This window comes from Ambystoma mexicanum, chromosome 5q, assembly GCF_040938575.1.
Source record: "Ambystoma mexicanum isolate Mex_15411 chromosome 5q, UKY_AmexF1_1, whole genome shotgun sequence".
NCBI lineage: Eukaryota > Metazoa > Chordata > Amphibia > Caudata > Ambystomatidae > Ambystoma > Ambystoma mexicanum.
Window position 1 is genome coordinate 612,979,492 of NC_090933.1, and position 1,021,863 is coordinate 614,001,354.

The window sequence follows — 1,021,863 nt, forward strand, 5'->3', positions numbered from 1 at the left end:
GGTCCCACCCCACGGGCGTACCTACAACATACAGACATTGGGAAGGCTACAGCCGGTCTGGTCTGGACTTCCCCACACTACCATATATGGAACTTCCACCCAACAGCCAGTCATAGGGAAGGGACAGAGTCAGGGCTTCATGGGACTTCAGGAAGACACAGTAATAGGCGATAGAAAGCAAGAGGCCACAGGGGCCATCTTGTTTCCTATCAGGAATCATCTGATTCCAATGACAGGGCCTGGGTATCCCAAAAAGGAGGACACTCAGAGCACCTGTCAAATTCAGCATGGAGCTGCCACCAGCCTGTACCCTGCTCTGTGGGCCACACACAGGTTCCCAAAAACGCATGGGTGCCATAAGGGTATCCCAACGGTCTGTTCACCAAACCAAAAATGAGAGAGCTGCACCACCAGGAGTACCACAGGAACTCCTGCGTGGAAAATACGACAGAACACACGATAAAAAGCAATAAAGGACAAGGATGTGGAGGCCCTGTCCCTCCGATGTATTTCCAGCATCAAACCTCCCTTTCCCCTTTTTCACGGGACAAATCACCATATTACAGGGTGACTCTGACGTCACTAAGATACCCTGATCCATCATGGCGGAAATTGTCTTAAAAATACCTTCATCTGCCTCTCGAGACATAGGATACTGTCGTGCTCGACATAAAATTGCTCCTGGTTTCAATTTAATTTTCACTTCTTCAAACCCTTTCAGCAGGCCTACGTCATAGGGGCCTGTGGTCCATAATGAGACTGGCGCTTTTGCCATGTCTTCATCAAAATACTCAGGACACTTTTGTGCTATCATCATCTTCTGAGGAACTTCTCGTTTGATTGCTCTCACCTCATAAGTAATGTTCATCTAAAAAAAAATCAAGTTTTCAACCGCGATGACAAACATGAGAGGCATGAGAACCGGTACAAACGAAAGTACATCAACCAATTTCCCAAAAACAAGAGAGGAAAAAGAGAAGGAACCTAAAAACAAAGAAGGAGGACAAAAAGGTATGCAAACCAGATTGCAAGGAAAAGGGACCAAGTAAATCTTGTAATGAATTTAACTGGACAAGAAGTAGACAAAACACTTAACACAGTTCTCAATAAAGGGCTAAACTACAGTCCTTCAAACAAAGCAGACTATTTTCACACGCAAGTGGATCTGTTTAAATTTTGCAGGAAACTAAAATTAAAAAAATATTTTGCTGAATCAATGAAAAAAAAAAAAAGACAGAACAAGAAATATCACCACTCACAGTGGAATTAGTAAAAGGGACACTCAATGTCATGAATTTCACAGAAGAAAATTACACAACGGAAATGTTTATGGAAGAACAGAATATCAATCCTTTTCAAACAGAAGAATCTAATTTGAAACTGAAATCAAAATGTATAGCTAGAATGGCAGAAAACAATGTGATAGATATTTTTTAAAAAATAGTCAGTGAGGATCTAAGACAAAATTACCTGAAAAACAAACCCTCCAAAATCAAGCATAACCTCTCGCTAATGGAATCTAAAGCTATTGACTCTCTTGCAAAAAAAAACAACAATGGGTAACCAAATCAGCAGATAAAGGGGGAAACATTGTTCTCATGCAAAGAAAAGATTACATAGCAGAAGGTAATAAACATCTGAGTGATACCAATTGCTACTCAGTACTTCAAAAGAATCCCATTAAAGAACTTCAGACACAATGGCACCAAATGATTAAGAATTGAGAAGAAATGGGTATACTCTCAGAAGAAGAATACAACTATCTAGACAAGTCCCATCCAATTATGTCCATAGTTTACTTCTTATCAAAAATTCACTAACGATTTGACACATTTCCATCATGCAGACCCATAATCAATTGGATAGGCTCACTAACGGAGACAGCGTCTCAATATATAGACCTTCACTTACAGCCACTCACAATTAACCTTGCATCATACCTGAGAGACAGCAAACATGTTATACAACAAATGGAAGAAATACTATGGGGGAAAAACTTTATTTTCGTGACTCTCGATGTGGTGTCTCTTTGCACCAGTATAGAGCACCTCAAAGGGATGGAAACAACGGAATTCTTTTTGAAATCAAGGTCAATCTCATTTCTGCAACACAATAAAATGATTTTGGAAATGTTACACTTTGCATTAAGCAACAATATTTTCATGTTCAACAAAACCAGGCAAGAGCAGTGCACAGCGATGGGGGAAAAATGTGTTCCCTCTTACGCCAACCTGTTCATGGGATACTTCGAGATCAACCATGCCTGGAAATATTCAGCATTTAAAGAAAGAAATATTGAATATTGGGGTCAATACATTGACGATGTATTAATGATTTGGAAAGCAGACAAGAAGATACTGCAAGACTACATCAGATATATGAATACAAACAACTATAATATCAAATTCACAGATAAAATAAGTCCAGTGAGGATTGAGTTTTTGGATCTACAAATATACACGGATGCAGAAAAAAAATTGACTGACTTGTACATCAAGCCTACTGCAGTTAATAAGGTTTTACATGCGGAAAGTAATCATGTGAAGTATATAATTAAGAACATACCGTATGGTGAAATACTGAGAACAAAGCGGAATTGCAGTTCAAAAGAAAAATTTGAAAAACATGTATCAGATCTTAAAGAAAAGTTCATGATGAGATGCTACAAAACAGAAGAAGTGGAAAGAGCAATAAGAAAAGCTAAAAAAAATACCAAGAACTGACTTGCTAAAAGACCGACCAAAATCTCAAAAAACCACAGACAAAGGTAGATTTCATCACAATTTATAACAGTGAAGCATTTGTTTTAAACAAGCTTTTGAAAAAACATTGGAACATTTTACAAAGTGACGAAACAATAAAACATAACATAAAAGCAAAACCAAGGATAATCTACCGCAGAGCTCCTACATTGAAACAAAGAATTAGTCCTAGTCATCTAAAAGAAGACAGACCTGAAACTCTCAGTCAATCTCTAAAAGTGCTGGCACTAACAGGAACCCACAGATGTGGTAATTGTACAATATGTATACAAATAGAGAATGGAATAAAGGAAATTATGCTGCCAAATGGAAGATCCCAAAAGATCAAACAGTACATAAATTGTAACACAAAATATGTAATTTAGGTCATCACATGTATCTGTGGAAAAAGATATGTAGGAAGCAACATCAGACCCATGAAAATGAGACTTCAAGAACATCTAAGAGCAATCAAAAATAATGACACAAGATATCCATTAGCAACATACTTTAATTAAGAACACCAACCAACAGAAATCAAAAAAATCAAATTTCTAGGCCTAGAAAGAGATGACACACCGGAAAGAGGAGGAAATAGAGAACTCCTGCTAAGAAGGAGAGAAGCAAAATGGATTTGTACTCTGGACACGTGCCACTCTGGCCTTAATACAGAACATGAGATGGCCTATTGGCTTTAGAAACAAAGAATGCCTGTGCAATTGTCACTAAATGTCCATACTGTATATATTTGACAAAATGCAACTAACAAAAAATAATTTTCTACATTGTACCCAATAGAATCTGTGACACATGGACTCATTTCATGAATATGGCAAAAGAACTTTTTTAGCAAAATACTACTAACATCTATTGGCTAAAATTAGCCTCAGTACTGCTATGGTTGTTTACTTTATTTTTAGTGTACCAAATCGAATCTATAATTTCTGTACTTTCTTTTGCTTTTTCATATTCATATATCTTAGTATTTCGACATAATTACATTTCTGAAGCAACTTTGCACATTGTTCTTACCCCAATACAAATCATTATTCAAAATAATTTTTTTCATTAACTCAAAGTCCGTAGTTTATATCATTATATTTCAAGATCCAATAAAGTAAAATAGCCGCCATATATAAACATGTAATCCAAAATGGCCGCCTGACGTTTTTGCGTGGCGTGTGACGTCATCGCGCTACGTGGCGCAATGACATCATACGGCACGTATTCGCAGGTTATAAAAAGAAAAGCAGGATCACTAACAAAGCAGCGCGGATCCTGCGTGCAGAAGGCAATCGAACCTAAGGACAAACACAGAACAAAAAAGGTAACTGACTTTAGAAGAGCTAGGAAATGCTCTCTAGGTACTTGCTCTAATCTAATTTAAAAAGAAAGAAAAATAAGGAGATGCAAGCAGTGCAGGTTCCTCTTTTTCGGGGAAAGGAAGTGGCAGTCTCTTTAGATAAATAATATTTTCGAATTAATCCTTCAGATTGTTTTAATGTATGGACCTAATTTTTGGTTCTTTATTGCTTTCAGACAAAAATAGTTTTGAATATTTTTGAAAATAAGAAAAAAATGTTAATGATAAAAGATATCTGAGAACAACATTTACAACAAAGAGAATTCAAACCTAGGTTAAATGTTATGTCTACTTCTTGTCCAGTCTATTTTCCCACCACCTATCATTACTTTCTATATCACTTAATTCTGATTTAACCTCTGAATATCATCTCAGTTCCTTCTTTTATGCTCTAGTATCTCTCCTGAAGAACCACGGGTACTTACCGTGGGGAAACACGTGTTGAGAGAAACAAATGTGGATATATGAAAGTCAATGTTAATGAGAAAATAATGACAATTCTATGAATGAAAATCAAAATTGCATGAAAATTAATGCAAACAATAAATGCAATTCATGGAATAAGAATCAAAGTGTTATATTGTCTCTACTAGAAGCGGACCCCACAAAAGTGTTCTTTTAAAAAGAAAAATCATCTCAAATATTACTTTGTCATCAGATGGATGATCTCTAAACAGATCTTCATCAGTGATGTCAGTCAATCTGTAACCCTCCCCTATGGTGATAACTACACACTATCTTATACCTTCATTGTCCTTTCCATCAAGCAAAGCCATTTCTCCTCGCACTATCGCTGCTTGTAGCCCCAAGGGAAAGACTCGTCCCTCTTCTTCGAGCATAGGTATTCTTGGTCTAAATAAAAATTTATCAGGTATTGTCATAGTTCTGCCTACTAGGCCTGGTAGCCATGTGAACAGAATGCGTACTCCATAATGAAAAACGTCTGGTTCTAAAGGTGTCGCTCGCATGGCCAATTGTCCTGCAAACGACATAATAAATTCACTCACGTTTAAATAATGCATTCCTTGTGTCGAACACACTATGCCTTCATCAGTAAACGAAATTGTCATATTCAACTTAGTCATTAAATCTCGACCCAATATATTGACAGTTGTCTGTCTTGAATATAGCAATGGCACCAACATGTCACACTGTTCTATAGAGACTGGTAATTCTTCAGTGAAAGGAACTCTGCTTGTAGCTCCTGTAAAACCTTGAGTATTCACGCCATTGCCAGACATTGAAACTTTCCTGTCTTGTATACATGAGTGTGTTGCACCCGTGTCTACTAGAAACGAAAAGGATTTGCCTCCTATACTGACGTCTACCCTTGGTTCCTCATGAGGATTTGGTGTCACGGATAGTATTGAACACATCAGGTCTCCCAGTGAGCTGTCCTATTGTGGGTACAGTCTCATTTCATTACCTGTAAAAGGATTCCCTCCATCGACAGTGACACCCCTTATTCTAGGAGTCATTAGTTGTCCTGTATTCGTGCTTTGCTGAGTTGCATAGGTGACTGCTGTGACTGCCCTTGAGGCGGATTAACTGCTACCTGCTGTGCTTGCAAGCCTTGCTGCACTCTTAGCGCTTGTGTCTTTTGCATCGTTTGATTCTGAGCAAGCCCTTCTCCATTCTGCTGAGAATAAGCAGGCAGGTTTGAAGCCCCCCTCTTGAAAATGTACCATTTTGCACGAACCCTTGACTTCTACACATGCAAGCAAAGTGCCCTGTCATTCCACATGCCCAACATATAGGCGGAGGTCTCCTAACCTGCCCATCCTGCATATTTTGATTATCATTCTGCATATTTTGAAACCCACCCTGGTTGTTCTGGAAGCTTCCCTGACTATTCTACCAGTTCCCATTGTTATTTAGACAACCTCTTCCTCGAAATCCTCCCCTTCCTTGTGGAGTAAATCCATTATTACCTTGATCAAACTGCTTTTGATTATTCATCTGCGGCATGTTCGCTGTCTGCTGTTAATTTGACCCGCCTACACTAGTCAACATTGCCCCTTCAATGGCATACTTGGACATTTTTTTCTGTACTAGCTTTGCCTCTTCGTCTTTCTTGCGATGCTTTTCCTGCAAGAATCTGCAATAATGCGCAATGGTCAGCTGAATTTCTGACCACGGTTTAGCTTCCATACCCACTAACCTTTTGAGCTGATTCTGTACTGGGTCTGGCAGCCCTTGGCATAATATGTGATAAAACACACGTATAGATTTCCCCCAAGCTTCACGTGTCTCCAAGGCCCACTGCTCTTGCAAATTTTTAATGTAAACAAGCGGATCATCTCCCTCTTGCATCTTTTTCGTCATTATAGCTCCCATATCAGACGTGTCCGGATACAGTACTCTAAGCGCTTTCCAGACTGCCGCTCTGCAGTTATTGAACGGTGCTCCATCATCAGCAGTGTTTACTGTAGTAACACCAGCATATCCTGCCCTCGACTAAACGTCATCAGCTCTCTCTCCAAGAATGGCGATTAGGAGAACCTTAATATCCCCTACGGCAAATGTGTTTCCTCCCGTCATCTTTATTAATTCATGCATCCATTTTTCAATGCCAGGAGTTAAATTCGGGAGTTTGCACCTTAAATTATCTTTGTCCATCTGGGGCCATGGTATAAATTGCGGTCTAGTAGGGACGATATTCCTGCACCGCCTTCTTCCTGGCAGCGACCTTAACCTGCTCACGTGTGGTGGTGATTCCCCCCTCTCACCATGGAGTTGCCCTCTGACTCAGGTCGGTCTGACAGTGTAAATGGTTCTGATGCCCTAAGTATAGGTGCGTTTAAATATGACCATCTTACTTTCTTATCCATTGAAAGCATCCCTCAGGGCTGCATGCATCACCTCTCTCTTCCACACGGAAAGTATCTCTGTCTTCGTCTGACATTTCCTGTGCCCAACACGTGCAACTTCTCTCCTCTTCATCTCTGTTCAGAGTCAGTCTATCTAAAGACAACTCCTTAGGCCTCGTACTACATGAGGCTCCCTCAGTTTCGTACAGCTGTGTACTCTCGAGTCGATCATTTTTTCCCTTCCTCTTTGATTCTTTCTGGACACTCATTTCATGATAAACTTTATCTATCGCTTCCGCAATGCTCCTAGAGTCAAACTCGTCTTCTAGATTTGCTCTAGACGGGCCTGGGAAGAACTCCTCTATGTCCTTCCATGCTACTTCTGGATCAGGATTCCTTACTTCCTTCTCCAGGCGATCAAGATCGCATGCTCTCTGTCTTCTTTTCGTTCTAAGTCATCGTCAAATTCTCTTTGCTTCCTTGCTTCCTCTCTCACCCTGGCTTCCTCTCTTTCCTTCGTATCCCTTCTCTCGTTTGCCCTTCGTATCTCCTCATCCTTTCGTATTTGTATTCTCTTATCCCTTAGCTTTTGCTCCTCTTCTCCTATTCTTTTTCTTTCTTGCCTTTCCTGCCCATCAATTGCTCTTTGTCTGTTGTCACATTTTCTTTGCTTCTCTGCTCTCTCTTGTTTCTTTAATTGCTCATCTTGGTACCTGCTCCCGCCTCTGTCTATCCTTCCTTTTCTCCCCTTCGTCTTTCAATCATTCCTCCCTTTCTTTATCCTTTTTGTCTTGCCAATTTTGATCTTTCTTTTGCCCTACATCCTCAATGCTTTTACCATTGAGTTTAAGCAAAATCTGACCACCCAAAGTTAACTCATCCGTTTTATCTCTTTCTCCCTCCCATATCTTTAGTTCTCTTCCTATATCTAGATATGTGCTTGCTCGATCGCTTCTTTCCTTATCGTGTCTCTCCTTATCACTCGGGACCTTAGAGATTACATCTCTCTCAGTATTTTTCTCTGGACCCTCGTCACTGCTTTGTGCAGGTGACTCATATGCCGGCTTGCTATATCCTGCTGCTGCTTTCAGCTGCCTCAATGGGTATAACCGATTGTCTTTCTTATTTTCGCCTTCTATGTCATGATGCCCACCCCCAGGCATCCGGACCAAGCCCATCAGCCCCGGGAGCAGGCATCTAGACAGTTAGTAAAACCTCAGCAGCCCCGGCTAGGGGCTATCTGGTTCAGTCCTGGCGCCTTAGGCGCCAGGCTCATAGTGGGAATCAGTCCTGGCGCCTAAGGCGCCAGGCTCATAGTCATTACTTACCTCAGGCAGACCATGCTGCAAATGACTCCAATCCAACATGAAGCCTGAAAGGGACTATTTTTCTACAGGGACTATTTTTTAACTCTGGTGTGGTTCTAGGGACTTCTTACCTGGGACTACTTTTGAGGCTATTTAAACCACGCCCGACCAGCAACACATGCTTCGCGTTATTCTGCATCCAGCAGCGTAACACTCACCGTGCCTGCAGCCTGCATCAAGTCTTCTGCCACGCCCGCCTCGAATCCGGAGCTCCTAAAACAAAGAGGAAAGAAAGGGACAAGGTTAGAAAACAAACTTATTTCTATTCCACACCTGATTCTGGATCCATCTTGTCTCCGGACCTATAAAGAACATCATTTCTGCACGCGCCGCACCTCCAGCTGCAGCGCCGCGCCATACTCACCAGTCTTCACAGCATCCTTCGGGTCAGCGCTGCCTCCATCATTTCTTCGCCGAACTTCGGCACCTAGGAGACAAAAGAAAATCACAAGGTGAGCCGAGGGAACCATCAAATATAATTCTTACCACCATAGACTTACCTGATTTACCACCGGAGACATCCTTTTGTGACTCTCCATATTTTCACGTGCCGCATCTGTAAAGAGAGACAAAACAACAGGTTTTCCTCGTGCAACATTTACCGGACAGCGCCGGGTAATACAGACTCTTACCTGAGCGCCACCAGCTGCCACAAGAGCATCTTTTCACGAGCCAGCTGCAAGACAAGAAAGGAAGGTGGGAACAAGAGTGAACATCGGACATATTGAACTCTATGAACTTAACACTTACTGGTCCTTACCAGGAACCTCAGAGTCAATACTCTCCGGAACTCTCCCGAGCCTTCAAACCAGTGAAGTAACTGGAATCGACGCGCCCCTGCAAATCCACGCAGGATGGAGAGCTCATCTTTCAAGAATATAAGGTGAGATTGCTGTGAGGTCATTTCGGAGGTGATTAGTTGGGGAGGACTGTGGGGGTGCCACCACTTAAATCCACAAGTGGTTAAATCCATCTCTCCACTTGCAGGAGAATATTTATAGGGGTTAAGCAGACAAGATTAGGAGGGCAGATCCAGTCAATCATCGCTGCACTACGCATCACGTGGGTGGAGACCGCAGCTGTCGGGATCCGACCGACGCCCCTGTGGGAGCCAGGTGAGCATAACAGAACGTGAAGCCTATCTACAAATCCCCACCCGGGCGTTATGGAAACCTCAGAAACCGACCAACTAGCCCTATTGTTAGGGGAACTTAGGGGAGAAGTGCACTCCACGTGCCAAGAGACTAATGCCCTCAGGAGAGAACTGATTGTGTAAAAGGAGCGCTGTAAGAGGATTCAATTCAACACTACAGCTAAGTCAATGCCTAGTCTGGGATACTGAATGGAAACCCTTATTAATATATCTTTATGTCCAGTTCATGAGTTCTGGATGACTACCCCTATATAACACCCCTCTCTTAGAATCCCCCTGGCCCCACTGAGCCAAGAAGTAGTTCTGTTTTGCAAGTTTAAAAGGTTTATTTGAAACAAAATTAAACAGTGTATATATGCATCACACTTTTATAATGAATTAATAATTGAATATCACACTTAATCTGAGCAGTAATCAATAATGGATAGTCTGGCACTAGCACACTTCTTTATAATCAATGATGAGTGGGCATAGGATGGATAAGATAGCAAGAATACTTTTATGGTTTCAAATAGATGCAATGTGGAATGAAAATGCAGTACAGAAAATAACTTGATAGGATTTCAGCAAAAGACAATGTAATCACTTTCTTGGACAATTCACCCCCCCCTTTATGCAATGTAAGGAGATGAAGATGACAGCACACAGTTCTTAGGAATGCAATCAAATAGAATTCAGTTCAATTCCAGCAAGTTTAGACCACAGATAGAAGTTTGAAACACAGGCCCAAAATGCTTTTAAAAGGTGATGGCAAAGAAGTGAGAAATATGCTGAAAATGGTTTTAATTCCCTTCAGGAGGTTCAGGGGGAGTGGCAGCTACTTGGGATGAGTTCAGGCTCACTTTAGCAATGATTCAGGGATGGTTCTTAAGATGCAAACGAATTTTAGCAGTTCAGGCAAAAGCAGCTATCTTTTTACAAGTAAAGAAATCGGGCCAAATCGCAAATCGCGGCAAAATTCGCGAATGCGTGAATCGTGATTGCGGAGAATGTATAAGGAGTAGGAAGTCGGCAAGTGACAGTGGTGCAGCCAGGGGCGTTGCTAGGGGGGGGCTAACAGGGCTATAGCCCCTGATCTTTTGGTTGTAGCCCCGGATAGAATCTCAGGAGCTACAGCCAAAGACTAGCTAGCCCCCAGTCCCAACAGTTCTGACATCAGCTTAGCCCCGGGTCTTTTCCAGACCTAGCAACTCCCCTGGGTGCAGCTTTACAAAATAACAAGTGACAACTTCTAGGAGGCAGTTCTGGTTAGATTAAAATAGTTTGGATTAGATTATTTTAACTAAGAGATTGGTTCTGCACAGTTCTGCTAGGTACTCACAATATATTTTTGAAATAGGCCTCGCCACGGATCTGGTCAGGTTTTGGACTGGACTCCGGTTCTGGTCTCAGCACTTCACAGTGATCTGGGTCAGCTCTCTGGTTCTGCTCACAGCGGCCTTGGTCACTCTGGATCTCTGGCCTCTGGTTCTGGATACTGCTCTGCTTTCTCGGGGTACAGCACTGCTTCTGGATCTTTCTGGTGCAGGGTTTCAGGCCAGAATCAACAGCTCAGCCCGGCTGTGAATAGTCTGCAAATGATTTTGGGCCTGCTGACAAATACTTTTGCTTGCAGTGGGCCTTCTTGGTTCAAAGTTCTGTAGTCTCTGTTTAGCTTGGAAGTCTAAGTGTAGGATCTCTGGATGTGAAGTCGTCGGTCAGCATGCTCCGCAACAAATGGAATTGAATGTCTCTACCTGTCCCAGCAGTCCCTTTTTATGTGTTTTGAAAATGGGTGTGTGCCTGGGGCCTAGCTAAGCCTGCCCCTCTCTACTTGTCATTGGCCCAATTCTCCCCTCTCCCATGATTGGGGGAAGGAAATGTGAGTCAGAGTGATGCTGTAGGTTTTATGGGTCAGAGGATCCTCCCCTGGTCAGTTTGCCCACAAATCTATATTTGATTCAAATACATATTGCACAGATACACAGATGTTTAAAATTACATGCACCCATCACATATCACATGAGGTATACTCTGTTCACACTCTGCTCTTCCTGGGGGCTTGCATTCAGAAATGGCAACATTTTGCACTTTTTAACTGGTTTTGCAATATCGGACATTTACCCAAATTTACACACATGTGCGCAAGGAGTATGGACATTAATTGATGAAGTGTCAGATTTTTAACATGCAGACATTTGGAGTGAAACCCTATTTTCTGCTAGCAACCCCCCAAATCATACCACCTGGTCCTAAAAATGTGGGCAGAAAAATCACAAGAATTATGGTATCATTTAGATAATTTTGACAAGTCCGCACCATGAGTTATACATCTTTCTTAAAATCATATTCTGGCCAACAGGGGTGTGTCTTCCCAGGTCACATGGTGGAGAAACCAGTCTATCCACTTTCCTTAAGCTCAGCCTGTCCTCAGAGGGGGCTGCCCCTCCCCGTTTCTGCCAAGAGGAAGCCACTTTTACGACGCCCCAATATAACTTCTGCCTGAGTCAAGGAAGGGCTTTGTTCAAAAGGAAGCCATTTACAATCCCCCAATAAACCATCTGCCTGGGCCCAGGACAGGCCTTTGTTCAACTCCCTGTAGCTGCTCCACCCCTAATCTAATCAGAGAGGTGACAACTCCTTTTGGCAAGGGGAAGAGTGGCTGAGCAGGTTTTAACTCCTGTGGGGGTAGATGTCAGGCAGAATTCAGTTTCATTAAGCCAGGTTTCAGCTAAATGTCACTTTTTGTCCCCCAGTTTAAGTCTATTATGATTTTTACATACACATTAAATAATTACTTCCTTCAAGTCATTTCAGAGTATAGTTTTACATTGTATCCACCTCTTAGCAAGTCTTTCCTTGGTCTGGTTTTGTTTCATTTGTTCAGTTTTACACAAATGTCTGGTGGTTTTAAAACGCCGGCCTTCTGATAGTGGTGAGTACTGGTAATGCAACCATTTTTGGGATTTAAGAAAATGAATTCCCCACAGTTCTAGGTTGCTTTTGGCAATCAGCATTGCCATTCCCAATGGTTTCAGGCTACTGTGTGGGTAGCCCAATGGTGGTTTTGCCCTCCTGTGCTCACAACCCAGGCAAAAATGGGTGGCAGCCTATTCTTCATGCATTTCCCTGTGCATTTTCTGGGAAGTTCTGGCCATCATGATGTTTTCCATGCCAGTACTGCACAGTTTTCCTATTCTGGCGTACATGTGGGCTTTTTGGCCATCTTGGATTTTCTAAGCCCACAGCACCAAATGTTGCAGCATGATAGCTCAAACGTGGGTCAGGACACCCAACAAAGCCCCCCCACGCGACTGCACTTTGAATTTGAGTCGATGGGGAGTCGGGTGCACAGAAGGTTATGACCCACGCACTGGTATGTCCGCATAATCTTCTTCCATTTCTGCAAATGGCACAGTTCAGCATCTTTTCCTCCATCCGGTACTGATCGATCGGTTCTCCTCGCCGGTCCTGATGGGAATATTGGGCGGTACCCCGGGCCCCTTGGGTCTCTGCTCCCGGTCTCCAGATCGTCCTCCCTGGCCAGTCTCCAGGTTTTCTTTCTCCTAGGACGACAAAGGAAAAGCGGCAATACCTATTCATGGACATTTCTCCCCAACCATTGATATAGTGGGGTGGCATATATATTTTAGAACTCAACAGATATGAACATGCACATTTTTTTTAATTTAAGCGACAGGAACACATAAACTTGAGAAACACAGAATTTGATAGGCTATATGTAGGATATTTTAGGGTTGGAACTGAATTACTCTGGAGCGGCTCCCTCTGGTATTGCAGAGAACTCCTCCAGTTGCTGCAGAGTGTGCCTGGGATGGCAACACTTTAGCTGCTTTATATGTACCCACTTGTCTTCCCCCTCTGCCAAACCGCCTTTGGGGATGCGGATCTTGTAGGCCACAGGGGAGATCTTGTCTATAATCTCAAAGGGTCCCTTCCATGTAGGCAAAGATTTTCGCTGTTTGGCCTGGTTCCTTTGGAAATTGTATAGATAGGCCCGATCACCCACCTTATATTCCTTTCGGGTAGTTTTTAAATCATAGTGGGTCTTCATGCTCTCGGCTGATCTTTCTAGATTCCGCTGAGCATAGGCAAAAGCATGCTGAAGGTGTTTCCTTAAATTCTCCACATACTCATGAGTTGTGGAGGCATTTATCAACGTTTTCTCGTGGGTTCTGTAGAGCAAATGCTGGGGAAGCACCATCTTGCGTCCAGTCATCAACTCAAATGGTGACATTTTGGTTGCAGATGAAGGGGTAGATCTGATGGCCATTAGGACCAGAGGTAATCGGATATCCCAACTTGGCCCAGAATCTGCCACAAACTTCTTTAATATGCTCCCAATGGTTCGGTTATATCTCTCTACTGCCCCAGAAGAAGCTGGCCGGTAAGCAATATGTAGCTTCCTTTTAACCCCTAGTATCTCCCACATCTTTGTCATCACTTCACTGGTGAAGTGGCTACCTCTGTCTGACTCAATCCTTTGAGGTAGACCAAAACGGGAAAAGATGTGGTTAATCATCAGGGCAGCTGCAGTTTCTGCCTTGCAATTTGGGGCTGGGAGACATTCCACCCACTTGGTAAACAAGCATGTCACAGTCAACATGTACTTATTCCCCCTAGCAGAGCGAATCACGGGGCCTACAAAGTCAATTTGCAAATCTGACCATGGGAGTGTCATTCCCCTCTTTTGGAGAGGTGCCCGGTGTGTGAGGGATGTTGGCTGAAATTGTGCACACACAAGACAACCCTTCAAATATTGGTTGAGGTCCTGGCCCATGTGTGGCCAGTATGCAACCTCTCTTAAGATCTCAAGTGTTGTATGAAACTCCCTATGACCGGCGGTAGCAGCATCATGGGCGTGACTTAACATCAGGCTTCGGAAGGAGGTAGGAACCACCCACTGATCATGGCCAGCTTGGGATTTCCTTACCAACAAACCGTCTTGGATCCGGAACATTTTTGGACATTTCATCAACACTCTAAGGTCCTCTTTCCCGTTGTAATCGGCATCCGTCAGGGGAAAGTTCTCAGGGTCCTCAATGTGTTGGTAAAATTTACCAATTATTGGATCCCCCTTCTGAGCGGTAATCAAATCAGCATCAGAGGTCTCCTTACTCCATTGTGCAATTGAAAGATCATTGTAAGCATTTGTCTGGGACCTAGTGATAGCAGTGACCTGGATTTCCCCCAACAGGGACTCAATCTCAATTAGATCCCCTTGGATGGCCCCGGTTTTGGCCAGCTGATCAGCTAAGTCATTTCCAGTTTTGTCTGGTCCCTCTACTTTGGAATGACCCTTGATCTTTTTCCAATAAATGGTCATCTCATTCGAGGTGACCAGATCATCAATGTTTTGGATCAACTTCCCATGTTTCAAGGGTTTGTTGTTAGCACATAACATGCCTCTGGTTTTCCAATTAACCAGGTGCTCCACGAACCCGTTCCGTACATAATCAGAATCTGTGATTATGACCAGTTCGTGGAGTTGATGTTGGACAGCAGTGAGGATGGCTTGATGCACAGCCATCAATTCTGCCACCTGACTACTTCGGGGACCAATTTTGTATCCAGCGGAGGGTTCTGGGGACTCATTCACCCATGCATTCCCTACGCCGGCCACCAGTTTTTTCTCCCCGTTGTTGTCAACATGGTAAGAGCATCCATCCACATAGACAGTGGGCATTCCCTCACACTTGTCCTCTTCAAAGACTGTGTGTGGGGAATTAAGGTATGCCTCCATGTTGTCCTTGATTTTTAGACTTTCGTCCTCGAGACAGTTTTCTCTGGCACAATCATGCAAGTCAGCCAGAACTTGCGCGAGGGGACTCTTCTTGTTTTGGCCATATCTGACCTCCACAGGAAAGCCTTGCATTGACAGAATCCAGGATGTAATTCGGGAATTACTCACATTTCCGGCCCGGATTCTGTCACTTTGGAGATATTGCAGAGGCTGGTGTGGAGTCTCCACTATGATGTGTTCCCCATGGATGAACGGGCGGTAATTATTCAATGCCCACACCATTGCCAGGAGTGCCTTCTCACAATCGTTGAATTTCTCCTCCACAGAGGATAAAGTTTTGCTCGCATAGGAGATTACTTTATTGACCTTGTCATGCTTTTGGTATAATACTGCCGTCAAGCACGTATTAGAGAAACCTGTCTCCAGGAAGAACTCCTTGTTTCTGACAGGGTAAGCTAGGCAAGGCGCTTGTGAGAGACTTGAGTTGTCTTACTGCCTCGGATTGTTCTGGACCCCATTCCCACTTGACCCCCCCTTCACGAGATGAATCAGGGGTCTAGTGATCTCTGCGTAGCCCTCAATGAACTTTCTGCTGTAATTAGTCAGTCCAAGGAGGCTCCTTAGTTCCCGCAGAGTTGTGGGATCTTTCCGTTTTTGAAGTGCTTCCACTTTCTTTTCCTGGGGACAGAGACCCTGAGGAGTAATCTCATGCCCCAAGAAATTAACACGGGTTCTACACCACTGTGCTTCTTGAAAGGAAAGTTTTGCTCCGGTGGCCCTCAACTGGGTCAGAACATAACGGATCTCCGCTATGTGTTCCTCCACAGATGAACTTTTGATGAGGACATCATCTACATAAGCCAGGTTACCTCTTGCACCCAGGTCGGGCATGGCCTTGTGTAGGAAAATGTTGAATTCATTGCCGGAGTTGTGGTATCCGAAGGGAGTCCGGGTCCATGTGTACTGCTGGCCCCCAAAGGTAAAAGCCAGCTTGTATTGGTCCTCCCTACTGACAGGCACGGTCCAGTATCCATTGGTCAGGTCTATTGCAGTGAATACACCTGTGACCCCTGGATCTGGGCCAGCCCTTGGTCAATGTAGGGCATCGGGAAGTATGGACCCGTTTGTTGAGCTCCCTGAGGTCGGCGCAGAGTCTCCACTGGCCGTTTGGCTTCAATATTCCCAACACCGGGTTATTGAAGGTGCTGTGTATTGGAGGAATTATTCCCCGGGACTCTAGGTTCTTAATTATTTCAGTAAGGGACTCCATGGATGCGAGAGGCAAGCGATATTGCTTCACAAACACTGGAGTCATTCCAGGGTCCGTGGGGATTGTTGTTGTGTGGATGTCAGTGCGGCCACAGTCATATGAGTCTACCGCAAAGAGATCTTGGAAATCCAAGAAAACTTGTTTCAACTTTTGCTTTTGTTCCAGAGTCACACAGGCATCAGCTAGGTTGACTCTCTCTTCCACCATCTGCCTGAAGCCTGGAAAGACTTCTGGTTTGGCTATCTCAGCGGCCTCCTCCAGCTGGGTGGAGAAGTCCCTGATCAGAGTGCTGATTTGGACTGGAGGCCTCAGGTGGGAAAGGCAACCCTCATGGACCTGGAAAATCACCTCATCCCTCCTGAAGTCACAAGTCACATCTTCCTTACCATAGGGGCAGGAAGTGTACACCAGGAAGTTCCCCCCATGCCGGGTAAAAATCCTGTCTGGTGTTGTATTGTCCTCACTGTCACTGTCAAAACAGTCCTTGGGGATTGGTCCTAACAGTTCATTTCCTAAATCAATGGAGAAATGTCGGCCATCAATCGCCATTCCAATAATGGTGCCTGTGGCTAGAGTAATACTCTTTAAGTCGCTGTTATCCACCTCTATTGGAATGGTGTCATGTTCTATGTTGACTAATGGTGTTGGGTTTACCCCTAACCCTTGCTGTTGGAGAGAAGCATTTAGATGTATGTAAGCATCAGGGTTTTTCAAATGTTGTCCTCTTTTAACTTTCACTTCCAGGGAGAATTGTCGGGTCCTTTCTGGGATGGTTACTTCCTCTTTGATATGAATTTCAACTGCATAAGGCAGCAATTGAGCTGACCTAAATGCTTTTTCTGGATCATCAAAGCCCATGGGATTATCCGCTAATCGGGACCAAGTTTTGAAGTTTATTAGGTCCAAACTAATGGCAAAGCGATTGAGAATGTCACTGCCTAAGTAAAAGGCGGCAGTGACGTCTCGCATGACCCAACAATTATGGACTATGCTCTTGTTGCCAATGGAGATTTTGAGCATACACCTGCTTGGCAGGAGATGCTTGGAATTAGGTGCTTCCAGGTCCATTTCCCATTTGTCTATCAGTTTGAATGTGGGAATGGATGGATCTTTTGGGAGTTGGCGGAACATGGCTTCGCTGATGAAGCTCTTACCGTTGTTCACACACAATTGAGCGAGAACAGAGTCCTTCCCATCATTTAACTGAACAGGGATGAACAACTGCTCTCCAATTTACAGAATATCAGCCAGGCTCTGAGCTGATTTCACATCTTTCTGGACGATAGGAGTGGGAGTTTCTGATTGTGGATTAGTAAAGAATTTCAGGGTGTTTCCTTCCAGTGTGGAATATCACCTTAAACTGGAAGGAAGGTTGATTTTCAGAAATAGAGAGGACCCCCCATCACCAGTCTGTTGTCCTACTGTTATTACTGTCACGTCTGGAGTTTGGTTGTTCCGGAAGTGAAATTCTACTTGGTCAGATTTTTGTTCAACCATGTGGCAGGTGCCGTTTAAACTAACATGGTTGACACTCTGTTTTAATTTTATTGGTCGGCTAGTCTGGGTCCAGAGGACCTTGTTTACACAATCTATTAGGGGTGACAACCTTCTCAGGAGGTCATTCCCTAGTAAACAAGGGGTGCCCCCTGGAGTCACTACTATGACCAGGTGTTTCACCTTGTGTCGCCCAATTTTGATGTCCAAATCCGCAGTCCCCTCGACAGGAATTTCCTTCCCGTCAAAGTTCTGCAGTTGTCCAGGAAGAGAGGTGAGAGGAATACGGTAATTCTCCCCCCTTCCGGCATTTAGTTCCTCAAAGGCCCTTTTGGCCAGAAGGGTAGCTTGGGATCCAGTGTCCACCAGTGCCAAAATTGTACCCTGCCCCTGTACTTGTACTGGGGCATAGTATCTTCCCTCCTTCTCCTCAAGGGGGCACAGATAATGCACATTTTTGGACAACTGGTGGGCTAACTTTCTGGTTTTGGACATTGCTAGAGAAGAGATTTGGGCAGAATTCTGTGGAGAGTCTTGGGAATCTGAAAGAAAAAGTTGGCAACTGGAGATCAGAGCCATTGTGGGTTCCCCTGGTTCCGGTTCTGGACCGCCCCCCCCTTTTTGGAGGCAGTCACCAGGATGGGTTTGAACCAGGGGATTTCGGTATTGTGGGTTCTGGGATGAGATGATGGGCGGTGGTAGCTCAGTCTCCACATCTCCCCAGTCTGGATTGGAATCCCTTGAGACCCATTTTTCCTTGGGAGGAGTTCCCCCATCTCTGAAGGAGAAGGTCCTTTCCCCAGGATCCTCTGAGGATCCCTCTGCCTCAAATTGGAAGATCTGTACCTCCTCCACAAAGTGGGTCTGTTTGGGTCCTTTGTTTCTCCTATCCCCCCTCTGCTCCTTGGGAGGCAGGCTTTCAGGGGTAGGAGATTTTGTTTCCGGTTCCTGGTTTTCCAGGGGCTGTTTACAAGTTGGGAAGGAAGCTTCCTCCAAGGCTTTACACCCCCCTTCCCCTTGTGCCTCCTCCGTGGGAACCGGTTTGTTATCGGGGTGCTGCCCCCGTCATTGTTCTGGAGCACCAGGTCCAGAGTTTGGGGCATTCGGCGGTGGCATGCTCATCTGAGGGTTCTGTTGAGCCCTCAGTATGTGACCCAGATCTCGTGCCATATTTTGGACCTGGCGCTCAAGTTGTGAAACCCGCGCAGGCTGATACGGGGCTCTATTTTCTCCCCTGGGCTGATCCCGGGAAGGGTAGCTATCCCTTCTCTGGTAGTACCCCTGGTTGGGAAGATTTTGGTACCCCTCCACCCTTGGCCTCCCCTCTCCCGGATTAGGTTGTCTGGGCTCAGGGAATTGGGGAAAGAAGGATGGATGATTTTGGGGCTGGAAATTGGGTGGATACCTGGGGAAAAAGTTCTGCCCAGGATTTGGAGAATTTCTGCCCTCCTGTGGGAAGTTGGGAGGGAAGTTCCCTGGGTTAGGTGCTTGGCCGGATCCCCCCCCTTGGGCTGGAGGAGTCCACACATAACCCAGGATTGGTCGGTTTCCCTTGTAGCGGGGACTTACATAGTCAGGGGAGCGGGGGACCCCATTTGTGGGACTACCTCCTCGACTCCCTGTCGGTGACTGGCCCGAGGGTCTTCTGGGCTGTGAATTATTTGGTGCAGGCAGGTTTTGAGGCCCCCATCTCCAAATCTAAAACGGGGGCAACCTTTACCTCTGCCACCTTGGCAGCAGCAGGCGTGCTGTTGGTTTTGGGGTTTTTTCGGCGCGTTATTTTTATTTTCGATAGGCTTCTGCACCTCATAGATCCGGGTAGCCTGTTCAATGACCCAGTCTAAAGATCTTTTCTCATGAAAATCTCTCACGAGCTGGGTCATTTTATATTTAGGGAGAGCATGGAAAAATGTATTGACAAACTCTTTGCTGTCTGTGTGCACCCTTCTGGTGGTCTGTTCAAAAGCACGCTTTAATTCTTGCACAAACTCTTGTGGGGCCTGATCCTCCCCACATTGCAAATTGTAGGCTGCCTTGTGAGCCTCTTGAGGATTTCTGTGAACAGAAAAATGTTTCAAGATGGCCGCCTTATAGGTGGACCATCTTAAATGATTTTGGTCCTCCAGCCCCGCAAAGAAACTGGAGTATTCTGGGGAGAATGTCCATTTGACGTACTGGATGCAATATGATAAGGCCTGATGACACTCCTTATTGCCTTTATTTGCTTCAATGGGTCCTTAAGCAAGGCCCTTTTTGCCTTATTGGCCTTTTTGGTTCGGGTAACCCTGGTCCATTCATCCTCTGACTCAGAGGCACTGCTCCCAGAGGTGCCTGTCTGCTCTTCCAGGTTTTCCCGGATTCTGCGAGCCTGGGAATGGCTGGCAGAATGTGGGGACCTGGTCTCCTGTGTCCTGCACCGTTCAGAGGAGTCTTCAGATTCCTCCTTGCTGCCAGGATTTGCTGGGTACCCCCCCCCCACCGACCTAACTGGGCAGAAGTTTTCAGGATGCCCTTAATGGGCCTACTCTCCTGGGGTTCCCCACTAAATTGCACCGTGCTTGGGTGCCCATACCCGGATGCCCGCCCCTCCATTCCTGGGAGGTACTGGCCTATGAGCCCCATACTTCTGGTTGGATAGTAATCTGCCAAACCCCATGGCCCTGGGCTCATGTGCGCGAGGGGACATGGGGGTGGCAGAGTCCAGGGACTGAGAGATATGAAGGCCTCTGGTACTAGGGCTCCTGAGGTTATGCTCAGGAGTCTCCCTCTCCCAGCGAACCTGGTCTCTATCCGCCCCTGCTCCCTGTTGCAATGCAAGAGCCTGCGCTTTCAGTTCATCAGTTAAGGCCTTACTCGACTCTATCAGTCTCTCCTGCATCGCTACCTGTTGCTGGAGCCTATCATTGTGCTGACAGAGAGCCTCATTTTCTCTCTGTGCCTCCTGATTGGTCCTGGAGTACTGGGCCAGTCTCTGATGCAGGAGGGTTACCTCCTAAGCTGTGTCCCTATTGGCCTGCTCCTTTCTTGCCAGAGCATCCTCCACCCTCCTGGTGTGCTCTAACAAGTTCTGGTGTTCTTTTTGGAGGTCACCAAGTCCCTGGCGGGCCAGGTGATTTTCTTCCATTTTCCTTTTTAAGTGGCAGACTTCCTGGCCTAAGGTGTCACTTTCCTGACTAAGAGCCTGCATCTGTACCGCCAGGTCGTCCCTTTGACTTTGGAAGGCACCAGCTTTCTGGTGCTCCTGATCAAACTCTGCCTGGGTATCCAGGTCTTTCAGAATCAATGTATTGCTTTCCTCTTTCTCTCTGTCTAATCGAATTTGCAGGGTGGCTACCTGTTCTGTTCATGCCCTGTTGAAGTCCAGTTGTTGCTCCAGCTTTTTCTGGCACTGCAGAAGGGAGTCCAACCCTTCTTGGTACTCCTTCTGCAAGGCCAGAAATCTGATATCCTGATCAGCCTTCTCCTGTTGCAGTCTATCCATGTCCTCTTTTATTTTAATGATATACTGCCTACTATCATTTTCTGACTCCTGGCTCCCCTGCAGCCTCTGCTCAGAAGAGACCAGGTCAGATTGGACCTTCTCTAATGCCATCTGTCGCTTATTCGCCAGATCTTGGCTTTCAGTACATTTATCCTGCATGTCTCCCATATATAGGTACAGGTATGCCGCTATCCTGGCAATCTTATTGTGTTGATCTTTGGCTTTAGGAGCCATATATAGTTCACTCAGGGCCACATGCAATGGACCCTGATCTCTCCATATGTCTGACCCTGTTTCAGTGACCTGTTGCGCGATGGCCTACAACCAGACCGTTTGGTCCTGGTGAGTCCACTCACCTCTCACAAATAGCTTATGTAAGAGGTGCTCCCTCGCTATTTTCATGTCTACCAAGGTCGTCATTCTAGAGATTGATCTCTGTCCTGACTTACAGAAATTAGTATTTTATTTTTGCAAAACAGACCTTTTCCTTAGAGTGTCCCTTTGAAGAGTGCTTTACAGCGTAAAACAGCGTGGTGATCCGACCGGATGTATGTATCCCGTCAGTTAGCACACTGTATTAAGCTGCACAAGTGATAGATCTAACCCAGACGTCCGGCTCGAGCCCCCACTTTGTAAGAGGATTCAATTGAACACTACAGCTAAGTCAATGCCTAGTCTGGGATACTGAATGGAAACCCTTATTAATATATCTTTATGTCCAGTTCATGAGTTCTGGATGACTACCCCTATATAACACCCCTCTCTTAGAATCCCCCTGACCCCACTGACCCAAGAAGTAGTTATGTTTTGCAAGTTTAAAAGGTTTATTTGAAAAAAAATTAAACAGTATATATATATATCACACTTTTATAATGAATTAATAATTGAATATCACATTTAATCTGAGCAGTAATCAATAATGGATAGTCTGGCACTAGCACACTTCTTTATAATCAATGATGAGTGGGTATAGGATGGATAAGATAGCAAGCATACTTTTATGGTTTCAAATAGATGCAATGTGGAATGAAAATGCAGTACAGAAAATAACTTGATAGGATTTCAGCAAAAGACAATGTAATCACTTTCTTGGACAATTCACCCCCCCCTTTATGCAATGTAAGGAGATGAGAGCACACAGTTCTTAGGAATGCAATCAAATAGAATTCAGTTCAATTCCAGCAAGCTTAGACCACAGATAGAAGTTTGAAACACAGGCCCAAAATGCTTTTAAAAGGTGATGGCAATGAAGTGAGAAATATGCTGAAAATGGTTTTAATTCCCTTTAGGAGGTTCAGGGGGAGTGGTAGCTACTTGGGATGAGTTCAGGCTCACTTTAGCAATGATTCAGGGATGGTTCTTAAGATGCAAACGAATTTTAGCAGTTCAGGCAAAAGCAGCTATCTTTTTACAAGTAAAGAAATCGTGCCAAATCGCAAATCGCGGCAAAATTCGCAAATGCGTGAATCATGATTGCAGAGAAAGTATAAGGAGTAGGAAGTCGGTTCTAGGCTTGTTGGAGAGCTTAGATTCTAAACCAAGTTCCTAGCCCAGACGGTTCCAGAGATACGGACGATTAAATAAAGGTAGTTTTTCGGATTTAAAGTAAACTCAAAATGACAGGTGACAGCTTGCAGCTTCAGAATTGACAAGTGACAGTGGTGTAGCTTTACAAAATAACAAGTGACAACTTCTAGGAGGCAGTTCTGGTTAGAATAAAATAAATAAAATAGTTTGAATTAGATTATTTTAACTAAGAGATTGGTTCTGCACAGTTCTGCTAGGTACTCACAATATATTTTTGAAATAGGCCTCGCCACGGATCTGGTCAGGTTTTGGACTGGACTCCGGTTCTGGTCTCGGCACTTCACAGTGATCTGGGTCAGCTCTCTGGTTCTGCTCACAGCGGTCTGGGTCACTCTGGATCTCTGGCCTCTGGTTCTGGAAACTGCTCTGCTTTCTCGGGGTACAGCACTGCTTCTGGATCTTTCTGGCGCAGGGTTTCAGGCCAGAATCAACAGCTCAGCCCGGCTGTGAATAGTCTGCAAATGATTTTGGGCCTGCTGACAAATACTTTTGCTTGCAGTGGGCCTTCTTGGTTCAAAGTTCTGTAGTCTCTGTTTAGCTTGGAAGTCTAAGTGTAGGATCTCTGGATGTGAAGTCGTCGGTCAGCATGCTCCGCAACAAATGGAATTGAATGTCTCTACCTGTCCCAGCAGTCTCTTTTTATGTGTTTTGAAAATGGGTGTGTGCCTGGGCCTAGCTAAGCCTGCCCCTCTCTACTTGTCATTGGCCCAATTCTCCCCTCTCCCATGATTGGGGGAAGGAAATGTGAGTCAGAGTGATGCTGTAGGTTTTATGGGTCAGAGGATCCTCCCCTGGTCAGTTTGCCCACAAATCTATATTTGATTCAAATACATATTGCACAGAAACACAGATGTTTAAAATTACATGCACCCATCACATATCACATGAGGTATACTCTGTTCACACTCTGCTCTTCCTGGGGGCTAGCATTCAGAAATGGCAACATTTTGCACTTTTTAACTGGTTTTGCAATATCGGACATTTACCCAAATTTACACACATGTGCGCAAGGATTATGGACATTAATTGATGAAGTGTCAGATTTTTAACATGCAGACATTTGGAGTGAAACCCTATTTTCTGCTAGCAGTCCCCCAGATCATACCACCTGGTCCTAAAACCTCTTAAAATGTGGGCAGAAAAATCACAAGAATTATGGTATCATTTAGATAATTTTGACAAGTCCGCACCATGAGTTATACATCTTTCTTAAAATCATATTCTGGCCAACAGGGGTGTGTCTTCCCAGGTCACATGGTGGAGAAACCAGTCTATCCACTTTCCTTAAGCTCAGCCTGTCCTCAGAGGGGGCTGCCCCTCCCCGTTTCTGCCAAGAGGAAGCCACTTTTACGATGCCCCCAATATAACTTCTGCCTGAGTCAAGGAAGGGCTTTGTTCAAAAGGAAGCCATTTACAATCCCCCCAATAAACCATCTGCCTGGGCCCAGGACAGGCCTTTGTTCAACTCCCTGTAGCTGCTCCACCCCTAATCTAATCAGAGAGGTGACAACTCCTTTTGGCAAGGGGAAGAGTGGCTGAGCAGGTTTTAACTCCTGTGGGGGTAGATGTCAGGCAGAATTCAGTTTCATTAAGTCAGGTTTCAGCTAAATGTCACTTTTTGTCCCCCAGTTTAAATCTATTACCATTTTTACATACACATTAAATAATTACTTCCTTCAAGTCATTTCAGAGTATAGTTTTACATTGTATCCACCTCTTAGCAAGTCTTTCCTTGGTCTGGTTTTGTTTCATTTGTTCAGTTTTACACAAAAGTCTGGTGGTTTTAAAACGCCGGCTTTCTGATAGTGGTGAGTACTGGTAATGCAACCATTTTTGGGATTTAAGAAAATGAATTCCCCACAGTTCTAGGTTGCTTTTGGCAATCAGCATTGCCATTCCCAATGGTTTCAGGCTACTGTGTGGGTAGCCCAATGGTGGTTTTAGGCAGTGCCCTCCTGTGCTCACAACCTAGGCAAAAATGGGTGGCAGCCTATTCTTCATGCATTTCCCTGTGCATTTTCTGGGAAGTTCTGGCCATCATGATGTTTTCCATGCCAGTACTGCACAGTTTTCCTATTCTGGCGTACATGTGGGCTTTTTGGCCATCTTGGATTTTCTAAGCCCACAGCACCAAATGTTGAGGATGATAGCTCAAACGTGGGTCAGGACACCCAACAGCGCACTGATGATCTTGCTAGACAATTACTGCAAAACCAAGCTGGGCAAACACCATTACCTGGGCTCGGGGGGAATCCAACTCCTGTTTCATCGAGCAATCCTGTGCAAGTGGTTCTACCAGGGAGCATTCCTTTAGCTCCACCCGAATGTTTTGTTGGGGACCCAAAAATGTTTGCCGTGTTTATGAACCAATGCCGCTTGCAATTTTTATGCAGACCTGGAGCTTTTCCGAACGACCAAACCAAAGTAGCCTTTGTACTATCATATCTTAGTGGCAGCTCAGCGGATTGGTCAATTCCATTAGTTAACCAGGATGACCCTTTTCTTCGGGATTTTAAAGGTTTTCAATTGAGCATGGAAAGACTATTTGCCAGACATTCACAGGGACAGGCCCTGGATAATGAACTTTTATCATTACGACAAGGTAACCAGGATCTACTAACCTATATCGCCACTTTCAATAGGTTAGTGGTGGAAACCGGATGGCCAGAGGTAAAACGAATTACATTATTTCATCGTGGACTTCGGGGTGAACTCAAAGATGTTTTTGCCCAAGTTGTGAACCCACCTCAGGATTGTGCAGAATATATAGACTTAGTGGTCCAGTTAGACCACCGACTTCAGAATAGAAAGGCTGATCGAGCTAAGTTCGAGAATCGGTATTGGTTAAACCCAATGTTACCCTCAAAAGAACAGATGTATCAGAACCGATGCAGATCAGGGGGTCAAGGGACCCTTAACTCAAAAGGAAAGAGAAAGAAGACGGCAGATGCAATTGTGTCTGAACTGTGGGGCCTCAGGACATTTTCTACTGGATTGCCCTATAAAAACATCTAAAAAAGTAGTCGGAGTTGCTGATAAAAATCAAACAGAGCCTGATTCGGGAAACGACCACGCCCGACAAGCGTAGAGGTCCGCTTGCCGAGCTTGAAGAAGATTACTCAGACCTCGCACTTCATCATACCAATGGTCCTTATAGATCCAAGGCAGCCATCACGTATGCACGCAGTGAGGGCATACATTGATAGCGGGGCCATAGGAAACTATGTGGACCACGAGTTGGCTTCTAGGATGAATCTATCTCTCTGCAAAAAGACCACTTCGGATGTCATCACCACAGTCGATGGAACTGAAATTGCCTCTGGGCCTGTAACTCATTCCACCGCAGAGATGACACTATTGGGTCAGGATGGACATCGAGAGACTATTGTTTTTGATTTAATCAAAGCCCCTCAGTTCCAAATAATACTGGGGATACCTTGGTTGGAAACACATAATCCTTGTATTGATTGGCGAGAGAAGAGAATAACCTTCCCGGATTGTGCACATACTTGTTACCCAAAAAAACCTTGAACCAAGGCCTGGCCACAGTCGCTACTCCAGTCGTGCAGTTACCTCAGGAATATCAAGAATTCCAGGATGTTTTCCAAAAGGAACAGGCAAACACCCTACCACCTCACAGATCATACGATTGTCAAATCGATCTCATACCCGGTGCACAACCTCCATGTAGTAGGGTCTACCCCCTTACGGAACCCGAAAACCTTCACCTACGACAATACCTGGACCAATACCTTGCTAATGGCTTCATTTGTCCATCTAAGTCCCCTGCATCTTCAGATTTGTTCTTCGTCCCTAAAAAGGAAGGTGACCTCAGAACGTGCATAGACTACCGCGCATTAAATCAGATCACGGTTAAGAACCGATACCCATTGCCTCTGATCCTCAAATTACTAGACCAAGTAAAAGAGGCTTGCATCTACACTAAATTAGATCTCCGAGAGGCATATCATCTGGTACGTGTAAAGAAAGGCGATGAATGGAAGACTGCTTTTCGCACTAAGTACGGGTTATTCGAATACCAGATGATGCCCTTCGGGTTGTGCAATGCACCAGCAGCCTTCCAGTATTTTATGAACAATGTCCTTCGTGAACTCATTGATGTCTGTGTTGTTGTATACATAGACAATATTCTAGTGTACTCCTCTTCAGAATCAGACCATGTGAAGCACGTTCGGGCAGTCCTTGAGAAACTACGCCAGCACAAGTTATATGCAAAATTGGAAAAATGCGTTTTTCATGCTACAGAAGTTGAATTCCTTGGATTTATCCTGACTCCAAAAGCAGTCCGAATGGACTCTCGAAAGGTGGACGTAATCCTCAAGTGGCCATCACCCAGTTCAGTTAAAGGGGTACAAAGCATGCTCGGATTTGCTAATTTCTACCGCAGATTCATTCCGGATTTCTCACATGTTGTACACCCTATCACAGCACTTTTGCAAAAAAACAAACGCTTCTTGTGGACCGAAGAAGCTGAAAAGGCCTTCCAAGAGCTGAAAGCGAAATTCACGTCTGCACCTGTCTTAAAGCATCCACGCTCCAAACTTCCATACATAGTCGAAACTGATGCATCCAGTTTAGCCATGGGAGCTGTCCTGTCCCAGAAGGATCCTGAAACCGGTCAACTTCACCCAGTAGCATTTTGGTCCAGAAAGTTCTCGGCACCCGAGTTAAACTATGCAGTTACCGATAAAGAATTATTAGCCATCAAATCCGCCTTCAAGGCTTGGCGGCATTATCTTCTCGGTGCCAGGCATACCATTACGGTAATCACCGATCACCGGAACTTGCAGTATTTAAAAACAGCCAACGCCCAATCGTCGCGCCGAGTTCGGTTTCGTGATCACTTATCGACCAGGTTGTAAAAATGGCAAGGCAGATGCCTTATCCTGAATAGGGATCGGAGAAGCATATGCAAACCCGGAACCGGTGCCTATAATTTCAGAACAAAGAATTCTTGGCATAACCACTCTACAGACACTAGAGGATATTCAAGTAAAGATCCAACAACTCTTCGATCCAACAGCCCTGCAGGACTGGATGAAGAAAGGCCCAGACTACTCAGTCATCAATGACCTACCTTATTATCAAGGGCGACTATTTCTACCACACAAAGAACTACAAGAACTAGTCATCTCTAATTATCATGACACCCTGATGGAAGGACACCCAGGTATCACAAAAACTGAAGCTAAAATTAAGAGACAATTCTGGTGGCCCACCTGGCGAAAAGACGTAAAGTCATTTGTAATGTCTTGTGGCATTTGCGCCCAAAACAAAAGTCAGAAGAAAAAACCAGCTGGCCTCTTACAACCTTTGGATATTCCACCTACACCATGGCACACCTTATCGTTAGACTTTATTACAGATCTACCTCCATGTAATGGATTTAAAGGGATAGTCCAGTAAAAAAATGTATTTAAAAAATAGATAGGCAACATTAAAAAAAAATACTAGCACTTTTTTTTTAAACTTCCTATGTAAAATGTTGAGCTATTCAAGTTCAAAATTCGCAAAAGCAAGCACATGGGCGCATCCATTTTGTGAAATGGATGCCCGCCTGTGCTGGCTTTTGCTTTTGCGGCACTAATGAAGGAAAAGCCAGCCAGCTGTAGTAAACAAAAGCTACCGCTGGGTGGCTTTTCCTTCATTGGTGCTGTACGCGGAGGACGGGGACCGGAGACCAGAGCAGGAAAGCTGCAGCTGAATCTCGGTAAGTGCTATTTATTTATTTTTTAAAATAAGCACTAGCTGCGTTTTTTTTTCTAAGTTTTCTGGGCTGGAGGAGCCCGGAAAACTTAGAAATAAAACCGCAGCTTTAAAAACGTTGTATTTATGTTTGCGGTTGCTTTTGAAGCTCCTCCAGCCCGGAAAACTTAGAAAAAAAAACCGCAGCTAGTGCTTATTTTTTTTTTAAATAAATACCACTTACCAAGATTCAGCTGCAGCTTTCCTGCTCTGGTCTCCGGTCCCCGTCCTCCGCGTACAGCACCAATGAAGGAAAAGCCACCCAGCGGTAGCTTTTGTTTACTACAGCTGGCTGGCTTTTCCTTCATTAGTGCCGCAAAAGCAAAAGCCTGCACAGGTGGGCATCCATTTCACAAAATGGATGCGCCCATGTGCTTGCTTTTGCGAATTTTGTGCTTGAATAGCTCAAAATTTTACATAGGAAGTTTTTTTTTAAAAAGTGCTAGTATTTTTTTTAATATTTCCTATCTATTTTTTAAATAAAAATGTTTACTGGACTATCCCTTTAACATCATTCTAGTTATTGTGGATCTTTTTTCCAAGATGGCCCACTTTATTCCTCTAAAGGGATTACCTTCTGCTTCAATTCTGGCCAAGGAGTTCCTCGAAAACATTGTTCGAATACACGGATTTCCTTCCGTATTGGTCTCTGACCGAGGTAGTCAATTCATTTCACATTTTTGGAAGAAATGTTATCAACTGGCGCAAATCGACGTGAGGTTATCAACCAGTCACCATCCCCAGACCGATGGTCAGATAGAGAGGACCAACCAGACCCTTGAACAGTACCTACGTTGCATGCTACACCAGACCGAAAGTAATTGGAAAGATATTTTATGGATTTCCGAGTATGCATACAATAACTCTGTACATTCAGGAACCGGACAAAGCCCCTTTTATACCATATATGGACATCACCCTCGAACCTCAGAACTAGATTCGCCTCAGCATTTAGAAATGCCTGCAGTTAGTCATTTGCATTCTACTATTACACAAGCCTTTAAAGAGGCAACAGAACATTTGAAACAAGCAAAAGAGAAATATAAGAAAAATGCTGATCAACATAGAAGTGAAACTCCACAATACCAGATTGGGGATCAGGTTTGGCTGGCTACAAAACACATACCTCTGAAGGGAACTCGGACTTTTAACCCTAGATATTTGGGATCTTACACTATTAAGGCCATTATCAACCCGGTAGCCGTCAAATTGGAATTACCCTCTAATATGTGCATTCATCCTGTCTTTCATGTTTCACTTTTAAAACCGGTTCAACCAGGAACAAGATTAACCAAACCGCCCGACCCCATCTTGATAGATGGAGAACCTGAATTCGAGGTAAAAAATATCCTGGACTCCAAGATGGTTAAATCAAAACTTTTTTATTTAATCGATTGGAAGGGCTACGGACCACAAGAAAGGTCATGGGAACCTAGTGACCACGTCCAGACAAACCAGGGCCCAGGGGAAGAACAACTTTAGGAGGGGCCTTGGGGGGAGTGCTGTCATGATGCCTACCCCCAGGCATCTGGACCAAGCCCATCAGCCCTGGGAGCAGGCATCTAGACAGTTAGTAAAACCTCAGCAGCCCCGGCTAGGGGCTATCTGGGTTCAGTCCTGGCGCCTTAGGCGCCAGGCTCATAGTAGGAATCAGTCCTGGCGCTTAAGGTGCCAGGCTCATAGTCATTACTTACCTCAGGCAGACCATGCTGCAAATGACTACAATCCAACATGAAGCCTGAAAGGGACTATTTTTCTACAGTGACTATTTTTTATTCGGGTGTGGTTCTAGGGACTTCTTACCTGGGACTACTTTTGAGGCTATTTAAACCACGCCCGAACAGCAACACAGGCTTCGCGTTATTCTGCATCCAGCAGCATAACACTCACCGTGCCTGCAGCCTGCATCCAGTCTCCTGCCACGCCCGCCTCGAATCCGGAGCTCCTAAAACAAAGAGGAAAGAAAGGGACAAGATTAGAAAACGAACTTATTTCTATTCCACACCTGATTCTAGATCCATCTTGTCTCCGGACCTGCAGAGAACATCATTTCTGCACGCGCCGCACCTCCAGCTGCAGCGCCGCGCCATACTCACCAGTCTTCACAGCATCCTTCGGGTCAGCACTGCCTCCATCATTTCTTCGCAGAACTTCGGCACCTAGGAGACAAAAGAAAACCACAAGGTGAGCCGAGGGAACCAACAAATATAATTCTTACCACCATAGACTTACCTGATTTACCACCGGAGGCATCCTTTTGTGACTCTCCATATTTTCACGTGCTGCATCTGTAAAGAGAGACAAAACAACAGGTTTTCCTCGTGCAACATTTACCGGACAGCGCCGGGTAATACAGACTCTTACCTGAGCGCCACCAGCTGCCACAAGAGCATCTTTTCATGAGCCAGCTGCAAGACAAGAAAGGAAGGGGGGAACAAGAGTGAACATCAGACATATTGAACTCTATGAACTTAATACTTACTGGTCCTCACCAGGAACCTCAGAGTCAATACTCTCCGGAACTTTCCCGAGCCTTCAAACCAGTGAAGTAACTGGAATCGACGCGCCCCTGCAAATCCACGCAGGTTGGAGAGCTCATCTTTCAAGAATATAAGGTGAGATTGCTGTGAGGGCATTTTGGAGGTGATTAGTTGGGGAGGACTGTGGGGGTGCCATCACTTGAATCCACAAGTGGCTAAATCCATCTCTCCACTTGCAGAAGAATATTTCTACGGGTTAAGCAGACAAGATTAGGAGGGCAAATCCAGTCAGTCATCGCTGCACTACGCATCACATGGGTGGAGACCGCAGCTGTCCGGGTCCGAACGACGCTCCTGTGGGAGCCAGGTGAGCGTAACATTCTATTTCAGAAGGGGGGGGAGCAGAGGGCTCTGCAGCCCCCTCTTTGCATACATTAAGTATCCAATCTAAAGGAGGCGGCTCATCTCGTTCCTCCTGGTACATTTTCCAAAGCTCTAAGCTCACTAGTCACTTGTCTAGCATCGTTCCCGTATATGCTGCATGCAAATATGTCATCATATGCTGCAGGACTGCCTTCGATAGTGACCCTCCTTGCGGCCACGGCCTAAACATTTTATCTGTGGTTCCTTTAACCCATTCTGCACTATACTGTCTAAGCTTAGGTACATGTTTCGGCAACTGCTTGCAGAGATGCACAAGTGGAGTAACATCCTCCATTCTTATTTCGTCACTTTTTGACTTCTAAACTTTTTTGCTTTTATCACAGATTTTGAAAAGGGTACGTTTCAGAAAAACAACACAATATGAGTGTGCACCACTCGCCGTAGGCTCCAATCCCTTTGATCACACTTTTTACTTTAATCTTGCTAAAAAAACACCTCAACTTCAATTTTAAAACAATCAATAAATGTTTTCAACTTTGCGCTTCTTTATTTGTCACCAATCTTATTCAGTTATAACGTCATCATCAGTGCATGAGTACATAAAGCAAACAGACAAACAGACATACTCGACCGGTCACATATATTCTTCTCTAAAGCCCTTCTCTGGGACCTGTCTTACCCCCTAAAACAATGCTCCATACGGAACTTAAATAAATCTCTTTAGATTCGTCTTTAATCAAATCCATTTCCTACGTCATCCGCTACGGGACTCTAGATTAAGATTTCTTCTGATACGTTCTTTAAAACGCAGGCACGGGGAGTACTCTATTATCGTGGCCTCTCACACGATACTTCTTGCTTGGCCACATTAAGTCAATATCTATTCAATATCACTCTTATTCTCAAGTTATGTTTGCCCTGCCTCCCTCCGTTACTCTCTTTTCCCTTATCTTACTTCTTTTTTTCACTCGTCACCCATAACATCATTTTGCCATTTACCTCAGTTTTTACTCAGCATTTGCATGTTTGTCTTCCGACTCCCGGGACCGTATGCCCCTTTTACCACCTCTTCAACTTTCTGTCCGATCAGCTTCTCGTAGACGTGGTAGGGGATTCTGTGGAAACCAGGGGACCCGTCACACCGCGCTTGCAAGCTTTTTGGTACTTAAACTAACCACTATTTATGGGTATCTTCACGTCCTTTCAGCCGAAAGGCAGAGGTCATGCGATATTGCTGGTACTCCAATGTTTACTTATGTCAATGGCTCTGAACCATCCTCTCCGCTACCTCGTGAACTTAATAGCTCAACCGTTTAAGATGAGTAGCAATTACCCTGGAGATGGTTGGGGATGCAGATTTTTATTCATACATCAATAATCGAAACGACTCAAGTAATTTGGCAAAAGGATAACTGTTTTAATATCAATTGTCTAAAGCAGGGAGTACAACGAACATCAACGAACTCGCTCAATCCTCTTACTCAACATATCTTATGAAAAACAGAGGTTATATACTCAAAACTCGTCATCAATGACATTAAACTACGTGTTACCGACGTCATTCTACATGGCAAACTACAAAAACCTACGAGTGTGAGTGATAGGCTCTCCGTGAACATCTAAGTATAAGATCCATGCTAGTATTGGATGAGGAGTCAATATGCTTTTCTACTTAACATCAGGTGGGTCAACTAAGCCCTTCCCCAAAAATGACCACTATGAACGACACTAAATGTACGACGTCCCATTGGTTACACAAACTATAGGACCCTTAATTACGCGGTCCTCTACAATTGGTTGGGTTCTAACCTCCGTCAGTACTTTTCCACCTACATCTCGTAGCATGCAGGCTGACCATCCAGGTGCTAGTGAGCTCGTCTTAACCATAGCCTCCCACCAATTAGCATATCAATCTATCATGACTTCAGTGGTCCACTGTCAATTAGGCTTTGAAGCTCGACCTTGAGAGTGTTCTTACCTCTGAAAAATGTGGGGAGTGAAGGCACGCTCTGCCCTCGTGCGTAGGTGTGACCATCTCGTTCGTCCAACTTCAGCCTTCCACGTGACTGGAGACATTGACATCGATCTTTTTGTGTCTTTAAAATACTATTTTTTAATGACCCTCTGACGTCTTTTGTTTTGTTCATGCCTTCTGAACAGGAGCTCTGATCTTTCACACGGTTTTGTATCCAATGTCAGTTTGCTCCAGTTTGATAAGACCTTGGCTTCTTTGGCTCATCCAACTTTACTTTCTGAGATTCATTTTATAATGTAATCTGCTTTTTAACTGCGACACATTAAACATGAGGCCTTCATGTTAAATTCCAGAACTGCTATAACGCGTAGTGGAAACATCCATTCTTCACTTGATTATATACATATGTATATGTATATGTTGGCGCTTGCCGCAATCTATTCACTTTAAAGCTAGCCTTATGATTACTTTGTCTGCTTGCGTTACTTTGCATCTGTACACGTGTAAAATGACTTGATGTCTTCATCAGTTCTGTGGCATAAATGTATTCACCTTGATCCCAAGATGTCACTTATCCTTAATAATCTCTTGATGCCTTATAGAATATCTTCATTATCTTGTCTCTGCATCTTCTATGTATGTCAAATCGATTGTGTGTGACGTCACCATTCGTCTTTGCCATTCATTTGCTCTGCTTCTTCAGGAATCTTATTTAAACGACTACCATACTTCCTTGTATGCAGGTATGGTTTTCTCAATGGGAATCTTGCTTCTAGGATTCTCTTAAGTATTGGCATTCTTAAAGGTACTGCACGGTTTCCATACTCTGGCCCCCAACATATAGGCAATATGGGCGAAACAGTTGAGGTGGGGGTACTTGGCTCCTCCTCTACGGGGACATTTTTATTTTGAAAGCACACATATCAGTAAGCACCCTAAAATCTGTGCACTCCTCCATGATAATTGAACATATCACACAAAGCCATTTTCAATCTGCCTTGTTTGCACTAGTTCATATTTAACACACCAAAAATACTTTATTTTAGGTAGAATGTAACATTTTCAGCACATTATATATGAAGCATGAGTTTGTCAAACATTGAAGCAGTGGAACCTTTTCACGCATGACCTTTTGTTAGGAGTCTTTAAATCTTGAAAATACATTTTATTTTCAAATTTCTCAGGCCATATTTTGCCTTCTGGCCAACTGCATTCTGGTTTTTGTAGTCTTCCATTCAAGGTGGGGGGGAATAATGCCACAATTGTAAACTTTTTGACTAGGATAGTTCTATAAGGATTTATATATGTGTGTGAGTACTTTACTATGGTTTGTGTACTTTTCAAGTTATCTTTATAAAACAGTATTGATGAAAGCCAAACGTGGGGATGAGGGGTGAAGGATGAGGGAACAAGTAAGTCATGAATATTTGCCCAGGATGTGGCGGCAGAGGTTTCAGGACTGGATGGGTTATTTTCTCCGGTTCTGGCCCTGTGCTGATCTTCAGGGCAAAAGTCAAGGATACATGCGGGAGGACAGCATCTGCCCCCATTTTTCAGAGACCAGCATTAAAAGAGCATGTTTGCTTGTTCAAGTGTTCTGCTACTAGGACTTCACCCCAGGTTGCCATGTTTCCAGTGCAGAAGCTTACCCATAAGACCACATAAAACTGTCGCCTGTTTGGATTTTGTTTTCCTTTAAATATTACATTATAAATTGTTGGCTTTAAACGGTTGGCACCTTTTATACTTTGCCGGCACAGTTATTGGAAATTCTCCTCCCTCAGGTTATTTTTCCAGGTGAAGAAATGTTTTGAAAGGCCAGTGCTCATTTGTCTTGTGTACTTTCTTCTAAGGGTAAAGGTCAATTCAACTAAATTTGTACATTTCACTTTAAGAAATGTTCACTTACTGTGCATATATTAGTGGTTGGCAGCTTCTGATTTTTGCTTTGGGGGCAGAGACTCCCATAATGAGTGACACGAGGGAGCTGTACCCATCTCCAGGTCAAAACAACAACATTTGACAGCACATTTTGGAGCAGGAATAGGAAACAAGCATTGGCAATGCCAACACGTTGGCCTTTTGTGTAGGCATGGGAAAGGCGCTTGCCAGGCACAGCCATAGTGATATAAACTACCCATTGTTGCTAAGAGGTGCAAAATCCTGATCCCTCATCGCTAGTCAACAAATTCAACACAATTGTGGCCAATGCCCTTGACAATATTGCCCCACTAAAAATGAGAAACAGCAAACCTAGAGCACACCTAAATGCCTGGTTTACTCCCTATTTAAAATCACTAAGGCTAGAAAAACGCAAGTGTGAATCCTCCTGGAGATAGCCCCTTCAGAAGCAAATAAAGCTACCCTTACCGACATATCTACAAAATACAAATCTGAAATCAAGCGAGCTAAAAGAGAAAGCTTTGACACTAGAATAATGCAAGCCAAATCAGGAACTAAGGAGCTCTTTACAATCCTAAAGGAACTGGAGAACCCTATCCCGGTACCTGATAACTGTGTAAAAAATCAGGTATGGTGTTCTAACATACAGAAAGCCCTGGGTGACAAAATCACCACACTCCAAACTAAAATTGACAAGACAAAACAAAACCTACATCCCACAACCATCCAAACTAACACACCTCGCACTACAGCCAAACCTGAACTAAGATTCAACTTCACCAAAGTGTCCATACTGGAGGTTGAAAAAATAATTCTATCACTTAAACCATCAAACTGTCGAGGCGATAACTGCCCGGCACAAATAATAAAAGATGCTGCTAGAGACCTATCACCATTGATCTCAAAACTCATCAACTCCTCATTCTCATCAGGTATTATACCAAGTAATCTTAAGCAATCTTGGGTCCTCCCCCTCCTCAAGAAGCAATCTCTAGACCCGGCCACACCCACAAACTATAGGCCCATCACCACAGTGCCATTTTTACTAAAGATTTTAGATAGAGTGGCCTACTTACAGATCGAAAAATTCTTGGAACTGCACCAACTCCTAGGCTCGCGGCAATCAGGCTTCCGACCACAGCACAGAACCGAAACAGCACACATTGAGTTTAAGGCACAGGTCGACAAGCTAAGAGACCAAGGAAAAACGGCCCTGCTTCTCCTTTTGGATCTCTCTGCAGCTTTCGACCTGGTGGGTCATAAAGTGCTCTGCAACCACCTAGAGTCTAAAGCACATTTCTCACCCTAGGCTAAAGCATGGATCAAATCCTTCTTAAGTGAAAGAACCATGAGGGTCTTCTCCACCTCAGCGGCTGCAGACCCCTCTCCTATTACGTGTGGTGTACCCCAAGGATCATCTGTCTCCCTTATTATGTATAACATTTTTACTAAGCCCCTGTTTGATGATTTGGACCTTCTAGGTGTCACCTACACTAACTATGCAGATGACACCCAGATTCTCATCCCACTTTCTGGGGATTACAAACAGGATTTGGCCTGGGTGAATAAGATATACCTCATCATCCAGGCATGGAAGGCACGTCATGGTCTATGCCTGAATGATGACAAAACGAAACTCATCATTCTGGGGACTACACTGAACATCAGGAAACTTAGCCAAGATTACACAACTTTTATCATAGATGGCCATACAATTAAAGTTGCCAAGGAGGTAAAAACACTAGGTTTTTACCTCGACTCCTGTCTCACCTTGGCTAAGCAGGTAAACGCTATGGCATCCTCCAAAGCCTATACTTGTAAATTGATCAGATCAGCTAGACCTTATCTCTCTACAAATAGTTGCACCACGTTGGCAAGAGCACTCGTGTTGTCCAAACGGAATTATTGCAACGCCCTCTATTTGGGGTCGAATAAATACATCACGCAAAAAAACCAAATACTGCAAAATAATGCCCTTAGAGCGGCAGTAGGAATCTCCAAGAGAGCTCAGATATCATCGACTAGAAGACAATCTAACTGGCTTTCCACAGTCGACAAAATTAAACTAAAAACTGTCTAGCTTTCAAGTGTCTCAACAACCTAGCACCAAGCTACCTAACAGAGAGATTTAAAAGAAGAGTTACATCTAGACCCACAAGAGCTGCCTATACAAACTGCCCATCAGTTCCCCTGTTCAAAATGACCGCAACTGGAGGAAACAGCTTCCCCGTCAAAGCTGCCCAGTTGTGGAACTCCCTCCCACCCTCATTAAGGATGGACCAATCAGACCCACATTTTAGAACAAATGTGATTAAGTGGCTTAAAGAAAATGTCCGATAGCTCAGCCAAACGACCCAGTTGACCTAGCAAACAAATTGGACTTTTTGACCTTCATGCGTGACCCGCACCTGCACTGCATTTGGACGACCTATTGTATTGAATGTTCATTTGTAATGCATATGTATGACCTGCTGTATTCGTACTAATCTGCATTTCCGCCTTTGTAACCTATGTAACTATAAGCAGCTTGTAAGCCTAAAGTTTTTTTGTTCCCGCACCCTGAAACCTTCGGGTCTGGTGCGCGCTACAAATAAATAAACAAACAAACAAAATGGCGCAAGTACCTGGGAATAATGGCAGTGCGTGGCAAAATCTTAAAACGTATGCATACGGCAAAAACGTTGGCTAGGCCAATGCTTGTTTTAAACAGGACTTCAGTGGCTTTGTGAATGCTTGTTTTTAACAGGTCTTCAGTTAAGGGCAAGCAGAGGGCTTATAAATTGAGTGGCTGAAGGCAGGCCTGGTTGGTGTTTTTATTGTGCCAGTGTGTTTACCACTCCAATTAAGTAATTAACTCTCAGAAGACTGCTTTGGACAAACACTGGCCCTTTGAATGCAAAGCCTGGTGGTCATTCTTGATTAAGGGGAGCTTCCAATAGTTCCCAAGAGGCAGTGTTTTGTGCAGGCAGAGGCCTGAATGGGTGGGAATGGCCATACGGATTAGCACAGCAATCAGTGTGCTCCTAACCATACAACACCTATGTTCCTCCTCATATGCCATTCCTCCCTATCTGTACTCCAATGCAACTGTTTCGGCTTTGAGTTCTAACTAAAAGGGGGGCCCTGGGGGGGGAACGCGAAGCGTTTCCCCCCGGGGAGTATTTTGGCGCTGCACACGGCCAGCGAGTGGCCGTGGGGGTGTAGAGCGCCCCGCCCGGGGTATTTAAGGGCTCAGGGAAGGTTCGGGAGGCAGGCGACGGTTAGGACTTGGCGATTGTACAGGTCCCGTTGCCTGCTCCCGAGCCTTCCCTGTGTTCCTTGGGCCTAGTTGGAGGTTTAGTGCAGGTGAGATAGGGGATTTAGTTTAGCGGGAGGGCGGGTAGGTAATTTAAAAAAAAAAAAAAAAAAAAAAAAAAGGAAAAAGTTCGGTTTGGTTAGCAGGGTAGGAGGGGTGCCGTAAATAAGACACCCCTCGCGTCTTACCGGTTTCTCCAGGTTCCGTGCCATTAAGTTGGTGGCCCGCGAGCGGGGGGGCTTGGGGCTTCGTGTTTTCTCGTCGGTTTGGGATAGGATTAGTCATCCTCTCAGACCCGCGTTTCGTGTGGGCGTTGGGGCAAAGGGGGGAGCGAAGCTTCAGTGGCTCGGCAGCGTTTTGTCCGCGGGGCTCCTGTGAATTATTCCCGCTCTGCTTTCGAGCGTCGGTTCCGTGTGCGAGGGCGTTTTCTTCAGCGCTCGCACATAAAGGGGGCTGGGCGGCGGGCTTAAAGGAGCCGCGTCCCGATTGTTGGTTGGTGGAGTGCGGTGCGCTCGGGACACGGCCAGGTGGCAGTGTTCTGCCTGTTAGCAAGTGCTAACTAGTGCTTGCTTCTGGGGGTTCAGGGCTCCCGCTTCTGGAATAGGTGGTGGGGAGGGTGAGGGTAAGGTACTAAGTGGTAGTTGGGCAGGTGGAAAAAAAAAAAAAAAAAAAGAAATAATAATAATTTCTAATTTATAATTTTCAATTTAGCAGTAAGGAAGTAAAAGTAAAAAAAAAAAAAAAATCCAGTTAAGGAAGGTTAGTTTAAAATTTGTTGCCTTTATTAATTGGCACTATTAGGGAGACTATTTTCAGGGAGTCACACTAGGTGTGTGTGGTGATTGGGGTTTTTGGGGGCGCTTAGCTCCTTTTAAGTTTTTGAGGTTTCAGGGCCAAAAGGACTAGTCCACGGGTAGGTCCCGGCTCGGGGGCATAGAGTATTTAGGGCAATTTTGAAGGGGTATATTTGCTGGGCACACACATTTTAGTGTGCACAATGACAGACCGGGGGGCGAGCAAGAAGGGGCTGGTGGATGCCGGGGCCTTGAAGAAGGCCCTGGAAATCATTAGCAGGGCAACTAAAGCCCAATTGGAAAGTGCGGTAGGGGAAGTTACGGGAGAGGAAGGGAGCGGTGGGGGCCGGCCGCAGCGCAGAGCGGCGGCAGACGGTGCATTGGCGGCGGTGGTGGCTTGCACCCCTACGGCAGGGAGAGGGGAGATTTGGGAATCTAGGGGCAGGAAGATGAGGAGGGAGATAGACAAGAGGGCAGATGGGGGTTTAATGAGTTCAGGGGGGCAGCCAGAGAGGGAGGAAGGGTATGATAGCTCTAGGGTAGAGGGGAGCACTCGAGATGGTAGGGACCGAGGGAACACCAGTGGGGGTAGAGGTGGAGGGCAGGTGGGAGTGGCAGGGCAGAGAGGAAGAGGGGGAAAATACCTGCAGAAGAGCGCAGGTGGGAGAAGGAGGGGGAGGTCCCCGTCAATTGAAGAAGGTAGGGTGGGGCGGGGAACGGCCCCCTCGGATAGGAGGAGTGGGGGCGGAGGGCGCTGCGCAGCCCCCGCTGTGCAGATGGAGGGTGAGGGTTTTGGTACGGCCCCTCCTCGGTTAGCGCAAGGAGAGCCTAGAGGGCACAGCACAGCCCCTAGCAACGAGGATGTCAGGGTGGAGGTCGGAACGCCTCGCCCAAGAGAAGAGGACCAGGCAGAGGTTCCCACAGCCCCGCCGAGAAGACGTCAGAGGAGTGGCGGGGCGGACGCCCCGGGCTCGGAGGAAGATCAGCAAATCATCTCGGGCAGGAGCCCGCATCCTCAATGGTATTTAAGGGGTGATGAAGTTGGTTGGGAGGAATACGGGGGGCAATGGGAATTTGAGGATTACAGGGCGGAAAGGGAAAGGGCGGAGGAGAGAAGAAGTTCAAGGTGGGACAAGGAAAGGGAAGTACAAGGGGGTCGGGGTGAAATGGGTCGAGGAAATTATTGGCTGGGCGATTGTGCTGACATGTTCTGTCCCCGCAGCAGGAGCCCTCTGAGAATGGAGAGGAGGAGCAGCGGTGTGGTTGACAGGCTGCAGATGGCAGGCGTGGAAAGAGGTGAGCGGGAAAGGGAATGGTCATCTGCATGGCAGAGAGGGGTCACAAATAGGGGGTTGGGGGATGATCGGGGTGGTCTTCAAGGTGTGATGAAGGAAGTCGGGGTGCAGGCTTTTGGAGCCGAAGGGGTTGTAAAGAACATTTGCTCAGTGGAGGTCCAAACGGACAAAGTGGTGGAGCCATTGGGGCTCGAGGTGCAGGTGGGAAAAGATAAAGAGGTGGAGGTAAAGGGAAAGGAGAAGAAATTGCCATACATGGGGATAACAAAACCATTGGGGGCACATTTGATGGCAGCGACCAGGGAAAAGATATAGGGAGGTGATTTTGTGGATGTCTTCAAGTTGCTGCATAGGGAGGTGAGAGCGAAAGAGGGGTCTAAGGAGGAAGAGAGAGAGCTGGCTTCACGCCCGAGGGTCCCGGTGACCATTGAGAATTGGATGTCGGCGTTTATCATTTATGCCAGCGTGTATTGTGAAAAATTCCCAGAGCGTTGCGTGGCCCTGCTTAAATACATGGATGTAATAAGGAAGGCTTTCACGAGCTTTGGGGGCTTTGCCTGGGTAAGGTATGACGAGGAATTTAGAGCGAGAATGGCGGAGGACAGTCAGGCGGTCTGGGGGGAGATAGATATGGATCTTTGGCTGCAATGGATGGCCCCAACGAGGCCAGCCCCGACATTACACACGGCGAGCGGGCTGCCAGTGCCTTTCCGGCCCTTTCTTGGTCGCCCCGCCCATGAAGGGGCGGGGGGAGGAGGCAGGGGCCAGGCCTCAGCAGCATGCTGGGGGTACAATAAGGAGAGCTGCGCAAGAACCATGTGTAGGTTCAAGCATGAGTGCAGCAAGTGCGGGGGAAAACACCCTCTCACGCAGTGTTTCCAACAAGGAGAGAGGGGAAGGGGGAGAGGTGCAGGAAAAGGGGTTGGGGGGAAAAGCTTCTACTCCAATTAAAGTGGGGGTGTTGGAAGAATGGTTGCAATTTTACCCGGATAGGGAGGGGGCTAAGATTTTGAGTGAGGGTTTTGGGCAGGGGTTCAGATTAGGTTACCAGGGTCCAAGGGTGCGGCGATGGGCGGAAAATCTGAAGTCAGCAAGAGAGAATACGGAGGTGGTAAGGCAAAAATTGAGCAAGGAATTGGCGGCGGGCAGGATGGTGGGTCCGTTTGATGAAGTACCGGGTGACTTAGTAATATCTCCATTGGGGGTGGTGCCCAAGAAAGCCCCGGGGGAGTTCAGACTGATTCATCACTTGTCGTGGCCGGAGGGTATGTCAGTTAATGACTTCATTGCCCCGGAAGAGTGTGGGGTTGTGTACGCGAGTGTAGACCAGGCGGTGGAGCTAATAAGGAAAGAAGGGCGAGGGGCCTTCATGGCCAAGTGCGATATCAAGGCGGCGTTTAGATTATTGCCAGTGCACCCAGAGGATTTTTGGTTGTTGGGGTTGCAGTTTGAGGACCGTATTTACATAGACAAAGCATTGCCTATGGGGTGCGCAATTTCCTGTGCGCTGTTTGAACGATTTAGCTCTTTTTTACAGTGGGTTTTCTCATTCAGTTCAGGGTGGGAGAGTGTGTTGCACTATTTGGATGACTTTCTGTTCATTAGCGGGGCAAAAAGGGAGGAGGATTGCAGAAGAATGCTAAAGTTGTTTCAAGACTTGATGGAGGAGCTGGGGGTACCATTAGCCGAGGACAAGACGGAAGGGCCGGCAGTGGTGTTAACATTCCTGGGAATTGAGTTGGATTCAGTGGCCATGACCTCACGCTTGCCGCACGACAAGGTGAGCAAACTGGTGGTACTGTTGGAAAAAACAGTAGGGGCCAAGAAAATGATGCTGGTGGAGATGCAGAGATTGGTGGGGCATCTGAATTTTGCATGTAAAGTGGTGGCCCCGGGGAGGACGTTTTGCAGAAATATGGCAAGGGCCATGGCGGGAGCGAAGTGCCCACATCACCGGATAAGAGTATCGGGGGCAGTGAGGGAGGATTGCAGGATTTGGTTGCGCTTTTTGGAGAGTTTCAATGGAACGTCTATGTGGTTGCAGGGAGATCCAGTGACTTGGGAAGTTCAGATTCTCTCGGATGCAGCGGGGGCAGGTGGTTTTGGAGTGTTTTGGGGGGGAAATGGTGTGCCGAGAAATGGCCGGAGAGATGGTTGAAGGAAGGGAGGAGCATAGCGTTCCTTGAGTTTTTTCCATTACTAGTTGCATTGGAGTTGTGGGGGAAGGAGCTGCGAAATAAGAAGGTGAATTTCAATGTAGACAACGAGTGCGTGGTCCATGTGGTGAACAGGCAGTCAGCGAGGGATCAGAGGGTGGCAAGGCTGATGAGAGAATTTGTCCTGCGTTGCATGGAATGGAATGTGGTGTTTAAAGCAACACATGTGCCAGGGAAGGATAATGGCATCGCTGATGCATTATCTCGTTTTCAATGGCAGAGATTCCGTGGATTGGCTCCAGAGGCAGATCGGGAGGGGCGGCAGATTCCGAAGGAGCTGTGGAAGATAGGAGGCTGAGAGCGCTGGCACTGGTGGAGGGTTCATTGGCCGCGGCATCCAAGAAGTCATACAGGAGGGCCTGGGAGGATTTTATTAGAGGAGGAGCTAGTAGTTGGAGGGGTAGATGGGACGCGGAAGAACGGAGGAGGGACGACGTTATTAATTTCATGCTGAGGTGCATTGACAGGGGCTGGTCAAGGGCAACGATAACAGGAAAGCTAGCAGGGATCTCCTTTTACGGAAAATGGTTTTGGGGTTTTCAACCAAGTGGGGGGGAGATGGCAAGTAGGATGTTGGAAGGATGGGCAAGGGAGAGTAAGAGGGACAAAGATAAGAGGAGGCCGATATCGGCTGAATTGCTGCAGAGGTTGATTGAGGTTTTGGGGGGAGTTTGCTGGTCGGTATGGGAAGTGGAACTGTTTGCGGCTTGTTTTACATGGTTATTTTTTGGGGCCTTTAGGGTTTCTGAGTTGGTCGGGGGAAAAGGGGGGATAGGGGGGCTGCAGTGGGAAGATGTGCAGATTACGGAGGAAGGTTTAGACATCAAGATTAAAAAGTCCAAGACGGATCAGAAGGGAAGGGGCTCTTGGGTCCGGCTGGGTCGAGGGAGCGAGGCTCTATGCCCAATTAAGGTGGGTAAGGTATGGAAGGAGCGCTGTGGGTTTAAATCAGGTTTGGTTTTCCAGCATTCGGATGGATCCCCGGTTACAGCAGCGCAGGTGTTGGGGGTATTGCGTAAGGCGCTGGGCAGGGTAGGAGAAAAGGGGGAGGAGTTTGGGACTCATTCTTTTAGGATGGGCGCAGCATCTGAGGGTAGCAGACTGGGTTTTACGGAAGAAAGGGTGAAAAGCTTGGGGCGTTGGAGGTCGGGAAAATACAAGGGTTACGTTAGGGATTTTGGGAAAGGGGATTGCTGAAGACAGTTGGTGGAGGACTTGGGGGGCAAGTTGTTTTCTTTTGTAATAAGATGACTTGTCAGTAATTTGTGTAATTTTTGTTTCAGATGCTGCGCAAAGAAAGGGGGAGTTGGCGCAAGTTTGGATTGTTGGACATTCAATTGTGAAGTGGGCTGGAAAAGAGGCGGAGAAAAGGGTGTTTGGAAGACAGCTGGGGTGCAGTTATAAGGAAGTGGTGGTGAGGTGGCATGGTTTGGGGGGCCTGCGATGGGATCAGCTGCTGCCCATATTGGCAGGAATGAGGGAGCGCTATGGAGTTCCTCAGGTGGTGATGCTGCATGCTGGGGAGAATGACCTGGTTAGGAATACGGGGGTGGCTCTGCTGAGAAAGATGAAGAGGGACTTAGGTTGGATTAGGGATATGTGGCCTCAAGCGGTGGTGGTGTGGACGAAGTTGTTGCCGAGAAGAGTTTGGAGGGGAGCAAGGAATGAGGGAGCAATAGAGTGGGCTAGGAAGGGGATAAACAGGGAAATGGAGAAATTTTGTGCGTCGGTGAAAGTGAGGGTCATGGACCATAAGGAGATAACATATGAGGGGTTTCTTATTTTTAGAGAGGATGGGGTACACTTGTCCATGTACGGGAACAGTTACTACCTTGCGGACTTGGGTTCGTGGCTGGGAGACTGGGTGAAAAGTTTGAGGTAGGATAAAGGGGGGGGTTTGGGGCAGAAAGAACTCCTCGGGGGAGGGTTTTTTCTGGTGCCGGGGGCATGGCCCCTTTTGATGTGGGGGGAGGGAAGCACAATGGGGGAATGACACGGGAAAGGAGGGGGTGGCGCTGTTTGCACAAGCAGGCCACCCCGGGGGATCAGGTATTGAGCCTGGAGGGGCATGGCCCCTGGGGAGAAAGCGGGACGCCTGGAAAAGGGGCAAGGATACGGTAGGATCCAAGTGATCATTAGGGAGGAAATGGGTTATTTAATTATTTAATTGTTGGGGGGAAATGGGAAATGTTTAAGTTATTTAATTGATTGTTCAAATAGCTATTTAGTTTGTTAGGCCATGGAGCCAGTTAAGCGTTTTGATTGTAAGCTTTGGCCTGTCACATTAAAGCGACCTTTTCCACTTTTAAATGAGTCTGGGTTTTTGTGCAGTAAGCCAAAAAGGACAACATGAGAGCCAGGGTGCCTGCTGTTACAGCACAGGGAAGTATCATAATAAACACTGCGGTAATACACCACCGAAACTTGTACGCCCAGTGCACAGCGAAATCAAGTTACAGCAGATCTATTGTGGCTTTCAATATATGTGAATGCGGTCTATTAATAGGAGTACGGGACAATAATTCGTCCATGACTGGTGCCTTTGTAAGGGAGACGTGCGTGGAAGGAAAAGCCTCCTATGCTTAACCTCAGCAATTGCCGGCTGCAACCACAAGACCCATTATGGTAACAGTGTCGGTCAGACTCGCCCTGAAGGAAACGGAAGGGGGGGGGTGCGGGGAGAGAGAGATAATGGACTGTACGAAGGCGTTGCATTTTTCATTTAGTTTCATTAGATGGTCCCAACGCAGGGAACACAGAGGTTTGTTTTCCTTTGAGGTTTGGGTGTGTTTATATAGACCAAGCTCGCCCGTGCCTGGGGCTGGCCTTTTACCACTGAGTGTCGACGCCCATGGGGAAATTGGGGTACCACTCGAAGGGCTGATGGTGAATCGAAAGGACCAAAGGTCTGGGAAGAGTCATTAAGGTGCTGGTACATCAGTCCGCGATACCACCTTCCTTTCCACTACAGAAAGCCGCAGCTTCCCACGTGTCTTTCAAATTCCAACCTCACTTTGTTTATAGTGCACGTGTCTTTAAAACACACACATATTTTTCTCATTGCAAATTCCCATAGTATGTTCAAGTTATCCAAAGGGACAGACGATGATCTTCGGCATGTTCCTTTCAGGGATTTGCACATGCCCCGATAGTGCCTGCTGTGGGCGATGTTTCCAATACAGTCCACACACCTAATGCGTCTATGCGAGTTGCTTATAATGCCGAGGTACATGCTTACTCTCCTGAAGCATGGAGCATGTGCGCTGCGTTAAGTACTGCGAGTCAAACGCGCATTCTGATAGAGCGCGAACTATGCCTGCAGTGCAGGAACTTCCTGCATTGGGTGCAGTAAACACCAAAGTCTCACCCATTGGCTTGGGGTGTCACACCATGGTGCAGTCTCGCTGTCTCTGACCAATCACAAGAGGCACATGTATTTGTGAACATGTCACATTTAAATCCAAAATCACTATCTACAAGTCACACCAAACGTGGTGGGTACAGCAGCGTGCACTATGGCTAAGAACACCAGAATGTAATACACGGACTATTGCTCGTGACACTTATGTCGTTCATCGCGAGCAGGCAAGATAATCATCCACTACAACTCAAACCCCCTTAAAAAAGTATTGCGGGCTAAGATGGCGCCGTTGCTTTCGTTAGTATAGGGACCTCCCATCCCTCCCGGATCTTTCCTTAGCCGCCGGTTCCTCCGTCCCTCCCACCGTGCGCGCTGCTAGCAACCGGGGCGTGCGCTCCGACTGAAGCCAGCGGGGGAACATGGCCGAAGTCCGAGGGGAGGAGGACGGCGAGCAAGGGAGTGAGGACACAGAGAGCCTGGCAGCCAGCGACTCCCTGGCACCAGCGGTGCTAGATTTGCAGGTGAGGAGGGGATACAGCGACCTGAGACGCTGAGCATGAAGGCTGCGGCTGCGCCACCGAGACTCCCACCGCAACAGTGGTCAGACCAGACATCGCGCTATATGCTACGCACGCAGAGCGACCTGCTGAGCCGTCCCCGCACCAAAATAATATACACGCCAGGAAGCTAGCACCTTCTGGCAAAAGCGCAGGTGTAAAAAAGCACGCCAAGTAGCTGTTACATGTGAGAGCCTTGCGTTTTAAAGGTACTCCTATTGAAAATAAGGACGCCCTTAATTATGGCAACGCAGGTAAAGTTTTGTTATGAGGGGCAGGCTCACGGTGAACTGTTTCAGCTCCTTAGGTCTTCCACCACGTCCTGAAAGAGCAACACGTGGGCTGTTATGAAGAACAGCCCCCCCCCCATTGAAGAGGATACTTAATGGGGGCAATAACAGGTTTCTAATGAGAATGATGGTTTCCCCAATTATGAGACAGGATTAATAAGCATTGCCAAAGCCAAACGTTTGCGTATGCCCCGTTTCTTTCATAGGAGTTGTGCGTGTCAAAAAGCAAAGGTTCATGGGAGTGTGCGACTACAAGAGGGACGAGGTGATGAGGGTGCTTAAGAGAGGCAGCATGATAGACTCCTGGAAGTGTGAAAATAAGCCCAGAGCAGGTTGTGATGTCATGTGTACTGGTGGCGGGACCGGGAAAATAAAGGAAACACAGGAACTGCGTGACACAAAGCAGTCCAGGTTTATGCATCACACATACTAGTCGTGTATTGATTTGCTGGGTCTATGCTGAAGGCCCGTGTGGGCCTGTGTACATTTATTGAGTCTCTTCCACCACCGGAGACTTGGAACGCAACACTGGCGATGAGGACGGCCCAATCACAGAGCGCCTACTCCCACCTCAAGCTCTCCTGCGTTCACAACGCCAGCCGGCTCCGACCAGGCGCACGGCCACACCACGCGGCAGACTTTCAATTCTATGACAAGACAGGAGGCTCATATTATGCATTCTAATCTTTACTCTGAAACCACAGCAGCAAAGAAAAAAATTTACAAACAAAAAAGTTTAAAACAGAACTAAACAGAGTTCAATCTCAATGCAAGGGGGAACTCCCCAATCCATCATGGAGGACAGGTCATGCCCTGCAGGAGGCCAATGAGCAGGGACCCTTCCTTATATAAGTCCATTACTCTAAACCCAACCCCTCTTTCTTTGCTGCTGAAATCCACAGCTAAGTCTACTCCTCCTAGTTGTTGCCTTAGTGTGAAGTTATGGAGTTTAGAGTGTTTTTCTTTTAATCATATTGAAAGAGCCTTGGTGATTTATAACACTGTTATGGTGAAATGGGCATTTCCTGTGTGTTTGCATTACTTACTGAAAGTCGCGTTCGCGCTCGAACGCTTTCCTCCAGTCCAGAGTGTTACATTGTAGCGGTGCTCCGTATGGAGCATTCTGCTCGTTAATGGTTTCTTGTTGCCTTTCTATAACGGCGTTCGCGCCTTGTTTACTTTAATTTGGTCGCGTCGCCCGCCTCATTTAACAACTGGGCGGCGACGCGCGAAATGTTTTTCCCTCAAGAGAGGGTTTGTTTATTGGTTAAGCGGCGGTCTCCCCGGAGCCAGCACGCTCGTTCCCTCAGTTTGTTTTGTGACGCGCGCGGTCTGTTCAAGAAGCTCAGCTTCTTCCGGCGCGCGTCACGGCGGTTAAGACTGGCCTTGCAGGTCAATTAGTTCACACGCGTCGGGTGTGTGTTGTTTCCATTTTATACGCTGCTCGCGTATGAAGTCAGGAGGTTACAGGCTTTGCCTGCTTTGGGACCCGGCTGGGAGGCGGCTCGCTAGGGCCTTATTGTAGTTGGTGAAGCTCTTTAGTGAGCAGCTGTCCTCTTTATTTATTTTTAAGTTGAACGCCATATTTTCTTTGTTTGGGGTTTATATCTGTTTAATATGTTTATTAGGTTTACTTTTTATATTATGTGCATATGAGTTCAGGAAGGCTTCTGTTGCAGCACAAGCGACATAGCTCAATAAGAGGGTTGCAGGTTTACCATGCAGAAGGCCCTGGGTTCGATACCCCCATTGGCGGTATACACATATGTATGTGTGTATATGTTTATATTTATGTATATGTATTTACTTGTGGATATATATATATATATATTTAAGAATTGATTTTTATTTTGTGTTTGAATTGATATTTCAGCTTACACTAACACTAGTTAGCCTACTGAAGAGCCTCATGCGATGCCAATCTGCTGTTATTTATTTATTTACTTATTTATTTATTAAACACTGCACAGGGCATAGGGGATTTGCCTTCACTGTAGCTGCCATAGCCTGTTCAGTTTCAGGTTCTGCTTGAGTTCTAATTCAAGGTTAGCCCTCGTGTACTGATGGTTGCCTCATCCTGCTGGGATGCGCAGTTTGAGGTTCACATGCTCAGTGCACCCCTCCCTTAAACCTGGCAGAGTTTTTTGTTTAAGGGCTGCTGTTGGCAGATGTCAGTATCTTCCCTGGATAGGTGCAGCCACCTGCTCGGCGGCGAGGTGGCCTATGTGGTTTCTGCGAGGTGACCCTTCGTATACGCTGGGTCCACACCCTGCTTGGGTGTACAGTTTCAGATACACTTACTCAGTGTTTTCCTCCCTTAAAGTAGGCAACTTGGTAATTACCTTAACCGGTGTGTGCCATATCCTGCTCGGTTTCAGGTTCTGCCTGAGTTCTAATGCGAGGTTACCCCTCGTGTACTGCTGGTTCCACACCCTGTTTGGGTGAGCAGTTTGAGCTGCACTTACTCAGTGTTTTCCTCCCTTAAAGTCGGCGACTTTGGTAATTACCTTTACCGGTGTGTGCAATAACCTGCTCGGTTCAGGTTCTGCCTGAGTTTTTTTATGCGAGGTACCCCCTCGTGTACTGCTGAGTGTCACGCCCTACTCGGGCGAAGCAATTGGAGGTGCACTTGCTCAGTGTATCCCTCCCTTAAGGTCGCCAGTTTTGTTTAAGTGCTGCATATGGCAGTTGTCATTGTATTTTTTCTGTAAACATGCCGTATCCTGCTCGGTTTCAGGCTTTGCCTGGTTTCTATTGCGAGGTACTCCCTCGTGTACTGCTGGTTGCCACGCCCTGCTGGGGCGAGCAGTTGAGGTGCACTTACTCAGAGTACTCTTTGCTAAACTATATGTTTAAGTGTTGACTGGAGCACTTTTGCGTTTCCAGAATGGTCAGTAACCCGGATAGTTCAGTAAGTGTCACCTTCTATAAGGGCCGGGGGTTCGGACCCTTGTGAGGGCGTAACCCCTCTTCTTTGGATATTTTAAATATTTTCAATATTTTAAATATTTTATATTTATTTATTAAGTTCTTTAAAGAAAAGACTGCGAGGAGGTGGTTATAACAGACTCATGTGGGGGTTGTACCTTCCCTCTAGCCATCACTATGGTGTTAACCTTCGTCTTAGTAAAAATTCTGATGCCCTTTACCTTAGTTAGATTTGGGACAACTCAGTCCTTTCCTTAGGTTTTTGCTTTCCCCAATAACAATTGCTCCACCCAATGCTCGTGCTGATTAAGCTGCAGAGAGTTTTTCTCTCGACATGAGGGGAGAATATTATACTTTATGCCCCTTTTGAGGTCTGCAGGGCTTGACGCTCTCTTTAGTGGGGAAGTGTTCCCTTACTATTTGTCCCATTTGGACATTCTTTTACTATTGAACTATTGGTGGAGACAAGCCAGCTCGAGGGTAACTGTTCAGTTTGTTGCATGACACGTTGGACAACCATGTCCTGCTTGGATGAAATGTTTGGACACACTTGCTGATTTCAGGTGGGTGAGTTGCCAAATAATAACGTTCTGGCGCCTGCCCCATGGGCTTCCTACCAAAGCTTGGCCTATTGTTCAGCTGTCTGTCTGGCAGTGTGTTACAATTTCTCCTCTGCTAGAGGAGTATAGCAAGGCTTCGATATACTCAGGAGAGTTGTTTATCCTCTTTTGTTATGTACATATATTTTCTACAGTGCAGCGAATGGAGTGCTGGCTTCACACCCGTGATCAGCCTACTGATGCAGGTTCCTATCTTGGAAGGGTATAAATCAGTCGTTTATCCCGCTGCAATCGTTGAATAAACACCTCACACCACGCTGGTGGTAGTAGTGATGAGTAATACTAGTATACCTGAGGGTTCGTAGCACTATACAAGTGCTATTTTGCTATGGGTAATGTGCTTAATATTCCTTCCCTGATTACCTTAGTGGCCAGCTCAGCCTCACAAAACACGCAGAGACTCTGACCTCAGGGTCTGATGGGCAGTGGTCCCAATATGCTTTCACAACCTTTTCATTTACGGGGCATGATAATTACCCCAGAGTGCTTCCCCCCTCATTCCCCTTCCCGCCATCCTTGGGGAGGGTTGCATCAGGATATTACACCTCTTGGAGTATACCCGATGGTTTCTGTTTTCCTTTACAGGAATTCTGACTCGTGACCAGTGCAGACTCGCACTGAGCATTTCCCTCCCGTCAGTTACTTCCTTTGCGCTAATGCCTGATATTTCCATAAGTTCATTTGAGCCCATTTCATGGTCAGGGGGTTGTTTGGAAGTGCAAGAGTGTATTTATTTATTTTAAGGGTGTAAAGCGAGGCTTTAGCGTGGTCCTGGGGGTAGCCTTCTTTTGGGTTGCAAGGTTTTCCTTAGATAAGTGGGGAAGGGTTCTCCTCCTTTGGGGAGGTTCAATTTCCCTTGGTGGGATAGAGGGGTTTGGAAGCGCTACTAATCTCCCATCCATGTCTGTCAGTGCGTTTCCCAGAGGGCTGGGATATATATATATATATATATATATATATATATATATATATATATATATATATATATATATATATATTTAGTTAATGACTTGTGTCGCCTAGTCTCCTGCATGGCAGGTAGACCTATTAGGTTTTCACAGGAGATTGTTGGTTGCAATAAGGTGCCAGCTCTGGGTGCTGGGAGCTTCAAGGTTCTTCAAATTGCATAAGGTAGAGGATAGTTCTCTTTCGGGGAGCGACTTCATTTTAACTGCTTAAGGATCAGTTCTTTACAGTTTAGAGTACTTGTTGAGTTTTTGGAATTTAGAGGGTCCACCTTCGGTTAGTTTATGGTCCTCTAGGGGAGTCATACCATGGAGGAGGGTACAAGATCAAGCATCGGGCACATCTGCAAAGGGGTTCAGATTTCACTATAATGGTAGTGGTTGGATATAAGATACATTTTTCTCTTTGCCAAGTTTGGTCTCTTATAGGTCAGGTTGTAAATATCTGCCTTTGTCATGGTAGCAAAGTCCTTCTGCAATAGCTTGGGTGGTCTGTTGGTCTCCGTTTTGGGTAATTTGGCATGTTAGCGGTCAGGTGGGGCCTGCTCTTCCATTCTGCTTCCGCCTCCAGAAGACATACCTTCTTTATTATTCATATGTCTGTAGACAATTGTGGGTTAAGTCTATTGCTTTCATCTCCGCTCAGGATGGGTCGTCCTATTACAGATTAATAAATGACCTTTTTACTCCCATTTTACCTTTTTATGAAGGTTTGTCTTCCCACTTGTTCCCCAGTGTAGTTATGTAACATGCCCTGTCTTTTATGCGATATCTTCCTTTAACGCATGAGATGGCCCATCCTACTAGTGTACAAAACTTGGTTCAGTGTTTCCCCTCTTTTAACCAGTTGGGTTTGGTGACCTGTAAGGAAAGCTGGAATTGGCACATCTTTCAGTTGTTGGTCTGCAGGGGATTTGGCTATGCCTTATATGACAGTTATTAAAGCAGCCTAGTCTTGGGAAATTCTCTGGTGGCCAGTTGGTTGATCTAATGAAAGTATTTAAATAATTTTCTTCTCCTATTATTTTATTATATTGTCTATGGTATTGATGATGTTGTGCTAGTAAGATGCAAGGGCTTTGAACTTGCATAATATGAGCCTCCTGTCTTGTCATAGAATGGCTAATCCCCCACACTAACGTGAGATGGGGGTTTAGATTCTATTAAAGACAAGGAGGCAATTATTATCCCACCCACCCACCCTGGGTATGATATGATAGGACAGTTATGACACGCATGTACACAGATGTTTTAAGAAAGAACAGTCTTTGGTTTGTTGGTCTTCCCATCCACCCACCCTTCTTGCTTGTTTTACAGCTACGAGTTGAGATTTTGAGCAGGAGGGTGGCTCACAGCTTCAAGTTATGGAGTGCGTGGTACGAGAGCTTCGCTGGATTTGCCTTCATCGTTTATCATCTGATCTGTGCAGTGGACGTCTGGTTCAAGACAGCTACAGAAAGAGGGGTTGGGTTTAGAGTAATGGACTTATATAAGGAAGGGTCCCTGCTCATTGGCCTCCTGCAGGGCATGACCTGTCCTCCATGATGGATTGGGGAGTTCCCCCTTGCATTGACATTGAACTCTGTTTAGTTCTGTTTTAAACTTTTTTGTTTGTAAAGTTTTTTCTTTGCTGCTGTGGTTTCAGAGTAAAGATTAGAATGCATAATAATCGCCTCCTTGTCTTTAATAGAATCTAAACCCCCATCTCACGTTAGTGTGGGGGATTAGCCATTGTGAACAATTCTTTTCACTCCGGTAAGCACTGAGTACATTCCAAACTCACGGACGTTCCGCTCTCAAGCGTTGCGAGTGCGGACGACTCCATCTCACACGCACGGCAGCGCGGGAAAGTCCAGAACTCGGATTTGCTTATAACCAGCACCCTGAAACATTTACCATGCGTGACAGGCCACAGCCAAGAAAATAAAATCACTGTGTATCAACGCGTGTACACGCATGCTGGCAAGACCCAGAGCACCAGGTTTTTCCCACAAGTGGCATATGAACATGTGCGCACGCATGCTGGCAAGGCCCAGAGCACCAGATCTTCCCCACGAGTGCGCACGTGCCCATGCCCTGTAAGAACTCTCAAATTAACGCATTCTCAACCATTCTCCAGGCATTTTAACATGAAAAAGCGTGCTTACACCAGACCAACACCATGTCCACCACAAATGCGAGCCCAACAAAGGCAGGCCCGAGCCCCTCTGACAGGAGAAGCATCAACCTCAAACCAGACGGCCAAGATCTGGCACAAACCACCCTCATGGGGCCATTCGAGCCATTTACCACGGGAGCTGCAATCCGCTGGGGCATTTGGTTGCAACAATTTGAATTGCAGCTTGAAGCCAGAGAGATCAACGAAGACCGGAGAAGGCACACGCTCCTCCTGCTTAACATTGGGTCTGCCACTTAGCGCCTTGTCAACACGCTCCCCAACAATGGCACAGCTGACGACTACGCCAAAGCAACGAGTTTAAATTAGACCTCAACCCGGACTATGAGAGGTTCCACTTCTGTATGGCCAGACAACGTGAAGGTGAGACCATAGACAATTTCCATGCAAGATTACGGGAAATGGCAGTCGGATGCAAATTCCCTGATGAAGAATTCGCAATCCGCCTCCAAATCATAAATGGAATATCCTCCGAAAAGCTGAGAAGAGCCATACTATCCGAAAAGAACATAGCATTTTCCCGCATCCTTGAAATGGGTTAACTTTGAGAATGCACAGATGACCAGGTGGCCGTGATAGAAGCTGCGATCCAACGCCTACCTCTAGACAGTCCCCAGAAAAATGAAGAAGTCGCAGCCATCAAGAGGCGGCAAACCACCAGAGTGCAAGGAGGAAAAGGCTCAATCCCTTCCAAGCCCAGCCATCCTCAAGGGCGGGATGACACCTGCAAATGGTGCAGTGGCCCATGGCATCGAGGAGAACCATGTCCCGCATGGGGTTCGACATGCTGAAAATGCAACCACCTCAACCATTATGCAGCGGTTTGCCTGCACCCACCTGGCTGAAGGGAACGGGAACAACCACAACAACAAAACCGCAAAAGAAAATTCACCCTAAGTGAGCCTCCCAGCCAAGAGAGAGAGGAAGAGCAAGAGCTTGCTGGCAAAGGTCACCAAGCAGCAGCAAAAGCGAAAAAAGTGCCTCACCAGATAGGCACGAGAAAGAAAGGCAAAAGAGGTTAAGCAAGAAAGTACACAGAGTGCACCTAATATCTGCAGTGGAACCACGAAGATCCAAGCATGGGAAGGGCAAGAAGCCACGGAAGCGACCCTCCTGCACCGTCATCTTGGATGGAAATCCAATGAAGGTAGTCATTGACACAGGAGCAACCGTTAATGTGATGCCTTCACATGCCTCAACAAGCTCAGCCCGAAACCAGTGCTTCAGGACAGAAAGGTACACCGCTTCGCATATGGCTGTAAGAAACCGCTGCCAATACACGGATCATTCCGATCAGATCCCTCCCACAGCAACACAGCCTGCCGGTCAAGATTCCTACCATTGAACTGAAAGCAGTGCAGCATTGCAGAGTCCCCTTCCATATGAGGGAGGCCGTCGAGAAGGAGCTTGAGAAACTTGAGAAAGTTGGCATCATGGAGAAAATATCAGGGCTGACCCCCTGGGTTTCACCCATGGTAGTGGCACAAAAACCAAAACAACCAAACGAAGTGAGGATCTGCATAGATATGAGGCTCCCAAATGCTGCAATTAAGAGGGAGCGGCACATCACACCAACCATATGCAAGCTCATCGTCGACATTACCGGAGCCAAACTGTTCAGTAAGCTAGACCTCAGGTCGGGATACCACCAGCTGTGCCTAGCGAGAGAGTCAAGATACATCACCACATTCTCCTCTCCTCTCGGCCTGGGAAGATATAAGCGTCTTAACTTCAGAACATCATCTGCCTCCGAAGTGTTCCAGAATTCGATCCACAAGGTCCTGAATGGGACTACGAACATAAGTGACGACATCATAGTCTACGGAACCAACGCAAATGAACACCACAAACGCCTGGCAGCCGTTCTACAACAACTCAGATCCTGGACTGACGCTGAATGTTGAGAAATGCGAATTCTGCAAGGAAGAGCTCAGTTTCTTTGGTTACATCTTCAACTCAAACGGGGTGTCGCCTGACCCGGCAAAGGTGTGCGACATCAAGAACACCTAGGCCCCCAACCTCCGCCACAGAAGTTAGAACCTTTATGGGCATGGTGACATATTGCACGAGGTTCATTCCCGACCTCGCCACTCTCACAAACAGCCTACGAGAGCTAACAAAGAAAGACCAGAAGTGGGAATGGACAACTCGACATCAGCAAGCGTTCCAGCAGATCAAGGACTCGCTGTCCAGTTCCACAACCATGGCGTTCTTGACATCAAATGAGCGACAGAGCTCCTTGTGGATGCAAGCCGGTGGGCATAGGAGCGGTCCTAACACAAGTTGAGAAAGACGGCAGCATACACCCGATCGCATTCACCAGCCGCTCACTAACCAAGGCTGAGCAGAACTATGCGCACAGAGCGATCCTCTGGGGGTGCCGCCACTGCAAAGTATACCTGCTAGGAAAGACAGCAAAGATCTTCCCCGACCACAAGCCTCTCCTCCCCATTTTCAAGGGCTCAGCACCACAACCCCGGCGAGAATCGAGAAGTGGATGCTGCAGCTGTAACCCTACAACATTGAGGTTGAGTATCGGGCTGGGGCAGATAACCCAGTGGAATATCTCTCCCACCATCCGCGGCCCACCACGGAACTAGAAGAGCGACACCGGCAGAAACAGAGGAACATGCCACGTCGTTGCATGCTCACGACCCCGATACCTTATCCTAAAAGAAATTGCAGAAGAAACAAAGGCCGACACCATTTTGGCGCAAACCCTAAAGGCAGTTGGGAGAACTACCTAGCGACAGTAGCGCAGCAAGCACATCTGGCTCAAGAGAAACTACAAGCCCTATTCGGGATCCGCCACAAACTCACAATAGCGGCCGAAGGGGTGTTGCTAAAAGGACACAGGATCGTACTACCAGCAACATTAGAGGAGAGAGCACTCAAGCTAGCCCACAGTGGACACCAAGGCATTGTCAAGATGCTGTCATATCTGAAGTCCAGAATGTGGATGCCCCACATGCAACAGCGCGTAATAAGCCTAATCAAATCATGTGTAGCCTGCAGGTCCGCCAGAAGAACCGCAACACCGGAACCAATCATCAGTGCCCCACGGAGCAACACATGGTGGGAGTCTGTTATCATAGACCTCTGCACCATTGCAGGGGAAGGATATCTACTAGACTTGGTAGACGAATTCAATCGCTATCCAGAAGTTGAATATGTCAAGTCCATCAACGCTGAAACGATCATGGCTCTAGAAAAAAAATTCCTAATACACGGAATCCCGGCCAAGCTGAAGAGCCATAACAGCCCGCCATTCACAGCCAGGAACTAAGGCAATTTCTCCAGGACCTAAGCATAAAACACAAGATCACCCCGTACTGGCCACAAGCTAATGGCGATGCAGAGCGGTTCATGGGGTCACTGAATAAGGTGATACGCATTGCCAAAGAATGCAACCATCCCTGGCTGACCGCTGTATACCGATTCCTGCGACCTCATCAGCAAATTCCTCACACGTCAACAGGCATCAGTCCCGCAACCCTCATGTTTGGGGTGCCGATCCACGCAGAACTCCCGATGCACCCGACCTGGGTAGCCCCAGGCCCGGACATTTCCCTCATAGAGGCAAAAAGAGTCAGGAGAAATGAGCAGGAAAGCCAGACTTGCCATGCCAGACACCAGTAGCTACAACCTGGGGACACAGTGCTATTAAAGAACCGGGCGCCACCCAAAAAGATGTCTGTGGAGTTTGAGTCCGGGCCGTGGACTGTGCGTGATGCAAATCACAGCATGATGACAGCCACCAGAGACAACAAGGAACATAATCTCTTTTCCGGAAGGTTCCTGCAACAATGTCGGAAGAACAAACGGAGAGCCCAAGAAGGGAACATGACCGCCCCCCCCTTCACAGTTCGAGACGGTGGAGCAGGCACTGGAGGACAATGCACCTCAAGCTGCCGGAGAGCAGGCCCCCCGCACAGAGGAGACTCCGCGAGACCCTCCTCGAGGGGGGAGAGACTGAAAGGGCACACCCTCGCTACCAACTGAGAGAAAGGCCGAAGCCATCATCCTGTCTCCACGGATATGTCTTGCAGGGCATATATTGCAGGGTGAGCAAAGCAGGGCTTCGCCCGTTAGACTAGATTTCACTGTGGAACTGTTTAAAAAAGTTAAATACATGTTGTTGGAAAAAGCACTCTGAAATTTGGGAGGAATGTGATGTCACGTGTATCGCGGGCGACCAAGGTCCAGTGCTGGGGGCGGGACCGGGAAAATAAAGGAACCACCGGAACTGAGTGACACAAAGCAGTCCTGGTTTATGCATCACACATACTGGTCGTGCATTGATTTGTTGGGTCTATACTGAAGGCCTGTGCAGGCCTGCGTACATTTATTGAGTCTCCTCCACCACCTCAGACTTTGAACGCAACACAGGTGACACCTTGCAAGTACGGGTGTGCCGTTGCTGAGGAAATCCTCAATGTAATAATACAGTAATATAACACCTTCTGCGCTGATATGAATCCACTTATGAGAGACATGTTCCCGATTCTGGAGCCTGTTGGTGTGAATGCCAAAAGGCTGATTAGTTTGGGCTATGAGCGACAGCTATAAGCCAACGTTATTGCATTGGAGTACATATAGGGAGGTACAGGGTTGGACTCGTAGACAAAAGAGGCTCTGACCGGAATGACATATGAAGAGGGACAGAGTCTGTAGGTGTTATTTGGTTATGTGCCCACTCATTGCCTGCCCATGGACATACTAATCCCTATGGACATTCCCACCAATTCTGGCCTCTGCCCGCCCAGAACACTTCCTCGTGGGAACTCTTTGAGCTAATTTTAATTCAAGCCCTTCCTTCCATCAGACTTTACATTGAAAGTGCTTGGCAGTGTTGTTCAAAGCAGTCTTTCTGAGAGTTAATGACTTAATTGGAGTTGTAAACACATTGTATTACCAGGCCTGCCTTAAGCCACTCAATTTATAAGCACTCTACATGTCCTTCACTGAAATCCTGTTAAAAACCAGTGGCTTTGCCAAGGCTTAAATCCTGTTTAAAACGAGCATTGGCAGTGCTATAAACCATGCAAAACAAAGAGGTGATGGCTGGAAGGTTTAGAATTAATCTTAAACCTCTAACAATTGCTCTTGGAAACCCTACAGACCATCGTTTTTCGCACGCAGGCTTCTTTGGAGTGCTTTCAAATCATTTAGGTAGTAGCTAGTTTGCAGAGATCTCAAGCTGCTTCTTTTCCGGGGTAAGGTGCTCAGCTAGCTTTGTTTATGAAGTTTACAGTACTTTGCATTCTAGTACTTGTTAAGAAGTATTATCAGATAAATAAGTCATAATACAATAATTATGATATGACTAATAAGTTTATTGGGAGGAGCCCCCGGGAGGCCAACCTTCATCAAACAGGCATCTTCGTGTATGATTCCATCTGACATTCTGGAATCATACACGAAGCTGTTGTCAAGGTTACAGGACATATGTACATCAAAGACAGAATAACTATATACATGGGTATTGGTGTAAGAATGACTATATACATGGGTACTGGTGTATTTAACATCACAACATCTTCCCCTCTATAATTAATTAAAGAAACGAGAGTTTATGTATCAGCTTTGGTTGCTATCAACACATTTTTTAACATATGAAGCAACAATATAATTTTTCTTTAACATGAAAATCATTAAAAGGATACATGGATGCGTTGATGGATGTGGACATTGGTTATATATGCTCCCAAGTGTCCATGGTATTTTGTTTCTCGATGGTGTTCAATAATACACATAGTCTTGTTTATAGTTCCATACCCTTTTCCTAGCTCTTGAAGATGGATGAATATCCTCCATTATTTTCTCATGTGGTTCTCTATTTGTTAACTTCTCCTGCATATGTTCCTTGTTCATAAATCTTGAGTCATTAGATTTGTCTTTAAACTGTTCTCTTTCATTTTTCAATAACTCCTCCTCCTTTGCTAATATTACATCATTACAAGACCACTTCTTTCCATCTTCTAGAATTACAGACTTTTTAGAACACTCTATTACTCTCTGAGGAGGACGAAATCTTGACTCTCCTTTCATCACACGTTTGGGTTCTTTCACTCTAACCCAGTCACCCTTCTTAATTTTACTCTCTTGAACATGTTTTTGCTTGTCATAATAATTTTTGTATTCCTCTTGTTTTCTTTTTACTTTGTTAACAATTTCTTCCAAGTTTATTTCCCTGTTCCTCCTCTTCGTTATCCAAGCAGGTCTAAGTCTGTTTGTAGCTATTCTCCCTCTCATTAAAGTGAATGGTTCCTCCTCAGTAACTGAATGTGGGGTAACTTTATATGTGTTGAATGCTTCCTTGAGTGTCTCCACAGTAAGTTGTTGATAATAGGTAACTGAATGACGCCTTTTATGAAACGATTCATTCTCTCTACTAATCCATTACCCATGGGATTGTATAAGGCTGTAGTACTATGCTTAATGACCCTCTTTCAAAAATGTTTGAATTTCTTGTGACATAAATTGAGCTCCATTGTCAGATATTAATTCCTGTGGCTAACCTTCCCTGTTAAAAATGTGTTCCAAAAACTTCATCACTTTCATAGCTGATATGGATTCCTCAATAATTCCACATTCTACCCATTTGGATGTGTAATCAACCAACACAATAAAATAAACCTTTTGTGGTCCCAAAGTTTCGTACGGTCCAGCTATGTCAATTGCCAGTTTCGTCCGAACTGTACTAGGAATTTCTATTGGCTGCAGTGGTGTGATATGTGTTGATTTACTTTTATCGCTTACTGCACATGCAGTACAATCTCTGACTAGAGCCTCCAATTCGCTCCACATGTTAGGCCACCAGTAAGCTTCTCGCTCTCCTTTTCGGTAGATTTCTCCCCACATGGCCTTCATGTGCAATGTACATAATTATCTCCCTCATACTTGCTGGAGGTATTATCCGATCTCCACGATAAATACAGGCATTGTCACTTGTCAATTCATCTTTTATTTTTTCCCAGGATTTAATATTCTCCTCAATATCTTTCCAGCAATTTTCAATAACTTTTCTCAACAGTCTTTGTTCAGGGTCTTGTTCTCTAGCTTCAATCCATTCTTCCTTTGAAAAACTTGGATGCACATGTGCTATTATACATTCCATGTTTTGATCCTCTGTTAGTTCTTCCTTGTCATCATAATCATTTGTGTTATTGTCACATGGTAGACGAGAAAAACAATCTGCCACTACATTTGTTCTCCCATGGGTATATTTTATATTGACATTGTATTGCATGATAATCAATGTCCACCTCCTTATGCGTGGGGACGTCATGTGAGGATTCTTTGAGTTCAAAACATGTATAAGCGGCTTATGATCTGTCTTCATATCAACAGGCATGCCCCAAATGAGTCCTTTGAAGTGTTCTAAGATCCATTTGACTCCCAGGGCCTCCTTCTCAATGGTCGAATCATTTTTTTCAGCCCCTCTCAATGTTCTGGAGGCAAAAGCAGTGGGAACTACTTCACTTGATTCTTTAGGCTTTATATCATCTGCATTAATGCGATGACCCAAATAAGTCACTTCATTTCTCTTTATCCTACACTTCTCAATCTTAAGTGTCATGCCTTTTTGCTGTATGACTTGTAACACACCTAACAACTTTGCATCATGCTCTGCTTCGGACATTGCTGATATCAAGATGTCCTCCTGGAAATAATGCACTCCTTGGAGACCATCAAACAAATGATGCATTAATCTTTGAAACACGGTGGCTGCCGAAACCAATCCAAAAGGCATTCTTTTATATCTGAATGCTCCCAATGGCGTTATAAACGATGTTAAATGCCTAGATTCTTCATCCAATACTACTTGGTGATATGCTGACGATAGATCTAGTGTTGTGAAGTATTTCGCCGGCTTCATCGTGGTCAGCATTTCTCCTATGTTTGGCAGTGGATGGCGATCTACCCAGATGTTGGCATTTAGATCTCTTAGGTCGACACACATTCTGATTGATCTATCTGGCTTTTTAACAATTCCAATCGGGGATAACCATTCCGAGCTTTCGATAGGTTCAATTATGTCTTGTATGCACAATTTCTCTAATTCACTTTTTAATGCTTCTCTGGTGCCAATTGGTATGTTTCTCACTTTGTGTACTACTGGATTTGCTCCCCTTTTGAGTATGATGCAATGTTTGAAACCCTTGAGAACTCCAATTTTATCATTGAAGACTTTGGGAAAACTCTTAGCTAGATTTTCTGATGTACTGCAACTTTTTTCATTAATACAAAGAATGGATATTTTCACCTCTATGTATTCTGATCTTCAGTGACGCCTGTTCCCACCATCCGACTATAGAAAATCAATTTTCAGCAACATACAATCTGCAATATGTCTTCCTGCCCTCAAAATTCAGGTGTACCCACGCATATCCAATAATATTGATAGGTGTCTTTCCGTAACTAGTTGCCTTTATTTTGGTTAATTGCAAATCCTCCATTTTTTATTTTAGTACATTCACATATGTTTCTACATCCACCGTAGTGTATGGAGAACCTGTGTCCACCATAACTTGTAATGTTGTTCCATTTATCTCCATTGGCACCCAAGGACCCATACTGCCTTCATTAGGTGTGAAGGCCAGTATTTGTACTTCATCTTCAAATCTATCTAAAATTGCCAATAAACTACTTGGACCACCAATTTCTTCCAAAGCATTTATACTTGTCATGGCAGCACTCCTTCCTCTACCATATCTACCAGCATTCCTCACATATCGAGAATTGAATCTGCCTCTTCCCCTGCTGTTGCGACACACTTTGCCAAAATGACCTATCAATCCGCATTTATAGCATTCAGCTGATAGAGCCGGACAATCCTTCTCTGCATTTGAATGTCTGTACCATCCACACTTAAAACATTTGTTGTTGGTCTGTATGTATTTTCTTTCTCTTGTCTAGATCCTCTTCCTATATCAGACTTAACTAATCTTTTTGACTATGGCAATTAAATCCTCTTCTTCCTTGCCACATTGTCAATCATTTATTTCTTGGACTGACTTTATTTCTGCATTCTCCACTTTGTTCTGGACTTCTTTCATACACTTCTCGCCTAGTTCAATGGACCTTGCTATTTCAATCGTTTGTTCTAACGTAGGGTTCTTTTCCTGCAAAAAACGTTGAATGCGTGGATCTGCTATATGCAAAACCAGCTGATTTCTCAAGTATTCATCTGCCACCCCTGTGAAAGCACACGTAGCTAGCAAACCTCTTAATGCAGACACATAATCATCTATGCTTTCACCTTTATTTTGTCTCCTTGAAAAGAACATGTAACGCTCTAACACAATGTTGGTCTTAGTTCCGAAATGTTTATTTAGTTTAGCAATTGCAGTGTCATACTTTCTGGCCCCACTTGAGGAATCACCTGAGCCTTCATCTGAATGATCTAAATCAGGCAAGGTTCTGAAAATTCTGAGTGCTTCTGCACCTATACAGTTGAGAAGCGTAGCTTCTTTTAAGTCATCATTGAACTTGGATCCTCCTATAGCCCTCAAGTATACTTGGAAGTTGTCCTGCCATTGCTCCCAAGGACATATTGGGTTTCCAGGTAGTGCAAAAAATGTAACTGGAGCTGCTATGTTCTGCATAATGTACACTTACTCACCCAACAGTTTGATGTTTCAGTGTTCAACATTTTTTTTTGTTTTGTTATCAATGTCTCTGTATTTCCAGATAGTGGACACTCACTGCATAATAAAACACTTGTGCATGTTTGTTGCAATAGCGTCTCTTGTGACTATGCTTTAATTTACACCATCACTTCGCCAAATCCTTTCTATGTATACTGTATCTGTCACTCCGTTCACTTTCAAGTTGCATTGACAATTGATTGATATGCCAATTTAATTCCAATCTTGCATCATTGAATACATCGTGCACTCAATCCTTTAATTTGAGCATCAACTAACGCCAGGGCACTGTCTGCAATTTGTAGCATCAAATATTGCAATGTTCGCTGTGTTTCAATTTAAACATACGTTCATTTCGCCAGAACGGCTTCACTTTATTTCACTTCCCTTAATGAAAACACATGCAGGCTGGTTGTGATTCATTCCACACATCCTTTCGTAACGCAACAGCTCGTCCCGTATTTTTTATTGTTGCTAATGCAACGTTCAATGTCCTCAAGATGGCGGCACGCAGAGCACGTAAGAGGTTGCTCTCCTCTAATGTTTCCTTGCGGTTGGCCCAACATCTCGTGCAGAGTTTATAAAATGCCGATCGACAGTAAGCTTATTCTAACAGCTTTTCTTTGTTATTTCTGCATGCGTTTTGCACCGCTCATTTCCCTTCCTGCCTTTAGATGTTGCTCTTGTGTTTGTGGATTCGGCCGCTTCACCACACTTCTTTGAGATTATGTATATCCAGGGAACTTGTGCATTATGCATCTGGAGGCTCCCTCCCTAACCAGTCCTCGTCGCCAATTGTTAAGAAGTATTATCAGATAAATAAGTCATAATACAGTAATTATGATATGACTAATAAGTTTATTGGGAGGAGGCCCCAGGAGGCCAACCTTCATCAAACAGGCATCTTCGTGTATGATTCCATCTGACATTCTGGAATCATACACAAAGCTGTAGTCAAGGTTACAGAATATATGTACATCAAGGACAGAATAACTATATACTTAGGTACTGGTGTAAGAATAACTATATACATGGGTACTGGTGTATTTAACATCACAACAGTACTTTCCTGCGCTCCAGAACTCCCTCAGAATATCACATGAATAACTTATTGTCAAAGAACTTCAATTGTCCAGTTAATTGTTAGCCTTGCTAATCATGTTTAATGTCCATAAACAGCCAATACGTGTTTCGACCCTTTCAGGGTCTTCCGCAGGGGAACTTCTATTTCATGTATCCAATAAATAATTTGACTTTAAGCTGGTGTTTCAAAATAACTCACTCACTTCCTGCGTCCTGGACATTTTAACTGTTTAACGTCGATGCTCACACGCCACGCGGAAACAGCACTAGCCCACAAGGGAACTGGGATTAATTATTCCAGTTGAAAACGTATTTATGAACAATTTGGGAACTATGGGTACGTGACCCTATGGACTTTAGTAACAGTGAAGTCTGAACAAGTTAAACAGTTAAAATGTCTATTAGTTATTTTGAAATGCCAGTTTAACAGCACATTATTTATTGGATACATGAATAGAACTTGCCCTGCGGAAAACCCTGAAAGGGTCGAAACACGTGTTGGCTGTTCACGCACCACAGGTAAGCCAAAACTATGGCATTCGAATATGAGAGGAGCGAGATGGGATGTGAGGAGGGACACACAGTTTGTTTACGTTGTTTGTTTATTTACTAACCCATTGATTAGCCATGGCCATTCTAATCCCTACAGCCATTCCTACCCCCCCCCATCTGCCGTTCCCTACCACAAACTCATCTTTGAGCTAGTTCTATCACACAGTAACATCAAACTGTGTGCTGTAAATAGCATGACAGTGTTATTTAAAAGCAGTCTTAGAACAAATGGCTTAATTGAGATGTAAATATACTACTGCTGTAACCAGTCCGGCTTCAGGGCATCCAGAGGCACAGAAACTGTTCTGCTGAACACTCGTGAAGGCCTACTACCTGGACTCTAACACTCCCTCTGTTCTGATCTTCATTGATCTTTCTTCTGCCTTTAACACAATCAACCACTCCATCCTCAAACTGTCTCCATGATACCCTAGGCATCATGGACATGGCACTGGGGTGGCTTACCGCCTTTATTTCAAACAGACCTTCCCAAGTGCAAATGGGTCCTTTTCTCTCCTCCACCACACTCTCTAGCCATGGCTCTTCAACTGCTACCTGGTCCCTCTGGCCCTCCTGATTCTCCCCCTTTCTCCCCTCATTTCCAGTGTTATGCAGACGACAGGCGGCTCTCTTTCAAGCTGCCATCCTCTGCCTCCTCCCTCATACCTGACTGCTATTCAGGCATGGTGCTCTGCCAATGATCTCTGCCTTAATGCCAGTAAAACAGAGAACCTTCTCATTGGGATGCGTGCTCCTGTTTCCTCCCTCCCTCACTCTCTGGCCAGACTCCTTGGGTCCCCTCCCCTCACCCACTTTTGAGGCAAACAACCTTGGGATCATCTTTGACTCCTCTCTGTTTCTCTCCACACATCACAGACCTTGCCAAGAAGTCCAACTTTCAGCTCCACCTTCTAAGGGACATTCAACCTTTCCTCACCTTCCCCCAGAAGCTCAGCATTTCCAGAGCCCTGGTTCTCTCTAGACTAGAATACTGCAACAGCCTCTTTCTGAATCTGCCTACCTCTACTTTTTGCCCCTGCAAATAATCCTGAACAGGACTGCAAGACTGATCATTGGCCTGAAATCTCTGCACTGGCTCCTGGTGGCTGCAAGGATCGAGTTCAAGACCCCCTGCTTCATCCACAAGGCCTTCTGGGTCTGGGACCCTCACTACATCCAACTCTCTTTTCTGAAATACCTTCCTTCTAGAGCCCTTCGCTTAGCTACCTCTAACTCTGAGGGTCAGGCAGACAGTGGGGGGGCGGTAGATCTCTTTCCTCTGCAGGTGCCAACTGGTTGCTTGGTTGCCTCAGAGTCTCACTGAGTACTAGGCTCCTTCCATGAACAGTTTCTTTGCACTGCCTCCTGGCCTATGATATGATATGGCATTTATAGCGCACTTGTACACAAGTGTTTCTAGGCGTGACAAGAAGGGGGAAAACGGAGGGAGGACAAAACAACGATCTTACTAGGCCTTGTGTCATTCAGATCGCGCAAGTGCATGGAAGTGGAAGGGGAGAAGTGCCAAGGGGAGGCGGAGGTGAGAAGTGCAGGTAATCAAAGGTGCTGTCAGCGGGTGGCTCAGTGCAGGTAATCGATTTCGATACCTGAAGGAGAGCTGAGTGTCACCTGCATGATACTGAAAGTTAGAAGGGAAGGTGGACATCAGGTGAGCCAATAGGGCCAGATAGACATTGATGAGCCACGGGGAGAGGAAAGAGCCCTGGGGGACACTGCATGTGGAGAGTGAGGTGGTGGAGAGAAAGGACCCAAGTTGGACCTGGAAGGGACGGCACAGGAGGAAGGAAGTCAGCCACGCCTGGCTAGGTCACCCTTTTCCTCTCAGAATGGGCTGACCACTCTTCTTCCCTCCTTTTCTCGACCTCTAAACTTGTCCTCCTCAGAGATCTTAATATCCACCTATATGCTTCTAACCCCTCCTCTAGGCTCTTCCACAACCTATGCGACTCTCTCTCTCCCTTTCCATCCTACCCTTTGGTCCGACACACTCGGTTGAACACACCTTGGATGTTCTCATCTTCTCAGACATCCCCCTCTATAACCCTCTCACCATTTCTCTCTCTTGGACTGACTACTTTCTCCTCTCACCAGAAACTTCTTGCCCCTCAAGCAAAGCCTACCCCAGCACTGCCACTTTCCTTCTCGATCATTCGGCCCATGAAGCAAGTGTCAAGGACGCCTTTGCCTCTACTTTCTCAGCTCCTCCTACTCCTGGGCTAACTCACACACTGATACAGCCCTCTCTAACCAATATCTTAATCTCTCCAACACTCTGGACATCCTTACCCCCGTCATGAGAATCCGTCTGAAGCCTACCTCCAAGTTCACCTCTTGGTATGACTTCGACCTTGCCGCCCTGATGCCCGGGTTCACACGGAGTCTGTTGATCAGGGTGGTGTGATTGACTGTGTCGAAAGCAGAGGAAAGGTCAAGGATGATGACAGAGGGAGAGCTGGAGTCCAGATCTTCATGGGTGTTCAGGAGAGCAGTCTCCGTGCCTCTGGCTGCTTCTAAGCCAGGCTGATGGTCATGGAGGCAGCCAACAGATTCACTGTGGAGGGTAAGCTGTGAGATGGCCAGCTTTTCCACGAGTTTGCCCAGGAAGAAGTGATAGAGATCAGGCGATCGTTCGCCAGACATATAGGATCAGCAGAATGCTTTTTAGGAGGGGGTGCACAAGGGAGTGCTTGAGGAGAGAGGGGAAAGATCCAGTGGTGCATGAGTTATTGCAGAAATCAGCCAAGGCTGGAGAGAGGGTGGCAATGTGGTCCTTGCTGATTCTGGAGGAGCAGGAGAGCACCTGTTGGGCGACACTTTCATAGATCAGACTTGTCTAGAGACAACATCAGGTGTTGTCAGAGCGAAGGAGGAAAAAGGAAGAGGAGAGGGAGAGGCGGCCAAAGGGGGCCTGAGAGAGGTAGATGGAGAGGAAGAGGAAAGCGAGGACAGGACAGGATATACTGAGTTTTAGTGGTGAAATGAGAGTCCAGAGCCGTACAGAGGGCCTGGGAGGGAACGGGAGAGGTGGAGACTGCAGTAGGATTGGCTAGCTTTTGCAGATTTTAAGGAGTTTGGCCGTGTTGTTAGAGATGCAGGCTTGGTTATGGACCCTCTTCTTGGAGAGGACAGAACGTTTGTGATGCCTTTGGAGCTGGCTGAAGGTCAGTTTGTCAGAGCATGCCGAGTCCTGCACTTCCTCTCAGCCAAACTGCACTTGTGTTTCAGGTCGGCAAGGTCAGAGTCATACCAAGAGGTGAACTTGGAGGTAGGCTTCAGACGGATTCTCATGACGGGGATAAGGATGTCCAGAGTGTTGGAGACAGAAAGATATTGGTTAGAGAGGGCTGTATCAGAGTGTGAGTTAGCCTCAGGAGTAGGAGGAGTTGAGAAAGTAGAGGCAAAGGCGTCCTAGACACTTGCTTCATGGGCCGAATGATCGAGAAGGAAAGTGGCAGTGCTGGGGTAGGCTTTGCTTGAGGGGCAAGAAGTTTCAGGGGAGAGGAGAAAGTAGTCAGTCCAAGAGAGAGAAGTGGAAAGAGGGTTATAGAGGGGGATGTCTGAGAAGATGAGAACATCCAAGGTGTGTTCAACCGAGTGGGTCGGACCAAAGGGTAGGATGGAAAGGGAGAGAGAGTCGCATAGGTTGTGGAAGAGCCTAGAGGGGGGATTAGAAGCATATAGGTGGATATTAAGATCTCTGAGGAGGACACGTTTAGAGGTCGAGGAAAGGAGGGAAGAAGAGTGGTCAGCTTATTTTGAGAGGAAATGGGTGACCTAGCCAGGTGGCCTGTAGATGGTGGCCACTGTCAGAGAGAGGCCAGGACAGATAGCGATCCTACAGGCTAGGCATTCAAAGGAGTAGGCCTGCGCAGGAATGACAGAAGTAGGGACCCATTCCGGAAAGATCAAGGCCACTCCACCTCCGTGCCGGTTGGTTCTGGGCTTCGAGAACATCTTGTAGCCCTAAGGGAGGAGAGTGTCAAGACCCGTGACAGAGCTGGCCCTGAACCATGTCTCAGTCAGAGCGAGGACATCCATGTAAAGGTTTTCGAGGAGGTGGAAGATGTCGGAGGAATGTTTGACCGCAGAACGAGAGTTGAGAGTAGCTACGTGGATCAGGTTGCCACATTTGAAAGACTTCCAGGGTGGAGTGCAGAAGGCAGAAGTGACATACACACAGCAGAGGCGGTAAAAGGGCCAGAGAGTGGGCAGAGGCAGAAACACCCAGATTTGTCTTTCATAAAAAAAGAGGGGAAACAGGCCTAGTTTTAACACAACCCCAATGCACAAAAACCCAGATTTGACATTCCTAAAAAGAGGCACAAAGGCCTAGTTTTAACACAACAGCAATGCAAAAAGAAAAATTTACTTTCCTAGGCAGATGAGGTGGGCGAGCAATACAGTTCACTGAGATGCATTTGAGTGGTGCAATAAGAAAAATAGAGTAATTAGAGGGGTGGGTCAGTTTAGTGGGATGCAGTGATTGCTGCCCCCCCTGACCCACCAAACTTACTTTAGCAGTCGCAGCAGGTTGACGGCTGCAGGCGTCTTGCTTCCCCGGCTGAAACTGGCAGACACCATCTGGAGCTGCTTCTGCTAGATTCGTCCTTGGCCTTGGGGTCCTTTGCCGCAAGAGGGCGCCCCGGGAGTGTTGTTAATGAGTGTTCCAGGTGCTGCGAAACACCATCAGCCGCTGGAGGGTGCTGGGGGAGGCACCAAAGAGGGGGGGAGCTCAAGGGAAGCAGGCGCCGAGTGCGCTGGAGAGTGAAGGAAGATTAAATCAAAATCAAATGGGAAACTAATTTAGTTTCTTTCCAAACGTAAATGGGAGCGATCAAGTTTGCAAATGCAATTTACCCCATTCAGTGCTCTGGCAGAGTCCCCCATCATCTCCCGCCAGATCATCTCCTTTCCCAGTGTGCTGATTGGATAACACTCTTTTTTTTTTTTAAACTTGTATCGGTCAAATTCAGCATTTAATTAGTTGGTCCAGAAGGAGTATGCATGGAGTGAGTGACTGAGTACGTTTCAACCAATCCCTAAGTGAGGTGCGACAGTGTGACATTTAAATGATTTTTACACTGTTTCCCATTGACCTAATTGGTTGGCACTTTCTTACTGCTCTCACATTTTGAACTGTTAATCGCCAGTTCAACTTTGCAACTCGTAGTTGGAAACATTACTTGCTTCTCCTACCTTTCTCATGATTTCATCTGTCCTGCCTCTGGCCTTGCGTGCTGGGGCTTAGTTGCTTGCAAAACTTAATTCTCTTACAATGACATGGATATACATATATGTATACGTGCCTATGTAACTTGCGATTTTATACATTTGCTGTTGCTGCTATTATGCATATGCTGTCAGGGTTGTACATGAGTTTCCATAAAAATCAGTACTTACCAATTCATTCACTCTGTGTAATGGCGGTTTGCGTGACTTCTTTCTTAACAATTGGAGCTCTGTTAATGCAACATATCATACAGAGGGCAGTGTGGCTCCTAGATCATTCTGTCTCGATGAACATATCCTTTACTGTTCATTTATTCAGTTCTTAGCAACTTGTGACCTTCATTATGATTTATTTTGATGTTCTGCATAGGAACTTAAATTCTCTTTTGAACACAGGCTTGGGAACTCAGCTACGCTGATGTGTTTTGGCCAGTCAATGTGCAGTGTTTTGTCCTTTAGCTCTGGGGTTTGATATCTTTCTTTGTTGCTCTTTCATGGCCTCACTACCGCAACTTGGGCCTGGGAAGATGCTCGCCCCCTTGCCTTAACCACTGTGCAGCATTTTAGTCTTGCTTTGGTAAGTTGCAACTTGATATGTGTGCATTTCTCTGCAAGAGCCTGGCTAATATTTTCTGCTGAGGTGGTGAAGATTTTCATGCTTGTGAGATGGCTAACTAGGTCTCAAGGCCTATTTATACACTGTTTATTCAATTAATGTAAGAGGTTACTATCATTCATTATCATTACGTGCACTCTTCTATGTTTCCCTAACTAATGTTAAATTCTGCTGTATCTATTAAGGACAAATGGTCATGTTCAGATATAGGGTGTATGCAGTGCAGCTCGCTGAAGGATGGCTACTAGTGTTTTATTTGGCCTACATAGGGAAATTGCTTTGGGTGGGGCTGCTTGATTCTACGCTGTGTGCTTTTAGTCTCTGTGACTTTCGCAGTTTGTATTACACTTGTTTAGGCCTTTTTGATATATCCTCCAACATTACTGTACTTCCCAATATTCCCCCCTTTCGTCCCATAAGGGGCACATTTTTCTGCATATTCTGTCATAATTATCTTGTTTCCAGTCGTATACACTCTTGGGTATCCATATTGTATGCACATTCCTTAAATCCCCTCCACATATGCCATAATCCCATGCAGTGCATTTAATAAAACTATTTGGCCAATCTGCATTTACATCAATATAGCACTGAGATAATTTTCTGGGTCGGGGTGGTGACAAGAGGGCACCTTCTGAGCAACTGCGCCTATCTGTTGGTTATCTCTTTATTTCCCCTAGGTTGCAGGTCTGTTTGACAACTTTGATCTATCCAACGAGAAGTGGCACTACCCGTCATAACTGCAAGGAGGTTCCGTTTATTTTCATGAGACCTACAACAAGTTATTTGGTAAATGCATCAGAATATTATGAAGACGATAAGGATCCGAAGCAAAAATCAGCAGAAATTAAGAAGCCACTGGTGCATCCTTGAAGTATGGATTGCTAGTGTGGTGAATCCAGTGGATCCCTCACCAAAACCCTGCCTAAAATCTCCTCGCAGGTGGCCAGGAGAGAGCAGACGCTTCCTGATCCCAATCCTGGGGGTGGTGTAATGCGTGAGGATCACCTGGGTGGAGGCAAGGCCCAGGGTAGAGCAGAGCATCCGTCTGGTGAGACACAGTATTTTCCTTTGAGAGGCATACTTTTGACAGTAGGTCAGAGGTGGTTTAGGCTCATTGGCACTTTAAAATATCCCAACCGCCTAGTCAGACTAAGATGGTGAGCTCCAAGTTTGGAACTCCTCAACCTATTACAGAACAGGACTTCTGAATCCCTGACAATAAACATCATCCACAATGCCAAGGGTACACCAAAAGGAATGAATGAATGAAGGAAATCTAAAACTCACAGTCCCTCTTATAAAAATATTAAGGGAATAAAACCACCCTTAAAAATGTAAAAGAAGTGGAGAAACCTAATTTTCTTAAAATAAACTACGTCTCCCAGAATCCCTCTGGGACTGTGACGAAGAAGAGGGCTAAAGAGGTGTGCAGAAGAAAAGGACGGGCAAGTAGACTTAACATCCTTTGCCAAGGTCAGGCAATTCACACTTCGGGCATGCACCTAAAGTCAATTGCCCCACCTGAGAGGCAAAAAGGCTGCAGGAGGAAGGAGCACGAAGCTTGCAGTTCACAAGGAAGTGTGACCACTTAAGGGACGCTGGGTCGAGAGAAGAGCAAATTACACCTGCAGGTTCTGAGTTGGTCCTGTGTTCACAAACCCTGTCTGGCTGTGGCTGCACTGGAAGAGACTGGGAGAAGTTAACTGTTTACCCAGGTGAGCCCAATAGCTGTGACTGCCGAGTTGAGTTCGCGCAGATACCAGAGGCCCATGTGCAGAAGCACGCAGAGGTAAGTAGCAGAGAAGGATACTCTGTGGCCGAGACCGGATCAGAGCCACCCGCGCTGCAGAGAGGTGTGGGTACCAAGAGTGCCTGAAGTAGTAGTAGAAGGAAGAATAGTCGGGAAGTGGAAGCCGCCCCCAACTGCAGTGTTTTGGAGCTGTTAAGGGAAGGTCCGTACTCTTAATTTGCTGAAAACCCCTCGCTGGTAACTGTAACCAACTCATTTTAAACTTGCGTAGGAATGACAGCGAGTAAAAGTTGTTGGTTGCCATGGGAAGTCTTGACGACAAAGAAAATGTATCACGGGCACGTTTAACAAAAGTCAAAATGCTTGCGCATAAAAATACCTTTCATTTTCCATTGTTGTAATAAGTCGTTTTACCGGAGTGGTCGCGTATCTCCAATTAAGAGGGAGAATGCTGCTTGTAATCACTCGAAAGGTAGCTGCTGACTTTCCCAAATTGTTACAAGAGTTTGCGCATCAAAGAAAGGTCGCGTATGAATGATGGGTATTCCTGATTCATGCTAAAGCAGCATTCTGAATGAACAAAAGGGAACGCAAGACTCTACAGTTGAAATTCTCTATCAAAGAGAGGTCATGTGTACCTAGTTCTGTTTCCTTTGTGAATCTCAAACTTGTCACATCCAGAACAAAGTACCTTTTAATTGTAGAAGTTGCTGATGTAACAAGAACACGCATTACCCAAGCCAGTAGAAAAATAATTTCTAAAGTGACACCAGCCCTAATAAGAACGAACCACCTATATTTTGAAGTTGTCGAAGTTGTTATCAATCCAGAGTTCCCTGATACAAGGGTGACAAAATTATCCAAGTCTAGAAGAGTGGCAAAACAGCTTTGGGGTAACTGCTGGGATCCAGAAGGGTATATAACGCTGGGGAAGGGAGCTGGGTGTTAAAATAACTAATCGAGCTAAGACACTGCAAGTTAAGAGAAAGAAGCAGTCTAGAAGCCAAGGCAGATTCTAGTGGTAGCTATAAAACAGACCGACGAGGCACAAACAGGCTGACCCTTTCTCGTAGCAAAGGAAGGAAGAGTACTTTGCCTACCTGTGGACGTTTAAAAGTCTTGTCTGTAAGTTGCCTAACAAATCCTCAAAGTACCAAGTTGCAGAAGAATTAACAGAAGTGTGTTTGTCTATAATATTGTCAGAGAACATTATATTGAAGGTGGTTGAAGCAGTAGTACACTTTGAAGCAAGTGAGCCTGCTTTGAAAGTGCTATTAGCAGAAGAGTGTTGCCAAGAGGAAAGCAGCCCCCTTTGAAGAAGCTGTCATGATCTCTGCTTCCAAAAGGTCAGGGTTTTCCCAACTCCCTTGGAAGCAGATCCATAACCCAGGTTCCGAGTGCCAACAAGTCCCAATTGGGACCTTTTGGACCCAGTCCTGGCGCCAGTGGCACCAGGCTCATAAATATGCCCAGTCCCAGCGCTGGAAGCGCCGGGCTCATAATGCTTGGGTGGACTTACCTGCAGCAGACCATGCTGCTTACTTGCCTGCCAGTTGAGCCTCTGATCCTCTTCTGTTTGGAACTACTTTTCCTGTTGGGTGGGGCAGGAGCCACTCCCTAGGTTCAGAACACTGGAACTCTTCTGGAAAGCAGGAACTCTTTTCTTACTTAGGCGTGGCTGTGGAAGGAGACACCTAAGCACTACAGGAGGCTATTTAAACCACACCCGATGGATGAATCTTGCTTTGCGTTATTCTGCATCCTCTGCAGCAGAACGCTCATCGTGTCTTCTGCATCTGATCCTGGGCCTAAGGAAAAAGGCTTACCATCCAGAATCCAGTCTTCAGCAACACCTATAAAGACAAGAAAGAACAGGTTAGCATTACGGTCTTCAGTGACAGCGCTTCACTTACCTGGTCCATCGGCTGTCACCAACGCCTCGCGCTGCATTCCGGCATCTGAAAGACAAAAGCTTACCAACTCTTCGCACGCTCCGGAGGCCTTCGGCGCTGCATCCCGCATCTGAAAGACAAAACAAGGTGCGTTTAAAGACATTGGGGAACTTTAATACTCACGTGCCATTTACTCCTTTCCACATCTAACCCAGTGGGTATTCCGGCACCCTGCAGCCGCTCCGAACTTGTACCTGCAAAATAAAAAGACAGTTAGAGCGCATCGTGAAGCAGGCAACAAGCGCTTACTTACGTGCTTCCAGGCGCTTCTATTCATCACACGGGCTCCATCTTCAATTCACTTCAGCCCGTCATCCACCATTGCCGGAACCCTGCAAAACAAGAGACATCATTACTAAAGACTTTTAAAGACATTAGAATTACTCGAAACTTACCGTTCGTGCAGTAAACGACGGACAGCAGTCCTCTGAAGTCAAGAGGCCTGCTCCCCTTATCCAGTGAAGAAACTGGTTACAGCACCCTGCCGTGAGGCAGATGGAGAGCACGACGTTCACTTACCTAAGGTGAGAGCGTTAACCTTTGGGGTTCTACAGGAGAAGAGAAAGGGAAGAAGAGAGAGACATTCAATAACCCAGTTCATTAATCCCATATTTTCTATCTGCAGACATCTTACCCTTCGAGTCAGACATACAGTGCACAGAGGTCCAGCCCAAAGAGCCAGCCGTGTGTTACACATCACCTTTGAAGATACGGTATACGCCCAGTCGAGACCGGCGCCTCTACGGGAATCAGGTGAGCGTTACAGAAGCGTCCTGACCAGTTATACTAAAGACGCTGCAGAAGTTACAAAAGAAGAGTCATTGAAGCAGAAGTAGTACTTTAGTTTTGAACTTCATCAAGTCTATCCTGGAAGGAGGTTATCCAGGATTACCATGGGTGCTGTTTTCTTTGTGGACATTCGAAAGGGAACTTTTCAACAAACAGAGAAAGAACTGTTACCAGTGGATTTTTGTTTGGGTGAACTTTTGTTTCTTTTGGAATTTTCAAGAACTGGTTCCAGACTTTCCTTTTATTCGTGAAAGACTGACTTTGGACATTCCTGGGAAAAGGATCTACTGAAGATAAGAGAAAGTTATCCAAATCACTGGTTATTTGGTAATTGTTTATTTATGTTGTTTGTGATTTACTTTGAATGTTTTGTTGTTTAGTGTGAGAGTCAGTTTTGTGTATGCTAGGAGATTTTCCCTTAGCACATAGACTAGCTAGGGAATTCCCTGCCAGGGTAGGCTTAGTTGGGTTTTCTTTGCATTTCTACTGAGAAGCAGTTTTCCGCCTCACATCACTGACACCTCACACTAGCCAGTCGTCCTCTTTAATGATTCCTCCTGCTCTTTCCATATCTGTTGTCAACTTGGCCATTTGTTTTATTGCGAGGGTCAATGTTGCATTTGTCTCCATCGTTAGGAGGCACGTAGGTGCAGCAAGTGCCTGTTAGGCAGAAACCTGTGCAGTTCCCTCTGGGACCACTGCAAAAGATTTAAGACTACAGGTGTTTGGCAGTAAACCCACTTGGTAGCAGTCTGTACCACACAGATTCACTTGGTAGCTGTGGCTGAGCAGTCAGACTTCCCTCAAGAAGAATTAGGCAGTATACAGAGTATTCACAATAGGTCAAGAGAACACAGTAGAACAAGTAAACACTGACCAGAGCTTGGTGTAAAAGAGATACAATTATTTATTTAAAACCACATCGAGAAAAACACAGAGGCACTAATAGTAAGCAATTCAAAAACACGGTCATTAAAAGATATACACTCCCTTAGAAGAATTTAGTTTTAAGTAAAGCCCTACTTATTTTCAGACAGCGGTGAGCGCTTAACGCAGATGGCACTCTAATAATTTGTTTTAAAATGGAGAGAAAAGCAGAGTATAATATGAAACAGATCCCAACACTTTCATAAGAACAAAACAAGAGAGGAAGGCAAGTAAAACCGTGAAGTTAGAGTTCAGAAGGCCGGATCCACTTTAAGAGGATCAGAACGAAATGTGTCCAAGGTCACACGGTTGAAGTGCACAAGAGTCTTGCAAAGGTTCAAAAAGAGTTGGACCAAAAGAAAGGGACCAGTTAGAAGGTCAAGGCGGCCAGCCCAGTCCAGAAGGTTAAGGGATTATTATTACCTTGTAGCAATCGTTAGAAAGGGAGGCCTGGCGGACACGGTACCTTAAAGTGGTGAGAATACTCCAGCGGGGGCAGTTGTTCCTGGCAGCGGATGCAAGTCGGTGCTTTGTCCGGATTAAGAGAGGATCTCGTCGGGGAGGAAGACAGGAGTCCTTTGCACTGCCAGGGAAGAAACCAGCCATGGAGTTCTCAGGTAAAAGGAGCGGTCCTTGTATTCGTGGTCCAGTGGTAAGTGGCTATCCGGTTGCCGGGGGGCTTGGCACGGGCAATTCGACCACAAGACGGCCTGGGATGCGAAGAGAAGAAGGTAAACTGGTTGTGCCCACCAGTCAGGGGAAGAAGCGTCTCCAGCCGGGAGATCTTCTTCTCTGTCGTCGGGAAGTGGTGAGTCGGCTCCGCAGGGCTCCACCGGTGGTATCGTCGTGGTAGGTCGGCTCAGCTTCTCCCTCGTCGGATTCTCAGGTCCTGTGGTGACTTCTGAAGTTCCAGTCCCCAAAACCCTGCTTTTATGCAGCACACCCCCATTCACTCAGCCTAGCTGTCAATCAAATATGCTAAATCCACTTGGGCCAATCACACAATAGTGCGACTGGAGTTACCAAGGTAACTCAGTCCAGGGTGCCTAAACCCCCTCCCACATCCCCTGTGGTACCCAGACAGAGTGGCACCACCATTGGAGGCTTCCTTGGAGAAGCCTGCTAAAAAGTGGAACAAAGGGCTCGACTTGGGTTGGAGTCACAGAAGAGAACACAAACGCCATTTTAGAATCGAGTCCTGGCAAAAAATACCAACCGGCGTATTAATATTAAATAAATAAACCAGCGGTATGTTCGAGGCTATGAGAATTTAATAATTAAAGTTGGTAGCCTCGAACAATGGGAAAATCCCATAGGGATATATTCGCGCTTGAATATAAAAAGTAGTATCCACTGCCACCAGCCAAAACTCGATCAGGGGGGACGGAGACGTGCCCCCTCGACTAACAGACCCCGGGGCAATCGAATTGCCCCGACCAGTACGTCCACAATATGATGGTTTGTACTGGTTTCTGTTCATAATTTGGGACTAGTAAAGCCAATGGTGACTTTACATGCCCTGGGAGACAGTAGTCAATCCCAGGGTATGGAGTCTATGGTGGGGTGTCACTATGACACCCCTGTGTTACTGCACGGAGGGTGCTGTGTAACACACATAGTAAAAACACATGACACCCCATGGAGTAAAGGACCCCATAGCCCATAAAACACATTAACAGTCAAAGGAACACCATAAATCGTGTCCAAGAGTGGGAGAAAAAGAGTCTCACTCTTGGCAGGAGAAAAAAAAAACAAACACCAGAAATCCAGCAAAGCTGCTGGGGGGCTCACTAAGTTAGGAAATTCAGCCTAAAGAGAGAATACTCCCTAACAGTGCCGCTGATCTACCTGCAGACGCCCTGCATCGCTGTAAGTAAGTCTAGCACCATTCGATTCTGCAGTGTCACGAGCTTGAGGGCACGGAGTACCTCACGGATTGCATTGAGACCATTCTCTGTGGCATTCAAAAGCTCAATCGGGTTCCAGTGGATAATCTGTATCTGCAAAGCACCGGAAGGGGGTGTCTGTACTCCTGCTCTCTATATGGCAGAGTAGAGGCACAGAGCACCCCAGCCAAGATTCTCTATGCGGTAGCTATGGTCGAACAATCAAGGCTTAAGCTCCCAGGAGGTGATGCAGGCTGGTTCTTAAGTACAGTGTAGTCCCTAAACACCTACAAAGGAATGTCCACATAGTATGTTAGTGACAACACAGTTCTTTATATAAATAAGGTTCACTTTATGTACACAATCACAATAACACACTTTGTACTCTGGCAATACTGTAATGGCAAATATAGTACATGGTACAACTCTTAACTATTGATTCCTTTAAAATGTGCCACGGCTAACAGACCCAATAACATAGGAATCAGATTGTAAGATGAATCAATGATAGACCACAGAAAGAATGCAAGTTAAGTCGAACAATGGCAGAACGGTCTCCCGTCTACCTAGAGACAGTTTGGTGTGAGGATCCCCCCCCAGCTGGGCAACCTGTAAATAAAGCGTATTTGACAAGCCCAGTCCAAGTATGCTCAATATAGTCTTGAGTCCTTCTAAAACATTCCAAGACCCCCAAAAATACCTGGTTTCGTAGAGTTCTTTGATGAGTGGTCGACTGGCCCTTCTTGAGTGCACTCCCTTTAAGGCAGGAGCCACGGGTCGTCGAGAGTCGGTGAAGAAAAAGGGTGAACACGGTCGTTGCGGTAACAGCTTTGGTTCTTGCGGTGCTCATTGACGATTGTGCGTTGCCGCAGAGAGTCAATGAAGAACTTTGGCCCAGCAAGGGCGTCGAGTCTTCAGCGTGTCTGCAGTCTTCTGGTGGGGGGAACCCAACAGCCGATTCTCCTCGGTCGTCGGCGGCCTTGACTTCCTCTGGCAGGACCAAAGCAGTCGACAATGATGAGCAAGGGAGTCCTTGTTTCAATGTCCTTAGGCAAAGGAGCACTGTGGCTCCGGTCAGCAACGGCGTTCATCGACGGTGATGGACTTCAATGTCCGGGCATTTCACTTTGTGATTCCGCGGCAGTCCCCTTCTTCGGTTGGCAGCATTTCGAGGGTCCGATGTCCTTTGAGCTTTAGCAAAGATCAGCTGGTGCACGATGGTCCCTCGTAGCTCGGGAAGAGGTCTCCTAGCCACGTCCTCCCTTGGATCAGTTCCTTGACAGTCACGCAGCTTTCAGATTAGCGAAGGACAGCAGCAGCAATTCTTCTTCTTCAAGCGGGCTTCAAGGTTAAGCATCAAGTATCAACTTCAGCTTCTGAATGATTTCCATCAGTGAGAGGCCCCCAGATATACTGTTGATCCCCCATTCACTCTGCTGGGTCACACTCAGGCAACCGATCTTTCAGAAGGGCATTCAGGCAGTCAAGCAGCCAATCAGGCTCACAGCGCATTCAAGCCATTCTTCTCCATACAGACACTCGCAACATGGAATGTGGATTAGGACAAGCACTCTGCCATTCAGCACTCCACACTGCATTCAGAACTGTTTTCAGCAGGGCTGTCCAGTCATTGTGTCAACCACCAGATACTAGACACCCATAACATGAAATGCGTATTCGTCACACACTCCATTCACCCAGTTCCCACCCCACTGGCGTATCCGGAACATACAGTCTTTGGGAAGGCTCCAGCCAGTCTGGCCTGGACTTCCCCACAACACTATATACGGAACTTGCACACAACAGCCAGTCAGGGGGAAGGGACAGAGTCCGGGCTTCCCGGGACTTCGGGAAAACAGGGTAACAGGTGATAGAAAGCAAGACGCCACAGAGGCCATCTTGTTTCCTATCCGGAATCAACTGACTCCAATGGCAGGGCCTGGGTATCCCAAAATGGAAGATACTCGGAGCACCTGTCAAAGTCAGCATGGAGCTGCCACCAGCCCGTACCCTGCTCTGTGGGCCACACACAGGTATCCAAAAACATTCACTAGGAGTACAGGGTTGTACACCTTACCCATGGGTGCCATAAGGGTATCCCGAGGGTCTGTTCACCCACAACCAAATAGAGGAAGAGCCGCACTGCCAGGAGTCCCACATGAACTTCTGCGAAGAAAACAAGACAGAACATACATGATAAAGCAGTAAAGAACAAGGATATGGAGGCCCTGTCCCTCAATGCATTTCCATCATCACATCACAGTATCCATTTTGAGTTTGTTGCAGTTTGTTTTCATGAACTAGCAGCGAAGTGAAAAATACTTCAGTTTTTGAAAACAGCCTACATGTTGCATGTATCTTACCCAAGGTGTTGTCTGCTTCATTTGAAAAATACATTTCCTAAAATGGCGCTGGTGCGCAGTGTATTCTGGGAGCGCTCTGAGCCATGATGGAAATTTACTTCATACCGCAGTGAAAAGCTGCACACATTTTGCTGAGTGTTAGATTCACGGTACTGAGGAAAACATGCTTTCCAAACCTGGTATGCGGTCATGGACATTTCTGCTGGGAAAGCTAACTTTGTTATGGTTTGTTACTGTTCTCCGCGGAGCGTGTTTTTAGAGGAGGGAGGCACTCTGCTCCTTGAGGGTAGCTCTCGATTGACCCAGCTGGCAACCGACAGCTGCTCATCAACTGCGCAAGTGCCATTTCCAGAAGGTTCGCGAACTGCCACCCCTTTGCGGAGTGTGTATATATGCGGAAACCCGGAGGTGGTCAGGTGAGACTTCAGCCGGAGGAGGACGCTTATGTCCGGCACTCCTGTGGGCTGTGGTGCTCTCGGCCTGGCTGTTCCCGGGGTCTTCCAGCCGTTTCTGGGCGAGATGAGGAATCCAGTTACGCTCACAGTGATCGTATTTCCTTTTGAATTCTTTGCTTCTTCTGTGATTTATGTCTATGCTACTTCGGTGAGTTATTTCTATGTTATCACTGGTTGCTTCTAAGCTTTGAATACATGGCCGTATAAGTGCTGATTATCTTCTGAGTGTGTGGTTGCGAGTTATTGAGTCTTTCTGCTTTCAAAGTATTTGCTCTATAATTGCATTGGTGATTTATGTTTTTCTATGCACTCTGGGAAGAGCAATACAGTGAATTAATTTGTCCTACAACCGTTGGGGGCAGTACAGGGGACTGGGATTGTCCTTTTGACAATTTTACATGGCTTTCTGGTACCATCATCACAGGGGCATACAAAGGTACCAACGTGCAGAGTCTGGTCCATGAGGGTGGCAGTTAGAAATAGGCTTTTGTTTCCGCATTGCCACAGGATGTACATTGGCTGTCCCCTCATCTAGTGTTGGCATCACATATGCTTGATTGCAGTTGTTACTACTTCCAACTGGCACGCTTCCTTTGCCCCTGAAACAGAACGACAATTAAGTGAGTTTCTATACTTTTACAAGTTGACTGGTAAACTTATTTACATGTGCTGCCCATATGTTTTTTTAAACTTTTGTCGGTTTGCATAATTTCTTCTTCTTTAAATCCCATTAGTCTCTCGCCATTACACACTGCCTGCCCCTTCACCCACTTCTTGTTCCAGAATGTTTCACCTTCAATAAACATTGTGGTTTTGCTGGACACTATTCTACTTCATATTTACCCATCCCTTAACCCTCACCTTTTTGATCTTTATTCGAACTGTGTCCCTGAAATTGCCCTTGCATCTTATAAATGATCAAATGTGCCAAGCACTGTGCCTCTAAAGTCGGCACTTCCTGAGATGAGAACAGTCTGGGGGTGCCAACTGCATGTGGGATAAGCTCACATATGTAACATGACTCATTCACCTGGGCCCTACGAATGGCCTTAATAAGGTCATACCACTCATTGGTACCATCTTCATGATGTTCATCTAATACGTTATTGACTTCTTCACTCAATCGTTGTTTGTATCTGGTCACAAGGTTATTTCTAAGTGTAAGTACGTTCTCTACCTTTGTATCATTGTGCTTATTACCTCTAATACCTAATTTAAATAGTTCTATTAGTGAAAAAGAAAGCAGAGCAAAAAATAGGCAACATATCCCTACAAACATTAGTTTATTTATTTAATTACATTTGGTTATACAAAACCTTTACAAAGTGATTATGAGATCAGATCCTCCTCCCGATTCACAAATCTCCTAAGAAGAGTTGACCTCACACCCAAAGTTCCCCCACAGTCCATTAGAAGGTATCTTAATGATTGTCTACTTGGAATGGCACATATTTTACAGAGACTGAGGGCTTCGTCTCCTTGGTTCTGCTTATTAAAGACTTCTCCAGTGTGTATAATATTCCGTCTTATCCTTAAGAAGTGGTTTCTGACCTGTCTGTCCAGGAATTTTAGTAGGTATCTCTAAAGACAGCCTAGTTTTTTTTCAACCATCAAAAATTAAGAGGAGACAATGCCCTCAGCGTCTCAATTGTGTCAATCCAATCCCTCACTTCAAGCTTCTTTTTCACCTTCAGTGGATTTTCAATTAATGTTTCAAGGTTTGAGTCAATTTTTGTCAAAATATCTTTTACTCTCAGATCCAACGCATGCAGCATTTTTGATCTTGAGTTTTCAAGATGTATTTTGATATCCACATAGAGTGTGGAGTTGTCGGCTGTAATGATCTCTCGGTGAAGCGAGATCAATTTCCAGTTCACCAGGCAACCCAATGATTTTAGGCCTAATTCGAACCTCAAACTCCAGCATGGAGTAGACGGAAGTCCGAGGACCTTCTTCCATAAGCATCCTTCCAGTTTTTTCCAATTTGAGTTCCAAATTAAGGGTCGAGCTTCTAGGCCGTATAAGATCACTGTGACTGCTTTTGATATGTAAAATTTAATTAACGGGAGTATGGAAAATTTACTATATTTTGCGTTGATTTTCTTCATTTGAGGGATGATCTTTGAGATTTTTTCGGTGCTTTCAGATTTAACTTTATAAATTGCTGGGAAAGCATACATTTTGTATCCCAGAATAGGTGAGTTCTTCCACCTGAGGGATTGATTGGTCCTGCAGAACCCATCTTGCAAAGTGAATCTTCTTATGCGGGTGCCTAAAAACTACGATCTTAGATTTCTTAGGGTTGATAGACAACCCATTTATTCTTGCATATTCTCGCAGTTTAGGTAAGAGGTGTTGCAGTCTGATTGCTGTCTTGTCTAACATGACAATGTCGTCTGCTTAGGCCAATCAATGAATCCTTCTCCCATTTAACATTGGACTGGCCAAGGCAGACAACTCCAGGAAAATGCCCATGGCCGCTAAGAACAAGTTGAAGAAAGGGGGGGGGGCCCAAACACCGTTGCCTCACTACTCTCTCCAACTTAATTAGTTCGATCAGTATGGCAAGTAGCGACTCTGGGATCCCCCAATCCCCCATTTACACAGGTTCCTCCAAAGCAGTTCTCTCTCGACTTGGTTGAAAGCTTTGGATAAATCGACCCATGCCCCATGTAATGGTGCCTCACCTTTGTCCAATGTAGCCTCAGTTACCAGGTTCAAAACCAACCTGTTTAAACCAGTAGAGAGTCCTCGCCTAAATCCTGTTTGATGACAAGAAGGAATCTGCTCCGTGTTTTTCAAAGTTGTTATTTCATTCAGCAAGATTTTTATGAAAACTTTCCTCTCTATATCTAGGAGAGCGATTGGACGATAATTTGTTGGATTAATCGATCGCCGCCCCTGAAGAATGGAATAACAAGCACTGTTTTCCAAGAGGATGGAAATGTTTGTTTTTTGAGGATTTCTGCGAGTAGATTGTTTAATAGCTTAGACCAGAGCCCCAGGTCGTTTTTGAGCACCTTCTAAGTGAGGCCATTTGGACCTGCAGCTTTTGAAGTTGAGGACTTTAATATTATTTCTGTGATGACTGATTCGTCAAAAGGCAAGTGCCAAGGGACATCAAGGTATACTCTATGATGATCCGCCCCATTACTTTTGAAAGTTTCTGATAGGTGTTCCACCCATTTTGACTCTGCGACCAGGTTGCATAGCGTATTATTAGAGCTTGATTCTAACTGGCTGATTACCGACCAGACATTTCTGGAGTTGTCTTCTTTTAATAAGTGAAGCGTCAGTTCTCCATCCTGTTGCAGATGTAACATCTTTTGATTTCTTGACCAGTACCTGTAGTTTGCTTTTACTTTTTTTGCCTCCCTTCTATAGCTCTCTTGTTCAAAATATGCTTTCTTTAATTTGCACAAGTTTGGCCTAAGTTCAGTTTTTCTCCCCCAAGTCTCCTTATCAAAGCTTTGGGTATGATATTGCTTGTTTCCTACATTTGTTTCATTCGGGGGTAAAATGGACCAAATACATTTTTATAAATCTGTCCGGGTTACATTCTTTGGCCCAAACACAGTTTGGAATTTCTTCCAACTTCTTGTTTAATTGTTTTCCATCCTGTTTATATTTAATTGCTCGTACTTTCAATTTTTTCCCCCCAAGATCTTGTTCATATGACGTCACTGATACGGTTTATAGATCAGGAAATGACAGCTCCAGTTGCGAGTGGTCACTCCCTCCGTCATGCTTGATTTCCAGGATGGATTGACGTGAGAGGAGACCTTGTGAGACAAATATATAATCGAGGACGGAGAATTGAGTTACCCCGGTGCCAGGTTGGAATGGGGGTACCATTCCCTCCAATTCTCCCTGACAGCATTTTCAAACCCCATGACTCAAAGAACTCCGGCCAGATTCGCCCTTTTTTGGGGGGGGCTTTCTTACCATTGGGGAGTCCCCCTCTCTTAGTGGCTGAACACATTCTGCATTTATATGTCCTGCAAGAATTAGATTTAGGGCTCCATGGTCAGCTTTACCTTTGTCAGTAGAGAGTCCAATATTGCCAAAAAAAAACATAGTTCCGAACAGGCGGGGTTCCAATAAATATTGATAATAAATCAATCGGGATCTGGAATGTCAAATTTTAGCCAAACTTTGTGAGCCTGGACTCCTAAGATGTTGCTAAAGATAGGAGTTATGTCTTTTACAGTTTGGTTTTTGAAGGCCATCGAAAGTCCTCCCGAAGGCCGACCTGTTGCTTTCTGTAAAGCAGATAAACAGTGAAATGTATAGCCCTCAATCTCAATTGGATTGACCAGCCAAGTTTCCTGAAATAGTATGATGTCATGCCAATCGAATATCTTTTCTCTAATTCCTTTATGTTTGAAAGTACTGGAGCCCTGCGTATTCCAACTAATCAGGTTAAAGCTGTTGTGCCTAAAGTTGTTGAAGACCTATTCCCAGCTTTTGAAGTACTTGGGATAGGATCTCGGGGAGAATGGATAAATCTTTTTTGTTGGTATTATTCCTAGAATCAGGTATGTTTACACCATTGTGTGTCTTTTCTGGTTCCCCTCCAGTTCTTTGACTGTTCTCCTTTGGCTTTCCTTGGTATGCACAATTCTCTTGATGTTTTCTGTTGGCAAAACAGAGTACACTATTAGTCCAGATTTTGCTAAGTCTCTTGCAGTGCTCAGGATAGCCACCTGTGCCTTCTTTGACTCAGGTCCTGTTTCTGCAAGATAGGGGTCTTCTATATTGGGAAACCTTACATATTCTATGTCTTCTGACGATATTAAATAGAGATTTGAGGTTTTCTTAAATTGGGCTAGGATCACAGTTCTACTCGGGATTTGTGCTATTTAATGTTTGCCGTTAATCTCGCCCACAATTTTGCAATTGCGTAATCGGTGGTTTCTACCTCATTTCTTGTTGATTGAGATGGAGTGCTTTCCTGATTCTGTTCCTCAGAATTAACCTCTTTTAGGGATTCTTCAATCTCTATCGATTTCCCCGAGCCATTCCACATACCGTGAGTTGCAACAGCCTTTCCTTGGTCCCCTCCTAATTCCGCTCCAGAGGTGGGTCTTATTGGTTCAGTGGTTGGTAACAGTGGTACTTTTTTCCCGGATTGCAGAAATATCAGTTCTAATTTGTGTGCTCCGTCAGTAAATTGTCTTGCAGTGTATTATCATTTAAACTCTGCTTTGGGACAGGCTACTTTTTCTGCATGAATATTGGTGCCCACTAGGGATGTAACGGTATAACGGTATACCGTTAAAGATACCGTGAAGCACTTAATTGAACAATAATAACCGTCACATTGTTTGAACGGTTATACCGTTCATACCGTTAAGTGTGCTTTTCAATCTGATTTGGAAAGGCTGCAGTAAGCAAGTGCTGCGCAGTCTTGGTCTTGCACTGTTGGATGTGCCGTCTGCCAAGTAGATTCAGTTGGAGCAGTTTTTAATGCCATTCCATAAGTCACACGAGTCTGACACAAAATCAATATGTTAGCAATAGGAAGAATAGATACAGTGCTATGAAGGAAAAGGGTTTACTTTGGGGTGGCGGCTTTGGGGTTTATATATTTATAATGGATAATGTTCTCTAAACATATGGCAATGGGGGATTTCCCTGGTTCTATCATTGAATGTACATATAATAAATCACACTGCGAAATTCACTCATCTGTCGGTATTCCCAGCTGCCATACCAAAGGGTAACATGTCCGTGATTACTGAACACCTTTTGGCCCGCAAGTAAACTAAAGGCTGTAACGTAAAGAGAGATGCACTTTTTTTGAATGCGATGAAAGTGTTCTTCATCTCTTTTTTTTCCCTTCCTTCTTTTTCATTTTTCTTCTTCCTCTGTAGTTTTGACAATTTGCTGCAGTCCAGACTGGTTTCATTATAGCCTTATCCATTACTGTCCCCGCTACAAGTGATAGTGGGACTTCTCCGGTTGTCTCCGCTTCCTCCTCCATGATGTTAGCAAGTCTCCTAAACTCCTCCAGCATTGATTCAGAGAGAGGGGTATCGTCGAAGGCTTGATTTGTCTAATTTTCCTCTCCCTTATGTTGTGGGGGGGGACAGATGTATTTTTAGGAGCTGGGAAAGTTCTTTCAAAGTCTGATGAAAATCATCTTCATTTTTGTTGGATTTAAGCCTTGCTTGTATCGAGGAAATGTACAGTCCCTGTTTGGCTACTTCCAGTTTAGCTTCTTTAATGGTCGGGACAATAATGGTATTGAATGACGTGCTTAGGCCTACCAATGCTGATTCACATTTTGATATTTCATTTGGGAGTTCCAATAATATCCCAGCTTGTGATTGAACCTCCGTTTTAAGGAGTTCAAAGACTGAGACTAATGAATTTAGCACAAAGTTCAGGGCCGACAATGTGCCTTCATTGACCTGTGTTTTCTCAATATCGCCGTCCTCTAATGCGGATACCTGTTTCGGGGTTATATTTGCCATTCTCCTTTCTGTTTCTTGCAGGGGGTCTTGTAAGTTGGCCGTACAGTCATCAATACATAATGGTTCCCCCCTGTCCCTCCTTTCCCTAAGGGCAGTCGGCAAAACTTCTCCCCCTTCTAAACAGGTTTGTGTAGATGGTTCTCAAGGCCAGGTATGATCCAATTCCTCCTCTGCGTTATTCAGACTTTTGTTTCTTTTTTTTGCCAAAATGATCTTTAATTTTCCTTTGGATTTTTGTAGTTGTTACTGTATATCTAATCCCGGTTTCGGACAATGCATCAATGAAGCCTGTATCTCTATCAGATTCCCTCATTCCTCCTTGTGGGGAATGATTTTGGGTGTAAACTTGAGCTTGAGTTGTTATGATAGAATTTTGCATGTCGAACGATATAGGGGCAATTACTTGTAGATTCATTCTTTGCGGGCTAACAGACACTGTTGGATGTTCTAAATATGACCCATCCCATTCAGGTGTATTTGTTGAATCGAGGAGCATAGTGCTGCGCAGTTTCATTGTTTTTAGGAACCAAGTATGTCCCCACAAAGTTATTGAACGGGTTGTTTTCCAAATCAGTCTCTGCTTTTCACTTTTGCAAAGGGTATGCAGATTCAGCACTACCTTGTGATGTTACCTTTCTCGGGTAACCTAGCGATTATTGGCCCTTACTTGATCTTTCACAATCGTGGCAGCTGCTGCATTCGTTGGCTTCCCCCATGTGTATAAACACTTCTGCACCTTCCTGGCGGTACTTACAAGCCGTTCGTCCTAAGAGATCCCCGCCCTGTCCAAATAAGATCTTAAACACGGCTGTGTTTGGCGGGAAATAGGTGGTGTGTGAAATGCTTATGGTAAATTCAGATTTCAGTCTTCGTCCTGCGTGCTTTCTGTTCTTTTTTCCTAGCAGATAAAGCAGTTAGGACAGGGCTGAGTACCGATTATAAGCCTCCTGCTCAAGTTTGTAGTCCGGGGTAGTCTTGGAGCAGCCCCAGAAGGCAGCCACTTTCCATTTGATACCCCCCCTCTACCTTTTTTAATCTCGAGTATTTTCTATGTGCAATAGGCGTGCCAACTGCAGAAATCCCTGGAGCCACCCTCTGACTGTTGGTATTTTGTTCTCAATGAAGCGACAACTCTCGTGGGTTTGCTGTTTTCCAACGGCCTCTAGATGTTCAGATGGGGAACTGGGATCTTCAGCACAGCGAACACGAGGAGATGAAGAAAGGAAGACTCTGCGACTGACTCCATGGCGGGTGTCAGTATATGTTAAAAAGTGTCAATAAAGATAGAAAGTGGACTGGTTCACTGTAGATTCCAATGATAGCAGGATCGGGGTAAACGAGCAGTTATTTGCAGTCAGGAAGACTCTGCGTGCGAGCGACATTTTTGTGATTTAATCCCTTTTGGCTTTTTGCATATTGACTGCTGCACATTCTCTGCTTTGCTCAAAAGGCTTCATTTTACTCCTGTGCTTTTCAGGAACTTTTTAGTAATTCTCAACTTTCATTGCTGATTCGTTGTTTGTTTGAGTCCCAATGTCTGTTGCTCATAGATGCTGTGCTCGTGTCCTTACGTAGATCTGTTAAGTGAACCCATGCGCCGCCGTTTTTTTAACTTGGCAGCAGTTGGTGTAGCTCTCTTCACCGCAAAAGGTCCAGTGAACTTTGGTTGATTCCAACGTCACATGTACTATCTGGCATAGACTGTTGCTGGGTTGTAGCTGAAGAGGTCCTTCTGTTGTTGTCGTGCTTGTCAGCTGGGGCCCGGTTGTGCACTTTGATGTCCATCTGTGAATAAATGAACGTTGCATAGGTTGACTTATTCTCCCAATAAATCTGCACTTTTGTGTGCATCAGATGCTGTTTGTGTGGGCACAGCCGGGGCATGCATCCTCTGTCCTTTCACCACTTCATGGGGTGCCAGGTGGTGGTCTTTGCTTGGCTGATTGCACAGACTGAATAGGGCTAAGAGCAGGCAGTAAAGCCAGCTCTCTTTGAGAGTCACACAGCTCAGCCAACTTTATTTTTAGCAAACAGTTTGACCTTTCCCCCCTTATGTCTGATTCCTAACAACCGTGTGACATCCTCAAGTAATTCATTGACAAAGTGGGGTCCATTATCGGACCTCAGAACATTACAGATGTCCCACTGGGAGAACACCACTCTCATGAGAAATCGTGCTGCAGATTTGACATCTGCGTTGACACAACGGCCTGCCTCTATCCATCGGGAATATGGGCACACTACTACTAGTACATACATGTAGGTGCTGCATCTATTACCATATCGATATAATCCATATGGAGTTCCTTGAATGGTCCTGTGAGGCGGGGCAGTGTTGCCTTTAGGGTCCTGAGTGTATGTCCAGGATGAAACTTGTGGCACGTCATACAGTTTGCTACAAATTTATCGACTTGTTCAGCCAAGTTAGTCACAAACCAGTCCTCACAAATGTCAGCAGCAATGTGCTGATTAGGTGCATGCGTAGGGAAGTGGAGCTGTTCTAGGGCAATGTTTAGTAGCTCTGTGTTCATCACTACTTTACATGTGCTGTTCTGTCTCCATATGATAGCCGTGTGCCAGGGTACATCCTGTTTTTACCCACAATGCTTTTTCTTCCGCTGGGGCTCTCTTGAAACTCAATTATGTGTTCCTTTTGATAATGCGCTTTAAGCTTCTTGTAGGTTTCCTTGTTGAACTGCTGTAACAGACGTTTTGCTTTCCTCTGGAAAGGGCATATAAGCTGCCTGTTTTGCAGCAGCATTCGCAGCTGCATTTCCGCATGAAACAAAATCTTTCCCTTTTTAGAGTGCACTGCACACTTTACTATGGCGGCATATAAGTGGCCTTTCAATGCTTCGATTGGCCTAGCTAACAATATTGCATGTTGGACTGGTGATACATCTGCTCCTTTGTACCCTCTTCCCTTCCACCTTGATCATCCTGAATGTACTGTAGATGTCATATAGGCAGAATCAGTGTACATGGTGACATCATCAAATGCTGACTGCTGCTTGAGGTTAATCTCTGTTGCATCCCTATTTGGAATTCCTCTTCTTGGTCCTTCACGTATTTTATTACTGGTGCTCCTGTGTGTCTATGGCCACTCTCTTGATCTATATTCGATGACCCATCTACATAGAGCACTACTTCTGTGTCAAGGTGGGTCTTCACTCACCCCACTGTATTCGTCTGATTCTCATTTATATACTGCACAGTCATGGACTTTATCTTGAGGCTCAACTGCTGTGGCAATATATGTTGCTGGGTTAACTGTGTGGCACCTCACTATGGTGATAGCTGGATTTGTCAAAAATACCTCATACCCACCTGTGAGTGTTGATTTGTTTCTTTCTAGGATGGAGAAATCTGCATGCTCAACATACAAAGTAAGTGGACATCTCATGACTATAGTGGTGGATTTATGTACTGCTGCAACTAGGAAGTGGCCTTGCATTACCGGGTGACATGCATTTCTGTGATGATCACTGTGTGAGTACTGCTGCCATAACCTGTCCATTTGAGTGTGAGAATAAGACAAATGGTTTGTTGTAGTCTGGGGTTGTGTGAGAAACCTGAAGGTGTCTTGCTTACTTGTCCCCGGGGATCTGTCATCCAGGTGGCCAGGCCATCGCTATCGGATCCAGTTCCTGGGGCTGGACGAGTGGGGCTAGGGGGAGGAACACATGGATGAGGGGTCCTCGGGCAGTGGAAATGGGACAACGATGCGTGAAACTCAGTATTCCCCCTTCTTCCAACACCTTTTCCCCATCCTACCACATAGGATACTCTGAAACTCTACCCCCCTTTTCTGACACGAACACTTTCGCACAACATGAAAGACAACGGACTAACACCAGAGCCATTTACCTGACATGTCCCAACACAAGGTTCCAGCAAAGTCGGGCAATTGACCAGAATCACACACACCTGATTACCCTTTCCCTTCCCCACAGGGATATAAGCTATCTCACTATGGCAATTCAAGAGGCGGAGAAAGGCGTCAAGAACCGAAGGGGCGACGCGGAGAGAAGCAACCTTGCCCTTTCTGACCCAGACCCGTATAGTCTCTGTGAAAGGAATCGTAAGACCGCAAACAATAGCCAGCGTGTGTTGCAGCAGATGTCAACAGTACACAAAGCCCTCCTACACTGATAATCCGGACAGGGAGAAACGCCTGCTATCGTGGTACCGTCCTTGACTTCAGAGACAAGAAAATCTAAGCGGTTCATCATAGCTGGTGAGTCGAGGGGAGAACTGATAAGAAACCAAACTGTGTTGAACAAAAGTTGCAAATGGCAAATTGAGGGAAAATCGAAGAACTGTTAACTCCTAAGGGGAAAACCAGCTTCAGAGGGGTCCAGCACCATGTGGGTGCTCATTCCAGAGCCTATGGTTAATTGCCCCATTGTTGAAACTACGAATACCAGAAGGCCTTGGGAAAGCCGCAAGAAAAGGTCAAAGTGGTCATACAGGGGTCTAGCAAAATCCCCTGTAGTGTCCAAAGTCTTTGACCGAAAAAGCAGTGAAAAACCAAGGGAAGTGAATCCCACATAGTAAGAAAGTAGAAGAAACTGACAGGCTGGCAAACATGAACCAGATGGAGGGATGCCTGCAGAACGGGGCGAATCATGATGCCCGGATGATCATTGTGTTGACAACAGTGAACCCGGCAGAGGGATGTCCACAGTGGATTGTTTAAAAAGACATTAAGACTTGTGAATGTGAAAGGTGAGCATTTTCTGGAATCAAAACCGTAGTGAACCTGATGGAAGGAGGCAAACAGTGGTGAAGGGTCTGAGCCAGGAAGAAGGATAACCAGGCAAGAAAAGCCATCACCCAATGACAGGTGAATATAACAGATGAAATCTCTTGAAATACAGGCCATAGTGAACCCGACGGAGGGAGGCTGGCATTCTAGAAGGGTCTGAGCCTGAAAGAGGGTGACTCGGCAGGTGGGGGTCAGGGGAGGGCGTGGGTTAATGATAACCCTAAGTACAATTTAGAAAGGATCTTTTCTTTTGTTATTTGGAACATATCAGGCCCTAGGAAGCAAGAGACACCACACTGAAGGTCCTGATAGCGTTGGGAACTTTTGTGGATCTGAGCCCGCAAGAGAGGGAACTAGGGGTGAAAAGTCATCGCCCAACGAACATAGGGAAAGGAACATTATGTTTGTTATTTTGAACACATCAGGTCCTCGGAGGCAAGAGACTTTTTGTAGAAAAGAGACTTAACCGCCAAAGGTCCTGATAGTTGAGAACTGAACTGTCTCGTGGTGGGAAAGCTTGAGAGTGTGCTGTGCTCAGGAGCCCCGCCTTGTCCCGTGCTCAAAATGTGGAGGCGGGAGACCCCAGGCTACCACATCCTGACTTAACATTTGTGAATACTTCTTTCTGTGCTATGAATCCCATTCCACACTTGCTCCCATCTTAGATTTAGGTTTAGATAGATGAGGCTTTTTTCCAACTTGCATACAGCGTTTAATAAACAACATTGAACTGTGATCGCTTGTCTTTCTTTACTGTTGCCACCATGAGTTCCTTACAGTTGCTAGTACTGGTGCACTGCTGATAGCCGTTTTGAGATCTTCAAAAAATGCAGCCATCTCTTCTGTCTCTTCAAGTGTGCTTTTAATTTTCGGTCCTTCCTTGAGTGCCTGCAATAGGTGTCTGACATATGTTGAATAATCAAATACCCATGTTCGGCAATAATTGCACAGGCCTAGGAATTTCTGAATTTCTCTGATTGTTTTAGGCTGTGATGGGTTCCTCACGGCTGTGGCTCTGTCTGGACGTGTCCTACTTCCTGCTGAAGATATGATCTGTCCCAAATATATCACTTCTTTCTGGCACTATTGTAGTTTGTCTTTCTCTACCTTGTACCCTTTGACTGCAAATATTTTCAGGAGTTGAACTGTCTTTTCTGCACTGTTCTTCTGTGGTGCTGCACACTGTTATCTACATACTGTAGAACTGTACTGGTCATGTTGAGGTTCCCTAAATCCACCTGGTGAACCCTTTTAAAAACACAGGGGGATTTGCAGTACGCTTGGGGCAAACTAGTGTGCTGAAAACTTTTTCCACGATGTGAAAACATGGTCAAGTATTGGGAGCCTGGATGCAGTGGTATTGTGAAGAATGCGTTCTTAATATCTATCATAGAAAAGTAAACTGCATCAGCGGGCATGTTGCATCACCTAGGTGAGGGGTCTTCGGGGAGTGGGGTGAGGCGACCGATGGTGAGATGCAATATTACCCCCTTTCCAGTACACATGACCCATCTTATTTGATAGGATTCTCCAATGTCCCAACTCCCACCCCCCCTTTCTACACAAACACTGGGCCAAAGAAGAGGGCGACGGAGAGTAAAGAGGCTAACCCTTAATATATTATTGGACATGTCCTGCTAATTGGGTCAGGCAAAGTCAGGCACTTGACTTTAAGTGCGTACATCTGATACCAATTAGCTCTCACACGGATCAAAGGCGGAACATAGAGACACACTCTGAGTAAGGTGGAACACTAGCAAGAGCAGAAATTCCGGGGCAAAGGCAAAACTACTGGAGCAGAACGACAGATGGAGGATCGAGAGCCAAGGGTAGAGAACCCCAGAAGTTCCCTGCAGGAGGTCATTGTCGCCAAAGGGCCACGAAAGACATGTGGAGAAGGCCAAATCCCAGACAAGAAGACTGCATCATGTTTCAAGAAGAGTTTTTGAATACATCGGAAGGACGTATTCCTGCCTTTTATGCATTACCAAAAATGCATAAAGATGCACACAACCCGCCAGGGAGACCTATTGTCTCAGGTTGCGGCTCCATCCTCGAGCCTTTGTGTAAATTCATAGATTTTTTCTTGAAACCCCTCAGTCAGAAGACATAGACCTACTTGAGGGACACTATGGCAACAATTGAATGTTTTGAAGGCCTACCACATAATCCTGCCAACAGCCGGATTGCCACAATGGATATCAAATCGCTATACACTAGCATCCCCCAGACCGAGGCGATAGAATGTATACAAGCTCACCTTACCCATCATATGACACAAAGGAGGGTCCCGACGAACTTCATCATTGAATTATTGGAATTGGCATTGACCAAAAACTTCTTCTCCTTGAACGAATGCTTCTACTTGCAGATCAGCGGAACAGCAATGGGGGCAGCATTTGCCCAGAGCCTAGCCATTATCTTTATGGCAGAGTTTGAAAGGAGTTTTGTGCTGGATTCAGACAACCCATTCCTCAGTAACATCAGCCACTGGAAGAGATTCATCGACGACGTGATCTTCATCTGCAAAGGCGACTTGGACTCCCTACTTAATTTCCAAAATTGGCTGAATTCATGCAATCCGTCCATATCTTTCTCACTTGAATCAGATCCCTCTAACATCAATTTTCTTGATTTACAAATTACAGAGAAAGACAACTTGTTGGTATGTTCACTTTTCAAGACAAATACAGACAGAAACCTGTTACTCCATTATATGAGCTCACAACCACGCAATCTGAGGGACAATCTACCATACGGGCAATTCCTCCGTATAAGGAGGAACTGCACGGAAAAGAATGATTTTCGCCATCATGGATTTGAATTAAAGGGATGACTTTTGGACCGAGGGTACCCCAAAAAACTGATCAGGAACAACTACAAGAGGGCTCTAAATACTCCTCGCGAGGTTCTATTACACCCTAAACCCAGGACAGAAGAAGAAGAAAAATGACCTGTGTTACTACATTTTGCCAGGCCACTACACAGCTAAAACAGATCATTAAAATGTTTTGGCCTTTAGTGCAACTTAACATGGAAAATGAACCATACCCACGTATGGCACTCAAACGTTCCAAGAACCTTAAAGAGCACCTTACCACTGCCAGATTTACAAATACCACTTCATGAAATACTCTATGGAATCTATGGAATTTGACTGGACACCACCCTTGTGGTAATTGTTCCGTATGCAGATTCACCATTAAATTAAAAAACTTTGACATTCTGGGAAAACAATGGACAATCCACCACTTCTCTAACTGTAAAAGTCAGAATGTGATATACATCACTGAATGCTCATGTGGGCTTAAATATGTGGGTCAGATCAGCAGACCAGTACACACAAGAATAGTGGAACATCACTCACGGATTAGATGCAGAAATTACACAGCTCCACTAGTTGGGACATTTTGTGGAATACCAACACAACCATGATGATATGAAATGGTGGGTGGTGGACATGGTACAGGGCAACACCAATACTGCTAACACACTCAACCATAAGGAAGCCTGGTGGGTTTTTAAACTGGACACCGTCAAGCACGGGCTTAATGAGGCTAATGTCAACTTCAGGCTCTAAATTCTGATAGGCTTTATCCTTAATACTTTGTGAACTATGCGCATGTCTAAGCACACACACAGAGTTAGTCCTATGTCAATAGCATTTTATCCTTGGATTAACACTCTGGGCTGCTTTTATTAGATACAGACATGCACACTAGCTGCGTCTTATAGTGCTGCTTGTTGTTCTTTCATGCATTGGTTAACAACTCTGCTTATTCACACATTTACCCAGACTTTGCTCTGAACCACAGGGGACGGATCACTGCCATCACACAGCACAACTATATCCAGGGCCCCCTCTTCACACCCTCCCAGCCCCACTCCATACGATCTAGAGTCTGAAACACAGGAAGGGAGCTGGACGCTGTGAACATTTACTTCTCAGCAGTGCTCATGTACACAGGACCCCATACTGGGCTGCTTACAATAGACACAGACATGCACCTCGGTATGTTTATCAGTGTTTATTTTTGCAGTTAATTATCTCTCTGCGTATCCATATCTTTAACCATACATTGGTAATTTACCATATGGGAGGGTTCCCCTGCCGACTGCAACATCTACAACCCTCTGGGTTTTCTCTTCACATCCTACATGCCTCCTTCTACATAGTCCAGGACCAGATTAACTGGGGGCTGCTGGGAGCACCGATTTTGCAGCAGTGCTTCCTTTACCCTTTTTCCCTGCGTTATCCTTGGCAGCCTTCCTCGGCCCGGACACTGCAACCCTATACACTGAGGGGCTGCAGTTCATGGGCTTCGGGACCACGATAAGCTGGAACGCATACACGAAATACACTATTTTGGTGTTTTTTCATTCAATCATGCGCCCACAGCACTCCACACAGTGTCTCACGCTGGCGGCCGCATGTGCACGACTCTTGGAGTCAGAGGCTGGGCATTGCACATGCGCATTGACCCACACCTGGAGTTCGTTTCCGAACTGCGCATGCTCCCTTATATAGTGATTCGGTCCCCCTAGCAACCCGACACAGCTTGGGACGCGGACCGGATCACTGAAACACGGCCTGTCTCACACCATTGCACCACTCATTGGGCATTTTGCAGATTGGTAAGTGCTGCTCTTCACTGCCCAGAGGCCCTGGCCACCCTTGATGATGATGATAATTTATTATCAGGCGCCGTAATGCCTGGCCCAAATGCAGCTGTTTACTGCCCTCTTGCTTTACGCATGCACTTTTGGCACTGCCATGTGTACGTTTCCCTATTGGGACATCCCACGCTCCCATTGTTGTCCCAGATCGATATGAGCACTTTAGATTTACATGTTCTTTTCCATTTTTTCTTATACATAATGGGTCTCAGTAACCTAGACACGTATTCTACGTGCCCCTTCCTCCTTGGTTGGCTTTGCTCTCCTAAATGTACACTGCACTCCGTGCACTGGGCCAGCCCATGCACTAGGGCTCCTCCCCAGTTATTGGGCATTTTTAGCTACCTTCCTAAATTACAGTATTCCTACATAATTGACTTCCCCCTCAGTTCTATATCTGACACAACTGCCCTTTTTTTCACAGACGCTCCTGCATCATACTGGCGCCATACCTGGAAAGATTCGATTTTCCTGGGGACTCCTTTTCCCCACTAAGAATGGTAGCCGCATGAGCGACCATCAGCTAGAAGTAAGTGATGGGCTTCACCTTGTTCACATTCCACTCTCACTGCCTCACTGTTCTACTACCCGGGGACTTTGAAGTTTCCTTATCCCCCAAGGTATTCAGACATGGTGTTGTCTTCTTCATGCCTCCTCTGTAGGTCCTTTTCAACTTGATGTACTGTGTCCATTATTTTGGACTCCTTTGTTGGGACCCTGTGAATCTCTTGCACGCCACGTTTGGGGCCCAACCCCTTTCATTGACAACAGGAGCACCCCTTCTCAAGGTGGGTGTGGCCAGCTATTTTGCCATTCAATTGCATTTTTAATAAGTTTTAAACCCTTGTTTATAGGAACCCCTCACTCCTTTCCCCCTGTCCTGTTCTGTTGAGCTATGTATCCATTATTTGGAGGCCAGGTGTAGACTTGTTTCTTCTCACCCCACGCCTTCCCTGTTCCCACCATACTCTCTCTCTCCTTTTCTTGTAGAGCGACATCCGTAGGTCCAGAAGAAGGTAGCCTTCACTGCCCGCCGAAACGTCTTTTGGGCACGTAATTTAATTGCGGCCCATCTCTAAATCAACAGGAATACACCTACCCGCTTTGACCTAGGACTGGTCTCTACACACCCACAGCACTCATTAATTGACCTTTTGAGTCCACCAAGAAAATTCTCTTCTTCTTTGGAACTGGTCTAAGATTAGAAATAGCCTGGTTTTCGGACCACAAGACTTAAAACTTGTCCTATAAACCAGCTCGCAAGTGACTAGACTCCTGTGGATGTGGAATTTAATTGCATTTCTATACCACACACAACCATGGCAGAATAAGTCTGTCCCATTTTACAGGTTTACAGAACTAGTGTTTAATTTCTAGTTGTATGGTCATTTTGTATGTTTTGTATACGTTGCACATTTAGAAATATATGTTTGGAATGAATTCCGTTCACAACTGTTTTTTTCTTAAATCTGTATGTACGTACACCATTGATTGGTAAAGATTTGTAATGTACACCATCTGTTGGTGACTTTTTGAAAGTATAACCTGTGCAGTACTTTCCTTGAAAACATGTTTTCTTTGTCAAAAAACTTCCTAAATTAAAATGGCTACCAAGTTACAACAGTAGTCCATCAGAATCATTGTTTTCCTGCTCCAGATCGGTGACATTGTCTTTTAATGGGTTAGCCGGAGATATAGACTCAGTGTTATATCCAGAGCCTTTGCTTGGGTTCTACATTTATTGCCTTTGGAGGCTAATTGTTTACGAGGCTCACCTGTAGTAAAGCAATCACACGTAAATTAGCAGTGTGCAAAACAACCTGTGTGAGTAGGTCAGCTCTCCTTCTGTATACTCATGTTTCAAGAACGTCAGCGACCCTCCCGGGCGAACGGCAATGCTGGGGAGGCAAGGCCAAGCCTGTGGTATTAACCATGATTCGTGAATTAAAAACTGCAAAGACAAGAAAGAAATGCACACAGCCGGTGAGTTGGCAAGCAACATGAAAGATGGGGTGTGTTAAGGAAAGATTGAAGTTGCAACAGTATATTGCACAATTGAAGGCTGCACGCGTGTGGATGAGACACGAAGGAAGGCAGACCTGTGATGAACTTTGAATTAACTTTGAATTACCAATAGCTGTGAAACCAGCGATACTGAGTAGCTGACTGGTCCGGAGAAAGGAAGTACCTCACTCGAAAGTCTCTGTGAAAGGTGAAATGTTTTTGTTATGAAGCGATAAAGAGAATGAACTATAAAAAGCAAAGTGATCAAAATTAACCCCAGGGAAAAAGGGGGGGGGGGGGTAAAAAGGTGAATGTTGAACTTTTGTACTTATGACATTGAACTACCCAGACCAAGAGACACTGGGGAAAATAGCACAAGAGTGTGAGCTGAAGAGAAAGTCGAAGTGGTCCTGCGGAGGTCTATAGTAAAAGCCACGCACATTTGAATGTCTTCGACATCAGGAAAAGGTCTGAGTCCGACTGAGGGAGACTGGAAGTGTGAGAAGTTAGGGGAAGGGAACCTCTAAAGGATGTGAATTAAGCATGGGGAAGGTAATCCCTGCAAGTGTTGTGTTTGAAGGGTATGAGCCCGACTGAGGTAGACCTAGTGAATGTTTTGCTTTGAAAGGTCCGAGCATGATTGAGGGAGACCAGCGTGAACTTTTTGTTGAACTGTGTTTTCAAAGCTGCAAAGGGAGACTTTAACGTGGAAGGCCAAGGCCAGGCGGCCCACGATCCACGTTTTGAACTGCCTTTGTTTTGAGAACCTGAGACAGAGTGCCATCCTGTCTACGGGGACCACCTTACTCCGTGCTGTCTTTATATTGCAACACTGATTTTCCTTTGCATACATATTCTTCTTTACACACTTTTTGTACAAGAGATAGGACAGGCATTAGGTTTTGTTTTTTTAGGCCATTTTGATTTGACACTGTCACGACCCGTGATGGTCACGTGCCAGGTAGAGTTAGGACTCAGGGTTCACTTGGGGCACCTAGGGCCTTGCATTTTCATCATAGACTCTCCTGGAGTCAGTCCTGGTGCCTTTGGCTCCAGGCTCATGTTCAGATTGGGACATTGTCTTGAAGGGACTACTTTTTCTGTGAAGGCCTGCAGCCAACATGGAGTCACCCACACAGTCTACTTCCTAAGAACCAGACTGTACGGTGCAGTGTTTTAGAGTGTGGTAGCCCGGACTACTTTACCTGGACTACTTTACAGAGGGCTATATAAACCACACCCAAGCTACAGAATGTGCTTCGTGTTATTCTGCAGCCAGCAGCGTGACGCTCATCGTGTTCAGAGACCAGCACCCGGCGATCCCTGAATAGCGGACCTGCAGAGGAGACAAAAGAACATCATTAGCAGTCTCTGCTTACCTGCAACTTTCTATCCATCGATTCCTGCTGCTCGCGGTCTTCCATCCAGTCGGCTGCATCATCAGGACACCACACACGCACTGGAACGAAGCACCTGGAGGGAGAGAGAAAGAAGGACACGTTAAAACAGGTTACTCACGGCATTCACGGCAGTAATCGCAAAATCCTCACCTGGCTGGACATTTCTTGACCTGTTCCTCTCCGGAAATCTTCACACGACCAGAAAGACCTTTGCGATCTGAAAAGGAATAAAGAATACAGGTTAGCAAGAAAAGACATTACCGCGCCGCACTTCGCGCTTAACCTACCATCCATCATACGCTCCTGCGTCCATCATCCTGGCAGGAGCCTGATCCAAGTAGCGCACCCACCGAACCTCCGTGCACCTAAGGGGAAACAAACAAAGAAAAGACATTAATAGCAAGAAAGGAAAGCAAGGACATTTTAAGACTGCAATAACCAGACTTACCTCCTTAAAGACACTTGAATGGGTTAGCACCAGTGAAGTTAACTCGGTCGCTTCAACCCGCAGAAAACTATGTGCCCCTGTACAGAAGGCAGGACGGAGAGCACGCCAGACATCCTAACAAGGTTAGGAGTGGGTCATCAGGTCGAGTCCAGGGGCTGGTGGGAGGTAACGAAATCTGTTCCTAAGTCCAGTCCTCCTGTGTTTTCAGGCCCGACCGCCATAGAAGGCATCGTCCAGAATCGGGAAGGTCCAGGGTGAATCCGGCAACCAGGGCATAAGGGCGTCCCCGTGGATACCAGGTGAGCGTAACACAGACTCAACTAGGACTGTTTTGTTTATTATTTGATGGTAGAGACTACTCCCATCCTAGCAATAGGGCAAAGTATGAGTTTTTTCACACCCTGAAAATTGAATAAAGGTTTTACAAATTGTACATTTTTGTGTCAGTGTCAAACTTGTGATACCATGCCTCCCTTACAGCGGAGATCCTGAATGAATATCCATGATGATCCCTTTGCTTTTTTCAGGGGATATATGGCCGTGTTGCATGGTGTGCCAGAAGGCACTATGATGCCTTGGTCAAGCAGGGCTTTGATTGTGTCATAAATTCCCTCATCTGATTCTTTGGACAATGCTAATTGTTTCACTATGGGGAGTATGGCGCCTGGTTTGAGTTTCAGTCGCCCTGCGTCATGTGGGTTTCTTGTCCATAGTCAACTAGACACTTGTGCTAAGTCTTTGCATAGATGTTGCTGCAGCTGTCAGTATTGTCTGTGGCACCTCCCTGTGCTTTACTACCAAGTGGCAGGTTATGCTGACAAACTATCTCTCCATCTGTTTCCACGTTTGCAAATAGTTGCTCATCTGTGATATCTCCTAGTGGAGTGATCTCCACTCCATCCCTTCCTCATCTGCGCCCGTTATGATGACAATGTCTTTCCTCATGATCACTGCCCCATTGTGTAATGTGAACATTGTTCTGGGGCTTCCTCGTGTAGCACTGTTGGTCTAAATAAGAATTCTGCTGGCAGGCGGAACATTGCATTTTGTACGCCTGGTAACCAACCAATCAAAATTGTTACTGCATATATAAATGGAGCCTCATGCAATGGTAAGGCTCGAATTATGTGGGTGCTGCAAAGTGCCTGTTTTACTGTGGCTATTCTCTTGTAATACATGCCTGGTGTTGAACACACAATATTTTTCTCAGTGTATAAAATGGTCATGTTCAGCTTCTAAAGGAGATCACTCCCTAGTAAATTCACTGTGGTCTCTGTGCTGTGAAGTAATGATGCAACTATCTCTTGAGTGAGTATAGTGTGGGGGTAATTTGTCTGTGAAATGAACCCTTACAATTGCCACAGAAAATCCCTGAGTGTCCGTACTATTTGTCAGTGGCAACCATTCTTCCCTTATGCAAGATCAGGTGGCACCAGTGTTTACCATAAAGGTAAACATTCTGTTCCCTATCTTCACCCCCACTTTGGGTTCCTTGTCTGCATTTGGGGTGATGGAGAGAATTGGGCATGTCGGAGCTTGCTGTGGGCTGTCCTATTGTGTATATGTATTGGATCCTGGAAGGGGGAAAGCATTGCTTCTTAAAACACTAGCTCCAGTGTAATGTGTCACTGTTCGTGGAAGGGCATTCAGCTCCCATGATACTGTAGTTGTGTGTGTCGGAGCCTGTTTGCGCGACATTCTGCATAATGTTTGGGGTTGGGTACTGTATGGGCTGTCCCTGTGTGTGTGGGTGTGATCATTTGTACTGGGTATACATTCTGGGGTTGTGCAGATCCTGGTACTTACTGGAGCTGTGGCTTCGGTTGAGACATAGAATCCCTGTGCTGGTCCTTGTGCGTAATATAGAATTGGGGGTGCTCATGGGTGATATTGCATCGGGGTCTGCTTCAACAATCCTTAGACATGTGTCCCATCTTCCAAATCTAGTTTATAATCCCCAAAACCTTCCCCCATGTCGTTTATGTGACTTACCCCTTGCTCCATGAACCCCTTCCTGGACTCTGCGATTGCTGCCTGGGTTATCTGTCCATTCTTGTGATGGTCCTGACTGCTACTGCACATCTATAGGGTTGGTTACAACTGCTTCCTCCATGCTGACCTTTGCTACTTTCTTTTGCACTAGTTTGCCCTTTGCGTGCTGTGCCTTTTCTTCTGCCGCGCTAACATTCTCACGCTTGCTCTTACAAAAATGCACTAGGTGCGCTTGTTTCTCGCCCCGTCCTTTTGCTTCCATACCTATTACACATGGTAGAGAAATGGTAGGCTCCCACGTTTCCCCTGTGTCTTATCGCCACATTTCTTGGATGGACTGAATATACAATGCAGTATCCTCATTGTGTTTAATTGTGAGTGCCATTATTGCACCTACATCAGAACTATCGGAGTATGCTCTTCTCAATGCATCCCATACACAAGTTCAGCAGTTATTAAATAGGGCCCCATCATGTGTATCACGCTCTAACTGACCCATGGGTACCCTGCTCCTTCCAAAATTGTGTTGGTCAGATCCCCGATTATGTTGGTTAATAGACTTTTCATATCTCCAATTGCTAGGGTAGCTCCTGCTGTATGTTTTTCTAATGCACTAATCTACTTACCCGCCCCCGCTGTGAGAGGTGGTTAGTCAAATTGTTCTTGTCCATGTATGGCCATGGTATATAGTGCAATCTGACCCTCGCTTTTGTATTAAAGGGAACTGCCTTCCTCAGTTTGGGCTACCATGTTTTCTAGCCTTCTTCCTCCCTCTTACCACTACTATTGGTCAGGGGCGAGGCCTTAACCGTCTCTCCCAAGGAATCCTCTCTTCCTGATCCTCTTCGATTTCCCAATTCTCCTCACACTCTTCATGCTCATCTTCACTTTCATTCACTTCCGATTCATAGTCTACATCCTGTTGCTATGGTTCTTCAGTTTCTACCTTCACATCTTTTATCGCTGCCTTGTGCAATTTCAATACTATTTCTCCTGCTGCCCATGTTTCTGCATCTACCATAGGGCAAGGCCCCTCCCTCTTCCTTGACGCTCTTCGCAATTCCTCTTATGTCTTGCGTATCGCTGTTTCTAAATCCTCGCATGCTTTATTATTGATGGGTCTCATCTGTCACTAGGTGCGCTTGCTCCCTTTACTGGGTTTGTTTCTGAATACGGCGGGGGGTTATATCAGGGGGTTTGCATATCATGCAGCTGGTGCTAAGGGATAATGTCCCATTGCCTGTGTCATATTTGCGCTGATGGGGGCGGGGTGGATGAACCCTCAGTATTCCCCTTTTCTTTAGTGTTGCTCTCATCTTCCTCGTATAATTGCCACAATTGTAATATACTCCCTTCTTCAGCTTTTTACTCTTGTATGTGGACAGTAAATGGGTGTGCATATGTTTGATAATACTCTTATCATTTATTTTCCTTCTGTTTCCACCCCCCATTCATGATTGTATTTCAAAATGTTTTCCCTATAAGTTGGTAACTCTTTACACATAAGTTCTAATGGAGTAATAATTTTTCTTCTAAACAAAAAAGCAGAAACACAACTGATCAGTATTTCTCTTTGCACAAAAACTAAAACAATGTCTTCAATATCACCATGAAGGACTAAAAGAAACTGAAAACAAAAACCCAGTGTCCTCATGAGCATAAATAACAATTCCAAAACCACGCCCCCTCCTGATTTCAATCTCCATCCCAATCCATTCCCCTGCTCTCACAAATTTGCATCAACCAATTAACTCTAATCACTCAATACCATATGTATATAATGCAAGAAGAAATCATAGTTCCATATGCACTTTTTTTTAATTTTCTCTGCCTCGCCCCTTACCGCAGGTGGAGGGTACAGCCCTGGCTAGAGCAGGACCTCACTCTTATTTCTAAATCAGCGGTGCCCTCCCTTCTTTACTGCGGGATGTGTACACTTAACTACCACGTTTTTAAGACTGTGACATCACTGCTCCTTGCTACGGGAGCCCTCTTCAGTTTCCACAAAAACAAAATAAAAATGAGGCAAACCACGTGGCTCACACCGTCATTCACTCGACTTCCGCATTAATACTCGCTTCCCAGTTGTAGTTCTTGAGTTCTTGGATCAGGTGTACTGGTTCGCAATGGTCATACAAAGTCGTCCAGGGCTGCCTCTCCCCACAATGGCTTGCATTTGAGGGGGCAGGCCGGGGCCTAGAGCGACCAGGCAGGCCTTCTGAGTAACCCCAGTGCCTGCTATCTCCCCGTGGTCTGCACAGTCTTCTGCTCTCTCCAGGTGGACCATGCTTACCCCAAAGTGCGCCGGAGGAACTCGCAGCATTCTGGAAAAACCTGGATTCCCTGTACGGGCCTCAAAAATATGTAAGGCAAGTCCCACTCCAAGTAATAAAAATCAATTCAAAAGAGGCAAAAAAGAATCCAGGAGATATGAGAAACAAAAATGTATTCTAACACAGTTTGCGCCGGGAATTATCTAAAAGACATTACATAACATGGCTGGTTTTATAGCAAATTATTAGAATAGAAAAGACCACAAATGTTACAGGTTGCTCACATTTTCCAGGCTTCTGAATGGACAATGTCATTTGCACTGTAGGTTCTTCTGTACGTTTTCTAACTCCATTGGTTTATTCTAAACTCGCAAACAGATTGAGCTTTTAGGGTGTTGGTTAATTAGCATTGTGATCATCTCGTTGCCCATGGTGCGGATTGGATAACACACTTTTAAACTTGTATCAGTCGAATTTGACATATAATTGGTTGTTCCAGAAGGAGTATACGTGAAGTGAGTGACTTAAGTTTCAACCAATCCCTATGTGAGATGTGACAGTGTGACATAAAAATTATAACTTTACATCTTTTCCCATTGACTTAATCGTTTGGCACCGTTTTACTGCTCTCACCGTTGTGAACTGTTCATCACCAGTTCAAGTTTGCAACTCGTCATTGCAAACATTACTTGCTTTTCCTTCTTTCTCATGATTTCATCTGTCCTGCCTCTTGACATTTATGTGCTGGGGCTTAGCTGCTTGGAAAACCTCATTCTCTTATAATGACCTAGGCACACATATATATAAAATATTTGTTTAAGGGATGTTATGGTTTAGTTGCCCTACTAAAAAGCTATCAAAATCAGTGCAAAATCTTTTTCCACGGGACATTACACTTACTTTGCACTAATAACCTATTCATATTGTGGTTAGTAGTAAAACTGAAAAAACCCAGTAATTCGCCAGTCATGGTAAGCTAAGCAACCATAACACGCGCCACCACCGTGCACTGCAAGGACTAACATTCATGACATCAAAGATGACATCACAAAGCTTTCCGGTTTCCTACATGTGGAAGCATACATGCACTCACAGCAAGTCATTCCGGAAGAAGTCGCTAACAAAACGCTTTCTCTCTGTATCTATACCTAACTTTGATTCCATTCCATTTCAACAGGTGGTACAAAATGCAAACCATAGCATATTGTATCGGCCTTCCAATGCCGATAATCATTCCACCTTAGATATACAATACCATAGGCAACACATAACATGAATGCTTTCCACGTACAATGCGGAGGGGAAAAAAAGTAAGTGCAACCTTACTACCTTCACATACCTACACATGTCGAGTGGCAACAAAACGTTCACACCAATAGCCGTAATGTACCACACAGGCAACGCAACCAGGTCAGGTCACTACACTTTGTACATTAGAAAGCACGTACAATATTTCAAACGGTGCTAAATGAATTTGTTTGCTTTCATGAAGCACAGGCCCAAAAATCACCTTCCCCAAAAGCACTGCCTTAATTTTGTCTTCATAACTGCATGGTAGCCGCAAATGGAAACCTGTTATACCTCTCTATCAACAGGGGAAACGCTCAGTGTGAAATAGGCTTAAGTGCTAAGCATGAATTGTGCCAAATGTACAGGCTCTATACAATTCTAAAACAAAATCTATATACCAGTATCACATTTTTGGCATGCATAGCTCCATAACATTGTGGTGGGTGTGGCTAAGGCCTACCGTTTTCGGTGCATGGTCTACGGCCTTTGCCCATGCACCCAAGAGCCTAGGCCTTGGGCACACCCACTGCAATGTTATGCAGCCATGCATGCAAACATGTGGCCAGGTACCAGAACCCACAAACTTAATGCAGCCACCGGCACTCCTACCCAACCCCCACACCGTAATACAGCCATGCATACAAACATGTAGGTAGGTAGGAAAATCCACAAACATAACACAGCCTCCGGCACCTCTACCCACTTCGACTGACATATTTTTGTACTGCCAACCAAACCACAAAATCTTCAGATCATTGGCCCGCAGCAGTCATTAAGTACACACACCCAATACAGCATAGTTGTTATCTGCGCAGTAGCCATAACTCACCCACATAAAACATGCACTGGAACCCTATGCACTTTTATAAACCCAATATTCCAACACATCACCCAGTGGACACACTGCAGCACTGTGGACTCCATCATTTGCAGCCATGGACGCAAAACTGTAGGATGGAACAAAAATCACCACACCCATTCAACCAACAACATGTACAATGGTGACACACCACACATACGAGTCAACAATGTGAAACCTACTTGCAACTAGTGCACAAGGAAGGTGTACATAACTGGCGTACTTTGCAGCAGAAATGCACAATGACATGGTAACACGTTGCCACCTGACTTTGTTTTTGTAGCCGCATGGTGGCAGGAAATGCAACCCTGCCATACCTCTCTATCAACAGGGGTACAGCTCATTATAAAATAGGCTTCAGTGGAATGCATAATTTGCACCAAATGTAGACCTTCTAGGCAATTCGAAAAGAAAATCCATATAGCAGTATCGGAGGGGTGTCGTGCATAGCTGCATAACGTTGCGGTGGATGTGGCCAAGGCCTAGGTTCTTGGGTGCATGGTCTACGGCCTTTGGCCATGCACCCAAGAGCATAGGCCTTGGCCACACCCACCGCAGCGTAATGCAGCTATGCATGTCAGCATGTGACCAGGTAGCACAACCCAAAAACATAACACAGACACTAGCAGTCATACCCAACATGCACAACATAATGCAGCTATGCATGCAAACACGTAACCAGGTACCAGAACCCACAAACATAACACTGCCCCTGGCACCCCTACCGACTTCCGTGCACATAGCATTTTACTACTTCCAACCAAACTACAAAATCTTCACAACATTGCGCCTGGCCCTAACACTCTATTGACTACAAAGAACCACTACAACATAATACAGTTCAGTACTGAGTAATTTGCACAATGGCGACAGCCCAACCACATACACCATCTACTGGAACCTTATACACTTGTGTACACAAAGTATTTCAACACTTCACCCAGTGGACAGACTGCAGGAATGTTTACTCCACCATCTCCAGCCATGTACCAAAAACTAGAGATCGTGCTAACAATCACCACACCCATGCAACCAACAATGTGTACAATGCTGACAAACCACACACCCATGGCAAAAATGTGAAACGTACGTGCAACCAATGGACATACTTTTCGGTGCAAGGCCTGCCGCCATGCATCCAAGGCACTAGGAGATTACCACGCACAACAAAGCATACTACACCCTATGTAAAAATGCTCATGTCATGTGCTATGCACTTGCCATCTGCAATGGAGCCTGCCAGTAGTAACAACAGAAAGAAGTCACCTCAGGACCTATGCAGCCACAACAAAGGCTACCCGCATTCATCGCACAAGTTACTCGCCTAAGGACGTGCCCGCGAATTGCTGCAATATGCACTGATACCGCTGCCACACCACTGTCTTCTTCCAGCTAATGAAATATATCAGATGATTCACTTCTCACACCCCCACCCTTTCCATGCCCTCTTCCCACCACCAGATGCTGCAAAGCATGTATTGCTGCCCCTTTCGGCGCTGCGCTGTCCTCGGAACATGGCGGCGTTACAGAAACTTATGACGCACACCATGCTTCGTGCCAGCCAACCACCGGGCGCGTCCAATGTCCGCCGACATCACGCCACACTCCAGCCCAATCAGACTTGTGACCGTGGAGCAGAGGCAGATATCACACATTTTTTTAGAGGTACATTTCACCTACTTCTTTTTAAAAAGTACATGACTGATTATCACAAAATTTACAAATGCACGCTTTCAGGATCAAGCCACCGCTCCGGCCGCAAATTTCATGAAAATCCATCCAACGGTTTGACCTGTACACGTGCGCAAAGTTTTTGTCTATTCAGTCTATGGAAAAAAAAAATGTGGAACCCCCATAACTTTTGCCCCCTCGGACGAAACCTCAACAAACCTCCCCTAAAATTTCACAGCGGCCCATATACTAAATGATCACTGAAAAAGCTTTGTTAAAAGGACGTTATTGTTACAAGTAAAACCGAAAACTCCCTGAAATTCCCCAGTTATGGTAAGCTAAGCAACCATAACTCGCGCCACCTCGGTGCACTGTTAACACTAAGACCCAGGGCAGCAAAGATAACATCACAAATGCTTATCTTACCATAATGGCGAATTTCAAAAAAATAAAACACAGGGCATATTGCAAAACCATGCTTTCAAGTTCTTGCTGACCCTCCTCGTGCATATTTGCTGCAATCCCATCCAGCATTTCTGGCTGGAGCCACAAGCAGATTATTTTCTTTTTCCCATTTAAACCGATACTGATTTTGAAACACATTACCACCCTTGTGGCCATGCCCACTTTAACCCCTTTGCCGGTCCCTTGTGGTCACCAGTAGCCGGATTGTCCGGGTCATGGACTTTGGCCATGACCCGGACAACCTGGCCACTGCCCATGGGCACAGGCTATACCTCAGTCACCAAAGGTATATCACTATTTTTTGTACCTACATTATGACACATTTCAAAAATAAAATGCTGACACATTTGCAAAACCATGTTTTCAGGTCCTTGGCAATGCTCCTTGCACAAGTTTGCTGCAAATTCGTCCATTTTTCTTTTTTGAAAAGTGTCAAAATGTACATACATTAAATAGTCATAGAACTTAGCCCCCACTTGACAAAATCCATTCAGACTTTGCACATACATTTCTAGATTGCAACAAAGTTAAAAGCCATCTAAAATGTTGAGATCCCCTCTCTAATTTTGACCCCTCTTAATAAAATCCCACCAAACTTTGCAAATCCATTCAATCCTGAGTCTGAAATAGTTTTGCAAACGTTTGTGTAGATTCATCAAATGGCACCAAATGTATAAGCCTTTGTAATATTTTGGCACTCCCACCCTCTACTTTTGCTCCCTCTTGGGAAAACAGCACCAAACTTTGCAGAACCATTCGGGGCCAGGTCTAGAATGATATTGCAAAAGTTCATGCAGTTTCATTGTGTGGCGCCAGTTATAAGCCATCCAAAAACTACTGGTAAATGATCCTAACTGCACTATTATGTCAGGTCTGCAGATTACATAGGTTTCCCTGAAGTCTCATGTAGGAGGCTACCACAATAATCAATTTTCTCCCCAACAATAGCTCGCGCCAGGTGGGCACAGTTCTCTCTAGAAAGAAAAGGGTGAATACAACATAGCAGTTTCAAATAGTATGACATTGTAGACACAATGTAGCTGGTTTGAGTTTTCATATTCAAGGTGGCATCAAGATAGACGCCCAAGGTCTTAACCTTGGCTGCCACCAGGATAACACGTCCGGTAATTGTAAACTCCTTAAACTCTGGGGAAAGCCTACCTAATCTTCATTGTACGCCCGACAATAAGCAGGTCTGTTTTGGCATAATTGAGCGCCATTCCATTGAAGGCCATTCAACTTTGGAAGATGATATAAATCTCATTGATGTTGGCAGCATCCTGTTTAAAATCCCCCTGAGAGTTCACAATACCTGTGTCATCGGCGTAGCGTAGTTGGTATAAGGAACACCAAGATCATCGAGAATGTCAAAGTGGGGTTTAGTGAATAAGTTGTAGAGAGACACACATAACGGGTAGACTTCTAGGCAAAAGAGATTGCTCATAATGGAACAACGTTTTAGGGTTTAATAAGACAGATACAAATGGGAATATTTTGGTAATGCACACAATACACTGACACGTTAGGTTTTCAGTTACAAGGAGATTCATTATTTTCAGGCAACACTTTAATGACTTTAAAAAATTAAATACAACACCATGGACAAGATAGTTAATTTTGAATTTCAACTATCTTGGACCGTGAATTTCAATGGGGTAATTAATTGATTTATTTAGAAAAAGGAGATATACTAACATGCACAGGCTAATAGATTCTTCTACGGGAAGGTGACTGAATTACACTGGAAACTTTTGGGGTTTTCAATGGGAGAAACATGGGATGCAATGCTACAAACAGGAAGGGATAAGGCAATTTAGGACTGGGGTTTTGCTGCTTACAATGCAAGCCTTGGTTTAGGATTCAGGAAAGCCAGCTGGATCTCAGGACACTCTGGACAGCTAGGGCAAGGGGTCTGGTCACTGCACTCTCAAGGATGGTAAGTTTCAGCTGTCTTCTCTCTGTCCACCTTCTCCTATCCCCCCGGATTTACCAGTTTAAGCGTAGCGACCACATTAGTAAGGCTTTTCGTGCTCTCCACTGGCTTCCAGTGAGGGAGCGCTTTGCATTCCTTGTTATTATTATTGCTCATAAGTGTCTGTATGGGAGTGCTTCGTCCTACCTGAAAGCCAGACTGACTTTTAAATCCAGCTCTCGCACACTGCCTTACAGTAAAACCAATCTGTTAGTCACACCTCATGTTCAACTCGAAAGAGCTGGGAGATTGTTCCAGAGACAAGGAGCTATGGAGTCGGAAGCCAATCTTCCACCACACTCTTCAAGAATGCTCTCAAGACCCACCTGGTCTCTTAATTGGCCTTTGGATTTGACGGACATTTAACGTAATCTTCATCGTGGGTACTTCCTTAATCAGTCCTATTGTTTTATGTTGCGTGTCTTTGTACTTGTATTGTTTTTTGTTCATTGTTTGTCTCTTTGTGCGCCTCTTTGGCTGTGGGCTGTAGGCGCGTTTATAAATATTAAATACAAATGAATGGCAAGCATGAAGAATCCATTGCAATGTCTTGTTCTGTTTTTTAGCCTTCCTACTGTATATGTGTATATAGTACAATTAATCGTGTAAATAACAGCAAATAGGTCTGACGACGAATCTGTTGTTTTTCCAAGTGCATTGAGATGCCACCATGCAAGGAGGGGAGATAGGGAGATAGACGATCTGCAAGGCATGGTACGTTCAGATCGTGTAAGTGCACAGACGGTACAGGAGGGGGGGGACAAGTGGAGGGGGGATCCAAGTGAGCCCAATCAGTCAGAAACTGGGGTAAGTGCTAATGGGGACAGCGTCCATCTCACAATTTGTGATGCATGTTAAAACAGTGCTGATGTTACAACATCTACCTCTGAAAGAGCTGGGAGAGAGTCCATATCACATTACAGTAAGTATTTGTGATGCAGTGCTTCTGTGTGTCGCAGTGAGCTTTATAATGGCTGGCAGGTAATAACCTCAGCAAACTAAGTTGGGCTGGGGCAGACTGTTATGCCAAGCATGCATGATGGAGCCATGTATTCCCCTAAAGCTCCTTATGAGATGGGCAATATTGCTGTGTTCTGCACTAATTACAGCCCTATATACTGCACGACAGTTTTGCAGCAACCATTTTTGTTATTAAAGGTTTTTCTTCCGTCGGCTCAATTAAGAAAGAATGCCATCTGTGTGAGTGTTTGTTTTTTGCTATGCAAGGTGAAGATTGTTTCTCTGCAGGAACATGTCTCTGCTAAAGTCCACCCCAGCCCGTCCCCCCAGTTCCCCATGTGCACGATAATCAATTTGGCAGCGCTGCAGTTCCTAGGTCCCAGTTCACATATTGCTGAGGCTGGAGCCACGTTTGGATACCGAGCACACTAAGGATCTGTAGTTTGAACTCCAAGAAACTCGTTACCATGACATAAACCTACAAAAACAATTACTGGAACATGGGTCTGATCGTATGGAATCTTTAACACACGACGATGGGCCCAGTGTTGGTTCGCTGTTCCTACAACACACACACCCCTATGCATTCAAATCCCAGCCCTGATGAAGACGTGGTGAGGGTGTGACACTTTCAGCATCACTGTGTAATAACAATGTGCCTTCATACCAATCTATATAACTATTAAGGGTCCACTCACTCCTGATAACATTGAAACACATGTCGGCAGTAATGTAGTTATCAAATAACAGAAGAAGGCTTCCACAGAACAAAGAAATGAAGGGATCCAGAGTATCTGGCCACGCACCCCTCATCAGGATCCCAACACATAGCTTGATGTGTTGCCTCACAGCAATCAAAATAGGCAGGGGTACTCCCTGACAGTCCCCTTACCCTCCTCATTCTTGCTGGAATGAAAATGATAAAACAAGTAGCATTTCAAGGACAACATTAGCAGTCCAGGACAAGGGTACTCGTGTTCTAGCATAGGTACAGGAAACAGTTTATCAATAGCAGCCACAAGGAAGGCATATCAGACACAGTATAACTGCAGGACACAGCTCGTATGAAAAAGATGCACATATTCGAGAATAGGCAAACGACTCAGATTAGCTGCCTCACAGAATGCAAAAGTGCCCAGGCATGGAAACAGGAGACCAATTGTAAGGAAGGAGAAAGCTACACATACCATAGCATAGATAGTGGATAAAGATGAGAAGCTACCAGGGAGGTGCCTGTACCCCCACAGATTAAGATTCAAAGAGGTATATGGTGTTTAAGTAATGTTGCCATTAAAGAGAAAAGAAACAAGTGACTATGATGTGCATTATATTAACTCCCACTATTATTATAGCAGAAGTAACACTATAGCCAGTGAAACGATGAGTAAGGCTTTTTTGAAGATCATACCCCGAGAGAAAAATCACTTTGAAGGGAGACAATTTTGTAAGGTTTAGGGACTGGAAATGTTGGCAGGTTAGGCAATACAATAATAAATGAGCTGCCCAGGATCACACATTGGTGAAGAGCTGAAGCTGAGATTTGTGCTCACTTTGCAATTTCTGCATTCCCACTTTCTTTTCTAGCAGTTAAAATGAACGAAAATAATCCCATGTTATAGAACTGACTTGGAAATTGGAAAGATCACATAACCTAACATGACACTTTTTTTAAAACAAAATGTTACATGAACGTATTATGCTAAATGGGAATGATTCTAGCTTCATTGCCTCCACCATCAAGGGAAGCATATAAGTATCAGCATACTAACTGATGTACTCTTAAAAGCTTGCATACGGCTTTCTCTTTTGTATTTTAAAGCTTCAAATACGCCCAAAACACAGGTATGTGAAATTTATAAACGTGCAGAAAAACCTCGGAGACAAATGAGAAAACCTTAAAATATGCTTGCCAGAGGCCTGTAATATCTGATCCGTTCTCTTCTGTGTAGAGCCCCTTCTACTCAAATGTCCTACATAAAAAGAAAAATCCAGTAATGGGCTAAACAAAGCCACCAACATGTGGGAAGTCAAACCTTTTCACAGAAGACAGCACAGTAATGTCATTTATATTAGCTGATTTGTCCAGGATCACTGTATTGTCTGCTGGCATGAACTCTTTGGTTCCACAGTCTTGAATTTGCATATCTAATCACTTCTCAGACTAACACTTGATGCTCCGCATTGAAGGTCTCTGCCTACATTTTGCGAGTCCCCATCTGAGCAAACCAATGTCTAGACCATCACCATACTGAAGCTGTGTTCGTTGTTATAGCAACCACTGTCTGGTGCAGTTGCGTTGCTGATAATAGCACATGCTGTGCTACAAAACAAAGTACATATACATGCAAGTTGATCGAATTGAGACCTAAGAAAGGCTGAACCCACCATGCATGCATTTCGTATTGCCATCTTGCACATGAACACAGATCTCTGCAAAGAGTGCTTAACACACTGGCCAGCTTCTTAACCATCAAAGCACTCAAATGTATCAATATGCATTTCAACTACGGCTATTGTAAATGATCAATATAATCAATCCCCCCTGAAAGCTGGGACTGCTACAGGAGTTCTCTGTCGTAGTGGACACACAAACCAGGCGAACACAGAAATCATTAAAGGCTGAATTGATCAAAGCAGAATGTACTTGTCAACAACAGACATTCAAAAGATTTAGAGCCTCAGCAGCACGTCATAAAATATCCTCACATGTGCTTTTTAAATTGGCAAACAATGACAACTGGCTTCTTTAAGTCAGGCAGCCTTGTGGGGCCCACCTCCAGGGTGGGGGCCCGGGGCAAGTGCCCCTTTTGCAGTGAGGTCCAACACGTGGACACAAGTGTGGTTGTTTAGGGTACATATCATATACATGAATAACTGTTGTACTTCAATTACCAGGTGTCCAGTGCCATTATTAGGCATTGATGGTTCCACAACTCTAGGATGATAGTCGTGATGTTTTTTGTCGGGCGTCTTAATTCTATCTCGTGCAAGGACATGTGCTACACGATTTGGTTTCTGCATAATTAAAATTTTGCACAGCCAACGCCAGGTCTTCTTTCAAGTAATTCCGCGCTAAAGGGCCAACTGTGAGTGTTGCTGTCTTTTGAATCTCTGCTAAAATGACACACTTTTAACATGTGTTTTGTTACTAAAAAGTAATATCTGGGTTGTAACTGAACCGATTTCAGGCTCGGTCAGTATGTAGCATAACCACTGCCATTCATATAGTGAATGGATATGTGTATACTGTTGTTGCGCACAGTCCTAAAACAAACCAGCATCTGAAAGGTGAATTGGCCAACTTTCAGATAAAGTTACATGCACCATGAATAGATCAAATGAAGCCCAACGTCACTAGGGAAAACATTAATGTCTTACAGAGGTCTACTGACTTATTTATACTATTAAAGTAAACCTATAGATTGGAGGAAAGTATGGCATTTAATGTTGTCCGCTAATCGCTATTTTCACCTAAACAGACATGCAGTGTTTTTTTTAAAAATCTTGCAGCTTCATGTTACACATATTGGCTTTTAAATTGGCTCTCGAGAATAGTGGCAGAATCCAAGCATCCTACGAATTTGGATGTTGAATTGAAGTAAAAAGATTAGTGGCCATTCTCCTTTGGCCAAAGGAATTTGTAATGGGTGGGGACTTGGCGGAGTTTCTCAGAAAACCGCGGGAGGTATGGAGGATATTTTATTTACTGCTCCTCTGTGTCCACCCAAGACCACTGTCTGTGCCTTGGAGGCAGCTTCTTTTGTCAAGCCGGTGACTCAATAGGGGCCTGTGACGCAGGAGCTATTGCATGTGGATAATGACAAGTCAATGGGGAATGATGTAAAGATACTAGAAGATATTTTAGATCGGAAAGTACGCCCCATTACAGACTCTAATTTCTTCTAGGCAAACTGTCCTGAGCCCATTAGCAATAATGGTTGATTCAATCGGAGAGTTTGAGAAGGGGTTATCAGAATTTACTGCACATCCCTTGCACTATGCAGCCCTGATAACTAATATTCTGCTAGCAGGTCCGTTACCATCACCGTTTGTCATACAGAAGGGAAATTCCTTGATGGTTAAACCTCACATTGGTGTTGATGCTGACGTCTGTCCACCCACCTGCCCGATTTTCCTGTTGAAGAAAGATCAGACAAAAAAAGATGAGCAGAATGAAAGGGTTGGTGTGGATGGGAGTGAGGTTTTTGGCCACCCACCAGGGGCAGCTCCATTGGTCTGCATAATTTTAGACATCCCTGTTCCCCCTTGAGGACAATTTGAGTCTACAGTTTCCCTGATTAATAAGACCATTCATTGGTTAAATACCAGACTGATTGATCCTAAAATTGACCCAACCATGATTTTGCTGGCTAGGACGGTGGGGTGGGTGTGGCATGCTCCAAAGGGCATTGTATTATAATTACCTTTGCAAATCTCTCTGTTAAACTATCTGCTTAACTTTAACCTCTGTAGAAACTAGTCAGCCTCTTGATTATAATAGTAGATTGGTTTCTCTTGCATATTTTATCCCCCTACTCATTCCATCTCTCGCAGTTAAGGTAGGAGCAAGCCATTCCATCTATTGTGCCAACAGCATTTCAAAAGATCAGAGGAGAGCAATTTTCGGTTGATTCAATCCGGTCAAAACCCATTAGTAAAATCCAGTACTAGAACTGTCATAGAGGGTTGTGTATGGAAGGCATGGTATGAAACAGTAAAACGGACACAAGTGATCACAGTTCAAGGGTGTTTATTGATCTTTAATTGGGTTTGAAAAACGCCTGTCTAATCCTAAAACTAAAGATGGGAGCAAGCTACGACCATCACATAATAATGCAGTCCTAGTGGTGTCTTATCAAAATAAAAGGGCCTGAACTGATAAACATATTGCCAATGCTTACCTCAAAATATAAATACTAGCTCTCTTCTTGATAGAACTTCTTCCTCACTTTCACTTTTGTCACTGAAATTCTATCTCTGCTTGTTGTTGACTTCCAGTGTAGAAGAGGGCTCCAATTCATGCAGTAAAACGGATACTGGAATTCCTAGTGTTCTAAAGTCCCAGGGCATTTCCCCAGACATTGTTCAGTACTTAAACATTTGCATTTGAGATGCTTTTCAGCTGCACCTACCATCGCCAAACGGCCTTTGAAATATTGATGCTTCACGGACCTGGCCACCTTCCATTCACAGAACCACTGCTTTACCTGTTTCAGCCTGCCCAGACCACCAGCCCAGACCACCAGCCCAGACCACCAGCTGAGATGCCTGGTTGCAAGTCTTCCTCCACCGATCAAGGGCCTGATTCACGGAAGTTTTTTATAATGGCGCAATCCCATAGGAAAACGTTCCATGAATCGGGCCCCAATCCTCTTTGTGTTGACTTTCTACAAGATGATGCTTGAGTCACATTTACTTCTGCTGCATTGGAAAATGCCAAGAAGCCTGGTTGATGCTGTTGGGTTTACTTAAGAGTTATTGATGGTATGGGTAAGGTGACCCCTTCCAATGTATTCCTGTGTACCCCGACTCCTTGTTGCTTTACCTTGGACCCTAGTGACTGGTTAGGACCCCATTCACTGCCTTGTCGTTGACATTAAAAAAGTTACCATTTCTCTTTAATTAAATTAATCTTTTATGATGCACTTAATATCGAAGATCAGTCTCTAAGCGCAGGACTCGGATTCACACCTGTGTTGCTCTGCATTGCTTGAAACATGTATATAGAATTTTTTGAAATCTTTCTCATATAAGATACTCCCACCACTTTGGATCCCACCAATATGCCACTTTTTAAAAATTGATATGGCGTCTAGCAGGGAGGAAAGTCGGCTTTGGGGTTGATGAGTCCCGAAAGAGCAGAGTCGAATCTGGTGGCTTATAGAAGCACCCATGGGCCTTGTATAAATGGGCATGCACTAATAGCACTTCCAAATGAGACCCTTGGCTCCATGTAATAATGAGAGAGAGAGAGAGAGAGAGAGAGAGAGAGACTAACTATGCAGACACTGAGTCCGACTTTGCAGGGGAGGCTACAGTGAGGAGTGGCAGCTGTGCCTCCAGGGAGCCTTAAACACCCACAACAAAGCTGTTCCCCTGGGCTAAATAGGAGAACCCAGGCCGGGGGGGGGGGGGGTCAGGTGGCGAGACCCTGATCCAGGTAAAATTACCCAAGCGCTCCGGCGGCTCCTAAAACCGCGAGAATGCCAATTTGTGGAGCTGCGAAAGTGTAAGCAAAATGCCAAGAACTGCATTATGGGACTGGAAGTCCAAAGACGCTTTTTTTTTGTTTGGGATAAATTGAGGAAGGGTTTGAGCCTGGCAGAGGGAGGCCCTTTGTGAATCCTGAGAGGGATCCGAGCCCGGCAGAGGGATACCCTTGTAAACTTTAGAAGAAGGGACTCAGCACAGCAGAAGGAGGCCCTTTGTGAACTTTGAGAGGGGTCCGGATCTGGCAGAGTGAGACCCCTTGTGAACATTTGAGAATGATACTTGCCCAGCAGAGAGGGGTCTGAGCCTGGCAGAGGGAGACCCTTGTGAACTTTGGGAGAGGGTCCAAACCCAGTGGAGGGAGACCAGGAAAGTCTGAGCAGAGCCAAGCAGCAAAGAGAAAGAAGAAGAGTACAAAACAACAAAGTGGTTAGGCGAAGGGAAAACGCCCAATCGAAAGTCTCTGTAAGATGTGTTCGAACTCTGACGCGATTGAAGAGAGAGAGAGAAGTAATGTTAAAAGGCTTGCGTCCGACTGAGGGAAGCCAGAGAAATTGTGAAAGTTGACTACTGTAACCCCTTTTGAAAGGAACCAAAATGAAAGTGAATTTTGTATGAGAACTACAGATACCAGAGACCATTACAAAGTCAGGAATAAAGTCAAAGTGGTCTTGTGAGGGTCCGAGTCAAACCTCCCTTGCACAATCGAAAGTCTTTGACGGAAGTGAATAATTGAAGGTCTGAGCCCATCAAAGGGAGACGCGTTGTAAGCAGCATTGTGAGACGAAGAGACTTGTGCTAACATTGAGAAATAGCACCATTGATTTGAACTGTATCCGGAAGCTCAAAAGTGTGTTCCGAGCTCCAATGAGACGCCTTGTCCCGTGTCTGAAAACACACAGAAGGGGAACACATTTACTCAGTCTTCTGACTTATTATTTTTTGAACATTTATACATGGCAATATCCCACACACATTTTGTTATATAGAGTAAGGTTTAGCAATAAAAAAATTTTTTAGTGTAGGCCATCTTTATTTTGATACGACTAGGACAGCGTTTTCTATTATTTGATGGTCGTAGCTTGCTACAGATTTAGGGTTAGGTAGGCGTTTATCACACCCTTGTTGAAGTTCACCAAACACCATTGAACTGTGGTCACTTGTGTCGGTTTTACTATTGATGCCATGCCTTCCTTGCACCTCCCTGCAACAGCCGCTATGCGTTGGGTATTGACAGGTCAAGCCATCCAAACACGCACATTTAAAAATCCAACTGTCCAAAACTTAAACACTCAGCCTGGGGCCTGTGAGCAAAGGATTGGTTGGTTCAAAGCAAAATGAAAATAACACTGCACACTGGCTTGTAGCAGGGAGTGCAATGCACAGCAGACTGTTGAGTACACATGCCTCTATCCTCTAAAAACAGCTGAGAAGCGTACTGCCAAAACAAAAAAGAAGAGGCTGGATGGACCATCCAGCCAAGACTGGTGCTCACGTTTGTGTTCCAAGAACTGCGTGGTGTGATTATTTTCTAAATAAAGTTAATTCGAGTTCCATTTGTACCGTATTTCTTCATAATTTAATGAATATTCAAAATATGTTTGATCATTGTGTTGATCAATATACATAGTAAGCTCAACATCATCCAAGTTGATTGCCAAAAACATATGGTTAACAGTGCCTATGCATTTCGGAGTCTAGCTCCTTCCTCAGGGCAAAAACCATAACGTAATATGCTTTATCTAATGAACCACAAAAAATTAATAATTTAAACAAAATAAGTCCATCTTATCATATACATGGAATGTTCACAATATATCAGAAAGGGTGTAATCAAAGAAAGTATACATTACAGATACATACCGCATCCCGCGTGCACACAGGACGTAGTAAAACAGGAGTGCAAATCATGAAAATAAAAAAAGAGAAAAATGCAAATGAGGGAAAAGAATTTATGTATAAAACCTCTTAAATAATCTTACAATGATGCCCTAACGGGATTGAAAAGAGCAAGTGTACCTGAAGTTCAACTTGGATATACCATGTATTTCTCATCCCAATCGAGTGTGTGGAGTAAAAACTGTCTCCCTCGAATGCTGCGTAGAAAAGTAAATAAAAATGGGATATGAGTGTAACTAAATATAAGTAATCCATAATTAAAGTGAATCTTTTCGAATAACGTTACATATAACCACACGTACTGTAGTAGTTACCTTATTGCTCGAATGTGTGTCGGAGCACAAGAAGTACGTGTGTCCAAGGAGGTGAATGGCGTTCACTTCCTTGTTTTATTAGTTGCCATGGTTTCCTCGGCAGGGCGCTGCATAACGTCAATCAGCGTGTTGACGTGGCAGTGCCTCGCGTCCCGTATCTCCAAGGGAATCGGAGTACGGGAATGAGGAATAACTATTCAAATGAGCATTTAGTAATAGCAGTGTTGAAAACACCCGCTCGTATAGATCAAATGCGCATAGTTATGCGAGCTGGAACCACCATTATGATGATTAAGTATGTTAGATCGTATCTCTACATACAAGGCAGGGATATCAATAACTGGTATGGCAATTTTCTTGATATAAAGTATTCGTGCCTGTTCACTAAATAATGGGCAGTAGACCTTTCTCTGGTATTTGCAAATGTAGCTCTAATCTGTTTCCAAAGTTGAACAAAACATTCGGTTTGATCGTGGTTAAATCAATACATCATGCTTAAATAAATGGAACGTCATTTTTCAAAACTAATATACACTAAAAGATAAACTGGGACCAAAAGGACAAAATTAAACAACAAAAACTCCAATACATTAAAGTAAATAACATAACATGTCCACAATGTGCATCTGTATGTAGGTGATCATGAATTATCTGTACCCTACAGATAACAGGACCAATTGATCTCTTCATTAAGCCCTCTGGGGGCAAGTGTCCCAAGTTTTTCTATCCAGAAGCATTCTCTCCTATCAAGTCTTTGTTGAAGATTCTCATGAGGTTCGTATCGATGTATGACCTCCAGTATTTGGAACCGTATCTGTGCCAAGTTGTGCCCTTTCTCTGTCCAATGTTTGGCCACTGAAGAAGTCATATTCCGGTTGCGGATACATGACCGGTGTTCATTCCACCGCAATTTCGCCTTTCTCTTCGATTGTCCTACATAGTACAACCCGCATGGACATTTAATGGCGTAAATGATATTAGCTGTTTCGCATGTCGCAAAGTCTTTAATTGGCAATTTCTCACCGGTGTGTGGGTGGTTTATAATTTGTCCTTTCAATATGTATCCACAGTTGCTGCACTGCAGACATGCGAACGTCCCTTTACGTTTTGTCTCAAATCTTTTCTGAGGCGGACGTGTCTTTACCAAATGGTCTTTAAAATTCCTACTGCGTTGATATGCAAAAGTAGGTAAATCCTTGAACAAATGTTCTACTTTCTGGTCACATGATAAAATTTGCCAATGCTTCTTAATGATAGATTTGATGCGATTACTTTGTGTAGAATATTTTGTCACAAAAACCAAAGGTGGTTCAGATTTAGTTCTTCTAGACGGTGTTAATAAATCCTCCCTATTAATTGTCTCAAGTCTGGTTTTTGCATTCGTAATTTCACATTCTTTGTAGCCTCTCTTGATAAATTTCTCACCCATTTTGTGTAGTTCGATGGTATAATCAGTAGGATCACTGATAATACGTTTAACACGTAGCATCTGGCTGTATGGGAGATTACGTATAAGACTTGGCTGATGAAAGCTCAATCTATGAAGCAAATTGTTGCGATCGGTGGGTTTGGTATATATGTTCGTCCTGTATCCTTCTCCTGTAGTCTTGATTTCCACATCAAGAAAATGGATGTTTTCTTTTGAATACTCATGTGTAAACTGTATTCTGGCATCGATGGTGTTGAGATCTCTAAAGAATGTTGGCAAGCTTTCTTCACTCTGGGTCCAAATTCCAAAAATGTCATCAATGTACCTGATCCAGATAGCTAAGTGTGATTTCCATATGGGATGGTTCAAAATATGGTCTGTCTCAAATTTGTACATGAAGGTATTCGCATATGTTGGTGCCAGGGTGGCACCCATCGATGTTCCAGCAATCTGTTGATAATGTTGTTTCTGGTATTTAAAATATGAGTTTTTGGAAATAAACTCCAACAGGATGATCAAGAATTCTTTGCTTGCTTCTAATTCGCCAGTATTTAACAGTAGCCAATCAACTGCTTGTATTCCTAAATCATGTGGAATTGATGTGTATAGATTCTTAACATCCAAGGTGAACAAAAAGTTCGTTGGGACATGGGGTATGGTTTTAAGTTGTTTCAAAAAGTGAGTGGTGTCCTTGATGTAGGTGGGGGTATTCTGAATGAGTGGCTGGAGGAAAAAGTCGATGTACTTCCCAATCTGTTGCAATACACTGTTGACACCTGCTACGATAGGTCTGCCGGGAGGTTTAAGGGGATCTTTGTGGATCTTAGGCAGAGTGTAAAAGTTAGGTACATGTGTGTTGGTATTCTGTAGAAATATATGTGTATTGTGGCTGATCCAAGAGTTTTCTTCAGCATTCTCCAAGGTCTTCTCCAGATCCTGCATGATCCTTGCGGTAGGGTCATTCTCCAATTTTTTGTAAGTATCAGTGTCTGCTAATTGTCTCAAGCATTCTTCGTTGTAGTCTGTTGTATTTTGTATAACTAGTGCTCCTCCCTTATCCGCCGCTCTGATAGTTATTGATTCATCGCCATACAGATCTTTTAGTAGTTTAAGTTTATGAGGTTTAAGGTTCTTATGCTTGGTGTTTGAAAATGTAATCTTGTCTAAGTCTTTAAGTACCCGTTTCTCAAAGATCTCCACCCCGGGGCTGCTGCATGGTGGTACGAATGTACTCCTGGATTTGAATTCTTTGTATGATGAACCATCCCTTCTGTCCCCTTGATCTTCCACTTCATCAAAGAAAATTTTAAGTTTCATCTTTCTCACCAATTTAAGTACCTCCACTTTTGTATCAAATAAAGAACTATCATATGTGGGCACAAAACTTAAACCTCTTTGTAAAGTGTGTATCTCTGATTCTGTTAGAACTCTGCTAGAGAGATTGATCACTAGGTTTTCCTCTGTTGATATCTTGTCTGCGGGCCTTCTCGCCCTTTTTCTTTTCCCCCGCCTTGTTCTCTTTGGCCTCTTCCTAAAAAAGAGATTCCTGAAACACCTGCTCTTGCTTCTGTTGGTCTTGAAGTTTCTGGTTGCTGTGTATCCCTTTCGGGTGGTGTTGCTGAGATTGTTTCTGATTCAGAGCTAGATGTATTGCTCGAGGTATTAGGTTGAGGTTTCCTCACAGGTGGTCCATATTTTTCCATCCAGGTGTACACCTCTTCGTTAAGGTAATCGTAAGTGTCTCTTTTGAATTTTTTGATCTTCTTCGTTTCAAGTTCTGATTTATAATCCGCAAGTTTGTTATTAATGTCTGTTAGTATTTCTTCCAAATCCTCCTTTTTCAGTTTTAGTGTGGTAGTAAGTTCTTGTTGTATTTCTTTGATCTCGGCATCAATTATGTTGAGATTAGCCGTTAATTCCTGGATGGTAAGTAAAATCAAGTCCAAAGAACATCTATTCAATATAGCTTCCCATTTTTTAACAAATTCTTTGCTTTCCTTGCATAAGGTGGGCCGCAATTGTATTCTTAGTCCTCTAGGGATCCTTTGATTCTTGTAATATCTTCCTAAAGTGATAGCGTGAAGCTTCCGATTAATTTCTTTCCTAATGAGGTACTCAAGTTGTTTGATCTTTTTTGTGGGATCTTGTGTCGTTGTGCTCTCTTTGGTAAAACCACTGTCATTAATCAATCCTAAGATGACGTTGGCTTCTTTGGGAGAGAAACCAAGTGTTTCTGCTCTTTTCGTAGTTAAAGCTTCTATATCTTCATATGACATGTTGCGAGAATTTCTTCGTTGTGATTGCTTTTATGTTTTCTGTAGCGTGCCTCCACCTTAATGGTGTCTAAGAAAAAACAGAAACTGTCAGAAGGCCAGATGAAAGGTGGGCACCACTTTATCAACGTGTCTTTTCTTTTGGTGCAAGTAACTAAATTACGTGCGGGGCATCCAGTCTGGTAGGTCCTAACGACACCAGGACCGTATGAGACTAAACAAAAAAGAAGAGGCTGGATGGACCATCCAGCCAAGACTGGTGCTCACGTTTGTGTTCCAATAACTGCGTGGTGTGATTATTTTCTAAATAAAGTTAATTCGAGTTCCATTTGTACCGTATTTCTTCATAATTTAATGAATATTCAAAATATGTTTGATCATTGTGTTGATCAATATACATAGTAAGCTCAACATCATCCAAGTTGATTGCCAAAAACATATGGTTAACAGTGCCTATGCATTTCGGAGTCTAGCTCCTTCCTCAGGGCAAAAACCATAACGTAATATGCTTTATCTAATGAACCACAAAAAATTAATAATTTAAACAAAATAAGTCCATCATATCATATACATGGAATGTTCACAATATATCACAAAGGGTGTAATCAAAGAAAGTATACATTACAGATACATACCGCATCCCGCGTGCACACAGGACGTAGTAAAACAGGAGTGCAAATCATGAAAATAAAAAAAGAGAAAAATGCAAATGAGGGAAAAGAATTTATGTATAAAACCTCTTAAATAATCTTACAATGATGCCCTAACGGGATTGAAAAGAGCAAGTGTACCTGAAGTTCAACTTGGATATACCATGTATTTCTCATCCCAATCGAGTGTGTGGAGTAAAAACTGTCTCCCTCGAATTCTGCGTAGAAAAGTAAATAAAAATGGGATATGAGTGTAACTAAATATAAGTAATCCAAAGACGTCTTTGCATGATATATACATACATGCAGTTGGCAAAATACATCTCCGTCGAAAAATCCATAATTAAAGTGAATCTTTTCGAATAACGTTACAAATGAAAGGGCACGTTTAGTTCTGTGCTCCCTCCAGGGTGGTGCAATTAAACTAATCTCCCACAAAACCCCCATCCACCAAGAGGCCAAAACCTGTTTCATTCGCTAGATAGAAAATCTGAACACCTGCATAGATACACTGATAGTATGCAGACGCCCACCCTAAAAGACCACTGCTCCTGCAACCACATACTTGCACGCAAACACATTAAAATATCTCAAAATCAGTGGGCAGGAGCGGTGCTTCTATACTATTTTTAAGTTTAAAAAAGAAACCGTTCTGGATTGGTTTCGTTTTAAAATAAAAAAAATAGAAGTTGAAGCTTGCCCTTCAGTGCACTGCACTGAACATTACCTTAAATAGCAGGTGTGTTTGTTTGGGGGTTTGGATTGTGCATGGGAGGGGGCATGGTGATGGGATTTGTGGGGAGCCGGGGCAGGCCGGCAGGGAACATAGGTCCACTACTTCTTTTCGTACACTTCGGCCACTGCTCAAAATTCACATCGACATAGTACACCACCTAAAACCTACAATAATCCCATTCTGGGGGCCCCCCAAGATTCCACTTTTCCTGAGTACCACCCTCCATACGGTCATGAGAAAGACGTAATGCTTGTATGGGAAAAGTAGCTATGCCAGCTGTGGGACTACTAAGAGGCCAATGGGCAACTGGGACTATTACGAGGGAGACTGTGCTCCAGTGAGTGAGACGTGTGCCTACTTGCCACAATCGCATTCGGGAGATCATCATCATCCAGTTAGATTTTACTTTGCGTTCTGGGACTTTTTCTTTTTCAGGTTGAAGAATGCAAAAAACAAAAACAGAACTGGATGACCAGTGAGGCAAGATGGTATGTATAGCTGTATGAGCCACCGCCCCTCAAAATAAACATTTTACCTGTGCAACGGCCCGAAATATGAACTCGGCACCCAGCCAGTAGCCTCAAAATGCTGCTTTGATGAATCCATAAAGTAATGTGCAACCATTTGCCCCACACAGCAGCAATGCAGCTAGACCCATTCCCCGTAGAAAATGCATACAAGCCACCTCAATTCCCCAAAAATGCTCACCACTGCACTGCCTTATCGGCATCCCATAAACCAATTGTAATTTAGGCGCCAACACGCTGCAAAAAGTAATTCTCTCAATGTTTTCATGTACCTCTCCCCACACCAACACAGAAAAATCAGTGCAATTCAGTCATCCCTCGTATTGGACCACTTAAAGCTCCTGCACCAAAAAGATGGTTATTGCTCCGTGAAACCCGAATAGAAATCTTTTCTGGGCGCCCGCACAAAGAATCTCCACTTTTAAATATTGCTCCAGTACATCAGTACACACTTAGACGTCTTTGCATGATATATACATACATGCAGTTGGCAAAATACATCTCCGTCGAAAAATGTAGAGACGAAAGATCCGCAAATTAAAAACAGCAGGGTGCAACATATTCTTAAAGATTGGCAAACTTTGCAAAAAATAAGAGGGGAAAAAAGCTTGGAGCAGCTCAGCACGTTAGATGTCGAACGTTTGGTATCGCAGCTCAAATTGCCCGGGAAAGGAAAGCGGGAAAAAAAACCTGCTGCTTCTGAAGCTGGCAGAAGTTGTCACTGGGAACTGCTAAACCTCTTTCCCAAACCTCCTAGGAACTGTGCACAACGTTACAGCACTTGCTCCTACATTGCCCCCACATCCCTGAAAATCTAGCACGAAAAAACAGGACCCACTAAAATGGAGGTGTGGGAGGGTTGTGCCCTCTTCCCAAAAAATGATAATTCGTTTTCACAAGCAAACCAATACCTCTATCCCCAAACCACATAACCCGGTCTGCAGAAAGTAAGGACATGTCGCTCCTCTGTCCCTCCCGGAAAATTCTTGTCCACAGCGCTCTCCAGCCCATCCCCCCCGACACCCCCCCACCCCCCTCAACTACGGCTCTCTCTCTCCTTTTCCAGAGATTTGAAGACTCAGATTAGAACGGATTTCCAACAAGGAGGAACACATGTTTGAAACACGACCATTTCAAGTGTTCGAGTGATATACAATGTTGTATTACATGCCTTTACTCGCTGAACCCCTTCCGTTGCAAGGGGCATTGAGACATCCCACCCCCATTCCTAATGGGATGGGATCAATTAATGATCCATTGGTGGGCGCTAAGCTGGTTTCCAGACTCTTACATGGATCTCAAGTTTTCTATTTGCCGACAGCTTCCATTTAAAAAAAAAAAAAAGATTTTTATTTGCATTAGGGGTAGCACGTGAGACGCAGGGGTTGCAACTGTGACCGCAGGGGTCTCAAGTGTGACCCCCCTAATGACGTCCCTGATTCAATGATAGCAGCAATAATGGCTATTTAATGAAACTTCATTTCAATAAGCTTCTCACACAGTCAATATTAATTAGTACAAAAACAATTGCACAATCAATTATTGAGCAATTCATCTCAATCAAAATGTATTTCAAATAAAAAGACAATATGTGGATTCCATTATTGATGAGCAGAAAAAGAAAAGGTCCAACACACATTTCACATTGTATATTACATCCTAATACAATGTGTATTCTTCTTCAGGGTCTGACTCTTCACAATTCCAACTGCATGAATTAGTCTTAATTCATGTAGTCCATTTAATTTATATCACTGATGTCCAGTGATGGAAATTTACTTTTTTTAACTGGGTGCTCCCACCTAGCGCAGGGGAGAGGGGGTGGGGGAGTTCAGCGCTGGGCGAGCTGGATGGGGGCTTTAGTCACAGCATAAACGTTTGCCTCTCAGCCCCATGGAAGATAAATCATGAGCACCTGGGATAATAGCCGAATTTCTTATAATGTTATTAGCAAAGTACAAAATGTGAATACCTTTTTTAAACCGCCCAAAAAATGCACATGAATATTTCCTGTACAGTGCAACATTGACATTGGATTTCGGAGCACTCCTGCTCAGACTCTCAAGTGGTCTTGTGGGGGAAGTGTCTCGGAGTGCACAAGGATTCCCCAGGATTGGGGAGCTGGATCCTACATCCAAGGAGACCTTTTTGGCTGGATCCATATCCGGCCCAACAAGAGCACTGCTGATCTTTTATAATACTTGATGTTAACATCTCTTTTTAGCTCTTTTTTTAAATAAGATTTCTGGTGTTCAAAGATATTGATTGTGGGATTAGTGTATTGGAATGTAGTTTCATTAAATATCCATTATTATTGCCATCATTCAATTTCTTTAGATTGTATTCTGCTTTTCTACTTTGCTTAATGTAATAAGGTCAAATGAGCAATGGGAACATGTTTTATGGAATTTAGTTTTCCATCCTTTTCAGGTAGGGATTGTTCTTGTTTTTTAAAAATCTGGATAGAATATAACACACTTGGTATTTATTATTAGAGCAAGACAATCTTTAAAGTTTACCCTGATATTAATAGGAATTAAAAACCTTTCCATCTGGTGCCACACTGGAGAGAGTGGAGCGGTGCGAGTTACTTTCTCATTGACATTTGATGAGAAATATGAAGTCTACCAGTGGCAGCTCGACCAAGGAGCGGGTCTAGTAGCAAATGGTTCAACATGTGTCGAGCATTATTGCAAATCTGAATGACCAGTAATGTAGAGAGAAAATAGTATGTGAAAAAGATATAAGCTTTAGCTGTGACCTGAACGCCACCGCCGAGATTGGAATCTTGCGTGCTACCGGTAACGTACCAATCAAACTTCAGCCATAATTACGGGTCACACCTCTAAAACATGTGTTGACCGACATGCATTCACAAGTCACAAAGTGAGATTCAGAAGAACTGCAATTTGTGAATTTTGAGTATGTGTTTCTTCCCCCTCTGGACCCCCACTGACATCTGAAACCCCAAAAGCACTCTTCCCGTCTTCAGATGTTTTGGCAAGGAGAATCGTAGCGTTTCTCCTGGCTCACGCCAAGAGAACACTTGGGGCCTGATTCACAGAAGCTTTTTTAGAATGGTGCAATCCATTTGGAAAACACTCTGTGAGTCAGGCCCTAAATCACTACTGTAATAATTTTGTTTTCTTGTGGTCGTCATGCAGGGGTAAAAAGGTCATGTTGCAAGCTACTAGCGAACTATAAAAAAGTAACTCGCCACCTCAATTCTACACCTACAAGACATAATTTCTTACTTGCCAAGAGTTCATTATTACTAGCCAGTGGCTACTGGTGAGTTCAAATTTTGCACCCTTGTCAGAATGGGTGCACTGCAGGCATTCTTGTTCTGATTCCTAGCGCAAGGCCTTACCATACTAGAAATACAGATGCCACCTATTTCTAGCATGCTAGGAATGCCTGGAATATCTCGTACTGGTTCTAAAATGAATGCAACTGAAATATTAATATTTTTGAAGCTAAAGAGCATTAGTTCACAATTTTGTTTTATTGTGACAGCCAACAAGTGTTTCAACCCCTCCTGGGTCTTTTTCAAGGCTGTACGACAATTTTGAAGTTGTAAGTACTCTGAATAAAAATGTAATTCATTATACTAGATCATAAGTCAACGCAATCTATGCAACTGAGTGAAATGTAGAATCCATATGATCAGTCATGAGGGAATAATTCAAAACATCATTGATAGGGATGCATATGGACAATTGCATCAGAAACCACATGTAGAAACAAAAAAGGAGAGATCCAGGGAAAAGGGGTAGGGAAAGAAAAGAGGAGCGAAATATATTAATATGTATGCTTAGTCAATCCAGAATGTCAGTGTCTCCAAAATGATGCAAAGAGGATCATGTATATTGGTAAGTGCAGAGACAAGAATCTATGTAAGAGAAATACAAATGGTAGTTAAAGGAAGGCATGATAGTCCATGCAAGTATCCTAAAATCGAAGGAGGATATTGCCTACTAAAGTGATGAATACCACGGACCAGTTGGCAATATAGGTATTCTTGCTTCAGGTTCCTTTTGAGAGTAATACGATTTGTTGTCATCTACCCTTATCAGACCATTGCCGCGTGAAGTTAGTTCTTCATCTAGTGCCACTTTCTCATGTTCTCTTTTTCTAGCATGGGCCTGCTAAAGAGCAGGCGGAAAAACAGCTGTCAGCAGTATTCTGCTATCGCAACATAGAAACTTGAAATCAAGCTGGTCCCGATGACCAAGAAGCAGAGATAACATGCAGTCAGCTACTTTACTGCTGATAATGGAGGACTTCTAGGAAAGGCTTTGCGATTGAAGCACAGTAAATTGAACGGAGAGTAAGTGAAGAGAATCGCGCACATCCAAGATTTGTCCCTACAAGGAAAGCTTCTGCAGTAACTTAAGATAATACAGCATGGGCTGAGGGAGGGTCCGGTGCAGGGGAGTGCAGTAGTCAAACAGGCAGGTAGTGCAGAAACCACTCGGTCTCTTGGTGGGATGGTAAAAATTGTAATCTTTTAATGTACTCTGATTTGAAATAAGAGTTTGTCACGGCTGTGCCTTGAGTGTCAAAGGCAAGCTACAGCTTGTAGACCCTGTTGAAGGAGCACAGGTAGGGAGAAAAGGAGGAAGGCACATCTTGGGTTGCCCACAGAAAGCGAGTGCACTGCATCATTATTTCTGTTTTAGCTGAATTAAGTTTCAGCCGATGATTGCCCATCAAGTTTCCACAGCAGCAATGCCATGCACTTGGTAAGACATCATATGAAACTGCTTGCAGGCTTGTCCATATGGAGCTGGATCATCTGTGTAGGGCAATGGCACCTATGTATGCCCATAAACCCCCGAGTATCAATGCAGAAGGGTGATGCTCTCTCACCTCAGAAAACTCTCATGGATGACCCTCTGGGGGAGGGGCTTGGATATATGTATTTGATATATGAAGGACTATTGCCAAAGTGCTGTACAGTAAGAAAGTGGTAAGAGGTTATCCAAATACTGACTATAATGAAATAATTTAAAATACAATATAGAAGGAGCAGTCATAAGCTCAAGGGCAGAGAAGCTTTTATCCAACCACCACCCTACAAAGGTTTCTGATCAGCCTCTACTCCCATCACCCACCAATACTTTACTTTAGGGACCAATCACTCCAGATCTAACCCTACACACATTTACCTTTCATGGGAGGCTCCTCCAAATGCACTTTCGCGGCCCCACCTTCTCATTGAGGGGTCTAGGCATGAGGCTCCCCTGACATGGGACGTACTCATGCCAACATTGCGATTCGGAGGGAGGTGATAACTAGGTACATCCCCCTTCTTGCACTCCCCACCAAACATTCAAGAAAGAGAGCATTAAGCAACTCTATTCTGCTGACTCCCCATTTCAATATAAAGAATTAGGGGCTGAGGAACCCCCTACCCATTATGCCACGGGCCAACAACTATGAAGACCTGAGGTTTGCATGCGAGGATAGCTTGCGGTACGGATGCTTTTATGCAGGGCTTTTGTTTGAATGGAGCGCTGTACCAGTTTGCATGGGTGAAGCTTAGACTGCAGCTGCCTGTGCTGTTAAGGTTTTCTGTGGGAGCAGTTTTCTTTATTGCTGCCTGTTCTGAACCTGTTCTGTTGGAGTGAAGTTTGCAACCTTCTTCAAATCTGTGAGTTTGGGTTGAAGGGGACGATGTGAATAAGCATAGTTGTACCATCTCACTTCCCCTCCCAACACCCATCATCTCTGGCTCTCTCTTCCCTCACCAGCAAACCCAATTGGAAATGTAGACATTCTTATGTCTTAGTTGACAAAGCGACCAGGCGCTGAGGCAGGCAAACTATTTACCTCTCTACAAAGGAATGAGATGAATCCTGCGAAGTCCTCACAGAATCCCTGCCTAAAGACTCCTGCCAGGTGGCCAGGGGAAGGCAGCCGCTACCTGATCCTAACCCTGGGGGTGATATTAGACGGGTGGATCACATAGAAGGAGACGGCCACCAAGGGAATAGGATGACTCTGTTAGGAGAGACGCAGTACTCCTCTTCTTCTCTTCAGAGGATGAAACTTGCATAATGCCAGAATACCTAATGGCGTGCTGTGGGAGTAAGCCTCACAGGATACAAGTATGGTCTAACGCTTGCTTAACGGAAATGCAATCCAAATGAGAGCTATTGTTCCCAGATGCTCAGCTCCTCTCTTATGTCACTCTCTCCATCAGATCACTGTCTCTGAAACAAAGCAAGGATGCTATTAACACATCAGAAGACGTCTCCGAGCACTGACCTTCCACTTTTCAGGTGTACCGCCAGCACTGCTGATTGCTCGCTGCTAAAATCTTTCAACCGTTTGCCACGTTCACCTCCCGTCATGCCACCAGATCTATAACACTAAACATATACTGCTACCCTATCAACACGCCACCCCACTGCAGTGCATCCATTACTGCTTCCTTAAACACTGGGACCACCTAACCACTAATGTGCCCAGTGTATCGACCATTGTCTGGAACATAGAACCCACATCAGCACAAAGCTAATTGTGACTTCTGACCTGCACGTTACACCACCGTTTCTCAGCACCTGCTTTCCCACTATCCCACTAACACTGCCCCTACCACTTTTCTTGTAGAGCCACGTGCAGGTAGGTCAAGATTATTGGTAGAAGGGTGCTACACAAGACCACTTTACTTTACCTTTAAATATATTTGTTATATATAAATATATGTTCCTTATAAGTTGTAGTATACTTAACACGTTGCAGTTCTGACTGATCTACTTAAGAGAAAAAGCTGTGTGTCTGCCCTTTAGTACCCTGCATGCCCTGATAGAAAGTGGAGGACCTTTTTAAAGATACTCTTTCATTCACTTTTGTTTCCCTGGAAAGTTTACATATTTTTACTATTAATACAGACAAGGGCATAATATGCACTGTATGGATTGTAAGAAAATAAATAAAAAATGCTTGCTAGTGTATATGCTGTAAAATGACAAGTGTCCTATTCCATTTAGCTAGCCTTGGCCCGGTTATGTGACGATGAGAAGAAACGACAGCCAGCCCATCCTGACCTACCAACTGTGTTAGATGCAGAGGCTGATCATCCTGTTCATAGGTAACATTTAAAATAATAATTTGTTTTTCTTCACTTCTCTGATTGCTTACGCACGTCTACCATTGCAAATGTTGATCCAAGCATGTTACTCACCTTCAGTGAGATGGACATTCAGCAAATGAAATGAGGACAAAACATAAGTAGATGTGTATTCATAGCCTTGGCACACGTTTTACCAAGGGATATTGGTTATCACATTTCATTATAATGCAATCTAGACGGTTCCATGTGTTACTATCCCCGCAAAAATATCGCCATACAAGAATGGCGCCACATTTATGCGGCAATATTAACCCATTAAACCTGCGGGGGACACCCCGCAACCGCCATATTATTTTCAAGGGAGCGGGGGGACACCCCTAGCACCCTGCTCCCAATTACCCCAATAATTATCCCCACTAATAATATCGCCTATGGCCGTTCCCGACGACCATATATATGGCGATCTTATTGGTGGGTATAATATTATCCGATACCGTCTAGACTAGGCCTCTAGCTATTCAAAGGACTACCATAGCATATGCATGTTATGTCTTTGCATGTTTGTTTTCCTAGATGTGGCTATGTGCTGGGTGACTGTCGGGTGGGGGGTTGTGGGGTTGCTGTTATATACACTGTTAAAATTGTATTGTATGCACTTACTCTGCATGTGCAGACTTGTATCGTTCAGAAATTCAAGGGCTCTGAATGACTGTTGTTTTTTCCTCCTTGTTCTCTCCCTCCTTGAGGGCTTTGAAACACTTGCCTTGCATATAGGCGCTTTACAAATAAACATTACCATACCATTGCTGTGTGTTGCCTAGCTCCCATTGCTGCTGTTTTTGTTTTCCTCTCCTGTCTGCCTTCTGTTGTCGGGGTCCTTGAAATAGTTATCAGCTCTCTTCTTGGTCATCCTTGGGTGTTATTTCGTTTTTCTATCCTGTGAGTATTTCTGTTCCCTGCTACACTGCCCTACTCAATTTATGTCAAGAACCCTGTAGCCTTCTCAGCCCACCAAATCCCTCCCTGTATTCAGGCTGGCTTGAAGATATGTCCAGATCCCTTGAGGACTTATCAGCATACTGCCCTTAAGGATTACAAGTTGTTTCCCCTGTTGGGTTTTATGCTTTCCATCCCTCAGGCAGCTGTTCCTCAAGCACTGACCGAGTGTTGACAAGGAGAGAGAATTTACCTCTTCACATCATGAAAAGTAAAGTGATCAGAGGCATGGTCCTTTGCTGACAAGTTGTATGATCACCTCTCCAAAGAACGCATGATCAGATGCAAGACCTTTTAGGCGTTGTCCCAGCTTTAACCACAGAAGTCCAAATGCTACTCACTGAAAATATTGCTGTCCAGCAGGCGGTTGCAACCTGAGATGCCTGGACTATGGACCAACCCCAAGGTGGTCTAGATTCAGGGAGTTTGATGGATCCCCTAAAAGATTTGAGGAATTTTTGAATTCCTGTACCATTCAGTTTACATTTAAAGCCCAGCAATTGGGTCCCTCATACTGCTCTCTCTTCTATTCATATATGGGATACTTTACTCACCGTAATCATATTTCTGATGCTTGTATCTGCTTCGATTCACATGCGATGCATAGGCCGACATTCAGTGGTAGCTGTGGAGTATTACATTTCTTTGTTTTCGAAACTCAAAAAGGGACGGTGATAGGGATGTGCCAGTAATACTATCCCTAGTGTGACGTCTCCTGTACCCATGGTCCTTCACGTGCCTAATTCCCTCAGATTGTTTTGTTTCTGACATGAGGTAGCATGAAGTGTAGCGTGAGTACAGATGTAATAAAGCAGATAAGAGTAGGTATAGCCAGAAAGCATCTATGCACCTTCTACTCCACAAGGGAGGAAGAGTGGGTGCATGTGAATTTAAGCAGATACAAGCATCAGAAATACAATTACGGTGAGTAATGTATCCTTTCTGAGGCTTGTGGATCTGCTTAGAGCAAATGCTGTGCATAGACTAGCGAGCGGTGTCTGGAGAAGGTGGGTTATGAGAAGGTACAGTGGCAAATAGATGTTTTGGCACCGCTTGTCCCACCTGTGAATCTGCTTTAGAATGTGTGCCAATGCAGTAATGCTGAGTAAAAGTATGCATGAAACTCCATGGGGCTGCTTTGCAAATGGCGTCTAGCGGGACGTTTGCAATAATGGCCAAAGTAGCACCTGTACCTTTGGAGTGTGCTCTTAGTGTGAAAAGCAGAGTTTTGTTTGATAGGGAGTAGCAGAGATGTATGCGTTTCACTACCCATCTGGAGATGGTGTATTTAGAAACGTGATCACCTTCCCTGCCAGGTGGTATGCAGACAAACAGTTGGTCTGTTTTTCTTAGCGGTTTTGTCTTGTTTACATAGTAAAGAACCTCTGTCCTTGCATCCAGTTTATGGAGGTTTTTCTCAGCTGAGTCTGAAGGATTTTGAAAGTAACATGGAACTTGGATATGAACTTGGGTGAAAACATAGGGTGTGTTCTTAGTACCAACTTGTCTTTGTGGATAACAAAGAAAGGGTCTTGCACTGACAAAGCTTGTAGCTCACTAGCCCTTCTTATGGAGGTGATGGCTACCAGAAAATCTGTCTTGTAAGTAAGGTGTTTAAGGCTGAATTTGTGCATAGGCTCAAAGGGAGGGCCTATGAGCTTTGTGAGTACCACGTTGAGATCCCACCCTGGAGGTGGGTTGGAAATGGGGGAAGGGGGGTAAAGTCTCATGAAAGCTTTAACAACAGGGACTTTCCACCCGGACACCTTGTTTTGTGAAGTGGTGTACGCGGACAGGGCCGCTAGGTGGACCTTGATGGAGTTTATTACTAGGCCAGAGTCTTGTAAGTTGAGTAGGTTGTGAAGAATGTGTGTGATGTAGTACATTCAATAGGGTTTACATTTTTGACTACCACCATATTACAAATATTTTCCATTGGTTGAAGCAACAGTGTCTGGTGTTGGGTTTACATGCCTCCCTGAGGATTTGTATACACCTTTGAGGTAGTTTTAAATGACCAAACTCTATGACTTCAGGAGCCAAGCTGCCAAGTTCATAGATTGAGGCTGTTAGTGTAACGTTGTCCCCCTGTGTTTTTTGAGCAAGTTGAAGGGGCATGGGAGCTTGATTGGGTCACATATCACCAGTTTGAGCAGATGCAGAAACCAAGGTTGTGTCAGCCACACTGGAGCAACCAGGATTATAGTTAGTTGTTCCTGGTGCATTTTGTGCACTATCCTGCTCCGGAGCAGTGTCGGTGGAAAAGCGTAAGCAAATTTCCCTGACCAGCTCATCCATAGGGCGTTCCCCTTGGATTTCGGTTGGGGAAACCTTGATGAGACGTCTGGGCATTGTGCATTTGTGGCAAAGAAGTCTAAAGGATGATAGCTCCAGAGAGAAAAGATAAGGTCTACAACTTCTCTGTTGAGTTGCCACTCGTGTTCTTCGGGTAGGGGATCTCTGCTTAGAGAGTCTTCTAGAGAATTGAGTTCTCCTGGAACGTGGTGAGACACTAGGAACATGTTCCCCTTGGGTGCCCACTTCGAAATGTTTTGTTTGGGCTAGCCTGGCCAGACTTGGAAGTGTGTGTCTCCTTGCTTGTTCATGTAAAACATGGCAGTGGTGCAGTCAGTGAGGACTTGGACTGTTTGACCTGTTCGATGCACCTGAAAGGCTTGTAGCTCCAAAGGTTTGATGTGATTTTGGCCTGTGATCTGTGTCCACAGGCCATGTGGTGTGTGGTGAAGGTAATGGGCACCCCATCCAGAGAGTGAGACGTCTGTTGTAACTATAGCTTGCACTGGAGGATTGTGAAAGGGATTTCCTTTTAACAGATTTTCCTTTGACCACCAGCATAGCGCTTGTTCTACGGTTAGAGAAACAACACTGACTGCTTGCCTGAGACCATTGTTTAGCTAACCACTCTTGCAATACGTGCATGCGCAACTGTGCGTGCGGAACCAGGTAAATGCATGAAGCCATCATCCTGAGCAAGCGCATTGCTTTGCATAAGGTTATTTGGCAACTGGACAGATACTGAGGTATTTGCAGCAGTATGTTTTTGACACTTTCGTTTGAGTGGAAGACTAGCCCCTCTTCTGTTTTTATGATAACTCCTAGGAACTGTTTGGTTTTGCTTGAAACAAGACTTGATTTTTTCTCGTTGATTGAGAATGGCAATTGCAGCAGAAGGTTGATTGTTATTTGGGTATTTTGTTTGCAAATTTGAGGGGAACCCCTAGTTATCAGCCGCCGTCCAGATAAGGGTACACTGGGATTCATTGTCTGCGTAAGTGCACCGCCACTACCGCCAATACTTTGGTGAATACCCTTGGAGCAGAGGCTATGCCGAAGGGTAGCACCTTGAATTGATAGGGCTAATTTGCTATATTGAAGCACAGGAATTTTCTATGCGCTGTGAACATTGAAATATAAAAGTATGCATCTTTCTTGTGCAATGTTGCCATGTAGTCCCCTTGTTTTAGCAATGGGATAACTTCTTGTAGCGTTGTCATGCAAAATTTCTGTGGCTTGATGCATGTTTGCAGGTCTAGGACAGGGCGTATTGTAAGGTCTTTCTTTGGCACAAGGAAGTACATTGAATAGATACCCTTGTTTACCTGGTTTGCTGGGACAATTTCTATGGCGTCATTTAGTAGCAGTGCTTTGACCTCTTCGAGCAAAATACGCTGTTCCTCCTGCAATGTTTCTCTTTGTTTTGGCGGGTGGTTGGGTGGTGTTTGTACAAATTCTATACAGTAGCCTCCTGACACGGTGAAAAGTACCCACTTATCTGACGTGATCCCCTCCCATGCGTGGGTAAAATGAGAAATGCAATGACCTACTGGAGAAGCATGGGAGGGGACCTGGAGCGGGTGGTCATTGCTTTGGTGGGGTGGAACCTCTGGTGGTGGAGGATCTGCCTCTACTTTTCAACCTTTTGTGCCCCCTTTGAATATTTTGTTGGGAGGATTGCCCCTGCTGGGAACCCCAAGATGAAGTCTGTCTGCCCTGGTTGTAGTTGGAGGACCTCTGGGAGTTTTGTCCTCTAAAACGGTTGTGTTGAATGTGCCTCTCTTCACAAAGAGTTTGTGAGCTGTGCTAGGAATTCGAGGGGGGACATACTCCTCTTTGGCACTCTTGAGTGCGTCCTCTACAACTTTCCCAAATAAGGCATTAGTGTCATGATACCTACCCCCGGAGCACCAGGCCAGGCCCAGCACCCCCGGGAGCAGGCATCACGCCCCCGGGTAAAAGCCCAGCGGCCCTTTATAGGGGCTCTTTGGACTCTGTCCTGGCGCCGTTGGTGCCAGGCTCATGTTGGACATCAGTCCTGGCGCCGTAGGCGCCAAGCTCATAAGGGGAAGTGTTTGGTGCACTTACCTGAAGAAGACCATGCTGCACACTCACCTGATGCAGACCATGCTGCATGAAGAACCAAGCCAAATGAGGCTTAGGAGTGGCTATTTTTCTGAAGGAACTATTTTGTTACTTGTGTGGGGCTGTGGATGAATACTCACCTGGAACTTCTTCCAAGGCTATTTAAGCCACGTCCGGACAGCCACACGTGCTTCGTGTTGTTCTGCATCCCAGCAGCTGAACGCTCACCGTGTCTGCTCCTGCACCTGGACTCCAGCCACGCCCGCCTCGAACCTGGAACACCTGTAAGGAAAGAAGAGAAGAGAAAGGTGAAAACCAAGAACTTATTCAACCTTCTTACCTGCTTCCGGAATCTTCACGCCAGCATTCCTGAAGGAAGACTTCCATTTAAAAGTACCGCGTTGCTCGCTGCAGCGCTGCGCTTCACTCACCTGATCCCGAGACGCCGCCCGGCTCCATCGCGGCTCTCAGCTCCGGTCGCCACATCTCTGCACCTAGTGGAGAGAAGAAGAGACAAAAGATGAGCAAGGGAACACAAGAGGAAAGCCGAATTTTCAGCCATATTACTTACCGGCTTTTCTTGGTGAACCATTCCACATCTCGGGTCGGCGCCGCATCTTTGGCTGGTACCGCACCCCGGCCCCTATGGGGAAAGGACAAAAGACATTACTGGGGAATTATAAAGACATTTAGAGGGGTCGCCCTCATCACTAACTCACCTGATTTTACCACCAGCAATTTAACCCCTCAACGCATCGCCTTTGCTCTGCACCTGAAATAAAGGACAGATCACAGGTTAGGAAAAAACAACATAAAGAAGGCTCACACTTGAACTTTGCATCTTCATACTTACGGCGTATCGCTCAGAAAAGTCAAGTGGGTTTGCCAGCGCCATTCTGAAAACCAGTGAAGTAACTGGACGAACGCGCGCCCCTGCACCAGAAGCAGGATGGAGAGTTCATCCTTCCAAACCATAAGGTGAGCTTAAACCGGGGGTTTTGGAGGAAGTCAGAGAAGAACGAAGGGGGAAAGGGGGGAGCAAGCACACTATTCAGCAGACAGTTAATCCCCTTTCTCATCTGCAGAAGGATATTCCTATGGGCCAGACAAGCAAGATTTGGGGGTCCTGTTCAATCGGTGGTCCGAATTCTGCGCATCACGCTTGAAGAGTGAACAGCAACCCAGACCAGACCAGCGCCTCCGTGGGAGCCAGGTGAGCGTAACAATTAGGCTCAATTGGCATATTTAAAAGGGTGGCTTGAGTTTGCAGCTTGAAACCTGATTAGCTTAGCCATGCATGGTGCTTAATGAGGGTACTCTCAGCTACTATCCTGCATTATTTCCTGCGTTCATATTATTTTTCAGGATGCAGCTTGCCACCTGTTTACCTTCAACTACTGTTTTTAAGAGCTGTGTCTTTAGGGGCTCTGTGGCAGAGTAGATTTATTCTGAGATCTTGTCCCACTTGTGGCAATTATAACTTGCCAGGAGCATAGTGTTGTTTGGCTATCCTTACTTGGTAAGCAGCTGAGGAAGCTACTTTACTGCCCAGTGCGTACATTGTTTTGCGCTCCTTGTCAGGAGGGGCTTCGGCAGAGGCTAAAGCTGTGCCCGCTCTCCTTTGAGTGGTAGTCACAAAGAGAATCAGGCTTTAGTTGCCCCCTTATGTACAATGGGTCTGACGGGGCTGGTCTGAACATTTTCTCAATGCGAGGGTTGACTGCCCTCATCAGGTTGGGGGTAAGTAAAGAAGCTGAATGCGCCTTGGATAGATTGAAGCAGTGGAATGAACTGTGCGGCAGATCTCCTATCCCCAAGGATGTCCTCTACAAAGTCCTTGTTGACTTGTGCCTCCTGGGTATCGATTTTTAAATGTTCTGCAGCTTTTAAAAGAAGATAATTATACTGCAGCTGGTTATGCACAGGGGAATCAGCCACGGGTTGGTCAAGATGGCCTGGAGATTGAATGATGTATACATCTTCATCATAGCATTGAGCAAGGGTTCTGTGAACCTGAAGTGCTAAAATAATAGGTCGTCAGGTATGTTTTGAGAGGAAGAGGTACTAGGCTTTGCAGTGCCTAGATGGGGTCTTTGCCATTGGACTGCTTGTTAGCTGCTTTGCCTTGAGAGGACGCTTGGAGGCTGGACAGTTGATCAGGGTGTTGATAAACATTCTCCTCATAACTCTATCAAATTGTTCAGCGGTCCATTGAGTAGAGTTTAGTAAAATTGTGGGAACACTGGTAGGGAAAGCCTCCGATGTAGATGGTGGTTTGTAGTGCATTTCCCCTGAGAGGTTGTCACTAGAAGCAGAGTTCTCTGTTTCCTTTGGAACAGGAGATTTTGAGGATAAGGACATCGAAATATTTCAGTTTTTTGACATCTTAGACTTGAGGAGAGTTTTGGAGACGTGATTTTTTAAAGAGTTCTCTTATTTTTGAATTATTAGAAATGCCTGTCTATGCTTCTTTTGACGCACCGTCGCCGGTACCCGAGGACTTGTCTGATTTGCATGTGGTGTCGGGAACATACTTCAGCGTCTGTTTTGGGGGCCTGTCATGTGGCGATCGCAATGGTCAGAGGACAGGGACTTTTTGGTCCTTCCCTTCGACACTGCATGTGGCTTATCGATCGACGACGCAGTCGACTTTCGGCGATGGGGTTGTGTGTTTAGTGTGGGTGCTTGATCGCCAGGTGTTGTCTCTGTAGCAGAACCGCTGGCCTGCCTGTTGTTGTCATGGGCTCACACATGGGATTCCATTGGGTCCTGATCGCTCTCGGCGTTACTTAGGACATTGATGCTGCCATTGCTGGAGGCTCCCTTCATGTCCATGGCGGCCTCAGCCTGCATGGTGTGGTGGGCCCAGCGTTTAGTTTTCCAGTCCTTTGGTGTCTTGGGCAGAAACAGTTTGCAGGACTTGCACTGTTTTTCAGAATGGTCCCTAGGAAAGCAGAGATTACACAACCTGTGTGAGTCCTTCCAGGGAAACTTCCTGTTACAGGAAGGGCAACATTTAAACGGTGTGCTTACCATAGTATGGAAAAATGGCAGCTCAGTGATGTAAGAGGGAAATAGGCATTCTCCAAATGAGATGTATGATTACCTCCCCCCACTCTCCGCACTGTGCAGGGCCGAGGCAGTTCTATGTTCGTTCATCACCCATTTTTCATCACATATTTTATTTGGGGGCTCTCCCCCTGCCCACCCCTATTATTTAGTCCCTATACACGACACTACCCTACACTTTATAGGCCCTCCCCCACCCCATTTGTTTCTTTTTTTTCTTTTTTCAGCAAAACATTTTCGTCAAAGTGCAGCAGATGAATGAACATCATGCCACTGGGGACTAGGTAGGATGCTGTCGGAGTTCGTCGAGATGGATGAGTAGTTGTCGTCGACGAATGATCTTGTCCTCGAAAGCCGTCACCAGAGATCCTGCTGTGCACGGCCGTCATATGGATAAAAAGAAAGTCTCAATTTAAACTTTGTATAAGTAAGCGTTAGCCAGAAGAAGGAACTCCACAACTAGCGTTCGACTATGATGGCGGAAAAAAAACAATCCGAGGGACCCTGATGCGTGAAGGACCATGGGTACAGGAGACGTCACACTAGGAATATTATTACTGGCACGCCCTGTCGACGTCCCTTTTTGAGTTTCGAAAACAAAAAATGTAATACTCTGCGGCTACCACTATATGTCAGCCTATGCATAGCATGTGATCTAAGCAGATCCGCAAGCCTCAGAAATATATTTATAAAGCACATAGTTCCTTTCCCGTTCTATAGACCGATCATACCGACCCCCTCCCCCGTCTACAAACCAGACCTCATTCCCATTCCCCTCCAATATCTTCTCGTGATCATTTGGGCAGCCTCCTCCTGCATACCAACTGGTGCCATCTGTTTATGGCATCGATATTCGTCCTCTATGACACTATAGTTGGGGCATCTGTTCCCATCCATAGTTCCGCTATTGTCCTTTTGGCCAGTATACATGCTATGTTTAAGAATATCTTGCTATATCTGTCTGCATCCATTTCCAACCATATTCCCAGCAGTGCACGTTTGGCAGTCGGTGACATTTGCCTTTCTAGCACCCCTTCCACCTCCCTTTGCACCTTCCCCCAGTATTTCCTTAACACTGGGCAGTCCCAGATCATGTGGTACTAAGTGTGTCCCATTGTATAGCATTTAGGGCATGTGTCATCCTCTCCCCCTCTGTCCCAATCTCTCCCTAGAGTGGTATCCTCTCTGTAAGTACTTGAATTGTATCAATCACAGCCTAGCTGCTATTTCCACCTCTCTAGGGTATTGCAATGCGTCTCTCCACTCCTCTTCATCCATGAATCCCTGCTCTCTCTCCCATCTCAGTTTCATGTCCTCCGATTTTCTTGTTGAGTGACATACCAGTGCTCTAGAGAGGGTTGAAATCTACTTCTCTTTAATCTCCCAGTCAAACACATTTTGTTCCAGTGGCGAGTCCTGCGAGATATCCTCCAACCTCCTACCGTGTGGCACCAGAGCATGTCTTAGTTGTAGGTATTTGTAGAGGTTGCAAATGCTCAGCCCCCATTCCTCCCTCTACTCCTTGAATGATCTAATGTGGGAGGTCCCACCCACAACCCCCACCGTTGCAATACCCTTTTGTTTCCATTCCACACCATCTCAGATGTTGTATTCCCTTGATTAGTTAATTTTCCCATATCGTGGCACACACTCGTGAGTCGCTTGTTCCATCCCAAGTATCTGTGGATTGATTCCACGCAATCCCCACTGCCTTTGTAACCAATGGTACTTTACTTCCCTGGACTTTCCCACATGGGAGCCTCTCCCATCCATACCTACCCAACAGTGCCAATTCTGTGTTCACCAGAGCATCCTTTCCCTCTTGGTAAACTGAATCATTTACTGTAATCATTTGGGACGCCCAGTACTACGTCCTGAGGTTCGGGAGTTGCAATCCCCCTTCACCTTGTAGTTGTACAGGGTCTCTAGTCTGACTCTCAGGGTCTTTTGTTCCCATAAAAATGCCCTGAGCGTTCTGTCAACCCTTTCAGAAGTAACCGTCTTTTATTGCCCTCGGGGCATGCTGGATTATGTACAAGAGTCAGGGGAGGGAAACCATTTTGTACATTGCCACTCTTCCCATCAGTGAAATTGGGAGGTTTGTCCACTGTTTCATATCCTGTTCAAGCCTCTTTAGTGCAGGCTTACGATTGGTCTCCCTGAAAAGGTCTTCATCATTTTGGATAAACCCCCCCAAATATTATAAGCCCTTTTCCTCTGTCCTTCGAGTCGGACTAACCCTCTGGTTCTCCACCCCACTTGCCCCTACAGCCCTCTACTCCTCTGGATAGTGAATCAATTTGTCCGAGTTAATCTGCAGCCCAGAGAATTGCCCAAACTCCCTTAAAATCTCCATGACCCTTGGTATAGATCTCCCAGAGTTCATCAGATAAATTAGGATATTGTCATCGTACAGCAATATGTGGCCCTCTCCCCCGCCCCCAGCCAGATATACCGTGGGTCTTCCCTGACCCATACTGCCAGTGGCTCCAACGCTAGAGAAAATAGCCTAGGGGACTTCAGGCATCCCTGTCTCTCCAGAGGGATTTTTTCTCAGTGTGTTTCTTTACTCAGGCCGCTATGTACAGTATCCTCACCCAGCCTATATATCCTTATCCAATTCCTATTCCCCTCATTACAGCAAACATGTACCCCCATTCGATTGAGTCAAACGCCTTCTGGGCATCGAGTGCGAGTATGTCCAATGACGGCTTTCACTGTACCCAGCACTAAGTTCAGGCATCTAATGTTCATTCTTGTGGACCTATGTGATATAAACCCACATTGATCCCCCTTCACTAATTCCGTTACTACCTTTTTGTAGCCTATTCACTGATACCATGGCCAAGATTTTGGTCTCGATATTTATCAGTGAGATGGGTCTGTATGACCCACAATTCTGCCTTGGTTTTCCCTCCTTTGGTATAACTACTATAGTAGCTTCCCTCAGATACGACAGTGAAAAGCCCTTCCACCTACTTTCTATTAGCATGTCTCTCATTGGTCCCACCGTCTTCTCTTTCAGTTTGATCCATAGTTCCAGGGGCAGACCCTTCGTTCTCGCTGACTACCCTTTTCCCCCAACTAGTACATTGCGGCCTTCATTTCTTCTATCTGTAATTCTCCCTCAAGTGCCCTACTTGGTTCTTCTGAGAGTGATCTTCTCAGTTGTTTCAGAAAGCTCTGAATTTGTATTTCTGTTTTGCTGAGCTGAGTCATGTACAACTGCTGGTAGTATGGCACAAAGGTCTGTCATATTTCCTGTGGATCCTTCCTGATGGCCTCGTCTTCCCAATTTCATATGTCAGTCGACGCTTCTCTTGCGCTAACCATGCCAGTATATTTGCAGTTTTATCTCCACACCCATATATACACACCCCCTTATGCCACCATCCCACCGTAGTCCTCTAGTTCTCCGATTCTATACTCCTCATTTGCCCTCTTGAGCTCTTGCGCACAACTCCCTTGTGTGTGTCTCTTCCTCCCCTCCAGGTGCACCTTGCTCCACAGGGGCCACAAGTAGAGCTAAAAGACCAGGCACTTCAGGGACCATAAAAAGTTGGGACACAGAAAGAAGGAAAAAGGAGCCTACTCGTGGCCCAAAGGAGGTAACTCCAACGACTACACATTCAAGGTGGGAGTGGATGGCATGATTAGCAGAATTGTAGCAGATTCGGCTGAGGAGAACGATGTGCAGGTTGTCTCCCAGGCATTGGGGACAGGAAGCGGTAAAGAGGACTGAGGGACAGAGTGGGAGTAGAATGGACACACTGGAGTCTGGAGTGGCAGGTGGGTGCATCAGTGACCTGAGACAAAGGGAGACGTACCCGAAAAGATCTACGTAAATAGCAGGGGGGGCCTCAAGTAGAGAAGGAATCGAGACTTGAGTATGGAAAGAGTCGCAGTAAGAGTTTGGGAAGGGATTAAGGGATAGGCCGATACAGGAGACGGGTTAGGTAAGGTCGGAATGCTGGTAGCATAGTTGGTGGGGGGGGGTTTGTTGACACGTGGCAGTTGGGGTGCAAGTATAGGGTGGGCGAGTGAAGGGAGGAGGGGGATATTTGGAGGGTATAGGTTAGAGGGGGGGACAGGGAGTTTATTTGGTCAGAGACCGAACACAGGCACAATGGGAAGGAGGGATCATAGAAAGCATAGGTACAGACTAAGGAGCTATCAGCTTGGATAATATAGGCACACTACACTGTGTCTAGTGAAACGTAAATTGGCTGATCAAGATCAAGAGGGATACGGTTTTCCATCACATGAAAAGACACAAACCGGGCATGGTGTTTCTTCAGGAAACCCACCTGCCAGGGGATATATGCCAGGGGATATATGTGGCATACTGGGAAGAGGAACATATAACAATGTGGTCCATGCAGGGTTCACAAGAGGCTCCAGAGGTGTCGGGATCTTAGTTAAGAAGTCCCTGGCCGTGCAAATTACGAGTATGTTCCAACATAGGAGAGGGCGGGGGGTGAGGATTTCTGGGAACATTGGTAGATAACATCACCCTCATAAATGTGTACGCGCCCCCTAGCTAGTTGACAGATGCACTGGAAGATTTGTACCGCGCACCACTCAACGGAGGCTTAAGTGCGCCAACAAAACCAAAAACATAACTAAACAAACACAGAAAGGAACAGAGCAGACAGAGACCCAAAGAGTCAATAATAGCAGAAAGAGGACATATTGCAGGGTTAGAGTAAATAACCTATTTAAATAAGAACGTCTTGGCACCACTTCCTCACTGCTCGGTCTCTCTCAAATCCAGACATTCCCCAGCAATCTCTCCATGTGGCCCCTCTCAACCGCTCTTCTCGGTTCCTTCGCCAATGTTCTCCCCTTACACTGGACTCGCTCGCCGTGCTTGGGGGCACGGGGTCTGGCAGATGGCCTCATCTTGTTGTGCTCCACTACACTACACTCACTGCCACCTCCCTGGCGCACTGTCTCTCCACTCTGCATGTTGGTGTTCCCTTCTGGTGGCATGTGATGGAGGGAGAGTTGCCTGTCGTCCTCCCTCTCTCAGCAAGTGGTGTTCAACAGATACCGCTCCAGGTCTGCTGTGCCAGGACATGCATGTCTGGTTATCAGCATCGCAGCGCTGCCCGTTACTTCGGTTCCTCTGCCTCCCTCCTGCCACAGAAGGTCTCTTTCTGTGCTCCTCGAATTACGGGGGCGGTTTCTCAGGCTTCCTTTCCGTGCGGCCTCCAAACTGAATAATTCCCGATACATGGAGGGTTGGGTTGGGAGTCGTTTAGCTAGGCGTCCATTTTCCCTGCACCACCTGGTGGTTCTTCAAATATTGCTCCCTTTGATTAAGTGTTTGTAACACAGCCCTGCTGTAAATTGTTCTTTCTTACCTGTATCCATATAATAGCCCATTGTTTTACTGCACTTCATTGCTTCTTGAAGCTAGGTCTGGGCTTTCTATATACCCTGATCATAGCTTTTGGTACACGAGGTACCCCCTTCAAAGATAGCCGTCGCACTCTAGGCGAATTCCAAGTGGTGCCTTACCAGGCACACAGCAGCACTCCTGGCCCTGCCTGATTGGCCAGCTGTACTACATCTCCTGCCATTGGACGCCGGCAGGCGAAGCCGGCCCTCTCTGTCCAACCTGCCACCTGCCAGTCCCTCTGGCCTCCCAACACCAGCCTCCTAAGGTAACATCCATCCGTGACACCCTATGCCCTTCAGGGTGACTTGAGCGCTCCATGCCTAAATGCAGGACAAAATCCTTTCAAAAGCCACACGCGTGTGCCTGTTTAAACCCTCCTTCATCGTGTCTGACCACATTCTATTTTGACTGGTTCACAGCCCAATTACAACATTTCGAATCTAGATGCTATGACAATGTTCTGTGCCTAACTACTTTATGACTCTCTGATTTATATATAAAAAAACTCTCTGCCTTTGCTCTGCTGATCTGCCCAATCGCTTCTCTGAATTTAGTGGTTAATAAAACTGCACTGTGCCTCATTGATGCTTTGTTACCCTAATGCAATTCTAGTTGCCACTTCTAACTGCATTGTGACCATCTGCCTTTGTTCTGCTGATCTGCTTACCAATTGCCTCTAGATCTGTTGACCTGTAGCCCAATGTGTCCTCGTGCAACATATTTCCATAGCCTCTAAACCCAATGTTGTACTTAATCTCCAAACTCATGTCACGTTTAATCTAAGTGCTATTCTGAATGTAGGTGCTAGGCTGAATCTAGGTGTTATTTTGAACTAAGTGTTACTCTGAACCTAGGTGTTATTCCCAATCCAGGCGCTATTCTGAATCTATGTGCCACTCTGAACTCATGCGCTACTCCGATCTACTGCTGTGCTAATTTCAAACGCTTGCTATTTTTGATTCTAATTGCTAATCCACATCTGCGCTATTCTAAATCTAAGGGCCACTTTGCATGCCTGTATCTGACGATTTTCTGCCGATTTTCATATAACCTATACCTGTCAATACTAGGTGCCCTCTGGCACATATGCATTTTAGTGTGTTTTGGGACAGTCAATCCTAGGTGCATTTAAGGACAGTCTACTTGCTAGCCATTGTGCCTTAATCTATTGTGTCACTGTGCCTGCCCATTACTCCACTACTCTGAATCCGACTACTTGCCTCCCCGCCCATCCCGACCCAGTCGGCTCCCGATCCACTGCAACCCACTCTACTGCCATCTAGTCGACCTCACCATACCATATCCAGATCGCACACTGACCACCCATGGCAAACTGTCACGATGCTCGCTCCCGGGGAGCCGGCTCAGGCCCTGCGTCCCCGAAAGCGGACATCAAGTCCCCAGGGAAGGTCCCAGCAACCCCTTATAGGGGCCCTTTGGACAGCGTCCTGGCGCCTATGGCGCCAGGCTCATAGAAAACGTCAGTCCTGGCGCCATAGGCGCCAGGCTCATTATGAAAGTGTTTGGGTGCACTTACCTGATGCAGACCATGCTGCAGAACCCCGGCCTCCTTGAGGCCTGAAAGGAACTACTTTACCTGTGGGACTCATTTACCACCCGGGCGTGGTCGGGGAGGGATACATACCTGATTGGAGGAAGGACACATTCTAGGAACTTCTTCCAAGGCTATTTAAACCACACCCGATCAGCCACACGTGCTTCGTGTTGTTCTGCATCTAGCAGCTGGACGCTCACTGTGTCTGCTCCTGCATCTTGACTTCTGCCACACCTGCCAGCATCCTGAATCACCTGCAAAGGAAGGGAACAAGAGAACAGAAGAAGGAAAAGGCCTCACCTGCTAAATCTGCATCCCAGAGACATTTTGCCGACAATCCTGAAAAGGAAGACATTTATTTTTAAAAGCACATCGCATCGATCGCTGCAGCGCCGCATTCTACTCACCTTTACAGGGCGCCTCCATGTTCAGCAGCGACCATCCGGATTCGCAGTCGCGCCCCCGCGCCCAGGGAGAAAAAGACAAGAACAAAGGTGAGAGAAAGAAGGGAAAAGGGAAGCTAAAACTCCATGTCAAGACTTACCTTTTGGGTAATTCCCTTTTCATTTCGGGTCCGTGCCGCATCCAGGCATTTTCGGACCCCAGCCCCTAAGGGGAAAAAGACATCAGCGTTAATGAGTGAATGAAAAGACATTACCAAAACACTCATTAAAGACTTACCTGATTTCCACAAGGATTTCACCGCTCACCTCGGGTCGGTGCCTGTTCCCCGGCATTCCGTACCCCGGCCCCTATGGGGAAAAAGACACTAGCATTAGAACATTAATGCATGGACACAAGGGGAACCACTTATAGAAAAACTTACCTGGAAGCCAAGCAAGTTTGGTTCTCACCCATCCGAAAATCCAGTGACGTAACTGGATACCAACGTGCCCCTGCATCAGAAGCAGGATGGAGAGCTCGTCCTTCCAGACCCTAAGGTGAGACGCTACGGGGAAGCACAGAAGGGTTTTGAGGAGGGTGAGAGGGGTAAGTGGGAGGCCGATTGCATTACCCCGCAGACAGTTAACCCCCTATTCTCACCTACAGAAGGATACTTCTGCGAGTCAGACAAGCCAGATCTGGGGCCCGGTCCAGTCCGTCTTCCGAACCCTGCGCATCACCTTAGACGAGGTCACAGCAGCGCGAACCAGGCCAGCGCCCCCGTGGGAGTCAGGACCACCCATGGCAAACCTCCTCTTAGCCACTCTCACCTTAACGGCTACACTCGCCTTGCTCCACCACAACAACACCACTCGCCACAAACCTCGACCACAATCACACCCAACCCAACATCCTCCATACACCCCGACTATGGGTTTTTTCGAGACCCAACACACTGACCAGCCTAACGGCACCCTCAGCCCCATAGAATGGATCTGCCGATTTGCTGCTCCAACCCATGCACATTGAAAGACAGAAACCTGAGACTCAGCTCTCGGTTCATAACCCCTACGACTCTCACCAAAAAACACTCCCCTCTTCCCACGCACAACCAAGCTAACACCGCTCAAATTTTGAACATCACCCAAACAGCCCCCCTGAGCACATCCGAACAGCCGCTGATAAAGGGGGCCCTCATCAATGCCCGCTCCCTGGTCGCCCATGCGCTAGATATCGCAGACTTCATCTCTGCCAACAACCTGCACTTCCTGGCTATCACTGAAACCTGGCTGCACCAAGCAGCAGGCCCAGCGCTATCCCTCGCCATCCCAGAAGGCTACTCAATACTGAGGAAAGACCGGGACATAGGCAAAGGAGGAGGAGTAGCCTTCATCGCCAAAACATCCATTGGCCTCAGATTAACCCCACCGCCTAGCTTTCGGTCTGCAGGACTTCTGTCAGCCAAGCTTCAACTCTCAGCTACACAAACCGTACTATTACACCTCCTCTACAGACCCCCAGGCCCCATCACCACATTCGAGGAATTATCCTCCTTGGCGACCTCAACCTCGGTCTCGGTGACCCAAAGGATGCCAATGCACTCTCCCTGGAAAGCACCATCTCCCAACTAGGGTTCAAGCTCAGAATCACAGACCCCACCCACAACAAAGGCAGGACCCTGGACTGGCTAGCGGATCTCAACTGCTCTACGGCCATCACAAAAAACGAGCAAACTGCATGGTCTGACCACCATGCCATCTCCTTCTCCATCCAAGGGAAACCACAACCAAACACTCCTACCCCCATCATCCCCCAAGCCATCACCAGAAATAACCGCAACATTACCTTACAAAACCTCAGCCCACTCTTAGACAACATCCTTACCCCCACAAACCATGTTAACCTAGATGTGGAGACACTTGCTGACCTATACAATAAAACGCTAGAATCAGCAGTTGACACCATCGCCCCACTCAAACTCACCAAAGCCAAACCGGCAGCCCACATGAACAAATGGTTCACACCAGAGCTAAAAATCCTCCGAAACTCCAAACGAGCCGCAGAAGCCACCTGGAGAAAAACGCCCAACCCCTCCAACAAAACACAACTCTCAATAGCAGCCGCCACCTACAAAACTGCCATCCCCAAGGCCAAAAAAGAGACATATGAGCGCCAAATACAAAACAAAAGAGCTTTTCAATATCCTCAGGGAACTCAAATCCCCCCCCCACTCTGGCAGAAACCTGCGTGAAAGATGCAGACTGGTGTGAGAGGATTCAAAAAGCACTAGCAGACAAAATCACCATGTTGCAATCCAAAATCGAACAGAAAAAGCTTAACCTATCCAAAAAAACAAACCATCCACCGCCCACTACTCCCAAAACACCTACCTGCCCCCCCCTTCTCCTTCTCACCAGTATTCACTAAAGAAGTAGAAACCATCATTAAGGGCCTCAAACCCTCTAGATGCCAAGGGGACTCATGCCCAGCTCCCATCATCCAGGAAGGCACCAACATGCTGGCCCCCTTCATAACAGCCCTTATCAACGCATCCTTCAAATCAAGCTCAGTGCCTAGCACCCTCAAGGAGGCCTCGGTCATGCCACTGCCAAAAAAAAGGCCAATCACCACCGTTCCCTACATCCTAAAGATCTTAGACAGAGTGGCCTACCTGCAAATACAGAAGCACCTGGAAGACAACAACCTCCTGGGTCTCAGACAATCCGGTTTCAGGCCAAGGCACGGAACAGTCAGCCCTACTGGACCTAAAAATCCAGATGGACGAGGCAAAGGACAAGGGTAATCTAGCCATTCTCTTGCTGCAAGATCTATCAGCAGCCTTCGGCCTCGTCGACTATCAGATCCTCATGGAACATCTGATGATGTCAGCGGCCTTCTCTAACCAGACGACTGCCTGGATCAAGTCCTTCCTAACCAACCGAACCACCCGGGTCTTCTCCCCGGGGGCCTCAGCACTCCCTGTCCCCATCACATGCGGCATCCCTCAAGGCTCGTGCGTCTCGCCGACCCTATACAATATCTTCACTAAGCTATTGTTTGACCGCCTAGACAACCTGGGTGTCACATACACAAACTATGCTGACGACACCCAGGTTCTCATCACCCTCTCAGGGTGCTATGACGAGGACTCCACCAGAATCAACAATCTATACTTGGAGATCCAAGCCTGGATGGCAGAGCACGGGCTATGCCTCAACGATGAGAAAACTGAGCCCCTTCTTGTCAACTCCCAACCACGGCTAAACAAACTAGACCCCCGTTACGCGTCCATCAACATAGACGGTAACCTAATCACAGTTGCCAAAGAAATTAAAACTCTTGGGGTTTATCTAGACTCCACTCTCTCGCTCAAAAGACAGGTAAATGCCACAGCCTCATCCACAGCTTGCACAAATAAGCTTATCAACGCTTGCAAACCTTTCCTTTCTGCCTCCAGCTGCATTACTCTAGCCAGAGCACTAGTGCTCTCAAAAATGGACTACTGCAATACACTCTTTCTCGGCACGTCAGAACGCAACCTGAACAAACTACAGGTGCTTCAAAATAATGCCCGTAGAGCCGCCCTCAGTATCCCACGACATGCCCACATCTCCAGCATCAGGCAAAATGCTCACTGGCACGAGACAATCACCCTCAGATCCCTCGTCATTGTCCATAAATGCCGCTCCAATGTTGCACCCAAATACCTGGCAGACAAGTTCCACAACCACACTTCAACTAGACCAACCAGAACGCCATACTCACATTGCCTTTCTGTTCCCAAATTCGCCCTAAAAAAAGCCGGTGGCGCCAGCTTCCCGGTCCTAGCTGCCAAACTATGGAACGCTATGCCGCTAAACCTCAGAACAACCCTCCTTTTGGACTTTTAGAGCCAAAACTAAAACATGGCTTTCCAACAGAGACTCTGCCTAATGTACTTCCTCTCCGCATGTCCCTGTCAACCAGCTTGTAACCTGGTCTTCCACACTTATTGTTGTTATTTCACAGTCTTGTATTATTGTATATTGTATATTCTTGACATGTTGTAACTGCATCTAAGTCTTGGCATGTTGTAACTGCATCTTAGTCTCCGGCGCCCGGTTACCCCAGGGTTCGGCGCGCGGTATAAATAAAGAAACTAAACCCAAAATAAATATCTGCAGTCATGTTTAGACATTTGAGCCTGACATTTCAGTTGCGTAGAGATAAGAGCACATGGCGAAGCGTTGAGGAGGCCGCAAGACGTGAAAAAGTACAATAGATTGGAGAGAATAAGGGGAGCAAAAGAGGCCCTTGGGCACAAGACCATTGCAATTAATTGAAGAGGTAGACTAGAAAGAGCTGTTTGGAAATAGAGGCAGGACCCCCGAGGCAGGGAGCTGGGCGACTGTTTCTGTTAAGTATGTATACCTTTGGGCTTTCTTCCATCCCTGTTTGAGTGACCTGTGGCTAATTTGTCCAGCCTAGCGTTGCACGGTCCCGAGGACCTCAAGTGGGGATTTCCCCAAAACGAGGAGTTAGAGCGGACTTGAATTTAATGTCCGGGGGTGGGTCGAGGGGCTGGAGGAGTGCAGGGACACTTATTTTTTTTTTTTTATTTGTTTATTTATGAATCAGCGCACAGGAGAACATATACAGTGACATTGCTTATAACCTCACAGAGCATATAAAACCAAAATGTATCCCCCCCCCCCCTTCCCATGTTGCCAAGCAGGCCTTGTTTCCGGGCCTCATTCGGCCTGGCCAGGCGGCGAATTGTCGCCCGTAAAGTGGAGGGCTCTCGCGATCAGGTGTGGCTAGTAGGTCAGGGCCGGGTAGTTCTGGTCATAGTCTATGACTGGTCCCCAGATATCAGTGAATCAGTGGAGCAGTCACGCTCTGGATGCTGTGACCTTCTCAGCCATCAGGATGTCCCAAAGTTTAACCCACCAGAGGGCCATCAGGGGTCCTTCGCAGACTTCCAGGTGCGGGCCACTGTGATTTTGGCTGCCAGCAAGAATTGGCATATCAGCGTTGCCCTCCTCCCTGTTCTCAGGTAAGAGTCCGGGTGCGGGATCCCCAGTAGGACTTGCTCGGGCGTTAGCAGGATTTCCATTTGGGTAATGTCCTTTATGATAGCTAGGCAGTGGGTCCAGAATTCCCTTATTTTAGGGCAGGTCCACCACATATGGAAGTAGGAGCCTAGGCGGCCACAGAGACGCTATAAGTGGGGGTCCAGAGCCTGCTGGAAGTGATGGAGACGCATGGGGGGCATGGCGTCCCCTTCAAATAGCTGCCCCAAGGTTTCGAGGCCTCTTGCCACCTAGTTCCTAAAGTTTGTTGGGTGAGTTCCTGGGGAAAAGGCTGGGTTGAGGAAGACTGGAGAGGATGCGCTCAGGCCTCGTGGGATACCTCTAAGTCTGCGGGCCCAGTCCCATGCCTTTATCGACTGCTTCGTGGCAGTCAGCACTCCTGGCCAGCTCCGGCGTAGTGCGGTGTGGATAAACGGCAGAAAGCGAAGGGGGAGAGGGAGGTGGGATTGTTCGATCTCTACCCATTTTGGGTGCCCAGTGGCGAGTCCCCATGCTTGAAGGTGGGCCAGTTGCGCTGCTGTTTGATATTTCCGGAGGTCCGGCACCCCCAGTTCTCCTAGTCTCATGCTGGCCAACATCGTTCTCCGAGGGATCCTCGCTTTCTTGCCTTTCCAGATAAATTTGATGATTTTCCTTTGGAGCCGCTGTAAAGGGGGGAGAGGGATTGAGGTTGGGAGGGAAGCACATGCGTAGAAGAAGCGGGAGAGAAGGTTAATTTTGCATGTCGTTATTCGTCCAAGCAGCGAGATCTCCTGCATCTGCCAACGGGCAAGGTCCCTTTCCAGCTCCTCGAAGAGAGGGGGGAAGTTGACCTGGTAAACTTTCGCTGGGTAAGCGGGGATCTGAACCCCCAGGTATGGGATCGCTTGGGTACTCCATTGGACTGGGCATTGCTTCTCTAAGGCCTCCCTCTCCCCTGGGCTCAGACCCACTCAGAGCACTGTTGATTTTTTGAAGTTGATCGCAAATCCCGATACCCTTCTGAAGCCCTGGATTTCGGTTATGGAAGTTTTGATGTTTGTGATGGTTAGCAGCACATCGTCTGCGTAGAGGGCAATTTTGTGTTGGGCCGAGCCGATCCTCGGGCCACTGATCAGGGGGCTCAGGCGAACTCGCTGGGCTAACGGTTCCGTGGCTAAGGCGAAGAGCAGGGGAGATAATGGGCATCCCTGTCGCGTTCTGCATGTGGGAGGAACTGGATCTGACAGGCGGCCATTAACTCTGAGCCGGTTCTTAGGGGCTTGGTAGTTCGCTAGGATCATCTTCCTGAAGGTTAAGCCAAAGCCGAAGGCCTTCAGGGTGAGGCGCAGATGGGGCCAGTCCACCTTGTCGAATGCTTTGGTTGCATCCAGTGCCAGCAGGGCCAGCTGTTGGGAGTCCTGATTGGCGACCTCTACCAGATCCAGAGCCCTGCGAATGTTAGCCTTTGTCGACCTATGGAAAATAAACCCTGTCTGATCCGGGTCGATGATGCTCGGAAGTATAGGTGCGAGGCGATTGGCCAGGATATTGGAATATATATTGGCGTCCAAGTTTAACAAAGAGATGGGTCTGTATGAACTATTCTCCTGGCGGTCCTTTCCAGGCCTGAGTATGAAGACCGTGATGGACTCCTGCATTGATGGGGTAACCGTTCCAGTGGCTGCAAATGAGTTGAAGAGGCGGGTCAGGGGGGCCACTAATTGGGGCCTGAAGAGTTTTTAAAATCGTGTGGAGAATCCGTCTAGGCCTGGGGGTGGGGCCCTAGGATCCAGGCTTTTAATGGCTTCCTCCACTTCTTCCTTTGTAATGGGCGTTTCAAGATCTTCTCTTGCCTCTGGGGTCAGGAGCAGGAGCGTTGCCTCTTGGATATAGGAGTGCTGCTCGGCTAGGTCCCACGGGACTGCCGTCATTATTTCTGACTGGTGGGCGACTGCTAGACAAAGTTTCTCGCGATCCGCATGGTGGAGCTTCACCTGTGGATCACGGAGACCCAGGATGGTATTTCTGTTCTTTTCTTTAGCCAATTTACTGACCAGCAGCTTGTTAGCCTTGTTGTTATGGACGTAGTACCATTGTTTGGTTCTGGCTAGCAGGTTTGCTGTGGAACGGCGTAGTGTGCCTCGAGCCTCTTCCTTGCCATTTTTAAGACACTATAGGATTTTGGGGACCAGCCTTTTTGTTTGAGTGGCCTTAGCCTCCAGGATAGCGTGGGCCGCTTGCTTCTGTTTGTGGAACGCGGTGCCTTGGGCGATTCATTCTTCTCTAAGCACGGCTTCCATAGCGTCCCAGGTGTTAGCCGGGGAAGTGTCCTTGTCGCGGTTTTCAGCAAAGAAGTTTTTAAGTGTTTTGGCAATTGCGTCTCTCACTGCCATGTCCACCAGGATGGGGTCATACAGGCTCCACTTGCGGCGGGGAGGAGGATCCGGGTCATGGGACCGTAGGGTGAGCGAGACCGGGGCATGATCCGTGAGGATCCGGGGGCCAATCGTAACATCATCTGTGAAGGTCAGGATTTGGGGGGAAGCTGGCAGTAGGTCAATTCTAGAGAAGGTACGATGCACGTACGAATAGAAGGAGAAGTCTTTCTCTTCTGGGGATAGCACCCTCCAGGTGTCAACAATGTTCAGCGTGCGAAGTAAGTGGAGCAGGCTGTAGCCAACTTCAGATCCCTGGATGTTGGGGGGTGAGACCTATCCTTAAGGGGGTCCGGGACCCCGTTGAAGTCTCCGCCAATGTCTACTTGCCCCTCAATGAATGGAAGGAGGGAATCCTCCAGATCCTGATAGAATCCTTCCTGGTGGTCGTTCGGCGCGTAGGCTGAGACGAGGGTGCAGAGTTGGCCGAGGATGATGCATTTGACCGCCATAAAGCAACCCTCCTGGCAACTTAGCGAGTCTAGGATCTGGTGCCTCAAGTCCTTTGCGAAGAGCAGTACCACCCTTCTTGGTTCCATTGGATGCCAGAAATTGTAGGGGGGGGAGAGTCTGCTTCGCAGGCGAGAAAAGTCTGCTGGGATTAGATGCGTTTCTTGTAGGAAAGTAATTGAGGTCCCATCGTTTTGTAGTCTTTGCAGGACGGATTTCCTCTTCGGGGGAGAATTCAAACCTCTGACGTTCAAAGTAGTGAATTTTAATTTTAGATGTGGGGGCTGGCACTCCAAATCTGGGGGAGGGGTTTGGGGGCGAGGTGAGTCAGCCAGCACTGCGAGGGATCAGCAGCTTTCGGGAGTCCTGTGGCTGAAGGCTTTTAATAGATGGTCTCCAACGGGAGATCTGAACTTCCAACATCGGCCTCCAACAGGAGGGCCTCCAATGGGGGGTCCAAACTGTGACCAGGGGGACCAGTTTTGAACTATCGGCCCATTCCCTGGCCACCCAGGCTGTCGTCCGACAGAATGACCAACATGGTTGAAACATGGTTGAAAGTCTCTCCAAGGGTAAAGTGGTGACACCCACCTTGGAGGAGGGTATGAACTGCACGGGGTCCGCAGCGGGCTCAGAAGAGTTAGGTGGTTCCAGTGCTATGTATCTTGCGCGGGCATCCTCGCTCGTCATTTGGGTTTGCGGCTTCTCTGCACTTGTGACCAGGGGGCTCGTCTCGGCTTGGGGGAAGTTGTGTTGGGAGTAGGGCTTGTACGGCCCGGGAAGGATGGGTCTGAGGCCCCGGGAGAATCTGGACAGAGGATCGAGGCTGCGTTGTCGAGGTGGCTGATGGTGCGGGGGGTGCCTTTATATGAAAAATGAAGCACCGTGGGAAAGAGCCACCGATAGCGGATCTGCTGGTCCCAGAGGAAGAGCGAGAGTGGACGAAGCATCCTGTGCTTCTGGAGAGTTAGAGGGGAGAGGTCCTGGAAGATCTGTAGTGGGACACCCTGGAAAGAGAGCTCATGCTTTGATCGGCCCATTGCTGCGATAGCCTCCTTGGTGTAAAAGTGGACTCTTGTAATTACGTCCGGAGGGGGGGTCTGTGTCCACCCCCTGACGAGGGCGCAATCTACGGGTTCGATCAAGTAGGAGTTGGGCCTCGTCCAGATCCGGTGGTAGAGACTGGAAGAAGGTGCTTACATATTCAGGGAGCTCCTTGTCAGGGACTGAAGAAGGCACCCCTCGGATGCACAGGTTGTTGCGGCGGGAGCGGTTTTCCATGTCTTCCTGTTTGAATTCAAGAATTTCGGTTCTCTCCATTGACGTCTGGACGGTGCGTTGTATCTCCGTTAGCGAGTTGGAGTGATCTGTGGCCAGGTCCTCGGCCTCTCCCATCCTCTGCTCGATGCTACTGACCCTTCGTCAGTTTGTTCTAATTTAGCAGTGAGTTCCGTCATACAGGTTCTGAATTCTGATTTGATATCCGACATGAAGGCTTGGAGGTCCTCTTTGGTTGGTTTGGAACCTTTGCCGTCGGTCGGCCTCTGGGGTGTAAGTTTAGGGGGGTCTGCTTCCTTTCCTTTTTCCGAAGCCTGTAGCATGGTGGAAATGTCAGCCAATTTGGAGGACTTCAGTGCTTTGGTCATGGCTTCGGAGGGAGGGGGCACACTACGGGGGCCTAGCCCAGAGTCCGCGTGCCGCAGAGTCCAGAAATGGCGGAAGCCGGGGCAATTGGGGATGGAATGGGCCGGAGCGCCCCACGAGGTTGAGTAGGTGGGAAGTACTTCCAGGCCTTCAGGAGGCGGTGTAGGTCGCCGTGATGAAACGGCCTTACAGTGCAAGGTGGCCAAGGGTCTCCGGGTGGCCCTCTGCGGCAAGGGCCCAGGGTGCAGCTGGCGGAAGCAGGCTCTCCCTGGCTGGCGAAGAGGGGGGAGGTGGGCAGGGGCGCCCCAGGAAGGCAAGAAAGGCATCGCGCTCCGGGCTGGGGGGCAGCCATCAGGAGTTTCAGGGGCCCCAAAAGGAGGGGGCAGCGTGGATTTGCGTGGGTTGGCAGGCTGCTGGGGGGGGGCAGATGTTGCAGGCCTCAGAAGGCTAGGCCACCCCCAGCAGGGGAGACCTCCAGAGGACAGCAAGTGGGACCAGAGCGAGGGGTAGGGGGCCCCAGAGCCAGCGGGGGAGAAAAAGGAAGAATCCCAAGGCACTCCAGGCAGGAGAAAGCAGGGCCTGCCACATGTTTTGGGGGGCAGCAGGGCTCACCTGGGTGGCGTGTGGACTCCTCATGAGGTCTGCGCAGTGGAAGATAGGCATAGGGCCCCCTTCCAGGAGGCCGCACAGCAAACTCGGCTCCTCGTCTCAGGCTCCCGGGGTCCAGTGCAAGGATTTCACAGGTGGCGGGCTCACTGAGGCATCAGACGCGGTACAGTGACGGGCTGTAGGCTGGGCTCCAATGAGCTGCAGGTTGTGAGCCGGAGCGGAGCCTCCGTGCAGGGAAGAGAGGCACCGGAGAGCGCCTGCTCACTGTGGCTGGCGAGAGGAGTGTTGGTGGTGCAGCGCGGAACTCGCTCGGCGCCTCCTGGGTTTATGGGGCCTGGGCCTGCCAGTGGCACAGGCAGCCCTTGTCTGGGGTGAAGTAGAGCTGGCGGGCGGGTGGGAGCAGGGGCCGCCAGCACTCCCCTAAAGCGTGCCAGAGAGGCCCCGGTCTCCGATGTCTGCCGCGCGCCGGGGAGGAGGAGTTGGCAAGGTGCGTAAGTGCGGGCTCAGGGGAGCAGCCGCCATCTTGGTTGAGGTGCCGGCCGCTGGAGGAACGTTTCTTTCGCCGCATTTACAGCAATCCTGGGGGCGTTAAGCTCCCAGATTGCAGGCGATGGTGCTGGGGATGTTCCGCTGCATCAATCTAGCAGCGTTCGTAGCGGCCATAGCAGGAACCAGGAGAAAATTTGCTTTTAGCTGCAGACCCATGCGGAGGCCATTAGTGGAGCTTCCTCATCGCTGGCGCTCCAGGCCACGCCCCGCAGGGACACTTTAGGACACCAAGATTGTGAGTGCCAAAGAAATACCAACGAAACCCCAGGAAGGGAATCTTTGGCGCTAACCTTGAAACCGAAAGGACTGGGAATTGTGGGGAAGCCATTCATCTTGGTCACTTTTTGTGTTGGGTTTTTCCCAGTTTAGCCCCATCCTTTAACCTTCCAGGATAAACATGTTTATTTACACTTACCTACCTCATCGATACTACTCGGCATTGTGATTGGCAATACAGATGGTAATGAGAAATTGCATGAGGAATTTGTGCTCTAAGAAGTGCACTGTGGTAGCTTCTGCAACTAAGACCAATATGAGCTGATGCAATATTCAGAGGTTTTTGCTGCAGTTCTAGTACGACAGGGAAAATCGGGCAGCAGTGAAAGATGGAATGGGGCAGTTCTAGGGGCATTGAGTGACATTGGACTATTCTGGGTCAGTAAGATCGGGCGGTTATAATGGCAGTATATGTACCATCTTGATAAAGTGCTCAACCAGGGCAATACATGGGTGATGAGCAGTAAGGGTGACATGAGACAACTTGACACGTGGTAGTAATTGAGAGACCATGGAGTGACATGGGGTAATGGGACAGGTGTGGATGAGGGCAATATTTGTGCCAAGGGGCAATTCAGGGGCAGTGGACTGTGGCATAACAGGTGCAATCTGTGACAGTGGATATGACTTGTGTAGTTCTGTGTGGGCAATGTAGATAACCAGTAGACAATGTACTTATCTGGAAAAAAAACAGGGTTGGCGTTTGTTTAATGTGGTGCCACTATGTCTACATACCCACTGTACCAATTAAGAAAATGTTGTCCCAGTGCTACTTCAGTAAGCCCATTATTGTGCATACTAGCCCGACAGATAAGCTGCACACCAGCCTTTTGTAAACCTTTTTAAAACCAAGGAAGTACGCCCAACAGAAAATAAGTGTTATGCAAGATTGTATGCAGTACCCTTTGGGGTGCACTACAATAACCTTGACCTCCGGGCAATAGGGCCCCAACCTTTGATATAAGTCTGAACTACACCGGATGGTAGTGTGGTCTTGCAGCCAGGCTTATCTCAAGAGGGGTCAATGTGAGCAGTAATGTTGTGACAGAGTTTCACAATGCAGTTATTCAAATAAACACTCACACTCAAGGTTTCTTGATAAAACAATTATTAATTTATTTCACAGTCAGTTGTATAAGCCTTCTTCAGAAGGGATCAATATATATGTAGCCATTAACATATACTTCAAAACACACTCTTAGTTTCTCTAAATCAGGTGATACCCATTGGGGATGGCACACAGACACTTCCTACACCCTCAGGTGACTTAAGTAGCTAGGAAACTGTGGACATTGATTTATCACTGGTACTTTAGAGTAATACTGAGTTTGGTGTAAAAGATAGAATAGAGGAATAAAACAAAGGTTAACAAATCATCAATAAAGAGGTAAGTACTTTTGAAACCTTCCAATGTTCAGTAAATTAACCCTTTCCTCGGGAAAAGATAAAGTACAGAGTCCGAAGTAAGAAGTCACTCAGGGGCCCAGGACAGCCAATGTTAGGGGCACAATCTCAAGGGGCGCTGAAGATCTTCTTTGCAGGTAGGTAAAAAAGTCTTGCACAATGTTTTTAGAAATGTTTGTAGGTCACAAGCTGGGAGGCTTGTGAGGGGCAAAGCGTTAGTAACGCTGCAAGGTAACCAAGACAGGTGTCAACAGAGAGCGACCAAGGTTACACAACAAGAAGTAAGTTCTCTTAGACTTTACAGTACCTCTGGTTAGAAGAAATGGTTCCAGCTGGGTTCTGTTCCTGTGCAACTCTGCAGATCCTGTTTGTTCCTGGGCTTCAGTCATGGGGACAAGAGGGAGGATGTCTGGGGACTCCTGCTCTGCAATGGGGCGGTCAGCGGCAGCAATGGGTAAACTTCAATTCAGCGGTCCTTCAGTGTTTCAGCTCCTTGTGTCTGACAGCAAATAGAAACACTGCGGTTCTCAGATACCACTTCAGACTTTACTTGCTTCTGGGGTCCAGCACTCTGTTGAGGTGGCTCAGGCTTGGTCAGTCCTGCATCAGGGAAGTCTGGAGGATCTTCCTAGCGCTCGGGTCCGACTTAAAAGCAATGCACACAATCTGGTGTTCCTCTCCCTGGCTCTTCGGTTCCAGCAGCAGTGGAAATGCAACCAGCTTCGAGAGGATATCCAGACGGGCTTACTTTGAAGTTGATTGGTCCCACCAACTCAATGGGAGAAGTTGTCCTTGCAGGGCTTCTCTTGTCGAGGCGAATTCAGAGCTTCATCACAGCAGCAGGGCTTCACCGGGCAAACCAGCGGTCCAGGAGTTGCAGCAGGTGTCTCTTCCAAGTTCTTCTTCGGATTCCTTCATCCAGTGGTCGACTCTGCCTTCCAAGCCAAAAAGTCTCGCCTTTTATGCAGGTTTCTCCCATTCATTCCAGCCTAGCTGTCAATCACACAGCAGGGAGGCTGTCCTTGCCGAACAGCCAGCCGGCCAATCACCTTCGGATGCATTCCTGTAACCAAGAATATTAAGCACAGGGAGTTTCGGGCACCTCCCGTACTTCCTGCCCCTGCCAGACTTTCTGGAGCCAGAGGCGGGCTTCACTCGTGAATCCCGCCAAAGACAAAACGAACAAAGAGACCAAACCTGGTTTAGCATGCAAAGTAAATCTCAAGAAGGACCTTTCCAACATGAAATGGCGAAAAAAGACCAGGGCCATTTTGACAAAATGGGCACCCATGGGTGCCTTACTGCAGCTGCGAACGCAGCCTGCAGTAAAACCACACAATGGTAGTAAAAAGCAAACTGCTGCCACCAGCCATTAATTGTACAAAGGTTAACATATAAATGTTACATGAGAAACTAGACAAAAGGGGATACTAAGTAACCCCTCCAGCACCCTATGGTAAGCTAGTGTGTGCTAGGTCTAGAAAGTTAAACAATGTAAGTAAAGTCAATTTCACTTTACTGCTCTTGGAAACAGTAGTTGGGCACCCATGGGTGCCTTACTGCAGCTGCGAACGCAGCCTGCAGTAAAACCACACAATGGTAGTAAAAAGCAAACTGCTGCCACCAGCCATTAATTGTACAAAGGTTAACATATAAATGTTACATGAGAAACTAGACAAAAGGGGATACTAAGTAACCCCTCCAGCACCCTATGGTAAGCTAGTGTGTGCTAGGTCTAGAAAGTTAAACAATGTAAGTAAAGTCAATTTCACTTTACTGCTCTTGGAAACAGTAGTTTATCCAAGAGAAGGTATTTAAACCTTTGGGAAATCTAAGACTTCCATGTGTCACTGTACAGAAGGTGCTGTGTGACACAATGTAAAGATGATGCCTATGGAGTTTGACTCCAAAGTCGTAAGAAACACAGAGAATGAATCACATTAAAATTACATGAGAGAGAAAAGTCTTAAAGTCCAGCAAAAGAGCTGGGGGTCTCTAAGGTAGAAGGAAATTAGCACATTTCTGAGAATTCTCCCTAACAATAAGAAACAGAGACATCCAACCCTCTTCCCCTCCCTATTTCCAGCCACAATCTTCATTGGTATGTTTGTATAATTGGTATAAGGTGTGACTGGGCCAGGGTCATGACGCTGTATGGTGAGAACAAGCACACCTCCCAGAAATGGGGAGAAGGATTTGCAGGCTGGGGTGGGGAGGTGTGTCCGTACCCTCTCACATGCCATGCATGCTACCAATGGCACCACCCTCTGTTGCAGGAGCCCTCTTAGTACTGTTTCTGGCCTGTGTTCTCAAACGGCCAGAACAAAACTAGTGAGAAACCTGAAAAACGTACATGAAACCGCTGTTATGCACAGGCAGCACCCAGAGCTTCAGAAAGGCAAACCACTCACTTTGTCAAAAGAAAACAACAAACTTTCAGACCCACAGCATGCCAGAGAAACCATCAGACTGTTACAAAAACTGTGCAAGAATAGGGGGAGGAGCTTAAAGTTTTTTTTTAAACGGTCAACTGTGTGACATATACCCTGGGGGAAAAGGTAGCAAGAGATTTGCCTTAGTCAGGTGAGTGCTGAGGCCATTTGGGAGGTGGGGTGTGTGATTTAAGGCAGGAGACGTACACTAGCTAAGGTGAGTGAGTGAAGGACAGAGTGTGGGTTGCAGGGGCAGTGTCTAGAAGTGTACCGAGAGACCAGGCAGAGGAAGGTTGGTGGAACAGGGTGCTGAAGAGTTGGAGGCAGAATTGGAACTGGCTCCAGGTGCAGTATTTGCGAGAGTGGTACTGTGTGTAGTGTAGTGTAGTGTAGTGTGAGAAGGAGGGGTGTTAAATGTGAGTGAAGATGGAGTGATTGAAAGTGTACAGTTAATTGGAGAGAGAGAGAGAGAGAGAGATAGTGTATACAGAAGGAGGGGGTGGAGAGAGTGCAAGGTAGTGGAGTGAAGCCAAACGGGGAATGAAGGTAGTTGCAAGAAATTGGCAGAGAGAGTGTTGTAAGGTTAAGGCACTGGGGTGTAGATGGGGGACGATTGTGTGTAGGAGAGGGAAAATTAGGTTGAGTTGATAGAGAAAAGTGAGCAGGGCAGCATATCCCTGCAGGGTCACAGGGTACCATATCCCTGGGAGGCTGGTCGGGGCACCATATCCCTGAGAAGAGATGGGGAGGTGAGTAGCACAGTAAGGAGTGGTGAAAGTAGCCGTTGGGAGAAATGGGGGCAAGTGGTAAGATCAGGGAAAGCAGAGAGAAAGGAGCAGGTGAGTGAAATAACTATGGTGTCTGTTACTGGCACAAATAAATCAACAATTGACACTGGGGACAGGGACCCATAAGACTAACCCCGGAGGGAGTAAGATGGATATGCTTTCAGCCATTAGGCCTTCACCTATAGCCAGCCAGCTACAGGATAATGAGCGTTATCGAGTAAAAATCATAATGGGGATTAGGGAAGCCTGAGCTAGGGTGGAGAGATCCCACAGAAGATGAGAGCGAGTGCCCTTACTGTGCCCCCACCTCAACCTACCTAGAGTACCAAACCAGTCATTACCATCTCTGTTTATTCAAATCCCTTGAACTTTCCTTGAGTATTTATTTTGCATAAATTGCCAGATGCAAATTATGTGTTTCAATGCATAACACTGGCCTAGCATTCATTTTCTGGTTCACTGTAGAAACAAGCATTAGACGTTTTACGGGGTTAACACTGGCATGGGAGTGGTGAGAATGGCTAATGTTGAGATGTCCCCCATCCTCTCTCCTCATTTCCTTTCTTTGTGTAACATGTTTGTGCCAGCCACCTTCACCCTCTGCCTCCCTCTTTTTTTCCTCTATGTTCTCCTTAATTGTATTTTGTTCTTTATTTCCAGATCAAATATCCTTATCCTTGTCAATGTCATATCCTTGGTTTTTCATGTTGTCCTTTTTGTCCAGTTAAAACAATTTATTTTCTGTTATTACTTTGAGATTCTTTTTTTTTTTTGGTCTGTTACGGTTTATTTATTGATTTAATATTCCATTGATCAATTGATCACATTTTTAATTTTGACAAGTTTCCAAATGGTGAGTCTTGTCTATTTTGCCATGTGATTACGCCAACGGATGCAGTGACGTCCTGACACATTTTGCATGGACATCACCTCATACATGTTTAACTATTGCGCCTCCCACTGCACAATTGAAGCTTTGCTTTCCTGAATCTCGCATTGAAAAATAATGATCTTTGAAATGTTCTCTTCCTTACTCCTCTATTGTCCGTATTCACTTTGCAGCATGGTGAATTATTCTTGGTACTGTATTTTATCTTGATTTTTACATTTCGATTTTGTTATCTATTCTTTTGTGGTATCTTGATTGCTCTTGTACTAAAACCTGTTGAGCATTGATTTATTTATCAAAACTTTTCCAGAATAAAAAAACCTGTGCTGTTTCTAAAATAATTTGTTTTCATTAAATTTGGATTTTCTTAATCAAAAATCACATTATTTGTTTCCTTCTATCATACAAGAAATACTGGTTTCTATGTTTATAGAAAGATATTTTTTTACTTTGGATTCATTATTAAAATTGTTAAATATTGTGTTCATTGTTTTATTTGTTAGATAATTAGCTTGTTTTTCTGTTTTTGAAATTGTATAGTATTATGTGCTTTGGCTTAGTTTATTTTTTGCTTGCAATATTGATATTTGAGCTTTGAGTCTTAAGTGAGTGCACAATGAATCTTCATGTATACATATATTGAATGGCTTGTGTTTTGTTAGGTGTTCTGCTGGTGTACCCAGTGCACTGCATTTGTAACAGTTTATTAAGAAGTCACCCTCAACACAGGGAGTTCCTTCCCTCCACACTCAAGGTGTCACACAACAAACTGTTTAATGGATTTTCTTAAGCCCTATTTCCAATGCATATCATGCCCTTTGGATCCCTCCCCCTGAGCTACCAATGAGCCAAGAACCAGGCCGGGGTACAGGAAATATTTTTATATTTATTTGAATAAAATGTTACAAAACTTGCCCTAAAATGTCAAACATCACTTTGTCCGTGGCACAACACAGTAACTTCTCTCAACATAAATAAATCACAAAAGTGAGCAGAAAAAACACATCACCATTATTCACTTTCTACAAATTTCACTTCAAGAAATAATTAAACTGATCAATAACCAAACAAACAATTATAAAAATGGTGTTGTGCAACTTCGGTTTTCCTGCGCGCTTAAAAGGGTTGCAGTTTATTTTTAAAAATGTGTGCAAATGCAGATGGCAATTATTATTTCACCCACACTTTTTGCTTTAAAATAAACACAGGCTGATTTAGCAGTTTGTTTTTCAGACCCCCACCTACCCGTTACTATGGTCTGGGTTGGGGAAGTATGACAGAAAAATTGGCATGATTGAAGAATTATGGATTTCCGACACCCCTCCACTTTAAAGGCCTGTGTTGGGGAAGCTGGATAGCAAAAATTGGGATGATTGGAGAATTTTGGATAAAGGCCTATGTTAGGAGAAAGTTGGACAAAAAGATTGTTCTTCCTTAAAGAAGTCAGGGTCAACTGGCCAAAAAGGATTACCCAATTAAATTATAGGCTATAGTTTTTCAGCACACACTGGGAAGTGAGCTTTGTTAATTTCGGATTTGAACAAAAATCGCCGCGTAGTGTTCTGCCAAAGGGAATTAATTAAATTTTTTGTTAAATATGCTACGGCTCTACAGTTTTGCCCCTCCGCCCACTATAAAGGGAAAGGATTTAATGTCATCAGACTCCCCCACCTTTTGGTTTCTCAGGGCTCATTTCTACTTGCATAGAAAGCCTCTGTTTAAAGTACAGGACAGCCAGTTGCATGTCAGGACCCTCTGTAAAGATAAGGCAGAGGTCTGGTCTCTGCACTCTCAAGGATGGCCTCCTGCTCTCCACCATAGGATCCAGTCAGCTTTTAGGCCTTCTGACAAATAGACGGCACCACGCAGACGCAATCTCTGCAAAATCTCCCGGCGCTTCCTTGTTGCTGTCAGATGGTGAGTTTTAGGAGCTCTCTTGATGGTAATTTTAGCAGCTCTCCTTTGATGGTAAATTTCAGCAGCTCTGTCCCTTTCTCATAGTGCATTCCCCCTTATATAGCAGCGATGATGACACCAAGTTATCAATATTGGGGGAGTACCCTACAAGACTTCTCGCAACTAGGATTGGACAGTTACCCTTCTCTCTCTCCTCCCAAATCCAGCCTCCTGCTAAGGATTTGTTTAGGGGTCTGGAGCAGACCTACGGCAATTCCCATTTGCAATCCCCTTTGTTTTCATGTCAAATTTGGGCAAGAATCTACTTATGTGGCAAAACTTCATAATTTTACTAGCAACTGCCATAATATATATATATTGCTTTTCAGCTAGTCATGGGGAAATTAAACAAAATGCCAGCCAGGTCTGCACCATTTTGGACGACTGTTGAGCAATTATCCGCTGTTTCCAGAGAAAGCATAATTGTTAGGAACATGTAATTTATTACCCATATTCCTAATTGTACCCTCCATCCAGTCACCAACTCTCACATTTGGAACATTTTCAGATCAGCCAGAAACCCATCGGAGATGGCCATAGCAGCTCCCTGAGTCGCAGGTGGATTAATTTAATTTCACCAAAATCGCCTGGAAATTACCTAAAAATGACAAATACGTGAAGAAAATCTGACATATGGTTGCTGGGGAGAAAGGCCTAAATGAAGATATTCCTTTTTAACAAAGGGAATCTTCATCTGTGCACATATGAACTTTTCTGCCTCCAGGCCATTTGTCTCTCTGGGCCACTGTTCTTATTAGTCTCTTTCAAGTTTGTTGTTTGAAGTTGGTTGCAGCTCGTAAATAGGGGATGCATTTGCTAGACAGAGATCCCCCCCACTGTAGATAATGAGCCAGGATGGCACAATGATGTCACAAGGCCTGTACCCTTATCTGGAGGGGACCACTATTTCAATCTGAAAGGCATCCATTTCTTGTATTTCTTTCAAACTTCAGCTTCTCTTAATGGTAGCCCTTTGTCATGGCCACTGGTCAAGGGCCAATTACTTCACCACCTGCAGCGTCCCAATGGACCCAGTCTTGGTGCCTATGGCACCAAGCTCATTACAAAGTGTGCTCTGCACACAGAATACAGAAAGCATGTGCATCTAAGCCGGGTGGGGCCCTACCAATACAGGGAAGGCACGTGCAAAAGACAGGAGGCTATATAAGCTGGCCCCACTCGCATGCTGGCGCTTTGCGTTAGTCTGCTAGAGCAGCGTACCGCTTACCACCATCCAGAAGACTCTTACTTGGCTCAGCACGTGCATCTTCAGTCTCCGGAACCCTCCAGCATCTTACCTGGAATCGGCCACGCCATCGCTAGAAGCACTGCCATCTGCTTCTCATCTGCATCCGCCACGCACATCTTACCTTGAAGCCACACCATCGCTGGAATTCCTTCTACCTGCTTCCAACTCTTGAGTCCCCGCGCGCATCTTACCTGAGTCAGCCTCGCCATCGCTTGAAGGAGCACTGCTACCGCTTCTGACTCTGCAACAACCGCACTCAATTTACCAGTCTTCTCGAGTCCTCCACTGGTGCCGCCTAGCATCCTTACCTGTCCTGAACTCCCATCAACACAGGGCCATCTTCCGGCACAGCATTACGCGGATCTTTATCTCCGACAGCCTGCAGGAGTCCGGAAACTGCTCACCAGCTAACACAGACCAGCTGCACCTGAAAAGGGAATAAGAAAACAATAGGTGAGCAAATGCATTGACTATAACACATTAAGCAGCGCAACTCACGAAATTGGTACAGTTTCCGGAACAGTCTGCTTACCACCAGTAGGTCCTCCGGGATAGACTTTTTCATCCTAACGCGCTCGTGGGCCATATTCATACCTAGGGAGAGAAAGGGCAATATATGGTTACGGACAATAATGATTGGGGGAAAATTATCACAAAGGATACGGACAATAATCATAGTACTAAACCTACCTTCAAGACGGAATGGTCGCAGCCGGTCTGGACCTCCACACTCTGGACCAGTGAAGCAACTAGGTCCATCCACAGCGCCCCTGGTGAAGGAAAGCAGGACGGAGAGCCCATCCTTACATCAAAACAGGTGAGCTTGCACGGGCAAACTCTTGCACACTACATTTTGGCACAAAAGGGTCGAGGGGAATCACGGCACCACCACGCTATTCTCACCGCCTCTCATCTTCTCTCAGGAACAGTACCAGCACCCCGGTCCTCGCGACCGCTGCAGTTGGGGGAGAGAAGCGATCCAAGGGAGTCAACTCCTGGGAGGGCTCCAACCGTGCCCCAACGTCCCCACAGAGACCAGGTGAGTGTAACACCCTGGTCTTCAAACCTCCTCTCTACATTCTGGTCATGCTCCAACCAATGGCAAATTGTCCTGAAGAGACAGCAAGTCTAAAGGACACTTGGTTTTCCACACTGTTCAAGCAAGTCACATTTTATTGTAGTTGTAAAATAGCTGGGGGGGGGATGTAAACCAGGCTTTCCATTGAGGGAGTTGTTTGTGACATTTGTCCCACGGCAAGCAAAGGGGTTTGCCTCGGGCCTACAGAAACATTTTCATGGAAACAAAGTGGGCTTTTCTTTTCAAATGTCTGCTGGTATTTTACATTCGAAACATAATATACATTACTTTTTGTCAACGCACACCATGTCTTTTTCCCTGACATTTTTATGTTAGCAGGGGTACATTTTTCACATTTAAACTGCAAATGCAAATGCAAATCTGTGTTTGCATCAATGTTATGTGAAAGGGACCCTTGAATTTCTTCATTTTTGAATTAAATAAATAATGATTTCCCTTTCGTAATGACATGCAGGGCCTTTCCACATGGCCCTTTAGTTCTTTTAGTCTGAGGCCTTTGTTTACACCCCACCCATCAGTGCACTATTTTAAGCTTTTTTAATTTATTGACCTTGTACTATATAATCTGTCAAATGTTTTGAGCGCTTTTGTCACCTTTCTTTAGTATTCATTTCTTCAACTTCGTGGTGACTAGCACCATGATTCTTACAATTTTGATTGACGTTATGATTGCCTTTTACTGAAATCGGACACCTAATAATAAAGCAGCTACACTAAGCTTTTCTGATGAGGATGCTAGGGGAATGCTCAACCAAATTACTACTATTGAAAGGGGCCTTTCCCCTTAACCAGATCCTACATATTCTTTAAAACAAGATTTTACTCAATTTAGTTTTTCCTAAATAGCTTATACATTACATGCCAACACACTCCGGTGGTATTATCGCGCTAAGCATATTCTTAGAATTTCCTTCCATCCCAAACTGTGGACAGAATAAAGAGTTTGTTACAAAATGGAGAAGTAGCCTTAAATGGTCAGCCAAACATATGTTTCTTACTATTTCAGAACTTTCCACACTATTAAAACTAAATGGAGACAGATGCTTACAGAGGGTTTTAAATTACAATCGAATGAGTGTAATTTGAAGGACCTTCTTTACGAAGCAAACATGAAGACTGTGTATTTCCGACACACATGATTGCTTCAGTTGCATTGACTTCTGGATGGACACTACTCTAGCAAGGTATATACAACCTCCTAATCGGACTGGTGCAACTTCCCGATCTTCTCCTTTTTTTCTGTAGTGAAGGAAGTTGTGCTTCCAGGTCCTACCATGTCACTCTGAGCAGATCCTCTCAATGTATCTGCATTGGTACACTCCGTCTTTTTAGTTTTGGCTATTTGATGATGGGGAAAGTGCCACCTATAAACTAAAACTATTGTGTTGGCATGCAGCTAGGAAGGAGTTGGGATGTGGGTAGGAGCACACAATCTCTAGGTATTTGGCAATTAACCCACCCTTTGACTGCCCAGGTCCATGCAAATCCCTATGGCCATTGCACCCAATACCTCCACCATCCCACGTAACACCCCTCCCTGGGATCCCTTTGAGCTGCTGCATCATGCAGTAAATCCAAAACACTCTGCTCTATCCAGCCAGTTTTATTTCAAAACATTCACCTGACAGTTACTGGCTTATTTGCGGCTGTAAATTAGTTACTCCGGGAATACAAAATGTTTTTGCAAAGTTTGCATTCAGTCACCTAATTTAAGCCAACAGTTTTGGAATGTGTATAGTTGCTAGATAATCATTTGACAGGTATTGATGGCATGTGCCCAGATAATCCCAATGTTTCCAGCATTTGACATTTTATGGCAAAGTACCATTAGGTCAGTGACTGGTAAAAGCAAATTACATGCCTACACATAAACCATAACTGATGGCTCTTTGCCAGTGCTTATGTTTACTTTGGTAGTGGCTGCCTGCCTTCTTATGCCAATAAAGGTCCTTGTATTGCATTCTAAGGCACACATGCTGACATTTGTGACCGTGTCCTGAATACTTTTCAAAGTTGTTTAAGAATGTTTTAATCTTCCTGGTGGTGTGTGAAAATGTGCGCCCTGCTTGAACTAACAGAGGTCATGAAGGAAGGTTATTTCCAACTTTAAAACAGTCATTCTTAATGGAGTAGAGGAAAGCATAGATAGCTTCTGATTTGTGTTATTCCTCTGTTTAGCACCCCCCCTTATCGCACAGACACACTGTAACATTATTTCTTTGACAACACTCCCGGTTTTAAATTAATATGTATCCTGCACTGCCACAGCTGTGAAGCTTTCATTTGCTTTCCACAATGAAGTGTTACTACTAATATATGCATTATGCCAGGGGGGAGTGAGAGGGGGAAGTGTAAAAGCTAGAGTGGTGGAGCTCCACAAGATTCAAACCTGCCAGTTACGCTGGTTGTTACAACAGGTGCTTAACCCACTGAGTTGTCCTCCCAGCTCCCAAGCACTGTTAGCTGTGCTGGCCATAACATCTGAACAGGTCGCCTCTATGGTGGGAATGCTGCATTGGCAGAAAGTCTTTATTCGTGGAATCTGACATGGCAGGCTCTCTGGATGGAGTATTCTGGGGGCAGTGCTTTAAATGGAAAAAAAGAAGTGCAAGTACTCACCAAGCTATACATTCCGTCGCTGGCCGTTTCAGCGCCGCATCTTGGGCAGAGGTCCCTTTTAGGCACACTCTATTTGCAGGGAATGCCCAGTGAGATTACATTATGTGCCAAGGAGCACACACTTTGGTAAAGCAGTGTATCCTTTCACACAAACTTCCAATTTGTTGTTATGCATGGTGTTAAGAAAGTTTGAATATATTGAATGAGACTTTCTTTTTGCATATCAAAGTAGTAGATATGGTAACTGTAAACTGAGCTTTAGGTGGACCGTTTTATTAGTTCTCGCTTTTATTGCCTAATAAGAAATTTGGTAGCTAACTGTGTGTGAGTTTTCAGTCGAAAACGTTACATCACAATTCCAATTACTCTAACATTTACATATTACAATAGGCACTGCTAATAACAAAAACATCTTAAAAAAAACGAATTTCCCAGGTTTTCCAAATTGGTCCCTGCTCCATCAAAGGACACTGATGTTAATGGGTGAAGCCCACTTAGGGGAATGATGTTACCAATGTTAATGGGAGAAGCCCACTTAGGGAAATGGTGTTCGTGCCTCGTGTGCTGAGTGCACAGTAGATGCATGTTCGTCTCTCCTTTTTTTCTGCAGGGTGGACTGTGAAGGAGAAATAATGGACACTGCGAGTGGTGGATAGAGGGAGAGGAGGAGGGAGACAGTGCTGCTTTCCCCAGCGAAGGTTCCAGAAGCTTAGTCCTTTTAAGTTGAGAATAGTAGTATGAAAATGGTACTAGCTCTCGGTGTAAATGGAAAGGGGAAGTTGAAAGCAGCTGTTGCCTTCTAGGGCAGTGCGGCTTGACGTCCTAGATCCGAGTCTGTTCAGACGTTGGGTCCTTTTATTGAATCATCCCGACTCTGCCCGCAAGTCTTACCAAGAGTGAGCCAGGCTGTAGCAAGAGCATTTTTCATCCACACTGCTGGCATTTCAGCTGTGACCCGGAGTCTTCACTTGTTCCTGGCTTTTTTTTGGGCCCAGGAAGGTCCGAAGCTTGAAAATATCTCGACACAACGTGTTGCGCTGAGGCATGGATGGGGCTACGTCTTGGAAGGCGGACAAGCTCTGGCTGTTTGAATAAGCTAAAAGAGAGCTAAAGGAAGTACTTGGGCTATGCATGTTTTCTTGCATATGCCTTTTGTTGGCATTGTCTCCTGTAGTGAAGTGCATAGTACACAATTTTGGAATTGGGCTAAGTGTGCTGATACTTTCTGATTACATTATGCCTGTGGTGCGAAAAAGAAAAAATGGGACTGGATAATACTAATCATTGATACTTCCAAGGAAATAGCTATAAAAATCAGACGATTTGCTAGCAATGAAAGTGGAAATAAAAAAATTGGTTCTGCTCGACACTTAAGTGCAGACTAGAAGAGATTTTGAAAGAAATGGGGGAATTTAAGGATTTCACGAGAGAAAGAATTAAACACATGAAAAAGGATACAACAGACTACTCTCATGAGAAGGCCTTTAAATATACCCAGGAAGGATACGATCCCATCAAGAATCAAGTTGAACAATTCCAGAAACAATGGAAGGTCCGTTTTGGGTATACCTCCTATTCGTCAGGGTCTTCTGGTGATGAAGGTCCAACTAATGTAAGAGACCAGGCAAATCGCAATAGACCCACAAGACAACAAGGAAGGGGAAGACAAATTGGGGGCTGTAGGTCGAACTATAATAGATCAAATAGAGGGAGACGGCCCACCGCCACAAAGACAACGTTTTTTAGAACAGGACCTACAGAACGAGGACTGGGATTATGCGCAATGCCACACCAGGAGCAACCGGATTAGTCAATCTGTCTAGATATACACCTACACAGACAGAAAAATACCTTTTGAATAAAGGTCTCAGTTTTGTATAAACTACAAGTTACGATGGGTTTATTATCAACTATTCCGAAAAATCCATCTGAAACTATTTTTCAATGGTAAGTCTTATGAAGAACAAAAGAACAGTAGTGGGCTATGCAACCCTTCACCTTTCTGTCCACCAACTGCGAGTCACACACCAGAAGCAGTGTGTGAAAAAAGATTCTTATCAGAATTAAGACTGTTGGAAAAGAACAACATGACCCACCCATATCAAAATCTAAATAGACTAGAACGTCTAGCCATGCAGGAATTAAAGGATAATGATCAAATAGTGGTGAGGAAGGCAGACAAGGGTGGTGCAATAGTAATATTAGATTGCGACTTTTACATTGCAGAATGTGAACGCCAATTAAATTATACCACCTTCTATGAGAAAATTCATGAAGATCCCACACCACGTCTAAAATCAATCATTGAGGTGAAAATACAGAAGGTGTTCGAGCGCGGCTGGGTTTGTAGACAAGAATATGAGTTTTTACTGTCGACCAAGCCGAGCATTCCAAGGTTCTATAACCTTCCAAAGATTCACGAATCACTAACTAATCCACCAGGTAGCCCGATAGTGTCAGGGTTAGGATCTTTGTTAGAACCCTTGTCAAAATTCGCTGACTGCTACCTTAAACCCTTTGTGCTGGAGATGTACTCATACATCCAAGATACTACAGAGGTAATCGATCTTATTGAAAAATATCCTTTTGATTAGAAGAAACAACTTTTAGTCAGTTTACATATAGTTTCATTGTATACATGCATTCCTCAAGACATGAGCCGGTCAAGTGGCACAGCGAGTAGAGCGCTCGCTTTGACATCCGTGCAGAGCCTGTTAACGCAGGTTCGAATCCCGGCAGGGCCAAACTCAGCCTTTCATCCTTCCGAGGTCGATAAATGAGCACCACACACCGTGGGTAATAATAAGCAGCGCTCAGATACCTGAGGGTTCGTAGCGCTATATAAAAGCCTAATTATTATTATTATTATTATGACACTTGCAGTGATAGGAGTACTGCTGACTAAGAGAACCGAAGGAACTACTCCAAATAGTTTTATTTTATGGTGCACTTAAATGGCACTAATGGAAAACTATTTTTGTTTCAAAAATCAATTATTCCATCAAATACATGATACAGCAATGGGGTCCTCAGTGGCCCCTTCGGCAGCAAGCCTATTTGTAGAATCCTTTGAGAAAGCGGTATACTACAATGAATCCAATCCATTCTTACCATGTCTCCATCCGTGGAGAAGGTTCATAGAAGACATTCTAGTGATATGGGATGGCGACATATTGAAATATGTTGATTTTACAAAGTGGATAAACAAACAGAATCAATTTTTGAAATTCACTGCTGTGAACAGCGCGGTAGAAATACATATTTTAGATATCACCATCTGGGCCGATGCATCAGAAAAGGTACTTAAGGTAAAACCATACCATAAATCAACTGACCGGAACTCCTTGTTAGAATTTGACAGTTGTCATCCAAGGCACACAAAGGAAAATCCTCCCCTAGGGCAGTTTCTGAGGCTTAAAGGTAATAGTTCAGGAAAACAGACCTTTGAACAAGAAGCATTTGCCCTCAGTTCTAAGCTTAGTGCAAGGGGGTACCCAAAACACATTGTAAGAAAAGCTTGAAAAAGTGCAAGGAATAACGGAGAAGCTTTGTTGGAATATAGAGGAAGATCACGGACTAAGGATCAGATTTTTTTTAGCACTTTAACTCTCTCTCCAACAAAGTAAATGCCATTGTGAAAAGAAATTGGCATATTCTAAATGGAGGGGATTGCCCACTTGACAAACCATGTGCCTTTAAAAGAGGAGCAAATATTAAAGATCTGATCACTAAAAATGATGTGTCGCAAAAAAGAGCACAAAAGACACCGACTGAATCATGGGGACTTTGTAGACCTGAGGGCCACACTCCATGTGGCAAGTGCAGTTGCTGTTTCACTACTAAGAGAACAAAAGAAGTCGATCTAGGTCTTAAGAAGCCTTGGAAACAATTACAGTTCATAAATTGTCATTCAAAAATGGTAATCTATGCCATTTTTGGTGTCCATGCCAAAAAATGTTTATAGGAATGACCGAGAGGAAGGTCAAGCAAAGAATTATAGAACATAGGAGTTGCATTAGGAATGCAGTAGCAACTGCACCTATGGTCGGTCATTTCCCAGCAATGGAACATACTCCAGAACCTTTTAGATGGACTGTTTTAGCACAGGTTAATTCATCAGAAGACACAGCAACAAATAAGAGGAGATTATACAATAAAGAGCAAAGGTTAATTTATCTATGCAACACTGTGAAAATGGGCTAAACGAGTTGATCGATTGGTCCTCAATACAGGCTTAGGGTGCCCCAGAGCAATTGGTCTAATGAGTTCCTTTTGAAATAGATGAAAACTGGGAGATGCAATTTTGTTAATAGTAAGGTAGATGATGATCGCCCAATGCCTAATCTTGGTCTGTATAGTAGATTCCACAAAAAAACTATTTGTAATATATAGGACATGTCAGTTTAGGTTACCTACTCCTACTATGTAAAGAGTGCCCATTATAAGCAACATGAAAATAAAAACTTCGCTGAGTGTGCGCCTTGAAATAATAAGTACATTTAGGTTCTTAGACGTCCACATCGAGTTACAATTATAGATGGTTGGAAAAACTAGAAGTGCACGAATAAGTAACTATACGTGAGAGGCCACATCGAGTATAGTCACCTACTCAATACGGCATGTCTTTGAATATGGATGCTAATTTGCAGACATAGTGCATTAGCACGAGCGGTCTAGTCGTTTTTTCGAACTCGCCGTTCTTCCGGAGTTTCGGTTATAACGCGCATTCATTCAACACGCATGTGCGTATTACTCTGTTTAGACCAGCAACTTAATGGTCCTTTGGAAAAAGTTAGCGATAGCCGCGGCCAGGTAAATTAACTCCCTTTCTCTGTGGATTCTTATTTTAATTTTATATGGTTTATTATAAAACTTTAAAATACATTTTTACATTCATGCACAATTTCTTTTAGCCTGTGATACAGTCCAGACGGTCACACTCTATTCTGCTGTGTCTAACCATTCTTTAGAAGAACCCGCACTCACTAGAGCTTGTACGTAATTACATGACGATTTTCAAAGGAAAGATGAAGACTGTTTACAGGTCCTCTTCCAATGTTTGAAAGCGAGACAAGAGGTTGCCTATAAAATTATTTTTTCCACTTTCCCCCTCCTCTCTACTACATGCAAAGTTTGAACTTGGAGCAGTATGGCATATTCGGTCCCTATTACACATAACAATATAAAAATGTATTGAGATTCGAGTAAAACTTCCTCATTACTTGTGTCATTGCCTATGACCTAGCTATCCAAATAATGAAGTGTAAAATAAATAAAACATTCTCCCCTTTTTTGGCCTTTCAGTATGTCAATGCCACAGTAAGTTATCGCCAGTAGACACGCAAACTAACAACGCATATAACACAGACCACAAAGGTTTGGGAAAAACTGGATATTCGAGAACTGTTCAGAATGGTTAGTGGGATTTATATCACATAACATTCACGGTTTGAATCAGTTTGGTCCTCTTTTGAGTAATCAGTTAAATAACTAGGAGTAAGTTGCCATGTGAGAACTGTAGACGGTCTTAGACCGATCATGCATCAAATGGACCGATACTTGAGTCTGCTAGAAAGATGTAAGATTCCTAACTCGTGACAGTTAATTGAATCTTGTAAGGTTTAATTATCAGTAAGAAAATCGGGGCGAGATGGCAATCATTTACCATCTTTGGATTGTTTAGAAATTAATTTGAAGAGAATAAATATGTTTGAATACGGTCTGAGCTGACCATTGCGGGCGCCTTGTTCTTCTTTACTTCTTTAGATACGGCTTCTATATTTAAGACTACCCACGTCTTTTAGTGATTAACAACTGGGGTGTGGTAAGCCTCACTATTGTTATTCAAGTAGTTATGGTGAGAAGACTGATAATTGCTTAATACAGCAGCACAACTCATTTTAGTGTTGTACTATTTCCCTAGGTAACTGTTAAATCTATAACAGTAAGAAAGCCCATGAGGACCGTTCACGAGTTCCAACCCAATGCAGGAGAAACAGATGTTAAGAAGTTTATGCTTATGACACACTGAATGTTAAAGAATTCGGTCCCCTGACAAATTTCCCTACAGTTTATGACAATCATATGGGAATGAAACATGTCAGGATAAATTACTGTGAGATTGGTCGCACAGTGACATTGAAGCATTTGGAGCAAAGTGACTAAACTATATTCAAGAACCCTAGAGTGAGATAAAGGGTTCAATACTAGACATGGATATGTTAGACTGTGTTAAATGCCAGTAACATTTATTGCGTCTTTTTATTCTATGTGTCTTTTTATGTTTAATTTTGGCTTTTTGATTGATTTGTTCTATTTCACATTATTATTTTTGATAAGAGGTTGACTTTGGGAATTGATTATTTGTTTTCATTGTTAATTTGGTTTTCAATTGTGTATTTACTCTTTCTTCTTTCTTTGGGTAGTTTTTAGTTTCATTGAGTATATCAACTTTTGTTACATGTGGATAACGTTTTTAGAAGAACTTTTGTAATAAAAGATTATTTATGCTATTAAGTTGTGAGGTTTTAATGTTAATACTCACTTAACAAGACAGAGCTTGTTTTTCAGTTGGATTCAGAACCTTGTTCAAGAACAGTCATGGGGTCCCCGAGTGGGCTCAACCTATAAGGGAATAGTTAAGAGGCGACAGGACATCTTTGTAGATATTATTTTGGTTAAAGGGGATCAGTCTTGTCCTCTTATTTTGACAAAAAAACAGTCTTCTTTTAGTATTTAGGTGAAAAAATGGGAGAAATGATGTACAGAAAAAGTCTGTGATTCTTCAAAAAAAATGATAAATCTGCTTCAAATTCTAAACTTTTCCTAACTCTCCCTAAGCAAGGTCCGGAAGCCATATCCCCGGCCACTATCCCCTCTACCACCTCTATAATTCATGGGGGTGCCGGTCCCCAGAAGTGGCAATGATTACCCCTGGGGCCACTATATTGACCCCAAAGGGGGATCGCTTATCAGTGGTATTGGTTTGTCTCTGCTGAAGAAACCCCTGAGCCGTATGGTGGAAACTGCGAGCCACGGTATAGCTAGGTCGACATCTGTGGAGTTTGTTAACCCTGAAAGCGCCCACAGTTTAATAAACAAAATGGATATAAAGGTGCTTTCCGCTTTTTCAACATCCCCACTGTCATGATGCCTACCTCCAAGGAGCCAGGTCCGACCCAGCAACCCCAGAGGCAGGCATCATTTCCCCCAGGGGAGTGCCAGCGGGCCCAAGCTGGGGCCCTTTGGACGCAGTCCTGGCGCCTTAGGCGCCAGGCTCATGTTGGACCCCTGTCCTGGCGCCTTAGGCGCCAGGCTCATAAAGCTAGACATGTGTTCAAGTGTTTTAATGTGCACTTACCTGATGCAGACCATGCTGCCACATCCAGGCCCTCTTGAGGCCTGAATGGAACTACTTTACCTGTGGGATTACTTTCCACCCGGGTGTGGTCGGGGAAGGATACATACCTGATCGGAGGAAGGATACACACTTGGAACTTCTTCCAAAGCTATTTAAACCACACCCGATCAGCAACTCGCGCTTCGCGTTGTTCTGTTCCTCGCAGCTGGACGCTCACCCTGTCAGCTCCTGCATCTGGACCTCAGCCACGCCTGTCAGTATCCTGGGTCCCCTGCAAAGGGAGACAAAATACCTTACCTGCTAAATCAGCACCACAGAGACATCACACCGACGATCCTGAAAAGGAAGACATAATTTTAAAAGCATTTCGCTACGATCGCTGCAGCGCTGCATTTCACTCACCTTTCCTGGACGCCACCATCTTCAGCAGCGATCATCCGGATCCACAGCCACTTCCCAGAACCTAGAGAGAAAGACAAGAACAAGGTGAGAGAAGGAAGGGAATAGGAAAAGCTCAGTTTCCTTCTAAGTCTTACCTGTTGGGTCATTCCCATTTCATTTCGGGTCTTGCCGCTTCCAGGCATCCGGACCCCGGCCCCTAGGGGGAAAAAAGACAAAGACATTGAATGAGCGAATGCAAAGACATCACTCGAGCGCTCATCCAGAACTTACCTGTCATTTACTGGAACTGCACGTATCACTTTGGGTCGGCGCCATATCTCCGGCATTCCGAACCCCGGCCCCTAAGGGGAAAAAGACAATGAACATTATTATTAAGCTTGGACTTTTGAACTTGCAACAGAACTTTTACAGAGCCTTACCTGAATAGTCAAGCTTACCTGAACTCCCATAATCCTCAATCCAGTGAAGTAACTGGGTTTCAACGCGCCCCTGCATCAGAAGCAGGATGGAGAGCTCATCCTTCCTGACCCTAAGGTGAGACTTCACAGGGAATCGTGGAAGGGTATCGTGGAGGGTTGGAAGAGAGTGGGAGGCTTGAGCATAACTCAGTCAGTAGGTAATACTCCCTTTTTACGCACAGGGGAATATTCCTGCGAGCCGGAGAAGCCAGAGTAGAGGGGCCCTTCCTGTCCATCTTCAGAGTCCTGCGCTTCACCATTGAAGAAGCATCAGCACTCGAAGCCAGACCTGCGCCTCCGTGGGAATCAGGTGAGCGTTACACCCATCAGACTTAAAGGGTTTAAGAGATGTTTCAAACCACAGGCTACCCCCGTAATGTCATTGGGGCATGGCTTTGAGGACAGTTCCCAAATTCCCATTTCCTGGACCGTTGGTCATTAGTAAAAGACAACATAACCAAGGATTTGAATGAATGTAACAATGTTACCGACTTCTGTGAATGGATGCACTCTTTGGAAAACCTTGTGGGAAACTCTCATATAATTAAGATTGATAACAATAGTCCAACCAATCTTTCACTCCCTCTAACGATGTTATCGACCAACCACTCTGCGGTCGAAAGGATAATTGGTGCCAAACCAATCCTCAATTTGAGAAAGCATCTTTGCTCCTACAATCTACACAGGCAACCCCTGTTTGCCTGGGCCCTAAATCTAACTTGCATTCAATGGTAATGCCCCCTGGCCCTCGGGTCCCAGCAACTCCTCATCTGTAAATGTAACTAACCCTAAACTAGGGGCCATGGGTCTATGTCAACCGATGAAAGCTTGCACTACTCGAAGCTTGTTCAGGAACTTGCGAGTAAGGATGTCATTGATGCCGATAATTAGGCACGAGAATATAATTAAGCAATATGACCCGAGCGGCGGGGGCATTACTGACTCAGGTAATGCCCCGGGGCCCATAGTTATAGGCCCGGGCGAAGCCAGAGTAAAGCCCTGGGGCATTACCTGCCCCCGCAGCAAGGGTCATATTGCTTTTAGTACCCCGGCCGACAAGATCTGTGTGATCGAGACACGAAAAGCAAAAAACAACCAAGAAAATGGCCACTGGGAAAGGGAAAATGGAGTCAGTTTTCCCTTTCCATGGTGGCCATCGATAGCGGACGCGCTGAGAACAGTGTTTCCAGCGCGTCCGCTCCCGGAAAAAAAAAGAAGGTAAGTGGGGTTGGGAGGGTGGAAGGGAGGGAGGCAAAACAAAAACAAAAAAACCTTACCTGAGTCCCTGTGGCGGGGTGAAGGCAGCCTTTCAGCCGTAGGGAGGCTCGGAGCGGGGATGGCTCCGCTTCGAGCCTCCTCATTGGCTGAGGGGCTCCCACGCCCCCCGCCGTGGACAAGGAGGCTGGAATCCCGGCCAAGAATCGAGGGATTCTCGGCTGGGTAACGACCCGGCGAGAGCCAATCAGAATGCGCGTTGCATTCTGCTTGACTCTCGCCAGGTACTAAGAGATTTTATCATGGACAAGAGGAATGTCATCATCACTAATACTGAGAAACCACTTGGGGGGGGGGGAGGGGGGGGGGAGCTAGAGAAGCCCTAAGGAACAAAGTTTTGGTTTGGTTTTGCCGAAGAACTGAGCCTGGTGTGGTCAGAGGTCCTGACTTGAAGATTGTACCAAGGCTAGAGATTAATGGCTGGTGCTCCCAAGAACAGTGCATTCTGGTTGGATGTGGGGCCAGTGATTTGCAATCTTTTCTCAACATCTATAAATCTATGCCCACAGCCTCTTGAAATCTGAATCTTATAGTGGGTTAACCCGGGGTTTTGTTCTTTTTGTCCCTACCCTGGAGTGCACCTTGAGGTATTGAGTCTGGGTTATGTTGTGTTGTCTTTTTGTATGTTTTATTATATGCTTTCATTGCTGTTTTGTTAGAGCTCTGATGCCCGAAGGCTTTCAGTGCTGTATAAATAAATAAAATAAATAGATAAAGTGAAATTAAAAGCTTTCATTGTCACGTCACAACATAGTTGAGTGCTCGTACCCTTTCAGGTGTTGAGAAGTGCAGGTCCCCAAATGCTCAAAAATAAGAAGTGCAGCTACTGAAGGCCGGGTAGGACCGGCTCATTTAAAGCAATGCTGGGGGTGAGATGCCATCTCAAAACCTCCGCCACTCAGTCCATCCCCTCTGCTACCGCACGGCAAAGCGATTAAGCCTGAGGTCGCCCTGAAAAGAAACCCGAACTATTCTTGCATACTCCTTTTCAGATGTGGGTGCATTTTTGATATTTGGAATCTGTATGGTCTCTGGCTTTAACACGGCTCACTTGGCACTGCTGCGTATTGGCCTATTCCAGGATATCTGACTCCTAGCATCAAGCTATGCTCTTCAGTTGGACCATTCAGCATAAAGTAAGAAGGACATTAAATACCCTGATGGCCCTCTCAGCTGGAGTGATCTTATGTTGTGAAGTAACTGCAATATGTGTTCCTTGGCAAATGGCTTTATCTCCCAGTTTCCATTTCTAGCAGCATTAATAAAACCATTATGCAGCACTATATAAGCACTGTGGCTGTACATGGCTCATCACTCACCACCTCCTCCAACAGTTTATATACATGTTAACACTTGAGCCCCTCAGAAGGCATGTGGTTTAAATTGTGCAACGTGTTACTCACCTGCCTCCACCCCCGCCCCCCCTATACGAAGGATGTAACCTGCCTCCCTTTTAAGGGTTGGGCTCAACCAGTTTCACTCCGTCCAACTTTCCCATCCCCCAGTGTGCTCCTCCCTCGAGAGTTGCGCACCCTGCAATCTCCCCAACACAGGGGGCGCTCACAAATTCACTGCTTCAATGAGGCGGGAGAGGGAGGTGGGAAGAGGGAGGTGGGAAAGGACAAGTATTACCATATACTGCGCCCTCAGGACATAGTGGCAGACGAGGCACGAGTCGAGGGAAAATGGGGGTGCACACCATAGGCCCACTTTTATCAGAGAGGTCCCCTGAGAGGGACCGCCTCACGCTGCATTCATGCTCGGCCTCTCTACATTCACGCACAGAGGAGGCCGACACAGAGCTGGGGTGCAACACTTCTTTATTCTTCCAGTGGCCGCCAGGAACTGGTACTACTCACGTGACATGAGTGTAGTGACGACACCACACCTCCCCCTGCTAAATACAAAGTTCTTCTTTTGTTTATTTCTTCAATGAGGCGGTGAGGTTTCTTGCGGGCTCACTGGGGTAGAGTGTCCATTCTTGCAGAATGACTTGGGGTGGCCTCCGGTGACCGGTCGTTCTCTAAATCTTCTATGTCTACTTCATAAGGAGCGTCCCGGGTGGGGTGGGGTGGGTATCTTCTGGACTCCTGTGGGCAGGGGTTATCATTCCCGTCATCCATCTGAAGTGGGACGAGTTTCTCGTGGTGGTTCTGCGTTCTCCTTCTGCTGTGATGAGTGATCCTCTTGTCTCAATGATGGTGAGACATTCATGTCTCCTCATTGAGTGGGGACATGTTCTTGCAGTTTTGTGGTTGTCTGACTACCACAATGTCTCCTGGTGAAAGGTCATTTTCCTTGGCCCTTTGAGATGCATCGGCGGACCTTTTTATGCCTTCTTTCATAATGGTGTCCTTTCTTCTCATTTCCTGGTCGTCTTCGTACTGGTCTTCCCCAGCGTGTTCTGACGTTGCGCCCAAACATTACTTCAGACAGCGTTTTCCCAGTGGTACTATGTGGCGTATTGCGGTAGTCCCGGAGGAGCTGGTTTAGGAGCTTTTCTACCAGCTCTCCTGTGAGTCGCGCAATTTGCATTGTGCGCTTTACATTGCTCATAAATCTTTCAACTGTGCCGTTGGCCTGTGGCCACAACGGTGTTATTTTCCTGTGACGGAAACCCATATATTCTGCAAATGTTTTGAAGTCTTGCCCGGTGAAACGAGGTCCGTTATCTGATTTCACCACCTTTGGAATGCCGTATGTGGCAAACATCCTGTCTAGTGCTGGAATGGTGTGATGTGCCGACGAGGACGGTACTATCTGTAGGTCCGGGTATCTTGAGTATTCGTCCATTAACACTAGGATGTGTTCTCCTCCTTCTATTGGTCCAAAGTGGTCAATGGCTATTTCCTCCCACGTACCTTCAGGCAGAGCTGTCATGCACAGCGGTTCTGGTGCATTGTGTGGTCTTATGACTGCGCATGTCGGGCAGTTCTTGAGTAGGTCTTGCACTAGAGTGTCGAGCTGTGGGAACCACAGTTTTTTTCGTAACATTCTTTTCGTGGACACTATGCCCCTGTGCCCTTCATGAGCCCGTTCCAGGACTTTTTGTCGCAGTGTGCGTGGTATCACGAGCTTGGTACCTTTTAGCAGTAAACCCCTGTCTGACTTTGCAAGTTCCTCTTTTACTGCTAAGAAGCATGCAATGTCTTGTTTCGTGTCCTCGTTTGCAGTTTCTTTTAGTTGTTTTGCTTGTTTCCATCGCCCTGTTTCTAGGCACCTCAGTATTATTTGTATTCCCGGATCAGTGTTGGATTCCCGAGTTATCTGCTCTAGGTCCAAGCCTTGGGGTGTGCTGTTCTGGTTGACATATCTTATGTACTGATCCGCAATGGATTTCTCTTGTTCGCATTTTTTCTCGCGGATGGTGTGAAAGATAGTCGGCTGGGTTCTGTTCTTTGCCCAGTCTGTGTGTAATCGTGAATTGGTAGTCCTGGAGGCAAAGTGCCCATCTTGCTATTCTAGGGGGCATCTTGGCTTGTGAGTTGCCATATATAAAGATTAGTGCCTGGGGATCCGTGACTACAACGAAAGGTTTCCCGTATAGGAATAAATGGAAATGTTTGCAGGGCCAGACCACTGCTAGCCCTTCCTTCTCGGCCTGAGAGTGTGCCTGTTCGGTCTTAGAGAGGCTTCGGCTGGCGTATGACACAATGTGCTTTTCTTGTCCTTCTTTTCTGTCCAGTTGTGTGAGGATGGCTCCAAGTCCTACCGGGCTCGCATCTACTATGAGTTCTGTGGTTTTCCGAGGATCGGAGTAGGCCATGCTTTTGGCGTCCGAGATGCGGTCCTTGATGGATTGGAAGGCTTCCTGACACCGTTGTGACCAGACGAATTCAGTGTTGAGTTTTGTGAGGGCCCTGAGGGGCTCACTGACGGATGCGAAGTCTTTGATATACCTCATGCAGTAGCTTGCAAGCCCTAGAAAGGATCTGAGGTCGGTTGTCGTGGTGGGCGGCTCAGCGTCTCTGAGTGCGCTAACCTTCTCTGGGTCTGGTGTCATGCCCTTCTCTGAGAATGTGTTCAAAGAAGCGAAGTGTTTTCTTCCGAAACTCACATTTCTCCTTGTTCAGTGTCAGTTGGGCTTCTTCTAGTGCCATGCATACTCTCATCAATGTGTCGTGTTGTTCCTGTGTTTGCCCGAAGACTAAAATGTAGTCGCTGTAGTTTAGGCAGTTGGGCACGTGCTTAATGACGTTATGAATTTTTGCCTGAAAAATGTCTGCTGCCGAAGATACGCCGAAGCTTAATCTCTTGTATCGAAATAGCCTGAGGTGTGTGACAAAAGTTATGTAGCGAGAGTGCTTGCTAAGCTCGAGCTGGTGGTACCCCTTGTTCAGGTCTAGTTTGGAGAAAACAGTCGGTCCGTTCAGCAGATGTACCATATCTGTTATCCGAGGGGCTTGATGGCGTTCCCTCATGATGGCTTTGTTTGGTCTCCTTATATCTATGCATATTTGTAGGTCAGGCGAGTCTTTTAGGTACTGGTACTATGGGGGAGACCCATGGCGTGGGTCCTTCCGTGGGCTCTATGATGTCTGCTTCCAGTAGTTTGGTCAGTTCGTTTTCAACTTGTTTTTGAATGTTGATGGGGATTCCCCTGTAGTGTTGAGCTACTGGTGCGACATTGGTATTGATGTGAAGTTCGATTTGTTTGTTTTTGAGTTTTCCCAGCCCTTTGAATAGTGAGGGTAAAACCTGCTCGATGCTGGCAGTAGGGTCAAGATATTTATGTACCATGAGCCGATATAGCATGTTTATTAGTCCCATTTCTATGGCTGCTTGGTAACCTAAGATGCATCCGCTGTCCGTGGCTGCTTCTAGGACGTGCATGGGAATGTTCTTTGCATGGCGCCATGTACCAGCATGACGCCATGAAGAATCCTTTGCAAGCTAGGGGTACTTTTGAGCCGTAGGGTAAAATGAGGGCTCTTGCGGGTTGTAGTCGGGGAGCGTTTGGTATGTGTTTGTATACTTCTTCGCTGATGACATTTACAGTCGCCCCAGTGTCTGAGGAATTCTGCTGCTGTTTGGTTGACTTGTATCATGAGCGTGGGACTGTGTTCTTTCACAGTGTTGTTTCCTAGTGCGTATAAGAGCCCTTTTTCCTTGGTTCTTCTTGGTGTCTCTCCTGCCTTCGGGCATTCTCTTCTGAGGATGCACTTGACGCACTGTCAGATAGCAATTGTTCTACGAGGCACCTGACGTACCTCCTGGGTCTCCTTCTACGTTTGGATGACGTGGTTTTGTTATCTTTCCACTCCCTTCTTTCTTGTCGTCTTTCAGGTTGTTCTTCAGGGTGTCTGGCATGCCGTATCATGGTGTTTGTGTGTTGTTCGGTCTGGGGTCGGCTGACTTTGCTCCTGATCCACTGTGAATTTGTCGTGTCTCCCCCTGCCTTTTATCTTGCTGCGGAAGATGAGACATACCGATTTGTAATGGTTTTCTCCTCCACAAGCGGAACATGTTTGGCCCATGGCAGGGCATTGATCTTCATGCGGGTATTCATGTCTACACCTGTAGCAGAAAGGGTCGCTGTTTCTGGTGGCGCTGTCTAGCTTGTTGAGATTCTCGTGCTTGCCATGTGTGATTTTTTATGTCCTCTAAACCCTCCACTTGTGTAGCAAGAGCAGCATCAGAGCGAGCTAGGTGCAGTATTTCTTCCAGGGTTCGCGGTTGTTGCAGAAGCCTTTTTCGGAAATCGGCACTTTCACATCCAACTATGATTTGCGATCTGAGAGCTTCTTCATTCGAGTAGTTGTTAAAGTCGCAATGTTTCATTCTCATCCTCAGCCTCATGACAAATGCGTCGATGGTTTTGCCTCTGATTTGTTTTGTGGTGTGGAAAATGTGCCTTTCGTAGTCCACATTCGTGTGGGGGGTGAAATAGTCTGTGAGGACTGACTTTAGGTTGTTATAGCTGTCTATGGTGCTTTCCGGTATCTCGTCCAGGATGTCCCGCACGTTTGACCCCATTGCATGGTGCAGCAGGCTATGTTTCTGTTCATCTTCCAATGGCCCTGCCGTTTTAAGGCACACCTCAAAGTCCCTTAGCCACCTTTTCCATCTTGACCCAAGGGTACTAGTGTCTGTGAGGTCAAAGCTGGATGGCAGCTGTGATAGCAGACTGTCCGTCATTCTTTTCTGTGTAGGTCTGTTGGGGGTCACTGGGACTGTCAGTGACTCCTCTTCAGAGATGCTCATGAAGCTTTAGCTTTATATTTTGTTCTTTGGCAGTTTTATTGCGTTAGCTGGTTCCTTGTGAGACCTCAGAGGCCTGGTGGGGCGCTGTGCTGTGTGTTGGGGCCTTCTGTGGCCTTCTCTTGTGGCACTGTCTGGGGCCTAAGCACATGTGTGCTTTTATGATTGTTGGCCCGGCGTGGTCTGACCCAGGTGCCTGGTGGGGGCGCTGTGCTGCGTGTTGGTGGTGGGCCTGTGCTCTGGGCTGTGGGCAAGATGTTTATGGGCACACAGTGCGGGTGAGTATCCGATGCGCTGCACTCTTACCCGTGGTTGAGTTTGGGGCGGGAGGGCCACGCCTCCACCGCTCACTGAGATTCTCCAGCTGACTTCGTTGGCGGGAAGCTCGAGTGCCGCGACCGCCCGCAGTGGCGTAGGCGGGGAGTCGTCGCTCCACCTGCTGATGTTGGAGTGCACACGGTCCTGCCCAGGCCTGTGCCGTTGCCGTCGGCGGGAGAGTTTTCCCTCTCTGCCGCCCAGAGTAGTCTGTGCAGGGAGCGGCAGTTCCACCTGCAGGGGTTGGTGCGCGCAAGGTCCTCACTGCCGTTGGCGGGAGACTGCCTTGTCTCCGCCGCCCGGTGTTGTACGCGGGGAGTCGCGGCTCCACCAGCGATTCATTGCTTGTGCGCGTGGACAGTTGGGCACACATGTGGTGCCGGCGGGGAGCTTTCTCGCTCACGCCCGCTAATGTGCCTGCGCTGCGCACGGCCTCTCCAGGAGGTGCTGATCGAGATGGCGGGCCAAGTGGGGCTCGAAGATCGGCCTCGTCGCCAGTGTAATGTCTATGAAGGGGACCGCCGCACATTACATTCATGCTGGGACTCTATACATTCACACACAGAGGAGGCCGACACGGAGCTGGGGTGCAACACTTCTTTATTCTTCCAGTGGCCGCCAGGAACTGGCGCCTTTCCCTTCCCTGGCTCCTCCCCTTCCCTCTGTCCCCTGGTACTCCTCACGTGACATGAATGTAGTGACGGCACCACACCATGCTACCTTCCTTTCCCTCCCCCGTGTGTTTTCGAGGAATTAAAAAATAAATGTACTGCACCCACCTGAAGTTCGCGGTGCTGGAGCTGGGATTTGAAAACGGTTAGCATGTTGTGGGGACAGACACTTAGCGACAAGACAGCACGAATCTCCACCCTGAAGATGTGACATGGCTCTGACATTCTTCCATACAAGACCAGTTTTCTTACAGATTCCTAGGTATACAAGGAGGTGCCAACCTTTTATGCTTGGGCAGCCATGTGTAGGAAAATCTGTTCTCTTGGTTTATCAAAGGCAAATGTGTTTTTGCCAGGTGTGCTTTCTTCAGTTGGGAAAGACAATTTGAATGAAATATGAATATTTTTCTTAAGGCTATATTCACTTCCTTTGACGTCACTTCCCATTGCTGTTGTGCAAAGAAGCTTTCATGGGTGGGTGGGAATTTGGTGAACCCTGTGCTGCCTTTGCCCCCCCTTTGGTGTTCCGACATGTTACTGCTGTATATGCATTTATAATCGCTCATTCATGTCACGTTGATGTGTACAGTTCCAAACCAGTCACTGCAGTGCTGTCCATAAATGTTAAACATGTTCTTTAAATTTAGGTTGTTATTGTTTTTATAGCAATAACATCTCGAAGTGAGCGTGAACGGTCAGGAGCGGCGTTCCACTACTTTTATTTCTTACTGTAAACAGTTCCACTACTTTTTGTAACCATTTTAATTATTCCGGAACTGTTCTTTGTGAAGTTAAATTACACTTCTCTACTTTACCATTTAATAGCAGTTAAGGCTAAACTGAAATCTGTTTCAACATGATTGGCTGTCAACCAACATGGTTGCAACCAATGAAAAATGTGTTGCATGTTGCTCCCTTCCTGCCTACTGTGTCCCCCGCCGGAGTCACAGTTCCACTACTTTTTTTGGTACACTTCTACCACTGCTTACAGAATAGTTTCATTCGCACACTTTGCTGGCTGTTGCACACACTGGGTACGGATGGATGGGTGTGATAGTTATGCTGTGGTTGTCATTTTAGATACCTGTGCAGGTTGATGCAGTGTAATTTAAACCATGAATGTCACGGTGGGGTGATTCTTTTTCTTTTGTTAACCTGGCCAGTGTGATGCAACATTGTGTATGTATTCTGTCTGGGGCAGCCTACCTGGCAGTGTTGTGGTCTTTGCACTGTGACACAACACAAACTAGCATTGGCAAAGCAAACAGTTTTGGCTTCGTAGTAGTCAGAGAGTAGGCATTTGCCAGGCACTGCAATTATGGTACTCCCTAAACAGCTTCCATATACTGTGAGTAATATATCGGTGCCTGGCAAATGTCCAATACAAATACCTTGTTCTTGTTTTCGTACATTTCCATGATCCATAAGACAAAGGAGGAACCATAAACACTGTATACACTGACCCTACAACTTTCTCTCTTGCCCATCTCCCCTCAACACTTCTGAGAGGCTCTTCTTTCATCTATTTCTTTCTCACACATCTTTCTTCCTAAATCAATTGTCTAATTCCCTTCTCTTCGCTGTCCACCTTTGCTGAGCTCTATATTTCACTCAGACTGCAATGGCCTTAAACATGATAGGCTTTCATGTGCTGTCATGCATCTGAAAGGCTGAGTGTGCATTTTTGGTGTGCATGCATGTGAAAAGCTACAGTTGTTTGTGCCTGAAAAGCTATGCTGCATATGAAAGGCTAGGTGTTCACATGTAAGGCTGAGGTCTGTGTGCATGTGAAAGTCTGCATTGCTCATGCAAAGCTGTGGTGCCATGGTATGTGTTGCTGTGGGTATTGTACATGTTACCATTTGGAAACCATCTTAATTCAATGACTGCACCAAAAACTATGATTATGGTTAACCAATCTATTAGCAGTTTCTATAGTCCGAACCAAGCATGCGAAGCAGAGGCTAGTGTTTTTTAATTAATGCACATGCCATGTGATGTAAACTTGATATACATTGTAGCATTAAACTCAGGACAAATGTGAACTTTGCTTTACACTGAAAGTTTCCAGGTTTATAATTTAAGTGGCTGTGCAATACATGAAGCCTCCCCAAATTTGCTTATGTATGGACATCGCTGGAAGCGATACCACAGAAAATGAGCTCATATGTAGCCTTGGATACTAAATGTGATGATGGTAAGTTACATTACAACACGTTTTTATTAGTACGCCAAGAGACAAATAACTTTGCTGTGCAGATTAAGTTGCATTATTATATATGAATCGGTACCTTCAGTGAGCATTTTTGTGTAGCATACACATGTCAGCTGAATGGCTTGTGGGCACTTCTGTGAGATCAAATGATTTGCCAAGGATCACACACACGCTAGTTCATTGTGAAGCTGGGATTTGAGACCAGTCTACAACATAAGGCCCTTAACCAAATATCTTCCCAGCTTTAGTTGGTAGAAATAGTACTTTGGTTTTAAATAACACTGTTTTGTAGAGATGTTTTGAAACTTACAACAAAATCAACATCCAAGCTGAAAAATATATAAATCCATGTTGAGAACAAACACCATGGTCGTAGCTTTATTTACTAATTCTTGAATGGAAAATTACAAGAATGCAAAGTAATGTTAAGCTAAAAAACATCCTATGAGTTTGGTTAATGTGAGTTTAGGACTTAGACACACAAAAAGTTATTGTATGGTAAGGTCACCTTCTTGTAGTCATTGCTGGACCGAATCATGCTTGCTACTGCATATCATGTGATGGGAATGTGAACACTTGTTTGAAACAATGGTTCATCAATGAACCACACTAATAGAGTGCCATGTAAAGGCTCTGCCGATAGATAAGTGTGTGTTTATTTTATTTATTTTTTACATTTGTATAGCTCACTAAGCCCAAGAGCATCAAGGCACTGTTGCATGACCAGTTACTCAGAAATTTACAGACATTAGGATAAGCCCAGTGTAATAGTTGTTCAGTAAAAGTTACTGTAGTTTCGAAGATCGGATCAGGTAAAGGGCCTGTGTCCAACATTCAGGCAAACAGTAGTGTTTTTAGATTCTTCTGAAAGTCCAGTAGGAGAGTTCAGCACGTAAGGTCAGAGAGAGGAGGTTCCAGTGTTTACCAGCAATGGCTGGGAAACAAGAGGCTCCAGCGTTGGTCTTCTTGAATTTAGGCGGAGTGATGCGGTTGACGTAGGCAGCTCTGGGAATTGTTGACTATTTGCGAGGCGCTAGTGGCAAGCCCTGTTGAATTTGCAATGGTAGCAGTGTCTAGTCACATGTCCAACAAACAGCATCCTAATTATAGCACCAGTGGTGAAACAAGCCTGTGAGATCCCTAGGCCCTCTGCTGCCGTACAGGGGAAACATGTCTTGCATTGGCCCTGATTGAAAGTAAGGCTATTCACATGTGCTAATCATATATGTTGAATTTCTAATCAAAATATTTTTATTTAGCAGACTCGCCTTTCAATATTGCAAGACTAATTTATACCTTGGAGAGAGATCACTTATATCAGCCTCTTTGATTTGGTCTTTGAAGTCTACCTCGCCCATCTGTTTTCTGCTTCTCAGCATCTTATTTACTCACTCCATGGTGTTGTAGTAACCAGCTAGTCAATACTTCTCTATTTTTAAGTTATCCGCCTGCAGCATTTTGTCTTCTTGCTTATTTTCCTGCTTGGTTTGTCTAAACTTTGTGTGTGGCTAATTACCGCAGGCTCTTGGTCAGTAGTACATACAGTATTTCCCCAAAGTTGATGATGTACCCCTAATCGTTTTAACTTACGTCGCTGTTGGCCACAGATTTTTCACACAGTTGTGAAGAATCATTATTAGGCTCCAACAAAGGCTCCTGTATAACTTCCTGTACCGCTGCCCTCGCAGAGGACACCCAATGCGGCCACGCTGAATCCTCAAAAGCCTGACCCAGCGCTTCTAGCTTCGCTGAAGTCACACTATGTTGGGAATCTATTTTTGTCTCGCACTTTTATTAACGTAGAGCCAATGTCCTATTGACACTCATGGATAAGTCCACACAGTTGCAATAAAACATTTGTGGCATCTTGTAACGTGGAGATCAAGTTTTGCATTTCTTCAATTCGCATGGATTCACCAGTGGACTGCATAGTGTCATTCGGCTCCGGAACAAGGTTTTGCGATTTTAGAAAGCCTTGGAGAAGACTGACCCAGCTGGAGGCTGGCAAGGATACTGCTGCCGGCCTTGTTAACCAGGGCTTGCTCAAACACACCCGGAGGCATGAGGGAGGGGATCCTTGGCTGCATTTTGAAGGGAGTAACATAGTTTAAGCAGGGAGTTATCGATAATCAGGCAGTCAGATTTATCCTCATCACCTTAGTTAGCCCTCTCAATTCCTATGTTCTCTGTAGCAACTTTTTCTCCTGGAGGAAAGTAGGATGTAATTGTATTTTCTTTTTTTTTACTTTCCCTCTATTACTCATGTGTTCCTCTGCCCTGTTGCCCATCAGTGCAGTGTTGCTCAGGGCTTTTTTCGACTGTATAGACTTGTTCCCCCTTTATTCCTCAGGATGTATTTGGGCCCATTGTTGAGTGCCTAGTATTGACCTAATTTCCCAGTGAATCTGAGAGGTGTGTGTGTGTGTGTTTCCACAAATCGACAAATGTACAGAAATAAACTGTTTGTTTTCAGTGTCAGAAAACTGTTTGTAACATAGTCCATTGCAGTTGCTCCTACTTTTTATTTTCATAGTGGAAATGGAATACCTTGTTATCAAAATAAACAGTGCAAATTAAAAAAAGAAAGAGAAAAAACATAGGACTTTTAGAGTTAATATATTTGATACATAATTGTATATAAAGATATTTAAATTTGAAGAACCTGTATTTTTTTTATAGCAAAAAACTCTTCTCTGTTCGTCTTTATAACAAGGTATTCCAACCTCTTTAAATAATACACTAGCTGGCCTCCAAGACCAGCTAACTATCGACCCTCTCACACACGTTCAATCATGCGGGCCAAACACAAATGAGGCACGGACACGAGGAGCGGTTGCATACGTCCTTCTTTATTCGCGTACAACCTAGAACTGCCGTTTATCCTAACGCCCGCCTCCCTAAACCCAACGTCACTTACCCTGTAAGATGACCGCAACTGCATCCATCCCACACAATGATGTGGTGGTGCTGTCTGGGTGTTTCATGCACACCATGACATTTCCCCCCTTTTTAAAGTAATGGATCACTCACTGTCCTTACCCCATCTCCTCAATCAGTATGTGGGGTTTCATGCAGCACCTCTGTGGCCTCGCAGAGATGCGAGGTGTCAGCGGGGATGGCGGTTCACCTCCACGCCCACCATCTTCGTCTGACAATTCCCTGTCACCAAGGTAAGGTTCATCTGACCATCCTTCATCAGGGCTGTCCTCGATGTGTTCCCACTCAGGCTCTGGCGGGATCGCCACCTTCTTGAAGTGCGACACGTTACGCGTCACTGACGAGTGGCTCTCCCCATGGGCCGTGATCCTGGTGCCCTTCCTTTGTGTCACTGTCAGATGTTCTGGTGCAAATGGGGCATCTTCCTTCCTGCTCCTTAGTTGATGTATCAACACTTGATCCCCTGATTCCAAGCATTGGCCCTGTCTTTCATCTTGCTCTTTTCCTCCAGTTCCATGTCCCTCGCTTGTTGTTCTAGCGGGATTAGTGGTGTAAGGTTCGGACTTTCCGGTAGCCTTGTCTTGAAGGGTCTCCTGAACATCAGATCCACCGGGCATACCCCTCTAGTGCTGTGTGGGGTGTGTCGGTATTCGCACAGCAGTTGGTAGAGGGCCTGCTCAAAAGGCTTGTTTAAGAATAGTGGCTATCTGTAGGGTCCTCTTTATACTTGCCATGAACCATCTCAACGATGCCGTTTGCTTGAGGCCATCGTGGGGTTATTTTCCTGTGCTGAAAGCCCATGTACTTTGCGAAGTTCTGAAAGTCCTGGCTGGTGAAAGGTGGGCCGTTGTCGGACTTTGACTCTTGGGACTCATATGTGGAAAGCATGCGGTCCAGCACTGGGATCACTCACGTGGCAGCCGTGCTCTCGACCAGCTGAGCTTCTGGAAAACGAGAATGTTCAACTATCAGCACTAGGACATAAGCACCACTGCGGAGAGGGCCGAAGAAGTCCACCGCCAGTTCATCCCACACGTGTTCAGGGAGTGGGGACATCTGCAGCTGATTCAGGTGTGGTGGTGGGGCCACTTGCATGCACGTCTGGCAACCTCCTATAATTTTCTCCACCATGGCGTCCAGTCTCGGGAACCACACTTTTTGACATAGCAGGTGCTTCCTTGATGCCACCCCCCGGTGACTTTCATGCGCCAGCCGGACCGTCATCTCTCGTAGCACCTACGGGATCACCACCTAACAACCCTTCAAGACGACGTGGTCATCTACTATGGACAGTTTTTATCCTTGACCAGGTCTAAACATTGGATGTCGTCCTGTACGGATTCACTCTCGAGTTTGGCTTGTTGTTTGAGATGGGCCCGTCTTTCCGACTGGATACAGTGTCTGACTATGCAAAGGGCTGGATCCTGCTCCGACTGGATGATATCAGACCATCCTACTGGGAGTGGTTGTAGGTGATGGACCACATAGTTGATATAGGTGTCAGCCGTATTGTCTTCCTTGCCTGGCCGATGTTTTATATCGAACTCAGACCCCTCGAAGGTCTGGTCTTTGCTGGTGAGTCACCGCAGAGTGTTGCTGACGGTGGCGTAATCCTTGAGGTACCTCAAGCAATAGCTTGCCAAGCCCAGGAAAGATCATAGCTCTGTCGTGTTTTTGGGAGGTTGCGCTTTTTTGAGGGCTGCCACTTTATCTGGATCTGGCCTCGTCCACTTTTCTGAGAATATTGTCAGGATTCGATCGCGGGTTTAACACACCAAACGTTCCAGCAGCAGGTTTTGACTACAGTAGAAACCCACAGGTCACCCTTCTCTGCATCTGGAAATACGTACGTACATTCAAGTATTCCATCTTCTCAACTGTCCCCAAAGAATCCTGTGCTCATGCGTTCCTGATTCCGTGGGCGTACTGTTTGGGGGTTTCCATGGTGACAGTGGCGTCCGTTGCAACGTACACACCATATTGAATGCTACATCATGTTCCTCCTTTGTCTTCCCAAATACCAAGACGTCATCCGAGTAGTTGAGTCAGTTGGGCATGTGTCGTATGACCTTGTGGATTTCCTCTTGGAAAATTTCAGCCGCCGACGAAATGCCGAAACAGAGTCTTTTGTATTGAAAAAGCCCCAGGTAAGTCACGAAAGTTGTGATGTGTCGTGACTCTGGCGTGATTTCGATCTTCGTGAGGTCGATCTTGGAGAATACCTTTGTACCATGGAGTAGGTGAATCATGTCCGTGATCTTCGGTGCCTGGTGCCCCTCCCTATCAGTTGCTTCATTTGCCCGCTGCATGTCCACGCACAGGCGTATGGACCCGTTTGGGGACTTTTTGGGCACTGGGACTATGGGCGATACCCAGGGCGTTGGACCTCTGACTGGTTCGATCACCTGTAATTTGAGTTTGTCTAACTCTTCCTCGACTTACCTCTGTATGTTGACTGGTATGGCACGATAGTGTTGGGCTACTAGGCGAACGTCTGGGTTAATGTGCAATTGGATTTTCCTGTTCTTCAACTTCCCCAGTCCTTTGAATAGCTTCAGGAAGGCTGCTTCCACTGCTTCGGGCCTGGCAAAGAACTTGTGGGCCATCAGCTGATATGAGATGTGGACTAGGCTCATGTCGACAGCTGTCCTGAAGCTTAGTATGCAGCAACTGTTAGCCTCGGTCTTTAGTACATGTAACGGGATCTTTGCCAGGTGCGACTTGTGTGTGCACCAGGCCATGATGGTGCCCTTGCAGGGCAGTGGCGTGGTTTCCCCGTATGTGTATATGTCTACTGTTGCCTCATTCAGCCTTGGGGGCCGGGTAAGAGAGTTGTATGCCTCCTCGCTGATGATATTGATGGTAGCCCCTGTGTCGATGAGGAATTCCAGTGACGTGTAATTTACTTGTAGCATGAGAACAGGGCTTTGTTGGTCGGCGGTGTCATTGTTAAGCACCCATACATATCCCATACATATCCCTTCTTCCGTTGATCCTCCCCTGACGATGGGGACTCACTGCTCAAGGGCGATCTCATCTCTATAAATGGGACGAATCGTCTCCTCCCACTGTGTCTGGATCCCTCTAATGGCCGTCTCTCCTCTCTGGTGTATGCACTTCTGCGTTTCCGGTCCTCCCACCGTTGACTCTTCGGGTCACCTTCCGACCTGTTGCCTGGCGGGCTTGGCCGAGAGCTCCTCCGTCGTTCTTGGAATCTTTGTCTGCTGGGCATAGAGGCTGGTGCATTCTTGCAAACGGCTCTGAAATGATCCATTCCTCCGCAGGCAGCGCACTGCTGCCCCAAGGCGGGGGATTCAACGGTGTGTGAAAATTCATAGCCGCACCTGAAGCATGTGGCCTCCAAGCGCTTCCCGCTCTGGTTGGGTGTGGCAGAAAGTTTATGACGTCGGGGGTCTGTCGATGGGTGCTGGATCGTGATTTTACCCAAACTGTCAAGCTGGGACCCCACAGCTGCCTCCATCCGGGCTAGTGCGAGAATCTCCTCCAGTGACCTTTGTTTCTGTAGTAGCTGTTTCCTGTTGGGCTGCAACGTGCAGCCGCGATCACCTGAGACCGTAGGGCCTCTTCATTGGAGTAACAGTGAAATTCACAGTATTTAAGTTTAATGTGGAGTCGCATGACCAAGTTGTTGAGGGATTCGCCATTTTCCTGTCTCGTGGTATGAAAGATATGTCTTTCATAATCGATGTTGGTGTGAGGGGCAACATATTCTGATAGCTTGCCGTGCAGGTCTCCGTATGATGCAGTGTCTAGATTGAGTAGCTCCCCCGGAATGTCCCAGACTGCACGCCCCAAGGCCATGGACAGTGGGTTATTAAAACGGGCGTCATCGGTGAGCCCTATGGCCCCTACATAAAATTTGAAGTGCTCAACCATATGCCCCATCGGGGCCCTAGGTTAGTGGTGTCTCTTAGGTCAAAAGGGTGGGGCAGGTGGAGTACTTGTGATGCGCTCCCTGCTGCTTGTGCTGTGCTGGTGGCGCCTCGTGGCGTGCCATCCGCCCCTGAGGAGGATGCCTCCGGATTCGACATGGCGTGGCTTACAGATGGGCCCCTCAATGGGCCTCTGTCATGAGGCGTGGTGTGTTTCCTTGGTGTGGGTTGTGGACTTCCCTTGACCCCAGGCCCTGGCTTGGGCCTTGTGCGCTGTATGTGTCCTGCCTCTGGGGGCTCCTGCCCCTCTCACTACCACTTTTGGGCAGATGTGCCTCCCCTCCTCTGGCCCCCCTGTTACCAGGGTGTGCCCTTGAGCCTCTGGTATGATGCCGAGCCTCTGCAGTGGTTTTTGCACCTCCCCATGTGCCTCCAGGCACCCAGGGCGGGTGTAGCTGTAATGAGTCCCTCCCCTGGGTTCTGAGTCGTGGCCTTCACGTGTGCGGCCGCCTGCTTGGGGAGAGAAGAGGGCAGAACGGGCGGGCCTAAACTGTGGAGGTGCGCCGACGCGCGTTTCAAATGCCCGACTGAATCCTCCAGGCCTCGCAGCAGTTCTTGACTCTGGCAAGTCACCTCGTCGCTATTGTGGAACCGTCAGTTGGCCTCCAAGACCAGCTAACTATCTGGCCTCTCACACACGTTCAATCATGCGGGCCAAACACAAATGTGGCACGGACATGAGGAGGGGTTACATACATCCTTCTTTATTCTCATACAACCTGGAACTGCCCTTTTCCCCTAACACCCGCCACCTTAACCCAAACGTTACTTCCCCTGTAAGATGACCGCAGCGGCAGCCATCCCAACACAACAATGTGGTGGGGCTGTCTGGGTGTTTCCTGCACACCATGACAGTTGCCAAGTAAAACAATTTCTTAAACTGAAAACCACATTAATTGCAGCCTGCAGCAGGCAGAGCGGGCTCCTCATTTGTGTGATGGCCTATTGATGTAACCGGTTACTGTGTGAAGTTACACGCTGGAGTCCAAGGTACGTATATACGTGTCTTTATTTCAGTTCCATTACACGCAAGAGACAAGATGTTGCACACAACCAATGACCCATCCACACTCCAGCCAGCTCTCCTTCCAAATGACACTCTCAGAACACTCACTCGGTGCTGCAACCAAATATCCATACTGACATTCCATCCATACCTTCATTATCCTGGCAAGAACATTACTACACCTCTCCCTCCATACACACACAATCTTACAATTACTACACCGCTCCATACATACACAAAACAACAATAAGCCAAACATAACTGTCAAGAACATGACCATGAAATCACGCACAACATGGAACTTGAAATTGTGCGGTCCAATAGTAAACCAGCACATGGTACCCTGAAGTACATTAAACATAAATCGGCCATTCCAACATGACTGTAAATGCATACTACCTCATCTAAACCAAAACACCTAACCATACACCTTTTAATAACCAAATCATATTTTTATTTATTTGCATTTAATTGTTTACAATTTTTTTGCAAACAAACACTTTTTTCCGTTCAAGTTCCTCCATAACATTGTTTTTAACAACTCCAATTTTCTTTAAAACAGATTGTTTAAACATTTCACCACTGTGATCACATATTTTGTCTTGCTTCCATTCATCAGGAGACTCCACCACACATCTGGGTCCATTATCAGATAATTAGACATCAGGCCTCCCAGCTGTTTTGTTCTCTCCTTCCAGAGCTGGTCAATGTAGAAATAGATGCTTCACGGTTTCCACAACAGTTTCCTCCTTAAAAGTACGACATTTGTTTTATCGGGATAAACCTCCGACAGCTAAAATCTCATTAGATGGAAGAAGATTCAGTCGCGCTCTCAATTAATAGTCCCAGAACGTTCTGCTGAGAAAACGATTTAGATAGTTTGGTAGGATATTAACTTCCCGCTGCTCCATTGCCAGATGTGCTGATAGATGGTAACGAGCCGCTGACTCCAAACTCAATATCCAGTCGTATTCTTTTTAGTTTTTTCTTTATTTGTGTCAGGTTGGTAATCAACACTTCCAGGGAGCCCCCGATTACCTCCAGTTTTTCAAGGATTTTCTTCACCAGTCATTCAGCATTAAGCTGGAAGGTGCCTTTAGTTCTTGCAGAGTAAGTCCAAATACAAGGGCTGTGTCAGAGGATTAGACTGTTCCATTCTACGATTTACTTTACTGATGAAAGGCCGAGCTCCCGGCGGAGAATCTGGATTGGTGTAGATGATGATGGACCCAAAACCTGTTTCCAAAATAAGCCCTCTAATTGGGGCAGACCATCTACAGAATATGAAACATCGACTCGGCACCATATGTCAATGATGCAATCACCTTGGATTTATAGAACATTACTACTGCAGAAATTGAGAAGCGACCAAATCTTTTATGTAGGGCACTTGGCTTGCTAGAGCTTTGTTTTTTTTCTCTTAGATAGGTGACCATTGGGACGTCTACTCACGAGTCACTAAGTCACACTCCCAAGTATTTCAATGCGCATAGTTGTTCAATCCGTTCACCGCCCAAAAATCATGAATATCGTTTCCTTCCTTTGAATTCCCAAAGCTCAGGATCTTTGTTTTTCTTTGTTTATTTCTGGGCTGTTGGACTTGATGTAAAGAAGGTGCGCGTCCAGTTGGCGTTGTAGGCTGATTGGAGTTTGGTCTATTAAGACCAAGTCATCCGTGTAGAGTAAACGCGACAACCAAACCCCCCACCTTCGGAGGGTGAGGTAGTTTCATGTTGGCCAAAAAGAAGTTGATCAGTGCCGGAGCCATTGGGCAACCCTGCTTCACTCCCTTGGATGTTGGTATTTCATTAGACAGAATACGGGACCGTTCCAAGCGAACTCTCATTGATGTGCCAGAGTGCATTACAACTATTGGGCACATCAGTGTTTCTGGACAATTCTGATCTTTTCCCACAGTTTGATGGTTTACTTGATCGAAAGCCTGAACCAAGTCAACAAAGGCCATGAAGATCTTAGTTTTCCCTTCCCGCGCCCGGCCTTTCAACATGTTAAGTAATGCGATGTTAACCGCGTTCCAAATGCCTTTAACGAAACCCGTTTGAAAGGGGTCGTTACAGCCTGTTGTTGAACACCAGTTTAGGAAATTATCCAGAATTGTAGAGCAAAAGATGATCCTGATTACATCCAAAGGGGTGATAGTTCTTGGGGTTTTCCCGTTCGCCCTTTTTGAAAATCGGGACCACTGTCGCTGTCCTCCAGATGTTGGTATTTGGTGGAGTCTGGTAACCTGCTCAAGTAGGTCATATATAAAACTAGCCCATTCCTCTGCGTATTCCTTTAAAATTGCATTAGTGAAGCCATCCGGACCTAGGGCTTGCTAGCTGTTGATTAGACGTCAAGGTTTTACAGTGTTCTTTGTCCGTGTATAGGTTGGTGAAATGTTGAATCCAACGAAGCTCGCTAATAGGATTTGTCTGTTCCGTTCCAGGCGCATTACCCACTGATTTTTACCAAGAACCAGAAGTCCCTACTTTTCTTACTGCCAAGGGCATCTTGCTGATACATTGGAAGTCTGTGAGAGAACAACCAGTGAGTGTATTTTATTTTTTCGGTGCAAGCATTTTCTTAGTACCCTGGGAGATTTGATTTTTTTGGTCACTCTTATGAGCTTCCTCAGAAGTTTCCTTTGTTTAACTAGAGCCATGTTGAATGTGTGGGAATGGATTACAGCCTGCCGAGCTGTCTTTTTTTGGCTTGACCCGAAATTGCTCTAAGAGGGGCATGTAATCCACTTTGGGTCCAACCTGAGCAAAATCCGAAGAACGTCTTTTAATGTTGTTGTTTGAAAGTTTCAATATCATCCCTTGATTGCAGACTGATACGGCCACATGCATCTTTTGACGCTCATTAGATGTGCAAACTGACCATTCCAGGTATAGCATGTGGTGATCACTGTGTTGCGTCCTAACCACTTTAAATGACGTGACAAATTGGAGAAAGTCCCTTGAAACAAGGATGTAATCGATTATCAAGGAGCAATCTCCACATTCCCAAGTTGCCTGAGGCATGGATATCTCCCATGATATTGCTGTTCAACATATACATGTCTTTAGATGTCATAAGAGATCTTCATTTAGCACCTCTAGCTGCTCGATCGGCCTCTTGTATGTTACCTTGTAGCTGGGTGTGTTTAGGTCGCCACAGATGACCACGTATTGCACTTGCTGGTTTATATAGGTGTTGTCAATCAGTTCAGGCATCTGATCAATAAGACTCAGTAGAGGTTGTTGCCAGGTTCCAGTAAAGGTTGATTAATACCAGTTTGACCAGATTCCCTCTATCCTGTGATTCGACCGAGGACTCCATCCTATGAGAAGTTCTTGAAACAAGGTGCTTTGTGAAACTGTCTCAAAGTTTAAAGGGCTTCTGGATTTTACCGCCGTTGGTAGACCTGAGGTTGGGCGTCCCTTTTTCCCTTTGGATGCTGGACTCCATGAAATTTCGAAACCATCAAGGGTGGGTAACTCGCGTAGCCAGGTTTCTTGAAGGCACAGTAAGTCGAACTGGCCCAAGTTGATGTTGCTAATTCTGGTGAGGTGAGAAAACCCTCTTGTGTTCCAAAAATCATTTTTATTTGTGTGTTCCATGGACAATACCTAAGTTCTGGTAAGCTCTTTTGAGAACTGATGGCTGCTTGAATTGCTAAAGTTGTTTGTGAAGCATTAGGTTCCATGTCTTTTCATCGAAAGTGTTTAATCTAAAACATTTTCCATCGAATATTTTGTAACAAAAAAAAGTCATCAAATGTTTTTTTGGGGGGTCACCCCAACTCCCCGTTTAGGAATCTTAAAAACCCACCACAAACATTTTGCAAACAAAATGAACCCTTTGCCCAACACAAAAATGCATTAGATGAAAATGTTTTTGTTAGAAAATATTCGATGGAAAATGTTTAGATGAAAGAAACTTTTATGAAAAGACTGGATACCAAGCATTAAAGCTCTCGGCAGCCAAGACCAGTCTGATGTTTTCTCTCTGTTCGCCGCCTCCGTGTTTTCGGAATTGTTTGATCAACTTTACGTTTATTTAGGTCTGGGTCGAAGGTAACTTTCAATGCTAGCCAAGGGCCTTCTGGGACTCTCATGGTTTGTAATGGGTCCAGTAATTTTACAGCAGATTTAGCCTTCCCAGCACCATTGCTACTTCCCAGACCTGCGGAACTGGCCTAGTTTGGTCCCCATCCAAGCTTTGCCTTGCTTCTCTGCCAACATATGGAGGGGCCGTCCCATATTCAGGTCTCTCCACTGTGGCTAGATGGTCCAAAGCCATGCCGTACTTACTGCTTTACTTTTTTCTATACTTGACTTTACTTTATTACATTTATAATGCTCACAATAGACCTATAGGCATGATGGTGCAAGTACGAAACAAACATAAAAACAAATAAGCATGTAATAATGAGTACATTCGGCATGGGACACAGAATAATCCAATGTGTGAATGACAGTTATATCTCCCCCGATGTGCTCCTGCGCCAACCCGATGGTCGCCTGTTCTAGGGCTAACCCTGAAGTCTAGGAACTTACTAGGTGTTCACTAGACCTGGATCCCTGAGGAAACTGAGTCTCACTCCTGTTGTTCATAGGGTTCCCTGGGTCATCTTCGCAGCATTGAGTTCCCGAGAGGGCTATTTCCTGGTGGTTGACCATCAACTCAACAGTGGCCTTGATCTTGCTTCTTGTGATGTCTGTTTAGATTCGTTTGAGTGATTGAAGGTGGGGCGCCCCTCAGACCACTCACGTTTTTACTTGAGTTTCCAAGAGTCTCCTTTTTACCCCTGCCGAGAACATCCAGTCCCTCAAGCAATTCTGAGTCCGATGGGTCCCCCAGGGCTAAACCACCGATGGTGTTGGGTAGTTTCGGCAGAAAAAAATGAGGGCAATGCGGCACTTGTTCAAGTGCCTCTTGGGATCATATTACGGTAAACCCCTTGTGATTTTACCTGTTTTACTGTCTTCCTGTTTGTAGGTTTGACCGATCTCAAAGGTTTAAGAAACGTTTGACAAGGGGTTTGACTTGTGGATTTTGCTGGCTTTCCAGCTACTTGAGTGATTTACGCTTGCCCCCCAGCGAACTCGCTGCTTTGATTCTGGCGGTCCTCTCCACCATTGCTGGTGTTTGTGGGTCACAGTGTGTTTTTATTGATAAACGAAGCCGGGCTGTATCCTGGGTTTGCCAACGTGGCCTGTGTGTCCATTTTGTGTAGTACCTGGAGGCCCGTAGCTGTAACCATGGCCTTCCGAACCAGCTCACGACCTACTTTGGAAACATGTTGAGGTTTATCTGGGTTGTTGGGCCTTGACGATGAATTTTCTGTTACAGATGTAAGATCTGGCCGGGGGGCCCTGTGCATCTGCAACTTTGTTGATATTAATTTCCCTGCTGGAGTTGGCAGCGTTAACTTTTCCTGATAGCTCGCCAGACCAGCTCGTAAGGAACTGGGGCAGTTAATGATTCCAGGACTACCAGACATGGCGTACTGGCACTGGCATCCGAATCACCCCCGTAAGGTCGGTGATTGGAGGTCATAGATTAACGGTCCTATCCTTAACCCTTTGTCTGGGCTCTGCAGAGCCTGCTCGCCTGTTGCATCCAACTTGCATTCTTCCAACAAAGGCCAAGCAGACTGCGGGCGCTTTGTCAGTGTCCCAAAGCAAAAAACAAAAGGCGACAGCGTCCCTGGGGGAGGGCATGCCTGATTCCCCTCCATGATCGTCTTTCCTCAGTAACCCACACTGACTGAGATGGAGTTGAGATTTCTGGGGGCACAGGTTGTTGCAAGGGGGATATGAGCAATTGAGCAGGCAGGGTGGGTACCGCCGGCCCCAAGGACAGGGGCTTAGGAGATGGTAACAACATTTTCAGCATAGCGGTTTTACAAATGTTCTTACCCACCTCTGCTATGCTTGACAAGGACCTCCGTTGGTAGAATTCTGGTCGGGTTTGTCAGCTTTGGACTTCTTTGTTTTTTCGGCGTCAGTCCTGGTCTTTGAGCTCCAAGGACCGGCCTTCCTCCATGGGGCCTCCGGCCTTACAGTCACCAGACACTTGACCACACTCCACTATGGTCCGCTCTTCTGGGTGGCTATAAAGGCGAGCGTTAGCAGGAGGGGCGAGAATCAATGAAAGGGGAGAAAGTCTCTTCTTTCTTGCAGCACGAACTCTACACGTTGTGTAGCAGACACACCAGACATTCGACCACACTCATATTGCACCAATGGCAGACTGTGACCAACAGCCATATTAACCTGGGCGTATCGCTCCACTTAGCAACATGAACCGCAGCCATGTGCCTCAGTAACTCGATCACATTACTCCCATGGCAACTGTAACCCACAGTTCTACATCATACTAACCTAAGCCTAATGTTCCACATGGCACCCGACCCACAACAATGCGCCTAAATAACCCAAAACCATAATGCACCAATGGCAGACTGTAACCAACAGCCATACACCATACTAACTGGACATATATTGCTCCACATGACAAGCTGAACCCAGCCATGCGCAATACCCTTACACCAATGTCAACATTAACACTCATTCCCCTGCAAGTCCACCTGGCACTCAGAAGATGACGGCCTCCATACTGAAATGTGCAGCAATCACACCACAGAAACAACAAAACTAACCAACAGACACCACAAAACTAAACACAACAATATGGAAAGAAAATGTTACATTACATAGTACTATCAACCCTTTGTACCACAGTAAGGAATGCATGGCATCAAAGTAAGATAGACACAAATTATCACAGTTCAAGGGTGTTTATTAAACTGTAAAAATGGGTGAAATAAATGCCTAATTTAAACCTAAATCTAACATGGGAGCAAGCTACGACCATAAAATAATAATACAGTCCAGGTGGAGTCTAGTCAAATAAAAAGGGCATGTACTAAAAAACTATTGCCAATCCTTACCGCTATGCTACAAAATAGTATGAGATAATGTTCACCAGAAAAGAAAAGTGTTCACAAAATGATAAGTCAGGATGTTCTGGCCGGGGTCTCCCTTCCCCACGGTTTTAGCACAGGACAAGTGAGGACTCTTGAGCACAGCACACACCTGGGCCTCTCCAGTATGAGTTCACAGTTCCTTTTCCTTGATATCCAGGCCTTCTGTGCCCAAGTCTCATTTATGCAGAGTCTCTTGCCTCAGAGGGCCTGATATTCCAAAAATAAAATAACAAAACTAAAGTTCCTTTGGTTAATCTTCATGTTGGGTGATTACTGTTCACCCTAGGATCCCCTCAGCCGAGCTCCGGTCCTTCTCCCAAGGATAGCCTCCCTCAGTCGGGCTCAGACCACCCACACACTGTAGACATCCCTCGGTCGGGTTCATTCTTGTCACTCCAATTCACTTTTCTTAGCTTGTTAATCAACATACCAGCTTGTATTTTTCCAAAGTCTTAATGTCTTTTTAAACAACTATTCGGTTTACTTTCTTCCACTTTACCTAGGTCCCCCTCATCCGGGCTCTGACCTCCTTTACCAGCCTCCCAAATCACTTGCCAATCCAAACAGAGACTTCCGTAGGGCGGTCACGTCTCTCTGGGTCACTGTTTTTCGTAAGGCAGGTGAGAGCTTTTCAATCAGACAGTCAGTATAGACCCCTTAGGTTTTCCCGATACCTAAGTCTGGGTCTCAGCCCTCAGTCAGGCTTACCCTCAAGCCCCCAGTCAGGCTAGACATAGTTCTTTTACCACAATGAACTTGCAGGCATCCCTCCGTCGGGTTCACATTTGCCCCAGTGATGCAGTTCACTTTGTTTCCTCATTGTGTCAAAGACTTTCGACTGCTCAAGGGGTTTGTCTTGACTGTTGTATGACCGCTTTGACACCTCACACCGGCCTCCCCTAGGGCCTCTTGCTATTTATAGTTCACCAACATTTGTTCAATACATTATCTCTGTTCAAGAGATGGACACCATCGGGAGGTCTTTGAATGAGCATCCACGTGGTGTCGGATCACTCTAATTCTCGTACCAAGTTCGTTCACAAAAGACCTCTGTTTAATTATCATCTTTTTTTCATATATAATGTTTCCACTGCAACCTGAGCCTAACGCAGTTCGCTCTGCTATCCTTATCCTCCGACTCACCGACGGTGCTGAACTCTTTGGCTTCTCTTTTGTTGCTGGAGTCAAGGACAGTACCACGGCAGCAACCACTTCTCTGTGCCCTGGCTATCAGTGCGGGTAGGCACACCATTCGCCAGCAGCAATTCCTGGTCTTATGTTTCCTTTCTCAGAGGTTTCGCGGGCCTGGGTTGAAAATGGCAAGGGCAATTCCCTTTGTGTTGTCCTTTCAGGTTTTACTGCCTTTCTCCTTTGTTTGAACTGCCCTCTGGGAATAGCTGCTTCCTCGTATGTTTGGCCTTGCTCAGAGTGTGCTCTGCCTTTTATCCCTCTGGTAAGGGAAAGGGCAGTCAGATGTTTGTAGTTATCAGCAATTGTCTGACTCTGCCTGACCCTTGTTTTGGGACATGTCGGGTAAGCGGCTCTGGTGTTAGTCTGGTGTCTTTCACGGTGTGAGAAAGTATTCGTGTCGGAAAAGGGGGGTAGAGTTTCTAAGTATCCTATGGGGTAGGATGGTGAAAGGGTGTTATAAGGAAGGAGGTACTGCGTCTCACCCTTCGGTGTCCTACTTCCACTCCCCTAAGACACCCTCCCCCATCCAGGTGATCCTCCCGCACTGGTCCACCCGAAGGAACTGGATACAATAGCGATGGACGTGTCCTGGCAAACATTATGACGGATCCCCATGGACTAGTAAGTGAGAACCATACAGGTTTCTCACATACCCTTCCCCTATGCAAGGTAGATATGCGTGTTCTTTGTCCAGGTTCATGTTGTCAAGACCTTGGAGAGAACAGGGACGAGAGATGTCCATGAACTCTTGCATATTCCGTGGATATGCTGTGGCCAGTGTCGACGTAGGGGTATTATTGGTCTCTCTCTACAGTAGCCTATGAATTGGGGTTTAACGGCTGTTTTAGGTTTCATAGGCTCAGAGTTCTTCCAGTCCCATATTGGAGAGTTTTGGGATTAGTAGTCTGTTTGCCAGCAACTCTGGGGTAGAACATTTCCAAATGGACGAGGAGTTCCCTGTAAGAGAGTATAGAAGGTAGAGAAATTCCACCACAGAATAACTTCTTCAGGGAGCCCAGGAATTATGGCTGACGATATTTCACAGGATTCGTCCCAGATATTAATGTGTGCAAGTATTTTGTGGTACACTTCATTGTCCCCAGGCACACATGTAACCAGGGCTGCATTTTCCAGGTCCTTTGTTGTAACTAAATCGGCCTGTATAGCAGTTTGCTTACTACCTGAGTCAATTAAGGCCCTTACTTGCCTCCCGTTTACCGAAGCCTTTTTGTATGTAAACTCAGTAGAGGATTGACATAAACAGATACTAAACATCTCAAGCTCTTCTTCGGGTTCTTCCCACTCTTCACGCTTTAAACAGCCTACTTCCACAGGTTCATCCCTTAGATTCTTTTGACAGTGTCTAGCTACATGTCCTGTTTCTCTACAGGAGAAAAAGACAGAAGGAGGTGGTCTGCTTCCTTATTTCCTCCCTTTTGCCTTCATCTTTGGTTTTCGGATCAGTTCTTCTGATTTCTACTTTTTCTCGTGGCATCCTTTTTGATTCTATACGCCCGCCCTTGTATATCTATGCCTTGAGGTTGAGGTTGGTGGATAGACTTATGATCCTTCTGTTCCTCCCAATGATGGGCCCAGTGAAATTGTTTGGCTGCATTTAGTGATATTGGGCAGTCTCAATGGCCGTGGCTAGGGTCGGTTGATTTAACTGTAGAACAGCTTTCTGCAAAAAAGGGGGTAAGGAATTAGTGAATGGTTCTAGGGTGATCATCTCCGTCAGCTCTTCTAAGGATTTGTTACTGATCCAGAGAGCCACAGTGTTCTAAGGGGTGTTCTCCCAGGTTTAACCTAATGGTTCTCAATGTCTGCTGATAAAGATTTCAGATTTGACACACTCTTTTAACAGTCCCTCTTTGATGGATAGAAAGGTGGCCCCCTGTTCAAGATGAAGTAGTTGATAGGAGGTTTGTAGTTCGCCTTTCAACAAAGGGGCCAAATAACATATTTAAGTTATCTTCCCATCCTAGTTGTTCAGCTAGACGTTCGAAGTTCAAGAAAAAATGTCCTAGATCTTCGCCTTCAAGATATGGTTGATTTACCCCCTGTGCTAGTAAGGGTCTTGCTTGCAATTCAATTAGTTTAGCTACGAAGTCTAGCTTTGGCCTGCATTTGATGGGCCGCTAACTGGGCGATGACATTGGCTCGATCGACCTTTTCTTCCGGGGGTGTAAGGGTCCCTTCTGTGGAGGGTACCGGATCAGAAAAGAAACCACTCTAGACTCCCTTGGATAAGGTTTCAAAGTCTTCTGATTCTGCTGACTCTGAATCTCCCAGAGTAATGGGCTTTGGAGAGGTAATCATAATCTCTGACCCTGATGGCCCCGCGAACGATGGCAATTGAGTACCAAAATAAAAAGGTTCGAAGGGGGTGCAGAGGGGTGGTTAAGAGCACTAGGTCTAATAAAAGAAAAGCTGGGTCAAACTTTCAATTTTATTCAATCCCATTGTTGTATATTATAATGTGAGAGAAAGTGTGTCTAGCACTTGATTTTTAAAGAACAGATCCTGTTGACCTGTCGGGATATAAAGTTGTGAGAACAACGCCTCTTTTAGTGTGGACACCCTGTCTGAGTCAAGGAGTTCAACGATTTTATTTTCCCCTTCTCTTGGTATGACAATTATCAGCTTGGATTTCGATTTTTATCAGTTGAATTACATCCCAAGGAAGGCATGGCATCAAAGTAAGACAGACACAAGTGATCACAGTTAAAGGGTGTTTATTAAACTGTAAAAATGGGTGAGATAAACGCCTAATCTAAACCTACATCTAAGATGGAAGCAAGCTACAACCATCAAATAATAATACAGTCCAGGTGGAATCCAATCAAATATAGAGGGCCTATACTAAGAAAAAAAAAGATTGCCAATTCCTACCGCTATGCTATATAATAGTGTGGGATAATGTTCACCAGAAAAGAAAGAAGTGTTCACAAAATGATAAGTCAGGATGTGATGGCCGGGGTCTCCCCTGCCCACGTTTTAGCACAGGACAAGGCAGGACTCTTGAGCACAGCACATGCCTGGGCCTCTCCAGTGAGAGTTCAGAGTTACTTTTTGTCGATATCAGGGCCAAGTCTCTTTTATGCAAACTCCTTGGCCTTATATGCCAAACAAAAATAACAAAACAAATGTTCCTTTGGTTAATCTTCACATCGGGTGATTACTGTCCACCCTAGGATCCCCTTCAGCTGGGCTTCGATCATCCTTCTCTCAAGGATATCCTCCATCAGTCTGGCTCGGACCACCCACACACTGTACACATCCCTCGCTCGGGTTTACTTTTGTCATCTACAATGCACTTTTCTTAGCTTCTTAATCAACAGAACATCATCTTGTATTTTTCCAAAGTCTTAGTGTCTTTTTAAACAACCATTCGGTTTGCTTTCTTCCAGTTTACCTAGGTACCTCTCATCCGGGCTCAGAGCTCTTTTACCAGCCTCTCAAATCACTTGCATATCCAAACAGACACTTCTGAAGAGTGGTCATGTCTCGCTGGGTCACTCTGTTTTTCCTTAGGCAGGTGAGCGCTTTTCAATCAGACAGTCAGTATAGACCCCTTAGGCTTTCCCCGTACCTAAGTCTGGGTCTCAGCCCTCAGTCAGGCTTACCCTCAAGCCCCTAGCCGAGCTACACATAGTTCTTTTAACACAAAGAACTCATGGGCATCCCTCGGCCGGGTTTACATTTGCCCTAGTAATATAGTTCACTTTGTCTCCTCAACGTATCAAAGACTTTCGACTGTACAAGGGGGTTTGTCTTGACCGTTGGATGACCACTTTGACATCTCTCACCGGCCTCCCCTAGGGCCTCTTGGTATTTATAGTTTCACCAACCTTTGTTCAATGCATTCTTTATGTTCAAGAGATGGACACCATCCAGAGGTCTTTGAATGAGTGGCGTCGGATCACTCTAATTCTCATACCAAGTTTGTTCACATAAGACCTTCGTTTAATTTTCTTCATATATAATGTTGCCACTGTAACCTTGAGCCTAACAGTTCGGTCCGCTATCGGCGTCCTCCGACTCACCGACTGTGCTGAACTCTTTGGCTTCTCTTTTGCTGCTGGAGTCAAGGATGGTACCACAGCGGCAAACGCTTCTCCCTGCCCTGGCTATCAGTGCGGGAGCACCCTGTGTACCGTTGACATCTGTCACACCATTCGCCAACAGCAATTGCCGGTCTTGTGTTCCCATTCTCTCGCAGTTCTAGGTTGAAAAGGACAATGGCAATTCCCTTTGTGTCGTTCTTTCAGGTCTCACCTTTCTCCTCCGTTGACACTGCCATCCTGGAATAGCTGCTTCCTCGTACGTTCGGGCTTACTCATTGTGTGCTCCTGTGCTCCGCCTTTTATCCTTCTGGGGAAGGGAAAGGCGGTAAGGTGTGTAGTTATCGGCAATTGCCTGACTCTGCCTGACCTTTGTGTTGGGACATTTCAGGTAAACGGCTATGGTGTTAGTCCATTGCCTTTCACAGTGTGAGAGAGTGTCAATGTTGGAAAAAGGGGGTGGGAGGTAGAGTTTCTAAGTATCCTACGGGTTAGGATGGGGAAAAGGTGTCATAAGTAAGGGGGTACTTCATCTCACCCTTCGGTGTCCCACTTCCACTCCCCAAAGACTCCCCACCCATGTGATCCTCCTGCACCGGTCCTCGCCCAGGAACTGGATCCATTAGCGATAACCATGTCCTGGCAACCTGGATGACAAATCCCCAAGGACTAGTAAGTGAGACACCTTCAAGCTCAAGCAAAAAAATGTTTGAGATCTACTAATACGTCAACTCCATCGGCGAGTTCGCGCCCGGAAAACTCCCTGAAAACACTCTTTCAAAGACAAGCAAAAAAGAAACTTCAACAAACGGGGAACGGTGAAATTTCAGACGCAGACTTGCTAGAAGCACTCCTTGAACCTCTACTCACAGCCTCATCAGGCAACCAGAAGAACTCGCAAGGCAGTGGGGTCCAAGCACCCTTACAACAACAAAAAGAGCAAGTTAAAGAAATCTCTAATCTGGTACCAGTAGTTCTACCAACCATTGTGGAAACACAAGAAAATCGGCTTGGGGAACTTCTGTCTTTTCACCCTCGCCAGCTCAAAATGAGATTCCGAGTGAAGATTTAATCTTATTAGAACCTGATCAGATAAGCCATTCGCCACTGGGAAGTTCGAAACCAACGCCCCATTTGGATTCTACAGACTCTCTAATGGCCTTACCAGTGCTATTTGGAACAACTGACCTGGATCTACAGAATAATGGAAGTCTACCGCCTCAAACTTGCGGGAAAAACAACTCGGCAAACAAGCCCATGGAAACGGCAGATCGCCTTAGCATTAGGGGCCAAAGGGGAGACGGAAGCAAGGAAGCTCTGTCAGAACCTAGAGAGGGCTCTCTTCCAAGGATGGCTACCCCAAAACAAAAATCCCATCAAATTCCGCGCTTATGGCCGCCTACATCACCAATAAGTTCTTCAGCAAATAGAAGACTAAGTGAGCCATCTTTCACCATTCCAAAGGAGACTCCATCGAAAAAAGCAGACTTCATGTATATTATGTCTGCGGTAACGATCGCATTGGCCCCATTCTGCAAGCTATATGAGGCGATAAATGACTCCTTGAAAGATTATACATCTATCTTTGCAGTGATGAACTCAAAGCTCATATACCTAGAAGGGTATATCAACGCCTTAGAGAGAAGGAAAAATGACCTAGCCGGAACTCCCCTACTTCATCAACCGGAGTTAATGGAACTTCTAACAGAATTAAGAAATAACAACAAGGGCCGGCCTAAGATAGATGGAAGTTCTCAAACAACAGCACATGATACTCCTCGGCATGATGTCTCCCACAAGGACTGCGGGACAAGGCCAAAACTCGGTTCACGTACTTTGGAGGGCCCTTACAACTCAGCATTCACCAGACCGGACTCTGTGCACATCAAGCCTGGAGACTACGATGTGATGTGTATAGATGACTTTTCTCCTCACAAAGCCCAGTCAAGCACGAGTATAATTCAGGGAAAACCTCCAAATCCCCTGATTGCAGGGACAATTCTTGGTGTGAACCAAGACATGGGAAGTAATCAGCAGCCTCCGACCTCCCAAGTCTGCCTCAAAATGGCCCCCCTGTTCAAGCTTATCCCTGAGACTCATCAACTTGCACAGCGCCATGAGGAGACTCTACCAAAGACTATTCAGAGTCTGGGAGGGAAGACTTCAGCTCCTGAAATCGCTTCAAACACCCATGAACCAGCGGTAGTCCTCCCTCAGTCACCAAAATCAGTAGACGATTTCCTCACTCAGAAAGATTTGATGGATCTAAGCCAGCATCTAGATGTCAGCGTGGACAACCAACAGAAAGGAGAGAACTTGCATCTACCCAAGATGACCCCTAACCTACAGATAGTTACTAGGGATCTCTCAGGCTTTACTTCACTAGACGAGCGCTTTAAAGCTCTACGAGGCGAGAAATGGGCACATTCCAACAAGCCCACAGGCAAAGGCATTGAACAAATCTCCCATCTAGACTCACCACCCTGTAGACAAAAGGCGAAATATACTTCGAGAGTCCATACCCAAACAGAATCTGAAGTACTGGATAAGAGCAAGGACTCCAAATATGCGCAGCAGAGAAATGGTCACCATGATAATAATCAACAAGGGAGAGCGACTCATATTCTCCACCAACAGAAGAAACAGCACGAAGGGGCTAACAGACAGAGGTTGAGTCCCTCTGTCAAAATTCGACAACGGTCCGGCAACCAAAAATACTTAGTATTAAACAGACGCACTGTGTTGAGTCTGTTACACAGCATTTCTACGCTAAGGAATCTAAAATCAGAAGATTTCAAAACGGTGGAACCTTCCCACGAGGGGCAAAAGGTCTCGTGCTTGCTCTACATACCACCAGACAGAGTAATTACCTTGTTGTCAGCAGCAGCAGAGGTTTTACACAGACAAGGTTTTGACTTAACTTTACTCAGGTCAAACAAAATAAGGGATGGCATTTCTTCAAGAGAGGAACATCAGCATTTTAGCACAAGAGACGATTCACAACTAAATTCTTCAGTACCCGCCCGGCTTGACAATGCTCAATTAGTCCCCCATGGGCAAGATATTTCGCCACGCCTATCACTTAGTACAAAAGCGAGCACATTAATAAAAGAAGATCAAAAGACCTCCCAGCCAAGACCAACCCAAAAGTCTCCCACATGGTCCTGGCTACCAAAAGTCTTATCTACTCGGCTCCACAAATAGCCACCAGTACACATTAAGACTGTTAAAGAGCTTCAATCACTCTCTTTGGCGAGTTGGAACACAAGAGGGTTCCTACATTTAACAACACCTGGAGATATCAACTTGGGGGATTACAACATCCTATGTCTGCAAGAGGTTTGGCTAAAAACCAAACCAACACTGGATGGGTTTGAGATCGCCTTTTCAGAAGCTCTTGCAGGTAATAAAGGAAGGCCCTCTTCAGGACTAATTATTGCGGTCCGGATGGGTATGGGTCTTGAAATAAGCAAAATCATCCTAAAGTCCTCCTATGTCCTGGCAGTCCTAATCTCTTGGCTGCGAAAGGAGTCCGCGCATGATCAAGCCACGCACACCTCCCTGCTGGTGATGTCCATCTACTGGAACCATAAAGCAATACAAAAGACAGCTCTGTTTGACATAGTTTCAGCTACTTTGGACTCGGTATACCTGGAGCATGGGCCATGTGAGGTCATCGTTTGTGGAGACTTAAACATCAAATGTCCCATGGCCGGTTCGAACGCCACGGGCTTCCTACACCACAAACCCTGTACCCAAGGTACAGCTTGGCTTAAACTGATGACTGACAGGCAACTTTTTAATACTGCGACCATACTTCCTGACTCCATCACCTTACCATCATGGAAGCGTGGCACTGGTTATTCAACTATAGATTACATCTTTGCCTCTGAATTCCTTCTAGCTCGATTGACAGATTTCAGCATGCACCACTCAAATCAAAGTGACCACAATCTTCTGGCTATAAAATGGACAACTGCAAAACCATTACCAGCTCATTACCCAGGAAGGATTGAATTAGAAGGCAAAGGCAACCGGGTAAGAGTCAGTCGGGCAAACATCCGGGCGATCACAAATTCATATGGAAGTTACCAGTCTGTATTAGAGGTCGATTACAGACCACTTTTGGAACCTTACAGAGCCATGATGAAAGGTTTGAAGGGGAAAAACAAAGAACATCTTTATCATGCACACAATTTTGATGCCCTCTTGTTGGCACAGCGAAACATACTACGCAGAGCAAAAAGGAGGGCTGCAAGAAACAACACGCACTCCAACAGATTACACGTCACCGAGACAACAAGAGTCTACAAAAGTTGGCTACGGCAACATCGTCTAACATTACATCAACAGGACTCTGAAGCTATGTTAGACCAAATCCGAAAATCTAATTCCAGAGATTTTTGGAGACTTATCAATCCACGAGCCAAAGAAGTAGACTCAATGCTGCTAAATAGCATCTCAGAAGCAACATGGATTGGGTTTTACTCAATATTGTTCAGATCTCCTGACTCTTGCGATGTGCCTTTTCCATCACTGTCAACAGAACCTTGGGTCGACCTTTCGGACAAGACTGAAATCCTGGGTAAAATCTCTAAGTTAAAGAAATCGAGGGCCCCGGGGCCCGATGGTCTATTCAATGAAAATCTGAAATCCGCGCCAGAAGATTGGACAAATTTATTGAGTATGATTTTCCAAAAATGCACGAACTTGAGTACAATCCCGCCTTCATGGATCTCAGAGGTCATCATCCCCATATTTAAAAAAGGTAGGAAGGATGATCCTAGGAACTATCGTCCAGTGGCTCTTCTGGACATCATAGGGAAGGTCTATGGATCCCTATTGTTGGACCACTTCAACCATTGGGCAAAAAGCGCACCATGTAACGACCCTCTTCAATCCGGGTTCAAAAAAGGAGTAGGAACCAGCATCAACATCTTTATTCTCAGCCTATTAAAAGCAAAAGCCTATTAAAATCAAATCAGAACTTGTACTTGGCATTCATAGACCTCTCCCAGGCCTTTGACTTAATCAATCGAAGGAAACTTTGGGAAAAACTCAACAACTGGAACTGTCCACAGGAGATCTTGAATCCCATCAAAGCTCTACATACTACATGCTACTACAACGGTGCAGGTGCGTTTGAATACTAGTGGTATGCTTTCATCAGCCATAACAACTAGCAGAGGGGTCAAACAAGGTTGCCCTCTAGCTCCGGCTCTTTTTCTTTCATACTTTGGGGATTACAAAGAAACATCAACTACAACACAAGCATTTTCCCCACAATTAGGCAAGGAGAAGATCCCAAGACTTTTGTACACGGACGACCTTATTCAACTCGACCAGACCCCAATTGGCCTACAACGCCAGCTAACTGCACAAACAAAAAACAAAGATCATGGTGTTCGAAAAAAACAAGAGGAAGAAGATCAATTCATGGTTCTTGGCGGGAAACAAACTTGAACAAGTAGCAAAATTCAAATATTTGGGGGTTCTCATTGACTCGACAGCTAAAGACTTAGCGATGCAACACCACCAAAACCCTCATCTCACAAGCGAAAATACTGGACAAAAAATATGGGCGCTTCTCATCGATGCCCTTACTTAAATTCTATCGGGGCAAAGTTATCCCAACGATTACCTATGGAGCGGACGCTATGCCATCTTTACCTGTCTCACTGTGGTCCAAACTGGAGAGCCTTTTTTGGCGTTCTATGTTGAATCTACCGCCTTCCACTGCACTATCTTTGATAAGACGTGAACTGTCTCTTTCATCTCTGGAGTCAATAGTAACTAAGGCTTCTGTTATGTTATACAGGAAGATCAAAGATCCTTCTTCCCCGACAATTTTTTCATTGGTGCAGGCGGAGATGAATCTAGGTACAAGTATACTTCTGTCCAAATGGGAGGCAATGTGCATAGCACAGCTTGAAATCTGCGGCAGCTCTATGGAAGAACTTTTGGGTAATCCAACAAAAACCAAAACTCGCATGGAAGAAATGGATTGGATAAATACACTCGGCAAAGCCTCTGAGTATAAGCTGACTAGCAACCTACCTCCAACATGCAGAAAATTAAATACAATCCAACCATTTTTGATAAAACATCCAAGCAGAAAAACCCGGAATACTCTACTCCGTGCTAGGCTCAATTTGCTCCCTACGAATGAAATCCTGCATATAAGAGGCCTTTCTTCAACTAATATCTGCCGCTATTGTACTGACACCCAACAAATCGAAACAGTACGGCATCTTCTTCTATTGTGTCCAGGAACAGACAAATATAGATTGCCGTACCTGCTTCACCATTTAAAGCAAGCTTACTTGGTCGACGAAGCACTCTGGTGGGATCGCCTAATAGGAGGCTTGAGACCCTCTTGGACAATAGCAGCCACCAAAACTTTAGATCAAATCTTTCCTCACACAAATTCGCAGTCTGGGCAGAATGGACCCATCTAAGCACAAGCACAAGGGGTGAAATGCGAGGTTGGGCGTTGGATAGACCACTCACCAGGAGGGCTGAGTGTGTCTTTGAACTTGCTTTGAACTTGCTCATGCTTCCCTTAGCTACAGATTCTCCTGACTTTGGATCTCTTCTCTGCTTCAACCATTCTGTAACGATTTTTTTCTAGAAATTGTAAATTGTTGTTTTTTTTTTTCCTCCTCTTGTAAAAATCGCTTCGGTGATTATATACTTGTAATAAACATTTTTTTAAAAAAAACAACCCCTCCCCTTTTGGGGGGTGGACAGGGCTGGTAACAGCCCGAGCCAGGTATGTCAGAGTGCAGCGAGGGTCTTGTGAGGATTCAGCGCTGTTACTGCCCCGGTCCACCACCTTAACACGGTTTCTCTATTAGCACCACAGGGTCTCTCCAGGGTGCTAATAGTTTCGACTTAACAGAATGAGTTCAACATTCCAGAATTCAGTTGTTGGTAGGAAGAATGAGGACACTATTTCCTTTTCTGTTGACGTTCAGTATCATTCCCAGTGATTCACTGCTCAATTGCAGTGTTCTCAGTGGTGTGTTGGATAACGGGCCTCTACCATTGCAGCGGCAAGGGATTCATAGGTTTTAAGTGGATCCTTTTTTTAAAAATGGGAGCCAGTGAAGTGTGCAGAGTCCTGGGGCAATAGGTTCACGTCTCTAAAGTGTTCGAAGTAAAATGGCTGCTGCATTTAGGACTCTTTGTAGAATGTTCAGTAGACATTTCAGGAGTCCACATTAAAGGCTATTGCTGTAGTCACGCTTTGATAGTGTCGGTGAGATAGCTGTCATGGTTCTGTGGGTGAGGGTCAAGTAGGGAAGAGGTACTGAGTAGGAAGAAACAGCTCATTATGATTGCTCAAACCTGTGGTTCTGGTGTAAGGTTGCTGCTCATTGTAATATCAAGGTTCTTAACAGTAGAAGTAAGCAGTGGGTGAGGGCCCACTATGCCCATCCACAGGATTGCTTAGGGGTCAGATGGTATCAAACATCAAATCAGGAGATCTGTTTTGGATGGGTTCACTTAAGTGGAGAAGAGGTGAATGAGGAAGAGCAGAGCTATCCTAGGGAGAAGGAGTAGAGACCAACAGTCAGTGAGCTTCACATGGACGTTTCGTACCCATTTGTTGGTTAGTCATGCAGAGAAGTCCACAGTGACACTTAATGTGCTTGATGCCAGAGGAGAAAAGGCAGCAAAGGGAATCCAGCTCACGCTGACCAATGGAAATGCTGAGTCAGTAGGTGGAGGCCTCCCTATATCACAACATCAGGTTTACCCACTATTAGATGTGGTATAGGCATAGTGCAATGCACTGGTAGCAGGTGCAAGCTGGAATGGAGATTATCCAATTGGAATGATGTGAAGATTGTGATAGCTTGTCGAAGATTGTGATAGCTTCTCTGTTCCAGGAAGGCAGGTGTGAGAAACCTGAGGACGTCCTCACATTTTCTCCCCTCGGATCCTTTGCTCAGGTGGCCAGGGAAGGGCCATCGCTGTTGGATCCCGACCCTGGGGGCGGACAAGCGAGGGAGGATCACCTGAGTAGGGGGTCCTTTGGGAGTGGGAAGAGGATGTCTGAAGGGGAAACATGATATCCCCCTTTTCTTTTTTTTTTTACTGACGATTGATCTACCCTTATTCTTTCCACGACCTCTTTGGCCTACTGTAAAACCTGTCCCCTAATTATCCCACATTTAACATCTACTAGTACTGAGATATGGTATTCCCCTTTTCCTGTTTATCAATCACCTTACTCTCCCTCAGTGTTTATGGGATAGTGTAAGTTCTATCCTAGTTCCCCCCTCCCCAATTCAAACATATACTGAGACGAGGAAGATGCATCTGAGAGTAGGGAAGATTACCTATGGGAAAAGTCCCTATAGTACTGTGAGGAGGAAGATGACTAGAGGGGCCTACTGCACCACACTACCAACATGTCGCTCTGAGGTTAGGCACTTAACAACAATTAATCACACCTGCACTCTATTGGACATCACTCCAGGACTGGCCAGGGGAGAAGGGGACCTAAGGGTCAGGCATGTCCGGCATGTCCTATCAATTGGCCTAACAAGAGTCAGGCAAGGGAGGCCAAGGACTTGCACCCAAAACCCCTTAACATGGCCCAGGTGTATAAAAGGTGGGGCATTCAGCAGTGCAGAGAGAAGCAGTTGGGAGAGCAGAACGTAGACTGTGTGGCTGAGTACAGCAGGGAATCCCTTCTCAGTCCCAAGCCATGGTTTGCCAGAAAAGCGGAGCAAGCTGAGGAGCTGTGGCTGCCCAGGACCAGCTGGAAAAAACGAAGACACTGAGGGTCTGTGTGAAGAAGCACCCAGGAGAAGCGTGGCTAAAGGCCCATATCTCCAGAAAAGCAAAGACCCTACCATAAAGAGTGAAAGAAAACAGTCAAAGTAGAAGTGTGCAACGAGAACAGGAGGAAAGCAAAGCACAGTGTGTAGGAGGCACAGCCAAAGCAATATCAAGAATTTATAAAAGGAATTGCAAAGATACATAGTGGCAGAGTGGTCACGTGTATGATTACACGTTCTTTCATGACTCTGTGTAAAGAAAGGAAGTGCCTGCAAACATGAAAAGTGAGCGAACTAGAGATCCTATAAAGGAGAGCTGTGCGACAAATGAAGTGGGAGCAAAATCCCCAAAACTGAAGGAAAAGTACTGAGATTAAACAAAGTGTGTTGGAAAAGCATTAGTGTGGCCACCAGGCGGGAGATTGTTCCAGGTTGGCCACAGAGACCCCAGTATAAGGACAAGAAAGAGTACTCTATCAAGGACAAGGCATCTGGTTGCGCGACCTGTAATGGGTGGACTGTGCGGTCTGACAACTGCACCACGATCGGGGGGGTCCAATTAAAAGGAAGGACCCGGTTTATCTAATAAAAGGGAAAATCTTCAAGGACTTGGTTCAGAATGGGGAAGGGAGTCCCGAAAGAAGCCAAGTGAACTGTTATGTTAACAAATGGAACTTTTGTGAGTTCAACTTTTTGTGTTAAAGGAAATACAATTAAACCAGTTGAACAGAGGTAACCACGAGGGTCTAAGCTTGGGCGAGGGGAGCCTAAAAGACCTGTTGAAGAGTGAAATAGAGGGCCTCTGAGTTCATGGAAAGAAGACCCAGAGAAGCCCAAAAAAAGTACCAGGAAAAGGTATAGTGAACTTCTTTTGTCAAGTGAACTTTTTGTCAAGTGAACTTTGTGCCAAATGAACTCTTCTTTGCCAATTGAAAGCTGAGAGACTTGTGGAACCTTATAATCCTGAGTGCCTTAAACTTGGGTAAGGGAGCTGTATAAAGGATCCATTGTCACATTAACTTTACTTTGAACACTATTGAGTTGGCCATATCCCATTCACCCTATTATTCCGTAGAGGTGAGGACAAGCATAGGTTTTGACACAGACAGTATTTTGTTTTGGACTGACAGACTTGGCCTTCCCTAGTTTTCTTTCCATTAGAGAACATTCCCATCTTAGAGTTATGGCAAGTTAGGCGTTGCACCACCCTGACCATTGAGAATAAAGGTTTTCAAACTGTACTTCACTTGTCAATGTCGTCCCTTGATACCATGCCTGTCTCACATAGGCCAGGAGCTGGCAAGGTAACTGACCAAGTTGCAAACAACGTAGGAGCAGAAAACCACGCATAGGGAGACACTAGGCAAAACTAAGAGTAGCAGCCATGGCCTGTCGAGAGAACAAGAGGAACAAGTAAAAGTGGAGCAGTGTAAGTAGTGAGGTAAGGAGCAGAGGGAAAGGCAGAGAAACATGGCAATAAAGTGCCAAGACTTCTGCAGTGCAGAAGAACTTGCAGTCAATCCGATGACTGCATTTGTCGGTTTGAAATGTGAATGTGGCATGAAAGTAAGGAAGAGCCTTGTAGTGGGGTTCCTGTAGTTAAACGTTGCTTGAGAACAAGGACTGAGGTCCTGTGCAGCTGCACAGTAACAAGATGACACCCCCATATGTGAGTTTCATTCACCGCGAAGCACAAGCCTTCCTACTGGTCAGTGCCAGGGTACAGTGCCTAGCCGCCATTGTGGATACAGCAGCCATTGATGCAGAAAGAGATGCAGATGGCAGTGCAGCATTGCACCAACCAAGGAAAAGGAAGTGGTAGGGAATAAGTGGGTGTGAAGCAGGATATGAGGTTATCGGGAGGAGGAGGCTGAGGCAAGATTCAGAACGACGAGAAGGGTAAAGATAGCAGCAAGGAGGTGGTGGCAAGAAATCTGAATAGGAGAGTGTGACGGGACGTGTTTCTGGGAGGGCAAAAGTGCACTGCCCAGCGTCCCCTTCTTGGAGGGATGGCCCCACAAGTCTATCTGAGCTAAAGAAGTCTGATTCCTTTGTTCACCAAACTGCGCCAGGATATTTTATGGTGTGCTGATGAGGCTCTAAACCTGTTGCCTGTCTGTTGTTTTCAAGTACATTGTGCTCTGATCAATTCATCCTGTAATGCTTTCTGTGTTATGGCATACATAGTTTGTACGTTCACTACGTCACAACTCCTGTAGCATTCTCATCTTTCTGTGGGGATTATATGGATCATGTGCAATAGCCAGAGGAGAAATGCATATTGATAAATGTGACTGCAGTGATGGTTCAGAAGATGGCTCAGTGTGTTAAGCACTCATTACAGAGATCAATGTTCATATTCAAGATTACAATATGAAATTCCAGCAAGGCCGACTCAGCCTTTCCTTTGTCTGAAGTTGATTAACCTGCATGCATTTGTACTTGTTTTTCTTTTTTTGTTGTTGTGCAAAACCACTGTTATTATCAGCAATGTACTTGCAACAGATAGCGGTTGCTATGAATAAAATACATACCATCAGTGTGATGAAGGTCTAGAAAGTGGTTTGTTCGGATCCAGAGTGGTACAACCTAGGCAGCCGCCCCCAATGATGAGCATAAAGTTTTAGTTCAAAGAGGTGATTAGGTATCCAAATTCAAGACTGTGGAACCAAAGCGTTCATGCTTGTATCCCAGCTTTGGCAGCAGACAATAGTGATCTTATCTTGGCCAAATTATTATATCACTTACATTACTGTCCTTCCTTCTGAGAAAAGTGTTCTCCTTCGCACAAGCAGTTGGCATTGTTTAGCCCGTCAGCTGATCTTTCTTTTTATGTAGGCCATCTGAGTGGAAGGGGTTCCAGACAGAAGAGAGAGGTCCAAATATCATAGGCCTCTGGCGAGCATATTATAAGGTCTGCTCATTTGACGGGACAAAACGGTTAGCTCATTGCACAAGTCTTATTTATTTATTTTCCGCACTTTATTAAATAACATTTTTACAAGACTGTGTTTTGGGTGTATTTTAAAGCTTTAAAATACAAAAGAGAAACCCAGATACAATCTTTCAAGATCACATCAATTAGTATGCGGGTACTTACATATTTCCATTGATGATGGAGACAATGAAGCTAGAATCATTCCAGTTTAGCATAATACGCTTCTAGAACATTTTGTTTAAAAAAGGGTCATGTTATGTTAATTGTGTACTTTCCAAGTCAGTTCTTTAAAATTGGTTTATTTTAGCTCATGGTAAGAACTGGTGAAAAAAGCAGTAAATGCAGAATTTGCAGAGTGGGTGCAAATCCCAGTGCCACCTCTTAACCAACATGTGGTAATGGGAATCTCATTTAATCTCGTATTGCCTAAGCTGTCAAAATCACAAGTCCCTAAACCTTTCCAAATTGTTAACAAGTGATTTTGTTCTCGGAATGATCTGTAGATGAGCTCCCCTCATGGTTCACTGGCTATAGTTTTGCTTCCTCTATAATAATAGTGAGCATTGATAGATTGCACACCACAACCACGTGTTCCTTTGCTCCCTAAGGGCAACAATACTTGAAAACCATGTCCCTCTTCTAATCTCAGTCCATCTGGATACAGACATCATCTGGACTTGGATAGTAGCTTCTAATCTTCATCCACTATCCGTGCTATGGCATGTGTAGTATTCTCCTTGCTTCCAATTGGCCCCCTGTATCCATGCTTGAGCACTTTTGAATTCTGTGATGCAGCTAATCAGAGTCTGACTAGTCTGGTTTATGTGCATCCTTTTCATACGATCAGCGTCCTGCATTTATATTATGTCTGGTCAATTTTCCTCGTGACGGCTATTAATTAAGTGTCATGTACCTACGCAAGAACACGAGTATCCATTTCGTGGACTGATAATGTTACCAATTGCTACTTGTTTACTATTCTGATTAAAGCACGAATGAAGAGGGTAAGGGGACTGAAAGGGAGTACCGCTGCTTATTATGATCGCTGCGAAGCAACAGATCAAGCTGGCCCTGGCGGTGGGAACCAACATGGACAACCTGGAGACGTTGGCAGACGCTGGGAGGAGAGAACACAATGGAGAAGGACAGGAGCAGTGTCCCGAAGGTCATTAAGGAGGCAAGGAAAGATCTCCATAAGAAGAGAAAGGCAAAGACCAGACCCAAAGTCGGGGAGATGGTCATTGAGGACAGGTACGTCCCCCAAGTCCAAGGGCAATAATCTAACCTCGTAGTTGATACTTAAGTGATGAGAGAGATTGTGCTAGAGTCTGTGACCAACAACATTTGGATTGAACTTGATAACCTCAGGGTCCACCATGATCTTTGGCAAGACCCAAACTCCCAACACCTTTCCTTTGTGCTGATGAGCCAAACCACCAAGGGTGGGGGTTCCGGCTCCGGATCAATAGGGCGACACCCAAGACAACATCTACAAAAGCAAAGCATCCAACCACAAGAACCAAGAAAGAAGTGCTGGGAAACTTAAACCCCAAAAGACTGAGTGATCTTTTGACCACCAGTCATTGGAAAATAAGGGAGAGGGGGAAGAACCGACCCCAGTCCTCTAGAGGGATAGAGTTGTCTTTTGATTTTCGAAAACAATTTTTCCACTTTCAGTGCTACGTAGTCCATTTTCCTTTGTTTAATAAAGATCCTTGAACCTTGAGACCTTGGCTTAGTTATCAGTTGACCCATGGCCATGACTGATATCTTATACAAATGTGCAATTTCCTGACTTTCACTATAGCAAAGACCTATACAGTTATTGCCAAGAAAGATGTTTTGGACACTTAAAATCCCAGCTACTGTGGAAGTCTTTTTCCGCCAGGTGGGCAGGACCTAAGGGAGTGAGTTAAGGACTGAGGACTACGGTTTTAAAGAGGAGTTTAATTTATTCTGTTGCATTAATTCCACATTTGTCTCCAGTTTAGCCTAATTCCTTATTTTTCTGTTATAAAGACCCTTGATCCTTACATTCTGGTCTTGAGTAGTCTGAGTCAACAGCCATGATTCAGAGGAATGTAGCTCTAACTGCATCAAATGCTGTTGCTCTCAATTTTATCCTCTGCTACAGTTGCAGTGAAATGTTTAGGGCTCACAGTCAATTCATTCTAAATTACAAACTTGCATTCCCATCTCTCAACATGAGAATGATGGTGGACCTGGAGACCAATTGCAATCTTTCTGTGGTGGGAATTCCCTTGGATGCATTTCCATCTTCTCTTGTGAATTAATACGCATGGTGCTGTTTTCCATCTTCTCCTACTCTCCCAGTTCAGTGCCTGCCAGCCTGTCTAGCTGGAGCGGACCTGTGCATGTTGGTAATTTTCCTTCTCTGTGTTGCCAAGGACCTTTACTCCTGGCCTTTTTGCCAGGATACTATATCCCGCGAATGTGCCACCATTTGCTTTGCTCGCATTGTAATTGGCCCGATTTATGGGTAATAACCCCAATGTGGCTTTGATTGTTGTTTTTGCTTGCCTTATGTTGGACCCCTTCCCGGACATTGGACTGGCAATGTCTTCTTTAGATACCAACTCCCCGTCTGTCATCAACTCTTGCCCATGCCTTTGTGTATGATCCAGTGTTTGAAAATTCCTGCCAGTAACGAGGAGGTGGGTGTGCCAGGGTAAGTAATGAGAGACTGTGCCTTCTTAAACATGTGATGATGTTCTTTTTGAGACATGGAGTGCTGGCTTGTGATTGATTCTAGACTGATTCTGATTACTCCTTAAGGGTGTTTCAGACTTCTTTGGGCCTTTTTGCCCGCTCCTATTTATAGTTACTCCCTTGGCCGTTGCTAATGGACCCTTGAAAGGTGAATGACATGGGTTGCGGGGGACTGTCCTGGATTACTTTAGTCAGTTGATCTGGCAAGGACTTGCCCTCTGCTCCCCACCACCCATGACCAAGAGCTTATGTGAAACATTGACATAGTTCTTCAATCTACATTACTCTTTCACCCTTCTGTGGGGGAAACTGTTTTTTTAACTGCTAATGCATTCACCTACTACTTTAAGATCAACAGACAATTAAGGCAATCAGTGTTCACAGGGATTACTATTAAACGTGCTGGATTTGCTTCCGTAGGCAACACTCCCAGTCGAATGCAGCCCAACCTTTTTCTTAAGATTTCTGAGAGTTTCCCCGGTAGGTTGTATCTTCCCCCACAGCTCTATACCCAACTTGGGGGAGTTTAGGTAGTCCTTCCTTATTTCAACACCCAATGACTTGAGTGAGTGGTGTATTTGCATTTTGTTAGCTAGTTACACCAATGATGGCCACATCCCAGTTGCATTCCAAAAGGGGACGCAAGGTGACCTCTTAAGCTCCCATGGAGGTGAATGAATAAAGGAATCATAAGCAGTATCCAGTAAAGATAAAAGTAGATAGCCCTATGCACGGCAAAAACCATATTGTCCTCTAAAAGCAAGGGGCTGCAAGGATCAAAGGTAATCTTCACATGGCTACAAGTTACCTAAAGTGACTCAGGGTGGCTGCAAAGGGCTAATCTAGAGCTTTGAAATTCCAATTATTACATTTTTTCCCATAACCGTGCAATTCACTTTTTCTCATCCCAGAAACTGTTCACTGTTGTGGCCGAGGGATCAACAGACCACACCAAGCTAAGCCAAGTGGTAGGATTCAATGGTCTTGATTGTACACAACAAGAAATGAGAGTTAACTGAGTCCAAAGGGTGTGTCGGGGAGTAAAGCACAATAAATTGTGGCCCGTCGCCCGGGCAGGGGAGAAAATAATCCAGTAGGCTTTTGAAAAAAGACAGTTGAGAAAAACAGTTGAAGAAAGGAAAGCAGGGAAGCAGAGAAATCTCCCTGGGGGACACTGCCTCAAGCACCCCCTCCCCATGGCCTACATACGACTATCGCGCTGGGTGGCACGTGGGGGAGTTCCCCCCGAGACTAAACCAGGGGGCTGAGCTGCTGGTGCTAGGAACAATTCGGCATCCCCAAGGCCATGGCAGGTATCAGACCTCTTGGGGGCCAGACCAGATAGGCCCAGGAATCATGAAGGTGCCAGGCGGCGTGCGTGGAGCCGGCTGGGCCAAAAACGAACAGCCCAGCCCGTGTGAGGGGGCAGCCTGGACTAGGCGGCCCGGCCGTGCCCCTTCAGCCCACCTCCTGACCAGTGAGGTGGGTCCATCAAAAAGTCCTTCCGGGCCATGCGAGCAAGGTGCCAGCCCGAGTGAAAAGTCATGGGCTGCTTTGCTGGGCACCCTGTGTGAAGACAGCGGCACACCCCCTGTGTCAAACCATGCATTGCTGAGGCTGTGGGCCGAGAAGAAGAGAAGACCACGGGCTGCAGCAGTGACCATGGCAGCGTCCCCATACTGGTATGGGAACACGGCTTGATCCTAAAATAGTCTCAGGAGCGGTGGCATCCCTACAGCACAGGGACGCTGGCTGAAGCAAAGATAAGCAGTGACGGGTCGGTCCCCACGCTAACTGGGTTGCTTCAAAGAGTTTAAGAAGTGGGGTGGGTCGCCATTGAGCACGGGTGGGCAACCCAGCCAACTGGGCCCACCCTGAAGATTTGTAAAGGGCTGCAGGAGCAACAGTGACAGCGGGTGACCCTCACTCGCACAGGGGACCGCCCAGAAACTATGAAGAGTGCAGGCTGCGCAGTGAGTGCAGGTGGACCCATGTGGTGGTCGGAGCCACCCTTAATGGTCCCCCCATCAGTCGTCTTGGGTACAAACTCCCAGCCAGCCACCCACCAGGACAGACCCACGAATGTACTGTGAAGATGATGATTGACTGCAGCAGTATAGACATAGTGTTTTATAGTGTGTGTATGTATATATGTATTAAAAGCTAAGTAGGGCTAGAATGTTGATTGTATGTAAAGAGATTAAATAGGTAACCGGTGGTAGAGGGTAGGTACCCTGGCGTGAGGCAGTGGAATAGTGTGGCGGCCTGCCTGAGGCTGCCTAGTATATGAGACCACCCACAGAGGTCATCCTCTGGCCTCATACTCCATGTGGGTGGTACCTGTGTAGGTAAGGGGCCTGTTGCATCAGACTCACCTTAAGGGTCCCGAGACCCCGCAAGGAAGGATGAACTCACGTAGCAGGTCCCCATCTAGTTGGTGCTCACAACCGGGTAATCCTCAGGAAAAAAGGTTGAAAAGTATAAGGGTTCAATAAAGAGGGGTCCCCATTAGGATCCCTATACATTGCACCCTGGTGTCTGTGTCAATTAGTGAGCTAAGTACTCTGGGTATAGTCCATCTCCTGTTAACAGGGATTTTATTTTGCAGGTGTAGCGTCCCTCCCTAACTACTTGGACTGGTGGGTGGGGGTGGTGGTATCCATGGGAAATGTACAATGCAGTGGGAATGGAGGTGCACCCACAATTCAATAATTGGTAACTATTTAACTAGGTTCAAGGATTCCGTTTAAGAATCAAGGAAAATCTCAGGTGCTCCTGAGTGGATCTTGGCTACAAGATCACTGACAAATGGCATAAAAAAGGAGATCTTGCAAATTTGGGAGACAACTGCAGGGCACTCTTAAAGCTAACAATGTCCAAAGTAACTCATTTCTTGAACATGATTTTTTAATTAACAAGATACGTAGTACAAAAAGCATAATGCATGTTACTTAACATTCAATCTCAAGGTTTGTCCATCTGATCTTATGAACATGACATTTTCATCATTATTATATCCTTTGCACGGAACATGGCCTGGAAACGGGCTACAAACTAATCAAACTTCCTTTTAAGACAATGGTTTTGAATCTTTCCCCCCTCTTGCCTTTGCATTCGGCCCTTAGGCAGGAACAAGTCACTCAGTGTTTGGGGAATTAAGTGCCTTGCACTTCGTTCTTGGGTTAATAAGATGTCTTTAGTGTTGGGACTGATTTTCTATACTCTGGTCTGGTGGACAGATGTATAGAAGGCCAACCTATATTGTGACAGGGACACAGGTAGCAGTGACAGGCAATCTAGGCTAAGATCTTCTAAGGTGGTAAGCTTGTAAAGGGTCCACAATGAGGTTGCACAATGGAAATCACAAATTACACTTAAACAGGATGCATAGAAAAAGTTATTATTTATTGGCCGAAACACACTACAAAAAAATGACTACTAGCAAGTAGAGTTATCACACAAGACCTATATACATATAAACAGTCACTTATTATAGGGCATAATACGTATCAAACTCCTGCAAAAGAAAGCTTAGAATAGTATTATCCACCCAAGTTCCACAAAGATGATCCCTAACTAAAATTTTCCAGCCCCAAGTTGTCTGGGGCCTTTTGCCCAATAGTTCAGGTTAAAGTTATACAGAAACTTTGATGGAGGAAAAAATGCAGGTAGGGTCTCTAGGGTCCATTGAAGGGTTCTTATGGTTAGGGTGCGTGTTAAACTAACTACCAAGGGTAGCCCCAAATTTCAGAGGTATTGCACAAGCAAGTAATGGCAAAGCCAAAAGTGTTTGAATAAATGTTTATTATAAGCCCATTGACTTATAATGGACGTATAGGGGTAGATAAGAAGCTCTGTAACATACACCCGTACTCCGATTCTTCCCCAGGCTTGGCAGGACAAAGGAAGAGGTTCAGAGGTTGCTTTTGCCAGTCCTTGATTCACAGTGGTTGCGGGATCTAGCTGACCTACAGTTGGTCTCTATCACTCTTACAAGGACTCTCAATGGAAGATTGCAGCAAAACACGATGCAAGACTGGACTCTGGTCAGGTAAGTGATTGCAGACGGTGGTCACTGCAGCACGACGACGGAAATGGACTCGGCAGCTGTGGTCTGACTTTCCCCCCTATCTCAGGCCCCCTCGATGCAAGGACACCGACATTTCATGGAGGTCAGTCTCGTAGGGCCAGCTGAGGATCCCTCAAGTTCCAGGTCAAAACTCGGAACGATGACGCCGGCAGCACGGTAACCCAAAATCGAAGCTGGTCAGCCACAAGACAGTTCCAGGGCACATCCGATGGCTCTTTTTGGCAAGGCACCGATCAGACCGTCGGGAATGGATGGTCCCTCCACTCCAAGGGTCGCAGCAGGACTACTAAAGATCACGAGCAAGACAGGGCTCCTCCAGGACAGCAGCAGAGGTTGGTCGCCAGGCCTCCTTCAGTCAGGTCTCGGGTTTCTTTGCGGGTCTCGCAGCTGTATAGGATTCTTGGCTCCTTCGGGTTTTTCCAGGATCTCTGAAGAATATGTGCAGGTAAGAGCTGAAACTCCCATTAGCCAATAGCAGGACTAGCCCACACACCCCAATAGTGGTCCACTGGTGGAACATTCATGCATACCACTCAGACACACTGAAACCAGTTTGTGGATTGGGAACACAGTCCCAGCCCACATCCTGCCAGCAAACACATACAGCCCTCCAGTAGCCCACCAAAAGCTTCTGTTTTCCTGGGCACTGGAAGTCCTTATAAGGATTTTCCTGGCCTCTCAGGCCAGGAAGAAGGCTAGAGCACAAGATGGCAAAAGGACAAGCGACCAGTTTGACCAGTAACCACAGTTAGTAGCCAAATGTGGTAAATGCAGTAAAGCTAAAACGAAATGTCCTCAAAAGTGGGAAAAAAACACTGCTTCCACCAGCTTATCCTTTTAGCACACCTAGAGTAACCAAAATCCTCTTAGTGTTAGCCTAGGGCAAAACAAAAATGTACCCATTGTACTGCAGTGTAAGCTGCTTTGTACAATGATAAAAAGTTACCACAAGTGATACAAAAGTAACCAAAAGTAGTAACAAAGTAACGCGACTAAGGGAAACGATGTTTCCCAGTACTGACAGCCTGAAGGATATGTCAGTTTCCCCATAACCTATGAGCAAATGCTATTGTATTGAATCTTAATAAGACTTCACTGCACTGCAAAAAGTACAGGTCAGATTAAAAAATAAAAGCAAAAGGTTTGGGGGTTGCATAAAGATGAATGGAAAGGTGCAGTAAAGGGAAATCTTTCCGAATATTTATGGTTTCAATGTCGCTTGTCTACCTCTGTCCCTGCAAACCTTGGCACCACCATGACTAGTGCACTGGGTCATCTCGACGTGGGTCAGGCTCTTATGGTTCTGATGGACCTCTGGGGTTTGCAAACTTCACCCCTTCTGCAGGTTATCAAGCCATCACCTGGGTGCTGCTCCTCCATTAAGCTAGGAGCCTTCCAAGAAAGCAAGCCCTCAACCAACTGCTGCTTCACCTGCTCTTCTCTAGCACCTTTTACTTCAGTCCTTGTTAATTTTCTTCCTGTCTTCCTCAATGATGCGCCACACTGTAATCCTCCCCGCCTTTCTTTTTCACCTTTACTTCCTCACCCCGATTTCCTCCACTCAGCTCCACTTCCTTGCTCTCCACACCTCCTCCTCCTGACTCCTCTACATACTGTAAGGAAGGCATGGTATCAAACAGTAGGACAGACACAGGTGATCACAGTTCAAGGGTGTTTATTGAACTTCAATTGGGTTTGTAAAACGCCTATCTAATCCTAAATCTAAAGATGGGAGCAAGCTACGACCGTCAAATTATAACGCAGTCCTAGTGGTGTCTGTCAAAATAAAAGGGCCTATACTAATAAACCTATTGCCAATCCTTACTTCTAAATACAAATAGTGTGGGAAACAATGTTATGCAATTGAAAAGCGTTCAGTCAGGATATTCAAGCTGTTGTCTTCCCTTCCCCACGTTTTCAGCAGGGGACAAGGCGGCACACTCGAGTTTAGCACACTGTCTTCTCTAGCACAAGGATGCAGTTCAAATCTCAGTATAAGGGCCTTCTGTACCAAAGTATCTTTGCCATTCAAAGTCTCTTATTCAGAGGGCATGATGCAATACGACAAAACATTAACGTTCCTTTCTTCTCAGCATTTTCAGTTATACAACTTATCAGGTGATTTGCCGTTCACCCGGGTCTGCCTCCGCCGGGTGCAGACCCACTTTAACACACAACCTTCAATTGATCTCCCTCTGCCAGGTTCGGAATAATTTCATGTATTTTTCCAAACTTTCTCAACTTCATCAAATCAAAGTCTTTCCATTGTGCACAGGATTTTGTTTGACCCGTTGCAGGACCACTTCGATTCAAATTGATTTGTTCTCTTTCAATTGATCTCCCTCTGCCGGGCTCGTACCAGGTTTATCTACTTTTGTCACTTCTCAGCTGGATACCCGGCAGAGACCTTCAATTGAGCACCCACACTGTGCTGGACCACTCTGTCAAAGGTATTGTACCTTGCTTTAAAGTTCAATCACTCATCAGCAGTTCAACTTCACTTGCGCCTCTTATCACACACATTTTAATAAGGTTTGTTCCAGCGCTCGCCATACAATTTTGCTGCTTGCAACCTTGGCTTCAACACAGACCGCCTTGTATCTGTCTCCCCAACTCACAGGCTGTGTTGATTTGCTGCTTTGTTCCTGCGGCCAAGGACGGTGCAACAGAGGCTGGTGATTCTCCCCACCTTGATTATTGTCGCTGGAGGGCCCTGGGTATCTCCGACACACAATGCAGGATTCTTCAGCCTGGTTTCATGGTTTTACGGTTTCTGTCTTCGAGGCCTCTGGAAAGTAACAGTTCCTTGTCGAAAAGATCAAGGGCATTTACCTCCTTGTGATCCCCTTTGGTTTTGCCGTCTTTCCTCTCGTGTTCAGATGATCTCTAGAAACTGCTGTGTCCTCGTGTGCTTTGCCTCGCCAAGAGTGTGCTCTCGTGCTCCACCTTTTATCTGTCGGGGGAAGTGTAATAGAAGTCGGGTGTGTGTGTGATGATCAGTAATTGCCTGACCATTTTATTGGGACATGTCAGCTATACTGCTCGGGTGTTGGTCTGTTTTCTCTCATAGCGGGCTGTCCGTGAGAAAGTGTTTGTGTTGTAACAAGGTGGAGGGGCTAAAGTTCTTAAATATCCTACCTTGTAGGATGGGGTAAAGGTGTTCGAAGGAAGTGTATACCGCGACTCACCATCCGGTGTCCCACTCGCCGAAATACCCCTCACCCAGGTGATCATCACGCACTGGTCTGGTCCACCCCTAGGGACTAGATCCAAAAGCGATGGCTGTGTCCTGGCCACCTTGGATGACAGATCCCCGCGGACTAGTGGGTGAGAGACCTTCTGGTTTCTCACACTACTCTTCCGCCTGATAACACCTCTTTAGCACCACCTTCAACTCTCTTCCTCTTCCTGGTGTCCCTTCAGCACTCTACTCCTCTTCCTCAAACCTCTGCTCCTTCCCACTTCACTGCTATGAAATGCACTTACTCTTGCCTCCTGATCCTACGCTACTTTGCATTGTGCCCCTTTTTATCTTCCCATGGGACAATCCGTGGACTGCTTAATTGATCAAAGATTTTCAGATAGGTGACTGGATTGAGCATTGTGTCTGGCTCTCAAGTGAGAGGAGTAGACATTTCTCAGGTGTCCACGATTTGTGAGCAGGTCCCAGCACTGCTCCACTTGCCGATGTTATTTGAAGTGCCGGCAATATTTTGAAATTGGATGGCCCACTGCATAGTTCTTTTGCACTTGACATGGTCAAGCACTCTATTATGCAATTTGTTTAAGTGTTTGCTCTCGTGATGCACATAGCTTTTTTGGGAAGTGGCTGGCAGGGCCCACAAGTGGGCACGTGAGCAGCGATTGCTGGTCTGACACTTCTCAAACCATTTCACTACACAGTGGTCATGGTCTGCTGGGTGGGATGTCCATGAGTTTTCTGATTCGAAAATAACTTACGGTTTTTCATCCCATGGTCATTTAAGATAAACCACTCCCACCTGCCCGATTACCCCCTCGGCTGCACACTTTGGTGTGCACCACCGTTTTGCTGTATCCCTGTAACGCCGGTTCCCTTCACTTCCGTGATCGGGAACTGGCGCTGCAGGGTCCTCCTTTTCTTTTGACAACTTTATTCTTTGGGAAGCGAGGGACTCCCCCGCAACCCCCGAGGCCATTAGTGAACAAGGGTGTGAGGGACACCCCCGGAACCCCTGCTCCCCTTGTTCACTGTAATGGCACAGAATGGGAGATTTGATCAACATTTTCGGCCCTTCGTCATTTTGGAACGGCCAAAATTCGATCAAACCTCCCATTCATTTCTTTTTTTTCCGAACCATTATACAGATTCCTGCTGGGTATACTGATCAGAATTCTATTTGCTGTTGAGGTTGTCCCTTTATTCTAGTGGGCGCAAAGATCTCTGAATCTGATATAGGACTATGAGAATGGAGATTGGCACCCTCCCTCTTTGCACCAAATTGATTGAACAATGTTATAAGGACTAGAAAAACTCCTTGTAGAGCACTGCCCCCTGACCATTCTGCCTTCCTGGGATCAGGTGTTATGTCAATTCAGGGGATCATTGTACAGCAATTTACAAAAATGTGGGCTCCCATCTACTGAGCTCGAACACAAAATGTACCTAGCTATGCTTCCTCCTTTGGTACCCTTCTACTCTAGTTACCTCTAGACTCTCTTGGGTAGGTGGATGGTTTTAGAAGGGTTAGACATACAAGGATGGCGCTGGCCTGTGGACTCTGGGGAATCCTCCTTACTCCCCTCTGGGGCTATCTGAGGAAGCGGGTAGTGTCACCTGGACCCAGGTTCACCCAAGTGACCTCTCCCAGCCTCCCGCTTGGGACTTCGTCACACCACACACAGAATACTAGGCTTTAGACAGTGGGGGAACAGTGCTGGCAATGGAGTAGCATTAAAGCAGTGTATAAACAGGGATGTTACCCACTTTTGTAGAAAAGAGGCTGGAGTAGAAGTGAAAAAGAGAAGACTGACTGCTCCACATATTTTATTCTCCCTGATCACCTTTGGTTACCTTTTTTAAAATCTTTTCTGCTGCCCTGGTCCATTCAAAAAATTATTCTGAGATTGTTGGGTGCTAGTCAGCAGCACTAGTACAGGAAGTCATCCAGCTTCAGCCCCCAGGGATCTCTGCAGCCTCCTTGCAGTGGCAAGTGAACAATAGTCCATCACACACTGTCACCTTGACCATTCCGGGAGAGAAAAAGGAATCTCTGTGGGTCTTGCTGTAGATATTCTCAGCTGCACCAGAGACTGCGCACATGCCAGGGCTGCTCCGAGTCCAGCTGTCCACCTCCGTCACACCACTGTGTCACTGACACTGGTGTCGAAAGCAGCACTGTGGGCATGTGCACACTGGCTCTGCAGCATGGGCAACTGCTTTTGCAGACCCACCATCAAGTTGGTCTTATCAAGATGGGGCTTATTTTAAAAGGACTTTAATTCATAATAACCTTAGTGTACCAGCAGGTTGTTATGCCACTGACAAAGTCAATACCATGACATCCCTAAAGAATTGCCAAATTCCTTTAGTCGAATCTGCCCCCTTGGCATAGTATTTCTAATCTCACTCCTGATCTGGTGTTACGCTCACCTGGTATCCGCGGGGACGCCACCCAGCCCTGGTTGGATGATTTGCACTCCCGAACCCTCTCCCGGTTCCTTGGTAAGGCCTCTGGTTAAAGATGGGTCTTAATATTGTAAGAGGTGGATTCTCCGTCCTGCTCCTCATGGCAGGGGCACGTAGATGTGGGGGAAGAGCAGCGACCAAGTTACTTCACTGGTGCAAGCCCCCTGTGGGAATCCAGGCCTGCTGCGACTCCGTAGGTTTGCTGCTTTACAGTCTTTATATGCAGTTCTTATGTTCCTCTTAGTTCGAATAATAATGTCTTGCTTCTTTCCTTTTAGGTATGGAAAGGTATTTTGGTGTTGTCATGCAGTTTGAAGATGAGCATGGGCCGGTAGGCGAAAGTGCAGTGTGCGAGATGCTGTCCGGTGAGTAATGCGCGGCGCTGTTTCGCCTTTTATATTGCTAACCTGTGTCTTTTCCCTCCCTGCAGGTTGCGATGTTCCTCGCCGAGAGCCGTAATGTTCCAGCAATGATACTGACCAGGAGATGACTACCCAGGTAAGAATTGTGTGGCTTTCTTCATTCAGGAGGAAACGTGAGTAAAAGCTTACTAATGCTGTCTTTCTTTCTCCTCTTTCCAGGTTATGGTATTCCAGGATGCATGCAGTGCCGGATGATGGAGTTCGTACCTTCAGGTGAGTGGAACTGAAGTCAGCGGTGGATTGAAGACAAGATACTGTTCCAGGTACGTTTCGTAGTGTTCTTTCTCTCTCTGCAGGTCCTTGGTTTCAGGTAAACTGGCATCAAAGAACTGGACACAGTGAGCGTTACGCTGCCCACAGCAGAATAACGCAAAGCATGTTCTGCTGTTTGGGTGAGGTTTAAATAGTCTCAGGTAAAGTAGTCCAGGTAAAGTAGTGCCAGGCCTGCCACACCCAAAAGACTAGACCGCATAGCTCAGTTCCTTGTAACTGAGCTATGTGTGTGCCTATATTGTTGGCTGAACCCACCCCAAGTTAAATAGTCCCAAGTAAATAGTCCCATTCTGATTTTGAGCCTGGATGAGGTTGTAAGGCCTTTGACCTGGCCCTAACTGGCTGACTTGCCAGTGAGGGCCAGGGGCAAGGGTCATGACATCAGGTGATGTTTTTGCAAAGGAACTTCAAGGCGGCATTTAATGATTGTGAATCCTAGGAAGTCCATCTGATGTGCTGGGAAGAATTTTGCTTTCCCCCAGTGTATCAGACACCCCAGACCTTGTACAATCTCTGCCGCCGTCACTGTTTGGCTCATCGTATTTATTTTGTCCTGAGAGATTTTTAACTCGTCATCCAGATAAATGACTATTCTTGCTCTCGGTGTGGAAGGAGCTGGTACTTTTATTTTGTATATTTTTGTATTGCTTATGTGCGAATTTAGCTCAAGAACAGTGGAGCGCTTTACAACAGGATTGTGCCAGAACTGGGCTTGGCATTTTATATAGTAATGCAGTGCTGTTGGTGGAAGGAGAGGGGGATTTGTATGCGCCCAGCAGGTATTGTTAAAAGAGCCAGGTTTTTAGTGTTTTGCAGAACTGTAGGATGGTAGAAGCATTTCGAGTCTCTATCAAGATTGAGTTCCAGATGGTTGGGGCGTGGCGAGAAAAGGACTGCTTGCTAGTCTTCTTTGCGGGCTGGCTTTAACTCCAAACCTTTGATAGTTTTGAAACGCGAGGTGCGAGAACCTCCAGAGATGTGGAGTTTAATCGCCAAGTAGGTTGGTGTACCGTTTCAGACTGCTTTTGTAGGTGATACATGCAGTTTTGAATATGATCTCGGCGGGGAAGGGGGCCATTGGAGCATGTGCAGTGTTGAAGAGATAAGAGTTGAATTTGTAGGCCCCTGTAATGAGTGACCTGCAGTTGTGGTGTGCTACTTTTATGGGGCCATGTGTGCATCTGAAAGCCTAATAAGGAAGACATTTCCCACATCGATGTGTGAGATAAGGGTTTTGACCACTTTCCTGTTTGGGAGATTTGCAAAGCACCCTGGAGTCGTTGATAGTCACAAATACAGATATCTGAGCTGGCAACTGGGAGTTGAAAACTGTATTCATCAAGTAAGTGCTACTCCGATCCAATCTCTCCAACTAGTTGCCTGAAAGGAGCATGCACCTGAATCAAGACACCTTCCATCCTGATGTGCTTTAGACCAACTACTTATTGATCTGCATAAGGTGTTTACTGGAGAAACCTTTGAGCTTTCCTCCCCACTTGGAAGAAGATGATCATAAACCCTCTGGTATGTTAAGATAGTCCGTTTCTGTACTGACTGCTATAAATTACCATGTGGAATCTTAACCCATCTGAGTAACCCATAGTTCCCATGTTACTGTCATCCAGTTGTCTACAAGAAAACACTATTAACAAAAGCGCTCCTGGCATAAGCTAACTCCTACCTGTCCTGTTCGTTAACAAGTTAAGACACAGCCACATTCTCTTTGTGATGCAACATTACCACATGAAATTGTTCATTTACGCAGCATTTATTGGGAAAACATATTGTATTTAATTTCACAAAAGAAGAAACAAGTTTACAAACATGGCCCAGCCTACTCTGATCCACAAAGCCTGTAGTAGCATGTGTCGTCGTGAGCTCACCTGAAACAGTATTCAGTTGTCTGGGGGTTTCCTTTCAGCCTCTACCAAGAATGGCACAGCCTCTTGTGTGGAGAAACGTGAGTTAATCTTTTCTGGTTTGCCAGTAATTGAAGACACATCTAACCTGTCTGGACCCCTAAAAGCATTTCTGGAAGCTAGCAGAAGTTGTGATGTCAGGGTTCTAGCACATGAAGGGGACTCTGCAGACCAATAATGACAGCAGTGTGCTACCAGGAGGTCAGTGTTGAATTCAGAGTACCAAGTTGCAAGCTAATAGCCAGGCATAAAAGGTCACTGCCTCCTCAATTCTCCACATAAACGCAGCACACAATTTCTTACTTGCAGAGAGTAAATTGTGATTAGCTTGTGGCGAGGGGAATGTTTTGAAGCCTTGCCCTCAGTCCAATCCCCCTCTAGGTCAAACATCGCCTTTATAGACAAGCTATAATAGGGGTTCCTATGCCTTCTTTGTTCAGTACCACAACTGGAGATCAGATCTATGGCAGGGTCCTCATGTCAAGAAAAGGAGAATCTGTGTTCAAGCCATCAGGACATTTATGGCCACACAGACTTCAACTGATATTGAAGAGGCCAGTCACAATTACAATATCCAGTATCTCACTTCTCTGTGGGCCCCATATCCCATCAGCCACCCTCATGGAGATTCACATAGGTGAATTGGGACTGAGGAATTATAATTAAAGAGAGTACCTCCTACCAGCCTTTACCGTGGAGCCCAATATGCCAGGTAAGACTTTTGCTGTGAATTACCCAGAATATCGGATCAGACAGAGTGCTGCCAGAGGCTGGTGCAACATAATGGTCTTCATTATTATCGTGAGCCATGTGAGATCTACATGCAGGCATGCCAGCATGCTGGGAAGTGCACAGGGTGCAGTTCGAGCCCCAAAGCTAGGGGCAACCAACATGTAGCCCATGGTGAAAGGCAGGACTTCTGCCTTATGTCAAGATGGCGGCTGTGGTTTCTGGAGCCTAAGAGGGCTTCCGAGAAACCACAGCTGAGATCGGTGAGTAGAGGACATGTTTCACCCTATCAAAGGCCATAAAACAACACTGAGAGCCAACAAATCCCATGTCATTAGATGTAGACAGACTGAAGAAGAGGCCTGTAAAAGGCCTGTGAAATGTATTTTGAGGATAGCAGTTACCCAAAGCAAATGGGAAGATCAGGACAAGGTGCACAAACAAGGAGACTCATTCAGAGTGGGTAGCAAATCTTGGTCTCTATGCCAAAAGGCGGGGGCGTGGCTAAATGGCTGCGTGCGAGGACGTGTCCTTGAGGAGCTCCCGCAGATCCGTCATTGATCCTTGGGAAAAGCAATATTTCTCTTTATTTGTCTGGGGATATGCATGCCTGCAGCGTATGTGGACGTATGAACTGCAGGGGCATGGATCGAGTGTAAGGACGGCCCGATCGGCAGCGGGACGGAAGAGCGGTAGCTGTCGGTAGCTGTCAGAAGAAGCTGGGCGCCTGTGACTCAGAAGATTGCAAGATGGCCGAAGACAGACAAAGGGCCATAAACTGACCGCAATGCCTCAGTAGAAATGGCAGGCCAGACACAAGGCATCCAGCACGTCTGGAGGACCTGAGTGGAGGGGGGTCCCGCCGGACCAGGGGGCAAGGACCGTGGTCCGTAACACATAGAGGAGCGTCTGAGGATTTCGGACCGTGTAGCCTGTGTGACTCAGCGCAGGGCTGAGGAGGATCACCCCCCCATACCGCGGAGCGTTGCACATTTGAATGGCAAGCGCTCAGTGTTCGGCGCTTTGACACTGAGTCTTAAGGCTCCAGGAGGAACTGAGGCCCCTCAGCGCACAAGCCGGGGGGGAGGAGGCTGGACGAGGCGGGTGGCATCGGCCTCCCTAGCGATCTGAAGTGCCAAGCGGGGGGTGAAGGCGCCTGCCCCGCATTGTCACGTCAGCAGCTGATGTGCCGGAGCCCAGCAGGAGCCAAAACGGGCCGTGCTGGGACCCACAGTGCCAGTGCGCACAAAGGCCCGGAGTGAAGATCCTACCGGGCATTGAAGGACCCGGCGGACAGCGATCTCGCCCTGAGTGTGGCATGCAGCTGGTCTCCTTTGGGGCATCCGGCGTACCTGCAGGTATGCGCGCCTGCAGTGGGGGACCACATGTGAGGGCATAGGCCCAAATATTACAGCACCTGTTGCGACCGAGCGGTGGCTGAAATAAACATTGACTGAGGGGGAGACCTGAGCGCTGGGACCCGAGGACGGGATTGAGAGGCAATGGGGCCAGCAACGTTGCGCATTGAACGCCAGGAGGCATCCGTGGGCTCAGCCCTTAACAGGAGACACGAAAGACAATAACACGGTGCCAGAGCCCCCACACAATAAGCTATGAAAAACGGATGAGTCAACGGGCCGCTGGGATGGGGCCCCAGTCCTGAGAGACCAACACTGCCCATAGAACGGAGCAGAGCAATACAGCCCACCTCTGGGCCTACATTGAATACGTGGGGGCACGCCCGAAATAGCTTGCACTTGAACGAGGCGCAGAGAAAGCGCTGCAGACACCCGAAGCAGTTGCGCGTGGTGCCAGCAGATGCGCCTGAGCACTAGTAACTGGGGGAGCCACGGACCAAAGCCCAGGTGGGTTAACTAAGCCCGCATCAACAGGTAGTTGGCATACATCTCTGATACGGCCCGACTGGGCCCAAACACCAGGAACTGTTTAACTTTACCAAGGCCTGCGGGCGATAGGTGGTCGGGCTAGCCCACACCCTGGTGGTACAGCACGATGACTAACAAACCCGTAAGATTGAAGTGCAAGCAGCCCACGCTCTGACTACGCAAGGACATCTCCGGAGGCAGAAGGGGCCAGGAGCAAAGTGAAAACTCCTGCCGGAAGCACAGACGCCATGGGCACGAACCAGGAGGTCCTCGCCGCAATTGCGGACCTGAAAGGGGCCTGGGAGACTAAACTGGGACTGGCTATGAACAAACTGAAGGCGGCACTGGAGCTCAAAGTCGGGGCGGTACAAGAAGAGGTGAACCTGCTTAGACAGGATGTCAGGACACTGGCGGAGTACACCGGGGACCTAGAAGAAGAGGTGGCCCCAAATACAGCGGATTGCGCCGCCCACAAGTCGGAACTTCATGCTCTAGTGCAGCGTGTGGGCAACCTGGAAAGCAGGGCGGAGGAGGCAGAGGGATGCGCCCGAAGGAACAATATCCGCATGTTAGGATTGCCAGAGGGAATTGAGGGGCCGAACCCCACAGAATATGTTGAAACTATGCTGTTGCAGGAAATAACCGGAGGGGTGTTGACCCAGGGGTTTGCAGTGGAAAGAGCGCACAGGGCTCTGATGAGAAGGCCGCCGCCGGGAACCCCCCCAGGCCAATGATAGCTAAGATTCTGAACTATCGGGATCGGGAAAAAATTCTTTTTTTCGGAAGGGCGGAACAATAGAAAAGGGGACAGCGAAGATAACCGCATACCCAGACTACACCTTGCAAGTGCAGCGCAGACGAATGAACTTTGGGGCTGTGAAAAGAAGACTGCGTGAGACGGGCCACAAGTTTATGCTGATCTACACTGCCAAGCTGAAGGTGTTCCATAAGAACAGGACTTTGTTTTTTTAAACTCCGGAGGACGCCATGGGATGGCTGGACACGCAGAGCTGCCCCCAAGAGTCGGGAATCCAGACGGGAGATGGAGAAGATAAGTAATACGTGGCTATGGCATCCAGGGTGACGCAGCATGAGACACTGAGACTGGAATATAGTATTAGATACGTCTCATGGGAAGGAGCTGTTGGGTGTATACATGCAAGCATAATCCGATAGTACCAAGAAACCTTATTCACATTGCGGGAGCCCTTCGGAGCTAACCCTCGTACCCCCCACAGCGTTAAATTTAGTTAGGTCACCGGTAGTCCAGTGACCCCGTGCCGGGTTCCTGCCCTCGGCACTCTGAGGCAGGACCATACGTGGGTGGGCCTGAGATCCATGGATGGAGCTGGCCATTTGTTGGGGCGGAGGGGGGAGGGAAGGGGTTGTGTGCAGTGGGTTGGAGTTGGGGAAGGGGGGAGGGTGAGGTTGTTGGGAGTGGGAGGGGTTCGAGCCAAACTCTGTGTCACCAGGAGCGGAAAGGGAAACTGTGAGGAAAGGCAGGATATCAAGTAAATGACGTTGGGTAGTCTCAGAGTGGTGACTTGGAATGTGCGGGGCCTCAATAGTTACTTAAAGCGCAATAAAGTAATGATGTACCTGAGAAGGATGAGGATTGATATAGCATTACTACAAGAAACCCACCTCACTAGAGCGAAACTGGAAGTGGTCAAGAGGAAATCGAAGGGGAGTGTCGTGGGAGCTACATACTCAGCGTATGCAAGGGGAGTCATCATATTGGTGGCACCGCAGGTGCCGTTTCAGCTGCTCCGGTCGACAGTAGACCCGGAATTTAGAATGGCGGTAGCGGAGGGGCTGCTGGAGAACCGGGAAGTGAGCATTATAAACGTACATGCCCCTAATCAAGATACCGTGGCTTACTTCAGGTCTCTATACAGTAAAATCAGCTCCCTGCTGGGTGGCGCGATACTATGGGGAGGTGATTTCAACTGCACCCTGAATCCCATGATGGACAGATCAGAAAGTAGGCTAGACAAACCCACACCGGCTGCTAAGGCGTTACAGGCCCTGTTGACCGATTTCAAACTTGAGGATGTCTAGAGGCGACTGCACCCAGCAGATAGGCAATACTCACACTACGGAGTGCCACGTGACCTGCAAACTAGGCTGGATTATGTGTTCGCAGCCGCTGAGATAGCAGGAGAAATGGTGGGTGCGGAATATAAGGCCAGGGTGCTGTCGGACCATTCCCTGTTGGTCCTGGAGTGGCGACACCAGCCCCTCAGGGCGCATATACCGACGTGGAGGCTCCAGAGCTGAGGCACTGCAGGACTCAGGATTCCGAGAAGACCTAAGGGAGGCCATCACGGAGTACTTTGACATTAATTTTATTTTCAAATTTGTTTATTGGCATTTGTTATTTGTTACAAGCACAGGATAATTACCATGACTGCCATCAAATAATAAATCACATTGCATCTCGGATTATTAACATTTACAACTTAACATTGAAACTTTAACTATCTCCAAGTATTTTGTTTCTTGAGAAGCCGGTGCCGAGTGGGGGCACAGGGGGGGATTAGGACTTTCAGGGGAGGGGAACTTCCCTTAGCAGGGATCGCATGAAGTTATGATTGGGCTGCCTCGAGGACTCCAATTCTGTCCGTAGGTTTTTCTACTGTGGGTTTGTGCTGGCTCAAGGTGGCTTATCGTCGGAGGGGTAGAACAAGGGGTCTGTGAGTCCTTTCCAGGCGTCTAAGGTCATACTCGAGGCATCTGTGGATCTGGCCACACTTTCTTCCCAGGCTTTCGTTTCCGCCAGCACCCATCGTTTCAGTTCTCTGTGCCAAATTTTCTGTTGTGGTCCCGATGGTTTCTTCCAGGACATTGCAATTGTCCTCTTAGCCAGGATACACATAATGTCCATTAATCTAACGAGGTGCTTTAGCTTTGCTGGTCTGGGGTATGTGCCGAGTAGGCACTCCGCAGGAGTCCATTCATATCTGGTCAGCCCCAGATTTTCACTTGTCTGCTGTATTAAAGACCACAGGGATTGTGTCCTGGCACACCGCCAGAATGCGTGGAGCAGGTCCGCATTGTCCATTTCGCACCAAGTGCATTTGGAGCTCTGAGTTTTATGGAGTTTGGCCAGCCTGGATGGGGTTAGGTATGTCCGATGCAGAAGATTCAATTGTATTTGTCTAAATCTATGATTCCTGGATACTGTTTTAGGAAATGTCAGAGCCCTTTCCCATTCCCCAACTGTTAATTCTCGGCCTATGTCTGCTTCCCATTTGGATTTCAGTCCAGCACTGCGTGGGTTGGGGGTGTCATTTAGGTGGCTATAGATCTGAGACACTGGTCTCCCTCCTTCTCCCAGTTCATACAGTAGCGTAATCAGGGGGTTTGTGTCTGGTTCCTCTGGCCATGTCGACCATCTGGCACGTGCCGTGGATCTTAAGTTTTGATACCACAGAAACTGGCCTGTGTGAACATCATTTTCTTCTTGAAGCGTTTCAAATTCTTTGAACTCCCCCCCCGTGTACAAGTCCCCCCATGAGTATATCCCTTTCTGTTCCCAGTGCCTGAGGTGTTGCAGGTCCCCGGGGGATCTGCATAGGTCCGAGACCAGCGGTATGTTCGGGGAGTATTGGTGTTTGACATGGGCGAGGGATTCGGTCCTATGCCAGATTTTGCGTCCAAGGGTGACCGTTAGGGGGGCATTTCTTATCAGGTGGGTGGGGGCCCAGGAAAGTTCTTTCATATACAACGGGGAGACCAGTGGCTGCAGGAGTGGCGTCTCCGATGTGGCATCGTCTGCTAGCCACTTGGTGACAAAGCTAAGCTGTGCTGCCAGATAGTATTTTTCAAAGTTTGGGAGTTGGATTCCCCCCTGAGTATACGGTAATGACAACGTGGTAAGCGCTATCTTACGTCTTCCCTTCCCCCACAGGAAGTCTCTCAGCATACTTTCCAGTAGGTGAAAGAAGGGCGCTTTGATGTAGAAGTGTACATTCTGAAATCCATACAAGAATCTGGGAAGGACAATCATTTTAATTATGGAGGCCCTGCCCATCATGGATAGGGGAAGTTTCGCCCAGAAGGCCATAGATTTCCTCAAGGTCGGGAGAGCAGACTCAGTGTTGCGCTTGTGCATTTGTTCCGGGGAATGCGTTATGTGTATGCCTAAGTATTTGAACGAGGTGTGTTCCCACTGTATTCCCACCGAAGGAAGCTCCGATGTTTCCTTTCCCTTAAGATTTGCCAGGGGGAAGAGGCAGGATTTTGCCCTGCTGAATTTTATTCCAGAAACCTTCGCGAAATTGTCTAGGACTTCCAGCATCGTGGGCACATTGTAGTATGGGTCCCTAACAAATAATAGGACATCGTCCGCATAGAGAGAGATAATGTGGTCAGTGTCTCCCAGCCGGATCCCAGCATCAAAAAATTGCTTTAGAAAATAGATAGCAATGGGTTCTAGGCCTAGTACGTAGAGCATGGGAGAGAGGGGACAACCCTGTCTGGTTCCTCTGCATATGTTCCAGACCTCCGATATATGCTTCCCAGTTTTTACTCTGGCTCTAGGTTTCGTGTATAGTATCTTGATCCACCTAATGAACCTCGGGCCGAAGCCAAACCCCTCCAGAACCGCCAATAGCCATTCCCAAAAGATCGAATCGAACGCCTTGATGGCGTCAAGGGACAGCAGTGCGTATGCTTCTGTGCAAGCTTCAGTTTGGGCGATAACATGCTGCACTCTGCGCAAATTCATGGTTGTGTTTCGGGCTGGTATAAAGCCGCATTTGTCTTCATGTACTATTCCCCCTATAATTCTGGCCAGTCTATTTGCTAACACTGTTGTCAGGATTTTCGCATCGTAGTTAAGCATTGCTATCGGACGGTAAGAGTCGCATCTATCAGGGGGTTTATTAGGCTTAATAATCGGGATCAGGAGGGTCTCTCTCATGCTATCGGGTAGTATCCCTGTCTCGTGTGCTTCCTGAAAGACCTCGTGTAGCAGGGGCGTTAGGGTGGACTCATACGCCTTATAAAACTCAGTGGGCAGACCATCGCTCCCAGGCGTCTTGCAAGTGGCTAGTGATCTAATAGCTTCTGTGATGTCCTCAGTTGTGATATCTGCATCTAGGGCCTCAGATTGTTCTGGGGGCATCCTGGGGAGTCCTATCTCTTCAAGGGTGTCCATGATTTTCTCTAGGGGGATCTGGTCATTATGAGTAAAGGCGTTCATAGAAGCCCTTAAAGGTATCGTTTATGGCTTGCTGTGTCTGTGCTACCCCCCCCCCTCTTCAGTTTGTACCCCAGTGATTGTGTGCCTGGGGTGTTCTTTCTTGCAGAGCCAGGCTAGCATTCTGCCTGGTTTGTCTGCCTCCGTATGTATTCTATTAGTTTTGGTGGCATAATCAAATTTGGCGAGCCTATTCCATGCTAAGGTAGAGTTAGTTCTAAGTACTTTGAGGTTATCCTCCCTTTGTTCCGTGGCAACCGGGGCTGCTTCCAATTTTCTATCTGCTGCTCCAAGTGGATCAGCTCGCCCCTAAGTTGTTTCTTAACGCCCCCTGCCTTTGCTATGATTTCCCCTCTCGTTACTACTTTTAGGGCGTCCCACATTGTGCTTAAGCGGTCCACGCTTCCGGTGTTTCTTTCAATGAAGCTTTCTATGAATTCGTGTTGGTCTTCCCTAAATATCGGATCTCCCAGGGCATCTATCGGCATTCTCCACATTGGAATAGGAGGTCTGGGGCCAGTGTGATTCCAACCCACCAGAAGTGGCGAGTGGTCGGAAATGGTTCTGCCCAGATATTGGGCTTCTTCTATTTGTGGCAGATGTTCGTTGCTTATGAAAACATAGTCCAGTCTGGTGTGGAGACCGTGCGGAGAGGAGAAATATGAGTACCCACGAGCGTCAGGCTGACACTCTCTCCAGGTATCTGCCAAGTGCAACCTATCGGTTAATAAGGAGAGGGCTGTTGTAGCCGCTGAGGGCTCTTTTGGATGCGGGAAGGACCTGTCAAGTATCGAATCATGGACACAGTTGAAGTCTCCCCCCCCCAAAAAAGAATTTCATGCCTATATGGCGCAATCTTGGCGTACATGGAGTTTAGGTGCGATGGGATGTTAGTGTTGGGGAGGTAAGAGTTCACTATGCAAATATCTATTTGTTCTAGCCTGCCCCATAGTATTACAAATCTTCCCTCTGGGTCTGACTCAGACTTAATTACTTGGAAAGGGAGTTGTGGGTGAATCCAAGTATATACCCCTCTTGCATACTTAGAGTACGAAGTTCCGACCCCCTGGCCTCCCCAGTGTTCACTTAGCCTCGCTAGGGATTCAGCCGTGCAGTGTGTCTCTTGCAGTAACGCTATCTGCACTCTCTTTCTGTTCAAATAGGACTTGATTCTATTCCGGCGTAGGTATGAACCCAGACCCCTCACATTCCAGGTCAATATCTTTATATTTATTTTAGCCGCCATTACAGGGTAATTGAGTAACACTCACAGTTGTCCGACCCCTGTTGACCTCGTTTGTCCTTCTATCCTGTCCTGGTCTTCTCCCCACCTGTCCTCTCGTTCCGGCCCCAAGTCCTTCGCTGGTTGGAGATTTTTGAACTTGTGTAAATCCCATTGTGTTGAATGGGGGAAAAACTAAACAAAACTTTCCAAACTGACCCTAGCAGTTGCTTTTAACTTGCAGCGCTCAGGGGTTCCTGAGCCTTCCAGGCCACTCCTGGCCTTCCGGATCAGGTTGTGTGTGAGCAAACTGCTTACACCTTTTCTGGTGGGGTGGGTTGTTTGTCCGCCGCTTGCATGCTCCTCCGATCTCGCGTCCGATGTTGCGAGATTTGTAGTAGGACTTTCATAGTGATTCGTTCGTCTACGGTTTGTGTTCATTACCTTTTGTTTTCTGCAGGGACTGCCCATTGCTTGCGTTCACCGGGGGGTGGGTGGTCATCCTCGGTCTGAGTTCAGTGATTCTTCCTTGTCGTCCGCCAGGTTGTTATGCTCAAGCCACATGTTAGCTGCGGCTGGGGTCTCTAGAAACGTTGCTTTCCCTTTATATAGAATCTTGAGACGTGACGGGTATAAGAGCATGTATTTCAAGTTGAGCTTTCTCAGCCGGGCTTTTATTGGAATGTAAGAGTTTCTGGCTCGTTGTACTGCAGGGGTGTAGTCCGGGTATATAACTATTATTGAGTCATTCCTTTTTATCTCCCCACCTTCTCTAGAGAACCGTAGTATGGTTTCGCGGTCTCTGAAATTTAAAATCTTTGCTATGATTGGTCGTGGATGAGATCCAGGTGGGGGACGTTTCTGAAGAGACCTGTGGGCCCTTTCGACAGAGAACCCCTGGGAGAGGTTTGCCGCCCCTATTTCTTGCTGTAGGAGCGTTTCAATGAAGGTCGTCGGGTCTGGGCCTTCTAGATCTTCAGGGACCCCCAGTATACGAATGTTATTACGGCGCGCCCGACCTTCTGCGTCCTCAGAGCGGGCCTCTAGCCTTGCCACCTTTTGTTCCAGATCTCTGACCGTCATCTTTAGATCTCGGGTGTTCTCAACATTTTCCTGCAGGGCGGTCTCTGTCACCGTGACTCTTTCCGTTAGGTTGCGGGCGTCCTGCCGCATGAGTTGCATGTCTGACTTCACCTCTTCAAGCCGTCCCTCGAGTGATGTGCGGAGGGCAGCTATTGCTTGGAGGACTTGCGTGTGTTTAAGGTCTTCCTCTTGTTGAGGCAAGTCTTCGGGGGATTCTCGGTCTTGTTGTGATGACTGCCGTTGGGGTCTGACTGTCGTGAATGAGTCCATCGTGACTAGTTTCGGCTTGGTCCTGGGGGGAGACATCTCCTGGTTTGAGGTCTATAAGTGCTACCCCCTGCAGAGTGCAGGTCTGTCGACGACCCCTGTATCTAAATTTTCGTGTGGGCTTCAAGGGAACTTTGGTTCCAGGGATCCAACCCTAGCTTTTCAGTTGTTTCTAGCAGCTAGTGTTTCCAAGATTAGATTTCAAAATCTTGACCAGTGGCTGTGGGCTCAGGTTGTATGGAGAGCCTTGTTCTAGGAGTCGTTGTGGTGCAAATAAGTCCCGGGCTTCAGGCTGCGTTCAGTTTATTTCTGGTTCCTGCCTGCGTCTCCAATGGGCTACCGGCAGGCAGGTGTCGTCCCACCGCCTGTGGGTCGGACTCCCTGGGGCTCTCAGTCACTATATTGTTCGCCCTTCTCCCCCCCGGGCCTTAGTGCTGTGAGTGGGTTCTTTCTGCTGGGGTCTTCCACCCATGGATCTTCCTGCGTATCAGGCAGCCTCTAGGGCGACAGGGGCCCCACAGATCTAGGCCAGTCCTCCTCGCAGGAGTCGGTGTTGGGCCCCAGGGCCGGCCGTGCTTCGCTCCCTCAGGCTGCTGGGAGGTGATCCCGTTAGGGAGTGTTGTGAAGGGGACCCGGTCCCGCTTTCAGCGTTAATGAGGGGCCCGCCGCCTTCCGTTCTGTTCCCCGTGTCTCCGCTCAGCTGTGAGCTGTGAGCGCGGTCGGTCTCACCTTCGTGCCGCTGGAACTGCTCAGTGTTCCCTGTTCCAGCGTCCGCGGCGGATACGACCTCCTCCTGGCCGCGCCCACGCAGCGGTTCCTCCGACCTCCGAAGCCGCAGCAGTCATCGGCGCCGGCCTCCCGCTCTCAAGTGTCCGCCGGCGGAGCAGGTGACAGGCTCCTCCGCAGCGGCCGCCCCAGCTGCAGCGGTCCGTAGGATGACCCGGGGGGCCGAGGATGGCTCAGTCCTACTCCACGGCGGGCGCCGCCATCTTGGAGTCCCAGGGGGCTCGGCTTCGGGCTTCCCGTTTTCCGTCGTCCGCACTCCGATTCCGCCCAGTATTGCTGCCGAGTGCTGGCAATCGGTTCCCCCACAATATTCTGGCCTCAACTCGTGTTGTGGACCTGGATTCAGCGAAAGTTGAGCATTTGTCTCAGGATCGCGGACGGAGCTCCGTGGAGGTCTGACTTTACGGCATGCGTGCTGGCCACGCCCCCCGTACTTTGACATTAATACTGGCAGCGTACAATCTGTAGGAACAGTATGGGAGGCATTCAAGGTGGTAGTGCGGGGGGTAGCTATATCAAAATCCAGGGGGCTCCAAGGAGGTATAGAATGAGAATTGCAGGAAGCAGAGAAGGAACTAGAGGATATGATGAGTAGAGGGGGACCACCCGAGAAGACGGAGTAAGGATGAGGTTGCTGCAACAAGCCAGCAGCGAGCTCTGGGATAGACTGTGTAATCTGAACTATAAGAAATATGTAGAAAGGCAGCATGCGGGTGGTGACAAGCCAGGCAGATTGCTGGCCTGGTTATATAAAAATGAGACACCAAGACCAGTGATCAGAGAAGTCAGGGGGGAGGAGGGCCAGATCCGGGATACTCAAGAGGGAGTGAACGAAGAGTTCCTTAGGTATTACAAATGCCTGTATGAGGACGTGGGTGGAAATATGGGTCAAGAAATTCAAGAAACACTAGAAGATATAGATCTGCCCTCATTAGAAGACCTGGAACGGGCAGACCTGGATACCCCTATCACATCAGATGAACTGGAGATAGTGATCCAGCATCTGCCCACGTGCAAAGCGCCTGGGTCGGATGGATTACCCAGCGAATTTTATAAAACCTACAGACAAGATCTGCTACAGCCACTGCTGCCCATGTTTAATGAGGCCTTTGACTGGGGAGGGTTGCCAGAGTCCCTACGGGTGATCATCCCGCTCTTCAAACCGGGCAAGCCTAGCACGGACTGCGGGTCTTATAGGCCCTTATCGATGATCAACCAGGACAGCAAGATCCTCACAGCTGTGCTGGCCAATAGGCTTAAGCGAGTCATCGGAAGACTGATACACCCGGATCAAACGGGTTACGTCCCTGGCAGAAACATTACTGACAATCATAGGAGATTACATCACATTATTGACCAATCAGAGAAAGACCCAGGAGAGCTAGCTATTGTGTCAGTAGATGCGGTCAAGGCCTTCGATTCAGTGAGATGGCCTTGGTTGATTGCGACCTTGAAAGCATATGGGATGGGGCTGGGGTACCTGAGATGGGTCAAGATGATATACAGTTCCCCAATGGCAAGGGTTAAAACGGGTGCTATAATCTCACATAAATGGAGACTTAGTAGGGGATCCAGACAGGGATGCCCCTGGTCGCCCATGTTATATATCCTTGCTTTGGAGCCGTTGGCAGCTTGCCTTAGGCAACAATACAGGGAGATAGGGATCCGTACTGCGGGAGGCACACATTTAATATCACTGTATGCCGATGACATGCTTTTGTATCTGTGCTTCCCGGAAGAGAACCTACAATATGTCCTGGAGGTGATGGAACGGTATGCCACCCTCTCGGGCATAGCGGTAAACCCGAGAAAGTCCAGTGTGTTCCCCCTCGGGAGATACAAAGGTACCCCGCTAGGAAAACTGCCTATTTTGCCAATACCTTGGCAAACTGAGACGTTCCGATACCTAGGCATAGACGTATATCACACGATAGGAGCAGAACACAAACACAACACAGAGAAAGCATTATAAGGTATTAAAAACAGCATGGGGTTCTGGTCTAGATTGCCCCTGGTCATGATGGGAAGAGCAGCTTTGCTTAAAATGGTAGTCCTGCCCAGACTGCTACACTTTTTCGTGAATATCCTGTACTTGATCCCCAAACGCTTTTTTGTCAAACTTCATAGCCTGTGCAGGAGCTTCATATGGCACAATTCCAGGGACAGGGTGGCCCTCTGGAAATTACAAAACCTGTGTGATAAGGAGGGTATAAACCTGCAGAATTTTGAGTTGTATTACTTGGCGGGACAGCTACTGTATGTAGCTAGGTGGTTGTCAGAGGAGGAATCAGCTGCAGCCAGGCTTTTGCAGAGTGATTCTGTTCCCTACTTCCTCAGAGAGATAGTGTGGTTGCCTAAAATAAAGGTACTGGAGATGGCGAGACTGCTGAGGCTGGGCTGGGAGGTCTGGCGTAGAGCATGGCAAAGTGTAGGTGACCCAGTACCGTTCTCTCAGCAGGTCCCGTTGGTGGCGTTATGTAGGGGAGACTCCCAACTGATAAAAGGGGTCCGCAGATACTGGGAACCGGTGAGCCTGGCCACCCTTGGAGATATATGGCAGGAGGGAGAGGCATTAGGATTTCACAGATTAATGGAGGATACCGGGGTGCATAAAGGTCAACATATCACCTATTCCAGAATCATTAAACGGGTGAGAGAAAGGTGGCCTGAAGCAGTATTAGCGGAACAACCTGATGCCACCATAGAGATGATGTATGATGTCTCGGAGGGTGGGCATGAAATAGCTCGTATATACGAGTTACTAAGTACTAGGGCGGGGAAGGAGCTGCTTCAGCTGAGGCATGACTGGGAGGAGGAGGTGGGTGAACCCATGACAGATGGACAATGGGATAGAGTCCTAAGGTGTCATAAGAAGGTGTCCCGAAATGCAAGACTTCAGCAGATCCAATTATACGTCACCCATAGAGCATATTTGACCCCCGGTAGAATAGCCAGGTTTGGAGGCCCGACTATACAAAAATGCCCCAGGTGCGGGGAGGAGGAAGCCGGGTTGCTGCACATGTTCTGGGCTTGCCCGGAAGTGAGTAGGTTCTGGATAGAACTGAAAACAATAGTGGCAGACAGAGGGGTGGTGCTAGATGTGGGGTGTGCTTAGGCATGCATGCTTGGGAGCTTTTCCAGGCCACGTAATCTAAGGCACATTAGTAAGATGAAGGACTTGGCGTACATCTTAGCCAAGAGGAGAATTGCAATGTGCTGGAAAGCGGCCCATCGGCCTAGAATCGAGATGTGGTGGGCAGACATCTTGAAATGGGCAGAGGCAGAAACGGCTGTCTGGTATGAGGCAGTCACCAGAGGAGGGGAAGAAGAAGTGGGTCCCCTGATGGCTTGGAGGCAATTTGTGGCCTCAATATGGGCCCTCCCCAGGCCAACCACAAAGCTGATGACACACAAGGAACGACAGCAATAGATACGCCTGTAGATGTTCAGGTGGATGACACGGAGATAGAGGCTCAAGTTAATGGGGTAGGAGGGGGGAGCACAGAAAAGCGCATTTCACAATGTAATGTTTGAAGAATGATCATGATTGTCCTAATTGGTTGTAATGTTTTGAGTGTTGTTTGTAAAATAATACAAATTATCAAAGAAATAAATAAATAACTATACCAAAAGGCTTACCTGAGGGCTTATAGTCTTGCAAGTACGAGCAAAGTGACCTGGGGCAATGAGAATGTTACCAAGTGAGTTGGGCACCATATATTAAGTTACTGGGATTTTTACTGCTCTCTCCTGCCCATGTTCTCTGGCAGAATGGAAAGAGGTGGGGCTGGGCTGGGGTGGGTTGGGTTAACTTAAAAAGGGGAAACACCAAATAGATGTACTGTTTTGTGGATGTGTGCAGACCAGAAGTACTGTAATCTCTTTGTGTTGGTCTGTTTTCTTGGGGTTCTATGTCCAGAGCATAGAGGCATTTGTACACGGAGGGCAACTTGTGTACCCGTGGGGCTATGATTCATTGGCTGTGGCAGTGGTATGGAAGTTGGTAGTATAAGGTGTGCCTGGTTCTGTAAGTTGGGGAGGATATTAAATTGTCTTAAGTGGCTTATTTGGTCCGTGTATAGAAGGTTTGAGCAAAGAGCTTAGATGTTGGGAATGTTAGTGGTGTGGGCATTAGTTGAGCTACATATGTGACGCCACTGATCATCCAAGGTTTGTTGCATAGATTTACAATTTGGCATTGGATATATTAGATGTATGTTTGGAGGCATATCTCTGAAAGAGTTGGGCACTAAATCCCTTAAGAAGTGATCTGGGTGTCATGTCCCTGAGACTGTCAAGTGTGCTCTGTGATATATTCCGGAGACTGTACTTGGATCAGCGACACACAGTAGCAGACAAGTATCCCTGAAAGCATTGTAGTTTGTCCCTCACCTACACATTTTGATTAAATTGTTCGGAGACTGGAACCTCCTTTTCATTTCTAGATAAACCCCTAGCACATTTAGGCATTGCTGTTTTACCTTCATTAGCACCACTGAATGCCTTGGAAAATAAATATATATTCCAGTGCTGTGATAATACTGCAGAAGTATAGTTGGATTAATACTAAATGCAAAAAATGTTCTCTAACTTTTGTTCTTGTCTTTGAAAGTTCACCAAATTTGCCATGCAACGAGCCAAATCAGGACAATTATCACGTTTGGCAGATTCATGCATGTTTTTATGTTGAAAATGATTGCTGAAATACCACCGTTTTTTTATTGGGCTTTCCATATATGCGGAAAACAATTACACCATTTAGCCGTTGAAATCTCAAAATTGCCATTTCAATTTTCAAGAATTGTGGCACGCAACTCAGCCTTGATCAGTGCCTCCCTCACAAAAGAGATATTCAAAGAAATGTACCAATATTACTGAAAATGCAGAGTAGGCACAGGCTTAAACCAAACAAAATGTATAGTGGCAACACGTAGAAACATCTACAACTAGCTTGCCCAAAGTGTAATTCATGTGCAGAATGGTGGGATGGACCAAAGATATTCAGGGCTGATCTGAGATTCACATGCAACCATCTGCACCTCGTAATAAACATGGAAGAATCTAGACTCCGTAGAGGTCAGGAATGTTTGCTGGAACAAAGTCCATTACGCATGACAACAAGAGAGCAACGAATGTAATGACTCATCACAAAATCCATGCTCCTCTGTAAACTCACCTCTATGTAAGCACACTACTTAAATGGCAAGGGTCAAATGAAATATACAGTGTGTACCGCCCAGCACATACAAACCTCACCTACACACCACCATCCTCCTTGTGCAGGTTAATGAAAGCTTTCAAGAGCAAAATCTAATATGACAACATGCAAGCAAGGAATGAAAATACCAGTTCTGCATCCATGAACTGGCATAAACTCTTGTAAACATGCTACTTAAATCAGCAAAGATTGAGCCACTATGGTGTGATTGAACATGGAATCCCCAAAGCATCCGCAGTGACACACACGCCACAGGTTACTGGCCCAAAGGAGGAGTCCGAGAGAAGAGCGCAAGTTAAGTTTTGTTTATGCCAACAAAACATGCATCCATGCATAAACGTACACCTCCTAGAAACTACTAGGGGGCGTGGACCAAGATGGATGTGTGAAGCTGAGCTCTGCATGATCCCCACTGTAGCAAGCTTATATTGAGGTGCAGACACCCGAATACAGCCATGGGTGAAACGTGCAGACCCCTGACCGGCCTAACATGTGCAGAATTAGCCCTTGAGAACGGCGGAACAGGGGAGGCAGACTAATTGACATATTGGTGTGGAGGGCGCAGCAGTGATTCTGAGGAAGAGCGGGCTACGAGCCATTTTGGAGCTGGGGGAGTTGCACAGAGGGCGATTAAGGGACATAGAGCCCCAGAGAGGAGCAGAGTTACTGTCTGGAGGTGAAAAGTGAGGTGCCCGGCGTGATGCGTCCCGTGGTGACGTTACGTGAGAAGCTGTGTACGGGTGATTGGCCTGCATTGGAGCATACATGAGTGCCTTTGATATCCACTGTGCAGTGCTCCTAGAGTTCTGGGCTGGTCAAGAGGCATGGTCTAAGGGCAACAGAGAAGCCCGGGGACAGCTACCAGGAGCTGACCCCCAGGTGGTGGAACGAGAGGCCTAGCAGAGTTGGAGCGGAGGCCACGGAGGTGTCCCCTGGAAGAGTGGGTTACGGGCTTGCTGGTGTGCTGAGGGAGTCATGCTGAGGGAAATCGGAGGACTTTGAGCCCGGATAAGCAGCGAAGATACATCCAGGAGGCAAAGGTGAGGTGCCCAGGGCAGTGTGTCCTTTGGTGGTGACATGCGTAGATGTGTATGGGCACCAGGCCCACGTTGCGGTACAAGTGGAAGCGGTGAGTGCCACCAAGGCCCTCCAGGCTGCGCGCCCTGTGAATCGAGTAGGAGAGGTTTGAAGCCCAGTGACAGCGAGCAGGAGTAGACACCCTGGGTGGCGGGACTGGAGGATTGGCCACCGGAGGAGTCACTATGCAGGGGGATCAGAGGTGGTGCTGTACAACTGGTAGCACATTGTAGCAGGCCTCTGCCACAGGTCGAGGTGGCAAGGAGAAGGGGTGCTCCTAAGTGGCAAGAGTTTTGAGATAGAAGCCCATGGAAAAGCGCCTCGAGCGCTTTTCCGCAGTGTGAATCTGTCATAAGAATCAAATTGACCTTTGCATTTGAAGCTGGAGGGTAAAGGGGTGTCCAGGCCTTTCAGAAGTTTCATAGAGACTGTGCAATGGTAATTGGAGGCTAGGACACGCTGTTAAATGAATGCATGGGAAGTGGACAAATGACTCCGGTCACCAAGGAAGATATCCAGGGCTTTTTATAGGAAATCAAAGCATTAAGAGGGGACATCCAATCCTCCATAACTGACTTAAGTGGCAGAGGAGAGTTTTGAAACTAATCAAATTAATGCTGACCTGTTCGAGATGAGATATGGTGCCAGATTGCCAAGGTGGAGGATGTCTGGCTGAAGCTCGGCGACCTAGAAAACAGGGAGAGGAGGAATAACGTGTGGGTCCTCTGCCTTAAAGAGCAGAAAGGCAAAACACCTGGGGATGTGGAGAAAAAGATCAAGACGATAGTGAATGCCTTCTTTATGGAAGAAAGTGGTAAAGAGGTCAAAATCAAGAGTGCACAGGGGAGGAGCAGGGGCGGGAAAAGGGCCCAGGTCTGTGTTGGTGGTCCGTTTTCATCATTATGGGGAAAAGACTGCAGTGCCTGAAAGAGTGAAAGGCATCCCCGGCATCCTGCATGATGGTGATAAGATGAGAATTTACCAGGATTTGTCCAGCTTCACACTTGGCAGACGGAGAGACTGCCAACAATTTACAATGTGGCTTAATGAAAAGGGGACTAGATATGGGTGTGCTTAGTTAAGGACGTAGACTACAGTATCACAATAGGGACGGAAGCTATGCAGGTTCTACAACACTTCATGGAGGAAGTGTGAGGGGGGGAATCCGTCCTCCGGAGGAGAGTTAACGATGATGCGCAGACCCTCCAAAGTATTACCGCCATTCAAGAGGGTGCCGGGAGGTAGAAAGTTCTGAAGACATGGAATGCCTTCACCGGTGAAGTGATGTCCGGACATGGACTGAACAGTAGAGATGTAATGTCTGGAGTTGGGGGTAGTGCACTTATGGAATGTTGAGGTGGGTCGGGAAGCACAGTGATTGAAAGAGCGGGGAGGAGTGAACTATACATAGTGGCCTGTTTGCGGATGGTCATCTCGGGAAGAGGGTTTTGGTTGATATTTCGTATGGGGGCAATGTTTGATGTTTGGGAGGGAGAATGATTGAGGGGCGACGGGTGCAGATGGGGGTGGCAGGTTGGTGACAGTCACATGGATGTGGGTGAGTCTTGTTACATGGGGTTTGCTGTGGGGAACATGTCTGGATTAAATTTGCAGGGATAGCTGTTAAGTGGGGAGGAGGGTCTAGTCACTTGACTGTAGGTACATTGAATGAAAATGGTCTGAATTCACCCATTACACAGGCTCTTGTCGCCAGGGAGTTTCAGAGATTGGGTTTCGATATTTTGATTTTGCAGGAACAAGGCTCACAGCAGGGGAAGAACGGCACATCCTGAGCATGCGCATTGTGCAGACTTATTACGTGTCTGGGAAGTCGCAAAAGGGTGGAGTGAGTATCCTATTCCATATAAGGTTGAGGTTGGGGGATCCCCAGGTGACGAGGGACAAGGATGGATGTGTCTGAATAGTGCAGGGTCCGGTGGGAATGGAGGTGGTGACATTGTATTGCCCAAATCCAGGGTCAGACGGCCTTTTGTAGAAGTGCTCTGAACCTGATCTTGAATGATGTGTAGGGTCTGCTGATGATGGGCAGGGATTTTAACATGTGGACTGACCCAGAATGGGACAGGCTGGCTCTGAGACGGGGACCATCGAGTCACGTTGCAAGGACGGAAACGTTTTACAGAGATTCTAGACACGCAGGGGATTCTAGATGTATGGAGATTTAAACACCCAAGAAGCAGAGGGTATGCATTATTCTCTCCTCCAAAGTGTATGTACACAGGGATAGACTATTTGTGTTTGAATAGGAATATGGTGGGTAGGGTGGACTCCTGTGAGGTGGTCTCAAATAGGTGGTCAGAGCATGAATTGGTGCTTATGGAGGTGATGGTGAGTGGACCGAATACACATGACTCCCTATGGAGGTGTAACAACTCCCTTTGGAGAGATGTGGTATTTGCTGAGGAGTTACAACTGGAAATTTGGGAACATTTTAAGACCAATGACACTGGGGAAGTGGCTGTCTACACAGTGTCATAGGCTACAAAGGCGACCTGGAAGTGGATTTTGAGAAGAGAAAGGGCTACTAAGAAGAGGGAGAGATCATTGAGGGGGATACATTATGCAGAGAAAGCAGGGATTTGAAAGTGAGGGTTCAAGATTCAAGGAATGTGGAGTGAGACCTTATCTCGGAAATTAAGCAAAAGATGCAAGTGCTTAAATTGATGGGGACAGGAGACACTGTTTGGAAAATACAGTTATTAAAACAAAAATGTTATGAAAAAGGCGACAGGGTTTATGTGATCCTAGCAGCTAGGCCATAGGGCGTAGAGGGCTGAGCGATTCGTGGAGGAAATAAGTTGATCTGAAGGTGGGGGTGGTTCAGTTCCGCATTGGTGGAGACGGGAGAGTTTTGCTACTTTTTATGAGATTCTTTATGGAAGGGAGGAGGAAGTGAATGTGGATGTTGAGAATCTGGAGCGGTATCTAAATTATATTTTTGTGTAAATGTTTCCCCAGCACTGGGCGAGGACGTGGCTCTCTTGGCAGATGCCCCAATTACTTTTTTAGAAATTCAATTAGCCATAGTGAGAATGCCGGCTGGTAAGGCTCTTGGGATGCCGGGTTCACGATTGGTTTCTATAAGAAGTTTGCTGATCTACTGGTGCCATATCTTGTGAAATTATTTAATTTCATTTTGGACACTGGAAGGGCTCTCAGGACGTTTTGTCAGGCACTTATTCACAAGAGGGAAAAGATTCCAGGCAATGTAGGTTCTACAGACCGATCTCACTGCTCAATTTGGACGCAAAGATTTTTACTAGGACAATAGCCTCTAGGTTAAAAAAAATGATGCATACATTGGTTCACTCAGATTGGGTTGGCAGGGAGTGGACACGTTGAGGAAAAGGTTGAATTTCATTGACTTGGTGAGAGGGAAAGTGGGGAATCTGACACTCCTTGCCTTGGATGCAGAGAAGGTGTTCGATAGAGTGGGGATTCCTATATGCAGTTCTAGGAACATTTGGTTTTGGTAATAGGGCTCTTAATGGGATTAGGGCACTATATACAGAGATGAGGGCGCAAGTGGCGGTAAATGGAAAGATCTCAAAGCAGTTCGGGTTGCAGAGCGGGACAATGCAGGGTTGCCAGTTATCGCCACAATTGTTTGCCCTGTCCTTAGAACCGCTCACAGAGGGGATAAGGAACTCCCCCCAAAAAAGAGGGTACATGGGTAAGGGTTAAGGAATTTAAATTGGGGATTGATGCAGATGATATCCTAATTGACTTCAAGAATCCTCACACTTCGGTCCCAGCAGTGTTTACAGCCACTGGAGAATATGGTGGCCTTTTGGGGGTTTAAGATAAATAGGAAAAAGTCGATCCTCTTTCCCTTTGATAGAGACCTGGAGAGGACTATCTCGGTCCTAGAACACCTAGGACTAGAGTTCCACAGGGATAGTTATAAATATGTAGGTATAGTGGTGACCAGGTCTTTGGAGTAACTCTATGGCACAAACTTTCCTGCATTGTCTGCGAACATGTACAAGGATATGGACTCCTGGGGCAAGCACGCTCTTTGCTGTATGGGATGGCTTAATGTTCTGAAAATGAACCTCCTACCTAGGGTCCTTTATTTATTCCAGTTGCTACCAATTAGAGTACCAGAACTGCTTCTAAAGGAGGCTAGGGGTGGATGATGCATTTCCTTTGGCAGGGCAAGAAACAGGGAATTGCCTATGGTACATTGGTTCTTCCCAAGCAAATGAGTGGGGGGGGGTTACGATTACCGCACTAATTCCCCACTTGTAGATGGATCATGTGAAGTAATGGTGTACTTGGGGAACTTCTTGTTGCAGCCTGTTGCGGTTGGGGCATGGCTATGGGTTTCGGAAGGGAAACATCCCAAAGAGAATCAGGGAGCATGGCATTTTGGGGCTGATATGAGATATTTGGAGGAAGCAATCAGAGATGAGAGGGTTCACCACATTGCCATCCCTATTGAGTCACTTATGGGCCCCACCTGTGCAGTATGAATTCCCAGTCACTTGGAGATCTCAAGAATAGTTTGAGGCAGGGCTGGAAAGAATTGGTTAGTTGTGGTAAAGGGGGACTATATCTCTATACAGGGCTTGGAAGCGTATCTCAATATCGGTAAGCTTTCAGTGTTTTCTTATTTGCAGCTGAAGGGAGTTCTGACTACAGAGACATGGAAGTCCGAAATCCAAAGGGACCTCAACTCGATGGAGAAAATACTGGACACATACTTGGAAACTAAGGGGTTGATATTGAGGCAGGGTACCGCCTTAGTAATGGCAAGGGGGGATACTGAGGATTTCAAAGGTAAATGGGAAAGAGACTTTGGTAGGGAAGTAGATGGGACATTATGGGGCAGGATGTGTAGGAGGGCCCATAAGACATCAATAGTATGTCAATACAAATTGCATGGGGTCAAATTATCACATAGTTGGCAATATGACCTGGTAAAGCAATCAATGTTCCCGGGAGTGAACTTGTGGTGTTGATGGAAATGTGGTAAAGCGCTACGTACTGGCATATGTGGTGGTCCTGTGATAGGGTGCAGACTTATTGGAAAGAAGTCCTGGATGCATCTCAGTAATAGAGGGGACTGACAGGAATCGGGACACTATTATGTTCTGAAAGGGAATGGGCAGCCAAAGAGATATATGTAATGGAAAACATGTTGTAGTTGATACATGGAGGGGGGTTCCCCTGCCCCCAAGAGGGGGAATGGTCCTCTTCTTCTTTTTTAAAATTTTCTTTATGGAAATATGTTGGAAAAGTGGTCTAATATTCGTAACTGTCTTTATAAATGCTTGAAGATGGGCCTATGGTCTGAGTGATGCCTACAGTATTCCCCTCCTGTTTGTAAAATGGCTGCAAATTACTAGGAATGATGGAAATAATGAGATGACCCCTGTCTAGGTTTTAATATTATGTTGTCGATTGTTGGACTGTCATAATTTCTTGTTACTTTTATGCACTCAGGGTGGTGGGGGTTTGTGCTGTGGAAGGGGTGGGTTTGAAAAGTGAATATGGATTATTACGCTACCGTTGTGTTCTTTTCTTACTGTGAACTGAAAATTGAGTAAAATAGAAAAAAATGAAAAACATACACATCCACACTTGTAAATGTAACACTCCGAAATAGAACATTAAACCCTCATTTATCTGTTTTTTTCACAAGATGTCCACACTGAGCTTCTCAGACAGTATTGACACTAAATAAGTTCAATGCACTAAGTAAGTGCAAAGAAGAAAAACACCCATGCCCATTATCTTACTTATAATTGAACATACGCCTGCATGCACACTAATATTTTTTAGACCAATATCATCATGCAGGCACCACCCGAAACATCCCAACAATATTTACCATGTGACCGGGAATTCTAGTAGCCATATCTCAGCGTGCTTTGACATTGCACCCAACCCTTTTCCCGACTGAATGGAAAATATTGCACAACACAGATTACTGAAACAGTGATTCCTCGAGCACATCACTTAGAATGCACAACACTAACCTTGACACCAATTCTTTTTACATAGACATTTCAGATGGGAGGTGGCAGTAGTAAGCTGTGCAGCACAGGGTTTGGCGGTATTTGATGAAGTAATATGGAACGTGAACAAGAACTGTGTTGCCATATGGGGTACTGTAAGGAACTCATGGTGGCAACAGTAAAGACCGACACAAGTGATCACAGTTCAAAAAGTCTTTTGCCTTCGAGGGCATGATGTTTTCAACAAACAAACACAAAGTTTGGTTCCAAATATACTTTGAGTGACGGCTTCACCTCTGGGTCCCCCTCTTCTGGGTGCAGACCGCTTACCAGTCGTATTCAACTAATCAATTGAACAGTTTCTTTCTCAATTAACTTTGGGTGATGACTTTCTACCTCTTACGGGTTCGGCCTCCTTTTCAAACGCCAGCCTCCCTCCTTCAGGGTTCACAAATGGCTTTTCTTGCATTCATGAGTTTTAATGTCTTTTTAAACAGTTCATCAGGATTTTGCCCCTGGTTGTCGGTTTCCTTCTGCCCGGGTTCACTCTTGCCAACTTCTACAGACAGTTCACTGTGCGCACCCCTTGGTCGTGTTCACTTCAATCAACACACTATTCTGGTTGTCGGCTTCCCACTGCCAGGTTCACTCTTGCCAACCTTTAGCAAACTGTTCATTATCGGACTTTATACTTCGCCCCTTCTTGTTAGCATCCCTCTCCCGGGTTCATTCTTGCCAACTTTACGAAACACAGTTCCTATACTGATTTCACCATGCAGGATTAATTTCCCTTCTTCACAATCATCTGTCGGTCAAAGATTTTCATCGGTACAGAGGATTTTACAAGACTCCTGTATGACCACTTTGACCTCTCTTCGCCTCTTCCCAAGGCCTTCTGGTTATGATAGTCTCTACCTTTGGGTAATCGCCCAGAGTTTCCTGCGTGAGCACCCACGTGGTGCCGGACGCCTATATTGCAGGCTTTCCCCCACTTTCTCAATAGCTCCCTTGAGCCTTACAAAGTTCAAATTAGCTGCTTGCTACTTTTCGTTCAATACAGCCCGGTTTCTTATCGGCTTTCCCTGCGACTCACCGGCTGTGATGTACCGCTTGGCTTTCTTCTCCTTCGAGTCGAGGTTGGTACCCAGAGACCAGCATCTCTTCCCCGGCTTGGTAATGAGCGAAGGAGTGTCTCATGTACCATTGACATCTGCTGCAATACACACTGCTCTTTCTTCGCAGTCTTATGTTTCCATCTGTGGAGGTTTTATGGGTCTTGATCAGAAACGGCAAGGTCACTTCTCTCCCTGTCACCCTCTTGGTATTCGCCGTCTTTTGCCTCCTCTTGAACTGCCGTGCTGTTTAAGCTCTCAAATCGTGCGGTCTGCCTTGCTTGTCCTGTGCACCCGTGCTCCACCTTTTATCGCTGTGGGGAAGCAAAAGGGCCATCAGGTGTGTGGTTCTGGTCAATTGCCGACTTTGCCTGACCCTTGTATTGGGACATGTCAGGTGAACGGCTCGGGTGTTACTCTGTTGTCTTCCATAGTGCAGAAAAGTGTCGGAAGAGGGGGATTAGAGTGTCAGAGTATTTTACGTGATATAGAGAGGAAGAGGTATTGTATGGGATTATAACCCTCATACTAGAGGGATTTGTTGTGATCTCGGAAGAGTGGTTTTTGTAGGATGAGTAAGAGGGTTTGTGGGAACTGATGATGTTGGTCAGATTTGACTGGAAGTCCGAGAAGTGATAATCAGAGAGACAGGATTTGGTAGGGATTATGAAGCAAACGGGGATAGCCGGGATTGTGAACTGAACAGAGGGGATTGTGAAAACGATAGTGTTTTGTCAAGGTAGATTGAGTGTTCAGAAATGAATTATCAGAGGGACGTGAAGTAGAATGATTGGGAATATCCGGGTAGAGGGCAGGATAGCAGGGATTCTGGGAGTTGTGGTCTTTGATGGGTTTACCAGACGCGCAGGGGTCGTTGGTTTCGGATAAGGAAGATTCGTTAGGTGGAAGGGAGGTTGAGTTGGTGCAACCTATAAAAGCTTCAAGAAGCTTGTCTGCTTCTTGAAAGGGGCGACCCTTTCCCTGGTATAATACTGCGTCTCACCTGGGACATTTCCCTGAGCATAACCCCGGTTCGCCTACCCAGGTGATCCTCCCTCGCTCGTCCACCCCCAAGGTTGGGATCTGAGAGCGCCAGCCCTTCTGTGGCCACCTGAATAAAGGATTCTCCAGGTCTACTCTGGAGAATACCCTCAGCTTTTCTCACAGGTACATATGTTTCAAAGGTAACATGGATCGAAGCAAAAGAGACGCCAGTGAAAATACAGACAGAAGCCAAATATGCATTTTGCTTCCGAGGAAATTGCACAATTCCTGTGGGAACTAACAGGAAATGCAACAAGACGTTATTCATCCTTGATCTTCGCAAAGGTGCAACTGCTCTTATGGACATATTCTGGGTTTGCAGTCAGCAAGCCTACATGCATCTCCCGCCATCATGGAGAGGCACTTGCTCACTAACTACCCTCCATTCGTCTCTTTTTTTATGATTACGATTTCTTTTTTTATTGTGCTACAGTTCAACATGTGAACTTTTCACAAACATATACAAGAAAAACACATTACACCATATACAAAAATTACAGAATAAAATTCATCAATATGAAAGATTAAAAATAATTAATTTCAAACCATCATCAAAATTCAATTGAACAGTATTCAAAAATTTAAAAGGTGCAACTAATGCTTGGTAAGAGTGACTACATAGTGAATAAGACCACAGTGTAGAAACCGTAACGCATATTCTGATTATGAAGCACTATCGGCAACCTTACAATAGCGACATGTTAAAAGAATAGGATTCAACAAAAACCATCTCCTCCCTGCCAAGAACTGAGCCATCCCTACCCCCGCAAATAAGGTGAAAGACATGCTCAATCAGAAGAAGCCGCCAGAAACTAATTACCTGTCTGAAGAATCCTCCAAACTCTTGAAAGCAATTCCAGACAAATATCGCCTCTATACGAAGACAGTCATGTTCTCTGCCTCCCTTTTGGTGCCAGGTATCCAGGCTGCAGCCAACGCCAAATGGTTGCAGATAGTGCAGTGGGGAATGATCCAGTTGGCAAATGATATAGAGCAGGGTCTGAATTTGATAAAAAGTGAGTAAAGAAAAAGGCTGATGACCCCGCAGAATCGGTACGTCTTAGAAAGCCATAGAAGGGGATATCTGTAAACAATAAATAGAGTGGTCATATTGAATGTATAACCCCACCCCCCAAATGGCGCAGACAATCTCCTCAAATGATGCAGACAATCGATCCTTGTCCCACATAATAGGGGCCCTACATAAGCCGAACATTTTACACAGGTGGGCTGCCAACATCTGTAGTAATATTCAAACAATGTCACAATGTATAACCGTGAGTAAATAAAAAAACTGTTCCTTAGAAAGGTGAGTAAATCAAACCGCTGTTAAGAATGCATAACTGCTGAACAAAGAAGAAAGGTGCTTTGTAATACCAAAAAGCCTTAGAAACTTTAACTTTGTATATTTCTCCTTAAGATGTAGGAAAACACATTCATCTTTATAAATGTGGACACATGATAAGGGATATTATGTGGGTCAATTTTATTCATTGACTGCATACATAAATTGATATCAAAGAACATGAGTTATACATACACTAAAAAAACACAATTCAGGAAGAACAGAAAGTACTCATTGGTGTTCACAATACAAAAATAAGTGTACCTTCAAAATGTGTGCAACAGAACATCGCATAGACACATGGAACAAACTTGTGCACATTTCGAACCAAATAAAACAACACGGTTTACACTTTATGATTACTATTCAGGCAGTGGTTCCGGGCAGGACCACTACCTATCTAAGCTGACTGTTGAACTCAATTGCAATGCGGTTCTACGTCAAACAAAATACATTTGCATAATTTAGATGGGGGAATTGTGAATTGTATCTCCCCTAGTGACCAAGAGACGATTGCTGCTGGCTTTTCTGTCTATTTGGGAAGACTTTTCGGCATTCGGTTGTTACTGGAACCTTGCCTTTGTCAGGACCGTATACAATGTCTTAGTGGGACCCTGCAGGAGAAACATAATCTAAACTTAAAATGTTTCCCAAGTGGTACACAAAATATACACTGTAGGGCAAGAGAGTTAGAGCTTCTGGATTGTAAAGTCTTACTAACCTCTGGGGTGATGTGTGGGGCGAGTCAGAATAGTCTTGACATATGTTTTGGACGCAAACTGGTATGCAAAGCTGCAACTGGGAATACCTACACGTGGAACATGGGAAAGAGAAATGGGTCTATAGCCTTATGTAGGTGGGCGCAGCCAGATAGAGCATGACTGGGGTATATTAAGGTAGGGGGGAGTAAGCTGAAGACAGGAATGGAGAGGGAAGCGGAAACTGATGATTGGTTCAACCTCATGTTCTCCTGGACTCCAACTCGGCTAGGAATAGCGGTGAAGATATTGGTTCCTATCGTAGTGTTCCTGTTCCTGCTGCTAATTTTCTGCATGTGCCAGATGGTCCTTCGATGTTGCACCAATACTCTCCCAAACAGTGCCATGATGATGGTATCAATAAAGGCAGTTGGAGCTCATCCTACCATAAAAAATCATTGTACACAAACAAACAGTCCAGATAGACCACGTATGGTGAGAATTGAACATTCTATATATTGTAGGGAAGAAGGGACGATCATCCCAAGCTCATAAGAGGTTCCGGGTGAGGAAGAGGCCTCGTAGTGTGATAGAGGGCAAGAGAGGCTGTAGCGGGCAGGGAGAATATACATAGAAGCTGTGTGAGTTGTATATTAGTGCATGCACGCGTATGTACTGTAGGGGGACAGAACAGCATTTTAGAATTAAGCAGCCATATTGAAATCGAGGACTAGCGTAGCACTGCAGCCTGGACAGTAGGCCTAGGCTGTGTTTGTGGAAACAGGCTTGCACACAGTAGAAGAGGTTGCAAAATTAGCAGCAGCAAGAAAAGCCAGAACCGCACAGATCCATAAACCTTCCGTTATCTCATGCTGCTAGGTCTCGTCCCCCCAGAAGGAATGTGCCCTGCAAGGCCATGAGGGTGCTGTGAGCTCCCCACACTGTGCAATCCCACCAGACGGAGGGCACATGCCTCTGACCTTCCCCAGTCCATGTCTTAAGTTATAGTGTTCAGATGCCCCTATCCCAAGACCCCGACATTCCAACATACCAGCCAGTCCCAGACCACTGACTATAAAGCTGTAATCCCCTCGATCCATCAGAAAAGATCAGAAAGCCTAGACAGGCGACCTGCACCAGTCGGTCATGTGATTTGTGCTGCGAGGTGTAGGGAAGGGCAAAACATATCCAAAACCAGGGTGGGGAGAGTTGGAAGGGCGCTGACATGTCTGGGATTGAGCAGTGACCTTGAATGTATCCTGCTAGCCCATGTATGCAGTACCAGGTGTACGCTAGAGTAGAAATACTGAATGCTTGTTTTTTATTCTTAATTGTCAATCAACTATTGCCTCACGGACGGTGACGTACAAGGAGGATCCCACGTGGAAGAAGATGAACAGGAAGAGCTGGGACCAATGGCCTGGCATCCCGTATGGAGCAGGTTGCCTATGTATAGGGTCTCACCAACCAGCCGCCACAAAATGTAACCTATGTAGCTTACATCACTGATGACGCTGTGTGCCCTTTTAAGCTGTTGCCCATGCAGATTCTTTTTTTTTGCGGGCAAATCTTACTTTGTGTGGAAATAAACTTTGTTCTCCTTGCAAGAGGTGTGCTGTACCTTTTTCCCTGGTGCATCGTATTCTTTCTGGTGTGAACGATAAGGGGTTTCTCTACAAGATCCCTGGGTACATTAACTTCACCCCCACCAGACTAGGAAAATGATGTGGAGCAATGGGTCGACTTAGCTGGAGATAGCGATTCTCTTTACCTCCCCTGTACCCCAGAAACATGCCCTAGATGGGGGAAGCTTGCATCAGGTGTGCGTGGTATGGGTGCTCAAAAATGATAAATATATAAGGGCAGCTGCTGGGTTAGTTAATGGAGGATTAACTAAAGGGGGAATGTTGGGATGTACGTACAGCTCCCATACACTGTACAGAGGTGTGGGGAGCGCATTTGGGAGCTACACATGTATTCCTAAAGTAATAATAGAGGCTTAGGTAGGCGCAGGTATAGGGCATGGGTTATATTGTGCAGCAGTAGTGAAATAGAATGTGTAACACAGACATAGGGCCGGGGTGTGGAAATACTGAAGTATTGCTATATTGGAAATGAGGCCTAGCATTTTGTATTCTGTTGGAGGTGTAGTAGCATGACATAATGAAGAGTTTGAATTATTTTCCCTTTCCAAAGCCACAGGAGTAAAGCTGAGAATAGTGGCATTCAAGCCAAACAGATAATGGTTCAATTGTATCAAGGTGTAGGCCTGGGGAACAAGAGTAGAATGTGAAGGCAGAGCGAGGGTAGGGCTGCCCCCTTCCTGAAGGACAAATCCATGGGTGCCAGGTTAGAGGTTTTGAGTTGCCAACATACTTGGTTTAGATTTAGGGCACTAGCGCCCCGGGACAATGGCCATCCTATTTGAAATGCCAGGTGGCTGTCAAATGGAGAACATAAATTCATTAGAATTGGGCCAATTGATATCGAGAGAGAGCAAGGAGGTGTACCACGGGTGGGCAAATGATAAGGGGGGAAGCGAGGACTAGAACATCCTGTGATTTGTGATACAAAGAGCAAGAGGTAATGCCAACAAATCTAGTCCAGAGCAGGGGAGGCATGGCTGGGGCACCTGCGTGTCTAATATCATGAGGAGCGCACTATTATCTCAAAGAGCCAATTTGACCTCAGAGTTGTCCACTGAGCTCATGCTAACGACCAGGTGACTGGGCCAATGGGGCGGGTAACATCCCAGGCAACTCAACAATCCAATAGCTGGGAACCAAGGTGACGGAGTAGGGGAAACGTGTGTTAGAGGGCAGGGGTAGATTAGGATGTGGTCATTCGGTCAAGGGACTATAAGGAACTGGTAGTATGTATATAGGTAGCTAATGAGAGTGGCAATCGATATATATAAAACGCTTAGGTATGTTTCCGTACTCAGCTGATGCAATGTATCATCTCAGGCGAGTTTGGGTAGTGCTTCTTTGTATTTGCCCTTTGTAATGATGATCTCAATAGCGCACTCTTACTGCTCATTTACATTTGGATTAATATGAATTATTTAGTATTTTTGCCCAATTACATCCCTCTGCCCTAGCAGCGCATGTAATGGAAATAGCACACAATAATAGACGTAGTACTATGTTCAAGCATGACATAATCGTGGTTTAAGTGCATTCTAGAAATATATCCAGGATATAGGCAAACTATAATTAAGCAATAAAACCCCTCCTGCTAACTTCATTGGGCAGTAAAAAGAAAAGCAATCGAGCGCTGTACATTTAAGATCAAATTAAGGTGAGTAGAACATAGTGGTGGTGGCAAGAAGAAATTGTCTTGGTGGTCTGGAATACTCTTTTTTTCAGTGAAATGTTCTTTGAAGTGCAGGGTCTTCAGACTATCCAGTGATAATCATTGTCTGAGGTCGGTCGTCGGATCACAGCGTCCAGATAGATATCCAGCAATCTATCTGAGACCAGAGAAATGGTCGTAGAAGTAAGCTACATTCTAGTCAGAAAAAGTTTCTCTAGGCAACCCTCAGCTCACCTATAATAGTGGTTGAGCAACAGGACAACTGAAATGATCCCTGCTTAACCATGTCAAAAGTCTGACAGGAAACCGTGTTCAAGAAGAGCAGATTTCCAAGTGGGATATGGTCCTGATGCAATGTTGTCACAGGGTTGAGTTGGACTTGCAGATTGAAACTGTTCAGCCCTCGCGCCCACCCTCACAAGATGTAAACCACACAGGAGTTGGATGTTTCCGAGTATTGGCTCTATAATGGGAGTGCAGGGAGGCAGTTCCAGCGTCAGCAGGGAGCTTCAGAACTAAGCAGATGCTGGTGTCGAGGTACATTTGACAGTAGTAAAAAATCAAGAACCTCAAAATGGACAATCATTTCACATCTTCACAGGACCAGCTCTGGTTGCCGAATAACAAAAAAGGGGGTGGGGAGTTGGGAGGGATGCACAACCAAATCTGCCTTCTTTGATTGCACTGCTAATCAACTTGATAGCAGCAGTAATTCTTGATAAATGATTAACATAAATCTCCATGTGAATGCTGGTGTGTGAGATGCACTAGAACTGGGAACCAAAGGCATGCCCTGCTCTGGGGTGTCTGCTACCTCTGTTTTAAGCTATTGAACAGAGCCATGGCCATCTATACAATAGAATGGGGTATTTTCTGCTGGGTTCAGCTAGTAACACTCTATATTGTGTACATCATGAGTGATGATTTCTTTCCTTCAAAACCGTGTACTTGCTTTGAACTAACAGAACACCGTGTCAGTTTGGTTCTATGCGACCTTCTGATGCATTTTTCCTTTTTATATACAAACGAAATCTTGGTTTCCTTGCAAAGCGACGCACCAAGCCTTTTTCCCTAAAGTGTTTTTTATTGTCTGATTGTCTGGAGGTCTTGCCTTACAATGAAAGCTGACAGTTTCCAGTTTTGCTCTATGGGTCATTCAATAATAAACGATTGGGAAACATGAACAGTGGCTATTCCAGCAAAGGTAGGGTAAAAAGCATTAAACCAGTCTGGTTCAGATAGCCTGAGTAAAATAGTAGCATTCCATTTCTTTGGGGAGTGAGTAGTTTAACAAGGATAAAGCTGGTGATCTCTGCCACTCTGCGTGGAGTGCATGGACAGTATGAGCCAAGGTACTTTATAGTTCTTGTAAAACAGAAAAGGCAGACTGAGTTGAAGATCAAGCATTGCAATACATGTAGAGCCAGTAATTCAAGCTTCCTAGAACTATTCCACTGGTTTTATAAATGGATTTGGAAATGAGTTATCCCTGTAGTGGCTGCCAAAAGGACTCCATAAATTACCTCAGCTTTCATGGAAGGAGTTTTGAAATCCGTGCATTGAAAGCTGCACAATATTCAATTGCTATACAGCAAAAAAACAACTTAACCTCCACTTCAATCAAATCACACACGTGTATAGATCAGATCAAGCTGATGAATGAAATTCTGGTTACTCAGAGGTAATTCGTTCTTACTGGGTCTTTAGTCCTGGGAAGTTGCTTTCCCCCTCTTTCGGAGTGAGCTCTAGTCCATAGAAATGTTTCCAGTTAGTCTGTCTTCTCCCTCTTGTGCGTCTGCTGCACTTTGTCATGTGAAGAGAACCTTCTTGAAATGTCCAGACTCGCCAGTAAACTTGGGGCTTCCTGCTGCCTATCCTGGGTCACTTGTACTTTTTCACCAGTCTGTACTGCAAACACAATCCTCCATTGTTCTAGTACCATGCTGCTTCCTAGTGCCAAGGACCTAGAGCGGAGTGCATTAGTGGCTGAGGCTACATAACATACTACCAGCAGACCTAAAGGCTGCGTTCCCACAATACTGATGGTAGTGTTCAATCTATTAAGTTAACAAAATGTCCTAGATAAAACTGTAAACCGAAGTAAAATACAATGAGTGCTCCAATACCTTATGCTTTCCCCCACAGACCCCCTTACTTTCCCCTGACAACCCACTACATGTTTTTTTAAAGCAGTTTGTTAATGTTAGGGAATTGCATTTATTGATAGCATGTGCCTTTTTATAATGCAATTTCTTAATCTATTTTCAGGAAAAACACAGAATTCCCTGGACTCTTCCGCCAGATGCAGTATGTTAGCTAATGGTCAGAAGAAGCCCATGACCTTATTTTGATGTGTTTGCCACAAGTAGTCCCTCCCCATCTCAAGATGCATGCATATTTTTGACTGAAAAGTAAACCTTTTCCTCTACAGTTCTTGTGTGATGGAAACGTTGCCATCTCAATCTGGTTTGGGACATTCAGCATTAATACTGCTTTAATGCAGTGTTGCATTACTCCTGTATCCAAAGTCTTCCACCAAAGACTGTGAAATTGCTCTTCCATCAAGGGGGTGGTGTCCAAACTTAGCACCACGAGTGAAAGATCTTGTCCTGGTTTAGCACCTTGGCCACTGGGGTATCACACTTATCTTGCCCCATCAAGCCACACATACTACTAACCGCCCGGTTTACATCTTTTGCATACCTATCTATGAACTGTTTCCCCCTCTGGACTCAATGTTTGATGGCCATCCCCAGATGAGTCCTGAGAGGGGGGTTCCTCCTCTAAATATGTATGACCTTTAGGTTGGGAGCTTTACTCCGGAAGGTCAGGAGTCTTTTGACCTCAGAGGTGGCTCCCGTAGCTAGTATCATCAAAAGGTTGACCAGTCTCTCCCTTTCCCTTATCCGTTTCCGGTCTCCAAATGGTGCTACACCTCCCTATTATCACCATTCCTGGTCGTACATCTCCACCAGTATTATTTCTTATATATTTGTGAAAACGTAGCCGGCACGAATCGCCATTTGTACACCCCCAGTTAGAGCACTGAATCCCGCTGCCAATTCAGCAAGGTGCTGAAGTCCAGGTCCGAGCAGTAGCAGATCCCTGATAATATTTAAAATGTGATTGCCTCTAATCGTATGTACTCCGGAGGCTAACTTCTGTCAACTTACACTGCAAACCATGGATCTCATTGGCCACATTCAAAGAAAAGGGTGAATGGACACCATGAAGAGCTGCAATTTGCATGTGCTCACTCCTTGCTATGTTTAGACACTGCTCTCTCCCACTCCACACACTCACAGAAATTGTGGGGTTGCCAGCAACTGGCCTGATTTATACGCCCTTACAGGTATTCCCTGCTGGTCTGCGCAATCAAAGGCATTTTACAGCGGTAGCCAGAGCAATGGTACTCGACTCCGCCGTGGCTTTTGCTGCAGAAACTTGCAGAGCATTGTGGCCTATTTGTAGTAAGCAAATCACAGTGCACAGCAGCCTGTGCAACACAGAGCTGCTCGGCCTGGCAACTGAGCATGCTGCACTGTGGTGGAAGAAAAATCACCAAAACAATGAACCAGAAGTAAATAAGGGATTACTTAAATTTCATCACCCCTAATGCACAGTAATTGGACAAAACCGATGACTTACTGCCCAAGAGGAAAAGAAGGGAGGGTGCTAGGATAGGAAGCAATGTCGGAGACGAGTATGGGAGGAGTAGTCTATGGAATCACACATTGATTATTTGAAACTTCACTGTCCTTCTAAGATTGATGGTAAAATTTGAGTTTAGTCTAACATTTGTTTAGCTGCTTCGAGTTGAAGAGTAGAGAAGCATTGTACTTGTGTCCTGAATTGCTGCAGAATTTAACCCGGAAGAGCTATAGAAATCTTAAGGTCCTGAGTATTGATGAACCACGGAAAATTGTAGCTCATGAAGTGCACTTGTAATGCAATTTAGGGATGAGCTCTGAATTCTGTAAAACTAAGTGTTCATGTTGTTTTCCTACAGTTCTGTAATTGCCTTCTTCAGAGACCTGAAGGACCAAGAAATCTGCAGCATTGGTGAGCAACATGAAAGGTATTTTGCTACATACCTAAGCTGAGTACAAACCCATGTCCAGTATATTTACATCTTCTGCCACATATGTGGTTGAATAAGTTTCTTAATAGTCACTCTGTTCTGCTAGATCTTTAGAAGTGTTCTCATTCTTTTTGCAATTTCACCTTGATCTCCTCTTCTTTCTTTAATGGGTTTTAGCTGGTGTTCATCTGTAAATAGAAATGCTGTGCAGAGTTGATGTTAATGCCGAGTGGGTATGGGATGCAGTTTTGATTTAGCATGACTTTGACAGGGACTCCCTTTTCCATCCATTTAACTGTTGTCAGGTAATGCTGGTTGTTCACTTGGTTTTTTGTAAATAGCTTACACCCTCAGGATTTAAAATTGAACCCAATTTAATAAGATTCAAAAAGACTTTGGAAACACATCATTTCAAAGAAGCATTCAGGGCTAAAGGATCTTGCTGACAGCAGCCATAAGCCACACACTAATCCATCTTTTTATTTAAGTATTTTCATTTTAGAGGAACACAAATATCTACAGTACAAATATTAACAGTGGCATCCAAGCAGAGTATTATACCTTCTCCCCCTCTGGTATAATCTGGTAATATCATCCCTCCTTTCCTAGGGAAAGTCTCCCCCCATGTGGCCAGGGAAAGGCAGAAGCTGCCTGATACTGACCATGTGGGTGGCTATGTGAGGGAGGACCAAATGGGAGGAGCAGCCCTCATAGTGGGGAGACCTCCAATGAGACATGGTATCCCCTGTTCCCTTAGGAGTTGATGACACCCCTGTGACACCCCAGGCCTACATGGTATACTGTGATGTTAGGTTGGAGCAGCCAAGAATGACTAATGATAAAGCCCTCAAATTCTCCCAGTCAAAACCAGTAAAGAATATTAAGAAAAAACAGACTTGAGTACACCTAGGGTGACTACAAGTACTAAGACAAAGAGGACTCTAGTAGTAGAGAGCCCCCATAAGAACCAATGTGCTCGGTCTAGTGGTTTTCCTCACCCAATTGGTCTAAGCCTATTTAAAAGGCAGGTGGGAAAACGGGAAGAGTCTTCCTCCTAGCACCAACTGGCAGTTAGGCGACTGGTGTGCGTTCGAGGTGGCGGCAGCAGACCGAGACAAAATGGTATCGGGGCCGGAGTTGTATCCCATGGGCTCTGGAATTGCCTGGAAGGAACGCAAAACAAGAGGGAGAGATTTGCACCGGCTTGTGGAGCCGGAGCGTCAGGCAGACTGCCTACCACTGCCGGACAGAACCGCCAGCATGACACAGAACCGGGGGAAAGACTGAGTGAGGTTGGGAGAAGCAGTAAGGACGATACAACACCGCTGAGCCCACGATGGAGGGTTGGAACACCTGGCTATTTTCTGGGAAACCTAGGAAGGTGTTCCCTTGAGAGAGTGGGGAACGGGAATCCCGCTGCATACATCCACGGTAATCTTCATAGTCGTAGTACTTGGGAACCTGGGAAATAAGGGCAGGAGAAAGTTAATAAGACAGGGACAAAGTGAAAGGGAACCAGGGGAAGAAACTTACCCCTTTGGTTTTGGTGAACATTGTAAGAAAGCCTGGGCAGAAGAGTATACCAGGCATAGTGCTAGCCTGGGACATGCACCCAACTATATTGAACTTGTGAAAGATTCAATAAAGGAACCAAGGGAAGACACATACCCCAATGGCTGCCTGAATGTTATAAGAAAGTCCAGGCAGGCAGGTATACCAGGTGCAGTGAGAGTTTGTTACCAGGGAATAAATCAAGAAGGCTGGCAGGGGAATATTTACAGCCTAGTGCGAGTCAGCGACCCGCACCCAATTGTGTTTAAATCAGTGAAACCTTTAAGAAGAGTGTGTCTGTCTGATCGAAGAAGGACTGAGAGGCACTCGGTTCTACGCTGTATCTTGTGTTTGGAAACTATGTAAAACACAGGGGGAGGGAGCCATGGCCCCCTGAGACTGTGAACAGTTGTAAAAGCTCAGGGGAAGATACATGCCCCTTGAGAGTTGGAACTGCTTACTCATGAAGGATCTGGAAACTCAACAGAAGGCACATGCCCTTTGAGACCTTATATTGTGAGAACCTCCTTGAAAGTGTGAAATCCATGGAAATGGAACCATACCCCTTCGACTCAAAGGTGAAAGTGTGGCTATCAAGGAGAATAAAAAGGAACCCCTCGAGTATGTGAAATCCAGGGGAAGGGAGTCCTACCCCCTGGATTTGATAAATTGCATTTCCAGAGAAAAATAATTGTGATTGTGATCTTTGAAGAAACTAGGAAACTCGAGAGAAGGGGACACCCCTCCCCGAAGCCCTGCCCCCCCCCCTCCCCTGAGAGTTGTGTAACTTTCATCATTTGTCTATTTTTGCACCTTTGGAACTTTGTGTTGGAAAAAGGTGCAGATGGCCATTATTTTGTGTTTAGCATGTAAGGGTCAGGTTTGGATTTTTAGACACAAATGGAGTACTCTTTAATTGTGTACACTCTGACACGGACATCTTTTTAGTTTCATTTAGGCAGCGAAAACCCCTTGTAGGTTGAGAGGTCTTTTTCCAACAATCTTTTTACTTTTATAAAAGTCTATAGCAACCATCACAATTTCACTGTGTCCGAGCCCTACTCCGATTCATTGCACAACCCACCAGCACAAATATACATTACAATTCCAAAATGAGAGAACGTGCCCATGCGTCTTCAATCATTTCCAATTTCTTATACCTTTTCCAGAGAACTCTTTCCACCAGGAAAATTCTGCGCAATTCACCCACCTATTCCTCCTTGGACAGATGTTCCATTGTTTTCCATCCCCATAAAAGTATCTTTTTGGCAGACATTGCTGCTCTGAAAAGCCAACACTTCTGGGGAAAAGATAAATCTTATAATTGAGTCATCCCCCAAGATCATTGTTTCAAAACCGTAATCTATATACATTCTCGAAATTCTGTTAATTGACCTGAATTTTGGGGGTATGCGGGAAGATTCACACGCGATTGGGCCTGTGCGAGCGGGGTACGTGTATTTCGGGGGTGCGCGGGAAGTTTCACACACGATTGGCCCTGTGTGAGCGGGGTATGTGTATTACTGGTGTGCGCAGGAAGATTCACACGCGATTGGGCCTGTGCGAGCGGGGTACGTGTATCCAGTGGGGTGCACGAGGAGTTCCACATGCGATTGGCCCTGTGCGAGCGGGGTACGTGTATCACTGGGGTGCATGGGAAGATTCACACGCGATTGGCCCTGTGCGAGCGGGGTACGTGTATCACTGGGGTGCGCGGGAAGATTCTCACGTGAATTGGCAGTGTGGGTCCTCCCAGGTGTGCCCTCTACCCCCTCCACAGCCTCTGCAGGCAACCCACACCACAGGGGACTACCCTGCACCCCTGGTCATGTCCCGCAGGTAGCCCATCCACCATGGGCATGCCCCCCAGCCAGCCCACATGTCACCTTGCACAAGTGATCACCAACTCATGTCCCCCTGCACCCCCACCCACCAGGCATTGACAGGCACCTGCCAGCAGGCCCCGACTCATGTCCCCCAGCACCCCCACCCACCAAGCATTGACGGGCACCTGCCAGCAGGGCCCAACTCATGTCCCCCAGCACCCCCACCCCCCAGCAGTGAGGGGCACCTGCCAACAGGCCCGACTCATGTCCCCCAGCACCCCCACCCACCCAGCATTGACGGGCACCTGCCCGCAGGCCCCGACTCATGTCCCCCAACACCTCCACCCATCAAGCATTGACGGGCACCTGCCAGCAGGCCCCGACTCATGTCCCCCAGCACCCTCACCCACCAAGCATTGACGGGCACCTGCCAGCAGGCCACAACTCGTGTCCCCCCCGCCCCCACGTCATGACAATCCTCAATCATGGGTCCTATGGCCACCCACATCACACCCCATGCCACCCCAGTCCAAACACACAACCAGGTATCACATCCACCCCATAATGTAATCCCCATCACATGACACATCACAAATGGCAAGTATGCACATCAACACAGTTCTGTTACACCCACACAATGCGTGCATGAGATTGAGAAAACACATCCTGACATGCATGTAACCAAAGAGAAAATACCAAACATTGAAGTAGGAAATGAAAATGTATTAAAAACAAAATCAAGGGAATGAAATGATGAAGAAAAAGCTGCATGTCCAAAATATAAAAAGAATCGAAATCAATCCAAATGTACATGGGTCCAAAGTGACTGTCCGGCAAAACAAATCCAAAGTGATCAACCAAGACAAAACTATTGATCCATGGGAAAAAAAATTCAAAATAAAAAGTGAAATCCAGTGTTGAACTATTTACAAAGTACAAATCCAGGGTCCATGAGCCCAACCTTTCAGTTGAAAACTAGAAAAAAACCCTACCTAATGAAGAACTATATACAAAAACATGGGGCATTGTCCAAGCGCCCCAAAATAAATAATAACAGAAAGGACACCTAACACTATCTAACTATATACAATGGCGGCGGGCAAGTCCTGCGGCTCACTCTGTGATGTCCCGGGCCAGGGCATCATCGAACTCCATGTTGATGTCCCGGAGGCGGGACGCTGCCCTGGCCCCGAGTCTCGCAGGGATGCACTCATGGCCTGTTCAACTCCCTGCGAGTTGCCTCGAGGCACTCTGCCCGCCTCAACGCCCGACGCATTGAGAACTCCGCCCTGACCATGGTGAGCTGCGCCTCTTCCGCCCGCCGCCGCTCCGCATCTATACGCTGGCCCAACCGCAGCCACATGGAAAACACACCCATTCCAGGATCTTCCTGCCCTCTGGCCGATGTCTGCCCCTCTGATGTCGATGGCCCCGAGCCATCATTGCTCCCACCTAGAGCCTGCTGCTGTTGCTGCTGTCCATGTGCCCTGTCCGATGATGCCTGCACATCCTCCATCTGCTGGTCTCCAGTTGTTGGGGTGTCCACCCCTGCTGGACCGCCGACTCCCGACTGTGGCAGGGATGGGATCTCCACCAAGCTAGCTGTGTTAGTCAGGCCAGGTCCACAGGGGGCCCTGGTGGAATCTGGGCCGGAAGACAGCAGGGAGAACGACTGGCGCATAGTCTCCATAGAGGAGGAGAGGTCCGCCAGAGTGCGCTACACATGTAGGAACCCACCGACCAGGGCCCCTCCCAACAGTGACACGCAGCTGTTCATGATGGCGTGCGTGCTCCGCCCAGGAAGCACGCACGTCATCACGAATGTCATGAGTGCGCAACACGACACCAACCAGGACGGAGCCCATACGGTCGTGGGACCCCTCGTCCGCAGGTAATGGAGAGGCAGATGACGTGGCACTCCCCACTACCTGCGGACGGGCCTGGGACGGGGCATCCCTGCTGATGCATGGTGGTGCAGTCACAGGGTCAAGAACAGCGACATGCCAGGCCCCTCCGCGGTGACCAGTGCTGCCTCCTGACCCTGGCCCTGGACTGCACCACTTGCACCAGTGGTACTAGCCCCCCCAGACCCCATGTGCGGCTCAGTAGCGGGCTCCTCCTCCTCTGTGGAGACCATCAACCTGGATGTCTCCACACTGTCTTCCGCCATTGCAAGCCCCTCTGGGGGCTCACCCGGCCCTTCCGCTACAGCCGTAGTGGCAGACGCAGCACGAGTCCCCTCGCTCCCGGATGATGGCAATTCCTGGGAGGGTGGCTGGGCCTTGCGTCGCCGCCCGGTGGAGGCATCCCCGCTGCTTGGCTCCACAGCGCCGTCTCCGTCCTCTTCTTCACTTGACGCTGCGTAGAGGGAGACATAGAACACAAGCATCAAGGTACAGTACAATATTCCCCTAGACAGGAAGCAATAACACATGAGTGGCTCTGTCAAATGTCACTTCCATCCTGTCCCTCCACAATACATGGGTGAATGCACTCAACAAACATGCAGAAACAGGCACGGCGCCTGCAATCAACATCAGCATCCATGTAAAAGGGCCTCTTTTAACCAAAATGTTGCCTTCAAACTCACATGCATCATGGCTCACACTGATCCCATGCACACATATCACCGGAGGGTCATGCATCATGGCTTGTACATCACAGACAGTGGATAGACACAGTGGATACAACAGTGACCGCACTGCATGAGTGAATCTACACATCATCACGGACATGTGTCATCCATCCATGGCATTTCAAAGTCACACACACACTTCTCAGACACACACACACACACATGTGCACCATACATGTACATGAGAGCAGCACTCATCCCTCACCCCAGCACACTGCCACATGCCCTGTCTCACACAGCAATGCTTGGCCACTTACCGCTCAACTCCAGACGGGTCTGCCTCCGAAGGATCTGGGCGTGGAGCGCTGGGCCTATGCGTTCCATGACCTTCATCTGGATGCTGCTCATGCTGACCCAGCCCCCTCCGCGAGGCGCCGGGCCTTGTAGAGGGTCCTGGACCTGAAGTCCTCCCAGCGCTTCCGGACGTGCTTGATGTCGCAGGTTGCCACCCCCTCCGCGTTGATGGCAACCACTGCGTCCTCCCAGATCCTCTCCCGTCCTTCCTTGTTGGCGCGTGATGTTCCAAAGAGGGCATCATAATGCCCCAGGACATGCTCCACCAGGACACCAACTTCCTTCTCATTGAAGCTGGTGGCCCTCTGCCTCTCTAGCTGGGGGTCGCCAGTGGTCTCAGATGGTGTTTGCCCCGACATGGCGACCCCCGAGGTAGGCGTGGGTGGGCAACTGGGTCCTGGGGCTGGGCTGTGGAGCGATGGTATCCCAGTCGGGAGTCTTCTGTTCCAGCAGGGGTGGACACAGCAACTGGACCCCTGCAGATGGCTGACGTGCAGGCACCAAATAGCAGGGCATGTGGGCAGCAGGCAGGCAGCAGCAGATGGCTTGTGGGAGCGTGCTCGGGGCTCTTGGGGGCAGGAAAATGGCCTTTTGGGCAGGAGCATGATCTTCCGTGTGTTTTCACGTGGCCAGCTTGATACAGAGTGATTTGGCACGTGAAACAGTGCACGTCAGCGAGAAATCCGAGGAAAGGCCCTTAGCGCGTAAGTGACGTTACGCGCGCGGGCGTTCCCTACAACACAGGTGTCACGCTCACCTGATTCCCACGGAGGCGCAGGTCTGGCTTCGAGTGCTGATGCTTCTTCTATGGTGAAGCGCAGGACTCTGAAGATGGACTCACTGGCTCGCAGGAATATTCCCCTGTGCGTGAAAAGGGAGTATTACCTACTGACGGAATAATGCTCAAGCCTCCCACTCCCTTTCAACCCTCCACGATACCCTTCCTTGATTCCCTGTGAAGTCTCACCTTAGGGTCTGGAAGGATGAGTTCTCCATCCTGCTTCTGATGCAGGGGCGCGTTGAAACCCAGTTACTTCACTGGATTGAGGTTTGATGGGAGTTCAAATAAGCTTGACTATTCAGGTAAGGCGCTGTAAGAGTTCTGTAGCAAGTTCAAAAGTTCAAGCTTAAATAATAATGTTCATTGTCTTATTGCAGCAAGCGCTAACGCTTATGTCTTTTTTCCCCTTAGGGGCCGGGGTTCGGAATGCCGGAGATATGGCGCCGACCCGAAGTGAAACGTGCAATTCCAGTAAATGACAGGTAAGTTCTGGATGAGCGTTCGGGTAATGTCTTTGCATTCGCTCATTCAATGTCTTTGTCTTTTTTCCCCATAGGGGCCGGGGTCCGGAATGCCAGGAAGCGGCAGGACCCGAAATGAAATGGAAATGACCCAACAGGTAAGTCTTAGAAGGAAACTGAGCTTTTCCTATTCCGCTGGCACTTCCCTGGGGAAAATGATGCCTGCCTCTGGGGTTGCTGGGTCGGACCTGGCTCCTTGGAGGGAGGCATCATGACAGTACCCCCCCCTCAAGGCCCCTCCCAAGGTTGTTCCCTCTGCGGGTTTTGGCTTGTTCGGAAATCTCCGGTGGAACCTTTGTATTAATCGAGGTGCGTGAACATGGTTACTAGGCTCCCACGATCTCTCCTGAGGTCCATATCCCTTCCAGTCAACTAGATAGAAGAGTTTGGACTTTAACACCTTGGAGTCTAAAATGTCTTTAACTTCGATTTCTAATTCCCCTTCAATTTGAACTGGGTCTGGAGGCTTAGACAGTCGGGTCCCTGGTTGTACTGGCTTCAAAAGTGATGCATGAAAAACTGGATGAATACGCATGTTAGACGGTAAATCCAGTTTAAAGGCCACGGGATTGATTATAGCCTTGATGGGATAAGGTCCTATGAATCTGGGATTGGAGGTTCGCGGGCCCTTGAGGGGTAAATGTTTCGTTGCTAGCCATACCTGATCTCCTACTTGGTAAGGAGGAGTTTTACTTCGGTGCAAATCAGCGTTTTCTTTATACTTTTTCTTGGCTTGCTGTAAATGAGTTGCAGCTTCTTTGAAGGCTCGGGTTATTGTGGAATGCAGATGATTTACTGCGGGCATTTCCAGGGTCAGAGGTGGATCTAGATCAGAGGTCTGAGGATGGTGACCATACAAAGTATAAAAAGGAGTTTGTCCGGTTCCAGAATGCACTGAATTGTTGTATGCATATTCAGGGATCCAAAGGATGTCTTTCCAATTTAACTCGGATTGGTGTAACATGCACCGAAGATATTGCTCGAGAGTCTGATTGGTTCTCTCGGTTTGTCCGTCGGTCTGGGGGTGGTGGCTGGTGGATAGCCGCACATCTATTTGAGCTAGTTGGCAACACTTCTTCCAAAAATGGGAGATAAATTGACTTCCACGATCCGAGACTAATATGGAAGGGAAACCATGTATGCAAACTATATTCTCCAGAAATTCCTTGGCCAAGGTGGAAGCTGAAGGCAAACCTTTTAAATGGATAAAGTGGGCCATTTTGGAGAATAGATCCACAATTACAAGGATTGTGTTGTAACCAGCACAAGGAGGCAGGTCAGTTATAAAGTCCATTGACCAGGTGTGCCATGGTGCCGGTGGAATATCCAAGGGTTGAAGTAGGCCGGCTGGCCCCTTTTCTTTTGACCCTTGTTTTGGGCGCAAATTCCGCAAGACAATACAAAAGACTTTGTCTTTTCTCCAAGAAGGCCACCAGAAGTGGCGTTTGATTTTTTCCTCCGTTTTAGCGATACCAGGGTGTCCTTCCATTAATGATTCATGATGATGGGCAATAACAAGTTCTTGCAATTCTTTACTAGGCAGAAACAACCGCTCCTGGAAGTAGGGTAAATCATCCTTAACGGTGTAATGAGGACCCTTTTGACTCCATTCCAGTAAGGCTGAAGAGTCTAGAAGTTGTTTTACTTGCGTTTGGATGTCCTCAATAGTTTGCAATGAAGTTAGGCCTAAGATTCTTTGTTCAGGTATGATTGGCACAGGTTCTAAACTCGAATTGGGTTCTTCCATGCCAATCCGGGATAAGGCGTCCGCTTTACCATTCTTGCAGCCAGGGCGATAGGTAATTACAAAATCAAATTCCGCAAAGAATAGAGCCTATCGGAGTTGTCGTGAAGATTGAGCCTTGGCCGTCTTTAAATACTGTAAATTTCTGTGGTCCGTAATTACGGTGATGGTGTGTCTTGCCCCGAGAAGGTAGTGACGCCAAGCCTTGAAAGCAGATTTAATAGCCAGTAACTCTTTGTCGGTAATTGCGTAGTTGATTTCAGGAGGAGAAAATTTCCTGGACCAAAAGGCCACAGGGTGTAGTTGGTTAGTTTCTGGGTCTCTTTGCGACAGGACAGCTCCCATGGCCGAACTGGATGCGTCGGTTTCCACAATGTAAGGGAGATCTGGGTGCGGGTGCTTCAATATAGGTGCAGAGGTGAATTTGGTTTTCAGGTCCTGAAAGGCTTGTTCGGCCTCAAGAGTCCATTCAAAGCGTTTGTTTTTCTTTAGGAGAGCTGTGATGGGTTGGACTGTTCGGGAAAATTCCGGGATGAATCTTCGATAGAAATTGGCGAAGCCGAGCATGCCCTGAACTCCCTTCACCGAGCTAGGAGATGGCCATTTGAGGATGGCGTCCACCTTTCGCGAGTCCATTCGGACTCCTTGAGGTGTCAGGATGAATCCGAGAAACTCCACTTCTGTGGTATGAAAAACGCATTTTTCGAGCTTTGCAAATAGTCTGTGCTGGCGCAATTTCTCAAGAACTGCCCTAACATGTTTTCTGTGATCGGATTCTGAAGAGGAGTACACCAGGATGTCGTCAATATAAACAATGACGCAGACGTCGATAAGTTCCCGAAGAACATCATTCATAAAGTACTGAAAGGCGGCAGGTGCATTGCACAAACCGAAGGGCATCACCTGATATTCGAAGAGCCCAAATTTGGTGCGGAATGCAGTCTTCCATTCGTCGCCTTCTTTTATACGCACCAGGTGATAAGCTCCTCGGAGATCTAACTTGGTGTACACACAAGCGTCTTTCACCTGGTCGATAAGCTCAGGTATCAGGGGCAGAGGATAACGATTCTTAATCGTTATTTGATTTAGGGCGCGATAGTCTATACATGTTCTAAGGTCGCCCTCTTTTTTCGGCACGAAGAACAGAGCTGAGGAGACAGAGACTTGGACGGGCGAATAAAACCATTGGCTAGGTACTGATCTAAATACTGACGCAAATGTAGGTTCTCAGGTTCCGTAAGAGCATAAATCCTACTACAAGGTAGTTGAGCATTGGGTACCAGATCGATTTGGCAATCATAAGACCGATGGGGAGGTAACGTGTTAGCCTGTTCCTTCTGAAAAACGTCTTGGAATTCTTGGTATTCTGACGGTAGCTGTACAGGGGTGGAAGTTGCTGAGGCTAGACCCATAACTGGATTTCTTGGGTATCAAGTTGGTTCACAATCAGGAAAACTTATCTTCTTTGCTCGCCAGTCAATTCTGGGATTATGTGTTTCTAATCAAGGAATTCCAAGAATTACTTGAAATTGTGGGGCCTTGATCACATCAAACACGATTGCTTCCCGATGTCCATCCTGACCCACCAGTATCATTTCCACAGTGGAATGCGTTACAGGCCCTGAGGCTATTTCGGTTCCATCTACTGTAGTAATGACATCTTGGGTTACTTTCGGGCGGAGAGGGAGCTTAATCCTGGAAGCCAATTCACGGTCTATGTAATTTCCAATAGCTCCACTGTCGATGTATGCTTTTATAGCATGCAACAGCCGAGGGTGTTTTGGGTCCACGAGCACCATTGGCATGACAAAATGCGAGGTCAAAGAGTTTGTTTTCAAGCTCGGCAAGCGGACCCCTACGCTTGTCGGGCTAGGTCGTTTCCCGAATCAGGTGTCAATAAATCGTTATCAGTGGCTCCAACCACCTTCTTAGGTGGTTTAACCGGACAATTTCAAAGAAAGTGACCGGAAGTCCCGCAATACAGGCAAAGTTGCATTTGCCGCCTTCTCTCTCGTTCCTTCTGTGTTAATGGTCCTTTAACACCGCCGATTTGCATAGGTTCGGATACGTCGGTACTCTTGGAGTTAGCGTGGGTTTTGATCAGTACTCGGGTTTCGTACTTGAACCGATCTGCTTTTCTATTTTGAAGTCTGTGATCAAGTTGAACCACCAAGTCTATGTAGTCTGCGCAGACCTGGGGTGGATCTACTATCTGAGCTAGAACATCCTTAAGCTCTCCGCGCAGGCCTCGATGAAACAATGTGATCCTTTTGTTTTCTGGCCATCCAGTTTCCACAACCAGTCTATTAAAGGTGGCAACGTAGGACAGAAGATCCTGATTACCTTGTCGTAAGGATAGTAGTTAGTTATCAAGGGCCTGTCCTTGAGAGTGTCGAGCAAACAATCTTTCCATGCTGGCCTGGAAACCCTGAAAATTCTGGAGAATGGGATCATCCTGATTTACCAATGGAATAGACCAATCGGCAGCACTGCCACTAAGGTAAGATAGTATAAAGGCTACCTTGGTCTGGTCGTTAGGGAAGGCCCCGGGTCTGCATAGAAAGTGTAAACGACATTGGTTCATAAAGACGGCATATTTCTTGGGATCCCCGCAAAACGTTCAGGCGGGGCCAAAGGCATGTGTCCAGGTAGATTGATTTGTACCGGGTTATTCAAACCCATTGATGTGGAAGTATCTCCGGAATTAGGTAAAGGAGTGTGCCCTGCCTGGGCCTGCAATAACCTTTTGGCCAGGTCATCTGTTCTTTCCTTGGATAGGATCAGTTCTCTTTTGAGAGCGTTAGTCTCCTGGCGGGCTGAGTGCACTTCTGCCCGTAATTCCCCCAAAAGCTGGGCCAGCTGATCTGTCTCGGAAGTCTCCATAGCGCCCGGGTGGGAAATTGTGGGTAGGCTTCGCGTTCTGTCACGCTCACCTGATTCCCACGGAGGCGCAGGTCTGGCTTCGAGTGCTGATGCTTCTTCTATGGTGAAGCGCAGGACTCTGAAGATGGACTCACTGGCTCGCAGGAATATTCCCCTGTGCGTGAAAAGGGAGTATTACCTACTGACGGAATAATGCTCAAGCCTCCAACTCCCTTTCAACCCTCCACGATACCCTTCCTTGATTCCCCGTGAAGTCTCACCTTGGGGTCTGGAAGGATGAGTTCTCCATCCTGCTTCTGATGCTGGGGCGCGTTGAAACCCAGTTACTTCACTGGATTGAGGTTTGATGGGAGTTCAAATAAGCTTGACTATTCAGGTAAGGCGCTGTAAGAGTTCTGTAGCAAGTTCAAAAGTTCAAGCTTAAATAATAATGTTCATTGTCGTATTGCAGCAAGCGCTAACGCTTATGTCTTTTTTCCCCTTAGGGGCCGGGGTTCGGAATGCCGGAGATATGGCGCCGACCCCAAGTGAAACGTGCAGTTCCAGTAAATGACAGGTAAGTTCTGGATGAGCGTTCGGGTAATGTCTTTGCATTCGCTCATTCAATGTCTTTGTCTTTTTTCCCCATAGGGGCCGGGGTCCGGAATGCCAGGAAGCGGCAGGACCCGAAATGAAATGGAAATAACCCAACAGGTAAGTCTTAGAAGGAAACTGAGCTTTTCCTATTCCCTTCCTTCTCTCACCTTGTGTTCTTGTCTTTTTCTCTCTAGGCTCTGGGAAGTGGCTGCGGATCCGGATGATCGCTGCTGAAGATGGAGGTGCCCAGGAAAGGTGAGTGAAATGCAGCGCTGCAGCGATCGTAGCGAAATGCTTTTAAAATGATGTCTTCCCTTTCAGGATCGTCAGTGTGAAGTCTCCGTGATGCAGCTTTAGCAGGTAAGGTCTTCTTTCTCCCCAATTCTCTCTTAGCAGGTGACCCATGATGCTGACAGGCGTGGCTGAAGTCCAGATGCAGGAGCTGACACAGTGAGCGTCCAGCAGCGAGGAGCAGAACAACGCGAAGCGTGAGTTGCTGATCGGGCGTGGCTTAAATAGCTTTGGAAGAAGTTCCAGGTATGTATCCTTCCACCGATCAGGTATGTATCCTTCCCCGACCACACCCAGGGGAAAGTAGTTCCACAGGTAAAGTAGTTCCATTCAGGCCTCAAGAGGGCCTGGATGTAGCACATGGTCTGCATCAGGTAAGTGCACCTTAAAACACTTGAACACATGTCTAGCTTTATGAGCCTGGCGCCTAAGGCGCCAGGACAGGGGTCCAACATGAGCCTGGCGCCTAAGGCGCCAGGACTGTGTCCAAAGGGCCCCAGCTTGGGCCCGCTGGCACTTCCCTGGGGAAAACAATGCCTGCCTCTGGGGTTGCTGGGTCGGACCTGGCTCTTTAGAGGGAGGCATCATGACAACGGGTGCATTGTGATGTAGCATGTGAGAAAACTGCACGTCACCCGTGCTATTGGAGGAAAGGGCTATAGCGCGTAAGTGACGTTGCACGTGTGGGCTGGCTTAAAAGATATGAGTATCACGCTATTTTCTTGTACGTGCTTTTTGTGGAGAGCGAGCGGGTGTTTCTTGTACTTCTTGTCGGTTCACACGCGATTACTTCACAACGTTTCCAGTTCGTACTCCCTGTTTCCTCAGACTGCGTTCTTTTCTTCTTTTGGCGGGGGTGTTGCCAACGTGCACATGCGCGTCTTTTTCACGTTCTTTTTCAAGGCAGATGGTGAGTCGCGCACGTATTTTCCAACTGTGTTGTACCCCAGGCTGCGTGTAACACGCGTACACTTTTTTTTGTGTTTCTGGGTGCCACAGCGTAGTGCGGGTTCATTTTTCCACGCACGTGGTCTACCAGGGGTTGCGTGCACGTGTACTTTTGTTTTTGGGGTGCCTGTGCGGTGCATGACCCGTCATCTTCCCCCAGGGGTCACATCCAGCCTTGCTAGAGCACTAGGGTACGAATTCCATCTAGTACCCTACCCCTTTCACCCCAATTGCCCAGGACAATTGTTTACTGCAACTCCCATACGCACAACAACATCAGTGCCATGGTTGGGAGGCGACCAAGCAGTAAGGGAGGCAAAGGTGGCCGACCTCCAAAAGGTGGGTGTGGTGGGCGCGGTAGGGGACGTGGCCAGGATTTGCAGAGTGCCCCTAGAGCCCTGTGTGTGGAGGACCAATCAGGGACACCTATGCCCCCCCCAATGGTTGTGGGAAACGTAGCTGACACCATCCCTTCTCAGCCCTTGTTGGACCGGCCCATTTTGTCACCTGAACCGGCACAGGATGATTCCCAGGCTGACATCCAGGTCAGCAAGTCTAATCCACGTGTGCCAGTGAAAGTTGCTGTCACCAGGCCACGTGGATCTGGGGCAGCAATGTCATCTGCTGCACCAAGTAGCCAGAGTGGGGAGGCTGCAGGGGCAGCTGCAGCTCAATCCACCCCAGCTCTGAGTCTCCCAGCCAGGACAGTGTCGGTCCAGGTCCATCACACGGACGTTGGCCCTGCTGACATCACCCTGCAGTCAATGCCTGCACCAAGACCTATGGTCATTGTGCCTTTACAGGCTTCTCGTACCCAGTCCACCTGTGCTTCTGCCCCTACTGATCAGAGCGGTGTAAGCCACTCAGGATCCGCACCACCTTACAAGAAGATGAAGGGTGCTCTTGCACTACACGCTGAGATCCCAGACACGGCTACACACTCCGGCACGTCAAGGAAGCCTAGCTTCAATGACGCCGAACTTGATGCACTTGTGGCCTATGTGTCGGCACATAGCCACGAAATGTCGGTGACTGCAGGCTGTAAGACTGCGCCTGCTCAATTTAGGGCCCACTGGCAGACCATCGCGGACCACATTATTGCCCTTGGATTTGTGAGGGCACAGCTGATGATTGCTACAAGCGGTAGAATGACCTGAAACGCAGAGCAAAGAACAAGCTGGCTTCCAATCATGCCTCTACTCTGGTGACTGGCAGAGGACGACCAACTCACTGAACATGAGTCTGTTGCTGGAACCTTCGTCACAGACGAACATATCCAAGGCGTGGGAGACCTACCAGATTATGAGGCATTGTCCGGTGAGTGCCCATGCAAGTGTGGGTAATCCATGTTTGTTTCTTGGGTGATGTGTAATGATTGAGTGCCAGGTGAGGGTGTGTACTCCTGAGTGGTATGGGTCACCCATGTGCTTCCTCCAAACCATTCACCAGCCTTGGGTTTGGGTATGACAGTATCCCTTCTGACCACAGTAGCCAATTAGCGCCACATTACTGCAGTTGCCCTTGAACTGTCATCTTGTAATAACATTGTTCCGATTTTTCACTGTTTATTCAGCCTTATTGTTTCAATCCTCCCATTTCTGCTACACATTTTTCTGCCACAATGCCCCATTTGTGACATGCTTCTGTCATAGATTACAACCCACATTTCCCCACATTTATTACCTTGTTATGGGAATGATTTGACCATTCAGGCTGATTGACTAAGGGCCTGCTCACATTAATTTTTGACCCTGTTTGAATGTTGAACATGACTGTTGTGTTCTGTCATGTTGAAGTGACCAACCATTGATGTATCCATCTGCCTGCCATCAATGTATTATTGCACACTCGATGTGTTGCAGTGTGTGGCACATGCATATTTTGTCACACTATTTTGCATTTTTCATCTCATCATGTCCATCTCACATGGATGGGTGACAGTACTCATTCACTGACATATGGCTGTACTTGTCAAATGTACCATGGCTATGCTACGTGCCATCTGTGTGTTGGCATGTGCCATGTATGTGGATTGACCATGCCACTCCCAGGCTAATATGTGATGACAGTGCTATCCAGCATGCAGTACGTGTTCATTTTCCATCTTGGAGTCCTCAGTGTCTGCTTTTTGCCTCCCCTTCCAAATCATTTACAGCGCATGCATGCCAAGGTTATGGTCATGTGGGACATGTGGTGTTCATGTACTGGATCTCTGGTTTGTGAGGCCTATGTGTGTGCTATGGTGCTCATGCCTGTTTCCATTTGTTGTCTTTCATGTTTTTGCAGGTGATGACGCACTTGATGCTGTGGAGGAGATGGTGCAGACCCAGGAGGAATCTCGGGCACGACCGGGCACCAGTGGAGGACGTGGTGTGGTGGTGGGTGAAAACCCGATCCTCCTGCAGACCATACTGTCCAGGGGTGTCTCTGGGTGCACCTCCCCAGACCTCTATGATTCAGGTGCTGAATCGGATGATGAGACTTATGTGCTGTCGCAGGTGAGTGTTGCTGGCAGGGATGCTGTTCTGTCCAACCCACTTGCACCTGGGGTAGACCCCTCTACGGGGATGTCAGTGTTTGTAACTCCGCCTTTGGCGGTTACAGATGGAGGGTCACACTCCACAACATCTGATCCTGTTCCTGGGCCAGCAGATCACAGAGGGAATGCAGTCCTGCAGCCTCAGGCAGTGCCAGCACAGCAAGGTGCAGATCGCCTTGCCCCAAACAGGTGTTGTGCCCGCCGACGCGGTGGCCGTGCGCCACCAGGCAATACTATATGGGAAAACTCCATGTACGGTATAGCAGCACAACAGGGAGCATCGGTTGAAATGATGGCTCAGGCAATGGAGAGGGTGGCCACTTCCATTCTCCCCCCTGAAAGGCAGATGGAGCTCCAACAGCAGGCAACAGAGTCCATTTGCCAATCACACAGGGAGGACATGTTGGGGTCCAACAGGGATCGACGGGCGGCACTTGAGACTCTGCGCGAAGCCATATCTGTAGAGTCCCAGGGCCACAGGGAAGCCCTGAGGTTAGAACTCCATTTCCTCAGGGAGAAACTGGTTGAACTTGAGGCTTTCCGAAATTTTAGGGCAGAACAGCAGCTGGAGCAGCTCACACGTTCGCTCTCAGCTGAGCTGCAGGCAACTTGTGAGGAGATCCGGGCATCACGCGAGGCCATGCGTGCAGAAATGCAGGCAACCCGTGAGGTGCTGCATGGGGATCTCCGTACTATCATCCTCCAGAACGAGACCTTCCACACCCGCATGCTTGCTGCCATGGAGGACCATACCAGGGCTTTGCGTGGGCTGCCTCCCATAGCACCGCCACCTCCTGATGTAGCAGCAGAGGGTGAAGAGAGCGACAGCAGTTCTCCCACATTGGCGTAGCCGTGCAGGCCATGAGCCCGTGGAGTTTTTTTTTTTTGCAACATTCACGCAGGTGGCTGTTGGTGTGCACCCTGTCCTTGAACCTCCTTGGTGCCCCCCCCGGCCCACACATGGCCATTTTAGATTTCTTTTTTTTTCTCGTTTTTCTTTTTTTTTTACAGCGTGTTGCCTTGTGTGGCTCCCGTGGGCATCCACTATGTATTGCAGCTGGGCACATGCAGGTTTGTCCTGTGTTTGGGTTAGATGCTTGGGTTCCTGACACACACACACCCCTCCTGCTTCCCCTTTCCATGGGCTTGCAAAGGGTGTGACCTAGTGACAGTGACTTACACAGTGACATTGGGCTCCCATGAGCTGTGTGGACAGTCTGTAGTCAAAACTGTGTGGACATCCCTAGTGGGGATTATTGTATTGAACACTGCATGGTGTATTGATATGTGCTTGTGCATCCATGTCTTCCTCCTTATTCACAGGTACCTTCTTCATGTCTTCACAAGGCCGTCTCCTTTGCAGATGCATTTCATGTTGTATGTAGTACGCTGACACATTTGCCTGACAGCAACCCTCTGCAGTTGGAAGGGGTCGATGTGCTGGCTTATTCAGGTTGTAAGACTTGCACTACTTTGATTTTGTACTGTCATATTTTGGCCCTGTTTCATCCTGTGTTGCCGTATTGTGTTGCTGGTAAGTATTTGTTCATGTGTGCTGTTTGTTATTGATTACTGGGAGCATGTTGTCTGTGGCCTGTTTCCATTTGGGCCAGTGCACTTTGTGACACTTGTCATGTGTTGTGCATTAATTTGTTTGGTTTCACATTGCATGACATGCCATGGTGTGTTGGGTAGCTGAGATGGGGAGGGGTTGGGTGACATGGCACTATTTTCATGTTGTATTTTGCAAGGGGGTAGTCATTCATGCAGCATAAATGTGTGCCTTTTTGTGACATAGCATTGGTTGTCTTTCAGTAGGTAGGGATGCACACAATGTAACACTTCCAGGTGACCAATCTCAGGCTAGTATGGTTGTGACAGTTGACTGTCCCTTATGTCATCATCATTGATTGTCAGCTGGTATGTGCCAGGGCTGTGTGCACTGCACAGGGGTGTGATTTTAGGTGAAGTAATTAGCCACCAGCTGCGTACGGGCTGCCTCACCACGTGCCCTTTCCCCTCCCATGCGTAGCGGCCATGCATGTGGTTGGATGTGGGGGCACACCACCATGACCACCCGCAGGCCCTGGCGTGTTGCAACATTGTGCAGGACACATGCTGCCACTATGATCCTGCACACTACTGGGGGCGCATATAGCAGCTGCCCACCAGAGCGGTCAAGGGAGCGAAAGCGTGACTTGACCACTCCGAATGTGCGCTCCACTATGCCCCGGGTTGCAATATGGGCTGTGTTGTATCTTACCTCGGGTGGTGTGGTGGGGTTCCGAATTGGCGTCGTCATGTGGGTGCTCAGAGGGTAGGCACTGTCCCCTGGAGAGGTGATGATGGGTATCATTAGTGGGGTTGTGACATTACTCAGTATCTGACATGCATGCATGTGCAGAGGCATTTATACTCACCAAGCAGCCATGTATCGCCATGCCGCCCAGCTTCTAGGTCCCGGTTTAGGGGTGACATTCTGAAAATGAAACTGTCCTGGGTGGACCCTGGATAGTTGGCATATACTGAGGTGATGATTCCCTTGGCATCACATTCTACCTGCACGTTGATGGAATGCCAGTGCTTGCGGTTTCTATAGATATGCTCAGTTGCCCTGGGAGGACGTAGAGCCACATGGGTGCAATTATTGGCACCTAGCATTTTGGGGAAGTGTGCCACCCCATAAAAGTCCTGGACGGCAGCCTGCCTTTGTGCAGGTGTTCTGGGCATGTATATGTGCCTGCGGACTGAAGAGGATGCAGTCATGATGGCCAACACCTGGTGTAGGCAGCGTGACTGCGTGGCCTGTGACACCCCCCCCACTATGTCACTTGTCCGCTGAAATGAACCAGTGGCCAAGAAGTGCAGTACATTGAGCACCTTTTCCAAGGGGCTCAGTGCTTGGGAGCACAGGGTGGGTGATGTGAGGTCATCCTCCCACTCACTCACCAGGTCGAGTATTATGTGTGGTGGGAACCTGTAACCCCATACACCTAGTTATCAGGCATCCCAAAAAGACTGGTCCTGGGTATCCTCCTACTACGATGTCCCACGACCACTGCTGCGAGGAATGGTATATTCATCGTAGCGTCTGAGCTTGTTTGTTGTTTGTGCACACTTTTACGCTGCGCGGGGCAGGTACGCCTGCTTCCTGCTGGCGTACGTGTTTCCGGATTAGCGCGTCTTTTTTGGCGCACGCGTTTCCCCTGTTCGATTCCATGAATACGTGTTGTAGGCGCGCGTGTGGGCGTTCCGCGCATTTGCCTCCTGTACTTCACCCCGTAACGCCCACATTTTCACGTGTTGTTCCCCATTCCGCGTGTTACGCCCCGTGTTCCGCCTACTTTTGTTGTGAGCGCCGCGCTATGTGCGCTTTCGCTGTGCACGTAGCGCATGCCGTTTGATGACGTGTGCGCCCGCGTGCGCCACACAGGATTTTAGCGCCCATCCCAGGATTTACACACGCACGGACTTCCATGAATCGATGTGCGCAGCTTTCGCACGCTTGTGCTGCGATTTTCGCGCTTGCGCTACGATTCGCACACTTGCACGGCGCACATTAATTCCATGAATCGGCCTCATAGTGTCGGTGACAAACATGAACCTTGGGGTACACCGTACTGGACTTTCACCGGCTGCGCAGCCGCATTCCCTTCTCAACATCCAGGGAAAGAGCAGCTACAGACGTGTTCAATTTATTATACTCCATTATTGTCAATATCCATCTGTCTTTTCATGTTAACTGCAGAATGTCGGCCCTTCAAGAAACCTGTCTGATTTGCATTCACAATTCTGGGTAAAATCTTTTCCAATCACCTTCCCATTGCTTTGGCTAATATCTTGCAATCTGTATTAATTAGACGTATTGGACTGTATCCACTTTCTCTTTTTTTTATGTTTGCATGTCTCAATGTTGTAGGTAGTCTACTTTCAATGAATGAATTTCCAAAAACATACTTGAGCGCTTCATGTACAACTTTAGGCATAATTCTGAAGAACTACTTGGACCATGCGTTTTCCCCACATTTAAGATGTTTGTCGCCTTCTTCCGCTCGTCCATTGACAATTCCCTGTTGTGACGAATACCTCAATATTGTCACTTCTCTCTGTCCGAAGAGGGACTATTTCATGGGGCCAGGGAGGTGAGGCCGCTACCAGATAGTCCCCCTTGGGGTGGTACCCAACGGAAGGATCCTATGTGAGGGCACCCCCTCTGCGGGAGAAGGGAAGACTGTCGAGGGAGAACGCTGTATGTTGACCACCATACTGCCATGCATTGCTCACCCAACAACATATATATGGCCCAACCACACCCACCCTCTTTGTATCCTCCTTTCTTCTACGAGTTACCTCATGCATTGCAATCCTGTTTATCAGATAACCAGTACTGTGATGAGGAAGAGTGGGGGAAGAAAGAGTATGAATAACTTTGAAAATATTGTGACCAAGAAGAGCAGGGCAATAAAGAGCACTATATGGAACCAAGACCAACATACTAGCTATTACAAACTTGAAACTCAAACTACAATAAAAACTGACGAAGGACTCTGCTTAGTGTCAGTCCTGTCACAGAGCAGCATCGAGCCGGGAATCAAAACCGCGCTGAGAGGACACGCTGCAGACCCGGATGCCTGGAGAAACGGGAATTAGCCAATTTGATCTAAATAAACCGATTGAATGGTACATTTGACAGATTTCGGCCAGTACCATTTGATACATTTTTGAAAATAACAAACCTGAACAGCAGAGGGTGCAGGGGTGTCCCCTGCTCCCCATGTTCGTTATTTTTGGGCTTCAGGGGTGCAGTGGGGTCCCCCACTTCCTCAATATTGGAGGCGGGGGACCAGAAAAATAAAAAAAGAAAGAACAAAGAAAAAGGTACCCTGCAGCATCGTATCCGACCTGAGTTAGAGGGACGGAACTGAGCCGTTGGGTACAGGAGAGGCAGCAAATGGAGAAAAGGTAAGTAGGGGGGTGGTTTGTGAGTGTACTGGCAGATTGGGGGGACATGGGTTTTGTTTGTTTAACCCCGTTTAAAATGTATTTTTGGTGAAAATGACTACAGTCAATTCCGCCACAAATATTTCTAGCAGGGTCAAACACCGCAAACCCGAGAAACATGCCAGCCTCTGAAAAGGTGGTGGAGAGCCAAGACTTTCCCAAAGGCTGGGGAACCCGAAGTCCGGTGGCAACGAAACAGCCATCCGAGTGGTCCAGGCAGGACTCGACATGCGGGAAGAAACCAGCGTGGCAAAGCCTCTGAAAGTCGCAAGCAGATCGCGAGCCCAGGAGAAGCTGGAGAAGCTTACCAGTGTTGCCGAGGACCGGAACCCTCACGGACCAAATTGGAAGATATGCAGAGGGGGACCGGGAACGCACAGGGAGAACCTGGAGGCTGTGGTTGGGAAGAAGTGTGGGACCAAACAGAGAGTTCATATAAAGAGACAGTGGGTGAGAGAATACCCCAGAGAGACATGAAGAGAGGCCTGGCAGGTTAGTGAACCGGGCCTTGTTGAGAGACACTATAAATCTGATAAGGGGTCACAAACCTGAATATTGAGAATGCCTGGCAGGATAGTGAACCAGGCTTAAGTCAGACATTGCAAACTTGAGAAGGGGGTCTGGGACCCACATTATGGGAAGAGACGACCGGGGGCTCGGGGGAGAGCCAGACACCCTTCTGCAAGAGATTGAAGAAGATCTAACTAATAAAGAGAAGACCAGGAGAAGAGAAAGAGATCATTTGGCAAAAGTTAAGAAAAGACTAGAAGAAGACGGATAATATCCTCTGGCTAAAATCCAAACATTATTGAAAGCGGGCCTAAGGAAGGCTTGGGCAAGGGAGACGTTTTCCCCATCATGTTTTTGCAACTATAAGAAAATAACCTGAGACGGTCTGGGAAATGGCGACCACCTCCCCATCTGTTTGAAACAATACAGTGTAAAGGACAGAAATAGGTTTGGGACACAGGACAGTGGACTATTTAAATTTCACTGACATTCTACACCAGCCTTAGTTTTGGTTGAAGCTGGGAAACCCCTCTTAGGGACAGGTAGGGCTCTTCCTTATTTTCTATTAAATAACATTTTGTACCAACAAATATGCCACCTTTGTGTCCCGTGTCTACTTCTGCAACCTTTGCTTTGTGAGTTTTGGTCGGCAGATTTCTTGAAAGAACCACTCTAAGTCTTGTGCATTCACGGCTGCACCCGCTGTGTACAACTTTTCATATTGCACAATTCTTCATTAATAGACTCTGGGTTATATGTTAGATTCCCATATTCAGTCTTATTTGCATTTATAGTCCTCTCACTTTTTTGAAACCTTAATCTATGTGGCAATAATTGACTGCATTTTTCCTGTCTTCAGTACAGTTTCTTCCAGCTTTTTATTAAGGTCATATTTCATTCTAATTAATGCACTCTGAAATTCCTCGGTTTTTGTACTTGTATAATCCTTCTCCGTTCCTTTAATGTCACCCTCTCATTTATTCAACTATTTTCTTTTTGTTTTTGCATCAGCTCGTTAATCCAATAAGAAGCCCACGCATACTGTATCTAAACATCTCCCATACTACTCCATCGTCAGTCTCTCCATTTATATTTATTTCCATTAATATTTCAGCCTCTTTTTATAATCTTTTCTCATATAACTTCATTTTCCAACAAAACTGTGTTCACTTACAAAGAGGAAGACTTTCTCAAAGAGAAATCGAGGGCTATCGTAGTAATGGCCTGAGATCTAAACATTGCCTATCTTATTATTCAAGCAGGTCTGTGTAGGCCCTCCTGAAGTCAGAATAATATCCGCCGTTGGATAACCACCATGTACCCACAAATAGATGCTGTAATCCCATGCCAAAGGGTGTTCCAGTATTCAGACATATAGCAAATTGAATTCCCTAAGGGTTCCTTTGAGAGTAGTTTGCCGTCCTTACTGGCCCCTCAAGTCTCTTTCCTTATTTCCAATTTTATCCAGTATTGGGTCAAGAACCTCATTAAAGTGTCTCCCCCCCCTACAATATGATGTTACCTTCCCAGTCAGATTACATTTGAACCAAAACATTACAAAAAGGGGCCCTGTTAATTGAGAGAGCATAAATATTACACACCATCAATAGTAGATTTTGTACGGGGCGCTGTTGCGCACAACAAAGATGGCCGACTAGCCCGTGAGCTCCGGCTTCAATGAATCCTGGCGATCGCCTATCCTTGCTCAGGGCCGCCCTCACAGCATAAAAACCGCACCGGTGTGCGGCGGACGGTTGTGGCCCCAATCTGGCTTAATCTGGGGCTTGGGCACTGCACCGCACGGCAGATACGTCGTCTTGAAGATCCGGCGGCCGGGGCCGCGTCGTTGGCCGCCTGCGGGCTCCACGCAACATCCCCTTGGAGCCGCGGGGGGAGGGGCCATACGCGGCTACCCAACCTGATACAGGTGGAGCGCCGGCGCCAACATCAGCGCGAAGAGAGGTCCCGACGTGGCCTGGCAGCCACGGAGGCTCCCTGCTGACACTGAATCACGGCCCCCCGGGTGGAGGACTGAGGCGGCGGCGTGCTCTGCCGGCGGCTAGTTGCGGGGAGAGCGACGCTGTGCGGCGTGGCCCGCTGCTGGGCCGGCCGCTGGCCCTGCTGGGTGGCCGCCCCCCGGCCTCCCTGGGACTGCCTGGGGCCCGGACCTCGCGGATGACATCCGCGACGACACCTGGTGTCTCCTGCTGGGCGGGAAGCCCCCTCCCCGAAGGACTTCTCCCACAAGTAAGGTCGAGTGGAGCGGTTGGTGGGGGGGGGGTTCACGCGCCATAGGAAGCGGGCACTGGAGGAGGTGAATATTTTGGAGGAGGCCTCCCCCGGACAGTAACTCTGTCGGAGGTTGTGGGGCGAGGGTTGAATCTACTTGCACACCGTGACACGTTGGGGCCTGGGCCTGCTCGCCGCGGATTGCACCTTGGGCTACTCCCCTGATGCAGACTTGAGGCCTTAAGCGGCCAGAGCACTGGATTGAGCACCATACTACCATCTCTGTGCCTGAACTTGGTGGCTGCACACAGCGGCCCTCAACGGTGGGTGACACTACATACTGTACTGCTGATCCTGAGAGACTGGCCGCCTACCTACACTGTGCTCGCAACACCTCCCTGCTGGTGCCACTAACACTTGGTTCTACTGGGGTCCATTGCGGCCCGATCGCTCCCCTGGCCCCGCTAGATCAATCCTGCGGTATTGACATTCTTTGAACCCATGCCGCGCGGCGACTGTGCTCGAACACGCTACCAACCCCATATAACGCCTCTACAGCACGTGGATACAGAGGACACTGGAGGTGCTAGAGTTTCCGGCCCACCCTCCTTTGCACATGGGCTGCCACGAGCAGAAGGGAGTACGCTCCAGAAAAACTGGCCCAATGGACTCCTTTGCTAGTGCCCAGCCTAGCGGGTCCGCAGAACCTTTGTAGCAGCAGGCAGTTAGCTCACCCGAATTGCCAATGGAGGAGAGGGTGGACAGACTGATGGCTATGGTCCAGAATGGCTTTTTGGCGGTAAACACGAAACTGGACGACATTGGGGCAACAATCAGTTCCTTGAAGGCGAGGGTGGACAAGGAGAGTGCACGCACTACTGAGGCTGAGGGCAGAATTGCTACCAACGAAGACGCGATAGCACAACATGGCCGTGATATTGCCCAACTGAAGGGGGACCTCCGAAAAACCCTTGATAAATGCGAAGATTTGGAATCTCGTTCCAGGAGGAATAACATACGGTTGGTCGGGGTGGCCAAATCCTTTGGTAAAGGATCCATGGAGCGCCAAGTAGAAGCCCTTCTGAAAGAACTCCTGGGCCCGGATGCATTCTCGGACCACTTTATGGTGGAACGAGCACAGCGCACATCGGCACCTCTGCCCAAACCGGGCGCTCCGCCTCGCACAATAATTGCCCGTCTTCTAAACTACAGGGACAGAGACGCTATCCTGCGAATATCCAGGGAAAAGGGCACTTTACTATATGAGAACAACAGGATACACATATATCCGGACTTTTCCACGAATGTCCAAACACTTGGAAGATCATATGAACCCGTAAAGAGGCAACTAAGACTTCACCGGGTCCCATATTCACTTGTCTATCCGGCGAAAATAAGGATACAGCATGGTGGCCGGGCTCATTTCTTTGAAAATCCAACTGAAGCCATGTTGTATGTTGAGGCCTCCATCCCGTTGCCGGCCCGGGATCGGTCTGGGAACCACAATTTGCCGCCCCGGGGTGTAGCGGAACCCGATGACCCCGCGGGTTGATGTGCCTTCCCTGATGCTGCACCATTATAATGCTTTCACTTGTTGGCCACAGGGCGGCCCTGAATGTTAATGTTTGTTTAAATGAAGCTGTGCAGATCTCTTGGGTTGAAGGCCATGTGAGTGCAGCTCATACCGCCCAGGAGCGTTCCTAGGTTATGGTTCTAGGGGTACATCGTCCAGTTGGGGTCGATGATGCGGGTGGGGGTTTGGGGTGGAAAAGAAGTATAGTTGGGCCGGTTGTTATGCCGGATCTGTTTGAGGAGTTTATGTTTAGAGTTGTTATGATTAAACCATAGAGCGGTTCTGCAGCAGGACTTCCACTTCCCTCGCGGAAGGGGCGGGAGTGTGGACATACGCCCAATTTGTGGTACGAACATGACACAGGTCAATAAGGGATTAGACATTAAGCTCCTTTCCTGGAATATCCGGGGCCTAAATAACCCGATCAAGGCAAGAAAGATCTCAGCGTATGTGGTGCGGCACAACCCCCAAATTCTGTTTATTCAGGAAACACATGCGCTTGGGCAGGTCAATGTTAAAATCTTTGCCGGGATGGGGACCCCACAGGTACTTCACAGATTATTCATCACAGTCCAGGGGAGTGCTGACCCTTATACACCCCAGACTGTGCTTTAAATATCAGTCCAGTAAAATAGACCCACAGGGTAGATACGTGTTAGTGCTGGGGGAGTTGGCGGGGCACCAGACGATCCTGATTAACACATATGGTCCCAACCTAGACGATCCACAGTTCTATTGTACACTAATGGATATGTTAACCTCATCTGGGGAGGCGCGAATACTCTGGGGTGGAGATTTCAATATGATACTAGACCAATCCTTAGACCGCTCGTCGACGGTCCCCAGGAATCCCACCAGGGCTGCACTTGTGGTTAAACAACTGATGGAACAGATGGGCATGTTTGACGCATGGCGGGCATTACATCCAAACGAGAAGAAATACACTTTCTATTCGTCGGTGCACGATTCTCATTCACGCATTGACTACTGGATCATTAGTCAATCCCTGGCTGGGGCTGTCTCTCGGTGCGATATACATCCCCGTACCCTTTCTGATCACTCGCAATAACACTTGATATCAACTTGAGGGACGTTTCCCCCCGGCGAGGAGATGGAGGATGCCATCCGCAATACTAAGAGACCCTAACATATGTGAGTCGTTGCATACTGAGATTGTGGAATTTCTAGAATTAAATGAGGGTTCGGTTTCCACTTATGCGATTCTGTGGGATGCATTTAAGGTCTGGGTCCAGGGAGCCATTCTGGGTAAGTCAACAGGTATGTTGAGGTCGGTACGGGAGGAATTAGGCTCGACCGAGGTTAAGCTTGATCTATTACAGACTGAATATAGTACTACACAGAACAAGGAAACCCTTTCACAACTTCACACTACACTGGGAGAATTCCATAAATTGGCCCATAGAGAAGTCCTGTACATGGCCGCACCGGCCAGAGCGCGACGATATGGGGAAAGTAATAAGGCTGGGAGATTCCTCGCCAACATGCTTAGAACTGACAGGCACCATAACCCGATCCCGAGTATACACGCCCCTAATGGTACACTGGTGAATGGAGAACAGGACATCAACTCCGCATTCATGGAGTTCTACTCCTCTCTCTATTCTAACCACGATCAAAAAAATAAAGAGGATACGTTCCGATATCTGGACAACCTCGACCTTCCCACATTAACTGCTGAGACCCGGGGTGCACTGGATAGACCAATCACTGTGGAAGAGATTGTTGAGTCCATAAAAACTTTATCGAATGGTCGCTCCCCTGGTTCAGATGGCCTGCCTGCGGAATTATATAAAGAGTTCAGTGATGAACTGGCCCCAATATTGTTGAAGGTTTGGGAGCAGGCGATGGACCAGCGGGTGCTTCTGGAGTCAATATGAGAGGCGATTATCACCGTCCTCTTGAAACCCCGCAGACCGGCACAAGACATGGCGTCTTACAGGCCCTTGTCCTTAATTAATACTGATGCAAAAATGTTTGCAAAAGTACTGGCCACCAGACTTCTCCCGTACATGTCGATCCTTGTCCACCCTGGCCAGGCGGACTTTGTTCCAGCTCGGTCTACGGCTCTGAATCTGAGGCGCCTATTTAATGTAATGGCACAAATAGACCCAGATGCCAAGGCGGCTGTGGTCGCATTGGATGCTGAGAAGGCTTTTGATTCGGTGTCCTGGACCTATCTCTTTCTGGTGTTGGAGCGGTTTTTTCTGGGTCAGTATTGCATCAACTGTGTGCGTCTACTGTATACACAGCCGACAGCTAAGGTTTTGACCAACACCACTCTTTCCCCGGCGTTCCATCTATACAGGGGGACTAGACAGGGATGCCCCTTTTCACCCATACTTTTTGCTCTGACTATCGAACCAATGGCAGAATACATACGTCAACACCACGCGCATAGAGGACTTAGGATGACCGGGCCCCCTCAGATAATTTCGTTGTATCCAGACGATACCCTGTTATACGTCCGAGATCCCATCGAGAATGTAAAACACATCATGGCAGACATACAGGAATTCTCAGAACATTCTGGATACAGAATTAATGTGCCTAAGTCTGAAATATTCCCTCTTACGGACGGCACGGGAGACCTAGCTGAAGTAGAGGGATTTCGATCTGCCCCCACTAAAGTGAGGTACCTCGGGATACTAGTGGCTACAAATAAAGACCTGCTATACATGCACAATCATGGGGAATTACTGTCAACCCTGGTGACTAAGTTTCAACTATCGGCCAACCTTCCGCTATCATCATATGGGAGGGTGGCATTACTAAAGATGGTGGTTCTCCCCAAGCTCCTCTATTATTTCAATAATATCCCTGTCTGGCCCGGTAAGCCTTTCTTTGCTAAACTTAAATCTCTTGCCTCCTCGTTCATTTGGAATGGTAAGACAGCTAGGATGGGTTGGGATAAAATGGTTGAGCCTTTTGCACAGGGTGGCATCGCTGCACCAGACTTTGAGTTATATTATTTATGTGCGCAAGCTCAATTCGTAAAACACTGGTTTGACCCTGAGGACACGGCCCCACATATACTGATCGAGAAATATTCTGTTCGCCCAAATGACATACGTTCAGTCCTCCTTAACCCACGCTACGGAGACATATGCCCGTTTGACCCAGTATATACAACCACTCATGCATGGGCCAGGGTATATAGAAGGATCGGCGTGGAATCCCCCTATGACCCGAATGTTCCCTTGTGGGACTTTTCTGGCATCTCCCCCCACGGTTGATCGGGCCCTTCAGCAATCCTGGGATCCCAACAAGTTTTTTACATTACGTGATATGTTCCCTGATGGGGAGATCTGTGACCTCACGGATTTCATTGAGGTGGTGGGCAGGGGACAACTTAAGCACCTCCAATATTGTAGAATGAGGGCAACCTTTTTGGCAAAATGGCCAACATTCCCACAAGAACCCCAGTCCCATGAATGTATCAGGTCAATGGTGTCCACAGATGGTTGTGGCAAGGGGGTCTCCATGCTATACACCCTGGTTCAGGCCCACTCCCCTTCACGCAACACGATGAGGGAGGTCTGGGAACGAGACACAGGCACTCAGATTGATGAGGTCCGCTGGGCCCGGTACTGTCAATTAATCCGATCGGTGTCCATGAATTCTGGGCTCAGGCTAATCCAGTTTAAAGTATTGAACCAACTCCACTACTCCCCCTCCAAGGTGGCTACATTTGTGGATACTTGCACGGGGGCCTGCCCTAAATGTGACGCCCCCGATGCGGGACCTTATCATATGTACTGGTCATGTCCATTGCTTGCTGAATTCTGGAGGGAGGTGGCGGTACTCCTTGAAGACATCACAGCCATTCAGGCAACTCTCTCGCCCTTGAAATACCTCCTGGGTGATATAGGAAAGGTAAAGGAAACCACAAGGAGGTTATTCAATATATCCTGTATCATTGCAAAACGTTGTATTCTTAAATGCTGGAAATCCCCTAACGCCCCAACCAAGGCCTCCTTCCTGAAAGAGCTTTGTATGGTGAACGACGATGAGGAACTATTTGTATTGTCGGTTCCATCGCCCTCTCGTCCCAAGGACATCTGAACATTGTTGCGCTTTTACCTGTGTAGCCTGGACTCAGACGCGGCGTCTGAACATACACCTTGACCTGTGGTGTCTGCTTATCTTGTATGTGATGTCTTCATACCTGCAATATAGATGCCTTAAATCTGTTACTTTCTCCCTACCCGGTACATTGAAGGACATTTGAATGCTGTACCGAGATGTGTAAGTTATTGTCGTGCTGACCTGCTCTCTTAATAAAAATGTTTTTTAAAAAAAATAGTTGATTTTGTACCTTCAGGTATATTGTTGCCACTCTCCTATCCTTGTCTTTCTTGTTAGAGATCACTTTAACCAGAATGTCTTTACATACCAATATAGACACACCACGTGGACGAGAATTGTGTATTGAGCCAAATACTTGTCCAACCCAAGATCTGCAAAGTTTCTGAGTTTTCTGTTGGGTCAGGTGAGTTTCGTGTGTCATGGCTATATACTCATCCAGTACCTTTTAAGTATGATAACACTTTTCTCGATCTTAATAGGGTTGATCAAGCCATATACGTTCCCAGATACAATTTTTTAATATTCTTTACTCTCCTCTGTCTTTGGGGGACAAACGGGTAAAGCAGCATTTGAACAGGTAACCACACTCTCCTGTGCCATTCTTCTATACAGTAAACCGGGTGTCTGTCCAGACAGTTTACTAAATGAATATACTACAGTACAATATAAAATAAAATAAAACCATAAAATCTAAAAAGCCCCCTCTCCCCTTCTTCTCTTGAGCACCATGGAGCACATGAAGATCGCGGTAACACATATTGTGCCTATTCTCTTCAATCGTCGTTAAATTCTTAATGGATCTCACTATACGATAATTAATGTGACGAAAACAAGCATTATGCTAGTCTAATCAATAAGATTATATCCTCTTCAAATATATGTCCCAAGACGATGTGTTCAGCCACATCTCTCCCTCAGTATGCCTATATAACTTTGTGTAACTAGGTGTCTCAAATGGCATACAAATTCAATTAGAAATCTGCTTGTAAAGATCTCCTATCTATCCTAGAAATAACACAATAGTAATTGTAAAACTAGCATACGTCAGCCTTCAATAACAAAGTAAGAATAACAAAAGGTTCCCCTCCCAACAACAATTTCTGCTTACGAACTGAAGAAATATCGATTTCTGCAGAATTCATGTCAGAATACGCACCACAGTGTGAAATATGGCTATGATAACCTTCACCATTACAGTCACTTGTTCTGGCTGAACCTTATTGTACGAACATCAGTCATTCACAAATCAGGACGTCCTATCCTGAAATATAGTCTTCACCTAAAAGCCTTCTTTTATTTCTTACATTCTCTGAATGTCCAGGTGATGGATATAAACCGAATATTGTCTTATTATTATTATTATTATTGTTCGGGTGTTTGAGCGAGGACCTAGCTTCATGAAGCAGCAGACCGCTTTACAATCATAGGGGAAAGAACACAGTGAGGGAAAAGGAGTGGGGAACTAATAGGAAGGGCGAGGGTGGGCAATTGGCAGCATGGGATCTACAATCAACCAGGTGAAGAGACAGTGGGGAGCAGATTACTGAGTCTCTGGTAGGGTGGGGAGTACAGGGTGTGTGGACCTAGGTGTTGGGGAGGTTCAATGGAACACTGCCCTTAAGATAGAAATAAACTGTCAAAGTACATTGCATACATTGTGTATATTGAATACTAAATGTGTTAATAAAGCATGTGTTAATGATAATGATGTGTTATTTATATAGCGCCTTAATCCAAAGCGCTTTACAGAGCACATTGGAACCTTAAAAGGTCGTATTGCCCCATAGTCACGGACTTATGCGCATTCCTAGATAGTGCCACTTCGGGGAGTGACATGGAAACTGAGTTGGGCACATAATATAATGGCTAAATCGATTCTATAAAGTTACAACAAATTAATACATACTATCAGTCTTTACTATGGTCATGGTGGAGACAAACTCATATTAATTCCCATCAAATACTGTGTCCTTAATATACGTGGTAAAAATTCAGATATGCTGAGCATCAATCTGTATCTAAGACCTGACCCTAAACGGGTTAAATGCGAACCAGATTACATCAGCAGGTCACCCGGTAAACAGTTCTTCTGAGTGTGCTACCGACCATCGCACACATCACCAGTTCCTGGAAGAGCAACCTGTACCTGCGTGCGTTCAGAGAGGAAAGGACCTTGGTACTTTATATCAGCGCGATTTCTACGCTCTGTGCTCCTGAACTCTGGCCCTGCTTGTGTTTTCTTGTGCCACAGAAAGTAAGTAACCATTAAACCATCCAATCCAGATACATCAATAACGATCAAATGCATATAAACATAAAAGTAAAAATAAAACAGTGAAAATGTGTAAGTATATTAAAGTCCAATAGGGTTAGTTGGAGATATAAATCTCATTCCATCCATGCTTTGTTCTTGCCCTTGATGCCTCTCAGCCAGTCGGTTTCCTCTGGTGGATCAGTAGTGCTTTTGACGCCTTCCCACCAAAAAAACGCTGATATTGCAGGCTTGTTAATTTGCACCTGTTATCTTAGTCTCTTGCCAGGGTTCTCGTTTCACCAAACATTTTCCTTTTACCCATGACCTCTTTAGGAAAGTTAGGAAAAAGTGCCACCTAGGATTCTTTCTGCGTTACCTTCCATTTTTCTCTATCAATTTTCAGAAATGTCTCCTTTATGCTGATCTTGGACAGGGAAAAATGATCTGTCGAAGTTTGTGACCCCCCACCCCCAGTCTTTCTGCTCTGTATGCTACGTCCAGTTCCTGCACACTCAGTAGTATTTTTTTTACCATATAATTGCTAAAACTGTCAGCACAAACTGATTAATTAAATTTTCACTTTCTTCTGACTCCTACACCTAGTCTACCATCCACCTGGCCCACTACTGGAGTTCCAGGAGAACCTCCTACATCGCCTAACAGAAAACCTAAAACCTACCTCCAAAAGCATCCTTATAGGCGACCTCAACCTAGGCTACAACGACAAAAAGGATAAGTCAGCCAAATCTCTCTCATTAGCTCTAAAAGAACTAGGCTTTGACCAAAAGATAACATCACCCACCCATAACAAAGGCCGCATCCTTGATTGGGTAGCCGACCACAACTGCCAAATAGACATAAGCTCCATTACCTCAACTCCTTGGTCAGACCACCACCTCATTCACTTCCTCATCCCAACCACATCCAAATCTAAAAAGCCCAACCCTATCCCCCCAGCCCTGGCAAGATGCACAAAAAACCTTACCAAAGACAAGATCACACCACACCTCAGCACCCTCACAACAGACCTTAAGTCCTCTGACCCATCAGTGTTAACAGATATTTATAAGAGCACCATAAGCACTGCTATAGACACCATTGCCCCACTACAGAACAAAAAAGCCAAAACAGTGACACTCAAACACCTGGTTCTCCCCTGAACTCAGACAACTCCGCTCTCAGAAAAGAAAAGCACTGAACACCTGGCAGAAATCACCATCCCCATCCTCCTACAAATGAATCACCTCTCAATACAAAAATGCCATAATCCTAGCCAAATCAGCCTCCTACAATGAAAGAATTGCTAATGCTAGTTCCGAATCCAAAGAACTCTTCGTCATTTTCAAAGAACTTACCACACCAGCTACCAAATCACAAGACATTGTCAAAGACCAAACATGGTGTAACTCCATACAATCCGCCCTATTGAACAAAATCGAACTCCTACAAACTAAAATCAAGCAGCATCACAAAAACCTATCACAGCACCTCCAAACAATCACCACTCCTGACGACTTGCACACCCCCAGCCCAGTGCCCCCTTCCGACAAAGCCCCCACAACCCTTTTCAAATTCAGGGAAGTAACAGAACAGGAAGTCATTGAGATAATGAACAAGATCAAACCCTCCAACTGCAAAGGAGACCCCTGTCCAGCCAGTCTCATTAAAGACTGCACCGTAACACTCGCCCCCTTTTTCAAATCCTTCATTGACACGTCGTTCACTGCCAACACAGTCCCAGACAGCCTAAAAGAAGCATGGGTACGCCCCCTCCTCAAAAAATCTACTCTCGACCCAGAAGTTGATAGGAACTACTGTGCCTTTCCTGCTCAAGATCCTGGATAAAGTTGCTTACACACAAATCCAGGAATACCTTGAAACCAACCATATCCTAGGCAAAAGACAGTCAGGGTTCCTACCAGGTCACGGGACAGAGTCAGCTTTACTTGACTTAACAATACAACTTGGAGACATCATGGACAAAGGCAAACCGGCACTCCTTCTCCTATTGGACCTGTCCGCTGCCTTTAACCTTGTCAACCATGATATCTTAGGCAGGCACCTAAAAAAGGAAGCACATTTCTCCCCAGAAGCTATCGCTTGGGTGGCCTTGTTCCTAAATGGGAGACTCATGAAGGTCTTCTCAGACACTGCCTCCGCAACTCCCACCATCATCCACTGCGGCGTCCCTCAGGGCTCCTGCACCGCCCGACACTCTACAACATATTTACACTTCCACTCTTCAATGACCTCGACTGTCGCAACATAGCGTACACCAACTACGCGGACAACACGCATGTACTACTTCCACTAACCTGGACTTATGAGGAAGATGTGACAGCCCTTATTAAAATCTATACAGCCATTCAAACCCGGATGGCTGCCAACGGCCTCTGCCTAAATGGGGATAAAACAGAGATCCTCATAGTAGGGACCAGCGAAACTCTCAACAAACTCCCTCCACAATATAAATCCTTTAACATTGATAACTCCATCATCACAGTCTCCAAGACTGTCAAAACACTAGGTGTTCATCTAGATGCCTCACTAGCCATGTCCCGCCAGGTTAACGCCATTGCCTCCTCCTCGGCGCTCACCACCAAGGTGATCAACGCAGTCAAACCCTTCCTCTCCACCAAAAACTGCTTATCAATCACCAGAGCCACAATAGGTACCAAATTGGACTACTGTAATGCCCTTTTCCTAGGCACCTCTGTCAACAATTTAAAAAAACTCCAAATCGCACAAAACAATGCCCTCAGGGCTGCGCTGTCCATTCCTAAAAGGGAACACATCTCTCAAGCCAGGAAAGATGCCCATTGGCTTCCGGTAAAGGAGCGCATACTTTTTAAAGCCATGGCCATCACACAAAGGTGCCTTACATCAGATGCCCCACCCTATCTTTCCGAAAGAATCACACTCAACACCTCCAACAGACCTACCAGAGCCCACCGCGCCAACCAGATCTATGTCCCCACCTTCAAAAGAACCAGAGCAGGAGGGTCCAGCTTCCAACACCTCGCACCTAAAAACTGGACTGCCCTGCCAACTTCACTCAGGAATGAAGAATCTTACACCACCTTTTGCAAAAACCTAAAAACCTTTCTATTCCACTAATGCTCTCAAAACAACATGCACACTTATGCTTGCACTGTAACCAAAGCAAAGCACAACCTGTCTGACCCTTGTCTTGTCTCCCACACCTGTCAATGTATGACTGCAGAATGTTACATTCTACCTATGTTTAAGTTTAAGCCTTCTGTAACAGCGCCACGATGCCTCAGTGCAGCTCTGTGCGCTTTATAAATGCAAATAAATAAATAAATAAATGCACGCCAACCAGATGCAGGTTCAAATTCCTGCCTCTCATGTTCCGTTCTGTGTTAACTAATCTCACCTTTCAGTTAATTATCTGCTCTTAAACTTCCAGTAATATCACTAGTAAACTCCTCCGATTTCAACTCCTCTGATTTCAATTCAACTCTAGACATCCTGTTCTTGAGATGTGAGACTTTAGATGATAACTCACTCAATGTTGATTTCACCTCTCCTATGTCCTCTGAGACTCCTCGGTAAAGAGTATATGTCTTTGGTGCTTGGTGTGTCCTCCTCCATCTTCAACGTAGAACTGATCTGTTTCTTTTTTTTTTAGATAGATCTGATCTGTTTGTTTTTTAGATATTGGGTTTTCAGCAGATTTTATCTTTTTTCTTTCTGTTTAATGAGCTAATATAATCTTTGGCATATCATATGTCGGGCGAGAGCAGGACCTCTCAGTTCAAGCTGCTGCTCTGTCCACCTCCATTCGGAAAACTACTCATTCTTGTTATGGCTGGACTATAATGTGTTCCTACCTAGTATAATAATGGATTAGAATCCTGTAATATGTGCAATGAAACATCTTTGCCTTATTGTTAACCATGATTGTCCTTTGGTGCCTACGTGCCAATGATATCACACATCAAATGAATCTGAAAAGGTGACTTGATTTTCTTCAAGCAACAAAATAAACAGCCTTTCCTGTCATTAAATCTCAAGGTCTTTTCTTTTTGTCATCAGGCCTTCGATGTGGCTAGCAACTTATTGGGTCGCTGTTCATTTGCTCTTTGTTCTGTAAGGGATCAAGAGTAAGACTCGAACACAGAGGCATGTTAAGTGATGGTTATAGACTTTCTTTTCCAGAAAAGAATAGGAAGGGTTGTGGAAAATCCTACTTATCGATAATCCTGAGAGGGGTTTCCCTGCCTCAGGAAAACTAAGGAACGTCAGCGTCCGGATGTTAAACAAAAGGGCATCTTTCGTCCTGTGACCAAAAATTCTAATCTGACCCTCACACTCTAAACTCAATATAATGTGTATTGTGATGTTCTTGTAGGGTATATACTTGTAGCTTGTTTCAAAAGGTTTAACATAAAGGTTTAAGGTGCAGAAAAGTAATAAAAGGGTTCTGCCAGGAAAGGGACTTCCCTTCCCCTAGAGTCCTTCTGTCTATTCAAAAATGTCTTTCTCACAATTTAACTGTGTTCTAAAGGGCAAGCATCTTCCTTTGAGTTTCCTTCAAGCATGCAGTTGCTTTACAATGCTCAATTTCTCACACTTGCAAGGATATTTGTGACTTTCTTTCCAATCCTTGAAAGGGCTATGAGTCTCCCCTGTTGTGTTCACAACTTCAGGTTTTCTTGCCTCCTCACTCCTGGTTTGCTCCCTTGCCAGGATATCGCTCAATTTATCTTCTCACTTCTGGTTTATTCCTTTGCCAAGATATAATTTATTTTCTTACTCTTGGTTTACTTCCTTATTAGGGTATCACTTTATTTCTCATCTTCCCTTCTTGTGTAGGTATTACACTTCTTCCTCCTGGTTTACTCCCTTGCCATGATATTACTTCGCTTCTCACTCCTGGTTTACTTTCCTGCCAGGGTATTCCTTTGCTTCCCATTCCTCGTCTACTCTCCTGCCAAGATGTCACTTTGCTTTTCACCCCTGGTTTACTCTCCTGCCAGGGTATCACTTCACTTCTTAACTCCTCCTACTGAGTATGAGTCTCAGACTCCTTGTTTGCCTGGTGCACTAAAATGCGAGGACTTTCTCCTTCTTTATTCACTCTTTCCTTCATCCACATCACAACAGCTTTCCACAGTTGGGTCACTGACCCCTTTGTGATAAAGTTTGCATTTACTTTGCCTCCCCTTTTCAAGGGTTGGCTCTCCAACCCTGTTTCAACATTGTCCGTATGTATAACGGTTCCTCTTAAATTTTGAGCTTTCGTCTCACTTTTAACAGTGTTCACATACACATTATTCCTTGCTTTAGAATACTGGGTTGCCAACCCTTCTTTCACAAAATTCTCATTTTCATCATTTCCTATATTTTTTTCAGTAGCTTTCACTCACGTTCTTAGTGCAATGTGGCATTTGCTCTCAGCTGTCCAGATAACCATTCTGTCTCACTGGGCTTACCAGGCATCTCTGGTAGTCCTCGCGTCTACTCTTTGGCTTCTCGCTGACTAGGCATACGTCCTGACAGCCGGTGCATCTTCGCTTTGGTTTCTCTTGCTCCGGGCAGCTACTGCTGCTGCCTGTTAGCAGGCAGTAGGCTGCTTTTGGCACAGTTCTTCCTCACACCGCTCATTGTAGTCTCTGTGCTGCAGCTCAAATTCTGGTTTCTGGGGTCTTGGTCTGCGTTCACATAGGTTGCCGACAGCCTTGGACTCTGCCACTCTCCTCCATTGCTATCAGTTGTAGCAGTTTTAAACTTCCCGGCATAAGTCAAATGTTTCCAAAGACTAGAATGCAGCATTGGCTTACCGTCTTTAGTAATCTTCATTACTCCATCTCTCGTCCTCATCTCAGTATTTAAATGGGTGAGTGGGTACAAACAGGGTATTTGGTTCGAAAAACCTGTGATGGCTTCCTGTGTTACAATAAGCCATACAGGTATGTTGTATGAGTGTCATGTGAAATTAAGATCACCAGGATATTTTGTGCCATGGTTCTCCTACCTCTCTGGAGTTGGTCTTCCCCTATGTGGTCCTACCGCAGATAGCCACCCCCATGGTCGGGATTAGATAGCTTCTGCCTTTCCCAGGACACGTAGGAGAAGCTTCCCTCCAGAGAGTCAGTGTCGGTATTGCTAGATTCACCCCAGTTCCTTGTATTCCTATGTGAGGTTGACTGATCTGGCCTGTATTTGTCTATTGGGCAATGTCTCTCCCTCAGCGCCTCTTGCACCACCTTAGAGAGTGCTTCATCTTCTCCCCCTACACCCAACTAATTGCTGCCCCACATCTCTTTCACTCCTCACTATTCTTTTCCAGCTCGCCTCTCTCCCCTTACAGAAAATGTCCCCAGGAAAATGTAGTCATGTGAAAATGTAGCTAGCAAAAAGTCGTTTTCAAAAATGTAGTAATTCAATCCAAGCAAAGTGTGAAAATGTTGGCATTAATAAGGTCGCCAAAATATTATTTTTAAATACACCAAAGTACAAAACTGCAACCCTAAATATGACCCAAACCTCTTAGAAAACCTCCACAATCACCCTAAATCGACGCTTAAAGCTTTCCCTAACTCTAATTACAACCCTTATCCTATCCTAAAATCTCACAGAACACTAACCATTCAGCGTGCTAAAGCATTTATTTGCATTTTACTGAATGCAAAATAAATAGAAAATGAACAGTGAACCTATCTCCAACCCCATCACCAGCTTGCCACTAATTACATAGCCCTTTCCCTAACCCAAGCCCTTGCTGTAATACTAACCTTACCCTAACTGCAATGCTTACTTTAACCTAACCACTAGGTTTAGCCCAAAAGGGATCCTACGCCAACATCACCACCTCTTTTCAACGGCCACATTCCTTTCTTTAACACTTATCCAAACCCATATCCTAACACTTACCCTGACACCTAATCTACCCTAACCCCTAACAAAACCCAAAATATTTACTCTAACTCTATCCTCACCCTAACCCCTATCCTAACCCAAAACCAGGTAATCAAAAGCTCACTACACTATCCCTAACGCTAACAATAACCCTAGCAGCACTACATTTTTGGCTACTTTTCAGTTGCATTTTTGACAATTTTTTGCTTTGAAATGTTTTCACTGCAGAGGTATTTTCACCAGGACTTTTGCATTGACTACATTTTTGTTGGCTACATTTATACAGGATACCCAAAATGCTACTTTCCACCTGCTCACTGTTCTGCTCTTCTCCTCCTGCTTTAGCTCCACTTCCTGCTCGCTCCACCTTTGTTCCCCACTGCTCTGCCATGTACTTGCCTTCATCTATCACCTCCAACTCTTGGCTCCCACGCTCCTTTCTTCCTGCCTCCTTCTATCCAGTTGTGTAAGAGACCTGGAATTCATAATTTATTTAAAAAGGTATGCTGGTTGCATCATGTGATCAGGAGCTGTGATTGGCACTTAACGCTGAAATTACAACTCCTTCACAAAACATGCAAGTAGTGCTGGCTGCAGGTCCACTCTGAGGTTACATTGAGCATATCTATCAGATGGCATGTGGCTGTATTTACCAGCATCCCCCATTGTTCAGTTTGTTGTATCTTTCCTGGAGAACAAGTGTGACTATAGTGTTGGTGGGGAGGGGTGTGTGTGTGTGTGTGTGTGTGTGGCTTTGCAAGCTCTGTTTGACAGGGCTCAGTCGCAAGCACATGGATGACCATTGTTGATTCTAACATTGCTCAAACTAGGCCTCCATATCAAGGTCCTAAGCTCTGCTAAGGCTCTCCTAAAGGGGGTCTGCAGCCAGCTGAGGCCAAATCAAGTCTTCTTTGAGAGGTACACGATTGACATGATGCATTTATTGTGCTGTAGTCTTCGACCTTACTAGTGCCCTTCATTGTTGTTTCCTAGCTTTAATGTCAATGTGCACTCAAAACGTTATGTTTGTAGCAACTGAGTGATTAAGTTGTATTCGTTGTAATCATATCCTTAGTGTATCCCTTGTGCCTGACTTGTATCAGCCAGTTGTACTCATGTTCTTATTCCCCTTTTGTTGAATGCATGAGTTTCTGCAGCTTTAATTAGATGAATTCTATTAAATCGGCGTTGCAGTAGCTTATTGACACTTTTTCGTTTTGTAAACTCAGCGTCGGAACGCAATATTCGTATCATTAACAGCTGAATTCAATATGGCTGCATGTTTTCTTACGTTTTTGGGTCCTTTCCTCCAATATAAATCAGAGCTACGAGCTATGTGCGACTTTTAAATATTTCAATGATGCCTGCCAATTAAATGTTTGTGCAGCAGTTTCATAGACATGTACACTACAGTGCAAGTTACAAGTCAAATAAACGTGGCGTTGCACGACTTTTATTTCTTTGTTTTCAAATCTGTCCACTTTATAGGACACCGCTGTTTCACCTCTCCATACATGCCAACATTCTGTGACCAAAAATCTGTAGGAATCTTAAAGTTTCAAAAATAGTCAGGCGATGAGGTAATGATAGGAATAGGGCGCGTCAGCAGGCCATTGTCATTGAATGAGCCTGCTGCCGCGGATGCATTCAATGACAATGAGGCGCCTGCCACGCCATCTGCCACCACGCCAGCTCTGGGGAGCCCTTAAAAGACTCGCCCGAGTTGCCGAGGGCTAATGGCGCCTTTTGTGAAAGCACCCGTGGCGGAGGGGCATCCTTAGCCCACCGCCGTAGGCGCCTTTTACATCAAAAGCCTGCGCCGCGCCTTCTACCGCTACGCCAGCTCGGGGGAGCCCTTGAAAGACTCCCCCGAGCTGGCGTGGGCAAAAAAAAATGTAAAAATAAATGCAAAAAACAAATTATCGGTCTTTGGTGCCAATAAATCGGTAGGCAGTAGGGCTGCTTCAAAAGCGGTATCCTACCGCCTAAATCGGTAGCGTTGGCAAGTATGCCTCTGTTTGGGGGCAGCTTTCTCTGCGTTACCTCGCCTTGTTTGCTCCACTGCAATAACTCATCCACGAGTCATCCTCTTGGAGGCCCTGGTTGCCAGTCTGAGCCGCTGCTGGCAGTTTTCTTTTCCCTTTTCTCTTTTACGTATTTAGTTGCGACCCCCTCCTTAGGCCGTTCAACTATCTTTTCTTTCACTTTCCAATCAATCAGCCACACCTCCGCAGGCTATAAACCTTCTTGGCCTCCTCTGCAGGCTGTCACTATATTTTATATCTCCATATCTTATATCTCCAGTCTTTTATTATTATTCTTTTGCATAGCTCTCAACCATTTGTCTTGAACTATTCTCCTTATTCAGCTAGCATTGTGGGTCGTCTGTCCCCTCATGGCCATTATAATTAGCATGTGGCCATTAAATGATGACAAGAGACGTCTGCATGTCTATCCTCCTTTTATTCCTATATCTTATCTGCCCTTCCTTCCAGTTACATTACATTCCTCCCTCAAGTTCTGTTCAGGCACAACACCCTCCAACCACAGCCGTGCGACGCTCACTGCCCATGCCTCCGACATTCAAATCTTGCCGCCAAAAGTGTTGTTGCTAAAGCACCAGTGAAAATCTGCCCTGAGTGACGAGAAAACACCCGGGCCTGCTGAGACTGCCTTGTTTCTCCAGCAGCTGGAGCGGCTTCGGAGCATGGTAGCCAGAAGCTCTCTGAGCTCGGCTGGCACTGCCAACATACAACGTGGAACTCCTCGAACCGGGAGTCCTCGCTCCAGGTATTTTACTGAGACAGCAGCTACCTCGTGATATCAAAGCCCTCTCCTGGCTGTGCGCAAACAGTGTGGTTATGCCCTGGCCCTGGCGGCGGCATTGATCAGCAGTATTGCAAGCTGGCACCAAGCTGCAGAGCTCGAGCTCCCTGGCGAGCAGGTTGCTGAGGAAGCCCCGTGCTGCAGTGTTCCGATAGTCGGGGAGATGCGCTCCGGCGCCATCGTATCGGCCACTCTGATATTGTGTCGGGGAAGAAAAATTGTATGTGCCACAGGATCCTGCTGGCATTACGAGCAGCCTTCTGCATGACTTGGAGGTCCCCCACCACATGGGCTCCAGGAAACAAGGAACCCCTATACTACAATGGAGATTGTCTATATGCAGAGGCCACAGTTCATGGTTGCCTAGTGTCATCAAGCACTCAGAACAGCTTTGGGCCCAGTGAGTCGAGGGGCATATAGAAAACAAGCGGGAACAATGACATTGTGCTACAATTTGTGCAGTATTTTTAATTTTTTATTTTTGTATTTCTAAAGCGCCTACAGCCCGGAGGCATCGAGGCGCTGTTTCAAAAAGATGTCTTAGTTGCATGAACAGGCGGCAATGTTTATCAAATAGATTTGGCTTCTGGGAATTGGGTTTATGTTTATCCCATGCTGGAACATTACTGTGAGCTGTGGTTCCTGGCTGGCAATTGGTGGTTACATAGGGAGTGAAAAGTACAGAGCCTGCTCTGTAAAGCCTGTTTGGCCCGGTGCTCCTTCCAGCTGTTGAGCCTGCTCCCTGAGACAGCATGCTCCCGGCCTCTGCTGGTGCACCCCCTAATCCAGTTTGCATCCCAGAGCAGCCATGGCCAATTACACCATGAAGACTAGCAAAACCAAGTATAGACCGACGACCTCCATCAAATACATGGTACAACAGATGAAGCCAACCTCTGTTGGCCCAGCCAGCTCAGATCTTGCCCCAAATTCAGACTTGGATGCGCACGCTGCGACAAAGGGCGACATAAGGCATCTACTCCAGTCCATTCAAAAAGAGATGGCCACTACTTTGCAGGTATTGAAAGGCTTCTTTCAGGAGCTGGCACACAATGTGCAGCAGACTAAATCTAGGTTGGAAGACTTGGAGACTGCTTTCTGCAACCAGACGAACTCCTACGAACAACTGTAACAGATGGTAGCAGCGCTTGAGGCCCATAGAATTTCCTCTGATGAGAAGCAAGAAAATTCTGAAAATCGTTCACAATGGAACAGTATCCGCGTTAGAGGGATTCCCAGGGAGGTGAATGACCAGGAATTGGAGGCATATGTTCGAGACCTGTTCCAGGACATATTAGGAGAAACGGAGGTGGATCACACGCTTGACTGGACTCATAGGGACTCATTACGAGGTTGCCGGTCCGGTAACAGCAGTACTGGTAAGCTTGCTGGTACCGTTGTTACCGGACCGCCAAACTACGAGTTCTGCTTGCGGGAGCATTTCAGCCCACCAGGTCTAACCTAGCGGGTGGAACGGCACTTGTGTATAGGCGCGTTACAAATGCCTTATCATATCATATCACCCGCTAGCAGAACTCGACGGATGCACCGGCACCATTCATGAATGATGCTGATGCATCCGACCTCCCCATTCCAATGGGACTGAAATGGGAATGGCGAGTAAAAATTACTGCCACCCGGCAATGGGCAATTACCGGGTCCGCCGGGGCTGGAATGCCCCGGTAATTGCCCATTGCCGGTGCCGGTAATTTCTTTACTCTGACATGGGTCATAATGAGGCCCATAGTCTATTCTAATTTTCAACCACGCCAAAACCTGCTCCAGATGTGTTAACGAGTGTACATTTCTTTAAAAGTAAAGAGCTCATCTTCCAGAAGACCAGAGTGCAATGAGGGATCCTATTCAGGGGGCCTCTTTGCAATTGTTCCAAGACCTAGCACAAGGGACTATCCAAACACATAAGGTGATGAGGCCACCGGCCCAGTGGTTGGGGAGCAAAATTATATGATATGAGTCATTTGTAACGCGCCTGTACACAAGTGTTTCTAGGTGCGACAAGACAAGGGGGGGGACACCGGGGGAGAACAAGACAAATGATCTCACTAGGCCTTGTGTCATTCAGATCGTGCAAGTGCAACAGCGCAAGCAAGTGCAAGTGGAAGGGAGAGGGCAAGTGTCAGGAAGAGGAAAAGGGGAAGTGCATCAGGGAAGCATTGCTCCGAGTGAGTGCAGCAAGGGCAGTGTGGCTCTGGGTAAGTGCCAGGAGGCAGGGGTCTGTAGGTTTAGTTACATCCCCTAAGTGCATGGTGGGCCCGGAGGCAGTGCAGGGGAAACTGATCAAGGAAGAGACTGGTACCTAGTGAGAATCAGGGGGTAGCCAAGCAACCAGTCAGTGCAGCAGAGAGGTAGGTCAACAGGGGAGAGAGCGCGATAGAGAAAGCAGGGGCCAAAACAAAGGTCTTGATCAGCTGCCAGAACTTCAGGTGGTCCAGCTCAATTTCCACCGGGGCAGGGAGGCCATACCAGAGGGAGGCACCTGCAGAGGAGATAGATCTACCCCCCACTCTAAGCCTGGAAAAGCGACTGACCCTCAGTGAGTTGGAGGTAGCTGAGCGAAGGGCTCGTAAAGGAAGGTAGTTTGGAAGAGAGAATTGGATGTAGAGCGGGCCACGGCTACAGAAAGCCTTGTGGACGATGCAGCCACCAGAAGCTGGAGAGATACAGTGCCAAGGCTTGAGGCCAACGATAAGTCTTGCAGTCCTGTTCTGGACTAGTTGCAGAGGGCAGAGCAAGGCAGATTGAGAGAGAGGCTGTTGCAGTAGTCCATCCTAGCGAGAACCAGTGCTCTGGAGACAGTGAGCTTCTGGGGGACAGTAAGAAAAGGAAGAATACCTCTGAGGAGGTGCAGCTGGTAGTGGGCCGCCTTGGCAAGGTCTGTGATGTGAGGAGAGAGGGAGAGGGAGAGGGAAAGAGTGGAATCGAAGATGACGCAAGGTTTTTTGCCCCACAGGAAGGCGAAGGAAGAGGGCCCAAGGAGGGCGGCTAGAGTCAGAGAGGGAAAGCGGGAGCAGTGGTCCCGATGAGCAAGATCTCAGTCTTACTGGCATTAAGGCAGAGATTGTTGGAGGTGCACCAATCCTGAATCACAGATATACTGTCCGGAATTAGCGAGACAGAAGAGGAGGCTGATGGGAGCCTGAAAGAGAACTGAGTGTCATCCGCATAACACTGAAAGTTGGAGGAGAAGGTAGAGATCAGGTGGGCCAAAGGGGCCAAGTAGACATTGAAAAACCAGAGTGAGAGGATAGAGCCCTGGGGAACATCACATGTGGTGACGGAGGTGGTGAAGAGAAAGGACTCAAGTTGGACCTGGGAGGGTCAGTCCAGGAGGAAAGAGGTCAACCACTCCAGGGCATGATCCGTGATGCCCAGTTTCTCGCAGTCAATTAATCAGGATGGTGTGATTGACCGTGTCAAAAGCAGAGGAAAGGTCCAGGAGGATGAGAACAGAAGGAAGGCTAGAGTCGAGATTTGAGAGCAGATCTTCACGGGTGTTTAGGAGAGCAGTTTCCATGCCTCTGGCTGCTCTGAAGCCAGACTGATGGTCATGGACACAACCAACAGATTCAGCGTGGAGAGTAAGCTGGGAGAGGGCCAGCTTTTCCAGGAGTTTGCCTAGGAGAGGAGTGATAGAGATCAGGCGATGGTTTGCCCGATAGTTGGGGTCAGCAGAAGGCTTTTTAAGGAGGAGTGCACAAAGGAGTGTTTGAGGAGAGAGGGGAAGGAACCAGTGGCAAATGAGTGACTGCAGAAATCAGCCAAGGCTAGAGCGAGGGTGTCCATGTGGTTCTTGATGGTTCTGGAGGAACAGGGGAGAACCTGTTTTGACGACACTTTCATAGATCGGACTTGTCTAGAAACATCATCAGGTGTTGTCATGGAGAAAGATGAGCAAGGAGGCTGAGAGGGAGAATTGGCCAGAGGCGGGCCAAGAGAGATAGGGGGAGAGAAATAGGTAGAGGGAGAGGAAGAGGAGAGAGAGAGAGAGGACAGAATGCCCTGGGTTTTAGTGGTGAAGTGAGAAGCCAGGGCTGTAGAGAGGGCATGGGAAGGAACAGGAGAGGTACAGAGCGCAGAAGGATTGGCCAGCTCCTTGCAGATTTTAAAGAGTTTGGCCGTGTTAATAGAGGCCACAGAGACACAGCTTGGATTTGGAACCTCTTCTTGGACAGGACAGAGAGTCTGTATTGCCTTTGGAGCTGGTGGCAGACCAGTTTGTCAAAGGATGCGCCTGAAGCCCTCCACTTCCTCTCATCCACCCTGCACAGGGTAGCGAGGTCGGAGTCATACCAAGAGTTGCACTTGGAGGTAGGCTTTAGACGTCTTCTCATGGCAGTGGCAAGGATGTCCAGACGTCAGGTGAGAGGACAGCAGAAAGTGGTCAGTCCAAGAGAGCGGGGTCGTGAGGGGGTTAGAGAGGGGGATGTCTGAGGAGATGAGAACATCCAGGGTGTGTCAAGCAGAGTGTGTAGAATGGAAAGAGAAAGCATGTTGCAGAGGTTGAGGAAGAGCCCAGCGAAGGGATTACTAGCATCCAGTAGATGTTGAGTTCTCAGAAGAGGAGAAGGAGAGTTCAGTCCACTCAGAGAGGAAAAGGGCAATCTTATCAGGAGGCCTGTACATGGTGGCCACAGTCAGAGAGCGGCCAGGAGAGATGAGATAGAGAGCTTGCAGACCAGGCATTCAAAGGAGGAGTAAGCCTTCGTAGGAATGACAGAGGCAGGGACCCACTCCGGAAAGATCAGTGCTACTCCACCTCTGGGTCGGTTGGTTCTGAGCTCGGAGAGTATTTTGTAGCCATCAGGGAGGAGAGTGTCAAAGCTTGTGAGAGAGCTGACGATGAACATGTCTTGATGAGAGCAAACACATCCAGGTCAAGTTCTTCGAGGAGGTGGCAGATGTCATAGGAGTGTTTGACAGCAGAGCGAGTGTTGAGAGTAGCAACGTGGAACAGGTTGCCACATTTGAAGCCTTCTGGGGTGGGGTACAGGCTCGAGGTGCACTCGGTGGAAGTGGGAGAGGGGCTCGAGAGTGGGCATAGGAAGAAGCGGGAGCAGGCATAGTAGCCAGAGAGGTGCTAGTAGGAGAAGCAGGAGAATAAAGGAGGTTGATGAGACGCGGGAGACGCCTATCGAAAGGAGGAGATTAGGCTGAGAGCCCTGGACAAAGACACTACCATTCAGATAGACAATAATGATGGTCTTGGAGGAGTGGAAGGAGGTTAAGAGGACCTCCCACTGAATGCCACCATTAATGGGAGAGGAAGAGATAGGAGAGAGAACCGATACTGTATGAGTGATCCATTGGTCTGGTCAGGGAACGATAAAGAGGATGTCGGTAAGACTCTGTCTGGAGGAAGCACTGATGCAGGTATCGGCGATAGGGAGGCCTGGGTTGGAGACCAGGGTGGCCCTCTTGAACGTCTTCCTTCCAGACTTGGTGAGAGAGATAGGATAGGTGATAGAGTGGTAATTGGAGAAGATGGGAGAAACGGAAAGCACCATAGAGGGTGCGAAGAGGAAAGTAGGAAGGCGAGACACAGGCCAGCGGTGCACCACGCAGGAAACGCAGGGTCGGGGGACACAGAGTAGGGACACACAGAAGGAGCAGACAGGAGACGCACAACAGTACAAGGTACACCCAGCAGGGTTGGGGACCCAACTAGTGGGAGAGAACCTAATGGAGTAGCCTTGACATTACAGGCCTAGTTATAAACACAACAGCAATGCAAAAGACTTACCTAGGGAAATGAGAATGGTGGCTGAAAAACGGAGGTGCTAAAGGGTGGTGCGGTAAGTGAAATAGAAATAGGGTTACCCCTTTGGCATCCTTATCAAACTGGATGGCGTTCAGCACAAGCTCACCATCCTTCGAGCAGCTATTGAGTGTCTAAAGACCCCGGAAAGTGAAATACACTTCACTGAGGGCATGGGTCAGGAAGCCCCTTTGGCAGACTGGTCCAAAGCACAATCAAGGAGGAGCAGATGTAATAATTGCAGGCACCCCTCAATGGACAGATGGGAAAGAAGCGTGGACTCGGAAGGTCCTACTTGATGGCTGTGTTTGTTGCCTCTGTGATGGGGCGCTCAGTATGCTGTGCCAGACTGTAAAGCTTTTTTAATGGTTTTTATGGTTTCGCTCTGTGGTTTTGATGTGGTTTCAATATGCGGTATTGCTAGAGTTCAGGAACAGTTGAGAGGTCATTGGGAGCATGTGCGCCCACTCTGGTATTTTTGACCTCCTGGTTATCCCGGACAAGGTTGGTTTTTTTTTTAATTCCTTTTCCTTTTTGTATATGTTTTGTATTATTTGATTCATACAGTGTGGTGAGGTTGAAGACGTTCACCAGTGATCTTGAAGTGGGAGGCGAAGTTCTGGGATTCCCTAGTCATCCAGGGTTTGATTGGCCAGCGAGGTAGGATTATGCTGGGTTGACTCTCAGATGGCTGCCATGAAAATGGTCTCTGTGAATGTCCAAGGGCTGAATACTTGGAGGAAAAGGAAGTGTGTGCTTTCTAAATTGGTGGAGTTAAAGGCTGTTATTGCTCTACTCCAGGAGACACATTTATTAAGGAAGTACTGACGAGGCTATGTTCCAGTTGGTTTCCCCACCAATGTTTTGCCTCTTCCCCACAGAAGAAGGCGGGTGTTGCAAATCTTGTGGCCAATTCTCTCCGCTTTGAGAAAATGTATGTTATCCGGGATGCCCAGGGAAGATGTGTGGGGCTTAACTTGTGGGTTGTGGGCAGAGATCTGACCCTGGTTTCCATTTCTGGTCCGAATCAGCAGCATGATGTTTTTCTTTTGCACAAGTGTTCCCTCATATTACCCAGTTTAAGCGGGGGGCGGGGGGACGTGGTCTTGTGGTTGGGGGCGACTTTAATGTGGTGCTAGATTCCCGGATGGACAGATCAAGCCCAGTCGCTGTGTAAGAAGCAGCAAAAACAGTCTCCCTCATACAAGCTATGGTAGACTTGCAGTTAGTTGATGCGTGGCGACATTTACATCCTCAGGATTTTACTCACTTCTCGCATGTGGACCGCAGTTATTCTAGGTTTGACCATTTGTTTGTTTCTCAGCCCCTATCCCCGGGGATCAGCTGGGCTACTATAGAACTATCATTGGCGTCAGATTACTCCCTTGTTACATTACAGTTCAACGCCTTCGGGTTGGGCATAAGGAAGACCAATGTATGAAAACTGAATGATTCCCTTTTAGCCGACGCAGCATCTTGCGCCACCATTTCCGAGAAGATCACCCAGTATTTCCAGGACAATTTAAATGGGACTGTCCCTATAGCAACAGTATGGGATGCCTTTAACCCCACATTGCCTGGCGAGCTTATTAGTTTGGTTTCTGCGCGTAAAAGAGTCTAACAGCCCAACGAGGACAAGCCGAAGAGAAGGTACAGGAGTGGGAAACCCGATACAAAAGGGATGGTACAGCGGAAGTGCAGTCTACAGCAGTCCACCTACTCGATTTGACAGAGGTTTCTTTGTTGCTGCTCTATTCAAGGACTTATTTGCTAAAAGCATCTGATCCAGTTTGCAGAAGGCACGTTCTAGCTGTGAGGAAAAACAGTGCCTTCTGCTTTAAGGGAACACTGTGGTGTGCATGCCGGGCCCCACCCCCCTGCTGGTTCTGACTCTTAAAATCCTGCGAGATCTGTGAAGCGGCCACGAAGTGCAGTGGAAGTGCAGTCTACGGCGGTCCATGGCAGGCAACTGAAGTCCAGGTAACGCTTTTCCAGCAGAAAGTAAACCTAAAGAAACGCTCAAGGCTGATACTTGCTACTGATTCCTGTGGGATTCAAGGAGAAAGGTCTCCTTAAACACTGAGGGCTACTGTGCCACGGAGACTGTTGTGCGTAGTCCCTTTGATCCATGGTTAAACGGTAGTTTGATACAAATGGCATCTAGAGCTAACCGGGAGACAATTCTCTTGACTGTGGTGGTTAATTTGCCTTTCTTAGATGCCATACTCCTAAGTCCGTCGAAAAATACAGGCTTAGTACAACCACCATCAACCAGTTTTGGCGGATATCCTCTTACTCCTAATATCCACATCAGTGCTCAAACGACCTCCCACAACAACATTCTTCAGGATAATTTGACTATTGCAACTAATAATGATCAGGGCAAAACACTTGTTGACAATTAAGAGAGTTCATCTGTTTACCTGAACGTTGACAGGGTTGGTCAGGACGAGACAGTGGGTGGGGGAGGATCGAACGTGGAAAGTACATCGCCCTCGAAAGTGACGAAGATGATCATCGATAAGATTCCGGCAACCAATGGTGTTGTGGGTCTAAGACCCTTTGAAATGCCCCAAACAATTAACATAGACCCCTCTCTTGGGGGAATGGGCAGAACCAAAGGACAAAAGTTTGGAAAACGTTGACGTTTATACATTTGGAGTTCCTGCTAGTAAAGTGCATCTAAATGCTTCCCTGCAACACAAGGCAGCTTCTAAATGGAAACCAACTGGACTAACACCATCCTCCTTGCAGGGAACTCGGCGCTTTTTCTATACCAGGAAGAGTGACATAGAACCCTCTATGATCGCCCAGTTGACGAGTCAAAATATTCAAGGATCGTTTACCTTGGAATTTAAAGGAAAATCGCTTACAAGTCAGACAGTGTCTGACCCCCTCATCGCTATCTATAGATGGGTTAAATCGTTCTTGCCTTTCGAAACCTCAGGATCATAGAAATGATGAAACTCAAGATGAGAATCTAGGGGTTACAGAGAGTCTGTATGAGTCGATTCCCGAAAATGATCGTCTAGAGCCAAGATTGATAAGGACCTGCTTTCTTGGCCCAGTAAGGCCAACAAACAAAGTATGGTAGAATCTAAAACATCCCACGATATGAATCCGACTCTCAGGCAAAACACAAACAAGACACTCCCCCCGAAAGCAGACCCTGAATAAGCACCAATGCCAGGATTCCTATCCAACCGACGAAGATCTACTGATGGTCATGGCAGCCACTCAGGTCAAGGAACAGAGGGAAGCAAAAAACAATTGACGCTCGAATGATCGCGGCATATGCCATAACCATAACTCCATTTATGAAACTGATAGAAATGCAAAACAACCAGCTAAAAGATCAGACCACCGTCATAGCAATGCTACACTCCAAAATGGTATTTGTGGAGAGATTCATTACAGCACTTCAATCGAATTTAGATAAAAATTCGGACCAAATAACAGAAATTTAGAAAAGTATTCTTGATCCGATCATATACACCCTAACAGTAGGTCTGTCTTCAGAAGGACCAGTGCTTGAAGACCGCTCAATCCTGAAAGAGTGTACCGGATCGGCAGAGGCCAATATCCAGCCTTCTTTGGGAAACCGAAGAGTGGCTGATCGCGACAAGAAGGCTCATGAATGTAACATCAAATGTGAATCGGAGGTAGGCATCCATGTGGTTCGGGTAGATCCAATGAATAGGAGCTCCAGTGAAACAACAATGAAGAAAACAGATAGTGTCTACCCACGTCTGGAAATTCACAGCAACTAGGCATGGTCCCGTCAACTGCAAGTAAAAACCCTCCATCAACCCTGTTGGAGTATCAATTCTTTAATAAGGCTTATCGGGGAGAAACCGGCTCACCTGACACAAAAAAAAACTCAAAAACAAAGAAAACCTTTAAAAAGCAAAAGGATGACCCAAAAAAGGCAGGTTCAACAAACATCGACCGTGCCATTATCAACCAAATTAAAAGCCACTACAAATGTGGTTGCGGGGCCCAAAGCAACTGTCAAAAACAACAATAAAAATCTATCTCTACCACGCAATATAACTAAGCCAGGTAAGGCAGTAATATTTGAAAGGAGCAACAAAACAAGTTTAACTATAAGTAGAGAAGACAAATCGGAGTGTGACTCGAGAGGAGTAGAAGAGACGGTTTAGGTGGATGGTGAGATGGACATAGACCAAGAAGTAGCAGAAAACATCTTGCTAAACCTCTCTACTTACTCAGATGAAGGTGACTGTGACGAGTCTGACGGTACGGATATGACGTCTGGGAAGCATCGGGAACATGGTGACCCGAGGGTTTCAAGGCCTCCAAATCGGCCATCCGTCGAAAATGAAACCGTGGAAGTACCTTTAATGCAAGGCCCGACCAGGACTACATCTCATGGAAATAAAAACATGCAACCGAGTCAGCTCCCCGTAATTACTGGATAGAAAACTAGAGTCCACTAAAACTCATCTGTTAGAGAATGTTTTTGTGACAGAGCCCACTGAGGGTAATTGTCAACCAAACTATGAATATAAGACGCTGGAATAACGGAGAAATGAACTGTTAGCCCACAAAGATGGTGATACCACACTGGGGAGTAGACCGGTTTTTCCAGACCTGGAAAAACGAAGAATCACACAAGGTGAAGAAAAAAAGGGTGAAGCTAGAATGAGTAGAAGACAAGAGACTCCAGAGTTTAAACAGACAGTAGCCACAACACAAAACAAACAATTCTGCCAATGAAACCTATAGATTGTCCTTGGAGAGGATACTTAGAATTTATGGCCAGCTTATAATGAACAGGGTCAACGTAATGAGACTCTTGTATAGTATTCCGGCACTTCGATCAATTAAATCCAAGCTCTTACACCTTATGGAATTTCCCAATGAACAGCGGCACGATAGACTAATTCTCTACTTTTCATCCCGTGACGTGAAAGATCTGCTTGATAGGGAAGGTCATAAACTCAGTAAGTCAGGGATTTTTGTGAAAGAATTGGAAGAGGACTCATCTCAAACAATTCGGCAAATTAAAGTTCATGAGCGGAAATCATTTGAGGACTAAAGGAAACAAAACAAAAAAAACTGTGGTCGGGACGAGCATCTCTTGAAAGCTCCCCTATATATGGAGTCTGGAGAATCGTTTTGGAACAGAAAAACCAACCAAGTGGTGGGCATAAAAGAAGGAAAGAGAGTAGTCCCACTGAAAAGTGCGGAGGGTGCACGTGGAAAGCCAGAGGAAGACTGGGGCTGGTTAGCTGGCGTCTTGGGGGCTAGATCATAACACCCACAGCATGGGGAGAGCGGCCCTACATTAGGAACCACCTCTGGTAGTTGGAACACTAGGGGGTTCACCCATCTTTTTGGACAGGGCGACATCAACTTTGAGGACTACGATGTCCTATGTCTACAGGAAACTTGGTTAAGGGAAGCACCACTTCTTGAAGGATTCGAAATCCACATAACTAAGCAAACAAAGGTATATCAGGCGACCTTTTGCCAGTTTTATCACGGCTATCAAGAGATCAAGCGGTTTTGTGGTATTATCGTCTACAAATCTGAATCCTTTGACACAATTTACAACCATGAAAAGCTCTGCTCAGATGGATCGGGACTGGTGGACCCTGCTGATTTGTAATCTTTATTGGAACCCTGCATCCCAGTTGACCAAGAACTTCATGGATTTGGTCCTGGAGCAAATAAATGAAGGGAGAGTAGTTTGGAAAAAATCTCGATATCCTGGTATGTAGAGATCTAAACATGGTTTGCTTTAACAAAGACTTGGAGCCTATAAAAGAACTTCAAACCCTTGCGAACTTGAACATACAAAGAGGCTTAAGCTGGAAAAAGGAATTAAAAGATAGAAACATCTATATGGTCAACAGCAATTTAAAAGGTAATATCCCGCCTGTGGCTACTTGGAAGAGAGGTAAATACTCGGGCATGTTTGACTACATATTTGTCACACTGAACCTTCTCGGTAAACTAAGCACTATGAATGTAATGACATCTAAATGTAGTGATCATAACATACTACATTTAAAAGGGAGGCACTGGGCTGAAAACTACACGACTACTGATTTCCATCAAAAAAGACTTAACTACGAGGTTACACCGGGGGGAAATTGCCTAAGAGGTAATCAGCGAGGTGTCAAATTTGATTAAAAGCCTAATCACCACAACTAGCGAGAATGACAACTCCTCTAAGGGGATTCTGCATTATCCAGTTGTGCTAAGGGCCTTTTGTCAAAAACCAGATAAAAACTATAAAGGTGTCTTCTCAGCAACCCATATGTACAATGAACACATCGCAAAAAGAAAAAGAATTAAAGAAACTGGGTCGTCTCTCCAAAAAATATAAACATAGCTGCCCTTAAACGAGGAAACCAGCCTTTAAAAACTGGATGAAAAACCTCAAGTCCCAAATCCTTCAACAAGATGGCGAGAGGATGTTAAAACTAACCAGTTACTAACCGTATACTTACTTGCAACCGCAAGTAAGTATACGGCTGAAATTTGGAAAATACAGAATGCCTTATCAGCACCGGAACATGCCAAAATATCAAACTCGCTGCCTTCTAAAGTTTGGGGGGACTACTATGGAATAATCTTCAGCGACAGCATTCAGATGAGGCCCAAGTCGATTGAACCTGTGAGTGTCACCTGGAACTTTCACTTCGACAGGAATGATGTTGTCAATTTAATCAAAAAATCAAGCAACTCAAGAGCCGAGGGGCATGATGGCCTAAATCATGCTATTTTGAAAAGATCCCGAACATTGGGCGACCTTTGTGCTGGAGCTTTTTAAAGGAATGAAGGACAAAGTCCATATCGCAATCTTGGACAAAGTCCATTGTGGTTCCCATTTTCAAGAGGGGAGATAGGTCTCTTCCATCTAACTATAGACCTATCGACCTTCTCGATGTGGCGGGTGAAATTGTTTGCAGCTATTCTTCTAAAGGAACTTAACTCTTGGAGCCTGGTGACTAAACATCAAGACGCTTGGCAGTCCAGCTTTAGAAAGGGAATTGGGACAGGACTTAACCTCTTCCTCGTCAACCTGTTAAAGTGCAAGGTGAAAACCAAGAAAATAAAAAGGATTCATGTAGCATCGATTGACCTAGAGCAAGCTTTCGATTCCATAGACAGAAACATCCTTTGGTACAAACTGCAGAAATGGGGCTGCCCACTCGATCTTAGAGAGGCCCTGGAAGCACTACATAAGGAAACTACATTCAGAGTAAGATTGGACCAGAAGGGATCGCTATCGAAAGAAATGAAATCATCTAAGGGCTTGAAGCAGGGTTGTCGATTAGCGCCAGCAATCTTTAGTCTGTTTATATTGGATATCGAAGAGGCTTTTGTCAACATAAGATGCTTTCCTCCTAGAATAGCAGGCACAGCGTTGGGTAGGCTTCTGTTTGCCGACAATCTGTTGTTGCTTTACCAAACTGAAATTGGGCTGCAGAGGCAACTAAGGGCTTTGGAGACATATGTGGAAAGAAATGCCCTGAAGATTTATGCGAAAAAGTCCAAGGTCTTAACACTGGGCGACACAAGGAAACAAAAACCAACAAAAGATCATGGAAATTAAATGGCGAATAAATTCCAGAGGTTGCCTCTATGGTTTACTTGGGCGCAATCTTGAATGACAGTCTAAATGACGTCCCAGGCCTAGCGGCAGGAAAGAGTAAAGCCACCCACCTTGCTTCTCAAGCCAAAGTTATTGAGCAAAGGCTGTGCAAATTCTCTCTAGTTCCTGTGATAGACTTTTATAAATGAGTGTCTCCCATCTTAACCCATGGAGCCGAAGCACAGCTTTTTCTACCTAGTACAACTTGGCTAAGGCTAGAGGGTCTGTTCTGGAGGCAAGTTTTACTCATGCCCCTCTCACTACCAGTGGTCATTATTCGCAGGGAGCTGGGCCTGATTTTGCTATACATGACCATGGTGTGGAAATCTCTATCATTCTATAGGAAATGCCTGAACCCGCCTGGGAAAGGCAGGTTTAAAATTCTTAATGCAGCTTTGAGTAAACCAGAAGAGATGGCCCTAGCCGAGTGGAAAAACATATGTAGATCAATACTGACAAGTATAGGAGTATGTGAAGATATCTTAGCTGAAAAAACCCTGATCGTGTCAAAGGAAAGCTATTCGACATGGATTGGATAAATACCCAAGGAAGGATACACGCTAAAATCAGGGGAGTTGCTAACTAATGACTACCGAAAAAGAGGTAAAGTGATCTTATACATAAATAAGTTCCCATCTTCAACATCTAGACAAAACATCATGAGATTTCGCTTTAATTTATATCCAACCAGAGAAGTCACTGAGAGAAGAAAAAGAGATGGTGATAAAAGAATTGTGTCCTGTAGACTGTGCAACCATGAACTGGAAAGTTTACGACCCCTTACGCTGCAATGTGTGTCCTTAAACCTCTTCAGATCGAAGCATCTGGGAAAATTCCTTGCGGAACAAACCTTGTCCACAGCGGGAGAATGGTGGAAAATCCTGAGACAAGGAAATAGGATATCTATGACTCTGGCCTTATTAGCTTTTTTTGAAAGATATATTTGAGCAGTTGTCCAAAGTGGGGTAAACTGATTGACATTGACTAGAAGACCTAGAACAAATAGGACTAATGAGCTTTATGTCAGTGTCTGTTGAATTGTAAAAGATGAAATGCTTTCTTACGTTTAATGTAATCGTGGGCTCTTCGTTTTTCTTTTTTTTTTCTTTCTTTTCTCGTTTTTCTTTTGCCTTTTTTGTGTTTTTTTTTTGTTTGCGTTCCTTTAACCTTCTGTAGAGCATAAAAGGTTTAAATTGAAAACCAAAATGCCAAATAAAATTAAAAAAACAAAAGGGATGGATCTAGAAAGACATGTAGACAATTGCAGGTGGCAAGCGCAGAACAGAATGCGGTCTGGGCGGATGCCATTTCTCATAAATTGCTTAGGACTAAGCATTTCTACTTTAGTGCTTCCAATAAGGCTTTGCGCATCCTGGCATCTAAACTCAAAGCCCAGAAGAATAGAAACACGGTTGGGTGCTTAAGGGATGCAGCAGCTGAATTAAACGAGGACAAACCTACAAAAATGCATATTCTATAGCATTATTACACATCTCCAACCCTTTACTTTCTGCTAGACATGACAATCTTCCATTCTTATTCTACTTGATCTTTCTGCTGCTTTTGATACTGTTGATCACACTATTCTGCTTTCTTCTCTCTTGGTTTATTGGGCTCTGTGCTTAGCTGGTTTAAATCCTATCTTTCCGACCACACTTATTCCGTTTCTTGGGCGGGCCAGTCTTCTACCAACCTGCTCCTCTTAGGTGTTTCACAAGGTTCCGTTGTTGGACCGCTTCTCTTTTCTTTACATACAATTCCTCTTTCTGACCTTAATTCCTCATTTAACATGTCTTGTCATTTTTATGCAGACGATTCACAAATAGTCGTCTTCTCGTCTTTTTCTTCTTCTCTTCATAACACTGTGGGCCTTATTACGAGTATGGCGGTAAGGCAACAACGGCGCCGGTATTGCTACGGCACCGTTGTTACCATACCACCATACTAAGAGTTCTGCTCGAGGGTGCCCTTGCAACCACCTGGTCTGACCAGGTGGCCGTACCAGCACCCGCAAGCCGAACTTGATGGTAATACTGGTACCGTTATTAACAGTACTGGTGCTACCACCCTCCCCATTCCCATTGAGCCCCATGGGGCCGAATGAGGATGGGGAGTCCCTTATTACCGGCACCGCGAATGGGAAATTACCGGGTCCGCCAAACTCTGCATGACCCAGTAATTGCCCATTCGCGGGTGCTGGAAAAAAAAATGGGTACCGGCAGCAGCCGAGCCTGTACTACAGACACGGCTTCCGCCAGCCTCGTAATGAGGCCCTGTTTCTTTCTGTCTGCTCACAGTCCAATCCTGGGTGGCTTCTACATTTCTTCCTCTTAACCCTTATAAAATGGAGGTTCTTTTATTTCCTACATCTTCCCCTACTCCTGTCTCGCCTTCCCCCCTGGCATTCCCCCCGGAATTCTTTTCCCTTTTCCTTTATTTCTTTCTCATCCTTCGCCCGAAATCTTGGTGTCACCTTTGACCCTTCGACTTTCCTTTTCCCTACACATTTCCCTTAAACATTTCCAATACTGCTCGCTCTGCTCGCTTCCATCTGTATGATCTTCGCAGTGCCCGGCCTTTTTTTATCATTTATGACTACTAAACCTTTAATTTACTCCCTTGTTTGTTCTCGTTTAAACTATTGCTCTGTTCTTTTATTGGGTTTTCCTGAAATTCTTCTTACTCCTCAAAACTGTTTTCAATTCTGCTACTCGCTTGTTTATTCAACTTCCTTTTATTTCTTCTATTATCCCTCGTATCTTTGCTCTCTTGCTTCCTTTAATTCTCCTCCGCATTCACTTCGCCCTGAATCTTTTTCTTCTATCAGTTCCTAAGCCGCCTTGTGCTTCTTCCCGGTTTCGTTCTTTCTCGCTTCTTGCATCTAAACACTAGAACACTCTTCCCCTTTCTATTCATGCTTCATCTACCTATCATATAATTTGCTCCCAACTAAAAACCCATCATCTTCTTTCTCTCTCTTCAGCTAGCAGAATTGATGGCAAATCAAACAATATAATTACTGTTGTACTGTGTAAATTAATTAACTTTTGTAATGCTCTTTGGCGAAAGCGTTCTATAAATGTAATACAAATACAAAAGACATAGTAGTGTTGTCTGGTACCAAGCCCCGAACGTGTTCCTTGATGTCATTTGGAAGTGTCTTTAGAACCTTGTTGAGTTCTCTTTTTATATCATTTGGTTGGATCTTCCTGCAGCTTTGTATAATATCTTGTCAGAAAGTTGTCTGTGCTCTTCCTGTGCATAGTCCCTGGTGAAGAACAGCTCCTCCTTCGCCTGCTGTTTTGATTGTAATACTCTATTTGTTGTTCAGGGATTGTATAGCCTCCTGGTCTGTGGGTGTCCGGTTATAAGGCTTTTTAATGTGCTTGTCCAGTATGGCAGTTGTTGCTCTGTCTGAAAATTTCAATGTATCAATCCAGATTCAGGTTGCGTCCATTTTCATGGGTCCAGTTGGAGTTCTGCTTCTTTTCTCGGTTTGTGCCCCAGTTGTTCATCATTTCATTGCTGGCCTGGCTGTCATCTGTTTGTCATGAAATAATTCCTTTAGCCTGAGTCATCTGAAGAAGGCTTCAAGATCACTGCACAATTCAATTTTGTCGATGGGTACTGCTGAATGTTGCCCACCTTGAGTGTACTGGCTTTTCTGCCTGTGTTGGGGCATTGTTTGAGAAGGTGACAATGCAGTCCTCTTTTTGGATAGTGTCTTTTCCCTGCTCTCATGTTGTTGTGTATTGCCTCTGTATGTCTTAATCTGTGTAAGTGTTTCAAGCATTTTTGTCTTGTTGTTTAGAAGAGATTCCTGAGTCTTTTTTTGTTGGTCAGTCCTGTCTTCTATGTGAGTTTTCAAGAGATTGAATGTACAAACAATAACACATATACCTCTTTGTAGAGTTTTTTACACAATAATTGCATCTCTTACCGCATGTTCGAGTGCCAGGTTCCCCCCAATGGCCCTCGCAGCACTCTCCTCTGCCTTGGAACACCTGCCTTCTCCTCACAACTGGAGGACTCTGGAATGGACAGCTTTCCCAGCAGCATCCAAACGAAATCCTCTTCGAGGGTTGGAGTCCAAAACATGATTCCAGAAGTGGTGCAAGACCTCTTCTTTTAAAGGCAAAATCCTACAGGTGATTGGCCTAAAGAAAGCCTGCCTTAGTGGTTCAATCGCTGTTCTTACAAGTACAGGACTTTGCCTTTCTGACATCACACCCAAGTCAGACAGAAACAAGATGAAAGTCTTCCCCAATTGTACAGAGCTCTCCTGTCTACACTGACCCCGCCCCTACCCAACTCTTTAGGATCAAAGGTGGTGTGAGCCTACTCCCTTTGAATGGGTGTGAGCCTTTGATTGGGTGTGATCCTTTGATGCCTGGACCCAGGACAGCAGCCTGTTGTGCACTTGTCTGTGGAGGAGTGTGTTACCTACCCTCACAAAGAGATCAAATGAGAGGCATGGGCAATCCGGTTCCTGTCCTGTCTGTGTGCTAGGATCAGCATGTCTAGCCAGAATACACGTCCCCTTCCACAGCTGAGCTTTCTCACAGGAACTGACACATGTATGACATCAAAAAGGATGCGACTAGAATGAATATATTTGGGGCCATGCTCCATACCTTAACCCAGGCATAGCTTATCTTTACAGTTTACCCTGCCACGAGCATGGTCTACTTATGATGATCATAGTTTTTGTACAGGGGCGCATATCTTAAATGCAGCTCCTGTGCTGCAGAGACGTGGCTGTAACTGTAGCTGTCAAATTGGCAACTCTGACCTCTGAACCTGGTCTTTGTCACTGGTAGAGGAGGCGCTGCATGTCGGTATGCTGATGCAGCAAGGTACAGCTACACTCTATGCTTTTGATATGGAGCATATGAAAGCGGAATCTGATCAGCAGACTACCCTTTCAGAGATGCAATTACCTGCATGATTTGCGTTAATACATAAAAGCCAGGGCTTCACACTCTTGTCAGATGGCCATTCATCACACTTACATTGTTGGAAACATTTTCAGTTGAAACAATTATTGCATTGAATATTCATGATAATCTGTGTCAATACTCAGTATCCATATTTGGGAGTTTTCCCTTCGAGTGTCCTACACTGTTACGACAGAGTTATCTGTAGGACTGCTTGTGTGTCCCGAGATAGTCCCATTAAATGGCTGTGCAGGGTCCTGGCCCAGAAACATTTAAGATGTGAGATTTTATCATTTTCGTAAACGCTAACTGGTGTTTGTTAAGCTGACAGGCTGGAAGTTCAAAAGGTAACTCTGCATTGGCTCCAAATTTCTGATTCATAGTTTACCTGTATCAAGCAATCATTAGGTACTACAGTTGTGCCTTTTTTGTGGGTGAATGTTTGATCCTATTGTTCTATCCGCATACATTGCTTTGTGGAAACTGCATAGCTTTTTAAAATTGAATGCAACCTTCATCAGAATCTCAAGCAGTTGATTAAGAGGTAAGCATTTCCTCTAGTAACAAAGTAGGTCTACTTTTCTATGTCCGAATATATGTAAGTTTTCTTCAAACTGCTCATTTCAAAGTTTGAGTTGGACATTATTTCAACTGGGATGATCCACTAAAAGAACATTTATGTTCCAAGGTTTCAAGAATGCAGCCCAGGAGACATTGGATTGCAGCATGTGTTGGCTTTCCGGAAAAAGGGCCCAGGGGATATTGTAAATGAACTTTTTAAAGAGGCAAAGGAACATGGAGCTGTGCCACTGGATGAAGCTACAGATGACTGCAGTAAAACAAAAGTAAGCATGAGACTGAAGCTGTTCCATAAGAAATACATTTCAGCTTAGCAATAAAAACTGGAATTTTCCTTCGATTGTTAACATTATATGGATATTTGTTAGAGGTTAAAATTGAAAATTAAATATTTAAGTTGTGTGTCTTCACTTCCACAGTATTTGCAACAAAAGACTCATGTATTCAATTAGTTGCCCAAATGCACTCTATGTAGGGGAAAAAACTCCCTCTTGCTATTTTATAATCCGTAAAGAAACCTTTTCCATTTAGTTATGAAATGCAAGTGCTAGGTTATGTAGATTTCTTGAAACGGTTTACTTAAATGATTTGAAGAACTTCTTGTTAAAAAAAAAAAGAAAGTCTTATTCAAACAACGACAAATTTGAAATATCCCATCCTCTCAAGGACATAGTATAATTCTCTCTAAGAAGTACAATAGATGTCATGACAGTAGAAATGTTCACTGACTTCATTTGTCCCGACGCATTTCAGATATCCACTTATATCCTTTTCAAGGGAAAATTATGCCATATTCCTACAATGTAATAGAATCACACTTTAGCTCATCTACCTAGTTAAAGAAGCCATTAGCACGTCAATTAACATATATAACCAACCTTCAAAACACAGTATTTCACTCAAACATATAAACATCTGCAAATCAAAAAAAGAATACCATCAGAGTTCAATTCATGAAAAATCCCTGAGAATTACACATTGTGTTTGCGAAAAGGAGCAAGAGAAATAATGCTCACCTATCCGTGTTCAGTAGTTCAAACATATACACATTTATGCAGACCACTTCAAGATAGGGCCACTTATGTATCACCTGCAACATAATACATTCCATTTTGAATCGGGACGTCTAGAATGTCCCTGTATATTGTGTAACCCACACTTAGCGCTATTCATCTCGCCTGTAGAAAGTAACCGTATGCACGGAAAGCGAGGCACAGATCTGGCGAACCAGTCTTTTTACTCGCATCCGTGATATTTAAAGCCAGCGGCGGCATATCAATGTGACCAGGAAACCGAAGTCCTTTGAAGTTTTGAATCACCGGAGCGGCCACCATCTTGGAGTGGTACTCGTGTAACCACAAATTTAGTATAGCCATAGATTTCCTAAATTCTTCATTTCCATTCCAATATTTCACTTCTAAAGAAGCCACTAATAATCATGTAATCATGTACAGGTACCAAGCTAGATTCAATTTAAGACCCTCGAGAAGTAAATCCAACTCTGAGCTCAGACCCAAGGGATATCTATGTACACGCTATTGGTGTACCTCAAGACAATTCCTCCCATCTGCTAAAATGACAATTTCTTTGAGGATCCAGTCATAGATCCGGACAACAAGTACGATGCCTTTTACCCCATGTCTGTTATGATACATCCATGTTAACTGACCGACCAAAGCCAAGTCAGGATCTACAGCGCTACAGTGCGGCTGCCATTTTAAAATGGTCTTATCACCAATATAACTTTTTTTTATGCCTATGTTATGTAGTTCTGATAACTTCAACACCATTAAGGTAATCCCGAATCACCTAACTTAAATATGACACAAATGTCAACAATACCCCACTGAGGGATTTACGTTTTTAATAAGAAAATACAAGAGGCAAATAAAATAATCTCTCCAATGTAGGATCAAGTTTAAGTAGCTGCCAGTTCCTAGTGACAATTTTACGAATTCTTGAACTTTGTTCATAAAATGTGGCGGTGTAAACCAATGACAGTCCTGTCTTATTAGTTTTGGGCATCAGTAGTGTATCCCGTCATATCTGACCAGCTTGTTGTGCTGTAGACTCAACCAATTAATTGGTGTACTGTAGTTCCATATATAGTTCAATATTTTAGATTGTTTTTGAAACTCCTCGTCATAGTAAATGATACATTTACATGGAAGATTTATGACATGGACTGGTATAAGGACTCTGAGTAACCCTCGGAATTTAAAGTTAAATATTATGACGGAACTATTTGATAAGGATTTATGCTATAAGATTGTGAGCAGTGTATCTATTCTGACAGAAAATAATGAAAGGTATACATCCTAACATTTTATTGTGTTATGATTAATGAGTAGGTTCATTTGGACCCCAGGGATGGGTTCAGTGGTCTTTGGTGATATTTCGTGACATGCACTGCTATAACCTGTGGGTAGTCTTGACCTTTGTGTCATATTTGTTAGGTGATTCTGAAATACCTTAATGCGGTTGTGGGTATCCTAACTACACACCCAAGACATAAAAAGATGTGATATTGGCGATAAGACCATTTTAAAATGGCGGCTGCACTCTAGCGATGTAGATCCTGTCTTGACTTTGGCCGGTCAGTTACGTGGATGTATCATAATAGTCACGGGATACAAGGCATTGTACTGGTTGATCCGGATCTATGCCTTGATCCTTGAAGAAATTGTCATTTTATTAGGGGGGAGGAATTGTCTTGAGGTACACCAATAGTGTGGAGATGGATATACCCTGGGTTTGAGCTCTGAGTTGGATTTACTTCTCGAGGGGCTTCAATTGAATCAAGATTGGTGCATGTACATGATTATTAGTGGTTCCTTTAGAAGTGCAATGTTGCAATAGAAATGAAGAATTTAGGAACCATTTGTGGTTACACAAGTACCTCTCCAAAATGGCGGCTGCTCCGGCGAATCCCAATTTGACAGGGCTTCGGTTTCTTGGTCCCGTGGGTACGCCGCCGCTGGCTTGAAATATCACAGAAGTGAGGCAACACACTGGTTCGCCAGATCTGTGCCTCACTTTCTGTGCATAAGGTTAATTTCTACAGGCGAGATGAATAGCGCTAAGTGGAGGTTACACAATGTATGGGGACATTATAGACATCCAGATTCTAAACGGAATGTGTTATGTTGTAGGGGATGCATACGTGGCCCTATCTTGAAGTGGTCTACATAACTGTGTATATTGTTGAACTACTGAACACGGATAGGTCAGCATTATTTCTCTTGCTCAAATACGATGTGTGTAATTTTCAGGAGTTTTTGTGAATTCAATTCTGATAGTATTTGATTTCTGATTTGCAGGTGTTTATATGTTTGAGTGAAATAATGCTGTGTTTTGAAGGTTGGTTATATATATTCATTGAATGTAAGGAACTCATGGTGGCAACAGTAAAGACCGACACAAGTGATCACAGTTCAAGGGTGTTTATTAAGCTGTATGCGCAGGTTGGAAGAACGCCTAATCTAAACCTAAATCTAAGATGGGGGCAAGCTATGGCCATCAAATAATAAGACAGTCCTACTGGCGTCTTGTCAAATAAAAGAGCCTCAACAAAAAAGAAAACACTTTTGCTAATCCCTACAACTTAATACAAAAAGAGTGTGGGATGGAGAACCGATAGGGGGCGTGGCGTAAGATGGCCGTGGGCTAGTGGAGCTCCTGACAACTGAGATGAAGCCGCACAAAAATGAAGGAAACCACAGTCAAATCCCGACACAAATGAAGGAGATCTAAGAGCTCACCTCCAGGATCCAGAGAAATCAAAGGCCAACCAAATCAGACCCGAAATCGGAACCAATCGGACCACAGCACCAAGGCTCCTGCAAAAGCCTGCCAAAAACGGCTCACCCAGCTGCCGGGAGACGGAGCACTGCGACAAGAGCTGTTGAGATAGGACGAACACAGGCCGCGGAAAGCGGAGGGGTGGACACCTGTCCCCATCCCAAATCGGCACAGGGGCCCGGCAAACCCCGCTGCTCACACCGAGGAGCAGCCATATCAACTGGGAAAGACCCCCAGGCGGTGAGGGGGGGCACCGCAGCACCCCCACAGTGGACGGCCTTGGAAGGCGAAGGCGCCGACAACTCGGGGTGCAGCGCTGAAAAATCACCCCAGGCCGCTGAACCACCTCGCACCTTATCCAGAGAGCGGGACATCCGCTGGCGAGAACGCCTGGAGCTGCAGGAACCGACTTACAAGTAAGCAGGAAGGGGGAGGAGGAGGGCCCGGAACAGCCTCGACAAGCGGGGAGGCACTCCGGCCCCCAACAGGTGTAGTGTGCCTCACAAGCACACTTAACGGATGGCACCCCCGTGGCCTAACCCTCTGCCACAACCAAAGGGCATCCGCCTCCGCACCAGTAGATCACATGGAGAGCAGAGGAACCACACCAACAACGCGCCCCCAAACGGAGACCGGACCCGGCACACACCTCGGCGTAGCTGAGATCCCCCCCCACCCACCAGGGAAGTACAGTCGCACTAAAATGCTACTAACAAACAGCGGGAGGCCCACCCAACACACAAAGACAAGGGGCCACAACCCACCACCAGGCAGGCCTCTCCAAGAGAACCAGGCGCAACTCGGGCACAACCGGAGACAGGGCAGACACCGCACCCAGCAAAGGGGAGAGTCACCCATTGAGAAACACGAGGGCAGGCGCTCAGCGAGGGAGGGCAAGGACCCAGAATGAAGTTGGAGCACAAGGGCCACCCAGCCTGGAACCTAATATCCCTAAAGTCCAACCGCACCACTCCAGGAGGGGGATACCAAACGCCCCTGACACGAGTAATCGCAAAGATACCCGCACACCAAACCTGATGTGCCATAGGACGCCACTGCAACAAAAACGAGGGAGGGCGCAGCAAATTGAGACCCATCCACTACCGCTCGACATCACGCAGTTCCAGGGGTGAGCAACTAGCAGAGAGCGAGCCCTCCCCATGGCGAATTCCCACCACCCACATGACCTGGAGGACGGAGACTGCCCAGATAACTGAGCACTAAGCAAGAACACAAGCTTGCGGACAGCCGATCAGCTCCTCTGCCGACCATCAGAAACACACCGGCCCCACCCCACCCTCGGCTCTACAGCACCAGAGGCAACCGGCTGGTAGAAGAGCTAGGGGGCACACCCGAAGGTGATCACACATCATATGCCAGGCACTCACACCCTTGTGGGGAAAGAGGTGACCTGCCAACAGCCAAACGCATCGGGACCTGCCGAACCGCTGCAGACAAGACGACACTACAGGAAGCAGCGTAGGAACCAGAAGAGGCACCGCGAGCCACCAACTTGGATGATGGCCCGAAGAAGATTTGGCGCAACAGATCGAACGGGTATGCAAAAAGAAAGCCGCAACCAAGCAGCACAAGAACCAACAGCCCTCACTCCCACACTGCCCAACCAACCAAGAAGGTCCAATAGGAATAAAACCGAGATGGACGTCCAGACACCGCTGCAGACCATCCTGGCAGAGATGCGGATCATCGGGCAATGAACCCAAGAAACAAAAAACACCGTACTGGACATCAAGCGTGACCTGCAGGACGTGCAAACCCGTTTGGCTGCCCAGTCAGAGCTCATCACCGATAATGAACAATGGATCCGCACGGTCGAAAATAACCAGGCAACAGTGGAGACAGACTTAGACGGGGTGATCAGAGAAGTGCAAAGACTTGGGGAGAAAATAGACGATCAAGAAAATCGCTCCCGCCGGAACAACCTACGGGTGGTGGATATTCCCGAGAACGTCGAGGGAGTGAACCTTGAGACGTTCATCCATGACTTCCTACGATACACCTTTAAGATCGAGAACTCATAATCGAGAGGGCACACAAGGTACCAATACTGAAACCGGCAGCGGATCAACGCCCACAGATCATAACAATGCGCCTTCTCAACTTCCAGCACAAGATGACAATCCTGAAGGCCTACAGGGCGGCATGTCTGATCAAAATAGGAACTGCAGACATACGCATTTACAATGGCTACTCGTTGAAAGTATCCAGGAGACGCAAAGAATACAATCCAGTCTTTGAAGCAGTGAAAAACTCTGACATCGGCCAATATCTGAGATTCCCAGCAACGTGGTGTGTCCAACACGACAAACGATGGCACATCTTCGAGGACCCAGAGACAGCATGGCGCTTCCTCCAACAGCACGACATAGTTACTACAGAATTTGAACGAATACCACCAGAGACGCAGCGACCAGAATGACCCCCCCCCCCTCTGCCAGGACGGGCCACAATCAAGTGGAAAATGGCATCAAAACAGTCGATGCCCTAAAGGATGGGAACCAAAGCGCTGACAGCGCCGGGCCTTGCTACTAACAGATCACTCCCCATCTGACAACTCTACATGCCCTTAAAAAAACCTGGCCCACCTGCACACTCTGGATCCATGCACCAGGCGCCTCAAACGCTTCTCCTTTAGAAAACCAAGCGCACACGAACTACGAACAGCGCGCAGATACAGTCGTCCCCGGCGACACAAAGCCAGCCGCTCCCCCGGAAGGAACACTCGGCGGCAAGAAAAAGCACCCGGAGTCAGGTGTGGCAGGAGGTCATGGGACACACCTGCCCCTCATACCCTCTTGACATGGCACACTTGCCATGTGTTGGGCATAGGCGATTGATTAGACCTACCCAGCGTTTGAATTTTGTCATTTGGTTAAGAGTTGGGGAAAGCTCCTGTTGGAGCCAAAATGAGTTGCTCCACTGCAATATTGACACACAACCCGCACCTCCGAAGACACATACATTAAGGCAATGACCACAGCCATCAACTTAGTGACACTTAACATACAGGGCCTAGGGCACACTATCAAACGCAGAAGAATGCTCAACAGTATGTGGGACCTCCAAGGAGACATAATATTCCTCCAGGAAACACATCTAGGACTAGCGGGATCAGGGAAGCTACAACGCGGATGGGTGGCCACGGCAATCCACTCCCTTCACCATGGGAAGAGAGGGGTATCCATACTCATTAACAAGCGGATCCCATTCCCGGTCAGACATACCCTTGCAGACACGGAAGGTACATACATACTGGTTCAAGGCCTACTCCATCTCTACCCTGTTACACTCCTCAATGTATGTGCACTCACCACGGACACCCCATCCTTTTTCACGCAGATGTTCACGGCCTGTGCACAATTTATGGGCAACCTTACGTTCATAGGGGGAGACCTGAACGTAACCATAAACCCCCAGCTGGATTGCCAAGGTACGACTGTAGGGGGCACCGGCACATCGAAGAAACGAGCAGCCCTCATGGCAATTATCCATGACATACACCTAATAGACATCTGGAGGGATATCCACAGGCAGAAACCAGACTACACATTCTACTCACATCCACACGACTGTTACTCTCGGCTAGACTAATGGTTAATACCCGCTAACGCATGCTACCTGGCGACAGAATGCACTATCCTCCCGACCACACTATCTGATCACGCCCCGGTCCTCCTATGCATCTCCCTACCAGACACTATACACAAACCACCCCCGTGGCGGGTGAACCTACGCATGTTCCACTATCCCGACATAACAGAGCAGTTGGTTGCAGACAGAACAATTCTGGGAGGAGGACCTACGACAGGACTACACAGCACACAAATGCTGGGACACCTACAAGGCTTACATGAGGGGCAACTGCATAGCACGGTGGGCACATAAACGGAAAATGTGGGGGGAGTAACTAGCCCGCCCCACTGTTGAACTCGACAAAGCAGAGAAAGACCACAACAAATCCAGAAACAAACAACTGAAACCACTTCTAATTAAGCTCTGTGCCAAAATCGGACAACGGACGACCGTCGGGGCCCAAAACGCATAAACTAGCTGTCCCAGACGTACTATATTGATAGTGGTAAGCCATTAAGGACAATGGCTCTGACTCTAAAACAAACTGCGCAGACAATAGCTTCTATCCAGGACAAGTGGGGAGAACGACTAGTGGGGGGAACCCGAATAAACAGACGCTTCGCAGAATTCTGTAAAGAGCTGTATACGGCAGCAGATGCCTCCACAACCCAAGATATTGATCTCTTCCTAGACTCCATACAGATACCCAAAATCCCATCCGACCATAAAGCTGCCCTAGAGGCCTAAATCACGGCAGCAGAGATATCAACAGTCATAGCTGCACTCTCCGCGGGGAAAGCAGCAGGGCCAGACGGGCTACCGATACACCTCTATAAAGAGCTAATAGAAGAAATAGCACCCCGGCTAGAGGAAGTATTCAAAGAGGCAGCCGAGCAAGGCCGACTCCCCAATACATGCTCGCTGCAAACATAATAGTCTTCCACAAGGGGGGGCGGGATCCAGAAAAGTGCGGCTCCTATAGGCCGATCTCTCTTATAAACACGGTCGCCAAAATCTTGGCGAAGTGCCTAGCCAAACGCATGGAAAACAGCCTCCCACATCATTCATAAAGACCAAACGGGCTTCATCCTGAATAGACATTCTAGCGACAACATCAGAAGACTACTGCACATGGTAGCAGGTGATAGAGCTCCCGAAGCCCTCATCCTGGCCTTAGACGCAGAAAAGGCCTTTGACAAAGTACAATGGGAATTCATCTTCAAGGTCATGCCACGATATGGCTCCCCTCCCCCCACCCCCCAACTCCACACCTAGTTCAAATGATCAGATTACTATACACGGGCCCCACCGCAGTGGTGGAAACAAACGGGATCACCTCCCCAGCGTTTGAACTTCAATCTGGCATGCGCCAGGGATGCCCATTATCACCCCTGCTATATGCCCTTTCCATAGAACCTATCGCGATCAAGCTCTGGGCAGACAGCGGATGGGCAGGCATACTACAAGGGGGAGAGGAACATCACGTGTCCCTCTACGTGGACGACATGCTGCTTTACATCAGCAAGGGCCCCACATCCCTCCCGCACATCCGAGCGCTACTACTCGAAATAGGCCCAATGGCGGGATATATTATTAACTGGAACAAATGAGAGGTTGTGCCACTATGCCCAGACATTCCGTGGGACCCCAGGGGGGTGGCTCCATTTTCCCTACAAATATATCACATTAAATACCTGGGCATAAACGTTAAGTACAACACTGGGCGACATCAGGGACCTGAACTACCCTCAGAAAATCATGGGCATTTGTCAGGATCTTAAAAGATGGGACACCCTAAATCTCTCTCCGATGGGCTGGATGAACGCCCTCAAAATTAACTCATTCCCCAAAATATTATACATCGCAATGATGATCCCAGTCAGCCTGCCACTCAAGGCCATGAAAGAACTAGACAAAGCAATTAAGGCGAGAATACGGCTATCGGTCCTACAAGCAGCCAAGGCTGACGGAGGACTGGCAGCCCCATCCCTTAGGGCATACTACCAAGCGGCACAAATATGTTGGGTAAAACGCTGGCTAGACGCATCCGACGACTCTAGCTGGAGGGCAATTGAGATTGAGCTAATGAAACCACTCAACCCTATCGAAATCATGGCCACCCTGCCAAATAAACATCAACCATCCATAAAAAAACATCCCGTAATAGGGCCCACCATCGCCCAATGGCATAAACTCAGAACTATGCAAGGGATCCAAACCAAACGCACTCCTCTGTGGTCCAGCATCCGGGCGGTGCTAACTTATGGGCTCCTGCACAAAACTCACCGTAAGCAGGACCAAGATTGGGCTAACATAAGAGTAATGGACATTTGCGAAGATGGGGTACAGCAAACGTTCCAAGACACACGGCTGAAACTTGGCCAAGGCAGAGGCGACTGGCTCATATATCACACAATATGCACCACCATACAACCTCCACGCCGCGCCACACCCCCCAACCACCTTCCCTGGCCCCATGCAAGATGGAAATGGAACGACACCTCGATTCCCACCCTCACCTCCGCACATTCTACCAAATGGGAGCACTGAATAACCAGGGTCAGAACCACACACTAGCGAACGTCTGGTCCAAGGACCTGGAGGTCCATATAGAAGTAGCAGACATCCTAAAATACTACACTGCAATCCCACTGGTCTCTGTCAATCTCAGGAACAGAAAGATCCAGTATGAAATATTGCACCGACTATACTACACCCCTTTGCTGCTACACCAGATGGGGATATCCCAAACAAACGCCTGCTGGAGAGAGTGCGGAGCCACAGGTACCATAGGACACATACTATGGAACTGGCCGAAGATCTCCCTATACTGGCGGGAGGTGCACAGGCAGATCATCGACATCAGGGGGGCCACTGTAGAATTTACCCCAGAGGTAATGCTACTAGGGGCGAAGGCCGATGACTGGCACGACAACAGGATCACCCGCAAACTCATAGGCCTGCTTCTATTCATGGCAAGGAAACTTCTCATCTGCCATTGGAATGCCAAAACTGAAGCTGAACCAGCCACACTACTCTCTAAAATCTGTAGACTGGAAAGAGAGGCTTTCACCAGACGGCAGGCACACAACCCCTCAAGCGCATTAAAATTCCAAGAACTGTCAGAACTGTACACGTAGGAAGGGGGTCGGGGGGAAGATGGAAAGACTGTGAAAACCATTAAATATTAATGCATGGCGCGTCCCCAATGGGAAACAGTGTGGATGGCAATAGGGATACACAGCACACTAACACCGAATCATGACAGTCACAAACAGGACATTGCAACACATGGGGGGTGGGGTCGGGGTAATGTTGAAGTTATAGTTCTTAGGGATTGAACAATTTAAATACACCCTAGGCAATATTGTACAAAAAAATGCTTATAAGTGCGCCAAGTTTCAATACATTGATCTCAATTGTATGGTACCTTGTTTATTAAAAAAAATGCCAATAAAAAGATGTTTAAAAAAAGAAAAGTGTGGGATAAGATTCACAAGAAACAAAGAAGTGTTGACAAATGGTAAGTCAGGATGTGGTAGCCGGGGGTCTCCCTTTCCCATGTTTTGAGCACGGGACAAGGTCAGAGTCCCACATGAGTATAGCACATTCTCGAGCTTTCCCAGCACGTGACGACTGTTCCGTTTTGATATATCACGACCTTTGGTGGTTAAGTCTCTTTTCTACAAAAAAAGTCTCTTGCCTCCGAAGACCTGGTGTGTTCAAAATAACAAACAGAAAGTTCCTTTTCCAAATGTACATTGGGCGATTACTTTTCACCCCTGGGTCCCCCTCTTCTGGGCTCAGATCGCTCTCGAATGTTAACCTCCGTCTGTCGGATTCACTGTGGCTTTTCCTCAAAATAATTTCACCTGTGGCATTAACAAGCCTTAATGTCTTTTAAACAGTTCACTGAAGACATCCCTCTGTCGGGTACATTCCTGTCAGCACACTGTTCATTGGGACGTCAGACTTCGCCTCTTTCCATCAGCATCCCTCCGTCGTGTTCACTCTTGCCAGTCATACAGTTCTCTCTCTTTTCTCACTATGCACGATTCATCTCCCTTAGCTTCCCAATTACGTGCAGGTCAAAGACTTTCGACTGTACAGGGCGTTTTGCTAGATTCTTGTATGACCACTTTGACCTTTTCCTTTCAGCTCTTCTAGTGCCTTCTGATATCAGCAGTTTCAACAAATTTGGTATCAACCAGTCTCTCTCGAATGAGCACCCACGTGGTGCCGGACCCCTCTGCAGGTTGTTTTCCTATAATGTTAACTGTTTGAACTTTCCTTAATTTTCTATTTGCGACTTTCGTTCAACACAGTTTGGTTTCTTATCGGCTCTCCCCTCGGCTCACCGGCTGTGATGAACAGCTTGGCTTTTCTTGTCGCTGGAGTCAAGGCCGGTACCACGGTATCAAGTGTCTCTCCCTGTTCTGATTATAAGTGTAGGCATGCTCCATGTACCATTGACAGCTGCTGCAACACACGCTGGCTATTGTTCGCGATTGTACTATTCCTTCCACGGAGGCTTCGCTAGTCTGGGTCAGAAAGGGCAAGGTCACTTCTCTCCTTGCCACCCTTTCGGTTCTCGACGCCTTTCTCCTCCTTTTGAACTGCCGTGCTTGGATAGCTGTCTTGTCATGCGATCTGCTTTGCTAGTCGCGTGCTCTTGTGCTCCACCTGTTATCCCTGTGGGGAAGGGAAATGGCCATCAGGTGTGTGTGGTTCTGGACAATTGCCTGACCCTTATGTTGCGACATGTCGGGTAAACGGCTCTATTGTTAGTCCGTTGTCTTTTGTGGTGTAAGAAAGTGTTTGTCAGAAAAGGGGGGTAGAGCATCTCAATATCCTATGTGGTAGGCTGGGGAAAAGGTGTTATAAGAAGGGGGATACCACGTCTCACCCATCGGTGTCCCGCTTCCACTCCCGAGGACCCCCCATCCAGGTGATCCTCCCTCACTGGTCCACCCCCAGCAACTGGATCCAATATCGATGGCTGTGTCCTGGACACCTGGATGACAGATCCCCAGGAACCAATCAGGGAGACACTGTCAGGTTTTTCACATAAGTGGTAATGCCTTCTTTAACTAGGTAGATGAGCTAAAGTCTGATTTGATTACATTGTAGGAATATGGCATGATTTTCCTTGAAAAAGGATATAAGTGGATATCTGAAACGCATCGGAACAAATGGGGTCAGCAAACATTTCTTCTACTGTGCCATACCGTCTATTGTACATCTTAGGAGAATGATGCAATGTCCTTGAGAGGATGTGATATTTCAAATGAGTTGTGTTTTGAATAAGAAGTTCTTTTTTTTTTTTTAATAAGAAGTTCTTTTTTAACAATAGTTTCTTCAAATCGTTTAAGTAAAACTTTTCAAGAAATCTACATAACCTAGCACTGCTTGTGTTTATTACCTAAATGGAAACGGTTTCTTTACGGATTATAAAATATCAAGAGGGAGTTTTTTCCCACCTACAAAGAGTGCATTTGGGCAAATCATTGAATTAATGAGTCTTTTGGTGTATGTTTCTAATTTTTCCTTGTGGGCTGAGGAAATTACCCAGTTGCACCTGAATCAACTATACATTCTTTTATGATTTTGTAAATCAATAATTACGTACACAGTGCACCCCCATTTTGTATGTTACTTCACTTCCACAGTACACATGTGTTCCTTGAAAGGGATCTTTTTTTATTCTGAATTCTAGGCCCCGAACAAATAATTATGAAGCTTTGTAAAGACAAATTAACCTATTTTGGACCAACTCCATAAATTAGCCTTGTTGTGCATGAACTACTTTTCTTCACAACCACAGCAATCTATCAAGTGGTACAGTGTGCTCCCTACACAATGTTTTAACAATAACAATCTGGTTCTCGTGTACACCTGTTGTCACTCCTAGTTAACCGTACCTTGTGAACCATTTAGCATTAGCCAATATCCGGGGACTGACATCTTCTTCTACTTGCTGCATATCTGTGTTTCAAGTCAGTACTGGAAATAGTGGACAACTATTGCCACCATTGATCTGAAGGAGTGCCAAAAAGGACTACAGTCCTGAACAGACACTGTATGTAAAATGGCACTACACAATACTTTGTAGACATTTCTTTATCTGCTCAGTGGTCTGTGCAGTCAAATGTCAATGATCACCTAAATGCCAACTGAGTCTTGACATAAAATGTACATTATATTTGTATTATTACAAAATTAAAATTTGTGTATTTATCAACCCAACAGTGATCAGCTTTAGTCTGAACTTTTAAAGGGGTTAGAACACTACACTCTGAGGTTTGCACAGATTCTTTGTGTCGCCTCTTTAGTTTCAGCAGCACAGCAGTTTGCATAATAATTATATTTTACCCTGTTTACTTCTCAAAGCTAATTATAAGTTTGTGCATTTGCACAAATTGAATGCAGCCTTAAACCAATGAAAGAAGTGTGTTGTAATGATGGGGGAACCCCCCCCTAAAGGTCTTATTACTTGTATGGTGTGTGAGAAACCTGAAGGTGTCTCACCTGCTAGTCCCTAGGGATCTGTCATCCAGGTGGCCAGAACACGACCATCGCCTTTGGATCTAGTTCCTGGGGGTGGACCAGTGCGGGAGTATCACCTGGATGAGGGGTCTTCGGGGAGTGGAAGTGGGACACTGAAGGGTGAGATGTGGTATCCCCTTCCTTGTAACACCTTTTCCCCACCCTACCAGGTAGGATACCTAGGAACTCAACTCCCCTTTCCCGACACAAACACTTCCTCATAGACAGTTCACTTTGAGTGACAATAGACTAACACCAGAGCCGTATACCTGACCTGTCCCAACACTATGGTCAGGCAAGGTCAGGCAATTACGGATCATTACACACACCTGGCTTCCATCACACTTCCCCACACAGATAAAAGGCGGAGCATGAAAGCATGCTCTGAGCAAGGCAAAACATGCACGGAAACAGAAGTTCCAAGATGGCAGTTTAATATAAGGAGAAAAACCGCGAGTTCAGAGAGAGTTGCACGCAGGGAGGTACCCTTGATCGGTAAAGGCTGTTACTTTTGTGAGCCTTGGAAAGTAAGAAACCGAAGACCAGGAACTAAGCCTGATCAAACCTGCACATTGTATTAGAGGTACCCGGGCCTCCCCTGCGTCGATAACCAAGGCGTGGAGGAGCGATTGCCGCTGTGGTACTGTCCTTGGCTCCTACAACAAAGTGGCATCAGAAAAGACTGCATAGCTGGTGAGTCGGATAGACTGATACAAACCAGCTTGTGTTTTGAACCAAGGTTGCAGGCGGAAACATTGTATAAAGGGAACAGTGTGTGAGGCGTTTGGGATGAGCAATGCAAACCCAGTTGGAAGCCGAAGGAAGTAGTTGAACTTTATAATTGAACTTTGGGAGGCCAAGAAAAGATACCATACACAGAGTGGTCCGGCGCCACATAGGTGCTCGTTTGAAAGTCTCTGTTAGGTATCCAACGGATGCTGAGTGTGAGAGAAAGAAATATTGAGATCTAAGTGGTCATGCAACGGGTCAAGCTAAACCCTGTACACATTTGAAAGTCTTTGATACTTTAATGCATGTCATAATTGGTCCGAGCCCGGCTGAGGGAAACTAATTGAAAGAAAGAAAGGGATCTGAGCCCGGCAGAGGGGTATCCGGGATGAACCGAGTCACCCAAAAGAAATTCTCTGAACCTTGTTTTGAAAAGGATCTCAGCCCGGCTGAGGGGGATCCATGGTGAACACCCACACTGAATACTGTAAAAAGGAAAAGAACATTTCCTACGTGCGGGTAAATAGGGTGTAAATTCCCTGAATAGTTGTTGGGTAGAAGGACCATATATGCCTCTGAGGCTGTCTCCTGCCAGACTGGCTGTAGCCTTCCCAGGGACTGCTTCTTGTGGGTACACCCTTGGGGTGGGGCCTACCTCAATAGAGTGAGTAGTCAAATTGCCTTCTGTGTTGTGGCCGTCTGGTTTTGGTTGTGTGACACAATGCCTGAGCAAGCCCGGACTGAAACTGGAATGAATGCAGTGCGGTGCACTGAAAGGCTGGGAGGTAGCCCCCCAATCCACACTTTGTGTTGTGGGTGTCTGGTTTCTGCCTAAATGCCTGTGAGCCTGATTGGGTGCTGCCTGCATGAATGCACTTGTATGTGATTGGCTGGCTGAGCCTGGCTGTGTACGAGTGAATGGGGAGTATTCAGTGTAACAGGGGGCCTCACACTCGCCTCCTTGTCAGAAGCTGTAACAAGAAACCTAAAGCTGAATTCATCTTAAGCTTGCATACTGGAGTCCAGTTGGAGGAAGAAGTCTGTGGCTGCATCTCTTCACCAAATACGAAAACTGCTGTGCTGACTCAAGGACTGAACTAGAGATGACATGGATAGGCAACCTCTTCCCGAGTTACAAGGGAACATTGTGCAACTGCTGCTCTTCACACAAAGTGTCCTGGAAGCCAGTCCTGTATTCCTGCCATCCGGAGAAGGGATCTTCGTGGGTCCAGATGAGGAGTACCTGAACCTCCTTGAAGCCAAGAAGTTCATCAGTGTCACCCAGGGTCCGGAGGAGTGTTTGTGACCCCTGGAAGCCAGATTACTGAGTGTCGCATGTAAGAGGGGGAGCCCTGGCATAGTGCTGCTTGACACCCAGAGCTGCGAAAGTGTTCCACATCTTTGAAGAATCCTTCAGGGGGCATCCCTGGCACGACATCTGTCCACTTGTACATGCCGGAGAACGTCCGGGATCACTGCCTGCAGTGGAGTGTCTGCCGGTGGGTTTCCCTCCACCAAAATCGAAGAAGACCTACTGAGTGTCCAGACCTGGTTAGGGTCCGTTGTCCAGTCCAGTATTCGTGGCCTGGTTGCCAGAAGCCATCCTGACGTCCGTGCTGTGGCTGCAGCACCAAAGAACCTTAAGGCAGTAAACCTCGAAATCCCAATACCTAATTCTGCCACTGCACCCATCGCCACGGAAAGTCATCCAAGGCCACCCATGGTCTTATACCCTTCAGCCAGGCTATGTATGGGTCCACAGCAAGTTTGACCTTCATGGGACATCCACAGCCACGACCCGCCAACATAGAGCATCACGAAGACCAAAAGTGCTGCCTTTCCGACACTGCTTGGTTCCTTTCTTTTTCTCGCCATAGGTATCCCAGCAACTCCTTCTTTCAAAGAAACTCTACCATTTCGCCTGCCAAGGCAGTGAAGGTACTGTGATGCGGAAGAGTTTCCTCCAGGGGTCCCAGATTCGTCTTGGATCCTGTTCTCCTGTGATTTCCCAGGTACTTTGGAGTAGTGGGTCCTGTAGAAAAAGAAGCATATTACTATTGAACATATTTGGACTGGGCTGTGTAAAGGCATTATGAAGCAAGACCCAGACAGATTCAAAACTTAAACAAAATGTCTTTATTAACTCAGATGTCAGGATAGATGAAGGCCTAACGCCCTATAGTAAGGGGTAATTTACCTATCTGAACAAAACTAAGGAAAGTTTGCGTCTGAAAGTTCAACTTAAAAGTCTTTCTGTGTCCAAAAACTATACTTGCCCTCACAGCTAGAACTAAACCCATGTGAAGGGATGCCAGCAATAAAAGAAACTGGTGATCCAAAATAAAGCTCTGAGCTTCTTCCCGCTCTTAGCTTACTTTTTTTTCTTCATTTTGGGAACATTTTATTAGAATTTTATAATATGACAGTAGTGTATCTTACAAAACAGTGCAGTCATCCGTTATGCATACAGTAGAAACATAGAAGAGGGAGCGTTGAGAAGCTCCTAAAACTATTTTAAATATGCAGAACATGACCGATAGGCAATATGATTGAGAATAGGAGATATGGAACTAAATACTAAGAATAAACAATTGCAACAAAGGATACTGCAGTGTTGGCAGGTAAATATGGGGAAGACAAACAAGGAGACCAAAACAGTACAGACAAGAAACAAAGGGAAGGGGAGAGCGGTGCAAGGAGATAAATGATATATCATATCATATCATATATCAAGGAGATAAATGAGGGTGATGAGGCATATAAAGTATCAAGAACGCAGTACAAATGGTATCAGGCATGTCTTTAAAGGTAAAAATATCCATTGAACATATGAACATCAGAATAATTTAGAATACATGTAGAGGTTCACATTCCATGTGTAGTAACATTAAAACAATCCAAATAGTGAATAAAAAAAGACCATTTAGCATTATACTTAGGGATAGAGTTTAGATTGTTAGCCATGCATAGTTCCAGTCTTTGTGTGTGACATATATTATTCCACCAGCCTCTGACAGATAGGGAGCGAAAGTCTTTCCAATTTGCAGTTATAATTTTGTTATGACCCTTGCCCCTGGCCCTCACTGGCAAGTCAGCCTTCCAGTTAGGGCCAGGTCAAAGGCTTTAAAACCTCATCCAAGACTCTCTTGGAGAAAGAAAGATAGCATTAGTAAGCGTTTACTCGCGCTTCCTCCCGAATGAAGAAAGCCACACAATTCTTACCTGGGTAGTCATCTCCTGGTCAGTATCATTGCTGGAACATTACGGCGCTCGGCGAGGAACATCGCAACCTGCAAGGAGAGAAAAGACACAGGTTAGGAATATAAAAGGCGAAACAGCGCTGCACATTGCGCATTACTCACCAGACAGCATCGCGCACACCACGATTTCGCCTACCGGCCCATGCTCATCTTCAAACTGCATGACAACACCAAAATACCTTTCCATACCTAAAAGGAAAGAAGTAAGACATTATTATTTGAACTAAGAGGAACATAAGAACTGCATATAAAGACTGTAAAGCAGCACACCTACAGAGTCGCAGCAGGCCTGGATTCCCGCAGGGGGGCTTGCACCAGTGAAGTAACTTGGTAGCTGCTCGCCACCCACATCTACACGCCCCTGCCACGAGGAGCAAGATGGAGAATCCACCTTTTACAATATTAAGACCCATCTTTAACCAGAGACCTTACCAAGGGACCAGGAGAGGGTTCGAGAGTGTAAATCATCCAACCATGGCTGGGTGGCGTCCCCGTGGATACCAGGTGAGTGTAAAACATTATTTGTGCGATTATGATGAGTAGATCATAGAGTTTGGCAGTGTCAGGTGACAGGTTGGTTGTGATAGCAAGGCTTCCCAGGAAAATATTTAAGAAAGATAATGGAACATCAACTGAAAAAATAAGTTTAAGGTATTTCCGTATACCCTGCCAAAACCTGAAAGTAAAAGAGCAGTTACAAAACATATGTTCATATGAGGCTGGAGCAGAGCCACAAGACCAACATTTATCGTTGTTGCTTATTTTGGATTTTTCTAGTTTTTCAGGAGTGGTAAACGCTCCATGCATAAAGAAGAAGAAATGTTGCGTAATGTTAGCAGATACGGATATGTATTTGATTTTAGAGAAAAGGAGGGACCATGTATTGTCGTCAAAAGTGCAACCAAAATAATTTTACCATCTTGTACGAACAGAGCATATCTTAAAGGATGAGGTGAGCATGCTGTAAAATTGGAAGCCCTAATATCAGAGAGCATGGTTAATTGCAGTAGTCTAAAAGCATCAGGTGTAAGAATATCATTTGAAAAAGGACAAAGGGCTTCAAAACAAGAGTTGACAAGATTATTATAAAAGTTGAAGTCAGTGTTGGGAATGAAGAATCCGTTTTTGAGTTATTGAAAGGAAGAATGGAAGGACCGTCTAAGATTTGTTGTATAAATCTAATGCCTTTCTTCAACCAGGATTTCCGATTCAATGTTCTTTTATTAAGCACTATGTTCTTATTGTCCCATAGTAGAGGGGAGAGACATTTTTTAGGGGTTTTTATATGAGGAAAGATATAGAATTGTAGAGCCGAGATGGAGGCTTTGATGGGGTCACAGATAGCCAGGGAGAAATTATTAAATGTATAGATAAGGTCAGAAATTTGAAGGGGGTGAACCAGGTGTTTCTCTAAAGTACACCATGTTGGAGTATCTGTTACTTCAGGGCACGCAAACCAATATCGAGATTGTTTTAAAAGAAAAGCAGAATGATATAATTTAAAATCAGGAAACCTAACCCCACCCATATCATATGGTGCTTTCAATTTTGCTAGGGCTATTCTTTTACTTTTTCTTGTTCCCCAGAAGAAGGTAAGCAGGATAGAGTAGATAGATTTAAAGAAGGAAGGAGATCTAGGGACAGAAAGTTGCAGATAATATACAATTGGAGAAAGCATCATTTTTATTGTGTCAAGCCGTCCCCACCATGAGAGATACAGGGGGGACCATCTGGAGGTAAGATCTCTAAGTTTATCCAACAAAGATTGAGTTTTATAGTGTCATGGATTGTGGGGGAAAAACATATTCCTAAATACTTAATAGAGGTACTACACCATTTGAAACCAAAAGGGGTCAACATCATGTTTGAGATAGTAGGGGTTTAGGGGCATAATTTCAGATTTGTCTTTGTTTCATTTATAACCTGGAACTTGTCCAAATTGATATAGTACATTGAGTAAGTTAACGAGGTGTAGTTTAGGATTTTTAATGAGGATAAGGATGTCGACGGCGGAAGCTGCAATTTTAATATGTGATACTCCTCCTGAAATCCAGCGCCTCGATGCCTGCGGGCTGTGTGAGCGCTTTATAAATGTAAAAATAAAAAAATAAATAAAAAAAATTCCAGGAATATTTTTGTTCTAATTAATTCTAATAGTGGTTCTAATGAGAGAATGTATAGCATTGGTGAGAGGGTACAGACAGTCCTGTCGCGTACCTCTAAGGAGAGGGAAGAAGGGGGAAGATAAACCATTGATACATATTGAGGATTTAGGGGCAGAGTAGAGTAATTTAACAAGGGAGATTAACTTTTCTCCACAGCCATGCCATTGTAGGGAATGAAACATAAAGTCCCAATTGACACCGTCAAAAGCTTTTTCTGCATCTAATGCGATGGCCGCGTAGCCATGCGTGTCCTTTTTATCCTTGGCCGATATATGAATTGCATCTAATAGTAGCCTGGAGTTGGAAGAAATGTTGTGTCCTTTTACATAACCTACTTGATCTGGTTTAATTAGGGCAGGAAGTGAAGATTCAATTCTATTGGAGAGTATTTTCACAAAAATTTACTCTCAACATTGATAAGGGAAATGGGACGGTAATTGCCGGGGAGTGTGGGATCCTTGTCAGGTTTGGGGAAAAGTACAAGTAGGGCTTCTGAAAATGAACCCGATGAGGATTTTTGGGATATAAAATAAGAAAATAAATGTTTGAGTTTAGGAATGAGGGACTGAGATAGACATTCAAAAAATTCTTTGGAGAGACCATCTGGGCCTGGGGCCTTATCTTTGCCCACGCCTTTAATAGCTCTGGTGATCTCTAAAAGGGTATGTCATTCTCTATGTGGGAGAGATCTAATTGAGAGTAGGAGGATCTGTTAATGTTTTCAAAAAATGAAATAACATGTGGGATAGAATTTTCAGGGGTGTATGAATCAGCATAATACCTTTTTAAAGCAGTTTATCGGGCTGATGATGCACACTGCCAGAGGCATCCTTGATATGGAAAATAAGACATTTTTCTTTTTTTGTTTTCAAGTATGAGGCTAGCGCTTTGCCGCCTCTGTTTGATAGATTTTTGTTCTATATTTGAGAATGGTTCCTGAAGCTAGGTCTGTTATCTCATTATTGATTTGGAAGCCTAATGCCATGACCTTACAGAGCTTAGTTGGGTTAGAATCGTGATAGTACTGTTGCTCAGCTAGAGTAAGCTGGGCATAAAGGTCATCTAGATGTTTTCTACATAAGGTCTTTTTTTTTCCTGAGCAATCCATAATATGTCCTATAAGGACAGCTTTGAATGCATCCCAATTGTTCACAACTGAGGTTTCATGGTCTTTATTATCTACAAAGAATTGTTGAGTAAGTGTTTTAACAGATTGAATAAATTGTGGATCTTGCAATAGAAAGTTGTTAAGTTTCAAACGAGATGAGGACTTATGAAGATCTGAAAGACTAAAGGAGGTACATACAGCGGCATGATCTGATTTAATGATGTTGGCTATCTTAGAATCAACAATGGAACCTGTAAGGGTTTTGGTAGAGAAAATATAATCTAGGCGTGAGAGAGTATTGTGTGGGGGTGAGTAAACAGTGTAGTCAAGTTGATTGGGGTGGGACAACCTCCAGGTATCTATGGTCAGTTTCAGCTAAGCATCCCAGAAAGGACTTGTGAGATTTGGTAGTTTTGAACATACAGCTGGATTTCCTGTCCAGAAAGGGATCAAGGACCTGATTGACATCACCACACATAATTAAATTAGTGAAGTTATTTTTAAGTATGATTTGTTTAATGGAGACCCACAAGTTGGGATCAGGTGTAGTGGGACCATAGATGTTTAAAATGGAAACATGTGTAGATTCAATCGAGAGCTTAACCCATACCCATCTCCCATTGACATCCGCACCATGATCCAGAATTTTGAAGGGTAGCTTTTTACTGATTAATATGGCAACACCATTTTTCTTAGCAACTGCCGGAGTAGAGATCATTTCTTTAACCCAGAGGGATTTAAGTTTCAATGCTTCTTTGTTAGATAAGTGTGTTTCTTGTATACAGGATACAGATGGGTTACATTTATTAAAGTGAAGAATGATCTTGCATCTTTTGATGGGGTTATTGCATCCTTTGATGTTCCATGTAACACATTTAAAAACCATTTAAGCATTAGAATAATGACGAAAGTATAGCCAAATACGGTTGCCAGACATTTGGTCGAAAAAAATAGGTCGACCAGACAAATGGTCGAACCAATTTGATCGAAAACCAAATGGTCGAATTTTTTATTTTTTTTTATTTTAACCCTTTCCTTTTTTATTTTGGGGGGGGGTCCCCCCCAACCCCCTTTTTTTCTCTAAAAACCCCTTTTTATATTAAACGAAAACCCGAAAAATAAATATATAAATAAAAAAAAAATTCGACCATTTGGTTTTCGACCAAATTGCGTCGACCAAATTGCAGTCGACCAGTTTTTTTTCGACCAGTTGACTGGACACCGCCAAATACCATAGTATGTACAGAGATTTAGTGCCATAAAGATGTAATTAGAATCACATTTATTCAGGGGCAGACACATAAGGAAGACACATCGGGAATCAGGGACTGTAGTAGGGAGTCTTATCATATACAGATAATTTACTAGAATAAAAAACTGATGTATAGATCAGGCTTGGGTTAGGGGGAAAAAGCGAAGAAAAAGAATTTGCAGGCAAGGGTGATGCCTGCTGAGTCGTCAAAAGGAAAAAGAGCAACCCTGGAGGAAGACGCAACTACGACACCCGTCCCACCAGGTTATAATAAAAGGATAATCAGGGAATTACATGGAGTAAAGCAGAACATGAGAGAGGATAACATAGTCAAGTGATGGAAGAAGTAGGGGTACTAGCTGGAGAGGACGTGTCCATGCCTTCGGATTTGATGGATTGTATAAATGCTCGTAAGTCAGCAGGATCATCGAACACGGCGGTACGACATTCATGTGTGATTTTAAAGGAGCATGGATGGTATAGACCGTATCGAATATTGAGCTGCTTCAAAGCTGGATGAAAGGACAGGAATACTTTTCTACTTTGGGCTGTACTTTTGGCCACATCTTGTGTAATAATATCTTATTGCCATTCCAAATGAGGGATTGTCGTGTCGATCTCTGGTCCAGTGCAGAAGCAGCACGGACTCCTACCTCCCCTTAATGGTTTTGGTGTCTGGAACCAAATGTGCACAGACCTCCGCAACCACCACGGGGAAAGAGGGTTAGGGTCCACGGATTGGATGGGTAGAGGGTTGCAGGAACACCGGAAATAGATTTAGGAAGAGGTTATGGGCAGGTAAGGGGGAATTGGGAAAAAACATGCTCCTTGGCTCTTGCTGTGTTGTTTCTGGAGCTTCTTAAAAAGCCTTTGCATTCATACCGATACCCATGACCTTCTGGGTTTGAAGGCTTTCTACTTCAGTAGTAATATCTTTGAATTACACTTGTTACACTAATGCACCATGGATACACCACCTGGGAGATCTCTCCACTCAGTTGACATGCACTGAGTTACTTCCCAGAAAAGGATGAAGTTGAACAGGCCCACGGACACTGATTCAGGAGCCAGAGCACATATCAGAGCAGGCACCTTACCATTGTGCCAGGTGGGTGCAATAAACAGGGGCTGGTTCTCCAGCGAAATCACATCAAGTAATGGTATACAAATAAAGGACAGGGAGTAGTTCCCAGCTAAATCGCATGCAAATAATTGCACTCAAGAAAGGAAAACCGGGCTGGTACTCCAGCTATTTTGCACACACTTTTGCCCCCGCAAGAGATTTCCACACTATAAAATGTACATGCGTGCTAATAAAACAAGCAACACTTAGCTCTGGTTGCTGGTTTGAAGTCTCGTGCTCAATTCCGGTTTCAGCTGTGTCCTGTTAACGGCAAGCCGTGTCTGTCAGGAGAAGAAATAATTAGTACGCATTCAAAGCGTAACGCGTTTTGTGGGTTAACAGGCTAGGATTAGTCCATCTTGCATGCAGTGAATCTCTGCTGTCATGCCTTATTAGTCTCCACACATGGTTAATGCTCCGGTGCGCTTCTGCGCTGATCCTTCCCACGTGAGTTAGCGTTCCAGAGCGCTTTCATAAACAATGCCCCCTCCCGTATCTCATTGCCAAGCTGAGAACATGTTAGTATTAACACGCTTCCCTTGCGCCGGATTCTGCTTTCACACAAACATACACTTATCTTTTAGACTGTATTGGTTTCAGGCGAGGAGCGGCCCCGCGTAGGTTTCAGCCCAAACCGGAGCCTCTGGAAATGCGTCCGCCCGGAGGAAAATCTGAGCGCGAACAACCGTCTCATGTTCGCGCATGTACACACGCTGGGGTGTTGGCCTGGGTGTTCCCGAGCAAGTTTACAGTCCCCGTGTGCCTGTTCTTCTTGTTTTGGGAGCGTTGAGGCTGCTGGAGGCACCCAGGATGCTGGGTAATGTAATTTCTGGTCTCCTGTTGCCTGTTTACAGGTTTTTTTCCCAGCAGATGCCAGCTTCCCCCACCTGATGATCCTACAGGAGGGACAGAGGTGGCATCTACTGGATAAATATGCCCCCATGACAGTGCTGGCCACAATTTGTCCCCTTTTTTGCTTGGTATGCTGGGGCTTTATGACAGGGATTTGCGTTCCTTAGCAGTAGATAAGATGAGCTGCAATTGGGAGTATTCCAGAAGGTAGAAAATCAGTGTTTTGGGCGATGAATGTGGAGAAGTGGAGACAGTTGACCAATTCTATGAGCTCGTTGGATATTTTGGATATTGAGTACTGTTTGCAAAGGTAGGCGAAGTAGAGCTGGTAGGAATTTTTGCAGGAAAACAATGATATTGACTCCTTGGGATCCCTCCGGTAGGCCTGATATTCTGAGATTGTTACGTCGGCTTTGATTTTCTAAATCTTCATTGTGCCTCTGAACATCTTTGATAGATTTCTCGAGTTATGCCACTCTGGGGGATACATCTTCCACGAGACCAACTCTTCTTTCCACCTACCTCGTCCATTCTATTTTCGAAGCCCTTCCATCTGTCATCTAATTTTTGTAACTTTAGATTGGTGGTCTCAATAAAGGGTTTGAGTGATCTGATTTCTGATAATATGGCTTCAATAGCTGGATCTGAGATGCTTAGCGGGGGTGGTGAGTCAATTTTAGGTTTCTTAAGATTAGAAGATGCGATATTGGATTCTTTTGTAGTAGGCACGCTTTTTTGAGAGTTTTTTTTGTGGCCATGTTGGTAACTGAGATAGGTAGAAATATTTTCAATCTAAAGATATATGTAGACCTATCCAGAAGCTTGAGAACAAAGAAGATTGTACATAAACAGGCGCAAAAGGCAATATTTAGCAATAATGTGGTACCACTTCAATGAAAGTAAGGAGTAGTCTTCAGAAAGGCCCGGGGTAATGTATTCAGTTTAAAGATTACTCTGTGACTGGTCTATGTGAAATTATTTCCTATAGTTTACAATTTTTATTTCCATATTATGCAGACTGCGTTTTTCCTGATAGAGGAGGTAAAATGAAAACACCAGAGGATAATCGGGAGTAAACCAAGGAAGTGAGTTGTGAAGTACCACCAGTCACGTCTTAGTAATAAAGCACCTAGGTTCCGCACTCTGATAAATAGATGAGAATTGCGTGAGTTTACATTGACATCAGTATAGTAGCACACAAATAGTCCAGGTGTATTCCGTAAAGGCCGAGCAAATAGTTAGTGTATATTCAGAAGTGGCCAAAAGGTAGTCAAATATTTTCAGTAGAGGCCAGAAGATAGCAGAATAAAAGGTGATAAGGGAAAGCATTGGGCAATGTTACCAAACAACAACCATCTTGTGTTAAAATACATAGAGGAATGTCACTATATGACCAACAACTTAATAAACTGTGGAGAGGCACGTGGATAAGTAGAAATAATATTAGAATATATATTAGATTGAGGGATAATGTTATGAGCAATATTATTTTCCACTTGAGATGGTGAGGAGAAATTGTACCCTAAGGGAGTTAATAATAAATGCTTCCCATACCTTCTAACGCTTTACAAGCTGAAATAGAATTAAAAAGCATTACGTTGCGAAGAACACTTTTCTTTGTAATAGCTTGTGCAGGTGGATGCAGGAACCAGTGGCGGCAGTGTTGTGGAGGAGGGGCCATCGAGGCCGCAGCCGGCGCATCACAGTGGGTGTGACGCCAGATGTTTCCTCGTGAAGGTGGATACTTGAGGCTGCAGCTGTCGGTGAAGGAGCGACGGAGCCCAGTTCCAGGCGAAAAAAAGGCGGAACGGCTCCAGAGTACAAGCGGCAGCTTGCGCACTTAATTAAGGTAATCCAGCTGAACAAAGGTAGGAAGAAGAAGCAGCAGAAAGTAGAATAAATGCCCTTAGGTATTGTGCGTGGGACGGAGCGGCGAGCTTAAGCAGCCATCTTCTTTGGTGTTCGACCACGCCCCCCTCCTAGCTTACTTTTGAGTATTCTCTTTCCCCAAGTTCAAGATAGTTCCACAAATCCTTGGGGTTCCCTTCCCCAAGTTCAAGACAGCACATTTCCAAAAAATGTCTTGAGATTCCCGTCCTCAAGAAAGCACCAAAGTTCATGAAGTCTCAGATTTCCCTTTCCCAAGACTTCAACTTTCCAACTTAGTCTCAGTATTTCAAAGTTCGAAACAACTTCAAATCCACTTGACACTCCTTCTGGATTTAATTAACAGTTCAATCAGATTACTTCTTTTTAGTTTGCTTCAACAATGTCTTTGCGTTTAACAATGGAGGGTGCTCTGGTCTAGGCGCAGTTGTCAGACCACACGGTCCACCCATTACAGGTTGTGCAACCAGGAATCTTAGGATTTCTAGCCCACATAGATTCTTCTGTATCTGCCCATGTGTGAATGTATACTTTCTCCTTGTCAGCCTCTTGGCTTTATTTAAAGGTTCACATTTACATGGCTTCTCCCCGTCAGCCTCTTGGCTTTGCCACAATTTGTCACCTCTCCTTTGCCAGTCTTTGGCCCTGCCACGTTGTGTTCATGCATAAAGTTTGTTTTGTGGTGGTTTTATCCCTTCCCCACCTTGTTGTCATGCTCTCTCTCAATTTTCCACACTTGCTCTCTTGTCTCGTACTTTGCTTTAAAATATGCATTGTCTGAATTTCACGTTCATTTCTCATCAGCTTGCAGCTTTGCCCATAAAGGTTCAGGGAACATAGAACATAAGAAAAGAGAGTTTGTGTCTTGGGTTTACTGGATAAGTGCTGTCCATATGAACATGATGCAGTGGATTGATGGATACAAGGTGAAAACGTTAGTTGAATTGTCTCACCTCTTGTTTTGTTAGCATTTTTCTGCGGCTTGTTCCCCAGAGCTGCGTCAGTACATTGCTGACCAGAAGATTTTACATCCCTTTACGTTGGCCATGCTGTCTGACAAGTGGGTCTCCCACAGGTTGTCCCCTAAGGATCACAGTGGGAATGACGAGAACAAAGAAAAGGGGACCTCTCCGAAACCTGCAGAGTCCAAAAAGCATCCACAGTTGAATACACCAAAACCTCCCTCTCCTAACTTCCAAACATCTAGTGGGGATTAGTTTAATGGGTTCCATGGGTTAAAATCGTGGCAAAAATGGCTGTTTACACAAAAAATTGTGGCAAAAAGACTGGTTTTGCCGCCACAATCCATGTAAAGGATGCAGGAGACACACCCGCAACCCCTAGACCCATTATACCATTTAAAGGGAGCGGGGGACACCCCCGCAATCACCGCTCACCTTAAATGGTATAATGGGGTACACCTTTACCGGGTGAAACCACAGCATTTTTGCAGCGATTTTGTAAAGGCGACATCTTTGAGCCACGGTTTTATTACTGCATACCATTTAGAGGGGGTAAGAGTAGTGGTCTTCCTGCTGTAAAGCAGACTCCCAGTGATCCCAATTCAGTTCCTCACACATCTGGCACTTGTTGGGGATGTCGTGCCAAGGATTACAGGAAGGGTGACCCCAGGTATAAAGGTAAGGCACTTGAGTCCAGGCTGTCAGCCTGACCTACCCTCACTCTATGCCTGAAGTGGAGGACATTGTCCTCAACTCCTCTACAGAAATCACCCTTGGTGTTCCTGCAGAGATTTCCTTAGTTTCCCCTGTGGCCTGGGAACCGTACTCAGAAGTGTTGAATACTTTCCCACTGAATACCCAGATATTTGTGAGAAGTGTCCTCATTAATGGCCAGCCTTCCACTGGTTTGAGTGACACTGGAGCTAGCATGACACTGGTGGACAGGACTCTGCACAGGTCATAGGACTGTGTAGGTGCTCCTTTGAGAACCACCAGGTTTGCTGGTGGGCCTCGCAAACTTGCCCTTGTAGCCTTAGTCACCATCCAGATTGCTGACAAGACAGCCAAACTGCCTATAATTGTACAAGACAATGTGCCTGCCAATGTGTTGTTGGGAAATTAGGTAGCTGATTTGGGGTTGGTTTCTGATGGGCCACCCCTGGCTGCTACTGCAGTCACTAGGTCACAGGTCAAACAGGGTCTGATTGATAGTCGATTACCCATGCCAAAGGGGAAACCCAAGGAAAGAAGGAACAGCAAGAAGGCCACCTCTGTGAAGTGGGCCCCTTCTCTACCTGCTGCTTCAGCAGTGCCCACTGTGGACCAGGCTCCTGAGGGACTGGACCCAGTGGTGACCCTAGTCTGAACTCCTGAGAGAGAAGAGCCTGAGGACCCTCATGGAGAGTTACTCCACCCAGAGGATCACCCTGACCTTCAATGCTTGCTTGCTGAAAATAGGCCCTCTAGGGGGTATTTTTGTAAGGGTCATAGACAGTGTCATTCCCTTGAGGGTCTAAGAAGATAGGCCCATGCACAAGGGCAAGTGCCTAGGTCTTTCAAGATTTTTGGGGGGGTGAGCTCCTTTATAGTGAGCCCACTTAGCCAGTACCTGGTGCGGTCAAGAGGCTGGTTGTATCCCATGTCTACAGGCTCTTTCTTCTGTGAGGTGCCCTTAGCTGGTCATCTTGCCACTAAGAAGACAAAGCAAAGGCTCTTGGCCCACATTTACTTGCCCGGAATGGGAGTAGAAGCGGAAAGCCACTGCAGGGCCTGCCCCCACTTGTCAGTTGCCTGGCAAGACTGGATGCAGTGTCATTGCTCCACTGCAACCTTTGCCAGTGATTGGCACACCATTTCAGAGGGTAGGCCTCGATATTCTTGGTTCCTTAGACACTCCTGCATCAGGTGGACACAGGTCCATCCTGGTACTGGTTGATCATGCCACCAGGGCCCTCTGGGGAATTTTTATCAGAGTGGGCTTCCCTGAAGAGGTAGTCTTTGACAGGGGATCCAACTTTGTCTAGTTACATGCAAGCAATGTGGAAGGATTGTGGTGTAACTTACAAGTACTCTACATCCTACAACCCCAGACCAATAGTTGGGTTGAGAGGTTTTACAAAACTCTCAAATGCATGTTGGGTGCTTTGGATGAGCCCCTAAGGAGGAAATGGGAACTCCTCCTGCCATGCCTGCTGTTTACTGATAGAGAGGTGCAACAAGAGGGTGTAAGTTTCAGCCCCTTTTAGCTCCTCTTTGGATATCCAGTGAGGGGGCCCTTGCCTTAGTAAGAGAAGGGTTGGAAGCCACACCTATAGGTCCTGCCTAGCAATTAGGGGACTATGTGTTTGGCCTCGGAATGAGGATGGCACATATGATGGGCCAAACATCAGCAAATCATAAGGCTAGCCAGGAACTGAAGAGGTATTGGCATGACTTGACAGCCTTACAAGTGGACTGGACTCCTGGGCAGGAGATCCTTGTGATGCAACCCACCAAGCCTCAAGCGTTGACATATAAGTGGACTGGACCCTTCAGGATAATCTCGAAGATTGGCAAAGTCAACTATCTGGTTGACATGCGTACACCGGGCGTAGCCCCTCAGATCTTCCATGTTAACAGACTCAAGCCCTTACACAGAAGAGAGGAAGTCTCATGCCTTCTGCTAGCTTCAGCTCAAGAGGAGGATGGGAGTGAGCCCCTTCCTTACTTCCTGCATACCAACCCTCAGGATGTCTCAGTGGAGGGAGTGCATCTCTTGCCAGATCTGACACCAGAGCAGCAAAGGGCATGCAGGGCTTTGTTTCAGCAGTATGCCCCTCTGTTTTCACTGACACCAGGCATCATCCCATGGTGCAGGCACAACATCGACACTGGTGACTTTGTGCCTGTCAAAATCAGATGCTACAGAAACTGTAAAGAACCACATCCAGGCAGAGGTCACCCAGATGTTGGATCTGGGTGTAATTAAACCCTCAACCAGTCCATGGTCCAGCCCAGTGATCCTTGCCCCCAAGGCAAGTTCCCAGGCAGGTGCTAAAGGTTGGAGGTTCTGTGTGGACTAAAGAGAGGAATAAATTCAGTCACTAAGACTGATGCTCACCCATTGCCCAGGGCTGGTGATCTTGTGGACACAGCATAGGTGCTGCCAAGTTTGTGAGCACTTTGACCTCACAGCAGGCTATTGGCAAATAGCTCTGACTGACTAGGCCAAGGAGAAGAACAAGTTACCCTGGTAACGTTCTTTCAACTGGATGTTCCTCCCACGTATTCCTCATCTTTGATATTCGCATCTCGTCAGCTTTGCTGATTCGGAAAAAACATTCTCGGCAGAGGGCGCTGTGCACAATGTTGTTGCGTCGATGTCCCTCGAGGGCCGCCGTCATCAGCAGTATAAATAGCTCATGCTGTGTCCGTTGGCTTCAGTTCTGTTTTTTGTTCCATCAGTCGAGGAACTAACCAGGCGTACTACAGACCACAAGCTCTCAGGAAATGCAGAGTGTAATTCACGTAAATTGTACGGCGGGGTAGGCTGGGAGGGGCGATGAGGAATACGTGGGAGGAACATCCAGTCGAAAGAACGTTACGAGGGGTAAGTAACTTGATATTCGAATGGATTGTGTCTTCCCACATATTCCTCATCTTTGATAGACTCCCAAAGCAGTGACAAATTGGATGAGGGACTACTATTTAAATTAATTGTGAATGGAATGAAGGACTGCCTTAGCAAAAATACCTCCTTGAGTAGAAGAGGAGTCCAAACAATAGTGCTTAACGAATGTATGAATGGACGACGAAGTCGCTGCAGAGCAGATGTCAATTATAGGGACACCCCTTTGAAGAGCTGCAGTAGTTGCCATGCCTCTCCTGGAATGAGCTTGAAGCCCTTCCGGCAGATATTTACCAGCTAATCTGTAGCATTCACCAATAGCCTGTGTAAAGCCCCGGGAGATGGTTGTATAGTTACTGCAAGGCCCAATTTAGGGCCGGTATATCCCACAAATAGTTGATCATCATGGCAAAATTCTGCCATTCTTGCAATATAGAAGCTTAGATCCCTTTTTGGGTCCAGTTTATGCAGCCTCTCCTCCTCTTTGCCCAAATGAGGGGGAGGATAGAAAGATGGTAGTGTTATCTTCCGGCGACAAATGGAAGTCAGAGAATACTTTTGGCAGGAATGAAGGTTTTACTGTAAGGACTACCTTATCCCTATGAAACGTAGTGTGAGGAGGCTTGCATGAAAGAGCCTGCAACTCACCCTGCGGGCTGATGTTAATGCCACGAGAAGTGCAGTTTTCAGAGTTAAGAGCCTTAATGGGCAGGGATGTAAAGGCTCAAAAGGGGTACAAATTAGAAATTTTAACACCAGGTTTAAATCCCAGGCCGGGACATGAAATGGGACTGGAGGGTACACATTTGCGAGTCCTTTCAGAAATTGAACAATTAATGGTATTTTAAAATAGGAGACCTCTTAAGGGGAGCGCTTAAAAATGGAATAGCGCTGCCAGGTATCCTTGTATGGTTCCAATCTGGTACCCCAGATTAGCCAAATGCAACAGGAAAGAGAGCACCATAGGAGTGCCACATTGAAAAGGGTCCACATTCTTGTCCTTGCACCAGTTACTGAATTTATTCCAACACTGGCACAAGGATTTGGTTGCTGGCCTGCTGGCCGAAAGCAAAATCTCCATTACGTCACCTGGGAGGTCACAATCCGTCCGGGAGGTCACAATCCTTGTATCTCAGCCTCTCAGAAACCATGCGTGAAGGCTGAGTGTCTTGACCTCTGGATGGAGAACCCGACCTTCCTCTTGCGAGCAGGACCATCTTAAGCACTTTTGGGGCCCTGGGCACAGACATCTTTGGGGGCCCCCTCCAGGAATTAAGTGATCAAGAATATCTGCCCCGCCCCCCACGTCGCAATCACACCCCATAGGTTGATATGCTGCCTCACAGCATTAAACATAAGGATGTTTACTCCCTTTAAGTCCCCTTACCCTCTTTATTCTTGCTCTAATCAGAATGATAAACAAGTACCATTTGAAGGCCAACATTATCAGTCTACGAAGAGGTTACTTCTGTTCTAGCATAGATTCAGGAGACTTATCAATAGAATCCAGGAAGGTATGTAGCATGTAGTATTAATGCAGGACTTTATGTAAAAGGTACATGTAACCTAGAATAGACAGAGAACTCACATTTGCTGCCTCACCGAACGCAAACGTGCTCAAGCATGGATAGAGGAGACCAATTGGTAGGAAGGAGAAAGCTACATATACCATAGCATGGATAGTGAATGCAGATTAGACTCTACCAGGAAGATATCTTTATCCAGACAGACAGAATATAAGTGTGACATGGTTTTCAAATAGTGTTGCCATTAGAGATCAAAAGAATAAAGGGCCCATGGTGTGCAATATGTCCGTGCTCACTATTATAGTGAAAGCAACCCTATAGCCAGTGAAACTATGAGTGAGGCTGTTTTGAAGATCATACCCTGAGAAGGAAATATCTCTGACAATTCTGAAAGGTGTAGGGACTGGCAATATCGAGAGGCTAGGCAGTACAAAATTAAATTAGATGCACAGCATTACACACTCACTGGTTACGGGGTGAATCTGGGATTTGTGCCAACTCTGCAATTTCTGCATTTGAACACTTTCATTACCAGCTCTTGCATGAACTGAGATAATCGCATTTTATAAAACTGACTTGGAAATACATCAATCACATTATCAAACATGACAATTTTTAAAAACAAAATATTATAGAAGGTTGTTAGCTTCATTCTCTCCATCATCAAGAGTAGTACATAAGTACCAGCATACCAATCAGTGTGATTTAACAGGTTTAATCTGGGTGGTCTTTTGGTCTTTTGTATTTTAAAGCTTTACATAGTTCCAAAACACTGGCTTGTGAAATTGTCATTTATAAACGAGCAGAAAAACCTTTCACTCTTAAAAAAAATGCAAAGCGTTTTTAGAGGGGGTTGTGTCCTCCGATGTATTCCACATCTATCACAGTAATCACTACACCTGTGCTGCTTCGGAACATTTTTCGGCGTCTGCGTCCTGCGTCAATGACGTCGATACGCTGTCCCTCGAGGGCCTCCGTTGAGCGCTGACGTCACCGGATGTTATATGTAGGACGCACAACGCCCGTAGCCTCAGTTCAATTTTTTCTGCGAAAGTGTTCACTTCGGAATCTCGGTGCGCCTCGGTTCTTCTCCTGTTGAATCGGTTTTTCGAACTTGTTTGTGAAATATGTCTTCGTCTTCTATCCTGCGGTCGGGCTTCAAGAAGTGCTGGGACTGCTGTTCCAAGATGTCTCTTACGGACCCGCACGATGTCTGCCTGTGGTGCCTCGGCGAGAGCCACACCACAGATGACTGCGATGCCAGTCTTTGACATTGAAGGCCTTGCGGGAGCGGAAGAAGAAGTTATCTGTAGGTAGGGCTTCCAAACCCCATAAATCTTTATCTGCTGGGCTTTCGACTGACAATTCGAGGGGCGACTCTCTGTGTTTGCGTAAGTCCAGGGGGTCTTGGTCCCGGAGTGGTTCCTGCCATTCCTCTGCCTCTTCTAGGCACTCGTGGAAGCGCCGTCACCGGTCGCCTTCCCCGTTCTCGTCCGAGGACTCCGCCAGATGGCGGGTAGCTTGTCCCAACAAGCATTCATCTCCGGCGGAATGGGACACATTTCGTAAGGAGATGATGGCGATTTTCGAATCGCAGGACTCCGTTCAGTCTGCGCCTTTGAGAGAAGCCGGCAAGGAACACGCTAGGGCCACCGCTCGTACGCCTTTGGGCTCGGGCAGTCAGCGCGATCACCGGGAGCCGTCGAGGTCCCGATCTGACAAGGTAGAGCGCCAGTGGTGCTGAGGCTGTCGAAGGACATGCTCGGGGCTCTGGCCTTGAAGCCGTTGTAGAAGTCGTCGGCGCCCTCAATGCCTTTTTGGAGGATTTCTCAGAGGTGCCCCGGAGGCCGGTGGAAACTCAGAGGAAGGCCCTGAGTTAATCAGTGAGGCCTGTGTTTGAGCCTTTTTCCGTGCCCTCATCCAGGGATTTATTCCAGCCTTTGGATTATATCTCAGAGGTGGATAAAGGGTCAGATGTTGAGGGGTTTGGTCCTCATGAGGTTCCTGACAAACTGTTGTCTGGTCATAGCTAGATGGAAGACCTGCGTCAATCTTTGCATGACGCCAATGGTCTGGACACCTCTCCGGAGGTTGAGTTTGGCAGGCCTGAGCCTGGTACACACGCCAAGTCTTTGTACAGGTGTCTCATGTCGAGGGTGACGGAGTACTTGGGGTGGTCAGCTTCACCTGTGGATTTTCTGCAAGTTGACCCAACAGATATTTTGAACCAAGGTCCACCCACTGACCCGGTGGTGCCATGTCATGTGGCCTTACAAAGAAGGGTGGCAGCGGCTTGGACTGCTCTGTAGAGTCTCCCGGCAGTGAATAATTTGCTACAGAAAAAATACCGTCCAGCCAGTGGTGACCCCGGCTACTTGTCTGCGCACCCCACTCCGGAGAGTTTGGTGGTGCAGGCGGATACGGCCCCAGCAAAGCAGGCTGCGACCCTATCATCCCTCCGGATAGGGACGACAAGCGCTTTGACGGTTGGGCGAAGAAAGTGTTTTCATCTGGCGGAATGGCTTTAAAGACAGCCAACTCTGTTTGTGCCTTGGCAAGATTCACTCACACTCTGTGGAATTGTGTATCTTTGGCAGCTGAACATATTCCCGAAGGGGAGGAACGGGATGGTTTTCTTGCCATCGTTCAGGATGGCAAGGATGCCATGTGTGAATCCGTTCAGTCGGGTCAGACTGTGTCAGCCGGTCCATGGCGGCGAGTACCGTGATGCGAAGGTTTGCGTGGTTGCGTAAGTCAGTTTGCTCCTGATGTACAGTCCCGACTTCTCAACATGCCCTTTGATGGTGACCATCTTTTTGTCAGCAAGGCTGATGAGAGCCTTGAGAGGTTGCAGACCTCCAAAGCTGCAGCGAAGTCGCTGAGCGCTGCAGTACGTCAACCTCCGCCTTTTCATCCTAGGGGACAGCAATGGAGGGGAGGTTCCTTTCGATACTACTCTTCCTTTGGTAGATCGAGGGGAGCTGCCAGTCAAAGGAGCCAACGTAGGAGTACCAGAGGTGGAAAACAAGGTACTCAAGGTGCCAAAGTAGCTCTGGCAGTTGCCTCTTTGCCCTCCAGCACTGCCGCAGCCGCTTCAGCTCAGTCATGAGGCCTTGTACCATGGTTCGCCAGTTGGGGGAAGGCTGGCGCAGCATCTTGTAGAATGGCGTGCCATTACTTCAGATGTGTGGGTTCTGGAGATCATAGCCCACGGCTACGGTCTTCCTTTCCGGCAGAGGCCTCACGACAATCCACCGGGAAGCTTTCTTTGAAGAGTCCAGATCCGCTCCTTGCGCAGGAAATCAAATCCCTGCTGGAGAAAGGCACCATAGAACTGGTGCCTGTAGCAGAGAGTTACAAGGGATGGTATTCCCCATATTTTTTTATGCCGAAAAAAGACGGGGGATTGAGGCCCATCATGGACTTGCGTGGTTTGAGCAAGCCCCTCAGGAAGGACAAGTTCAAGATGGTTACTCTCTCTCAAGTTCTCCAGGCCGTTCAACTTCAGGACTGGTTGGTTTCTCTTGACCTCAAAGATGCTTACTTTCATGTGCTGATTCATCCCAAGTACAGGAAGTACTTGAGGTTCACGGTTGGTGACTCGCATTTTCAGTTTTGGGTCCTGCCGTTCGGATTGACCTCCGCCCAGAGGGTCTTCACCAAGCTAATGGTGGTGGTGGCAGTGTATCTCAGGAAAGGGGGGGTTCACGTCTACCCCACCTGGACGATTGGTTGACCAGGGCACTCTCTTCTGAGCAAGTCCTGGATCATCTGTCAGTCACCTGCCACTCCCTTCACAAGCTGGGCTTCTCCCTCAACTTAAAGAAGTCCCACTTGACACCTACCCAGCGGCTCCAGTACATCAGAGCAGTGTTCGACACATCCCTGGGGCTTTGTTCGCCTCCCCAGGTGTGAGGGCTCATCACATTCTGCAGATGGTGAACAAGTTTCAACGTGCCCAGAGTCTCCCGGCGTTGGGAGTTCTTGAGGTTGCTTGGCCTCATGGCATCCTGAATTCTACTGGTGCCAGAGGCCAGGCTGCGGATGATATCTCTGCAGTGGGCTCTCAAGATGCAGTGGTCGCAGTCCTCTGGCAGGATGTCGGATCACGTTCAGTTGCCGCCCTCGGTCGCCCAGGATCTTCTGTGGTTGGCCGTCAAAGGCAATCTGATGAAGGGGGCTCCATTTTGGCTACCCTGGCCAGAGGTGACGATTGTGACGGACGCATCCCTCACTAGATGGGGAGCTAATGCCAACGAGTTGACAGTCAGCGGCCGTTGGTCTCCGTCAGAGTCCAGACTCCATATCAATCTGTTAGAGCTGAGGGCTGTCAGGTTAGCCCTGAAAGCTTTTCTGCCGTCTGTGCAGGGGGAAGAATGTCCTGATTCTGACGGACAATACAGTGGCCATGCATTACCTCAACAAAAAGGGGTGGGGCAGGGTATCTCCCACTGTGCAGAGAGGCGATGCAGCTCTGATTCTAGGCCATCCAGCAGGAAATTTCAATCTCAGCAGTTCATCTGGCTGGAGACGAAAATGAGGCAGCGGATGCTCTGAGCAGGCAGGGCACGGTCTCTCACGAGTGGGAGCTGGCTCAGGAAGTTCTTTTGGAGATCTTCGCCCTTTGGGGGACCCCACAAGTGGATCTCTTCACCACCAGTGTCAACCGGAAGTGCGAATGATTCTGCTTGCGGGAATTTCCTCCAAGAGGAGCCTTAGGGGACACGTTCGTAGTGGAGTGGTCCTTCCCACTGCTGTACGCGTTTCTTCCAGTCCCCGTCATTCCACAAGTGCTGTGGAGGTTCGGTTCCCGAATGATCCTCATTGCTCCGGCATGGGCCAGGAGAGAATGGTACCCGGACCTTCTAGACATGTCCATCTGCCCTCCACGCCGTCTTCCCTAGCGAGATGATCTGCTCTCATGGGAGGGGGGGGTCGGGTTCTCCATCCAGAGGTCAAGTCTCTCAGCCTTCATGCTCGGTATCTGAAAGGTTGAGGTATAAGGATTGGGCCCTCCCTGAAGACGTGATGGAGGTGTTGCTTTCGGCCAGAAGGCTCGCAAAAAAGTCCCTGTACCGTTGCCGTTGGAGAAAGTTCTGCGACTGGTGCAGGGTACAGAATGTGGATACATTTTCATGTGCCATTCCTGTGGTTCTGTCTTTTTTGCTTTCGTTAGCCCACAAGGACCTGCAAGTGGGGGTACCATTAAGAGTTAGCTTGCGGCGCTGTCCATATTTAAGCGCTCGTCTGAGGAGTGTTCCTATTTTAAGATTCCTTTTGATTTCTCAGTTTCTGAAAGGGCTAATTTTAACGCTCACCTGGTATCCACAGGGACGCCACCCGACTTGGTTGGACTGCTTCCGACCTGGATTCGCCTCCCCGGGTTCTCGTTCTACCGAGGATCTAGTCTGAAGACAGGTGTTCTGGTTTAGCCCACAATCTTTCTCTTGGGGCCCGCCTCCCGTGTGAACCCCAGCGACCCCCTTAGAGTTTTCCTCACATTGTGTTTCGATGTGCGCTCTCTGTCCTGCAGTTCTGAGCAGGGGTGCGTCATGAATGGGCGCCTTGATGCCAAGTTACTTCACTGGCGTGGGCCCGAGAGTCCAGACCTGCTGCGACTCCGCTCTTGAGGTAAGTTTATTGCTCTTAAATAATGTGTCCGTAATTGCAATTGCCCTGATTAATGTCCTCCTTCTCTCGTAGGTGCAGAAGGGAAGATGAAGACATCGAGCTGATGGAGAGGGCTGTGCTCGAGATGGTAAGTGAATGCGCGAAGCGTGGCGCTATGTGCGCTTTTGCTATTTGGCTAACCTGTATTATTCTCCTTTTCAGGCCGCCGTGATGTTCCTGGATAAAGAACGGCCGGGAGGATGCGGAACGTGGAGTTGAGGATGTCCGGAAAGCCGTCGAGTACCAACAAAGTTTCGCTAGGTAAGCGCGCTTCTGAATGATGTTTGAAAGAGGAAGGCAAACGCTTACTAATGTTGTCCTTTTCTTTCCTCCTCCAGGGTGCTGCTTTGAAGCGAGGACAAGCTTCTGAGGCGACACTGGAGCGATCGAGGAGCTGGATAGCCAAGCAGGTAAGTATGGTTGATGGTGGTCTTCTTCTCTTCTCCTTGCAGGTCTAGGCCTGGAATACTGAGGACAGATCACTGTTAACGTCACGCTGCGAGTGCAGAGCAACGCAAAGTGTGTGCTGCAGCTCGGGCATGGCTTAAATAGTCTACAGGTATCCCAGGTGCCTTCAGGGCTGGCCACACCCTAGAAGCTAGACCGCATGGTTCAGTTCTGAACTGAACCATGTTGGGGCAGCTATGTTGTTCCATTCCCATTGGAAGCTCCATTTGCCATATGAGCCTGGCACCAAAGGCCAAAGGCGCCAGGACTGACTCCAGGAGAGTCTTGAGGGGCATGATTGGGCCCTTGGGACCCTGCAGGAACACTGTGATGGGGCCCAGAGACCCGGGGTACCAGGGCCACGGGCTATGGCCATGACACTAATGTGTTTCCACTGTCACCTTTCCAGGTGCTCAGTTGGGATTTGAACTTAGTTTTAAAGTTCCTAGTGGGAGCTCCGTTTGAGCCCTTACATTCTTGTCCATTGAGTCTGTTGTCTTTTAAGACTGTATTTTTAGTTGTGGTTATTTCCGCTTGCAGATTGAGTGAGTTACAGGCACTATCCGCCAAGCCACCTTTCACGGTGTTCCATAAGGACAGGGTTGTCCTTGGGGTTCGTCCTTCTTTTCTTCGGAAGGTTGTGTCGGAATTTCATTTGAGCCAGAAGGTAATTCTTCCGGCGTTCTATCCTCCTCCGCATCCTGGTAAGGAAGAGGAGAGGCTCCATAGGTTGGATCCTAGGAGAGCTTTAAGTTTCTACATCTCACGCATGTCCCGGGTCAGAGTGGACGGTCAGCTATTTGTAGGATACGCTGGAAGGCGTTTAGGTCAAGCTGTTCCTAAGCAGACCTTGTCCCATTGGATCATCTTGACAATCTCTGAATGCTACCGACTGGCGGGTAAGGACCCTGCGGTAGGCTTACGGGCCCATTCTACTAGGGGTGTGGCTGTCTCTACTGCTCTGCAGAGGGGTGTTCCCATTCGTAATATCTGTGAAGCAGCCACTTTAGTAAAACACTACTCCCTGGATTCTATCCATGGGCAAGATTTTGCCTTTGGTAAGGCGGTCCTCTATTCTGCAATTTGATTGGGCATTCTAAAATTCTAAATTCTTTTCCCACCTCCATACGTTGGTACTGCTTTGGGAGTCTGTCATAGATGTGGAATACATCGGCGCACACAATCCCCTCGAAGAACAAGTTACTTTCTTACTGTCAAACGTTCTTTCGATGGGATGTTCCTCTGACGTATTCCACATCGCACCTTCCCTGTCTGCCCCTCTACAGAATTTTTTATGCGATTGCAGCTTATGTTTCCGCAAGGCTTTCTGTAGTCATACTGGCAGAAAATTGGTGCCACACGTTCTGGGGAGAAAACGACAACTGCTATGCACGTCGTGCGTCCTACATATAACATCCAGTGACGTCAGCGCTCGACGGAGGCCCTCGAGGGACAGCGTATCAACGTCATCGTCGCAGGGCGCAGACGGGGAAACATTTTCCGAAGCAGCACAGCTGTGGTGATTACTGTCATAGATGTGGAATATGTAGGAGGAACATCCCATCGAAAGAACGTTACCAGGTAAGAAAGTAACTTCTTTTGTGTCAAACAAGCAGACTTTAAAATATGCTTGCCCGATTCCTGCACTATCTGGTCCGCTCCCTTCTGTCTACCACCCCTTCCACTCAAATAGCCTACATAAGAAGACAGATCAAGTAATGGGCTAAACGATGTCACCAGCATGCAAGGAGGCAAACTTCAAAGAAGACAGTAGAGATATTAGATGATTTGACCAGGATCACTTTGTCTGCTGGCAAAGCCAGGATACAAGCATGAATGCTTTGGTTCCAAATTTGGATACTTATTCATCTCTTGGACTAACAGTTCATGCTCATCATTGGAGGCGATTGCCTAGGTTTTACAAAACCCCATCTGAAAAAAACAATTTCTAGACCTTCACCATAAGGATGACATGATCGTTTTTATAGCAACCTCTATCTGGTGCAGGTACATTGCTGATAATAGCACTTGCTGTGCTGCAAGACCAAGTACATACGCAGGCAGGTTTATAAACTTCTGACATAGGAAAGGTTCAGCCAGCCTTACAGGAATGTGCTATTCTAATCTTGCATATGAACACACATCTCTGAAATAAGTGCACACTGAGCTAACTTCTGAACCATGGTGGCCCTTAATTTACCAATATGCATTTAAAATTTGGCTATTGCATATGATCAACATAATTCCCACAGGAAGGAAAGAATGCTACAGGAGTTAAGCCGCAAGGAACGAACACACAAACTATATATACCACAGTGAACACAGAAAGCATTACATGATGAATTGATCGAGGCAGAATGTACTTGCCAAAACAGATAGGCAGTAGGTTTAGAGCCTCAGCACCATGCCATAAAATATCCTGATGTGTGCTATTTAAGTCTGGTGAACAAAGGAATCTTACTACTTTAGATCAGGCAGCCTTGTGGGGCCCCCTCCAAGGTGGGGGCCCTGGGTAAGTGCCCCTTTTGCCCTCCCATAAAAACATCTCTGCTTGCAAGAGAAGATCCTCTCTTTGTGGAAGACGTATTGGAGGGCAGATGAACGTGTCCAGAAGGTCCGGGTGCCACGTTCTCCTGGCCCAATCTGGAGCAATTAGGATAATGGATTTCCTGTACTTTCTCAACCTCCTGATCACGTGCAGAATCACGGGGACTGAAGCAAACCCGTACAGGAGTGGACATTCCCAGTCCACTACGAACGCGTCCCCTAGAGCTCCTCTTGAAGGAAATTTGCTTGAGCAGTACTGTTCGCACTTCCGATTGACAACGGTCAAATCCACTTAAGGGGTTCCTCAAAGGTTGAAGATCTCTTGAAGGACTTCCTGAGCTAGTTCCCACTCGTGGGAGACAGTGCTCTGCCTGCTCAGAGCTTCCGCCACCGTGTTCCAGCTATATGAATTGCCGACAGAGAGATTCCTTCTTGTATCGGCCAGAACCAGAGCTGCATTGCCTCTCTGCACAGTATTAGTGACCCTACACCTCCTCTCTTGTTGAGGTAGTACATGGCCACTGTTTTGTCTGTCATTATCAGGACATTCTTTCCCCGTACAGAGGGCAAGAAGGCCTTCAGCACTAGTCTAATTGCCCTCAGCTCTAAAAGGTTGATGTGTAGTTTGGACTCCGATGGAGACCAACGACCGCTGATTGTCAGTTCGTTGTTGTGGGCTCCCCACCCCGTGAGTGAGGCATCCGTCACTACCGTTCTCTCCGGCCATGGTTGCCAAAAAGATTCTCCCTTGAGAATGTTGTTCTTGCAAGCCCACCAAAGAAGGTCTTGAGCAACTCTGAGTTCTGAGAGCCCATTGAAGGGATCTCAGTCTCAATCGGGCCTCTGGCACCAGGAAAATGCAGGATGCCATGAGACCGAGCAACCTCAGAAAATCAACGGCCAGAAGATGCTGGGTATTCTGGAATTTTGCTACCATCTGCTGAATGTGTTGAGCTCTCACCTTGGGAGGCGAGGCTTTCCCAGAGGAAGTATCCAAGACCGCTCTGATGAACTGGAGTCTTTGGCATGGTATCATATGGGACTTCTTGTAATTGAAGTAGAAGCCCAGTCTGTGTAGGGAGTGGCAGGTGATACTGAAATGTTCCTGGGCATGCGCAGGTGAACAAGCCCAGATCAGCCAATCGTCCATCTCACCTCTCCTGAGACTCGCTGCCACTACAGCCATCAGTTTGGTGAAAACCCTTGGGGCCGAGGTCAGCCCAAATGGCAGAACTCGAAAATGATAACTGCAAACCGCGAACCGCAGGTACTTCCTGTGCTTCAGATGGATTGGCACATGAATGTAAGCATTCTGAAGGTCCAATAATACCAACCAGTCTTGGAGTTGGAGAGCCTGAAGGATCTGAGAAAGTGTAACCATCTTGAACTTGTCCTTCCTGAGGAACTTATTCAAGTTTGTTAAGTCCAGGATGGGTCTCAATCCTCCGTCCTTCTTGGGAATGTGAAAGTAAGGGGAATGCCAACCTTTGTTCCTCTCTGCTACAGGTACATGTTCTATTACACCTTTCTCTAGCAGGGTTAAAATCTCCTGCACAAGGAGCGGATCAGAATTTTGACAGAGTTGGCTCCCGGTGGATGATCTTGAGGCCTTTTTTTTTAAAAGGAAGGCAGTAACCTTGGCTACTGTTTCCAGTGCCCAAGCATCTGAAGTAATGCACCGCCATTCCTTCAGATGCTGAGAGATTCCACCTCCCACCAGGGTCTTGTGGATCAAGGCCTCCGAGTGGCTTAGAGGCGACTGCTGCAGCGGCTGAGAGTAAAGATGCCGCTGCTGGGGCTGATTTAGCACCCCTTCCTCGTCCACCACGAGGGAATCTTCTTTGCCCCCTTTGTCCGGTCTGTCCTCTTCTGCTACCAACTGAGCAATAGAAGCGAAAAGAACAATCCCTGCAGGAAGATGAGCCTGAATAGGGTTGTTGAGGTTGTTGAATGGAGGTGCTAAGGGACTTAGCCGCCGCCTTGGAGGTCTGCAGCTTCACCAGACTTGCATCTGCCTTGCTGCCGAACAACCTCGAGTCGTCGAAGGGCATGTTGAGTAGGCTGACCTGCAGGTCCGTTGAAAACCCTGACTTTCTCAACCATGCAAACCTGCACAGTACAGTGTTTGCAGCCATGGATCTGCTGATGCTGTCCGCAGTATCCAGTCTTGATTGGAGACACTCTCCCATCGTCTCATCGCCTCCTTCCCATCCTTAACTATATTCAGGAAGCCGTCTCTTTCCTCGCGTTCCGGTATGTGATCAGCCGCCATGGGAACACAGTCCCACAGGGTAAATCTACCCAAGGTACAGGTAACGTTAGTAGACTTCAAGGCCATGCTGCCTGATGTGAAGACCTTGCAAGCCCATGTATCAACCTTATTGTCTTCTCTATCTGGGGGGATAGAGGGGTAGGCAGATTGTTTGGTTGAAGTAGCAGCCTGGACTACTAAACTCACAGGCGTAGGATGTTTGGTGAGATAGTCTGGATCACTGCTAGAGGGTCTATACTTCTTAGAGTTCCAGTTCACAGCAGGTGGTTCTTGCGCGATTCTTTTGAGGGGATTGAGGCCGCATTCTCAAAGATCTGCATCATTTTCACTCTAAAGGCATCCCATTTACGTGGGGAATCGGACCTAGTCGTGCACCTGATTACCTCCGTAGAGGAATCTGATGAATAAGAGGGTGTACTCTGGCATCTCTTCTTCGCCTTCTTCGAAGAAGACGACGAAGACTGCCTCGATCGACTCCTCGACCGGGACCTCCTCCAATGTTTACACCGAGTGGAGTCTCTAGACTCTCCCGAATTCTTCTTCGAAGTAGACTTCGAAGCCTCCCTCACCACTGCCATTTTACCTCTGCGTTCCCGGAGAGCTTTTTCTGTCATGGACTGACAGGATCCTCAGTCATCGGTATGGTGCCCGGAACCGAGGCACCACAGGCAGACACAGTGAGGATCAGTTATTGACATCTCCGACCCATAGTCGTACCATTTCTTAAATCCCCACTTTGGGGTCGAAGGGGTTGAAGATGAAGACGTTTTCGACAGAAAAACAAAGCATGTCGTTGGCACTCGAAGCAAAAGCTTTCGGAAAAACGGAACTAAAGCCAACAGGCGCTACACAAGCTATTTATACTGCTGATGACGTTGACGCTTCACGGCGGCCCTCGAGGGACATAAACGCCATGATATCGTGACATTTTTTCCGAAGCAGCAAAGCTGGCGAGATACGAATATCAAAGATGAGGAATACTTGGGAGGACACAATCTCTTCGAAATCTGCTTTCTCAACCCCTGAGGGGCTCTACCAGTTTAGAGTTGTGCCTTTTGGGTGTAAGAATACCCATGCCACCTTCCAAAGGTTAGTAAATCATGCTCTCAGTGGACTAGAGTACTTCTGTGTGGCCTATTTAGACGAAATTGCTGTCTACATTCCACCATGAGAGTATTTGACTCCTTTGGATAAGGTGTTGCAGGCCATGAAAAGGGCCAACCTCACTTTCAAGGCCACCAAGTGCCAGATAGCCCAGGTGAAGGTCACTTACCTTGGACATGAGGTAGGTGGGGGTCCAATCCAACCCCTCCTTAGTAAGGTACAATATGTACAGGACTGGGAGACTTCCACTACTCAAACCCAGATGAGAGCTTTTTTGGGCCTCACTAGGTGCTACAGGAAATGCAGACTATGACACCATAGCTGCTCCTCTTGATAGCTTGAAGGAAAGTCTATCTAGGGCACCTGTGTTGTGTGTGTTTCTGACTACAGAAAACTCTTTATTGTACAAACAGATGCCAGTGACACATGAATTTGAGCTGCCTTGTCCCAGTTGGACTACTAAGGGAGAGAACATTGCATTATCTTAATCAGTAGGCAACTGAAAGGTAGGGAACTTAGGTGGTTCAACGTTGAAAAGGAATGTTTTGGTATAGTTTGGTGCCTTAGGCGTTTAAGACCTTAACTAACTTTGTCTACCTTCAAGGTCCAGACTGACCATACATCCTTAAAGTGGCTTATGCAGATGAAGGGTGAACAGCAGGAACTGCACAGGTGATCCATTAGCCTGCAAGAGCTAGACTTCACTATTCATCATAGACCAGGGAAGAGTCATGAGAATACAGATCACCTTTCCAGAAGATATGTTGACCGTCTGGTTGAGGGTGACAACCTTGTGGGAGCCTAGTTCACCCTAACCTCTGACTGGGGTGGTGGGCGACTGTGATGCTGGAAATGCATTGGAGGGACAGGGCCTCCTTGTCCTTGTCCTATACCTCCTTATATTATATATTCTGCTTATCTTCTGCACAGGAGTCCACTCTGGGCCCCTAGCAGTGCAGCTCTTCATTTTGTTCTTGGTGAACAGTACCCATGGGATACTCCTACGGCACCCATGGGTAGCCGTACAACCGTAGTGTATGTTTTTGGGCACATGTGTGTGGCCCACATAGCTGGGTATGAGTTTGTGCAGCTAAATGCTGATGTGACAGTGGCTGTATGTATCCTCAATTTTTGGGATACCCATCCCCTGCCATAGGAATCAATGGATTCCTACACAAAGGCAAGATTGCCACTGGTGGCCTCTTGATTTCCTATACCTTTCCCCCGTGTTTCTCAAAGCCCTGGCTCTGTTCCCTTTCCCTGAATGGTTGTTGGGTGGAAGGACCATATATGGTTCTACGGCAATCTCATGCCAGACTGGCTGGAGCCTTCCCAAGGACTGCTTGTTGTGGGTACACCCTTGGGGTGGAGCCTAAACTGAATAGAGTGAGTAGTCAATATGCATTCTGTGTTGTGGGTGTCTGGTTTTGGTTGTGTGACAAATTGCATGTGCAGCCCTGACTGAAATTGGAATGAATGCAGTGTGGTGCACTGAAAGGCTTGGAAGTAGCCCCCAATCCACATTCTGTGTTGTGGGTGTCTGGTTTCCGATGAATAGCCTGAATGCCGGTGCACCTGATTGGGTGCTGCCTGCATGAATGCACTTGTGTGTGATTGGCTGGCTGAGTTTAGCTCCGCCTGAGTGAATGGGGAGTGTTTAGTATAACAGGGAGCCTCTCACTCGCCTCTTTGTCAGAAGCTGTAACAAGAAATCTGAAGCTGAAGTCATCTTAAGGTTGCCTTCTGGAGTCCAGTTATGTTCTGTTGATTTAAACCGTGCACCAATACAACCCAAGGGCAGTCTCCAGTGGAGTTAGAAGTCTGCTGTTGCATCACTTCACCAAATCCGAAAACTGCTGTGCTGAGTCAAGGACTGAACCAGAGATGATATGTATAGGCAACCTCTTCCAGAGCATCGTGCAACTGCCGCTCTTAACCCAAAGTGTCCTGGACGCCCGTCCTGTGTGCCTGCCGTCCAGAGAAGGGATCTTCGTGGATCCCGAAGAGGAGTGCCTGAACCTCTTGAAGCCAAGAAGTTCATCTGTGTCGCCCAGGATCCAGAGGAGTGTTTGTGACCACTGGAAGCCAGGTTGCTGTGTATCGCCCGGAAGAGGGGGTACCCTGGCATAGTGCTGCTTGACACCCAGAGCTGCGAAAGTTCTGAATATTTGAAGAATATTTCAAGGGCCATCCCTGCCAAAGTTTCACATTTAGATAGATCTGTGAATGATAGCAAGTTCCACATTTAGTTAGTATCATGAACACTAGCCTGCACCGAACAAGATAGAACGGTGAACAGTAGCAATGTCCACATAGAGATAGAATTGTGAACATTTGCCAGCACCGCAACCAGACAGGATTATGAATGTTAGCATGTGCTGCACTTAGAACAGTGAATGTTAACAATACCAGATTTAGATAGAACTATGAACATCATCCTGCGCCGGAACAAGATAGAACCATGAGTGTAAGCGACAGCCTCACCTGATAAAACTGTAAACACTAGCCTGCATCACATCCAGACAACATTGTAAATGTCTGCAAGTGCAACATTTTGATTGAAGATGGAATATAGCCAGTAGGCATGGTTTTTGTGTTTCCCTTGCTCCCTCCCCTGTCGTAGGCCGCTTTGAAGTGCATTGTGTATGGCTGCTGTATAAATGAACTATCATTTCATATAACTATGCTTACTCTCAACTCTACACCATCACACAACTAGGGTGCAGCTATACCCCTCGAATAATTTGGCCTGGCTGCTCACATACGAACACTATCCCATGAACACCTCATTCTAATAAAACGCTGCTATACCCCACGACAAACCGGCCTAGCTGCACACATAAGCGTCTCACAGGCATAACGTAACCAGAACCCAGTTTTGGTGTCCACCCACCAGACTGCACACTTAACTTGCGCACCCAGCACCCTACTCTCTCAACTGACCTGCACTGCGGTCCCCGAGGGCGTTCAGCCTACCAGCGCTTTGAGGTCATACCAATGATGTGATGTATAGAACACTATATAAATGCCAAATAACATAACGTAACAATTGTCCATTGCTTTATGATTCCTATGCTTTTTAATAACTATCAGCAGTTGGTGCATTCTAAATTGAGTCTAAAGTATATTGTGGTACTACATAGACGTTGATATATTTACTGTTAGGATAGCATTACCTAAATACTACATGTTATTGATTGATGTATATATTTACTTGAACCTTATTTTATATAAAAGAACTGTGTTACATATAACATAGTGTGTAGACATTCCTTTGTGGGGGCTGAGAGAAGCCAGAAGGTGTCTCGCCCACTAGTCCCCTCAGATCGCTCTCAGGTGGCCAAGGCACGGCTTTCGTCTTTGGATCCAGACTCTATAGGGTGGACCAGTGCGGGAAGATCACCTGGGTGAGGGGTCCTCGGGGAGTGGGACACCGGATGGTGAGATGCAGTATCCCTCTGTTCCCTGTAATTCCTTTACACCATCCTACCCGATGGGATATTTTGACACTCAAGACCCCCCTTTCCTGCACGAATACTCTTAAACTGACAGCCCGCTCTGGGAAAAAACAAATTCATACCCGAGCCGTAAACCTGACATGCCCCAATACTATGGTTAGGCGAGATCAGGCAATTATCGACAATTACTCACACATGAATAATTATCGACAATCACTCACACCTGACTTCCATTACTCTTCCCCACATGGATAAAAGGCAGAGCACGAGAGCACACTCGGAGCAAGGCAAAAAACACAAAGGTACAGCATTTTTGAGTTGGCAGCTGAACGAAGGGAGAATGACGGCAAGGCACGAGAGGTTTGTGAGAAGGGCAACACCTTTGACCTTGTTGAAAGGAAGCAGTTACTTTCAAGAAACCTTCAAGGCAGAAAACGTAACACCAGGAAACCTGAGGCTGAATAATCCTGCATTGTGTGTCGGAGATACCGAGGGTCCTCCCGTGTAACTTAGAGGTGGGGAGAAGCAGCAGATGCTGTGGTATCGTCCTTGGCTCCAAGAACAAAGAAGTGACAGAGAACACAGCCGGTGAGTTGGGGTGACCAATGCCAGACCGGTCTGTGTTGAAGTCAAGGTTGCAAACAGCAACATGGTAAAAAGAGCACTGGAATGAACATTGTTAAATGCGTGTGATGAAAGACGCGAGTGAAGCTAAATTGCTGGTGAATATTTGAACATTAAAAGGAAAGATATGATACTGTTGACAAAGTGGTCCGGCACTATGAATTTGCTCATTTGAAGGTCTCTGTATAGTATCCTGACAAGAGAAATGAAAGTAGAAGATTTATGTGGAGTGTACATTGTGTGAAGTGAATCAAAGTAGTCCTGCGACGGTTTAAGCAAAACCCATTGCACATTCGAATGTCTTTGATTCTGGTATCAAAAGGTATCTGAGCACAGACGAGGGGGATCCAATGTCCGAGCTCGAACGAGGGAGACCAAGTTGCGAACATTGTGGAAAAGAGGATCTGAGCCCGGCCGAGGGGGGATCCATGGTCCAAGCCTGAAGGAGACAGACCAGTCTTGAATTTGTGAAAGTGAAAACCCTGACAAAGAAAAGGAACTTTTGTGTTTTGTTTGCTACATCAGGCCCTCTGCAAATAAGAAACTGTCATTGTGAGTGAGATTTTGGTGGAAGGCCCTTATGCCTACGTGTTGAACTGTTACCTCGTGGCCAAGAAGCCAGAGTGTGTTCAAAGCCTGCATGTGCCGCCTTTCCCTGTATTGAAAACGGGGAGAAGGGAAGCCAGCTGCTCACCTATCCGGACATATAATTTCTTGTACACTTTCATTTTGCATACATGGTTATCCCACACTGTTTTGTACTTGGAGGTAAGGATTGGCAATAGGTTTATTAGTATAGGCCCTTTTATTTTGACAGACTCCGCTAGGACTGCATTATTATTATTTGATGGTAGTAGCTTGCTCCCATCTTTAGATTTAGGTTCAGATAGGCTTTCTACCAACCCATTGAAGTAAATTAAACATCCTTGAACTGTGATCACTTGTCTGTCTTTATTGATTGATACCATGCCTTCCTTACATGGCTTGATGATTCACTGTACTTGAGAACCAGCCTGCATCACCTCTGGTGAGTCGTAGCCTTGGGTGCTTGTCCATTGCTACCAAATGGAGAACATTGGCTGGGGTCCTCTGTGCTTCTACCCCAACTGTATAGGGGACAGAAATATAGATACCCCCCTCCAGTCTTTAGAGGTGGTCCTTTCTTCTTTTTTTTTTTTAAAAGGTCTGCTCTACCGATGTGATATAATAGCAGAAAGTACCCCAAGAACACAGCTAGTGATTCCTCTGAGTCAGAGTACGGTAGTGTTATAGGTTGCACACCCTCACTTAACAGTTGGACACCCAGGGTTAACTAAAACCCCAAACAAGGTTACACCAAAATTGTATTGCCCTGGAGAATACCCCAATGTTAAGAATTTTGGGGTAACCTGTTACAATTGTCAGAAAACCTCAAGCCAGCCCCTACCCTCAGCACCCTTGCATCCCCAACCCCATTATTAAGATTCCCTTTTCTCCTATTCGTATGGATATCATTGGGCTCCAGGAACCGTCAAATCTTGGAGATAGGTTCATTCTGGTTATGTTAGACTATGCTACCAGATACCCAGAAGCCTTTATACTGCAAAACAATACAAGCCAACAGATTTTGAAATACCAGATTCCTTTCCTGTCTCCAGTGGGGTTTCCTAAAGCGATCTTAACAGATCAAGAACAAGAAATCACATTCATGTCCACATAATGTCTGGGGTGAAAGAGATATTGCAAATATAGACATTAACAACTGCAGTTGATCATCCCCAGACTGATGAACTTGTTGAACGGTTCAATCAGACCCTGAAAATAGTCATAAAGAAACTGGTCGAAACGGATGGAAAGAATTGGTATATAATGATCGCTTGGGCTCTTTTTGTAGTGAGGAATTCACCTCAGGCCTCTTTAGGCTAGTCCCCCTTTGAGCTTGTTTATTGCAGAGAATTTAGGAATGTGCTTGACATGCTTGGGGAAACCTGGGAAGAAAAGGAAGAGGCCGTTCTGCCAATCGCCCAAACAGCCCAACATCTTAAGCAGTACATGGCCATAGTACATGAAATAGTGAACAAACACCTAAAGCAGGTTAGCGGAAATCGGAATTATGACCAAAACAAATGTACGTGCTCATTCTCAGTGGGTCAGAAAGTATTGGTCCTATTACCCACCTCTGACCAAAAAATGTTATCAAAATATTTTGGGCCATGTGAAATAAGAGAGAAAAAAAGCCCCTGTAATCCGATTCTTTTCAGAGTAAACTCTGAACCAACAAGAAGACATCAAAGTTCTTCTACACCAATTCCCAGATGTCTTCAGTGATCAACCTGGGAGGGTTAAGGAGTGTGTGCATTCCATCAGAACTCCCAAAGAAGGTGGTCAACTTAAAACACTATAGGATTCCAGAGTCACGAAAAGAAATAATCCTTCAGCAAGTGGAAAAAATGTTAGAGCCAGACATCAAGCCTTAGGGGAGCCCTTAGACTTTGGCAATAGTCTTGGTGGCAAAACCTGATCAATCGTGGAGATTTCGCATTTATTTTAAAAAGTTGAATTCCATCTCTGTTTGATGATTACTCGATGCCTAAAATCGATGATTTAATCAACAAGATGGGGCAAGCCCGATAAAAGGCTATTGGCAAGTCCACTTACATCTTCCCCATAGGCAAAAAACAGCATTTTTCACTCTCAAAGATAATTTCAATTTAAGGTGTTACCATTTGAGTTGCACGTAGCACCAGCAACCTTTCAGCACTTAATGGATTGAGTATTGCAACCTTTTTCCCATTTCTGTGGTGCTTATCTCGATGACAACGTGATTCATAGCGCAACCTGGGAAGAACACCTCTGTCACCTTTATGAGATAGGGTGCTGAGAAAAGCTGGCCTTACTGCAAATCCTAAGACATGCCATCTGGCGCAGTCCGCCGTCAAGTAGTTGGGCTTCTTCGTGGGCAATGGATTAGTAGAACCCCACCTGGAGAAGGTCAAAGCTGTGAAACGTACTCCGTCCCCAAAAAACAACAGAGAGCTCAGCTCCTTCCTAGGATTTATGGGGTATTCGCATAGGTTCATCCCCAGTTAATCCACCATCTCAGCAAGTCTGACAGACGAGCTTAAAAATGCAAAACCTCAAAAATTGAGATGGGATGAACGATCAAGATGGCTTTAACAACTTAAAACCATTCTATAGAGTGAACCGGTTTTTAAAGTTCCCATCTTCAATAAGGAATTAATCCTCCAAACAGACGCCTCTAAAGTAGGGATTGTGGCTGTCGTCTCTCAGGAATATGAAGAAATAGAACATCTGGTTCTTTACATCAGCTTTGATGGCATCATGAAGTAGACCCAGACAACAGAAACAAAGTATTGGGATACAAACCTTTATCAAACGTAAAAAGGGTTGAAAAAGGCCTATCTTGCCCTATGTTAAAGTGGGATTTCCCAACCTAACTGAAACTAAGGATAGTTTGTGTCAGAAAGTCCAAAGTAAATGTATGTCTGTGTCGAAAACCTATAATTGCCCTCAGATCTACTTGTGATAAAGTGTAGGGATGTCAGCGTCAAACTGAAATGTGTTCACCTCCAAGTTCAGACCTTCCATCTCCTTTATTGCAACGGCGTTCCCTTTCCCAGGTTTCAAGACAGTTCACAATGCAAAAAGGGGTTCCCTTCCCCAAGCTTTCAAGTCTTTCACCGTCTTCAATATCCAGTTACCTGCGATATGTCCCAGCTCCTCTGGTTACTATTCATAAGGTTCACAAGATAAAAGTTCTTTTCACTAGAAACACAAAACTTGCAACATCTTTGATTGCCGGTTTCTTGTAATACAAAACTTCCTTTATATTCAATAGGCATGTGCCCTCGGTCTAGGCGCAGTGTTTGGACTGCACGGTCCACCCATTACAGGTCACGCAACCGATGCACTGTATTTGGTGCTCCTCATCAGTTCCTTTAAGCACATGCCACTGCTTCCATTCTACAGTGGAACCTGGTTTACTGGCCTACCATGTTAAAGGATTCATTTTGTATCTAGTTTCTCCATAGGTGATTGGCCACCTTTCATCTGATAAGGTTTTCCTTCACCCACAAGATCTGTATCAATATCCGTTTTCAACTTTCTCTGAAGCTGGCCAATGTTTGCGTTACGATTCATTTTGTTGCGTTGGGCCATGTTTATTCTTCAATTTCTTTCAAACACATTCTTTGCATCAACTTCCTTCCTGGTTGAGTTTTCAATCTTTCAGGTCGGTAAAGTTCAACAATTCATACGGGCTCAACCGCCCCCTCACTGTGCCCCCTTCTCTAGGCAGACTCACCGGATTATGCATTTGGTGGTCTGCAATTCCCTCCGCCTGCCACGGTTCACCTTCTCCAAGCAGCGTCTCGCATCTGTGTTGGTGTGTTGGTGGTTGGTCACTTTGCTTTTTCCACTGGAAGGGTTCCCAGCAGGACGGGCACTTCCCTGCCGGGCCTCCGGCTTCAACCTGGATCTCCGCCTCGCACTGTATCTTCCTTCCGCTGCCTCAGCTCTGCACTCCCCGGTACTCCTTCAAACCTCTCGCCTCCTCCGGCTCTCCCAGCTGGCTTCAGCCACTCTGACCCCTTCTTTACAGGTCCGTGGGATTTTAAAGTACCCGACAGACTGACTGGTCTTCTCACAACTAGACCGCTCACTCTCTTCGGAAGTCCCTTTTCCATGTTGTTCGTGTTGTCCTCTTCCTCGACCCAGTACCAAAGAGGTGTTTGGTAATCTTCTTTGTCCCAGTACCAAAATGGTGTGTGTATGAGTAAATTTCAATGAGAAAATAGGGACCAGATTGGTAACACCCTATAAAGGCTGAGGGAAGTCCCTATAAAAGGGAAATGAGGGATGCTGCGTCTCATCCAAGGGTACCTCATCCCCACTCGCCAAGTCTCCTCCTCCCAAGTGATCCCCCCTCGCATATCCACAGCTGGTGGATCTAGTTTCCCAGTCCTCGCAGCCAAACTTTGGAACACCATACCCACCGCACTCAGAACAGAACCTTCCTTCCACTCCTTTAAGAATGAAACTGGGGGCGCTGTTGTGCTGAAGCATGATGGCCGCTTAAGTGCGTCGCTCTGGACTGGGAGAGCACATAGACTAAAAAAAAGACCCTTCAGCTACGGCTAATCCGCTCTACATTGCCGGTGCCTCTGAGGTAACCTCTCCGGCGCAACCCTGCGGGCTTCTCGACCTCGGCGTCCCCTGAGGGCTGAGCTGAGACTGGGGCTACGTGTGTCTTGCTCGCCCCGCTCCGCGGCTCTGGGGCTGTGGCGCTCTCTATCACCTGAGGGTGCGGTGGGCCGCAGTGGGGGAGGGGCATCCGAGCCCTCCTGCGCTCACCGAGTCGCGGCTGGCGGGCCTACCCTGCGCTCCTCCCGCTGAATTTTCGCGGTTGCCTGGGGCTCTGCGCACCCTGCTCGGACCTGCAGCCATCTCCTCTTGCTGGCCTTGGAGACGCCTGAGGACATCGGATTCCCCTGCTGCCTATTCTCGCACGGCAGAGCTCGGAGGCATCGCTGCGGACCCCCCGCCTTCACACCGCTTGCTGTCCTCCCCCCAACTGCTCCCTCCTCAAGGAAAACGAGGCACATTCTACGACAAGGTACGGGGCACAGGGGGGCTTGGAGGGGCCGGCTCCTGAGTTCCTGGGCTGCCGGCCCCGCCCGCCGCGGGCGCACCTTGCAGCCCGCCGAACATTTACTTAGCAACGGTTGGGTTGCCTTGGCCCGTTCTGGTCCGCGCTGGCCGGCGCTAGGGGGCCCCTTGCTGCGGGGGCTCTTTCAATAATTGTTCCTCCCCTGTGGCCTGTGGGGATACATACTGCGACTTGGCCCACGCCACGTTACACCATTGCCTTTGGTGCCTGCAGCCCGCTCCCCCCTGACTCCTTGGACTTACTGTGAAATTGCTGGGCTGGTGTGGGTCAGTGCGCCGGTGGCCGCCCTCACTGCACACCTCCATCACTGGGGCGGCTGACTTCTGGCCTCCCTGTGTCCCGCCGCTTGGAAGCGTTACGGGGCCTACATGTTGGACCCCACCGGCCGCCAAGACTAACAGCAGCTGCTACAGACACGTGATCCTGGAGGCCCTGCGACCACACGGGGCTGGGATTAAATCCGCCGGATCAACCCTACAGGCTTCTGCCCGCACTGCACCAAATGAACAATTCACCAGTCCTCTGGCTGCTCTGCACTAAATGAACAATACACGCGTCCCTGGCTGGAGGCAGCGTCTTACCCTATCCTTCGGAACCCATCCAGCTCATCACTAGGCACAGTAACCGCTTGGTCTGCACTTGGTTCCCATTGTGCCGGGCCTCAGGGGCCCCCGCAGGCGTCGCTTCCAAGGTGAATTGTCCCCCTTGTTCCATTTTTGCTGACCTCGATCCTGCAAGGCTTCGGACCCGAGACACCAGGACGAAGTAAGTGCCCCGCGGACGCGGGGGACACACCAGAGCCTTTGGTGTGCCGTGGGGGGTGGGGCGGGCGCTGGGCCCAGCTGACCTTCACCACCATCCTCCTTGCGATCCTCAAGTAGGCAAATGTCACCATAGAAACCTGATACTTTGATTGCTGATGCTCTGAGGCTCCTGGAACCCTCCTTTTGCTATCTTCATGACGAAGGGGCTGGGGCCGGAAAAAAGCAAAGCTCGATAAACATGTTTGCCAAGACGCCGTCCGAGCCCCCGGAGGAAGCATCTTCCGTCTCGACATCCTCAACCTCCGATGACTCCCAGAAAATGCTGGAGTACATGCACGAAGGGTTCACCACGTTGCATACTAAATTATACGACATGAATGGCACCATCTCTTCTATAAAAGCCCATATTGAGAAGACAGACAGCCGATTGCTGAGATTGAAACTAGAGTCGGCACTGCCGAAGATGATCTGGGCTCACTCCGTGCCGCAGTGTCCACACTCACCAGTCATGTCTCGGCAGTAGAGAAGGACGACCTCGAATCCCGCTCCAGACGGAATAATCTATGCATTGTTGTCGTACCCGAAGATAACATCAAGGAGCCCATGGAGGAATACGTGGAGCACATCCTCTTAACACTCTTGGATACTCCGAAGCTCTCTGCACAATTTGCTGTTGAAAGGGCGCATCGCTCCCTGACCGCAAGGCCCAGACTGGGGCCACCTCCTCGTCCCATTATAGCCAGCATCTTAAATTTCCAAGACCGCAATGCCCTTCTGCGGGCGGCCAGGGCCAAGGGCGAGCTACTCCTCGGAGCATCAAGGATCCATCTCTACCCTGATTTCTCGGATGCAGTGCAGCAGGAGCGCAAAACCTTCCTGGCTGTGAAAAAGAGACTTTGTGACTTAGGAGTCAAATACTCCATGCTCTTCCCTGCAAAGTTAAGGGTGGAACATTCCAACCAAACTTTCTTTTTTACTATCCCAGAAGAGGCATCGAAATTTATTGACAAACACTTTCCTGGTTGACCCGTTCATCGTTGCTGCGTAAACTACACTCACAGTTGTCATCGGACGAGCCTATGCCATATGCGCGTTTGTCATTGGCGGGGCATCCTACGATGGCCACGCTCCACAGGAAACACATTGTTAGTTTTGTTCTTGTAGCTCCATTGACCCTCTGCAATGTGGCCCTTATCTGTTACAAAAACTCACTGAGTTTATAGACATTTGGTTCCTGATGTGGCCCCCAGTTTTGAAACTATCCTATATCTACCTCCGGGCGTCCGGTGGTTTGGACGCCGTGGTCCTGAGCTTGCCCGCAGCCACTCGGGGCCTATGTCATGCTCGTGTGTTGGTGCTCCAGGGACCATGGTTTCTTTCCTTGTTTCCAGATGTCCTCTTCCTCATTGGCCGTGGTCACTCCGCGCCCTCGCTCCGCCACTGTACACCCTGCTAAATGCTGCTGTATTGTATAATCTCCTCACACTCTCCCCAGTCCGGTGCGTCATCGCCAGGCTAACTTGCAGGTCCCCAGGCACAGATGCCTAGAAGTTTGTTGTTATTATGGGGTTGTTTGGGTATAGTCCCTCTGATTGGGGGAGGGATGTGGGTTGGGGGAGGGGTGTTATGGTTAAAAAAGTCTTCACAACCACCAGAGGTGCCGCAAGCACTACAGTAGTACATCACAAACACATTGACAGAGATCCGTCTCCCTCCAGATCGGCTAACTCCGTTTCGCTGGTAACCTCTGTACAGAAACCTAATCAATACCCCTACATGAATGGCGAATAATGATCTGAAATTTATGAGCTGGAACGTCCGTGGGCTGGGCAACCATAAAAATATGAGGCAGATACAGCTACATGCTGAACGCCACGGAGTTAAGATTCTATGCCTACAAGAAACCCATGCTCGATCTGAACAATGTGAACGATTTGCTATGGGGTCCCCAGAGGTATTACACTAATTATTCCACCCAAAGCCGTGGTACGCTCACTCTAATACACAAGAGCCTGATGTTCTCGTGTACCCACTCGCGTATAGACCCCCTTGGCAGATATGTATTAACTGTTGGCTCACTGCAACACCAGGAGATAGCTATCCCGAATATTTATGGTCCGAATTTTGACGATCCCGACTTCTACCTACACCTAGCCTCTGTCCTGGAAAGCGTTCCCCTGATTCCAATTATATGGGAGGCGATTTTAATACGATACTAGATGTCACCCTAGACAGATCGGGCTCGAGGCCTCGCCAGCTCTCCAAAGCAGCCTATGCCATTCTTACAACACTCCCTCGGCTGGCACTAGTAGACGCCTGGCAGCAAATGAACCCCGATTCTCGCATATACCCATTTTATTCCACGGTTCCCATTCTAGAATAGACAGATGGCTCATAACTGACATGTTGGTCAGGTCCCTGTCCCACCAGTCTATCCTCCCCAGAACATTATCAGACCATTCACCGGTACTCATCTCGCTGAACTGGGGTCCGGACGAACGTAAAACGAGACAATGGAGGATGAGTCCCCATGCACTTCTTGATCAGGTCTTTGTTGCCGATCTCGAATCCTCCATTGAGGAATTCTTTGAGGTCAGTACAGACTCTGTGACAATGCAAGCCGTCCTCTGGGAATCCTTTAAAGCATACACAAGGGGGATAGCCATCTCCAAAGGATGTGGCATCCTAAAGGGAATCCAAGCAGATATCTCAGTTAGTGAATCGACCCTGGCACTAGCAGCATTGGGCTCGGAGCTGGATAGGTTCCGTAGCCTTGCAGAGCGAGAGGTCAAGTTCCTGGACTCCCCCCAGTCTGCAAGGAAATATGGAGAGGGAGAACGATCGGGCCCGCTGCTGGCCAGGCTACTATGCCGTGAATTTGGAGCCCCCAATATCCCGGCCATAGTGAGATCTGATGGCTCACTGGCCACTTCCCCGCAGGATATCAACACTGAATTTCTGCTATTTTACACCTCCCTGTACTCGGAAGTTGATGGGCCCCATACATCCGAAAATTGACTCCTATTTGGAAGGTCTTCCTCTTTCAGTCCTGTCCCTAGATGCCAGCTTCTCCTTGGAGAGGCCCATCACCCCCGAGGAACTAACTGAAGCCCTTGAGTCGTTGGCATCTGGTAAGGCCCCTGGCCCAGATGGACTCTTCATGGAATTTTATAAGCAATACAAGACACACCTGGTTCCCACCTGCTGGCCTTATGGGAAGAATCATGCGAAAAGGGTGTACTCCCCCCATCCCTCCGGGAGGCATTGATAACAGTCCTTTTCAAACCTGGCAAGCCCCCTACCCAGTGAGGCTCATATCGACCCCTCTCATTGATTAACAGTGATGTTAAAATATACGCTAAACTTCTGGCCAACCGCTTAGCCCCATACATGCCCCACATTATTCACCATGATCAGGCAGGGTTTGTCCCCGGTAGGTCCACATCCCTGAATCTAAGAAGGCTCTTTAATGTGATTAGCAGGGTCAACCCCTCCACACAGGCGGTAGCAGCCACTCTGGACATGCAGAAGGCATTTGACTCTGTTTCGTGGGAGTACCTCTGGCAAGTCCTAGAGAAATGTAAGTTTGGCCCTAACTTTCGCACCTGGGTTAAGCTACTTTACACCTCCCCCTCGGCCAGAGTACGCACAGAGGACAGATGCTCCATCCCCTTTCAGATATCCAGAGGGACACAACAATGATGCCCTTTTTCCCCGCTAATCTTCGCCATAGCCATTGAACCCTTTGCTGATATGATTCGCCAGTCACACTCTTATAGGGGATTGCGCACAGCGGGACAATCCGATATAGTTTCCCTTTACGCTGATGACGCTCTCCTGTACATCCACTCCCCGGAAACCAACCTCGCGCCTATCCTGGCAGATGTTGCCCGATTTGGAGACATATCTGGGCTATAAGTCAACTGCTCCAGATCTTCATTATTCCCACACAGACTCCACACTGCCTCCCCTGGATTTACGGGGATTCACCTGGTCTCAATCTAGCATCACTTACCTGGGTGTGGTGGTCTCCCGGCACACGGAGAAGCTGTGCAAGGATAATTACCAGAATTATCTAACAAACCTGGCCACAAAAACTTCCAGCTGGACTAGACTCCCCATTTCGCTAGCAGGTAGGATTGGTATACTTAAAATGGTGGTATTACCTCAAATCCTTTACCATTTCACCAACCTGCCAATATGGCCAGGGGACGTATTCTTCAAATCACTACGTCATATAATTAACACCTTCCTCTGGCATTCAGGTGCAGTCCGCCTCAAACTGTCTACGCTGACCACCCCCAAAGAATTAGGTGGGTTCAATGCCCCAGATTTCACTGGATACTAGGTGGTAGCCGAATCTCAATTTGCCTCTCATTGGTTTAACATCACTGACCCTCCCCCGCATCTCCGACTGGAGAAACTAACCGTTTCTGATCGGGTGATTGGCTCCCTTATCCTCAAACCCTTGCCTCCTGACCCCGACTCTGCAGACCCCGTGGCTTGTACATCGTTGGCACTGGCCAAACTCTGGGCTATGGTCAACACACCTCACCCATTCCACGGGGACCTGCCACTATGGAACTTTTTCCCTGATGTCCCCCCTATCCCACAATCTATTGTATCCCGCTGAGCTGCTGCTGGCTTTCAGACGCTCTGCGATGCCTATGAACAGGGCAACTTCATGGAGTGGTCTGATCTCTCCCCTTCTATCAAGCGTCGGCCCTCGGCGTGGCTACAATACTCCTCGCTCTGCAGGAATCTCAAATCTAGATACCCAGACGTCCCCACGCTACCGCCTGACGAACCCATAGTTGCGGAACTCTGTTCCTTTGACTCCTTCAAAGGAAAGGTGTCAAGGCTCTACTCCTTACTGCAAGCTAGATCGGTCCCTGCCTTTACCAAGTTGAAGCGCAGCTGGGAGGAGGATCTTGGGGTCGAGCTCACCAATGCGAGATGCCCCGAATGTGTGGTCGCACCCAAGAAGTGTCCTATAACTCTAAATTTAAGTTAATACAATTTAAGGTGCTGCACAGATACCATCATACACCAAAGAGACTACATGGTATCTTCATTGACTATTCTCCCAATTGCCCCAGGTGTGGCACTGACCAAGCATCTTATATACATATGCTCTGGCACTGCCCTCATCTGACCCAATTTTGGACTGACATTTGCTCCATGTTATCGGACATACTGGAGCACACGATTGTCCCCACCCCACTACATTGCCTCTTCCATGACCTTCCCCAATTGGAGCGCGATTCTAAGAAATTGGCGGGTCTTTGTATGCTGCTAGCAGTCCGCTGCATACTGATATGTTGGCTCTGCCCTGAGGCACCTACCTACGCAAAGTGGCTCAAGTCGATTACCTGGGCACATGACACAGAGGAGGCCTGGAACACAATGCAACACCCGCACTCGAGGCCAAGAGACATTTGGCGTAAATTCCGGGATTACATGTCCACTATGGATTCGCCTTCAAACTCTGTTCCATCCTCTCCTGGTTGTTCTCCTTACTATGGTAGCTCAGTGAACTGTCTCATCTGATTTAACTGCCAATAACTTGTCTACTGCCTGATCGCCCGTCCTCCCACGGATGATTCATGTATACTGTTGGATGTATGTATTAATTGATTGTCACTGCTGGTGCCATGTGGCTCCCTTTGTTTCTCTCGTGTGTTGTCAAGTCAAATAAATAAAGTTTTTAAAAAAAAAGAATAAAACTAAATCATGGCTACATGAGCTTGATGCATTTGCTTCGTCCACTTAACCACTCTTTGCAGCAATCCTGTTTAACCTTGTTTTCCCAGCCCCCTATTTGCATCGTACTGTATTTTATACTGTAACCACTGGTACTTGTACTTGCCTGTGATGTTTGCATCGGCACTGTTATTGTATGCTGTGACCTTCCCCTTGGGAATACTGCCTCTTGTAACCACTTTTTGCCTCCTGATTATATGTAACCACCTCCTTTATTATGCGCCCAGATGCCCCAGGGCAAGGTGTGCAATACAAATAAAATAAATACAAATACACCCCCAGGGTCAGGATCCAAAAGCAATGGATTTTCCCTGGCCCCTCGGAGGAGGATCTATTGGGGAAAGAGGTGAGGACGCCCTCAGATTCCTCACATACCCTTCCTCTATGCGGGGTGGATCTGGATGTTTTTCTGGTGAATCGCGACAGCAAGTCAATGTTTCCCTGCTCTCTGCCCTTCCTGTGCTCCACTGTGAAACAATAAGGTTGCAGATCCAGAAACTACTGCATAACTCGTGGATTGGATTCTTTCCTTTGGCTAATCCATACCAGGGGTGAATGGTCTGTGACATGTCTACAGTTCCGCCCCAACAAATAGTTTAAATGGATGATGGCCCATTTGATAGCTAGAACTTTGAGCTGAATGACAGAATAGTTTTTCTCTCTGGGGAAAGCTTCCTACCTAATGTAGAGTATTGGGTGTTCCAGTCCATCATGATCTTGAGAAAGGACAGCTCCTAATACTGCTAGAGAGGCATCTGTCTGAAGAATGTACTCCTTTGAATAATCTGCTACTTTTAGTATGGGACTCTGGCAGAGGGTCTCTTTTAAGCTGGTGTAACATTTCTGATTTTCTTCATTTTACCTGATCTTGTGGGCTCTGCATTCTTTAATTTGTCAGTAAGGCTTCCGGTTTTACTGGAAAAATTGGGGGTAAACCTACAGTAATATCCAATTAGTCTTAAGAAAGCCCTAAGATATTTTTTCGTTGTAAGGGTATCTAGGACTGCCTTGTCTTGTTCTAGTTGTAATGTGCCATTCCCCACAAAAAAACAAGTATTTGACTGTGGATTGGGCCAATCTGATTTTTTTTAGGGTTAGTGGTTAATCCAGCTGATTTTAAGACCCTCATGACGGTATAAAGGTGATGCTCAAGATTCTCCCAGGTTTTACTGTGAATCACAATGTCGTCGATATTTGCCCCAAAAAAGTCAGAGTAAGGTCGTGAGATTTTGTCCATCAACCGTTTGAATGTTGCGGGGGCTCCATGTAACCCCAACGGTAGGACTTTGATTTGAAACAGGCCTAAGGGTGTGGAAAAGGCAGTCTTTTCTTTATCTGGACCATATAATGGGACCTTCCAATAGACTTTTGTGAGGTACATGGTGGAGAAATAGGCAGAGTTACTAAGTCAATCAATAAGATCATCATTCCAGGCATCGGGTAAGCGTCAAAGACCGAAAAGGCATTGACTTTTCGGAAGTCAATACAAAACCTCCAACTCCTATCAGGTTTAGTTACTAATACGATGGGGGAGGACCAGGGACTGGTAGATGGTTCAATAATATTAGCGTCCAGCATCTGCTGTACTTCCTGGATGATGGACCCTTTCCTACTTCAGGCACATCCCGACTTCCACGCTCCCTGTCCACAGCCAGGCCTCACCACATCATACAGCCCCAACCAACCTCTGCCCCCCTACACCACAGCTGCCTCTGAACTTGTATCCCAATCTAGACACACTCTGGAACCCTTGACATCCCCTCCCAGGCTCACCTTACACACACCATCCCTCTGCCCCTTGTACTCAGAAATGTACACGTGGCAAACAGAACTCACCTCTCCAGAGAATCCGATCTAGAAATGCAGTCCTCACTTACCGCACAATGCGCATCAACTCGCCTTCCCTCCAAACACCACCGTAAACACACCCAACCTTACCATCATGGGAGCCCGCCTCAACGCCAGATCTATCCCAGCCCACGCACTGGATATTGCTGACACAATCTCGTCTCAATCTAGATGTCCTAGCCATATCAGAAACTTGGCTCAGCGACCCTGTCCCTTGATGTCCCTGACAATTATTCCATCTGCAGAAAGGATAGACCCACTACTAAAGGAGGTGGAGTGGCCATCATTGCCAAATCCCACCTTACCCTGAGATGGGTGCCATCTACTCCCTACAACTCATGCAAACCCCTCACTGTAAAATGTGTCCCTCTCAGCGACAGCAACACTTAACATCCAACTCATCTACCATCCCCCAGGGCATTCTCACTCCTTTGAATCTAAGATCAGGCAGATTGTTGCTTCCAACTCCACACGCAAATCACAAACTATCCTAATTGGGGACTTCAACCTAGGACTGAATGACCCTCTGGACTCCAATGCTCAATCCCTGGCCAATACTTTATCTTTGCTCGGTTTTACTCCCAGGATCCAGAATCCTGCTCATACAAACTGGTTGGCAGACATCAACTGCACCACCACAATCACATCTAATTCCCCCTGCTCCTGGACAGACCATCACCTTATCACTTTGAACACCAATACCTTGATCAGCCCCAAACTCCTCACTTACATAGCCCCAGAAGCTCCCTCTTGAAATAAAAAGATCATCATAGCTAATAACCTGCTCCCTCTATTGCAACCTGTACTAGCTTCTCCCGCGGCCGATTCCACTGACCCCACCACTATGACCAGAATATACAATGGCACAATAATATCTGCTATAAACAAAATAACTCAGCTCACAACATGTAAAGCTAAACAACCTGCCCACCTCAATACCTGCTCAATCTAAGAATAACTAAAATAAAAGCAGAAGCACTGTGGAAAAAAACACCCTCACCCAATAACAAAACTCCGACTATAAGCTAAAGGTACTTCTCACCAAAGGTGAACTATACAATGATAGAATTGCTAAAGCCAGCTCCAACACCAAGGAACTATTCCTTATCCTCAGGGAACTAGAAACACCTAATCTTCCCCCCGCCCCTCCCCTGAAAGCTGCAACAAAGACACAAACTGGTGTGAGAACATTCGAAATGCTCTCCAAAACAAAATCAGTCGCCTCCAATCTACTATTGAAAAAAAAACAGCCTAGACAATTTTCACAAACCCCGACCACCCTTTGCTACCTCCACTCTCCCCAAGGAGCTTCCCCTATTTGAATTTACTGAGGTCTCCATCCCAGAAGTCCTGAATATCATCCGTTGCCTAAAACCTTCCAGATGCCAAGGTGACCCATGGCCACCCTCAGTCATCAAAGAATGTGCACCCCAACTCGCCCCCTTCATCACTAACCTGATCAATGCCTCCTTCAAATGCAACTGTGTTCCATCTGACCTAAAAAAAAGTTTGGGTACGACCTTGACTAAAAAAAACAACTCTGCACCCCAACACTCCCACAAACTACCGTCCCATAACAATGGTACTCTTTCTCTTAAAAAATCTTGATGGTGTAGCATATCTGCAGATACAGAAATACCTGGAAACGAATAATATATTAATACTTAGTCAATATGGTTTCCGCCCAAGACAATGGGGAAACTAGCTGTGCTTCTTCTCCTAGACCTCTCCGCTGCCTTTGATCTGGTGGATCACAATATTCTATGTGAACACCTTTCATCAGCAGCCAATTTCTCTGCCAACACCACACTCTGGATAAAATCTTTCCTCAGTAACAGAACTATGAAAGTTTTCTCCCCTAAAGCCGAGGCAACCCCCGCCCCAGTCACTTGTGGAGTGCCACAAGGCTCCTGTGTGGCACCCACTTTGCACAACATATTCACAAAGCCATTCCTGGACCGCCTGGGTGTCATTTACACCAACTACGCAGATGACTCTCAGGTCATCATACCCATCTCAGGAGACCACGACACAGATACAGCCACCCTCAACGCCATCTTCCGAGCCATCCAAGACTGGATGGTGCAACAGTCTTTGTTTGAGCGATGATGAGACTGAGCTGCTCATCATCAGCTCCCAACACAGAATCGCCAAACTTAATAACCTCTTCAAGTCATTCATCATAGATGGACATTCAATCAAAGTCTCTAACAAGGTAAAAACACTTGGCTTCCACCTAGACTCCTCATTAAACCTCAACAAACAAATTAATGCCACCACCTTAGCCACCGCATACACATGCAAACTCATTAGTTACTGCAGAAAGCTCCTCTCTCCTGACAGTTGCCTCACCCTGGCTAGAGCATTAGTCCTTGCGCGCCTTGACTACTGTAAACGCGCTATATGAAGGGACCACAAAACAGAATATCAGAAAGCTGCAGGTCCTACAAAACAACGCCCTCAGGGCCACGCTCAATGTCCCCAGATCTGCACACATCTCAGCCACTAGACACCAGAAACACTGGCTATCAGTACAGGAGCGCATCATGTTCAAGTCACTCGCTCGCCCACAAATGGCTCCACCAGATGGCATCCGCCTACCTGGCCAACAGTTTCACGCTGACACAATGCTCAAGACACATCTGAGCAACCTATCAGCATCACCTCGCTACTCCCAGGTTCATGCTTCAAAAGGCCAGTGGTGGTAGCTTCCCCACCTTTGCCAGCAAACTATGGAACTCTTCCACTCAGAACCCAAGACTCCTTCTGGATCTTCAGAAAACAACTTAAAACGCACCTCTTCACCAAAAGTTTAAGCCACCACGACATCCATCTTGTCTAGATTGTACACCACCACATCCTGCGCCTACCTGTTATCAAAGTCTTTGTTAATCGTCACTCTGTCCATTTGTAAAGTCTCTTACCTGCTGTCAATGTTTTATATTTCATGTGCAACAACTGTAACTCTTTCCTCACTTAAGTAAGCGCCTAGATGCCTCCGGGATCGGCGTGCTATATAAGCTTCAAAATAAATAAATAAATGGTTGCTTTCTTTGCCTCGGCTATTCTATAAGGTTTTAGGTGTACCACTTTGCCTTCAGGGGTGCGGATATGATAAAATCTTTTCACTCTCCCGGGCTCCTCCTAAAACACGTACGTAAACTGAAAGAGTAGGTCATAGAGATCTTGTTTCTTGTTATTACTAATTTCAGGAGGAATAAGTACTTTGTTATCCGAGTCATTGGTTAATAAACATGACAAATTGGCGATAGTTGCCTCTGTAGCGCTCTCCTTCCACTCTTTCAGGAGATTTATATGATATACCTGAGTTTTTAATCGGCAGTCAGGTTGGGAAACTTTGTAGTTGCATGGTCCTGTCTGTTCTAGCACCTCATACGGTCCGTGCCATTTAGATATTTTATTTTCAGAAATTGGCAACAATATTAATACTTTTTGTCCTGCTGTCATGGCCATGGGCCCCAGAACACAAAAGCCACGCCATCTATGGGGGCAATGGGTCACTTGACTCACTTATGTCCCTTTGGGACTCATAAACACAGGGGCCATGGCTGGACTCAGTCCTGGCATCTTTGGCGCCAGGCTCATATAGAGATGTGAGCAGGAACACTTTATTTCAGTGCAGGAGTGATTTTATTTTTACTTCAGTGCACACTTTATTTCAGTGCTGGAGGGCTTTTATTTTACAAGAACTTTCCAGGTGCTGAAAGCCTTTATTCCAGAGAACATCCCCATGTGCTGACTCATCGGGCGTGGCTCCCTAGGCCTGGTCTTCAGGTGCTGACTCATCAGGTGTGGCAGGGCATGGCTGCAGGCAGTCCAGAGCTACTGGGCGTGGCCGGGAACAAGACTATATAAACCCACCGATCCCTCAAGCAAACGCTTCGCGTTACTTTGCACCTCTGTGCAACGTGACGCTCACCGACGCCTGGACCAGCTACTTACCTCGTGATCCTGCAACAACAGCATCCTTACCCGGACCCTGGCTCGAATCTCACGGCAACGCTCCATCTTCTCGGCAGATCCCAAATCGACGCCGCAGCACCTGCGCTCTCTGTCCCACTAAGCCAAAGTCCCGAAACGAGAAAAGAAGACAAGACAAGGTTAGAATTCCCGAAAACACCGAACCCAGGGTCGCGCCACATTTAAAACCCAACGCGCACCCTAAGGCACCATTAAAGGCTACTTACCAGCTGTCGGACCATCTCAGCCCCGCCCCTGCGTACCGCCGGCTCCGCTTCTTCTACTGCAGCTACTGCCGACACCGCTACACCACCTGCAAGGGGAGAGAGCAGAGAAAAGAGACATTACATACAAAGGACAGAAAACAAACTTTACAAATACAACAGTCGGAAGACAAGCGGGCAAGTGGAAACAAGCGACACACTTACACCTACAAGGGAAGTGGACTAGTCGCAGCTGGCCTGGACTTCCATGACAAGGGACGAGTGAAGGAACTCGGGTCCCTTCAGCAAGCACCCCTGCCAGAAGCCGCAGGATGGAGAGCTCATCATCATTCAGCAGGTGAGCCTCAAGAGTAGTGCAACCCCAGGGAAGCTACATCCAGGGAGAAGAGGTCTGGAGAAGGGGTCAGGGACCACAGGCTGCATACTCATACAACCCCCCCTTATATTCACGCAGGAACCGCACTGCTTATCCCCGCAGTTCCCCACACAGACGCAGAGGGAGGAACAGACGAGAGGAGTTTCATCCATGGGAGGGCTGCGACCGTGCCCCAACACCTCCGCAGAGACCAGGTGAGCGTAACACCTACTGAGAGATTGTTAAGTGACCTTTTCATTGCATGAGGTTTTCTGCTGTTTTTGTGCCTTGGCCATATGGGTTTGGACTAAAGATCTTACCACAGTCATATGTTCTTTAAGACAGTTTGAAAAAGTGGGATTGGGGCTTCTTCTTTCCTTCCAGGTTTCTTTCAATATGTGCAGGATGTTTTGAGGTTCCTGTCCATAAAGCAATTAAAAGGGGGAAAATCCAAAAGCCTTGGGGGGGGTCTTTCTAACAGCAAATAAAGCCCAAGGTATCATTTGATCCCAATTACTTCCATCTCGTAATATTGTCTTCAGTGTTTTATTTAACCTTCCTACAAGGCCATCTGTTTGTGGATGGTATATTGAAGTTCTAAGGGTGGTAATATGTAATAGTTGTTTCACTTCCCCCATGAGCTTGCTCATAAATGTAGAGCCCTGATCTGTTAAGATTTCTTTGGGAAACCCTACTCTTAAAAAGAAGGGGAGTAGGTGTTTCAAGATCTGTTGGGTAATATTGGCTCTAAGGGAAAGGCTTCTGGATAGCTAATGGCATAGTCTATGCCCAGATTGTACTTATTCCCTAACGTTGATGTTTCTAGGGGACATATGATATCAATGCCAATTCTTGAAAACAGAACTTAAATTATTGGGAGTGATTGTAAGAGTACTGTAGGTGACATATGTGCACTGGTCTTTTTGCAGATTGCACTAAGGTCTTTATATCTGTGTGAATCCCTGGCCAATAGACTTTAAGGATTTGGGCCTGGGTTTTAGTCTGCCATAAGTGAACACCTGTGAGATGGGAGTGGGCTAATTCCAGGACAACCTGCCTATGGCTTTTGGGTATAACTAACTGCGTTTTGGCCAGGCCCTCTGGACTTGTCTCCCCTATACACCCACACATGATTCAAAAAGAAAAAGGGTCCTTCTTTATCACAGCCCTCTTGTTCTGGGGCAATTTGCAGGAAGACCTCTGCTAAAAGTGTCATTCCTTTGAGCAAAGGCTAGGTCGGGAAGAGTTTCCGGTTCTTCTATGACCCTTCAGGGCTCAGGTTTTTGTGGATTTCAGGTTTTTTATCAGCTTCCCCAAAGCCTCCGATACCTCATTCTGTTACTTCTTTCCCGGCCTCTTCCTTTACCCTAGGAAACATTGCCCTTTTGAGTACCCCCTGTACAATTTTGTCTCCTATACGGATCTGATAGGGACCTTTCCTATGGTTTTGTAGTAAGACCTTTACATCTCTCCTGATGTCTGGCTCTATAACCGCCGTTAGCACCTCAGTCCAACATTTCCATGATAACCCTGATTTGTGAGCTAATCTGATGTTGACATGCGCGTGTAGAATTAAGACCAGGTCAGTGGCTCTTGATCTTCTTTCACCTGGAGGAATGACTTCTTCACTACTACTGCAGCTATCAAAACCAATATAGCCTTCTGTGGCTATTGAGGGGCTTTATGCTCTGGGACTTCTCAAACTTTAGGGTTCCCCAACTTGTATCGGTTGAGCCGCATCCCACCCCTGACAACATTTGTGAAGGCATCATGAAGTAAGCCCAGACAACCGAAATTAAGTTTGGGATACAAACTTTTATTTAACGCAAGAAGGGTTGTAAAAAGGCCTATCTTGCCCTATGCTAAGGTGGGATTTGCCTACCTAAATGAAACTAAGCATAGTCTGTCAGGATGTACAAAGTAAATGTATCTATTGTCCAAAACCTATACTTGCCCTCACATCGGCATCTACAGAAAGTGTAGGGATGTCAGTGTCAAACTGAAAGGTGTTCACCTCCAAGTTCAGAGATTCTTCCAGCTCCTGCATTGCAACAAAGTTCCCTTCCCCAAGTTTCAAGACAGTTCACAATTCAAAAGGGGTTCCCTTCACCAAGTTTTTAAGTCTTTCAGCGTCTTCAATATTGAATTACCTGAGATATGTCCCAGATCCTCCGGTTTCTATTCATGAGGTTAACAAAATAAGTTATTTTCACTTGAAACACAAAACATCCAATATCTTTGATTGCCGGTTTCTTGTAATACAAAACTTCCTTTATGTTCAATTGACATGTGTCCTCGGTCTAGGCACAGTTGTTGGACCGCACGGTCCACCCATTACAGGTCACGGAACCGATACACAGTATTTGGTGCTTCTCATCAGCTCCTTTAAGCACATGATGCCACTGCTTCCATTCTACAGGAGAGCTTGGTTTACTGGCCTGTCAGGTTAAAGGATTTCTGTTATCCCAATTTACCATTTAAATTCTCCATAGGTGGTTGGCCACCTTTCATCTGTTAAGGTTTTCCTTCACCCACAAGATTTGTATCAATATTTGTTTTCACCTTTCTCAAGCTGGCCAATGTTTGCGTTACGATTCAGTCGCTGCTTTGGGCCATGTGTATTCTTAAAGTTAAATGTCTTTCAAACACATTCTTTACTTCTTCGTTGTTGATTCCTCAATGTTTCAGCTCGGTATTCAAATTTACTTAAAGTTCTACAATTCATATGGGCTCAACTGCCCCCTCATCGTGCCTGGACCCCTTTCCCTCAGCGGGCTCACCTGATTATACATACAGTGGTTCTGCGAGTCTCCCACTGCCATGGTTCAGCTTCTCCATGTGGCGACTCGCATCTGTGGTGTGCTGGAGTTCGGCGGCTTCACTTCACCCACCGGCAGGCTGGCAGCGGGACGGCACTTCCTCATGGGTCCTCCGGCTCTCGTCTGCTTCACTCCAGCAGTTCAGCCTGGATCTCTGCCTTGCAATGTTTCCTTCTTCCACTGCCTCAGCTCAGCACTCCCCGGTACTCCTGCATACCTTTCTCGCCCCCGCAAACGCCACCGATTGTGGTTCCAGCTCTCCCAGCTGGCTTCAGCCACTCTGACCCCTTCTTCATGGGTTCTGGTTATTTTACAGTGCCCGCTAGACTGATTGGTCTTCTCACAACTAGACTGCTCACACTCTTTGCGGAAGTCCCTTTTCCATTTTGTTGTTCGTGTTGTCCTCTTCTTCGTCCCAGTACCAAAATGGTGTGCATATGAGTAAATGTCAAGGGGAAAATAGGGACAGGATTGGTAACACCCTATAAAGGCCTGGGGGATATTTAACTCCCTATGAAAGGGGAATGGGGGATGCCGCGTCTCATCCAAGGGTACCTCATCCCCACTCCCCAAGTCTCTTCCACCCGGTGATCCTTCCTCGAATATCCACCCGTGGGGGCAGGACCCAAAAGCAATGGCCTTTCCCTGTCCCCATGGGAGGAGGATATATTAGGGAAAGAGCTTTGGATGCCCTTGGATTCCTCACACAGCCGAAAGCTGTTTCGGAGAGAATGGAACTACGCAATAATCGAATTGGAGGCACTAGCCATTAAGTGGGCAGTACTGTACCTGAAATACTATCTAACAGGTCGAAAGTTTCTGTTGGTAACGGACCATTCCCCACTTATGTGGTTAGCCTCAGGGAGGAGTCCAATCCTTGAATAATGCCGTGGTTTCTCGACATTCAACCCTACTGTTTTACCATCGAACACAGAAAAGGGAAAGAGCAAGGCAACATTGATTTTTCTCAGCAGATTCCCAACCTGTGAAGAAGGGGAAGCCAAACCCATAAGGGAAAGGTTATTTGATGAATCGAGGGGTTCAGTCACTTCTCCCCAGGAGAGAGCCTTTCCTTGTGCGGCCAGGGGGGGTAGGCTGCTACGCAACAGTCCCCTTAGGAGGGTGGCAGTAACCGGGACCTCAGAGTGAGAGACTTCCCTCCTGGGGGTTAGGACCTCCGTTCCGATGAACTCCCTTTCCATCACACTCAAACACCCTAAGGCTATATCAGTTACCAGAAAACAGAATCCTCCTACATCTGTTATTGCAACATCTCTATAAGTATTTGCCTGATACTGCGACAAGTAAAAACCTATGAGTAAGAAATGAGAGGGTGCAGAAGTAAGGATCGGACACAATGCTGGCATGTGGGTAGAAACTTTTATTAAGGGTTGCAAAAATGCCTCTGTCCCTAAAGACTATGAATGTCAGAATGTCCAAATTATAGAGTCTGTCACTGTTGTGTCTCAAAAAGCATACTTCTGTCCCTAAAACGAATAACCTAAACCAAGTGTGTAAGGGTGACCTCAGGGCCAGTCTTTGCGTCAGGCAGCTCGGGCGGCTACCTGACGTCAGTCAGCCTCTAGGGGGCGCTGCACCAGCTGTCCGCAGTGCTAGTGCTATAATACACGTGTAACACGTTCGTTTCCGAACATTATAAAAGTGAATGTGCCTGTTCATTGTTATAATGTTGGGAAACAAACGTGTTACACATGTATTCTACCACTGGCACTGCTGCAGGCTGCAGCCTCTGCCCTCAGGCATGGTAGTGCTAGAATACAAATGTAACACGTTAATTTCCTAACATTATAAAAGTGAATGTGCCTGTTCATTTTTATAATGTTTGGAAACAAACGTGTTACACATGTATTCTACCACTGGCACTGCTGCAAGCTGCAGCCTGGGCCCTCATGCAGGGCAGGGCAATTGGCAAATAAATGAGCAACATTTGTTGCTTTATTCACTTCCCCAACCCCCGGGTGGCTCCGGCACCGCTGGTGCCAACCAGGCCCATGGGCGCACGTGCGGCGTGCCCTCTTCCAGGCTATGTACGCTCACTGACACTGACAGTGAAGTGAGGATTGATTGGGGCCAGCCGTGACTACAGCCTGCCGAGGCAAGCACACTTCTTTCCTCCTGCTCCCGTCCTCGCAGGTGAGGTCTATTGCTGCATAGGCATTCTATTTATTTTAAAATGGTATTGCGGAGATGATTGGGCCAACCAAGAACGGCCTCTGGAGGCCACAAAGCTAGACACCTTTGTCAAGGCTCAAGTAGTCATGAAAAAGGAAGCAAGCACTGGTGGTGGACTCTGCTCAGGAGATCAAAGGGCCGGTTCACGGAAGACCTGGGCAGAGTGTCACCGTCAGCAGATCTTAGACAGTTGCAAGTTCCAGCAGGGTTGGATTGGTCCGTCATTAGGCCATTCGGCCCTGGCCGGGCTGAAATCACTTTGAGGGCGAGGCCCTTGGGGCCGGTACCACGCTTGGGCCGGATTGGGGGTTAATACGGCCCCCTAGTTCCCGCTCCCGAGCATTTTATTAGTCGTTCCCTCTTTCCTGGGCATGCACTGCTGACTGTATTTGAGTTTCATACATTTCACTGTTCGCTCAGACTTGTCTTATACTCTTCTTTGTCATTGTGCTTCTTTTGTTTGGAATAACAATCACGGTAGTCTAACGAGATAAACAAACACCTACATGAACGCGCCTTGCGTATGATGGTGTGAAGGATGGATGCGAAGTCAGCACAGCAGCTGTCTTAGGAAAGCGACTCAGCAACTACAGTAGAAACAGTCTCCATGGACGGTTGGCCGTCTTCCGTATAATACAAATACCCAGACTTGCAGAATGCTTGCTTCACTTTCTTTGTTCCAGTGGGGCAACCTGCTGTAGCATCAATTCATGCCCTTTAAAATACCCTGCACAGCGCAGCTTCTGATCTCCTTTAACACAAACGCTGGGAAATGGCCATGACTAGCTAACACCACATTAATCAAAGGTAGCTCTCTAAAGAATGGTTCAAGTGTTGGGCAATCACCTGCTCACACTTTCTGCCATGTGACCAACCAGTGCGCAAAAGATGTTTCAGAGCGTGGGGCTCTTGATGCCACCCGTTTCTGCATTTGATACACCAGCAGCTAAACACACCCCGGGCAGGCAGCTCCTTCTGCATAGTCCATTTCTCTCCCAAGCTCGGGACAATGCTCTTTACCATAATGGCGAATATGAAAAAGTGCAGCGCCGCAAGGCTGGGGGTTTGGGGGTGGAGGGCAAAGTGCACAAGGCTTGGGGTACACTGGAGATGCTGCCCCTGATACCCGCAGTACTCCAAGTCCCTTGAAATGAAATTCGACTATAAACTGCACAATGTGCAGGGGCCGCTGTTATTCAAGCAGCACGTGACTACTAATTTGCAAAAAGTAAACTTAACATGCCCCAAGAAAAGGTTGCCTTGCACCCTATAAGAATTTGATTGTTTTTGTTTTTATGTTGGGATGGTAGACATCATTTTTCTTTGTGATCTTGCAGTTTCATGGTGCTGTCAGGAGCTAAAATGAGTGATCACGAAGGAAACATTTAAGAATTTTGAGAGTTCACGGGCATGAGTGAAACAAACCCCAATACTCGAACTGCCATTTCTCTGCCGCGGTAATGCACTGCAGTGTGTTTCAATGTTAAGTCCACATTGTAATGTCATAATTTTAGAACGCCACCTCTCCAACATTTACATTGGGAGCTATGTTGAATTCTACATGCATGTCAACTCTCTGCATATGTTTAAAGTAGACTTTACCACTCACATGGAGTAGTGATATTGTTCACGTGTGTTCCTCCTAAATATATTTAACTTCCCGTGAAATATTTGATGCAATACATATTGCATAAATGCATGTATTTTAATGCTGAGATAGACGGGCTTGTACAGCTATTGGTGGGTATGTTGCTGGTGCTTGTTCTTGGAAGGTTCGAGTAACACTGTTCAAAACCAGTTCATCTCCTTTCAAGAGTGGCTAAATGTTTGAGGTCATACGAATGACATTAGTGTAGATATGAAATTGTCGATTCTCTGACCTGAGTCACAGCAGCAAACTGGTCATTGTTACAAAAAATGAACATAACCAGGCCTGTTCGGGTTTGACCCTCTTACTGCTGTTTTCTGAGGTTCATGAAATTCAGCAGATGCCAGCATTGACAATTATGTTAACTCCTAGTTCCCACTCCCGCTGCTCAGCCCATGACACATGCATGAGATCACAGGTCAGGGGTGGGGGGTGCCAACAATGCTTCCGCCTGGGGTGCAATCTGGTGTAAAACCGGCCCTGGATGACCTCTTCCTAAAGTAAAGTGTTCTTTGTAGATCCAAGCAACAAAAGTTCCCTGTCTCTTGGGTAATCACAAGTGGCAAAAATAAAGACATTTTCAAAGCTGTTCGACACCACGGTTAGGGTTGTAGTACTTTCCTTCTTATAGGGTTTCTCTCCCTTTGGGGCCTCTCAGGCCTGTACTTAATTATATAAATGTATATAGGCAGTTCACAAGAATATACTCTTTATGCTTATGCGGCTTTATCCCACCAACTTGGAACACTCCTTTTGCCCAAGCTTTGGATTTGTTTGCACAATGCATTCTTCACTTATATTGGATGCGGGTTTCAGACTCGCAGTATTCCGAGTGGCTTGGTTTATTCCTTGCCAAACAAGTGTCCTCTGATGAACTGTCCCCCTTTTGGGTGTGAGTCTCAGACTCACAATATGACTGCTTTGTTCACTCTTCTGCCAAGCAGTTATCTTTCCATTAACTTCTTAATTGGGTGCCGGTCCCATACTCGCAATGTTCAAGTTGGCTTTATATACTCTCCTTCCAAGCCTTTGCCCTCTCAAGGACATCCCTCTTTGGGTGCGAGTCCCAGACTAGTAATATTCACTGTTGCTTGGTTTACTCTCCTAAAGTACTGATCGTACAATGACATTAGTGTAGATATGAAATTGTCGATTCTCTGACCTGAGTCACAGCAGCAAACTGGTCATTGTTACAAAAAATGAACATAACCAGGCCTGTTCGGGTTTGACCCTCTTACTGCTGTTTTCTGAGGTTCATGAAATTCAGCAGATGCCAGCTGTACAAAGGTACACCTTATTAATCTAACACTGTAAGTGTATGTGTAAGACTCAGCCTTTAGAAGAACTTGGGTGCAGGGGAGGTAACTCAACCCTGACACAGCGTTGGATAATCAATACAAAGCAATGGTGTCTGAAGCGTATCGGACACTCCTGTCCCCTGCACAACTTATTGCTGAATATGACAGCCAAAATGACATCAATATTTTAGTGACATAACATATTGAATCTCATTCAGTGCAGTGGATTCTCAAATGTTCATTTGCAACAAAATATAGTAGTAATCCAGGTAGGAGATAAGTTTTGTATTCCAATCCTCTTATATTCAAAATAAATCAGCACAACGCGTTTTGGGAAAATGTTCCCTTCATCAGGTGCAATTCAACAATCTGCAATATGCTGTCAGTACAGGTAATTTATAAAGACACATTGTATAAGGGAATTGTTCTCTTGTAGCCATTAATGTCAGATGTAAAGTTCATCCATAGCGCATGCTAAATCGAATGACTTAGCAAAAAATAGTAGTCAAGATGTTCTGGATTATTCATCTCATGTACTAATGTATTTGAGTGACATATAGTGACAAAATAGTGACAAAATAGTGGAACTCAGTGGGCTGAACTTAAAATAAAGAGCATATAGAGTGTATAGTAAAAATGATGGTGCAGAAACACTGTGCTGAATTATACATGGTCAGCACCTCAAGAATCTCCAATCACGTGTGATTCTATGTGACCGAACCTATGTATGGAATCGATGGAAGCATGAAGGAGGATTACCTTTGAAGGATCAATGTGAAATCAAGGAGTCCCTTGAGTTAGGCGTGCAAAACTAATTCCTGTATGTGAGAGAGAGGAATGGCAAGATATATAAAGTGTGAGCCAGAGTGGCCAGTTGTCAAAAGAAAGGGAGCCAAAGGCTAACTGACAGTCCCTACCTTAGAGATTGTATCAGTAGGACTGCCAAAATGCCGTCCAAGTAAGTTCTTAAACGATCCAGGGAAAAGAACTATAGCGCAATAGGGCTCAATAGGAATGGGGAGGGAGGTAATAACGGGCAGATTACATCTGTCCCGTTATAGCCTCCCCTCTTCCCCTCGCGGGACCCGGAAAGCACGCCTGGTTTTACCAGGCGTGCTATCCGGGTCCCGCAATGGGAAGCTTGTAATCGGCGCTCCTGGAATGAAGGGGGCCAGTGCTGTACCAGCCCCCTTCATTCTGGGAGCACCACAGTTATAATGAGGCCCTATGTAATCAACCTATATATGTAATGTAAGGGAGGAACACTGAAGATGGCCACTTGCCTAACGGCATGGAAATGGAAAGAAAAGACTTGGTCGTGAAGTGAGGGGAAATGTGGGAAACTAGGGAGCAAAGAGTAAGGAATGTATCGTGTATCCCGAATCATGCTGAAATGAGGGAAAAGATCCAAACGCACCAGGTATGTGCGTTAGTATAACTTAGTGCTTAAGCAAACATATGGAGGTTTCATATGGTTCATCTGCCTGGGGTGGAAACTTGCATAGTGTAAAACATTGTTAACATCAGTGGGTTCATGGTAAACAGTATCAATTCCCTTTTCAGTAATTTTAAGTTCAACTTCCAGGAAATGTAAGTAGGGGTTCCCCTATCTCCAATTATGAGAATTTGATACAGGGATGGCAGAGTGAAATTAATTGGGATCTGGTACCAGACCATATCCCCACAATGCCATCTGTGTCTTCAGAGTAAAAGATGTTTGGACCAATGCTCATTCCCCAAAATATGTTTCTTCTCAAGGTATTGCATGAAAATGTTTGCATAGGCAGAAGCCATTGCAGAGCCCATGGCAGTGCCTGAGATTTGTGTATAGTATTTGTTGTCATATCTGAAATAGCTATGATGTAAAATTTTGTAGAGTAATTTGATTATTAATTTTTTGTTGCCTCTCACTGTCATCTCTAGGTATAAGCCATTCAACTGCTTCCAAACCCTGCCGATGGGGGTATTGATGTGTATAAACTGCCAACATCTAGTGCAAAGGGTGTATGGGTAATTGAGATTCTATCTAAACTCTCCAAGTGGTTAAGGAAATCAGAAGTGTCACGTAAATGTATGTCTGTAGATTGGACAGGTGGTTGTTGTAGTGCGTCCACATAGATGGCAAGAGGATCAAAGATGCTCTCTGTACCTGCTACTATTGGTCTGAAAGGTGGTATGGTGGCATTTTTATGAATTTTAGGTAAGGCATAGAAGACCAGGGTTATGGGAAAGGGATTAGTGAGGAATTCTTTGGTTTTAGAGGAGATCCATCCATTACTTTCAGCACTATCCAGTGTTGTTTTAATCAATTCTATGATCCCTATCTAATTTCATATAGACATTCTCATCTCTTAGAAGGTTGAGGTAGATAATGATCGAATTTGTGATCCATAACCACAATGGCTTCTCCCTTGTCTGCTGGTTTGATAATCAAACTCTCATCTTTAGATAGATTCTCAATCAGGCAACAATCCCAACGTGGACTTTCTCTGTTTGAGTGCAGGTCCCAGACTCGCAACATTCTATTTGCTTATTCTTCAAAAACCTTGGCTTGGAAGGTTTGGTCTAACTTGGCGACATCTTATAGTGCTGAACAATGAAAGTAGTTGGTACAATCAGTATATTAAGTCCATGGAGTCGCGTCTCACCAGGTCTGGGGTTTGGCCAAGTACAAGACCCCTTGCAAAATAGTGTAAGGTATAAGTAACCTGGAAAGAGACTGCGCCTGATTTTTGCAAAATATTTTTATTTCTCAGAAAATTGCCCTTAAAGTTGATGACATGTGTTTCGGTCCTCCAAGGACCTTTTTCAAATCAGGGCTATTGATTAGTCTTGTAGTCATGTAAGATGCCCCTGTCACATAATGTGAAAAATGAGCTTCCATATGTCAAAGGGGGTAAATCCCTGCTGTTCAGAATATGCGCGTACGATTGCAAAGTTTCTACAAGTCTCGAGGGGACCGAAACACGTGTCATCAACTTTAAGGGCAATTCCATTTGCTTATGTTTCAGTTTCTCATATGAGTGCGGGTCCAAGACTCTCACTTCATTTCCAGGGTGCCAGACCCCCTTGATCCGGCTTCCACCTTCACCCCCTTGCTCCCTCCAGCACCACTCGGGTAACTCGCATACCTGTTTGCTTCTTTCTGGTAGGTACCAGTGTTTCCCGAGCAGCTGCTGCATCTCTGGAGACTCTGGTCGCATTAGAGGGCTTTTTCACGGTCGGCAGCGGCTTTCCTGATGTCTGCTTCTTCCCGGCGGTGCGCCCTCTCTCCTGGATGGTTCGCCGGTGTTCTGCATGCGCGGAGGTTCCACACTGCAGCAACACAAGCAGTCCTTGCCTCTGGGACCTCGCTTGCGCCCTCCTCAGCTCTGGGCTTCCCTCCTGCTGGCTCTCGTCCCTTTCGCTGCTCCTCCTCGGAGCATTGCTCTTTTGATGCATCTCAGCTGTAGGATATTTGAACTTGTGCGTTAGAAAAGGGAGTTGCTCTGGACCAATCGCACTCACTCTGCTTCTCCTGAATGATCCTTGGAGTCCTGGTCATCATCTTCTTCTCAGTCATTGAGAAGCTAGAGTGCTCATTCTGTTTCTCCATACTGATCCTTGGAGTCCTGGTCAACATGATGTTCTCAGTACATGTGCTAGAGTCAGATGTAATGTACTTGGCATTTCCTGTGGTTTGAATATTGTCAACTCTATTATGTTGACTAATTTGACAATAACAGATATTTGCTTTATCAAAGGAAGGTAGAGGAGGAATGAACATTGGAGAAGGGTTTGAATGTAGTAACCCAGGGGCATACCGCTCTGAATATGGTCGTCACTAATCTTATAAGGGGATTCCTCCCCCATGTGATACTCCTTCGGTGCACCACCTCCAGGGCGACTATTGTACTGTGGATGGACCACCCTGGCCGAGGACGACATCCTCAGATTCGTCACAGAAAGAATACAGAATTGCCTGACACTGGGATGAAGAAACCCAATGAGTTATGCTGAACCTAATTCAAACACACAGAAGGGACTGCTACTAGAAACTGGGGAAACCCCAGGGCAGCAACATAAAAAGGGGAGCAGCCAGAGAGGGAGACCCAAGAGTTTCAAACCAGCAGGAAGGAATCTGATAACTGGGAGAGAACGCTTTTCTCTATGCAGGCGAGCAGCTGGAACCCAGTAGTGCCCGATCTGCACTGTGCGAAGGGTAGACCCGGCGAAGCTTGCCAAAGAAGTAACAGTCCCTGGAAGGAGATTTGAGAAACAAGCACGGAGGAGCAAAGCCGTGCCTGGGAAGAGCCAAAACTGGACACAGAGAGCGGTCTTACCAGGTGGTGGATGGAAAGGAAAAAAGACACCTTTCCACGCCAAGACCACACAGGGAGAAAGACACCTAACGGTTTCAGCGCGAGGTGACCAAACAAACGCAGCAGCCATCCTGACGAATCAAGGAGGAATGCTAAAGGCGAGTGCTGACCCGGTGACGAAGCCCAATTACACTACAGGCAACTGGGAGCGCGGGAGACCTGGTGGACAAGGCACATATAAGGAGAGGCAGAATAATATCCCTCTTAATGATAACAAAATCAAATGTAAGGAGTCTAGTAAGAATGTGACTACATAAAGAAGAGTGAGAATCATAATGGGACTCAGCCTACTCATCCCAGTAAAAGAGAGTACATTAAGAAGAGTGAAAATCATAGAGGCACTCACCCTACTTGTGCAAGTGAGTATGTGATTGCATAAATAATAATAAGACTTAATAATAATAAGACTTGGAACTGTTCAGGAACTCAACCTATTTGTCTTTGTGAATTGAAAGCTTATAAATGGAGTGAAACGGGTCACTGAATACATTACAAAGATCCCAGTGTGTAGACGAGGATAACAAGAGGGATAATCCATAAAAATCAAGCAACTACGAAATTGGAGGAACTGATGTCACGAAAAGAACACTTTCCAACAGTAGTTAAGAGGAGCAGAGTAAATAAATATTCAGAGGCCAGAGCACCTAGAGAGCGGAGTTTGACAGCTCAAACAGACCTAAAGAAAGGGACATGGAGAAATCCCTTGAAAGAACTGGTACAGGAAATAGCAAGAAGTTATTTGAAGGTTCTATACTGAGAAATACTTGCTGGGAAAGCACCCCTAGGAGAAGGGAGTCATTAGGATAAGTGTTAGAGTCAGTAAGGATTAGCTTTAAACAGAAGACAGACTTATTTTGGACTTTAGACAAGACGACAAGCACTCTAGTTTAGTTGCGATCTAGGTGATCCCTGCACCACCCATAATGGTGACCAAGAAAATGCCAACTTCCATTATTGGGCGGCGCAGTAATCACATAGAATACTTGTACCCTGCATCTCCTACCCGCTTCCCTCCCTACCCATGTAACATTTTGGCGGCACACTTCTATGTGTGCCGCCGACTCTCCTCTATCCCAGTGGCGTTGATTCCCTCCCACTAAGGTGGGTCGGAAGGGGGACTGCAGTGTCCTTTCTGTTTTAAATGTGAAACTTATTTTCTTTATTGTCCCCGGCTATCCATCTAATGGAAGCAGGGCAACCCCCTACTCCAATTACACTGAACAAGGGACGCGGGTATGACACTCGCGCAACCCCGGATTCCATTTAGTTGTGTTCGGTGCGGAAGCCCTTAGAATAAGAAAAGTTAATCATCTTTCTATTGTTTTCAATAAACATTGAAGGCAAGTCCCTGAACGCTGACACCAGAAAGAATACAACCCGCTAGGGAAGAAAGGCCCAAGTTGATCTTGTAAGGATAACAAGTTTTAATTTCACACACAGATGAGAACAAAAGCAATGAACTCTGCTGCTAAGAACGTTCAGCAATAAGTAGTACAAGCAGAATCTTGTAAAGGCAAACATCGTCATACATGACACAATACATATAGTAAAATCCCGCACAGATGGTTGGTGTGCGCCTATACATGATCTGCCTGCTCCATAAGAGATTATTGGGAGAAAAAACTTGGACATCAATATTCTGCCAGCACAAGTGGGAAAATATGACTCGCTACAGCTTCAAGATAATCTACCAGCAACGCTCTATTACTTTCAATGAAATTGAATAGCCTCTTCAGGTACTGTAAATACATACCGTTTAGCTGGAAATGCAGTTTTTCCACAATATTGCGTATTCAATAGGTAGGTTTTTGGATTTAAAAAAAATGTGCGTTCATTCTGCACTGCCATAGAGAGAGATGAAAATAAAAAATGCTTTATTTGCGCCATAGGTAATGTCCCCCTTCTCTGTGGCATATTTCAAGAGCAGCTTGCAGTCTCTGTAATTTAAAATATGGCTGTAATCGGGCTGGGGCAGCCCCAGACTTTGGTTTCGGAGCAACCACGAAGCTCTCTTGACCGTGAAGTGCAGGGACAGCACAGGATCGTCCAGAATCTTCCTTAGTGCATTTTCAATTCAGTGCTACATCATGTTGATCCGTGGCTCACTTTCACGCACCCCGACTACCTATTACGGCGGGACTGTGATTCTAAATACTCACATTTTGCCTGTTCTACTTTTAGATATTTTTATATGATGGCAAGTTTGGACGCGTTTTTGTGAGGCCATCTTCGGTTTGACCAGTCTGTGACTTTGCTTTGTAGCATTTTTTCAGGTCTAATTTTGCCTTTAATAACTTCATGCTACCAGTAATATCGCCCAATTTAGAAGTGATGGTAGCAAATCCATCATGCATCCCTCGAAATAGTTGCAGTGGCCCCATGTTGCGTATCGTGACTTTTTGTTTCTTGTTTCGCCGGCATGTGATTAGTGAATTTGGACCTGTTTTTAGCGAACCTATCCAAATTGGACCACTGACCTTTTCATGGTCTGTAGGAGCTCTGGCAGATCTGAAAAGAGGAGGAGCAAAGGGTGGGTTTGTTAATGGGAGGAGAGGGAGAGTGCAAGAATGCTTTTGCTGTTCTGTTAGTTTCAATTGGAAACAATCGATCACTGTGTGTTGTTTGCTTCTATTTGGCCTAGGTTGGTGGATGCTAGGGTGTGTGTGTCTGTATGGGTGGTTATAGTCTGCTTGTGGTGTGGGGTTGAAATTGAGAGTGTATAGATTGTGTGCATTCTTGGAGGAGGTGCGGATTTAGCTTTATTATTTTAACGTGGGTGTTGTGGTCGTGAGTAGGTGTTGCATTTGGTAGGTGTGTGGTGTATTTGGAGGAGTATGCAGAATTTTTGATGGGTTAATGGTAGGAAGGGAGAATTTTTATGTTGCGTAAATAGTTTGGTGTTTAGATTGAAATCTCTTGTGTGGTGGTTAGCAATATTACGTTTTCTTTCATTGGGGTCTGCCCAGCTTGGTTGACTTGACCTTGGGTTCCCAACGGGACTTTTCTGCTCATGTCTCTGAATCAGCCACATTGTGGATCAGTTCCTTCCTGGCCAATAGAACCATGAGGGTCTTCTCTTCTACTGGCTCTGCTGAACCTTCTCCGGTACCTTGTGGGGTTCCACAAGGCTCTTGTGTGTCTCCCACTTTATACAATGTCTTTACCAAGCCCCTATTCGACATACTTGACTATCTGGGTGTTACATATACTAACTATGCGGACGACACCCAGATTCTCATTCCCATCTCTGGAGACTATGTAACTGACAGCAATACCCTCAACGAAATCTATTCAGTGATACAAGCTTGGATGGCGCAACGTGGTCTTTGTCTAAATGACGAAAAAACGGAGCTGCTAATCCTTGGTACACATGCTAAACTCAAGAAACTTAAAACTGCCTTCAAATCATTCACTATAGATGGTAACTCCATCACCGTCTCTAACAATACCAAAACACTTGGCATTTACCTTGACGCTACCTTATCCTTCTCCAAACAAACCAACGCAGTTGCATCAGCTTCCGCATATACATGCACACTCATCACTGCTTGCAGAACTTTCATTACCACACCTAATTGCATCACACTTGCCAGAACTCTAGTTCTGTCCAAAATCGATTATTGTAACGCCCTCTACTTGGGTACGAGCAATAAAAACATTAACAAGTTGCAAGTAATTCAGAATAACGCCATTAGGGCTGCCCTTAACAACCCGAAGAAAGTGCATATCTCGGAGATCAGACGAAACTTGCACTGGCTCCCGGTTGAGCACAGAATATCGCTTCAAACTGTTGCTCCAACTCACAAAGCTAGAGCCAACCTCGCTTCAGTCTACCTTACCAACCAACTCACCTCACACACATTCTCAAGACCACTCAGAGCGGCCCAAATGAATACAATGTCTATACCGAGATTCAAACGCCATAACTCAGGAGGTTCTAGCTTCCCTGTACTGTCATCAAAGCTATGAAACACGCTCCCTGCTTCACTAAGATCTGAACGCTCTTTCCACTTATTCAAGCGCAACATAAAACGCTGGCTTCAGGACATGGACACAACGATAGCCTAATTGCTTTAGATTCCTGTTTTTAGTTTTCTTTACTATACTTATACTTATTTATTTACTTACCATTACTAACTCCTTGTAAATGAGCTTGAGCCTCCTGTCTGGTCTCAATTTATGTTCCTTATCTACTGTATATAACTGGAACTGTAACATTCTGTATACTATATATAAGTTGATGTGCCCGGTTGCCCATGGGCCTGGGTGCGCTTTACAAATAAACAAAATACAAATAAATACATCATTCATGATGTACTTCTTTCTGATGATGCTGCACTCTTCTCCTAGACTGTGGTTCTGCTTTTTAGGCTGGCAAATCAAAGAGCCAGATTTGTAGTGATTTCCAGAAGGTTCCGCTGCAACTCACTCCCTAAGGAAATAGGCACAGCAGAGTATTGTTGAGATGTATGAAAAAGCGCATTACACCATATTCCATTTTCTATTATTGTATGGGTTCAAGGCGTATGTAATTGTTGCATTTTAGGGTTCTTTTTGTTCTATGGAACGTGATTTTTTTTCTTGCAGGATTTCTGCTTCTTGGCCATGAATTGCTCTGTGGACGAAGTCGAATGTTTCAAAAGTAAGTCCTTTTTCTGACTGGTAGACAGTGTAGGGATCTTAGTGATAGTGCGACATGCTCTTGCTGAGTCTGAGGAGTAGTCTTTCTGCTGCATTCTGTATCCTTTGAAGTTTATTTGTGAGGTAGTCTGGTATTCCAAGGTAAATGCCATTGGCATAGTCTATTCTGGACATGACGAGGGAGATGATGGCAAGTATTCGACTGTGCATAGATGGAAGAAGCATTTCTTCACTACTGAATTGACTTGGGGTTCTTGCGTTGGGTCGCTATCCAAAAGAATTCTGAGATTTGTAATGACTTTGGCTGCTTCTGTTTACCATTTCGGGAGGACATTGTATGATGTGCTGTTGAATGGAGGGGTTATTGGGCGTGACCATATTTACATGTCACAAGATGTTGAAGAAATGGCCAATACTCACATTGGCAGAATAATCCAAACCGGGGCATAATTCACAAGTGTGTTTTAGCCTTTCCAACTGGCAGAAACAGAACTGCACACTAGGCACTCAAATATAGGTTAGAGGAGAAATACACACATAACAATCTGCCCTAATAGGGTGCCGAGCGCATAAGCAATCATATGCTGCAAGGCACTCACTCACTGCATATTGCAATCACTGTGCCAATCAAAACTGAGTCTTGCCGAGAAACAACCACTGGAGTCCACAGGGCATGTAGGAGCTCAAGGCTCCTGTAAATATTGATGTTCCCATTTACTAATTACTGGGATAGAGCAGTGCATTGCAGAGCTCCAGCATTGAGCAGCTGTCATGTTGCGCTGCTCAGCAGTGTCTACTGATGCAGCGATGTCTGATTGGATGAGGCCAGACACTCCCATTTATCCTCCTTTTATTGTGATTGGTACAATGTTTTGCCACATGACAATCGGAGGTATTTCCCTCCTCCCCTCCAGAATTATGATAACATTGGAATAAAATGTCTTTCCCTTATAATTTCTTGTATGGGCCTGCACCATTATTGTGGCCTATATCTTTGCAATCAAACGAACATTCGGAATTCTTGGATTTCCTTCATGTTCCAGTAGCTGGTAATATGATATTATTCACATATGTACTTTTATTAATAATTCAACTATATTCATATATATTCTGTTTATAAATTAATGCATGATGAATTCAAATCTTTTCTCAGTTTTTAAATCAAAGCTCTCAAGTTATAGCTGATAATGATTTCATTATTTGGTACTTTTTAAATTGAACCCATTAACCTTGTTTTTCCAAGCTGGGCATTACAAGTTTATGGGAGTTCCTCATTAACAGAAAAATGTTCAGAAACTAATGTTCTGAGACCCCAGGCCATGAAGCAGACACATAATCGATGACCTATTGCCCTGCCTCAGGTCAATGGTTCCTGGTATATGTAGAGGTCTGGACTTCTGAAACGTCTTTACTGAAGGAACAGACCTGTGGCTTTTGACCCTGCATCCCTCAAACTGTGAAGCTCCACAAAAACTCTGCTTTTGGAATGCAATAACTTGAACTCCAAGTGTTTTTAAGAGCAGAGGATATGCTCTGAATACCAATAGATGCGTCTGTTTAGCTCAGCTAATGGATTAATTACTGATTAATGGTGTGTACATGTTACTCAAAAGCTGACTTCTGGACCTTCTGCTATGTAATCAGGGCTCTGAACAAGTACAGGCCAGATGTACGAGATTGTGGCTGCATTGAGTATTTGAAAGTGACGCGTGTGGAAAACAACGGTTATGTTGTACTTTTCACTAATTAAGAACTTAATGTATGTATTATCCACAAATGTAGCTCAGTCTGCAAAATACATACTGTGCATTGGCTTGTCATCATCTGGCAAAATATTAGAACACACTTTGTGGATCGTTTGTGTAACATGGCTGCACAAATAAACACTTTTTGCTTTAAATGTTAGCTGTGAAAGACTTCTTTTTGTGACATTTTAACACTATCAGGGTGAAATGCCCTGCACAGTGCACCTTATTTATTGAAATACATTATATTTGGATCAAATGAACTTGGCAAAGGGAAGGTGAAGAAAGGGGAGAAGAGATGTACAGAAGCAGGGATAGATTAAAAACTGTAGGAGAAGGTGACAACTATACTATGCTGAATAGAGGCGAAGGAGGTTTAGGGGAGCCATTAAAGCTTGAAGAGGAGGAGAACCAGTAGTGACATTAAGGAGAGTGGAGGCAAGGTGGAAAACATTGAATTTAGGAGGGTGGAAGAGAATGTGAGCAAGGAAACAAGGAATGTTGCCTAGGAGGAAGGAAAGGAAAGGAGACTAGAGATGAGAAGGGCAAATTATCTTAGGATGAGAGAAGGTGGCCAAGTCGAGGGGGAGGAAGCTAAGCGAGTGGTGGACTACTATGTTCTTGGGAGGACTGTGGTACAGTCTATGACCAGTACTAGTGGGGTTGAGCCTGATCACTCCAGGGGCCAACCTGATGGGGGCGAAGACCCCAAAGGGTACTGACACTCACCTATGACTTCGATATCCAGGGCCCTATGGCAGGTGGCATCAGTTGCCGACAAAGAGAATAGAAACATCCTTACACATTTGGCCAAAGCCAAGGGTCCAACTCCAGGAGCTACGAAAGGAGTGCTGGGACACTTGAACCCCCAAAGACCGAGTTTCTTTTCAGATCTTCAGATTGCGAGAGCCATGAGTAGAGGGGGGAGGGAGGACGATGGACTGACTATGTTCCTCTAGAAAGCCTGATTTGTTTTATTTTTGAGTCTCCTACAGCATTGCTTCAGTTCTGCCTAATCCCAGAGCATATTCTGTTTTAGTAAAGAGCCTTAAACCTTTGGTTGCACATTGTCTGTTATCCCTTGGTTATGACAGGTGGTATCATTTGTAATAGTGCAAGCTTAATCATTTACAGATTTCTACAAAGACAGCAAGACATTATTTTTCTCTTTATTGCCAGAGTGCTTGCTTTAGCATTATATGCAATAAATACATGTACACAGCATCACACACGAATACATTAGGTGAGGTAAATCTAGGAATTTAACATGAGCTATTTTACAGAATGAGATATTAGACTTAACCTATAATAACATGTTCATACAGTTTTTATTGTACAAAAGGTACTGTATACTGAAACTTTAATGAAGTGTTGAATATTTGATGTATTAAATTCATCATATAGATGTGTTCATGGAAACAGGGTTTATCTGATCCTTAATGCGTTGGTTAGTAACTACTTCTCTTTGAGACTATCATCCTTAAAGCCGAGCTTGGCAATAGTTTTTCAATCTGATCTTTAATAGAAAAAAATGCTAAATTGTGCCGGCTGTTCACTAAATAATTGAAGTAGAACACATCTTTAGAAATCCGGGTGAGGAGTTTTGACGATAATAAGATGCAGGTGTTAGAATTGTGTGCTGGGTATTCCATTGTCAAAGATGGCCTCAAGAAACTCACAAGTCTGATAGAAGGTGGAAAGGATTTTATTTGCAAGCTTCACTTAACCTTGTTCTGTGGGGTTTGGACCGGTAGGTTGATTCGACTAAATGGCCATTGTAGCTGGTCCCTCAGTCTCCCTTGACCTCTCTTCCTCTTAAGCCAGGCTTCCATATCATCTCAGATCAGGGTGAACATCGGAGCTCAGTAATCCCTACTACCTAAAATAGCCTCTCTACCTTGGTAGGGCCAAAATGCCAAGGCTTTATCCGTCTCACTCCCTCCGGAACGTTCTAGGACTACTCCGCTCTGGTGTTCCCACAATATTTGTCTTAAAAATGGTTGCGGTGGTGCCTGTGTTATTTCAAACACTCCCCGTTCTCTGTCTCCCTTTTGCTCCCTCATACACCTTTCCTTGAACTTATGCCTTCTTATTCTCTACCCCTCTGTTATAACCATTCTCCCTCCGTCTCTTTCTCTGCCTCCCATCCTACTCTTCTTCCTTCCACTTTCATCTCCTCTCTCTGACCCCCCCTACTTTATCACTGTCTACTCCTACTCCCTCTGGTCTTCTCTTTCTACTCTCTTCCCTGATCCTGGCCTCCTGCCTACTTCTTAATTACTTCCTCCGGTCTTCTCACTCTCTTCTCCCACCTACCTTTCTAATGTCCCTTCTTCACCTATAACTTTCTCTTACCTACCGCTACGAAATTCCTTCCGCTCCCCTCTATCACTCACTGCCACACTTCTTCTCCCCTACTTCTGCTCTCACTCTATTCACCTTTCACAATCTCACTCTACCCTTCTACTAACTCTTACACTCCACTCTACTACCATTCATTCTCACAATCAAACCTACACTCTCTCCACTAGATACCACTCTCTCTCACATGCAATACCTCATCTGTACTCCTATCCAACTTCCCTACAGATTCTTCAGTGCTCTGCTCCACCTAACATTGTCCTTCTGGTCTCTCAGTCCGTGTCCACATATTCTGACCTCACTAAAATCCCATGCACTCTGGGGGTCCCACAGGTCTTATATATCAGTGTATTCCTTCTTTTTGCCTTCCGTCCCCTCCCCACTGGTTGCGTGCTCCCCCTGACTCTGCGGCCCAGTCTGAGGCTTTATTTTTCCCCTGGTGGTCAGTCACTGTAGTGAAATTCTACAACAACAAAAAAACTCATAGCTCTGCCCCTTCAGTTGCGTGTGTGTCAGGTGGCACCCACAAGTCACTCCTGAGAGCCAGGAAGGTCAAAGGGTATTAAAATGTGTGGGCCCTAGGTCTGTCCCCCTTTGTCCCTCTCGGCTCCCGTAGGATGTCCTCCCTAACCCGGGCGACTGTAATACCAGGCACTTAATCAGTTGGGTTCAGACTTGTTCATTAAAGCCCACACTTAACTTTCCTCTACTGCTTTTACTGTCTTTCTCCTGGTCTTATTCCTCCTGCAACTCTGTCCCTCTGATGTTTCACTCCTCCTAGTTCTCCACCCTTTGATGTTACCTCTCTTCTCCCTCCACTCCTCCCACCTCCACACAACTCCCTCCTCCACATTGCCTCTCTGCCCTCCCCCTGCCACGCTGCCCTCCCCCTGTCACGCTGCCCTCCCCTTGCCACTCCGCCGTCCATCTGCTACTCTTTCTCAAACACACTCCATTCACCCTGCAACCAGAACCTTCACAAACACTTGTTAATCTACCTTTCCCAACTACTCTCACCGCACACTCACGCCACAGTACCTCTTTCACTCATTGACCCAACACCTCCCCTTCTCCAATAAATGACTCCACACTCTGCTCCTCTGACCACCCCATGCTTCCATGCCCTCCCCCTGCTTCTCCGCCCTCCTCCTATTTCTAGGCCCTCCCCTCCAATCCCCCTGCAATGGTTTCTTCTGGATCCAGTTGACGTACTGTTTTATTGTACATCTCCTGAATTGCCAGGAAATAAGTTCCAAGGGTGATTTTATTGCATCTGTTGAATTTTCATTGTTTATGTTCTGAATATATATGTAATCCAGTGTTGCAAAATCCAAATGCCAAATCGAAATGCCACACGTGTTTTTAGTGGAAGCTAAGATGTAGGCACTTGAAATAGCCAGCGTCCGCTGCCTCATGCATTTCAACTGAAGGTCGGCTGCTCTGGTAAATGTATATTTCAAACAAACAAGAAGCAAAGCCCACCATAATATCCAGAAAGAGAAAAAAAGACCTAAAGATGTACTGAGTCAGGGACTCCAATTGCAAAAGCCTTATCGCAACTAGTTTAAAAGCTGGACCCAGTAGGAACTATTTCATAAATGTCTACTGCAGGGTCCCTTAACGGTGGTTAGTCACAGTTGACATGGACACACTTTTGATATCCCATTCCTGCTGTCACCTAAAGACTGGGTGTCCTGGTGGAAACTCTACTTGACCATTTCTCTAGTTGCTGGATTCGGGTTTTGTACATCTTGTGAACCACCATAAAGAACATTTCAGTGGTGATTTTTGTGCCACCCTGTGAACTGCAGTGCCTGTCTGCAGACACCCGCTTGCGTCCACCACTCTTGCGCACCTTCTTTTTCCTCGCTACTTGTGGCCGCTTGTATAGCTCTCCTCATCACCACTTGTCTTTGCCATCACTCCTTCTCTTGCTCTGGCCCCCTTTCTTTACTCCTCAACAGCCTGTTTTCACAATGCACCAGTCTTTCCTTCGCTAGTCGCATTCCATCTTTCCAGTGCTTATAATAAAGTCAATCACGCTGCTTGTTAAATGTATACACCTGTGAGCATAGCATCATTTCTTTCAGGATTGGCCAGAGATCCAGATCCAGCCTCTAATTGACCTGTACTCAGTCTCGCGTCTAGAAAAACTGTTGCACTGAAATGTGGAAAATAAATTATTACAGATATTTTTACATCAATATCAATTTTGTTTGATAATGTTATCTTTCATTTTTATTTTAGTCCTTTTCTGGTGGGGGATACAAATTGGGACACTCTGATCAGGCACGTTCAGAATATATATTTGGAGAATATGAACACGAATTTGCTGACGGTGTGAGTATCGAATATTACATTTAAAAAGCCTGGGTAATCTAATCCTGTCATGCTCTGTTGTTTTGTATCGTTTTTGGTTGATCCTTTTTGTCGTGTGTGCAATCATTATTGGTAAACATGTGCTTAAAATTAGGCCTATGAAGCATAATAGATAAGTGCGAATGCTCAAACAATTCAAATATGCGTTGTTTTCTTTAATCATCATTATTACTTTATTTCGCCACATATTTTTATATCTTTGTTATTGCGCATTTGCAAGGCGCCTATACATCAAGTAAATAGTTTCAAAGCGGCCATAAAGTGCCATAAAAAAGTACATGCACAAAAGTACACATGCAGTAATGCATACCATAAAAGCTAAGGCAAGATAAAATGCACTATAAAATAAGGTCAGAAATCAGCGATACATTATAACATCTCCCCAAACCATATAATTGAAAATAAAATTGCCTAAGAGCATGATCTGATATTCACGGATACATTATAAGAAAACATCCCTCCTGCGAATGCCCACAATTTCAATCCAGAGGGATTAAGCCATAGCATACGACTGACACGTGGCGGCCGTTATCCTTCTCCTCCATGCTTGTAAAGCAAAATTACAAAAACAATGGGCTGCCAGGCACACAAATCGCAGCTCTAGCAGTCGCAATTCTACTTTGCTTACACAACAGCCGCAAACTTTGTTCTTATGTCTTCACACCTTGGACGGACACACTAGCACCAAGTGGGCTACACTTTGAATCGCATTTGAACATTAAGGACCATTTGGCGAGTTACTCTTTCCACTTGTTTCTCAAGCTCGCCAGAAGAAGAATCCCCATTCGCAAATGTGTGTTCAGTGCCCTCATCTGCTCGGGTCCATGACATCCAGCTATGGTTCAACCCATGTCTCTCTTTTAAGAGCCAATATGTTGAGTTATGTATATATTTGTACTATGTAAAACACAAGGGACTGTTGTGGGTATTCCTACTGTGGGTTGCCCAATACTATGATCACACTCTGGAACTCAGTTTCTTTGTTTCTTTGTTAGGGTGGGTTAGGATGGGTACATATCTTTTGCTGGACTTACAATTGTAAGTTGGTGCACTCTGTCGTGCTAAAACACACATATTAAGCCATTCTGGGCTATCTATGTGTCTGCCACTGTCCGGATGAAATTCTGTAAACTTTAATGAGCTTTCTCCATCAGGCGGATACAAGTCTGTTTCTTAAAAGACTGGAGAGTGTGCATTATATTCTCCAGTAAGGTCCTCTTTTGCATCTGAGCATTGAAGAATCTTATAGGGCCCTTAATGTTTGTTTTTCAGGGTCCTAGTAAGGAAGACTCTGCCTGTGCTTGTTTCTTGAGCACTAGGTCAGGTCTCCCAGTAGCCGACCGGTTTCTGTGGTATTCAGTGGGTAGACCACATTCCTCAGGGCTTAAGTGGGCATCAAAATGGGTGCCTCCTAGTTTACAGTGGCAGCGTCGTCTGCATTATTCAAAGTCCTCTCCCCTTTCCATGTAGTTAGTAGTTCTATGCACGGAAGGTTGAGGCTCTTACTTAAATCCTTTCCTCATCGTTCTTCTACTCGTGCAGGATAGCAGCAGCCGAGAACAGGAAGTGTTCTCCAAGCTGAAAGGTCGCTTCCTAGCAAAGCCCGGTTGCCCTACAAACAGCTCAGCTGAGAATTGGCGTCTCCCTGGTGGCAAAAATTCTCATTGCAGCTTTCCAGCACAAGTGGAAGAACGATCAGGAAAGGATTTAAGTAAGAGAAACATGTCAGGTTGCATGTTCTCTATTGGATATATTTAGGGCTGTTCTTAGGGCATTGCTCTGTATGATTTGGATTTTGTCTAGGATATATTTGTTGGCACCTAGGTACAGGGCGTTACAATAATACAGTTTTGATAGTATTAGTGCGTTGGCGAGGATATTGCAGCTCACTTTGGATAAGAATGGCCTGCAGGCCCTGATTAGCTTGCAGGTGTAGGCGGATGATGACGCCATGGAATATACCTGTTTACTTAGGGTTAGGGTAGAATCGAGGTATAAGCCTAAAATATTTACTTCTTTAACTACATTAATTGTATTTCCGTCTATGTTGAAGGCGGAGTAGCTTGAATTCAGTTTGTTTAGGTTTGCATCTGATCCAAGGATCAGGAGCTCTGTTTTGTCGTCATTCAGGCAGAGGCCATGGAATGCCATCCATGCCTGAATGAGGAGGTAGATTTTATTTACCAGAGCTGTATCCTTGTCGAAATTGCCTGAAAGGGGAATGAGGATCTGGGAGTCATCTGCGTAGTTTGTGTAGGTGACACCCAGTCTGTCCAATTTGTCAAATAGAGGTTTGGTAAATATATTGTACATGGTTGGCGATACACAAGAACCTTGTGGAATGTCACATGTAGTCTGGGTGGGGTCTGCCGATGCTGATGGGGAGAAGACTCATCGTTCTGTTGTCTTAAAAGGATTGGATCCAAGCCATTGCGTCCCTCAAAGTGGGCAGCCGAGGCCAGATATTTGCGCAAAACTTCATGGCCCACCAGGTCGAAGGCAGCCGACAGGTCAAGGAGGAGTAGGATGGCAGTTTTCTCTTTGTCCTTGAGCTCATCAATTTGAGTTTTCAAATAAATTAATGCCGTTTCCGTGCCATGTTGTGGCCTAAAGCCGGATTGGCGGGTACCTAGGAGGTGGTTGGCCTCAAGGTAGTTCTGTATTTGCAGGTACGCTACTTTATCAATTATTTTGAGAATGAAGAGCACCATGGTAATAGGCCTGTAATCTGTTGTGATAGAAGGGTCCAGCGTTTGTTTTTTTTAGCAGTGGTAAGACCCAGGACTCTTTTAGGTTACTCGGGACAGTTTTAGTCATGAAGGAGGTGTTAGTTAATTTCGGGATTAACGGCGCTAAGTCTCTCGCTGCGCCTTTTATTATTTGGGCAGGACAGTTGTCACCCTGGCATTTGGATGGTTTCAAGGACGAGATCATTTTTTCAGTTTCCTGTATGGATACTTTGGTGAATCTAAATGGTTGTAGGGTGCTGGCGGATTCAATGGGACTGGTGTATTGCGGCTCCTGAGTATGCAAGGAGGCGTTTTTAGTAGCAATCTTATTTTGGAGTAATGTTGTTTTATTAGCTAAGGCATTTTGAATGCTAGTGCACCATAGTTTGTCCTTGGGTACACTGTCTGTAGGAGGAATAGGGGATTCCAGTTCTCGAAGGATCGTGAATAGTTCCTTAGCATTAAAGCTGGCCTTGGAGATTCTTTCATTATGAAGGTCTTTTTTAGTGCGTATTATTTCCTTTTTATAGTTATTTGCAAAGTCTGTCAGTTGCAGCTTATTTTCATCTGAGGGTGTGTGACGCCATAAATATTCTAGTTTTATTTTTTGTAGTCTGAGGTTTTTGAGTTGTGGTGTAAACCAGGCATTGAGATGTGCATGCGGTTTACTTTACGCAGTTTGACTGGTGCAATGGTGTCTAAGGCCTTAGACATAGTATTGTTAAATACCGCGACCAGGAGGTTGGGGTCGGAATCACTTGGGAGTGAGTTTAGTGATGGAAGGATATGTGGCAGTAGCTTATCCTACGTGATATTTATTTTTGCTCCTAGTCGGAAGGGGTGGTGCCATGACTTTTTCTCTGGCTATGTGTTTATTACTAGAGAAAAGTCAATCAGGTGTTGGTCGGTCCACATTTGTGGGGTTACCATGGTAATAGAAGTTTCACAGTTCAGGTCAGCCACCCAGTCTAAGGTCCTTCCTTTGACATCGGTCGGTGCAGAAACTTTTTGGGTTAATCCATGTTCTGAGAGGATGGTAGCTAGTTTTTGAGCATTTTTGCCCCCTGGATCGTTGAATCCAAGGTTAAAATCACCCAGTAATAATAATTGTGAGGAATCTTTGGTATTATTGGCAAGAAGTCTTGATATATCCTCCTCAAAGGTACCGATAGGGCCTGGAGGTCTGTATAGCAGGTATATAGGGTGCGGAAGTTGGAGATGGGAAGTTTGGCAATGAGCATTTCACAAGATTTAATTGGAGGTGGTGGCAAGAGTCTTATGGCGAGGTTAGTTTTTGCTATGGGGGCTAGGCCGCCTCCTCTAGCGTTGGATCTATCCGCTCTGAGTATTTGGTAGTTGTCAGGTATTGCTAACATGAGGGCGGGGCCAGCTGCGTCGTGCAGCCAAGACTCTGTGACAGCTAGAATGTCAAGGTCATCTGTGGATATCGGGTCTGCTATTTCGGTGGCATGTGCCACTAGCGATCTAGCATTGATTAGTGCTCCGGAGATCGTGGTCATGTTGTTAGGTTCTTGTGAGCTAGTGGGAGCAGGTTTAGGTAGATTATTTGTAGATTTAGTCTTATGGTGAGGGTGGGCTGCAAGGTTCAAGGTTCTAAGCGAGGTCTCATTGTCTAGTCTGGGTCCGGGTGCAGATTCGTGCCCCAGTATATTTTTGTTATAGCTGAGGCGGGGGTTCATATTGTTACTAATCCTAGGCTCATAGAGGCAAGGTAGTCTAGCTCGAAGTCTATTGTTTCTGGCAGATAGAGGACAGGGTGAGGGCCTAGTCTGGGCCATTGTTAGGGCTCTGATCAGCTGGATGATTAAAGGTACAATAAACAGTAAAAGGGTCATCAGGATATTCCTAGGGAGCATAGTTCTCAATTACTCGGTTATTCTGGTTACTTAATTGCAGTGGATTGTTAATCAGCCGGGGATGAGGCAGTCGTTTGTCGTATGCTGATACTTGAACAGAGATGAAGGCAATTAATATCATGGGCTGGTTAACGGGTATAGGATATTGTAGCTGAGAGCAGTGGGCTAATTGCAGCAAAGCAGTCGGCTAGTCTGGCAATGGCTATTGCAAGTCAACACAATAGGCAAGTGTAAATCAGCATAGTAGGCTAGTCAGGCATAGGCTGTTATAATTCAACGCAGAAGGCAAGTCAGGGGTAGGCTGATACAATTCAACACATTTAGGCAATTCAGTGTAGTAGGCTAGTTGTCAGGCATGAGCTAGTGCAAATCAACAAGGTGGGCTAGTCAGGCATAGGCTGTTGCAAGTCAGCATGGTAGACTAGTCAAGCATAGGCTGGTATAATTCAACGCAGTAGGCTAGTCGGTTTAGGCTAATACAATTCGGATCAGTTAGGTAATACATTGTCGTAGGCTAGTTATCCGGGATAAGCTAGTGCAAATCACCACAATAGGATAGTCAAGCATAGGCTGGTACAATGCAACACAGTAGGCAATTCAGTGTTGTAGGCTAGTTATTAAGACTAGGCTAGTATGACTCAACATAAACGGCTAGACAGGCATAGGCTAGTACAATGCAACGCAGCAGGCAATTCAGTATAGAAAGGCTAGTTATTAGGCATAGGGAAGTGTGACTCAACGTAGTAGGCTAGTGCCAGACAGAAAAGGTAGGCTAGTCATCAGAGTGGGCAAGAGTGATCTGCTATCTCAGGTGCTGAGGGTACAAGATAAGCTGTGGGCGCAGAGGCATGTGTTATGCAGATAGGTTATGGAGCAGGGTCTGCCTAAGAGGGTGATAATGCCAGGTGCTGAATTCGGTAGGCATGCAGAAGATACATGAGCACATAGATACTGCAAGTCAATGAGCAGAACAGTAACAATAAGCAGTTGTGTATAAAGTAAGAGTAACGTAGTGAAAGGACACATGGTATAACAGTATTGCAAGGGCGAGTGCAGAGTTGGGCACACCCAGCGAGCATACAGTGACGAGTCAAGTGCTTACCATCATTACCAGCATTCACCAGCTGTGTGTCCCATTGCATTCCCTTAGGAATATGACCGTGTTTCATAATATAGGGATTGAAAGTGTGATATCCATAACTCTTCTGGGATACCATCCTGGATAAGATTGGCATCATAATGGGTCCCATCCCCCAGGGTTTCCCAAAAGCGCCTAGAAGCATGCATCCTTGATGCTATAAGCAATAACTCCCAAAGACTTGCCAAAAATATTCAATTTTCTTAGCCTTAATTAAGGCTTTGTAACATGTTCTGGTCTAATGGAGAGCAACAGACCCCTCTACTCATATAGCCTTTGCTTATGTAATTGGGGCATTTTTCACCTGACAGCATTCCCTGTCATAACACGTGGTTTTGCGAGTTGCCTGCTTTTTAACCAGGGAGCTGGGTTTACTAAAGCAATCTCCCAAACCATGGTCAGCTCTTCATAGTGGGACAATATCTCAGCACCATTTGATTGGCCAACCAGAAAGAAGGCTTCTAGTTTTGGAATAATTTGAAAGTACATTTCTGGCAATTTTGGCCCCAAATCAAAAGCCTTCCACTTGATTGTGTGCCTCGCTCCACCCGTGATAACAATAGGGACCGAATCCCTGGCAATAGGCTTAGTGGTCACCCCTATCAAAATTCCCAGTAGAGAGAAAACAATTGGATAGGGATCACTTTCTGGTCGTTCCATTACTGCAAAGTCAGAGACCCACTTCCATACTTCAACACTCACTAAGATGTAATCAATCAAGCTAGCTTTACCATTAGCGCTAAAGGTTTTTCGCGCTGGTCTGTCACCCCTGAATCTATTGTTCCCTGCTCTCAGGCCTAAGGGCATTATTGAGCTAGCAGCAAACTCACTATTTTTATATTTCCCCTTTGGGGGCTCGGCAGCCAACTCCTCAATACCCCAAAGCTTATCTTTAGCTTCAGCAAGTCCTATCATGATTTCTAATGGTTCAAATTGTAAGATGAAGTCACCCTTATTATTATTTTGACATTCCTGGTTATCCTCTGTCCAAGGGCTGGTGCTTTCTTCTAGAAGGGAAAACAAGCTAGACCCACCATGGGACTCCTGACGGTTATACATGTTAACTAGCAATAACTTGGAGCCATCCATACAGCTTAGGTGCAGCTCCAAAAAACCTTTAGAAACAACTTTTGGCGCATAGGCTGAGGAGAAAACATCAGTACTGACCCAGATGAGCAAACCCCTGCTCGGCCTGCCCCACCCCCTGGAATTGCGGTTATAGAAAACGTAACAACCCTGCAGGTTCGAGCAGCCAGTGTTCATGCTCCTGTAAGCCAATAATGGTGTGATTTTGCATATAATGGGTCCACCCCTCGTCCTCCATGCTTCAGCACACCCGCTATATTCCATGAAAACACTTGCAGGTCAATCTGAGGATTCACCATACTTTCCTCAACCGGCGTACCAAGTTCCCAGGATCTAACCAAACTGTCATTCAATATCCTCCAACAGTGAGTTGTTAACACTTCCCCTTGCGTATCACTCTCTGCCTGCTTATCACTTATTTACTGGTTACAATTTGTCAATTCACATAACCCACCCTTTACTACTCCTTCTGCCATCCGGGTCATTTTAGAGCCATCAATCATACTAACGTTGGAGATGAGCACTGTATTAGGATCGGTCCTGGGGCTCAAGCCAGTATATTCTATGACATCTTATTTGGGCCTGTCCTATTCCATCTGCCTCCCAATCTATCCCCACTACTGCCAACCGGCCCTCATGGTATTAACATGTTGGATTCTTCCGTTATGTTAGCATAGTGATTAAATAACATTTAAACAATTATTTTCCTATTTATTTCAGAGACTGATGATTTATTCAGAAACACTGATAAATGGCCTATTTCTGAGAAAGTATTTTTTACATAAACGAGCCATGGTCGTGACCTCTATGATTCTAACTTAAATAGATCATTGGTAAGGAAATGCAACAATATCAGCTCTTGCTTTTTTCAGATTGGCATACATAGGAGCATCTGTGCCATTCTTAGTCTGAAAATCATTGGTTTCACATTGTTCGAGATATAGCAGCTGATTTTAAAGTTATGGACTTCGAGTACCAGGATTCCCAGAGTACTGGAACGAACAAGAGGGCTGCAGAGGCACAAGGTTGCAAAGTGCAGTCCATTAAGGTTAATGACCCACAACTGAGGCTGGCTGAGAGGCATAAAAGGCCAACTCAGATGCAGACCATTAGGTTAAGGTGGAAGGAGGTGAAGCAGCCGAAGCAGCAGCAGGAGGTTAGTAGTGGGTGGAAGAGTTGTAAACCCTCCACAAAGCAGCAGAGAAAGAAATAGCAGAAGAGCCAGAAGCCACGCCGGGACCACTGAGGCGAGAGAAGTTGATGATGGTCCTGAGAGGGTCATATGGGCTCGTGATTTCACCTGCACAGGTTTGCACAGTGGAAAGCGCTCCATTTCATAACCTTCCCCACTGTGAAGCGTTCTGTGGTGTCAGGAGACCAACGTACCGCTGGGGAAGTCAAGGGAGCTTTGTTGATGACAGACGCAGGAAGCTGTTAAGTAGAAGCTACTGGGCCATGTAAGTAAACAAACGCAGAAAAGACCTATCTGAATTAGGTTTTACTCAGAGTTCAAACCCCCACACACTCATTAGGTCATATCCTCGAATGGATTTCAACTAACAACATTGAGAGTAGTGTTAGTGAGATACTAACATGCCCTTGGTCTGATTATTCATTTATCCACTTTAACATCAAAGCAGAGTTTCCCTCGAAGAACAAACTCAGGCGTGTTAGGTTCTCAGGTTAGAAATAACAAACTTATGACTAAGGAGAAGATTTTGCCATTGTTAGCCCCAGGGCTACAGTTTTCTAAGACAGACTCTGCTGCATCCGTGTCACAGGCCATCACTGCTAACTTAAGTTACATTACTAGCACATTGGTTCCTTTAAAACAACGAAAAACCATAGTTGAAAGAACCAGCAAAGCCTGGTTCACACCCGATTTACAAAAAAGTAAATCCCTGATGACAAAGTCATATTTTATCTGGAAAAAAAACCTCTTGCAGAGCATTTAGCCACATATAAAGCACAGACCAAAGCCTATAAACTAGCAATTGTCATGGCTAAAAAATCATTTCATAATACGAGAATAACAAATGGCAAGTCTAATATTAAAGAACTCTTTAAAATTTTAAAAGAAAACGAAACCGGCATTAAACCCATAGTCCATTCCCTAAAAACTGGTGCCAAGAAATACAAGACTCCATGCAAAATAAACTTTCTACTATCAGGGAAAATATAGCCCAAACAAAAAAAAAGGCCACATCTCAGACATTCATAGACAAGCCTTCTCCCTTCAGATGGCCTTCGATAACCTCAATTTCATTTTAACTGTGTATCAGTACAGGACCTGACCCTCATTATTGAACAACTTAAATCTACATGCTTTAGGGAAGTCCCATGCGCTGCCGTAATTATAAAAACCTGCCCCAGGCCCCTCTTGGAGGCTATATGTAACATTATTAATGCATCATTCTCAGAAGGTCAAGTACCTTCCAATATCAAACCAGCTTGGGTTTCGCCAATTCTGAAAAAACCAGGCATGACCATTGATAATCCCTTGAATTATAGGCCTATAACAAATATCCCTTTATAACTTAAAATCATAGATCGTGCAGTTTATAATCAAATTCCTCAACATCTTGACTCTCATCCTATCCTAAATCCTCGTCAATCTGGATTTCGAAAGTGTTTTGGCACAGATACTGCATTACTAGAACTAAAAGCAAGACTCCTGGAAAGAATGGACAAGGGTGCAGCATCTATGCTCGTGCTCCTAGACCTGTCAGCTGCTTTCGATCTTGTCGATCATGCGATCTTGGCTGACAGGCTAGGGGAAGTAGCTAATTTCTCACCTGAAGCAACCCAATGGACCATCTCGTTCCTTGATAATCGAATTAGCCGCGTCTTTAGTGATGAGGCAACTGCAGACCATGTTACTGTATCTTTTGGAGTGCCCCAGGTGGCTTGTTTGTCCCCTTGAATTTATAATATTTTTACCACCCCGTTCTTTAATACCTTAGCACAAGAGGGCGTGCTGTTTACCAACTATGCCGACGATACCCAGTGTGTCATCCCTTTGGCAGGCTCCTACGCCCATGAGGAGGAGGAACTCAATAGAGTCTATTCTGTAGCGGAAGAATGGATGATAGAAAACAATTTAGCCCTTAACAGGGACAAAACCGAATTAATGTTGATTGGCACACAATCTATGATTAAAAAGCTGGCATCATGTTAATCTGAATTTCATCTGAGAGATGTTATCATTTAACCACAGAAGAAGGTGAAAACCTTGCGAGTAATATTTGACCAACAGCTAGACATGCAAGCATACGTTAAAAGTTTGGTCTCATCTGCTACCTACTTTATCAAATTGCTTGCCCATCTGCGCCCTTTTATTACTCAAGCCAATGCTGAGACATTGGCACGAGCTATCATCGTATCTAAGATGGATTACTGTGTGAGCCTTCTGATTGGATGTGGTAAAAACATCAGTAATAGACTTCAAGTAGTGCAGAATGGGGTTTTCCGAATAGTAGTGGGACTAACCCGCCGCGATCAGGTCTCTCAAGCAAGGTGGTCTCTCCATTGGTTACCCGTAGCATCCCAAATTCATTTTCGGCTGTTAACAGTAACATGAAATGCAGGCTTGGCTTAATGCCGAACTAACTTCAAGATTTCATTTTGAACAAATTGAATAGCCGTCCCCTTCGATCTAGTTTCCTGAACCTTATGAATATTCCTAGGAGCAAATCTAAAAAGATGGAAAAAGGAGCCTTTTCTACTGCAGCACCAGCAGCCTGGAATGCTCTACCATTAGATCTACGGGGGTCATACTTCGCTTACCAGCTCTAAGAAGAAACTGAAGACCTGGGTTTTCGCATAGACCTCGCTCTTACGCCCATTTTATGGCCTATTATGATGCTTGCTTCTTTTATCCTACGGTATGATCCCTTTATTTGTGTTTCTTGTTTTTCTCTTCTGTCTTAGTTTGCGCCCTAATGCCCACAGGTTCAAGCTTGCGCGGTACAAATGAAGTAAAGTAAAGTAAAGAAGAGCCAGGGTCAATGAGGCAGACAGACGCGCACACCTGACTCGGTGAGTTCACTATTGCATTGTGGCCCGGCACGCTCCGTGACCGCCCGCTGGCTGCGTCCAGGTCTTATTTTGAATACCGAACTGATTTAAACCAAATTAGTGATTTTGACGCATACAAGCTGATTTAAACCAAAGCGATTGGCATAACAAGAACTTAAAGATCCAATCTGAAGGCTGTGATGGTTATATATTGGGTTACAATGTAAGCCAATCCTATGAAGGGGCAATAGCTCAAGAAGAAAATACAAACCATTATTGCCAAAGCCAAAAGAGTAATACTAAAGCAATTGATAAACAACCAGTGTTACCCAAGCCGAAAGAAGAACATTGAGCATTTAAGTGTTTGTGAAGAATATTGTCCATTTGTAGAAGATGTTATATTAAGAGATGGTTTAAATCTACATTGTCAAAGCGAAAGACGTGTGAAGGAGAGAAAGAGCTATTATCAGCACTTGGTTAATAATACAGAGGAGGAGCAAGATTGTCAGGAGGGCTGCCCATCTTTTACTTTACTTCAATTAATTTATATAGCGCAACAATGGACCCCTAGGCATGAGGGCGCTAACAACAAGAAAACCGAAGGGACATCGAAGCTAAGGCACAGAGTGCCGGGGGAGAATCAGCGAGATAAACCAGGAGGAAATTTAGGCAAACAGCTAGGTTTTACATTTTTTCTTAAATGGCTCAAGATTGGTCTGAAGCCTAAGATCAAGCAGGATATCATTCCAGGCCATTGGGGCGGCCACTGAAAAAGGCCCCCTTTCAGTCTTCTTAGATCTACATCTTGGGATCACTAGTAACTTGAGGTTAGTAGATCTAAGGGCTCTACTAGCGGCATTATTCACAATAAATTCCTCAAGATAGCATTGCATGCTGCCCAATGTGCAGGAAGGGAAGAAAAAAATGGCAGATGGAGGCCACCGTGATCAGTAGCTGCCCAGGAGAGAGCGGGGTGAGCAGCGCAAGCGAGCCGGCAGCCGTAAAGAAAGAAGGTGTCGGAGGGCCGGTCGTCGTCGGAGCCTAGTGAGGTGTGCTGTGCGAATGCAGCGACAGTGGATGGGCGCTGTACTCGTGCTGTGACCCGCCATGTAAGAAGGCTAGTGGGGGAGGCAGAGAGGCAGGAGAGCCCTCCGTGGCATAGAAGCAGTGCGTGAGCCAGCCAGAGGAGACTCGAGCTCCACAGAGGGGAGCAGGCAAGATGCAGAGATGGCCACAGCAAGAGGGGCTTTGGATGTTGTCTTTTCTCCACGAGGATCTTTTATCAAATACAAAAAATTCATGAACGAGAAAAATCTCATAATTAGACGGTACATGTAACAGCGAAAGCCAGCAGTGGAGGAAGACCGAAGGAAGCAACTATAGCCCAGTGGGAGGGAGATGGAGCTAGGGCAGTTGCTTGGCATGAGCATCAGAGGTGCCAGTAGAGTGGGAGTGCAGAAAGCAGCCACAGGGCTGCAAGAAGTAGTAATCTGGAGGCACTAAGAGGCTGAGACATTGAAGCAGAGAAGTTAAGGAGGAGACATGTTATGGTAAGCAGGAATACAAAAGAGATACTGCAGGAATGAGATAAATATTTTTTATCTTTATTTGTTTATAGTTTACAAAAACTTTTACAAACATTTTTTTACATCATAAAAAAACAACCATATCAACATGTGTTTTACAGTCCTACTTGTTACGTTATAACTAAAATACCTTTACTAAAATACCAAACATTGTCCCTATAAAGACATTACATACTCATTAACCTTTTATTCTATTTTACATACATTATTTTATAAATGCTAAAACTCTTAGCCTCAATGACATTGATTCCCCATGTAGCATCCTCAGCCATAAGAGATCTCTCAATAGACCTTCAATGTTTACAAATTATTCCAAAGTACTGTTTCCTACAGGATAGAAGTTCTGGACATTCAATCATTAGATGAAATAACGATTCTATCTCTCAGGGATTTTTTACAGAATCTACAGGTACCCTTTTCAGGCTCCTTTTGAAGCCTTATACATTTTATCTCATTCGAAGGCAGCACATTTTAACTTTCTTAAATGGAAATGTACTTAAATAGGATTCCATTTCCCCTGGAAATTTTTTAGAAGATAATGTGTTCATAAATTCTTGACTTAGAAATTAGTATTCGATTTTTTTTTTAAAAAAAAATGTCCCAGTCCCTACCCCTGATTATTTTTTTCACCTTATTCGGGTTGGTTTTCAGCACTTCCATTGAAACACCTATTTCATCCAGTACACTAGCACATTCCTCCCTTAAGTATTTCCTGCTGTGTCGTTCACTCCATGTTGTTAATAGTGTTCCATCTCGTGAGGTCTCATATTTACACAGAAGGAATAATTTCCTCCATTGTATCAAACTAGAGATGGATTGTAACCCAACATCAAACCTTATTACCTCTAATAGCACACATTTTGGGAGGAAATATAGAATGGATCTGCATATCCTACTTTCCGCTAATCTGTACTCCACCTCCAGGTCTTTGGGCCAAAATTCTAGCCTGTAGAATATGGTGGGAAGAACTTTACTTTTATAAAACTCTCTACAAGGTGTAAGTGAGAAATTCCCAAATTTACAATCTACACGCTTCATTTGATTTGGCATACCACTAATTTACATAGAACATTTTTCTGTACTTTGCGACAATTGGGTAACCCAAAAATGGAAAAGTCTCTTTCACTAGAGTAGAGTTTTCCCATTTCCAATTAAACTTGTGCTGTACCTTCTCCTTCCCTTCCGCTATCTTCATTATAACCGTTTTGGACGGATTGATTTTTAATTCCATTGCTGACATATAGTTACCAAAAGCTTCTATTAATCTCTGTGGACCTACCTGGGTTGCATCTATAAGAAGGAAATTGTCGGCATATGCTGCCCAATTTACTTTAAGACTGCCAATTTCGGGTGAAACAAGGGTGTTAATATCAAGAACCTGCCCTACGTCAGCGATGTACAGATTGTAAAGGGTGGGCCCCAACATAGACCCTTGTCTTATTCTCCGGTCTGTTTTAGATTCTCTACTTAACCCTTCAGAATGCAATCTTATTTGAATTTTGGATTCATTATGTAAATAGATAGTCATACTCAATAAACCGTTGGGGATTCCATAATGATCCAGTTTCTTCCATAAAATATTTCTATTCACTGAATCAAAAGCTTTACTCAAATCTATTGACGCTACATATATTGGGGAATTACTAGATATCCAGGCATGCTTCGGTAGACAGCTCACCAGAAGTCCCCCACAATCCGTACCAATACCTTTTCAGAATCCTATTTGCCTGTAGTCCATAATATTGTTTTTTTCACTCCACTCATTTATCCTGTCCAACACCAGTGAGGCAAACAAGTCTGCATCCATTATGCAAATTGTTCTATGATTAGAGGGTAACAATCTTGACCCTTTCTTAAAAATTGGTACCATGTACGATCTCTTCCATGAGTCTGGGATCTTATGCGTATCTATAATGTCTTTAAATTCAACACATAGTATTTTAGCCCACAGTACCGACTTATGTTTTAGCAATTCATTTGTTAATTTATTAGGGCCTGCTGCCCTTGATGGATTGGCCTGTTTAATTTTTGCCTCAATTTGGTCCACGGACACTTCTAGATCCCATTCTTGTACTAGCTCCTCATTGTAAGACCTTGGTTCTTGTCTCTTAAAATTCTCTCTAATATATTGTGTCCAGATGTCCTCGGATATAGGATAAAAGGCCCTAGAGTTTTTCCCTTGGATGCTTTCTAACATTCTTTCCCTATCCACCTGTAGCACTCCTGCGTGCTCATACTTTAACCACTTTTTGAACTTGTTTTAGGAGCCTCATCATTTCTACTTTATCCAGTCAGTTATCATTTGATCTCCAAATGTTCCTTATTTCCCTGTGCAATACATTTTTCCTTTCTCTTATTTCTGTATTAAATATGTGCTTATTCCTTTTCTTTGGTCTTTGTTTATTGTTGTCCTGCAGATTCATTTCCTCAAACTTTGATTCTAAGTATTCAGGGCATCCCCTAACTGAATATCTAGCCACCTTATCTTCAAATGTACTAGATTCAAATTCCTTTAGCATTACTGTGTTAAAACTACTCCCTTTCTTACTAGACAATCTGACATGATTTCCTTTGTTATTCAGAACTACATTATTTACATTCCTATCCCCTTCTTCCTCATTCATTTTGCGATTACTCGCCATGTTTTCTAGGACCCTGTGCCATTCTAATTCCATAATTTAATAACATGGCATGGTCACTTACTACTGATTCTTTAATATTGTACCTCCTTATTTTTGAGAGCACATTACCAGTCGTAAATATAAAATCTATCTCTGAGGAAGATCCTCTTGCGGCCCAAGTAGCTTTATCATTCTGGAGACGCTTCAGCCCCCAATTATTGGCCCAGTTCAACCACATCCCTCCTTCCATTTTCTTTCTCTTCCCCTTAATTACTTGGGCGTACTATGTCATAAAACACTCCATTGTATCTGCCTTATCTAAGTTGCAACTAGTGTTACGGTCCCCTGCGAGAATTACATCACCCCCCTCAAGTAACGTGAACCAGTCCTCCAGTTTCTGATTTAATTTTCCTAACACCTTATCCAGGTTCACCTCTGATGTCCTATATACATTTAGCAATAAGATGGACTCAAAACCCTCCCACCCTTCACTTGCAATCCCATGCCCAGAATGTTCTTATTTATTCTACATTCCTCACATCTTATTAATCCCTTCCCCATCTTTACGGCTGTGGTAATGCCTCCCTTAGGTCTTCCCATTGCCCCATGAGCCGCACATATACTGACAGTCGTACCCATCCCATGTCAAATTAGAGGTTGACCATGTTTCTTGCAACAATAATACATCATTTAATTTTATTTCTTCACATAATTTTTTTTTGGCAAGTAAATGTTTGTTCCCCCTAGAATTACAGCTTAGAATCTTCAGTACACCAGTTGATCTAAAGGGGTTAACTCAAAGATCTTAATTGAGCAATTGAATCTTTTAATGCCTGGGCTAGCCATCTTAGCTTTGGATCTTCCGCACCATTATTGTTTTCTGTACTCTCTTCTTGATTAACTATCTGCTTCTCTTTCTACTCCCTTTCCTTTTTCTCCTTTCCCTCTGTTGTAAGAACTGCCTTATTGCAAGTTGAAACATCATATCCGTATTTATGGAGACTTTCTGCTGCCTTCATTATAATGTTTCTCACCAATGGAGAGTATATTATTAATCTTACATAATCATACCTCCAAGGATGAATGAAATCTACTAATTGAATGTCCGCCGAAGAAATCAACCTAAGAGCTGGGATTTTGTCAAACGGCTCCAATATTCTCATCCTATTTAATGAATTTGGGCCTCCTTCATCGCATAGATAATGCAAAATCAGGCGAGTTGCATCTGGCTGCTTAGGTGTTTTTAGTTTCATTTCAGGAAAGGAATCCCTCCCCCTTGCCCCTCCTAATCTGTTCACATTCCCCTTTTGTTCTTTTTCATGTTTATCTATACCCTCAATCCCATCCCTTCCTCCATCATTTGAGTCAATTTGTCTCTCTACTAGCTGCCATTTCCCCTCCTCTTCATTTCCTATTCTTCCTTATATCCCCAGGCAAATTCTCAGGTTTTTTCCTTGAGTATATCCCTAACTATATTCCTCACATCCTCTTCAGAAAACTGTGGGGCTCCCTTGTTCCCCTCCTCTTCACTAACTACTTCCTTCCTCCCTCCATTTACCAACTGTGCTGGAATTTGTCTCCCAACACAGGAATCGTGTTCTCTGAAGTTACAATGCCTGTTGTTTTACAATGCCCGTTGTCTACCTCCCAGACACTCTCCTCACTCAATCTTTGAGAAATATAATATGGCCTTGGAAGCTTTCCAAATAAGTGTCCAGGATGATTAAATATATCAAACAGTTGAACCCTTTGTCCTCCTTGTTTACTCCCTCCTCCCCCTGCGTCTCTGTTCTTTTCTGTTTCAATACATCATCAATCTTCTCTCTGAGTTGGTATAATCTATCTGTTTTTCCCTTCCAGTCCACTTCATTTGCTCTTTTATTTAAGTGCCCCATCCTCATTATTCTCCCCCATCTCACCCTCACCTTCCTCCCTTATAGTCTGCTCTGCATTTAACCCCCTTCCAACATTCCGGAGAAACTTAAGCGAGGAAGCCTTAGTAGTTTTCAATTCAGCTGCCTTTAGCACTCTCAATTTTTTGTTTTCCCTTTTCCTTTCACTTTAGGAGACTACTGTGCATAACGCTTCTTCCTCTTTCCCTTCTTTCTCGTTTTCTTCTAATGTCATTCGGAATCTCGATCACTTCCACTTTCCCATTTTTTTCCCCGTCAGTTATCCCCTCCCCCCTTTCTCATTCTCTTCCCCTTTCCCCAACTTTTCCCCTTCAATTTCACCATCCAATCCAATCTTGGATCCTTTTTTCTCCATCTCCTTCAAGCCCTCACAGACTAGAATATCTTTTTTTGCCGTTTTTATTTCCTTGTTATATTTTTGTCTACCTTTCCAAAATACTTCTCAAACAGACTGATTGGTCCTTCAATTCATTTTTTACCCAGGCTCTTGTTTCCAGCAATGTGAGCAAAATTAGATTTCTATCAGATTTCCCACTGCTGTGGAACGGCACAGGTAGTCTGGATAGGGTCTGCTGATGGGGAGAAGACTCTCATAGTCCTGTTTAAAAAGGATTGGACCCATGCTATTGCATCCTTCGAGAAGTGGGCAGCCGAGGCCAAATGTTTGCACAGAACTTCGTGGTCCACCAGGTCAAAGGCGGCCGACAAGTCGAGGAGGAATAGCATGGCAGTTTTCCCTATGTCCTTGAGCTCATCAATTTGGGTTTTTAAAACAATTAGTGCCGTTTCCGTGCCGTGTTGTGGCCTGAAGCCGGATTGGCGGACACCTAAGAGATGGTTAGTTTCGGGATATTTCTGTATTTGAAGATATGCTACTTTGTCAAGTATTTTAAGAAGGAAGGGCACCGTTGTAATCGGCCTATAGTTAGTTGGAATGGAAGGGTCTAGAGTTTGTTTTTTTAGCAAAGGTAAGACCTTTTAGGTTACTTGGGACAATATTAAACTCGAAGGAGGTGTTAGTTTAGATATGAACGGCGCTAGATCTCTAGCTGGGTCTTTTATTATTTGGGTGGGACAGTTGTCGCCCTGACACTTAGACGGTTTTAAGAAAGAGATAATTTTTTCAGTTTCAAGGATGGATAATTTTCAAAATCTGAATTGATCTAGTGTGATTGGAGATTCACTTGTAGATTGTATCTCGTGATTAGGCGGGTGGCTTTCTTGTCAGCAATCTTATTTTGGAGTAATATTATTTTGTTTGCTAAAGCAGTCTGTATGCTTGTGTCCCAAGGCTTGTCCTTGATCACGTTGTCTTCAGGAGGAATAGGGGATTCCATTTCTCGTAGAATCACGAATAGTTCCTTAGTGTTGGAACTGGCATTAGTGATTCTTTCATTATAGAGATTTTTTTTTAGCACAAATTATTTCTTTTTTGTAGTTGTTTGTGAAGTTGGTCAAGTTCACCTTACTTTGATCAGAAGGGGTATGTCGCCATAAGGTTTCCGGTTTTCATTTTTGTAGTCTAAGGGCTTTAAATTGTGGTGTAAACCAGGCATTCAGATGTGCACTCTGTTTACTTCTACGCATTTTGATGGGTGCAGTAATGTCTAAAGCTTTAGACATAGTATTTATTGTAGGCCTCGACTAGTAAATTGGGGTCGGAGGCACTTGGGATTAAGTTTAGGGATGGTAGGATATGTGGTAGTATCCTATCAGCCGTAATATTTCTTTTGCTCCTGGTAGTAAGGGGTGGAGCCATAACTTTGTCTTTGGGCATTTTTCTATTTATTGCTAGTGTGAAGACAATCAGGAGATGGCCTCTCCACGATTGAGGTGTTATAGAGGTGATGGAAGTTTCGCAGTTCAGGTCAGCCACCCAGTCTAATGTCTTTCCTTTGACATGGGTTTGTAGAAATACTCTTTGGGTAAATCCCTGTTCTAAGAGGATATTAGCTACTGCCTGAGCATGTTTGTTAGAAGGGTCATTAAATCCAAGGTTAAAGTCACCAAGAATGAATAGTTGTGAGGAATCTTTGGTGTTATTAGCAAGAATGCTGGAGATGTCCTCCTCAAAAGTACCACTAGGGCCCAGAGGTCTATATATAAGGTAGATAGTTAGAGTGTGGCAGTTAGAGATGGGTAATTTGGCCGTGAGGATTTCACAAGATTTAAATTACGGTGATGGAGCTAGGTTCAGATCCGCCTCCTCTGGCATCGGTTCGATCTGATCTGAAGATTTGGTAGTTGTCAGGGACTGCTAAGGTGAGGGCTAGGCCAGCTGCAGCATGCAGCCATGGCTCTGTGACGGCTAAGATGTCAAGGTCATCCTTAGAAATCAGGTCTGCTATTTCAGTGGCATGTGCCACTAGAGAGCTAGCATTAATTAATGCTAACGTGATAATAGTGGTGTTTTTAGGATCCTGGGATTTGGTGGATTCATGTTTTGGTAGAATATTTTTAGTCTTTGAGAGAATATTAGTTGCAGAAGTCGGGATGCTAGGTGTGATCTCATTATTTAGATTGTAGATGGATTTGAGCTTAGAGGCATTTTTGTTGGAGTGAAGGCAAGGATTTATGATGTTACTACTTCGAGGCTCATAAAGGAAAGGTAGTCTGGCACGGACTCTATTGTTTCTGGCCGATAGATGACAAGGTGAACACATTATGTTAATCATTGTTAGGGCTATAGTCTGCTGGAAGGCTATCAGTAATGTAAGTGATAGTAAGGTCAATTCGGTAGTTTTAGGAAACATATTTCCACCCAAGGAGGGAGAGTCATGGATTAGGGAACCTTCTAAGGCAATCCTATAAGTATAGCGGAAGGCAGTTGTTGAGGGTCGTTAATAGTGAGTGGCAGTAGTCAGCAGTTGGCAATTGAATTATACAGTTGGCAACGGTTAGGAAATGGTCAATGCAACATTACGAACATTGAATATGAGAGTAGTGTAGGCAGAAATCACTATTATGCAACGCTAAGCAGCAATGTATACATCTGATATTATTCTGAGGCAATTGGATAACAGAGTGTGCAACGGTCTATTCAGGCATCGGTTATTCAACAAGATTTGAGACAGTAAATACAGTGAGGCCGTAAATGTGGTGATTACTATTCAGGCAATAGTGTGATCAGCAGCACATGCAACAATCGCTGGGTGTAAAGGAGTCACTACAATAGTATAGTTTGGCAATAGATCAGAGAGCAGTCAGATACAATCAGCTGCAGGTGCTTGGATTTCTAAATATAGTCCATGGTCCGACATATATATTAAGCACTGATATTTGGGGCGTGAGCAGCAGTTAGTAAATGTGGGGGCAGCGATAAGGCTCAGTGGCAGCAAAGGATTTCTAATGTCAATAAGTTATCGGCACCCTCACTTTATGTCCGTGGGTAAGCGCAGGTTGATTTCGGATGTACGTAAAGGAAGTTTAGTGGGTAAATGGCAGTATATCCGTGAGGTGGGTCGGGTGCCATTCATGCGATAAATGTTGATGGGCTCCTCATTGAGTGTTGCAATGAGATAATATACGAGGCCTACCTTTGGAATCCTGGTCTGCAAAAGCTATAGCTGCGCCGCGCATCAGTGAGTAAACAGGCGCAAAACAGGGCCTTGACTTCGCTGGCCTTTACTGGAGAGGGCCGGCTTTCGCCTCGCCGGCGGATACATGTAGATTAAGTTCAAATTCTGTATCCTAGCAACATGACGCTTGGATAGCTTTGGGAGGAGCGGCCATTTTATAATCAGGCTGCTATTTCTATATAGATGATGAAGCGCATTAAAGGGTACAGATGATCAGATGAGCGGTGTTACATGAGGTAACAGCGTGCTCACCTAAAGCCACAATCATGTACTGGCATCCAGAGCGCTCAGCTGCTCCTGCAGTGTTGTGGTAGGTGTCAGTCAGGCGGCAGCATTGGGGATCAATGAAGGGAGGGGAGGGGCTCCTGCCCGCTCTGTGTGCCAGAGTTCAATGTGCAATGCCCCTGCTGTCTTTTAGCGTTTCATGGATTCTGTGGATTCTTTGTTTGCGGACTTGATCAGAGTTACAGTTTGGGTCTATCTGGATGACATTATGTTCTTTTCACGCTCCCTGCAGGAACATGTCAGCCACGTCTCTGAGGTTCTTTCCTGTCTTGCTGTTAACCACTTATATGCCAAGGTGGAGAAGTGTGTGTTCCACCAGGAACGAATGGATATCCTGGGCTACGTTATAAGCCCTTCTGGACTACAAATGGATCCTCGCAAAATCAGAGCTGTCTTCGACTGGCCTGTCCCGAAGGATGTTAAAGCTACTCAGAGGTTCCTGGGATTTGCTAATTTCTATCAGCGTTTCATACCTGGTTTTTCTCGACTGACTGCTGATATAACCCGCCTTTTGAGCACCAAGACAGAGTTTCATTGGGATGCGGTCGCTGATGCCTCTTTTTCAGCCCTCAAGACTGCCTTTACGGTAGCTCCAGTGTTACAACATCCAGATGCCTGTAGGCCTTTTATAGTGGAGGTGGATGCCTCTGACTATGCTGTTGGGGCCGTTCTTGTACACACAAATCCAGAAACTCATCAAGAACATCTGATCACCTATTTCTTCTCTCCGTGTAAACGGAACTATTCAGTGATAGAAAAGGAGATTCTTGCAATCAAGGAAGCATTCCAGGAATGGAGGCATCATCTCCTTTGGGGATTGTTGAAGTACGTATGGATCACTGCAACCTGCAGTACTTTTTCTTCATTGCACCAACAGTCAAGCTCTTTGGGCTTTCTTCATTTCCCAGTTTGATTTCATCACGTATATCACAGGAGCCTGAAACGTGAAGGCCGATGCCCTGTCTCGTCTCTATGATGAGGCGTCCTCTGGTCCCACCTTGAGGGAGCCGATACTGCCGGACAAATACTTCCTGCAGCAGATTAAAGATGCTACCGCACAATCCTTCGAAGTCACTGGCCTTTTGCTAGACCCTTTAGTGCGGATGAATGACGGGCTATGTTTTCGTAGCGGCTACTACATCCCTACTACAGCCCAACGCAACAGTCTCTTGGCCGGTTTACATAATTCCAAAGTCGCTGACCATAGAGGTATCAAGGCTACTGTAGCACTGCTGTTGCGTCAGTTTTGGTGGCCAGGACGTCACCACCATACCAAGACTATGTACACCAGTGCCCAGTGTGTGCTCAAACCGAGTCCAGTAGACGAAATCCAGTCGGACTCTTACAGCCTATGGAAAAACCACCATATCCTTGGCACACAATAGACGAAGATTTCATCGTGGAACTCGCGGAATCCTCAGGCTATACCCACATCATGGGATGAAATTAGCCAGTTTAGTGAAGCAGTCTACCATAACCGTTACACAGTCCCAACTGCTGCATGCATGCACAAGTGTTTCTTCATGAAATATAGAGACTGCATGGGCTGTCGGAGAAAATCATTTCAGACTGGGGTTCTCGCTTCCTTTCACGTTTTTGGAAAGCACTGTCAACTGATGGAATTCAATGTGCCTTGAGTTCTGGATACCACCCACAGAGCAATGGCCAGACCGAACGCACAAACCAAAACCTGGAGCAGTACCTCCACTGTTACGCCAACGCCTTGCAGTCTTATTGGGCGGAACATCTGGACACTGCTGAGGTGGCTTATAACAATGCAGTGACTTCTTCTATCAGAGTTAGCCCATTCTACTGCACCTGTGGTCGTCATCCCAAGATTCTGCCCATGACCCTGCCTGTGTAGTGTAAGGAACTCATGGTGGCAATAGTAAAGACAGACACAAGTGATCACAATTCAAGGGTGTATATTAAACTGTATAAGTGGTTTGGAAAAACACCTAATCTAAACCTAAATCTAAGATGGTAGCAAGCTACAACCATCAAATAATAATAAGGCAATCCTAGTGGTGTCTTGTCAAAATAAAAGGGCCTATGCTAAGAAAGATCTATTGCCAATCCTTACGCTGAATACAAACAAGTTGTGTGGGATAAGGTTCATAAGAAAGAAGTGTTCACAAAGAACAAGTCAGGATGCGGTAGTCGGGTCACCCTTCCCCATGTTTTGAGCATGGGACAAGGCAGGACTACGGAGCACAGCACATGCTCAAGCTTTCCCAGCACGAGCTAACAGTTCCGCTCTCAGCTATCAGAGCCTTCGATGGTTAAGTCTCTTTTCTACAAAAAATCTCTGGTCTCCGAGGACCTGATGTCTTCCAAAATTAATAAACAAAAGTTCCTTTCTGCTTGCACATTTGGTGATGCCTTTTCACCCTTGGATCCCCCTCTTCCGGACTCAGACCCCTCTTGAATATTAGTCTCCCTCCGTGGGGTTGACTACGGCTTTCAACACAATCTCTTTTGTGACCTTCACAAATCTTAATGTCTTTTTAAACAGTTCATTGTGAACATCCCTCTGCCGGGTTCGCACTTGTCAACACACTATTCGTTGGGACTTTTGGCTTCGCCCCTTCATTATCGGCATCCCTCCATCGGGTTCACTTTTGCCAACTTTGTCAATCACACAGTTTCTTGAACAGTTCTTACGATGCCGGATTCACTTCTCCTAGCTTCACAATCATCTGTCGGTCAAAGACTTTCGACTGTACAGAGGATTTTACAAGACCCCTGTATAACCACTTTGATGCCTTTCTCGCCTTTCCCAAGACCTTCTGATAATGGTAGTTTCAACATAAGGGTAGCCGCCTAGAGTTTCCTGAGGGAGCACCCACATGGTTCTTGCCTCCTCTGTAGCTGGTTATCCCCTCTCGTATTAACAGTTCTTTGCACTTTCTTCAATTAGCCGTTTGCTACCTTTGTTCAACACAGTTCGGTTTCTTATCGGCTCTTCCCTCGACTCACCGGCTGTGATGCATGGCTTGGCCTTTCTTGTCTCTGGAGTCAAGGCCGGGACCACGGTGGCAAGCATCTCTTCCTGCTTGGTTATCAGCGGAGGAGGGCCCTGTGTAACGTTGACATCCACTGCAACATACGCTGGCTACTGTTTGCGGTCTTACGATTCGTTCCATGGAGGTTTCACAGGCCTGGCTCTGAAAGGGTAAGGTTGCTTTCCTCCTTGTCACCATCTCGATTCGCTCCGTCTTTCTCCTTCTCTTGAACTGCTGGGCTGAGTTAGCTCTCTCATTGTGCTGTGTGCCTTTCTCATCTTGTGCTCTCATGCTCCACCTTTTATCCCAGTGGGGAAGGGAAAGGGCCGTCAGGTATGTGTGATTCTGGTCAATTGTCTGACTTTGCCTGACCCTTGTGGTGGGACATGTCAGGTAAACGGCTCTGATGTTTGTCCGTCGTCTTTCATCGTGGGCGAAAGTGTTCGTGTCTGAAAAAGGGGGCAGGGGTAGAGTGTTTGAAATTCCTATGGTGTAGGATGGAGTAAAGGTGTTATAAGAAGGGGATACCGTGTCTCAACCGTCGGTGTCCCACTTCCACTCTCCAAGCACCCCCTTTGCAGGTGATTTTCCCTCACTGGTCCACCCCCAGGTACTGGATCCAATAGCGGTGGCCGAGTCCTGGCCACCTGGATGAAAGATCCTTGGGGACTAGTCAGGGAGACACCTACAGGTTTCTCACAGCAGTCCATCATACCTTCAGCTGAATTCCTGGTACAACAGCTCAGCTGGTTTGTGTACAAGAGGATGTTTCCATTGCTCTTCGTGACACTGACGCCTCTCAAAAGGCCATGGCTGACCTCGGAGGTTCGGATGCTCCTACCTGCCAGATTGGGGACATGGTATGGCTGTCGAGCAAGAACCTGCTGGTTTGTGACTTACTTGTCAAGTTGGCCCCTCGGTTCCTAGGTCCTTTTTGAGTCCCTGCCCGAATCTCTCCACCAGCTTTTTGTTTGCAGTTGCTGGATTCTTGGTGTGTGCACCCCGTGTTCCACATTTCTTTGCTGAAGCCGTACCTAGCTGACGCTTTTGGCCGCTCTTCTCCTTGTCCTCCTCCTGTGCTTGTCGATGGCTTGCCTGCATATCAGGTCTAGGACATTTGTGACTGCAAATATCAACAAGGTTGTTTGTACTTCCTGATCAATTGGAAGGGGTATGCTGCTTGTGATCATTCCTGGGAACCTGCTTCCAACGTGCAATTGCCTTGTTTGGTTCAACGTTTCTTTCTCTGTTTTCCTTGGAAGCCTGGTGCTCCGGAAGGAGGGTGCAGTGTTACACATCGGGCTCTTTACCGCCGCGGCCTGGGACTACTCACCTGGAAATTGTATCCTCGCTGGCAGCTGCGGCATGCAGGGTTTGGACCTGTGTGTTGGAGACGATGGTTCTTGCCACGATTCTTCATGTTAGGCGCATAAATCCTCAGGAGAATCTGTGCATGGGCTCGGCCATTGCAGGATGCACTGCGTATGCACAGAAGCCCAGACACAACCTCCTTGCGCTCGTGCCATACTCACGGCACCCTGCATTGCCAGGCAACAACTCCCGCTGTGAGGAACACATCGCCGGCGCAGCAGGTTTTTTAAACCCAGCTCTCCATGACACGGGTGCGTCTCAATACGCTCCGTATGTTTGCTCCTCTAGGAGTTTGCCTAGTTCCTGTCTTGTGCGTTCCCTGCCTGCCTCTTACTGATTGCCTTACCTTTTCCCAGCCTCGGCTGTTTCTACCCTGTTCTCTCTTTCTCCTTGGGGACTACCTGCCCTGGTCTCCTCCCTTTGCCTTGGTTCTTGCCTACCTTGGACTCCCTTCTACTGCTTCCTGCCATTGCCTCCACAAAAACCGGCACAAAAGAACTTAAAGAATGAAAGTGCCAACCCTGTCTTTGCACATGTTGTTTGGAGATGCCCAATTAGCAGGAGGATTATCAAGGGGGCTATCAAGTACACTGCCCCCTCCTTAGCCCGTGTGAAGGAAGCAAGGTAGATGGTAGCATCTGCGCTTCAATGGGCAGAATAGAGAATAACACTTACAATGGACCGAAATGCAGATGAACACAGCTTAAGGACCGAGGTCCATGACAACACTGGAGAGGGTGCAGGATCAGACAATCCAACAGTACCTGGTAGCAGAATAGACTTGACCATGCTCACCACACTGGTCAGCGTTGAAGAGCTGACCGAGCTTGACCCAGGTATATAACGTATATATTCACAGATGATAACAGACGGTTCTACTCCCCTGCAGGCACCAAACACCCTGCGGGAGTGCAATACCCACGCCCTTAGATCCCCGCAGGCTTTGACCCTGGTGGGTTGGGCAGCAGGATTTGTATCTGCAGGTGGCGTGACCACAACACAGTTACGGAGGCACTCCTGTGGCAAAGGCAGATCAACAAGTTTCATTGCAGCACCTGCACCCTTAGATATCTGTGAGCTTCTAATGCAATGACCACGAACATACAGTGATGTAAACAAATGGGAAGAGTACAAAAGTTATAGTAAATCACGCTCTAAAAGATTTGAAATGTTCAGAACATACATTTTTTTACAAATGTAAAAAATGTCAGGTGCCATCGGGTGGTGCCCCTGACCTATTGGGACTCCAACATAAACTAAGCAAAACACAACTCAGTCGTTGCCAACTGATGAATCCGCATGCACTCCTCTTGGTGAAACAACCCCAAAGAAACATAATTAAGGATACTCAACAAATAGTCATAGGCATAGGCACCCCTCTGCTTGTTCTCATAGAGGTGCGCCTATGAATATTTTCTATTGTTTAAGGGACTTAGGTTTAGTCACCCTAAATTTCCCAGGGTCATCCCTCACTGTGCTCACCCAACAAGGCTGAAACACGTGTCTGGTGTTGCTGTTGGTACTCTTGTTTAGAAGAGAATTGCCATAGCATTTTGGTGCTGGACTGCCCATGTGGGTGGAACAAAGACTGATATGCAAATGGATAATTCCCTTCTATGAAAGGTACAGTAAAGTGTGGCTCCGGACTCCGGACTCTCGAGTGGGTACCTTCCCAAAGAACAGGTCAATTAGCAGTGTTTGTTCTCATAGAGGGGCGCTATGACTATGTTTTAATTATGATACTGCTTTGTCGTGTTGTAAATGTGGTGTACAAAGAAGTATTTTATACATTCAATAACGAGAATGTAGTCACAAGTAACCGTAAATGCAGTCCTGATTTTACTCTTAGACAAAGTCAAATTAAATTCATGGAGTGTAAATCACAATTCATTTATGAGATTACACACAAAGTCAAATGAAAACATCAAAAACTTGATCATAAATCTTCATCGAACAGTATTAACATGCAATGTCCATTATGATGAATCTCAGTGGTAAACAATTCCAACATACCGAAGCGTTTGGGAACCAAATATTCCTTTCTCAAGGCTGTTAATCTGTTACTTCCTTGAAATCATTAACATCTGCAAGTTAAAGATATAACTGTATAAGTAAGCAAAGTGATGGAATAAACTGTAGTCACATATTCAGAGTGCTTCTTATTTGTAAAAATGACACCAACCTTTCAACTGGTAGATCCTATCACAATGGTGAAAATACCTATAAAATCTACAAAACACACTAATCAAACTCTATAAACAAAATTGCCCCTTTAATTGCCATCCATTATGTGGTTCAACTCACTCACAAATGAGTGGCCAAGTGGGTACAGCCTGGTGTAAAAACCTCCTCTTCCTCAAACTCCTAAGACTCCCAGTGATCTACAAATGAAGCGGTCAGTGAGAACTCCCCACTGCCTTGTACCCACATATTTTCTTCATATAACCTGTATATTCCTACCTGACATAAGCGGTTCACTCAAACTGCAGAGCATCAGACCAGCGAACCGGTCTGGTGCCCTGCGTCTGTTTTTAATGGCCGAGACAGATGTTAGGAAGCATTTCTGGGTATGGGGAGGCAGGTCGCTGAAAGCGGCCATCTTGGACTGACTACACTCTGTTCTCTTAGGACCCTTACAGCGCGTATTGTAAATGCAACAGTGAACATTAGAAACAGATATGCCCAGTTAATAGCATCCAAAAAGAAGACTGGGAACTGCGATGAAAAGTTACAAGATACATTCTATGTCATGATGATCAGCTAATTAAGCCGTCCAGGACTACCGGACTGAAAGTTTAATACAGCATGTCAATAGATATCCTAAATCCGCATAGTACACATTGGTTAGTACAAGAACTTGACATCCTGCAGGCAAACCTGCTCACAATCTAAAATATTGTTGGTAAGTGTACCACAGACCCCTGGTACAGTCATTAGATAATAGAGTCGGAGGACTCTCTCTCCCCTCTCTCCCTCCACCGGGGGATTTTTTGTGCCTATGTTGGATTTATGTTCGGTCCAACGTATTTTGGCTTTTCTCCTAGTTATGCCCACGTAGAACAGCCTGGAAGGACACTTAAGTGTATGTATGACATTAGATGAATCACATGTACAGGAATGTTTTTAATTGATCTTTTTTCTGGACTATGGGTGAGTTATGGTATTACTCCTAATGAGGTTATCACAATCCTGGCAGTTATGACACAATTATGTTCCCGTAAATGTAGTGTTCAGTTTTTTTTGAGGTAACCAATTCCGCTCTCACCAGTGAGTTTCTCAGTGCCATACTGTTCCTATAAGTAAATGGAGGATTAGGGAATAACCTCTCAAATATGCGGTCCATATGCAACAAAGGCCAATGTTTTTTAATAATTTTCTTGATGTGTGAATTCTGTGTAGAGTAGGTGGTCATGTATATCATTCTTGGATCTGTTCTTGGTGGTTCATAGTAATTTTTTCGAGGAAAAAAAAATGTCGAAAAAAAAATGTCGAATTTCCTTTACAATATGGTTTTTTTTTCGAAAGGGGGGGTTCCTCCCCAACCCCCCTTTTTTCTATTTTTTTTTTATTTTGCCCATTTTTTTTTATTCGCGGACCCCAAAGTAAATATATAATTAAAAAAAAATCAACTTTTTTTTTCGATATTTTTTTTTCTTCATTATTGTCTTTCGACATTGTTTTCGAAAAAATTACTGCACACCTTGGTGGCTTCGATATCAACATTGATTCCCTTGATATATGTGCTACTTTACCTCTGCACTTGCGCGATCTGAATGGCACCTGGCCTAGTAGGATCGTTTTCTGTCTCCCCTTGTACCCCCCTCCCTGCCTCGTCGCGCCTTGAAACACTTGTGTATAGGCGCGTTACAAATACCATATCATATCATATCATACTTTCTCTACTACTCCCTTGAGTGCTGGGTCGTATTTGCGTTTCACGAACTTGGATTGTAGATTCAGTGATTGTCTCCCATACTCTTCCGGGCTCGATATTTCTGCAATATCTCAAGAATTGGCTTAATGGAACGCTATCCAGTGTTGGTTTCGGATGGAAAATTGTGGTTAAAAGCAAGCTATTCCTATCAGTCTCCTTGGTGAATATCTTAATGTTCAGTGCACCACCTTTCTGATAGATTTCCACATCCAGGAAGTGGATGTTAGATCTGCTAAATGTTATAGTGAGTTTGATCTTGGTGTTCATATTGTCCATCATGTCAAAGAAATTTAACAAATCATCCTCCGTTCCTATCCATATATAAAAGATGTCCTCAATACATCGTACATGCATCATACGGTGTTGCATCCATCTAGGTGAATTCAGTACATGCTCCATCTCAAGATGTAGCATAAAAGTATGTGTATAACTGGGTGCCATCGCCACACCCATTGAGGTGCCTGACAGTTGCAAGTAAACAGTGTCACCAAATTTTAAGAAGTTATTTTGAAGTACCAATGTCAACAAGGTGAGTAGGAATACCCTGTCTGTTTTACACGACTCAGTCGATAACAATCATTCCATGGCTTCCAATCCCACTTCGTGCACTATGTTAATATAAACATACAGTGGCCATGAGCCAGTGAGTAAACTTGCCATTGCGTGACGATTGTGGAGAGGGCCATATGGAAAGGAAGATCTTTGCTGGAGGCTGCTTGCCAAGGAAAAGGCTTTTATTGCTGCAGTGTGTGGCTGTAGATCGCTTGTCTGCCGATTATCATAAATATTGATAAAAGGTACTGTACAATGCTTACAAATGCCATTTCATGTTAGAGATAACCTGCAGATATATTCTTGCTATTTTATGTTTAACTCCAGAATTGCACAATGAATACATAATGCCATACGCAGTTCCTTTGCAATGAATGTCAGAAAAGGTCTGTGGAAACAGAGATGGATGACTGTGTATGGTAGTATGCATTAATTGTGCAGTGCTGGAGTTAAACACAAGCAAGCAAGAATATATCTGCAGGTTATCTTTTATTTCGCTTCTTGTAGTATAAGCGCCTTATAAATAATATAAAATAAATAAACTCAGGGGAGAGACACATGGGGACCACAGTTGTAAAAGTAAAACAGAATGGCAACTTTGAGACAGTGACGAGTGCAACATTGCCTTTACATTTTTCAGCTCAAGTAGCAGAATTAGTAGCGCTTATTGTGGCACTTGGAACACATGAAGCTGAGGAAATAACCGTGTATCCTGACTTGGCCTATGTGACATCTTCGGTACATGCAGGATTGTCACGTTGGAAGAGGCAGGGCTTCCTACGTGCAGATGGCACACCCGTGCAGCATGCGCTACTATTGGAAAGGCTCAGAGACGCACTACAGCTCCCATCAGCCATTGCTGTGGTGACGTGCATAGCCGACACTAAGGGTGCAGATTAAATCTCCCACGGCAGCGAAGCCTCCAAAGAAATAAGTCTAATTTTGCTGAAATATCGGAATTTGACACAACACCTAATAAACACACGCAAGCGCGCAGCATGGTAATGAAAGCAGGAAATAATCCCTTGCCCGTAACACAGATCACCGAATTACAGGGACACGCTCCACCAGAAGAGCAGGATTTGTGGAGGTGGAGGCGGAGGCGTAGGCAGTGCTCATTGTCCCCTAAAGATGCAATGTGGCGGCAGGACAGCACCGGCAAGCCAGTTATGCCCCTTGCATTACTCAAAGTAGCATTAGAGCAACTGCAGTACCCAGCACGCACAACACAAGATAGTTTTGCAGCCCTAAAATTGGAAGAATGGTTTGTGACCAACCTCATGGAGCATGTTGCTGCTTTCATCACAATCTGTATAATTTGCCAGAAGTTTACAGCAAAGCACACGCTGGAAACAGTGAGAAGCGCAATACCCTGTCCTACTGGACCCTTTCAGCATTTGCACATCGATTATGTAGATATGCTCTAAGTTTGCAACGGCTAAAGATATATTTTTGCAGTCGTGGGTCCTAGAACACAGGTCAAAGGTGGCCGGTCCACACGTTACACTCTCCACCCTTTTGGTGGATTCAAAGACTCGGTTCATTTTTTAAAGAGTTCTTCAAACTATAATTGTGCCGTTTTTCTTGCAGAGATTAACATTTCGAAAACATGGAAATATCCAGTGAAAGGAAGAAAATTGACCTTTTTAATTTTGTTAGATATAAGCTCTTGACACAGAGACCATCTAATGCACGTGGCCCCTTGCAACATGTGGACACATTAGCAGTTATTCTTGTAGCTACATTTTTCACATTCTGCTGCCTCTATTTCTTTATCCTTTTGGAGTTGCGAGAATTGGTCCTCTTCAACGTACCCAAGCAAAAATGACAATGTGACGCCCATTCCCATGTTGGATGACGTAATAACCCAACCCTTTTCAGTTGCCATTAAGCAGATGAAAAGAAATGCTAGAACTGATTTCGAACACAAACGCATACATCACTGATTCTGTGCAGGTGTCCAATATGTGGTACCAGCACATGAGCCAGGTGGGGGGAGAGACATCTGATGAGAGCTGCTATGTGTGCTCCCTGCTTCCCTACGCCATGGGCGCTTCCAGTACATTTGTGGCCAAAGAAATACCTGCACATGCTGCTCATTGCCTAACCCACTGATTAGGGGGCAATTTAAAGAAAGATGTGCTACATTACGATGGATGTAAGAAAACACGTTTCCCTATGAGGATAGATATATAAAAACAAAGACTATGATGAATGACCCAAGATGATACAATATATATTAGAAGGCCAAATAAATGAGACGCTACAACAGTAGATCAATAATTGTTACAATGGCCAAATATTGTAGGGAAAGAAACACCTGGGGTTCCAGGGTGCTGGGAGATGCCCCAGTTATTAATATACAGACAGGTAATACTTCTGCAGGGTGGGTCGAAGGAACGATGTAGTGCAAAGCACAAACACTCCTGTCGGTACCATTAGAGGTAGTACAGATTGAAAATGATGGATGTCTCAAGGAATTAACTACATTTTTGAAACAGCTCACATGGGTAGAGGATGAAGCAGGCTCCCTACCCATAATACCCATGAAAAATACCACATTATGTTTCAGGAATACTGGCCAAGTGAAAGTCGGGGAGAACAAATGTTGCAAACGAATTTTTGATGTGCACTGTATGATAGGCACTGCCACATTGATGGACCACTATTTGGCCAGTGGATCCAGAGCATATATGAAGTTGCCCCCAAACTGGGGAGGGCTATGTTCGATCATGCTGAAAAGCATACCCACTCTGATGGTGCCCCAAGTGATGTACACATTAGAGATTTTTCTAAAATGGACACACATTTGAGAAAGGAAAGGTCCCTTGCCCTCGAACGAATGAATAGAAGTAACTATATCTTAGACAAAATGGAAACTGCATATGATGACATACCAGACAACCATATATTGTTCAGCAGTGTTCTTTGCATCTTTCTTGACTGCCAGTTTGCAAGTCAATACAAATGCCAAGTGGCTGCACATAACCTGCATGCATCTGTATTGAGTGCCTGATTGCCTTGCTGGCATCTACATAGATCGCTTTATTTCTTGCATTACGCTCAGCACCGGGTCATTTGTACTGTAATTATACTGTGTACCCGATCGCCCTATCTGTACCTTCATTGACTGCCGGACCTCATGTATCGTATCTGCACCGACCACCGGTCACTTGCACTGCATTTACATTGCCCGCCTGATCGCCCTCTCTGTATCCATACTGTTTGCCTGGCTTCACGCACTGCACCTTCACTGACTACTACAGCCCGCCTATTTAGCGTTGTAGCTTCACTGCCTGCCCAGTCAATTGCACTGCATTGGCATGACATATTTGGTTACTGTTCACCTGCCTAACCTACCGTGCCTGCTTTGACTGCCCTGATTGCCCCACCTGAGCTCTTACTAGCGACCTATCTCCATGTCCACCTTCACTAACAATTAGAGTGCCTAAGATCACCCAAAATATGCGCTTTCCAAGGAGCCTTTTGCCCCTTCTCACTACTGTGATACCCGTAGCATATCTCTTGATTACATTGTTCGAATACCACCACTGTAAACCGGACCTTACCATGGGCTTCATACCTCATCCTGCAAAAGAACATAGGCCTATCAAACGTAGTTTACCAGACTCCCCATTTAAGTCATACCCATGTATCTCACCTGACAGAAATGAAAGATTACGATCTAGACTTTCCAAACTCCTCGACCCTCCGGCGAGAACCCTTGCCCCCAGCAACAACAGATCGCCCACCTACCTGTTACTCCCATCCCTAAAACCAAAGATCGACCCAAACTCTCTGCCCCAGACCATACTTCCCCTAATTCCCAAACCTCTTTAGGTTCATCAAGTCTAACTCACGCCAGAAGAAGCCTCAAGGGTGCTCTCATAAATGCTAGATCTATGGTTGCCCACGCTACTGAATTAGCAAATATTATACAGGCAGAAAACCTTGATTTCTTAGCGATCACTGAATCCTGGCTCCATGCCGCGGTAGGTCCAGCTCTTTCACTAGCTATCCCCTCGGGATATATGATCTTAAGAGCAGACAGAGCGGACAGTCGAGGAGGAGGTATTACACTCATTGCTAGAGACAATCTACTGATTAGACTAGTGCCATCCCCAGACACTAACTCATGCGGGAATCTGACCGCCAAACTTAACATAAATAATTCTCAGACACTTATGATCCACCTATTGGAACCTTCGAAGATGACCTATCCAACATTGCCTCTAATAATCTTAAACATTCCTCCCAAGTCCTACTATTAGGGGACCTCAACCTAGGTTACAATGACCCTAAGGATGCACATGCATCCAGTGTGGCAAACATACTAATAGAACAAGGCTTCTCTCAAAAAGTACTACACTCCTCTCATACCAAAGGAAGAACCCTGGACTGGGTAGCAGACCACAATTGCAATGTCATCTCCTCCATATCCCCTCAGATTGTCATGATGCCTACCCCCGGGGAACCAGACCAGGTCCAGTAACCCTGGAAGCAGGCATCAAGTTATTTTGAGCATGCCCAAAAACCCCTGCTAGGGGCTGTTTGGGTGCGGTGCGGTCCTGGCGCCTATGGCGCCAGGCTCATATGGAAAGTCAGTCCTGGCACCATAGGCGCCAGGCTCATAGAGTAGAACTTACCTGATGCAGACCATGCTGCAGAGCTCCAAGCCAAATGAGGCTTGGAAGAGACTATTTTACCTAGGGACTATTTTTTTACTCGGGTGGGCTGGGGAGGAATACTTACCTTGGACTACTTTGGAGGCTATTTAAACCACGCCCGAAGAGCAGCACACGCTTCGCGTTATTCTGCATCCAGCAGCGTAACGGTCACTGTGTCTGCAAGCCTGCATCCAGTCTTCTGCCAGGCCCGCCTCAAGTCTGCAGCTCCTAGAAAAACGGAGGAACAGAAGGAGAAGGGGTTAGAATAAGAGCAAAACCTTCGATCCTTACCTGAATCCCGAATCCACTGCGTCTTTGAGCTGGAAGAAAGAAACATTTTACGTGCGCCGCCTCGCCTGCTGCAGCGCCGCGCTGAACTCACTGGCCTTCGCAGCATCCTCACGATCCACCGCATCCTTCTGCATGTTCCCGCCGCACTCTGGCACCTAAGGGGAACACAAGAACAGCAAAGGTAAGCAAAGGAAATAAACAGAGGTAATAGTAACTACCCCCATAGACTTACCTGATTACCGCCGGGGGTACTATTCCTCTTCACGGGTCGGCGCAGTCTCCATTGCATCCTCGCCGTACCCCGGCCCCTAAGGGGAACAAAAGGACAACAAGGTGAGACGAAGGGACAAACGAGGGGAACTCTTCTCACCACAATAGACTTACCTAATTTTACTGCCGGAGGCATTATTCCCCGAACTTCATATTTTCTCTCCACACCTGAATAAGGGAGCAAGCCACAGGTTACATTCTGGCCTTATTTTATTGAACTGTGTAGGATAAGCCAAATCCTTACCTGAACTTCGTCAGCTACCACGAGGAACTCTTTGCTGGGGTCAAGCTGCAAACTACAAGGAATCGGACAAGAGTGAAAGTCAGACATGGGAACTCTTACGAACTACTTACTTTTCGGAGTCAATATTGTCCTGGAACTCACCAATTCCTTCGAGCCAGTGAAGCAACTGGTTATCAACGCGCCCCTGCGCTCAATGCAGGATGGAGAGCTCATCTTTTCAAACCATCAGGTGAGACTATAAGAGGGGACATCAAAGGTGATCTGTGGGTAGAACAGCGGGGGTGGGGGAGATTTACGCTCAACCCCACGGGTGGTTAATTCCCTTTCTCCATTTACAGAAGAATATTCCTACGGGCCAAGCAAACGAAGCTAGGTGGGCCAGTCAAGTCCGTCATCTCGGCCCTACGCGTCACACTGGTGGAGACCGCAGCTGTCCAGTTCAGATTGACGCCTCTGTGGGAGCCAGGTGAGCGTAACACAGATATGGTCGGACCATCACCTGATAACTTTCACTCTAGTCACGGACAAACCCATATCTACACCAGCACCCTCTGTACTACCTATTCCCACTCGAAATAAAAAGAATATCACCTGTGACAACCTACACCCGCTTATCCTACCTACACTTAATGCCATCCCAGATAACCTGGGACCTAATGCCTTGGTCAGGGAATATAATCATATTATGACTACCTCCTTAGACGCCATTGCACCACTCAAACTCAGACAAGGCAAACCCAAATCACACCGCAACTTCTGGTACACACCACACCTGAAAGCACTATGTGCCAAAAAAAGGTTATGTGCAACATCCTGGAAAATGCTCCTATCTGAGGAAAACCAGATTAATCTCAGAGCTATTGAAACACTATACAAAAATGAAATTTTACTAGCCAAACGTGAATCCTATAATGCCAGAATCTCCCAAGCCAAATCCAGCACTAAAGAACTCTTCATTATCCTTATAAAGCTGGAAGCCCCTATCCCTGTCCCAGACAACTGCACCAAGAACAAACACTGGTGCTCGAATATCCAGCAAGCACTGGCCAACAAAGTCACAACCCTACAAGCAAAAATTGCTAACAAAAAGCCTCATTAACTAATACCACGCCTATCAGAACTATACCAGACCCCCCCTAACAACACAGTCAAACCACCTAGATTCAAGTTTTCCAAAGTTAGCCCAATTGAAACTGAAAAAATCATACTATCTCTCAAACCCTCCAATTGCAGGGAGACCCATGCACTGCACAACTGATAAAGGATGCAGCTAGAGAACTGTCACCTTTTATTACAAAACTTATCAATGCATCATTTGCATCCAATATCATCCCATCTGACCTTAAAGAATCTTGGGTACTCCCACTTTTAAAAAAAACAGTCTTTAGACCCCCTAATCGCTACCAACTACCGACCTATCACGTCAGTTCCATTTCTCCTGAAAATCCTAGCTAAAATGGCCTATTTACAAATCCAAAAACACCTTGAAGTTAACTCCCTATTAGGATCAAGGCAATCTGGCTTCTGACCACAGCACGGAACAGAAACTGCATTAATAGATCTGAAGGCCCAGATAGATGAACTGAGGGGCAGAGGAGACTCAGCCCTTCTTCTATTCTTGGACTTATCTGCCGCTTTTGACTTGGTTGGTCGCCAGGTCCTATGCAGTCATCTGGATTCGGCAGCACATTTTTCTACTGAAGCCATAGCCTGGATACAATCTTTTCTTAGTGAACGCACCATGAGAGTCTTCTCACCCACGGCCACAGCCGACCCTATCCCCATCAAATGTGGTGTACCTCAGGGATCCTGTGTCTCACCAACCCTCTACAACATCTTCACTAAGCCCCTTTTCGATGATCTGGATCATCTGGGTATCACCTACACTAACTATGCAGATGATACACAGATCCTCCTACCTGTTACTGGTGATTATGAAAAGGATTTGGCCCTGGTGAACAAGGTTTATCTCATCATCCAGGCATGGATGGCCACCCATGGACTATGCCTGAATGATGATAAGACTGAGATCATCATTCAGGGCACCTCATCTTCCCTCAAAAAACTGAGTCCTCAATACTCAGCCTTTAAGATTGACCAAAACATCATCTCAGTTGCCAAGGAAGTTACAACCCTGGGGTTTTACTTGGATTCCACCCTCTCCCTTAACAAACAGGTTAATGCCATGGCATCTGCTACAGCCTTTACCTGCAAATTGATACGAGCAGGTAAAGCCTTCCTCTCCAACGACAGTTCTATTACCCTTGCTAGAGCACTCATTCTATCAAAGTTAGACTATTGTAACGCCATGTACATAGGTACAAACAAATAACTAAGAAGATCCAATTTCTGCAAAATAACACTCTCAGAGCTGCACTAGGTATTACTAGGAGAGAACACATTTCCAAGACGAGAAGAGCCAACAACTTGCTATCCACTGTTGACAAAATCAAACTAAAAGTGGTCTCGCTCACTCATAAATGTATCAACAATGTAGCTCCCATTTACCTCTCGCACAGAATCGGCATGAAAACCACGACAAGAACAACCCGACTCTCCAATACAAACAGCCTACTAACTCCCAGATTTAAACTGTCCAGAGTGGGAGACAGCAGCTTCCAGGTCAAGGCATCCCAGCTTTGGAACTCACTTCCCTGCTCTATTAGACTGGAGCAGTCCTAACAAAAATTCTGACTCAGCACAATAAAGTGGCTTAAAAACTCTGACCGATAGTGGTCCTGCTTTTTGCCTTATGTCACACCAGCCTGCCTTTACGTCAGCCCATTCTTGTAAATATACTGTATTATGTAACTGTGCTATTTTCTTCATGTAACCATACCGAATGTATTCTTTCCTTCCTAAATGTAACTAAGCTTTGTGTGTCTCGCATAATGTTTATATTCTCTGTGCAATGTATATATTTTCTTCTTATTTGTGTAACTAAGTTTCGAGTAATCTTTGCAATGCGCCCGTATACCCTCGGGTCTGGGGCGCTATACAAATAATAAAACAAACAACAGTGAAAGGCTTTAATGCCACAGAAGAAGAGTTGAGAGAAATACGGCTCATGACCCTACAAAATAGTAATGTCCTTGATTTAATAACAGCCATTGGGGGAGACATATGTGCAAAAATTGGCTTCTCTTGCTGCCACAATAAGGAAAATGGGGGCCGCACAGAGCCCATAACACTGATAACAGATCTCCACACTAAATGTGTACAAGAGGTGGAAGTACAACAGGATGACGACTGGCTCTCTTATCTATTCCGCTGGATCTCCTCCTGGCTTGCTAACACATTCAAAATACTTATAGCGATACTAGTGTTTGTGCTATTGGGATTCTGCATCCTAAGAATAGCCATAAGCCAATGTAAGAAGACTTCTAAAAAGGCGGTAGGGATGAAAATAGTGATAAACCTGGACACTAAGATCCCCAAGTACAAACAAACCAATGATCTACCTCATATACACGAGACAAAGTCCTATCGTCCCAACAGGCTCAATATTCTGTTATCCCTGAGACCCTTGTAATTACGTGGGATGGTGGGTATTCTCCAAACCAGATGGGGAGTGCTGCTATATGACCTGCAGTGTGGATGAGCATATAAAGAATGCAGGTGACCTGAGGGGGGTAACTAAGGTATGGACCCCCAAGGTACCTTTCTGGGAGGAGGGCCCTACGGGGGATGTGGTCGTGGACTCGGCCAGAGGGGGGAATGTGGACAGATGAATGCATCATTCATAGGGTCTGCCCCGCCTCTGCCTCCATACCACAGGTACGAGAAATGCTATTCACTAAGACAACCCTATCCAGGAACAATCGAAGAAGAGATGAATCTGCAAACTCTAGAAGAAATGGAAATGCTGTAACCTAAGATGACGAAAGCAAGCAACATCACTGCCAAACTGACATACAAAAATACAATAGACACAAAGCAAATATGCGCTCACCATGAAGAAACACAAACATTGGGTCAAACGTGCATTTAGACATGAAGAATATTACCTGCACCATATAGACACAAGGAACATAATCTATACGCTGAAATGCAAGAAGAACGATATAAACATATAGCTTGCTAAACGTAGAAATGCAACAGTAACGAGTGGCCATTTGAAAAAAAGGACAGTGAAGCCACGCTCGAGTGAATGGGAAGCATTGAAGAAGCCTCCAAGCTGCAGGGAGGCTGAATTAGCTGGAAATACAGACCTGTGTGGGCCCCTCCAAGGTTACTAAGGAGAAGGGAGGTTTACAGAGCTCCGAAGAGAACCGAAGATAATTCCCAAGCGTAAAACAGATTTCTTTTAGATTAAACAAAAGAACAAATAGCCTTTGAAAGTCAGGTGCCCATTATAGCACAAATAATTCTCCAGTGACCAGATAGGGTAGAGACACCTGCATTAAAATGTGCTAAAATCCTAATAGAAGCCAAGCAGAATATTTCAAAATGTGGTCTCCTCACACATGACTTATAATTGGAGAACAGTGTCTATTCATCAACTCCAGACACAGATAGTTCCATGCCTTCACTCCCCTTAAAGCTAAAGGGCCCTGGCTTGTGGCCCCAGAAATCGGGGATGGCGTTGTATTTAATTGGACGAAGCAGCTCCTTGATGTCTCCCATTTACCACTGTTTGTGCTCATGTGCTGATGACCTGCCAAATATTCAAGGTTGGTAAAACCAATGCCAACCAATCACAACTCTCAAAATGATGTATTTTCTTTACCTTTATGACTTTAAGGGTAGTCCAAGGTGGGGCCATTAGACAGTTATGTCCAATGAAGATACTAACACCTATGTAAACTATATGTAGACAATTTCCCTAACCAATCCCATATCCCCATAAACCTTTGTAACCAAGATAGTGATGTGACCTCAATCATGAGGTGTATTGAGGTTAGAACCTAATGTTTTTTAAAAAAATGTTTTTATTATTAATAAACACATTGGCATAAAAGGCGATATTAAAACAAACATAGATCAATTCTATATAAATATCTTAATAAAAGAACAGGTAATCCAATACCAGTTTATAGAGTAATAGAGGCCTAACATGCTAAACCAAGCAGAATAAATCTAACGCATTATAGAACATTTATGCAGTATTTCAATATAAACTAATAAGTGTATATTATAAAGATTGGTAACTGACAAGACATGACAGACATGACAATTAACTTGCTGTTTACAAATTAAGGGCTAGGTGTTATATGATCTAAATACTCAGTGAGCAACCTCCATTTCAGTTCTTGTTTGCTTAGTAAGAGTGGGGATGAAGCATTACATTTCTCCATTCTATGAACATTACAAATAGAGTTCCACCATATTTTACAGTGCAGTTGTTTAAGGTTTTTCCAATTCGATGTAATAGTTTGGATAGCTATCATGATGAAGAGATCAAAGAGAAATCCTTTGTTATTACAAATGGCAGGCACAATGGCTGTACATCCTAGATACAGAAATGAAATACAAAGTTCTTGTAAGTGAAACGTTGATTTTAGCACATTCCACAATGCTTTTCAAAATATTTTAACATGAATACAATCAAATACTAAATGGTTAAACGATCCTTTCATACATAAGCAGCTCCGACAATTGTCATCTTGTGACAAACCTCCTTTAAATAGGATAGATGGAGTAATAAAGCTCTGTGGTGGAAGAAGTATAAAGTTTGGAGCAAGTATAAAGTTTGCCGAAACAATCACTTTAGACATTTCTTTCCAAACTAAGGGCCATCTCATTTGAGAGAGTATCAGAGAGCCAGGGTCAGATTGGTCCCTCGGTCTTTCGGCCCGTGGCTGGGCCGAAATCGTCCCTGGGGAGTGGGGGCTGGTTTCTGGCCATGCCTGGGCTAGTTTTGAAAGAAAACAAATGGGGAACAAAAAAATATTTAGTTTTTCAATTATTCATTTTTTTCTCAAAAAGCCTTTCATCCTTCTTAGGTCAATAAATGAGTACAAACACAGGTTGGGTGATATTGTATGCATATTTGTTCCATAAAAAAGAGCTTAAGCGTAAGTGCTATACAATAACATATTATAATTTGGCCTTAGAAGTCTGCTTGGATTCACAGTAATTTAGTGTACTTAGGAACAATGCTATTTGATGACACTTCATGTTTTGTCAAGTGGTGAAAGGTTGTGTTTTATCACTTCCCGGGATGTCACTTTGGAGTGGTGTCAAATGACATCACTTCCAGTGATGTCATCAGAGGTCAAGGGTCGTGATGCGAGGGGTGGGCCCCTTTTTTGAAGCGAGCGGTGGGCCACTTTTTTTGGGTGACCGGGCCTATTTCTTGTCCCAGTCCGACCCTGCAGAGAGCAGGCCGTTCTCTATTCCATTTGGCTTTTCCATGGAGCCGTATTGTCTGACATAGATATAAGAATTTTGTAGAATAATGCAGCGTTAAAGTTAAGTTTAAGCATATGCTGCATTTTGTTATCTTGATACATATTGTCACAATGTATTAACAGATCATAATGAACCATTATCGCATCAACCAGATCCAAATATTGATGCATGTAGGTCCTTGGAATATGATTTTTGATTACCAGCTCTTTGAAGGTTAAAGGTATCCCATTAATAAACATTTGTCCTACAAATGTAATGCTTGAGAGAGCCACGGTTATCAGCATATGGTTCATTCAAATGTATGGGGATACAAATTGAGATGTTTTAGAAATATATGGTAGTAAATATGTTCTAAGATAAATGATGGTAATAATACTTCTACTGGTTATCAATCTGTTGGATTTTTTGATGTATGGGCAATCCGCTATGATGTGGGGGGAAACCGCCACTCTCTCAAACAAGCCAATTTGGTGGATTTACCAAGGTCGGTAAAAACCAAAGCTGAGCCTGACTTAAAACCCTATGTGGTACTTTTTAAAATTGGGAAGACCAACTCCACCATCTGGGATATTTGAATTTATATGCTGAAATTCAACGCTTTTTCTTCCCCCCAAAGCAACTTAAGAATGTATGAGTCCAAAGATTTAAAGAATGTAACAGGAAGGGAAATAGGAAGCATGCATAACAAATTAAATACAATTGGAGCAATTGACATTTTAATAAATTTCAACCTACCTCACCATGACAAAAATAAGAGGGGCCATGAGCTAGTAAGATATTTGACTCTAGTGAGGATGTTTGTGGTGTTTTGTTTTATATTATCTTTAATAGATGGGGTTATTATAATAACAAGATATTTAATCCCAGTGGGACACCATTTAATACCCATATTTGAGCAGTGGTGTCTAGTACAGTATATATTCAGTGGTAATATTTCTGATTTTTCAATATTGAGTTTATAACCAGAAGCTAAATTGCATGATGGTGATAAGGAGGTGATGTATACAAGAGTCTGTAACATGGAATAGGTGTAAGACGACATCTACATAGGCAGCCGTTTGTACATGAATGTGACTGTGTGGAATTCCAACAATGTTTTTGTTTCGTCTGATTGCTTCTAAAAAAGGTTCTATAGCCAAGATAAAAAAGAAGAGGGGATAGTGGGCATCCCTGGTGGGTTCCTCTACTAAGACAAAAATAGGGGGATATATGTCCGTTTATAAAAAGCTGCTGTTTTAGGGCTGGAGTATAGTACTTTTATAATTGAGATAAAGGAATCTGGAAGACCATGCCATTGAAGAGCTTTGAACATAAAATCCCACTTCACCCTATCAAAAGCTTTCTCTGCATCAAGTGCTATAGCAGCATAAGGATATGTTGAGGTTTTAATTGTGTTGATATTCGTAAAGAGTCTAATACTGCTGAAGATAATCTGCTTTTGACATAACCTAGCTGGTCATTTTTAATTAGGTTCGGGAGAAAGGGGTTTAATCTATTTGCTAATATTTTTGCCAAGATTATGCAGTCTGTATTGATTAGAGAGATAGGTCTGTAATTTTGGACTAATTTGGGATCTTTATTTGGTTTAGGAAAGACTATTAACATTGCTTCCAAGAAAGAACCCATGGCTTTTTCATTAGAGATAAAATAGGAATAGAGTTCATGGAGTTTTGATATTAAGATCTCCTTTAAAGTAGGCAAAAACATCTATCGGGAATCCATCTGGTCCTGGGGCTTTTCCTTTTTTGAGATCTTTTATAGCATGGTAGATTTCATAAATTTCTAGGAGTGCATTTAAAGTTTGGAAATCCATGGTGGTATACAAATCACAACGTATATTTCTGAGAAAGTTAGAGGCATGGGTACTGTTGGGTAATGATTCTGAGGAGTATCATTTTTGATAAAAAAGTGGAAAAGGACTGAAGAATATCTTCATCTTTAAGAACTCTATTTCCATTTTGATCTTTTATAACCGTGATTTTGGTTTTTATCTTTTTTAAGTTTGAGGTAAGAAGCTAATGATTTACTTGATCTGTTGGACAATTGATAAGTTTTAGATTTATACTTTAAAAGATTAGCACAGGAGTATTTTGTAATCAAATTGTTATATTGGATTTTTATTTTAGTAATTCATGTAAGAATTGAGCTGGTATTGGTACGAATATATTCAATTTCTATGAGTTTCATTGTTTTAAGAATGTCATCGGATTCTTTAAGTTTTTTCTTTTATTGAGCTACAAAGCAAATAATTTGGCCCTTTAATACAGCTTTATAGCAATCCCAATTGTTATGGATGGAGGTATCGTCATTGAGGTTTTCAGCAAAATAGTTGGTGTGTTGTTTTTGAATAAATTTAGTGAAAGAATTATCTTTTAGAAGAGTAGACTTAAATCTCCATCTGTTCTGTTGATACCCACTATGTGAATTAAATAATTGAACATGGACAAGAGCATGGTCGGACAGAATAATGAGTTCAATTGTAGCATTTAATAGTATTAGTCATAGATTTGGATATAAAAACATAGTCAATTCTTGAAAAAGAGTTGTGTGGTGAGGAATAGTTAGTATATTCCAGGTCTGTTGGATGAACTAGACGTCCGGCATCAATAAGGCCTACTTCAGATATAAAATTGGTGAATTGCACGTGAGAGTTAGTATTCCTTAAGCAAACATTCGACTTTTTGTCAAGTAGGTCAACAAATTCATTACATTCGTCACATACTATGAGGTTAGTTGGACAGGTTTTAAGGAAGTGGTTTCTTAATTGAGTACAGAAAGTGGGGTCAGCATTGGTAGGACCATATACATTTAGGATTAAATATTTGACGGAGTCAATAAGGAGCTTCATCAGAACCCACCAGCCCACATCATCAGACTCTGTCGATATAACTTTACATTGAAGATGTTTACTGATGAGGGTAATAACTCAATTTTTCTTTCCACATGCTGCACTTGCATAGACTTGCCTTACCCATAGACGTTTCACTTTGGCAGCTTCTAGTTGGGAGAGGTGGGATTCTTGTATACAAGCTATGGCCGGTTTAGTCCTATTAATATGGGAAAGAATTGTTTGCCTCTTGATTGGGTTGTGAAGGCCTTTGATGTTCCACAAGGGTATGTGTTAAGTGACATTGGCGGCATTTAAAGATTATACTTAAACACTAAGCCCAAATTAAAAAAGTATAGTACACATAAGGGAGGGAGACACATAGGAAGGGGGAGGACGAACATAAAGAACATGGAATATTGTAGTTTAAATAACACCAAGCTTTCAAGTGAGGACGTAGTGGCTAACTGGATACAGCCACTTCAAACCATGTTCATGTACAATCAATGGTAAGTAAGGGGGTGGAGATCTGAAACAAGATGGGCTATTCCGTGTCCCGTCCCGACTTAACCTTCCTTTATACGCAGAAATATTCCATATATGATTTCTGATTCAAATGTGCGGTTTGGTGGTGTCCATCTCTTCTCTTCTGTGGCTTTGAATAAAGATGCGCAAGTCCTTTGGATCCTGAAAGGTATACATACTATCATTGAGAGTGACTTTCAGTTAAGCAGGATGTATGATACCATATCTGGCATTAAGTTGTCATAGTGCCGGTCTGAATGCCAATAGTTCTTTCCTTCTAGCTGCCGTGATGTTGGAGTCATCTTGGGTGATGAAGATGTTGGTACCTTCCCATATAAGGGTCTTCTTTTGTTTAGCTTTATCCAGTATGAGCATAACATGAGTATAATCTAATATAGCAAAATAGTTCTCGGTGTATTTTGCGAGTAGGATATCTGGGGCCAATTCGATGGGCCCTTCGTATGTTAAATTGTGGGGGTGTAGTAAGATCCAAGAGTGTAGTGAGCATATGATACAGAAATTGGGTGGAGTTATCTTTTTCAATATTCTCAGGAAGGCCAACAATGCGTATATTGTTCCTCCTATTCCTATTTTCTATGTTTTCTGTTTGTTTCTGCAAAGACACAAACGTATTTTCCAGAGATTGCACCCTTCCTGTGACATCCTCTGAGTTACTCACCTTTCTTTCCACTTCATTTATTCTAGATTCGAATGTGGACCACTTATCAAGCATTTGTAGTTTAGCTGCAGTGGCCTCCATAAAGGGCTCGAGAGAGTTAATTTCCAACAGGATTGCTTGCATGAGTGGATCCTGTGGATCTTCTTTGGGCATGGGCTTTTCTGTCCCTTGGGTGCTTTATTGGTAGGTAACAATGCCATTTCTTTAGGTTGCCCCTTCTTTGAGGTCATGGGCTTAGCGGACGCTCTTCCAACGTGAGTCTGGTGAAACGCAGGCCGCGCTTCCAGAACTGTGCGTCTTTTTCACAATGTTCCTTTTCTCGGACATATGCGTTTCCAGCCTCTGAGGTGCCGCTGATATATTTTGGGGAGAAATATAGTGTTAATTCAGCTTTCCGCAGAAAATAAGTAACGCAGAAAAGTTCATTATATTTGTCGGACGGGAGCGCTGGAATTATGCTGCCATCTGCTGCGGCGCTTAGCCACGCCCCCCCTAAAAAAAATTGTTTTCCATTGAAGTGAGATTGAAAGCTCTGGACACCTGTGTGCTTATTGCTTTCATATGAGTTGTTATAAAAGCAGAACTTTGCCATTTACCTTGGCTATTTCCATCATGGGGTGCAGGATTTCCCAGCCCGTCTGTTCCGCTAGCAATGGGGTTTTCCAGTTCTCTTTTACATAGGCATTGTGCATACATCGTGGTCCAGGCCGCCCAGAGTATAGCAAGTCACATGCTTTGTTGAGGAGCTGACGGGGAGGTGTGGGGGAGGCTCAGTATGGCTCGCAAAGAGGTACCCACATTTTGTGTTACGCCGCTTGGTGTTCCCATTTCAATTGCACGTTTGTTTCAAGAACTGGGAATTCAGCCTTTTTAAGATAGGCGCACTCAAAACAGGTCACTTTAATATGCTACACTAAAAATGCTATGATCATTGCAACTGCATACAATGAACTACTGACCAAAAATCAAAGTTTCGTGTAAGGGACTATTTCCAGGGTTACTTGGTGGAATTGCTGTGAAATCATGCATTATAGTTTTTCTAATACATGTCAGCCTGCAATAGCCATATAAAAGCCTGTTAAGTATTTCCTTCTCACAGCTTGGTAGTGCATCGCTACTCAATTGTAATAAGAAAATGATACACTGCTGGAACTACACTTTTGTGACTGTAATAACATCACAATGCCTACTGCTTGAGCTGCTACAGTGTGAATTTACAGCTGCCACTGAGCATTTAAAGCAGTGACAAGTTTTTCAGATTCTGTCTTTCTGAAATACCTTTCGGTGACACTGTAGTGATGCGCGCAAAATGAAGGAGGGGGAGTGAGTGACTGAAAAAACGCAGGGAAGCCTGTGTGAAGTGGACAAACACTGGAGCTCTGAGAAGCGTTCCTGTGTGCCTGCGCAGTAACTAAATATGACAATGCAATAAGAGAAGGTAGTGCAAACCGTCTATATAGTTTAGCTCATTATTTTGATGTCGGGAACTAATGTCCCTGCAGACCTTTTCTGACATAAATTGCTAAGGAACTGCGTATGGCTGTATGCATTAATTCTGCAATGCTTGAGTTAAACACAAGAAAGCAAGAATATATCTGCAGGTTATCGCTTTTACGAATGCACAATAAATAAAATAAATAAACTCAGGAACTACAGAGTTGATGGTTGACTGCGCCAGCCCGGCCCGAAGCCGACCACTCCGCTGCAGAACCTGAGAAGCTGCAGGATCCCTCGCATCTTTCGGGAAGACTGGGAACACATGCCCTGAAGAAAGGCCGTCTAGAGACAGCCTGGGAAATATCCTGCCCGAAATCTGTGAGGTGTACAGTAGACCAGGAAGGGAAGTGGCAGCTTCGGGGGACGCAACAGATGAGCACTGTCAGCAGACCACAGAGTGCAAGTATTGACCCAGCTACACGGCAACTGTGGGTGTGAGGGAGGCTACTGAGTATTGTGAAGTATCTATAAGTACTGTCGAGTATTTTCAAAGTATTGGTTTGCATCATCAAATGTAGTAGGGGCAGGAGCAAAGGTAGACATCATTATATGTGGTTAGGTCACATTCGAGTTTAGAGGTAAATGGTTCTGGTGAACAACCTAGACTATTGCCTCGAAGGCACGGATGACTGAAGTATGTAAATAGTGGTTTCCTGTGGGTTGGGTGTTTTAGCTTCGGTCATAGATGACGGTATCCCCGTAATGTTTAACAAGGGAGCTGACCTAGATTGCGGGAGGTGATTCAATTGGTTAAGTCTCGAGGAGGCATTTTATTTGACAGGCGACGCAGCAGGTACAGATCGAATACAAGAGAATATTAGTATACTCTGCTAGGAGGCAGGAAGACCGCTTTGGGATTTGTGTTGGGGTTGTGTGTATTTTGGGGTAACGGGCTATAACATTGTGGTTGCAGTATTTGACTTCTCATCGCTATGTGGTTAGGCAATTGGTGACTTGACCCGTTTGTACATAGGACACGGAGAGCACGAGACGGTGAGGAGCTAGCATTGGAAAAACAAATTGGCAGATGAGGTGAACCAGTGGCAGTGTGTGGACGGTGCATGCGCAAGATTGTGGATGTGCCTGACGAGGCAGTGATTTTGAAAAACGGGGCAATGTGCGGAGCATGCCTGACAGGTTGTGGAGCCAGAGAGGCTCTTAGTAAATTAACAACATTGTGCTTACATTGTGTTCCTTCCTTAACAGCAGGCTATAGAAACCCTCAATTTGAGGTCCGGTTTGAGCAATGTATCAAAGGAAGTGCGGTAGTGACATGCCCCCCCAGCACCTGTCTTAAGATGCTCCCACCCTATAAGGATAAGATAAGCAAATAGAGCATAGAATGGTCTAAAGGCACAGAGGGGAAGTTAACTATACCATGGCCACCGTGCAGAGGTTTCTCCAAGGACGTGTAGCAATCGCTACTGACACACATACAGGGTACCTGTAAGGGGAAGAAGCTAGCAAGCCGCATGGCTATATTCGAGCTCTGGAGAATGTTCCAAGAGGGTGAGAGGGGGATACAGAGAGCCGTCAGTGGATGCTGAGCCAGCAGGAGGTAGAGGGGCTCGCAGCCTCACCCTCCTCTCCTCCACAGGTCCCTCATAGCGTGGTCTCTGATGACACAGTCGATGAGCAGGGGATGTACCCATTGCGTGAATTAAGAGCAGCAGAGGGGTATTTAAATCTGATGTATAAACCACCACCATATACTAAGGAAGAGGGGCCGATAGGCACATGGCGGCCCGACAACTGATAGAAGAGCGAGCTGTGAGGCGCAGAAGGGCATAAAGGAGGGGCTAGGGGGGGAATAGCCACAAATGAATGGATGGAGGACAGATCCTCCTGAAGCTGGAAGGGAAGACTGATGGGAAGAAAGAGGGGGCAACTAAGGCAATGGAAGGCTTGAAGGGGAGCAGCGAAGCTACAGATTGGGCTGAGATAATGGAGGCAATGGACAGGAGAGAGAAGGAAAGAGAAGAAAGGTTGGAGAGAGAGGACAGGGAGAGGAGAAAAGAGGAAGAGAAGGAGCAGGTGCACATGTAAAGAGAAGAGAGGCTAGAAAGGGAGCGCAGAGAGGAAGAGAGAGGAGCAGGAGCACCGGGACAGGAGCATAAGAAAGCTAGAGGAGATGGAGAGGCGGAGGACGGCAGCGAAACAGGAAAAACGCAAGTTGATAGAGAGGCAACATAGAAAGTTGCAGGTGGAGAGATTGGCAAGGGAACGCACACACAAGGAGGAGGATGAGCGAGCAATAAGGGACATACTGGCAGCCAGGGGGCACACGGATGAGCTCCACTGCCGTGTGAGCTCCCAGATTGATGGTCCCAACAGTGGTCTGAGCCCCCACTGGACGACTCCCCCACCGCATAACGCTGAGTGAACTTAAAGGGCCCCCCCCTCTCCTGGAAAAAATTCAGAGATAATCGGACCCAGGAACCCAGAGAAATCAGCGACCCTGTGCTACACGTGCGAGGCCTGGTGGACCAAGCCGTGTGGTCAGGAAACAAAAGTGAATCCAAGCTGTTGGCAGGGCAGGAACTCGTTCAAGAGGACCCGCCGAGAAAAGAACAGAAAGGGCAGACCTGGTCCCTGGGTACCCCCCTGCATGTTAACAGCAGAAAGTGCCGGGCCCCCCGCCCATCTGAGGGACGCAGATGGGACGGGACGGCAGTGGCAACGACGCGCTCGCCCGAAGGAGCACCAGAGGCAGCATCGCGCCCGCACAGCCTCCTAGGAAGGAGCGGAGAAGAGACAAAAAACACCCCCTCCCCCTCAGTGGTACCGCACTCCGGCGGGCTCCTCCAGCCCCTCTGGAGATCCCCCGACTCCCTGCAGAAGGAGGCGCAGAGCGGGAGGGCGCCTGTCGTAAACACTACAATATTAGGCAGGATCAACTGCACGCTATGGTGCGCAGCAGCGCCCACAGCAGACCACGGAGCGGGACAGGACCCCAGGAACGAAACGGCCACACACAAATCCTTCATCACACACTGCCGATGGAAGGCTGCTCCACGAAGCGCCATCCATGATTGTAAATAACCTCGCCCTCCCCCCTCACATATACTACGTTATTGGAGGAAGGACCCTCCTGGGAGACTCGTGAAACCTGCTGCACTCCCCAGGAACATGCTCCATATGCTACGCCATACCTGACCTCAAGGCAGTGCGATAATGCATGTGATGTGAACAGTGAGCAGAGGGGTCGCCGAACCACTAAATGAATAGATATTGTCCGAGATTGATCTCTTGGAATCACTCTGAAGACACCTGGACACAGGGTCAATGGAGCTAGGCCCAATTTTGCATCTTTTGCAGTACTGTGCCCAGAGAGAGAATGTTATAGAGGCACCCATAGAAACCCTCAGTCAGGTGGGGTCAACGCTTACAGCCAGTGAGACAACACGCCCCGCTGGCGCTTTGGGGAGACCACTGCACCCACCCAAACAAAGTTAGAGTGAGTAAAGGCTTTGGGCTACAGGAGAGTAATTAAGCCCATATGGACCACACAGGAACTCGGCACACTCAAGAAATATCACCTATAGCTTAGACTTGTCACTAAAAGAGCTACCAGAGGGTTGGGCCACCGACACTGGGGCGTGTGCCTTCCTCTTGGTACTGGTGACACACGCATCGGGAGGTGACGACCCTCTGCACTCTCCCAACAGGTCTACAAATCTCTGCCCGAGAACTACTTATAGTGAACTGCAATTGAATCCCGGTGAAAACTATTTGGGGTACCCCCTCTGCTCTACAAGTCTCCTCTAATGCAGGTGCCAATATTAGGTGGAGCAGGCCGTCATAAGCAACTGAGAGGGCGTGTGCCCTCCTCGACAGTTAACACAGCCCAGAACTGTAGCCACATCACCGGACGGACCAACCACAAAGTAGCTGTACAAAGCCAGGGCGTACCGAAGGAGGGAGTGATCCTGACCCAGCAGAACGCAAGAGGTGACATACTTTGTACTAAACATTGCCCCCTACCGACGAGGGTCCTGCTGAGGGATCTATGGACATTAAGCAGAAACTCAGAACTTATCGATTTGTCCCGCAGTGCACCGGCTCCAGCCACCCTCCGGACTCCGAGATGACATCGACTGGAACAGAGGCGGCTACCACAAAGAGCAATGTAGCAGCCTTGCTGACCGAAATGAAGAGTATGAGGGCAGATATTGGGAGTAAAGTGGACAAGATAACCCAAAGAATCGACAAGATGGAAAAAAGACTGGACAAGGTTGAACATAATCAAACCTCCCTAAGCACACTCGAGTCCCAGATAGACATAAAGATCGCAGAGATAGAAACTAGGCATGAAGAATTCCGATTAAAAATGGACCATTTAGAAAATCGAGAGAGAAGGAACAATCTACGCATCTTCGGGGTCCCAGACAAAGAGGGAGAGACGGAACGTGACTTAAAGATGACCCTACACAAAATAATGAACACATTGTTTGAGGATGAGTCCATTGATGAGCCCAAAATCGACTGCATACATAAGGCAGGAGGAACAGCAGGAGGTCCAAAGACAATTTTAGAACGATTCCACAATTATGCGGATAAAGCTAGGGTACTTGAGAAAGCCGTCCACACACCACAAATCCTACTGGACACAGCGAGAGTGTTGGTCTTCCAGGACCTCTCGTCCTTGACCCTCGCAATGAGAAGGATGTGTATGCCACTCACCAAATGGCTAAAATAGAAAGGAGTCCGCTACCGTTGGGGCTACCCATTCTCGCTCACGTTTGAGTGGGAGGGAACCAGGACCTCTCGTCCTTGACCCTCGCAATGAGAAGGATGTGTATGCCACTCACCAAATGGCTAAAATAGAAAGGAGTCCGCTACCGTTGGGGCTACCCATTCTCGCTCACGTTTGAGTGGGAGGGAACCACGATAAGGTTGCGCACAAAGAAAGACATCCAAACCTGTATAACTGATCTTCTGTGAGCCCGAGAGGACGACGCAAATGGAGGCGAGAGACGAAATGAGGACAGGCAGTGGCGTATCCAGGGCCCGAGGCACGGGCGAATACGCGGATCCAGAAAAGTCAGGAGGATGAATGATTCACCAAGAACAGATCGCTGAAAGCACTGGGGAAGCTGATCGAACATCGGGGGAATACCTACCTCACTCTTGCACTCGCTCAAACCCTCTGCTGTACTGTAATCGGCTGAGACCTATGTGATGATACAATGGTGGTTACACGAGCTGAGCGAAGAGGACTGGGAATGCCCAATCTACGTCTCGATCACTAAAGGTACTTGTGTAGGGTCCCAAGCGATGAAACTCATTTGTAGAAAATTGACAACTTGGAGGACACGGAAGGAAAGGAGGATGGGCGTAGCAGATGGGGCTCAATGTTAAGTTGAAAGTTCTACGATGGGACTGGGACACCTCCGGTTCTCACTGGTGGTCTGACTCTAGCTGGGAGAGGTTAACTAAGCTGGTTCGGATGCTGCAAAGTAATAAGGGGCGGGTGAGGGGAAAAGGGAGGGGGGAAGACAGTTATTGTCATGACCCTTGCCCCTGGCCCTCACTGGCAAGTCAGCCATCCAGTTGGGGCCCGGTCAAAGGCCTTAAAACCTCATCCAAGACTTTCTTGGAGTCAGTCCTGGCTTTGGCGCCCGACTCATAACCATCATGAAGACCAACATTAGAATGGGACTATTTACTTGGGACTATTTAACCTGGGGGTGGGGAGGGTTCCGCCATCATGGAGGCACACACATAGCTCAGTTACGAGAAACTGAGCTATGCGGTCTAGTCTTTTGGGTGTGGCAGGCCTGGGACTATTTTACCTGGACTACTTTACCTGAGACTATTTAAACCACACCCAAACAGCAGAACATGCTTTGCGTTATTCCGCTGTGGGCAGCGTAACGCTCACCGTGTCCAGTTCTTTGATGCCAGTTTACCTGAAACCAAGGACCTGCAGAGAAAGAAAGAACACTACGAAACTTACCTGGAACAGTATCCTGTCTTCAATCCATTGCTGACTTCAGTTCCACTCACCTGAAGGTACAAACTCCATCATCCGGCACCGCATGCATCCTGGAATACCATAACCTGGAAAGAGGAGAAAGAAAGACAGCATTAGTAAGCGTTTACTCACGTTTCCTCCCAAATGAAGAAATCCACACAATTCTTACCTGGGTAGTCCTCGCCTGGTCAGCATCATTGCTGGAACATTACGGCTCTCGGCGAGGAATATCGCAACCTGCAAAGAGAGAAAAGACACAGGTTAGCAATATAAAAGGCGAAACAGCGCTGCGCATCACGCATTACTCACCGGACAGCATCGCGCACACCGCGCTTTTGCCTACTGGCCCATGCTCCCCTTCAAACTGCATGACAACACCAAAATACCTTTCCATACCTAAAAGGAAAGAAGCAAGACATTATTATTCGAACTAAGAGGAACATAAGAACTGCATATAAAGACTATAAAGCAGCAAACCCACGGAGTCGCCGCAGGCCTGGATTCCCACAGGGGAGCTTGCACCAGTGAAGTAACTTGGTCGCTGCTCGCGCCCCACATCTTTGCGCCCCTGCCACGAGGAGCAGGACAGAGAATCCACCTTTTACAATATTAAGGTGAGGAGAAGGCCCAAGGGGGAGGAAGGAGTTAAGGCCAAGGGAGGTGGGAAAACATAAAGACAATCTGATATTGAATCCAGCTCTCCTATACTGCAGACACATCTTTAACCAGAGGCCTTACCAAGGGACCGGGAGAGGGTTCGAGAGTGCAAATCATCCAACCAGGGCTTGGTGGCGTCGCCGTGGATACCAGGTGAGCGTAACAGTTATAAAGTGTTACACAAACATGTAAAATGTGAAACATCGGGTCACAGGATGAAATCAGATTTGTTAAGGTCCATAACGCACACAAAACAGAACCCAGAGAGGTAATGGAAGTAATACACAATACATCAAAAAGTGTGCTCTCTAGATTATGTACGCTTAATGTCAAGGGACTTAACTCCCCCACTAAGATCTTTGTTTGGCAGGGAATTCCGCAGGTCCGGGATTGATGTGTTATTCCTGCAGGAAACTGAGTATGCCCGGGGAGAGGAGCGAAGGATCCTTCAGCCAAGGTGGAAGACGGAATACTGGGGATCGGGCCCTCTTAAAAAGGCGGGTGTGGGGATACTGTTTAGAAAGGGGCTGAATTTAAAGGTCTCAAAAGTACGGATGGATGTGGAGGGGAGGGCTCTGATGGTGGTAGGCTTGATGAACGGTTTAACAGTCACACTGGCAACAGTGTACGCACCTAACGCAGGGCAAGCTAGATTCTTACACCGCACAATATCGAAAATGATGCTGGAAGCCACAGGTCATGTGATATTGGGAGGGTATTTCAACCTATGGGCGGATGCTAAATGGGACAGATGTACGACTGCCCTGGACCTGCCTGAACCGCCGGATGCTGGCCGGACGGCTGTGGCAGATATGATGCAAACATATGGATTGCGAGATATATGGCGAGAACTACACCAAGACACCGCAGGTTACACCTTTTTATTCCGCACCTCATGGCACATACACGAGAATAGACTATATGTACATCGCGAAGGAACTAACGGAAGTGACGTCATGCTCAGAGATTGAGACTATCGCTTGGTCAGACCACTATATGGTTTCTGTGGAATTAGATCTGGGTGCACTTCCACATAAAGGGAACAAGTGGCACCGTAATGAGACCCTGTGGAAAGACCCCATCTTTCGTACAGAGATGGTAACAGAGATAGAAGAACATCTTAAGGCCAATAATACCGGTGAAGTACTGAAGAAAATTGTGTGGGATGCAGGGAAAGCGACCTGGCATGGGATACTGGTTAGAGAAGGTGCCAACAAGAAGAGAGAGAGGGCTCTGATAGAGAATAAACTGAAGAATGAAATAACACACTTACACTGGGCAGCACGAACCGCCACTGAGGACAGGGCAGAGAAAATAGCTCAGGCTAGGCAGAAACGGGACAAACTTCGCCTCCTCGAGGAGGCACAGACAATTCCTTAAATAGAAACATTATGAGAAGGGTGACAAGGTGGATGCCCTATTGGCTGTGAGGTTGAGGGTCCAAAGAGAAGATAGGTGGGTCGTAACCATAGACGAAGGGGACGGGAACACCCTAGACTCACAAGGCAGGAGCATTCCTGAGGCATTCGCGCGATTCTACAAACACTTATATGAATCTGAAGTGAACCAAGACGGGGAGGAGATAAGCAGATATCTGAAAGATATAGACATGCCGGGCCTCACTAAAAAGGAGACGGAAGCAATCGACACCCCGATCACGGCTGAGGAAGTAGAAAATGCAGTTAAGAGGTTACCACTGGGAAAGGCCCCCAGGAATGATGGCTATATGGCAGGGTTCTATAAAACCTTTCTACCCCCCTTCTTCCCTTCCTGGTTGAACTCTTCAACTACATGTTTGAGACAGGAGTAGCCCCGCTGTCCTTCTCGGAGGCATTGATCTCTGTGATACCGAAAGACGGGAGAGACCACAAACATTGTGCATCATTGCGCCCAATCTCTCTGCTAAACATCGATGCGAAGATGTACACGAGAATCCTAGCAGCGCGGTTAGAAATACATATGCCTGACTTACACACTCAGACAAGGTGGGATTTATCTTGGGGAGGCAAGGATCGGACATGATGCGCAAAACGTTACACCTGATACACGAATCAAAGACTATGGAGGACGAACCTGCTCTCATGTCTGTCAATGCAGAGAAAGCGTTCGACAGAGTGGAATGGGGATTTCTTGAGGCGGTGTTCAAAAAGGCGCAGTTAGGGGAGGGGTTTAGGAGAGGGGTGAAAGCGGTTTACACATCCCCCAAGGCCTCTGTGACAGTTAATTCTGAATATTCACATTGGTTCACCCTCGGGAGAGGTACTAGACAGGGATGTCCTCTGTCTGCAATAATATTGGCTCTGTCGCGCGAACCTCTCGCTCAAGAAATCAGAGCTGAGGGAAGTACAATTGATTGAACATTACGGTCGCCACTCAGGTTTCAAAATTAATAAGAGCAAATCCATCCTCTTCCCCCTCAACGAACCCACTCAACAAGACATAGAAAGGTACGCGACCTTAGGCCTGGCCATTGGGGCGACCACATTACGGTACCTAGGGATAAACCTGGTGTGACACCTAGCCACCGTGTACGAGGCTAACTCCCCCGCCCCCCTACTAGACAAATTCAAAGCTGACCTAACTAAGTGGCAGAAACTCACCATTTCATGGGTGGGGAGGTTAAACGCAATCAAAATGGTGTGCCTCGCAAGGTTCCTATATCCATTCCAGATGCTCCCGATTTATAATGCCAAAATCATTTTTTACAGAGGCGAAGAAGGCCATTCTGGAATTCATATGGCAGGGTAAGAAGCCAAGGATTGCATATGAAGTATTAACACTGCCCAAAGACAAAGGTGGGGTGGGATTACCAGATCTCGAAGTATTACGTAGCGACACAATTGAGGATCCTAATACCACACTTAAGAAACCAATTATATCTGCAATGGGTGAACCTCGACAATTATAGTTTTGCCCCGATCACCCTATCTGAATGTCTCTGGGTACCGAGGAACAAATTGACACGCAGAATTTGTGAGCATCCCATCCTCTGTACTATATGGGAAATTTGGAGGTAGGGCAAAGACATGCCGGTTATCACAACGTGGCCATCCCCTCTGAGCCACATCTGGGCACCAGGAATTCGGGAAGAAATTCCGGACCATGGTAGGTTTCAACTGTGTTTCGAGGTGGGACTGGAGAGGGTTGGCCAGCTCTGGAGGGAGGGTAACTTCATTACGATCACAGCTCTTGAGAGTGCATTGGGCATAGGAACATTATCGGTCTTCCACTTCCTTCAACTTAAGGGCACACTACTGAGAGAACCATGGAAGGAGAAAATACAAAGAGACCTCACCCCCTTTGAGACACTCCTAGATACCCTCGCAGAAAACAAGGGGCTGATCTCAATTATGTACAAAACCATATTAGAAGCTGGTAATGGCTCCACGTCTAAACTCAGGAGCACATAGGAGGCGAATATGAGCCTAGAGATTGACTCAGAATTGTGGTCAAAGATGTGTAGGGGAGCCTCTGTGGTGTCAATTGCCGCCCAGTATGAGCTACATGCGAATAAACTTCTCCACAGATGGCAGTATGACCCACAGAGGCTCTAAGATGTTTCCATCCGTGAGCCCCCTATGCTGGCGCCAATGTGATAACAGAGCAGATTATTGGCATATGTGGTGGGGATGCCTTCGGATAAGAATGTACTGGGATGAAGTTCTAGGTTGGATTAGGGACCTAGATGGGATCCAACGTGAGTATATCCCCCTTCTGGTATTATTTGGGTTGGAGAAAAATGAAGAAGAGTATATAAGAGCGAAAGGCTTGGCCGGCCCCCTACTGCTGGCGGCACAGGCATGTATAGTGATTAAATGGAAAGCAGCTACAGCCCCAAGTATAAATGAGTGGGTAAACGTCTCCACCAGCATTTGCCTAATGGAGAGGATAACCGCGGCTCTACATGGGAGAGCCGTCCAATATGAAACGCTATGGATTGACTTCATCAACAAATATGTAACTCGTCCCCAACATAAATGTTGAAACAGAACCCTACCTCGAGCACAATACAATACATACAAACCAGGAACGTGAGACACAGCATGATACAACAAAGGGCATTCTTGGCATTGAAAAAAGCACCCGCGAAAGCAATCATGACTGTCAAACATTCTCTTGTGTGAATAAGTGACCCAAGTCTGGTTAAGATAGATCATCTAATGATAAAGACCTACCGGTGGACTCGGCTTCTACGTAACACTGTTCCGGGGAGGGTGGCGGGAGGGAGAAGGGAGAATTGGCTGTATGTAAAGGTATTAAAGTATGTGGAAGGGAGGAGTATGATGGTCCTCCCCCCTAAGTAATGAGAACATGTAATTGAAGTTGCCTATACGTTGTTTAATTTGTTATGTTTAAAACTTAATAAAATCAACAACAACAAAAAGACACAATGGGCATTGGATCAGGGGCATGACCGAGTTGGCGGAGGTGGACGAGCGGAGCCAGACAGCACAACCACACAAAGCAGGACTTCTACGGTGTCAGACAGAGCGTGCCTAGGGGATTTGTGGGGAGGAAGTAGGTATGACTTGCAGGATATCGACATTACCATGAAACCCAACACGAACACAACCACTAGATGGCTGAGCTTCGTAGATGACTTTTGCAGAAACATGGGCTTGGGGTCCGACAATGAGGCACGAGACAGTGAGGCCGAGAGGGGGAAGCTTCAATCCACTAGGACAGGATGGACAAGAGGGTGACATGGGAGAGAGGGACCGGTATAGGGGGAACAGGAGGCGGCAAGGACGAATTATTTTTTCATTATCCAAATGAAGTAACGCAGAACCTGAGCAAGCTTGCAGACGATTAACATGGATAAACCTATGGGACTACAGGGGTATATATGGAACATGATAGGACCAAGTGTGACTAACATATAGAGAACCTAGCATAACATGGACAATGTTGAAACCGCATTATAAACGTTAGGAAAATTACAGCAGGCCTCAAGCCACTGAGCAAAGCGGATTAAGGCTGCATGGAGCAGACTCACAGCCAAGGTCAGAGACACGCAGGCACATTCCAATCTCAGACGACAAGGGGACAAGCTGCAGAGAAACTGAATACATCCTCATAATTGCAAGCTGAAGAGCTCATTTTATGTGGTCCCTAAACACGTGGTACAGCCAAACGTGACGATGGACAGTCATTTGTGGTGGGAAAGGAGAGCCGATCCAAACAAGCCAGACACAGACTGCAACAAGTGTTGAGGCAGTGTTAAATAATCATTCACATCACCTTGAAGAGGTGCACAGCGAGCTGAGAACTCGATCAAGTCCCGGGCCTGGGGATATCAGCTCTAACCAATCACAGTTTAGAAACTGGCAAGGCAAGGGGCATGATCCAATGGTAAGCCCACTACTCTGCAACAATGTAATAGATAGTTTCTTGGGGATGGGACAGGCCAGCCACCTGACATGCAAGAACCATTAGAATAATACCTATAGGGTTGCCTATAGGTAGTAATGTTCTCAATACCCAATCCCTCGTGCTGATGGGTTTTTTAGGGAAGGGCCCAAGTGATGACACCAGAGTCACAAAACTTTGCTGCATGCCATGTAAAGCTGAGATGTACCAGAACATTTTTGTTTTCTTGTAGTGATCCCTGTTGGCTTTATTTGTAATCAACCACAATTTATACTTGCCATTGGCTGAGTCCTCCGTTTGTTCCGGGGAGGGTGTTAGGCCCTCGAAGTTGGCGGACCCCCAGCCATACTCTAGCATACCTGGGATTCCCTCCCAATAGTTCTCTGGCAGAACCACACTGACCCGCGCTAGCCTGCACGTGCTCCCCTTAGCCACAACTCCCAGTGCCCATCTACCAGGCTCCCCCTGCCCACACTTAGCTTGCTGTTTCGTTCCTCGCTGTCCTATCCTGCCTTCAACATAGAAAAGGGACTCTTGGTTCCATGTCCATCTTTCTAGGCTCTTTTTTTATAGAGAATGTGGCCCTTGCGATCCATGCGAGGTCCAGGTCCCTTAGCACTCCAGCTTATATACCCCGGGTGCTAATAGATATATGTGCTAAAAAGGTGGCCTTTACTAGCCAGAAAAGTCCCCTGGGCCTCCAACTAGGTCCCAAAGGCTTGAACCAGCCGGTAATGCCCCCCTCCTTAGTATCCATTGCTAAGTAATGCTGTAATTGTCTTATTACAGGCAGGGAGGGTTTCCACAACTAGACTTTAATAGGGAAATGTTCTTAAGTTTTATAATGTTTGCAAGCTTCCAGATATAATTTACATATGGGATAATGTGTAAGAGAACGAGTTCAGTGACCATAGGGAGGAATGTAGCTGAACCTGAATTAATTTGTACGGGTACAGAAATCTGAGGCATGGTTGCAGAGATGCTATTTCATAATATATATGGTGCATTACAGTGTGAATACCCACTGATGTTTGCTTGCTCTGATGCAAGAGAACGTTCAGTTGATGATATTTAGTATAAAATGGGCCCCTCAAGGGGCACGGGAAGGATGGAGCGGCTGCACACCGGGATATGTGAGGGCCCATAGCGGTGTAGAAATTAATTATCCAGGACATAGGGTTGAGGGGGAGGGGGGCGGCATCGCCTCTAAATAGCCTGGCAGACAACCTACACCCATACACAGAATATAAGAGGGAGATCCACTATCCCCCTAGAGTACCACAATACGGGACACGTATCACAGGTGGCCGAACATAGGAGGTACGATGGAGCAGCACCACTAGCCAAACACTCAAAATCTCATCCCTCTGCTCACACCTCTCAAATTCTAAGTATAACACAGTCCTACCTATCCTGCACAACAAACCGCACACACTTCACTACAACGCAAAACAACAAAACAAACCACACACAGCCTCGCACACCAGCACACGACAGCTACCGACCGAAACGCTCAGCGAACATTGTAAACCAAAGTGAAGCTGACAACAGCACATCGCAGCTCTATTGTGCCTTTTCCTGCTAAGTCCTAGTTATTTACCCTACTCTCTTGCTTTTCAGATCCGCCAGGGGACCACTCCAGTGTTCGTGCGTGGTATAAATATCCTTTAACATAACATAAACAAAGCATGTTTGCGGTTGGAAAATAAACAACCACACTAGAGTGCAGCTTTTTTTTTAGTATTTACTCAAATGTATTTAATACCAAGGTTTGTGATTTAGAATACATGGCAACAGTGCGATACATTCCTGCCCTCCTTCCTAATCTCAAGAAGTTCACTAAATCGACATTATACCAGAATGTTCCCTTATCAACCGAGTGTGGCTTGTCAGAGAAAGTTCAAATGAAAAGACTCTGAAGTGGTAAGCCTAGCTTAATGAGGTGTGCGGGTGGCAGCATGAATCCTGCCTTTTCACACTTTGTTCTGCTTCTGGCAGACTGTAATGAGAGCATTCTGTACCTGTTGTTTCATAGCTATGTGCTCCAGATGTGCAGGCAACCGAGGGCAAATAGCATATGCAGAATAACTGGATACCCTCATTTAAAATAAGCATTCTGGCCCCCACACCCAAATACCAACAGCCCATTTCATTTTTCGAGCATTCCTTTCGACCTCAGACGCTCTTGCATCATGCGAGTCTGCATTTTCTCTGCGCACCTTATCTTTCCGAGCCACGTGGCTGATTGCACAGTGAAGGCCAATTGGCCATTCCAAGGCCACAAAGCGGCCCGCTGCCAAGCTGGTCACTGGCGTTCAGATCCAACGCCAAGGTTAGCAGAGATCTACAGCCCTAGACACGCTTCTGTGGCATCTGACCAAAGTCCTAAACATGTCAGCACAAACAGCAATGCGCCAGATTCCCGCCCTTGTAAAGTTTGGCGCCGAACTCCTCTGCCCTGTACAGACTAACCATGCTTTACATAGAATTGCAGAAACCATCACAGCACTGTGTATTTAATGATGGCTATTCTATAAAAGAACACGAATGCATTGGGTTACAGATGAAAGGGCGATGGAATATGAGCAGTCTGTGGGCGCTGATTGGTTATTTACCCACTCATTCACAACCCAGGGCCGTATTTTCCCTGTGGCCATTCCCACAACCTGCCTGCTGAAAGCACACCCTCCTGGTATCTCTTTGAAGTTAGTTCTATCATGGAGTAGCATCAAACTTTGTGCTGAATAGGTCCTGCCTGTGTTATTTCTAAGCAGTCTTCTGAGAGTTACGGGCTGATTCATGGAATAAATGCGGGAAAATCGCAGCCAAACGCGAAAATCGAAGCGCACACGTGCCAAAGCCACGCACATAGATCCATGGAATTTAGTGCGCGTGTAAATCCTGGGATGTGCGCTAAAATCGTGGTTGACGCAGGCGGGCACACACGTCATTAAACGGCGTGGGCTACGTGCACAGGGGAAGCGCACATAGTGCAGCGCACACAACAAAAGTGGGCGGAACACAGGGCGTAACAAGCGGAATGAGGAACAACACGCAAAAATGTGGGCGTTACAGGGAAGTACAGGAGGTAAATGCCTGCAACGCCCACATGCGTGCCAACAACGCGTATTCATGGAATCGAACAGGGGAAAGGCGTGCGCCAAAAAGACGCGCTAATCCGGAAACACCTACGCCAGCAGGAAGCAGGCATAAGCAGGCCCGCGCAGCATAAAAGTGCGCAAGTAACAAACAAGCTCAGACCCTACGATGAATATACCGTTCCACGCAGCAGTGATCGTGGGACACCGCAGGAGGAGGAGGCTAGCCAGGCCCCGCATTTTTTTACCCAGGACCAGCCTTTTTGGGATGCCTGATGACCAGGTGTATGGGAGGTACAGGTTTCCACCACACATAATCCTAGAACTGGTCAGGGAGTGGGAGGATGACCTCACATCACCCACCCTGTGCTCCAAAGCACTGAGCCCCTTGGAAAAGGTGCTCAATGTACTGCACTTATTGGCTAATGGGTCATTTCAGCGGACAAGTGCCATAGTGGGGGGTGTGTCACAGGCCACGCAGTCACGCTGCCTACACCAGGTGTTGGCCATCATGACTACACGCCCCTCAGTCCGCAGGCACATATACATGCCCAGAACACCTGCAGAAAGGCAGGCCGTGGTCCAGGACTTTTACGGGGTGGCACACTTCCCCAAAGTGCTAGGTGCCATTGATTGCACCCATGTAGCTCTACGTCCTCCCAGGGCCACTGAGCACATATATCGAAACCGCAAACACTGGCATTCAATCAACGTGCAGGTTGTATGTGATGCCAAGGGAATAATCTCTTCAATATATGCCAACTATCCAGGGTCAAGCCATGATAGTTTCATTTTCAGAATGTCACCCCTATACCGGGACCTGGAAGCTGGCTGGCATGGCGACACATGGCTAATTGGTGAGTATAAATGCCTCTGCACATGCATGCATATCAGAAACTGAGAAAAGGGAAAACCCCACTAATGAGAACCATTATCACCTCCCCAGGGGACAGTGCCTACCCTCTGAGCACCTACATAGTGACGCCAATTCGGAACCCCACCACACCACCCGAGGTAAGATACAACACAGCCCATATTGCAACCTGGGACATAGTGGAGCGCACATTCGGACTGCTCAAGTCACGCTTTCGCTCCCTTGACCGCTATGGTGGACAGCTGCTATACGCGCCCCCAGTAGTGTGCAGGATCATAGTGGCAGCATGTGTCCTGCACAACTTTGCAACACGCCGGGGCGTGCCGGTGGATATGGTGGTGCCCCCACATCTCCAACCACATGCACGCCCGCCGCGCATGGGAGGTGAAGGGGCACGTGGTGAGGCAGCCCGTACCCAGCTTGTGGCAAATTACTTCACCTAAAATCACACCCCTGCGGAGTTCACACAGCCCTGGCACATACCAGCTGACAATCAATGATGATGGCAAAAGGGACAGTCAACTGTCACAACCATACCAGCCTGAGATTGTTCACCTGGAAGTGTTACATTGTGTGCATCCCTTCCTACTCACAAAAATACACACATTCATGCAGCAGGAAAGATTACCCCCTTGCAAAATACCACATCAAAATACTGCCATGTCACCCAACCCCTCCCCATCTCAGCTACCCAACACACCATGGCATAGCATGCAATGTGAAAGCAACTAAATGAATGCACAACACATGACACAAGTGTTACAAAGTGCAATGTTCCAAATGTAAACAGTCCACAGACAATATGCTCTCAGTAATCAATAAGAAACACCACACATGAACAAATACATACCAGCAACACAATACATCAGTACAGGAAGAAAGCGTGGCAATATAAGACAGGAAAGAATCAAAGTAGTGCAAGTATCACAACCTGACCAAGGCAGCACATCGACCCCTTCCAACTACAGTGTTGCTGTCAGGCAAATGTGTCAGTGTACTGCATACAACATGAACTGCATCTGCAAAGGAGACGGCCTTGTGAAGACATGAAGAACCTACATGTAAATAAGGAGAAAGACATGGATGCACAAGCACATATCAATACACCATGCATTGTAGAATCCAACAACAATCCCCACTAGGGATGTACACACAGTTTTGACTACAGACTACCCACACAACACATGGGAGCCCAGTGTCACTGTGTATGTTACTGTCACTTGGTCACACCCTTTGCAAGCCCATGGAAAGGGGAAGCAGGAGGGGTGTGTGTGTGTGTGTCAGGAAACCAAGCATCTAACCCAAAGACAGGACAAGCCTGCATGTGCCCAGCTGGAATGCACAGTGGATGCCCACGGGAGCTACACAAAGCAACACACTGTAAAAAAAAATTGTAAAAAAAAGAAATTGCCATGTGTGGGGGTCACGCAGTAGGCACAAGGTACAGGGTGCATCCCAACACCCACATGCATGGACGTTGGAAAAAAATAATACTTCCATGGGCTCATGGCCTGCACGGCTACGCTACAGTGGGAGAACTGCCGTCGCTCTCTTCACCCTCTGCTGCTACATCAGGAGTTGGCCGTGAAATGGGAGGCAGCCCACGCAAAGCCCTGGTATGGTCCTCCATGGCAGCAAGCATGCGGGTCCGGAAGGTTTGGTTCTGCAGGATAATGGTACAGAGATCCCCATGCAGCACCTCACGGTTTGCCTCCACTTCTGCATGCATGGCCTCTCGTGATGCCCGGATCTCCGCATGGGTTGCCTGGAGCTCAGCTGAGAGTGAACGTGTGAGCTGCTCCAGCTGCTGTTCTGACCTAAAATTCCGGGAAGCCTCAAGTTCACTCAGAGTATCTCTGAGGAACCTGTGTTCTAACCTCTGGGCTTCCCTGTGGGCCTGTGACTCTACAGATATGGCTTCGCGCAGAGCCTCCAGTCCAGCCCGCCTGTCCCTGTTGGACGCCAACATGTCCTCCCTGTGTGAGTGGCAAATGGAGTCTGTTGCCTGCTGCTGGAGCTCCATCTGCCTTTCAGGGGGGAGAATGGAAGTGGCCACCCTATCCATTGCCTGAGCCATCATTTGACACGATGCTCCCTGTTGTGCTGCAATACTGTACATGAAGTTCTCCCACACTTTATTGCCTGGTGGCGCACGGCCACTGCGTTGACGGGCACACACCTGTTTGGGCCAAGGCGATCTGCACCTTGCTATGATGGCACTGCCTGAGGGTGCATGACTGCATTCCTCCTTTAATCTGCTGGCCCAGGAACAGGAGCAAACATTGTGGAGTGTGACCCTGCATCCGTAACTGCCACGGGCAGACTTTCCAACACTGACATCCCCATAGAGGGGTCTACCCCTGGTGCAGGTGGGTTGGACAGAACAGCATCCCTGCCAGAAACACTCACCTGCGATGGCACATATGTCTCACTGTCTGATTCAGCACCTGAATCATAGAGGTCTGCGGAGGTGTACTGAGAGACACCCGTGGACAGTATGGTCTGCAGGAGGAATGGGTTTTCACCCACCATCACCCCACGTCCTCCACTGGTGCCCGGTTGTGCTGAGATCCCACCTCGGTCTGCACCATCCCCTCCTCCTCAACAGCATCAAATGCCTCATCACCTGCAAAAACATGACAGACAACAAATGGAAACAGGCATGAGCACCATAGCACACACATAGGCCTGACGAGACGGAGATCCAGTACATAAATTGCACATGTCCCACATGAATATAACTCTGGCATGCATGCACTGTCAATGAGTTGGAAGGGGAGGCAAAAAGCACACACTGAGGACTCCAAGATGGAAAAGCAACACATGTGCAGCATGCTGGATTGCACTGGCAGCACACATTAGCCTGTGAGTGGCAATGCCAATACACATACATGACACATGCCATCACACAGATGTCACGTAGCATAGCCATGGTACATTTGACAACTACAGCCATATGTTAGTGAATGAGTACTGTCACCCATCCATGTGAGATGGACATGATGAGATGAAACATGCAAAATAGTGTGACAAAATATGCATGTGCCACACACTGCAACACATCCAGTGTTCAATTATACAGTGATGGCAGGCAGATGGATATATCAATGGCTGGTTACTTCAACATGACAGAAGACAAGTCATGTTCTACATTCAAACAGGGCCCAAAAATGAATGTGAGCAGGCCATTACTCAATCAGCCTGAATGTTTAAATCATTCCCATAACAAGTTAATAAATGTGGGCCATTGTGGGGTGTAATCTATGACAGAAGAATGTCACATATGTGGCAGTAGGGAAGAAAAATGCATCGTAAAAAAGGCAAGGATTGAAACAATCAGGCTGAATGAACAGGAAACCATTATGAACAATGTTGTTGCAAGATGACAGTTGAAGGGCAACTGCAGTAATCTGGTGCAAATTGGCTACTGTGGTCAGAAGGGATACTGTCATACCCAAACCCAAGTCTGGGGAATGGTTTGGAGGAAGCACATGGGTGACCCATACCAGTCATGACTACACACCCTCACCTGGCACTCAATCAGAACACATCACTCAAGCAACATACACATGGATTACACACATGCATAGGCACCCACCGGACAATGCTTCAAGATCTGGTAGGTCTCCCACGCCTCGGATCTGTACCTCTGTGACGAAGGTTCCAGCGACAGACTCATGTTCAGTGAGTTGGTCATCCTCTGGTGGAGACCCACCGCCAGTCAACAGAGTAGAGGCATGATCGGAAGCCAGCTTGTTCTTTGCCCTGCATTTGAGATCATTCCACCGCTTGGAGCAATTATCAGCTGTGCGCCTCACAAATCCAAGGGCACTAATGTGGCCAGCGATGGTCTGTCAGTAGGCCCCACGTTGAGCAGGCGTAGTCTTGCACCCTGCAGTCACCACCATTTCGCGGCTATGTGCCAACACATAGGCCACAAGTGCATATAGTTCGGCGTCATTGAAGCTAGGCCTCCTTGACGTGCCGGAGTGTGTAACCGTGTCTGGGGTCCGAGCCTGTAGTGCAAGAGCACCCTTCTTCTTCTTGGAAGGTGGTGCGGATCCTGAGTGGCTTACGTCGCTCTGGTTGGTAGGGGCAGAAGCGCAGGTGGACTGGGTACTTGAAGTTTGCAAAGGCACAATGATCAAAGGTCTCGGTGCAGGCATTGGCTGCAGGGTGATGTTGGCCTGACCAACGTCGGTGTGATGGACTTGGACCGACACTGTCCCGGCTGGGAGACTCGGAGCTGGGATGGATTGAGCTGCAGCTGCCCCTGCAGCCTCCTCACCCTGGCTACTTGTGGCAGCAGATGACATTGCCCCAGATCCACGTGGCCTGGTGACAGCAACTTTCACTGCCACACGTGGCTTAGACTTGGTGACCTGGAAGTCAGCCTGGGAGTCATCCCGTGCCAGTTCAGTTGACAAAATGGGCCAGTTTAACAAGGGCTGAGCTGGGATGGTGTCAGCTACATTTCCCACAACCATTGGGAGGGCATAGGTGGCCCTGATTGGTCCTCCACACACTGGCCTCTTGGGGCACCCTGCACATCCTGGCCACATCCCCTACCGCGGCCACCTTTTGGAGGTCGGCCACCTTTGCCTCCCTTACTGGTTGGTGGCCTCCCAACCATGGCACTGATGTTGTTGTGCTTATGGGAGTTGCAGTAAACAATTGTCCTGGGCAACTGGGGTGAAAGGGGTTAGGGTACTAGATGTGCGCGACACACGGGGCAACCACAGTTGGTAAATACGTGCGCAACTCACCGTCTGCCTGGAATAAGAACGTGAAAAAGACGCGTGTGTGCGCGTTGGCAACACCCCCGCCAAAAGAAGAAATGAACGCAGTCTGAGGAAACGGAGTACGAACTGGAACCGTTGTGAAGTAATCAGGTGTGAACCGACAAGAAGTACAAGTATCACCCGCTCACTCTCCACAAAAAGCACGTACAAGGCGTCCTACACGTACCTTTTAAGTCAGCCCACACGTGCAACTACACTTAGGTGCCTACCTAAGTGATTGGAGGCCTTTCCTCCAATCACACGCAGTGACACCCGGACGTGCACTTTTTTCACGTGTACAATAAACATGCACCCGTGTTATGGGAAACGCGCGCGTAACGTCACAGACGCTCTTACGCCCTTTCCTCGATTTACACGCTGACGTGCACTTTTTTCACGCGCCAAATCACTCCGTATCAAGCTGGCCATGCGACAACACACGGAAGACCACGCTCCTGCCCAAAAGGCCATTTTCCTGCCCCGCATAGCCCTGAGCACGCTCCCACCTGCCATCTGCTGCTGCCTGCCTGCTGCCCACGTGCCCTGCTATTTGGTGCCTGCACGTCAGCCATCTGCAGGGGTGCAGTTGCTGTGACCACCCCTGCTGGAACAGAACACTCCCGACTGGGATACCATCGCTCCACAGCCCAGCCCCAGGACCCAGTTGCCCACCCACACCTGCCTCTGGGGTTGCCATGTCAGACACAACACCATCTGGCACCACTGGCAACCCCCAGCCATAGAGGCAGAGGGCTACCTTCTTCAGTGCCAGTGAAGGTGGTATCCTGGTGGAGCAAGTCCTGGGGCAGTATGATGCCCTCTTTGGAAGTTTGCGCGCTGACAATGAAGGATGGAAGAGGATCTGGATGGACATTGTGACTGCCATCAACGAGGAGGGGATGGCAGTCTGCGACATTCTACACGTCCGGAAGCACTGGGAGGACTTCAGGTCCCAGGACCCTCAACAAGGCCTGGCGCCTCTTGAAGGCAGCGGATGCCGAGGGGTGCCGGGTCCACCTAGCCGACAACCAAATGAGGGTCCTGGAATGTATACGCCCAGCGCTCCACGTCCAGGTCCTTGAGAGGCAGAACCGTCTGGAGTCGAGCGGTAAGTGTACATGGGTACTGATTTGATGCTGTGTGTGTTGTGGTGTGCCAGGAGTGTGCAGGTTGCACATATGTCTTTGTAGGGCCATGTATGGATGCGCATGTACAGGGACGTGTACCTGCCACATGTGATTCCTCCAGTGCTGGACTGGCCCACCGGGACACCGGGACTTTCCCCGCTAGGCCTCGGGGTATAGGGCCTCTTTTATTGCTTTGGGTGAACATCCAATTAAAATCATAATTATTTTTCACAACACTTTTTTTTTGTTGGGAGGATTGGCTCGAACCCCGAAACTTTTAGGTACAAGTCACAACACTTACTGACTGTGCCACAGAGACTGGCTTGGAAACGATTGCACAGTAAGCCTTGTAATATCAATTAGAGCAAATGCTTGTTTTGAATGAACAGGCCAAGATTCACAGACAAAAGTGCACAAATGAGATCATATGCAGTTTATAGAAAGGAGAAGTGCTGGAAATATATGATTGGGTGGTGGTTGTGAGGGCGTGTTGGGGGAGGGGTGGTAATTGGTGGGCTAAGATGCCTTCTTTTATGTTGCTGGTCATCTCGGTTTTTCGTTTTGCAAATCTGGTCACTCTATCACTGCTAGACGAGACGATGAAGGAGGACACCGCCAAGTAAGTGTCTAATATTCTGACAGTGGCAAAAGGGCTTGTGTTGAATTGACTTTTTCAGAAGGATTATTTGCACTACACAAATTAATTGACATGATCTCAAATGACGGTACCGACACTCTGGAGAAACGTGCTGTGTGTGTGCACGCATGTTTGGGGTTTATAGAGCACGCAATTAGCAGAGCACAGTCGTGCAAATGATGAGAACCCAGGGAGAGCAGTGCACATGGAGGGAAGCACAGTTAATGCACGTGCGGAAACATGAACACAGGTTCATTTTATACACAGTATTAATTGCATGCAGGGGGTCACCAGCGCTAGAACATAGATGCTACTGGGTCCCCTGCACGCAATTTTAAACCTTTACAAAACTTAGTCTAAAAGTGAAGAGCAAAAACAGGTGAGATCGCCTCTACTCCTGGTTTTATTGCTCCTTTTTGTGAATGATGATAGCATGCGCAAGGCAGTTACAATGGCGCTAGATGGAGACGGAGTGCGAGGTATCCAATCATTTTACGCCCACGTAATGCAACCTGCACTTTGTAGTCAGAAGAGCAAAGCGCGGCAGAAACGGAACTCCCGTTCCGGGTCACTTCTTCACTTCCGAGTGAATGAGCATGCGCAGAGCGATGAGCGAAGCCCTGCTTTTGCACTCCACTGCACTGAATAATGACCCCTAAAGTTTCCTATAATCATTTCAATTGCCAATGCCAGTAGTAGATGCTCTTCCAAATACCTGTTGGTTTTCTCTAAAGCAATTCCTAGATTCGGGGGGGTATATGTAGAGCACACACATCCTAACTTTGCACACTTGGGGAGGGGGTTATTGAAAAAAGGCAATTGCACCAAAGGCCGCGACTGCGGCATAACCACCACATACTATTCAATGTGGGTGGCGAATTGGGGGTATTTACAGCACAGCGCTGCGTGGAGAGAGCGGGCAGGCTCTACACCCCATCCCGGCCCTGCGCTGTGAATGCGTCAACATGGCACAGGCATTTACTGATGTGCGTTTGCGCCCGCCAGTAAATCAGGACCTGCTAGTTGTCCTGGTTATAAATGACCTGCTGTGTCCGAGTGAGAGTGGGGGACCTAATAAAGAAAGGTGCAACGTTACTACGGAGACGTGTAAGGAGTTTCCACAGTTCACTTTCACACCCCTAGAAAAGTGATGCGGGATATTGCACCGACAACATGGATACTGTGCATTTTCCAGTGGGCAAGTATTCCACTTCCATGCGAATACTCGCTCACATAATTCACATCTCTTGCATCGGTGTTTAATCCTTCATGGCAAGTAGTCTCTAGCACTCAGTTCTTAATAAAAGATTTTTGTCTTAGAAGAGTTCATGTCTCAGCCGCTGGCATCTCTGCGTGTGACCTGCAAGCTCTGAGGTCCATTACTATTAAGATATCTCATTGTATGGAGGTGTCTGACTTAGATGTGTACATAACATTCAATCACTGTGAAATAGCTTTATGTAGAACCACTATTGCTGCAGAGGTGTGTGTATATCCAGGTTCGAAGTGCTAATCCCTGTCGGATACCTCAGTGGGTTAATGTAAATGCTGAACAGTTATGTGCATGTAAGAAGCTAACCCTGCAGGTTCCTTCCAATTCCAGTAAGGGAGCTTCAATGGTTGGCACACCTGATGTCTGCTTGTGGAATAATCCAAATGATATATACCAACCACTATTGCCCTCTGCCCCCTCAATGCCTCCGGGTTTAATGTGCACTTTATAAATTAAATGAAATAAATAAATACATTGTCTGCAATGACCTGCCTGCATTCCAATGTCCTGTAAGATTATGTACAAGACATTGTATCAGTGCATTCTGTGCATTTAACAAATTAGTTTGTGGCCCAGTACCGCTAATGCCACCCCTATCTATGCATCTCATCAGCTAATTAGGGGTCAGAGCAGGAGGCCGATCTGACCCGGCAGCAGCAGCCGATCTGATACTGCTTCTTTGGAAAGTCAGGGCTACAATAGAAGTTTGGTGGTATTTCAATGGTAAATGTTCCAAAAACAGAATTCATGTTACCGTCACTTTGTGTAAATACCCATTGTTTTCAGTCTATAAAAATGGGGATTATCCGTGTAATGACCACTGATGGTAATTCCACCAGCAGTAATTCTGGTGGTTTTTAGCAGTATGAAGAAAGGCGTATCTGACTGATCACACAGACCCCTGAGTGCAGCAAGTTGCTGGAGGGTGTCACACAGACCCCGGAATGCAGACAGGCCCGCAGTGCAGCAAAGTGCTGATCGCAGCTCCTGCTGTGCATTGATCATGGAGGGTGGGGCGTATCTGACTGATCACACAGGTACCTGAGTGCAGCAAGGTGCTGATCACAGCTCCTGCTGTGCATTGATCATGGAGGGTGGGGCGTATCAGACTGATCACACAGACCCCTGAATGCAGCAAGGTGCTGATCACAGCTCCTGCTGTGCATTGATCCTGCAGGGTGGGGCGTATCTGACCTGAGTGCAGCAAGGTGCTGATCACAGCTCCTGCTGTGCATTGATCATGGAGGGTGGGGCGTATCAGACTGATCACACAGACCCCTGAATGCAGCAAGGTGCTGATCACAGCTCCTGCTGTGCATTGATCATGCAGGGTGGGGCGTATCTGACTGATCTCTGCTGTGCATTGATCATGGAGGGACCGTATGGCAGAGGCAAAAAGGCAACCATGGGGTTGATTAGTGCAAGTAAGAAAGGGGAGGAGATAAAGAGAAGGATGTGGAAGAAAAAGGAGAGCAGAGGCAACACACCCACAGGTAGAGGCGGACCAGGGGCAGGGGACTGCTGGGAGATAGAGTAGTGCATGCTGAGACAAAGGAGCCGGTAGGAAAAGAGAACAATCTACTGTAGTGACATACGCAGGCCTGTCCTGTCCAGAAATGCTCACAAACAAGACTACCAGGTCAATATGGCGCAGGGCCCTCCAAAATTTAAACATCAGCTGATCCGGCCAGCCTTGCCAAAACTCACACCAATCCACCCAAGCCAGCCAGGCATTCCTGAGGCAGAGTGTGTCAGGGGGCAGCCACATGGGCCAACAGAGCTCTAGGAAGTCAGCCACCTAGCATGCATGGATTTTTGGAGGCGCAGAGTCTGGGAACTCATTGGGTGCGTGATGACAGCAGTAGAACCTGAGTACCAGGCTCAGTCCCCAGTCCCTCAATTGAAGAGCCACCTGTGTCCCCACAAAACAACAACATGGGAGCAGCCAACACTAAATCAATTGCAATCAACCTAATATCCCACAACCGCATACCGAAGCCTCTCCGGGTAAATGCTAATATGCTCATTTATTTGCTATTAGTGGGCTTTTAGTGTGTATGAGCGTTTCACCAGTGTAGCATAGTTATTGACATCTAACCAGCGCTATCTATTTTAAAACCTGCAACACATTTTCCTAGCAGCATGAGTGCCAGCATGTCTCCATTCGATTTGGGAGATGCTAGTCCAGACCTGTTTTTTTCATTGCATTCTATGAGTAATTGTCTTAGAATTCCAATCATGAATCCAGAACTATAAATCTGAGAATGCCAAAATAAAACCAGGACTGGATTAACATCTTCAGAATGGATTAGGGCATGTTAGCATCTATGTAGTTTTCATATTACATCACTACCCATCTGCAATAAGAACATGTCATAAGTACCCTACTGCAATACTATTTTACAGTTCAGCTGTGTTGGCCAAATGCATGTTGGCCTGCCAAAGCCAGTCAAAAGTGTTGAAAGCAGGTCACTGAGCAGAATACCAGCTGCCACTGTTCAGATTCCTTCATTCTGAACTGCCTACCCCTCACAATTCAATATCGTTAGCTAAGAATAATATATATTTATACATGGAAGGATGTTTATTTAATATGTAGCGTGCTGTGAGCACAGAAGACAATATTCAGTTGCAATGTTACTAGACATCTTAAAATAAAGCTACTTGCAAAACTAACATAGTTAAACACTTTAAGAATTGGTTTCCAATACAGAACAAGCTAAATATTGGTGTGCTTATTTCTACAGGACGCTCTCGGCATGTATTCTGCATATTTGCCATTCGTGTGGCAAAGAGCATATGTTTTTACAGGAGTTGGGAGATGTTGTGCCATGCTTAAGGAATACGTACTCTATCATCTGCTGCAGATTCTGCTGTGCCTGTTCATTGTGAGGGAAAGATGTGCGATTGCAGCCTATGATGGCTTGTTCTTTGCTTGAGCGAAACGTGCAGTGTCTGCTATGGCCCATACTGTGCCTCCTTTATGTGAGGCAAGCTTGCCCTGAGGAGGGCCATGTTGATTTGCCCAATATGAGGAAATTGTGAAATGTTGTAGCCCATGCTGTATCTATAAAAGAGAACCTTCTGCTGCTGTGTATGCTGATATGTTCTGTGTTTGATGGAAGCATGCTTGGCTGTTGACCATGCTGTACAAGTTCAATGTGAGTGAATCTTGCACTGCTGCTGCTTATGCTGACCTGTTCTGTCTTTGTGTTTTCGTGGGGGGATACGTCCAATCCCCTCATAGAAGGGTTGGGCTCACGCGCTGTGCTCGCTCCTTCGGCGAAAAATATGGGGCCACTTTGAAAACTTTTTCCAGGGCCACTTTTGGTTCCCAGTCCAGCCCTGGATTCTTCTCATGTGTGAGACACATCGATGGTGTATGTGTTGGCAAGCATGATGGGCAAATGCATGTATGGGTGCACACATGTAAAAGTTATATGTATGTACTGTGGCATGGTTGTGGTGTCACACATGGATGCTGGTTACTGCTGCATGTATCTGCACTATGTACATGTGTATTTGTGTGTATTTGACAAGTGTGCAACTGTGATGCAACATGGATGCATGTGACACTGACATGTAGAAAGCTGAATGCCAGATGTGACATGGATGGCGATGTCATCACTGCGACAGGTGGTGGAGATGTACAGATGCATGTAAATCTGGCGGCGTGTGTGCATGTGTTCTGCACTCCCCATGTTGCATGTGACGTCAGGCTCACCTTCGGCTGCTCGTGCTGCTTGTGTATGGATGGTGCTGCCTGGTGCAATATTCCTGTTGATTTGCTTATGTGTGTGAGCTGAAATGACATGTGTGTTGGGGAGTGTGATGCCATGTCTGAAGTTTGACACTGCCACTCATGTACAACTGTCATGTGTGTATCAGTCCATTGTACAGTGCCCTGATGCCTGTGTTCTATCTCTCCCTGTCTGCGGCGTCAACTGATGAAGAGGGCGGGAGGGTGCTGTGGAGCAAAGCGGCAGGGATCGCACCGCCAGCCGGAGACGCAAGGCCCGGCTCCCCTCCCAGGTTGTCATCTCGTCGGGGAGTGAGGAGTCTGGTGCCGCGTCCCAGGCCACAGCTGCTGAGGGTAGGTCCAAGAGGCGGAGGTCGGAGGTGGACTCCTCGGCAGCAGAAGGGGCAGCTGAGACCCCACAGTGTCCGACGGAGGAAGATGGCACGGAGTAATCCAGGTTGGTGAGGGGTTTGGTGGAGGAGGAGGCTGTGGAAGGGACACACACTGGGTCTGTAGGAGGGGATTCCACTGGTGCTAGTTGTGTCGTGCAGGGACAGGAGGCAGCGCAGGCCGCCGCGGAGGTGTAATCCTGTGACTGCATCATCCCGCACCAGCAGGGATGCCTACGTCCAGACCCGTTTTTAGGGAGGGGATGAGCGCACAACAACTGGCCTTCCTCTCCCTGCAGACGTGGCAATCCGGGACCGGGTTGAGCCTGTCCTGGTTGGGATAGCGTTGCGTCAACGGGGCATGTAAGGTGACCTGCTGTGTTTTCGTGAACACTGCACTTCATCTCGGATGCCTCTTTGACCGCGTTGCCCTACTGGCACGGGTCACCAGTGCTGGATTCCTCTGTGTGCTGGACCTTCTTCCGACCCCCTCCTCACCTGAACCCCCTATGCGCCAGTCGTCCTCCATGCCATCTTCCCACCCATGTATCACCTGGGTACCCTGTGGAGCTGCCTCTGACCCAGCAGCCAGGCTGGTGGAGGACACATTCCTGCCACAGTCGGGAGTCAGACGTCCAGCAGGGGTGGCCACCACAACAACTGCACCCCGCCGGAGGAGGATGTGCAGGCAGCAAGAGTCAGGGCACAGCAGCAGCAGCAACAAGGTGGGAGCGATGATGGCTCGGGCTATCAACATCCGAGGGGCAGACATCGGCAGAGGGTAGGAAGACCCAGGATTGGGAGTGTCTTCCGTGTGGCAGCGGTTGGGCCATGCCATGGGTGCGGAGCGGCGGCGGGCGGAAGAGGCACGGCTCACAATGGTCAGGGTGGAGAACTCCATGCGGAAGGCGCTGAGGTGGCCTGAGTTCCTCGAGGCAATACGCAGGGAGTAGGAGTTGAACATGGCATCGTCCCTGCAAACCCTCAGGGCCATGGAAGAGGACCGCCTCCAGGACATAGAGCAGGAGTTCGATGATGCCCTAGCCCGGGAAATCGGAAAGTGAGCCGTTGGACTAGCCCGCCGCCGTTGTATATAGTTTTTAGTGATAGGTTTCATTTTCGTTTTGCTTTATTTTGGGGTGATTGGACTATGCCCCACACTTTTGTAAATAGTTATTTGTTAGGTAGTTTCTTTGATAGGTTTCATTTCTTTCGTTGGGCTCATGGACCCTTTGAAAATTTGTTGTAGATAGTTGAACATTGGATTTTTGAGAACTTTTTTCTGGGAAATCACCATGGATCAATGGATTTTACATTTTACGTTTCCTTTGGATTTTCTTTGGTGGATGGAGAGTTTGGACGATTTTTCTTTTGGATTTCTTTGGATTGGTTCTACATTTCATTTTATTATGTTTTGGACATGCATTTCATTTCATGTTTGACATTTTTTTATGCTTTCATTTCATTACATTCATTTTGTTCATAATACATTTAGATATTTTACTTCCATGTGTGGGATTCGCTCATTGGGTTCATGCATGTCAAAATGTGGGTTTACACAATCAATGGCACCCAGTGTGTGTGTGTGTGTGACAGACATGTGTTGATGTGCATAGGTGACTTTTGGTTTGTGTCATGAGATAGGCATGTCAGTGTGGGGTGGATTGGGAAATTCATTACGTCTCAAGACTGGGGTGGCGTGCTGTGGGATTTTGGTGGACATGAGGCCCATGATTGGGCATCTTTAGGACGTGTTGGGGGGGGGGGGATGACATGATTCGGGGCCTGCTGGCAGGTGCCTGTCAATGCTGGGAGGTTGGGGGTGCAGGGGGACATGAGTCAGGGCCTGCTGGCAGGTGCCCGTCAATGCTGAGGGGTTGGGGGTGCAGAGGGCCATGAGTTGGTGATCACTAGTGCAAGGTGACATGTGGCCTGGCTGGGGGGGGCATGCCCGTGGTGGATGGGCTGCCTGCGGGACATGGCCAGGGGTGCAGGGTAGTCCCCTGTGGTGTGGGCTGCCTGCAGGGGCTGTGGAGGGGGTAGAGGGCCCACCTGGGAGGACCCACACTGCCAATTCACGTGTGAAACACCCCGCGAACCCCTCAGAATACACGTACCCCGCTCTGCAAGCGGAATCGCGTGTGAAACTCCCCACGCATCCCAGAAAAACACATACCCCGCTCGTCCAAGGCCTATTGCGTGTGAGACTCCCCACTGGATACACGTACCCCGCTCTGCAAACAAAATCGCGTGTGAAAGTACCCGCACACCCCAGGAATACTCGTTCCCCGCTCGCACGATTGTAGTGTAGTGGCCCTGTTAGCTGGTCCAGGGTTAGCGCGGCCCTTTGCGCTGCATTGGGGATTTCAATGGTTTTTCCTTGCGCAAGGGGAGTTCTTGGGGGCGTAACTGGCGCTGCAGGATGTTCTCTCCGCCAGCGCTCATAATGGCTTGCCAATTCCATGAATACGCGGTGCGACAGAATGCTGTTTAGCGCAAACGGCTGGCTCCCTCTCTACGCTGCCTCTGCGCTGAAATCTATGAATTACCCCGTTCATTTCTTGATTGGCTCACCCCTGAAAATGAGCTCCTGTTGTAATAAAATGGCTTAACCAAGTGTGCCTTCAGTATCTTCAGTTATAAGCAGTATGTGTATCCTTGCATCTGTTCTTTCTCTGAAGTCCTGTTATAAAATGAGCACTAGCAAAGTTAAGTTTTGGCCTGTGTGTAGGTGTTAGACAGGTATTTCCCTAGAACTGACGTCATATGTTCAAGTACAGGAGACATTTTCAAGCAGTTGTAATCTTATGGCCAGGAGTACCCTACTAGCAGCGCCTGGCCAATGCCTAACCCTTACCCACAAAAAAACCAACACTGTTGGCTTTGCCAATGCTTGTTTTCCTTTAACAATGAATGAATGTTTCTGATTTGTTTCTTCTCTTAATCTTTTTTTTTTTTCATTCATAGGCACAAGTTTTGCTTAAATTATGGAAAAATGGTTTCAGTTTAGATGATGGAGATTTGAGATCGTATACCGACCCAACCAATGCAGAGTTTCTGGAATCCATAAAGCGAGGGTACGTTGCATGAATCACTTTTCTGAACTTTAAGTGGACTGGGTCTGTCTGGATTGGAGACCCGCTACAGATCAAATTTAACTAGTGAAACTGGTTTGGATAATGTATGTGCTTACTTCTGTGGGAAGCAGGGAAATTGTGTAGGTTTATTAGTGATTTGTAAATTGCTCTCTGTGAAACGTGACTGCTACAGATGGTCATTTGCGTAACACGGCCTTAAATATTGAAAGCTTGTTTAAACAGTTCAGTTTGAGCATTTCCCTGAATTTCTTGTAATTTTCTATCATTCTGAATGAAGGGCAAATTGATCGAATGTTTACGATTATGAACTGTATGAGTTGGAGACAGCCATTTTAAGATGACTTTATGGTATCCTGTCTGGTAAGGATCATGCATTCCTAGTGAGTGATGTTTGTGCATGCTTTGGTAAAGACCCCCAGTATGCACGTTGGGCGATTGAGGCATCCCCGTCAGAAAATTCATGTTGGGAAAAGTCTTTCAAGTCACTCTGAGGCCATAGGCCCTTTATGAACACAGTGGAGTATGCACAAAGGGCATAAAGGAAATGAGCAAAAGGAACAAGGGTTCTTGCAGGTGAAAGCTGAAGGAATATTGCCTGGATGGAAACCCTTCAGATGAGGAGCTCATGGTGAACTGCAAAGACGTTGGTACTGCCACATAATGCTGAACAAGGGAACTGAGCAGCAGACACTGGAGAGGAGAGAGGAACTTGCTGACCAGCCTGAGTAGTCGGTACTGTGAGGACCCAGAAATGAGATGCGGACACAGAGGACTCATGGTTTTTGGTTTTAAACTTTTATTCAAATCAAGAAGGGGTTGGAAAATGCCTCACTATCCCTAACCTTGGAAGTATTTTACTACCTCAACCAAAAACGAAGGGGGTCTGTCCTTTATCATGATGTCTAAAGCAAAATATGTTCTGTGTGCATAATCCTATTCTGGCCCTCACACTCTAAACGAACTCTAAAGTGCAAATGATACTGTCTCTGATTCTCAAGTGTTCAAATCCAACCTAAAGGTATGATTTAAACTGAAAGGGTCTAAATGGACAAGGTTTATAGCTCCAGGGAATGGCTCACTTCCCCACCTTCCTTTTAACCAATAGCAAAAAGTTCAAACAATGAATAAGTTCCTTGGAACCCAAGAGGGTAACTCCCGCCTCTCGGTGTGCTCACTTTCAGGTAATGGCTCCCTTCTCCAGGTTCCTGTTTATATTCACTACAACTCAAAATCCCACATACATGAATCCTCCTTGGGTTTCTCCTTCCATTATTTGCAATTTGGGCGCAACCAGATTCGCAGATCACCTGGTGTACTCCCCTGACAGGTTTTCTCTCCACCTTGAAAACGACTCACAATCTCAAGGGGATGGGTCTTCTTTGAGATTCTCTTCCACTGTAGTTTATTACACACCTTTTGATTTTTCCTGGTGTACTCTCCTGCCAGGTCTTGGATGCAGTCTTTCAAACATTTAACTTTCCCTGGTATAGAGTTTCAGCAATTGACCTTGCCTGGTATACTTTCCTGCCAGGACTTCTATGTAATCTTTCGACCACTTGACGTGCAGTCCCTCTCAAATGATTAACTTAGCCTGGTATATTCTCCAGCCAGGACTTTTATGAAGTTATCTTTCCTTTTTGCCCACACTGTGATGTTTGACCTCTGTTGGCTTATCACCTCCGGTTTCCCAAAGTTCGTTTCAATATTCGTACTTATATGTTTTGTATTTCCTCTTTTCAGGTATGGACCCAGCGACCCATTTTTGCATGATTTAAGACCAGGCTAAACCCTTGACAGGTTTCATTCAATGTTTCTCTCGTTAATTTCACGGAGCGGCATGCATTCTTAGGCACCCTCGTAACCCATTTGTCTTCCCTGGCCTTCCCCGGTGCTTTGAATGCTTCTCACGCCTCTTTGTTTTATTGTGGAGCTTGTTGGCTCAGCGTGCGTGCCGTCAGTCACTGTAGCTTCGCCGCATTTAGTTCCACTCTGCGCGGCTCCCACTGCCTTTCCGACACAGACGGCAAGCCCTCTGTCACCCGGTTTCTCTCACTTGGTCTGGGTTCGCTTTGGTTTCACTTTTCACAGCGTTCTCTCCCGTATCGTGTTGTCCATTCTATGCATGGGTTGAAGCATTACCCAGCTTCTGCACTTCTCCCTCACGCTGTCTGTCAGCTGCCATGAATGTAAAGTTCACGGCAGAATGGAGCAACTTCCAAAGACTAGACTGCTGAGTTTGCTAATCCATCCCAGTCATCTTCATTGTTCTGTTCCTCTTTCTCGTCTCAGTATCTTTGGTATAATGTTGAGGAAGTTGACAATGGATCTCACTGGGAGTAATCTCTAATTCTCTCTCTCTTCCTCGACTCAATTATTAACAATAATAATTCTTTAATGTGATACAGATTGAAAGTAAATTCAAACTTCACACATAATACAAATTACATACATTAATATTAACTCATTAAAAGAAACAAATCAGCAGTTGTCATATACAGAAGAGAATATGTGGTAAAGCAACATTTTTTCTTTAAGATATTTTCAACCTAAAAGAAAACAATATTCAAACAGAAACAATTGTGTAGCTTGTAATCTTTGCCTAGACATCAGCACAATCTTAGCCATATACGTAGACAATAGATATCTCGATAAAAAACACCCGGCCTTGGAGTGATAATAAACGTACAGAAGGTATAAAACCCCTGCCTGATCAGGGTAACACAAGCAATGTTTGACCCATCATGATAAGATGTTTCAGATCAAGGAGCCCAGGGCTTTTCAATCAGCTGCCACACATTATACAATGCAATAAACAAATGCATGTTGCAGGTGTTGGTGCAGTAAAGCCAGAATGAAGTTTCACAAATGGTTAGTGGATCGTGTACAAATTCCCCAAGATATTTAATGATTGAACACCCCAGAGCTGAACACTCAGTCAACAAGTGCTTGGCTGTCTCCAAACATTCAGGAGATTTGCACAAGCGACAAACTCGCTCACTGGCAGGGATCTTTTCCCTGGCTCCTATATTATACAGGGTGGGTAATTGCTCCAGACGGAACAAAATAATGAAACGTCTGAGCCTTTTGGTGGGGCAAAGATACAGATATGCTTGTGGTTGCATAAAATTATAGAGTCTATATTTTACAAAATGGAAGGTCTTTAGGCTGCTCAGGTGTGAGAAATTCTCTAACCAGTCCCATAGGTCCACCTTTTTGCCGAGTGCTGTCAGAACATCCTTGGAGACGGTCACCCCTCTGTGCGTCCAGCCTATATTCATAAGAAATTTTATCATGTCTTTCAGGAAGGGAGAAGTGGTGTGTTTTTTACTCACTTCTTGATGGATCACAGCCAATAACGGATTGGAAGGGTTGCCCTTCATTTTAAGATAGAATCCTGCCCTCCTTTTAAGTACCAATGCTTTAAGTGAGGGGAGACCCAATTCAAGCCTAATCAGGGCCACTGGGACACTTGGAGGTAATCCCAGCATCCGGCGCCAGAATTTACCTTCCATCACTCGCAGCCAGGCAAGATCGAAAGAGAGAAGAGACTCAAGGCCATAGGTAATCATAGGCGCAAAAACCTGAATGTATAGGTGTTTAGTCCTGCACAAGGTAAAGCCGCCCTGCTTGTTTGTGAACGAAATATTAATGCTATCACTTGCGTCGTCCTGGTTATACGTCCTTGCCGGCACATGAGGTAGTCGCCCAAAGGCTCAATTTCTACTCCAAGATACCGATAAGATGGAGCGTAAAGTATAAGATTATTATGTACCCGCAGGTTGACTCGGGATGCTCTTTTCCTAGTAAATCGAAGTACCTTTGCTTATCTATTATAGTCAAGCCATTGTTCTTAGCGTAATCCCATAAGGTGACCGCAGAGCGCCTAAGTCCAACTATGGTATTGCCAAATACAACCAGGTCGTCAGCATATGCTAGAACAGTGCAAAGTGCCTCGCCAATTTTTGGAGGGCAATTCTTAGCCTCGGCAAGTGCTGCAGGGATGTCATATACATAAAGATTGTAAATGAGGGGTGCAGTTACACATCCCTGCTTTACCCCCCTATTCTGGATCATCTGTCTAGTCAAAGTGCCTTCCTGATTTAATCTGAGGCATGCAGAGGTATTATGATACAGGTGTCTTATATAGTATAGAAGACCAGGCGAGCAGCCCATTGTTTCCAGCTTAATCCATAGCCTTGCTCTAGGGATAGAATCAAAGGCAGCCTTGAAGTCAATATATAGGGCATAAAGCGGGGGCTGCCCCTTGCTAAGTGCCCGTGTGCGAAGCATATCCATCACCCAAAGATTGTGAGAAGTGGAAAAATCTCGCCGAAAACCACATTGGAATCTGCTAAGTACGTTAGTTTGTTCCACCCACTTCTGCAGCTCACTAAGCAGTAATGCGGCAAAAAAATGCCAGTGATGTCAACCATAGAGAGGAGGCTGTAGTTGTTAGGATCTATGCAGCTACCTTTTTTAAACACAGGGACGAGAATAGCTGTTTGCCAGGAGCAGGGAATAGTCCCCTGAGCTAAGATCTTTTTGAAAAGAATAGAGAAGAGGTGTGCCCAAAATGCAGTATAGTTCTTAATGACTGCATTAGCCAGCCCGTTAGGGCCGGGGGCTCTAGAGGTCTTAAGAGTGACTATTTTGTTATGAATGGCCTCCACTGAGACGTCAAACGGCGGAGGGAAGGGAACCTTCACTTGAGATATACTAGGAGCCTCCGCCTCTCCAGAGTTACGACCCATTAGAAATTTTATCCATACTTCTTCACCGATAGGGTTGGCTAATGGTCCATTTACCTTCCCTCTATTCTCATTTAGGAGTGTCCATATGCTACGAGAGTTTCTAGAGCAGATGGTTTGTACGAGCTTTTGATATCTGTTGTTCCTCTCTGACATTTTTATGCTCTTAATACAGGCTCTATATCTATTTTTAGCTTTTCTAACTTTCTCATAGTAGGCAGCTCCCACTAAGTTCATGTTCTTAAAGCCCCGAATCTCAGCTCTATGCCCTCCCTTGTTATAGGGTAGGTTTCTGCCCCCAAGCTTTAACATATGCCTCGTATTTGTAGTGGCATGTAGGCCAGAAAATCCCAGAATCCAGTCTTCTATGTCATTTACAGTCATGAGATCGAAGAGAGGAAGACCCCATAAAGCGGCGGGTTTAAGGGCTTCAGTGGCCGCTCTTATATTCTTCTCCAACAAGACTATTCTAGTGCCAGAGCAATTGGTTTGAATATTGCCAATATTAGAATGAGAGGTGGAAGGGGAAGGAAGGCGGAGTGAGCAAAGAAGCAACGCATGGTCGCTCCATTTATTGGGCGTTACACACATGTCCGCGATTCTGGACTGCATCTCGGAGCACATAAATATGTAGTCCAGGGTACTGAACGAAGAGCCGTTAGTCCAAGTGTGTTTCCCAGGCCGATCTCCCAATGTGCGACCATTAATCATGGTAAGATCCCATGAATCAAACAGTTGCAGCCATCCTAACCCTTCTCCCTCCCTTCTTCCATGGGTCATCAGGCATCTTGCACTGAGGTAGGGATTTGGAGATACAAGGAGGTCACCTGTCATATGGCAATTAAAATCCCCCTGATTAACATATCACTCCCTGCCTGATGTTGGGGGCTGTATAAGGTAGACCTGGCAAGGGTTTGAGGGAGAGGGTTACAATATGCCATTAAGGCATGAGGAAGAGGAGGAGTGTCCCTAAAAGGGAAGGGGGGGAGGGGGTTATGTGTCTTTATCGAACAATGTCTTGTGATCCCCCTGAGGATTCCCTTCCTTCCTACGTGGTCCTCCCTCATATAGCTGCCCCTAGAGTCACGATCAGGTAGCGACTGCCATCCCCTGGCCAAATGAGCAGAGGCTACCTCAGGAAAAGGAGTTATATCATTATAGGATTCACCACAGTACACAGAAGTAGAGCTTACAAATGTTAAAGCACACAGACCGTTAAAAGAGAAAACAGCATTGCGTCTAATCTGGAATCAGAGGCACATATCGGGTCCGATAGCAAGAGCGTATCCATTAGTGTGTGTGAAAGGAAGGTGGAAAGCAAGCATTATTTGGCGTGAAGTGTTGAGGAATGTAGGCAAGAGTTGCATAGGGGAATGCTGATGAGTCTCAGAGAAGCAGAACTTGCAAAAGAAAACTGGATAAGGGCCAGAAAAAGGGCATGAAGCAGGAACAGAGAGCAATAGTAGCAATCGGAGATGGAAATAAGTCCAGGACCCCAGTCAAACCAGATTTCTGGGTCATAAAGGCTAAACCCAATGAGAAACTTAAAAAGATCATATTAAAAAACGTGAACATGTATTTATGCTGGGCACTGAAGTCTAATTCCCCAGAACAAGTCAGTGTGCCGATGCATGCTGGGACACATATTCCAAGATTGTCAAAGGCTGATTAAGAAAGAACATTCCAAATTACTGGAATGATTATGTGAGCTTGGCGAGCAGGTCAACATTCTGTTAATGAAAAAAGGAAAAAAAACGTGCATGTTGATAAAGGATGTTCTATTAAAGAGCAAATGCCATTATTAGAATTGTGAAATCAAACCTTACCTGAATCCAATAATTGTAGTTAAAAGGACGTATGAACAAGAGTCAAATATGAGCATCCATGGTGCATGTTGGAAAATCAGACTTTTTCAGGAAGAACCATTTAGTCCTTGTTGTTAAAACCAAGTATTGCCGAAAACCTACAGGTATATGTGATAATCAACACTGATAGATTGTGGGCAGCAGTCTTACATCACACAAGAATCATTGTTTAAACAAAGTCTTACTAAAGACCAAGTGTCAAAGGTGATGAACTCATGCATGTTGTAAATGAATTCTTATAAATTGCTGCATCACTGTTGTGGAACAGTCTTATTACAGAACTGGAGACAGCGTTGGTGAAAATACAATCTATCGAAAGATGAAACCATGTTGATGATCAAATGTGCGGTGATCTAATGCATCCTGGGAATTGGAGTTAATTTAAACCAGTAGCCATTGTTGTTGAAACCAAACTCTTACTTAAAAACAAGAGTCCTAATAGTTATCTAACTTTCTCTGGGCCATAACTTCCTGCCGTTGGACGAGTGAAAAAAGAATCGAGCTACATTGGACACAGAGACAAAGGGGCTCAATATAAGTTCCTTGGCCTGGAAACAAATTCCGGTAATTCCAGAAACGGCATTTATTTCTGACCGGGGAAACACAACTTTAACGGTGGGGCAGTGATCTACCAGCAGGCCTGACCTGCAGGGAGTTCAGGCCCCTCCCGGGACAATAAAAGGCGGAATCACCAGAAACGGTATTACCAGTGCCGGTTATTCCGGCACTCCCATCCATGTAGCTCTATACGAATCCATGGAATGGCAGTTTACTGGAGTCTCTGCTGCCCTTAATAGCTTGGTAATATCGGGATATCAGGCGGCAGCTACTGTAAGGCAGTTTTGCCAGTATCGCGCCAGAAATACTGGTGGGATACCAGCAAATCTGTAATGACGGCCAACGAATCTCTGCAAAAGGCGAGAGAAATTCTGTGGTTTTCTAACAGAACATGAGGTCAATATCCAAAGAGAGTGGGATTGAAAAAGCTTCAACAAGTGTGGAGTACTCCTACAGGTCAACAAAGGAAGACCGATGGAGGCTGAAGGAGCCTGTTGTTGCCCTGATAGAACCACAAAGGACGCGATACACAAGAGACTCCACATTGTAATGATTTTTTTCATCATGCGCACTTTGAAAATAGTTCCCTACTCCTCGAGCAACCAGTGTAAGTCATTAAGGCCAGAGGGTGATTTGGTATCTTAACCTAGGCCAATCACCATTATGAATACCCTATTTTGAAGAAGGCGAAGTTGTTGGAATTATTTTTTGGGTCCTTCCATGTAGATACTTTTACAGGAATTAAGCTGGGAAAATTTGAGAGTTCTAAGCACCTCCTCCTTGTATTGGGAGCTTACGCTTTAGCAGGTGTAACTGGTAGTCTTTTTGGATGCTGTATTAAAGTAGCCACAAGAGCCAGACCAGAATGTAAGACCACTCCTAGGTTACTTGCCCTGCTCATAGGACGTGAGAATGGGGGAGGGTAGCCACAGCCAATGGCCAGGAGAATGTGAAGTGATGGTGTGCATGATATTTTACAAAATATTGAAAATTGGAGCTGTTCAGTAACTTGAATCACTTCATTCCACATGTTACTAATGTGAAATGACTTTGCGTGTCTAAAAACACACTACTAGTAGGTTCGTGATTTCATTCAACATGCTCCCGAACGTAAACTAACATAACGGTGTGCTGCCCTGAACATTAATCTGTGATGTTGCATTGTGTTTGTTTTTTACCCATATACCCATAAGCTTGCAAAAAACGTGCCACCTGAAATGTGGATGCAGAATTAGCCGTCAGTCAAGGAACACACAGCACCACCCAGTGGCCATCATTGGGAGTTCATCTTCAGTTCAGAGCCGGATGGGAAAAGCATTTTGTGTATCCTAATTAGCTTAAATGTCACTGCTATGCTCCAGAAAAATGCCTGTTATTCTTAAAAATCATTTCAGTCCATATAATGTAAGAAAGGTAATTAATGGAAAAATACTGTGATGAAAGCAAATATTGATCAGAAATAACCAAGGTGAATAAAAAAGTAGTCAAACGTTTTTGTCAAAATGGCATTTTTACGAATATCAGAAACATTACCATCCAGTGTTTGTTACTCATCTTTAATGTTTAGACTGCCCTGCTTTGCAGGGCTATAGTTTCTCGACCTCTTGATATTACAAACAAGCCTTAACTCCGACCCTCGCCACAAGTCCATCCTGCCCAGCTAGGTCCAGGGTAAAAGCCTCACTCTGGTGTGCCTCCCTCCCCTTAATTCCTTCCCCCTCCCATCCCACCCTCTACCAGGCTCTCACCCAAACTCCTTAACCCCTTCTCCCTCCCATCCCAAACCATCCCACCTTCCACCACGTTCTCACTCCACCCAACCCCCAAGCCAGAGGAGCCGGATGGCGCGCCAACTGTCACAAACAACTTAAGGAGGAGGATATGAATCCCCTCTCCCGAACCACAGAAGCCAAATGGATCGACCCTCCCACCGTGGTTGGCACGGGCGCCTGGATATTTGAAGTACAGGAAGCCACGTGGCAGCCAATGGGGGGAAGGAGGAGTTAGGGAAAGGGGATGGACCAATAAAGGGAAGGAAAGGGAAAACAACAATGCATAGAGAGCAAAACTCAAACTACACACCTGTATTTCTACCCTGGTAATTCCTGACCTGATACTTGAATATTTTGGAACCTACCACTAATCACATAAACTAGAGAAACCTAACATAATTCTCGGGAAACATACTGAGCACAATACATGAACCATGAATGTTAGTTAGCATGACTTACAAAGCATGACTTCATGGCAACACAAACATCATAAGGCAAATCTTTGGACATGTAACACCCTGTGATGCAGTATATAGAACATACGTTGAGCGGGCAATGACACTAAGACAAAAAAGGCCCCAATTTGGGTAAGCACAATCACATTACATGGAACAATTCCCTCCACATATTGAGTGTGTCATTGTGACTTGTGATTGCAGGCCTAGATGATTTCAGGTCTCCCCTGATTAGCACGCCTTATCCATGCCCCTCCTTTCAGCAAGAACGTATCTTAACATACCAATGTCCATAATAGCACAAGAATGCGTTTAAGAATACACTTAACTGATTGTCCGGACGTCTCCTCAGAACGTCCAGACACCAAAGGATGAAGCACCTAACAATATCAATCACTGCCGCGACCCAGCAAGTACACAGTCATCAGCACTATAGCAGAACACACACACAGAGCACTTAACTGAGTGTCCGGGTGCCTCCTGCGGCTGCCCCGGACCCGAAGAAAAAATACAAGCCGAGATCAGCCAGTGCTCGCCGCCGCGGCCCGAGGTATGAGCCTGCCGCCGCTCATGGACCAGCGTTTCCCTCCTATGCTGCATAGCGTTTGCCAGCCTCCTCCTGCATTGCTACTCCGCTGCTGCTGCCTCCGCCCGTGCTCTCCAACATCAATCATCAACACCGGAGCACGGGCGGACGGCCGTTAAGAGCACGCCTTCCTAATTCACAATTGCCTGCAGCTGTGGACAGGCGCGTTTACAGGGAACTACACACTTTTCCTGTGCCTGCTGGGAAATGTAGTTTTTCCCCAGTATCTATACATTACACGTCTTTTCCTGCACCACAACCCCTGATTTCTGACACCAACCATCCTAAGACTCCTGTTCCTCCCATCCCTTCCACCCACGCCCCAGCACGACCGCCCCCTGCCCCACCAATGAATCGCCCAACCCACCCAGACCCATCCCGGCCAGACCCACCCCACCCCCTGCCCTTTCCTCGCGTCAACTCCCACGAACATCCCACACCGACCACATCCCTTCCCCTCCCTAAAAACTGGACCGGATGGAGCGGATCGACCGGATGGAGGGAATCGACCGGATGGAGGGGATGGAATGGATGAGGGGATGAAACAGATACATGGAACGGGTAGAGTGCATGGAACGGATGGAGTGCATGGAACAGATGGAGTGGACAAAACGGACGTAGTAGACGGAACAGATAAGTGAATTGAACGGACCAAGCAAATGTCTTGGATGGTGCAGAAGCCACGGACGGTGCGGATGCTATGGACGACGCGGATGCTACCGATGACGCGGATGGTGCGGACGCTGCAGATGGTGCAGATGATCCGGATAGTAAGGATGCTGCGGATGATACGAATGCTGCGGCAGATGGTACATATCTGTATCTCCTGTATATGCTATGTACCTGTATCCCCATGTTTATCTGTATCCCATGTTTACCCCTATCCATCCTGTCGCTTTATATACATATGCTGCTATGCACGCCCCCACTGTCCTGCTCTCGTGCCTGGTCTCGGACGCTTTACTGATAAAGTAAAGTGGGGACAGGGGGTACAGCGGGTTACCCCCGCAAGATCCAAAAAGTAGGTGATACTCTAGTGTGGTTTCACCCAATAGTTTTGCCTCACAGTTCACAGCTCGAGCATTAACGAAGATTTATTTCTTTAATATTAATCGAGAATCAAGGGACTTTTCAGTCCTTAACTAGTGCAGACAGTTATTCTTGTATCTGGGAAAGTCGAGTACAATCATGGCAGCTGAACGCACAAAGAGTTATGACGATAAGTATGTCCTTGAACTGCTAGCACAGACCACCCTCTTTTCAGAGGGTTATCGATAACTAACTTAAGTAATTGGGACGAGTTGTTGCAACTGAAGAAAAGGTTAATATGCACTGAACTGCACGGCTCCATAATGATCGGACTCTACCACAGGGCTTAGTGGTCCGGAACGAGCCACGCTAGTTTTTGGGTAATAAATAATTTATCATCCAATGGAGTTATATCGCATATAGGTGCGGCCACGATTGGAGGATCCTTATCATAGATACAGCTCGTGAAATGACAATTAAGATCTCAGGAGATCTAGATAAGATGGACGAAGAGATAAAAAAACTGATTCCATTGGAAACTTATAAGAAACAACTGGAGAAGATCACCAAAGAAATTACGGAATTTAAGAGTTTTTGTACCCAAGACCGTATACGCAGAATGAAGAAAGATTTACTTCAGTTCTGACACGAAAACGCTTTCCGGTATACAAAAGAAGGGTACGACAGCAACACGGTGGCCAAAATCAAACCAGAAAAGTAAACTTTGGGAATACTTTCTTTAGTTCTGGTAGATCTAATGGCGGCTCTTCCTCTAATCAAAAAGGTTATAGAGTCTCACAGCAGCGTGGTAGGAATCAAGGCCGGCAGGGGAGACCCACACGCAACAAAAGGAATTTTATTACCGGAAACCAGGGCAATATGGGAGGCGGTCCGCAACAACAACAGCAACCTCAGTCTTTTTTGGACCCGACAAGTGGGACGAACCGCGAGCGCTACGCAGCGGCAGACCCTATTAGTGAACCTCTCTTCTTACCAGCCCAGCATAGAGGAGGAGGCACTGATTAATAGAGGTTTCGGTTTCATACCCACTGTCAGTTATGATAAATTCTGTACTCGGGTTGAAATCGAACAGTTGTTGTGTAAAATCCATCTACAACAATTTTTCTCCCACCAGGCTTTTGATATTGAGAAAAATGAAAGTGGATTTAGAAATAAATCTTCCTTCAATCCGCCGGTGGCTAGCTATACGCCAGAAGCAGTGGTTTTTACCAAGAGAGTCTCGAAAGAAATACAATTGTAAAACCAGGGAATGAAACAGCCGTTTCTTAATATTTCTCGACTTGAGAAAACAGCCCTGAAGAGTTTGGCCAACAATCTGGATATTATCCTGAGAAAAGCAGATAAGGTTGGCGCTATTTTTATGCTTTATCGTGATGATTACATAACCGAGTGCCTTCGACAACTGGAAGACAGAACATTTTACCAACCTGTTAAGGAAGACCCTACTAATTGACTTAGAGTTGATTAATCACAAAGTTGAAACAGCCTGTGCTAGAGGTTGGATCTGTCCACAGGAGAGCAAATTCCTTAGGGTTAAGGACCCCACAATACCTAAATTCTACTTACTTCCAAAAATTCATAAGACTCTGGTGAACACTCCTGGTCGCCCTATAGTTTCGGGTACTGGTGCCCTACTGGAACCCCTGTCAAAGTTTGCGGACAATTATCTCAAACCCTTCGTACATACTATGTATTCGTTTGTACAGGACACCACAGAATTCATTAACATAGTGGAAGAGTTGCAATTTGATCCTACTACACAACTGCTTGTCAGTTTAGATATCGTGTCACTGTACACTTGCATACCGCAACAAGAAACTTTACAGGTATTAGAGGAGACACTCCTTACTAAAAGAACAGAGCGGAGTACACCTAATAGCTTCATCCTCTGGTGCACCGAAATGCTCTCACCGAGAATTATTTTAGCTTCAATGGACAGCTCTTTCACCAGTCCCATGGCACAGCAATGGGTTCCTCAGTGGCCCTGTCAGCAGCCAATCTGTTTGTTCAGAGTTCGAGCGGCAAGTCATCTACAGCTCCACAAACCCATACTTTTCTAAGTTGGGTTTGTGGCGCTGTTACATAGATGACATCCTTATTGAGTGGGATGGCTCTGCTGATCAATTTAATGAATTTATACTATGGATTAATTGTCAAAATCCTTATCTTGAATTCACATCCACATTTAGTAATCGAGAGATCAATTACTTGGACATTACACTTTGGGTAGACACCAATCGCAATATTCTACAGGTCAGACCATATCACAAACAAACCGATCGAAACTCGTTGTTAGAGTTTGAAGTTGTCATCCACGCCATGCTAGAGAGAATCTCCCGTTTGGCCAGTTTTTGCGTTCAAAGCGTAATAGCTCTACAAAGGAGATTTTTTTTGTCGGAAGCAGATACCCTGAGCTCAAAACTGGTCGCAAGGAAATATCTGACTAAGATAGTGCGTCAGACACTAAAAAGATCTAAAAACAACAATCGAGAAGGGTTGCTTGAATACAACGACAAGACTAAAGATAAGGAAGGCCTAGTATTTGTTAGAACCTTTACTCCACAAACGAATCAGATCATTAAGATCATTAAGAAAAACTGGCACGTCCTAAAGGTTGGCGATTGTCCCCTAGACGTTAACGGTGTGTGCTTTCAAAAGAGGCCCTAACCTTAAAGATCTCCTTACTAGAAATGACATCACTAGAGGAACTGGCAGGCAGAAAAGTGTCACAGAATGCTGGGGGGTGCCTAGAAATGTAGGACATGCCCTGTGTGGCCAGTGTGTCAACTGTCCATTGACAAGTCGTACTACACAGATAGACCCTAGGCCTGGAGAAACCTTGGTCTCAAACAACTTTCACCAATTGCAATACCAAGAACGTGGTCTATGCCGTATGGTGTCCGTGCGGGAAACTGTCCGTCTGTGCCTCCAACCTCCCCATTCCCATTGAGCCCTATGGCATACAGCATACCCCGGTAATTGCCCATTTCCGGATGCCAGTAATTCCACGAGTTTGGCGACAGCTGTGTCAGTTTTACCAGCATGGCTACCGCCAAACTTGTAAGGAGGCCCATTGTATCGGTAGAAAGGTGATGACTGGATGCACAGCTGTCACAACCCCTCCCACCTTTATGTACGAGGTACAGGGCAAATCCCAGACATCTAATCTGCAGAGCATCTTTTGAAAGGTTGGAGGTAGTCTTGTCGGTAAGAGCGGCAAGGCAACCTCCATACCAGCATGAAAGTCCAGCACCCGCGAATGGGCAATTACCAGGGTAGTCCGACCCCGCCGGACCCGGTAATTGCCCTTTCGCGGGTGCCGGTAGATCCCCATTCCCATTTCAGCCCCATAGGGATCAATGGGAATGGGGATGCCTGTAGCTCGCAGGTGCCTTTCATTCCACCAGGGCAGACTTGGCGGAATGAAAGGCACCCGCGGCACAACTCGGAGTTTGCCGGTCCAGATACAATGGTACCGGTAAGCTTACCAGTACCGTTGTATCCAGACTGGCAACCTTGTAATGAGGGACTGTAGAAAAAAGGACCTAGGCTAATTAGCCATCGGTGCGGGCCGCACACCTGTAATTCACACGAATGGTTAAATATTTGCGTAAATTACTTGATCAAAAAATATATAATCATAAATAAAAACAGTTCACATGATGCATACATGATACTTTTTAATCCACAAAAAATGTGAATCAATGAATGTTTGTCATTGGTTAAACAACACCAATTTGTAGCCTGCTTTTTAATAGGCAAATGAGCAACCCTATGGCTAATGCATTTCGGAAATCATGGTTTCCTTCTTCAGAGCCGGGTGAAACTACGCAAGAATGTATAAATTATTCTTCAATAATCAAGAAAATAAACATTGTGCAATTAGTGTTGCAATAAACATGTTGGGAAGGCATTTAGCAAGACAGGGTACCCACAATAAACAGAGACAATTCACAAATAACACGTAAAGAAGAGAGAAAAACACATTTGTCATAATTAGTTGCTTGGAATAAAGTCCTTGATAGTTATCGCAAGATCCACATTTCAATTGATCAATGTACTCATCATTAAATGGCATAACATAATGTTCGTATTACGTCAACATAAAATGCAATGAACATCTTATTCTACATGTTCTCAAAAATGGTTGCTCATATTTCCATAGAAGCAACTGTACCAAAATGTAATAATAGTTACTCTGTGTGTTATAAGCTTTCACCAATCGTTGTTGCAATCTATTCTTGCTTTACACCTACGAGCACTAACCTTCAAAGTGCATCTGTTTTCCAGGCGCTGCCTGCGCTGGTCAACGTTGTAAAGTGCGTTTGAGTAACGCTGTAACTACTGAAATAAAATGAACACAAACATTAGCGTGCTCGTCAGGAATGTAGGAGACAATTGGATGATCATACAGTTTACGCAAAGATTGAACAAGATCCTATCAATGGCATTCGAGACAACTTAGAGATTCTATTAACCAAAGCAGAAGAAGAGGGTATGATTACTAACAAGACTAAAGCATTTCTACTGACACAGAAACTAATCACTCCACATTTTTATCTTTTGCCAAAAATCCATAAAGGGCTAATAAACCCACCGGGAAGACCAATTGTTGCTGCCACAGGAGGTATATTACAACCACTTGGAACCTACATTGATTATGAACCCTATCATACAAAAAACTGAAACTTATGTGAAAGACAGTACACATTTTCTCAACATACTCGAGAACATTAAACTGACAGAGAACGACACACTTTTCACAATCGAAGTGACAAGCCTTTATACCAGCATCCCACATGATTTTGGGCAAGAAGCGGTCAAATGGCTCCTTTTGCGTGAAGACAATCTAGGAGAAGTCAACGAATTTATAATGTCCTTGTTAATGTTCATCTCAACCAACTCGTACTTCAAATACAAGAATGAGTACTATATACAAACATCTGGCACAGCTATGGGGGCAGTGATGGCACCGGTTTACGCAAATTCATTCATGTATCAGTTTGAAATGTCACATATCTTACAAAATTCGCAGTGGAAAGACAAAATCAAATTGTGGATTAGATACATGGATGACATTTTCTGTATATGGCAAGATACTAGAGAATCTTTGGATGAATTTTTTCAATACATCAATAGTATACACCATCGAATACAATTTACTTCTGAGATAGGGAACCCTGGGATTCATTACTTGGACATTCAAGTCAACATACATAATCGACAGATAACTACATCATTATTCACTAAACCAACAGACAAACAATTTACTACATCGTAAATGCTCCGTCTGAAAACGATAATCGGTGATCAAGGTGAATTTGAATAAGAATTAATCAGATTGAGCAAGAAACTTGAGGATCGAGGATACCATGACGAAGATGTACTAACAGCAACAGAGAAAGTAATGACAAAAAAAGGGCTAGCACCCTTACGCCAAAAGATAAACCAACATCACCACCATTGATAAATGTGTCCACATTTTCTACACAAAGCATGCAAATCAAGAGATGCATAAATAAACATTGGCAAATATTAACGAAGGATGAAAGAACCAAAGATCTTTTTGCTGTTACCCCAACATTCGCGTACCAAAGATCACACAACTTGAGAGATTTACTTGTTAACACACGAGAAGACAAACCCAGAATAAACACCTTGTCTAAGAGAACTGGCACTTACCCGTGCCTAAATTGCAGGAATTGCAACAGTATAATTAAAGGAGAAACAGTAGTACACCCTTACACAGGTGAAAAGATCAAATTAAAATGCCATGCAACTTGCAACACAGAGAACTGCATTTACTGTATACAGTGCCCTTGCGGTACATACTACGTTGGCGAAACAGGACGCAAAATACGTAAACGCATTAATGAACATAAATCATGAATACGCAACAAAAACACCAACTCTGCAGTAGCAAAACATTTCAATGAAAAAAAGCACAATATCTCACAACTTAGATTTCAAGTACTGGAATTAATTGACAATACTTGCAGAGATGCCAAAAGGAAAAGACAGCAGAGAGATGCATATTGGATCGATCGGCTCGAAGCACTATCACCACGAGGAATTAATGATGAATTTGACCTTAATTGCTTTCTCTGATAATGCTATACGTTACTATGTACATTTCACTGTAATCTGAATCATGATTGTAATTAACCAAGTTTCTAGAAGTATTTCACTATATGTTCATAGTTGTAGAGCATTTTTTTCTCACCAAGTTAATCACGAGCTAAATTAGTGCTCCATAAGTAAGTATCAAACAGAGTAGTAAGCATCAAACAGAGCAGGACGCATTCGCGTTTCTATAGGTGACATGAATAGAGTTGCTCTACCACTCATGATTTTCTTGGTCTGCACTATGCATTTAGTTGACAGGAAGAGTATCCGTGAACATCCACTACATACCTACCAGAATGCAGATGGACATTGCCCACTCATTTTTTTAACATCACAACTTTATTGTGCACTTAACAACACACGATCCACACCGGTATCTCTTCATCTTTGACATCGAGTGTAATCGCATATACACTCTATAATTACATTGTGCTTTGGGACAACAAACGGGCATCAGTTAAGTAACATCAGCAGTTTGAGTTAGCATTTTTCAGTTATTTACATCAGGCAGATTTTATTAGCCCACACCAAGATGGCCGGTACACTTCGTTGCGTTCAGCCATTTTAGATATACACGTTGCCTTGACAACGATTTACTTTTCCGCCACATTCGAGATAGTCAGCAGCTCAGGAGAACACACACGGCAGGACTATACAAACAGATTGTAAAGGAAAGCTTTATAGGTAAGCACGAGTAATGATGAAGTGGTAACCCCATAAGTGCAGCATCGCGCTTTATCATGACGAGCATGCTAATGTTTGTGTTCGTTTTATTTCAGTAGTTACAGTGTTACTCAAACACACTTTACAACGTTGACCAGCGCAGGCAGCGCCTGGAAAATAGATGCACTTTGAAGGTTAGTGCTCGTAGGTGTAAAGCAAGAATAGATTGCAACAAAGATTGGTGAAAGCTTATAACACACAGTAACTATTATTACATTTTGGTACAGTTGCTTCTATGGAAGTATGAGCAACCATTTCTGAGAACATGTAGAATAAGATGTTCATTGCATTTTATGTTGACGTAATACGAGCATTATGTTATGCCATTTAATGATGAGAGTACATTGATCAATTGAAATGTGGATCTTGCAATAACCATCAAGGACTTTATTCCAAGCAACTAATTATGACATATGTGTTTTTCTCTCTTCTTTACGTGTTATTTGTGAATTGTCTGTTTATTGTGGGTACCCTGTCTTGCTAAATGCCTTCCCAACATGTTTATTGCAACACTAATTGCACAATGTTGATTTTCTTGATTATTGAAGAATAATTTATACATTCTTGCGTAGTTTCACCCGGCTCTGAAGAAGGAAACCATGATTTCTGAAATGCATTGGCCATAGGGTTGTTCATTTGCCTATTAAAAAGCAGGCTACAAATTGGTGTTGTTTAACCAATGACAAACATTCATTGATTCAAATTTTTTGTGGATTAAAAAATATCATTTATACATCATGTGAACTGTTTTTATTTATGATTATATATTTTTTGATCAAGTAATTTACGCAAATATTTAACCATTCATGGGAATTACAGGTGTGCGGCCCGCACCGATGGCTAATTAGCCTAGGTCCTTTTTTCTACAGTCTATCATTAGAGCCCAGTACGGAGGCACTATTCAGTGGGCTGCACCCTACTAAGCAACTCAAAACCAATTAAGAACATTATATTAAGAAATTCTTCAAAATCAAAGAGAACAGAGCTGTGCACCCTCTCCCTCGCTCCATTTTTTCAGGAACCTTGTAATGAGGCCCAGTGACACGATTTGAGCGTTGAGTCCACAAACTAACATTTACCTTGTAAAGTTCATAGTAAAACAAGTATTAATATACAAATAAAATGGGCCTCCTCATGAGTTGGGCGGTAGATACCACCCGCCCTAATAGCGTTACCGCCACCCGCGTTGGGTGGTAATGGGTATTCCCCATTCCCCATTAGGTCCATTGGACTCAATGGGGCATTTTTGGCGCAATTAGCATGTGCTAATAGTGCCAGAAAATTGCCATTTTTACGGCGCATTTAACCCCAAGCTTGGAGCTGGGGGTAAATGCTGCCAGACTCATGTTTGGGCAGACCTTTAATGCAGTGGTAACGCTATTACCGTCGCATTTAAGGGTCTTAAATGCGGCTGTAATAGCGTTACCGCTGCATTTAAGGGCTGCCGCCCAACTCGTGATGGGACCGAATGTATGTAACTGTAATTTATTAAAGCATTTGTAATAAAATATTAGTATGCAACATGTCACGTCCTAATAAACAGGGTTTAGCAGATAATTCAACCATTGAGGTGTCCTTCTCCATCTAGGAGAAATATTGAATCATTATTTGCTCATGTGATAGTATAGTCAGACCTGTTATATTCAGATCTGTAAGGTAAAGTGGGGTGGGTGAATGCATGTAGATCCAGGAGTAACTGGAGCCTGTGCATGTGTGCTTTCTGGGTGTGCTTTGTTTTGTACACTGCATGCTTATTGTTTCCGGATGGGCAGGGTTCAGTGTTTGTGGTGTTGGGTGTTGGAGGCTATTGGGGTTTGTGAGTTGGTTTGAGTGATGTGTGGTTTTGGATGTTTAGCAGGGTGGTGCGCTACCCATCTGGGTGTGGGTGGTAGGTGTGCGGTGACGGGGGGTGGTAGAGAAGAGAAAATGGTTGGTAGGATGTTGGGTGCTCTCTGGATATTGTGCAGCTATGCTATTGTTTTCTTTTTGTAGGGCATACACCTTTGCATTGGCATGAGGCTAGAATTGGATTGGTGGAATGAGACTACTGGGAAGGAAATAGATTAGTATGGCAGAAACTATAGTATAATGGACTATTAGCTGTCACTAGGGTGGGTCATTATGTAGAGGGGCTTGGTATTGTTCAATTGGTATTGAGATTCCTGGGTCCTCTTGAACCGTTATGCAAACTTGTGCATGTGTCTTGAAACATCGGTCAGAGAATTGAGCAGTGTTTGGTTGTAGAGATCCTTGCGGTTCTGTACCTCAGGGCTAGAGTTTCAATGCCTTTGTGGATGTGGGTTGGGCATTGTATGGGGTTGAGGGAGCCTGCCCATGGTTTTGACATTGGTTTGGGGTGATTGTTGTATAGTTGTTGTTGATCAGTTTTTATCTCAGCAAGTAAAATAACCAGATTTTAAGCCATTTCCGGAAGATTAGGTGGTTTTCCATCGTCCCTTCGGGATCAAGTTCCATAGTTTGGCTATGAGAATAGAGAAAGCAGTTTCTCTGAATGTACTTTTCTCATAATGTCTTATTTCTGTTTGGAAGTCAGTGCTAGAATGTAAGGTTCTTCTGGTTTGGTATTGGGTGATTTTTGCTTGGGAGAATTTGGCTCCTTGTCTGTGTAGCGATGTATTGGCAATGCAGAGGGATTTGAAATTGATTATTTTCTTGACTCGTAGCCATAGTAGAATGTAGAGTAGTTTTGGATGTGTTGTAGTTTTTTGGTGAAGTGTTCAGGCATTCCTAGGTAGAAGCCATTTGCAGCATTGTCTATTCTTGATAATACCAATGAGTTGATAGCGAGATACAGTGTGGAAAGACGGTGCAAGGGAGGACCCCTCTTATTAGTCAAAAGATGGTAGAAATATTTTTTTGCTAATGCATTGACCTGTGGTTCCAGGGTGAGACCACTGCCTATGAGTATTCCCAGGTTTTTTGTCACTGTTGATTCAGGTTGAGTTCCCATACTCGAGGGACAGGTGAGACATGTCTGTTAGGTTGTTGTCTCGTGGGGTTATCATTATTTCTGTTTTGGTTGGGTTTAGTTTAAGGTTGTTGTTTGCTGTCCATGTGTTCATATCGGGAGGCATTTATTGACGGCATTGTCAGGGTTGTTGTTGGTAGTCCTATTGAAAATGAGTTGGGTGTCATCTGCAAAGTTGTAGGATGTCAGTCCACGGGTTTGTATGAGCTTCATTAGGGGGGCCATGTAGATATTGACGGGAAGTTGAGAACGGCTTGATCCTTGTCATATGCCAGAGGTGACGTTTTAAGTGTTTGATATGAACGGAAGGTGGTAGGTTCTTTCGGTTCTGTTCATGAGGAAATATTTCAGCCATTGATGTGCCGTGTTTTGAATGCCTGCTTCTTCCAAACTTTTGATTAATGTATTTTTGATTGTATCAAAGGCAGCTGATGTGTCCAGTATGATGAGGCAAGATTGGGTGGTGTTGTCTGCATTCATCTTTAGGTTGTCCCATATGGCGAGGAGTGATGATTCAGTTTCTCATCAGTCTGAAACCAACCTGGGATTGTTCAATTAGTCTGGTGGATTCCACATGGTTGAGCAGTTTTTTGTACAAGTAGTTCTCCAAGATTTTCACGGGATCAAGTAGGTTTGATATAGGTCTGTAGTCCTTGGGGTCATTGGTTTTTCCTGCCTCATTTTTCAAGAGTGGTTTAATATAGGCCAATTTTGTATAATTTTGTTACTATTCAGAGATAGGTTCATTAGAAGTCGGGTGTAAAGGACTGGTGTTTGAAGGGCGAGTAGCTGTTTGTAGCTATCCGGTGGGCATGGGTTGCTGGGGGATATGGCCTGTTTGGTTTATTTCAGTAGGTTGCTGAAGGTTTCCTCCCTAATTGGTTTGAATTGGGTGAATGTTGCGCTGTGTATTGGGGATATGATTTCTGGGAGGATGTTGTTATTGGTCCTACTGGATTCCTCTATACCCTGCTGGATTGAGCAAACATTTGCTGTAAGGTTGTCCGCGATACTGTCAAAATAACATTTGCGAGGGTACAGTATTAGAACGGCATGAGGTTGGGTTTTATATATCCTTGATAATTCTGTACATTTCCATTTGGGGGTTAGATACATTGTATTTGGTAGCTATTTTTGTCCAGTTGCTTGCAGTTTTTCTTCATGCCTTTTTACAGGTTATTTTCTTGAGTTCACAGAGTTCCTCTGTTAACCATTTGGCCACTACCTTTTTCGGTGTGGGGTTGAACATTTTTAACGGTACCGATTAGTCTAATCCATCTGTGATCCAGGTGTGAAGGTTCTTTTCAACAGTTTCTGGTGTCGTTTTGTGTAGTTGGGAGGAATCAGGTTTGGTGGTTTCTAGTAGTTGGGTTAGAGTTTCTAGATCAAGCCTTTCCAGTTATTTTTGTTTGTCATTGGTTGCTTTATGTTTTTTGGGCATTGTATGGGTTATGGTTCTAACAGTGAATGGGATCATATGATGGTCCCTCCAGATGATTGGTATCAGTGGGGAGGTAGTGGAGAGTCCATCCCGGCAGAATATTGCATCAAGGATGGGTCCAGCTCTGTGGGTGGGCCTGTTCACCATTTCTTTGAGATGGAGAATTTTAGGAGTGCGCCAATGGAGTTAGATTTTCTTTAGTTTTCTCTTTCAAAGCAAACATAGAATGATGATGTTGTCATGATTTACAGCTAGGCTGGCTATGGCATTGGTGAATTTTGGGGCAAAGTTAGGATTGTAAGTGAGCATTCTCTAGATAAGAATGAAGAGTAGGTTGGAATGTTCGCTGAGTTTGAGGTTGACTAAGAGTGATTCACAGTTTTCCTATGTCTGTTAAAGGTAAATATGTGGAGCTGATTAGTTTTTTTTTGTGCCACAGCAATTTCTCATCTGTCTTCTCTTTTAGATTGTATTAGTTTATAGTTGCCGGGTATGGCTCCATGAGCAATCATTTTATAGTTATCTTATATCCATGTTTCTGTGAGGAAGAGGGCGTCAATGCTGCCTTCACTAAGAAGGTTGTACATTTCCATTTGGTGTTTTGCCATAGATAGTACATTTAGCAGGCTGTAGTGTGCCATGTGTGCTTTGGATGACACATTGCTGAATGCTTTTCCTGGTGGTCCAGTGGGGGTGCAGTGTGTGTGTTTGTCTACCAGTTTGGTGGGGTTGGTTGTTTCTTGATGTTTGTCTAGATCCTCTGTGTCTTTGTTGAGGTGTTCCAGGGGAAGTGATATCTGAAAAAACCCGTAGATTTTCGGAAAACAAACATCCCATAATACCAGTTCTATATATACTTCAGAAAATCCATAAAAGACTCCTGAAACCCCCTGGAAGCCCGATTATTGCTGCGACTGAGAGCCTTCTCGAACCCTTGGCACAATATTTTACAACCTCTGATACAAAAGACATCTACATACCTGAGAGACATGATGGCTTTTCTGAAAAAACTACAAGATGTACAGTTTGTGGATGGACGTGACACATTGTTCACGATGGACGTCAAGCCACTCTATACTAATATAGCCCACGAATCAGGACTTGAGGCAGTCGAGTGGCTGCTGTTAAGGACAGAAGACTGTCAAGGTGACCGTGTTTTCATACTGACCTACTTAAATTGGTCTTAATGAACAACTTTTTAAAGTTTGGTGAGAGATTCTTCTTGCAGATTTCAGGAATGAACATGGGAGCAGCAATGGCTCCGTGCTATGCAAACATATACATGCACTTTCTCGAATATGAACATGTATCACCTCACCAAGATGGTCCAGACATCTGGCCTTGTATACTCGTTATATTGACGATATATTTGGAATTTGGAGTGGACCAGAAGAGTTGCGAGAATTCTTCAGTATGATGAATCGTATACACCCATGAATTCAGTTTACCACTGTGACCGTCGGTCGAGTATCCACTTTTTGGACATTGAAATCTATGTGAAGGAACAGAAACTGGAAACCCGCATCTTTACGAAAACCACAGACAGGAAGAGTCTGCTCTTTGCTACCAGCTTCCATCCGCAGAGAACTCTGGACAGTGTCCGACTTAGTCAATTTCTACGTTATCAACGAAACACCTCGGAATCTTCTGAATATACACGACAATCCGCTATGCTCCAAACTAAATTCAGAGAAAGGGGTTATGACAATGCTCTCTTTAAAGGCATAACAAAGCACTACGCAACAGCCTTATTAAAGCTGAGATACTGACTCCGAGTAAGGAAATCAAAACATTCAGGGGTACTACTCCTTGTTTGAATTGTCAGCACTGTGCAAATATAATAAAGGGCAATTGCATTAGACACCCCCACTCTGGTAAAACAATATGGCTAAAACACTCATGTACTTGTGATGCGATGAATGTTATTTATAGCCTGAAATGTCCTTGTGGCTTTTACTATGTGGGTATGTCCACAAGGAAAGTAAAAACACGTTGGACTGAACATAAATCGAATATCCATACCAACAGCCAGAAATCGCCAGTAGCAGTGCATTTTTCAGAAGCCCGACATACAGTTGCACAACTAAAATGTGATGCTGGAACAAGTCAAATTGGGTCCCTGGGGTGGTGACAAGGTAAGGAAGCTTCAGCAAAGAGAAATTTTATGGATTGATCTATTGGATTGTCTTAGCCCCAGGGGTATGAACTATGCGTTCGACTTGATGTGCTTTGTGTAATAAGAGTATGATCTGATGTGTCCTGTGGAGATAGTCAATTACCGCCTCAGGGCAAAGATTGTAAGCAGAGTAGACCTCTGTGAGAACATTGGATGTTTAAATGTTGATATACCCCCTTAACCTCTATAGAGTGTGAAAGGCTTGGAACCCCCACATTGGGAGCTCCAATTGCGGCAGATTGAACAGGTGCCATATCAGCTAATGGACATGTGATCAGGATTTACATTGCAATCCATTGTATATACATGAGGTGCCCTAAGCTGTCCTGCTGCTTTACCTTAGCATCAGATATTTTTATTATCAGGTTAATTTGATGAGTGTGTCTTTAAAATGCTGTACCTTGCTATTGGTTGCAAAAAGTCAGAGGACTGCTTGCCCGCGAGGCCACTTAGAGCAGTATCTGAAGATGACCACTTTTGCCCTATAGGTGAGGGGGGGTTTCTAACATCCAATCGCACGTTTGTGGTCATCTCCGTTTGTTTTCTGTAACTTCTTGTTACTTGTGGATCGTACAAAGTGGGTGGTCATGGACGCCCCAGCAGATTCTCATCTGCACTTTCCCCCCATACCCACCACCATATAATCCCTCATAACTCCCTTTGATGGATTGACAACGCTCTCTGGATATTGTTTATTTTGTATAGATCTCTAGTGAGCTTGGTTGTAATTGCCCAGTGGACATGTGGTTTTGAGCAGATTTATATCGGCACTCGCCCGATGCCACTTGGCCATTTAAGAGACCTGTAGTTAATTTATCAATGTGTCATACCTGATAGGGGCTAGCAATTGAATGCAATTCAATTGGGCCTTTGACCCATCATACTCTTTGCACGGGAACAGACGCTGTTCCGTCTGTGCAACATAGGGGATGCGCTACCTGCATGACGTCACCCCACAGTCCCACACCAAGATGGCGGCCCTTGATACCCGCGTGCATGCGCAGTGTTACCAGGGCAACTATCATAAACAACAGAGAATCAGCCCTGCGCTTAGGCGTCGGACGGCTGTTCTCTGTTCCTCGGTGCTAGGTGAGTGGAATTTTACTCTCCGATTGACCTTCTAAGTGGAGTCTATACTCTTATAATACATTATGCATCCAAATCAATTTAAATTGTGTGGCATACTGCGACACGCTTATCGTGCATGCAACGCCACTTTCACTTACCCGCTTTAATGCGTAGTTCCTGGAAGGTCCGTACTCACTTGGTGTGAGTTTAAATGCACTTCCAAACAACGTTCTCTTCTCGAGGCTACACTCGAGTTTCTATCAAGGGTCCCGTTGACCTAAGTATGTATTTTGACTAGGCAAGTCTCCCATATAGCTAGGTAGCTAGGGATCTCCGGGGGCCACATACCACGTAGGATATTTTCCCTCACGACAGACTGAGTGACCTGATATGCCACATATTACTCAACAGCTTGCTGGTTCCTAAGCAGCTGTTAACACCAAGCTTTCTCCCCACTCTAGGGACCTTGATTTCCTATCGTTTGACCTGTATCTGCACCCGGACGCAGTGTGCGGCTGCAGTCCATTGAGATTGAAGTAACAGATTATTAATGTTTGTGGACCATAAGGTTGGTGGCATTTTTGCTTTTAAGAAATTTAGTTGAGTATGCACTCTGAGCCCTTGGTAATTATCTCTTTTATAATTCTTTAGGCATCTACATTGCAGCAAATTTCTATATTTTTGGAACCAATAGCAATCATAGCCCAGAAGATGGATTATTTGTAAATCCGAAACGTGTTGGCAACAGAATAGACCCAATGGTGCTAATTGGGATTGCTTAAATGGACTTGTATGTCTCCTGTGATGTGGTCTACTGTGAATGTTGTAAACACTAGTCATTCATTATTACTTATGCTTTGGAACCTCATATTCAATGGTTCCTGAATGCACTTATTTTGAAAATTATGTAGAGTGATCTCCTCTGCCTGACAAGAGGTTTGTTAAGTGACTTCAATTCAGCAATCCCACTAAGTCATTGCCTTGTCTGGGACGCCCAAGGGAAGCCCTTATTTATATATTTTTATGACAAGTTATATTCTGGATGATAAACCCTTATATAACGCCCCTCTCTTTGAATCCCCCTGACCTCACTGAGCCAAGAAGTAGGTTTGTTTTGCAATTTAAAAGATTTATTGGAAAAATTAAATATATATATATATATATATATCACACTTTTATAATAAATTAATATTTGATATCACACTTAAGAATATGACAGTGATCAACAATGGATAATATTATAGGAGTTGGTGTAGGAAGGAAAAGGTAACTGAGAATGCTTTTATGGTTTCAAGGAAAAACAATGATGGAAAGAAAATGCAGTACAGAAATAAACTGATAGGGTTTCACAAGAGATAATATGTTCACTTTTCCCCTTGTGGCAATTCACTACCCCCCTATGCAATATAAGGAGATGGAAGTAAAGCACACAGTTTTCAGGAATACAATCACAATACAATACGAATTTCAGTTCCCCCCTAGCAAGCTTAGAGAAACAGGAATGGTTTTAAACATAGGCAAAAGTACTTTTAAATGTGGTATGCAAAGAAGGGAAAAATATGCTAAAAATGATTTTAATTCCCTGTACGAGGTTCAGGGTAGGTGATAGCTATTTAAGATTAGTTCAAGTCACACTCGCGATGCTCAATGAGGGATTAGCAGGTTGAAAACGAATTTTAGCAGTTCAAGCAAAAGCGGCTATTTTGACAGGAGCTAATTTTTAAATTTGCGGCAATTTAGTCGCGTGCGTCGAGCGCGATTACGGAATAAGTATAAGGATTTAGAAAGTTAAATCTCGTTCCTAGCACACGCGGTTCCAGAGATACGGACGATTTTGTGGAGATAGTTTCTCGAAATGAAAGTAAACTTCAGAATGACAAAATGACAATTTTACAGCTTTGAAATGACAGAATGAACACTTATTCCTATGATGCAATTCTGGACAGGTTCAAATGTTTTGAATCAGATTATTTTAGACTAAGAGATTGGTTCTGGCACAGTTCTAGCTGGATCGTCACTCCTAATTCTGGACAGGAATGTGATTTTGCCACGGATCGTGTCAGGATTGGACTGGACTTCTGTTCTCTCGCCACGGATGGTCTTTAGTACCGGTTCTGCTCACAGCGATCTGGTCTGGGTCTGCTAGTGGCACTGCGGTCTGGTCTGGGTCTCTGGTTCTGCTGGTCTGGATCAAGTGGATTCTGGGTACAGCACTGCCTTCTGAGTACTGGCACAGTTATAGCCAGAATAAAACGGCTCAGCCCGGCTGCTTGAATAATTTGCAAAAGATTTTGAGGCCTGCTGAAAAAGGATTCAGCTGGTAGTTCACGCCTCAATGCTACAAGTTCTGAAGTCTGGATTCTAAGTTCTGGAGATGGTCCTTCTGGATATTGTCTGGTCCGGCAAAATGCTTCGCAAGAAAATGGAAAGTGAGTATCTTGCCTGTCCAAAGCAGTCTCTTTTTATGTGTTTTGAAAATGGGTGTGTGCGTGGGCATAACTAAGCCTGCCCCTCACAACTTGTCATTGGCCAAGTCCTCCTCTCTCCCTTGATTGGGGGAAGGAATGGAGTTTCATCGTGATGAGGTATGTTTTATGAGTCAGAGGATCCTCCCCTTTGCATTTACTTAGGAAAATCAATTTTACCCAAAACACATATTTCCCAGATACAGTTTGTTGAAATGACATGTACACTTTGCAGATGAATTAAGGTACATTCTTGCCCAACTCTGATCTTTCTAAGAGCTTGGGTTAAGAAATTACAACATTTTACACTTTTTGGTTGGTTTTCCAATATTGGACTTTTACCCAAATTTACACAGAGGTACACCCCCCTTCTGGGCAGATTACAGTAATTTACTATGTCTCTAGCATAAACCCTGTGTCTGCAATATTAATAAATAGCGGGGTTCGGTCCCAGAACACCGCACAAAGTGGAGTTTGGTCTCAAATCGTGAGGGCATTTTCCATATTAAGAACCCCCAAATTGTACACTTCTGTGAGCTTAATACAAGATTTTATAAGCAATTTAATCAAACATACATTTGCCCTTAATGGAATTCACATACCAGTCTGGCCCGCCCCCCAGAACTTGGTGAGTCAGAGATCACAGGCCTCTCCTTCCTGGCAGGGCAGCTGTTGACAGTTACACCCTAATCTGCATTTCTATTCAATTGAAAGGGTCTATTGTGTTGTGTCCTGCAGGCTGCAGGGGAAACTCCTCCCTCTCAATCAACAGGGCCATGTGATATCCTGGGCTGTTGTGTGGGTCTCTGAGGTGTTAAGAGTTCTCAGGAAAAGCAAGTCTTTTGAACTTTTAATTACATAAAACCACCTTCTGTTCACTGCACAGTTCTGCAAGACAGCTCTCCTGTCAGGATTTATAGAGCGCTAGCGCCGGTCAGTGGCTTGCAATGGTACTGCACCCATTTTTGGGAGCTGTCTTGAATTAATGTCTTTCAAAAAGGGGATTTATCTTGACAACATATGATTTTAGCTGACATCGTTTTAAGGTACATTCTCCAGTAGAGTTTTGAAATATGCATTTTGGGCTTGTATTCAGAGAAACAAAGGTGATTTCAAAGCGCTTTTGGAGCTAACAGGCACTGCTGTTTTTCCTTGGCACCACGTTTCACTCATGGCGCTTCTGTTCCATCACGCTCGCACTGGTGGGTGGCAGGTCAACCATTTTGGTGTGTGCAAAAACTGCGCGGTTTTCCTGGATTCTGGCGCAATGTGGGGTTTTTCGGCCATCTTGGATTTTCTGAGCCCACAGCCCCAAATGTTGCAGCATAATAACTCGAACATGGGTCAAAATCCCTGACAGGTTATACTTTTCAAAGGGTGATTTTTCATTGTCATTGATTCTCAGTATTTAACATATTTTGATGTTGATCCAAAATATCTGACAAGGATTTTACATGTTTATTTTGACCACAGATTGTGGGAAGAGTAATTCTGATCTGTTTCATTTTATCTTGTTCTGCATTAAAAACACTTTATATACATATTGATATTTTCCTTTGAAGTGTGCACAGCTAAGCTAATTGGTATAATACCCACTCTCTTACTGAGAGTCACTAATGGTTTACTTTGTAACTTACTACAGTTATTTATATTTGAGGTGTAATCTAGACTCCTGCATATATCCCACTTTCTGGGACATCAGGACGATAGATTTCTTAAGCGTGTTTAGTGACTCCGTCCCGTTTAGAGTGCATATGGGGCTATCGTGTGGCAATGCACGGTTTCGTTCTTGTGTTCCAGGGGCTGTCGCACATGAAATTAAAAATCATGACAGAGTGAGAAATGACCATGTCATGACTTGCACCTCCCCCCCGAGACTTTTTCCAATGGTTGCAGGGGGATGACCCTCATTTTAGGGCATTTAAATGCCTTGAAACGTCCTCTTATTTGTGCAAATTCGCAAAGGGCATCTAGGTTGCGCTCGTTCAGATGACCCTTGTGAATATGGCTTCTCCTTTTTTTGGCTGAAGTGAGGTGATGCGCTAGCACATCTCACTTGCGTCAAAAATGTTTTGAGAATCTGACCCATTGAATTTTTCTAATGACACACCCTTGGCATCACACCACATATACGCCAAACTATTGTTTTAGAGTTCAGCACATGAGGAGGCACACAAAGGTTGTAGATGTTTGTTTATTTGACCACCCATTGATGGCCCATGGCAATGCTAATCTCTAAGGCCAATTCCACCGAGTTCCTGCCCCTCCCTAGCCAAAACGCCTCCTCATTGGAGCTCTTTAAGCTTGCTTTAATCAAGTCTTACCATCAAAATGTGCACTCTAAGTGCCTGCCAATGTTTTTTCAAAGCAGCCTTCTGAGAGTTAATTACTTAATTGGAGTTCATTACAAATCAATTAAATTGCCAGAATATTTGATTTATTGCCTGGACACAGACTCTCTTTAGACACACTTGCACGGTTTCTCATATGGCAACGTATTGAACCTTGCTTTAAGAATAATTAATCGAGAGGAAAGTATTACATCATGGAAAAGAGGAAGTATGGTCTATAAACTGAATCAAATGTTTTAAATGATGTGATAAGTTAATTTTGTAAACGTTTTAAATTATGTGCATTATATATATGATGCTGTATGTACTATGTAAACACATTTCTTTCTCTTGTGTAAAGTTTTTAATGAACTATAACACAATAAAGTAAATATGTATATATATTAATTGTTGTAGTTGTAAAGGTGTTACTGGTGTAATAAAAATGTCCTAACCAAGTCTGCCTTCAGCCACTCGATTTATAAGCACAATGTGTTTCCTTCATTGAAGTCCTATGAAAAACAATGTTGGCTCCTGTATAAGTATTTGGCATTTGTCAAGCACTACTCTTAGAAGCCCAGGTATTCGCACAGTTTTTCACCTGCTGCTATCAATTGCCAGTTCATACCACGACGCAGTGCCTGGCAAGTGCCTTTCCCATGCATACACAAATGCCAATGCTTGTTTTTCATTTTGGCCGAAAGTTGGCAAAGCGGAACCTCTTTAAAAAGTCTGAGAATGCATTTATTTTTTATTTTAATTAGGTGAATTAAAAGGACATGCATTCTGAGATGTGGTCAACTTTAACAAACTCCTTTAATTGTAATGTACGAAGCAGGCACAGCATATGCCCAAGTATGCTTTGGCAATAAACATGCCAGAACCTCATATGCAGCACTGCCCATCACTCCGTATGCAGCCCATGCAGCACGGGGCATACACACCACTTACAAGTACATCTAAGAAAAGACTGAATCATATTGCTCTGGTAGAAATACAAGCAATAGCAAAATAATTTGCTATGGATTCTAAATGATGCAAAGATGCAAACAATTTTATAATATCAAAGCCCCCTTACAACAATTACACTGAGAGCTTCACAAGATGAATAGTACTTTGTTTAGTTAAAATCCCTGCTGTAAGATCTCAAATGCTTGAAACTTAGTTTTAGTAGTTCACAAATACTTTATTTCTAACACTGTTTTGATGAACATTTATTTATAACAAGCTTTAAATATTGTGTTTTTGATGAGAAATCTGCAACATATTTGAAGTGTGACTGTGTTTTGAAATCTATCATTATTTGGTTTTCTTTTGTAAAATAAATCTAAGAACAAAGAACACATCTATTTAAAGGATTGGCACTCAGTCCTCTGGCGGTTTGGATTGGGATATGTTGTGTCTGTAGCAAAGTCCCAAAGGTGTCCCCTGTCCCCCCAGATTTGATGTGCCTCCTACATCCCTGCTAACATGACTCCACAAACACCTCATCACTCTAATTAAACACAGCTAGCTGAGCACATTCCGACTAGCTTAGGTGCTCCTCAGGCCTAACGCAGCCGGACCCAGTCTGGGTGTCCACCCTCCAGACTGAACACATCCAACTGATTTCCTCAACACCACACCGACCGCTAAGAAGCAGCTATCATGCAACAACCACACCAGCTGTACACATATCCGGTGTGCCCACGCACCATACGACACTCTCTCGCTCTACAGACTTGAACTGCGGTTCCCGACGGCGTTCAACCTACCAGCGCTTTGAGGTCATAGCAATGATACATAAGGCACTATATAAGTGCCAAGTAACATAAAATAACATCTTGCACATATTGCTGCAAAAGTTGCAAACATACATTTGAAATTCGTGCAATTTGAGTTTACCCGGAACTGCTTCCGAGACTACTCGGGAAGCCATATACAGAGCAGCTGCCGGGCACTTCTATGATCCTAGTACTGACTCCTCGGCAGAGCACTCAAAATAAGTCTCCAGCCTGACCATGCCATAGACGAGGCTTCCCTGCGGGAGGAACCGCCAGAACAGTTATTATTCCTGCCCTGGCCTACCCGTGCACCTCCACCCTCGTACCGAGACATCCTCGGTGATTAATGAAGGCCTCTTTGTCTTGATCTGCATTATGCATTGCCTCGAGGTACAGCAATATCGGTCACTCTATCTTCCCGCCCCTTTGATTTCCTAGCCTACTTGCAGAATGCGCTGGCGTCTCAGTTCACCTATAGTATAGCCTCGGCTCTGCACCACTAATCCGCTACTCGGCATCATCAGAGCACAAGCAATGCATGTCACAAAGAACAGACATGCATTCCCTTTTCTCCTCACGCCATTTTGTTTGACCTTTTCCAGGCTGTTTATTTTCCATCTTATTCCATGGAGGCATGATGGAGACGTGTTCTTCTTTTTCCTCTGAAGCGTTAACGGCTATCCTTGAAGCTCCCCGACCAATCTCTCCCTGCAACTCCATCAGTGATTCATCCATACTATCCCTGATGGCCGATTCCACCAGTCGCGATTCGCCACACTTAAGGCCCATTTGACTAATGCCCATCTTGGCAACATTCATGCCCCTTTTGCATAAAATGGGCCTTGGTTTTCGCGGGCCAACTGGCGGCTCTTTCTCTTGGGATTTCAGGATGAAAAGTTTGAGCCACTTTAGTAGTCTGCTTCTTGGGCCCTGGGCATTTTGACTCATTGCTGTTGTAGTCATTTCTTTCCTAATGATTAGACGATGTTTCTCCATTAACATTGACCAGCTTTACTGAGTTTGGGGCTGTATTGTTACTCAGAAAGTCCTTTAATTTAGTATGCACTCCAATATGGTTAAACTGGAACCACAGGGACTCGACTAACAGTGTATGATTCCTTGATTCGTTTTAAGCCCCTCATAGAAGTTCACAAGGGCACGTGGGATTGGACCGTCCAGGGTTATGCCAGTGCCTTGAGAGAGTTGACTGTCTGCCTGTCTAAGCACTACATGCAGTCTTCTGTGAGATGCAGGGGCTAGGGTGGACGTGAAGGAGGATACGAGCCGTTTCTAGTTTGTGCATTGAAACTCCGGCGTGCTCTCACAGGGACCTTTCTTAAGACACAATTGCTGTTCTGTGTAGTCTAGGACACTCAAATTGGCGTCATCAAATGTCACTGTTGAGACGGCGGCTGGACCTGATCCCCAGGGTCACTTGTAAGTTCACTGCCCTAAAACAGGGTTCGCGAAGAAGCTACTTCTGTTGTAAGTGGTTCAAAGAAGGAAGTTATTTTTGTCGTTTCTATTTTCCATGTTGTCCTTATGGGACCTTCTACGTGGGTGCTTGTATTCATTGCATAGCCCTCTTTCCGTATTGGACCCCATGAGTTGAGGGGCCTTCCCCTGAGGATAAGGGTGAGGACGGTGTTACACTGATTGTGTCGCTTTAAGAGACTGGGATCGTTTGTGTATAAATCATGCCTTAGCTCTGTGTCATAAGAGGCCCGGCATGGAAGTTGTGGAGTCAGTGGAGGAGCCACCATTGATTATGCCGCCACGCTTATACAGCGTGGTCTAGTCTTTCCGGCCGGCTCCCATATCTTCCTACTGGCCACGCCCCCCTGTGCATTGCAACTTTAGTGCCTTCTAAAGTATGCTCTTGCCTGGTTCACCTCACGTTCCTAGCTACTTTTCCTCCGTGTCCATTCCGGTATTCTGCATGTGGCTGCCTTCTATTGTTTGTATCCCTCCTTTTTTCTTACTCCGGTTTTCCCCTTCGGCGTTCGCCATAGCCTCAGTCTTTTCTTTTCCTACATGTACGTTTTCACGCCTCCTGGACGACTATAGCCTCTCTTTAGCTGCTTTCTCTTTTTTTGCCGTCTACAGCATTCTTGACCCAGGCTTGGGGATATTGCCTGCCCATTACTTCCCGCCCAGTGCTTTTTTGACAGTCTTTCTGGCCGTCTCGCCATCTTACTTATCTCTGGGGATTTTTCAGCTATTGTCTTTTCCCCAAAGCCTGGGCTGCGCAGGGGAGACGTCACTTTTGTCTTGGTGGTACAACATCAGACGACAGTGGCAAATTCCCAGAACAGACCCTACCTCTTCAAGAAGAAGACGACAACACCAGAATAAACCTTAGCTGAATTCTATGCATCTGACGCACTAGGCCTGGGAAAGCGATTCAGAGACTTAGGTGAGATCTGCCCACGTTGACACTCCGGCATCTTCTGTGCTTTTTTTCCAGACTTCTCATATCATACATATAAGAACTGCACACCTTCAGAGATGACAATAGTGCTCTCTCGCCTTAAATCCTCTGTGCCCTAACAATGCGGTACCTCACAAGACGAGGACAGTCCTCTTTCCGCCTCTACACCCAAACTGGCCAACTGCCTCTGACACTCTTCACACTCCACACAATCCGCACTGTGAGAGCGTTTTGAGTCCTTGATGGGTAACGCCTCCTTTTCGCAACCAGTGAGAACATACCTTCTTCAAACGAGAAAGGAAAAACAGCAGATACGGCATCCATTGCCCAACTGCCTCTGACACTCTTCACACTCTGTGCTCTCTGCGTTGAGAGCATTTTGAGTCCTTGATGAGCACCACCTCCTTTTCGTAAACAGTGAGAACAGACCTTCCTCCACCAAGAAAGGTGTAACGCATCAGATATGGTGTCTCCTGACCAACTGCTTCTGACACACTTTACAAATTACAGAAATGACACTTTTCAAAAGGATGTGCTTGGAAAGCAAAGTGGAAAAGGGTTCTTCCAATTTACTAACGTCCTAGAAAGTGGACTATGGGGACATGGCCTCTTATAACAGTACGTTGGCCTCGTATAACAGTACCTTGTTCTTGTCTTTAGGAAGCTTTACAGCATTGAGTTGTACTTATTGATGCTTAAGCTGCAGTCAAGCTGATGTCCAAATGGTTCGAGTCGATGCAATCCCACTGGTGGTCGGTATCAAGTTGGCTCAATGACACAGGCTCATGGAGGGCCCAGTCGGGGAGTCAGTGTTTTTCAACGGTTCAAGTCAGCGACGAGAAGATGGCTTTGGCTCTTTTAGAGCAATCTTTTGCTACAGCAAGTTAGATAATGTCCAGCTGATAGTCGGTGCTCAAGTCAGTTGCTCCCTTGAATGTCTGTACTGTCGTTCAAGCCAGCATTTGGATGTCTCGAAGTGCAGCAAGTGGTTCATAGTCGAAGACACTGCCAAAAGCAGCACTGCAGGTCCTGCCATTCAAAGGCATCAAGCACACTCAAAGTGGCTCAAGACTGTCGAAAGCAGCTAAACCAGACTCTAGCTTCGCCTGCACTTCCTTGGTGCTGTGAGTTCCAATCCAGGGACTATAGGACCAAGTTAGTCCAGGGAGCTTGGCTGGCACCTGCAGGGGTTCCTTCAACCTCATTTAAAAGGTGCTGTTTCCAATGCAGGTGCTGTTTCCAATGCAGCCCGCAGTTGAGGCCTTGGTCCACATCAATTCACCCCTACTGTTCCCAGGGGATAGTTGGGGGCAGAGCTCTCATCTGCCTTGGATGCCTTCTGTCTTCACCGCCCTGGTAGAGGACGTTTCCTGAGTGCTATGGGTAGCAGGGAAAAAAAAATGCATGCCCTGATAAAACCAAGATGGTGTAGGCCTTTCTCAGGCTTACAGTCTCTCTGGCCATGTAAACACACACACCTGTCCCATACCTGCAGACCTCAAAGGCCCTCTGTTGTGCAACACCCTGGTGTGAGGCTAGCTTTGTCAATGCTGAAGCAAGCCAGATGGCAAATTGCCCGACTCCAAAGAAGGACTCAAAAGGCCTAGGACCCCTGTCTGGGCCTCTCCGGGCTGGCCTGGCCCCGAAATACACCTATACCTCAGATGCCTGCTTGCTGCGGATTCCTTACTCCACTTGCCCTATGCGCAAGCCGAGTTTCATGGCCTGCGCTCCAAAGAACAGCAGAGGTTCTCCCAACTCACCACAGCGCACTCAAACGGTAAGAAGAGTACTGCCTCAGCAAGCCACTCTTCTATCCCTGTGCCCTCAAGTAACGTTATTGCCTGCCCTCCTACCCCACCTCCATATCAATTCCTGCCTCTTCTAGCCCCAAATACCCCCCATTAGGAGCACGCTGCTTTACAATACCGTACTGTACCACACTGTCCCATTAAGACAACCGCCAGCACTGCATGACTTGCTGGCACACCTGACCTCCAGCTATGTGCCTTAAACACCCATTCTCTCCTCCTACCCCCTTTCCTTACAGCCAGAGTGTGCCCACTGGATAGGGTCGCCACTGTCTAACCCTGACCATGATCCTGATCTGATCCAAGCTGGTCTAGCCCGCTTGGTGCGGTTTTGCCGGTATGTGCCTTGCTACCTATATTAATGTTCCCCATTTTGCTTTACAGGGATCCAGCATGTCCATCTTGCTTTATTACGGACCCAGTGAACGAACGGGGAATGTCTCCAAGATACCCCATCAGACTCTATTCTCATTGTCATATGCCTATTTGTAAATATCTTGTAACTATGTAACCTGTAACTATTGTGAGAAACCTAAAGGTGTCTCACTTATTAGTCCCCGGAAATCTGTCATCCAGGACATGGTCATCGATTTTGGATCCAGTTCCTGGGGGTGGAGCAGTGAGGGAGGATCATCTGGATGGGGGGTCCTTGGGGAGTGAAAGTGGGACATTGAAAGGTGAGACGCGGTATCCCCCTTCTTGTTATACCTTTTCCCTATCCTCCCCCGTAGGATACTCTAACACTGTACCCCCCGTTTCGGACACAAACACTTTCGCACAGTGCAAGTTGATGATGGACAACCACCAAAGCCATTTACCTGACATGTCCCAATGCCAGGGTCAGGCAAAGTCAGGCAATTGACCATAATCACACACCTGACGGCCCTTCCCTTCCCCACAGGGATAAAAGGTGGAGCATGGGAGCACAATACGAGCAAGGCAACCACTTGGCGAGAGAGTTAACTCAGCACAAAGGTTCAAGAGGAGGATAAAGACGGCGCAAATCAAGAGGATACTGTAATAAAGTGACCTACATAGACTTCTTGTAAGTTCCTTTAGGTTTATTACATTTTCTTAGGTTAGGTCTACAGGAACAGTCACAGGAACAGTCACGTAGAACAAACACTGGCGCCCATCACCCAGGCATGGGCTCTCCAACTGCCTGGGCTTGAAACCCTCACCACAAACATTCTCTCATCCACACCATAACATTCCGCATTACATCACATGCTTCCACATACAGTTACAAGCACATCACAACACACCTCCCTTTCTTCCAGAGACACCACATACACACAAAGCACATCACAACACATCTGCCATCCACCCACACTCACACACACAACACGCCTTGATAAAAGAGAAGCGCAACTCTGCAAAATAACAATGGGAGGTGTCCCTCCTCATCTTTAACTCTGAATATTCAGACTATACGAATGAAGGCTTCAAACATTTGAACACACCAGGGTGTTATGAAAAATGAATCAACAATCCTATACAAGATCTTGAAATAATTTGGAACTCAATGTTAAAGTCATGGCATGAACAAGACCTACTCAGTGATGAGGAATATCAAGGTTTGATTTGTAAAAACTCTATTATGGCAACAATCTATTTTTTAGCCAAGGTCCACCACTTTGACCAATCATAAATGGTATTGGCTCTTTAACTGAAAAAACTTCTCAATATATTGATTCACATCTACAAACACTGGCAGCAAGTTTAGCCTCATTTGTTAAGGATTCCAAGCATATTATCCAACAGATCAACCTTATTCCATGGGAACACAACTATCTATGTGTTACTTTCGACGTTGTTCAGCTTTATACGAGTATACAACATGATAAAGGTCTGGAAAGCACTATGTTCTTTCTCAAAACCAGATCTGTCTCTTTTCTTGAACAAAATAAAATGATCATGGAAATGCTCTACTTTTGTCTTCACCACAACATTTTTGATTTTGATAACAAGATCTTTAAACAACTCCAAGGTACCGCTATGGGGTCAAAATTTGCACCGTCTTATGCTAATTTGTTCATGTTTTTTTTTTAAATTAAACATGCTTGGCAACACCCTCTTTTTCATAATAACATAAAATGTTGGGGTCGATTCATAGACGACATCTTTATCATTTGGGAAGGCAACACCCTTTACTTAGACATTTACTTTACTTATCTCAACAATAACTCTTATAATTTATCCTTCACCAAAAAAGTAAGCACAACCAATATTGAATTTCTGGACTTAGAATTATTTGTGGAAAATGCTCAAATTCAGACAAAATTGTTTACCAAACCTTCGGCGGTTAATAGTCTCCTTTTTGCCACATCTCAGCATCCCAAACACACTATCAATAATATTCCATATGGGGAGATCCTCAGAATTAAAAGGAATTGTAGCACACCCTTCACTTTTCAGGAGAATTTGAAGCATACTTACCGTAAATTCACACAGAGAGGATATGGATCCAAGATAATAAAAACCACCATCAACAAAGCAGAGAAAGTTACAAGACACTCTTTACTCATTGATAAACCAAAAATGGGAATTTCAAAACCAAAAACCCAATTCATTACAACGTACAGTACAGAAACCAAAGAAATTAAACGTATACTAACAAACCATTGGAATATACTTCTTACAGACCAAAGTCTGCAACGGCATTTGGACAAATCTCCAAGTATCTGTTTCAGGAGAGCACCAACCATCAGAAATCTTGTCAGCCTAAGTTTTTTGAGCCCGATACTGAATGAAAGAAAAATGTTTTTTCAGACCAGCATCAAAGGTACCTTTTTTTTTTTTTTATTGTTTAATCAAACTTAGACTTTTACAATATTTTTTTTTCGTTATGTCTCTAATTTGCCTCTCGAACACGATTTCATATCAACTAGGGTTTGTTGGCTGTGTGAAACTTGGACTCTTTGTATCATTCTTTGGTTTTTAGTAGATCGTTCGCGATGAATTCCAGTATTTTGGCTGTTATTTGCCAGCTGGTTTTGTCACCACCAATGAGTCTGCACCACCATGTTGGTTCTTCCATCAATTGGTCATTTTTTGTTACGTGCGAGAAGTACCTTTGTCTCAATGAGCACGTTGCAGGACGGGTCATTAAAAGGTGTTGAATTGTTTCTTGTGGCGGAGCGCCGGTGCAGTGGCAAAAGCGACAATTTGCAGTTGGTGATAGCCCTCTTATGTACAAGATTTCATTTGTTGGTAAAAGATTCAGACGCGCTCTTAGAATCAGGTTCTGAACCCATTTGTTCGGAAATCTCTTTATGTAATTTTGAAGTTCGTTCAATTTTCTTGTCCCTTTAAATGTGGACATTGTAAATTATGTCCATTCATTTATCAAGGAAAAAAGGAAATTCCTCTCCCTAATGGCAAAACAAAACTCATAAATCAAATGATCAATTGCAATTCAACATTCGTGATTTATGGAATTGAATCCACATGTGGAAAACTCTATATAGGGAGTACAATCAGAAAGTTGAAGGTGAGAATCTTTGAACATTTACGAGCCATTCGAAACAAAGATCTTCGATCCCCCATTTTCACACACATCAGCATGGAACATCAGATATTTGACTTGACAAAAGTCAAAATATTTGGATTGGAGAAAATAATGCCACCACCGAGAGGAGGAAATAAAGAAGAATTATTACGGAAACAAGAAAGTAAATGGATTTGTATCATGGACACATGTGTGACAGGACTAAACAGTGATACAGAGATGTTCAATTGGTTGTAATATGGAATTTGTGTTAAATTTACATAAGGGGAAATTTTGAATAATCTATGTTTTCACTTTTATGGGATCCAATCTGAACCAAAAAGATAATAATTAAGATGTTGAAGGTGATCAAATTTGTATCTCGAAATATTAAAAAGGAATTGAAATAGTATAAAAAACAGCAAATTATAACAAAGGTTATCTTTAGCAAGAAGTGAAAAAGAAAGGAATGCACCCGTTCTCTAATTATGAAAATGTTTGTCTTTAATTTTATCCAAAATAAGTAGATAATTAAAACATAATACACCATATTTTTGATTTTTCATCACGCAGCAATTTTGCATTGCTTTTTCGTAATCCAAAATGGCCGAAAATCACATGAAGCTGCGTGATGACGTCATTGCGCAGCGCGCGATCACATGGGATGCGGCGCGATGACGTCATTACTTTTCGTTTCCGGTTTAAATAGCGAGCGCTTTTTCAACAAAGCGGATCATTCGCTTTGGAAACCCTGTGCACGCTTATCATGGCCTAAAAAGGTAAGGAATCTTCTTATATTTTTTATCTTATTCTGTATTTGGAAGCTGGAAAAGTGCTAAATCTTCCTCCAAGCCATTTGAATCCAAGTAACTTCTAAAAAGTTATATATTTCTTTAAAAACACACCCTTTTTATTTTTTTTATTTTCTTTTCTTCTCTCCCCTTGCCACTATAGCAATTTGTAACATAAGGTACGCTCTATATGAAACACCAATTTCTCACAAAGAGGAACAGGATACTTTAATCATCAAAAAATAACAAATGGATAATCAGTGAAATCACCATTCTGGTTTGATAGTTAGAAAGAAATAAAGTTCCATCTCCTGAAGAACCACTGTCAATAACAGTGGGGAAACACGTGTCGAGTTAGGAACTACTAAAGAAAAATTAAAAATTGAATTACAAGTCAATGTGTCAGTAACCAAAACAAAGAAAGTAATGGATTGTTATTAAAGCTAAGAACTAATAACCAAAATCAAAACTAAACTACAAGTTAATGTGCCAGAAAACACAGCAAAGGAATGGATTGTTATTTGGTGTGAAAATAACACTGAACTATCTTTGGAATTTTATGACAAGCAAGATGTGCAAAGAACACTGAACCAGTATTGTAATTCAAAGTGAAGCAAGGATTGAATTGATAAGGTGTGAAAATAACACTAAACTTGATTTGTTCATCTGAATAAAAATAATTAACGATTTAGACTCGCCTGTGAATACTTGACCAAATTGGTTGGCGCATTCGAGTAAGCCATTCACATTTCTTTATTTTTCTCAGTGAATCTGTGTAGCAGCCACACAGTAATTGGGAAATTACTCATGCTGACAACAAAAAGATATTAGATAATTGCTATTTCAGTACAAATCTCTAACAAAAAAGTAGTCGCCAAGGGAGTGTTTTTTTCTTAGGCTGTAATTTCTTTTATTTATACATTGGCGGAAGGCATGATCCCCCTAATCACCTTTTGTGGAAAACTCAAAATACACAGCCTTGCCTTTACCACAGCCAGATGGCATGACCTCCCTGTCTACCTTGGTGGGAACTCTAAATCCCAACCTCTTAACTCTACCGGAAGGCATGACCTCCCTGTCAACCTTGGTGGATAATCACCTAAGTGGAAAACTCACAATTCCCAACCTTTACCGCTGCTGGAAGGCATGACGTCCCTTCTACCCTGGTGGGAAACTATCAATTCCGAACCCTTAATTCTGGCAGTAGGCATGACCCCACCCCCCCCATAATCATCTTTGTGGGAAACTCACAATTCCCAACCTTTACTGCTGCTGGAAGGCATGACCTCACAGTCTAACTTGGTGGGAAACTACCAATTTCCAATTCACTACCCTAGTATGACTCACTCACACCACTCACTAACATCAGTAAAATGTGCAATACATTACAGTATATGAAAACTTTAAGAGGCACTTTTCAAATTTAAAACTCTCCTTGTTGCATTCACAGAACCTAATGCTACAAATCCTCAGAATGTTGTTATTCCTACGACATTGCATGAAATCACTTTTCCCATGAAATTGCAGACATCATCTAGTGTGAAACTTTATACATGGGCAAACTTAAACAGATTTCCATGTGTTCTCACCATACATAGGACACAATTGCCAAACATCTAACAAGAAAGATGTACCCATCTATACTGACTCACAATTACCCATAACCCTACTGAAACGGCTGCACACCTTTGAAATTAACCAGCATGGTCAAAGAGAAAAAATGCATTGCCATTTCATTTTACGTTACTTTCATTAAAAAAAAAAAAAAAAAACATAACCGACTAAAGTTACACATAACGGGCGTTTCCTCTTCACAGCGGACAACACTTCTTTGCAGTACCTTATGGACCCGGTGGTCCTACTCTTGTCCTACTTGCCCGATCATGCTTTGTCGGCACAGCGCCGGCCGCAGCTCTCCAGCTAAAAATTTTAAAAAACACAAAGAGCACCAGCAATGTCACTTTCTGCCGCTCAACCTTGCATCCTGCAACGGGCCTTACATCATAAATTCTTTGCTACGTACGTGTCCCTTTGCAAGCAGCTGGCTCGGAACACCTTCCGACAGCCAAGCCAAAGGGGCTCATACCATTGGACAACCTGTCCTCTTCCTCTTCACGATGCACACACGCAGGGTCAGAAACAAGCAGGTCCCTTTCTCTGATGTCCCACAGTGAACAAAGTCCCAACAACGTTCAACTCACTGCAAGCTCACCTCCTTCCAATGGATCACCGTCACCTCCTACCCTTGAGGCTATGTCATCATTGGGGCATGGACTGGCAGTCCCTGCAGAGCTCCCTCTTCACAACGACTTTCTCGCCCCTAGCTTCAAATGGGCCACCCCTTCAGATCGAGCCTTTTCAGAACAGCACAGCACAAGTCACTGATCACCAGCTAACCGTCAAATGGTCATAAAGAAGGCACTTTCCCATTTCTTTGCACAAGAAATAACAGTATGTCCATTTCACTAGGCAGTCCAATTCAATCCCTTTTAATGGGGCTCTGCTTCCGAGACTCTCTTGCCTGGTCTCTGTTGGTTACTTTGGGCACAGCTCCTGCTTCCATTGTACCCCACCATGTACAGCAGGTCCTCCCACTCATCTTCTGAGGCTGAGACAATGCACCTTTACCATTGGACCTGTTTTATTTTCCCTTCTTTCTTCTTTGCCCTGGGTCTGAATTGGGGTATGGCTCCCCTTGTTCATCACTCCGATAGACTGCAGGGCCTAAAGTCTGCCCTCTTATTGGCCCTGGGTGATGGGACTTACTTGTGTGGGGGAAGTGTGTTCTTTTCCTTCTTCCTTCTCTGCACCTCCCGCAGCCGATTGATAAACTTTGACCTCTTTTCTCACACGTAGGTTCTTTTCCTGACCAGCTTGTCACCAATGTAATAAAGTGACCTCTTTAGACTTCTTGTAAGTACTTTAGGTTTATTATATCTTCTGAGGTTAGCTTTACAGTAACAGTTAAATATAACAAACACTGGCACCCATCACCCAGGCAGGGGCTCTCCAACTGCTTGACAGTGGCCTGTGAAACCACCAGAGAAGGAATCGTAAGACCGCGAACAAAAGCCAGCGTGTGTTGCCGCAGATGTCAAAGGTACACAAGTCCCTCCTCCGCTGACAACCAAGCCGGGGATAGACGCTTGTTCCCATGGTACCGGCCTTCACTCCACAGACAAGAAAAGCCAAGCAGTTCATCACAGCTGTTGAGTCGAGAGCCAATAAGAAACCAAACTGTGTTGAACGAAAGTGGCAAACGGCTGATTAAAGAAAGTACAAAGAACTATTGATACGCAAGCAGTAAGACAGCATAGCAGAGTCAAACACCACGTGGGTGTTCACTCAAGAAACTCTGGCGGATTACCCTGTTGTTGAACTACCATAACTAGAAGGCTTTGGGAGAAAGGCGAGAAGGGGGTCAAAGTGGTCATACATGAGTCTAGTAAAATCCTCTGTACTGTCAAAAGCCTTTGGCCGACAGATAATTGTGAAACTAAGGGAAGCGAATCCTGCATCGTAAAGTTGGCAAGAGTGAACCCCGACTGAGCAATGCCAATAAAAAGGGGTGAAGTCTGATGTCCCGATTAACAGTGTGTTGACAGCCGGCAGAGGGAGATCCACAGTGAACTGCTTAAAAGGACATTTGTGAGATTTACAGATGAAGATTGTGTTGAAAGCCATAGTGAACCCGGCGGAGGGAGGCTAACAATCGAGAAGGTTCAGAGCCCAAAAGAGGGGGAGCTGGGGGTGAAGAGCTATCGCCCGAACGCAAATAGAGGCAATCGGAGAAGAAGTTTGGCACCTGTGTTGACCTTTTTTTTCACATATTGGGAGCTCATCAGATCCTCAGAAGCGAGAAGCTGGATTACCGAAGGGCCTGAAACTGATTGAAAACTTCTTGTAGATCTGAGCCCGAACACGGGGGATCCAAGAGTGAAAAGGTACCACCCAACGTGCAAGCTGAAAGGAACTTTTGTTTGTTATTTTGTTGAAGACTAGGGTCCTCGGAGGCAAGAGACTTCTTTTTGGTAGAAAAGAGACTTAACCACCGAAGGCCCTGATAAACTGAGAGTGGAACTGTTAGCTCGTGCTGGGAAAGCTCGAGCGTGTGCTGTGCTCCAGAGTTCTACCTTATCCCATGCCCAAAACGTGGAGAAGCGAGACCAGACTACCACATCCTGACTTATTATTTGTGAACACTTCTTTCTTTCCTGTAAACCCTATGCCGCACTCTTTGTTTGTATTTAGCAATAGGTTTTTCTTAGTAATAGGCACCTTTATTTGACAAGACGCCACTAGGACTGCCTTATTATTTGATGGTTGTAGCTTGCTCCCATCTTAGATTTAGGCTTAGATTAGGTGTTTTTCCAACCCGCATATACAGTTTAATAAACACCCCTGAACTGTGATCACTTGTCTGTTTAATGTTGCCACCATGAGTTCCTTAAACTATCCAAGACTTGCAACTTCCAAGATATCCCAGCAGACTCAATTCTCATCATCATGTACCTAACTGTAAGCATCTCGTATCTGTTAAAACTTGCAAATATCCAGGACTGCAACTAGCGCCTAGATGCCCCAGTGCCTGGTACGCTGAAATAAATGCAAAAATAAATACAAATAAATAAATGCTGACTTTAAAGCACTGACTCCCAGGAGATCTTCTACTGAGAGGTCCTGTGCCTAGAGGAGAGGTGTTACTCTTCCTCCCCAGGAAACAGTATAGGCATGTTCGTGCTATGGTCTCAATGCATTGAGTGGAGACACTTAGACGATATATTGCTGTGGCTCTCCTTGTATGCTCTTTATCTGTCACCAGGCGTAGTTTATTTTGAGAGATTACACTGCTACAAGACAGATTAAGGCAGACAGTTCTGATAATCAAGAACAGGGTTGCATAAATTAAAATTCTACCTCTGGCTGGAAGGATTTTGTGCCCTGCATTTCTCAGAAATGCACATGTAACCTTTGAATCTGCCATCTGCCACTGAATAGGAGGGAGCTGTAGATGTCAGGAGACAGCGTGGAGCTTTAATGAAAGCGGGGTCGGTTTAGCAGGCCTCCTTTGAGAAATAGAATGACTCTGATCATTTTATATTAATAAAAATCAAAACAGCCGAGTTTTATACCGTGCCAGCGTGTATTCTGTTAAAGAGGGTGTGGGGGAGGTGTGTGTGTGTGTGTGTGTGTGTGTGTGTGTGTGTGTGTGTGTGTGTGTGTGTGTGTGTGTGTGTGTGTGTGTGTGTGTGTGTGTGTGTGTGTGTGTGTGTGTGTGTGTGTGTGTGTGTGTGTGTGTGTGTGTGTGTGTGTGTGTGTGTGTGTGTGTGTGTGTGTGTGTGTGTGTGTGTGTGTGTGTGTGTGTGTGTGTGTGTGTGTGTGTGTGTGTGTGTGTGTGTGTGTGTGTGTGTGTGTGTGTGTGTGTGTGTGTGTGTGTGTGTGTGTGTGTGTGTGTGTGTGTGTGTGTGTGTGTGTGTGTGTGTACACACTACATGGCAGGACGAGCAGCGGTCAAGGTTATAAGTAGCAGTAAAAGGTTTGAGATGGCCTCGAAATGTCATGAACAGTGCGATTCCAGATGAGGATTTTGTTGTGGTAGCGGGTTTCATTTAACTAATGCCATAAACTGAGGTAGGTGCAGAGTGCTTAGTATATTTGATACAAAGGTATCATGTTTAAGAAGCTGTGTGGTACCTTTCAGTTGAGGAGACGGCGTTTTGGAAGGCTCCAGTAAACCTTGTTCAACCCATCTGTTTCTGGGTTTGGGGTCACAAATAGAAATTTGCATTTTCAACTGGCTTTTGAGTTCCTCTTATACTTTGGGAAGATACAAACCTTAGAATAGAAAGAAAAGTGCACAACATACACATCCAGGTAATTTGAGGTACCTTAAGAAAAGAAAAAGCCACACCTGAGCTCTGTGTTTGGGAATTGGAGCAACATGCTACAATAATGCCTACTGGCTTTTGTCCTTCGCTATTCTGCAGTACTGAAAGTTTATCAAGGTTAAACAGTGAGTTCTACTTTTAAGGTGTTAGAGCTACACCTACAAGGGATGCAGTTTATAATGTACCTCTGGATGGTCCCTAGAACTGTCTGTTCAAATCAACACTTTCCCAGTTTGCAGTGCGCTTGTGTGTGTGCGCGCCACCACCCATCATTGCATTGTGCATGCACATTCAGATGGCCTGATTACATCCTTTATTAATAATGGTATGCTTTAGCAATGAGATGACCTAATTTGCATGGGGCACACAATGCAACATAGGGATTGCCCACTGTCACAGATGGCCTCAAGAACACACTAACGTTTTATTTGTATAAAGGGTTCTCTAATGGTTGTCTCTGTCGAACCTAGAGGTGGGCAGTCCCTCCCTAGCCCAGGTGTCCCTCAACACGAGGCCAGCCACTAGATCGTGGTAATCCCTAGTATCTTAAAGCTTCTTATCTTACGGTGATGGCTTGAAGACAAATGTTAATGGAGCAATCTAGCGATCCCTACTTGAAGATTGCCCAGTGTGATGTAACTCTGTGTTTGTGCCCTCGACACACTCAATCTCCACTTTTCAGTCTGTACTCTTATATTCCTCTCCCTATATCTTTGTCACTCTTCCTTACACCTGCTACTCTCCTTCCTCGTATTCTGCACATCGTCTCTCCTCTCTCTCCAAGCTTCTTCCACCTGTATCTCTGATGTTTCTCTCACTATGGTCTACCTCATCAGTGATCTATCTCCCTACTTATCTCTCGCTCCTCTTTCCACTCTACTACTCCTACTCTCCCCTCTTCTTCTACACACCCCTCTTCTACCATTCTCCTCTCACCAGTACTACTGTTCTCTCCACACAATTGCTCCTTTCAACTCTAATACTTCTCTCCATATAATGCTATGACTACACCCATAACCTCTCCCTCAATCACTTCTCCTTTCACTCTGCCACTTTCCCCCCACTATCTAGTGTAAGGAAGGCATGGTATCAACAATGAAACAGACACAAGTGACCACAGTTCAAGGGTTTTCATTGAACTTCAAAAAGGATTTGATAACGCCCATCTAATCCTAAATCTACATATGGGAGCAAGCTACGACTATCAAATAATAGTGGTGTCTTGTCAAAATAAAAGGGCCTATACTAATAAACCTATTGCCAATCCTTGCCTCTAAATACAAATAGTGTGGGAAACAGAGTCACGAAAAAGAAAGAAGTGTTCACTAGATTATATGTCAGGATGTTCAGGGTGTTGGCCTCCCTTGCCCACGTTTTCAGCACAGGACTAGGCGGTACATTCGAGCATAGCGCAGTCTCTGCCTTCTCTAGCAGCAGGATACAATTTAATCATTAGCATCAGGGCCTTCCATGCCCGAGTCTCTTTGCCTTTCAAGGTCTGTTCTTTTTGAGGGCCTGATGCGACAAACAAACAATACGTTATTTTCCTCTTAAGAACTCAATTTCTCATGCGATTCACTGTTCACCTCCGATCCCCCTCAGCTGGGCTCAGATCACACTGTTCAATTAGTCTCCCTCCGCCGGGTTAGGACCAATTTCAATGTAACTTTTTAACACAAACTTGCTTTAACCAAAAGCTCTCCGCTGATCACCTTGTGCCGGGCTCGGACCAACTTCATCTAGTTTGTCATAAATTTTCTTTACGGTATTAACATCAAAGACTTTCGATTGTGCATTGGATTTTGCTTGACCCATTGCATGACCACTTGAATTCACAATTCTTTGTCACTCTTTCGCTTATGCCACCTTTCAGTTGGAAACCCTACAGAAATTTTGAATGAGCATGCACATGGTGCCGGTCCACTCTAAGGTATCGTATCTTGGCTTCAAGTTCAATCTCTCATCTGTTCTTCAATTTTACTTGCATTGATTATCACCTACGCTTCATACACTGTTTGATTCAGCGTTCACTATACAATGTTGCCGCTTGCAACCTTGGCTTTAACACCCCAACTCGCCGACTGTGCTGACTTCAATGGCGCTGCATTGTTGTAGGAGCCAAGGACAGTACCACGGCAGCAAGCGATTCTCCCCGCCTTGACTATCGACGCGGGAGAGCCCCAAGTACCTCTGACACACAATGCGGGGTTCTTCAGCCTGGTTTCCTGGTCTTAGGTTTTCTATTCTCAAAGGTTCATGAAAATAACGGTTCCTCGTCGAAAAGGTCAACGGCACTTCCCTCCTTGCGATCCCCTTCTGTTTTTACCATTTCTCGCATTGTATTAAACTGCCATCTTGGAACTGCTGCTTCCTTGTGTGCTTTGCCTCGCTCAGAGTGTGCTCTTGTGCTCCACCTTTTTTATCTGTGTGGGGAAGTGTAATGGAAGTCAGGTGTGTGTAATGGTCAGTAATTGCCTGACCATTGTATTGGGACATGTCGGGTAAACGGCTCTGGTGTTAGTCCATTTTCTCTCATAGCGAGCTGTCCGTGAGAAAGTGTTTGTTTTGGGAAAGAGGGGGGTTGAGTTCCTAAGTATCCTACCTGGTAAGATGGGGTAGAGGTATTAAAGGGAAGGGGATACCACTTTTCACCATCCGGTGTCCCGCTCCCCAAAGACCCCTCGTCCAGGTGATCCTCCCGCACTAGTCCACCCACAGGAACTGGATGCAAATGCGATGGCTGTGTCCTGGCCATCTGGATGACAGATTCCCCTGGGACTAGCGGGTGAGACACCTTTAGGTTTCTCACACTAGTCTCTGCAATCACTCCACCCATATGACACACTCATTTAACCCCCGAGTAACACGTCCACTCACCAACCAATACCTCACCTTGCACATTGCCTGAATAATCTACCTCCACCTCCTCTAACCTCATCCAAACAAGCAACAATCTTGTAGGTCTCCTTTCATCCTACCCTGCAATTTGCCCAGGCTAATTGCTTACTGTTCTTCCCACCTGGGAGGTGATACAATTGGCAAAAGACACAAGGGTCGAAGCCTTGCCCTTTTCTCATTGTGTGCCCAGCTAAGTTTGTCAATGGCAGTCTGCTGTGTTAAGTTTGACCGTGCATGTCCCTGCTTCCCAGGCTCGTTGGCCCTTCGGTCTGGCTGGGGAGCTGCTCCGTAACAGGTGAGCAGAATGTCTCTGAAGTGGTTTGGCTCCCGCTGACATCTGTGCATTTCAGGTTTCAGTGTGTGGTCACGCAGCAACTCTTTGGTGTCTCTCTCAGGCTGTTCTCTCATCCTTTTACCACTATGCATGCTGGAAAATGTAGTTTCCTACAAAAGACAGAAAGAAACTGGCCAGCATCCTGCTAGGCAGGCATGGGAATGCTTGACAGTGGTTCCAGTGGTTATTTGCACAAGCATGCTGACACTATAAAAATGACAGGGACTGGGGCACACCCAACAGCCACCTTTTATGAAACATGACAACGATATGCATGAGCCTGTGTGGTTGTTCCAACTCAGCTTGATCCACATTCCCAGTAACCCATCATGCAAACGGGGGCAAGCTTCTACTGCTGTCTCCTGGCCCCTGACAGAGACATTGTCCTGGGGAAGGCTTGGGATTTGCTCCCTGGGACGTCTGCTGTCAATTGGTCACGACAGTCTCCTCTGCCGAAACTCAGATTGCTGCAGCCCTTTTTGAGTTGCAAAATGGAAAAGGTATATTTTGACATTTCTGATAACTTTGTGCAAGTGCTAAATGTGCTAATCTTAAGGCTTGGGGATGATTGTCTGCATCCACAGTGTATTACTCATAGGCCACAAATACTCTTCTGTAAGTTACGTGTTGCATTATCAATATCATGTATTGCAAATATTGAAACAGTCATGCAATGAGGTCAATCGCACCACCGAGTCCCTTTATCCGTGTTTATATTGGAAAGAATCCTAGGGGTTGGCTGGGGGCAGATATTCTCTGGACACACGAACTCTTGTACAGTACATTCAGGCCTTAAGCAATACTCGCCATGCACCCTGGATCCCGAAGTCAAGGGTTGGGAGGGCATGGGGAGATACGACCAAGTGTAACACTGCAAAGGTACAGGCAGGTTCGGACTGGGGGCACTAGGCCCATGGCCAAACCAAAAACACGAAATGCTGGTGTGGGCTAGTTTTTGTGATCAAAGTGGCCCACTTTTTGGGGCAAATTTGGGTCAGTTTGAGGAGTTTATTCACTCTGCGGCTAGTAGTTTTGACCTTTGTCGCTGAATTAATAATCTTTAAAATGCACAAATAGCATCACACTGTATCAAACAACTTCACCTTGGTTACTATTCAAACACTTTCGCAAAAGGAATGAATAGCCATTTGCAACCGTGGGACACTTTTTTATTGGTGCCTGAGACATTTGTATGGCCCAGTCCAACCCTGGGTAAAAGAGGCACTTTCCACTATCTAACCTCGCATCCAATGGGTATGCTCTCATAGACTGAGCTCGGTGATGTCTGGATTTACTGTATATGATCTTCACAAAGTTTGAAGATGACCCTTTGGGAATGTGTATTAATAGATGCCCTTGGACTTAGATCAGAGTTTACAATATCTGTCTGCAGGTTTATCTGGGTAGTTAAATTCACTAGTACATTACAAGATCTAGATATCCATGGTAGCCACTATGACCTATAAGTATTCTAGCCATTAATATTTATCTCAAACTCACATTTTTTATATATGTGTTTTTCTTTTTTCTAGCCCTTCATTTCAACCTGATACAACATATGTGGCATGGACTGTATCGTTCACCTAACCGTGCTCTCTTCTGATTTAATTTGTGTTGGTAGAATTTGGACTATGGTCCCACCCTCCCTTGGTTCGGTTTATGAACATGTTGCTTTTTGTGAGGTGCAGCCATAGATGTGTAATAGTCATCCCCAGTAAGTATGCTTTCATCTATGGACCAAAAACAAAGGTATTCTGCTGGAGGAAAACCCAAGGGTCGAAGAAAAAGCAGCAGAATTCTTGCATGATTGCGACACCACTAAAGTAAAAAAAAAAAAAAAAAAATTCCCAATCGCCATTTGGCAACAAACTTCCAACTGCTAATTCACTGCTTCATCGTGCAGCCCTTTGTGGTAAAGAGTGAATTTTGAAATTCCACCCTGGCACACCTGAAATGAACTCACCTGGCATGGGTGGACTGGCTCTGGAGATTTCTTGTAGGCCTTTGCACCCTGTTCCTCTTTTGTGTGGTAACCTATTTTATTTCCACATTTTCTCATAGGAAAAGGGTTGGGCTCACTGAAAATGTGTAATCTGGAGCCACTTTGAAAGTTATTTCCAGGGCCTCTTTTCGCACCCAGTTCAACCCGCCTGGGTTTTCCATGACTGTAGGACAAAGGCAGTGTTATGATATGATATATTTTATTTGTATCGCGCTCGTACACAAGTGTTTCAGAGCGTGACTAGGCAAGGGAGGGGAACAGGGGAGAACACAACACAACAACAACTATCTTACTAGGCCCAGTGACATTGAGAACGCGCAAGTGCATGGGAATGGGAAAAAGTTCATGGAAGGGGGGAGAGTGGAAAGTGCGGAGCAGATAAATAATAAATAAAAATAAATAGAAAATGTGGGCAATAAACAGTGGTAGTGCAGCCAGCAGGTGGCAATTGCTGTGTTTAAGGCAGCAGACTGGGTAAGTCTGATAAGTGCAAAAAAAGAAGAAAAATGGGGGGCTATAAGGGTACAGATACAGTTCCCAGTGCCAGGAGTGGCCAGGAGGCAGTGCAGGAGGGTGGCAGGGTGAGCAGGTACCAGGGCCCAGGGGACAGAAGGTGGCCAGGTACACAGTGCCGAGAATGAGCAGATCAGCAGGGGAGAGGGGGAGAAAGGGAGCGAAGGCAGAAGCAAAGAGGAAGGTCTTGAGGTTCTTCCAGAACCAGAGATGGTTCTCCTCAAGTTTTAGATTGGCAGAGGGAAGCCCCAGCCGAAGATAGAGATCTACCCCCAGCTCGTTTCTTTGAAAAACTATTGACCCGGAGAGAGTTAGAGGTAGAGGAGCGAAGAGCTCGAGAGGGGAGGTATTTGCGGAGGGATACCTGAAGGTATTTTGGACCCAGGCCCCAGAAAGCCCTGTGGACAATGCAGAGTGTTTAGAATTTAATTCTAGCATCCACTGGGAGTTTATGTGCTGAAACTGCTTGGCACAGAATGTGGCATAGTAATCTCACGTGTTGCTTTGTGACCTGCATCTCAAGGGTGTTGCATGCCAGGGGGAAAAAAATCTGATGTTTGGGCCAACTCTTTATCATAAAGGGATTATCCTTGCCGCTTGGGGCAATTTGGCATTTCCTGCTTGCAGAATCTGTCACGTGTGTACTGCTTGCTAATGTTGTTTGTTTTGCTATTTAGCTATTTATTTTCTTCAACTTTTTTTCTCTAACTCCATCTGTATTTTGCTACGGCTTTTCAAGTAAAATGACCACCAGGGGGCGCATGAGCATGGCTGCCTGAGTTTGCGTCTCCTTAAATCAGGCTGAACCATTCGTAAATTAAGGCAGTTTAAACTGCAATTTCTGCCAATTTCGTTTTCCGTTCCTGTTGCTTACCTGCTTAGGCTCCACTGTCTACTTTTTCAGCGAAAATCGGACCCGCCTGGAGTGGCTTCAGGAACGAGCCTTGGAGCGGCCTTCCTCCCGCTCTGTCATCGGGTTGGCCTGCGGGGTCCTTCCCACCTTCCAGTCATCCAGGGCGGCGGTTGCTTCCTCCTTCCTTAGCGCGGTCGACGTCGGCCGATCCTGCACAGGACAGGTGCCGGAGCCCCTTGTCGGTTGCCGGAGCTCCTTGTCCTTGGTTGGGGGCACAACAGCAGGTGCGGCTACCGCTGTTTGCTGAGCCAGCTTCGGTCCTTCTTTGGAGTCTCTTTGGACCGCCGGGCTCCTCGCGGCCCTCGGAGTCCCCTCCTTCTTCCTTCGTTTCCTGGTGCCTCCCCCACGCAGCTGCCTCCACACAGCTCTCCGAGCCCCTGACCTGCTTCGCTGCGTCCTGGGGCCTCCTCCACACGGCTGCCTCCACACTGCTCTCCGAGCCCTCTCGTCATTCCACACGGCTTGGAGCCTCCTCCTCCTGCGTGCAATCCCAGCGGACTCGCTTCGCTGCTTCCTGCGGCTTCCTCCACACAGCTGCCTCCACTCAGCTCTCCGAGCCCCTTCATTCCACAGGGCTCAGAGCCTCCTCCCCCTGCGTACAATCCTGACGGATTTGCTTTACTACTTCCTGGGGCCTCTGCACTTCACTCAGCCCCGGAACACCATCTACACTACGCTGGACCCTGCCTGACCTGCATCGCTGCTTCATGGGGCCTCTGCACTTTACTCAGCCCCGGAGCGCCATCTGCACTACGCTGGACCCCGGCTGATCTACATAGCTGCTTTCTGGGGCCTCTGCGCTACACTTGTTCCAATTGTACACTTGTCGCTCCACTGGCTCTGCTCCAACTCTACTCCCACAGTTCTTGGCTTACCCGGCTCTGACTGTGATTTGTGTGCTTCTTCTCCCCCCTCTTCAGCCCAATTTGTCATTGATTGTTCTTTGCTTTCTCAGCTCTACCCTGTCACCACCTTCAGCGGTGCGGAGATAACTTTGGGCAGCTACTTTGTCCTGCCTCAAGTACCACTTGACCCCTCCATCCACACTCTCGAGATCCTGCACCATCTGACTTTTTTGGATCCTTCTGGCTCCCTCTATGGTGATAACTTGGAGTAACTGCTTTGTCCTGCCTCAGGCACATCTGGACTCCTCCATCCACAGTCTCGAGATCCTGCACCCTCTGACTCTTTTGGTTCCCTCTGGCTCCCTCCCACCTCTGACTTGAATCCACCGTCAACGCAATTCTCACCTGGTCTCCTCCTATCGTTTTTTCCTCCCAATTTTCCTCACTCCTGATTCCACATTGTCCTCCCTTTCCCCCTTTATATAAAGAACATGCTGATCTCTACCCTCTACATTACCGTTCCTACTATTCTGCTCCTACCTACCTGTCCGTATCTAAGTCCTTGGTATGCGATCCTCCATATCTCCTTCTCACCTCACTCCCCCCTCTCCCCTCCCTACCATCTCTTCCTCCCCTTCCTATTCTACTCGCTCCTCCTGATGCCTAGTCCTCTCCACTATTTCCCCCCCACTCCTGCTACCCTTGATCTATTCTTTCGCCTCAATCTTCATTTCCTCTGCCTAACTGAAACATGGATTCCACCTCACAACACCTCTGTCCCTGCTTCCTTAACGACCTTGTTTTCCTCTTTCATCCATACCCCTCGTACCTCTGGTGGTGGTGGCGGCGTTGGTCTCCTGTTCGACCCTAAATTCATTTCCTCCTCTTCATCTCCAACTCTCCCCTCTTTCCCTACTTTTGAATTCCTCTACAAGTCCTTCTCTTCTCCCCACCCTATTTCCTTCCTGGTCGTCTGTCGACCCCCTGGTCCTCTCTCTTCCTTCCTTGGAGATCTGGATCACCTCCTCTCACTTATTTCTCCACCTACCACTCCTCTAGTAGTACTTGGTGACTTTAATATCCATCTTCCTTCTCCGACACAATCTTCTCCTCTCCTCTCCATCCTTGATTCCTACCTCCTCTCCCTCCTTCCTTCACCCTCTACTCACTCCTCTGGTTCCACTCTAGACCTCATCTTTAACTCCTCCTACCCCTCCTCCCCTGTCTCTTCTCTCCCCGTTTATCTCTCTGACCAGGCCTTACTCTCTTTCTCCCTTTCCCCTCTCTCAACACCTACTATTACTAATCCCTCTCCCTCAATCTACTCACGTTGTGACCTCCGGGACTTTGACGCTACCCTCTTCTTCGACACCTGCTCTTCTTCTCTCCCATCTCACCAAGACTTTGCATTACTCTCTGCTGACGATGCTCTCTCTTCCCTTTCATCTTCTATCTCCACTGCCCTTGACCAACTTTACCCCCTTTCTCTCTTTCGCGCTACTCAGAAACCTTCTCAACCTTGGCTTACCTCCCATCTCCGCTCTATGCAACGCTTTCTCAGGCGATTAGAGAGACTCTGGCTCAAAACTCCCTCGCTTTCTAATCAAACCTCTTACTTCTCTTACCACACACTTTACAACTCTTGTCTTGCAACCACCAAGTCCTCTTACTACTCTAACCTTCTCCAAGCTCAAGCCTCTCATCCTCGTCGGATGTTTCAAACTCTTACCCGTCTTCTCTCTCCTCCTACTCTCGATCCCTCATCCAACTCCACGCTTTCTCCCTCTGACTTTGCTAACTTCTTTTCCTCCAAAATCATCTCACTCTGCCAAAAAATTAACTCCCCCTCTAACTCCCTCTCTTCTCCTCCCCTCTCCTACCTCTTCCACTATGTCTGTCTTCTCATCTGTTTCAACTTCGGATGTCTCCTCCCTTCTCACCAAAGCCCACCCCACATCCGCCCCCTCTGACCCTCTCCCCTCCGTTCTCATCCCCAAGATCTACCCTCTTTTTATCCCGTACCTTACCACTTTCTTCAACTCCTGCCTCTCTTCATCTACCTTTCCCTCAGCTTTCAAACATGCAACGATTATTCCTATCCTAAAGAAACCCTCTGCTGATCCACTCCTCACCTCTAACTACAGACCTATCTCCCTCCTACCTTTTCTTTCTAAACTCCTTGAGCGTCTCATGTACTCTCAACTCTCTTCTTTCGTCTCTTCCTCCACTCTCCTTCCTCCCTTCCAATCTGGCGTCCGACCCAAACACTCCACTGAAATTGCTCTCACCTCCTATTCTCAATTCTCTCCTCTCTGCTCGACATGCCAAGCAATCTTCAATCCTTATTATCTTCTGCAGCTTTTTGACACTGTCGATCACCCACTCCTGCTACACACTCTCTCCTCCTTCGGATTCAATGGCCCTTTTCTGAAATGGCTATCTTCCTATCTCTCTTCTCGTTCCTTTACCGTCTCATGGGGGGGCCAGACCTCTTCTTCTTTCCCTCTCTATTACGGTGTTCCTCAAGGCTCTGTACTTGGTCCTTTCCACTTCTCTCTTTACACCTCCCTCATTGCCCCTGTTATCTCCTCCTTTGATATCTCCCATCACTTCTATGCCGATGATACTCAACTCTTTCTCCTCCTTCACACCTGACCTCCATCTTAAACTCTCCTCCTGTCTCACAGCCATCAAGAACTGGATGTCCTCCCGCTTCTTCTCTTTTAATACTGATAAAACTGAAGTCCTTTTCTTCCCTTCTAACACACTTCCTCCTCCCCCCTCTCCTCCCCCTTTCATCCACTTTCCTCCCACCAACCTCCCCATCTCCTCCCATGCTCGTAATCTAGGCGTTCTATTTGACTCCTCTCTCACCTTTTCACAACACATTTCACTTACCTCTCGCTCCTGCCGATACCACCTCTACAACATTCGCAAAATTAGTCCCTCCCTCACATTCCATGCAACCAAACTCCTTATCTCCTCTCTTATCTTTTCCCGACTATTCTACTGCTCCTCCTTAATCTTTGGACTTCTTGCATCACAACTTGCCCCCCTTAAATCCATTTACCACTCCGCTGTTCGTACTCTTTGTCTCCTTACCTCCCGTGACTCCATCGCCTCCTCGCTCTCTCACCTTCGCTGGCTACCTTTCCACTTACAGTTAAAATTCTGCTTTCTCTACCTTGTTTTTAAATCCCTACATGGTCTTGCTCCTCCTTACCTCTCTTCCCTTCACACCTTTTACTCCCCCTCTCACTCACTTTGTTCTGCTGACCATTTCCTCCTCACTGTACATCCTTCCCCCTGTGCTTCCTCCTGGTTCCGCTCCTTCCAACTCCTTGCTCCTCTTCACTGGAACTCACGCCCCCTCTCAATCCGCTCTTCCATGACCCTCCCCTCATTTCGCACTTCCCTTAAATCCCTTCTCCTCCATTCTCCACCTTGAAGGCATCCCCTGTCCTCTCTTCCTCCCCCCCTTCTTTCCCTCTTCTAACTCCTCTCTCCCCACTCCCATTTCACTCTCTCTCCCTTCTATTTTTCACTCGTTCTATCCTTCTCTGGACCCCCCTCACCAATCCTACTCCCACTCCACTTCCCCTCCCCCTCAGTTAATTGCTCTTTGAACTGTTTTGTTATCGAATGATTCATAATGTAATTTTTGCTTCCAATGTTTGTTGTTGTTCACTGTATGAGTTGTTCCAATGTACAGTGCCTTGGTGTTAGGCGCTCTATAAATAAACCAATCAATCAAGTAGAGACGTGGCAAAGAAACACGGACGGGTCCTTTTGGTTATATAGCTCATGTTTATTTCAGTATGTTTTATAGTGTGTATTTCCTTAGGGCAATTTTTGTACGTCTGTGCCTACCATATGCTGGAGGGGGCGGGGGGTAGAGAAGAAGGGAGGGAGAGAGACAGGGAGGTGGAGGGAGGGAGAGAGAGGGAGGGAATTTTTTTGCAAAGTTTGGTGAGGTTTGGTCTAGGGGGAGGTCCCAACTTTCTTTTTTTTCCCATAGACTGAATGGGGAAAAAAGTTTGCTCACGCCTACAGCTCAAACCGCTGGACGGATTTTCACCAAATTTGGACCAGGAGCAGCGGCTCGGTCCTGAAAGCATGCTTTTGCAAATTTGGTGAAAATCCATCCAGTAGTTTTTTTAAAATGACCAAAAAGTAGGTCAGAAAAAATTAGTGATATCTGTGTTCGGTCCGCGGACACACTTCCCTGTTCGCTCTGCGGACAGGCCAGGGATTGGACAAGCGGCTTGCGTGATGTCCACGGACATCTGACGTGCTCTTCCATTGGCTGCGGTGAAGCGTGCAGTGCGTCTATTTTCAGAGACGCCCGCCATCTTAGTTTATCTTTGCATCAAGCCTGCGGAGGGCCAAAGAGCGGGATCTGCAGCCTGCACAGTAAGACACCAGCAGCCTTGCGTGTCTCCCTCCTGTCCCCCCACCCCCCGCTCATGCCCCGTTTGTGCTCATGTGCCCCCCACCCCCGCTCATGCCCCGTGTTGTGCCCGTGTCCTCCCCCACACCCGCTCATGCCCCATTTTATGCTTGTGTCTCCCCTCACCCCCTGCTCATGCCCTGTTTGTGCTTGTGTCCCCCCCTACCCCCTGCTCGTGCCCCGTTTGTGCTTGTGTCCCCCCCACCCTCCGCTCATGCCCCGTGTTGTGCCCGTGTCCTCCCCCACCCCCGCTCATGCCCCGTGTTGTGCCCGTGTCCTCCCCCACCCCCCGCTCATGCCCCGTGTTGTGCCTGTGTCCTCCCCCACCCCGCTCATGCCCCGTGTTGTGCTCGTGTCCTTCCCCACCCCCGCTCATGCCCCATGTTGTGCCCGTGTCCTCCCCCGCTCGTGCCCCGTGTTGTGCCCATGTCCTCCCCCACCCCCCGCTCATGCCCCTTGTTGAGCCTGTCTCCCCCCACCCACCGCTCATGCCCTGTGTTGTACCCATGTCCTCCCCCACCCCCTGCTCATGGCCCGTGTTGTGCTCGTGTCCTCCCCCACCCCCCCGCTCATGCCCCGTTTGTGCTAGTGTCCCCTCCACCCCCGCTAATGCCCCGTTTGTGCTCGTGTCCCCGCCACCCCCCCGCTCATGCCCCGTGTTGTGCTCATGTCCTCCCCCACCCCCGCTCATGCCCCGTTTGTGCCCGTGTCCTCCCCCACCCCCTGCTCATGCCCCGTGTTGTGCCCGTGTCCTCCCCCACCCCCTGCTCATGCCCCGTGTTGTGCCCGTGTCCTCCCCCACCCCCGCTCATGCCCTGTGTTGTGCCCGTGTCCTCCCCCACCCCCCGCTCATGCCCCTTGTTGTGCTCGTGTCCTCCCCCACCACCCGCTCATGCCCCGTGTTGTGCCCGTGTCCTCCCCCACCCCCCACTCATGCCCCGTGTTATGCCCGTATCCTCCCCCACCCCCCACTCATGCCCATGTTGTGCCTGTGTCCTCCCCCACCCCCGCTCATGCCCGTTTTATGCTCATGTCCCCCCACCCCCGCTCATGCCCCGTTTTATGCTCGTGACCCCCCACCCCCCGCTCATGCCCCGTGTTGTGCTCGTGTCCCCATACCCCCGCTCATGCCCCGTGTTGTGCTTGTGTCCTCCCCCACCCCCGCTCATGCCCCGTGTTGTGCTCGTGTCCTCCCCCACCCCCCGCTCATGCCCTGTTTGTGCTTGTGTCCCCCCACCCCCCGCTCATGCCCCTTGTTGTGCTCGTGCCCCCCAAACCCCTGCTCATGCCCCGTGTTGTGCTCGTGTCCTCCCCCACCCCCGCTCATGCCCCGTGTTGTGCCAGTGTCCTCCCCCACCCCCTGCTCATGCCCCGTGTTCTGCTCATGTCCCCCCCACCCCCCTCATGCCCTGTTTGTGCTCATGTGCCCCCCACCCCCGCTCATGCCCCGTGTTGTGCCCGTGTCCTCCCCCACACCCGCTCATGCCCCATTTTATGCTTGTGTCCCCCCTCACCCCCTGCTCATGCCCTGTTTGTGCTTGTGTCTCCCCCTACCCCCCGCTCATGCCCCGTTTGTGCTTGTGTCCCCCCACCCTCCGCTCATGCCCCGTGTTGTGCCCGTGTCCTCCCCCACCCCGCTCATGCCCCGTGTTGTGCCCGTGTCCTCCCCCACCCCCCGCTCATGCCCCGTGTTGTGCCTGTGTCCTCCCCCACCCCGCTCATGCCCCGTGTTGTGCTCGTGTCCTTCCCCACCCCCGCTCATGCCCCGTGTTGTGCCCGTGTCCTCCCCCGCTCGTGCCCCGTGTTGTGCCCATGTCCTCCCCCACCCCCCGCTCATGCCCCTTATTGAGCCTGTCTCCCCCCACCCACCGCTCATGCCCTGTGTTGTACCCATGTCCTCCCCCACCCCCTGCTCATGGTCCGCGTTGTGCTCGTGTCCTCCCCCACCCCCCCGCTCATGCCCCGTTTGTGCTAGTGTCCCCTCCACCCCCCGCTCATGCCCCGTTTGTGCTCGTGTCCCCGCCACCCCCCGCTCATGCCCCGTGTTGTGCTCATGTCCCCCCCACCCCCCTCATGCCCCGTTTTATGCTCATGTCCCCCCACCCCCGCTCATGCCCCGTTTTATGCTCGTGACCCCCCACCCCCCGCTCATGCCCCGTGTTGTGCTCGTGTCCCCATACCCCCGCTCATGCCCCGTGTTGTGCTTGTGTCCTCCCCCACCCCCGCTCATGCCCCGTGTTGTGCTCGTGTCCTCCCCCACCCCCCACTCATGCCCATGTTGTGCCTGTGTCCTCCCCCACCCCCGCTCATGCCCCGTTTTATGCTCATGTCCCCCCACCCCCGCTCATGCCCCGTTTTATGCTCGTGACCCCCCACCCCCCGCTCATGCCCCGTGTTGTGCTCGTGTCCCCATACCCCCGCTCATGCCCCGTGTTGTGCTTGTGTCCTCCCCCACCCCCGCTCATGCCCCGTGTTGTGCTCGTGTCCTCCCCCACCCCCCGCTCATGCCATGTTTGTGCTTGTGTCCCCCCACCCCCCGCTCATGCCCCTTGTTGTGCTCGTGCCCCCCAAACCCCTGCTCATGCCCCGTGTTGTGCTCGTGTCCTCCCCACCCCCGCTCATGCCCCGTGTTGTGCCAGTGTCCTCCCCCACCCCCTGCTCATGCCCCGTGTTCTGCTCATGTCCCCCCCACCCCCGCTCATGCCCCGTGTTGTGCTCGTGTCCTCCCCCACCCCCCGCTCATGCCATGTTTGTGCTTGTGTCCCCCCACCCCCCGCTCATGCCCCTTGTTGTGCTCGTGCCCCCCAAACCCCTGCTCATGCCCCGTGTTGTGCTCGTGTCCTCCCCCACCCCGCTCATGCCCCGTGTTGTGCCAGTGTCCTCCCCCACCCCCTGCTCATGCCCCGTGTTCTGCTCATGTCCCCCCCACCCCGCTCATGCCCCGTGTTGTGCTCGTGTCCTCCCCCACCCCCCGCTCATGCCATGTTTGTGCTTGTCCCCCCACCCCCGCTCATGCCCCTTGTTGTGCTCGTGCCCACCAAACCCCTGCTCATTCCCCGTGTTGAGCTCGTGTCCTCCCCCACCCCCGCTCATGCCCCGTGTTGTGCCAGTGTCCTCCCCCACCCCCTGCTCATGCCCCGTGTTCTGCTCATGTCCCCCCCACCCCCCTCATGCCCCGTGTGCTGCTAGTGTCCCCTCCACGCTCATGCCCCTTGTTGTGCCCGTGTCCTCCCCACCCTCTCTCATGCCCCGTGTTGTGCCTGTGTCCTCCCCACCCCCCTCTCATGCCCTGTGTTGTGCCCGTGTCCCCCATCCCCGCTCATGCACTGTGTTGTGCTCGTGTCTCCCCCACCCCCACTCATGCCCCGTGTTGTGCTTGTGTCTCCCCCACCCCCCGCTCATGCCCCGTGTCTCCCTCCTGTCCCTCCCACCCCCCACTCATGCCCCGTATCTCCCTCCTGTCCCTCCCACCCCCCGCTCATGCCCCCTGTCTCCCTCCTGTTCCTCCCACCCCCCGCTCATGCCCTGTGTCTTTCTCCCGTCCCCCTCAACCCCCGCTCTTGCCCCGTGTCTCCCTCCTTTTTCCCCCACCCCCCGCTCATGCCCCGTGTCTCCCTGTCCCCCCACCCCCGCTCATGCCACGTGTCTCCCTCCTGTATCCCCCACCCCCTGCTCATGCCCCGTGTCTCCCTCCTGTACCCCCCACCCCCCGCTCATGCCCCGTGTCTTTCTTCCATCCCCCCACCCCCTGCTCATGCCCCGTGTCTTCCTCCCATCCCCCCACCCCCCGCTCATGCCCTGTGTTTCTCCCGTTCCCCCACCCCCTGCTCATGCCCTGTGTCTACCTCTTGTACCCCCCACCCCCTGCTCAATGCTTGTGTCTCCCTCCAGTACCCCCACCCTCCCGCTCATGCCCAGTGTCTTCCTCCCGTTCCCCCACCCCCCCGCTCATGCCCCGTGTCTTTCTCCCATCCCCCACCCCCTGCTCATGCCCTGTGTCTACCTCTTGTACCCCCCACCCCCTGCTCAATGCTTGTGTCTCCCTCCAGTACCCCCACCCTCCCGCTCATGCCCAGTGTCTTCCTCCCGTTCCCCACCCCCCCCGCTCATGCCCCGTGTCTTTCTCCCATCCCCCACCCCCTGCTCATGCCCCGTGTCTTCCTCCCATTCCCCCACCCCCCGCTCATGCCCAGTGTCTTTCTCCCGTCCCCCCACCGCCGCTCATGACCCGTGTCTCCCTCCTGTTCCCCCCACCCCCTGCTCATGCCCCGTGTCTCCCTCCTGTACCCCATAACCCCGCTTATGCCCCGTGTCTTCCTCGTGTTCCCCCCACCCCCCGCTCATGCCCCGTGTCTCTCTCCTGTTCCCCCCACCCCCGCTCATGCCCCGTGTCTCTCTCCTGGTCACTCCCACCCCCTGCCGATGCCCTGTTGTGTTCTCTTTATACACAACGCCTTCCCTTTCCATGGTGTCCATCTTGGTAAAAGATGTTCCTTCCTACACCAGTACGCCACAGGCATACCGGTTTGGGAAGAAAAATCTTTTTTTTTTTTACCACCCCGGGTTCCCACATCCATTGAAAAGACGTTATGGTTATGTTGCACTAATAAAAACCTATGAAATTCAGTAAAAAACAAATGTGTTAAAGGGACGTTATGGTTAAGTTGCACTAATAAAAAGCTATGAAATTCAATGAAAAAACTTTAAGGGGACGTTATGGTTGTGTCCTGAGGACGGTATGCCTGTCTGTTTTGTTCGTAGGCAAGTTGAAGCTGTTCTAAGAACACATCATGTGTCCTGGGATGTTCGTCAATAAACAAAATGGGGGTGTCCTGAGGACGGTGGATGTTCGTCAATAAACTAAATGGGGTTGTCCTGAGGACGGCATGCCTGTCCGTACTGTTCGCAGGCAAGTAGAAACTGTTCTAAGAGCACACGCGGTGTCCTGAAATGTTTGAAAATAAACAAAATTGGTGTCCTGAGGATGGTATGCCTGTCCGTACTGTTCGCAAGCAAGTTGAAATTGTTCTAAGAACACATCAAGTGTCCTGGGATGTTTGTAAATAAACAAAATGGGGGTGTTCTGAGGACGGTAGACCTGTTCGAATTGTTCGCAAGCAAGCTGAAACTGTCCTAAGAACACACGCGGTGTCCTGAAATGTTCGAAAATAAACGAAACGGGTGTCCTGAGGACGGTATGCCTGTCCGTTTTGTTCGCAGGTAAGTAGAAAGTGTTCCAAGAACACATCATGTGTCCTGGGATGCTCGTAAATGAACAAAATGGGGATGTCATGAGGACGCTATGCCTGTCCGTACTGTTCGTGAGTAAGTTGAAACTGTTCTAAGAACACTAAGCGGACATTAAAAGTGCTCATATGGCTTAGCTAAAATGTTTGCCTCTATGGGTGTGATATGCTGCAGTGGTTGTGGCCAGGGCATAGAGTCTTGGGAGCATGGCCATATGTCCATGCTCCCAAGACTGTATGCCCTGGCCACAACCACCGCAGCATATCACACCCATAGTGGCTTATAACTTTGGGATCCAAGAACAAATTTATAAGCAACGAAAAACTTTTTTAAGAGGACGTTATGGTTAAGTTGCACTAATAAAAACCTATGAAATTCAAAGAAAAAACTTTGTTAAAGGGACGTTCTGGTTAAGTTGCACTAATAAAAACCTATGAAATTCAAAGAAAAAACTTTGTTAAAGGGACGTTCTGGTTAAGTTGCACTAATAAAAACCTATGAAATTCAATGAAAAAACTTTGTTAAGGGGACGTTATGGTTAAGTTGCACTAATAAAAACCTATGAAATTCAAGGAAAAAACTTTGTTAAAGGGACGTTATGGCTAAGTTGCGCTACTAAAAACCCATGACATTCAGTGAAAAAACTTTGTTAAAGGGACGTTATGGTTCCAAGTAAAACTGAAAAACCCCTGAAATTCACCAGTTATGGTAAGCTAAGCAACCATAACTCGCGCCACCATGGTGCACTGCTAAGACTAACACCCAGGACATCAAAGATGACATCACAAATGTCATTGAAAGAAAGAGGAATTTTGGGTGACCGTGCCGGTGGGACTTGTAGCTGTTATCATGATGCCTTGAACTTGAGACACTGTCATTCGTTCTGGCTTGAATGCCGGGACCACCTTGGAGTCTTGTGCTTGAGGCACCAGCACTTGGTCTCCTATCTGGAAGTTACTGGGCTTTGCTTTTCGTCTGTGGTCTGTATACTCCTTCATTTTCTGCTTGCCCTCACAATCGTGGAGCAGAGTGCTTCTTACCCCTCACCCAAACATGAGTGCTGAGGGACATGTTCCTGTGGAACTATGTGGCATATTCTGGCAGTCCTGGAGGAGAGTGCAGATGGCCTGCATGAAGGATCCCTTGGTGATTGAACAGACCTACAAGGTGCGTTTTAGATTTCCCATGAATCTTTCCTGTGGCTTGTGGCCACACCAGTGTGATCTTGCGATGCTGGAAACGAAGGTGTTCTGCAAACATAGCAAAATCATTCCCACTGAAAGGGGGTCCATTGTCTGACTTCACTATGGAAGGAATCCCGTAGTCAGTAAAAGTTTTATCTAGTGCTGGCATCACTGCTTGGGCACTGGTGGAGTGGATCAAATGGACTTCTGAGAACCTGGACATCTCTTCAGTGATTACCATTGCATATTTGCCATTTGCCAGCAGGCCAAACATGTCGATGGCGACCACATCCCATACTTGCAGTGGCATTGTCGTCATATTGAGAGGCTTGGGAAAAGTGCATGGGTGACTGCCTTGCACGCAAGACATTTTCCTAGAACTCGTTCCACCCTCTCATCCATCTGTGGGAACCACACTTTAGTCCTGAGCTGTCTTTTTGTGGATATGGTCCCTGGATGTCCCAAGTGTGCCAGAGTGAGTATCTTGTCTTGTAGGCATGACAATCTTGTTTTCCAGTAGCACTAATCTCTCTGTGGAGATGGACAGTGTATGTCGTATGAGTCGGAATGTCTGAAAATGTTTCTCTTCAACTGCTGAAAGTGGTTGGTCAAGCTTACTTTTGAGGTGCCACTGGCCTCATGTTATGCACTTCTGTATCTTCAGAAGCAACTGGTCAGTCTTCACACCTTCTAACAGTTGTGCTCTTGTGACAGATTTGGGCAGTGCTTTGCTCCCCAGGTAGTTTATGTATTGATTAGCTTTGATGGTTTGTCTCATCTTTGGCTGGCAGCGGATATCGAGATAAAGTCTGCAGGGTTGCTGTCCTTTCCTGGTCTGTGCATGAGACAATGATGAAGATTAGCCAGCCTCACACTAAGACAGGTGCAACAATGTTACCAAGAGCCACACTTAGATAGAAATGTGAATGATAGCATGTGCCACACATGAAAGGAATTGTGAATGATAGCATGTGTCACACTTGGATGGAATTGTGAATAATAGCATATCACGCACTTAGAATTGTGAATGATGGCATGTGCCACACATGAAAGGAATTGTGAATGATAGCATGTGCCACACTTAGATGAAATTGCAAATGATAGCATGTGCCTCATCTAGTTAGAATTATGATTGGTAGCATATAGCTCACTTAGTTGGAATTGTAAATGATAGCATGTGTCACACTTAGATGAAATTGCAAATGATAGCATTTGCCTCATCTAGATAATAATGAGTGGTACCATTGTCCCGCAATTAGTTGGTATTGTAAATGATAGCATGTGCCACTCTTAGATGGAATTGTTAATGATAGCATTGTGCCTCATCTAGATAGAATATGATTGTAGCATATCCCTCACTTAGTTGGAATTGTGAATATCATGTCCCACACTTTGATAGAATTGCGAATGGTAGCATGCGCCACACTTAGATGGAATGGTGAATGATAGCATGTGCCTCATCTAGATAAAATTATGAGTGGTAGCATTATCCCACAATTAGTTGGAATTATAAATGATAGCATGTGCCACTCTTAGATGGAATTGTAAATGATAGCATGTGCCTCATCTAGATAGAATTAGGATTGTAGCATATCCCTCACTTAGGCCCTCATTCTGACTCAGGCGTTAAGGGGTTTACGGCGCCGTAAACGGCGCCCACCCTTAACGCCTGATTACAAGGTTCCCTTTGCGGGATGGCTTTTAACGGCTGCTTTTTTGCAGCCGTTAAAATCCATGCCGCAAAGGGTCCTTGGCGATAATTACGGCACCGTAATTTACGGTGCCGTAATTATCGCCTTTCCCCATTCCCATTATGCCCTATGGGGCGAAAATGGGAATGGGGAAGGGTAAAATGGGAAATGGGGATTTACCGCCCCACTCACCTTGGAATCGGGCGGTAAATCCGCCAACCACCATGGCGTAAACATAGTTTACGCCATGGTGGTAAGGGTACGACCCAGGCGGTAACTTACCGCCTGGGTCGTAATGAGGGCCTTAGTTGGAATTGTGAATGATAGCATAATCCTCATTTAGATAGACTTGTGAATGATATCATGTCTCTCACTTATTGGTGAACTTAGAAATTGTGCCTTATGTACCACCCCCTGTCCTGCTCTCGTGCTTGATCGCAGGCGCTTTACTGATAACCACCATATCACACTACTATGCTTACTCTCCCTTATACACCATCATTCAACCAGAACACAGCTGTACTATGACACATTCGGTCTAGCTGTTCTCATAATGACATGACCCCACGAACTCCACATCATCCTAATAAAACACAGGTAGCTGAGCACTTTACGGCTAGCTTAAGCGTCTCCTCAGGCCTAACACAGCCAGAACTCAGTCTGGGTGTCCACCCTCCAGACTGAACACATCCAACTGATTTCCTCAGCACCACACCTATCGCTAAGAAGCAGCTATCATGAAACAACCACACCAGCTGCACACATATCCGGTGCACCCACACACCATACCACACTCTCTCTCTACTGACTGAACTGCGGTTCCTGAGGGCGTTCAACCTACCAGCGCTTTGAGATCATACCAATGATACATAAGGCGCTATATAGATGCCAAATAATATAACATGTTAAAAGAGTGCTCCTGCAACCGAAGTCCCCAACTTGCAATGCGAAGAGGCATCTTGACTGTAGGTTTTCCATGAATAGTTGTGAGGGCTTGATGGTCCGTGATGATGATAAATGGACGCCCATACAAGAACCCTGCAAGCCTACAAGACCAGATACTCACTCTGGTACACTCGGACAGCGAGGAATCGTGTCCACAAAAGACAGCCCAGGACTTAAGTGTGGTTCCCACAGATGGACAAGAGGGTGGAACAAGTTCTAGGAAAATGTCTAGCGTGCAAGGCAGTCGTGCTGTATGACTGCCAGCATAGCCGATACGAACACAGAGACAGGCCCAACAGATCAAAGAAAAAAATGACTGCCCCAATCCTGCCTAACCCCTACACCGCTTTAGAAGCTACGCCTGGCCTGCTATTGAGATCTGCATTTGCCAAGCAGGTCACAGCTTACATTCCTAGCATTGATAACGCCAGCCCTTGATGGTTTTGAGGTCAGAAACTGATAACCGTTCAAGTAAATTATAGTAAAACCTTTTATTTGCAATGCTACAAAACGGGTATATGTGATAGCAAGTACAGTGGAAAACAAGTAATTACCATTTTCCCCTTCAAAATGATATTTCCTCCGGATGGGAAGGAGCTGCAATATGCAGTAAATTCTTAATGATGAGTATCAATTTAAGACAAGGCAGCAGAAGTGGCATTCATTGAGTTATGACATCAATAAGTGGAAGGTATACTATGTGTTAAATCCATTTCATTGCTTATGTAACTCACACATATACTCTCAGGGTAATTCATAGAATTTCGCAGAAAAGTGTCGCAAGCGGCTGGCGCAGAGTGTCCGCGTGCGATTGACTGCGCCAGGTTCGTGCGCTAAAACCGATTTCCGCGCACAGCGTATTCATGGATTTTAGGCTCCCAAACCAGCCGTGGCGCAGAGTATCGCAGCGAACCTGCAGCAGCGCCAGTAACGCCCCCAAGAACGCCCTCGCGCAAGGAAAAGCCATCAAAATCGCTAAATCATCGCAAAGGGCAGCGCTAACCCTGGACCAGTCCACAGGGCTGCCAAACAAGGAACGCAAAGCGGGTAACGTGCATATCAGGGGTACGCGTGAAGTTATACACGCGATTAGCCAGGGTACGTGTATTACAGGGGTACGCGTGAAGTTTTACACGCGATTAGCCAGGGCACGTGTATCACAGGGGTACGCAGGAATTATCACACGCGATTTGGCTGGGTACGTGTATTACAGGGGTGCGCGGGAATTATCACATGCGATTTGGCTGGGTAGGTGTATTACAGGGGTACACGGGAAGTTCTACACGCGATTCGGCTGGGTACGTGTATTACAGGGGTGCGCGGGAATTCTCACATGCGATTTGGCCAGGTACGTGTATTACAGGGGTGCGCGGGAATTATCAGATGCGATTTGGCTTGGTACGTGTATTACAGGGGTGCGTGGGAAGTTGTACACGCGATTGGCCAGGGTACGTGTATTACAGGGGTACGTGGGAATTATCACACGCGATTTGGCCAGGTACGTGTATTACAGGGGTGTGCGGGAATTATCACACGCAATTAGGCTGGGTGGATCCTCACAGGTGTTCCCTGTACACCCTCCACGGCCCCTGCAGGCAGCCCACAAAACAGGGGACTACCCTGCACACCTGCTCATGTCCCCCTGCACCCCCACCCCCCAGCAGTGCAGGGGCAGCCTCCACCAGGCCCCCACTCATGTCTCCCACCACCCCCACCCCCCAGCAGTGCAGGGGCACCCTCCACCAGGCCCCCACTCATGTCCCCTATCACCCCCACCCCCCAGCCACCATGGGCAGCCCCCACCAGGCCCCCACTCATGTCTCCCACCACCCCCACCCCCCAGCAGTGCAGGGGCAGCCTCCACCAGGCCCCCACTCATGTCTCACACCACCCCCAACTCCCAGCAGTGCAGGGGCACCCTCCACCAGGCCCCCACTCATGTCCCCTATCACCCCCACCCCCCCGCCACCAGGGGCACCCTCCACCAGGCCCCCATCCATGTCTCCCACCACCCCCACCCCCCAGCAGTGCAGGGGCAGCCTCCACCAGGCCCCCACTCATGTCTCCCACCACACCCACACCCCCAGCAGTGCAGGGGCAGCCTCCACCAGGCCCCCACTCATGTCTCCCACCACCCCCACCCCCCAGCAGTGCAGGGGCAGCCTCCACCAGGCTCCCACTCATGTCTCCCACCACCCCCACCCCCCAGCAGTGCAGGGGCACCCTCCACCAGGCCCCCACTCATGTCCCCTATCACCCCCACCCCCCCGCCACCATGGGCAGCCCCCACCAGGCCCCCACTCATGTCTCCCACCACCCCCACCCCCATGCCACCATCGGCAGCCCCCACCTGGCCCCCACTCAGTTCTCCCACCACCCCCACCCCCCAGCAGTGCAGGGGCACCCTCCACCAGGCCCCCACTCATGTCCCCTATCACCCCCACCCCCCCGCCACCAGGGGCACCCTCCACCAGGCCCCCATCCATGTCTCCCACCACCCCCACCCCCCAGCAGTGCAGGGGCAGCCTCCACCAGGCCCCCACTCATGTCTCCCACCACCCCCACACCCCAGCAGTGCAGGGGCACCCTCCACCAGGCCCCCACTCATGTCTCCCACCACCCCCACACCCCCAGCAGTGCAGGGGCAGCCTCCACCAGGCCCCCACTCATGTCTCCCACCACCCCCACCCCACAGCAGTGCAGGGGCAGCCTCCACCAGGCACCCACCCATGTCTCCCACCACCCCCACCCCCCAGCAGTGCAGGGGCACCCTCCACCAGGCCCCCACTCATGTCTCCCACCACCCCCACCCGCCAGCAGTGCAGGGGCAGCCCCCACCAGGCCCCCACTCATGTCTCCCACCACCCCCACCCCCCTGCCACCATGGGCAGCCCCCACCAGGCCCCCACTCATGTCTCCCACCACCCCCACCCCCCAGCAGTGCAGGGGCACCCTCCACCAGGCCCCCACTCATGTCCCCTATCACCCCCACCCCCCGCCACCAGGGGCACCCTCCACCAGGCCCCCATCCATGTCTCCCACCACCCCCACCCCCCAGCAGTGCAGGGGCAGCCTCCACCAGGCCCCCACTCATGTCTCCCACCACCCCCACCCCCCAGCCACCAGGGTCACCCTCCACCAGGCCCCCACTCATGTCTCCCACCACCACCACCCCCCTGCCACCATGTGCAGCCCCCACCAGGTCCTCACAATCCCCAATCATGTGCGTAATGGTCAGCCTCCACAGCCAAAAAGCCCTACCAAGTAACCCATTCACCCACATGGAAATGAAAACACATGTTACACCCCCAATGTTCATGAAGCAAATGAACCCATGTCCGTCACACACATATTTTCCAATTGAATGGGAAAACACACAACATGACATGCATGAAAGCAATGAGATGAAACCACACAGTGAACAATGGAAAAAAAAATGTATTGGACAAAAATATGAATGCTAAAGAAAGAAAACTAACTACAATGTAAATGTGAAAAAATAAGCTGCATGTCCGCATAAAAACACAAAAGTACAAAATCAAATCCAAAAAAATTTGTCCAAGAGAGATATTGGCGCTCAGAAATCAGGGTCCTGTAATACTTTGTCGTCTCTGTAAAAACCCAAATACAACTGAAACACTAAAACATCTGATAATGGATTGCATCGCCATCAATGACATAAGAAATGTCTATCTACTCCCTTTGTCTGAGAGACTATGGTTTTTGCAGAAAGACGACATATGGAATAGACTAATTTCCGGGGAGAACACCAAATGGTCTCAGGCATTGTCTAAATTGATCGATCTAGTCTTTACAAAAATCATGCAGACTAACGCCAATGAGTTCGTGGAAACTACCTCCTCATTGGCCTCAACAATGGCGGAATGACAAAAAGGAAGTTGTCTCTCTTCCTTTTTCTTCTCTCTTCTCACCTTCTGCCGATCCCTGAAGAGTTTCGTCCTGGTCGGATCTGCTACTGTTTTCGTTGACAAAACTCAGTTTTAACTGTGTAAAGTTCAATAAAAAAAAAAATGTAAAAACTCTCCATGCAACAAAGAACTATGTACAAAAATAACAAGGGTCCATCATCACAACTGAACTAAGGAAACCTCCTAAAAAACCTACCTAAATATCAACTATATACAAAAAGTGGAGCAGTGTCCGTCGACTCCAAATCATAAGAAAAAACAAAGGAAACCTAAAACTAAAGAACTATATACAAAGGCGGCGGGCAAGTCCAGCGGCTCACTCCGTGGTGTTCCGGGCCAGGGCATCATCAAACTCCTGTTCGATGTCCCGGAGGCGGTCCAGTTTCATGGCCCCGAGGGTCCGCAGGGACGATGCCGTGTCCTCCTCCAACCCCCTGCGGATTGCCTCGAGGCACTCGGCCCGCCTCAGGGCCCTCCGCATGGAGTTCTCCGCCCTGACCATTGTGAGCCGCGCCTCTTCCGCCCGCCGCCGCTCCGCACCTATGGCGTGGCCCAACCGCTGCCACACGGAAGACACTCTCTGTCCTGGGTCCTCCTGCCCTCCGGCGGATGCCTGCCCCTCCGATGTCGAAGGCCCCGAGCCTTCATGGCTCCCACCATGTTGCTGCTGCTGCTCTGCCTCTGCCCGTGCACTGCCTCCTGCTGCCTGCACATCCTCCGCCGGCTGGGGTGCAGTTGTTGATGTGGCCACCCCTGCTGGACGTCCGACTCCCGACTGTGGCAGGGATGCCTCCTCCACCAGCCTGGCCGCACTGTCAGAGGCAGCTCCACAGGGCACCCAGGTGACTGATGGGTGGGAAGATGGCACATAGGACGACTGGCGCGTAGGGGGTCCAGTTGAGGAGGGGGTCGGAACAAGCCCCATCAGACGGAGGAATCCGGTCTGGGTGACCTGTCCCAGCAGGCTGACGTGGTCAACGAGCCATTCGAGATGACGTGCAGTCTCTCCATGAAAAGACTGCAGGTCACCTCGCATGGCCCGTTGACGCAACGCCACACCAGCCAGGACAGGCTCAACCCGGACCTGGATAGCCACGTCCGCAGGCAGAGGAAGGCCAGTTGACGTCAGCTCATCCCCTGCCTGGAAACGGGTCTGGACGTAGGCATCCCTGCTGGTGCAAGATGATGCAGGGACAGGATCGGGGACAGGATTGCACACAGGCACCTCTGCGGCGGCCTGTGCTGCCTCCTGTCCCTGGTCCTGGACTGCACCACTAGCACCAGTGGGATCCCCACCTCCAGACCCCGTCTCTGGTGCTTGCACGGCCTCCTCCTCCACCAGAGCCCCCACCAACCTGGATGACTCCGTGCCATCTTCCCCTGTTGGGCCCTGTGGGGTCCCAGCTGCCCCTTCTGCTGCCGAGGAGTCCAACTCCAACCTCCGCCTCTTGGACCTCCCCCCGGCAGCTGCGGCCTGGGACGCGGCACCGGACTCCTCACTCCCCGACGAGATGACAACACGGGAGGGGAGCCGGGCCTTGCGTCTCCGGCTGGCGGTCAGATCCCCGCCGCTGTGCTCCACAGCACCTTCTCTGCCCTCTTCATCAGTTGACGCTGCAGACAGGGAGAAACAAAACACAGGCATCAGGGCACTGTACAATGGACACATACACACATGACAGTTGCACATGAGTGGCATTGGCAAAACTCAGACATGTCATCACAATCCCCAACACACATGTCATTGCAACTCGCACACATGAGCCATACCACAGCCATATCGAAACTGCCACCACCATCCATACACATACAACAGCATGAGCAGCCAAAGGTGACCCAGACATCACATGCAACACAGGAAGTGCACCACACATGTACACACACCACCACACTTGCATGCATGTGTACACCTCTGCCAAGTGTCGCACTGTTCAGACGGGCATCCATGTCACATCTGCCAATCAGGCTTACACATACGGCAGTCACATGCATCCATGTTGCATCACTGTTGCACCCTTGTCAAATACACACACATGCACATGTACACAGTGCTCATACATGCAGCCCAAAACAACATACATGCGTGACATCACGGACATGTCTACTTACATACACATACATACAAACATGTGTGCACGCACAACTGCATTTGCCATGCAAGCCTACACACACAAGCACCATCCATGTCTCACACATTACAGCCCTCGCATGTGTCAGCCCCACGGCCATGTACACCCCCACCCATACTCGACCCCATACAAACAGATGTGCAACCTGCACAATACCGAATAATCACCACACGCACTGCTCACAATCAGGATGCATGTACACTCACCGCTCGACTCCAGACGGGTCTGCTTCTCCAGGACCTGGACGTGGAGCGCTGGGGATATGTGTTCCAGGGCCACCATCTGTTCTTCCGACAAGTGGCCCCGGCGCCCCTTGGCATCCGCTGCCTTCAAGAGGCGCCGGGCCTTGTTCAGGGTCCTGGACCTGAAGTCCTCCCAGCGCTTCCTGACATGTTGTAAGTCCCGGACTGCCACCCCCTCCGCGTTGATGGCAGTCACAATGTCAGTCCAGATCCGAGTCCGTCCTTCCTTGTCGGCGCGGGAACTTCCGAAGAGGGCATCATACTGCCCCAGGACTTGCTCCACCAGGACACCAACTTCGGTGGCACTGAAGCTGGTGCCCCTCTGCCTCTCTGGCCGGGGGTTGTCAGTGGTCCCAGATGGTGTTTGCCCCGACATGACAACCCCAGAGGCAGGAGTGGGTGGGCAACTGGGTCCTGGGGCTGGGCTGTGGAGCGATGGAATCCCAGTCGGGAGTCTTCGGTTCCAGCAGGGGTGGTCACAGCAACAGCACCCCTGGCTGATGTGCAGGCAGCAAATGGCAGTGCACGTGGGCAGCAGGCAGTCAGGCAGCAGCAGATGGTAGGTGGGAGAGTGCTCGGGGCTCTGGGGGGCAGTAGTTCGGCCTTCTGGGCAGGAGTGTGGTCTTCCGTGTGCTTACGCGTGGCCAGCTTGGTACGGAGTGATTTGGCACGTGAAAATCCTGCACGTCAGCGTGAAAATCGAGGAAAGGCCATTAGCGCGTCAGCATGCATACGCGATTCTATTGGACCAAAGGCCCTCAGCGCGTAAGCGCGTCTGTGACGTGACCCGCACGGGTGTTTCCCACACAGCACGTGATGACAGAGCACACGTGGAAAGACTGCACGTCAGAGTCTCATCGCGTGTGATTGGTGGAAATGGCCCTACACGCAGAAGTGACAAAGCGTGTAATTGGTGGAAATGGCCCTACACGCAGAAGTGACAAAGCGTGTAATTGGTGGAAATGGCCCTACACGCAGAAGTGACAAAGCGTGTAATTGGTGGAAATGGCCCTAGCGCGTACACGCCGCGTAAGTGACGCTGGACGTGTGGCCCTGTATAAAAGGTATGTGTAGAACACGTTTTCCTTGTACGTGCTTTTCGTGGAGAGCGAGTGGGTGAATTCTGTACTTCTTGTCGTTTCACACGCGATTTACTTCACGGCGTTTCAAGTTCGTATTCCCTGTTACCTCTGACAGCTTTTTCTCTTTTTTCGCTTTTACTGGTTTACCTGGGCCTGTTCCCTCAAACAGTGTTCCCTTCTACTGTTGTCCTGTCTCCTCAGACAGTGTACAAATCTTCTTTTGGCGGGGGTGTTGCCAACCAAACGTGCTCCTTTTACACGCTCGTTTACCAGGCAGACGGCGCACGTATCTAACATCTGTGCTTGCCCCGTGTGTAGCCTACCCCTTCAGAGGTCATTCTAGGCTGCGTGTGACACGCATACGTTCATTCTTGTGTTACTGGGTGCCACAGCGTAGTGCAGGTTTCACTTTCTGCACACGTGGTCTAGGAGGGGTTGCGTGCACGTCATCTCCCTTTTTTGGGGCTCCTGTGTGTAGCGTGACCCGTCATCTTTCCCCAGGGGTTACAATCAGCCTTGCAAGAGCACTAGGGTACAATTACCATCTGGTACCCAACCCCTTTGACCCCCTATTGCCCAGGACAATAGTTTCCAGCCACTCCCATACGCACATTTACATCAGTGCCATGGCTGGGAGGCGAGGATTCCGTAAGGGTGGCAAAGGTGGAAGAGCCACAAGTGGTGGCCGTGGTGGATCCGGTAGGGGACGTGGTCGTTACTTGCAGGGTGAGCCTGTCCCCCCATGTGTGGAGGACCAGTCAAGGGCACCCATAATCCCCCCCCCCCCTCCCGTTGAGGCTGATGTGGCTGACACCATCCATGCTCAGCCCTTGTTGGACCAGCCCATTGTGGCACCAGATCTGGCTGACTCCATGGCTGACTTCCAGGTCAGCAGGCCTATGACACGTGCGCTGGTGCACGTTGATGTCACCATGCCACGTGCATCTGGGCCAGCAAGGTCATCTGCTGCACCAAGGAGGCAGGGCGGAGAGGCTGCAGGGGCAGCTGCGGCTCCATCCACCCCAGCCCTCACACACCCAGCCAGGACAGTGTCGGTCCTAGTCCATGCTGCTGACATTCCCCCTGACACCATCACACTAGAGCCAATGCCTGCAACAACTCCCATGCTGAGTGTGCAATCCCACACTCCTGATACAGAGTCCACCAGGGCTCCTGCCCCTAGTGTCCAGAGCGGCGCAGGACACTCAGGATCACCACCACCTTCCAAGCGGAAGAGGAAGAGTGCTCGTCCGGCACAGGCTGATGCCCCAGACATGGCTACACAGTCCGGCCCATCCAGGAAGCCCAGCTTCACGGATGACGAACTGAATGCACTTGTCGAGTATGTGTCCGGACATGACAACGAGATGGTCAATTTAGCAGGATCCAAGACCACACCTGCACAACGCCAGGCACACTGGCAGACCGTTGCGGACATCATAAGTGCCCTTGGAATCGTGAGGCGCACAGCCAATGATTGCTATAAGCGCTGGAATGACCTAAAGCGCAGGGCAAAGAGTAAGCTGGCCTCAAGTCATGCCGCAACTCTAGTGACTGGACGTGGGTCTCCAGTAGTAGACATGGAACTCACTCCACATGGGTGCAGTCCATGGCACCTAGCACTTTGGGGAATCGTGCCACACCGTAAAAATCCAGGGCGGCAGCATGCCTTTCTGCAGGTGTTCTGGGCAGGTATATGTGCCTGCGGACTGATGGGCGTGCAGTCATGATGTTCAAGACCTGGTGTAGGCAGCGTGACTGGGTGGCCTGTAACACCCCACCCACTATGGCACTTGTCCGCTGAAATGATCCAGTGGCTAAGAAGTGCAGTACATTGAGGATCTTCTCCAGGGGGCTGAGTGCTTGGGAGCACAGGGTGGGTGATGTGAGGTCATCCTCCCACTCACTCACCAGGTCCAGTATAATGTGTGGTGGAAACCTGTACCTCCCATACACCTGGTCATCAGGCATCCCGAAAAGGCTGGTTCTGGGTGTGAATATTCTGGCCCTGACTATCCTCCTCCTCCTCCTTTGGTAGCCCACTGCCACTGCTGCTAGGAACGGTATGTTCATCCTGGCGTCTGAGCTTGTTATTGTTAAAGTGCGCAAATTCATGCTTTGCGCGTGTTCTAGGCGAGCGTGTGACCCGCGCACCCCTGGAATCCAGTTCCCAGTCCAATAGCGTGTGGAAATTCACACGCACCACGGGATACAGCGTGTGACCCGCGCACCCCTGGAATCCAGTTCCCAGTCCAATAGCGTGTGGAAATTCACACGCACCACGGGATACAGCGTGTGACCCGCGCACCCCTGGAATCCAGTTCCCAGTCCAATAGCGTGTGGAAATTCACACGCACCACGGGATACAGGTTCGCTGACGTACTTGCGTGTGTAAGTGCCCGCGCACCCATTAAATACACGTACATAGGCCAATCGCGTGTACGCGCACTTTTGTCCAATTACACGCGATGACACTCTGACGTGCAGTATTTCCACGTGTGCCCCGTCATCACGTGCTGAGTGGGGAACACCCGTGCGGGTCACGTCACAGACGCGCTTACGCGCTGAGGGACTCTGGTCCAATAGAATCGCGTATGCGTGCTGACGCGCTTACGCGCTAAGGGCCTTTCCTCGGATTTCACGCTGACGTGCAGGATTTTCACGTGCCAAATCACTCCGTATCAAGCTGGCCACGCGAAAACACACGGAAGACCACGCTCCTGCCCAGAAGGCCGAGTTACTGCCCCCCAGTGCCCCGAGCAGCCTCCCACGTGCCATCTGCTGCTGCCTGCCTGCCTGCTGCCACCGTGCCCTGCCATTTGGTGCCTGCACATCAGCCATCTGCAGGGATCCAGTTGCTGTGTCCACCCCTGCTGGAACTGAAGACTCCCGACTGGGATTACATCGCTCCACAGCCCAGCCCCAGGACCCAGTTGCCCACCCACACCTGCCTCTGGGGTTGCCATGTCGGGCACTTCCACATCTAGCACCAGTGGCAACCCCAGGCCAGAGGGGCAGAGGGGCACCAGCTTCACTGACACCGAAGTTGGTGTCCTGGTGGAGCATGTCCTGGGGCAGTATGATGCCCTCTTTGGATCGTCCCGCGCCAGCAAGGAACGACGGCAGAGGATCTGGGCCGACTGTGTGGTTGCCATCAACGCGGAGGGGGTGGCAACCCGCGACGTCCTGAAGATCAAGAAGCGCTGGGAGGACTTGAGGTCCAGGACCCTTGTGAAGGCCCGGCGCCTCGTGGAGGGGGGCCGGGGCCGCATGAGTTCCATCCAGATGAGGGTCCTGGAACGCGTACGCCCAGCGCTCCACGCCCAGATCCTTGAGAGGGAGGCCCGTCTGGAGTTGAGCGGTAAGTGTCCAAGCATTACTGTGTGAGACAGGGCATGTTGCGGTGTGCTGGTTCTATGATACTTACCTGTATGTGTGCCATAGGCCATGTATGCATGTATGTGTGCAGGGACATCATGGTAATGCATGTGCGACCAGTGATGTGTGACCCACATGGTTGTTGCATGTGTTCAAATGCCGCATGGGGAGCCCTATGCAGATTTTGAACATGAGAGCATGCCAGTCTCTGTACCTGGACATGGGTGGGGGTGAGGGATGGGTGCTGATGCCAGGTACATATATGGTAGCCATGTCTGTGTGCCTGACCTGCGTGTCTGTGACTTGTGCATGCCATGGATGCATGACACATGTGTGTGACAATGCACATATTCAGTGAAGCAGCCAAATTACCCTTGTATCCGCTGTGTTTGGTGTGTTTGGGGCCAGATGGATGTGAATGAGGTGAAGTGTGTGCATGTGATAGGCATGAGCCATGATGCATGTGAGTTACATATCATTGAATGTTTCAAGAGTCCATTGGACATGCATGGAAATGTCCATGGCATGCACCATGCCTGTTACTGTGTGTGTTTTGCCTGGACTGACCCATGTGTTGTGGAGGGACATGATGGAAGTGTACTTTGACAGTGGTGCTCATCTGCTATTGCTTCCTGTCTAGGGGACCATTGTACAGTGCCCTGATGCTTGTGTTCTTTGTCTCGTTCTACGCAGCGGCTAGTGAAGAAGAGGGCGGAGACGGCGCTGTGGAGCAAGGCGGCGGGGATGCCCCCACGGCTGCAGCGGAAGGGGTGGGTGAGCCCCCACAGGGGCCTGCTACGGTGGGAGACGGTGAGGAGCCATCCAGGTTGGTGGTTTGCACAGAGGAGGAGGAGGCCGCCACTGGGGCACACATGGGGCCTGGTGGGGGCATCCCTGCTGGTGCAAGTGGTGCAGTCCAGGGCCAGGGGCAGGAGGCAGCACAGGTCACCGTGGAGGGGCCTGTGCATGTCGCTGTCCCTGACCCTGTGAGTGCACCACCATGCACCAGCAGCGATGCCCCGTCCCAGGCCCGTCCGCAGGTAGAGGGGATGTCCATGTCACATGACTCCCCTCCACCTGCGGACGTGGGAACCCCTGGCCGTGTGGAGAAGGTCCTGATTGGGGTCGCGATGCGCACGGCTGTGATTCGTGATGCCGTGCGTGCTTCCCGGGATGACGACGCACGTCATCACGAAGTGCACCGTGCCGACGTGGCCCAATTGGGATCGGCCATGTTCGGGGGTTTTCTGCATGTGTTGTCCAATCTGGCGGCCCTCTCCTCCTCTGTGCAGGCTATACACCAGTCGTTCTCCTTGCCGTCTTCCGGCCCAGATGCCACCAGGGCCCCCTGTGAACCTGCCCCGACCAATGCAGCCAGCTCGGTGAGGTTCCCATCCCTGCCACAGTTGGGAGTCGGAGGTCCAGCAGGGGTGGACAACACAGCAACTGGACCCCAGCAGGTGGAAGATGTGACAGCATCATCAGGCAGGGCACGTGCACAACGGCGTCGGTGGTTTCCATCAGCCTGGATGCCGTCGTGCTGGCAGAGGCAGTGGCGTCGGAGGCAGCAGCAGGCTCGACGTGGGAGGCATCATGGCTCGGGGCCTTCAAGATCAGAGGGGCAGGCATCGGCCGGAGGGCAGGGCAACCCTGGGATGGTGGTGTCTTCCGTGTGGGAGCAGTTGGTCCAGCGGATAGGTGCGGAGCGGCAGCGGGCGGAAGAGGAGCGGCTCACCATGGTCAGGGCGGAGTTCTCCATGCGTCGGGCGTTGAGGCGGGCTGAGTGCCTCGAGGAAGCTCGCAGGGAGTTTGAGCTGGACATGTGGTTATCCCTGCGAGACCTCGGGGCCAGGACAGAGTCCCGCCTCCAGGACATCGACATGGAGTTCGATGATGCCCTGGCCAGCAACATCACCGAGTGAGCCGCAGGACTTGCCCGCTGCCTTTGTATATAGTTATTTAGTTATTTAGTGTTAGGTTTCCTTTATTAATTTTTTTTTTTTTTGGACCGCTCGGACAATGGCCACTTTTTTGTATATATTATTTTCATTAGGTAGTAGTAGGTTTCATTTATGGTGAGGGGCTCATGTACCCTGGAATATTCGTGTATATAGTTTGCTTTTTGAAGAATTTTTTTTTTTATTAATTATTGTGTTCACCATGAGGAAATGGTTTTTCATTATTTTACTTCCACATGATTTTGCTTTGGACAACATTTGTTTTTGGATTACTTTGTTTATTTTATTTTTACATTTGTTCTCGGACATGGACCATTTATTTTGTTATCGCCATTGTTGTATGTTTGATTTTTTTACTTATTTTTCATCTTTAATACCTGTTCTTTTTAACTTTCACTTGTGGTATTTTCTCATTGGTTTCATACATGTCATGATATGGGTTTTGACATTGACTTGCACCCATTGTGTATGTGTGTGTGACGGACATGTGTTCATTTACAGACTTGCCATTGGGGTTGTATCATGTAATTGCATTCACTATGTGGGTGGATGCAATCCTTGCCTGGGTGTTTGTGCTGGGTATGCTGCCCATTACTGCCATGATTGAGTATCGTCAGGACCTGGGGGCAGGGGGACATGTGTGGGTGCCTGGTGGAGGCTGCCCCTGCACTGCTGGGGTGTGGGGGTGGTGGGAGACATGAGTGGGGGCCTGGTGGAGGGTGCCCCTGGTGGCTGGGGTGTGGGGGTGGTGGGAGACATGAGTGGGGGCCTGGTGGAGGCTGCCCCTGCACTGCTGGGGTGTTGGGGTGGTGGGAGACATGAGTGGGGGCCTGGTGGAGGGTGCCCCTGCACTGCTGGGGTGTGGGGGTGGTGGGAGACATGAGTGGGGGCCTGGTGGAAGGTGCCCCTGCACTGCTGGGGTGTGGGGGTGGTGGGAGACATGAGTGGGGCCTGGTGGAGGGTGCCCCTGCACTGCTGGGGTGTGGGGGTGGTGGGAGACATGAGTGGGGGCCTGGTGGAGGGTGCCCCTGCACTGCTGGGGTGTGGGGGTGGTGGGAGACATGAGTGGGGGCCTGGTGGAGGGTGCCCCTGCACTGCTGGGGTGTGGGGGTGGTGGGAGACATGAGTGGGGGCCTGGTGGAGGGTGCCCCTGGTGGCTGGGGTGTGGGGGTGGTGGGAGACATGAGTGGGGGCCTGGTGGAGGCTGCCCCTGCACTGCTGGGGTGTGGGGGTGGTGGGAGACATGAGTGGGGGCCTGGTGGAGGCTGCCCCTGCACTGCTGGGGTGTGGGGGTGGTGGGAGACATGAGTGGGGGCCTGGTGGAGGGTGGCCCTGCACTGCTGGGGTGTGGGGGTGGTGGGAGACATGAGTGGGGGCCTGGTGGAGGGTGCCCCTGGTGGCTGGGGTGTGGGGGTGGTGGGAGACATGAGTGGGGGCCTGGTGGAGGCTGCCCCTGCACTGCTGGGGTGTGGGGGTGGTGGGAGACATGAGTGGGGGCCTGGTGGAGGGAGACCCTGCACTGCTGGGGTGTGGGGGTGGTGGGAGACATGAGTTGGACATGGGTGGGGGCCTGCTGGCAGGTGCCCCACAGTGCTGGGGGGTGGGGGTGCAAGGGGACATGAGTTGGTGTTCATTAGTTCAAGGAGACATGTGCCTTTGCTGGGGGGCATGCCCATGTTGGGTGGGCTGCCTGCGGGACATGACCAGGGATGCAGGGTAGTCCCCTGTGGTGTGGGCTGCCTGCAGGGGCCGTGGAGGGTGTACAGGGTACACCTGGGAGGACCCACACTGTCAAATCACATGTGGGACTCCCCGGCACCCCTGAAATACACGTACCGTGCAGAAATCGCGTGTAAAACTTCCCGCGCACCCCTGAAATACACGCGCCCAGGCTATTCGCGTGTAAAACTTCCCGCGCACCCCTGAAATACACGCGCCCGGGGGTGGTGGGAGACATGAGTGGGGGCCTGGTGGAGGGTGCCCCTGCACTGCTGGGGTGTGGGGGTGGTGGGAGACATGAGTGGGGGCCTGGTGGAGGGTGCCCCTGCACTGCTGGGGTGTGGGGGTGGTGGGAGACATGAGTGGGGGCCTGGTGGAGGGTGCCCCTGGTGGCTGGGGTGTGGGGGTGGTGGGAGACATGAGTGGGGCCTGGTGGAGGCTGCCCCTGCACTGCTGGGGTGTGGGGGTGGTGGGAGACATGAGTGGGGGCCTGGTGGAGGGTGCCCCTGCACTGCTGGGGTGTGGGGGTGGTGGGAGACATGAGTGGGGGCCTGGTGGAGGGTGCCCCTGGTGGCTGGGGTGTGGGGGTGGTGGGAGACATGAGTGGGGGCCTGGTGGAGGCTGCCCCTGCACTGCTGGGGTGTGGGGGTGGTGGGAGACATGAGTGGGGGCCTGGTGGAGGGTGCCCCTGCACTGCTGGGGTGTGGGGGTGGTGGGAGACATGAGTGGGGGCCTGGTGGAGGGTGCCCCTGCACTGCTGGGGTGTGGGGGTGGTGGGAGACATGAGTGGGGGCCTGGTGGAGGCTGCCCCTGCACTGCTGGGGTGTGGGGGTGGTGGGAGACATGAGTGGGGGCCTGGTGGAGGGTGGCCCTGCACTGCTGGGGTGTGGGGGTGGTGGGAGACATGAGTGGGGGCCTGGTGGAGGGTGCCCCTGGTGGCTGGGGTGTGGGGGTGGTGGGAGACATGAGTGGGGGCCTGGTGGAGGCTGCCCCTGCACTGCTGGGGTGTGGGGGTGGTGGGAGACATGAGTGAGGGCCTGGTGGAGGGTGACCCTGCACTGCTGGGGTGTGGGGGTGGTGGGAGACATGAGTTGGACATGGGTGGGGGCCTGCTGGCAGGTGCCCCACAGTGCTGGGGGGTGGGGGTGCAAGGGGACATGAGTTGGTGTTCATTAGTTCAAGGAGACATGTGCCTTTGCTGGGGGGCATGCCCATGTTGGGTGGGCTGCCTGCGGGACATGACCAGGGATGCAGGGTAGTCCCCTGTGGTGTGGGCTGCCTGCAGGGGCCGTGGAGGGTGTACAGGGTACACCTGGGAGGACCCACACTGTCAAATCACATGTGGGACTCCCCGGCACCCCTGAAATACACGTACCGTGCAGAAATCGCGTGTAAAACTTCCCGCGCACCCCTGAAATACACGCGCCCAGGCTATTCGCGTGTAAAACTTCCCGCGCACCCCTGAAATACACGCGCCCAGGCTATTCGCGTGTGGAACTCCCCGCGCACCCCTGAAATACACGCGTCCAGGCTATTCGCGTGTGGAACTTCCCGCGCACCCCTGAAATACACGCGCCCAGGCTATTCGCGTGTGGAACTTCCCGCGCACCCCTGAAATACACGCGCACAGGCTATTCGCGTGTGGAACTTCCCGCGCACCCCTGAAATACACGCACCCAGGCTATTCGCGTGTGGAACTCCCCGCGCACCCCTGATATACACGCGCCCCCAGGCTATTCGCGTGTGGAACTTCCCACGCACCCCTGAAATACACGCGCCCAGGCTATTCGCGTGTGGAACTTCCTGCGCACCCCTGAAATACACGCGCCCAGGCTATTCGCGTGTGGAACTTCCCGCGCACCCCTGAAATACACGCACCCAGGCTATTCGCGTGTGGAACTCCCCGCGCACCCCTGAAATACACGCGCCCAGGCCCGATCGCGTGTGAAACTTCACGCAAACCCCTGAAATACACGTAGCACGCTCCCCCAGGCCCGATCGCGTGAGGAACTTCACGCGAACCCCTGTAATACACGTAGCCCGCTCCCCCAGGCCCGATCGCGTGAATAACTTCACGCGAACCCCTGTGATGCACGTACCCTGCAAATCGTGTGTGAGACTTCCCGCGCACCCCGGTATACACGCACACTTATTTTTTGTCAGCGGGTGTCCGTGTTTGTGGGTACCCCTTTGCACGTCATTTTTCCTGGAGGGCCACAGTATGGGACATTCATCATGGCAGTATATAGGTGCTATTTGTTGGCGCACCTTTTGGCGCACATTTCTTACAGCCGCAGAGACGCTACCGCCTGCTTTCTTGTGGCGGTCGTGTTTGTGCCTGTGCGCTGGTTTGAGCGTGCGCTTTTTTCCCCTATTCTATTCCATGAATACGTGTTGTAGGCGAGCGTGTGGGAGTTCCGCGCACTTGTGCCCTGTACTTCCCCCGTGACGCCCACGTTTTGGCAAGTTGTTCCCCATTCCGAGTGTTACGCCCGTGTTCCGCCTACTTTTGTTGCGTGCGCCGCGCTATGTGCGAATTTCGCTGTGGCCTGTGCGATTTTCGCTGTGACCTGGCGCACGCTGTTAGATGGCCTGTGCGCCAACGTGCGCCGCACACTTTTTTATCGCACATCCGCTGGTTTTCTCGCGCACGGCCTTCCATGAATAGATGTGCGCTGCTTTTCGTGCGATTTTCGCACTTGCACCGCGATTTTCGCTATTCCACTGCGATTCGCACGTTTTTGCCCACTTGCGCCGCGCTAATTATTCCATGAATCGGCCTGTCTGTCTCTTCCCAGCTGTACAGTCAGTCAGTATGGCAGGTTTAATATGTTTTCCGCATGTGAGGACTATTCAATTGAGACATTGAAAAAACGGGAAAAGGCAGGCCCATTGGTAGTGCCTCAGAAGAGAGAGGCTGGAAATATAATGTCCCTGGCTCCTCTGGTGTGACATTCAAGTTTGCTACATTGGTCTTTGAGGACCAAAACCAACTTGTTACGCCGATAATGCCGTTCTGCTGTCTTTTGGAAGAAAATTCCATGTGTGTCCACCCGACTCCTAAGTGTGCTAATTAATACTTATTTTTCTTATGGATCCTTCCCTTCCTTACTAAAGAGGGGACTAGTCACTTCTCTTTTGAAGAAACCACCTTTTGAGGGTGTTAATGTGCATAACTAGGACCCGGTCACTAATCTTTCCTTTTTGGGTAACATTTTGGAAAAAAAGCAGTTCCCATTCAATTATAAGCTCATATTGATGCTTACCATCTATTGCAGGAGTCTCAATCTGAGTTTCATACTCTCTATGGGAGAGAAACGGCTATGCTGCAACTTATGGATGGTATTCACCATTGAACTATTATGAATGCGCCTGGTGCAATGTTATTGCTGGACCTGTCCTCGGCCTTTGATATTTTTCATTTTCGGAACCCTATATGCCGATGAATGGTTTCGTTTTGAAATGGTTGTGATCACTTCTTTCAGATAGAACTGAAGGCGGAAATATTGGACCATTTCTTTCATCTCATCTTCCTTACTAATGCAGGGGTGAGTTGGTCCACAGGGCTGTATTGTTCAATCTTTATATGGAGGTTTTGGGGATATTGTCAGAACATTTAGCCTATGTATTCATTCTGCTGATGGTACTCTTCTGTATCTTGCAATCTCTTCAGCTAAGGCTGCACCTCTGATTCAGCCCTAATTGGATGACCTCGGGCAGTCTTAATTGAAATCCTCTGAAAACTGAATTCATCTTATTTGCACCATTCCAAAAAGTAACTGATGTGCTGCTGTGGCTCCCTCTTAGTTGACTAAACTCTTTTTTACCACATGGCATTTAAAAGATACTTTGGGCCTCATTTATGACCCTGGCAGAATGGGTTTAACGGCGCCGGTGCCGTTAAACCCATTCTGCCCTGTCAGACCAGATGTCCTTTGCGGGTCCCGCGAGGGGACCAGGGAGCTATCAACGGGCCCGTTGTTAGCTCCCTCCCCATTCCCATTTCACCCCTTTAGGGGCTCTAATGGGAATGGGGATGGGTAAATTGAATGAGGAATAACCGGGTTGGAATGGGCCGGTAATTCCTCATTCAAAGAACCCGGACCCGAGCTTGGAGGTAGCCATGCCGCAAATAGCGGCATGGTTACCGCCAAACTCGTAATGAGGCCCTTTGTGGTGCCACCAGAAACCAAAAGATTTGACCATTGGAACCAAGGGGAGAGAAAAACAAGCCAATTCCTTGCTAAGGAAGATCAAATCCTAGATTCCTCATGACCAGTTTCATTCAGCAGTACAGGCCTTAGGTTCATCACACATTGATGGAGGTAACACTATTTTGACCGGTGTCACTAAATGGAATGTACTACCCCCGAGATCATCTTTACCTAGTGTGGCCCGCATGGTAGTTGGGAAACTAAAATGCAATCACATCTCACCTGTCCTTGCGGAATTACGTTGGCTTCCTCTGGAAGCGAGGATATGTTTCAAACTGCAATACAACAAATGTGTACTAGTAGCGTGCGCTTTGCCGTAAAGTCTTATTGTAAGTCTTATTGTATGGCTTCATGTTAAAGAACATTCAGGCTGGCATTGCAGTGTGTTCAGCCTACAGGTGTTTTGACAGTCTTTTTCAAGGCCTTGTATCAAATTAGGGTAATAAAATCGAGTCATACAATAAAACTTTATGGCAATACTAGTTGTATTGTATTTTGAGGTTATGGGTAGAACCTAACTGTACTAGGTGTGCATCTACTGTTAGATTGACTCCCTTTGTTTAGGTTAAGCCCACTGCGGTTCCAGTTTACACACACACAACCTTTGACTATGTTTTCAACTGTTCTACAAAGGTCTGGGAAGACCATCGTTCTTTGTTTAGAGGAGAATTGCCTGGCATTTCGGTGCTGGACTGCGTAAGTGGGTGGGACCAGACTGATATGCAAATGGAATATCTCCTCTGTGAACGCTACAGTGAGCTAAAACGTGGTAGACACTCCCGGATGGGCACCTGCTCAATGAACATGTTATTTGTCTGGTCTCCCAGAACTGTTTATGTATGTTTTAAACTGGGTTTCATAGCATACAAAGCAGTTGTTTTACATAAGTGAATACATTGAAAATAGCAGGTGGATCTTGCAATCTTTCTTGACATCTCCCAACTCTCTCAAGCAAAGACACCGAACCAAGCATTTTCAATTGTTACACAATTCTGGAATTCTTTCCCATTGAATGTTCGATTAGCCCCCTCATTACTGATTTTTTTAAACTAAAAAATTAAAAACTCTTTATTTCCTTATGTTTCTGTTGAATGTTAGGTTTGCTTGCTTCTGGATGTTGGTACTGTTCTGTTGTGCTGTGCTCTGATGCCCTGGCGCAGTTCTCGCGCATTATAAAATCCGGTAAATAAATAAAACATAAAATAAATGTCCCCCTCGGTCCCGTGCAGTGGTTCTAAGAATCTGAAACTCAATACAGATGTTCATGTGATCTTACATCAAGAAAATCGGCACACTAATACACGCGGATGCCTGCATCACCCTGCACAAAAAGCACACACATTTACACAAACGTAGGCGTACACTTATTTTATACCAACAGGAACATCAAAATTAACGAGTGTCCCAACAGGCACTGATGCCGGATACTCTTCTGTGTTCATCTAGCAAGTTACCCTGTTCAAGAAACTGACTAAGGAACATCCCTAGGAAACAGATAATTGCAGTGTCAGTTATGGTTCGTAACCATGGACTGCACGATTTCTCAATCCCCCTCCATTAAGGCAAAGGAATGGTCCATTCTTAGCTGCTAAAACATTTTCATCATTGTGGGGATTTATTGTTTTCTTTCCCTGTTTCTTTATTAATTAATTAATTTTTCTTTTGTAAGCAAAAATCAGCAATTGAGTTGTACTGACCAATAGAAGGACTTCTAGCTCAAGTGTCGGTACACTATCATGCTCCCAAGTATATTGCACCGGCCCAAACTCTGCAAGGCTTCAAGAGGGAAACACACAACAGCAAGCAGGAGATGGCTGTACTAGAGCAGAGTAAGATTGAGGGCGGAGCCCACCTCATCCCTCTCTTAAGCCGTAACAGCCACAGTAGAAGATCAATGCAAGAAATACGAAAAAAGGCATTCAGGAATGGAAGATCCAACAGCAAGAACAAAATCGAAGGCAGTGTAGATTAGAAGATGGGACCAAAACAAAGGAACAAGTTCTGGGATACAGACATAAGAAAAAGGACATCTGGAAAAAAGGCAACGCTAGGGTCCCTAAACTTCAGAGGTCTAAATACCACTGGAGCACAAAGAGCCTCAGTACCTCTCCCTAGCAGTGCCCTGGCCTACTGCGACAAAGCCATAATGAAAGTGATACTCCTGGTGCCCAAACTACACCTAAGATCAAGGCCGCAGCACATTTCCCCCATGCATTCTGCTTCTGCGCCTCGACTCCGGATCCTGTCCAGGTTTCATGGCCCTGTTGCCAACACAGACCCACACTCTACAGCAGGACAGTGGGTTCCTTTTACACACATCCCATGTCGTCTTTTAGCTTTTTTTTTTTAAAGGCATTAAAGACATTTTTCTTAAAGAAATGTGGACGTTAGTGCTGAATTCAAGAATTGAAGATGATAATTTTACTTTTAAATTATGGATCATCTCATTGGATGTTATCTGAAATTGTGTGCTGTTTGATGTTTCTTCGTGCTCTGATTGAGGAAATGGAAATCATAATGTGGTGGTTTTGCTTGAAGACAATATTGGTAAGCACAGGTGTTCATGCATTGGAAAGATGCGGCTTGCTGCATTTGTTTACTACGGTAACCAATTAAGTGGTACATCTGGGCCCACTTTCTAGATACATGGGATACTGAGAAGCAGAGTGTCCTAAGATAAGTCAAAACCAATTTCTGACTGCCTTCTGCCCTTCTGTTTAAAAAAACATTGTCGATATATCGTGCTAGTGGCTGATGACCTTTTTCTCATTCTGAGGATGTATAACAAATACCATTCTTCAAAGAATTCAATGAATACATTGGCATGAATAGCACACCCATTGAGACATCTCGTGGCTAGTCATTAAATATTTATTTGACCTGAATTAATTTTTAAAAATACAGTCCACAAAACAGTAAGAGTTGATGGTGGACTTGTATACATTTTTGGTGTGTTGTAACTAAATAAAAACTAATTTTATACCTTCATTGTGTAGACATGTGGTGGGCTCTTATTGATTAAACCGTTAGAATTGTGAAGGTGAGAGTTTGCTCTACTCATTTTGATTGGCTTATTGTCAACCCTTTTTTTCTGCTATGGGGTTCCCTCCTAACACCCCTTTCTCTACCCCACACCCCACCAGCATCCCAAACTCTGTCCGTCCAGTCTCCTACATATGTCTTTGATCGACTTGACCAAACCTGCCACCTTCAAAATGGAGTCTATGTATTCACTGCACACCATTTTTCTTTTGAGTACAAATCCCTCCAGAGGTGCCACTATCTTGGAATTATCATCATGGCAAGATTGCATTTTTTATTTATTTGTTTTGGTTTATTCAAACCTTTACAAAAATATTCAATAGCAAAGTCACATACAAATCACAATATGATGCTAATACACCAATAAATGTCATTAACATTTTTTAAAAAAAGAGAAAGTTTCCACTTTGCAAATCATGTCCATATATTACAAACTTTAACTTCCTTTTTAAAACATATTGTGCTACCAACATAAAAGCCTATACCCATTTTATCTGTTTACCCTACGGTCTCGTGCAGATCCACGTTGTTAAATAGGTACCAACCAAGGTACACATGTTGAGGCGGAAATCCTTTACCAAGAATATACCATAAGACACCATGCTGCAATTTTTATGCCAGAGAACATGTATTTTTCAGAAACTCATTCACTTTCATTTTCAATACAATAGAAGAACCATGAAGCATTTCATACCAAAGTTTGTCTCTATCAACGCAAGCTGTATTCATTACAAACATTGAAACACGTTCTAATCTCTTCTCCAATAATATGGGACATACCAATAATAGATGATTCAGAGATTTAATAACACCATTTAGTTTACAAAACCGACATTCATTATTCCCTCCAGTACTCAACCCACGAATACACAATATCTCATTTGTATACAAAACATTGAATTTGAAACGCATAAATGAGTTTCTAAATTCTCTTGATGGATATTTCTTCAGATATTCTTCTGGATATGGAAGACATTTCCAATAGGAAACACTTTCATAGTAGAGCTTAGAGTTTAACAAGACTACATTGTTTTCCAACCAGTCATAAGCATTAACTATCTCTTTGACCTTTACTGGGTTCCTGAGTAGGAACTTCATGGACAACCCCAAATCGAGCAGTTTTTTCTCATAATCTGATTTCAATTTATGCATGAAGTTACCATTTATTGCATCACTTATGTAGTAGTATAATAAACTACTCTCAGCAACCAGACATTTTCTCAAAAGAGCCTGTTTTTTATTATACATAATGCTGGTGCGTGAGTGTAGAGCCAGTTCATACCGGATCAATTCAAATGTAACACATTACGGGATATAATATATTTTTCGCCAGATCATGGCCTCCAGTTGGCGTAAAAGAGGCCATATAGATTTGGGGAAAAATTCACTCCCATATGAGAGTCTTGGAATGACCTTTAGCCTATAGAATAGAATGCATGGTGCTAATGTAAATTTTCCAACTTTCCTTTCTATGGCCCTTATGTCAAATCTCTGAGAGTCTTCCAATACCACAATGAGGAACTTTGTCACAGAATCACTAACCTGGTCAGCAGAGGCGTACAAGAAGATTGTGAGAATCCCCTCGAGGTCCCTACCGTTCCCAGCCTACCAAAGGGGAGGAACTGGGCACTGCAGGAATCCCAGGGAAACCCTCTGGGGTAGAAAACCCTGTTGCTGCTCTTCAGGAGACTGGTGGAGCGTCTTCCTCGAAACGTGGAGTCCTGAAGGTTTACTGGGTTGAGTCTGGTAATGCAGACGACGGGCGCGAAGGCTGGAGTCTAATGTATGTAAAAGAAACAGGTTAGAAATGGGAAAGATGGAGTAAGTAGCAGGATGGAGGTTTCTAGAAAGAACGTAGTGTACCTGAATAGGAATCCAGAGGAGATCACGATTTCGTTCCGTAGCTCTGAGGGTGGAACTGGAGGATGGAAACCACGGGAGGAAGGAGGTGAAGTCTAAGAGCAGAATGAAAGAGGATTGAGTAGGAAGCAGGTTATAGCCACGAAGCTCCCTGAGTGTTTCCTACCGTTGCGGGGCAGAGTACTGTCTTGGATCGCGTTGATTCGCCGAGAGGAAGAAACAGCGGCTGACCGCTGAACGCGGTAACGGATTCACACGAAGAGGGGGGGATGGTAGAAGTGTTTGCAGGTAAGATTTCTGAAACGATACAAGGTATAGGTAGTAGGCAGAAAAGAAAGCACATAGAGCTAGGAGGCGGCACGAAGAGGTTCTTAGTTGCAAATTTACGGAGCGTCTGTATGCGAAGTAGCGAGGCAATGCTGGGATTGCGTTCCTGCCTGAAATACGGTCACCTGACCGTTCGGGGCGGAGGCTCCTCCGCAGTAGACACTGTAGAAGGCTGGTTCGGTACAGGTCCGTAAGGTTCCGCCATCTTGGGAGGATCTTGTGCAACATAAGCCCCTGAATGGATGCAACAGACACTCGCATATCGCCACCGATTCCTCCGCCACCACGACCACCTGGATAGCGGAGTCATGACAGTATGCCCCCCCCTTCAAAGGCGGACAACCCGGTTTGCCCGGGTGGAGCCGATAAAAGCGGCGGATCAATCAGGGGGCATGGACCCCAGAGGCCGGTTCCCAAGACCTGTCAGCCGGGGAGTAACCTTTCCAGTCCACCAAGAATTGCAATTTCCCTCTGTATTAACGTGAATCACAGATCCCAGAAACTTCGAATTCAGGTCCTGTAGACGTGTCTACCGGTGGAGGACGTGGAATAGCAGACCTTGAGAACCGGTCTTAGACATGTTGCTTAATCTGGGAAATATGAAAGACTGGATGGATACGGGACCACGAGGGAGGTAAGTGAAGGCGCACAGCAGCCTCACCAACCAGATGGGTGACCAGGAAAGGGCCAAAATACTTCGGGGATAGTTTAGAAGGCACCAGGTGCCGGGGTAGAAATTTAGATGACAACCATACATGATCACCTATTGTCAGTAGAGGTGCAGCTCTTCGTCTACGGTCTGCATAGCGTTTGACTCTTTCCTGGGCCTCCAATAATGCTGTCCGTGCCAGTTTCTGACTTCGATGTATGCCTTCAATCAAAGCATCCACCCCTGGAAATCGTGATGATGAAGAGGAAGCAATAGGCAGAAATGACGGATGAGACCCATATGAACAGTAGAAAGGGCTTGAGTTCAGGGCCGTATGAATGGAATTATTATACGCAAATTCCGCTAAGGGTAATAACTCCACCCAGTCATCCTGCGCAGCAGTCACGAAACATCGCAAATAACCTTCCAGGGTTTGGTTTAGGCGCTCAGTCTGCCCATTTGTTTGGGGATGATATCCGGAGCTTAAGGATCTTTGGATCTGAAGAATGGAGCACATCTTCTTCCAAAATTGTGAAACATATTGTGTTCCCCTGTCCAAAACAATTATTTCCGGGAGTCCGTGACGAGAGAAGATTTCAGAAATGAAAATACAGGCTATCTGAGAAGCCGAAGGGATCCCAGGAAGAGCTGAAAAATGGGCTAGTTTAGTGAAGTAATCAATAGTTACCATGATAGCTGTATTATTTTCAGAAGCAGGTAGTTCCACTATGAAATCGGTTGATATGATTTGCCAAGGTTTGGTAGGTACAGTCATACGTGAAAGAAGGCCCATAGGAACTTGATGAGATGGTTTAGATTGCAAAGAAGTAGTGCAAGCGGTTACCTAATCCCGCACATCTATGGACACCGAAGGCCACCAGAATTGCCTTTGGACGAGGTCCAGTGTTTTTCTGATTCCTCGATGCCCAGCTGCCTTCGAATCATGACACATAAAAAGTACCTTCTTTGGAAGATCTACTGAAGGAACCAGGACTCTTTCCTCCTTGAAGTACAGACCCTGATCCAGAGTTAGATAATGTGCATGTTTCAAGCTTTGACAAAACTCTTGGTTTTCAATAGTAGATTGACGGATCTCTTGTAGGAAGTCGGTCACCACTTGCACAAAAACTGCCTTCGGAAATATCCGGTCTGCCTGGAATCGAACCTTAGGGGAATCTCTTCGAGATAAGGCATCTGCCCGGAGATTTTGGTTTGCGGGGAAAAATGTAAAAATGATTCGGTAAGGAGAAAAGAAGTAAGCCCACCGTGCTTGGCGGCTATTAAAGGATAGTTCCGGGACTTTTTTTTTATTGTCCCTACGGTTCGGCCATGTGTTTTTAAGCATAAATCGGTAGATCGTAGAAAACTTTCCTATGGACCATACCTGACTTTTCGTCCATTAACGCACTCGAAATCAGCCGCCATTTTCTGATAATCCTCTCACTTGCCGCATCGCCCTGGCTCACCTGCTTTTGCGGCACTAAATCAAATCCCCCGCCCCTGAAACAGACTTTATCAAAACATTCATATTCCCCGCCTCTATCCGTGACGTGACTGAGCTGCGTAGGCAAACGCGCCCAGGCGTCTTCTACGCGACTCCACACAGAACCCGGAAATCAACACAGATGAGCTCACACAACACAGCGCGCCACAATCGGGAATATGAAACTGTACTTTTAAATTAAACTTCAAGATTGTAAATTTGGTAAAGTACATTTATTTGACATCAAATGTTTTGAGAATATTCAGCGATTTTCATTTTTATTTGCTCACGTTCCAAAAAGTTCGTTTTGAGGCACGCGATGTTCCTTTGCTGTACACAGGGTCTTAGATCATCTCACAATACAGCGCCACAATTCGGAATATGAAACTGTGGTTTAAAAGCAAACGGCAAGATTGTACATTTGGCAAAGTACATTTATTCGACATCAAATGTTTAGAGAATATTCTGGGATTTGCATTTTTCTTTGCTCTCGATCCAAAATAGTTCGTCTTGAGGCAAGCGATGTTCGTGTGCAGTACACAGGGTGTTGGTTTACGATAAAATAAGCTCTTCGGTCGCACTGATAATCGCATGGCTGTTCCAACAACGAGGCACTAGGCCACCACAACGGTCTGTATGTTGCATCTAGCCGTTAGTACCGCGTAAGGGCATACTTGTACTTGGCGATCGTCCCATAAAATGGTCAGGGTGGTAACGTTGTTCACGCGGAGAAGCAACTGGCGGTTAAAAAACCCATCCGCCGGTGTCTGGTACTCGTGACACATGCAGTAATGCATGATGTACCTGTTTGAAAAACATAAAAAATGAAATTAGTCTCACCATCAGATCTTTATTAAAATTCTTCATTTTATATATTAGGTCGGGAAATTATTTCATAGCTAGGACAGTGCAACTGGGTATTATACATCAAGGGGTGGCTGTAGGATACTGAGACAGTCTCCCAGTGCAGGGGTTGACAGGGAGGCAGTGCAGGTGGAGAGTGGAAGGGCCCAGGACCGAGGTCGCAGACAGTGGACCAGTTGTAGCAGGGGAGAGGGAGAGAGAAAGCAGAAGCAAAGAGGAAGGTTTTGAGGTGCTTCCGTAAAAGGAGATGGTTCTCCTCAAGATAGTGGCGGTACAAAACAATATGCCACATAGAACGAACAAGTACAACTTAACCCGTCTTTAAAGCTACTGTATAGTAATTAAATTGCGGTATAAACTCATCTAAAGAGTTACTTACATTATATTTGCATTTTCCATTGTGTCTGTGCGCAGGGCAGCCCCGAAATACCACTCCTTCTATGCCGACGTTATTTCTTCTAATGAACGAACATGAAATGGCTTCATTATCGTTTCTTACGTTATTGCCCCACACCCCCAAAAAGAAGTCTTTCGGGATGGTCCCGGCCTGTCAAGGTCAAATAACAATACAACCTTATACTGAGTCGTGGGCCATTCCGGCACCCGAGCAAAAAATCAAAGCAGCTGACCTTCACTTCGAACGAGCGCACATTCCTATTTAGCAACATTCAGTGTAAGGCCATCTCACAGGACTTGAAATTTAAACTCCATTTTTGCATTTTGTCTGCGTGCTTTGCAGCCCCAGAGAACCATAAATACGGAGACATTCTATATTTTTTGAAAAATGATTTATAATACTGTTTGGTTTAATTTAATGCGCATTACATAGATACACATATTCAATGGGCCTGCGACATGAGGAGACTCGAGAGAACAGACAATCGAATTACAATCATTTAAACCGTGATGTGTATTTCTCAATGAGCTCTTCTTTAGGTGGACATGGAACAGAGGCAATGTTGGGTGGCAATGCAGTTGTCCCCTGCACAGGTTCGTTCACAACTCCATTTATGTGCCTATCTAGGACGTCAACAATAAGTCTCTCAATAAACTCATATTGCATATCCTCAAACACTGGTTTGATCACCCATTGTTTACTTCTTTTAGTGAAGGCCTTATTGTAGCGAAGCGTCCCTAAAGTTCCGGTCGTCCTACTTTGTTGACGTCCAACATTATGGTTATGTGCCAAGACCGCTAGAAGAGTCCGATTTATCATGCCCTCCATGCCAAAATGCAATCGTTTTGGCCTGTACTTTAGGCACATATTGTGGAACACCTCCAAATCTCCTGTGTGGCAGAATTCCGTGAGTCCCCTCAAATCTCTTGTTATAGTTTTATCAAATACAATCTTTTCAATGGCTTTGTGAGTGGGTGATGAAGGAATCAACCACTTCTTCTTCCTCTGTGGACAAATGGCCATGTTCACAATTGTGGAAATGTTGGTTTGTGTTCCAACGGTGAACGTTTGTGCAGTGTAGCATTACTGACCGCCATTTTTCCAGTAGAATTTCCAACGACCCTCCACATGTTTTTGAGCTCCACCAAAGATGGTTGCTGATTGACTTGGACCACTGTGAAATACCTTGCATTTCTTTTTTTTTACCTGCAGCAGACATTTTTTTATTGATTGTTTTTGCAAGATGCCAAACGTCAAATTGGTGATTTATATTTTTGTACTCTTCTCTCATTGTCTTGGCAACTGAAACGTGTCTGTCCGTGGCTATCAGGTCGATCACCATTCCCCGCAATTGTAGTTCTTGCAATGATGCTACAAAGCCAACTTTCTCCATGGCCACTGAGGATGTACTTTGTGACACCTGCACGACCACCGAACTCACAATTTTCTTACTTTCCATGTCCTGAAAGTGGTAGGTGCAGTACTTGGCTGAAAATCCTGGGCTGTCGCACTGTCCATCACCGGCTAGCCTGAACCGTTTGCCCGCGAATGTACTATCAATAGACATTTTTTCCATTCTCCAAGCTTCGCTAATGGCTGGAAATAGATAATCGGTTTGGTATTTGTAGAACTGAGTTTTCGCAATGAAATGGATTCCCACAAACTGAAAGAAAGACTCTAATTTTTTAAAACTTGAACCACTAAAAAGTGCAGCTGCTGCACAAAGTAGATTGCCTGCTGCCAGTTGCCCCAGCATGCGTTGTGCAGACCATGAGAAAGGATGATATTTTGTACAGGTGGCATGTATTTTAAGGTTAGTGCCTCGAATTGCACGAGTCACATTGATCAATGGCTCCCCACATACTTCCCCACCAACCGAATGCCCACATTTCATCCGAATAATAATATCAATCAAACAACTATCGAATACAATGATTTTGGCCTCTTTCCTTATACTGTCACTCTGCATCCCAGCTGGTTCGGCCTGTAACGTTGAGGACATGTCACTCACATGAAAGGTAGAATCTATGATATCGTCTTCCACTATGTTCAGTGATATTGATGGTGTTTCATTGTCGTCCACTTCATTCTCTTCCATTGCAACATCTGTTCCTTCTCCGGCGATGGGTGAATAAGACAATTTCTTCAACTTTCTCGCGGTCTTAGTTTTTGCGGGTGTGGATTCTGTGAACTGATCTCCGACTGCATCCGAACTACCAGGAGGACATTCACTATCAATGGCTGGATGTGGTATAGCTCCGTTGTCAATCACTTCATATTCTTCCCATTGGCACGATGCATCTCCAGTCTCAAGTCCCTGCCAAAAGGTTTGACAAGCAACATCTCTCGTTCGCTTCACTGCCTGGTTAGATCTAGTTCTTACACCCACTCGCAACTAGAGGACAGATTGGAAAAGGGATGTTCAGTTTAAACACAACTTACAGTATTGAACTATTAACAGTGAAAAACAACATAATATAGTGACCAGGACACTAACCTTCTTTTGCTTTCTTTTCTTTGAAACTTTCTTGCCTCAAACTTCAACATCAGGACGCTGTTGCTCCGACTCGTGTGTGCATGTCTCCACTTCCTCTTGCGCTGCAACGACTATATTTTCATGATAAGCACATCCATCACGCACTGACGCTCCATCGACTCCCTGAAACATAGAACTTTCATTAGTATGTATAATAATATCGAAAACACAAAATGTACTTGGGTACCAATACCCACGTACATCTCAATAGCAAAACACGAATGAACGCTTTGTGTAGAACATTCAAACGACAATTATTCACGCATTGTTGATCTAGTTAGATGGAACTGTCAAGATCCATACCTCGGGCTCCTCATAGACTTCCATTGATGATATTATTGAAGATGATGCTTCAGTAACTCCCTGAAACACAGTAATTGCATTAGTATGGTTTTCTATTTTGTTAAAAAGAACATAAACTTTGTGCAGGCGTCAACGGCTCATCTAAATAGACCTGCACAAATGATCAGTTGTCTAAAATAAATAATGGATATGTAAATATGATTCGATTTGCTCGATCGTTGGAAGTGTCACCACCCAGAGATCTGCATCAACTACTAGGGGTGATGTCCTTGTAGAAGAAGCTCCGTCATCTCCCTGAAACATAGTACTTGCGTTAATAAAGATGGAAGTATAGCGGATGTAATCACGTCATATGATTTCGCTTGATCGAACTGTCAGTATCCATACCTCGAAATGCATAAGAACATCAAGGGACGATGTAACTGCTCTGCACACTTCTGCAAGCTGTTGCGCCGACCCGTAACTGCATGCTCCCCCTTCTTCTTGGACTAATGCTCCATCGACTCCCTGAAACGTAGGACTTTCATTAGTAATGAACACAATATTGAAAAAAGAAGACACATAGGAGGGCGACGACAGAAGGACATATCAATGGCTAAAAACGAAAGAAACATTGTGTGTAACAATCACGCTACAAGAATGCAAGATCTGATGATCTCCATCGATGGAACTGTCCGGAAACGTACCTCGAGCATCTGAGTGACATCAACGGTTGTCGTCAATACGTTGGACTCCTCAGCATCTCCCTGAAAGACAGTACTTGCATTATTTTGGATAACAATAATTATAACTGAAAACAAAGACTAGAGGACGAGTACAAGGGTGTACCATTAGGTAAAATAATTACACGATAAATTAAAACTATTGATTTACATGCCTAAAAAAAGTCAGTGGCAGAATAGCCAAGTAAGATTACCCGATAGGCGCTTGAAGTGGCTGATGACTGCAATAACGACACGGATGGAGAATCTTCCGCCTTCATATTGAGTGGATACATAAATGGGGAAATTATTGTTAGCTAATGCTACACACTACCGCAAGGCCGAGAGATAAATACGTAAACTTGACTCACCAGTGGAGGGATGTGGACGAATAGAGTGGGAATAGCGTTTGAGAGCAATTTTCGCCTCGCTCGCGGTGTGTTCTTCTTTATTAGCAATGATGTGGAGTACATGTCTGAGCTAAAGTGCCTGCTGCAGATGCGGTATCGATCACCCCTCTTGTCCGCAAAGACTTCTAGGACTCTACTTTCAAGCTCAGACGGTGGATATCCGCAATATCAGACCCATTCTCTTATCTGATCTATTGTCTTAGGGAAAACATGCATTATAGTACCTTCAGATTTATTATGGGTCTTCGAAGGGCAACCGCCAATGGAACAGGCAGGCATTGTGGAAAGTTCTGAAAAGTAAAGATCAACAATTCTCTATGAATACCAATGTAAACTCAGAACATGTGACTAGTTCCTTGCATGTACTGTCTTGAACAAAAAGAAATTGGACGCAAAATGATTACGGTACATGGCCTTACCTTGATGAACAAACAGTTAGATGCAGGGATCAGAGTACTTTCTTGTCGTACAACAGGGAGCAGTTCACCGGTTGCAAACTGAGGAGTTTCCTCGTAGTGGTCACGGAAGTTCACAGAGACGAAGAGCAGATAACCAGCACCTTCACGGGTTGACTAGCAAAGCGCAAAGAAGTGCTCATTAGAAATATGAAGTGGATTATAAAGAATTCGAAACAGGGGTGTGTTTGTGAATGAATGACGTCGATATGTCGTGGCATTATGCGGATTGCAGGGGGCCGTCCAGCGTGAGGGGGGATGCTTGGCAGGAGACACGGGGTCTGGAGGTAGACATGGGAACAACAACCCATGCTCTATAGACCACTTTGAAGTGTACATGGTCTTTGGCACCTCTTGGCCTTTATCGCTCCCTGACAGCTCCACTTGGCAGCACAAGTACCCCGGTGCGAACTGCCTTTGATAGGGCGGGGGGGTGGATTGGGGCGCTGGTCGTGCAGACAAGACTCGTTTGCCGCAGGGCCCCACCAAGGAGAGGCCATCTAACTGCATGTAAGAGGCAGGCTGCAGGATCTAGTACATGGAAGGCAGGGGGGTGACTTTATAAATACCGAACCCTCCCAGGAGAATATATGGGTGCAAAGGTTATGTGGATTGAAGGTGGGCTGCCAGCGTGAGGGAGGATGCTGGCCGGAGACATGTGGTGTGACAAGACAAGGCACAGGAAGACTATTCAATGGAGACACACTAGATTCATTTAAAAAATGAAAACAACCATTGTTAAAATATATGTTGGGTTTTATTTTAGATCTTAATTTCAATTGAACATAAATAATAAACATTACACATTGTAAAGTTCCGGTTGCAGCACATCCAGGGAAAATCCGCGGTATTGTCCACTGTCGCTTGGGAAATGTTGTCTAATGGCAAGTACCGCACAGGCAGGTATTACTCTCCGAACGCGGTGTCCGAGCCTCCCGTGAAGCCACCAAGTGAAGCAGCGATAGGCCACCAGCCTGTACCACCTGTGAAAATGAAAGATGCAAACTGTATTAAAATGACAAAACTTTCTTATCATTCTGCTTTGAAAAAAATTCTATCTAGAAAATGCACAATATGGACCCAATTTACATGCATTCGAATGATATGTAGATGTAATTTTATATGTGGGAGACGACCATGACATAGTAGTGGCATCACTGACATCACAACCAGAGTATACTTACTCGTTACTCGGATTACGCGGACGAACAGTGCCGCGAAGTTCGTGCATAAGCACCATCATCATCCTCAACACGGTCCGTGAGAGGCAGGCTTCCCTGAACTCTGGCAGCTCGGTGATGCATTGCGGACTTGGCTCGCCTTCCGAAATGTAGGCCAAGCACCCGGAATTTTCACGGCAGCAGCAGTTCTCCTCCTCAGTTGGCATTAGCTCGCACCGATTGCACGTGCACCAGGTGGAGACGCGTCCATGCGACATGGTCCAGGCTCTTCATCCGTTGACTGGTCCTCCCAACTGCCGTCCGAATCCCCATCGTTTTCGCGTGCTTGCCTTTCCAGTAGTTCTTCCTCGGTGTACTCGGGCTCGTACATATACGGCATTATTGTAGCCATTGTGTGGTAAAGAAAGTAAAATAATTTACAGAGATGGTACAGGTGTTCACAAGGCCTAGAACTGGCGAAGGTAGCTGACCAGAGCACAGAAACGAGTCACAGAATACTCAAAGTAACACAAAGAGAATAATGGAATCGAAAATCTGCTGCTGTGTGTTGTGAAACGGTGTGTTTATACTTATTGAGGAAAGAGGCGTCCTGCCAGTTCCATGGCGACACGTCATTAGCTGAGGCGCAGCGATTGTTGACACGAAACGTGCTTTGGCGTTGGGAAATGGGCGGTACGCGTCTGCTGATGTCAGGCTCAGGGGCGGGGGATTTGATTTAGTGCCGCAAAAGCAGGTGAGCCAGGGCGATGCGGCAAGTGAGAGGATTATCAGAAAATGGCGGCTGATTTCGAGTGCGTTAATGGACGAAAAGTCGGGTATGGTCCATAGGAAAGTTTTCTACGATCTACCGATTTATGCTTAAAAACACATGGCCGAACCGTAGGGACAATAAAAAAAAAGTCCCGGAACTATCCTTTAACTGTTTGGGCATATTGTAATACTTTCAAGTTTTGATGGTCTGTGCGCACCTCAATAGGATGAGAGGAACCCAGTAACAGATGTCTCCACTCTTCGAAGGAGCGCTTGATGGCCAAAAGTTCCTTCTCTAGTACTCAGTAATTAAGTTCTGAGGGCCCAAAGGTCTTGGAGAGGAATGCTACAGGTCTTTCGGTGCCCTCCGAGTCCTCCTGAAAGAGTACGGATCCCATTGCCTGATGTGAGGCATCAGTTTCCAAAGTGAATCTCTTTGATTGATCCGGAGTTAGCAGGTTGGGTGCAGTGGTAAAACGCTTTTTTATTAATTCGAAGGCTTCTTGGGCCTGTGAGTTCCAGATGAAGGGAACATTCTTTCGTAGAAGTCTGGTAAAGGGAAGAACGATTTCAGAAAAGCAGGGGATGAACTTTCTGTAAAAGTTTGCAAAACCCAAAAACCTCTGGATTTCCTTAACATTACTCGGAGTAGGCCAATTTATCACTGCGGTCACTTTCTGAGGATCCATAGAGATTCCATTGGCGGAGAGAACAAACCCTAAATATGTCACTTGAGGCTGATGGAAAATACATGTGTCTGCCTTACAAAACAACTAGTTAGCTTGTAATCTCTCCAAAACAAGATTGACATGACGTATATGTTGATCCTTATCGGATGAAAAAATCAAAATGTCGTCCAAATAAATAACTACGGAATGTAATAGTAGGTCAGCAAACAGATGGTCCATAAACCGCTGGAAGACTGCGGGGGCGTTTGAAAGGCCGAAGGGCATTACGTGATACTCGTAATGTCCGAAGGGTGTTCGGAATGCAGTCTTCCACTCGTCTCCCGGGGCAATTCGAATGAGATGGTAGGCCCCTCGAAGATCCAACTTAGTGTATATTTTAGCTCCTCTTACTGCTTCTAAAATATCCGGTATAAGTGGCATCGGATATTTATCCGGAATAGTGATCTTGTTCAATGCTCGGTAGTCAATAAACGGGCGTAACTCATCCGAGTCTTTTTTGGGGATGAAAAATAATGATGCCCCTGCCGGTGATTTGGATTCGGTTATAAGACCGTTCTCTAAGTTGGTTTGTAGATATTCTTTCAGAACCTTCTTTTCTTTTTGGGAAAGCATATACATTCGACCAAATGGAATGGGATGGTCCGGTGTAAGTTCAATATGGCAATCATCTCTACGATGGGGTGGAAGAGATGAGAACTGTGGATTGTCAAAAACGGGGAGAAACATCATGTGGCATTCTGGGATGTGGCATAGACTGCCAACCGTAGTGAGCGGCTCGGTTTCAGGCTCCTGGGAAGTGACTGGAACTGGGTTTGAACTCTGTGGAAAACAGTGAGAGATGCAATATTCCGAGCCCATTAAAAGGGTTCCAGCCATCCAATTTATGTATGGGTAATGAGTCCGTAACCACGGCAATCCTAAGATAATAGGGAAATGAGCCGCCTTGATTAAGTTAAAGCTCAGTCTTTCTTGATGAGTGGAGATCTGGCATAGTAGTGGATATGTTTGCTCCCTTATAGGTCCGGAGCTGAGAGGATTGCCATCGACCCCTTGGATGGGAACAGCTAAGGTCTTGGCGAATCGACAAATCCCCATGTCTTTGGCCCATTAATCATCAAGGAAACATCCCGCTGCCCCACTATCCACCAAGGCGGATGCCTCACAAACCCCTTGATCTTCCCGATAGTTTTACCAGAACGATGACCATAGAGGTATTAGAAGGACAGGTATTTTGAATTAGAGGTAAGTTCTGGGAACCATCCCGTACCACCCGAGCCGAGGTTCCCCTTATGACTGGGTGCGGGAGTTTCCCGACTTCTTGTTCCCCCATCTTTGGGGTGGAGTTTTTGGGCAGTCCTTGACTACATGACTGGACGATCTGCAGTACATGCACAGACCTCCAGAACGTCTCTCTTCTCGTTCCTCAGATGATAGAGGTCCTCTAGTGACCCCTAGTTGCATGGGTTCATCTTCAGAGGATTCCCCTTTAGAACAAACACTGGTTCCTTCCATTCTTGATTTAGGATTTCTGGTATTCCGACTCCTCCTACGTTCATACTGCCTTTCCTGAATTCGGTAGTTGATCTGTAATGCCACCGTGATCATATCGGCTAAATTAGGTGGTCTAGGTACTTTTGACAACTCATCCTTCAATTCCTCTGGAAGTCCTCTACGGAACAAAGTCACCAATGCACTATCTGACCAGTCGGCTTCGGCGGAGAGTTGCTTAAACTTAGTCACATATTGTAGTAAGTCTTGGGAGCCTTGACGTAAATCAAGTAATTGTTCTTGAGAGGAAATTGAAATCTCTTGCCTACTAAACATGGACTTAAGAGCGTTGACAAATGCAGGATAAGAGTCCAGAATAGCATTTCCTGAGGTAACTAGTGGCATAGCCCATGCTAAAGTGGCTCTGGTGAGGTGGGAAATCAGAAATCCCATCTTGTCTTTATCAGTTTGAAAGTATCTAGCTTTAAAGGTGAACTGAACAGTGCAACAGTCTAAGAACTCCTTTAATTTATGGGGAGAACCATCATACTTCCCCGTAGGGATTGAGGAGGGGGGTAGTTCTGTATTAGCCTTCCCTACTTGTCTAAGGTGAGCGTTCTCTTGTTTTAGACTGTGCATTTCATGCAATAAAGATTGCATGGCAGACATCATTTGTTGCATCTGCTGTTCCATTGTTTCTGTGACAAAGCTCTAAACCGGTAGTACCCCTTCTTAGCTATAATTTTTTGGCGTCGCTATCTGTCAAATCTCTGAGAGTCTTCCAATACCACAATGAGGAACTTTGTCACAGAATCACTAACCTGGACAGCAGAGGCGTACAAGAAGATTGTGAGAATCCCCTCGAGGTCCCTACCGTTCCCAGCCTACCAAAGGGGAGGAACTAGGCACTGCAGGAATCCCAGGGAAACCCTATGGGGTAGAAAACCCTGTTGCTGCTCTTCAGGAGACTTGTGGAGCGTCTTCCTCGAAACGTGGAGTCCTGAAGGTTTACTGGGTTGAGTCTGGTAATGCGGACGACAGGCGCGAAGGCTGGAGTCTAATGTATGTAAAAGAAACAGGTTAGAAATGGGAAAGATGGAGTAAGTAGCAGGTTGGAGGTTTCTAGAGAGAACGTAGTGTACCTGAATAGGAACCCAGAGGAGATCACGATTTCGTTCCGTAGCTCCGAGGGTGGAACTGGAGGATGGAAACCACGGGAGGAAGGAGGTGAAGTCTAAGGGCAGAATGAAGAGGGTTGAGTAGGAAGCAGGTTATAGCCGCGAAGACTCCGGAGTGTTTCCTACCGTTGCGGGGCAGAGTACTGTCTTGGATCGCGTTGATTCGCCGAGAGGAAGAAACAGCGGCTGACCGCTGAACGCGGTAACAGATTCACACGAAGAGGGGGGATGGTAGGAGTGTTTGCAGGTAAGATTTCTGAAATGATACAAGGTATAGGTAGTAGGCAGAAAAGAAAGCACATAGAGCTAGGAGGCTGCACAAAGAGGTTCTTAGTTGCGAACTTACGGAGGGTCTGTATACGAAGTAGCGACGCAATGCTGGGATTGTGTTCCTGCCTGAAATACGGTCACCTGACCGTTCTGGGGCAGAGGCTCCTCCGCAGTAGACACTGTAGAAGGCTGGTTCGGTACAGGTCCGTAAGGTTCCGCCATCTTGGGAGGATCTTGTGCAACATAAGCCCCTGAATGGATGCAACGGACACTCACATATCGCCGCCGATTCCTCCGCCACCACGACCACCTGGATAGCGGAGTCATGACACCTTATTTGATTCAAAGCCACCTTAGCTTTTTGTATCAGATTAATTATTAACAGCACACTGAGTTACTGACAAAAAAAACCCTCAGGTATCGTAATACCTCTTGACTTTTAATTTTGACACCTCTACAACTCCAGCAAGAAAAGGATGGAGTCAGACTTTTACAACCTGCTTGAAAGATTATAGTTTTGCTGGGATTAATTTTCAGTTTTCTTTCTTCTATGAAAGAACCAAAGTCATTCCTTTGGAGGCCTATTTTTGTGCAGTCTATTAATAAAAAGTCATCAGAATAGGCAACCCATCTAATGGTTATGCCTCCAATCTTTGGTCCAATAAGTATTTAGGGACTAGCCTGCGTTCGAAACATAAAGGTTAAAGGGTGTAGCTGACAGTCTACACCCTTGTTTCAGCCCATTGCCTGTTATAATGTTACACAAGAGCCCTTTGTTGTTCAGCCTGACTCTAATTGCTGTTTCTGTATATAAATGAATAATGACATCTAGCTGCGCCCTATCAATACCCAATGAGGACAGGGTTTTCCACAATGTTGGTCTATCTACAAGATCAAATGCTGATGTTAAATCCATGGATGCGATATACAGGTGTTTCATTGATTTTTGTTTGACTGCACTAATTAATTGTGCCACCAAAAGGCCTCCAGCATCAGTCCCGATAACCTTTCGAAAACCTATCTCCCTGAAATCTAGTATACTGTTGTCATCCATCCACATGGTGAGTTTTTCAAGTATAATTGCTACAAACATTTTCGATTCAACGTTCAATAATGTAATTGGACGATAATTTTTAGGGCATAGGCGATTGCACTTCTTGAACAACAACACATATATTTTCCAGTGATTCGGTATCATCTTTTTTTTGCAAATGTCCACAAAATATAAATGCAGCAGTTTAGACCACATATCGATGTTGCTTTTTTGATTGGCAAAAGGCAGATGATTGGGACCTGGAGTGGAGGTAAATTTGAATTTTTTAATTAGTCTTTTGATGTTCAATACAGATGTATCCAGGTGCCACACATCTGTGTTCTCTTCATGATGCCATTGCACATCTGGGTACCTATAAAGGGAACCAAAATATGTGGACCATACCCCAGAATCAATGGGGTTCATTTGAAGTTGTTGTTGTGCACAATGATAATTATTTATTAGAGACCAATAGCAGCTATTGTTATTCCCAAGCATAGCTTCAATCATTGCCTCAACATCATTTTGAGCAAGTACTCCTCTGATGCTCTTAATCCAATTTTTATAGGTTTGTTTGCATTGTTTAATTTTAAGACTCCTCTCCAGGTCCCCCGTGTCTAGTTTCTTTATACTGCGGATAGACTTTCTAAGATTTACCTTCGCATTTTTTATAACCTGGGCATATGTATGTGTGTGTGCATGGTTTGTTTCTAGACTACCACTTGTAAGTACTTTATTGCGATCTAGCATCCTTTCTATGTAATCACCAAAAACATCAACAGAATACCAAACCAGTTTTTTCTCATAGTTTGAGTGTACAAAATCCTGTGTTAGAAAATAGTTGGCTTGATCCAATTTGCCCCGATTCCATTTTACTCGTTTACCACCACTGTGTGCTTCAATCTGTATTGGAAAATACATAGTTTCCTTACGGGCCATACCTCATGGGAGTTCTAGGCTCAACATTGCATGATTACTATTAATGTCATTTTGGACTTTTAGATTTTTACTAAAGAATTTGTTGTGAGTACTTGCAAATATGTAGTCTATTATAGAGCATGAGCCACGGGCAGCCCATGTAGGTGCCATGTTATAAATCGGCTCCAAACCCCCAGCTCCTACCAAAATCCAACCATTGACAACCTCTGGATTTTTTGTTATGAATGCTACGCGGAAAAGCATGCACCAAATACAGATCAGCCTTTGTAAGTGAACAGTCTACATTCAAATCTCCTGCAAGCAATATAAAACCTTGTGGATGGATATCGAGCCAATTACCAATCTCTTCGTTTAGGCACACAAGGAACTCCTCTAAGGGACACACATTTGCATCACATATATGCCAGTACACCTTGAACATCAAAATGTAAACAATTCCAACATTGTTTGACAATTGAAAAATGGCTCGTATTGAACAATCCCTCACGAGGGCGCTGTCTACAATGGTGATACTCTGATCGATTCTATATGCAAACACCAGGCCACCACTCGGTCTCCCTCTACCATTTTTTTTTGCAGGTGAGCATATTGGGTTAAATCCATCCATATATAAACTCGAGGTGACCCAGGTTTCTTGTAGCATTACAAAATCGAATTTGCTAAGTTTTGCACTTTTGTCTGTATCAAGCAAAAGATGTTTATAACTCCTTGTGTTCCATGAGACGAGTTGAAAATGGTTCTTTACGCCAAAGGGGTTTTGGTACCGATTTTAGTTGCTCTATGAATTCCCGCAAGGAGAATGCAAGCCAGTGCCATTCTTGCATGTCCTTCAGACAAGACTTATCTTCGTTTATAACCTCTAGCCCTTCGTTTTGCAGAGGGAATAAAGCATCTGTTTTATCAACCAAAGTTCCATTATTCACGTGATTCACCTTTGGTGGTTTGTAACTAGGTGTGGTAGTGTATGGAACAATATCAAATCCCTTCTTCTGGAGAGAGCCCACTTATTTTAGAAGCAGTGCTCTAATCAGAGGAGACTTGATAATCAGGCGTACATAATCATATCTTAGGTTATGAATGAAATCCACCAATTGAATGTATGCAGATTTTATCAGACAAGGTTCCGGAATTTAATTAAATAGGTTCAATATGTATGGTCTGTTCATTGCTCTGGGCCCACCTTCCTCAAGTACGTAATACAGAATTTGACTGTGCTCATTTGGGAAGACCGGATCCCTCAGATGCCATGGCAGTGCAACATTCTGTGCACTCTTGCTGGTTCTCAGAGGGACATCGTTGGCAACAGGCCCTCTACCAAATGAGTCATATACCACCTCTGGCCTTGGAATGGACTCAACGTTGCCCCCTGTCTGTGTGATTTTCTTTAGACCCATTGGGAAAATTCACATTACAACCTGTATACCATTTTTTTTTTTCAATCATAGTTCCAAGGGTTTGTTCTGTGAGACCTTCAGGGCCAGAGCCTAAACCAAGCGCCATGACCTCATGCGCTAAGATGGGATTTTCATACTTCGCCCTCGGCTCATCATTTTTGCACCGAGAATCTGCCTTCAAAGACCCACTTACTATAGGATCCGGGGCAACAGTGGGGCAAGTCGCAGGCAGCAGATCGTTCATCACATTAGGCAACACACCCTACATTCGCTCAGCCGCTGTCTTTTTAGGATGTTTTCAATTATGGAGCAAACGGCTTGTTCTGTGAGTCCTACATGGGGAGGGCCACAGCCGGACACCGGAAAATCAAGCTCCGGAACAGGCTTATCACGCTCAACCCTAGGGACATCTTTCTCACTCCACGCATGTGCCATCGGGATCTCACTTGCTGCAGGGTCAGAGGCAGGACCAGGACAGATGGCAGACTGCGGGTCATCCAAACAGATAACTAACTCACTCGTTGAGTTGGGGGGTACAAAGGGTGACATGGGACCTGGTGATGTGGGTGTATTCGCACGTGACTGCACATCTGGATTTTTAAATGTCAAATATGTCAGCCACGCCCCTTTCCATGTGCCTGAGATTCCTATCTATTCTATCTGTCACTTGTTTGTGTTTTAGGGCATCTGTTAATCTATTCAACCCCTCCGAATACTCTTTCTCGTTATTGCTTTCTGCTTCTGAAATCGATAAGGTTCTTGCACATGACACATGACCCCCTGTTGAGGGTCTGACTATTTTATTTGTAAGGGGCACTTGCGATCTTTCTTTTTCAATTTGATATTCGTCCTGTTCAGAGCATAGGTCCATGTTTCTCTTGAACTTGCGCAAGCTGGTATTGGAGCTCCTATGAAGGGATAGATTTTTTTTCCTTTTTGGCTTTTTGTTCTTTTTTTTTTTTGGACACTTTAATTGGCTCAAATCCATTCCCTGTGCTAGAACAATTCCCATCGTTCCCAGCGTGACCTGAGTGTGTTTGTACATTGGGCAGTTGGGCTTGAACCTCATCTTGAATCAAGATGGTTTGGTCGGGAATCAATATGGGTTCACTTCTAGGCTCCTGGTCATGTGCATCCAGTAGGTTGGCGGAGTTGTCGTAACCTTTATCCTCCATGCTTGATCTTTTTATTTGTACACTTTTATTTGTACACTTGGCATCCCATCCCATTCATTCATTATCCTGATACACAGGTCGGGCAGAGCCGTAAAGGCCAAGACTATTTCAGTCAGCAGTCTGGACTGTTTCTTGAGTTCTATAAACATCAGTCCTTTCACACTTGCATGTCCACTATCAACCGCTGCCCTTGCATTTGTATATGTTGGTGATCTGGACCCTCTATGATGGTTTCCAGATGCTGAGTGATTCCCATAAGTATATTTTCTACAGTACTAAAAATTGGGGGTGTTGTGTCAAACATCAGGCTAGAGTTTAAATCAGAGTCAGGCAAATTCTCAAAAACCGGAATGCCCTCCCCCTCATATAAGCTTTGTGAGGAGTCGGGACACGCAGCATTACTTGTATCTGCCACACCATCACAAACATTTCAACAGGACTGAGCACTTTCGATTAAATCGTCATCTGTATCGGACAAGCCGGGCAATGCAGTCGCAACCACCAGTGCCATGCTCGCACGACGTGTCAAAACCTGGGGGACAAAGGTGGCTATCTGTATTAGTTTGCTTCTATAAACTGCCATTGTAACAAACCAAAACACGTGTGCCTGAAGATCTCTAACTAATGTCTTAACCCTTAATTACCAACATATTGCACAGTCTATTCCTAACATGTGGCATTCGCCATTGTCACACAACACACGATACCCCAAAGTGAAATGTGCCTAACAGGCACAACAGGCCACTTGAAAAGGCCACTTACTGAGGCGCGCGCGTTGATGGCGCTCGGCCTCCATGTTATGTAGGAACCTCCTCAAAGGTGGGCAGAGCCTAGATATGAAGCAGATATATCTTTGTTATATTACTTAGACAACGTTTCAAACAATACTATATTTGTTTGCAAATGCTGTATGGCCTTTGTTGAGGAGGGTAACAACATTTACCAGATTTAAAAGTCCAAAACAGAAACCGTAGGTAAAGTCCAACATGAAGCGAACAGGCAGCAGGGCAACGTAGCAGCGTTCACAGGCACAACAGGCCACTTGCTGATGGCGCGCGGCCTCGATGTTATGTAGGAACCGCCTCAAAAGTGGGCGGAGCCAGATTTAAAAGTCCAAAACAGAAATCGTAGGTAAAGTCCAACACGAGGCGAACAGGCAGCAGGGCAATGTAGCAGCGTTCACAGGCACAACAGGCCACTTGCCGAGGCATTTTAATAAAATCAGTGTTAACCTTTATGTGGAGCCAACATTTTTCTAATGCGTGTTCCAAAAGGAAATAAAAATATTCTGAGATGGCACAAAAACAATGGCACACTATGAAACATATAATAAATCCTTATTTTATCTCATTGATGATATTGTAGTAAATTCCAGTTTGCAGTGTGGATTTTGTGAGGGTGCTTTTTTTCTATGATGGGATCATGTTAAAAAGTTTGAAAGATCTAGGCAGAAAATACCACAGCACTTCCTGGGCACTTATTTTAGGAGACTATCTAAATGCTGGGTGCCTGGCCAAAGGACATCGGAATTTAAAAAAGCTAACCCAGAACGAACCGTTGAACATACCTGAAGCAGAAATACCTAGAGTGAAATGGGACCTAAAAGGGGCAAATTGGACATTATTAGAATACCGCTACCTAGGGACTTAAATGAAAGAATATTGTATTGCACGTGTTTTTTTATTGTAGGAATAAATGTGCATGTTTAATTGACACCATATTTGTCTTTGGGATTGCAAAGGCATAGCCACCTCAGGACGATTTGCAAAGGCAAAATGAAATGTCCCAACTTGAGGCGAAAGTGATACTCACCCGTTTGGTCTCATTCGGCAGGAAGCAGGGAAAACTATAGGTGGGGTGGGAGAGGAGATGAGCATAGTGATAGTAATTATGAGAGCATATTTGGATCGGGTAGGGGACATTCTGGGACACATTTGGAGAGGAGAACCGAGTAGTCCAAGCTGATTGGAAGAAACAATAATTGTATGAGCCAAAGGTTTATGGTAATTTGAGGATTTTACACACCGGATAGTGCATGCAGTTGCAAAGAAACAGTGATTGACGGGGAGAGAAGGGTCTTTTATCTAAAAGGAGAAAATGTAAACCAACTCAACCATAATGACATCAGATATTCTGACAAAAGAAAAGGATAAGTTGGTAAGCGCAACTAAAACAAAAGTATAAATCTAAATATTGTAGCCCAAGGGCTGATATCCTGCATACATTCGGGACACATGTTAGTGGTAATGCAGAACTGAGATGCACTGGGCTTTTTTAAGATTAATATCTGAAGAATAAGTGGGGCCAGGAATCTTGGAAGCAAAATGGATAAGTATATAATACAGTTGCATAGGAGGAAAGGATATTCGGGTGGGAAGTTCATAATTGATATTTGAGTAACAAACCCTCAAAAAAGCTAATTTAATTAATCAATGGGGGATGGGAGAGGCACTAAAAAACCTGGGGCCTACTATCTGTGAGGAATCTAAAGACTTCGTCCCTTCTTCCTTAGGGGTATACCCGCCCTTCGAGGCTAGGGAGATGAGCCGCTCACAAAACCCTCCCAAGGGGTTTGGGAAAGCAGGACCTCACTGGGAGTGAATCCGCTTTAGCGGAAATGGACACCAATTCCCATGGTATTATCTGTCTACATGGTAGTAAGAAATGCTGACAATACATCCATGTGTTTGGCTCAAGGTAATACTGAACTTTCTTCATGCTTGACAACCTGTGGTAAGCAATACGTCCCTTCTGAATACCTGAGCAAGAATAAAGGGCCAACGACCCTTGTATAGAGGAGAAATCCAGCACTGAGATGAGGAGCAAGACGTAAGAATGTCGGCAAGGGGAGGAGTTGTGCCGACCAGCGCAGCTGGCTGCAGCTCAGAATGAGGCAGATGCATACTCCAGAAGAGGAAGCGCGCAAGGCTGGAGAAGCAGACCATACCTCAAGGCACGACCAGGATGTGGAGGGCCCAAAGCCTGCAAACAGACGGTGAGTGCAGGGACAAAGGGAGGATTGGGCCCTCTGTTCTCAGACAGAGATCCACCATAAGAGAGAGGGAGAGAGAACTATGAGAAACCTGAAGGTGTCTCACCAGCTAGTCCCCAGGGATCTGTCATCCAGGTGGCCAGGACACAGCCATCTCTTTTGGATCCAGTTCCTGGGGGTTGACCAGTGCAGGAGGATCACCTGGATGAGGGTTCCCCGGGAAGTGGAAGTGGGACACCAGAGGGTGAGACCCGGTATTCCCTTTCCAATAACACCTTTTTCCCATCTTAGCAGGTGGGATAACTAGGAACTCACCTCCCCCACCGCCCCGCTTTACCGATACAAACACTTTTCACAAACACCTCACTGTGTGAGAAATCAGACTAACACGCAAGCCGTATACCTGACATGTCCCAACACAAGGGTCAAGCACACTTCCCCCACATGGATAAAAGGTGGAGCACAAAAGCACACTCTGAGCGAGGCAAAACACCCGAGGAAGCAGCAGTTCTGAGATGGCAGTTTAATAAGAGGAGAAAGACAGCGAGATCAGAAAGGGTTGCAAGGAGGGATTTGTCCTTGTCCTTTTCAGAGGAAGGAAACCGTTACTTTCACGGGCCCTCAAGGATAAGAAACATAGAAAACCGGCAATTAAAACTGCAGAAAGGTGTATTGTATGTCGAAGGTACCCAGGGCATTCCCGCATCGACAGCCAAGGCAGGGAGGAGCGATTGCTGCTGTAGAACTGTCCTTGTCTCCGACAACAAAGCCGCTTCAGTAAAGTCAGCACAGCCGGTGAGTCGGCGAGACTGATAGCAGACCGGTCTGTGTTAGACCCAAGGTTGCAAGTGGCAACATTGTATGAGGAAATCTGCAAAGGAGAGAGTTTAAGGCGTATGTGATGAGCGACGCAAATATAAATGAATATCCAAGAAGTGAATGAAGTTTTGAAACCAAAGTAGATGCCATAGACACAGTGGTCCAGCGCCACGTAGGTGCTCATTCGAAGGTCTCTGTTAGGTATCCAACTGAGAGTGTAAAATTGTGAACCATGATTACAAAGGCAAGTGTGAACCTGACTGAGGGATGCCAAGAGAAAGCTGGGGGAAGGGAACAAAAAGTGGATCTGAGCGCGGCTGAGGGGGATTCAGGATGAAGAGTGAATCGCCCTAATTTAATACCTGGAAAGGAACTTTTCATTTTTTTGATGCATCAGGCCCTCTGGATCAAGAAACTATTGATAACTTAAGCGATTTGGGCATAGAATTCCCGGATGCTTGTAATAGAACTGTACCCTTGTGCCGAAGAAGCCCAAGAGTGTGCTATGCTCGAGTGAACCGCCTTGTCCTGTTCTGAAAATGTGGGGAAGAGAGGCCAAGGGCCTGAACATCCTGATTTATCATTTTGTGAACACTTTTTTCTTTTTCATGAATATTCCCCCACACTATTTGTAAATTATCGGTAAGGATTGGCAATAGGTTTTTTAGTATAGGGCCTTTTAATTTGACAAGACTCCACTAGGACTGCGTTATTATTAGTTGATGGTCGTAGCTTGCTCCCATCTTTACATTTTGGTTTCGATAGGTTTATCACACCTTTGCTAAAATTCAATAAACACCCTTGAACTGTGTTCACTTGTGTCTGTCTTACTGTGATACCAAGCCTTCCTTACAGAACTGAGACGAGTGGAACGTGAAGACCACTAGCATCTAGAAGTGAAGATCGGAAAGCCATAAAGAACGCTGCTGTCACTTACAAGATGGATCCTCACTGTAGCAAGCACTGCAATACAGCAGGTACGCAGGTTTCCCATGTTGGAGGGAGGAGAAGAGAGAACAAGCATTGACCTGAGAGAAGAGAGAGAACTAGAAAAGGAAAAGAGTTACGGGAGCGTGAGAATCCCAAAACATATAAACCTCCAGAAGGGTCACAGGGACTCAAGAGAACCAGAAGCAGAGAGGTGTCACAGGAGCCTTAGCGAAATAAGTGATGTAATCGGTCAGGGGACCCCAAACTAGCCACAGGGCAAAACAAAGGAAAGGGATTAGGAAAATGGAGGAAAACAAAATAAGCAATGGAAAGATAGGACAATGTGAAAACTGGCACACTGGAAATTAATGGTACAAACGAAGAAAAGAGAGATGCAGCATATTTTGAATAACACAGGTGCATCCAAGTTAGGTGGACCATAGTTCTGCAAAAGAGAGGAGGAGGAGGAGGAGCCCTTAAGTGTTGTGATAAATCAGTTTTGTTTCCAAGACAGTTTTGGAGAATTGTAAGTTAGTACACAATGTAATTTCTTATTTTATTAATTCGAATTTTTTGTTTAGCACTGGCCCTAGCCAGAGGGTCTTTGAGCACCTGAAATGGTTCAAACATTGAAAAGGTGAGAGTTAAAAAAGAATTTACAGCATGTTTTCCAGAAAGTATAGGAAGATTAGGCTAGGCAAGAGATAGTAGTGGATGAGGTAAGGGTTATGTGTGGAGAATCAGGTATATTTTAAGGCTCTTTCTGAAAATGGTGATGGAGGATGCAGTGCGTATGTGGAGAGGTAGGGTGCTCCATGCCCTGGGTGCCTAGTGGGTAAATGCTTGTTTTTGTGTGCATGTGAGTTTGCAGAGTGGAATGTGTGGTTGGTGTTGGCTGGCGCGTCTGATGATGGGTTTGTGTTTGTCATGAAGGTAAGATGGAGTTTTGAGGTGGATGACTTGGAATGCAATGAAGAGTCCTTTGAAGGCAATTCTCTGGAGTATGGGGAGCCAGTGGAGCTGGGCAAGAGCGGAGGTGATATGTGCATGTTTCAGTAGCCTGAGGATGAGTCTGGCTGCTTCTAGGGTTTTGGGGAGTCCAGTGAGGAGAGCATTTCCATAGTCCAGCTTAGAGAGAACTAGTGTTTTAACTGCGCTGCGGTAGTCTTCAGGTGGAAGGAGAGGTCTAATTTTGCATAGGTGGTGTAGTTGTGGATTGCATGTTTTGGTGGCAGTGGCTATGTGGTGGGTGGAGGAAAGGTGAGGGTCGATGGTGAAGCCAGGGGCTTTAATAGGTGTGGAGAGGAATATGTGTGGGTTGTCAGTAGCATGTTCTTGGATCCAGGGGCTGAGGTTGGGTTTGTGCAGATGAGGAGGTATTCTGTTTTGGAAGGGTTGAGTTTGAGGAAGTGGGTGGCCAGCCAGTTGGTAATAATGGAGAGGCAGGTTTTAAGGGTGTTGAGTTGTGAAGGGGAAGAAATTTGAAAATATATATGTGCGTGTCGAGTGCCTGTGTGTGATGATGGTGTATTGGTGGAGTAGGATAGAGGGACGTGCAGAATGATTGCTGCATGAAAGGCTCCAGAGCAGGTTTGGCCAATCCTGAAACTTTGGCTTATTTGTCTGGGCTTCTATACACGTTGTGCCCCAGGTCAAACTGCAGATTCTAAAGCTGCCAAGGCTGAGCTAGGAGTGGCCTAGTCAAGAAGAGACTGTAAAAAAGTAAATGTTGATGGTAACGGAGGGTAAGAGAATAGGGTGAACAAACTAATACAGAACAATTGAAAAAGGCTGGCCCCTTGATGTCAAAACTGTATTAAGAGTTTGTTCTATGTCATACAAAACATTACTTAAGTTCATAGTGAGACAATGGGCCTCATTACAAGTCAGGCGGTACCCTGCCGGTGCTACCAGCGGGTTGCCGCCGGACTTGCAATATTTACTGGTGCCTGGCTTGCCAGTAACACCGGGGTATTACAACCCTGGCATTCTCGGAAGTCAGGTGCCAGTAAAAGGTAAATCCCCCATCCCCATTCCCATTGAATCCCATAGGACTCAGTGGGAATAGGGACCACGGAAGCACCGGCACTATTAATAACGGTGCCGGTGCTTCCGTGAAACTCTGTGGGCAGGTGCCGTTCCGCCCGCCAGGTCTGACACTGGAGGGCAGGACGGCACCCGCCCGCAGAGTCGTACTGTGCCTTGTCCGGTAACAACGGTACCGGTAGGCTTACCGGCACTGTTACTGGACTGGCATAGTTATGAGGCCCAATGTGATATATTACTTAGGAGTAGGCTATACAAAGTATAGTAAAACGTACCCATTAATAAAGAGCATATCTACCCTGAGCTCCTTTTGCAGGCTGTGATCATTAGACTGCAAGGTGGTTGTGGATGCCCAATAAATATGGTAGGTATCGAGAGAAGGACCAGTTGCCTGACCTCCTGTCTTCAGTGACAGTCTCGCACTCATGAGGAACCAGGAAGGAGACACGGACATGGAGGACTCATGGTGATTGGTATAGACTTTTATTAAAGAATAAAGGGATTGGAAAATGCCTCACAGTCCCTAATCTAGGAGGTATTTCCCTATCTCAACCAAAACTAAGGGTCTGTCAAGTGTCAAGATGTCCAAAGCAAAAATGCCCAGTGTCTGAAATCCTATCCTAGCCCTCACATTCTAAAACAAACTCTTAAGGTGTTAAGGGTATTGTCTTTGGCTTAGTAATTGTGCTAATGTTCCAAAGGAATGACTCCCTTCCCCAGGATTCTCTTCAACAAAACAAAAGTTTAAAGAATAATCAAGATCTTTATAGCCCAAGAGGATAACTCCCACCTTGTGTTGCAATTCACTCCAGGGGAAATGGCTCTTCGACATTCAATACCATTCAATGGGTCTTCCTTAGGATTCCTTTTCCAAGATAACACAACGTGGGTGCGGGTCCCAGACTCGCAAAACACCTGGTATACTACCGTGCCAGGTTCTCTTATACAATGGGTGCGAATCAAAGATCCGCAATTCACCTGGTATAATCTCCTGCCAGGCCCTTGCATTGCACTGTTCATCAATGTTAAGGGCAAGGGGGCATGGGTCTTCCCCAAGTTCCTTTCTTTGTCAGGCATCACAATATTACTTGCTTTCTCAAGTACTTTGACTGTGAAGATGACAACCAGTTCGACTAGGAGCCCTTTGCTCCCCGCTCTTGTCAATTAGTTCACCCTCTTTAGTTTCTGTATTTTAGCCCCGGTATTCCATCCCTCCACCATGAGCTCACCTGTATTATATTCTGCCTGTTATTCCTGCTGCTCTCATTTGGGTTCTCCCCGCTGGTTCTGTGGAGCTCGCGCAGCTTCTCCCTGACAGCGGCACTGAACGTCCTCCCTCTCCACATCAGAACAAAGCCTGTCTTGGCTTTCTGTTCCCGCCACGCGTCTCTCTCTCTCTCTGTCAGCTCCGCTGGCTACCAGCGATGCTCTCCCGAGAGGCCAGTACAAAGCCTGTTTCTCTGCTTCTCCTCCTGCTGATGGTCTCCTCCGGCCACGTCCTCGAGTCCCTTTTGCTCCCTGACTCACCCAGCTGGGTCAGAGCGTCCTGGTCAGCTTCTTCTCCCACAGACACCATTCCAGAGCCCTCTGGAAACCGTATTTGGGTTGGGACACAGCCTTCTAACGGTCCGCCACTGCCACTTGTGACGCCTGCGTCTGGCTTGTGAGTCGCTACCAGGTGGATAGATCTCTTTGCTCTGAGCTGTGACAGATTTAAACTCCTGTGCTAAGGTTGGGAGTTGCCTTGAACCAATCGCCTTCCTTTCAACATTAGACTGCATCTCTCGGTTCCTCTGCATAATCTCCCTCATGGTAGTCCTCTTCTTCGCCTCAGTACATGCTGCTTTATTAGATGGAAAGTGCTATCAACAACTTTTGCGGGACATTGCAGGGAGCTATCACAATGTGTCATAAAGGCATGGAGGAGGTATCCCTAAAAGGAAAAGGGCAATACCATATCCCACCAAATGATGTCTGCCCATCCATCTGATCCTCCCTCGTATAGCCACCCCCAGGGTCAGGATCAGGTAGTGACGGCCGTTCCCTGTCCATATTAGTAGAGGCTATATCTGGGAAATGCATTATCTTGTGTGTGAAATGATGATGTGAGTATGTATTTGGACTTGTGGGCGGTCAGGCTTTATTTTCATTGTGTGCCTGGATTTCATGAAACTATGCACAAAGGAACAGGAGAACAAATGCCCCTTTTACTTGCTCCCTGGGCTTAGAACAGCCAGTCTCTGAAGGCAGGAAAGCTCGGAGGAACTGCGTGTACATTTACATGAGGGTGCGTTTTGAACTGTGGCTCTTCTTGGAGCAAAGCCCGGACTGGACTTCTGGGAGTTTTTGAGGCATGCCTTGACTTTCGTAGCTTATAACCCAGCGTTGTCTGCCTTTCTCAAACCAGGCTGAAGTCAAATTGTACTGTTAACTGAGGTTGTACTGTTAACGGTGGGCAGCATGTGCTCTTGGGTACATGGATGTACAGCCTGCTTACCAGTTTACATATGCAGGTCTACTTCGGGTTTATGGCTTTTTTCCTGAAATGAGTGTTGCTCATGTGGAATCCTTGTTTGATGTGAGTGCTACCTACCACCTTACTGCCGCTTCAAAGTGCGTGTCATTTGACCTCGACGTGAAACGACGTAATGAAACATGACCTAATGGAACCTAAAATAAAACGGCCTAACCAGCTGGTGTAACTAAACTGCCATCATGTCCCAAAAAATAAAAGGAAAGTGTTGAATAAATAAATAGTACATACATTAACATAGCGTAAGCCCCGCTTTAAAAAAAACGAAAATGCAAATTTGGTTACAAGATCGTATTTGTTAAGGGAGAATTTAAGAAGAAAAAAACACAAGGCTAGAGCAGAGTTTGGTTTAGATGCAGTGTGGAAGTGGGAGTCCAAACATGGGTGTGCGGTGGGAGGATCCACATAGAAGCCAAAGGAAGGTGTGCATTAAATGCACTCATTCAAGTTAACCTTTCTGGTAAAAATGCACTTGAAAACAAAACACATGGATCCTAACAAACGAGCATTGCACTACATGTCCCTGCAGCTTAAACACATATAGCATAACATAACATAATGAAGCTTAGCATAACACACCTAAGAGATAATGCAACTTGAGTGTACTGCAGAGCCTAACAAAGTTAGTATAGCCACATACCAAAAACATACCATGGCGTAGCATACCAAACACAATTTAATGTCAACCAGCAAAAACAGCACTATAAAGGTAGCATGTCCCAAATTAGATAAGTGGGTGCTCCACACACAACACCCCTTAAACACACATTACTATACAATATTTCCAAAATAAATTTGAATTAATTTTAGAATCTATAGATGTGTCATAAACTAGCTGATAGTGGGGGTTGAGTGTCGATAGAGAGGGGATGGTTCAGGCTGACAAAGGTTGTATAGCAATCTGAAACGGTAGACAATATGCAATATGTAATATGAACGGTTTGCTGGCCTCCATACTTGCCATCCCTCGCTTGCCTGACTTTAAAAGAGCTGTTAAAACGCATTTGTTCATCAAGAAGGATCAGTGCGGTGCTCTCTTGAGTGACAGCGTATGTATTCTAGTTCTTGATGATAGTTTTGTCTATGGGCTCTTTTTGTCTTTTTGTGCGCCCTATGGGCGTGTGGCGCATTATACGAATTTAATAAAAACTAGCAAAAGTACCCATTCTCCGAACGGGTTCTGTAGACCGACATAACACTCATCCATTGTTGAAAATCAATGATCCTGTAGGTCGCTGTTGATTCGATTATCGCTTGATGTGTTTTGCACCCTGAAGTAAACTGCACTGAGAATGGGCCCGTGTGGCTGGCTGACATACCCCGGAGCAGACGGAGGAGGCGAGAGTTGCTGTGCTGCTGCATACTGGGACATTCTGTGCTCTCTCCCCACATGTCGCCTCACCCTAACGTGGTACAGTTTGTTGCTGTGCATTGCAGTGAAAATGTCTCCGAAACTGTGCATCCTAGGACCTTGCACCCTGGTTTTCGAGGTCCCTATGGGACCTTAAGTTTTATTCCTCGTGTCGGGACCAGTCCTTCTACGACCACATTGATGTTTCACCGATTTCCGGCAACCGTCTCATGTGTGAAGGTGCTGAAATCCGGTGAAAGGGGCAGGGTCTCCAAATATGTAGCTAGTAAAGTCCAGAAGGTCTTAACAGGTAACTATGCAAAATTTGGTGCAGATTGGTGAAACAGTGTGGAATTGTCTAAGGAACAACCCTTTGCCACAAACCCAGCCACCCACAAATGTTCCCGTTTATAAATATTGATAACATGTACATAATGTACAATATCCGCAAAATACATATATGGTTGGCGTTTGATGGTCCGTTCAGTAAGAAAGGAGGGTTAGGAAAGAGGAGTGAGTCCCAGGCACATCCCTGGAGCACCTTCGATGCATAGGAGGTGTAGTTTTAGTGTCTTCTTGAATTCCAGTTCTGTGGGGGATACACTTGACCTTAGACGGGAAGTGGGGTGGGAGGAGGCGAGCACAAGGCGGATGCTGCTGTGGAGGTTGAGAAGTGCCTTGGACTGTAGAGCGTGAAGATGGTAGGAGATGGCTAAATAAGGTGGGGACACGCTCAGGCAGAAATTAATGAGATAAAATCATTTTCAGGGGCAGTCATTCTGCGTGGAAAATGGGGCAAGATCTTCTAATCATGTTGCCACGTGCTCTTTTAGTCTGGTGCCACACCACGGGACATGGCCCATAGAAAGCAGTCTACTTCTTTTTACAGAATTGCCATCTATTGTAAAAGACAGTATATTACCTAGAGCCTGAGATTCCAAACGAATGCCTAACAAACAATAATATGATTAAACCTCATTTTCTGAAATAATCACATGCAAATCCCACGCACACGTCATAAACACACATGCTACACAGGCACGCACGTTTGGGAAAACATTTATTTCACATTAAGCGAATGTACACAGTTTACCAATACTAATAGCTGTGGTTTGTTTAGTTTCCTGTGGGTTCTTTCCGATTGTAGGTTGCACAAAAGTGGGTGGTCTGACAGAATTTTAGCATGCACTCCTACTGCAGCAACCCTACGAAAACCTATTGTACTGGTCTGGTTCCCTTATGTGTTCACGAAACACTGGAGAAGGAGCGCCCACATTTGAAAATTTTACTTAAAAACGAGTAAGTCGTAATTGTAAGCTCTCAGGAGAAACATAGTTTTGAATAGTACATGATTTATTAGTATTTATTCATTTTGTCTTTTTTTTTTAATGCGCTTAATACCCGAGGTAGGTTTTTCAGCGCAGACCTGGAATTCGAACCTTTGTTACTCTGCGTGGTCAAGCCCAGCACGTTGCCCCTGTGCTGTCCTCAGTTCACCAAGGAGCAGAATACCCAGCGTGTCTGCTCTATTTCCTCGCTTTTGTGTTAATCACTTTGTGTGTCATTTAATAATCTTTTTTAACTTTCTTTATTCAGTTGCCCCTTGTTGGAAGAAACCTCTCTGTCCCGTACTCCCTCCACCCTCCACCCCATCCATAACACAATCCTCTTCATACCCTGCTTTGTGTCACATACCCTTTGGCCATTCTTATGCAATCAACAGAAATAGTTCAAGCCACAGCGGCTAGTGCATCAAATGAAGGAACATAACTTCCGGCAACAAAAACCAGAAGATCTGTAAAAAAAGAGAATGTTATGTTAAACGTGCTATTTTCTGCTCTTTTAATTCTTTTTGGTTGACTGTAGTGTTTGGGTTTTCTGTCATATGGTGGAACCAGCGAATTTGATGGAATCCTGTTTTGAAGCTATTGCCTCAGTTATAGTATACAAGAAAATACCGACCTGCTTGCTTCCTGCTGCAGACGTGTTGCTGTCCTAGGAGAGTGCTGCAGTTGCTAATAAGGGGTACAAAATGAATGTCTGTGATGGTACCAGTCGTGCCATGGCTGCCCATCTAGGTAGACATTTGTTTTGCATCAAGCTGTGCAGATGTTCTCCCCTACCACTCTAGAGAGTCCCTCCGAGACGAGAACCCGCAAAATGCTTCTTTTCCAGTTACCACATCTCTCAGCCACTTGGCCTGGTTACTTGCGAAACGAGATTGTTGCGGGCACATGCCAATGAACCTTTTAGCAAATAGAAATCGTAACACAATTTTCCATAATCTTACTTTTCTTCCCATCTGGGATTAACCAAAGCAAACAACCCTTAGGCAACACCAAGACCGTTCTGCAAGAGAGCCTGGATAAATATTCAGTTTTGGGAGCCTAGTATTCCTTCAGTTGGTAACATGTCCAAACACTGTAATTAAAGGATGAATAGAGCTCCCCACACCTGTCCTTGATCTAGTTTTTCTTTTACAAAGACTGCTAGGTGTAACATAGTTTTGCGGCCTGCACACCGGCTGGAAGACAACAGAAGTGGCAAAAGGTAATTGAGGAGGTGGGGGGTGCGTTGGGGGGGGGGTTATGAGGCATCACGAAATAGACACAGACAACAGAACTGAAGTTTGGGCTACAAACTTTTATTAAACAGAGGAAAGGGTTGGGAAAAGGTTCAGCTTGCCCTATACTAAAGTGGGATTTCCCTACCTAAATAAAAACGAAGTATAGTCTACGTCAGGAAGTCAAAGTAAATATCTGTCTGTGTCCAAAAGCCTATGCTTGCCTTCGCATTTTATTTGTATACAATATGTAGGAATTTCAGCATCAAAACAATAAGTATTCAAATAAATGTTCAGAGCTTCTTCCAGCTGTTGGTTTCAAAGAGGTTCCCTTCACTAAGATTTGGGATAGGCCACAATACAGAGGGGCTTCCTTCCCCAAACTTTCAAGTCTTTGAACTTTTTCAAAACATGATTCTCTGTGATAAGTCCCAGCTATTCTAGTTTTCAGGTACTTTAAGTGGCTTTTTCACAGGTAGGTGTCCTCGGTCTAGGCACAGTTAATGGACCACACAGTCCACCCATTAAGGTCACGCAACTGGCACACCTTGCCTGCCTCTTATTCCTTTTATGCACGTTGCTACCGTTTCAACTCTACAGTGGTGCCTGGTTTACTCTCCTGCCAGGTGAAGGGGTCTTTCGCATTTCACATCTTCATGATGCTTTACTATTATTTGTTTTGCTACTATTCACTTGTTGCAATTTCATATGTTCCTATGGCTCTTGCCAATGCTTGGTCTCTCCAATCACCCAGTTTCGAATGGCTCTCGGCAATACTTGTTCTCTCAAGTTACCCAGTTCCTTTATAGAGTTAGATTCAACAAAACTGCTTTAATAGTGCTTGCTTTCATTCAGATCAGTAATCAAAAGTACTTGCTTTCATTTACATCAGCATTCAATAAAGTTCTCACAGGTCTGACATGCCCGCCTGCTGTCCCCGTGTGCCCCTGCCTAGGTTAACGCACCAATCTGTGCAAACAGTGATCAGCGAGGCTTCCGGTCGCCACAAGCCCTCTCTTGTGCGGCACCTCACTCTGTCTCCACAGCAGCTCTCTGTGGCTTGATCCTGCCACCAATGCCTCTCTCACTGCTCGGGCCTCACTCCGAAGCTTTGCCTGATCACACCGGCTCCCTTTCCGTAGTCTGCCATAGGCCTTCAGCTTTCTTCAGCCTTGCTTCATGCTGCATACACTCTGCATCTGAACGAGGTTCTCGAGTACTCCATCTGCCACGTCGCCTGCCAGGAGAGGTCTGCGCTCCGCCGGTATTCTGTAGACCTGCTTCCACAGTTGACATTATTTTCCCTGTTCTTGCTGCTTTTAAACCTCATGCCAGGTTGATTGGCCCGAAAAGGACTAGACTGCTCACTGCCGGCTTGGGAGGGAGGGAGGGGGGGGGGTGTGTGTGTGTGTGTGTGTATGTGTGTGTGTGTGTGTGTGTGTGTGTGTGTGTGTGTACACAAAACCCAGAGGTATCTAGGCGCTTATGCTATTGGTTACAGTGCTTCAGTTACAGAATAGGAAGCGTAAGAGGTGCATTTAAACAATGGGGAAGTGCAAGGTAATACATCATCCTCAGTGCGAAACTGAGGTACGATGTGATCACATACATTGAGCTAGACCCATTTTGCAAGGTGGCAGCAACACACAGATGCTAGAGTAAATTCAGAGAGCATAAACATGTTGCCTACCCCATGTTGCAGGGCGGCAGCACACACAGATGCAAGAGTAAATTCAGAGAGCATAAACATGTTGCCTACCCCATGTTGCAGGGCGGCAGCACACACAGATGCAGGAAAAATAAGTCAATGAGCAGTATAGTGGCGGGATACTCGCCCTGGCGTGTCCTGGAAGTGGACAGGGAGTAAACAGGGTCTTTGGTGTGGGCCTTAGGTGATCCGGGCCGGCTCCCGCCTCCCGGTTGCTCACACTGGCTAATAACAGGTAGGGCAACCAATGGGAGGTGGGAGCCAGGCAGGCTGCAGGCAAGGCCAGGCGGAGCGGCTATCTTGGAATGGCTGAGGTGCAGTGAAAGCACCAGTTCGGAAAAAGGTGAAATGATATTTAAATAGACCCAGCAGTGGGTAAAGATGAAGCAGGATGGGATTCCTGCAGTCCTAGGTATGCAGAGAATAATCCCAGGTCTCTGTGGAACATGCAGCAAAAATTGCACAGCAGGCGCTAGGTGCAGCACAATCAGCTCTTGCTTACCCAGGATTATCAGGCAATCTGGGCGATGTGAAGGCCGGCTGGAGGACTGAACGAACGCTTGTCATGCTCCGGAGGTGGCATGATGTCCAGGAGGTGTGTGTGTGTGTCTTTCAATAAAAGAGGATGTATTACTCCGGTTTGTCTCCTCCTCGTCCCAGTACCTAACTGGTGTTTATTGGGGCATGATTTATGGGAAAAATCGAGAAGGGACTCACAATAGCCTATGAATGCCTGCAGAATGGCGGACTCCGTATGAATGAGGGATACTGTGGGCCTCATTACATGGATGGCGGTAAGGAAATAACTTTACCGGTAAGTGAATACTGGTAACGCTAAATTTCATATCCAGTTACGACCCGGACTTGCCTCTATTAGCGCCATCGTTAAGTACGGTGGCACTAATAGCGGCAAGTCCGTGGGCGCGCGACCCCCAGGTCGGAAATAACGGCATGTCGATAATAGCATCCCATCACAAGGTAGACGGACATGGTAATAGCGGCATGGTAAAGACCCCAAAACACCCTACCGCCATGGCGCTAATACGGGCATCGCGAACCACCCGTTAAGAGACCTGAGCAGTCCACCTGCCACAGGTGGACACATCCAGCACAGGTGTAGGGGATGGAGACTGTGGCTGCACAAAAGGGCACACCACACCCCTTCCCACACAAAAATGCTTCCAATACTGCCCGCATTACATGGGCTGGAGGATGTGATTGTAGTGCGGCACCATCAACAACACGAAGCACAGAGGAGACGCAGGAGGAGTAGGAGTAGGGTAAGACAGGCGCAGCAAGCACCAGCAGGGCACCCAGAAATACCACAGAACCATCAGGAAGAGGACAAGAAAATTGCACATAGCCGTACCTGCGCTGTGATGGAGCAGGCATCCGGCCTCTACAACACACAGCACCGATCCCTAAGCGTGCTGGGTGAAGCTCTCCTGTACGGCCATGACAAAGTGCCGAAGAAAACCATGGCATGTGTGTTGCGGGACTAAAATTACATCAGGCGGAATGTGACTATGCCACCTGACATGCAAGCACAAGATGAGGATGATGTGGATGGTGATGAGAATGGCTCAAAAGGCCAGCAGGGACATACAAGTGGCAATGTCCAGGCAGGATACGATGTGCGTCAGCATCTGATGCATCAGATTGCATGTCATACAAGGTATGACTGCAATGGATAAAGATGGGTATTACTGCCCTGATGCATGTGGTCAGTCCCACAAAGAACCATCTCCCCAATACAGTACACACACACAATGATGAATACCAAGCCAGTGTAAACTTTCAAACAGTGTATTGTGAACAAAAGACAACAATAAGTGCAGGACCCCAGCTGTGAAAACACCCTTACCACCCTCCCCCCACAACACTCCCAAAATCACCCTTCCCCCCCCCACAACATTCCCAAAATCACCCTTACCCCTCTCCCCCCACAACACCCCAATGTGAGCCTCATGGCGTGAATGTGTCCTTCTCCACATGTGGCACCCAGTCCTTGCTGGCCCTAATTGCCAGTGCCTGCTCCGTCATCTGGTGGTTGTGAAGTGGTGCGCCGCAGGTTGCGCAGAGACCGGCGTAGGGGGCTAGTTTGCCGTGAACTTCCAGAGGAGGTGGGGCCCTGTTCATCCTGGGTTGGGAGTGGGCATCGGTGCTCAATTGCGTCTGCTATGCGGTTCATGGCCTGCCTGAGTTGGGCCATTTCATAGCAGATTCTGTTGGTGCATGCCTCCATGGCCTCCCTCGTCTGCTGTGCAAATGTACTGATGTCCTCCCTCAGGCGGCCTGTCTCAGCCACATGCTGCCCTACTAGCCCAGTCATCTCGGTCTGCCTCTGAAAGATGGATGAGAGGTCATGTCGCATGGTGGGTGCTGGTGGGATGGCTGATGCGCCTGGATCCATGGCACTTGCATCAGGTGAGAATACCTGGGGGCTCCATGGCCCTTCAAGGGTAGGGGGTGATTCTCCTTGGCTACCCGGACCTACCCGGACCTGATGACAACCTCGGGCTTGCCAGTAAGGGGCATGTTGGTCTGGGGCTCTGGCTTAGATCCTCAATGCCAGGTGCTTCCTCCTCATCCGAAAGTGGGGCAGTGGCTGCTGCCTCACCCGTTGAGCTGGTGGCAGCAGAGTGCATTCCCTCCATGCTGCCTTCACTTGCTGGGAGACACACTCCCGTGGGTGCCACGACGGCAGCAGGCATGGCCTGTGGCTGCGTGCAACTGGTGCTCTGCTGCCTTTGTCCCTGTGGTCATGGTCACTCCTCCTGGCTGCCCTTGAGGATGTGGCGGTGTCCCCTGTGGCATCCCTCCTGGGTTTTTTGCTGGATGTGGGAGCAGGTGTGGAAGTGCGTGCCTCCTCAGTTTCTGTGTGTGATCCTGTACGGACGAGAAATGGGGAAAATCATCATTTATGGGTCGACCTGCCTTATGCTGAATGAATACGTCATGCCGTTCTATGCATTTAGGGCTCTTTAGTGTGGATGCAGGTAATGGGGATGTTGGGTGGGTCATGCATGAATGGCTCTGTGTTGAACGGGTATGTGGTGATGCATGCATGTTTGTTTGTGGCTGGATCCACGGCATTCATATGGACACATGATTGGGGGGACCATCACACTTCACCGTGCATTGTTTGATGCATGCACTCACCTCCATCAGACGAAATGGCCACGCCATGCTCCATTTGTCCAACTCCCTTGATGGATTCCACGCCGATTGTCGATGCACATGCCTCCTCCCACTCACTGAGCTTAATCGGCGATTCGCTGCCTCCTCCTGTTCCCGTAGCCAGGTTGCGGTTTACGGATAGGATGTTCCTCACACGGAGCCGGAGGTCGTCCCACCTCTTTCGGCAGTCTTTAACTGTGCGGGTGGTGGTGCCTACCGCAATGACCTTGTGGGCTACCTCTTCCCAGATGGCCTTCTTCTTCAGGATGGTCTCCCGCCGCATGTCGTTGCAGAAGACCACCTGTGCATTTTCTGCTAGTGTTTGAGTGAGCATTATGAGCTCCTCCTTGTTGAATTTCTCCTTGCATTGCCGCTCTGAAGATTTTTTCACGGCCTTGGGCATCTTTACAGTGTCCTGGAAGGATTTTCGAACGTGTTTCCTGGTAAGGTGTCCTGGATAATGAGGATGGGAATGGATTGTGTTTTTAAAGATGGCCGCCGTGCTGTTTCCCGTTCCTGTGCGATGACGCTATTTCCGGTTCCGCAAAATAACGGTCACTGCTATTAGCGGTGACCGCTAATGCCAATGTCCGCTAATTGCGGTGATCGCTATTTGCATGTGGCGGCAGGTCGGAAGTGCTAACAGCGCTTTCGACAATGCCGTTAAGGGACATTTTGGGGACTTTTGCGGCATGGCGGTAGGATTATTACCAGCATGTCGCTATGCTTGTGCCCGCAAACTCGTAATGGCACGCAATTGGCGGCCTCTTGCAAGGGCGGACACGCTAATTACGCCATGCCGGAAAATTCCTATTGTAATGAGGCCCTGTGTCTCACCCAAGTGTGCCTCCCCTCCTCTCCACAAGTCTCCTCCACCCAGGTAGTCCTCCCTCGCATGTCCACCCGAGCGTCAGGATCCGGTAGCAACAGCCTTTCCCTGATCACTAGGGAGAAGGATATCTTGGGGAAAGAAGTGAGGACGCCCTCAGATTCCTCACAAGGGGAAAAGGGGGCTGGGCAGAAGAGGTGGTGGCCGGGTGAAGTGGATGGGAACAAAAACACTGACCTTGCGGGGGTCACCTTCTTGGGCTGGATTCCACAGTTGGTCTTTTGTTTCCAGCATTTGCACTCCAATCCATGATAAAGGATACCCGCAGATACTTGAGCTGAAACAAATGAACCTCTGCTTTATTGGAAAGTAATTTGGTGTAAGTGTATATTTGAATCTATTCTTTGTTCAAAATAGCTTCCCCAGTTCCATTTCTCACTTTTCTCAATTTTTTTATTTGGGTGATGAGGTGGTGCTGTAAGTGCAGCTTATGAGCTAAAACTATTGTTGGGGGATGTGAAGATAGGATAGATTTGAGGTGAGGAGGGGGACACAGCTTGTCGGTGTTTGTCTTTTTTATCACCCATTAACCACCCATGGCCGTGCTAGTCCCTGTAGCAATTCCACCCACTACTGACAATACCTACCCAAAAAACATCCCCCTGGGAAATCCTATCTAGAAGGTAATGGCTTCATTGCAGCCACAAACCAGTTCCTGAGGTAATACGAATGACTTCAGCCACTTGATTGAAAAGCACCTTTTGTGCCCTTGCATTTTTCTTGTACTGAAATCCTAATAAAGCAATCATTGGTAAAGTCAACAGTTTGGACGCTGGTATAGGCATTTGTCAGGCACTGCCTCAATCTGTCCAGGCACTAGTCCCTTTTGATAGCTGTTGCCATCATATGCCTAATAGTAGAAATGTGGTAGTGCCTGGAAAATGCTGATCCCATGCCTACACAAAAGTCAATAACTTTGGCTTTGCCGGGGGGCGTGGCCAGCAGGCGTAGGATGAGGACGTGATTCCTCGCTGCTCCCGGCCGCCAGCCTAATCCTACATCCATCCTGCGACTAGAATTATAGATAAAAAGCCCTAAAATACTACAGCGACGTCCGAAATCCTGTTGCTTCGAATCGGAACATTGCGGACCCGAATCGGTGCGGGCTTTGCGAGATATAGCCCTCAGCGCATTCAAATTGCGGACCGTTACCAACATCCAAGATGGCCGCCTGAGGGCGAGGGAGGCAGAGACTGAGAATCCTTGAAACCACGGCCACCCCGGGAAACTGCGAAGTGAGCGCGGCCTCCCACACGCTGGCTGCGACATACGAGAGCCTGTGGGAAACTATACCGTCACCTCGCCTGAAGGGGTGAGAAGCCAGCCGGCAGCTCCAACAATACGAAGGCGCCCTCCCCCGCCGCGATCCACACCTCCTGATACGGGCGCGGCACGATACGGGCCCCACCAGAGGATCACTGGGACAAAGCCGCTCCGGTCCCAGTCAAGCACCCGCTGAGCTCCGACGGCGACTCCTGATCACCCTCCCGGTCGCTCGCTGAGGACTCGGGCCAAGCGGTAAGGAGAGGGGGAGACGGGGGATTGGATCCTGGCATCCTGTGAGACTTTTCCCGGCCACATATGTGCAAACGCCACGCTCTGGGCCCGACGTGTGTGTCGCAGCTCCTGAGCGAAACTCCGAACCCCGGAGAGATAGGCCTTACCGGCTTACCCAAAACCACCTAGTCGCGGTGCACAGAACTTCGGCCCTCCGACCGAACCAGACCCAAATCTGTGGGCTTCCCCCCGACACGTGTCCAGCTGCGTGCACATGGACTGTGGATGCCCCTCTCCCGAAGGGCCATCAGTGGAGCCTGCCATAACCATTTCTTCTGCCTATTGAACACCAACACTTGCTTCCCTGCCCTCTAACGAGAACCTTTGCCACCACCTCCCCACCTCACCTACAATGGGGAAAGATAAGCCTAGGAAGACCTCCACTCAAAGCCGGATTGAACAATACGCAACTACGCCACTCACCCGCTCCCCGGAAAGACCAACGCAACAGGACTCAGACCCCATGGAGGACAGTATCTCCCTCAGAGACATAATGGGTGCTATTGCCAGTTCTAGAACTTCCATGGAGAAAAAGATGGACAGCATTGGTGCGGATGTATCCCTGCTAAGACATGATCTACAGAAGCTGACCTCTCGTACTGGGGAAGCGGAGATGCGGATCTCCGAAGCGGAGGACAACCTTCGCGGTGTGAACCGACAGATGTCCGGCATGTTGGCGCGCATAAAGCTCCTCGAATCGAGAGCCGATGAGAGTGAGGGCAGATCAAGACGGAACAACGTCCGCATACTGGGTATTCCGGAGAAAGCAGAAGGAGATTGCATGGAACTTTTTCTTGAAGGGTGGCTTGCGGACATATATGACCTACAATCCTTCTCCAAATTCTTTTCCATCGAGCGAGCCCACCGCATCCCCACAGGCAAGATCATCCCAGGAGCACCACCACGTACAGTCATTGCGAGGTTTCTAAATTATAGAGACAGAGACACAGTACTGCAACTGGCGAGGTCCAAAGGGACTATTACATACAATGGCTCAAGGATTGCCTTCTTCCCTGACTTCACCAGAGAAGTACAGAAAGCGCGCCAATCCTTTGATCCCCTCAAAAAACGCCTGCAAGCAATGGGAGTCAAATACGGGCTAATATTCCCTGCCCAACTCAAAATATATCACAAGAACACGACAGTCCACTTCACTGATCCCAAGGAGGCGTGGAGCTGGGCTGAAAGACACATAGACGGCGACTGGAGTACTGCCGGGAGAGGAGGGAGAGAACGGAATGGACCGCGCCCTGACCGACCGCCTGATCGGGAACCGCAGCAACAACAACAGGACGGAGTCCCACAACAAGCAGAACTTTAGTAGACATCACTAATATCTGGGATATCCAAGCCATCACTATGACCCTGCAGGGATGCTGTACTGTACACTGTAAATGCGACTAAGATAGCAATTCCGGCTGGCGGCCGCCCACACAGCGCCCCCCCCCAGCCCCTGGACACCAAACCAAACTAACTCGGAACATCACATAGCGGAGTTCCAACACCCTGCCTGGTGTCTCCCCCCCGGGGCGTAACAACTGGCACATCTGTGCCCGAGACGCGGATTGCCACGAGGCAGGCAGATGTAGACTATTGTTAAATTGTTTAAAAGTTAACACTGGGTCGACAGATGCTTCATTTGTGGGTGGAGTATGGGGAGGGGGGGAGTTGGGTTTTTTATGGTTATTCAATGTTTGACATACAGAGGCAAGACGAGCATGCTATACGGATCGAATACGACGGAAATACTATGCATGCAACCAAGGAAATATATCTGTGTAAACAAACTGCCCATTGACAATGGCAACCCGAAACACTGCAACCCAAAGTAATCTTAAACTCCTGGCATGGAATGTGAACGGACTGGGCGCCAGCATCAAAAGACGGCTAGTCTTGCAATATCTAAATAGACATTCCCCAGACATAGCCATACTGACCGAAACACACCTGGCCGGAACCACATGCAAATTTTTTCAAATATCTAATTACCGCACTGCGATACACGCAGGCTTTTCTATGGGAGCGAGAGGAGTCCTCGTACTAATCCACAAGAGGCTTCCGCTAGTGACCACAGACGTGTTGCTGGACAGGGGAGGCCGTTATGCATTCATTCAGGCAACACTATGGAACCAAACACTGGCACTCATGGCAGTGTACTCCCCGCCAGCTCTCCTCAAAGATCTGCTAAACGAAATCACCCCCATCCTGGCAACGAGAACTGCAGACACATTGGTGATAGGGGGAGACTTCAATGAGGTCATGGACTATACGCTTGATCGCACGCACCTAAGGACCAGGAATCCCGCCACCACAACCAAACTGGCCTCCTTCGTGTCGGCAATGGGCCTCTGTGACGCATGGAGGGCCCTTAATACACAGACTCGTCAATATTCCTTCCACTCGGGGGCCCACGCCTCGATGTCTAGGATAGACTACTTCTTCCTCCCACACCAAAGTGTCCACCAAATAAACAATGCATCCTTCCTTCCCCGAGGAATCTCTGACCATTCCCTATTGCTGCTGGAGCTGGAAACGGCCAGACCGAGACCACCCCCCTCATGGCGCCTAAATACCTACTATTTGGGATTCCTAGAATTTCAGGAGATGGTAGAGAGCGCCACCTCCGACTACTTTGAGCTTAATATAGACTCAGTGGATAACCCCAATACACTATGGGAGGCATACAAACCAGTCCTCCGCGGAGAAATCATATCGTGGACGTCCCATAAGAAGAAGAAACAGCGCGAAAAGATCGTCGAAGCTGAATCCGAGGTCACATCCAAGGAACTGGACCACATTGCCAATGACACCCCGGAGTCAAACAGGGCTCTACTGTTGGCACATAGGAAGCTCCATAACTTATCCTTGGACTGTGCCAAGAAAGCACACGCAGCAATGAAGGCGCGTGTATATGAAACAGGCGACAAAGCAAGTAAACTGCTTGCGTGGCTGGAAAGACGTGATGAAGGACAATCGAAGGTGAAATGCATCAGAACCCTAAACGCAAACCTAGTCTATGCCGACGCAGAGATCGCTGAACGCTTTGCTGAGTTCTACGAGAACCTCTACGAACCCCCCACCGATACTGTGGATAGTACCATACTAGATGATATTGTTCTCCCAACACTCACCCCAGACCAGACCACTGCCCTAGATAGTAAAATCACTACTACCGAGATATCAACTGCCATTATGCAACTCCAGGCCGGCAAGACCCCGGGCCCGAATGGGTTCCCGATTGACATTTGGAAAAAACTACAACATCTGGACACTTGCTCAAGGTGTTTGAACACTCTCTAACCCAGAATGAGCTACCACCCGACCTTCGCAAAGCTACCATCGTAGTGATCCCTAAAAAAGGCAAACCCCCAGAAGAATGCACATCCTATCGTCCCATATCCCTTATCAATAGCGAAGCAAAAATTCTGGCCAAAGTTCTAGCCAACAGATTACAACTAGTCATTACATCACTGATCCACCCGGACCAATGTGGCTTTATGCCCCAGCGGTCGACCAGAATGAACATTCGCAGATTACACTTGGCACTAGAAAGAGCCCCGGCCCTGCAGCAATCTCTGGCTCTGTTGGCCATAGACTTCGAGAAAGCATTCGACTCTGTTCACTGGGAGGCGCTATGGGCCATAATGCATAGGATGCACTTCGGAGAACCGTTCATAAAATGGGTGCAACTCCTATACAAGAACCCAATAGCCGAGGTTAAAGTAAATGGGTGGCCCTCGCGCACTGTCGGACTAGGGAAGGGAACCAGACAAGGTTGCCCACTTTCGGCGATGGTGTTCGCACTAATAATGGAACCATTAGCAGTCCTCCTGAGGGATTCTTCCGCATGGACTGGCTTTCGATGGGGTCCGGGCTGTGAAGATAGAGTTTCCCTCTATGCAGATGACCTCCTAGTATACCTGAGCGACCCAGCCTCTTCATGCCCTGTGGTCACGCAAATCCTAATAGAATACGGATCCTTTAGCGGACTTAAAGTAAATTGGTCCAAATCTGTGCTGTTCCCGGTTAAGGGGATAGACTGCGTTCCGACAGCGGGCTCCCCATATAAGGTTGAAACCAAACAGTTCCGATACCTGGGTATTTTAATCGCCAATGAGTTAAATAACTATGTAGAACAAAATCTACGCCCACTTACTAAAAGATATAAGCAAGATGTAACCCACTGGCAGGCACTCCCGTTGACACTGTTAGGAAAGGCAGCGCTCTTCAAGATGTTGGCCCTACCCCGCTTTTTATATGTTCTTCAGAATGCCCCCCTCCACGTTCCCGCTACAGAATTCCACAGTATAAATAGCACAACACGTATACTCCTCTGGGGTGGGAAGCGCCCGAGAATTGCCCTCCACACTCTCCAACGTTCGGTTTGGGAAGGGGGGATAGGGCTCCCGAATATCCAGATTTATTACTGGGCATCCCAGATGGCAACAGTCAATGATATTCTACACGGGGACCCGAGCATACCTCACATAAGAGCCGAACTAGCGGCGAGACATGGAATGTCCCCACTTGAAAGTCTCTACTGCAAACAAACTCACCCACCTGCGCACACGATAGCAGTACACACAGCCCTGATATGGAAAGAAATACACAGACACTTGGGCTGGGACAAGAAAATCACCCCACTCCAGCCCATCTGGAACAATGCTCACCTTTCGAATCTTGCCAACCTCCCGAAATGGCCAGCCTGGGTCGTAGCTGGCATACAGACGATCCAACAGATAATTGTAAACGACCGGCTGATGCCGTTCCCCGAGCTCGCAGCGGCACATGGCTTGCCGGAATCTGAACAGTATCACCACAGACAGCTACAACACGCACTTGTCGCACACAGAGCCCAACTTGTGGACATGCCGGAATGCACACCTATTGAAAGAAATATAGTAATGGACAAGGTGAACAATAAAGTCACGTCTACCATGTACAATGTTGTTTCTTCATTCGGCACGAAAGAACTTCTGACCCTGAAGACGAAGTGGGAAAATGACATTGGCCCCATATTACCGGAAGACTGGATTGAAATCCTAATGTATCCTAGAGAATGCGCAATCTCGGCACGGATTCGTCTGGTACAGCTTAAAATACTACATCGGATATATTATCCTCGAATAACACTCTACAATTGGGGTAAATCGACCGACCCCAAGTGCCTACGCTGCAAACAAGAAGAAGGATCCTTTTACCACATCCTCTGGCAGTGTGCACGCATACAACGCTTCTGGCATAAATGTAGCACAAGGCTCTCTTGGGCCATGTCCCGCCCAGTTCCGACGGACCCTAAACTCATGCTCCTAGGTATTACAGACGACCTAGAACTGTCACGATTCGAAAAGCTACTTGTGTCAACTGCCACAGGAATTGCGAAAAGGAACATCGCGCAATTATGGGGTTCAGAAAACACCCCGAAATATGATCACTGGCTATCGGACGTGGATGCAATCATTTTAATGGAACGCAGAGTCTACCAAGCCAGAGGTTGTCCGGGCAAAGCGGACAAGATTTGGGGAAGATGGGAACAAACAATGTAAATCTACTGTAATAGCGTTATTGTGCATTGGCGTGCAGTCCCGCAAAATCCATACCTGCTAACACCATGCTTTGGGGCATTTTCACGTAATATGACTAGCCAGGAATTGATTGCCACCTCAACTGCTCATATACTTTATTTCACATGTGTTGCTATGCTTGCCTATGTCCTCCAGTGTATTCGTCCAGGCTACCCTGCCAGCCGTATGCAAAGTCTTGTAGTCTTGTAGTTTTGTTGATTTCTTGTTGATTTCTTGTTGTTTCTTGCACAAAATATAATAAAATATGTTATTAAAAAAAAAAAAAACTTTGGCTTTGCCAGTGCTTGTTTAAGTTCTGCTTCTCTCTCTGACATTGTAGCATAATAAGGCAACTTTATTTTGCTACATACAGACTGTCGGCCCCATGCTTCACAAAGTCACTAAAGGGTAACTGCTTTACATAGTTATGGAGGTGCCTACTGTTCAGCAGCATCCCACCACCTTAACTAGTTAGATGCAACTGTACATTTTAAAAGGTGGCTATTGGCTAGAGTACCTGTGTGGTGTTTGCCTACCTTTCTCCCCCTAACATGCATGTTTTTTAGAATACCTACAACAGTACCTCGGTATATAATGCAACCAAACATGCTAGAAGTCTTGTCCAGTTGGATTGTATTCTCCATTGGACCAGATGTTGAAGTGGAGCTGATGTACAGTGGTGTTTAAAGTAGAGCTTCACAAAGTCACCTCCTTATGTCTCAATATCAGCTCTGACTCAGATAACCTGGAAGCGTTGCTCCCACCCCAGTGTAAGTGGTGCAGCAACTTCCATCTTGTCTGAAAAAGGTTGTTGCAATAGGTATTGTGGTCACTTGAAAGAAATGAAGCAACACTGAGTGCAAGATCATTTTTGATATACAAAGAATAGAAATACGGATCAGAACTTCACTGAATGGGTTATTTCTGTTCTTCCCAAAGCTGTGATGTTCTGTGGGTACACCATGGACTATTTATTCTCTAATGTTAAATCTAAGCTGTGTCCAATCTACCCTCACACTGTGATCTTTAATTCGAGGAGTAATCCTCAGCTGAAAGAGGGTGCTTTTAAACTCAATTTAACTAAACACAAAGCAACCTGGGAGGCGAAATATTAAAAATACAAATAAACATGGTAGCAAAATCAACTAGACCTCTGCAAAGACTAGTCTGAATGTCATTTTGATAGCGCCTTCGTGTAAAAATGTACATCTGTATAAACATTTAAACATGTTTTACAAATGGGGGGTCTGTTTGTACTTTCCATGGACATCTGAAGCCTGTAATTGAAAGCAGGTTTCAGCCAGCAAGACATAAAGGTGCGCTTCACCGGGAAATTGACGGAGGACGGGTACATTTGTGGCCTTAAACGTACATAAGTCATTGGTTAACATTGCTACCAGATGTTCCAAAATACACACAGAGCTAATTGAGGCACATGTAAATCAATGGAATAGTGTGTGAGGTGGTAAAATAGACTTTGGCGGGTTGTTGTGGTTGGTCCGTGGCAGAGGCCACAACTATTGCCTAGGAGATTTCAAGGCACTAGTGATCCCATATGATTGTAGGAATGCACAGTTGCAAAGAAAATGCACAAATACAAGACTGCTGATAGATTCCTGTAGAATTGTGACTATCCGACTGGTGCCTCACTTCACTCTTGGTTTGTTACAGAGTATTTGGAATGGTTGGAAAGGGTGTAGTGAACCAATGATGTGGAGCATCAGGACTGGAAGTCTAACTCTGGTCTTGATTCTCCAGTCATAGGAATCTAGTGGTCACTGCCACTTTGTGTAGTTTTCCAGTGTCCTGCGCATTTCAATAGTCCGCATTGAGGGAACACGTACAAGTCAATCCTACCTTGGTGCTCAAGTTCAACATACAGTACTGTCTTTGGGAAACGGGGTGGAGCGAGCTTGTAATAAGTATGTGTTCAGTTAAACAGGAAAACCTGTAGCTTTCCAGACATCGCATCCACAAGCAACGTCACGAGCGCAAGGACACTCCGTGCCTCTCCAAAGAGGACTTTTAGAGATGGCAACCTTTCCCCCTGGCAGAGGTCTGTTTAGAGGAGGCCATACCTCACCCTAGAATCCATGTGGGTTGGATTGACTTGTAAGGCATAGTGTTTGCAGAGCCCCAGTGTAGGAAAAGCATTTAGTCCAGATGCAAGGGGATTGGTGGAGAGGCCCATCTCGTCTCCCCATATGCAAATGTGTCCGGTGCCTGTAAGCAAACATGGGTGCCAATTAAAAATCACACCCTCCCGCTCCCCAACCTCTCCCTGTAATGGGACTTGGGGATTGAGACCTATTGTTGGGTTATATCTGAGTAGCACATCATTTTTCATAAAGTTCGATATGTTGTTTTGCCGTCTGACATGTCTGGGTTTTTGCGGGTGGAGAATAGGAGTGGTGCTGCCAGTGATCCATGGAGGGCTGTCTGGCGGAGAATGGCTGCACCGAGTACAGTATCTTCTGGGTGGTCTAAATCATACCATCCCGCCTGCTAAAAAAGATTCAGAGTGTCTGTTGTGACACTCTGAAATGCAGCTTCTGGACTGCCCTTCGCAAGCAGCTTTCCCTTACATTTCCAGACAATTGCAAGTCAAAAATGCCTGGTACATAAATACAAGTGATGTGTACGTTTTTACTTTTGTACTACGAATAACAATTTTTTAATAGCACGATTTATATTTGAACTCATACCAATTTCTTAGACATAAAACTGCTGTTATCAGGCGTTTAATATTTAAAGTACACTTGATGCAAGTTTAACTTGATAAACTGTTTTTAAGTCCCATGACAAACCTGGTTTGCTACAAGCTGGGGTGTGCCTTTATGCAGTGGTCACATGGATTATAGCCTCCGAGCTTTAGTTTTCTCCCCCCACAACTGCCTCGGTGCCAACCATACCTTGGGTATTAGACCCTGGTTATCGACTTCATGCTCCTTGTCTGTTTCCTGATGCACCCTGCACTCATCCTTTGCACTTCCCAGCAGACTGGTCTAGGGGAGGCATCTGTTTCCTCCAGCAACCCATACCCTCCTTGTGGCAACCTGACTAGTAGCATGCTTTGTATTGGGTAATGTTTCCTGATCTCCCAGGCCCCTGTACCCTCTTATCTTTGTCTTCGGTGTTTGGGTGTATTAAACCCACTAAATAGAGTCGGGTTTCTCTGGGGTACTCCTTGGAATGACACGCAAGCACCTGCCAATGTCTCAGGATGTGATACAGATTGCGGAGGAAGTCTCCAAGTCTCTTTTGCAGCCATGACTGCTCACAGGGCTTCTAGGCAAGAAGGGACATTTGGCTGTGCTCTCCCTCCCTCTGTGTTCTGCTCCTTGCTCCCAGGGCTCTGTTCAAGGGGTTACTCTAACCTGGGAGGGTCTAACATAGGCTTACTGCCACTTGGTAATGCTGCACCAACTTGTTCTTCTGCCCACTACTAATGTCTGGCCTTAACGCTGAAACCTGCCTATTGGCTAGGGATAAGGTAAGTCATACGATCTCCACCCTCCTACTCAGGTTTGATATAAATATCACACCTTTATCTGGTAATTTGCTTCTCCAGCAGCCTCCTAAAAGTGTATTATGGCCTGCACTGTCAACCTTATATCAAACAGCTCTCCTGATAGATGGTAACCTCCCCAGCCCCCCAACAAACGTCTTCTTTGAAGTCGGTACTCCTCCTAACTTGTGCCTCCTCATTGCACCTCTAGGTCATCACTCTCCTTCAAACAATCATCTCTAGCTCCTACTCAACAGCCTACACCTAGCGACAATCCAGGGCCAACTGTATAACCCCGATTACCCAGTCCCTGGGATGGAGTCTAGAGAAACTTGCTGTACATTATGTGGGCTGGCTTTGGTTTTTGGATTGGCTCATTTGTCTTAGTCAGATGATTCGAGAGAGCCTGAGCCTAAGGCTATTTTAAGGCCAGTCGTCATTTTGCAATTCAAACTGTGGCTGACCACGTGAGAGCTGCCTCTCTCGACACATGGAAGCTGTGGTGTATTTGGTTGTTTTTTTTTTCCAGTCCCATCTGGTTTGTCGGTGCGTACACTGGGATGTAGTGAGTTCCCAGGGAAGCTTTTCTGCTCTGGAAGGATTTTGTTGCGCAGAAATTACTTTGTGTCCCCTGTGATGTTTAGTATCTGCACGAGTCCTGCACACAAAACTGAGAGTGGCCCCTTCCCTTCTTCATTGTGTCTGTTTGGTGGGCCAAGTTGATATAAAATGTGTTAGCCAGTTTTCTCTGCCGCGGCTGCCAAAGAAATTGAAACCGCTGTTATGACTTTAGATTTTTGGTGTCATTGAAATCCTAATTTGACTCGCGCAGGGGCTGACGGTAACCTTGAATCTTTCAATCTTTGTTTTCTGAGACCTGCAGGCAGGTCCCTTAATGTGACAGGCATGCTTTTTGGTGAAAGACCTTAGCTAACTAAAAGGGGCAACATCTCTGCAATTGGTTACGGACAGATAATTGCCTGTACTGTCGTTAGGGTTAAGCCTCTACCCATGAACATCAATGGGGTCTCCTGAGTGAATTCATGCAACGGTTCCCATACTCACCCTGAGAAACACGGTAAGGGTGGTCTGAGGAACCCCCAAGCGCCTCTTTCAGATCCACCATACACTAACTCGGGTGGTGCCAAGCCCCTTCGGCCACCCTACTGTCAGTACCCAGGGCCAAACGGGGGAATGTCGTCACAATGTACTAATTGACTTTTCTGATGCCGAGCTAGTGCTGTCCCACACACGTGCATCCACTAAGTTGATTAACTGGGCCTGAAACACTGCTCCATCAAAGACTGAACCTAAAAGAGATATTACAATTTAGTTTGACCCCGTGTTCCTGCTCCTAGCAAGGCACTGTCACACACTGTGAAACACATGGGGCCTCATTACGAGTTTGGAGGCTGCCTCCAAACCGGGCTCCATTACCGGGTTCCTGCAATGAGAGAATAACCGGGTCATTCCGACATAGGAGGACCCGGTAATTCCTCCTTGCAGGAACCATTCCCCATTCCCATTTGAGCCCCCATAGGGCTCAATGGGAATGGGGAGGGAGGTAACAACGGGCACATTACAAGTGTCCGGTTGTTACCTCCCTCTTCCCCTCGCGGGACCCGGAAAAGACGTCTGGTCCGGGTCCCGCAAGGGGAACCTCGTAATCGGCCTTGACGGATTGGAGGGGATCGGTCCCGTACCGGCCCCCTTTATTCCTTCAGCGCCAGGGTCGTAATGAGGCCCATAGTCTTTTAAAGTTCACAGCACATTCCTCTTGCATACACACATATCCGCACAGAGATATTTGAGAGACTATTAACGAGTAGCTACTGTTATTCTGTGGTTGGAAAGTACCTCTGAAGACCATTTGTATGGTCAAGAGAGTGCCAATGAGAAACCCTGAAGAAACATGCAGACAAGTCGCCTTCCCTGCCCACATTTGATGCCAAGTGTTGCACAATATTTACGGTGGATGCCAGTGAAGTTCAGTAGGGGGGTTTCTGTCAGTTTGGCAACATGGTGAGTGTGGTCTCAGTCCCTTTGCCTCCAGGGCAGTCAGGAATCTGGAGAAGAGGTGTGCTGTAACTGAGAGAGGCACTGGCTGTATGGTGGGTGTCGAAACATTTCCAGACTTTTGGGGGTGTACCGTAGGTTGTTAAGTCTGACCTCAAATCTCACATATATCTTGACCAGCATGGTTTGAGCTCTGGCTCTCAGTGGATTGCAAAGTGGCTAGTAGACTCAAATGAATACCATGTTGTCGTGGAGTGCATTCCAGGTAATCTGAATGTGGCAGTGGATTGTTTGTCATACTTGCCATTCCATTGTGCGCAGCAGTGTGGTGTGGAGGATGATGTGCATGAGGAGTAGGTGCAGAGTGTGAGTGCATTGCCGGTGGTGAAAGAGGCAGAATGTGAAAAAGATCCTGAAGTGGATATGGCAGGGTTTACGGGAAGGCTGACAGGAGGTTGGTCAGCCATTGCAGGCCATATAGCCCTGTGCTGGATGAGTTGAAGGGCCCTGTGGAGCAATCCTGAGTTAAGAGGCTTGTAACAACCATCGGCCTTAAGCGGCAAATAGTGGCATTGGCAACCACAAGTCAAATTGACAGGTTCCTCATCTGGAAGCATTTATACAAATGGTTGTGATCCCCTGCCATGGATAGGGATGTGGAAGAGTTGTTTGGGGGAATATGTCCTGTTTAGATGAAGTGACAAGAGTCATAAGGTACATGCCCAGCCAGGCAATCCAGTGAAGGTACCCACAAATGCGTGGCACAAGCTTACCATTGACCTCATGGGGCCTTTCAGTATGTTGGGCAGTAGAGAGCACGTTTAATTTTCTTGTTTTGGTGGATTACTCCACTTTTTACTCACTGGATAAATTGAGGTAGCTATTGTTGAAATGTTGTCTATGCAGACATTAATTTAGTTAATTAACAAGGTATCTGTCACGTAGTGCATGCCTCATAGTTTAATAATGGACAGCGGTGTGCTATTTGCTTTGTGTAAAATGACTGCTTTCTTGACCAATGTGGCTATAAAGATGAGAGAATCAATCGATGTATGAAGGATACCATTCACATGCTCTTGTCTGAATTGGAGGGCAGCACCACATTCAAGCTTGAGAAGAAGATAAGCACCCGAATAACTCTCACAAAGTATTCACCACTGTTCCTCCACAAGGCCAATTAGGACACCCTATGCCAACATGCTCTGTGTGCCGATGGTAAGAAGAATTAGAGTAGGTGGCTCCAGCTTCCCCTACCTAGCACCATCACATTGGGCTGCCCTACCTCCCTCTATATGAGGCGAGGCCTCCCACATGACCTTTCACAAAGCCATGAAAACAGTGCTTTTCACCTGAAACACGCCACAATCTACAGCCATAATCTACCTGCTCACCACATAAATGTGATCCCACATAGATGTTACTCACCTATGTTCATATGTATATTATATGTATCCTAATGTATACTTGCTCTTTTTGCTCAATGTACAACTTCTTCTCCCCATGTGCCCTCTCCCTGTAACTAAACTTCCCTCAAGTAACAGTGCCTCAATGCCCAAGGGCTGCTGTGCGCTATACAAATGTAATAAATAAATAAATATTCTGGTTCCTGCTGCTGGGAACCTGCTCTGCTTGCTCCCTGCTGCTTTCTTCCCATATGTATAGTGATGTGCCCTACTACCACCACGCCTGGCTCCTGTAGCAAGATCCTGTGGTCTGCTCCTTACCTGACCACCTGGAGATGCAGAAAGGCTGGGTCAAAAGTGAGTCCTGCATGACTGGGTGGTGGAGATCCAGTCTGCATGGATATGAAGACTCTCGCGCAAAGAGTGAGGACCTCCAGATGCAAATTGCTATGCAAAGTGATGTCAAACGCGGCGCTAAAATGATTCAGATGAGGGTCAGTGATGGGGTCAGAGTCCCAAGTTGTCAGAAAAAGATTTGCCCGTGACCATGGCCCCCAGGAGAGTAGTGAAATCAGTAGAGGATGGCAACAGGTAAAGCATGATCAGCTAATCTGCGCAAGATGTGATTAGTGCCTGGAGTACAAAGGATGAATGTGATTTTGTGTGTTGGGATGACCTAGCTGGGGCTCATTGTAAGATCACAAAATGTGATGGGTGTCCACACGCAGGATGAAGCGAGGAACCACATTTTGAAATTGCCATGGTAGTCTCCAAAGATATGTCAAAACTGGAATGTCCTTAGAGGTCCTGTTTTTGTTTGGCAAGTCATACCATACATGCCTACATACGGCATTTAACTAGGGATTGGCATTTCTAGTCCTAATTTGACATTGCATTTGGCATATCTTACTTCTGTATTTAAAACAGTAAATTCATACCGGCTAATCCGAGAGTTCAAAGAGAAAACATGACTGGACAAGCGTATCAAAAGGGGAATGATGTTTGCACGCACGAGGGATTGTGTTTGAGAGGGTGCAATGCCATCCGTATGAATTGGTTAAGGAGAGATCGATTTTTGAAATTGCATGTTTGTAGTAAAAAAAATACTTACCGGGGCATTATACATGGCACCAAATAACACCTTCCCGCTACAAGGCCACAGCTCACCGCCATGTGGATAGCGGTTCTTTTTGTAGTCGCAAGACAATTATAAAACGCAATTATGGGGATTCAATCATGATGGATCCACAGTCATGCGTGAGCCATGTCTATATTGTTGCAAATTAGATTGCTTTGTATTTCAGCCAAGTCTAGAATATCTGTGCATGAGTTTGCCGTAGACTGCATTCATTAAATGCAGTGAATGTTTCCAGTATGTTGGCTAGGGCACACGACTTTGTGTGAGCTCTCAGTATCTGAGGATATTGTAGTAATCCTACTGGGGCAGGATCACGTCACTGGAGCCTGCTGCCAGGTGACCTCAAACCTCTGCAGTGGGTGCACTCACCCCACACGCTAGAAGCAGGGTATTAGAATCCACGAAACCAAGGAACTCTGTTAATCTACCTTGTTGTGTGAAGGGTAAATTCACACCCGGGGAAGGGTGCTGAGCCAATCAGGTGGCTGGAACCATGGCGAGAATACACATCCCCACCGCTATTCCAGCCACCCAAGGCTCTTCCCTGGGTGATTTTCTTTTCCTTTTTTCTTCTTTTTTAATAACGTGTTTGTGGGGACGTCACGTGATCGCAGGAGCGCGATCTCGCGAGATCTCGATGTAACGGGCTCTCGCGAGCCCGCGCTCCATGAGAAAACATCGTAGTACTATGCAAAATCCGTCCCAATGTTCTCCGAAACCACGTCCCCCATGAGGGAGCTTCTGAAGAAGGGGGCAGCCTACTCCTGGGGGCCAGAACAAAATGAAGCCTTCACTGAAATCAAAAGGAGAATTCTACATGCACCATACCCGAAACCGTTCAACCCTGAATGGGACACCTGTATCACAACGGATGCCAGCGCGTACGGGCTGGGGACCACCCTGACCCAGAAGAAGGGGGACACTGAAAATATCGTGGCGTTTGCATCAAAAGCCCTATCATCGGCGGAGAAGAAATACTCCACTGTTGAGAAAGAAATGTTGGCATGTGCCTGGGCCGTCGATTACTTCAGATCTAATGTTTGGGGCACAAAATTTAGACTGGTCACCGACCACAAGCCCCTCATCCACATGTTGAGCCCGGGCAGCACCAAGGCGGCCACCCAAGACTGGCCAGGATCGCTGCAAAACTGCAAGAGTACACATACGAGAGCCCACATTGCTGGTTGGAGAAACGCGCAAGCGGACTGCACGTCCAGACTCCTCGACCAAAACGCTCCTGGGACCACATTCTTGGAAGATGAATGTGTCATAGCCTCTATACGTGACTTGAGGAACGGCGAGTACATGGACCTAAGTGAGCGCCATTGGCAGCAAGAGTTCGAGCAGGACGATGCTCTAAGGCGCGTAGCAGCCTGGACCCACGAAGTTTGGTATGACGAAAGAGCAATCCCTGAGGGCCTACGTCCATACTGGAAGGTGAATGACGAAATCACCACCATGAACGGTCTCATTCTGAGAGGCGACCAAGTGATTCCGCCCAGCGGAATTCGCAAAGTGATCCTGTGCAGAGCACACTCAGGCCATCTGGGATGCAACATGACCCGACGCAGGATACGCAACGCCTACTGGTGGCCAGGCATGGATCAGGACATATGACAAATGGTTGAAAGGTGCCATGAGTGCACTAACAGTGACAAGCGTCTGGCTGTGAGACAAGCCCCTATGCTGCCCACCGAAGTCCCCAAAGGGGTGTGGCGCAAACTAGGGTTGGATTTCATCGGGCCCCTGGACAGCATGCCCCCAGAACATGAATATAGGATAGTCACAGTCGACTATTTCTCCAAATGGGTCGAAGTTGACTTCACCTCGGACATCACCACAAGCAGAGTCATCGAAGCACTCACCACCATATTCCAGCGCGAAGGCCTCCCCGAGGAAATTGTGATAGACAATGGAGTCCAGTTGGTCTCTCGAGAGATGGAGAAATTCCTCAACCTCAACAACATTCGGCAGCGGAGAGCAAGTCTCTACCACCCACAGGCCAATGGCCTGGCCGAGCGGGCGAACCGCTTCATCAAAGCGGCGCTGCAACTAGCGCATGCCTCGGGCCTAAACCCATGCAAGACCGTCAAGGAGGCTGTCGCAGCCCACCGCATCACCCCCAACGCCGTCACCGGCGTTTCACCTTTCCATCTGCTAAGGGGGAGAAGGGCAGCATCCACACTGGTACCACCTTGGCTCCATCAAGTGAGGGCTGACGAAGATGCGGACATGGAAGATGTGGTTTTCCTCAGGCAGTGTAACAAAGAAGCCATGAAGGCCCAAGTGGACATGCGTCGAGCCGCTCGCCAGACAACAGTTTACAAAAGCGACCTGGTAAAGATACGTCTCCCACACAAAAACACGTCGACCGGCTCCAGATACAGCAGTCCCATAGAAGTCATCGAGAAAGGGTCAAACCACATCTGCACCAGCGACGGAAGGAAATGGAATCTAGAAAGGGTGGCCATGTACCGCAGAAAAGAATCCGTTGAGCAGCCACACTGGGAAACCGGAGAAGACCCAGTCCAACAAGAGCCATCGGAAAACCCTCACCAGTCAGGAAGAGATGCCTCGGAGTCACCCTACGGCGACAAATTCTCAAGTGTGAACTCCCCGACTCCACTCAGGGAGTCACAGCGAAGGGCAAGACGAGGAGAACATGAATCACCCGCACCTCCCCAAGAGTGCTCCCGCAGCCCTGCCCCATTTCCGGATCAAGGCAGACCTCAAACAGAGAAAAGGAAACCCAGCAAGTTTGCAGACTTTGTCATGGAATGACATCCTATACTTTTCCCAGCAAAGGAGGTGTGTGGGGAGGTCACGTGATCGCGGGAGCGCAATCTCGTGAGATCTCGATGTAACGGGATATCGCGAGCCCGCGCTCCGCGAGAAAACGTCAGAGAGCATTGCCGCCACATTCTGGCAGTGCGCCAGACCAAGAGGTCGGCTTACAGCACTGCTCCTATTAAGAGGCCACTATAAATGTGGCCCAAAGAAGCCTCTGCAATTCAGCTTCCAGGGCATAAGTCCAAGGCCACAGGAGGCCACATGGGGGCCCTGGAAGCTCACAGCGTGTCATCCATGGGCACACCTTGCCTCCAGTGAAGTAACTGGAAGGCCCAGACTGGAACTGTGAGTAACTCCCCTGCCCTACTCAAGGACAAGTTATGCCTACCAGTTTGTCTTATTAATAAAGACAGTTAAGACCCATCTGAGCGTCCTGTCGTCCTTTGAGGCCACTACAGTGCGGCAACAGGGTGGGTCTCCCTGTTGCCTCCCTACGTTAGAAAACACCAATTCCCATTCTCCCCCACCCCAACTTACCGGTGGGACCAGAGCCTCGACCTTTGGTCCCAGATTCTCCTGCAATCTTGCTGCCGCCATTAAAATAGAAAAGGGACTAGGTCCCTTTTCGGATGACGTTGGCCATTTTAGAACATGTTTTCTATGGGCGCCATCATCCAAAAAGGGACCTAGTATCTTTTCTATTTTAATAGTGGCAGGCATTTCTTTTTCTCTGACGGGAGATGGGCTTGCGCTGAGCTCATGTCCTGTCAGACAAAAGAAAAAGAAATCTATCCGTGCCTTGGGAAATCCCGGCTGCGAATGTAGCTTTCACACCCCTGCTGGGGGGCACACCTAGGGTTTAACGGTCCTCCAGCTAAAGCTTTGGTAGGCCCGAGCTCAGGTCTCAGCTCGGGCTGTGGGTCGTTAAACCCCATGTCCGCCACTATAGCCAAAGCTTGAAAGCCATATGAGATTTATATATTCTACTGAGCCATAACAATTGATGAGTGTAAGAGCAAGGAGGAAAAGCGCTATGGAGAGATGGACTGACATACGGCTACAGTAACATCCCCTTAAAAGCAGTTGTTAGTTATTCTAAAAAGAAATTCATCATTCAAACACAAGATAAAAATATCACTATGGATAAAAATACAACCTTTAGCTAATGGTTTGAAAGGAAGGAAGGGCCAAAATGTAGCATTTTATAATGATTGCTTTCCTCTCAAATGTCCAGTTTTATTTACGGGGCTATATAAGTGCACATAGCGGAGTGTTTGGAATGGGCACATGGATAATGTGAAAAACACTTCCACTGGAGTCCCTCGGGATTCTACACTTTTCTTATCCTCAACAATGCCAACCTGGTTGTTGAGCTTGGTACTAGTAACGGCCTATTGTGTTGATGAATAATGATCAATATTCTACAATTCCTAGTTCTATATATTTACAGAGGTTACTAGAACTGAGGAAGTTGCAAGAATATTTGCCTCTTGAATTGTTTTCTAGCTATGCCGCTTTGAATTCTAACAAAGGTATTTCCAGTCTCGCACAATAACTGACTAAACCATTTGAAGACCAAAGAAATGAAGACATTTCAGCCATTTTGTAGTTCCACGTTTTCACATACTTTGCTGTATTTGTTTTTTATGTATGTTTGTTCTTAAAGTAATTGATACATTCATGTCTGCTATCAGAAGGCCTTTTACTCGATTGCTAAACTAAACCTGTTTCCATGCTCTTTCATGTAAAAGAGAAATTCCTCCTGAACTTCGGCGAATGGTGCACGGAGGTCTTGTTCACTTAGACATGGAGGACCACCAGGACCAGGAGTATGTGCGTCCTCGATTAAGGTTCAAAGCATTCAGTGGAGAAGGACAAAAACTGGGAAGGTAAAAATACCCATACATATTTCTATTGTGAATGATCGTGGTTTTCTCGTGTCCCTCTTTTAAATTTCAGTTTCTATCCGCTCTGTAGGTGGCTTTAAATAATGTGGTGGCCCATATAACTTTATAATGGAACATGGGTCATTAGGGGATATTGTAGCTTTGTGCCTGTACAAATCCATCTACGTATATATTGGTTGTACTTCACTTATTACCTCAACATAATTATTTACTGCATGCTTGTCTTGACTAGTCACTGCTCTTGGAGTGGCATGCTTGTTATACTGATAAGAGGGAACACCCGTCATGTAGTAATAGAAAGAAGCTAGAGTGGTTTCCACCTACTAAAATGTCCTTTTGGTTACCCTTTATAATAGAATGTTACCGTCAGAAGAAATTTCAAGACCACCAAAATAGAACTCTGATGTATTAGGTGCGCAAATGGCATTTTAATTCACACATTGTTTTCTTCCCACCCCCACATAGGAACATAATCCTGTTGGCTTTGCCATTAATGGCAGTAAAAAATGCCAAGCCGCTGTTGTACAAATATACCCCCATGTAAGACCACTCATGTTGGCCATGCACACATACATATATAGAAATACATAGATTCTTACCTGCTCTCTGCGCTCTCTCTACGGGCCACCATGGAGCCCCTGGTGGCCCACCCTGTGACTTCTGTCAATAAAGTGCAGATCTTGCTGCATTGAAGTATGCTTGTTTTGCGCAGGTGAGTGGTGGAAGGGCCTGCATTTCTACTTGCCTGATCAGTGTGCATACTTTCTGCATTGGACCTTAGGCTCTGTTTTATAACCAGAGGCACAAAGTGCTGGGAGCGGTGGGGTTGTACCCCTGCCAAGGGACTGACTGAACCCGTCGATTACCACATATCGGTAAAGATCCAAATTTAGATTCCCATAGTTAGAAACTTGCATCAGAGCCGTTGTAAGTATATCATTGGAATCTAAATTTGCATCTGTTAATCTAAAAAAGGGGTAGCGCCTTTGCAGTAGCCAACCCTGATTGCTACGGTCAGCAGTAGGTATATCCAATCTGGGTATGTGCCTAGCTGGCTGGAAAGATTCCACTTGATAGTAGATGGCGTGTCACAACTGAGGAATAAACGGACAACTCAAGATCATGCATCAGTTTGCTTTCTTCTTTCATTTTGGCATAGAACAAACACATCGATTAGATTCGAACTTAGCTCATGGGGTGGGTTACAGGATCTTCTGTAAACAGCTCGGGTTTCTTAAGGATAGTAGTCCTAAATCTGTCTTCTCTCCTGAAATTAGGTATGCTCTTTTGGCAGTGAACAGTCACTCACAATCTCTGGGAATTATATTGGCCCGCACTTCTTGACTGGGTCTTTCATGGTTGCCGCTGGACTTGTCGGGATGTCATGTTGGTCCACCAAAATGTGTAGTTTATTCAGCACCACACCTAATGATGCCTTGGAATATCATGATAGGTTGTCAAGCACCAAACTCTTTCAGCACCATTGGATCCCAGAGTACTTCCTTTTACCCTCCTAGTCAAGTAGTCGGGAAGTGTACAGTAAATGTGTGGTGAGCCTTCCACGTCTGGATGATCTTTCTTACTGACTAGTTCTAGGGACATTCTTGTCTCCTCCCTTTTCTCCTTCCAATTCTCATAATCCATTCCTGCCTCTTTGCTGCTCCTCTCTCCTCAGTTGTTTCTTCTATTCTCCTCCGCTCTGTTCTCTGTTTCTCCCCATCACCTTCTCTCCTCCATTTCCTCTCATCCTCTGCTCCTTTTCTCCCCTGTTCTGCCCTCCTTTGCGCACTTCTTCCCACGTCACCTCATCCCCCTCCATCCTCCTTCTCCCCTTCACCTCCTTTGTTATGCTCTTTTCTTCCCCTCAGCCACCGTCCCACTCTGCCTGCTTTCCCTTTATTTTCAACAACATCTGCTCGTCTCTGGCCATGCCTCCTCCTCCTCTGCCTCCTAAACCCCTCTCTCCAACATCTCTGATCCTTTATCTCACATATCCACCTCATTGTCGCTCTACTTCACACTTGCAGCTTCTCACACTGGCTCCTGCACAACTCATCTCCTCTCTCCTGGTTAAATTCACTAGTGTCAAGTTTATGCAAAAGCAATCGTGTCTTTGGCTTGGGCAAGTGCTGGGCAAACTACTAACTTTAGCGGTGCCTCAAATTGTAGAGTGGACCACCCCATGGCTACATGTCTTGAGGTTATCAAACGATTGTCTGTCGTTTTGAAACCAAAATGACTGCCAAACTTACTCAAACAATTCCTTATGAACACTGATGAGCTCCTCGTCTAATCCTTTCATTGTTATGGCTTTATTTGTCTTACTGTGCTTTGCAAGCCCTCATGTTTGTGTGCAAGTGGGGTCGGGAGCATTCTCCTTTAGCACTGCCCATAAATTCTTCTATGTTGGCCAGTATGTTTACTGGTATGCAGAGTGTCTTGTAGACTCCCCTAGAGGTGGATCCCCTAGAACCTTTCTTCTGGCCAAGATCTTGTTGTATCCTGATTACTCGTGTTTTCCCAGCAATATCATTGAGTCTATAGATGTGATGGGGATCTAAGGGATCCCCTTCATATCACCTATGGGCTCCACGTTAGCAGGGTAAGTAGTGGGCTCTATGGTCACCCCCGTTGCATTCTCTAGCATCCAGCAAGTGACATACAAGAGAAAGAGGTGAGAGCAGGTGGCAAGTAGTGAGCTCTTTGATGGGTTGGCAAAGGGATCAACAGCACAGGAGGTTGGAACTCTGCATAGACAGTAGGAGAGAAGCGTAACAGGGAGCAGAGGAGGGGGGGGGGTAGAAAAGTTGACAGATTTCACATTTGCGTGATTTTAGGGAAGTAGAAGCCCAAGGTCATTGATAGAGAGTTAGGAGGAAATTGAGCCAGGTGCAGTGTGCATGGCCTGGAGGATCATCGACAGTTTACAAGGGTGTGAGCAGGGGAACGATAAGAGATCAATGTAGTGGGAAGTTTCAAGATCATTCATGGGGCAAAAAGAGAGTCCTTGTATGCAGTTAAGAGAGCAGGGGACTGAGCTTTGCCCCAGCGGCATCCATCGAGACTTATGGACGCCCTCATCTGATGGTTTGTGGCACGGTCCACGGTTGAAAGTATTCATTGAATAATGATAGTCAAACTGGGGGGTAGGCAGTGCAATATTGTATTTAGTAAAGGCGTGTTAAAGTGACCAAGTGGGTTAGAGAGAGCTTGGCAGGGAATTCCTGACCTGGTCAAGATATGGGACCATGTAGTCCGGCTTGATTGCCTTTTTTTGTTGTTGTGGGAGCAAGGGTGGAGGGGTTACGGAGATTGGGAAGTAGAGGGGAATGAGTAGTCTGAGGAATTGACAGAGAGCAGAGAAGTTAAGAATTTAGAAATAAAGATGAGGTCTAGCGAGTTGCTGTGCGTGTGGGTAGGAAGGTTGTGTTTCGACCAGAGAGTGGTCAGACAGCATAGAGAACAGCTGTTAATTGATGAGCTTTGGTCACGTTATCAGAGTAAAATCACCCTTGATAATTGCATATTTGTGTAGCAAGTCAAAGAAAAAATTGAGGGTCCCAAGTGTGTAGTAGATACGTAGGGTTGAGCTGGGGTTTGGAAGAGGGAACAGAGTTGTATTAAAATGAGGATTTTAAGTTTGAAAGAGAAGAGGTGCCAATGCTTTGTCCTTATGAATTATTAGGTGAATAGCACCACCTTTTTTTTTTTAGTTAAGGGGAGTGGGGCAAGGTAACAGTCAGTATGGGCGGCATATTAATAACACAGTGCAAAGTGACCATATGACTTTGCTAGAAGCACGTTGGGGCAGCGATACTGGATGCTTATGTGGAGGCATATCTCCCTACACATTATGCTGGTTAAAGTTTTATTCTCGTTTGAGTTATTTAATTTCACATGACCTTCCTTTCTTTGCACTATCTGAGGTTTCCTGGCATTTTGATGTTCGCATTGTACTGTTTTGTTCCCCCACATTTTGCCCTGGCAGTAGGTTTAGAGTTGGAACATGTTGTACTCTTTTTGTCCTTCTATAGAGGAGTCTCCCCAGGCTCTACATATTCACTTGCCCCCATCTGCTGACGCAATCTATCCTGGCTGTTAGGAGCAGCTAGGTGATGGTACCAAATGAATTCGTTGACAAGCAGTGGCCTTATGACACATCCAGAAGTGTGTCCGGCTGTGAATTGTTCTCACCAGAACAGCTCCTAAGGACAGGAACGCTGCACATTTATTGTTGGCGGGTAAAGATCACTCGAGGGATATAGTCCATACATCTACCACTGATTATCTTCTATGAGAAAATGCCAATCGGATTATAAAAGCAGCGAATCTGCCCTACATGATTCCTCTAAACAGCTGGACATGCTTGAAATCCTCCTTTGTTCTTCCTGAGACAGGGAAATAAAACCCAGTGCAAGGCAGTGTTCTATTAGTCTGGTCTTACATTTCCTGTTGGTTTTACCCAGATATCGTAGGGCACATGGGCAGACTACCATGTAAACCACTTTCTCACTTTTGCAGTTTGTCTGTTCCTTAATGACCCATTTCTCTCTGAGCCCAATATCCACTTCTGTAGTCCTCGTGAACTTACACATTATGCACTGCCCACAAGAGGAGTGCCCTGTCACAGGCATCATTCCCCATAGTGTGGTTTGTTTAGTGGTCTTAGATGGTTTGTCCGAAATGTCATTTCGCATAACCATATTCCTGATGTTTTGACTCCTCTTGAATGCTACCAAGGGCATGGCTACCTTCTTTTTGAAAATCTTTTTCCAGTTTTTCATGATCACAGGTTTGATACTGTAGGACAAATCGGAGAAAGTGTTGACAAACACCTGGCCTGCATCCCTTTGTTCCTTATGAGGCCTGTCCGCCAAAAGACCCTCTCAATTGTTATTGTAGGCCCTCTTAGGCCCTTTTTAACCATACGTCTGGGATAACCTCTATCTATCAATTTTTCAGCCAAAATGTTGAACTCTCCTGATAGTGTTGTTTTCTACTACTATTTCTTTCCAGTCTCAGAAACTGCCCAAAAGGTAAATTGGCCTTAATATGGTTAGCATGATGGCTGGTAAAGTGAAGGAGGGCATTTCGATCTGTGGGTTTAGTGAAAGGTTTAACCCATAATTTTCCTTCTTAATGAAAAACGGTGATGTCCAAGAAATTAATTTCACTGTTGCCAATTTCCTTTGTAAACTTCAAGAAATTATTTTAAGTGTTCAGCCAAACCTCAAATTCATTGGCTTCAGATCTGGATCCCTCCCATATGATACATTTTTCATCTATATATTGTAGCCATTGAATAATGTCTCTTAAAGGGATTACTCTCAGCATACACTGTCTTTTTTTTTTTTTAACTCCACATATAAATTGCCCAGATTAGGGTACATGTCCCCCTCCACCCCCCCCCCATTGCTGTACCTTCTACTTGTTGGTAAAAAAAGTACCTTGGAAATGAAAAAAATTCTTAGTGAAGGCATACTCTACGCCTTAAGTGATTTCAATCGGGCATACAACTAAGTTACGCCCAGCGTGTAGTGCACAATTGAAACCCTTATTTATTTTATCTATAAGTTAAATATTCTGAACGATATACCACTCATATCACACCCTTCTCATGGAGCCCCCTTCCCCCTGGTCACACTGAACCAGGAATCAGGCTACTTTGCAAAGGTATATATTTATGTATTTACAGTTTAATCACAATATATTTTAATAGGTAGAAACAATCACCAATGGGGTGACAGAACACTGAATAATATCTTTAATACACTAGGAATAAGTAATGAGCACAAAGACCAATGCAGCACAGAAAAGAATACTTTTGTGTTGGTTTGGTACAGATGGCACTTAGGGGTTCCCCCTGCAACACCCCGCAACCCTCCCCCCCCCGATAGGAAATTTAACAGATGTGAGGAGAGAGCAGGTATTCAGGAATAGCACAAATCATACTGAATATCACTCCCACCCTCCCCCTTCAAACACAAGAGAAAAATGGAATTGACTTTTCAGCTGTCAGAATGGCTTTGAAATTGTCTTTGGAATTGACTGAGCAAAAACATCAAATGTGATCAAAAATACTTAAATTGTTAGAAATTCTTATGAGAGGCGCTTTGAACAGTTGCACACAATCACAAGCAATGGTTTAGTCAAAAGGAAACAGTGGAAATCTCAAAGTCCAAGTCGTAAACACTTTAAAGCTATTTCACGCGTGTAAAGCCTTTCAGAATTTCAATTTGCGGCAAACTTTTCCTTGCACGATATTCGCTATAACTGGAGAATCGCATTGTTCTGTGGGTAGCTAAGGATGTTGGGTATGAATAGGAGTTGGAATTTCGTTTCTATCATAAAAACGGAGGGAGTTATAGAGGTTTTAGTGAGAGGTTGTTTTTGTAAAATAGGCGCGAGATGGGTTTGCTTACACTATATTATGACTAGGAAAAAGAGGATGCCACACATGAATCTCCACAGTTACGTGACTAGCGTAACCTTTCACGTGGTGGATACTCAATTTCTTTCTGGGATTCACTTTAATTACTCAAAATCACTAATGACTTATGATTTTATAAAACAAATGGGAGAAATTAGCGCAAGAAAAGTTCTGACAATACTATGATTCTGAATTTAAAAATAGGATGGGTTGAGATTGGGATAAGACTATGCAGAGATATTAGGTTCACTTTTCTTCCTATTAATATTTACAAAATAAATTATTAGATTGGACCGTCAGTTGTGGTCAGGGATTGGATCTGGTCTAGGAAAGAGAGCACATCAGGCGTAGGACTGGATCAGCTAGTCCTGTCACCGGTTTTGCATAGGATCTGTCCTTCTTGGTTGTGGGTAGTTTAATCAGCTGGATAGCGAGTTCCTCGGGCAGCCTAGTGGTAGCAAACCAGAGAATTTCAGGATACTAGTTCAAAAGGCCTTTCCACACCCCACAGCACTTCACTGCGTGGTGAGAATAAGTTTGAGGATTTGGACCTTGTTGAAATCCAAATTCTCTACTGCTGGCAAGTGTCTTGGCATCTGGATCTGGAAGGATGTTAAAGGCTGGATGTTGAATGCTGCATCAGAGTGCTTCGCCGGAATCAGGAAAGTGAGTAAATCAGTGAGTCCCTATGTGTTGTCGGCTGTCTCTATCCTTTCAAATGAAATCACAAAAAAGGTGTATGGGCTGGCTTAGCAAAGCCTGCCCCTGTGAGCTGGGATTGGATCAAAACTTCATCTCCGCCTTGCATTTGAATGATTGGATCAAGGCCGGATGATGTCACATTTTATGGTTTGCTTTACAGTTCTTAGAAACCTCCCTTTAGCCACTGGTCTCAAAATCGGATTTTATACTAAATACACATTTCTACATTGGTCATCTTTACACAAATAACACACAAAGATTCCATATTATATGTAGCATCTGTTCCTCAAAATCCTGCAGCTGTGGGATCTTGTTTCAACTTGCTACAGAATGTTGTCCTTTTCGCTATGAACACAATTTCCAAACTTTATGCAAATTTCCACAAATGTGTGTGTTTAACATTGGAATGTGTGTGTAACTTTTCACAATTCTAGTATTAATACATTTCACATAAAACCACATATATTGCCATTCCGGTCTAGAACATGTCACACAGTTCTGCCGCCTCTTAAAACATGCAGCCAGAAATTAGATTAACAACTGTTCATTGTTCATGTTCAACAGCAAATGGTGTGCCCCTTTTTCTCTCCCTGGAGTCCAGGAGCATCCCCCTCCTTGGGGAAGTTCCTTCCATGAGCCATTTACGACCCTCTCACACCTCCGTTCCCTGGGTTGAAGGGCCTGCTATTGTTCATTCTCTTTCTGTAGACAAAAGTCTGGGTTAACCCACAATTATCATCTCCTCGTGAGTTTCAGCTGAGAGAATTTCCATCCACCTGGAAGAAACCTGTGGTCCACTTCCACAGGGCTGCAGCTCAGCCGAGCTAATTTATCCTTCATTAAAGATCCAGGAAAAACCAAACTTGTTGCATCCCACATAAATACATTACTTTCATAGCTTTAACTCTGTGGAATAAAAAGCAACTGAGATCTGTATTCTTTTTAGCCAGAATCCTTTTTATGTTTGCTAACCCAGCAGACTTTTTAGTTTAGATCACTTTGAAGTTTCATCAGTAACTCATCTGACAGCTGTCATTCAGGTAGCCCAAAGTACTGCAGCCAGATTTTGACAGGGGCTGTCAGTTTACAGACAATCCAGTTTGTCTGATGAATGTTTTGCTCTTCACATTATGACTTTGTATGTTCGCAATGCTTCATTAGGTTACTTGACTGTTAGTGCCAAGCAAGATTTTGGATGTTGAGAAGTGTTGTGTTCTAGGCATTTTGTAGTTTTTAGCAACAAAACAAATGTCATTTATAGGCGCATTTTGGAGTGTCCACTCTGTTTGCTGGTCATGGAGCCCACTGGCACATCTTCTGCAGGGTGTGCTCTATTCCACCACACATGCACCATGGGTGGCTGGTTTTGCATCCATCTTTTTGTGTGCTTGAGAATGCATTTTTTTGTAGGTTTTTGGCGCACACAAGGGTTTTGCCGCCATTGTTTCAGTTTCTTTCACCATAACTAGCAGGGTGATGCCGCATAGCACAGCAAAGTGGGTCAATACATGCCACAACGCATCACAGAATGAAGCCATTGTTGACTGGAGGTTCATCATCTCTCCCCAGCAACACTTCCGCCAACACTTCCAAAGTTGCTCTTTGGGGAATAACTGTATGGGATTGGATGTCTAAACATATCAATAGATGGGTATTGATGTAAAATAAAACATCACATTTTCCCCGGCGGTTGCCTCCTCCCATGTGGCCAGAGGATGGCAGCCGCTACCTGTTCCTGACCCTTGGGCGGCTATATGTAGGAGGATCACATGGGAGGAGATAGCCACCGAGGAGATATAACGGCTTCATTGGATGAGGCGTGGTATCCGGCACCTTCCCATGAGGGAGTCCCCCTGTTGCCCAATACTCTAATGGACTATCATCATGTAGACCTGATATTCCATGTGACATCTTTGGAAAAGATCATTCACTAAAATGCATCAGAACTCATCAATGGACTTGAATTCCCACAACCACCCAAGTACTGAGATGAGGAGGATGAAAGAATTGACACAGAGCAACAAGCTATTGAGCATGCTTGTTGGAGGAAGGCACCTGTGCACCCTTAAAAATGTGAACCGAATAATAAAAAGCAGCTTGGGATAAGACGTGACTACTTCAGTGAAGGCTGGAGGAACGAGCCGGTGTGCGGAAGCTGGAGGAACGAGTCGGAGTGCAGAAGCTGGTGACATGAGCCGGTGTGGCAGAGTGAGAGCGCTTGCTGGCAGAGAAGGACAGAAACGTGGTGGGAGCTAGGCGTGCCTTGGAGAAGCCAGGAACCGCTAGAGGGACCCTGGGCGTCTGGAAGCCAAGAGAAGTAGCATAGTCTTTACAGGAGAAGCCAGTATGCAGGAGTGGAGACGCGAGGAAGCCTGAAGAGATGTCGAAGTCGTACAGAGTGGGAAGCAGGTGTTGAAAGTACGCAGCGGAAGCACAAGCAAGCCTGTAAATGCCAGGCAACCGGTGAGTCTGCCAGAGCAGAGTGGGGACCTTGGAGCATTTCGACAACTGTACCAGAACATTGTAAAGTTCAAGAAGATTGTCTATAAGCCAAGAGAGCAGAAGAGTTTGAACATTGTGAAATTACGGAAAGTAAAGTAATTGTAAAGTAGATATACCAATCCAACAAGAAAGGTATATATTACTTGAAGATAAGGGGAACTATACGACGAGAGAAGCCCTGGCAAGCATACATTCGGCAGTTGTGAATATGAGAGAAGTCCTGGCAAGCTTACAGAAGTCAGTTGTGAACAGGCAAATTGCAAATGTGCACGGAGTGTCGAGCATAAAAAGTGTTTGTTTAAACAAGGAAGGAGCTCGTGTTACAAGAAGGAACTTTGTGTTAGAGGAACTTACAAGGCTGAACAGTGTTTGTCTAACAGGATTGTTGGGGGCCAAGAAAGACACACAGGAACTGTTAGACCAAGAGACATTTTATGATGCCAGTGAAGAATCCAGAAGAAGGGAATCACCCTCTGGAATTATTAAGGTCTTTGCCATTCTGGAGAACATTTACAATGGAGTTATTCTACTTTTATTTAAGAACACTTTTTGCAAGTACCAGGTTATAGAAATGACCCTTGTCACGTCATTAGTTTGTTTTAGTGTGAGAGTCAGGATAGATTGCTTGGGCACAAGGAGAGTTTATGACATCCTGACAAAGACATATACTCAGTTTCAGTTCTTAGGTAGGGATACTCCTTTTTAGAATAGGGTCAGAGATGCATTTTCCCAAACTATTTTATAACCCAAATATGACAACCTTGGGTGGAGCTTTCATTTCTGACCCATCACAATGGTCAATGACCGCTCCTCAATTATGATAGATCTCAGTAGGAAAATACAGTTTTTGCACTGTCTTTAGCAAACCATATATCCAGCATAGATCTGGCTTCCTTTTCTCCTGTCTGGCTGACCCTCGTCTATTGATTGGGAATTGTTTTGTAACTTTGAGTACAAACTCAAATTTGAGCCCATATACAGAAATGATACTCGGAGATGTGGAGACACTAACTCTTCTAAAGGTTTGACTCGCCAATAGACCAAATTCTCCAGAATAATCTTTAAAGAGATCAGATCTCTATTAAATGAATAGGTGCTAAATCTGTAGCTCACCCTTGCTGAAGCCTTAGCTGAAACCAGGGGATCTGAGGAATTTCAGAACCATTTTCAGCTTGCTTCGTTAGTGAAACAGATTGTACCCATTGTCCTCCACCACCATCAGATATTTGTGTCAAGAGTGCAGCTTTTGGTATGTTACCCATTCAGGCGTTTCACCTGGAAGGAACACTAAACTAGTGGAGAATGGCATGTCTAGAGTCCTGACTCTTCTTGCTCCTTCAGCTCTGTGCATATGCACAACTCCTGGATCATCTGAAGTCAATGGGACCGGGTGGTACAGAGGGATCAAATCTTGTATATTGAATAGGCAGTACTCAGTGAAAGTACATCCCCAGGCAAAGCCTTGTGCTGTGGGTGCCACAGGGTTTGGCCTTTTCACTACTTCTTTTTGCTCTATCCATACAGCCATTAGCTGTGCTGATTGCCAGATAGGTTTCTTGTCCTGAGCTAAGCAGATAAGCAAGAAATCTTTGTGAAGTTGTTTGCAAACCTGAATCCTAGTAAACCGATGGACTGACTCTTCTCAATAAAGATATGGATATTCAATAATTCTTAGAAGAATAACCTCAGCAAGGCCAGCAAAACTTTCAATCCAGTCAATGAACCCAGGAAAATGTTTTTGCCTAAATCCTTTGGTCCTCGTCCATCTACAAAGCCAATTGTTGCTTTAATTACCCCATAAGGTAGTTGCAGTTAATGCCTTTATTCAATGTCACCAAAGAATTTTCCAACACTGATGAACCATTTGTAGACGCTCCAATATGCATCAGCTAAAACCATATGAATCCCTTGCCGGTTTGAACATATTACCTGGACTAGCATAGCTGCTTTTGCTTCAGATTCCAAGCAGTGAAGAGTCGATAGGCCTTATTTATAGAGCTGTGTATAGTGTGAAGTTAACTGCCATTACACTTAAACTGAGCCAATTCATGCCTTATAGACAGTAAACGGGTCAAAGCATTGACTTTAAAAAGAAACTCCTTACCAGCCCACCTGAAAAGTGAAAATAACAGTCTAATATTTAGAAAAGCTGTAGTCTCTGCTCTTCTGGGACCTGAAATCACCCTGCCAGTTTTGCTTACTAGCGTGACAAGTTTTCGTCGAGAAAATGTATTGTGCTTTATTAACCCCATCCCCAAAACGTAAACATAAAATCGCAAGATATTGGTAACCCCTGTGATATCTATATACTAAGTTTTACAGATCCACAAGTTATCATCTGTTTCTGGTGGATAATGTTTGGGCTTGGGTGAAAGCATGGTATGGCACCATTTACGTTGTCACACTCCATCAATAAGCAGCATGTTTAGACACTGCAGTAACCAAACCATTTCTTTACAGGTTTTATGTCACCTTGTGAACAAGCCTTAGCCTGTCCCATGAAGGTTACAAGGGGAAACCTTCCTAAATATTTGTGAACGTAGGACTGTGCGATTTTACAACAGGGGTGTAGAAAAGATATTTTCCAATAATAAAGTTCCTTGATGTACAGTACAAAGGCCCAAGAATGTCGCACCCACATTGGGAGTTGAGTAACAGGTAAATGTCTTCTTTTTTGGCTGCATCCAACCACACCCAAACCGGTTTCAAAATGTCACTGAACTTGCCTCAGGGTTGGGTTGGTCCTTATGTGGGCTACTGGCAAAAGGAGTGTATTGCTTTATAGTATGACTTAGAAGGTGCACAGTAATGATGGCGGACATAAATAAACCATTCTGTACAACTGTGCATGCAACAGTTGGGATTTTGTTACTGTAATGGTGCAGACAAAGGAGGCTGGCACAAAGGTGGAATGTTTGGTGTTAAAGACTTTTATTAAACAAGAAAGCAAGAGAAAACATAACTATCCCTATTCCTGGAAGGGGTTTCCCTGCCTCAACTAAAGATAAGGTGTCCGTCAGGATGTATGTCAACTCAAAAGTGTCCATCGTCCTGTGTCAAGAAAACCTTACTTCTGTCCCTTACACTAGAAACTAAAGACTAAAGCAGTACTGTTTTGGTCCCAGGAGAATGACTACTGTCTCTTGGGTTATGATTACTGGTGATTTGTTGAAACAGTTACCAAATCTTAGAACAGTCTTGTATCTCGCATGTTGTTGGAGGGTAATGGCTCCCTTCACTTGATAGTAAAGTTCCAAACAATACTTTGTTGGTGGGCCAGGAGAATGTCTCCCTTCTCATGATGTCCAGTATCAGATAGCCCGGGGGAATGACTCCCTTCACCAGGCCTTTTTAGACCTTACTGCCAGTCTGGGTTACCAGGAGAATGACTACATTCTCCTAGTATCTTGTTATCAGTTCCTGCAACCAGGGGCAATGACTCCCTTCCCCAGCTCTTCTTTTCATTAGGCTTCACACCTACAACACCCAAATCTGAGTGTTAGGAGGTTCCGCGACCCTGGCTTCTCTTCTTCTTTGATCCAGCCAATTTGATTCAATTCCCTGCCAAGTACTGCCACGAAGAAGAGGACTCATTTCCCGTTCTTGCTTTGGGTCCCAGAACCTGGTTTCTCTTCTGTTTTGAACTGGCCCACTTGGTTCACTCCCCTGTCAAGTACTTCCACGAGGAAGATAACTCATCTTTTTTAGTGTCCCCAATCCTCCTTAGGCTGTCAGTGGGGATAAGCTGTCAGTGGGTTTATGCCCCCAACTGTCATGAGGGACTCTGTCTCAAGTTCTCTTTATGGTACTTGGGTCCCCCACCCTTTCCTGGTGGTCCACGAGCTTCGTTCCACCACTGCAATGAAGAGGAGAAGGTTAGTAGGCTTTCTGGCCCTGCAGAGCCACCCAAGCGTTATGGTTACAAAGGACATTTGCAAGCACCCTCCTGGTAAGTCGCCCGGTGTCCCCTCCCGGTCTTCCGTGCCATCTGTAAGGAACACATGGTATCAAAGAGTAAGACGGGCACAAGTGATCACAGTTCAAGGGTGTTTATTGAACTTAAATTGGGGTTGAAAAACACCTATGTAATCCTAAATCTAAAGATGGGAGCAAGCTGCAATCATCAAATAATAACGCAGGCCTAGTCGAGTCTGTCACAATAAAAGGGCCTATACTAATAAACCTATTGCCAATCCTTACTTCTAAATACAAATAGTGGGGGAAACAATATTATCCAAAAGTTTGGTGCTGAAGAAATATGTCACAATATTCAAGCCGTTGGCTTCCCTTCCCCACGTTTTCAGCACGGAACAAGGCGGCACACTCGAGCTTTGTACACTCTCTGGCTTTGCTTCTCTAGCACAAAGATGCAGTTCAAAACCTCAACATCAGGGCCTTCTGTGCCAAAGTCTCTTTGCCATTCAAAGCCTCTTATCTCAGCGGGCCTGATGCAACACAACAAACATTAAAGTTCCTTTCTTCTTAGGATTTCACATATACAGCTTCTCAGGTAATTTTCAGTCACCCCAGGTCCCCCTCCACCAGGCTCAGACCCACCTTAACACAAAGCTTTCAATTGATCTCACTCCACTGGGCTCAGACCAACTTTATCTAATTTTCCAAGCTTTCTTTACTTCAAAAATCAAAGTCGTTTGACTTGGGATTTTGCTCAACCCGTCTCAGGACCACTTCGATTCACAGTCCTCTTCTTGCTATAACCTTTTTCTCACATTCACCACTTCTCAGCTGGATACCTTAGAGCGACCTTCAATTGAGCACCCATGCAGTGCCGGACTACTCTGTCAAAGGTATTTTATCTTGCTTTGAAAGGTCAATCACTCAGCAGTTCAAATTTACTTGCGTTTTTTATCATGCACGCTTTAACAATGTTTCTTCCAGCGATTGGCATACAATGTTCCTGCTTGCAACCTTAGCTTCAACACAGAACGTTCTTGTATCGGTCTCCCACACTAACTAGCTGTGTTGATTTCACTGACGCTGCTTTGTTCTTGGAGCCAAAGTCGATATAGGGGTGGCTTGTGGTGCTCCTCACCTTCATTATTGACGCAGGAGGGTGTCTCCCTGGCTAGTCCCCGGGGATCTGTCATCCAGGTTGCCAGTACATGGCCATCGGTACTGGATCCAGTTCCTGGGGGTGGACCAGTGAGGGAGGATCACCTGGATGGGGGGTTCTCGGGGAGAGGGAGTGGGACACTGACTGGTGAGACGCAGTATCCCCTTTCATTTAACACCTTTTTCCCATCCTCTCACGTAGGACATTCTAAACCACTGCCCTCCCTCCCCTTTCTAGCTCTAACACTTTCACACAACGGACTAACACCAGAGCCGCTTATCTGACATGTCCCAATACAAGGGTCAGGCAGTCAGGCAATTAATCAGAATCACACACACCCGACAGCCCTTTCCCGTCCCCGCAGGGATAAAAGTTGAAGCCAGAGAGCACAGTACGAGCAAGGCGAACACAGCAGACAGCACGACGAGACTGCCAAGCAGGCGCGGCAGTTCAAATGAAGGAGAAAGGTGTCAGGAATCGAGAGCGTGGCGAGGAAAGAAGTGACCTTGCCCTTTTCGTCCTAGACCCATGTAACCTTTGTGGAAGAGAGCCTAAGACCCCAAACAATAGCATCTTGTTGCTAGACCACCGTAAACGATGTCCGGTTGCTTCTTAATGCTGGTACCGCGAAAGGGCATATCGGCCCTGGGCGATCGTCCCAAAACAGTGGGATTGAAATCCAGCCATTTACGTGTATCTGCAACTGCCCGCTGAAGAAGCCATCAATTCGTATCTGGAAACGATGACATTCGCAGAATGGCAGGATGTAGCTGTGTAGAAAACATAACAGAAATGTGTCTCAGTAGCCGTTCTTTATTCTAATTTATAAATGTACCCATTAATTCTGCACCATGTGAAAACTAATGATGAACACAAACGTGAAACAATGGAAACACAGAGAAAACATTGTGGAAAGTTGGAGTCTACGATGTGCTTGAGAGGCTAGTGCTATGGAATATGTTTAGCTCACAATGGGATGCGGATGCGGAATCAGAAGCTGACGGTAGAATTTGAAGAACACATAGACGGCATTTTAACAGAATATTAGCATTGAATTTGGCGTTGGTGGAACCTGGAGGAACCCAGACGCGGACTACATGCACTTTGGTGCTGGACCGCCCATGTGCCCTGGACAAAGACAAGTACAAAGAGGTTGTTTTTGCGTGGCTTTGCAATATGCCACAAAAAACAACCCATTACAATGTAAGCCAGCAATACCGGTCAGAAAATGAAACCTTGGCTCGTTCGTCTATAAACTCGTCTACAGTATTCGGCATTTCCATTCTCTCGCAGTAAAGCAGAGTGCCCGTTCAGATCAACAAATTTTCATAAAATGAAATTACATGTTCGTTTGTCCACTTTTAGAATGGTGAACCGTATCATATTTGACGGTATTACACACCTCTCTTCATTCCATTCCAAATCCTGCCTTTCTTTCAAGGACGAAAAACAATCAAACTTTAGAATGTGCAGGATGCGTGGGTGTGCACAGCTCACAAGCAAAATTCAAACACGGTGGCCTTCACTCCCATGGGAGCGAATAGCCCTGCAGACCAACGTGGCATTTGAAATATTTTCGAAAAACAAATTGTTTGCTGGCATCCACCAATGCTGCGCGAAATTTTTAGTGATTTCCTTTTTTTAATTAAATCTTTTACAGTTAGTTTACTTCCAAATGCCTTATTTTTAGAGTCCATCTGGCCCTCTGGTGAACTGCTCACTGTCCCAGCGCCTCGCACAGCCAGCCCCCACCACCTGTCAGCTCAGCCCGTCTCCTGTTCTCACGGCAATGCAGCTATTCATTTTTGCAAGTAGCGAGTGAGGCCCTGACTAAATGTTCTCGTACTAGAATGTCAGAGCAAGCCCTGCTCCAACCTTAGTGCACAATCCGTCTCTGCTCACTGACTCATACCATCTCCAACCCCCTCCTGCCAGGCCACTGTCCCCTGAATTCATGACCCCTGTTCCTTTTGAACGCTTCTGGTCCCCAGACCCTACCACCGCACCACCTCAAATTCACCTCCTATATACCTAATCAGGAGTGGCCATATATTTTGGTAACACTGACAACTATCGCAAATCAAATATCGGCCCTCTGAAAAGGCATCCGATAGCAACGACCCCTAACCCATGCCCCCATGAAAATACAGGTCAGAATGTACCCATTTCACACCAACAGCCCCCTTTCATGCATTGTTTTGCTTACTGTCAGTAGTTCTTGCGTGCCAAGTTTCTTATCTAGGCTAGGTCTCATTCCTTGCTGGGACGTGTATTTATTCAGCTATTTGGACACGTGCTTGGTAAGGCAACTGCAGACCCCGCAGTTGCTTTCATGCTGATATCCATCTGACCCTCCCCCGATCAGTGAAGGACCCACAAGAGCTTGACGAAAGTGGGAAGTGTGATAGCACAGCATTACACTGTATGTCATCCTCCAAAAGGCACTTTTGAATAAAAAAAAATGGACAGAGGATACATTTCAAAAAACAATGTGGACGCTTTATTTGGACAATTGACAACGAGGATACATTCGAAAATACAATTTGGATGCTTTATTTGGACAATTTATATAAACATTATTGAACAAATAAATAGCTGCTACTCATTTGAACCGGGAAGTGAACGGTTCACGAGGTCTGCTTTCGGTGGACAGGGCACGTTTGCAATGTTTTGTGGCAATGTATGTGTCCTAGAAACAAAATCATGAGCGATTCCATGCGTATGCATGTCCAACACAGTCAAAGTGAGATCTTTCACAAAATCGAATTCCATTTCCTGGTATATTGGCTTGACCACCCATTTTTTGGTTCTTTTCGCAAAGGCCATTGTGTAACGAAGCATCCCAAAGTTTGTTATTGTTATACGCTAGCAATGTTCGATATTGCATCCCGTCTTTGCAAAAATGCAATCCCTTGGGCCTGTACTTTAGGCAAATATTGTGGAACACCTCCAAATCTCGCATGTGACAGAATTCTGACTCCCTTCAGATCTCTGTGGAGGTGAAGATGGAATCAACCACTTCTTCTTGCGTTCCTGCTCCTCTGATTTTTTTACCAGCAGCTGTGATTATTTTTTTTATTGATTGATTTGGCAACGTGCCATACATCAAATTGATGGCGAGTGTTTGGAAACTGCTCTTGCGTGGCCTTGGCTATTCAAACATGTCTGTCGGTGGCTATGAGGTCTATTTGCATTCCCCTTGATTGGAGCTCTTCCAGGGATTTTATAAAACCATGTTTCTCCATGGCCACTGAGAATTTACATTTAGACACCTGCACGACCACTGCACTCACAATTTTTTTAGTTTCCATGTCCTGAAAGTGGTATGTGCAGTACTTTGCTGGCAATCCGGGGTTGTTGCATTGTCCATCGCCAGCTAGACTGAACCGTTTGTCAGAGAATGTCCTTTAAATTGACATCTGTTCAATTTTCCAGGCTTTACTAATAGCAGGGAATAAATATTCTCGTTGATATTTGTAGTACCGTGTTTTAGAAAGGAACTGAAGTCCCACAAATTGACAGAAACTGGACAATTTACTAAAAGTAGAGCCACTGAAAAGTAAAGCTGCTGCACACAGTAGATTTCCAGCTGGCACTTTGCCCAGCATTGGTTGAGCAGACCATGAAAATGTAGCATAGAGCTGGGCACAGGTTGCTTGGATTTTCAGGTTAGTGCCTTGTGATACACAAGTCACATTCACCAATGGCTGCCCGCATACTCCCCCCCGCCCCCTCACTGGATGGACACATTTCAGCATCCGTATAATCTCTACCAGGCAGCTGTCAAATACAATGTATTTGTGCTCCTTTATTAGACTATCGTCCTGCATGAATGTGGTTTGTGACTCAACCGTGGTGGACATATCGGCCAAACAGGACACACTGAAGTCGAGATCTTTGGCAAGTTCCTCGGTCAATTGCGTTGAGGCTTCAGCATCTGTTATTTCAGCTTGTGTTATTTGCACACGAATTGGAGAAACCATCAATGTCTATTGTTTATTGGGTGGCCCTTTTTTTTGCGGGTGTAGATTATGTGAAGTGGTCACTGAGTAATTCAAAAGATCTTCCTTACATTCAGTTTCTTCTTCTTGTTGAGTTCTCATAATGTAGCAATGGTCCAAAAACACTTTGCTCGCTCCGCTGGTCACATTCAATTCATTTTCTGGCCATCGGGCATAAGCATCACAAGTCTGCTTATTGACTGGACTACGCCGCGCCTCAAATAATAGTTGCTCCATGGTGAAATCTGTTTGGCAAGCAGCCTCTTGGGTTTCATTTGTTGTCTGTGTCTTTAAACTTCTTTTCCTTCTGACCCTCTAAGAGATGGGTTGTGAAAACATGTTCAATATAAATACAACATCCAGTATATAGCAGTTTAGGTAAAAAAAAATGTTATGACGACAACACCAGCTCAAACCATTTTTCGTAAACAAAATTTGTTTGCAAGTTACCCTTTTTTTCTTGATTTTCTGTGAAACCATATTCCTCACTGTAACGACCGCACCAGCAAGCTGGTCCGCCACCTCTGATCCATGTGCCTCCTCATCCAATTACTGACCTTGTATACATCCCTTGAATAGAATATTCATTAAAAAAAGGCAATCGTATTTGAAATCAAATTCTTTAAGCGCACACATGGCTTACATGCATACCCTTGTAAACAGTGTACCTCATTTAGTCAAAATAGACATTTCGAATTTCACCTGATTAATGGGAAGTGTACTCGATCAGAGATCACCATGCAAAACCTACTGATTGTAATGTTGCACTCAAGCATTTTGCATTGTATTCGGCATTAGGGTAGAAATTGTAACGTTAGAACTGAAATGATAAAAGTTTGAAAAACTGCTCGTTTAAATGAATGTCACTGTCTAATAGGATCAGATGTAGGATTTACTTTCTTTCATTCATGGGAACTGTCAGTACACATACCTCATACTCTGGACCAGCTCCAAAGGATGATGTAATTGTAGTCTAAGTACCAGCATCCCTCTGTAACACAGTACTTGTTTTAGTATGGATGAAAACAGTGAAATTGAACAGAGACAATCGGATGCAGACAATGGTAAATATAAATAAAAACCCATAAATGAAACAGTATGTAAACAAACGACAGGATACGTAAACAATTTCATAATATGTAAAATTCCATGCATAGTACATTTCCGTAATCGAAAAGCGAAATAACTACCTGATAGGCGCTCGAAGTTGTTGTTGACTCTGGAAAAGAAATGGATGCAGAATCTTGCTCCTTCATTTTCAGTGCATTGACACAAAGTGGTAAAGGGAAAATTAGATTTGCATTATATATGTGGGAAGATCCAACTCTCAAGAATATTAACTTCAGCAAATCTGTATGGCTCACCATTGGTATACTGGACGTGTCGGTGATGTCACTACCGATGGTGTGTGCTTCAGTCAATATGTTCACCTAAACGAATTGACATGTGAAGCAACCGATTAGGAAAAGATTATGCTTATTTCAAAGGGCACTATCGCATAGTTTTCTGTGTTCATGAATAACTTTCTATGCGGCTCCTAAAACCAGGGACAGATGTCTAGCAAAATGGGGTATAGTTATAAAGCAATACAATCTAGTAAATATGCAAAGTTTAGTAAGAAACATTTACACCGAAAGCACCAGCCCATTCATGTAGTTACCTGTTCAGTACCCCAAGGCCTACAGCTAATTCATGAACCTGAGGCAGCGTGTGCATGAATAGAGGTGGAATTGCATTTGGAAGCAATTTAAGAGACGTTCTGAGATGATGCTTCTTTGTGTACTGCAGTTGGTCATACATATCTGGGGTAAAGTGCAGGCCGCAGATGCGGAATCGATCACCTCTCAAGTCCCCAAGACATACTGGGCTCTACTTTCATGTACGCCTGGCGCAAATCCACAATATCTGACCCATTCTCTTATTAGATCTATATTCCTCGGCAATGTATGCATTATTGTGCCCTTATGTTTGGTATGGGTCTTAGAACGGCAACCGTAAACCATACAAGCGGGCATTGTTGAAGAATCTGTAAAAAAAATAAAAAAATAAAGTATACATAGTTTTAAAATTATTTTGCATGAGTGCGTGAGAAAGATTGAACGATATCATCCATTTTTCCATGCAATGTTTGTTTTGGTCACAGAAGCAAAACCTGTGTAGCGTAGTCGACTATACAATAGGATAACTTTCATACAGAATTGATTGATGTGAAGCAAATCGTAACGTGTTACTCGTCCGTTGAATGTACTTTCATGCATCAAAAGGAAACATGCTTATAGACAGGGTCCTCGAAGGATGCAATTCTATCGCAATTGACAATTGTTGATCAAGAAGAGATGATTAGGTGACCTGCCCTTACCTTGACCAACAAACAGTTAGATTCAGCAAGCAGGGTAGTTAGTAGCGGGAGAACAGGTAACGCGATCACGAGTTGACTTCCAGTGCTCAGAGATTTTCACAGGTACCACGATGACGAGCTGACTTTCAGTGGTCACAGATGTTCTCAGGTAGCACGATCACGAGTTGACTTGCAGTGCTCACAGATGTTCTCATGATAAATATCAAGGGGTTTATAAAGAATTAGAAAAGTGGGTGTATATGTTAATTAGTGACGTGTTTATGGCGTGGTCTTAAGTGGATGGCAGGGGCGCGGCCTGCTTCAGGGGAGCATGCCTGGAGACACTGGGTCTGGCTAGGCCATGTGTACAATGGCCCCTGCGCCTAAGACACCTTTGAAGTGTACATGGTGTTTGACACCTTGTCCGTTTGCATCCCTGCCAGCCCCCTTGGCAGCACACATTCACAGATGAGAACTGCCGTTGATAATGGAGGGGGGTTGGATATAGGGGTGTCACACTATTAGTTTTATGGCGGTACGATAACCTTCTTGCCAAATGACGGTATATCATGGTTATCGCGGTATAGCAGGTGGAGTTAATTAATATTAACAAATATTTTCCTAAAAAGGTCATAAATTGTCAGATTTATCATCACAAACAAAACCAGGCACCCAGGGCCAGAATTGGGCTTTTCCACATACTTTCAACTGAAATGCCACCCCTTGCTTCCAAACACAAACACACATGTGGAGAGGAGGAGGAGGAGGAGGGGGTGAGGGGGGCCTGCCGCGACTGGCAAAGCAAACTTAATAGCTTTTCTTAAGTGGTCATTAAGCTTTTAGCTCCCCCACTGGCTACTGGCTACACGCACACACACACACACACACACCCACACACACACACACACACGCGCGCACTCTCTCTATTTACGTTACAGCCTTCAGTTTACTTGCTGGTGTTCAGTAATCACGGGCATGTTACCCTTTGGTATGGCAGCAGGGAATACCCGCAGAGATGAGCGAGTTTCGCGCTGTGACTCATTATATGTAAATTTAATGATAGAACCAGGGAAATCCCCCATTATCGTATGTTTAGAAAACATTATCCATTATAAATATATAAACCCCAAAGCCGCCAACCCAAAGTAAATCTGTTTCCCTCTTGGCACTGTATTTATTCTTCCTATTGCTAACACATTGATTTTGTGTCAGGCACTTGTGGTTTATGGAATAGCATTAAAAACTGCTCCAACTGAAACTACTTGTACCAAAAAAACTTTTTTTTTTTACATTGCCTTTGTGCATTTCAAGTTTTTTAACTATACCATTAAGTCAATGCTTTTTAGTTAGCTTACGAATACGGAGGCAGGATTTTCCAGCTGTAGCAAGGTAGCATTTTGAAACCGGTCTCTGCACATATTTAGCTGATCCTCCAGGAATCTAACTCGGCTGCAGAATTGGTCTTTCATGGCGCTCACTCGTTGATTGCCTTGAATGAAAGAGTGACTAGTGGAAGTGTAATAATGCACATTTTGAGCAAATAGCCTGCTGCACAGTCACAGGTAATCGCTTTGAAAATTGGCCTCGACTTGCATTTTTTGGGAACCACATGGCATGGGCATCATGACCCCTCACTGCGACAATAAGTTTATTTTGACAACTCTTTATCCCATCAAAGGGAAAAAAGTCACTTGTGCGGTCTGAAAGCCCATATCATTGTATTTCTTTTGTTAAAATGTCATAGCCAACACAGACACACCGAAAGGTTGCATAGTGATCTAATCACTATAGCTTGTTTACCATCTGCCTGGTGTATTATGAAGGTCTGATGTCGGAGTCGCCACTGACCATGTAATCCTAAAGGGACAGTGTTCAGTGGGCGCTGTTGATTTCTTTCTTGATTCTTGCAATACATGTTCATTTACCTTCTTAAAGATAGTGGCCAAAAAAAAAAACTTTGAAAATGACAAAGTTAAAATACGTATCAGCACAAATATGGCCTCGACCACCACCTCACCACAGCGCCATCATTACCATTTTCCCCAGGTCTGAGTGCATTAGGACCCTTGTGATGCGAGTTCAGATGGAGGAATGCTTTCATGGGTGGTGTCACAAATTGAGAATAGACCTAAGAAATATTTCACCCCCATTGCTCAGGATTCTTCTTATTGAATGTAGAATCTGTCCTGCCTGCTTGAGTCCAATGCCATATGCAGAAGGCAGGTAGGTGAAGGATCAAGCGAAGCAACAACTCTAGTGCCAATGTGCAAATCTACACAGAGGACAGTGGGGGGGCCAGTTTATTTACGAGCAGAAAGCACTGATTGGCCCAGTGTTCACACAGTCTACAGCAGGGTCGGACTGGGGCATAAAATTGTCTCGGGCGCCAACACACAAGTGGCCCACAGTTGCAAATGGGAATTCATTCCTTTTGGAACACTGTTTGAATAGTATCCAAGGGGGAGATGTTTGATACAATTTGCATCAAATTGTACATTTAAAAAAATATTTATTCAGCAACAGTTGTCAAAACTATTAGCCGCATAGTCAAGTTACTTATCAAACTTGCCCACTCTGGCCAAAAAAGTGCCCCACTTGACCCAAAAAACTGGCCCACACAAGCATTTCGTGTTTTTGGTTCGGCCATGGGCCTATTGCCCTAAAGGCCAGTCCATGCCTGGTCTACAGAGCTTAAGTTGTTTGTGGACATGCATCAGAAGGGCATCCAGTTCATTTCCCCCTTTGAATTCTGGGATGTGTAGTTCCCCATCTTTGAAATTGGTGGGAAAACTACAAATCCCAGAATTCTAAGCTAAAACAGAACTGGATGGCTATCCGATCCATGACCATGAATGAGAAACCCAAGTTCCTTGAACCTAAACCTTGGGGAGAGTAATTCGATGTGCATGACTTCACTGGCTGTCGGTCTTTTTTTTTTTTTGTTTTTACAATTTGCATAGCCAGAGCCAGGGAAGTCATTTAGGGGTCGCCAGAGGTCGCAACTGCGACCTCTGAGGTCTCCCTTGCGACCTATGTAAAAAAAAAAAAAAAAAAAAAAACATTGGTTTTTTTTTCGTTTTTTGTAATGCAAGCTCCTGGAGTGGCTTTCTTGTTCAGGCCCTTTAAAAAAAAATAAGAACGGGAGTGCCACAAGTCTAACACTTTCAGCACTGACCCTAAATAAGAAAGAATAGGAAACCAAAAAATGTGTCTTTCTGGAATGCTATACAATAATTGCTAGACTCATTAAAGGTTTATTTCAGGCACACTTCAGGGGGTGAGTTACTGATTTAGTCTGTTCTTAAACGCCTCAACTCAGCCTTTCATCCTTCTGAGGGCGATAAATGAGTACCGACACAGGTTGGATGATATCGGGTGTATATTTTTTCTATATAAAGCGCTTAAGCGTAAGTGCTATATAATAACATTATCATTTGGTCATGGACGTCTGCTTGCATTCACAGTAATTTGATAATATGGGCCTATACACACTGATCTTAACGCTACATATGGCGATCCATTCTTGCATGAAATGTACATCACATTGTAGTGATATCGTAACCATATTTTTCGTAGTGTACAATGCTATGTGATGTCACTTCCTGTTTTGTCAACGGGTGAAAGGTCGTGTTCCATCGCTTCCTGTGATATCACTTCGGGGTGGGGTCAAATGACATCACTTCCTGTGATGTCATCAGGGGGTCAAGGGTCGTGTGATGTCACATCCGCTACCCCTGGCATTTTGGTGAAATGACATCCCTGGCCAGAGCAAGAGCTGTTCCAATTAAGGTTTGCTCAGTGCAGTAGGACCTTAACTTACTGAACTAATGGCATATGATGCCGAGCCAGACTGAATCGATGCATTTATGCTCCTGCTGGCTGAGCGGTTACTAAGCAAAGTGCTCCTGGCTCCACTGTTTTGCAAGTCACTGAACGTTTTATTACATTTGTTTACATACGAACAAAAGGAAAAATAAAATGCTCACTTTCAGTTCAGGCCCTCAGCTCACCCTCGTGATGTCCCTGTGGTCTTGCCAATTGCAAATCATGACAATCACCATAGAAGATCTGACCTGTAGCGCGGAGCAGCATGACTGTGTGAAAATGTTTAAAATTAGTATGCTGCCTTTCAAATAAATAATGCCTGAAACTAATTAACTTTGTTCTAGTTTGCCCATGAAATCCAGGTCTGGCGGAGTCTATGAACTGGAGTCTCCGGTATGTTTATAGAGCCAGTCAGTCAGCTCATCGTTACCAGCTTTGCATGGGGAACACAAAGGTTCAAGCACTGGGCAGCTTTCAACACAATTTGCGCAAAATCGGATGATCTTTGACCCGACTCTACTGATCACAGAGAAAGAGTGGTCACAGCAGAAAAGCTTCATTTACTAATGTGGACTCACTTTCCCTATGTTCTTGTCAGACAAAAAAGGCCCCTTTGGCAGATGGCACATCCAACACTGCAAGACCAAGACTGTGCAGCACTTGCTTACTGCAGCCTTTCCAAATCAGATTGAAAAGCACACTTAACGGTATACCGGTATAAACAACTTGACGATTATTATTGTTCAATTAAGTTGTTCACGGTATCTTTAACGGTATATCGTTATACCGTTTCATCCCTAGTTGGATAGGCATGGGGCTTGCAGACAAGGCCACGAACACTGCTGAAGGGAGACGCACACTTATGTGGATTGCAGCGGCAGGGTCTGCTTCAGGGGAGCTTGCCTGGAGACACTCGTTCAGGGGAGCCCATGTGAACAATGGCCCCTGCACGGAAGATACCTTTGAAGTGTACATGGTGTTTGGCACCTCGCCCGTTCCCACCCAGTCAGCCCTGCCAGGACAAGTGAGCGTGTCCTTGATTCACTGAAAATTTGAAACAACCATTCATAAAAGTTCAGTTGTATTTTATTTTGTTGCTGATGTTGATGGCACAAATGTACTACACATTATATACTTCGGGTTTCAGTATAGTGTGGGAAAATCCCCTGTACTGACCAGTGTCACTGGGGAATGTGGCTCTAATGGCACCAGCGACACAGGCGGGTATTACTCGTCGAGCGTGGTACTATGTAAACGCACGCTAGGCCACAAGCCTGTACCGCCAGTGGAAGAGAAACATACAAACTGTATTTAAATGAACATAAGTGTATCAAACCTTAGTTGAAAATGCAATCTTGTACCCTATGGCATAGTTGCCAGTACAAATGTTACTTCATGGATCAATCAACTTGGGCTTTAAAGTGTAGACACATTAAAAAAGTGAATAGCTGTGTATTCCGTAACGTTTGGGGCACAGAGAAATATTGTTTCGAGGGGATTGGGTCCTCCGATGTATTCCATATCTATGACAGTAATCACCACAGCTGTGCTGCTTCGGAAAATCTTTCGGCGTCTGCGTCCTGCGTCGATGACGTCGATACGCCGCCCTCGAGGACCTCCTCCGACGGCCGACATCACTCGATGTTATAAGTAGGACGCACGTCGCCCGTAGCCTCAGTTCCGTTTTTTCTGCGAACGTGTTCGCTTCGGAGATCTGGGCGCGCCTCGACTCTTTGGAGTTTCTGTTCTTTCGTTCTTTGAACCTGTTTGTTTGTGTAGTAAAAGTCCTTCGAGATGTCTACCGCTTCTTCCACCCCGCGTCTGGGCTTCAAGAAGTGCGGGGACTGCGGGTCCAAGATGTTGGTGACGGACTCGCACAACACCTGCATCTGGTGCCACGGGGAGGCCAATGACATGGATGGTTGTATCGACTGCCAGTCGCTTACGTCCAAACCCTTGCGGGAGCGCAAGAAGAAACTGTCGGTCGGAAAGGTGTCCAAGCCCCGGAAGTCAAGGTCCATGGGGCTTTCGACGGATGATTCAAGGGGCGACTCTCCGCATCGTCGTCGGAAGTCAAGTGGGTCTCGGTCCCGGAGTGGGTCCCGCCACTCCTCTGCCTCTTCGAGGCACTGCCAGAAGCGCCGTCAAAGAAAATGCTAGCGATTCTCGAATCGCAGGGCACTGGTCCGTCCGCGCCTCCGAGTGGGGTCGGTCGTGATCGGACTAGACACGCTGCTCGTACGCCTTTGGGCTCGGGTGGTCGGCACGATTCGCGGGGGCGGTCCTGCTCGGACAAGGGGAATCGTTCTAGTCATGCCCGTTCCAGGTCCCGGTCCCGGTCCTCGACGCGCTCGAGACCGTGTGAGCCTGTGATGTCTTCGAGGAAGATGTTGAGGCCTGTGGCGCCGAGGTCGTCTAGGGACTCTCTCAAGGCTTTGCCTCCGAGGAAGTCGTCAACGCCATCGGCGCCCAGGATGTCGAGGACATGCTTGGGGCTCTGCCCTCGAGGCCTGTGTCGACACCGTCGATGCTGTCGGCGCCGTGTTCGCCGTCGACTGCGATTCACTCAACGCCTTTCGAAGCTGTTTCGATGGGGGAACCCCGGGGCACGGTGGAACTCCCTAGAAAGGCTCTGGCCAAGGTAAAGCATGGCTTTTTTCCCCATTCTGTGCCCACTTTCCGCCATCTTGAGTACATTTCGGAGGTCGATGAGGGCTCGGATGATGGCATGGTTCCTGATACGGTGCCAGATGAGATTCTCTCGGCCCATAGCCAGATTGAGGACCTGCGTCAGTCCCTGCACGATGCCAGTGTTCTGGACACCTCTCCGGAGGTGGAGTTTTGTAGGCCTGAGCCTGGCACCCATGCTGACTCCTCGTACCGGCGCCTTATGTCTAGGGTCACCGAGTACTTGGGGTGGTCTACTCCCCCAAGGGATTTTCTTCAGGATGACCTCACGGATATCCTCGACCAAGGTCCACCAACTGACTCGGTGCTGCCGTTCCATATGGCTCTACAGAGGAGGGTGGCGGCGGCTTGAACTGCTCCGGAGAGTCTCCCGGCAGTGGGCAAGTCTTTGCCACAAAAATACCGCCCAGCCAGTAGCGACCCCTGCTACTTGACCAAGCACCCCACTCCGGAGAGTTTGGTGGTGCAGGCGGCTACGGCCCCAGCAAAGCAGGCGTTGTATCCTACCATCTCTCCTGATAGGGACGACAAGCGTTTTGATGGTTGGGTGAAGAAAGTGTTTTCTTCAGGGGGTATGGCTCTTCAGGCGGCCAACTCCGCATATGCCTTGTCATGTTTCATGCACACTCTGTGGAACTGTGTTTCCTTAGCGGCTGAACATATTCCCGAAGGGGACGAACGGGATGGTTTTCTTGCTATGGTCCAGGATGGCAAGGACGCCATGTGTGAGGCCGTTCAGTCCGGATTGGACATGGCAGATTGTGTCAGCCGGTCCATGGCGGCGAGCACCGTAATACGCAGGTTTGCGTGGTTGCGGAAGTCGGGGTTTGCTCCTGATGTGCAGGCCCAGCTCCTGAACATGCCCTTTGACGGTGAACATCTTTTTGGCAGCAAGGCTGACAAGAGCTTTGAGAGGTTGCAGACCTCCAAAGTTGCAGCAAAGTCGTTGGGCGCTGCAGTTCGCCAACTTCCGCCTTTTCGTCCTAGGGGACAGCAATGGAAGGGAGGTTCCTTTTGTTATTACTCATCCTTTGGTAAAGCGAGAGGAGCTGCCAGTCAAAGGGGCCACCGTAGGAGTGTCAGAGCTGGAAAGCAGGGTACTCGAGGTGCCAAGGCCGCTCGGGCAGTTGCCTCTTTGCCCTCAGGCAACGCCGCAGCTGCTTCAGCTCAGTCATGAGGCCATGTCCCATGGTTCGCCGGGTGGGGGAAGGCTGGCGCAGCATCTTGTCGAATGGCGTGCCATTACTTCAGATGTTTGGGTTCTGGAGATCATAGCCCACGGCTACTGTCTTCCCTTTTGGCAGAGGCCTCACGACAGTCCACTGGGGAATCTCTAGTTACAGAGTCCGGATCTGCTCCTTGTGCAGGAGGTTCAAGCCCTACTGGAGAAAGGCGCCATAGAACTGGTTCCTGTAGCGGAGAATAACACGGGATGGTATTCCCCTTATTTTTTGATTTCCAAGAAAGATGCGGGATTGAGACCCATCATGGACTTGCCCGGTTTGAACAAACTCCTCAGGAAGGACAAGTTCAAGATGGTTACTCTTTCTCAAGTCCTCCAGGCCCTTCAACTTCAGGACTGGTTGGTGTCTCTCGACCTCAAGGAGGCTTATTTTCATGTGCCGATCCATCCAAAGCACAAGAAGTACCCGAGGTTCGCAGTTGGCAACTCGCACTTTCAGTTTCGGGTCCTGCCGTTCGGATTGACCTCCGCCCCGAGGGCCTTCACCAAGCTCATGGTAGTGGTGGCAGCGCATCTCAGGAAAGGGGGGATTCACGTCTACCCCTATCTGGACGATTGGTTGATCAGGGCGCGCTCCCCCGAGCAATTCCTGGATCATCTGTCCGTCACCTGCCACTCCCTCCACAAGCTGGGCTTCTCCCTCAACTTAAAAAAGTCCCACTTGACGCCAACTCAGAGGCTCCAGTACATCGGAGCAGTGCTCAACACGTCCCTGGGGCAGTGTTTTCCTCCCCAGGTGAGGGCTCGTCACATTCAGCAGATGGTGCACAAGTTTCAGCATGCCCAGAGTCTCCCAGCGTTCGAGTTCTTGAGATTGCTCGGCCTCATGGATCCTGCATTCTTCTGGTGCCAGAGGCCAGGTTGCGGATGAGATCTTTGCAATGGCAATGGGCACTCAAGCTCCAGTGGTCTCAGTCCTCCGGCAGGATGTCGGACCCCGTTCAGGTGCCGTCCTCGGTTGCCCAGGACCTTCTGTGGTGGGCCGTCGAAGGCAATCTGATGAAGGGGCTCCATTTTGGCTACCCTGGCCGGAGGTGATGATCGTGACGGACGCATCCCTCACAGGATGGGGAGCTCATGCCAACAAGTTGACAGTCAGCAGTCGTTGGTCTCCGTCGGAGTCCAGACTCCATTTCAATCTGTTGGAGGTGAGGGCCATCAGGCTTGCCCTGAAGGCTTTTCTGCCGACTGTGCGAGGAAAGAATGTCCTGATCCTAACGGACAACACAGTGGCCATGCACTACCTCAACAAAAGGGGGGGGGCAGGGTCACTTCCTCTGTGCAGAGAGGCGATGCAGCTCTGGTTCTGGGCAATCCAGCAGGAAGTTTCGATCTCGGCAGTTCATCTGGTGGGAAACGAAAACGAGACGGCAGACGCTCTGAGCAGGCAGAGCGCGATGTCTCACGAGTGGGAGTTGGCTCAGGAGATTCTCCTGGAGATCTTCGCCCTTCGGGGGACACCTCAAGTGGATCTCTTCGCCTCCAGTGTCAACCGGAAGTGCGAAAGGTTCTGCTCGCGGGAATTTCCTCCAAGAGGAGCCTTAGGAGATGCGTTCGTGGTGGAGTGGTCCTTCCCACTGCTGTACGCGTTTCCTCCATTCCCCGACAACCCGCAAGTACTGCAGAGGTTACGTAGGTTCGGTTCCCGGATGATCCTTATTGTTCCGCATGGGCCCGGAGGACGTGGTACCGGCACCTTCTCGACTTGTCCATCTGCCCTCCACGTCGTCTTCCCTACCAAGACGACCTGCTCTCACGGGAGGGGGGGGGTCAGGTTCTCCATCCAGAGGTCAGATCCCTCAACCTTCACGCTTGGTTTCTGAAAGGTTGAGGTATAAGGATTGGGACCTCCCTGAAGACGTGATGGAGGTGTTGCTTACGGCCAGAAGGCCCGCAACAAAGTCCCTGTACCGTTGCCGTTGGAGAAAGTTCTGCGACTGGTGCAGGGTTAAGAATGTGGATCTGTTTTCATGTGACATTCCTGTGGTCTGTCTTTTTTGCTTTCTTTAGCCTACAGGGGCCTGCAAGTTGGTACCGTTAAAGGTTACCTGCCGGCGCTGTCCATATTTAAACGCTCGCCTGAAGTGTTCTTATTTTAAAATCCCTTTAATTTCTCAGTTTCTAAAAGGGCTCACTAATGTTTTTTCCCTCCGTCACCTTTTCAGGTGGCCGGTTGGGATTTGATCCTTGTCCTCAAGTTTCTGATGGGTGCTCCGTTTGAGCCTTTGCATTTGTGCCCTTTGAGACTGTTGACTCTTAAAACTGTATTTTTGGTTACGGTCACTTCCGCTCGCAGAGTGAGTGAGTTACAGGTACTTTCAGTTAAGCCACCCTTCAATGTATTTCATAAGGACAGGGTTGTCCTTCTAGTACGTCCTTCCTTCCTTTCTTCCGAAGGTGGTGTTGGAATTTAATTTAGGCCAGAAGGTTATTCTTCCGGCATTTTATCCTTCTCTGCATCCTGGTAAGGAAGAGGAGAGGCTCTATAGGCTCGATCCTAGGAAAACTTTAAGCTTTTATATTTCACGCATGTCCCGGGTTAGAGTGGACGATCAACTCTTCATTGGTTATGCTGGAAAGCGTTTGGGACAAGCTGTGACTAAGCAGACTTTGTCTCGCTGGATTATTCTGGCAATTTCTGAATGTTACTGCTTGGCGGGTAAACACTGGTTGCTTGCGGGCCCATTCTACCAGGGGTATGGCTGCCTCTATTGCCCTACAGAGGGGTGTTCCTATTCGTAACATCTGTGATGCAGCCACCTGGGCTTCGGTCCATACTTTTGTACGTCACTACTCACTCGATTCCGTCCGTGGGCAGGATCTGGCCTTTGGCAAGGCGGTCCTTTGCTCCGCAATTTGATTGGGCATTCTAAATTTCTGTATTCTAAATTATTTTCCCACCTCCTTGCATTGGTACTGCTTTGGGAGTCTGTCATAGATATGGAATACGTCGGAGGACCCAATCCCCTCGAAGAACAAGTTACTCTCTTACCTGGTAACGTTCTTTCGATGGGATAGTCCGACGACGTATTCCATATCGCTCCCTCCCTGCCTTCCCCGCTACAGAATTTCTTTTGCGATTGCAGCTTACGTTTCCCCAAGGCTTTGTGTGGTCAGACTGGCAGAAGACTGGTGCCACACGTTCTGGTAAAAAAATTACAACTGAGGCTACGGGCGTCGTGTGTCCTACTTATAACATCCAGTGATGTCGGCCATTGGAGGAGGTCTTCGAGGGCGGCGTATCGACGTCTTAGACGCAGACGCTGAAAGATTTTCCGAAGCAGCACAGCTGTGGTGATTACTGTCATAGATATGGAATACGTCGTCGGACCATCCCATCGAAAGAACGTTACCAGGTAAGAGAGTAACTTGTTCTTCTTGGTTGTACGTGAAAGACACATAAAATGACCAGTATGATTTCCCCAAATCGCGAGTGATGTATAGAATTGCAAGACTACATTAATTTGGCGGTGATAGATCGAAGTTACGTCAATATAGGAGACAAACAAGAAATGTAAGTGGCCTCAGTGGTCAAAGTGACATCAAATCTAGAGTACACTTACTCGTTACTTGGATTGCGAGGGCGAACTGTTGCGCGAAGTTCGTGCATAAGCACCATCATAATCCTCAAGACGAACCTTGTGAGGCAGGCTGCCCTGAAGTTATGCAGCTGGGTAATGCATAGCGGCCGTGTCTCATCTTCCGATATGTAGGCCAAACATCCAGAGTTTTCTCGGCAGCAGCACGGTAGGCATGACCTTGCACCGATTGCAGGTACACCAGGTGGAGACGTCGCCCATGCGACTAGGCTCAGGCTCATGATCCAGTGATTAGTCCTCCCAACTGTCGTCCGAAGCCCCATCATTTCGGCATCTTTCTCTTTCGACTAATTCTGCCTCAGAATACTCCGGCTCGTACTGGTAGGGCTGTATTGTTGCCATTATGCGACAAAATTAAAATGGATAGTAATGATAGTACTAGTATCTCAACAGAGCAGAAACGAGCCACAGGATACACAAAAAAAGACAGTGAAACGATAAAGCAATTCTGTTGTCTGATGAGAAGTGGTCTGTTTGTATTTAATGAGGAAAGAGGCGGCCTGCCATTTCCATGGAGACACATTAGCTGGAGCGCAGAGAACGTTGACAAGAGACGTGCATTGGCGATATGAAATGGGCTCTACTTGTCTAGTGATGTCAGCTTCAGGGGCGGGGGATATGATTTAGTGCTGCCAGGGCTGTTCACCTTAGGGTGATGCAGCAACAGATAAGATTAGCACAAGATGGCTGCGCCCTTCTGCCTGATTTCGTATGTGTAAAAGTGAGGAAAACTACGGTAAGGTGCATAGGAAATGTTTGTATGACCGATCAACGTATGCTTAAAAACACATGCCCGAACTCTCAGGACAATAATATCTTTGAGCGCACTATTCCTTTAACTCTATTTTTGTCCTTACCCCCAAACAACAAGGCCAGCAATGGAGTGGTTTATCAGCTGGAAGAGCAAATAGTCACACTAGTAATGGAAAGTTGGCCTCAATATCCTCCCGAGCTTCGGTGAGGCCAAGAGGAAGGCCTTTTGGCTTGCATGATGGTTATTTTTCTACTTTATCGGATACAAAACTAACCACAGTGGGCAGGTGCTCAGGATTTTCTGGGCCTTGTGGCCCAGGTATACCCCTGAAATCTGGGTGGGAAGTACTAGTAGCCACAGACGTACGTGATTACTTCGATTACAAAATGCTTGAATTCAAAAATTAGGAATTTGATGGTTTTGCAAAGGAAATAATTAGGCACATTACCACTGCCCACCATCCCCGCTCCCTCCACCTTCCTAACCCTTGAAACACCCATACTTAATTGTGGCGCCCAATTTACCTGTACTCCTTCACCACTATGCGCACGCTGCAATGTGAGTTCTGCCTCCCCATTGAGAGGCGGAACTTCCGCTGCAGGGTCCTTTTTTGTTTTTCCTTATTTTAAAAAAAAAAAACATTGTCCCCTGCTTTACTTTGTATGGAAGTTGGGGACATCACTGCCACCCCGAATACCCATTGTTAGGCAGAAACCTGTGCAGTTCCCTCTGGGACCACTGCAAAAGATTTAGGACTACAGGTGTTTGGCAGTAAACCCACTTGGTAGCAGTCTGTACCACACAGATTCACTTGGTAGCTGTGGCTGAGCAGTCAGACTTCCCTCAAGAAGAGTTAGGCAGTATACAGAGTATTCGCAATAGGTCAAGAGCACACAATAGAACAAGTAAACACTGACCAGGGCTTGGTGTAAAAGAGATATAATTATCTATTTAAAACCACATCTAGAAAAACACACAGGCACTAATAGTAAGCAATTAAAAAACACGGTCACTAAAAGATATACACTCCCTTAAAAGAATATTAGACAAGTCTTAAGTAAAGCCCCACTTATTTTCAGACAGCGGTGAGCACTTAACGTAGATGGCACTATAATAGTTTGTTTTAAAAAGGGAGAGAAAAGCAGAGAACAAATTGAAACAGATCCCAACACTTTTTCAAGAACAGAACAAGCGGGGAAGGCAAAGTAACACCGTGAATTCAGAGTCAGTAGGCTGGATCCGCTTTAAGAGGATCGAAACGAAATGTGTCCAAGGTCAGACGGTTGCAGTGCACCAAAGTCTTGTAAGGGTTCAAAAAGGAGTTGGATCAAAGAAAGGGACCAGTTAGAGGGTCAAGGCAGCCAGCCCAGTCCAGAAGGTTAAGGAGTTATTATTAGCTTGTAGCAATCTTTAGAAAGGGAGGCCTGGCGGACACGGTACCTTAAAGTGGTGAGAACACTCCAGCGGGGGCAGTTGTTCCTGGCAGCGGGTGCAAGTCGGTGCTTCGTCCGGTGGAAGAGAGGATCTCGTCGTGGAGGAAGACAGGAGTTTGTTGCTCTGCCAGGGAAGAAACCAGCCGCGGAGTTACTGAGGTACAAGGAGCGGTCCGTTGATTTGCGGTTCAGTGGTGAGTGGCTATCCGGCCGCCGGGGTGCTTGGAACGGGCAGTTCGACCACAAACCGGGCTGGGGTGCGAAGAAAGAAAGGTAAACTGGTTGTGCCCACCAGTCAGGGGAAGAAGCCACTCCAGCCGGGAGATCTTCTCTGTCGTCGGGAAGTGGTGAGTCGGTTCTGCAGGGCTCTACCGGTGGTGTCGTCGTGGTAGGTCAGCTCAGCTTCTCCCTCGTCGGATTTTCAGGTCCTGTGGCGACTTCTGAAGTTCCAGTCCCCAAAGCCCTGCTTTTATGCAGCATACCCCCATTCACTCAGCCTAGCTGTCAATCAAACATGCTAAGTGGTGAGCCGGCCAGCTCACCACTTGGGCCAATCACACAAGAGTGCGACTTGAGTTACCAAGGTAACTCAGTCCAGGGTGCCTAAACCCCCTCCCACACCCCCTGTGGTACCCAGACAGAGTGGCACCACTTTTGGAGGCTTCTGTTGAGAAGCCCGCCAAAAAGTGGAACAAAGGGCTCGACTTGGGTTGGAGTCACAGAAGAGAACACAGACGCCATTTTAGAATCGAGTATTGGCAAAAAATACCAACCGGAGAATTAATATTAATTAAATAAACCAGCGGTATGTTCGAGGCTATGAGAATTAAATAATTAAAGTTGGTAGCCTCGAACAATGGGAAAATCCCATAGGGAAATATTCGCGGTCGAATATAAAAAGTAGTTTCCACAGCCACCAGCCAAAACTCGATCAGGGGGGACGGAGACGTGCCCCCTCGACTAACAGACCCCGGGGCAATCGAATTGCCCCGACCAGTACGTCCACAATATGATGGTTTGTACTGGTTTCTGTGAATAATTTGGGACTAGTAAAGCCAATGGTGACTTTACATGCCCTGGGAGACAGTAGTCAGTCCCAGGGTATGGAGTCTATGGTGGGGTGTCACTATGACACCCCTGTGTTACTGCACGGAGGGTGCTGTGTAACACACATAGTAAAAACACATGAGACCCTTAGGAGTAAAGGAGCCCATAGCCCATAAAACACATTACCAGTCAAAGGAATATCATAAATCATGTCCAAGAGTGGGAGAAAAAGAGTCTCACTCTTGGCAGGAGGAAAAAAACAAACTCCAGAAATCCAGAAAAGCTGCTGGGGGACTCACTAGGTTAGGAAATTCAGCTTAAAGAGAGAATTCTCCCTAACACCCATAATGTCAATGAAGGAGTGCAGGGGACACTCCCGTAACCCCCGCTCCCCTTGATCTTCGTCATGAGTTTTCGTTATTTTTTGTATTGCCAAATTCTGCATTTTTGTGCATGTTTTTTTTTCAATTTTCTTTCTGCTGATACCGTAGCCACTCGGTTGTGATTGGTAATTTGCAAAAAACGTGCTCCTAATGTTTTTTGGATGACTGCGAAACCTTGAAAAAAAAGTGCATTTTCTGGCTACGTCATACCAGAGGCTGTTTATTATCAGAGATGACATTGTATATTGCGCCAGGGGGGCCTTGCCTAACTCTGATTTTGAGTACATTTGTTTGGCTTGCAGAGTTTGTTTTGTGTATCGATCTTAGAACCTACCCAACAGTGGAGAAAAGCTAGTTCTTAGAGCTTTTGAATTCCTGAAGACCCTTTTGGCCTGTCCTGTTCCACCTGATAGTTGGAGAGCCATTTACTGCCCTTTCTTAGGGTCTAAACGCCTGGATCCATCTGCAAGAAACTCTAGAATGTGGTATGGCCGACGTTCTGATGACCTTGAGGAGGTGGACTGAGAGGGACTGTCCACTGTATAGAGGGTGCTCAGGGTTACAATATGTTATCTTAGAATACAGCCGGGGTAAATAGACTGATGGCTGACCCAGATTAGTGTGGCTTTACTTGTGGCTTCCACGTTATAGTATGTGAGAAACCTGATGGTGTTGTGCTTACTAGCCCCCGGGGATCTGTCTTCCAGGTGGCCAGGACACAGCCATCGCTATTGGATCCAGTTCTTGGGGGTGGACCAGTTTGGGAGGATCCCCTGGATGAGGCGTCTTCGGGGAATGGAAGTGGGACACCAACTGGCGAGACGCTGTACCCCCTTCCTTGTAACACCTTTTCTCCATCCTACCCTATAGGACATTTAGAAACTCTACCCGCCCCTTTTCTGACACAAACACTTTCTTACACTGTTGCAGACAATGTCCCAACACACGGGTCAGGCAGAGTAAGGCAATTGACAATAACCACGCACACCTGACAGCCCTTTATCTTCCCCACAGGGATAAAAGGCAAAGCGCGAGAGCACACTAGGAGCAAGGCCGAACGCACAAGGACACAGTTCAAATGGAGGAGAAAGGCGGCAAGACCTGGAGAGACAAAGAAGGGGGAACTGCCATTGCCCTTTTCAACTCAGACCTGCGAAGCCTTCGAAAAGGAAATCATAAGATCTGGAGCCACAGCTGGCGTGTAGAGGAACTGATGTCAACGGTGCACAGGGGCCTCCCACATTGATAATACAGGCAGGGAGGCACGCTGGCTACCGTGGTACCATCCTTGACTCCAGAAGCAAGACAAGCCAACGGGTTCAACACAGCCAGTGAGTCAGAGGGAGCTGATAGCAAACCGAACTGTGTTGAGCCCAAGGTACAGTTTGGCAACATTATATGAACGCAAGAAACTTGAGAAGAAAGACGACGTGTGTGTGTTTGAACTTTCTTTGGTGAGAGCCCAGACAAGGGCCAGCTGCAGAGTTGTCAGGCGGTGCAGGAGTGCTCATTCGAAAAACTCTTGCTGGCCCCTTTTTGTGTTAAAACTGCAAGTACCAGAAGGCCCTAGGAAATGGCAGCGTGAGTTGTCGGAGTTGTCGTACAAGGGTCACGTCAAATCCCTTGTACAATTGAAAGTCTCTGACCAATTGCAGAGAGAAAACTAAGGGAAGGGAACCCTGCTTTCTGATGAAAATTAGCAAATCATGAACTGTTAGCCATCTTTAACACAATTCATGAATTTCTATGTGAACCCGACGTAGGGATGCCAAGGAGAAAGTTACTGAGAGTGAATCCCGCATTGAGATAAAGTAGAGAGAATTGTTTAAAGGGCAAACATGAACCCGGCTGAGGGATGCCTATGAGTTGGGGTGAAGCGTAACACACCCGGAACAATGTGTCGACGAGAGTGAACCCAGTTGAGGGTTGCCCACAGTGTTTGTTTAAAGACATTCAAATTCCTGAATGTTAAAAGCGATATTTGAAAGGCCATAGTGAACCCGACAGAGGGAGACGCATTTTGCAAAGAGAATCCAAGCCCGGCGGAGTGAGGTCCTAGAGGCGAAGAGCAATCGCCCAAAGGTGCAAGACTACCAAAGGAACCTTGTTTGTTGTTTTGATCCAGCAGGCCTTCGAAAGCAAGAGACTTTGAAGAAAGAGACTTGACCCTTAAAGGTTCTAGTATCGTGAAATAGACTTATGAACCTTGTGCTGGAGAAGCCCAGGAGTGTGCTGTGCTCACGAGTCCAACATTGTCCCGTGCTAAAAACATAGGTACGGGAGACCCCGCCATACCATCCTAACTTATCATTTTGTGAACACTTCGTTCTTTTCTGGTGAACATTATCCCACACTCTTTTTGTAACTTGGTGGTAAGGATTGGCAATCGTTTTAAAATTATTTTTTTTGTTAGTATAGGCACTTTTTATTTGACAAGACACTACTAGGACAGACTTATTAGTATTTGGTGGTTGCAGCTTGCTCCCATCTTAGCTTTAGGTTTATTAGGTGTTTTTCTTACCCATGCATACAATTTTAATAAACACCCTTGAACTGTGATCACGTGTGTCTGTCTTTACTGTTGCCACCATGAGTTCTCTACAAGTATTGCAAGAGACTTAGACCCCCAAGTCTGTCCCGCTCCAGAGTTATCAGTCCTTTTACTCTGCAGCTATAAAAGGTCATCATGGGAGGCCAAGTGGTGGTCTTTTGATGTGGGTTGAAATTATACTTGGATGGAAGATCGAAGCTGTGAGTACTGACTCTCCATATTTGCAATCATTACTTATTTGGCTGGCCAAGAATGACCTGCTATGCCCTTACAATGTATATAGCCGCCCCTTACAGGGATTGGGGACACTTGTTCGTCTTCAGAACTGAATTATACAACCTCCTCCCTTTCTTGTCCTGACCATGTTCTCGTGGTTGGTGATTTTATAGTGCTGCTCAAACCCCTCAATGATTTGTTAGGATTATGGGACGATCAGGACCAGGCTTGGAATATCCCACCCCTCAATGCCGCAGCCCTCACACAATGGCATCGTTTTGCCCCGTATTCAGCGTATCCTTTTTAATTTGAACCTAAGGGCCTGTAAGGGGCAAATTAAGGATCAGCCCGCTAAGAAGATCTTTCTTGTTCACAATGGAAGCTCATTGATTGGCTGTATGTTGATCTCTGGGTAGGATTGGGCAAGGGTTAGTGATTTTCTTATCCACGAAAGAATGGAAAACGATCACTACCCATTACAAATTGAGGTCCTGAGTTGTTTGATAGATGTGGGCAAACATAGTGTACACATCCCAAATCAATGCCTAGAGCTCACTGGCCATGCACGTACAACTGTCAAACTGATTAATTTGTTGGAACATTGTTATACCAGATATCTATGCTTCTATTTTAAACCATCTTAGCAACATATGTGCTGAGAATTTTAGTGACCAGTTGATCCTGGAGGAGTATAAGCACCTTAATAATAATTTAATTCTATTTATCTCTGTTCCCATTGGTGACAACAAAAAGAGAGCCTTGGTTAATGCCGAGTGGTTTGATAGTGCATGCCTTAAAGCTAAAAGGGATATTGAACTTTGTGTGAGCTACCCATTAGGGGTAGATAAAACCACACTACGGTTGCTCAGATCTAGATATATAGGGATAACCACATCCAAAAAGAAAGAATTTTTTTTAAGGAAAAGTGGCATTCATTATTTAAGGCACTGCAAACGGGAGATGTCTCCTTTTTTGGAAACATGTTTCAGAAAAGGAACTGAATGTGGATAGAGATTTCATTGTATTATCAGTGAAAATGCTTGGTGGTATCATTTTTCTAGTGTATACCACGGGCAAGTCTCCTCTATGCTTAGTCCAATTGCCCTTAGTTCTTCCACCTCTACCAGTCTGTTTTTTTCAATCAGTGAAGTGGCAGCTGCCCTTAGATTTTTTTTAAATGGCAAGGCCGCCAGCCGAGACTTAATCCCTGGTGATCTGTTTAAAAATGAAGCGGTAATTTGAGCCCAAGTGTTATATAAGATTCTTAACGCCATCCTGAGTAGATGGCGAGATTCCAGAGTCTTGGCATGTGGCCACAATTTTGCCAGTTTACAGAAAGGGAGGTAAGGATCTTCCAGCTAATTATCAACCTACCTCCCTTTTGGATAGTGCTGGCAAACATTTTGGGAAATTAATCGTTACCCACTTGCAGGAATGGGCTGATCGTGACAATATAATCGGTAACCTCCAAGCTGGATTTAGCGCTAACTGGTGCACTATTGACAAATGCTTCATACTGTTTATGCTTATACAAAAGTATACAGTGTTAATATCCATGAAATCATCAACACATTGCTGTACAGGTGCCAAGACTGCCCGCGCCTGGCTACGGATAAGTATCCTGCTCTATTATGTGGACGACGCGGCTATACTTGCCACTACCCCACAGGGACTGAGAAAGGTCATGTCAATTTTTTCTATGAAATGTAATCATCTGTGTCTTAACCTGAATATTGATAAGTCAAAAGTAATGGTATTCAAACCTTGTTTTACAAAAAGGAAGTCACTGTCATTGAGTGTGTTTAAAGCGACTATTGAGCAGGTTTCTCACTTTGATTATCTTGGGGTGCGTTTTCAGGAATCGGGAGGTTGGGTGCACAGGTAGCTGAATCTGTTATTACCTTTCAGGGGTTTAGTGGCAGCCGCATCTTTATTTTGTAAACATGGCAGTGGTGCAATTTCTCCCGCCTTGGACTTGCTCCACAAACAAGCCTTGCCAGTCTCATTGTATGGTTCCGAGTTATGTGGCTGCAGTAATATGCACAAGCTGAGTATTTCTGAAAATGTTTTCCTAAATAAATTATTGCTTCTCCCTATAAGTATCACTTCTGTCCTGCCCCATTTGGAACTTGATTGTGTACCAGTCGAGGCTCAGCTATCCTTTAAGCCAGTTTTGTATTGGATTAGCGTTTGGGACACTGTAGGCTTAGAAAAACATTCCTACACTCTAGTCCATATTATGAGTCTAGATGCAGGAAAGAGTTTAAACTGGTTTACCCATGTGAAAGCAAAACCAACCCATTTGGACAGGATTGATTTATGGAATAATCTGCTGCAAGACCTGCCGGCCCAGGGACTAAAGCGTTAAAAATTCACTGTAAAAAAGAGAGACCATGAGAATTTGGTTGTTGATGCTGCCAAACTGAATCTGGGTCTGGGCTATCTTAAATTTAAGATGGAGCTTGGTTTTAAAGACTACCTGGATACAATACAAATTTGAAACGTGTTTGTAGTTGCAATTCAGACTTGCCACATTGCCTGTTGCTTCCTTCACTTTATCATGGAGGAACTCTGTACACGAGCTACTCGCCCTTTATGTAGGTCCACAAATTAAACTTTATTGTATTTCTTACTAACCTGCGGCAAAACCTACCGTTTGGGACACATATGTTTGAGGCCTATCTTAAAGGATGCTGGCATTCGTCACGTGGTGCCTTCTCTGATGTATCTAAACCAGAGTTTGCGTCCTCATGTAGTCTATGCAACTGCACGCTATATCCACAGGATATGGTTGAGGCGGAATGGGGCTTTGAAACAAGGTCCCAACAGTTTGGTGGCCTCCGATAAATAGTGTGTGTTTAGTGAATCTAGTTTTTATTTTTATTTTTTGTATTCATTATTTTAGTGATTCTGTTTAGAAGCTTATTACTACCTAATTCATTATTATTTATAATCCTGTTTTATGAATTGTATGTATTTTAGTCATTCTGTTTGTATTTTTTTGTATGTGCTTTAAAGTCAATACTGAATAAAAAGCTGTCTGACTGAACTGAAAGTGATCAAATCAGAACGGTGCATCTCACTATCCTTGTAAAACAGTCACTTTTGAAGGAAGATATTATTTATGTTGACATTCAATACCACTTAAATTAAAATTATTGAAATCATATTAAATTCACATTCAATCAATTAATATGTATTACACAAAATAGAAAAGCATGCACTGCCAAGCTCTATCACCTTGAGCTATTCCAAATTCCTTGTATCCTGTTCTGCCTTTCCACAATTTGCACAGAGAACTGTGTAGGTTGAAACAAAAAACACAAAAAGTAAGAAGTTCTGATTGATTCTTATACCAATGCTATTTGATTTCCATTAGAACAACTTTAGAAAACATCCCTACAGTGAAAAGTGACATTTCATGCTGAACTCGTTCATAACATAATATTTCTTTGTTACATGTTTTTTTTTCATTTTAGCTTGACGCCTGAAATTGTGAGCACACCTTCCTCGCCAGAAGAAGAGAGGAAAATCTTCTTTAATACAGGGGTTGTAGTTGATGATTTAGAACCAACCACAAAAATTCAAATAAGGCTGGCAGATGGAAGCCGTTTGATACGACGATTTAATCTTACTCACAGGTATGTATGGGTTTCAATTAAAATATAACACACATACCATGGGCACCACTTTTCTGGGGGCCTGAGCCCCAGCAATAGTCGTATGCGGGACCTGATAGGCTTTAAGGAGCAGGGATTATTGTACAATGCCACTTAAGCAGTGCTTACTGAAGCATGGTGTTCCATTTAAGTGGCTCACAAACAATGCCCATCAGTTTGCCTATCCTGGAGTCCACACTTTTAGAAATAGTTTCTAGCACATGGCCCACTGCCGTTTTTGCTTTCTAGTTCTAGCAAAGGCAGACTCAAAGTTGAACTAGAAAATAATGATATTGTATTTATTTCTGTTTAAGGCACTGGAATGTAAGTCACACACCAAGCTTTCCTTTCTTGTGAATTTCTAGCAGCAGCAGAAGGTGTGGGCGGTGGTAGATTACAGAGAGTTAAATCTAGGGGGGGCAATATAAGTGACTAAGGGGTGGGATCTGCTCTTTCTAACACAGATGATTTTGGCAATTGAGAAGGAGGAGTCAGACAAAGGGGTGGCATTTCAACTCAAGGTTTTGGTTTAACAAAAAGGAAAAGGACATTTCTTTCTCTACAACTAAAGGGGTTGTGCTACCTAACTGAATTCTAACTTGTGTGCTCGTTAGGGTGGTTGTCAAACTTAATTGTCTGTCCTCTGTCCAAAAACGATCCTACTCTGACCTTAATACTAACCAAAGATATTCAGTAAACAAAAGAAATTCACCAGGAGAATGACTCCCTTCTCCTGGTTCGGCTGGTCCAGCCTTTGGGATGCTTTCTAACAATATTTTGAAATAGATTCTAATTTAACAAAAGGTGAGACCAGGAGAATGGCTCCCTTCTCCTGGTCAAACTGTATTAATCTTACAGGCTGTTCTCGGATAGTCTCTAGTGACAGCTTTCAAGAGTCCTTGTCGTTCTTCCCAGGGACTTTCCTTGGGTTGACCTCCAACAGTTGTTCATTGGAGGACAATTAGAAGTGAGATGGAATTACCATAGAAATAACTGTGGACCTAAATAGCTGGACAAACTCAAGGAAGTTGGCAAAAAACGCTACTGTTTTAGTATCAGTTGCACATAAAACAGGGAAACCTGATAGACGATGGACGAGGTCTACTCATTCTCGTAGAAATCCACTTTAACTGAGGACTTTATACCCCTCAGTGCATCTGCTGTAACGTCACCCTACTTGGCAAAATATAGAAAATCTATTGGACGGGGAGATTGGTTAAGGGACTTGTCTACATATATTTTCACATATGGATTAGTACATTTCGACCTGCCCTTCATAATAATAGGCACGCCTTGAACTACCTTTAAACATCATGCGATACGAAACTAGCAGAATTAATAGCATCTAACTGGTGGATGCAACATTGTATAGACCACCGTCAAACAAGCCTCTATGATTGGTTTTGCATGCTCGCACCAGCTCCAGACGTTCAGCTCGTTAGCAGCATGTAAGCTAAAAAACCAGGTGCGGGAGAACCACGTCAGATAAATGGCTTCCCAGCCAATTAAGCAATCATCCCTAATCCAGGCCCACCTAGGCCCTAAGCCAAGGTTTTCTCTTTATTCTTGACCTCGCTGCAGGTCTTCTTCGAACATTCATGGGAGTGAAGGCATATCCCGATCTGTGTCTGAAACTCCATGAATTTAACCAATTTCAGCTTCTAAATCACGTGTGAAGAAACCATCATTTTGTCCATTTCGTCTCCTATTTAGTGCTATTTGATTTCAATTACTTTAGGTGTTATTACCCCCTTTGGCCTATGGAGACTTGCTCGCTCCATCTTCATGTGCCTTTCTGCACCTTTGAATTGTCCAATACTAAGCATTCGCCATGTTCTCTTCTGTACGTAATCTAGGAAAAATGTGTCCTACACATAAGCTCTCCTTATTCTCTTTGAAGACATCCACAGTAATCCTTGCTGCAACTTCCTTGACTCCAAGCCAAAACAGCCTTTTTTGTGCCTTTGCAAGAATATGTATTTTTGTGTCCTTTCTCCTTCAAGTTTCATGCGTACAATTTAGACAAGCCGCCGTCCATCTTCTAATAATGACAGCTTTGCCTGCGGCCTACTACCTCAAGAAAGCCTATACATCTTCTTATTTACTTGCATTTCAGCATATGTACACCAGGTAAACTTCTTGTCACTTTATCTTCATTAGTTTCTTGTGATATCTTTCACATTTGCATATGCATTTACTTTGAGTTACATCTTCATTTCTTCAGTTTATTCATATATCATCTCATTATGTCAGCATCACTTTCTGCCAGTGCGTCCTCGTGGTGGCTCTTCATGATCTCACTTTGGCCTGGCTTCTGTTTACAGAGCCTGTTCATGTAGTGGTACCTGCAGGTCTATGCCTCTTATGTTAATTCAAGGATACATTCAATATGGTTGTCCCTGGGAAACGTCTCTCGAACACTTGCTGTGGTAATGACATTACAGCAGGTGTCAAGCACAGTACGACTTTTGTCTTCTCCCAGTATGGCGGAGGAGAGGGGGTGGGCCTTACTGATGACATAGATGGCTCCTCCTCTACATTCCCCCCTCTGGTTAAGTCCTCGACCACCTCCTCTTCAATTGTCTCCATCTTTTCAATCTCCTCGACCTTCTCATCCTTCTTGGCTTTGTCTCCAAAGAATGGTTTCTTCAGTATCCATATCTTCGTCTTAGGCACCTGTCTCCCTTATTGGTCGACCGTCCCCAAGATCGGCGGCGGTCCCAGCGAGCCTTGGCAGGGTCCCCATCCCTCCCTGGAGGGAAAACCTTTAACGCAGCCCAGGCAGTGCTCTGGGACTTCTGGGGGTGCTGCCTCTGAGCCTGTATCCCTTCTTGGTTGACCATGCTCGAGTTCAGCCACTGTCCTAGGGAGCACCAGCAGGGTCTCCATCCTCCCTGGAGGGAAGAGCTTTAACACAGGCCAGCCATAACCCCAGGATGATCGGGGTGATGTCCCCGGGCTTTGGCACCTGTCTCCCAGTTTGACACCATCCCAAGTCCAGCGGCTGTCCCACTGAGCCCCGGCACAGTGCCCATCCCTTCCCAGAGGGAGAACCTGTAATGCAGGCCAACCAGAACTCTAGGATGGGTGGGTGTGCTATCTCCAGGCTTGGGTGCCTATCTCCCTTGTTGGTCGTCATTCCCCAAGTCCAGCGTCTGTCCCTGTGAGCCCCGACAGGTTGCCATACCTTCCCAGAGGGAAAAGCTGTAACGCAGGCCAGCCACAGCTCTGGGACGGCTGGGGGTGCTGCCTCTGTGCTTGGGCACCTGTCTCCCTAGTTGGTCGACCATCCCCAAGTTCAGCAGTGGTCCCAGGGAGCCCCGGCAGGGTCTCCATCCCTCCCTTTTTTTAATGACATATTTTTTTCGAAATGGGGAGGTACCCCCCCTTTTTTTTTTTACCTATTTTTTTTTATATAAACTAGAGCCAAAAAAAAAATATCAAAAAAAAATAATAATTTAATGGGCTGCCTTCCAGCACATTGCAATCCTCCCTTTGGCTAGGATGTAGGCCAGGTCTTTCATCTTACTAATTTGCCTCAGATTACGTGGTCTAGGAAAGCCCCCAAACATGCATGCCCAGGCCGACTCTACCTCCACCGTAATGCGTTTCCCTGCCAAGCGTATCTTCAGTTCTGACCAAAACCTTCCCACCTCTGGGCAAGCCCAGAACATGTGTAACATCCCAGCTTCCTCCTCCCCGCACCTGGGGCATCTCTGAGTCGACAGGCCACCAAACCTGGCAATCTTACTGGGGGTCAGATATGCTCTATGTGTGACATATAGTTGGATCTGTTGAAGCCTCGCGTTGCGGGACACTTTCTTATGATATCTTTTGGGCTCTGTCCCATAGCCCATCCGACATGGGTTCTCCCATCTCTTCTTCCCAGACTTGTCTCAGTTTGAGCAATTCCTTCCCCACCTTGGACCCCAGTAGCTCATATATGCGGGATATCTCATGCCCACCCTCCGAGATGTCCTATATCGTTTCAATGGAGGCATCCGGTTGTTCTGCAAGCACCGCCACCGGCCATTTTTCTCGCACCCGTTTAACAATTCTGGAGTAGGTAATGTGTTGCCCTTTATGCACCCCGGTGTCCTCTATTAGTTTCTGGAATTCTAGTGCCTCCCACTCCTGCCATATGTCTCCCAGGGTGACCAGGCCCATCGGTTCCCAGTATCTACGGACCCCATTTATCAATTGGGCGTCCTCTCTGCATAGCGCCACCAGCGGCACCTGCATAGAGAACGGAGCCATGCCCTGTGCCACACCTCCCAGCAAAGCGCCAACAGCCTCGCCATCTCTAGTACCTTTGGCTTTGACAACCACACTACCTCTCTAAGGAAGTAGGGAGCAGTTTCCATGCACAACAGCCTGGTTTCAGCTGTTTCATCTTCAGACAGCCACCTGGCCACATATTGCAGTTGTCCTGCCAAGTAATACAACTTTAAATTCGGAAGGTTTATTTCCCCCTCCCCCCATATCGCACGAGTTCTGTAATTTCCAGAGAGCCACCCTGTTTCTGGAATAGTTATGCCATACAAAGCCCCTGCACAAGCTGTGGAGACTAGCGAAGAAGCGCCTAGAGATCACATACGGAATATTTACAAAGAAGTGTAACAGTCTGGGCAGGACTACCATCTTAATCAGAGCAGCTCTCCCCATCATGGCCAGGGGCAGTCTGGACCAAAATCCCATGATATTTTTAATGCTTTCGACTGCCTTTTCTGTGTTGTGTTTGTGTTCCTCTCCCGACGTGTGGTATATGTCAATTCCAAGATATCGGAACGTCTCAGTTCGCCAGGGTATAGGCAATACTGGCAAACTCCTTGGTGAGGCAAGTCTATATCTCCCCAAGGGGGAACATGCTAGATTTCTTGGGATTTACCGCAATGCCGGAGAGGGTAGCATATCGTTCCATCACCTCCAGGATGTATTGTATGTTCTCCTCTGGGAAGCGCAGATACAAGAGTTTATCGTCAGCATATAATGAAATAAGATGCGGACCACCTGCAGTGTGGATCCCTATCTCCCCATATTGTTGTCTAAGACAGACAGCCAATGGTTCCAACGCTAGTATATACAACATGGGCGACCAGGGGCAGCCCTGTCTAGTGTCCCTGCTAAATTGCCATTTGTCTGAGATAATGGCACCCGTTTTAACCCTTGCAATTGGGGAGCTGTATAAAATTTTAACCCACCTGAGATACCCCAGCCCCATTCCGTAGTCTCTCAAAGTCGCTAACAGCCAGGGCCATCTTACTGAATCGAAAGCCTTAACCGCATCAAGCGAGACGATCGCCAGTTCACCGGGGTCCTCCTCTGTATGGTAAATAATATGGTGCAGTCTTCTGTGGTTATCAGTTTTATTCCTACCAGGGACGTAGCCTGTTTGGTCGGGGTGTATCAGTTTACCGATGACCCGCTTAAGCCTGTTTGCTAGCACTGCCGTAAGGATTTTGCTGTCCTGGTTAAGCATCGATAGGGGTCTATATGACCCGCAGTCTGTGCTAGGCTTACCCGGCTTTAAAAGCGGAATGATCACCGCCTCCCATAAGGACTCTGGCAACCTGCCATGCTCCAACGCCTCATTAAACATAGCCAGCAGTGGGGGAAGCAGCTCTTGTTTGTAGGTTTTGTAAAATTCGCTTGGGAGCCCGTCTGACCCCAGAGAATTGCAAGTGGGCAGGTGCTGAATCACCAACTCAAGTTCCTCTAATGTGATTGGGGCATCCAGGTCTGCCCGTTCTAAATCGTCTAAGATGGGCAAGCCTATATATTCTAGCTTTTCTTGGATTTCTTGGTCCCTCTCTTCGCCTGGGTCCTCATAGAGACGTTTGTAATATCCAAGGAACTCTTCATTCACTCCCTCTTGGGTATCCAGGATCTGGCCTCCCTCCCCTCTGATTTCCCTGATCACCGGCTGTGATATATCGCTCTTATATAGCCAGGCCAGCAATCTGCCCAGCTTGTCTCCCCCCGGCATGCTGTCTCTCCACATATTTCTTATAGCTTAATTTACATAGCCTGTCCCAGTGTTCACTGCTAGCTTGTTGTAGCTGTCTCATCCTGACCCCATCTTCCCGAGAGGTGCCACCCCTACGCATAATGGCTTCCAACTCCTTCTCCGTTTCCTGCAGCTCTCGTTCAATGCCCCCCTGGAGCCCTCTGGATTTTGATATAGCCTCCCCCGCACTACTACCTTAAACGCTTCCCACACAGTTCCCATAGTTCGAACACTACCGGTGTTAATCTCGAAGTACTCTGTGATCACCCGCCTTAGATCCTCCCGGAATCCCGAGTCCTGCAGAGCCTCAGCTCTGAGTTTCCACGTCGGAATCCGCGCTCTAGGGGGTTGGTGTCGCCACTCTAGGACCAGAGGGGAGTGGTCTGAAAGTACCCTGGCCTTATATTCCGCGCCTCTCATCTCACCTACCAGCTCGGCAGCAGCGAACACGTAGTCCAGTCTCATGTGCAGGTCATGTGGTGCCGCATAGTGTGAGTATTGCCTATCTGCTGGGTGCAACTGCCTCAAGACATCTACTAAACCAAAATCTCTCAGGAGGGCCTGTAGCTGCTTTGCAGCCGGGGTGGGTTTGTCTAGTTTACCATCTGATCTGTCCATCTTAGGATTCAAAATGCAATTAAAGTCTCTGCCCCATAGGATCATGCCACCTAATAGGGGGCTAATTTTGCCATACAGAGTCTGAAAGTAAGCTGCTGTATCCTGGTTAGGGGCGTATAAGTTTATAATACTCATTTCCCGGTTTTCCAACATCCCCCGCACTACTATCATGCTGCCTTCTGGGTCTCCCGTAGACTGAAGCAATTGAAATGGTACATGAAGTGCTACCCATGTGATAACTCCTCTTGCGTAGGCAAGTATGTGGCTCCCGCAATGCTCCCCCTCTACTTCCTCTTGACCACCTCCAATTTCTCCCTGGTAAGGTGGGTCGCCTGCAATAATGCTATGCCGGTCCTCATTCTTCTCAGGTACATCATTACTTTATTACGCTTCAAATAACTATTGAGGCCCCTGACATTCCAGGTAACCACTCTAAGGCACCCCGACGCCATAGATCCAATATCCTGCCTTCCCTCTCCGTCTCCCATCCCGCCTAATAAGATTCTCAGTTTGGCTTGTTACCCACCCTGTCCCAACAAACTCCCCCTCCCCCCTTTCCCAACAACAAACCCCAACACACCGCCCCTTCCCTCCCCCCACCCCTCCGAACCCCAACAAAATCCCAACTCCATCCCTGGATCTCAGGAGAACCCACGTTTGGTCCTGCCTCGGAATGCCGAGGGCAGGAGCCCGGCAGGGTGTCACCGGACTACCAGTGACCTAACTAAACTACTACTTATGGGGGTATGAGGACTAGCTCTGCAAGGCTCCCGTGCTCGTATCAAGTCTCAGTGCTCACGGTTCGTATCCACTTATATCCCTGATCATGCACGCCCATAGGCTACATCTTATACAATAATGAAGTCCCATTGTCTTAGGCTGCGACACCCCTTGGTGCCACAGACGCAGATTACTTATCTCCTCTTTCTCCTTCTCCCGTCTGGATGCCCTACTCCTGGGTGCAGCTCTGCTTGTCGAGCCACCCCGTTGCTTCTTTCGGGGATTCGAAAAACAAGGTTCTGTTTTTGTGGAACACCTTCAGCTTCGGCGGGTAGAGCAACATATACTTGTGGCCTGCTTCACGCAATCTTCTCTTCACGGTCCCAAAGTTCATGCGGCTACGTTGTTCCCTCGGAGTGTAATCTGGGTATGCGGTTATGTTTGCTGTCCCCCTTTGTATTGTTCCACCCTTCCGGAAGTGTTCAAGGATTGTTTCTCAATCTCGGTAGTTCAGGATCTTGGCAATCACCGGCCTAGGGGGGGTTCGGGGGGGTTCCTGGTGGCGGCCTCCTCATCAGGGCCCTATGCGCTCTTTCCATCACGAACCCCTGGGACAACACTCCGCCGGTTATCTCCTGCAGCAGCATAGATTCAATGAACTCCGTAGGGTTGGGTCCCTCAGCTCCCGCTGGCAAACCAACAATGCGGATGTTATTCCTCCGGGCACGTCCCTCCGCCTCCTCTGCCCTGCTTTCTAGGTTGCCCACGCGTTGCTCTAGGGCATGAAGTTCCGATTTATGTGTTGCACAGTCTGCTGTGTTCGGGCCCACCTCTCTGTGCGTTCTGCCAGCGACCTGACATCTTGCCAGAGAAGATTCACTTCCTCTTGTACTGCCCCAACTTTGAGCTCTAGTGCTACCTTCAATTCGGTCATAGCCAGTCCCAGTTTGGTCTCCCAGGCCACTTTTAGGTCAGCGATCGCAGCAAGGATCTCCTGGTTCGTGCCCATGGTGACTGCACTCCCAGCGGGTTTTTGTCTTTACTCTTGGCTCCTTCCAGGCCTGGTGATGTTCTGGCGTATTCGTCCAGCGTGGGTTGTATGCCCTTCGTCTTTGGAGGTTTGTTAGACATGGTGTCGTGCCAGAAACTTGTGGGCGAGCCCCACCACTTGTGGTTACCAGCCCCAGCAGGGTTAGACTGCTATTAGCGCCTGGGCCCAGAAAGGCCACACGTGGGGTGTCCTGAACCTACTTATTTGCTACAGGAGTGGGTTGTGTCATCCCACGTAATAATGTGGGTCTTCACTCCGATCCTGCCAGCACCCGCCGGTACTGTGGGTCAGCCGGTTTAGGTACCGTGTGTCCAGGATTGCTGCGGCCCGAACAGGTCCTCCAGTTCTCCTCATGTGTTCCGCTCCTTACACCCGCTCTTTTCGCTTGTGCACGCTGGGTGGTGCGGCTGTTCAGGATACTTGTCTCCAAAGATCAGTCAGTGTCTATAGTCCCTGCAGCACCCCTCTTTGTTCTGGACATGCCACCATTTTGGGCCTATCAACCGGCCATTGTATTCTCACTTTCATAGTAAGGCAGGGGGGTGTTTAAAGCACTTTGTTCCGGTTCCAAAAGTCTAGCTCGAGTGAGAAGAACACTAGCGGGTTGCAGTTTTCCTAAAACTCCTCACTGCCCTCCTGGGATCCAGTTTTAAATGTTCGCCAGTCTGCCCACTTCATTTCGCCTTGCAATAATAGTATCCGCCGGCGCCACAATGTATCTCTTCAGGCGCTGCACAGCTGGCCGCTGTCCCCGCAGCTCCGGACGATCAGCTGTGAGGTCTGGTTGCTCCACCCGCCTTCTCCTGCTATAGGATGCCAGGGCCGCTCTTCGTGTTGAACAGACGTTTGTGGGCCTCTATTTTGCTGGGCAGCCTTATGTAGCGGGCGCGGTGGAGAGGCCCCAGTCTTGCCCAAGGAGGTCTTTCCCGTGGGCAGACGCTATAGGCTCAGTGCAGGGAGGCAGGCTGCAGGCATCAGGCCCCGCAGTAGCCCTTGTATTGCGGGCACCAAGCAGCTAATGGTTTATCAGCAGCCGGGAAACATGGGAATAGCTTCACTGCAGGCACAAGTGTGGAGACCTTGTTTTGAGTCCCCTTTCATCTCGCGTTTGTTACTTTATAGCTTCCACTGCCTGTCTGTCAGCGTTACATCTCACGCCAGTGACTCTTGTATAGAGTCCTGTGTACCCCCAGCACGTTGCTCTTTCGATGGGAACCCCAGCTTTCCAGTACTTTTCTTGCCCACTACGCCCCTTAGTTTCAAGCTGCTCCAGCTACACGATCATGTGGGCATCCAGGTGCAGCGCTATTGTTGGTGTGCGGCCGCCTCTTTCGCCTCTATTCTCTTTATTGTCTCCGAGTGTGCCTGCTGCTCATGCGCTCAGCGTTGGATATGGACTTTTTCTTCTGCGGTGCGCTCGCTCGGCATCAGCTCACCCTTACACTTGATGAGCCGTGTGTCTGCTTCGCCCGCTCGCCGGGTCCTCCAACCGCTCTGGGTCTCTGCCGGCTCCTCCCAGCTAAGCTCCTCTTCGTCCTTAGAGGTCGCCGTCTCTGTCACCTGTGACAGCCTTCGTTTCAGCAAGGCGGGCGTGGAGACAGTGCTCCAGCTGCGCGCGGGCTGTGCTATTCTCCGTAGCAGCCCCTCGGCCGCACAGTCTTCACTTTGCTCCGTTATGCTGGTCAGTCACTTCGTGGTCCGGGTCCACCATTTTGTGTCCTTTGTCCGTTCCTGGCCGCATCTAGCAAGAGTAAATACTTGCAGTTCTCAGTTCCTAATGCACACGCAGTCTTCAGTGCACAGGCAGGGAGCCTTCCGACGTCCGTGACTTCAATTGCAGAGAATGCAGGCAGTTTAAAGCATCTGTAGCTACGGATCGATGTCGGATCTTTAGGAGCTACCAAGGAAGGCACGTCCTACTCCATGGCTAGTTAGCCACACCCCCCGCTGTTGCGGAAGGATAGCTCAGGGGCAATGTGCTCGCCTTGGAAGCAAGAAGACACGGAGCACCACGGTTCGATCCCCGGGTTCGCTCTTAGAAACCTCTGGGTATTAAGCGCGTTATAAATAACCTATTCTATCAAGATCACAACGAGAGAGCTAATTCAGCATGGAGAAAGACGGCACAAACCGAGAGGGTGACAAGGAGAGAAGTGACCTTGCCCTTTCCGACCAAGGCCCGTGACACCTCTGCGGAAGGAATTGTAAGACCGTGAACAATAGCCAGCGTGTGTTGCAGCAAAAACGGTACACAGGGCCCTCCTCCAGTAATAACCAAGCCAGGGAGAGACGCTTGTCACTGCCTTGACTCCAGAGACAAGAAAAGCCAAGCGGTTCATCACAGCCGGTGAGTCGAGGGAAGAGCCGATAACAAACCGAACTATGTTGAACAAAAGTAGCACACGGCTAATTGAAGAAAGTACAAACGAATGTTTATACGAAAGTGGAAAACCAGCTATAGAGGAGTCGGGCACCAAGTGGGTGCTCATTCTGGAAACTCTGGACGATCACCCTATTGTTGAAACTACCGGGACCAGAAGGCCTTGGGAAAGGCGAGAATGGGGTCAAAGTGGTCATACAGGGCTCTAGTAAAATCCTCTGTATGGTTGAAAGCCTTTGCCCTAGAGATGATTGTGAAGCTAAGGGAAGTGAATCCCGCATCATAAGAACTGTCCAAGCAATTGTGTGATTGACAAAGTTGGCAAGAGTGAACGCGACGGAAGGATGCCGATAAAGAGGGGGCGATAAAGTGTGTTGATAAGAGTGAACCCAGTAGAGGGATGTCCACAGTGAACTGTTCAAAAGACATTGTCAGAGATGAGATTGTATTGAAAGCCATAGTGAACCCAACGGAGGGAAGGCAAGCATTTGAGAAGGGTCTGAGCATGGAAGAGGGGGGATGCAGGGGTGAGAAGCCATCACCCCACCGACACGTGAATGCAACAGATAAATCTTTTGAATACATGCAGGGTGAAACCGACGGAGGGAGGCTGATATTCAAGAGGGGTCTGAGCCCGGACGAGGAGGACCCAGGGGGAACAATTATCACCCCAAGTACAAACAGGAAAGAACTTCTGTTTATTTTGAACCCATCAGGCCCTCGGAAGCAAGAAACTTAACTACCGAATGTCCTGCTTTTGCAAATAACTTTTTGGTGGATCTGAGCCCGGAAGAGGTGGATCCAGGGGTGAAAGGTCATCACCCAAGGTGCCTATAGAAAGGAACTCTTTTGTTTATTATTTGGAATACATCAGGTCCTTGGAGGTTGCTGCACTCAGGAGTTCTGCTTTGTCCCATTTTCAAAACATGGAGAAGGGGGATACCCCCGGCTAACACATCACGATTTATTATTTGTGAACACTTCTTTCTTTCTTATGAACTTCATCTCACACTCTTTGTATTTAGCGTAAGGAGTGGCAAAAGGTTTTTCTTAGAACATTATTATTTGATGGTTGAAGCTTGCTCCCATCTTAGATTTAGGTTTAGATTATGATTAGATGTTTTTCCAACCTTCCTATATAGTTTAACACACACCCTTGAACTGTGATCATCACTTGTCTGTCTTGTGTACTGTTGCCATCATGAGATGTGTACTGTTGCCATCATGAGTTCCTTACACCAGCCTTGGGCACATGTCTCCCATGTGGGTCGACCATCCCCAGGTCCAGCAGTGGTCCCGGGGAGCCCTGATGGCGTCCCTGTCCGTGGCCCGTTACAGCTTTTCCCTCCTGTTGAGCGTGGGGGTCGTCCACGCAAATGCTTTCCTACCCTCCCCTTCCACTCCTTCCAATCAAGTCCTATAAAAAAAGGGAAAAACCACCTACCTTGCACAAAACTGAAGGTAACCTTTTGTTTCAACAAAACCTGTTCTTGAAAAATGGCGAATTCAGAACTGCAAACCATTTGTTCCTAGCTCTTCGAAGAAAAAAACCTCAGGCTTCTTTTGTACATCATGTTATTGTCATTTTCTGAAAAAACACAACATTTGCTCTCTTTTGTTATTTTTTCTCACTCCCTTACAGAAAACTAGAATTCCTTGGCGCGTTATGACTGCCTAAATGTGGGAAGAAAAGGGCCCAGATTTGGCCGAGATATCTCTTTACATTACATTACAAGGGATTGAATGTGACATACCGAAATCTCCCAAAAAGGGCTTAGCACTGGGAGGGAAAACCCTCAGCAGTTAAGGGGTTAAACCCTTCTATTACAAGCATACACTATCTGGCACTCTTAACATCTTCTGCCTCAAAACTAGAAATAACAGGAGAGTATGCTACACTCTTCGCTTTTAAATCTGCGGCTTTGTTTCTGCGAGAAATCAAGTATGCCCTTTTAGTGTGGGCGGTGCACTTAACCACTGCAATATCAATTGGGAGTTGTATTGACTTAATAGGCCTGTCCAATAGAGATGCATGTTGCACTGGAATACCGTCTGCGCAGAGGTAGTCAATCCTTTTCCAATATGACAATCCTGCGTGTACTGTTGATGGCACATAGGCAGAGACAAGTGCGGCAATAAGCGCCACTAATTCTGCAGCCTGTGCTGAGAAATACAAAGGCAATCTTGCACTCGTTACTAATTCGAATTCACCGGTCAACCTGTATCTTATCACTGCCAATCCCATATGACTTTGCCCAGTAATTTGCTCAATTTTTGAAGACCGTCAATGAACAGAATTCCATCTCCCCACCCCCCAGAGCGTTCTCTTTAAGGAAGGGAATATCGTCATAAAATTCAGTTTACTCTCTGCAGTCAGGTACATGGTCACCTTCCTCTACTGGTTCGGGGATACATGTTGCAGGGTTCACTACTCAGCATCTCACTATTTTGATGGCTGGATTTGAAATAATCACTTCATATCCAGACGCCCTTTGTGTAGTCAACATGCTCTTGGGTTTCTCTAAAATGGCAAACGGAGCATGCTCGACATATAGAGTAATTGAACAGCCCATGGAAATACTTGCAGTCTTTTCAATCGCAAAAGCGGCAGGAGCCAGCGATTGTTCGCAAGGATAATGTCCTTTCATTAATGGGTCTAACATCCCACTGTAATATGCCAATGGTTTGTACCCTAAAGTCGTCTTCTGTGCAAGAACTTCTGTGATTACTTCTCCATTTTAATGCGAGAACAAATACAATTCCTCATTACAATCGGGGATCCTTAATACTGGTGCTGTGCACACTGCCTGTTTTAATTCTTCTAATCCTTCAATCATTTCGTCTGTCCATGTTATGCTGTTTTTACCGGTCTGTGCTTCATTAAGTCCTTGTAACAATGTTATGATAAACATACTATAGTCAGACCTACAATAATTACATAGGCCTAAATATTGCTGCATTTCCTTCACTGTCTTTGGTCTTGGAACTTTCATAATTGCCTCCGCCCTCTCAGGAGTAACTTTTTTTGGGGGGGATCAACTGTCCTATATATAATACTTCTTCTTGGCAATACTACAATTTCTGTTTGTCTACCTTATATTGTTTTCCTGCTAACATTGTCATGAGTTCAACGGAATCTTTCTTGCATCATTCTTCTGTTTCACTGCAGTTTAATAGATCTATGTACTGTATTACCATGCTTTCGATCTGATTGTTACCCACGTCCATCTGAAGGACCCTATTAAAGATCAGTACCCCTGGGGTAATCTTGTATGTTTTAATCTCGTATTTCTATACGAAAAAGGAAGTCGAATCTTGAGAGTCCTCATGAAGGGGAATTGAAAAGGAGGCATTCTTCAAGTCTATAACGGTAAAATGTTTGGCTGAGATGGGGATGCTACATAATATTGTAGCAGGATTTGGAACTAGTGGAAATTCTGCTTCTATAATTTGTTCTAGGGGTCTCAAATCCTGAATGAATCTCCAAGACCCCCTCTTGATTTCTTAATTGGATATATAGACATTATGCATGTGGAGTATGCCGGTGCCAGTATTCCTTGCTTCATTAAAGGCGGAAACGGTTTCGAATATGCCTTCCTCTGACTCGCTGGACATGGGGTATTGTTTCGCATGTGGCCAAATTGCCCCTGGTTTGAGCTTTATTTTAACCGCTCCTATTCCACTGAAAGGACCCGTATCATATGGACCAGTGGTCCATAAAATACTTGCCACTTTGTCTGAATCATTCTGAAAAATTGCACCTTTTTATTAATCAGTGCCATTCTCTGCGGTATTTCCCTTTTCTCTTTTTTATCCAATAAGTAAGGCTTATAAAAAACACTAACTCATCGTCTGAGTGCTCATCTCTAAACAACTCTTTGTTAAACCTGTCAGTCTATATCCTTCACTTGGAGCTATTACTGCTCTTCATCCTCGTCCTTCATCATCTGTGCCATGAATCATCACCCTTCCCTCTCTTACTATCGCTGCCTCCAATTCTATAGGACTAATCTGTACTTCCTCTTCGTCCATGGATACCTCTGGTCTAAATAAAAATGTATCAGGTGTTCTCAGTATTTTGCCTATCAATGATATGATATGGCATTTATAACGCGCCTATACACAAGTGTTTCAAGGCACGACGAGGCAAGGGGGGGGACAGAGGGAAGACCGAGACAACGATCTTGCTAAGGTGACATTGAGATAGCGCAAGCAAGTGCATGGGAAGGGGGAATGGGAAAAGTGCAGGGGTGGAAGGTGGAGGGGCAGTGCAGTACATGGGATGGACAGTAAAGAAAATAGAATAAAGCAATAAGTAAAAGTGCGGCCAGCTGGTGACAAGTGCAGGGGTAAGTGCAGACCTCGGGTGTCGAATGCTGGTAGGGTACTCTAGGGATACAGAAAACAGTCCCCTAGTGCAGGGGTTGCCAGAGAGGCAGTGCAGGTGAGCAACTGGCAGCGGAAGGGTCATGGGTCCGAGATCTGAAGGTCACCAGGTGACCAGTGCACTTAGTTTCAGCCAGGAGGTCAGCAGGGGAGGAGAGGAGAGAAAGCAGAAGCAAAGAGGAAGGTTTTGAGGTGCTTCTGGAACCAGAGATGGTTCTCCTCAAGTTTCAGGGAGGCAGGGAGGCTGTTCCAGAGGGAGGCCCCAGCCGAAGAAAGAGATTTACCACCAACTCGTTGCTTGGAGAAGTGACTGACCCTGAAGGAGTTGGAGGTGGATGAGCAAAGATATTTAGGAAGAGAGAGTTGAAGGTATTGTGGACAATGTAGAGGGTTTTTAACTTAATCTGCGCAGCCACTGGGAGTCAGTGCAGAGATTTCAGTCCTGGAGAGATCCGATCCCTGGGCTTGAGGCCAAGGACAAGTCTCGCAGTCCTGTTCTCGATGAGTTGCAGAGGGCGTAAAGTAGAAGCAGACAGATTTAGAAAGAGGTTGTTGCAGTTGTCCAGCCTAGAGAAAACCAGAGCTCTGGAGACAGTAAGCTTCTGGGGGAAGGAGAGGAAAGGAAGAATACCTCTGAGGAGATGCAGCTGGTCGTGAGACTTCTTAGAGACGTCAGAGATGTGGCGAGAGAAGGAGAGTGTGGAGTCAAAGATGACCCTGAGGTTTTTAGCATCACAGGTGGGAGCAGGAAGAGGGCCAAGAGAGGCCGGCCAGAGAGCGACAGGAAAGGAGGTGTCATGGCCACAGGCCCCAGAACACAAAAACCACACCATCTAGTGATGGGGGCAATAGGTCACTTGACTCCCTTATGTCCGTTTGGGACCCATAAATACAGGGGCCCTGGCTGGACTCAGTCCTGGTGCCTTTGGCGCCAGGCTCATATAGAGATGTCAGCAGGAACACTTTATTTCAGTGCAGGAATGCTTTTATTTTACAAGAACTTTCCAGGAGCTGATAGCCTTTATTCCAGAGAACATCCTCATGTGCTGACTCATCGGGTGTGGCTCCCTAGGCCTGGTCTTCGTGTGCTGACTCATCAGGTGTGGCAGGCAGGCTGAACCTGGTGGGCCTGGCTTCAGAAGCTCAGCTATAAAAGCAGCTCTATCCTTAAGGCCGGTGCTTCGTGTTACTGTGCACTTGCATGCAATGTGACGCTCCCCACCGCTTGGACCAGTTTACTTACCTTTGAAACCAAGCGTTCTCCTGCATACTCACCTCCAGGAAACCGGTGCTTCATCACTTCACCTGCAGACTCATCTCCTGACATCCAGTGATATTGATCCCGAGGCCGCAACACTGCACTCCGCATCCACGAACTCAAATCCTGTGAAGAAGAAGAAAGACAAGGTTAGAACAACTGTCCTAGGGCCGCGCCACATTTGAACCCCACGCGCCCCCTAGTTAACAATTTACCAGCTACTGTACCACTGCAGCTTCGTTCCTGATTCCCTCTGACTGCCACCTCCAGCTCCGCAGCTTCTGCCGGGCCGGCATCATCACCTGCAAGGGAAGAAAGCAAAAGAGAAAACATCAAAAGTGGAACGGAAAGCAATACAAGACGACAAACTTTACAATACAACAAAAACAGATGAGGAAAGACAAAGGCAAACAGGAACACTTACCTGAAGTATAGTGGCTTAGTTGCAGCAGGACTGGACTACCACGTGCAAGGGACCAGTGAAGGAACTCGGTCCAGATCATAAAAGCGCCCCTGCCAGAAGCAGCAGGACAGAGTGCTCGCCAAAACTAATCAACAGGTGAGCTTTCCAAGGACAGCGCATCCCACGGGTACCACGGTTTGGGAGAAGTGGTCTGGAAGGGGATCAGGTGCACAAGCTGGGATACTCACGCCCCCTATTCTCCACGCAGGAGCAGTCCCGAGCAGCATCACCTATTACCACCAGTCGCCACATAAGCGCAGACAGCGAAGTCGGACCCGAGTAACCTCACCCCCCGGAGGGCTGCAACCGTGCCCCAGCGCCTCCGCACGGACCAGTTGAGCATAACAGGAGGGAGCAGGTGAGCCAATGAGGAGAATCTCAGTCTTACTGGCATTAAGGCAGAGATCATTGGTGGCACACCACTCCTGGATAGCAGACAGTCAGATATGAGTGAAGGAGAAGAAGTGGCGGAATGGAGCCTGAAAATGAGTTGAGTGTCATCCGCATAGCACTGAAAGTTGGGTCAGAGAGCGGCAATGCAGTGGTAAAGAAGTGCCAAATATTGGTTGAACAGCCAGGGAGAGAGGTTAGACCCCTGGGGAACACCACAGGTAGAGATAGAGAAGAGGAGGGACCCGAGTTGGACCTGGAAACGGTTGTGCCTTCCACACCCTGGCAGCGCAGGCTTGGTATGACTTGCCGGAATTCCTTCGCAAGGAAGAAAACCACATGGCTTTCAGGAAATTGTTAAAGACCAGACTGTTTGTGTAATATCTGGAATATTGCTGGCTTTATGATCTTTCTCTGTTAGGGTGCCTGGATGCCTTCAGGCTTTGGCGCAATACAAATCCTTTAACATAACATAACAGGGTTGATCAGTGAGGAAAGAGGTCAGCCAGGCCAGCGCCTGATCCGTGATATCCAGGTTATCACGGACACGGTTGAGTAGGATGGCATGGTTGAACGTGTAAAAGGTAGAATAAAGATCAAATAAGATGAGGACACGGGGTGTTGGAATCCAGGTTGGAGAGCGGGTTCACGTATGTTCAGGAGAGCAGTTTCCATGCTTCTGGCGGCTCTGAATGTATCACATAAGGGGGTAGCCGCCAGACAATAGTTAAACCATACTTCTGATTCTGTATGTCATAATTTAGGAAGGAGGTATTTGTGGTGTCTACAAAGATCGCCGTTAGGCCTTACTTGTGGCAGGGTCTAAAGGCTGCAGGTAAGGACATTCATTCATGTAAGCACAGTACTAACACAAGAAGCTTTATGTGGTGTACATTTATTACATTGAGCTCCTATTCATAGGCCAACTACAATGAAGGTAGGGCCTCCTGGTATTAATGAGAACCGTCAAAACTTATTCAAAACATATATCTCGGATGTATTATCCAGTACGTAATCTGCAACATTACAAATTGTTCACATTTAGTTATACTTTGTCAAAACACATGTTGTAGACTAAAAAGCATAAACGTGAAGAACAGAAAACACATTTGTTTCCCTTTTAGACAATATTTTTAGGTGAAATACAACATAGAAATAGACTAAAATAAGGCAAAAGCAAGTCTATTCAGCATCAATTTTTGGTGCACGCACAGGTTATCCAAAAAAAAAGGAAAAGCTGAGAGTGCTTGTCCTTGCAAAGTCAGGACAAAACCTGTGCTTTTAATACATTAGTCTGTTGACTGATGGTCGTGGGGACAACCAACAGATTCAGTGTGAAGATTAAGCTGGGAGATGGCCAGCTTTTCCAGGAGTTTGCCCAGGAAAGGAGTGATGGAGATTGGGTGATAGTTACCCGGCGGGAGGGGTCGGCAGAGGGTTTCTTAAGAAGAGGGTGCACAAGGGAGTGCTTCGGAGGGGAAGGGAAGACCCCAGTGGCAAAGGAGTGGTTGCAAAAGTCAGCCAGAGCAGGGGCCAAGGTGTCGATGTGGTCCTTGATGGTTTTGCTTTCGATATCAATCTAGGAAGGCATGTCAACAAAATGCTTACTCCATGTATAAACACTTCCCGGTTCTAAACTCCTCGTAATGCGTTCTGGCCTCTAAATGCTAGTATGAATTCCCTCACTTTCCTGTAGTGTATCCATAGAGCGGAAATACTATCCGTTTGTCAGTAAAAGATATCATCATGTAATGTTTTGTCATTAGGTCACAGCCCAGTATACTGCCGTGAATATAATAATGGCATAGACATGTTGTGTTCTCCTATCGATATTGGTAGATTGTCAGTAAATGGAACTACATTTGTCACCCCAGAGAATCCCTGCGCATTCATGGCAATTTCTGAAAATGTATTGCCTCGTACAGCCACCTTAACTCTTGGTTCGCCTTGGGGTCTGGTGTAACTGATAGTACTGAACACATCAGGTCGTCCTGTGGGCTGTCCTATTGTGGGTATAAATTCATCCCTGTACCTGTGAAAGGATTCCTTCCTATCACCGTTTCCTTCCCTACCCTAGGTTTAGGTGTCTGCTGTGGTCCTGTGTTTGTATTCCATTGCGGTGCAGTGGCTTGCTGCATTGGAGTGTGATGTGGCTGTGCGTGTTATGTTTGAATTGATGCTTGCTGCTGCTGCCCTTGCTGCGTTTGTGTCTGTAGGGAATCTGCTGTGTCTTTTGCGATTGCAGCGCTTGTTGTGGCGGATACTGCATATGGTCTTGGGCATAATATTCCTGCACTACATGGCAGAGTTTGCCTCATCCCCCCCCCCCTCTTGAGGTTTGCCAATTCTGTTGCATGTTCCCTCTGCTTGTACATGTGCATGCAATATGTCTCATTCTCCCACAATTCCAACAATGTTGCAGCAGTCCTGCGGACCCATCATTAAATCCTCGATTAAATCTGCCATTTAATCCCCCATTAAATCCTACGTTAGCTTTTGGTGGATACAATAGCTCTTCTGCAACCATTCCCTCTCCACTCGTCAGCACTGCTCCTTCTATAGCAAAATTTGACAATTTCTTCTGAACCAACTTTTCCTCAAGCTTTCTATTCTCATCTTTTTTCTTTTTCTTCTCTTTTAATCACAGACAGTGGTGTACAATAGTCAACTGTATTTCTGCCCATGGCTTTGCTTCCATCCCTACCTGTTTCTTCATCTGCCTTTGCACTGGTTCTGGTAGTCCTTGACATAAGATGTGATAAAATAATGGTACTGTTTTATCCCAAGGCTCGGGCACCTCCTGAATAAATGCAACAGGATCTTCATTCTCATTCATTTTTCATGTCATAATCGCACCCATGTCTGATGTGTCTGGATGCTGTACTGTAAGTGCTCGCCATATGTCTGCTCTGCAATTATTAAATGGTGTTCCATGGTGCCCTGTGTTTTGTGCTGTCACATTCCCATACCCTGCTCATCTCCAAATGTCGTCGTCTCTCTCTCCAAGAATAGCTGCTTATAGGCCTTTTAAGTCACCTATAGCTAATGTCATTCCTGCTGTCATACTTTCTAACTCATAAATCCATTTACTCGTCCCTGAGGTTAAACTAGGCAGCTTGCATTTGAAATTGTCTTTGTGCATCTGCAGCTATGGTATATATTGTGGTCTGCCTGCCCCTTTCTCTAATAATAGGAACTGTGTGTATCCTAATTCACAGTCAAACCCTGTGTTTCTTGTCTTTGTAGCGGGGCTGGTTTCACCACTTCGCCTTCTTCCTGGCAATGACCTTAACCTATTTGCGTAAGGTGGGAATACTTCCCCTACACTATGCGCACGTCCATACGGTCGCTCAGGATATAATACTGGATCCGGTGTCCTCTCTTTTGGTTCTTCCAAGTCTGACCATCTTACCTCCTTATCTGAACTTGGGTCTGTTGAAAAGCTGGATGCACCCTCTTCTTGTGCGTTTTCATTTTGTTCTGTTTCTTCATCTGACATCGTTATACCCCAACTGGTATGACTGTTGTCCCCTTCATCTTCAAGATTCAGTCTGCTTAAAGACAGTGTTGTATTTTTGACCATTATTACGTCCTACGATCTGCCTCTTGACTCTTTCCGCTGAGCTCCTTTAATGCTCCCCTTAGTCTCGTATCTGTCGTTTTCCCTCATCCATCTATATAATTCCCCAATCCTTATTGCTATAATATCAGCCCATATTGGTACCCTAGGTATGTCGCACAGCTCCTTAAGGGGCAGTTAGGACCTTCTCTTGTTCACCCATCGTTCACCATCTTCAGTCGACATTGCACAATTTCGAACAAGATACTCTACCTCCCTATCTCTTTGTCTTCCCCTTATCTCTTCGTCTTCCGCTTCTTGTGTTCTCGCTTCTTTCTTGGCTTTCTCTTCTTCTCATTTTCTGGCCTCTCTTTTCATTTTGTCATCTTCCTCCTGCCTTTGTGCTTCATTCTTTATTCCTTCTTCTTCTTCCTGTCTTATGTTCCTCTTTCCTCTTCAATTCTTCATCCTTCCTTCTGTTTCTTATTTTCCCACTTCTTCTTCGTCATACCTTTTGTCTTCTCTATCCCTTCTCCCCTTTACATTTATTAGTTCTTCATATCGCCTTCATTCTTCTGCTTGTGTGGTCTCTATTTCTCTTCTTCACGTTCTTTCCTTTCTTATTCCTCTCTATTCTCTACTTATGATGTAATTGATGCCTCTTCTGTCTAACGTAAGTAATAGTTGTCCTCCCATCCATTCAGTCTGTACTAGCTTCAATTCGTTGGCACTATCTTTTCCTTCCCTTTTGTCTTTTAATCTCCTCTAGTTCCAATGATGTATTGTGTCTTTCACCACGCTCCTCGTATTTGTTGCGTTCAGGCCTAAATGCGCTTACTTTATTATCTTCCACATTGTCTTGCTATTATAAGCAGGGGAGTGCATATATCGGATTACTATACTCCGCTGCTGCTTTCGATTCCTTTAGAGGATAAAATGTGCTCTTATCTTCAGGAGGTGTAAGGGGAGCCAACGGCTCTGCGCCCTGCCTTTTCTGCTGATTAAGCATCGTCTTTCTTGGGCGCGTCCTCTTTCTCTTCCTGATACATTTTCCATAGCTCTAAAATGGCCAATCTTTTGCCTAACGTCTTTCCTGTGTATGCAGCGTGCAAAAATCTCATGTGTTGCAATACTGATCTTGATAGTGACCAGCCATGTGGCCACAGCATATACATTTTATATGCCATGCCCTTCACCCATTCTGTACTGAATTTCTTGAGCTTAAGTCGTAATGTTTTGTACAAATGCATGAGAGGAGTGTCCTCCATAGTGACGAAAGTCGAGTTCGACTGTCGATACTTACCGGACGTTTCCTTATTGTGCTGCTTGCTTTTAGTTAATTAAGCAAGTAATTGTTCTTTCCTTAACTTTACAATACTTAATATCCTATATCAATTGATTTGGGCAACACCATCAGTCGTCAACCGGTTCCAGAAATGTTTATTTTTTCAACAATCTTTTCCTTTACAGCCCCCCCTTTTTCTTCCTGCACTTATCAGACCTACCCTGTCTGCTGCCTTAAACTTAGCACTTGCAAATTGCTGGCTGCATTACCTCTGTTTGTTGCCTTTATTATTTATTTATTGTTATTTATCTGTTTGTCCTCTGCTTCGCACTTTCCACCTCTCCCCCTTCCATGCACTTTTCCCCTCCCCCCTCTCCCATGCACTTGCGCGTTCTCAATGTCACTGGGCCTAGTAAGATCGCTGTTTTGTTCTCCTGTTCCCCTCCCTTGCCTTATCGCGCTCTGAAACACTTGTGTACGAGCGCGATAGAAATAAAATATCAATCAATCAATTTACTACTGACAATAATTCACCACAATAGGCTACAATTGGTGTCAATCACTATCTAGTAGCCTAATGATCAACCACATTTTTACTATTGTTATTTTCTTTTTCATTTCGCAATTAATAAAGACACATGTCAACAACAAAATCCCCACACAAAAAGGCGCACCAACAACTACAATCGCTCTTGCTATATCCTCTTGATAAGTTTATCCTCATCTCACTAGTACCCCATTCTGGAGTTTGTAAAGCATCCTTACTCTTGGCCTTGCCTCAGGTATCTCCCTTAACTTAAAATCTGCTTTGTTCCATAATGTGATACTAGAGCTATTTCCTTGTAATAGGGAACCGATATGTCCCCTTCTTCATACAATATTCTTATTGCTTATTCTTACTTATATATGTTACACATAACACAGTCCTTCACCCCGTATTTTGCCACTTTCGCTGGTCTACTTGCATCCATCAATCAAATTTGAAGCCTTCGATATTGACTCCTACTCTTAACCGACCACTTCGCTTTCCGTCCGCAGGGTGTCCATGGAAACCGGGCAGGGATTTCGTCAAAGAGGGACCTGCGGACCGTCTAGGATTTTGCAAGTGCTTCGAGCATTTTGAACAGGAAACTCCATGGTCTTCAAGCTGATGGCAGAGGGCTCGATGTCACAGCTGACTCTGAATCTGAACTGGTTTGGATCAGAACCATCTGCACCGCTACCAAATTGTACTCTTAGTACATTGGAGGGCAATTAGAAGCGAGATGGAATTACCATAGAAATAACTCTGGCCCCTAATAACTGGACAAACGCCCAACTCCGACATTGGCTGTCACACGACTCAATGAGAGCGTATGGGCACAGAGAATTTACAGCGCTGGAACGCACACTAACTGCAGCGCCGCCAAGGGGGAAGATTTTGACCCTGTATAGGTTAATGGACGGGCCAGATCCTGATTCTAAGGAGCCCTATATGAAACGGTGGGAGAGAGATAGAGGTAGAGAATTAAACATGGCCAGCTGGAACCGCATTTGGATGAGAACCCACAAGACCTCCAAATGTGTCACAAATAAAGAGGGGCCCATTAAGGTTTGCTATAGGTGGTACATAACACCGGAAATTTTACACAAATGCAACCCCACCATACCGCCACACTGCTGGAGAGGCTGCACGGACACAGGAACGTTGTTCCACCTCCTTTGGTCGTGCCCGAAAGCAGAAAGGTTTTGGAGGGAGGTCCTGGAATAGATCCGACTTATCACATGCCTAACGATCCTGTGGGACCCGGGAATTGTCCTGCTGGGAGACACGGGAGAGGGACAATTCCTGATGACAAGCAATCTGGCAGATCTCTGCACGCACTTACTTACTGCAGCTAAAATCTCAATTGCTAGGCTGTGGAAACTCCCGTAGGGCCCAGCGATCCCCGTGTGGTGGGTAAAGTGCTGGAATATCTCAGCAGCCGAGAAAATCACTGCCTTCCGCTTCGATAGCAGAAACATCTGGACCCCATTTTTAGACTATGTGCAGAGATTTCCCAGAGTAGCCAGGCAGCCACCATCTCTCCGCTGGCTGGCGAAAATGGACTAGTCCCCCCCCCCCAGACTGTCAGAATAGCTGTCTAACCCAAAGCTATCATTGAACTCGTTCCCTGTAATAATGACACAAGACTGCTGTAACCCCTCCCCCGGTCTACCCCGGAGTACACCCCCCCCCACCTCCCACCCCCCTGTACTTGTTAACCTCAGTTGAGGTTACTTTGATTTTTGTTTGTTATACCTTAACAGTATGTCATAAAGAATGGGGAAGCTTTTTTACTTACAAATGCCAATAAAAAGTCTTGTTGAAAATAAAAAGCACTTTTAGAACTATTGAATGTTACAACTTGTCAAACCAAAAAGCAGCAAAGTGTGGACTAGATAAAGAACCCAAATTATACCAACAAAACAAGCTGGGCAAAGCCTTTTAAATATACACAAAAAATAGGTGGTGATCAATTTGTTTTGCAACCGATTTCAACACACCAATTTCTGAAACCAAGTCTTTAGCAGATGTTTGGGACTTTCAAAACTTCTCCTATACTCTTCAAGAAGCAGTATATTGTCGGTGGTTATTTTTACGAAGACATGTTCACTACTGTATGACTTGTTTATTTTTATTTTATTTTTATTTAGCATTTTAGCGTAAATGAATACATAACCTTTTTGCTTAGTCATTACAAAAATCAATTTTCGTCAGTTTACTACGTAGCCGAACACATGTTTTGGCAAGAGGTAATCATTGTCCTTTTTCAGTCTATCTTATTCGTTCGTTAGTCCTTTAGGGGTCCTTTCCAAACTATGTGTTCGTTCGGCTCAGCTTTGTCCGGGTCTCTGCCCATAATTGTTATTCTTATTAGCATTTTTTCCAAATATATCCTCTTACAGTTTTTTTTATTCAATTCATCATTTAAGGCTTGCCACCATTTATCAGAGTCTTGACCGCAGGTTGGGGCCAAAATGTTCTGGAGATATTTCTCTTTCCCCATTCAATTCACTGCAAAACATTAGAAGAGGTTGTAAAGATTCTTAGTCTTTTTTACATAGTCGACATGTGTCAATTTCTTCTAGGCCATATTTCTTTAGGATCTGTCGTGTTCGTAGCACATTTAGCCTGAAACGAAGCTTCAGGTCGCTGTGCTTCTGGTTGGCATACTTCTTTAAATAACTGGGGAGCTGATTGGTGAAGTTCGCTAGAGTTTTTGACAAGATGTGGGATTTGGAAGTTGACCAACTTGTTTCTGATTATGCCGAATCTATTGACAATAGGAGGGTTTTAACTCTTTTCGGGTGGTCAGGTAGAATGTCAGCCCGGGTGCATAGGTTTTCCAATATCAGTTTTCACTCATCTCTCCACATTTTAAGGGGCCAGAAGTCTGGAGCATTTTCTTCCTGTTTCAGTATTTTGCATTGCAAAGGGCATTCCATTAGCTCGACTTTTCTGTATGTTGAGAGTGCTTTCCAAGTCACTTGAATATGAAATGAGTAGAGGCCAAGTTCATGACGGATTACTGCTATGGGCACTGAGTTTGCAAGATTCAAGAGTCTTCTCCAGAATCTGGCCTCAAGTTTGTCCCATACTTCCCATGGCATTCCCAGGTATGACTTGTTTATGAATAAGCCTAAGAAAACCGATTAATGCTTCTCTATTGAAATAAAAAAATAACAAAACAAAAAATAAAGAGCAGCAGAGCACTGTACAGGGTGTGGGTAGCCATTGTTTGGGCTGGCGACTTTTAACAGTAGTGCAGTACTTGGATTTGCGGTCTGTGCTTCGCTCTGTCTCCATTGGGATTAGTCATTGGTCAGGTGTTGTCTCTTGCAAGTATCTTTATACAGTGTGACATTGGGAGGACCCTGTGACCTAAAGCTCTGTGTGGGTCACTTTGGATGGAGTTCAAAAAGCACCAACACACACACTAAGCTAACACAGCTGCTGCAATTCCATTTTCCACATTGCATGACATGCATTTCTAGTGACAAAAACAGTGTATTGAAAAAAATGTATATTCATTTGGATTTACAGGTACAAATAATAGTAACTAGAGCAAACAAACTTCACACCCACCCAAAGCATGTATTGTCTTCCTCAATCTAAAGAGATGATTTTGAAAGCAAGCGTCCCCCAAAAGGCATTACTCTCCCCGCAATGAGAGGCAATTAAGGACACACCCCAGGAGAGAATGAGACCCCGGCAAAGTGCGGGTGAATGTAAAGGGTTTTTTATCTAGCACGAAAAGGACTCTGCAAGCTCCGAGAGCACTCTGTCTGACAATAGCAAAGACAGTCTTATTTATTGCAAAACCATGTCACGAGTCCTACACACTATAGGGGGCACATAGTCTTGGGGATTGGGTGGCGTCGACTAAGTATAGGGACAGCAGTGATGAGCAGCTCCAGGATTGGTGGACATCAGCGTGGTGCCAACGTGGGGTGGATGGGTCAAGATGGGCTCATCGGGGTGGGGCTGCCAGGCCAGGCACGGTCAGTGTCGTTGATAGATGGCTGCCCTAACATTCTGAACTTGTGGCCACGCACACACAAACACTCATCCGTTAGACGATTCCAGTTGTCCTGTAAATCCTACAATGTGTTACTCTAAGAAATAATAGGATACCGGTGGAACAACATGCAATGTCGAGCTTAGCCAATACATCAGTGCACTGTTACTTTTGACCCGTTGACTGGGTGCCATAAAACTGGGGTGTTTGGTCTGAGGGCACGAGGTGAGCTGCCCTATCATTCTGTTCTTGTTGGATGTAGTGAAGAATTACTTTATTATATGTTACTACAGAGTTGAATATCTATTCTCCAAGGCCCATTAACTTGGGGTGAGCTGGATTACTACTGGATCAGTGAAGGTGCACCTTTGGCTCCTTGAGGCGGTGGGGTTTAGGACCAGGTTGTAAATACTTCATTTGGCCGAGCATGGCGGCCTCGGATATGGGGGATGTGAATACTTGAAGAGCATCCAACAGAATGAGGCGAGGTGAGGCTGGGCTGCCCGCGCACCAGCTAGCCCTGGCGGACCTTGGCGGGAGGAGGGGGAGATGGCCTTGTGTGTGTGAGTAATTCTCTGTGCCTGGGCTGCACACTATACAGAACGAGGAGACGGTTAATAAAGTTAGTAAAATTAGAGTGATTACACATTTCTAACGTCTATACATTCATGTACTATTTCATATACGATTATGAAAGTCTGGCAGTGTTTCATATATCACTGAACATCGGATGACTACATTTTAGCAATCCTGCACAGTAGCAGTTAATAACACATGAGGTAGCATTAGGTTTGGTGGTGTACTCAGGAGCGTAGAAGCAATACATTCAAAGGTGATGGTACATTTACACTCTTGTTCATGCATTTAAACGTGTTCCACTGTATGACACACAAAAATTCTCAGTAATGCTTTTCTCGCCTTCCTGTGTTCATTAGCAGCATTCGTTAGTTAGCACTAGGTGGGCTGTATCAAGCCCATTCATTGGGTCTTCAAGGCACATGGTATCTTACACGGGCTGAGGTCAGTCTTGCTTTATCAGTACTATACACTTTTATCCCTTTCCCAATACTAGTGTTATAATCGTTAGGCTTTGGTACGCAGTTAACACTTCATTTGGGGAACATAGACAGGGGTTCATAAGAGGAGGGTATTGACACCATATATTGTACATATTAGGGGTTAGATGCTGGGTCGAGGCCTGTTCTATTAGGATAGTTTTTGTTATTTTCCAGACTTGAACTACGAGTCAGGTCACTTCAGGGACAGTGATGTACTGCGGAAGGTAAATGATACAGTGTTTGTTCTGATACTTGTTCGTGTCTGGTGGCTCGTGAGAACGGGCCTTCGGCGGATCTGCCATGGAGTGGAGGCGCTGGGGGAGTGTATGGTTCTCGGTGCGCAGTGAACGGGGACCAAGCTGCAGCTTTCGCAGACAGGCTGTCTCGTTGGGGTTTAGGTCACTAATATCTAAAATGGAGTCTTGACTCTCCCAAAATGTAGTCCATGGTCTGTTACAGTGTGACTCAATTGGCCCTGTGTGTCGATCAGCAGCCACCCCATCACCTGAGCACCGGTAACAGGGGGGCCCCTGACGAGCCACGAACCTCACGTAGGTGGGGCATGTCGGTGAGGGGGTCTCATGGACCTATCCTCCCATACAGTTTTCACAAATGAGGTAGTATGATACCCGTACCTGTTAGGCACTGACGGATACACCGATTTTTAAAAACATGGGAGTATTGTGCTAACATACATTTTTATCAAAATCCACATTCACCAAAGAAGTAATGTATGGTAAACAATCAGCAAAAAACACTTTTTACGTTTTGGCTTATTTATTAATAAACAAACTTTATATATTATTCAAGAACATCACTGGATGGCTAGGAATAGAAACAAACACATAGCTTACACTTCAGTCATATCACATTCATACTGATTCTTCATGCACACAAAACCAGGTACTTTTGTGGTAATCTAAAACATTAAGCCCGATGAGATTAAGTAATTTTACAATGATGTGGCTGTATAGTAAAATCATCCATTTTATTTTACAAACAAAAATGTATTTGTATTACCAACATGTTTTGACTTATTTTTCAAAATATTTGTGTAGAGGTATATTCAGACTCATTGCCAATGAATGTTCTCCATAGCTAATGTATTTTCCAAAATCAAGTTATGGCATATCCATGTAGTAGGAATAAGCTGAATGCACTTTCCTTTTTTGTGCAGAAAAGTATCCTAGCTTCAAAATAAATTACATTTTTGTTTCCACTCTGGGGGCAGAAACACTTTGTATAAAGCATTTAGGTTTAGAATGAAATACTTGCTTTGGCTAATTTCTTTACTACCACATGGCTTGTAAGCAGGTCCCAGTGGCCAGAGAGTTTCACGTAGGAAAGCAGTCAAGCTGTTGCGGTAGATGGCATCCTTGTGTGTGACTTCATGCAGTATTAACCATGTAAATCAAGGACACAATAGCAAAGCATTGATGTTTATGAATGTGTCTAAATATGCTTGTGTCACCGTTTTGCAGTTTATCCATTTCAAAAATTAGTCGCAGTGCAAAGTAATACAGCATGACTAAATGGATCAGTCATTCTGAAATGCTGAAGAGAAAACATACAATGATTGGCCAAAGACCAGCAAAGTTATTCAGCATTTGGAAAGATAATGCTGGACAGCATATGGAATGCTGGTGTGCGGGATGGCACAATTAATTGTTATTGTACATGTTCATATAACTGATGTACTGTAATCTGTGATATAGTTTCTGCTGGTGGAGATGATCCCATATGTTGTAACACAGCATATCAGTTGGTGCCTTGGCATTATCATATGTGACATAATGTGTGATGCCATTTGCAGCACATTATGTCATTGCCGCAGTACTTTAATATTGAGAGCAGGTCACCTTGCAACAAACATCCCAGGTAAGCCACATAATTGTTTTCCAAGGAAATTACCTTCAATTAATTGTATTTGTATGTATTTGAGCTTATAAAGCACTTTCTCCAAAGCACTTTCTCCAAAGCACTGCACAATTGATAATGTTGCAAACATTATAAGACATACAATTAATGGGATGGGATGCAGGAAGAAAAGTACAATTTAGTTCAAGAGAGTAGAGAGAAGATGGGTATGTTTATGTGCGAGAAAGAGCAGAAACTAGTTGAGGCACAAGAAGGAATTGAGACTGCGACCACAAGGTGCGTGAGAGTATAGAGAGACATAACAGAACATAGACCATGAAAGCACTTAAAGACAATGACTAGAAAGTGAAACAAGAGGCGACAGTCAAAAGGAAGAAAAGAAATGGAAGGAAGAAAAGAAATGGACAAAAGGGAGGAAGTAATAGAGGTGTGAGGGTGAATAAGGAAGAAAAAACAAATAGGAGCATTACAAATGGAGCAAAGTGGTGAATGATAAGAGGTAGGAAGACTGACTAACATGGCAGAACAATAGTCAATACAAGAAAAAATAAGTGAAACAGTATGGCGTTTACTAGCACGGAAGGATAGAAAAGGGCGAGTGTGACAAACATTATAGAGATGGAAATGCCAGAATCGAGCCGTGCTAGAAATGTGCACAGAAAAGGATAAGGAAGATTCAAAGAGGACACCTAGATTTTTAGCAGTGGTTGAAAGGGAAAAAGCAGTACGAGGGAAGAGGAGAGAAGGTGGAGGAAGAGGAGGAGATCGAATATTAGCTGGAAAAAGAGAGGAGCTCAGTTTTGGTAGAATTAAGATGGAGAAAACAGCTGGAAACAGTGGAGTGAAGACAGAAAAAGAAGAGAATGAGAAGATGATTTGGGGTCATGGGAATGAGATTGAATAGAAGAATAGTGTATATGGAAAAAGAAGGGGGCACAGACTCAGCCTTGGGGACTCTGCAGTGCAGTGGGCAGGGTAAGAGGTGGCGCCGAGCCAGGAGTCAGAGTAGGAGCAGTTTGGTAAGTAAGAAGCAAATCCTTTGAGAGGTAAGCCTGAAAGCCCATGGGAGGAAAGAGAGGACAGAAGAAGAGAATGATTAACAGTGTGAAAAGCCGCTTAGAGATCTAAAATAATAAGTATTGACGATTGTTTACAACAGTGGTATTGAAACTGTGGAGCTGGCCCCCGTGGGGGGGCACAAAGGATGTCCAGGGGGGAGGCTGAATCTCTTAGAAAAGGGAGTATGGTATCTGCTTTCAATAGAATATATAAGCAAATATGCACCTAGGCGGCCCAGCAACAATATTTTTACTCAAGGGTTGTGGGGTGACAGCTCAGCAACAATAGGTTTACTCAAGAGGGGGTTTAGCACAAGAAAGTTTGAATACCTCTGGTTTAGAATGATGTGCGCAGAGAAGGCAATTAGTGACATAAAGAAGAGCAGTCTTAGTACAATGAACAGGACGGAACCCAGATTGGAGAGAGGGTAGAAGTGAGTGTGAGTTTAGATGAGAGTATACCTGTCAGTGGACGGCACACTCTGAGTTTGGAGAGGAAAGGAAGCCGAGAGATTGCGTGGGATGTTCACAGGAGTGGTAGGGCTTAGATTAGATTTTTTTTTATGGGGATGATGGCATGTTTGAAAGAGTAAGGGAAAGAGGCAGTAGAGCGAGAGAGAGAGATGTTCATAATACAGGCAAGATAGGTGACAAGGGGGTAGATGGAGGGAATTAGAGAGGAAGGGAGAGGGTCAAGAGGGAAGCAGTTGGGTGGGCACAGTTAAGAAGGCCTACAGTATCTAGATCAGTTAGAAGAGTGAAGGAGGAAAAAGAAGGAAGATCAGGGGAGGAGTGAGAAGATGAGACTAGAAGTGGTAGTGGGAAAGGAGGAGTGAAGGGCCACGGCCTTAGAAGTGAAGAAGTCAGAAACGTCTGAGGAGGGTAATGGAGAAGATGGGATGGGTCTGGGGGTCGATGGGAAAGAATGGTATTGAGAAGCTGAAAGAGACCACGAGGCTGGTTTGCCAAAGAGATGGTAACGTCAGAGAAGTAGCGTTTTTTAGCTACCAATAGAGCAGAATCATAAAACGAGTGAAGAGAAGGAAGTGTCAAGATAAAGGAAACTCAGATTTATTCCAACGGTGCTCAGGCCGACGCAGAGTAGTACAGAGGGCAATGATAGGAGAATTACGCCATGGCTTTGTGGGTTTACAAGAGGGAGAGAATGAGTGAAGAGGATGAAGAGACTCAAGAGTGAAAAGAAAATTGGAATGAATAGAAGCTGCCTGATCAGACGACAAGGAAGTAAATTCATGCAAAGGGGGAAGAGCAGAACCAAGAGTAGGCCAGAAGGATGGTGCATCAAAAGGTCAAAGATCTGGATGAAAGACGGTGGTGGTAGTAGTAAGAGGGGGATGAGAGGGAGTAGGAAGTGTAGGCAAGAAGCAAAGAAGGAAGTGGTCAGAGATAAGTGGGATGGGCAGTAACGGAAGCAGTAGGAGAAATGGAGGAGAAGAAGTGATCTAAGGATGAGCTGTAAGAATGATAGGAAGGAGCGGAGTAAGGTGATAGGAGTCAATAGTGAAGGAGAAAGAGTGAGATAGGTAAAGATTAAAAAGGAAATGAGTAGAAGGTCAGGAGGGATGGTGAGTTAAAGAATCTGGTTGAGACTCTCCTGGGATATAGGCCGCAGAGACACACTCCCAGGACAGCCCTTGTTTTGGGAATGGAATGGAATACCAAGGAACGGTGAGACTGGGAAACAGGAAGGAAATACAGGAGCACGGGAGGGCAACAACCCAGGAGGGAAGCGGTTCAGAGCAAACAACCCCTCCACACATTTTCACACACTTGCTTCCACGCTGCAACCTTAAGCTTTTTCGGTCCGGCAGTCCCTGCGCTCCAGCCCATTATCTTTCCTAGAAGGGTAGGCTCAACACTGCCTGTGTTTTTGTCAGTCCTATGAAAGGGCATTTCCTTTGTTAACATTCAAATAGTATTCTTTTTTGTTGTTGTTCACTTGGTCCTCTGGTTGTATTCTGTGTAAGACATCCTTCTCCTATGGACGCCATGTTCAGTTCATGCTGCTGGTTTACACAGAGTCTGGTGCCTTGTAGATGGATCCATTCAGGGATGCTCCCCAGAACCCATTGCTTCATGAGTGACATGGGGGAACAGCGAAAGAAAATTTCAGTATCTACATGGAGCTGGTAAATGTCTGTGTCACCTTTGTGCATCAATGGTGCCATGGATAACAGATTCTACTGTTGCCATGTTGGATTGGGAAGGGAAGCCCAGGTATAAACACAACATAAGAAGTAATCTCCTCATGGCATAGATGTTTCTCTCCTGACCTGCCTAAGCATCTAGTTCTACCAACCCCTGCAGCTCCTGGACCTCTGCACCAGAACTAACTGTGCCTGAAGCACCTTTGCCGTTACTCCTGTGCCTGCAGTTCCTGTACCAGTTTTTCCTATGCCTTCAACTTCAATTGCTGTGGCTTCTGCTTCTTTACAAATGGGTCACTTATGTTGCATAAGCATGCTGAATGTCTACCACTTATTGCTTGTGAAATAGTCAGTTTGCGCTTGATCTTCCAAAGTGGGGGCGAGGAAGCAATACTAAAAGTGGATGCAGGTGTGCGATCGGATCGCTTGGTAATAGCTTAGCAAAACGTTTACAGATTTTGGTTTGGGCCTCAATTTTGTGTTGTACTAACCAATTTGGTGTATCCCTGAAGCAAAGTGTGTGTGAATAGTCTTCTCTGCAACACCCTATGGATAAACAGGAGAACCAGGCAGGGATGTCCTCCTTCTCCACCAATTGTCTCCCTTTGCTTAGAAATAATAGCCCAAACGATTAGGATGAACAGATTAGTGGACTTCCGACAATACTCACTCATTTAGCAATATTTACATATACTTAGGGTAGTTTATCCGATATTGACTGTCCAGTGTGCTTGCAACGAGAATTGTTTTACACAGCGCATCAAGATTTAAAATCAATCCGGCCACATTTAAGGTAATTATCCATATATAATGTACTCGGTATGATTTTATTTGGGAAGAAGACTGTACCAAATATGTTTGGATCTATGTACCCAAACCTCAAACATCATAGCAATGGAACGTTCCAGGCCAACAGGTGTTAAGCTGGTGGAAGGATAACATTTCCTCATTTGGTAATGTTACATTCCTTAAAATGTATGTGTTGCCATGCTTGTTGTATGCGTTCCAGGCATTGATGGTGGAAATTCTCCTGTGGGAAGATACTTGTATTGCAATGCAAACTACTATATTTAATATTGTCTGATAAAATGCCATTGGTGGTAGCCACGGACAGCAAGTAGACACGGAGGGAGTCAGCCAATACCCGCTTTGGAAAGATATCTATTGGCTGCATAATTGGGGCCCTGCTTTGATTGAGCAACTGAATCAATCTCGAACACTATACATCTCCCGGTCGCTGGTAGCTCACAAAGGCGGCTCAACCCCTCTAGGGCCTGGAACCAGTGCTATCTCCACTGTGATACTGGGGAAATGACTAGGACAAAGAAGGTAGCTATAGATCTGTCGCTGCTTTTCCCAATATTATACGACACTGAAATCATGCCACAACTACGGGCGGACATCCTTAGGAAATATAGGATGACAGTGGGTCACATAAGTTTGGTCCTCTCTTCCCAAAAGGTCAACTGCAGGATTTTAATCCATACAAGTATCATTTAACCTTCAAGATAGCAAAAGGAACAGCTATGTCTTATGGTATTGAGCATTCTATTCTACTGTATTTAAAAATATTCAGTGGTTAAGAAAGTTGAATTTTCTTCCTGAACCCTTTGTGAAAGATGAACAAGATTCTTATATATTGTCAGGATTACAGTCACAAACGGTTACACATATGGTGCCTGTAGCCTGCCGCACAATAACCCATCCAGTCTGATAATAGCCCAGTAACCGAAGTCCGCAAAACAGCGCTCTCTCCAAGCTTGATGGGTTCGATTTTGGAGTCAGTTCGTGGTGGACAGGTGCAGTACAGCTATTCCTAAAAATGAATGTCTGTTCATAGGCCAATGGCATTGAAATATTTCTCCTTGTATGTATTTATTATGCCAGTTCTGTTCTACAGGTTATCCGATGATATATATATTTCTGGCGATACTGTATGAATCCTTTGCTGCACCACTTTGTCTATATCCATTGCAATCTTTTTTTCAAAAGACTTTTAAGCAAATGCATATTAAAGAAAGGGTGGAGGCAGCCTCTCTTCTCTGCCACTTGTTTATTGTCCAAATTGTTTGGTGCCTATTTGAGTGAGTCCGTGAAAGGGACTGCACTGGAAAGGAAATTGTCCATTCTGTTGGGTGTAGGTAATCTCCTTGTACGTGCTGTGCTCAACCAATGCAAGCAGACATTATTTTGCCCTATGTCATTTCCGTCATCCAAGCTACGTTCCCAAGGGAGACGCAAGGGTGATTGACCTCTAACTGTTCATCTGGTTACTTCTCAGAAGGCTTTACAGCAATACAGACTATGCCTGGATCCTCTTCTGAAGGTGGGTCAGTGGGAGGTTGCGTCCAGTAGTATTCTCTCATCTGGGAACAATTGGTTTAAGACCTTCAATTCCTGGACATTCTCGGCAATAGCTAATCGGTTAAACTCTTGGGAAACGCCTTTTGGTTTCATTGGGCTTGAGGACACTGATCCCCAGAAATACATTTTGTTTCAGGAATTGCAGGGCCTTTCAGACAAACGCACAGTCACTCCAATCAATTTTGAAGAGGAGAAAACCAGGTTCTTGTCTCTTTTGTTTATGGTGGTCAAGGCTTGGGCACCCGTAGCATGTAATTCAGAATGAAATCAATCCAGCCGATCTGAACCAATATGGCCATTCTAGATGCATACTTGACAACCCTACTTATTTAGGCAGTAGGCTACTGCTTTTTAGGCAGTCCTACCGCCTACAGATGTGGGCGACAGATCCTACTGCTTTTTACAGTGGCAGGTTTTTGATGTCACTCTAACGTAGGCTGCAGGACAAAGCATGCAGCACATTAGTCTGCCGGTACAGTGGGCTGATAGGTGATTACTTTAGTTGGGCTCAGACCAATCCACTGACCTGACCTGACAGCTACTTGTCTCTGCTCTGCATTCTTGTTGGGACAACCCTTGGGTGAACCACCAGTGAAGGCAAGTGGCAGAGTGTAAAACCATTACACAGCGTCTGCATATCAGACTGGGGGGTTATCAGTCCCCATGTCATTCAGTGTTCAACTTGCAATAAATATGTACTGCTCTGGCTGCTGCTACAGAGCAGTGGTCAACGTTGCCGGCCAACTCTGTGTAATAACCTTCTGTGAAGTTAGGTAATTGAATTTGGTGTTAACTTACCTTTCAGAATTATACATTTCTAACATTTGAACACCTTTCCACGTTGTGCTGTTTGATGGGTGGTTTATCTTAGAATGCTTCAATGAGGCAAGCAATGTATGTTTTGTATTTTCCTGTGATGTCATTGTTATGCGAATTATTATTTTTGAACCATGAAAAATCTTACATCTTTTTGGCAAGTATGTAGATGGCCACATAGTCTACAAGCATTGCATCACTAACACATGTATAAACAGGAATCTAAAAATGAAGATTCATAAATGTAGCACAGGTCACATTAGCCAAGTAAAACTGTAGCCTGTGTGTTCCTTTAAAATAAATATATATATTTCTATTGGTTTTTACATTTCCAATCACCCCCAAGTCTTCCCCGCCCCTCCACTCTTCCCACTAATCGTCCCACACCAGGACTAACAACCAGATTTCGTATTGTGCAGAATATGGCACCACAACATTCTGAATTTTACTTCCTATTAATCTCCTGATCGGAATATCTTTCTCATCGCCCTGGGTTTGAAGCAGCTCAGTCTCATGGAGCTCAGATGTCGAATCGGAGGATTCCAGGTTGAGTCAAATTTCCCAATGTCTCTTCTAAACAGTGCAGTGAGGCAGTGAGTTTCTCCATGGCATCTATTTCCCAGAGCTTGTGTAGCCACAGTCCCACTGATGGGGCTTCCTTCTCCACCCCCACAATGAGGTGATCGCTAACCTCAGCGCCATTGTCATGCTCTTAATTGGCCTCAGTTGCATGTTGAAACCATCCCACTCACTGCCCACGCAGAGACCAAGCAAGACAAAGGCTGGACTAATTACACATTTCAGTCCCCTTACTTCACTTATCACTTCCTCTATGGCGTTCCTTGGGGGACCCAATTGTGGGCAGCTTCCCATAATGTGTGTCAGTGTCCCTTCATGCCCACAAAGTATCACGTTTTGTCTGTAAATGGTTTAAATCTATGCAGCTTATCTGGGGCGCAGTACCACCCAAGTACTATTTTAGCCTGATTAATTCCTGTGCATATATGGACCCTTTTCATAGATTGCAGTACATGGTTTCCCGTTCTTGTCTGCGATTGCCCACCCAAGTTCTTCCTCCCATTTCTTTTTCAAGGGCCAATCCATGTCCCCCTGAGAGTCCATGATAGCTTTCCTGTCAAATCCTTCATTCCTTCTGCTTCTTGCAATGTATGTTCAAGTGGTGTGATTGGCCTTGTCGCCCTCCACTTTATAGAGGTATCATGTAACCAATGCCTATCTTGTTGCATTAGTCAATTGACTTTATATCGCCATTCAACACCATGTTCCCTATTTTTGTACACCCCCTTCCTTTTTCCCAAGCCTCAGATCCTCTGTCCCTAAGGGCCTGTGTATATTCCACATTGCAATGCGTAGGTGTGAACAGAGACGGAAATGCTAACATCTTTCTTCTTTTGAATACCATATCCCATGCTTCCATTGTACCCCTCCAAACCCTATGTGTATATAACCCCTTAGCCCTCTGTATCCTACTAAACCACGGTTGCTTTCACAAATGCTGTCTCGCAATGGATTGTTCGATGAACAACCAGTGTTTCTGATACTGATTGGAGCCACTCTGCTAATACTCGTATTTGAGAAGCCAAATAATAAGCAAGTATGTCCAGGCATGAGAACCCTCTGGTGCCCCTTCCAGCCATCATCCGTCGTCTTACTTATTCTTGCTCGAGAGATCCCCCCCATATACATTCTAGCATGGTTCAATGTATTCCCTTTAGTCTGTCCTTGGAAATGGCCATTGGGGCATTTTGGAACAGATAGAGCAACCTGGGCAGTACGTTCATTTTGATTACCGTTTGCCTCCCAATCCAGGTGAGATACAACTTGCTCCATCTACTTAAATCATTAACTATATTCTTAATCAGTTTTGGTTAGTTTGCGCCTTCTAGATCTTTCCCCTTCCTGGTTTTATTAACGCCTAGATATTTCACTGTGTTTTTAGCCCAGGTAAATGGTGCTATCTGGGTATCGGGTAATATTATCCCCACCAATAATATTGCCATATATATGGTCGTGGGGTAAGGCCATAGGCGATATTATTGGTGGTGATAATTTATGGGGTAAATGGGACCAGGGGTTGCGGGGGTGTCTCACGCTCCCTTTAAAAAAATGAGGGTTGTGGGGGTGTCCCCCGTAAGGTTCCATGGCTTAATATCCCCACAGAAATATGGCGATATATTTGTATGGCGATACTTTTGCAGAGATATGAACACATGGAACCGCTATCTGTTGGATTCCCTCGACTGTAGCTTCTGACTCTGAAATATTTCGAATTTCAGATTTGTGGTTATTAACTTTAAAGGATAGTTCCGGGACTTTTGTTTTATTGTTCCTACGGTTCGGCCATGTGTTTTTAAGCATAAATCGGTAGATAGTAGAAAACTTTCCTATGGACCTTACCCGACTTTTCGTCCATTAACGCACTCGAAATCAGCCGCCATTTTCTGATAATCCTATCATTTCACCCCATCGCCCTGGCTCACCTGCTTTTGCGGCACTAAATCAAATCCCCCGCCCCTGAAACAGACTTTATCAAAACATTCATATTCCCCGCCTCTATCCGTGACGTGACTGAGCTGCGTAGGCAAACGCGCCCAGGCGTCTTCTACGCGACTCCACACAGAACCAGGAAATCAACACAGATGAGCTCACACAACACAGCGCGCCACAATTGGGAATATGAAACTGTACTTTTAAATTAAACCGCAAGATTGTAAATTTGGTAAAGTACATTTATTTGACATCAAATGTTTTGAGAATATTCAGCGATTTGCATTTTTATTTGCTCACGTTCCAAAAAGTTCGTTTTGAGGCACGCGATGTTCCTTTGCTGTACACAGGGTCTTAGATCATCTCACAATACAGCGCCACAATTCGGAATATGAAACTGTGGTTTAAAAGCAAACTGCAAGATTGTACATTTGGCAAAGTACATTTATTTGACATCAAATGTTTTGAGAATATTCAGCGATTTGCATGCAGGCGTCCCTGGACGGACATCCAGGGAAAATCCGCGGTATTTTCCACTGTCGCTGGGGAAATGTTGTCTAATGGCAAGTACCGCACAGGCAGGTATTACTCTCCGAACGCGGTGTCCGAGCCTCCCGTGAAGCCACCAAGTGAAGCAACGATAGGCCACCAGCCTGTACCACCTGTGAAAATGAAAGATGCAAACTGTATTAAAATGACAAAACTTTCTTATCACTGTCGATTCAGGTAAAAAATGTAATTCTGCTTTGAAAAAAATTCTATCTAGAAAATGCACAATATGGAACCAATTTACATGCATTCGAATGATATGTAGATGTAATTTTATATGTGGGAGACGACCATGACATAGTAGTGGCAGCACTGACATCACAACCAGAGTATACTTACTCGTTACTCGGATTACGCGGACGAACAGTGCCGCGAAGTTCGTGCATAAGCACCATCATCATCCTCAACACGGTCCGTGAGAGGCAGGCTTCCCTGAACTCTGGCAGCTCGGTGATGCATTGCGGACTTGGCTCGCCTTCCGAAATGTAGGCCAAGTACCCGGAATTTTCACGGCAGCAGCAGTTCTCCTCCTCAGTTGGCATTAGCTCGCACCGATTGCACGTGCACCAGGTGGAGACGCCGTCCATGCAACATGGTCCAGGCTCTTCATCCGTTGACTGGTCCTCCCAACTGCCGTCCGAATCCCCATCGTTTTCGCGTGCTTGCCTTTCCAGTAGTTCCTCCTCGGTGTACTCGGGCTCGTACATATACGGCATTATTGTAGCCATTGTGTGGTAAAGAAAGTAAAATAATTTACAGAGATGGTACAGGTGTTCACAAGGCCTAGAAGCGGCGAAGGTAGCTGACCAGAGCACAGAAACGAGTCACAGAATACTCAAAGTAACACAGAGAGAGGAATGGAATCGAAAATCTGCTGCTGTGTGTTGTGAAACGGTGTGTTTATACTTATTGAGGAAAGAGGCGTCCTGCCATTTCCATGGCGACACTTCATTAGCTGAGGCGCAGCGATTGTTGACACGAAACGTGCTTTGGCGTTGGGAAATGGGCGGTACGCGTCTGCTGATGTCAGGCTCAGGGGCGGGGGATTTGATTTAGTGCCGCAAAAGCAGGTGAGCCAGGGCGATGGGGGGGAAATGATAGGATTATCAGAAAATGGCGGCTGATTTCGAGTGCGTTAATGGGCGAAAAGTCAGGTAAGGTCCATAGGAAAGTTTTCTACGATCTACCGATTTATGCTTAAAAACACATGGCCGAACCGTAGGAACAATAAAAAAAAAGTCCCTGAACTATCCTTTAAATCCTGAGACTGCACCAAATCCTTTTATTTCCTCCATGATTGACGCAATCTACTCAATTGGACTAGTTAGGGAGGGTACTACGTCTGCAAAAAGACTTATTTTATATTCATAACTCCCTACCCCCCACTCTTTCCTCTCTCTCGCCTCTTTCTACTTGCTTCTTTCACTCCTATCCAGGGTACTGTTTTCTATCTCCGTTCCCACTTCCTTCTGCCTATCCCCTTTGAGGTTGTTTAGCTTGTGTTTTCTTTGTTAGCTCCACGCCATGTGTTTTCTACTTCCGGGATGCGATCCGTGGAGGTTCTTTCTGTTAAACTACTCTTCCTGTCCAAATGCTCCTTTCTTGTTCCCTTCTTCTGCCGCCATCCAGCTTTCCTTTCCCCTCATTTACTCAAATCCCGGTTTTGGTGCTCTCCTTGGAGTCTCTTCCCAACTATGCACTCTTCTGCTCTTTGTCTATCACTATGCACAGGTCTCCTTTCCTCTCTGCTATCACTATCCCATTCTTCTGCTTCTCCCAAAAAAAAACCTCTTTTCTCTCTCTTACCGGGTGGTACCCGTCTTGGTCTCTACCTTACAATTCCGTCCGTCCACTCACACTGTTTCTTACTACTTCCAGTACCAATACAAATCTCTTCACAGACCCATGCTTCTCCAGCCTTACCTTGCACAAGTAACTCTTTCCAACTCTTCTAGCCAGGCGTCCTCACTTTGTGCCCTCCAGGGTCTGCTCTATTCCTTGAAGTGTTCCATGGAACTGACAAAGGCTGGCTGGGCTGCTTGTGTTTTAAAGGGTGTTTTAAAGGGTGGTATTTGTGGCCATTGGTTTCACCTATGGAACAGAGGGCTGGGCTGTCTCCCGAATGGGCCAAGTCTTTCAGACTATATCATGTGGCAGGAGTCCGACCTGTGGTTACTTCAGGGTTGACCGTCATTTTTTTTAGAAGTCTGCAGGCTTTCATTGAGAGTCTGAACTCCGCACCCAGATCCGCCAGAGCCCAAAGAAAATGTATTTCTGACTCTGCAGCGTTTGTTCCCAATATTAATGTCCCAAATTCGTGGGCTGGGTCTCTGTCAAGACATGTAGTTAATGTGGCTTATAAATGCGGTCTCCATCTCGTACAGCAGCTCTTCATGATTATAAATGTGCAACATCCTAAGTCAACACAGCTGGAAAAGACAACTGAAAAGGAGAAATCTAACATATGATCAAGTTTTGTGGTATATTGGAACCGGATTGCTTCTTCCTGTCCCTGCTCGGAAACATCAGTCTCCTAGATAAACACTAATAGGATAACACAGACCCACATTTGGCAGTGGTTGCAGGGCCGCTGGGTAAATTGCAGCTTACGCATTCATTGTTTCATGTGCAGACTACACCTAAACCTGCTAGTTCTACACACCCTTCACTGTTGGTCCACGGATTTGATTGACTGCAAAGCATTGCTGGAAGATCTCAAGTGGTGGCCGATGGACGATCACCTCCTTAAGAAATTTGGTGGCTAAGTCTTATGTGAACTGACAGGGGGCACCAAATTCACTCACTAGTGCATCTTGCTCAGAATGTGGTCTCTGGTTAGAGCCTGTTTTTCTGTCTCTTTATGCAACTTCTATCGCCTATGTTTAACCTCACACACTCTTACGAGGATTTTTCCTTCATCACAGGGACTTTCTCTTTCCAGTTGTGTTGCCCATGTGTCAGAACAGGCAGGTCCTGCTTTATTGTTCCCAGACCAGGGACCATCAGGCTTGGGTGGTAGGTGAAATGGCAATTCATTGGCCAGAGAGTCATGTGTTCCTTTCTTCCAGTCCCCCTTCTGTTGAGGGGCCAATCAAAATTAATTGCTCTCAGATGGCCCAGTACGTCACCCCTTACCTTTCCTCTCATATATGTGAATATCCCCGGAATGACCCATAACCCTCCTCCTTTGAGGTGGCCCTGCCTTCCAGAAGTGACCTTACAACATTTGGACTCGTAGGCATGAACAGGAGAGGCTTGTAGAGTAAAAGGTGTTTTAGAGCAGATTGTGGAAGCCATTCGGAAATATAGACATTGTTCCATTTATGATCGGCACTAGCCTTCTTTCATGTCCTGGTGCTCTAGATATGGTCTCACCCTACATAGCCGTCTAACACCCCTGAAAATTAATGAATTTGTCTCTCATGGGTTTGATTAGCAAACTACTGTGAGAGTGCTGCTTGCAGCTATTCCGACGTTTCCGATCCTTTAGGTGGTTTCCTGAATGCACTTGCACGATTTGAATGCAGCATGCCTTGAAGATAGTCTATCTGTTTTTCGCTTGTCTCCCCTCCTTGCATGGTGGCACCTCAATGCGCTTGGAAACACTGCAGAATCGCCGTCGGACCTATTTGCTGTCATCTACACTGTCAATTGTATTATATGCGCTTGTTCCATGCACACACACACTGCCCATGCAGACTTGTATCATTCAGAAATTCAAGGGCTCTGAATGACTGTTGTGTTTTCCCCTTGTTCCCTCCCTCCTTGAGCGCTTTGAAACACTTTCCTTGTGTATAGGCACTTTACAAATGAACAATACCATACCATTCCTATGTAGCTCAATTGTTGAAGACTTTTCTTTCACGTCTGCCTGTAAAATCGCCCCCCTCTCCCCAGATCCTCCTGCTGGTTCTTAAAGCCTTGCAAAAAGATCCTTTTGTGAACCCGTTTTGAAGTCCTCTTGAAATTCGAATCTTTCAACACTTGTCTTTGTATATTAAGTCCTTCTGCCAGGGGTGTTGCTAGGTCTAGAAAAGATCAGTGGCTACACTAATGTCGGGACTGTCTGAACTCAGGTGTAGCCCATTTGCTTCTATCCGGGGCTACAACCAAATGACCGGGGCTACAACCTTCTTTAACCCACTTCCCCCCACCCCCAGCAACGCCTCTGCCTTTTGCCAGGAAACTGCAAGACCTTAGTTTGTGCTGAGCCTGATCTTTGTTTTTTGCCAGAGTGTATGTTTCTTGGGATTTCCCTGTTCCGTCTCCGGCCTTTTCACGTGATTATTCTAGTCGGCTTTTAGATAGCGGTAGAGCTGTACATGTATTGCACTTCCTCTTTTCAGATGTTGTCTCTGTTTTATATGGACGAGTCATAAGGGCCTGAAACCATCCACCTGTAACCTTAGTAAGTGATAGCAGGAGACAATTGCTTTGGCTCCGGAGTGGTACACGATTCCTTCTCTGTTTCTATATAGGGGCACTCTACCTGGGGTATGGCAGCCTCCTGTGTAACCAAGAAGGAACCAATTATGCCATTAAGATGACATTGAAGGAGACCAATGTCACTCAGACGTCTCCAGATTAATCATCATTGAACCAGAATGTCTTTGAAGGCAGGGACAGAGCAATGGTGTATTGATACCTTTAAGCCTTAAAGGGGACATCAAATTGAAGACACTGGTCTGATGGCCAGAGGGGAGGGGCAGCGTCTGTGGTGCCTAGCCCACAGTCGTCCACTAACTAAGAATTCATTGAAGAGCCATGACTAAAGTTTATGCCAGGGGAGGCAGACTGAAATCCCATGCAAATGTGCCCATTTGTCGCTAAAAAGTCTCCGGGTTGGATTGGCAAGAGAATTCAAGTGTGGTGTGCATGTGCAGTGGGGCTTTGAGTAGGATAACAGACAAAATCTAAATGCCACCACCTCGGCGGTTGTATCTTTGGGTGTTGCACAAGAACAGGGCTGATTGTGTTGCAAGCATGGGGATCTGTGTAGTGTACCATAACATGGAGGACTGAAAAATCAGTGCTGTTATTACCCACGTTTTATTTATTTTTGTAGATATACTGTACTTGTCATCAATATTGGAAATGATGCATCCCTTGTCCCGATATCCGATATGAGACGCTGTGCCTCAGCAAGTGACCTCTGGTTTTCGGCCAGGGGCGGCACTTCAAGGTGCGGGTGGTGGGAATGGAAGTTCAAATGATTGAACCTGCTGACATTTTGGCAAATTCACTATCTGTACTACGATTCATGGCAACGTCAATATCATACCAACTGTGCAAACAAAACTGTATCTCTTAAAAACATGAAATAATAAACACTAATAACAATATAATACTAAAAACATGTTTGCGGATCAAATAGTTGGTGCGGCTCACACCAGGTTTGAATCCTGATATTGAATCCTGATCCCTAGTCTCACTGGTAGGTGTTCAACCCTGCAGCCCCCTAGTGGTGGCATAATGCCTCGAAAGGCTGTGTATGGCCAGTATTGGAAGAAACATTGGAGCCAACATTGTATTGAGCAGTGTGGACCATGTAGCTGATTCAGCAGATTAGAAATGAGCCATGTGTACAAATATCGCGCTCAGATAATGTATCAAACACCCCTGCTTAGTCAAAGAGCATTGGGGACCCAGCAAATTTGCTAAAACATGAGTCAAGCTGCTTTTTGCCTCTGCCCCACCTAAAGCTTGTATTGCCAGTCTCCCAATAGTTGTTTCTCAGTCAATGCCTGTAGATGGATTGAGATCATTGTACTGATGATCTTTTACATGAATGGGATGTCAGTAATCAGACAATAATTGATACATGAGCCAGAAGTCAAAGCAGGCTTCTTTGGCACCTGTTTCAGCCAGGCCTCTTTCAGTGACGGTGGGATTGCTACCACTTTGAATTATTCGTTGGCATTTGTTACTGGGGCAAGATCTTCAGTGCATTATTATTTACCACTGAGTAGCAGAGACCATTGGGGCAAGTGGTAATGTTTTCTTTCAAAATCGTCTTGCCAGTTTGAAAAAGAAGACTGTTTGCGGATGTGAAATGGGACCAAAGTGATGGGGTCTGGAGGAAGCCTAGATCTCATCCCTTTTGGAAGTTTTTCTTGGCAAAAGTAATCCTGAAGCTGGTTGTACCATGCATTTATTTAGTGATCATTTATTATGCGCCTATACACGTGTGTCTCAAGGCGCAACAAGGCAAGGAGAAACGTTCCTACTAGGCCTTGTACATCACACTTAATCCCAACATAGGTTTCAAGGGCGGATCTGGGATTGTCTTGCTTCCATGACCCGCGCATTGCCACAGAGCTATCCTCTGGATATATTTGTTATCATTGTTTATTTGTGGTTTATACAGCTCTCTATGTATGCAAAATACTCTCGTACAGTGCACACAGAAAAGCAAGGAATAGGGAGTGAGAACGTTTGCAAAGTGTGCATCTATTGCTAAAATTGAATTTCTTGTTTGGAGGCTGATTTATTATAGACAGATTTCACTTTTCTCAATGGCGAAGGATTTTGTCAGTTAACGGCTGTTTTTTTTCTCTCACATTAGTAATTCATGCATCTAATATTTAACCAATTCTTGTAACAAGTTTGTGTTCAATATTTGTTCAAAGTTTGTCAAACAATGAGCACCCATAGACTGAGTTTCTTAATTTAATTGTCATGATGTTTCTGATTCAGAAAATGTGTTGCATTTTCTTATTGCATGTTGGTTTCCTTTCTCAGTTGCATTTGCTTTCTTTATACTGGACCTACATTTTAAATGTCTCACATCAACTTCTTTTTCACTAGAATTATGGACCTGCGGCACTTTATTACTCAGTCACGTCCTGAGTTTTCTACTGTGGAATTTGTTCTTGTTACAACGTTTCCAAACAAGGAACTAATAGATGAAAATGTGACGCTTCAGGAAGCTGATATACTTAACACTGTGATTCTTCAACGCCTCAAATAATCCTGTAGCCGGACCGTTTTGTACCTCTCGAAGTCCCAACCAGATTGTTACGCAATAGTGCTTCCAGTGTTGGCCATTACCGACAAAACAACATATAATGTTGCATTCATGCAGATCAGCTATTTTTTAAATGTCTTTGTGTTGAATGTATATAAGGGAGTTAATCTTTGATGTTTAGCATTTGTAATTCTTCCAAGCATCACTGCCTTTTCCATTTAATGAGGAAAGTAATGAGTGGCTTATGAGTTGGTGTATACAGTACCCAAGTTTAACAGTGACTGTTAGTGTTCCTTGTTTCGATTCATTTGGTGTGAGCAAGAGCAGCCAGCCCATTTCAAGTGCAATATCACTTCAAACTATTTCTTACATCAATGTGACAAGTGAGCTGAAAGGGGCATATTTCATAAAGTTTGCACCATTGCAAAGGGGATAAAATCTTTTAATTACATGTGTTCCTGAAGTCAATATTGAAATAGACATAATGTAATTGCATTAGGATGCTTTTTGGTCTCTACGAAATCAACCACCCAATATAAATGTTACTAAAATTCACATTGAAATCAGTTTAAACGTTCTCGTACAAAAATACATATATCTATAATTCTGGTATTGTTAATGTAGTAGATTGTTAAAAAGTGCAAAACAATGTGCCTAAATATTCCCTAATCCATACATCGTCCATGTATATAAATGACTCATTTTATTGTGTGGTGTATTGTCAAAGGCCTTTTACTTTCATAACTATTTCATTGAATCGCCTGTACTAAAAAGCCATTCTAGTTAAAGCTCAGACTTTTAATTTCTACAGTGTAGGAACAATGATTGTTCATGTATTATTTTTACAATTACATGGCCCAGGGTATAGCCTATGCAGCCATTGGAGGTATCAGTTTAAAGTTGGCTCCTGTTCCGCAGATATTCTTCAGGAGTATGACAAATTGGTCAGTATCCTCTTTATCTTGGTACATTATAAACGGTCTATATCCCATAAACATTTTGCACTAGCTTAAGTGTTTGATGTTTGCTCAATAAAGAACAAAGCAGATAGATTGTGCCTACCCCTTAAAATGTGATTATGAATATTGAAGTAAAATCCAGTTTGTTCCATTTCTCATTACATAGCAAAGAAAAAGAATCCTAATCCAGTTGGCTCAATTTTTCTTCCAGCACAAAAATCTTTGATATGGAATGGGAAACGTTTTTTTTTAATTCTTTTTTTATTGTTTTCATCATCATAATCAATAACCAGAGAGAAAAAAAAAACAAAAAACACAGAAATGAACACAATTCATAAGCAACCCACTAAACTAACCGCCCTCCCCCCATATCGCCAATAGATCCCCCCACTCAACCCTATCCCCTGCCACGGATTATCCATAAATGTCCAAAAGCTTAAGCCTCTGAGGGCACCATTGCTCCCTGAAGTCCCCTTTGAGGTATGCCAGCGTCTCACCCCAATCTACCGGGAAGCTTTCCAGTCTGTTATTTACTACATACGATGCCCATTCCAACGAAACTATGTCCCACATTTTCCTCAACCAGTCTTGCTCCGTCGGGACCGTGGGGCGGGAAATGTTTTTAACATAAAAGCAACAAAAGTGGTGCAAGGTAAAATGCTTCAATCTTTGCATTAGTGTAAACTTTAGGCAATATGTCCATATTAATATAACTCAGGACTTTGTGTGCTTAATGTTTTTGTGATTGTGTATTTAAAGAAATGGAAACTTATTTTATCCCTATGTTAAATGTGTACGCATATGTAACGTCATACTGCAGTACTCTGTGACTTTGCTGACTAAGAGAAACCTGCACACATGTAATTTATAACGTACACTGTTTTATGTTTACTCATGTGATTCTAGGGTTGTTGCATCCCTCTGGGGTTGCTTATGCTCGCTCATGTGCAGAGGGAACGAACATTGCTTGGCAGTTGGGGTTCGACTGCTCGTTTGGTGAGGGAGTGACAAGCTCATCTAATATGAAAGACAGCTTGAAAGGGAATGGTATACCCCAGAGTAATCGCTATGGGTTAAAAATCAGTGTCTCAAACATGTGCATCCATTATTTTGTGGGTGTCCCATATAGATTTTCTCAAAAGCTTCCTGTTTGTAGCACATGAAGCATATATTTGAATGACCGTAAGGATAAGGATCAGGGTGATTTAGTGTGTACACTGCATATTTATCTGGTGATTGCACTCTCTTCCTCACTAAATGCAAACGTGTGCGTGTGTGCCTCGTTTATTTTGTGGGACTAAAACATGGTGTTTTGGATATAAACCACTTGGAATAAAATATGGGAATTTATATAACCTACTGACTTCAAACTATAAGGTTCAAGAGTGCCATAGAAGGACATTACTTTCTATTTTCCTATAATATTAACGTGTATGAAGTAATTTACCTATCACATCATACTTCCATGTTTACACTATGAACACATTTTATAAGCTATTTATTGTTATTTCTATACAGAATGTTCACCATTTGTTTGTGTTCGATCCACTGAATTGCCATTTTCTTAATCTCATCTTGTGACAGCGTTTGCTTACCAATGCGTGTGTGTTTTTAAATATCAGGGATAAAAGAAAACTGCTTGTCTGTTTCATACTGTTTGCTAACATGTTTTCATTTAATTTTCTTTCCTAACTTAAATTATGTTATTCAAATTCAATGAAAATGTATTTGTTTTAAAGTACCTTGTGTTAAATTTCACTGAACCGGTGGCAGGAAACACTACAAATTCTAAATAAAAACACTATTGGTAGAAGCAAGTTGTCATAATTATCACCAAACACGGAACACCTATGCATCGATAAATATGCTGTGTGTGTATCCTGTGCGCTGACTGTGATATCTTTATATGTTTACTGCATTGGAGTGGCATTTATCTTGAGTATACGTGTTCAGTAGTGCCACAAGCAATGCACAAGTTGGAGATCCTTGTAAATTGGGTTCACTGCTATCTGATGACATGTGGATAGAAAAAAGCACAGCTGATGGGTTGGCATCTCAAAATAACTTTCATATTGTCATAGTGCCCTGGTGTGCAGGGACGTCAATTAGGGGGTGCCAGTGATGGTAACTGCTATCCGTGGCAATCCCTTTGCTACCCATTGGCCCATTGACTAGAGTGTCAAAGTGATTTATTTCTGGCCAGAGTGTTTTGATTTGTGCAGCACACACTGGCCTAAAATATTCACTTTAGTTTTAACATTTGGGGATCGTGTTCCTTCTTTACAAAAGAATGATCGCCTGAGGCACCGAAACAAGGATCTGCTGCTAGAGTCTGAGCTGTATTCAATGATCTCTTGGCATAAGCAATCTGAAATGTTTCCACAATTTCACCTAACGTGGCATCTAAGTCTCTATTCTTTCATGCGCGTCTACCATTCTTGTTTAGAGTTTAGTTGTGACTTTTCATGTCTTGTGTGACATCTAATTGCAAACTGTTCAGAGCATGTACGGTTGTCATTTGTAGAAATAATCCTCTCCATCCACTTCCACGCACGGTATAAAAAGGTAAAGTGGGTTAAGTACTTGCTGCTGGTAACTGCTTTTATCCTAGAGCCTGCTGCAGAATCCAGCAGAGCCGATTTAGCCTTTCATCTATTCAGCTTTAATGCATTGAGTACCGTTACGTTGAATATGGGACGGGTTTGTTATTTGCACTGAAACAAAATGGATAAATTATGTTGGCGACCACTGTTTGGGAAAACAAGAGAACGGATCATGTTTGCTATGCCTAATTACTTCCCATGAAGAATTTTCTTGTGTTGTCTGGTTAATATGGCATGTGTTTTTCTACTTCACAAAACGTATTTGTTAAACACAGTCTACAGGGTCTGCCCTTGATTTACCACAATATAGCAATCATAGTATGTTGGTGTAAAACTAAAGATCGTTTGGGTGGAATACGGTCCAACTGGCTAAATTTGAGATTTGAAACCAGCACATCTGCGCTCCAATCACGGCTTCTCCACTTGAGCACATAGTGTGATCCTGGGCAAATCACTTTACCACAAATTAGACCATCTTGGTGGTGTTCAGTTGCATTTGCACTTTAACAAGCGAAATGATTTATCCAAAACATGTACCAATGCTACACCAAGGAATAACGTTTATCTTTTTTTTGTTGTTGTTGCGACTTGAACTGTTTTTATTTTCATAACAACAAATAAGAATGTAATACAGTAACAACCAATCGTATAAACAACAAAGATTTCACATTTGAGTATGCCAAACGACTGGTTGTTTATAACAATGGATTATCTAACTACCTCTAATTAATAAAGCCAGAGCAAAGAATAGAAGTATAGAAGGAAGAAAGAAAAAGAAAAGGAAGAGAGCCTTGAAACATAGAACCAAAATATAACATTTGTAAAAGCCATTAGTAAAAGTTAAGAAAATATTACACAACTCCACAAAAGATCAAGTAAACATTTAGCAATGGTAGTGATCAATTCCAGAGACATTGCCGTCCAGATGAAATTCCATATCATCCATAAACCTCAAAGAAGCTTATCCATATGTCCCAGAACTTGTACATTTCACCTGTATTGTTGTAGATGGCTTTCTCATAGGTTGAAAAAGTGAGAAGCTCTTCCACCCAGTCATCAATATTCAAGGAGTTGCTTGGATTCCAGGATCTCAATATCATCCTCTTTGCGGCCATGCAAGCACGGAGCAACCAAGTTTTTCCACCAAAGGTGATTTCATCCAACAGAGATGTCGCCCAGAATCAACAGAGGCAGTCAAGGGGACTGTACAGTTTAGGACCAAGCCTAGTCTCTCACATATACTTTCCCAGAACCGCATTGTCTTCGGCCAAAACCAAATCAAGTGACTCAGGGAGCCTCTTGCGCTCTTGCATTTCCAGCAGAGCTCACTATCCAGAAGCTGCATTCTGAATAACTTTTTGGGTGACCAGTAAGCTCTAAAAAGCAGTTTTGTTTGTGATGCTTTAAGGCCCCAGTCCAGACTCATCAAATGAGTGTTTTCAAAACATCTCCACCAGCATTTCAGGTCGACATCTTCCTCCAGCTCTTCCGCCCATATCGCTGACAGCCTCGGATCTCCCTTACGGCAAGCTTTTAGGAATACATACATTGTTGCAGCAGGGTGAGATGCACTCGAGCACGCCTTTAAAGCAGACCAGGCGGCATTCTGGGTTGCCAGGATCGGTACATCGACACTGGCAGTAACAATGATCTTTAGTTCCCTATATTCAGCAAATGAAAAATGTGTCATGTCATATGCCTGGCTTAGCTGTGTGTATGAGATCCAATTGCCCCCCTCACATAGATCTTTAATGTATTATATGCCAGTTAAAACCCATTCTGTCCAAAAGAGAATTTTTCCTTGATATTTCAGAGCCGGGTTATGCCAGATGGAGGCGTTTGGGTGTAGATGGGGATCTGCACCCATACGTTTTGAGATTTCACACGAACAGTCCTGTAAGAATTCTGGTTAGTGGGTTGGTCTCTTTTGATTTATTTTTCTTAGTTGTCAGTAAAGCTTTGGGATCCAACTGGGATATCGCACCACACTCCCATGATAAGTATTCAGACTGCTCATTGTCTGTGTCAATGATATTGCATAGGTGGCGAGTAGAAAATGATAAATGGTAGTCAATGAAGTTTGGCAAGTTCGCTCCCCCCTGCTTCAATGGGAGTTGCAGTTTCCATATTGCAAGCTTAGGTAGTTTTCCGTCCCAAATGAAATTTTGCATGACTGTTGATTTCTTTAAAAAGATGACTTGGTATCTTGATTGGAAGCATGGACAAAATATAATTCACCCGAGGTGCCAGATTCATTTTTATATAGTACATTTTCCTCCACGTAGACAGCTGCAAAAGCCCCCATACCTCCAGGTCAGATTTGAGTTTCGGGAGGATTGATGCAAAATGTATTGTTGGTAACTTTGCCACTTCAGCACCGATCCAGATGTCCAGATACTTCGTCTTTTGCAAACACCATCTAAACTGAAACTGAGGACATGTGTGTCGCCGACATAGATTATTGATTGAGAGAATTTCTGATTTACTCCAATTAATCCTATAGCCCGAAACTAAAGAAAATTGCTGAATGTCTCGCATCATGTTCAAAACCCACCTCCATTGTTGACCCACCTCTACATCCCAGATCCGTTTTGAGATTTTTGTCCTTGGGAATGTTTTCTCTTCAATTTGCCTCCTCTGGTGGGGTATGGCAGCTATTGACACAAGGCTGTTCTCGGGTAAGCAATGCTTCAGTTAGCATATGATGTAGGCACCTGGACATGTGAGCTGGCATATTGTCTTTACCTTGCATTTCAGGCTTTACCTGCCATAAGTCTGCAATGCTTGGTTGATAGAGGATGCACTTGACATTTGATGGCTGCACTTGGGCAAATGAGGATTTACCATTACATAAGATACTATACCTGGCATATAAGGCTTTGCCCTGTTGGCTTAGGTATGCCAGAGCTCTGTGGCTACCTACAAGCTTACCCGTTCAGCTCCAAGGGCCCAACAACCCTTCCCCAGTAACAAATGGAGGACTCCGCCATGGGCAAGTTAGAACTGTTATTTATTACAAAAACCAACGGGGATCATACAGGACATTCAAGCATTCCCAGAAACACCTCCCAAGCCTGTCGGGCCGTTTTGTGGTCCTCTTGTGTCACAACATGGGCCGTTCCCTGAAAAACCTATCGCTCTTTTTGGTTCGGTGATGGGAGTGGTATCCCTTATGGATAACCCCTATAGATCTTAGTTGATTGGCCCTCACATATCAGGTGGCTGCCCTGCCCCCAAGAAACTATCCATTACATTGTTGCAGGGTCGCAGGATTACCATTGGCCCTTGCCCTCTGCCATCCACCCCTGGATTTCTGTCCTCTAATTGGCTGGAACTAATGTCCCGAGGCCTGGGACCCAGCTCTGTTCTCAGCGCTCTGTGCACCTTTTCAAGGTGATGAGAATGACTGTGTTCCCAATGTATCTGTTAGCAGTACCACTTTTGCCTGTGAGAGTGCCCTCAATGTTGCAACATTGCTAACACGTCCATATTTCTCTTCATATCTTGTCTTCCCACCGCGGGCGAATGACAGTTGTCCAGCTCAGCTGCATCACGTGGTTGGGGATCACAAAATTGTAGCTCTTCTGGTATGCAATTTATGAGGATTTATTCTGTTTTTTCTGCAGATGGCCCCTTGTCGTTTTAGGTTTGGAATGTGTTCCTTGTCTGACCCTGGCTGTGAGCCCTGGCCTTCCTTTTCTGTGCTGCCTGGTTCTGCTTTCCCTCGCGCCTCATCCTGCTACTTGTGGCCTCATGTGATCCTTGTTATACTTATACTATGATTTCTGTGTATCTATGCCATGCTAGGTTTCCTTATGTGATCCTGTAGTTCCATAGAGTAAGTTGCCATAAGCATCTGCAAGCTTGCTCTTCATCTCTTTGTTGCCTTGTGTTCAGCGTTTCTGCACTTAGCTAATGAGAAAAATAATAAAAGCTTTTGACAGTACGTATCCGTCCTCTATCTACAGAACTGTGTAAGCATGTTCTTAGTGTGTTCATGTGTGTGTTTGCGGAACTTTGTGCATGGCTGTGAGTGTACTTCGTGACTAAGGTTGCTATGTCGTGGTGTCACTAATAACAACAGCACAGTGGTTTCTTCACGTTAGTCAACGTCATCCATTGAGGCATTTAGGTCCATGACCACTGTTGAAGCACCTCTATCCATAAAGACATTGATTGGATAAGGTTGGAATGGCTGTCTACGAGAATATCTTTCTACATATGTGTCAGTCACTGGGCCTCATGGGGACTGGCGGAACAATGAGTGGTTTTTTGCGTTTTTGATTCTTCAGGCCGTCTTGTTCATGGGAGTGAGGAGGGACATTCCAGGGACACTATCTTCAGTGCCTCCTCTGGTCGACCGATCGACCAAACCTCCATACTTCGTCATTCTTGCTTTGGGTAGCCATATCTTCGTTACTCCTCCAAAATGTCCATAGTAATTTGCATGGTCATCCAAACTCCAGGTAATATAGCTATAGTCTCCTTCCGGGTTGCACCATACCCATTTCCCCCAGTATTTATTGTTGTCAAAGGGATTGTGGAATGTCATCATCTCAGTCGGGAATAGTGGGCGTTCCTTTGTACTTACATTCAGGTTATTTCTTCCACTATTTTGTTCTTTTCTTCTCCAATGTTTACATCCACTAACACCTTCATTTCTATTGTCTTCTCAGTAGTTTTGTGACATTGTGTAATGCCGGTCTTGACCACACACAGTCCCATAAATACTAGTAATAGTGCTCCTAGTATACTTTCAGTCCGTCTGCTAAACATGTTGCCATCCATGACCATATGTATGACAACCAGCTCTGGTCCTTTCCTGTTCCTTTAGCTTCCTCGTGCATCTTTGATAAACTTGTCACTGCTTCTGGCAGTGTGCCATTCTCTCTGTCATTTGTAGGCAGGAACGTGCAACAGGAACTCCCGATCTTGGTGCACACTTCTCCTTCCATCGCTGTGAGAAGGTCTAGAACATATCTGTTTTGTAGTGCTATCAACCTTACTGCTCGGAGCTCTTCTTTTATCACATTGAAGCCATTTACTGTAGAGTTTATCGTCTGCATCCATTCCCATCTGGTTATCTGCAACCATTTTGAGTTTGTAACTACTGACGTAAAAAATAATGCTCTCATACTGATCAACCTGTACATCGTCTATTGATGGCTCAGTTTCTGATGAGTTTTCTTTTCACTCTACTCTCTGACTGTTTCTTTCTTCCCTTTTCTTCCTATTCTATTGATCTCTTCTTTCTCTTGTTAGACAAATTCCCCAAAATGGATACTATCTTCACATCCTTCTGTGGCACTACCAGTAAAGGCATATTGATGTGTACCAGTGAGCAAACTCCTCCCTATTTGGATGGCAGCTTCTAGTATGTCTTGGATACGCACAACCAGTAGTGATCCATTAATACTGCCGTGCCAACCTTCATGACTGGATGGTTTTCTGTGTATCTACACTGTGTTTTCTCCAACCTGTACTGCACTGCCATTCTGGTAACGCAATGCTGGTTTCTTCAGTTGTATTATGGGCATTGGTCCAGCTTCATTGTCCTCCCAGCTTAGTAACTTGGTGCTCGCATCCCATTCTTTCAGGCACTTGTCATTTTCTCTGTGCACTGTGTTTACCGGTGCTTGGTCGAGGGCTAGGGTGTGTGCTTTGCTTCCTACTACACACTCTTTCCGTCCTTTTGCTGTGTGTACTTGGCCATACACAAGCATTTGTGGTCTTTCCCAACATCCTGGATCTCCTCCTATTTCCTTGACCACCCTCTTCGGGCAGGATACTTCCTTCAGTGTTATCGTTTTCGTCTACCCTTTCTGTGGACCGCCAGTCATGTATTGTATAGCCTGGTCTAATTGCTAGTAATTGTTCATAATTTCTAGAGTCTTTATATAACTGTCTTCATAGGGAAATGTTGCCTTGGTCATCCATCTCAATGTTGCTGTTTTGCCTTGGAATCTTCCTCGGGTTGTAACCATTTTTTTATTTATTTGCATTTATAAAGCGCACAGAACTGCCCTGGGGCATCGTGGCGCTGTTACAGCAGACTTAGTCATGAACACAAGCATAGGAATGTGTTTACAGATGTAAACCGAGTTACCGAGTACATTTCACATTGGTAATAAACATTGAGCTTAGAGGTTATGCTATGCTGTGGTTACAATGCAAGCATGAGAGTGCATGTGGAAGACTTTAGCGGAATAGGAGGGTTTTGAGGTTTTTACGGAAGGTATGGTATGATTTTTCGTTCCTTAGTGAGGTAGGTAAGGAGTTCCAGTTTTTAGGTGCGAGGTGTTGGAAGCTGGTTCCTCCCGCCCTGGATCTTTGAAACGTGGGGACATCAATCATGTTGGTGCGGTGAGCTCTGGTGGGTCTGATGGAGGCTTTCGGTGTGATTCTTTCTGCGAGATAGGGTGGGGCATCCAGGGATAGGCATCTATGTGTGATGGTCATGGCTTTGAAAAGTATGCGTTCCTTCACGGGTAGCCAGTGGGCATCTTTCCTTGCTTGCGAGATGTGTTCTCTTTTTGGAATGGACAGTGCTGCCCGGAGCGCATTGTTTTGCGTGATTTGGAGTTTTTTTAGGTTGTGGGCGGAGGTGCCTAGGAACAGGGCATTACAGTAGTCTAGTTTTGTACCTATAGTGGCTCTGGCGATGGACAGGCAGTTTTTGGCGGAGAGAAAAGGCTTGACAGCATTTATCATCTTGGTGGTAAGTGCCGAGGAAGAGGCTATGGCGTTGACCTGGCGAGACATAGATAGTGAGGCATCTAGGTGAACGCCTAAGGTTTTAACAGTCTTGGAGACTGAGATGGTGGAGTTGTCGATGTTGAAGGATTTGTATTGGGGGGGGAGTTTGTTGAGAATTTCATTGGTCCCTACTATGAGGATTTCGGTTTTGTCCCCGTTTAGGCAGAGGCCGTTGGCCGCCATCCAGGTTTGGATGGCTGTGTAGATTTTGGTTAATGCTGTCGCATCTTCTTCGTAGGTCCCAGTTAGAGGGAGTAGTACCTGCGTATCGTCTGCGTAGTTGGTATACGCTATGTTACGACAGTCGAGGTCATTGAAGAGAGGAAGGGTGAATATATTGTAGAGAGTGGGGGCGGTGCAGGAGCCTTGTGGGACGCCGCAGTGGATGGTGGTAGGGGTTGCCGAGGCAGTGTCTGAGAAGACTTTCATGAGTCTGCCATTTAGGAATGAGGCCACCCATGCAATGGCTTCCGGGGAGAAGTGTGCTTCATTTTTTAGGTGCATGCCTAGGATATCGTGGTTGACAAGGTCAAAGGCGGCAGATAGATCCAGTAGGAGAAGGAGTGCCGGTTTGCCTTTATCCATAGTGTCAGCAAGCTGTATTTTCAGATCAAGTAGGGCTGACTCAGTTCCGTGACCTGGTCGGAAGCCTGACTGTCTTTTTCCTAGGATATGGTTGGTTTCGAGATAATCCTGGATTTGTGTGTAGGCCATTTTATCCAGTATCTTGAGCAGGAAAGGCACAGTGGTGATGGGCCTGTAGTTGGTAGCTACTTCAGGGTCGAGGGTGGTTTTTTTTAGAAGCGGGCGCACCCAAGCTTCTTTTAGACTGTCAGGGACAGTGTTGGTTTTGAAAGAGGCATTAATGAATGATTTAAGGAAAGGGGCGAGTGTTTCAGTGCAGTCTTTGATCAGGCTGGCGGGGCAGGGGTCTCCTTTACAATTGGATGGTTTGATCTTGTTCATTATCTCAATAACTTCGTGTTCTGTGACTTCCCTGAATTTGAACGGGGTAGTGGGGGCTTTGGTGGATGTGGTTCCCGAACTAGGGGTGGGCATGTGGCTCGTGGTGGTGGGAGATTTGAGGTGCAGTGATATGTTTTTGTGGTGCTCCTTAATTTTTGTTTGTAGGAGTTCAATTTTATTTAACAAGGCAGATTGTATGGAGTTGCACCAGATTTGGTCTTTAACAATGTCTTGTGATTTGGTGGCCGGTGTGGTGAGTTCGTTGAAAATGGCGAAGAGTTCTTTGGATTCGGAGCTTGCATTAGCAATTCTATCATTATAAGAGACTGATTTAGCTGTGATTATGGCTTTTTTGTATTGGGCAGTGATTTTTTTGTAGGAGGATAGGGTGGCTGGGGAAGGCGATTTCTGCCAGGAGTTTAGAGCTTTTCTTTTCTGTGAGCGGAGTTCTTTGAGTTCAGTGGAGAACCAGGTATTTGAGTGTTTGATAGTTTTGGCTTTTTTGGTCTGCAAGGGGGCAATGGCGTCAATGGCGGTGCTTATGGTGCTCTTGTAGATATCTGCTAATTCTGACGGGTCAGATGACTTGAGGTCTGTGGAGAGGATGTGAAGGTGGGGTGTAATTTTATCTTTAGTGAGATTTTTTACACATCTTGCCAGTGCTGGGGGGATGGGGTTAGGTTTGTTTGTGTTAGATACAGCGGGAATAAAGAAGTGAATGAGGTGGTGATCTGACCAAGGAGTCGGGGTGATGGAGCTAATGTCGACGTGACAGTTGTGGTCAGCTATCCAGTCCAGGATACGGCCTTTGTTGTGTGTGGGTGAGGTTATTTTTTGGTCGAAGCCTAGTTCTTTTAAGGCTAGTGCAAGAGATTTAGCAGGCTTGTCCTTTTTATCGTTATACCCCAGGTTAAGGTCACCTAGAAGGATGCTTTTGGAGGTGAGTTTTAGGTTTTCTGTTAGGCGGTGTACAAGGTTCTCATGGAACTCTGTTAGGGGGCCGGGCGGGCGGTAGACTAGGTTGAAGGTGATGGTGGAGTTAGGGGAGAGGGCAATTTTTATAGCTAGAGAGTCTATGTTGTCACCTAGATTGGAGGTGATTTGTCTGGCCTCGAGGTGGTCTTTCAGGATGAATGCTACCCCACCACCTACTGAGGAGAGGCGGTCTTGCCGGATAATGGCGTACCCCTGTGGGATAGTAAGGTTGAGGGCTGGCCCTGCAGCGCTGTGCAGCCATGTCTCGGTGATGGCTAAGATGTCGAGGTCCAAGCTAATTAGGAGTTCGTGAATTTCAATGGCATGGGCAGGGATGGATCTGGCGTTTATGAGGGCACACTGTAGGTTGTGTGTGTGTTGGGCCGAGGTAGGGGTGGTGTTGAGTGGTGTCGCCGGGATGGGGTGCGGCATGGTGGGTTTAGGTAAGGGTGTTTTGACTGTAAGGGATGGCGTGTTAGGCGTGTTAAGAGTGGTGGGAGGTGCTTGGTGGGTGAGTCTAGGGTATCTAGAACGGAGACCTAGGAGTTGGTTCCTGGTGTGGATGGGTCTGGTGTAGGAAGTTATGCTGGGTGGAGGATGACGTGCTGTGGGGATGCTTTCAGTGAAGAATGATGGTAGGAAGTAGGTGGGAGGAATGTTGGAGAGGAATGCCAGTGGGGCAGCTGGTGAGCTGGTGGATTGTTGAGGCATGGCGAGGGTATCGTTCAACATGGCACAACTAGAAACAGAATGCAATGTGGGCAGCAAAATCAGGGCACAGTATGCGACCATAAGGCACAACACAAAAGTGTGGTCTAGATACGACCATAAGGCACAACACAATAGTGTGGTCTAGATATGACCATAAGGCACAACACAGTAGTGTGGTCACTATGCGACCATAAGGCACAACACAGTAGTGTGGTCTAGATACGACCATAAGGCACAACACAATAGTGTGGTCTAGATACGACCATAAGGCACAACACAGTAGTGTGGTCACTATGCGACCATAAGGCACAACACAGTAGTGTGGTCTAGATACGACCATAAGGCACAACACAATAGTGTGGTCTAGATACGACCATAAGGCACAACACAGTAGTGTGGTCTAGATACGACCATAAGGCACAACACAATAGTGTGGTCTAGATACGACCATAAGGCACAACACAGTAGTGTGGTCTAGATACGACCATAAGGCACAACACAATAGTGTGGTCTAGATATGACCATAAGGCACAACACAGTAGTGTGGTCACTATGCGACCATAAGGCACAACACAGTAGTGTGGTCTAGATACGACCATAAGGCACAACACAATAGTGTGGTCTAGATACGACCATAAGGCACAACACAGTAGTGTGGTCTAGATACGACCATAAGGCACAACACAGTAGTGTGGTCACTATGCGACCATAAGGCACAACACAGTAGAGTGGTCTAGATACGACCATAAGGCACAACACAATAGTGTGGTCTAGATACGACCATAAGGCACAACACAGTAGTGTGGTCACTATGCGACCATAAGGCACAACACAGTAGTGTGGTCACTATGCGACCATAAGGCACAACACAGTAGTGTGGTCACTATGCGACCATAAGGCACAACACAATAGTGTGGTCTAGATACGACCATAAGGCGCAACACAGTAGTGTGGTCACTATGCGACCATAAGGCACAACACAGTAGTGTGGTCACTATGCGACCATAAGGCACAACACAGTAGTGTGGTCACTATGCGACCATAAGGCACAACACAGTAGTGTGGTCTAGATACGACCATAAGGCACAACACAGTAGTGTGGTCTAGATACGACCATAAGGCACAACACAGTAGTGTGGTCACTATGCGACCATAAGGCACAACACAGTAGTGTGGTCACTATGCGACCATAAGGCACAACACAGTAGTGTGGTCTAGATACGACCATAAGGCACAACACAGTAGTGTGGTCACTATGCGACCATAAGGCACAACACAGTAGTGTGGTCTAGATACGACCATAAGGCACAACACAGTAGTGTGGTCTAGATACGACCATAAGGCACAACACAGTAGTGTGGTCACTATGCGACCATAAGGCACAACACAGTAGTGTGGTCTAGATACGACCATAAGGCACAACACAGTAGTGTGGTCTAGATACGACCATAAGGCACAACACAGTAGTGTGGTCACTATGCGACCATAAGGCACAACACAGTAGTGTGGTCTAGATACGACCATAAGGCACAACACAGTAGTGTGGTCTAGATACGACCATAAGGCACAACACAGAGACTACACAGTATTACAGTGGTCGCTGGGCGACCGTGGTAACGGTGCTATTGTCAGATGGCAGCATATTGCAGAGCAAGGCAAGAGCATGGTTGGTTGGCTATGGATTGTGCATTAAGTATTTTGTTGCAGTTCAGAAGCACAACGGTGCATGTGGGACCTTGGGCGTAGCAATGTTAGGAGGTGCTAGGTCAGGGCTCTAGCTCGAGGGTCGGGAGTGGATAGTGGAGGAGGGGGGCAGTATGCTTACCCTGTAGGTGGACGGCAAGGGGTCCTGGCTCTAAGCTCGACTATGCACTCCACCTGGAGCAGCACGGGCAGAGTTTGTGGCCCCTGGCTCCTGATGCTCCAAACAGGCCCTCAACAGGCCTTAGAGTGGCCTTTGCGCTGGCCGCCGGCGTGATCCGCCTGCCGGCGGTTACAGCTGATTTTAGCGAGGCTCAGCCTCGGTTTCAGGCCGCGCTGCGCCCGGCATGCGTGGGTCAGGCGGCGTGTGGGGACAGGGTCAGGCAGGCCCTGTCCGTGCTCCTCGTCGTCTCGTGGTTTCGCCGCTGGGCTGGGGTGCTGGGGGGGCTCCTGCCCTCGCCCCACGGTGTGGAAGAGTGAGTGAGGGGGTAAGCAGGCCTCAACAGGCCTTAGAGTGGCCTTTGCGCTGGCCGCCGGCGTGATCCGCCTGCCGGCGGTTACAGCTGATTTTAGCGAGGCTCAGCCTCGGTTTCAGGCCGCGCTGCGCCCGGCATGCGTGGGTCAGGCGGCGTGTGGGGACAGGGTCAGGCAGGCCCTGTCCGTGCTCCTCGTCGTCTCGTGGTTTCGCCGCTGGGCTGGGGTGCTGGGGGGGCTCCTGCCCTCGCCCCACGGTGTGGAAGAGTGAGTGAGGGGGTAAGCAGGCCTCAACAGGCCTTAGAGTGGCCTTTGCGCTGGCCGCCGGCGTGATCCGCCTGCCATGGCTAGGTACACAAGGCATTGTGCTCTTGCTGCTGGTATTTCAGTTGCTATACACGTTCTGGAGGCACTCATGGCATAGAGGGCTATTGAGAAGACATAGCAGCTCTCCCCAGTGGTTTCTTTACCTACTTTGGTCTTGTGCTTGTACCACATATTGTTGGACACTCGAGTAGTGTCAGTGAGATATAGGTCCACCCCTCCCATGTCTGTATTAGCACTACCCTTACCGCTCCTTACTGTGCTTACAGTGCTCCCCAGTCTACCTGACATGGTTGTTCCACCTGCTGAAGTTGGGGTGATGTTAGTAGAGGATACAGCAGTAACACTTGCTACAAGGGATATTCACCAAAAAATTAGAGCAAAAACACCACTTGGAAATAAGAGGCAAGACGAGATGAGCACTTTTTTAATAACCGGCTCCATTACCTGTGCTGCTTGGATCCTGGTGCAGCTTTGAAGATATCAGTTGCCCCCCTGAAATGTGCAAAAACAAGCGTTAATTGATTAGTATGTTAACTCAAGCCCTGCGGACCATGTAGTCAGCCATGGCAAAAATGAATAGTCGTTCCCACACAGCTTTAATTCTAGTGTCTCAGAGGACTGCAAGGACCAAGGGATATTCTCTTTCTAGTTGTGGGTAAACTAGGGCCAATATGCTATGAAGACATGTAAATACATATTAGGATGACGTCTCCGAGTTCTGTTGGATTTTCTAACAAATTGGACAAATTGACCTTGGAATATTTCAGGATGGGAATCAGTGGGAAGCATGGAAGAAGTGCAATAAAAACAGTTGCACATTCACGATGTATGTGTGCGGAAAGAAAAATAACGAACAGTTTACCCTCACTCTGGATGTGTAGGAAGTGTAAGGAACTCATGGTGGCAACAGTAAAGACAGACGCAAGTGATCACATTTCATGGGTGTTTATTAAACTGTATAGGTAGGTTGGAAAAACATCTAATTTAAACCTAAATCTAAGATGGTAGCAGGATTCGACCATCAAACAATAATAAGGCTGGCCTAGTGGTGTCTTTGTCAAATAAAAGGGCATATACTCAAAAACCTTTGCCAATCCTTACGCTAAATACAAAAAAGAAGTGTGGGATAATGGTCATAAGAAAGAAGGAAGTGTTCACAAATAATATGTCAGAATGCGGTACTTGGGGTTTCCCTTCCCCATGTTTTCAGCACGAGATAAGGTAGGATTCTGGAGCACAGCACACGCTTAAGCTTTCCCAGCTTTCACAGAACAAGCCATCAGTTCTGCCCTCAGCAATCAGGGCCTTCGGTGGTTAAAAGTCTCTTGCCACTGTGGGCCTGATGTATTCAAAATAATAAACAAAAGTTGTTTTCTGCTTGCACGTTGGGTGATGCCTTTCACGCTTGGATCCCCTCTTCCGGGCGCAGATGCCTAGAAAGTTCCTTAATGATACCAGGACCTCTGATAGCTATGTTTTCTTGCTTTTGAGGGCCTGACAGGTTCAAAGTAAAAGATTCAACAAAATGTTCTAGAGTTTTTCTCTGGTTTTATTTGGGTGACAGGTCTTCACCCCTGGGTTCCCCCTCTTCTGGGCTCAGACCCCTCTTGAATATTAGCTTTTCTTTGTCTGGTGTCACTCTGGCATGGCATGCATTCAAAAGGCTTTCCCTCTTGACCTTTGCTATGTTGCATTCACGGGTACATGGGTGTTGGCTTCTCACCCTTGGATTCCCTCTTCCGGGTTCAGATCCGACTCAACTGTTCGCCTCCCTTGATCGGATTCTCTATGGTTTTCAATGCAATTTTGTTGCGACCTTTGGAAATCTTAATGTCTTTTTATTCTTAATATAGTGAAGTGAATATTCTTTTATTCACTTCATTGTGGACATCTCTCGGCCCAGGTTCACTTTTGCCAACACACTGTAATTCGGGACTTTAGACTTCACCTCCTCTTTATCGGCATCAATCTTTCGAGTTCACTCTTACCAATCTTGTCTATCGTGCCTTTTCATTTCAACTCCTACGATGCATGATTCACTTCCCTTAGCTTCACTATCATCTGTCGGTCAAAGACTTTCAACTGTACAGAGGATTTTACAAGACCACTGTATGACCACTTGGACCCCTTTTCCTGCCTTTCCCAAGGCCTTCTGGTACTAGGAGTTTTAACAATCTGGTAATCGCCCAGAGGTTTACCAGACGTGGTGCCTTACTCCTCTGTTGCTGGTTTTCCCCCTTTTAGCATCAAAAGCTCTTTATGATCGGTTTCTTATCGACTCTTCTCTCGGCTCACCAGCTGTGATGAACTGCTTGGCTTTTTTTCTCTTTGGAGTAAAGATTGGTACCACGGAGACAAGCGTCTCTCCCCAGCTTGGTTATTGGCAAAGGAGTGTTGTGTATACCATTAACATCTGCTGTAACACACGCTGGCTATTGTTCGTTGTCTTACGATTCATTCTGCAGAAGTTTCACAGGCCTGAATAGTCCCGATCCTTAAGCCAGGGAAATCCCCAGTAGAATGCACTTCATACAGGCCGATCTCCCTCATCAATCAAGATACCAAAATACTTACAAAGGTTCTAGCGAACCGTCTGAAATCGGTTAAATCCACGTTGATCCACTCAGACCAAACGGGCTATGTCCCAGGGCGGAACACGTCATGGAACCTCCGTAGATTACACTGTTATAGAGCAGACGAATCAGGGTGAATGCGCAGTAGTATCATTAGACGCTGTTAAGGCCTTTGATTCTGTGAGCTGGAAGTGGTTGCTGAGCGTCCTCGCCCACTTTGGCTTGGGGGAGGGATTTCTCAGATGGATTAGACTGCTGTACAGAGACCCTAGAGCGAGAGTAAAAACGGGAAGGCATATCTCAAAACCTTGGAGGATATACAGAGGAACCGAACAAGGCCGTCCACTGTCACCAATGTTGTACATACTGGCTTTGGAGCCGTGGGCGGTCTTCCTCCGGGCAGAGTATGGGAACACAGGGATAGACATAGACGGGGTGGTCCATCAGATTTCGGCTGTACGAGGATGATATCCACCTTGTCGTAGAAAATCTGCGTGCCAATCTAGCCTGCCTCCTGGAGGCGGCAGACGCATACGCCAGACTCTTAGGGATAGCCATCAATAAAGAGAAGTCGGTCTTATTCCCCTTGGCTGACTTAAAACAGGTCCCCCGAGACAGATTTCCAGACATGGGGCTAGCATGGGCACAGGGCTCCTTCCAATATCTGGGAATAGAGATACACCACAACACTGCAGAGTCACACAAATATAATATACAGGCAGCCCTAGATAGAATACAAAAGGCCATGGGTTTCTGGGAGACACTTCCCTTGGGGATGATAGGAAGAGCGGCCATCCTGAAGATGGTAGTACTCCCACGGCTTTTATATTATTTCACGAACATTCCCCATGCCATACCCATAGCTTTCTTCTTGAAGTTGAACACAATGACACAGAGTTTCCTGTGGGGAGGGGGGAGGTGCAAGATCGCCATAACAGCACTACAGAGGGACCACGAAGAGGGGAGCATTAGATTGCCGGACTTCGAAAGATACTACCTGGCAGGGCAACTGCAATATGTAGTTAAATGGCTGGGAGAAGAAGAATCAACAGACAAAATACTCTTCCAACCAGCATTGAGATCCTATTACCTACGGGGAATCCCATGGATAGACAAACCCGTGCTCAAGACCCTACCCAACATGCTCAAGCTGGCAACAGAGCTCTGGTCGAGGGTGTGAAGACTCCAGGGGACCAAAGACCCTTGTTCGCTGCAGATTCCACTAGCGGGAATAATAGGCATGGACCCAAATACGCTTGCAATGTATAGATCCCACTGGGAAACCAAAGGAGTAGCGCAAATAGGAGATTTGAGGAAGGAAGAACAATGGACGGAGTTCCGAGATATGGTGGAAGAATATGACATACACGAAGGCCAATTCCTCCTATATAATAGAATGATGTTGACAATCAAGAAGAGGTGGCCGGAGTGGCCAGAACAGGAGGACATAGGAGGAGAACTAGATGCATGGTACGATATATCGGAAGGGGGACACACAACCTCCAGGCTATACGAACAGCTGCTAAAATCTAAGAATTCACAGGTCCTACAAGCAAGAGAGAGATGGGAGGAAGAACTTGAAAGACCCCTTAGCGATCATGAATGGACCAGAGCGCTAATATATCCTAAAAAAGTATCAAGGAACGCAGGGTTAAAGCAAGCACAATTATATACTACACATAGGGCGTACCTCACACCTAAGAGAATGAATAGAATGAAGCTGGGAGACCCCCGCACATGCCCTCGCTGCCCGGAAGAGGAAGCGGACATGATACACATGTTCTGGACCTGCCCATTGATGCAGGTCTTTTGGGATGAAATCAGACGCAAAGTGGCGGGAAGTGGACTCCAAATACAAGCAGGAAATCCTGAGATGTACCTGCTGGGCCTCTTCCCAAGAGGAGGCAAGAATAGGTCGCACCTCGCAAAAATGAAAGACCTGATATGCATACTAGCTAAACGCCGGCTAGCAATGGCATGGAAATCTAGAGAGGGGCAGAGGATAGACTTATGGTGGGCATATTTTCAGAAATGGGCGATGACTGAAACGGCGGTGTGGATGAGGGCGGTACAGAAAGGAGAAGGGGAAACAGGACAAAAAATAACGGCATGGAACTCATTGATGCAGAGTTTATTCAAAAATAGGGAGGAGAGCGGGGAGGAAGAGCTGGGAGGGGAGGAGGAGCAGTAATGGGAAAACACATGGAATACCTCCAAGCATGGGAGGCCAGGAATCAAGACACTTCGAAAACCACTACAGGGAAAGAGACCGCTCAATGCGAAGAGTTTCCCTACTCACTCAAAGACGGAACAGGCAGAGGCATACCCGTGCTTGGGGCCGACGGCCAGCTTTGTTTAGGTTTATGTTTGTTTATGATGTGTTTGTTTGTTTGTAATGTTACCTTAAAACCCAATAAAGAGTTTAAAAAAACAAAAAAGTTTCACAGGCCTTGGTCGGAAAGGGCAAGGTTGCTTCTATCCTTGTCACCCTCTAGGATTGCGCTGTCTTTCTCCTCCTCTTGCACTACCGTGCTGAGTTAGCTATCGCATTGTTTGGTCTGCCTTGCTCATATTGCGCTCGTGTGCTCCACCTTTTATCCCTTTGAGGAAGTGAAAGGGCCGTCAGTTGTGTGTGCTTCTGGTCTATTGCCTGACTGTGCCTGCCCTGGTGTTGGGACATGTCAGGTAAATGGCTTGAGTGTTAGTCCGTCGTCCTTCATATAATATGCAAAAGTGTTTGCGTCGGAAAAGGACGGGGGGGTGCCTGTTTGTGTATCCTACTTGGTAGGCTGGGGAAAATGTGTCATAAGAAGGGGATACCGCGTCTTACCTGTTGGTGTCCCACTTCCATTCCCAGAGGACCCCCTATCCAGGGGATCCTCCCCCATTGGTCTACCCCTAGGGACTGGATCCAATAGCAATGGCTGTGTCCTGGTCGCCTGGAAGACAGACCCTCTGGGACTAGTCAGGGAGACACATTCAGGTTTCTCACAGTCATTGCCCTAACTCTGCTGCCCGTGATCGAGTAACCATTGGGTGTCCTGTGCTCGTCAGTGCAGATTCCGAAGGGTGTGTTTGCTGTTCTTGCTGAGGATCGTTGGCCCTGTCGATGCTAGGAGAGGCCTCTGCTTTGTACGGCTTGATGTCAATGAGGTCATTCCAAACGTTATTCCCGACTAATTTAACTTCTCTCTGTCACATGTTCTACCACATGCAGGCCGGTAAACTGTGGGGGTATCCCACTTGGGGGGGGGGGGGGGAGTTCTGTAGGAGAACCTGATCTCCTGGGTAGAAGGGTGGCTGCTTAAGTAAGTCCTTGTTGTTCTCGATGCTGTTGCTCTCTTCTCCGGCTTCAGGCTTCTCCTGTTGTCGTTGCAGCTGGTGAGAAATAAGAGGCACTAGCAATCAAGGAAGTTGTATACTCGTACATTTTCTGGCCCAATACATCAGCCACATTTTCAGCATCCTTTATTGCCCTAGTGTGAGGAGCCAAGGGAAGTCACATGCGCTCTCCTGTCGCCACCTCATGTGGGGTTAAATGGTGCTCGAACCCGGGTTTATTGCACAGTGCAAACAAGGCTAAGGGAAGGCAATGCAGCCAGTTCTTATTCAGAGTCTTTTTAGTTTTGGCTATAGCTTCTTTAAGCAAGCTGTTGAGGTGTTCACACACCCTGTTCACTTGTGGGTGGGGGGCAGAGGAGAATTTGTATTCGATTCTGAGCAAGGTTGTAATATGCTGGAACATCTCATTGGCAAGTGAGGGCTGTTGTCAGACCGCAAGACCTCAAACAAGCCCAATCGTGGGAATATCTCCCGGACCAGGAATTTCGCTGCTCGAAGGGTGTCAGGACGGAAACAAGGACGGGCCTTGATCCAATGGGAAAATGGACACACAACCACTATCCTGTACCGGTACCCTTGGCAGCCTTGGATCATGTCAACATAGTCAACATGCAGGTGTTGGAATGGACACACTGGGCGAGGTATGGCTCCTCTCACTACCCTTAATGTATGATCTGCATTATATTGTTTACACACTAAACAATCATGAATTTGGCCAAGTTAGGACAGAACCATGTATGAGCAGCAAGCACCTCCTTCCCTGTGTGGGTTGGATAGTGTAGTTTTGTCAGTGCTGCGTGAAATAATGCAAGTGGCATTACCATCTTCCCTGTGTTGTTTTGCCACCATAGGGCATCTGTCGGAGACACTGTACATCCCCTCCTTAGCCACATTTCTTTTTCTTCCCTGGGTGCAGCTCCCTCCAGCTCCATAATCTGTGTCACTGGTAATATGTTATACACCCTCTTATAGTATCATAGTTCTTGCATAATCACGTACGTCCGAAAAGGCTTCCATTTCTAAAATGTCCCTAAATTAGGTGGTGCATTTTGCCTCCGCGTCTGCTGCTTCGTTACCCCTGGAGATAGGATCCTCCCCTTATGTGTGTGCTTGGCACTTCACTAATGCTATTCACTCTGGGAGATCTATGACTTCTACCAATCAGCCCAATAGAAGTGCGTGCTGCACCGGTGACTCATCAGCATGCCTGAGGCCCCTCCTCATCTAACGTGACCGCTCAGAATGCACTGTGGATTTCACGTAGGCTGAGTCCGAGTAAACCGACACTTTCTTCTCCCTGATGTACTCCAATGCCAATGTTAAGGCTACTAATTATGCTGCTTGTGCTGAGTAGTGTGATGGCAGGTGTGTGCCAGTCACTACTTAGCTTGTCCTGTCCTCTCAGTCTCACAACTGCTGTCCCAGTATGTCTTTCCCCAGTTGTTTGGTCAGTTGTTGAAGACCCATCAATATAGAACCGGTCTCCCCCCACCCTTAAGTGCGTCCTCTTCTACCTTATGAGTGCCACTGAATTCTTCTAGGTTTGATGTGCAGTCGTGTGCATAGTCACCCTTCTATAAAGTGTCTGCGAGAAAGGTCGTTGGGTTGACAATGCTGTATCTCACTATCTTGAGAGCTGGATTAGATAGTATCACCTGGTACCCTGAAGCCCTCTGTGTTGTCGGTGTGCTCTTCAGTCTTTCCAGTATTGCAACGGGAGCCTGCTCCACGTAGAGTGGTGCTGCATCCCATGGTAATACTTGCTGATTTGTCCACTGTGAATGTGGCTGCAGCCAATGCCTGTTTGCATTGATTGTGGGGTCTCATTACTGGGTCTAACTTCCCACTGTAATAGGCTAAAGGCTTGTGCCCCAAGCTGGTCTTATGTGTCAGTACTGCAGTCATAACCACTCCATCTGAGTGTGAGAATAGGAAGAATTACCTTTGATAATCTGGGATCCCTAACACTGGAGCTGTGCATATTGCTTCCTTCAGCTTGTTAAATGCCTCAGTCATTTATGTTGTCCACTGTATTATCTTCTCCCCTCTCTGTACTTCCTTCAGTGCACTCAATAAGGGCCTAGTGTAAGTGCTGTAATCAAATAGCCATGCCCTGCAGTATTTGCGTATTGCTTCTGCCCTTTCTGGTGTCAATCATCTGCCATTTTGGCAGATCATCTGTCCAATATATAACACTTCTGTCTGGCAATATTGTAGTTTGGCCTTGTCCACCTTGTGCCATTTTCTGCTAGTACTGTCAGCATGTGTACTGAGTCATTTCTGCAATGTTTCTCTGTCTTACTGCAAATCAGTATGTCATCTACATACCGTAAAACCGTGCTCTCCATCTGTACATTGCCGAAGTCCATTTGGAGTACCCTGTTGAATATGGAAGGGCATTCACAGTACCCTTGAGGACGTCTTGTATGTTTCCACTTATTTCTATATAGAAATTAAGTTAAGCCCTGTGAGTCTGGGTGTAGTGGTAAAGAGAAGAATGCATTCTTCAAATCTGTAACTGTGAAGTAGGCATCGTCCGTGGGGATGCTACACAAAATTGTTGCCGGGTTTGGAACTAAAGGATATTCTGCTTCTACAATATGGTTAAGAGGGCGTAAGTGCTGTATAGATGTCATGAACCCCCTGTCGCCTTTTTGACAGGGTACACAGCCATGTTGCATGGTGATTCTGATGGCACTAGGATGCCCTGCTTCAATAGTGCTGCAGTTGTCTCATAGATGCCTTTGTCTGCCTCTTGAAAGTGGGCATTGCTTAACCCATGCTAAAATTGCTCCTGGCTTCAGCTTTATTTTCACGGCTCCTATCCCCTTCAGTAGCCCCACATCACTGGGACTTGCTGTCCGTAAGATGCTGGGAACCTTTGCCAAATCCTCCTTGAGAAAAGTCAGCGATGCCTTCATCACCATTCCCTGTGGTACCACCCTGTAATGCATCCTCACCCAATACGTGATGCCCATTTAGAACACCATCTCGTGGTCTGATCTGTTGTCATTAAATAGCTCTTCATCTCGGACTGTAGTCAACCTGTATCCCTCTGCTATGGCGATCGCTGCTCGCCATGGTCTTCCTGTGTCATCTGTCCCATGCACTGCTGTCAGTCATCCCCCACGATCACTGCCTCTAATTCTAGTGGCACTATTGTCACTTCCTTCTCATCTAATGGTATCTCTGGCCTGAATAAGTACTCGTTTGGAAAGCACCACATTTTCCCCTGGATTCCTGGGAGCCATGCTATTATTATTTCTGTCCCATATTGGAACAGCTCCTCGTTCACTGACATCCCCCTCTGTACCCTTTGTCCACAACAAGCTTGAATGATTTCCCTCACATTAAGAAGGTGTATCCCAGGTGTGGAGCACACTATCCCCTTGTCAGTGAATGAAATGGTCAGAAGTCTGCTCATGATGTCTCTCCCCAGTATATTTACAGATGTCTGTCAAGAATAGGGTAGGGGCAAAGACAGACCGTGCTCCCCTATAGCTCCCTTATAGAAAGTGCAACATCTTCTGTTAAAGGAACCACTTCCGTCATCCCAGAGAATCCTTGAGCATTCATGGCATCGCTTGACATACTGCCCGACATACTATATTTCCCTTCCCGGATGCAGGATTTGGTCACGCCTGTGTCTACAAAAGAGGAAAAAGGCTGGTCACCTATCATCTCTCCTATACAAGGTTCCTTCGCAGGGTTGGATGTAATCGATAGGATGGCACACATCAAGTCAGTCTGTGGGCTGTCCTACCAAGGGTATTCTATTCCCTAGGAATGGGTTGCTCCCCTCTACAGTGACCCCCCCCCCAGTTACCTAATGGGAGTCGTCATGGCGTCTGTGCGTGCCACTGTCCCATCATTTCATTGTGTGCTGTTCTGTATCTGCGGTACTTGCTGTGCCGTGTATGTATGTTGTGTGGTACCTTGCATTTGTGGAACATGCGAATACTGCTGCATAGGCGCTTGCATTTGTGCTGCCTGTCTCATGGGCTGGTGCGTCTGTCCTTGGTGTTTGGCCCTGGGCATAATATTCATTCTGTTCCCCTTGATATGCTGGCTGGTATTGCATTGCCCCATTTTGTTGCGCCCCTCCCCTGCTTCTGCACACTCTCAAGATATGCCCCGTCTGTGCACACACCCAACACTGTGGTTGTTCTCCTGTCTCTGGAACCCCCCAGGAAACCCCTGTGGGCCCTGCTGCGTTTGCTGCTGTGGGATATATTTACCCACTCATTAGTACTTCCCCACATCACCAAGCTGCGCATTTGCAGTCACCAGCAAAATGACTGCGCTGGCTCCTGCGAGCACCATGGCCTCAAAACTGCATTTTGCAGCGACAAAAAGAGGGCTGCACCAACATGCCAAGTACATATTGGGAAGGATGGAACAAGGGGGCACACTGAGGGAGCTTGCCAGTGTGGCCTTCCATATACAAAAGCAATAGAGTGAAAAAGCAGCGCCGCTTTGCTGCCAGCCCAAAGTCCCCATTGAAAAGGGGGTATTTTACCTTAAAATGATGCTGCTCTAATGCTATTTTTATCTGGTCTTCCTCAAACTACTGTTATTAACAAGGCCCTGCCATCCCCATTCATATCTCCATTGTGCTTCACCAACACCAAGTATGACCCCTGAATGACAGGCCCTGTCAAACCAAATCTGAAAAAAATCAACAAAAACTCCATTTTCCGCTGCACGGGAAAAGCCTCACTTTTTAAGTTACAAAGTTTCAATGATCAGTAATTCAAAGAAACTCCAGCTCTGGGTGATGTCAATTTCAGGGCATAGGTGATTCAAATAAACTGCTGCCTAGAAGAAAATTACTATGGCTGCAAAACAGTGTGGGAATCCAAATGGAAAGTCAAAAAACGAATTTGATGGCAAAATGCTAGCAGCTTGCACCCCATGTGTAAAAATGGGCTTGGCAAACTAAAGAAGAAAAATGCTTGTTGGAGAATACTATGTTGAACAAAAACTTCTTGCCTAGCAATGTGCAAGGGGGTTGTACTGTGAGAATACAATGTATGAAATGGTTGTATTCAGCAGGTTCAGAACAAAAATAAATACATTTAAATTAAACTTCATTGGCTGCATGGGGGGAGGAATCAGCCCAAGACAGGTTTCTGCTGAGAGGATGACAGAAACAAAAGGGGGCCCTCTCAGTAGATACTAATACCCCAGTGATAATTGCTAGGTTGGACAGAATCTGGTCTGGGCTGAGCCCTCTACAATGGCATTTCCAGTACACAGACGTGCGAAGTGGAAAAGGGGCAATAAATCTTCAATCAAGCTAAGAAACCTCCACCCCATTATGGAGGAAGTGACAGTTGGTGGTAGCTGAAAAATAAAAATAAATGTTCCAGTGCAGGACAAAGGATGCCCATTTGTTTCAAAAGGCTATTTTATTAAGAAACTTTGAAGACGGTTATCTTTGCAACAAGACTTTGCACAAAATGTAAAAATGTAGTAGTTTAAATGTGATTTTTGTGGTTTTCAAATAAGAGGTCTTGGCTGTCAATAGCATGTATGGGACACGACCGCCAGAAGAATGTGAATCATGGGGAAAGGACATATGACGGAACGTTAAAAATTAACAGAAATGGGCCCTGTGATAATATGTACGCGCGTGTAAAGCTGCAGAATGTTAGGCCAGACATTTCACGATGAAAATGACCAAAGATTATTAAATGTACAAAACAATGTCTCACAGATTGCAGGGTTGGGCTGCAATGGCCTGCATGAAATATGTAACCTCCTTATGTAGTTTGCTAAGAGACTTCAACTGTATAAATGTACCATTAGTGGCAAAATCGGATTTTAGCTAAAATAACTGTGGGAGGTTTTTGGACATTGTAAAACTCACATAAATCTGACATGCGGTCCTTGAAATACAACCAGCTGAGAACGAGGCGGGGTCTAGCACCCCTGACCAATCCAGTGGGTTAGAGATGTGTTTAGCTAAGTCTGCCCAGCCATATAATTCCATGATGTCACTATTCATTATAAATAAGAGTCCATGACAGGACTCTAGACACACACTCTTCCTGAAGTTCCAGCGCTGCATTCCTGATCTCCATTCATCTTGCTGACTCCAACTACAAGTCCTAAGCATTGCTGACCCTACTCCAGAGCCCAATACAAAACCCAAGCATAGCTTATTCCTACTCCAGCAAGGCCATTGACCCATAAAAACCCAATCATCTCCCATTTGCATCTTGAAATCAGCCTGGCTTGCGGCCCACTCACTGCATCCAGTGGTATCTGAGCCACCCCATGACCCGAATTGCCCAGCTGTTCGCTATCCGGTGACCAGAACCTGTGACTGTCCAAAAATCCCAAAAACTCAAAAGGGGACTGTGAGTATAATCCCCACCCCATAGAAACACCTAGCTTACCTTGCATTGCCTTTGTCCTTATCCCACTCTCTAAGTAGTCCTATTCATACCATGGTAACTTGTTGAAACTGTTAGAATTATCCTCGTATCCTGTCCTTAACGTTTAAGTACTAGCGCCATCTATTTTCAATTTTGTCTGGTGTAAATTATAAGCCCTTAGTTATATTTGGAGTAATCAAACTAATTTCCATATATTTCATTGTTGGGGTTGAGCACTGGGGGGACAAGCTTGACCTCGCAAATCAACCTTGGAGCTTACTGTGTTCTTCTTTAACAATATAGTGGACCAAGTAGCTGGCTGTTTGGCTGGTGACTCTGTGCTTTGACGATTATAGCCGCTCCAGCGTGTGCCGTCGGTGAGAGGAAGACGCCGCTTATCGTATTTGTGGAAACCTGTGCCTTTAACGGAGCTCACTCACAAGCCCCGCCCCCACCTCCCGACAGCCTACATCAGGTCCCGTGCCTGCGCACCCACGCGCGCACCCAAGTGGACCAAGTGGCTGGCTGTTTGGCTGGCGACTCTGTGCTTTGCCGATTATAGCCGCTCCAGCGTGTGCCGTCGGCGAGAGGAAGACGCCGCTTATCGTATTTGTGGAAACCTGTGCCTGTGAGTGGTGTTCAGGAGCTCTTACCTGGGCTCTCATTGTGGACATTACATTTGGTTATGTTTGGTTGCGTTGCTTACGCTTCTCTCTCTATCTTCTCTAGTTAACGGAGCCCGCTCGCAAGCCCCGCCCCCACCTCCCGACAGCCTACATCAGGTCCCGTGCCTGCGCACCCGCGCGCGCACCCAAGTGGACCAAGTGGCTGGCTGTTCAGCTGGTGGTGTCGGTGCTGCGGTGTGTTGTCTATTTTTTTTTTTCTCCATCTTTGTTAATAGGGGAGCCGCTACTTTGTGGCTTCAAGTGTAAATATGAGGAAACTTAAAATACCGCAGATGCGTAAAGAAGCGGGGGCCGATTTTTTTCTCAGCAGTGAGCACAAGACGAGCTAGTCTTGCCCGTGCTGCTGCCCTATCTTTGCCTGAAGTTAACGATGAGGAGTTCGAATTGCTGCAGTGTGCACATGTGTGCTCCCTGTTGGGTAAACAGAATGGGGAGATCATAGACTCCTCTCAGCCATTATTTGGGGATGAGGAGATATCTAATATTATGGGTGATAAAACCAAGGCTTTGGGTTCTGGCATTGACTCTGAGCTGCAGATATCTGATAATGACAATGGTTTTCCTAGTGATTTTAACTATGATAATTTGCTGGATTTATCTAATCAATTTCCAAGCCATGCTCTGAAATCTGCTACAAATATGCCTGACACATCGGCATCTGATTTCTCTATGATCATGAGTCTCTTTAACCGGCTCATACTTACTGAATTGCGGAATCAAACGAAATCTATTGGGGATTTAGTCTCTGAAATTTCTTTGCTCCCAGGTAAATTATCTGATTCATTGAGTAAAATTATGACGATAAGGCTGGATGACAATCTCAGGCCGAATGCTGTTAGTGTCATGATGCCCGCTCCCGGGGAGCCGGTACAAGCCCTGCGTCCCCGAAAGCGGACATCCAGTCCCCAGGGAAGGACCCAGCAACCCCATATAGGGGCCCTTTGGACAGTGTCCTGGTGCCTATGGCGCCAGGCTCATAAAAGACATCAGTCCTGGCGCCATAGGCACCAGGCTCATTATGGGAGTGCTTGGGTGCACTTACCTGATGCAGACCATGCTGCAGGATCCCGGCCTCCTTGAGGCCTGAAAGGAACTACTTTACCTGTGGGACTAATTTACCATCCGGGCGTGGTCGGGGAAGGATACATACCTAATTGGAGGAAGGATACATACCTGGAACTTCTTCCAAGGCTATTTAAACCCCACCTGAACAGCCACACGTGCTTCGCGTTGTTCTGCATCTAGCAGCTGGACGCTCACCGTGTCTGCTCCTGCATCCTGACTTCTGCCAGGCCTGCCAGCATCCTGGATCACCTGCAAAGGAAGAGAAGAAGAGAACAGAAGAAGGAAAAGTCCTTACCTGCTAAATCCGCATCCCGGAGATATCTCGCCGACAATTCTGAAAAGGAAAACTTTTATTTAAAAGCTCATCGCGTCGATCGCTGCAGCGCCGCATTCCACTCCTTTACAGGGCACCTCCATGTTCAGCAGCGATAATCCGGATTCGCAGTCACGCCCCAGCGCCTAGGGAGAAAAAGACCAGAACAAAAGGTGAGAGAGAGAAGGGAATAAGGAAAGCTAAATCTCCATGTTAAGACTTACCTGTTGATTCATTCCCTCTTCATTTCGGGTCCGCGCCGCATCCTGGCATTTCCGGACCCCGGCACCTAAGGGGAAAAAGAGACATCAGCGTTAATGACCGAATGAAAAGACATTACCAAAAGACGCTCATTAAAGACTTACCTGATTTCTACAAGGATTTCACCTCTCATCTCGAGTCGGTGCCTGTTCCCCGGCATTCCGTACCCCGGCCCCTATGGGGAAAAAGACACTAGCATTAGTACATTAATGCATGGACACAAGGGGAACCGCCTATCAAAAAACTTACCTGGAAGCCAAGCAAGTTTGGTTCTCACCAATCCGAAAATCCAGTGAAGTAACTGGATACCAACGCGCCCCTGCATCAGAAGCAGGATGGAGAGCTCGTCCTTCCAGACCCTAAGGTGAGACGCTATGAGGAATCACAGAAGGGTTTCGAGGAGGGTGAGAGGGGAAAGTGGGAGGCCGATTGCATTACCCCGCAGACAGTTAATCCCCTATTTTTGCCTACAGAAGGATACTTCTGCGAGCCAGACAAGCCAGATTTGGGGGCCCGGTCCAGTTCGGCTTCCGAACCCTGCGCATCACCTTAGAAGAGGTCACAGCAGCGCAAACCAGGCCAGCGCCTCCATGGGAGTCAGGTGAGCGTAACAGAACGCAAAGCCTTCCTACAAATTCTCACCCAGGCGCTATGGAAAGTTCTGAGACTGATCAATTGGCCCAATTACTGGGGGAATTACGGGCCGAAGTGCATGCCGCTCGTCAAGAGACTAATGCCCTCAGGAGGGAATTAATAATATCAAAGGAAAGAACTGATGACCTGGCCAGACAGCTTTTGCAAGGTCAAGCTGGGCAAACTCCTCTACCCGGTTCCGGAGGGAACCCCGCTCCTGTGGTTTCCAGTAACCCTGTGCAGATTAATCTACCTGGAAACATGCCGCTGGCCCCACCCGAACGCTTTGCTGGGGACCCCAAACGATTTGCCGTATTCATGAATCAGTGTCGTTTGCACTTCCTATGCAGACCTGGGGCTTTCCCTAATGATCAGACCAAGGTAGCCTTTGTATTGTCATATCTCAGCGGCTGTGCTGCCGATTGGTCAGTTCCACTGGTTACTCAAGATGACCCGATTCTCCGTGATTTTCAAAGGTTTCAAGCAAGCATGGAAAGGTTATTTGCTCAACACTCTCAGGGGCAGGCTCTGGATGACGAACTTCTATCCCTGCGACAGGGCAATCAGGACCTCCTTTCCTATATTGCAACCTTTAATAGACTAATTGTGGAAACGGGATGGCCAGAGGATAAAAGAGCCACGTTGTTTTATCGAGGCCTACGCGGAGAACTTAAAGATGTCTTGGCCCAAGTTGTAAATCTGCCCCAAGAATGCACAGAGTATATGGACTTAGTGGTCCAATTGGATCACAGACTTCAAAACAGAAAAGCAGATCGGTCCAGGTTTGAGACCCGGGTGTTGGTCAAAACCCATGCTAATCCCAAGGGAGTTGATGTCTCTGAGCCTATGCAAATTGGAGGGGTTAAAGGACCCTTAACTCAAAAGGAACGTGAAAGGAGGCGGCAGTTAAAATTATGTCTTTATTGTGGGAATTCTGGACACTTTCTACGAGATTGCCCGGCAAAACCGCCCTGAAAGGCTGTAGGAGCCGTTGATAAAAACCATGAAAACTCTGTTTCGGGAAACGACTCCGCCCGACAAGTGTAGGGGTCCGCTTGCCGAGCTTGAAAACTAACTCTCAGACCTCGCATTTCATTGTGCCAATGGTTCTCGTAGATCCAGAACAGCCTAAGCGGTTGCATGCAATAAAGGCATGCATCGATAGTGGGGCTATTGGAAACTATGTGGATCGTGAATTGGTCTCTAGGATTAACCTCCCTCTCCGTCCTAAAACCAGCAAAGATGTCATCACCACAGTCGATGGAACTGAAATTGCCTCTGGACCGGTAACACATTCCACTACTGAGGTGACTCTTATTGGTCCCGACGGCCATCGGGAGGGTGTTGTGTTTGATGTAATCAAGGCTCCACAGTTTCAGGTTATTCTTGGAATCCCTTGGTTAGAGACACATAATCCTCGAATTGATTGGCGAGCTAAGAGAATAACCTTCCCGGATTGTACGCAAACCTGCTACCCAGAAAACCTGAAGATTAATCTAGCATCTGTAACGTCTGCCTCCATGCAACTACCTCCGGAATACCAAGACTTTCAGGACGTCTTCCAAAAGGAACAGGCCAACACGTTACCTCCTCACAGATCGTACGATTGCCAAATCGATCTGGTGCCCGGTGCACAACCCCCTTGTAGCAGGATTTATGCCCTTACCGAACCTGAGAATCTGCATTTGAGACAATATTTGGATAAATACCTAGCTAATGGTTTTATTTGCCCGTCAAAGTCCCCGGCATCCTCGGCTTTGTTCTTCGTGCCCAAAAAAGAAGGCGACCTTAGAACTTGTATCGATTACCGCGCATTGAACCAGATAACGGTTAAAACCCGTTATCCTCTGCCTCTGATCCCTGAACTCCTTGACCAGGTGAAGGACGCTTGCATATACACCAAGTTAGATCTCCGGGGGGCTTATCATCTGGTACGAGTTAAAGAAGGCGACGAATGGAAAACTGCCTTCCGTACTAAATACGGATTATTCGAGTACTAGGTGATGCCTTTCGGATTGTGTAACGCGCCGGCTGCCTTCCAATACTTCATGAATGATGTCCTTCGGGAACTCATCGATGTTTGTGTTGTCGTATATATCAATGACATTCTGGTGTACTCCTCTTCGGAATCTGATCACAGAAAACACGTCAGGGCAGTACTTGAAAAACTGCACCAACACAAACTATTTGCTAAATTGGAGAAATGTGTTTTCCATACCACAGAAGTCGAGTTTCTAGGTTTCATCCTGACACCCAAAGGAGTCCGAATGGACTCAAGAAAAGTGGATGCCATCCTCAAATGGCCATCACCTAGCTCTGTAAAAGGGGTTCAAAGCATGCTCGGCTTTGCCAATTTCTATCGCAGGTTTATCCCTGAATTTTCACGCGTGGTACAACCCATTACTGCACTATTGAGGAAAAATAAACGTTTTGAATGGTCTGAAGAAGCCGAGCAGGCCTTTCAGGATTTAAAAGCTAAGTTTACCTCTGCACCTATATTGAAACACCCGCGTCCAGATCTCCCTTATGTCGTCGAGACTGACGCATCCAGCCTAGCCATGGGAGCTGTCCTGTCCCAAAGAGATCCCGAAACCAACCAACTGCATCCCGTAGCATTTTGGTCCAGAAAATTCTCGGCACCCGAGGTTAATTATGCAATCACGGACAAAGAACTGTTAGCCATTAAGTCCGCTTTTAAAGCCTGGCGGCATTATCTGCTTGACGCTCGACATACCATCACAGTGATCACTGATCACCGGAATTTACAGTATTTGAAAACCGCCAAGGCTCAGTCATCACGGCAGCTCCGATGGGCTTTGTTTTTCGCTGAATTTGATTTTGTGATTACCTATCGACCTGGCTGCAAGAATGGCAAAGCAGACGCCCTATCCCGAATTGGAATGGGAGAATCTGATACAAACTCAGAACCAGTACCAATAATTCCCGAACAGAGGATTCTAGGCATGACTTCGTTACAGACGCTTGAAGACATTCAAGCCAGAGTGAAACAACTCCTAGACCCTACAACCTTACAGGAATGGATACAAAAGGGATCAGACTTTACCATAGATAATGGTTTACCTTATTTCCAAGGACGCTTATTCCTGCCACATAAGGAATTACACGAACTAGTTATTTCCGGTTATCATGATACATTAATAGAGAGACACCCCGGTATTGCCAAGACAGAGGAAAAGGTGAAACGACAATTTTGGTGGCCCTCTTGGCGAAAAGATGTTAAATCTTTTGTGATGTCCTGTGGTGTTTGCGCCCAAAATAAAAGTCAAAAGAAAAGACCAGCCGGTCTCCTTCAACCTCTAGACATACCGCCAGCACCCTGGCACACCCTATCAATGGATTTTATTACGGACCTGCCTCCTTGTTCGGGGTACAATACTATTCTGGTAATTGTGGATTTGTTTTCCAAAATGGCCCACTTTATTCCTTTGAAAGGTTTACCTTCAGCTTCTGTCCTAGCCAAAGAATTCCTCAAATATTGTTCGGCTACATGGATTCCCATCTATACTAATCTCTGACCGGGGAAGCCAATTCATTTCCCACTTCTGGCGCAAATGTTGTCAAATGGCGCAGATCGACGTAAGATTATCGACCAGTCACCACCCTCAGACCGATGGTCAGACCGAGAGGACAAATCAGACCCTTGAGCAGTACTTACGGTGTATGTTACAGCAATCTGAAAGCAACTGGAAAGACATTCTTTGGATAGCCGAATACACATATAATAATTCGGTACACTCTGGAACTGGCCATAGTCCTTTTTATACTTTGTTTGGGCATCACCCTCGAACCTCAAACCTTGACTCACCTCAGAACCTCGGAATGCCTGCAGTAGAACATCTGCATTCTACAATTACCCAAGCCTTCAAAGAGGCAACTACGCATTTACAACAAGCCAAGAGAAAATACAAGGAGAATGCTGATCTACATCGGAGTGAAGCACCTCCGTATCAGATTGGGGATCAAGTGTGGTTAGCTACCAGACATTTACCACTCAAAGGGCCTCGAACTTTTAAACCCAAAATATCTGGGACCTTATTCTGTTACGGCAATAATTAACCCAGTGGCTGTTAAACTTGATTTACCAGCTAGTATGCACATTCACCCTGTTTTTCATGTGTCACTTCTGAAACCAGTGGTACCCGGAACCCGACAACTCAAACCTCCAGAACCTATTCTAATAGATGGGGAGCCCGAATTCGAAGTGAAGAACATTTTAGACTCAAAAATGTTTAGGTCAGAACTGTTCTACCTAATTGATTGGAAGGGGTACGGACCTCAGGAGAGGTCGTGGGAACCCAGTGACCATGTGCATGCACCTCGATTAGTCAGAAAATTCCACCGACTCTTCCCAGACAAACCAAAACCCCCGGAGGGAACAACCTTGGGAGGGGCCTTGGGGGGGAGTGCCGTCATGATGCCCGCTCCCGGGGAGCCGGTTCAAGCCCTGCGTCCCCGAAAGCGGACATCCAGTTCCCAAGGAAGGACCCAGCAACCCCATATAGGGGCCCTATGGCGCCAGGCTCATAAAAGACATCAGTCCTGGCGCCATAGGCGCCAGGCTCATTATGGGAGTGCTTGGGTGCACTTACCTGATGCAGACCATGCTGCAGGATCCCGGCCTCCTTGAGGCCTGAAAGGAACTACTTTACCTGTGGGACTAATTTACCATCCGGGCGTGGTCGGGGAAGGATACATACCTAATTGGTGGAAGGATACATACCTTGAACTTCTTCCAAGGCTATTTAAACCCCACCCGAACAGCCACACGTGCTTCGCGTTGTTCTGCATCTAGCAGCTGGACGCTCACCGTGTCTGCTCCTGCATCCTGACTTCTGCCATGCCTGCCAGCATCCTGGATCACCTGCAAAGGAAGAGAATAAGAGAACAGAAGAAGGAAAAGTCCTTACCTGCTAAATCCGCATCCCGGAGACATCTCGCCGACAATTCTGAAAAGGAAAACTTTTATTTAAAAGCTCATCGCGCCGATCGCTGCAGCGCCGCATTCCACTCACCTTTACAGGGTGCCTCCATGTTCAGCAGCGATCATCCGGATTCGCAGTCACGCCCCAGCGCCTAGGGAGAAAAAGACCAGAACAAAAGGTGAGAGAGAGAAGGGAATAAGGAAAGCTAAATCTCCATGTTAAGACTTACCTGTTGAATCATTCCCTCTTCATTTCGGGTCCGCGCCGCATTCTGGCATTTACAGACCCCGGCCCCTAAGGGGAAAAAGAAACATCAGCGTTAATGAGCGAATGAAAAGACATTACCAAAAGACGCTCATTAAAGACTTACCTGATTTCTACAAGGATTTCACCTCTCACCTCGGGTCGGTGCCTGTTCCCCGGCATTCCATACCCCGGCCCCTATGGGGAAAAAGACACTAGCATTAGTACATTAATGCATGGACACAAGGGGAACCTCTTATCTAAAAACTTACCTGGAAGCCAAGCAAGTTTGGTTCTCACCAATCTGAAAATCCAGTGAAGTAACTGGATACCAACGCGCCCCTGCATCAGAAGCAGGATGGAGAGCTCGTCCTTCCAGACCCTAAGGTGAGACGCTACGAGGAATCACAGAAGGGTTTCGAGGACGGTGAGAGGGGAAAGTGGGAGGCCGATTGCATTACCCCGCAGACAGTTAATCCCCTATTTTCGCCTACAGAAGGATACTTCTGCGAGACAGACAAGCCAGATTTGGGGGCCCGTCCAGTCCGTCTTCCGAACCCTGAGCATCACCTTAGAAGAGGTCACAGCAGCGCGAACCAGGCCAGCGCCTCCATGGGAGTCAGGTGAGCGTAACAGTTAGCTCTGGTCCTATAAAGTCTCTCTCTGTTCAGTCAGTAGATGAGATTATTGTTATACCTGCTACTCAGGATTCTGCTGTGGGGATCGGCATGGGTAGTACCAAGTCCGATTTCGCGGATAAAGCTCAATCTGAGGAGGTGGGGAATGTTCCCGGACAGATAGAGGAGCGGGGTATAAATGATTCCAAACTCTCTAAAAGACAGGGGAAAAAGTTGGCCAAATTGAAGAAAAAAAATAATAATGGTTATAAGCAAGGAGGGCAGATGAAGTCTTCTAGAAAATTCCTCAGAGATCTCACTTACGATGAGGTTGCTGAAGTACAACTAGTTGGTGAAGAGAAAAAATTGCAAAGCAATAAGTCTGTAGGAATGAAAGACCAACCTTTAAAAAAAAGTAGAGGTATTGATCAATTCACACAGAGTTCCTATTCTGAAGGGGACAATTTACTTTGTGATATTCTGAAAAAGACAAACCACCGAGATGATCTATATGAGATCTTTAATGCTGCCTTGCCATATGTATCCTCGGTGGAATAACAAAGTCCTCTAGAGGGCGAAGATATTATTCTGGCTAACGAAAAAGGGTCTGTCATGCTTGAAACAAAGACTAGTAAGGAAGGTGTACTCAGTCATGAGTCAATCCCAGTGAGGAACCATGTAGGTATTTCGGTTAATACTGGAATGGGTAGTTACGATTGGAAAATCGTATCGGGTAAAATACCTAATGACATAAATACTGAAGCAAAAGAGAGAGAAACCGCTGTTAATCCTGTAAAGTCTGTCAGACATGTCTCCAATATGAGTAATGAGAGGGACACAAAACAGATTGTGAATAATGACGCCTTCTATGAATCCCTAATAAAAACACTGAAGGAAAAACACTCTAAAGACCTGTCTAATATGCTGGCAGGACAAACATTGGGTAAAAATGATGTTGGAAGCTACAAGGATTACTGTGCTGATCGGGGTGAGGGGAGGTCTGGAATGATTAATCCTAGTGTCCAAGAAAAGAGTATCGAACAGCCACTGGATTTCCCGATGCTTGACCTAAAAGAACCTGTATGGCCGGAGCTACCGGGGCTTGTTCTGACAACACTTTTTAATGACCCTACTATGCCCCCACTAAATAGGCCATTTATACTATCATTATTGGGTCAAATTCCTGAATTTAGCCTGATCACTTCTGCCGACATTGACTTAGTTGACTACATACATAGACAACGTCTCGATTACGTTCGTCTAGTTATTCCATCACCTTTGGTTAGAAATGTTCTCCTGAAAGAGGCAGAACAGCTTCAACGAAGAGGCTATGACATCTTTGAATATGTATATACTCAACCATTGGTAAAACAGTCCTCCTAACCAATAGTGGTCAAGCAAAGGGATTGTACCATAATATCGTGGTGGGGGGATCTGTGCCTGTAACTGAGAAGTCGGATACACAAGACTGGAGATGGCTTGCCCTGACCCTATGCGAATCTATTGATACTCTTAAAAAACTGGCGAAACCCCTCTAGTAACCGGAAAAATAATCTCAAATACTAAGCTGGAATTCACGAGGATCTTCGCATCTGCTACACAATTCCAGCCTTATGAACGATCTAGCCCGATATGAGTTTGTCTGCATTCAAGAAACCTGGTCTATGGCTCATCTTTGCTGGGAGGGTTTCACGGTTTCGTCACTAACCGCAAAAGGGGGCAGGCGTGGTAGACCCAAAGGTGGTCTTATAACGGCAGTGAAAAATGTCATTGACCCTAGAATCACGGGTGAATGGGCATTTTCGGACCACTTTTTAGTGGTGGCCTACATATTAACGTTTAATGCGGTGGATACTGCATTTCTGTTAGTGAATATATATTGGAACCAGGCAGATTACTCTGATAATCAATTAAGGTTGGAACTGTGGAATTTGGGCTCATTACTTGAAACCTGGTTGGTTGCTAATCCTGGGGGACACATTGTGATTGTGGGCGACCTAAATGCTGATATTCCCGCTGATTCTCCTCTTGGTGACCTGTATACTGGTAACTATGAGACCGTATTACCAGTAGTTGACAACCCCAAGGGTCGAGGCAGAATTTGGTCGCATTTTATTGAGATCTGGGGATTGGTAGTTGTGGCTAATCCTCTTCCTACCTGGAAAGCGCGAGGTTACAAATCCACTATTGATTATATTATTTGCTCGGTGGGTGTGTTCAATTGTACTGGAAGGCTGGACATCATTGATACTAATCTCAGTGACCACTGTATGTTCTCTCTTGAATTGGTCACTGTGGGTCACTCACAATCAAAAATGATGTATAATCATCCCTTGGAAATTAATCATGCGGGGAATAGAATTAAATGGACTGAGAAAAAAAACTGTTCATTCACTGCCACCATGATTAGAGATTATGAGACCTTTTCTGATAATCAACGGGTCGATAAATACTCGGCTGTTAAATTTACAGACTATGTTACTAGATCTCTTAGAAAAATGGAGGATTCCTTTGGCAAGAAGAATATAGGCAATCATTTTACGACCCATTATTTTGATGGGGCAGTGAAGGACAGGAAGTGTCAAATGAGGAAAGCGATCAGACAGGCTTGGAAAGTGGGGTATAATATTACTGATACTGTGGCTATGGTAAAGAAAATAAAGCAAAAATATAAAAATTGGTTCATCCAACATCGCATGGTTAAATATCAGAGGGATGGTGAAATTATGTTAAATTCCCTACGAGGACATAACTCCAGCAATTTCTGGAACTTAATTAACAACCTTGAGAAACCTCAGAAAGAGTTACTCCTCAATCCTATTAACGAATCTACTTGGCTGGGACATTTTGCCGATCTTTATCACACTAAAAATCATGATGTAAAAGATGCACTGAATTGTGGATCCCAATGGCTCTTGAAATTTAGTACGTGGGACATTGTTGATTTAATATCTAAATCTAAAAATTCGGGTGCGCTTGGGCCGAACAACCTTTCCAATAAAATTTTCAAACGTGAACCTCTGATATGGGCAAAAATACTATTTAGTTTGTTCAATAATATACTACTGACCAGAGTTCTTCCTCTGTCATGGAGGGTTTCTATTATTATCCCAATTTTTAAGAAGGGTTCCCGACAATGTCCCCTAAGCTATAGGCCAATTGCCATTTCGGATCCAGAATCCAAATTGTTTGCTTCAGTTGTATTGAAGGAAATTCACAAGTGGATGCTTGAAGAAATAATTCTCGACATTAGACAAATCGGCTTTAGAAAAAATATGGGAACCGAATGTGGAGGGATGATACTTAGCTGCCTGTGAGCTGAAACAATGAAGAATGGTGCTTTACCTGTCTTTGTTGCGTCCATGGACTTAAGCTCCGCTTTTGATTTGGTGGACAGGATGACTCTCTGGCAGAGACTGAGAACATTAAATATGCCTCCAATTCTGTTTGATATAGTCAGGGCTATATACTCAGATACAGAAATAAGCGTAAGATTGGATGCTGATGGTACTATTTCTGATGCACTGACTGTACACAACGGTCTCCGTCAGGGCTGTAGGTTGGCACCCACAATATTCAACATTTACGTGAGTGGTGCGAATACTGCACTGTCAAATAAAGGTCTCGTAGCTCCCAAAATACAGAACATCCGTTTAGCATGGCTAGCTTACGCTGATGACTTCCTCCTTATCGATAACACAAAGATCGGTCTTCAAAGATTGCTTAAAGCCTTTGAAGAATTTATTTCTTCTCTACTGCTGAAGATTAACTCGGCTAAAACTGTGATAGTTTGTTTGGGCAACAGAAATAAGAAGCTAGACTTGCTTACCTGGTCATGTGGTAATTCCCGTCTTAAAGCCCAGCCTGTGTTTAAATATTTAGGTTTTGTTATATCAGGTTCCAATTTAAGATCAGTATTTAGAACTCAACTTAGATTCAAGGCGGACATTGCAATCCGTCAAATGAGAGTAGTCGATTCCAGATATGGCAGATTCACAATGAGTCCTCTGAGAGAATTCTACACGAAAAAGGTCATCCCTAGATTAATCTATGGGGCGGGATTACAGTCTCTAAAATACGAGGGGGATTGGCTGTCCACGGAGAGTTACATTTGGAAATCTGTTTTGTATTTTTTACCCAAATCAATCCCTTTTGAGTTAATTCTGTATGAATTTGGTCTAAACTCTTTATTGGCTTACGTAACCTGTAAAAGACTAAAGCTGTGGAGGAAATGCATGTTTAGTGAAATTAATACACTCTACTGTTGTGTAGGTCAGGACATTGGTAACCCTTTTATACAAGAGCTGAATGCCGAAACTACAAAGACTCTGAAATCTCTAGGTATGTCAGTAACCTCTCTTAAGAATAAACCCACACGGGTGAAGGAAAGTGTGATGGGGTCTGACTGGTTACATACAAAAAATAAAATCCTGGACTCTATCATCAGGTATGTGCATTGAATAAATGGTTGCCAGTCATGGAACAGTATTTAGCCAAATATCCCAGTAAACGGATAAGAAATGATTTTATGCGTTTTAGATTTAATGTCATTGCTAGAAAAACCAGGTCAATTCCATTAGATCGACTGTGAAAGGGTCTTGGAACTGGTGTAGATTCTGCTGTGTAGAGGGGACGGTTGAGAATCTACAGCATATCTTGCAAGGCCAAAAGACTTCTATACTTCAGTCAATATGTATCGAATACTGCTAATGTGGATAGGGATTTCATCTGGTATAGAATGCTCCATTGTAGCAAAGGCAATTTAAACATTAGGGTTGCAACGTTCTTGAGAAATGTTTGTGATCTCTTTTAAAGGGTATCGACTGTATTTAATGGGAGAGAATGTTAATTCTATTTTGGTGACCTCTGTCTTCTGCTGTTTTCTTTCTTTTTTATTTGTACTTGCTCTTTGTACTTGATTCTGTATTTCTTCTTATGTGATTGGTACTTATATTATGTCAAAGTTGTGTAAATACGTTTGAGAAAGTGTGTTCTTTAAAATATTTTGTAAGGTTTATATAAACCATAACAAATAAATAATAATAATATAGTCTAGATAATGTTGTTTAAAGTAACCTTTGCCTTTCTTTTGAAACTGAAGTTTTCACTTTAACTGCTCTATTTTCCTGAAAATGAACCTCACTCTACCTTCCAAATCTCTCTCAATTCACCAGCTATAGACCTATTTTCACCTCTTTGTTGTACCTATGATATATATCTACCCCCCCATATCAGAGTATTTCACCTGTTTTTATTAAAAACCGTTTGGGTAATTTAAAGCGGGAATTGAGAAAATTACAAGTTTTCCAACGTGTCATTTGGCTGCAGCATGCTCTAAACTTTTCACTCATTTTGCAATTGTATGCCTTCTGCTGATCCATTGCCTTGTGATTGCCAGTGATAGAACATACATGCTATTGTGATAAAACATATGTATAATATAATCTCACCACACATGAATGAATTATTTGTAAAATTCAAGTGTTATTTTAGGCCTTTGCTAAGGGTTTAAAATCACCTCTTGTTTTGTGAGGAAAGGTCGGATTTGAATTTGGTTTTCTGCCTATTATTCCTGACTACCTGCTTTTATATGTGGGTTGAAGGAACATTGCAGGGGGAAACCTTAACTTGGGTGCTATCTATCCTAACCCAAAAAGTCCTCCCATTCACATTTGCTGTGTATATGTTCTAGGAGAAGGTTAACCAAGTGCATTGATTTCATTTTCACTGTAATTATCACCCCATTGGTGATTGCTGCCCTTATTAAAAATTGTATGATTTCTTTTGAATTCTAAAAATAAATAATTATTGTATTTTCATGAACCGACCTGGTTCCTGGTCCATTGTGACCCGTGGTATTTGAAAGATGGGGTGTGATATGAGTAGTGTTCCATCTCAAATTGAATCCACATAAAATGAGGAGAAAGGCATATCAATTGAGCGCTACACCCTAGGCTGAGACCAAGGTGTGTGTCACATGATTGAAATCCTTAACACTGCCCATATCCTCAAAACACCCCCGGGATTCTCTTGGGGTTCTGCTACATCTGATGCCCATACCCGTGCCCCCTAGGTGGCCCCCCTCTTCTTCGGAACCCATGCTGCACATCCCCCCCATGAACCACCCACCCACGGGTGGTGCGTACTGCATCTGTGGTGCCCCTTGTCCTCCCGTGCCCCTTCCATGGCATATTTAGATAGCTTCTTATATTCTAACTTTGCCTCCTCCTGCTTTCTTTCCTCGTGTGCTCTTGCATTAACCTGCAGTAATGTACTATCGTGAGTTGTATTTCTAACCATGGCTTTGCTTCAATCCCCAGCAACTTCTTTAGTTGCCTTTGCACCTGTTCTGGCAACCCATGGCATAGTAAATGGTGGACTAATGCCACTGTTTTTGCCCCACAGTTCTCACGTTTCAAGGCGCCAAAGCTCTTGAATCATCTGAATGTAGTGTAAGGGGTCTTCGTCTTCCCCCATTTTGCTTGCCATTATCGCACTCATTTCTGACATGTCTGGGTACTGTGTCCGTAGAGCTTGCCATACGGCCGCTCAGCAGTTAGCAAATGTCCTGGGTAGTTACTCCTGGGTACCCCACCCTTCTCCATACGTCATCAGCGGCTTCCCTTAGGATCATCACTAGTAGCCCCTTTATGTCTCCCACTGCTAATTTCTGTCCCGCTGTCATCCTTTCCATTTCATATATCCATTACCCGCACCCGCGGTTAACAAGGGTAGCCTACATCTCAAGTTTACCTTGTCTATATGATTCCATGATATGTATTGAGGTCACCCCCCTTCCCTTTTCCATTAAGGGCAACTGTGTGAACCCAATCTTCCCATTTGCCCCTCGTGCCAGCCGGATCCGGTCTCTCAGCGTACTTAATGCCAGTGCATGCCTTTGCCGGCTCTCCCTTCATTCGCCCTGGAAGATCTCCAAGCCTCTACACGTAGGGGATCAGGTCGTCCATACTGCATGGTGCATCTCTGGACTGCTGTGATCTATCGTCCTCATCACCTCTAGATCCCTGTGTCTTTTCCTATTTCCCTTGTCACGCTTCTATCTGTGCTTCTACCTGTCGATCGATGCCTGAGTCGCCCTCTTCCCTTGTCCTCACTTCCCTCTGTGTCCCCGTCTGAGTCGGTGTCCTCCATGTCACTGTCAAAATCTTCCGCTAAGCTTAGCCTCCTGGAGAAGGTGTCTTCACTGAGCTTTCCTTCAAAGTCAATCAAGTTCCTGCTACCCCTTCTCCCGGTGGCCCCCATGTCTGTTCTGTCCGATGGAGTGGCAGTCCTGTCCTGTGTGGTACCGCTGACTTGCTCCATTCGCATACCTCCTCCCACTTTGTCATCTATCGTGTCCATTCCCCACTTTGTCCTTATGTCTCTCATTGCAGGCTCCTCCTCCTCGCATTTGCGCTCTTACATGTTGCTCTATTTCCCACTTTCTCCATTCCCTTCTTACTAGAACTTGCCTTTCCTTATTGTCTTCCTCCCTTTGCCTCTTTAAACTCTTCTCCTCATCTATCGTTGCTCCCGCTCTCTTCTTTCCTTTGCTTGTATCTTCATACTCTCTCACGCCTTCCTAGTCTTCCTTCTCCTCCTTTATTTCTACTTCTTCCATTATCTGCGCCCAGTCTCGTGCTTCGCTGCTCCCCTTATGACCCTCTATTGCTTTACTCACCCTTGCTGATCCTCCTGTTGTCTTACCATCCAATTTCAGAAGTATATGCCCTCCTAACCATTCATTCGATGCTATACCCTCCAACCCCTCCTTAGTGTTTGTCTTGGTCTTGCCACCTGCTTCTCTCCCCATTTGTCTGTCCGACACCCTTCTGCCCCTCCTCCTTGGAGTATGGTGGAGGTTGAAAGGTTGAATTTGTGTACCCCTCTGCTACCTTTAGCTCCCATATAGGGTATAGCCCCTGCGCTTCTGGTGCAGCCACTTCTTTCTCGTGCTCAGGAGGAGGTGGGAGAGCAGGGGCAGAGGGCATTGCGCCCGGTGTCTCCTGCTGGTTCAGCATCCATTGACGCCTCGCTACTTCTCCCTCGTCGTCCTGGAACATCTTCCAGAGTTCGAACAGCACCATACGATTGGCCAATTTCTTCCCCTTATAAGTGTCTTGTATGTGTGTCTGTAATGGTTGCTACACATTTTTGGAGAAACATCCATATTTTGGCCATGGCTTAGTCAATTTAACCTCTGTGATTTTTGTCAATTCCGCGCTATATTGACAAATCTTGTCCTTATATCGCAGAAGGGGCCTTACATAGGTGATGTTGGGCCTTTCCCCCCACACTTGCCTTGATACATTGCTTTTATACTTACTTGACCTCAAGTCGAGGCTTTTGACACTCCCATTATTACACAAGCACAATGAATGCTTTCAACTCAGATTTATTAATATCACAAATACCAGTTCTCAACAATTCTTCTCGAGCCTCTCTGGCTCCAAAACAACCTGTCAGGCATGCTTCATGCACCGCCCTTCTACGACTCTCCGCCTCCTCAGGCACACCCACCAATCTTGCGCATGCACCTTCCGCACCCCACCACCGAACAGCCTCCTCTGGCACAGACCTGATGGGTGACGTCATCAATTCAGGGGAGTGCTAGAAATCACTTACAACACTCACATTGTTAATGTCCAATTACACACATTTACACTCACTAACATGAACCCACAGCTGTCTTCCTGCCTCCTAAAAGGGGATACCAATATTTCTCGTGTTCGATCTGTACCTACAGCGTCGTCTTGCAGATAAAACTCCTTCTTGAGACTTAACCAAAAGAATAGCTTCTGCAATTTAGGCCAGCTCCCCTTGCTAAGCCTTTACATGGGATACCATCATCCATGATCCGAGCTAAAGTGCCCAATTCACACAGAGTCTATGTTCACACAGCTTTGTCATCCGTGCCCTTAAGTCAATAGTCTAGGTTATTCACCAGAACCTTTTACCTCAAGACTGATTGTTCCCTTACCACAGAAATTACATCTACCTCTGCTCCTTTCCCTACTATGCTTCTCAATACTCGACACTATTAGACAATACTCTAAAGATACTCTACAATGCTCGTTACCACCCCTCACCCACTGTTACTTTCCCACTACCCTTAGTTGCCATGTGACTGAGTCAATACTTACACTCTGTGATCCACTGATGCTATTCGACTAACAACTCCCCCAAAGTTGCCACACCACCCTTCTGGTCTGCTGGACTCCTCATGGACCGCGGGCAGGATATTTCCAAGCTGGCTCCTGTCAGCCTTTCTACGGGGGTGCACTCCCCGTTGGACTCGATTTCCGTGAGGCGCCCCACAGCCCTCCAGGCTCAGTGTGGAAGAGGTGGCTTATGCCGAACGGGCATAGTAAACCATCCTCTGCTACCAACTTGTTGACTTAGGTATACCAGAGGTCTGGGGGCGGGGGGGTTACAACGAGTTTACCTGTTCAGCTCCCAGGGCACAAAAACCCTCCCCCAGTAACAAACGGAGGACTCAACCAAAGACATGTTAAAACTGTTGTTTATTACAAAAAGCAACAGGGATCATACAGAACATTCAAGCCTTCTCAGAATCTCACCTCCCAAACCTACGTCGGGCTGCTTTGTGGTCCTCTTGCGTCACAACATGGGCCCTTCCCCGAAAAACTGATCACTCTTTTTGGTTGGGTGATCGGAGTGGTATCCCTTATGGATAACCCCTTAAGATCTTAGTTGATTGGCCCTTTTTTGTCAGGTGGCTGGTGTGCCTCTTTCTCAAGAAACTCTGTTACATTGTTTCAGGGTCGCAGGATTACCATTGGTCCTTACCCTCTGCCATCCACCCCTGGATTTCTGTCCCCTGATTGGTTGGAACTGGTCTCCCCAGGCCTGGGACCCAGCTCTGTTCTCAGTGCTCTGTGCACCTCTTCAAATTGATGAGAATGACTATGTGTTCCCAATGTATCTATTAGCAGTACCACTTTTGCCTGTGAGAGTGCCCTCGACATTGCAACGTTGTTAACACATCCATGTTTCTCTTCATGTCTGTGTTGCTGAAAACCGTTTGTATTCCGCGGGTGAATGACCATTGTATAGCTCAGCTGCATCACATGGTTGAGGACCACGAAATCAAGCTCTTCTGGTCTGCAGTTTGAGGATTTATTCCGTGTTTCTGCAGCTGGGCCCTTGTCGTTTTAGATTTGTAATGTGTTGCTTGTCTCTGACCATGGCTGCGAGCACTGGCCTCCCTGTTTTGTGCAGCCTGGTTCTGCCTTCCCTCGTGTCTCGTCCTGCGGCTGGTGGGCTCATGTGATCCCCGTTATGATTTATACCATGCTGTGTTTCCCATAGGTTAGTTGTATTTGGTCCTTCCAGGCTCCTTATGTGATCTTGTAGTTCCATAGGGTTAGTTTCCATAAGCATCTGCAAGCTTGCCCTGCATCGCTTCATTGCCTTGTGTTCAGCGTTTCTGCACTTAGCTAATGAGAAAAATAATAAAAGCTTTTGACAGTATGTATATGTATCTGTCCTCTATCTACAGATCTGTGTAAGCATGTTCTTCGTGTGTTCATGTAGCTTTGCGCATGGCTGCAAGTGTACTTCATGACTAATGTTGCTATGTCGGGGTGTTGATAAGGATGTCAGTACAGTGGTTTCTCGACTTTGGTCAACGTCATCCATCAAAGCATTTGTGTCCATAACCACTGTTGAAACACCTGTATACATAAAGACACTGATTGGATAAGGTTGGAATGGCTGTCTAAGGGAATATCTTTCTGCATATGTGTGAGTCACTGGTCCTCCTGGGGACTGGCCAAATAGTGAGTGGCTTTGTGCATTTTTGACTCTTTCGGGCTGTCAGGCTCATGAGGGTGAGAAGTGGCATTCCGGGGACCCTCTCTTCAACCCAATACCTGTTTATGGGAGACTTCATTAAGCCTATTATGGCTGCATTTGGTCATGTGAGTTTCTACTGTAATATATAGACTGTTCTGCTGGTCAGCAATGGTTCTGCTTGGTTTGCTCCTGGCATAACATGACTATCAATGACATAGCGAGGCAAATCCCTAGTAAATATATAGTTGGGTGCTTCAGTACTATTCATTATGTCATTACTTAATGGTCTGACACGTCCCGGTACGTAATCTAGGCCAAAAGCAATGGGACATTGCACCCTGTGATGTCTTCCCTGTCGAAGGTCTTGTGATGACGCTTCCTGTGATGTCAAAGTGTGGAATGCCACTTCCACTACCCCTGGCATTTTGGTGCATTGACGTCCCTGCTAGTGTGCCACTAAAATGAAGATCTTCCTGACCTTTTTATCTTGTTACATGAACCTGTATTGCAGCATTCTGATTTTCATCCATGCAACACTCCCCTTCCTCTTTACCTAATCCCTCTTGACTGGCAGATGTTTGGCCACCATTGCTGCTCTTTGACTGCTGTGTTGTACACAAGTTACATGATTCTGCTTTTCAAGGATATCATGTGTTCACTGGACCGAGAATTTCCACCTAATGAATCCATAATTTCATTTTTCTGAGCGTTAGTTCCAACAATCTGTAAATTCACTGTACTGAAGTAGTTTTAGTCCCATTACTAGATTTTTTCTTTTTAGAATTTTATTAGTTTTTTAACAAACAAAACATAACCATCACACCGGCATTTTCGGTTACAAGCTTCTTTAGCATACATTTATATATTACTGTCTTCCCATCTCCCCTCTCCCCCCATTTGAACTCAAGCCTCCCCCTCAGTTCATCAGCTTGCCCTCCTTTTGGGGTTAATCCCCTTCGTCCCATTACTAGTTTACGCATGTGTTCACTGAGCCACTTAGTGACTTGTTTATCTGCCACTGCCATCTGTTCCTCAATCTACTTTCACCAATGCTCACTTCCTCTCACCCATCTGCCTACTCATCGTCCATGCACTCACTTAGCCTTCTAACCACTCTTTCACTCATTCACCCTTGTTCATATCAATTATTTGTTCACATACTGCCTCCCTTTCATTGCGCATCCTGCCTGCTGATCCCCACTACAACAGCAGACTATGCATCTAACTTTAGCACCTTCTGGGCCTGCTGAATCCATGGTCTGAGTGATTAGCCAACTCACTCCCTGCACAGGGCATCCTGACCACCTTGTCTTTCTCAACATCCCCTCAACATTGGGTACTTCTTCCAGTATCAACCATCCTGCTGTGCCACTTAGAGCAAGAAGGGTGCGAGAGAGGGAAAAAGTAAAATCAAACTCTTGTGTCCCTGAGGACCAGTAAGCTGCTTGTGAACAAATCCTGTGCTGGTACTTCCCAGGACCTCTGCCTCCCCGAGCCTACCTGATTTTTCTCTAGAATCTTGATTCACCACCTGCCGGAACCCTGAGGGCATCCCACATGTTGGACAAGGTTAAGGGGCACTTTGTGTAATTGCACTTCTTTGTTGATTGATTATAGGCAGTTTAGATATAATACAGTGTTGGAATTGCACTACTATCTCACTCTCAATGGTGATGCAGCGAAAGGCTGACATTGAAACTGCAAGCATTTGCCTGGGATCTTATATCAAATGTCAGACTTTCCGCTCCCATGCCTGTGTCTGTTAACTACTAACTCGGGTGACTCCCGACACAACCAACTACAGCCACTCTTACATCCCAATGCCACACATAGCTTCTAACGCTAATTCACCTGGTCATCTCTGCCTCTGTTACCTAATGTTATAATGCACTGTTATGGTACTGCTACCTTCTACTGCTCAGTGCAAAATACAATGTGTTGTTATTACTCCAACTGGTATTTTGTCACCCATAATTGCTATGCCACGCAGTGAAAGCTTAGCCCCCAATTGTAGCCAATTTCAAGGGAACCCAAAGCAAACTTAATTCAATTACCCTCTTGCTCCTCTTAGCGCAGTGTCTTTTTGGAGCTAGCACACCTTTACCTTGACATCTCCGATTGTATGACTGGTATTTAATGTTGTAATACAATTATACTGAATGCCCTGCTCGTTTACGGTCTATCAAATTGTTGCAAAGGAAGATCTCCAGACTTTCGGGTAAGTCTTCACGGTGAGTTGCTTTTTCAGTTACATATTCAGTTGCACCTACAGACCATTACACAAGTAGAAGGACCCACTGGTGCCAACCACCCAGACCACACCTTCCTTGCTGACACCAATGGAACACCAGGAGCTGGACTATTCCCTTGTGCTCTCACATGCCACTCCTAGTATCATTCATTCTGTGACATCACAAACCTTTCCATGGCATCCCTACTTGAACACAGATTCATCCAAACACCATTTAACGTACAACGTTGTCTCAATATCTATGCATCCAAACTTTTTCAGTGGGCATGTGCTCCATTGCGACACCAGTTTAACCACACATCCTCGAATTATTCACTGTTCTCACACCTCTGTGGTGTATCCATAACTACATATCCAGACACAACTATGAGACACACACACCCCTGTTGACCATTAATAATTCTACTCCCAAACACCTACAGCCAGCATTCTCTACAATAAGGTTGCTTCCATACCTATACATCCGTACCTTTTCACTGAGGTGCACTAGATGGTGATGCCGCACCCTTAACACCCGTATATCCTACCGCAATCATTTACCAATACTTCTGTATGCTTTGAATGCTCAACACATTTACACCGTGCAAATTAGATGACTTTCATAATGTGCAGTTTATCAAATCTTTCTTTTCTTGCACCCTATATTGTGTCCGAACTACCTATCATGTGGCAAACACCCATCACTGTTAAGTAACCAACAAAACTATGATATGCTTTAGTGTACACATGAACCATCACCTTGTATGCCTATAGAGACTAGACACTCCCCTATAAGTCCCTGTTGCAGAAACAACTCTAGAACTGGAATGCCTGTCAAAGAGTTCAATTACAAGTACAATTTCTACACACCCTGTTAAATTCCCAGGAAATAAGTTTCCTACAAGTTCTTGTTGCGAACGTAACACTGCTCTGGGTTTGGATTACTTGCCATACCACTGTACATTACATTAGGCAACAATGCATACCGTGTTACCATAACATATGGGCACACCTACAAAATCATCCCTTGCGTAGGATTGATGCTTGGAGCATACTTAAACAACTCATGGGTTATTATATGCGAACCCAGCAGTGTCCAAGAAATCGAACCAGTTAGACTGTAAAGAATTGGCATAACAGCGTAGATACTGTTCTAGTGTCTGATTAGTCTGTTCCATCCTGCCATTGCTTTGCGGATCGTATACAGAACTCAATGGCCATTGTATACCCAGGATTGAACACCACTCATTCTAGAAACGAGAGATATGCTGCGGACCTTTGTCCGAGATGATCTTGAGAGGGAGACCATGTAACTGGAACACCTCATGAAGGAACACCGTAGCCATCTGGGCAGCAGTGGGCAAAACTGGTAAAGGAACTAAATGGCCCAACTTGGTGAAGCAATCTACTACAACCATGATACAGGTTTTTCCATGGGATTCAGGTAATTCCCTGATGAAGTCGGTGGCGATAGTATGCCGTGGATATGGAGGAATTTCAAGCGGCTGAAGCAGACCAATAGGGCAGCAATGGCTGGGTTTGCATTTGGCACAAACAGGACACTGATGAACGTACTCCCGAACTTGTTTACACAAATCAGGCCACCAGAAGTGTTGCAGAAGCAGTTCTTGAGTGGCTTTTACTCCACGTTGCCTTGAGATTCGAGAATCATGAAAACAGAATAACATTCCTATGACTTACTACTGTACCTACCAACACTACAAGACTAGCTAGTCCTATCCTATCACCATTAGTCTCAGGCACCCACGTGCACATATCTTGACTCGCTGGAACATGCTGTATCCATCACTGCACTACAGAATTATAGCTGCTACTCTACTCTTTATCACCATGACCCAGGAATACCACATTGCGTCTTCCTCCTCGGCGTCAGACCCTATCCCACACACGCTGTCTAACATAGTGACTCATAACCCTACCACCTCTCTACCGAATAACATTAGCGCCAGAGGTGAAACCATCACCTCCCTCCCACGCACTTTACTATACAGAAATCTTAAACTTCGCGCTAGACTCACACAACTATATGAACCACCGAGAAGAACCATACCACCAACTAACCTAAAAACAAACTATCTACAAAAGCCTCACCAGACTGAACAACAAATGCCACTAAAACTAAAAGACAAAAGTATAAGTCCATAGACACCAACTTAACCACCCACAGCCAAATCAACATGTCTAAAGAGACATTAGTACTCAGAGGAGCACTCCTCAATGTGAGATCCCTTGTCGCACATGCCCTCTACATAGCCAACCTTATTACAGAAAATAATCTGGATTTCCTGGCAGTAACCGAGACCTGGCTACACAATGCAGCTGGCCCATCGCTAATGTTAGCCATTCCAGAAGGTTATACCATAATAAGACAAGATAGGGATGGCTCACGAGGTGGTGGAATTGCCATTATCTCTAAATTGAGCCTCTCTCTCAGAACATCCCCTCCTCAAATCCTACAATCCTGTGAAAATATCTCGGTTAAATTCCAGATAAACAATATACAAACTCTCACAATCCACCTAATATACAGACCCCCCGGTCTTCTCGGCACCTTTAAGGAGGACTTGTATAGTCTAATCACCAACAACCTTAAACCTACCTCCCAGCTCCTACTATTAGGAGATTTTAACCTTGGCTTTAATGATCCTATGGACAAACAAGCATTATATATAGCCAATATCAACGCCTCAGGCCTGACTCAGAAAGTCAACAAACCCACTCATTTTAAAGGAAGAACACTGGACTGGATAGCGGACTACAACTGCACAGTCTCCATCACTGCCATCTCTCCTCAATCATGGGCAGATCACTCACTCATGGCCTTTAACTTATCCACAGCCGTCCCTCTCCTACGGTCTCATTGCTAGCACCACCATGTCTAACTAGAAATAAAAAAAGTATTACAGTGGATAAAGTCATCCTTGCTATCCTACCCACGCTAAACGCTCTACCTGACAATCTAGACCCTAGTACTCTAGTCCAAGAATATAATAAGATTATGCTCAACACACTGGACAAAATTGCCCCGCTCAAACTTAGAAAAAGCAAACATAAAGCGCACCTTAACAAATGGTTCACGCCCCAATTAAAAGACTTACGACTTCTAAAAATAAAAAGTGAAAACTCATGGAGACTATGCCCTTCAATCGAAAATAAAGCAAAACTAACCTCCATTTCCTCACACTTCAAAAAAGAAGTGCACCTTGCCAAAAAGAATTCCTATGATGAACGGATCACTAACTCAAACTCCAGCATGAGAGAACTCTTCTCCATACTGAAAGAATTAGAGTCACCAATAGCCATACAAGATCTAGTTACCAAGGATAAGACTTGGTGCGCAGACATCCAAAATGCGCTAGCAAACAAAATTAATACACTCCAAACCAAAACACAACAAAAAAAAATATGCTCAATCTACAGTATTCCCCTAATACCTCACCACACAGTGACTCACTTGAGGCAAACAAAAAATTTCACTTTGCCAAAACTTCTCCACTAGAAGTAGAAAAAATCATTATCTCACTCAAACCGTCCAATTGCAAGGGCGACATCTGCCCAGCACAGTTAATAAAAGATGCTGCCAGAGACCTCTCACCATTAATTTCAAGATTAATTAATGCCTCCTTCAGATCAGGTACAATCCCAGCCAATTTAAAACACTCCTGGGTGCTCCCACTTCTCAAAAAACAGACCTTAGATCCACTCATCCCGACCAACCATCGCCCCATTACTACAGTGCCATTCCTCCTTAAAATATTGGATAAAGCTGCCTATATCCAGATACAAAAACACCTTGACTTGCACAAGCTCCTAGGAGCTAGACAATCTGGCTTCCGCCCACTACATGGAACGGAAACCGCCCTAATCGACTTAAAGACGCAAGTCGATGAGCTGAGAGATGGAGGGGGAACAGCACTCCTGCTCTTACTCGATCTTGGTCGATCACAGGGTCCTTTGCAGGCACCTGGACTCTGCTGCCCACTTCTCTCCTGAGGTCATCAAGTGGTTAGAATCTTTCCTTAGCGAAAGAACAATGAGCATATTCTCCCCATCGGCTGCAGCTGACCAAACCCCTATACTGTGTAGCGTTCCCCAGGGTTCCTGTGTCTCGCCAACCCTATACAATATCTTCACCAAACCCTTGTTCGACGATTTGGACCTTCTGGGTATCACCTACACTTACTATGCAGATGATACACAGATTCTCCTCCCACTTTCTGGGGATCATAGGAAGGACTCAGAGTTGGTGAACAGGGTATATCTCGTCGTTCAAGCATGGATGGCCACCCATGGCTTGTGCTTGAACGACGACAAGACGGAGTTCATAAACTTGGGAACAGACATAAACACCAAAAAACTAGGCCAGGAATTTTCCTCCTTCAATATTGACGAAATTCTATTAGGGTCTCCAAGGAAGTAAAAACCATTGGTTTCTACTTGGACTCCACACTTTCATTTGATAAACAGCTTAAATCCTTGGCTTCCACCACCGCCTATACCTGCAAACTGATAAGAGCAGGTAAGCCTTTCCTTTCTAACAATAGTTGCATGATCCTGGCCAGAGCACTCATTCTCTCCAGGATTGACTACTGCAATGCCCTCTATAGTGGTGCTAATAAATCAACAATCCAGAAACTACAAACCCTCCAAAACAACGCCTTGCGAGCAGCGCTTGGCATAAATAAAAGAGCACACATCTCCGCCACCAGAAGTCAATACAAATGGCTATCCACAAACCACAAAATACAATTAAAAATGATCTCTTTGACACGCAAAGCTCTCAACAATGCCGGCCCAAGCTACCTTATGAACAAAATACAGAAAAAAACCTCTATCAGACCAACTAGAGTTACCAACACCAACTGCCTAGTAGTACCTAGATATAAACTAACCACGATTGGTGGCAATAGCTTCCCTGTGAAGGCTGCTAAAACCTGGAATCTACTACCTAACAACTTAAGAGCAGATCAACCTTACCCACTATTTAGAAGGAACGCCATCCAACATTTTATCTCTAACGACCACTAGTCACCGGCCCACTCTATTCCCAGGCACGACACCCGACATTGGTCCCTTTTCTCCTGTTGAATTATGATATGTTACCTGTACCATCCTTTATGCAATTCACTGATTTTTACGACTCTGGTCTTGTATAATTTGTATATTATTATTGTACCTTGTATAACTTGTATAATATTACTGTATCTTGTATAATTTGCAACTTAGTAAGCTTTGCATTATCCTACTTGCTGCGCCCTTCTACCTACGGGTCTGGAGCGCATTAGAAATAAAATAAAAAACAAACAAACCTTGCCAATCGCTGGTCAAGGGATGGTAGGCACAAACGTCTGTTATGGAACAAAAGTCTGTCAATGGCACATGCAGAAGGATCCTGAGAGAGGGAGATCGCCGGGGGGTCTTGTCAGGTGGCCTCTCGGACTTGTTGCATGTACAGAACGACAACGTTCAGGAAGTGCTTTGCTGTTAAAATCGACGTGGTGTGTTCCTTAGGCAGCAGGTTGTGGTCATATAATCTTGACAGGGCATCAGCCTTCAAATTGTATTGGCCAGGAATGTACAAGATGACAAAATTGAATTGAGAGAAGAAGCCCCAACGGGCTTGACGGCTGTTGGTACAAACAGTGGTTTTTCAGGAACTGGAGGTTTCGATTGTCGGTGCACACCTCGACTTTATGACGACTTCCCAACAGGTGGTGTCTCCGTTCCATGAAGGCTTCTTTGATTGCCAACAACTCCATCTCAATTATAGAGTAGTTGATTTCGCTTGTAGTGAGTTTCCTGGAATAGAAAGCTATGGGGTGTTCCATGTTGGTGTCAGGATTGAATTGTAGCAGTATGGCTCCAACAGCACAGCTGGAAGCATCAGTTTCAACAATAAAGGGATGTACTTCATCCGGATGCCGTAGGATGGGGGCCTCAACAAATGTTTTCTTCAGGGATGAGAAGGCGGATTCGGCTCTTTTGTACCAAACATAAGTCATTTTAGATGAAAGAAGGCAGGTGATATCGGCAGACATGGAGGAGAAACCGGATACAAATCGATGGTAGAAATTAGCGAACCCCAGGAATCTCTGCTGCCTTAACATCCTGTGCTGCGGGCCAATCCTGGACAGTTTGTACCTTTCTGGGATCCATTTGCACCCCAACCGAGCTGATCACGTACCCAAGCAACTCGATGCGATTCTGGTGAAAAACACACTTTTATACTTTGGCATAGAGCCAGCTATCTACCAACCGGGCAAGTACTTCTGATACATGGCGCACATGTTTTTCTACGGATGGGGAGAAAATCAGCATATCATCGAGGTAGATCCAGACTCAAACACCAATGACATCAGAAAAGATGGAGTTCATGAATCGCTAAAAGATATCCGGGGCATTACAGAACCCAAACCGCATAACGCAATATTCATAATGCCCTAGGGGTGTCTTGAAGGCCGTCTTCCATTCTTCCCCCTGCCGTATCCGCAACAGACGGTAGGCCCCTCGGAGATCCAACTTGGTGAACATTGAACATAGAAAAATGTAGGGATTCCGTGATGTCCCGGATCAGGGGGAGAGGATAAGTCTTTCACAGTGATTTCGTTAAGGAGGTGGTAGTCCACACAGGGATGCAGGGTCCCTTCCTTCTTGGGTACTGTCACAACCCACAGCACAAGGTGAACCCCTAGTGGTGGGGCAAGGTCCAGAGAGCCTGCACAGTAGCTGAAGAATTCCTCCTGCTGTTGTAACTCTCTGCTGTTTAAAATAAGACAGACAGAGAGGTCTAGCAGTCGAAAGAGTAGACGTGCCCATGACTCACCGGCTGTGGAAAATACAAACAAAACAGGTCAGTACCTTTAGAGTGTATACTGAACCCCCCGCCTCCAATGAAAAGAGACCAACCTTAATGGGTACAGAAAAGGGATCTGATCAGTCTAGGGCAATGATGGAATGTGCCAAGGATCCTAGTACTGGAGTCTAAGAGAAATAACCCAAGATATGAGAGACTAAACAAGACAGATCAGAGTAGCTCTAACAAAGAAGTAAGGAACTGTCTACCACAATACCTGTATGAAGGAAGATGAAGTGTTCTCTTTGATGTTTCTGCAATCATCTGGCAAGGTTGGAAGTTCAAGATGAAAAGTAAATTCTAGGAACTAACCCTGATGAAACGAGGACGCCTAGTAATCCCAGATACAGTCAAAAACCTAGCCCGACAGCACAAGGACGCCTAACAGAGCACCTGTAGCAAGCATTTTTAGTCCTGGTTCTAGTAAGATGCAATTAAACAACCAGTTAGTGAAAGGAATACAAATATACTCTGTGACAGCAAAAAAGGTTGCTTTATACAGTAGGGAGCAAATGGCAGTCCGTATTTCCTTCTGTGTCTGGCAACATGCGGGCAAAGTAAGATTCCAAACGAGTAGCAGTAGGCAGTTTTTAAAGCTGTCTGAATCCTGGCAACCTGCGGACGCTGTATGTAACCAAACAAGAAGCAGAGGGCAATCCGTGACTTTCCGGGTCTGTTACCGTGCGGGCAGCGAAATAGTCAACAGGAAAGAGAATTGGCAATCTGAAGTACTTCAGCAGGGTTGTGTTACACACGGGGAGCAACTAGAAATGCGATGGAAGGCAGAAGCAAACCAGTAGCTGTCCAAGTCGAATCCGGGAAGGTCCTTCAGAAAACGGAATGTAACGGGACGAAAGGGAATAGGGGCAGGATACAATAAGGGGAACCAAGAAAAGGGGATCAAGGACTAGGCAAAGGCAATGACAAGAGTTCCAAAGGCAAATTGTCCTGAAACGTAGTGAGAAACAAACGGGTCGTCAAACTTCAATCAGAAGCACACACCAATACAGGGGGGCATGTTTCATTAGTACCATATGTGCGTCTCTGCGTAACGCGGCTCACAGCTGCTTGACTGCTTCCGGGTGAAAGCCGTGTATGTGCAAGCGTACTCTGTCACCATGACAACGTGTAATGTGACAGGAACGGTGACCGCCGTTGAAGCAGCAAGCGTTTATAGCTTCTGACTGTTCTCCATGCAATGCCTTTCCCCCGAGGGTGGATGTCCTGATTCTGATTCCTGACGGGTACAAAGAATAAGGGTGCCCCGGCCAGTAGCACCTCTTTCTCCGGAACTGTTGAGGAATACACCCGACCATGCGGAATGGGTTTGTGGGGCAATAGATCGATGCTGTTGTCCGCCACCCGATGGAGTGGTAGAGAGATGTCATCAGGTTCAGCAAATACATGAGCAAAGTCGTGGTATTCTTCCGGTATCCCTGAGAGGGTGCATCCCAGTGTGGCGGAAGGCTGGGCATCAGGACCGTCGGGTTAGACTTCCAACAATGGTACAGATGACTGACCACCAGGCAAGAAATTGAGACTCTTCTTCCTCCAGTCAACATGAGGATTATGATTAACCAGCCAAGGTAGGCCCAAAATAATGGGATATGACAGGGCACATATGGCACTGAAACCTAATTCCTCCTCATGCTCAGCAATGGACAGGATCAAAGGCAACGTGTGCTGGTGGACTGGTCCAGATGCCAATGAAGACCCGTTGATTGCCTCAATAGGACAGGCCACAGGTTTGAAGGTCAATGGTATGCCAAATTGTTGCACAAAGGATGTGTCAATATAATTCCCTGATGCCCCGCAATCCAACAAAGCTCTGGTGCAGACAGAGAGCTGGTTCATGTTCCAGCGTAGGCTCACCTTCAAAATAAACAATCGTAGCAGCGACATCGGCAGGACTGGGTCTTCACAGAGATTACGTTAGAGGAAATTGTGCTTGTTGCTATCTCCCAACTCTGCAACAAGCCCTTCAGTTTCCTGCTTGCTTCGGAGGCCATTAGAGTACAGTAATCCAAAATAGAGGCATAGCCTTGGTTGACGACAGCGCCTGTATTCGGCCTCTTATAAAGCTCCCCGTAGAGCGCCTAATTGTATGAGTTCATCGGTGGTATCCCTCACAGGAGTAACCGGGACCATTAACACGGAAGCAGGTCTGCAAGTGCTGTCTCTGGTTCATTGTTGTTCCCTGCGATGTTCCATCAGGCGATGTTCGTCTTTGTATTCCTCACGAAGCCCCCTTCGGAACAGAGTCTGTTGTGTAACTTCCTGCCATTGGGAGTCAGCTGCGAGCTGGCGAAACCGACTCAAGTAAGTGAGGAGCTGGTTCTGGGCAGCCAAATTGGGGGATTGAAAGACTGCCAAAAAGGCTTTCTCTAACTCGTCAAATTCTTCCAAAATAGGTCTATTAGCTGAGACGTAAGGAGCTGCCCATGCCAAAGCAATACCTGTAAGATTACTTAGGATAAACCCAATCCTAGCTTTATAGTGCTGAAAATGCTGTGGCTGAAAACTGAATTGGATCTTGCAGTAATTACAGAACTCTGCTAATTTTCTTGGGCTTCTATCATATTGCAGGGTTGATGTTTATGCCACTGCCGACTCTGCCAAAGCTGATGCAGAATCATGATGCAGGGTCCCACATAGGGTGGCATTTTCCTGTGGTAAAGCTGTGACTTCCAGTCGAAGAGCCTGTAGTTTGTCACGTAATTCTTGCATGGCTGACTTGGGTTCAGGTGAAGTTGGGTGTCTTAATCTGTCAAATGCCTGGTATCTCCTTCATTGAGTCTCCTGGCGAGCAGATCCTTTTCCCGGGCCTTCTAGGTCCTCCAGTGCTTCAATCCCGAGGATAGTGCAATGCAAGAGTCAGCCCCAGATCCCTCTTTCTTTGTATGGAACAGAAGAGGGTGTCTGGTAACGTCTCCCTGCGCCACAAAATAGTAAGGTAGGCCAAATGGCTCCAGCAAGAACAAAGAATCAAGGTCCAGAGCAAGGAAGAGAAGAGCAAGGCAGATGGGAAGAAGAAAGGAGGGAGAAACGAGAGAGTAACAGATCAAAAGGCAAGTAGCAACTGATGCAGAACAAGGTCTGGAACAGAGCGCTGTTAAAACGCTTCTGCCGACCAGTTAAGCAAGGGTTAAATAGCCTGAGAACCAGGAAACGCGGGAACGGTGTCAGCTGCCGTTTTCATGGGAACAAACAGCTTACCAGACAGTGCACATGTGTGCCAGGCGGCTGCTGGACCTCTGCACATGCGCACTGGGGGGGCCCTGATGGAAGCACTCGAAACGCCGGAGAGGACGTAGGACTGAGACCGACACTGTGCGGCCCCTCGGCACGATGGACCTCGACTGGAGTTCCCTACTGCAGGCGCCAACGAGAATAGTGCCGCCAAGCAGGTAAGAACGGGCCACGGTGGTGACGTGCGTGCATGACATGGATGGGGGTTCCAACCTTTTACCCCTAGAGTATGTTTTGGGCACTTGTGTATTGCCAACAGAGCAGGGTATGGGCTGGTGGCAGCTACATGCTAGTGGAGCACGAGAGCACAGGGAGAGCAAGGCAGACCGCACGACGTGAGAGCTAACTCAGCCCGGAAGTTCAAGAGGAGGAGAAAGACAGCGCAAAACGGGGAAGAGAAGCGACCTTGCCCTTTCTGATTAAAGCCTGTGAATCCTGAACAGAAGGAAGCATAAGACTGCACACAATAGCCAGCGTGTGTTGCGGCAGATATCTACGGTACACAAGACCCTCTTCCAAGCCACAGAGAGGCGCTTGTCTCCATGGAACCAACCTTGACTCTAAGGAGAGAAAGAAAGTCAAGCGGTTCACCACAGCCGGTGAGTCGAGGGGAGAGTCGATAAGAAACCGAACTGTATTGAACAAAAAGTAGCAAACTGATAATGGAACTTAAAGAGCTATTGATAGAAAAGGGGAAAGCCATCAACCTAGGAATCTGACACAACATGGGTGTTCATGCAGGAAACTCTCGGGGACAACCCGATTAGTGAAACTACCAGAACCAGAAGGCCTTGGGAGAGGTGAGAAAAGGGGTCAAAGTGGTCATACAGGGGTCTTGTAAAACCCTCTGTACAGTCGAAAGTCTTTGGCCAACAGATGAATGTGAAGCGAAAGGCAGATGAATCCTGAGTGATGAAACTAGTGCATTAGCGGTTTGGTAAAAGTTGGCAAGAGTGAACCCGGCGGAGGGATGCTAACGAGAAGGGGCGAAGTCTAAATTCCCTAGTGAACTGTTTGGTAAAAGTTGGCAAGCGTGAACCCCAGTGGAGGGATGCTAACGAGAAGGGGCAAAGTCTAAATTCCCTAGTGAACTGTTTGGTAAAAGTTGGCAAGAGTGAACCCCAGTGGAGGGATGCTAGCAAGAAGAGACAAAGTCGAAAATCCAAAGTGAACTTTTTGGTAAATGTTGGAAGGGTGTCATGATGCATACTCCCGGAGAGCCAGTCCAAGACCGGCAGCCCCGGAAACACACATCGGGTACCCAAGGGAAGGTCCAGCAACCCCAAATAGGGGCCCTTTGGACACAGTCCTGGCGCCTTTAGCGCCATGCTCATTTTGGACATCAGTCCTTGCGCCGTAGGCGCCAGACTCATAAAGGGAGTGCTTTTGGTGGACTTACCTGATGCAGACCACGCTGCCAGATCCAGACCTCTTTGAGGCCTGAAAGGAACTACTTTACCTGTGGGACTATTTTGCCACTCGGGGGTGGTCAGGGAAGGATACATACCTGGTTGGGGAAGGATACATACCTGGGACTTCTTTGGAGGCTATTTAAGCCACGCCCAGACAGCAGCTCACGCTTCGCGTTGCTCTGCTCCTAGCAGCTGGACGCTCACCGTGTCTGCTCCTGCATCCTGACTCCAGCCACGCCCGCTTCAGTCCTGGAACACCTAAAAGGAAGAAGAGAAGGTGAATAAAGGACATTACCTGATATTGCATGGGATCCGGAGCCAACACGCCGACGATCCTAAAGGAAAAGACATTATTTTTGGATTCCTTGCGTTGCTCGTTGCAGCGCTGCGCTCAACTCACCTGTCCACAAGGAATTCCGAACTCCTACGACCATCCGCACGTTCCGCTGCATTCCAGCACCTAGGAAGGAAAAGAGAAGAACAAAAGGTTAGCCAGAGAAAACATTGGGAAAAAACTGATTTGCCAGAAGGCTTACCTGGCGACTGGTGGGGGAGAATCCTTCCTCATCTCGGGTCGGCACGCCTTTTGGCAGTACCGGGCCCCGGCCCCTATGGGGAAAAAGGAACATGCGCATTAGTGGGTGAACATACAGACATTAGAAAAACCACCCCAACATAAGCTCACCTGAATTATCCACAGCGAATTGTCTTCTCTACGTGGAATCTTCGCTCTGCACCTGTGCTAAAAGACTAAAAGCAGTCAATTGAAAATAAAGGCCAAACAGGAAGGGAGAACAACCCTTGAACTTGATAAGTCATATACTTACGAAAGCGCCTTATTCATCCCAAAAACCAGTGAAGCAACTGGACCTGAATGCCCGTCCGATAACCAGTGAAGTAACTGGATTCTACCGCATCCCTACACCAGAAGCAGGATGGAGAGCTCGTCATTTCAAATCTTAAGGTGAGAATTAATGGAAGGTTCAGAGGTGGTTTGAAGAGAGAGTAAAAGGGGAAAGGAGGGGTTTGACTCGTCACTCTGCAGGTGATTAAAATCCTTTTCCCCATCTACAGAAAGATCTTCCTACGCATCAGACAGCCAAGGTTTGGGGGTCCGGCCCAGTCGGTGTTCCGTGTCCTGCGCATCACCTTAGAAGAGGCCGCAGCAGCCCAGACCTGGTCAGCGTCTCAGTGGGAGTCAGGTGAGCGTGACAGAACGCGAAGCCTTCCTAAATTTCCCACCCGGACGCTATGGAGACTTCCGAAACCGATCAGCTGGCCCACCTATCGGGGGAATTACGGGCCGAACTGCATTCCGCACGTCAGGAGACAAACGCTCTCAGGAGAGAACTAATTGTATCTAAGGAACGAACTGATGACCTTGCCAGGCAGTTGTTGCAAGGTCAAGCTGGACAAACTCCTCTACCAGGTTCGGGGGGTATTCCCGGCCCAATGGTTTCAAGCAACCCTGTGCAAATTAATCTACCGGGAAATATGCCATTGGCCCCACCTGAACGTTTTGCGGGGGACCCCAGAAGATTTGCTGTATTCATGAATCAATGCCGATTACACTTCCTTTGCAGACAGGGGGCCTTTCCTAACGACCAAACCAAAGTAGCCTTTGTATTATCATATCTCAGCGCTGCAGATTGGTCGGTTCCACTGGTCACTCAAGACGACCCGATACTCTGAGACTTTCAAGGTTTTCAGACACGCATGGAAAGATTATTTGCTCGGCACTCTCAGGGACAGGCCCTGGACAACAAACTTCTGTCCTTACGACAAGGTAACCAGGATCTATTAGCCTATATCGCAACCTTCAATAGGTTGATAGTGGAGACTGGGTGGCCAGAGGATAAGAGAATCACGTTATTTCATCGAGGTCTACGTGGGGAACTTAAAGATGTTCTAGCCCAAGTTGTAAATCTACCCCAAGACTGTATGGAATATGTGGACTTAGTGGTCCAATTAGACCATAGGCTTCAAAATAGAAAAGCAGATCGGTCCAAGTTTGAGACTCGCGTGTTAGTCAAGACCCACGTTAACCCCAAGAATGCCGATGTTACCGAACCTATGCAAATTGGAGGGGTTAAAGGACCGTTATCTCAAAAGGAACGTGAAAGAAGACGACAGATGCAATTGTGTCTTTATTGTGGGGCTTCTGGACACTTTTTACGAGATTGCCCGGTGAAGCCACCCAAGAAAACGGTAGGAGCCGCGGATAAGAATCATAAGGAACCGGATTCGGGAAAAGACCACGCCCGACAAGCGTAAAGGTCCACTTGTCGAGCCTGAAAACTGACTCTCAGACCTCGCACTTCATCATGCCAATGATCCTTGTGCATCTGGAACAGCCTGGACAGTTGCATGCTATAAAGACATACATCAACAGTGGAGCTATTGGGAACTATGTGGATCATGAATTGGCTTCTAGGATCAACCTCCCTCTTCGTCCAAAATACACTAAAGAAGTCATCACCACAGTCGATGGATCCGAAATTGCCTCTGGGCCAGTAACACATTCCACTGCAGAGGTGACACTAGTAGGTCAGGACGGGCATCGGGAGGCTGTTGTGTTTGACGTAATCAAGGCCCCGCAGTTTCAAGTAATCCTAGGAATCCCTTGGTTAGAAACACACAATCCTCGAAATGATTGGCGAGCGAAGAGGATAACCTTTCCTGATTGCGCACAAACCTGTTATCCAAAGATAGGCCTGGCTACAGTAACCCCTGTCACGTTACAGCTACCGCCGGAGTACATGGAGTTTCAAGACGTCTTCCAGAAGGAACAGGCCAACACGCTACCCCCTCACAGGTCATACGATTGCCAAATCGATCTGATGCCGGGTGCGCAACCCCTGTGTAGCAGAATTTATGCTCTTACGGAACCTGAAAATCTTCATTTGCGACAATATTTAGATCAGTACCTAGCCAATGGTTTCATTCGCCCGTCAAAGTCTCCTGCATCCTCGGCCCTGTTCTTCGTGCCAAAAAAAGAAGGCGACCTCAGAACTTGTATCGACTATCACGCATTGAACCAGATAACTGTTAAAAACCGTTACCCTCTGCCCCTGATCCCCGAACTTCTTGACCAAGTAAAGGAGGCCTGCATATATACCAAGTTAGATCTCCGGGGGGCTTACCATCTGGTGCGAATAAAAGAAGGCGACGAATGGAAGACCGCCTTCCGTACCAAATATGGACTATTCGAGTACCAAGTAATGCCTTTCGGATTGTGCAACGCCCCTGCTGCCTTCCAAAACTTCATGAACGATGTCCTTCGAGAACTCCTAGATGTTTGTGTCGTCGTATATATCGATGACATTCTGATATACTCCTCTTCGGAATCTGTACATATAAGGCAAGTTAAGGCAGTTCTCGAGAAACTGCGCCAACACAAACTATTTGCGAAAATTGAAAAGTGTGTTTTCCATACCACAGAAGTCGAGTTTCTTGGTTTCATCCTGACACCTAAAGGAGTCCGAATGGATTCACGAAAAGTGGATGCCATCCTCCAATGGCCATCGCCTAGCTCTGTGAAAGGCGTACAAAGCATGCTTGGCTTTGCCAACTTTTACCGCAGATTTATCCCGGAATTTTCAGGGATCGTTCAACCCATCACTGCACTCTTGAAGAAAAATAAACGCTTCGAATGGTCTGGGGAAGCCGAACAGGCTTTTCAGGAGCTGAAAGCCAAATTTACCTCTGCACCAGTACTGAAACACCCGCACCAGGATCTTCCATACATACTTGAGACCGACGCATCCAGTTTAGCCATGGGAGCTGTTCTGTCTCAAAGAGATCCTGAATCTAATCAACTACACCCCGCAGCCTTTTGGTCCAGAAAATTCTCAGCACCTGAAGTTAACTATGCAATCACCGATAAGGAGTTATTGACCATTAAATTCGCTTTTAAGGCTTGGAGCCACTATCTTCTTGGCGCTAGACATACCATCACGGTGATCACAGACCACCGGAACTTGCAATATTTGAAAACTGCCAAAGCGCAGTCATCACGTCAGCTCCGATGGGCTTTGTTCTTTGCTGAATTCGGTTTTGTAATCACCTATCGTCCTGGCAGCAAGAACGGTAAAGCTGATGCCCTTTCCCGAATAGGAATGGGTGAAATAGATACGAGCGCAGAAACAGTACCAATAATTCCCGAACAGAAAATTCTGGGTATGATTACCTTACAAACTCTGGAGGACATTCAAACTAGAGTTAAGCAACTCCTGGACCCTACAGCTTTGCAAGATTGGATTTTAAAGGGATCTAACTTTACTGTTAAGGATGACCTACCTTACTTCCAAGGGCGCGTATTTTTGCCACACAAAGAACTACAAGAACTAGTTATTTCTCGTTATAATGATACCCTGATAGGACACCCAGGGATTGCCAAAACGGAAGAAAAGTTAAAACGACAATTCTGGTGGCCCTCTTGGCGAAAGGACATTAAATCTTTTGTGATGTCATGTGGTATTTGCGCCCAAAACAAAGGACAAAAGAGGAGACCAGCTGGTCTTCTTCAACCCTTAGACATTCCACCAGCACCTTGGCACATCTTGTCACTGGATTTTATTACGGACCTGCCTTGCTGTGGATATAACTCTATCCTTGTTATAGTGGATTTATTTTCTAAAATGGCCCACTTCATTCCATTAAAAGGCTTGCCTTCAGCTTCAGTCCTAGCTAAGGAATTTCTGGAAAACATTGTTCGTTTACATGGATTCCCATTCATACTAGTCTCTGACCGAGGAAGCCAATTCATTTCCCATTTTTGGAGAAAGTGCTGTCAGCTGGCACAGATTGACGTAAGATTGTCGACCAGTCACCATCCTCAGACCGATGGTCAAACTGAGAGAACAAATCAGACCTTTGAACAATATCTACGGTGTATGTTGCATCAATCCGAAAGTAATTGGAAAGATATCCTTTGGATTGCTGAATACGCATACAATAATTCGATACATCTGGGAACTGGACAAAGCCCTTTTTATACCATATATGGACATCATCCTCGGACCTCAGACCTTGATTCACCTCAAAGCCGCGAAATGCCCGCCGTAAACCATCTACATTCTACAATAACTCAAGCCTTCAAGGAAGCAACTGCGCATTTACTGCAAGCCAAGAGAAAGTACAAGCAGAATGCTGATCTACATCGAAGTGAAGCACCTCAATACCAAGTAGGAGACCAAGTATGGTTAGCTACCAGACACTTATCGCTCAAGGGACCTCGAACTTTTAACCCAAGGTATGTGGGGCCCTACTCAGTTACGGCCATCATCAACCCGGTGGCAGTCAAACTCGACCTACCAGCTAATATGCGTATTCATCCTGTTTTTCATGTATCACTTTTGAAACCGGTGCAACCTGGAACCCGACTAATCAAGCCACCAGAACCTATCCGAATAAATGGAGAACCCGAGTTCGAGGTGAAGAACATTTTGGATTCCAAGGTGCCAAAGTCCAAATTGTACTATTTAATAGATTGGAAAGGATACGGGCCTCAAGAAAGATCCTGGGAGCCTAGTGACCATGTACACGCACCTCGGTTAGTCAAAAGGTTCCACTGGAATTTCCCAAACAAACCGAGACCCCCGGAGAGAACGATCTTGGGCGGGGCCTTGGGGGGGAGTGCTGTCATGATGCATACTCCCGGAGAGCCAGTCCAAGACCGGCAGCCCCGGAAGCACACATCAGGTACCCAAGGGAAGGTCCAGCAACCCCAAATAGGGGCCCTTTGGACACAGTCCTGGCGCCTTTGGCGCCATGCTCATTTTGGACATCAGTCCTTGCGCCGTAGGCGCCAGGCTCATAAAGGGAGTGCTTTTGGTGGACTTACCTGATGCAGACCACGCTGCCAGATCCAGACCTCTTTGAGGCCTGAAAGGAACTACTTTACCTGTGGGACTATTTTGCCACTCGGGGGTGGTCAGGGAAGGATACATACCTGGTTGGGGAAGGATACATACCTGGGACTTCTTTGGAGGCTATTTAAGCCACGCCCAGACAGCAGCTCACGCTTCGCGTTGCTCTGCTCCTAGCAGCTGGACGCTCACCGTGTCTGCTCCTGCATCCTGACTCCAGCCACGCCCGCTTCAGTCCTGGAACACCTAAAAGGAAGAAGAGAAGGTGAATAAAGGACATTACCTGATATTGCATGGGATCCGGAGCCAACACGCCGACGATCCTAAAGGAAAAGACATTATTTTTGGATTCCTTGCGTTGCTCGTTGCAGCGCTGCGCTCAACTCACCTGTCCACAAGGAATTCCGAACTCCTACGACCATCCGCACGTTCCGCTGCATTCCAGCACCTAGGAAGGAAAAGAGAAGAACAAAAGGTGAGCCAGAGAAAACATTGGGAAAAAACTGATTTGCCAGAAGGCTTACCTGGCGACTGGTGGGGGAGAATCCTTCCTCATCTCGGGTCGGCACGCCTTTTGGCAGTACCGGGCCCCGGCCCCTATGGGGAAAAAGGAACACGCGCATTAGTGGGTGAACATACAGACATTAGAAAAACCACCCCAACATAAGCTCACCTGAATTATCCACAGCGAATTGTCTTCTCTACGTGGAATCTTCGCTCTTCACCTGCGCTAAAAGAATAAAAGCAGTCAATTGAAAATAAAGGCCAAACAGGAAGGGAGAACAACCCTTGAACTTGATAAGTCATATACTTACGAAAGCGCCTTATTCATCCCAAAAACCAGTGAAGCAACTGGACCTGAATGCCCGTCCGATAACCAGTGAAGTAACTGGATTCTACCGCACCCCTACACCAGAAGCAGGATGGAGAGCTCGTCATTTCAAATCTTAAGGTGAGAATTAATGGAAGGTTTTTAATGAGAGCTCGTCATTTCAAATCTTAAGGTGAGAATTAATGGAAGGTTCAGAGGTGGTTTGAAGAGAGAGTAAAAGGGGAAAGGAGGGGTTTGACTCGTCACTCCGCAGGTGATTAAAATCCTTTTCCCCATCTACAGAAAGATCTTCCTACGCATCAGACAGGCGAGGTTTGGGGGTCCGGCCCAGTCGGTGTTCCGAGTCCTGCGCATCACCTTAGAAGAGGCCGCAGCAGCCCAGACCTGGTCAGTGTCTCCGTGGGAGTCAGGTGAGCGTTACAAAGGGTGAACCCGGCGGAGGGATGCTATCGAGAAGCGACGAAGTCTAAAGTCCCTAGTGAATTGTTTGGTAAAAATGTTGGCAAGAGTGAACCCAGTACAGGGATGCTAACGAAAAGGGGCGAGGCCTGAAGTCCCTATGAACAATGTGTTGACAGGAGTAAACCCGACGAGGGATGTCCACAGTGAACAGTTTGGTAAACGGTGGCCAGAGTGAACCCAGCGGAGAGAGGCCAACAAACGGGGTGAACCCTGAGGAACTGTTTAAAAAAGACATTAAAACTCAGGAAAGTATGAAAAGCCATAGTGAACCCGAAGGAGGGAGTCTGAAGTCTGAAAAGGGTCCGAGCCCAAAGGAGGGAGATCCAGAGGTGGAAAGTCATCACCCCACAGCTCATTTTGGAAAGGAACTTTTTGTTTGTTTGTTTGAACCCATCATGTACTGGCGGCAGGAGACTTGTGTCACAGTCGCGTTGTTGCAAACTTGATAGTTTAGTCTCTCTAGTGGCTGCCACATTTCACTCTGTCACAGACATTACAAGGCACTGTCAGGGGCTACTGTGTTGCACTGTTGAAAACACCCAGCTCAGGCCCCACATGCCAATGCTAGCAAGATGCTTGCATATGCTCAGGTTGGGGTCCTGATACTTTGCTCCTCCATAGTTACCACCCAATTACAAGGTAATGGGAGGGGTTGCTGTGTCACAGACACAGCTGTCAGTTGAGCAGTCTGCCTGGGGCCTAATTGGGTGTACAGTTGCACACAAAGGCTCCATTTCTTTGATCTTCCCAATTGAAAGGGGGAGGGTAAATAGAAGAAAGATAGTGAAGTGGTGAGAACAATGCACATACCCGAATCGTGGCACTCAGCCATTAATATACCGATCTACAAGAAGGGAGACTGGGGAGATCCAGGAAACTATTGCCCGATCTCCCTTCTGGATGCTGATAGTAAAATCTTCACGGGCATAATACTGAGAGAACTGCAGCTCTGGACGGAGAAAGAAAGCATTCTGTCTAAGCACCAAATAGGCTTTCGTAGGGGCCTGTCAACAACTTTGAATGGTTTACTCATGAGTACGGTGTCTAGTAAATCATTTTTGATGGGAGGTCCTACTTTGTTTGAGGCTTGGATTGACAAGCCTTCGATACAGTAAGCAGAGCCCGCTTGTGGTGCAAGTTAAGCAAATGGTGTTTGCCCATATCGCTCTTGTCAATCTCAGTAATGCTTCATGAAGGGTCACAGTGGCAAGTAAGGTTGGACATGCAGGGAACTCTAATATTCACTGGGAGGGGAGTGAGGCAGGGATGCATAATTGCCCCCTGCCTATTCTTCCTGTACCTGGCAGACTTGGCAGGCACCCTGGATGAGTGCGGTCTGGTGAGCCCGAAAATAGGACTGGAGAGGTTAAACTGGGTAGGGTATGCCGATGATATCATGCTGCTTGACTACACCCCCATAGGGATTCAGCATTTGTTGAGTGCTCTTGGGGTGTATGCAAGGACAAATGATCTTGTGATAAACCCCTCGAAATTGAAGGTTCTTAGAATCAAGAGACCACTGAAGAGAGAGCCTCCATCTATTTGGCAGCTAAATGATCAGGTGTTATTGGTGGGCAACGAAGTCCTGTATTTGGGGTTTAACTCTCATCTATGGTTGGATGTAAATCCAGCAATAAAAACGCTGGATTGGGCCAGAATGGAGGAGACATTATGGAAAGAGGTACTCACTTTGCTGCAGAGAGTGCGATCTTACATGGAGTGAAGAGTAATATTGTACAGACTGATTCCAGTCTCAAGTAACCTAACAGGTAGCCTTTTGGTTTATCATAAGGTGACAGTGACTGGAATAATTGTGTATTACGCATTTCTGATTCAAATTGTTTTCCACACAATCGCAAACCTGCAGAATTTCAAGGGCATGAGTTTTCAAGCCACACAGAATTCTGTGTGGCTTGAAAACTCATGCCCTTGAAATTCTCATCACAGAGTTCTGTGTGGATTGAAAACTCAAGCCCTTGAAATTCTGCAGGATTGTTATTCTGTGGAAAACAATTTGGTATGTAATCCTATGCATGTTAAAACAGCTTTGAAAAGAACGGATTGGATATGTACTATATCACAAATGCGTAGTACACAATTATTCCAGTTACTGTCACCTTATGATAAACCAAAGGCTACCTATTAGGTTAGTCAAGATGCTCTGCCAACTCTTGTTGGAGATCAGAATTCCTCAGGTTTCGTCTCAATTTATTGCCAACAAGAGAGCTTCTGCATGTAGGGACATAAGGAACAGTATGCTGATAGTTTATGCACATTGTGAGAAAGTTGATATCCAGATTCCAAGACATACAGGGTACCTGGAAGTTGAGGGTAAAGAATTGTACAAGAGCTGTGGACAACGAGAGGTGGCTGTGGTCGTCCTTTTGGGAAAGAATGGTTTCTGGGCATGAAACCTTATTGACACTAGAAGTGTTGGAACTCTTAAGCGCTTGATTTTATCTCTTTATAAGTATAATGAATTTGTATGTAAACCGAGTTGAATGTTCAATGAAATGTTGTTAAAGGTTCTCCAACTAACCACAAAGCAATACATCAAAAATAAATTAGAAATTAAAAAAAAGATTGCAGAGGGCCTATTTTTCTCAATCTTCTCCCCATTGTTGTCCCTCATACATAGAGTGGCAATAGTGTTGCCTGTTGTTTGTCACTATGGACCGCCAAAATGAGACATAAATTAAGCAACAGCGCTCTCCATCTCGTACTCAGTCTCCTGAGCATAGGAGAGCTCATCACTATAAATATAAGAGAAAGAGGAGACACACTCTAGATCCGCCTCCTGTGATAAACCTGAAGGCGCCTCCCTTTCTAGTCCCTGGGAATATGTCATCCAGGTGGCCAGGACACAGCCATCACTATTGGATCCAGTTTCTGGGGGTGAACCAGTGAGGAAGGATCACCTGGATGGGGGGACTTAGAGAGTTAGCTAGGGATGTGGCATTGTGGTCCGAGAGGTAACTTAGGCCCAGATTATGGTCACCCAGGAGGATGATTTTGGAGGAGGGCTTGAGGTTGGCATTAAGTATGTGTAATAGGTCTTCCTCGAATGTGTTAGTTGGTCCAGACGGTCTGAAGATAATATTGAGAAGGATAGTGCAAGTGTGATGAAGAGATGGTGAATTTCGCGGATAGGAGTTCACAGTTACCTTCCATTTTGGACGTGTATTGTCTAATTTTAAGGGAGTCCTTGTAAATAAGGGCAACACGCCCTCTGTTACGCTCACCTGGCTCCCAAAGAGGCGTCGGTCGGACCCAGACAGCTGCGGTCTCCACCCATGTGATGCGTAGTGCAGCGATGACTGACTGGATCTGCCCTCCTAATCTTGTCTGCTTAACCCGTAGAAATAGTCTCCTGCAAGTGGAAAGATGGATTTAGCCACTTGTGGATTCAAGTGATGGCACCCACACAGTCCTCCCCAACTAATCACCTCCGAAAAGCCCTCACAGCAATCTCACCTTATATAGCCGGTCAAGTGGCACAGTGAGTAGAGCTCTCGCTTTGACATCAGTGCAGAGCATGCTAACACAGGTTCGAATCCCGCCATGGGCACCACACACCGTGGGTAATAATAAGCAGCGCTCAGATACCTGAGGGTTCGCAGCGCTATATAAATGCCAAATTATTATTATTATTCTTGAAAGAGGAGCTCTCCATCCTGCGTGGATTTGCAGGGGTGCGTCGATTCCAGTTACTTCACTGGTTTGAAGGCTCTGGAGAGTTCCGAAGAGTATTGACTCTAAGGTTACTGGTGAGGACCAGTAAGTATTAAGTTCATAGAGTTCAATATGTCCGATGTTCACTCTTGTTCCCCCTTCCTTTCTTGTCTTGCAGCTGGCTCGTGAAAAGATGCTCTTGTGGCAGCTGGTGGCGCTCAGGTAAGAGTCTGTATTACCCGGCGCTGCCCGGTAAATGTTGCACGAGGAAAACATGTTGTTTTGTCTCTCTTTACAGATGCGGCACGTGAAAATATGGAGAGTCACAAAAGGATGCCTCCGGTGGTAAATCAGGTAAATCAGGTAAGTCTATGGTGGTAAGAATTATACTTGTAGGTTCCCTCGGCTCACCTTTTGGTTTTCTTTTGTCTCCTAGGTGCCGAAGTTCGGCGAAGAAATGATGGAGGCAGCGCCGACCTGAAGGATGCTGTGAAGACTGGCGAGTATGGCACGGCGCTGCAGCTGGAGATGCAGCTCGTGCAGAAATTATGTTCTTTACAGGTCCGGAGACAAGATGGATCCAGAATCAGGTGTGGAATAGAAATAAGTTTGTTTTCTAACCTTGACCCTTTCTTTCCTCTTTGTTTTAGGAGCTCCGGATTCGAGGCAGGCGTGGCAGAAGACTGGATGCAGGCTGCAGGCACGGTGAGTGAGTGTGTTGCTGGTCGGGCGTTGTTTAAATAGCCTCAAAAATAGTCTCAGGTAAGAAGTCCCTAGAACCACACCCGAGTAAAAAATAGTTCCTGTAGAAAAATAGTCCCTTTCAGGCTCCATGTTGGATTGGAGTCATTTGCAGCATGGTCTGCCTGAGGTAAGTAATGACTATGAGACTGATTCCTACTATGAGCCTCATGACACCCTCCCTTGGAGTCTTGCCTATCTGTTCTCAGGCTAGTGATTCCGGGGGTGATGGCGAGGGAAAGGGCCAGGCCAGAGGCTGCATGTAGCCAGGATTCAGTGATGGCTAGAATGTCAAGATTAAGGGAGGTGATGAGGCCATGAATGTCAAGTGCGCGGGCAGGGAGAGATCTCGCATTGATAAGGGTGCCCTTGGTATGGGGAGGAGCGTTTTGGACAAATCTATGGATGGTTGCTGTGAGATTGTGGGGGCGAGTGGGTAGGGGATCCTAGCTCTTTGAGGATGGTGACAAGCTCTTTGGAATTGGAGTTCGCACTGGAAATTCTATGGTTGTATGAGGTTGCTTTAGCATGAATGATGGCTGATTTGTATGTCTTGGCAGCCGATTTGAATAGGGCATTGTGGGCTTCAGAGTTTTTTTTTTTCCAGGTTGTTTCTGCCTGGCGCTTCTTAGCTCTCAGTTCTTGAAGATCACTAGGCAACCATGAGTTGATGTGAGTCAGAGCTTTGCCTTTGCGGATAGCTAGTGGGGCGGCAATGTCTACAGCTGTTGCTTGAGTTTTTAGGTAGATGTCAGCCAGTGTATCTGGGTTGTTGGCCAAATGGAGGATGTGGTTAGGTTGGAGGTCCGGCAGCAGAGGTGTGATGCTGTCCTTGGCTATTTTGCAAGAACTCTGAGCCAATGCGGTGGCAGTGGGGATTGTCCTGTGTGGTGTCCATGGGTTGAGGGATGGAGAATGCTACGATATGGTGGTCAGACCAGGGGAATGGGGAGATAGCATTGATGTCTAGCTCGCAGTTGAGGTGCGCTAGCCAGTTGAGGGTGCAGCCTTTGTTGTGTTTGGGGGCATTGACGCGGTGAGTGAAGCCAAGGGCACGTAGAGGGTTAGCTAGGGGTGTGGCATTGTGGTACAAGAGGTCATTTAGGCTTAGATTATTGTCACCCAGGAGGAGGATTTTGGAGGAGGGCTTGGGGTTGGCATTAAGTACGTTTAATAGGTCTTCCTCAAATGTGTTAGTTGGTCCAGACGGTCTGAAGATAATATTGAGAAGGATAGTGTAGGTGTGGGAGATGGTGAATTTAGCAGAAAGGAGGTCACAGTTACCTTCCATTTTGGATGTGTATTGTCTAATTTTAAGGGAGTCCTTGTAAATAAGGGCAACATGCCCTCCCTTGGAGTCTTGACTATCTGTTCTCAGGATAGTGAATCTGGGGTGATGGCGAGGGAAAGGGCTGGGCCAGAAGCTGCATGTAGCCAGGATTCAGTGATGGCTAGAATGTCAAGATTAAGCAAGGTGATGAGGCCATGAATGCCAAGTGCGCAGGCAGGGAGAGATCTTGTATTGATAAGGGTGCCCTTGGTATTGGGAGGAGCGTTTTGGACACATCTATGGATGGTTGCTGTGGGATTGTGCTGTGATGGTGGGTTATGTGACACCGAAAGCACCGGTGAGGGAAAGCTACGGTGTGTATGCAAGGGTGATGGGTGGTGCTGGGTAGGAGGGTATGTAGGGGCCTGCTGTTGGAACAGAGTCTTATTTGAGAGTAGTGTGCGGTTAACGAACCTGGAGTTTCTGCCGGCATATGGTTGGGCAAAGCAACTGCTGATTTGGTGGGTTCTGCTGCTGAGTCACTTATTTCTTTCCTTTGTGGTGGTGGAGCAGTGGGTAGGAAGGTGAGGGAGGGCCTGCCATTGAAACAGAGCTCTCTTGGTGATGTGTGTGCGGTTAGTGGGCCTGAAGTTTGTCGGGACATGATTGGGGATAGAAGCTGCTGATGTGGCGGGTTTTGCTGCTGAGTCGCTTATTACTTTCCTCTGTGGTAATTGGAGCAGCAATGCTGGTAAAGGACATGATGGTGGGTCCTGAACACATGGTGTGTGCCTTGTTGCAGAGCCGAAGATTACATGTAGGGGAGTGGCCTGCAAGTGTGGTGTACTGATGAGTGGTGTAATTGAGGGCAAGGAAGTGGGTGGTCGACTGCCTGTTGGGCTGGCTGTGGGGCTTGCCGGAGCCATCTAGCCCCTGTAACTTGAAGGTGGGTGTAAGCTGGATGGCATTTCCAGGGGCTTTGGTTGAGTAGGAGGCTGCTGAGAACACATGCCTATTAGGGTTGTTGGTATAGGTGGCAACAGAGTGTTCCCGTAGTTTGACATTTCTCATGCTGGTATATATGTGGTTGGATAGCGGGGGTACCTTAGCTGACCTGAGACCAAGTCTCACGTTTCTTTCGTGGGTGGGGGCTGGGCGTAAGGGACCATCATCTTTCGTGGTGGAGACTGGGGAAATGAGGTGAGAGTACTTAGGTGGGCAGGAAGAGTTGTGTTGTGAGAGAGCCATGATGTGCTCTCTATCTGCACAGGATTTGCACTTTTGGTACTTTGAATGGCTTCTTCACTCTCCCATGTACCCTTGAAACAATGTTTTTCCCCCAGTCCTCCAACCCCCTCCGGTATATCCACTCTCACACTCACCATTGCTATCGCTCATCCTCTCTCTCCCTTTTATTATTCAATGTGGGAACAACCTTGAATTCACTTTCCTACTTGTCATTTTCTCAAATGGAGATAAACCCGTCATCACATGTGGTGTATCCCTGTATGCAACCATCATCTCATGCAACGTCGCCTTCCAATTCAGTCCATTAGCGAACGCAAACTGTACAGATTCTTTGACTATCCTATTCACTTGCTGTACCAATCCATTTGCCTTTGGATTGTACAACCCAGTCCTGTAGTTTTCAGTACAATGTTCGCCCAAATAATTTCTCATCTCATGCTAGACTAATTGCACCCCATTATCCGACACAATAGTTTGGGATATCTTTCCCTCCCGAATATCTCTTCCATAAATTCAATCACTCTCCTTGTTGCAATATTGTCTATGAACTCCATTTCAAACCATTTTGATGCATAATCTACCATTAGAATTGCAACCCGACTCTCTTGACCTAGCACACTCAGTGGCCCCATAAAATCTATTGCAACTTTCTCCCAAACCCACTTGGGTGTTTTAACTCTAACTGCTTCCAGAGTCTGTGTTATCAACAATGTGTCACTCATAGCACACAGAATACATGCCCCTCCCTCCAACCTCTACCATATGATCCATCACTGGCCACGAAAACTTTGCTTGCAACCTTCTTTTTGTTAAACACTTCCCCAACAGACCTATATGTTCCAATGTGATCATCTCCTTCTTGAAATTATACTGTGGTACAAGTCTTTCCCCTCTTGCCACTGCAAACTCCGAACTACTCAGCTCCTCCCTTACCTAAATGTATACTGATCTTTTGGCTTCCTCATTCTTCCACCCTGGCTGTATATGCAGCAACACTTTCACCATTTCCTGATCTTCTACCACCTCCTTCATCTATGTAGATTTCTGCATAATATTCGTCACAGTTGCTTCTACCTGGGAAATCCATTCTTCACTTACATCTCCTACTGTCTCACACATGCTGCCCAGTGATCTGGACAAACAATCTACCACCGGATTGCACTTCACCGGAATATGTGCCATTTTAAAGTTATATTTCTGCATTGCTGCTAACCATCTTGCTATCCTAGGAGTTGCCATCCTTGATCCTTGCATAGTCAAGAGATGCATCAATGGTTTGTGATCAGTCTTAATTGCATATGGTACACCCCATAAAAATGTTCTAAATTATTTTGAGGCCGAATAACACGCCAGTGCCTCCTTCTCTATAGTGGAATACCTTGTCTTGCTCTCAGTCAATGCTTTTGGTGCAAATGAACTGGGACGTCTGTGCCCTCTCGGATCTGACTCAATACAGCACCCAACACTTGTATTCACACATCCACACTTACCCCTGTTTTAGCCCTAGGATGAAACCCATGCAACATAGGTGTACTTGCCACTTCATCTTTCATCTTCCTGAATGCCTCCTCCTTCTCCTCCTTCCCCCACCATTAAAACCAGGCGCCCTTAGCGGGTCCCGCTAGCAGACCAGGGAGCTAAGCAGACCAGGGAGCTAACAACGGGCCCGTTATTAGCTACCTCCCCATTCCTATTCAGCCCTATGGGGGCTCAAATGGGAATGGGATATACCGGGTCCAGGGTCCTCGAATGAGGAATTACCGGGTCCTCCAAGGTTGGAATGGCCCGGTAATTCCTCATTTAGGGAACCCGGACCGGGTAACCGGTAAGGGGGTAACCATGCCGCAAATTCCGGCATGGTTATCTCCAAGGTCGTAATGACCCCCATAGTCATTAAGATTTCATTCACCTTAGGTAGTGGATACATTTCCAGCGGTATGTTTTTAATCAAGTTGCGTAGGGCTACACATAACCTTATATGTCCATCCGGATGCTGTGTAACCTCAATTGGAGACAACCATTTGCTACATTCAGCAGGTTCAACTATAGCCGCTTGGCACAACCCTTCCAACTCCACTTTCACCTTCTCACGTACACCCAGTGGAACCAGTCTCACTTTGTGCACGTACAGTGTGATCCCTTATTGGAGCTTTATCTGTTGACAATAGCCTTTCAACTCCCCTATCTTTTACTAACTACTTTCTTGTACATTTCTACCATTATTTTTCCAAACATAGCAGACTTGTCCTCCAGTATCATATTCACCTCCTCTTTTCCGGGTGTAATTCCATTCCCAACCTCCCTTTGTGTCACCAGCCGGCTAGGCAATCGCCTTTCACTGCCACATATATTGCCCCCCTCACCATCTTCTCACCAAATGCAATGGTATCTTGTGCAAACCCCTGCACCTTAATCTCCCGCCCCCCACCCCCAATACGCTTATGGCCTTCTGTCACAATACATGCTTCTTCCCCAAACATAATCTTCTTAAACATTTCTTCAGATATTATGGTGATCCCGAGTCTGCCAAAAACTTCACACTCGCTCCCACCGATTTAATTTCCACTTCTGGTGGTACATACCCACCCTCATCCTACACCATTTTTACAATATTTACAACTTTATTGCCGCACTCATCTCTTTCTTCGCCTACATATGTTCTTTTATTCCCCATCTTATTTGTCTTGCATAACCTCACAAAAAGTGCCGCATCTTCCCGCATTTGTGGCATGTAACTCTCATTGCTGGGCATTCCTTCACATTCATTGCATGCTTCTCAAACCCACACCTAGTACATTGCCCTTTCTTGCCATCTTGTACTGTCTGAAACCGCCCTTTTACCCCTTCTTTCTTTACATCATGCACTAGTTCTTCTTCCCCTCCCGCCTCACACTTGTTTAGGCTTTCACTTGAGACTCGTACATTTTCCTTTCCATTTTTTTCATTAACTTCCTTAAGACATTTACTCCTAAATTCCATGCCATTCGCAATCATGAATGCCTCCTGTAACAATGGATTTTTCGCTTGCCAGTCGTTCCTTTATTTTAGGATTAGATGTGTGCATCCTTAACTGGTCTCTTATATATTCGTCTCCCACCTTAGTGAATTCATATGATGCCAACAATCCCCTCCAAATTATCTATAAACACATTCACCATTTCCCCAACATTTTGCCTCCTCATGAAAAATGTATACCTTTCCAATACCACATTAATTTGTTTCCTAAACTGTTCACCCATTTTTTTTTAAAGCCTTATTGTATAATTCGCCCACTTCCCCTCTACCATCCTCCCCACCTTCACCACCTGTTTCCACATCAAGTACCTTCTTCACAATCCTCACTGTTTCAGCTCCCTAACAACCCATTAAGGTAGAGAACTTCCTCTTGTCAGAAAACCGCTCCCCCCTGATGCAACAAAATAGAATTTGAATAGGTCTTTGCTCTCCTCCAGAGGTACTGGTGATTCCCAGGGTGTTGCCAAGAATTTAGGTGGTGGTTCCAGGTTCTACATTATCATAGTATTCCTATGTTCTGCTATTTGGTAATCTTAGTTCTTTCTTCTTTCTAGTTTCACTCGCCTCTCTTCTGTACTCCGTGTACTCCCATCAAATTAGTTATAGCTTCCTCCTTCCAGGCAGCCCATTCATCTGATCCAAAAATGGGCTCCTCCAATCCATGCACTCTGATCCAATTGTTTATAAGCTCCAAATCCCAGGCCACCTACATGCTTGATTTAATAATGGCTACCATCAATTCACATAGGTGTCAGCAAGCGTCCTTCAGGTTGCCTGGTTAAAAAAATGGCCACTACCGCCTGAACGTAATGATGTCTCCCTGTGTTGAACGTCAATTCGTTCCTCCCAAGGCCTCCAACTTTCCCCTTGTAACGCCGCAATGGCTTTGGCTGGTCCGGCTTGCAATGCCTCGGGTGGGAACTGCTTACGGCATCCGTTGCTTGTGGCAGGTGAATGACTGAACGGCTCTCCATGCGGACATGCCTCTTTGCTGCCACTGACTACTCACGGAGCAATTTCTGGTGATCCGGTGTCGCTGATCGCCGTCTGCTCGTGACTCGTCTTCCTGACAGCTTTTCCAACCCACGTGGTATGCATGTTTGCGCTGGGGCCATCTCTCAGCCTCGCTGCCACAATGTTGTAATCAATGCTCACAATGTTAAGATAATAAAATGAAGTTTATTGTATAGAGTAAGGCCCAGCTGCATGCATCAGCCGGACACTGCAGTTTGTCTTAACCATCACTAGCGTGCAATGACAGTCTATAGAATGTTCTAAAAAATGTCATCGCTTGAGGCTCTCACAAGCTGCTACAGATACCGCAGAAAGGTGGGTGAGGGAAGCCATATTAGATGGATACTCCATCGACTTCAGGGAGATGCCTCCACTTTCCATGATTATCTCTACTCCTCTGTCCAGCTTCCCAGATAAAGGAGAGGCCTGCCTGAAAGGTATCCAGACACTAATCCAAGTCATTAGGATATTGACCAGAACAGATTAAACCACAGGTATTTATTTTATCCTCTTTTTGGCAAAGACACCTTCAGGGAAGTTATGCCCAGTTCTGGATCCAAAGCAATTCAACAAGTATGTGAAATACCAGCCCTTTCATATGATAATCCAGCAGCAGATCATTGCAGCTGTTCAACCAGGGGATTGGCTCACAGCAATTGATCTGGAGGATGTTTGCCTGCATGTCCCCATGAAAGCAGTGCACCAACATTTCCTCCGGTTTTCTGTAGCAGAGGAAAGATACCAGGCCCTCCCATTTAGCAACAGCCCCCAAGTCTTTACCAAGACCTTGTCTCCCTTTGAGGGCTTGCTCCACGAGAAAGGTATCCAGTTATACCAGTTTCGTGACAAATGTCACGTTGATGTCTCTGTAGTTAGGGGGGTGAGGCCAGGGAGGGGGAAGTGATGTTGGGGTTCCGGATGTGACAGGTTGTGGGAGGAGGGTTGGGGCAGAATATCCTGTACGTTGAATAAAGAAGACATGTTATTCAGCTCTCCGTGTATGGGCCTGATTGCACGTGTGCCGCGAGCAGCGAGTGAGGCATACCCCGCGCAGACACTGGCGACGAGGCGAGTGGCCCCCCTGCGAGGCGCACGTGCTGCGGATCGCGAGTAAAGTGACATCACGACCCGTCGCTCTCGCAGTCACAAGCCGGCACTCCAGCTGCAGAAACTGGAGCGTGCACAGAACAACGGAGGCACGCTGGAGAGTGGCCGCTCACTAATGGGCTGCTAATTAGTGGAAATTAGCATATGCTGGGCCGCAGTGGTGAAATTCGAGGCTGTGGAGACTGTGGCCTGAAGAGACGGGCCTCAGAGGAAGAAGGAGGCAGCCTGCCAAGGCAGGCCAAGGCACAGAGCCTCCCAGAGGGTTCAGGGCAACAAACCCTCAGAAACAATCACATTGATGGTGCTCGTGTCCTGTGGGGTGGCCATCAACAGGAGATGAGGGCGAGGACACATATCTCTTAAGCAGAGTGACACGTGAGGGAGCCAACAGCCCAGAAGGGGGTGGTGCTTGTGCCCCAGTGGCGGCCACACCCTGTGATACAAGGACTTGAGGAGTAAATAAACAGGAGGTCAGGTTGTCCAGTCAGGACAACGATCAAGGGGTACAGGCCCAGGGACAGGGCTCCCAGGTGGCAGACCAAGTTCCCTACAGGCTGCCCGACACACTGGCAGCCCAGATGCCAGGGGCATTTGACGTCACCGACACCAGCAACATGGGCCCCCGATGGGGTAAGTGGATCGGAGATTTTGAGCTTTACATGGGGGCCACACGGCCCATTGAAGAGGATCGTCAAAAATGCCTTTTGAAACTAGCCGCGGGATCGGCTACCAGGGACATTATTGACAAGATGTCCCCCGACTCCATTGGATCTCTTCAAGAATTAAAGGATGCACTGGCTGTGTATTTTACACCCAACACCAATGTGGACTATGAAAGACACCTGTTTCACAGCACCAAACAGCAAAAGGGTGAGATCATGGATGCCTATGTCATGAGGCAGCTCTCCAAGATGAAGCTTTGTGACTTTGCAAACTATTCTAACACCGAGGCACTGAGGTCACAGATCATAGCGGGGTGTGAATCGCAGACATTCAGGCAAAAACTACTTAAAAAACAACGCACCCTGGACGAGATACTCGCGCTAGCCCGCGCTGAGCGAGCCATAGACTCACAGGTGGAGAGCTCCCGGGTAACAGCATCCACAAACTGAAACCAGAGAGAAGATCAGAGGAGCTGTTTGTTACAAGTGTGGTTTTGAATACCCCAGCGAAGGGACCTGCCCTGCCATCGGTCAATGGTGTGCCACGTGTGGTGAAGAGGGCCATTTCAAGTCGGTGTGCAGACTCTTCAGAGACAGAGGAAGAGGTTGGGCAAGGGAAACCCCACACAAATACAAGACAAGATCCCAACCCTCTTCAGGGAACCACCCGGGAACCGCTTCCCAAGGACCATCCACCCAGGCCAACCCTGACTTACGTGAACGAGAATCAGGAGACGACAAACAAAGGAGAGAAAGAAGAGATAGAAGAAAATATGTCATGAGAGAGAGACCGGAGCAACTGTCAAGGCACGTACGCTACTTAGTGGAGAAAACACCATCGGACTCAGACCCCAGCTCCTCGGGAAGTGATCAGAAAAAGAAGGCATACGTCTATGCTCTGGAAAATCCCACCGCTACAGCACACTGCCCCACTTTGATCATCAAGCTAAATGAAAAACCCACGGAATTCCTGATCGACACAAGTGCCACCGTGAATGTCATAAGTGAAGCAGTTTTCAAGGACCTTCCACAAGGCCGAAACTGAGTCCTGCCGTCGTAGACATCTATGCCTATGGTGCCAAAGCACCCCTCAAATACCTAGGACAATTTGAGGGCACATGTCGATATAAAGGGCATGAGAAGAGGATACCTGTTCACGTCCTAGCAACTGAAACAGATAGCGGGTGCGTCCTAAGTTTTAAAGCGGCGGTCGACATGGGACTCGTACATATTCTCTATAATATCATGGTCCATAAGTACATCGACCCCGGGGAAATGATCACTAATCTATATCCCTGTATCTTCTGGCGCATCAGAAAGCTGAAAAATAGACTGATCAAACTATACATAGACGAGTCCATACGCCCGGTGGCCCAGTACTACCGGGGGATTCCGATTAACATCCAAAGGAAAGTAGAGGATGAACTACATAAGTTGCTTGAGCAAGACATTATCGAGCCAGCCACCGGCCCCACTGTTAAGAAGGATTTCTGAACTCTGATCTGGAGTGGCAGAGGTTCAGAAGGCCAACCTAATTTCTTGGAACAGGGTAACCTCTGGACAAGCCAGACCAATCAGGGTTGCTATGGCAGGCGGTCAAGACTATGTCTCAGGAGGGGTGAGGGTGAGTGACTGAAAGACCTCAATGAGCATACAAAGCAAGGACACTTACAAATTACTCCAGACAGGTGTTATATTAAAAATATAGACACATTTATTACAAGGCCTTTGTAACATAGACCATAGTAAAGAATCACAGTAGAATAAACCAATACATCATAATCAACACAATATGTATACAAGACCAATGGGGTCTAAGGGGTTAAAAGCACGAAATATGTTGACCACCTAGAGGGGGAGGAAAACAGGCAGTGCAAGTAATCTTTAGACACAGTTCCACATCAAGAATGCACCTAACTTGATTCTTGAACTTGAAGAGGCAGTCCAAGCCCTACGAAGAGAGGAGCCTTATGCTCAATAGTACATGCACACGCTTGTGCCAATGGACAAAATAGGGTCTCTTCAAGGGTCTCTAGCAGCTCAGGAAGGTGGATAAGGTGATGAAGAACAAGTTCCCACTATTCAAGCAGGACCTCCACTTGAGGGCAGAGGCAGTTTGAGAGTGCGGGATGGAGTCGCTATTTCGCAATAGCTGTGGAAAGGAAAGGGGCCCTCAGGGGCCACACATGCGTAACAATGGGCTCCTGCGCTAGGGGCTACCGGTTGGGGTAAGGACTACTCACTGGTCCCTGACACAGGCAGACCCAAACTTCACCAGTACAGTCCACTTCGCTGGCAGGTTCGAATGCGACAATCAGAACGTCTCGACACCTTGTAGTTCCCAAGTTGCAGTGAGGATTCCCAAACGGGACAGCGGTGATTTCTCCCCTGAGGGTGGAGGAATCGGCCCAATTCCACTGCAGCAGGCTTCAGGGGCAAGGGGGTCACAAAAGAAAGTGAACTTGCACAGGTCGTTGCTTCAGCAGGGCAACACGGTAACCGCGTTTACTCCGGTCCGGGCGCACTCATCTCACTTAAGATCTGGGAATGCCAAGTGTACGAAATTCGGTGTGAGGGTGCCGTGGCCACAGAGCTAGCAGTATACTAATTTTCGAGGGCCTCCTCGAAACAGCGGCGGTGACAGAGCAAAGGTCCTGCGTAAACTGGTCAGCCCACTGGTTGGCCCAGGGAAGCGTCCAAAGAGGCTTACTTGCAGGGTTTGATGAAGGTGCCGAGAATAGTTGATCCCACTATTCCAATGGGTCGAAGCCTCTTCGCAGACCTTCTAGGACGATCAGATGCATAGGGATCCCACGGTACGACAGCGGGCTCAGGGTGCCAAACCTTTGTGGGTCAGCAGCGGTTCCTTGACTCGGCTTCTTGTTGCAGGATACTTGGCTCCTTATCCTTTGTTCGGTGTGAACTAAGGAGATCAACCTGGTAGTGGTGTTTTCAGCCTCCTCTTATTCAAAGTTCCCTTCGCGCCAAAACGGAGAGGACCCAATGGGAGATCTGCTCACAAACACTCACTCCATACGTGGACCAATCATGGACCATGCTGGTCCCAGGCATTCAGGACACTCCAGACTCTCTGGCACCCAGTATGTGTATTTATAACAGACATCCCAGCCCACATCCTGGAGGCACACACGCAAGGCATGCAGAAGGACGCAAAAGCATTGGAATTTGCGAGAAAGTGCATGACCAAATAAGGTCTGCCCCAGGTCGACTAGACCTGGGGAAGGTGAAGAGGCAGTATGGCCAAAGGACAGGACAAAGAACCTCGTGGCATGGCCATTTTGGGAGCCAGGCCACCTATTCGTGCCAAACGCAGTTAACGCGGTTAACATGGCAAGAAAGGGTTAAAAATATAAGAAAACAATAGCTGCCACCAGTCCTGTCCATGACACATCTGCACAGTTCATAAAAAGTCCAGCGAGAATTTCTAGGGCCTTTGGAAATGACTAGAGACCCAAGTGTGCTGTATGGTAAGGTACATTGAACACTTGTTACATGTTGCACAAAAGCTGCAACATGAGGAAAGGACTAAGGGAAACAAAGTCTCCCAGTACTGACTGTCTTAAGGGCATGTCAATTTCCCCATAAAAAGTGAGTGAAAGCCCAGAGGAGTGCAGCTGAGGGCTGTGCTTCTCTGGCAAAGTCAGTCAATGGTGTTTAAACAGCAGCAAAAAGTTTGGGGGTTGACACATGGAGGGAAAATTACATACAATTATGAAATCTTTCCTAACACTCGCCCCTCCCAGACTAAGGACAGGGGTAACTAATACACTCCTGGATGAGTTTCTTGTTCAGGTCGGTTACACATTCTGGACAACCCATCAGCATTGCTATGTTGGACACCTGGCCTATGCTCAATAGTGAAGTCAAAGCCTTGCAGACTTATGGGCCACCTAAGCAACTTTGGATTATCTCCCTTCATGTTCATTAGCCACTTTAAGGGCTTATGGTCAGTTTGCACACTGAAGTGGGTCCCATAGAGGTAGGGCCTCAGCTTCCTTAGGGCCCACACAACAGAGAAACATTATTTTTCTACTGTGGACCATCTGAGCTCTCTGTCCTTAAGCTGGCGACTAATGAAGCCAATAGGGTGTTCCTTACCCTTCTCATCTACTTGCGATAGTACAGCTCCTATCCCAGTGTCAGAGGCATCTGTCTGCACAATAAAAGGTCTTTGGTAATCTGGGGCCCTGAGAACAGGGGCCTGGCACAAGGAGTCTTTTAAGCCATTGAAAGCCTTCTCACACTCTTCAGTCCAAGTTACCTTCTTGGGTTTCTTTGGAGTAGTGAGAGCAGTCCGAGGGGCAGCTATGGTACCATAGTCTGCCATGAAATTTCGGTAGTACCCAGTGAGTACTAAGAAGGCTCTCACTTGGGTCTGTGTAGTGGGGTACGCCAGTCTTGCACTTCTTGTACTTTACTGGGTAGAGGCTGTATCCTCACTCCACCTACTTCACGTCCAAGGTAGACCACTGATCCTTGTCCAATCTGGCATTTAGTGGCCTTTATGGTCAAGTGGGCCCTCTGAAGAGCCTGTAACACAATCCCTAGGTGTTTCACATGGTCTTCCCAAGTGGCACTGAAAACTGCTATATCATCCAGATATGCAAGACAGAATTCATCCAACCCATTCAACACATGATTCACAAGCCTCTGGAAAATGGCAGGCGCATTCTTCAACCCAAAAGGCATTACCCTGAACTGGTAAAGACCATCTGGAGTTGAGAAAGCTGCCTCTCCTTGGCATGTTCTGCAAGGGCTATTTGCAAATAACTTGCAGCGAGGTCAAACGTGCTGAGATACTTGGAGGCACCCAAGGTATCCACCAGCTCATCTGTTCTAGGCAAGGGGTGTGCATCTGTCTTGGTGACAGCATTCAGAGCCCTGTAATCCACACAGATCCTCAATTCAGAAGTACCTGCCTTTGGAACCAAAACCACTGGGCTGGACCAAGGACTACTAGACGGTTCAATCACCCCAAGATCCAACATTTTGTTGACCTCTGTCTTAATGTAAGACCTTACTTTGTCTGACATTCTGTATCCCCTACTTTTGGTAGGTACACTCTCTCCTGTGTCTATGTTATGTTTGCACCAAGGTGTCAAACCAGGGGACTGTGAAAACGGGGAGGAAAATTGCCTAAACAAACTTTTTACCTCAGCCTGCTGATCAGAAGTCAGGTGAGGGGCCACTCGGACACCCTCAATGGAGCTATCTGAAGGACTGCTTTGGAATAGGTCAGCAAGAGGTTCAGACTCCTCTTCCTCCACATATGAAGCCAATAGCAGTGCTGCGATTTCAACTCTTGGGATGAAAGCCTTCAGCCTATTTACATGGAACACTTTTGGAGCCTGTCCAGGCCTTCCAAGGTCCACTAAATAGTTGACCTCACCCAGTGACTCCACCACTGTGTAAGGGCCTGACCATTTGTCCTGTAAAGCCCTGACCTTATGGGATTCATGATCAGGGCTTTCTGACCAGGTGTGAAGTTGGTGAGGGAAGCATTCTGGTCATACCAATGTTTCACCAGAGCTTGTCCTGCCTTCAACTTGTCACTAGCCAGACCCATCAGTAGTACCATCCTTTTTCTGAGCCCTAGCACAGAGTCTACTACGTTGGTTGTAATGGAGGGAGTGGGCATCTCCCATCCCTCCTTGACTATGGCTAAGGGTCCCCTTACAGGATGACCAAACAGAAGTTCGCAGGGGCTGAAGCCAACACCCTCTTGTGGTACCTCTCTGTAGGCAAACAGTAAACATGGTAGTAGAAGATCCCATTTTCTCCTTTGAGGTTCTTCTAGAGCCCCAATCATAGTTTTCAAAGTCCTGTTAAACCTTTCAACTAGACCATTGGTCTGTGGGTGATATGCGGATGAAAACATATAGGTGACACCACATTCCTTCCACATGGCCTGCATATACTTCGACATAAAGTTGGTGCCTCTGTCAGACACAACTTCTTTAGGGAATCCAACCCTAGTAAAGATGCCAAGTAAAGCTTTTGCAACTGACTTGGCAGTCACAGTTTTTAATGGGATGGCCTCAGGATACCTGGTGGCATGGTCGACCAGCACCAGAATAAACCTATTGCCTGAGGATGTTTGGGGGTCAAGGGGACCAACAATGTCGATCCCATCCCTACCCTCTCAAATGGTACCCCCATAACTGGGAGTGGCACCAATGGAGCTTGGATTGTTGAGCCACTCTTACCAGATAACTGGCAGGAGGCACAACTCCTGCAGTGACTTTCTACTTGCACCCCCATCTTGGGCCAGTAGAAGTGCATGGATAACCTTTGCTTGGTCCTCTTAATTCCAAGGTGACCAGCAAGGGGCACTTCATGCGCCAGCTGCAGGAGGAAGGGTCTTACAGGAAGGGGAACCACCAACCTCCTATGGTCTCCTTCTGTAGACTCTGCAGGCTTACTATACAGAAGCCCACCTTCCCAATAAATCTGGTGCTTCCCAGGAGGTTCACCCTCAAGCTGGGAGCAGGCCTGGCTCCTTAGGACTTCCAGAGATGGGCACTCACATTGGCCCTTACTGAATTCTTCCCTGTCAGGACCACCTCCTACTAATAAATCTTTTAGTTCAGGATGGTCATTGGGGTCAAATACTTCAGGCATTACCACCTCCTCGTCAGGTCCTGGTGATTGACCAACTACCTCCACCTCAGTGGTAGGTGAGTTAGGGAGAATATTTGCTTTCCCTCTTTTTGACTTTCTGACTCCTTTAGCCTTGGGTTTCCCCTTTGGCTGGGGCATAGCAGTGGTCTTGGCCAGTGCTGCCCTTGTTGGAGACCTTGTGCAGGGTCTTTCACATGTATCTCCCACAAGCCCTAAAGCTCTGAGATCATTTTACAGCAAGACCTTTCCTGGGACATTCCTCTGTATGCTCACTGGAATTCTGACTGCTGTACCGTTGATAGTAAGCGTAACAGGTATTACTGGGAACATGAGAGGTGGGCCATCAGCCAATTTAGTGGGGGCCAGAGGAGCTCTGGCAACTTCCTCTGGGTCTACTAAGGTAGCATTCACTACAGTTCGACTGCACCCACTATCCCTAAGAGCTGGAGTATCTACTCCATTGATCAGCACACTGTCTTTAAAGTAGTGATTGGTGTTATCTGGAATCCCAGCATAAGCCTCTGAGACTTTAGGCTCCCAGGAACCCAGGGAAACTAAAACTACCTCAGCTTCTATCCCACTGGGGAAGGAGTCTGGGGAGAGGGATGATCCTGTAATCTCTTCTTCCTCATAGGAGGAGAAGGCCAGATTAGCAGAGTGGACCCCTAAGGTTTTGACCTTACATCTGGGATCCCACTTCACGTGGTCAGTTGCTCCACAAGCAAAACAAGATCCACTGGGTTTGTTTACATAGGGAGGCTTATTATAACCAGAGTTCTGTTTTGGAAGCTGACCTCCACTACCCTGTGAGTTCTCTTGTGTCTTACTCTTATTTTTCTTTTTGTGTCCCTTTTTGGAGGAAGATTTATCAGTTTCCCCACCCTCCTTATCTTTTGACTTTTTCCCTTCCTCCTGCTTACCAAGAGGAGTCTTGTCCTTATGGGAGACACTATGTGACACCCACAAATCTGCTGCGATGGCAAGGTTCTTAGGATCTATCTCCTTTGAATCTGACAAATGCTGCTTAAGCTCAGGGGACGAAGATGCAAAATATTTTCCAGCATGACAAGACTTATCATACCTTCAAAGGTAGAGACCTTATAACCTTCAACCCAGCCAGTCAAGTGCTTTAAGGATTCAGTTACATAAGACACCCATGTACCACCTTCTTTCTTCTTGTACTCTCTGAATTTTTTTAAGTATTGGGCAGGAGTCTTTCCAAACTTTAAGATCAGAGTTTGCTTGAACATTGCAAAATCTGCTCTCTCAGCTTTTGACATTTCCATAATGGAACTGCAGCCAGAATGGGGCAGTCTGCTTAGTAACCAGGCAATTTATCAGCATTGTCAACTTGTTGAACTTCACATGCATACTCAAATGTATTCAGCCAGTCCATAATGTCATTCTTTTCCTCATACACACTGAGCAGATCTTTTGGAAACCTTGGATGAGAGGAGGCCCCAGACCCAAGTCCAGGAGCCATGGATCCATTGGCAACTTGAAGCTTGGCCAGTTCCAACTGGTGATCCCTGTCTTTCTGTTTTTCTGCCTGCTCTATCTTTAGTTTGGCCATGTTGAAATCAAGCTCCTTCTGCCTAAACAGCAATTCCTGCTTCTTGTATTCAAGTATGGCCTCCCCATCAGCACTGGCAGAGGAAACATTAGACATTACATCCTCCATGTTCTCATGGTTGCTGTGGATCAGTGCAGCGGCAGAACTATCAGTTCTACCAGTGAGAGCAGCCCCACCTTCTTCTGCACTGTCCTCAGAAGTTATAGCTCTAATCTGAGCTTCTTGCCAGTCCATGATTATTTGGATCATTTCTATGTTTGTGCCCTGAGAGGATACCCCTCTCTCAGCACACATTGTTTTCAATGTTTCGGATTTAGAAGCATTTAAAGTTAACAAGGTACTTGTTTCCTTACTTTTAGCTAGGAATATGGCTTTTTAAAAGTTATACTACAACAATTCACTATGTGTCCTGGTAGGAAAATCTCGAAATGCCATCACTAGTATGCAACACTGGATACCTTCAGTCCTATCCCACCGTTGTACACCAATTTGTTAAGAAGGATTTCTGAACTCTGACCTGGAGGTGCAGAGGTTCAGAAGACCAACCTAGTTTCTTGGAACAGGGTAACCTCTGGACAAGCTAGACCAATCAGGGTAGCTATGGCAGTCGGTCAAGACTAAGTTTCAGAAGGGGTGAGGGTGACTGAAAGACCTCAATGAGCATACAAAGCAAGGACACTTACAAATTACTCCAGACAGGTGTTATATTAAAAATATAAACAAGGAAAGGTGGGCAAAAAAGGCCACGGAGAGTTCTAGCGCTGTCGCTGTGATTTCAAAGAGTGGCGAGCGGCGGCGGTCAACTGTTAGATTGTGAGTGCCTTGCCCTGCACCCAACAGAGAAATTTGTTAAAACAAATATAAACAGTTGAACTGCGCCACACCAGAAAGTTCAAGAAGTACAGTTGTACTATATTTTATTTCATGTTCTAGACAGCCTGACACATGTTTCGAGCGTAGCTCTTCCTCTGAGGCAAAGAGTCTTGTCTGATCTGATACAAAATTATATGGGGTGAACAATGAATAAGCTCCTTGTCCGGAGTCTTAATTGAGCTGCGGTTGTAGAAGCGCAATAGTTTTAAAGGCAGCCTTCCGGCATCAAATGAATCAATTTTGATGCCTAGAACATGAATTCAAATATAGTACAACTGTACTTTTTAAACCTTCTGGTGTGGCGCAGTTCAACTGTTTATATTTGTTCTAACAATATTAAAATTATAGACACATTTATTACAAGGTCTTTGTAACATAGACCATAGTAAAGAATTACAGTAACACTAGAATAAACCAATACATCATAATCAACACAATATATATATATACAAGACCAATGGGGCCTAAGGGATCAAAAGCACGAAATATGTTGACCACCTAGAGGGGGAGGAAAACAGGCAGTGCAAGTAATCTTTAGACCCAGTTCCACATCAAGAATACACCTCACTAAGAGGCAGTCCAAGCCCTACGAAGAGAGGAGCCTTATGCTCAATAGTACATGCAAGCGCTTGTGCCAATGGACAAAATAGGGTCACTTCAAGGGTCTCTAGCAGCTCAGGAAGGTGGATAAGGTGATGAAGAACAAGTTCCCACTATTCAAGCAGGACCTCCACTTGAGGGCCGAGGCAGTTTGAGAGTGCGGGATGGAGTCGCTATTTTGCAATAGCTGTGGAAAGGAAAGGGGCCCTCAGGGGCCACTCGTGCGTAACAATGGGCTCCTGTGCTAGGGGCCACCGGTTGGGGTAAGGACTACTCACCGGTCCCCGATGCAGGCAGACCCAAACTTTGCCAGTACAGTCCACTTCGCTGGCAGGTTCGAATGCGACAATCAGGACGTCTCAACACCGTGTAGTTCCCGAGTTGCAGCGAGGATTCCCAAACGGGACAGTGGCAATTTCTCCGCTGAGGGTGGAGGAATTGGCCCAATTCCACTGCAGCAGGCTTCAGGGGCAAAGGGGTCACAAATGCAGTGAACTTTCACAGGTCGTTCCTTCATCAGGGCAACAAGGTAACCGCGTTTACTCCGGTCCGGGCGCACTCGTCTCACTTCAGACCTGGGAATGCCAAGTGTACAAAATTCGGTGTGAGGGTGCCATGGACAAAGAGCTAGCAGTATACCAAGTTTCGAAGGCCACCAAAGTCAGTCAATGGTGTTTAAACAGCAGCAAAAAGTTTGGGGTTTGACACATGGAGGGAAAATGACATACAATTATGAAATCTTTCCTATATCCCACCCCCTGGGTGTCTCCGATAGTACCAGTCCAGAAGAAAGGATCCGAAGCGATCAGGCTCTGCATGATGAGGCGGCCGAACCAAGCTATCCACAGAGAGAGGCACTTGGCCCATGCATCACCGACATGATACACCTTTTGAATGGGGCCAACGTATTCTCGAAGCTGGACCTACAAAATGGATATCATCAACTGGTGTTGAGTCCCAAAAGCTGCAACATAACCACGTTTGTAACACATCTAGGTCTGTTTCAATACAAAAGGCTACGCTTCGGGGTATCATAGGCTGCGGAACTATTCCAGCCCGAGGTACACAACATTATCAAACATATACCCAACTGCCTTAATTATAGCGACAACATCCTGGTCTTCGGCACTGATGTCAGCAAACACGATGAGGCCCTCATTAAAGTATGCAAGGCCCTGGAAGCGGCCAACCTCACACTCAACCGGGACAGATGTGAGTTCTGCAAGAGCACGCTGAATTTCTTCGGCCAAATCTTTTCAGAAACAGGCATGTCCCCAGACCCTGATGAAGTGGCAGCACTAAATGATACGGCACCCCCGGCAAATGTCTCAGAACTACGATCATTCCTAGGGTTTGCGAGCTACTGCACCCGGTACATCAGAGACTTTGCGACAGTGAGCGAGCCCCTGCAGCTGTTAACGAAACAAGATGCCACTTTTCAATGGACAGAAGTGTGCCAAGGGCGTTCAAAGCCATCAGGAAAAGGGTCGCCAAGGCCGGGAACATGTCATACTACGACACAGAACGTCAGACAGAGCTGACGGTAGACGCCAGCCCAGTTGGGCTATGGACTATTCTAGCACAGAAGGATCCAAGTGACCCCTCGCGAACGCACATCATCACATACGCCAGCCGAAGCCTATCGACTATGGAGCAAGCATATTCCCAGGCAGAAAAAGAAGGCCTTGTCGTAGTCTGGGCCTGTGAACACTTTCATCTATTTCTGTACGGCAAACCATTCGGAGTGGTCACAGACCATCAAGCACTGCCATTTCTATATGGGAACCCTCAAGCCAAAATGCCACCTCGAATAACATGCTGGGGGTTGCGACTACAAGACTGCGACTTTGAAATCGTGCATAGGCCAGGAAAAGGAGACAACCCGACAGATTTCCTATCTAGAAGACCCCGGGAGGAGTGGACACCAAAACCATCAGTGACAGACAGGTATCTCAGGTATCTGATACACCAATCCACCCCAGGGGGAATAGACATTGGCATGGTCGCTCATCAAACCGAAAGTGACCGGGCGTATCAGTCTGTGAAGGACTTATGTCGGGCATGTGGAGAAGAGCCCAAGAGAAAGGAAAAGCAGCCAGAGACGGTGTCCAGTCATAATATCGAAAAAAAAATTTCGAATGTCAAAGTCGAATCAAAAATGTCGAAAAAAAAAATGTCGAATTATTTTTTTTTTCGATATTTTTGTTTGGGCTCTAGTTTATAGTTAAAAAAAAGGTAAAAACAAACAAAAAAAAAAAAAAAACGGGGGTTGGGGGGGGAACCCCCCCATTTCGAAAAAAAAACGTCATAAAAAATAAATTCGACATTATTTTTTTCGACATTTTTTTTTCGACTTTTTGACTTTCGAAATTTTTGATTTCGAAATTATGTCTATAAACCCCAGAGACATGGTACATGCTGACGTGGAACGCCTGGTGCAAGTACGAGATGAACTAGCCTTATCCGATGACGACCTTCTGATCAAAGACCACAAAATAGTAATCCCACTAGCTCTGCGAGCCAGGATCATCGAGCTGGCTTATGAGAACCACCGGGGAATCGTATCAACCAAACACATGTTGCGCCAGAAAGTCTGGTTTCCCAATCTAGACTCCATGGTAGACGAAGCCCTGCAGGCCTGCCCCACCTGTAGCCTCATCACACCAAACCGACACCCTAAACCACTGAGGATGTCCGAAGTCCCACAAGGGGTATGGGAGGCAGTGGCAGCCGTCTTCTTCGGGCCCATTGAAGGAGGGAGATATGTACTGGCGGTCATGGATAAGTACTCGCAGTATCCCGAGACCCAACTCATTTCCTCGACTGCTGCCCACCACATCATACCAGCCTTGGACCGCATCTTCTCTGCGTATGGTGTTCCAAGTGTACACAAGACGGATTATGGGCCCCCATTCAACAGGCACCAGTTCACCCAGTTTGCGACCTATCTAGGCTTCCATGATCACAAAATAACTCCACTGTGCCCCAAGCAAACGGGATGATAGAGCGATTCATGGCCAATCTGAAACCAGCGCTCCAGATAGCCAAGCTGACAGGACAACCCTATGAACAAGTGCTGAACCAGCTCATGAGAGACTATCGCAGCACCCCTCACAGCACTACCGGACGAACACCTTCAGAAGTAATTTTGAGCGGAACGTCCAGACCCGCATTCCGCAAGCTCGGCCACAAGAACAGGCTGCTGGTCTGGATCGAGAACTGCGGGAAAGAGATGAGGCCGCCAAGGAATGGGTGAAGGACTATGCTGTTCGAAGGAGAAGGGCCCTGTCGCCACAGATTGAGGTAGGAGACGTTGTGGCCATACAACAGACACAAACTCATAAGCACACCCCCGCATTTCAGGCAGTGCCCCTGTTTGTCACTCAAAAGAAAGGGTCCATGATCACTGCGGAGGGCTCCAGTGGTCCTATCACAAGGCACTCTTCACATTTCAAAAACATTCCCACTCTGGGAACTCATCGGCTCAGTGGGCGTGTAGTCCTCCCTATTGATTATGCCTCAGATGGCCCCTACCAAGCGGATCATGGGGACACAGATGACTCTGATCTAGAAGGTCCCATGTCGTGTGAAGCCAGTGGGAAAACGGCAGAACGGACAATCGCTCGCCCACAGCAAGCTCAGAACAAGCCACGCCGCTGGATTGAAGAAATGGGCTAGGAGGCCCGCTAAGGATGTGCGCCTGTTGTGAATGAGGGTCAAAGCAGAATATCCTGTACGTTGAATAAAGAAGACATGTTAAACAGCTCTCCGTGTGGGCATGATTGCACGTGTGCCACGCGCTGCGAGTGAGGCATACCCTGTGCTGACAATAACTGGCAGGTGAAAGCCCCAACAACGTATATTTAACTTCTTCATACCTCGAGGGTGTACAGATTCCTGATAGTTTTCTCTGATTGTGGCAAAATGGCTCCAGTTCAAAGGGATCCTTTTTGATACTGTCAAGATCCAGAAACTTCAGCAACACCTGCAGGGCATTCTAACTGTAGCAGCAGCCCCTGTCAGTGTTTGGCGGCAGGCAGAGATGCCGGCTTATGCGGCCACTGAACACTTGGGGGAATCATCTGGAGTATGTGTGTGTGTGCCTATGGAAGCACAGATCGTCACTCTCTATACGTTATTCTGCCAGTTGAACAGAAGGAAAACATAACAGATCAAAACACATAGTCCTACACAGAAATAAAATCATGTATTGTACTTCGGGCAACATGGTCGGTTTTGTTTGTATACTTCTTTTTTTTTTTACAACCTCCTTCATTCAGAATTGCATGGATTTTTTAACACTGAGTAGACAAAATGGCAAGGTTACATATTGCTTTATTACACTTTAATGGAAACCCGTATGTGGTAAGACTCACTCATTACTTTACAAATTGCAGAAAAATCAGAACCCTAACTTAAATTTCAATGTAAGAATTTGTTTGCCATTGTGACAACAGTAGGAAAACCAATAGTCACATTACAGTGGATTATGGGCCCCTTTAAACCATAAGCCATATGGTTTAAACCATAAACCATAAACCAATACATCATAATCAACACAATATATATACAAGACCAATGGGGTCTAAGGGGTGGTTAAAAGCACAAAATATGTTGACCACGTATAGGGGGAGGAAAACAGGCAGTGCAAGTAATCTTTAGACCCAGTTCCACATCAAGAATACACCTAACTAAGAGGCAGTCCAAGCCCTACGAAGAGAGGAGCCTTATGCTCAATAGTACATGCAAGCGCTTGTGCCAATGGACAAAATAGGGTCTCTTCAAGGGTCTCTAAGTGGATAAGGCGATGAAGAACAAGTTCCCACTATTCAAGCAGGACCTCCACTTGAGGGCAGAGGCAGTTTGAGAGTGCGGGATGGAGTCGCTATTTTGCAATAGCTGTTGAAAGGAAAGGGGCCCTCAGGGGCCACTCGTGTGTAACAATGGGCTCCTGTGCTAGGGGCCACCAGTTTGGGTAAGGACTACTCACCGGTTCCCTGACACAGGCAGACCCAAACTTCGCCAGTACAGTCCACTTCGCAGCAGTTTCCAGAATTTTTACGGAAGCCGTCTATATCCTAAACTTGAAAAGGAAAAGGCAAAGACGCAGGTATAACGGAGTCAAAACAATAATGGATGTATGATGGTTCAATGAAATAAAGGGCTGCTTTGAAAAACATTTCCATGGCCACATTTGGTTCCCAGTCAGTCCCTGTCTGTACAATTGACAATTTTTCTAGAATGTTTGTAGCCACAATAACAGGATACTGAGCATCGTCTTATGGTATCGGGCACCGCTCGTGCACTGGAACAAACATGCCTTGCGTGACGCCCCTTTTAGTAGAGAGACGCAGTGACTTGCACACGCTGCCTCTCTTAAAGTAATCACATAACACTCCTTTTTCATAACGTTGAACAACACAAACATCAAACCCCATAATACAATTCTCAATTCAAAATCTCCTGATACGATTTCCACAATACTACTTATCCATTTACCTCATAGTCCTGTAGGTAGGCAGGGCAGCCTCTGGGCTCTTAGGGGATATCTTCTTTCTCCATCTCCTCCCTGTGCTTTTTCCAACTGGTCCTCTCATCCCCTTGGACACCAGGGTCACCGTCTTCTTCCGTTGACTGTATACCCTACTCTCATTTCTTTCATCCGTCTCACCCAACCTTGGGGAATGAGCCCCTTCTCCAGTTGAACCGTTCTCATTCTCCTCCCTTGACCAATGTGCACATTTCCAAAAGAAGCATGAATTCCTAGTTACAATGTCATGTGCACTAGACGCTGTGACCACCGACCCCCTCACATCCACAACTTCAAATGGGTTTGGCTCATATGTTGGGGAAAGTTTCCCTGCTGGACGTTGGGATCTCACTAGCACTGTGTCCCCCCAGATTTAACTGGTGATCTGACAAGTTTCTCCTTTATATTCTCTTCCACATTTGCTCTCCTTCTCTCCCTCCTCACAACCTGACCATCTTTTTCAACTGGACTTCAGTGACCGAGGTCTGTTAAGGGGCCCCCTGGGGCATCTTCGGAACAGGAGCTCTGCCGGGGCACACCTGTGGTGCAATGAGGCATGGTCTGATATTCCAGTAAGAACTGATAAAGTGCACCCTTCAGCAGAGACGTCTTTATGGGAGGTCAAAAGGGGCACTTGCCCAGGGGCCCCCACCTTGGAGGGGGCCCCCACTAGGCTGCCTGATCTAAAGTAAAATTCCATTGTTTACCAGACTTAAATAGCACACGCCAGGAGATGTTATGGCATGCTGCTGAAGTGCTAAACCTATTGCCTGTCTGTTTTGACAAGTACATTCTGCCTTGATCAATTAATCATGTAATGCTTTCTGTGTTCACTGTGGAATACATAGTTTGTGTGTTCCGTATGGCACAGCTTCTGTGGCATTCTTTCATTCTTGGGGGAATTATGTTGATCATGTGCAATAGCCAAAGTTGAAATCCATATTGATACACTGAATGCCACAATGGTTCAGGTGTTAGCACAGTGTGTTAAGCACTCATTGCAGGGATAGGCGTTCATATGAAAGATTAAAAGAGCACTCCAGCAAGGCTGGCTGAAGATTTCTGATGTCTGAAGTTTATAAACCTACCTGCATATGTACTTGGTTTTGCAGCATAAGAGGTGCTATTATCAGCAATGTTGCTGCACCAGATAGGGGTTGCTATAAAAACTAACATGCCATTCATATGGTGAAGGTCAAGAAATTGGTTTGTTCAGATGGGGCGTTCTAAAAGCTAGGCAATCCCCTCCAAAGATGAGCATAAACTATTAGTCCAAGATGTGAATAAAAGACTGTGGAACCAAAGTGTCCATGCTTGTATCCTGGCTTTGCCAGCAGATGATACAGTGATCCTGGTCAAATCATATATCTCTTGCATAATTGTGTTGTCTTCTGTGAGGTTTTCCTTTTTGCATGCTGGTGGCATCGTTTAGCTCATTACTTGATCTTTCTGCTTCTGTAGGTCATTTGAGTGGAAGGGGTGGTAGACAGGAGAGAGCGGACCAGACGTTGTAGGCCTTGGGCAAGCATATTTTAAGGTCTGCTCGTTTGACACAAAAAACATTTAGCTTGTATAAAAGTCAAAAGTTTTTTGCACGTTTATGAATGACAATTTCACAAGCCATTGTTTTGGAAGTATTTCAAGCTTAAAAGTATAAAAGACATACCTAGATCAAATCTGTTAAATCACATCGATTGGTAAATCATTCCCATTTTGCGTAACACCCTTCTGTAATAGCTTGGTTTTAAAAATTGTCAGGTCTGAAAATGTGATTTGTGTACTTTGCAAGTCAGTGGTAAGAGCCGGAAAAGAAAGTGTTCAAATGCAGAAATTGCAGAGTTGGCACAAATCCCAGCTTCACCCCTTAAGCAATGTGTGATCCTGGACATCTCATTTAATCTTGTATTGCCTAACCTCTCAGAATTGCCAGTCCCTAAACCTTTAAAAATTATCAGCCCTTCAGACTTTTTTTTTATAATCAACAGGATTTCTATCATGCAAAGCACTTCACTGTTGGTGATGCTTGTATGATGCTTTTCAGCAGGGAGGCTTTACTTTTTTCAGCTAGTGATTTCCTTCTCAGGGTATGATCTTCATAAAGGCCTCACTCATGGTTTCACTGGCTATAGGGTTGCATCCACTATAATAGTGAGCATTATTATACTGCACACCACAGGCACTTGTTCCCTTGATATCTAATGACAACACTAATTGAAAACCATGTCCCACTTCTAATCTCAGTCTGTCTGGCTAGAGACATCTTCCTGGTAGCTTCTAATCTGCATTCACTATCCATGCTATGCTATGTGTAGCTTTCTACTTCCTTACAAATGGTCTACTCTATCCATGCTTAAACACTTTTGCATTCTCTGAGGCAGCTAATGTGAGTTCTCTGCCTATTCTGGGTTACATGTACCTTTTACATATAGTCCTGCATTAATACTACAGGCTGCATACCTTCCCGGATGATCTTGATAAAAAGTATCCTGTTTCTATAACTGGAAGAGAAGTAACCTCTTTGTAGATTGCTAATGTTGGCCTTCAAATGCTACTTGTTTATCATTCTGACTAGAGCAAGGCTGAAGAGGATAAGGGGACTTAAATGGAGTAAACATGCTTATTTTTAATGCTGTGAGGTGGCATATCTACCTAGAGGCAGAGGGGAGGTACCACCAGATATTCTTGATCGCTTAATTCCTTTGGTTTGGTGGAGGTGGCCCCAAAGATGTCCATGCCCAGGGCCACAAAAATGCTTAAGATGGCCCTGCCCTTCAGGCACGATGGCCCTGCCCTTCAGGCACGTACCTTGTTGCAATGTGCGATCCAAAAGACCTTGTTAAGGGTCTACATGAATCTTTCTGCTTCACTATTGGCTCTGGGCCAGCCAGACTAATTTCCTATGTCGGATGCCACAAGCTTGCATTAAGGATGAAAATCCTTCTCCCTGAAATGGGGCTCCATTATCAGAACACATGAGTCATAAAAACTTCTCCATTACCATAAGAACATCAGACAGGGCCATTGAAGCCACAAATTCCACTTGGGAATCCTTGACCATTTGCAAATCAGAACCAGAAAGTGGGTACCTATGATGGTGGACCCAAAATCAATATGTATTGTTTCCAAAGGCCTACAACTTCTGTCCCTGGTCTCAATTCAAGGCTCCATCTGCACGGGGGCTGCCGCCTGACACCATACACAGGCATTAAGGAAGTCATCTACTAACTCCTCCAGAGCGGGAAACCAAAACTTCATCCTCGGGCAAGTCTTAGTCTTGGCCATCGCGTGGTGTCCATGATGTGCCAATGCAATCATTCTTAGTATGAGCTTAGTGAGTACCACCATTCATGATCCCTGCAGTACTAGCCCATCTGCTGTGAACGTGAGCTCACTGTTGATGCCCCACAATTGTTGCAGCGCCACTCTGGCACTGCTTGTGCACTTGTCCAGATTGGCCAGCACCCCTTTCCACTTGCCTCTCGTGACTGCTTCTTGCATTATCTGAAAACACTCATAGTCCTCAGATGCACTCTTTATTTCATCAACTGACATGGAGTTCGGAATGGTTGTTTCGGTGATTATCCAAAAAAATTCTTCTGTCTCGTCCTCTTCAACAATCGACCTTTTGTTGCGAGGAGTAGGGTGCCTGGACAAATACTCCACCGCATTATCGCTCCATAGGAGATATACCAAGTTCACGTCATATTCTTGGTTGGCCAGCATCCACATTTCTGTTCATGCTGGGGGCTTCGAAGACGACCCTGCCAAGATGGGAATGAGGGGCTTGTGATCAGTGATCACTGTCACTGGTTTTCCATACACTTACAGATGGAAATGCCTGCATCCCCACAGCACTGCCAGGGCCTCTTGTTCAATGTGCGAGTACCGTTGCTCGGTAGCTGACAGTGCCCTGCTTGCATGGGCCACCGGCTTCACCTTCCCTCTCTTGGTTGACGATGTTAGCAAGGTCCCTTGACCAAAAGGATAGGATAAACAAAAAACATTGTGCTGTCTGCAGTGAGTGCATCTTTGATGTCGTCAAATGCTGCTTGCTTCAACAGTGTCGTCTGCCACAGACTCTCTTTATTCGTCAAGTTTCCAAGAGGCTCATAAATATTAGGAAGATCCTTAATGAACCTCCCACAGTACGTGACCATACCTAGGAAGCTCCTCACTTCTGGCACATTCTATGGAGCCGTGGCGCTCTTCACTTTAGCAGGATCTGCTGAGATTCCTCCTTCCTGAAATATAAACTCCAGCCTTTGCTTTAGAAATGTAAATCTTTCTTTATGCAGGGTTAAGCCCAAAAATGTAATCCTCTCCAGTACATTCTCCAATCGTTACAGGTGTACAATCTCAGATTGGGCAAACACCAGAATGCCATCACTTATATTGATGGTCCCTTCTAAGATGACAAGCGCCCCCTCACTGAGTCCTGAAATACCTCAGCGGCCGAGCATATTCCAAAACTCAACCGCTTATACCAGTATAGACCCTTGTATGTGGTTAACGTTGTGATGTACATTCAGGAGGTAACTCAGTGCAGGAATTGTGTAGACTTTTGTGCCTGGGTAGTGTAAGGGTGTTTATTGAACTTAAATTGGGTTTGAAAAATGCCTAACTAATCCTAAATCTAAAGATGGGAGTAAGCTACGACCATCAAATAATAATGACGCAGTCCTAGTAGAGTCTGTCAAAATAAAAGGACCTATACTAATAAACCTATTGCCAATCCTTAATTCTAAATACAAATAGTGTGGGAAACAATGTTATGCAAGAGAAAAGTGTTCAAGAAATGATATGTCTGGATATTCAAGCCGTTTTCTTCCATTCCTCACATTTTCAGCAGGGGACAAGGCGGCACACTCGAGCTTAGAACAATCTCTGGCTTTTCTAATACTAGGATGCAGTTCAAAACCTCACCATCAGGGCCTTCTGTGCCAAAGTGTCTTTGCCATTCAAATTCTCTTTTGTCAGAGGGCCTGATGCAACACAACGAACATAAAAGTTCCTTTCTTCTTTAGGATCTCACATATACAACTTCTTGGGTGATTTTATGTTCACCCTGTGTCCCCGTCTGCCAGGCTCAGACCCACTTTAATACAAAACCTTCTCGGGTGATTTACTGTTCACCACGGGTGCCCCCTCAGATCCACTTTAACATAAAACCTTCAACTGGTCTCCCTCTGTGGGCTTGGTCCAAATGTATCTACTTTTCCAAACTCTCCTTATTCATCAAAATTGAATTTTGACTGTGCGCAGAATTTTGTGGATCGGTGTTGAAAGCCGGAGGTAGAAATGTTAAAAATAACCTTCAGTCTTTTCTCCCCTGAACATTTCTGACTTGGCCTCCACCCCACACCCCTACCCACACCTCGGCCCTTACCCCTACCACTCCCCCTACTTACCTTGCTGCTGACTCACTGTGTCCCTGCGACACCTGTTCCCTTTCACTTCCATGATTGGGAAATGGCAGCACATAGACCTTTCCTTTTTTTTCAGGCCGGCTGCAGGTTACACCCACACAACCCCTGCTCACAATATAGTGAATCCCTGCAGCCCCCAGTACCGAATGCGTGATTTGGTCGAACTTTTTGGCTGTTTGGAATTTTCAAACGTCCAAAATTCAGCCAAATCATGCATACAGGCTTTTGAACTTGTCATTTTGGCTGATTCCGATTTTGCTCGGCCCGTCGCAGGACCACTTCTATTCACAGTTACTCGTTCTCTTCTTGATATAACCTATTTCTCAGTTTCACTTTTGCAACTTCTGATCTGTATACCTTACAGAGACCTTCGGTTGAACACCCAAGCGGTGCTGGGCCACTCTGTCAAAGGTATTATATCTTGCTTTTAAAGTTCAATCACTCATCTGCAGTTCAAACTTACTTGTGACGCTTATCACATGCATTTGAACAATGTTCGTTCCAGGAGCTGCCATACAATGTTGGTGCTTGCAACCTTCGCTTCAACACAGACTGGTCTTGTATCGGTCTCCCCAACTACCGGCTGTATTGATTTCATTGATGCTGCTTTGATCTTGGAGCCAAGGACGGTACCACGACAGCTGATGCTTCTCCCTGCCTTGATTACTATTGCGAGAGGGCCCTGGGTATCTCCGACACACAAAGCATGATTCTTCAGCCTGGTTTCCTGGTCTTACTCTTTTAATTCTTGAGGTTTATGGAAAATAACGGTTGCTTATCGAAAAGATCAAGGGAATTTCCCTCCTTGCGATCCCCTTCTGTTTTGCAGTCTTTGTTCTCTCATTCAGCTGCCGTCTCGAAACTGCTGTTTCCTTGTGTGCTTTGCCTCACTCAGAGTGTGCTCTTGTGCTCCGCCTTTTATCCATGTGGGGAAGTTTAATGGAAGTCAGGTGTGAGTAATTATCAGTAATTGCCTGACCAATGCATTGGGACATGTCAGGTTTGGGTGTTAGTCTGTTTTCTCCCATAGTGGGCTGTCTGTGTGAAAGTGATGGTGTTGTCAAGGGGGGGGGGTGGTATTCCTAAGTAACCTACCTTGTAGGATGGGGTAAAGGTGTTACAGGTAAAGGGATACCGCGTCTCACCATCTGGCGTCCCACAACCACTCCCCGAAGACCCTTAACCCAGGTGATCCTCCTGCCTGGTCCACCCCCTGGAACTGGATCCAAAAGCGATGGCCGTGTCCTGGCCACCTGGAAGACAGATCCATGGGGACTAGTGTGTGAGACACCTTCTGGTTTCTCACAGTAGATACTATTGATAAATCTACCTGTCAGTTCCTGACGGATAAGGTAGACAACTTTTCTCAAACCGTTCAGAAATATGATTTGGTAGATCAACATTGTTACACTGATTTGGGGGCAAATGTCAGCTCTCTATTTGAGGAAAAATCTACTGAAGCACAGGAGGTTACATCTGTCTCCCAAGTTTTCATATCTATTCCTCCTGTGACAGATGTAGCGCTTACTGAAACATCTGCATGTCCACGCCGTGCAGACAGTTCTAGAAGAAAGTCTTGCTGTACCAAGGACCTGTGTGTAGGCAAAACCCATATGCCCATAATTGAGGATAAGACATTGAGAGGATTTATTATGGACAAACAAAATTCCTTAATGACCAACATGGAGAAGCTGGCAGGGAGCGAGCCCAAGGAAGCATTAAGAAATAAAGTGCGGGCATGGCTTCGGGAAAGAAATAGGCTTGGGATTATTAGAACCTCCAATTTTAGGTTCCTTCGACAAATTGAATTCGATGGATGCTTTACCCAGCAAAATACAGATTGTGTGTTGGTGGGGGGTGGTGGCAACAACCTCCGACATTGTCTTAGCATTTACAAAAACCTTCCCCATTGCCCATGTAATCTGAAATTGATAGTTGAAGATGTGTAGTGATCTTGATATCATTTGAAAAGGGTTAGTGCATTTTGCAAATTATGATTTCTGTTTGCAGCATGCTCACCAGACTTTTCAATATATGTTGAAAACAGAAATTGGGCAATCCTTAATCCAGTTGAAATATAATGGTTTCCCTAAAATGTAAGGATCGCAGAATTTTAACAACAGAGTACTGTAATTTTTGCAACCAATGATGATGTTTTAATTAAGTTGTGTATGCATGTAAAAGAGAAAAGTATTTTGTGTTTCATCAATGGATTTTAAGATATAATGTAATTTTATGTAATTTTATACACAATTTGTAAAGTTTTCTTAAAACTAAACAAATAAATAAATAATAATATATGCTGGCATTTATGTCACTTCCTGTCTTTCCTCTGCTGTTTCTTTCTTAATTGTGTGTAATGCTTTGTCATACTTGTTGATGGTTGGTCTTGTTTGTGTTAGTGTCCTGATGCCTATGGGCTAGCTTGGGCTCTTTAAATTTTATTTTGTTATTTATAAATAAATAAATCATGAAGCAGGGTAAAGGGTTAACAGTTGATAGCCAGGTCGCAAATCTGGCTTTGAGAAAAACACTGCACCCTACAGGTCAGCTACAATATCATCTATTGTTGGCGTGATGTCCCTGGCCCCCTTAATCGCCTTATTGGGGAGATGCATGCCCACCCAGATATGGACTGATTTTGGATGTTTGGGCTTACATGCTACAACTATTGGGGACACCCATGTGGTGGGACCATCAACAGGTTCAATGATGCCCACTTGCACCAGTTTTTCAAGCTTGTGCACTACTTATTCTCTCAGGTGGAAGGTTATGCATCTGTGTTAAGAGCCACTGTCTGAACTCTCTCATCTATATGTATATTAAGTGGTTCTCCTTTCATCATTCTGATCCCTGAGAATACGTTCCTGAAACGTTCAATTAACAACTGCACATCTTCAAGGTGTACTCCGAATGCGAAATTCTCAATTCTCAATTTTGAGAGCTTCAGACACAGCACAGCCAAGCAGCATGTCTTCACTCACTTTTATTACAAAGAACCTGGCCTTCATTCTCTCCACTTCATGCTGCACTGAGACCATGAACATGCCCTCCAGTGGCAAAGGCGTTTTCCCCCCTTACATGACTATGTACACGTGTGTGCTGTGTAGTGGCGGAGGCTCATGTAGAGCTCTGTAATGAGAGTCTGCCAACACGTTAACCAACACCCCTGTGTCGATGAGGACAGGAGTATCCGTATTGTGAATGTGTACCACGCATTTAGTTTGATGATTTTTTTTTCTTCCTATCTCCAGGACACTTGAAATGAAAAGCATGTCTTCCTCATCCTCTTCCCCGACTAAATGCTCATCTTCCTTCTTGGCCGGATCTACCTGTGTAATGTTTTGTTTTCTTTTTAAAATGGCTGCTTTGTCTTCACCTACCCTTTGAATGTGTGCCGGGCACTGAAGCACAACACACTCTAGCAAAATGATTCAGAATGCCACATTTCCCACAAGTGTAACCCTTGGTAGGGCACTCCCCTGAGTGTGGCAGGTCATAGACACACTGTGGCCATATAGCTGTAGGTTCTGCATGGTTGTCGTCCTTGACCCACATTTCTTTCTTGACTGGCCTGTTTGGCTGCTGTTTGCCCACTGCGCACACGTCTAGCTTAACGGCTTTCATTGCAGCATCCATTTTGGACACCCTGACTTCAGCAGGCTCATGTGAACAGCCCAGCTCCAGCATCATTGCTAGCATGCTCCCAGGTTCCCTTAGGATTTGTCTCCTCATTTTCACAGAAAAACAACTTTGAATCAACTGCTGCCAAACCTCCTCTTCTTCATTGGCTAGAGCAAGTTACCTACCATGGAACTCATCAAGTGTCCCACTCTCCCTCGGCTTGGCAGATCTCATCACAAATCTCTCATGGTCAATGTTGACCATCAGGGTGAAATACTCTCTCAGCACAGCCGCAGTGCCACTGGAAGTGTTGGTGCTGGAGGTGCTGCAGCACCCCCATACATTCTGGAGGTAGTTGACATTTGGCAGCTTGGGCTGTGGCCTCATTTTCAGCAGTGTTGTAGCAGTGCAGGCAGTTGAGGACATCCTTAACATGAGCACTTTCAAATGTCAGGGTCAGTGTTTTGTTAAGCCAGTTCCTGACAGAATAGAAGATAATTTCAGCAACGCCTTTCCTCTATGTGAATGTGATGATAATGGGTCATTTATAAGGTTGTAACGTCTATGATTCTTTACAACATCTTTATTTTCTTATCATCATCTGGCTTCTAGTGTAATTGCAGGTTACATTTTTTTGCAGCACTTAAGGGTATAGTTACTCAAATGTGTCTTACGCTAAGACTGTATTTCTGCTTCACTGTTCTCCTGTGTTCTCATTGCCTGCATTGAAGGCTGCTCCCGAGCAGTAGCATATTTCACCTTAGTTGTGCAATTTTGTGAAATTGTTTATCTGTTAATTTGTATGGCCATTTCACCATACGATGCTTTCTAATTGCACAAAAAGCAGGTTACATGTTTATAAAAATAAAAAAGGACTTATGTTAAACATAGTGTGCATAATTTTAGAATATTTCGTATAAGACAGAATAGAGGCATGTTTTGCTATTTTCAGATGCGGGGGCAAATATTGGCTGGTCATGCACTCAGAGGTATCCTTTAACTCCATGACATAATATTACGCACACTGCCAGTATAGCGTAAACATACCATCACTTCACAGCATCGGTAGCTGCTCCGATTGTAATGGACACACAAATAGAACTTGTCATTCTACCTTCTATGATTTAAGTGTGACTGTAACATCAACTCTCAATAACTCTGAGGTGGAAGGGTAGCTCAGGGGGAAATGTGCTTGTATTGGAAGTAAGACAACACTGAGAAACATAAGTTCGATACCTTGTCCCACACTTAGAGGCTGGACTCTGGTATGAAGTACAATATAAAAGCCCAATTTAGTATTCTGTTTTATTCCACTATACTTTAAATGAGAAAGCTCCAGCATGCCCTAGTATGGGTGCTACAGTGCAAAAATGTTTCAGCGGAACAAACCTATTTTATTATTGGGTCAATACATGGCACTTCTCAGAAGAGCCACGTAACCTTTAATGGCACAATACAAACATGTTAGGCAACAGTCCTCTCAATCTGGTTCTCAGCACAGCAGCACCTGCCATAGCTTTTCCATAATGAATGCCTTACAAGTGATTGTCACTTCCTCAGACCTAATGATCTTTCAGGGTAATAGTCTGTAAACATTCAGATTTTATTATGGGATAGTATTTTCAGATGCTGGTAAAGCTATGGGCAAAGACATCCAAAGCAAGGTAAGCCGTTCTTGGTCTAGTGTGGACAAGGAATTATCCAGAGGCAAAAGCATGTTGTGAAATACATCTCTGCTGGTATTCGAACCTACTGCAAAAACGGAGGCATAATATGCAAGTCACAAGTTGCAATCCTATGACTAAAGCATGTTGTGTTTGTGTGTATGCTACTGGTTGCAGGTTGGACACCCATCCATGCAGACCTAGACTTTTTTTTTATAATCAACAGGATTTCTATCATGCAAAGCACTTCACTGTTGGTGATGCTTGTATGATGCTTTTCAGCAGGGAGGCTTTACTTTTTTCAGCTAGTACCAACACTTCTCAGTAGGGTTGGCACACTTTAAGAGAGTAGGGGCATGTGAGATAATGGGTAGATCGAAGGGGAGTTCTAATGCTCAAGTCAAGCCCTTTGTACGATATGCAGTCAGAAAATGCCAACCATTCAAAGCCTAGTAGTCAAAGACTTCCACAGATTGCAGTGCATTTAAAATATGATTCCCAATTCTTCTGCTGCCGAAGAATTGTTACACTTGCGGAGAGATTTTTATTTTCCTTGCATATTCATAATAGTGCATTTCATTTTGTAAGACAAAGGGTTGAAGAATTCTTCCTAACTTCTTACTATTTACTTTTTTCTACAATTAAAGTAATTTATGCTAAAACTTTTAAGCATAGAAACATAATGAATTCCAAAAAATGTAATGACTTCCACATTACAAGTCTCAGCAAAGCATCTGCTGTAATTGTAATTAGACAGTGCCAGCACTTTTCAGCAGAGTTGTGAAGAGGGAAAATCGAGTTCAAACTCCTGCCTCCTCACCCCAGGCACATCAACAGAAAGAACAGCAGGAAGAAAAATGAGCGCACTCATCATTTTGCACCAGTGCCCATGGGCGACAAATATGCTGAAAGACACCCACTTCACCAACACTGCAACCTAAATGCCTCAAATGCAGCAGTACCACCATGCAGAATTTACAAAACACAAGAATTCCTGTTTAAAGGCTTGCAGATGCTTATATGAATTAACCTAATCAAATGGCACAGTGTAAAGCCATGTTTCAGGAAAATTACAGCCAAGTACACTTGTCTCACTGAACACCAGCCGCAGTGGGGATTCGTGCTGACTTCAGCAATGCGCCTCGCAAACCCAGGGGCAGCTCAAGGCCTTACAGTAAGATAAGATTCCTTTCTTTGAACAACAGTGAACTCAGGCAGATAAGCATTTTTAATTCTTCACAAATACGAGTAAGTCAGAGCAGAACACCCAGGGTCCAGTGTTTTATTTTCTCTGGGAATGAAAGACATTTTCGCAAGACCCACAAATCATTTGAAACATAATTGTAACAAGAATGGCTCAGCTCTGGCCAATGAACGCTGAGGGCCCAGGGGCGAAAAGCCTGTTAAGCTAAAACTAATGGGAACAAATTCACAATGCAACAATTATAGAATTAGGTAATGGGAGAGGAGCAGTTAAGCCAGCCCACTGACACCAAGGTCCGAATGTCCAATGATCAGGCATCCTACAGGGCACTATAGGTTACCTATCACTTAGCAGCCAATCTCAGGATGAGATAGGTTTCTGGGAGCTGGTCCAATTTTGTGATGTCAGCCTGCAGTTTGTTACAAAGCTGGCTTGCAAGCCAGCCCCCGAGGAGACAGTGCCTGGATTCTCGCTGTGCACAAAGCCCTCTGTGTTTTTTTGCTGCTCAGAAATAAACGCAGTTTGGAACATGTTGCTGCTTGCTTGGAACTCTGCTGCATTTCTTTGGGCAAAGTGGGAGGTGCTGGGGCCTCCCATAGCTGGGACCCCCAGAAGCCCTGGTGGGGGTCCAACTTCTCCCCAACAGTTGTTATTTCCTTCATGTTCAGTAGCTGCACATCTAAGTAGGGCTGCAATACTTGAAAGGGCTTTCTCTGGAAAGTCGCTATCTCTTCTATAGTTTTCAGTTCCAGCATAGAGGCCAAGGACCGAATGGCTGTGGACTCCAAAATCTCCTCTTTGTCTAGAGCAGGCTTAATGCACATGGGTATGGTGGCCACATAATACATTTCATAAGCTCTTCCTCTTTAATGCCTACTGTGAGAAACCCAAAGGTTTCTCAATTACTTGTCCCTTGGGATCTGTCATTAAGGTGGCCAGGACACAGCCATCGCTAAGGGATCCAGTTGCTGGCGGTGGACCAGTGGGGAAGGATCACCTGGATGAGGGGTCTTTGGAGAGTGAAAGTGGGACTCCAAAGGTTGAGGCGCGGTACCCCCTTCCTTTTAACACCTTTTCCCCATCCTACCATGTAGGATATTTCGAAGCTCTACCTCCACCCCCCTTTCTGACACAAACACTTTCTTACACCGTAACAGACAATGGACTAACACCAGAACCGTTTACCTGACATGTCCCAACACATGGGTCAGGCAGAGTCAGGCAATTGACAATAACCACGCACACCTCATGGCCCTTTACCTACCCCACAGGGATAAAAGGCGGAGCATGAAATCACACTTTGAGCAAGGCCGAACTCAGGAGGAAACAGCTACACCGAACTGGCAGTTCAAACGGAGTATAAAGGCAGCAAGGCCTGGAGGGATGATGAAGTGGGAACTGCCCTTGCCCTTTTCAACTCAAACCGGCGAAGCCTCCATAAGGGAAAACATAAGACCGGTAGTCACAGCTGGCATGCGGAGCAGCAGATGTCAACAGTGAACGAGGGCTTCCCACATTAATAGCACAGGTGGGGAGGCACACTGGATACCTTCGTACCGTCCTTGACTCCAGATACAAGAGAAGCCAACGGGTTCAGCACAGGCCGTGACTTGGATGAAGATGATGGCAAACCGAACTTTGTTGAGCTCAAGGGACATGAGAAGAAATAACTTTTTGAGAAAGCCCAGACAAGTGCCAGCTACAGAGTCGTCAAGTGCTGTAGGAGTGCTCATTCGAAGGACTCTCGCTGGCCCCTTTGGTTTCGTGCTGAAACTGCAAATACCAGAGGGCCCTAGGAAAGGGCGGCGTGAGATGTCAGAGTGGTCCTACAAGGGTCTTGTCAAATCCCTTGTACAATTGAAAGTCTCTGACCCATTGCCAAGAGGAAGCTAGGGGAAGGGAACACAGCTTCCTGATAAAGATTGTGAAGATTGTGGAATAAGGCAAGTGCGAACCTGACAGAGGCATGCCCGAAGAAAGCTAGGAGAAGAGAAACTACTCTTTCTGATGAGATGAGAAAATCATGACCAAGTAAATCCGGGATCACGACAGAACAAAGTGAACTGTGAACTTGGCAAATGTGAACCCGGTTGAGGGATGTCTGTGAGTTGGGGTGAGGAGTGATACACCAGAGAACATTGTATTGACAAGAGTGAACCCGGTCGAGGGTTGTCCTCAGTGGGAAGTTTTTTAAAAAGACATTTGAACTTTGCAATCTGTATTTGAAAGATCGTAGTGAACACAACAGAGGGAGGACCAAGTTACAAGAGGGATCCGAGCCCAGCGGAGGGTTATCCAAGGGGCGAAGAGCAATCGCCCAAGGTGCAGAAGTACCGAAGGAACTTTTGTCCTTTTGTTATTTTGAACCAGCAAGCCTTTTAAGGCAAGGGACTTTGTAGAAAAAGAGACTTAGCCCCTGAAGGTTCTGGTATCGTTGAACTGGAATTACGAGCCTCGTGCTGGAGAGGCCCAGGAGTGAGCTGTGCTCAGAAGTCCCGCCTTGACCCATGCTAAAATCATGGGGAAGGGAGTCCCGGTCATACCATCCTGACCTATAATTTTGTAAACACTTCTTTCTTTTCTGGTGAACATTATCCCACACTCTTTTTGTAACTTAGTGGTAAGAATTGGCAATAGTTTTTTTTTTTAGTTTAGGCCCTTTTTATTTGATAAAACACCACTAGGACTGCTTTATTAGTATTTGATGGTTGTAGCTTGCTCCCATCTTAGATTTAGGTTTAGATTAGGTATTCATCTCACCTATTATAAAGTTCAATAAAACACCCTTGAACTGTGATCACTTGTGTCTGTCTTTACTGTTGCCACCATGAGTTCATTACACTACCGTGTGGTGAACACTTCCCAATTATACAAGCCTTTCAGAAAATAATGTTGTTTCAACATATTGATGCTGTACTATTTTTGCTCTCCTGTGACTGTAATAAAATGGGTAGTAGTATATTTCTCCGAGAATGCTGGGTAAACACCCAGACTGATATTTTTTGTTATCACGGGTCTGTGCTTTCAAAACGCATGGGTGATGTTGCATAGCACTCCCTTCCAAATCTGTGCCTACAGTGGGTATTCCATTCCAGTAACTAACATAGTTCCCCATTGGCCAAACTTTTTAAAGAGAATCACCTGGGGTAAACTCCAGAAAAAGTGTATGCATTAGCAAATGTCCTTAAATCACAAATAAGAGTTATGACTTTTTGACTACCAAGTTAAATTTCCCCATCCAAATTAGAATCATTAGATTTTTATTCTATGGAATAAGGTAAGTGTGAACCTGACAGAGGGATGCCAAAAGAAAGCTAGAAGGAAAACCCTGCTTTCTGATGAAAATAAGCAAAACAATAACTGTGTTAAAAATTCATGAACTGTGTTAAAGAAAACCGTAGTGAGCCCAATGGAGGGAGGCCCATTTTTGCAAGGAGGATCTGAGGCCGGCGGACAGAGGTCCTAGGGGTGAAGATAACTGTGAGCATTGTGTCGACAAGAGTGAACCCGTTCAAGGGTTGCCCGCAGTCAGAAGCTGTTTAAAAGGTCATTTCAATATATTTGAAAGGCTGTAGTGAACCTGACAGAGTGAGACCCAAGTTGCAAGAGGGATCTGAGCCCGGCGGAGGGAGATCCAAGGGGCGAAGAGCAATCGCCCAAGGTACAGGAGTAACAAAGGAACTTTTTGTTTGATTGTTTGTTACTACCATGATACTGTCAGCAGGCCTTCTAAGGCAAGAGACTTTTAGTTATTGTGGAACTGGAACTGAGAGCATTGGGCTGGAAAGGCCCAAGAGTGTGCTGTGCTCAGATGTCCTGCCTTGTCTTGTGCTTGAAACGTGTGGAAGGGAGACCCAGCCATACCATACTGACCTATCATTTTGTGAACACTTCTTTCTTTTCTGGTAATCATTATCCCACACTCTTTTTGTATCTTCGTAGTAAGGATTGGCAATAGTTTTTTTTAGTATAGGCCCTTTTTTATTTGACAAGATGCCACTAGGACGGTATCAGGTAATATTATCCCCATATATATGGTCGCCGTAAATAATATCGCCGGGAAAAGGTCGCAGCGATATTATATGGGTGACCATATATATGGGGACAGGGGCAAACACATTTTTTTTTTCCAAATAATAATAATGTCGCCACAAAAAACGCCCATTTTTCGGCAATATTTTTGCATGGCGAGATTTTTGTGGCGACATTATTACATGGAACCCACTAGGATTGCCTTATTATTATTTGATGATCGTAGCTTGTTGCCATCTGAGATTTAGGTTTAGATTAGGCTTTTCTCTCACCCATTATAAAGTTCAATAAACACCCTTGAACTGTGATCAGTTGTGTCTGTCTTTTACTGGTGCCACTCATTCGAAAGACTCTGACCAGGACCTGTTTCAAAACTGCAAGTACCAGAAGGCCCTAGAAAGTGGCAGCAGCGGGTATCAGAGTGGTCCTACAAGGGTCATGTCAAATCCCTTGTATTGTCCAAAGTCTTTGACCCTTTGCCGGAAGAAAGCTAGGGGAAAGGAGCCCTGCATTCTATGAAGAGTGTGAAGAAGAGCATGAACTGTGTGAAAGATGGCCATGTGAACCCGACGAAGGGATGCAAAGGGGAAATCTAAGAAGAGTGAATCCCAAGTTGTGTTAAACCTGAATTGAACTGTGAAATTGGCAATTGTGAAACCGGCAGAGGAATGCCTGTTAGTTGGGGTGAAAAGTAATACGCCCGTGAACATTGTGTTGACAAGAGGGAACCTGTCCGAGAGTTGTCCGCAGTGACAAGTTGTTTAGTAAGACAATTTAATAGTGCAGGCTTCATTTGAGAGGGCGTAGTGAACCCGAAAGAGGCCCAAAGAAGAACAATCCAATCCCGGCGGAGGGAGATCCAAGGGGCAAAGAGCATTCGCCCAAGGTGCAAGATCACTGCAGGAACTTTTCGTTTGCTGTTTTGGCGTAGCAGGCCTTCTAAGGCAAGAGACTTTGTAGGAAAGAGACTTGGCCCCAGAAGGTCCTGATATCGTTGAATGGAACTGTAACCTTGTGCTAGCAAGGGCCAGGAGTGTGCTGTGCTCAGATGTCCTGCCTTATCCCATGGCAAAAACATTGGGAAGGGAGACCCAGCCATACCATCCTGACCTTTAATTGTCACACCCCTGGAGGATCTTGCAACTCCTTCCTGACCACGGAAGCCAAATGCAGTTGACCCCTTCCACCTTGGTTGGCACAGGCTCCTGATTCTAGTATACACAGGTAACATCAAGGCAGCCAATGGGGGAAGAGGGTTAGAGAGAAGTTTTGGATAGGTAGGGGGTGTTTAGAGTAACCGGGAAGAGGTTTGGGGTTCTTGAATTGGATAGGTATGAGGGGGTGGTAAAGGGAAAAATCATGCCCATCATGGGACACCGTCATGTAACGTGAAAGACCTCCTGCACCTACACTTTGCAGCTGTACAATACCCTTCTTAATTAGGATATTGCCCCTAGAACCTGTATCACACACCTTTCATTCCTAATCCAGCAACTAACAAAAGCACATGATGTGTCATCAGAATAACCTCCTGACAACAGCTATTGCACACAACATGAAAAGGGAAATACAGCAGGCAAACACTGTATACATTTACATACATCAAAAAGCAACCCAACTGGTCCTTACAGTCTTCCCTAGAGCTCTTCGCCCCTTCCCAGATCACCTGTGTGCACTTAACTTAGGCCTGAGGGGGCCCAACGGCACCTCCACAGGCAACCCAGCTCCCCCTTGTTGAGTGATGACACCGCCATCACCATGAGGCTGTCTTGTGCCTCCATGAGGGACAGAGGGGAAGCCGAGGCTCCACCAACTCCGTCGACCGTGTCTGCACCTTTCCGCACCACCGGGGGCCTGGCTCCATCAGCTCCACAACCTGCTCTCCTCCGGCCCGTGCCTGCAACAGCAACAATCACCAACAAGCAGCATGGGCCGGGGAGGGATTTAAATAGCATGCGAGGGCATGCGCACGCGCACAACCTCCAAAACCCCATGTTCTCATGGGAAATGTAGTCCTTTGGCTTTCTCAGCCCGCAGACAGGCCTCCCGTGCTCCCAACCAGCCCCTTTTCCTCACAATAATTTTGTGAACACTACTTTACTTTCATTTCTGGTGAACATTATCCCACACTCTTTTTGTAATTAGACGTAAGGATTGGCAATAGGTTTTTTTTTAGTATATGCCCTTTTTATTTGACAAGACGCCACTAGGACTGCCTTATTATTATTTGATGGTCATAGCTTGCTCCCATTTTAGATTTTGGTTTAGAGTAGGTGTTTATCTCACCCATGTGCAAAGCTCAATAAACACCCTTGAACTGTGATCACTTGTGTCTGTCTTTATTGTTCCCACCATCAGTTCCTTACACTGATTATATAACTGTCTTGAAGATCTAATCCAGATTTTAATCATTATCTATCTGAATCTCAGAGCCTGTGTAAGAAGTGGTGGTAATGGGCACTACACGGATTGGTTTCCTGTTCACACCGGTGTTAGACAAGGTTGTGTAATGACCCCCATCTTCGTTTCAGTATATATCAATAGGCTCATGGATATGCTTGTGGCATGCAAACGCAGTTGTATGTCATTTCGGGAAGCTTCAATCCGCACACTGGCATATGCTGATGACATTGTTTTAATCACCAGAACTCCCAGTGCGCTCATGTTTCTTGATGCATATTTTGATTTTATGGCTAGTCCAAACCTTGAAATGAATGTTTGCAGATCAGCCGTGATGATCTTCCAGAGTAATCCACAAAAAAGGCAGGTTGATCGCCCTCCTACTTTCAATGTCAAGGGCGCTAAAATCATGCAAATTGCCTCCTTTGCATAACCACCTAGGGCACCTAGGCAGAACCTTCACCATTGCTAACTCGTTTAAGACACTGTTCTAAACAATGAAATAGCATTGCTCAAGCCTTAGTTGGTGTCTTTCGCTTTGTTAAAATGTGCAATTCTTCACCTATCGAGATGATGCTAAAAATGTATTCCTGTAAACGTATTGACATAGCAAAGTATGGTATGGGGCTTTGGGGGAATAATAATGTGTTGCAACTTCAAGCTTCTGAAAACAAGTTCTGCAAGCAGCTACTCAGTTTGCCAATGTATGCACCAAATATTGCTGTCCATCAGGAGCTGGGTCTCATTCCTGGAAGACAAGCTTTTATTAGAACCTATGTTTTTTTTTTCTTTTCAACAAAACATTTTCATTAAGCATTTCGTTTCAGTTGACATGGACATCACATCAGAGCATTTTCAACAATACCATTCAAAACACAGGACAATTCAGTTGTAGATTCCTTCATGGGTCTAGGCGCGGGGTCCCGTGGTGTCCCCCCATTGTTCAGGCCCTTGGTGCTGAAGGCTCCTTCCACCTTCGTCAAGTCCTACTGTAGCCAGGGGGGACGGTGGGTGATTCCTCAATATTTCTCTGCATAGTCCATAAATGGGGCCCTGGTAGTGCGTAAAACGTTTAAATTCCCTGAGCGGATCGCTGTTATCTTTTCCAATACTACTATGTCCCAACATTTCGACGACCACATTTGGATTGAGGGGCCGTCTGGGTTCTTCCATAGTCAGGCCATTGCTATTTTAGCTGCCGTCGGAAGATGCGTACACAGGCGAGCTATTTGTCCTGTGAGTGGGAATTTCCCAGCCCCATTGTCCCCCAATAGTACTATCCCCAGATACCCTGGGATTGGTAATCCTGTGATAGATTTAATCTGGTTTAGCACTCCCCGCCAGAAGTCACTTGCTTTTGGACATGACCATAACAGATGGAACAGGGAGCCATTGATTGCGCATCCCCTCCAGCAACCCGGGAAGATTTCAGGATTGCTTTTGTGTAGCTGTTCTGGTGTTATGTATAATCCATAGCAGACTTTATATCCTCCTTCCATGTTGGTTATGCATTGGGTCCTTTTATGTAGTCTGGTCTAGATAGATCTCACCCTAATCTTCTATTTCTATCGTACGCCGCAGGTCCTTTTCCCAAATGAGCATATCGTTTTATTTTATGGAAGGGTCTGATTATCCAGTAGACGATACAGAGTGGAGATCTTTCCCCGTGGCAGTGATGATGTTAGGGTTAATTCCAATGCTATCAGGCCCCTCCTTCCTTTCTCCTTGACGATCCCGTGTGATAACCAGTGTCGTAGCTGAGTGTAGTGGAACCGCTCCGCTTCTGTAATGTGGAATTTTGCCTTACACACTTCAAATGTCAGGGGGGAGCCCCCCCACCAAGAAGTCAGATCTTCTGCAGGCCTCCCTCCCGCCACGCTGCAAAGCTCTGGGGAGAAGTTCCCGGGGAAAAGTCTGGATTGTTCCAGATTGGCGTAAGGGGTACAAGGGAGCCCATGCATCCCCATTTTCAGGCTGCTGGCTTCTAGTTGGATACAGTGTTTTTTGTAACTGTAAGGGGGCCTTGGTTTGTAGGGGTTCTGGCTGCAGGTCTATGTGGAAGATCTGCTAGGGGGATGTGTACCATGCCTCCTCTATTTGTTTCCAATGTGGTTAGTCCCTGGATTGGGTCCATGTGAACGCATGAGACAGTTGTGCTGCTCGCTTATATCTGGAGACGTCCGGGACTCTCAATCCACCAGAGCTCTGCCCCCAGAGCATAATCTTCTTCGCTACCCAGGGTTTCTTCCCCACCACCCCGGACGAATTTTAGTATGTTTCTCTGCAGGGTACTTAAATTGCTTTCTGCAATGTATAGATGTGTGCAGGCTTCCAGGGGATCCGGACCCCCAGATATACGATTGCTGTGTCTGCCCATGGAATGGGGAGGCTGGGGCTGAGTTCCTCCCTTTGCTTTTTCAAGAGGTTTACTGCCAGCGTAGATGATTTGTTGTAATTTACTTTAAATCCGGAGACCTTCCCGAAGGCTTCAATCTCTTCCCAGAGGGGACCCTAGGACCTGCCTGGTTGCGTTAGTGTCAAGAGTACATTGTCTGTGTTGAAGACAAGGTTGGCAATTAAAGGACAGTGAGATTCAGCGCAAGGACCTGCGTAAAATACGGTGGTGTGGAAAGCGCTGCAGGTGAGTGTAGGGGTGGGGACTTGGAGACGCTGTTTTCAACGCAAACTCGCATTTAATTGTGCTTGCAACTGCATTTCAAGTGGAGCCCGAAGTTTCCTTTTTTCCTTACGCTTACCACACAAATTTTGTCCCAATTAAAGGGTTTCCCTAATACAGCCTCAGTAGAAGAGCTTGTTGCTCGAAACACGTGTCAGGCTACCTTGCTGCGGACTAAATATACATTAACTTGCATTTAATTTGTGTGTGTGCGCAGTGTGTTTGTAAAAACAACCCTTCTCTGTTACATTGTCCGTGTCCATCGTCCATCGTCTGCGTAGATTGCAGACTTATACTCTTGTCCCCCAACTGTGAGCCCACGTGGGTTCGCATTTTGCCGAGTTTTTGTCCGCAAAAGTCTCCATGGACAGGGCGAATATTAAAGGTGATAGCGGGCAGCCTTGTGGGTTGCCTCTGGTGATATAGATTCTGCCGATCTGTTGCCATTGACTCTCAATTGAGTGCTTGGGTTTTTATAATTGGCCATGGTCCAGGTTATGAAGTTGTTGTCAAACCCCGGGTGTGTGAGTGTGTTTCTGACATATCCCCAATCTACTATGTCGAATGCTTTATCAGCATCAACGAGATGACCAGTAAATCCTCCGCCATCCTATTTTCACTTTCTATGGGATTGATCGTGAGCTTGATGTCGTGGGTCCCACGCCCTGGGATAAATCCTGTCTGATCTCGGGCTATTATTTCTGGGAGGACCTTGCTCAGTCTGGATGCTATGACCTTGGAGAATATCTTCCCATCATTGTTCATGAGGGCGATCGGTCTGTAAGAGGCACTTTTCTCAGGATCTTTCCCTGGCTTATGGACCAGAATTGTATGGGATTCTGCCATCGATTTCGTGACGCTACCCGTTGCTAGGAAGGAATTGAACAAGGCAGTGAGTTGTGGGGCTAATATGTGTGGGTAAAGTTTGTACAATATTGCTGTTAGACCATCCAGGACTGCGGCTGTGCTTTTCAGGGATTTGATGGCGTCCACTGTTTTTTCTACCGTGATTGATGCTTCCAAGGGTTCTAACTAGGCTTTCTTGGGGGGGACCTTAATAGAGCGTAACTATTGGGTCTGGCTGTCTGTTGGTGTAAGGGGACCTGTCATTATTTCACTATGGTGGGCTACCAAGACTTCCATTTTCTCCTTATCAGTGTATCGGGCTGTGCTGTCGTCCCCTATGAGCCGTGCAATATTGTTTCTCCCATGTTTGTTTGTTTATTTGTTTATTGATTTGTAGGACGCACCAAACCCTTAGGTAACTGGGCGCACAGCATAACAAGAATACTTAAAGCTTAGTTACAGGTATAGAAGGGTACAGAGAGTACTTAGAAGCTTAGTTACAAATGTCGAGAGGTAGAGGTAGGAAGCATACACGTAAACCTAAACACATAAACATACAACTGCGATCATTAATCTTAATGGTCGTTAAGGCGTAACCAGGTGAGGGTGTTGCGTCTGAAACTGTAATAGGACTGATCCCTTCTGAGCTCAACTGGTAGTGCATTCCAATGCTGGGCCGCTTTTACTGGGAAACTGTTGCCTCCTGTTTTTTTTAAGTCTGAATCTAGGTATTTGAAGGCAGTAGGAATTGGATGTCCTAGAAGGTCGTACAGAAGTTTTTCTAATTATTCTTTCCTTCAGGTATGGAGGGGCTGCGTTGTTAAGACATTTGAAGGTTAATGACACAATTTTAAAGAGGATCCTATCGCTAATTTTCAACCAATGATGGTTTCTCCTAGCATTGGATATATGCTCTCTGGTGGGGAGGTTCAGGGCCGTTCTGAGCACATTATTTTGCAGTGTCTGTACTTTGTTGATGATGTATTTGTTGGCTCGTAGATACAGTGCATTACAGTAGTCCAATTTTGGTCAAATGAAAGCATTAGCTAAGATAATGCAGCTTGTTAGTGTGAGGAAGGGTCTACATGCTCTAATGAGTTTGCCAGTGTAAGCAGTGGATGAGGCCAAGGAGTTTACCTGTTTTTTTAGAGTTAGCGTGGAGTCCAGATAGAAGCCAAGTGTCTTCACTTCTCTGCAGGGTTGGACTGACCTATAGGGAACTCTGGAGATTTCCCAGTAGGCCTCTGCACCCTGGGCCTCTTTTGTGTGGTCTTTCCAGATGTTACCATAGGAAAATGGTTGGGCTTGCTGAAATGTGTAACATGGGGACACTTGAAAAATTATTTCCAGGGCCTCTTTTGGTTCCCAGTCCACCCCACCTTCTCTGGCGACTCTAATTATATTGCCATCAATGATGAAGGCGCTATAGTTAGTGTCAAGTTTCTTTAGGTCATTGGCCGAGCCAAGGATCAGGATCTCCGTTGTATCGTCATTCAGGCAGAGGCCATGGGTGCCATCCATGTCTGAATGAGAATGTATATTTCGTTTACTAAGGCTGTATCTGAGGTGAAATTGCCTGAAAGGGGAATTAGGATCTGGGTGTCATTTGTGTAATTTGTATAGGTGACACCAAGTCTATCCAATTTGCCAAATAAAGGCTTAATAAAGATATTATACATGGTTGGTGCGACACAGGAGCCCTGTGGGAAGCCACATGTTGTTTGGATTGGGTCTGCTGATGCTGAAGTGGAGAAGACTCTCATAGTTCTGTTGTCTAGAAAGGACTGGACCCAAGCTATGGCTTCACTCGAAAAGTGGGCAGCTGAAGCTAGGTGTTTGCATAATACTGCATGGTCCACCAAGTCGAACACTGATGACAGATCAAGGAGGAGTAGCATAGCTGTGTTTCCTATGTCGTTGAGCTCGTCAATTTGCGCTTTAAGGTCTATTAATGCTGTCTCCGTGCCGTGCTGGGGTCTGAAACCCGATTGGCGGGAGCCTAGAAGTGGGTTGGTCTCAAGGTAATTCTGAATTTGAAGATGGGCCACTCTATCTATTATCTTAAGGAGGAATGGGACCGTTGTGATAGGCCTGTAGTTTGTTGGGATGGAGGGGTCTAAAGTTTGTTTTTTGAGAAGGGGTAGTACCTAGGATTCTTTTAATGAGTTTATAGCTAAAGGGGGCTAAATCTCTGGCCGCATCCTTAATTATTTGGGCCAGACAGTTGTCTCCTTTACAGTTCGACGGTTTTAGGGATGCAATGATTTTTTCAGTTTTCTGAATGGAGACTTTAGAGAATATAAATGGAGCCAAATGAGGCTTGTCATTAGGAGTGGTAGTGGTAGGTATTTCGGGGAGTGCGAGAGAGGCTTTTTTTGCTGCAATTTCTGTTTGTAGTGTTTTTATTTTATTTGCTGGGGCATTTTGAATGCTAGTGCACCATTGCTTGTCTTTAGGTACGTTATCCGGCGTAGGTATGGGCGATTCTAATTCCCGAAGGATCACAAACAATTCCTCGGTATTGGAGCATGCTTTTGAGATTCTTTCATTAAAGATTTCTTTTTTTGTTTGAATAATTTCTTTCTTGTAATTATTGGCACAGAGTTTTAGTTTATCTTCTACCATTGGGGAATGTTGCCATATGGTTTCTAGTTTCATTTTTTCCAGTCTAAGTTCTTTGAAGTGAGGGGTGAACCAGGTGTAGGACCTTAGTCATAGTGTCATTATAGGAATCCACCAAAGTATCAGGGTCGGAATTGCTTGGCAAGGCGTTAATCACAGGAAGGAGGAGAGGTAGGATGTTGTTTGGTGTGATGTTTTTCTTCGATCTAGTGGGAAGAGGGGGTGCCATGATTGTATCTTTATTTGTTTGTTTAGTGTTAAGCTAAAGTCAATTAGGTGGTGGTCAGTCCAAAGTAGGGGTGTAATTTTGGTGATGGCTGTTGGGCAGTTTAAGGTGGCTACCCAGTCTAGGGTCCTGCCTTTATCGTGGGTAGGGGAGAGGACTTTTTGGCTGAGGCCGTGTTCAGCTAGCATGGTAGCTATCGCTTGTGCTTGTTTGTCATCCGGGTCGTTAAATCTTAAGTTGAGGTCACCTAAGATAATTATCTGGGATGAGTCTTTTATATTGCTAGCTAAGAGGCTAGATATGTTTTCTTCAAATAAGCCTATGGGTCCTGGTGGCCTATATATAAGGTAGATGGTTAGAGTGCGGCATGGGGATATAGGCAGTTTTGGCGAGAGTAGTTTGCAAGATTTTAGTGGGGTAGCTTGGATAGTCTTAAGTCCAGGTTAGCTTTAGCAATAATAGTTAGGCCACCTCCTCTAGAGTTAGCTCTGTCCATTCTTAACAGTTGATAGTCCTCTGGTATCACTAATGTGAGCGCTGGCCTGCTGCCTCATGCAGCCAGGTTTCTGTGACTGCTAGGAGGTCAAGGTTGTCGGATGTTAGGATATCTGCTATTTTGGTGGCGTGAGCTACGACAGATCTGGCATTATACAGGGCTCCAGCTATTATAGTTGTACTAGGTGATCTCTGGAGTTTCAAGGTTACTGGTATGTGTTCTTTCATTTTAGCTTCTGAAGTAGTTTGAATATGGGCTTGTGCCATGTGCAAAGTGGTATGTTTAGAATAGGTACGGCGGTTTATGTAGGTGTAGCTGGTCATTTTAGGTTTGTAGAGGGAAGAGAGTCTAGCTCGATGCCTAGTCTTTCTGTTCAGTGTAGGACAAGGTGCATATTTAATTTGATCCATGGTTATCAAGATTATGTGTATGAACAGCAGTGGTAAGGATAACAGCAGGGTTTTGCTGTTAAATAAGTAAGGCAGTTGGTACCGGCTACAGTAGACTGGATCAGATGGGCTAAAGCTAATACCTAGTTGGCGTAGGCTAGGTCAGGTTAGATTCAGAGTAGGTGTGGTAGGCTGCGATGGTCTATGTTCAGCCTAGGCACAGTGGTTCTCAATGGGCTAGATTCAACATAGGCAGAGTAGGCTAAATTCACATGGCCACAAAGGGCTAATTTCAACAACATAAGCACGGTAGGCTAAGTTAAGCATAGACACAGTGGGCTAAATTCAACAACATAGGCACAGTAGGCTAAATTCAGCAACCTTCTGTAACTTGTATCCCAATATGCGATTTGCTTTATTGCCTTTAATGTAATAATATTGCTTTATGAAGGCCAAAGATTTGGCTGATCTGTCTGCCCAGTGCATTTTAAGGGCTATTTTAGCTTTTTTACAGTCCTCTCTCAGCTTTCCTAGTCTGGTGGCTTTTTAGTTCTCTCTCCAGCGCAGCTACTCCCTCTTCTAATTTGGCTCCTATGAGTATGGACATCAGCCTTTGCACTATTCTTTGCTCTAATAAGAGACCCCCTTACCACTGCATGGCGTCCTAAATAGTGTCTATAGTATAGTCTGCAGTAGTGTTTTCGTTGAAGTAGTGGGTTAACGTCTCTCCTACCTCTCTTCTGATTACTTCGTCCAATAAAGTGGCGTTCTGCAACTTTCAGTACCTTAGAGGTGGGGTCGGGACCCTCTTTTGCGTAAATCTGCCGTAACCGGGGCATGATCTGATATCATTCTAGTGTGGATCTCCACTTTGTCGAGGCAGGGGAATAGGGCATTTGTGACCAGAATCAGGTCTATTCTAGAGAAGCCTTTATGTGTGTGCAAATAAAAGGTGAAATCCTTGGACCCCGTATTCGCTAATCTCCAAGCATCTACCGTTTCAGTCTCCCTGAGGAGTCTGGCAAGGGATAGCGCCCGGGCGAAGTCTATCCTAGTCTGGGGAAGAGTTTTATCCATCAGCGGATCCGGGACCATATTGAAATCCCCCCCCCCCATCAGGAGGAACCCTTCAGTGAATGTTAATATAATCAGAATTATATCTGATAGGAATGTGTCCTGGGCAGTATTGGAGCAGTATATGCTGCTATGGTAATCAGTTGCTCAATAAAATACGCTTTCACCAAGAGATATCTACTGCCAGGGACTCTCTTTACCGTGGCTCGTGTTAGGGGAACTTTTTCGCTCAGCAATACCGCCTCTCTTTTTCTCCCCAGATATGGCAAAGTAGGATTTTTTGAATCTATTGGCCCTGATGCGTCTTTCATCTGCCGATAGTAGATGAGTCTCCTGAAGGACTACTATATCTTTGGTCAGTTGGTTTAGTTTGCGTTCTACAGATTTCCGTTTATCCGGGAAGTTGAGGCCTTGGATATTCCATGTGACTATACGAATTTCGCTTTCACTATCCAATCCCATGGTGTCCCTCAGGGATGTTGGCGGTTTGTGGCTTCCTATTGTGCCCATGGCTAATATCCAGAGATTAGTTGCCCTGTTTATATGTGCTTTTGATACCTGCGGATGTCGATGTTTTGTCTCCTCTGGATTTACGGGAGAGCTGGAGGGTGTCACCCCCCCTTCCATTCCCTTACCCCCTCCCCTCACGCCTCCCTGATAACTACCAGGGATGAGACCAGCTCTCACCCAACGGGGTTACCGGCTGGGCCCCACCACCAAACTGAATAAGGCCAGCAGGGCCTAACAAAGTGCTGGCGGGGTAGTAAAACAGGTTTCAGCAATTGGTTTTCAATCTGCTTTGGGTTTAACATTGTGACTCCTTCAAAAAGTTGTTATTGGGGAATTCTATCTTTCCCCTTTGGAACTCATTAGGGCTCACCCTTATCCCTCTCCCCGAGTGTCTCTCTGGACCAGCAATTTGAAGGACGGTAATGGGTGGGAGCCCTCAGGCAGTGCAGACTAACCTTGGTTCTGCTGCATCAGTTCCTTCTGCTCAGTCTGCGCTAGTGTTCTTTCGGGGCGGGCCTCGGGTCTCCTGTTGACTCTTGTGCAGGTGTTTGCAGGTTGCTTTTTAGTCAGCTCTTGGGATGCTGACTCCATTTCTGATTCTCCACTTTCACTGCCTGTGCAGAGGAATGTTTCTGCATCTTTCAGGGAGCGAATTTCCTTCTGGGTCCCTTTCCAGGTGAAGTTCAGTGAGGTCGGGACGCCCCATCGTTAAGATATCTTTCTCTCCCAAGCCATTCCGTGAGGTGCTTCAACGATTTCATTTTTTGGAGCGTGGAGTTCGCCAGATCTTGAGATATGAGAATGGTGGCGTCTCTAAAAAGGATCGGTTTAGATAATCTGGCTTTTCTCATGATTTCCTCTTTTACCTTGTAAAAGTGGATTCTAGCCACCACATCCATGGGGCAGGGGGTTGGGGCTGAGAATGATTGTCTGGGCGCTGTTCTGTGCACTCAACCAATTTCCAGCTGAGCGCTACCTGAGAGGGTAAATATGAATCTAAACAGGTCTGTTGTGTGTTTTTCTTGTTATGCATCTGTAATTGAGGCAGGGATGCCCCAGAGGCGGTTCGCTGCGTCTTCTTGTTTTACCTCAAGACCTTCACACCTGGCTTCTAAGACTGCTTTCCTGTCCAGACCTTTTTTTGAATTCAAACTCTTGGTCACATAGGTTGTTCTCAATGTCCACTGTTCTATTTTCCACAGCCTCGACCCTCTTGTCTAGGATGGTGATCTTTTTCATTACTTCATCCGTTCCCTACTGGATTTCTTTAGTTAGGGCCGATAACAGGTCTGATTTAGTGGCAGATTTGGTCTGTTGTGAGTTATTAGTGGTAGCTGTCATCTCTAGCAGGGATCCCTCAGGTTGTTCTCCCTTCTTCTCTTTCTCCAGGTTGGCGTTTCATCCGATGTAACTCAGGATTGGGGGGCACGGGTTGCGCTGTTCTCTTGGTGCTGCCAATCGTGGTTGTCCTGCTCTCAAGGTGGGGGTGTGAGTGAGGTTGTTGCTCTGTAGGTAGTTCCGGATCCTGGATCCCCCGCTTCCCGATGAGTCAGCTACCGCGACCGCGGCAGGAGACTGTGGTTGTTACCAAGGCCACTGCAGATGAGCCCCCAGGCGGGGCTTGACAGTGCAGGTCAGTGGCTTTCTTCCTTCCACCTCTGGATCTCTCTCGGCCTGGGGGGGACCCACTCCTGGAGTGGCGCTGGGTGGCTCTTGGTTCTGCCTTAAGGTCTCGTAGCCAGTCCAGTGTGGGTAAGCCTTTTGGGATGTCTGGGATTCTTCTAGTCCGGTGCCGCGGATCCCAGTGTTACCCCAGAATGGTGGGACTGGGCTAGTGGGAGGGTTACAAGGTACCTCCAGGAAGGGCTTGGCCCTTCGCGTCGGGAATGTTCTGAGCTTCGAGTAGGCGGGGGGGGGTCGGCTCTCTGCCCCCCAAGTGTGGTTTAGGTTGGTTGTGGGACAGTGAGGGGGCACGTGTTCCACTGCCTCGCTCGTTTGGCCCACTTCCCTCAGTTCCCTCCTTCATTCACTGGGTGCGCACTGTAGGCCTGTTTACCCGCGGGTGTTGTCTGCGACAGAGTTTGCTCATGTGTCGAAATGGTCTGTTGTCACCGCAGGTTCCTGAGGCAACCGAGGCTGGATTCCGATTGTCCTGATGGGGTCTGGCACTCCACGTTCATGCGCTCATGGAGGAGTTGGCTGCACTTCACCTTGTCATACTTTGCTCAGTTGTGAGAATTCTTGCTTCAGCCATGGTTTCGGGTTGTCTTCGCAGGCACCTGTTTCAAAGCTCTGCTGGGTCCATGGGTGAGTGGGAAGGGTGTCGGGCACGGTCTGCCGCAGCTCCTTGCCTCGCTGTAGAGTGGTGTCCTGCGTAATATCAAGGCGGAGCTGACCCAGATTACGAGCAGTGGAGGGTGTGATTGCCAAACCGCTGCATGACCCAGCCCGGACGATGCAGTTAAATTCCCTGGGATCCTCTGAATAATTTCACTGATGTAGCATATGAGGTTGCTGATTCTCGTTACCTACCAGCCTGCCGTCAGGCACCCAGGTCTTTTCCAAGATTAAGGATTGTCCTCTCCTCGGGTTGGGCAGAGATCCGGGACTGAGCAGCCGCCATCTTCCCGCTTTCAGGCCGTCGCAGAGAGGCTTAGCTAGGGCCGTTCATGCCGATGCCTGCATTTCCCAGCCAATTCTTTCAGCCCGCTTATCCCCCGTCCTTTCCTCACTCCGTGCAAAGAATTTTTAACACTAACGTAGAGTAGGGCCGGCGGAATTACTTTCGGAGGTTAGGGCTTGCCAGGAGCTTCTATTTTATTATGTGGCTACTAAGGTTGGATAAGAACATCATGTGAAACTCCAGCTGATTCCGTATTTGCATGCACGCGCATTCTGGCATGCTGGAAACAGTGACACCAGCATGCCGGCAATACCAACAAAACCTTCCCAAAATGCCAACACCGGCGTCCTCGGTGCCGGTGACTCTGATTCCGGCAACACTTTTCCTGAGCCACTGGCGCCGGTCACAACAGTGCCACAGTTACCGTTACCGGAAATACAGTGTTCACCAGAACAGGAAATTGTCCAGCGGCCATTACTAAAACACAATTCATTGCAATCCTGACAGCACAGGCAATATACTACTATCCTGAGCACAGAAACACAACCATTAACATGGCATCAAGAGTGTATGCGACCCGGAGATGCAAGCCACGCTTCAGCGAGGCGGAGCTGAACATGTTGTCGGACACCATAGTCCAGCATGCTGATTAACTTTTCTCAACTGACCAGCGCAGGCAGGCCCAGCTGCATAAGTAGACCACCTGGGAGGAGGTTGCCCAAAAAGTCACAGCAGTTTGCACAACCCTCTGCACTGTGAGAGACTGCAACCTGCGCTTGAGGGTGCGTAACCTCCTCTCCGCCCAGCGCAGACAGGGCATGGCCACAGGTGGCAGCAGCGCATCCCCAATCCAGGTACTGCCCTGGGAGGAGACGTGCAGCAGTTTACTGCACCCCAAGTCAATGGAAGGGGTTGGTGCTGTGGAGGCCGAGCTAGGACATCCGAGAAGGCTGGTGAGTACACATAACCCCAATGTCGTATCAACCTCCCTGTCCACCCTGCGCCCACTGCAGCAGAAAAATCTGTCAAGTGGCTCGTGCGCAACCTCCTCTCGGCCCAGCGCAGACAGGGCATGGCCACAGGTGGCGGCAGCGCATCCCCAATCCAGGTGCTGCCCTGGGAGGAGACGTGCAGCAGTTTACTGCACCTCAAGTCAATGGAAGGGGTTGGTGCTGTGGAGGCCGAGCTAGGATATCCGAGAAGGCTGGTGAGTACACATAACCCCAATGTGGCATCAACCTCCCTGTCCACCCTGCGCCCACTGCAGCAGAAAAATCTGTCAAGTGCGTCGTCCACAACACCAATACAGCCTTGCCGCCCCTGATACATGCAACCTGGGGGCAGACACCAACATACACCTTCCCCCAAAACCTCACGCATACCACAAATACACCTAGCAGAGGCACCCTGTACTGCCAACAGAACATGCTTCTGCTGCAACTCTGACACACATCCACCTGCCACAGCAGAATTGGTGTGTGTCCGCCGTGCTTGCACTGGCACAAAGTCACGTCAGTGCTAAGCCCCTTCACCACCCACGAATGATCAGCGTCACACACCAAGGAAACATGTGACTCCTTCATCCCAGCCAGCCCAACCAGCCCAACCAATTAGCACAAATTGCCACCTATCCCTGTAAGTGCTACAGGCAGCAGGCACATGGCAACCCCATCCATGGCACATCCCTTCCCAACACAACATCACACAGTGCTTAGGCCACACCCCTAACACTCTACCCAGCAATTGTCAGTACACCACGACAGTATCTCCGGCACACCACCTTACCATGCTCGTACATCACACATCCACCCGCACAGTACGCATGACACACCATGTGTGCAACCCTGAAATGTCGCTGACACAGAACAGTCATAAAAAATCCAAAGCATGAATCTCTACTTCACCAATCCACACTCCTCACTGGTGACCTGCCTTTCTGACTCCCTCAGTCACATAATCTGGCAATGAGGAGGTGTGATGCTGGAAATGCATTGGAGGGACAAGGCCTCCCTGTCCTTGTCCTGTGGTCCTTTTTCATTTGTGTTCTGCATTGTTTTCTGCCCAGGACTCCATGTGGGACTCCTGGCAGTGCAGCTCTTCCTGTTTTTGGTTTGGTGTACAGACCCATGGGATAACCTTATGGCACCCATGGGTGGGGTTACAACCCTGTGCCCCTAGGTTATGTATTTGGGCACCTGTGTGTGGCCCACAGAGCAGGGTATGGGCTGGTGGCAGCTCCATGCTGAATTTGACAGGTGCTCTGAGTATCCTCCATTTTGGGATGCCCAGGCCCTGGCATTGGAATCAGTTGATTCCTGATAGGAAACAAGATGGCCCCTGTGACCTCTTGCTTTCTATTGCCTGTTACCTTGTTTTCCCAAAGTCCTGGGAAGCCCTGCTCTGTCCCTTCCCCCTGACTGGCTGTTGAGTGGCAGTTCCATATATGGTATTGTAGTGAAGTCCAGGCCAGACTAGCTGGAGCCTTCTCAGTGATTGTTGTGGGGTACACCCTGTGGGTGGGACCTGGGTGAATGCAGTGTGTGACCAATATGCACTTCTTGTTGTGGATGTCTGGTTGAGACAGCCCTGCCCGAAACTGGCATGAATGCAGTGTGTAGTGTTGAATGGCTGGGTACTTGTCCCAATACACATTCCTTGTTGTGAGTGTCTGAGAGGGAGGAGAATGGCCTGAACCCACTGTATGCCTGATTGGCTGACTGACTGCTGAATGCCCTTCTGAGTGATTGGTTGCCTGAGTGTGACCCAGCAGAATGAAAGGGAGATCAACTAGTACATCTGGGGGCCTCTCACTGCTAGAATTCGTTCAGAAGCTGAGGTTGAAACTGACGCTTGATCTCGACAACCGAGCCTGAAGAAGAAGGTTGATTGCTGTCTCCCTTCACCGAAATTCAAAAGCCGCCGAGCCTGATCCAAGAGAGGACCTGGTTAGACACTCTCTTTCCGAGCTCCGAAGGACCATCAAGCACTTCTAACCTTTGCCAAAGCTCCCTGGAAGTCACACCCTCGACAGGTTGCCAACTGGAGACAGGGACCACCGAGGAGAACAAAGATAAGCACCAGACATTCTGTCCACCGTCATTAACCAGGGTTCGCAGGTTTGCTATAACCGCTGGATGCCTGTCGAAGCCATGTTGCCCAGAAGCGTGGACCGCTTGACGCCGTGCCATCGACGACCGGAGCAGCACGCTCCATTGATTAAGACATTTTGATTCCCAGACGCGCCCGTCCGCACCGCCCATGGCCTTATTCTGCCGGAGAAGGCTAGGCCGTCGACGTGCCGAGGAACATCCGTTGTTGGGTTTCCCGCTATCCAAAGGCCATAGAGATGCCGGACCACTCGACGCCCTTGCTGGGCCACAGTTCTTGACAGGCTCTTTGCGGTCCTGAACTATCGACATCGAGATGCCCCGCACGCCCCTCCCTTGCAGGACGTCTTCCCGCAGTAGTCGACGAGCACCACTGGGACCGAATCTGCCGCCTCGATGCCGAGTTCACTTTCTTCGAGGGATCTCGACGATCCGTGGCTCCTGCTTTAAAGGGAGCCGCTCAAGAAGGATCCATCGACGACTCGTTGTCTAACTCTGCTATTCCAGGTACATTGGGATGGTAGAAACATTTTAGAAGGGAACTCATTGAACAATATATGGACTGGGCTTGTGGTATATCTTTATCTTACAGGTTGCCCAGGTGGGGGGATCTCCACACAGAACTGTGTCTAGGTAACAGGGCCAGTATTCTGCCAATTGTTCTAACCAACTGCTTTCCTCCTCTGTCTATTGTTGTTTACCTTTAGTACTTGATTTGTGTGACATTTGACCAGAGTACAGTTGATGCACTTTAATGAAATCTGTTAATAATTGTGGTACCACTTAGAACTGTATATATTTGCCATTATAGATTAACTGAGCACAAAGTGAGTTATTGTGATTGTGTATATAATTTTGAACCTTAATTATATAAAGACTGTGTTTTAACTAATACAGTGTGTGTGTACATTCCTTTGTGGGTGCTTGGGGACTACGCTGTACTTAAGAACCAGCCTGCATTACCTCCTGAGAAGCTAGGCCTTGATTGCTCATCCATTGCTACCGTAATAGAGAATCTTGGCTGGGGTCCTATGTGCCTCTCCTCTACCATATAGAGAGCAGGAGTACAGACACCCCACTCCAGTCTTTACAGGTGGCCCATCCAAGCACCTCAAGGAGCATCAGCCGTCGACGCCAACAAACACAACGGACCACCACCACCTCAACCCAGGACTCCACAGCCTCAACAGGCACAACTGTGACTGCGACCCCAGCTGCATCTGTCGAGCAACCGCAGGCCCCACTGGTGCAACCAGTCTAGCCACCTCAGGCCCCACTGGTGCAAACATTCCATCCACCTCAGGCCCCACCGGTGCAACCAATCCACCCACCTCAGGCCCCACCAGTGCAACTAGTCCAGCGACCTCAGGCCCCACCGGAGCAACCAGTCCAGCAACCTTAGGACCCACTGGGCAACCAGTCTACCCACTCCAGGCCCCACATTCTGCACCAACCTGGGCAGCCCCAGCTGCAGCAGTGCCGCCACCAGCACCGCAGCCACAAGGCAGTGCACATACATGCATTGTAGAGGGCACAGCTGATGACGATGCAGTAGACACGGGGGATACCACTGACCACAGTATTGATGAGCCCCCATGCTATTCAGCCCCATAGGCCCAATTAGCCCACCCTTCCCCAGTGTGAGGGAAATCGATGGCTGACTCAGCTGAATGGAATAACGCCAGCATGCCCCGAAAGCCCTGGTGCAGCAGCACCTCCAGGAGGTGCAGCTCATGCGTGAGAACATCCAGGCCAGTGGACGCCATAATGCCTGTGCACTTGTCCGCTGTAGATGTGTTATCGTACAGATGTCAAAGAGGGTACGGGAGGGGAACAGTGTTAAGTCGTCTATAGTGAAAATGGCCATGTTCCTCCAGGCCTTCCTGAACCCACGGCACTACCCCGTGTAGGCATGAAATTGACAGTGTGTCTGTCAAAAGCAGGTGCTACCGTATGTCAGATACTGTTAAGAACCACATCCAGGCTGAGGTCCCAAGATGTTGGATCTGGGTGTTATTGAACGCTCAACCAGTCCCTGGTCCAGTCCAGTGGTCCTTGTCCCCAAAGCAAGTTCCCAGGCAAGTACAGAGGATTGGATGTTCTGTGTGGACTACCGCGGAGTCAATGCTGTCACCATAACTGACGCGCACCCATTGTCCAGGGCTGATGAGCTCGTGGACACCATAGGTGCTGCCAAATGTGTGAGCACCTTGGACCTTACCTTAGGCTATTGGCAAATAGCTCTGACGGACCATGCCAAGGAAAAGACGGCGTTCTGAACACCGGAGGGACTCTACCAGTTTAGGGTCATGCCTTTTGGTTTGAAGAATGCCCCTGCCACCTTCCAGAGATTGGTCAGTCATGCGCTCAGTGAGCTGGAGGCCTTTTGTGTGGCTTGCTTAGACGACATTGCCGTCTACAGTTCCACCTGGGAAGAACTTTTTTTTTTAAACCTTTATTTATTTGACTTGACAACACACGGAATCACAGAGGTGTTCACTATGTAGACAGCAAAATTAACTTTTACACAAAGCATACATTACAGTACAGTGCTGGAATTTCAGTTACATTACGAGGAAGAGTGGTGGCAGGGTGATGTTCCACCTATAGGGATTGAGAGTCACGTTTCACCAGCAGGCACTAGTGGTGGGAGGGGATAGGAGTGGGGGTTCAGAGTCCGAGGTAATGGTGGACATATAAGTGTGAAAATTCCGCCAGATGTCCCTAGGTCTCGCGTGCAGATGTTGCAGTATACCCCAGGCCTCCTCTGTATCATGCGCCCATGTGACTGTCCTGAGCCACTGTGCATATGTAGGTGTCCTGGGCTGAAGCCAGTTCATCAAGATGCAGCGCACAGCCAGTATCATGCAGAGTCCAGCCAGCTTTCTTGAGTCACGTCTCAACTGTGGGAAGTCATGGAAAAGGCATTGTGCTGGAGGTGGGTCTATCGTGTGATCCAGTATGGTTGACAATGTTGAGCATATTTCAGACCAGAATTGTGCAATCCGCGGGCAGGACCAGATCATTTGAATGTAGGGGGCTCGGTCAGAACCACATCTAGGGCAGCTGGACGGAAGCTCAGTGAACATGTGGTGTTGTCACGTCCCCGGTCACACATCGCACCACCACCATGTCCCCATGTAATTCTCGACGGCGGTTGGACTACAACTCTTGTTGGCATAGCAAACGACTCAAGAGAAACTCCTTTCCGACATGAGCCCCTTACCTCCAGTGGCGGTTACCATGGAGACTGTCCACACCACTTCATGGTCTTCGGATTGGTTTTGGGCCCCGTCGCGTCAAGCGACACGTGATCAGGAAGTGACAGGCTCGATTGGTTACATGAGATGAGGAGCACGCATCATGTGATCAGGAAGGAGGCATCGACGTGCTCACGCTGTCAAGAACCGAGGCTTCCTCCCCCAACTCCTCACCTGATTCTTCTGGGAAGGGTTCTTTAGGATTGGCCTCCGTCTTCTTCTAATCCCTTCTCTTTGAGGGAGTTCTGTCCTTTGGAGTTTGAACCTTCTTATCGTGTAGGTAGGGTCTGGCCCCTCCGGAGGCCACCTTGGCAGAGATGTAACCCTGACCTCGGGGATCCCCAGAGGGCCAGTCCTAATTTCCAGGGAAAAAACACGAATGCAGAAAAAAGCCTGTTTCCGAATGGGTTCAGAAGGGGGACAGTCGGTTCCTCTCAATCGTCAATGAAGGCGATGTTAGCTCCACAACAAAAAGGAATGCCGGTTGTATAGATGTCTGATTCCACAACTGTCCAGACTTTAGGCAGTATAAATAGAAGAGAACACTAGAAGTTCTCCAAATAGAATGCAAGAGAAAAAAGGCTCCAAGGGTGTAGTCAGAGCAACAGGGACTCTGCAAGCGAAAGGCAAGGCAGCGCCGGTGGAAGTAATGGATTACCGGCGCCAACAATTAAAAAAGAAATACTAAAGGAAAGGCTGCACAGAGAAAGATGCAACACTAGAGTGACACAAGAGCAAAAATGGAAGGGCGAAGTTAGCGAGAGGAACGGGAGCTAGAAAAGACAACAAGGGGCAATGGCACAGAACCAGGCGGCGCAGAACACCGTGAGTAGAAGGAAAAGAACAGATAAACGAGGCACGGGCAGGAAGGAGGGAGAGAATCTAAGGTAGGATACTAGGCGGTTAGCAAGTTCACAGTAGGCACGGAAGGCTCCACGGAAGAAACTCCACCACACAAACCGAGCATTGACTAACAGATACAACGCATCGGTTTGTGGGAGGAGCCAGCCTCTTAAAGGTACGGTGGCCATCTTGGGTGAGGACTGGAGCGCGCGCTGGTCATAGCCTCCAGCGCTTCCACAATCTCCAGTTCCTGACAGTATACCCCTTCTTTCTCGGGGCACCCCCAGGTTTGCCCGGATGAAGTCGATGGAACTTCTGCACCAGACGTGGGGCATGTATATGGCTCACAGGTTCCCATGTCCTCTCTTCTACTGGATAGTTCTTCCAATGAACCAAGTAGTATAACCGCCCTTTGCGGTAAGGGGAATCCACCAAATGAGACACTTCATATTCTTCGGGTGCCGGGGTCACTCGGGAACGTGAGCGGTTCACAGGTCTCTTGAAGGGATCCTCCTTATATTCTTTGGAAGGAATACGTGGAAGACCGGATGCACCTTCCTGAGATAGTCTGGTAGCTGGAGCTTATATGCAACCCGATTGATCTGTTGTAAAATGGAAAAAGGTCCAAGAAAACGAGAGGAGAACTTCCCCCTATGAACCCATCTAGGTAGAAATCTGGTGGATAACCAGACCAATTGTCTGACCTTCCAGCTGGGATGGGCGCGATGACTCTTGTCAGCCCACCTCTTCTGCGCTAGTTGACTCGCTTGGTGTGCTTCCTTAGCAAGCTTGTGCACCTTCTGTAGGTCCTGTAGAATCGTATCTAGAGCCGGAATCTTGGTAGAAGGAGGACTGAGCCAGGGTAGGTGTTGAGGATGGTATCCGTACGTACAATAGAAAGGGCTCATCTGGATCGAGGTATGAAGGGAATTGTTGTTAGCGAATTCTGCTTGTGGGAGGAAGCGATACCACTCTTCCTGTTGTGGACTGCAAAAACACCTAAGGTATTGTTCCAGGTTGGCTTTAAGTCTTTCCGTTTGGCCGTTGCTCTGCGGATGATATCCTAAGGAAAGAGCCTTGTGAATCCCGAGAGCTTGGCAGAGGGAAGACCAAAACTTTGAGGTGAATTGGGGTCCCCTGTCTGAAACAATGGTCTTAGGTAAACCATGAAGACGAACTATGTCCTGGAGAAAAGTTGCGGCCATCTCAGAGGCTGAAGGGATTTGCTTGAAGGCAGAGAAATGCGCTAGCTTGCTAAAGGAGTCGATGGTCACCATGATTGTGGTCATACCATATGACGGAGGGAGGTCCACGATAAAATCAGTGGATATATGTTCCCAAGGGCGGTCTGATAGGGAGTGTTGTTGTAACAACCCCAGGGGCCTTCCTGTTCGGTTTTTGTTGGAAGCGCATACCAAACAAGCAGACACATACTGGTCTACATCTTTTCTTAAGGTAGGCCACCAGAACCCTCTCTGGATGAGATCAAAGGTCTTCCTAATACCGGAATGTCTGGATAGGGGGGTGTCATGACACCAAGAAAGTATCAGCCTTTGCAACTCCTTAGTAGGAATGTAGAGGGCTCCTTCATGATAGAACAATCCATCCTTATCCTGGTTAACAGATAACGGAAGTTCGGAACACCTCTGATACTGTGGGATTAGGTCTTGAAGGAACGAAACTGTAGATGCTAGAACTGTGAGATGCGGAAATACCAGTTCGTGTTCCTTATAGGAACTAGATGTCTCTCCTAGGCTTCTGGACAAGGCGTCCGCCTTCCTGTTTTCTGTGCCAGGTATGTAAGTAATCATGAAGTCGTATTGTAGGAAAAAATACGCCCATCTGGCGTGTCTGGCGTTAGAACATTCCAACTGTTGCAAGACCCGAAGGTTACGGTGGTCTGTTCTAATGGTGAATTGATGTGTGGCTCCCTGCAGGAGATGTCTCCATTCTTGGCAGGCCAATTTTATGGCCAACAGCTCTTTTTCGATTACGGAGTAGTTGCACTCACTACTAGTCAGTGTCTTGGAGTAGTAAGCAACCGGATATTCATAGCCGTCTTCAGTCCTTTGGAGTAAGACTGCCCCTACAGCCCCTGCAGAAGCATCCATTTCCAGAATGAAAGGCTTGGCCTGATCTGGTTGGACCGGGATGGGTGCTGTAGAAAAGCATTCCTTTAGAAAACTGAAAGCTCTTTGGGGTTCTTCTCCGAATATGAACTTCACGCCCTTCTTCAATAAGGAGGTCAGAGGGAGTACCTTTTTGGAGAAGTTGGGAATAAACCTCCTGTAAAAGTTAGCCAATCCTAGAAAACCTTGTAGTTCCTTGACGTTGGTAGGTTCCTTCCAATCTCTAATAGCCTTTACCTTATTAGCATCCATCTCAATACCCTCCTTGGACAGTATGAAACCCAAGTAGGACACAGTTGTGGATTCAAATGAACACTTCTCTGGCTTTACCAGTAAATGATGGGACTGCAGACGTTGTAGAACCAGTCTGACCAATTATCTGTGCTCAGATAAAGACTTGGAAAAGATTAGGATGTTGTCCGGGTACACTACTATCGACAAAAATAACATGTCGGCGAATACCTTGTCCATGTACCTCTGGAAGATGGCTGGTGCGTTTACGAGACCGAAGGGCATCACACAGTATTCAAAGAGTCCGAAGGGGGTGCGGAAAGCCGTCTTCCTCTCGTCGCCTTGCCTAATTCTCAAGAGGTGATAGGCACCTCTTAGGTCAAGCTTTGTAAAGTACACCGCCCCCTGTACAGCCTCCAAGATATCCCGGATCAAGGGCATGGGATATCTATCCCGGATGGTAACCTTGTTAAGACCCCGGTAGTCGATACAAGGGCGAAGCTCTGTCGAGTCCTTCTTTGGAATGAAGAATAAGGAAGCACCACAGGCTGACTTGGACTCTTGGATTAAGCCGTTCTGCAAATTAGCGTCGAGGTACTCTCTTAAAGCCTTCCTCTCTGGTAGCGACAAGGGGTACATTCTTCCAAAGGGTACTACCGCCTCCGGTATTAAGTCAATACAGCAATCCTCGGGTCTATGGGGCGGTAGTTGTCTGGGAATGGTGTCCATAAACACCTCTGAGAAGTCTTGGTAATGTACGGGAACTGAGGCCACAGTGACTGGTTCCTGAACACCACGCCGGCTGTGTTCTAGGGTGTTGGGAGCCGGAGATAGGTTCATATAGTGGGACTCACAGAAGGTCGAATTGAAAGAGACCCTGTTGGCAGTCCAATCGATGTGAGGGTTGTGTCTCCTTAACCAAGGAATCCCTATAACCAACGGAAAATGAGCAGCACGGATCTGGTCAAATACCAAAAACTCTTCGTGTTGGCCTAGCCTCATCCTTAATGGAATGGTCTCCAGCGTTATGGGTCCGGACGACAGGGGCCTACCATCGACCCCTTCTACTGGAATCGGGGAGGCCTTGGGTATAGTGGAGATTAGATGCTCTGTCGCCCACTTAGAGTCAATGAAATTTCCAGCAGCTCCGCAATCTAGCATGGCGAACACCTCTGTGGGGGAATCCTCGGTCAACCACAGGTTGAGACGAAACACCATTAGGCTATTATCTTCCGGGGTACTCACTGCTCTTGTGTAGTAGCAAGGGTGCTTGTTACTTCCCCCGAAACCTCCCCTGCTACAGATCGGGGTTGGAAGTTTCCCTGTCGTCGAGGTGGGACTTCAGGACAATCTCTCAATAAATGCTTTGAGGAGCCACAGTACATACATAATCCTGCCTCTCTCCTTCTTCTTCTTTCTTCTAGCGTCAAGGGACCGCGAGCAGCCCCAATCTGCATAGGTTCATCCGTACCAGGGTTAGCTCGAGGTAGAGGAGCACGGGATGGTTGACTGGACTGTTGCGGGAAGCCTCTGGTTCTTCTTCTTTCGGATCTTCTTTCTTGGAGACGGAACTCGATCTGAAGAGATAAAGCCACCAATTCCTGAAAGGACGCCGGACGAGCCACTCTGGCTAGCTCGTCCTTGATTTCTTCATGAAGACCCCGTCTGTAGATTGTTTGCTGAGCGGAATCAGGCCAATCTGTCTTGGCTGCCAGCCTCTGGAAACAGGAGAGATAGGTCTGTATGTCCGTGTTTCCCTGTTGGACATCAAGGATAGCTTCCAGAGAAGAATAGAACACTTCTGGTCTATCAAATCTTTCACTGAATACTTCTGTAAAACGATCATAGTCGCTCAAAACGGGATCGTTCTGGTAACAAAGGGTGTGGCCCATGAGAGGGCGTTTCCGATGAGATTGGCTATGATGAACCCCACCTTAGATCTGGCAGTCTCATAGGCGTGAGGTCGGAAGGCGAAATACACCCTGCAGGCATCCAGAAATTCCTTCAGACCTCCCGGTTGACCATCATATTTGCCAAAGGAAAGGGGCATAGTAGGCAGGTCTCCACGATCATCCTGATGTAACACTACCTGCTGTCGGAGGGCTACGTTCTCTGTCCGTAAAGCCTGCACCTCCAAAGTAAGGTTCTGTAAAGCAGCTACCAACTCCTGATACTGCTCTAGTGAGGCCATGATGGTTATTGGGCGTTGTATGCTGTCAAGAACCGAGGCTTCCTCCCCCAACTCCTCACCTGATTCTTCTGGGAAGGATTCTTTAGGATTGGCCTCCGTCTTCTTCTGATCCCTTCTCCTTGAGGGAGTTCTGTCCTTTGGAGTTCGGACCTTCTTATCGTGTAGGTAGGGTCTGGCCCCTCCGGAGGCCACCTTGGCAGAGATGTAACCCTGACCTCGGGGATCCCCAGAGGGCCAGTCCTAATTTCCAGGGAAAAAGCACGAATGCAGAAAAACCCTGTTTCCGAATGGGTTCAGAAGGGGGACAGTCGGTTCCTCTCAATCGTCAATGAAGGCGATGTTAGCGCCACAACAAAAAGGAATGCCGGTTGTATAGATGTCTGATTCCACAACTGTCCAGACTTTAGGGAGTATAAATAGAAGAGAACACTAGAAGTTCTCCAAATAGAATGCTGAAATGAGCAAAAGATTATAAGAAGAAAAGGCAACACCACGTGATAAAAGACAGAAGAAGGAAAAGAAACGGGTAGGACGAAAAGAATAATCCTGAGCAAGTCGTGAAAGGCGGACTGAAAGGGAATAGAAAGGTGAACGGATATAGTCCAATAATGCAAGAGAAAAAAGGCTCCAAGGGTGTAGTCAGAGCAACAGGGACTCTGCAAGCGAAAGGCAAGGCAGCGCCGGTGGAAGTAATGGATTACCGGCGCCAACAATTAAAAAAGAAATACTAAAGGAAAGGCTGCGCAGAGAAAGATGCAACACTAGAGTGACACAAGAGCAAAAATGGAAGGGCGAAGTTAGCGAGAGGAACAGGAGCTAGAAAAGACAACAAGGGGCAATGGGCGGAACCAGGCGGCGCAGAACACTGTGAGTAGAAGGAAGAGAACAGATAAACGAGGCACGGGCAGGTAGGAGGGAGAGAATCTAAGGTAGTATAATAGGCGGTTAGCAAGTTCACAGTAGGCACGGAAGGCTCCACGGAAGAAACTCCACCACACGAACCGAGCGTTGACTAACAGATACAACGCATCGGTTTGTGGGAGGAGCCAGCCTCTTAAAGGTACGGCGGCCATCTTGGGTGAGGACTGGAGCGCGCGCTGGTCATAGCCTCCAGCGCTTCCACAATCTCCAGTTCCTGACACACGCGCTCACGTGACTTTTCTGCCTTTCAAAAGGTTCAAGCAAACGCTCACACTTTGCTTCACAACTGCTTACGGCAAGTTTTGTAGAGCTTTTTTCCTGCTTTTGTTCCTTGGAATCCTTGATCACGGACTCCCTTCACGGACCTGCTCTGCTTCTCCTCGGTACCTTTGCTTTGGCGATCTTTCCTGGATCAAAATACGAACTTGGTTTTTTCCCTCGGATTTGCTTTTGGATCATCCATTGTTATTGTTGTAACCGGCCGGTTTTCTGACCACGGACTTCATCTTGGACTGATTACGGATTTCCCATCACAGTACTTTGCTCACGTTTCCTAGCAAAATCAGGTGTTTTTCTTTCCATCAAGAGTGCCACATTACCATCTGCTGTCTACCGCCGTCGACCATAATAGAATCCTGCCCAGTACTTCACCCAGGGTATCTGACCACTGCCATTGGGGTAAGAAAGATTGTGACTTATCCTTGTAACCATTCACTGTCTTGTCTTGCTTTCTCTAACCCAGTTGCTTGCCTTACATGGTCAGGGGGTTCACTTCCGGCGTTCCTGGTTCCAGGCTGACGGCACTTCACACCTGTGGCCCCAAAGATTGCACGGGCAGTTATATTCTATACTTGTCCGTGTGGTACTTGGGGACAGAGGTTTCATCATCTACACGACCATCAAGTCTTAACAGGTGTAATCTATCGGGAGTGTGGTGATATCTATGCAACACTTTAAATTGTATTAATTTAAAACGAGAGTTGTAGGACACATTGTGGGTGCGTACGCAAATTCGGGACCACCGCTCATCAGTGATCTCAACTTTGAGGTCCTCTTCCCACTTCTGTCTAAGTTTAGTAAAGGAGGGGGCAGCTCTGGCTTGAAGTAGATTATATAGCCTTGATATTTTCCCTCTAAAAGAATCGAAGGAACACAGTTCCGCAAGTATGGGCTCATCAGGTGGGATTGAGGAGAGGTTGGGGTATCTGGCTTTGAGATTTTTCCTGAGCAAGGAGTATTGTAGCCATGCTGATGGCTTACGCTTAAGGGGCGGTGGGAGGTCCGCCCATTCAAGAAAGATGCCCTGCTCAAAGATATTGCGGAGAACCAGGAAGCCTGCGTCAGCCCATCGGGATGCAATGGATTGTGGGTTGTATGGGACATCAGGGAAGAAGTTCCAGAGTGGAGGGTCACTGTGGAAAGGGTGTGGGGTGTCTATCAGTTTCCAAATGTTGGTGAGGGCATTGGAGGTACTAGCAACTGGATCCACTGGATCCGGGTCGGCTGGGGCGGGTTTGCGGATAAGGAGCCAATTATACGATCGCTGACTGTCAGTTTCTCCAGCCGAACGTGAGGGGGGTTCTGTGGTGTTGAACCAGTAGGAGGCGAATTGGGACTGAGCTACCAACCAATACTTGGTGAAGTCAGGGGCGCCAAATACGCCCAACTCCATTGGGGCGGTCAGTGTTGTCAATTTGAGTCGGACTGCGCCGGAATGCCATAGGAAGGTATTGGTTATATGGCGCAGTGAACGAAAGAATTCATCACCTGGCCACAAGGGGAGGTTAGTGAATCGGTAAAGGAGTTGGGGCAGCACCACCATTTTAAGAATTCCTATCCGACCCGCCAAGGAGATGGGCAGTCTGGTCCAGCTAGAAGTTTTGGTAGCTAGGTTCATCAGGTAATTCCAATAGTTGTCCTACCGAAGCTGCTCCGAGTGTCGGGAGACCTGGACCCCCATGTAAGTGATGCTGGATTGGAACCATGTGAATCCCCCTAGGTCCGTAGGGGGTTGTGTGCAATCTGTAAGAGGGAATAGTAGATATTTAGAACAATTTACTTTCAGTCCGGATATGTGTCCGAAACGTATCACATCCTGCAGGATCGGGGCGAGATTGGTTTCTGGGGAGCGGATATAGAGGAGAACCTTGTCCGCATATAGGGACAGACAGAGGGTATCAGGTAATACTGTCGCCTTACATACACATTTCTACATCCGGTTAGTAAGTGCCGGCGCGTAGGGGCCGGTTAAGTCCTTTTTGCTCCGGGTGTGCTCTGCTCTGCCACCCCTCTTTCGTCCCATTCAAGGTACTGTCTTCATCTCATTCTTGTTGTGCGCTAATTGTGCCATTATGGTCAATATAGATAATAGTGCAAGCGGCTCACTAGTTGGGGTTACAGAGCTCACTGCCTCTAATCAGATTAATGAGGAGGTGATGCCAAAAACCAACGAGCAGAACATAAACCTTAAAGTGGGCTTGCTCAATACACGCTCACTGGTTAAACATGCACACAACATAAATTAACTCTTACTGGAAAAAAATCTTGACTTATGCTGTGTGACAGAAACATGGCTGAAGGACCCCATAGGTCCCACCTGCGAAACAGTGGTCCCATCTGGGTACATTATTTATAATGTTAACAGAGAGGGAGCAATGGGAGGTGGTGTTGCTATAATAGCTAAGGAAACACTAAAGTTGTTTAAAGCCTCATTTAGTTGTGATGGCTGTGAAACCATCCGTTTGAAACTGACATTCACCCCCAATAGTTGCCTCAATTTAATAGTTGTATACCGACCTCTGTCACTGGGCTCTGATTTTTCTAATGAACTATGCTCCCAATTAGTCAATCTGAAATCCACTAACACATCCTCTCTGGTGGTAGGTGATTTCAACTATTGGCGGGGGGATACAAAAGATAAGGAAGCGAACTCGTTGGAGAAAGCACTATATAACCTAGATTTCAAGATTGTAAATGAGGTAGCCACCACTCCTCAGGGAAATCAATTGGACTGGGTTATAGTAAATAATTTGAAATACCAAAACTGCAAGACTGAGCCATGTATTTGGAGTGACCATCATTTAGTCACTTTGAATATAGAACTCAATGCTCCCTTGACTACACATAACCCGCATGTCAAGGTCACCAGCAGAAATTTCAAAAATATGACATCAGAACATTTCCAGCCATGCTTAAATGCAGTACTCGCCTCCTTTCAGGAGCAGAACACATGTGATGTTTTGCTTCAGAAATACACTAGTCAGATACAAAAACTAGAAGACGAAATAGCCCCAATCAAATCTAAGTTAGCCAGGAAAATCAACAATCAAAAGAAATGGTACAATCAGGACATAGAAACCACTAAAAAAGAAAAAAGAGCCCTTGAAAGGAAGTGGCACTCAGACAGGACCACTGAAAATAAAGAAAGATGGAAAGCAGCAAACAAGAAGTATAAAGATAAAATAAGATTAGGCAAGGCCAACTATTTTAACAAGGAAATTGAATTAGCTGATAACAAGACCAGCAAACTCTTTGAAATACTGAAGAGTGTAGAGAAACCACAAAACCTTACCCCGCCTTTGTCACCAAAAAAAGAAGACTGCGATACCGTGCAAAATGCGTTTTCTGCCAAAATAGCCAAAGCCAGGCAGAACATTATCAACGCCAGGAATAAACTAAAACAGGACATTAGCACCACGAAGATGGTTAGAAATCAGGGACAGGAGAATTTCTCTTTCACCCCCATAACCGAAACAGAGCTACTGGAGGTGCTTGGTCACATGAGGCCCACATTTTGTGCGGAAAATGTTTTACCACCTAACATCATCCTTAAAAATAAAGAGCAATTTGCTCCCATTTTACTAAGAATTATTAATGCCTCATTTAAAGAGGGTTTAGTTCCTGATGAAATCAAAAAGGTTACCATTACACCTTTAGTGAAGAAAGTTGGGCTGGATCCCAAAGACCCAGGGAACTTACGGCCTATCACTAATTCTAATTTTATACTTAAAATCCTGGACAAAATAGCTACCAAGCAGCTGCAAGACCATGTAGAAACCCATGCATCCCTACACCACCAACAGTCCGGTTTTAGAGCGGCACACAGCACAGAGACGGCCATGCTGGATCTCCAAAACCACATGCTAGGACCCATGGATAGGGGTAAAATTGGGATTTTGATGCCTCTTCATCTTAGTGCGGCATTTGATCTGGTCGATCATGATCTACTGGTCAAAGCCTTGCGAGATATTGTGGGCTGCTCAGATATAGCACAGAAGTGGCTAGTTTCATTTCTCACAAATCACCAAGCTAGAGTTCACTGGGGAGACTATTTTTCTGATCCTACTCTAATTCTCTTTGGAGTGCCCCAGGGTGCTAGATTTTCACCTATGCTCTTTAATCTGTATATGCGTGCACTGTGTGACATCTTGACGGAACCAGAGTTTTCTTCACTAATTATGCTGATGACACGTAGCTAATATTAGGGCTAGATGGATCTCATAGAGCAGACAGTGAAAAGATAGGATTTATATACAGTAAAATAGATTGGATTCAAGCCAACTGGATGTGCCTCAATGATTCTAAGACGGAACTCATGTTGTTTGGATCTAGCCACCTCCTAGACAAACTGGGGGGGGGGGAGTACAAATCATTTCCGATCAAAGAGGCCATCATAACAGTATCCAGCCAGGTTAAAACCCTGGGTATGATGATGAACTCCTCTGTTAACTCAGAAGCCCAGGCCAACCTCTTGCGAAAGAACACAGCCTACTATTTGGGGCTCATGAAGATTATTGGACCTTTTTTGAGCGAAAACAACTTGGTCACTATTGCCAGGGCGGTGGTGTTGTCTAGGTTAGACTATGGCAATTCCCTTCTCATAGGCGCTCGTGCTAAAGATCTACACATCTGCCAAGTTATTCAAAATGATGTGGTAAGACTAATCAAGCACCTTATGAGAAGAGACCATACTAACACAGCTAGAAAAGCGCTCCACTGGTTAGGAGACGAAGAGAGAATTAAGTTTAAATCCCTCACGCTTGCGTATAAATGCCTTTTTGGGAAAGCACCCAACTATCTGAAGAAGAGCATCGTACCTTATACGCAGAAGAGACAGCTGCGCTCGGTGGAGCGATATGCAGATCCTTTGCTGTGCAGGCAGTTCAGATGTGGAACTCCCGTCCAGTGACTCTGAGACTACAGGAGAATCACCTACAATTTCGAAAGCACTTGAAGACTCACCTCTTCAAGTAATCCCACTTTCTAGACCTTTTACTCCTCTAGCTGCACGACTAAGATCACTAGATAGTTTGTGTTTTGTTTGTGTTAACGCGCCCTGATGCCTGAGGGCTAACGGCGCTATATAAGCGCACATTACATCACATTACATTGCATTACAGGGAGACAATATCGGATTGGCCTACAGTACGCAAGCCTCTATGAGAGTGTGCCTGTCGCATCATATCATATGGATGGGTTCCATGGCTATTGCGAATATTAGCGGGGAAAAGGGACAGCCCTGTCGTGTTCCTCTGGCTATCTGGAAGGGGGAGGAACATCTGTCTTCCGTGCGGACCCTGGCCGTTGGGTTGGTGTTTAACAGTTTAACTCAGGTGTGTAAGTTGGGACCAAATTTGCATTTCTCCAGGACTCGCCACAGATATTCCTACGACACTGAGTCAAATGCCTTCTGCATGTCTAAGGTGGCCGCTACTGCCTGCACCCTGGACCGACCCTATTGATCACATTGAAGAGCCTTCTCAGATTCAGGGATGTGGATCTGCTGGGGACAATACCCGCTTGATCAGGGTGAAATATGTGAGGCATGAATGCGGCTAATCGGATAGCTAGTAGTTTGGCATATATCTTGACATTGCACTTAATTAGCGAAAGCGGGTGGTATGAGCCACACTGGGTGGGGGCTTTACCAGGTTTGAGGAGGATTGTTATCATCGCCTCACGGAGTGAGGGGGGGGAGTATGCCCTCCTCGCATGCCTCCTCCCATAGGGTCAGCAGGTGTGGGACTAGGAGCGATTTAAATCTTTTATAAAAGTCAATGGGGAGGCCGTCAGGGCCGGGGACTCGCCTGATGCGAGCGATTGAATAGCTTCCATAAGCTCTTTGGGAGTGAACGGTCTCTCAAGGGAGGTACTGGTATCCGGGGCAAGGACTGAGAGAGGGAGGTTGTCTATTTCTGATATTTGGGGACCATCAACTTTAGAGTATAAGGAGGAGTAGAATGACCTAAATTCTGAGTTGTTGTCTTGTGGTGACGTGGCCAACGTGCCATCGGGTCTCTCTATCACCGGTATGTTCGGGGCTCCGAACTCCCGGCGGATCAGTCTGGCCAGTACTCAGCCCGGTCGCTCTCCCTCGCCATACTTCCTCACCAAGTGAGGGCTATCTAAGAATTTGACGTCGCGTTCGGCTAGGCTGCGAAAAGCGTCTAGTTCCGACCCCAGGAGTGCCAGAGTTCCAGGGGAGTGATCCAGAGCACATTGAGACTCAAGGGTAGCTAGGGACGATTCGCTGCTGGCGATGTCAGAGCAGATTCCCTTCAGGATACCACTGCTTTTGGAGATGGTGATGCCTCTAATATATGCTTTAAAGGATTCCCACAGGGTGGTTTGTGATGACACAGAGTTAGTGTTGACCTCAAAGAACTCCTCAATAGAGGAGTCAAGCTCAGAGGTGAAGACCTGATCAAGTAGCACATGGGGCTCAACCTCCATTGTCTCAGTCTATTTTAGTTGTGCCCCCAGTTCAGTAAGATGGTCACAGGCGAGTGGTCAGATAGAGTTCTAGGGAGTATCGCCAGATGGGATAGGCATCTGACCAGTATGTCTGATATAAGCCACCTATCTATCCTAGAGTGTGAGTCGTGCACTGAGGAATAATAAGAGTATGAGCAGGAATCGGGGTACATGAGACGCCAGGCGTCTACAACAGCCAGCTGCGGGAGTGTTGTCAGAACAGAGTGGGCTGCCCTAGAGAGCTGACGCGGTCTAGTGCCTGATCTGTCCAAGTTGACGTGTAAGATTGTATTAAAGTCGCCACCCCATAAGATAGGAACCAGGGGATAGCTCTCCAGCACAGAGGTCAGGTGCAGGTAAAAATCTGGGTCCTCAATGTTCGGACCATAGATATTCAGAATGACAACCTCTTGACTTTGCAGCCTGCCGTGGATCAGTATGTATCTCCCCTGCGGGTCTATCCGTGAGTGGGAGCATGAGAATTTAAGGCTTCTGTGTATAATAGTGAGGTTTAGCAAACTTTTCGCAATGCTCAGAGCGGGCATGGGTCTCTTGCAAACACAGGATTTTAATGCCTTGTTGTTCAGCATAAAGTTGTATCTGCCGCATCTTTTTGTGGTTACCCAACCCCCTCACATTCCAGCTCATAAATGCTAAGCTACCATCCGCCATTAGCGTGGAGGTGTTGGTTGACTTTTAGTCTGTAAAGCGGCAGTAGCCACAACCAGCCAAGCTGGGGCGGGCATTTCGCCGCATCCATATGCCCGTGAAGCAATACTGTGGCTTGTGTGTAATCTCTTGTGGTTGTCAAGTCTTTTTTAACATAACTCCCGATTCCCCCCCCTCCCACACCCCTCTCCCAAACAGAGGAATGATGCTCCCCCCGATCATGACAACAATAAACTCATCGGCATCAACGCCTGGGGGCCTGTTAGCTGGCCTGACGTTGACGCACCGGACTGGGGAAGTATTCGGAGATTTTCAATACGTACAAAAGAAACAGCACCTGGAAAGAACATTTGACACATCTGGATAAAGTGTTGCAGGCCTTCAAAAGGGCTAACCTCATTATCAAGGCCACCAAGTGCCAGATAGCTCAGAGGAAAGTCACGTATCTTGGTCATGAGGTAGGAGGGGGTCAAATCCAACCTCTCCCCAGTAAAGTACAGGATGTACATGACTGGGAGATTCCCACTACACAAACCCAGGTGAGAGCCTTTTTGGTCCTCACTGGGTATTATCGCAATTTCATGGCAGACTATGGGACCATAGCTGCACCTCTGACAGCTCTGACTTCACCCAAATAACCTAGGAAGGTTAATTGGACTGAAGACTGTCAGAGGGGCTTTGATGGCGTGAAAGAAAGTCTGTGTAGGGCGCCTGTGTTGTGTGTGCTTGACTACAGCAAACCCTTTATCGTCCAGACGGATGCCTCCGACACCGGAATTGGAGCTGTCTTGTCCCAGTTAGATGGCAAAGGAAGGGAGTCAGACTGGAGTCAGACTGGTCTTTGGTGTACCCAAAAATACTCACGCATCCGGTCTTCGTCAGTCACTACACTGGATGACAGTCGAAGATCGGATTAAATTTAAGATTGGCTGCTTGGTTTATTGATGCCTGCACGATATGGCACCAGCATACTTGATAGATAAGTTGAGACGATACCAACCCACTCGCACTCTCAGGTCGGAGGATCATTTCCTTCTTGTAATTCCTAGGATGAAGTACAGGTCTAGGGGAGATCGGTGCTTTTCAGTGACGGGGCCCAGATTGTGGAATAGTCTTCCGTTATATCTGAGACAAGCCAACTCCCTGATGACCTTTAGAGCAGGTCTTAAAACTCATCTCTTTAAATAAAGCTGTTATTATGACTATCTTTGTTTGCTGTATAGTTCTGTCTATCTAGTTGGTCTTTCTGGCCCTCTGAGTGTCATCTTCTTGTTCCATCTGCGCCAGGATACAATTCGGTTTGTTGTGTGCGCGCTTATAAATACCTCAAAATCAATCAAAATCAAGGGAACATTCAATCATATTATTCAGTAGACAACTCAAGGGTAGAGAACTTAGGTGGGCTACTGTTGAAAAGGAATGTTTTAGTATAGTTTGGAGCCTTAGGTGTTTAAGGCCCTACCTTACAGGGTCTACCGTCAAGGTCCAAACAGATCATAAGCCCCTGAAGTGGCTTATGCAGATGAAGGGTGAGAACCCGAAACTGCTCAGGTGGTCCATTGGCCTGCAAGGGCTAGACTTCACCATAGAGCATAGACCAGGGAAGAGTCACGATAATGCAGATGGCCTTTCCAGAAGGTATGTTGACCATCTGGATGAGGGTGTCTATCTTGTGGGAGATTAGGCACCCTAACCTCAGTCTGGGGGTGGCGACTGTGATGCTGGAAATGCAATGGAGGGACAGGGCCTCCCTGTTCTTGTCCTGTAGTCCTTTTTCATTTGTGTTCTGTATTGTTTTCTGCCCAGGAATCCATGTGGGACTCCTGGCAGGGCAGCTCTTCCTATTTTTGGTTTGTTTGTACAGACCCATGGGATACCCCTATGGCACCCATGGAATGGGGTACAACCCTGTACCCCTAGTGTATGTTTTTGGGCTCCTGTGTGGCCCACAGAGAAGGGTATGGGCTGGTGGCAGCTCCATGCTGAATTTGACAGGTGCACTGAGTGTCCTCCATTTTGGGATACCGGGCCCTGGCATTGGAATCAGTTGATTCCTGATAGGAAATAAGATGGCCCCTTTGGCCTCTTGCTTTCTATTGCCTGTTACCTTGTTTCCCCAAAGTCCTGGGAAGCCCTGACTCTGTCCCTTCCCCCTGACTGGCTGTTGGGTGGAAGTTCCATATATGGCATTGCAGTGAAGTCCAGGCCAGACTGGCTGGAGCCTTCCCAGTGACTGTATGTTGTGGGTACACCCTGTGGGTGGGACCTGGATGAATGGAGTGTGTGACCAATGTGCACTTCTTGTTGTGGATGTCTGGTTTCTGGTATGAAACACAATGACTGAGACATCCCTACCCAAAACTGGTATGAATACAGTGTGTGGTGTTGAATGGCTTGGTACTTATCCCAATACACATTCCGTTTTTTGAGTGTCTGAGAGGGAGGAGAATAGCCTGAATGCACTGTATGCCTGATTGGCTGACTGACTGCTGAATGCCCTTCTGAGTGATTGGTTGCCTGAGTGTGACCCAGCAGAATGAATGAGAGATCAACTAGTATATCTGGGGGCCTCTCACTGCTAGAATTAGATCAGAAGCTGAAGTTGAAACTGACGCCTGATCTCGACAACCAAGCCTGAAGAAGAAGGTTGACTGCTGTCTCCCTTCGCCGAAAACCGAAAGCCACCGAGCCGTCGAGACTGATCCAAGAGAGGACCTGTTTAGGCGCCCTCTTCCCGAGCACCGAGGGACCATCGAGCACCGCTAACCTTCGCTAAAGCTCCCTGGAAGCCAGACCCTCGACAGGCTGCCGACCGGAGACGGGGACCGCTGAGGCGAACGAAGATAAGCACCGCCCACCGTCGTCGACCAGGGTTTGCAGGTTTGCTATAACCGCTGGAGGCCCATCGAAGCCATGTTGCCCTGAAGTAGGGATCGCTTGACGCCGTGCCATCGACGACCGGAGCTGCACGCTCCATTGATTAAGACATTTTGATTCCCGGACGCGCTCGTCCGCTCCGCCGACCGCCTTATCCCGCCGGAGAAGGCCAGGCCATCGAAGTGCCGAGGAGCATCCGCCAGTGAGTTTCCTGCCACCAAACGACCGTAGAGACATCAGACGACTCAACGCCCTGGCTGGGCCACAGTTTGTTACAAACTGTTTGTGGTCCTGAAATATCGACATCAAAGTGCCCCGCATGCCTCTCCTTTGCAGGATGTCTTCCTGCTGTCGTCGACGAGCACTCCACCTCAACGTCGAGTTCACTTTCACCCCCCTCCAGTCTTTACAGGAAGCCCATCGAAGCACCTCAAAGGGCACCAGCCACCAGTGCCAACTAACACAACGGATCACCACCTCAAACCAGGACTCCACAGCCTCAACAGACACAACTGTGACTGTGACCCCAGCTGCATCTGTCGAGCAACCGCAGGCCCCACTGGTGCAACCAGTCCAGCCACCTCAGGCCCCACTGGTGCAACCAGTCCAGCCATTTCTGGCCCCACTGGTGTAACCAGTCCATCCACCTCAGGCCCCACCGGTGCAACCAATCCATCCACCTCAGGCCCCACCGGTGCAACCAGACCAGCCCCTTCAGGCCCCACCGGAGCAATCGGTCCAGCCACCTCAGGCCCCACCGGGCAACCAGTCTACCCACACCAGGCCCCACATGCTGCACCCACCCGGGCAGCCCCAGCTGCAGCAGTGCCGCCACCAGCACTGCAGCCACAAGGCAGTGCTCATGCATGCATTGTAGAGGACACAGCTGACGACGGTGCAGTAGACACGGGGGATACCACCGACCACAGGATTGGGGTTGGTGGTATCACCATACTGGTGTCTCAGGCACGGCAGATGCATCTCTCCAGATTCAGAGCATGGTGTTGCCGGATACGGTGGGTCACTTGCTCTGACGGTGTTGGTGGCATTGCAACTCAGACTATGCCGGACTGGAAAAAGGTGCTGGTACGGAGCAACTGGCAACGCTATTTTCGGACCGGCATACTTGTAATGGGGCCCCATGACAGTACCTTGGTTTAGATTTATAAGAAAGATGTCTAATATGTTGATCTGTGAAGTGTTATTTATTTTAAATCCATTTATTATTATCTGCGAGGCAGCTAAGATTTACAAAACTAGACTCCGGACAATTAAGATGGCTCAAAGAGAGTATTTAGACCTTATGTAAAGTATTACTGGGCCAGTTTTTTAATATTCTTCCTCTGAAGGCTGTTACAGCTAAATGGGTTGTTTCCCATTCTAATGTTATTTGTGAAATGTCAAAAGGGGGTATTGAGAATTTTTTAATGTTTTTTTAAATATATTTGATTGGCATTTCTTTTATAACAAACAGTAATTTCCAGCTCTTGCTGATTCAACCCTAGCATCCCCTGCAATGTCTCTGCATGGTACATAATGAGAAAGCAAAAATCTGAACGAAACGAAAGTCAATGAATGCCCAGGATTGGAAGGTGCTGGGCACAGTATTGAATGTTATAGTCACTATGTAAAAATGTAAGTACTTCCGCCCTCTCGTATGAAAATGCTGATTGATCTCCTTGAATAATGTACGTAATCCATTCAAGTGCGACAAGGTTCCATACTCTGAATATCCATTCAGCAAAGTGCGGAGAGTCTTTAGATTTCCATTTCTGTACTATTCATAATAAAGCAGCCTGTTCCAGTATTACATAAATTTAACATTTCTTTTGGAGCATTTTTTCATTTTTGACTTCAGAATCAACATGAGATTAGATTTAAGGGAACTGGGTTTCAATATACCAAATATTTGCGCCATTTTATCCTTGATTTCTGCCAAATAGCCCCTCAGTTTCGGACAGCTCCACCATATATGCCCCCAGTCCCCTAGTAAACCATATTGCCTCCAACATTGTGATGAGATAGTTGGTCTCATTTTGTGCAGATGAACCGGCGTGTTGTGCCATGGATCTAGCATCTTATTCTGGTATAAACTGCCAGTTCAATGGCATTACGAGTGAGTTTAGGAATATCGGTCTACAGCCCCTCCCATTCTGTTGGCGTAATGTGGTCCCCCAGAGTCGCATGTCATTGAGATCTATAATGCGGAGAAGTAGCAGGAGGAGCCGCTGCCATAATTTTATAAACATTTGAGATTAGAGCCTTATTCCCCAGATTAGAGCTAGCAAATGTTTAGAAACATGTGAGCTTTCTAGTTGCCGCCTGTTTGTTCAGAGGGGCCAGTATTCAGTGGCGGACCTGGAAGTACTGGAAACAAGCTAACTCATTTAATCCAAATTCTATTTTTCATTGATTAGAGGGTTTAGGATCTATACCCTGAAACATGTCTCGCAATTTCGTGCAACCGACCCGTTTCCAATTTATAAATGCCCAAGGTTCTAGGCCCGGAGTGAATTGAGGATTGTAAAATAGAGGCATGAAAGGCGAGGGAAATGTTGTGAATTGGTATTTTTTATACGCTATATCCCACAATTCTTCGACAAAGCTTGTTATCATACTCTTGTGGATATTCTGGGGGCGGTCCCTTTCGGAGAGCAATAAATTGTCTCCTAGTTGCAGTCCACTAATCGCCCGATCCATTTTCACCAACCTTTTCTTCGACTCCTTCCCCCACCATTCCTTTACTATTTGAAGTTGTGTGGCTTGGTAAAATGTTTGCATATTCGGGAGACCTAGTCCTCCCTTGTTCGTAGGTGTAGTTAAACATTGTATGCTACCTTTGGGATTTATTATTCCAGACAAATGTAGATATCAGTCTTTGTAGCTTTTTTAAAATAGGGGACTGGAATACAGATTGTGAGAGCTTGGAATAAATAGAGCAATTAAGGGAGGGTTACCATTTTTATCGTTTCAACGCGACCTAGCCAAGAGATCATCAACGAGCCCCATTTACTCCATTGGCCCCCTTTTCTTTCAACAGTGAAGAGTAGTTTGATTCATACATCCCTGATAGTTCCGGAGTTACAGTGATGCCTATGAGTTTAATGTTATCTTGTGCCCAACCAAATTGTGTTTGCATGCAAATTACCTGTACTTCCTCTGTGGAAAGAGAAAGGTATAAAATTTCGGATTTAGTATGATTGATTTTTAAGCTTGTCACCGAACAAAATTTCTTTAATTCACGTTCTTACTGGATCTGTTAAAAACAACAACATATTGTATGCATATGCCATCATTTTATGCATTATCCCACCAAACGTTATCCCACATATATCATTAGCTTAGCGAACCTTAGCTAATAACGGCTCCAGACAAATGGCATAAAGTAACAGCGACATCGGGCATCCCTGTTTATTCCCTCTTTGAAGTGTAATGGGGGTATAGTTGTCCGTAGATCAATAGACGGGCCGTCGGCTTATTATAATTTACTTTTATTTTTTCTATAAAATTCGAGCCATTCACTTTAGAAAAAGAAACCCCCCACTTGACCCTGTCAAAAGCCTTTTTTCCGCATCAAGGGAGAGTAAGACCACGCAAGTGCCCTTTTTACCTACTTTTTCCAAAATGTGACAAGTTAGTCTGATGTTGTCTTGGGTCTGCCTGTGCTTCATGAAACTGGACTGATCTTCATGTATACTTGCAGGGAGTAAGTTCTTGAGCCTATTAGCCAGTATTTTGGAGTACAGTTTTGCATCAATATTTATAAGGGCTAGAGGACGATAGGATCCACATCTACTAGGGTCATTCCCAGGTTTTGGAAAGAGAACAATTTTTGCCTCTTCCATTGCGGAGGAGATATGCCCTGACCTTGTGAACGAGTTGTATAAATTTACTAATTTTGGGGTCAGTACCTTCCAGCATGCCTTCTAGAACTGGGCACTAAAGCCATCTGGGCCTGGAGATTTATTTGGGGGGAGGGAGTTTATAACCCTAAGTACTTCTTCCGAAGTGCTGTCAACCTCTAGGCTCTCCCGATCCTCCAGCGTTATTTGTAGAAGGTTAATTGCTTGTAGATATGCCACCTGATTTCCTTGATCTGGACATTCTGACTGATACAAATCAGAGTATAAAGTGTGAAATTGCGAGATAATTTGTGGTGTTTCCGTGACTAATTCCCTGGAGGGGGTTAGGATGGATTGAATAGTTTGGGAGGCTACTCTTTGGTATAATTGTCTGGCTAGCAAACAGTCTGCCCGGTTAACTTTAACATCATATTTTTGTCTAGGTATATAAAGACTTTTCTGCTTTTCTTGCTTGGAGTAAATTTAATTTACCAGCCACCATTCTATATACTCTTTGGATAGAGGGACAAGTATGTGTTTCCATTTTCCCCATTATTTGTTTTAACTCTAACTCCAATTCTATCTCTAAAGTAGTTTTTTGTTTGCGTCTATATGCCACTTCTGTTATAAGAACTCTGCGAAGCGCCGCTTTAAACGCATCCCACGTTGCATTTGTTGAGGTAGCTTGCAACGAATTCAACTCGAAAAACTAAATAATCTTGCCTTTGATTATATTTTCCAGTACAACATCTCCCAAAAGTTCAGTTGGGAAATGTCAAGCCCAAATTCTCTGAATTGCCCCAACCAGCCACAGATCTATGATAAGAGGCGCATGATCCGAGAGTGAGATCTCTAGGCAAGAGATTTGTTTAACCAGCCCCAGAAGTGGATTTGAGACCCATATATAGTTTTTTCGGGAAAATGTCCGGTGAATAAAAAGCGTATCCCCTATCTTGCCCATTAATTAATGGCCACACATCTACCAAACTTAAGCTTGCATGTCTTTGTTTTAAGGTCTTCAAGGGCGGCAAATGTGAGGAATAAGTGGCTGCACTGCGGTCCTGGGTTCCCCATTAGGATTATTTCCCCCTCCCCAAAGGCTTACAATCGTGTGATGGTTGATTTTAAAAATCCTTCCTGACCAGTGCTAGGTGCATATATTGAAGCCACTGTTACCTTCATAGGGCATATAGCCATCACAATAAAAACAAAGCGACTCTCCTTGTGCGTCTTCGTACAAAGCACCTTGATATGAGGAGGTATTCTTATCGCTATCAACACCCCAGCCACCTTGGCCTCTGCGTTTGCCTGTAACACCATCTGGTATTGTCACAGGCAGAGCTTAATTCTGTCTGCCTGACGGAATATGTGTCTCTTGGAGCGCTACCAAATCCGGTTGGTAATGCCCCAAAAATGCGTCTAGCTTCCTGTGTTTTGCCGGGGCATTCAATCGCTGAATGTTAAGCGTTGAACATTTGAATATAAATATAAAAGAGGCTAAAATCGAACCCTCAGGAGAGGATTAAGAACCGGCATTCTTCAGAATCCCACTCATACACCGTACAGTAGACCCCCAACCGCCCCTATCGGGTGCATCATCATTCCCAGAAATTCACTCCACCTACCCCCAACCTTCCCTACTGAATCCCCAAACAAAGTCCCCTGGTGTGAGCCACAGTAACTAACCATTCCCGGGGTACAAGACCCCAGCCGTGAGTCCACTTTAACCCCAGGGCAACGTGCTGTGCAACCTAGTACCCCCATCAGTTACCTAAACAGATAGATTTCAAGATGGTGTGCTCCAAGTCCCTGTCTCCCGGTAATACTAATGACCATCCTTGATCCCTTGGAGTTAAAGGAGAGTTCCGGGACTTTTTTTTTATTGTCCCTACGGTTCGGCCATGTGTTTTTAAGCATAACTCGGTAGATCGTAGAAAACTTTCCTATGGACCTTACCCGACTTTTCGTCCATTAACGCACTCGAAATCAGCCGCCATTTTATGATAATCCTATCACTTGCCGCATCGCCCTGGCTCACCTGCTTTTGCGGCACTAAATCAAATCCCCCGCCCCTGAGCCTGACATCAGCAGACGCGTACCGCCCATTTCCCAACGCCAAAGCACGTTTCGTGTCAACAATCGCTGCGCCTCAGCTAATGAAGTGTCGCCATGGAAATGGCAGGACGCCTCTTTCCTCAATAAGTATAAACACACCGTTTCACAACACACAGCAGCAGATTTTCGATTCCATTACTCTCTCTGTGTTACTTTGAGTATTCTGTGACTCGTTTCTGTGCTCTGGTCAGCTACCTTCGCCGCTTCTAGGCCTTGTGAACACCTGTACCATCTCTGTAAATTATTTTACTTTCTTTACCACACAATGGCTACAATAATGCCGTATATGTACGAGCCCGAGTACACCGAGGAAGAACTACTGGAAAGGCAAGCACGCGAAATCGATGGGGATTCGGACGGCAGTTGGGAGGACCAGTCAACGGATGAAGAGCCTGGACCATGTCGCATGGACGGCGTCTCCACCTGGTGCACGTGCAATCGGTGCAAGCTAATGCCAACTGAGGAGGAGAACTGCTGCTGCCGTGAAAATTCCGGGTGCTTGGCCTACATTTCGGAAGGCGAGCCAAGTCCGCAATGCATCACCGAGCTGCCAGAGTTCAGGGAAGCCTGCCTCTCACGGACCGTGTTGAGGATGATGATGGTGCTTATGCATGAACTTTGCGGCACTGTTCGTCCGCGTAATCCGAGTAACGAGTAAGTATACTCTGGTTGTGATGTCAGTGATGCCACTACTATTTCATGGTCGTCTCCCACATATAAAACTACATCTACATATCATTCGAATGCATGTAAATTGGTTCCATGTTGTGCATTTTCTAGATAGAATTTTTTTCAAAGCAGAATGACATTTTTTACCTGAATCGACAGTGATAAGAAAGTTGTCATTTTAATACAGTTTGCATCTTTCATTTTCACAGGTGGTACAGGCTGGTGGCCTATCGTTGCTTCACTTGGTGGCTTCACGGGAGGCTCGGACACCGCGTTCGGAGAGTAATACCTGCCTGTGCGGTACTTGCCATTAGACAACATTTCCCCAGCGACAGTGGACAATACCGCGGATTTTCCCTGGATGTGCTGCAACCGCAACTTTACAATGTGTAATGTTTATTATTTATGTTCAATTGAAATTAAGATCTAAAATAAAACCCAACATATATTTTAACAATGGTTGTTTTGATTTTTTAAATGAATCTAGTGTGTCTCCATTGAATAGTCTTCCTGTGCCTTGTCTTGTCACACCACATGTCTCCGGCCAGCATCCTCCCTCACGCTGGCCGCCCACCTTCAATCCACATAACCGTTGAACCCATATGCAGCAGACATACATATGTTATTTTGCGGGTTGGCATCAAGCCTCCCGGCCTTGCCTCCTCCCCCAAAAATACTTACCACACCACTTTGTTCAAGCGTTGGCAATAAAAGGAAGGCCGTTGGATTTTATTGATACAAAACATGGTTATAGGTAAATAATCAATATGGTTGATCATAATAAATCATCCTTTTGGGCACCGGGTACAGAGATGACCCCCTCTGGCCCGTGCCGCCTTGCCACCACAGGCCAGCCTGCTGCTGACTAACTGCCTAGGGATCCAGGGTCTCCAGGGTGAACTGCACCCATATATTCTCCTGGGAGGGTGAGGTATTTATAAACTCACCCCCCTGCCTTCCATGTACTAGATCCTGCAGCCTGCCTCTTACATGCAGTTAGATGGCCTCTCCTTGGTGAGGCCCTGCGGCAAACGAGTCTTGTCTGCACGACCACCGCCCCAATCCACCCCCCGCCCTATCAAAGGCAGTTCGCACCGGGGTACTTGCGCTGGCAAGTGGAGCTGTCAGGGAGCGATAAAGGCCAAGAGGTGCCAAAGACCATGTACACTTCAAAGTGGTCTATAGAGCATGGGTTGTTGTTCCCATGTCTACCGCCAGACCCCGTGTCTCCTGCCAAGCATCCCCCCTCACGCTGGACGGCCCCCTGCAATCCACATAAGTGTGTCTCCATTCACGAGTCTTCCTGTGTCTTGTCTGCACGACCACCGCCCCAATCCACCCCCCGCCCTATCAAAGGCAGTTCGCACCGGGGTACTTGCGCTGGCAAGTGGAGCTGTCAGGGAGCGATAAAGGCCAAGAGGTGCCAAAGACCATGTACACTTCAAAGTGGTCTATAGAGCATGGGTTGTTGTTCCCATGTCTACCGCCAGACCCCGTGTCTCCTGCCAAGCATCCCCCCTCACGCTGGACGGCCCCCTGCAAACCGCATAATGCAACGACATATACACGTCATTCATTCACAAACACACCCCTGTTTCGAATTCTTTATAACCCACTTCATATTTATAATGAGAACTTCTTTGCACTTTGCTAGTCAACCCGTGAAGGTGCTGGTTATCTGCTCTTCGTCTCTGTGAACTTCCGTGACCACTTCGAGGAAACTCGTCAGTTTGCAACCTGTGAACTGCTCCCTGTTCTACGACAAGAAACTACTCTGATCCCTGCATCTAACTGTTTGCTCGTCAAGGTAAGGCCATGTACCATACTCATTTTGCGTCCAATTTCTTTTCGTTCAAGACAGTACATGCAAGGAACTAGTCACATGTTCTGAGTTTAGTCAAATTATTTTTCTATTTTTTTAAAGTTATTCAAATACTTATCCGCATGTGAATAACGTGTATAGTTCCAAGAACCAAAACATACCATGCATTGAACCTTTTATGTGTCATTTAATTTTTTAACACATTGGTATTCATAGAGAATTGTTGATCTTTACTTTTCAGAACTTTCCACAATGCCTGCCTGTTCCATTGGCGGTTGTCCTTCGAAGACCCATAATAAATCTGAAGGTACTATAATGCATGTTTTCCCTAAGACAATAGATCAGATAAGAGAATGGGTCCGATATTGCGGATATCCACCCTCTGAGCTTGAAAGTAGAGTCCTAGAAGTCTTTGCGGACAAGAGGGGTGATCGATACCGCATCTGCAGCAGGCACTTTACCTCTGACATGTACTCCACATCATTGCTAATAAAGAAGAACACACAGCGAGCGAGGCGAAAATTGCTCTCAACCGCTATTCCCACTCTATTCGTCCACATCCCTCCACTGGTGAGTCAAGTTTACGTATTTATCTCTCGGCCTTGCGGTAGTGTGTAGCATTAGCTAACAATAATTTCCCCATTTATGTATCCACTCAATATGAAGGCGGAAGATTCTCCATCCGTGTCGTTATTGCAGTCATCAGCCACTTCAAGCGCCTATCGGGTAATCTTACTTGGCTATTCTGCCACTGACTTGTTTTAGGCATGTAAATCAATAGTTTTAATTTATCGTGTAATTATTTTACCTAATGGTACACCCTTGTACTCGTCCTCTAGTCTTTGTTTTCAGTTATAATTATTGTTATCCAAAATAATTCAAGTACTGTCTTTCAGGGAGATGCTGAGGAGTCCAACGTATTGACGACTACCGTTGATGTCACTCAGATGCTCGAGGTACGTTTCAGGACAGTTCCATCGATGGAGATCATCAGATCTTGCATTCTTGTAGCGTGATTGTTACACACAATGTTTCTTTCGTTTTTAGCCATTGATATGTCCTTCTGTCGTCGCCCTCCTATGTGTCTTCTTTTTTCAATATTGTGTTCATTACTAATGAAAGTCCTATGTTTCAGGGAGTCGATGGAGCATTAGTCCAAGAAGAATATGGGGGAGCGTGCAGTTACGGGTCGGCGCAACAGCTTGCAGAAGTGTGCACCGCAGTTACATCGTCCCTTGATGTTCTTATGCATTTCGAGGTATGGATACTGACAGTTCGATGAAGCGAAATCATATGACGTGATTACATCCGCTATACTTCCTTCTTTATTAACGCAAGTACTATGTTTCAGGGAGATGACGGAGCTTCTTCTACAAGAACATCACCCCTAGTAGTTGATGCAGATTTCTGGGTGGTGACACTTCCAACGATGGAGCAAATCGAATCATATTTAGATATCCATTATTTATTTTAGACAACTGATCATTTGTGCAGGTCTATTTAGATGAGCCGTTCACGCCTGCACAAACTTTTCTGTTCTTTTTATCAAAATAGAAAACCATACTAATGCAATTACTGTGTTTCAGGGAGTCACTGAAGCATCATCTTCAATAATATCATCAATGGAAGTCTATGAGGAGCCCGAGGTATGGATCTTGACAGTTCCATCTAACTAGATCAACAATGCGTGAATAATTGTCGTTTGAATGTTCTACACAAAGCGTTCATTCGTGTTTTGCTATTGAGATGTACGTGGGTATTGGTCCCCAAGTACATTTTGTGTTTTCGATATTATTATACATACTAATGAAAGTTCTATGTTTCAGGGAGTCGATGGAGCGTCAGTGCGTGATGGATGTGCTTATCAGGAAAACATAGTTGTTGCAGCGCAAGAGGAAGTGGAGACATGCACACACGAGTCGGAGCAACAGCGTCCTGATGTTGAAGTTCGAGGCAAGAAAGTTTCAAAGAAAAGAAAGCAAAAGAAGGTTAGTGTCCTGGGCACTATATTATGTTGTTTTTCACTGTTAATAGTTCAATACTGTAAGTTGTGTTTAAACTGAACACCCCTTTTCCAATCTGTCCTCTAGTTGCGAGTGGGTGTACGAACTAGATCTACACAGACAGTGAAGCGAACGAGAGATGTTGCTTGTCAAACCTTTTGGCAGGGACTTGAGACTGGAGAAGCATCATGCCAATGGGAAGAATATGAAGTGATTGACAACGGAGCTATACCACCACCAGCCATTGATAGTGAATGTCCTCCTGGTAGTTCGGATGCAGTCGGAGATCAATTCACAGAATACACACCCGCAAAAACTAAGACCGCGAGAAAGTTGAAGAAATTGTTTTATTCACCCATCGCCGGAGAAGGAACAGATGTTGCAATGGAAGAGAATGAAGTAGACGACAATGAAACACCATCAATATCACTGAACATAGCGGAAGACGATATCAGAGATTCTACCTTTCATGTGAGTGACATGTCCTCAACGTTACAGGCCGAACCAGCTGGGATGCAGAGTGACAGTATAAGGAAAGAGGCCAAATTCATTGTATTTGATAGTTGTTTGATTGATATTATTATTCGGATTAAATGTGGGCATTTGGTAGGTGGGGAAGTATGTGGGGAGCCATTGATTAATGTGACTCGTGCAATACGAGGCACTAACCTTAAAATACATGCCACCTGTACTAAATATCATCCTTTCACATGGTCTGCACAACCTATGCTGGGACAACTGCCAGCAGGCAATCTACTTTGTGCAGCGGCTGCACTTTTTAGTGGTTCAAGTTTTAAAAAATTAGAGTCTTTCTTTCAGTTTGTGGGAATCCATTTCATTGCGAAAACTCAGTTCTACAAATACCAAACCGATTATCTATTTCCAGCCATTAGCGAAGCTTGGAGAATGGAAAAAATGTCTATTGATAGTACATTCGCGGGCAAACGGTTCAGGCTAGCCGGTGATGGACAGTGCGACAGCCCAGGATTTTCAGCCAAGTACTGCACCTACCACTTTCAGGACATGGAAAGTAAGAAAATTGTGAGTTCGGTGGTCGTGCAGGTGTCACAAAGTACATCCTCAGTGGCCATGGAGAAAGTTGGCTTTGTAGCATCATTGCAAGAACTACAATCGCGGGGAATGGTGATCGACCTGATAGCCACGGACAGACACGTTTCAATTGCCAAGACAATGAGAGAACAGTACAAAAATATAAATCACCAATTTGACGTTTGGCATCTTGCAAAATCAATCAATAAAAAATTGTCGGCTGCAGGTAAAAAAAAAGAATTGCAAGGTATTTCACAGTGGTCCAAGTCAATCAGCAACCATCTTTGGTGGAGCTCAAAAACATGTGGAGGGTCGTTGGAAATTCTACTGGAAAAATGGCGGTCAGTAATGCCACACTGTACAAACGTTCACTGATGGAACACGAACCAACATTTCCACAATTGTGAACATGGCCATTTGTCCACAGAGGAGGCACGGAAGAAGAAGTGGTTGATTCCTTCATCACCCACTCACAAAGCCATTGAAAAGATTGTATTTGATAAAACTATAACAAAAGCTTTGAGGGGACTCACGGAATTCTGCCACACAGGAGATTTGGAGGTGTTCCACAATATGTGCCTAAAGTACAGGCCAAAACGATTGCATTTTGGCATGGAGGGCATGATAAATCGGACTCTTTTAGCGGTCTTGGCACATAACCATAATGTTGGCCGTCAACAAAGTAGGACGACCGGAACTTTAGGGACGCTTCGCTACAATAAGGCCTTCACTAAAAGAAGTAAACAATGGGTGATCAAACCAGTGTTTGAGGATATGCAATATGAGTTTATTGAGAAACGTATTGTTGACGTCCTAGATAGGCACATAAATGGAGTTGTGAACGAACCTGTGCAGGGGACAACTGCATTGCCACCCAACATTGCCTCTGTTCCATGTCCACCTAAAGAAGAACTCATTGAGAAATACACATCACGGTTTAAATGATTGTAATTTGATTGTCTGTTCTCTCGAGTCTCCTCATGTCGCAGGCCCATTGAATATGTGTATCTATCCAACCTTGTTCATTTGCGCATTAAATTAAACCAAACAGTAATATAAATCATTTTTCAAAAAATATAGAATGTCTCCGTATTTATGGTTCTGTGGGGCTGCAAAGCACGCAGACAAAATGCAAAGATGGAGTGTAAATTTCAAGTCCTGTGAGAATGCCTTACACTGAATGTAGCTAACTAGGAATGTGTGCTCGTTCAAAGTGAAGGTCAGCTGCTTTGATTTTTTCTCGGGTGCCAGAATGGCCCACGACTCAGTATAAGGTTCTATTGTATTTTGACCTTGACAGGCCGGGACCACGTAAGAAACGATAATGAATATAATTTCAGAAACGAAAGCCATTTCATGTTCGTTCATTAGAAGAAATAACGTCGGCATAGAAGGAGTGGTATTTCGGGGCTGCCCTACGCACAGACACAATGGAAAATGCAAATATAATGTAAGTAACTCTTTAGATGAGTTTATACCGCAATTTAATTACTATACAGTAGCTTTAAAGACGGGTTAAGTTGTACTTGTTCGTTCTATGTGGCATATTGTTTTGTACCGCGCACTATCTTGGGGAGAACCGTCTACTTTTACGGAAGCACCTCAAAACATTTGATTCTGCTTTCTCTCTCCCTCTCCCCTGCTACAACTGGTCCACTGTCTGCGATCTCGGTCCTGGGCCCTTCCACTCTCCACCTGCACTCCCTGTCAACCCCTGCACTGAGGGACTGTCTCAGTATCCTACAGCCCCCCCTTGACGTTTAAAACCCAGTTGCACTGTCCTAGCTATGAAATAATTTCCCGACCGAATATATAAAATGAATAATTTTAATAAAGATCTGATGGTGAGACTAATTTAATTTTTTATGTTTTTCAAACAGGTACTTCACCCATTATTGTCTGTGTCACGAGTACCAGACACCGGCGGATGGATTTTATAACCGCCAGTTGCTTCTCCGCGTGAACAACGTTACCACCCTGACCATTTTATGGGACGATCGCCAAGTACAAGTATGCCCTTACGCGGTCATAACGGCTAGATGCAACATACAGACCGTTGTGGTGGCCTAGTGCCTCGTCGTTGGAACAGCCATGCGATTATCAGTGCGACCGAAGAGCTTATTTTATCGTAAACCAACACCCTGTGTACTGCACACGAACATCGCTTGCCTCAAGACGAACTATTTTGGATCGAGAGCAAATAAAAATGAAAATCGCTGAATATTCTCTAAACATTTGATGTCCAATAAATGTACTTTGCCAAATGTACAATCTTGCAGTTTGCTTTTAAACCACAGTTTCATATTCCGAATTGTGGCGCTGTATTGTGAGATGATCTAAGACCCTGTGTACAGCAAAGGAACATCGCGTGCCTCAAAACGAACTTTTTGGAACGTGAGCAAATAAAAATGAAAATCGCTGAATATTCTCTAAACATTTGATGTCAAATAAATGTACTTTACCAAATTTACAATCTTGCGGTTCGATTTAAAAGTACAGTTTCATATTGCGAATTGTGGCGCGCTGTGTTGTGTGAGCTGATCTGTGTTGATTTCCGGGTTCTGTGTGGAGTCGCGTAGAAGACGCCTGGGCGCGTTTGCCTACGCAGCACAGTCACGTCACGGATAGAGGCGGGGAATATGAATGTTTTGATAAAACTCTGTTTCAGGGGCGGGGGATTTGATTTAGTGCCGCAAAAGCAGGTGAGCCAGGGCGATGCGGCAAGTGATAGGATTATCATAAAATGGCGGCTGATTTCGAGTGCGTTAATGGACGAAAAGTCGGGTAAGGTCCATAGGAAAGTTTTCTACGATCTACCGAGTTATGCTTAAAAACGCATGGCCGAACCGTAGGGACAATAAAAAAAAAGTCCCGGAACTCTCCTTTAACACAACCTTTCTTGAAAGTCCCTTATTCCGGGGGAGGTTTGGTGATAGTGCCTCTAAGTCTAGATTTCCATTCTTCTTGTTGGTTTTCCCTTATCTTCCTCCCACAATGGGATACTGTTGACCACTCCCATGGCTTGCGTTGTTGGGCTGCTCGCCTGTCGTCAATCTCTGTAGAACCTTCCATTTCTTGATCTTCAATTTGAAGTAGGGCCATGCCAGCTTCTCGTGATGTTATCCTATATTGTCTGGGCTCCAAAGAAAAGGTCAGGTCGAAGGGGAATGTCCACTTATACTTAATTCCTCTTGTTTGAAGTATTCTGACTACTGGCTATATCGCCCCCTGTTTTTGCAGGGTGATGTGCGAGGGATCTTGAAAAAGTTGGGTCTCAGATCTGTTATAGGTAAGTGTGGATGATTCCTGTGCTTTTCTTAATATCTGCTCTTTTTGCGGGTATGAGGAACATTCTGCCAGAACATCCTGTGGGCGGGACCCCGGATCAGTTCTTTTCAGGCATGTTCTATGAAGACGGTCTAACGAGACCACAGCAGTTTCATCAACCGCAATTAGGTCAGTTAAAATGTGAGCTACAATGTCTTTCAAGTGAGAATCATTGATGGATTGCAGTAAGTTTCTTAGGCGAATGTTAGATCAACGTGATCTATTTTCTAGATCTTTACACTGCACCTACAAATTATGTGTTCTCCTGGCAAGATCTACCAGAGCTATGTCTGCTTGTTTGCTCTCCCGCGTTGGTTCCTGTATTCCTGTATAGCCTTTTCATTGTTATCCACATGTTCCCCAAGGGACGCGATGTCCTTGCAAAGTCCGAGAGCGATTGTCTAATTTCAGTTGTGAAGGTGGAAAACTGTTGTTGAAAAGAGGTTGATAATTTGTCCTGAAACTCATGAAAACTGACTGCAAAGACTTCTTTAGATGCCGCCATCCCTGCATCAAGACTACTGGAGGTAGCTATCTGTGCATTTCCTGCTATAGGAGTTGCCTGGCCCAGTGCCCACAGTTTTTGTAGGGGGTTTGATTTAGTCTGGGAATCTGTAGAGGGTCTCGCTAGGGTAGATTTATTTTTCCCCCTCAGCCTATGATGTTATGTTGTTTAGTACCTTCTGACACAAGCTCAAATTTGCCACGCTTCTGCTCACCCAGAGAGAGCAGCACTATCCTATATTATGCCACAGAGATACGCTTTGAGTGGGGTAGAACCTTGTCTCTCCACAACGAAGTTTGGGTAATGAGCTCTTCCACTTTGCACCGGATTCCAGAATACTGAGCAGCGCTAGGCCGCTTGTGAAGTTTAGTGATGTGCAGTCGTCGATTCACAGATCTATGGGAAGCTACCAGCCTTTGAAAAGGCCCCCACCATTTTCCCTTGAGTCTGCCCTTTAAGTTTGGACAGTGCTCGCTTTAAAGAATCACTCACCCCAGGGGCGGTGGATGCCCTAATAAAAAATCCTTATGGATTAACCTTTTATCCACAATCTGAGGTTCTGATTGCAATCCACCAGAATTTGCCTGGGGGGCTGCTTTGAAGATGTCGCCCCGTGGACTGCCGCTCTCCAGATCAGCCAGGCACGCCCCTTCAGGAGCGAGACCCTCACTTCAGTCGCTCTGATCTGCCCCCACCTCACAGCCCCTTTCCGGGGTGTACTTTGACCATGTAACAGCCCTCACCGGGGGGGTGAATCCAGGCTTGTTGCAAGGTTGCCTCGTCGACTACAAGTTCCTCGAGCCCCGGCCAGCCCAGAGCATCTTCTCAGCCTCGATTGTTATGTCCTTCCCTGCCGGTGCAGCCGGCGGAGGGATAGAGAGTTAGGGCCTGCATGCGGGTCGGGCTGAGGAGCAGAACAAAGACATGACACGCTTTGTGTAGCTTGTGCCCGGAACTGCCTGCCTTCTGGCAGGGTGGGCCCTTTATTCTGATGCGCCTTATGCCACCGCGCTTGCGGGACATAAGGCGTACATAACATTCCTCCTTTTTTCCAACCTAACACAATAACACAACAACACGTAACTATGTAAACAAACACATTAACTCTTCTGTGCAATCTAGTCCAGCACAGTACCACACTCCCCACTTTGTCACTTTACCATTCATAGTCTCTTAACCTCTCCGGAGCCGTCAGTGCTGTCCTTGGGCAATAACAGCCATGCCTTGACCGAGGAGATGTCCCCGGGCCAGTTCCCCCTTCTGGCTCACCTTCATCATCTGGAGACGCCTCATCAGGTCCTTCAGGTTGTTCGTCGGACTCATAACTTGGGGTCGCCTCTCTCTCGTTTTGATGGCTTGATCATCCGGTGGCGGCTCCGCCTCCTCCGGGGATTGCCTGTCTCCATCAATCCACATATATCGGGGCACCCTCTTGAACCACGGCGCATTCTGGTGATCGACTGGTGCCCTCGTGCCGCTGTCACCATCGTCCCTTTCATTCGGGTCACTGTCCATGGTACACTGTTGTACCGTGTTTCCAGCTTGGTCTTTGTGGGGTTTCGCACCACCAAGACATGGTCTCCGACCTGGTGTCCTGACTTCCTTGCATGCCTCCTGACACTCATGTGTTCATTTGCTGCCACTCTCCTTCGTTGGGTACGATCGCTGTCGTAGGTGTCTGTGCCCCTGCTTGGGTGATGTGATATTGACGAGTTTACCAATGTCCCGTACATGAGGTCTGCTAGTGGTAGACCTGTGGAGCTGTGGGGCGTCACTCAATACTCCGTAGGAATCTGTATAGATCCACTCTCCAGGGGCTGGATTGGGCCCTGGATATTCATAGCACCTTCTTGATGGTCCGCATGAACTTCTCCACATCGCCGATTGCATGTGGCCACCTGGGCGTGATGTGGTGATGTTTGATGTGCAGATCATCCAGGTATTTCTTGAGCTCCGTCCCCTGGAATGGTGGTTCATTGTCACTCTTGATGCATCTTGGCAGGCCATGTGTGGCGAACATCTTCTCGAGTGCAGGTATCACAGTTTCCGTTGCTGTCGAGGATACAATCTCCACCTCTGGGTATCTTGAGTGGTCGTCAATGGCCACCAGTAGATATGTCCCTTCCTGAACCCTGCAAAAATAGACACTGATCGCGTCCCATCTTGATGACCCACGCCCTGCCGACTGTATGGGTTCAGGGTTTGGCGGTGGCACTTTGATCTGGCCAGGGAGGCAGAATGCAATGATTTGCTCCACCTTGGTGTCAATGTGAGGGAACCACACTTGGTGTCGAATACTGGCTTTTGTTCTGACCATTCCTTGGTGGCCTTTGTGTGCTAGCGCCACGATTCTGTCCTGCAAACTGCTGGGGATCACAATGCTGTCTGCCCTCAGGATCAACCCTTTGCTGGTGACAGACAGATCTTGTTGTACTGGGAACATACCAGTGAGGCGGTCTCTGACTGCTGGCGTGCAGCTGTGCACATTGTGGAGGAAAGATTTCCACTCGCCCGATATGATCGTGTTCTTGATCAAATCGCAACAGGGGTCAGTGTCCGTGGATTTCACAATGTCATTGATGCTGACTGCCTTGCGCTTCATGGTGTGGATGATCTGGCATATTTGCTCTTCTGTCTGCTCTGCCTCACTTACTTCTCCTAGGGTGGCAGTCCTCGGGTGCCTGGACAGGAAGTCTGCCAGATTGTCCGTGCCCGCTCGGTAGGCCAACTTGAGTTCATATTGCTGCAGATGAAGCAGCCACTTCCCAATTCTGGCCAGGGGGTGTGACGATGACCCCATGAAAATCGGGATGAGTGGCTTGTGATCTGTGTAGGCCCTGAATGTTCATCCATAAAGGTAGATGTGGAAGTGGCAGCATCCCCACAACACTGCTATGGCCTCCTTCTCGATGTGCGAGTACCGCTGTTCAGTCGGTGTGAGGGCACCGGATGCGTAGGCGATGGGCTTCGTCTCACCTGTCCGAGATATTTGAAGGAGGATGGCCCAGAGGCCAACAGGGCTGGCATCGACATACAGTTCCGTTGTTAGTGTTGGGTCATAGTATGCCATAGTTGTCTCGGCTGAGAGGGATGTCTTGATCCGCCCGAACGCCTCTTGGCAGTCAGGGCTCCAGTCCCATTTGGTGTTTGATCTGGTGAGTTCCTGGAGTGGCTCGGATATCGTTGCCAGGTTGGGGATGAACATCCCACATTATGTCGCCATTCCCAAAAAGCTGCGAGTCTCTGTGGGTGTTGTTGGGGGGAGGCCTCCTTTATGTCCGCAACTTTTTGTGGATCAGCCGACACTCCCGTGGTGTTGAACAGGTACCCGAAAATATGTATTTCCTCTATCAAGAACTTGCATTTTTCCAGATGGATGGTCAAGCCTGCAGTCTCCAACCTGCTGAGCACCATCCAGAGGCGACGCATGTGTTCCTGCCTGTCGCTGGCGTGGATGAAGATGTCATCACTGACATTTAGCACTCCCAAGATGCCCTGTATTACCTCCTGAATGGCCTGCTGGGAAACCTCTGCTGCTGAGGAGATACTGAAACTCATTCTCTTGTACTGGCGTAGGCCGAGGTGCGTGGAGAAGGTAGTGATGTATCTTGAATTTCGATGTAGTGTTAACTGGTGGTACCCAGCGTTTAAGTCAATTTTTGAAAAAACACTTTGAACCCTATGAGGTTCGTAATGATTTCATCCAGCATGGGCGTGATGTGCTGTTCTGTTTTGATCGCTGCATTTGGTAGGTGCATGTCAATGCAAATCCTTACTTTCCCCAGCTGCTTCAGCTTCTTTGTGACCACCATGGGTGACACCCAAGGCGTTGGTCCTGTGATCTGTTCAATGATTCCAGCCTTTTCGAGTTCTCGTAGTTCCTTTTTTCGACCAGATCCCTCATATGGAATGGCATCCTTCTGTGGCGTACTGCCCAGGTCTTTACTGTCTGGTCGATGTGAAGCTTTATGAGTTTTCCTTTTAAGCATCCAATGCCATTGAGGATGCCTGGGTACTTCCGTAGGAGACTGGAGATGTCCGTTGAATCTGTGACGTCGCAGATGAAACGGATTAATCCTAGGTCATCTGCTGCATCCACACTGAGTAGGCATCCAATTCCTACATTAACAACGTATATCTTTGACTGGAGGACTCTGTCACCCCATCTTAGTGTCGTTCTGAAACGTACTTCCACTGGTAGTGGGGTCTTGAATCCGTAGGCAAATAATAATGTGTCAATTGGCCTGAGGCTAGGTCGAGGACGCAGTGTTTGGAACATTGTTGCCAGCATTACGTTTACTGATGCTCCAGTGTCGATCGTCATTTGCGTCTCCTGGCCCTGTATGGACACAAGGGATTTGCGTCTACTCTGTCTCTTCGTCGGCTCTGCGCATCTGTGTTCAAGTGCCGAGATCAAATAGAATTTCCTACTTCTGCTCCTCCGTCTACTTCCTGCATCCGTCGCTGGGTTGCCATCTTCATCTCCGGATTCGTCTGTCGACGAATTAGCAGTCTCTACGCGGCGGGTGTTTACCTGCTTCTTCTTCTTGGGGAGGCCTTTGTCTTGTTGTGGGCGTTGCGGCTGCCCTGACAATCTGCAGACACGCGCGTAGTGGTCCTTCCAGCCACGTGCCCCACACGTGGTTCGTTGCGCTGGGCAGTTTCTTCTTCCGTGACGTGTGTAAAGACTGGTGGGGGGTGTCTGTACTTCCGCTCTCTATATGGTAGAGGAGAGGCACAGAAGACCCCAGCTAAGATTCTCTATTACGGTAGCAATGGATGAGCAATCAAGGCCTAGCTTCTCAGGAGGTGATGCGGGCTGGTTCTTAAGTACAGTGTAGTCCCCGAACCCCCGCAAAGAAATGTCCACACACTGTATTACTGAAAACACAGTCTTTATATAATTAATATATTCAAAGATATGTACACGATCACAATAACACACTTTGTACTCGGAAGTCAATAATGATAAATATATACAATTTTAAAGTGGTACCACTAATGTCATCGAATCTCATTAAAGTGCATCAACTGTACGGTTAAAATGTCACACAGATTAATAACCAGGAAACCAGCAATAGAGATAGGCAGGAACGTAAGATGGTTGAAACAATAGGCAGAATGCTGACCCCTACCCCTAGGCACAGTTCTGTGTGGAGATCCCCCCACCTGGGCAACCTGTAAATAAAAGATATATAGCACAAGCCCAGTCCATATGTTCAATAGTCCCACTTCCTCCTATTAAGGTTTTACCCCCCCAATGTACCTGGTGGAGTAGAGTTCTCCGACGATGCGTCGACGGATCCTTCTTGAGTGCCTCCCTTTAAGGCAGGAGCCACGGATCGTCGAGAGGTTTCGGGGAACTTGGCGTTCAGTGTCGGGGAATCGACGGCCCTTCTTGAGTGCCCTCCCTTTAAGGCAGGAGTCACGGGTCGTCGAACGTCCGACGGTGAACAGGGTGAACTACGGCAGGGAAGTGGCAAATTCATTCCTAGCGGTGCTCGTCGACAACAGAGCGTTGGCGTCCTGCAAGGAAGAGGTGTGTGGGGCACCTCAGTGACAATAGTTCTGGACCGCAAAGAGATGATGAAGAACTGTGGCCCAGCAAGGGCATCGAGTTGTCAGCGTCTCTGTGGTCTTTAGATGGCGGGAAAACCACCAGTGGATGCTCCTCCGCGCGTCGACGGTTGGGCCTTCTCCAGCGGGAGACAAGCGGATGACGATGCAGACGAGAGCGTCTGATGATCAATTAAAGTTCTTAGGCAAACGGGAGCATGGCGGCTCCGGTCGGCGACGGCGGTCGTCGACAGTGGCGGACAACAGTCCGAGGGCTTCTCCTTGGAGTTCCGTAGCAGTCCCCGTATCCGGCCGGCAGCCTGTCGAAGGTCTGTCTACCAGGGAGCGTTGGCAAAGATCAGCTGTGCACAATGGTCATTCGTAGCTCGGGAAGAGGGGGCCTTACCAGGTCCTCTCTGGGTCAGTCATTGGAAACACAGCAGCCTTCAGATTGCGAGGGAGAGCCATAGCACTCCTCATCCAGCGGGGGTTTCAAGGTCAAGCGTCAGTTACTCCAGTTACTCGTCGTAGTGGACTTCAGCTTCTGAACACGATTCCTAGCAGTGAGAGGTCCCCAGATATACTGTTGATCTCCCATTCATTCCACTGGGTCACACTCAAGGATCCAATCACGACTATGGGCATTCATGCAGGCAGGCAGCCAATCAGGCACACGAGGTATTCAGGCCATTCACTTCTCTCCAGACACTCACAACAAGTTATGTGTATTGGGACAAGTACCGAGCCATTCAACACTCCAAGCTGCATTCATACAGGTTTCGGGCAGGGTTGTCTCAGTCATTGTGTCAACCACCAGATACTAGACACCCATAACACAGAATGCATATTCGTCACACACTCTATTCACTCAGGTCCCACCCACAGGAGGTACCCACAACATACATCACCGGGAAGGCTCCAGCTAGTCTGGCCGGGCCTTCACAACAACACCATATATGGCACTTCCATCCAACAGCCAGTCAGGGGGAAGGGACAGAGTCAGGGCTTCCCAGGACTTTGGGAAAACAAGGTAATGGGTAATAGAAAGCAAGAGGCCACAGAGGCCATCTTGTTTTCCGTCAGGAATCAACTGATCCCAATGGCAGGGCCGGGGTATCCCAAAATGGAGGATACTCTGCGCACCTGTCGATTTCAGCATGGAGCTGCCACCAGCCCATACCCTGCTCTGCGGGCCACCCACAGGTGCCCAAAAACATACACTAGGGGCCCAGGATTTTACCACCAACCATGGGTGCCTTAAGGGTATCCCACAGGTCCGTTCACGAAACCAAAAGAAAGAGAGCTGCACCGCCAGGAGTCCCACATGAACTCCTGCACGGAAAATACGACAGAACACACGATAAAAAGCAGTAAAGGACAAGGATACGGAGGCCCTGTCCCTCCGATGCATTTCCAGCATCACAACGTGCACCTCTGCACCATCCACACTCGGTGGACCCCGGGATCCTCGGTTGCCACCATGGTGAATTGTTTGTCTCGTTGTATTTCTTCCTTGGTGGTTGGTGATTTGAGCTATTACAGCTGTCGTCGGCACCAGTTGAAGCTTCTGTAGTGTGGTGCCAATGTGCGCTGCCTCGTGTACGACAGCTCTCTTTGATGCCCATATTCGAGGATTCTGGCTAGGGGAATGCCTTTCTCACCCAACACCGTTCTGTGCAGTTTCTCAGAGTGCATACCTTTGATGATCTGGTGCCTTATCTCCTTCTCAACGTCATATTCACGCAAGAGTTTCCTGAGTCTTGTGTGGTAGGCATCGAGTGTTTCCTCCTCCTTGTCTCGGGAGGATAGCTCCGCGGCAACGTGCTCGCCTTGGAAGCAAGACGACATGAAGCAACACAGGTTCGATCCCCCGTTCGCGCTTAGAAACCTCTGGGTATTAAGCGCATTATAAATAACCTATCATATCATATCATATCATCTGGACTGTGGTGCAGAAGATGAAGATTTCGTAGTCTGGGTCCAACCGTGGCATGAAATGTGCTGTGAGGGCGTCTTTGGCCAGTTGGTAGATGTCCACACCATCGCCGATGACCAGCGCGTTGAAGATACGTAGGACGTCGTCACCCACGTTGAGCAGAAGGTGTGACTTCATCTTCCTGGGTGTTGTGATTTCCATGCAGTCCATCACCATCTCAAACTTCTGGATCCACAGCATCCAGCGGGGTCCCACTGACAATGGGTCGGTGTAGGGGTCGAACAGCCCCAACGCAGCAGTGGTCCCACCATGAGGTTGAGGGGACGGTGCCATGGGCGTCAGCGACGATGCAGTTCTTTTTTAATTTTTTTTTTTTTTGTTGGCAGAGGTTTACAACAATCAGACTTGTCAGAACACAAAAATAAAAACATTACACGTAAAGGACGTATTGTATCCACAATTAACAGAGTACATCACCAGTATGAAGAACAAACAGTAGTGGGACATTGTGACCATCAAGATCAATCTTGTGCAACGGGGGTGAGTCACTTCCAGATGAACTGTCAGTTTGATTGATGAGGTAGCTGCTTAAGGCAGACCAAATGTTCTTGGGGTGAGATTGGGGAGGGAGCATGTCAACATATTCTTCCTCACAATTCCGGGCCCAGGTAAGTGTGCTGAGCCACTTCTGGAAGGTCAGGGGGGGGCTCTTCCAACATTGTAGTACACATTTCTTAGCTATCATGCAGCCTATATTTAGGAATTTAGCCATACGTCTAGTATCCTCATTGCTCCACACACCAAACAATACCCCCAACGGATCAGGGTCAATAACCGTTCCAGTGATGTCAGTGACTTCAAAATCCCATCCCGAAAGGTCCCCAGTATTTGGCATGTCCAGAACATATGTAGATGGTCTGCGCCCTCTGACTTCCAGCGAGCACAGGTGTGTGTGTTAGTGCGAGCGAACTTAGAGATTTTGAGAGGAGTGTAGTATAACCTGTTCAGTAGTTTAAACTGCATGACTCGATAACGGAAATTGAGGGATACTCGATTAGTATGCAAGCACATCTTGTTCCATAATTGGTCATAGATCTCGAGGTCCAAATCGCCAGCCCATTCAATACGTGTTTTGGAAGGCCGGGCTGGGGTACCCATCAATAACATTTTGTATAAAGAGGCGACAACACCACAGGCACCGCTTGAATTAGCAATATATGCAATCGCTGGGGTGTCAGGAGGCTCGTCAGGAAATGTGGGCCATCTGGCGCAGAAGGCGGCACAGAGCCTATAATATTGTAACATCTCAAGGGCAGACCCAGAGTGGCCCTGCCTTCATGTCCGCGGAACGATGAACCTCCCATCGGGAAAGAGATCGGCCAGTGCCTGATAACCTAGCACTCCCCAGCAGCGAGTCAGGGCTGTGTCGTGTGTGGGTTCCAGTCCAGGGAACCCCCATATGGGGAGCCATTTATAATAGGGGTAGTCTACATCAGTTACATTCAATTGATGGCCCCAGGCCAGAAGGGTAGTTGACCCCAGCAGCCGCCAGAGTTTCCAGCTTGACATGCCGGCGAGTCAGAGTACTCGGGTACCAATGAGTGGCATACTGGGCCTGTGCGGCCATCCAGTATAGCAGTAAGTCAGGAGCCATAAATCCCCCCTTCTCATATGGGAGTGTCATGTCTGACCATTTCTCACGTACCGCACCTGAATGCCATAAGAACTGGGCACATGATTTGTGTAGTTGCGTGAAGTATCATTTCCCGGGCCAATTGGGTACATTACTAAAGATGTAGAGCAACTTGGGGACCAAAACCATCTTGATGAGAGAGAATTTACCAGCAAGTGATGAAGGGAGGGAGAGCCACCATGGCATTTTCGATCCAGCAAGCTGTGCTATTGCCAAGTAGTTATCTGCTAACAGGGTAGGTTTGGACAGAGACAATCGGACACCTAAGTACCTGATACCGCTGGGGGACCAGCAAAGTGGATACTCTGAGTTGGGTTGTTGGGTGGAATTGGTAAGTGGGAGAATCTCAGATTTGGAGTAATTGATTGTGAAGCCCGAGAGGGTGCCCACCTGTGTGATGTCTCGTAGTACGGGGTCCAGGTGAATGGCGGGATCTCTAATGTATAGCAATACTTCATCTGTGGACAAGGATATTATCTCGGGGGTGTCTTTCAACTGTATTCCCCTGTGGGAATGGCGCACTCTGATGTGGTCCGCCATGGGTTCTATCACACGTGCGAAGAGGATCGAGGAGAACAGGCAGCCCTGACAGGTACCGCTAAAGAGTGTGAATAATGTAGATGTTAAGAAATTGAACCAGACTCTTGCCATCAGACCGGTGCACAGCAGTTTAATGTATCCAATCATACTGGGGCCAATCCCCATCGTCTGAAGGACTAGCCACATGTATTTCCATGAGACCATATCGAATGCTGTTTGAGCATCAAGCGTGACCGTGATGGCACTCGCGTCTTGGTCGATTCTGGCCATCACATTGAAGAGTCGCCGGATATTATGAGAAGTGGATCTCCCGGGTACGAAGCACCCTTGGTCCTCGTGGACCAGGTGCGTCATGATCGGAAGGAAGCGATTTTCTATAACTTTAGCAAAGATCTTGGTGTCTATGTTCATGTTACGCTCACCTGGCTCCCACAGGGGCGTCGATCGGAACTGGACAGCTGCGGCCTCCACCAATGTGACACGTAGTGCCGAGGTGACGGACTGGACTGGCCCACCTAGCTTTGTTTGCTTGGCCTGTAGGAATATTGTTCTGCAAATGGAGAAAGGGAATTAACCACCCGTGGAATTGAGCGTTAACCCTCCCCCTCTCCCGCTGTTCTCCCTACTGATCAACTTTAATGTCCCCTCTTATAGTCTCAACTGATGATTTGGAAAGATGAGCTCCCCATCCTGCATTGAGCGCAGGGGCGCGTTGTTAACCAGTTGCTTCACTGGCTCGAAGGAATTGGTGATTTCCAGAACAATATTGACTCTGAGATTCCTAGCAAGACGCCGTAATTATGTAGTAGTTCGTAAGAGTTCAAATGTCTGACTTTCACTCTTGTCCGATTCCTTGCCGGTTGCAGCTTGACCCTAGCGAAGAGTTCCTCGTAGCAACCGGTAATATTCAGGTAAGGATTTGTATTATCCAACACAGTTCGATAAAATAATGGCAATATGTAACTTGTTGCTTTCTCCCTTATTCAGGCGCTGAGAGAAAGTATGAAGTCTCGGGGAATAATGCCTCTGGCGGTAAAATCAGGTAAGTCAATTGTGGTGAGGAGGTTTCCCCTAGTTTGTCCCTTTGTTTCAGCTTGCTGTCCTTTTGTTTCCCCTTAGGGGCCGGGGTTCAGCGAGGATGCAGTGGAAGCTGCGGCGACCCGTGAAGAGGAATAGTACCCCCGGTGGTAAATCAGGTAAGTCTACGGGGGGTAAATAATATTGCCTCTGTGCATTCCCTTGGCTCACCTTGCTGTTCTTGTCTTCCCCTTAGGTGCCGGAGTGAGGCGGGAGCATGCAGAAGGATGCAGTGGAATGTGAAGATGCTGCGAAGGCTGGTGAGTTCAGCGCGGCGCTGCTGCAGGCAAGGCGACGCGCATAAAATAACTTCTTTCTTCCAGCTTGAAGGCACTATGGATCGGGAATTCAGGTAAGGATCAAAGGTATTGCTCTTGTTCTAACCTTTTCTCCTTCTCTCCCCTTTTTCTAGGAGCTCCGGACTCGAGGCGGGCGTGGCAGAAGACTGGATGCAGACTTGCAGGCACGGTGAGCGTTACGCTGCTGGATGCAGAATAACGCGAAGCGTGTGCTGCTCTTCGGGCGTGGTTTAAATAGCCTCCAAAGTAGTTCCAGGTAAGTATTCCTCCCCAGCCCCAGCCGAGTAAAAAATAGTCCCTTAGGTAAAGTAGTCCCTTCCAAGCCTCCTTTGGCTTGGAACTCTTGCAGCATGGTCTTCATCAGGTGAGTTTGCACCATGGTCTGCATCAGGTAAGTTTTAATCTATGAGCCTGGCGCCTATGGCGCCAGGACTGACTCACCATATGAGCCTGGCACCATAGGCGCCAGGACTGCACCCAAATAGCCCCTAGCAGGGGTTGTTGGGTTTGCTTAGCATAACTTTTTTATAAATTCTTTTTTTATTAGGCAGCGTGGCAGCAAAACAACAGGCGAACAGCGCCCAGCAGGTACATACTGACAATACAGTTCATGGTACAGTCATACGGAGATTGCACACAAAATGATTCAGAGACAGAATTACAAACGACATGCGAGGAGGGGTGGCTGAGCAAAATAATATGGAAGGAGCTCTCACACTAGTGAGAAAGAGCAGGTGAAGGGGAAGCAGGCGGAGTCATGTCCAGGTCGGACAAGTAGGAGCGGAACCTAAGCCAGATATCCCTAGGCCTGGAGTGGGTAGGTTGCATGTGAGACCAAGTCTCCTCAGAGTCAGAGGCCCAAGTAACCGCCTTTAACCATTGGGCATGTGTGGGGGGAAAGGGGCGAAGCCAACAGAGCAAGATGGACCAAACCGCTAAGAGCATGCAGAGGCCAGCCAGTTTTTTGGAGTTTCGAGGGAGGCCAGGGAGGTCGTGGAAGAGACACAATGCTGGGGAAGGATCAATGGGGTGATCAAGCATAGCAGATACCGTCGAGCAAACCGCTCCCCAGAACAGTGAGAGGCGGGGGCAGGACCAGATCATGTGGATGTAGTCCGCGTCATCATGCCCGCATCGAGGGCAGCTAGACGGATGCTCATTGGACATGCGATGCAATCTGACCGGAGTATAGTGGAACCTATGCAGCACTTTTAACTGAATGAGTTTAAATCGGGAATTGAAGGACACCCGGTGAGTGCGGTCGCATAAATGTGCCCAGCGGTCGTCTGACATTTCCACCCCCAGGTCCCTCTCCCAAGACCCCCTGAGTTTAGAGAATTCTGGGAAGGATCTGGACTGCAGCATGAAGTATAACCTGGAGATTTTACCCTTCATGGGTGAGGGGGAAGTGAGTTCCCCAATGGCCGGGTCGTCTGGTGGTACCGCAGGGAATGTTGGATAATGACGCTTAAGGGTCTTACGGAGAGACGCGTATTGAAGCCAGACACTCCGGTCACTCCTCAAGGGTAGGGGGAGATCAGTCCACTCAATAAATATGCCCTGGTCAAACACATCCCGCAACAGCTCATAGCCCGCTTCGGCCCAGCGACGAACAGTAAGTGGTGCAACCCGGGGGACCTCCGGGAGGAAGTTCCAGAGGGGAAGGTTGCTGTGGAAGGCGCGGGCTACTCCAAGCAGCTTCCATGTTTTGGCTAATGCAAGGGATGTGCAGGCGACCGGACTCTGTGAATCCAGCACCAGTGGAGCGGGTTGTATAACCAAGGAGCGGATTTCGCGGTCACAGACCGCAAGTTTCTCGAGCCGGACATGAGGGGGGGGTCAGTTGTGTTGAACCAATGGGAGATATATTGGATCTGGGATACTAGCCAATATTTAAGAAAATCAGGGGCACCAAAGCCCCCCCTGGCCATGGGGGTGGACAAGGTCTCATACTTAAGCCGGACCGCTCCTGAGTGCCAAAGGAAGGAGTTGATTGTACGAGTCAAGTCGCGAAAAAAGTCTGCGCCTGGCCACAAGGGTACGTTGGCAAACTTGTAAAGCAGCTGAGGTAACACCACCATTTTCAATAGGCCCATTCTGCCCGCGAGAGAAATCGGGAGCTTGTCCCAGGCTAAAACCTTAACGGACAGATGTGTAAGGTACTTCCGAAAATTCTCTTCGAAGGTTAGTGCCTGTTGGCGCGTTACTGCTATTCCCAGGTAAGTGAATGTGGATTGAGCCCATGTGAATCCCAGAGTGTCAGGGGGGGGGGGGAGTGCATTCGGTAAGTGGAAAAAGGGTGGATTTCGAGCAATTCACCCTAAGGCCCGAGACCCGGCCAAAATAAATGATATCCTCCAGCACTGGAGGCAAGTTGAAAGATGGAGAGCGAATGAACAACAACGCGTCATCCGCATATAGGGAAACTATGTCCGCCCTCCCGGCAGTACGGAGGCCTCTGTGGGCATGGCGGTGACGAAGCATGTCCGCGAAGGGCTCTATGGCAATTGCAAAAACCAAGGGAGAGAGTGGGCACCCCTGCCTCGTCCCCCTGGCGATCTCAAAGGAAGGAGAGCAGTGGTCACCTGTACGGACCCTAGCCACGGGGGACGAATAAAGTAGCTTGACCCAAGAGAGAAAGGAGGAACCAAATTTGCAGCTCTCGAGAACCCGCCAAAGGAATTGCCATGATACCGAATCAAAGGCCTTTTGCATGTCCAGCGTGGCCGCTACAGCCTGAGTCTCTGGGCTAATCCTGTCAATTATATTAAATATACGCCTTAAGTTCAGGGAGGTGGACCGCCCCGGGACGAAGCCCGCTTGATCGGAATGAATGATGGATGGTAGGATGGGGGCCAACCTGAGAGCCAGGGCCTTTGCGTATATTTTGGCGTCGCAATTTATGAGGGAGAGCGGACGATACGATCCACAATGTGAGGGGGGTTTGCCAGCCTTTAGCAATACTGTAATCGTGGCCTCACGTAGCAAAGGGGGGAACACACCTGTCTCGACCGACTCCTCCCACACAGCCAACAAGTGGGGAAGGAGAAGTGACTTATAGGACTTGTAAAGTTCGACTGGGATGCCATCCGAGCCGGGGGCTTTCCCCGAGGATAGGGAATCAACAGCGTCGGAGAGCTCCTCCAGTGTAAGTGGGGAATCAAGAGAGCCCGCGGCCTCAGGGGATAAAGTTGACAAGGGAAGGGAATTGAGAAAGGAGTCGATTTCTTCCACTGGTACTTCGTCCGAATTGGAGTATAGGGACTTGTAAAAATTAAAGAATTCCGTGTTGACGTCCCGGGAGGAGACAGCCAAGGAGCCGTCCAGTCTCTCAATCCCGAGAATGTGTGGGGAACCTGTCTCATGTCGGATCAACCTCGCAAGGAGGCGACCAGGGCGCTCGCCCTCCCCGTATTTCCGCGCGATGCCTGGGTTGTCCAGAAACCTCTGTTCACGATCAGCCAGGGAGCGAAACGTATCCAATTCCGCCCCAATGGCCGCTAGGTTACCCGGAGAAGAGTGTAGTGAACACGCAGCCTCCAGGGTCGACAACCTGGATTCACTCTCGGCTAGATCTTTCCGAATCGATTTGAGGACTCCGTTTTCCTTGGAAAGTGCAATCCCTCTAATATAGGCCTTGAAAGACTCCCATAGTGTGGCTAGTGATGGTACCGAGCCTGCGTTTAACTCAAAGAACTCTTCAATAGAGTCCTCGAGCTCGGAATGAAACTCTGGATCGAGTAGGGCGAGGGGTTTCAGTCTCCAACAGCGGGACTGGCCAGGATCAGGGGCCCAGCTCACGGTGATGGTCACTGGAGAGTGGTCGGACAAGGTTCTAGGTAAAATCATTAACTGTTTCACGTCTTTAACCAAGACATTGGAGATCACCCAGTGGTCAATTCGGGAGTATGAGTCGTGGACTGAAGAGTAGAATGAATAAATGCGGGAGTCGGGGTAAAAGAACCTCCATGCGTCCACCATGGCCAAACGGGGTAGGGATGATAATGCAGCATAGGCTGCCCTGGAGAGATGACGGGGCTTGGACCCAGATCTATCAAGGGCTACATCGAAGATAGTATTAAAGTCACCCCCCCAGAGAATTGGGACAAGGGGGAAGCCATCTAAAAGGGACGTGACCTGTCGTAGAACTCAGGGTCATCAAAGTTGGGGCCGTAAATGTTCAACAAAACCACTTCTTTCCCTTGAAGCGTGGCGTGTAACAGAACATACCTGCCCAGGGGGTCAATATGTGAAGAGATGAGGGTGAACCGGAGACTCTTGTGAATAAGGGTCATGACCCCACGACTTTGAGTAGAGAAGTCGGTGAAGAATCTATGAGGGCCCCAGGTTTTGGCGAAACGCATGCATTGCTCCATGCGAGCATGTGTCTCCTGCAAAAAGAGAATCTTGGACCCGTGGCGCTCAGCCTGCAGCTGGAGCTGCCTCATCTTTCTATAGTTCTCCAACCCCCGAACGTTCCAACTCATAAAGGTTAAGTCCCCCTCAGCCATAGATGTGATAGTGGTAGAGTCAAAAAAGGTGTCCAAGAGCAGTGGATGAGTGCTGCACCACGGTCCGCCTTCGCTGCCAGCGCCAATTTTCTGATAATAAAACCCCAAGCATGTCCCACCCCCACCCACATCCCCCTCCCAAACAGAGGAATGACAATCCCAAACCCCTTCAACCAAAACCAAACTAGAGGCATCAGCGCCTGGGGGCCTGTAGGCCGGGCTGGCCGCAGCGCTCCGGGTCGCAGCAGGACCAGTAGAGCTTAAGGTGCAACTACAAACATTGTATGTAACTTAGACAGGGTGTCTTGCACTTAGCAGTATGGCACATCATTGAAATGAAAGGAGAAACTTGAACAAGCCGAATCCGGGAGAGAGGATCAGTGCGGCACCGGTGACGGGGAAGGGCCGGACCGGCCGCCCCCCGCAGGGCCCAAGGGGGAAGCTGCAGAACTGTGGACAGAAGGAGGAAGTCAACCTGGGAAGTGTTCGTCCATAAACTTGGAGGCCTCCTCCGGGATCGTGAAGAAGAACACCTGATTAGCATGTTCTATGCGCAGTTTGGCGGGGTAGAGCATGGCATATTTAACGGAGTGATCTCGCAGCCTCCGCTTCACAGCTTGGAAAGTTTTGCGTTCACGTTGAACGGCAGTCGAGAAGTCGGGGTAAAGATGAATCCTCGCACCCCCCAATAACAGCTCGCCCTTGATCCTTGCGGCTCTGAGTAGAGTATCACGATCCCGGTAGTTCAGGCCCCGGCGATGATGGGACGAGGCGGAGCCCCGGGTTTGGGTTTAGCGGAAAGGGCACGGTGCGCCCGCTCAATAGCGAAGTGAGGGGAGAGCTTGGGCGAATCCAGAAGTAACATTAATGTGTGCTCAACAAAGTCCTCCATTGGCTCGTGTACCTCGCTCTCAGGGACCCCAACAATACGAAGGTTATTGCGCCTTGAGCGGGATTCCAAGTCCTCGTTCTTCTTCTCCACCTCGAGGACCCGGCCCGAGAGAGCGACAACCTCGGAACGCAGTGCACCCAGTGCATCCTCGGCGGAGCCGACCCGTGTCTCGACCTCAGACACGCGACTATCGGTCCTCTCCATGTGGGCCTTGATCGAGGATATTGTGCAGTTTTGAGTGTAGGGCAGTGAAACCCTCCCTGATAAAGTCCATCATGTTTTGGGGTTCAGGTGCCACTACGGACGACGACGCAACCGGGGCCCGCTCGATGGAGTCCTCCGGGGATTTCGCAGCTGTCTTCGCAAACATGTTGATGGAGCTCTGTTTCCTCATGCCCCCTTGGTCATTTTGGCAAGGGTGATGGTTGAGTGGGGTAAAAGGGGTACCACTAGCAGCCCCGAGAGGGAGACGGGGAGATCCCAGGCCGTGCAAGCCAATAATCCAGGTAGGGTACATGACAAGAGAGGGAAGCAGGGAATGTCGTGGCCACGCGACTATGCCGGAGAAGTGTAGACCGCAGGGCTCCAGCCCGATCGGGAAGGTGTGGAAGACAACAGTGGGGGGCCTTGAAGGTGGGAAATCCCAGCGATGGAAGAGCGGGGACCAGCGGTATTGACGGCACCCCTTTGCAGAGTTTCACTCCGGGTGGAGTGGCAGTAGCCTCCAAAGCGATGAAGCGGGGAGAGGCCAGCCCCCAGTGAACGATAGGGCCACGCAGAGCAAGGGATTCCAGCCAAGGTAGAAGTAATGTGAAGTTGGTGAAGGCCGAGTAGCCCCCCAAGGGGGGGAGGGCAGAAGCTGGGCTTCACAGCAAGAGAGCTAGGAAGGTCAGGGCTCACCAGGCGGAGCCGGTAGTCGCCGCCCGTGGGCCTCTGGCACCCCTCACCGCAGAGGGGAAGGCCCGCCAAAGAGGGGCGACCCCAGAGACCCGAGGCAGGGGGGCAGGAAGGTGGTAGTTCAGGCGCAAAGAGTCGACGGAGCCTCCACAGCTCGCACCCGGAGGCTGCGCCGCTCCAGCAGCGCAGCGCGTGCAGGCCGGGGAGGAAGGGTCCCCACGACCCCCCCGCCGGCCTCCAGGAAGGAGGGAAGGAGATCCCACGGCGACTCCCAAGCTGGGAAGAAGGAGCAGTCCAGGCGACTCGCCAGGAATGGCGGGGGCAGCGCGTCCCAGGCCCCCTCCAGCAGATCGCAGATGTAGGAAGGAGTTCAGCGAGGCCCCAGGCGGATTCGTCCACACTCCGCCGGGGCTGGCCGCGGCTCACAAGATCACCTCAGGCCCCCGATCAACGTCCAGGCCGGGGCTGCAGGAGCCCCGAGGCGGCGGTCGCAAGGTCACCCCCGGAGGCAGCGAGACCCCCCGCAGCACGTACCTGGAAGCCGCGCCGCTCCAGCAGCGCGGCATGTGCTGTCAGGGGGGAGAGGCTCCAGCGGCCTCCCCACAGGCCGCGGAGACCCTCCGGAGAGGGCAAGGAGGCCCCGAAGTGAAGTCTGCAGCAGGGAAGAGAGAGCGGGGCGGCCGCGCCACAGGCCCGACGTCCCTCCTGGGACACGGGGGCTGCGCACCCCAGGCCGCACCGTCCCAGAAGAAGCAACAGCCCGGCCGGCGGGTCACGGTCCCCCACCGATGCCCGGCAGATGTGGGAAGCAGCGCGGCAGGGCCTCGGGCGGGTACGTCCACTCCCCGCCGGGGTTGGGTTTTAGGCGCGCAGGAGCGCCGCAGGCAGGGGGATGGGCACTACGGAGTCGGGAAAAGCCCTTCCCGGCTCCGATTTGCAGCAGGACCGGGTCCACAGGATCCCCGAAGCAGTGGCAATAAAGTCGTGTGCCCCGTACACGGCAGCAGTCAGAGAAAGCACCATAAAACAGGGTTATGAGGTCCGCTCGCCACGGAGCTCACGCATCAGGCGGCCATCTTGCTCGGCGCACAACAGCGCCCCCTGCTTAGCATAACTTGATGCCTGCTTCCGGGGTTGTTGGACTTGGTCTGGGCCCCCAGGGGTAGGCATCATGACAGCACTCCCCCCCCCCAAGGCCCCTCCTAAAGTCGTTCTTCCCTGTGGTTTCAGTTTGTCTGGGAAATTTTGGTGGAATTTTTTCACCAATCGGGGTGCATGAACGTGGTCACTAGGTTCCCATGATCTTTCCTGTGGTCCGTAACCTTTCCAGTCGATTAAATAAAAAAGCTTTGACTCTATCAGCTTGGAGTCCAGGATGTTCTTAACTTCAAATTCGGGTTCCCTGTCTACAAAGATGGGGTCTGGTGGCTTGGTTAGTCTTGTCCCTGGTTGCACTGGCTTCAAAAGTGACACATGAAATACAGGGTGAATTCGCATATTAGCAGGTAAGTCCAACTTGACAGCCACTGGGTTGATAATGGCCTTAATAGAGTAAGGTCCCAAATATCTGGGGTTAAAGGTCCGTGTTCCCTTTAGAGGTATACGGTTTGTGGCTAACCATACTTGGTCCCCTATCTGGTATTGTGGAGTATCACTTCTATGCTGATCAGCATCTTTCTTGTATTTTTCTTTCGCCTTTTTTAAATGTTCAGTTGCTTCCTTAAAGGCTTGTGTAATCGTAGCGTGGAGATGGTCCACTGCGGGCATTTCTAAGTGTTGGGGTGAGTCAAGGTCTGAGGTTCGAGGGTGGTGGCCATATAAGGTATAAAAGGGGCTTTGTCCAGTTCCAGAATGTACTGAATTATTGTTTGAATTATTGTTTGCATATTCGGCGATCCAAAGAATGTCTTTCCAATTACTTTCAGTCTGATGTATCATACAACGCAGGCATTGTTCGAGAGTCTGGTTGGTCCTCTCCGTTTGACCATCGGTTTGGGGGTGGTGACTGGTCGATAACCTCACATCGATTTGTGCCAATTGACAAGCATTTTTCCAAAAATGTGAAATGAATTGACTGCCCCGGTCAGAGACCAATACCGATGGAAATCCGAGGAACTCTTTGGCCAGGATTGAAGCTGAAGGTAATCCCTTTAAAGGAATAAAGTGGGCCATCTTGGAAAAAAGATCCACAATAACTAGAATGGTGTTAAATCCATTGCATGGGGGTAGGTCAGTAATAAAGTCTAACAATAAGGTGTGCCCTGGTGTAGGCAGAATGTCTAAAGGTTGTGAGAGTCCAGCTGGTTGTTTCTTTTGACTTTTGTTTTGGGCGCAAATGCCACAAGACATCACAAATGATTTAATATCCTTTCGCCAGGTTGGCCACCAGAATTGTCTCTTAATCTTAGCTTCAGTTTTTGCAATACCTGGGTGCTCCTCCATTAGGGTATCATGATAACGGGAAATGACTAGTTCTTGTAGTTCCTTATGTGGCAGAAATAGCCGCCCTTGGTAATAAGGCAGGTCATTGGAGACAGAGTATTCCGGGCCTTTCTTTACCCAGTCCTGCAGGGCTGTAGGGTCAAGGAGTTGTTGGATCTTTACCTGAATGTCCTCAAGTGTCTGTAGAGTTGTCATGCCAAGAATCCTTTGTTCGGAAATTATAGGTACTGGTTCTGGGTTCACTTCTGCCTCTCCCATCCCTATTCGGGATAAGGCGTCTCCTTTACCATTTTTACGACCTGGTTATCACAAAATCGAACTCGGCAAAGAACAATGCCCATGGGAGTTGGCGTGACGATTGGGCCTTGGCTGTCTTTAAATACTGTAAGTTCCGGTGATCGGTGATCACAGTAATGGTATGCCTGGCACCAAGAAGATAGTGCCGCCAAGCCTTGAAGGCGGATTTAATGGCTAATAACTCCTTATCGGTAACTGCATAGTTTAACTCGGGTGCCGAGAACTTTCTGGACCAAAATGCTACTGGGTGAAGCTGGCCAGTTTCAGGGTCCTTTTGAGACAGGACAGCTCCCATGGCTAGACTGGATGCATCAGTTTCCACTATGTATGGAAGTTCAGGGCGCGGGTGCTTTAATACAGGTGCAGATGTGAAATTCGCTTTCAGCTCTTGGAAGGCATTTTCAGCTTCTTCAGTCCACATAAAGCGTTTATTTTTTCGCAAGAGTGCTGTGATGGGATGTACAACATGTGAAAAATCCGGGATAAATCTGCGGTAGAAATTGACAAAGCCAAGCATTTTTGTACTCCTTTAACTGAACTTGGTGATGGCCACTTAAGAATTGCGTCCATTCGGATTCCTCTTGGGGTCGGGATAAACCCAAGGAATTCAACTTCTGTGGCATGAAAAAAATGCATTTTTCCAGTTTTGCATATAGTTTGTGCTGGTGCAATTTCTCAAGGACTGCTTGGACATGCGTCACCTGGTCAGATTCTGAAGAGGAGTATACTAGAATATCACCGATATATACAACAACACAAACGTCAATGAATTCACGAAGGACATCGTTCATGTAGTATTGGAAGGCTGCTGGTGCATTGCACAACCCGAAAGGCATCACCTGGTATTTGAATAACCCATACTTAGTGCGAAAAGCAGTCTTCCATTCATCGCCCTCTTTTACACGTACCAGGTGGTATGCCCCCGAGAGATCTAGCTTAGTGTATATGCAAGCGTCCTTCACTTGGTCTAGTAATTCAGGGATCAGAGGCAATGGGTATCGGTTGTTAACAGTTATCTGGTTCAATGCGCTGTAGTCTATGCACGATCTGAGGTCACCTTCCTTTTTGGGCAAGAAGAACAAAGCTGAAGATGCAGGAGCCTTGGATGGGCAAATGAAGCCATTAACAAGGTACTGGTTTAGGTATTGTCGTAGGTGAAGGATCTCAGGTTCCGTAAGGGCGTAGATCCTGCTACAAGGGGGTTGTGCACCGGATATGAGATTGATTTGACAATCGTACGATCTGTGAGGTGGTAAGGTGTTTGCCTGTTCTTTTTGGAAGACATCCTGGAATTCTTGGTATTCTGGAGGTAGTTGCATGACTGCTGTGGTTACTGGGGCCAGGCCTGCATTCAGATTTTTCTTTGGGTAACAGGTTTGTGCACAATCCGGGAAGGTTATTCTCTTCTCTCGCCAATCAATACAAGGATTATGTGTTTCCAACCAAGGTATCCCCAGTATTATTTGGAACTGTGGGGCTTTGATTAGATCAAACACAATAGTCTCTCAATGCCCATCCTGATCCAATAGTGTCATCTCTGCGGTGGAATGAGTTACAGGCCCAGAGGCAATTTCAGTTCCATCGACTGTGGTGATGACATCTGAGGTGACGCGCATAAAATAACTTCTTTCTTCCAGCTTGAAGGCGCGATGGATCGGGAATTCAGGTAAGGATCAAAGGTATTGCTCTTGTTCTAACCTTTTCTCCTTCTCTCCCCTTTTTCTAGGAGCTCCGGACTCGAGGCGGGCGTGGCAGAAGACTGGATGCAGACTTGCAGGCACGGTGAGCGTTACGCTGCTGGATGCAGAATAACGCAAAGCGTGTGCTGCTCTTCGGGCGTGGTTTAAATAGCCTCCAAAGTAGTTCCAGGTAAGTGTTCCTCCCCAGCCCCACCCGAGTAAAAAATATTCCCTTAGGTAAAGTAGTCCCTTCCAAGCTTTCTTTGGCTTGGAGCTCTTGCAGCATGGTCTGCATCAGGAGAGTTTTAATCTATGAGGACTGACTCTCCATATGAGCCTGGCGCCATAGGCGCCAGGACTGCACCCAAATAGCCCCTAGCAGGGGTTGTTGGGTTTGCTTAGCATAACTTGATGCCTGTTTCCGGGGTTGCTGGACTTGGTCTGGGCCCCCGGGGGTAGGCATCATGACAGTTCATGAGGGAGAGGGGCCTGTACAAGCCGCATTCGGCACTAGGTTTGTCGGGCTTAAGCAGCACCGTTATGACTGCTTCACGTAGGGAGGGAGGGAGAACAGACACACTTAGTGATTCGTCCCAGATCTCTAATAGTTTGGGGGCAAGGATAGCCACATGCTCCTGGTAGAACTCGGGGGTAAGTCCATCAGGACCCGGTGCCTTGCCCTTCGGGAGTTCCGAAATAGTCTTGACTATTTCATCCAGCTGGATCGGGGAATCCAAGGGGTCCCCAGTCGAAGAGGAGATACATGTCGTGGGGATCTGATCAAGTAGATCTCTCATGTGTTGTTCACTATGTTCAGGGGGAAAAGCATAGAGATTAGCGTAGAACTCAGTAAAGATATCTAGTACTTGTGGATCCGACCAATGTGGAGCACCTTGCACGTCCTTGATAGCTACAATCTGGGTCTACCCCCATTCCCCCCTCATTAGTCTCGCCAGTGTTCTCCCTGGTTTTTCACCCTCCCCATATTTCCGTGCTGCTTGTGGGCGACTTAAGTATTGAACCTCTCTCGTGGCATGTGTTTCAAGTACCTTAAGTTCCTCCCTAATTTGGGCGAGTTTGGCTGGCTCAGCCACTGTCGAGCAATCCTGCTCCAGCTTCTGCAGTTTAGATTCGGAGCGGCTAAGGTCATTTCTTATGGTCTTTAACACCCCCACCTCCCTCGAGATGGACATCCCTCTGATGTATACCTTGAAGGTGTCCCAGCGGACCCCAGCTGTAGTAGCCTGTAGGGGGTTGCATTCAAAGAAGGTCTCAATATCTGCTAGAACGTCGGCCTTCAAGACTATGTCGAGGAGGGCTGCAGACTTGAAGCGCCATGTGCTGAAAGTAGGTACAGGAGCACGCAGCTCCACTGCTAGAGTAATCGGGGCATGGTCGGACAGCGTACGAGTGAGAATTTGTCCTTCAGCAATCCTCACCATCAGGCTGTTAGATATCAAGGAGAGATCAATTCTAGATGAGCTATCATGAACAGTTGAATGGTAGGTATATTCGCGTAGCTGAGGGTGGAGAACCCTCCAGGCATCTCGGATATCAAGCGATGCGCTATGTATGTGTAGTCTACATGCAACGCGTGACAAAGTTCTGGGTGCAGTTCCTGTTCTATCCATGCCGGTGTCAAGTATCAGGTTAATGTCGCCTCCCCAGATGATCTGGATACCCACATAACCCAGATGTATAGAGGCAATGTCATCAATAAAATCTGGGGTATCGATATTGGGACCATAAGTGTTCACAAGAAGATATTCCCTGTTCACTATCGGGCAGTGCAAAACAATGTATCTATCCTCTGAATCAATAGAGCTCTTATGAAGCGCAAATTTCATAGATTTATAGATCAATGTCAGCACCCCTCTAGCCTGTGTAGAATAATTCGTATAGAACCTATTAGGCCCCCAAGATGGTGCAATGTTCATCGCCAGGCTACTCCGGGAGAGCGTTTCTTGCAGCACAAGTATCTTAATACTGTGTCTCTGGGCATAAACCATACTTTTGCGGGCCTTGGTGTAATTGCTTAGTCCCCGGACATTCCAGGACATTATATTTGTCGACATTTCATTATCCTAGGGTACATCCCAGCTAGTATGTCCCAGCGTGTATCTGCAAATGTAAGTATTCCCGCTGAAGCGCCCTAAAATGACGTGAAGTACTGGTCTGCCTCTGCCATTTTCAATAGAACTCCCCAGAACAACACCTCCCTCCAGCTCCACCACCCCATTATAGCTGGCAGTGACCCCACACACGCACTTCCCACAAATACCAACAACCACACCTAAACAGGTGATAGCAGGCAGATCCCAACATGGACCGGCCATGCTATGGGCCCAACGGGGCCCAACATCTAACAAGTCCACCAGAGTAGCCATTGCAACTGCAGCAGGGTGCGCTGTTGCCGTGCAATCAACTAAAACAGGATTAATGGAGTACCGGGAGTCAGTACTATAGACCGGAATTGTAAACAATTGGGATATAGTTACATCTCACCAATAAATGTGGTAGCAGGGAACAGAACTAGAGCAGCTCCAAGTATGTTCTATCAGTTCCAAATAGCTTAGGCGAAACAGAATAGAGCCGTAGGTGAAAATATACACTGGTGCCCCGTTGCGACTGGCACTTTATTCAATAGGAATTTCCAGTTACAACGCAGGTGGCAAAGTGTATCACGATTCAAAATGTTACACACACATACGGGGAGGAACTAGTAAATTGGGCACTACTATCAACTCAGAGATGAAAGGATAATGAATACAAAAATCTTAGGGAGTCCGAGGGCAGTTAGAATACGGGTCAGTCATTATCCATGGGATCATCCGCCAGTTGTTTAGCGGTATCTGCATGTCATGATGCCCGCTCCCGGGGAGCCGGTTCAAGCCCTGCGTCCCCTAAAGCGGACATCCAGTCCCCAAGGAAGGACCCAGCAACCCCATATAGGGGCCCTTTGGACAGTGTCCTGGCGCCTATGGCGCCAGGCTCATAAAAGACATCAATCCTGGCGCCATAGGTGCCAGGCTCATTATGGAAGTGCTTGGGTGCACTTACCTGATGCAGACCATGCTGCAGGATCCCGGCCTCCTTGAGGCCTGAAAGGAACTACTTTACCTGTGGGACTAATTTACCATCCGGGCGTGGTCGGGGAAGGATACATACCTGATTGGAGGAAGGATACATACCTGGAACTTCTTCCAAGGCTATTTAAACCCCACCCGAACAGCCACACGTGCTTCGCGTTGTTCTGCATCTAGCAGCTGGACGCTCACCGTGTCTGCTCCTGCATCCTGACTTCTGCCACGCCTGCCAGCATCCTGGATCACCTGCAAAGGAAGAGAAGAAGAGAACAGAAGAAGGAAAAGTCCTTAGCTGCTAAAACCGCATCCCGGAGACATCTCGCCGACAATCCTGAAAAGGAAGACTTTTATTTAAAAGCTCATCGCGTCGATCGCTGCAGCACTGCATTCCACTCACCTTTACAGGGCGCCTCCATGTTCAGCAGCGATCATCCGGATTCGCAGTCACGCCCCAGCGCCTAGGGAGAAAAAGACCAGAACAAAAGGTGAGAGAGAGAAGGGAATAAGGAAAGCTAAATCTCCATTTTAAGACTTACCTGTTGATGCATTCCCTCTCCATTTCGGGTCCGCGCCGCATCCTGGCATTTCCGGACCCCGGCCCCTAAGGGGAAAAAGAGACATCAGCGTTAATGAGCGAATGAAAAGACATTACCAAAAAACGCTCATTAAAGACTTACCTGATTTCTACAAGGATTTCACCTCTCATCTCGGGTCGGTGCCTGTTCCCCGGCATTCCGTACCCCGGCCCCTATGGGGAAAAAGACACTAGCATTAGTACATTAATGCATGGACACAAGGGGAACCTCTTATCAAAAAACTTACCTGGAAGCCAAGCAAGTTTGGTTCTCACCAATCCGAAAATCCAGTGAAGTAACTGGATACCAACGCGCCCCTGCATCAGAAGCATGATGGAGAGCTCGTCCTTCCAGACCCTAAGATGAGACGCTACGAGGAATCACAGAAGGGTTTCGAGGAGGGTGAGAGGGGAAAGTGGGAGGCTGATTGCATTACCCCGCAGACAGTTAAATCCCCTATTTTCGCCTACAGAAGGATACTTCTGCGAGCCAGACAAGCCAGATTTGGGGGCCCGGTCCAGTCCGTCTTCCGAACCCTGCGCATCACCTTAGAAGAGGTCACAGCAGCGCAAACCAGGCCAGCGCCTCCGTGGGAGTCAGATGAGCGTTACACTGCACCTCTATAAACTTCACTGCTTCATCAGGGACCGTGAAGAAGTAGAGTTTCACCCTGAAAGTGAACTTCAGCATGCCGGGGACATGATTGCATAGCAGATGTTCCGCTCCGGCAGGATCTTCTTAACACCAAGAAATTGGCCCCTCTCCTGTTGTACACCCACAGAGAAGTTGGGAAAAATCCAGATTATTTGGGAGCCAAGGCATAGTTCCCCCTTCTCACATGACAAGCAGAGAATTAGGTCTCTGTCCCTGTAGCTGAGTATTTTAGCAGTAACAGGTCTAGGGAAGTCTCCGGGTTTCGCGGGGACAAGGCCTGGTGAGTATGTTCAACTGTGAAGAAAGGGGATAGATCAGGATTGTCCAGTAGTTCCTTAAGCAGATTCTCAACCGCTAGCTCCATGCGACCCTTAAGGGCATTTTCTGGAACACCAATAATGCGTATATTGTTCCTGCGTGATCTGGATTCCAAGACATCACACTTGGCCTTGACAAGTTTCATGTCGCGAGTAAGAGAGGAAACTGTGTCATGGAGGGTCTTCATTGGCACCAATCCTAGATTCCGCCTCCGTGATTCTAGTTCCAGCGTGATCCAATTGAGACTTAAGTGAAGCGACATTGGCATTTATATCGTCCAACCTTTCATGGAAAGAACCGAAATTCTTAGCCATCGATTCCATCATCGCCGTGAGGTTGGGAGCTGGAGTACCCGGGGGCAAAGAAGGTTCTTCCTGATGTGAAGATGCATGGCTGGACTCCGATCTAGGTGTCGCCTTAGCAAACTTATACATATCCCCCGTTTTGTTGGCGCCCCGGGATCTGTTAGACATTTCAACACTGACAAGAGAGTGATGGAGCTCAGATGGTTGATGTCCAGGCGCTGTTATCTGTTTCCGAGAGCTGTGAGGGGGCAGGCGGCAACCAGTGGTAACAGCAGTGGATAGTTTGGGATCAGGATGGAGGCATAGAGTCACGGTAGCAGCCGACAGTAGGTGGCACATTGAGTATGACACTGCCAAGGCTGAAAGTATGCGTAGAAACGGGGGCAGCAGTATGACGACACAGGCTGTGCAGTGATCCACCTCCTCTGTGCATGGGAGTGTGGCTGAGCCAGGTCGCCGATGATATGCAGGTGTATGGGAGGAGCCACCAATGAGAGTGTGTTGTCCTCTTCACCGGATTCATGCTAAACTGCAACTCAGAAGGTAGATGGGCAGGCAAGTGCTGTTGTTTGCATGAGGTATGGCACACAGAAGGCAAGTGGTGCCAGTAACAATGCGCACCGGACACAGCTATGCAGGACTGCAAATAGCATCCACTGGCCCCCAGGAGCCACCGGGGGTTCAGTGCGTGGGCCCAGTCCACAACGAAATATAAGTATGTGCGAGCTGTGTTGGGGAGACTGCCGGCTCCAGACCCAGCAGCGGGCAGCAGCAGGCAGCAAAGCAGCTCAGATGTGTGGCAGACAGCTGCAGTGTAGCCCGGTGTCTGGGTGCTGTAGGGGGCCAGAGAACAGCACCAGGAAGGGAAACAGCCTGCAGTACAGGTCCAGGATATCTCGCATCCACTTACCGGTTCCGGGAGCATCTGCATCAGCAGCTGTCCCCTGCGGCGGCCTCTGCCCGCTCCAGGCAGGGGCCGAAGGGCCAGCACCCAGCTCGCTGAAGGTGGGAGGGATAGAAAGTGTTTGGCCACGGCGCCTCACGGGACGTGGCGCGGCTCTTCACATCACTGCCCCTCGTGGGACAGTCATGAAGCTCCGGTAAGTCCGAGAGGCCCGGGGGTCATTTATGCAGCATCGGCCACATGTTTGGTGCTCCTCATCCACGCCACTGGGTCATAGCCAGGCAGTCCAGGGGACACCGGGCAAGGCGGGGGTAAGCAGCCTGGGAGTACCCCACCCGTGACGAGGCGGCACAAGAAGCAGGGGACCACACCGCTCAGCCGCCCCTTCCCCCAGCCGAGTGATGATCAGGCACAGGCACACAGGCAGCCTCTCAAATCGTTGCAGCTCCAGCCAGCACAGGGTGATGGCAAATGTTCCTGATCCGGCGGGTGCAAAGGTGCCGCAGCCAAAGAGTAAATACAGCCGCAATGATGGGCGGCCACGCCACAGATCAGCTCGGCCCAGGCCGTCCAGGCCAGCAGCAAGGCCGCTGTGAAGCAAAGTTCCAGGCAGTCGTAGTTGGGGTCAGAGGCACCGATTCTCCACAAAAATTAAGGTGAACGTGTTGCCCGGTGTCAGCTACCCGTGGTGGCAGCTGTGATAGTTGGTTGATGATTTATACGCCGATGAAGATGGATAAACATTGACCATGCATGGAGCACACAAGCTAGGCAGCCATTCAAGAAGCTGCTCAACAGCCCCCCCCCCCAGCGACGCTGCAATTCTTGATGGTGTGCCAGGCCTAGGTGTGGAAAGGCCAGTTGCCATGATGTCCTGGTGCTGGAGTTACCATGATCAGTATGTGGGAACAATGGGTCTCTCCTCACCTTTGTCACCATTTCGTTGATGGGGCACCAACGATCCAGCCAGCACCACTTCGTTGTTACAGGTTGCATAGTGGTGCTTCTTGTGTCACCTGGCTTGAGAATTGAGGCTCAGGCGAGCCAAACAAAAATTTCACAGCTAACTCCACTGTGTCTGAGTGTGTTCTGTGGATGGTGGAGCCATGTAGGAGAAAAGAAGAAAACAATAATTTTTTTTTTGGGGTGGGGGATGGGTCCCCCACTGTGTCTCCAAAAATGTGCCCTTGCCGTGGGCTTATGGGCCGAGTTATGGCTTAGGAAGCTACTATGCAAGTAATCCGTCCCTCGTCGCCAGTGTTATGTCCTTCCCTGCCGGTGCAGCCGGCGGAGGGAGAGAGAGTCAGGGGCTGCATGCGGGCCGGGCTGAGGAGCAGAACAAAGACACGACACGTGTAGCTCGTGCCCGGAACTGCCTACCTTCCGGCAGGGCGGGCCCTTTATTCTGATGCGCCTTACGTCACTGCGCTTGCGGAACGTAAGGTGTACATAACATCGATCACACCGCTCCATCAGGATCTCCCTCCGGAGCTCCCTGTCATTCCTGCAAGCCTGGAGGGTCCTCTGGACAGTTATCTCCCTGATTAAGTGTATTTCTGATGGATGGATGCTCTATTCAGGATCTAACGGACCACTCCGCTGCATGTCTTCAGGTTGCAGCGGCCATCTTGGAATTTTGGTATTGAGGATTTGATGCACTATGTTTTCTTTCCCACATACCATCCGGTGCGTACTCACACTTTACTGCCTGTATTACATAACTATAATTTTATGGAATGTAGACCTGTCATGCACTCTTGTCTGCAGACTCCCCTTTGTTCGCTTGGATTCTAGTGTCTTACTTGAGAACTGCCTTGGTTATTACGAAAACACATCTGCTGAATACCTAGTTTCCTGGTATATGTAATGCCATTTGTAACCTGCCATATGTTCCTATTTTTTTTTATTTTTTTAATGGAATTAGTTGAATTTAATCAACCTTGCAATAACAAAATAAGACATAATATATAATTTATCAATTAGAATTAAAATGTCAATATCATAAGAAAGAAACGGCAAAAACCAGATTAAAAAATTCACATCAGAAACTAAAATGGCATATTTAAAACTGATAATCTTAACAAGTAAGCAACCTATAAAGTGCATTTGTAGTTCACAACTAGTTAACAGTTAGCGCCTCACATGTTTGTTACAAACCATATATTCCTTCCAAATTGTACAGGATCTTTTCTTGCAATACAATTGCAGCCAATGCCAGCATTTACAATGTATGATGCTGCTTATTCAATAGGGAGCTCACAATTGTTATGTATCTATACCAAGAAGTTCAGTTTGAGGTAGGATCTGGGGTAAGTTTGAGACTTGATAGGAAGTTCACTGTAGCAAATTGAATTATTGGCTTGGAACAACTAAGAATAGTAGACCAGCATGTATCTTTACTAAGATTTGCGAAGTATTGACAATGTTTTGCAAAATGTGTCTGTCTATGGGATATCAAACATGGGTACTGGGTTATGAGATGTTGAAGAGTCTCAGGGACACCGCTTACGACACAAAACCGACAAATATTGTCACCTGGAGGCATCAAGTGCCATTTCGTTAGGACCTCTCGAGTCAGCCACAGATTAAAGCGCAAGCGTATAATTGCAGATCTGTATGCCGGAGTCGGAGATCTTAACAAATAGGGAGGCAAGATTTTTAGTTTTTTAGGAGGAAACCTATTATGGTCTCCTCCCTTGTAATCTAAACACTTGTCATAGGTCTTTATCCAATCAGCCTGATGTAGTTTCACTTTGACTTTGGCTGGGTTGGTAATCAGTGATTCAATTGATGAGTCGGCATTACATAAGATTTGATCAATCTTGCTCAGTCAAGTTGTAATGAACTTGTCATCAGTTGAAAACACATAAGCAGTTAAAGACTGCAAGGTAGATTCCACTGAGGTCGATAAAAGGCATTTCCTAAATACAGAACATAGTCTCCAGTTGTGGAGGGCTTGGAGAGAAACTAAACCCAGCTCATATCTAATCCAGGCATACGGAACACAACCTGGTAGGTGGAGAATTTGTTTCCAGAATTTGGCTTCCCATTTATCAAATTGAAATACGGTAGTGCTTGGTAGTGTTTCTAAGCCGTATAATAGAGCCGGAATTGCCTTCTGGATCGAGTAAGACCGGACTGGTTTCATTGAAAATTTTCCAAATTTCGCCATGATTAGTTTAGATTGTGCTATGGCTGTATCGAGTTTTCTCTCCACACACTCCAACTGGGTATTGACATTAGTTGAACCCTCAAAACACATACCCAGATAAGTGTAATGTGGGACTGTTTGTAGTTCCACTTGATCAATTGACCATAGGAAGCACCTCGGACCTGTTTTTTTGGACAATAGATGACAATTTGCGTTTTCTTGGTATTAACTCTCAGTTGATTCAATTGAATATAATATTGGAACGCTGTCAACAGATTCTGCAGACCTATCTGGGTTTTTGAGATCAATACCAAGTCATCTGCATACATAAGTGCCTTGATGGTGTGCAGGCCCAATTTTGGCGAGTCAGACATAGTGTCAGCAAAAACATCTTGCAAATCATGTATAAAATAATTGAAAATGGATGAAGCTAGCAAGCACCCCTGTTTAAGACCTCTTGCTGTTTTGATCGGAGTGGACAGTACGCCATCTATTGAGAGCTGAACACGGATGGATGTATTCCAATGTAATGCATGAATCAGATTATACAACACTGTGGGACAATGATCCCTGGTCATTTTTTGAATAATAAAACCCTAGAGATGGAATCAAATGCCGAATGCAAGTCTACAAATGCAAAAAACACTGGTTGTTTCATGGCTTGGCATTTGGCTTTGATTGAATTTAGACAAAACAGATTAATATGGGTCCCCATTCCCGGAACAAAGCCCGATTCGCATGGATCTCGTAATTGATTTTTCGAGTTCCAACAGTTGAAATCCCGGAGCATTAGTTTTGTGAAGATTTTTCCCGGGGCATCTAATAATGCAATGGGCCTGTAATTTTCTGGCAGGGTATGATCACCTTTCTTAAATACCGGCATAATAATTGAGGTTTTCCACGAGGCTGGTACCTTACTTGATTGTACTATAAGTTTGAAAATTTGATCTAGTATGGCAGACCACTCATGTGCATTTGATTTCAACGTCATGTTGGAAATACCATCCGGCCCAGCAGCTCGCGAGGAGCTTGCTTGACAAATCATGGATTCAATAGTGGATGGAGAAAACTCTAAGTGCCAATCAGCTACCTTTGATGTGTTAAAGATTGTGTATCAACAAAATCAGGATCAGCATAAAGTTTTTCAAAGTATTCTACCCAAATATTTTCTTGAACAGCTGATAGTTGAACATCCGCTTGGGTAGAGCCACCACGATTGTTTAAGAGCAACCACATTTGGGCCGAATTTTTATTAGCCATGGCAATTGCCATATGCTCACTGTCACGTTGATATATAAGATGCTTTCTCGATTTAATCCAATTTTTATAGGTACATTTTGCACGTCTTAAATCATTCTGACAAGTTACAGATCCAGTAGCAATGATAGCTCTTCTTTGTTTACGATAAGCCGCACGAGCATCCTGTATTTCATGATCAAAAACGTGCCAATGTCTACCACGAGGTGTTTATAAAAGGATGTAGTAACTCAGTGTATTGTAATGGACACACAGCTCTAGCATTTTCTAACACAGACATTTTGTAGGCTGCCACTGTTGTATTGGACCAAATCACACGTGATTTTGCAGCATTAGTTAGCACTGGTTGAGTCACACTGGTTCTTTTTATTCAGATCAAAATCACTCATAGTCAACGATAGAAGTTTATGATCACTATTCGGAGATACGAGCATTGATAAGCTCGTCACAGAATGAAAAAGAATGGAATCAACATGAATATAGTCAAGTGTGCTGCAACTATTATTTCTGAACCAGGTGGTATTTGCAGGTACATCACCAGTTACAGCACCATTAACCATCCCAAAATGCCTTTCTTCCATATATGACATCCATTTTCGAACTTCTTTCGAATGACGATTTGGGGCCCAACAATCTAGGTTTAGGTCACCTAAAATAACTGTATGTGTTATGTTGCTGGTGATGTTAATTAAGTGCAGAATTTTACTTAGGGTGCCATAAAAAGCTGCATCGGATAGACCCATTGGATTGCGATATAGATTAACCAAAGCCAAACACCATCTACCTATTTTAATTTTCACTAGTTGCAGATAGGCATTTTCAGCAATCCATTCATTGATTTCCACACCCAATTTTAGATTCACTGCCACCAAGAGGCCCAAAGAGGGGCGCCCACCTGTTGATAATGCAGGTGACAAAATTACATCATAACCATCCCAAGTTGGCATAGAGGTCAGCCAAGTTTCCTGAAGTGCGATAATATGAAATTCCACACCAAACTCTTTAAATGAAGATTGTAAATGGGAATGCCCTCTGGTTTTTCAACTTGCGAGGTTTAAGGTGGAAGGAATGGAAGACATTTGTGGTTAATATGGGTCCTCCCTTGCTTGACAATCCTCATTACCAGCAGTGTTAATCGTGCTCAGAAAGATATTTGGTTTTGAAGACGCAATGTAATCTTTCATGGGTGTTTGCTCAGGTTCTTCGTCTAATAAAAAGCCCATATTGAAAAGACTCATTTTCTCTTGCCAAATTAGATTAGCAACCACTCCTGAATGTAACCATAGTCTAATGGCGGAGTTTGTAAATTCTGATATAAATTCAACTTGGGCAATATCTTTAGAAGACACATCACAGAGATTTCTTACATCACTAAAAATGTTCAGCACACTTCTCCGATTCAGTACATATGAGGGAACATTTCCTTCTCCATAATAAAGGACTACACTGAATCTTTTTTTTGAATACATGATTTAAGTGGGCGATCTTCAGCCCCATTAAATGGAATATTACGTATTTGTGATAGGTGCGTACGAGGTGCGCCTGCATTATGTGGATTTCCAGAGGTCCATTCGCCCTCATTTTTTTGAGAGAGTAGTCGAATATTGTCTTCTCTCTCTTCAAGTATTTCTTGATTCCTAGGCTCTGTTTGTGAGCATGGTGCGTTGATTGTAGCCACATGTTTGGACAGATACATATCAATCATTTGTTTAATAGATGCAGCCATATTCTGTGTGTGCTCTCCTCTTGATATTACAGTTTTGTTGAGATCAGTAAGGACTATCGGGTTGGTATTCAATAGTGGGACACTTGCAGATGTCAAAGGGTCCGCCTTTGCTGATTTCAAAGCATCGACCGGTTGATTCAAAGGTGAATGAGGTAGAGGTGGCGCAAAGGTAACCTTTCTTTTTTCAGGAATAGGAGTATTGATATTAGTTACCACATCCACTCTCCCAGTGGTTGGGCACTAATCCAAGCTATTAGGCTCAGTATTTATGGCAGTCACAGGGGTCAGTGAAGGTGGAATCGTGCCGCCAATAGCCTGAAAAAAGGCATTCAATGTTTTCTTCGGCCCTTTGATATTGGGCATATTATTTGATTTTTTTTTCAATGGCTCTGGGGCCTTTGAATTTTGGGTGTACAATGCTGGGCTTTTTACGGCAATATTTTTTTGATTGATGATTACTTCGTACCTGTGGTTTTGTCTGAGGCTTAGAGCTCACTGGCTCTAACTCAGCCACATCTAGTGAAAGATCAATGTATGGAGAATCTTCAATGATGTGCGGAGGTAAACTTACTACAGGGCTTTGTAAAGGACGTATGATTTCTGTGATCAGAGGTAAAGCTGTCACAAGTACTTCATTATGGGGACCATGTTCTCTTTGGGCACCTCCATTAGCCGTCTCATTGCCATTTGATAATTCATTTGGGCTAAAATTAACATACTCTAATCTCGAGCACTTTGCACTCAGCTCTTGGAAAAGCTTACGATTGGCCACCAATCCATTAGCGAGATCTTCCAAAATCGCTGATTGTTTGTTGAATTTATGATCCAAAGTGTCAAAGAGTCTAAACAGACTCTGAACTGATGAATTAATTGCTGCAAACGCCAGTTCCAACATAGCAGTGTTAGTTACTGGTGAAACAGTTTGTTCTGTGGAAAGGGGTGGATTGCGACATGCTCGCAGGGTGGGTTGCACGAAGGAGGGTGAGGCAGATCGTGAGAGTGATATGGAAGAAGAAACAGATTCAATCATACTTTTGCAGGCTTCAATTTCATCCATAATGGATATTGGTGATTCACATTGTGAGGCATATATTGATAATGCTAAGCTATCACATGAACCTATGGAAAATGGGATAGGTGTCGAAGCTATCGGAGAGGAGTTAGTGATAATAGCACAAGGAGCTTTGACAGAGTCCAGAATTGTTTGGTCCAACACATGAGTGTGTTTAGGTGCTCGACCACATGAAGTTCCCCGATCCTCAAAACGGGGAAACGGTACTGGTGGTAACCCACTGTTTATGTTCGTGTCCCGGTAAGGGCAACAATCAAGGGTAGGATTATTCATTCTAGTGCCTAAACCCTGGCTGTTATATGGCGTAAGCATTATCACAGCCTGACTTGAACAGCGAGCCTGTTTTGGAGTAAATGCCGCCATTTCACTCAGTGTCTTAATGGTCTGAGGCATATCTGTTTTCAAGGTATACATAGCGAGCAACCAATACAAAAACAGTGACTTTGAATTTAACAAACTTGCTTACAGAGTTGATTATCAGATAGATCACAATAGAAGTTGTATTAGGAGCAATAATTACTCACAAAACCTTTAGAGAATGTCACTGAGGGAGTCAGGCCCCAAGCCGCAGTGCCGCGGTGAAGCGGGAAAGGGGTACTTGTGCTGGTACTTGCCCGTGTGCACTGGCGCTGTGCGCGTGCATGGGCAATATGTAGGCAGGGACAGGAAAACACGAACTAATGCAGGAGACAATCCCTACAAATCCAAGGCGGGCTCAACCAAGGTAATGTCAATCATGCAATCATGCAAGGCACAAAGCAGTATAACCACTGAAGAAACACTGCAAAGTCGTCCCACTTGAAGAAACACTTTCTTTCCGATGGATTCGAAGTGCCAAGTCCAATGTTCCTATTTGAATACTCACTGCTTCCTGTATGATGTGAACATTTTATTTATTTTATTTTTACATATATTAAACGCACCCAACCCGTAGGCATCGAGGCGCTGTTACAACCAATTACACGTAGCTTATGGAAGGGAGTGAGTGGAGAAATTACAGGTGGACAAAATCAGAGGTTCTAGGAGAACAGCCAGGCTTTCAGTGCTTTTCTGAAGACCAAGTAGGATTTTTCTGCTCTTAGGTGAGTAGACAGTGAAATTGGTGTGCTTCCAGAGGGGAAGCTGGCACCTCCTCTTTTTGCTCGCTTGAATATGGGAAGGACAAGTCTGTGGGTGTAAGCCCTAATTGTTATTTTATGATGTTTTATTTGTATTATATTCTGTATGTTGAGCTGCATTTTATTGCATTGCGATTTTATGGTATTTTACTAAAATAAATCTTATTGATGATGAATGCCTAAAATCTGGCCAAAACATGGGCCACACCTACCACACTGAGCTGAAATAGATCTGTCATGTGTAGGCTGTTATAATTCCCTGCTGTGACACAGTAGTAAGATGTATATTTCACAAAGGATGCTGTTGGTATAAATCATCATTAAAACAAAGGTTCCACCATAATGGAGAGCAAGTTCTTGAAAATCTCAAAGGTTTGTTTTAAGTATTTCAGTGTTATAGTTGTTTCACAGAATTTTGATGTGAATCAAAACAAAATTCTAGTATCCTACAAGAAATTATATTTGGATTTATTCAATTGGTTACAAAAAGAAAAAACATATATCAACAGAATATGTACAAATTAATACTCACAATGAAAAAAGAAACATATTGTAACATAATTCAGCCAACACACACTAAAGGAAGTAAATAATATCCCAAAATGAATGAAGTTAGGGACAGGAAAAAGTGAGAGGAAAAGATTTGGTAAGGAGAAAGGGAAATTTTGAGAAGAAGAGTTTAGGGACAGGAAAGAGTGTATTATTTCATCTTTCTAAACTCGTAATTTCATACGTTGATTGTCCTTCTTCACTCTTTATTCATAATTCTCTGGGCAGGTCTGCCTACTTGCAGGTGTCCAATTCGACATCTACCACACGTTTCAGCAACAGTGCCTCCTGCCAGGCAGTGGTTTCAAAGAGTGCCTTCCTCAGGGCAAGTTGTCCCTATGGGGAAGCAGACACGAAAGAAAAAATAAAATTAAAATTAATTACTTGTGGCTTACTGAATCAGTTTAGCTCAGACATCTGACCATTAAGTGTATTTCTATTTGGGTGCTTAATAACTATGAGTCCCTAAAATGCAGCTTACCCAATCAATGGGGCACGATCTGTAGGGAACTAACCAAGAAGAACCTTGGAGGAGCAGAATTCTGCAAATCAGGCAGGTAAACTGCTAACGACCCACAGGTGGAATTTCCACTTCGATGCCTTAAGTTCAAGTGCAGTAAGTCAAATTGTTGAGAGGAATGGGCAAAGCACAGTCCTGTAATTTAAGCAAACAAGAATAATGTTTATAATGCTTTATGTTGGTAAAACCTCACCAAGTGTGTAGCTGCAAAAAGCACCAACTCAATTCTATGGTTAAACAAACATAAATGTTGCTTGCATAATATTATAGGCAAAAAGGGAGCAAAAAAAGTCGAAGAAAGTGCAAAACGGTGGCCTACCTGATCATTGTAAAATTTGCTGATCGTCATGCAGCTCAGTCAAATGATGCTTCAAAGAAGGAGGGGAGACATCTTTGCGTGTGGACTTCTCAGCGTTGAACTGTGAAAAGAACACAGTTTGAAAATCAAAGCTGAGTGTGCAGTGCAGCATTGTTAAGATTATGTTGTGTTTGAAAAGTGCGAGCGGCAAATGTACACACTCCGTACCTTTTTGTGCGCAGCGTTGGTGTGTCTCCTCACTCTTCCGCAGCCGGTGTAACGTCACTTTTTGCTATCTGTCAGAAAATCCTACCGGTAGGAAAATCTGACAGGAATTGTAATGTCATTTTTTGCTACCTGTCAGAAAATCCTACCGATAGGAAAAAGTGACGGGGTAGGAAAATCTGACAGCCTAGCCTGTCATTTTTTCCTACCCGTCAGAAATTCCTACCGACAGCAGGCATTCGGAAACCCACCCAGAGGTAGGAAAAAGTGACGGGGTAGGAAAATCTGACAGCCTGACTTGTCATTTTTTCCTACCCGTCAGAAAATCCTACCGACAGCTAGCATTGGGCAACCCACCCAGAGGTAGGAAAAAGTGACGGGGTAGGAAAATCTGACAGCCTGACCTGTCATTTTTTCCTACCCGTCAGAAAATCCTACCGACAGCTAGCATTGGCAACCCACCCAGGGTAGGAAAAAGTGACGGGGTAGGAAAATCTGACAGCCTGACCTGTCATTTTTTCCTACCCGTCATAATATCCTACCGAGAGCAGGCATTGGGCAACCCACCCAGTGGTAGGAAAAAGTGAAGGGGTAGAAAAATCTGACAGCCTAACCTGTCATTTTTTCCTACCCGTCAGAAAATCCTACCAAGAGCAGGCATTGGGCAACCCACCCAGGGGTAGGAAAAAGTGACGGGGTAGGAAAATCTGACAGCCTAGCCTGTCATTTTTTCCTACCCGTCAGAAAATCCTACCAACAGCTAGCATTGGGCAACCCACCCAGGGGTAGGAAAAAGTGACAGGGTAGGAAAATCTGACAGCCTGACCTGTCATTTTTTCCTACCTGTCAGAAAATCCTACCGACAGCTAGCATTGGGCAACCCACCCAGGGGTATGAAAAAGTGACGGGTTAGGAAAATCTGACAGCCTAACCTGTCATTTTTTCCTACCCGTCAGAAAATCCTACCAAGAGCAGGCATTGGGCAACCCACCCAGGGCCACCAAGAGGCCAATGTGGACAGGTCTGCATGCAGGCTGGTGCAGCAGGGGTCCACTGCACACTTTATATAGCGCTACAGGCTTCTGCATTTTGGTGCTTGTAGTATTTATAATATGTCAAATTTAATATTGAACTCCAAGTTTGGCTAAAATTATTGGATCATCCTACCATTTCCTACACCATGAGGGGAAACTGTACGATTTGGTCACAGAACAAGTGTGTTGATAATTGTCCAGTAATCAGGGTATCTGCCAAAAAAATGATGTTTTTGGAGGGGACACCATTGTGTTACCTGACTGGCATACTTTTGTGTTTGTGTTCAATGGTTTGTGAAAAATGGCGGTAATTCTGCTACCGCCCAAAAAGGTGGCAGTAATGGATGTACCACTTTTTGCCGTGCCACTGAACTTGTAATGAGGCCCTTAAAGTGTGCTGCTTTTAGCTCAGTTGGGTGTGTGTTGTACTCGGGCGAGCTATGGGATGCTTCTGTGAGCTATGGGTTTCTTGTGTGAGCTGTGGGATGCGTGTGTGAGCTATGCGATGCTTGTGTGAGCATTGAGATGCTTGTGTGAGCTACGGGATGCATGTGTGAGCTAGGGGATGCTTGTGTGAGCTATGGGATGCTTGTCTGAGCTAAGGTTTGCTCGGTTGATGCAGTGGGTGGGCATCAAGAAGATGCAATCTAGGGTGGTGTGTGAAGTCTTGAGAGGAGCCTGTAATGGAATGTAATTGGGTGCTTGGATATACAGCTCGGGGGAGCTTATGTGGGTGGGTGGGCTGCTGGGGTGAGCTAGGCTGGGTGGGTGCTGTGCTGGGGTGAGTTACAGTGGCGTGCTTGGATGAGCCACAGTGACGTTGTTATTTGCTCTAGTGTCCTAGGGTGGGTGGGTGATGTGCTGTGATAAGCTATGTAAGCTTGTTCAGATGCTGGGTGGCTAGGTTAAGTGGGCTGGGTGCTGGTATGAGCTTAAGTCCAGTGGGATAATGAGGTGAATTAGGGTAGGCGGGTGTGGTTGGTGGGAATAGCTCTGGTGGGTGTGGGGCTAGGGTGAACTAGGACGGATGGTTTGCTGGGGTGAATTAGGATCGGCGTGCTAGTCTGTGTCATGCTAGGCTGGGGCATTTTGCTGGTGTGAGCTACTGTCGGTGGATGTTGTACCTGATGAGCTAGGTGGGTGGGTGCTGTGTTGTGGTGAGCTAGAGTGAGTGGCTAGAGGCTGAGATGAGTTAAAATGTGCGCAGTGTTGGGGGAGCCTATGGTGGATAGGATGCTTGGATGATGGGATGCTTTGGTGAGCTTGAGTTGACAGATGGGGTGCTATAGTGATCTTGTGCTGGAGTGATCTAGGGTGCAGGGGGTGTTGGTAAGAGGTAGAGGAGGGTGGTTGTACTGCACAGGTGAGCTAGGGCGGGAAGATTGTATGCTAGTAAGAGTTGGGGTGGTGGTCGGTTGGTGGTGAGGTGGAGAGAGGAAAGGTGAGGAGTGTACTGATGCAAGCTGGGATTGGTGTCTGGATTGGTTTGCTGAGGCAGCTTATGGTGCCCTGGGTGAGCTATGTTGTGAGCTAGGGTGGATGGGTGGTGAGCTGGAGAGAGGAAAGGTCGGGAGTGTACTGATGCAAGCTGGGATTGGTGTGTGGATTGGTTTGCTGAGGCAGTTACAATAAGTATTGTGCCAGGGCAAGCTAGGCCGGGAGGTTTGTGTACTGGAGGGAGCTAGGGTGGATATGTATTGTGCGGGGATTAGTTAGGGTAGATGGGTGGCGTGCTGTGGAGAGCTACGGTGGGTTCGATGTTATGCTGGGGAGCTAGGGCGTGGTGACGTTGTTGGGTAAGCTTGTGTAGGATGCGGCAAAGTGGTTTGTTGAAGTTTGGTGGGGTGTGTGAGGTCGGGTGAGGTGTGAGGGAGGTTGTGTGACTGGGGAGAATGGGGCTTCTGGGATGAGCTATGTTGAATGAGTTGTGCTTGTTTTTATTGCATTTGCATTGGGGGTGAGTGCTTGGCTGGGCTAGGGTTCCTGGGTGTGGTAGGTTGTGCTGGGGCGAGCTAGGGTTTGTTAAGGTGCGCAAGGGTGGTTAGGGTGCTGGGGTGAGCCGCATGTGTTGCAGTGATGTAGCCGGGCTGGGAGTGATCAGGGTGTCATAGGGTATGGGGTGGGCTAGGGTATGGAAGTGAGATTGGGTGGGTTCTTAGGGTGTGTGTGTTGGTGTGATGCTGCAACGAGCAGGGGGGATTCTAGGTGAGGAAGAGTGGGTAGAGGGTTAGGTGTGATCCTGGGGTAGCAAGTGCGGGTGAGCTATTGAGATGCTTGGGTGGGTGGACTCCTGGGGTGAGCTCTGGGTGGGTTGCGGTGAATCCACAGAGGTCTGCCTTGCGCAAATTGCCCCAGTTTTTATTAGCCACAATCCCAGACAAAGTGTGATATTTGGTGGGGAAAAAACACAATATTCACTTTGTCTGGGGTTCTGGGTTATACATTCTGGGCCGCTTCACGCAAGTCAGACCTCTGTGCATTCCCACGGGTGTCCTCTTTTGGGAAACACACCGCCAGCAACACATGGCCTACCTTCCTGCGTCCCCACACGTGTCCTGATGAAAACGGTACCTCACATGTGTGGGGTCACCTACCGGGGGCGCAAAAGGAAAAGGGTAACCCACTGGGAACCCCAAGCCTTTCGCCACTGCCCATTTTGTTCATGTGGGCAACCTACAGATTTGGGCCTAGGGTGTCGAAGCCAGCAAGGGAAACAGGGAACCCCATGCATTTCCCAAAAAAGGACACCCCTGGGAATCCACACATGGCCCAATTGGAGGGGCGGCACATCTCATGTAGCCCTCCCAGGGGCAGATAAGGGGGGGCTGTCCTGCACTCCTCCCTGGGCTCAGGCGTCCGTTCCTAGGAGCAGATATCTGGTCCCAGGGAGGGCTGCATGACATGTCACCCACTCCATTGCGGCTGGTGGGCGAGGGGGTCAACGCCACATACCATTAGAAAATTCCCAGACCCTTTGGGGTGCCCCACGGCCCCCCTAAAAAGCGTTCCACCATTTTCACTTTTTTAATTTGGTAACCCAACTCCACTTGGTGCAGAGAGGCACATTGATGTGCCAATCTGGCCCCGGGGTGACCAAACCTTACTGCCCCACCCACTGGGGGGCATGTCCCACAATTTTTGGGGGCCCTCTCCCCCCTCAAACGAAATGGGTGGCGGGGGCACCTCATGCAGGTCTTCCTGGGCCTCCTGCAAACGGCTGCGTGAGGTACACCCCCCCTCCATTTGGGGTGGGGGGGAGAGGGCCCCCAAAAATTGTGGGACAGGCCCCCCCAGTGGGTGGGGCAGTAAGGTTTGGGCACCCCGGCGCCTGATTGGCACACCAATGTGCCAATCTGCGCCAAGGCAAGTTTCATAAACAAAAAAAAAATTGAAAAGGTACACTACACTTTAGGGCGGGCTGAGGGTAATTTTCCAATGTACTGGGGGGGTGACCCTCTACCCCCACACCAAATGCAGGGGGGGCATCTCATTCAGCCCTCCCTGGGGGCAGATGCCCCTTCCTAGGAGCAGATATCTGCCCCCAGGAAGAGCTACAAGGGCTGCCCCCATTTCTCCTTGGGGTGAGGTGGAGAGGGCCACCCCCCATTTCTGTAAAATATATCCCTGGTGGCTAGTGCCCCCCCCACCACCCATCCCACCCAAAATTCCCTTTTTCTTATTTTTTGTTTTTGTTTTGCCCCCTTCCCTGGGGGCAGATGATCAGCTATCTGCCCCCAGGGGGGGGCCTAACCTGCAGGCCCCATCCTTTGGGGGGCCTGAACACTAATTCTTGGTAGCCCTCCTCCCACCCCCCAATTGGATGGGGGGCCACCTCATGTACTCCTGCCTGGGGCCATAAATCTGCCCCCAGGGAGGGCTACAAGGGTTGGCCCCCCTTTCCACTTGGTGTGGGAGGGGGAGGGCCACTACCATTTCATGGGGGCAAATAAATCCCCACCCCCCATCCCCGTTCTATTTATTATAAAACAAAATTTCTTTTTGCCCCCCTTCCCTGGGGGCAGATGATCAGCCATCTGCCCCCAGGGTTGTGGACATATGTGCCCCCATGCTTTGGGGGCCAGGGTGGGGGAGCCAGGGGGGGGAAGAGGGCAGCCCCCCGGCCCCCCACGTCACAAACATTTTCATGGTGGTCCAATGGGTTGCTGGTCACGGATCAAGCTCTTTGCGCTGATCCGTGACCAGCAATCATCATATACGTGGTGTCCTTGGAAAGGGGAGATCCTCCCCTTTCCAGGGACACCACTTTTTCCTATATCCCTGGTGGCCTAGTGGGCTCCAGGGCCCCAAACCCCCTCCCACTGCCTTTTTTTTTCTTTATCACCCCTGGGGGCAGTGATCATCTGCCCCCAGGGGTCTCCAGCACTGTGGCCCCATGCTTTGGGGCCACAGGGGGAAGGGTGCTGCTTATCAAATCAATCAAATGCTCTGCGTTCTATTACTCCATTAGCACCAGAACCTCTTTACAGCTTACCCACCCGATATCAATTAAGATGATGCAAAAACCCCTGTCCACTTAGAGTCAGCCAGTAGATGGGCAATAGTCAGCCTTGCATGTGCCATCCTTAGAAATGTGGGCTTGCAATGTGTCTCCACTGGGTGGCACCTCAAGAGGTGGCACAGGGCAGCCCTTTTTAGGAAGACAGCTCAGGTGCTAGGCAGATTCTTGTAGGCAAAGTGGCATTCTTCAATAGGAGGCACTAGTGCATACTCTAGAAAGGGGACAGCAAGAGAGCCTTCTCCGGGAAAGATGACCATAAGCAGAAGACTATCCCTGTCTACGGAATCCAGGTGCCTGTGGTCCAGGACTGAACAAACCCGCGTTCACTTCTGATAAGGCAGGCGTGAGCATGTCCACGCTGAGCCAGAACATTCAACAGTTTCTAGTCAATAGTGAAGTCTCATTTATTGTGCGAGGCATTACAGCATCCAATGCATCTATCCAATTTCTTCACATTTCACTGAAGTTAGTCTCAGAATTGTCCTCACGGATTAGTACCCCACAATAATGGACTTTGTATCTGTTATTTGGACTGTCAGATGCCTGGAGAATGAAGAGGTCCACAGAGGTGGAGGGGTAAACCCATCCTCAATGATAGGTAAAGGCTATTCTTATCTATAAATCTTCCCAGTGAAATGCCTTCCATCTCACTGAAGTACCAGGATAAAGTCGTGTTTACAACATCTACAAATCATCTTGGCTGTAAAAGGTGGGATTTTCATCTCCATACTTCTCCCTAACATGCTCTGTAATTTGGCATTTGGGGAGGTTCTCTGCCTGTGCAGTGCCCTTAAGAGTCTGCAGTGAAGTGTAAACATGCACAACAATCACCTTACAATTGTACTTTGTGACATCAGAATGCTGGCCTACCTTTATCTTTGCACTGCACCACGCAGTGATGGGTGCATATTTTTGGGGTGTTGGCAGAATGACAGAGATGCAAACAGCTTCAAGCAACTCAAGTTTCATCCTGTGGACCTGAGTCTTACCCGTTCATATACAGTCCAATTTTGGACACTGCCAGTCCCTCCATTTTTTTCTGTAGTCTCCCACATAGTAATTTTCATTTATTTTACTAAAATGATAACATTTGTCCAAAATCATCCTACCTCGCAATATACCTGGACGTGGCATGGCACAGTTGAACTGCCAACACACTTCTGTGCCATTCCAAAACCCATGCCCCGTGTACATGGTGGCAGGGGAGCCGACTTATGAATTTCCTGGGGGGGGCGGGCTCAAATACAGGAAGTGACATCACTGGCAGTTATAGGACCACAAATTTGCATGTAGTCACTGTAAAGAAGCCACAAACTTGGTAAGTGAAAGCCAGTTTATTTGGAACAGCTTCAGTAACTCACTTAAGACCCCCCAACACAGGTAGCATCCAGGGTATAACTGACTTCACTCCAGAGTAAACATCTCCAAGCACACATCATTCCAGAATGGCACAGTAGGCATAAATCCATTCTGGAATTACAGATGATGTGCTTGGCATAAACACAGCTGAAAACCATAGCAACAAGAAAGCATACAAAGGTTTAGCTTTATACAACAAAGCATACAAAGGTTTAGCTTTATACAACAGTCGCCAACTTGGTGCAACGGCGCGCGGGGGGGTGGAGTCGCGCGCAGCGCAGAACAGTGGAAACATTGGCTAGCATGTGCTGCATATACTAAAGTCAAGTAAGAAGGAGATTTAAGCCTTCGAGTTGCATTCCAGTAAGTCATCAGTGCCCCTACTCCACCCCTCTATAATCATCCAGGTTGTAGTAGCCCTCAAAAGGCAGAGCATCACAACTAGGATGGGAGAACGAAATGCCGTCCCATCCTGCGAGTGTGTCAAACGTCAGAGCAAAGACTGTGCGGGTGCCTCCTACTTTGGAGCACAATCTCACTAATTTGGTGCAAATCTCGCATGTGGGAGCATGGGAATCCCCTGCGTGTGTGTGGCTGCAGACCCCGGATCACATGCTCACTTCTTCAGTGTGAAACTCTGGGCAAGGCTCTTTGGGCAAGCATTCAGGATGGGTCTCACACCTATAAAAAGTGTGATATATTGAGTGGGCACCTCACTCCTTAGAGCATAGTATCAACCGTTGCTGGTAATCTCACAACTGAATGTACAGTTTCACTCTTGGTCATCTCAGTGACCCCATGTATATTAATGGAGTCAGTCTCCCATGTGGGAAGAAAATTTATATTTCTGATAAAACACTCTGAATTGTCACTCCAGTTTTCTCGATCTATAGATCCATACCATATTCATTCAGTGTGTCCAGGGGTGATAACTTGTGTCTGAGAGAGCTAATTCTTTCATTCAGGAGAGATAAAGGGGTAACAAGCCCCTGTATGTGGGATCAGGCTCATTTTGCCCCATGGCCCCTCCAGAAAGAGTGAGCAGGTTTTAAGACCCTGCTGATTCTGCTATCCGACAGGCTCGAGCCTTCTATCTCTTGCCCCATCACGGCTCCCAAATCCTGAGTGGCAGTTTATGGACAGCAGGCAGCTCCGGACATGCCTGTTGCCAATTGAATGTAGACAGATCTACTATTTAGACACTGGGAGAGAGCCATGAATCCACATTGGTGGTGAAGAAGCACTCAACATACAGAACACAATGGAATAGTGTTGCAGTCCTGCTGAGAAATGACAATTCTGAGCATGTGAGCAGTAGGCTGGATCTGTGCTGCCTCATAAAAGGTGTAGAATCCTCTGTGAGAAGTGGTAGTACTGGCCCAACGGTGAGAAGTGTAGTATTTTCACATTAACTATGCTTAAGAACTTTGGGTTATTGAATAGTGCTGCTACATTCTGAGTAATTCCATCCCTTTAAATATATGAGCTCTTCTATAACCATGACAGTGTTGAGATATTCTGATGATGACGGACTTGCTCAATAGTTCTGGTTCTGTATCATTAAATGTACTTCAGATCTTTAGAGTATCGGAAGGATAGCTCAGGGGCAACGTGCTCGCCTTGGAAGCAAGACGACACAGAGCAACACAGGTTCGATCCCTCGGTCCGCGCAACACAGGTTTGCTCCCTCGATCCGCACAACACAGGTTCGCTCCCTCGGTCCGCGCAACACAGGTTCGCTCCCACAGTCTGCGCTTAGAAACCTCTGGGTAGTACACGAATTATAAATAACCAATAAAAATAAAAATAAATACATCTGTTGAGAAGTGCTGGGGGCTTGTCAATAAGAGTGTAGCAGCTCAACTGAGAGGTGCTGATGTTGTCCCATCAAAAGTATAGCAGCCCCACTAAGATGAACTAGCATTGCCTCAACAAAAGCATAGTATTAACGCTGAGAAGATTCAACAATTATAGAAGCCCTGTTACAGCAGTACTATCCCATCAAGAGTATAGCCAGCTAACTGAGGAGCACCAGCATTGCCCCATTTCAAATATGGCAGCTCTACTAGAAAGTGCTGGCTCATACGCCTCTGCTCCACGCCCATAGCATTCACCCTCACCACGTGCACACTCAGAGACATGCAAACAGTCTCATTTTCCCTCTCCCTGCCCCTGCTCCCTACCCCCTCCCTCGCTTTGCATCTGTACCTCCATTTCTAAAAAGCCTTCTGGGTTGGGTGTACCTCTACATCTGTTCACCCCTCTTTCCAAGAGGGGTGCACAGATGTACAATTACACCAAACCCAAATTGAGGTACAGACTTGTTTTGCATCTGTGCCTCCATTTCTAAAAATCCTTCTGGGTTGGGTGTACCTCTACATCTGTGCACACCGGTGCACAGATGTAGAAGTATACCCAACCCAAAACGATTCTGCCAGGGGGGTGGAGGGGCACGGGCCCCGCAGCCCCCCCGTACTCGGCGCCCCTGCATGGTGGGGTTGTAAAAAATCCACTGTGTCTTTTCCAGGGCCCTCAAGCCCAGTGTTGCCAGGTCAGAAGGAAAAAATAAGCTGAATGCCCCTTCAAAACAAGCCAAAAACAAGCGGACTCCCAACAAGCACACCTCTAAAACAATGTGGATAGGTCTTAGAAGTTGAAAAATAACTATAACGCAAATAATACATACAGCGAACACAAACATAATATGTTAACAAAAAGCATTTATTAAAATTGTTATTTTCTAACACTTGGTGTCTATTTTAATTTCTTGTATGTGTGCGACTTATAAGCGCATCAGTGGCTTTTTGGATCCTTGGCTGCTCTGGTCCTTGATTCGTCGCTCACCTCTGGTCCTTGGCTCCATTGATGGTACCTGGCAAGTAGCCCCATGTCCTTCATGACACTGAGTCCAGTTATTTCCTGTTAAATGCTAGGACTGGTATTTTACTTCTTCCCATTATAAGTATAGGCCTACAAGGATCAGTATGCAAAGGGAAAATCCAGGACTGGCTCATGGCAACACGCATGACATAGCCCCCACCCCCTTGCCATCTTCCTTCTTTTCCTTCTGGTATTTGGCGTAATAAGAAAAAGAATAGCCATTTACAAAGTGTCGACTTGTACTCCCAAAGTGAACTAGCCAGGTGCTGTGTCAGTACTGGTGAACGGACTCAGTCTTCCGGTTCACGCTAGAGTTGGCCTGTCAATGTACTGAGCAAGAAGGAAAATTTAAACCTACAGGAAAAATAATATATGAACAAAAGCACAAGCGGGAAGATAAGAATCATACCCGACCATTAGCACCCAAAACACCTTCTCTTTAATCAAGCCTTAACATCAAACTTTGCACTTGACAATGACTTAATTTGAGCTGCAAATGCTACTGGTGTAATAAAAATGTCTAAACCTGGTCTGCCTTCAGCCAATCAATTTATAAGCACTGTGTGTGCCCTTCAGTGAAGTCCTGTTAACAGTTTTTGGCTTTTAAAAACATATCAGGCATTTGCCAGACACTGTCATTAGATGTCCAGGTACTTGCACCTGCTACCGTTCATACCATTAAAGACAGCAGGGCCTACCAAGGGCCTTTCCCATGCCTACACAAAAACCCAAACTATTGGCATTGCCATTGCTTGTTTCCATCTTGATTTAACTAAGTATTGCCGTAAATACCCTGTAATTGTTTACCTCTTTGCTAGGTAATGCGTCTTCAAACGGTCTCTACTATTGAAAGATCCCATCAATGCAAAATGCCTCCACACAACCTACAATGGGAGCGCTGGGAGTCCTTGCAGGTCATTAAGGGGCTGCAGACATCCCGTCCAGGACGCTGCGTGTGGCTTTGAATTAGAATGGCAATCAGCCCGAGCTTCACATTGTGTGCTTAACTGCTTATGGGAGGACGGGATGTTCGTGTTGTTTCATATCTATTTCTTTTTCTTTTTTGTAAATGTGGCCAAGTCGAGCAGGGACTGGAAAACAAGCTGAACAACAGCACTGAACTCACTGAGCCATGCAGTGTCAACACTTCTCACTGTAACGAGGCTTCATTAAGAGGGGGGGGGCAATGTGAACAGATGACTGAGCGCGACTTCCCCTGTCCCTACTGCTTTCATCTATGGAAAGATGCCTCTTCTACGGCCCTGCCCCCAGTGCTTAACTATACATCATGACTAAGCATGCGCAGTCAGCCGGATTTATGATGAATATGTATGTGTATGTGAAATAAGTGCATTATTAATGTGATAATGATGCACTTACTTCACATACAGGTACATATATATTCGTTATGTATACTTTCATATATTTTGCACATTTAGTGCTTATTAAAATCCTGGGACTTTATGAAACACAGTGTCCACTGTGTTTATCTTCTGGAGTCCGGTGGATTCGTGAGGTTTGCGTACATTTACGAGTAGCTCTTAACAGGGCTTCGCCGTGTTCTGTTATTTCAGTGAGCCTGGCTCACATCAAGTTACAGAAACGGCACCCCTGGGACCTCATAAACACAGGCACACCACATTCCTGCTGTCAAAAAATCCTATCCTTTAAGTACTGACTGAGCATGCGCACGCATGCTCAGTCAGCAAGATAGGATTTTCTGACAGATAGGAAAAAGTGACGTTACACGGGGCGTACACTGGCCTTGGCCGTGAGAGCGACAGCCTGAATGGATGGAAGATTCGAGCCCCTTGGTACGTGTTAACTTGTCAGGTTGCAAGGGGCGCCTGTGATTGGTGGATCGAAAGCGAGCCTTCCTCAAGAAGTAGGAAGTGAAGGGCAATGCTTGCAAGGCGTTTCTAGTGGGTTTGGAGGGAAATACATATTTGCTGTTGTTGTGCAACTACGTGGAAAAATACCTCACAAAAGGGGAAAGTTATTGACACCATTTGTAAAACCATGTTTACAAATGTTGTAAGTACGTGCATATTAAGTAGTTGTGTGCACTTGTATGCGAGCGTTACTCTGAACCTAGGAAATGGAAGGCAATGTTTAAAGAGCGTTGTTTGCAAATTTATAAAAGCTTGCATATGTTTAATTTATTTATTTATTAGCATTTATAAAGCGCACAGAGCTGCCCTGAGGCATTGTGGCGCTGTTACAGAAGACTTGAGATAAACATAGGATACGTAACAGTAGATAGCAGTGGTACGATGACAGTGGTAATACTTGCTATGGTTACAGTGCAAGCATAACTGTGTAAGTTAGTTCTGAGACTTTAGCGGAATAGGAAGGTTTTTAGGTTTTTTCGAAAGGTGATGTATGACTTTTCATTCCTTAGTGAGGTAGGAAGGGCATTCCAATTTTTGGGTGTGAGGTGGTAGGTCTGTTTGAGGTGCTGAGGGAAATTCTTTCTGAGAGATAGGGAGGGGCGTCTGAAGTAGTGCATCTGTGTGTGATGGCCATGGCTTTGAAGAGTATGCGTTCCTTAACCGGTAGCCAATGGGTGTTTTTTCTTGCTTCTGAGATGTGTTCCCTTTTGGGAATGGTCAGAGCTGCCTCGAGCACGTTGTTTTGCATGATTTGGAGTTTTTTTAGGTTGTTGGTAGAGGTGCCTAGAAGAAGGGTGTTACAGTAGTCCAGTTTGGTACCTATTGTGACCCTGGCAATGGATAAGCAGTTTTTAGTGGAGAGGAAAGGCTTGACTGCGTTGATCACCTTGGTGGTGAGCGTTGAGGCAGAGGCTATGGCGTTGACTTGGCGGAACATGGATAGTGAGGCATCTAGGTGAACACCTAGGGTTTTGACAGTCTTGGAGACTGTGATGATGGAGTTATCAATGTTAAAGGATTTGTATTGAGGAGGGAGTTTGTTGAGAGTTTCGCTAGTCCCTACTATGAGGATCTCAGTTTTATCCCCATTTTGGCAGAGGCCATTTGCAGCCATCCATGTTTGGATGGCTGTGATGATTTTGATTAGGGCTGTCACATCTTCATTATAGGTCCCAGTAGGTGGGAGTAGTACCTGTGTGTCGTCCGCGTAATTAGTGTACGCTATATTGCGACAGTCGAGGTCATTGAAGAGTGGAAGAGTAACTATGTTGTAGAGTGTCGGGTGGTACAGGAGCCCTGAGGGATGCCGCAGTGGATGATAGTGGGGGTGGCTGAGGCAGTGTCTGAGAAGACCTTCATGAGTCTGCCATTTAGAAATGAGGCCACCCACGAGATTGCTTCTGGTGAAAAATGAGCTTCATTTTTTAGGTGCATGCCTAGAATATCATGGTTGACAAGGTCGAAGGCGGCGGACAGATCCAGTAGGAGAAGAAGTGCAGGTTTGCCTATGTCCATGATGTCCCCAAGTTGTATTTTTAGGTCGAGTAAGGTCGATTCAGTCCCGTGACCTGGTCGGAAGCCTGACTGTCTTTTGCCTAGGATATTGTTAGTTTCATGTTGCTAATTGTGCACAAAATTAAAAAAAAGTTATTACTATTGGGCCTAAAGCATTATGGCACTTAACAATGCAACAACGGTGCATATTAAAAGAGCGCCGCAATTGCGGAGCTATTGTCTGTGAGAGTACGTGTTTTTGGGAAATGGAAGTGATCCACAAAGATATTCAGTGTAATGTTTGCCTGTTTCAGGAGAACTCGAAGGATTATGTTTTTGAACTGACTGCAAAGACCTGGGTGGGCCACCAAAAACAGAAAATTGATATTAGTGCCCTTATTTTTTATGTTGGTGAATTCATGTAGGGGTGGTATAATTCATTGAAATCCTAATAAGATAATACTCAATAGAGTGGAAGTATAGTTTTTGTTCTTTTTTTCTTTTATTCTAGAGGAGCGGACAGCTAAAAAGATCTTAAATCACATGAGTAGAAGTGGAACTAGATGTACTCCTGAGTCATCTTAAAATGTTTGTTGGTGAAACGAGAAATAGAAAAAGGATGTACTCCTGAGTCATCCTGAAACACATCAGGGTGAAGGGCTAAGGTTACCAAGGCAAACTGCCCAGAATTTATATATTATCTGTAGATCCATCTGGCCTCTTTTTGGTGCAAACTCTGTGTTACATTAGTTGAATCTCTTACTATGTCTAGAACCCACCACTTGATGTCATCTGCGGTGTGGTGGGCAGCTAGGAAATGGTTAACTAGAGGTGCGGATACTGTCTTGCACCTGATGCAAGAGCGATGCTCAGAAATCCTAATATGCACAGGGCGGGTAGTTGGGCCTACATAACGAAGGCCACACAGGCATTCAATGCAATAAATAACCTGCTTGCTTTTGCAATTTGTCAGAGATGCGAAAGTCCAGATTTTTGAACCTATTAAAAAGTCTTTCATTTTTTGAGTGTACCGGCACACAGAACAGGAGCCGTAAGGGAAGTGGCCAACCGTAGCTCTTAGGTCCCAGAGTCCCAATCTTGGTGCAGTTTTTCTGAAGTTAGAATGTACAAGTTTGTCTTTAATGTTTTTTGCTCTTTTAAAAGCAAACCTTGGTGCTGGAGTATCAGGGAGACTAAGTTTTGCAATTGTCCAATATTTTGAAATAGGTTTTTTAATTTGAAAAGGCTGTGGTCCATGCGTGATCACGCAGGTAATCCTGTCTTTTTCAGTGTTCTTAGACTGATTCACATTGGAGGAGAGTAAACTATCTCTGTCCATGATAAATCAACATAACATAGCCAGAGCATCTTGATGCACATGAAAGATTTTCCTATCTTTCACAGGAGAATGACTTCCTGTACTGCATAATGACCTGGACCACAATCTTAAGAATGAGCCCTTATGCTCCCTCTAAAAACATAAGCTTGGAAAGACATGCTGGAAAAGGGAACACCTGCTTCCCCGCAAGCCCTCTTTTTGAGAACTGTGTTCTGTTAAAGGAAAATGTATTCTACAACTAGTTAGGCTGGAGCTAATCCAACTAAAACTACAAGCTAAGTAATGTATTACCAATGACAGTTGAGGCACAAGTTGGCTGACAATACAGATTGTACACTGTAGTGCAATGATAGTATGCGCTGCAATGAATGTTAATACTTTTTCAGTTTAATTATTCATATTTTGAAGCCATGGAGGACTGCATTGACTATTTCTACAACATATTTGACAACTGTGCATGTAGTTTGCATGTCTGCATGCTACTCACTGGTTTTATGTTCTGCATATTAAGTATAGCAGAGCCCCAAGGGTAATGTGGGAAACCTGAGGGTATTCTCCCAAGTAAACCTTGTAAATCCCTTATTCAGGTGGCCAGGGAAGGGCTGGCGCTTTCAGATCCCAACCCTGGGGGTGAACGAGCGAGGTAGGATCACCTGGGTAGGGGTGCCCAGGGTTGTGGTCGGGCAAATACACCAGGATAGATGAAGTACTGTACTGGGGAAGAATGAGAGGAGGACGAGATCTCTGAGACCTTTGTAGGCTGTACCACATCTGTCTCCCTTCCTCCCACTAAATCTCTCTTGCCCAAATCCATCAACCCCTCCCAATATGACAAATCGCCTAGAAACCCAAATCCTGTTACAGTAGGAGACGACCTCTCTCAGAATCCTTGGTTTTCACGTCCCTCTGATTTATTCTTTCTCGAAACCCCAGTATACTGCGGTGACAACACACCACCAGTCCCACAATCCCCCCTGTTCAGGTCACGATACAAACCCCACCAATCTCACTCTTGTGAATTTACCCAAACCCCTAGGATGAGGGCTGTAATCCCATACAAAACCTTTTCCCCATCCTACCATTTATGACATTCTAAACCACTGCCACCTCCCTTTTCCAACACAAACACTTTCACACAACACAACCGACAATGAACTAACACCCGGCCATTTACCTAACATGTCCCAATACCAGGGTCAAGCACGGTCAGGCAATTGAACAGAATTGCACACACCTGACAGCCCAATCCCTTCTCCACAGGGATAAAAGATGGAGCACGGGAGCAGAGGACGAGCAAGGCAGACCAAACGACGTGAGAGCTAACTCAGCATGGCAGTTCAAGAGGAGGAGAAAGACAGTGCATACCAAAGGGGTGACAAGGAAAAAAGTGACCTTGCCCTTTTCTATCAAGGCCTGTGTATCCTCCACAGAAGGAAGTATAAGACCGCAAACAATAGCAAGTGTGTGTTGCAGCAGATTTCTACAAGACCTGATAACCAAGCTGGGGAGAGACGCTGGTCTCCGTGGTACCAACCTTAACTCGAAGGAGAAAGAAAGCCAAGTGGTTCATCACAGCCGGTGACTCGAGGGCAAACTCGATAAGAAACCGAACTGTGTTGAACAAAAAGTAGCAAACAGATAACGGAACTAGGAAAGGCTTAAAGAGCTATTGATGGAAAAGGGGAAAACCAGCAACATAGGAATCTGACACCACCTGGGTGTTCACACAGGAAACTCTGGGCAATTACTGGATTAGTGAAACTACCAGAACCAGAAGGCATTTGGTAGAGGCCAGAAGATGGGTCAAAGTGGTCTTATAAAATCCTCTGTACTGTCCACAGTCTTCGGCCAACAGATGAACGTGAAGCGAAAGGGAGATGAATCCAGAGTGATGAAACTAGTGCATGAACTGTTTGGTAAAAGTTGGAAAGAGTGAACCCGGCGGAGGGATGCTAACGAGAAGGAGCGAAGTCTAAAGTCTCTAGTGAACTATTTGGTAAAAGTTGGCAAGAGTGAACTAGGCGGAGGGATGCTAATGAGAAGGGGCGAAGTCTAAAGTCCCTACGGAATTGTTTGGTAAAAAGTTGACAAGTGAACCCGGTACAAGGATGCTAACGAAAAGGGGCGAGGCCTGAAGTCCCTATGAACAGTGTGTTGACAGGCGTAAACCCGTAGTGAACTGTTTGGTAAAAGGTGGCTAGAATGAGCCCAGCGGATGGAGGCCGACAAAGAGGGGTGAACCCTGAGGAACTGTTTAAAAAGACTAAGGAAATTACGAAAAGCCATAGTGAACCTGAAGGTGGGAGGCTGACGTCTGAAAGGGGTCCGAGCCAAAGTCCCACCTTGTCCTATGCTGAAAACATGGGGAAGGGAGACCTCAAGTATTGCATCCTGACTTCACATTTTGTGAACACTTCTTTCTTTCCTAAAGAACATTATCCCACACTCTTTTTGTATTTAGCATAAAGATTGGCAATAGTTTTTTTGTTTTTGCATAGGCCCTTTTTATTTTGACACAACGCCACAAGGACTGCCTCATTTTTCATTTGATGTTCGAAGCTTGCTCCCATCTTAGATTTAGGTTTAGATTAGGCGTTTTTCCATCCTGCAATTCCAGTTTAATAAACACCCTTAAACTGTGATCACTTGTGCCTGTCTTTACTGTTGCTACCATGAGTTCTTTAAAGTAATCAGTTGCCTAAGGGTTTATAAACCAAATGTGAACATCCCATTCCATCCTCAGTGCTGCGACCAATAGAATATAGCTGAGTCCCACCTGAAATTCGGCCTAGCTGTCACATAGGGCCTCATCACGAGTTGGGCAGTAAAGCTGGTGCTATTAGTGCCAGCGCTACTAGCCCTACCGCCAAACCCCCGGCACTATTAGCGCCGGATCACGGGTTTGGCGGAAGGGTTATTGCCCATTCCCCATTGGCCCATTCGGGAATTCCTCATTCCTTATTGGGCCCAATGGGGAAAATTCACGCTATTACCGCCGGCGGATTTCCCGCTGGCGGTAAAAGCGCTGAAAATCGGAGCTGGGGGGAAATCCGCCAAAGCCATGATCTGGCAGACCCTTAAATGTGCCGGTAATAGCGCTACCACCGCATTTAAGGGTTACCGCCAGACTCGTGATGAGGCCCATAGTCAGGACACAGCCTTATGACGCTACTTTGCACAGCTAACATAATGTCTTAAACTTATAATCTATCCCAGCAAATGAACTGTCGCAGGAACCATGCATACTATTTGCATGCAAGTTAATGTTCTTTGCTTCATGTTTGTTTAGACTACAGTCTGCAGCCACTCACCCTGCAGAACTTCGATGCTATGACAATAGCAGTGGGCACAATACAATTACAAGTAACACAACTTGTCACAATATCCTTTTATGTCACCTGAACGAATATCAACGAGTCCAAAACATCCCTGCAAGACTTCTCCTACATTCCTGCTCTCCAAATTCTCCATTGGCTTCCGGTCTGTCGTTGAGCTACCCAAAAAACGATTTGTATTACTCAATGAGCCTTCTACAATAAAATACCTGAATACCTGTAGCAAAATGTTCACACTACAGGCCCAACAGAAACCTCAGCTCTGGCTCTGAGGTATGAACTCCTATTTATAATATCAGTGACCAAATCAACTCAAAGAAGTGGCTCCAGTGTTTCTGCACAAGAACCTTAAATGTAGAACTCGCCATATAAACATCTACTGCATGAAGGACCACTTTTCAGGAATGCCCTCTAAACATGTCTCTTCCCTGTTCTCCCCTTCTTCACGCAAACTCAATCTGATCCCCGATACCACAGTTCTATAACCAACCCAAACAGTTCACAACATCTGCCTTACCCACGGCTATTCCTCTCCCGTAAGCAGACTTCATCCCCATCCCTAACCAAACTAATTCAGTCAACAACCTGCTTATACAATGGGCCTCATTACAAGTCAGCTGTTCCAGAAACAACGCAGGCAGTAAATCCACTGCCACTGTTTCCAGACCGGCTGATTCCGAGTCCTGCAGGCGGGAGGTGTCACTCCCGCCAGGTCTGACCTGGCGGTATTAACACCACCCGCCTGCAGGCGGACATGGAAACACCGCCTCCATCATAGACGGAACCGGTGTTTCCATGGTCCCCATCCCCATGGAGTCCTATGGATTTACAGAATTCCGCCTCAAGAATTACCGGATCACCGGGGTTGTAATGCCCCGGTGATTCCGGCAATCATGGAGGCAGAATGGTATTACCAGTCTGGCGGCAGCTTGCCGGTTTTTCCGGCACAGCTACCGCCGGACTCGTAATGAGGCCCAATGACTCTGATTTGTTCTGGTTGTGACAAGAGCAAGTAGGTGACATGTGAATTAAATCAAGCTCTCCTAACATTAGCACTACACTTATTCCAAATGGCATTGGTTGTGCCATAAAAATGCACAGCGGACACCAGCTATTTGGCCATTAATGACTTATAGCTAAGGACACTCCCAATTATTACCTGACAAGTTAATATGCTTTACTGTATCTTTGACATACTTGTAATTTGTGTATGGGCACTGAAATTTATAATTTGCATGCAATCACGTTTCTGTTCATTACGCATGTTTTCCGCATGCGATGTATAGCAAAGCCCACAACTGTAGACAGTTGTTGCCTTTCCAATTTAGCACTGCACCCCATAGAATATGGTTGAGTGCCACAACAAATTCGGTCCACTGACATCTTAATCCTTAATCCTAAATGCACTCCACCGCAGCTCATTCTATGTTGTTGCACTAGTCATCTCTTTGTAATTGAGTTGTTTCATAAATGTTATTGAGTACTTGCATGCAATGTGATGATTTTACTGTTCATGTCTGCTCAGACCACGGTTTGCCCAAGGGCCATAGAACCTACAGTGTTAAGCCATAACATATGGCAGTAGGTACTACCCGAATACCATACATCATAATTTGTTAGAAGAGCCTATATCGGACCCATTATAGCAGGCTTGCTTTGGGTCAACTCCCTGTGACATTTCGCCTTTATACGGAGGAGGACCCCCCCCCCACTCTTTCTTGGATTCATCTTTGGATTCTGAAGACAAGGAAAATGATTCCTTTGCCCTCTCTTACGGATACAGCCTACCTTTCTGTGACAGGTTTGTCATGTTTGCGGAACCTATTGAAGGATACTTTGTAGTGCACCTCAGCACCCTATTGATTTTGAAGAGAACTACTATTCAAAGTTGCATGAAGAATGGTAACAGCAGAGTCATTTGGCTCCTCAACTCCGTTTTAATAGAATACTGTGTTGGTGGTTACACTTAAGTATGTTCATGCACCAAGAGACCGAAAAAGGAGACACAATAACTCAATTTTCAATGTTCAGTAAATATGCCTCGGCCCTTGCAAACTTAGTAATGTCCAGGTACGAAGATCAGCATATATACCAAGATGAATCATATGACCAACATGTGATCTTATGGACCCGATATATAGATGATGTCCTGCTCTTCTGGAAAGGAGAAGAGGGAGCTTTGGAAGAATTCAGGAGCAGGGCCAATCAAAACACAATGGGAATAGAATTCATTGGAATCTTAAGTGCAAACGAAGTCAACTTTTTGGACCTAAACATCTATGTATCAAATAACCAATTTATGACAAAAACATAGAGAAAGGAAACTCAGGCAAATTCGACATTATTCGCTACAAGTTGCCACCACAATCAAGTGATCAAAAATATTCCGAATGAAGAATATGTAAGAGCCCGAAAGAATTGTACGGAACAAGAGGACTTTAAGAAAGAATGTCAGTTACTAACAACCAGGTTTACAGCAAGAGGATATGGCAAGAAAACTATAACCAAAGCAAAAGAAAAAAGCAAAATATCTCAACAGAGCAAACACCTTGACTCCCAAAGTAGAGACAAGTATTAAATCAGAGAAAATAAGCTTCATCGCCACATATTGTGCCCATAATGCAACTTTGAGAAGAATTTTGAAAAGGAACTGGCATATCTTACAACTGGATCCACATGTCAAAAAACTTATTGAAGAAAGTCTGTCTGTCATCTACAGATGAGCAAGAACAATTAAGAACATACTCAGCCCTTCCTTGCACCCAGAACTAAAAATGATGAATCTTAGAACATGGTTACCACAATTACCAAAAGGTTTCAGAAAATGCAGCTCATGTTCAATGTGTAAACATGCTAAAGATAATACACTAACCTTTCAAGACAAATTTGGTATCACACAGAACATCGTGGATTACATCAATTGCAAAACTAAATTTGTAATATATGCGATCATATGTCAATGTGAACAAATCTACATAGGAAGCAGCGTCAGAGAGCTGAGAACCAGAATACGAGATCATATCTCATCCATAGGAAGCTATGACTTCAAATCTACCACTAGCACAACATTGGCAAAAAAAACACCAGTGGAGTGACAAAAGACTAAAGAGATTTGTAGGCCTCAAAAAAGTGACCCGTGGACCAAGAGGGGGAATCCAGGAATCTAAATTGAGACAAGAAGAAGCTAAATTAAGATGCAAATTCTGTTCAGTAGAAAGAGGTCTAAATTCGGACAACGAGATGTCTTCATTTTTGTAACCTATTGCAACATTTTGCAAAATGATATCTTCTTTGACTCAAACAAAACACCAATGGAAAATAACAGAGGCTAGGGTTATTCCATATTTATAACAGCAGGAACTGGGGAGTTTGAGTTAATTAACCAATTAGGCAATTTGCTTCAATTACGTGACTTAGCTACAAGCAATCTTGTATTCTCCAAACTCACTTTATTCATTCCATTAAGGGATGAGTAATCAGGGATGAGTAATCAGAGTGGCTCACAATTTGCCATTAGTTCAGAACCAGATAATTCCAATTAGTAGTGCAATGAGCAACGAGTAAATACGTATGGAAAAAGTTTGAATGCACATCCTAATTATAAATAGACTCAATTGCGCGTAACAACAAGCATTAAAATATCGAGTATATATCTTTTATTCATTAAACACATCACGTAATTCTGAACCTTTTTATTGGCACCTTTAGCAATATGTCACGACCATAGCCCCTGGCCTGGGTACTCGGGGTCTCGGGGCCTCGCCACAGTGTTCCTGCAAGGCCCCAAGGGCCCAATCATGCCCCTCTCAGCGGTCCTGGAGCCAGTCCTGGCGCCTTTGGCGCCAGGCTCATATGGCAGATGGAGTTCCCATTGGGGAATGGACCGACAGGACTGCCCCCACAAGGTTCATTTCGGAACAGAACCACGCAGTATATCATCTAGGGTGTGGTCTGCCCTGGAGGCACCTGGGATATCTGTAGGCTATTTAAGCCACGCCTGAGCTGAAGCACGTGCTTTGCGTTGTTCTGCACTTGCAGGGTGACGCTCACCGAGACCTGCTTGCAGCTTTCCAGGCCTAAATCTCCAAGGGAGAAGAAGAACACCATTATTCCTCATTACCTGTTCTGCAATCCAGCTCCTCGATTACTTCGGTGTCTTGCCTGGAGCCAGTCTTCACCAGCAAGCAACATCCTATGGAGAAGAAAAGAAGAGGACAACTTAGTAAGCGTTCGTCTCCCGATTCCATCGCCTTTCAGACTGACGCTTACCTATCGAAGCGCTCTTGGAATTCAACAATGGTCCGGACACCTTCCACTCTGTGTTCCACTTCCATCTGGCCACACTTCTTCCAGGAACTTTGCGGTGACCTTCAAGGGAAGAATAACTCAGGTTAGCCCGATTCTATAGACGCTCATAGCGCCGCACTCTGTGCATTCACTTAGCTTCTCGAGCACCACCCGCTCCATCAGCTCGACGTCTTCATCATCCCTTCTGCACCTACGAGAGAAGGAGAGGATTAACAGGACAACTACTATTATGGACACACCCTCTTTAAAGACTAAAGACTTACCTCAAGAACGGAGTCGCATCAGGACTGGACTCCCGGGCCCACGCCAGTGAAGTAACTTGGCTTTAAGGTGCCCAAGCTTTGACGCGCCCCTGCACAGAACAGGACGGAGAGCGCACCTTATCGAAATACAAGTTAAGGAAGACTCTAAGGGGGTTGCTAGGGGAGCAAGGGGGAGGCGGGCCCCGAGAGAGGGTGATTGTGGCCAAAACTGAACTGCTGTCTTCCAGAATAGATCCACGTCAGAGCGAGTCCCCAGTAGAGGTGGATCCAGCTCAGAAGCGATCCAGTCCAGTCGGGTCGTGTCCCTGTGGATACAAGGTGAGCGTTACACAATATGATCGTAATCACGGGATCAGAAATAGCATTTTTGAGTTAAAAAAAGTCTTGGCAATAAACGAACATGTATTTCAGCCCAAAAAATGGCCGCTGCAACAAACAGAGCAGTAGGACCACGTTGCCAGGCAACCACACCAACAACAAAATGGTCTCTGTTTCGATGTTCGAATCGAACGCGGACAGAAACACACACATCAGGAAACTAGAGGTAAGAACTTTTCAGGCAAACCCTAGTCAAGCACAACTAGCATATCACGAAATGGAGACGCACGCATAACCACGTGCAAAACCATAACCTTTGAGAACTTCTGCGGTACAACGCGGGTAAATGTTGACTTTAATTGTAACTTTCACTCAACATATGCACGCTCAAACAAGTTGGAACCAAATCATATTTGTGACACGCCAATAAAGGTTATTTCCAATTCGGTCACCCTGTAGCGCACAAGATTTATAAAATAGAAGTCACGAAAACAATGCTGGCACCCGCCTCTACTCGGATTACATTCTCTTACCTGTAATCACTCCTCGAAAAGCCTAATTTGAGAACATTAGCACATGTATCAACTGTAAATAAGAAATCAGTACCTAGCAGTTAGGCACCATCACATATTATGATGTTTGGAACTGACACAGGTCAGATATCCACAAGTCCTTTTAATAACAAAAAAACCCTTTTCCTTAAAATAGGTTGGGATTTAACCCATGGCTGGATACACAAGCTGTTAAGGAAATAAATATGCAACAATAAGTGGGCAAGCACAAATCGAACTTATTTAAACATATTGTATGCCAGAACTGAAGACAACACATGGAGATCCATTGATACAAATAGTAATGAAAATGTCTTTTCTTTATTTCTCCATCTTTTGAATACCTATAAACCTCCCACCCTTTACCCCTCCCTCAATGGCCAATCTATTTTATTTCATTTTTCTTTGGGTTGTGCACAATCATCTCTGTTACATGTTGATCTATGCAATGACTGGTTAAATTGCAATATGATTTTACTATTTTCTCATTCAACTAAAATGACAACGGCTCATGATGTATTTTCACGTTATGTAACCCATGTATGTCTCACCAATGTCTTTTGTTACAACTATTTGATTTATGTATGCAGCCCTGATTTGAAAAAGACAGAAGTACCGTCGAAACACGTGTCATCACATAGGGCAATCGTTAACAACAATCTAAAACCACTGCACACTGATTGTGTCTTCTTTTTCGGTCTCTTGGCGCATAACATACTTAAGTGTAACCACCAACACAGTACCTTTCTGTGACAAAATCTCCCACGCAGGTGCTTCCCAATGTTGGCATGTATGCTTTTCATTTCTGTACTCCTGCAGATCAGGAGTTATTTCGTCACATTGGCTGTGCTGTGGATGTGTTTGTTAAAATGCCTTTGCCATTAATTTACCATAAACATGGATGGGGAAAGGCGTGAAGCGTATGAAATGGGGGGGAGGGCATAATGCCAGTAATCGAAGTGGACGGGACCGGTTGGAACGGTGCGCCTCTACTTTTTTTAATTAAGTTTCACTGCTAGAAACTGATCCAGAATGGTTTCGTTTTAAAATATAAGTGTATAAGTGTAGGAAGAAGTTGAAACTTGCACTTTCAGTGAACTGCACTGTGTTTGGGCATTTATATTTTGTGGGGCGTGGTGATGGTGTTTGTGGGCAGGTTTGTGAGTAGAGAATGAATAATTTCCGAACGTAATATACAAACAAGCATCACACATCCACAACCACATACTATCCAAATCAAATGGGTATATATATGTCGTAGTTGGTTATATGTGATTATTGCGACACTCACAATTGCGATGGCCCAAAATAGTGACTCTTTTTTAACCCCTTTACACCACATATATATGCCGGGGGAGACCACCCATATTAATATTCTATTCTATACATGTATATGTGGTGTAAGGGGGGGGTAAAAAATAAAAAAAAAGATGTCACCATTTTCGGCAGTCGGAATTGTGATGGCGACATTTTGGTACGATTCCTTGTAATTTATAGGCCTGTTAGAGTGAGCAGATTAACAAATGAAAAGAACAAGATCAGCGTTCATTACTTAATGCCTCAATCACTTTCACAGAGCATGTTGTACACACAAAATGGTGTGGCCATTTTTATCTTTTATGCAAATCGCCAGGACTTGATACCTGTGCATGTGTCCCACTTTGAGATCATCAGCTACAGCTCGAGGCCGGCTATGACCCTCAGCGCCGCATTGATCACCACTCCTACTCCCCCCTACCAAGGTGGGGGCGAGTTCCCACAGTCAGTCGTGTCCATTTACAAGCACTGACACCTACAAACGGGCTGAAAATACACAAATAGCTGCCATGCACATCCTTTTGTGAAACAAGCATAGCAATGTGGCTTGTCTTCGCGATGACGGTGTAGCGCTTCCCTTCCCCTGCATTCAACGAAGGCTTCAGGGAGAGTTTAAAGGCACAGCGCGCCACTCCCCAACCTCAGGGTTTTGTCATACATCTTGTGAATATGTAAAGATACATGGAAGAACCAGCATTATTTGTTCATGCAATTCTTGGCTGACATTAGACTGTGTTCAACTCAGGCCGCCAAACATCCTGCCTGCTGTGCATGCGTATTGGCTGATTGGGTACACTGGGAAACAGAAAGGTATGTGATGCTCAGTATTGGTCGACTTCGATGTTGGTACTTACGGTGGATATCCTGGGCCAGTCTGCTCATCCTGGCTTCGGACAGGGTGCCACCTCTAATCGGGAGAGTATTTCTAAACTCTCCGGTAAACACTTCCACAAACAGCAGCTGGGCCGAACTGCCACAGTCAGTTTGTACACATTATCCTGCCGCAACGGGAGATGTGCCTGCCATTAAATCAGGCAATCAGTCACTGTAAATTCCTCTGGTGACCGCTCACGTGAGGGGTCACCAGAGGAAGTTACTGTCCCTTTGTTTCCCAGTCCCCAGGTCGCTGAGGCATCTTTAATGCTCGGTGAACCTGCGGACTCCTCGACATATTTCGAGGTTTATAAAAGATGGCTTGAATTCAATTCAAGCCATCTTTTATAAAGCTTTGTCAACGGACAAAGGCGCCTCAAGCTTTGTCCGTCAGCAAAGCTTTAAAAAAGATGGATTGAATTGTGTACTTTTCAAGCCATCTTTTATAAACATAGACATGTTTTTAAAATATGGCTTGAAAAGTATGCAAACCATAAGGTATGCACACAAATATATAAATGTTATATATTTGTGTGCCCACCTTACTATGGTTTGTGTACTTTTCAAGCCATCTTGAAGGACACAAACCATAGTAAGGCACGCTAACAAATATGTAAAAGTAAACATTTACATATTTATATGCGTACCTTACTACAGTTTGTGTACTTTTTAAGCCACCTTTTATAAACTTAGAAATATGTTACATATTTCTATGTTTATAAAAGATAGCTTGCATATTACACAAACCATAGTAAGGTGTGCATACAAATATATAAATGCTTGCATGCATTTATATATTTGTGTTCCTTACTATGGTTTGTGTACTTTTTATAGGCCTCGCCCATCCCACAAGCCACGACCCCAAATGAGGGCACCCCCCCTCGATTTCTTACCCCACTTAAAGCCCTGCGGGCCACACTCATAGTCTCTAAAAGTCTCCAATAACATCAGGAAAAGTCGCTAGTGGTGTTAATGCTTGCTAAATAAAGCGACAAAGTTGCTAAGGTGGCATCATTGGCTATCGGTCACACTGGCTGTGGCTGACTGCACATCATTCTTTTCTGCCGGGGCTCGTACGCGCATGCGCATTTGAGGAGGGGCGGTGCCTGGGCAGGGAACGAAACGCACGTGACCTCTGTGCTCGGGTCACATGACGCGCAGTGCATTGCCTGCTGGTGAGCTTCAGATTCATTGAGTGGGTTGCAGGCGATTGTGGCAGGGGATGGTGATAGGAAGGATGTGATTTTGGATATCAGGAGAAAGATTGATCGGTGTGTGTGTGGGGGATGAATCTGGAGTTGGCGTGGGTCCCCAGTCACAGTGGCATTTTGGGTAATGAGTTGGTGGATCAGGCGGCGGGTAAGGGTATGAGAAGGGAAGCGGTTGATGTGAGGTTGCCTTTGAGTGTGGACGAGGTGAAGGCTGTGATGGTGAGACGGGTCATGGATGAGTGGCAGGAGAGGTGGGTGAGTGGGGTGAAGTGCAGGTGGATGTTTGGTGTTCGTGGGAAAGTGTCGAAGAAGGTAGATGCGGGAAGTCTGGAATGGAGGAGGGGGGAGGAGGTGATGCTGAACCGATTGAGGATAGGGCATGTGGGGCTGAATGACTGTCTGTTCCGAGTGGGGAAGCGAGAGTCGAGGGACTGTGCGGTGTGTGGGGTGCCTGAGACTGTGGGACATTTTCTACTTAGATGTGAGAGACATGTTGCAGAGAGAGAATTGATGAGGGTTCGGTTGTCTGCGCTGGGTGTGGCTGAGTTGAGTGGGAAGGCTTTGTTGGGAGGTGACGGGGTGAGTGGCAGGAAGAAGAGCAGTGTGTTGTTGGATTTTGTGAGACAGACGGGGAGGAACTGTGAGTTTATGTGAGCTAAATAATGATTGGGGGGTTAGGTGCGCATCATCCTTTAGGATGGGGAAGCGCCTGCGTGGGTCCGCCCACGCTTTCGATAATTTAGAAGAAGAAGAAGGAGAGACACGTCTGCGAGGCTAAAAGGAATCGACCTGCGCTCAAGCAGCAGCAATGGCCAGTCGCCAGTGCTTGAAGATCGTTTGATTTAGCCGCGAGACGAGAGCTCCCAGAACGGTCAGTGAATCCATGTGAGGAAAACATATAGATATGCTCGCATTAGGAATGCAATGCGGTGGCACTTGCAGCAAGTCCCTTCAATTTGTGTAAAAACGGTGAGTGACTGCAATTTGTATGACAACGGGTGAGCTCCTCCTTTGCCCAGTCACTGTCCAACCCTACCTCAAGTGCTACAGCGAAGCACAAACCTGATTAAAAGTTTGACTTAAACGCGATTTTTTCACTGCTTAGCTGAAATGCCTTGTGCTTCTGTGGGCTAGGCATAACAACTTAAATAAGATCACCTTGACTACTGGGAGCAGAGCAATTGTGAAAGCCCAGCATTGCTCTTCTCCCATGGCCTGCTTCTCTTTCGCATGCTGTGCGCGATAGACCCTGCTTCTCGAATGGCACCTTTATGGCTTTGCAGAAACATACTATCTGACAACAAGAGATAAGTGGAGTGGCTTACTGACGCCTGGATTCTACTCCAATTCAAACATTATAGACAATATACAACTTTGGAATCCAGCCGTCTCTCTCCTATGTCACCAAACATTATAGACAATATACAACTTTGGAATCCAGCCGTCTCTCTCCTATGTCACCTTTCTTATTCCCTACAGAACTCGGTCCATGGACCAAATAGGGACCAAGTCACAAGATGATGGAAAAATATTATTCAATTTATTAGCATATCAAAAAACATTTCCTATCATTTTATAAACATACATCAAAGATAAAAAAAAATGTAAAATCTCGTGCACATTTTCTAAAAACCAACAATACAAAAATATTTAAAAACCGTGTAGATGTACCTATAATACCCCACAGAAACTTCACTGCCTATACAAATCTAATAAATACAATTTGTGACAGACAATATCCCAAATAATGTGCAAAACAAAGCAATGGTAAGTAGCATCTTGGAATCCTTTAATCAGGAATTGTTCCAGGAATATTAATCTTATTTTAGTCTAAGTAATTTTCTACCCCATATATATGCTACTGGGGTGAACACAAAAACTCAATGGATTATTATCTGGCACCACTGCTATTTATGGTGCCTTACAAAACCCAATATGTTTTGTTCATAGATTAATTGGCATCACTTCTAGAACTTCATCAAGGGACCAAAAGTGCCCTGTCAACACATCCTCAATTATAGTTGATTACTGTCGGCCAACATCAGTAGGTATGTGGCCAGTCAGCAGCTGTTTCCCAGTACAGCCCATCCAACCACTAGCAACAATAATTCACCGTCAATCTTGAGCCTGGTAAAGGGGGGAGTGTCTTTTTAGTAGACAATGAATACACTTCAGCAATACTTCGTAAATCACGGACTCTTGTTTGTTAAACGGCCCGTTCTGTCATTACGCACATGCATGTCGATCCTTATTGTCAACTCCCAACATGTTTAACGCGTCTCTGTCTTTCCACACGTAGAATGATGGTACGTCTTGCTTCCTTCCTGGACATGTCCTACTGGCGGGGCATAGACGTACACCTTAAATTTCTCAAAAGAAAGTCCGGAGCGAGGGGGCTGCTCTTTTACCCGATGTGTTTTCTACTCCTTTTGAAAGCTTCTAGTCCTCCTTATGTGGAACAAAATATTGTCCCTGGCAGCTAAAAGTGCTCCCCTTTTAAATGTCACGTTAACTGTCCATACAGTTAAGTTATACGCGGTTTACTGTTGTGTTCTATGCTTTTTGTGTTGTACTTTGTTTATTTTCTAACTGGTGTGCCAGAACACTGGTGGGCTCTGGAACACATGGTGGTTGGAGAAGAGAAGGGCCGGGCTTGGTGCCTGTTGCTCTCTATGTAACTTAATAAACATTAAGTTCTTCTACTCACCCTGCCCAAGTCAAAAAGGAAGATCTTCCTGGAATCATTCCGAGTCATCCGGGGACTCCATCCTAGAGTCACCCATGGCTAGTTTAGGGAGATCATCCGAAACGATCCCGAAGTATGTGTATAGGCCGAAATATTTAAATGAGCCGACTCTAGAGTCATCACAGAAACTACTCCAGGATGAGTTTTGATTACTTCCAGTGATGATCTTGTATTACTCCAGGATGACAACTTCAGGATGGGTAGGGTTTACTCCAGGATGACTTCATGACAACTTCAGGGTGGATGGGGATTACACCAGGATGGCCTCATGACAACTTCAGGGTTGTGATGGTGGTGGGTGGGGGGAGAATTACATCAGGATGACCCCATGACAACTTCAGGATGGGTGGGGGGATTACTCCAGGATGACCCCATGACTTCAGGGTGGGGGGATTACTCCAGGATGGCCCCATGACAACTTCAGGATGGGTCTGAAATTTTGAACAATTATTGCAGACAACTTCAGGAGGAGTTATTTTATGTTGCTTCCAAACAATTTAGGAAAAGGGTTTTGATTCCTTGTGTGTATCATGGGTGGTATTACTATAGGGTGAGTCTAGTTAGACTTATTGATTGTGTACTGTAAAACCTCAAGGGAATTTGCAGCCGTTACTTTCCATCTTCGCTAGAGCACTCAAATGTCATTAACTAAGGTTCGCGTATTTAGTATACAAAAATACAAATCCAGCCCACAGCGTCACGAACCAACCTGTAACCTCCCTCATTTCAGTTCTCACTTCTAGCTAACATGGCATCACACCCAATAAACTCCCACAATTACAAATCACTGCAGTAAAATACACACTTTCAGTGACCTAAACAGAATCCATTAAAGGTCTACCTGCATGACAGACTGCCGATCACTTCACCCAATATCACGATGAGCAGCTAGCAATTAGTTCAACCATTCACCACACCCAACAATATACTAGCTGACCCCCCACCCCCAATAGAAATCAATAGCACAATAACATGTAACATTTACAAGTTTGGGACCAACCTACAAATTTACCAGTTCAACTACATAGTTCTACACACAAGAGCACTTGCATCTTCAGTTGCACAGAGCAGCGTGTGAGCTACAATTACATTGTCGATTAGCAGCAGGGTCTGACATAGCGACCAAACTCGGTTGTGGGGATGTTCCAATGCCATTGTTTTTTTTTTAAGACCCTAATCTGAATGATTGAGCAGGTGTGAGGGAACGTGTAGGTGTCACCTCACTGTCCAAGCAGGTATGACCATCATACTGTAACAAGGACACACTGTTGAGAAGACATGGTGATAGAGTTGAGCTTGTCAAATTAGATCTGCCCTTCAAAACATTTGTAGCAGACAATTGACTGTTACTTTATAGTCCAATATTTTGTAGTTGTTGCGCAGCTACATCTTTTGGAACTGTAACATTACACCGAGACATCTGCCGATTTAGTCTTTCAGTTATCCAGGTGAAGTAAGAGGCAGGTTCTGAGGAAAGAATCAAGAACACTAGGCATCCATGCCAAAAGACTTAGGTTTTCCAGCTTTTGTCAACAGCCATTGATAGGTTTTGGAGTAGTCAGTTTCCACCCATCAGCTTTTACAAAATAATTATCTTTCACTGCATCTTCTTCTTGTAGTTCACTCCAGATTCCACCAGTAGTTGCTATTTCTCCTCTACCTTTCTTTTTAAAACCTCAATTAGTCCCTCTTTATCACAATAATTTTTCAATATTTCGTCACATGTTTTCTGTCTCTTAATACGGTTTCTTGGCTGCGGGTATGAAAAAGGCAAGTTGAAACTTCATAATGTGACTGCCAACACAAAATTTTGCTTGAGCTATACACGGGATAAGTGACTCCGCTTAAGCGCGATCATCTCTGTCCCCTTGGATTTTTGCTTATTCTTGCTCTCCTTGGCGCTTTCCCTCCCTCCCCATGCAGCTACCCACAACTCAGTCTAGCTGCACATATACTCTGACCTGGACTACGGTCTCTGAGGGCGTTCAACCCATAGCGTGTTGCCAATAACATAAGAGAGATCAGTAGACCATCTATACTTTAGAGAGTTACTCTAGAGTAAAGAGATGCTGTAAAAGAGTGGCGGGCATTGTGCAGCATTTATTTGTATGTGTGAAAAAAGGGAATGCCTGCACGTAGGGACATCAGATGTTCCCTCCTGCCCCCAAACATCAAATAGATGAACAACAAAAAATACATTGCTTACCTGGCCAGAAAAGCACGACTGCCTTGAAATCCTTTTCTTCGCATATTTCTCTTCTACTTTCATCAAGACCTTCTATCAGCCATCTACAATTCTCTTCACCAGGAATTGCCATAGACTCAAATTCCCCATCCAGAGAATTGTCGGAATCAAAGAAAAGCACATTAAAGAGTGACATATAGCCTAAAAGAAGAAATAACAAAAGTGCATTTAGTATGCTCTAAGTATTTGTGAACCAGGTCTGTACCCAAAACCATCAATTTATAGTGGGCTTGCTATGGGTGTTCCTGCCTGATGTGTCCTGATTTGTGAGTGAAGCGTCTCTTGGTAACTTCCTCCAAGACTTCAGCCATTGTGGCTTTAACTAGTTGCATCTGCTCGCTAATAAAATTAGAGGTGAGTGTTCTGGAGAGGCAGTATGTTCTTAACTGCAGAGCTCTTGTTCCTAAAATGCTGCAGTCATTTTGTGCTTGTCCTTTAAAATACAAGCACCTGTTTCAGTTTCTTAAATGTAACTATCAACCATAGAGAGGCCCAGGTTGCAGACAGCAAAAAAGGAAATGATAGGGACCAGAAATAGGAGGTTATGCAGCGATAGAACCCATGACCAAAGCAAACTTTACTGGGGGGAACAAAAAGTAAATATTATACCTTAGCAGGAAGGCCTTTGCTAATATGAGCCAGGCACTAACCTCCAGAAGGGTGAGAAGTCTCCCCCTGCGCTCATAAGCATTGCTACTGTGCCATAAATTATGCATTACAGCTGAACTAGTGCAGCATTGATAGCAGTGGAAAAATCCTGCAAAAAACTAAACCAAGCCATGGGTAAATTTTGCAGAAGCATGGTTTCTCAGACATGCGCAAAGGCCTGATACATGTAGGTAACGTATTACTTAGAGGGTCGGGTTCACCTATCTGAGGAAGGCATGTACCTATTTGTGTGGAACATTGTTGGGGCATTGGAGCAGCAACAGCATAAAAGTCAAAGAGGGCAGCCAGTAGGAGCATTTATCTACTACTTCGCGGCGGTTTGAAAGCGGTCAGCCTGATCACTAGAACAGTCATTGTGTGGAACTGGGAATGAGTTGCCCCATTCACGAAAAGGGGGCCTCTGTATGCTGAACAGCTAGGGTGCCTTACGGCTGTGGCCTTGAAACTGGGGAGACTGAAGGAGGCCTCGTGGTGGGGGCATGAAGGATTATGGTGACTGTTTAGAATAGAACATATAAGCATTTGTAGTGGGGGGCTCAGTGGGGGACTATATTTTACTCAAGGGGGGGCTCAGCATAAAAAGCCTTGAAGACCACTTCCTTAAGGGAATAAAGTGACCTCCCACTTTCAAATAGCAAAGCAATTAATAGCACTCCTTTAACGCCTAGGTCAGGAAACTCCTGCTACCGTGCCAGTCCCCTGATACACAAGGCTGCTGAAAAATCCAGAGAAGCAAGAACATAGCTCCAAGCAACAACATCTAACAAGGATTAACTGGACCCATCATTAGAGGGAAAAAAGTAACCATAATGAGCATTCCCCCAAATCAAAAAGATCTTTTCAAAATTAATGACAGGGATCATTAGCCCTAGCAACCATTCCATAAGTTTACAGGCAAACTATCTTCAATTAACTGCTGAAGTCAAGTGGTTGGAAAAAACAAACTGCATTGAAGGGGCAATAAAATCCCTCCGGAACCTCTCCTATATAGAGAATGTGATAAATATAACTAGAACATGCAGTAATCCTGAGCCCCTGACACATACATTTGTATATATTAAATAATGTAGCAATTTCCCGAACGTTTTGAACAAACTAAACGTAGATGGAGTAGAGCACGAGTCATGGGGGGAATTAGAACACTGTTCCCTGCGCATAAAGCCTGGCACAACTAGCCCTACTGTGAACAGAAAAGGCAAGGGTAAACAAGCCCTTAAAATAAATGGTGTAAAAAGCTCTGCCTCACGGGTATAGCATCCGTAACTTCCAGCAGTGAAAAAAATATATTCAAAAGGATTGCAACACAAAATGACTGTCTTTCAATGCCAGACAGATTGCTTTGTAGCACCACAATCTGCAGCTTAACTTGTCCAGCAACTGCGATCTATGTGAACCCAAAGTCCAAATAAGAGACATATTTCTGTGTTTTTGCATTTCTTTTGTCTGTTTCCACCTCTCCTTCTGCTTTTCGTTTGAGATTCCTACCATCTTTGGGTACTAGGAAACGAGTCAGTTCTATGTGATATTTCTGCATTTTAAAGCCAGAACTCAAAAAAAGAATGTTTTTTTTCGGCTGTTTTTGTATTGGCTTTAAAATGTGGCAATATCACATACTGCCCCCCTCGTTGCCTACCTACCCATTAACTCGTTAATTGGGGAGGGGTTAACCCCAAAACCTCAATTTCCCCACCCACCACCCACATCAACACACGTACCATACCCATATAACACTCTCTCACACACAGCCCAAAACTCACCTATGCTTCCTGCAACGACTCCGCTGGGGCTTACAGCACCTGTCAGCCCCTGCGCGCATTTGTGTGTGGCAGGGGTTTAACAAGTACAATAGTTCGATTTAGAAAGACACTCTCTGCGGTCATGGAGTGTTTTTTCTAAAACAACCCTCACCACCCCCATCGTTACAGTTAAAAATATCTTTTCACTTAGTACGAACGTTCCATCTAAAAGAGGAGCCGGAATCTGTGAAAACATTGTTTTTAAAAAGCACTTCAAGATTTCAAAATGCTTCAAAAGACTTAAAACGGCAAGCACCACATGCAAAGATTTAAAACGAACCATGTGAAAAGGCTGGGGAAAAAAATAATTTAAAAAAAGTCCCCAAAAGAAAGAAATTCTGGTTGGTTTAAAAAAAAAAAAATACAAGTCTCAGAAGACACCCTGTTCAGATCATGAAGTTCTAGCTCTAATTTTATTTAAAGTGTGGTCCTGGACTAGGCCACAGATTGGTGGTGAAAACCACACGTGGATGCACATTGCACAGGGCCAATATAAACCTTCAGCACTTCTACTCCACCAATGGAACATAGGGAAAAGAAATCCTTACCTGCCTGTCACGAACCATGCCCCTGACCCCCTCAGGTATAACAGCCCCCTGGCTGCAGTGAGGCTAAAGCCCTTCACACTGGCTCCAAGGGCCTTAAAACTCCATCAGAAACATACATGGAGTCAGTACTGGCGCCTTTGGCGCCAGGCTCATTATCAGGAATAGAGCAATACCAGTTTTGGACCTTAATCCAACATGGAGGCCTATTACACAGCTCAATTCTTTAGAACCAAGCCATGCGGTCTAGTGTTTTGGGTGTGGCTGGGCCTGGAACTACTTGGCCTGGAACTACTTTACCTGGGCTATTTAAACCACACCCAAACAGCAGAAAACGCTTCGCATTATTCTGCACTCCTGCAGCGTAACGCTCACCGTGTCCAGCTCCTGCTCATCTGCTTCTCCGGCGGCCCGATCCTGAAGCCCTAGTTCCGGATTCCATTAATAACCTAGATGTTACGCTCACCTGGTATCCATGGGGACGCCACCCAGCTGGGGGGACTCTGGTGCCCTTCTCAGCCGCTCCCAGGTATAATCAGCGGAGAAGTTCTGCCTGGAAAACAGGTGGGCAATGTTCAAGACTGGGCAACTGGGGTAAGAGCCTCCCAACTCCCCGTATGCCCGAAGCCCTCCCCGGAACTTTCCTCACCTTGTTATGGGTTTTGGCATGCTCTCTGTCCTGCCTTCTTGGCAGGGGCGCGTTGTCCTTTGTGGGCGAGTGCGATCTAGTTACTTCACTGATGCAGGCCCTTTAGAGTCTTTCAGGTAGGTCTTATTACTGTTGTATTGTATGACTTTCTTGGATTTAAATAATGTATTTTCTCTCTCCTTTGGTGCGCGCAAGTTCGCTGTAGAGCGTTGGCTGAATTCGGACTCACCGGCCTGTGATGGTGTTTCGAGAGCGCCTTGATGCGGTAAGTAGGCGCTATGCACAGCGCTATGATGCGTTGCCTTTGCTAACCTGTTGTCTTTTGTTCTCGTAGGTTGCGGTGCTCACCCGGAGCAAGAATCCCAAGGCGATGCTGGTCGATGGGCGACTCGTGAGGTAAGCTGCCGGCACAAATGTAAAATGTCTAATGTCCTGTTTCTCTCCTTTTGCAGATCTGACGGTCCGGGAGGCTCGCTGTTCCTTGGATGCTGTTTGCAGGAGCGGATGGCAGCTAGCGGTGGAATCACAGTTAAGCTGCTGCTATTAACGATGTCCTTTTGTTTTTTCAGATGCTGTTCTTCCGAGATGCAGCTGAACACGATGAGCATCACGTTGCAGGATTGCAAAGTAACGCGAAGCGTGTTCTCCAAGTCGGGTGTGGTTTAAATAGCATCAAGAAAGTAGTCCAGGTAAAATAGTCCCTAGGCTACCACCCAAAACACTATACCGCATAGCTTGGTTCCAAGGAGCCAAGCTATGTGGATGCCTCCAGTTCCCAAGCACAAGTCTTCATTAAGTATGAGGCTGGCCCCAAGAGGACCTAGGCAAAGGATGCTTAAGCTTGTTGGGGACCTGAGGCGAGACCCCTCCTGTCCCATGGGCCGGCCAGGGGGGTTTCAGGAAATGAATCGTGACAGCACTCCCCCCGCCCCCCCAAGGCCCCTCTCAAGGTGTTCCTTCTGTCCGGCCCTGGTTTAATTGGAAAGTTGCGATGATATGTTCTGATCAGACGTGGTGCATGAATGTTTTCACAGGGTTCCCAGGATCGGTCTTGGGGTCCAAATCCTTTCCAATCAACTAGGTAGTATAGCCTTCCCCTCGAATACTTGGAATCCAAGATGCTTCTGACTTCGAATTCTGGTTCTCCGTCTTTAAGTATGGGTTTTGGTGGTGTCCCAATCCATGTACCGGGCTGCATCGGTTTTAATAGGGACACATGCAATACTGTGTGGATCTGTAGGTTAGGCGGAAAGTCTAGTTTGACAGCCGCTGGATTGATAATTGCCTTGATGGTGTAAGGTCCTAAGTACCTGGGTTAAAAAGTCTGGGTTCCCTTGATGGGTACAAACTTGGCAGCCCGCCAAACCTTGTCTCCTACCTGATAGTCTGGGGCCTTTTTCCGGTGTTGGTTGGCAAATTGCTTTTGTTTTTCTTTGGCGAAAATAAGATGTTCTTTGGCCTTTTTGAAAGCCCGAGTGATGTTGGTGTGAAGAGTTTTCACTGCTGGCATTTCCAAATTTGTTGGGACATCTAGTTCTGAGGTACGTGGGTGTCTACCATAAAGGGTATAAAAGGGTGTTTGTCCGGTACTGGAGTGCAAGGAGTTGTTATATGCGTACTCGGCTATCCATAACAAATCTTTCCAGTCTCTTAGTTCATGGTGTAACATGCACCGTAGGTATGGTTCGAGGGTTTGGTTGGTCCTCTCGGTCTGACCGTCCGTTTGGGGGTGATGGCTAGTGGATAGCCGGACATCAATTTGTGTAACGCTCACCTGTCCTTTTCCACGGGGACGTCTCCAGACACACACCTGAGGGCTCTTCGGTACCCCTCGTCCGTCCCGGACCCCTGGATAAGCAGATTCAGCTCTAGAAGACAGGAGGGGCAGCTTAGATGATTTCCTACTAGATCGCCCACCTCCCACGTTCCCGTGCAGGTTCCCTAAGGGCGACTCTCACCTTATTGATGTTAACGGTGCGCTCTCCGTCCTGCCGCTCAGGGCAGGGGCGTGTCGATTTTGGGCCCGTTCTGCCGAGTTGCTTCACTGGCGAGGGCCGGAGTTCAGACTGGCTGCAACTCCTTCTTCAGGTAAGTCTTAGTGTCTTTATTGATGAGGTTAAGTCTTTATAGGTGAAAAAATAGTCTTTGGTATATGAGCTAACTCTTGTCCTCGTTGCTGATGGTGGAGGTCGCGAAGAAAGCCGAAGACTGGTTCAAGCAGGTAAGCTGAGTCGCCATGTGGCGCTGTAAGCGTCCTTGCAAATGACTAACCTGCCAACTTTTGTCTTGCAGACCTTGACGGGCTGGAGTTGGAGGACCCCCGAAGGAATGAAGAAATCGGGGGCGAGTTGAAATGATACCTGCTTCGGATGACTAAGAAGCCACAGGATGCTGCGAAGTGGTAAGTGTGGCGATGGTCTTGCCTTGGTTACTCCGAAGTCGAAGGATGCTGCGAAATTGGTAAGTTTGGCGATGGTCTTGCCTTGGGTACTTCCGAAGCCGAAGGATGCTGCTGAGCTGGTAAGTAAGGTGATGCTCTTGCCTTGGGTACTTCCGAAGCCGAAGAATGCTGCTGAGCTGGTAAGCGGGGTGTTGGTCAGGCCCAGGAAGGCTCCGAAGACGATGGATGAAGCTGAGCAGGTAAGGATGCAGAGCAGGATGAGCGTCGCGCTGCAAAGGCAGAAGAACGCGAAGCACATGCTCTTGGTCGGGCGTGGTTTAAATAGCTAGGTAGTATCCCAGGTGCCTTTGGGGCAGGCCCCACCCTGGAAGCTAGACTGCAGCATACAGTTCGCCAGCATTCCGCATGGGGGCGGCCATGCTTATCCATTGGTCATAGGAAGCCAGTCCCAGTGAGCGTCTCCTATGCCAGCAGCGCCAGGACTGGCTCCAGGGCATCCGAGGAGGCCCCAATAGGGTTCGTAAGGGCCCGTGTCCCCTTGAGGGAGATAAGGTCGTGACAATTTGTGCCATTGCACAACATTTTTTCCAGAAGTTGGAGATGAACTGGCTACCTCAATCGGAGATCAGGACTAATGGGAAGCCATGTAGTTTTACAATACCATCCAGGAACACTTTGGCGTCAGGGAGGCCTTTGAGCGGAATAAAGTGCGCCATCTTTGAGAACAAGTCCACGACTACCAGGATGGTGTTACACCCTTGACTGGGAGGTAGGTCAGTGATGAAGTCGAGGGAAAGAGTGTGCCAGGGAGTGGGAGGAATGTCCAAAGTTTGCAGAAGACCGGATGGTTTTTGTTTTTGCGACTTGTTTTGCGCACTGACGCTACAGGACTGAACATATTGGATGACCTCCTTACGCCAGGCAGGCCACCAGAAGTTCTGTTTTACCTTGGCTAGAGTCTTTGTGATTCCAGGGTGCCCTTCGATCAGGGAATCATGATAACTAGCAGCTATTTGTTGTTGTAAGTTTTTGGTGGGTACTTACAACCGATCCTTAAAAAACGGTAAGTGATCTTTAATGGAATATTGTTCTCCTTGCGCTTGCCATGCGAGGAAGGCATCTTGGTTCATGGTTCGTTGAATCTTATCTCTCAGTTCAACTTGGGTTAAGGCCGTAGTGAGACCCAAGAGCTTGTCTTCCGGTATGATGGGGACTGGATCTGGGGGCGTATATACTAAGTCATCAGTGCCTGTACGAGAGAGTGCGTCAGATTTTCCATTCTTGACCCTCGGTCAAAAAGTGATGACATAGTCATATTCGGTGAAGAAAAGGGCCCACCGCAATTGGTGTGAAGACTGGGCTTTAGCTGTTTTAAGGTATTGCAGGTTTCGGTGGTCCGTGATAACTGTAATGGTGTGTCTGGCCCCCAGAAGGTAGTGCCGCCAGGCCTTAAAGGTGGATTTGATCGCCAAGAGTTCCTTGTCCGTGATGGCATAATTCATCTCTGGGGGAGAACATTTCTTCGCCCAAAAGGCCACTGGATGTAGCTGGCCTGTTACTGGGTCTCTTTGTGAGAGAACAGCTCCAATTGCTATGCTGGAAGCGTCTGTTTCCACGATATAAGGAAGATCTGGGCAAGGATGTCGCAGGATTGGCGCGGAGGTGAACCTTTTCTTGAGTTACTGAAAAGCTTTCTCTGCTTCTTCGGTCCAGGCACATTTTTTGTTATTTCTTCTTAGCAATATGGTGATCGGGTATACGACCTGTGAGAAGTCTGGTATGAACCGGCGATAGTAATTCGCAAAGCCCAACATGCTCTGTACCCCTTTTACTGACGTTGGTGATGGCCATTTCAAAACGGCGTCCACTTTATGCAGGTCCATTCTGATGCCTCCTGGAGTAAGGATAAAACCCAGAAACTCAACTTCTGTTACGCTCACCTGGCTCCCACAGGGTCGTCGGTCAGATCCGGACAGCTGCGGTCTCCACCAACGTGATGCGTAGTGCAGAGATGACAGACTGGACTGGCCCTCCTAATCTCGTCTGCTTGACCCGTAGAAGTATTCTCCTGCAAGTGGAGAGGGGAGTTTAGCCACCCGTGGATTCTAGTGATGGCACCCCGCTGTTCTCCCCACTAATCACCTCCGAAATTCCCTTTCAGTAATCTCACCTTATATTCTTGAAAGATGAGCTCTCCATCCTGTGTGGATTGCAGGGACGCGTAGATACCAGTTACTTCACTGGTTCGAAGGCGTTGGGAGAGTTCCGGATGAGTATTGACTCTGAGGTTCCTGGCGAGGACCAGTAAGTATAAAGTTCCTAGAGTTCAATATGTCTGACGTTCACTCTTGTCCCATCCCTATCGTATCTTGCAGCTGAGTCCTAGAGAAGTTGGTCTCGTGGCAGCTGATGGCATGCAGGTAAGAGTCTGTATTACCTGACGATGTCCGGTAAATGATGCATGTATTTAACGTGTTGTTTTCTCTCCGTTTACAGGTGCGGCGTATGAGGAAGTGGAGAGTTAAAGAATGATGCCTCCGGTGGTAAATCAGGTAAGTCTGTGGTGGTAAAAGAGATTGTATTTGTTGGCTCTCTCGGCTCACCTTGTTGCTTCTTTTTGTCCCGTAGTTCGGCGAAGAAATGATGGAGGCAGCGCCGAATCGAAAGATGCTGTGAGGACTGGTTCGTATGGCGCGGTGCTGCAGCTGGCGATGCGACGCATGCAGAAATAACGTTCTTTCCAGGTTCGGAGACGTGATGGATCCAGAATCAGGTGAGAAACTGGAATAATGTTCGTTTTCTAACCTTGCCTCTTCTTTCCTCTTCTTCTAGGAGCACCGGATTCAAGACGGACGTGGCAGAAGACTGGATGCTGACTTGCAGGCACGGTGAGCGTTACGCTGCTGGATGCAGAATAACGCGAAGCGTGTGCTGCTGTTCGGGTGTGGTTTAAATAGCCTCCAAAGTAGTTCCAGGTAAGAAGTTCCCCAGAACCACACCCGAGTAAAAAATAGTCCCTGTAGTAAAATTGTCCCATCCAGGCCTCACGTTGGCTTGGATTCATTTGCAGCATGGTCTGCATGAGGTAAGTAATGTCTATGAGCCTGGTGCCTAAGGTGCCAGGACTGAACCCAGACCGCCCCCAGCCCGGGCTGCTGGGGTTTTAATAAATATCTGGATGCCTGCTCCCGGGGCTGATGGGCTTGATCCGGATGCCCGGGGGTAGGCATCATGACAAATTCGGTGACGTGAAAAAAACACTTCTCCAGCTTTGCATATAAACGATGTTCCCGGAGCTTGGAGAGGACTGAAAGGACGTGCTTGATATGATCCTGTTTTGAAGTTGAGTACACTAAGATATCATCTATGTACACTAGGGCGCAGACATCAATTAACTCTCTCAAAACGTCATTCATGAAATACTGAAACGCTGCAGGAGCGTTGCATAACTCAAAGGGCATGACTTGATATTCGAACAAACCATATTTGGTGCGCGAAGCAGTTTTCCATTTGTCTCCGCTTCTGACCCGCACCAGGCGGTATGCTCCTCGAAGGTCCAGTTTGGTGTAAATTTGGGCATCTTTGACCTGGTCCAGCATTTCTGGGATGAGCGGCAAGGGGTAACGGTTCTTTACAGTGATCTGGTTTAATGCGCGGTAGTCAATACAGGGTCTTAAGTCCCCTTCTTTTTTCGGTACGAAGAACTAAGGACTAGCTGCAGGGGACTTGGATGGGCGGGTGAATCCATTTGCGAGGTACTGGTCTAAATAAGCCTTCAGATGAAGGTGTTCGGGTTCCGTGAGAGCATAGATTCTGCTGCAAGGAACTTGAGCACCGGGAACAAGGTCGATCTGGCAGTCATAGGGCCTGTGCGGCGGCAGCGTGTTTGCTTGGTCCTTCTGGAATACATCCTGGAAATCATGGTATTCCTCAGGCAAGGTACTGGTCACTCCCAAAGTGGCCACTTCAGGAGTCGTAGAGATACTGAAAGCAGGTTTCTGTTCTTGGTAATAACAGGCTGGAGAGCAGTCGCTGGGAAAGGTTAATTTTCTTGCCCGCCAGTCAATCAAAGGGTTGTGAGCAACTAACCATGGCATCCCTAGTATGAGCCGGAATTGAGGTGCCTTGATGAGATCGAACGAAATAAGTTCCCGATGTTCATCCTGGCACAGCAAGGTTATCTCGGCTGTGCGCTGGGTTACGGGTCCGGGTCCGGAAGCGATTTCTGTCCCATCCACCGTGGTTACCTTGTCTGTAGTCGGCTTGGAACACAGGGGAAGCCCCATCTCTGCAGCAAGGTTTTGATTTATATAATTCCCAACTGCTCCGCTATCGATGTATGCTTCAATGGCATGCATTCTTGACGACCATTGGTTATTAATTAAGATCACCGGAATTGCAAAGTGTGAGGTCAGTGGCTCTTTTCCCTCACTCGACAAACTGACCTCTACGTTTGCCAAGCTGGGTAGTTTCCCGACTGCCACTCCTTCTCTTCATCTTTTTCCGTGGCTCCAACGATCTTCCTCAGAGGTTTCACTGGGCAGTCCTTCAGGAAATGCCCTGACTTTCCGCAGTACAGACATAGTTGTTGTCTCCTTTTATCTCGCTCTTGTTTTGTTAGCAGGGGTTGTACTCCTCCGATTTGCATGGGCTCCACAGTATTTTCTTGCACTCGAGTTACATTGTCTCTAGGTCGAACGTACACTGGGCGAGGGTCCATTTTAGAACAGTCTGCTTTTTGGTCTTGCAACCGGTGGTCCAGTTGCACAACCAAGTCTATGAATTGAGAACAATCTCTGGGAGGATTAACCACTTGAGCTAGAACGTCTTAATTCGCCTTGTAAGCCCCGATGAAACAACGTGGTTCTTTTGTTTTCAGGCCACCTAGTTTCAGCAACCAATTGGTTGAAAGTAGCGATGTATGTTAACAAATCTTGATTCCCCTGTCGGAGGGAAAGGAGTTCATTGTCCACAGCTTGTTCTCGGGTATGGCGAGCAAAGAGTTTTTCCATTTCCCTCTGAAAGTCCCCAAAGTTATGTAATAAAGGGTCATCATGGGACACCAATGGTACGGACCAATCTGCGGCGCTGCCACTTAGGTATGATAAAACAAAGGCTACCCGGGCTTGGTCATTTGGGAATGCTCCCGGCCTGCAAAGAAAATGAAGGCGACACTGATTCATGAAAGCTGCATATTTTCGTGGATCACCAGCAAACCTCTCCGGTGGTGCCAAAGGAACTGTACCTGGTAACACAACTTGCACCCGAGTAGAGACAGTGGATGACATGCTAGGATTTTGCATCAGTGGGTTGTTACCAGGTAGAGGTGTCTGACCCACTTGTGATTGCAGGACTTGCCTGCTGACATCTTTGGTACGCTCTTTAGTCACCAATAAGTCTCTCCGGAGAGCGTTAGTCTCCTGTCTGGCAGAGTGAACCTTGGCACGAAGTTCTCCCAACAATTGGGCCAATTGGTCTAATTCTGAGGTTTCCATGGCGCCCAGGTGGATTGGTTTGGCAGGCTTCGCGTTCTGTTACGCTCACCTGGTATCCACGGGGACGCCACCCAGCTGTGGGGACTCTGGTGCCCTTCTCAGCCGCTCCCAGGTATAATCAGCGGAGAAGTTCTGCCTGGAAAACAGGTGGGCAATGTTCAAGACTGAGCAACTGGTGTAAGAGCCTCCCAACTCCCCGTATGCCTGCAGCCCCTCCCAGGACCTTTCCTCACCTTGTTATGGGTTTTGGCGTGCTCTCCGTCCTGCCTTCTTGGCAGGGGCGCGTTGTCCTTTGTGGGCGAGTGCGACCTAGTTACTTCACTGATGCAGACCCTTTAGAGTCTTTTAGGTAGGTCTTATTACTGTTATACTGTATGCCTTTCTTGGATTTAAATAATGTCTTTTCTCTCTCCTTAGGTGCGCGGAAGTTCGCTGTGGAGCGTTGGCTGAATTGGGACTCAACGGCCGGTGATGGTGCTTCGAGAGCACCTTGATGCGGTAAGTAGGCGATATGCACAGCGCTATGATGCCTTGCCTTTGCTAACCTGTTGTCTTTTATTCTCGTAGGTTGCGGTGCTCACCCGGAGCAAGAAGTCCCAAGGCGATACTGGTCAATGGGCGACTCGTGAGGTAAGCTGCCGGCACAAATGTAAAATGTCTAATGTCCTGTTTCTCTCCTTTTGCAGATCCGACAGTCCGGAAGGCTCGCTGTTCCTTGGAGGCTGTTTACAGTAGCGGATGGCAGCTAGCGGTGGAATCACAGGTAAGCTGCTGCTATTAACAATGTCCTTTTGTTTTTTCAGATGCTGTTCTTCCGAAGTTCATAGATGCAGCTGAACACGATGAGCGTCACGTTGCAGGATTGCAAAGTAACGCGAAGCGTGTTCTCCAAGTCGTGTGTGGTTTAAATAGCATCAAGAAAGTAGTCCAGGTAAAAAAGTCCCTAGGCTACCACACCCAAAACACTATACCGCATAGCTTAGTTCCAAGGAGCCAAGCTATGTGGATGCCTCCATGTTGACTGGCACTGAAATAAAGTAGTTCCCAAGCACAAGTCTTCATTAAGTATGAGCCTGGCACCAAAGGCACCAGCACTGGCCCCAAGAGGGCCTAGGCAAAGGATGCCTAAGCTTCTTGGGGGCCCGAGCCGAGACCCCTCCTGGCCCATGGGCCTGCCGGGGAGGGGTTTCAGGAAATGGATCGTGACACTGGAAGAAAAAGAACAGCATTAGCGAGCAAGAACACTTACCTGTGAAGTAACCGGCCTTGAATCCATCCCGTGCTTCGCTTACCTTGCCCATCTCCGGAGTTCACCGAAACCTGCAAAGGTAAAGAAACAAGGACAGCATTAATAACAATTCTTACCTGGGCAAGCATCGAGTCCTGGCAGCAGCCTGCGCTTCTCGTACCTCGCCCATCTCCTGTTTTCACCGCATCCTGCAAGGGAGAAGGAACAAGGTCAGCATCAACAAAGCACCTACCTGGGCAAGCAGCGCTTCGATCACTCATCACTCCGGAACATCACCGCAACCTGTACAAAGAAGAGAAGAGAACACAGGTTAGCAATTAACACCAATAAACATTGCAGCGCTCCGTGCATCAATAACTCACCGTTGTCTTCGCCATCGGCGCGGCAACTCCGAGATCGCAACCATCCCTGTGAAAACAAAAGAGACATTGTTAGGGAACAGGGTAGTGGAGCAAGACACCGAGAAGACAGAGAAAACGGAGGGAAAGAGACAGAATAAAGACGGAAAAGACATTATAACTCAGCTGGAAGACAGCAAGCAGAGTCGGAGTCACAGCCGGTCTGGACCCGACATAAGGGCACACGCACCAGTGAAGCAACTAGGTCCACGGAACGCACCAACCATGCGTCCCTGCACAGAGACACAGGACAGAGAGTTCAACGCACAAAAACATAAGGTGAGCAATAACCCCAAGGGAGGGGATTTGGACCAGAGGGAGGTGGGAGTCTATCCATCACAGAACCAGTATCACAACCCTCCATTCTCCTGTAATTGGCGCTATCCAACGTCTGGCACATAGCCAAGCAGAGAGGAGTCTGGGATAGCGCTTAGACCTCCATCCAGTATCGTGTGGCGCCCCCGTGGATACCAGGTGAGCGTAACACTGCCTGCGTGACTGGGTCAAGTGCTTCACTGGCTTTTTCTTGCTGGGACACAGGTGGTTAGGTTGACACACCGACAATTGGAGAGATGCTGCTGCAATGAAAACAAACAGTTAGCCAAGAATACATGGGTCTACTTGAGACTTCAAAACAGTACTGCCCCAAACTGAATATGAGAAAGGAACAGCCTCAAAAATAGTTTTGAAATCCCTGACTGAGACTCCTAACTATACCTTTAAAATTGCCCCACCACCGCCTAAAATTGTCCCACCATCACCCACAGCAAAACACAGTAGTTTTTAAAAAAGGCATTCTTACCGTCGGCAAATCCTACTGCAGATGTCAGGATTTTTTATGGTGCCATTGCTGCTGGGGACTTTTCTATCCAAGATGGGATGATAGAGCCAATTTGTGTTCCTGCAATTGAAAAAGTACAATAAAAAATAATATACGTACCAGATTGCCCCTACCAATATTTGCGCACTGCACTCTGCCAGTCGGCACACATCCTCCCCCGCACATAAAAGGGACCTAGGCTGCAGGGTCCTACCAGGAAATCTCCAAAGTTCCCTATAGGCCAGTCCACCCCAGCTGGCAGAGAGAACAGAGCAGTCGGAGGACATACTGAAAAAAGGTGACTTGCACTGTCACAGAAAAAAAAAATAATAGAGCGAGAGAAAGAGCATCAGCTTGTTATATTTTAACCCTTTCTATTCCCCCTGCCTAGAGTTGAGAAGTCCAGCCTGCTGGCATTCCAATCATTCATCCACATATCTTACATAGAATCCGACACAGTAGTTCTTAACTCACTGAGCTAACTTTTGGAAGCATTGAGTAATAGCCATGTAGATTTTACTGCAATTCGGTGACAGCGCTGATGTAGCAGCAGACTGCCGCGGCTAACATTCAAGACACGAGGGCCCCTGGCTTCTCTGCAACATATGGTGCCCATGCAGGAGAATGCCTGGCACCCACAGCAGGACGATATACATTAATTCCACTTTGACAGCGGTGCACCCAAAGTAATGTTGGGAATGCAGTGATTTTAGTACATCAAGGGATGCATAGACTTGCTCTATAGCAGATGGCTTCCTGGGTACCTCAGCAGGTTGACAGACCGTTGCTGAGACTTCATATATGGAAAATATAATTATGTGTATTGATATATTGTTTCTTTTTATGTGTTTAAGGTTGAATTTAACCAAAACAATAAAAAAAAATATATGTACAACCTGTTAATCAATGACTTTTAGCAATTACTTATAAAAAAGGAAGTGCTATAAAATGTGTTTGGCCAAGGGATGGGTTGGGCATTTATTTGTGATTAACCAGTTTGATAAACAGAACATCTTTATAAATATAATCTGTGATAAATCACAAAGCAAGGTGCACACAAATTACAGAGTATTGGTGTGGTGCTCAGACCAACAAAAAAAAAAAAAATAATATCAAAGAAAACTAGTGAACGCAAGTTTCAGCAGCGTTTTTGAGTTTAGAAATAACTTTTTTCCTATGAACATGTAAAATGCACATTTGAACAACAATAATGTGTCCAGCATGTAGAATGCCTGCTTTCAACAGTGATTTCCCCCCACCCAAGCTACAGTGATGTTCATGGCCCATTGATTTCCATGGTGTCCCTTTCAGGACAGAAGAAAAGAAACAGGATGAGCAAATAGAGCCAGGAAATGCACAAGTGATGGCTGGGGAAAGGAGCAGAGTGTAAAGTAGGTCACCGAGCCTCCACTGTCCTCCTGCAAAGCTGTGGGGCTTGATAAAGCCTGGTCATGGCTGAGGGTCCCGAGATCCGACTAGACATCAGATACCAGATCTCGGACCCGGCCTGAGCCGTCCCATGGACCAGAGGGGTGACAAGGCAGAGGGGAAGCCAAGGCAGGGACGCCGGTGTTGTATGACATCCGGTTCCACCACGGCAGATTGCTGGAGCCCAGCAGTCTGCCGTGGGGGAGCCGGATATCATACAATACTGGCAATGCATGCTTACGTCCCCGCTCGCCTCCTCTCCCCACGCGTTCTCCTTTGTGGGTCCAAAGGGGGAGAGGGAAGCTGAGGGAACGCCAAAGGCCTGAAACGCTTGCTCCCCGGCACCTCCTCTAAATTTGGTGGTCTGAGCCAAGAAGCAGCATCCCTTACCAGGCAAAAAGACACTGGCGGCACCAGCAGGAGGCAACAACGCAGCGTGGACGTGCCATCCAAATGCAGGAAAGCGCACATCCAGGCTGTGTTTATTTCCTGTTTCGTGGCCATGTCGCACTGATTGGGCATGGGGGAAAAAAGCATGTTCTCTTTTCTCACCGTCCTGGATCACACGCCCCACAGATTAAAGACCTCTGCCTACAGTATGACTATTTTTAAGGCGAAATACTCAATTGTTATCTTGCTGGTAAGACTACATAGGAGTCTGCATTTTCACTGTATACTAGCAAAGTATACATGTACATGCAGGCACCTAGTCAGTAACACAACGTAGGCAAATAAAGTAACTCTGCCCTATACAGACAGACAGTGGGAGAAATGCCCTGGCGGGGGGCGGGAGGGGGTGGCAATCAAGAAAGACATCTTGTTGTACAAACCGACTCTGGCCAGTACAGCTCAAAGCACTGAGCGGTAAAGTTAGGCACATAACCTTCAATGTTCAAATCAGAACCCCTCACCTCGTAAAGGCAGTAAAGTAACAGAAATCATGCCAAGGGAACTTCAGCCCCGCCCGCTGCACTTCATCCAGAGCCCAGGGCTGCCGCCACACTTGTCCCCTGCTCCGGTGGCGGCACATATATCATCTCCAGCGCAGGAGGGCTTAGCAGCCCCAAAGGCATCCAAGCCTGCATGAACCTGTGAAGCAGTGCAGAAAAAGAAGCAAGCATGGTAAAAATGGGATCAACATGGGGCTTAATTTCCAACTAGCTGAGCGCATTGCTGTTTTAACAGTGAAAGCCGATGTGCGCAGAAAAGGGTGAAGAAAGATGGCATATAACCCCACTGGCTGTTGGCAGCCGAATTTGGAAAAAACATCTGCACTGAAATTCCCTCGACGTGCACGCCACGGCCACAAATCACTTCTGTTTGGGGGTGAGGGGAGCAGGAATGGGGATAATACCAGCCTGGAAGACACACAAGTATCCGCTGTTGCTACAACCAAAATCAAAATAGGAAAAACAAACCTACCGGCACCTAAAAATACATGGCGCTTCGAAACACTTACGAGATGTATAAGCACCTTTATAAATAGACAATAAAAAATAAATACCTGCCCGTACACAGCATGGAGTGGTCCTTCCTCCGTGATTCTCTTTCTAACCATGTATCGACATCCTACGTGAAAACGTCCCGACGACTTAACAGAAATACGCGAATGACATCATGACGCCGAAAGGCATATTAGAAAGTATCGACAAACGCACCATGCTATCGGGTCTCATAGGGACTTTAAATGTGTGATTGATAATGAAAGCAATATAAGGCCTCTTTTTAACCTTCTCTGCCACACATTACAAAGGGGCAAATGAACAACCCCCTCCCTAGGGAATGCCAAATCGCCCCCCATGCGGGAGAAAAAATAACTGAACCGTTATGCTAGAAATTCTCACCCAAATGTGTCTGTCTGCATAAAACACATATCCCCATCTGCTGCAGATACATATTCCCATACCCCCAGCGTGAGTGGGCTAGTTCCCATTAGACGAGAGGACCTTTATGCCTCTGTAGGTCGGAGGGCCTTTCTCTAATGGGAAATAGCTGCTTCAGTGTGAGTGGGCTCCTTCCCATTAGACGAAAGGGCCTTTCTGCCTCTGCAGGTCGGACGGGCGTTTCTCTAATGGGAAATAGCTGTTTCGATGTGAGTGGGCTAGTTCTCATTAGACGAGAGGGCCTTTCTGCCTCTGCAGGTTGGAGGGCCGTTTCTCTAATGGGAAATAGCTGCTTCAGTGTGAGTGGGCTAGTTCCCATTAGATGAGAGGACCTGTCTGCCTCTGCAGGTCTGAGGGCCGTTTCTCTAATGGGAACTAGCCGTCTCAGTGTGAATGGGCTAGGTCCCATTAGACGAGAGGACCTTTCTGCTTCTGCAGGTCGGAGGGCCATTTCTCTAATGGGAAATAGCTGCTTCATTGTGAGTGGGCTAGTTCCCCTTAGAGGAGAGGACCTTTCTGCATCTCCGGGTCAGAAGGCTGTTTCTCGAATGGGAAATAGCTGCTTCAGTGTGAATGGGCTAGTTCCCATTAGACGAGAGGACCTTTCTGCCTCTGCAGGTCGGAGGGCTGTTTCTCTAATGGAAAATAGCTGCTTCAGTGTGAGTGGGCTAGTTCCCATTAGAGCAGAGGACCTTATTGCCTCTCCAAGTCGGAGGACTGCTTCTGTAATGGGAAATAGCTGCATCAGTATGAGTGGCTAGTTCCCATTAGACAAGGGGACCTTTCTGCCTCTGCAAGTCAGTGGGCTGTTTCTCTAATGGGAATTAGCTGCTTCAGTGTGAGTGGGCTAGTTCCTATTAGACGAGAGGACCTTTCTGCCTCTCCAGGTCAGAGGGCCATTTCTCTAATGGGAAATAGCTGTTTCAGTGTGAGTGGGCTAGTTCCCATTAGACAAGAGGACCTTTCTCTCTCTGCAGGTCGGAGGACCGTTTCCCTAATGGGAAATAGCTGCTTCAGTGTGAGTGCGCTATTTCATTAGATGAGAGGACCTGTCTGCCTCTGCAGATAGGAGGGTTGTTTCTCTAATGGGAAATAGCTGCTTCAGTGTGAGTGGGCTAGTGTAACGCTCACCTGATTCCCACGGAGGCGCAGGTCTGGCTTCGAGTGCTGATGCTTCTTCAATGGTGAAGCGCAGGACTCTGAAGATGGACAGGAAGGGCCCTCTACTCTGGCTTCTCCGGCTCGCAGGAATTTTCCCCTGTGCGTGAAAAGGGAGTATTACCTACTGACTGAGTTATGCTCAAGCCTCCCACTCTCTTCCAACCCTCCACGATACCCTTCCACGATTCCCCGTGAAGTCTCACCTTAGGGTCTGAAAGGACGAGCTCTCCATCCTGCTTCTGACGCAGGGGCACGTTGAACCCAGTTACTTCACTGGATTGAGGTTGGATGGGAGTTCAGGTAAGCTTGATTATACTGGTAAGGCGCTGTAAAAGTTCTGTTGCAAGTTCAAGCTTTAAATAATAATGTTCATTGTCTTTTTTCAGGTGATGAATGAAGATTCCTTTGGAGACTTCTTGCAACAAAGCGCTGATGTTGATGTCTTTTCCCCATAGGGGCCGGGGTACGGAATGCCGGAGATATGGCGCCGACCCGAAGTGAAACGTGCGGTTCCAGTAAAGATCTGGTAAGTCCTAGATGAGCGCTCAGGTAATGTTTTTGCATTCGCTCATCTAATGTCTTTGTCTTTTTTCCCCATAGGGGCCGGGGTCCTGCTTGGAAGCAGCAAGACCCGAAATGAAATGGGAATGACCCAACAGGTAAGTCTTAGAAGGAAACTGAGCTTTTCCTATTCCCTTCCTTCTCTCACCTCTTATTCTTGTCTTTTTCTCTAGGCTCTGGGAAGTGGCTGTGTATCCGGATGATTGCTGCTGAAGATGGAGGAACCCAGGAAAGGTGAGTGAAATGCAGCGCTGCAGCGATCGTAACGAAATGCTTTTAAAAATGATGTCTTCCCTTTCAGGATCGTCGGTGATGTCTCCGTGGTGCAGATTAGCTGGTAGGTCTCTTGTCTCCCTTTGCAGGTGACCCAGGATGCTGACAGGCGTGGCTGAAGTCCAGATGCAGGAGCTGACGCGGTGAGCGTCCAGCTGCGAGGAGCAGAACAACGCGAAGCGTGAGTTGCTGATCGGGTGTGGTTTAAATAGCTTTGGAAGAAGTTCCAAGTGTGTATCCTTCCTCCGATCAGGTATGTATCCTTCCCCGACCACACCCGGGTGGAAAGTAGTCCCACAGGTAAAGTAGTTCCTATTCAGGCCTCAAGAGGGCCTGGATGTGGCAGCATGGTCTGCATCAGGTAAGTGCACATTAAAACACTTGAACACATGTCGAGCTTTATGAGCCTGGCGCCTAAGTCGCCAGGACAGAGGTCCAACATGAGCCTGGCGCCAAAGGCGCCAGGACTGAGTCCAAAGGGCCCCAGCTTGGGCCCGCTGGCACTCCCCTGGGGGAAATGATACCTACCTCTGGGGTTGCTGGGTCGGACCTGGCTCCTTGGAGGTAGGCATCATGACAGCTAGTTCCTATTAGACGAAGGGACCTTTCTGCCTCTGTAGGTCGGAGGGCTGTTTCTGTAATGGGAAATAGCTGCTTCAGTTTGAGTGGGCTAGTACCCATTAGACAAGGGGACCTTTCTGCCTCTGTAGGTCGGAGGGCCGTTTCTGTAATGGGAAATAGCTGCTTCAGTGTGAGTGGGCTAGTTCCCATTAGACGAGGGGACCTTTCTGCCTCTGCAGGTAGGAGGGCCGTTTCTCTAATGGGAAATAGCTGCTTCAGTGTGAGTGGGCTAGTTCCCATTAGACGAGGGGACCTTTCTGCCTCTGTAGGTCGGAGGGCCGTTTCTCTAATGGGAAATAGCTGCTTCAGTGTGAGTGGGCTAGTTCCCATTAGACGAGAAGACCTTTCTGCCTCTGCAGGTCGAAGGGTTGTTTCTGAAATGGGAAATAGCTGCTTTATTGTGAGTGGGCTAGTTCCCATTAGACGAGAGGAGCTTTCTGCCTCTGCAGGTAGGAGGGCCGTTTCTCTAATGGGAAATAGCTGCTTCAGTGTGAGAGGGCTAGTTCCCATTAGACGAGGGGACCTTTCTGCCTCTGTAGGTCGGAGGGCCGTTTCTCTAATGGGAAATAGCTGCTTCAGTGTGAGTAGGCTAGTTCCCATTAGACGAGAGGACCTTTCTGCCTCTGCAGGTTGGAGGGCCGTTTCTCTAATGGGAACTAGCCTTCTCAGCGTGAATGGGCTAGTTCCCATTAGACGAGAGGACCTTTCTGCCTCTGCTAGTCCGAGGACCATTTCTCTAATGGGAAATAGCTGCTTCAGTGTGAGTGGGCTAGTTCCCCTTAGAGGAGAGGACCTTTTTGCCTCTCTGGGCCAGACGGCCATTTCTCTAATGGGAACTAGCCTTCTCAGTGTGAATGGGCTAGTTCCTATTACACGAGAGGACCTTTCTGCTGCTGCAGGTCGGAGGGTCGTTTCTCTAATGGGAAATAGCTGCTTCAGTGTGAGTGGGCTAGTTCCCATTAGACAAGAAGACCTTTCTGCCTCTGCAGGTCGGAGGGCCGTTTCTCTAATGGGAAATAGCTGCTTCAGTGTGAGTGCGCTATTTCATTAGATGAGAGGACCTGTCTGCCTCTGCAGATAGGAGGGCTGTTTCTCTAATAGGAAATAGCTGCTTCAGTGTGAGTGGGCTAGTTCCCATTAGACGAGGGGACCTTTCTGCCTCTGTAGGTCGGAGGGCCGTTTCTCTAATGGGAAATAGCTGCTTCAGTGTGAGTGGGCTAGTTCCCATTAGATGAGAAGACCTTTCTGCCTCTGCAGGTCGGAGGGCCGTTTCTGAAATGGGAAATAGCTGCTTCATTGTGAGTGGGCTAGTTCCCATTAGACGAGAGGACCTTTCTGCCTCTGCAGGTAGGAGTGCCGTTTCTCTAATGGGAAATAGCTGCTTCAGTGTGAGTGGGCTAGTTCCCATTAGACAAGAGGACCTTTCTGCCTCTGCAGGTAGGAGGGCCGTTTCTCTAATGGGAAATAGCTGCTTCAGTGTGAGTGGGCTAGTTCCCATTAGACGAGGGGACCTTTCTGCCTCTGTAGGTCGGAGGGCCGTTTCTCTAATGGGAAATAGCTGCTTCAGTGTGAGTGGGCTAGTTCCCATTAGACGAGAAGACCTTTCTGCCTCTGCAGGTCGGAGGGCCGTTTATGAAATGGGAAATAGCTGCTTCATTGTGAGTGGGCTAGTTCCCATTAGACGAGAGGACCTTTCTGCCTCTGCAGGTAGGAGGGCCGTTTCTCTAATGGGAAATAGCTGCTTCAGTGTGAGTGGGCTAGTTCCCATTAGACGAGGGGACCTTTCTGCCTCTGTAGGTCGGAGGGCCGTTTCTCTAATGGAAAATAGCTGCTTCAGTGTGAGTAGGCTAGTTCCCATTAGACGAGAGGACCTTTCTGCCTCTGCAGGTTGGAGGGCCGTTTCTCTAATGGGAACTAGCCTTCTCAGTGTGAATGGGCTAGTTCCCATTAGACGAGAGGACCTTTCTGCCTCTGCTAGTCTGAGGGCCATTTCTCTAATGGGAAATAGCTGCTTCAGTGTGAGTGGGCTAGTTCCCCTTAGAGGAGAGGACCTTTTTGCCTCTCTGGGCCAGAGGGCGATTTCTCTAATGGGAACTAGCCTTCTCAGTGTGAATGGGCTAGTTCCTATTAGACGAGAGGACCTTTCTGCTGCTGCAGGTCGGAGGGTCGTTTCTCTAATGGGAAATAGCTGCTTCAGTGTGAGTAAGCTAGTTCCCATTCAACGAGGGGACCTCTTGCTCTCCTGTTGATCATCAACTTGTCCCGAATGTACTCTTTCTCATAATGTTCAAAACAACCCTTTATAGCCAACCCTCACAGTGCTGTAACAAACTCCTCAATGGTCTCACAATATTTCTGTTGCCTGATGGCAAATTGATAACAAGCCAAAATATTACTCCCCTTCACCTCGTAATGTTTGTCCATCTTGGCTATGCATATGTCAAACTGGTTGCCCATCTCGATGCATTCAGCTAGTTTTAAGAAATTGTTGTCCAGCTCGACCTCTACAATGAAACAGTGCCTCTTTCTTTTTACTCAACTAATTAGGACTGTATACTGCCAACATGTACTTCTGGAATCTTGCTTTCCATTTAATAAACTAGGAATAACCCAGTGCCTGGTATATTTGCCATAATGTTTTAATGTGTTTGTGTTGCTTCCCTATTTTCGTGCCCTTGGTATTTGTTACCTTGTTCACAGGGTTAAATGTCTGTAATTTCCCTTTTAAGGTGCAATAAAAAAAACTCTCTCAGAGTAAAAGCCAATTCTGCTACGGCATGCTCCATTCTTTATGTGTGCAAGTGTTTCTTTCGGTCGCTACACTGCATGTGGGACGGGCACAGCACAGAGTGCAGTGCCCGCAGTGAAGGCCTTGAGCTAGCTACATAACTAAGCAACAGACATGTCAACTCCTTATCATGTCTAAAATTGCCAGGTAACAACTAGCAACACCGGACGATGCACACTTGGATCACGTGTTCTGTCGTGTGCATGCACGGCTATGCTGCTAGGGTGCTTCCTGTGTCCTCATAGGCTCACACACAGCCCAGATAATCCCCGATACAGGCCTGGAGAGCCCCAATAAGCCACCATTTGACTGTGCAACTAAACCTGTACCTGCTCAGCCAGGGCAACCACAATTAATGGCAAGTGCAGGCTCTTGGTCATTGTCGCGACTCATCACCAGTTAAGGAAGTGAACCAGAACACATCCTGTATGGGTGACTTAATTTCTTTTTAGTTAATCTTTATGCGGTAACAACTCTCTCTGTCACCATACTACTTGCCTTGCATGCTCTTCTAGTGTTCTCTGTTTGCATTCCACAGGCATAACATTCCCTCTGCTGACATTCCTAACACTGTGAGGAGTCCCCTTTTTTCTAGAGGACTTTATTCCCATCGCCACTTTGGCTATTCTAATATTACTCAACTAGAGTTGTATTGCCAAGTGTGAATGGTTCAGTCAGTCCCACTCTAGTCCTCTATAGGAGCATGGGTTGACCCCCCTAGGATTGACGAAGCATTGGCCCATTAGACATGAAGATTTGTTTGCTCTCCTGGCCAGAAAGACCATTTGTCTGTCCTGGGCTTGAAGATGTGCTGCTCCTCCTGGGCTTGAAGACAAAGAAAGGGCCTTTCAGAGACCAGAAACTGATGATGTGATGCATCAGCAAGGCCAGAAACCGAAGAGAGTCCCACTCAGCTTGTTGTTGAGAGTTAAACCCCGGTCAAGTTGGTTTACCCAGGGTACTGCACTACTCCTCGCCTCGTCTTTCCACTACCCATCTCTACTTTTGATAGGCTAGTTATTAGGTTAAGATGTTCAACCAGGCACCAGCTAGCATACTTCTTAACAGACACAGGCCTTCTTCCACAGTATTTACCTTATTTTCAGGGTCCACCTTCTGCACTTCTTCCGTCCTCCTCCTTCCTTTTCTTCCTCAGCACCTCTCCCAAAATGTTCCTCCATCGGTGGCCCTCATCTTCCTATGCCAATTTTGTCTGTACCTTTCAAACTATTCTCCAAGTAATTTCCTCCTTTCTCTTGTGTCTCACCTTCCATCTCTCTCCTTTTCCCCCTTGCTAGTTTTCCCCTCTTCACGCTACTCTCCCCTTTCCTTTCCTTTGACGCATCTTCACCTTCCTCACCCATCCACCTCAAGTCTTACTCTCCTTCCACTCCCTTCGGCTTTCTTCTTCCTCTTTTACTCCGCTCTTTACTGCAGCACTTGTTTCCAAACTCCTATACTAGGCCTTCTACCAAAGCCTCCCTGTATAGTATTGCCCCTTTAGAAACTGGAAAAGGAAGGGTGTTAATGTGCCCAAGTCCTTGTGTGTACATGACAACGTGATTGGCTCTTCTGAGTAACTCACCCTCTTCAGATCTAGTGATTTGCATCGGTCATAAATTGTCAGCTGCCACTTGAAGTCAAGCAACGCTGTCATGGTAGCTGCCTGACCCCACCATGGTGCTTCCTACAGACAGCTGCACAATAACTCTGCCAACCTTGAACCTCCTCATCTGCCAACTTCATTGCATACCCTCAAGCTCAAGTAGGTCTTTTTCACAGTCCATCCTGCAGACTGTGTATTCAAATGAACATTTAGTGGGATCATATACGATACCCAAAGACATTTTGGCATTCTAAACAGAGTTGTTAATTCTTCAAATCTCTACCAGGTCTTGAATTACAGACTGGTACCTGGCAAAGGATAAAGTGGATAGGGTAGACGCCCTGGGAGTACCTTATATACTTGCTATTATCTTTCTGAAGGTACAGGCTCCCTCACCCCCCAGGGTGTCGTAGCTCCATTCCCATGTGTCCACCTAGAAACATGGTCACAGTTCACTCCTTTTTTATGCTGTCACACAGTTCATTGTCGTACTCTATATGTAATTCTTTTCATTGACAGTTTCCTATGTTCAGTCATTTATATACCATGAAAGTATTTGTATAGTTAAAGTAGGCCTTATTTTCATTTATTATATTACTCGAGTTATCAGTTCATGGTTCTTACATATTTATCATATTCAAGATTATAACAATTTAATTGGACCAAAGTGTAAGATATCTTAGCCATTGGCATAATTATGGATCTATGTGTTCTAATTGAACCTGAACTAGTTGCACTTTTTCTAAATGTTTTGTACCTAATTTATTTAATGTCAGATTGTGGAGTAGGTTGTCCCTCCACCACCACCTCACCATCTACTTCTGGAGATATACAAAATTTAAAGAAATTGAGAAGGGGCAGGGGATTTTCAACCAGTTTGGTGGCGTAGGGGGGCAGGGGAGGTGGTCAACCAAAATCCATAAACCTATAATTATACTGTTAAATGGTGTTATGGTAATTAATAGTCTTAATACAAATCTGCCCCTAGGAAGGGGCAAATGTGTTTTACTGGGGTGGGGTGTGAGGGTCACTAGACCACCAAGGATGGCTTGAAAGGGGGGGCAGTGATCGGAGCATGATAGTTATGACTTTTTTTTGCTGGGCTGAACATAGGTAATGTTTTTTGTTTTGTTTACAGGTTTCTTTATGCAAGGAGCTGCAACGTTATGCGAGTAGTTTTTTTATTCTATGGGATTGGGCAGTCTGGGGCGGTATTTTGGTGGGCTGGGACACAAATGCAGGGTCATGCCACAAACTGCCCCCCATGCCAGCATAACATTGGTGTTTCTCTGGGAGCAGCTGTCTCCCATGTGGGTTGACTGTCCACAAGCCCAGACTGCACCTCTGGCTGTGCTGCATTACAGATTTTGCCTCTGGGGAGGAATGGAGACCCTGCTTGGGCACCTCGGAACTGCAGCTGGACTTGGGGACGGTCGACAGCCACCCAAGGCCAGGGACATCACCCCCACCTTCCTGGAACTCTGGCTGGCCTGTGTTACAGCTCCTCCCTCCTGGAAAGGACGGGGACCCTGCCAGGGCTCTCTGGGACAGCTGTTGTGCTCGAGTAGAGTAGACCCACATGGGAAACGAATGCCCAAGGCCAGGGACAGCACCCCCAACCATGCTGGAGCTCTGGCTGGGTTGCGTTACAGAGTCCCCCTCTGGGAAGGACGCAGACCCTGCCAAAGCTCCCTGTAACTACTGCTGGGTTTGTGGACAGTCAAACCACATGAGGGACAGCCACCCAAGGCCAGCACCCATGACCATCTTGGAGCTCTGGGCTGGCCTGCATTATACAATTATGCTCCGTGAAGGGGACCTTGCCGGGGCTCCCTGGGAGTGCTGCTGCGCTTGGGGATGGTGGACCCACATGTTAGATTCGTCCAAGGTCAGAGACATCACCCCCAACCATCCTGGAGCTCTGGCTAGGCAGCATTACAGAATTTCCCCCAGGGAACAGACCCTGCTGGGGCTCCTTGGGACTGCCGTCAGACTTGGGGATGGTCTACACTTTTTCTTTTTCACCCAGGTAGGTACGCCCACACATGAGGTACTGTTTTTATCCGGACACCTGTGGGAAGGTAGGACATGTGTTGTTGGTGGTACGTTTCAGTAGTTTCTCAGTTGGAAATGTCTGAAAATTGTGTTTTTTCCCCTAAATTTCAGACTTTGCCGGGCTTTTGGGTAATAAATTCTAGGGCAATTTGCGCAAGTCAGACCTCTGTGGGTTCCCACGGTAGTCTGCTCTCCTGAAACACTTGGGTTACCAGTGGTTTAGACTTTTCCCTTTGCACCCAGGTAGGTGCACCCACACATGAGGTACACTTTTCATCAGGACACCTGTGGGAACACGGGAAGGTACATATGTTGTTGGCAGTGTATTTTGGTGGATTGGAGGTGGGAAATGTCTGAAAATTGTTTTTTCCCTAAATTTTGGACTTTGCCGGGGCTTGTGGGTAAATACATTCTGGGGCGATTCGCACAACTCAGACCTCTGTGGATTCCCATGAGTGCCTTATTTTTGGAAATGCATTGAGTTCCCTGTTTTCCTTGGTGGCTGTGACACCCCAGGCCTTTTCCCTTTGTGCCCAGGTAGGTGCACCCCCACATGCGAGGTTCCGCTTTTGTCAGGACACGTGTGGCAAGGTACAATATTTGTTATTTTCTCTTGGTTTTCATACATTTACTACTGCACTTTGTTACACAACCCTTTCATTTTCCAAATGTGAACTACATGTAGTCGCTGATTTAGGCTAGTTATTATCTGATTAGGCGCTGTATGCTTTTGTAACCTGCACAAGTCACCTACCCTTCAAAAGGTCTGCCTGTACTCTTTCAAAAATGGTATGCTTGCCATTCCTCACATTTATTTTCCTTATTTACACACGCCAAGTATGTCCGTTTAGGCCGTCAGCATAGAAATCCTGTGTACCATGGCTCAGTTTTTGGCTTGTAGTATTGCTTGTTTTGTGAAACAATACAAAAGAAATTTGTGCGATTTCCTGACTGGAAAAGTCGGGGAATGTAGCGGGCCATCGCTTTTCTCAATATTCACAGAAGCCATTACCTTACAGGTCCAACCATGTCCAGCACATACCTTTTTTATCTGTCATTTTTCCCCAAACTATGGGCATTTACCCTACATAGATGTTACCTGGCCTGCGCAAATCACCCTTTCCTAAACTTGGAATTTTGTCTACTTTTCAGAAATGAAATGTATGCCTTTGTCTTCCCATTCAGCTTTCCTAGCCTCCTCTTCCATTCCGCCCATGCATGGACTATTAAGGGTAAAAATCGCATAGCTCTCACAAAATTGATGTTAACCTTATAAAAATGTTTTTTTTTTGGTGTCCACTCAACCTGTTGTTGAAAATCTGGAAAATGGCGAATTCAGCACAGCAAACCATTTGTTCCTGGCTCTTACAAGGAAAAAAACCACAGGCTTCTTTGTACATCATTTTATTGGCATTTTCTGAAAAAAACACAAAGAAAGGGGGCCAAAATTTGGCAGATATCACATGTAACAAAAATGTTACAAGGGATTGAATGGTGACATGCTGAAAGCACCAAAAAAAGGCACTGGGTGGTGGGGGGGAACCATTGGCAGTAAAGTGGTTAAAAACGAATGCCATATTAGCTTAAAGAAATAGACAATTGGTTAATAGAAGTGTTTTTTTATTATGACAAGTGCTTACACTGTAAAGCAACAAATAATACATATACATGTGTAAACCAAAGATCGGATTGGTGGAGCCATATGGAGTGAACCTGCTTTACCTGGAGGGATTGGAAGAAAAAGAAGCCGAATAGTGAAAAATTTGTGGAAAAACAGTTCTCATAACTGCACATGAAAAGCTGCAAGAATTTGAGAACAGAATAAGTAAAAAAGTAAACTTTATTATTGCAAATGTTCACAATCTTTTGTCACACCTTCAGCAGGGGCACGCTGATATACGGTGCCGGAGGTTTGTGACGCAATTATCGATCTATAAATTATTTGCTTTGCATAATGGTGCTGTAGTGTGAACAAGTACGGGTAAACTATAGACAAATAAAGATTTCAGAAAGAACATTTTCAAGTTAAAAATGTCACTCGAAATATGGGTTTATAGGACAGTGAGTTAAAATAACATGAAAAGCAACTCACTGCCTAAAATTAAAAATGTTATTAGATTGGAAGGAACTCAGAAACACCACACTTTTCTGAAGCACACCTGGCACTTTTTGAATCAGTTATACTCTTTGCACTTTAGTGGTGCATTTCCAATAGGAACTAATATGTATCTGCTTTGACTTTGACGCATTGTGCACACAGCACTTTCATATGGATGTATAATGGATTTGTTGTACAAGGCAGTTTTGTCAGTATTTAACATCAGGCATTTACCAAGTGGAGTGGCCAAGCAGGAATGTAAGACATACTTTGGCCTGTATATAGTCTACCCCAGTTCCATAAAAGGCATGATGAACTAGAGTAGGCCTTGACCTGAATGGGCTTGGCCATGGGTAGAGAACGAAGATGGTGCATAAATAGAGTAATGTAAGCACAACTAGTTGTGTAAGTGGCTACGCTGGCTGCAGAGTTCTGCAGGACCTGAAGGTGCCATAAGAAGTATACAGGTTGTGCCAGAAGTGGTCCATGGAGGACATAAGTAAGAACACCACATGGCCACGTAACTGAGAAAAGAGTAAACAAAGAACCTTACTATGGGGGTTTCAGTTGACGATATCCCCTTTGACATACTGGACTTATCTGAGATTCCACAGACAGAAACAGTAACATAATTACCCCTAAAGATGGTCAAAAAGAGGGGGTCCAAAAGGCAGTAGAGAAAGGAGGGCCCACCACCAACACCACCATTTTTTCCCCGTTCAACTTGAACCAGCTATTACACATGCATGCACCCACAGCTTCGAGGCAGGCCCTGAATCTGGTCACTGTCTCAACAAGATAGAGATCAAAACGGACCAGGATCTGTGTCATCTGTTAAGAATAACATTGGAAGCCGTTTGAGCAGATAACCATGATAAGAGGTTGCAAGTACATGTTAAACAAAACCTGGAAGATGGAGGAAACCTGAGGGACTCTACATCTCAAGGCAGACGGCATAGAATGAAAAGGGGGGAGGGAAATTGACTGTTCGGTCAGAGAGAAACGAAGAAAACCAGGAAAGAACGGCACCAGAAAAGCAGGCCCGGACGAGCTAGGCAGCATGACCAATGGTATCAAAGGCGGCAGATAAGTCAAGTATCAAAGCACCGACGCCACCCGAGTCATGCAGCCAAACCACATCGTCAACGTTGGAGACCAGCACACCTTCTGTACCACGTCCCGGAAGAAAACCAGATTAGGAAGTGTGGAAGAAGAAAGATTACTCAGGAAAGGGCAGGCAAAGAATTCTAAGCTTTATAAGAAGATTCCAAGATGGCCACCATGACCACTCCACCGTGAGGAGCGTGGTCCTCCCCGGCGACCCGAAAAAGGAGCAATAAGCAGCGTTAAAAACAAGACCCCAGGGCAGCAAAAGCAAAGGGGACAACCCGCGAACCGAGCAGTCCCCAAGAAAACTCCAACAGGAGCGTTTGAAGGCAGAGAGTTGCAGAGTGAGCGGACCTGAGACCGCCAGCAGCGATGCCTGTGTGGGGTCTGGCAACCAAGCCGGAGGAGATCAGAGAGAACTCCTGAGGGTTGTGCAGAAGACGCAGAGTGCCACAGCAACATAGGCGAGACTGGGGAGGGTGAGTGGGCCACCACGGAACACCAGCGGCTGCTGGACCAGTGCGCCCGCTGGGAAGCGCTGGCGCAACCACTGCGGCAATCCAAAAGTAAAGAGAAGGAGCGTGTCATATTCCCCTGAAATCCTGCATCCACCTCGGCCCCATACAGCAAGTCTGTCTCCACGCGGTGCACGTCCTCCACAAAGCACGCGGCGCAGGGCCCCCAGGAGCTGTAATGCGCCCCAACTGGCAGAGGGTAAGCAGGCATAATTAAGGGAGTTGCCAGCCACGAAGTGGGTGCACGAAAGACACCCCTCCCCAAACAACGGGCATGGGGGTTTATGAAAGCATCTGCCCCAACACACCATAACATTCACTTGGAAGGAGACCCTCTACGGCAGGAAGAGGCAAACTGCAGTAATAGAAGGACGACAGCACTAAGTCTCCTGTAGCATCCCCTGGCTAACGGACAGGGAAGGAACCGGGGAGGGGAGCAGGGTCGGTGGCGCGTGCTCCCAACCCCCCAGCATTTGATTCTGCAGGAGAGCGTTGCTCCACTCCACCGCCCACCCTTATGAAAACTAACCCTGCCATGCTAGATTCACTGAGAAGGAACCTCCAGAGGAGGCAAGAGCATACTTAGAGGCTCAGGAGCAGTGGGAGCACAGGGGCCCACCCCGGGAAGAAATTCAAGAAGCTCCTGTGCCCCGGGCAAGTGTGACACTGCGACCTTGACCACTTCACCTTTGAACGTACTAGCCCCACAGCCCCCAGGGGGCAACCAACCCCAGGCTCTAAAGGGAAGATAGACCCCCGCTGGGCACAGGAGGGAGAGAGGAGGATCCCCTTCCTACAGAACAACTGGCCAATATCCTGCCTGGGGAGAAGCCACCTAGAGTAAGGTGCAGGAAGCACTCGCCATCACCAGGAAATGTCGCACAACAAGCCCAAGGAGGCCAAAAAGGGCCCCCGAGGGGCCAAGATCTCAAGAAAACAGGAAGGGACCCTCCAAAAGCTATGGAGAATTGAGGGGGAAGCCCCGGAGGAAGCGGATCCAGCCGTGACAGAGAGGCAGGGGTCAGAGGAACCCCCAACGCTGCCACAGGGGCAAGAGGTCACGAGCGAGGTGCTGCAACAGTGCTTTCAGTGCCTAAATGACTGCTTCCCTTCAGACACAATTAGGCCTAATACGCACAGAAGTTGCACAATCCCTGCAGGCAATCAAAGGCGACAGTTGGATTGATACAAATGAAAACACCATTCAAGAACTCAATTAAGACACCCGGAAGATATATGGATTAGCGAAGGAGCAGGTGGTAGCGATACACAACCTGGAGCTCCAAGCCAAGGACTTGGAGAACCGCTCGAGAAAGTCCAACATCAGGGTGAAGGGGCTGCCAGAAAGTGTGACTGATGCCGACCTCAGGGAAACAGTACATGTTCAAAGATTTGCTGGACAGAGGCTGGGAGAGAAATTATCATAGATAGAATTCACTGCGTGGGTCCGCAGCAAGAACAACCCCGTGCCAGGCCAAGAGAAGTGGTGATAGCAATACAACCAAAACAAATTGATCCTCCAAGTGGCGAGGAAAGCAACCCTGATAAAGGTGAGCGGCATTGTCATAGAACTTTTCCAGGACCTGACCAAATCCACACTAACCAAAGAGGTGACCAAACCCCTTACCAAAGCCCAGATAAGATCCAGGTGGACATTCCCCTTTGGAATGGTCTTCAAGTGGGAAGGGCGCCAACACCGCATCACCACGTTGGATGAGGGAATCAAGATCCTGACTATTGAAGAAGAAGGGGATACAGGAGGAGGACATAATAGGAGGCCAGAACATGAATGCCACCAAGAGAAGCCATTGGAGTGGAGAAGAGTAGGGAGGTCAAAGACAAGACGCAAACAATTGCAGGGCCAGAGGGGCAGCAACCGAAGCCCCAGGCTGAATAGGCCATCCACTTAACAGCCGCGGCAGGGATCACGAGACAAGGGTTGAGACCGGTACGGTTACAAGGGGAATGTCAGCCTAAGGGTCGGCTTGGGGAGACGGAGGTGGGTGGGTTGGTGACGGATCTTGGAAACAGGGGAGAGCAGAGGAATGGCTCTCCCCTCACAGTTATTCTCCGGGATGGGAACGAGATCCGGCAACCCAGGATGACATTACGGCCTGGGGAAGTTGAGCCGAATCCAGCCAGAGGGGGCAAGAGGGAAGGTCGGGGGCCGGGTTGAAAAAAAATCAAGGTGGATCGCTACGACATGGTTACTCTCAGGGCGTAGCGGGGTATGGTTAGCAGAAAAGGGATCCAAATACTAACACTCAATGTTAGAGACTAAACACACGGCTAGGAGACTGAAAATGGAGAACCTCCTCCAGGATACCAAACTCGACATTGTGACACTCCAGGAGACCGATATCCCTAAGCAAGAGAGACAAAGAATGAAGTTGAGATGGTATCCCCAGGTACTGCAGGCCAACGACAAAAGCAAAGCTCGAGGGGTCTTCATAGCGTTTAGACACTTACCTGACGTCGAAATAATAGGCACAAAAGCCGACAAGGAAGGTAGATTCCTCTTCGTCCAGCTACAACGAGGGGTGGGGGTATGTTAAATGACTCCAATTAAGCAATCCCACTAAGTCAGTGCCTGGTGTGGGATGCCGAAGGGAGCCCTTATTTATATATTTTTATGTCCAGTTTGTGTACTCTGGATGACAACCCTTATATAACACCCCTCTCTTAGAATCCCCCTGACCCCACTGAGCCAAGAAGTTTGTTTTGCAAATTTAAAAGGTTTATTTGAAAAATTAAACAATAGATATATCACACTTTTATAATAAATTCATATTTAATATCACACTTAGACATATGACAGTGATCAACAATGGATGATGTTATACTAGCACACTGGTTTAATTGCTTAGGAGTAGTATAGAGGATAAGGTAGCTGAGAATGCTTTATATGGTACAAGGAAATGCAAGGTAGAAAAGAAGCAACACAGGAATAAACTTGATATGATTTCAGCAAAAGGTAATAGAATCACTTTTCCCCTTTTTACAACTCACCCCCCCCCCCTATGCAATAGAAGATGGAAAGGAGAGCACACAGTTCTCAGGAATACAATCACAGTACAATACGAATTCAGTTCCCCCCCTAGCAAGCTTAGAGAAACAGGGATGATTTTAAACACAGGCAAAGTACTTTAAAGGTGGTATGCAAAGAAGGGAAAAATACGCTAAAAATTATTTTAATTCCCTCTAGGAGGTTCAGGGTGAGTGAGAGATACTTAAAATCAGTTCAGGCCAGCCCTATCAATGATTCAGGGATGGTTATCAAGTTGAAAACAGAATTCCGTGATGGAAGCAACAGACAAATGTTTTTACACGTGGCTGGAATAAAGCAAAATGTCAAATTGCGGCAATTTAGTGATGTGTGTCGAGCGCAATTACGGAGGAAGTATAAGGAGTAGAAAGAGTAGGCTCGTTGGAAAGCTTAGAATCTTAGCTTTAAGACGAAAGTTACATTTCGTTCCTAGGACAAACGGTTCCGGAGATACAGACGATTTTGGGAAGGTAGTTTTTCAGAAATGAAATTTTAAAGTTTCAAAATGACAGATGACAGTTTTGCAGCTTTGAATCAAAAGAAGGGACACAATTTCTATGATGCAGTTCTCAATAGGTTAAAATAGTTTGAATTAGATTATTTTAAACTAAGCGATTGGGTTTTGCACAGTTCTGGCTGAGTACTCACACTATATTTTGGACGGGAATGCGACTTCGTCACGGATCGGGTCAGGATTGGCTGCGGTTCTCTCGCCACTGGGTACTGGTTCTGCGCACAGCGATTTGGGTCAGCTCTCAGCGATCTGGTCTGGTCTCTCTGGATCTCTGGTCTCTCTGGATAATTCTGCCTTCTGGGTCTGCTACCGGTTCTGGCAAAAGTTCTTGGCAAAGATTCAAACAGCTCGCCCGGCTGTGAATAGTTTGGTTAGGTTTTGAGGCCTGCTGAAGAGAACTCAGCTTTTGGGTTAGGCCTTTGCTTTAAGTTCTGGAGTCCGAGTTCTAAGTTCTGGTCTCTGTCTTGCTGGAGTCAGTCCGGATCTCTGGATGTGAAGTCATCTGTCAGCATGCCCCTCAAGGAAATGGAAATTGAATGTCCCTACCTGTGCTGCACAGTCTCCTTTTATGTGTTTAGAAAGTGGGTGGGTCGGCTCATTCTGCATGCCCAACCCTCTCAACTTATCATTGGCCAGTTCCTCCTCTCTCCCTTGATTGGGGGAACTGGGTTGTGAGTCAGAGTGATGAGGTAGGTTTATGGGAAGAGGATCCTCCCCTTGTCAAATTGCACACAAATCTATTTCTGATCCAAATACATATTTATCTATGTAAGCTTTTTCTAATATTATATGTCCAGTTAACATATTTTCTGTAGCACCAAACCATCCGATCCCTGTCTTTGTAAGATGTCGTGTCCACTTATGACAGAATTCTCCCCTTTTCATCCAGATAACAACCTCTAAACCTTTCCAGATTTTACACAAACGTGCACCAGGGATATGGGTTTCAGATGATAAAGTGTCAGATTTTTAACATGCATACATTTGGAGTACCAACCTTTTTTCCGCTACTATCCCTAAAACATACTTCAGAGTCCTAACACCTCTTAAAATGTGCACAGAAAAATCACAAGAATGATGATGTTATTTATATAATTTTTACAAGTCCGCACTATGAATTATCCATCTTTTTAAAATTATGCTCTGGCCCTAGGGGTGTGGTTTTCCAAAGCACATGGTGGAATTTCTGGTTTATCCACTTCCCCCAAGCTCAGCTTGCTCACAGATGCAGTGCCCCTCCCTGTTTCCTTCCAAGAGGAAGCCATTTATGACCCCCCTAATTAAACATTTGCCTGGGCCAAGGACAGTGCTTTGTTTAGTTTCCTGCAGTCCCCAGGTGACCCTCCCCTAATTCAATCAGAGAAGTGTCATCTCCTTTTGGCAGGGGCAGCAGAATGCAGCCAGGCCTGGGAACACAGCTGCTGATCAAGTTTCAACTCCTGTCGGGGTAGTTGCCGGGCAGAATTCACTCTCTTCAAGCCAGGCTTCAGCCAAATGTCACTTTGGTTCCCAGTTTTCTACATTTAAACCAAACTTGCAATTTTTACACATTGTCATGATCTCTGCTTCCAAAAGGTCAGGGTTTTCCCAACTCCCTTGGAAGCAGATCCATAACCCAGGTTCCGAGTGCCAACCAGTCCCAATTGGGACCTTTTGGACCCAGTCCTGGCGCCAGTGGCACCAGGCTCATAAATATGCCCAGTCCCAGCGCTGGAAGCGCCGGGCTCATAATGCTTGGGTGGACTTACCTGCAGCAGACCATGCTGCTTACTTGCCTGCCAGTTGAGCCTCTGATCCTCTTCTGTTTGGAACTACTTTTCCTGTTGGGTGGGGCAGGAGCCACTCCCTAGATTCAGAACACTGGGACTCTTCTGGAAAGCAGGAACTCTTTTCTTACCTAGGTGTGGCTGTGGAAGGAGACACCTAAGCACTACAGGAGGCTATTTAAACCACACCCGATGGATGAATCTTGCTTTGCGTTATTCTGCATCCTCTGCAGCAGAACGCTCATCGTGTCTTCTGCATCTGATCCTGGGCCTAAGGAAAAAGGCTTACCATCCTGAATCCAGTCTTCAGCAACACCTATAAAGACAAGAAAGAACAGGTTAGCATTACGGTCTTCAGTGACAGCTCTTCACTTACCTGGTCCATCGGCTGTCACCAACGCCTCGCGCTGCATTCCGGCATCTGAAAGACAAAGGCTTACCTACTCTTCGTGCGCTCCGGAGGTCTTCACACTGCATTCCGGCATCTGAAAGACAAAAGCTTACCAACTCTTCGCACGCTCCGGAGGCCTTCGGCGCTGCATCCCGCATCTGAAAGACAAAACAAGGTGCGTTTAAAGACATTGGGGAACTTTAATACTCACGTGCCATTACTCCTTTCCACATATAACCCAGTGGGTATTCCGGCACCCTGCAGCCGCTCCGAACTTGTACCTGCAAAATAAAAAGACAGTTAAAGCACATCGTGAAGCAGGCAACAAGCGCTTACTTACGTGCTTCCAGGCGCTTCTATTCATCACACGGGCTCCATCTTCAACTCACTTCAGCCCGTCATCCGCCATCGCCGGAACCCTGCAAAACAAGAGACATCATTACTAAAGACTTTAAAGACATTAGAATTACTCGAAACTTACCGTTCGTGCAGCAAACGACGGACAGCAGTCCTCTGAAGTCAAGAGGCCTGCTCCCCTTATCCAGTGAAGAAACTGGTTACAGCACCCTGCCCTGAGGCAGATGGAGAGCACAGCGTTCACTTACCTAAGGTGAGAGCGTTAACCTTTGGGGTTCTACATGAGAAGAGAAAGGGAAGAAGAGAGAGACATTCAATAACCCAGTTCATAATCCCATATTTTCTATCTGCAGACATCTTACCCTTCGAGTCAGACATACAGTGCACAGAGGTCCAGCCCAAAGAGCCAGCCGTGTGTTACACATCACCTTTGAAGATACGGTATACGCCCAGTCAAGACCGGCGCCTCTACGGGAATCAGGTGAGCGTTACAGAACGCAAAGCCTACCACAAAACTCCCGTCCAGGCGCTATGGAAACCTCGGATACCGACCAGCTAGCCCAGTTACTTGGGGAACTAAGGGCAGAAGTGCATGCAGCCCGTCAGGAAACGAACGCTCTAAGAAGGGAACTGATTATTTCCAAGGAGCGAACAGATGATCTCGCTAGACAATTGCTACAGTCACAAGCCGGACAGACCCCGTTACCCGCATCTGGGGGAAATCTTCCTTCTACATCCTCTATGAATCCAGTGCAGATCAACCTACCTGGGAATGTACCTCTGGCTCCGCCCGAACGATTTTCTGTTGACCCAAAGAGGTTTGCAGTATTTATCAATCAGTGCCGGTTGCATTTCTTATGCCGGCCAGCAGCCTTTCCAACTGATCAAGCTAAAGTAGCTTTCGTGCTTTCGTACCTTAGTGGCAATGCGGCAGACTGGTCGATCCCTCTAGTAAATCAAGATGATCCGGTCCTCCATGATTTTCAAGCTTTTCAGCTCAGTATGGAAAAACTGTTCGCAAGACATTCACAGGGGCAGGCCTTGGACAATGAGCTTCTTTCGTTGCGACAAGGTAATCAAGACCTTTTGGCTTATATTGGGTCTTTCAACAGACTGATAGTGGAAACTCAATGGCCTGAGGACAAAAGGATTACACTGTTTTATAGAGGTCTACGTGGAGAGCTCAAAGATGTGTTAGCCCAAGTAGTGAATCCCCCACAAGATTGTTCGGACTATATAGACTTAGTCGTTCAAATAGATCACAGACTGCAGAACAGGAAGGCCGATCGTTCCAAGTTTGATGCTCGAGTATTTTCCAAACCGCCAACTCCTTCCAAAGGAGTAGACTCCGGGGAACCCATGCAAATAGGGGGTCTGAAAGGTCCTCTAACACAAAAGGAGCGGGAAAGGAGAAAACAGTTGCAATTATGCCTCTATTGCGGAAACTCAGGGCACTTTCTTCGAGACTGTCCGGTGAAACCTGCCAAGAAGGCAGTAGGAGCTGCAGTTACCAAAGTTACAAACTCTGAGCAGGGAAACGACCTCGCCCGACAAGAATAGAGGTCCTCTTGCCGAGCGTGAAAACCAGTTCCGTGACCTCGCATTTCGTGATACCTATGGTCCTCATTAGCCCTGATAATCCGGATCGATTACATGCAATTGAAGCTTACGTCGACAGCGGTGCCATCGGCAATTATGTGGATCATGAAATGATTTTGAGGATGAATCTAACTCTTTGTCCCAAGGCTGTAAAGGACGTCATTACTACGGTGGATGGTACGGAGATAGCCTCCGGGCCAGTAACGCATACCACTCAAGAGGTGACGCTAGTAAGTCAAGATGGACACCATGAGAAGATCGTGTTCGATGTGATCAAGGCCCCTCAGTTTCAGATTATTCTAGGAATACCTTGGTTAGAGAAACACAATCCTCTGATCGATTGGCGAGCAAGAACGGTCCAGTTTCCAGAATGTGTCTCTACTTGTCACCCTCCACCTGGTGTTGCACTGGCAGCAATTTCTTCAGAGACTCCCCAGTAACCTCCCGAATACCTAGAATACCAAGATGTTTTCCGGAAGGATCAGGCTAACTCTCTACCTCCTCATAGGTCTTATGACTGCCAGATAGACCTGATACCTGGATCTACTCCTCCTTGTAGTAGAATTTATGCCCTCACCGAGCCTGAGAACCTTCACCTTCGACAATACCTGGATCAATACCTGGCAAATGGGTTTATTCGTCCTTCCAAGTCCCCTGCTTCTTCAGCTTTGTTCTTCGTTCCAAAAAAGGAAGGAGACCTTAGAACTTGTATAGATTATCGCTCCCTGAACCAGATCACCGTTAAGAATAGATATCCGTTACCTTTGATCCCTGAACTCCTGGACCAAGTCAGAAAAGCATGCATATATACAAAGCTGGATCTTAGAGGAGCTTACCACTTGGTACGAGTAAAAGAGGGCGATGAATGGAAGACGGCCTTCCGCACCAAGTATGGGCTATTTGAATATCAGGTCATGCCCTTCGGACTTTGCAATGCCCCGGCCGCCTTTCAATATTTTATGAACGATGTCCTCAGAGAGCTCATAGATGTGTGTGTTGTTGTTTACATTGACGACATCCTCGTTTATTCTTCATCGGAATCTGAACATCGGAAACACGTGAAAATGGTCCTCGAAAGATTGCGTCAACACAAACTTTTCGCTAAGTTGGAAAAATGTGTTTTCAACGTGACTGAAGTTGAATTCTTGGGATTCATATTATCACCTGGCGGAGTGCGTATGGATTCAAAGAAGGTCGATGCAGTTCTCAAATGGCCATCACCATCCTCCGTAAAAGGTGTGCAAAGCATGTTAGGCTTCGCTAACTTTTACCGCAGGTTTATCCCCGAATTCTCTTGAATAGTCCAGCCCATCACTGCCCTGTTAAAGAAAAACAAACGTTTTGAATGGTCTACCGAGGCGGAACAAGCTTTCCAGGATTTGAAGACTAAATTTATCTCTGCACCAATCTTAAAACACCCTCGCCCCGAACTCCCCTACATCGTGGAAACTGATGCGTCAAGCCTTGCCATGGGGGCAGTTCTATCACAAAAGGACCCGGTAACCAATCAGTTGCATCCCGTGGCATTTTGGTCCCGCAAATTCTCGCCTCCTGAAATCAATTACACGATTACTGACAAGGAACTTCTGGCTATCAAGTCTGCCTTTAAGGCTTGGCGGCATTATCTGCTGGGGGCCCGACACACCGTTACTGTGATTACGGATCACCGAAAACCTGCAATATGTGAAAACCGCAAAAGCCCAATCCTCTAGACAACTCAGTTGGGCATTATTCTTTGCCGAGTTTGACTTCATAATTACCTATCGACCTGGTACAAAGAACGGTAAAGCTGATGCCCTTTCTCGGATGGGAGTGGAAGAACACTTGATCAACCCTAAACCTGTACCAATCATTCCCGAACAAAGAATTCTGGGTGTAATCACCACAGAATCCATAGAGGAAGTTAAGGATAAAGCCAGGCAACTAGTAACTCCAGCAGACATACAGAATTGGCATCTGCAGGGAAAGGACTTTGCAGTAAAGGACAACTTATTGTATTTCCAAGAACGATTATACCTACCCAGCACAGATTTACAGAAAAAAGTAATCTCTTGTTATCACGATTCTTTAATGGAAGGACATCCCGGTATGGCCAAGACCTCAGAAAAGATCAAGCGCTACTTCTGGTGGCCGTCTTGGAAAAAAGATATCAGAGACTTTATAATGTCCTGTGGAGTATGCGCCCAAAACAAGAGTCAAAAGGAAAGACCAGCAGGCCTCTTACGCCCTATTGACATCCCACCTCGCCCTTGGCATACGCTTTCTATGGACTTCATCACCGATCTACCTCCATGCTCCGGATACAATACGATTCTAGTAATCGTGGACTTATTCTCCAAGATGGCGCATTTCATTCCGCTCAAAGGCTTGCCAACAGCAGCAACTCTGGCCCGAGAATTTCTCGAAAACATCGTCCGACTGCACGGTTTTCCTTCGGTTCTAATTTCGGATCGAGGTAGTCAATTTATTTCTCATTTTTGGCGAAGTTGCTGTCGGTCGGCTCAAATTGATGTGAGACTATCGACCAGTCACCACCCTCAGACCAACGGACAAACCGAGAGGAACAATCAAACTCTGGAACGGTATTTACGCTGCATGCTGCAACAAACTGAAAAAACTTGGAAAGACATCCTTTGGATAGCCGAATATGCCTACAATAACTCTGTCCATTCGGGAACTGGGAAAACCCCGTTTTTTCTTTTGTACGGCAGTCACCCTCGAACCTCGGAGTTGGATCCCCTCCAAGATCTTGAAACACCAGCAGTAGACTACCTGCATTCTACAATCACCCAAGCCTTTAAGGAAGCTGTTTCTCACCTTCAAAGGGCTAAAGAACAATACAAGAAAGGAGCAGATCAACATCGGAAGGAAGCCCCTCAATATCAAGTAGGGGATCAAGTCTGGTTATCCACCAAATATCTACCTCTAAAAGGGCCACGCACATTCAACCCAAGATACCTTGGTCCCTATTCCATCACTACCATAGTAAACCCAGTAGCGGTCAAGTTGGACTTGCCCCCGCACATGAAGATACATCCGGTCTTCCACGTCTCTCTATTAAAACCCGTGCCACCTCAAACCCGACTAACTAAATCTCCAAAACCTATCCTAGTTGATGGAGAACTCGATTTTGAAGTCAAAAGCATTCTGGACTCCAAGATCTCCAAATCTAAACTATTTTACCTAATTGACTGGAAAGGCTACGGCCCCCAAGAGAGATCCTGGGAACCTGCTGAATATGTCCACGCTCCTCGCCTAATCAAAAGATTTCACCGAACATTTCCTGACAAGCCAAAACCCCCGGAGAAGCCTGGTTTGGGAGGGGCCTTGAGGGGGGGGTACTGTCATGATCTCTGCTTCCAAAAGGTCAGGGTTTTCCCCAACTCCCTTGGAAGCAGATCCATAACCCAGGTTCCGAGTGCCAACCAAGACCTTTTGGACCCAGTCCTGGCGCCAGTGGCACCAGGCTCATAAATATGCCCAGTCCCAGCGCTGGAAGCGCCGGGCTCATAATGCTTGGGTGGACTTACCTGCAGCAGACCATGCTGCTTACTTGCCTGCCAGTTGAGCCTCTGATCCTCTTCTGTTTGGAACTACTTTTCCTGTTGGGTGGGGTAGGAGCCACTCCCTAGATTCAGAACACTGGAACTCTTCTGGAAAGCAGGAACTCTTTTCTTACCTAGGCGTGGCTGTGGAAGGAGACACCTAAGCACTACAGGAGGCTATTTAAACCACACCCGATGGATGAATCTTGCTTTGCGTTATTCTGCATCCTCTGCAGCAGAACGCTCATCGTGTCTTCTGCATCTGATCCTGGGCCTAAGGAAAAAGGCTTACCATCCTGAATCCAGTCTTCAGCAACACCTATAAAGACAAGAAAGAACAGGTTAGCATTACGGTCTTCAGTGACAGCTCTTCACTTACCTGGTCCATCGGCTGTCACCAACGCCTCGCGCTGCATTCCGGCATCTGAAAGACAAAGGCTTACCTACTCTTCGTGCGCTCCGGAGGTCTTCACACTGCATTCCGGCATCTGAAAGACAAAAGCTTACCAACTCTTCGCACGCTTCGGAGGCCTTCGGCGCTGCATCCCGCATCTGAAAGACAAAACAAGGTGCGTTTAAAGACATTGGGGAACTTTAATACTCATGTGCCATTACTCCTTTCCACATCTAACCCAGTGGGTATTCCGGCACCCTGCAGCCGCTCCGAACTTGTACCTGCAAAATAAAAAGACAGTTAAAGCGCATCGTGAAGCAGGCAACAAGCGCTTACTTACGTGCTTCCAGGCGCTTCTATTCATCACACGGGCTCCATCTTCAACTCACTTCAGCCCGTCATCCGCCATCGCCGGAACCCTGCAAAACAAGAGACATCATTACTGAAGACTTTAAAGACATTAGAATTACTCGAAACTTACCGTTCGTGCAGTAAACGACGGACAGCAGTCCTCTGAAGTCAAGAGGCCTGCTCCCCTTATCCAGTGAAGAAACTGGTTACAGCACCCTGCCCCGAGGCAGATGGAGAGCACAGCGTTCACTTACCTAAGGTGAGAGCGTTAACCTTTGGGGTTCTACAGGAGAAGAGAAAGGGAAGAAGAGAGAGACATTCAATAACCCAGTTCCTTAATCCCATATTTTCTATCTGCAGACATCTTACCCTTCGAGTCAGACATACAGTGCACAGAGGTCCAGCCCAAAGAGCCAGCCGTGTGTTACACATCACCTTTGAAGATACGGTATACGCCCAGTCAAGACCGGCGCCTCTACGGGAATCAGGTGAGCGTTACACACATGCAGCTAGAACGCTGATTCTAAGTTCAAAACTATGACATTTAACAGTTGCAAACTATGTGACACTCAACAGTAGGTCACTCATTTATTTTAAACATTTAGATTTTAATGTCTTTCAGTCCAATTTCACTTGAGCTGCTGACATCCACAGCTCAGCCAGTTTTGTTATAAACATTGTTTTGGGCTCTTTCTCTTTCCAGATTTAGTATGCACACAAGAATACATTCTGCCAAATGTCTGCTGGTGTTCAGTGAGATTTTTGAATATCTTGCAATGTTTAAAATAGGCATTTTTAGCTTGCATTTCAGAGAAACAAAGGTGATTTCAAAGCGCTTTTTGAGCCAACAGGCCCTGCTGTTTTTCATTGGGCACCACCTTTTACCCATGGCGCTTCCGGTCCCTCAGGCTCACACTGGTGGGTGACAGGTCAGGCGACCATTTTGTTGTGCGCAAAGACTGCGCACTTCTCCAGGATTCTGGCGCAAATGTGGGCTTTTCCGCCCTCTTGGATTTCCTAAGCCCACAGCACCAAATGTTGCAGCATAATAGTCCAAACGTGGGTCATGACACCCAACAGGTACGACACCTCTCACAATCGCCACAGTGTACGCCCCCAATTCAGGGCAGGACGGATACTTGCAGGGGGTTTTGGAGAAGCTAGGCCAGTCAACGGGCCAGCTAATACTGACAGGGTATTTTAATTTGGCGCAGTGCCTATCCACGGACAGAAGCGTGGACAGGACACCCACATCTAAAGGGCCATCCAGTAAACTACAGGCTAGCATAAACAGAATGGCATTAGCGGATACATGGCATGAACTAAAAGGGGACTCCAAGGGGTATACTTACTACTCCCATGTGCACCGATCATTCTCGAGAATTAATTACATAAGGGTTTTGGTGACACTGCTTGGCCAAGTACGGATCATAGAAAGGGAACCCATAGCCCTGTCCGACCACGATCCCCTGCAACTAGAAATCCAATGGGAAGGGCGGGGGGGGGGGGGGGCAGGTGGGTCTGGAAGTGGCGGTTCCCCTGCCATCTGCTGAGAGACGCAGTAATTTGCCACTAGATACCCAAGTCCATCCGCAACTTCTTTGGGGGAAAATAAGACCCCAGAGGTGCAGGAACATGTAGTATGGAACGCCTTTAAGGCAACCATGCGGGGGGTGCTCATAGCAATGCAGGCATCCCGAGCCAAACAGGAGAAGGCCCTCCAGGTGGACCTAGAACAGCGCTTAAAAAGGGGTAATGGAGACCGACAGGGGGAGTAATATCAGGAGGGAGTATAGGCATATCAAAGGGCAAATCAATATCCTAGCTAAACAAGCAGTAAAATCGCTCCCATTCTTGAGGCAGAAGTATTACCTCCAGGCAAATAAGACAGGCTGGCTCTTAGACAGGTAGGTTAAGCAGAAGGAGGCGGCAGGTACAATACGCCACATTCAGATGGTGGGGGGACAGGAAACCACACGCACTAAAGAGATCCTGCAGGCGTCCACAGAGTTCCATACAAGTCTCTACTCTACGGAGGCACCGGACAGTGACCTCCAAAAGGCCTTCTTAATATCTTGCCGGCTAAAAAGGTTAGAACAGAGCCAGCGTGATGCTTTAGAAGGGACGATTACCGAAGACGAGGTGCGCGTGGCGATCCAATCGCTACAACCAAACCAAATAAAGCCCCAGGCCACGCCACACGCCACACCACGTACCACGCCACATTCTATAAAGCATTCCAGACCACATTAGTCCCTATAATGACATCCCTGTTCAACTCCTTCTCCGATACGGACTGCATCTCCCAGTCCATGGAGGAGGCCAAGGTAATCCTCTTCCCAAAGCCAAACAAGAAACAAACCCTCTGTAGCTCCTACTGCCCTAATAAACCTTGATGCCAAAAAAATCTAACATCTAGAATAGATAAGTAATCCCTGACCTGATCCACCCGGATCAAGCAGGCTTTGGTCAAGGGGAGACAAACATTTGATAACTTTAGGCGAATATCCCACCTGATAGAGAAGTCAAACAGGGAGGTCCTGAGGGCGGGGGTGTTAGCGCTTGATGCAGAGAAGGCATTCAAATGAGTCGAATGGTCATTCTTGTTTGTTACCGTGGAGGTTATGGGGTTTGGCCCGGGCTTTCTCCACCTGGACAAAGACAACTATGGAGCACCACTTATCAGGCTAGCTATCAATGGGCATGTCTCCCAGGCGATAAGGATCACTAAGGGTACAAAGCAGGGCTGCCCCTTGTCACCAGTCCTGTATGCGATCTTTCTCGAACCCTTCCTAGATAGAATTAGACAGGAGAGGGGAATAAAAGGGATTACATTCGGTGGGGAAGACCATAAGGCAATGGCCTTTGCCGACGACCTCCTGGTCATACTAACAGACATGGACACTTCTGTCCCGAGGTTAACGGCACTCCTAGGGGAATTAGTCAGAGTGGCAGGCCTGAAGACCAACAACCAAAAATCAGAACTAATGGTGCTACAAGAAGGCACGCCCTCAGAAACATCAGATACAGGGCAATTTGCACAAGCAGAGGGATCCCTTCGATACCTGGGGGTAACAACCAGTACCCTAGAGGATATATACCAAGCAAACTATCCCCACCTGTTGGAAACTATCAAGACTTGGCTGGGAGAGACTCCTTAACATATCATGGATGGGCTGCATCAATGTCATTAAAATGATAATCCTCCCCAGAGCGCTATATTACTTTAAGGCTCTCCCCCCTGGCGGCACCCCCAAATTCTTAAAAATCCTGAATAAACTAGTAAGTAACTACATCTGGCAAGGGAAAAGACTGAGGGTGGCCTGGAGGGACATGGTCACTCCCACGAGGACATGGGGAATGGGTGTTCTGAACTTTCAAATGTACTACCGAGCAACTCAATTGAAGGTCATTCGAGACTGGTTCAATGGGAATCCTGACAGCATCTGGCGAAGAATGGATAGGGCAGTGGTGGGAAGACCCCTGGATGAGGTCCTGTGGTGCCCAAGAGTGGACAGGTACCCCAACATGTACAGAAGCCAAATTACAGCCCTGGTGGGGGATACATGGGATGCTTTGGTTAAAAAAGCAAAGATCATGTCTTACCCATCTCCGTTCACTCTCCTATTCCGCAACTCACAGTTTACTCCAGGGCTAGAGAAAGGAGCCTATGCCAGTTGGGAAGAGGTGGGCAGCATTCGAGCAAGGGACATGATGGAGGGACAGGAGGTTAAGTCATTCGAGATCTGCAAACAAACCATGGCTTTGCGGGAGGATAGGTACCGCTATGCTCAAGTGCGGCACTGGCTCTCTTCTCGAGATATAAAACAATCCACCACCAGAGAATTCATTCTGCTAGAAAAGTACTTGCTAGCAAATTCCATTGATAGACAAATGATTAGTAAAATGTACAAATTATTAACCATGCCAGAGGCACAGGTCCAGTGGCCCTATATGAAAACAATGGGCAGACACGCTGCCCCTCCAATCTCCGAAGAACAGTGTTGGGAAGTAAGGCAGCGAATCCCCAAATTGATGAGAGGGGTGCAAATCAGGGAAATGTGGAACAGGATACCGGTTCAGTGGCACCTAACACTGGAGAAGCTACATAAAATATAACCCTCAGTATCACAGATGTGTTGGCGGGGGTGCAAAGAAGAAGGCACGTGGCTCCATGTCTGGTGGTCCTGCCCCATCCTAAAACCATTCTGGGAAGTGGTCAGCAAAGAAATGAAAGCCATCTTTGGTCCCCAAATACGGAGAGAAAATGGAGAAGCTGGGCACAAGTGAAGTGCTGGACACACTCCTGACTAAACCACAGAAGAAAGCATATATGGTCCTAAGCATGGCAGCCTCTCCCTAATTGCGCTAAAAAAGTGGAAATAAGCCACGATCCCCAGCGAACAGGAATGGATACCAAAAATTTGGCATTACACTTCACTGGAATTGGTAACATACACTATCCATGGGGATTATGCTAAGAACAAGTGGGACGCCGTCCTGAACTTCCTGCACAAAGACTACCGTGAACAATGTCCTCAGAGACTAAGACTATTGGATATACTATAGTCTATGACCCGTTATACCATGCACATTCGCCTCAGGAAATATGGAGTACAGTGATCCGCAGGGGGCAGGGGGTGTCGTCAGGCGGGGAAGGTGATTGTTAAAGTTCAAAACTTTAAAATGCCAATAAAAACAACATTTAAAAACAAAAAGCTTCATAAGAAATTGAAGAAGCAAAACGGGACGGAGAGAGACCAGGGGGCGGGGGTGGGTGGGCAGCGCCGCATGTCCCGCCCGCCACAGCGAGACAGCCCTGCGCCTGCAGCAGTACGGCAGCATGGCTTCCCACGGCGGAGGCAGGCCGCGTTGCCACCATCCCACCCAGCCCGATCATCCTTCCCCGACCGCTCCGCTTTCGGGGGTTGGACGGAGAGGTGGACCAGAGACAGCAAAGGTGGGGGTGGGTGGGATTGCTAGAGTCTTCATACCCCAGCCTGGCTGCACGGGCCGAGCTCCAGGTACCTGGGCAAGAGGGAAGGTGAACTGCTGCACCGGCGCGCCTGGCCATCGCTCGCCCACGGATGTGGGCAGTGGGAACCTAGACACCTGCCTGCACCATGGCACAGGGTTCGTCCGGCGTGCCAGGCCCCTGTCCGTCTGGGGAGGTGTCCCTCGAGAACAGCTGGGCTTCCCTCGGCTCCCGGCTGCTCTCACTTGGGATTTCCCTGTCGACCGCGGTGCGCTCACCAATGCCTGCCCACTGGCGGGTCAGCGTAGAGGAGCACCCCAAACCCGGCAGCTCAGGGGGCACTCGGTGAGGAGCTGCTCGGGGCTCCATTTCTCCGGTGGGGGGATATCCCCAGCAGGTTTACCCAACCCATACGACTTTTACTTCCTCTAGTCAAGTTTGATCGTCTTCTCACTGCTCCACCAGGGATGTTGCCGGCGGGGCTTATTCAAGGACCTCACTAAACCATCCAATCAGTAGTGGCGATGGGCGGTGTGTACAAAGGGTAGGGACTTAATCAACGCAAACTTATGACCCGCACTTAATGGGAATTCCTTATTCATGGGAAATAGTTAGCATGGAGGAGTCTCGTTCGTTATCGGAATTAACCAGGCAAATCGCTCTACCAACTAAGAACGGCCAATGCACCACCACCCACAGAATCGAGAAAGAGCTATCAATTTGTCAATATTTTCCGTGTCTGGGCCGGGTGAGGTTTCCCCGTGTTGAGTCAAATGAAGCTGCTGGCTCCACTCCTGGTGGTGCCCTTCCGTCAATTCCTTTAAGTTTCAGGTTTGCAACCATACTCCCCCTACCTCCCTCCAGAACCCAAAGACTTTGGTTTCCCGGAAGCGGCTCGGCAGGTCATGGGAATAACGCAGCCAGATTGCTCATCATCATTGTTTATGTATGGTTGGAACTACGAGGATATCAGATCATCTTCGAACCTCAGAAGTTTGTTTTTGATTAATGAAAACATTATTGGCTAACACTTTCACTTTGGTTCGTCTTGCGCCGGTCCAAGACTTTCACCTCTAGAGGCACAATACGAATGCCCCCGGCCGTCCCTCTTAATCATGACCCCTGTTTCCAAAAAAACAAAATAGAACCAGAGTCCTATT

General features: G+C 46.4%; 1 protein-coding gene across 7 annotated transcripts; it reads left to right on the forward strand.

Annotated features, from left to right (window-relative positions):
* Positions 1 to 46,684: 46,684 nt before the first annotated feature.
* On the forward strand, positions 46,685 to 742,806 carry UBXN2B (UBX domain protein 2B). 7 transcript variants are annotated; one of them, XM_069621083.1, is made up of 12 exons: positions 46,685 to 46,998; positions 91,127 to 91,157; positions 97,641 to 97,745; positions 97,879 to 98,004; positions 133,587 to 133,687; positions 273,733 to 273,801; positions 334,810 to 334,966; positions 425,151 to 425,243; positions 503,218 to 503,327; positions 651,410 to 651,547; positions 693,831 to 693,992; positions 739,875 to 742,806. In XM_069621083.1, exons 2-12 carry the CDS (start codon positions 91,128 to 91,130, stop codon positions 740,035 to 740,037), a joined length of 1,254 nt encoding a protein of 417 aa, XP_069477184.1. In that variant the 5' UTR covers positions 46,685 to 46,998; position 91,127; the 3' UTR covers positions 740,038 to 742,806. The 7 variants fall into 7 exon arrangements, with proteins under 7 accessions (XP_069477184.1, XP_069477182.1, XP_069477183.1 ...); XM_069621081.1 differs by lacking the exon at positions 91,127 to 91,157; XM_069621086.1 differs by lacking the exon at positions 97,879 to 98,004 and having other exon boundaries at positions 46,688 to 46,998.
* The last annotated feature ends 279,057 nt before the right edge of the window (positions 742,807 to 1,021,863 follow it).

Excerpts from the sequence above, each read along its gene's own strand:
- UBXN2B (XM_069621081.1), top strand. The coding sequence starts at position 46,897 with ATGGCCGAAGTCCGAGGGGAGGAGGACGGCGAGCAAGGGAGTGAGGAC. Across the intron at positions 98,005-133,586 it reads CAGGAGCACCCCTTCTCAAG|CTAGCCTTGGCCCGGTTATG; the intron begins GTGGGTGTGGCC and ends TATTCCATTTAG. Across the intron at positions 133,688-273,732 it reads GCTGATCATCCTGTTCATAG|TTCTGTAATTGCCTTCTTCA; the intron begins GTAACATTTAAA and ends GTTTTCCTACAG.